Below are 1,153,433 nucleotides of genomic sequence, written 5' to 3'. Positions count from 1 at the left end.
TTTTACAAAGCAATAGAAAGTAATTAGGAGTGTTTTACATATACACTTTTTCACAGAAAACAAATGTCTCAAGATGAAAAGAAGGGGTCCCAGAACTTCGTAGATGAAGACCTGCGGGCCCTCTTGGATGAGCTCCCATGACTCCCCTGGTGATACTCTCAAGACTATTTCACCCTGCACAAGGTGTGCCTAAATTGGCCCTAGCCCTCTGAGTTTCTTCATATGTGGGAAACCCTAGACCTTGTGCTGCTTGGTCAGTGACTTCTGCAGCTGTTTGCAGTGGGCATATAAGGCCGGCCTTGTGCTCCCCCCTGATCATTTGTGATATTGGAATTCTGACTATGTACCAGAGACAAAATTGACTTGCACATCACAAAATTTCACAGGACATTAAGAAGAAAATATTTCTACCAGTGGAACAATTTAAAAATCCTATATAATAAAAGATCATTTAAATGCCTGACAACAATATAATGATTATATCAGCTGCTGGTCTGTAACCTCCTTTCTATTTATGCCATTCTCTAAAACATCAAACAGAATGAATAAGCTCCCATTTCTGCCCCCCACCCCCCACCGGCCTTGCCCGAGCAAGTTGAGCAGGTGGCTCACTGAGTAGTTCATTCATCGGACAGCATAAGGCATCTGGTCTCCCAACTGTGTGACGGCTCACCTGTGCTCGAGACCATGAAATGATTAGTGTGTGTACCTAGCTGCTCGAGAGTTTTATACTCATGATCAAGTAATCTGATTATTAAATTCCTTTGAGCCTATTTCCAGGAATCTGTCCATTAATGTTAAATGGAAAAATGTTCATAGTCTATTATGCCTTCTGTCGAAAACTTAATTACCTATTATACACAATGCATTAACTCCAAGCACTTATTTTCAGACAAGTAAGAATTTATTAAGAAACTTGTATAAGTGGAAGTGTACCTCAAACAATGGTTGAGGCTACGTCTTCCTCGAACAAAGAAAGCAGTTAACTTTTATACAGTTAATTCAGTAATGTCTGTCTATCATTGAATATGGGTGTACATGTACACTCTCATTGGTTCAAGTGGTTAGTCAATCAAAAATAGGGAACCCACCCTCTAGTCTCTTATGTCTGTCTCGTGGACCCTCAACAGGGTCTGGGAAAATACGTTGCCTTAGCAACACTGCTCCTTATCAGTAGAAACTGTTCCTAGTCTCAAGGCTATATGGTCATTAATTTCTGTTAGTTAGACAGTTATCTCATAAGCAGACAATAGCTCTTCTGTGTGTCTTTGCTGGGAACGTGAACACACTAAGCTTCCCATTATATTCAGCTGGTCAGCTAACATGGTCAACTTATCCATCATGCTTTGCTTCTTTTATGGTCAAGTAACTGTTCAGTATTTCTACATTAAGATGGTCAGCTTTATGGTTTAGGTGTATTAGAAAGTTAATTTGGTCAGGCATTTCTTTATGGTTTTCCACATTCTCCCCTTTTGTCCTATATATATATATATATATACATATATATAAAAGGACAATACTCTAATAGAGCATTATTCCACCCAGACATTCAAACTCTTCCTGCACCTCATCCTGTGTCACCCCTACTTGCACCATCAAATTTGTGGGCGCTATATGTGTACCCAGATTGGACGTCATAACACAGCAGCATTTGACAAAGCAATAGGCTATAAGAATTATAACAACAAATATGACTAGTCCCTGAACTAGAGAAGTCCCAATAGAACCCAGCAATCCTTTTGCCCAGCCCCAAAGAGTGAATGAAGGGGGCTGCTTGAATTTCTCAACTTCCCTTTGGATGTGATCAGCCAAATCAGTAATATTCTCTGAACTATCAGGTATGTAGGTACAACATTCAGATTCAATTAGTGCGCATGTTCCTCCTTTCTCTGCCAATAGGTAATCAAGGGCCATACGGTTTTGTAAGGTGACCATACGAATGGCTATCATTTCTGCGCTTATTTCCTTTAAGGCTTCTGCCGTATCATTAGCAACTATTTGCCAGATTTTGGCTAATTTAATAATTTCTCTGGTGGCCATGCTCACTCCCCACCTAGGGAAAGCAATGGCCCAGAATCAGTCAGCCTCAGTAATTACCCTCTTTACTCGTTGCCCAGCAGGATATTGAGGCAGGGATGATGAGTGTCGGATATATGGGATCACATATCCCAAATAACATGATCCTGTCCATTTTTGAGGCAACCATGGGTATGCCTTGTGGCCACCTGTGCAAGGCTTCCATCTGATGGTACTACTGATGCTGGTTACTGTCATATTTATATACTGAGTGCAATTACTCCATCCCACTACATCACCCCCTACTGAATTCTTACTCAAACATATTGACTATTTCCCAGATATTTGTAAGGATTAGAAAAGGAGGTTTATGGGTCTGATCGTAATTAGGTTGGTACCACCCCCGAAATCTGGTTTCACATTTTGTTGTGATTGTGTACTCCTTCCATTGCTTTTTCACAAACATTGTCTTATTTGTTCTCGCACTCATCCAGCCACTATCTCGCATTCTGTTCCCATTAATTTCAATTTGATTTATTACCCACTCTGCTATTTCTAAGGAACCATGATGTGGAGATGCCGGAGATGGACTGGGGTTGACAATTGTAAACAATTTTACAACACCAAGTTATAGTCCAACGATTTTATTTGAAATTTACAAGCTTTCGGAGGCTTCCTCTGAAAGCTTGTAAATTTCAAATAAAATCGTTGGACTATAACTTGGTGTTGTAAAATTGTTTACAATTTCTTGGGAAGTTAGGGGGACTGGTCTGAGTGGAATGCCTCCCTTGGATTGAACGGGGATATGTGAGCACACCCAGCAACTAGAGATACCTTGACGCTTTGCATACATATATGACATGTATAAAAAAGTATTGACATGCAGTTCCCTTGAAACACGATTGAGTCTGCTTGCAGTAGGGGTTGTAGCAGGTTTTATGCCAGTTCCCACCCACACAATCAGGCATGCCGAGCCAATTATTCTCATATGATTTAAAAGTTTAGGACATGCCATGCTGCAACAGTCTCTTATAACAGTTTAATTAATCAGTCAGTTTTTTTTTTCTGGTACGCCACCGCCGGGGTCCTTGTATGGGGATTTATGGGTTAATTAATCAACTACTATGCCTGACCTTTGAACTCGAGATTGGGACCCACCCCTTTATATCCCTTAATCCAAATTTTATCCCTATAATATCCTCTTAGATGCTGTACCTCATCTTAACCAGGTTCCCTCCGTGTTGGCCACCAATCCGGGTGGAAGAGAGGCAGAGCATCTGATAATCCTATCAAACTATAATTGTCTTCCCTTTTACATGCACCTTACCCCAGCGGGTGCTACTCCCGGTACCATTAAGATGTGTTCTTAGTTGAAATCACAGAGACAATGGGGACATTCTCACCCAGGCTCTGTTTTACTATCTTTGCCAAACCCTTCATCCTCTACTCACATTTATTACATGCCATGAAAACCAAGAATGATATTGCAACAAACTGCACTACGACTAATACATGTGAAATTAATCTAATCTGAGGATGGATCTGTATATTCAGTCCAAATTCCAGAGGTCATCTCACCAAGTGGTGACTTTAATTTGGTGAATGTCATGCTTAATGTTTTTATTGTCCTGTTGTAGGTTATAATAAACCTTCTGGGAGAGGCGTATCTCCATTCGCAATGCTTTCAAGTATTCAGGCAACAGGGGTGTCAGATACCCAAATGTGTCCTGATATGCTTTTAAGTCCTTTTTGATATCCTCAGAAACTTGTAAGGTGGTGAGGTTATGCCGGTGTATCTCTACCAGTTCCTCGGGTCCAATTCGAACCGGGACTTCAGGAATGAAGCAGAACTCTGGACTTAAAATATCACAAGTTAGATTGGCATATTGAAATGTTTTCAAATTAGTTGTAACACAGTATTCGCCCTCTCCGGCATATGCCACTTGAGTGGGTTTTAGATCCGCCTCTAGAGCCTCCATGGTACAGTTAATATCCTGATTGGTACCGGTATTGTTAAACCCACACTGTGCTTCTAGGCTGTGTCCAACACTATGTGGACATACAGTGACAGCATGTCTAGTAACACATCCCTTTAATTTTGTTCCAGCCAAATTCCCTTTAATTTTTTTTTCAGCATATGGTAACATATTGTGATGGGATATGTGCATTCCATCCTTCATTACCCCAATATTCTGTACTTGTTACACCTCTCGTCCCTGGGTTTCGGGTGTCATTACCAGTATTACTAGTGCCAACCCTAGGAGCCCTCCTCTGTCAGGTTTACACTCCACTTGAGTGGGGTACACCCGCACCATTGCCCTGAATTGGCAAGGGGTGATGTTCTTGTTTGCTAACAGCCGCTTGGAGGTACCACCTCCATCATGCCCACAGGTCAGGTTCACCCTCAGTTTGTTGATTCCTTATTCATAAGGGTACGTCCCCTGCCTGTATCTGGGCTGGGTTCTCTCGTGTCTGTTCCACAATCCAGTTACCATATGTACTGCAGATGTCATTAGCAGCCGCCTGCTAAGATACGTTATATTCCTCTTTTATTAATTTATTAATGGTTTGGGCATGGTTTCTAGCACTGTAGCTATCCTTTGCAAATGTATGGTCAGCATTTGATCCTCAGACAATTGCATATCTGTATTTCCATTTATTTTTAAATATATCTTTAATGCGAGACCCTAAATCTCTGACCTTTTGATCTAATGTTGCCAAACCAATGTTACTGTCCGATACAATAATTACAGTCAGCTTCAATATCCCAAAATTTGTTTATTTTACGTAATTTCTTCTTGAACCGCTTTTCATTTCCCAAAATATCCCACTACATTGTGCCCGAGTCCCTTCTATCATTTCACAATTATCCCAACTTGAGAGCAGTATTGTTGGACTGACAGGACTTGTCAATGTAAAATTTTCTTCCCTCTCGAAAAGAATTCTTCCTTGATACACAGCATTCAATAGGAACCATTTAGACTGGACTTCTTTTATTTTAAAATATAATTTGATTATCCCCTTAAATTACAAGTACATTTTTCTTTCTCGAGTGCTTGAATAGCAACTCATATAAATTTTTCTTATCAATTCTAATTTCAGAAACAAATTATGTCCAGGCTTTGTGGTTTTATAGTAGAGATGAAGTGCTCGTAATTACTTTTGTAACTCCCATATCTTCCCACCTCGAGCACTCTGTCTCGGAAGACAATAAATGGGTTAAAACAAAACAGATCAAAATGTTTTCAAAAGAAGAGAATCAGGTTGATATCACCACGCTGTGACATTTGGTATCTGCTGATGTCTGCAGCTAAAGTCTTAAATTTTTAACACCACTGGATCGTTTCCTGCACCAAATTTCTCCAGCAAAGATTGCACCGTAACTTTGTAACTACTCTTGGTAATCCTGCACCATCAACACTCACGTGGCCCCAAAAACCAGGGTCAACTGTTTTAAAAGAAACACAGACAATCCATTGCGGCTCTTCTTGAGAGCCCAAGAGGTTAATTTGTCAAATCATCATTTATTATTTATTTTGTCCAAAGGAATAATCCTTTTACCCGAAACAAATCCAGAAAGCAAAACAGGAGAGAGAAATTGCCTAGTCCTTCTCTCTCTCTCTCTGGAGTTCGCAACCTGTCTAAAATAAACCCTGTCTCTCCCACAGACAGATGTACGTAGGACTGCGGACTGGAATTCCCAACTCCAAGTCCTAATCTCTGTGTTTTCAAGATGTCCAAATCAATGGTGTTAACAACTGAGGCACCCGTATTAAAGGCAGTTGCTATATCACTTATCACAGATCTTTACGTCTCCATATTTGTCTATCTCTTTTACGATGTCCACCTCCATTCCATGTCGTGCTTTGTTTTAACACTTGAGTTAGGAGGTGTTGATATAACTGTTGAGTTTTCTTAGCATTCTCAATGCGAGTTACATAATTTGTCAGGGAAGGTCTCCCCTCTTTGGTCAGATCTTGTATTGGAGCTACTATTCGTGAATAGTTTCAAATAAAATTGAATAGCCCCAGAACTTGTCGAACTTCCTTATCATACTGTGGCGGGGTAAAACTGATAGGCGTTTAGTACCCTGTGTCAGTACATAGCTCAAGTAATGGACTTCCAATTGTCCAACCTATGCTTTCTCTTCATACAATTTGTTTTACATTCCTTTCTTATCAATTTTTTTTGTAGCATTGTCTGTGTGGAAACTTATATCTCAGTCAATTGTAGCCTTTGGCATTTCCGAGTAATTGGGTAAATTTTAATAATATATAACCTATACCAATTGTTACCTCATGTTCACCTGTGTTCTGGGCAAGCCTCAGACAGTTCTCAACCGATTGGGTCATTTCTATCTGTTTGAACTGCTCTTGGCATGACAGTCTGGCTTCTTGGGATGGAAGGGGTTAATATAAACTAGCTCTCGTGGTAGCAGTAATTTGATACTTCTCCCTTTGAGATTAAGTTTCCACATTCCACCTTCAAAATTTCTCTTCACACAGGTTTGACTGATTTTTTTTACTTCTCACATTTGTGGATTGCTTTACACTATATATTTTGCACACTATTTTTGAGATTTATTTTAATAATTCTTTAAATCTGCACTTTATCTTTTCTTTTACAATTAAACCTCATTTTGTCTTGCTGAATTGAAAACAGATGTCGGTGTCTTTGGAAGGGGTTAACTTTTTTTTTAACAAAACGACGGAGCCAGATATCAGATTCACGCAGCGTTCTCAGCATACGTCAACGTAAAAATTCATACCGGGAAACAACATCTCCCATCGTACACTTCAGCCCACAGCCAGTCCAGCACCTCCAGACTGTTGTGATCAACTCCTGTCCAGGCTCCCCCCAACCCTCACACCGCTCCACAAGCTCCAATTCACTCTTTTTTTTTCATATACTTTTAGTGGGTATGATTATACCAATTCTCCGAGCTGTTCCAGCTTTCCAACTTTTCCTATCACGGTGATACCAGATAGCTTTTTTTATCTGTCCCGTTAATTTTTTTAACCTTTTTTTTTAACCACAGCCAATCACAAGATAAAAATTCAAAATGCCAATTTTTTAGAAGATCCCATGTCTGGAATTTGACATGCTCACATTTTATAAGAACCAGAATTTAATAGGTCACTTAACTTCAATAATTCCAATTTTAATTCAGCAATATCAGAATTAAACACAAGACAAAACAGATACATTACACAAAAGAAGAAAACACGTCAGAATTAAACACAAGACAAAACAGATACATTACACAAAAGAAGAAAACACGTCAGAATTAAACACAAGACAAAACAGATACATTACACAAAAGAAGAAAACACGTAAGATGCAGTAAGAAGGGGGCGTGGCCCACAACACCGACAGAAAACACTCACAATCAGGACAGGCTTTTTAAAGAAACAGTACACTGAAACAAAAGAACCTTTCTTTTTCGGGTCTCTGTCTTTTAAACATTTTTTTCTAGTCACTTAATTCTATCCATATTAAATGTACTGTCTTCGGGAAAGGGATATTTCTTAGTCCTGGTCCATTTGGACCAAACTATCAACTCGTCAGTTGTTTCTTTCCCAAAGTTTCTGTACATGTAAGCAGCAGGTGTTCCCTTTGGAGGGATTTTGCTAGCGTTGGCGCCCATGGCTTATAGTTTATACAATCCTCCACACTGTAATTACACAACAATCAAGACCTATCTTAACTATCACAATTCTATACTTGATAATTCAGCTGATTGGACAAGACGTCATGTGTTCTCTACACCTACTTTAGGGTCCTAGCCTCAATAACCAGCCCAGGCTAGGTGCGTGAGAGAAACGTCTGCACTTAGTTGAATCAGCTGACTTCCGCAAGATTTTTTTTTAAGTGCTTCTCCTTTTGAGAAGGGGGAACACTACCAGTGTTTCTATCTAAACACTTAATTCAGGTAAACCAGAATTTCACACTTTTCCGAAACCGCGACATTCACACTAGTCTGCGTTTGTCGCCACTACAGATTTGTAATTTCACACTTTTCCGAATTACGCAACATCTAGTCTGCGCTTGTCCAAATTACAACTTTACACTAAGAATTTTTTAAACAAGTCTGTAAACTGATTACCTTTTCTGTTTTCCTGGCGCCTTTTCCACTAGCAGCTGACAGTTTGTTGGTCCTTACATCGACCTCAACTTCACTCTAGTCTCACCGGTATCACAGATCTACTCCGTTATTGCTCTCTCAGCCCGTTACTACAACACCGCAGCTGACAATATCGAGTAATCTGTCGCGCGTCTCTCTCTTTTTGTTTTCCCTTTTTTTTTCTCCTTGTCTATACGAAACACATTTCCTATGATCGCCTTCCAATTCCTAAAGGCAAACAGAAGAATTAGTCATGTCAGTTAATGCATACACTTATTCAATCGCTGTGTGTCTGGGTTTGTACCGACAACTTGTGTCCGTACTTACCAGGGATCACAAGCGATCTTGGTGGGACCTCCAAGAAACTGTCGAAAACTTAATTACCTATTATACACAATGCATTAACTCCAAACACTTATTTTCAGACAAGTAAGAATTTATTAAGAAACTTGTACAAGTGGAAGTGTACCTCAAACAATGGTTGAGGCTACGTCTTCCTCGAACAAAGAAAGCAGTTAACTTTTATACAGTTAATTCAGTAATGTCTGTCTATCATTGAATATGGGCGTACATGTACACTCTCATTGGTTCAAGTGGTTAGTCAATCAAAAATAGGGAACCCACCCTCTAGTCTCTTATGTCTGTCTCGTGGCCCCTCAACAGGGTCTGGGAAAGTACGTTGCCTTAGCAACACTGCTCCTTATCAGTAGAAACTGTTCCTAGTCTCAAGGCTATATGGTCATTAATTTCTGTTAGTTAGACAGTTATCTCATAAGCAGACAATAGCTCTTCTGTGTGTCTTTGCTGGGAACGGGAACACATTAAGCTTCCCATTATATTCAGCTGGTCAGCTAACATGGTCAACTTATCCATCATGCTTTGCTTCTTTTATGGTCAAGTAACTGTTCAGTATTTCTACATTAATATGGTCAGCTTTATGGTTTAGGTGTATTAGAAAGTTAATTTGGTCAGGCATTTCTTTATGGTTTTCCACACTTCGTTTTCCAGCCATTTCTGTCACGTGTCTTTGAGGTGGATAGCCATATTCCAGATTCTTTCTTAGTTTCTTAAATTTGTGACTGAATGTTTCAGGGGTTAAATTGTAAGCCATGAGAATAGCAAACTTTACCATATTGTAGTACAATCACTTTTCCAGATAAAACTATCAATATCATCTCCTACTTTAAAAGTTGGAATAAAATTTGATTTAATAACATGATGGGCTCCAAATTCAGGGGTTCGAACGACATCATTAGACCCCGACTTATGGATATTTATGAGGTGCCTGCAGCGGCCACTTTCCCCTCGACCACAATTGGCGCGATTAAAATGGTGGTGTGAGAACACAATATGAAGCACCTTAACTGCCTTTTGAACCCCACCGCCCCCCCCCCCCCCCCAGTGCCTGCATTATTCACACCGGGCAGGCAGGGTTAAAATTGGGGCTTCTGTCTCTTATGAGAGTTGACTCATGCTGCCCTGTATCTAATTGTATGATAGCAAAACCTGAGGTGTGACAGTAAGTTTTCCCTTGTGAACTGAACCAGACATTCAATCTCTCCAGGCCTCAGCCTATTTGCTACTGAAACTCACATCCATGCCTTTGTCACATCCAGACTCAACTGTTCCAATGATCCCCTGGTGGGCCTCCCTTCCTGCATGCTCTGTAAATTTCATCTCATCCAAAACTCTGCTGCCCAAATCTTGTTCCGCTCACCAATCACTCCTGTCTTTGCTGACCTACAATGGCTCAAATTTAAAATTCTCATCCTTGTGTTTAAATCTTTTCATGGCCTTGCCCCTTCCCATACTTGTAATCTCCTCCAGCCCTACAATCCCCCCAGATTTCTCTGTTCCTTCAACTCTAGTCTTGTGCATACTTTGCTCCCCTCGTCCCGCTACTGGTAGCCGTGTCTTCAGTCATCTAGACCCCATGCTCTGCAATTCCCTCCCTAAACACCTCCACTTATTCACCTCCCTTTCCTTCTGATGACAGATGTTTGGTGCTGAAGATGGCAAGGCATGTTAACATCAATTCATATTGTGTGTGCTGAATGTTAAAGTTCTGTCACCAGACGTTTGTCGGGTGCCAGTCTCGGTGTCCCCGATGGACAGGCACTCGTGGGTGCGGCTCAGCTCCAGCACCTCCTGCTCCACGTCTGTGAAGACGACTAGATGTTGCAGCCCCCCTCCGGTCCTCGCCCTCTCCCGTGCATTCGACATAGGAACATAGGAACATGAATAGATCATTCAGCCCCTCGTGCCTGCTCCGCCATTTGATAAGATCATGGCTGATCTGTGATCTAACTCCATATACCTGCCTTTGGTCCATATCCCTTAATACCTTTGGTTGCCAAAAAACTATCTATCTCAGATTTAAATTTAGCAATTGAGCTAGCATTGGTGCAGCTGACTGTGAAAGAGATGCATCAGAGGGTGAGTATGAGACAGAGCCATGACATTGTATGAGGATTGGGTTGAGTGGCAGTGGTGGAGTGAGTACTGGGGAGGTGAGGAAGTGGTGAGTAAGAGCAGGTAAGTTGAGGATGAGCTTTGAGTGGGTGTGAGGAGTGATGTGATAGAGTAGTGTTGGCAGTGCAGAGTGAGTTGTGGGGTGGGGGCCGTGATGTGGAAGACGGAATGTAGGAGGATGAGTAAGTGTACTCACTTTGGCTGACCTAGTTAGGTCATTGAATGCGCTTCCTGCACTGGATCCAGGCGCGGGAGATGTTACTGCTGCTGGTGAGCTCCTCTGCCACCTCGAGCCAGGCCTTCTTGGTGGCAGAGGCAGGCCACTTCCTCCCGTCCGCCGGGTAGAAGACATCCCTCCTCCTCCTCACCCCATCCAGGAGCACCTGGAGTGAAGCATCACTGAATCTAGAAGCAGCCTTTCCCCTGGGCTGCTCCATTGTGTAATTTGGGTGTTTGCTCCAGGAACAGCCATTGGAGGACTGCCCCTTTAAACAGAGCTCCTCCAGCTGCGCAGGTTTTTGATGGCAAACTCGGAAGCCACATTAAGTGGCTCCAATTTACCCACGATTGCATGGGGAACGGACGGATTTTACTGGGCAGGTTACCCACGCACCCAATAGCCCCCCCGCTGCCATCCCGCCTCCCCGATAATATCGGGGCCCTGGTCACCCCTCCTAATACCGCCTTCATTGGCTTAGTGTTAATTTTTGTCTGATTATGTCATTTCAGTCAACATTGGTTGAGTGATGTCTTTCTGTCTAAAGCACACGTGCAGTTCTAAGGTTTCAGGGAGGGGCTGACTCAGCTTGTTATTCACACTTTTCAGCCATTGATTATAATGTATGTTTCGGTTCAAGATCAGTTTACATGGAAAGTGCTACTTTTACTCAAGAAAAATTGGAATTCGGCCTTTTAAAAATGTACCAAAACATGTCCATTTTAGGATATCAAATGGTACAATTTTTGAAGGTATGCTGTTCTTTTATGCTTGCGTGTTGGTATGCCGAGTACATAATTTGCTTCCTCTACTGCATGAAATAATTGTAAGCCAGATATAGCAAAGAATGCACATTGATGTGAGATTTGGAAAATCATAAATGTGGACGTAACCTTCAATTATTTATCCTCATTATTCAACTTCTAATTATTAATATAATATTGTTATCCCAAAGGACCTGGCTACGTTGATATCACTTACCACACTTCATGGTCATGTGGAAAATTGAAATTTTGCCCTTTTTGCACATGGGCAGCAATTTTTTAAACAATAAAAGTTAGTAAAAGGGCCAGGAAAATCTGAATCTGTAGTGTGTGAGTAGAGTTAAATTGAAGAATTCAGGAAATGAACTTGAATTGATCTAATTCATTCATTCATTTTGTTGTCATAAGACGGTCCATCATGGTGGGTTTCACTGTGGAGCTGATGGAGCTGAAATTGACAGAATGGTCCCAAAGCTCTGTGCAAATCCTTGCGACAAGTTGGAGGTTGAGTCCAACATTTTCCATGACATTGTGTGCAAGCTCTCTGGCAGGCTGCCCAGTGCACCAAGCATTTCCTGGTATATCTCCATGAGCCTTTTTCGGTAGCCTGAGCCATCAAAATCAGCGCCCGAGTCCTATGCAGTAGAACTAGTATGTGACCTTGCTCTCCGGTGAGCTGGCATCTGTGGCGTCCTATCCCCCTGCCCACACTCCTGTGCACTTGTGCCCGGTGAGTCACCACATGCATATCCATTTTCTTACCTAGCCTCTAAAGTCCGCGTGGTGTCAGTATCTGAGCTGGTGGTTAAGTGACAGTTCATCTTCTGCAACGCTGCACTCCTTTTCTTCTACTGGCTGAGGAGCGGCGACATTCTTAGCGCTGAAATGAAAGTAAGAGAGAAGGGTTAGTTTGTGGCGTGAGGAAGAGCAAAGAGAAAGTGGGTGTTGAAAGCATCTGCAGCGTGTCATGCAGAGTATGTGGGGTGAAGGAGAAGTCAGAATAAACAAAGAGGATATTTGCGTCCACTACTCTATCTGGAAGTATATTCTACAGGGTGATTTGTGTAAAGAAAAATTTCCTGGTATCAGTCTTAAAAGTTCATTCCTCTTGTTTGAGCTTGTGTCTCCCTGTTCTACTCCCGCAGTTTAATTTAAAGTAATATTCTGGATTAATTTTTTCTAAAGTCTGAAAATCTTATATGCCTCCACAAGATCATCTCTTGGTCGCCTCCTTTCCAGGCTGAAAGCCCAAGTTTCTCCAGTCTTTCCTCATAACTCAGACTACTGAATCTGGGATCAGCCTCTTAGCTCTTTTCTGCACTGCCTCCAGCGCCTGTATGTATGTCTCTTTCTTTTTGGAGGCCAAAACTGGATGCAATATTCAAGGTGTGGCCTGACCAAAGTACTATGAAGTTTGATCATTACCTCTTCTGACTTGGTCTACATAGCCAAATCAGTACAATACAACATTTTATTGACTTTATTGTTTGCTGCTCTGCATAAATTGGACATATTTAGCATTGAGTTTACTAAGACACCATGGGCTCGATTTTAGGGTCGGGTTTCCGGCGGGTTTCCAGCGGGGGGGCCCCGAAAATCCCGATCTCCGATCACGTGACCGGATTCGGACGAAATCCCGGCCACTTCCGGGTACCGCGCTGACGTGCGGGGCTGCGCGCGCAAGCCCCGCTGGTGGGAATCCCGCAGGCAATTAAAGCCAGCGGGGTTCCACTTGAGAGCACTTAACTTGCTCGTTGTGGTCAGTTAATGAGCTGAAGCAGCTGTCAAAAGAGGAAGTGTGGGATTTTACGGTCAAAGCAGTCAGTTTCCCACACTGGGGGAAACAGGACCCTTCAAACCAGGCGTGTTGCAGCCAGCAGCCTGTGCCAGGTGCCAAGGTGCGCTCCACGGGGGAGCGCCCTCACCCACGCAGGAGGCCACCGCGTCACATAGGGCAACCCCTGCCCTCCACCAACCCCCGCCAAGCCAGAGGACAGACCGACACGAAACCGCAGCCCCAGTCCGAGGACCCACCCACCTACCCTGCACAACCCCTCACACCAACACCTGCCAGATGGGTGGTGCGTTGACATCGTCGGAGGACGAACAGGATGACCAGCCCCAGCAGCCTCACAGTCCACGCCGTCCGCCTCGGAGAGGTGGGGCCCCCCAACACGGTGCTGCGGCACACCCACCTGCACAGCAGGAGGGAGGGCAACCGCAGAGAGAGATGCGTCGCAGGAGGCACTACCCTCCGCACAGGGTGTACAGAGCGAGGCTCAGCTTCATGGACCTCTCCGAGGAGCAGTGCATACGGAGGCTCAGAGTCAATCGCCAGGTAGTCGCCGACATCTGCAGCCTCCTTAACGACGAGCTGCTCCCTGATGGACCAAGCAGCATCTTCTTACCTGTCGCCGTCAAAGTCACCACTGCCCTCAACTTCTTCGCATCTGGTTCCTTCCAGGGTGCCACCGGCGACATCACCGGGGTCTGTCAGTCCTCTGCACACAAGTGCATAAGGCAGGTCACCGATGGGTTGTTCCGCAGGGCCTCCCACTACATCAACTTCGCCATGGACGAGCGCAGCCAGATGGAGAGGGCGGTTGGATTCCATGCCATGGCCGGCTTCCCACGGGTGCAGGGTGTAATCGACTGCACCCACATCGCAATACGGGCACCTCCGCATGAGCCAGGGCTGTTCATCAACAGGAAGGGGTATCACTCCATGAACGCCCAGCTCATCTGTGACCACCGCCAGAGATTCCTACACGTGTGCGCCAGATACCCCGGCAGCTGCCACGATGCCTTCGTCCTCAGGGAGTCCGCCGTCCCGCCCATCCTGCAGGCACCCAACGCCGGCAACGGCTGGCTCCTCGGCGACAAGGGGTATCCCCTCCACACGTGGCTCATGACACCTCTGAGGAACCCCATCACCGAGCCGGAGCGTCGGTACAATGACAGCCACACTGCTACCAGGTCTACAGTTGAGCAGACCATAGGGCTTCTCAAGATGCGCTTCAGGTGCCTTGATCGTTCTGGGGGAGCGCTCCAATACACACCATTCAGAGTGGGACGAATCATAGTTGTCTGCTGTGCCCTGCACAACATGGCCCAACAGAGAGGGGTGCCGCTGGAGGAGGCCCCATCCACACCCGCCACCCACATTGAGGAAGGCGAGGGCGAGGAGGAGGAGGAGGAGGAGGAGGAGGAGGAGGAGGCGGAGGAGGAGGAGGAGGACGCGCCCGAGGATGTTGGACGACCCATGCGCCGAGCCGCGACTCACCGGGATGGTCGCCGGGCCAGGGACGCACTCATACGTCAACGGTTCTCCTAGAGTCAGACACTGCGAGGCGCTCGCATCTCCTCACCTGCACATGCGAGCGGCCATACCAGCCCCCTCCACTGAAGAGTGCTGCCAGTAATCCTGCACCCACAGCAGTGTGCCCAATGGGTGGCAGCAGGTGTTCGCCGTCATGATGGCCTCCACGGAACGCAACTACTGCACAAGCCGCGGAAGAATGGACGAGAGGTGGCAGGAGTGGTGAGAATAGACTATTTAATATGTGGAATGTGACATCATTTAAGAAACAAAGTACAAAATAATAAACACCCTGGTGTATTCCCTTTGTGATTATAAGGCCTTTGGAATTCTTCTCCGGGAACCCCTACGTGGTGCTACCCCTGTGGCTCCAGCAGAGGTAGTGGCAGGTTGCTCGTCTTCTTGCCTTGACCGGGTAGATGCTTTTGGCGGACGGCCCCTGGGTTTCGGTGCCCGTGAGGGCACCTCCACAGACTGCTCCTCCTGCACCGGGGCAGGGGCAGACTCGGCCACCTGGAGAGGAGGCACCATTGCGGGTGCTGGTTGAGAGGTGGGCGACGGGTGGGACGTGGGGACGCCTTGAGAGGCGTCCCCGCTTCCATGTCCCCGGTCACCATCATCCCTCTCTTGGCCTCGGCCCACATCACCCCTTCCACCCTGCTGGACGGCAGTTTGGATGGCATGTGTGAGGCCTTGCAAGGCCACCCCTAGTGTATCCCTCAGCCTGTTGGTGGCGTCGGAATGTTGCTCACCCTGAATCCGTACAGACGTTGTGAGGGCCTGCAAGGACTCGAAGTGGAGCTGTGCGTGACGCTCGAGGGAGGCCAGCCTGTCCTCCACCGCAGACAGTCCCGCACCTACCCGCGACACTGTGTCGCCGGTACCCTCCTGTGCCTGCGCCACCAATGCCCACATGCAGGAGGTGGACTCCTCCATCGCCTGCGCTATTGTGGACAATGCGCGCGGCACCTCTGCCAGCACCTCAGCAATTAGCTGGTGGCCCTCGACGACTCTCCTTTTCTCTGGTGGCCCCCTGGGTTCAGCATCTGGGTCCGGCTGAGCAGAGCCTGGAGATGAGTGCTCCCTCCGTCGCGGACCCTCCGCGGCTGCCCCTGCCACCAGGGTCTGCTCATGCTCACTCGTGCGCAGTGACTCACCAAGTGCTACCCCAACTAGTTGGCGAGGGGGACCCACCGAGGTGCGTGTCTCTGCGCTGGTGGATGGTTGGCTCTGATGTGACGATGCACCCTCAGAGACCGCCATGTCCTCTGAGGAATCGCCCTCCATGCTCGCTTGATCCAAAGACGCACCTGCAAGAGAACAGAGGGCACTTTGAGGCATGTGGACCAACTTGACAGTGCGCCTGATGGCAGGTGATGATACGGTCACTCGCGATCATGGGTGTTGAGTGTCAGCTTTCCCTTACCGCCCATTTCGGCAGCGACACACTCGCCATCGGCCACCGACAGGCAATGTCGCGTGCGGGCGAGGTCGAGCGCCTCCACCTCTGCGTCGGTGAGCTCCACCACTTGCGGCGGCCCACCTCCGGTGCGTGCCCTTTCGCGGTTGTTCTTGCTCCTCTTCTCCTGTGAAGGCAAAACACAGATGTGTGAGTGGGTGCGTCTTGCATCGTGAGACGCATCGAGCATCGGTGTGGTTGGGTTGAGCGTGGCGCGGAACGGATGGGAGGAAGTGTGGGCCACGTGCCCATCCCATTGCATGGGGATTGGGGTGTGTGGTAGTGTTCGGGTGGGGTCAGGGACGGTGGGTACTTGCGTGCACGGCGAGGATGGTGAATGAGTGGCTGTGAGGATTGCTGATGGAGCGCAGTGGTGGCTGTGCAGGAGGGGGTTGTGATCTGCTTGGCGTGATGGTGGGGACGGGATGTGGGAGGGTGCGTTGGTGTACTCACCTTGCCAGACCTAGTCAGGTCATTGAAGCGCTTGCGGCACTGCTCCCAAGTCCTTGGGGTGTTGCCCCTGCTGCTCACCTCCGCCGCCACCTCTGCCCATGCCTTCCTGGTTGCGGCGGCAGGGAACTTGCGCCCATCCTGAGGGAAGAGTGTTTCCCTCCTCCTCCTCACGCCCTCCAGCATCAGCTGCAGTGCCAGATCTGAAAAACGGGGCGCAGCCTTTCCCCTTGGTTGAGCCATTCTCCCAGACCTCTTGCTTGCAGCAGGAGGGGCTTTGGGAGACTGCCCCTTTAACTGGAGCTCCTACATCGCGTCGACGGTACTGCGCATGCGCAGCCGGCCGGCACGCAGCTGGGGAGCGCAGAACCCGGAAGCAGGCCTTAATGGGTCCAATTATCCCGCGATCGCGTGGGGGACGCGAACAATTACCCGTCCGCGTTTTCGACGCTCCCGGAGGACCACCCGCTGGGAACCCGCAGGCCTGCTAAATTCGAGCCCCATAGGTCTCTTTCAGCTTCATCCTTAGCTATTTCAACACCATTCATGGAGTATGTGGAATGACTGTTTTTCTTCCAGTGTGTAGTACTTTACATTTGTCTGTATTAAATGTTACCTGCCATTTACTTACATATCTTGTCCAACTCATTTTGTAGTTTCAGAGCTGACCCTTCCAATTCCAGTGCCCCATGTTGTTTAGTATTATCTGCAAGTTTGACCAATTTGAGATTTTACCATTTTGCATTGATTTTCATTATTCATTCAGAAATTCAGGTAGGCTGCAGGATAAGTTTTTATTAATTTTCAATGTCAAAAATTTAGAGAAAACCTGATTCAAGCATAAATAATCTTGGCAATTTAGTTTATTGATATAATCAAGGTTGCGCTATAATCTCTAGTAAGTAGGTTAATTTTCCAAGCTTAATTGTTTAAAGGGTTAAAATGGTAAATTTTCATATCTGTGCAAATTGTTGAATCCTATTTTATTGCAGTTTAGTCTAATCTAATAAACTATAATTAGACCTCTACAGCTGGATGGAATAGAAGCAATTTTCTTTTCCTTTGACTGATACTGTGCTTTGAAGATTGACGTTTTTTAAATGTTCCACAACACTAAAGCTAGTTCTGAGTCTTAAAGCTTAAAATTGTAAGCATGGAATGTGCAAGATCTGCCAAATTGCCAAGCCAATCAACTTATTGGATTAATCATGGATGAGAGCTATAAATAAGGTGCACAGTACTGCTCAAACACACAACCTATACACAATTACCAACAAAAGTTGATGAGTTTGAACATTTTGTAAACTGAAATGCTTGTATGACTGCTTTTGATGATCTAAGGAACCAGGCTGTCATGCTTACTTAATATAGTTCCCTAATTAACAAGTACTGTTACCTCCAATGTAGTTCAATAAAGAATTTTACATAATTTTCAAATGTCCCCTGGTGGGATTACTGTTCGAGAGAGAATTCAAAGTCTTTTACCCTGCCAGTTACCAAGAGGCGAACAAAAAACATGCAAGAAAGGTAAATGTTAGCATTTTGTTGCTCTCATATATAATATTCTCAGACTAATGACAAAGTACTGACAAATAACAGCAGGCTATTGAGTTTATCTGGAGTAATTTGTATGCTTTCATCTGGCAGATCAAGGCAACAGGTAGTACAGAGATGCATTGTTCTAAGTTGGCCAGAATATGTGAGTCTTCAGAGTGTCTCTGCCAATTTGCACTACAATGATGATTATATGTGGAGAGTGGAGGTTGAACAAATAATGACAATTAGTTTACTTAATGTAGGTGTAGTTTTCCCATTCGTTGAAAAAAGTTCAAACTCTACATAGCGATGTTACCCATTGACAGGACACCGATTTGTGTTTTCAAGGACAAATGGGTGGAGTTGCGAAATAAGATCCCCTTCTCACTGGTTGAAATCACATATTGTAAACGGGGCCATGTTTATCTGCATTACCTGTTATGCCTGTAGGTGGTCCGATGATGTCTTTACAATGTTAAATGTCATGTAATGTTTGATTACAGAACATTTGTTGCTACTTTATATTGGCTTTGTCAGCATGCATTACCACACTGGATGCCACTGGACTTTGTAACAATGTGCTGTCACTGTATGCTTTCACCTGGCAGCTCAAGGCAACAGGTAGTACAGAGATGATATGTTCTAAGTTGGCCAGAACAGGTAGGTCTTTAGAGTCTCTCAGCCAATGATGATTAAGTTCAGATACTTAATTCCCTGAATGTAAGACTCTAGGTAGATAAAGCTATTTATAAGGTCAAATTTAGGGTTTTATAAATAGGGACAGAGTATACAAGAATAAAGAAGTAATAAATTTGTACAAAACAGTTTGACCACAGTTAGAGTACTGGTGCTATTTAGGGCACCCCATTATAGAAAGCCATAGAATGCTTAACAGTGTAGATTCACCAGGATGATGCCACAGATGGAAAATAATAATTATGAGCAGAGACTTGAGAAATTGGGACCATTTCCACTGGAGCAGAAAGGGTTAAGAGGCAAGTTGATAGAGGTTTTTAAAATTATGAAGTGAATAGGGAAAGATGATTTTCTCTGTTTAGGAAGTCAGTAACAAGGGGTCTGATTTAAAATTGGCACTAAGAGATTCAGGAGAGAGGTGAGAAGAAATGTCTTTACGCAGATGGGCGCTTTGCCATAGAAACTGGTTGAGCAGGGACTTTTGTATCTTTTAAGGGAAAATTGGATCACTATTTGAAGGTGAGGGCTATGGAGGTTAGTGTTGGATTACTCCAGCAAGGAGCTTGACATTGACACAAAGTTTCCTGTGCTGTAAACTTCTATGGTTCTACTAATGTTCAGAGACACCCTAGTAAATCAGCAGGGGAATGACAGGGATAGGACAAAAAATTGAACCTTTTGCTTCTAAGGGCCTCAGCCAAGGATAATTCCCCTCCCACAATCTTGGGATGTCCCTCTGTGCGTAACATCCAAAACCACAGCCAACTCTGAGGTTCTCAAACCAGGCCAATCACTATGGCCCAGATTTTACTGTGAAAATAACAGTGAGGCTAATGGCGCTCACAGTTATTTATGCTCAAATAGTGCAGCAACTTCAGGAAAGAGGCAGACGCACTGTTAAACTCAAATATCCAAATGTTGCAGTCTAAATTGCACCGCTCTACCATTAGCTTCACGAAAACGGCATCTCACTGTCTGCCTCACCATTGAATTGCATTGAATGGCGTAAAGTTGCTGTATTTGCACGGTAGATACGAACTAAACTCACCACAGAAGGTTAAGTCTTGTCTATTCCAGCCTAAGTACCCTTTAACAATGCGATGTGTTAATTACTGCCAATGAACCGCTCTTACAAGTATGGAGTCTCATTCCATCAGGTTTTAATTGTTGTTGGAGATTTTAAAAATGTAAAATTTTAAACTTTAAATTTTTTCCTTACTTTTCCTTTCTGTCTCTTTTTTTCTCTCTCTCTTAATCCAATCGTTCTTTCTCTCTCTTTATTTCTCTTTCTGTACCTGATTTGAACACCTCCCACTGTTCATCTGTAGTTTTATCCTTTAATAGTTCAGCCCAGTCTACTGTGGTCAATTTCTGCCTCATCCCTCCAAAGTCAGCTTTACCTAAATTTAAAACCTTAGTTCTTAACTCACCTGTCTCGCTCTCTACTCTAATATCAAATTCTATCACGTTATGATCACTGTTAGCTAGGTGTTCCCTTACTGTTAGATTATTGACTAATTCAGGCTCAATACTCATCATTAAATCTAATATGGCCTGTTCTCTTGTTGGTTCAAGAACATATTGTTCCAGTGTCTCATCCTCCTGCTCTGTCTCCTGGCCAGGACCCACCCAAGGATGACACAGAGAGGAGGGACATCTGAGATTTGTGAAATGCATGTGTACCATGGGCTGCATGTTTAAAAACTCTTTCGTGGCTGCAGGGCACTGTTCTCTCTAAGGTGCATGCGTGCACGGCTGGGCAGCAGTTTGTTATGTGCCGCGTACATAATCATTCCATCCATGCACCAAACCAGTGCTCTCTGGTGGAGACGCTGCTGAGGTGATGTCAGCTACCAATCACTTTGCAGCAAGGGCGGGAGTTAAAGTTAGGTTGGATGTGAGCGTTGTCGGCCTGTGGATATCGGCGTCTAGTGCGGGTCAATGGTACAACCGCTCAGAGACCGGTGTCCACAAATAGATAGTGTAACAGTTTATATATATATATTCATTGGGCAAATAGTGTGATAGTTGGATGGGAGCGTTGTACTGTGGATCAGTGGTACAACTGCTCAGAGACCAGTGTCCACAAATAGTACACTGTCCAATGGATGGATATATATATATATATATATATATTCATTGGACAAATAATGTAAATGTATATATACATAAAAATTAAAGAAACCATGTAACAGTTTATATATATATATATATGAAGGAATAGTGTAAAAGTTTATATATATTGTATAAAAAAATATACTAATTGGATAAAGTGTAGAAGTTTATATATATTTATTTATATATATATATTGGATAAATAGTGTAAATGTTTATATATTTATAGATATATTTATTCTTGAACAAATAGTGTAAAAGTTTATATATATACATGTACATTTCCATTCCTTCATGATACAACTGATGAGTTTCCAATCAGAAAACCTCAGCACACGAGGATTCAGTAAAGTGTGAGGTGTTGCGTTCAATTAAATGAAAGCTTTTCACCTCTAATGCAAATTGTGGAGAACTGTTACTTTAGTCTAGGCATTGGTAGCAAATAACATTGGAGGGTGTCTATGATTAGTGCAATTAACAGTTTTTGTCACCATGCTAGTCAACGTTAACTTCTGAAGTAAACTACAAATGAACCCAAATTATGTGACATATTGTAATAATCGTTTATCAATTTCCATATTTCATATTTACAAATTAAGTAATTCTGACACAGATCATGTGCAATACTGTTATTAAAGATCCTTCTACACTTGTGCTAAAATATACTTTCCAATCACGTTGGTACATTGTAATCAAAACAATGATGTTGATTTAAATTGGTTTATACAACTGCTATCCAAAAGCCCTCAGTTGCCCCAAGGATTGTCACTTTTTATCTTTGTCCGTTGGCTCCCTCAGTTCAGGTTCTTCATGACCAAACTGCTCCCTACCTTACGTAGAGGCAGCCAAAACTAATGAGACCTGCAAGATGTACAATTGTAATGCAATAATTTTTAAACCCTGCTGAAGGTTCAATGGGGGGGGGGGGGGAGGGGGAGTTTAATTAAACTGTTCCCTAGCCCCAAATTTACACTGACTGATTTGACAGTTGTTTTGTATTTCTGACTCAATTTAAAAATTCTGATTGCACACAATTTATTTCTATCTGCATCAGAGTCATTAAGCTGTTTCAACAAAAAGCTGATTGGAATCATTCCCATCAGATAATTTTTAATAAAATATAACAAGACTGGTCTGCTCAATCCTGGTGCAACTTAAGAAACCCATTTCATAAATTATATAAATTTATCAGCCAATATAACATTAAATTGTTAAAACTATCCATTATTTTGTACATTTGTTCTGTTTGTTATATACCCTGAGTAATGTTTTCTAAAAAAGATGTTCTATTCAAAGTTGTGATTTTTCTTACGGTGGTGCACACAGCCTTTATATTGGTGCACAAACCCATTCCGTACATGGCCGAAAAAGATTAGAGGGAACATTGGTGCAGGGTGGGAAAAGGAAATTAGAGTGGCAGGATACTTGTGCAGCATGTGAGCACTGACATAGACCGCTTGGGATGAATTGCCTTTTTCCGTATTGTGCATTGAATGTGAAGATAACTATTATGTGATGTGGCAAATGAACATGCTGCACCATTATTAAATTTTCTTCTTCCTTCCCACATATCCATAGCAGCCTGGGGAGATGAGGGCTACAGAGGGCATTGAGGCGGTGATTGAGCAGATGGAGGAGGAAAGGGGAGACCAGGAGAAGGAGGAGGAGGCTGCAAGCCCTGAGGAAGAGGGCAGACAACAGCACTCCTGTCCCCCCGCTGCACCAAGAAGGTGCTAATGTGGGGGGTATGCTTGACTGTGACCAACTTCCCTGCACTGGGAGCCCGCATTCCTCTCCAACTTCTGGCCCCTCTGGTTCTGCGCAAGACACACACGCATCCCCTCTCACAGGCAGTTGTAAAGAAATTCAATTAAGAAATTCTTCCTCAGCTCAGTCTTAAATGGCCGACCCCATTTAGTTTCAGATTTCCAGCATCCGCAGTATTTTGCTTTCGATACAAATATTTTTCATTATCTTATTAGATGTAGTTTGCAACTTTTTGATACTTTGAGAAAGTTTACTACTTTTGAACAAATTTACATTTACAACTGTTGCCAAAGGAGAAATCTAGCACTACTTTTAAAACGAACCACTCGTTTTAAATTGATTACCTCAAACCAGTGTTACCACTGCTGCTCAGTTCACATGATGTGGAGATGCCGGTGATGGACTGGGGTTGACAATTGTAAACAATTTTACAACACCAAGTTATAGTCCAGCAATTTTATTTTAAATTCACAAGCTTTCGGAGGCTTCCCCCTTCGTCAGGTGAACGATGTGAAAAAAAGTTTTTTCACATCGTTCACCTGGATCGTTCACTCATGGATCCAGCGATATTCGGGTCGGGATCCTTCGGGATCCTGGCAACTCATCAGCCAGGTTAAGGGTCAGCCGTTCCCGCAGGGCAAAATTGTCGCCACTTCCAAAGGCGAGTACTGTAAAACACTCCCCCGACCTGTCCAGGCACCGGAAGTGTGATTTGAATACCCCAATTGTCCTTTGCATCACTCGGTGCGCGCACATGTGTGCACGCTTGTACCTTTCCTGTTGCTGCATTATTGGTGATGCGGAAGGGTGTCATCAGCAACAACTTCAGTGGAAACACCTGGGTGAACAAGTCATGGAGTGACGAAGAATGAAGGCATCATGAGCACTTCCCCAATGCTCTGCACAAACATGCAGGATGGCATCGCAGACAATTATCACTCCAGATGGCGTATCTCTTCCTCACCACAAATTGCTGGATATTTTATGAACTAATAATGGCGATGCATCATCATGTTCCCAACAATTTCTGGCCTGATGCCACTGTCAACTTGTTACTTCATCAAAAATTCGCCAAACTATGTAATCAAAAATACAAATAGAAAATACTGAAAATACATAACAGGTTTGCATTGCAGTTTTAACCTTTTTATTTGTACTACTTAAGCAGTAAGATGCATACAGCATAAACTGAATTCCATAGGTTTCTGGCAGGGCTGATGTGAACAATCCGCTTATGAGTCAAAGGCATGTGTGAGATATTTTCTGTACCTGCTGAATCATGCTGTATTACACTTATTAATTCTCCACCCGATGTACATACATCAATGTTTTTTTAAACCAACATGGCTTGAGCCCAAGCTTTCTTATTTTTTTTATCGGTCGTACTTCAGCTTTTCTGCCACGTCGATTTTCCTGTGCATGCTTTGCTAATTACTGTAAATATTTTTAAAGGTATGTAATGCTGAGATGATTGAAAAGGGAGGTATCAATTTATCAGACGCTCCAACAGAAAGTTGCCATAGGTCGGCACCTTTCTAAGATGTAGCGGTACTGTAATTCGAGAGTGCGGCTGCATTGCGCTAACTCGAGCATTTTTTGGAAAGGTGACAGCTCAGTCTGATTTCACGTATATTGAGCACATCAGTCTGATCCAGGAGACATTCTACTCGCCTTGTCCCCTCTCACCATTCCTCAAAGGGAACCACTTTTTACCCTGTTGGTGGTAATAATGGGAAAAAAAAACAAATTACACTGTCTCTTTCTGTTCCTTTTTTAAAAAAAAAGTACCACATATCTAACTATTAAAGTTTTTAATTAAGGAGTTGTACTTTTTCAGAGCGACTTGCAGCAAGACAGATCACGTAATAGCAACAATCTTCTCCCCAGTTCTAGTCCCACCTGTTCATCTATGATGTGGAGATGCCGGTGATGGACTGGGGTTGACAATTGTAAACAATTTTACAACACCAAGTTATAGTGAACACCTGACGAAGGAGGAAGCCTCCGAAAGCTTGTGAATTTAAAATAAAATTGCTGGACTATAACTTGGTGTTGTAAAATTGTTTACAATTGTTCATCTATAACAGCTCCCGGTTCTGACCAAAGGCCAATGACCTGAAACGTTAACCTTACTTTCTCCAATGTAAGGAATCTTACAAAATTGTTGGACTATAACCTGGTGTTGTAAGATTCCTTACATTTGTCCACCCCAGTCCATCACCGGCATCTCCACATCATTACTTTCTCCAGTGATGCTGCCTGATCGGCTGAGTGTTTCCGCCATTTGTTGTCTTTTTTTAAAAAATCACACAATAACAAAGTTGGCAATGCATCCCTGACAAATGAGATTCAGTAGGTCGGTAAATTGCAAACAAAAAAGGGCCAGGGAACAAGCGGCTTAGATAGGGTCACCAGTCAGACAAGGAACTAGAGGAAACGGGTCGACGCAGAGTTGCCTCTGTGCGCGATATCTCTTCGTGACATTACGGGCTGCCTTAACTTTCATTTCATTTTTTACTTTCTCTTTCGCAAGTGTGACTTAGGGCAGAGTAACTGAAGCAAATGTTTAACAGCAGAGCACTAACCATAACCCTGTGAGCTTGGGCCATTTGTCGGCTGTCCTCTCCCCGCGGTAGAGTCGCAGTCTGGTGCTGATTTATTGAGTTGCACATTGTGTGTGTGTGTGTGTGCATGTGGAGCTTTCCCTCCGTCCAGAAGATTTATTCGGAGAGAGAGAGAGAGAGCGCGAAAGACGTTGCGAAGATTAGAAGGAGTTTGCTGGGGTCCACAAGTTAGCAGATCACCGGGACCATGAGAACTGCTCTGCGGCCACTGCACTCACTAGCGTGAAGTGGGAGTAAAGCGGGCGGATGAACCCTCTATTCCGCATTCTCGCTCTAACTCTCAGCAGGCTGTCGCTTATGCAGTTCGCTCTATTCATTCAGGTAATTCTTTTTTATTATTATAAATGTCTTTTCATTCTGAAGCCCGGATCCTGCTCTCAGTTCCACTCTTTTTTTTGGCTTTACTTCAAATTACGAGGCGGCAATTTTTTTTAACAATTATTGTGTTAATCGATTAACCTGAATAATATATTATCCGGGTTATTATTTCCCCACCCTGTGTAAGCAGGCGCGCTGAGGCGACGTCTTGTTTTTTGGAAAAACCTGTTGGCACTTGAAGCAGAGAGAGAGGGACCAGGCGACCGGGTCAGTTATTGTCAGTTGTGATTATAGATGGGGAGGCGCCAAAAAGTGCAAACTCAGTACTTTATATTATGGCAAATCTTAAAGTAAACTCCAGAAGTCAGTCAGGTTTGAATGTATATTTACCAACTCCGTATTAGCAGTGACACGTGTTCTTTTTGTATTAATTCCCTAATTAGAGGAAGGATTCATCATAGACAGTTACGGCACAAAGGAGGCCATTCGACCCATTGTGTCCGTGCTGGAAGAAAAAGAGCGATCCAGCTTCATCCCTCTTTCCAACACTTGGTCCGTAGCCCTGTAGGTTACGGCAGTTCAAGTCCTCATCCAAGTACTTTTTAAATGAGTTGAGGGTTTCTGTCTTTACCACCCTTTCAAGCAAGGAGTTCCAGACCCCCACCACCCTCTGGGTGCAAAAAAATTCGCCTCGGCTCCCTTTTTTGTTTATTCGTTCATGGGTTGTCGGTGTCACTGGCGAGGCCGGCATTTATTGCCATCACTAATTGCCCTTGAGAAGGTGGTGGTGAGCCGCCGCCTTGAACCGCTGCAGTTTGTGTGTTGACGGTTCTTCCACAGTGCTGTTAGGTAGGGAGTTCCAGGATTTTGACCTAGCGACGATGAAGGAATGGCGATATATTTCCAAGTCGGGATGGTGTGTGACTTGGAGGGGAACGTGCAGGTGGTGGTGTTCCCATGTGCCTGCTGCCCTTGTCCTTCTAGGTGATAGAGGTCACAAGTTTGGGAGTTGCTGTCGAAGAAGCCTTGGCAAGTTGCTGCAGTGCATCCTGTGGATGGTACACACTGCAGCCACGGTGCGGCAGTGGTGAAGGGAGTGAATGTTTAGGGTGGTGGATGGGGTGGTAATCAAGCGGGCTGTTTTGTCCTGGATGGTGTCGAGCTTCTTGAGTGTTGTTGGAGCTGCACTCATCCAGGCAAGTGGAGAGTATTCCATCACACTCCTGACTTGTGCCTTGTAGATGGTGGAAAGGCTTTGGGGAGTCAGGAGGTGAGTCACTATCCGTGGAATACCCAGCCTCTGACCTGCTCTTGTAGCCACAGTATTTGTGGCTGGTCCAGCTAAGTTTCTGATCAATGGTGGTGACCCCCAGGATGTTGATAGTGGGGGATTCGACGATGGTAATGCCATTGAATGTCAAGGGCAGGTGGTTAGACTCTCTCTTGTTGGAGATGGTCATTGCCTGGCACTTGTCTGGCACAAATGTTACTTGCCACTTATCAGCCGAAGCCTGGATGTTGTCCAGGTCTTGCTGCATGTGGACTCGGACTGCTTCATTATCTGAGGGGTTGTGAATGGAATTGAACACTGTGCAATCATCAGCGAACATCCCCATTTCTGACCTTATGGAGGGAAGGTCATTGATGAAGCAGCTGAAGATGGTTGGGCCAAGGACACTGCCCTCAGGAACTCCTGCACCAATGTCCTGGGGCTGAGATGATTGCCCTCCAACAACCACTACCATCTTCCTTTGTGCTAGGTACGACTCCAGCCACTGGGGAGTTTTCCCCCTGATTCCCGTTGACTTCAATTTTACTAGGGCTCCTTGGTGTCACACTTGGTCAAATGCTGCCTTGAAGTCAAGGGCAGTCACTCACCTCACCTCTGGAATTCAGCTCTTTTGTCCATGTTTGGACCAAGGCTTTAATGAGATCCGGAGCTGAGTGGTCCTGGTGGAACCCAAACTGAGCATCAGTGAGGGGGTTATTGGTGAGTAAGTGCCGCTTGATAGCACTGTCGACGACACCTTCCATCACTTTGCTGATAATTGAGTTTGGTTTATAAATACTGATGATTTGTTTGCATGAATTTTCACAAGTTACATGCTGCCAGTATGGTCGCTGCTTAACAAAACCTTCCAGTTCTCCCCCTAGTACACTACAGACTTTCAGTAACTCCTTACTGCTGAACATAAGTGTGATTTTTGGAACAAAGTTATTAATATCAGGATGGTGAAACCTGTTTAATGTGAGCAAGCGGATAGAGGTTATATGAATTCATTAACAGAGTAGAAAATAAACTACACATCACGGACCAGATATTAAGGTTGCACCAGCTGACAAGTGATTTGTTTGCTAAGCATCATAGAAATGGAAAAAAAAATGGTTACTGTAAAATCTATACATAAGTTGCACAGTAATGTGTACCGCTGCTTTTAAGCACGAGGGTGCTTTCTTGTACTAGGGAATTACACAGCTCTGTGTGAGACATTATGGGTACTCTGGTTTGAATTTACAGGTGAATATATTTAGAAACAATTTTAGCACAGGCATTTGCCTGTTGCTTGAGATACTGACTTTATACAGCCCTAGTTTTTCTGCGTTTTATATTTTCAGTCATTATCTAGTACCTCTTTTGATTATTTTATCTCTGACAATGCTCTGTATGACTAATTGGTTGATAGTTGGCTGGCTTATCCCTTTCCTCTTTTTTTTGAACAGAGATGTAACATGCCATTGTAGTCCTTTGGCACAGCTTCTATCTCGAATGAATTTTTGTAAAATCACGCTTAGTCCCTCCCATACTTCCTTACTAATCCCCCTGCCCCCCCTCCAAATAAATATTCTGGGGTGAAAACTAACTGACCCTGGATACTTCTCAGTTTTTAGCATCCTCAGTCTCTTAAGAACTGTGTCCTTATTGATGTATATATTTATTGGTTGCCATTCTGCTTTTTCATCTCCAAGCCTTTGAAGACTTCCTTCATGCTTCTCATTAAGCAACTCTGCCATTTACTTCGCTACCATCATTTTGCATGCTCGTTTTAAAGTGGCTGCACACACTCCTTGATGATTTTGTTTCTTCTAATGTGATCATTTCCCTATATACTGGCTGCAAGTTTTTTTTCTTGTATGCCCTCTTAGCTCCCCTTATCTCTCTTTGTTTCTACTTGCAGGTTATTGTATTTCTAATGAATCTTTTGTGTCTCTAGCTTTAGCTTTATCATATATGGTTTTAGCCTTTATGTTCAGTCTAATCTAACTGTTCATCCATGAACTACAACCCTGGATGCAGTTTTGTTTTTCCTCATTAGAATGTTCCTAGTCTGCGAGCTGTGTCAATCTCACACTTAAGTATTTCCAACAGTTGCTGCACCATTTTACCAGTTAACTATTCCCTTCAATTTATCCAGGCTCAGCCCTCTTTCATTCCTCTGTAGTTTGCAGTACTCCAATTAATCAACTTTGTTTTTGACTTTATCTTTCTCTATTTTAACTTTAATACTAATTATATTATGATTGTTCGTGCCTAATGTTTCTCCTACCTTCATGCAGTTTGTTACCCAGAACCAAGTTCAGTATTGCATCCATCCTTATAGGGCGTGTAATGTACAACTCAAAAATAGTCTTGAATGTATTCTATATATTCCCTCCCTCTCTCAATTTATCTTTGGATAGTTAAAGTCTCCCATTACTGCCTTTATTATTTCTACGAATCTTTCTGAACTGTTGACAGATTTCTTCTTCAACTTCATTGAAAGGCAGAAAATAGGAGCAGGAGTAGGCCATTCAGCCCTTCGCACCTGCTCTGCCATTCAATATGATCATGGCTGATCCTCTATATCTCAATACCATATTCCCGCTTTCTCCCCATACCCCTTGATGCCTTTTGTGCCTAGAAATCTATCCCTCTCGCCTTAAGAAAGGTGTGAGAGAGAGAAATCAGGAAATTATAGACCTGTTAGTCTAACATCTGTTGTGGGGAAGTTATTGGAATCTATAATTAAGGACAAAGAGACATTGGTAGATTAAGTGAGCAAAACTGTGGCAGATGGATTTCAACACAGGTAAGTGTGAGGTCATCCATTTTGGACCAAAAAAGGATCGATTGGAGTAATTTTTAAATAGTAAAAAGCTAGGAACAGTGGAGGTCCAAAGAGATTTAGGGGTCAATGTACACAGATCACTGAAATGTAGTGGTCAGGTACAAAAAAAATCAAGAAGGCTAATGGAATGTTAGACTTTATAACTAGAGGGCCAGAATATAAAGGGGAGGAAGTTTTGCTACAATTAAAACCAAATTGATTGGACCAAATCTGGAGTACTATGTACACTTCTGGGCACTGCACCTTAGAAAGGATATATTGGCCTTGGAAGGGGTGCATTGCAAATTCGCTGGAATGTTACCAGGGCCCCAAGGATTAAATTACGAAGAGAGATTACAAAAACTATGCTTGTATTCCCTGAAATGTAAGAGGTTAAAAGGTGAATTGATTGAGGTTTTTAGAATTTTGAAAGGAATTGATAGGGTAGATAGAAAGAAACTTTTTCCACTGGTGGGGAAGTCTAGGACAAGGGGACATAACCTTAAAATCAGAGCCAGACCATTCAGGAGAGAAGGTAGGACACACTTCACTCAAAGGGTGGTAGAAGTGTGGAACACTCACCCACAAAAAGCAGTAGCTGCTAACTCAATTAATAATTTGAAATCTGAGATTGATAGATTTTTGCTAGCCAAGGGTATTGAGGGATATGGAACCAAGGTGGGTGGATGGAGTTAGGATACAGATCAGTCATGATCTCATTGAATGGCGAAATAGGCTAAAGGAGCTGAATGACCTATGTTCCCATGTTCTTTCAAACAATCTGGCAGTCTGTAAAGGACACCCATTCTTGTTGTATGCCCCTTTTTATTCCTTAGTTCAGCCCACGGAGAGGGTCACAACCGCAAAAGTTTCGGACTTTGCATTCCCAGTGGGAAGCCTGTACTTTTACGCGCCGACGTTAAACCTGGAAATAAAGCTGGGTTGTGGTCGCGAACCAAAAAATAACTCTTTTCAACTCCCACCCGTTCTTGGGGTTTAAAACACCCCCTTTATCTATTATTATTTGCATAAGTCAGTTGTGTCCCCCAAGATGTTGGTTATCCAATTAATCCTTTCCACAAGGACATTGGTGCTATTTTGGTTCAGTTACATCGAGTCTACAGCACAGAAACAGGCCATTGAGCCCAACTGGTCTATGCCAGCGTTTATGCTCCACACTAGCCTCCTCCACCCCACCCCCCCGCACTTTCTCCTCCCTCCCTACTTTATCTAACCCTATCAGCATACCCTTCTATTCCTTTTTCCCTCATGTGCTTATCCAGTTTCCCCTTAAATGCATCTATGCTATTTGCCTCAACTACTCCTTGTGGTAGTGCATTCTACATTCTTACCACTTTTTGGGTAAAGAAGTTTCTCCTTAATTCCCTATTGGATTCATTAGTGACTATTTTATATTTATGACCTCTAGTTTTGGACTCCCCCACAAATGGAAACATTTTCTCTACGTCTACCCTATCAAACCCTTTCATTATCTTAAAGACCTCTATCAGGTCACCTCTCAGCCTTCTCTTTTTTAGAGAGAAGAGCCCAAGCCTGATCAGCCTTTTCTGATAAGTATATCCTCTCAGTTCTGGTATCATCCTTGTGAATCTTTTTTGCACCCTCTCCAATGCATCCATATCCTTTCTACAATATGGAGACCAGAACTATGCACAGTACTCTAAGTGTGGTCTAACCAAGGTTCTATTCAAGTTTAATATAACTTCTCTGCTTTTCAATTCTATCCCTCTAGAAATGCACCCCAGTGCTTGATTTGCCTTTTTTATGGCCTTAATAACCTGCGTCGCAACTTTTAATGATTTGTGTTTCTGTACCCCTAGCTCCCTTTGCTCCTCTTTCCCATTTAGACTCTTATTATCCAAGTAATATATATTTTTTTTATTCGTTCATGAAATGTGGGCGTTGCTGGCAAAGCCAGCATTAATTGCCCATCCCTAATTGCCCTTGAGAAGGTGGTGGTGAGCCGCCGCCTTCAACTGCTGCAGTCCGTGTGGTGAAGGTTCTCCCACAGTGCTGTTACGTAGCGACTTCCAGGATTTTGACCCAGCGACAATGAAGGAACGGCGATATATTTCCAAGTCGGGATGGTGTGTGACTTGGAGGGAAACGTGCAGGTGGTGTTGTTCCCATGTACCTGCTGTCCTTGTCCTTCTAGGTGGAAGGGGTCGCGGATTTGGGAGATGCTGCTGAAGAAGCCTTGGTGAGTTGCTGAAGTGCACCCTGTGGATGGTACACACTGCAGCCACGGTGCGCCGGTGGTGGATGGAATGCCAGTCAAGCGGGTTGTCTTGTCTTGGATGGTGTCAAGCTTCTTTTGAGTGTTGTTGGAGCTGCACTCATCCAAGCAAGTGGAGAGTATTCCATCACACTCTTGACTTGTGCCTTGTAGATGGTGGAAAGGCTTTGGGGAGTCAGGAGGTGAGTCACTCGCTAGAGAATACCCAGCCTCTGACCTGCTCTTGTAGCAACAGTATTTATGTGGCTGGTCCAGTTAAGTTTCTGGTCAATGGTGACCCCTCAGGATGTTTATAGTGGGGGATTCGGCGATGGTAATGCCATTGAATGTCAAGGGGAAGTGGTTAGACTCTCTCTTGTTGGAGATGGGGGTCGTTGCCTGGCTCATGTCTGACGGAAATGTTACTTGCCACTTATCAGCCCAAGCCTGGATGTTGTCCAGGTCTTGCTGCATGCGGGCACAGACTGCTTCATTATCTGAGGGGTTGCGAATGGAATTGAACACTGCAATCATCAGCGAATATCCCCATTTCTGACTTTATGATGGAGGGAAGGTCATTGATGAAACAGCTCAAGATGGTTGGGCCTACGACACTGCCCTGAGGAACTCCTGCAGCAGTGTCCTGGGGCTGAGATGATTGGCCTCCAGCAACCACCACCATCTTCCTTTGTGCTAGGTATGACTCCAGCCACTGGAGAGTTTTCCCCCTGATTCCCATTGACTTCAATTTTACTAGGGCTCCTTGGTGCCACATTCGGTCAAATGCTGCCTTGACGTCATGGGCAGTCACATTCACCTCACCTCTGGAATTCAGCTTTTTCAGAATTCAGATTTAATTTTTACCTTAAATTGATTGTTAAGCAGTTTGGGTTTGTTGATTTCGATGTGCGTTGAAATCAAAATGGGTTTGCATACAAAAAATGCAATGTCTCGGTAAATGATTCCCATACAGTGGTAATTTCCAACCAGCCATAGGAAATGTGAATTCTAATCCCAACCCAGAGAAACTTAAGTCTGCAGTAAAATAAATTTATAGTGACCAACCGCATCTCGTAAGTAGATATTTTTTTAAAAATAGAGACTTGAACTCTCTATCTATCACAGTCAATTGTAAACAATTTTACAACGCCAAGTTATAGTCCAGCAATTTTATTTTAAATTCACAAGCTTTCGGAGGCTTCCTTCTTCCTCAGGTGAACGTTGTTGGAAATGAAATCCTCGAAAAAAAAAATTTCATTTTTTTTTCGAGGATTTCATTTCCAACAACGTTCACCTGAGGAAGGAGGAAGCCTCCGAAAGCTTGTGAATTTAAAATAAAATTGCTGGACTATAACTTGGTGTTGTAAAATTGTTTACAATTGTCAACCCCAGTCCATCAACGGCATCTCCACATTATCACAGTCAAGTTGGCTAAAATTGAAAGGTAGTAAACTCGAAGTACAAGAAGTCCAGTCACTAGAGAGTAACAATTAACAAAGCAAATAGAATTATGAACTATATAGCCAAAACAGCAGCATACAAGTTAGAGGGTGCGCTGCTAAAGCTGTAGACTGTTCCAGTCAGACTGCACCTTGAGTATTGTCCAGCAATGGTCACCGTGACATAAGGGTGACATTCAAGCCCTTGATTTGGTGCAGGAAAAAGCACTAGTTCTTCAACAATTTTTCTACAAGATTTTCTTTTAGAAATTGAAAAGCCTAGATTGAGGTGCCCATATTTTATTACGACTGATTACAGGAGCATATTGATGAATAATACTAGAGAGAAAATCATTAATGTGAAAATAACATGAAAGCAAGGGTGGAGGAGATTTGAGGTAAGCTGCACCTAAAAGCCTTGCATTGATGGTAGTTAATTATTTTAAAGGTGACTGCATTCCAGCCTGAGGAAAAAAATGAAGCAATACATATATTGTAATCTTAGCAGGAGGAATGACCAGAATCCTTTAGCCTCTGGGTAAAGAAATTAGGAATAACATCAAGGAATGGGGGGGTGGATTAGACCAGAAGTGGCACTCATCAGAAATAATGTGACCACAGAATTGTGACTTAAATACTTAAAAATCTTTCCATATCTTAGTTTTGAAGCATTTTTTAGGGGGACATGGTCAAAGCTGAAGAGTCATGATTATTTTTAGTTTACTTTGATGCAAATTTAGAATCTAAAATGGAACCAGAAAAGTCACACTTTTACTTAAATGTGAGCGGTGATTAATTGAATAATGTTGATCGGTTCATATGCATGAGAAAGTTAGGGTTCATCCCTTATATCACCTCTCATTAGGACTACTACTTGTGTGGAGGATAATGGGTTTATTTTGAATGTTATTTAAAAACAGTGGCAGTAAGACATGTTCTTACCTGTGCCATCTAGATTTATTTGTCTCGCTTTAAGCCAATCATGGGATATTGGTCATATAAATACTTCACATACATAAGGAAAAAAAATGAAGTCTTTTGATTTAAGAATTTCTTGTGCTTTGGCCATGTACAATAAATTTGTGGGTTATGATTAACTGTCTTTGTAAAGGTGGCACATACTGGTAATTTTCAAAATTCAACCTGGCACTGTTCACTGTCACGCTTGTATAAGTGAAGTTCTTCAAACAATAATTGGACATTTTGGTTTGGTAACCATACACCATAATCTTTGTGCAAAATATGCAAGAGAAATAGATGAACCTTCAAGAAATGACCACATGAAATAGGAAAGGGGGATTGGTGTGGGTATTTTTTGGTGGGGCGAGAAACCACGATATTTTCACTGTAAAGTTTCTGCTGTGTCTGGTAGGGGCAGTTTGCCAATATCCAAAGCAGGAACATTTTTATATGGTTTATCTTTATACTGGTATCTGTTGTTGATCGAATTAAAATGTTGTTTTTGAAATGAAAGCATTGTGGCAATGCATCAGATTATGTTGAAATTATCCTGTACTGCTAACTTGTTTTTCTCCAATTTTATGCAAACTTGACTGTGGAGCAAAAGAAATAATTATCAGCTGTTAACTTTTCGTCCGTTAGCCTCCTTCTCCTGAAGGTAGTGATTCATGCGTGCTGCATTAGGTTTTTATGAGAGCAAGCAGCCATCAGATACTTTGCCTAAGATTCTGGCAGAAGTACCTGCACCAGGCAAGGGCCATTCTATCATTCTCACAGCTGATGGTGGAAGAAGGACAGAGCCCTTCCTGGTACATTTTCAACACTGCACTGCATTGTCTGTCTGCCTGCTGTAGGTGGTTGGACCTTGGCAACATTCAATCACAGAGAGGATTCTGCACTGGACTCCATACACCCATCAGAACAGACCATTACAAATTCCGGAGTATTGGATATCAAAATCCCATTGACCCTAACGGCTAACTGTTTTGTAACAGTTTTGGCATGTTCGGATTTGTAGCTCTGAAATCTGATTTGTATCTCTCAAATCTATCTTCAGTAAGTTATCTGTAGTCATCTTTTTGCTTGATTTAATGATATTTCTTTCATGAAAATGTCACACCTTGCATATACTTGTATAACAATTTCCTTTGGCATAGTTTCCAGTAGCTACATTCAACAGTGTATGATTTTAAATTTGAAGCCACTAAAATTGATCATCACTTCATGTAATCATACCATTTGTAACAACCAAATTTACTTTAGTCAACCCTTTAAAGGATATAATTCAGCTATGCAAATATGTCCGAGAAACTAACTTTTTCCACGTGAAACTCTTCATACATGCACTTTCGTGTGTAGGATGATATACTATTGCTGCTAATTTTGTCTTCAGGATTTGAATATGCTATGTGGTCTGCTACATGACCAGGGAAGATAAACCCTTTTTTATCTTAGTCATATTGCCTGCTCGTCCTTCTTGCTGATACAACTTTGGTACTGTCTACATTATGTTGTCAATACCAACTAAAAGGATGAATTATAGGATTAAACTCTATTCTATGATTCCTGTATGTTTCTAGTAGGGGACTGTTAAAAGCTGATTTGGAGCAAGAACTCTTCTGCAGTATTTTTTTTACCGTCCCTACTCCAAGAGTGCTGAGGTCACTTGCAGTGTGATTTCTCTGGCAACCCAAGCTGAGATCAGCTGACTTAATGAGGGCTCAAGCCTGGAACCTTACTGTTCTATATGGCTGAGTACCACCTCAGATGGTTAATTTTCCCATTGAGCCATTTGAGAGAGAATAAGTGACAGTTCATTCTTTATTGCAGCCTTAGCAGAATGTTGAAATTGGGGGTGGGGGGGTGGGCAGGGGGATGGACAGGATTGCATGGAGCACTTAAACCGGGAGTACCTTGTGTAAGTCCTGAAGCAGACCAATTAAATGAATATTATCTATGTACCATATATGCATAAGAAATTTGGATTACTATGTTGGAGATTTTCCAAATAATGTGTATACTGCATGAAGGGACTTACCCTTCCTCATACATCTCACCAAGAATGAGATATTAAGCGGAGCAGTTTTATATTTTTTAAACTTATTTTCTGTTTGGCTTTAAGATTAAAATAAATAATGTGGGTAAATACATAAGTGCTTTACCTCCGGGATCTAAATCAGGATTCAGCCCTCGGATTCTTGGAATGAACACTACTACTACTCCAACTGTTTAATTCTTGTGAAATGAATTGGGCAGCCTCAACACAGCCCTTGGTAGGAACAAGTGCACAGGATAAAACCAATTGTACAAAATTAACTGATACTCTGACGTGGAAGCCACTGGTGTGGGCATGGTGTGAAGTGGAAAAGGAGTTGACTTTCCTGACCCTGAGGCACATTGTTTGAATAAAGAAAAATTTGCTCTGCACCTGACCTGTGCTATATCTATACCTGACCCTAGGATTGATAGTGGATGCCAAAAATCGGAAAATATTCCATTCCTCAGCACGATGATGGGCACAAAAATCAGTGGAAAAAATCCACATAGTTGCAAATAGAAAAAAGTCCTATCACTGCCATAGCCTAAGGTCTTGCAAGGAACAATATAAGCTCTGCAAAAGCACTAGAACCCCATACATTTTGCCGTTTCAATATACTCCTCATGCTCACGTTCTCCTAAGTTAGTCCGTGTAACTGTCATAACTTCATGCCTGGGTTGACTATTAAAGCAGGAAATAAGCGTATTTTTAAAAAGTGTACTGCATCTGAAGACAATCAGATTTGGAAGATATATGCTGTGATTAATTGACTATGTTGTGGGAGAGCAGTGTGTAACAGTTGTTCAACAGAAAACAAAGATGTTGCTAGATGTTTATCAAGGTACTGCTGGTTCGCTTGTGCCTTGTTAATGCTTAAACCACAAATCTGTAATCTGGGCTTCACATTGGAACTTTGTGGCTTTTAGTCCATGGAGCTGTCGTGTCTTTTTTTAAATAATGTGGACAACTCCACAAACTGGCAAATTGAGGGTGTGCCAGCTATTTTCTCCCCCTTCTGATTTTCTTTATTTTGCATTGTGCTCCTCCTTTACTCCTCCCCTTCCCCCCCCCCCCCCGCCCCATACCCCCTCTCTCTCTGATGCTGGCATATTGAAATCTTAAAATACAAATATGTAAGATGAAGGTAAAAAACACACCACCCAGCAAGCAGTGCCAAAATTATAGGTAAGGTTGGGGAATTGAAATGGGAGTCAGTTTGCTAGTTTACATTGTTAGAAGTCTGCTTGTATCTAAATGGTCCCAGGTAAGATTATGGGCATGAGCTACTGTGCTGGGTTGGGGCGTCAGTGTCCTCTGCCACCATGCTGATTGGAGACTGAGAACTTGTTAAGCAAGTTTCTCTTTTTAAATGAAACTGCTGAAATATTACAGAAAAAATCTCTGTCGCTGACAAAAGGATTCTTAAAATTGGAAGATTTTCTTTTAAAACTCTGTATTGAATTATGTAAAGTTTGCATCAGTGGGCCATAATTCATTAGAGATCACTCAGTGCATGCAGATACATGTGGTGAGATTCTTATACAGTTGTGTACATTTGAGTAGTACCATGCACAAATAGTCAGGGTTGCTTAAGACTTTTTAGTTTTGTAGTGTATCTCCCATGGAGTTGCTTACTATGAGATGCAGGATATGATGAAAGCTGAGTATATCTTAGGCATAGAAACAAAGTGAAATCAGACATGGCGCAAAGACCTGAGATTTAATAAATAAATTGTAAGAACTGTGCTCAGAAACGGTGATGTTACATGTAAGATGGGCCAAATGGCATCCTCCTGTGTTGTATCATTCTATGATAAATTAGTCTTTGGCATATTTGAGGCAATCAGAAAAACTTGAGCTACAGACAGATTTGATGTGTGACATGCACTATACTCAAAACTTTTAAAATATTAGTGGATCTCCTGTGGTGGTGCTCACAGTAAGTCGATGATGCACAGTTTTATAAGAACAGAAGTTTAATATGTAATACACAAGGTATTCTGCCTAGGTGGAACTATGCCCTGTTAAACTGACCAAATCTAAAGGGCAGTCGGGGATTAATTGTTGTTTGTTCAGGGAATTTGGCAAATTGTAAAGTGCTTTGGGAAATTTTGACTTTGGGTGATGTAAAACAGGCGATATCAGATCAGCAGATAAGTCAATGGAAATGAAAATCGAGAGAGATGTAAATCGGTGGCTGAATCGGTATTGCCCGTGTTACACTATCATCCAGTCAAAATTACCCCCCTTGTCTGTTTTGGCTGTGGGTCACAAGCACACAGCATTAAGTAATTGGCTTTGTTTCTTGCTTTTGCTCGCACCCCCCTCCCAAGATTGTCTTGCATCTGTAATGAAGTGTGACGTTTGTGTGCACTGATATGCATTTATAATATATTAATAATGGATCCCACTGTAGTGTTTGCAGTAAGTCAGAGGATGCACTGTTTTGTAAGGTCAGGAGCAATAAATATATTATGGAAAGTATAGATGTGTAAGCTACAAAGTCAAATTGCTGTTAAGGAAACACTGAATTCATACAGATAAAAATTAAGAAGCTTCAGACATTCAGGCTTGCATTTCTGGAGAATTTCTTTGTACTTTTCTTTGAAGTGTAACAAAGAAATTTGAATGTGATGGACAGGAAAAATGAACCAGATGTACCAAATGCTATTTATATTTTTTATATATATATTTTTTTTCACAGTAATGTAACTAGCATCCTTTTTAATATACTATAGTACACCTTAGCAAAAAGAAATGTTTGTGATTTGGTAGATGCCTTGTTAAACTGAACGTTTCTTTTCATTTATCACTTCCAGCTGCTCGCTGTTAAATATTTTGTCTATCATTTTCAATCCCAAGGTTGTGTTGATGTGAGTAAAAATCCCTTAAAATGAGGGGGGCAGCGGTGCAATGACAGGTGTATCTCCAAGAAATAAAGTGGCGGAATAAACTACAGATGCTGGAATTGTACAACAGATCTGACAGCATCGAAAAAGAGAAAAATTAAGTTAATGTTTCAAGCAGATATGGTAACCTGTTTTTTGTCCTCTTGCAGTTTGCTAATGAAAGCAAGTGTGCATCCAGCAATGCTTTGTGTACTCCACGCAGTTCAAATGTGTCTTAACAACAAGATTTGTCTTTACCGTGATTTGAACCCTTTTACAAAATGAAAAGAAAATTGAGAGATGAATATAGCATTCTGAGAAAAGCATCTAAATAACTGTTTTGAAGTTGTGTTGAACACACCGATTATTTCATGTTTCTTTGTGTGTACTCCCTTCCAACAGGAGGCCATGCATTGTTCTTCCACTCCCAATGAACAGTATATATCACACTAGTAATTTCATTATTGCCGTCAGAAATTATGAAAGTAAAAGACTTCAAGGACATGTCACACAGTGCATGCAGATACTGCTAGACCTGGAACTAGCAACTCCAATATTTTACACAAAATAGAGGTTCACTCCTAAAGTTGGAATTATTTTCCTTCCTCCTCTGCCTGAACAACGATATTGAGGAGGTTTTACCATCTTTTATTTTGTTCTGTTATGAGGATGTTTAGACATCAGGTTTAGCATTAATGACATGTCATGCAGCTGCCTTCCAGTTTGAGGACTGCCCTTGTTACTTGTCTCCAGCTGCATCCTGTTTTCTTAAGAAAAGGTGCATCTTAGAGTTTCTGTTTTAGTACTTCATGAGAATAGTACCGAAAACTCTGCAAAACAGTCCGACTACAGCCTAGCTAAAGTATTGTACAATCTCAAGATTAACTCCTTGCTTTTGTGTTCTGTGCCTTTTAGATGTAAAACCAAGAATTCCATTTGTCTCTCCTATGGCCTTATCTACTTGCACTGCCACCTTTAATGACCCATGTATCTGCACACCAAGGTCCCTCTGTTCCATTTGAAATCTTATCACTTAAGGTAGACTTTGTACCCTATTCTTACTTTCAAAACACATTGCTTCTCAGTTTTCTAAATTGAACTGTACTTGACAGTTATCCGCCCATATCTATGTTCCCCTTTGCTTTTTGCCCTCCAACAATCTCTCCATCCATGTGACCACATTCCCTTTAATTCCAAATGCCACCATCTTTGTCATAAGTTTCTTGTATGGTGCCTTTATCAACTGTTTTTTTTGAAAATCCATTTAAGCCGCATCCACTGCATTTCTTTTCTTTGTTATTTTGTCAAAGAACTCAATGTGGTTGGTCAAGTACAATCTGCATTTTAGAAATCTGTGCTGATTGGCCCTGATTAACTCATGATTCTCAAAGTGCTTAGTAATTTTATCCCATAATACCTACTCTATATTACCAACAACTGAAGTAAGGCTAACTGGTTTAGAATTTCCTGGCTTATTCCAGTCACCTTGGCCACAATCCAATCCTCTTGCACAATTTTTCTTTCCACACAATTTTGGAAAATTACAGTTGGAGCCTCCTCTACTTCTTCTCTAACTTCCCTAAGGATCTTTTGGAGACAGATTAGAAGGAAGCGGAGGAGAAATGTTTTCACCCAGAAGGTGGTAGGAGCCTGGAACTCACTGCCTGGATGGGTGGTAGAGGCAGAAACCCTCATCGCATTTAAAAGGTGCTTGGATGTGCATTTAAAGTGCCGTAACCTACAAGGCTACGGACCAAGAGCTGGAATGTGGGATTAGGCTGGATGGTTCTTTTTCGGCCGGCACAGTCACGATGGGCTGAATGGCCTCTTTCTGTGCCGTAAATTTCTATGATTCTAAAGTAATAAGAAGAATATAGCTACCAATTGATTCCTTAATTACTGTGTTTTGTGTTTTGAGTTTGGGGACATGTTAGCTTTTATTGGAAAATATCTATACTGAGTCTTTAGCTTATGATCACTGGGTAGTTTTGAGCACTACTAATACATTTACATTTTAGATGTTACCAGTGAATTGTATTTACAAAGTCATTTTGGACACATCCAATTAAAGTGTACTTTATCCAATAGTACATGCTATACATTTAGGTTTAGCTCACAGTTCCTGATACACACCACTATATTGCTAATACAAAATATTGAAATCTATACCTTGTACAATGACATTCAGGAGGTCTTAAGTTAAAATCTTTATTTGCCAACACTCTTCTGTTTTTTTTAAAATATAACTAGCGGACTTCTGTGGTGTTCGTGGCAACCCCTCAGATAATGAAGCAGTCCGTGCCTGCATGCAGCAAGACCTGGACAACATCCAGGCTTGGGCTGATAAATGGCAAGTAACATTTGCGTCAGACAAGTGCCAGGCAATGAACATCTCCAACAAGAGAGAGTCGAACCACCTCTCCTTGACATTCAACGGCATTACCATTGTTGAATCCCCCACCATCAAACATCCTGGGGATCACCATTGACCAGAAACTTAACTGGACCAGCCACATAAATACTGTGGCTACAAGAGCAGGTGAGAGGCTGGGTATTCTGCGGCGAGTGACTCACCGCCTGACTCCCCAAAGCTTTTCCACCATCTACAAGGCACAAGTCAGGAGTGTGATGGAATACTCTCCACTTGCCTGGATGAGTGCAGCTCCAACAACACTCAAGAAGCTTGACACCATCCAGGACAAAGCAGCCCGTTTGATTGGTACCCCATCCACCACCCTAAACATTCATTCCCTTCACCACCGGCGCACCGTGGCTGCAGTGTGCACCATCTACAGGATGCACTGCAACAACTCGCCACTGCTTCTTCGACAGCACCTCCCAAACCCGCGACCTCCAACACCTTGAAGAACAATGGCAGCAGGCACATGGGAACAACACCACCTGCACGTTCCCCTCCAAGTCATACACCATCCCGACTTGGAAATATATCGATGTTCCTTCATCGTTGCTGGGTCAAAATCCTGGAACTCCCTCCCTAACAGCACTGTGGGAGAACCTTCACCACACTGACTGCAGCGGTTCAAGAAGGCGGCTTATCACCACCTTCTCAAGGGCAATTGGGGATGGGCAATAAATGCTGGCCTTGCCAGCGACACCCACATCCCATGAACGAATAAAAAAAAAGTTGGAGAATATGCTGGGAGGGAGTTTTGATATGAAACGCACATCAGGCAGGCAGTGGGCAGAATGATCGCACCACCACCCAATGGCACTAGCGAGAGGCCTGAACCATATTCATGATTGGGTCTCATTTCAATTTGATCAGCCTGCTGCCAGCACTTAACGATGGATGCGGGCGGTGGGGGGGGGGTGGTGTTTTGGTGGAATCTCATAGTTCTTCTGTTGAGCAAAATTAGAAGTGAAACCGCAATGGGGGCGGCAATCCCGGGGGAGGGGGGCACTGATCTCCCAACAGCGGGTGGGGAAATCAGTGCTACTGCGGCTTCTGTGGTATTTTCAAAGTGGCCTTTTAGTTGTCTGTTTACGGACAACTGATTAGGCCACTCTACATCCAACAGCTCAAGACCAGGGGCAAAGAAACAGCAGTAAATGACTGCTTTTAAAAAAAAATAGTTTTGACACTTTGAAATGTGATGTGTGTCTTCTGAAGTGTGATAGGGGTGAGTGTATAATATGGAGTAAAGAATTCCTGAAATGTGCAGGAGTACATTTTTTAAAGGTTATCTCGTATTGGTGTGGCTAGCAGTCTCTAATGATGAGAGCAAACAGCGTTTAATTTTTAATTTCCATTGGCTGAAGGGATATTAGTTCTGATTGGGTTGCTGCCTCGTATTTGGATGAATTCAGAATTCGACATGGAAAATACTGGCCTATTAAATGCACAGGTTTTCATTTTGTGTATAGGTACATACTTCAATGTCAAATGTATTAACTGTTGAACATCTGATGCTGCAGAGCCATAATGTATGGATGATGCTGATGGGTTTGTGGGTTAGGATCAAAGTGGTTACATACAGTGCTCTTTATTAGGTCAGAAAGGTCAATGTTGCTTTTTCACTTAATACATCCACCCACATTTATTAAAAAAAACTTTTGAACAAGAACTTGCCCAAGTAGAAATTACTGGTAAATATTGTTTTATATTAAGTAAATGTTAAAGTGAGGAATTAAAGAAAAAAAATAAGTTTTTGCACAACTATTACTTTTTTACATGTATCATTTTATTTTTTCTCTGCAGAGAAGCCAAGTGAAGAGAGTTTGTTTCTACTGTTACCTCCATCTTAGTTTGGACTGCCATATTTTCACCTTCAGAAACACTGAGACTGGGATTTCCCTGCTCTTACTATGGTAACTTTTTTGTATTTATGGATACTGGTTTATCATAATTGAAATGTGCAATAATGCTATATAAAACAATATTAATAGAGTAGTAAAATGCCTTGTACTGTACAATCAAGACATTTGCTGTATATGTTCCAACTATTAATTCACGAACCTATCTCTGATCAAGAGGATAGCTGGTTACCTATTGCAATGTTGTTCTATGTGAGTGAGTTTCAACCTACCTTCCCTCTTTTAATATTGATACCCCAGTTGCAGCCAGTGACTTAAATGACTTTGCAGTAGAAAGCACACTGTGGAGAAAGCTTTTTTTTTAAACTGAAGGCTGGAGTAGTTTCAGATTTTTGATGTAACATAAAATTCTTTTTAAATCAAAGATGCATAACAGGACTTAATGATTTACTAAATAAACCACTGACTGATGTCGGACATACAGCTCGAAGGACGAGTGAGTTACACAGAACTGATTCGCTCGGTGGTTTATTCTTCTCCTAACCTCACAATCCTGTTCTTTTATTTGTTTGTACCACACACCAACTGTCTTTTTAGGATTTTATGTGTGACTGTGTTGCCCTATGTTTTTTTTTTATTGATTAAAACACAAAATCACTGAAGCCAGGTTCTTTACATTTAGTGTGTATTTTGACCCAAAGCTTGAATGTGTTGCTTTTTTTGATTTTAATAACCAGCCTTGTTTCTTCGATGTGAAAGAAATTGTTTGCTGCATTGTATAGGCTTGCGTGTTTGCCATAATGTAAAGTATTCATATTTTTCTGGATTCAACATTGTATCTTTGCCATCAGCTTTCTTTAATTGTGCATATGTGTATGAAGTGTTCTTGAGTTGGTCTGAAATTCCCATGTCAAAGGAGTTGACCAAAGTCAACCTCAGAGGGCAAAACCAGGAATTTGAAACGGCAGAACCTCTAAATTCTGATGATCAGACAAAAAGCTCAGTTTCGCTTCCTACTTGAGGGTACAATGCATCAATACAGAAAGATTTTTTTTCAAGGAGATGAAACCAACTGAGTTTGTTTTGTTAGAAACCAGAATTTGTGTATTGAATCTTGCATCAAATCTAAAGACATTCCTACAAAGAATAATTGATCCTTATGGATCTTTTATATACATAATATATTAAACATCTTGTGTATAGGACGCACTTCATGTAAGTATTGCACTTATTTCCTGTAATACTTTGCCTGCAATATCCCTATTGTAAAAGAAGCATATCCTCTGACTCACTGTGGGCAACACTACAGAATATATATATATATTTGACTTTGTCATTGTGACTAAAGATATTGGTTGCTTGGAGAGTTTAGTAGAATAGTATGTAACTGTTAAATCCAGCAAGTGGGATAATTGTTGGTCCCTTTAGTATATAGAATATAGAAAAAGGTGCATCCTCTGAATTTTAAAAGACAAGATCTGGCTACTAGAACTGCTGTTAGACTGTGGCGAGACTAGGCAGTTGTCTAAAAATGCTAAATTGTAATGGGGACCATGGCAGAAGACTGCTGAGTCCTCTATAGTACAGATTTACTAAACTACAGTGTAGTCAAATAACATTTATTCAGTTCATTGTGGTGGGAGAATGGCTGGTGTGTAGATTATAGAGTGATTAGAAAATATCAGACAAAATATCATTGCTACAATCTTACAGTAGCAATTTCCAAGAAATAAGAACATAAGAAATAGGAGCACGAGTTGGCCATACGGCCCCCAAGCCAGGTCCGCCATTCAATCAGATCATGGCTGATCTTCGACCTCAACTCCACTTTCTCGCCCACTCCCCATATCCCTTGATTCCCCTAGAATCCAAAAATCTATCCATCTTAGCCTTGAATAGATTCAACAATTCAGTATCCACAGCCCTCTGGGGTAGAGAATTCCAAAGATTCACAACCCTCTGTGTGAAGAAATTCCTCCTCATCTCAGTCTTGAATGGCCGACCCCTTATCCTGCGACTATGCCCCCTAGTTCTAGGGGAAGCAATCTCTTAGCATCTACTTTGTCAAGCCCCCTCATAATCTTTTATGTTTCATTGAGATTGCCTCGCATTCTTCTAAACTCCAGAGAGAATAGGCCCATTCTAATCAACCTCTCCTCATAGGACAACCCAGGAATTAATCTAGTGGACCTTTGTGGTACCGCCTCCAAGGCAAGTATATCCTTCCTTAGATAAGGAAACCAAAACTGTACGCAGTACTCCAGGTGAGGTCTCACCAAAGCCCTGTACAACTGTAATAAAACTTCCTTACTCTTGTACTCGAGCCCCTTGCAATAAAGGCCAACATGCCATTTGCTTTCCTAATTGCCTGCTGTACCTGCATACTAACTTTTTGTGTTTCTTGTACGAGGACATCCAAGTCTCTCAACACCAACATTTAATATTTTCTCACCATTTAAAAAATATTCTGTTTTTCTATTCTTCCTCACATTTCCCCACATTATACTCCATGTGCCACCTTCTTTGCCCACTCACTTAATCTGTCTATATCCCTTTGCAGACTCTTTATGTCCTCCTCACAGCTTACTTTTCCACCTAGCTTTGTATCATCAGCAAACTTGGATACATTACACTCTGTCCCTTCATCTAAGTCATTAATATAGATTGTAAATAGCTGAGGCCCAACCACTGATCCTTGCGGCACCCCACTAGTTACAGCCTGCCAACCCGTTTATCCCTACTCTCTGTTTTCTGTCCGTTAACCAATCCTCTATCCATTCAAATATATTACCCCCAACCGTTTATGTGGCACATTATCGAATGCCTTTTGAAAATCCAAATATACATCCACTGATTCCCCTTGATCTACCCTGCTAGTTACATCCTCAAAAAAAACTCGAAGAAATTTGTCAAACATGATTTCCCTTTCATAAAACCATGTTGACTCTGCCTAATCATATTATGATTTTCTAAGTTCCCTGTTACCACTTCCTTAATAATGGATTCCAGCATTTTCCCAATGACCGATATCAGGCTAACTGGCCTGTAGTTCCCTGTTTTCTCTCTCCCTCCCTTCTTGAATAGCGGGGTAACATTTGCTATCTTCCAGTTCACTGGGACTGTTCCAGAATCTAGAGAATTTTGGAAGATCATAACCAATGCATCCACTATCTCTGCAGTCACCTCTTTTAGAACCCTAGGATGTAGGCAATCGGGTCCAGGGGATTTGTCGGCTTTTAGTCCCATTAGTTTGTCCAGTACTTTTTCTCCAGTGATATTAATTGTTTTAAGTTCCTCACTGTCATTTATCCCTTGGTTCCCCATTATTTTTGGTATGCTTTTTGTGTCTTCTACTGTGAAGACAGATACAAAATATTTGTTTAACGCATCTACCATTTCCTGATTTCCCCATTTATAATTTCTCCTGTCTCAGCCTCTAAGGGACCAACATTTACTTTTGCTACACTCTTCCTTTTTACATATTTGAAGGAGCTCTTACAATCCGTTTTTGTAGACATAATGGTTATTCAGTCGTAAAACGTGGTACGAGGCTGAACAGTTTAAACGGCTACAATTGTTGCACATTCCCACGTATGCACTACGTGATATGTTTGTAAGTTTTCCAACACACGAATTAAGAGCAGGAGTAGGCCATTCGGCCCCTCGAGCCTGCTCTGCTATTTGATAAGATCATGGCTGATCTGATTGTGACCTCAACCCTACTTTCCTGTCTACCTACTATAACCTTTGACTCCCTTGTTAATCAAGAATCTATCTAACTCGGCCTTAAAAATATTCAATGACCCTGCCTCCACCGCTCTCTGGGGGAGTTCCACAGACTCGCGACCCTCTGAGAGAAAAAATTTCTCCTCATCTCCGTCTTAAATGGGAAACCCCTTATTTTTAAACTGTGGCCCCTAGTTCTAGTCTCTCCCACAAGGGGAAACATCCTCTCAGCATCTACCCCTTCTCGTCCCCTCAGGATCTCATATGTTTCAATAAGATCACCTCTCATTCTTCTAAACTCTAGTGTATACAGGCTCAACTTGTCCAACCTTTCCTCATAAGATAACCCCCTCATCCCAGGAATCAGTCGAGTGTTCCTTCTCTGAACTGCCTCCACAGCAATTATGTCCTTTCTTAAATAAGGGGAGCAAAACTGCACACAGTATTCTAGATGTGGTCTCACCAATGCCCTGTACAACTGGAGCAAACCATGTCTACTTTTATATTCCATTCCCCTTGCAATAAATGACAACATTCCATTTGCCTTCCTAATCACTTGCTGTACCTGCATACTAACTTTTTATGATTCATGTACTAGGACACCCAGATCCCTCTGTACCCCAGAGTTCTGCAATCTCTCTCCATTTAAATAATATACTGCTTTTCTATTCCTCCTGCCAAAGTGGACAAGTTCACATTTTCCCACATTATACTCCATCTGCCAATTTTTGCCCACTCACTTAACCTATATATATCCCTTTGCAGACTCCTTATGTCCTCTTCACAATTTACTTTCCTACCTACCTACCTTTGTGTCATCAGCAAATTTAGCGACCATATATTCAGTCCCTTCATCCAAGTCATTGATACAGATTGTAAATAGTTGAGGTCCAAGCACTGATCCCTGTGGCAGTCCACTCGTTACATCTTGCCAACCTGAAAATGATCCATTTATCTCTACTGTCTGTTTCCTGTTAGCTAACTAATCCTTTATCCATGCTAATATGTTACCCCCTACACCCTGAGCTCTTATTTTGTGTAGTAGCCTTTCATGTGGCACCTTGTCAAAAGCCTTCTGGAAATCTAAGTACACCACATCCACAGGATCCTCTTTATCCACGTTGCTTGTTACTTCCGCAAAGAACTCTAATAAATTAGTCAAACACGATTTCCCTTTCACAAAGCCGTTTTGGCTCTGCCTGATTGCATTGAGATTTTCTAAGTGCCCTGCTATAACCTCCTTAGCAATAGATTCTAGCATTTTTCCTATGACAGATGTTCAGCTAACTGGCCCATAGTTTCCTGCTTTCTGTCTCCCTCATTTCTTGAATAGAAGAGTTACATTCGCTATTTTCCAATCTGATGGGACCCTTCCAGAATCTACGGAATTTTGGAAAATTAATACCAATGCATCTACTATCTCTGCAGCCACTTCTTTTAAGATCCTAGGATGAAGTCCGTCAGGACCTGGGGACGTGTCAGCTTTTAATTCTAATATTTTTTTCAGAACCCTTTCCCTGGTGATGGTAAATGTTTTAAGTTTGTCCCTCCCTTTCACCTCTTGATTCACAATTATTTCTGGCATGTTATTTGTATCCTTTGCAGTGAAGACAGACGCAAAATATCTGTTCAATTCAAAACAAAAAGTACTGTCTTCAGAAATAATCCGCTGCAGATAAACCACTGGTGTTTAGTCCTAATGGGACTAAACACCAGTGGGAGGAACCCATCTGCAGAGTGGTTTAAAATTTGATTGTTTTTATGATAAGCAATTACTTTTTGCTTCTTTGTTTTAGGTTCTACTTACAGTGTGATCCAACGTAAACTGTTGCAATTAATGTCTCCTCTGTGGGCCGTAAGGATCCTAATTGAAATTGGTTTGGGCAGTCTACACCCATTTCCTTGTGGACATGAGTTGCAGCAAAAACTAATTTGACATTAATTGACTGTCTTATTCATAGAGGGCAAAAGGATAGCTGGTATAGAAAGTATCCCTAACTTCAGAGGAACATCCCCACTGCATCAGTGTGATAAACCATATTAGGACAGAGAAGGAGCATGATTGATCATAACACTGAGTAGGTAAAAAAGATTCTATTCTCCAACACTAACATCTTTCACTGAGCACAAAATTGACTAGGATTTACAGCACAGTCTTGAATTTATGAACTGACAGTGCATCCAATTGACCAATGTACATTAATAGAGCACATTATTGTACATAATAGTTACTGCAGTTCGCTATTTTTTCAGGTATTACCCTTTAATCGTGCACGTATATATCCTCATTTACCTTTATCTTTGAGGCATATGATACATTTACTCATTGTATAAAGTGCAGCGGAAACCCTGGTTATGCATGTAAACGCGGTTTCTGCCACATTTCCAGCAAAGTTACATTGTCAGACCAGGAGCAGCTCTGAGGAAATTCCAGGCCATGTATTTCTTCTCAAAGAGATGCTCAATCCATAGTGGTTGCCAGGAAAGTAACATTTTTTTATCAAAGGTCATAAAATTTCTAAGGGCTGTAGCCTAGATCCTGATTTTGAATCTTTTCACTTGAAGTGTTTAATGATTAAATGGTGCATGCTGTGCTTCAGGGGTACTCACTAACTATTGGTTAAGACTCAACATAAGGCAATTTCAACTGCTTATTTTTAACAATAGCAAATGTACCATATGCTATGTAAAAAGAAAATACCAACAGAAATCCAAAAGCATTCAATCATAAACTCAACCTATTATTAACACACTTGAGTACATTTAACTGCTTTCTCTGAACTAGATTGCTAGTATTTATTTTCACAAACTAGTTGCCCGAAGTTTGGTAGAAGACCAGATTCTGCATTTACCATGCACCTCCATCAAATGCCTAGAGGACAGACTGGAGAAGTGGCTCCACAGCACTGTATCTCCGCTAGGGTGCCCAGCAGTGACCAGCTCCATAGAATTCTATGCCACTTGGCAACCTTTTCAACCCTCAATCCCAGTCAATAACCTCAAACGGACAGTCAGGAATGGTTGGGCATTGGATTTTCCAGGCTCTGATGTCTCCTGTTTGGGATCAAGGGTAGAACAGGCAGCCCTCTGATGGGGAAACCCGTGGGGCCACTTACTCCTGGGAGATCGTAGCTGAGAGAGAGCTTTGTGGAGCCAAGTGCCCAGCAGGCCCTCTTGGTTGCACGGTTCGGAATAGAATACGTACATTACCGACATATAAAGTTGCATATAAAAAAAGACATCTTAAAAATTCATACTGTTTCTCTAGGTAGGCTTCTTTTGTGCAGCCTTTTCCACACCTTCAGCCCACAAGTTTGCGGGATGTACAGTGCTTTTGGTTTCTTTCACCTTTTATGCAGGTGTTTCAGTCATTGCTGAGCAAAATGTTAGAGAGTAAGTGACTGGCTAATAGAAACGTGTTTGCTCGCTTTTGATTGTTCATCTGCCACCTCAAGTCTCCATCATGCTTCAAAAAGGGCGGGTTGGGGGGTGGAAGGGGGAAGAGAGAAACAGACACACGCCTGCTTCCACTGGGATTCCAGCCTATGCAAAGTACCAACAAATTTGGTTTACGGTCTTCCCTATGTCAAGGGAGTGCGTCTGGGGAGTTCCTGGGCTACTTTGGGAATTCTGCTCAGTGTGTCTTTGTAAGACCTAATTGGAACTCTTGCCTGCTGAGTGGCAGTGTGCATTCTGTAGAGGCCCTTGGAAAGACCGCAGAAGGATTCCAAGTAGATTGATTGCCTTTATTTACAGCACTGAAGGCTCCCTTCACTGAAGATAATTATGCTACCAGATTTCTTCAGCCCTGTATTAGAGCCTTCTAACAGTAGATCAGGGTGGGTATCACTGATGTGTTCTTAAAGGCAAGAGTGACCAGCCCTGACCAAGTAAATGACCCCATCCCTGGGATTCGTGACAGGGTTTGCGGCCTTCCACTTTGGTGGTTGTGAGGTCTGCTCCACTGCACTTGTGCCAGCCGAGCGGGTCCATCAGAATTTCGGCCCCCTAGTGTTTAAAATTCATAGCTGTGTGTAGAGAAGCATTGAACTAAACCATGTGATGAGAAAGAAGGAATGCGCTGAAAATGTTTTTTTTCAATTGTAATCGGAGTCAGATTGCAGGAGAGGAGCCATTTATTTTCAGCTGTACAGAGTGTTTGACTTGTAGTCATTGGAGGATTGAATAACTGAGGTTTTCCAGTATATGATTGTTTTTGACAAATGTCAGAAGGCTAAATATATTGAGTTCACATTTTTTTCTTCTGAGATGTACTGCATTTTTGCCGTTTGCATCATATCCAGTGGGTAAGGTGGTTAGGGCAAACTTAGATATGAGACTTTCTATGCCTTCATCTAAGTCGTTAATAAATATTGTAAATAGCTGAGGCCCCAAGACAGATCCCTGCGGGACTCCATTTGTCACATCCTGCCAATGTGGGTACCTACCCATTAACCCTACTCTCTGTTGCCTTTCGCTCAGCCAACTTCCTAACCAATTCCGTACTTTTCCCTTGATTACATGGGCTTCTATCTTAGCTAACAGTCTCTTATGTGAGACTTTATCAAATGCCTTCTGGAAATCCATATAAATAACATCCATTGACATTCTCCTGTCCACTACTTTAGTCACCTCTTCAAAAAAATTCAATCAGGTTTGTCAGGCACGACCTACCTTTCACAAATCCATGCTGGCTCTCTCTGATTAACTGAAAATCCTCGAGGTGTTCAGTCACCCTATCCTTAATTATAGACTCCAGCATTTTCCCCACAACAGATGTTAGGCTAACTGGTCTATAATTCCCCGGTTTCCCCCTCTCTCCTTTCTTAAAAAGCAGAGTGACGTGCAATTTTCCAATCTAGAGGGACAGTTCCTGAATCTAGAGAACTTTGAAAGATTATAGTTAGGACATCTGCAATGTGCTCACCTACTTCCTTTAAAAGCCTGGGATGGAAACCATCTGGTCCTGGGGATTTGTCACTCTTTAGTGCTATTATTTTCTTCATTACTGTTGCTTCACCTATGTTAATTTTATTGAGTCCCTGTCCCCGATTCAATATTAGTTTTCTTGGGATTTCCGGCATGCTATCCTCTTTTTCTACTGTAAATACTGTCGCAAAGTAATTGTTCAACATGTCCGCCATTTCCCCATTGTCAATGACAATATCACCACTTTCAGTTTTTAAGGGGCCAACACTGCTCCTGACCACCCTCTTTTTCCTAATATAACTATAAAAGTTCTTCGTATTGGTTTTGATATCCTTTGCAAGTTTCTTTTTATACTCTCTCTTTGTAGCTCTTACTATTTGTTTTGTGACCCTTTGTTGATCTTTGTATCTTTCCCATTCGTCAGGATCTCTGCCATTTTTTGCCTTTTTGTATGCCCTTTCCTTATGTCTTATACTGTCCCTCACCACTTTAGTTGTCCATGGCTGTTTTCTTTTTGGCAAGTAGAGTTCTTGCCCCTCAGGGGTATAAACCGATTTTGTAGCACGTTAAATGTTTCTTTAAACATTTCCCTCTGATCATCAGTCGTTTTACCCATTAACAGATTTGCCCAGTTTACTGTGGACAGTCTCTCTCTCATCCTATTGAAGTCGGCCTTACCCAAGTTGAGAATCTTAGCAGCTGATTCACTTTTTTTTCCCTTTCAAACACAACATTGAACTCGATCATGTTATGATCACTATTGGATAGATGTTCACGCACAGTTAAGCTGTTAACTAAATCTGGCTCATTACTCATTACTAAATCTAGTATGGCTTGCCCCCTTGTTGCCTCTAGGACATACTGCTGTAGAAAACTATCCCGGACACACTCAAGAAATTCACTACCTTTCTGACAGTTGCTAGTCTGCTTTTCCCAATCTATGTGAAGGTTAAAGTCCCCCATTAAGACCACTATGCCTTTGTTACACGCTTGTCTAATCTCTGCAATTATACAATCTAACACTTCAGAGCTGCTGCCAGAGGTCCTATACACAACTCCCACCATAGTCGTAGATCCTTTCTTATTTTTCAATTCAACCCATAAGGTCTCTGTTGGCTCCTTACCCCTCGTTATATCCTCCTTTATCATTGAAGTGATTTCATCTCTAATCACTAAGGCTACTCCTCCCCCTCTTCCATTTTCCCTATCTCTCCTGTAGACCTTATAACCCGGTATATTTAGTTCCCAATCCTGACCATCCTGCAGCCATGTCTCAGTAATAGCCATCATGTCATACCCTTCAATTTGAATTTTAACCTGTAGTTCATTTAATTTATTCCTTATACTCCGTGCATTTGTATATAGAACTCTTAGTTGGGCCACACACCCTAGCCTGACCTTCAGCTTTGATGCTGGGTTAATCCCTTTATGCCTTCTAGTTTTCACTTTATCTGTAGTGCATAAAGTACATTTTCTTTCTGCTGCTCTACGCTTTTCCCTTTCACTTGTTCTTGAACAACTGTTTGTACTATTTGTATTATAAATTTCCCCTGGATCTTCCCCTCTCTTGCTGCTCTCAACTTTACTCCCTTCTGACTCCCCGCTCAGGTTCCCATCCCCCATCCCCCTGCCACTTTAGTTTAAACCTTCCCCAACATCACTAGCAAACACCCCCGCGAGGACATCATTTTGCGATTGGCAAGAACCAAGACAGCGAGACCCCTGTAGAGTATATTCTCGGCCCATTTTCTATAGAAAGTGCAGTGGATAGCTTAAAGGTTTTCTATTTGTTGCTTCAACAGATCTCAAACAAGAGTAAGAGGAAGTTTTTCCTCCTTGTGCACTCTTCAGATGCTCAGTAGTTTATTTAATATTGATTTTTTTGAAGAACCCTGGAGTCAGTTACTCTTCTCGTAGGGGCTTGGTTTCACCTCTACAGGGCTCAGTAGCGGCCGGGAGTCCTGATGCCCAACATTACTGTCGGCGGAGCAGGGACCCTGGAATTATCTGCTGGTTGTTTCTTCTTTTATCAGTGCACTTCATTAGGTGGTATGTAGCTATGAAATTTAAATTAAATTTGTATCAGTGGAGCCACTATTTTGTCATTTTTGTATATTAAGACAAACTTTTTAAGAAACTTTTGAGCTTTGTAAATTAAAAAAAATTAAGTGACCACAACAAAGGCTTTTTGACATGCAGTCAATGATCTCCATGGTGTCCTATTAGTTACCGCAGCCTCAGGAATGTTAGACTCCTGAGAAGCATAGTGCTTCTCTCCCTCTATCGTCTTGCCTGAAAAATCTCTTCTGCTGTTAACACCTAATTATCTCCCAACAACAATCAAGAAGTTTTTTTAGAAATTGTTTTACTACATCTCAGTCATAAAATCATAATCTGGGTTACTACAAAAATCTAGTTTCATACTATGACCTTTTAAGGTGTGTGCACTGCTTGCTGATATTTTTTTTTTGGCATTTACCAATATGGCGCGTGTTTCCTGCCTGCCACGTTGATGGCTTAGGAGGCCGTTTAGCACCTGATAAACGGGCACTGCCTAGCCTAATTTCTAGGCTAATAGTCCTGTTTGGAACATGGGATGTGTGATCTGTGATAAGTATTTAGTCAAGGATTGAGATAGAAAAGTGCAGTTTGTAATGCTGGATCTAAGTCCCGGAGTCGGTCAGTCTCTTTCTCTCTGTCCCTCTTTCTTTTCTCTCTGTCCCTCTTTCTTTTCTTTCTCTATCTTTTCTTTCTCCAGTTATTTCAGGTTCCTGTGTCCTGATCTATTACTAGTCAATGCTAGAACTGTTATTTTTGGAATAGGTCTTACCAGCTTATTTATTTCAACATGCATTTAATACAGCACTACAACAACCCAGATTTTTATCTTAAAATACATTCTCTTGATGGTAACATTGCTTAAATTTTATGCTTTTCTGGATCCCTGACATAACTTTCTGGTCATTACTGAGAGGCTACCCAACGTTCCACCAATTTCCCTCTGAAATGGTTTGCCATGAAGCGTGCAAGAAAAAGACTCTCTTTTCCCACTCTCTGTACTTCCTTGCAGCAGTATGGCTGACATTGGGAATTGAATGGTGTGTGGAACTATAGGTGTCAGCCCATATCCCAGAACATTGCTGTTGACATACCATTGCTTCCGTTTACTATGGCACCTGATTGTAAGGGATGGGGACTTCCCAAAATTAAACAGTGATAACATTGCTAAAAAAGTTGATCCTGCTATTGAAAAATGTTAAGCTATGTCTGTATGTATATATTTGCTTAACAAACATCAACCATCATTCAGTGCAAAATTTTGCAGTCTTTCAGTTTCACCAAAGTTTGGAACTCAGGCATGAATTTATCAGACACAACACATCTTAATGCAACTTTTGGGTTTTTGTCCAGCAGTTGCTGTCCGGTACTTTGCTTTATCAGAGCGATTGCTGAGAATGTTTACTCACACAATGAGACACGCCAAACCTGCCCCTGCTCCCCATCCAGAATACGGTTGGATGCTGCTTGCCCTTTGCCCTTTGCCATGACTGGTCCTGTTGGAGCTGCTCGTTACTGGTTTGGGCTTGATTTCTTCTGCTGGCCTGGAGTGTTTTTTCCGATTGGTTGAGCTGACCAGCTTCCCTTTTCATACAGTGTTGCTGGTGTTTCCATTCGTGTTACAAACCATTTTAGCAGATAACTAATCAGCATTAACCAAGGAAGTAAAGCACACACAACGATCAAAAAACACTGCTTTTTGTCTTGCCACTTTATCAACAAATGCACAAAAAGATTAAAGTACATGTGCTGTGCCAATGTAAGTATTGAGATGACATGCCCAGTGACTTTCCATTACTCATTTTTTATTTACTAATCAAAAATACAATTAGCCACATTTGAATTCCCAATTTGCCACATGTGGCTAAATGACAACACTGACAACACTTCTGTATTTTATGATTTCTCATTGAGACTGTCCTTTCCAAGAAAAGTTTTAAAGAAATTAAATAGGAAGTGTGTGGTATTTAGATGCAGACTTTTCGGTGGAACTTCTGTTTGAGTAATTGTGTGTTTTCTGTATCCAAAATGTATTAAAATTTGCTATGGTGCTTCAAAATGGGGGGTGGGGATGATTACTGACTTAACTGTGTCTAAGTGTGATTAACTTGTGATGTACAATATAAATTTTGACGAGTAATGAGGCACAATTTATTCACAGTTCAGTTCAAGGACTTTATTTTAATGTCATTTATTATAATATGTTATCAGTAATTGCACATAGCTTAGCAGAATTATCATTTTGCACTTGAAATGTTGGGCTACGGTTAGCTGTATATTCTGGTTTAATTGTGTGTGTTTTTTATGCATTTCCCCAACAGTCTTGCTGTGTGTCTACCAAAAGCAGGTGCTGCTGACCATTGTAATGCAAGTAAAATGAAGACAGCAGAGTTGAACGAAATTTTAAAAATAGTGATAAGTATGCAAGTTAGTATTCAGTGTATTTCTAAAACCATTTGACTTGTCATTCTATATAAAATTGTCTTCATTTTATTGAAGGTTCTTTTTTGTTTTTTAGGCACAAGTGGGCGACAAGTACAAAAATGTAAGTATGACCCCATCAATTAAGAAAGGCTGATGTTGATTTAACATCTGCAGTGCAGCAAGTGCGGAAATTTAGCTGTTGGATTATTTGGGGGCATTTCATGGTGTTGCAAGTCATATGGTCAAACTCTCATCTAGGAATGATGAATTTAAAAAACAAATAAATATCAAAACTGAACCTGGCTTCTATTTTCTGTGAGGGTGAAGTATAGGTAGAGCAGTGTTTTATCTGAATGATCCATTGGTGAGTGTGTTTTCTTTTCATAGAATGGTTACAGACCAGAAGGAGGCCATTTGGCCCACTGAGCCTATGCCAGCTTTTTGTAAGAGCAATCCAGTTAGTCCCATTCCCCTGCTCTTTCCCTGTAGCCCTGCAATTTTTTTCCTTTCAAGTATTTATCCAATTCCTTTTTGAAAGCCGTGATTGAATCTGCTTCCACCACCCTTTCAGGCCTGCCTCTTCCTACCCTTTCAGATGGTCACCCACTTGCTGTCCTGAACTCCCTGTGGCTGTGGGGTGACCACCTCCTGGAACGTACGATCCAGGAAACCTTCAGCCTCTCTTATGCTCTGCAGTGACTCCAGCTGCCCCTCAAGCTCAGAAACCCTCAGCTTGAGCTCGAGCAACTGGAGACATTTCCTGCACATGTGGCCCTCCAGGTCACATGAAGCGCCCTGAAGTTTCCACGTGGCGCAGGAATTGCATGCAATGGGTCTCAGCTGCCTGTCCATTATATTTAGAAACCTTTTTATCTAAACTACTTTTAGATACTCTATATTGTTAATTTACTTACTGTTTACTTACCCTGATTAACCTACCCTTTTATTCCGGGTCTCTCCGAGCTCCCCCTCTCTGTTCACTGTGACGTCACTGTTATGTCATTCTCTCTGTTCTTTGTGATTGGGGAAAGGGCTTCTCCCTTGGTGCTCAGTAACGCTTCTCTCAATTAAATAATCTATTTATTTATAGATAATTACTTTTAGTCTGTTTTGTTTTTTTCCCGGATTTTTTCGGGCTGCCCCTCCCCCCCATCTCTCAACGCTTGCGCTGGCCCACGCCCTCGTGCTCGCACGCCCTCCCCTCACTATACCTTCCCACAATATGTCTTGTTGTCTGCCCTTTTTAACCAAAACCTCTGTTTTAAAAATGCTATAGAAATAGAAAACAGTTTTGGTAATTGATTTTTGAAAAGTATACTGATGGTAAAATTCTATGCTCAACTTCGTACTTGCATATGAAGATAAAGGGGTTACTACACAAAGATTAATTACAGACATTTTAGAAGAATAGCTCTGTCTTGTATTTTCATCAAAGCACATCTTTTTTCTTTTAGAGATCATTTTTATACACTTCTGAAGATGTACCTGTAAGTATTAGGCACTAGAATACTATTATTTTCAGCTCTTTTAAGACACACTGAAAGGTTGAACTCTTTTTACTGTGTAGTTTATTGCCTAGAAGAAGCATAATTAATGGAAAAATAAAATTGGTGTACTAGACTTCCTATCTCGTGTGCGTGTGGGGCATTTGTGGCGGGTTGTAGTGTGCACATGGATGTGCGAATTCCTTTGTCCACATTTCTAATGGAACTGTCTATGTATACTTGTCACACTGTGATTGCGTCCTCTCAGGGAGAGTGCAGTTACAACGTGACAAGTTTACATAGGCAGTTTCCATTATAAATGTGGACGTAGGAATTTATAATAGAAAAAAGTTGACAGAAATTGTGCGTAGACATAAGATGGGGAAAGGGCAATAAAAGTAGGGGAGTGAGAGTGACAAACAAATGTGAAGGAGAACAGAGAGAAAGAGGAGAAATAAAAACAAGTGAAGCAGGAGGGAGATTTTTTTGTAGTATTACCATTATCCATATCCTTACTAGAAGGTCGTAAGAAGTTGAGTTTTTTAGTAGGGCCCAGTCCCCCAAAAAAGTATGAAAACCACTGAATGAGATCATTTTGTTGAAATTTGCCATAAATAATAAATGGCTTGAACGAGCCTTGAGTGAAAGGATGTGGGTGGGGCATACCTGTGGGTGGGCCCCCAACGTCCCAACTGACATTTGCTGGTTGTTATGCTCCTATTTTCACCTATTAACATTGTCTATACTCCTTTATGCCCTGCCTTGCTCCTTTCCCATTTTCTAACATGCTTCCATTCTTAGCTGCAGTGACACTCTGCACCCAACCCTTTTGCTAGCTCCAAAAACTCCAATACTAAGAAACTTGAAAAGGGCCTCAGTTTTTACATCACTAATTTAACTTTTTAAAATGATCAATGCACGTAATTTGTTTGAGTTGCACACCCATTACACAATGATGCCAAATCTCTCCTCCATACATCCTTCCATTCCTTCACTTTACTCCTAACCACCTCCCCATGCTCCAATCCCCATTACCCAAAATTAACTACTGCCCACCCCCTCTTCACTAACTCACTAACTACCTTACACAATATTCATCCTCAATTTCCCAACGCCTCCATACTGATTACCCTCTCCCAAATTCTAATTACCCGACACAACCCAATGAATTGATCACTACTCCAATCCCTAAATACTCACTGCCCTAATACTTCCTGCACCTATTCAGATATTCATTAGCCTTTCCCTCCCGTCACTAAACTCCCTAACTACTAACTTTCCCCCAAAAATCCCCTTCCCAACCATTCACTATTTTCCAAACTACTAACTACCCTACAATGCCTCACCTCCTCAATCCACTTAACTACTTCCATATCTTCCCCCAAATTCTTTCAAATGCAATAAGCCTCTCCCACAAATCATTTTGTCTGAATTGCAATAAGCAATGCTGCAACAGATCCACTTCCTTATAAAAGATTACTTCTCATGAGCAATTCCATGGAGATCAACTGTGTGTCTGTATGTATACATCTGATGTATGTATATTTTACATGTTAGAATGAGTAGAGTATTTGACTAGTTACCTCCTTTCACTGTCTATCCTCCACTATACCTCCCCACAACCTGTCCTGTTGTCAGCACTTGTTAAACAAAACCATTGTTTTAAAGCTATAGAAATAGAAAACAGTTTTTGGAACTGATTTTTGAAAAGGCTATTGACAGTAGAATTCTGTACATACGGTTATAATGCATATGAAGATAAAGGGGTTACTACACAACTAAGATTTATTAGACATTTTAGAAGAATAACTCTGTCTTGTATTTTCATCGAAGCACATCTTTTTTTTTAGGAATTACTTTTATACACTCCTGAAGATGTACCTGTAAGTACTAGGCACTAGAAAGCCATCATTTTCTGCACTATTAAGACAAACTGAAAAGTTGAACTCTTTTTATTGTGTAGTTTATTGCCTAGTGGAATAATAATTAATGGAATAAGTTGGGGAGAGTGGAACTCTGCAGCAACAGTGTCGATATTCAAATAGGCAAGAAGGCCAGACTATTCACACATGAGGAATTGGGCGAGTTACAGGAGGTCTGCTATACCTGTAGAACCAGACTCCAGGAGTTGGTGCTTTTAAGAAGAGAAAATTGGAGGAAAAATACTGTCCCCCAAGTATTCTCCTTTTAAATATTGCCTCAGCTAGTTTGACTATAATGTTGCAGAAGATGGATATTAAAAACAAGAATATCGTATTTATTTAGTTCATGTCAAAAGTGAAAGTTTTCACCTTGAGTCCACTTAGAAATGCTTTCTAAATTCTTTTTTTTCAATTTGATTCTGAACTGCATGGATTCAGATCTGGTCAACTAAACAATATCCCTGCACGTTCTTTAGTACGTTGGCTGGTATGAAACTGTCTATAAAGTTTTATTGCCAAGCATATGTAATACTTGTCATTCTGCCTTGTCACTACAGCTGATTCAGAGACTGAGTGGTTAGGTGGCATAGACTGTAATAAGTAATCAATTCTCTCATCCTTATTTCTGAAAGATTAATGATCAATTAAAATATTACCAATTTTATTAAAAGTGGGGATAAGTTGAACATACATTTCCTTTTTAAGACCTGTAAGCAACGAAGATACTTTCCTGATGGACTAGAATTAATTAAATAAAATTTAATCTGCTTCCTTTTTTCCAGGGTCACTGTTTTGAAACTGCTGTACAGTGCTTCAGTACAGAAGTGAAAGTATTAGAATTTGAATTCAAACTTGACTTTGGTGATGAATTAAAACATGTTTCCATAATGAGAAGAAATATCCCAAGAATTCATTGCCGGGTAAGTTCTTGAGTATCTTTTTAATACTATATAGGCGTGGGACTTTTTCAAGGGGTGGTGGGGGGGGGGGGTGAAGAAGAGAGAAAGACCTTGTAAGCAGTCTTAATATCTGTATATTGTCTTCAGTTAACATGGCGGGTTATCTGCTGTGCAGACCTCATCAAGCTGCTAGGGGATTGGTCGGGGAAAGCAGTTGATTAACATTTGCCCAAACTCTCACTAAAAACAAGAGAAAATTGTCCAGTCTATATCTGACAGTAGAATGCTCATTTTTGCAAGGTAAATAAGCAATGCCGTTTTCCCTCCCTCAATGCAGCTGAGGTGGAGATACCCATTAGCAGAGGCAATACCAGGGAGAAGCAGAGGGAATTCTCTTTGTTTGCTGTCTATGATGAAATTGTAAACAGGTTCTTTATTCAGGAATTTAGGATTTTGCTGCAAAATGCAAACAACGGAAATTGTCCACCTGAGTTGATGTGGTTTGAAAAACACTGCAGTTTTTAAAAACAAGCTCAGATTCCAGCTAATAAATGTTCGACCAATAAATAAAATAACTGCTAATTAAAATTAATTTTAATGTCAAAAAGGTGCATGCAAAGGGATATTCATCGGTACATATGCTATTTTTAAAGTGGGAGATTGGTTAATAAGTAAGATACCTGAAAGGACATTGTACAAGGAATGAGTCACCTGGGCATATATCAGCAATGCCTACTCATATTTGTGCCCTAGTGATGATTTGCTTTTTTCATTTTATTTAAGAGGTGCACGATAGGCAAAATATTCAGAGACCCTTTATTATTGGTGGGGCCTTGCATTCAGTGGACAGCTTGTAAGAAAATTGTGGCAGTACTATCTACAATTTTCCATCCATAGAAAACAATGGACTGAATCTCAAGCAGCTCACCCATGATTTTCCAATAAGCTGCCAACTATATGCAATGCTCCACATATGGTGGATGGTTAATATCTTTTGGGCTTCTATTCAACATTCAGGGCTCAAAATACTGGGTGCAATATATAATGACCCACCATGGAAGGTTTGACCCCGTTGATACTAGAAAATGTTCTGCGACTTCAGGTTGCGAAATTTATCTTTCTGTATCGTCGCTTCTTCCTCGTTCGTGTTCTATTGTTTCTGAAGTCGTTTGCTGATGGTGGAGCAGGGACAATTTTTTTCTGCACTTCTCTCCCTTGCTTTCTCTTTGTCTGTCTGTAAACACCAAAGCCTGGAGTTTGCTATGTATTTGCACCTGGAAACATGCAAGCAAAGCAGAACATTGGACACAAGTGATTTACACGTGTAATCATAGTACTCCCAAATCTCCTCGATCTTTTATAATCATCTGTCGATCCCTCTGCCCAACAGCATCTCGGCTCATAATAATGACCCTACCCCCAAGTTAGAGACTAGTAAGCGAATTTCCTGCAATAGTGCTAGCTCAGAAAATATATACAAATTACGACCAGATTTTCAGGAACACAGACACCCGTAGTCACCTGAAGCAGATGCAAATCAGCTACTTTAGGAAGCATTGAGGCCATTCTAATCCTGTTAAACCAGCCATTTTCCAGTCCTTTTGAGAAATAAAAATGGCTCTTTTGCTGGCTCTAATGCTGCTTGCCCTTATTGTGGAGGAGGAAGACCCTGAAGAAGAGAATCTAAGACAGGAGGCCTGGAGAGTGAAGCACTACCAGCGAAAACAGTACCCCACATGCAAGGACCCGGCCCAGAGAGTGTATAGGCCTCAACTAATATTCCAGCAGATGTCTGAGGAGCTGACTGTGTCCTGGTTGTGCTTTACAAAGGAGGCCATCGGCTGACTCTATGACTTGCTCCGTGATAACCAAAAGCCCTGGTCTATATGCAGTAGAGCCATAATGGTAGAAATGAAGGTCACCACAGCCCTCAACTTCTCCGGGTCTGGATTCTCCCAGGCATCCATGAGGGACCTGTGTAGGATTCATCAAGGAGCAGTGAGGGGCTGCATTCGGAACCCTTTTCCACAAGGCTGGGGAATTCTTCAGATTTGGCAAGGCCACGGCGGAGCAAAAATAGAGGGCGTTTAAGTTTCTACAGGATTGCTGGCTTCTCCAAGAGTGCAAGAGACGATCGATGAAACACACATTGCATTAAAGGTTCCCCATCAGAACCCATAAAACTACATGAACAGAAAAGGCTACCACTCCCTTAACATTCAGATGGTCTGCAATGCCTGGCTGCACATTTTACATGTGAACGTGCAGCATGCGGGGGCCTGACATGATGCATTCATTGCGTGCATGCTCAGGAAACTGGGGGCAAGCGGAAGGATGAATCTTCGATGATGAGCCATTGCTGCCATGGCCGATGATGCCTTTTCACGTCGCTCAGACTGAAGCTGAGGAGCGATATAACCGAGTACATGCATCCACCAGGCAGGTGTTGAGAGGATCATCAGGGTGCTGAAGAACTGCTTCAGGTGCTTGGACAGGTCTGAGGGTATATTCCCCAAAGAGGGTAGCGAGGATAGTCGTCGTATGCTGTGCCCTGCACAACTTTGCCATGACAGAAGATCTGGATCTTGACATAATGGGGAAGGAGAAGATCGAAGCAGAAGATCCTGAACTACGGGAACTGGAGCCGAGGGACGTGGCGCATCTGCAGGAGGCATAGCTCAGAGAGGGCACAGGTTTTTACCCAATGATAGCTCCCAGAGGAAGGATCAGACATGGTGCTCTTTAACTTCACAGCCTGTTTTATTACAAAAATGTTTCATATGATCAGTAAATTTTAAATGCAAACTTTTACAAACAATTGCAAATGTTTCCTGAAAAAGTTAAACAATACTTAAACATTTGAAAACATTCCTGGAGGAACTCCAATAAACCTTAACTTCGATCCTTAGAAACAATGTTTAATTGAAGTGTTTTATGGCAGTGTTAAACTCTTTTTAGAAATTTGAACAACTATTTACAATGATAAACATTTAATGAACATTAATCAACGTTAGGAGCCGTTAGAAACCTGACTTAAACTAAGGTAAACTTTAGCAAATGTTACAACTTTGGCAAACATTGACAAATTCAAATAAAGATTTAACCTCCTTGAATCAAAAAGGTTTTACTGAGCAGCAATAACACTTCAACAACAAGGTAGTCATCGAACAAGCGAGACATGACAGTCACAGTCTTCCAGTAGAGAGTACAGAAAGGAACTAAATTCTCCCTACTTCCTCCAGGACAGCCTGCTTGGCCCCAGAGTCTAGGTGGGTCCATCGGCAGCTGTTCCCCTGCGCCATGTACCAGTAAACTCGGGACTGGAAAGATGGGACGTGTTGGAAAGCTGTCAGGCTGATGAGTCGTGGCCCTTTGGCCGGTCAGTGCTGACGACCATGTGCTCCTGGACTAAGGGTGCTGCTGCCTGTATGCCAGGAGGGAGATCCTGAGCTGCATCATGCAGCCTGCTGTGTACAGATGGCACGGTGCCTGCTGTTGGAAGACTGGAGTCTGGGCTGGTGTTGCCACCTGCGAAAAGCTCCGTGTTACCACTGATGGATCCCAGAATCTTTATCCTCATCACCAGCAGACGCCTCTTCCGGCTTGCAGCGTCAAAATACACTCCACTGACTCAGCAGTCCATGGCCACCTTCTGACTGTTCTCTCGAGAGGTAGCAACATCGTCCATCTCCTCAGTCTCCCCGGTCCCTGAAATTGGATTGTGACGCTGGAGTACTCACCTGGCCTTGAGGCGTGTGCTCACCCCAGTGAGATGTGTCCAAGCTGGTATCCAGTCGAGCAGAGCCGGGTGACTCTGACTCTCCTTGGAGGTTGCCTGAAGGTGGGGGGGGTTCACGCCCAGGAAAGAAGAGAGGTGTTTGGCTCTGGCTTTCCAATGCCACCTCATCTGGTAGCTGAATGGGGCAAGTGATACAACAAAGCCAGGGTCCGAGTTCTCTAGTTCCTCCAGAAGCTCCTCCCTCTTCCACACCCACACCCTCCTTCACCTCCTCCTCCTTGTCCCCTCCTCCACAACTGTCTTCCGCTGCCTTGAATGACCTGCAGGAAGAAAAAAAGAGGGTTAGAATGGTTGCTTTTGCCAATGCTGAGCTGCCCCAATGGGGATAGGTAAGGGAAGCCTGGGCGTCTGTACTGGAGCATTGAGAGATAGCAAGCAGACAGGTACTCACCCGGCTCTTTCTCCTCTTCCCCCCGCCCCAAAGCTTGGGCGCCACTGCAGCCGCAGTGGTGCGGCAGCCCAGAAGCTCTACAGCCTACTCCAGGTTCAGATGGCGGAAGTTTGGGACCCCTGTCCGCTCCCACTCTTCGCCTTGTCCCAGACATTATATGCATTCTTAACCTGCAAAGACAAAAAGAGAAAAAAATTTAGGCTTGGAGTCATTTGAATGTGTCGAACGATTGAAGGAACTTCTGGTCTGCTTCTTTCTGGGGGTTTTCGCTGCAAGGTCACTGATCAATGAGTTCCGCCTCAGACTTGAGTGCTGTGCTCGCAATGGGCGAGGAAGAAGGGGAAGAGTATGATAAATGTCTTGCCTTCCCTGCTCTAGTCAGGTCAATGAATTTCTTGCGGCACTGCACCACCGTCCTGGGCACTATAGATATGGCACACAGTGTCTCTGTCATCTCAGTCCACACCCGCCTCCTGATTGTGAGCGCTGGGATGTGGGGGAGTCGAGGAGTCAGTCCCGCCTTTCCTCTATCTCATCCAGGAGGGCCTGCAGGTCACCCTCCACAAAATTGAAAGCCTTCTTCCTGGCAGCCTTCTCCTGCAAATCAGTCTTCTGTGAGAAGGGGAAGATTTGAGACAATGGAGACTCCCTTCCAGAGCAATTTAAATGAATTAATTAAAAGTCTTTATGACAGAGAGCTGTCTGCCGCTTACCTTGCACTCCCCAGACTCAGTCTGAAGGAATTTTTTTTGTCCCCCACTTTAGTAGTCCGTCACCCTAACACCTTAAGGCCCCATTGGTTATGTTCCAATTATGTTCAAACCACGCTGAATTACACCCATTTTACGTTCGCACATTTGCTAATGAGATTGGCAGGAAATTCGAACATAACTTGACATTGGCGGAATGGACGTAATTTTGGGTGCAACTTTCGGGTTGCGTCCCTGCAGGAAGTACAAGGCCTAAATCTAGAAAAGCACTTGTATGATTCATCACAAGTTAATCAAGGCTCAGAAGTGTCCTCCCCTTTGACTCCAAGTTCCTTCCCCATTTGAGTGTGACCTGAGCAGGATTGTGCCACACTTACTTGCTTTTTAAGAAATAATGGGGGAGGAATTCTGCTGTTCGCTGTGTACACTGAAATCATAAACGTATATATAAATGTCACTATAAATAGATCTTTCTGCAGTGTTCAACTTTTTGATTCCTTTTCACCAGAGTTAAAGAATGATTTCTTCTCATTGCCTAACTTACTTTTGAACGCAACCCTGCTAAACATAATACATTTAATCTATGCATCAGCACAAAGATATCGCAGTATAGTTGTATGACTCCTTTGAGTGCCTTTCAGTATTCTCTTAGCTAATTTCTTTTGTTTGTGGATTTTTGATCAGCACTGATCTATTTTTATTCCTTTTTCCCCCTTTCCTATCCTGCTTTGTCTGTCTATATGTGAGTGCATGTGTCTAACTTTTTACAGTTCTAATGGTTATAATTTAATCCTGTGCTGTTACCATTTAGTTTATGTGCAATATTTTGAAAATAAGTTTTGTTGTGTTGCAATAATTGATTAGGTTAAGCACTGTAATTGTGTGTAGTCCTAAAGCTGTGTTTCTTCATAGCAGAAGAACTGTACAATATGTGAGGAATTCCAAGAAAAAAATGCAACAGATTTTCTAAAGGCCTTTGAGGCTCTTCTACAAAAAAAGAACAAGGGGTTGTAATATTTCTAGTATAAACTATGTAAACAGTGAATTGTGAATAGCTATTTTTATAGATGCTGTTTTCTTTTGTGAATTTTATACTTAACCTTCCCATGTTGTATGTAAATAGTATACAGAATTTAAGTGTATATTTTATATATTATAAATGCTGAAAATTTTATTTTCTTTGTTAATGATGAAACTAGGAATTACATAACTATGATGTATGTAATATGTACACTGCATAGAAACTATGAATTAGATCCGTATACTTCTCACTAATCTGATTATTAAGGATGTGTAGACTATGTCGGAACTTAATCAAGCCATACCAGATGTTGGTGTTTTAATGAGGATCTGGGCGTGGTGGAAGAGTTATAGCTGTAGTTGCTGTAGGCCCAGCTATTTAAAAATTAGATAACTTAGCAATGTATTTTAATATGCAATAAATTTAAAATTGATGCATATTACAAGAGGTAAAAATGAAGAGTGCATGAGCTCCCCTCCCCCTCCCCCACCTTCTGATTGTTTTTGATCATCTGTGGGCAAAGGATCAGGTTTCCAATGATACACAAAACTATACACCGAGTGACCAACATGGTATGGCCCTCTTTGCAGATCATGGGTGAGACTTTTGACACTATTATTGGTAGTTAAGAGTAAGGCTGCTTCTGTTTTTGGTTTTAATGTATTCTACACATCCTGAGCTCTTACAAAATGTGTGGGCAAGCCATACATTTTTTTTAATATAAAAGTGCCACAGTTGCAACAGTTAAGATTTGAACTACCCTGCGGTGAACAGGTCAACAATTGACATGAGGGTCTAGGTTTTCAAATTATACTGCCGACAGTAGCCAGTAGGTCACGGTTGTCTTTAAGATCTGAAAACCTAGGCTGTGTTTCCCTCTCAGTGCAACCCGTGAAGTCCAGGAATTATTCTTGCAACATTCTTTCGAAATTAGTTTGTGCTACGCACCATAACCTATTTTTAAGGAATAAAAAATGCTGGAAATGAATTTGCATCTTAAAGTAATTTTACAAGTGGGTTCTTCAAAACGGGGAGGAGGGGTGCATACGTTAAATTGATAGTCTGCCACAATTCAAGCTCTAGAGGAACCGTAAGCTTCTAGAGTATTTTTGCCATTATAGGTTGTGCAGTAAAGAAGCCCCCCCCACCCCAAAAAAAGTAGCTCAAATTCACTTTCCATCCAGTTTGTATTGCTCTCTGCTCTTTCCTTTCATCCTTGTTTTTCTCTCTCTTTCCTCCTTCCAACCCCCCCCCCAACTCTCCTGCCATCATTCTTGAGGTTACCTGCCAGTGCCCTCCGTAATTTGTGGTTTCTATACAGGTGGATGAAATTATACCTGCCCATTCCACCACATCACCTATTGCATCATTTCCTATTGAATGTGCGTATATACTTAAGAAAACTTCCTTGCATAATTTTAAACATATTTGGGCATAGATTGTTACTTTGTAATCCATATTCTATTTATAATGGCATTAGTTTGCAATACTCAGTAATGTACTTGAAAATATGCATTGTTGACTTTAAGATGTTTGTCAGCCTGTCCTGCATCGCATCATATCACATCTCAGACTCAACTGGCCTCCTCACTTACAAGCTGAATCTCTGCCCTCTATCGATTTATGGGGATGAAATCTGCCATCGCATGTACACACCTGTAAATGTTCCCTTGAGATGCATCCATAGTAAAATAATGCAATCCTGAGGAGGTAACCAGATAATGAACCAGCCATAAAGCTATACATTTGTTTATAATCCAATATCAGCAGCACTTTTAAAAATTGCACAACCAATACTAATTTCCTTGTTTATAGTTTCAGCTAGATTTTGTTTGGGTGTAGTAGTTTTCAATTGGGCGTTCAAATTGTCACCTGAATTATTAACGGTTTCAATGTTAACCCATTATAGTTATTCTTAATAACTGGCTTATGCAGGATACTTTTTAAGCAATAAAGAAGAACTTGACTGTATTGTGCATAGCATTTTCAAAACTCTGGCTGATTTTCTTTTTAAACAGGACGACTTGGAGTATTGTGGACAGTTCTGGTCTCCACACTATAAAAAGGATATAGAGGCACTAGAGCAGGTGCAAAAAAGATTTACTAGGATGATACTGGAAATGAGAGGTTATATCTAGCAGGAAAGATTGAATAGGCTGGGGCTCTTTTCTCTAGAAAAGAGAAGATTGAGGGGTGACCTTATAGAGGTCTTTAAGATTATGAAAGGGTTTGATTGGGTAGACGTAGAGACAATGTTTCCACTTGTGGGGGAGACCAGAACTAAGGGCCATAAATATAAGATAGTCACTTACAAAAGAAGGATGCTGGATGAGCATCACATTCACATGGAGACACCAAGGACCTAAGACAGAGGGGAGGCATTACGGTGAAGTCCAATGCCATCCTTAGTGCCAATATCAGAGAAGGATTCAACACAGGCAATGCTACAACAACAACTTGCATTTATATAGTTCTTTTATCATAGTAAAATGTCCCAGGGTGCAGCTGCATCATAGGAGATTGTTCAGAGGTGGCATTGGCCTTGCAGGGGCTCTGTGTAAAGATTCAGTTTGAGGCCCTTACATTTTACTGGACAACCTTACTAAATACTATCGACTTAATTTGGTGTCAAATTGCACACCGATTGTGAAACGGCATCTTTGCAATAGTTAATATGAAAATAGTTTACAAAATGATAAGCAATAGATAATGCAAGAGTAAATTACACTGAATGATTATAAAGGTCTTAACACCTATGTGATTTTAGTGTTTAATCCGTATGACAACTCGGAAACTAACTTTTTGTGCTTTAGCTGCAGCAAGGTCTTGTATGATATGAGTCAGCGAGTGGTACTTACAAACTAAGTACTTAGTATTTAAGAACTGAATTTCATCATCTCCTTTCACCTCAGTCGTCACTGCGTGAGGGTGAGTGGAATAGGTGAGCAGGCGAGAGCTGAGTCAGAACCCGTTGTAGGTTATTGTGTATTGCCTGGATTATGACTCTTATCACTGACTTGCACTCATTCTCCCGCGTTCATTCGCTAACCCACATTCTCGTGTTCATTCACACTCACTGACTCTCACTCTTTCACTGATTCAGACTCTCACCGTGCTCACTTAAACTCTCTCATTTAGTCACTCTTCCATTTACTCAATAACTCACCATCTCACACTCACCCCCTTACTCTCATATACACTTTCAATCTCACACTCAATCTCTCCCTCACTCAGTCTTTTACTCAATCACAATTTCCCTCACTCACTCGCTCTGTGTCACTCAGCAATAACCCCTTTTACAATATAAAGGCGGGCTGCTACATAATATGTGTCAACAAGCTAGCAGAAAAATTAAATAACCCTCTGTGCTATATTGCATGTCACTGTGTCCCATGGAGCACACGTGTCTTTTCACTGGATCCGCGCGGGGCCCTATGGAATTGTCGGTTGCACGGCCCTGATGCTGCACTTGGAGATTGAGGAAAGTAAGGAATTAGCCAGGAAGGAGATGATACAGAGCAAGAAAGTCTTCCATGCGCCTATCTGAAGAACAGTAAACTAGTTTCCCAAACAATATGCTTTGTGCACTTTATAGGAACCTGGAACTTGACCCAAGGCCTAACAGAGGGAATGTTCCTGTGATCTGGGTTGAGAAATGTTAGAAATGCTGTTGTAAGAGATCCCTTATCATGAGAAGTAATACTGTAATTCACCTTTTCATGGAAAAGCACAGAATTGCAAATCACTTCATGGTTATACCTTTCCACTAGGCAAATGATGTGCCCTACCTTTTCTGGGAATCCTTCAGTCACCCAACACTTAAAACCATCACCCTTTCTCAGAAGATTTATAATTACATGTGAATTAACGCAGGAGGTGTCACGCCAATATATTACAATGAGATCTCCACAAAACTACACAAATGTTCAATCATCACAATTTTACCACCTTGTTCCGGGTGCCTTAAAACGTTTAGCTAATTGTGATCTTCTTCCAGATGCTACCTGAGTGCCTGAGGGGATGCCCAGTTGCTCTCTATTTATCTCAATATTTATCTATTGGAACCTCATGGGACCAAGAGGGAGCAGCTGCAGGTTCCATCTTCAGATATGTCAACGGGCGAGCCCAGTCTTGGTGAACCCAGCCTGTTTAGGTATTGGGGGGACCAGGCACATTGTCTCACTGGAACTGGATTTCTGAGAAAAAAAGACATCCTGTGAAGTCATGCCTGCCAAGCCGCTGGTTTTGTGTACATTCTCTGATGAACCACTGATCGGTTGGCAGGCAGACCCAATGGACTATATCAGTTCTCCAAAATCTCAATCTGTGCTTCTTTGAAAGCAGGCACCAGAGACCTCTATAGCATCATTGTGATCATCTTCTCAGGAAGCAGACATTGCTGTCACTGTCTCATTAACAATGGCATCCTCTATATATCTTCCCTGGCTTGCGACCCTCTCCAGGGAATGCTGCTGTGAGGAAGAACCTTCCCTGATTGTCACCAGCCTGTAAAGCACAGACTCTTCCAGCATATCATGCTTATAGCTGCATAAGACTCAGGTAGCAGAATTAATTAATTCTTGAGCCAATCAATGTCCTACGTCTACAGCCACTAGACACCCATAATGCTGAGTGCCTCTTCCTCAGTTTGGCGGGGGGTCAACTCCTGTATATTTGCCACTCCTTGTCCCATAGTCTTTCTCATTTTTGCATTTGGGGCCGCCTTCTCTTGCCAAACAAATCCAGAGTACCTGACAAAACAGTCTCACTCAGCTCATCAGATTTGGGAATGGTACCCAGTGACTGCATACACGTGTCAAAACTAGTAACTGTGATAGTTAGAGAGTTGGGAAATGCAGTTTAAGCGGCTTACCTATGATCGCACATTGTCCAACTGGGCTGTCGATGGAGTGTCAAATGTGCACAATAGCATTAGAGGTGTTAATACCTCCATATAAGCATTCATTTCCACTGTGGGACATAGTATATTGCCATCTTGACACAATCACCAAGTGCTGGTTGTCTGACCTTTACGGGGGTGGGTGAGGTATTTGTCTTGCCCATTTTGGTAAAATCATTAAATTTGTTCCTGCACTGTGCTGAACTTGGGGCTCCTTTGAGCCCCTCAAGGAAAGCTTAGGCCTCCCCTGCCACAATCTCAACCCCTCCCCCCAGATCATGGTGACCCCTCTGGGAAGGTCCAATTGGCATGTATATATTTCTCACTTTCATGAGCACAAAATGCACAAATATACAACAAAACAGCAGACACATTTATTTGTCTTTTGCTGCTGGTGATGTGGAATTCACGTAACACACTAAATGGATGAGATTCTACAGCACTGGAAGTCAATGCTATTGCTAGACTGCTTCTGTAAGATAAACATAGCATTAGACTTGCTTCAATTGATGTAACAACTTGGAATGGAACCCAAGATGTCCACCATAGTGTTCAGTCATTGTTTGGGGTTGGTCATGTACATTAGGATGCCTGAGATAAACGCAGGAAATAGTTGAAAAGCAGGTCAATCAGTATCTGAAAGAGAATGCAGGTTAATGTTTTGGGTCTGACCCTTCAACAGAACTGGTCACACCAAAAGGTTAACCAATCCTTCTCTTTCAGATGATCATTGATCTACTGTGCCTTTCTAGTTTGTTTTTATTCTTTGTTTCTTGCATTCATTGTTTTTCTTTCAATAGCAGCTGGATGTTGTTAGTTAATAAAGACCTTGGTACTGATGTCTTAAAGAAAGTCCATTATTAGCTGCAGAAAGAGCACAAATAGCAAAAGAGAGAGTATATTCATCTGGGAAGTGAAGCTGCCAGTAGCCATTTGCATTGAATGCGTTAGAGTGTTTATATGAAATGCCTCTATGCACTCTTCATTTGTTAATTTATTTAAAGTAAACAAATTCACCAATGTGGTTAATTTCACATAATTATGCTCATTACTGGATGAAATTGCTCCCAACGAAATTGGTAATGTATCAAAGGAAGTTGATCCACCTTACTCTTGAAACTACCACCATATCGTTCTTACTTTGGTATCTTCTAAAGTTGTTAATTCAGATTTTCCCTCACTTTGACAATTTTGCCCGAATTCACAATCCCTAATACAGTGTTCAGAATTGTTGTTTCACTGGTGATCTTGGCACCTACATTATGCACCTCTATAACTCTGCGCTTGAACACACTGGTGTTGGACATCTCCAAAGCTTTTGACAGACTCAGGAACCATTATATTCCACAACATTCAATTATCTCTTATCAATTTAACCTTTCAACAAAGGCAATGGATACAGCAAAGGCCTTGGGCCCCGACAACATCCCAGCTGTAGTGCTCAAGACTTCTGCTCCAGAACGAGCTGCGCCTCTAACCAAGCTGTTCCAGTACAGCTACAACACTGGCATCTACCCGACAATGTGGAAAATTGCCCAGGTATGTCCTGTCCACAAAAAGCAGGACAAATCCAATCCGACCAATTACCGCCCCATCAATCTACTCTCAATCATCAGCAAAGTGATGGAAGGTGTCGTCGACAGTGCTATCAAGCGGCACTTACTCACCAATAACCTGCTCACCGATGCTCAGTTTGGGTTCCCCTAGGACCACTCAGCTCCAGACCTCATTACAGTCTTGGTCCAAACATGGACAAAAAAGCTGAATTCCAGAGGTGAGGTGAGAGTGACTGCCCTTGACATCAGGCAGCATTTGACTGAGTGTGGCACCAAGGAGCCCGAGTAAAATTGAAGTCAATGGGAATGGGGGGGAAAATTCTCCAGTGGCTGGAGCCATACCTAGCACAAAGGAAGATGGTAGTGGTTGTTGGAGGCCAATCAACTCAGCCCCAGGACATTGTTGCAGGAGTTCCTCAGGGCAGTGTCCTTGGCCCAACCATCTTTAGCTGCCTTCATCAATGACCTTCCCTCCATCATAAGGTCAGAAATGGGGATGTTCGCTGATGATTGCACAGTGTTCAGTTCCATTCACAACCCCTCAGATAATGAAGCAGCCCGTGCCCGCATGCAGCAAGACCTGGACAATATCCAGGCTTCGGCTGATAAGTGGCAAGTAACATTCGCGTCAGACAAGTGCCAGGCAATGACCATCTCCAATAAGAGAGAGTCTAACCACCTCCTCTTGACATTCAACGGCATTGCCATCCCCGAATCCCCCACCATCAACATCCTGGGGGTCACCATTGACCAGAAATTTAACTGGACCAGCCACATAAATACGGTGGCTACAAGAGCAGGTCAGAGGCTGGGTATTCTGCGGTGAGTGACTCACCTCCTGACTCCCCAAAGCCTTTCCACCATCTACAAGGCACAAATCAGGAGTGTGATGGAATACTCTCCACTTGCCTGGATGAGTGCAGCTCCAACAACACTCAAGAAGCTCGACACCATCCAGGACAAAGCAGCCCGCTTGATTGGCATCCCATCCACCACCCTAAACATTCACTCCCTCCACCATCAGCGCACCATGGCTGCAGTGTGCACCATCTACAGGATGCACTGTAGAACTCACCAAGGCTTCTTCGACAGCACTTCCCAAACCCGTGACCTCTACCACCTAGAAGGACAAGAGCAGCAGGTACATCGGAACAACACCACCTGCACGTTCCCCTCCAAGTCACACACCATCCCGACTTGGAAATATATCGCCATTCCTTCATCATGGGCAAGTAATCTAGGATGGCACTTCATTGCAGTACTAAGGGAGAGCAGGGGGCAGGGACCTGGGGGTGTGAGGAGAGCGGGAGCGGGGGACCTGGGGGTGTGAGGAGAGCGGGAGGAGGGGACCTGGGGGTGTGAGGAGAGTGGGAGGAGCGGACCTGGATATGTGAGGAGAGCGGGAGGAGGAGATCTGGGGTTGTGAGGAGTGCAGGAGGACGGGACGTGGGCTTGTGAGGAGTGGGGGAGGGGAAGACCTGGCGGTGTGAGGAGAGCGGGAGGAGGGGACCTGGGGGTGGGAGGAGCGGACCTGGATATGTGAGGAGAGCGGGAGGAGGAGATCTGGGGTTGTGAGGAGTGCAGGAGGACGGGACGTGGGCTTGTGAGGAGTGGGGGAGGGGAAGACCTGGCGGTGTGAGGAGAGCGGGAGGTGGGGACCTGGGGGTGTGAGGAGAGCAGGAGGAGGGGACCTGGGGGTGTGGAGAGCAGGAGGAGGGGACCTGGGGGTGTGAGGAGAGCGGGAGGGGGGAACATGTGGTGTGAGGAGTGCGGGAGGAGCGGACCAGGGGGTGTGAAGAGAGCAGGTTCAGCAGACCTGGATTTGTGAGGTGTGCAGGAGGAACGATCCTGGGGGTGTGAGGAGTGGGAGAGGGGGAGACCTCGCGGTGTCAGGAGAGCGGGAAGAGGGGACATGGGGGTGTGAGGAGTGCGGGAGAAGCGGACCTGGAGGTGTGAGGAGCGCGGGAGGAGGGACCTGGGGGCGTGAGGCCAGCAGGAGTGGGGCACCTGGGGGCGTGAGGACAGCAGGAGGGGGGGACCTGGGGGCATGAGGACAGCAGGTTCAGCAGACCTGGATTTGTGAGGAGTGCAGGAGGAACGATCCTGGGGGTGTGAGGAGAGCGGGAGGAGTGCACCTGGCAGTGTGAGGAGAGTGGGAGGGAGGGACCTGGCAGTGTGAGGAGAGTGGGAGGGAGGGACCTGGGGGTGTGAGGACAGCGGGAGGGGGGGACCTGGGGGTTTGATGCCGAGCGGGAGGGGGGGGGGACCTGGGGGTGTGAGTAGAGTGGGAGCAGCGCACCTGGCAGTGTGAGAGGAGAGCGGGAGGGGGGGACCTGGGGGTTTGTGGAGTGCGGGAGGAGGGAACCTGTGGTGTGAGGAGTGCAGGAGGAGCGGACCTGGGGTGCGGGAGGAGTGGACCAGGGGGTGTGAGGAGAGTGGGAGGGGGGGACCTGGGGTGTGAGGAGAGCGGGAGGGGGGGGACCTGGGGGTGTGAGGAGAGCGGGTGGGGGGGACCCGGGGGTGTGAGGAGAGTGGGAGGGGGGACCTGGGGGTGTGAAGAGAGCGGGAGGGGGGTACCTGGGGGTTTGCGGAGTGTCCGATGAAATCAACAAAACGAGGTCAAAAAGTGAAGTCACTAAGGGAAGTCAATGAATAATTACTTTATTGGTAAGTTTCTTTTTATTGGCTATTGTGTTTAGTAGTTATTGTCTTTAGTGGTTGATAATGTTTTTAGTGGTTAGTGTTTTAGTGTTAGTTAAATAGCCTTATATCTAAATAAATGATTAAAAACTGCGGGAAACCGGAGCAATTAAACAAAGCCAGGGAAAATCTCAAAAGATGACGCCACAGTCAGCACAGAGTGGGGAGCAGCAGAAACCAAGGAAATTAAACAAATCTTTAATTTACTGTGCACACTATATTTTTAACTATAAACTATAAATAAGTATTCAGAATAATTAATTACTAATTCATTTAAAATCAGACTAAAATCCATCTACTAAACATAATTTAGACCTTAAGTGTTTTACTAGTTCTCGAATTAAATTAATATTAATAAATAAATAAATGGCCGTGCAGGCTGTGTGTCGGGACTGTGGTATGTTAGTGTCTGTGGACAGCGAGACCACCCAGTTTGCCATAAAGCAGGAGCAGGGAGAGCAGTAGGAGCGGACCTGGGTGTGTGAGGTGCGCGCAAACCACACCATAAAGCGGGAGCAGGAAGTAGGATTGCTGCGTCTGCACGAAATGTCTCTGCCTTGAGTCACTCCAGCTCAGAGTCCTTAAGCTGGAGTGCGAGGTAGAGATGCTCCAACACATACATCAGCAGGGTAAGGGGAACCAAGGGGAGGTAGAGAAGGAAGTCCCGCAGACTTCCAGCGGGTACAATGTACTTGCTATCTGTGAGGATAAGGATGCAGGCTGCGGGGTGGACAGCCAGAATGCTACCATGGCACCATGAAGCAGGAGGTAGTCCAAGGTGGGGAGGAGCAGAATAGAAAGTCATAGGGGATTCAATAATTTGGGGGATAGATAGAATCTCTGCAGTCGCGACCGAGAGCCCAGGAGGGTGTGTTGCCTGCCTGGTGCAAGGGTAAAGAACATCTCGGAGCAACTGGAGAGGAACTTGGAAAGGGAGGGGGACGATCCAGTTGTCGTGGTCCAATTTGGGATCAATGACATAGGGAAGAAAAGGGAGGAGGTCCTGCTAAGAGAATATCAGGAGTTAGGAACTAAATTAAAAAACAGGACCTCACGGATGGTAATCTTGGGATTACTACCCGAGCCACGTGTTAATTGGCATAAGGCAAGAACAGATCAGGAAGGTGAACACGTGGCTGAACGACTGGAGTGGGAAGGAGGGGTTCCATTTCATGGGACACTAGCGCCAGTACTGGGACAGGAGGGAGCTGTACCATTGGGATGAGCTCCACCTGAACCAGAATGGGACCAGTGTCCTAGCGAAAAGGATAAATAGGGCTGTTGAAAGGACTTTAAACTAGTAAGACAGGGGGAGGGATGTGGTGAGGATAACATAAGTCTGAAGATAAAAGAAATTGGAAATGAGAGTAAATGTCAGACCAAGGTAAGGAATAACGGTAACATAAACGGTCAGAGAACAAATACAGTTATAGAACAAAAATAGAAAATGACTGTTAAAAATAAAGTAAGGGGAACAATTATTAAAAACAAATTAAATTTCCTGTACAGCAATGTGCAGAGCATCCGCAACAAAACGGGGGAACTGAGACAATAATTCGTAGCGAGGAGCCAGATGTGATAGGGATAACTGAAACATGGCTACATAAGGAACGTGACTGGCAGTTAACTATTGCAGGATATAGCATATTTAGAAAGGATAGAGAAGGAAGAAGGGGGATGGGGTCGCTGTACTAATTAGGGACAACATAACAGCAATAGAAAAGGGGGACATAAGTGTTAGCGGATTTTCCCGTTACTGTTGCTACAAAAGGGTTGTTAGTCCTTCAACACTAACTGTCATGTGATACAAGCCCATGTGGTTATAAAATAGCAAGCTTTAATAGATTGACTCACAACTGTATTATAGTTATAATACAACTGTCTTCAGATTACATTAAATGAGAATCAATCAATACAACCTGGTTTCCCGTGAATTCAGGATGATCAGACCTGACCTCCACGGTCAGCCTGTGGCAATGGACTTCTGGCCGTCCCCTCGCGAGAGTTCTAACTTTTGGGAGGGAGCATGTCCTATCTTTGTACTATTCGGCTATGTTGTTCTGCACATAAGCATCTCTGTCCTTATCTCCTGGTCGTAAACTATCCTTCTGTACTGACTCTATCAAAAACAACCTAGGATAGCCATACTATGTTAGCGTGGCCATCTTATCTCTGCTGCATAAGCAGTTTGTTCCACCTCGACCTTGCTTTGCACCTGCTATGTCTATTCGTTATGTAGCCTTTCACTGTTATCAGAATGTTTATATTATTCGGTATGAACTGTCTCTTGACTTTTACTTGGTTTTCACCATTCTATTATCTTAACATTCTTTCAATGACCTCTTGGGTTTCTGTAATTCATCTTTCTCACAGAGATGCTGAACTTCACCTCCCTTTAACATCCGCCCTCTTGCAAAGATGCTTGGCACTATGCTAACCTGTATTCTTGACTATGCTTGTTTCAAACCATATCTTTACAATAAGCAACATTAAGATCGAAACAGAATCCATATGGATTGAGACAAAGGATAAGAAGGGATCGATCATGTTAATAGGTATATTCTACAAACACCTAATAGTGGAAGGGAAGTGGAGGATGAAATATATAGGCAAATCTATGAAATGAGTAAAAAAACATCGAATAATAATCGTGGGAGATTTCAAATACCCCCAAATAAACTGGCAAGAAGAGGTAGGGAAAGGGGAAAAGGGAATAGAGTTTTTACAGTGTGTACAGGACACCTTTCTTACCTAGTATGTAAAAAGCCCAACAGAGAGGAATCACTGCTAGATCTATTAATGGGAAATAAACCAGAGCTGATAAGAGAAGTTAGCATAGGAGAACATCTAGGCAATAGCAATCACAACATAATAAAGTTTAAAATAATGATTGTGCAAGACATAAGTAAGGCAAAGACCAAAGCAATAGATTGGAAAAAAGTTAATTTTGAGGGGATGAGAGGGGAACTAGGAAAGGTAAACTGGGAAAAAAAATTGACAGACAAAGAGATAGAACAGCAGTGGGAAATATTTAAAATGGTGATCAGTAGAGTTCAGGAGAAATATATTCCTCTTAAAAAAGCAGGAACGAACTAGCCAAGAATGAAACACCATGGATGAAGAAGAGATAAGAGTAAAATTGAAACTAAAGAAAGAGGCATACTGTAAGGACGTAGACAATAAAGGAGAGGATGACAAAAGGGAATCCGAAGAGGTTAGGAAGGATGTCAAAAAACAATTAGGAAAGCAAAGAGGAACTACGAAATTAAATTATCAAGGAATATAAAAAGAAATAGTAAAGTATTCTACAGGCATATAAATAACAAAAGAAAAATCAGGATAGGGAGAGAGCCACTAAGAGATGCACAAGATAACCTCACAGGTGATGACAGAAATATTGAATAGTTACTTTGCCTCAATATTTACCAGGAAAACTAATAAGGTGGGTATGACATTACAAGAAGATATCAAAAAAGATATAAGAACGTTTAAGATAGAAAGAGGGGAGATAATTGATAAACTAATCAACCTTAGAGAGGATAAAACCCTTGGTCCGGATGGATTGCATCCGCGAATATTAAAAGAAGTTAGGGAGGAGACAGCAGAGGCACTATTACATATACATAAAAAATCATTAGAAAAGGGAATAGTGCCAGACAGCTAATGTTATTCCTATATTTAAAAACCCAGAAGTCTTTTTTAAACAAATAAATAGTAAAAGGGTAGTCAAAAGAAGGATAGGGCTGATTAGGGACAAAAAGGAGATCTTCTTTTGGAGGCAGAGGGCATGGCTGAGGCACTAAATGAATATTTCACATCTGTCTTCACTAGAGAAGAGGATGCTGCCATTATAGCAATAAAAGAGGATGTAGGAGTGATATTGGATAGGATAAAAATAGATCAAGAGGAGGTGCTTAAAAGATTGGCAGTACTCAAAGTAGAAAAGTCACCAGGTCCTGATGGGATGCATCCTAGGTTACTGAGGGAAGTAAGGTTGGAAATTACAGAGGCTCTGGCCACAATCTTCCAATCCTCCTTAGATATGGAGGCGGTACTAGAGGACTGGAGAATTGCAAATGTTACACCCTTGTTCAAAAAGGGGAGAGGGATAAACCCGACAATTACAGGCCAGTCAGCCTAACATCAGTGTTGGGGATACTTTTAGAGACAATTATCCAGGACAAAATTAATTGGCACTTGGAAAAGTATGGGCTAATAAATAAAGTCAGCACGGATTTGTTAAAGGAAAATCATGTTTGACTAACTTGATTGAGTTTTTTGATGAAGTAACGGAAAGGGTTGATGAGGGTAGTGCGGGTGACGTTGTGTATAAGGACTTTCAAAAGGCATTTGATAAAGTACCACATAATAGACCTGTTAGCAAAATTAAAGCCCGTGGGATTAAATGGACAATGGCACCATGGATACAAAATTGGCTAAGGGACAGAAAGCAGAGAGTAGAGGTGAATGATTGTTTTTTAGACTGGAGGGAAGTATACAGAGGTGTTCCCAAGGGCTCAGTATTAGGACCATTGCTCTTTTTGATATATATTAATCATCTGCACTCAGGCATTGAGGGTATAATTTCAAAATTTGCAGATGACATGAAACTTGGAAATGTTGTAAACAATGTGGAGGATAGTAACAGACTTCAGGGGGACATAGACAGACTGGTGAAATGGGCAGACACATGGTAGATAAAATTTAACGCAGAGAAATGTGAAGTGATACATTTTGGTAGGAAGAATGAGGAGAGGCAATGTAAACTAAATGGCACAATTTTAAAGGGGGTACAGGAACAGAGAGGGTGTATATACACAAATCTTTGAAGGTGGCAGGACAAATTAAGAAGGCTGTTAAAAAAGCATATGGGATCCTGGGCTTTATTAATAGAGGTATAGAGCACACAAGTAAGGAAGTTACTTTATGAAACACTGGTTAGGCCTGAGTTGGAGTATTGTGTTCAATTTAGACACTTTAGAAAGGATATCAAGGCCTTAGAGATTCGCTAGAATGGTACTAGGGATGAGGGGTTTCAATTATGTGGAGAGACTGGAGAAGCTTGGGTTGTTCTCCTTAGAGCAGGGAAGGTTAAGAGGAGATTTGATGGAGATGTTCAAAATCATGAATGGTTTTGATAGAGTAAATAAGGGAAAACTGTTTTCAGTGGCAGAAGGGTTGGTAACCAGAGGACTCAGATTTAAGGTGATTGGCAAAAGAACCAGAGGCGATATGAGGAAATATTTTTTATGCAGAGTTGTTATGATCTAGAATGCACTGCCTGAAAGGGTGGTGGAAGCAGATTTAATAATAACTTTCAAAAGATAATTGGATGAATACTTGAAGGGAAAAAATGTGCAGGGCTATAGGGAAAGAGCAGGGGTGTAGGACTAATTGGATAGCTCTTTTAAAGAGCCGGCACAGGCACGATGGTGTGAATGGCCTCCTTCTTTGCTATAACATACTATGATGCTATGATATGTCTTGTCAAGAACAATTAATATTATTTTCAATTTAGAAAAGTTGTCTCCATGCTCTTTACATCTCCCCAGACCGCTTATTATTCCTTGTATGAACTTCTTCCAACACCACCTCAATCTCATTGTTCAATCTTATTGGAAGTGAACTAAAGGGGACAATTTTAACCTAACTCACCTTGCAGGAAACTGACAGAAGCAGGTGCAAAGCGGGTTTACACCCCACCTGATTTTACTCTCCATTGAAGTCAATGGAAAGTAATATCAGGCGGGGTGTATATCCAGCATTCCACCCGATACCCTCAGTTTCCCACCAGGTGAGTTAGGTTAAAATTGCCCCCACTGTGGGTAGCTCCTAGTTTTACTTCCATTTCTATAGCAAAGCAGCCAGCTTCTGCTTGGTTTCTTCCCTTAGTGACATGGCTGAGATCACAAATTTGCTTTGTGAGAATTGCAATCATGAACCCAAATCCATCACTTGATGGAACAAGTGACATGGCACCACTGCAGTGCCTTGATCAGAAAAATGTAAGTTAGTTTTAACCTATAAGATCCTTATATTTATTATTTTGAATGATTTGTTAAAAGCTGCGAATCTAAATACGTCTATGGTGACTAAACATTTTGTTGAGTCAGTTAGCTTGGCATGGGAAGAGTAATTTTGGCAGATGTTACTCTTATCTTGGCTATACTTCATCCATTGACAGAGGATGTGCAACACATTTAACATAATTCATGATCACTGAACATGAATTACCTAGATTACCGAGACTGACCTAGACTGACCTTATAGTCATGACACCCTGATAAATAAAGCTATTTAACATAAGAACATAAGAAATAGGAGCAGGAGTATACGGCCCCTCAAGCCTGCTCTGCCATTCAGTAAGATCATGGCTGATCTTTGACCTCAACTCCACTTTCCCACCCGACCCCCATATCCCTTGATTCCCTTAGAGTCCAAAAATCTATCGATTTCAGCCTTGAATATACTCCACGACTGAGCATCCACAGCCCTCTGGGGTAGAGAATTCCAAAGATTCACAACCCACTGAGTGAAGAAATTCCTTCTCATAAGTCCTAAATGGCCGACCCCTTATCCTAAGACTATGCCCCCAAGTTCTAGACTCTCCAGCCAGAGGAAACAGCCTCTCATCATCTACCCTGTCAAGCCCTCCAAGAATTTTATACGTTGCAATAGGATCACCTCTCATTCTTCGAAATTCCAGAGAATATAGGCCCACTTTACTCAATCTCTCCTCCGAGGACAACCCTTGCACCCCAGGAATCAATCTAGTAAACTTTTGTTGCACTGCCTCTAGGGAAATTATATCCTTCCTTAGGTAAGGAGACCAAAACTGTACACAGTACTCCAGGAGCGATCTCACCAAAGCCCTGTGCAACTGTGCCAAGACTTCCTTACTCTTGTACTCCAACCCCCTTGCAATAAAGGCCAACACACCATTTGCCTTCCTAACTGCTTGCTGTAGCTGCATATTAACTTTTTGTGTTTCGTGTACAAGGATACCCAAATCTCTCTGAACTCCAACATTTGATAATTTCTCACCATTTAGAAAATATTCTGTTTTTCTATTCCACCTACCAAAGTAAATAACCTCACATTTCCCCACATTATACTCCATCTACCACCTTCTTGCTCACTCACTTAACCTGTCTATATCCCTTTGCAGATGCTTTGTGTCCTCCTCACAGCTTACTTTTCCACTAGCTTTGTGTTGTTAACAAACTTGGATACATTACACTCGGTCCCTTCATCTAAGTCATTGATATAGATTGTAAATAGCTGAGGCCCAAGCACTGATCCATGTGGCACCCCACTAGTTACAGCCTGCCAACCTGAAAATGACCCATTTATTCCTACTCTCTGTTTTCTGTCCATTAACCAATCCTCTATCCATTCTATATTACCCCCAACCCCTTATCTTGTGTAATAACTTTTTATGTGGTACCTTATCGAATGCCTTCTGAAAATCCAAATATACTACATCCACTGGTTCCCCTTTATCTACCCTGCTAGTTACACCCACAAAAAACTCTAATAGATTTGTCAAACACGATTTCCCTTTCATAAAACCATGTTGACTCTGCCTAATCATATTATGATTTTCTAAATGCGCTGTTATCACTTCCTTAATAATGGATTCGAGCACTTCCCTGACGACTGATGTTAGGCTAACTGGTCTGTAGTTCCCTGTTTCCTCTCTCCCTTCTTTCTTGAATATTTACACAAAGCAACCTTATTGCAAATTGTTTCAGTATCATGGTGAACTATACTTGGGAAATAATTACTTTGGCACTGCATTGTTTTCTTAAGGTGTTGCAGTACAAGTACAGTGAGTGATCAATTATTTACCAAGATGCTACACTTCAGAGATTAGAGCTTGGGAAGATTGGATACTAGAAACTTCAGGAAAATACACAGCGGGGCTGAACTGTCTCTCTACACTATTCTGTGTGCACCCGAAGACAGGATGGTAGCAGTCAGCATATCTGTTGGGATTCAGTTCCTGCCGCTTAATGTTGGTTTCTAACACTGTAAAATTGTTCCGGGAGTTTTTTTTTGTGATGAGTAGAGTTTCCATCTGTAACAGATGGGAGCTTCCTTTGCATATTTGAATGGGGTCAGAGAAGTGCCATGTCTTTTTCTGGCCCACAGGCTGTTGGATGCAGAGTTCTCAACATGCCCATGGAAACCTGGTGGGAAGGAGGCCTCAATGGGTCAGCAGGCGGAAGGGCCTTTAAAAGTCTTGGCGATTGATCAGATAAGTGTTTCACGCCTTTTAAACGCACTGCTTGTAAATTTTTTTTGTTTTTCATTTATTACTGGCAGTTAGCTTTTAAGAAGTGTTGTGCCAGTTGTCATTATTTCTTCCCTGAGCTCCCTTTATTAGCATCAGGTTTGCTTTGTAGGGATCCTCCAAGTTGACATGTTTGGAGGAGTTATGGAGAGGAGCCAGGCAGTTCAGGCTGCCTGAGAGGTGCTCCATCCCTCCCACCAGCACCTGCATCCCGCATCTGCAGAAAGAGGTAACATACCCTGCTTCGGGAGACATTGGGGTAGAAATTGGATCTCATTGTGCATGTTTTGTGGGCCAATGGGGCCAACCTTCCATGCCCGAACAGCGTTAGCAACATAGGAACAGGAGAAGACCATTCAGCCCCTTGAGACAGTTCCACCTTACAGTTGGCTGATCTGTATCTTAACTACATGTGCCCGCCTTGATTCCATATCCCTTAATAACCTTGCCTAACAAACATCTATCAATCTCAATTGGAAACAAGTCCGATGCCATTTTGGTTTGGATATGCTAGTGGTGTCCTTGGTGTTAGGCCCTTTGCATTTGCTAGTGAGTGGCAAAACACCTGTTTAAGGACCTCTTCCTAAAACTGGGCTGCCCTGAATGGAACAGGTGCCGGTCCTGCTCAGCTCAGGTTTTCCTGGCATGGGTGCGGCCTAACAAGCAGACGCCAATGAAAGGTAAATTTAATTTTTTTTTAATGTAGAGCCAGTAGGAACAGGAGCGCTCATCCCGGCTCCACAGCACTTAGCTGAGGCCTGTGGCCAGCCACAATCGCCCCCTCCCATTCTCCCCCCCACCCCCACCCAGCACTTGTTATAAACTGGATAGCCATGTGGTGATCATAAGAGCATAAGACCATAAGAGATAGGAGCCGCGATAGGCCATTTGGCCCCTCGAGCATGCTCCGCCATTCAATGAGATCATGGCTGATCTGATTTTTACCTCAACTCCACTTTCCCGCCCTTTCCCCATATCCTTTGAGGGTGAAGGATAGAATACTAGAACTTGGTCTTCAGTTACTTCCAAGCCTTTAGTCACAAAGCTCCTCTTTACACACACACCACACCCTAGATAAGCGCTCATATAAAAAGGATACTAAAGAGTCCCCAATTGACGCACACCACCTGAATACAATTAACACTAATTGATATAAATCACATGATACAATTACCAGCACTTACCTGAGGACTGCAGTCGCGTCACCTGGTGACGTGCGATAGGCATCGGCAGCTCGCTGGACTTATTAAAATGAGGTTCAAGGACCAATATCAATTGTACCTCGTGTCTACTTGTTCGGGCGCAGGGTTTGATCCTAGCGGCACTAATGAATTTCTTCCCCACTGTTCTGATGGAGGCTCCTCTTCCCAAAGGAAGTTGTGCCAGTAGACCACCCGGTGGCATCACCATGAGAGGTAAATATCTGACTAATCGTTATGCTGGAAGATTCTTCCGAAGCACCCCAATCTAAGCATGTCATGTTTTACATGGTACTGATGAAAGAAGGCATGCCAGAGTGATGTGAAGTCAGCATTGTCCATTTGGCTGCATTTGCCTAGAAGTCCCCAATCATTTCTATAGGCCTCAGCAAACACACCACTGGAATGCCTTCTCAGGATCAGCAGAGAGCAGATGCCAAGCTGTACCATCTGCTGTAAGGGCACTTGCTGCTATCATGCAACATAGAGCTTGCACATGGGCAGGGACAGTAATGATTAGCTGTGGCCTGAAATTTGGCTGAATCTTCTTGCAGGCATGCGGCTTAGAAATTAAGAGTGCAGCCTTTAAAAAGCCAAGAATGACTGAAGACTACAGCAGCGGGCTGGGGGACCAGCAGGTAAGTGGGAAAGTGTTTGGCTCAATGAGTTAACTATCAGGTAGTTGTAATGGATGGTGCATGTGCGATTTTGTACCACTTTTAAAGAATGTTATCAAGTGGAGGAGCTGGCAGAGGCACCAAAGATGGGAACAGGGCATAGCAAGGGGACAGAAAATAACACACGATTTCAATGAGACCAAACTTCAGATGCTCCTGGATGAGATACAGCAAAGGAGAGAAAGTCCACTGGGTGTTCACGGGAGGAAGCCTCAGAAAAGTGTCTTGCATGTCATGTGGAGAGAGGTGGCATTGGCACTGAGTGCCACCTCTCTCACCCCCAGAACTGCAGATCAGCGCTGGGAAAAGTTCAATGACCGGACGAGGACAAGCAAAGTAACACAACATCCAGTCTCACTTTCCTTCCTTGGGCACCCACACAAGGGTGTTGGAGGAACATCACACCTACAGGCAGGGTCTGAAGTCAGACTCTAAAGACGTGCGGCAAATGACAGCTGTGATCTTTGGAGTCCACAGCCCTCATACACGGGCTCTCAGGGAAGCTTCTTCATTGCAACAATTAATGGAACATGTGGCAGCTTCACTGGAATCTGCAACAGACCCCTGCCTCAGAAGCAGCACAGGACTAGTCAGTGACTCCTCTTCCATGGAAGCATGGACTGCAGTTCTGGTGGCAGTAGAAGACAGAGTAGACAGTACCCTGCATAACAACTTTCAGATTCTGTGGACCAAGATGCAGGCCACTGTCTTTCAGGGCTTTCAGGATCTGAAAAGTGCTATTCGGCAAGCCAGCCCACTGATAGTAGGGACACAGATCCACGGTGGGATGGAATGCTAATGACATGCGGCTGCTGTTTCAGGACAGCAGCACATGTCAGGCATTTGGCCCATCCCCTCAGAGCACCATGCAAGTGGCACATAGGAGGGGAACCTGGCTGCCTAGACAGAGGCTCTAGAGATGCAGCCAGTAGCAGCTCCACCCGAGGAGCAAGCTGTCATGAGAGGAAGGCCACCTCTGTCCCATGAGTCTTCTACAGCAGGAGTAGCCAATTAGGTTACCCTTAGGTTGCACCTAGGAAAAGCAGTAGAATAGGAGAAAGAAAGGCATATTTAGACACTCAGGGGAAGCAGGGTGTGTGGAAAGAATAGTTAGGCTTCTGCGTTCCTTCTATTAAAGGAGAATTTGTACTGATGTCATGCTTTGTTATTCACTGAGATTATAGTCATACAGGAAAGAGTGCATTTATTTTGTGTTGACTTACACAATCAGATAATTAAGACTTGCATGGCCATGGTGGGCCAAAAATGTTGATATGATGGGTACTTGATTGAAAGATTTGCCGTTTATTTAAAATTGGGGAGAAGGAGCAATGGCAGTGATAACAAAGGTAGACTGTGTTAAACAGATAACAACACTTCACTGATAAGTTAAATTCTGATGCCCTTTGCAGTTGTCACTGAGAAGTCCTCTGAGCAATGGTCCTCCTGATGCTGTACTGCTTTGGCTACAATGCAGCTAGGACCACCTGCCAGGAATCTCCGAGGGTAAAATTGGTCAGCTTAATCCACGTGCAAAGCAAAAAAAAGCTTTAAAAACTCCTCTGTAACTCCGGCAATCTTTCTTGAAAGATTCTTCAGACTGCCGGCTCCAAAGTAAGTCACTTCTGCCAGTCTTGGCCGATACTGAAAGCAAGTGTGTCTCTTATATTTCATTTAAGTTACCCTTGGTGCAATGGGAGCTCAAGGAACAGGATGTGAGGTCTGCAGCAACACTGCTGCTCATTTTAATATGTGGTAATGAGCTCCCAGCAGCATCACTGGGTGCACATATGGAAGGCCTCAGATCGGATTGGAAGCTAGAACGCAGCCATTATAGGGTGGAAATGGGTCCTGACCCAGAATCCACCCACAAAATTGCTGGTATACCGACTTTACATCAGAAATTTGCCAAAAACAGCGAGTAAATTTGGGGCTATGATTTCCTTGTGATTTTTCTCTCCTCATCCATGCCCAGCCTCTGTTCAGTACCTCTGTATAGTAATACAGATGAGAGTGGCAATTTATCATACACAGTGCAAATCCATATTTGAACTCCATCACACCCTACATCAAGGTCGAGTGCAATGCTTCACTGCAGCACTCACTTTTTCCATAAAGGTGGTCAGACTCAATCTTTAAGGGGCTGGTTTAGATGAACAAAGACATTTCTGACATTGGAAAAGAAGCTGCCACCTAAGAATGCAATGTGTAGAAAGCTGTCAAAACTGGACATTTAAGGGACGATTTTATGAATGTGCATCACCATCACTCAATGAACCTTGACCATCAGTCACACATACCAGGAAAATGCAGAAGCACTATACACAATCTTAGGTCCATTAAAACTGGCTGAATTTCTGATATACTTGGCAGTAAATCAGTCCTTTAACATTTCATTCAAAATATTCAACTCCAATTATTAAACACAATCTGTAGACAATTACAAATAATGAACAAGTGCAATGAACTCAGATACTTAAGACTAGCACTAATAATTACAAAGATCCATTGACATTTACCACTATAGATAATGAGGGTCCAATAACAATGTAAGAATTATGAGGACAGTCTCACAAAATTGAGCTTGTGTTCAAAGGAGAAAAGACTATTGAGAGAAGGCACAGTCTATCAATGCCTTACAAAGACACAAATGTGTTGGGATAATCAGATCCCTTCCCCACTGGAAGAGAATGGCACATCTTTTGGCATATCTCATGGCTTCTCCTCCAATATGCACATGGTCACTTTCCCAGTTTGCCCCAAGGTTTCATGCTTGGCCCATCCTATTGTTCATCAGTGACATCATCAATAAGTATAAGATAAGTTTTCATATATATGCTGTTAATACCCAGCTTTACCTCTCCATCATTACCCTTGATTCTCCAATTGTCAATTGCTGTCCAACTGCTTGTCCGATGTCAAATCATGAATAAAGCAGAACCATCAACGTTGACAATACCAAACCCACCAAAAACTCTGGGCTTTAGCCCTGATCCATCCCCCTTCCTGGTTTCCCATCGAACCACACCCTGAGGGTACGTAACCTTGGTTCACTGCATGACCCTAAGCCGGGCCACATACCCCATATCCAGTGTCTCACCAAGGCTGCCTACTTTTATCCCCTTAACATCACCTGTCTCCATCCTTACCTTGCCCCATTGTAGTTGAAACCCTTATTTATGCATTTGTCGTTTCCATACTCAATTTTTCCAGCTCCCTTCCTTCCTGGTTTCCCCACATCCCAGATAAACTCCAACTCATCCAGAGCTCTGTCACCTACCATCCATCCCATACAAAGTCCCGCTCACTTATCACCCCATCAGTGAGTGACCAGGAGCTAGGGTGATTGGGGAGGGGGGGGGAGGGCTGTACATTTTGGCACGACTAAATTTTGATCAGGATTTCTGTTGCTGGAGTCCACAAATGAAAAAGCCATAAATCAGGAGGGCGATGAAATATGTCGGCGTCTTGCTTGAGTCTACAGCTCTTTGGAAAGAGTGAGAGAAAGCAAGGGGGAAAAGGAACCCTCGACCCGCACCAAAACATCCCTTTTTGCCCTTTAAGCACACCCTGATTTCTAACACTAATGTAGGAATTATTTTATGCGATCGTTTCCTCCAGTTAAACTTCTTAAAGCGGAAAGAATTATTCTCGACTTGTTTTCGTGCAGAAACTATTTTCCTGGTTATTTGTCAGTAGCCAAGGTATTAATCTATTATACAATATTTAACTGGACTGATAACAATGCACGGAATGCATCAGGTGCTGTGTTTTAAACAGGGCGACCATATATGTTATGCATTGCACGATTAGTACAATGAAATTACTTTTTTTTTGCAATGATCCGGTTGCTAGAAGGTGAGGTGGGATCTAACATGTTAACTATCGGAACTGGCAACTTTCCCAAAACACTCACCTACCCGTTAATCAATTAAATCAGTAGCCTTAAAATCACCTAATTTCTTTTTCCCTTCCTGTTTTATATTATTCTCCTCCTCAAAAAAAAATCAAGATTGCAATGTCAGGGTTTTGTACACACTGTTACAGGGATAGAATAGAGAGTTAGTAGCGACAAAAAGTTGGATTAACTTTGACTAACTTTGGGTTAGATGAATAGAGGTGGGAGGAGGCTCGTGTGGAGCACAAACACCGGCATAGACCTGTTGGGCCAAATGGCCTGTGACTGTGCTGTAAATTCGATGTAATCCTTGTTGACCTTCATTGGCTACTCATCTGTCAGTGGTATGACTTTGGAATCCTCATCCTCATCTTCAAAAACCTCTATGATCTCGCTCCATCCTACCTCTCCAACCTCCTTCACCTCTATCATCTCACACCCTCCGCTCCTCCACCTGTAGTCTGCTAAGCATCTTCCACTCCGCCATATTATCGACCACAGAATCTTGTGTCACTTTGCCCCTCAGCCTCTGGAGCTTTCTCCCTAAACCCATTTGCCTTGTCACGTCCTTCCCCAATCTTCAAAAGCCCCTTTAGAACCTATCTCTTTGACTGCACCTTTGGTCACCGCCTCAATTTAACTCCTATTGCTGCATTGATCTGATATTTAAGTGTGACACACCTTGACAAATGTAAATTGTTGTTGTACAGCCTGGGGACTGTCCAATGGGTCTCATAAATGATTCTTTACATGACTAAAACACTTTTTTCCCAATTCAATTGTACTGCATGTAAGTCTTATAGGGAATGCACAGAGAAGTCATTAAAACTCTATCTCCATATTTTAGGGAGAAGTTGGTGTTGGTGAAACATCCATTCTACCACCAGTCTACCCAATAATGTGACACAACAGTAGGTTGGGTAATCCCATACCCTTCAGTTTTTCAGAAGCATACTGGACAGACAGGGGTATATTTGTGATCAGCAAAGTTCAAACACAACACTTAATGTGATTATTGTACATTTCTCTGTATATTATTTCCATACAGGCATTGGCCTGTTTATTTTAAATGTGTCAATACATGTCTAAAAATAGTGAACAGAGGAATGTAGCTCCATAAGCAGTCATATGCGAACATCACTGATTGGAAAATATGCTCCAGGTCCTCAGTCAAAAACCATCCTTAATAAACATGAAATTTTACCATATAACACCGGAATTACAAAAGGACTTGTTAATACTTACTGATTATTCAAGGTGTAAAATAAAAGTTCTGCCCAGAAATGCATTGTGCCAATTTCTAAAATTTTCCAATTTTTGCCACAAACACGTTTCAGTCAGGCGGGCAGAAAAGCTGTGACAGCAGCTTCAAAGAAGTCTGGAATATGTTCTTCCAAGTTCTTCCAGCTAAAGGAGATCAAAAACCACATAAGTCAAATAGAAGAGGACAAACATACTGGTGTCACCTTATGATGCTTTTTGTGTGTTTATACTAAAAACACTGGCCAAGAATAACATGGGGCTAACGGGCCTGAGTGACACTGCTGTCTTTGTGTAATTTTCAAGCCAGGGAAAATGAAGTTGTGCACATGCAGGACTCCACTTACCGATATCTGAATGCTGGTTAAATTTCATTCTTAACAAAGAGCATTTCTGCTTGCATATAAAGAATGAAAAATAAGTTTAAAAAGACTTCAGGAGCCCCACTGGACATCCTGAATCCCTCTACAGGTTGTACTAATGTGCTTTTTAAATTCTGCAATGGCATGAATCAAATGAAGTGGCAGCTTGACCCAATTGCTAACACTCTGGGATATTTCTGATTTGTGATAAAATGCTATATAAATGCATGTTCTTTCTTTTAGAAAGTGTAACATGGAAAAAAGTAAATTTGGAAAATGGGATTTTCATATCTATAGCCATTAACACTCAGTGCCACAGAATGGGGGAATATAGATTTCCTCCCCTGCAATACCCAACCTGAGCTGCACTGGTGAGGAACAGTAGCCATGATGTGGAGATGCTGGTGATGGACTGGGGTGGACAAATGTAAGGACTTGCACAACACCAGGTTATAGTCCAACAGTTTTATTTTAAATCACAAGCCTACGGAGCTTACCTCACCTGACGAAGGAGGTAAGCTCCGAAAGCTTGTGATTTAAAATAAAACTGTTGGACTTTAACCTGGTGTTGAGCAAGTCCTTACACTGGTGAGGAAGGCTTCACTCCAAAAAAGGGTGGGAAAATCAGATAGCGATGTCCTAGTTAAATGGTGTTATATTTAGGGTAATTTAGGTCACATGTACATCAATTGCTGAATATTCATAAACTGTAATAATTGTTAAAGTGGGGAATTTGTTAAGAAGGGGTAACTTTTGATTCTGTCCCTGGAACCTTGCACAATTTTGGCCTTAGTATTTGTTCTGCAATTTTATCATTTCTTTTAAGGGAGATGACAATTTACCAAAATTTATCATTGTAAATTATTTTTTAAAAAGCAAAACCAGTAAACTTAATATGGAATTTTTTAATAAATGGCTAAGGGAAAACTTAAACAAATCTTCTCACTGTGGAAATAACAGAAAAACTGGCCTGCCGTCCTGAACTGTCCCTGAACGATCCAGTGTGAATGATCCAAAAAGAAGTTCAGCCCGATATAAACTGAATGCCCCTCACTGTGCTAAAAGGTTGGATTATGTTCATTAGCATCATGGTTTATCAAGGCCATGGGTATATTCCAGATGGCACTTCTGATGAATCCAACTATCTGAAGAATGCTTACAGTAGAGGAAATGTCAGACTGTAGGAATACATCGTGGCCTAGTCCCACACTGGGATAAGGTTGCCAACCCTCCCAGATTTCACGGGAGACTCCGGAATGGACGATCGATCTCCTGGACGCTGCTGCTGGCGACCCAAGAGAAAAGTACTTCCATGTTCTGGCTCTCGCTTGTGTGCCTCTGACGGCCCAAACTGCCAACTCCCGCCCCGACCTGTCAATTCCCAATATGAACCATCCTACCTGCTTTCGTGGAGCTGGATTGAGCGATTCATATCACCTCTCGGCTGGCCACTGGTCCCAGTCCAGCCGCCCTTAAGTTGCCGGAGATGCAGCTTACCACACTTCATGTGAAGTTACAGCAGTGGAGCAGGACCAGCCACGAGGAAATTTGCAGTCCCTGTAGCAGCCTGCTTCGCTTAATTTCAACAGAGAAACTCTCCTTCTGCCTTCCAGCCAGCCTGCAACTGGAAAGTCCCATTACTATTCTTGCCTCTTAAGAGTATTTTGTTAGTTGTATAAGTGAACACAGTTTGGAAATTTACAGGTCTTTTAAAAAACATACTCATCTTCAACGTTTATTAATGTGCAGGAGCTGTCTGGTACATTTACCACTTTATGCAATGTACAGTTCCAGTTAAGATTAGAAATTTCAGTGTTAGATGCCTCCTTTATCCTTGTGATGGATATTGCTGGAGTCCCCAGCCCAGAGAGGTTGGTGGTCTGCTATTCTGTGATTTATTTCCTTTGAAGTTTGGAAAACCGGGATTTTAAAAATGTCTAGAGTCAACTAAAGACTCTAGTCATCAGAGCTGACATCTGTTAAGTGTTACAATAATTCTAAATAAAGCAGATTCTAAATAAAAGATGATTCATCAGTGCTGGAGCTTGGCAGTTACTATCTTGGTATAATCTCAGCACTGATGAATGCACGGCACTAAACTGCTTAGAAGTTAGAATTTCCAACCCTGATGGACTTGAATGAGAAATCTGTAATGTTCGGACTTTGAGACAGATGTCAAGTCATTAAGAAAATACAATAACTTTTGCAGACTGCACTGATTGCCATGTGACTGATTGTCATGTGACTGAACCTCCAGGAATAAATCGAACCAGAGTGAGTGACCCCACACTGGGGGTATGTGTGAACAGTAATACTTGAGAACATAACTGGCCAATGAGTGGTACTCAATGCAAGACAATGCTGTGAATCTGAAGAAAAGATAAAGGATAAGTGCTATAAAGTACCTCATGAGATAAGAGCCGAGCCATTCTTGCCTCTGAGTCAGAAGATCATGGATTCAAGCCCCACACCAGAGAAATGAGCATATAATCTAGGCTGACACTTAGTGCAGTACTGAGGGGAGTATTGCTTCACTGTCGCAGGTACCGTCTTTCAGATGAGATGCTAATCTGAGACCCTGTCTCTTCTGCCAGGTGGATGGAAAAGATCCCATGGCACTATTTGAAGAAGAGCAGGGGAGTTATCCTCGTATCGAGGCCAACATTTATCCCTCAACCAACCAACACCACTAAAACCGATTATCTGGCCATTGCTGTTTGTGGGACCTTGTTCTTGTGGAACTAAAATAACCAGAGTATACTGTGACCGAGGAAGAAAAATATTAAAAGACACAGTTGCAACTGGGTCATTCAGCGAGGCTTAGACCATGGTGAATGAATACCTGGTCAGGTGCTGGTCTTTGGAGATTCAACAGCAGGTAAAACTTTATTTGGTAGTGTTACACCAAAGCTAACTTCAGCAAGAACCACTTATGGAAACTAAGGGAGGGGTATAGATATGCTTTATAATCAGATAAGTAGGAAATCAGGAAAAAAGGAAGACTTTGAAGAGAGATGAATAAACAAATAAATATTTACTTGCATCTGAAGAAAATACTGCAAATCTTCTGGGGAGGTAGACCAAAAATTATTTTATGTAATATAAACAAGTTGATATAATCTTCATTTGGAGCAAAGAACAAAAAAGAAAGACTTGCATTTTATATAAGGCCTTTCATGTCCTCAGGACGTCCAAAAGCGCTTTACAGCCAATGAAGTGCTTTTGAAATACTGTTGTAATGTTGGAAATTACTTGCATCTTAAGCAAGATTACATATATAGAAATAACTCTGTCCCTGATGAGGAATCCAATAGCTTTCCTACAACTGATGTTAAACTGACAGGTCTATAGTTTCCTGCTTTCTCTCTCCCTCCTGTCTTAAATAATGGAGTGACGTTTGCAATTTTCCAATCCAAGGGCTCAATTCCCCAATTAAAAGAGAGCTTCGCCAACTATTACAAATGCATCTGTAATCTTCCCACCTGTTTCTTTTAATACCCTAGGATTGAAACCATCCAGCCCTGGAGATTTGTCTACCATAATTCCTATTATTTTCTGCATTGCCATTTTTTAACTTATATTAAATCCATGAAGCTCCACCCCTTGACTTATTTTTAGGTTCCCTTGTACTGCTGATATTTGTCCTCTTCTTCTACAGTGAAAATAAATACATTTAACAAGTCTGCCATTTCCTTATTATCAATTATAGTCTCACCTGCATCTGTCTTTAATGGGCTCACATTCCCCCTCACCATTCTCTTTCTCTTAATATATTTATAAAAACTTTTATTGTTAGTCTTGATATTGCTTGCAAGTTTTGGTTCATACTCCATTTTTGCACCTCTTATTACTTTCTTTGTATCCCTTTGTTTTTTTATAGTTATCCCAGTCTGTTGGATTTCCACTTTTGTTTTGCATTTGTGTAAGCATTTTCTTTTAGCTTAATACTGCCACTTACCTTGTTTGGTGATCATGGTTGCTCAAATGCATAAGTGGAGCTTTTGCCTTTTAGGGGTATGTACTGGTTTTGTATTGTGCCAAATACTTCCTTGAAAAGTTCCCACTGTTTGCCTCTAGGTTTACACAGCTCAATTTACTGTGGTCAAATTTATTTCTCATCCCTTCAAAGTTTGTCTTACCTTGATCTTACCTTAACTTCCCACTGTTTGTCTTAATTTAAAATCTTGGTTTGTGACTCTCCCTTCTCCCTTTCAAATCTAATATTAAATTTAGTCATATATGATCACTATTTGCAAGATGTTCCCTTACAGTCAGATTGTTAACTAATTCTGGTTCGTCACTCATCACCAAATCTAGTATGACCTTATCTCTTGTTGGTTCTAAACCATACTGTTCCAGAAAACTGTCCAGAATACATTCCATAAATGTAATGCCTTTACTACTTGAGCTATTATGCTTCTCTCAGTCTATGTGAAAATTAAAATCTCCCATTATAACCACATTGTTTCTGCCACATGTTTCCTGACCTCCATACTTAAACATTCCCCTACTACATCACCATTGTCTGGAAGTCTGTAGACAACTCCCACCAGTGTCTTGCATCATTTACTGTTCCTTAGTTCTACCCACTGCCTGTTCACACTTACTAATATGCTTTCTTCGCACTGCTGTGATTTTGTCTATTATCAATATTGCTACTCTTACTTGTTTCCCAATTTCCCTGTCGATCCTATAGCCTGGAATATTTAGCTCCCAAGCATGGCCAGCTTGTAGCCAGGTCTTTATAATGGCTGCTGCATCATATTCTTAAAGCTGAATTTGTGCTTCTAACTCATTTGTTTAATTTCTTATGCTACGTGCATTTGGGTAACTGTTCCCACCCTACCCATATGCCCTGATTGTGTATTTCTCACACTTTTTGACCTATCATACTTTTAGTTGCTGATGCTCCGGACATTGTTACACAGGCAATTTAATGGGCCGGAAATTGCTTTTAAAATAGCAGTGAGCCTAATTCCTATAACCTTTTCTGTTCCTGGAGTATTTATATTATCTTTATCTCCTTTTGTACTCTAACCTTTGCTCTCATTGCTTTTTTAATCATTAGGTTATTATTTTTTCACCTCCCTCTTGAGAGGTGTTTTAGTTTGAAGGATGTGATGGAAGGGGGGTGTGGGGGGTAATAGTTGACAATGGTGGGAGAGGGGGTGAGAGGAGTGTTGTGGGGTGCTGGTGAGAGACGTGTAGAGGTGAAAAGATGTACTCACTCTTGCTGCTCTTATGAGATCATTAAACCTTTTTTCTATATTGAACCCAAGTCCTGGGGTTGATGCTGCTGGCACTGACCTGATCAGCCACCTCTGTCCAGGCCTGCCTGAAAGTGGCCTTAGGGATGCTCCTGCAGTTGCTAGGGAAGAGTACCTCCCTTCTGACCCTCACTTCCTCCATTAGGATCTACAGGGAGGCATCAGAAAAGCAGGAACAAGCCCATCGACTCATCTCTGCAGCCAACAAGTCTTCCACAGTTGTTCAATTAAAAATGCAAGTAGGGGATGCAACCTTGCTTTAAGAAGTGCACCACTTTAAATACAGTAAGGAAACAGGCCGGAAATTGCACGGGTCATGTTGGGGGGTGGGGGAGGGAACTGTCCGATTCTTCAGGCGGCCAGGAAGGCAGTCCATCCTTCAAATGTTAATAAGGCCCAGGAATTAAAATGACCCGGGCCTCGTTTCAACAAAGTCATGAGGGCTTGCTGACTACCCCGCCACCACCCAGCCCCCAACCCCCCGCCTGCACAAGTTAAAATGAGGGATTTAATGTGATATTTCTAATCCCATGTTGGAACTACTACTATTTCATTATAAAGCTACCCATAGGGTTTTTGCAAAAATACAATGACATAAAAATGGTTTCAAAAGACATAGGCAAAGTCGGAGGGATTGGATCTGACTGCCCCACTCATGGTTCATGCAAGTCGGCACTGATAGTTACAAGTGTGTTGTGATTGTTAGTTTTATGTTTCAGCTGGCAAAATTGATTTTATTAGCAAAGAAAGAAAGAACTTAGGATGTCCCAAAGCGCTTCACAGCCAATGAAGTACTTTTCAAGTGTAGTCAGTGTTGTAATGTAAGGAAATGTGACACCCAATTTACGCACAGCAAGGTCCCACAAACAGGAATGAGGTAAATAACCAGGTGATCTGTTTTTGTGGTGTTGGTTGAGGGATTTTAATGTTGGCCAGGACACAGGGAGAAATATATATATTTGCCTATATCGGGCAAATGGCGTTAACCATTTTCCATTACCATTGGAGTCAATTATAAAGGCGCTGCTTATAATGTATTAAGTGCGCTGAATATTTCGGGCAGTTCAATAAGTACTTATCCTGCATTTACCCATTTAAAAGGCTGTGCTGATTTCACCAAAGTTAGGTCTTCAACCAGCTTCAATCAACGATTCACACCTCATTATTCCCCTGTATTGCAATGACCGATATAAAAGGCTGTGCTGATTTCAGCCACGGTCAGATGTTCAAACAGTTTCAATCAGCTGTTCGCACCTCGTTAAAGTGTGATTACCTTAGAGATGAAATTCTGGATGTAACTGTTAACAAGTAGAAGAGGCAGTTGCTAAATGAAGATTTAAAATATGTTGGTTACTTACCTTTTTGGTTTTACCGTCCACTGTGTATAGCGGGCAAATCAGGTTAACACCAACGCGCCCACTATGACGGTGGAGATTGTTATACGAATCCTAAATTTATGCTTAAAAACTTGATGGGGAAGTTGGGACTTTTCCAGTGAGCTCGTCAAAATTAATCAGTCTATGCCCAAGTCCATCAATGGAGGTCTTATGTTAATATTTTAATTCCTGGCTGGTTTTACACTTGAAGTGGGGATCACTGCTGGCAGAAATCAGTCTAGAAGCAATTTTTACAGAATTACTTCAAACTGACTATGGTTGCCATGAATCTACACGGCAGAAGCCATGCTTCAATGAAGATAGAGTTCCAGTCACTTTGGGAGATGAGGGGAAGAATTTATTGACTGGAAAATATACTGTCTGTCACTGCAACAGTTTCTAAACAAGGTAATCAGGAGAGAGCCCCAAATGATGTTGATCCTTCTAAGATTAACAAAATCCCCTCCTACCAACAGTACGCCATTGCCACTTGTATGGGTGTCCAGCGGAAAGTGACATAGAGGAAAATGCCAGTTAACACCATCAGAACTGAACCTATGCTTAATTCTCTCGTTAGGTTATTTAGAAGAACTTTGATAAACTTCTGCACCAGAAAGACTTGGCACTCAAAAAGAGCGGGAAAGCAAAGCCCAGCAGCAGCAGAACCCGGGACTTAAAAAGAATGGGAAAGCTGAACAGTTTAAAAAGAGCCAAGCAGCAGCAGAACCTGGCACAACAAACTCAGGGAAAAATCTGAAAAAGCGACGTCATAGACAACACAGCGGGAGGAGCAACGGGGCCGGAGGAATTTAAGCTAAGTATTTAATTTAACTTTATCAAATGTTATCAACTTTAAATAAATAAATAAATAAATAGAGTTACTAATTAATTTGAAATCAAGCTAAATCCATCTACTAAATATAATCTAGACCTCGAGTGATTCTATTAGTTCTAGAAATAAATTACCGATAACTAATAAATAAATAAAGATTGGAAATGACAGCACAGGCAGTGTGTCGAGACTGTAGTATGTGGGAGTTTGTGGACAACGAGGCTGTCACAAATTGCCATATCTGTAGGAAGTATCTCTACCTTCAGACACTCCAGCTCAGAGTCTTTGAGCTGGAGTGTGAGTTAGAGACACACTCCGGCACACAAGAGAGGGGGAGGAATATCTAGATAGTTTTCTCCAGAGTACAGCCATAGCTTAGATGAAAGCACAGGTGCAGAAAGGGGAGAGTGTGACTGTCAGACAGCAGGGTAGGGAGAACCTAAGGGATGTCGAGAAGAAGGTGCCGCAGACACTGGTCCTATCCAACAGGTACTTGCTACCTGTGAGGATAAAGTGAAAGGCTGCGGGAAGGACTGTTACAATGCTGACCAAGGCATCATGGAGCAGAAGGTTGTCCAAAGGGGAGTGGAGCAGAATAGAAACATGGTAGCTATATGGGATTCAATAATTAGGAGGATAGATATTATCCTATGCAGTCACGAACAAGAGTCCCAAAGGGTGTGTTACCTACCTGGTGCCAGGGCAAGGGACATCTCAAAGAGGCTGGAAAGGAACCTAGAAAGGAGGGGTGGAAGATTCAGTTGTCGTGGTCCGTGTCAGGACGAACGACATAGGAAAGAACAGGGAGGAGGTCCTGCTGAGGGAGTATCAGGAGCTAGGAGCTAAATTAAAAGGCAGGGCCTCAAGGGTAATAATCTCGGGATTATTACTCGAGCCAGGTGCAAATTGGCATATGGACAACAAGATTAGGAAAGTAAATGCGTAGCTGCAGGATTGGTGTGGGAAAGAGAGGTTCCTTTTCATGGGACACTGGCACCAGTACTGAGACAAGAAGGAACTGTTGCATATTTAGAATACTGCATTCAATGCTGGGTACCGCACCTCAGGAAGGATATATTGGCCTTGGAAGGGGTGCAGCACTGACCCACCAAAATGATATCTGGGCTAAAAGGGTTAAATTATGAGGATAGGTTGCATAGACTAGGATTGTATTCCCGTGGGTATAGAAGATTAAGGGGTGATCTAATTGAGGTGTTTAAGATGATTAAATGAGTTGATAGGGTGGATAGAAACTATTTTCTCTGGTGGGGGAGTCCAGAACAAGGGGGCATAACCTTAAAATTAGAGCAAGGCAGTTCCGGGTTGTTGACTGAGAGGCGAGAGTGGTACCAACTGAACCACAGCTGACATTGCTGTCTTCTGAATTGGTCTCTTCCTGTGTGAAAGCTGCAAATTTGTTCTCAGAGGCACAAGTACAATCCAGAAGCACTTCTTCATGCAAAGGATAGTGGAAATCTGGAACTCTGTCCTCCTAAAAGCTGTTGAGGCTAGGTCAATTGAATATTTCAAAACTCAGACAGATAGATTTTTGATAGGCAAAGGTGTTAAAGGTTATGAAACCATGGCGGGTAGATGGACTTAAGATACAGATCAGTCATGATCAAATTGAATGGCAGAACAGGCTCGAGGGGCTGAATGGCCTACTGCTGTTCCTATGTTCCTAGATTGGGCCACCTAAAAGTCTATAGTTGAACTTATTATAAAATCACTGTGTGGGGAATCATTTTGTCAAAATTATTTATAGGATAAATGCTGGATAATTGTCACTCTCTCAAATGTCAATTTACAATTGAATAGTTGTATTAATCTAATCAAACACTTTGGCATCAGAAGCAGATCACTTGACTTTTGGTAAGAGTCTAATACATCTGCAGACAAAATAACATGCACTTAAGCCAAACTATGTTGATCTGTAATCAATTATGTTGTAACGTGGAAATGTAACTATCATGCATGATTTACACAAAAAATTTGATTTGATTTTTGTTGGGATCAAACTTCATCAGCTAATCCAACACACGACCAGCAGCATGAGGCCACAGCCAGAGACTCTTGGGGACGGTCCCCGGCAATCAGGAGGGGGGAATGTCTGCGTTCAGGGCTAGAGGTGGTGAAGGGGGGAGGTCAGCCGCGATCGCGGCATGAAGAGATCGGCGATCAGGGCTTGAGGGGGGAAGAGACCATCACGGGAGGGGGGTAGATTGACAATTGGGGCTTGGGGAGGAGAGAGACTGCGATTGGAAGAGAAGATGCCGAAGGCACCCTTGAGGGGCCGGGGGGAGCACTCCTGCGCCTCCAGGCCCACAAGGAGAGCTGTAAAGAGCACTTACCATGTGGAGCCGGCAGTTCCTGCCTCCCTTTCACTGCCAGGTTTCCTGACCTCTGGGAAACCCGCACAGCCATTGTAAAATTTAAATCGGGCTCGCAATCATACTGTGGGAACCCGATTTAAATATGTTAATGAACTATTCTGCCTCGCCACAGCGGGACACTCCAATACCATGAAACCCGCCGTTGTAAAAATGGCAATGGGTGCGTTCGCAGTTTTTTCATCTTTAACCACCCCCCCCCGCCCAACCCTGTCCCGCCCGTAATTGGGCTTACATCTCCCAGAGCAATTTTCAACTTACCCCCAGAGCGTAAAATCAGCATTGCGGGCAGGGCACTCACTCCGGGAACCGCCCAATTTTCCTTTCCATTCCATAACGGGCACCTGACCCACAACTTCAGTTTTACGCTCCAGTAGTAAGTTGAAAATTGCCCCCTCTGGTCTGTGCCTGAAGGCCAAGGTTCAATCACTGGTCTGTACTGAGTTAACTTGTTTCAGCCAGGACAGTGGTATGGACATTACAGTTGGCCACAGTATAACCTGAGCTCAGGAAAGAAAATTAGCCAGCATTCCTTGATAATGCGGCAAGAAAGGGTTAATTCATTCACTCAGTAGTTTGTGCAGATCCTGATTGGAGGTTGGTAGCGTAAATGTTAATATAATCCAAACTAGTTGAAGTAAAACAGTTCAGTGAGCCAATATTAGGCATGTGGACAGATGTTGAGGTGCTGCTAAGATCATTCGCTATCATGAGTGCTGAGTGTTAGCTTTCTGTCACCGGCCACTTGTGCAATCCCAGCCTCGGCTGATGTCCAATGCCTTCTGCTCCACGTCCGTTAGGACCACCTGGTGTGGCGGGCCCTCTCCGGTCCGTGCCCTCTCCCGGGCGTTCTGGCATCTCTTCTCCTATCAAGGCAAAACACAGAGGTGTGATTGAGTGATGGTTGCATGGTGAGCCGCTGCATGCATTGGTGTGGGTGGGGTTGGGTGTGAGGGACATGCATGGGAAGGTGCGTGTGCAACATAGTCATGATATTGTATGAGGATTGGGTTGCGTGGTAGTGTTCGAATGGGGACAGGGGCGGTGAGTACGTGCAGGCAAGGTGAGGATGATAGTTGAGTGGATGTGAGGAGTGATGCGAGAGCGTTGTGGTGGCAGTGCAGAAGGAGTTGTGTGGTGGTGGAGGTGATGTGGAAGACGGAGTGTGGGAGAATGCGTAAGTATACTCACTTTGCCTAACCTGGTTAGGTCATTAGATCTCTTCCTGCACTGGACCCAGGCTCGTGGCACATTGCCACAGCTGGTGACCTCCTCGGCCACCTCCAGCCAAGCCTTCTTCGTGGTGGAGGGAGGGCACTTCCTCCCATCAGACGGGAAAAATATTTCCCTCCTCCTCCTCACCCCATCCAGCAGCAGCTGGAGTGAGGTGTCTGAAAATCTTGGGGCAGCCTTCCCTCTGGCGTGCTCCATGGTTTAGCATTGGTTGTTTGCTGCAGGAGGAGCATTGGTGGACTGCCCCTTTAAATAGGGCTCCTCCAGCTGACAGACCTTACTGCGCATCCGCAGTCCGCCCGCCGCACAGCTTACCAGCGGGAAACCCGGAAGCAAAGGTAAGTGGCTCCAATTAGCCTGTAATTGTGTGCGGAGCACACTGATTTCACCGGGCGCGTTATCCACGCGCCCAGTCAACCCCCCGCTGAGAACCCGTCGCCCTGCTAATATCGAGCCCCTGGTGTCAGAAAACTAAGTCAAAAATAGCTCGGGCTCTTCTGCATGGAAAGGAGATAGGTGAGGGGAATCTGAAAGAGGTTTATAAGATACTATGGCCTGGAATTTCCTTGATGTGATTTACACTGCTTTTGCCCCCTTAAGAAAATCGTTGCGCCTATTATTGGCCAGCAGAGGGAGTTACATGCAAGTTTCCTCGGTATGCTCATTTGCATACCCATTGGCGCAAGCATTGATGTAAATCCCATGTAAAATGGGTTTAAGCATCTGAACCACCAGGAAACCTCTGTGCAGCCTTTTAAAACACTGTTCAGCCTGCGCTCTTCAGCAGCGCTCAGGGGACAAGCAGGTAAGACAGTAACAGTGCTTCGCACTTTCATCTCTCTCTCAGACTACTTCATTGTATGTCTTATCTAGATTTTGATTACACTTGGACAGTACTATGACCACTCAAGTGCCACAGAGATGCTCTATTGCACCTTTAGAGAAGCAAATTCTTTTAGAACATAAGAAATAAGAACATAAGAAATAGGAGCAGGAATAGGCCATCCAGCCCCTCAAGCCTGCTCCATCATTCAACCAAATGGCTGATCTTCTACCTCAATGCCATTTTTCTGCACTATCCCCATATCCCTTGTTGCCTTTAATAATATGATATTGATTTTGATTCAGAGCTTCTCAGAGAGGTCTTACTTGGACCTGTGCTGTCTATGAATTCTTTGGGGGAGTAATACCTGGTGGCCTGCATTCTACTGGCATTGCTGCCTGATTCTCCTTTCCTCCATCAATGCTGCTTTTCCTCCTCCTCCTCCATAATGGTGGCTTACAGTGGTATACCCAGGGGAAAGTCATACATGCTCCTGAGTTGCTCTGACTGTGGCAGGGATTTGAGACTCTTCTGGTGGCCTGACCCAGTAGAAGGCAGTCAAAATCAAGTGGAAGTCTCAGTAGCAACAAATCAAAAGAAAATGGGTAGAAAATATGTTTTCATACAGCAGCAACCAAACTTTACAGACTCTTCAAAGCTCACAAACTCCTCACTTCTGCTGATACAGTGGCTAAGTTTCTTATATTTCAGTCTAACCTAACCAGACTGCAATAAGGGAGTAAAGCCAGGAAACACGCATCTACAGTGCCACTGGATGACAGGTGCCCGGATGCAAATAAGCCCAGTGAGAATTCAACAGGTGGGTCAAAAAATGCCAGCAAGCTTGAAGGAAACCTTCAAAGGCGCACAAGCAGTGCAAATCACTTACACCCGATTCTTCATGCAAAAAAAAAATATACACCATTCCAGTGTCACTAATGCGCTGGAATTGCCAAGGAAATTCATCCTCATAGTGAAATAAAAAAAGATTAGTTTTGGAGCACTATTTCAAGTTAAACCACAACTGTGGGGCAAGGGGACCTACTGGTAAAAGACAAATTCAGGAAGCACTTCGTCATTCAAAGAGTGATTAATAACTGAAAATAGTCTTCTAGGTGGAGGAAGATAGAGGAGGAAAAAGTTCTGGAATAATCCAAGAGGCAGTTGGATAAGGTGATAGATGGACCCTGGCTTTTTCATGGATGTATGAGCTAGATGGGACAAATCGCCTCCCTCACCGCATTTATCTAAAAATCCGGGTTGTACCGATTATTGGGCAGATACAAAAGTCACACTACATATTCAGAAGGTTGAAATGCTCTACTCCACCTGCACTACATTTTATTTTCACTGGCATTACCATATATGTCAACCTAGAAAACTAGTAAAAGTTGACCAACTGCTTCAAAAAATATTCAGCAACTCAAAAATGGCCCTAAATATAGGCCTAACACATATCAAAACAAATGGTTACATTGATAGTGCAGTTGGACATGGGCCTGTTATAACTTAGGCTGCAGACATATCCAACATCCCATTACTCATATTGCAGAGGGGAAAGAAACAAAAGTGCCCAAAAGCCTGTCTGTTGACGCAACAAATTATTTTGTAGGGTGATTTGGAGCATACCACCCTCCAACTTTTGTTTTTGCCTTTTTGTAGTGCATTTTCAAGTCTACTTTAATTCTGCTTTTCCAGCCAAAATAATTTAAGGGCTCCAGGTGTTTTAAATATAAAAATGATGTGGTTACCCAGACATCAAGACATCTTTACAAGGTTCAATTAGTTAAACTGGAATTTAGCTCACAGTGTCGATTATCAATTCTTCATTTGTTCCTCACTCAATCAGCACAATTACATAGAATGTAAAGCACAGAAACAGACTATTTGGCCCAACTGGTCTATGCACAATTATTACAAGGTTGGTTCTGCCCTCTTGTTTTATTCATCCTGACCTGTTTCCTCATTACAGGCAGCTCGCCAGTTGGGAGGGTGGGAACTCCCGCCGGGCGGCTACTACTAAAGACATCCTGCAGCACCTTAAAGGGGAGGTGCTTTTTCAATGAAGGATATAGGACAGTGATATTGTGGAACAGCAGGCAAGATGACTTCGATAAGGGTCCCCCAGGTTCTCTGATGTAGTGGTGGAGGTGCTCATTGACTAAGTTAGCAGCAGGAAGGAGGTCCTGTTCCCCTCTGCTGGGTGATAGGTGCCAAGACAAATTAGGCATGCAGAGAAGTGGCAGAACTTGCAAATGCCACCAGAATTGTATGCAAGACTTGGCTGCAGTGCAGGAAAAATTAAACGATCTGACCAGGTCTGCTAAAGTAAGACTAACATCTCTCTTACTCTCTGCACAGTCCTGCAGGATTTTATTTTAGCCTCAAACTTTCCCTTCCTGGCTTTCCTCTAGACATCAGGGAACACATCCTGCTTGCATTTACACCCTCAAAAGTTGTTACTGCCCTCACAACTATTTCTCCCTCTAGGCCTCACTTGCTGCTTCTTCCTGTCATCATGCACACTATGATAAGCTCCTCATACATGTTGAAAACCCTTACCCTGGGCATGTATTAATCCATTTGCAGTCTTTTTGCAGGAGAAGCTGGCACACAACAGGAGGGAGACATCCAAAACAGGAGGCAGTCCTGCCACTCTACAGACACTGAAAAGGTTGCCATCATCATCATTGGCAGAGAGAGGGCACGTGGCATCAAAGATGGAGGCTGGAGGCTGGAGGCCAGGCACAGCAGTGTACTTGGGCTTCTTCCCTTTTTCGCTTTTGACTTAACTTTCTCACTTATACTTTCACACAGTCACAAACTCCACATGATAACCTGGTAGTACGTTGCGGTGCCACTCATCTGCTCATGCTTACCCTTACAATTACATGCTAACCCTTGTGCCTCTCTCCTTTTTCTAAGCTGATTAGATGAATTGAGCCTTGCAGTCATACAGGCTGAGGAGGAGAACCCTCCAAAAGATACACTGTCATTCGTCCTTACCTTTCCAAGCACCAGCACCCTTGGCACCCTGAATGGTATCGGTAATCAGTTAGAGGGGTCTCCACAGAATGATTCACTGAGCACAGGTGAGCAGGATTAAGTGCGGATGGAAAGCACGGCCCAAGGAAGAGCTCATTGGAGGGTCAGATTGTGTCCCAGGGTGAAAATAGCATTGGGGTAGTAACTTTGCCATATGACTCCAATTTGTATTTATTAATGAGGTTCCTGCCTGATTCCAGCAGGAACTCTGGTCGCCCAGATTAAGGACTGCCCGAAAATCTGCATGGGCAGAAATCAAGCAGTAATTTGGTGCTTGGTCTTCTATGTTTGGTCCCATCACGGTCCCATTTTGAAGTGCAAATAGGGTGGTAGGGACACAAAGATCACTCCCTGAGTGGCAGCAGACAGTTTGATTTCTGTTCTCCAAGTTAATACCCAGCACTTTTCTTGCGTACTGTATTCCAAAAACATCCAGACTCTGTTCCTGAGCCTCCATCAAGGTTCAGCTCTCTCAGTGTCACATCAAAAATTGGACACTAATCTCATATGATCTTCATTTCCCATGATACATTGCTCCTTCTTGAATGGTTGCCAAAATTTGTCGAAAACCCTGCCTGCCAATCCAATATATTCTTTAACCACTTCCTCACTTCCACTTTGCTGGGTATACAATTTCCCAAAAGAATATCTGAATCCAGCACTTCCACCTCCTCAGCACCAATGCTTTTTTAAAACTTCTTCCAACTCTGCCCTTCCAAATACTACATATATCTTGATCTTTGGAAAGCTGATTTGGAAATTGCACCTGCACCTCTTTCTTCATTCAGTTCCTTAGTCATTGCCATGGCAGCGAGTAATCATCCAGCAAGAATGATAAGATTGCTTTCTAATTCCAGGTGTTTTATCAAAATCTTGGTCTATCATTACACCTTCAGCCTCATTAGTTTTGATGTCTCTTCGTCTCATTGCCTTACTCAATATATGGTCCATGATAATATTGAACAAGGTAGGTGACAACATAAAACTCCAATGGACTTTTGTCTTCACTTCAAAATATGCTGACATTTTTCTTTGAATCTTTACACAAGTTGTTTCTCTCTCACATCCCCTTTATCAATCTGGGAAACATTCCAGCTACTGCTTAGAATTCCAGGAAGTGCAATATACACTAACACTGAATTGTGCACCTGGTTCACCTTTAGAACTTGTGATGCAGAACTTTGGGTGCTGAAGTACATGTCATGAATTTGGACACACGCCTGACTAGCAACTTAGCATCCATTAAAATGATTATGTAGAAAGTTATGGGTCTCATGAGTCAGGCCGAACTCAAATTTTTGATATGTACTTCTGGCTATGCACCGGGTGTGCTTAAGATAAAACTGTACCTCCGTGAAAAATACCTGCAGATCTATTCCTTACTCCCAGTGCTTTTCAATCGACTGTCATCTGCATCTTCGTCTGAAATATTTAGGGGCAGTTTTCAAACTTTACACTCCCAGTAGGGAACCTTGCCTGCAGCAGCGCATAACAGAAACCCAGGCAGGAACTGCACTTAATCCTCTGACTATTTAATGGTTGGAAAATTTCCTCTATTGACTTTCCCATTGCTTTTGAACTAGATGGCTCTGAATCCAGTTCAGGAATACTCCAGCAAACAGCTTTACTAGCACACTGAGCAGATTAATTCCCTTGTATTTCTTATACTTTGTGTAATGGAATTATTACTGCCAGTTACCAAGCCTGAAGCACTTTTTCCGTTCTCCAAACAGTTTGGATAAATGGGAATGACAACACTTCGAACCAGGTCAGCATGGCATTTATCAGGAGTCTGAGTACACATTTGGGGGAGAGTTGAGTTAGGAGTCATTACATGGGCAAATGGCTAATAGTTTTGTTTTATTATGTAGGATTCTAGGGATCACATTCTGTAATTATGTCCATTTCTCTGAGAAAACTGCAAACTGGTGACTTTGGTATTAGTGAGAGAAGTTCAGTTTTCTGATGGTTACAGCTATGAATGATAAAGGAAAAGTTAGAGTTGGGTACAAAATGGATTGGGCAGGGGAAAGTTGTGAAAGGGATGATGTGATAAACGCATGGTTTCAATTTCTTCACATATGCAGTACGTAATAGAGATTATAAATGAAAAATAATTTTGAAACTTGTAGCATTGTTTTGAAATTTATTAAAATATAAACCTATGCTTTAAAAAATAAAAATTGTTTTTTGCTTTCCTGATACTTATGGTGACCAGTCATTCGTCAAAAACAAGTTCCTTATGACAGCCTATCAAATGACCAGGTGAACCTTTGTAACATTAGTTATGCAAGACTTTTATGCTGTTGTACTTTGTGCCATATTCCACAACTGGTTTAGAAAACTTATGGGCTGGGTTACATTACAACAGTATGGTTTGTTTTGAACCAAACACAAGAAACAACAAGCAAAAAAAGTAATGCCTGAAAAAATGTGTTTTTAATGGGGTAGAACTATACGCAGAATATTCAGGGTCAGGGCAGGGTGATGTGTTTTGCAAATATTTGGCAGGTGCCCATGCCAGCGTGGCCACTTCTTGGGCGCCTGTGTCAGTGGGGGGGGGGAGGCGGGGGAGGAGGGGGGCGTTAATGCAACACAGGCAAGTCCTCTGTGAACAGCTTCAGAAGAATTTTATATTGCTGACCAATCAGCTCCCTTTATAAGGGGACTGCTTTAAATCATGAGCTGATATTCTTCTGGAGAACCGAGGCCCAGACCCTCAGACGAGTCCCACTTCAGCTGCTGAAATTACCTATAGGCCAGGTTCATCCTGGTGTTCAGATCGCTGGATGGCTGGGAGGCCAGGGCAGAAGAAATTCCTGGCAGAGCCATTCCCTCCCCTTATCCCCACCCCCCTCTGATGTCAGGGGGCCACGCAGGGATGTTTCACCCAACCCTGTGCAAATTGTTAGTGGACAGGATTCTGAACAGAGACACAATAATCCCAGGTCCTGACAAAATTCCTGCCTCCTTTGGACCTCTTCTGCCCATTTGCGCCTCGAGATCACCATTGGGAAAGGAAATCAGGCACAGTGTAAATCGGACTGCCGATACACTGCCATTTGTTTTTTGCTAATGCCTGAGATGAATTTCACCCCCTATTTTTCCCTAGTCCTCATAATTCAGTTCCCTGATGCTAAGGGTCAACTTTGTGACTCTTCTCTGAACTGCCTGCAGGGCTTGACTGTCTTCTTTGTGCCTCTGTGACCAAAACTCGACAGAGTGCTCAAGATGTTGTCTGATCAGATCACTGTACAGTTTTAGCATGACAATGCCTGACTTGTACTTTGCTGATTTGGCTGAATAGTTCAGCATTCCGTCGACTACTGTGAAATAAAAGTGTCGGTGTAGGGTTGCCACCCCTCCAGGATTGTCCTAGAGTTTCCAGGAATTAAAGCTGTGGGGCAGCCCAGGAGAAAAATCATAGGGGCATTAAAAGAAGTGTTTTTCTCATTTTGTTTGAATACTTTTGTTTATTAGTTATACTGGAGATGGGGGAAAAAAGGCTGTTTGACTGGACGGGGTGGTTGGAGGCGAGAGGTTATATGATGAATCCTCAAGGAATACGTCCAACCAGAGTTGGCAACCCTATGTCCGGGCGCAGTTAGAAATAGTGTTTATATGACTGATATCAATGGCATCTGGGGGAGTTGAAAAGTTTACAGAAGCAGATGTAGTGAGTAATGTAATGGCATGTTGTTGTTAGTGAGGTCTCTATGTTCCCTGTAGATAAATCTGATAAATGCATTAGTTTCCTGTACATACACAAGTAGAAATAAAGGAAAAAGCACAACAAAACAGTTTCCATGCTTTTCTTTATTCTTTTTCATTCCTATCTGTACAGGAATTTAAAAAAATCTTATAAGCCCTGAAATTCCAAGCCATTTTCAGAGTTTCTGGGCCTAAGTTTGGGTTTTCTACCCCAAAAAGGATGTGTCTGAATTCGTAATCGCGATTCCTTCCTGTGACCAGCCGAGTCCCTATGTGCCTGATTTACATATTATTAAATGAGGATTAGTGTCGCTGGAGCGCAAATTAGACGCTTGCAATGCACTAGGGGTAAGTTAGAATGGAACACTTGTTGCCAGGATCAGCTGAGACTGACAAAAGTGAAAAACTTTTGAACTTGAAAATGATGAATACTAATTATTGCAGCTGGGAATTTCAAGTATTTTGAGTTTTTTGCTTTGAACATACACAGAGTGTAACTTGTTCCTGATTGCTTGTGGGACTGTGATGCTACAGGGATATTTTGTTCCCCCACCTCTAAGATGAGAGCTTCTCAAGAGTGGGTCTAGGATTCCCATTGGGCTTACCTTTGTATTTGGCTATGAAGGTCACGACCTCATTCAACTTTTATGTCACCGGGTCGTTTCAGGCAGTCACGGGGGTGACATTTTTCCACAGAGCTGGGGAATTCATCCAGTTTGACATTACAGCAAGGAAGCAATGAGATAGGGCCATCCACTTTTACTGGTTTGCTGGCTTTTTCAAGGCCCAGACTGCAAGAGATGGCACCCACATTGCTTTGCGAGCTGTCATGGTCAATTCCCTAGACTTCCTCAACAGAAAGGGCTACCACTTTCTGAATGTTCAGTTTGTGGGTGACAACATGCAAAGAATCCATGTCAATGCAAAATTTGTTGTAGGTTGCTTAGATGCATTTGTCATTTGGAATTCAGCCCTCCCTGAGCTCTTCAAGGAAGAAACTAATATGAATAGATGGCTTGTGGGTGACAAGGCATACCCCTGCTGCCATGGATAATGAACCCTCAAAGAGTCGTACAAACAGCAGCAGAGGAGTGGTGTGCCAAAGGCACATGCCTTGACGAGAGTGGGTCTTAAAGGAAAGCTTTTGCTGCCTTGACAGATCAGGAAGAGCTCTGCAATATGCTCCATCTTGTGTGTCATGCATTGTTGTAGTCTGCTGTACCCTGCACAACTTTGCCATTCAAAGAGGCATGAACGTGGACATGCCTGGGGAGGTGATCCTAGCTGCTTTGTAGGCAGAAGTACATGGAGGACTCCTGAGAGCACAGCTAATCAATGAAGTGTTCTCATCTGTGTAACACAGTCTACCTTTGTCACCACTGCCATTACTGCTTCTCCTCTACTATCAAATAAAAGACGAATCCTTCAAACCAGTACTGGTCCTAAAACATCACAACACATGAGCTTGAGCACAGAGGTTGGGAAAGACAGAGAGTGAACCTCTAATGGAGTGAAGTACTAACTGAGTGAGGACTTTCAATTGGGAATTTGGTGAATGTGGGAATTAGGTGCAAAGGGGGAAGGAGGTGCTAAGTGATTTAAACCAAAGAATTATAGACTAAGACTGAGCAGAGCATAAAGGGAGTGCCACGAGGAATCAAAACAAGACAAGGAGGAGCACCGAGGGTAAGTCAGTAAGCATTTAGTTCATTGGTTAGTGTTTTTAGTGGTTAGTGTGTTTTAGTGGTTGGTTATTGTTTTTTAGTGGTTAGTGTTTTAGTGTCAGATAAACAGTAAATTGCCGTAAAGCTAAACAAACAGTTTGAATAACTGTCAACTAACAGGGCAGGAAAGTTGGGGCCTGTCGCATGCACATCCTGTGCCATGTGGGGACTCCAGAACACCGTGTGTCCTGGAAAACCACATGTGCAGGAATTGCTGCCAACTGCTCAAGCTCGAGCTCAGAGTTTCTGAGCTTGAGGGGCAGATCGTGTCACTACGGTGCTTACGGGAAGCTGAGAGTTTCGCAGATAGCACAATTCGGGAGGTGGTCACCCCGCAGCTACAGAGAGTTTAGGCACAGAGGGAGTGGGTGACCTCCAGACAGACTAAGAGGAACAAGCAGGCAGTGCAGGGGTTCCCTGGGAGTGTAGCACGCACAAACCGTTATTCAATGTTGCATACCAGTGAGGGTGTTGACACCTTGGGGGAGTGCAGTCAGGAGCAAATCCATGGCACTGTGAGACACTCGGCTGCATGGGGCGGGGCAAAAGAAATGCAGTTGTTATAGGAGATTTGATATTCAGTGGAATAGACGGGCGTTTCTGCAACTGCCGACTTGAGTCCCACAAGGTGTGTTGCCCCCCTGGTGCTAAGGTAAAGGACGTCACTGAGAGGGTGTAGAACATTTTGAGGGGGGGAAGGAGAACAGCCAAAAGTCGTGGTCCATGTGGGGACCAAAGACATGGGAAAGAAAAGGGTTGAGGTCCTGCAGTCAGAGTTTCAGGAGCTAGGGAGGAAGTTAAAAAGCAGGACCTCAAAGGTAGTAATCTCTGGATTACTCTCAGTGCCACGCGCTAGTGAGTATAGGAATAGTAGGATAAGACAGGTTAATGCGTGGCTGGAGCAATGGTGCAGGAGGGAAGGCTTCAGATTCCTGGGGCATTGGGATCAGTTCTGGGGCAGGAGGGATCTGTTCAAGATGGACGGGTTGCACCTCAACAGAGTTGGAACGAATGTCCTCATGGAGTGGATAACTAGTGCTGTGGGGGAGGGTTTCAACTAATTTGGCAGGATGAAACATTAGAGAGGAGAAACAAGGTGCACAGATGACTGGGAGGGACAAGTAACACTAGAGTAAAGAACAGTTCAGAAATAGCAGGGATCAGACAGGGGACAAATGCGAGGCAGTCTAAAATGAGTTTGGAGTGCAGGTGCGTAAATGCACGTAGCGGGGTAAATAAGATTGATGATCTGCAGGCTCAAGTCGCCACATGGGACTATGATACAGTGGCAATAACAGAGACCTGGCTCAAAGAAGGGGAGGATTAGGTACTTAATATTCCTGGCTACAAGGTATTTAGGAAAGATAGGAAAGGAAAGAAAGGAGTTGGGTGGGGGGGGGGGGGGTGACAATATTGATCAAAGAAACTTCTATAGCACTGGAAAGGAATGATGTAGTTGAGGGATCAAAGACAGAATTTATTTGGTTAAAATTAAGGAACAATAGAGGAGTTATTATGCTACTGAGTGTATAACTATAGGCCACCAAATAGTGGGAAGGAGATAGAGGAGCAAATTTGCAGACAAATTATAGAAAGATGCAAGAATTAAAGAGTAGTGATAATGGGTGAACTTCAATTATCCCAATATAGACTGGGACAGTAACAGTGTAAAGGGCAAAGAGGGGGAGAAATTTCTGAAATGTGTTCAAGAGAACTTTATGGAACAGCGTGTTTCCAGTCCAACCAGGGTGGAAACAGTGCTGGATCTAGTTCTGGGGAATGAAGTGTGACAGGTGGAGCATATTTCAGTGGGGGAGCATTTGGGGAAAAGTGATCATAGTATCAATAGGTTTAGAATAGTTATGGAAAGGAACAATCAAATGTGAAAATGCTTAACTGGAGGAAGGCAAATTTCAGTGGGTTAAAAAGGGATCTTGCCCAGGTGGATTGGAATCAAAAATTGGCAGGCAAAACAGTAATTGAACAAAGGAAGGCCTTCAAGGACAAGTTGGTTCAGGTACAGAGTAGACACATTCCTACAAGGGGGAAAGGAAGGGTATCCAAAGCGAGAGCTCCCTTGGATGACTAATGATATAGAGATTAAAATGAAATAGGAAAAGGACGCTTATGATGAATGTAAGGTTCATAATAAAGTAGAGAACCAGGCTGAATACAGAAAGTACAGAGGAGACCTAAAGAAGGGAATAAGAGGTGCAAAGAAAAAATATGAAAATAGATTAGCGGCTAACATAAAAGGGAACCCAAAAGTCTTTTATAAACATATAAATAGTAAAAAGGTAGTCAAAGGAAGCGTGGGACCGAATAGAAGCTTGACAGGATAGATACTGAGAGATTGTTTCCCATGGTTGGAGAATCTAAAACTAGGGGTCATAGTCGCAGGATATGGGGTCGGTCATTTAAGACTGAGATGAGGAGGAATTTCTTCACTCAGTGGGTTGTGAATCTTTGGAATTCTCATCCCCAGAGGGCTGTGGATGATCTGTCGTTGAATATATTCAAGGCTGAGATAGACAGATTTCTGGACTTTAGGGGAATCAAGGGATATGGGAATCGGGCAGGAAAGTGGAGTTGAGGTTGAAGATCAACCATGATCTGATTGAATGGCGGAGCAGGCTCGAGGGGCCATGTGACCTACTCCTGCTGCTATTTCTTATGTTCTTAAAAGGAGATCATCTTGTGGAGGCAGAGGGCAAGACTGAGGCACTAAATGAATACTTTGTATCCATCTTCACTAGAGAAGTGGATGCTGCCATTGTAGCAGTAAAGGAGGAGGTAGGAGCGATATTGGATACGATAAAATAGATAAAGAGGAGGTACTTAAAAGATTGGCAGTACACATAGTAGAAAAGTCACCCAGTCCAGATGGGATTCATTCTAGGTTACTGAGGGAAGTAAGGGTGGAAATTGCAACAGTTCTGGCCACAATCTTTCAATCCTCCTCAGATATGGGGTCAATGCCAGAGGACTGGAGAATTGCAAATGTTACACCACTGTTCACAAAAGGGAAGAGGGATAAACCCGGCAACTACAGGCCATTCAGCCTAATGTCGGTGGTGGGGAAAGTTTTAGAGACAATAATCCAGAACAAAATTAATTGGCACTTGGGAAAGTATGGGCTAATAAATGAAAGTCAGTTAAAGGAAAATCATGTTTGACCAACTTGATTAAGTTCTTTGATGAAGTAACAGAGGGTTGATGAGGGTAGTGCAGTTGATGTTGTGTATATGGACTTTCAAAAGGCATTTGATAAAGTACCATATAATAGAACTGTTAGCAAAATTAAAGCCCATGGGGTTAAAGCGACAGTGGCAGCATAGATATAAAATTGGCTAGGGGACAGAAAGCAGAGAGTAATGGTGAATGGTTGTTTTTCAGACTGGAAGGAAGTATACAGTGCTGTTCCCAAGGGGGCAGTATTAGGACCACTGCTCTTTTCGATTATATATTAATGACCTGGACTTGGGCATAGAGGGTATAATTTCAAAGTATGCAGATGACACAAAACTCGGAAATGTAATAAACAATGTGGAGGATAGTAACAGGCTTCAGGAGGACATAGACGGACTGGTGAAATGGCAGACACATGGCAGGTGAAATTTAACGCAGAGAAGTGTAAAGTGATACATTTTGGTAGGAAGAATGAGGAGATGCAAAATAAACTAAATGGTACAATTTAAAAGGGGGTGCAGGAGCAGAGACACCTGGGGGTGCACATACACAAATCTTTGAAGGTGGCAGGACAAGTTGAGAAGGCTGTTAAAAAAGCATATGGGATCCTGGGCTTTATTAATAGAGGCATAGAGTACAAAAGCAAGGAAGTTATGCTAAACCTTTATAAAACAAGGTAAGGCCTCAGCTGGAGTGTTGTGTTCAATTCTGGGTGCCACACTTTCGGAAGGATGTCAAGGCCTTAGAGAGGGTGCAGCAAAGATCCACTAGAATGGTACCAGAGATGAGGGATTTCAGTTTTGAGGAAAGACTGGAGAAACTGGGTTTGTTCTCCTTAGAACAGAGACGGTTATGAGGAGATTTGATTGAGATATTCAAAATCATGAACGGTTTTGATCGAGTAAATAAGGAGAAACTGTTACCAGTGGTAGAAGGGTCGGTAACCAGAGGACTCAGATTTAAGGTGATCAGCAAAAGAGTCAGAGGCAACATGAGGAAACATTTTTTTATGCAGCGAGTTGTAATGATCTAGAATGCACTGCCCTAAAGGGTGTTGGAAGCAGATTCAATAATAACTTTCAAAAGGGAATTGGATAAACACTTGAAGGGAAAAATTTTACAGGGCTATGGGGAAAGAGCAGGGGAATGGAAATAATTGGAAAGCTCCTTCAAAGAGCTGGCACAGGCACAATTGGCCAAATGGCCTCCTCCTGTGCTATATCTACAATGTTACTATGATACATGAGACCATGCAAATAATAATCACCCAACCGAATAAGTCAGCTCAAAATAAGTGCACCCTTTCTAGTGTGACTCTAATCTCCATGAATAAAATAGCATGATATAAGTGCACATTCTCCTTTAATACAACAAACTCCTAAGTAAACAGAAGCCAACCTAGTCTTTCCTGGCAATATGCTTTCCCTAGATGTATAAACATACCTTTCTCCTATTCTAGTGCTTCTCTTAGGTGCAACCTACGGGCCAGTATCTTGCGAGGTGGTTGGCTGTTCCTATGCTACAAAAGGTTTCATGGAACTGAAGTGGATCTCCTCTCATGGCAACTTGCTCCTGGGAAGGAGTTGCCGCTGTCTGCATCTCTGGAGCTTGGGCAGCCTGGATCACTTTTTATATGCCACTTACGTGGTGCTCTGAGGGAGAAGACTGGAGGCCTCCCATGTGCTGCTGTCTTTAAAAATGTAAGGAATCTTACAACACCAGGTTATAGTCCAACAAATTTATTTTAAAATCACAAGCTTTCGGAGATTATCTCCTTCGTCAGATGAATGAATGAAAAGGTTCTCAAATCGCATATCTTATACTATGTTGGGACAGCATCACACCAATCAAAAGGTGTCGTTGTTATTCAAACAGGCCAGTCACGGAGAACAGCACGTCCCAGTACACTAGATATACATTGTGTCTATTACACAGGCAGGCAGAAAGAAACTCAAAATGGCAGAGAGAGAGAGAGAATTTTAAAAAACATATAATTTTTTCCCCCTTTTTGCTGGTGGGGTTACGTGTAGCGTGACATGAACCCAAGATCCCGGTTGAGGCCGTCCTCATGGGTGCGGAACTTGGCTATCAACTTCTGCTCGACGATTTTGCGTTGTCGTGTGTCTTGTTGGACTATAACCTGGTGTTGTAAGGAAAGGAACAAAAGGGAAAGGTCTGCAATAGGGTGGAGGGCAGGAGCGATTAAATGACAAAAGGGATGATGGTGCAAGGCAAAAGGAGATGATAATGAGACAAGTAGAGAAATAAAAGATGGGTCCAGAGGAGGTGTAAATGGTTACAGGAGACTATCAGAGGGAGAGGGGTACATGGAAAATCTGGCAAAGCAGAGAGGGATGCCGTGGCCCAGGAATGTGACAGAAGGAAGGCAGTTAAGTTAAAGGTAAGTTCTTTAATGTCGGGGATGTCCCCTTTGGTGCTCTGCCTCCTGTGGGCATTGTGCACACATTTCTGCTGCAATAAGATTGAATGAATTAGGTGAAGACTAGCAATTGAGAGCTGTCTCTGAGGTGACATCAGACAGTTGATGTAATAGATCTGTTAATATCACCCCTGTTAAAGTTACACTAGATGGAGGCTTATTCCAGAAGTGATTTTTCTCTTCTTCCATCCATGCCTTTGGTATCCAGCCTGATGCCCCTCATGATACTGATGGCCAGCATCTCATGATTAATAACTGATGCTCCATAATTCTTTGATAATTATCATGTCCCTGATATCCAATCCCCCTTGTTCCTCTGTATTGTCAAATGCTTATGCCATTGATGCCCATTGACTCTCATGCTTCTGACGTCTACTACCTCTCTTGTCCATTATCTTTTCACTTGCCTGACCTGCTTCCTGTCAACCCTACAAGCCCCACCTGATCTGCCACATGTCCCTCTCCCGAGTGCCACTTCATCTATCACCTGTTCCTCCCCTTCTCACCTGATCTGCCACCTGTACTGCTCTTGGGTCCAACCTGATCTGTGTCACATCTGATCACTGCCTCACTAAATATGTCTTTTATTTCTTCCTGGTTTTTCAACCATAGTCAGGTGGGCGTAAAAATTGGACCTCCCTGTGCCCATTTTACTGGTGTAAAATGGATGTGATGAGGCCCAATTTTGGGAACCAACGTTTTGCGTATTAATGGATCCCTGAAATATATCCAACCCAAAATTGGGTCAGGCCATTTTTCAAACATCCCTGGCGGCTGCCTAAAACAAGTGTTAGGTCCCTTACATGTGTAAATGAGGAGCATAACACCTGTTTTAGGTCCCCTCACAGAAATTGGCAGCAACGTGCAGGGCAAGCCTCGGGCCTACCCCGCTTAGGATTCTTAAATGGCCGTTGTGGCCTATGCAGTGGCCAAATGGAATATTGTCATTTATTGCAAGGGGAACGTAATATAAAAGTAGAGATGTTTTGCTACAGTTGTACAGGGCATTGGTGAGACCACATCTAGAATACTGTGTGCAGTTTTGGTCTTCTTATTTAAGAAAGGACATAATTGCTTTTGAGGCAGTTCAGAGAAGGTTCACTCGACTGATTTCTGGGATGAGGGGGTTATGTTATGAGGAAAGGTTGGACAAGTTGGGCCTGTATACATTGGAGTTTAGAAGAATGAGAGGTGATCTTATTGAGACATATAAGATCCTGAGGGGACTTGAAGGGGTAGATGCTGAGAGGATGTTTCCCCTTGTGGGAGAGACTAGAACTAGGGGAGGCAGTTTAAAAATAAGGGGTCTCCCATTTAAGACGGAGATGGGGAGAAATATTTTCTCTCAGAGGGTCGTGAGTCTGTGGAACTCCCTCCCCCAGAGAGCGGTGGAGGCAGGGTCATTGAATATTTTTAAGGCTGAGTTAGATAGATTCCTGATTAACAAGGGAGTCAAAGGTTATAATAGGTAGACAGGAAAGTAGGGTTGAGGTCACAATCAGATCAGCCATGATCTTATCAAATGGCAGAGCAGGCTTGAGGGGCCGAATGGCCTACTCCTGCTCTTAATTCGTATGTTCGTATCAAGCAATGGTTAGTTTTTTTAAACAACATTTTAAAAAATACCTTCCTGTAGTCCAGGAGGAGCAGGCGCGCTGCCCTAACTCCATAGTCCTTGCGATTGCCCCATCCCCTCTGTTGCCCGCTCCAATCCCCCTCCCAAGGGTAAAATGCACGAGCTGCCTGTGGAGGCGCAGCAGGCACTGGCAGCTGATGCAAGTAACGTTAATGAGGCCCGAGGCCCTATTTTGGGACGGCCTTCGCCCTCCTGGTTGGGTTATGCAGTGCTGATTCTGGGCCCGATAACCTTCAATTATTCTTTAGTTTTTCTTTTAGAGGGTACTTAAAACACTTACTTGAACCAACAACCTTCCGATTCAGAGTGAGAGTGCTTCTACTGAGCCAAGCTGGCAATGCTGACTAGCAGAACACTAAAAGATAAAAAAGGAGGAGACATGAGAAAAGGAACTCCTACAATACAGTTCAATTTACAGGAGCTCAGGAAGTTTCTTATCTATCTCCCTCCTTCCCTCTCACAGCTCATTTTGTTCATGAAACCATATCCTGTTCCATATATTCCATTCCCACTCAAGTTTCCTTCCTGATCTCCCTAGCTGACATCACCAATGGCATCCTTTCAAAACTGCCTTCATCACTTTCTCCTCAAAAACCCCCACCCTCAACCCATCTGACCTCTCTATATACAGCCTCATCTCCAAACATTCATCTCTGAGGGTCATACATGTGTTGTTGCCTACCAGCTGCTTGCCCATTGATCCAAAACCTCCCCGTTTGCATCCCTGCAGTCCAGTGTCTTCTCACAGCACTGAAACAGCCCTAGCCAAAGTCACAAAAAACATCCTCTGCGATCGTGACCGTGGCACATTATCTCTCCTTGTCCTCCTCAACCTTTTTGCAGCCCGGACACTGGAGTGGGGTTTCAACCCACAACCTTCTGACCAAGAGGCGAGAATGCTAACACCTGCCAAAGCTGTATCCTGACCCTCACTAAATCTCATTCACGCAACACTTATGTTCTTGTTGACCTATACTGGTTCTCCAAAGCATTCAATTCAAAGTCCTTGTTCTTGCCTGTAAATCATTCTATGCCCTCGCCCCACCTTATCACTGCAATGGCCTCTTGAAGGACCACTCTGTAAAATTAGTTGCCCATAAGCGGGGCAGGCTTTCTTGCCTATAGAGTCAGGAGGAGCAGGAGTACTCCCTCAACTCAACAGACATTGTGATTGCCCCGCTGTAGCCCACTCCAACCACCCTCCCAGGACTTACCTGGCCACTTATCAGCTCTGAGTCACAAGTTCAATGTGCTCATGGGATATAAATCATTTTTTTTTTATTCGTTCATGGGATGTGGGCTTCGCTGGCGAGGCCAACATTTATTGCCCAAACCTAATTGCCCTTGAGAAGGTGGTGGTGAGCCGCCTTCTTGAACCGCTGCAGTCAATTTGGTGAAGGTTCTCCCACAATGCTGTTAGGAAGGGAGTTCCAGGATTTTAACCCAGCGACAATGAAAGAACGGTGATATATTTCCAAGTTGGGATGGTGTGTGACTTGGAGGGGAATGTGCAGGTGGTGTTGTTCCCAGGCAAGTGGAGAGTATTCCATCACACTCCTGACTTGTGCCTTGTAGATGGTGGAAAGGCTTTGGGGAGTCAGGAGGTGAGTCACTCGCCGCAGAATACCCAGCCTCTGACCTGCTCTTGTCCTTCTAGGTGTTTGGGAGATGCTGTCAAAGAAGCCTTGGCGAGTTGCTGCAGTGCATCCTGTAGATGGTAAACACAGCAGCCACAGTGCGCCGGTGGTGAAGGGAGTGAATGTTTAGGGTGGTGGATGGGGTGCCAATCAAGTGGGCTGCTTTGTCCTGGATGGTGTCGAGCTTCTTGAGTGTTGTTGGAGCAGCACTCATCCAGGCAAGTGGAGAGTATTCCATCACACTCCTGACTTGTGCCTTGTAGATGGTGGAAAGGCTTTGGGGAGTCAGGAGGTGAGTCACTCGCCGCAGAATACCCAACCTCTGACCTGCTCTTGTAGCCACAGTATTTATATGGCTGGTCTAGTTAAGTTTCTGGTCAATGGTGATCCCCAGGATGTTGATGGTGGGGGATTCGGCGATGGTAATGCCGTTGAATGTCAAGGGTAGGTGATTAGACTCTCTCTTTTTGGAGATGGTCATTCCCTGGTACTTGTCTGGCGCGAATGTTACTTGCCACTTATGAGCCCAAGCCTGGATGTTGTCCAAGTCTTGCTGCACGCGGGTACGGACTGCTTCATTATTTGAGGGGTTGCGAATGGAACTGAACACTGTGCAATCATCAGCGAACATTTCTGACCTTGTGATGGAGGGAAGGTCATCGATGAAGCAGCTGAAGATGGTTGGGCCCAGGACACTGCCCTGAGGAACTCCTGCAGCAATGTCCTGGGGCTGAGATGATTGGCCTCCAACAACAACTACCATCTTCCTTTGCACTAGGTATGACTCCAGCCACTGGAGAGTTTTCCCCGATTCCCATTGACTTCAATTTTACTAGGGCTCCTTGGTGTCACACTCGGTCAAATGCTGCCTTGATGTCAAGGGCAGTCACTCTCACCTCACCTCTGGCATGCAGCTCTTTTGTCAATGTTTGGACCGAGGCTATAATGAGGTCTGGAGCCAAGTGGTCCTGGCGGAACCCAAACTGAGCATCGGTGAGCAGGTTATTGGTGAGTAAGTGCTGTTTGATAGCACTGTCGATGACACCTTCCATCACTTTGCTGATGATTGAGAGTGGACTGATGGGGCGGTAATTGGCCGGATTGGATTTGTCCTGCTTTTTGTGGACAGGACATACCTGGGAAATTTTCCACATTGTCGGGTAGATGCCAGTGTTGTAGCTGTACTGGAACAGCTTGGCTAGAGGCGCACAAGTCTTCAGCACTACAGCCGGGATGTTGTCGGGGCCCATAGCTTTTGCTGTATCCAGTGCACTCAGCCCATAGTATTCTCTATTTAAACACCCATTGTGCATTAATGTGTAAAAATATTTTTTGTCTTGCATTTTGAGCACCTTAACCTGGTGCTGAAGGTGCTACAGAGAAGTTCAGAGATCAATAACGTTATTAGGATCTGTTGTGAATATGGATGGTACATAACCAGACCTGGATACATGAATGCAATCCAAATGTATCCCAGGCCACAGAATGTCAAAGAGACCCAGCGGTGTTGGACTGTATACTTGGTTTGGTTCATTCTTTAGTAAAGTAGCAAAACCATTAAACCAGTTGCAACCTAAAGGCATCAAGTGGGAGTGGACTAGAGAGTCAGAGCAGGTCTTTTACACACTCAAACACATGTTGAGCCGCACGTAGATTTTACAATGACTAGAAGTCTCAGCCTATTTGATGTTCCAAAAGCAATGCAGGGCTGGGAACCATTCTGTTCCAGCTTGGCAAGGCCAGAAGAATTTAAATCCCCTAATGCAGCCACTTGCTGACTTAAACTGAAAGTAAATACCATACTATTGAGAGGGACTATTTGATGATTAAAATGTTTTGCTCAACCACAACTCCCTAAGGAGACTGGAAACCATTACAAAGAAAAACAGCAAGTTAGCATAATGACCTATCCTACTGCAAGGGTTCTCCTTGAGGAACCGCCCTCTGCCGTCACATTGGTCGCTGAAGGCCCTGTATGAGAACAGAAGGCAATATTAAGCATGATCACAGATGTGTCATGTTGCAATGATGTGGAGATGCCGGTGATGGACTGGGGTGGACAAATGTATGGAGTCGTACAACACCAGGTTATAGTCCAACAGCTTTATTTGAAATCACAAGCTTTCGGAGCTTTCCTCCTTCGTCAGGTGAGTGCAGGGTTCCATAAAGGCACAGCATATATAGTCAGAGAACAATGCCTGATGATTACAGATAATCACAATGTCGCACAATGTCAAGACAAAGCAAACCCACGAGGGTCTTGCTCAGAGAACCCTGATGGATAGCCATTACTGTGGCCTATAATAATTGAAAATGCAACAGACTAAATATAGGCAATTGGTAGTCCAGCAAACAATGTTAGTTATTTCTGTCACGTTTGTGGGCTTTGTGGGGGTTAATTTCGATAACCCCTGAATCCAGGCGCAGGGGTCGCGGTGCATGATTAACCCACGCCCAGTCGTTGAGATGCAGGCAGCACGTGACATTCATGCTCCCGTCATTTACCTGATATCTGCAAACAGCCAGGCCTAGCTGCGCTGTTGAGTGGCTGTTCACTAGAAGGGAGACCCCGATATCGCATGAGTGACTAGATCATTTAAAGGCAGCCTGCACCTCTTAAAGGCAGCCTGCACCTCCTATTTGCAAAATATAAGATATGTGTCCACACGGAGTCTGACATCGAACAGATAAAACACAGATGCAAGTCCCATTCCTATATTTACAAACTGTTGAGTTATGTTGAAACATTGAATAAAGGTTGTGCACTACTAAATCCCACAATCTCCAGTCTGCACACCAGACCTCACCAATCCGCCAATCAGAGCTTGTACTGGGCCTGCGAGAGTGCGTGCACCAAGGTTCTCCGTTAATGCACTAGAGGCCTTGGTGCAAGAGGTGGACAGAAGGAGAGGCATCCTATATCCACAGGGGGGCAAGAGGCCCTCCAGACATATGCTCAAGAGGCATTGGGAGGCAGTAGGGGACGAAGTCAATGCCAGACGCATAGCACCACGAACATGGATGCAGTGCAGGAAGAAGTTCAATTCTTTGACATGAGTGGTCAAGGTGAGTGATGTCAGTTGTCAAGTAGCATCTCCTACCAACTGCACCACTAGCCACATTCACTGCACCACGCACTACTCCCCCCATCACCCACATACCAACAAAGTCTTTCAATCAATACTCAACTCTGTCAATCAGATGCTTCCTCTCACCCTCACACATTACCACTGTTGCAAGCTGCACACCCACCACTCACAGGTCTCACATACCGGCAGCTGTTCAACCATGACAGCCACATCACCCAAACTTCCTGCAGGACACTCATCGACACACATCCCGCTTTCTTGCAGGAGAAGGTGGCGCATAACAGGAGACAGCAAGTGGCAGTGGCTCCATGGAACAAGAACCTGCTGTTCTCTCTCAGGATGACAGCATTCCTGTCCCATCCCTGCCACTCCACCAGTGCCTTTACTGTTGCCTGTCGGCTAGCCAGCCCACTCCCTGTAGAGTATTGAAACTTTATTATAGGAACATCGGAAGATAGGAACAGGAGTAGGCCATTTAGTCCCTCAAGCCTGTTCCACCATTCGATGAGATCATGTTTGATCTGTGACCTAACTCCATATACCCGCCCTAGTCCCATATCCCTTAATATCTTTAGTTAACAAAAATCTATCTGCCTTAGATTTAAAATTAATAACTGAGCTAGCATTGACTGCTGTTTGCAGAAGAGCGTTCCAAACATCTACCACCCTTTGCGTGTGCGTATAGAAGCGTTTCTTAACTTCACTCCTGCGAGTCCTGGCTCTAATTTTTAGGCTATGTGCTCTAGTCCTAGTATTCAAGTATAGGACACCTCCAAAAACAGGAACAAATGCATCAGCAGCCAGAAGCAATAATCCAGCAACTAACCTGTAACTCCTGTATGATCCCATTAAATAGCACTGGTGGGGGGTCCTTCATGCTGTTTACAACCTGTTCAGCTGTGCGAGGTTAAGACAGTGCGTTGGCTGGAGTGTTGAGTTCCTAAATCATATCTGTCCCTTTAAATCAGCATTGCACACTGATCTATCACACATTCTCCTTACTTTACATACTGCCATCGTTCGTTATCCGCGTGTGTGCAAAGGCCTTTATCACGGTGGCGTCCAGCGCACGTCATGCTAGAAGCGTGCGCGCGTATTCCGGAGGTCATTTTGGGTCCTTAGGAGGCTGCGTAGCGCCTACAAAACGGGCGCTACACGGCCCAATTTATAGCCCTGTGTCTTCTGACGTTTGTTAAGCAATCAGTGTAAAAGAGGTAAGTAATTCACTTTTGAAAAGGCATCTATGTGTTAGATATGGCTGTGTATCTCTCACCTTCCTCAATTATAGGAAAATAAAGATATCAGAAGATCTCTCCCAGAATGCAGAAGCAATTTTAGACTTGTTATATACTGGCATAGCAACAGGTTCCCAGAATAAACAACATTCCAGTGGACAACTGCTATGCAGGTGAATGAGTGCAAAATTTTCACGTGCTGCTTAAAGCGTGAATTTTGAGGCGGGGAGGGAGTGCTTAAAGGGCAAGTGATAATTCTCCCCAAAAAACTTCAGCTAGCCTCCAAACAGTACCATATAACATAGAGCATTGGGCGATACAATTGTATCAGTTATCTATATGCAGACTAAAACTGGCTAGCCTTTTACAAAAAAGGGCACAAGTATAATCATCCCCCAGATATAACAGTTAGAATATCTTGAAAAATATTACAAGGAATTATAGACACTGCAAATGGAATCCTTTGCTTTCAGGCAGAGGATTTGTCCCGGTCCAAAATACTTCCAATGAAAACTTTATTTTCTTAGTTATTGTCAGGCGTAAGAATGTGTGCTTTCCTCATGAACTTCGTGCTGGGAAATGACATGCATACTGCAGCGCACTGAATATACTGCCAATGTGTGCTTATGAGCTGAATACCTGTTCCGTGTCAGAGGCTGGCAGAACAAGAAAAACCACATTCAGCTGCTGTGCCTGCCAATAATAAATCATTGCACTAGAGATTTATTACACTTCAAGTACCTATAATTTACCGGAAATCATTTGATCATTTCCCTGCCCGAGTACCATAATTACCATGTTTGATAATTAAGCCATCGTTCGTTATCCGCGTGTGTGCAAAGGCCTTTATCACGGTGGCGTCCAGCGCACGTCATGCTAGAAGCCATAGCACTAATAGCATTCCATGCACTAATTGACATTCCTTTCCATTTCCTATCTTGTGACCTCAAGTGAAATTTCCTATTTATTGTCAACTGTAGGCAGTTCTTGTGATGGGTGCCTGTGCCAAAATACTTTACAATGGCAGTAAATTCCTAGATCTTCCAGTACAGTGACTGATAAAGTCACTCTCATTTTGATTTGAATTGACACTTTCTAAAAACACAATTCTTCTTAATTCTTCGTACATGTACTTAAGTTCATTCTAGGCAATCTTTAGGTAGCAGTTTAGTTAGTGACTTAGTCTTTTCTGTTGAATAGCTGAATTTAGCGCCCCGAATGTGGATAAATCAGAACACCTATCCACGCTGCTTCGTGAGCAAATTCCATAACACATGGAGTCATTTTGACTTTATGCGATAGTGTAAAAACGGGTGATAGCAAATCGGCAGCCATTTTGCATCTCTCCTGATCTCTCCTGAAACGGGCCCATTTTACACTATCGCACAAAGTCAAGATTAGCCCCACAATGTTTTCAACCTGCTTACTTTTGACCTTTAAGTTTCTGAAAAGTATCAGTATTTTTTTTTATTTGTTCATGGGGTGTGGACGTCGCTGGCAAGGCCAGTATTTATTGCCTATTCCTAATTGCCCTTGGTTTGATGCTTTAATAGGACTTACATGTCTCACGCAATGTGAGCAATAGTAACAATTTATAGATACCACACACAAAAGTTAAATGCTCATCTTTTTAAGATCTCTTCCTTTGGCTCCAATAATTAATCCAAACTGTTATTTCTATTTTTCAGACAGGGGCAGATAGTCAGAGGTGCCAAACCAGCATCCTAAATTGCAGGGGGGGTGAGGAGGGGGGTGAGGGGTGGGGGTGGGGGGTTGGAGGAGAGGAGACTTGGTTCGCACCACTGCTCCCCCATCGTTCCTTTCCGTCTCAGTAATGGTTTTTACATTGTATCCTTACCCATGTTATGCTCTGGAATTGCATTTTTCCATCACTAATTATCGTTATTATGTTGAACATATTAGTCAAGTTCATCCATCACTCCCAAAGCCATCTACCATTCAGAGTGGGCTTTCATTTCTTTCTGAGCATGTGCTGTTACATTTATGGGTCATTTCTTCCCTTCTTACTCTGAATACTTCATCTTCTGAATTTTAGATTATTCTCATAAATGAATCTTAGCTCCTTACAGTTTTGAGAGCACCTTCACTGGCCCTGATATCTAGGTGTTTTGCTAATTAGCCCAGGATAACAAACAGAAAGCCTTTTTTAAAATTGCATCTAGTCTGTAACTAAACAGGTTCTCTCTCATGACTTCAAAAAGTGGTAGAGCATCAAAACACCAGGCCTTGTTTTAGCCGTTAACTAACTTTATTGAACAATAAATGAACAAGCAAATATATGATAGTAATATAATGCACACACACATATATATATATATATATATATACACACACAGTAGAGATTAAACTATACAGGTCCTCGAATAAAAAACAGTAAGGATTGCAAGCTATGTCCTAAACTACTTATGCAGCATTCTTTTCATTTTTTTTTGCATTTTAAACTTGTCTAACTTATTTCCCTGAAGGTTCCAATCGAACAAACTCAACTCAAATCAATTTGTTGAACGGCTTCATTTCGTTAAATCATAGAATCGAATCATAGCATCATGGAAAGGTTACAGCATAGAAGGAGGTCATTCGGCCCATCGAGTCTGTGCTGGCTCTGTGCAAGAGCAATCCAGCTAGTTCCACTCCCCCACCCTATCCCCATAGCCCTGCAAATTTTTTCCTTTCAAGTACTTATCCAGTTCCCTTTTGAAGACCATGATTGAATCTGCCTCCACCACTCCCTCAGGCAGTGCATTCCAGATCCGAACCACTCGCTGTGTTAAAAGGTTTTTCCTCATGTCACCTTTGGTTCTTTTGACAGTCACCTTAAATCAATGTCCTCTGGTCCTGGATCCTTCTGCCAATGGGAACAGTTTCTCTCCATCTACTCTGCCTCGACCCCTCGTGATTTTGAATACTTCTATCAAATCTTCTTGCAACCTTCTCTGTTCCGAGGAAAACAACCCCAGCATCTCCAGTCTATCCACATAACTAAAGTCCCTCATCCCTGGAATCATTCTAGTAAATTTCTTCTGCACCCTCTCTAAGGCCTTCACATCCTTCCTAAAGTGCGGTGCCCAGAACTGGACAATACTCCAGTTGTGGCCGAACCAGTGTTTTATAAAAGGTTCGTCATGACTTCCTTGCTTTTGTACTCTACGCCTCTATTTATAAAGCCCAGGATCCCATATGCTTTTTTAAGCACTTTCTCAACCTGCCCTGCCACCTTCAACGATTTGTGTACATATACCCCCAGATCTCTCTGTTCCTGTACACCTTTTAGAATTGTGCCCTTTAGTTTATATTGCCTCTCCTCATTCTTCCCACCGAAATGTATCACCTCGCATTTTTCTGCGTTAAATTTCATCATCCACATGTCAACCAATACATCAGCCTGTCTATGTCCTCTTGAAGTCTATCACTATCCTCCTCACTGTTCACTACACTTTCAAGTTTCTATGGTTGCTACGTGCAACCAGCGCTACCTGCGCTGTTGATTGGCTGCACGCACCAGCAGGGGGCCCCGATATTGGGAGTGGCTAGCACTACTTAAAGGTAGCCTCATCACCTAAACATCTTGAAGGACACTCATTGATACACTTCCCTCTTTCTTGCAGGAGAAGGTGGTGCACAAAAACAGGCAGCAGGAAAGACCTGGGGGAGGACAGGCGTGCCTACACGTCCTCGCCCCCATGGAGGGGACAGTGCTGGCAATCATTGGGCGGGCTGTCACTGTGGCCGTGGCCACTGGCGGTGCTGGGGGGATCAATGATAAGGGTCTCTGCATACCTCATCCTCCTTCTCGCTCCCCATTTCTCCCTCATCCCACAATCTTTTCTGACTCACGTGCTGAAGATGGTCAGAGGGGGCAAAGGACGATGACAGTGATGATTCAGTCACACCATCACTCGATCTTACACTCGCAGCCACCAGCTCAAATACTGACACTGTGCTAGAGGCTAGGATGGAGGAGGCATCTGCATGTGGCGAGACACCAGGCATAAGTACGCAGGAGCTGGGGTGACGGGAATGGATATCACAGGTGCAAGCTTGCCGGAGGTCACACACTATTTCTAATGCCAAGGAGTCAGCAGATGGGCCAGGCTACGGAAGAAGGCTGATGGGCGTGCACAACCAAATGCTTGGTGCACTGTAAAGCCTGCCAGAAAACCCACGTACAATGTCAAGGGGCATGGAGAAGACCAGCTCCAACTTGGCACAGGGCTTTGCGCAGAGCTTGGAGCCCAACCTTACCTACATGGAACAGGTGGTCACCTCCATCAGCACACCTGTGGAACCCACCATGATACAGCATCTGATGAATTATGTCACAGCTTCCATTGCATCACAAACATCTTCCATCAAAGGTCTGACTGCTGTGTTTGGAGCTCAGTCTGCTGCCTTTGAAGCTCAGGCTGCTGCGTTACAGGCTCAGACTGCTCCTATCATGTTTCTAGGAACAGGAGTAGGCCATTCAGCCCCTCGTGCCTGCTCCGCCATTTGCTAAGATCATGGCTGATCTGTGATCTAGCTCCATATACCTGCCTTTGGCCCATATCCCTTAATAACTTTGGTTGCCAAAAACCTATCTATCTCAGATTTAAATTTAGCAATTGAACTAGTATCAATTGCCGTTTGCAGAAGAGAGTTCCAAACTTCTACCACCCTTTGTGTGTAGAAATGTTTTCTAATCTCACTCCTGAAAGGTCTGGCTCTAATTTTTAGACTGTGCCCCCTACTCCTAGAATCCCCAACCAGAGGAAATAGTTTCTGTCTATCCACCCTATCCGTTCCCCTTATCTTATAAACTTCGATCAGATCACCCCTTAACCTTTGAAACTCCAGAGAATACAACCCCAATTTGTGTAATCTCTCCTCGTAACTTAACCCTTGAAGTCCGGGTATTATCCTAGTAAACCTACGCTGCACTCCCTCCAAGGCCAATATGTCCTTCTGAAGGTGCGGTGCCCAGAACTGCTCATAGTACTCCAGGTGCAGTCTAACCAGGGTTTTGTATAGCTGCAGCATAACTTCCTCCCCCTTGTACTCCAGTCCTCTAGATATAAAGGCCAGCATTCCATTAGCCTTATTGATTATTTTCTGCACCTGTTCATGACACTTCAATGATCTATGTACCTGAACCCCTAAGTCCCTTTGGACATCCACTATTTTTAACTTTTTACCATTTAGAAAGTACTCTGTTCTATTCTTTTTTGATCCAAAGTGGATGACCTCATATTTGTCTACATTGAATTCCATTTGCCACAGTTTTGCCCATTCACCTAATCTATCAATATCGCTTTGTAATTTTATGTTTTCATCTACACTGCTTACAATGCCACCAATCTTTGTGTCATCGGCAAACTTGGATATGAGACTTTCTATTCCTTCATCTAAGTCATTAATAAATATTATGAATAATTGAGGCCCCAAGACAGATTCCTGCGGGACTCCACTAGTCACATCCTGCCAATGTGAATAATTACCCACTATCCCTACTCTCTGTCGCCTTTTGCTCAGCCAACTTCCTAACCAAGTCCGTACTTTTCCCTCGATTCCATGGTCTTCTAACTTAGCTAACAGTCTCTTATGTGGGACCTTATCAACTGTCTTCTGGAAGTCCATATAAATAACATCCATTGACATTCCCCTGACCACTACTTTAGCCACCTCTTCAAAAAATTCAATCAGGTTTGTCAGGCACGACCTACCTTTCACAAATCCATGCTGCCTCTCCCTGATTAACTGAAAATTCTCGCGGTGTTCAGACACCCTATACTTAATTATAGACTCCAGCAATTTCCCCACAACAGATGTTAGGCTAACTGGTCTATAATTCCTCGGTTTCCCTCTCTCCCCTTTCTTAAAAAGCGGAGTGACATGTGCAATTTTCCAATCTAGAGGGACAGTTCCTGAATCTAGAGAACTTTGAAGATTATAGTTAGGGCATCTGCAATGTGCTCACCTACTTCCTTTAAAACTCTGGGATGGAAACCATCTGGTCCTGGGGATTTGTCACTCTTTAGTGCTATTATTTTCTTCATTACTGTTGCTTTACTTATGTTAATTTTATTGAGTCCCTGTCCTCGATTCAATATTAGTTTTCTTGGGATTTCCGGCATGCTATCCTCTTTTTCTACTGTTAATATTGACGCAAAGTAATTATTCAACATGTCCGCCATTTCTCCATTGTCAATGACAATATCCCCACTTTCAGTTTTTAAGGGGCCAACACTGCTCCTGACCACCCTCTTTTTCCTAATATAACTATAAAAGTTCTTCGTATTGTTTTTGATATCCCTTGCGAGTTTCATTTCATACTCTCTTTTTGTAGCCCTTACTATCTGTTTTGTGACCGTTTGTTGATCTTTGTATCTTTCCCATTCGCCAGGATTTTTTGCCTTTTTGTATGCCCTTTCTTTATGTCTTATACTGTCCCTTACCTCTTTAGTTGTCCATGGCTGTTTTCTTTTTGGCAAGTACAGTTCTTGCCCCTCAGGGGTATAAACCGGTTCTATATCTCGTTAAATGTTTCTTTAAACATTTCCCACTGATCATCAGTCGTTTTACCCATTAACAGATTTGTCCAGTTTACTGTGGACAGTCTCTGTCTCATCCTATTGAAGTCGGCCTTACCCAAGTCGAGAATCTTAGCAGCTGACTCACTTTTTTCCCTTTCAAACACTACATTGAACTCGATCATGTTATGATCGCTATTGGATAGATGTTCACGCACAGTTAAGCTGTTAACTAAATCTGGTTCATTACTCATTACTAAATCTAGTATGGCTTGCCCCCTTGTTGCCTCTAGGACATACTGCTGTGGAAAGCTATCCCGGACACACTCAAGAAATTCACTACCTTTCTGACAGTTGCTAGTCTGCTTTCCCCAATCTATGTGAAGGTTAAAGTCCCCCATTAAGACCACTATGCCTTTGTTGCATGCTTGTCTAATCTCTGCATTTATACAATCTAGCACTTCAGAGCTGCTGCCAGGGGTCCTATACACAACTCCCACTATAGTCTTAGATCCTTTCCTATTTCTCAATTCAACCCATAAGGTCTCTGTTGGCTGCTTACCTCTCGTTATATCCTGCTTTATCATTGAATTGATTTCATCTCTAATTACTAAGGCTACTCCTCCCCCTCTTCCATTTTCCCTATCTCTCCTGTAGACCTTATAACCCGGTATATTTAGTTCCCAATCCTGGGATTCTGGGTTCCACTGTGGAATGAGGCTTCCAGGGCATTACAGCACTCCAGCAATCTGTTCTCCAGCAGATCACCAGGATTGCTGAGGTGCTGGCCCGGGAGAGTGGCAGTGGCGCCATGGAACATGAAACCACTGTCCTCTCTCAGCATTCCTGTTCCCACCCCTGCCACTCTGCCAGTGCCCTTGCTGTTGCCTATCAGCCAGCCAGGCCAGACTTCTGCAGCCCAGGTCGAGATGGTGCAGTCTGCAGCCGGGCCTTCCCGGCCCAGAGCTGCTGGAGATCATCCTCCAAGGTCATCTGCACTCTCCTCAATTGAAGGTCAGCAGCCTTCCACCACCAATGCTCCAGCCACTGGGGATACACCTCGTAGGAGCACTAGGATAGGTAAAGGCACACGGAAGGCTGACACGAAGGGTATGCACAAAGGTGAATAGTCTCATTTTGTTTGATTTATGATGTGTTAATTTATAAAAGTGGATTTGAATTTGCATTTTTTGGTGGTTTTTATTTCTGCATGAGCTGAGGGAGGAAGCAATATGTAATCATAAGGAGGACGATTTGATGGTCATGTGGGAGAGGAAAGGTAAGAAGTGTGGGACTGTTGGTGAATGGGGAGGTGTTGTTGAGGTTACTGGTATCGCCCATTAATCAGATGATCACGCAGAACCCTGGCAGACAGGGCCTCTCTACCTTGTTGCCTCCCTGCCTCTTCCTCCACTTCCTGCTGCACTTCCTCTTCCTCCTTCTCCACTTCCTCCTCTTCCACTTCCTCCTCCTTCACTTCCTCCTCTGTCTCCTCCTCCTCTGTCTCCTCCTCCTCCTCTTTCTCTGCCTCTGGCTCAGGTTCTCGCTGGATAGGCGGTGGCAAAGGCTGTTCCCTCATAATGGCGAGGTTGTGCAGCATGCAGCACACAACGACAAATCTTGATACCCATTCAGCTGAATACTGCAGGGCTCCTCCAGAACAGTCCAGGCAGTGGAAGCGTTGCTTGAGGATGCCTATGGTGTGCTTGATGATGTTCCATGTGGCAGCATGGCTCTCGTTGTACGCTTGCTGTGCATGTGTGCATGCATTCCAGACCGGAGTCATGAGCCACTTCATGAGGGAATAACCCTTGTCGGCCAGTAGCCAGCCTTTGACTTGCCGTGCTGGTTGAAATATAGGTGGGACGTTGGACTGCCGCATAATGAAGGAGTCGTGACTGCTGCCGGGATAGCGGGCATTGACCTGCATGATGCGCTGCGTGTGGTCACACACCAGCTGCACATTGAAGGAGTGGACTCCCTTTCTGTTCATGAAGATGGCCGAGTTCAGATTTGACACACATAGCAATTTGCATGCAGTCAATGGCACCATGCACGGTGGGGAATCCTGCAATGTGAGTAACCCCTCGTGCTCGCTCATGCTGCTTGTCTCTGTCCAGAGGGAACGTGAAGAATTTGTTTCTGAGTGCGTACAGAGCCTTCGAGACCTCCCTTTTACTGCAGAGCACTACAAACTGCGTGATGCTGCTTATATCACCAGCAGCAGCCTGAAAGGAGTCTGAGCCATAAAAATTAAATGCCACAGTTACCTTGACAGCCACAGGCAATGCTGTCCGTGCCCTGCTCTGAGGCTGCAGTTGCGGCCACAGCAGTTGACAGATCTCAGTCACGACCTCCTTCGTGAACTGCAGTCATCAGATGCACTCATCATTGCTATAGTTGAGGTAAGAGAATTGGTCCCTGAAGGCCCTCGATGGATATGGCCTCCTGCTGAGTGCCCTGCGCCTCCTCCTCCTCCTCCTCCTCCCTCTTCTGGCAGCTTGTCCTGATCTGCGTGACCTCTCTGCATGCTCCCAGTCATGTTCAATTCCCAGTGTATTGAAGCGCTCCCCCAGATCGACCCAGGCACCGAAATCGCATCTTGAGCAGTCCTATCACATGTTCAATGACAGACCTTGTGGTGATGTGACTGTCGTTGTATCGACGCTGTGCCTCGCAATCCTGGTAAGGTCATTAAATTTCTTCCTGCATTGCAGCCAGGTCCTAGAAACTATGCAGCCGGCATTGATTTGCCCAGCCACCTCTCTCCACTGCTGCTGGCTAACTATCCAGTGCACCCATCACTCATCTATTCTTCACTTGTTCCACGATGACCTCCACGGCTGCACTAGAGAATTGAGATGCTCTGGCTGATGTCCTGCTGCCTGTTGCCTCAGTAATGCATTGTCCACTGCATACCTTTGAATAGTGCACCTCCCTTTTAAGAGCTGACTGTAAGTGGAGGTAGGCCCAGCAGATTTTTTTTGCTCTCCCAAATGGCGAGCTGCCTATAGGCAATACAATTAGCACTGGCAGTTCATCTGTTCTATTTAAATGAGGCACAACCACGAAAACTGATCAGGTCTCATTGCCAATGTCATTGATGGGCAGAGCAGATACTCTTCCCTTTGACCACCCGATCTGCGCTCTACACCACAATCGATGCCATGGCGTCAAATGGTATAATTGTATGTGACTTTATCACTGCAGGGATAAAAAAATTTTGGTTAAATTAGTTTTGTTCAGAAAATAGAAGTTTGCTCACATAGAATAGACTTATGCTCTTATGCTTTGTAGAGCACAACAGCTGTTTCCCAGAAAACTGAAATTAGAAAAAAAATTTCAGTATGATTCTCTCTCTAGCTTCCAAGCCAAGTTCGGGAACAGTAGATAGAGACCAGAAACTAGTGGACTTCCACAAAAATCTGTTCTGGACCCCTATTGTTTTCATTTCTGGTAACATAATGCAGGCAATTGGGACTAGCTTAGTGGTATAAACTGGGCGACATGGACATGTTGGGCCGAAGGGCCTGTTTCCATGTTGTAAACTTCTATGATTCTATGATTCTATAACATTTGCTGATGGAATCAAACTACGTGGCTTTGAAATAAAGGAATTTTATAGATTATTTTAATATAGCTAGAGTTAAAATGAAAGCTGTCTTTGCTTACCAAATTTCAAAATGGAGGCTTGGAGATGAGAAATCTATGGGACCTAGGGCAGACCAATTAAATTGAAAACTAGTCAGGATGGAATGGCTTTGATTTAGTTTTAAATTGAATTCTATATACCCAAAGACATTTAGCAGGTATAAGAGACCTGGATGAAGTGGGAGTAGATGTTTGCCAGCATTCTATCCAATAGTTTGCATCATTTTCACGATTGATTAAACAACTCAAAATTCAGTAGTCTTTGAACTGGAGGATTTTTTCATATCTTTAATGCTGGCTGGAGAACTAATCTCTGTGCCTGTACTGGAAATTCATGTCAACCATGTACAGCATTCCAATACACTCACAGGTATTGCATGTTACACCCAAAACGCACCTTAGTTCTTAGTCTTCCCTCTTTAGAAACTGTTTCATCAATAAGACCCTTACTTATAACAAATGTAAGAAAAATGTTCTAGAATGGATATTGTAACCCATTGTGAACTGATTCTATGGCTTATTCATTTTAAGTAGTGCATTCTCAGTGTTTTACTGTGCCTCACTGCTTCTGTGTATTATTCAATCTGTAAATAAATCTATTAGCTTTAGTCTATTTGGATTGATCTAACCAGATGGTACTTTCCATTTTTCAGAAGTCAGGAGACCATGATGAACCTCCCAGGTGACCTGCAGTGGATGATACAACAATTAGGGAACTTGTACACACAATTCCAGGCATGGCATGTATAAGGACCCAAGTTTCAGCTACTTTTGGAAGTTGCCTTTTTACAGTAAGAATAAGACAAAAGTGCTGAAAGAAAGCACAAGTGGCCCAAGAGACTCATATTGGGAAGAACAATAGCATTCAAAGACATGTTGACAAATTAAGTGGATGGGCTAGGGAATGGCACGGAGATTTTATTTTTATTATTGACAAACGCAGGTGAAGGGTCAAGGCTTACAGTACAGGACATCATCATGGTTGAAAAGAATAGGAGAGAAGAGGTAAATCCAAAAGTAGTCATAAGGCAAATTTTAGGAAGATGGGAAGACTGAGAACAAAAGTCGCTTAGGAGTATGACATGCCATTAATTCTTTTTCTACCAAACATTACTTGTGAGTGTCGTTCCCCACTGGAAGCACGGAATTGGCAACAATGTGTTAATTTCTGCTCCTGATGACAGAAATATCAGGGAAGCATTGTCCTAAATTCATCCTGGGAGTAATATGGGAAATATCAGAAGGATACAGATGTTGACTTAAACGTGTTGTTAACAAAACCTTGGCAGGAAAGTGAAGGAAAGGGGAAGACAATAACCCTGTGAGATTTAAAAATTGCAATAAAACTAGAACAGCACTTTCCAGTGGCAGCACAAGATTGTTACTTCTATTGCTGCACACCATGGTGTTGGGTAGCACAATTTGAATTAGACAAAGGATTAAAATTCCATTTTTAGTGCTCCTGGTGCAGAGCTTCAAGCATCGGGATTGAATATTGGAAGTTGGAGGCGCCTTGTCCATGATTTTCTATTCATTTCATTTTAAATTGCATCTTGAACATGTGCCCTGCTGTAGTATGGCCATGCAATGTAGGTAACCAAAGAACTGCATGATTTGTATCAGTGCTTTATATGGGCAGGGTGTAAGGGTAAACCCAGCAACTACAGGCCAGTCAGTTTTACTTCGATGATGGGGAAACTTTTAGAAACGAAAATCCAGGACAAAGTTAACAGTCATTTGGACAAGTGTGGATTAATAAAGGTAAGCCAGCACAGATTTGTTAAAGGCAAATCATGTTTAACTAATTTGATTGAGTTTTTTGATGAGCTAACAGAAAGGGTTGATGAAGGCAATGCAGTTCATGTGGTGTATATGGACTTCCAAAAGACGTTCGATAAAGTGCCACATAATAGGCTTGTCAGCAAAGTTGAAGCCCATGGAATAAAAGGGACAGTGACAGCATGGATACGAAATTGGCTAAGTGACAGGAAACAGAGAATCGTGGTGAACGGTTGTTTTTCTTGATATATATTAATGACTTGGACTTGGGTGTACAAGGCACAATTTCAAAATTTACGGATGACACAAAACTTGGAAGTGTAGTGAAAATGAGAAGGATAGTGATAGACTTCAAGAAGACATAGGCAGGTTGGTGGAATGGGTGGACACGTGACTGATGAAATTTAACGCAGAAAAGTGCAAAGTGATACATTTTGGTAGGACGAATGAGGAGAGGCAATATAAACTAAAGGGTACAATTCTAAAAGGGGTGCAGGATCAGAGAGATCTGGGGGTATGTGTGCACAAATCATTGAAGGTGGCAGGACAGGTTGAGGAAGCGGTTAAAAAAGCATACGGGATCCTGGGTTTTATAAATAGAGGCAGAGTACGAAGGCAAGTTATAAAACACTAGTTGTGCCACAGCTGGAGAATTGTGTCCAGTTCTGGGCAGCGCACTTCAGGAAAGATGTGAAGGCCTTAGAGAGGGTGCAGAAGAGATTTACTAGAATGGTTCCATGGATGAAGGACTTCAGTTATGTGGATAGACTAGAGAAGCTGGGGTTGTTCTCCTCAGAGCAGAGAAGGTTGAGAGGAGATTTGATAGAGGTATTCAAAATTATGAAGGGTCTAGACAGAGTAGATAGAGATAAACTGTTCCCATTGGCGGAAGTGTCAAGAACCAGAGGACATAGATTTAAGGTGATTGGCAGAAGAACCAAAGGAGATATGAGGAAAAACTATTTTACACAGTGGGTAGTTAGGATCTGGAATGCACTGCCTGAGAGGGTGGTGGAGGCAGATTCAATCATGGTTTTCAAAAGGGAATTGGATAAGTAGTTGAAAGGAAAAATTTGCAGGGTTACAGGGAAAGGGAGGGGGATTGGGACTAGATGGATTGCTGTTGCAGAGAGCCGGCATGGACTCGACAGGCTAAATGGCCTCCTTCCATGCTATAACCATTCTATGATTCTACTTTTTTACGCAGCGAGTAGTTAAGATCTGGAACACGCTGCCTGAAAGGGTGGCGGATGTAGATTCTATCGTAGCTTTCAAAAAGGAATTGGATAACTATATGAAGGGAAAAAATTGCACCGCTACACGGAAAGAGCAGGGGAATGGGACTGACTGGGTTGCTCTTACAAAAAGCCGGCACGGGCTCAATGGGCCTAATGGCCTGCTTCTGTGCTGTAACCATTCTACAATTTTATGATTCTAAATAAACTGTAATAGATTGAGAGGAAACACTTTGTGGAATGCATCTGTGAGCCATCTAGCTACAGCAAGCATTTAGGTAGCCTTACCTGAGTCATTTACTTCAGATAAGCCATTTGCTTGCACACTTGCTTTCAAGTCCTTTGGGTACTGGGGACAGCGTTCATTCTGGTTGCCACCTCCTCCCAGGCATTCTGCACCACCGTCCTTTGGGGTGGATAGTTCTTGTGCAGTTCATACCTTTGTGACAATCTTAGGTTTTCTACCATAGAAGGTCTTGCGGAACTGGCTGAGCTTGCTTTGAACTACCTGTGCAGCCCTATAAGTAGTTGCAGCAGCATTTGTAAATCTCGCAACCATGCATGTTTGCTCTTAGATGCAGACTGGGTTAGAGAAAGCTCACATAATTAATGTAAAATATGAAAGTTTAAGCAAGAATGGTCATGAAAGAAGTTAGGCTAGCATAGAAACCGTATTGATTTAGTACCAACCAGCACCAAAAGGTCCCCTATGATCTGGAGTGCACCGTTACTACCCAATATCTATTAAAACAATACAAGACTTGGGGATCATAAGATAGAACCCTAGTTGTGCCTACCAGATACTACAGTGTCACATGTGCCACCATATGTGTTCTCCTGTGATTACAGAAGACTGACTGAAAACCATTCCATGTGAGCCAAGACAAAATTGTAAACCAACAAACTGGTTTACTTTACATAAAATACATGAGTGAGCAGAATCCAGTCTTCCTGTGAGATTCAACTGATAATTACTGTTCTTTGTACCATAAAAATAATACACCAAGGGCATGATTTTAAATGGGAAAAATGGGTGGGTTGGGGGCGGGCAGTAAAAATTTTTAAAATCTAAAACCTGCCTCCAACCCCCCAAACTTCCGTTTCTCACAGAGACGGGATGAGGGGCGGGCGACCAACCCGCTCTTAAGAGATAGGTCGGTCAGTAAAAGCTTTCAAGGAGGCTGCGGGCCTCCATTTTGACAGGTATTTTTTTTTAACCCATGGGGGCTGGGATTCCCGGGCCTTCTACTTCATGCCGCGTGAGAGGAGGTGAGAAGGCCTGAAACTGCAGGTAAGTGCCTTTATAGCGCAACTTGTGGGCCCGAAGGAGCAGGAGTGCTACCCCCAGGCCCAACAAGCCTACCTGCAGCGACCACCCCCATGATCTCCGACACCCCCACGATCTCTGACCCTCCCCCCACAATCTCTGAACCCTCCCCCCCAATCTCTGATCTCCCCCCACGATCTCCGACACCCACGATGACCCCCAACCTTGACCCCCCCCGATGATTGATACCCCAGGAGACTGAGCCCCCCCGATGACCCCTGATGACTGACTTCCCCACCGATGACTGACCTTCCTGATGACTGACTCCCCTGATTACTGACCCTCCCCCCCGGATGACTGAGCCCCCACAATGATTGACCCCCCCAGAGACTGAGCCCCCCCCCCCCATGACTGAGCCCCCGATGACTAATCCCCCTGATGACCCCCGATGACTGAGTCCCCGCCCGACGACCCCCGACACCCCTCCCCCATCCCGATGACACCTCCCTCCCACCCATCTAACACTTGGAACCCCATCCACCACCCTAAACATTCACTCCCTTCATCACCGGCGCACTGTGGCTGCAGCGTGTACCATCCACAGGATGCACTGCAGCAACTCGCCAAAGCTTCTTCGACAGCACCTCCCAAACCTGCGAACTCTACCACCTAGAAGGACAAGAGCAGCAGGTACATGGGAACAGCACCACCTGCACGTTCCCCTCCAAGTCACACACCATCCCGACTTGGAAATATATCACCGTTCCTTCATCGTCGCTGGGTCAAAATCCTGGAACTCCGTTCCTAACAGCACTGTGGGAGAACCGTCACCACACGGACTGCAGTGGTACAAGAAGGCGGCTTACCACCACCTTCTCAAGGGCAATTAGGGATGGGCAATAAATGCTGGCCTCGCCAGCGACGCCCACATCCCATGAACAAATAAAAAAAAACTTACCTGTTCACGTCCTCTTCCTTCCTCTTCTCCTGTCTGACTGAGACCAGCCTGTCAATCAGGCCGGTTTAAACCGTCAAAAAAAAGATGTCCTTACGTCAAAATCAGAAGGACATCTGGGAAACCCATACTTCTGGATTTCCCATCAGGAATTCCACCATCACCCCTCCCCCCGCCCCCTCGATAAAATCATGCCCCAAGTATCCCTGTCAGCATTCTAAATAAAACTCACTTTGGAGCTAGTTGTCTCTAAAATAAAATAGTACATAGATTTCACCCAATTTAGCTTCACTTCTACATTTTTTTGCCAAAATAAATGCAAAGCACCATAAAATGCCTAAAATAAACACTGAAATCCAAAAAAGCGAACCACAAACCTTAAATATCATCCAAGACTCCATTCTAATTGAAACACTGACTATTCCAACTTCCTAATTGGCATTACTTTTTGAAAAACTTAAATTACCTCAAGGACTCCCTGCTCTTGCCAAAGCACGTTGGCTGCTTTTCTGGCTGATAGATGAGCTCAAGATTTTACAGCTGCTGTTAATAAGTCTTTGATACTTATAAAGCCTCAATAATATGTTTTAATTGTGCCAAAACATATATCCCACACGACAAATAATAACCAAAATATTGTAAACTCTTTTATTCCTTAAGGTTACCCCACTTAAGATGTCAGTACTTGAGCATAGGCTAAAATGCACATCACCAGACATCTGCAATAGTACTTAATGTATTGTCCTTATCTATAGGGAACTTTATCTAAAATAATAGATATTCAATAGTCGGGAACATGTTTTCCTCCTTTTTTTTATTCGTTCATGGGATGTGAGCGTCGCTGGCGAGGCCGGCATTTATTGCCCATCCCTAATTGCCCTTGAGAAGGTGGTGGTGAGCCACCTTCTTGAACCGCTGCAGTCCGTGTGGTGACGGTTCTCCCACAGTGCTGTTAGGAAGGGAGTTCCAGGATTTTGACCCAGCGACGATGAAGGAACGGCGATATATTTCCAAGTCGGGATGGTGTGTGACTTGGAGGGGAACGTGCAGGTGGTGTTGTCCACATGTGCCTGCTGCTCTTGTACTTCTTGGTGGTAGAGGTCGCGGGTTTGGGAGGTGCTGTCGAAGAAGCCTTGGCGAGTTGCTGCAGTGCGTCCTGTGGATGGTACACACTGCAGCCACAGTGCGCCTGTGGTGCAGAGAGTGAATCTTTAGGGTGGTGGATGGGATGCCAATCAAGCGGGCTGCTTTATCTTGGATGGTGTCGAGCTTCTTGAGTGTTGTTGGAGCTGCACTCATCCAGGCAAGTGGAGAGTATTCCATCACACTCCTGACTTGTGCCTTGTAGATGGTGGAAAGGCTTTGGGGAGTCAGGAGGTGAGTCACTCGCCACAGAATACCCAGCCTCTGACCTGCTCTCATAGCCACAGTATTTATATGGCTGGTCCAGTTAAGTTTCTGGTCAATGGTGACCCCCAGGATGTTGATGGTGGGGGATTCGGCGATGGTAATGCCGTTGAATTTCAAGGGGAGGTGGTTAGACTGTCCCTTGTTGGTGATGGTCATTGCCTGGCACTTGTCTGGCGCGAATGTTACTTGCCACTTATGAGCCCAAGCCTGGATGTTGTCCAGGTCTTGCTGCATGCGGGCTCAGACTGCTTCATTATTTGAGGGGTTGCGAATGGAACTGAACACTGCGCAATCATCAGCGAACATCCCCATTTCTGACCTTATGATGGAGGGAAGGTCATTGATGAAGCAGCTGAAGATGGTTGGGCATAGGACACTGCCCTGAGGAACTCCTGCAGCAATGTCCTGGGGCTGAGATGATTGGCCTCCAACAACCATTACCATCTTCCTTTGCGCGAGGTAAGACTCCAGCCACTGGAGAGTTTTCCCCCTGATTCCCATTGACTTCAATTTTACTAGGGCTCCTTGGTGCCACACTCGGTCAAATGCTGCCTTGATGTCAAGGGCAAGTCACTCTCACCTCACCTCTGGAATTCAGCTCTTTTGTCCATGTTTGGACCAAGGCTGTAATGAGGTCTGGAGCCGAGTGGTCCTGGCGGAACCCAAACTGAGCATCGGTGAGCAGGTTATTGGTGAGTAAGTGCCGCTTGATAGCACTGTCGACGACACCTTCCATCACTTTGCTGATGAGGCGGTAAACTGATGGGGCGGTAGACTGATGGGGCGGTAGACTGATGGGGCGGTAATTGGTCGGATTGAATTTGTCCTGCTTTTTGTGGACAGGACATACCTGGGCAATTTTCCACATTGTCAGGTGGATGCCAGTGTTGTAGCTGTACTGGAACAGCTTGGCTAGAGGCGCAGCTAGTTCTGGAGCACAAGTCTTCAGCACTGCAGCTGGGATGTTGTTGACGATCCGGATTCTTTCCCCTCAGTCTGGTTCAGTAAAAACTGAAGTCGAATACATTTTAAAGTTCAGCACATCTTTAATAGCAGGGTTCTTAGTCTGCAGCATTGATTTGGACTCCTGATAGAGTCCCTCTATGCTGGCAGAGCAAGAACAAAAACATACAGAAATCCACACGTTTTTATACAAATCAATAGGGTTGGAACATACTTAACGAGGGTCAACACCAATCATAAGCTGGGCATAGGTTGCCATGCGAGGTTACATTATTTCCGGCCAATCATAAATCGTCCATGTGCTGATCATGTTGCTGTTAGACATCAAAGGGGATACTTCCTCACCTTCCAACTTGGAATGTTCTTCCCTGTCCCTTCTGTTCCTTATCTCCCAACCTGGAATGTCTTTCAACTTTGGCTAAGCTCGTTACCTATATTGATCTGCCATAAACATGGAGACATTCAGACCAGTCCTTGAATCACATCAAAGACTCTACATTGCTAAGACCATGCAAACCTGCTGACTACGCAAACATATGGCCCAGCAGGAAGCCAGGCCACCTGTACCAATCTCAGTTACTAACTAATTAACCCTTTCTAACCATTTTGCATTCTGCTTCTTTGCCACGTAGGCATTTTAATATTTTACTGAAAACTGACCACGTAGGGATTCTCATTCCCCCCTTTTATCATTTCATGATAACCAATTATTACGGTGCTCACTGGTTCTGCAGGTTCTGCAGTGCAGCAACATTTAAGTAAGCAATAAACTATAAGAATTATAACAATGAATATGACTAGCCCTTGAACTAGAGAAGTCCCAATAGAACACAGACATGTTTCATCAATACGCCTTTGTATCTTATCTGTTCTCAGGAACAGACTCCTTCTAAACATCTCTCAAGTAAGCTGCGAATGTCCTTGGTCAGCTAAACCTATTCATGTTAGTTTGAAAAGGCTAACATAGTCAAATATCCCATGGTGCTTTATATTTTGTTTCCAGCCTAACTAGACTGAATGGTACCTTTCAGATCATTTTACACCTGTGAATTGGTGCCCTCCCCATTATATCCCTTAATCCAAATTCTCCCTACAATATCCCGTTAGATGCTGTACCTCATCTTAACCAGGTTCCCTTCGTGTTGGCCACCAGTCCGGGTGGAAGAGAGGCAGAGCATCTGATAATCCTATCAAACTATAATTGTCTTCCCTTTTACATGCACCTTACCCCAACGGGTGCTACTCCCGGTACCATTAAGATGTGTTCTTAGTTGAAACCACAGAGACAATGGGGACATTCTCACCCAGGCTCTGTTTTACTATCTTTGCCAAACCCTTCATCCTCTGCTTACATTTATTACATGCAATGAAAATCAAGAAGCACATTACAACAAACTGCACTACGACTAATACATATGAAACTAATCTAATCCAAGGATGGATCTGTATATTCAGTCCCAAATTCCAGAGGTCATTTCACCAGGTGGTGACTTTAATTTGGTCAATGTCATGCTTAATGTTGTTATTGTCCTGTTGTAGGTTATAATAAACCTTCTGGGAGAGGCGTATCTCCATTCGCAATGCTTTCAAGTATTTAGGCAACAGGGGTGTCAGATACCCAAATGTGTCCTGATATGCTTTTAAGTCCTTTCTGACATTCTCAGAAACTTGTAAGGTGGTGAGGTTATGCCGGTGTATCTCTACCAGTTCCTCGGGTCCAATCCGAACCAGGACTTCAGAAATGGAGTAGAATTCTGGACTTAAAATATCACAAGTTAGATTGGCATATTTAAACGTTTTCAAATTAGTTGTAACACAGTATTCGCCCTCTCCGGCATATGCCACTTAAGTGGGTTTTAGATCCACCTCTAGGGCCTCCATGGTACAGTTAATATCCGGATTGGTACCGGTATTATTAAACCCACACTGTGCTTCTAGGCTGTGTCCAACACTATGTGGACACACAGTGACAGCATGTCTAGTAACACATCCCTTTAATTTTGTTCCAGCCAATCAGCTTAAATCTACGTCCTCTAGTTCTTGAACCCTCTGCTCGGGGAAACAGGTACTTCCTGTCTACTTTATCTGGGCCCCTCATAATCTTGTAATTTTGTATCCATCGTGCGGATATCTTCTAAATATTGTTTCTCCCAATTTTATTGTTAACTGATGGGAACCTAACCCTGAATTTTGGAAATCCAAATTACTGTGTCCCTCTTTACTTTAATTTCAGTCCTTTTGATTGATACCAGTGTTTCCTGACTGTTTCATTAATTAGTTGGTTTCTCTATGGACCATGTGTCAGTGCCTTGTTTAAAAGGATTTCTCACTCGCCTGGACCACATTAACCATTTTCCTGTTGTGCTGTTGTCAAGTAACTGAGCCTGTCTGAGACTCATTCTTCAATGTATCTTCTTCATGTATCTCCGCATACTAGCAGCATCTCATAGGAATGAGCTTAGTGTTCTTGGATATTAACTTTCTGCTGGCCAGTCTCTTCTTCCTCATGGTATTTCCGAACATTTTCCATGGCACACATCATATGTCCTGTAGGATTCAGTCCTGTAAAAGCAACTGGTTTGTTTAAAGAGTGGTTGCAATAGCTCACCAGGCCATAGGCCTTTGTAATCATGTTCTTCATCCTGATCTCCGTTTCAGATGATGGCAACATACATTTGTATCTTTTATGTCCACTGTAGCCATTCTTAGGTTTTCAGGTTATCTTATCAAAAAGATCAGGGGTGTCTAGAGTGCTTATCTCCCCCTGCATGGTCCCGATGTCAGGGTAGTGGCCAGGCTATTGAGTGTAGTTTTCTCATTATTCATTATAGGCAAGGACACAAATATCTCCACGAGAAAGCTATCAATTTACTATTCTCAACTACACTTTCCTGACTTCCACTAGATTGTATATTTATGCCAGATTGATTTTTTATCATGCCCAATTCAATGACTTTAGAGAAATTCCCATATCTCCCCACCTCGAGCATTCTGTCTCGGAAGACAACAAATAGGTTAAAACAAAACAAATCAAAATGTTTTCAAAAGAAGAGAATCAGGTTGATATCACCACGCTGTGACATTTGGTATCCGCTGATGTCTGCAGCTAAAGTCTTAAATCTTTAACACCACTGGATCGTTTCCTGCACCAAATTTCTCCAGCAAAGGTTGCACCGTAACTTTGTAACTACTCTTGGTAATCCTGCACCATCAACACTCACGTGGTCCCCCAAAAAAACCAGGGTCACCTGTTTTAAAAGAAACACAGAAAATCCATTGCGGCTCTTCTTGAGAGCCCAAGTGATTAATTTGTCAAATCTTCATTTATTATTTATTTATCCAAAGGCATAATCCCTTTACCCGAAACAAATTCAGAAAACAAAACAGGAGAGAGAAATTGCCTAGTCCCTCTCACGCTCTCTCTCTGAAGCACGCAGCCTGTCTGAAATAAACACTGTCTCTCCCACATACAGATGTACGCAGGGCTGCAGACTGGAATTTCTAACTCCAAGTCCTAATCTCTGTGTTTTCAAGATGTAACCACATTAAGCAGATATCATTAGCAGCCGCCTGCTAAGATACGTTATATTCCTCTTTTATTAATTTATTAATGGTTTGGGCATGTGTTTCTAGCACTGTAGCTATCCTTTGCAAATATATGGTCAGCATTTGATCCTCAGACAATTCCTTCTCTGTATTTTCATTTATCTTTTAATATATCTTTAATGCGAGACCCTAAATCTCTGACCTTTTGATCTAATGTTGTCAAATCAATGGTGTTAACAACTGAGGCAAAGGCAGTTGCTATATCACTTATCACAGATCTTTACGTCTCCATATTTGCCTATCTCTTTTTACGATGTCCACCTCCATTCCATGTCGCTCTTTGTTTTAACACTTGAGTTAGGAGGTGTTGATCTAATTGTTGAGTTTTCTTAGCAGTCTCAATGCGAGTTATATAATTTGTCAGGGAAGGTCTCCCCTCTTTGGTCAGATCTTGTATTCTACTATTAATTTCAAATAAAATTGAATAGCCCCAGAACTTGTCAAAACTTCCTTATCATACTGTGGCAGGGTAAAACTGATAGGCGTTTAGTACCCTGTGTCAGTACATAGCTCAAGTAATGGACTTCCAATTGTCTAACCTATGCTTCCTTTTCATATTTGTAAACAATTTTACAACACCAAGTTATAGTCCAGCAATTTTATTTTAAATTCACAAGCTTTCGGAGGCTACCTCCTTCCTCAGGTGAACGATGTGATCATTCCTTTTCATATGATTTGTTTTACATTCCTTTCTTATCAATTTTTCACTGTAGCGTGAAAACTTATATCTCAGTCAATTGTAGCCTTTGGCATTTCCGAGTGATTGGGACAATTTTACTAATATAACCTATACCAATTATTACCTCATGTTCACCTGTGTTCTGGGCAAGCCTCAGACAGTTCTCAACCGACTGGGTCATTTCTATCTGTTTGAACTGCTCTTGGCATGACAGTCTGGCTTCTTGGGATGGAAGGGGTTAATATTAACTTGCTCTTGTGGTAGGAGTAACTTGATCCTTCTCCCTTTTAAGATTAACTTCCCACCTTCAAAATTTCACTTCACACAGGTTTGACTGATTTTTTTACTTCTCACATTTGTGGATTGCTTTATACTATATTTTTGCACACTATTTTTTCACATACTTTTAGTGGATGTGATTATAATCAACGCTCCGAGCTGTTCCAGCTTTCCGACTTTTCCTATCACAATGATCCTGATAGTTTTTTTAATCTATCCCGTTAATTTTTTACCTCTTTTTAAACCACAGCCAATCACAAAATAAACATTCAAAATGCCAATTTTTTGAAGATCCCATGTCTGGAATTTAACATGCCCACACTTTATAAGAACCAGAATTTAATAGGTCACTTAACCTCAATAACTCCAATTTTAATTCAGCAGTATCAGAATTAAACACACGACAAGACAGATACATTACACAAAGGAAGAAAACACATAAGACACAGTAAGAAGGGGGCGTGGCCCACAACACCGACAAAAAAAACACTGATCAAGACAGGCTTTTTAAAGGGACAGTACACTTAAACAACAAAACCTTTCTTTTTCGGGTTTCTGTCTTTTAAACATTTGTCTAGTCACTTAATTCTATCCATTTTTTTTTACAGTACTGTCTCCATAAAGCAATTAGTTCTTTGGCTGTGGTACCTCTGTTATTTTTCCAAATTAATTCCTGAGCCTTTTTGGCGGCATCTAAGTTTTTATCAATAGTTCCTGTTTATATCCAATCATCAGGAACTTAAACCCTGACTACCCTCAGTGATATTAACCACTGACCTACCGCTTACAAGTTATTCCCTCAGTGATATTCGACCACTGACCTCTTCCTGCTATTTCTGTGTATTCACCAGACTGACCTGAATCTTGTAAGGACGCCACATGAGTGTTAGCGATTGGACAATTCGTCGTCAGACTGACGGATTGGAGGAAAACCGACGTAGTAAATTAAGACTACTTACATCGGGGCGCCATTTCCTTCCTCCGTGTCTGAGATAATCCGCCTCTTACTCCGCGAACTCTCGGTGAACGACCGTTAAGATCCCACCGCTGCCACCAAATGACGATTCGGATTCTTTCCCCTCAGTCTGGTTCAGTAAAAACTGAAGTCGAATACATTTTAAAGTTCAGCACATCTTTAATAGCAGGGTTCTTAGTCTGCAGCATTGATTTGGACTCCTGATACAGTCCCTCTATGCTGGCAGAGCAAGAACAAAAACATACAGAAATCCACACGTTTTTATACAAATCAATAGGGTTGGAACATACTTAACGAGGGTCAACACCAATCATAAGCCGGGCATAGGTTGCCATGCGAGGTTACATTATTTCCGGCCAATCATAAATCGTCCATGTGCTGATCATGTTGCCGTTAGACATCAAAGGGGATACTTCCTCACCTTCCAACTTGGAATGTTCTTCCCTGTCCCTTCTGTTCCTTATCTCCCAACCTGGAATGTCTTTCAACTTTGGCTAAGCTCGTTACCTATATTGATCTGCCATAAACATGGAGACATTCAGACCAGTCCTTGAATCACATCAAAGACTCTACATTGCTAAGACCATGCAAACCTGCTGACTACGCAAACATATGGCCCAGCAGGAAGCCAGGCCACCTGTACCAATCTCAGTTACTAACTAATTAACCCTTTCTAACCATTTTGCATTCTGCTTCTTTGCCACGTAGGCATTTTAATATTTTACTGAAAACTGACCACGTAGGGATTCTCATTGTCGGGGCCCATAGCCTTTGCTGTATCCAGTGCACTCAGCCGTTTCTTGATATCACGTGGAGTGAATTGAATTGGCTGAAGACTGGCTTCTGTGATGGTGGGGGTATCGGGAGGAGGCCGAGATGGATCATCCACTCGGCACTTCTGGCTGAAGATGGTTGCAAATGCTTCAGCCTTGTCTTTTGCACTCACGTACTGGACTCCGCCATCATTGAGGGTAGGGATGTTTGCAGAGCCTCCTCCTCCCATTAGTTGTTTAATTGTCCACCACCATTCATGACTGGATGTGGCAGGACTGCAGAGCTTTGATCTGATCCGTTGGTTGTGGAATCGCTTAGCTCTGTTGCTTCCGCTGTTTAGCATGCATGTCGTCCTGAGTTGTAGCTTCACCAGGTTGGCACCTCATTTTTAGGTACGCCTGGTGCTGCTCCTGGCATGCTCTTCTACACTCCTCATTGAACCAGGGTTGATCCCCTGGCTTGTTGGTAATGGTAGAGTGAGGAATATGCTGGGCCATGAGGTTACAGATTGTGCTGGAGTACAATTCTGCTGCTGCTAATAGCCCACAATGCCTCATAGATGCCTAGTTTTGAGCTGCTAGATCTGTTCTGAATCTATCCCATTTAGCACGGTGGTAGTGCCACACAACACGTTGGATGGTGTCCTCAGTGCGAAGACGGGACTTCATCTCCACGAGGACTGTGCGGTGGTCACTCCTACCAATACTGTCATGGACAGATGCATTTGCGACAGGTAGATTGGTGAGGACGAGGTCAAGTAAGTTTTTCCCTCACCACCTGCCGCAGGCCCAGTCTGGCAGCTATGTCCTTCAGGACTCGGCCAGCTCAGTCAGTAGTTGTGCTACCGAGCCACTCTTGGTGATGGACATTGAAGTCCCCCACCCAGAGTACATTTTGTGCCCTTGCTACCCTCAGTGCTTCTCAACATGGAGTACTGATTCATCAGCTGAGGGAGGACGGTATGTGGTAATCAGCAGGAGGTTTCCTTGCCCATGTTTGACCTGATGCCATGAGATTTCATGGGGTCCAGGGTCAATGTTGAGGACTCCCAGGGCCACTCCCTCCTGACTGTATATCACTGTACCGCCACCTCTGGTGGGTCTGTCCTGCCGGTGGGACAGGACATACCCAGGGATGGTGATGGAAGAGTCTGGGACGTTGGCTGAAAGATATGATTCTGTGAGTATGGCTATGTCAGGCTGTTGCTTGACTAGTCTGTGGGACAGCTCTCCCAATTTTGGCACAAGTCCCCAGATGTTAGTAAGGAGGACCTTGCAGGTTCGACTGGGCTTGGTTTGCCGTTATCGTGTCCGGTGCCTAGTGGTCCATCCACTTTTATTAGCGAGATTTTATAACTGAGTGGCTTGCTAGGCCATTTCAGAGGGCAATTAAGAATCAACCACATTGCTGTGGGTCTGGAGTCACATATAGGCCAGACCGGGTAAGGACGGCAGGTTTCCTTCCCTGAAGGACATTAGTGAACCAGATGGGTTTTTACAACAATCCGGTAGTTTCATGGCCACCATTACTGATACTAGTATTTTAATTCCAGATTTTTATTTTAATTAATTGAATTTAATTAATTAATTGAATTTGAACTCATGACTCCGGATTTTAGTCCAGGCCTCTGGATTACTAGTCCAGTAACATAACCACTATGCTACCGTACCCTATATTACTGTTATGTAAGAACATGAGGACATAAGTCATTCAATGCACAGGAAAAGGCCATTCAATGAATTACCCTATTGACCGTGTTAAATCTGCCATATACTTTCAGCAGTAACGTGAATCGTAAGATATGGGAAATTATTTGAAATTATCCAAATTTGCCAGTCCAGGAACCGGAAATGAGCTCTTACACTGGTTCATTACGAAGTAGAAAATGTCAAATAATTTCCTCGGGGCAGAAATATGTATTCTAGTCAAGGAATACATAACCACCGAGAATTCTCCCAATCGGCTACCATAACTTCAGTGGAAGATTGGCGGAGACTCCGGATAATCTGCGTAAAAGGGATTTGCGCGGATCTCCTGCTGAAGTTATGGCGGCCGATTGGGTGAACCACCAGGGAAATTCCTGGCGAATAGAATAGATTTTACAAATGTGTGCTCCTGGCACAGAGTTATGTGCGGCTGTGATGTGTGTATATATATATATCTATATGTTGTATGCGCAGAGCAAATATCAGAAATTTTGAAGCAGAGGTCAACGTGTCCTGCAGGATTTCAAACTTGGATCATTTTAAATAACATTGAATGGCTTATCTTATCAATGATGTTACTACTTAAAGTGCCTTCATGCTCAACGATTGTGAAAGAGGGTGCCAGATTTTCCTGCTTTCATACAGTAGTTTGGGCATGAACTATTCAATATTCACTAATGTAAGGAATCTTACAACACCAGGTTATAGTCCAACTGTTTTATTTGAAAATCACAAGCTTTCGGAGGCTTTCTCCTTTGTCAGGTGACATATGCCATGGATTAGGTAATAAAGGATGGCGGTTTGTTTGTTTAATTAATTAAATTCACAGGACTTGTAAAGGTCATTAACTTACATTTATGTACAACTTCCAGTTTCTGAATCTAAAATTCATTGACCTTAAAATTATGCTATCAAAAAAAGAAAAATTCTATGGGTGCTAGAAATCTCAAAAAGAAACAGAAAATGCTCGAAACACTCAGCAGGTCAGGCAGTTCTGATGAAAGGTCATTGACCTGAAATGTTGAGGGTAATGTTAACACCCCCAGGACAGGCAGGAGAGGGGCAGTGGGTTAAATTGTTAAAAATTGGAAACTCGACCCCAACCGGCTGCGAATGAACCTACTTCCAGTTTAACCGGGGCGGGTTGGGGATCGGCCGAGTAACCTGCTTTGGAGAGGCGGGTCAGTAATTATAATATGTTAATGAGACTCCGTGCCTCAGATTCTGCTCTTTGTACCATAAAAATAATACACCGGGGCATGATTTTAAATGGGAAAAACGGGTGGGTTGGGGGCAGGGGGTGGGGGGGCTGTAAAAATGTTTTAAAGTCTAAAGCCCAACAGGGGTCTCCTGGAGCTCGGAAAAACGGGCAGCTGAAGGAAGGCAAGAACCGCAGGATCCAGCAAGTAAGTACTTTTTCAGCAGTGTTTGTGGGCCAGGAGGAACAGGGGTGCTTCCACCCCTCCCCCACCCTCCACCGGCTCCCAAGCAAACCTACTGAGAAATTCCCACCAACCCCCGCAATTTTATTTTTGGCATTCTGTTTACATAAACGCGGACTCGCTTCTTACTGCTTTTGAAAGTGTGAGGCCCACCGGGAGATTTTCACATCCCCTTCCCATAGTGAGAGCATCTCAGGAGCAGGTATGGCATTCCCTAAGGTCATACTGTTGTGTGCCATTATCATGGAGGAGAGGGCAGAGGAACAGCACAGGATGAAGCAAAGGAAAGTCAGGCAGCATTTAAGGAGGAGGCACCCCACCAAATATTACGTTCCCACCCCTCTATAGAATATACAGGCAACACAGGTCATATGAGGACCTTGGCGAGGAGATCATAGAATCATAGAAAATTTACGGCACAGAAGGAGGGCACTCAGCCCATCGTATCCGCGCCGGCCAAAAATGAGCCACCCAGCCTAATCCCACTTTCCAGCACTTGGTCCGTAGCCTTGTCGGTCACGGCACTTCAGGTGCACATCCGGGTACATTTTAAATGAGTTGAGGGTTTCTGCCTCTACCACTCTTTCAGGCATGAGTTCCAGACTCCTACCTCCCTCTGGGTGAAAAAAACTTTCCTCAGCTGCCCTCTAATCCTTCTACCAATCACTTTAAATCTTTGCCCCCAGGTTATTGATCTCTCTGCTAAGGGAAATAGGTCCCTCCTATCCACCCTATCTATGCCCCTCATAATTTTGTACACTTCAATTAAATCACCCCTCAGCCTCCTCTGTTCCAAAGAGAACAACCCCAGCCTATCCAATCTTTCCTCATAGCTAAAATTCTCCAGTCCTGGCAACATCCTCATAAATCTGCTCTGTACCCTCTCTAGTGCAATTACATCCTTCCTGTAATGTGGTGACCAGAACTGTACACAGTACTCAAGCTGTGGCCTAACCAGTGTTTTATACAGTTCCAGCATAACAACCCTGCTCTTATATTCTAGCCTCGGCTAATAAAGAAAAAGTATTCCATTTGCCTTCTTAATCACCTTATTTACCTGTCCTGCTACCTTCAGGGATCTGTGGACATGCACTCCAAGGTCCCTCACTTCCTCTACACTTTTCAGTATCTCCCATTTATTGTGTATTCCCTTGCCTTGTTTGTCCTCCCCAAATGCATTACCTGACACTTCTCTGGATTGAACTCCATTTGCCACTTTTCTGCCCACCTGACCAGTCCATTGATATCTTCCTGCAGTCTACAGCTTTCCTCCTCACTACCAACCACATGGCCAATTTTTGTATCATCCCCCTACATTTAAGTCCAAATCATTAATATATATCACAAAAAGCAAGGCACCTAGTACTGAGCCCTGCGGAACCCCACTGGAACCAGCCTTCCAGTCACAAAATCATCCATCAACCATTACCTTTTGCTTCCTGCCACTGAGCCAATTTTGGATCCAACTTGCCACTCTCCCTTGGATTCCATGGGCTTGTAATTTTTGACCAGTGTGCATGTGGGACCTTGTCAAAAGCCTTGCTACAATCCATGTAGACTACATCAAATGCACTACCCTTATCGACCATCCTTATCGACCATCAGACATGACCTTCCCTTAACAAATCCACGCTGACTGCCTTTCTAAGTGACGGTTTATCCTGTCCCTCAGAATTGATTCCGTAATTTGCCCAGCACCGAAGTTAGACTGACCAGCTTGTAATTACTCGGTCTATCCCTCGCTCCCTTATTAAACAATGGTACAACGTTAGCAGTCCTCCAATCCTTTGGCATCACGCCTGTATCCAATGAGGATTGGAAAATGATGGTCAGAGCCTCTGTTATTTCCTCCCTTGCTTCTTTTAACAGCCTGGGATACATTTCATCCGGACCTTGTGATTTTTCTACTTTTAAAGATGTTAATCCCCTTAATACTTCCTCTCTCACTAAGTTTATCCCATCCAATATTTCACACTCTTCCTCCTTAACTACAATGTCTGCATCGTCCCTCTCTTTTGTGAAGACAGATGCAAAGTATTCATTAAGAAACATACCAACATCTTCTGCCTCCACACACATAGGTTACCTTTTTGGTCTCTAATAGGCCCTACTCTTTCATTAGTTATTTTTTTTATTCGTTCATGGGATGTGGGCTTCGCTGGCTTGGCCAGCATTTATTGTCCATCCCTAATTGCCCTTGAGAAGGTGGTAGTGAGCTGCCTTCTTGAACTGCTGCAGTCCGTGTGGTGAAGGTTCTCCCACAGTGCTGTTAGGAAGGGAGTTCCAGGATTTTGACCCAGCGACGATGAAGGAACAGCGATATATTTCCAAGTCGGGATGGTGTGTGACTTGGAGGGGAACGTGCAGGTGATGTTGTTCCCATGTGCCTGCTGCCCTTGTCCTTCTAGGTGGTAAAGGTCGCGGGTTTGGGAGATGCTGTCGAAGAAGCCTTGGTGAATTGCTGCACTGCATCCTGTGGATGGTACACACTGCAGCCACAGTGCGCCGGTGGTGAAGGGAGTGAATGTTTAGGGTGGTGGATGGGGTGCCAATCAAGCGGGCTGCTTTGTCCTGGATGGTGTCGAGCTTCTTGAGTGTTGTTGGAGTTTCATAAAGTCAGAAATGGGGATGTTCGCTGATGATTGTACAGTGTTCAGTTCCATTTGCAACCCTTCAGATAACGAAGCAGTCCATACCCGCATACAGCAAGACCTGGACAACATCCAGGCTTAGGCTCATAAGTGGCAAGTAACATTCGCGCCAGACAAGTGCCAGGCAATGACCATCTCCAACAAGAGAGAGTCTAGCCACCTCCCCTTGACATTCAATGGCATTACCATCACCGAATCCCCCACCATCAACATCCTGGGGGTCACCATAAACCAGAAACTTAACTGGACCAGCCACATAAATACTGTGGCTACAAGAGCAGGTCGGAGGCTGGGTATTCAGCAGCGAGTGACTCACCTCCTGACTCCCCAAAGCCTTTCCACCATCTACAAGGCACAAGTCAGGAGTGTGATGGAATACTCTCCACTTGCCTGGACAAGTGCAGCTCCAACAACACTCAAGAAGCTCGACACCATCCAAGACAAAGCAGCCCACTTGATTGGCATGTTCCCATCCAAGTCACACACCGTCCTGACTTGGAAATACATCGCTGTTCCTTCATCGTTGCTGGGTTAAAATCCTGGAACTCCTTACCTAACAGTACCGGAGGAGAACCTTCACCACACGGACTGCAGCGGTTCATGAAGGCGGCTCACCACCACCTTCTCAAGGGCAATTAGGGATGGGCAATAAATGCTGGCCTTGCCAGCGATGTCCACATCCCATGAATGAATAAAAAAAACTATTGCTCTACTGACCTTTCTCCTCCCCCACGTACAGCTGAGCCACCCATGGTGCTATGGTCTTGGCTCCAGCTGCCCTCCGCACATGTGTATTAGAAGAATGCACTTCGCCAAAGAGGCAATAGGGCAGTTCTGCCACCTACTACATAAGGACCTGCAGTTGCGATTATCTGTTCACAATGCCCTCTGTGTGTATGAAGGCAATGACCTGACTCACTTTTATGGCGCAGATTAATTTCTGGCAACCATATGGAATCTCTGCAATATCAGCCAAGGTGCAGTACAGGAATGCAGGAGTGTCACACAAAATTCATCATCATTGGCATCACATCAAAGCAGCAGTGAAATAGAGGCATCCAGTTTTTATAGGGTTGCTGGCTTTCTCAGTGTCCATGGTGCAATTGATGAAATCCACTTTGCTTTCCAAGCTCCTACAGAAAAGAGTAGGCCATTCAAAATGATCATGGCTGATCGTCTAACTCAGTACCCTGTTCCCGCTTTTTCCCTTTTGGCATTAAGAAATATATCTATCTCCTCTTGAATACATCTAATGACTTGGCCTCCACTGCCTTCTGTGGTAGAGAATTCCACAGGTTCACCACCCTCTGAGTGAAGAAATTTCTCCTCATCTCGGTTCTAAATGGCATACCCCGTATCCTGAGACTGTGACCCCTGGTTCTGGACTCCCCAGCCATCGGGAACGTCCTCCCAGCATCTAGTCTGTCTAGTCCTGTTAGAATTTTATATGTTTCGATGAAATCAGCTCTCATTCTTCTAAACTCTAGTGAATATAGGCCTAGTCGACCCAATCTCTCCTCATACGTCAGTCCTGCCATCCCAGGAATCAATCTGGTAAACATTTGTTGCACTCCCTCTATGGCAAGGACATCCTTCCTCAGATAAGGAGACCAAAACTGCACACAATACTCCAGATGTGGTCTCACCAAGGCCCTGTATAACTGCAGTAAGACATCCCTGCTCCTGTACTCAAATCCTCTTGCAATGAAGGCCAACATACCATTCGCCTTCCTAACTGCTTGTTGCACCTGAATGCTCGCTTTCAGCAATTGGTGTACAAGGACACCCAGGTCTCGTTACACCTCCCCTTTTCCCAATCTATCACCATTCAGATAATAATCTGCCTTTCTGTTTTTACAACCAAAATGGATAACCTCACATTTATCCACGTTATACTGCATCTGCCATGTTCTTGCCCACTCATCCAACTTGTCTAAATCACATTGGAGCCTCTTTGCATCCTCCTCACAGCTCACATTCCACCCCAGCTTTGTGTCGTCTGCAAACTTGGAAATGTTACATTTAATTCCCTCATCCAAATCATTGATATATGTTGTGAATAGCTGGGGCCCAAGCACTGATCCCTGCGGTACCCCACTGGTCACTGCCTGCCACCCAGAGAAAGACCCGTTTATTCCTACTCTCTGTTTCCTGTCTGTCAACCAATTCTCAATCCATGCCAGTATATTCCCCCCAATCCCATTGTGCTTTAATTTTGCACACTAACCTCTTGCATGGGACATCAAAAGCCTTCTGAAAATCCAAATACACCACATCCACTGGTTCTCCCCTATCTATTCTACCAGTTACATCCTCAAAAAACTCCAGTAGATTTGTTAAGCATGATTTCCCTTTCATAAACCCATGCTGACTTTGTCCAATCCTGTTAACACCCTCCAAGTGTTCTGTTATCACATCTTTTATAATAGACTCTAGCATTTCCTCTCCCTCCTTTTTTAAATAGTGGGGTTACATTTGCCACCTCCAGTCTGTAGAAACTGTTCCAGAGTCAATAGAATTTTTGAAGATGATCACCAATGCATCTACTATTTCCAGGGCCACTTCCTTTAGTATTCTGGGATGTAGATTATCAAGCCCTGGGATTTGTCAGCCTCTCGCCCCATTAATTTCCCCAGCACTATTCTTTTACTAATACTGGTTTCCTTCAGTTCCTCCCTCTCACTAGACCCTTGGTTCCCTAACATTTCTGGCAGGTTATTTGTGTCCTCCTTTTTGAAGACGGAACCAAAGTATGTGTTTAATTGTTCTGCCATTTCTTTGTTCCCCATTATAATTTCCCCCATTTCTGACTGTAAGGGACCTACATTTGTCTTCACTAATCTTTTTCTCTTGACATATTTATAGAAGTTTTTACAGTCAGTTTTTATGTTCCCTGCTAGTTTACTCTCATACTCTATTTTTCCCCTCTTAATCAATCTCTGTCCTCCTTTGCTGAATTCTGAACTGCTCCCAATCCTCAGGCTTGTTGCTTTTTCTGGCAATTTTATATGTCTCCTCTTTGGATCTAATACTATCCCTAATTTCTTTTGTAAGCCACGGTTGAGCCACCTTTCCTGTTTTATTTTTGCGCCAGACAGGAATGAATAATTGTTGTAATTCCTGCACAAGTTCTTTAAATATTAGCCATTGCCTATCCACCATCACCCCTTTTAGTAAAGTTCCCCAATCTATCATAGCCAACCCCTATGGTTATGGTGGCACGTACTTTATTACGGAGAACCGTTTAATACACTCAGTATTTAAGCAGCAGTTTCCAGAATGGAAATTGGAGATATATTACCCGCTTCCATTCTGGGTAGAGCTCGTGCCTTGGCCTCTCGCAGTCCTCACAGTCCCCACGCTCTTGGATCCCGCAGATCCTGCCTTCTACAGACTTCTTTCCTTCTCCCGACACGTGCTTTGGGCTCCTGCTGGCACGTGCGCCTTAACAAACCTAGTCTGCCATTTGTGAGGGATCCTCTACACTGAGCCCTTGTTTGATCTGTGTCGTATACACTGTTAGCTGGAAGTCCTGTGGTGAGCTGACTAAACATCCTCAGGATAATTGATGATGCCAGGCGTAGTCCATCAGCTTGACAAAGGAGTTCCTGACTGGCTGGCACCTGACCTGACATCATCGACTTGCTGAGACAATGGCAAGACATTTAACCTAATCAAGAGGAGATGGGCTCTTACCACTCTGGGAGAAGGCCTATCTCGAACAAAAGGTGAGCTGTGCGTTTAGAATACACATCTCCTCTGCTAATCACTTTAATATACTGAGTGTCTGTGGCTGTCCCCAGTAAAAGTCCCAGATACAGGCTTATAATTTGTATAATATGTGTGGTTACACACTAAATGTACTTCATAATACATACATCGCGTAAAAATAATTCTTTGATATTGTTACACTTTTAGCACACACCTGAATAATCTAACATTGAATACTAGGACTAGGGGACATAGCCTAAAAATTAGAGCCCGGACTTGCAGGAGAGAAGTTAAGAAATGTTTCGACATGCAAAGGATGGTAGAAGTTTGGAATGTTCTTCTGCAAACGTCAGTTGATGTTAACTCAATTGTTAATTTTAAATCTAAGACTGATAGATTTTTGTTAACCAAAGGTATTAAGGGATATGAGGCTAAGGCGGGTATATGGGGTTAGGTCACAGATCAACCATGATCTCACTGAATGATGGAGCAGGCTCAAGGGGCTAAATGGCCTACACCTATCTTCCTATGTTCCTATAATAAAGTTTCAATACCCTACAGGGAGCGGGTTGGCTAGCTGACAAGCAACAGCAAGGGCAATGGTGGAGTGACTGAGGTGGGCCAGGAATTCTGTCATCCTGAGAGAGGACAGCAGGTTCAAGGTTCATGGAACCATTGCCGTTTGCTGCCTCCTGCAAGAAAGTGAGACATGATGATCACTGGGAAATGTTTAAAGAAACATTTAACATGATACAGAATAGGTTTAGACCCCTGAGGGGCAAGAACTCTACTTGCCAAAGAAAAACAGCCATGGACAACTGAAGAGGTAAGGGACAGTATAAGACATAAGGAAAGGGCATACAAAAAGACAAAAAATGGCACAGATCCTGGCGAATGGGAAAGATACAAAGATCAACAAAGGGTCACAAAAAGTAAGAGCTACAAAAAGAGAGTATGAAAAGAAACTTGCAAGGGATATCAAAACCAATACGAAGAACTTTTATAGTTATATTAGGAAAAAGAGGGTGGTCAGGAGCAGTGTTGGCCCCTTAAAAACGAAAAGTGGGGAAATTGTCATTGACAATGGGGAAATGGCGGACATGTTGAACAATTACTTTGCATCAGTATTTACAGTAGAAAAAGAGGATAGCATGCCGGAAATCCCAAGAAAACTAATATTGAATCGGGGACAGGGACTCAATAAAATTAACATAAGTAAAACAACAGTAATGAAGAAAATAATAGCACTAAAGAGTGACAAATCCCCAGTACCAGATGGTTTACATCCCAGGGTTTTCAAGGAAGTAGGTGAGCACATTGCAGATGTCCGAACTATAATCTTTCAAAGTTCTCTAGATTCAGGAACCGGCCATCTAGATTAGAAAATTGCACATGTCACTCCGCTTTTTAAGAAAGGAGACAGAGGGAAACCAGGGAATTATAGACCACTTAGCCTGACATCTGTTGTGGGGAAAAGGCTGGAGTCTATAATTAAGGATAGGGTGACTGAACACCTCGAGAATTTTCAGTTAATCAGAGAGAGCCAGCGTGGATTTGTGAAAGGTAGGTCATGCCTGACAAACCTGATTGAATTTTTTGAAGAGGTGACTAAAGTAGTGGACAGGGGAATGTCAATGAATGTTATTTATATGGACTTCCAGAAGGCATTTGAATAAGTCCCACATAAGAGACTGTTAGCTAAGATAGAAGTCCATGGAATCGAGGGAAAAGTATGGACTTGGTTAGGAAGTTGGCTGAGCAAAAGGCGACAGAGAGTAGAGATAATGGGTAGGTACTCACATTGGCAGGATGTGACTAGTGGAGTCCCGCAGGGATCTGTCTTGGGGCCTCAATTATTCACAATATTTATTAACGACTTAGATGAAGGCATAGAAAGTCTCATATCTAAGTTCGCTGATGACACAATGATTGGTGGTATTGTAAGCAGTGTAGATGAAAACATAAAATTACAAAGGGATATTGATCGATTAGGTGAATGGGCAAAACTGTGGCAAATGGAATTCAATGCAGGCTAATATGAGGTCATCCACTTTGGACCAAAAAAGGATAGAACAGGGTACTTTCTAAATGGTAAAAAGTTAAAAATAGTGGATGTTCAAAGGGACTTAGGGGTTCAGGTACATAGATCATTGAAGTGTCATGAACAGGTGCAGAAAATAATCAAGAAGGCTAATGGAATGCTGGCCTTTTTTCTAGAGGACTAGAGTACAAGGGGGCAGAAGTTATGCTGCAGCTATACAAAACCCTGATTAGACTGCACCTGGAGTACTGTGAGCAGTTCTGGGCACCGCACCTTCAGAAGGACATACTGGCCTTGGAGGGAGTGCAGCGTAGGTTTACTAGAATGATACCTGGACTTCATGGGTTAAGTTACGAGGAGAGATTACACAAATTGGGGTTGTATTCGCTAGAGTTTCGAAGGTTAAGGGGTGATCTGATCGAAGTTTATAAGATATTAAGGGGAACAGATAGAGAGAAACTATTTCCTCTGGTTGGGGATTCTAGGACTAGGGGGCACAGTCTAAAAATTAGAGCCAGACCTTTCAGGAGTGAGATTAGAAAACACTTCTACACACAAAGGGTGGTAGAAGTTTGGAACTCCCTTCCGCAAACAGCAATCGATACTAGCTCAATTGCTAATTTTAAATCTGAGATAGATAGCTTTTTGCCAACCAAAGGTATTAAGAGATATGGGCCAAAGGCAGGTAGATGGAGTTAGATCACAGATCAGCCATGATCTTATCAAATGGCGGAGCAGGCTCGAGGGGCTGAATGGCCTACTCCTGTTCCTACGTTCCTATGTATCGATGAGTGTATTGCAAGATGTTTGGGTGATGTGGCTGTCATGGTTCAATAGCTGCCAGTGTATGTGACCTGTGAGTTGTGGGTGTGCGGCTTGCAACAGTGGTAATGTGTGAGGGTGAGAGGAAGCATCTGATTGGAAGAGTTGAATACTGATTGAAAGAGTTTGTTGGTAGGTGGTTGATGTGGGGTGTAGTACGTGGAGCAGTGGATGCGGCTAGTGGTGCAGTTGGTAGGAGATGCTACTTGACAGTTGACCTCACTCACCTTGACCACTCGAATCAAAGCATTAAACTTCTTCCTGCACTGCATCCATATTTGTGGTGCTATGCGTCTGGCATTGACTTCATCCCCTACTGCCTCCCACTGCCTCTTAAGCATATGTCTGGAGGACCTCTTGTCCCCACTGTGGATATAGGATGCCCCTACTTCTGTCCATCTCTTGCACCAAGGCCTCTAGTGCATCATCAGAGAACCTTGGTGCACGCTCTCTCACAGGCCTGGTACAAATTCAGATCGGCAGATTGGTGAGGTCTGGCGTGTAGATTGGAGGATGTGGGATTTAGTAGTGCGCAAGCTTTATTCAATGTTTTAACATAACTCAACAGTTTGTAAACATAGGGACGGGACCTGCATCAGTGTTTTATATGTGCAATGTCTGATCTCCGTTCAGAATCCATGCGGACCTGTATCTTATATTTTGGAAATATCAGTCTCACAAGCGTTGATCAACCCAATTGGTGCTCATTAAAAATTCCAGAGGTCCCATCATCACCATGCTGCATTATATTACAGCACAGATTCCCAATTGACTTCCACCACTTCCTGCAGCCACAATGCACTTTCCCTTTAAGAGGTGCGGTCTGCCTTTAAGTGATGCTAGCTACTCGCGCTATTTAGGCCCCCTGCTGACGAGCAGCCACTCAAAAGTGCAGGTAGGGCTGGCTGCACGCAGCACTCATAGAAATCACCATGCAGCACAAATGTTACATGCTGCCTCCATCGCAACGACCAGGTGGGGGCTAATCACACACTGCGACCCCCGCGCCCGCTTGTTTTCCAATATAACCCCCCCAATGTTCCTCAAACATCCATCTTTTCAGGAACTTCCCATGAGTTCTGGATCCCTCAATTCTGAAGCCATAGGTAGTTTACTCCTTCGCCTCTGCTGGGAATGTGGTTCATGACACCGATCAGGAATCCACGCACACATGCACAGCAGGCCTATAATAAGAGCCATGCTGCCACACATAACATCGTGGAGCACACCATAGGCCTCCTCAAACAACGCTTCCGCTGCCTAGACCGGCCTGAAGGAGCCCTGCAGTGCTCCCCTGAGTGGGTGGCCAGATTCGTGGTGGTCTGCTGCACGCTGCACAACCTCGCCATCATGAGGGACCAGCCTTTGCCACCAATGACTGCAGACGACCCTGAGCCAGAGGTGGAGGAGGAGGAGGCTGAGGAGGAACAGGAGGAGGGGGTGGAGGTGGATGAAGGCGCAAGGGTGTAACAGGAACCACATACCTTGTCTGCAAGGGCTCTGCGTGCTCGCCTGATCCGTACCCGCTATCAATAATTGGAACTACATCCCCCAACTCACCAACAGTCCGACATTCCCCACCTTTCCTCTCCCACAAGACAATCAAATCGCCCTCCATCAGATTACACATTGGTGTCCCTCTCAGCTCTTTGCATGAATAAAATCCACCACCAAATGCAAAATCAAACTCTCATTTATGGATTAATAAATTAAATTATGCAAACATAACAGAACTATTCGCCCTTGTGCATTCCCTTAGTGCCTGTTGTTCGTGGCCTTTACCTATCCTAGTGTTCCTACAAGGTGCTTCCCCAATGGCTGGAGCATGGGTGGTGGAAGGCTGCTGGCTTTCAATGGAGGAACGCCCAGATGGCCTTGGAGGACGAACTCGAGCAGCTCTGGGCCTGGAGGGCCCGGCTTCAGACTACACCATCTCAGCAGTTTGGCCTGTCTGGCCGAGAGGCAACAACAGGGGCACTGGCGGAGTGGCAGAGGTGGGAGCAGGAATGCTGTCGTCCTGAGAGAGGACAGCAGGTCCGACTGCCATGGCACCACTGCCACTCTCCCGGGCGGCGCCTCAGCAATCCTGGTGATCGTCTGGAGAACGGATTGCTGGAGTGCTGTGATGCCCTGGAAGCCCAGTTCCACAATGATCCCCAGAGCCACAATAGCAGCAGTCTGAGCTTCCAATGCAGCAGTCTGAGCTGCAAATGCAGCAGTCAGACCTTGGATGGCAGATGTTTGTGCTGCAATGGATGCTGTGACATCAATCATCAGACGCTGCATCATGGTGGGTTCCACAGGTGCGCTGATGGAGGTGACCACCCATTCCATGTTGGAAAGGATTGGCTCCAAGCTCTGCCCAATGCCCGGTGCCAAGTTGGAGCTGGACTCCTCCATGCCCCTTCTCATTATGCACAGGCTTTCTGGCAGGCTTTCCAGTGCCCCAAGCATTTGTTGGTGTACACCCATCAGCCGTCTTCTGCAGCCTGGCCCATCGAAGTCCTCATCTGACTCCTCTACAGCAGAACTAGTGAGCGACCTCACCCTCCGGCGAGCTGGCACCTGTGGTATCCGCTCCCCCTGCCCCGGCTCCTGCGCACTTGTGCTCGGTGTCTCACCACATGCAGATCCCTCCTCTAACCTAACCTAACCTCTAAAGGATGTGCAGTGTCAGTCTCTGAGCTGGTGGAGTCAAGTGTCAGATCAAGTGACGGTGTGGCTTCAGTGTCCTCCTCCTCCTCCTTCTTGGGTGCCACCACGTGTTCTTGGGTATCTGCAATGACAAAGGGAAACAGGTTGAGTTATGGAGTGGGGAGAGGAGCAAGTAAGAGGTGTGTGCTGACAGCATGTGAGTCAGAAAAGTTTATGGGAGGAGGGAGATGTGGAAAAAGAAGAGCATTAGATATGCAGAAACCCCCTTGACCGGGACCTGCAGCACGGCACGTTGTGAAGGCTGCAGCGACGGCCCGCCCAACGATCCGCAGCACTGTCTCCTCTAGGGGGATGAGGACGTGCAGACATGCCCGTCCAGTCTTGGGTCCCTCCTGCTGACGGGTGTTATATGCCACCTTCTTCTGCAAGGCAGAGGACAGTGTGTCAGTGAATGTCCTGCAAGGTGTGTGGGTGATGTGCCTGTCATGGTTGAATAGCTGCCAGTTTGTGTGACTTGTGAGTGGTGGTTGTGTGGCTTGCAAGTGTAGTACTATGTGCAGGTGAGATGCAGCATTGCGTATGGATGGGCAGTGTTTGTTGGTGAGTGGATGGGTGACGGGAGGTGTCATGCATGGAGTATTGGTGCAGTTGGTTGAATGTGCCACTTGACACTTGCATTCACTCAGGAGGGAACATAAGGGAAGGTCTGAGATCGGGTAGAGGGCACGAGTGATTAAATGACAAAAGGTGATGATGGTGCAAGGCAAGGAAGGTGGTAGTGGGACAGATTAAGAAACAAAAGATTGATCTGGAGTGGCTGTAAATGGCAGCAGCAGAGCCATTACCAGCACTGGCTGACCGAAAAAACGGGAGCAGTGGTTATAATCTGAAGTTATTGAAATCAATGTTGAGTCCAGAAGGTTGTAAAGTGCCTAAACAAAAGATGAGATGATGGTCCTCGAGCTTATGTTGAGCTTCATTGGAACAGTGTAAGAGGCCGAGGACAGAGAGGTCAGAATAGGAGTGGAAAGGGGAATTAAAATGGTAAGCGATCAGCAGGTCAGGGTCACGCTTGCGGAGAGAGCGGAGGTGTTCAGCAAAGTGATCACCCAGTCTGCATTTGGTCTCCCCATTGTAGAGGAGACCGCATTGTATGCAACGGATACAGTATACTAAATTGAAAGAAGTACAAGTAAACCGCTGCTTCACCTGGAAGGAGTGTTTAGGGTCCTGGACGGTGGGAAGGGGGGAGGTGAAGGGGAAGGTGTAGCATCTCCTGTCTCCAGACACAGTAGAGGGCCCTGTCGACTACAGTGGAGGGGAATCCTCGGTTGATGAAAAAGGAAGACATAACAGAAGCACTGGTGCGGAAGGTGGTATCGTCAGAACAGATGCGACAGAGATGGAGAAACTGGGAGAAGGAAATAGAGTCCTTACAGGTAGCGGGTGCGAGGAAGTGTAATCAAGGTAGCTGTGGGAGTCGGTGGGCGTATAATAGATATTGGTTGACAGCCTATCCCCAGAAATGGAGATAGAGAAGTTGAGGAAGGGAAGAGTCGGAGATGGATCATATGAAGGTGAGTGTTGCTCCGATTTCACTAGATGTTCGAAAGATCGAACAAATAGGTTAGCAACCTTTCCTTTTAGGGTTCAAATGTAAGTTTGGGCTGAACAAACACACCGGCAACAGATTTCGCGTACAAAGATTTATCTTTAATAAATGCTTAACAAACACCGTTCGTAGTTTAAAGTACAATTCCAAAATATAATTTGGTCCGAGGTGATCAATCTCTGTCCAAACCTCTACGTCGGGTTTCTGTCCCCAGGTCCCTGCTGTCGAGTGTTGCTCCTAGGATCTCGCTGCTATCTGGGGTTTTTCCTCCTGGTTTATACTATCCCATAATCTGTCCCATCTCCTTGATTACACATTTGTTCCCTTTTCCTGCGCCCTGATGATTAGTTTATCCTATTCCACAACCTGTCCCATCTCCTTGATTAGTTTACATCTTACTTCATCCATTGACCCATTATTTGTTAACTGGTGTCTATAGTGACCTCACCCATGTCTGACGAGGTTACCTATGAGCCCTCTGTTTCAGAACATTACTGAACCTCTGCATTATTTATTCACAATCCCTTACATATGGTGACTCCTTCATTTTATTTCAGCTTTACACTACTTCTTTCATTTCCACAGTGAGGGAAGGGTGAAAATTGAAAGCAAAGTTGATGAGATTTTCCAGTTCGGGGCGAGAGCAGGAAACAGCACCAATACAGTCATCAATGTACCGGAAAAAGAGGTGAGGGAGTGGACCTGCAAAGGACTGGAACAAGGAATGTTCCATGTATCCCACAAAAAGGCAGACATAGCTGGGACCCATACGGGTTCCCATAGCGACACCTTTTATTTGGAGGAAGTGAGTGGAGTCAAAGGAGAAGTTGTTCAACGTAAGGGCAAATTCAGCCGGGGAGGAGGGTGGTGGTGGATGGTGACTGGTTGGGCTTCCATTCAAGGAAGAAGCGGAGTGCCCACAGGCCGTCCTGGTGGGGGATGGAGGTGTAGACGGACTAGTTGTCCATGGTGAAAAGGAGACGGTTAGGGCCGGGGAACTGGAAACTATTAAAGTGGCGGAGGGCGTCAGAAGAGTCACAGATGTAGGTTGGAAGAAACTGGACAAGGGGAGTAAAAATAGAGTCAAGATAGGAGGAAATAAGTTCTGTGGGGCAAGAACAGGCTGAAACGATGGGTCTCCCAGGGCAGTCCTGTTTGTGGATCTTGGGAAGGAGGTAGAAGCAGCCTGTGCGGGTTGGGGGACTATGAGGTTGCGGAGGGAAGATCTCCAGAGGAGATGAGGTCAGTGATGGTCTGGGAAACTATGGCTTGCTTTTCAGTGGTGGGGTCATGGTCCAGGGGGAGATAAGAGGAGGAGTCGGAGAGTTGGTATTCAGCCTCTGCAAGGTAGAGGTCTGTTCACCACACAACAACAGCGCTGCCCTTGTCAGCGGGTTTACTGACGATGTCAGGGTTGGACCTGAGAGAACGGAGTGCTGCGAATTCAGAGGGAGGTAGGTTAGAGTGAGTGAGGGGAGTAGAGAAATTGAGACGGCCAATGTCACGCCGGCAGTTCGCAATGAAAAGATCAAGAGATGGTAAGAGGCCAGCGGACAGCGGACCCTTTCTCCCGTCTTCAGAATTCTCTTTCCACCTAGACCCCTCCCTCTGGAGAAGCTCAGCAAGACGGTTCTGATGAAAGGTCTTCGACCTGAAATATTAACTCTGTTTCTTTCTCCACGGATGCTGCCTGACTTGCTGAGCTTCTCCAGCATTTTCTGTTTTAATTTCAGATTTCCCAATATCCGCAGTATTTTGCTTTTGTTTTGATGGAAGATGTTTGAGCTGCAATGGAAGCTGTGATATCAGTCATCAGACATTGCATCATGGTGGGCTCTACAGGTGCGCTGTAGGTTGGCACGGATGGGCTCCAAGCTCTGCACAAAGCCCTGTGCCAAGTTGGAGCTGGACTCCTCCATGCTCCTTGACATTGTCCGCAGGCTTTCTGGCAGGCTTTCCAGTGCACCAAGCATTTTAGTTGTGTACACCCATCAGCCGTCTTCCGTAGCCTGGCCCATCAAAGTCATCATTTGACTCCTCTGCAGCAGTAGTAGTGTGTGACCACACCCTCCAGAGAGCTGGCACCTGCTGTATCCTTTCCCCCGCCTGGCTCATGCACACTTATGCCCAGCGTCTCACCACGTGCAGATCCCTCCTCTATCCTAGCCGCTGAAGTACACACAGTTTCAGTCTCCGAACTGATGGCTGCAAGTGTAAGATTGAGTGATGGTTTCTCTTCATCATCACTGTCTTCTTCCTCTACCTCCTCTGACTGGGAAGGTTCCAGTTTTTTGGTATCTGAAATGACAAAGGGACAAGGGTTGGGTTGTGGTGAGGGGAGAGGAGAAAGTAAGAACTCTGTGCTTACACCATCTGCACCACGTGAGTCAGAAATGATTGTGGGATGAGGGAGAAGTGGGGAGCGAGAAGGAGGATTAGGTATGCAGATACCTTCATCATCGATCCCTCCAGCGCAGCCAGTGGCCATGGCCTCAGTGATGGCCCTTCCCATGATGGCCAGCACTGTCTCCTCCATGGGAGTTAGGACGTGTAGATGCGCTTGTCCTCCTCCAGTTGTTTCTTGATGCCTCCTGTTATGCGCCACCTTTTCCTGCAAGAAAGAGGGAAGTGTGTCAGTGAGTGTCCTACAAGATGTTTGGGTGATATGGCTGTCATGGTTAAATAGCTGCCAGTGTGTGTGACCTATGAGTTGTGGGTGTGAGGCTTGCAACAGTGCTAAGTGTGAGGGTGGGATAAGGAAGATGATTTGAATGGTTGAGTACTGATTGAAAAAGATTGTTGGTAGGTGGGTGATGGGGGTGTAGTGCATTGAACAGTGGATGATGCTTGTGGTGCAGTGTTGGAAACATTGAAGTGTAATGAATTAGGTAAGTATTAAGAAAAGACAAGTTAGTAACTTAGGCAGTGTTTGCTTTTTTTCTGGTTCCCTTCTTAAATACCCGTTCTCAAAGTTGATACTATTCGTGGGTGGTTTTTTCCATACATGCAGCCAGTCAATAAGTCTAGGCTCCGCCCTTCTCCAAAGGAGACCAGGCTGGAACCCAATTATTCTCTATTGTGTGGTGAGATGAAGTGGGCTCGGTGATTAGATTAAGTGCTTTTAATGGGAATCCTATTCTTAAAATGTTCTTAGGTTTACTGCTTCCATTGAATCCAAGGTTCTCCTTTGTCTTGGGGAAGGCAATGATTAGCTATTTTGCACTTAATGATGGTCTAGTCTGACCAGTTTCTATGATTAGATTAAGTGTTTAACAATGTATGTAATTTCAAATGAATCAATGGTAGCAATGTAACTGCAAGTCTGTAGTAATGTATAAAAGAGCTTGCCTGCTTTTGTTTAGTAGTATTGTAACCAAGAGCCATTCCTCACTGTCTTGAGGTGGCATCTGATAGAAGCACGTGCTTATGTCTGTGACAATATTCTATTCATGTAACCAACGTTCTCTACACGGAAGCGAATAAAGGCAAAACCATCAACTTGTGGTATCGGACTCATGATTATCCACAGGAAAAGTGATCCACCCATGGCTAACTAAAGAAGTTAAGGAGAGTATTAGATTGAAAGAACAGGCCTATAATGTTGCTAAGAAGAGAAATAAGCCTGGGGATTGGGAGAGTTTTAGAAACCAACAAAGGACGCCCAAAAAATTGATAAAAAGGGAGAAAATGGAATATGAAAGTAAACTAGCAAGAAATATAAAAATGGATTGTAAGAGCTTCTACAAGTATGTAAAAATGAAGAGAGTAGCAAAATTAAATGTTGGTCCCTTAAAGGCTGAGACAGGAGAAATTATAATGGGGAATCAGGAAATGGCAGGTGCATTAAACAAATATTTTTTATCTGTCTTCACAGTAGAAGACACAAAAAGCATACCAAAAATAATGGGGAACCAAGGGGTAAATGAGAGTGAGGAACTTAAAACAATTAATATCACTAGAGAAAAAGTACTGGACAAACTAATGGGACTAAAATCTCCTGGACCTGATGGCCTAAATCCTAGGGTTCTAAAAGAGGTGGCTCCAGACATAGTGGATGCATTGGTTATGATCTTCCAAAATTATCTAGATTCTGGAATGGTCCCAGTGGACTGGAAGATAGCAAATGTTACCCCGCTATTCAAGAAGGGAGGGAGAGAGAAAACAGGGAACTACAGGCCAGTTAGCCTGACATCAGTCGTTGGGAAAATGCTGGAATCCATTATTAAGGAAGTGTTAACAGAGCACTTAGAAAATCATAATATGATTAGGCAGAGTCAATATGGTTTTATGAAAGGGAAATCGCGTTAGACAAATTTATTAGAGTTTTTTGAGGATGTAACTAGCAGGGTAGATAAAGGGGAATCAGTGGATGTAGTATATTTGGATTTTCAAAAGGCATTTAATAAGGTGCCACATAAAAGATTGTTAAATAAGGTAAGGGCTCATGGGGTTGGGTGTGATTTTTGGCATGGATAGAGGATTGGTTAAAGGACGGAAAACAGAGAGTAGGGATAAATGGATCATTCTCAGGATGGCAGGCTGTAACTAGTGGGGTGCCACAAGGATCGGTGCTTGGGCCTCAGCTATTTACAGTCTATATTAATGACTTAGATGAAGGGACTGAGTGTAATGTATCCAAGTTTGCTGACCATACAAAGCTAGTTGGGAAAGCAAGCTGTGAGGAGGACACAAAGAGTCTGCAAAGGGACATAGACAGATTAAGTGAGAGGGCAAGAAGGTGGTAGATGGAGTATAATGTGGGGAAATGTGAGGTTATTCACTTTGGTAGGAAGAATAGAAAAACAGAATATTTTTTAAATAGTGAGAAACTATTAAATGTTGGTGTTCGGAGAGATTTGGGAATCCTCATACAAGAAACACAAGACGTTAATATGCAATTACAGCAGGCAATTAGGAAAGCAAATGGCATGTTGGCCTTTATTGCAAGGAGGTTGGAGTACAAGAGTAAGGAAATCTTACTACAGTTGTACAGGGCTTTAGTGAGACCTCACCTGGAGTACTGCATACAGTTTTGTTCTCCTTATCTAAGGAAGGATATACTTGCCTTGGAGGCAGTGCAACGAAGGTTCACTAGATTCATTCCTGGGATGAGAGGGTTGTCTTATGAGGAGAGATTGAGTAGAATGGGCCTATACTCTTTGGAGTTTAGAAGAATGAGAGGTGATCTCATTGAAACATATAAGGTTATGAGGGGGTTTGGCAGGGTAGATGCGAAGAGATTGTTTCCCCTGGCTGGAGAGTCTAGAACTAGGGGGCATAGTCGCAGGATAAGGGGTCGGCCATTCAAGACGGAGATGAGGAGAAATTTCTTCATGCAGAGGGTTGTGAATCTTTGGAATTCTCTACTCCAGAGGGCTGTGGATGCTGAGTCATTGAATATATTCAGGGCTGAGATAGATAGATTTCTGGACTCTAGGGGAATCAAGGGATATGGGGATCGGGTGGGAAAGTAAAGTTGAGGTCAAAGATCAGCCATGATCTGATTGAATGACGGAGTAGGCTCGAGGGGCCGTATGGCCAACTTCTGCTCCCATTTCTTATGTTCTTATTCTTTAAGTATGAAATGAGAGATACAACATGCAGTTGGTAGAATATGTCACTTGAAACTTGAACTCACTCACTTTGACAACTCGTGTTAAATCATTGAACTTCTTCCTGCTCTGCATCCATGTTCTTGTAGCTATGCTCCTGGCATTTACCTATTCCACTACTTCCTCCCACTGCCTTTTGGGCATATATTCCTGGAGGGTCTCCTGCCCCCCTGGGGATATAGGATGCCCCTCCTTCTCTCCACCTCTTGCACCAAGGTCTCCAGTGCGTGATCAGAAAACCTTGGTGCACGCTCTCTCACATCTTCAGCCATTCCTAAAAGTATCAGATTCAGTTTTCAAACAACTCCCACCACTTCTTGCAGCCATAATGAACATCCCCTTTAAGAGGTGCAGGCTGCCATTAAGTAGCGCCAGCCACTCACGATATTGGTCCCCCTGTTGATGCGTGCAGCCAATGAACAGTGCGGCTAGTGCTGGCTGCACGCAGCAATCATGCAAATCAGCAGACAGCACCAATTTAACGTGCTGCCTGCAGCGCAATGAATGGGCATGGGTTAATCGCGGACCGCGATCCCCAGGCTGGTTTTCAGGGGTTATCCAATTTAGCCCCATCGTACGCATCCGACCTGTCCTATTGGAGGCTTGATAGGCCATTTAGCACCTGAGAAACGGGCACTGCATAGCTAAATTTCTAGGCCTTTCTATATCTTGGCAGTGCTGCGAATAAAGTCATTAAAGACAATTTGTTATTGTGAGCTTGATTATCTTGGGAGGAATTTTAACCCCCGCATGATGGATGAGAGGGGGTCGGGGAGGGGGTGATAAATTAGTAAATATATGAAACCCAATACCAACTCGCCACGAACGCGCCTACTTCCAGTTTTACCATGATGGGTTTGGGGGCGTCCGAGTGACCCACACTGGAAAGGGGGGTCCATGTTTATAATATTCAAATGAGGCTCCGTTCCTCAGATTTTGGAAGCCATTTGAATTTAACGGCTGTGGGCCGGGTTTTCCAGGGCTCAGGAAACCCGTCAGCTAAAGGTAGGCGGGAGCTGCCAGATACAGCAACTATGTGCTTTTCCAGCACTGCTTGTGGGCCAGGAGGAGCAGAAGTGCTTCCTCCCAGCTCCTCAAATCTTCTGCCACCATCGACCTCCCTTCCCACGATCTGCCTCCCTCCCAGCAACCTGACTCTCTCCCCGCGATCTGCTTCTCTCCCTGTGATCGGCCAACCCTCCGCAATCTGCCTCTCTCCCTCTTCGCGATCGGCCAAACACCCGCGATCTCTCCTGCTTCGCTGCCACGCTCCAAGTTTTCCCTCCCACCCCCACCCCGACCCCGACCCCGACCCTGACCAACCCCCAATCTTCCCCAGCTGAGGCCTTCTACCACAGGCCTTCCCGCCCGGCAGTCAGCCAGCCTTCAATCTGGCCGGCTGCTGGATGGGAAACGGAGTTAAGAAATGCTAATGAAGTCCTGCTGTTAAATTCATCAGGACCTCTGCCTTCCCGGAATTTCCGGATCTCCCGGCCGCAGACACACTCCCCCACTCCCTCGCCCGCCTCCCCGTAAATATGTGAAATGGTACAATTTGGTAGGAAGAATGTGGAGTCCACACACTCTTTGGAAAATAAGAGTCTAAATGGGGTAAAGGAGCAAAGGGATCTGGAGGTACAGATACACAAATCACTAAATGTAGCAATGCAGGTTAATAAGGCCATAAAAAAGCAAACAAAGCACTGGGGTTCATTTCTAAAGAGATAGAATTGAAAAGCAGAGAAGTTACGTTAAATTCGTGTAGAACCTTGGTTAGGCCACACTTGGAGTAGTGTGCACAGTTCTGGCCTCCATATGATAGAAAGGACATAAGAACATAAGAAATAGGAACAGGAGTTGGCCATACGGCCCCTCTAGCCTGTTCGGCAATTAGTTAAGATCATGGCTGAACTTCGACCTCAACTCCACTTTCCCATCCAATCCCCTTGATTCCCTTAGAGTCCAAAAATCTATCGATCTCAGTCTTGATTATGCTCAACTCCACAGCCCTCTGGGGTAGAGAATTCCAAAGATTCACAACCCTCTGAATGAAGTAATTTCTCCTCATCTCAGTCCTAAATGGCCGGCCCCTGATCCTGAGACTATGCCCCCTAGTTCTAGACTTTCCAGTCAAGGGAAAGAGCCTCACAGCATCTACCCTGTCAAGCCTTCTCAGAATCTTATATGTTTCAATGAGATCACCTCTCATTCTTCTAGACTCCAGAGAGTATAGGCCCATTCTACTCAATCTCTCCTCATAAGACAACCCTCTCATCCCAGGAATCAATCTAGTGAACCTTCATTTTTTTTTATTAGTTCATGGGATGTGGGCGTCGCTGCCAAGGCCAGCATTTATTGCCCATCCCTAATTGCCCTTGAGAAGGTGGTGGTGAGCCACCTTCTTGAACTGCTGCAGTCCGTCTGGTAAAGGTGCTCCCACAGCGCTGTTAGGAAGGGGGTTCCAGGATTTTGACCCAGCGACGATGAAGGAACGGCGATACATTTCCAAGTCGGGATGGTGTGTGACTTGGAGAGGAACGTGCAGGTGGTGTTGTTCCCATGTGCCTGCTGCCCTTGTCCTTCTCGGTGGTAAAGGTCGTGGGTTTGGGAGTGCTGTCGAAGAAGCCTTGGCAAATTGCTGCACTGCATCCTGTGGATGGTACACACTGCAGCCACAGTGCGCCGGTGGTGAAGGGAGTGAATGTTTAGGGTGGTGGATGGGGTGCCAATCAAGCGGGCTGCTTTGTCCTGGATGGTGTCGAGCTTCTTGAGTGTAGTTGGAGCTGCACTCATCCAAGCAAGTGGATAGTATTCCATCACACTCCTGACTTGTGCCTTGTAGATGGTGGAAAGGCTTTGGGGAGTCAGGAGGTGAGTCACTCGCCGCAGAATACCCAGCCTCTGACCTGCTCTTGTAGCCACAGTATTTATGTGGCTGGTCCAGTTAAGTTTCTGGTCAATGGTGAATCCCAGGATGTTGATTGTGGGGGATTCGGCGATGGTAATGCCGTTGACTCTCTCTTGTTGGAGATGGTCATTGCCTGGCACTTGTCTGGCGTGAATGTTACTTGCCACTTATCAGCCCAAGCCTGGATGTTGTCCAGGTCTTGCTGCATGCGGGCACGGGCTGCTTCATTATCTGAGGGGTTGCGAATGGAACTGAACACTCTGCAATCATCAGCGAACATCCCTATTTCTGACCTTGTGATGGAGGGAAGGTCATTGATGAAGCAGCTGAAGATAGTTGGGTCTAGGACACTGCCCTGAGGAAGTGCACCGTCTCTAAGGCAAGTAAATCCTTCCTTAGGTAAGGAGACCAAAACCATACACTATACTCCAGGTGTGGTCTCAGCAAAGCCCTGTACAATTGCAGCAAATCTTCCTTACGCTTGTACTCCAACCCCCTTGCAATAAAGGAAAACATACCATTTGCCTTCCTAATTGCTTGCTGTACCTGCATGTTAACTTTCTGTGTTCCTTGTACAAGGACACCTAAATCCATCTGAACACTAATATTTAATAGTTTCTCACCATTTAAAAAAATTCTGTTTTTCTATTCTTCCTACCAAAGTGAATAACCTCTCATTTCCCCACATTATACTCCATCAACCACCTTCTTGCCCACTCACTTAACCTGTCTATATCCCTTTGTAGACTCTTTGTGTCCTCCTCACAGCTTACTTTCCCACCCAGCATTGTATCGTCAGCAAACCTGGATACATTACACTCGGTCCCTTCATCTAAGTCATTAATATAGATTGTAAATTGCTGAGACTCAAGCACTGATCCTTGAGGCACCCCACTAGTTACAGCCTGCCATCCTGAGAATGACCCGTTTATCCCTACTCTCTGTTTTCTGTCCGTTGTAATATATTACCCCCAACCCCAAGACATAGAAGCACTGGAGAAAGTGCAAAAATGAATTATAAGGATGATACCAGAATGGAGAGGTATACCTATCAGGAAAGATTGAACAGGCTGGGGCTCTTTTCTCTAGAAAAGAGAAGACTGAGAAGTGACCTGATAGATTATGAAAGGGTTTGATAGGGTGGATGTAGAGAAGATGTTTCCACTTTTGGGGGAGACCAAAACTAGGGGTCATAAATATAAGATAGTCACTAATAAATCCAAAGGGAATTCAGAAGAACCATCTTTATCCAGAGAGTGGTTAGAAAGTGAAACTTGCTACCACAAGTAGTCACTGAGGCGAATAGCATAGATGCATTTAAGGGGAAGCTAGATAAACGCATGAGGGACAAAGGAATAGAAGGTTATGCTGATAGAGTTAGATGAAGAGGGGTGGGAAAAGACTCGTTTGGAGCATAAACACCGGCATGGACCAGTTGGGCCGAATGGCCTGTTTCTGTGCTGTACATTCTATATAATTCTATCGAACTTGCAGTTGGGTCTCGATGACGTCATCAAGATCCGACATGCATATGTTAAAAAGGACCCCGCCAGCTCTGAGCAGCTGTCCTTGCCGTCTTCTCAGGAGAGTAGGTGAACATAATAACTGGTCAGCTCTCGGCAGTTAAATAATAGGGCAATTGCCCGGCTTCCACCGGGCAGGTAGGGTTAAAATCGCTTCCCTGGATACAGTGCCAGAAAAAGTTCACTGACCTTGTCAGAAGAGGCAAGGTAGGACACTGGCTGACTACGCATCTCACCAAGGAAAAGACGATTGTCGTATGCGCTTTAAAAAATTCCATCCATCACAATCTATATTGCTTTGTACAGGATCTGAAAGCCTTCTGTCTTCACTCTTCTAAATCTTCTTTCATCACCACTCATTCTCATAGCACAATCACATCCACTGCTAAAAGCTTCCAAGCTTGTATGCTTCCTTACCCGCAAGAAACACTTTTCTCTCTTACCAGACATGGGCTTCTTCAATGTCACTTCTCAGTATATTATACCTCATCCCTGTTTCATTTCTTACTGAAGGAAGTGGTCTCTAACAAATGTCAGTGATTAGCAACTAGAGGAGGGGAAGCATCATTGATGGACCTCACCCTCTTCAATGAAGAGCCATCTCCATCCAAGGATGCTAAATCCTGGGGGTTTCAGGAGATGGAGAAGCAGAAGGGTAGTCCTAGCAAGAGATTAGTTTCCCAAGACTTATGGCAGAACATTGCAATATAACATCCTATCAGAAGGACTTTCACAGAATCTTTCCGAAAGCACTATGACCATGCCTAGGCCATGTTAGTTTTAGCATTCTAATTTCCTTTGTGTCACCTTTTATTTTCTTTGCAGGATCTTCTCAGTTTTCCAGTGCCAGCCACTTTGGGGGCTTTCCTGAGAGCCCCAGCAGAAGTAGCAGCACACCTAGCGCCCCGTCACTGCACGTTCCCTACCCGCTCAGCAGCTCAGAGACACCCATCCCAGGAGGTTTAGATAGCTACCAGGAGGGCACAAGTGGTGAATCACAGTACGAGGGTGATCACGAGCAGGAGCAAGTGGAGAAAGAAAGAGGGAGCCTATAGCTGGAGATTGAGGTCACCTCCCTCCCCATATATTGAAGTCAAGGAACCGGATCTCCAAGGCCCAGCTTTTAAGAGTGGAATACTTTCTAAGCCCAATAGATTGTCGGGGTCATTGATTCTTCAAGTAGGGACAGGATTGTTGCGACCATGGATAGTGAGAATCTCCAGATAGCAGCACTTCCACATTGTTCCTCCACCCACCATCCTTGTGCAAGAGCCAGAAGGCAGGTTCACAGTTCACAGCCTGTAGTGACATTGTCCGTGGTCCATCTCAAAGAGACTGAGGGCCAGCTTGTTCCTTTGACCATGTACAAAACAGCATAGGGGTGAGCAGTTTACGCCTGAACTGCACCTGGTGCAGGAAATCTTGGAGCTGTCTGAATTTCATTTGCTTGCCATTTACATTGCTGCGTTCTCTTCAAGTCAGTAAGATGCAATCATCTGAAAAGCCATAAAAGAAATTCAGCTCCATGCTATTCAAGCACAGAATGGGGGTGGGTGGGGGGGGGGGGAAGGAATTGCTCCCACAATAGTAATTACAAGGGTATGATTGATTTGCTGCTCATTGATCGCCTTGCTTGGGCTCATTTCTGGCAGCTTGGCACTGTTCTTGGGTGGGGAGAAGTCAGGAGCTGGAGGCAGGTTGTTGCTGCTCTCTCCTCTTTGCATTATAACTGTGCAGCGATACTGAGAGGGTAGCTGGAGAGAAACTCTTATGTTCCGTACTCAATGTTCCTCTTGTCTCTTCATCATCATTATTACAACCTAGCAGACTCTCACTCACATATCCAATAAGGTCTGTAAATTGTTGGGTTTCCTCGTATTGTTTCAAATTGTTGGTTCTAAACCTATTTTGTCTCCATCTTTCACTTTAAGACTGAGCTGGATATATTGAATTATTACCTTCACTGATTATGATGAATAAGTGCAACTTGACCTGGGGTGACGTGGAGATCCTTTTGTGTTTATTACTACCTCCCATTCTGCCTTTTACAAAAACACTATTGTTCGATCAAGTCCTTGAAATGAAAAAAATCAAAGCAACCTTTAAGCATTCTTAAGTTGTATAGTCAGTCAGTATTACAATATGTAAGTAATCTTACAACACCAGGTTATAGTCCAACAGTTTTATTTGAAAATCACAAGCTTTCGGAGGCTTTCTCCTTCGTCAGGTGAGTGTGGAATTCCTTGAAGGTTACCGCATATATAAGTCAGAGAACAATGCCTGGTGATTACAGATAATCTTTCCAACTGCCCATTGTCAAGGCGATCAGACAGAGAGACAGTACGACTGGACGACTGAATATACAAACGGTCCGAACCCAAAAGACAGAGAGAGAGAAACATCCAAAAGAAAGAGAAAGAGAGAGAATGACCAGTTGTATTAAAAACAGATAACTCTTTTTTCGCTGGTGGGGTTACGTGTAGCGTGACAAGAACCCAAGATCCCGGTTGAGGCCGTCCTCATGGGTGCGGAACTTGGCTATCAATTTCTGCTCGACGATTTTGCGTTGTCGTGTGTCTCGAAGACCGCCTTTACATAACACTCAGTCTGCCAGGACTGATAAGTGAGAGGCACTTAGTCTCCTTTCACCCTGTCACTGGGAGAAGCTTTATTGACAGACCCAGTGAAAGAATTGCTTACACTTAGGCTTAGCGCTAAGAATAAATCAAAGGCCTCTGGCTTTTAATGTTCCACACCAATTTCCAGAGCTTTAAACTTGAAGAATTAGGTTAACATTTTATATCTGATCTGGAAGGAAAATTCACAAGACTGGATGGTTAAAATGGTCTTTGGCCCAAGCAGACATTGGATTCAGGCAAGAGTGTCACATTCTCTTGCTTTGTCTCTTGGCCAGGGGGCACTGAGGTGGTGACTGAGCCGGAAGAAGAAGAACGGGGGTGCCAGCAGGAGGAAGAGGAGGCTGTAGGCCCAGGGGGGAGGACAGGTGAGGTGAGGTGTCCCCACGCTGCACCTTGACAGTGCGGATGTGGGGGAGACGTTTGCCTGCAAAGAACTTCACCACACCGTCCCCCACCTTCACCCCCCGAGAGCACACCCCTGTCTCCAACTTCTGGCCCCTCTGCCTCTGCGCAAGACACACACAACTCCCCTCTCACAGGAATCTGCCAAGCTGCTGCCACGGGGCCTGTGAGAGGGGACTCACAGTCTGAATCCGACCTGTCGGGAGTGAGAGACCGCTGGGAGTTGGGGGAGATGCATCACAGTCCCATGTAAGGTGGATAGACATCGGGCCCAGTGTGAGGACAACTGGGAGGAGGACTACAAGGGTCCAGAAATCCTGATTAGGAAACAAGGCAGGTACCTACAATTCCCGGATGCTGAGGATGACCATCCAGTAACGCAGCCAGCAGCTGTCCCATCACAGGAGGCAGCTGCCAGTAGTCGCAGCCCTCCTGCTCCACATGTCCCCTCGGAGCAACATCTGGAACCCAATTCCCTGATCCTGACTGGCAGGCCGGACACACAGGCCGTGCCCTTGGCACAAAGGTTCGTGTACATGGAGGGGGCGAGGCCTAGGAGGGAATAGGGTGCCTTTCTCATGCAGAGTCCACCTCCTCCTCCCTCTCAGTCTCACTCAAAGCTGACCCTTAGGCACACTTTTGAGCGTGCAAGTCTTATAAATAGTTTGTTAAATTTGTTGCTATTGTTGTTGTTCTATTGTTGGCAGTGTTATTAATTGATAGTTATTTTTAATTGTTGCTATTATTATGTTGTTATATTAAAATAATTATGAGAAGTCATTTGCAACTTTTTCAAACTTTGAAACATGTATAATTTCATGTTTAAATTGACACACTACCTCAATTTTTGTTTAAACTGTTGCACTAAATAAAAGTTCCACTGTTTGTCTTTTGGTCTTGCTTGCTCTTCCTTTTGTGTGCTGCCCATCAGCCTTCTTCTGCAGGCTGGCCCATCAAAGTCATCATCTGACTCCTCTGCAACAGAACTAATGTGCGACCTGGCATTTACCTCATCCCCTATTTCCTCCCACTGCCTCTTGCGCATATGTCTGGAGGACCTCCTGTCCCCCTGCGGATATAGGATGCCCCTCTCTCTGTCCACCTCTTCCACCAAGGCCTCTAGTGCATCATCTGAGAACCTTGGTGGATGGTCACTCTCAGGCGCGGTCATTCTTCACTATATTCCAGCACAGATTTACTTCCCAATGGACTTCCAGCACTTCCTGCAGACATAGTGCACCTCCCCCTTAAGAGTTGCAGGCTGCCTTTAAGCAGTGCTAGCCACAACAGATATCGGGGGCCCCTGCTGATGTGTGTAGGTAGTCAAAAGCGCAGGTAGCACTGGCTGCACGCAGCAATCATTTAAATCATCAGGCAGCATGAATGTTACATGCTGCCTACATCGCAACCAACGGGCACAGGTTAATCGGGCACCATGATCCCAGCGCCCCTTTTCGGGGTTATGCAATATAACCCCCGCCATGTTTATGAGGCTGATGGTGGAGCTGCGCAAATCGCCCAGCAATTTGTGGCGATTTGCAACTCATGGCATAGCTCTTCTTCGCCAGGAATTGCTGGGGGTTTTTTTGCGCAGTATAAATGACGACCGGCGTGAACGCGCCATAATTATTGCGGCAATTTTTGGGCCAAACAGTTCTACTCCTGTGAACATGATACATTTGAGTTTAGTCTTTGCCTCCATTTTACAATGCTCGCGATCAGCTATAAATGATGTGATGTTAGAAAATGAGCATAGAAAAAAGGATGTTAGGTAGTTTTGAACAATTCCTCTGATTTCTTGTTGATTGTATTAATTTACTACCGGCAATATATTAAGATGCTATTTGCAGCTGGGTAATAAGTGAATGCACTTATTATCCCTGTCGGTAGTGCCACACATTGGGATGTCATCCCTTTAATGCTGACGGCAAGAATAGATTTAAAATATAGTAAAATGGCAGACTAATTAAATTTGTTCAGATCCAGTACTTCATAATTGGCTAAATCATTTTTTTTAATTCTCTAGTACAATATTGGGCCTTTATCTGAATAATATTTAAAGTACACTCATTATCTAAATTGCAATTTTATGCTTAACTGTAATCAGGCAGGAAATTAAATACACCTTTATATTGTTAGTGGGCCATCAGCAGAGGTATAATGCATTACTGCTACTGATATAACAAAAGGAGGCAAATCCTGTGCATTTGATGGTGTGTGGGACTTGACCTTTGATCGGTCCTGGGAACAGCTGTTGATGGCACAAAAATAAGAACATAAGAACATAAGAAATTGGAGCAGGAGTAGGCCAATCGGCCCCTCGAGCCTGCTCCGCCATTCAATAAGATCATGGCTGATCTGATCCCAACCACAAATCTAAAGAACACAAGAAGTCGGAGCAGGACCCGGCCACATAGCCCCTGGGCCCTCTCCGCCACCCACAGGGCATTGACCGATCCGAACTCAGCTTCATGTCCAATTTCCTGCCCGCTCCCCATAACCCCTAATTCCCTTTACTTCTAGGAAACTGTCTATTTCTGTTTTAAATTTATCTAATGATGTAGCTTCCACAGCTTCCTGGGGCAGCAAATTCCACAGACCGACCACCCTGAGTGAAGAAGTTTCTCCTCATCTCAGTTTTGAAAGAGCAGCCCCTTATTCTAAGATTATGCCCCCTAGTTCTAGTTTCACCCATCTTTGGGAACATCCTTACTGCATCCACCCGATCAAGACCCTTCACAATCTTATATGTTTCAATAAGATCGCCTCTCATTCTTCTGAACTCCAATGAGTAGAGTCCCAATCTACTCAACCTCTCCTCATATGTCCGCCCCCTCATCCCCGGGATTAACCGAGTGAACCTTCTTTGTACTGCCTCGAGAGCAAGTATGTCTTTTCTTAAGTATGGAGACCAAAACTGTATGCAGTATTCCAGGTGCGGTCTCACCAATACCTTATATAACTGCAGCAATACCTCCTTGTTTTTATATTCTATCCCCCTAGCAATAAAAGCCAACATTCCGTTGGCTTTCTTGATCACCTGCTGCACCTGCATACCAACTTTTTGATTTTCTTGCACTAGGACCCCCAGATCCCTTTGTACTGCAGTACTTTCCAGTCTCTCGCCATTAAGAAAATAACTTGCTCTCTGATTTTTCCTGCCAAAGTGCATAACCTCACATTTTCCAATATTATATTGCATCTGCCAAATCTCCGCCCACTCACCCAGCCTGTCTATATCCCCTTGCAGGTTTTTTATGTCCTCCTCACTCTCTACTTTCCCTCCCATCTTTGTATCATCTGCAAATTTTGATATGTTGCACTCGGTCCCCTCCTCCAAATCGTTAATATAGATTGTAAAGAGTTGGGGACCCAGCACCGACCCCTGTGGAACACCACTGGTTACTGGTTGCCAGTCCGAAAATGAACCATTTATCCCAACTCTCTGCTTCCTGTTCGATAACCAATCCTCCACCCATGCCAGAATATTACCCCCAATCCCGTGATTTTTTATCTTAAGTAATAATCTTTTATGTGGCACCTTGTCGAATGCCTTCTGGAAGTCTAAATACACTACGTCCACTGGTTCCCCTTTATCCACCCTATACGTTATATCCTCGAAGAACTCAAGCAAATTTGTCAGACATGACTTCCGCTTCATAAAGCCATGCTGACTTTGTCCTATTAAATTATGCTTATCTAAATGTTCCGTTACTGTCTCCTTAATAATAGACTCCAAAATTTTACCCACCACAGATGTTAAGCTAACTGGCCTATAATTTCCAGCCTTCTGCCTACTACCCTTTTTAAATAACGGTGTTACATTAGCAGTTTTCCAATCTGCCGGGACCTCTCCTGAGTCCAGGGAATTTTGGAAAACTATCACCAAAGCATCCACAATCCCTACTGCCACTTCCCTCAAGACCCTAGGATGGAAGCCATCAGGTCCAGGGGATTTATCCGCCTTGAGTCCCATTATTTTACTGAGTACCATCTCCTGAGTGATTTTAATCGTATTTAGCTCCTCCCCCCCGAGAGTCCCCTGTTTGTCCAGTGTTGGGATATTCTTAGTGTCCTCTACTGTAAAGACTGAAACAAAATATTTGTTCAGCATTTTTGCCATCTCCATGTTTCCCACCATTAATTTCCCGGTCTCATCCTCTAAGGGACCTATGTTTGCCTTAGCCACCCTTTTTCTTTTTATATAACTGTAGAAACTCTTGCTATCTGTTTTTATATTTTTTGCTAATTTCTTTTCATAATCTAACTTCCCTTTCTTAATCAATCCTTTAGTTACTTTTTTCTGTCTTTTGAAGAATTCCCAATCTTCTATCCTCCCACTAACTTTGGCTACCTTATATGTCCTTGTTTTTAGTCGGATACTATCCTTGATTTCTTTACTTAGCCACGGATGGCTGTCATTTCTTTTACACCCTTTTTTCCTCAGTGGAATATATTTATTTTGAAAGTTGTAAAATAACTCCTTAAATGAACACCACTGCTCATGTACCGTCTTACCCTTTAATCTATTTTCCCAGTCCACTTTAATCAATTCCGCTCTCATACCATCATAGTCTCCTTTATTCAAGCTCAGTACGCTTGTTTGAGAATCAACCTTCTCACCCTCTAATTGGATATGGAATTCAACCATGTTGTGGTCGCTCGTTCCAAGGGGATCCTTAACTAGGACATTATTAATTAATCCTGACTCATTACACAGGACCAGGTCCAAGGTTGCCTGCCCCCTTGTAGGATCAGTTACATACTGCTCAAGAAATCCATCCCTGATGCACTCAATGAACTCGTCCTCAAGGCTGCTCTGCCCAATTTGATTTGTCCAGTTAATATGATAATTAAAATCCCCCATAATTATGGCTGTTCCCTTTTACATGCCCCGACTATCTCCTGATTAATACTTCTTCCAGCAGAGTTGCAACTATTAGGAGGCCTATATACTACGCCCACTAATGTTTTTTTTCCCTTATTATTCCTTATCTCCACCCAAACTGTTTCATTATCTTGATGCTTTGTCCCAATATCATTTCTCTGTATTACAGTGATTCCTTCCTTTATTAACATAGCCACCCCACCTCCCCTTCCTTCCTGCCTGTCCTTCCTGATTGTTAAATACCCTGGCATATTTAATTCCCAGTCGTTGTCACCCTGCAGCCATGTTTCTGTAATGGCCACAAGATCATACCCATACGTAGTTATTTGTGCCGTTAACTCGTCCATTTTATTACGAATGCTACGTGCATTCAGATAAAGAACTTTCAAATCTGTTTTGTGACGCTTAGTTCCTGCTTTTTCCTTTTTTAACACTTTACCTATTACTCCATACCTTCTGTCCCTTCCTGTTACGCTTTCCTCTCTCTCCCTGCTCAGGTTCCCAACCCCCTGCCACTTTAGTTTAAACCCTCCCCAACAGCACTAGCAAACACTCCTCCTAGGACAGCAGTCCCGGCCCTGCCCAGGTGCAGACCATCCGGTTTGTACTGGTCCCACCTCCCCCAGAACCGTTTCCAGTGTCCCAGGAATTTGAATCCCTCCCCCTTGCACCATTCCTCTAGCCACGTATTCATTTGAAATATCCTCCTATTTCTACTCTGACTAGCACGTGGCACTGGCAGCAATCCTGAGATTACTACCTTTGAGGTCCTATTTTTTAATTTACCTCCTAACTCCCTATATTCTGCTTTTAGGACCTCATCCCCTTTTTTACCTATATCGTTGGTGCCTATGTGCACCACGACAGCTGGCTGTTCGCCCTCCCCCTCCAAAATGTTCTGTAGCCGCTCCGAGACATCCTTGATCCTTGCACCAGGGAGGCAACACACCATCCTGGAGTCTCGGTTGCGGCCGCAGAAACGCCTGTCTATTCCCCTTACAATTGAGTCCCCTATCACTATAGCTCTGCCACTCTTTTTCCTCCCAGCCTGAGCAGCAGAGCTACCCGTGGTGCCAGGAAGTTGGCTGCTGCTGCCTTCCCCTGATAAGTCATCCCCCCCAACAGCATCCAAAGTGGCATATCTGTTTGAGAGGGGGATGGCCACAGGGGACCCCTGCACTACCTGCCTGCATCTCTTACTCTTCCTGGTGGTCACCCATTCACTTCCTGCCTGTATACCCTTTACCTGCGGTGTGACCAACTCGCTAAACGTGCTATCCACGAGTTTCTCTGCATCGCGAATGCTCCACAGTGAGTCCACCCGCAGCTCCAGCTCCGAGATACGATCGGTCAGTAGCTGCAGGTGGACACACTTCCCGCACACATGGTCGGCAGGGACACTGGTAGTTTTTTTTTTCAAAAAATATACTTTATTCATAAAATTTGCAGCAGTACATACATTACAGTTGTCATATCACTTTCCAAACGTACACAATACAGATTATACAATTTGCAGGTTACGTCAAGTACAGTTCAATGAACACATTGGACATAATTACAGTTCATGACACTCTAGGGTGTCTCATTGCATCATACTCAACACAGATTATTGCTTACAGATTCATTTCAGATTCATTACAGGTACATTACAGCAATTTGAATTTTACATTCTGCCCGAGGGGGTTTTTCCCTGATTGCAGCCCCTCGGTTTACAATGGCGGGAAGGCTCTAAACGGTTGCCTTTCCCCACAGGGCCTTTGCGGCGGCCGCACCCATCCTCAATGCATCCCTCAGCACGTAGTCCTGGACCTTGGAATGTGCCAGTCTGCAACACTCGGTCGAGGACAGCTCCTTGTGCTGGAAGACCAGCAAGTTTCGGGCAGACCAAAGGGCGTCTTTCACCGAGTTGATGGTCTTCCAGCAGCAGCCGATGTCCGTCTCAGTGTGCGTCCCCGGGAACAGCCCGTAGAGCACAGAAACCTGTGTTACGGAACTGCTCGGGACGAACCTGGACAGATACCACTGCATCTCTCTCCAGACCTTCTTTGCAAAGGCACATTCCATAAGGAGATGGGTGACGGTCTCGTCTCCACCGCAGCCTCCTCTGGGACAGCGCGCGGTGGCGCTGAGAGTCCGGGAGTGCATGAAGGATCTGACGGGAAGGGCCCTTCTCACCACCAGCCAAGCAAGGTCTTGGTGCTTGTTTGAAAGCTCTGGCGATGAGGCGTTCTGCCAAATGACATTGACAGTCTGCTCGGGGAACCAACCGACAGGATCCACCATCTCCTTTTCCCGCAGGGTCTCGAGGACGTTACGTGCGGACCACTTGCTGATCGCCTTGTGGTCAAAGGTGTTTTCCTGCACAAACCTTTCCACGAAGGACAGGTGGGGCGGAACGGTCCAACTGGACGGAGCGTTCCGTGGCAGCGTGGCCAGGCCCATCCTTCTCAACACCGGGGACAGGTAGAACCTCAGCACGTAGTGACACTTTGTGTTTGCGTACCGAGGGTCTATGAACAGCTTGATGCAGCTGCACACAAAGGTGGCCATCAGGATGAGGGCCACGTTGGGCACGCCTTTCCCTCCTTTCTCTGGAGATTTGTACATCGTGACCCTGCGGACACGGTCCATTTTTGATCTCCAGACAAAGTGGAAGATGGCTCGGGTGACTGTCGCGGCGCAGGAGCGAGGTATGGGCCAGACCTGCGCCACGTACAGCAACACCGAGAGCACCTCACACCTGATGACCAGGTTCTTGCCCACGATCGAGAGGGATCGTTGATGCCACAATCCCAGTTTCTGCTTAACCTTGGAGATACGCTCCTCCCAGTTTTTGGTGCACGCCCCGGCCCCCCCGAACCAGATCCCCAGCACCTTCAGGTAATCCGACCTGACGGTGAAGGGGACAAAGGATCGGTCGGTCCAGTTCCCAAAGAACATGGCCTCGCTCTTGCTACGATTTACCCTGGCCCCCGAGGCCAGTTCGAAACGGTCGCAGATGCTCATCAATCTGCGGACCGACAGCTGATCCGAGCAAAAGACGGCGACGTCATCCATGTACAGGGAGGCCTTGACCTGAGTGCCTCCGCTGCCTGGGATCGTCACCCCTCTTATGCCCGCATCCCTCCTGATGGACTCGGCAAAGGGTTCGATGCAACACACGAACAAGACGGAGGAGAGAGGACAGCCCTGCCTGACTCCAGATTTGATCGGAAAGCTTTCTGATTCCCACCCGTTGATTGAAACTGCGCTACTGATGTTTGTGTAGAGCAGTTGGATCCAATTGCGGATTCCCTCCCCAAACCCCATTTTGGAGAGCACGTCCATCATGTACGTGTGGGATATTCTGTCAAAGGCCTTCTCCTGGTCCAGGCTGATCAGGCAGGTGTTCACCCCCCTGTCCTGTACGTAGGCAATCGTATCCCTGAGTAGCGCCAGGCTATCAGAGATCTTCCTGCCGGGTACGGTGCAGGTCTGATCGGGGTGGATCACCACCTCCAGGGCTGACTTGACCCGATTGGCGATGACCTTGGACAGAATTTTGTAGTCCACGTTAAGTAGTGAGATGGGTCGCCAATTTTTGATTTCTTCCCTCTCCCCCTTCCGTTTGTAGATGAGGGTGATGATGCCTTTCCTCATGGAGTCTGACATGCTGCCTGCCAGGAGCATACCCCCGTACACTTCCAGCAGGTCTGGGCCTATCCAGTCCCACAGAGCCGAGTACAACTCCATCGGTAAGCCGTCGCTTCCGGGAGTCTTACTCTTCTCGAAGGATCGGACGGCCTTTGTCAGTTCGTCCAGAGTTAGCGGGTGATCCAGACTCTCCCGCTTGCTGTCGTCTAGAACCTCCGTGATAGACGACAAGAAGGAGTGGGAGGCCGCGCTGTCTGTGGGCTTCGCGTCGTACAGTCCGGCATAAAAGGATTTGCAGATCCTCAGTATGTCGGGCTGCGAGGACGTGACCGAGCCGTTCTCTTCCTTCAGGCTGCTGATCACAGAGCTCTCTCTGTGCACCTTTTGGAAGAAGAAGCGCGAGCAAGTCTCGTCCTGCTCCACGGAGCGGACTCTGGACCGGAAGATAATCTTGGAGGCCTCGGAGGCAAAGAGCGAGGCTTGCTGGTCCTTCACCTCTCTGAGTTCCTCCCCGACATCGATCCCCATCGACTGCAGCAGGAGAAGATTCTGCATGCTTTTCTGGAGTCGGGACGTTTCCCTCTGCCTCTCTCTCGCCTTCTGAACACCTTTGAGGATGAAGAACCTCTTGATGTTCGCCTTGATGGCTTCCCACCAGTGCACTGCATGACTTCCCACATCTTGCAGGAGGAGCATATCACGGGTGCGAGGTCTGCTGCCATGACTTGCCTTAGCTTAGTTACCCCTTTTAAATTACGTTGAAATTAGAAAATGTTAACTATACTATACTAGGGACCTAGGTTCACTAAAAAAAAAAAAAAAAAAAACACTATCTGCTATAAAACCTGCAGATCTTCCCTTTCTTATTACTTTACTTACAGTAAAATGGTAGAAATACTCACCTGAACCTACTCACCAATCAGCTGCCTCCCCTGTGCCGCGTCACTTTCTGACTGGTGACGTCACCCTGAACTCTGCCGCTGGTCTCAGAGTCTCGCTCTCAGAGTAAGCTCTGGTCTCGCTCTCTCCGCGCTGTTTATATCCCCGCTCTGGTCTCGCTCTCTCCCGCCGCTCACCGACTGAACTCTCGCTCTCTCCGCGCTGTTTATATCTCCGCTCTGGTCTCGCTCTCTCCCGCCGCTCACCGAATGTAGGTATTTTCTGCTCTCAAGAGAAGTCCCACCTACTCTATACAGAGGCTTGATCCCCTTCCATTAGGAATGTCGTTGAAGACAAAGGGGCCTGGGTCTGATCACATTAGCAGCCAGTCTCAGGTGGAGCAGGATAGAAAGAAGGGAGATGGTGGATTGTAGTGAAGGGGAGCGGGATAATGGATGTCAGTGAAGGGCAGAAATGGACGTCAGTGAAGGGCGGAAATGGACGTCAGTGAAGGGCGGAAATGGACGTCGGCGATGAGGGGAAATGGACGTCGGCGATGAGGGGAAATGGACGTCGGCGATGAGGGAAAATGAACGTCGGCGAAGAGGGGAAATGAACGTCGGCGAAGAGGGGAAATGGACGTCAGCGATGAGGCGAAATGGATGTTACTGAAGGAGGGTAATGGATATCAGTGAAGGAGGGTAATGGATATCAGTGAAGGAGGATAATGGATATCAGTGAAGGAGGGTAATGGATATCAGTGAAGGAGGGTAATGGATATCAGTGAAGGAGGGTAATGGATATCAGTGAAGGAGGGTAATGGATATCAGTGAAGGAGGGTAATGAATATCAGTGAAGGAGGGTAATGGATATCAGTGAAGGAGGGTAATGGATATCAGTGAAGGAGGGTAATGAATATCAGTGAAGGAGGGTAATGGATATCAGTGAAGGAGGGTAATGGATATCAGTGAAGGAGGGTAATGGATATCAGTGAAGGAGGGTAATGGATATCAGTGAAGGAGGGTAATGGATATCAGTGAAGGAGGGTAATGGATATCAGTGAAGGAGGGTAATGGATATCAGTGAAGGAGGGTAATGGATATCAGTGAAGGAGGGTAATGGATATCAGTGAAGGAGGGTAATGGATATCAGTGAAGACGGGTAATGGATATCAGTGAAGACGGGTAATGGATATCAGTGAAGGAGGGTAATGGATATCAGTGAAGGAGGGTAATGGATATCAGTGAAGGAGGGTAATGGATATCAGTGAAGGAGGATAATGGATATCAGTGAAGGAGAATAATGTATATCAGTGAAGGAGGGTAATGGATATCAGTGAAGGAGGGTAATGGATATCAGTGAAGACGGGTAATGGATATCAGTGAAGACGGGTAATGGATATCAGTGAAGGAGGATAATGGATATCAGTGAAGGAGGGTAATGGATATCAGTGAAGACGGGTAATGGATATCAGTGAAGACGGGTAATGGATATCAGTGAAGACGGGTAATGGATATCAGTGAAGACGGGTAATGGATATCAGTGAAGACGGGTAATGGATATCAGTGAAGACGGGTAATGGATATCAGTGAAGACGGGTAATGGATATCAGTGAAGGAGGATAATGGATATCAGTGAAGGAGGGTAATGGATATCAGTGAAGGAGGATAATGGATATCAGTGAAGGAGAATAATGGATATCAGTGAAGGAGGATAATGTATATCAGTGAAGGAGGGTAATGGATATCAGTGAAGGAGGGTAATGGATATCATTGAAGGAGGATAATGGATATCAGTGAAGGAGGGTAATGGATATCAGTGAAGACGGGTAATGGATATCAGTGAAGGAGGGTAATGGATATCAGTGAAGACGGGTAATGGATATCAGTGAAGACGGGTAATGGATATCAGTGAAGACGGGTAATGGATATCAGTGAAGATGGGTAATGGATATCAGTGAAGACGGGTAATGGATATCAGTGAAGGAGGATAATGGATATCAGTGAAGGAGGGTAATGGATATCAGTGAAGGAGGATAATGGATATCAGTGAAGGAGGATAATGGATATCAGTGAAGGAGGGTAATGGATATCAGTGAAGGAGGGTAATGGATATCATTGAAGGAGGATAATGGATATCAGTGAAGGAGGATAATGGATATCAGTGAAGGAGGATAATGGATATCAGTGAAGACGGGTAATGGATATCAGTGAAGGAGGGTAATGGATATCAGTGAAGACGGGTAATGGATATCAGTGAAGACGGGTAATGGATATCAGTGAAGACGGGTAATGGATATCAGTGAAGACGGGTAATGGATATCAGTGAAGACGGGTAATGGATATCAGTGAAGACGGGTAATGGATATCAGTGAAGGAGGGTAATGGATATCAGTGAAGGAGGGTAATGGATATCAGTGAAGGAGGATAATGGATATCAGTGAAGGAGAATAATGGATATCAGTGAAGGAGGATAATGGATATCAGTGAAGGAGGATAATGGATATCAGTGAAGGAGGATAATGGATATCAGTGAAGGAGGATAATGGATATCAGTGAAGGAGGATAATGGATATCAGTGAAGGAGGATAATGGATATCAGTGAAGACGGGTAATGGATATCAGTGAAGGAGGGTAATGGATATCAGTGAAGGAGGGTAATGGATATCAGTGAAGGAGGATAATGGATATCAGTGAAGGAGGTTAATGTATATGAGTGAAGGAGGATAATGGATATCAGTGAAGGAGGATAATGGATATCAGTGAAGGAGGATAATGGATATCAGTGAAGGAGGGTAATGGATATCAGTGAAGGAGGGTAATGGATATCAGTGAAGGAGGATAATGGATATCAGTGAAGGAGGATAATGTAAATGAGTGAAGGAGGATAATGGATATCAGTGAAGGAGGATAATGGATATCAGTGAAGGAGGGTAATGGATATCAGTGAAGGAGGGTAATGGATGTCAGTGAAGAGGGGAAATGGACGTCAGTGAAGGAGGGTAATGGATGTCAGTGAAGGAGGGTAATGGATATCAGTGAAGGAGGGTAATGGATATCAGTGAAGGAGGATAATGGATATCAGTGAAGGAGGGTAATGGATATCAGTGAAGGAGGGTAATGGATATCAGTGAAGGAGGATAATGGATATCAGTGAAGACGGGTAATGGATATCAGTGAAGACGGGTAATGGATATCAGTGAAGACGGGTAATGGATATCAGTGAAGGAGGGTAATGGATATCAGTGAAGGAGGATAATGGATATCAGTGAAGGAGGATAATGGATATCAGTGAAGGAGGATAATGGATATCAGTGAAGGAGGATAATGGATATCAGTGAAGGAGGATAATGGATATCAGTGAAGACGGGTAATGGATATCAGTGAAGGAGGGTAATGGATATCAGTGAAGGAGGGTAATGGATATCAGTGAAGGAGGATAATGGATATCAGTGAAGACGGGTAATGGATATCAGTGAAGGAGGATAATGGATATCAGTGAAGGAGGGTAATGGATATCAGTGAAGGTGGGTAATGGATATCAGTGAAGGAGGGTAATGGATATCAGTGAAGGAGGGTAATGGATATCAGTGAAGACGGGTAATGGATATCAGTGAAGGAGGGTAATGGATATCAGTGAAGGAGGGTAATGGATATCAGTGAAGGAGGGTAATGGATATCAGTGAAGGAGGGTAATGGATATCAGTGAAGGAGGATAATGGATATCAGTGAAGACGGGTAATGGATATCAGTGAAGACGGGTAATGGATATCAGTGAAGACGGGTAATGGATATCAGTGAAGGAGGGTAATGGATATCAGTGAAGGAGGGTAATGGATATTAGTGAAGGAGGATAATGGATATCAGTGAAGGAGAATAATGGATATCAGTGAAGGAGGATAATGTATATCAGTGAAGGAGGATAATGGATATCAGTGAAGGAGGGTAATGGATATCAGTGAAGGAGGGTAATGGATATCAGTGAAGGAGGGTAATGGATATCAGTGAAGGAGGGTAATGGATATTAGTGAAGGAGGATAATGGATATCAGTGAAGGAGAATAATGGATATCAGTGAAGGAGGATAATGTATATCAGTGAAGGAGGGTAATGGATATCAGTGAAGGAGGGTAATGAATATCAGTGAAGGAGGATAATGGATATCAGTGAAGACGGGTAATGGATATCAGTGAAGACGGGTAATGGATATCAGTGAAGACGGGTAATGGATATCAGTGAAGGAGGGTAATGGATATCAGTGAAGGAGGATAATGGATATCAGTGAAGGAGGATAATGGATATCAGTGAAGGAGGATAATGGATATCAGTGAAGGAGGATAATGGATATCAGTGAAGGAGGATAATGGATATCAGTGAAGACGGGTAATGGATATCAGTGAAGGAGGGTAATGGATATCAGTGAAGGAGGGTAATGGATATCAGTGAAGGAGGATAATGGATATCAGTGAAGACGGGTAATGGATATCAGTGAAGGAGGATAATGGATATCAGTGAAGGAGGGTAATGGATATCAGTGAAGGTGGGTAATGGATATCAGTGAATGAGGGTAATGGATATCAGTGAAGACGGGTAATGGATATCAGTGAAGGAGGGTAATGGATATCAGTGAAGGAGGGTAATGGATATCAGTGAAGGAGGGTAATGGATATCAGTGAAGGAGGGTAATGGATATCAGTGAAGGAGGATAATGGATATCAGTGAAGACGGGTAATGGATATCAGTGAAGACGGGTAATGGATATCAGTGAAGACGGGTAATGGATATCAGTGAAGACGGGTAATGGATATCAGTGAAGGAGGGTAATGGATATCAGTGAAGGAGGGTAATGGATATCAGTGAAGGAGAATAATGGATATCAGTGAAGGAGGATAATGTATATCAGTGAAGGAGGATAATGGATATCAGTGAAGGAGTGTAATGGATATCAGTGAAGGAGGGTAATGGATATCAGTGAAGGAGGGTAATGGATATCAGTGAAGGAGGGTAATGGATATCAGTGAAGGAGGGTAATGGATATTAGTGAAGGAGGATAATGGATATCAGTGAAGGAGGATAATGTATATCAGTGAAGGAGGATAATGGATATCAGTGAAGGAGGGTAATGGATATCAGTGAAGGAGGGTAATGGATATCAGTGAAGGAGGGTAATGGATATCAGTGAAGACGGGTAATGGATATCAGTGAAGACGGGTAATGGATATCAGTGAAGACGGGTAATGGATATCAGTGAAGGAGGGTAATGGATATCAGTGAAGGAGGGTAATGGATATCAGTGAAGGAGGGTAATGGATATCAGTGAAGGAGAATAATGGATATCAGTGAAGGAGAATAATGGATATCAGTGAAGGAGGGTAATGGATATCAGTGAAGGAGGGTAATGGATATCAGTGAAGACGGGTAATGGATATCAGTGAAGACGGGTAATGGATATCAGTGAAGGAGGGTAATGGATATCAGTGAAGGAGAATAATGGATATCAGTGAAGGAGGATAATGGATATCAGTGAAGGAGGATAATGGATATCAGTGAAGGAGGATAATGGATATCAGTGAAGACGGGTAATGGATATCAGTGAAGGAGGGTAATGGATATCAGTGAAGGAGGGTAATGGATATCAGTGAAGGAGGGTAATGGATATCAGTGAAGACGGGTAATGGATATCAGTGAAGGAGGGTAATGGATATCAGTGAAGGAGGGTAATGGATATCAGTGAAGGAGGGTAATGGATATCAGTGAAGGAGGGTAATGGATATCAGTGAAGGAGGATAAAGGATATCACTGAAGGAGGATAATGAATATCAGTGAAGGAGGATAATGGATATCAGTGAAGAGGAGCAAAAATGGGGAAATGAGGGAAGGTGCTTTGGGGTCAGGGAGGAAGGAGAATGCCAATATTAACTGATAGGGAGGAAGAGTGACAAGTTGAATTGAGAAGGAGGGAGTGCTCGTAAGAACTGGGAAGGTTGGAGGAGGAGACAGTAAGGGTGAAATTGGGCTACGTCAGTAGCGTGAAGCTGGCTCAGGGAGAATCAGCAGCCTCATTTACACCATGCTCGATTTTCTTTACCATTAAGATCAATGGAAAACAAAATCCAGTGCGAGGCCATGTTCAGTACTGTGCCACCCCCCTTTTTGCAAAATGCCTTATTTGGAGATAAGGAAGATCACAGAAAACCACAAGCCCCCTTGACATCTGTTGATGCCATTCATCAGCCCTTCTAGCCATGAACAACTGTTCCCCTGCCATATAGGAGGAATTCCCTGCATTCCCTGACCATACACAACCATTGCAGCTGGAACGAAAAGAGAAGCCTCAAACTAGTCAAACCACAACAACAATAACATAGATTTATATAGCGCCTTTCATGTAGGACAACATCCCAAGGCACTTCACACAAGCATAATCAGACAGAAATTGACAATGAGCCAAAGAAGGAGATATTAGGAGGGGTAACTAAAAGCTTGGTCAAAGAGGTGGGTTTTTAAGGAATAGGAGGTGCAGAGGCGTAAGGATAAGGAAGAGAATTCCAGAGGGTGGAGTCTAGATAGCTGAAGGTACAGCCACTAATGGTGGGGCAAAGGGAGTGGCGGATTCACAAGAGGCCAGAGTTGGAGGAACACAGTGTTCTCGGAGAGTTGTAAGGTTGGAGAAGGTTACAGAGATATGGAAGAGTGAGGCTATAAAGGGATTTGAACACGAGGATGAGAATTTTTAATTTAGGGCATTGGGAGACCAGAGGCCATTGTAGGTCAGCAAGGACAGAAGGAATGGGTGAGTGGGACTTGGTGTAGGATAGGATGTGGACAGCAGAGTATGGAAGGTGAAAGATAGGAGGCTGGCCAGGAGAACATTGGAATAGTAGAGTCTGGAGATGATAAAGATGTAGATGAAGGTTTCAGCAGCAGATGTGCTGAGGCAGAGGAGGAGAATGGTGATCTTATAGAGGTAGAAATAGGCGATCTTTGTGATGGAGAGGATATGAGGTCGGAAACTCAGCTTGAGGTCAAATAGGATGTTGAATTGTGAACAGTCAGGTTCAACCTGAGACAGTGGCTGGGGAGGGGATGGAATCGGTGGCTAGGGTATGGCGTTTATGGTGGGGCCTGTAAGATTGTACCCTTGCTCATAGTACAGTGGGCAAGTGAGATAGCTATAATGGTGTCTGCATGTGTATCTTTTTCTTTTATATGATTGTATGTAATTAAACATTCTGGTGCTGGATGTATGAATCGAGCAGGACTGATATCAGGGCAGGGAACTCTCTGATTACAGTAACTTGCAAGAAAGGCACCCAGCTTCCGCATTCCACCTTCTGGTTTGCTCATGTCATAGGCTGAAAGATTCTTGATTGGTTGAAGCTGGGACTCTTATCAGATACTGGGTAGTCATAAAACAATGGAGCCTTACAAGGCAAGCACATAAAACCTGGCTTGGAATTTGAAGGAGTGAAAGGAAAACCTGGTCTGGAATCTGAGGGAGTCAGGGGAGGCCGGGGAACCATCGATTCCCAGCCTTGACACAGGGGCAAGATCCGATAGGGTGAGGCAAAAACAGCCTCAGGCCACTGTGCAAAGTCATGATTGGTTGAGGCCAGAGGTGGAATGCAAGCTGTTTTTGCAGTCCCCTGAAATTTTTAAAATCATTGACAATTTAAAATCATTGACAAAATGAGATTTAATTGTAAAAAAGATAAGGTGCAGCTTTAAAGAATTACAAGTTACAGTTGCAGGATGGTCTCTGGTTATAAATTAATTTGAACTTCTCCGAAGCACTTTGTGCTATTGTGATTAATTCCTCCCCCACCTCTTAAGGTTTTGACAAACAAGAAGTAACTAACCCTTATTTCTATATTGCTGAAGTTAAGTAATTGGACTGTACTAGTTTTTTTTTAAAGAGGTTGGTCTGACACCTTTGGAGTCACAGCTTTCTGAAAGTGGAAAGAGCAGTTACTGCATAAACAGTTTTACTGGGGCCGATTTTAGGATGGCCAAGCAGGTGCGTTGGGGGCGAGGGGGGCTCATAAAATGGGGGAATCCTGGAGCGGGTCCAGAGTCCGGCTCCAACCCACCCCAATGACGCGTTCGGGTGCGCGCGGAGCTCCCGCGTGCGGGACTCCCACCGGCAATTAAAGACGGCGGGATGACAATTCACATACTTATTTAGATAGTTGAGGTCCTTGACAGACCACAATGACAGGAGATTTTGGCAGGGGTGCAATTTTCAAGTATCCTCAGCGTGTTTCCCGTGCTGTGGGAAACTCTCCCTGTTGGAGCAGATGTGTTTCAGCCAGCAGCCAGCGGGAGATGCAAAGGATTATTTGACAGGTGGGGGGAATACCTCATTTATTGCAGCAGGGCACTCTGTCACTTCAGACAAAGTTTTGGCTGCAACACCTTTGTCTTTCCACTCAAAATTATTAATTTATACCCTAAACTCTGCTGTGCAAACGCTGCATTACCTACATTGCGGACCCCCTCAAACTCACACCGTCAGGATGGGGGATGCCATAGCTGCATTCATCACTTCTTCCGAGGACGAGCAACATCACCAGCCTCACCAGGCACGCCGTCCACCTCCGCCATGTGGAGCTCCACAACACAGTGCTGCGCCACAGGCACCTGCACAACAGCATGGAGGGCAACAACAGAGAGAGCGGCGTCGCAGGAGGCACTACCCTCGCCCCAGGGTCTGCAGACTGAGGCTCAGCTTCCTGGACCTCTCTGAGGAGCAGTGCATACAGAGGCTCAGACTCAGTCGCCAGGTAGTCGCGGACATCTGTAGCCTCCTTCATGCCGAGCTGCTCCCAGATGGCCCGAGCAGCATCTTCTTACCACTGCCCTCAACTTCTTCGCCTCCAGATCGTTCCAGGATGCCACCGGGGACATCGCCGGGGTCCCTCAGTTGTCTGCGCACAAGTGCATAAGGCAGGTCACCGACGGTTTGTTTTGCAGGGCCTCGCACTACGTCAACTTCCCCGTGGATGACCTCAGCCGGATGGAGAGGGCAGTTGGATTCCACGCTGTGACTGACTTCCCACGGGTGCAGGGTGTAATCGATTGCACCCATATAGCAATACGAGCACCTCCACACGAGCCAGGACTGTTCATCAACAGGACGGGGTATCACTCCATCAACACTCAGCTCATCTGTGACCACCGCAAGAGATTCCTTCACGTGTGTGCCAGATACCCTGGCAGCTGCCACATTTCCTTCATCCTCCAGGAGTCCAACATCCCGCCCCTCTTCCACGCACCCAACACTCTTAAGGGCTGGCTCCTTGGGGACAAGGGATATCCCCTGCACACTTGGCTCATGACACCTCTGAGGAACCTCACCACCGAGCAACAGCGTCGATATAATGACAGTCACATCTCTACCAGGTCTACAATTGAGCATGCTATAGGGCTGCTCAAGATGCGCTTCAGGTGCATTGATCGTTCTGGGGGAGCGCTTCAATGCATACCAGACAGTGTGGGACGCATTATAGTCGTCTGTTGTGCCCTGCACAACAAGGCACAACAGAGAGCGGTGCCGCTGGAGGAGGCCCCATCCACATCTGCCACCCATATTGAGGAGGAGGAGGAGGCAGAGGAGGAGGAGCAACCCATGGGCAGAACAGCGGCTCACCTGGCTGCTCGTGAGGCCAGGGAGTCACTGATATGTGAACGTTTCTCCTAACATCAGACAGTATGAAGAGTCCAGTCCTCACCACCTGGACAGAGAAGCAGCCACACCAGCCCCCTCCCCTGCCCCCTGCACAAAATAGTTGTGCAACCAAACCTACACCCACTGTAGAGTGACCCAATGGGTGGCATCAAGTGTGGGTGTTCATGGTGAACCTCATGAAAGGGACTTATTGCACAAGCCAGTCAAGAAAGGGCAAGACGTGGCAGTAATGGTGATGATAATAAGATTTATTGTGAGTGGAAAAAAAATCAAATATAAATAAAAAACACGACAAAGCGTCAAACACCCTTGTGCATCCCCTTTGTGCTCACAAAACCTTTGCCTTACGCTTCCGGCTACTCCGACGTGGTGCTTCCCCTGTAACTGCAGCAGTGGACATAAAAGATACAAATGTATGTTGCCATCATCTGAAATGGAGACCAGGATGAAGATCATGATTACAAAGGCCTATGGCCTGGTGAGCTAGTGGAATTACTCTTTAAACAAACCAGTTGCTTTTACAGGATTGAATCTTACTGGACATATGACGTGTGCCATGGAAAACACATTCAGAAAAACCACAAGGAAAAAGAGACTGGCCAGCAGAAAGTTAATATCCAAGAGTATTACTTATCTATTCTATGATATGTTGCCTGCGAGGCAACTAGAATGTGGAAACGCATGATGAAGATGCAGTGAAGAACGGGTCTCAGACAGGCTCAGTTACTTGACAACAGCACAACATGGAATGGTTAATGTGGTTCAGGAGAGTGAGAAAACCTCTTAAACACATGCTCCATAGGGAAACCGACTAATTAATGAAACAATCAGGAAATACCGGTACCAATCAGAGAGGTTGAAATTAAAATAGAGGGACATAGTAATTTGGATTTCCAAAATTCAGGGTTAGGTTCCTTTCAGTTAACAATGAAATTGGGAGAAATAATACTTAGAAAATATCCACACGATGGATATTAGTAAAAGGAGAAATGGAGAATCTTTTAAGTCCATGATTTTTTGGCATTATGATGCACTGTAGGTTTCTGTATTAACCAAATGAAACTTAGAAGTAATAGATATATAGGATTAGACAAGAGCAAGAAGATTACAGAGTGAGGTGAAAATTGACCCAGAGTGGTTTCATTCAGGTTCAAAAGTTGGAGATGTAAGAATATGGTTTAAATCTAAACCTTGTCAATTATCCCAATTCGCTTGGCGTCTAGGTATTTAGCAAGAGGGCGGTACTGAGCGGTGACGAGGTCCTGTCTCAGTGTGAGGAAAAACAGCCACCTTTGGGTGTGTAAATGCGCAGCCGAGGTAAAGGCCATCTAGAGTTGTTTGACACCAAGTCAGCACGGGAGGTGGGATGGTTTATGACTAGAAGATAAGACCAGAGAGGCATGTGATGCCCCAAAAGATGAATAGTATTTATGTTAATTTTGTTCAAACTGTACTAAATGGATATATGATCACAAAATGTAATCACAATATATAACCACAAACACTATGCTTGCATTTTGTAGGTAAAATAACGTGAAAAGGAGCCAATACGAACCATCATGAGGTGGTTATGGTGGTGCCTCCTGTTTGGAGCGTGAGGACCATCATCCACACTAGGGAACTCGGGGAAATTAAGATAACAGGACTGTAAACCAAGGGGGAAGGGAGACGGAGTAGGCGAAGGGAACTAGTCTCCTATCCAGTCCCTTGTGTGCACATACTGACCTACCACCATTGGTCAGCATGTCCTGTTCAATATTAAAGACCATACACAAATCAACCTGACAATAAATGAAACCCTTAAGACTGAGTTACACACTTATGTGGCCAGATTCAGATATGACATTCCCACGCTAACGGAAGACTTCCAGGACTTGGCAACACAACTAAACAATTTCCTAAAACATTTCTGCCTGCTCCAACAAGATAATGCCCTGATAGACAATGATCACACTGGTGGCACATATAGTTGAAAATATCAGTCCACCCCTGGGTGTGCATTGCCTCGCACCTCCTTGTGGTAGTGCAGCTCCTGTTGAGCATTAACTTAATGTATGTTACTCACATTGCTAAACACATAATTGTTAAATTAATACATCGTCCTGAGCATCTGGAAACAACTCAGTTTATGAGAGAGCTAAAGTGAGAGGTCGGAGAGGACTCCTCCCCCTCAAGGCAGGGACTGTAAGATTGTACCCTTGCTCATAGTACAGTGGGCAAGTGAGATAGCTATAATGGTGTCTGCATGTGTATCTTTTTCTTTTATATGATTGTATGCAATTAATTATCCTGGTGCTGGATGTATGAATCGAGCAGGACTGATATCAGGGCAGGGAACTCTCTGATTACAGTAACTTGCAAGGAAGGCACCCAGCTTCCGCATTCCACCTTCTGGTTTGCTCATGTTATAGGCTGAAAGATTCTTGATTCGGTTGAAGCTGGGACTCTTATCAGATACTGGGTAGTCATAAAACAATGGAGCCTTACAAGGCAAGCACATAAAACCTGGCTTGGAATTTGAAGGAGTGAAAGGAAAACCTGGTCTGGAATCTGAGGGAGTCAGGGGAGGCCGGGGAACCATGGATTCCCAGCCTTGACACAGGGGCAAGATCCGATAGGGTGAGGCCAAAACAGCCTCAGGCCACTGTGTAAAGTCATGATTGGTTGAGGCCAGAGGTGGGATGCAAGCTGTTTTTGCAGTCCCCTGAAAGGTGGGAGATAACAGGGAGGCTGACCCCTTTTTCTCTTCGAGACAAAGAACTCAAGGCACCAATGGACACCTCGCCTTTTTGGGAGACCCCAAAGGGCAAGGACCCTTGTCAATAGTTGGCCCTGAGCCCACCCCCAAAAGTGGCATAAAAAGAGCACCTCGCACTGATATCAGGTTGTAGAGATTTAGCAGGATTGGGACTGGTAGCATTGGAAGCCAGCCAAACAGCTATTCGACAATTCAATGAACAATCTAGATTAACAGAGGTAGCTCCAGGCAGAGTAGGACTGAGGACAAGGATTCCAAGAGGTCACTCCAGGCAGGGTAGGACTGAGGACAAGGGTTCCAAGAGGTCACTCCAGGCAGGGTAGGACTGAGGACAAGGGTTCCAAGAGGTCACTCCAGACAGGGTAGGACTGAGGACAAGGGTTCCAAGAGGTCACTCCAGGCAGGGTAGGACTGAGGACAAGGGTTCCAAGAGGTCACTCCAGACAGGGTAGGACTGAGGACAAGGGTTCTGTTGGCCAGGGGTTGCAGAAACTACTGAGTTTATTCCGAACCTGCAGACACACAGGCAAAAGCAACTTTTGAACTGAAGTAACCTGAGTTCAGTCGCTGGCCTGAGCTGGCTGGAACTGGTTTGACTTAGCTAAGTTTCGTGAAAGACAAAAGAAAAGTGATAAAACACAAGTCCTTATTTAGAAAAGGAGTAATGAGGTAATGCTACCTAAGTCCTTGGGACAGAGCCAATAAGGAGAAGACACGAACTAGGTGAGCAAGCCTAAACCAACGGGAGAGAGACAGCACAGCTTGAAGAGATAAGATTCGGAATAAGAAGGAAGAATCTCGGGCGTGGAGCCAGTGAAGACTCCGGAGACCAACCATCGCGGAAGTGAAAGAACCTACGTCAGGGACATAGAGACGACGTTGAAAGAGAGAAAGAACAGAACGCCTGGCCAGCGTCAGATCTCCTTTTCGGGTATTAGCCTTTATATTCTGTGACCACTCAGGGAGTGTCAGAGAAACCTAGTGGATGTGCGTTTAGATCCTAGTTTGGGTATAAAACTGTATAACCTGGTGCAAACTACATGTCTATATCTAACCAGACGTATAAGCTATATGTATGTGATGCTCCAGCCATCGTGACTGTGGGGTAGGTTTGATTGGCCAGCTGATCTTTTCCTGCCCATCAACTTCGTATGTTCGTAAAAGTAACTGTGCTGCCTAAGTATCTCCATTTTACCAGTGTGAACAATTAGTCAACTTTTCTGGCACCATCACAACTTCCCCCTTCAATTCAAGAGCTGCTGCCTTGCTGGATTATCTGCATCCTAGGCAAGTAGCTACAGGCCAAGTCAGGGGCGTAGACAGGCGTTTCTGCAGCCGCCAAAGTGAGTTCCAGCTGGTATGTGGCCTCCCTGGAGCCAGGGTAAAGGACATCACTGAGAGGGTGCAGAACATTCTGCAGGAGGAAGGGGAATAGCCAGAAGTCATGATCCATTTGGGAACCAATGACATAGGAAAGAAAAAGGTCGAGGTCCTGCAGTAAGAGTTTCAGGAGCTAGGGAGGAAGTTAAAAAGCAGGATATCAAAGGTAGTGAGTATGGGAATAGTAGGATAAAACAGGTAAATGCATGGCTAGAGAAATGGTGCAAGAGGGAGGGCTTCAGATTCCTGGGGCATTGGGACCAGCTCTGGAGCAGGAGGGATCTGTTCAAGATGGACAGGTTGTACCTCAACAGAGCTGGGACCAATGTCCTCGCAGGGAAGTTAACTCGTGCTGTGGGGGAGGGTTTAAACTAATTTGGCAGTGGGATGGGCATCAGGATGAAATATTAGAGAGGAGAAACAAGGTACAAAGAGGACTGAGAGGGACAAGTAGCACTGGAGTAAAGAATAGTTCAGAAATAGGAGGAATCAGACAGGGGACAAATGCGAGGCAGTCTAAGATAAGTTTGGAGTGCATGTACGCAAATGCACATAGCATGGTAAATAAGGTTGGTGAGCTGCAGGCTCAAGTCGCCAAATAGAACTGTGCTATAGTGGCAATATCAGAGACCTGGCTAAAAGAAGGAGACAATTGGGTACTTAATATTCCTGGCTACACAGTATTCAGGAAAGATAGGAAAGGAAAGAAAGGAGTGGGGTGGCAGTATTGATCCAAGAAACTTTTATAGCACTGGAAAGAGATGACATGGTTGAGGGGTCAAAGACAGAAGTTAATAGATTAGAATTAAGGAACAAAAGAGGAGTTGTTACGCTGCTGGGTGTATACTATAGGCCACCAAATAGTGGGAAGGAGATAGAGGAGCAAATTTGCAGGCAAATTACAGAAAGATGCAAGAACTATAGAGTAGCGATAAAGGGGAAACTTCAATTATCCTAATGTGGACTGGGATAGTAACAGTGTAAAGGGCAAAGAGGGGGAGGATTTCCTGAAATGTGTACAGGAGAAATTTCTTGATCAGTGTGTTTCCAGCCCAACCAGGAAGGAAACAGTGCTGGATCTAGTTCTGTGGAATAAAATGTGGCAGGTGGAGCATATTTCAATGGGGGAGCATTTGGGGAAAAGTGATCATAATATCATTAGGTTTAGAATAGTTATGGAAAAGGAAAAGGAACAATCAAATATAAAAATACTTAACAGGTGGAGGGATAATTTCAATGAGTTAAAAAGGGATCTTGCCCAGGTGGATTGGAATCAAAAATGGGCAGGCAAAACAGTAATTGAACAATGGAAGGCCTTCAAGGAGAAGTTGGTTCAGGTACAGAGTAGACACATTCCTACAAGGGGGAAATGAAGAGTATCCAAAGCTAGAGTTCCCTGGATGGCTAAAGATATAGAGATTAAAATGAAACAGAAAAAGGAGGCTTATGACAAATGTAAGGTTCATAATACAGTAGAGAACCAGGTTGAATACAGAAAGTACAGAGGAGATCTAAAAAAGGGAATAAAAGGGGCAAAGAGAGAATATGAGAATAGATTAGCAGCTAACATAAAAGGGAACCCAAAAGTATTTTATAAACATATAAATAGTAAAAGGGTACTCAAAGTAAGTGTGGGACCAATTAGGGACAATAAAGGAGATCTTCTTGTGGAGGCAGAGGGCATGGCTGAGGTACTAAATGAATACTTCGCATCAGTCTTCACTAGAGAAGATGATGCTGCCATTGTAGCAGTAAAGGAGGAGGTAGTAGTGATATTGAATAGGATAAAAATAGATAAAGAGGAGGTACTTAAAAGATTGGCAGTACTCAAAGTAGAAAAGACTCCCGGTCCAGATGGGATGCATCCTAGGTTTCTGCAGGAAGTAAGGGTGGAAATTGCAGAGGCTCTGGCCACAATCTTCCAATCCTCCTTTTATATGGGGACATTGCCGGAGGACTAGAGGATTTCAAATGTTACACCCCTGTTCAAAAAAGGAGAGAGGGATAAACCCAGTAATTACAGGCCATTCAGCCTAACGTTGGTGGTGGGGAAACTTTGAGAGAGAATAATCTGGGACAAAATTAATTGGCACTTGGAAAAGTATGGGCTAATAAATGAAAGTCAGCATGGATTTCTTAAAGGAAAATCATGTTTGACTAACTTGATTGAGTTCTTTGATAAAGTAACAAAGAAGGTTGATGAGGAGGGTAGTGTGGTTGATGTGTGTATGGACTTTCAAAAGGCATTTGATAAAATACCACATAAAAAACCTGTTAGCAAAATTAAGCCCATGGGATTAAAGGGACAGTGGCAGTGTGGATACAAAATTGGCTAAGGGACAGAAAGCAGAGAGTAGTGGTGAATGGTTGTTTTTCAGACTGGGGGAAGTATACAATGATGTCCCCAGGGGTCAGTATTAGGACCACTACTCTTTTTGATATATATTAATGACCTGGACTTGGGTATACAGGGTGCAATTTCAAAGTTTGGAGATGACACAAAACTTGGAAATGTAGTAAACAATGTGGCGGATAGTAACAGACTTCAGGAGGACACAGACAGACTGGTGCATTGGGCAGATACATGGCAGATGAAATTTAATGCAGAGAAGTGTAAAGTGATACATCTTGGTAGGAAGAATGAGGAGAGGCAATATAAATGAAATGGTCCAATTTTAAAGGGAGTGCAGGAACAGAGAAACCTGGGGGTGCACATACACAAATCTTTGAAGGTGGCAGGACAAGTTGAGAGGGCTGTTAAAAAACACATTGGATCCTGGGCTTTATTAAGCGAGTACAAAAGCAAGGATGTTATGCAAAAACTTTATAAGACACTAGTTAGACCTCAGCTAGAGTATTGTGTTCAATTCTGGGCACCACACTTTTAGAAGGATGTCAAGGCCTTAGAGAGGGTGTGCAGAAGACATTTACTAGAATGGACCAGGAATGAGGGACTTCAGTTATGAGAAGAGATTGGAGAAGCTGGGGTGGTTTTCCTTAGAACAGAGAAGGTTAAGGGGAAATTTGAAAGAGGTGTTCAAAATCATGAATGGTTTTGATAGAGTTAATAAGGAGAAACTGTTTCCAGTGGCAGAAAGGTCAGTAACTGGGAGGACACAGATTTAAGCTGATCAGGAAAAGAGCCAAAGGCGACATGAGGATACATTTTTTTACGCAGCGAGTTGTAATGATCTAGAATGCACTGCCTGAAAGGGTGGTGGAAGCAGAATCAATAGTAACTTTCAAAAGGGAATTGGATAAATAATTGAAGGGAAAATATTTACAAGGCTATGGGGAAAGAGCAGGGGAATGGGACTAATTGGATTGCTCTTTCAAAGAGCAGACAAATGGCCTCCCCCTGCGCTGTGCCTACTATGATAAGTTCTCTCGACAAACGTTTCATGTGCCAGTTGCCTATCCAGGGTAGGGACGCCATGAGCTGCCAGACAGGAAAAGCCTTCACATTAGTCCATCGCAAACATATTTTTGTCATAATCAGAAAATTGGGGTTACTGAGCACATATGGCCTTCACAGTATTAGGGAAAGTAAAACTGATGGATTTTATTTGTACTACATCCTGAGAGTTCACATGGAATAGAACAGAATAAGGTAGCAGCAGCTAAATGGATTTGTATCCATGGTAGTTGATGTAGGGCAAAGGGCAATGGTGGGGATAGTCTATTAGGTACATGTGGACATGACTGGCATGCATTAGGCAGAACAGACCATTAAGTGTCGGTCTGCTTGATTGGAGCCTGCTTTAAAACTTCTTCCAATCTGCATCTCAGATTCAGCAGACACCTCTGCAGCCTTGGTCTCAGTCTTCTCTTCTTCCAATGGTTACATGCAGGCCTCCTCTTCTACTCATTCTATGGTAATGCCTTTTTGGATGGCAAAGTTGTGCAAAAGCCAACAGACTACAGTGATGTTGGAGACCTTGGCAATGCTACAACTGCGACATCTATCCAAGCATCGAACCTTTTGTTTCAACATTTTGATAGAATCAAAGGCTTGTGATCTGTATACATCATAAATTGTCAACCACAGATGTATAGGTGGAATTGTTATACAGCCTATATAATTCCCAATGTTTCCTGCTCAATCTGGCTGCAGCAGTGATTTGTGGAATAGAATGATAGGACTAGTTACATAGGATTATATAGGACTAGAAAAGACCATTGCATCCATGTTGCTGGTTACAGTGGTTGCACTAAGATTATCCTTTTCTACAAGGATGGCTCCTCAACTACCAGACTAGCATCAACATAGGCATCCAGTGGCCTATTTGCATTGAAATGAACCATCATTCTATGCCTAGATAGTGACTGCTTGATCTGAAATAGAGCATGGTGATGTAATCTTTCCAGTTGAAGTGCTATCTTTAGTTGTTAGTTCCTGCAATGGCACTATAATTATAGTTAAATTGGGAATAAAATAGGGAACAATAAGTAACCATCCAAGAAAATGGCAGACATCTGACAAACTTCTTGAGGCTGTGACATTGTAGATTGTATTGACCTTAGGGTCTGACGACATTCCCTGCGCAGTGAAGGCTAGGTCAAAATATTTTACATGGCCCATACCAAATTTACTCTTCTTGTACATGTGCATATGGTCATTTTCCTGTCGCTTTTGAAGAACTGTGCAAAGGCAAACATCATGTTCTGTTTGGTTGGGTCCTTGGGGAAGATTACTGGAGGGAAGATCCAATGTGTTGGACCATATGGCTGGGATTCTCCTCTTCAGGGTGAGATTCTAGCAGGGTGGGACTTCTGCCAGCCCTCCCTGAATCTGCCCCAACCCTGACCCATTTTCCTGAGTTAGGGGTCATTGGAGATACACAGTGGACTCTCAGCGGGATTTTCTCTACCAAGAGAGCCCACCAATGTGAGAAGACAAAATGCTGGCTGTGCTGCAGTTGGATGCCATTTAAGCACCAGAAGAGGTGGTGAATAACCTTAAGGGGAAAAGCACCCCAAGAATGGCAATAAAGTTCCCACAGAAGGGCTTGGCCAACATCAAGGCCTTCAATGGGTAAGTACTGGCTGCAAATTGGAGGGTGAGGAAGTCACTACAAGGCCCTCTCCTGCCATTGGGGGAATTTGGGGTTTTTAACCATTGCTTCCATGCCCCGTTGCCATTTGCATGCAGCCAGCAGGAAAGGAACAGCTAGCAGTGGTCCCGGAAGGGACGGGAGAATGGAATTCCCTGTTGGGGTGGTGAGGTAGCACTAATCCTCACGGCCAAAATTTTCCCTCATCCTGGTCAATATATACCACTACCCTCCAATTCTTTTGGCTTCATCACAATATTCTTCTCTGGAGAAAATGGCATCTTGCAGTGACATTAAGTGACAGCAATAACAGAAGAGTCAATATGCAGTTTGACCTGCATAGTGACACTTCTGTTATACCATGTAATACTCATAGAATTCACTACAAATAGCATCCTCTAATGTTGTTACTTTAATACTTACTGCTAAGGATAAACTAATGAGTTATAGTACTTGAGCTGCATAATAGACAACTGGGCTTTGCTTTCATGATAAACACAACTGATGAGATTGTTTGCTTGTCAGACCCGATGTGAGAGAAAAAAATGACCAAGCATTGGATGCGGTGTCCTTGTACCAACTGGAAATAACTGGACTTACGAGTGATAGAGCATCACTCATAGAAACATAGAAAATAGGAGCAATAGTAGGCCATTCGGCCCTTCAGGCCTGCTCTGCCATTCAAAATGATCATGGCTGATCGACTAACTCAGTACCCTGTTCCCGCTTTTTCCCCATATCCCTTGATCCCTTCAGCATTAAGAAAGATATCTATCTCCTTCTTGAATACATCTAATGACTTAGCCTCCACTGCCTTCTGTGGTAGAGAATTCCACAGGTTCACCACCCTCTGAGTGAAGAAATTTCTCCTCATCTCGGTTCTAAATGGCATACCCCATATCCTGAGACTGTGACCCCTGGTTCTGGACTCCCCAGCCATCGGGAACATCCTCCCTGCATCTAGTCTGTCTAGTCCTGTTAGAATTTTATATGTTTCAATGAGATCACCGCTCATTCTTCTAAACTCTAGTGAATACAGGCCCAGTCGACCCAATCTCTCCTCATACATCAGTCCTGCCATCCCAGAAATCAGTCTGGTAAACCTTCGTGACATTCCCTCCATGGCAAGGACATCCTTCCTCAGATAAGGAGACCAAAACTGCACACAATACTCCAGATGTGGTCTCACCAAGGCCCTGTATAACTGCAGTAAGACATCCCTGCTCCTGTACTCAAATACTCTTGCAATAAAGGCCAACATACCATTCGCCTTCCTAATTGCTTGCTGCACCTGAATGCTCGCTTTCAGCGACTGATGTACAAGGACACCCAGGTCTCGTTGCACCTCCCCTTTTCCCAATCTATCACCATTCAGATAATAATCTGCCTTTCTGTTTTTACAACCAAAGTGGATAACCTCACATTTATCCACATTATACTGCATCTGCCATGTTCTTGCCCACTCACCCAACTTGTCTAAATCACATTGGAGCCTCTTTGCATCCTCCTCACAGCTCACATTCCACCCCAGCTTTGTGTCATCTGCAAACTTGGAAATGTTACATTTAGTTCCCTATTCCAAATCATTGATATATATTGTGAATAGCTGGGGCCCAAGCACTGATCCCTGCGGTACCCCACTAGTCACTGCCTGCCACATTCGGAAAAAGACCCGTTTATTCCTACTCTCCGTTTCCTCTGTCAACCAATTCTCAATCCATGCCAGTATATTCCCCCCAATCCCATGTGCTTTAATTTTGCACACTAACCTCTTGTGTGGGACCTTATCAAAAGCCTTCTGAAAATCCAAATACACCACATCCACTGGTTCTCCCCTATCTATTCTACTAGTTGCATCCTCAAAAAACTCCAGTAGATTTGTTAAGCATGATTTCCCTTTCATAAACCCATGCTGACTTTGTCCAATCTCGTTAATGCCTTCCAAGTGTTCTGTTATCACATCTTTTATAATAGACTCTAGCATTTTCCCCACGACTAATGTTCGGCTAACTGGTCTGTAATTCCTTGTTTTTTCTCTCCGTCAAGATTCAGAACCGGCAACAATAGATTGGCAACCCAATAACCGCTAATATTTTGTTAATAGCAGAACCAATTAATACTGGACTTGAATTGGTACACATTGAAAATATACTATTATTGTTGGTTTATTGCTGATTATTGAATTGCTGGTGTGTACTATCTGAGTGAATAAACATGTGACATCATCTCCAGAGCTGATACAGTAACTTCTGTTTCAATAACTTATTGCATATTGTGCTGTTTTGACTAGCTGCATTTTTGTGGATGTACACCTGGGCCTTTTGTAGATTTCTATAGTGGATGATTGAATTTTTTTCCCACATGTATAACATTCTTTGCCCTTTGCTGGACAATCGCCAGTATGGGAGTGATTTCCACTGCAGTAATAACATAAGAAATAGGAGCAGGAGTAGGCCATTTGGCCCCTCGAGCCTGCTCCACAAACCACATACCATTGGAGCTAGCCTGGCTTGACTATAGTCTAACCTTGGTGTGATGCTTTTCAGGGGATACTTTTAGGGGAAGCTAGATAAGGAGATGAGGGAGACCCCATCAGAAATCCCAGTGTGGGCTGTTTAGCATATTGCAGGGCAGGAAAAGGATGTGACTCCAGCCAGCAATAGGATAAAAATGTTTGTGGAGGTCCAGAAAACACGAGGAAGCTTGGGAACAACTGCAGCACTTAATGACAGAATGCATTTCAAGGGGCAAGCTCATTTTTTTTTATTCGTTCATGGGATGAGGGCGTCGCTGGCAAGGCCAGCATTTATTGCCCATCCCTAATTGCCCTTGAGAAGGTGGTGGTGAGCCGCCTTCTTGAACCTCTGCAGTCCGTGTGGTGAAGGTTCTCCCACAGTGCTGTTAGGTAGGGAGTTCCAGGTTTTTGACCCAGCAACGATGAAGGAATGGCGATATATTTCCAAGTTGGGATGGTGTGTGACTTGGAGGGGAACGTGCAGGTGGTGTCGTTCCCATGTGCCTGCTGCCCTTGTCCTTCTAGGTGGTAGAGGTCAGGGGTCTGGAAGGTGCTGTCGAAGAAGCCTTGGCGAGTTGCTGCAGTGCATCCTGTAGATGGTACACACTGCAGCCACGGTGTGCCAGTGGTGAAGGGAGCGAATGTTTAGGGTGGTGGATGGGGTGCCAATCAAGCGGGCTGCTTTGTCCTGGATCGTGTTGAGCTTCTTGAGTGTTGTTGGAGCTGCACTCATCCAGGCAAGTGGAAAGTATTCCATCACACTCCTGACTTGTGCCTTGTAGATGGTGGAAAGGCTTTGGGGAGTCAGGAGGTGAGTCACTCACCACAGAATACCCAGCCTCTGACCTGCTCTTGTAGCCACAGTATTTATGTGGCTGGTCCACTTAGGTTTCTGGTCAATGGTGACCCCCAGGATGTTGATGGTGGGGGATTCGGCGATGGTAATGCCATTGAATGTCAAGGGGAGGTGGTTAGACACTCTCTTGTTGGAGATGGTTATTGCCTGGCACAAATGTTACTTGCCACTTATGAGCCCAAGCTGGATGTTGTCCAGGTCTTGCTACATGCGGGCACGGACTGCTTCATTATCTGAGGGATTGCGAATGGAACTGAACACTGTGCAATCATCAGCAAACATCCCTATTTTGGACGTTATGATGGAGGGAAGGTCATTGATGAAGCAGCTGAAGATGGTTGGGCCTAGGACACTGTCCTGAGGAACTCCCTCAGCAATGTCCCGGGGCTGAGATGATTGGCCTCTAACAACCACTATCATCTTCCTTTGTGCTAGGTATGACACCAGCCACTGGAGTGTTTTCCCCCTGATTCCCATTGACTTCAATTTTACTAGGGCTCCTTGGAGTCACACTCGGTCAAATGCTGCCTTGATGTCAAGGGCAGTCACTCTCACCTCACCTTTAATAGAAGTAGAGATGACACCAGCCAAGGGAAGAAAAGAAAAAGCAGTTGATTTCACAGAAAGTGAGTGAGGGAATCTATTAACTGAAATAAGGCAGAGGTGAGATGGCATTTTGTTGGTAGGTGGCTTCTTGCCAGCAAACTCTGCCACACATGCAATCTGGAAGGAAGAAGCACTAGCAGTGAGTGGCACCTCGCTAACCCTTGGACACCCTTCCATTATCAAAAGATGTTTAATGATCTGACAAGGGCAGCAAAGATAAATGATTTGGCAGCTATCTGCCATGACTGCTTAGTAAGAATCTCAGATACGAGTGTCCACCTCTTGCCACGTGTTCAGTCACTATGTTCTGGGTATCACAGTGAACAACAAATTCCGAGCTCCAGTTTGTCTGCCACTTGGATCCCTCCATTTCACTCTCCCTCATATCTTAGCATGCATCTTAACTTTTGAGGCAGTGCCTTCCAGGTCAATGCTCTGTTCCAGAGTCACATTGAAACTTAAACAAACCACATAAGTTGTCAGCTGGCTCTGCAACTTAGGAACTAACAGTGTTTTAGTCATACAGTAAGAGGTGAAAATCTCCATGCTGGACTAGTAAACATGACAGTCCGCCTCAACTATGTAGATGACCCTGTCTCTGCAATACAGCTTTGGGCATAGGACCGTCGGCAAAGTGGACTGATATTTCGACCCCACAGTAGAATACAGTGAAGCAAAGCCTGAGTAACCTATAGATCATGTTCATATATCCTGAACTCATTCTGAATGCCCCTAAATTATTCATGAATATTTCATTAATATTTAAGTATGATCCTGGTCACCAAAATGTTGTGTGAAATTATCATGTTGCAACCACCCGGATTTTTGGTGTGAATGGGGTGATAGTGGGACAAAAATCAGAAAAAAAGTCAGTGCCAAAATCGCATTAGAGGCCCGCCCAATGCGATCTTCAAGTGGGCCTTCTGATGGTCCATGTATATCACATCCACTAAATTGCCCTTGTCTACTCCTTCTGTTACTTCTTCAAAGAATTCAATATGAATAGTAAGGACTTTCACTATCTGACTGTCCAACTGATGCGTGATGACCTGCATTGCATCATGCTGGTCGGTGCCTGCTATCCTGGCAGTTACTATGATGCCTTCATATTGCACCAATCATCCATCCCTCTAATCTTTGATCCCACAACACAAGTCAGAGGCTAGTTGCTGGGGACAAGTTCTATTCCCTGGACATGTGGCTCATGACTCCTCTCAGAAATTCACAATCACTCATGGAAATGCGATACAACCAGATCCACGAAAACCCTAATTGAGCTGCTCATTGGACTGCCAAAGCAAAGATTTTGCTCTCAACAGTCTGACTGCGTGCTGCAGTACAATACCAGTTCAAAATGTTGAAAGGATTCGATAGCGTAGAACAGAGAAATGATTTCCTCTGATGGGGGAATCAAGAACAAGGAGACATGATCTTAAAATTAGAGCTAGGCCATTTAGGAGGGAAATCAGGAAGCACTTTTTCACACAAAGGGTAATAGAAATCTGGGATTCTCTCCCCCAAAAAGCTATGGATGCTGGGACAATTGGAGCTTTCAAGACTGAAATCAATAGATTCTTGTTAGGTAAGGGTATCAAGGGATATGCAGCTAAAACGGGTAAATGAAGTACAGATCAGCCATGATCTAATTGAACAGCGGAGCAGACTTGCGGGGCTGAATGGCCTATTCCTGTTCCTATGTTCCTACAGCCTACATTGAGTGTCCTGCATCATAGCTGTATGCTGCATAACTTCACACTGCAATAGGGACAACACCTGGAACCACCAGTGGAGGAGGACCTTGAGCATAATGAGGAAGACATCATTGAGGACATCGAGGAAGTGGGAGGGCTCCAAAACTTGGGCAGCATCTGTGGAGAGAGAAAGATATGAGTTACGTTTCAGGTTGATGACCTTCCATTCATCGACCCGAAGCGTTAACTCTACCTTCCTCTCTCCACAGATGCTGCCTGACCTGCTGAGTGTTTCCAGCATTTTCTGTTTTTATTTCAGATTTTCAGCATCTGTAGTACTTTGCTTCTTGTTTTAGGGCTCCAAAACTTGCCTGCACCGTTTGGCTGCAATTTACTGAAGGGTGCTTCACCTGGACATTAACAGTCATGTCCAGCATCGCTCCCTGTCCTACCACCCGCCAATGAACTCAATCTGCCCAAAGACCAACACTGGAATTAATGACCACTAACATTGCAGGGCCACCAGATACTCCTAGAACAAACATTTCAGAAAACATTTTGTGATTTCCAATTCCCCAAACAAATTAAATTGTCAAGGAATATAAAAGTAAATAGTAAAGTATTCTACAGGCACATAAATAACAAAAGAAAAATCAGGATAGGGTAGGGCCACAAAGGGATGCAGAAGATAAACTCACAGGTAATGACAGGTGAAATGGCAGAAATATTGAATAGTTACTTTGCCTCAGTATTTACCAGGGAGGCTAACAAGGTGGGCATGATATTAGAAGAAGATATCAAAAAAGGTATAAAGACATTTAAGATAGAAAAAGGGGAGATAGTTGATAAACTAATCAAATTTAGAGAGGATAAAACTCCTGGTCCAGATGGATTGCATCTGCAAATATTAAAAGAAGTTAGGGAAGAGATAGCAGAGGCAATATTACATATATAAAAAAACTCATTAGAAAAGGGAATAGTGCCAGAGGACTGGTGGACAGCTGATGTGATTCCTATATTTAAAAAGGGAGATAGAATAAGCCCAGAGAATTATAGACCGGTCAGCCTAATGTTGGTGCTGGGAAAGATAATGGAATCTTTACTCAAAGACATAATAGAAAAACATAAAGAAAATGAAAATTTAATAAAGAATAGTCAGCACGGATTTCAGAAGGGAAGTCATGTTTGACCAACCTTATTAAATTCTTTGAAGAAATAACAAGAAATAGTAGACAAGGGTAATGTAGTAGATGTAATATATTTGGATTTTCAAAAGGACTTCGATAAGGTACCACATAGTAGACTCATGATTAAGGTCAGAGCATGTTGAGTCAGGAGGCAGGTAGCAGAATGGATAGCAAGCTGGATGCAAAACAGAAAAAAGTAGGATAGGGGTTAAGGGTAGCTACTCAGCCTGCAAAAGATGGGAAATGGTGTTCCATGGGGATCGGTGTTGGGACCACTGTTGTTCACAATTTACATTAACGATTTGGATTTGGGAATCGGCACTACAATTTTAAAATTTGCAGACGTCACCAAATTGGAGGATATAGTCCATACAAAGAAAGAATGCATCAAAATGCAAGAGGACATTAATAAACTTGTAGAATGGGCATGTAATTGGCAAATGAATTTCAATATAGATAAGTGTGAGGTGGTGCATTTTGGTAGGAAGAATAAGGAGGCCACATACTGCTTGGGTAATAAGAGTCTAAATGGGATAGAGGAGCAAAGGGATCTAGGGGTACAGATACACAAATCACTAAAAGTAGCGACACAGTCAATAAGGCCATAAAAAGGCAAATCAAGTATTAGGGTTCATTTCTGAAGGGGTAGAATTGAAAAGCACGGAAGTTATATTTAACTTGTAAAGAACCTTGGTTAGACCACACTTGGAGTACTGTGCACAGTCCATATTATAAAAAGGATATAGAGACATTGGAGACGGTGCAAAAAGATTCACAATGATGATACCAGAACTGAGAGGATATACTTATCAGGAAAGGCTGAGCAGGCTGGGGCTCTTTTCTCTAGAAAAGAGAAGGCTGAGGGGTGACCTGATAAGAGATCTTTAAGATAATGAAAGAGTTTGACAGGGTAGGTGTAGAGAAAATGTTTCCACTTGAGGGGGAGTCCAAAACCAGAGTTCATAAATATAAAATAGTCACTAATAAATCCAATAGGGAATTCAGGAGAAACTTTTTTACCCAGAGTTGTAAGAATGTGGGACACGCTACCACAAGGAGTAGTTAAGGCAAATAGCCCAGATGTATTTAAAGGGAAGCTAGATAAGCACATGAGGGAGAAAGGAATTGAAGGGTATGCTGATAGGGTTAGATGAAGTAGGGAGGGAAGAGGCTCATATGGAGCATAAATGCCGGCATAGACCAGTTGGGCCGAATGGCCTGTTTCTGTGCTGTAGAATCGATGTAACTTCGATGTAAATGATAATATTAATCTTCACCCTGATGAAAGCTCCTAGTCCCTGTCTTATGTACTTTCTTAGCTACTCTAGTGCTCCTAGAGTGCTTCCCCATGACGGCAGCAAAGGTTGCTATGGCTCAGGTAAGAGTTCTTGAAATGGCCATGGTCTAGGAACGTGCACTTGAGAGGGCCTGGCTCTCTTGAGGATGGGGCAGGGTAACAGGCATGCTGTCCTTGTGAGAAAGAGTAACCTGTGCTTCTCCCAATGCGCCACTGCCAGTCCCTTGGGGCTGAGGCACAGCCACTCCCACTGATCTGTGCGAGAGTAATCTGCAGAAAGTCTGTGAGGTGATTGAAGACCCTGTCCATTTGGTCTCCCCAGCATGTCCAAGGCAGAGGAGATGGTGGAGCTCAGAGCTTGCACAGCACCAGTATGAGCTTCCCTGAGAGATGCTTCAACTGGTGCCAGAAACCGCTGCATGGAGGGCCCAGCTGCAGAGTCCAATGAGGTAACGACACACTGAATGGGTGACTGAAGGGTTTTGATGTCATGCGACAGAACCCCACACAAGTTTGTAATGGATTCCTCTACACGCTCCCTGCCAGGCAGTCCAACGCACTGAGCAATTGGAGCTGCACAGCAATTATCATTCTTTTAAAGGCTGGACCCTGACGACTTCATCCCTGTCCTCTGCAGCAGAGCTAGGACACAAGCTTGTCCTCTGGGGAGCTGAATCCTGGGCCATCCTTTCCACCTGCATTTGCTTCTGCTCACTGGTGGTCAGTGATTCACCCAGTGCAGACCATTCTAAATCACTATTCACAGCATGCGGGGTGGCAATTTCTAAGCTGGTACTTTTATCGTCAGTGAGGGATGGTGCATCTTCGGGAGGGTTCCCCTCCTCAGCGTCCGCTGCAGCTTGGCCCTGGACTTCAGATGGAAAAAGTGGGAGGGACAAGAATTAGCATGTAGTGGCAAAGGTAAGCAATAGCAGATGAAAGGCAGCCCTGTGCACTACCAGGTGATAATGCAGAGTGAGTGAAGGAGAGAGCTCAGTATAACAAGAGAAGGAAGGGGAGATGGCCAAACACCCTGCAGCATGTGTCCTGCAGCCTTGCCATCTGCCAAGCTATGTGCACTCCCTCTGCCAATGATAACGATGGCGGATTCCTCCATTGGCCTCAGTACTTAGTGATGCCAGCACTCCTCCAGATCTTGCCATCTCCTTCCTGTTGTGTGCCACCTTGTCCTGCAAGAAGAGTGGGAGTGGGTCAGTGTGTGTCCTTTTGTAGGGTTGTGAAGAAGTGAGGCAGATTAGCATGATGGGCATGCGAGAAGCCACAGGTGTGGGGAAGAGGGGCAAGTCATTGTGAGACAGTAGCAAGTGTTGATTGTGCAAGTGGAAGCAGAAGGAGGTGCAGTGGAGTGTGCTGCTGTGATTGGAGGCGAGGCGTGAAGAACAAGGGAGGGGAGGATTGATATTGCTGGAAGATAAAATATAGTGGCGCAGGGCTGAGCAGAGAGCAAAAGAGATCTGAATGAGAATCTTACCCCAGTACCTCTCATCAGGTCACTGAATTTTTTCCAGCATTGTTGGCATTCGCAGCCACCTCTCTCCACTGCAGCTGTGCTAATTGTGGGGGCACCTGGCACCCATCACTGGGAAAAAGGATCTCTTGTCAGCTGTTTACCTTCGAACATACAAAATTGATGGGAAGGAAAAAACCAGCTGGTCCATCAAGCCTGCCCTACACTACGTGGTGGCCAGACCATCATGGCTAAATACTTCTTCCCCCTGCCCCGACCTCCCACCCTCACGCCCACCCCTGCAGTCATGTAATCTCTAGGGAGAGGCAAAAAACAGAAAAAACCCAGGGACAATAAAGGAAAAAATACTCTGTAAAATTCGTCTTTGACTCCCTCATGCGATCGAAACCAGTCCAGGAGATCACATAGATCAAATGTTATCCATAAAGAAAGTTACCTTCTCGATCCAGCTCCCTCTTGAAGGCAGAGAGTCAGCACCCACCACACCAGCCAGCAATGTATTCCAGAGACTCACAATTGTCTGGGAAAAGAAGAACCACCTAACATCCAGTCCAAATAGTACAAACAGTTGTTCAAGAACAAGTGAAAGGGAAAAGCATAGAGCAGCGGAAAGAAAGTGTCCTTTAGGCACGGCAGATAAAATAAAAACTAGAAGGCGTAAGGCGATTAACCCAGCATCAAAGCTGTGGCAGGGGGTTGGGAACCTGAGCAGGGAGACAGAGGAAAGCGTGTCAGGACGGGACAGAAGGTTTGGAGTAAAAGGTGAAGTGTTAAAAAAGGAAAAAAGCAGGAACTAAGTGTCACAAAACATATTTGAAAGTTCTTTATCTGAATGCACGTAGCATTCGTAACAAAATGGACGAGTTAACGGCACAAATAACTACGTATGGGTATGATCTTGTGGCCATTACCGAAACATGACTGCAGGGTGACAACGACTGGGAATTAAATATGCCAGGGTATTTAACAATCAGGAAGGACAGGCAGGAAGGAAGGGGAGGTGGGGTGGCTATGTTAATAAGGGAAGGAATCACTGTAATACAGAGAAATTATATTGGGACAAAGGATCAGGATAATGAAACAGTTTGGGGAGAGATAAGGAATAATAAGGGAGAAAAAAACACTAGTGGGCGTAGTATATAGGCCCATTAACAGTTGCAACTCTGCTGGAAGAAGTATTAATCAGGAAATAGTCGGGGCATGTAATAAGGGAACAGCTATAATTATGGGGGATTTTAACTATCATATTAACTGGACAAATCAAATTGGGCAGGGCAGCCTTGAGGAAGAGTTTATTGAGTGTATTAGGGATGGATTTCTTGAGCAGGATGTAACTGATCCTACAAGGGGGCAAGCAACCTTGGACCTGGTCCTGTGTAATGAGCCAGGATTAATTAATAATGTCCTAGTTAAGGATCCCCTTGGAATGAGTGACCATAACATGGTTACATTCCATATCCAATTAGAGGGTGAGAAGGTTGGTTCTCAAACAAGCGTACTGAGCTTGAATAAAGGAGACTGTGATGGTATGAGAGCGGAATTGATTAAAATGGACTGGGAAAATAGATTAAAGGGTAAGACAGTACATGAGCAGTGGTGTTCATTTAAGGAGTTATTTTACAACTTTCAAAAAAAATATATTCCACTGAGGAAAAAAGGGTGTAAAAGAAATGACAGCCATCCGTGGCTAAGTAAAGAAATTAAGGATAGTATCCGCCTAAAAACAAGGACATATAAGGTAGCCAAACTTAGTGGGAGGATAGAAGATTGGGAAGTCTTCAAAAGACAGCAAAAAGTAACTAAAGGATTGATTAAGGGAAGGTAGATTATGAAAATAAATTAGCAAAAAATATAAAAACAGATAGCAAGAGTTTCTACAGTTATATAAAAAGAAAAAGGGTGGCTAAGGCAAACGTAGGTCCCTTAGAGGATGAGACCGGGAAATTAATGGTGGGAAACATGGAGATGGCAAAAATGCTGAACAAATATTTTGTTTCAGTCTTTACGGTAGAGGACATTAAGAGTATCCCAACACTGGACAAACAGGGGGCTCTGGGGGGGGGAGGAGCTAAATACGATTAAAATCACTAAGGAATTGGTACTCAGTAAATTAATGGGACTCAAGGCGGATAAATCCCCTGGACCTGATGGCTTACATCCTAGGGTCTTGAGGGAAGTGGCAGTCGGGATTGTGGATGCTTTGGTAATAATTTTCCAAAATTCTCTGGACTCGGCAAAGGTCCCGGCAGATTGGAAAACTGCTAATGTAACATCCTTATTTAGAAAGGGTAGTAGGCAGAAGGCTGGAAATTATAGACCAGTTAGCCCAACATCTGTGCTGGGTAAAATTTTGGAGTCTATTATCAAGGAGACAGTGGCGGAACATTTGGATAAACATAATTTAATAGGACAAAGTCAGCATGGCTTTACGAAGGGGAAGTCATGTCTGACAAATTTGCTTGAGTTCTTTGAGGACATAACGTACAGGGTGGATAAAGGGGAACCAGTGGACGTAGTGTATTTAGACTTCCAGAAAGCATTCGACAAGGTGCCACATAAAAGATTATTGCTCAAGATAAAGAATCACTGGATTGGGGGTAATATTCTGGCATGGGTGGAGGATTGGTTATCTAACAGGAAGCAGAGAGTTGGGATAAATGGTTCATTCTCGGACTGGCAACCAGTCGCCAGTGGTGTTCCGCAGGGGTCGGTGCTGGGTCCCCAACTCTTTACAATCTATATTAACAATTTGGAGGAGGGGACCGAGTGTAACATATCAAAGTTTGCAGATGATACAAAGATGGGAGGGAAAGTAGAGAGTGAGGAGGACATAAAAAACCTACAAGGGGATATAGACAGGCTGGGTGAGTGGGCGGAGATTTGGCAGATGCAATACAATATTGGAAAATGTGAGGTTATGCACTTTGGCAGGAAAAATCAGAGAGCAAGTTATTATCTTAATGGCGAGAAATTGGAAAGTACTGCAGTACAAAGGGATCTGGGGTCCTAGTGCAAGAAAATCAAAACGTTAGTATGCAGGTGCAGCAGGTGATCAAGAAGGCCAACGGAATGTTGGCTTTTATTGCTAGGGGGATAGAATATAAAAACAGGGAGGTATTGCTGCAGTTATATAAGGTATTGGTGAGACCGCACCTGGAATACTGCATACAGTTTTGGTCTCCACACTTAAGAAAAGACATACTTGCTCTCGAGGCAGTACAAAGAAGGTTCACTCGGTTAATCCTGGGGATGAGGGGGCGGACATATGAGGAGAGGTTGAGTAGATTGGGACTCTACTCATTGGAGTTCAGAAGAATGAGAGGCGATCTTATTGAAACATATAAGATTGTGAAGGGGCTTGATTGGGTGGATGCGGTAAGGATGTTCCCAAGGATGGGTGAAACTAGAACGAGGGGGCATAATCTTAGAATAAGGGGCTGCTCTTTCAAAACTGAGAAGAGGAGAAACTTCTTCACTCAGAGGGTCGTAGGTCTGTGGAATTTGCTGCCCCAGGAACCTGTGGAAGCGACATCATTAAATAAATTTAAAACAGAAATAGACAGTTTCCTAGAAGTAAAGGGAATTAGGGGTTACGGGGAGCGGGCAGGAAATTGGACATGAATTTAAATTTGAGGTTAGGATGAGATCAGCCATGATCTTATTGAATGGCGGAGCAGGCTCGAGGGGCCGATTGGCCTACTCCTGCTCCTATTTCTTATGTTCTTATATTTCTACACTTCCATAGTTCCCGACTCTTTGTTTTCTTAGTTAGCCAATCCTCTAGCCATCTCGTCCCTATCCTAATGGTGTCAGTTTGAGGGGGTATGAAAAGTTGGTAAATATGCAAATAGAATTTAACCTGGAAAAGTGTGAGGTGATGCACTTTGGAGGGACTAACAAGACAAGGGAATACACAATGAATGGGAGGACCCTAGGCAAGACAGAGGGTCAGAGGGATCTTGGTGTGCAAGTTCACAGATCCCTGAAGGCGACGGAACAGGTAGATAAGGTGGTAAAGAAGGCATATGGGATACTTGCCTTTATTAGCCGAGGCATAGAATATAAGAGCAAGGAGGTTATGATGGAGCTGTATAAAACACTGGTTAGGCCACAGCTGGAGTACTGTGTGCAGTTCTGGTCGCCACACTACAGGAAGGATGTGATCGCTTTGGAGAGGGTGCAGAGGAGATTCACCAGGATGTTACCAGGGCTGGAGCGCTTCAGCTATGAAGAGAGACTGGGAAGATTGGGTTTGTTTTCCTTGGAGCAGAGGAGGCTGAGGGGGGACATGATTGAGGTGTACAAAATTATGAGGGGCACAGATAGGATGGATACTAAGGAGCTTTTTCCCTTCGTTGAGGGTTCTATAACAAGGGGACATAGATTCAAGGTAAAAGGCGGGAGGTTTAGAGGGGATTTGAGAAAGAACTTTTTCACCCAGAGGGTGGTTGAAGTCTGGAACTCACTGCCTGAAAGGGTTGTGGAGGCAGGAACCCTCACAACATTCAAGAAGCATTTGGATGAGCACTTGAAATGCCATAGCATACAAGGCTACGGACCAAATGCTGGAATATGGGATTAGAGTAGACAGGGCTGATGGCCGGCGCGGACACGATGGGCCGAAGGGCCTCTATCCGTGCTGTATAACTCTATGACTCTATGACTCTATGCGTAAACAGGACAATTCTGAGTGGAAACCAAGAATTTTCAGTCTAAACAGAAAGAACTCCCAGCCAAAAGTTTGTCTGAGAGAACTGAGTGCCCTGCTGCAATAACTCACCTTTTATCCCCATCTGTCAAACAGGGATTTAAATGGCCAAATGGCTGCCAGCTGCAACCTGCAATCTGTTCCACACAGCATGGGAAACAAGTTGAGGCAGCGTTGAAATCGCTTGCCTTCATAGTTAATTGCATTTATGGATTTTTTAACTACTTTAAATAATTGAATTACTGCTTTAAATATCGTTCCGCCGGCTTTAATTTTTCTGTCCGCTCCTCAAAAACATGATTTTATTTGCCCCCCTGCCTCCAACGCACCCACAGATTTCTTTTAAAATCATGCTCCAGGTATTTCAGGTCCTCTACTTGTTGTTTCAAGTTGCTTAAAAGACTCAATATCTGCACATTTAGGGCATGTGAATGAACTGTAGTGCCGAATGTCAATGCCCTCCCTTCCCCGCTCAACACTGCCCTGCCCACACTGCCCTGCCCACTGCCCATCCGAAATACATGCAACATGAAAATCTCCCCCATTGTAGGAAAAATCTTTGATGCTCACATTGTCAATGATTCACAACTAAAACCCCTAAGCTCCCCCTTTACTGTCTGGCTGAGTCCACTATAGATTGAAATCCAAAAATGCAGAAATTAGGGCACAACTTAAAGCAGCAGCAAAAGCAATGAAAAAAATTGCAAAAAATTGAATAGACTAGTGCTGTGGCAAAACCAAGTTGTACAGCAAATAAAGGCATCCCCCTTTAAGAGTGAATTCCACAGCAAATAAGAGCTCTCTTCTTTAAGAGTGCAATCTCCAAAATTGCTGTAAAAGGCCTTTAATGCAATATCCATTTAAACGTTCCAGAAAAAGATGGGTGCCTGTATTCAGGGTTAAACAACGATACACATCATTATTTTCCCAAATATTAAAGGCTTAGTATTGTCAGCTTTACTCAAAAATGTTGTTTTCTGAAAGTCTTTAGGCCTGGTACAGATTTTTTTATATATAAAGTGAACATTTAACGGGAGTGCGTTTGCCAAAAATAAAAGTTGTGTGTTGTCCTAACACGTCCTTATTTTGTCTCTGGTGATAAAACAAATGCAGTATTTCCTTTCAGACTGCTTGGAAGTTCCTTTCAGCATTAGCACGCATCTCTTCTTTAGCCATTATATTGAGTAAAAGTAGAACTTACATTTATCGCACATGCCGTAGAAATGTTTCAACGTGCTTCACATACAATGAATTACTTTGAAGTACAGTGAGTTTTATTATTTGGGCAAACATGGCAGCCATTTTTCGTACAGAGGTGAAAGGTAAATATTATACTGTCCTATGTTTACCAACTGCCTCTTGCCTTCACCATTTGCCAACCTACGTTGCCTTCATCCTCTCCCTCTTACTTTCTTGTCATTTCCTCCACAATTTCCTTTGAGTGCTTCCTCTTGTTTCCCTCTTTGTACCTTTATCATTGAGTACAACTACTCTCCCTCCTTGTTTCCTTTTTATTTTAAAATATGTCCTTTTAACTTTTTTTCTTAGTTCCTCAACAATTTCCTCCTATCCGTCCTTTTCCTGAAGACATTGACACTTAGCAGAGCTATGGCTCCACACAGGGCGCCACCTCCATTACCTCATCCAAACATCAGGGGCTCGATTTTAGCAGGCCTGCGGGTTCCCAGCGGGTGGTCCTCCGGGAGCGTGGAAAACGCGGACGGCTAATTGAGTGCGCCCCCCGCGCGATAATTGATCAAATTAAGCCCTGCTTCCGGGTTCTCCGCTCCCCAGCTGCGTGCCGGCGGGCTGCGCATGCGCACTACCGTTTACGCGATGTAGGAGCTCCACTTAAAGGGGCAGTCCCCCAAAGCCCCTCCTGCTGCAATCAAGAGGCAAAACAGAATGGCGCAACCCAGGGGCAAGGCTGCGCCACGCTTCTCGGACCTCGCGCTGCAGCTGCTGCTGGAGGGTGTGAGGAGGAGGAGGGACACGCTGTTCCCTGCGGACGGACGCAAGTGCCCTGGCTCCGCCACCAGGAAGGCATAGGCAGAGGTGGCGGCGGAGGTCAGCAGCAGGGCCAACACCCCCAGGACATGGGAGCAGTGCCACAAGTGGTTCAATGACCTCACTAGGTCCGGCAAGGTGAGTACACCAACGCACCCTCCCACAACCCATCCCCACCATCACGCCAAACAGATCACAACCCCTCCTGCAGAGCCACCACAGTGCTCCCGCAGCAATCCTCACAGCCACTCACTCACCATCCTCGCCGTGCCCGCGAGTACCCACCGTCCCTGTCCCCACCCGAACACTACCACACACCCCAATCCCCATGCAATGGGATGGGCATGTGGCACACGCATCCTCCCATCCATCTGCCCCACGCTCAACCCACCCACACTGATGCTTGATGCGTGTCACTATGCAATATGCACTCACTCACGCATCTGTGTTTTGCCTTGACAGGAGGAGAGATGCAAGAACAACCGAGAAAGGGCCCGCACCGGAGGGGGCCCGCCGCACGTGGTCAATCTGACCAATGCAGAGGTGGAGGCGCTCGACCTCGCCGGCACGCCACATTGCCTCTCTGTTGCGGATGGCGAGTCTGTCGCTGCGGAAACGGCCGGTAAGGGAAAGCTGACACTCAACACTCATGATCGCGAGTGACCGTATCATCACCTGGCATCAGGCGCACCGTAACGTTTGTGCACATGCCTCATAGTGCCCTCTGTTCTCTTGCAGGGCCGTCTGCGAGCGCTGTGGTTGATGAGGGCGATTCCTCAGAGGACATGCCGGTCTCTGAGGGTGCATCGTCACATATGAGCCAACCATCCACCAGCGCAGAGACACGCACCTCGGTGGGTCCCCCTCGCCAACTAGTTGGGGTAGCACTTGGTGATTCACCGCGCACGTGTGAGCATGAGCAGACCCTGGTGGCGGGGGTAGCCACGGAGGGTCCGCGTCGGTGGGAGCACTCATCTCCAGGCTCTGCTCAGCCGGACCCAGATGCTGAACCCAGGGGGCCACCAGTCAAAAGGAGAGTCGTCGAGGGGCACCAGCTAATTGCCGAGGTACTGGGAGAGGTGCCGCGCGCATTGTCCACAATTGCGCAGGCGATGGAGGAGTCCAACTCCTGCATGCGGGCATTGGTGGCGCAGGCACAGGAGGGTACCGGCGACATAGTGTCGCGGGTAGGTGCGGGAGCGTCTGCGGTGGAGGACAGGCTAGCCTCCCTCGAGCGTCACGCACAGCTCCACATCGAGTCCGTGCAGGCCCTGACAACGGCTGTACGGATTCAGGGTGAGCAACATTCCGCCGCCATAAATAGGCTGACGGATACACTAGGAGTGGCCTTGCAAGGCCTCACACATGCAATCCAAACTGTCGTCCAGCAGGGTGGAAGGGGTGATGTGGGCCGAGGCCACGAGAGGGATGATGGTGACCGGGGACATGGAAGCGGGGACGCTTCTCAAGGTGCCCCCACGTCCCACCCGTTGCCCCCCTCTCAACCAGTACCCGCAATGGTGCCTCCTCTCCAGGTGGCCGAGTCTGCCCCTGCACAGATGCAGGAGGAGCAGTCTGTGGAGGTGCCCTCACGGGCACCGAAACCCAGGGGCCGTCCGCCCAAAGCATCTACCCGGTCAAGGCAAGAACGCACCCGGAACCCGCCGGTAAAATCGAGCCCCAGAAGTGAGTGTCAGGAGGCTATTTGATCAAAAGGAGGCACTCCAGCCAATCACAATCCTGTCCACACAGGTTTACACATGTGTACTTCTAGCAGCGATCAGGAACGGGAACCCTGTCCAATTTTCTCCTCCCAAGCCCAGGGACACTAAAGCCATCTATAGCTTTCTTACTGTCACCCCAGCCAAGACCAGTTAACTTTAACCTGAAACATTCCTGCTCTATATGACTCACTGCGTGGAACACTGAGCCATTGTGTTAATATTTGTTGTGAAATATAGTTTTTTTTCAATCTCAGCCATTTTGCCAGCTTCTCCCCTTAATTTGTGCTAGGTCTTATTTCCACAGGTTTCTGGGATATGGTCCAAGTGACCATTCTTCTTGCATGAGCTTAGACAATCAGGGCGGAGTTTTCCTGTTGTTGCCTGTTTCACCTGCTCCATTAATCCTGTCATAGCCTGGACCCACTTTCCTGGAACCCCGCCACTGGGAGGAAGACCTGCAAGGGTGGAAAATTTGGCTGGTGCTGCAGAGGGACTGCAACTGAAGCAGCTCAAGAGGTGGAGGTGAATTAAAGGGGGTGGAAGAGCCCCAAAGATCAAGATATAATTTTTTTAGGCCTCAGACTCAGCTGCTTTAAATGATTTGTGTACTTGAACTCTCAAATCTCTTTGCTCCTCCACCAAGGTTTTATAGAGCATTGGTCTGACCCCATCTGGAGTACTGCATTCACTTTTGGGCACTGCAACTCAGAAAGGATATAGCCTTGGAGGGGATGCAACGCAGATTCACCAGAATGATACCAGGGCTTAGAGGGTTAAATTATGAGGGCAGGTTGCATAAACTTGGCTTATATTCCTTTGAGTTTAGAATATTGAGGGGTGATCTGATCGAGGTGTTTAAAACGTTAAATGGAACCGATACGGTAGATACAGAGAAACTATTTCCCCTGATGGGGGAAATCACGAACAAGGGGACATAATCTTAAAATTAGAGCTAGGCCATTTAGGAGGGAAATCAGGAGGCACTTTTTCACACAAAGAGTGGTAGAAATTTGGAATTCTCGGCCCCAAAAGGCTGTGGATGCTGGGACAATTGGAGCTTTCAAGACTGAGATTGATAAGATTTTTGTTAGTTAAGGATAATCAAGGGATATGGAGCTAAGGCGGGTAAATGGAGTTGAGGTGCAGGTCAGCCATGATCTAACGGAATGGCAGAAGCAGACTCGAGGGACTGAATGGCCTACTCCTGTTCTTATATTCCTAACTCAAGAAGGATATGTATTGTAATGCTGATATCAACACATCCCTGTAAACGAACTAATTTGGTAATATACCATGTGCCATGAAGCATGAAATATTTGGGAATTTTTTGATTATTCTTCCTCCTGTACTCACATAATCAATTATGACTGGTACCAGCCAGTAGCTTGATCAATCTCTCCTGCAGTATCCATCCTAACTTTCTCTATGAATTCAGAGCCCATAGTCTCGGAACATAGGAACATTCAACCCCTCGAGCCTGTTCCACCATTCAATTAGATCATGGCTGATCTGTACCTTAACTCCAGTTACCTGCCTTGGTTCCATATCCCTTAATACCCTTACCTAACAAAAATCTTATCAATCTCAGTTTTGAAATTTTCAATTGACCTAGCCTCACAGCTTTTTGGGGGAGAGAGTTCCAGATTCCCACTACCCTTTGTGTGAAGAAGTGCTTCCTGACATCATCACTGAACAGCCTATCTCTAATTTTAAGGTTATGCCAGGGGTCAGTTCCCACAGCTTCCTGAAGGGCTTAATATTTAGAGGTCATCCACCTGTTCTGTAATGAACTGCCTTTTCCTGTAAGCATATACAAATGAGGAACTGCTCGAAGTTTAAAGAACACAGATGTTGCCATACAATTGACAACCCTGCAATCCAGTTTATGTATGAGTCAACGAGCACGTGTCACAGGGGGAATTGCGGCATTTTGACTTTTTATTACTAATTGGCTGAATAAAGGATATTTCGAATGGTGTTTCTGTATTTGTTACCTTTTTTCCTCTATGATCTCTCTCTCGCTCTACCTCAATTAGGCCATGGGAATTTGTTGAGTGTGGTTAAGAACAGATTTCACTTGCCAACATGATTTCATCAAGTTAGCCACACTGCAATAAGCAGACTGTTAGAAAATAGTCAATACCTCAGCAAACCAAAAGACTCTGATATTAAATATCTTGCCCTACAATTCCTTGCATGTTTCCTACATTTTCAGAAGTACAAAATTAATACAAATTATAATACTTTTCAGAGAGATCAATCCAGCAACCCATGCCTACAATTATTGAATAAGCAGACTGTTCCATTGGGCTAGAGGGTGGGTTTTAAAAGTGGGAAACAAAATCTTTAATAAAATATTAAACTAATTTGCATCTTTAATTTTTACATAGTATTTACAGTACAGAAAATATTTCTGCAACAGAATTTACTGTGACCGATTTTCTTCAAATTTTGTGCGAGCAACGTTCAGTTCCCACATACAAAACAAACGAAAAATGGGTGGAGGCCATTACTCCAGGTCTCCACCTCCTTTGCATTATCCAGGGATTTCCTGGGGATTCTCGGGGTGAGGTGAGGAAGAGTGGTTACCTTCACATCAGGTGCAACCATGCTAATGAGGCGGTAGAAATGTAATAGGCCCTCCCATCTCATTTTCCTGTTGGTTTGCCAGCTGGACCCCTATTTAGAGGGGCTGTTTTTAGCTGAATACACTGTTTCGTCAGGAGCTCCATCATTATGGTGGGAGCACCCATGGGGAAATTTTACTCTGCATATTGAAGAATAAATTACTATATAAAAATTGGAAGCACTTAGAATAATGGTGTGGATCACCACATCTCATCGTTCTATTTTGCTTAACTTTTTGGAAATTTACTGATGCCAATGATGATTCCCAGATTAAAAATTCCTCCTGAAACGCTTGCCAAATATTTTGGAAATCTGAAATCCAAGGTACGTTGGAACTGAAACTCTGCAGTTGGGCAGAAGATTCCAGGCCAGGAGACACACAAAGCTTCTTAAGAAGAAGAAACCAGAGTTAAGAACCATCAACCTGTTCCTCTAGGAGCAGTCTACACCAATGTTTTCACACTGCACTAGAATGAATCTAGCAACCTACTCCAGAGCCTATGTGAACTGAATATGTGATCAAATTGATGCTAAAATAAATTTTCTGGTCTACATTAAGCTTACCTTTTACTTATTATTAATCAGTACAGATCTGACGTTGCTGTTATAAAAATCTGTTAGAAAATTGGAGAAAGTTTTCGTGGATGCCTATCATTAGGATTATGTTGCCTAAGTTAAGTGATTTTCTTCAGCTCAGTCCAACTGCTGAATGGAGAGCCACAGGATGCTGAGGTACTGTGTTGCAAAGAGAAGGGAAAAGTAGACAAGGTCACAATTTGTACCTCAAAATATTTCATCACTCCTGTTAACACCGAATCTAAATTTAAAGTATTTTATTACGTAAAGACTAATCTGTACAAGACGTTAAAGTGTGTACTCAGCGTACTAAACAAAATAAACACCAATTAACGTAAGGGTCATTTCTGACTGAATAATTATTTGTATGTATTTGAAGTTAATGGAAAGTGATTTTTGTTAACCTGTGCTTGGATTAGCAACATGCTCAAAATTTGTAAGTCCATGAAGTCTAATAGATGACAATGAGTTGTGGCAATTCTTTTAAAAGTATTTTTTATATAACTGATAGAATGACATCTAAATCTTCTCATGCCATTATTCCAGGAGAAATTGTTGGATATACTAATACCGTTCCCCTGCCACTCCATTTAATTCTGCTTCTATCAGAAAACTTCATGTTAAATAGAATTGCATGATTTTCATGAAAAGCAGAAAGCAATTCCTGCTTTACACCAACTTCACTCAAAGTTGCTGCACTTGTTCTGTTTTGAGCAGTCTGCACCCATGCCAGCCAATGTTTGCAGGCTCCTAAATCAGCAAATGTGGCTCTCGCTGATTCTGCCCCACAATATACAGCGACTGGACTCTTCAGCACGTGCACGATGTCAGTGCACTTGTTGTGGGGTTAGATTTAAAGTCCCAACAGTTGCAAACAGAGGGCCGAAATGCTGATCACTCACTCAAAACACAAGTGGCTAGTGACTTTGCTTTTGCTGCATTGAAATAAGCAAGACCAGCAACAAATTTCCAGTCCTCACTTCCCCTATTATGTGAACTTTGCAAATGAGGAAGTAGAAGACAAAGGCTCCGGAATAATTATTGACTTGAAAACTTTCACAGGAAAATGACAACATTTTACAGAAATACAGCCAACAGCAAGGATGAACGTGGTTCGAGGAAGGGGCAATACCGCAATTCTTCACTGGTTAGTGGAAAAAGTGCTCCGACTGAAAATTTTGCAGAATAACATTTCTAAAGTAGATGCAGCAGTGCAGATATAAAATATAATTTTAAAATCTTATTTTGTTGCCTGACAGAAATTCCTGCTACACTTGTGACTTGGTCAGGACTTGAGCATATAATCTAAGATGACACTTCAGTGCAACACTGAGGAAGTGCAGTATTGTCAGAGATGCCATCTTTGAAATGAGATGTCAAAAGGAGGCCCTTTTTGTCTGTTCCAGTGAAAGTGAAAGATTCCATGGCACTATTCCAAGAAGAGCAGGGGCGTTCGCTTGGTGTCCTGGTCAATACTTATCCCTCAACCAACACCACTAAAACAGATTATCTTGTCATTCATTTATTTACTGTTTGGGGAACCTTGCTGTGTTCAAATTGGTTGCTGTATTTACCTACAAAACAACAGCGGCTGTATTTCAAAAGTAATTCATTGGTTGTGAAGTACTTTTCCTGAGGACATGAAAGGTGCTATGTAATGCAAGTTTATTTCTTTTGCTATGGGAACAAGGTAGACACATTTGATTTGTAGATATAATTATTTTTGGCAATCCATGCAGCATCAAACCTCCATCTCAGGGATATTCAGCTGCTAATGGATTAATATTTGACAGAAAGTTCAAGCTCGTGAATAATGCACACAATGAACAAAGGGAAAATGTATTCATCTGCGGTTGGGGAACTGTTGGGCAGATTTGTGGTTCTCAGGAAAAAAACAAAAAATAAAATCAAAGACAAACCATCAGCATTAATGTTTTTAGCTGAAAACTATTACTATTGTGGACATATATTTATGGGAGAAAAGGTGATTCCTGGACATAAAGTGAGAACCCAGAACATACCATGTGGAACTGGACTAATCACTAGTCCCAGACACAGCTCTCTATTTAGCATTGGTTCAATTATACACCTCTGGAGAGAATAAAATGACTTTAGTAGAATAATTATGATAGTTTGCATACTGAAAAATCTATATAGTTTTTGTATAATTTTATATACCATAAGATAAAGAATCAAAAATGACACAAAAACACACAAAAAAAGTCTTATTATTAAAACAAAAAATAAAGTGTGTTTTAACATGTTAGGGCAAAGGAAAGGTGTGTAAAATGGGTATGAAATTCCACAGAACATCAACTTAAAAAGATCTGAATTTGAAGCATGCTTTATGTTGGTATTTCCCAATACTGGGGATTATTCTTCTTGTTATGGTTTTAGAAAAGGCCTCTCCTATGTAGAAAAGAAGTGACACTTCAAATCCCACAACTGGGATTTTCCCCTTTGGCAGAATTCCAGCACATCTTGTTTGGTACAAGGGAACGACCTCACCTCAATGGCCCGCCTGTAACTCTGGACAATTTTCCAGAGTTAGGCTATTTTGCATTTTTGAGACCTGCACCAGGAACCTGCCCAGGAGAAGGCTGAGAATAGCTCCAGCAAGAATTGGTCATCTGCTGCCAAGTGGTGTGGTCAGTGGCACCAAGAATAAAAACAAGTATTCCTAGTGAGAAATATGTTGGATGATTTATTCCCATTATTGTTACGTCAAAACAATACTACTGCCTATACTTAGACAGCTTGCATGTCCCCCCTCCCCACCCGGTGAAAAATTCCAGAAGTCTACATGGCTTTCGGGTGGGGTGAGGAATGTATATATTGTGATGCACAAAGTATTGCAGTTGTGTGGGACACCCTGGACGGACCATAGGGTCTTTTCCTATGCATCATTGTAGTATGTTTGTAAGTAAGTAGATGAAGAATTTCCTGCCACTTTCCACTGGAGTTATATTGGGGTAGCCCATGTAATCCTAGTGGAAAGTCCTGCCTCACATGTGAATATAACGTGATGATTGTAATAATGTCTCCCGTTCACAACACACTCAACAGCTTATTTTCGACTTGGTGGTCTGGTTTGTATCTGATTCATAAAACACAATCATCATACTGTATGTGAGAACTAATTCTTTGCATTCTGTATTATCTTTTACTCCTCTAGTTTTTAGGCAAGACCTTTTACAAGTTTTGACTTTAGAAAGCTTGCAGCTGTGCCAAGTAATGTTTTGGTTCTTTGTCCGATCAGCCTTTGCACTGAAGAAGAATGATATCCTTTCTTCAAGGGTCAAAATCCTGGAACTCCCTTCCTAACAGCACTGTGAGAGAACCTTCACCACACGGACTGCAGCGGTTCAAGAAGGCGGCTCACTACCACCTTCTCAAGGGCAATTAGGGATGGGCAATAAATGTCGGCCTCGCCAGCGATGCCCACATCCCATGAACGAATAACAAAAAAATAGATTTCTATGATTTACCTTGGCCTTCTTCAGCAACCTTTTTGATGTCTTAACTGAGTGCTCTAGAGTGTAACAGCTCACACTTACATGGTGCCTTTAATGTAATGAATTGTCCAAAGTACTTCACAAAGGGGAACATAGGAACAGGAGTAGGCCATTCAGCCCCTCGAGCCCACTCCGCCATTTGATAAGATCATGGCTGATCTGTGACCTAACTCCATTTACCTGCCTTTGGCCCATATCCCTTAATATCTTTGGTTGGCAAAAAGCTATCTATCTCAGATTTAAAATTAGCAATTGAGCTAGCATCAATTGCCATTTGCGGAGAGAGTTCCAAACTTCTACCACCCTTTGTGTGTAGAAGTGTTTTCTAATCTCACTCCTGAAAGCTCTGGCTCTAATTTTTAGACTGTGCCCCCTACTCCTAGAATCCCCAACCAGCGGAAATAGTTTCTCTCTATACACCCTATCTGTTCCCCTTAATATCCTATAAACTTCGATCAGATCACCCCTTAACCTTCGAAACTCGAGAGAATACAACCCCAATTTGTGTAATCTCTCCTCGTAACTTAACCCTTGAAGTCCGGGTATCATTCTAGTAAACCTACGCTGCACTCCCTCCAAGGCCAATATGTCCTTCCAAAGGTGCGGTGCCCAGAACTGCTCACAGCGGTCTAACCAGGGTTTTGTATAGCTGCAGCATAACTTCTGCCCCCTTGTACTCCAGTCCTCTAGATATAAAGACCAGCATTCCATTAGCCTTATTGATTATTTTCTGCACCTGTTCATGACACTTCAATGATCTATGTACCTGAACCTCTCAGTCCCTTTGGACATCCACTGTTTTTAACTTTTTACCATTTAGAAAGTACCCTGTTCTATCCTTTTTTTGGTCCAAAGTGGATAACCTCACATTTGCCTACATTGAATTCCATTTGCCACAGACTTGACACTGATTGTTAGATGTTAGGGAGGTGTTCAAAAAGGTAGAATTTAAGGAGGCTTTTGAAAGTAGAGAGGTAGCAAGGCAAAGACTTGAGGAAGGAAATTCTAATGTGCAGCCCTTTAGTGGTTATTAATGGTCAATTAGATGGAGTGGCAATGCATTGATTCAAAAGAACAGAAGGTGTGATCTGGGATGTAGGGCTGGAGGCGATTGCAGCAGTAAAGAGCAGGGCAGAGGCTGGATAATCTGCGATGAGTGGTTAACCTCCTAACCCCTCAAAGCCTTTCCACCATGTACAAGGCTGAAATAAGGACTTGCCGCTGCAACATAACTTAAGAAAAAAGCCTTGCATTTATATAACACCCTTCACGACCTCAGGATGTTCCAAAGTGCTTTACTGCCAATTAAGTACTTTTGAAGTGTAATCACTGTTGTTATAGAATGGTTACAGCACAGAAGGAGGCCATTCGGCCCATCGAGCCCATGCCTCTCCCCTGCTTTTTCCCCGTAGCCCTGCAAATTTTTTCAAATTCAAATATTTATCCACTTCCTTTTTGAACGCCACGATGGAATCTGCTTCCACCACCCTTTTAGGCAGCGCATTCCAGATCATAACTCACTGCGTAAAAAAGTTTTTCCTCATGTCCTCAGGACGTTATGGGAGGTTAGGGAGGAAATTGCGGGTCCCCTAGCAGAGATATTTGAATCATCCACTGCTACAGGTGAGGTGCCTGAAGATTGGAGGGTAGCAAATGTTGTGCCTTTGTTTAAGAAGGGCGGCAGGGAAAAGCCTGGGAACTACAGACCGGTGAGCCTGACATCTGTAGTGGGTAAGTTGTTAGAGGGTATTCTGAGGGACAGGATCTACAGGCATCTGGAGAGGCAGGGACTAATTAGGAACAGTCAGCATGGTTTTGTGAGAGGAAAATCATGTCTCACGAATTTGATTGAGTTTTTTGAAGGGGTAACCAAGAAGATAGATGAGGGCTGTGCAGTAGACGTGGTCTACATGGACTTCAGCAAAGCCTTTGACAAGGTACCGCATGGTAGGTTGTTACATAAGGTTAAATCTCACGGGATCCAAGGTGAGGTAGCCAATTGGATACAAAATTGGCTTGACGACAGAAGACAGAGGGTGGTTGTAGAGGGTTGTTTTTCAAACTGGATGCCTGTGTCCAGCGGTGTGCCTCAGGGATCGGTGCTGGGTCCGCTGTTATTTGTTATTTATATTAATGATTTGGATGAGAATTTAGGAGGCATGGTTAGTAAGTTTGCAGATGACACCAAGATTGGTGGCATTGTGGACAGTGAAGAAGGTTATCTAGGATTGCAACGGGATCTTGATAAATTGGGCCAGTGGGCCAATGAATGGCAGATGGAGTTTAATTTAGATAAATGTGAGGTGATGCATTTTGGGAGATCGAATTGGGCCAGGACCTACTCCGTTAATGGGAGGGCGTTGGGGAGAGTTATAGAACAAAGAGATCTAGGAGTACAGGTTCATAGCTCCTTGAAAGTGGAGTCACAGGTGGATAGGGTGGTGAAGAAGGCATTCGGCATGCTTGGTTTCATTGGTCAGAACATTGAATGCAGGAGTTGGGATGTCTTGTTGAAGTTGTACAGGGCATTGGTGAGGCCACACTTGGAGTACTGTGTACAGTTCTGGTCACCCTATTATAGAAAGGATATTATTAAACTAGAAAGAGTGCAGAAAAGATTTACTAGGATGCTACCGGGACTTGATGGTTTGACTTATAGGGAGAGGTTAGACAGACTGGGACTTTTTTCCCTGGAGAGTAGGAGGTTAAGGGGTGATCTTATAGAAGTCTATAAAATAATGAGGGGCATAGATAAGGTAGATAGTCAAAATCTTTTCCCAAAGGTAGGGGAGTCTATAACGAGGGGGCATAGATTTAAGGTGAGAGGGGAGAGATACAAAAGGGTCCAGAGGGGCAATTTTTTCACTCAAAGGGTGGTGAGTGTCTGGAACGAGCTGCCAGAGGCAGTAGTAGAGGCTGGTACAATTTTGTCTTTTAAAAAGCATTTGGACAGTTACATGGGTAAGATGGGTATCGAGGGATATGGGCCATGTGCAGGAAATTGGGACTAGCTTAGTGGTATAAACTGGGTGACATGGACATGTTGGGCCGAAGGGCCTGTTTCCATGTTGTAACTTCTATGATTCTATGATTCTATGTCACGTTTGTTTCTTTTGCCAATCACCTTAAATCTGAGTCCTGTGGTTCTTGACCCTTCCGTCAATGGGAACAGTTTCTCTTTATTTACTTTATCTAAACCCATCATGATTTTGAACACCTCTATCAAATCTCCTCTTAACCTTCTCTGCTCTATCCACGTGACTGAAGTCCCTCATCCGTGGAACCATTCTAGTAAATCATTTCTGCACCCTCACATCCTTCCTAAAATGCAGTGCCCAGAATTGGATGCAATACTCCAGCAGTGGCCGAACCAGTTTTTTTTATATAAAGGTTCAACATAACTTCCTTGCTTTTGTACTCTATGCCTCTATTTATAAAGCCCAGGATCCCATATACTTTTTTTTAATCGCTTTCTCAACCTGTCCTGCCACCTTCCAAGATTTGTGCACATAAACCCCTAGGTCTCTCTGTTCCTGCACTACCTTTACAATTGTACCATTTAGTTTATATTGCCTTTTCTCAATTGTCCTGCCAAAATGTATCACTTCACACTTCTCTGCGTTAAATTTCATCTGCCATGTGTCCACCCATTCCACCAGCCTGACTAGGTCGTCTTGAAGTCTATCACTATCCTCCTCACTGTTCACTTGACTTCCAAGTTTTGTGTCATCTGTAAATTTTGAAATTGTGCCCTGTACATCCAAGTTCGTCATTAATATGTATCAAAAAAAGTGGTCCTAAAACCGACCCCTGGGGAACACCACTGTATACCTTCCTCCAGTGCGAAACACAACCGTTCACCACTACTCTCTGTTTCCTGTCACTTAGCCAATTTTGTATCCATGCTGCCACTGTCCCTTTTATTCCATGGGCTTCAACTTTGCTGACAAGCCTATTGTGTGGCACTTTATCAAACGTCTTTTGAAAGTCCATAGACACATCAACTTTATTGCCCTCATCAACCATCTCTGTTACCTCATCAAAAAACTCAATCAAGTTAGTTAAACACGATTTGTCTTTTAACAAATCCGCATTGGCTTTCCTTTGTTAACCCACACTTGTCCAAGTGATTATAATTTTGTCCTCGATTATTGTTTCTAAAAGCTTCCCCACCACCAAGGCTAAACTGACTGGCCTGTAGTTGCCAGGTTTATCCTTGCACCCTTTTTTGAACAAGGGTGTGACATTTGCAATTCTCCAGTCTTCTGGCACCACCCCCATATCTAAGGAGGAGTGGAAGATTATGGCCAGCACTTCTGCAATTTCCACCCTTACTTCCCTCAACAACCTAGGATATAGGAACATAAGAATTAGGAGCAGGAGTAGGCAATACAGCCCCTCTAGCCTGCTCTGTCATTCAATGAGATCATGGCTGATCTTTGACCTCAACTCCACTTTCTTGCCCGATCCCCATATCCCATGATTCCCCTAGAGTCCAAATATCCATCTATCTCAGCCTTGAATATATTCAATGACTGAGCATCCACAGCCCAATTGGAATTCCAAAGATTCGGAACCCTTTGAGTGAAGAAATTTCTCCTCATCTCAATCTTAAATGACTGACCCCTTATCCTGAGACTTTGCCCCCTAGTTCTAGACCCTCCAGCCAGGGGAAATAACCTCTCAGCAGCTACCCTGTCAAGCCTCTCAGAATCTTATGTGTTTCAATGAGATCACCACTCATTCTTCTAAACTCAAGAGAATATAGGCCCATTTTACTCACTCTCTCCTCATAGGGCAACCCCCTCATCCCAGGAATCAACCTAGTGAACCTTTGTTGCACTGCCTCTAAGGCAAGTATATCCTTCCCTAGATAAGGAGACCAAAACTGTGTACAGTACTCCAGGTGTGGTCTCACCAAATCCCTGTACAATTGTAATAATATTTCCTTACTCTTGTACTAAAACCCCCTTGCAATAAAGGCCAACATGCCATTTCCTAATTGGTTGCTGTACCTGCATGTCAACTTTCAGTGTTTCTTGTACGAGGAGACCCAGATCTCTCTGAACACCAACATTTAATAGCTTCTCACCATTTAAAAAATTGTTTTTTTATTCTTCCTACCAAAGTTAATAACCTTACATTTCCCCACATTATACTCCATCTGATACCTTCTTGCTCACTCACTTAGAATGTCTACATCCCTTTGCAGACTCTTTGTGTCCTCCTCACAGCTTACTTTCCCACCTACCTTTGTATCGTCAGCAAACGTGGATACATTACACTCGATCCCTTCATCTAAGTTATTAATATACATTGTTAACAGCTGAGCCCAAGCGCTGATCCTTGCAGCACTCCACTAGTTACAGCCTGCCAACCTGAAAATGTCACGTTTATCCCGACTCTCTCTTTTCTGTCCTTTAACCAATCCTCTATCCATGCTAATATCTGGACCAGGTGACTTATCTACTTTAAGTACAGCCTTTCTAGTACCTCCTCTTTATCAATTTTTAGCTCATCCAGTATCTCAACTACCTCTTCTTTTACTGTGACTTTGGCAGCATCTTCTTCCTTGGTAAAGACAGATGCAAAGCACTCATTTAGTACCTCAGCCATGCCTTCTGCCTCCATGCGTAGATCTCCTTTTTGGTCCCGAATCAGTCCCACCCCTCCTTTTACTACTTGTTTACTATTTATATGCCTACAGAAGGCTTTTGGATTCCCTTTTATCTTAGCCGCCAGTCTATTCTCATACTCTCTCTTTGCCCCTCTTATTTCCTTTTTCACTTCTCCTCTGTACTTTCTATATTCAGCCTGGTTCTCACTTGTATTATCAACCTGACGTGTCATGCGCCCCCTTTTTCTGTTTCACCCTACTCTCTATCTCTTCCGTCATCCAGGGAGCTTTGGTTTTGGTTGCCCTAACGTTCCCCCTCGTGGGAATGTACCTAGCCTGTACTCTTTTTTAAAGGCTGCCCATTGTTTGATTACAGTTTTGCCTGCCAATCTTTGATTCCAAGTTACCCAGGCCAGATCTGTTCTCAACCCACTGAAATTGGCCCTCCTCCAATTAAGTATTTAACTCTAGATTGCTCCATGTTCTTTTCCATAACTAAAACTAAACCTTATGATACTATGATCACTGTCCCCTAAATGTTCCCTCACTGACACTTGCTCCACTTTATCCACTTCATTCCCCAGAACTAGATCCAGCAATACCTCCTCCCTCGTTGGGGGGGCCGGAAACCTACTGATCAAGAAAGTTCTCCTGAACACACTTCAGAAATTCCACCCCATCTTTGCCCTTTACATTATTACTAGCAGTCTACATTAGGGTAGTTAAAGTCCAGCATTATCACTACTCAATGCTTCTTGCAACTCTAATTTCCCTGCAAATTTGCTCCTCTATATCCTTCCCACTAGTTGGTAGCCGATAGAATACACCCAGTAGTGTAATGGCGCCTCTATTGTTTCTTAACTCTAACCAAATAGGTTCTCTGTCTTTGACGCCTCAAGGACATCCTCTCTTTCCAGCACTGCAATATTATCCTTAATCAATACTGCCACACCCCTTCCCTTTCTTTTTTTCCTTCCTACCTTTCCTGAACACCTTATATCCAGGAATATTTAGTACTCAATCCTGCCCTTTTTTGAGCCAGGTCTCTGTTATCGCCACTACATCATGTGGCTATTTGTGCCTGCAGCTCACCAACCTTATTTATGAAGCTCTTCGCATGTTTACACACATGCACTCTAAACCTATCTTAGACGGTCTCGTATTCTCCTTTAGTCTGATCCCACCTAATATTTAACTATTTCTTACTCTAGTGCTATCTGTCTCTCCCAATCCTTTGTGCACCTGGTTTCACCTTTCTAATGCTACATCTCAGTGCCAATCCCCCTGCCAAATTAGATTAAACCCTCCCCCACAGCATTAATGTACCTCCCCTTGAGGACATTGGTCCCAGCTCTGTTGAGCTCCCACCCACCCGTCTTAAACAGGTCCCTCCTGCCCCAGAACTGGTCCCAATGCCCCAAGAATCAGAAGGCCTCCCTCTTTCACCATGTCTCTAGCCACGCGTTAACCTGCCTTAACTTCCTATTTCTGTACTCACTAGCGCGCAGCACTGGGAATAATCCAGAGATTACTACCTTTGAGGTCCTGCTTTTTAACTTCCTCCCTAGCTCCTGAAACTCTGACTGCACCACCTCATCCCTTTTCTATCCTATGTTGTTGGTACCCACATGGACCACGACTTCTAGCTGTTCCCCTTCCCCCCCGCAGAATGTTCTGCACCCTCTTCGTGATGTCTTTTATCCTGGCACCAGGGAGGCAACAAACCATGCGGGACTCACGTCAGCAGTCACAGAAACCCTGTCTGTCCCCGGCTATCGAATCCCCTATGACTACTGCATTTCTACACTTCACTGTGATCCTCTGTGCAGTCTTTTGCCCCATGGTGCCATGCTCAGGACTGAACTCCTTCGAGGTATTGTCACCCTCATTGGTATTCAATGCTGAATACTGATTTGAGAGTGGCACACACCCAGAAGATTCCTGCACTGCCTGCCTCTTCCTACCCATCTGGATGGCCACCCACTTGCTATCTTGAAAACTCTGCGGCTGCAACATACATGGGAACATACATGGTTTAGGAATTGTAGTCAATGGGTCTCAGCTGCCCGTCCATTATATGTGGAAAACGTGTCAGCCAAATTGCATACAGCAAGCTCCCACAAATAGCAACATGATAATGACCAGATAATCTGTTTTGGTGATGTTGGTTAAGGGATAAATATTGGCCAGGACACCAGGGAGAACTCCCCTGCTCTTCTTTGAAATAGTGCCTGGGATCTTTTACATCCACCTGAGAGGGCAGAAGGGACCTCGGTTTAACGTCTCATCTGAAGGACGGCACCACCGACAGTGCAGCATTCTCTCAGCACTGCACTGGAATGTCAGCCTACATTTTGTGCTCAAGTCTCTGGAGTAGGACTTGAACCTTTGGGCGAAGTCTCTAGCTAATTTCTCATTTAAAAAGTGCAGCAGCGATGATTAATTCTAATTATCTGATCACTCAAATTTTTCAATGCTACATTCCCAATTTGCTGTCTTATGTATAATTTGGATAATTCAATTTTTAGTGCAAAAAATGACATTGAATAATCAGGAATAGATTGCAATTGATAACTAATCTGTGGGCTTACTCACAGGACAAGCAATTGCTTTCTTCAGAGGCTTTTTCAACACAAAAGGATTTGAGCGTAAAAGGCATACTCAATTTAAGTCTATTTAAGAACATAAGAAATAGGAGGAGAAGGCCATAAGGCCCCTCGAGCCTGCTCCACCATTCAATAAGATCATGGCTGATCTCTACTTTTCCGCCCGAACTCCATTTACCTTGATTCCCTTAGAGTCCAAAAATCTATCTATCTCAGCCTCGAATATACTCAATGACTGAGCATCCACAGCCCTCTGGGGTAGAGAATTCCAAAGATTCACAACCTTCTGAGTGAAGAAATTTCTCCTTATCTCAGTCCTAAATGGCCAACCGCTTATCCTGACTCTATGCCTTCTTAGTCTAGACTCTCCAGCCAGGGGAAACAGCCTCACAGCATCTACCCTGTCAAGCCCTCTCAGAATCTTATTTGTTTCAATGAATTCACCTCTCATTCTCCTAAACTCCAGAGAGTATAGGCCCATTCTACTCAATCTCTCATCATAGGACAACCCCCTCATCCCAGGAATCAATCTAGTGAACCTTTGTTGCACCGCCTCTAAGGCAAGTATATCCTTCCTCAGGTAAGGAGACCAAAATTGTACACAGTACTCCAGGTGTGGCCTCACCAAAGCCCTGTACAATTGCAGCAAGACATCCTTACTCTTGTACTCCAACCCCCTTACACTAAAGATCAACATACCATTTGCTTTCCTAATTGCTTGCTGCAACTGCATGTTAACTTTCTGTGTTTCGTGTACAAGGACACCCAAATCTCTCTGAACACCAACATTTAAAAAATATTCTGTTTTTCTATCTTCCTACCAAAATGAATAACCTCACATTTCCCCACATTATACTCCATCTGCCACCTTCTTGCCCACTCACTTAACCTGTCGATATCTCTTTGCAGACTTTTTGGGCTCAATTTTCAAATAGAAGTCTGGGTGAATTGGGGAAACGAAAATCGGAAAAATCTGGAGCAGGTAAGGAAGCCGGCTCCAACTCGCCGACTTTCGCGTATCACACAGACACATCTGGGTGCGTGCGCTTCAGGAATCCAGAAGTCCCGCCAGCTGATACTTAAAGCAGTGATTAAGATATTTAAATTTATTAAAGTACTTAATTTTATGGTGATTGAGGCAGGGAAAGCATTTTCATTCTGCCTCAGTGTGTTTCCCGTGCTGTGTGAAACACTCCATGCTGAAGGAGCCATGTTTCAGCCAGCAGCCATTTGGACATTTTATTGCCTGTTTGACAAATGGGGATAAAAGGTCATTGCAGCAGGACACTCAGTTCTCTCAAACAAACTTTTGGCTGGGAGATCTTTGTGTTTAGATTGAAAATTCTTGGTTTCCATTCAGAATTGTTTTGTTTACACATATTTACCAACTTTCCGGACACCCTCAAACTGACGCCATCAGGATTGGGGGGGGGGGGGCCGCGATGGCTGCATTCACCATTACATCCAAGGACGAGGAACGTCACCATTCTCGCCAGGCACGGCGTGCACTTCCACCACTTGCTGCTCCACAACACCGTGCTGCGCCACAGGGACCTGCACAAGAGCAGAGAAGAGAACAACGGAGGGACCGACATCGCAGGAGGCACTACCCTCGCCAAAGGGTCTACAGACTGAGACTCAGCTTCCTGGACCTCTCTAAGGAGCAGTGCATATGGAGGCTCAGAGTCAGTTGCCAGGTGGTCGCAGACATCTGCAGCCTCTTTCATGCTGAGCTGCTCCCGGCTGGGCCGAGCGGCATCTTATTACCCATCGCTGTCAAAGTCACAACTGCCCTCAACTTCTTCGCCTCCGGATCATTCCAGGGTGCCACCGGAGACATCACCGGGGTCTCTCAGTCGTTTGCACACAAGTTGATTAGGCAGGTCACCGACGGCTTGTTTCGCAGGACTTTGCAATACATGAACTTCTCCATGGACGCCCTCAGCCAGACGGAGAGTGCAGTGGCATTCCACTCTGTGGATGGCTTCCCACAGGTACAGGGTGCAATCGATTGCATGTATATAGCAATTGAGCACCTCCACACAAGCCAGGACTGTTCATCAACAGGAAGGGGTATCACTCTATCAACGCTCAGCTCATTTGTGACCACCGCAAAAGATTCCTTCACGTGTGCGCCAGATTCCCTGGCAGTTGCCACGGTTCCTTCATTCTGAGGGAATCCAACATCCCGGGCCTCTTCCACGCGCCGAACACTCTTAAGGGCTGGATCCTTGGGGACAAGGGGTACCAACCTGTACATGTGGTTCATGACACCTCTGAAGAACCCCATCAGCGAGCAACAGCGTCGATACAACGACAGCCACATCGTCACCAGGTCTATAATTGAACATGCGATAGGGCTGCTCAAGATGCGATTTTGGTGCCTCAATCGTTCTGGGGGAGTGCTTCAATACGCACCAGCGAGAGAGGGTAGCATTATAGTGGTGTGTTTTGTCCTGCACAACATGGCGCAACAGAGAGGGGGACAGGTTGAGGAGTCGCCATCCTCTCATCCACCATCCACACCACATCTGCCATCCACATTGAGGAGAAGCAGGAGCAGGAAGAGGAGGAGGAGGACGAACTATGGGCAGAGCAGCAGCTCACCTGGCTGCTCGTGAGGCCAGGGTGTCAATCATATGTGAATGGTTCTCGTAAGATCAGAAAGTGCAAAGTGTCCAGTCGTCACACCACCTGGAAAGAGCAGTGTGAACACCAGCCCCCCCTGCACAAAACAGTCCTGCAACTACACATATACCCACTGTAAAGTGACCCATTGGGTGGCATCAAGTGTTGCTGTTCATGGTGAAGTGCATGAAAGGGCGCAATCACAAAAGCCACTCAAGAATGGGCAAGACGTGGCAGTAGTGGTTAGAATGATAACATTTAACGTGACTTTAACAAAAACCAAATATAAATAAAAAACATGACAGTCTGTCAGATGCCCTTGTGCATACCCTTCATGATCACAAATCCTTTTGCCTTTCTCTTCCTACTGCTTCTACATGGTGCACCCTGTGGTTGCAGCAGAGGTAGTGGCAGGTCGTTCATGTTCGTGCCGTGACTGATTAGGTGCTCTAGGCCTGCGCTCTCTGGGTTTTGGAGCCCGTGAAGGCCCCGCCAAAGACTGCTCCACCTGCACCTGTGCAGGGGCAGAACCGGCCACCTGGAGAGGAAGCAGCATTGCAGGTACCGGTTGGGGAGGGTGTGGGGGTAACGGGTGAGACGTGGGAGCACTTTGAATGGCGTCCTGACTTCCATGTCCCCTTTCGCCATCATCCCTCTCCTGGACCAGGCTCACATCACTCCCACCACTCTGATGGACAACTGTTTGGAGGACATGTTTGATGCCTTGTAAGGCCAGCGCTAATGTACCTATCAGCCTGTCTAAGGCAGCAGAATGGAGTTCACCCTGAGTCCGCACAGCCGTTGTCAGGGCCTGAATGGAGTCATTTGTGAGCCATGCTTGAAGCTCAACGGAGGCTAGCCTTCTCTCCATCACGGACATTCCTGCACTTACCTGCGACACTATCACAGACAGTTGCTCACGTCCCTATGACACTATCTCAGAGATTCCCTCAAGTACCTGTGCCACCATTCCACTAATGTAGGAGTTGGACTCCTCCATCTTCTGTGCTATTGTGGAGAGTGTGCGTGGCACCTGTTCCTGTCACAAATGTGCTGCTGTCCCTCAATCATTCTGCTTTTAAAGGATGGCCCCCAGGGTTCAGCATCTGCGTTCAGCTGAGCAGACTCTCCGCAGCTGCCCCGCCACGATTGTTTGCTCATGCTCGTGTGTGGTGACTCACCAGGTGCCAATCCAACTAACTGACTACTAGGACCCACTGAGGTGTGAGTATCTGACCATAAGACCATAAGAGATAGGAGCAGGAGTAGGCCATTCGGCCCCTCGAGCCTGCTCCGTCATTTAATGAGATCATGGCTGATCTGATTGTTACCTCAACTCCACTTTCCTGCTCTTTCCCACCCTTTCCCCATATCCTTTGACTCCCTTGCTGATCAAAAATTTGTCTAACTCAGCCTTGAATGTATTCAATGACTCAGCCTCCACAACTTTTTGGGGTAAAGAATTCTAAAGATTCACGACCCTCCGGGAGAAGAAATTCCTCCTCATTTCCATCTTAAATGGGCGACCCCTTATTCTGAGATTATGCCCCTTAGTTTTAGATTCCCCCATCAGGGGGTAACATCCTCTCAGCATCTACCCTATCGAGTCCCCTCAGAATCTTGTATGATTCAATAAGATCTCCTCTCATTCTTCTAAACTCCAATGAGTATAGACCCCAACCTGTTCAATCTTTCCTCATAAGACAACCCTTCCATACCCGGAATAAACCTAGTGAACCTTCTCTGAACTGCCTCCAATGCAAGTACGTCCTTCCTTAAATAAGGGCACCAGAACTGTACGCAGCACTCCGTGTGGTCTCACCATCACCCGGTACAGTCGTAGCATGACTTCCCTGCTTTTATACTCCATTCCCCTAGAAATAAAGGCCAATATTCCGTTTGCCTTCCGGATTACCTGCTGCACCTGTATGTTGACTTTTTGTGTTTCATGTATGAGGACACCCTGATCCCTCTGTCCCACAGCATTTTATAGTATTTCTCCATTCAAATAATATTTTGCTTTTTTATTTTTCCTCCCGAAGTGGATGACTTCACATTTTCCCAAATTATATTCCATCTGCCAAATTTTTGCCCATTCGCCTAACCTGTCAATATCCCTTTGCAGACACTTTGGGCCCGATATTACCAGGGCGGTGGGTTCGCGGCGGGGGGGCGATTGGGCGCGTGGGTAACGCGCCCGGTGAAATCAGTCTGCCCCGAACGCAATCGCAGGATGATTGGATCCACTTACCTCTTGTTCCGGGTTCCCCGCTGCTAAGCTGTGCGGCAGGCGGACTGTGCATGCGCAGTAAGGTCTGTCAGCTGGAGGAGCTCTATTTAAAGGGGCAGTCCTCCACTGACTGATGCTGCAAGAAATAGGAAAAATTACAGCATGGAGCAGCCCAGGGGGAAGGCTGCTCCCAGGTTTAATGATGCCTCACTCCAGCTCTTACTGGATGGGGTGAGGAGGAGGGGGAGGACAGAGATCTTCCTCCCGGCGGGCGGGAGGAAGCGGCCTGCCTCTGCCACCAAGAAGGCCTGACTCGAGGTGGCAGAGGAGGTCACCTGCACCACCAACATATCGCCCACCTGCATACAGTGACCTAAGTAGGTCAGCCAAAGTGAGTACAATTACTCATTCCCCTACACTCTGCCACATCACCGCCCCCACCCCACATCTCCTTATGCACTGCCAACACTACTCTATCACATCACCCCTCACACCCACTCAAACCTCATCTTACCTGCACTTACTCACCTTGCCAGTACTCATCCCGCCACTACCACTCAACCCAATCCTCATACAATCTCATGGCTCTATCTCATACTCACCCTCTCATGCATCTTTTTCACAGTCAGCCTCACTCAACCTACCATTACCTGTGCTGCAGCCACAGGGCATGCATCACATATGTGCAGTAGGAAGCGTAAGGCAAATGTGTCGTGAGCATGAAGGGGATGCACAAGGGTGTTTGAGGGTTTGTCATGGTACATATGATATTGGCACCACTACAGTCACGTCTTTGGGAATCTTGTCTGGTTTGTGCAATAATGCCCTTTCCTGAGGATCACAATGAAGACCCACAACTGATGCCACCCATTGTGTCACTGCAGAGTGGGTGTAGGTGTATTTGCAGGGCTCTTTTGTGCAGATGACAGAGACGTCGGCGATGTCCCCGGTGGCACCCTGGAAGAATGCGGAGGAGAAGTTGTTGAGGGCAGTGGTGACTTTGACAGCGACAGGTAAGAAGATGGTGCTCGGACCAGCCGGGAGCAGCTCGGTATGAAGGAGGCTGCAGATGTCCACGACTACATGTCGAGTGACTCTGAGCCTCCGTGTGCACTGCTGCTCAGAGAGGTCCAGGAAACTGAGCCTCGGTCTGTGGACCCTGTGGCGAGGGTAGTGCCCTCTGCGACGCATCTCTCTCTGCAGTTGCCCTCCCTCCTGCTGTGCAGGTGGATGTGTCACAGCACTGTGTTGTGGAGCTCCACGTGTCAGAAGTTGACAGCGTGGCCGGCGAGGCTGGTGATGCTGTTCGCCCTCCGAGGAGGTCATGACTGCAGCTACGGCGGCCCCCATCCAGAAGATGTACATCTGAGGGGGTCCGCAAGGTAGGTACATGTGTCTGGACCGGCCCGGGGTAAGTGTGCAAGTTGGTGAATTTTATTGTTAGGAGGAGGGTGGTGGAGGCCAAACTTTGTCCAAAGTGCCAGAGTGGCCTCCTGCAATTAGTGAGGGTCTCCCCCCCACACCTGTCAAATGGACCTTTGCAGCTGCCACAGGCTGATGGCTGCAACACGTCCATTTGAACCGGGAGTGTTTCCTCCAGTACGGGAAACAGTCACAGTTGTTAGTAAAATCCCAACCCTCCGAAAATATCTCGTTAATCAGGTCTGTAAATGACCTGAAATACCAAAATAAATACCTTAAGCAGCACCCCGCCGGCTTTATTTGCCAGCGGGAGTTCCACATGCGGGGGCTGCGCGCGCATGTCAGCGCGTCTGTGGGAAACCCGGAAGTGAGCGGGTTGGAGCCGGGCTCCCGCCCCGCCCCGGGAATCGCCGATTTTCGTGGCTCCCCCCGCCAGGAACACACCCGATCGCGGGTGCTAAAATCGACCCCTTTGTGTCTTCATCGCAATTTGCTTTTCCACCTATCTTTGTATCATCAGCAAATTTGGCCACAAGATACTCTGTTCCTTCATTCAAGTTATTGATATATATTGTAAATAGTTGAGGCCCCAGCACTGATCCCTGCTGCACCCCACTAGTTACAGATTGCCATTTTGAAAATGACCCTTTTATCCTGACTCTCTGTTTTCTGTTAGTTAGCCAATCCTCTATCCATGCCAGTATATTACCCCCAACACCATGAGCTCTTATCTTGTGCAGTAATCTTTTATGTGGCACCTTATCGAATGCCTTTTGGAAATCCAAATATACTGCATCCATTGGTTCCCCTTTATCCACCCTGCCCGTTACTTCCTCAAAGAACTCTAATAAATTTGTCAGACATGATTTCCCCTTCATAAAACCATGTTGACTCTCCTTGATTGTATTATGATTCTCCAAATGTCCTGCTACTACTTCCTTAATAATGGATTCTAGCATTTTCCCAATGACAGATGTTAGGCTAACTGGTCTATAGTTACCTGCTTTCTGTCTCACTCCCTTCTTGAATAGGGGCGTTACATTTGCGGTTTTCCAATCCGCTGGGACGTTTCCAGAATCTAGTGAATTCTGGAAGATTACAATCAATGCATCCACTATCTCTGTAGCCACTTCCTTTAAGACCCTCGGATGCAAGCCATCAGGTCCAGGGGACTTGTCAGCCTTTAGACCCATTAGTTTACCTAGTACTTTTTCTCTAGTGATAGTGATTGTTTTTAGTTCCTCCTTCCCCTTTGCCCCTTGATTTTCTACTATTATTGGTATGTTATTAGTGTCTTCTTCTGTGAAGACAGATACAAAAGGTTGTTACACAAGATAAGGGCTCATGGGGTTGGGGGTAATATATTAGCGCGGATAGAGGATTGGTTAACGGACAGAAAACAGAGAGTACGAATAAACAGGTCTTTTTCAAGTGAAGACAGATACAAAATATCTGTTCAATTCCTCTGCCATATCCTTGTTTTCCATTATTATTTCCCCAGTCTCATCCTCTAAGGGACCAATGTTTACTTTAGCTACCCTCTTCCTTTTTATATACTTGTAGAAGCTTTTACTGTCAGTTTTTATATTTCTTGCTAGTTTACTCTCATAATTTATTTTCTCCCTCTATTATTCTTTTAGTCATCCTATGCTGGTTTTTAAAGTTTTCCCAATCTTCGGGCTTACCAGTAATCTTTGCCATGTTGTATGCTTTTTCTTTTAACCTGACACCATCCTTGACTTCCTTAGTTGGTTCACCCTTATTGTGGAGTCTTTCCTCTCACAGGGATATATTTTTGTTGTGAGTCATAAAATATATTTTTAAATGTTTGCCACTGCTTATCCACCATCATACCATCTAATCTGTTTACCCAGTCCACTTTAGCCAATTCCACTCTCATTCCTTTATAATTGCCCTTATTTAAGTTTAATACAGTAGTTTCAGACCCAAGATCCTCACTCTCAAACTGGATGTGAATTTCTATCATGTTATGATCACTGCTTCCCAAGGGATCCTTTACTTTGCGATCATTAATTAATCCTGTTTGGTTACCCATTACCAGATCCAAAATGGCCTGTTCCCTGAAGTATTGGTCTAAGAAACAGTCCCTAATACACTCTATGAACCCCTCCTCAGGGCTATTTTTTCCAGTTTGATTTGTCCAATCTATGTGAAAGTTAAAATCGCCCATGATTATTGCATTACCTTTTTTATAAGCCCCCTCCTCATTTCCTGATTTATATTTTGCCCTACAGTGTCGCTACCGTTAGGGGGCCTATATACTACTCCCACCAGTAATTTCTTTCCCTTGCTATTTCTTACCTCCACCCAAATTGATTCAACATCTTGATCTTCTGAGCCAAGATCATTTCTCACTATTACACCAATTTCATCCTTTATTAACAGAGCTACCCCACCACCTTTACCTTTTTTCCTATCCTTCCGAAATGTTAAATAACCCTGAATATTTAGCTCCCAACCTTGATCACCCTGCAACCACGTCTCTGTAATGGCCAAGAGATCATACCCATTTGTTTCTATTTGTGCCGTCAATTCATCTATCTTATTACGAATGCAGCGCGCACTCAGATAAAGAACCTTTCATTTTGTCTTTTTACCTTTCTTTCCTACCCCGGCTCCATTTGCTAGTGCACTCTTATGTTTGTATGCTTTGTCCCTTCCCGACACACTCTGTTTATCATTACCCCCATCACTTTCCTGTACTACTTCCTTGTCTTTTCTCTTTATCAATCTAAACTTTGTCCCACCTGAGCCCTCCCCGCCTCTATTTAGTTTAAAGCCTTCTCTACCACCCTAGTTATTCGGTTTGCCAGAACACTGGTCCCAGCATGGTTCAGGTGAAGCCCGCCCCAACGGAACAGCTCCCTCTTTCCCAGTACTGGTGCCAGTGCCCCAAGAATCGAAACCCACTTCTCACATAGCAATCTTTGAGCCACGCATTCATCTCTCTGATCTGATTTACCCTGTGCCAATTTGCTCGTGGCTCAGGTAATAATCCGGAGATTATCACCTTTGTGGTTCTGCTTTTTAATTTAGTCCCTAGCTGCTCAAACTCCCTCAGCAGAGCCTCTTTTTTAGTCCTACCTATGTCGTTGGTACCTACGTGGACCACGACAACTGGGTCCTCCCCTCCCACTCCAAGTTTCTCTTCAACCTGAGGAGATGTCCTTAACTCTGGCACCGGGTAGGCAACACAGCCTTCGGGACTCTCGCTCTTGGCTGCAGAGAACAGTGTCCATCCCTCTAACTATACTGTCGCCTACTACAACCACATTTTTTTTTACTCCCCCCACTTGAATGGCCCCCTGAACCACGGTGCCGTGGCCAGTTTGCTCATCCTCCCTGCAGTCCCTGCACTCGTCCACAAGGGCTGCAAGAACCTCGTATCTATTGGACAAGCGCAGAGGCTGAGGCTCCTGCAACGCTACTTCCTGGATCCCCGTACCTGCCTCACTCGCAGTCACATCCTCCTGTCCCTGACCACGTGCCAATTCTACAGTATTTAGTCTAAGGGGCATGACTGCCTCCTGGATCAAAGTGTCCAGGTAACTTTCTCCCTCCCTGATGAATCACAATGTCTGCAGCTCGGACTCCAGCTCCTCAACTTGGAGCCGAAGTTCCTCGAGCTGCAGATATTTGACGCAGATGTAGTCGCCCTGGACAAAACTGTCCAGTAGCTCCCACATATTGCAGCTGCAACACATCTCCTGCCCTGTCATAACTATTTTATTGATTTAATTGATTACTACAATGCCAATCAATTCATTTTTAGGTTGATCCAAGTGCTGGCCTTGTTCAATTTATTGAATTAAGTTTAGTTTTTAAAAAAAAAATTTAGTCTTATGCTATAAGTTACTTAGCCCACAGTCCTAAAAAGAAAAGAGATACTCACCACCAACCACCTACTTGCCTTACCTGTGACATCACACTGCAGTTTTGTTTTGTTGTTGTTGTGACCTGCTCTCGGTACGCTCCTCTCCACCTCCGATCTCCCTTAGCTCAGCTCTCCCGCTCTCGGTACGCTCCTCTCCACCTCCGATCTCCCTTAGCTCAGCTCTCCCGCTCTCGGTACGCTCCTCTCCACCTCCGATCTCCCTTAGCTCAGCTCTCCCGCTCTCGGTACGCTCCTCTCCACCTCCGATCTCCCTTAGCTCAGCTCTCCCGCTCTCGGTACGCTCCTCTCCACCTCCGATCTCCCTTAGCTCAGCTCTCCCGCTCTCGGTACGCTCCTCTCCACCTCCGATCTCCCTTAGCTCAGCTCTCCCGCTCTCGGTACGCTCCTCTCCACCTCCGATCTCCCTTAGCTCAGCTCTCCCGCTCTCGGTACGCTCCTCTCCACCTCCGATCTCCCTTAGCTCAGCTCTCCCGCTCTCGGTACGCTCCTCTCCACCTCCGATCTCCCTTAGCTCAGCTCTCCCGCTCTCGGTACGCTCCTCTCCACCTCCGATCTCCCTTAGCTCAGCTCTCCTGCTCTTGGTACGCTCCTCTCCACCTCCGATCTCCCTTAGCTCAGCTCTCCTGCTCTTGGTACGATCCTCTCCACCTCCGATCACGCTTGGCTCAGCTCTCCCGCTCTCGGTACGCTCCTCTCCACCTCCGATCTCCCTTAGCTCAGCTCTCCCGCTCTCGGGCCCTCCTTTATCCGCTCCGATCACGCTTGGCTCAGCTCTCCCGCTCTCGGGCCCTCCTTTATCTGCTCTGATCACGCTTGGCTCAGCTCTCCCGCTCTCGGGCCCTCCTTTATCTGCCTCCTATCTCCCTTAGCTCAGCTCTCCCGCTCTCGGGCCCTCCTTTATCTGCCTCCGATCTCCCTTAGCTCAGCTCTCCTGCTCTTGGTACGCTCCTCTCCACCTCCGATCACGCTTGGCTCAGTTCTCCCGCTCTCGGTACGCTCCTCTCCACCTCCGATCTCCCTTAGCTCAGCTCTCCCGCTCTCGGTACGCTCCTCTCCACCTCCGATCTCCCTTAGCTCAGCTCTCCCGCTCTCGGGCCCTCCTTTATCCGCTCTGATCACGCTTGGCTCAGCTCTCCCACTCTCGGGCCCTCCTTTATCCGCTCCGATCACGCTTGGCTCAGCTCTCCCGCTCTCGGGCCCTCCTTTATCTGCCTCCTATCTCCCTTAGCTCAGCTCTCCCGCTCTCGGGCCCTGCTTTATCCGCCTCCGATCTCCCTTAGCTCAGCTCTCCCGCTCTTGGGCCCTCCTTTATCCGCCTCCGATCTCGCTTATCTGCACTGGTGGATGGCTTGCTAAGATGTGACAGTGCACCCTCAGAGACCTGGAGCGCCTCTGAGGAATCGCCCTCTGCCGTCACTACAGACGTTGAATTGCCTGTAAGAGAACACAAGGCAATATTAGGCATTATCACAGATGTGTCATGTTGCGATGAGCATAATGAGGTGTTCAACATGCCAAACATTGTTAACATCAATTCATGTTGTGTGTGATGAATGTTAAAGTTGTGTCACCAGACGTTTGTGGGCTACCAGTCTCGGCGTCCCTGACGGACAGGCACCCGAGGGTGCGGCTGAACTGCAGGGCCTCCTTCTCTGCATCTGTGAGGACCACTATTTGTGGAGGACCCCCACCAGTCCTTGCCCTCTCGTGTGCATTCTGAGCTCTCTTCTCTTTGAAGGGGAGTAAATACAGGCAAGTGATTGAGTGATGGTGAAGTGGCCAACTGATGAATGCATTGGTTAGGGTGAGGCTGACTGTGAAAGAGATGCATCAGAGGGTGAGTATGAGACAGAGACATTATATTGGATAAAGATTGGGGTGAGTGGTAGTGGTGGCGTGACAATGGGGAGGTGAGGAAGTGCTCAGGAAGTGCAGGTAAGTTGAGTATGAGTCTGAAGTGGGTATGAGGAGTGATGTGATGGAGTAGTCTTGGCAGCGCAGAATGAGTTGGGGGGGGAGGTGGTGATGTGGAACACGGGATGCAGAAGAGCCAGTAAATGTTCGCACTTTTGCTGACCTAGTTAGGTCATTGAAATGCTTCCTGCACTGGACCACGGTGCGGGAGATGTTGCTGCTGCTGGTGACCTCCCGTGCCACCTCGAGCCAGGTCTTCTTGGTGGCAGAGGCAGGCCACTTACTCCTGTCAGCCGGGTAAAAAAATACCCTCCTCCTCCTCCTCACCCCGGCCAGTAGCGCCTGGAGTGAGGCATCATTAAATCTTGGAGTAGCCTTGCTCCTGCACTGCTCCATATTGTGTGTTCTTGGTCTTTGCTCCAGCAAAAGCCATTGGAGTAATGGACCTTTAAATGTTGACACTCCAGCTGACAGCCTGTCATGCGGGTGCGCAGTCCGCCCACTGCGCAGCTTTCCGACGGCAAACCCGGAAGCCATGTTACAGGCCACCAATTAACTCGCGATCGCGTGGAGAACAGTAAGTTTTTATTATCCGGGTTTGCCACGCGCCCACTGACCGCCCCCCCCCCCCCACAACCCCCGCTGCCATCCAGCCGCCCTTTTAAAATTGATCCCTTTGTGTCCTCCTCACAGCTTACTTTCCCACCTAGCTTTATATCGTCAGCAAACTTGGATACATTACACTGGGTCCCTTCATCTAAATCATTAGTATAGACTGTAAATGGCTGAGGCTCAAGTACTGATCCATGTGGCACCCCACTAGTTACAGCCTGCCAACCTGAAAAAGACCAGTTTATTCCTACTCTCTGTTTTCTGTCTGTTAACCAATCCTCTATCCATGCTAATATATTGCCCCCAACCCACGAGCCCTTATCCTGTGTAACAACTTTTTATGTGGCACCTTATTGAATGCCTTTTGAAAATCCAAATATACAACATCCACTGGTTCCCCTTTATCTACCCTGCTAGTTACATCCTCAAAAACCTCTAATAGGTTTGTTAAACACGATTTCCCTGTCATAAAACCATGTTGACTTTGCCTAATCATATTGTGATTTTCTAAGTGCCCCGTTACGACATCCTTAGTAACAGATTCCAGCATTTTCCCAATGACTGACTGGCCTGTAGTTACCTGTTTTCTCTTTCCCCCCTTTCTTGAAAAGTGGTATTACATTTGCTTCCTTCCAATCCACTGGGACCGTTCTAGAATCTAGGGAATTTTAGAAGATCACAACCAATGCATCCACCTCTTTTAGAACCCTAGGATGGAGGCCATCAGGTTGGGGGGGATTTGTCGGCTTTTAGTTCCATTAATTTCTCCTGTACTTTTTCTTTACTAATATTAATTACTTTAAGTTCCTCACTCTCATTAGACGCTTGGTTCTCCACTATTTCTGGTATTTTTTTGCACGTCTACTGTGAAGGCAGTTACAAAATATTTGTTTAATGTCTCTGTCATTTCCTTATTCCCCATTAGAATTTCTCCTGTCTCAGCGTCTAAGGGACCCACGTTCACTTTTGCTACTCTCTTCCTTTTTACATACTTGTAGAAGCTCTTACAATCTGTTTTTATATTTCTTGCTAGTTTACTCTTATATTCTATTTTCTCCCTCTTTATCAATTTTTTGGTCATCCTTCGCTGGTTTGTAAAACTCTCCCAATCCTCAGGCTTACTACTCTTCTTGGCAACATTATAAGTCTCTTCATTTAATCTAATACTATCCTTAACATCTTTAATTAGCCACGGATTGATCATTTTTCCCATGGAGTTTTTATTCCTCAATGGAATGTATATTCATTGAGAATGATGAAATATTTCTTTAAATGTTCGTCATTGCTTATCGACCATCATATCTTTTAATCAATTTCCCAATCAACCATAGCCAACTCGCCCCTCATACCTATGTATTGGGGTTTGTTTAAGTTTAAGATTCTCGTTTTGGACTTAAGTGTGTCACTCTCGAACTCAATGTGAAATTCTATCACATTATTATCACTCCTCCCCAGAGGATCCCTTACTATGAAATTACTAATTAACCCTGTCTCATTACACAAGACAAGATCTAAAATAGACTGTTCCCTGGTTGGCTCCATGACGTATTGTTCTAGGAAGCCGTCTTGAATGCATTCCATGAACTCATCCTCCAAACTACCTTTGCCAATGTGATTTGCCCAGTCTATATGAAGATTAAAGTCCCACATGATTATTACATTACCTTTGTTACAAGCGCTTCTTATTTCTTATTAATACTCTGTCCAAGAGGATAACTACTGTTAGGGGGCCTATAAACTACACCCACCAGTTTTTTCTGCCCCATGTTATTTCTTATCTTCACCCATACTGATTGTACTTTCTGATCTTCTGAGCAAAGATCCTTTCCCACTACTGTCCTTATGTCATCCTTTATTATCAGGCCTACCACTCCCCCCCCAACCCCCAGCCCTTTTCCATTTTGTCTGTCTTTTCGAAAAGTCAAGTACCCTGGAATATTTAGTTCCCAACCGTGGCCACCCTGCAACCACATCTCAGTAGTGGCTACTATATCAATCCCGTTTATCTCTATTTGTGCCATGAATTCGTTTATCTTGTTATGAATGCTTTGTGCATTTAGATAAATTTTAACTTTATACTATTTTCCCCTGATTTGTCCTTATTCACTGATGTACTGTTACCGTTAAACTCCCTGGCTCTTCCTGACACACTCTGCTTATCTTTACCCAAATCACCGCACTGCTCTATGGCCTTGACATTTCTCTTCAGATTTATAAATTTACCCTTACCTGAACCCTCCCCCCGCAACCCCCCACCCCCCTTTTAGTTTTAAACCCTATCTTCAGCCCCAGTTATTCGATTCACCAGGAAACTGGTCCCAGCCCGGTTTAAGTGGAGCCCGTCCCAACAGAACAGCTCCCTCTTTCCCCAGTACTGGTGCCAGTGCCCCATGAATTGAAACCCCGGTCTCCCACACCACTCTTTGAGCCACACATTTAAATCTCTGATCTGTTTGTCCCTATGCCAATTTGCGCGTGGCTCAGGTAGTAATCCAGAGATTATTACCTTTGAGGTTCTGCTTATTAATTTGGACCCTAGCTCTTCAAACCCCCTCAGCAGAACCTCATTCCTAGTTCTACCTATATCGTTGGTTCCTACGTGGACCACGACAACTGGATCCTCCCCCTCACGCTCCAAGTTCTTCTTCAGCCATGAGGAGATATCCTTAACCCTGGCACTGGGCAGGCAACACAGCCTTCGGGACACCCGGTCGTGGCTGCAGAGAACAGTATCTATCCCTGACTATCCCATACCACTATCACATTCCTTTTTAATCCCCCCACTTGAATGGCCTCCGATACCACGGTGCCGAGGTCAGTTTGCCCATCCTCCCTACAATCTTTGTTCTCATCCACACAGGTAGCAAGTACCTCGTACCTGTTGGATAAGGTCAAAGGCTGAGGCTCCTCCTTCACTGCATCCTGCACTGACTCGCAGCCACATCCTCCTGTCCCTGACCACAGACCAAATCTAAACTACTATCTAACCTAAGGACTGCTCCTGGATCAAAATGTCCAAATAACCCTCCCCCTCCCTGATGCATCGCAATGTCTGCACCTCAGACTCCAGCTCAACAACTCTGAGCCGAATTTCCTTGAGTTGCAGACACTTACTGCAGATGTGGTTGCTCGGGATCTCGCTGGTCTCCACAAACTCCCATATGCTGCAGTTATGACACACCACCTGCACTGCCATGCCTGTCTAACCTTGTGTATATGTAATAGTTAAAGTTCTTATTCACTTGATATTTTTAGTTTTATTAACCAATTAATTTATCTAGTTTAAGTTATTAATTTAATAAAGTAATAGCAAGTTATAGTTTCCCAGCTTAGTTTAAATCACTGCCATAGCTTAGAGCAAAGAAACGGTAATACTCACCAACCAATCACCTACCTGCTGTCCTTTGACGTCACTCCTCGATTAATTTTCTCTCTCTCTCTCTCTCTCTCTCTCCCCGCTGCTCCTTTTTACCGGGTCACCGGGGGGGATTCCCGCACTTTCAATATAGTGTGTTCCTTGTAGGCAATGAGTGTTATTGCAATGAAAGAAGTTCTTTGACCATGTCACTACATACATTCATAATTTTCTGATGTCTTGCTATTAACAGCATTTGCATGATAATATCATTTATCAGATGCCAATAACTTTACAAAGTTTAGTTTCTGATACGTATCTACAACTTGGAACTCCTTCTCTGGTACAGTTCCTTTGTATTTGCCTATGGAATAAAGATAGATCCATTATATAATTTCTGTTTATCTTTACTATTTTGGAAGTAGAGACTTTCTGGAATTCCCATATCATTTACGGACTCTGAAAGGAAGTAGATTACATGTGGCTCCACAATATAACTGAAAACATCTTTAGTGGCATTAATCCTCTTGTCACAAACATCTTTTTTCGAATGGTTTGTTCATCTCCTCCACTGTCTCAGTTGTGTACATGTACTCAATTACTTCATCTGCTGCTGAGGTTGCAGTGGTTTCTTTTTCCATTTCTTTGTCTTGCACTTTAGAGCAAAATGATCTTTAAATCGTATACTTATTACATGTCTGTGCGAATGCCAGACACTGATTTTTATCATTGGATGTTTTGTTCACAAAACTGATAGGCAACCAATTCACCTCTAATGAGCTTGAGCTTCTGTTTACTACATTTCCTATCGACAAGTTTATTCTTGTACTCCCTATCTGCCTAATTTTATGGATTGTTTTATCATTACTGAGCTAAATCATCTGAGACTGTGTAACTTCAACTGCAGCTACGGTTTCTGTCTCCAAACACAGTCCTGTCATGAATCAGTGATTCCCTTTGTTCACCAAAATCACAGGTATCTGCAAGATTTCTCAAGACTAACATGATAACTGTTTTCTACTCTCTTGATTTCTTAAATTGATCACAAATCTCTCAAACAATACCCTTCATGCCTGGCAAAAAATCTCAAATTTCTCTATAAATTTCTGTATTGTCTGTGGTTCCTCCACTGTAGCCTATGCAAATATGCTTTACCTTCATCACTAAGCAGTATAAGGCATGTCGCGATCTTTTAAGTTTTCTCCTTTGCAACATCTGCAACAAACTCATAATTTACCCATTTTTAGTTTAACTTCTCCCAATTTTGCACTAGGTTTCTAGTTCAGAGCTGAAATTGTTTGAGCAAAGGTAATCCTAGCACAACCATTTTGACACCGGCTTGTGCCTCATATTTAGCTTCAATCATCAGCTTCTCAGCACTTCTGAAATCATAGCCTCAATTTAACTCGCCCCCCACCCTACCTGGCAGGAACCAGGCAGGTGGGGGCAGTTAAAATGGACCAGGGAACTTACCCACTTCTTTCCCACCACGATTTGACCAACTGCAATTTAACTTGCAGGCAGCAAGGAAACCCACTCCAAGCTGGCAGGGTCCTCTTTAAATCTGAAGATTGGGCTCTGATCTGCAATATTAACCTGAGGCCTGAGCGGAGGAGCAGTGATGGTTTTTGTGCTATAAGATTCTATATTGTGAATAATTTGGAGCAATTACAGCAATGTTTCCTACTTGAGCATAGGCACTTGAACAGTCCCTTAAAAGTAACAAAAAGCACAGCTATAGGCCTCACTAAACTCTGAGCAGATATGGGTCAATGCTGAAGTCCTGGGTAAAAGCCAAGGACATACTGAACCATACTCAAGGCTAGTGCCACTTAAGTCTGATGTTCCCTGATCCATTTTATCTTTGGTCAGTCAGTAGCTGGTACAGTTGGTTATCAACTTCATCAGAGTCAATCATTACAAGTAAGGCGACTCCAACTCCATTCTAACAAGTTCCTTTTAACCTATTACTTTCAACCGCCAAAAGGTATTTTCAATGAATGATTTATTTTAATGACAAAGAACCAAAAGTAGCTTACATGAAACGTTAGTTTAGAAGTAATCCCCAAAGGCAGCTTATGTACCAGACTAGTGATGTTGTCTTTCAGATCCCTGATGTGTTTCAGGGGGAGAAATGAGTTAGGGTGCAGCAAGTTGCTATCAGTCTGGACTTTTGTTCACTATGAAGCTTAAAAAATCTTTGTAGAAAGAATTATTCCAGTAGTAAGTTTAATTGTTCCACCTGATTTATTGGCAAAGTGAGCCCAGAAAGAATTATATTTAACCCTGAGCCTATTATGCACAAATGTCCATTGCATGTTGAAATTGATTTTTAGGTTTTCAACAGGCTACAGTTTAATATCCCCTCTGGAACAGACCTGTAGATGACAGAGAATGCAACTCTGTGCTTTGGAGCAGTAGGTAGCTGATTGGAAAATCCCGGTAGGATCGCCACATATACTTTGGCTAAAACATACAGGCAATTCTTAGTCTACAGGAAAAAAAAAGCAAAAAAAAAGTGGATATACATGCAAGCTATGATCTCTAATGCTACCTACTTGCCTTCTATGGACCTGTTCTAGAATTGCTTGTGGGCCTGGAGGAGCAGGAGTGCTTCCCCCACGGCCCCTCAAGCAAATCTTTTGCCGTGATCTCTCTCTCACCTCGATCGGCTGCCCCCACCCCCGTGGTCTTCAGACCCCGCTGTGATCTCTCCCTCCCTCCTCGCAGCCGCACTCCGAGATCCCCATCATGCCCCAATCTTCTCCAATTGCTGGGGCCCATCCCTTGATGGCTTTCCCACCTGGCAGGCCGGCCTGCCTCTCAACCTGGCCGAAAACAGTGTAAAAAGTGCTGACAAGGTCCTGCTGTTAAATTTCCAGGTTTCCCGGCTGCAGACACGCACCTCCGCTCCTTCCCTGCCTTCCTGTAAATATCGGGGCCAGAATGTTGTCACTTATTCTCCACCCCATTGAACAATTGAAATACCAGTTTTAGATAAAATTCAACTACTTTAATGGATGCAAACTTTAGTGTTAAATCATTATAAAAAATAAATGGATTTTTTTAAGAAATGCAGTTGCATACCTCACAAAGAATATTTAACTTTTGTCTGGGGTTGTTGCATGGGAACTTTCCCCTCATTTTTGTCTACGTCTGCCACTATGTCCTGCTAAGTTAACGTTTATACGTAACCATTTCCTGCCGAGGTTGATTGTATGTCACGGGCTAGAAATTTGATTCAAAGTAAAATGTGTGATGTTAACTTGCGTAAGTTGATAGGAGTTCAGGCAGCACGTGAAATCCGTGCTGCCTGACCATTTTAATGATCTGTGTGTGCAGCCTGCACTACCCATGTTCATTGGCTGCACGCCTCTCGGGAGGATCCCATGCTACTTAATAGCAGTCAGCACCTCCTAAAGGGATGGTGGACTGTGGCTGCAAGAAATGCTGAGTAAATGGCTGAGGCTGGGAGAGAATGGGCACCAAGCTTCTCTGATGCTGCACTGGAGGTCTTGGTGCAGGAAGTGGAGAGGAGGAGAGATATCTTTTATTACCCAGGAGGCAGAAAGCCCTCCAAGCTGCTGCTGAGGAGGGAGTGGGAGGAGATCGCCAACGAGGTCAACGCCAGGAGCATCGCTCCCAGATCGTGGATGCAATGCCGGAAGAAGTTTAATGATTTGACTAGGATTGTCAAGGTAAGAGTACTGTTCGACTACCTTCTCATCATAGTTGCACCACTCACAACCTCATTAAATGCAGCACTCACACCAATCTCGCCCTCTAACACCATGTACACTGCTCTAATCAGCACAGTTCACTTTACAATATTCTTTACCTCACCTTCACACACTCAGCCCAATACAAATTTCACACCTGCAACTCACATCTTTCACACACACTGGCATCTATTCAACTATGACAGCCGCATTCGCCAATCACCTCGCCACACTCTCACTAAGATACTTTCCTCTTTCTTGCAGAAGGTGGCACATAACACCAGGCAACAGGCTGCCACCGGTGGGAGGCCGGTGCCTCGATACATCCTGTCCCCATTGAAGAGACCATACTGGCAGTGATGGGAAGAGGCAGAGTGGAGACAGAGGCCACTGGCAACGCTGGAGGAGATGCTGAGCTGGGTTTCTTCATTCCTAATCCTCCTGGTCTCTTCTGACTTCTCCCTCACCCCACACACTCTGCATGACAAACTGCAGATGCTTCCAACACACACTTCTTCCTCCTTGCTCTCCCTCATCCTCACACCACAACCTAACCCATGTATCTTTCTCATTTCAGTTCCTCAGAATGTGGAAGCCCCACAGCCAGTAGAGGAAGAGGAGCAGAGTGATCATGAAGATGTATCATCACTTGATCTCACTCCTGCAGCCACCAGCTCAGATACTGACATCATGCAGACCTTAGACGTCATGAACCACGTCCAGAGGGGATAATCCTGGTCACCCAATAGTCACCCTCTAACTTGGTGATCTCGTTCGAGGTTTGCAATCTGTGAGGCAAACAACAACAGCAATGCAAAAGCAGCAGAGAACTGTCGCGAAATGAGTCATGACTGCTGCCGGGATAGTAGGCACAGACCTGCATAATGCGCTGCCTGTGGTCGGAAACCAGTTGAGGGGAGGAATCCCTTGCAATTGATAAATATTCCAGGGTGCTGATGTGGAGCAGTCAATGGCACCTTGCTCCACGGGGAAGTCTGCCATGTGGGCGAAACCGTGTGCTCACTCATCCTGCTTCTCTCTGTCAATAGGGATGGAGATGTAAGTATTTCTCTTTGTGTAACGAGTCTCGGTGACCTCCCTGATACATCAGTGCGTTGCGATGTGAGATTTTGCTGATGTCATCTGTTGCAGTCTGAAAGGAGCCTGTGGCATAAAAATTGAGTACGACGATGACCTTGTCAGTCATAGGCAGTACTGTCCATGCCCTGGTTTGAGGCTGCAGTTGTGGCTGTTGCAGCTGACATAGCTTGGTAACAACCTCCTTGGTGAAGCGAAAACACCTCCTATATTGTTCGGCAGTGAAGTTGAGATAGGAGAATTGCTTCCTGAAGACCCTCTGTGGATATGGCCTCCTGTTGAGTGCCCTTCTCCTCCTCCCTCTTCTGGCAGCTTTTCCTGCTCTGTGGCGTCTTCCTTGGTGTCCCAACTGTGCTCTAAACCCAGAGGCAGCCGTACCAGACCACCCATGTTTGTAATCTGTGAGGCAAACAACAACAACAGTGCAAAAGCAGCCAAACCTCTCTCAATGTAGAGAAAGTGAACTCCGAAGAGTGGTGGAACACAGTAAAAAATGCCGAGAAGTCAATTAGTAGCCAGAAGTAGTGAACCAACAACTAACCTGTAAGTACTGCATGATCCCTTTAAATATCGCTGACAAGTGGGCCTTCGTGCCGGTTAGCGTCCCGTTGCGCTGAGTGAGGTCAGCACTTGGCACCCAATTAGCTGGGGTGGTGTAAAATGTTGAGTGTGTCCTAAACGCAACAGATTAACATCATCTGCATAATTATCTGGTTGCTTTAAATCCTGCCGGCATGTGAACCGAACACGAGTGCCAGCTACTACACCAAAATGGCAGGCTATGCGCTTCCGCTTGGAAGTGTGCACGCATCGATCCCACCAATTTGCATCCTTAGGTGGCCACATAACACCGGAAAAACGTGTGCTATGCAGCCCAATTTCTAGGCCTATATCTCTATTCTGTCACCAATAACTATTCATGGAGCCATTTCAATAAATGGTTCAGAATATATTCTTAACCTTCTAATCCACACTGACTATTACAACAGAGTGCTCTTAGAAGTTGGTTCATGTAGAAAACTGGGTTTATTTGGACACACAATTAAATTCACTAAATTTGTGCTCTTTACTGTTGCTATTGTTCCAATGATCATATGGACATAGACTGAAGCACCAGTTTTACAAGAACATTTTAAGACAAACATTTAATCTTTATACATGCAGAAAAATAACATTTCTTCTTTAAGTCAATGTTGTGTAATTGTTTGTGATGAATAGATTATTCAGATTGGATACAGATACAGCCTCTTACCAGCTCCAACTTTGTACCTACCCGTTCTTTATTTCCCCAGAGCTTCCACCAATTTATCTCTCCTGTCCTGAACATGTTGGATTCTTGCTGAAGTGTCATTATTCATTTCAGCTTAGATCTTTACCTTTGCGGCTAATGCAGCCATAATAATTATCAGTCGGTTTAACTGCTCGAGGACCACAAGAAATCTAATACCTAAAGGGTTATTTTAAAAAATTATAAGGTGTCATTTATTTTACAAATATCATGAATTAAAAGTCCTGTGTTCTGTACATTTGCCTAGTTCTACTTCATAATATTCACCATTACAATAGTGCAGTGTTTTGCTTTTTTTTAAAAACAGATGTTATATAACAGAGATGTGCACATTTTGAAAATTGAAATGGTCTTTACTGCATTCAAATAGTTATGTCTATATTTTCAGAAAAAGAGAGCACATTGAATTCCTGTAGCTCTTACTCTTGTTTTTTTTGGGTGAATGTGCTGCAGACACTTCTGATGTCGATGTCCAAGCATTAGCACCCAACTGATAGTCTGATCAGAGCCAGAAACACTTTTTATACTCGTTCCTTTACAAGAGTACATTCTGTTGATTACTGAACAGTAAAATGTTTTGACACGAACACCACCAGTAAATACAGTAATTTCTTCAAGTTACATATTACCTGTAGTGCACTTGAGCTGTGTATATCTTTTAATCACTGTGCACATCTAGCAGTATGTATTTACTTACAGTAACAATTACTTTTAAATATCACGTATTAACTTTAAACGGCAACCACGAGAAGTGATGATGCAGCTGTGGACAATAATCTGTTGTAACAAGCGCTTCCTGTTTCAAGAGCAACTATTCAAAGATTACCCATTTAATGCCTTTTTTAACATAGTTATTACTTTTTGGATAGAATTGCATCAACACATTTTACTGTGGTGTTCTTTATGCAACATTAACAAGGAACAATGGCTGTGTCCTATTTCCCAAAATTAAAAAAATGAAAAGGTCTATGTAGTTTCTGTGATTTGCTTTGACATGAATAAGAAGATTGCCAAAATTTGCAATTTAGTTGGATTTGTCCTCAGCAGATAAATCACTCAGTCAAAAAACAGATAAATTACTCACTCTCTCTATTTGAAGCTAATTAAAACCTGAATAATTTTGTATGTCGTCTGTTTACAAAAGAAATTAAGTTTAAGTGTCTGCTTTTCCATATGTTCCATCTGGCGGCCTGTAGTATTTTGGGAATGCCATCAGCTGAATCGCGTTGAATGCATACTTCCTGCATTTGATATTCTTCTGTGCATTTTCTATCCGACATCCTTCTCTGGTAAAAAGGAAAAAAAAAGTACACCTCATAATACCACCAGAAAAGGAAAAAATGGTTTTATTTATTAAACATTTGCTGCAACGTTTTCAATAAGTAAAAATAACTAGGTAATCATCTACATTTATTTAACACAGGTGATGATACATCTTACACAAGTCAATCTGTAGGGCAGGCCAAAGTAATTAATTGTTCATTGAAGTGGAATTAATATACATAATCATCCATTACATGATTTAGTTTTGCAAAGAAAAGTTGCATTTATCTAAATGGTCACAGTTGCTTTGTTTATAATTCAAACCAACAAAAATCAAAATTGCACATTGTATGCTTGTTCAAACACTATGACGTAGACTTTCTGCCCAATCACCCACCCACCACTGCGGATATTTTAGCAGTTCTGGCACAGGAGAGAATAAGTTTGCGGGGATGTACTCTACTATGGTTGGTAGAAATTTCCCTCTCACCAAGAGATGGACCCAAGCCAATGCAAGGAAAACAGAACATCTAAGTATATGTCTCTGCCTTTAATCTTTAGGTGGATTTGCTTTGCTGATGGAATGACATTGTGGTTTATCTCAGCAGTAGCACTATCAGTGTATTTCAAATACTCTGACATTCCCATGATCATACTGGATTTGGATGTGTGGGATCTGGGGTCATTTTGGTTTCTCTCCTGGTTTCACCTGAAGCAATTTCAAAGTTCAGGGCAGCTACACGTGCATGAACAGCAAACCTGCTCAAATATCATACCAATTATAAATTGCACTGAAAATTAGCCTGTCACCAGAAATAATGGCAGCCTATGAAGTGATGTTGTACATTGCAGCACTTTGTAAAAACATATGCAATGTATGTTGGATAATAACATCATTATGTTAATACATACGATGATACCATTTTGCAATCACATAAATGTCACAATTTGCACAGCCAATGCTGCTGATTCATGGAAAACTTAGCGCTGCGTTCCTGAGGCGTTTGCACCAGATGCCATTTTAACTGCCAGGTTTCCAGCAGCGCGGGGCTGCCTGCAGTAGGCATCAATATTTAAATGCCGCAGTCCGATCACGTCATTTAAATATTCATATCTGGTAACATCATTTGAATTCCTTCGGGCCTCCCATGCCCCAGACTCTTCTCTTCTCATTCCTGCGACTGCGATTGACCGGACTCCCCCATCGCTCACTTCCTGCCCGATTTCCCGCTCCTGCCCACCAGTCATCTCATCATTAACGCCGGCTTAGGCGGGAGTCCGATTTGAAAGATTAAAATGAAGCCTAGGAGTTTAAATGGCCCAGGCATCATGCCTGTGGGGCCATGCGAGCCAGTCACGTACTTCGGTCCCCGCATGCTGCACTTACGCCCTCAGTTAAAATCGGGGATCAGGTTTCAGCAAGAAGCCATTCAAGTGTATGATGAACAGGCCAAGTCCGGTAACATTGCACTGTCTGGGAATGGGATGTGATTCTTTTTAAATCATTAAATTTAATATACAAAACAGGCTTTGTATCTGTTTTCATGTATATCAAATTGAATATATAAATTATTTGCAAAGTTTTCCGGCGTGTGTTTATATAAAATCCAGTTTTGTTTCTCATTTCTAAAGCTATTAGCATGTGTTATTTTCAATGAACCATTTTTTACTTAGGTCTGCCCTCGATAGATTTCTGACCAAAAATATAGCATGACTTTATACATTTACATGTTTTTTTAATATTTTGCTATTTTAAGAAAACAAAGATATCTTTTACAATTACAGTATTCACCATTTAGAATAACTGACCAGGATTTTATGTAACACAATGTATAACTCTGCCCAGAAGCAACAAATTGCTACAGAATAAGCAATGAAATCATTAATACAAAGACAGTGAAATAAATTAAGTAGTTCAGAACAGTCTTCCAAACAAAGGGGCATAATTACTTTAGACTTACAAACATGTTAGTTCTGTTACAAACCAAGTTATATATATCTACATGAATACATTGTAGGGTGTTAGTTACAAAAAGGTGTAGTAAACAAGTGCATTTTATTGATATTTGGCCAAGAGTAAAGCAAGACTTAAAATCAGCCACACTACCAACAAGTGTGAACTGACAAGCAGCAAGGCGACAGGATAGAAGTGACTTGAAGTTGGTCTGTTATCAGAGTCTGCCTCAGGATCATCCGTGTCATTCACTGTTCCCTTGGCATAACTGCTGTTAGTCAGTGAGGAAGGCCAGTAACGCACAGCAAAAAGTGAAAAGAAAACAACGTTACTTCAAGGTTATTCAAATTAATTAGAAACGGTCATTATGTTACAGGAAAGACAGGCACCACATGCAAGGCACAGGCAGAAAAACAAAAGCTTGAAAAGGACATGAAGACTGTGAAGGAAAATGGATTTGGAGATTAAACTGAGAATGGGAAATATAAAAAAAACATGATAACTAGCTTCTTTGTCAAACGAAAAGCACCTTATAATCAGGAGTACCTGATCTGAAATCCCAATGGTTTGAAGTGTAGGCATATCAAAAGGTAGCAATTAACATAAAAGACATTTTGAGGTCGGGGCCTAATTTTACATGCAGCCGGGCGAGCTGCGGGCCACTAAGTGGGGGTCCTGTGGCAGTTTGCCGGTTGTGTGAAGGCAGATAATCAGCCGACTCCCAATGGTGGGGGGGCTTTACACAGGCCGGCAATGGGCTGTAGTTTTTTTGTGGGCCCAGGAGGAGCATTCCTGAGTTCCAGAAGTTAGGATTACGGCTTTGCACTGAAAGTGAACTGGAGTGGGGACAAAGCACGGAATGTGGATCAGAATTGGAAAAGTAGAGGACACGTGCTGTCACATAGCAGTGGAGGAGGTTGTAGAGATGCTAGACCATGGGGGGATTTATAAATGTAGATGAGAATTTTGAACTCAATGCATTAGGAAATGGGAGTCAATGGTAGTCGGCGAGGACAGGGGAGATAGACTAGTGGGACTTAGTTTGGTAAGGATGTGGACAGTAGAATTGTAGGCAAATTGGAATTTATGTAGCATGAAGCTTGGTAGCCCTATGAAGAGAATAGTGGAGAAATCAACCTGGATGGTGGTGAGATAAGGCAGAGGTCGAAATAGATGGTCATAGGGATGGACAGGATATGGGGTTTGAAGCTCAACCCAGGGTCACACAAAACATTGAAGCTGGGTACCCTCTGGTTCAGCCAGGGTGGGGGTGAATTCAGGGGCTAGAGAGCTGAACAGGATGGTTATGGCAGGGGTGTCCAACCTTTTAGAGCAGGGGGCTTAATTCACGTGCCACAGCTAGTAAATGGGCCGCAATGATTGAAATTGCTTTTGGATCAGAGAGAATCAGGTCACGGGAGAGCATTTCCATATCTTGATTTTCAAAAAGCATTTGACAAAGTGCTGCATAATAAGTTACTAAATAAAGTTGAGTCCTGTGTGATTGGTGGGCAAATTTTGGGTTGGATAAGGAATTGGCTGCATTTTCATAGACAGAAAGTAGCTATTAATGGTAGTGGCGCTGACTAGTCATTAGTGCAGTCCTGCAGAGATCGGTGTTAGGGCTCTTTACTATCTTTATCAATGATCTGGATGGAGATGTTAGGGGAACTGCACCCAAGTTTGCAGATGATACAAAGACGTGTGGGTGTAAGGACCTTAGGTGAGAAAAATAGATTACAGTGAGATCTTGATGTAATGGGGGAATGGACCCATATCTGGCAGATATCTATTAATATGGATAAATGTAGCATAATGCAATTTGATAGAGGCAACTCCAAGCATGTGTAACCTATGCAGGATCACATGCTCAGGGCTACTGAGCTGGATAAGGACTTGGTTGCTGTAGTGCATGAGTCATTGAAGATCCATGACCAGCACTGTGAGGCTATTGCAAAAGCAAGTAGGCTGTTTGGTGTTTAAGTGTCCTGGCAATACATCCTAACAAGAAATACAATACTTTCTCTGTTTAAGGCCTTGGTCAGGCCTCATCTGGAATACTGTTCAGTTTTGGTCTCCTCACATAGAGGCCCTGGAAAAGTTTCAGAAGAGGGCCACTATGTTGACACCTAGTTTAAGGGCCCTCAGTTAGCATGACAGGCTAAAAGAGCTGAGGCTTTTTACTCTAAAAAAGCTTACATTTTGAGGAGATTTGATTGAAGTCTTTAAAAAAAAATGAAATGATTAGACTTGGTCCAAGTGAATAGGCTATTCAAGCTCGATAGGTTATGGAGGACATGAGGACATAGGTACAACATAGCAACATCGGAACTGCTAGACTAAAAAAGACCAAGGTCCATTTAGTTCGCCTTCCACCATCCTGGTAGTCACATGCTACAACAATAATGGAGCTGTTGTCCAATCATATGAATCAATCTTTATCAACTAGTCAACAATAGACCCAGACATGACGCAAGGAAAACCCCAGTGGTACAGAAGTTTGGGAACCATAAGTCCAAAGTTACATAAGCCTAAAACTAGGCTAGATGCTAGGAGGTACTTGTTTTTGCAGAGAGTTGTTGATTACTGGAACAAGTTACCAGCACATGCTGTAAGTGCGTATTTGCTGCAAACATTCATAAGTGTGCTGGACAAGTTCCTGTGAGTGGCCAACATAGAGGGTCATTGGGAGATGTTGTTGATGATATGTCATCTAGTCACTGTTTTTTTTTGCTGGAACTTGTTTTATGGCCTTTGGGGGTCGGAGAGGAATTTCCCAGAGTTTTTTGCAAAATTGGCCTAAGGCTTTTTCTCTGGGCTTTTTATTGCCTCTTTTAGAAGGTTGTGTAGCTGTGCAGGTGGAGGGCGGGGATGGTGGACAGAAGTTACACCATGCCAGTATAGAAAAGGCTTAATGGACCAACTAGTCTTTACCCATTTTTCTTTTTTATATGTTCCCCCGATCTCTCACTAACTTCAGTGCAATATTGGTGGAAGCCCTGGGGAAAAGGCATAAACAGTCATTTTTAGCTGGTTATGTCATTTCTCTGGAAGTTCCATTGATCTTCCACTGAACCAATGATATTAGATTGGTAGAATTCCCGCAGAAATTCCAAGCTCATCCAATACCACATTTAGAATAGAACATTTTCACATTCATTGGGAAAGAATTTCTCACACTGTCATATAGTTCAATTTTCCCACAGACATTTCCTGCGAACTGCAATAATAATGGCCTCTATGCAACCAGCAGACAGGATTACATGAAACCCGTCTTACCTCAATTTCTCCAACATTCCTGATTAAACAAACAAACACAGAAAATAGAAGGAACAGTAAGCCATTCAGCCCTTCGGGCCTGCTCCGCCATTCAAAATGATCATGGCTGATTGTCCAACTCCGTACCCTGTTCCTGCTTTTTCCCCATATCCCTTGATCCCTTCAGCATTAAGAAATATATCTATCGCCTTCTTGAATACATCTAATGACTTGGCCTCCACTGCCTTCTGTGGTAGAGAATTCCACAGGTTCACCACCCTCTGAGCGAAGAAATTTCTCCTCATCTCGGTTCTAAATGGCATACCTCGTATCCTGAGACTGTGACCCCTGGTTCTGGACTCCCCAGCCATCGGGAACATCCTCCCTGCATCTAGTCTTTCTAGTCCTGTTAGAATTTTATATGTTTCGATGAAATCACCTCTCATTCTTCTAAACTCGAGTGAATATAGGCCTAGTCGACCTAATCTCTCCTCATACGTCAGTCCTGCCATCCCAGGAATCAGTCTGGTAAACCTTCGTTGTACTACCTCCATGGCAAGGGCATCATTCCTCGGATAAGGAGACCAAAAATGCACACAATACTCCAGATGTGGTCTCACCAAGGCCCTGTACAACTGCAGTAAGACATCCCTGCTCCTGTACTCAAATCCTCTTGCAATGAAGGCCAACATACCATTACCTTCCTAACTGCTTGCTGCACCTGAATGCTCGCTTTCAGTGACTGGTGTACAAGGACACCCAGGTCTCGTTGCACCTCCCCTTTTCCCAATCTATCACCATTCAGATAATAATCTGCCTTTCTGTTTTTACAACCAAAGTGGATAACCTCACATTTATCCACGTTATACTGCATCTGCCATGTTCTTGCCCACTCACCCAACTTGTTTAAATCTCATTGGAGCCTCTTTGCATCCTCCTCACAGCTCACATTCCACCCCAGCTTTGTGTCGTCTGCAAACTTGGAAATGTTACATTTAGTTCCCTCATACAAATCATTGATATATATTGTGAATAGCGGGGGCCCAAGCACTGATCCCTGCTGTACCCCACTAGTCATTGCCTGCCACCCGAAAAGAGACCCGTTTATTCCTACTCTCTGTTTCCTGTCTGTCAACCAATTCTCAATCCATGCCAGTATATTCCCCCCAATCCCATGTGCTTTAATTTTGCACACTAACCTCTTGTGTGGGACCTTATCAAAAGCCTTCTGAAAATCCAAATACACCACATCCACTGGTTCTCCCCTATCTATTCTGCCTCAGTGCTCACCTGCAAGCTGCATTCATATCCAAGCCTTGCACGTCGATTCAATGCAATTCACACTTTCCACCAGCAGGGGGAGCCCCAATCTCTTAAAGGGAGGATGTCTTGTAAAATCTCTTAAAGGTAGACAGTACATGTTTTTTGCTAAAAATAACAGTCTGCTGTCTGCACAGTGTCTGAATGGAGATCAGACATTGCACATGTAAAACACAGATGCAGGTCCTATCTTAATGTTTAGACACTGACTAATTATGTTTAAAACACTGAATAAAGGTTGCGCACTACTAAATCCAATCTGCATGCCAGACCTCACCAACCTGCCGATCTGAGTTTGTACCAGGCCTGCAGGAGTACGTGCACCAAGATTCTCTGCTGATACACTGGAGGGCTTGGTGCAAGAGGTGGACAGAAGGAGGGACATCCTATGTCAGCAAGGTGGGGAGGGGTGCAAGAGACCTGCCAGACATATACCCAAAAGGCAGTGGAAGACGAAGTCAATGCCACAATTCACAATGATTGTCAAGATATTCTCTATGTTCCTCCAAATCTAGGAGCTGGGTTTGAATCCTGACTTAGACAGATGGGATGGAAGTCTCATAACTTTATTCAGAAATAATTTGACAGCATAATTTTAAAATCTCATCACTTGATGGCTTGCTAATGTGTTATTAAAATAAATTTAAAAATTAAAACATTGGCATTTAGGCAACTCAGTGGTGCAATGCTTTCCTGAACAGATCTGCTGCTAAGACACCCCTTTCCATTCCTTACATAGTGAGCTGCTTATTCGGGTGGGATAGCAATCAGACAACTCTGCAGATTGGGGATTGAACCTGAAATAGTGTCAATTAACCACTCCTGACTTCCACCCTATCAGACCTTCCCCTTTGTTCTTTCCTCCCAACCCCGCTCCCCCTCCCCACCACCCCGTTCCCCTGGCTCTGTACTTGCTTATAAACTGTTAATCTCTAACATCTTCCAGTTCTGACGAAAGGTCATCGACCTGAAATGTTAACTCTGATCCTCTCTCCACAGATGCTGCCTGACCTGCTGAGTGTTTTAAGCATTTTCTGTTTCTATTTTATATTAAATGAAACTGAATTTGTTAAGTATTCTAAGTGTTTCAACATTATCATTTTAAAACAGAACTCTCCAAATTACTTAATGGTTGAATGTATTTCTTGGTAAGGTACTAAGACCTAAAGAGTGGGGATATTTCAGGTTCAATCCCCAATCTGCAGAGTTAGCTGATCTCAACCCGGGGCAACATTAGAAGTGTGACAATTGACATTAGTGTCCTTGGGTAAAGGTGGGGGGGGGGGGGGGGGGGGGGGGGGGAGTGACAGCTAGTTTTTCTTCTGCTTATTGAGGAGTGCACGAATCAATGTCAGAGTAGGACAGGATCAGGCTAGGCTGTGATGCCTGCAAAGTTGAAGAGCCTCATAGCACTCACTGACTAGGTTCACACATGAAGAATAACTAGTTCATCGAGATACTAGAAGGTAGGTGAGCCCATGTAACTCTACAATCGGTATGAGTCAGTGCCTTCAGGATAAGAAAACTGAAAGGGGGAGAAAGTATTAATAAGGAATACTTGCTTGAATTTTTAAAAATCTATTAAAATTAAGGATACTAATTTACTATAGTGTACAATGAGTTTGATTAGCCGTAATCCAATTTGCAATGCACATAAGTCCACAGGTCTAAGATCTGAAAATTCATATTCAGATGATATATAAGAGTTGACTAAATACCTCATCAGTAAAATATTCAAGCTGAAAAAAGTAATAGTTAAGTTTGACCAAATCCACTCAGTTGTTTCCAAGCTCAGTTGTGACAGGTTAAAGACACTTTTATATTGCTGTTGGGAAGTGCCAAACTCAAGTGGAGTCCCACAACCTCAGGGCCACGGTGCTCCCCTGCTATCTGTTGTAAGGCCAATAGAAGAACTACTTGTTTCTCATACCTGCAACCAATTATCAGCACCTATGAAAAGTCAGGTCCTAACCACCATCAGATAAGCAACAACAAATTGCATTTCTATAATGTCTTTAAAGTAGTAAAACATCCCTAAGCACTTCACATGAGTGTAATCAAACAAAAATTGACACTGATCCAAAGGAGGAGATATTCAGACAAGTGACTATAAGCTTGGTCCAAGAGGTAGGTTTTACAAATTACTATTATGTTTGCCTTGGCAGAAGCTTTGCTCATACCCTTACATGGAGCCTTTGTCACTTTTTTTAGTTGGATAAGTTTCCAAGTGCTTTTCTAGTTTAGTGTGTAATTATGTGGCGAGTATAGTTGTTGATGGTAGGCCAGATATGATATTCATATCTGGTAGGCCAGATATTCATATCTGCCAGTATAGAAAACTAGCAAAAGTTGTCCAACAGTTTGAAATAAGCTGACAAAGTATCAAAAAGCTGACATCTCAAAAATGGTACTGGATATATGCCTGCAAGCTCTCTTTTCTTTCTCTCCCTGCCTCCTTCCTTCTCTTTGGTTCAGTGTCAGCACTCTCATCTCAGTCAGGAGGCTGTGGGTTCAAGTCCCACTCCAGGACTTGAGCATATAATCTATGCTGACACTTCAGTGCAATATTAAAAACAAGTAATTACACTGAAAGTACAGTGGGATGCAGATTTTAACTTAAGCTTTAGGTATACCCAATACAGCTTCATTTGTATTAGAGGAAAAAACATACCTCCCTCAGAAAAATTTGATTTTTGGCAATTTTTTTGGTGCATTTTCTAGTATTTTGGAATCTGAGCATTACATTTTTTTCCATCTGAAAAAGGTACATTTGCTCAATTTATTGAAAACTCCCCTTTATTTGCTATTTGGGAATGAATTATTTTTCTTCAGATTTTAAAATTTGATTCTCCCAGCAGTATAAATAACCCATTACTGGGAGAAAGGGTTTTTAAATTAACATTTGCCTAATAGTGAATAAGGTGATTCAAATCTAGTCTACTGATCATGGGATCATTCTAGGTCAGGGCTGTTGGCAGCAAATTAAAAATTTTATACACTCCCTTCAAATGCTGATCCCCATCCCTGCTGCAAATAGGGGAGGTGGAAGGGCAGTGATGGAGAGCATCCTTCCCTGAAAATGTTTTACATTAAAAATGGTGCATTCTGGTTCATTTTAAACACCTTTGTATGTCACAATTTTTAATCTAAATAAAAAGAAAAACAAAATGGCATTTAGGTTTTTGCCAATCACTTCCCCCAAAGTTAGTTCAATAGTCACTTCCCTGCCAGTTCACGGACACACCTTCTAGACCTGTACCCATTCAAAGACACATGCTGGCAATCATCTCCCTCTCCCGCCTCAATCTGACACTCCTCCACGTCACCCCAGTTCAAGCTAGCATTCTTCTCCTCCTTCTGAATTCAAGCTAGCATTCTTTCACCTTCTGACTCACCCATTCAAATTAGTATTCTTCTCCTTTCCCCCCTTTCAAGCCACCAGTCTTCTCCCTTTCCCCTTCAATTCAACCCAGCAATATTGTTCCATCTCCCATTCAAGTTGACACTTTTCTTCTAACGCAAGTTTCATGCTGGCATTACTCTTTAGTTCATACTTGCATTCTCCTTCCCCCCTCCCCCCAGTTCGTGGGCATGCTACTCCTCCCCCCCCCCCACAATCATGCATGCACTTTCCTTCTCCCTCCACATCTCAATTAATGCTGACAACCTCCCTTATTTACTTGAAAAGGTAAAATTTGCAGGGCTATGGGGAAAGAGTGGGGGAGTGGGACTAATTGGATAGCTCTTTCAAACAGCAGGCACAGGCACAGGCAGGATGGGCCGAATGGTCTTTCAATGCTGTAAGATTCTATGATTCTTCCTTCTCTCCTCAGTTAATGCTGGCATTATCCTTTCTTGCTCCCCCCACCCCAAGTTAACACTGGCACTCTTATTCCTTCCCAACAGCTGCAAGCACTGTTAACAATTTCTCCTCTCTTCCTCCTCCCCCCCCAAAGTGCTGCTCTAGGGCTTTTTGCTTTCCGCTCCACTGCTCTCCCCTCTCCTCCCACCACAGAACACTGCTGCAGAGCTCCTACCTAGTGTTGCTGTTGTAGATGATTCCCATTGCTGCACACAGAGCTGAAATCACTGATCTCGTGAGAATTCCTGCCCACATTGTACAGTGACATTCAATTGTTTGCAGCAGCGACAGGAGGCAGGGGTCCAAGAACAGCACTTTCAAGGGAGGAAACTGGTTCATGGTCATTTTCATCTGAGAACACGGATATAGACAGTGCACCCAAAATGTGAATGATTGTTGTGTTATGGATATTGAAGAACTTCTAATTCAACCTCAGTAAGATTGAGTCATTGTTTATGGTGACTCAATTAAAATGGGTTGAGGGTCGGGGGAGGGGGGTTTCCTAGCTGTCACCTCATCAGCAGGATTCACTGCCTCGCTGCAGTTTGGAATAGAGTTCAGACGTTTGCCTGCATCAAGTTTCTTTGGGGTCACTATGTCATGGAATTTAAACATACATTATTATATGTTGCATTTATAGTACCAGAGCAACACAAAAACAAATGTGCATGCACAAATTCATGCATGTGCAGGTGCTTTAACACAATCTGTGACTTTATTTTCTGGCTGTGATACCTTCGCAAATGGGAGAACTGCATTTGGTGGCCAAAAAATGAGGCTACCACTGCCCTCATTTACATTACTCCGAGAGACACTAGTGAAAAACAACTCCTTAGATGGGTCTCTGAGCTTCCTGAGGTAGCAGCAACAACAATTTGAATTTATATAGCGCCTTTAACGTAGTAGAACGACCCAAGGCGCTTCACAAGAGCATTATCAAACAAAATTTGACACTGAACCACATAAGGAGATATTAGGACAGGTGAGGTAGGTTTTAAGGAGCGTTTTAAAGGAGGAGAGAGAGGTAGAGAGGCGGAGAGGTTTAGGAAGGGAATTCGAGAGCTTAGGGCCTAGGCAGCTGAAGGCGCAGCCGCCAATGGTGGAGCAATTAAAATCTATACAAGTTTAACATAACTTTTCTGCTTTTCAATTCTTTCCCTTAGAAGTGAACCCCAGTGCTCGGTTTGCTTTTTTTATGGCCTTATTAACCTGTGTCGCTACTTTTAGTGATTTGTGTATCTGTACCCATAGATCCCTTTGTTCCTCTACCCCATTTAGACTCTTGTTTTCCCAGGAGCATGTGACCTCCTTATTATTCCTATCAAAATGCACCACCTCACACTTATCTATATTGAAATTCATTTGCCAAGTACATGCCCATTCTGCAAGTTTATTAATGCCTTCTTGTAATTTTTACAGTCTTCCTCCGTATTGACTATATCCCTCATCTTGATGTCTACCGCAAATTTTGAGATTGTACTTCCGATTCCTGAGTCTAAATTGTTTATGTAATTGGTGAACATCAGTGGTCCCAGCTCTGATCCCTATGGAACGCCACTTCCTACCTTTTGCCAGTCTGAATAACTACCTTTAACCCCTACTCTCTGTTTTCTGTTTTGTAGCCAATTTTTTATCCACACTGCTACTTGTCACCTGAGTCTACATGCCCTGCCTTAGTCATGAGTCTATGTGGTACCTTATCGAAGGCCTTTTGAAAATCCAAATACATTACATCTACCGCATTACCCTTGTCTACTCTTTGTTACTTCTTCAAAGAATTCAATAAGGTTGATCAAGCAGGACCTTCCCTTTTGAAATCCATGCTGACAATTCTTTACTATATTTTTGGTCGTTAATCATGCAGTTAGTGGACATCAGGTGACGACAAAGTCAGGCTTGAATGTGATGTGCTACGGTTGAATCGGCTGCTAATGTGGACTGTCTAGTTTCACACCTTGGGCAAGATATTGACCTTCTCTCCAGCTGATTAAGCAGAGATAGGGGATTGAATCTAGAACCTTCCTGGTTTATAAGGTTCAATACCAGACTGGATGGTATTTTTATCAAATGAGCCATTAGGGAGACACCATGGGTTAGGTCTGTTTATTCACTGGTGATGGTTCTCAGGGCAGTTGATGACTGCCAATACTGTGAGTTCTTGTCACTGGCATATGAAACATCCACAGTGAAGAATTAATGATTGCTATACAACCTGTATAACTCTACAGACAAATAATGTACAGTTGGTTGCTGGGAAAAAAGTAGGGCCAATACAATGGACAGTGTAAATAATACATTATATATGAAATTTGATACATGCATTTTATTCAAAATTCATTCTAAGTGCCTGCAGTATCTGTTACTATTGTAGGTAATGTGCTAGGTATTTTCAAGGCTTCACACTGTATGTGATTTTATAGTTATAATGTGAGTCTGAGATTGTGGAATCTAGCAAACGGGTTCCCACAACTCACTCAAAATGCTTTTGGAAAAATATTTTCAGATGCCATTTTTTTCCTAAGTAACTGAATAAGGGTTTAAATAAAACGTTCAAAAATACATATTTCACAATAACATAATTGACAATAACATGATTACATTTATTCATTGAATTATCTCGTGCGTCCTTAATGCCTTCATTAAAGTTCTTTTTGAAGGCCTCCGCCTCTCACAAAAAACAGGGCTTAAAATTGATATTTTTGTCCTGAACTATGACTCCTTGAGCTGAATGTGAATTGTGCAATGCACCGAATTTTCCAGGATGCATCAGTACCTTGCAATAGGCTGCATTGGTAAAATTTCTCTTTACCTGCTAACACTTTCTGCTCAGTAACTTTCCTTCAAAAATTTATATTGAGTGTTTTTATTTTAAAAAGAAATAGAGGCTGTGAGTGAGAGAGAAAACAAAAATGGAAGTTTTCTAATATTGTTTTTGTTTTTAAAAAAGTTTACAGAACACAAAAGTGCATTAAACTAAGGGAGGTAAGAGAGAGACTGTGGTTAGACAGAAAGAGAGAGAGTTTGCTTGCTTCATTTAATGTTACTTTAATTTTCAAAAAATATACCAGTTGAATTTTGAAGCCAACTGACAGTTGAGACAGAGGTTCGAATGTATAATGAGAGAGGAAAAAAATGAGACAAACAGGCAGTTTTCTTTGTCATTCCAATTAGACGTCTTTTTTAAAACAAAATTCAAAGCAACAAACCGCTCTAAGGGAAACAGATAGTGTGGGAGCGTAGTGGGAAATTGTTTGAAGGTAAGGGAATCTCTGGGCTCTCAGCACCAACCCTTGGGGGAAGTGAGTGGGAGTGGGGCAGACTAAATAGAGGGTTAAGGTTGAGGTGAGTGGAAAAAGGAGAAGGGTAGGATACAGGAGTTTAGTGGATTGTTCAAAGAGGAAGAGATAAAGGTACTAATGGGAATGAGAGGGTAACAGGAAGGGGAAGGGGAATGGACAGTTGGAAAAAGGAATGGGTAATGAAAGGTGAAGAGATAGGGAATGTGATGGGAATGAGGTGGTGCGAGGAAGTATGTGATTGGGGAAGGGAGCCGCTAAAGGCCACATTCTCCTAACAACCTTCACCCCAAATGTAGCCAGCAGTTGTTGGTGGTTCCTTTCCCTACCACATCATGCTATACCACAACCACCTTCCCTTAAGAAAAAAGAGAGACAAACATAAGAGGAAGAAAGAAAAGGAAAAGAAAAGTTAAGAGGAGAGAAGCAACAGCAAAGAGAAAGTGAGAGACAGAAGAAGAGAGGCAAGACAAAGAGAGTAGCAAAATGAAGACATCAGAGACAGTTAAGAGTGTCCATATTCTCCAACTTACCATCTGCAACACCATGCGAAATCGACTAGTTACACATGAAGTGCCTACATTGTAATTCAGACAACCATGCCTGCAATAGATTTTACTATTATCAACAAATGCCCTCATTGATTTTAGTTTCTGTAGTATTTTAATCGAATCCTTTCTAGGTTTGTGAAGAGCCTATATATTATTAAAATATGTATGCCCTGTCATCTGTAAATATTCCTCGTGGACAGTTTCATGTTAATTTAATCCACACCTCTGTTACATTTGTAATTGCTTGTGATGCTTGTGGGTAGTGCTGCAATAGGGTTTTCTAATGTAGAGCACTCAGATCTTTGTCACATTTTTAAACAAAAATATCTGTGACTGTGCATGTCCCAAGTTTGGTTTGAGTGTGCCTGGAGTTCCACACTTTGGCAACTGGGTGGCTCAGGACAGCATTAATTGCTCAAGTTTCAGTATGTCATCCATCTTGGTAAAAGTAATAGAGGTAAGTCCTAACATTTCTTCTTAAGCCTGTTTTTGGGCAACTCTCTACCCCCATTTTTATTTCTGGACTCCTGGGCATGTACTCAGGCACTACTGCTGATAATATAGATATGGCTCACTGAGTTGCTGTCTGGTTATCTCCCACTTTCCCTCCTTGTTACCTGCTGCCCCCGATTATCCTGAGGCTGCTTCGGCGGTCACCTATGCAAGGCTCCGCTCTCCCGCCCTGCTATCCACTGCTGCCAATTATCCTGCTGCCACCTCGGGTGTTAGGTACTATAGGCTTTGCTCTCCTGCCACGCTATTCACCATCCCGATCATCCTACAGCCAGCACAGCCCCAATGTATACCAGACTCTCATGCTGTGCTTCTTCCGCTTTCAATTATCCTGCAGCCAACTTGGTCCTTACGTGCTCCAGGACCCACCTTGAGGCCCCGCTTCCTCCATCCCAATTATACATCAGCTGCCTTGGCTTTTATCCACATTGGCCCCTGCTATATAATAAATGTTAATATATAATCTATATGACATAATATCTATTCTGTAATATATAATAAATAGCTATCATTTTTGTGACTATTATTTAAAAAGATAGAACTTTAAAAATATATATAAAGTATATATAGTACATGCAGTGTGTGTGGCACTTCACAGAAAATAAACTTAGAAATCCCCCTTCCCCACTCCCCTCCTTTCACCATGTCTGTCATCCCCCACTGACTGCATCATCAGGTCTTGATAAGTCCCCCATATACCTCAAATAATAATAATCCCATTCCCAGTTTCTAACCATATTCTACCTTCCCACTTTGCCCTCCAGCATTTACCCCTGTTCTACCTTCTCTATTTCTGCGCAACCTTCCCCCTTGCCTCCGAATAAGTTCTACCTTCCCCCCTTGCACCCCCACCTCTAAAAATCCTCTACCTTCTACCTTGCAGTCTCTAACTCCATTTTATCTTCCCCAACTGGCTTCTAGCCTTCAGTGCCACTCTCTTCCCTCATCTGAATTCTAATTACACCCAGTCGTCTAACACCTCTGCTTCATCTAAATAGAAAATTGGGGGGTGAAATTTGACTTTGCCAGTAGTGCAAAACAGGCGAGAGTGAACTACAAGAGAAATGAAAATTGGACGTGGTGTAAAATGGACTGCTGATTCACTATTGCTCGTTTTGCACTACTGCTGAAGTCTAATTTCACCCCTTTGGTCTTGACTCCCCATGTGCAATACCATGAGAGATCAACTAGTAACAAAATAAATATATGATATGCCCTATATCAGCATGTAGAAATTGCTGATGCGTAAATAAGCACGGCATAATGTCTGCTGAAAATTCAACAGCACTTGTTCAACTAACAGGAATGAACAATTGTGAACCAGGAAGCTGTAATGAAAGAAATGATTCATGTTTGAAGTGCCGTGGTGGTAAACAAATGTTTGATAGATTGAACATGCTAGTGCTATGGTAGACTGCAGGTCATTTTTTGCAGAAATGCAACAATAGCAAAACAGCAAACAACAAACAGAATAGTGAATATAATACTACAACCCGAAGAAACAAGCATATATGGACAGCAGGAACACAAGTTATCCCTTTACCCTGTACTACCTATCAACCATCTTTCTCAAATCTTAGCAGGAACATAAGAAGTCAGTGATTATATTTTGTAGGACACCCAGTGTTAAACCAACCTAAGACAGAGCTGTTGACATCAGGGAAATTATAGCAGAGATATTTATGTTCAAAAGCAATGACACTGATAGCAACCTCATTTGAAGATATGATCTGTGTTTATGTTTAAGACTAAGATACATTAAAATAGATTGCGTTTTTATACCAAGGTGAAACTTGACAAGTTTATCTAAGGTTGGGTGGATTGGTAGGCAACAGGAAAAATATTTGGCTGCATTTAAGCATCACAATGCAGTGATACACTGACTTAAGTTTATAATTAAAATCAAAACATTATTTTGACCAGCAGCACTGATAATGATCCAAACCAGTTTTGCTGCATTCTACATAAATCTGCAGAATTTACGGGATGAAGCATCATTCATGAAAGGTTACAGCATTTCCTTCAAAGAAATGGAAGCATTTTTTACCAACAGGCATGAACAATAATATACTGCGGGAGCAGGGGGGGGGTTGCGGAGCAGGTGGGGAGAGGAAGAGAAGAAGTGTTCAGTCATGATGCTCTGGGCATCATGAATGTGGGGCAGGGTTGATGGTCCAGTTGCTCTATTCCTGCCTGTCACTCTTGGATGTTTGTATTAGCAACATAAAGTGTGATAAGTCAAAAAGTGTGTGAAAAACACCATCATGACATATAGTTAGGGTGGGGATTCTATTATTATTTCTACCCAAACCTCCCCTCCTTTATTATTACTTACTGTAACTTTTTTTGTACCCGGAGTATTTATATTATTGTTAATATTGTTTTGATTTTAATTATAAAATTAAGTCAGTGTATCACTGCGTCGCAATGCTTAAACAAAGCCAAATATTTTTCTTTCTGCCAACGAGTACTTTCAATACTGCAGTGAGAAAGAAAAGCTGTTATACCCAAACACAACAGCACACACATTACGAGAACTTTAATCAATATGCATTTACTTGCTGAAAATAAGCTGTACAATCAAATCTGCACAGTTTCTTTGACATTCTACAAAGATCGATACTGGTTGTTAACCCCTTTTCCATGATTATATTTATTTCTACCATGCTGCATACTATCTGATGCGAGTAGAATTGGTAGATGGCCTACTCGAGGCATCTGTCAATGTTGCTGTATAACCAGAAAATATGAACCATATTTTACTGTGTGTAAAGATTAACAAATAAGATGTAAGCAAACATGGGAACAAGAGTAGGCCATTCAGCGCCTCGAGCCTGATCTGACAGTTAGATAATGATTAATCTGTAGCTCAACTCCATTTATCTGTCTTTGATCCATATCCTTTAATACTCTTACCTACAAAAATCTATCAATCTTAGTCTTGAAAATTTCAATTGACCCAGCGTCCACAGCTTTTTGGGGAAACAGTGTTCCAGATTTCCACTTTTGTGTGAAAAATGCATCCTGATTTCACTCCTGAATGGTTTAGCTGCAATTATAAGATTGTGCCCCCTTGTTCTGGATTCCCCCACCAAAGGAAATAGTTTCTCTGTATCTACCCTATCGAATCCATCTATCATTTTAAACACCTTGATTAGATCACCCCTAAACCTTCCACAGTGAACAAAATACAAGCCAAATTTATGTAACATCATAGATTAACCCTTTAAGTCCCGGTATCATTCTGTTGAATCTGCGCTGTATCCACTCCAAGGCCAATATATCCTTCCTGAGGTGCGGTGCCCAGAACTGAATGCAGTATTCCAGATGGGGTCTGGCCATGGTTCTGTAAAAGTTCTTATTTGGGTAATGGTCCCCACCCTGGTTATATGCCTTGATGGTGTTTTTCACACACTTTTTGACTTATCACACTTTATGTTGCTCGTACGAACAAACAAAATTGACAGGTAGGAAAAGAGCAACTGGTCCGTCAAGACTGCCCCATACTCACGATGGCCAGAGCATCACGACTAAACACTTCTTCTCCACCCCCCCCTCCAACACGTACCCCCTCCCCAACTCCCACAGCCCTGTAGAGATGCTCTGTAATTTTTAGACCTGCAATTTAATATTTTCTTATTTTTCATCACCCCTGCTTTATTTTTTTTTTAATCAGGTATATAATTATTTCTTCCTATAACTTTTTTGGTACCCGGTGTATTGATATTATCACTTTTTGTACTCTGTCCTTTGCTCTCATTCCTTCTTTTTCTTATCTTTAGGTTACTATTATATTATTACGACCCAAACCCCCCTCTCTGTTGGTTTAAAGTCCATTCTACAGCCCTATTTATCCTCCCCGCTAGGACCTTGGTCCCGGTTCAGGTGCAGCCCAGCCCAGCGGTATAGTGGAGTAATAGCGGTAGAAAGCAATAGAGGATTTGTCTTCCATTTTTCACTGCTACTCAGAATTTTGCTCCCTTGCTAAAATATGTTAACAAAAGTTAGCTCCCAAAATTGTTAAGTAAGGACCGCTAAGAGTTTTGTTAAAGGCCAATAAAAATGAAATTTCTGCAAAATTACAAGTACAAAAACAAAATGTGAGCTCACAGCACAGAGAAGTGTGAGTTAAGTATATGAAAGAACAGCAACACGTCTAAAGGAGCATTAATCAATGGAAAGTAAAATCGGGCAGGGTGTAAAACAGGTGATCGATCCGGTCCGGTCAGTTTCCGTCCAAACTGCAAGTCTCACCACAGCACTAACATAATTGAATAGTACAGTGGAGTTTTCAACCCCACAGCAAAGGTGCAGCGGCCATTGCTGATTATTACAGTGTATTAGGAGCTCAAGGAGACTGCAGGAGGACCTAGATTAAGGAAATGGGCAGATATGTGGCAAATGGAGTTCAATATAGATAAATGTGAAGTAGTATATCTTGGAGAAAAAGATCAAAGAATGGAAATATGGCCTAAATGGTATAACTCTCAACGAATTGCAGGAACAGAAAGATCTAGAAGTGCAGATACACTGATTTTAAAAGCAGGATTGAGAGTAAAAAAAAGGCAAATGGAATCCTGAGTTTTATTTTTTAAAATGGCATATTGCATACAAAAGCAAGGAGTTGATGATAATTCTATACTAGACATTAGGCCACAGCTGCAGTATTGTATCCAGTTTTGGGCACCTCATTATAAAAAGGATTATGGAACTGTAGAAAAAGATGCAACATAGATCCACTAAGAGGATACCATGCATGAGAATATATGATTATGATAAGACCAAGGGCTGTATTCACTGGAACAGAGCAGGTTAAGGGGATTTAATAGAAGTGTTCAAAGTTCTGAAAGGATTTCACTGGGTAAATAGTGAATGATTATTTCTACTGGTCGATAAATCTCTAACAAGGGCATAAATTTAGCATTAGTACTAGAAAGATAAAGAGGGAGATTAGATGAAATATTTTCACAGAAAAGAATCCTTAGAATGTAGAATATATTATCACATACATTATCACACAAATTGAAGAAGAAATTTGATTTTCACTTAAAGAAGAAAAATATTAAAGGATATGCGGAAAGAGTAGATGGGTTCATTGTGAAGCTGGAACAAACAGGATGGGCCAAATGGCCATCTCCTGTGCAGAAATTCTATGATAGAGAGGTTCTAATCCCAACTTCATATTTTTCAACTGAATTTTGAAACTGCTTTCTATCAGTCACTGAAGATGGGAGAAAGAAATTTTTAAAAAATCTCCACGGGGATTTGAACCCTGGTCTTTGTATCAACAGGATCCTAGCCTCTTATTTGACATTAGTTTATTGTAATAATTGAAATTATTCTATTTTTTAAACTTTTAGCAATTAGAATTTACAAAGAAGAATTGTTTTAGTGTTTTTGCTTTCAAAACCTAAAGACACGAAGAAATGGTGTCTTCAAACAATTGAAAGAAACCAGATTTTCACTTTCCCAATTATTCAGCCTATTGCACCACAAAAGGAGTGAAGGTTGTATGCACTGAAGGTATGCAACCTGAAGGAAGTTGATGAATGTAAAGGGGAATTGCCAACAGAAAAATGAATATGATTGGAGAAGGTCACCAATATAAAGAAGGAACAGAATGGGACAGAGTAGAGTATTATGAAACCTCTAAGCTAATAGCAAAAAGTCAGGATGAACCATCAACTACAATGAAGATGCAGTGGTTTGAGAGGAAGCTGCATAGCCATGGATATAGCTTTGGTGGGAGACCCTATGATGGTTACTTGTTTAGAAGTGCATGTTGTTAAGGACTTTGGAGATGTCCAAGCCAATGACAATTCGTGAAAGTTCCAGAGGTAAACAACATTGACAAAAAGATCACCAGTGGAACGATTTGCCAAAAACCATACTAACAACCATTAACTGGGCCAGAACTCTCAAAACGATGGATAATTTCAAGGTACAAGACAAAATCTTTTACAATCAGGTGAAATCCTCCTCTTTTGATTTTCTGTTTCTATCCACTTTGCACTTTTAACAAAAATGATTTGTAGTTTATAGTCTAAAATGAATGGTCTGATAATGTATTTATTCTTCAGCAATCTTAAGACTATGAGAATGTGGAAGGACTCATGTTAATTTAGTGAGCTAGTGACAGTAATAAAGGTTTCTGTTCAACTATTGGACGATGCTACATTACTGAATATTGTAAGCATGCAGGGTAGGTGGTAGAACTACATTTTAGAAAGTATTAGCTGAGAACAATTATGGTGTTAATAGGTTTCAGGCGATGCTGGAGTGGGTTGCGGGTGACGCAACAGTAAACTGAAACCTGTATGATCATATTGGCCCAGATTTTGCTGAAAAAATAACAGTGCCTGAATGACGCATGCCATTATTAATGTGCAAATCGGCTAGCGACATGTGACGAGGAAGCGATACCCCATGAATTGCGAATCGCCACAAGTTGTTGGCCGACTTGCACCACCCCACCATTAGAACATAGGAAGGAGGAGTAGGCTATACTGCCCCTTGAGCTTGCTCCGCCATTCAATAAGATCACGGCTGATCTTCAACCTCAACTCCACTTTCATGCCCGATCCCCATGTCCCTTGATTCCCCAAGAGTCCAAAAATCTATCTATTTCAGCCTTGAATATACTTAATGGCTCAGCATCCACAGCCCTTTGAGACAGAGAATTCCAAAGGTTCATAACCCTTTGAGTGAAAAAATTCCTCCTCATCTCAGTCTTAAATGGCCGACCCCTTATCTTGAGACTATGCCCCCGACTTCTAGACTCTCCAGCCAGGGGAAACAACCTCTCAGCATCGATGCTGTCAAGCCCTCTTTGAATCTTATATGTTTCAATGAGATCACCTCTCATTCTTCTAAACTCCAGAGAATATAGGCCCATTCTACTCAACCTCTCCTCATAGGACAACCCTCTCATCCCAGGAATCAATCTAGTGAACCTTCATTGCAACGCCTCTAAGGAATAGGAACATGATTAGGCCATTCAGCCCCTTGAGCCCGCTCCGCCATTTGACAAAATCATGGCTGATCTGTGATCTAACTCCATATACCTGCCTTTGGCCCATATCCCTTAATACCTTTGGATGGCAAAAAGCTATCTATCTCAGATTTAAAATTAGCAATTGAGCTAGCATCAATTGCCGTTTGCGGAAGAGAGTCCCAAACTTCTACCACCCTTTGTGTGTAGAAGTGTTTTCTAATCTCACTCCTGAAAGCTCTGGCTCTAATTTTTAGACTGTGCCCCCAACTCCTAGAATCCCCAACCAGCGGAAATAGTTTCTCTCTATCCACCCTATCCGTTCCCCTTAATATCTTAGAAACTTCGATCCGATCACCCCTTAACCTTCTAAACTCTAGAGAATACAACCCCAATTTGTGTAATCTCTCCTCGTAACTTAACCCTTGAAGTCCGGGTATCATTCTAATGTCCTTTAGGGAAGGAAACCTGCCGTCCTTACCCGGTCTGGCCTTTCTGTGACTCCAGACCCACAGTCAATGTGGTTGATTCTTAATTGCCCTCTGAAATGGCCTAGCAAGTCACTCAGTTGTAAAATCTCGTTACGAAAAGTCACAATAAGAATAAAACCGGACGGACCACCCGGCATCGGACCACTAGGCACTGGACACGACAACAGCAAACCAAGCCCAGCCGACCCAGCAAGGTCCTCCTCACTAACATCTGGGGACTTGTGCCAAAATTGGGAGAGCTGTCCCACAGACTAGTCAAGCAACAGCCTGACAAAGCCATACTCACAGAATCATACCTTTCAGCCAACGTCCCAGGCTCTTCCATCACCACCCCTGGGTATGTCGTGTTCCACCGGCAGGACAGACCCACCAGAAGTGGCGGTACAGTGATATACAGTCAGGAGGGAGTGGCCCTGGGAGTACTCAACATTGACTCTGGACCCCATGAAATCTCATGGCATCAGGTCAAACATGGGTAAGGAAACCTCCTGCTGATTACCACCTACCGTCCTCCCTCAGCTGATGAATCAGTCCTCCTCCATGTTGAGCACCACTTGGAGGAAGCACTGAGGGTAGCAAGGGCACAAAACGTACTCTGGGTGGGGGACTTCAATGTCCATCACCAAGAGTGGCTCGGTAGCACCACTACTGACCGAGCTGGCCGAGTCCTGAAGGACATAGCTGCCAGACTGGGCCTGCGGCAGGTGGTGAGCGAACCAACACGAGGGAAAAACTTACTTGACCTCGTCCTCACCAATCTACCTGTCGCAAATGCATCTGTCCATGACAGTATTGGTAGGAGTGACCACCACACAGTCCTCGTGGAGATGAAGTCCCGTCTTCACACTGAGGACACCATCCAATGTGTTGTGTGGCACTACCACCGTGCTAAATGGGATAGATTCAGAACAGATCTAGCAGCTCAAAACTGGGCATCCATGAGGCATTGTGGGCCATTAGCAGCAGCAGAATTGTATTCCAGCACAATCTGTAACCTCGTGGCCCAGCATATTCCTCACTCTACCATTACCAACAAGCCAGGGGATCAACCCTGGTTCAATGAGGAGTGTAGAAGAGCATGCCAGGAGCAGTACCAGGCGTACCTAAAAATGAGGTGCCAACCTGGTGAAGCTACAACTCAGGACTACATGCGAGCTAAACAGAGGAAGCAACATGCTATAGACAGAGCTAAGCGATTCCACAACCAATGGATCAGATCAACGCTCTGCAGGCCTGCCACATCCAGTCGTGAATGGTGGTGGACAATTAAACAACTAACAGGAGAAGGAGGCTTGTGCAAACATCCCCATCCTCAATGATGGCGGAGTCCAGCACATGAGTGCAAAAGACAAGGCTGAAGCGTTTGCAACCATCTTCAGCAAGAAGTGCTGAGTGGATGATCTATCTCGGCATCCTCCTGATATCCCCACCATCACAGAAGCTAGTCTTCAGCCAATTCGATTCACTCCACATGATATCAAGAAACGGCTGAGTGCACTGGATACAGCAACGGCTTTGGGCCCCGACAACATCCCAGCTGCAGTGCTGAAGACTTGTGCTCCAGAACTAGCTGCGCCTCCAGCCAAGCTGTTCCAGTACAGCTACAACACTGGCATCTACCCAACAATGTGGAAAATTGCCCAGGTATGTCCGGTCCACAAAAAGCAGGACAAATCCAATCCGGCCAATTACCGCCCCATCAGTCCACTCTCAATCATCAGCAAAGTGATGGAAGGTGCTGTCAAGCGGCACTTACTCACCAATAACCTGCTCACCGACGCTCAGTTTGGGTTCCGCCAGGACCACTAGGCTCCAGACCTCATTACAGCCTTGGTCCAAACATGGACAAAAGAGGTGAATTCCAGAGGTGAGGTGGGAGTGACTGCCCTTGACATCAAGGCAGCATTTGACTGAGTGTGGCACCAAGGAGCCCTCGTAAAATTGAAGTCAATTGGAATCAGGGGGAAAACTCTCCAGTGGCTAGAGTCATACCTAGCGCAAAGGAAGATGGTAGTGGTTGTTGGAGGCCAATCATCTCAGCCCTAGGACATTGCTGCAGGGGTTCCTCAAGGCAGTGTCCTGGGCCAAACCATCTTCAGCTGCTTCATCAATGACCTTCCCTCCAACATAAGGTCAGCAAATGGGGAATTTCGCAGATGATTGCCCAGTTTTCAGTTCCATTCGCAACCCCTCAAATAATGAAGCAGTCCGAGCCCACATGCAGCAAGACCTGGACAACATCCAGGCTTGGGCTCATAAGTGGCAAGTAACATTCGCGCCAGATAAGTGCCAGGCAATGACTATCTCCAACAACAGAGAGTCTAACCCCTCCCCTTGACATTCAACTGCATTACCATCGCCGAATCCCCCACCATCAACATCATGGCGGTCACCATTGACCAGAAACTTAACTGGACCAGCCATATAAATACTGTGGCTACAAGAGCAGGTCAGAGGCTGGGTATTCTGCGGCGAGTGACTCACCTCCTGACTCCCCAAAGCCTGTTCACCATCTACAAGGCACAAGTCAGGAGTGTGATGGAATACTCTCCACTTGCCTGGATGAGTGCAGCTCCAACAACACTCAAGAAGCTCGACACCATCCAAGACAAAGCAGCCCGCTTGATTGGCACCTCATCCACCATCCTAAACATTCACTCCCTTCACCACCGGCGCACTGTGGCTGCAGTGTGTACCATCCACAGGATGCACTGCAGCAACTTGCCAAGGCTTCTTCGACAGCATCTCCCAAACCCGCGACCTCTACCACCTAGAAGGACAAGAGCAGCAGGCACATGGGAACAACACCACCTGCACATTCCCCTCCAAGTCACACACCATCCCGACTTGGAAATATATCGCCGTTCCTTCATCGTCGCTGGGTCAAAATCCTGGAACTCCCTTCCTAACGGCACTGTGGGAGAGCGTTCACCACACGGACTGCAGCGGTTCAAGACCGCTCACCACCACCTTCTCAAGGGCAATTGGGGATGGGCAATAAATGCCGGCCTCGCCAGCGACGCCAACATCCCATGAACGAATAAAAAAAAACCTATGCTGCACTCCCTCCAAGGCCAACGTGTCCTTCCGAAGGTGCGGTGTCCAGAACTGCTCACAGTACTCCAGGTGCGGTCTAACCAGGGTTTTGGATAGCTGCAGCATAACTTCTGCCCCCTTGTACTCTCGTCCTCTAGATATAAAGGCCAGCATTCCATTAGCCTTATTGATTATTTTCTGCGCTTGTTCATGACACTTCAATGATCTATGTACCTGAACCCATAAGTCCCTTTGGACATCCACTGTTTTTAACTTTTTACCATTTAGAAAGTACCCTGTTCTATCCTTTTTTGGTCCAAAGTGGATGACCTCACATTTGCCTACACTGAATTCCATTTGCCACAGTTTTGCCCATTCACCTAATCGATCAATATCCCTTTTTAAGTTTATGTTTTGATCTACACTGCTTACAATGCCACTAATTTTTGTGTCATTGGCAAACTTAGATATGAGACTTTCTATGCCTTCATCTAAGTTGTTAATAAATAGTGAATAATTGAGGGCCCATGACAGATCCCTGCGGGACTCCACTAGTCACATCCTGCCAATGTGAGTACCTACCCATTATCCCTACTCTCTGTCACCTTTCGCTCAGCCAACTTCCTAACCAAGTCCGTACTTTTCCCTCGATTCCATGGGCTTCTATCTTAGCTAACAATCTCTTATGTGGGACTTTATCAAATGCCTTCTGGAAGTCCATATAAATAACATCCATTGACATTCCCCTGTCCACTACTTTAGTCACCTCTTCAAAAAATTCAATCAGGTTTGTCAGGCATGACCTACCTTTCACAAATCCATGCTGGCTCTCTCTGATTAACTGAAAATATGAGGTGTTCAGTCACCCTATCCTTAATTATAGGCTCCAGCATTTTCCCCACAACGGATGTTCGGCTAACTGGTCTATAATTCCCCGGTTTCCCTCTCCTTTCTTAAAAAGCGGAGTGACATGTGCAAATTTCCAATCTAGAGAACTTTGAAAGATTATAGTTAGGGCATCTGCAATGTGCTCACCTCCTTCCCTTAAAAGCCTGGGATGGAAACCATCTGGTCCTGGGGATTTATCACTCTTTAGTGCTATTATTTTCTTCATTACTGTTGTTTTACTAATGTTAATTTTATCGAGTCCCTGTTGCCGATTCAGTATCAGTTTTCTTGGGATTTCCGGCATGCTATCCTCTTTTTCTACTGTAAATACTGACGCAAAGTAATTGTTCAACATGTCCGCCATTTCCCCATTGTCAATGACAATATCCCCACTTTCAGTTTTAAAGGGGCCAACACTGCTCCTGACCACCCTCTTTTTCCTAATATAACTATAAAAGTTCTTCGTATTGGTTTTGATATCCCTTGTAAGTTTCTTTTCATACTCTCTTTTTGTAGCTCTTACTATCTGTTTTGTGACCCTTTGTTGATCTTTGTATCTTTCCCATTTGCCAGGATCTGTGCCATTTTTTGCCTTTTTGTATGCCCTTTCCTGATGTCTTACACTGTCCCTTAACTCTTCAGTTGTCCATAGCTGTTTTTTTTGGCAGGTGGAGTTCTTGCCCCTCAGGCGTATAAACTGGTTCTGTGTCACTTTAAATGTTTCCTTAAACATTTCCCACTGATCATCAGTTGTTTTACCCATTAACAGATTTGCCCAGTTTACTGTGAACAGTCTCAGTCTCATCCCATTGAAGTCGGCCTTATCCAAGTCGAGAATCTTAGCAGCTGATTCACTTTTTTCCCTTTCAAACACTACATTGAACTCGATCATGTTATGATCGCTATTTGATTGATGTTCACGCACAGTTAAGCTGTTACCTAAATCTGGTTCATTACTCATCACTAAATCTAGTACGGCTTGCCCCCTTGTTGTCTCTAGGATATACTGCTGTAGAAAACTATCCCAGACACACTCAAGAAATTCACTACCTTTCTGACAGTTGCTAGTCTGCTTTTCCCAATCTATGTGAAGGTTATGCCTTTGTTGCACATTTGTCTAATCTCTGCATTTATACAATCTAGCTCTTCAGAGCTGCTGCCAGTGGTCCTATACACAACTCCCACTATAGTCTTAGATCCTTTCCTATTTCTCAATTCAACCCATAAGGTCTCTGTTGGCTGCTTACCCCTGATTATATCCTCCTTTATCACTGAAGTGATTTCATCTCTAATCATTAAGGCTACTCCTCCCCCTCTTCCATTTTCCCTATCTCTCCTGTCGACCTTATAACCTGATATGTTTAGTTCCCAATCCTGACCATCCTGTAGCCATGTCTCAGTAATAGCTATCATGTCATACCCTTCAATTTGAATTTGTGCCTGCAGTTAATTTAATTTATTCCTTATACTCCGTGTGTTTGTATATAGAACTCTTAGTTGGGCCACACACCCCAGCCTGTCCTTCAGCTTTGATGTTGGGATAATCGCTTTACTCCTTCTAGTTTTCACTTTATCTGTTGTGCCTAAAGTACATTTTCTTTCTGCTGCTCTACGCTTTTCCCTTTCACTTGTTCTTGAATAACTATTTGTACTATTTGCATTGTAAATTTCCCCTGGGTCCTCCCCTCTCTTGCTGTTTTCAACTTTACTCTCTTCTGACTCCCCGCTCAGGTTCCCATCCCCCTGCCACTCTAGTTTAAATCCTCCCCAACAGCAGTAGCAAACCCCCCTGCGTTAATTTTAGTCCCGGATCTGTTGAGGTGCAACCCATCCGGCTTGTACAGGTCCCACCATCCCCAGAATTGGTCCCAATTCCTCAGGAATCTAAATCCCTCCCTCCTGCACCAACCCTCCAGCCACGCATTCATCTGGACTATTCTCCTATTCCTATACTCACTAGCACGTGGCACTGGGAGTAATCCTGAGATTACTACCCTTGAGGTCCTGCTTTTTAACTTATTTCCTAACTCCTTATATTCTGCTTGCATTACCTCATCCCTCTTTCTACCTATGTCGTTGGTACCGATATGTACCATGAGCTCCGGCTGTTCACCCTCCCCCTTCAGAATGTCCTGCAGCCACTCAGTGACATCCATGACCCTGGCACCAGGGAGGCAACATACCACCCTGGAATCATGTTTGCGGCCGTAGAAACGCCTGTCTGCTCCCCTAACTATAGAATCCCCATCACAATTGCTCTCTCGACCTTTCTCCTCCCCCCCCCCCCCCCACCCTGTACAGCTGAGCCACCCATGGCGCTCTGGTCTTGGCTCTGGCTGCACTCCCCAGAGGAACCCTCTCCCTCAACAGTATTCAGAACTGAATACTGGTTGGAGAGTGAGATGCCCTCAGGGGAGTCCCGAACTACCTGCCTGCTGCTCCTCGTCTGTCCGGCGGTCACCCAGTCCCTCTCTGCCTGCACTCTTAATCTGCAGGGTAACCACCTACTGAAACATGCTATCCACGAAACTCTCAGCCTCGCAGATGCACTGCAGTGACGCCAGCTGCTGCTGAAGGTCTGAAACTCTGAGCTCGAGGTCCACCAGCTGACGACACTTCCTGCACATGATTGTCCAGGACATGGGAAGCATCCTGGAGTTCCCACATGGCACAGGTCGTGCTTTCCAAGGGTCTGAGCTGCCCTGCCATGCCTTAATTTATTAGATTAACTTAAATATATCCTTCCTTAGATAAGGAGACCAAAACTGTGCACAGTACTCCAGGTGTGATCTATCCAAAGCCCTGTACAATTGTAGCAAGACTTCCTTACTGTTGTATTCCAACCCCTTGCAATAAAGGCCAACATGCCAATTACCTTCCTAATTGCTTGCTGTACCTGCATGATAAATTTCTGTGTTTCTTGTACTAGGACACCCAGATCTCTCTGAGCACCAACATTTTATAGTTTCTCACCATTTAAAAAATATTCTGTTTTTCTATTCTTCCTACCAAAGTGAATAACCTCACACTTCCCCATATTATACTCCATCTGCCACCTTTTTGCCCACTCACTTAACCTGTCTATGTCTCTTTGGGTTCAATTTTAGCATTGAAAAATGGGTGGTTTGGGGCGGGGGGCATTGAAAATTGCCACCATTTCAGACCCGCCCCCAACCCACCCATTTCCAGTTTTCACCAGGGCGGTAAGAGGGGCGGGCGACTAACCTGCTCCCAGGAGGCGGGTCGGGCCTTAAAACCTTTCAAGGAAGCTTCAGGCCCCTATTTTTCTGGGCTTCCCGATTTCAACCTTGGGGGTGCCGGGATTCCTGGGCCTTTTGTTTTATGCCTTGTGAAGGGAGGCGAGAAGGCCCAAGACGAACAGGTAGGGCACAGCTTGTGGGCCCAGAGGAGCAGGAGTGCTTCCCCCAGGCCCAACAAGCCTACCTGCACCGACCCCATAACGATCGCGGACACCCGACCCTCGATCGCGAGCCCCCGACCACGAGCCCCCACTCCGATCCCCGCCCCACCGATCCTCCCCTTCATCGATCGCGAACCCCGTCAATCAGACTGGTCAGTCGGACGGGAAACCAACAAAAATAAATAAAAGACGTCTTTACGTCAAAATCATAAGGACGTCCGGGAAAACCCTACTAATGGGTTTCCTGACCTCAATTAGACCCCCCCCGGCTCAGTTTTAAAATTGAGCCCTTTGTGACCTCCTCACAGCTCACCTTCCGCCACCTAGCTTTATATCTTCAGTAAACTTGCATACACTACACTCAGTCCCTTCATTAAAGTCATTAATATAGATTGTAAATAGCTGAGGCCCAAGTACTGATCCTTGCGGCAGCCACTAGTTACAGCCTGCCAACCCGAAAATGACCTGTTTATCCCTACTCTCTGTTTTCTGTCCATTAACCAATCCTCTATTCATATTACCCCCAACCCCATGAGCCCTTAGCTTGCGTAACCACCTTTTATGTGGCATCTTATCGAATGCCTTTTGAAAATCCAAATATGCTACATCACTGGTTCCCCTTTATCTACCCTGTTTGTTACATCTTCAACAAAACACTAATAAATTTGTTAAACATGATTTCCCTTTCATAAATCCATGTTGACTCTGCCTAATCATATTATGATTTTCCAAGTGCCCTGTTACCACTTCCTTAATAATGGATTCCAGCATTTTCCCGACAACTGATGTCAGGCTAACTTCCCTGTTTTCTCTCTCCCTTCCTTCTTGAATAGCAGTGTTACATTTGCTACCTTCCAATCCACTGGGGTCCGTTCTAGAACCTAGGGAATTTTGGAAGATCACAACCAATGCATTCACTATTTCTGCAGCCACCTCTTTTAGAACCCTAGGATGTAGGCCATCAGGTCCAGTAGATTTGTCGGCTTTTAGTTCTTCTAGTACTTTTTCCTCTACTGCTATTAATTACTTCAAGTTCCTTACTTTTATTCGCCTTTTGGTTCCCCACTATTTCTGTATGCTTTTTGTGTTTTCTAATGTGAAGACAAAAACAAAATATTTGTTTAACGCCTCTGCCATTTCCTTATTCCCCATTATAATTTCTCCTGTCTCAGCCTCTAAGGGACCGATGTTTACTTTTGCTACTCTCTTCCTTTTTACATACTTGTAGAAGCTCTTACAATCTGTTTTTATATTTCTTGCTAGTTTACTTTCATATTCTATTTTCTCCCTTTTTATTATTTATTAGCTTCGCCAAAATGTCTTCTCGCCATTAACCTCCCCATGATTTTCATGAAGTTGCTGCATATGCGCATTAATTGCCCATTAACAGAACGTTAAGTCTTGTAATTAACAGCATTAATACCTTTTTAACGACATGATAATTGTTAATGACTCTTACCCAGAAAGTAAATGTGTGGAGTCTCATTCCTTCAGGTTGTGAATCGTTTTAGGAGATTTTAAAAATGTCAAATTTTAAATTTTAAAATTATTTTTCTTACATTTCCTTTGTCTCTTTTTTCCCTCTTTCTCTTAATCCAATCTTCTGTCCCTTTATTTCCGTTCCTGATTGAATTCATCCACTCTAGTTCACCCTCTCTCTCAATTCTTCCTCTGTTTATTTCTCAATCCTTAAATTGCATTGGTTAAGGAGTTACATTTTTGGTCCCGTTGTTCACCAAGGTCCCAGATGCTCTGTTGCCTTCGTCCACTTTTTGGGTCGCAACTGCAAAAGTTTTGGACTTTGCATTCCCAGTGGGAAGCCTGTACTTTTCCGCGCCGACGTTAAACCCGGAAATAAAGCCGTGTTGCGGTCGCGACCCAAAAACCAACTATTTTCAACTCCCACCCGCCCCCAACCCACCCGTTCTTGGGGTTTAAAATCACCCCCCTGAACTCTGAATGGTTTAGGAATGGCCTTGGCTCACAAGCAAGCTTTGCACTTGGATGTTTATGAACATTGTTTCCTCTAAAAGTCTTCTAGATTAATCAGACTATGTGAGAAACATATTCTGAAGAAAATATTTCAATCCTTTATAGACCTTATTGTTTTATAAGTATTTGTACCAGTAGCCTGCAGTGTCTTTCTGCTTCTATGCAATACCTTTCACTACTCTCTTCTGTATAAACTAATTCAATTTTGTTCAAGTTTCAATTATTGTGAAGCTCTGCAATTGTCCTGCTGCCAATATACAAGTCTCTTGGGACGTACTGTAAAAACACCTACCTTCTCATACAGTCCAGTGCTCGGACAAAATAGTCCGGATGTAGACTATGCTCTTCTTGAAGAATCACACATTGCTCCAGAGTCACTGACATTGACGTCCTGTCTTTGGCACTTTTACAGCTTGTGAAGCGTATTCCATTGAGCCTTCGGCAAATCTAAACAGGATTCAAAGTGACTTTAATTACTGAAATTGTTCCTTGAAAATCTTCATAGTCATTGTGAAACAGCAAATTAATTAATGAATTAGATATTGAGTTACGGTGTTTCTACTTGTGGAGGAGTCCAAAGCTAAGGGCCATAAATACAAGATAGTCACTAATAAAACCAATAAAGAATTCAGGAGAAACTTCTTTACCCAGAGAGTGGTTAGAATGTGGAATTTTCCCTTTGTAATTAGTGACAATCACTAGCAAAAGGAATAGGGGAACTCATTTTGGGCACAAACCAAAGCCTTGAAGCCGCAAACTTGTGGAAGTATGTCGTCAAAGAGATGCGATTTTTTTTAAAAAAGTGAGTCATCACATAAGATAATTACAACAACCATTGTGGAGCTGGCTGCACATCAGGAAAAATCTCTCCGTACGAAAGCACTGAACCTAGTTACTGGAGACAATGGGAAATTATTGACCAGAGGACATTATGCTTGCAATTTTGCCATCAGCATTCAATGTCATGTATGAAGATTGCCTATAACCTGGAGGAAAGAAAACTGCAGATGCTGGAAATCTGAGATAAAAACAGAAAATGCTGGAAATATAGAATAGTTCCAACAACATATGAATAGACAGGCTACTGTTTCAGATATAGTTCGGAAAAAGGGTCTACATTTTTTAGAACTGATGTGGACGAGTTTATTCATTTTAAAGCTTTGTCATTCAATTGGTTGAAAATGGCCTTTGTAGCCAAAGTTGCTCCCAACTCCAAAACAGATGGTTGGACTAGGGCAATTGAAGAAACCATGTAAGTTAAGGATTCTAAATGTTAAAAATGTATGAAACAAAGTAGTAATAGACAGAATATTTGGAAAACATGCCCCTAATCTACTTGATTTGTGTACATTATCTGCCTTTCAGTGGCAAGGTACCTGTGTGATATTCTACAATCATGTAACTTTTTGCCATCCAGGCAGAAGAGCATAACTGCAGCAGAAATCACACACACAACTATCAGTACCAGACATCAGCTTACAGACAGAGCCTCCTATATATAAGCACTTAGTGAATACAGTGCAGCATCTTCACTAGTTGGGTGTATATCATACGCCAAACTGTAGTGGCTACTGTGCACACTACAATTTGATGAGAGGCTGAGAAGGATGGGGAGATCAACATCAGAGATGAAGCCCTCCATCTCTGACATACATAACTGCTTATCTGTCTTTCTCTCTGTCTCTCTCTTCCTCTGTCTCATAGATGTTAAAAATTAGAAGCTCTGTCTCACAGCTATTAGTTATTAGTATCAGCACTCTTTAGTCTATCCTGGAGTGAGTGGCCACCTCCAAGGTTGCTTCAACTAGGTCCTCACACTAGGGCCCCGATATTAGCGGGGAGGCATGATGGCAGCGGTGGAGCGATTGGGCGCGTGGGTAACCCGCCCAATAAAATCTGTCCATTCCCCATGTGATTGCGGATAAATTGGAGCCATTTAACGTGGCTTCCGGGTTTGCCGTCCAAAAGCTGCGCAGCGGGCGGACTGCACACCTGCATCACAGGCTATCAGCTGGAGGAGCTCTATTTAAAGGGGCAGTCCTCCAGTGGTTGCTCCTGGAGCAAAAACCCAAACAGTACAATGGAGCAGCACAGGGGAAAGGCTGCTCCTAGATTTAGGATGCCTCAATCCAGGTGCTGCTGGATGGAGTGAGGAGGAGGAGGGATATCTTCTACGCGGCGGACGGGAGGAAGTGGCCTGCCTCTGCCACCAAGAAGGCCTGGCTTGAGGTGGCAAAGGAGGTCGCCAGCAACAGCAACATCTCCCGTACCTGGATCCAGTGCAGGAAGCGACCTAACTAGGTCAGCCAAAGTGAGTACACTTACTCATTCTTCTACATTCCGTCTTCCACATCACCGTCCCCAACCCCCAACTCATTCTGCACTGCCAATACTACTCTATCACATCACTCCTCACACCCACTCAAAGCTCATCCTCAACTTACCTGCACTTCCTCACCTCCCCATTACTCACCCCACCACTACCACTCAACCCAATTCTCATACAACGTCATGGCTCTGTCTCATACTTTGATGCATCTCTTTCGCTGTCAGCCGCACCCAAGCCAATGCATTCATCGGTTGGCCACGTCATCATCACTCACGCACGCGTCTGTACTTTCTCCCCTTATAGAAGAGAGCCCAGAATGCACGGGAGATGGCGAGGACCGGAGGGGGACCACAACAGATAATAGTCCTCACAGGCGCAGGTGCTGGAGCACCCTTGAGTGCCCGTCCGTCAGGGACGCCGAGACTGGCACCCGACAAATGTCTGGTGACAGAACTTTAACATTCAGCTCACGCACTATGAATTGATGTTAACATGCCTTGCCATCTTCAGCATCTCAGTATGCTCATCGCAACATGACACATCTGTGATCATGCTTATTATTGCCTTCTGTTCTCTTACAGGGCCTTAAGCAACCGCTGTGACGGCAGAGGGCAATTCCTCAGAGGACCTGCCAGCATCTGAACGAGCCATTCACCAGCGCGGATACACACACCTTGGTGGGTCCCAGTCTGCAGTTAGCTGGGGTCGCAAATGGTGAGTTACCACACACGTGAGCACGAGGCGAAGAAGTTGAGGACAGTAGTGACTGACAGCGACAGGTAAGGAGATGCTGCTCGGCCCAGTCGGGAGCAGCTCGGCATGGAGGAAGCTGCGGATGTCTGCGACTACCTGGCAACTGACTGATCCTCTGTATGCACTGCTCCTCAGGGAGGTCCAGGAAGCTGAGCCTCGGTCTGTAGACCCTGTTGCAAGGGCAGCGCCTCCTGTGACGTCGCTCTCTCTGTTGTTGCTCTCCGTGCTCTTGTGCAGGTGCCTCTGGCACAGCACTGTGTTGTGGAGCTCCACGAGGTGGAGGTGGACGCCGTGCCTGGTGAGGCTGGTGATGTTGCTCGTCCTCGGATGAAGTGGTGAATGCAGCCATGGCGCCCCCCGATCCTGACAGTTGGAGTTTGATGGGGTCCCCAAAATAGGTAAATATGTTTGTACAGCAGAGTTTTGGGTGGAAAGTAAGAATTTTGAGTGAAAACATAAAGGTCTTGCAGCCAAAACTTTGTTTGAAATGACAGAGTGCCCTGTTGCAATAAATGAGGTAATCCTTTGCATCTCCCACTGGCTACTGGCTGAAACACAGGGATTGTTTCCCACAGCACAGGAAACACGCTGAGGATCCTTCAAAATTGCACCTCTGCCGAAGTGTCCAGTCAAGCAAGTAGTTCGAGTGCTTCAACTATCGGACAAACTATGCAAAGTATCTTTCTGCTGGCTTTAATTGCCAGTGGGACTTCCACATTCGGGAGGCGCGCGTGCACAGTCTTCCGAAAATCAGCCCTTAGGAGCCTGTGTTCCCAGCCCTTACAGCTTTAGTGGAAGCTCAAACAGCTTCCATTCAGACTCTGGGCTCCAACTTGTGCTCCACTTTGGAGAGACTGGTGGACCACATAGATTGGAGTTTCAAGGTGACACTCATCTCCTACATTCTGCTCACCCGCAAATTAGTGGGAGCTACGAGCTACAGCCCCATTGGAGTGGTAGTGGCACAACAGGAGTGGCACCCTCTCTCAAGATGTCAGCACATCTGTTCCCTTGCCAGCCCCTCAAGCAATACATGCCATGGTGCCAGAAAGCCAGCTGAGCCAGACTGCCCAAGTGCTATAGTCTGCAGTCGGGCCATCCCAGGCTTGAACTCCCAGAGCTTTGCTGAAGTCATGGGGAAACATAGGAGGAGGAGCCGAGTTAACAAACCTTCTTTTAAGAAAGGCACTATGGGTTGACACTTGGGTGAGAAATGAATTCAAAATAATTATTGTGTTTGGCATTAAATTAATCACCTTTATCACATTTGGCACTTTTGTCTGCAGTGCCTTTTTATAGCACTTCTGCATCTACATTGTCAGTATGTCATTCATATAAATGTTGGCTGAATGGTTTCAATGTTCTTTAATGCAAGATTAGGAGAGTGGTGACAGAGGTAACAAGAACTGTTAACACAGAGGAGCTTTGTGTATCTTTTCAGAAGAGGGGATTGAGCAAGTCATTGGAAGCGTTGTGCCATCAATTGATCCTTGGCATCTCTGGCTGCAAGGCGTTGAGCTGGCCCTCCTTATTCTGCTTCTCCCTCACCTTCTCCTAAGTTTTCCTTGTCAGATGATGACACTTGCAGTTGTTCTGCCTTCTCCAAATGCAGTCCTCTCTGGATTGCTATGTTGTGCAACACGAAGCACAATACAATGACCATTTCTGGGGCACATTGTAGGAAGCCCCCAGATCTATCTGGGCACCTGAACCATTGCTTCAAGAGCCCTATAGTGGGCGCATTGATGTTCCTGGTGGTCCCATGGCTCGGGTTGTACCTGAGCTGTTCAGGCATGGTGGGGTTGTGGAGGGGTGTCATCAGCCATGTGTGGAGGGGGTAGCCATTGTCCTCAAGCTGCCATCTTAATGTTCCTGGAAGGATGGAATAGTGGGTGGATGCTTGACTGTTGCAGGATAAAGGCGTTGTGATAGCTGCCTGCGAAACTGGCACACTTTCGTGGTGATCACATACTGGCTGGACATTAATTGAGTGGAAGCCCTTCCTATTGACAACAGCTGCTGGCTTGTCTTCTGGTGCCTTGATGGCTACATGAGTGCAGTTTATAATCCCCTGCATATAAGGGAAGCCAGCCACTGCTGCAAATCCTAGAGCTCTATCATTTTAACTGTTGGAATCCATAGGAAAGGTGATATATTGGTTCACCCTGGCAAATAGGGGACTGGTGAGCTGCTTGATGGACTCGTGCACTACAGACTGGGAGATGCGAAAGATGTCCCCTGAAGCACCCTGGAATGAGCTTAAGGCAAAAAACTTCCACAGCCTTTGGCAAAGCACGGCCACCTGGCCCAACTGGTAGCAGGTCTTGTCGCAGAAGGCTGCAGACATTTGTGATAGCCTGCCTGGAGAAGCACAGCCTCCTCATATCCAGGAAGCTCACTCTTGGCCCATAGACCCTGTAGACTGGGTAAGGCCTCTAGATTTTACATAGCAGGTTCAACGCTGAGCAGGACTTCCACTATTTGGTGTTAAAAATTTATTGCATTCTAATTACATCACGAGACCCCAATTTTCATGTATTCGGGAGGCACCTGCCAGCTTCTGGTGGGTGCTTCTGCCACTATATAAAAAAAAGCATGCAGTTAAAACGGCGGCAGGAGGGAATCGAGCAGGACGTACTCCGAGCCTATTTTAACTGCATGCCTACCCTGTTCTCGTCAGGGTGGGATGGTTTAAAATCCCCCCCCCTACCATATCAACATTGACGAATAGGCTAGATAAGTGGTTGAAGGAAAAGAGAATAAAGGGATATGGGACCAGGACAGGCACATGAGATTAGAACTACTGCTTGTGTGGAGGATAAACATCAACAGGACTGGTTGGGCCAAATGGCTTGTTTCTGTGTTGAAATTTCTATTATTCCATGTAAAGTGTTTGCAAGTGTCTTCAACCAAATGGATGATCCGACATGGCCTTCTCCAGAGGTTCCCACCATCATTGATGCCAGTGTCCTGCCAATTTGATTTATTTCACATAACATTAAGAAGCAGCTGATTGCCCTGGACAAAGCAAAGGCTATGGGCCCAGAAAACATCCCAGTTGTAGTGAAGAGCTGCTCTCCTAGCCAAGCTGTTCCTGACAGCGATGATACTGGCATCTACTCGACAATGTGAAAGATTGTCCAGGTGTGTTATATCGACAAAAAATAGGATAAAATGAAGAGCCAATTGTTGCCTAATCATCAGTAAAGTGATGGAAGAAGTCATCATTAGTGCCACCTACTCACCAAACTTCAGTTCTGGTTCTGCCAGAACCTCTTGGCTCCTGATCTAATCACAACCTTGATCCTGACATTGAAGCAAGAGGTAAGATCCAGAGGAGAGATAAGAGTAGCTGCCCTTGACATCAAGGCAGCATTCAACTGAGTATGGCACAAGAGGTCCTAGCAAAGCAGAAGTCAAATGGAAAAATATTCAGTGGCTGGTGTCATTCCTGACACAAAGGAAGATGGTTGTGGTTGTCGGAAGCCAGTCATCACAGTCCCAGGACATCACTGCAGGGGTTCTTCAGGAAAGCGTCCCCAGCCCAACCATCTTCAGCTGCTTCATCAATTATCTTCTCTCCATCATAAGGTCAGGTGTAAGGCTACTCGCTGATGATTCCATAGTGTTCAGCTCTATTCACGACTCCTCTGATAACGAGGCAGCCCATGTCAGCCAACAACAGGATTGGACCAGGATAACATCCTGGCTTGTCCTGACAGTGGCAGGTAAAATTCATGCCACATAAGTGTCATGTAATTACCATCCCAAACAAGAAAAATGCCAGCCATCTCCTCCTGACTTTCAATGGCACCGCCACTGCCAAGTCCCCCACCATCAACATCTTGGGATTATCACTGACCGGAAGCTTAACTGAACCCGCTATATCAGCACCAGGACAAGGTAGTTCCTTGGATCGTTGTCCCAGCCATTGAATTCAATATTCACCCCCTCTACCACTGGCACACTGTGGCGGCAGTATGTACAATCTACAGGATATATTGCAGCAACTCACCAAGGTTAATTTGACAGCATTTCATTCCCCAGTGATCTTGACCACCAAGAAAGGCAAAAGCAAAAATGTCGCGGAAACACCATCACCTCCAAGTTCCCCTCCAAGTCATACACCATCCTGACTTAGACATATTTTGCTGTTCCTTCATTGTTGCTGGGTCAATATCCTGGAATCTCCTATCTAACACCACCATCATCACAAGGGCTGAAGCAGTTCAAGGAGAAGAGCAGCTTCTCAGGGCATCTAGAGATAGACAAAAAATGTGGCCTTGCCAGCGTTGACCTCATTCCAAGAACAAATAAAAAAAGTAGTTCCAAATGACTTGCAAACTATTAAAAAAAAAGGGTTATTGTTAAGATGTGTAAAGGCATAGACCCCACTCCAGACTGATGAGACCTGTATATATGGAGCCAAACAATTGACTGGTAAGCTTTGTGGACACATGAGACAGACACTACTACAGACTGGTGAGACTTGTAGAGATAGAGTGACATCACTACAGACTGGTGTGATCCATACAGGCACCACCACAGACTGGGTAAAACTCATAGCAATGTAACGATGAGATCCCTGCAAACAGACAAGCGCCATTACACACTGATAAAACCCTTAGACATACAGACCCACACAGACTGGTGAGACTGAAAAAGATAGAGGCACACTATCAACTGGTAAAATTCTGCTTCCATCTGCCTGTTCTGCTAAGCTATGCCTTCTTGTTGGGTATTGTCCATTGATGAATTACTTGTTGAAACTACTGGAATTATATAACTATTTATTACTGTTAACAAAATGCAAACTAATGTGTCACTCACGGTAAAGAAAGTTGCTTTTGAAGTTAACGGTGGAGTGGAAAAATGAAGAATGACCTGACCACATTTCAGATGTACAAGGTCCCCTGAGAAAGCAGAAGTTGAGAGAGGGAGGAGTCTATAGAAAGAATTGCTTAGGTCAAGAAAATGGAGTTGTGTGAGATGCAAACAACCTAGGTATAAATGGAGGCAAAAGTAGAAAAAGCATGCATCTTGCAGATGTGGAAAGCAAACAGGTTACCCTGGACACAGATAAGAAGATTTGAAGGGCTGTTTGGGCAGATGGATCCAGGCAAGGAACATTGAAATAACAGGTCATATGCATTAAATGATTAAAGAGAGAACCTAGACAAGAAATATTAACCGTTCTATGTATAGTCAATAAAGGTCAATAAAAGAAATAAGAAAAAGGAAATTTACTGTCTCTGTCCCTCTCTGTTCCTGAGTCACATCAAAACTTAAACAAACCACATAAGTTGTCAGCTGGCTCTGCAACTTAGGAACTGACCTTATTTTAGTCATGTGGTAAGAGGTGAAAATTTCTATGCTGGACTAGAAAACACAACATTCCTAAAGTTTAGGAACGTTGTGTTTTCTAGTCCAGCATAGAGATTTTCACAGTGCACTGTTGCCAACTCCTCTACTTATATACCATCAGCAAATTTTGATATTGTGCTCCCTATGCCCAAGTCCAATATGACCAACACTACTACAGACTGGCAAAAGCCTTAGAGACATCATGGCATAGAGAAACAGACAGACACCACTCCATACTGATAGCACCAGTAGAGACACAAACGTATAATACTACAAACTGGAAAAACCTGTAGAGAGAGACAGATACCATGAAAGACTGCTAAAACCACGAGAGAGAGAAACACTACTACAGACTGGTGAGACCAATAGAGGCAGACTGATAGAAACCCATAGGGGCAATTAGAGACATCACTATACACTGGTGAAACCTGTACAGAGAGACAGACAGTATTGCAGACTGGGGAGACCCATAGAGATCAGACAGCCATCCCTGCGGACTGCTAAAATCTGTAGAGTTGTAGAGACCCTACGACAGACCAGCAAAACTAGTAGCAACAAAGACAAACCACATTAGTGACAACTACAAATACATCAAGGCAGACTGGTAAAATCTGTACAGAGACAGACCACGACAGTCTGGTGAGACCAATTGAGATATACAGACATCACTGCAGACTGGTAAAACCTGTACGAACAGAGACAGATCACTACAGTCTGGTGAGGCCAGTTGAGATATACAGACATCACTGCAGATTGGTGTGAGGTCTGTAGATGCAATCACCACTACAGACCAATAATACCCACAGAAACAGACAGATGTCACTGAAGCCTGGTAAAAGCAATACAGGCAATTAGACACCAGTACAGACTGATGAGATATATACAGTCATACACCACTACAGACTAGTAAAATCCACAGATACAGAGCTGAACAATACTATAGACGGATGAGAACAACAGAGACAGAGATAGACATTACTAAGGTGGTATAAAAACAGAAAATGCTGGAAACGCTCAGCAGGTCAGGCAATGTCTGTGCAGAGAGGAAGGTAGGGTTAACCTTTCAGATCAGTCCATAGGATTCTGAAAATGTGTTACATGGAGTTACACAGGGCTCGATTTTCAAATGGCGGCAGGATAGCAGGAGCTGCAACGCCGAGGTGGGGTGGGTGGGGGGGGGGGCGAGACATCGGAGAAGGAGACATTGGAGAAGAGTTATCAGGGGGTGAGACATCGGAGAAGAGACAGCGGGAGTTGAGACATCGAAGAGACATCGGGCATTGGAGCAGGAGGGTACAGGTGAGATCATTTGAAAAGTAGGTTTATTTATTTTTTTAACCTTGTGAAATGTTATTTATTTAATTTACTTTTGCCTGATCTGGCCCTTCATGCCTGGTCAAACCAGGCGTGGATCAGAAGCCATGGGAAAGCTGCTCAGGTAAGTTGAAAATCGTTTTAACTACCTACTATCTAACAAATAAAGTACCTTAAGTACCTCAATGAGGTACATTTGCTTCTTTCAATATTATCCTTCTATTCCTTTCTCCCTCATGTGCTTATCTAGCTTCCCTTAAATGCACCTATGCTATTCCCCATAACTACTCCTGTGATAGAGAGCTCCACATTCCTATCTCTCTTTGGGTAAATAAGTTTCTCCCAAATTCCCTATTGGATTTATTGGTGTGAAGTCAGTCAACAGTTTCCTTGTGAAGTCTTTAACAAATTCAACTACTTCAATTTGCTGATCTGGTATTTTTCTGATCACTGTGAGTGACTATTCACCATTAAGGACAGATGTCCTGTGTCTGTGATATAGTCTCGGGTGAGAATGTCAACTGTTCAGTTTCTAAGTTGCTGTGGCAACTGGGGTTGCAGACGTGTCATACAGCTGGAACCTGGCTGATTCCAAGCAATTCTGTGAGGGGAGGACAGAAGTCTGCCATTTCAAAGCAGGGGCACTTGCAATTTTTAGGGGAACAAGTTCCAGGAAATTATTTGTCTGGTTGTTATGGTAAATGTTACTGCTTTGTTTAGGTTCAGCCCATCTTTCCTGTACCAGTCTTTACTGTTCTAAAATATTCTCATTTACTCATTTACCAGATTACCAGCCACTTGCTTACATTTTCACTTTCTTTGGTGAATTCCCCCCCTCGACCCTTTACAAAACACCGGAAGTGTACCAGAAAACATTATTTTTCTTCCCCAATCTTTGAGTTTTGAGGTGACCCTTGCCTGTGTGATTTTTATCGCCTCTGACATTATTTTTCCTATATCCTTTACCCCTACATTAACCTTCCTAAACTCACTTAAATGTAAACTGCACCATGTAAGATGTATGAACTCTAAATCCTGCGCAGCATCCACAATATGTCAAAAATTCCAATTTGTAATCCATATCCAGTGATGGGTAGCAGATGAATCAGGCTTCTTGTCACTAATAATATACATGTCAGACAATTAGGTTGTCCAGGGTTTAAGTACAATTCCTAAATTGTGCTCACTTTGGAATGACCTACATAATCCAATACGAAAGATAATGATAATCAAACAACCCAGTCCAACAGAAACACAATACAAAACTGAGTGAAATGCAAAGTAACTTTTACTTGTCAAGGGCATCAAACACTTTTAAACCCCCACCCCGTAACCAATGAAAATGGGGTGTGCAGGAGGTTAAAGTAGAGGCAGGGTCCTGCTCTCCAGCTTGGCACCATGCTCACCGCGGCCAGTATTTTAACTCCTGGGTTTCAGGATGCGTACGAGGCCTTCGCTGCAGGGAGGCGAGGTCCTCATTAAAATACAACAGTCAGGGTCTGATGATGTAATTCAGACCCCGACACCATTTTGGTGTGCAGTCGTGCGTTCAGCAGCCGGTGCTGGCCTTGCCAGGAACACCGGCCAGTAAGGAGTAGTAGGCTCAAGAGGGTCGATAAGGTAAGTCAGTTTTAATTTTTAAAGGTTTCCTTGTGGGCCAGGAGTTGCTGCAGCAGGAATGCTCCACCAGGCCCCAACGAGGAAACCTTGGGCTTCTCATGCCCTGGAACGTCCCCTCCCCTCAATGATCACATTTGTCCCCCTCCCCCGACATATTTAGCTGTCTGCCAGGATCTGTTCCCGCAGGACCCTGGTTGCGGCTTACTGCCACGCTAGCCCCACACCTGCCCGCTACTATCTGTGTCATTCCCTCCGGATTTGGGAGGGAGTTGCTCCTTCACTATGATAATGAGGGAGTTAAAATAGCCGAGGTCTCATGTCGGCAAGTTGGCCCCACGTTCGCCTCTCACCCCAGGTTAAAATCAGAGCTTGAGTTTTACACAAAGATACATTATTAACACTTTTTTATCTAATAACATCCGCATTAATATGATTAATACCGTCACAAGCTGATGGTATTGGTGATTACAGTAAAGGTAAGTTCATTCATTAACAGAATCTAAACCATCATAAATACAATTGGTTAGTAACAGTGTAACAGACTTAGGTTTGATATCCAAGATCGCAGTATGACCTTAGCGAGTTTAACTAGGCCTGCATTGCTAAAGCTGTTGCTTGGTGATATCACATAAAATCTCTCCTTGAGTAACATGCCAGCTGTAGTATTGGACAGTGCTGCTTTCTCCAGTGATGCTTAGGATCACCTGGGTTATGTGTCTATGGTGAGTTGCCATCCCCTTCTTCCTAGTTTAGCTAATCTTGAACACTGATGTTTCTCTGTAGTTTGCACTTTCTGTAAGTGCTTAGAAACTTATATTATTGAATTAACTACTAGAACATACATTACATTCTCTACTACGTAGCTTAAGTCTTCTTACTTTACATTCTTAAACTCTCTCCTTGTAACTTCCAACCTTCTTTGCATGCTCTCAACAATTTCCCAACACTGCCCTGTAAACCTTTTCTGTTTCAGTAAGCAATGTTTGCTGCTAGATTTCTTAAGCTATCATAAAGAAAATTCCACTTCAAATAGCCTAACCAACCAGAGGCCAACTTGGAAGCATTGATCCCTTTCTAAGGTATTGTAAAGTAAACAGACATAGTTTAAAAAGTTAGAACTGTGGTAACTTAAATAGATAGCATCTTAAACTGATAACAGTTGAGAAGGCTGGGTGCACATGGCTCTCAGCCACATGACTGTATCTAATCCAATGCTTGATGAAAGAAGCAAAGTCCTTTCATATTTAGTTGACACATCTGCTTATACATGTAGTGAACCGTCACTTATTCTGAAGACTGAACTCATGAAAGGGATTTAACCCTTTGGTTGGGCTACAGTTCTATTTCAACTATGTTGGTACGGAAGTGGTGTTAAGGCAACTATCCTGCTTTACACATTGTTCCAGACTCATAGGCCCTGATATTTACGGGGAGGTGGGGGTGACTGCCAGTGGTCGGGAAACCTGGAAATACAGGAAGCACGGAGGTCCTGCCGAATTTAACAACAGGACCTCATTTGAATTTTTTTCCTCCGTATCCCGCCTGGCAGCCAGCCATATTGAGAAGCTGGCTAGCTGTTGGGCGGGAAGGCCTGCAGTAGAAGGTCGCAGCCGGGGACCAGAAAGGAGGGAGGGAGGGAGGGAGGGAAGAAAGGAGGGAGGGAGGGAAGAAAGGAGGGAGGGAGGGGTCGCGGTGGGGGGGGGGAAGAGATAGCGGCGGACAGACATCCGATCGCAGAGAGGGGATCGGCAGACCACGGGGCGAGACATCGTGAGGGAGAGGTGCTGGAGATCGCGAGGAGGGGTCGGCCGATCACAGCAGGTTAGCTTGGCGGGCGGGGGGAAGCATCTCTGCTCCTTCTGACCCACAAGCAGTGCTAGAAAAGCACTTAACCTGCTGGATCCAGCAGTTCTCCCCTCCCTTTAGCTGCCGGGCCCTGGGAAACCTGGCCCACAGCCGTTAAATCCAAATGGCTGCTAAAATCTGAGGCATGCAGCCTCATTAACATATTAAAATTACTGACCCTCCTCTCCAGAGTAGCTTACTCGCCCACCCCCCCAACCCGCCCTGGTTAATTCGGAAGTAGGCGCGTTTATGGGGGGCTGGACTCGGGTTTCACTTTTTGAAGAATTTAATCCCCCACCCATCCTAGGGGGTTAAAATACCCCCAAAATGTCTCTCACTAGAAGTGATTGGAGTATGTCTTCAGTGAAACAGGACTCTTAACTAAGTTGATTTTCCGTGACTGTGGTCAAAATTCCCTCCCCCTTTCCCCATCCCTAAAAAAGCAATCCCGTCTATAGTTACCTGCTGATTGAGATGTCCATTTCAAGCTCATAAAATACTGAATGCCACCAGTGGGGTGCAGACATTGGCTTATTTCAGTGGATGATAGGGCTTAATATGTGCTTTCCCAGTTGAGACTGAAAGTCTAAAACTGACAGGCCTATCAACATTTCTGCATTTTGCAGTTTTGTATGTGGGATTGCAATCCCCTGCCCTTTCACACCTCCATACTCTGCACTGGTAATTCCTGGCTTCAGCGTGACATTTATCTTACTTTCTTTCACTTTTCAGCAAATACATGATAAGGACAGCTTCTCCCATGGCCAGCCAGCTGTGAAGAGACAAGTGAAAAGAAAAAGAAAGAAGATAGAGAGAAAAAAAATGAAAGGGAGAAATATGCCATATGTGCACAAAAGGGGATGGAATAAACTCCCTTTTCACTGTGATGCAAGTGGACCCACATTTTATTTGCTTGTTTGCATTGTTGTGAAGTTGAGAAAGGCACAGCTTCACGCAATACCTGAATGAGGGACATGGTCTTGAGCTCACCAGTGCCTCACCACCAGTATGGTTGTTAATACTTGAAAGCCGCTGACAAAATAGTCAGTTCATTTCAATGATTAAAATCTGACTGGCAGTACAGCAGGCCCCCAAATCTTGTTTTATTTTAAAGGTTTGCATTTGTTTAATGGGGGTTCACACCATTTGCTATTGTTGTGCAGCCAATGCCCATCCTTTGTGATGCAAGCGAACATAAAAACATAAGAAATAGGAGCAGGATTAGGCCATACGCCCCTCGAGCCTGCTCCGCCATTCAATCAGATCATGGCTGATCTTCAACCTCAACTCCCTGCCCGATCCCCATATCCTTTGATTCCCTTAGAGTCCAAAAATCTATCTATCTCAGCCTTGAAGGTATTCAACGGCTCAGAATCCACAGCCCTCTGGGGCAGAGAATGCCAATAGATTCACAATCCTCAGTGAAGAAATGCCTCCTCATTTCAGTCTTAAATGACCGACCCCTTATCCTGCAACTATGCCCTCTAGTTCTAGACTCTCCAGCCAGGAGAAACAACCTCTCAGCATCTACCCTGTCAAGCCCTCTCAGAATCTTATATGTTTCAATGAGATCACCTCTCATTCTTCTAAATTCCAGAGAGCATAGGCCCATTCTACTCAACCTCTCCTCATAGGAAAATCCTCTCATCTCAAGAATTAAGCACATCTTCTCAGTGATTTCAGAGTAGCTACTTCAGTGAAAATAGTGGAAAGAGTTTAGGAAGTGTCATTGAATGCTTTGGTGAATATATGGGTTTTGAGGCAGCTAGTAAAGGAAGAGAAAGGCATACAGAAGCAGAGGGGTACAGGGGGGCATTTCTAGAGAGCAGAGGCAAGGCAGCTGAAAGTTCTGCTACCAATGGTGGGGTGAACGATGAGATACACAGGAGGCCAGAACTGGAAGACAAAAATGTCTGGATGAGAAACTAAGTATGGAGAAGACTGCAGAGGTAGGATGGAATAAGGCAACAGAGGGATTTGAAGATCAGGTCAAGGATTTTAAGTTAATATGTTAGGCGATAGGGAGCCAGTGTATTTCCAGGAGGACGAAAGCGATCAACACAAAATTTATCTTATTGGCTATGCATTTTCAAGTATGTTATATTCACACCAATGAAATGCACAGTCCTCAACACTAGATGGGCTAAACGCTCAGACATAGTATCATTTCATTGGACTATGCAGACTGTACTTTGGAACTAAAAGCAACTAAATCAATTATTGTATTTTAATTAACCATGCACCATAAACTAGGTTGTGTTAAAAGGACTTCACACTGAAAATTATTCTAAGGTATCAGCGTGCCAAGGGTTCCAGTTATAATTAGCAACTTGAATGTGTGCCCTGCTGGAGTATGGTTATGCATAATAAGCAATGCTAGACCTGTAAGATTAGCTTGTGCCAGCAGTAAACATGTAGCAAGTTGACAGGCAATACTTTGTAGCATGAATACTTGGGCCATCTACCTGTTACATGGTTGTGAACTGTACATTGACAGCTTTTTTAAGGTGCGCTATTTTCTATATCTATTCCCAAGGCTTTTTTTTTGCAGGCGGGGAGTGGACTGCCTTTGAATGCAAAACAGGACAACCCTCCTCGTACCCATCTCCCACAGTAACAACTCCAGTTTACTAGAAATTAAACAAATGGTGAAGGTTCAATTACATGGGCTGTTCAATTACATCCCAACATATTCTATTTTCTGCCTCTGCCATTGTTTTGCCACCTGCTGATTTTTGTCAGCTGCTTTATTGCGCCACGTGGCCTTTGGAAAGCCTGCCAACAATTATCAGCCCCATATATTCTATGGAAAGGCTGCCAACAATATCTGTCCCTATTTGCAGCCTTGTTACCTTTAAGGGGGGCTGATGTACCTGATAGTCTGCCCTATCCCTTTGGCAAGCTCCCAGTGCAAGGCCCAACATACAGCAGGGGGGGGGGGGGGGAACTGGATCCCAAACAAGACTGATGACATGTGGAAAGTAGTCAATAGGCAGGTATGAACACAGTACCTCAAACAAACAGGAGCTAGATACCAGTATCGGCATACACAAGGGCCCAAGAGAGGTGACAAATTTACAATAAGGGTAGTTTGCACATGTGAATGCAGGTGCATTGGATATAGGATGCCCAAACTGGAATCTGTTGTGGAAGTAGGCAAATACTATGTAGTGGGAATATCGGAGTATTTAGAATACTCAGAGGGAGGGGTCAGGCTGTGGTGGGATCTGTAAATGAGACAAGGATTTTCAATGCATTGGGAACAGGGAGCCAATGGAGGTTGGTGATGGGAGGGCCAGATTTTAGTAGTGTTCAGGGCAGTTGAGGAGCCACTTATATTTGAAGTGTTTCTTTAGAACACGAACAAGACCATAAATTTGTTTGTACTTGTCTAAAGTCTGAAAAGACTTTAGTTGTACAAAGTCCTGGTCCATTGATATAGCCAGAGTGGAGTTATGATGTAGTGTTTGGTTACCTGTTGCTTGGAGTTTGGAATTCGATTCAATGGTTATTCTTATTGAAAACAACAAAAATTACAATTTATAAAAGGGTGATTTTTTGTTCCTTTTAAATAAACAAATGGAACTTACTGATGCAGCAAGTTTTAGGATTTCCACATTTTTTCTTTTCCTAACTTGGATGTTTTGGCTAAGGCTTTGAAATAGTTCTTTTATATCAGTCTGGGTTTGAAATCGAGGCAGACCTGCAAAAATGGGGAAAAAAGTTTCATCATAAGTCATCAAGTAACCACAAAGGTTAATATATTAAAATCAAAATAAGCGGATGCTGGAAATCTGAAATAAAAACAGAAATTTGCTGGAAATATTCAGCAAGTCAGGCAGCATCTGTGAAGAAAGAAACAGAGTTAACAGCCCCGATTTTAGAATGGAGGCGGGATGGCAGCGAGGGAGGGGCGGGGTGAATGGGCGCGTGGGTAACCCAACTGATAAAATTGGCCGTTACGCACGCAATCGCAAGTGAATTGGTGCCACTTAACGTGGCTTCCGCGTTTGCCATCTGCAAGCTGCGCAGTGGGCGGACTGCGCACCCGCATCACAGGCTATCAGCTGGAGGAGCTCTATTTAAAGGGCCATTGCTCCAAAGGCTTTTGCTGGAGCCAAGACCCAGAAATCATAATGGAGCAGCACAGTGGCAAGGCTGCCCCAAGGTTCAGCGACGCCTCACTGCAGCAGCAACTGGCCGGGGTGAGCAGGAGGAGGGAAGTCTTTTATCCCGCAGATGGGAGGAAGTGCCCTGCCTCTGCCACCAAGAAGGCCTGGCTCAAGGTGGCAGATGAGGTCATCAGCAGCAGCAGCATCTCCTGCACCTGGATCTAATGCAGGAAGCATTTCAATGACCTAACTAGGTCAGCAAATGTGAGTGCACTTATTGATTCTCCTACATTCAGTGTTCCACATCACCCCCCACACTCTCCAACTCATTCTGCACGGCCAAGACTACTCCATCACATCACTCCTCACATCTACTTAAGGCTCATCCTCAACTTGCCTGCACTTCCTCACCTCCCCAATCCTCATCCCACCACTGCCACTCACCCCAATCCTCATCCAATGTGATGGCTCTGTCTCATACTCGCCCTCAGATGCACCTTTTTCATGGTCAGCCTCACCCAAAGCAATGCATTCATTGGTTGGCCACTTCACCATCACTCACTCACACGTCTGTTCTTTCTCCCCTTCCAGGAGAGAGGGCAAAATGCAAGGAGAGGATGAGGACCGGAGGGGGGCCACAACAAGTAGTGGTCTTCTCAGACGCGGAGCAGCAGGTGCTGGAGATCAGCCGCACCCTCGAGTACCTGTCCATCAGGGATGGCAACACTGGCACCCGACAAACGTCTGGTGACACAACTTTAACATTCATCACACACAATATGAATTTACGTTAACAATGCTTGCCATGTTCAACACCTCAGTATGCTCATTGCAACATGGCACATCTGTGATGATGCTTAATATTGCCCTCTGTTCTCTTACAGGCCCTTCAACGACTGCAGTGACGGCAGAGGGTGATTCCTCAGAGGACCTGCCGGCCTCTAGAGGGTACACCATCACATCTTAGCGAGCCATCCACCAGCGTAGATACTCACACCTCGGTGGGTCCTAGCAGTCAGTTAGTTGGGTTGGCACCATGAGTCACCACACACAAGTGAGCTCAAGCAGACACTGGTGGCAGGGGCAGCTGTGGAGAGTCTGCGTCGGTGGGAGCCCCCGTCTGCAGGCTCTGCTCAGCTGGACGCAGATGCTGAACCCCGTGGGCCATCCTTTAAAAGAAGAATGATCGAGGGACAGCAGCACATTTGCAATGTACTGGAACAGGTGACAGGCGCACTCTCCACAATAGCGCAGAGGATGGAGGAGTCCAATTCCTGCATTAGTGGAATGGTGGCACAGGTACGGGAAGGAATCTCTGAGCTACTGTCACAGGGATGTGAGCAAGTGTCTGAGATAGTGTCGCAGGTAAGTGCGGGAATGTCTGTGATGGAGAGAAGGCTAGCCTCTGTTGAGCTTCAAGCACGGCTCACAAATGAGTCCATTCAGGCCCTAACAACGGTCGTTCAGACTCGGGGTGAACAACATTCTGCCGCCTTAAACTGGCAGGCAGAAACTTTACAACTGGGCTTCCAAGGCCTCATACATGTCCTCCAACTGTTCTCTAGCAGGGTGGTAGGAGTGATGTGGGCCTGGCCCAGGAGAGGGATGATGGCGAAAGGCGACATGGAAGTGGGGACGCCACTCAAAATGCTCCCATATCTTACCCGTTGGCCCCCTCTCAACCAGTACCTGCAATGCTGCTTCCTCTCCAGGTGGCCGAGTCTGCCCCTGCACAGGCACAGGTGGAGCAGTCTTTGGAGGGGCCCTCACGGGCACCGAAACCCAGAGGACGCAGGCCCAAAGCATCTAATCAGTCAGGGCATGAACATGAGCAACCTGCCACAACCTCTGCTGCAGCCACAGGGGATTCACCACGTTGAAGTAGTAGGAAGAGGAAGCCTAAGGATTTGTGAGCACAAAGGGTATGCACAAGGGTGTCTGACAGACTGTCATGTTTTTCACTTATATTTAGTTTTGGTTAAAGTCATTAAATGTTATCATTCTCACCACTACTGCCACACCTTGCATATCAGTGACTTCCTGGCCTCACGAGCAGCCAGGTGAGCCGCTGCTCTGCCCATGGGGTTCCTCCTCCTCCTCCTCCTCCTCCTCAATGTGGATGGCAGATGTGGATGGGGCCTCCTCAAGCTGCACCCCTCTCTGTTGTGCCATGTTGTGCAGGGCACAACACACTACTATAATGGTCCCACTCTGTCTGGTGTGTATTGAAGCACTTGCCTAAAACGATCAAGGCACCTAAATTGCATCTTGAGCAGCCCTATAGCATGCTCAATTACAGACCTGGTGGTGATGTGGCTGTCGTATCGACACTGTTGCTCGGTGATGGGGTTCCTCAGAGGTGTCATGAACCACATGTGCAGAGGGTATCCCTTGCCCCGAGGAGCCAGCCCTTAAGGGTGTTCGATGCGTGGAAGAGGGGCGGGATGTTGGATTCCCTCAGAATGAAGGAATCGTGGCAGCTGCCAGGGAATCTGGCGCACACGTGAAGGAATCTTTTGCGGTGGTCACAAACGAGCTGAGCGTTGATGGAGTGATACCCTTCCTGTTGATGAGCAGTCCTGTGGAGGTACTCGTAATGCTATATGGGTGTAATCAATTGCACCCTGCACCCGTGGGAAGCCAGCCACAGAGTGGAATGCCACAGCCCTCTCCGTCTGGCTGAGGTCGTCCATGGGCACGTACTGCGAGGTCCTGCGAAACAAGCATCGGTGACCTGCCTTATGCACTTGTGTGCAGATGACTGAGAGACCCCCCGCGATGTCACCGGTGGCACCCTGGAATGATCCGGAGGCGTAGAAGTTGAGGGCAGTGGTCACTTTAACTGCGACGGGTAATGAGATGCCGCTCGGCCCAGCCTGGAGCAGCTCAGCATGAAGGAGGCTGCAGATGTCTGCGACCACCTGGCGACTGACTCTGAGCCTCCGTATGTACTGCTCCTCAGAGAGGTCCAGGAAACTGAGCCTTGGTCTGTAGACCCTGTGGCGAGGGTAGTGCCTCCTGCAACGTCGCTCTCTCTATTGTTGCCCTCTATGCTCTTGTGTAGGTGAATGGTGCAGCACTGTGTTGTGGAGCTGCAAGTGGCGGAAGTGGACGTCGTGCCTGGCGAGGCTGGTGATGTTGCTCGTCCTCGGATGTAGTGGTGAATGCAGCCATGGCGCCCCCCCATCTTGATGGTGTCAGTTTGAGGGGGTCCAAATATGTGTGAACAGAAGAATTCTGAGTGGAAACTGAGAATTTTCAGTCTAAACACAAAGATCTCCCAGCCAAAAATTTGTCTGAAAGAACTGAGTGCCCTGCTGCAATAACTCAACTTTTATCCCCATCTGTCAAACAAGCATTTGAATGTCCAAATGGCTGCTGGCTGAAACACGTCTGGTAGAACATGGAGTGTTTCCCACAGCACGGAAAACACGCTGAGGATGTTTGAAAATCGACCCCATCTCAATGTGCACAAAATTAAGTACTTCAAGTATCTAAATAACTCCTAAGTATCATTCCGCCGGCTTTAATTGCCGGTGGGACTTCCACATTCGTGAGGTGCGCGCACACCCAGAAGAGTCAGTGGGGAACCCGGAAGTCTGTGGGTTGCAGCCGGGTTCCGAACCTGCTTGGGATTTCCCCGATTTTTGGAGCCCCCCCACCCCCAACGCACCCACTACTTCATTCTAAAATCGGTTCCAACGTTTCAGATCGATGACCCTTCGTCAGAACTGGGGAATTGAAGGTTGATATATTATTGAACTACAGTGAAAACATCAAATACTAAAATACTTCTGCATTGATTATTTCTGAGATCAATCAGACTGTTAGGGATATTAAAGCTGGTCTCCATTTCGTCTGGATTTCCCATATTTAAAGGGAATCCCACTACAAAATATAGATATTGACATAAAATAGGGAAAGTTGCTAATTAGTGAGGTCTGCAATACTGTTTTCCTAACTAATTAACAGAATAGCAGAGAGCTTTTAAATTAATTTCTTAAGTCCTTTTTATGTAGAATGAGACTTATTCTTTTCTAAAAGGTACTTTTTTCTCTTTCCCTGTTTCTTGAACTCTTTACTCTGTCTGAAGCTGACAGCTAGGTGGGTGACCTAGTAAATATTTCCAGGCTTTCTAAGTCAATGATACTCTCAGGTCAACAACTAGCAATGCACAAGAGTGGCCTAAGATCTTCCTTCCACCCTTTTGGGCAGCTTGTGGACTCTGTTTGGCACCTCTTTGCAGATATTTGATATATAAGGATAGGATAGGACATGTAAATCCAAGTCCCATTACTTCATGACACAGCATGTTGGTACCTCAGTATATTAAGTCTGGTACGTAATTAAGATGTTTACTGTGTAAAGTCTCTCTGAGGATCGACTGTAACAAGTAATAAAAATGTTATGTTGTATGGACGACTGTAGGAAAATCCATTTACTCTATTTCCAGACAGAATGCCTCAGTTTGAAGTGGTGAATGATAGCAATAACGGTCTAGATGCACAGACTTATTTAATGCAGTGGTCCTGATTACTCTTCTCGTTTTGACAAACTTTCTTGGCGGGGCGGGGTTTGCTATAAAAATGAAAGAAAATAATAATCACTGAAGAACATTTATGCAGTTCCCTCCTTTTTCGAGGAATTGAGGGGGGTGATTTCCTCTTTGCTCTAGATCAAGCAAAATCATAAATGCATTTCTAAATGATGAGTTTACAATTTTGCCACACCTAGCATACAGAAAAAGTCCTAAGGAGGCTCCTTCAAGAGAAATACAAGTTTCTGCTGAAATAATGTACTTGTTCTTTTTCAATTCTCTTCAGAGCACCAGTCATCAGCCCAGATACTGAAATGGACTGAGAATGCACTCTCAGGCGATTTTTTTCCCCTCTATTTTACACATAAGTCTGGTGCTCTATCAGCCTCTAACATTGGTCCTGTGTATATAAAGTCAATAAAGGTAGTTCCAAAGATAACTAGTTGATCGAGCCAATTAATTTTCATGTTTTCTTTACTGGATCTGTGTTGAAAGCAGTTTTGTCAACAAATGTTGAAACATCAACAAATTTGCCAAGATCTGATATATACATGGGCAGAATGTCTAAATAATAGCAACACAAACAAAATCTGACAGATCATTTAGCGACTAGTTTCCATGATTTGTTAGCACCATGTAAGCATAAGTCACTTTTGTTAATATATCTGAACAAATTATTTAGCTATTGGTTGTCTGCATTATTCAACGTGTTAATCAATTCTCTAATAACTAGCAAATGAACTATCCTCTGCTATTGCGCTACATTGTAAATAATAACAACAACTTGCATTTATATAGCGCCTTTAACTCAGTAAAACGTTCCAAGACGCTTCACAGGAGCGTTATCAGACAAGATTTGATATCGAGCCACATACGGAGATATTAGGAAAGGTAACCAAAAGCTTGGTCAAAGAGGTAGGTTTTAAGGAACATCTTAAAGGAGGAGAGAGAGGTATAGAGGCAGGGTTTAGGGAGGGAATTCCAGAGCTTAGGGCCTAGACAGATGGCCACCAATGGAGGGGCAAAGGGAACCGGGGATGCACAAGAGGCCCGAATTGGAGGAATGCAGAGATCTTGGAAGGTTCTAGGGCTGGAGGAGGTTACGGAGATAGGGAGGGGCGAGGTCATGGAACAATGAGATTTTTAAATTTGAGGCATTGCTGGACCGGGAGCCAATGTTAGCGAGCATAGAGGTGATGGGTGAACGGGACTAGGTGCGAGTTAGGATATGGGCAGCAGAGCTTTGGATAAGTTGAAGTTTACGGAGGGTTGGAATTGGAATAGTCGAGTCTAGAGGTAACAAAAGCATGGATGAGGGTTTCAGCAGCAGATGGGCTGAAGCAAGGGTGGAGACGAGCGATGTTATGGAGGTGGAAGTAGGCAGTCTTGGTAATGGAGAGGATATGGGGTCGGAAGCTCATCTCAGGGTCAAATAGGACACAAAGGTTGCGAACAGTCTGGTTCGGCCTCAGACAGTGGCCAGGGAAGGGGATGGAATTGGTGGCTAGGGAATGGAGTTTGAGGCAAGGGCCAAAGACAATGGCTTCGGTCTTCCCAATAATTAATTGGAGGGAGTTTCTGCTCATCCAATACTGGATGTCGGGCAAGCAGCATGACAAATCAGATTCAGTGGCGAGGTCCAGAGAGATGGTGGTGAGGTAGGACTGGGTGTCGTCAGCGTACATGTGGAATCTGACGTCGTATTTTCAGATAATGTCACCGAGGGGCAGAATATAGATGAGAAATAGAAGGGGGCCAAGGGTCGATCCTTGGGGGACTCCGTAGGTAATGGTGTGGGAGCAGGAAAAGAAGCCATTGCAGGAGGTTCTCTGGCTACAAGAATGGAACCAGCTGAGGGCAGTCCCACTCAGTTGGACAACGGAGAAGTGGCGTTGGAGGAGGATGGTGTCAAAAGCTGCAGACAGGTCAAGAAGGATGAGGAGGAATAATTGAGTAGACTGGGCCTATATTCTCTGGAGTTTAGAAGAATGAAATGTGATCTCATTGAAACATAAGATTCTGAGAGGACTTGACAGGGTAGATGCTGAGAGAATGTTTCCCCTGGCTGGAGAACTAAGGGGCATAATCTCAGGATAAGGGGTCGGCCATTTAGGACTGAGATGAGGAGAAATGTCTTCACTGAAAGGGTTGTGAATCTTCGGAATTCTCTACCCCAGAGGGCTGTGGAAGCTGAGGTTGAGTATATTCAAGGCTGAGATCGATAGATTTTTGGACTCTAAGAGAATCAAGGGACATGGGTATTGGGCAGGAAAGTGGAGTCGAGACTGAAGATCAGCCATGATCTTACTGAATGGCGGAGCAGGCTCGAGGGGCCATATGGCCTACTCCTGCTCCTATTTCTTATGTTCTTAAGCACCACGGTCACAGTCATATAGGATGTCATTTGTGACTTTGATGAGGGCAGTTTCAGTGGTGCATCCACTAAGCTACATGAAAAAAAATTTAAAAATTGAATTGACAAACTAGCAAACATATGTCATGATATAACTTTCTGTATTTGGGACTACCGTCTATTGGTGTCAAGATTGGATCTGGCACCAAATTACTGGGAACCCTACTTGTTCCAAAGCCATGGGCTAACAAAACAATTTTTACTTTAAGTATGCTATTATAAATTACTTTCACCCCACCCTCCCTTGCTACATTCATTCTATTCCTTCTCACCCGGTCTGAGAGATAGTCCGGGCATCTCCATCTACAATTAACCAAGGAACAATGCTAGGGAAATACAAAATATCCTTCTTCTCCCAGTTTTTTTTCTCCATCCTCTGAACTGGTCAAATTTGCCCCCCAGTCTTCTGAAATGGGAAAATGTGCTCCTCATGCAAACAAAAGCTGACGTTTCAATTAGCGACTAGTTTCCATGATTTGTCATGCAAACATCAACCCAGAGTGAGATCTGGACTTAGTTTGAGTTCCTCAACCAATCATAGTGGAGCTTGTGTCAGGACTAAGCAAAACAATACTGATGAGACATTCCTAGCAGAATTTGTCATACTGATTTTGTAATGTACTGCAACATCTTCTAATCATTTTTGATATACCTTTCAAACTTTCTTTTTGAAGATTTTAACTTCAAATTCTTTGGTCAGTGCCATTTCATACTTCTACAGAAACATTTATTGATCCTTACACCAGTGTAAAATAGTCAGTATTGAAGATCAGGATGTAAATTTCAGGAATAAGACAGATCATTAAACATCTATATAACCTGATAAACCACACTGAGCTTTATCTGTCTGCATTCAAATTTTCAATATTGAAACTAACATATACTTACAATCAGATGATAGTTTTTCTTGAAATGATTTGTAATATTTACTGAGTAGTTTAAAGTTCTCTTGATTGATAATTTCCTGCAGAGAAATATCTCCAAACCTATGATAAAAGATAAATTCTTATTCGTCAATATTACAATTTTAACTTTACTATCTTAATTCCATAACATTTAAAGTAAAATTAAACAAAGAAAACTCAGCACATCCCAAAGCTTTTCATGGCTAATGAAGTACTTTCGAAGTCAGTGTTGTAATGTGGCAAAATGCGGTAGCCAATTTGCGTACAGCAAGGTCCCACAAACAGCAATGAGATAAATGACCATATAATCAGTTTGTTGAGGGATAAGTGTCAGCCAGGGCACCAGCAGAAAATTCCCCTTAATTAAGTACTAAAGTCTGGAAATTACAATGTGCAATATTGAAAGAATGCTCAAAACGGATTCCACTGTCCACAGACACATTAACCCTAAACAGTTAAGTGTTTGTACAATGACATAACACAGGGTAAGGTTTAAACCATGAAGCATTTATTTACTTACATAATATAAAAAACTAGCACAACATGCCAAACCACACAGTACAGGAAAATCCTAAGCTTGATCTACAGCTTATGCTAAATGACCTCATCCCAGCGAGGGAGACAGCATCCCCGGGATAGGGAGAGGAAAAAATCAGTCACTTTTCCCACTCTTGATTGCTCTCCAATGACTCTTGAAGTCCTTCTGTGTGGACAAGATCAGGCCTGACTGTAAAGCCCTTGCAATCGAATAGCCTGCCAACATTCACCATCAAGGCTCACAAACATCCACAAATAAACACACTTTCAGTAGGAGCTGTCAGATAGCAATTAGGAGAGGGAACCCGGCTTGAATTTCCACTCCCTAACCCAGGGATGCTGAGGACAATTACAGTACCCTACTAACTGCCCTAGCTGAGATCAGCGCACATTGTGGCCCGCACCTGGACCTTCCTGGTCTGTATGCCTCAACTATTTGCTGTCTTCATCCATCAGATTTTATTATTTTAAAACATTTCTTCTCCAATTTTCTCCCCCTTGTCTCCTAAAGGAATTCAGTTTGAATCATGCTGGGCACAATTCTATGAGTTCAAGGCACTCTCTGACTACAGCCTTCTAGTACCTCATCCAAATGGCCAATCTTTATATGAGTCTAAAATAAGTGTTGGCAGGTTATTCAAACATAGGGACTTCACAGCTGAGCCTGAGCCTGTTGTCAACCCTGCATCCACAGCCTTATTAATTTGACCATTTAGTTTCAGATGGGGTGCGACTGTATAAAACACTGGAGTGAAGCAAACAACCTGGATTACAAGAGAACAACCTTTTTGGATACTGATCAGATACAGTATGATAAAACCAGGTCTAGGAATTGCATTCAATAGTCCACTGTTACAGATGAAATGTTCTTGTCAGGTCTCAATTTTATATTCATACCAGTATCATTGCTGGTACAATTCTAATGGGAAATTTATTTTCGCCATCATGCTATTTTTTGTGCTGAATATTTCATAACGTTCCCTCAGTTTGTGAAGTCCTTTGCATATTTCATTGTTTATATTGCACTTCTGCTGGAAAACTAATTCTATGGGAAACCCTGATTGCATCTATTGGTGTTATGCACAATTAGTATTAGGAGCTAAAAGTAACTGTCATTAGCATAAAGTGAGAAGGATCTAAGGAGAGAAGGGTATTCAACTAAGAGGAACATAAAAATGTTCATTTTTTAAAAAAAAGTATGCTTTTCTTTTTATTGGGGGAAGGGATATAAAAGAAGTAATTTCTGTACTCCTGTGAAACAGATGATGATTGCACCTGACTCAAACTATAACAGCAACTTATTTATATAGTAACTTAACATAGAAAAATGTCCCAAGGGGATTCACAGAAGCGTAATCAGTCAAAAATGGATGCCCAGCCAAAGAAGGAGGTATTAAGAAGGCAGACCAAAAGCTTGGTCAAAGAGGTGGGTTTTAATGAGGACCTAATGAGGAGAGGTAGGTGGAAAGGCAGAGCTCAGGGAGAGAATTCCAGAGAGGGGCTGAAGGCATGACTGCCATTGTTGGGACAAAGGGTGAGCAATACACAAGGGGCCAGACTCAGGAACGCAGAGTTCTTGGGGTGAGGGCAGGGGTTGTAGGCTGGAGGATATTAGAGATAGGGAAACGCGAGGCCATGAATAGATTTAAACACAAGGATGAGAATTTTAAATTGGACATGTTGGGGGATCGGGAAAGAATTTAGGTCAGCAAGAACGGGGTGATGGGTGAGTGAGACTTGGTGCAGGATAGGACACAAGCAGCAGAGTTTCGAATGGGCTAAAGTTTATACAGGGGTGGAGGATGGGACGCTGGTGAGAAGAGCATGACAGTGATAAAGGTATGGATGAGGGTTTCAGCAACAGATGGGCTGAGGCATGGGCGGAGATGGGCCATGTTACATAGGTGGAAATAGGCGATCTTCGTGATGGAGAGGATATGGTCCGTCCAGTTTTATTCTTGTTATTCTTTTTTGTAGTGGTTTGATAGAACTGAGTGGCTTGCTAGGCCATTTCAGAGGGCAGTTAAGAGTCAACAAGAGTTGGTGTGGGACTGGAGTCACGCATAGGCCAGAGCAGATAAGGTCAGCAGGTTTCCTTCCTTAAAGGACATTAGTGAACTAGTTGGATTTTTATGACAATCCGACAGCTTTGTGGTCACTTTTACTGATACTGGCTTTTTATTCCACATGGATTTAAAAAAAATTGAATTCAAATTCACAAACTGTCATGGTGAGATTTGAACTCATGGGGGGAGATTTTAACCCCCAAAAGCGGGTGGAGGTTGGGGGCTGGTGGGAGTTGAAAATAGTTGTTTTCTGGGTCACACCGCCATCTGGCTTTATTTCTGGGATAAACATCAGCGCGTAAAAGTACTGGGAATGCAAAGTCTGAAAATTTTGTAGGTGCGACCCAAAAAAACAACTATTTTCAACTCCCACCTGCCCCCCCCAACCCACCCATTCTTTGGGTTTAAAATCACCCCCATGGTCTTTGGATTACTAGACCAGTAACATAACCAATACTGTACTATACCCCAGGTGCTCTAGTTATGATCGGATAGGTAAAAGTGGAATCAAGCAAGGGACATCCACTGGGCTGAACATCAGAAAAGAAGCATTGGAGGAGGTTGGCTTGGTCAACCGTGTCAAAGGTGCAGAGAAGTTGAGAAGAGATAGTGCACCACGGTCATAGTCACAGAGGATGTAATTTGTGATTTTGATTAGGGCCCTTTCAGTGCTGATACATCGGCAGAAATCTGATTGGAGAGATTCAAACATTGGGTTGCAGAAAAGATGGGCACGGATTTGGGAGGAGACAACATATTCAAGGACTTTGATGAGGAAAGGGAGGTTGGAGCAGTTGTTTGCAAGGACAGGTGAATTAAGCATGGTTTTTTTTTAAATGGAAGGAGGTGATGACGGCAATTTTGAAAGCGAGGGGGGACAGTACTTAAAGGAGAAGAAACGAGAAAACATTTTGTATCTCACAATAAAGACTTTCCACTCTTGACATTAATAGTTGGCCTGAGCTGATAAACAGGAAATGCATATCAGCTTGGTGATGCACATCTCTTTCCTACAGGAAAAGGAAACTCCAGGTAAACAATTTAATATTGGTTGACATGTGAATTAAATCTGAGCACTCAGAAATACAAACCCTGGGGGAAACTGCATTCGATTTGTTTCACCTTGATTTACACTGAATGAATGTGCTACCAAAATAAACAGGATGTGACTGTCAATGATGAATAGAGAACCAAACACTGGTTATTAAATACTGTGTAATTTAACCTCCTCATCATCTATGCTACATTGAAAGCAGAACTATAAGAATGGATCTCTAAATTATATGAAATAAATGGAGCAATACTCCCTAATGTTTGGTCTTCGTGGTTCACTGGGAGACAGTCGGACATTCTAGGACATTGTCCAAGTACGTTTTGTTGGCCAGGGGCTGCAGAAAACTACTGAGTTTAATTCGAATTGCTAACAAAGAGACTGACTTTTGAACTGAAGTGATCTGGAGTTCAGTCACTGGTCTGAGCTGGCCGGAACCGGTTTGAATTAGTTCCGCTTCTAAGGGACAAAGGGACTCTGATGAGACACCAGTCCTTATTTAGAAAAGGAGCAATGAGGTGATGCTACCTAGCCCCTTGGAACAGAGCCAATCAGGGGATGACACCGACCACTCGAGGAACTTTAAGCCAACCGGAGAAGACAGCATCATTCGAAAAGACAGGCTTGAAGTTAAAACTGAAGAATTGCAGGCTTGGTGCCAGTGTGTGTGCGAGACTCTGGAGACTAACCATCGCGGAAGTAGGGACCCTACGTCAGGGACGTAGAGACGCCGTCGAGAGAGAACGAAACACCTGGCCAGCGTCAGCTCTCCTTTCCGGGTAATATAATATCCTTTCTATTCTGTGACCACTCAGGGAGTGTTAGTCAGAGAAACCTAGTGGGTGTGCGTTTAAATCCTAGTTTGAGTATAAAACTGTATAACCTGCTGTAAACTGCATGCCTATATCTAACCAGATGTATAAGCGGTATGTACATTATCTAATAACGTTAATAAAGAGAATTGAGAATTAAGAGAGAATTGACCGTCTCCTCTGTGTACTAAGCCAATAATCGTAACCGGTGACCTCCGGTCAACAGTTTCTTTACTAGAGGTGGAATCATCAACTTTCATCATCTCATGGTTTGACTTCCTTGGTACTTGTTCTTGTACTTAGCTCATCAAATGTCCCAGCAGATTATTCTAATCTATCAGATCATCTTTCCTTCAGTCTTGAACATTTGCCCTATGTAATTACACCATTATTCTTCCCATTTCAAACTTGAAGCTTCCTTTTTCTGATCAGAGGCCATCTGATTTCGGACTTGTCAAGTTCTTAAAGACATACTGATGCAGCTGTATGCTCCAAATCAGAATTTCTTCTTCCTTATATCTTTATTTGATCCTCTATTCTGGGGTCTACTGGCTGGACTTTGGATAGGCCTTTATTTAATTTTTTTTTAAAAAGAGGTTTACAGCACAGAAGGAAGCCATTCAGCCCATCATGTCCATGCCGGTTCTTTGCTAGACTTAAATTTGTTTTAAAAAGTGCAACATGCAAAAGGTAACTACTTAAAGATATTTAGTCTCATTATATTTAAATGTGGCTCAGTAATAGCACTCTTGCCTCTGAGTCAGAAGGTTGTGGGGGTTCAAGTCCCACTCCAGAGACTTGAGCACATAATCCAAGCTAACATTGCAATGCAGTACTGAGGGAGTGCTGCACTGTCGGAGGTGTTGTCTTTCAGGTGAGATGTTAAACCGAGGTCCTGTCTGCCTCTCAGGTGGACGTAAAAGCTCCCATGGCACTATTTCAAAGAAGAGCAGGGGAGTTCTTCCGTGTCCTGGCCAATATTTCTCCTTGAAACAACATTACAACAGATTAGCTGGTCATTTATTTCATTGGTGTTTATGGGACCTTGCTATGTGCAAATTGGCTGCTGTGTTTCCTACAATACAACAGTACTACACTTCAAAAGTACTTAATTGGCTGTAAAGCACTTTGGGATGTCCTGTGGTCATGAAAGGCACTATAAAAAATGCATGTCTTTTTTTAATCACTGCCACAGATAACCTAGTTTAGCTTAAACCTGGTTACCACAAACATTTACAACAATATGAATTATTCTCAACATTGCCTTTGCATTTAGTTCACAAATATTTTTAGTGGTATTAATTTTATCAAATTTATTTTGAGGGCAATTTAGTACCTCAAGTCATTGGACATTTGACTGTTATTCATAAAGTAAACAAGAAACAGAAAATGAATGGATCCTATTTTGCAATAGGCTGTTGGAATTGGGAGTTTCTCTGCCCTTAAAGGGAGGGCAAAATTTCCGGGAGGGATAGCCCACCCAAACTGATTTCAAACTAAATAAATTAACAAATGTAACTAACATAAGAAAATCTAATCATAATAGTAAAATATTCCATGCAGTGCTCATTCTCAAAACCCAATACCACTGGGATTCAAAAGTGCTCCTGTTCAAACAGGCAACACCACCAGAAATTCAGGAATAACAAAATGAACTCAAAACAATAAAATTGGGGAAAATTTAAAGAAAAACATTGCCCATTGTTTCGGCGCTACATGGCCTCTCTGATATCCAAGATGGCGTCTTGGACGCGCATGCACGTTTCCTGCGTGACGTGCGCCAGACGCCATCTTGGTATAGGAGTGTGCGCAGGCGCAGATAAGAAACACTGGAATCATGTAAAGTAGGGAGAAAATGGCTTCAGTGTGCAATGCTGATTTAAAGTGATAGACACCATTTTGGGACTTAACGCTCAACTCAACGCACAGTCTTAACCCGGACCATCTGAACGTGTCTTAGAATGCCTGGAGGACCCCCCACCGGTGCTATTTAACGGGACCATGCAGGATTTACAGGTTAGTGGCTGGATTATTGCCTCTGGCTGCCGAGACTTTTGCAATCGTTTTTGGAGGTTTCCTAGACTTCAATACTAGGACGCAGGGACATAGCCTAACATTTAGAGCCAGGACGTGCAGGAGTGAAGTTAGGAAATGCTTCTACACACAAAGGGTGGGAGACGTTTGGAACGCTCTTCTACAGATGGCAGTTGATGCTAGCTCACTTGCGAATGTTAAATCTGAGATTGATAGATTTCTGTGAACCAAGGGTATTAAGGGATATGGGGCTAAGGCGGGTAAATGGAGTTAGGTCACAGGTCCACCATGATCTCACTGAATGGTGGAACAGGCTCAAGGGGCTAAATGCCACTGACACTTGCTGCCTCTTGATATGCGCCACCTTCTCCTGCAAGAAAGCGAGGCGTGTGCCTGGGTAATGTGCCTGTCATGGCTGAATAGCTGCCAGTGTGTGGCCTGTGAGTTGTGAGTGGGCGGCTTGAAACAGTTGTAATGTGTAAAGGCGGGAGGAAGCGTCTGATGGGAAGAGTTGCGTAATGATGGAAAGAGTTTATTGGTACGTGGTGGGTGTAGTGCGTGGTGCAGTTGTTAGGAGACGCCACTTGACAGTTGACCTCACTCACCTTGCCCACTCATGTCAAAGCATTGAATTTCTTCCTGCACTGCATCCATGTTCATGATGCTGTGCACCTGGCACTGACTTTGTCCCCCGCTGCCTCCCACTGTCTGGGGGGCCTCTTGCAACCCCACCACTGCAGATATAGAATGTCCTCCTTCTACCCACCTCTTGCACCCAAGGTCTCTAGTGCATCAGCAGAGAACCTTGGTGCATGCACTCTCACAGGCCTGGTACAAACTCAGATTGGCAGATTGGTGAGGTCTGGTGTGCAGATTGGAGGATGTGGGATTTAGTAACGCGCAATCTTTATTCAGTGTTTTAACATAACTCATCAGTATGTAAACAATGGGATGGGATCTGCATCTGTGTTTTACATGTGCGATGTCTGATCTCTGTTCAGACTCCATGCAAACAGTAGACTGTTATTTGCTGAAAATAACAGGTACAAGCTACCTTTAAGAGATTTCTAAGAAACATCTTCCCTTTAAGAGATGGAGCTCCCTCTGGTGGTGGAAAGTGCAAATTGCATCAATTCCACCTGCCAGGCCTGGAAAGCAACACTGATTACAGATAAGGCTCCCCTGGGTCCAGACTTGCGTCTTGTCTGCCCAGGGTCCATTGGGCGCATCGTGCTAACATCGCCCAGAACGGACCCTTAACCAATTTTTCCCCTTGAATGTCCTATTTTAAGTCAGCCGGTGGGAAACTCTGGGATCGAGCAAATTTTCCAACATGGGATTACTGTATAACAAGCAGGGGCAGAAGCTGTGACTTCTTTTTTCCATCCCTAACTCAAGGCGAATCGCTGTGCTATCTGAGATCATCTAACTCAGCCTAGATCATCTTAGTCTCTATGGCTCAGTTCAACATTTGTTGTCGCACCCAAATTAGTTTTAATTGGTGGGAAGAAACAGATTGAGAGGGCATTTTAAAAAGCTGTGAGGCACAGATAATGGAGGAATAAGTAAGCTATTTAACTTGGCCTGTAAGTGGAGAATTAGAGTGCAAATTGGCAAACCTCCAGCAAAACAAGAAATCCCCACCCCAGCTTCCCCATGAATAGCAGACATAATACTGTTCTGATTAACTCCTTCAAAAAACAGCTCTGCACATAAATGAATAAACTTTATATAAACAAGATGATCTGTACATACCTCTCTGCCAGAGTCTGTTGTTCATTTATTCCGATGTTAAAAAACACTGGATATACACGCAGCAACTTTCCATCTTTAATCTCCTGCGGCAAAACCTCAAACAATTTACTGGGAAGCTGTACCTCCACTGTGTAAAAATCTCTGCAATAAATCCAACAGGAGAGAGAAGTGAAGATACTACGGATTTTTAAAAAAATGGATTCTGATCTGGATGTTCAGGCAACCGAAATGATGATGGGGTCGATTGTAACTCATTGCGAGATCAGTGCGTGGGGGGGTGGGGGGGCCCCGAGTTGGCGGCACATCCAAATGTCGGGAAGGAAGCGAGGCCCACGCTGGTGTTAACTGCAGGTCTCATTTTTAATAATTGTAAACAATTTTAAATGTTTACCTGAGGAAGGAGGAAGTCTCCGAAAGCTTGTGAATTTAAAATAAAATTGCTGGACTATAACTTGGTGTTGTAAAATTGTTTACAATTGTCAACCCCAGTCCATCACCGGCATCTCCACATCATTTTTAATAGTGTACATCCGTCTCCCACCTGGAGCAGGCGGGAATGATGTCAAGGCCGAAGGACAGGGGCAGGAATTGGGGCGGTCCCCAGCACAAGGTAAGTGCTGAGGGGCGGTTGCAGAACCAATGCTGCTTGGGGGGGTGGGAGAGAAAAGATCAAGCCAGGATTGACTCACAGATTCCTTGCAGGGCCCGGAGGAGCACTCCTGCTCCACCTGGCTCCCAACGAATCCTTCCAAAAAAAATTTTAAAACTGCACTTACACTGGCCTCTTCTGGCCACTCTGTTGCCTCCCACCAGGTTTCTCTGGCAGGTATGCCACCAGATGGTCCTCCCCGAATTCCAGTTAAAATAACACTGCAGGGCCAATGACGTTATTGGGCCCCGACTTTTACATTGCGATTAGGCCCTTGCCTGCCGGTAGCAGGAGCCTTGGCTGACTTGAAAGTCAGCGAAGATAAAATGCCGCCAGGCGAGAATGGCGTGACCTTGGGTCGGTAAGTCAACTCGCCCGATCTTAACCTCCGTACACACACCACTACCGACCAGCGGGTTAAAATCGACCCCTATATCTTTCAATATCCAAGGACTCAATATACCACATTGAGATTTGCAGCAGTAGTGCATCTGATAAACTGTTGCATGCAGGTTAACAGGCAATAAAACACGTTGTTTTAATTATTTTATTGTTTTGCAATCTTACATAAATTAATTTCAAGGTGTGAATTCACAAAAATTTCATTCTTTACATTTCTAATTTTCAAACCTTATCTGGCCCCAATGCCACATATTATTCCCAGAGAAGGTACAAAGGCAACTTGTTCCCAAGGCTCTGCTGCCATTGCTAAGAGATGCATGACTCATCTTTTGACATACACTTAATCTGTTTAAGCAAGCACTCAGCACCTTGAGTAACAGTCCAGTCAATAGCAGGAACTCATCACGTGGGGAATCACGGCCACAAACCACAAAACAGCTGGTCTATGGCGAAATATATTGGTATTCTAACACGTGGCATTACTAGACATCCAACAATTTACGGTAAACTCTAATGCTCTATGACAATACCTTGGACCACTTCTTAATCTGGTGCATTCTTGGAAGAAATGAAATCATTTTTTGATGTTGGCAGAGAAATTATATTGCAATCTCGAAGTATTATTTTGATGAAGCATCAAAGAACCTTAGTATATACTGTACTGTGATGGGACCATGGTTGAGGACCTGCATTCCAGCAGAACATTCAGAAACGTAGGCAATAATGCACAGCAATTTAGAACAATAATGTACATTAATGCTCAAAATCATAAAAATGTATCCGTAACAAATGCAACGTTTTTATATTCATTTATGTATTTGGAACAAATGTGGACAGGCAGTTATCTTCAGAATGTGGACAAATAGTCACCCTTAGACTCAGTCCTGTTTGCAAAGTAAAAAGACGTGTCTTTTTTCATAAGTTAAGTCTTCCTTTAGCCTGCAGTACGGTGTAAACGGTTTATAACAAAGTTGTTACAACCAAAGACATTACCTGGTAGAATTTCTGTGGATTTTTCTCAATATCCCACCGTTTCCAGCATTTCTCCAGGATTTCCATTGATCTTCTGCCAAAGTTACGGCTGGAGTTTGGAAGAACCCCCCACGCAGCCACCCCTCTCCCCCCCCCCGCCCGCCTTCAGTGGAAATTCCAGGGGTATTAGTTTATGTACTTTTGACAGATTCAAGTGAACCCTGTATACAATCCTGCTTAAACAGCAATCGCCTTTTATCTACAGGTCCTGTGAGGTCCAAATGCCTAGGTGCTGCAGCTAGGGACAAAAATAAGCTGGCCTCCGACCAGTTTCTTGATCCTCCTCATCCGTGTAGTGAGATTCTCCCCAAACTAACTTTCTACATCCTGCTGGGTGGATGTAGCTGCATTGGTGGTTCTCATGGTTGAGCATGTGTGGACTGAACTGCCCAGGGATGCATGAAAACTGGTTGTGTGGAAAAATTTAAGGGAGAATTGTATAGATACTTAAGAGAGTGGGTGATTGAGGGTTATTAGTTTTTGCATTGGCCAGATGGGTTGCAGAGTCTTTTCTGGTCTTGTACTTTTCTGTGAACTTGTTTTATAATGCTGACTGCAAATAACACCTTCAAACATTGCTTGTATTGCAATAAACTGTGCATGATGGTTACATGCACGTGCATGAAGAAAATACTGGAGCTTGGGGGAGGTCTCCAGCTTCACTCTCTCCTACTCTGTCTATGCTCTCAAAGCCAATCAAGTTCAGTCTGATCTCTTTAAAGGTAATCATGGGATTGAAATTTATGTGTTCTCCCCCTGTTCAAGTCTATTCCTTACTTGCCCTGAAAGCAGAAAAAGAGTCTTCAGATGTTGCTTGTTTAAAGTGTACATATAGTTACATCCTGTAGTTCATCTTATGAATGGGTAAATTAATTTGCATCATGCAACTAAGTTGTATTGAAAGGATTTATTGTGCGAAGCCCCTTTAAGGTTTCACTGTAACTATAGTTTCTATTGTAAGTTGCAGCTTGAAATTGTGCTCTGCTGCAATATGGCCATGCCTTCAAAGAGCTATAACATTGTCCGAGTACTTTGGAAGGGGCAGCAGTGAAAGATTGACAGGTTATGAGGAAGTACTTTGTAGCATATTTGGGGCAGCTACTTGGTAAAGGAAATTGTAGAGTAACCTCACCTTGGCATCTTTCCTCAAGTCTGCCATCGTCTTCCTCAGTTGCAACCTCAGGGTCCTACTGACAGTGTTCACCCAGTCAGCAATCAACTGCCACATTTGTTGGACCTCTCTTTTCTGTCCATCAGTACAAAAGAAGGGAGCTCTCCTTTGCTTCAAATCATCCAGCATGACTTCCAGTGCAGCATCTGTTAATGTGGAAGTGCATGGCCAAGAACCCTTCATTTTTCAGGGATATGGCAGCTCTAAACCCCTTCCCCTTGTCTTGTAGGTGAGAATGCAGCCCTTTAAACTCCTGCTCCAGCCTTAAATTCCTGTCAGCTGTGCGAGTGCTTCCTCAGGGAGCCCAATATATTGGCAGGAAGCCTTCATAGATTCGATAAATTATGTAAATTTCAAATATCTGGCAGAAAGGCCGTCCAAATGTAGTCAGTGGGATTACTTGCATTATTCCACTCCCATCTGAATTGATCACAAACAGCAATTTCTATCTTATAATTACTGATGCAGATGTGGCCAATTTCAGAATGAATTTTAGAGAGATTAGGCACTTTTATACTGGCACTTGTTAAGATTGAATAGCAGGAGACCAAGGTGCATGAACCAGCTCCCAGCATTTACACTGCTGAATCAAGCTCCCTTATCCTAGCAGCAGATTCATCGATATGTTTAGTTTTTGCACCAATTGGACAAGAATAAACATGATCAGATTCTAATGAAAGCATACGACATGAAATAGTTTAATATTCCATATCTCCTCACATGGGCAACGACAATCTGGTTCCCAAATGTGCCAGTCATCCTAATCAATTTCACAATATCCAACTCACACAAAACAACTCATCAAATCAATGAACTTTGATCAGTTTTAACTTTTATCAGAAAATTCAATGCAGTGTACTTTGATAGTGTGTCATATTGTACATGTTGCAATGCATTAATTGACATTAAAATCTGACAAGATAACATGATTATGCAATAATTGTTCTGAAAAACACTGCTTACCGAATTCCAGACACAATAGGAGATAGGTCAGCACTGGCACTTTCCTCCAATTGTGCTTCAACAACTTTGAATGCCACTTTCTGTAAATCTAAGATTCCAACTGACATGTCCTCCAGCATTCCAATCTCTTCGCCTGAAGATAAAAACAGACACCCTTTAAACGTCAGCAGCTTTTCTACAAATCCTACAGAGCTTTGTGAAATAGCATGTGGCAACATTACCATACAATCAACCTAACTAGACTCATCGCACTCTCTTCTGAGCCTTCCCATATTAATCCAACAAGACCTGAGCTTGGCTGAGTTGCCTCATCAGATGAACGCAATGGTACATCCCATGAGGTGGCAGCAGGCAGTCACCTTTCCCAATCTGGTCAAAATGGATTGAGGCATTCTGAAAATAGTCCAGTATAAAAAAGTTACATACTCACAGAGGCTGAATCAAGATAAATTTTCCAACGCTAATTCATGGTCAATAGCAGATTGGCACACTGACAACATCCCTATCCAGCCCAAGCGCCACATAAGAGAGACATCTACCAACTCCCCAACTGTGGAAGCTCTCAGTTACAGCAATGCAGCCATTCACTGAACAAGCTCCCAAATAAGTCGGTTGATAATAGGGTTGCTACTTTATGTAGGAAATAACTTGTCCAAAAAAGGTTGGCGCCTGGGCAGGTGGTGTCACCAGAAGGCTTTCAATTTTTTTTCATATACAAAAACAACCAAGCAAAAATTACATTTATGACTTGAAAGCCTTAAATTTGTACTTCTTGTTTAATCAGGCAGTTGCAAGCAATGATCTGTGCTTAAGAGTGATCTTGTAGACTTCTTGACATGGGCAGTTTAGATTTGACTGCACGCAAAGTTCATCCGTGCAGCGTCTGTCCAGGTGTTTAACACTGAGTTCATGAAGCTCTGTGAGAAAGTTTTTGGGGCGTGTTTAGAAACAAGGGGAGCATTGCTGGCATCTGAGTGAGGGTTGACACTCACTGAGTGAGGGTTGACACTCACTGAGTGAGGGTTGACACTCACTGAGTGAGGGTTGACACTCACTGAGTGAGGGTTGACACTCACTGAGTGAGGGTTGACACTCACTGAGTGAGGGTTGACACTCACTGAGTGAGAGTGAGAGTGGGGTGCTCATTGTAATCTGGAACTTCAAGCAGGCACACAGGGTCACTCAGCATTGGGACTGGCAAATCAACTGATTTCCTGAGTGCTGATCCTGCCAGACAACATTTTCATGGAGACCCTCCTTTTTTTTGGATCATAAAGAAAATGGTCACTGTATTTATGGCTAAATGATCCAACCAGCAGTCAGCCTCAATTTGAAAAAACTAACAGACAATGCTGATTTAAGAACAGCCAGGTGGTAACCCTAGTTAGCAAAACGCACTAACCAGTATAGAACGGAGCAGCATATACCAGGAAGGTCCCAGGTTCAATCACCAGCTAGGGCTCACTTAGCTTAACTCAGCTGGGGCTGCAGTAAAGGTGCTATAACTGTTTTGGATTTGTTTCAGCCCTTCAAAAGGCTGCAAATATCTTCAATATATTTTTCAACCTTTCCAAAAGCTATATAGGGCAAAAGAGAGGGCACAGCTCAGCAACTAGCTTCCAACTGACCAAAAACCTATGGAAGCAGCTGTCCTTGGTCATTACCAAAGCTTGCAGATATGATAGGTGACATAATGGCAGGTGTGGGCAATCTGCCTCTGCTGCCTGATCTCCCTGACCCGACTTCTTTCACCTTTTACCACTTCTACAATAAATTATAATATTTGGGGCACTTTAAAGCCAACCCCCATCATTAACTTTAACTTGATTTATTGACCACTAGGGACTCTTCAATTAGACACTTTGCCCTGATATTTCCGGGGAGGGAGTGGGGGAGCAGGAAGCCCTGGGACACGGAGGCCCTGTAGAATTTAACAGCAGGACCTAGTTATCATTTTTTAATGCTGTTTCCCACCTGGCAGCCGGCCAGATTAACAGGCTGGCCGGCTGCCGGATGGGGAAGCTAATGGCAGGAGGCCTGAGCCGGGGACCGTTGGAGTCGGCCACTTGCGGGGCAGGCCGGAGATCGAGGTGGGGTATAGGCCGATCGCGGGGCAGGCAATAGATCGAGGGTTGGGAGGGGGTCGCCGATCGCAGCAGCAAGGAGGGGCTGCGATTGGCAAAAGGGAGTCCGAAGGTTTGCTTGAGGGGTCGGTGGGAGCACTCCTGCTCCTCCTGGTCCACAAGGAGTGCTCTATAAAAGCACTTACCTTCTGCAGCAGGCTGCTCCCATCTCCATTTCGTTGCCAGGTTTCCCGAGCCCTGGGAAACCCGGCCAGCAGCTGTGAAATTGAAAATCAGGCTCCCAACTACACTACAGGAGCCCGATTTAAATCTAATGAAATGTCCCGCCTCACCAAGACAGGACATACATTTCTCGCAACTCGCCGCCAAAAAAACGGCAACGGGCGTAACAGGTTGGAGACGCATTCCCCGATTTTTAATTTTAACCCCCCCCCCCCCCCGCAATTCGGCTTGGAGGGTTAATATCGGCCCCTTTGTCAGTCCTGTGAAAGTTTATTATGAAGAGCGCATTTTAAAGTCGTTTGTTTTTAAAGCTCATTCTGTTCTGCTGAAGTCTTGTAATTGTTTCAATCACAGTCTGCTTTTAAGTGAATTAGCAGACAATTGGTTATTTTAGGTTCCATATAAATATTATGTACTGTTAGGAAGAAACAAAATCTAAAAAAAGCATTGGCCCAGAAATTGCTTAAAGAAGAACAGTGAACTCAACCACTGTTATTTGCGCCAAAATAGAGGAGCAAGTTCCGGTGTTCATAAATGCACAGTGAAACATGGAAATCCGGAACTTGCTCCTCCTGGTTCGCCGGCGATATGACAGCTTTGAATTAAAGGGATATCGCCAGCTGGAAGCAGCTCAGCGCCAACTTGCTTTTCTGCCCAGCTGGAAACTAATTAATATCGCCACAAAACAGGTACGCTTAAAAATACCAGGTCTAAACTAAGTTTTAGTGACTGCCAAACAACTAAAAATTAACTTTTAAAAATGTGAAGTCTCATTATTCCTTATTTCAATAGTTTCTGGTTATTTAAAAAAAAAATTAATTACAAAAAACATTTTTTTTTTACTTTTCCCATCTGTCTCTTTTATTTAATTCGATTATTTCTTACTCCCTTGTTTTTGCTGTTTGTAACTGTTTTTACAAATGATTTTAGGGTTGTACCTTTCACTTTCTGGATTTTACATTCCAGCTTGCAGAAACTGTTCGCAGCTTGTCAAAAATGCTGCAATCACATTTTCACATCGTTCACCTGACGAAGGAGGTAGCCTCCGAAAGCTTGTGAATTTAAAATAAAATTGCTGGACTATAACTTGGTGTTGTAAAATTGTTTGCAATCTGATTGGTTGAGGGGAGAGAGCGCTCCTCTCACTTCTCCCATGGGTCCTAGCTTCGCTGGTGTTAACACTGGGCTCCTCTCCGCTTCTTATTAGAGGAAGTCCACCCAGTAAAGACTGCAGTAAGTTTGTGGGTTAGTATAAATAAATGGACCAGCGAGCACTGTGGTTTGCCGCTCTGAGTAATTTCTGGGCCATTATACATTTAAAAGTTCATAAAATTGCCAGAAAAAAAATTAAAAACCAGTGCTAAAATGTATTGTAAAAATGCCTTTCTAAGAGCTTCATCGCCTGTGGCGCTTCTATTCAACCCACTTCAGATTGGCAAAGGACATGCCAAGTTCAGTCCCCTTCTGAGTGAACAGAAATAGCACTAAGCTTCATTTAAATGCTATTTAATAGCTTAAAAAAAGCTATGGTTAATTTTCAGCAAGGCAATTTACAAATTGATATTTGGGGCACTTCAAAGCCAACCCCCATCATTAAATTTAACTCGGCAAATACAAAAAATAACCTAATATTCTATTTCAAAGGAGTCATCCTGCCAAAGGCAAGTTTTCATCAGTTGCTAATGCCATACCTATTAAGATTCACATATTCCAAACCCAGAGGCTCTGTTGATAAAGTATTTTTTTTTGGGGGGGGGGGGGGGGAAGTGGACGTAAAATAGAAAGAGTTTTATAAACATCCTCTGGCAAGAGAGTTAATCAGCGCTAGTTAGCATGGATTTCTAAAAGGGAGGTCATGCTTGATCAACCTTAAAGAATTCTTTGAAGAATTAACAGAGAGCAGATAAGGAATGTAGGGCGCTAAATTGGGCTGTGTAGCGCCCGTTGTTTTGGCGCTACATGACCTCTTCGACATCCAAAATGGTGTCTTGGATGCGCATGCACGTTTCCAGTGTGACGTGCGCCAGACGCCATCGGAGTTAGTGCAGGCGCAGATAACGAACGCTGGAATCATGTAAAGTAGGGAGAAAAGGGCTTCAATCAGTGTGCAACGCTGATTTAAAGTGATGGACACCATTTTGGGACTTTACACTCAACTCAACACAGAGTCTTAACCCCAACCATCTGAACGTGTCTTGGAGTGCATGGGGGACCCCCCAACAGCACTATTAAAAGGGACCATGCAGGATTTACAGGTTAGTGGCTGGATTATTGCTTCTGGCTGACGAGACATATGTAACTGTTTTTGGAGGTCTCCTAGACTCATAGCCTAACATTTAGAGCCAGGGTGTGCAGGAGTGAAGTTAGGAAATGCTTCTACACGCAAAGGGTGGAAGACGTTTGGAACGCTCTTCTGCAGACGGCAGTTGATGGAAGCTCACTTATAAATGTTAAATCTGAGATTGATAGATTTTTGTAAACCAGGGGTATTAAGGGATATGGGGCTAAGGCAGGTATATGGAGTTAGGTCACAGGTCCACCATGATTTCATTGAATGGTGGAGCAGGCTCGAGGGGCTAAATGCCACGGCCACTTGCTGTCTCCTGATATGCGCCACCTTCTCCTGCAAGAAAGCGGGACATGTGTCTGGGTGATGTGCTTGTCATGGTTGAATGGCTGCCAGTGTGTGTGGCCTGTGAGTTGTGGGTGGACGGCTTGAAACAGTGGTAATGTGTAAGGGTGAGAGGAAGCATCTAGTTGGAAGAGTTGAGTACTGATGGAAAGAGTGAGTTTGTTGTATGTGGGGGATGGGGGGTGTAGTGCGTGGTCCAGTTGGCAGGAGACAACACTTGACAGTTGACCTCACTCACCTTGACCACTCATGTCAAAGCACTGAACCTCTTCCTGCACTGCATCCACATTCATGATGCTGTGCGCCTGGCATTGACTTCGTCCCCCGCTGCCTCCCACTGCCTTTTGGATATATGTCCGGAGGGCCTCTTGTCCCCACCCTCACCACCCCCCCCGCGGATATAGGATGTCCCTCCTTCTGTCCACCTATTGCAGAGAACCTTGGTGCATGCACTCTCGCAGGCCTGGTACCAACTCAGATCGGCAGATTGGTGCGGTCTGGTGTGCAGATTGGAGGGTGTGGGATTTAGTAGTGCGCAACCTTTATTTAATGTTTTAACATAAATCATCAGTGTGTAAACACAGGGATAGGACCTGCATCTGTGTTTTACAGGTGCGATGTCTGATCTCCATTCAGACAGTAGACTGTAATTTTCAGCAAATAACAGGTACCAACTACCTTTAAGAGATTTCTAAGAAACATCCTCCCTTTAAGAGCTTGAGCTCCCCCGGTGGTGGAAAGTGCAAATTGCATTGATTCCACGTGCAAGGCCAGGAATGGAATGCTGATTGCAGGTGAGTCCTCGGGTGGGCCGAAACTTGCATCCTGCCTGCGCAGGGGTCATTGGGCGCAGGGCAATAGCACATCACGCTACTTACGCCCAAAAACAGCCCCTATCCAATTTTTTTCCCCCCATACAGTTAACGTGGGTTACACAGATTTTCAAAAAACATTTGTTAAAGTACACATAAGAAACCTTTGGCAAAGAGAATGGTATCTGGAATTAAGAGGAATGCGGCCACATCAATAAATCGATAGAGGGTGGAAAGCAAACAGTATGCATAAAAGGAAGTCTCTCAGAATGAAAAGATGTGTGCTAAGTGATGTTACACAAGTTTAGGTTGGGACTGCTTTTACTCATGCCATGTGCACTTAAAAATTGAGGGAACAATATTAAAATTTGCTGATGACACCAAATTGGAGGTATAGCAAATTGTGATAGGGATTGTGAAAGATTATGAGGATATAGATAAGTGGTAGATGAAATTTATTGCCGAGTAGTGTGAGGTGATACATTTCTGTAAGGAAGAATGAGAGGAAATATACACCGAGTAGTAAAACTTTCAAAGGAGTAGAAAAGCAGAGGGACTTATGTGTCAATTACACAAATGTTTAAAAGTGGGGCGACAAGCTGATAAAGCAGTTTTAAAAATGCATATAGGATCCTAGGTTTTATAGATAAGGGCAGAGAGTAAAAAAGCATAGCGGTAAGGCTAAATCTATACCGATCACTGGTTAGGTTATAGTTAGAATATTGTACCCACTGTTGGGCACCTTACTTTAGGAAGGATGTCAAGGCCTTGGAGTAGGTACTGAAGAGGTTTGTTATGATGAGACCAAGGATGAGAGACTTTAATTATGAGGAGAGACTGGAGCTTTTTTCAGTAGATCAGAGAAGGTTAAGAGATCTGCTAGATGTATAATAAAATTATAAGTTTTAATTAGGTAAATTGAGAAAAACTTTTTCCACTAGTCGCTGAGTCAATAAGTAGAGGGCATAAGATCAACAACAAAAGAACAAAGAGAGAGATTAGGATTTTTAGTTACACAGCAGGTTGTCAAGACACAACATTCCCCATCAGAAACTCTGAAGCAGAATCCATAATAGTTATTAAAAGGGAATTAGATAAATATCTGAAAAGTTAAAAATTTAAAATGAAAAAAATGGGGAAATGTAGGGGGAATGGGACTAAATGGATTGCTCTTTTAGAAAGCCAGGGCAGTTATAACGGGCTAACACCAAAGGAAAAGGTGCAGTGTGAATTCACTAGGATGTTACCAGAGATGAATGGTAACAACAGTTATGAAGGAAGATTCACTAAAGATGAGAAGGGTTTGAGGTGATATGATATCTTCAAGATTATGTAGGGTAATGATAAGATAAATAGTGTTAGGTTGCTTCCCTGGTCAGAGAGATGGCTACACGACAGCACAATTTTTTTAAAAAAAATCATAAAAGGGATTTAAGGGGAGACTGGAAAAAATCTTTGCATAGAGGATGGATTAAAAGGTGGAATTATCTGCCACAAGCCATTATTAAAGCAGAGTCCACAAAGTCTTTTGAAAGGGAATTTGATAGTTGCTTGAAAAAAAAAGGAATGTTAAAGGATATAGTGAGTGTGAAGGAGAGTGGGATTAGCCTAGATGGTCCATGTGGGGGACAAAAAAAAAAATCAGACTTGATGGATCAAATGGCCTATTTCTATGCCATAATATTCTACAGGGCGATTTTAACTTGTTGCATCTGCAGTTAAAGGGATGGTAATGGCTTCAAAATGGAATTGGTAGGCTTACCACCCCGTCAACCTTGACAATGTGGCTGGAGCCATTTTGAAAGGAGCCTACTGTTAGACACCCAAAGTGTCTTCTGTCTCAGGTGGTAGACCTCTTAATATGAAAATTGGGGTCCTTGAACCCTGATTGCATTTTAGATTGGAACTGGTCGGAGCGTGCACCATGCATAAGTCACAGAAGTGGATAGAAAGAGATAGGTAGAGATGGTATTCTTCCAGTCTGTTTGTCTCTATCTCTCATCTGATTTTCAGTGACATTTAGAAACAGGTGACAGTATGACAGAGAAAAAGAGAGAGAGAGGGCAAAGTGAAGTATAATGTAGAATAAAGGAAAACAGCACAAAGAGTCAAGAAGGGAAAGTGGCAAAGAGGCAGTTTGAATAAAATGCAAAAGAATAATAGAAGGGAAATAATGGAGATTAAGTGACGCAAAGAGAAAGCAACAATCATTGCTCCAGGTGTGTGAGAGTGTAAAATCATCAGAAAGACAGAAGGAAAGAGCAGAGATAGACCGAGAATTAGAGATAGAAGATAGGAAGATAAAAAAAACAATAGAATAAAAAAAGCTTTAGAAGACTGAAGTAGAAGAGCCTTTGGTGTCCTCTTCAGGCATTGATGTGCAATAGCAACAACATGAACACCAGGATAATTTGCCCATCATTTGAATAGATAATTGGCTTCACATATCTATAATCATGCCAATAATCAGTAAAATTAAACTGACTTTTTCTGCAAAGTGTTGAAGTTGTAATAAAGTTTTGAAATACAGAGAACAATAACAGAATGAAGATTATAGAAGAGAAATTTACACTTCACCACCTGTACATTGTGCCATGTTGAAGGGTACAAATATTGGACTTTCGGATATTCTGAACAATTGAAAGTTTTACTGTTACACATGCAATGCATGACAAAATAAAGCCCTGCAATCAAAACTCATGGGCCCACAACTTTGTCGGAGCAGTTCCCGCTCCACTGCCGTAACTTCGCCAGAAACCTTGTTTACAAACGTAAACGGGGCTTCTGTCACACTTCCGGTGGTAGAGAGGGCGCACCTCCAATGAAACGCTCCATGTTCTTACAATTGGGTTGCCATTTTTGTTTAAGGTGAAACACGAGTAGGGGGGGTTGCTGGGAACTGAGGCTAAGTAAGTTAGCGCTAATCTGGAAAGCAGTGACGATGGCAATTCTGATCAAAACACCAGCAATCTGACAAATTTTTAAAAACTTTAGATAAAAACTCATGAATTAGTCTATGATGCAGCATTATTCTTAAGTATTCCTCTAAAAGGTTTGATGTAATAAGTTATCTTGATTTTTAAACTTGTTTCTACCATATGCATAGAACCATTGAGGTTTACAGCACAGAAGGTGGTCATTCAGCCCACCATGTCTGTGCCAGCTCTTTTGCAAGAGCAATCCAAAACTAATCCCACAACCTCTCTTTCTCCCCAGAGCTGTGTACGTTCCTCTGTTTCAAATATTTATCTAATTTTTCCTTAATAGATGCAATATTCTTTGTCTTAACCATTCCCTGTGGCAAAGCATTCCATTCTCCAACAACCCTCTACATAAAGAAATTTCTCCTAACCTCCCTCCTCACTGTGTTAGTGACAATTTTAAATTAATGACCCCTTGACATTAACTCCCCATCCACAGGAAATACCAGCAGTATTTTTGGGTGATGGCAGGGTATGTGATAAATGAAGTGTCAAAACTTTCTCATTTGACAAGTCTCACAAAATTAATGAACACTGTGTTTCCATTTCCTTTATTCTAAAATGTTTTTCTCAGAATGTATCGATATAAATGTACATTCTGAGACAGTGATGCAGGGGGAAAATCTAGGGCAATGCACTGGGGGAAGATCCAAAGCTGAACGTGTTTGAAAATAGGCAGGAGAAAATATGTTAGAGAAATTAGGAAATAACCATTTTGTAAGACTTGTCAAATGAGAATGTTTTCACACTTCATTTATCACATACCCTGCCATCACCCAAAAAAATTGCCCGGTATTTTCTGTGGATGGGGAGTTAGTGACGAGGGGTCATTAATTTAAAAGCTAACAGCACTTCCTATTATTTATCTTAATGGATTAAGCACAATATTCAAAAGCTGGTTCTGTTACTGCAACATCTGATATTCTGAACAAAGCCTGATCACCTGGATTTGAATTTGTAAAAACATATTAAAAATCTTTGCAGATACTATAGTGAAAGCAAGACAGTCAATGCTTTAAGTGATTCCACTGTATGTACCCTGGAAGGCACGATAAATGAGGATGCTTGAACCCAGGGCCCCGACATTTTGCTGTGGGTTACTAGCAAATGGGTGCTAATGCATTCATCTGAAATTTCTCTGCTATTTTAACAGAGGCATTAACCTGTTAAAATAAATGAGTTAACACCTCCCCAAAATAGTAGAAGGAAAATTTCACAAGGTCATTTTCCATGGTGTAATAGCCATTACCTGTTGTTATCCACGGAGTGTCTTGTTAGTCCAGTTCAGCACTTCACTATTATATTAAGTGCCCTTGAAATCTGTGTTCTGGAAGCCGGCAGGACAAATTAACCACCTCCAGCAGGCACCTTGACCTGAAAGAGTTTTCCTAATGCTCATCAGTATGTGCTGATAAAACAAGATGTGTTACTCACTGTATGTGCTGAGAAGTCCTTCAAATTGCACCAGCAAACCCACAGTGTGAAGCTGCAATAGGAAACCCTGGTCATGTAAACACGTGTGCAGCTTGATCACAAACCCACAGACCAGGCCTGCAAGCTAAAGAGAACAAGAAAACTAATAGTTTAAAATATATTAAGTAGATTTTAATTTAGTAATAAAAATCACTTTTCAAACATATCTTCAAGACTGAATGTAAAAGCAATCAGCCAAGATGAAATTAACTTTATTGTCATTCCTATCTATTACAAACTCATGGAGACAAGTCATATTAATCCTCCCTATTAGGTAATGAGCTCCTCTCCGAAATATAGAAATTTCAATGGAACTACGAAAAAAGTTGGCAACAATGAGAGGGCTGTAATAACAGACTTTGTTATATTTGACTATACACACTATATACTTTGACTATAATGAGCTTTGACTATACACAAGCACACCAACTCCCCATCAGACTGACAATCGTGCCCTTATAAAACCTGTTCAGTTTCCAAAAACTCAAGAATATGTGCAGTGCTAATTTAAAAAAAAATACAATAAGATGAAAGACAGGATCTCAATTTATAGTCATTATTCTGTGAGTAAATAAAGAAACAAAGACCAATGTTCCCCAGGTGTCTAGCAATGCTGCTTAGGAGCTAGTGGCTAATTGGCGTGAGGGTGCGAAAACACCTAGCCTCTAATCCACATCTCCTCAAGACAACATGACTGAGACTAACAACCTGCTAGACATGACCTCTGTACTTTTTCTGCACAGAACTCCATGTCACATCAACATGCTCTGCTATTGTGCTGCCAGATGTCCTGTGTTTAATCATAATTCTATTTGCTTCAACCTCCACCAACAGATTAATAGAAAGGAAGAACTTGCATTTATATAGCGCCTTTCACAACTTCCCAAAGCGCTTTACAGCCAATGAAGTACTTTTGAAATGTAATTACTGTTGTAATGTATGAAAAATAATGAAGTATAGATGTAGGATTGAATTCTATTTTTGATAAGTATAGCAGCATGGACGTGCACACTCTATAGCATTTAAATCCATTTGTATCTGTGCTGATCAAGGCCTCCTCTTTTGGAACTGGTTATATGTGGGTTCCCTCAATTTCAATATCGCATTACAGAATAGAAGAAATCTTCAGACTATATTTCACACACTTAAAGTCAATTTAAATAAGCAATGATTAATGTGTAATACGAGCACGTCAGTTCACAATGTAAAGGTGAATCATTAGCGTTCTTGGTTTATGGGTTTAACTGATTAAACCGTATCATGTGCAAAATTTTGAATTGGTGTGTACTTTGAAAATATTGATAAAAAAATGAAAAATATGGGAACATGAACGAAACATGTTCACCAGGAACTCCCTATAAGTCCATTTGTCTGATATTAAAAATTGAAAACTTACCCCCACCTCCATAATCATGCCAGGAAACTTGTGACCACGAGGTTCATGTTTATTTTTCCTAATTTAATCACGTGTTCACCGCTTTTGTGAATTTAACTTTTTGAAACTAAATTCTGATTTTGTTTAATAGCATAAAAAAAATGAAAGCACCCCATAAAGCACTGCATTTGGTGAAACCTAAAAGTCAGTAAAAATCAATATTGAAAATCTGAATCAGTAAATTCTGGAATCTGAAAAAATAAGCTTGAGAGTCTAGCAAATTAAACAGTGAAACCTGGGAAAAAAATATGGAAAGCGTATGTGTAATCCATCAATGGTTCCTAAAATTTTTATGGTAACATTTAATTTCAACTATCTGCAGCAAATGTATACTTACTGTTTAATAAAGCTAAAGTTTGTTCTGCAACACTTTGATATCAGTGTTGTAAAATAATTAACACATATTTAGTAACATTTAGAAAATTACAATTTACATATAAGCAATTCCCAGTTCTTGAGCATTTGACAGCCTTGCATGACATGCATGTTAAAATCTAACAAATATAAACTGAAGAGATACTCTTGGGATCTAATAGTATGTTTAGTGGCACCCACTAAAAATGACTGCTTTACGCTGATCCACAACACTCTTGTACTTCTCCTTTAAATTATCATTCTGAAAACACTGGCAACTATGGAGTGAGGATACTGTGCTCAGCTATCAAAAATTCACTGCAAACTGAAAATTTGATTTGAAGTGACCAATAATTATTATATTTTATCAATAGGGATCAGTTTTAAAGAAACTACAGATTAATAATAATACACTGAGCAACTGAAATGTCTGGCTGCACTGACAGCAGACGGAGCATTATGAAGAATGAATCCTTCAATCATTCAGGGCAGAGTACAAGTAGGGTCTTTTATTGCTCTTTGACAAAATTGGTATCTTTTCTTGATGGGCTTAAGTAGCAAAATCAGAGTATAAAGTGGGTACATCAAAAGTAGAGGTTGTATGGATGGATAGAGAGGTTACAACAAAAATGAGATTTAAAAAAGGTACATGATAAATTTGGGGAATAATATTGATAAACCATTATTATAATATGTGTAGAAAGGAAGCAAAACCAAAGATTAGGAAAATGAAGAGGGAGTATGAAAGAAAACTTGAAGTCAACACAAAGGGAAATAGCAAGGTCTTTTACAAGCACATAAGTCAAAGAAAGGATCGGACGACTTAGAGACAAAGGCCATCTTGTACTTGAGAGTGAGGGAATAGCAAAAATGCTGAATAAAGATTTTTCATCAGTTTGTTTTTTAAATAGGAGAATCCAAGGGTAATGTGGAAGAGTCACTACTGGAGATAAATATTCAAAAAGTACTGCATTTGAAAGTTAATGTGACTGAAAATAGGAAAGTTACCACACCCAGATGGAATGGATTTCAGAATATTGAAGGAGGTTAGGCAAGAAATAGTAAAGGCATTAACCATCATTTTCCAAAAATCTTTAGAAATGGGAATTATGCCAAAAGACTGGAAGGTGAAAATATTAAATGTCTGTTCAAGAAAAAGGAAAAGGATAAGCCAGGAAATGATAAGTCAGTTAGTTTCACCTCAATTGTGAGCAAACTTCTAGAGTCGTTAATATGGGATGAAATTAGTGAACACCTAGAAAGGCATGGGATAATCAGGGACAGTTAGCATGGTTTGTAAAGGGCAGGTGGTGCTTGACTAACAACTGAATTTTTGCAGAAATTAGTGTGTATAGATAAGGGAAATGCACTGGAAGTGGTATAAATGGATTTTCAGAAGGAGTTTGATGAGCTGCCACATAGACATGTTAAAAAAAATTAAAGTACATGGGACTAAAGAAAATGTAGCCAAATAGGGGAGTGGCTAGAGGGCAGAAAGTAAACAATAAAGGTAAATGGATGTCTTTCAATTTGGCACGACGTCAGTAGTATTGTGCTCCAGCGATCTGTGCTGGAAAATCTTTTATTTCCCATTTATATAAGCTATATTGGGACATAAAACTAGAGGGATTATAATGAAGTTTGCTGATGATACTAAATTAGGGGGCCTGGCAAACTGCAAAGATGATTACAGGACCACATGGACAGGTTAATGAAATGTACTGATAGTTCATAGCAGAAAAATATCAAACATTTTAGGAAAAAGAGCAGTGAAAGGAAGTATACCTTAGAAGGTAAGATTCTTAAAAGGGTGGATTTATTTTGCTCTCAGGGTTATTAGAACATGGAATGCGTTACTGTAAGTGGCTATTAAGGCAGAGGCAATTTAAAAAGAAATTGGATAAGTATTATAAAAGGAAGAATGTAAAACTATTTGGGAAAAGGGCAACAATGGGCCAAATGGCTTCCTTTCGTGCTGTAAATTCAATGACTGCCTGCTCCTATTGCTAGCACTGAGAGGTAGGCAGAAACATCACTCCCTGTGTGTTATCTCTGCTGATGTACATTAGTTAAAGCTGTGGTGGTTATTTTCTCATGAGGAGCAGTTGAAAAAGATGAAAGTGGTGGTGCTTCTTCAGAAAATATAGACTTGAGGGAATTCTATTTGTGTGTAGAGCTTTTGAGCATAGACTGAAAGCTGGATGCGCTGGAGGAATCTGTTGTCTCATTATGGAGTTACTCTCCCTCAAGTGGTTTTGAACAGGCAGCCCACAGTGTCCTCGTGGGTATCACTGATTGAAGCACTGTCATTTTGCAATGATTTGTAGGCACACATAAGCTAATGCACCTACAATCTGTTTACTCATTACAATAGTCCATCATTATTGCACTTCTGTGATTATTTCAATTTACGGAATAACCACTGGATGGAATTACATTGAACATAAGGAGGAGAAATGATTAAGTAATCTTTAAAGGGTGGCACTAATTGTGATAGCAATGCACATTCAAATATCAGTGCTTAGAATAAATTTATAACACTAGATGATCTCTCATGGTATTGTTCACAGATTTGTATTTGGCTGCTGATCGGCAATGACTGCCTGCTTCTATTGCTAGCACTTTAAATGGGCTCCTGCTGAATAACCAGGTTATTCCCTCTGCCTCAAAGTCTGTCTCCTCCCTATGTTCATTCTCTACCCTGGTTTGTGCCTGGTTACTATCTTGCTCCGCTTTCCATTTATTTTTCTCAAACGTGCAAGTCAGAAAATAATTCAAGTCAGGAATTTAGCCAGCTAGTGTTCACATATGTTGGAGCCATCAGGAATACTAGAATGGCAAGAACTTCCTGGCTAGTTTGCAAATGCATTGGATCTTTGACTGGACAGAAGCTCCTGGGAATTATAGTCTCATTGGGGGATACTCATAGGATCATATCAAGGGCTTCCGAATATGGGGAGTCAGCTAATTGGGTGTGAAGGAAAGGAGGGGAGAGCAGAGGATGTTCAAATATATGGAATGGTAGAATTGCGTGCGTTGGAATATGATTGGGAAGAAAATTAAACTTGGGACAATATGATTGATGAATAATGAAAGTAAAAAATAATCACTTAGAAAGGAGAAAACACAGATTTAACACTTAGCCAATAGGGAAGAAGAAAATTGACCAATGGCTTGATGTAGTCAACAAACTCAATGTAATAACTGAAACAAACTTTTATTCTAATGGTAGGCTTTGTATCACTGACAAACATCTATGAACTGATTATTGTTCTTTATTTAAAACTTTATTGAATTATTAATTAGGACAGCAGAACAACAGCTAATTTAAAATTTTAAAATGTTAAACAGTTGGAGTACGGCTTCTTATAAAAGATTAATAGGGATGTTTTCTGCTTTTAGAAACTGAGTTGACAATCTCTCTTTTTAAAAAATTTTTAATTGCAGTGAACAGAAATGCATATTACTTTGGTTTTCCACTAGATGAATTTGTTCTAGAGGATTTTATTGGCTTTACTGACAAAAACCTGGTCAATCAAGACAGTCTGCAATAATGTTCATTTCACACCTCAAAAGTAGTTTAACTGCAACTTAAATTATCAATTAACAACCAAAAACATTAATCCAGCTCCGGAGATTGGGAACTGTAGTAGATTAAGCAGAGCAGACAATTTGTACTATCCATCTCATTGGCATAGCCGTTTCCAGATTTGAAAGACTGATTGTAGAACCACGGCATTGGAACCAAAGTCTTTGTTCTTATATGTGTAATTAACTTTTGAATTTTGAAATCAGAAACAAAATAAAACTATATTTCAAGTTTTAAAAATTGCATGGATCATTTGTTTCTGTATTCTGTATTGAAAAATTATATTTAAATTTGTTTTTAAAATTTGTTTTCAGGATGTGGGTGATGCCAGCGATTCTTGCTGGAACATGCTCATGTGTGCATGTTAGGGGGATAACAGGAAGCAGCTGGGCTGTGATGACTGCCCCCCAAGGAACAGAGCCTGCCAACACTCATTGTTGAGACTCACATATGAAGAAAGATCATTAGGACAAGGTACTCAAAGATTGCTGGCTTCTTTGGAACTGAAGCCCAACGTTTTCATTTGAAAAGGATATATATTTTTTTTAAAAAGACAGATGGCTGGGAGTATGCTATGACACGCAATACAATTGAACAGTTCTGATAGAAACTGCTCAAGTGTAACACTTGCAGTAAACGACGAACTCCCTCATTTTAGAAGGCTGTAACATAATCAGTGGAGTTCTGTTGGCATTGTTTACCATGAGTGTAACATCTGCATATTTACTGTTATCAGAACGTTGACTGCATTAGTTTTATGACTCACTCCTGGCTATTCTTTACGGATATATGAACACACAAGGAACAAAGTCCTTGGCTTATATGGCAGCACTCACCTTTGAGTTGGGAGGTTGTGAGTTTAAGTACCACTCAAGGACTTGAGCACATAATCTTGGAAGGCATGCCACTGCAGTACTGAGGGAATGTTGGATTCTCAGAGGTGCTGCCGTTTAGATGAGACATTAAAAACTTAGGCTTTATGCTTGTTCCCCTGTGTCTATGATGCTATTCAAAGAAAAGTAGACAATTCTCCTGGTCTTTTGGCTAACATTCCTCCCTCAACAAAAATCACCAGAAACAAATTAACTAGTAATTTTTTTTCCACTGATGTTTGTGGAACTCAGCCAACATAAAATGGCTGCATTTTATAGTGGTCCCTTGTGTGTGAAGCACTTTGAGTCGCTTCTGAGGGATCCAAATCTTTCTCCTCCTTCTTTCTTTGCTGTATGTTCCTGGAGACTTCCTGGTCATGAAGGCTCTGTACCACAATATGCATTACAGAATACACTGAGCCAATAAGGATGCTGGTCTTTTATTCATTTACAAGGGTAGATGTTACAAATTCACATTCTTGGCACAGAACATTAAAATTAATGAATAAGAATTCGTGTTGGACCCACTGATCTCAGCACCCAATTTCCCAAATACATAAAATCTACCTTATAGTATACAAAGAGGTTTAATTTCCTCTGATAACATTTGCATAAAATTCCTTTATATGCTACGCTAATGCATATCATTAACCCTTTTAAATAAAAAGATGAATGGCTGTGTTAAAATACCATCCAATGTTACCGGCTCCTTTTTCTGCTACTACCTCTAGGTTTTACAGAATTGGTCCTTATCTTTTGTTATGATTGGTTTCTGCATTTATTTCTGCACTGTTTTTAGGTTTATTATTTGGCTGAACAAGATCATAAGCTTCTGTTTCAATGAAAAATATTTTTTAAAAATCTACAACAGTGTGACGAGGTGTCCCTACAGTAAAAGGCATGGAGGGAAAATTACATACCTTTACAAAAACACAGCAAATCCCACTAGACAAAGTTTTTATTTTCCAAAAGCTTCTTTACATGATAATTTTAGATGTTTTTATTCCTTTTAGGAACAGCAGAGCAAAATTCCCCAGCCCAAACAGAATTTAGGATTCTGTATGACAAAGCTCCACAATGGGACCAGAAGATAGTAACTGTGCCCCTTGTGAGATGTACGATTCCATTAGAGATGCTCCATTATTAAAGTGCTGCAACACACTCCAAGCCAAAATGCTCTCCTTGCCAGTCTACCGGTGAGCATGTACTCCTGGCAAACAGCGGCCTCACGCCCTGGCAGTCCAGTAGAAACTCTCTCAGTTCATGTACTGGCCTAATTTATTCACACTTCAAATGAACTAATCTGAACAAATTCCCTGATGGCTCAATGGGCAAATGCATGTACTATAGTGTGGTACTAGTCCATACAGAATATGTTCATCCCAGCTTCAATTACAGGTCTGTGCTAAATTAGCTCACCTCAGCTGGGGCTATAATTGATTGCAGCACCCCTAGAATAGAGAATTCCCTCCCTAAATCTCTTCACCTCTATCTCTCCTGAAAACCTACCTCTTTGACCAAGCTTTTGGTCACCTGTCCTAACATCTGCTTATGTGGCTCGGTGTCAAATTTTGTTTGATAACTTCGTGTGAAGCGCCATGAGATGTTTTACTACATTAAAGGCGCTGCATAAATGCAAGTTGTTGTTGTTGGAGGTAAGAAGACAGGCTCTTGATCACTATCAGTGGTTCCTACCAGAATGTGCCCACATATGTGCACTAGTTGAGTACAAGGTCAGACTCAGCTGTGATGCTGCTTGTGAGTCAGACACTCGCTATCTAGGCTTACACATTCAGGATGAGTTTTTGAACCAGATATGGAGGGTAGCTATGCTTGTGGAAATATACTACATCACAACACAAATAAGTACCCTCAGAGGGAAAAGGAGAAGATTGGAGGGAAACATATTAATCTGAATCCTGATCATTAATGGTGATTTGATGTCAGGAAGGCGATTTGGGAAAGCCACATCCAGAGTTTACGATAATGTAAGCATTATGCGTTTAATTGTCATCAGCCTGGGTCCCTGCTTTGTGTAGTTGATAGAAACATAGAAAATAGGAGCAAGAGTAGGCCATTTGGCCCTTCGGGCCTGCTCCGCCATTCAAAATGATCATGGCTGATCGTCTAACTCAGTACCTTGTTCCTGCTTTTTCCCCATATCCCTTGATCCCTTTAGCATTAAGAAACATATCTATCTCCTTCTTGAATACATCTAATGAATTGGCCTCCACTACCTTCTGTGGTAGAGAATTCCACAGGTTCACCACCCTCTGAGTGAAGAAATTTCTCCTCATCTCGGTTCTAAATGGCATACCCCATATCCTGAGACTGTGACCCCTGGTTCTGGACTCCCCAGCCATCGGGAACATCGGGATGCTGGCATGAAGTTAGTTTATACCATCTAATCCACATGCATTTCTTCTCATTCATTCCTATTGCATTATACAATGAGGTGATGAAATATGCACTTACTGCTTGGCTGAAGACAACATCTCTCCTCTGATGCAATGCCAGGGCCTGTGGTATATTGGAACCGCAATCTTGAAGAAGAACAAATACCATGGCCTTCTTTGCTCTGTCAATCACTTCACTGACACAGTCCTTTAATGTAACTACCAGAGGGTACAGTCCTTCATACCAGTCATCTTACAAAACAAATCCAACACAGAGAATTAGCAAACCTGCTCTATTCTGACATAAATAAATGCAAGACAATTGTACAATAGCAGAAATGCAGGAAAACGCTGACTAATTTCAAGATGATAACCATGGTATCCAGCTACTTTCCCCATACTTGAACATTTGAATTATATCTCCGACTGAATCATAAAAATGCTCACAATTAAATTGATTTAATAGATTTTTTTCCTATGGACTTACTAAAAATGAAAATCCTCTGGAAAATAAAAATGTTCAGCAGTAATGTTGTTTATCAAAATAAATACAAGATATGATACAGCCTATAGTATGCTAATAAAACAGCAACACATCAAATGGTTGCGATATTGTTCGAAACAGTGTGAGCAAGTTCAAATGGTTTATAGAACCAGAGAATCACAGGAGTTTACAGCACGGGAGGCAGGTCATTCCATTTTGTCTGTGTCATGTCTTTGCTAGAGGATTCCAAAATTAATTCCACTACTGTACTCTCTCCATAGCCATCTGCTTCAAATATTTATCAAATTTTCCCTTTAAAAGATGCAATGGTCTCTGCCTCAACTCCTCCCAATGGCATAGCATTCCATGCTCCAACAACTTGAAATGAAATTAAATTTATCCTAAACTTTCTTAATGACAATTTTAAATGGACAACCTCTCATCACTAATTCACCACCAAACAAAATAGTCTTTCCTTATTCACTCCATCAAAACCCTTTTTAATTCTTCTCCCTGAATCCTTTTGAAATTCTAGGATGCATGTCATCAGGACCCAGTGACTTATCCATCTTGAGTTCTGCTAATTTTTTAAAAACGTTTCTTTTCTACAGTTATCTCTAACTATTGTTCCATATCTGCCTCTAGTAGACCTATGCTCATTTCCACAATCATGTGAAAACCGATGCAAAATATTCAACATCGCTGCCATTACTTCATTTTCCACAAATAGACTCCTTCCTTCATCCCTGAGTAGTCCCCTTATAAAAGCCCTTGTTATTTCCTTTCATATTATCTGCTATCCATTTTTCATGTTCCCTTCTAATCCCCCTTTTCACCTTCCCACTATACTTTCTATACTCCTTGTGTTTTTCTTCAGTATTGTTAGCCCCAGCTGTCCTTTTAAGTTTGTTTAGTTTTAATCTCTATTAATCCACATAATTCTATTATTTCATGCATCCTGTTTTCATTTTATTAGAATATATTTATTTAGTACTCCATCTATCTCACATTTGAAGATTTCCTACTGCTGATCCATCAACTGTTTGCTAACTTTTCTGCCCAGTTAATTTAGGCCATATCCCTTCTTGATTATGCATCTGTGAAGCACTTGAGAATGTTTTCCTATGTTAAAGGCATTACATGAATGTAAGTTGTTACCTTGCTGAACTTTTCCTTTTCCTGTCCAGCAGTCTTATCTTTGACTCACTATCCTTTTCTATTCTTATGTTGAACCTAACCATGTTATGGTCGCTCTTTCCCAATTGTTTTCCTATTTGCACTTCAGTTATTTGCCTCACCTCATTTCCCACAACTAAATCAAACAATACTTCTGATCTAGGAAGTAGTCTGGATGCATTCTATAAAGCATTCCCCACTTTGACCACATGCATTACCTTCATTCCAGTCCATCTTGGGAGAGGCAAATAGCACTAGAGTAAAGAATAGTTCAGAAATAGGAGAGATCAGACAGGGGGCAAAGCGAGGCAGTCTCAGATGAGTTTGGAATGCATGTGCGTAAATGCACGTAGGGTGATAAATAAGGTTGATGAGTTGCAGGCACAAGTCGCTACATGGGACTATGATATAGTGGCAATAACAGAGACCTGGCTCAAAGAAGGGGTGATGGGGTACGTAATATTCCTGGCTACTAGGTATTCAGGAAAGATAAGGAAGGAAAGAAAGGAGGGGGGTGGCATGTTTGATCAAATAAACTATTACAGCACTGGAAAGGGATGATGTAGTTGAGGGGTCAAAGACAGAATCTATTTGGTTAGAATTAACACTAGAGGAGCTATTATGCTACTGGGTGTATACTATAGGCCTCCAACTAACGGGAAGGAGATAAAGGGCCCGATGTTACCAGGGCTGCGGGTTCTCGGCGGGGGGGCTATCGGGCGCGTGAGTAACGCGCCCGGCGAAATCAGTCAGCCACCCGCGCGATCGTAGCCCAATTGGATCCACTTACCTTGTCCTCCGGGTTCCCCACTGCTGATCTGCGCGTCGGGCGGGCTGCGCATGCGCAGTAAGATCGGTCAGCTGAAGGAGCTCTATTTAAAGGGGCAGTCCTCCACTGACAGATGCTGCAACAAATAGAAAAAATTACAGCATGGAGCAGCCCAGGGGGAAGGCTGCTCCCAGTTTAATGATGCCTCACTCCAGGTATCAATACACGGGGTGAGGAGGAGGGGGAGGACAGAGATCTTCCCCCCGGCGAGCGGGAGGAAGCGGCCTGCCTCTGCCACCAGGAAGGCCTGGCTCGAGGTGGCAGAGGAGGTCACCTGCACCACCAACATATCGTCCACCTGCATACAATGCAGGAGGCGCTCCAATGACCTCTGTAGGTCAGCCGAAGTGATTACACTTACTCTTTCCCCTACACTCCATCTGCCACATCACCGCCCCCACCCCACATCTCCTTCTGCACTGCCAACACTACTCTGTCACATCACCCCTCATACCCACTCAAACCTCATCCTCATCTTACCTGCACCTACTCACCTCGCCAGTACTCATCCCGCCACTACCACTCAACCCAATCCTCATACAATCTCATGGCTCTACCTCATACTCACCCTCTCGTGCATCTCTTTCACAGTCAGCCTCACTCAACCTGTCACTACCTGTGCTGCAGCCACAGGGCATGCATCACATATGTGCAGTAGGCAGCGTACGGCAAACGTGTCGTGAGCATGAAGGGGATGCTCAAGGGTGTTTGAGGGTTTGTCATGGTTGTTACTTATATTGAATTTCTGACCAACTCATATTACATATTATATTGTCACCACTACTGCCATGTCTTCGCGAATCTTGTCTGGTTTGTGCAATAATGCCCTTTCCTGAGGATCACAATGAAGACCCACAACTGATGCCACCCATTGTGTCACTGCAGAGTGGGTTGTAGGTGTATTTGCAGAGCTCTTTTGTGCAGACGGCTGAGAGATGTCGGCGATGTCCCCGGTTGCACTCTGGAAGGATGCGGAGGAGAAGTTGTTGAGGGCAGTGGTGACTTTGACAGCGACAGGTAAGATGGTGCTCGGGCCAGCCGGGAGCAGCTTGGCATGAAGGAGGCTGCAGATGTCCACGACTACATGTCAAGTGACTCTAAGCCTCCGTGTGCACTGCTGCTCAGAGAGGTCCAGGAAGCTGAGCCTCGGTCTGTGGACCCTGTGGCGAGGGTAGTGCCCTCTGCGACGCATCTCTCTGCGCGGTAGCCCTCCCTCCTGCTGCACAGGTGGATGTGTCACAGCACTCTGTTGTGGAGCTCCACGTGTCAGAGGTGGACGGCGTGGATGGCGAGGCTGGTGAGGCTGTTCGCCCTCCGAGGAGGTCATGACTGCAGTTACGGCGGCCCCCATCCAGAAGATGTACATCTGAGGGGGTCCGCAAGGTAGGTACACGTGTCTGGACCCCGGGGTAAGTGTGCAAGTTGGTGACTTTGATTGTCAGGAGGAGGGTGGTGGAGGCCAAACTTTGTCCCAAGTGACAGAGTGGCCTCCTGCAATGAGTGAGGGTCTCCCCCCAACTCCACCTGCCACAGGCTGACAGCTGCAACAGGTCCATTTGAACTGGGAGTGTTTCCCCCAGCGTGGGAAACAGTCCCAGTTTGCTTTAAAATCCCACCCCTCCTCACATAATCCCTTAATCAGGTTAGTTAATGACCTGAACAAGCAAAGTAAATAGCTTCAAGTGGCAACCCGCTGGCTTTAATTGCCTGCGGGATTCCCACCAGTGGGGGCTGCGCGCACATGCCGGCGCGTCAGTGGGGAACCCGGAAGTGGGCGGGTTGGAGTCGGGCTCTAAACCCACTCTGGGATTCTCCAATTTTCGGAGCCCCCCCCGGCCAAGAACGCACCCGATAGCGGGTGCTAAAATCATGCCCAAAAGGAACAAATTTGCAGGCAGATTACAGAAAGGTGCAAGAAATATAGAGTAATGATAATGGGGGACTTCAGTTATCCCAATATCGACCAGGATGGTAGAAGTGTAAAGGGCAAAGAAGGGGAGGAATTCCTGAAATGTATACGAGAGAACTTTCTTGATCAGTGTGTTTCCAGCCCAACGAGGAAGGAAGCAGTGTTGGATCTAGTAATGAGGAATGAAGTGGGGCAAGTAGAGCATGTTTCAGTGGGGGAGCATTTGGGGAGAAGTGATCCTAATATCAGGTTTAGAATAGCTATGGAAAAGGACAAGGAACAATCAAGCGTAAAAATACTTAACTGGAGGAGGGCAAATTTCAGTGAGTTAAAAAGGGAGCTTGCCCATGTGGATTGGAGTCAAAAATTGGTAGGCAAAACAATAACTGAACAATGGGAAGCCTTCAAGGAGGATATGGTTTGGGTACAGGGTAGACACATTCCCACGAGGAGGAAAGGAAGGGCATCCAAAGCTAGAGCTCCATAGATGACTAAAGATAGAGATTAAAATGAAACAGAAAAAGGAGGCTTATGACAAATATAAGGTTCATAATACAGTAAAGAACCAAGCTGAATACAGAAAGTACAGGGGTGATCTCAAAAAGGAAATAAGAGGGGCAAAGGGAGAGTATGAGAATAGATTAGCGGGCTAACATAAAAGGGAACCCAAAAGTCTTTTATAAACATATAAACAGTAAAAAGGCAGTCAAAGGAAGGCTGGGACCGTTTAGGGACCAAAAAGGAGATCTTCTTGCGGAGGCAAAGGGCATGGCTGAGGTACTAAATGAATACTTTGCATTGGTCTTCACTAGAGAAGAGGATGTTGCCAATGTAGCAGTAAAGGAGGAGGTAATAGCAATATTGGATAGGATAAAAACAGATAAAAAGGAGGTACTTAAAAGGTTGGCAGCACACAAATAGAAAAGTCACCCGGTCCAAATGGGATGCATCCTAGGTTACCGAAGGAACTAAGGGTGGAAATTGCAGAGGCTCTGGCCACAATCTTACAATCCTCATTAGATATGGGGGCGGTGCCAGAGGACTGGAGGATTGCTAATGTACACCCCTGTTCAAAAAAGGAGGGGGAAAACCCGGCAATTACAGGTCAGTCAGCCTAACGTCGATGGTGGGGAAACTTTGAGATAATAATCAGGGTCAAAATTAATTGGCACTTGGAAAAGTATGGGCTAATAAATGAAAGACAGCACGGATTTGTTAAAGGAAAATCGTGTTTGACTAATTTGATTGAATTCTTTGATGAAGTAACGGAGAAGGTTAATGGGGGTAGTGCGATTGATGTTGTGTATATGGACTTTCAAAAGGCATTTGATAAAGTGCCATATAATAGCAAAATTAAAGCCCATGGGATTAAAGGGACAGTGGCAGCATGGATACAAAATTGGTTAAGGGACAGAAAGCAGAGATTAGTGTGAACGTTTGTTTTTCAGACGAGAGGGAATTAAACAATGTTGTTCCCCAGGGGTCGGTATTAGGACCACTGCTCTTTTTGATGTATATTAATGATCTGCACTTGGGTATACAGAGCATAATTTCAAAGTTTGCAGATGACACGAAACTCGGAAATGTAGTAAACAATGTGGAGGATAGTAACAGGCTTCAGGAGGACATAGACTGACTGGTGAAATGGGCAGATACATGGCAGATGAAATTTAATGCAGAGAAGTATGAAGTGATACATTATGGTAGGAAGAATGAGGAGAGGCAATTTAAACTAAATGGTACAATTTTAAAGGGGCTATAGGAACCATGTGGGGGTGCACATGCACAAATCTTTGAAGATGGCAGGACAAGTTGAGAAGGCTGTTAAAAAAAAGCATATGGGATCCCGGGCTTTATTCATGGAGGCATAGAGTACAAAAGCAAGGAAGTTATGCTAAGCCTTTGTAAAACATTGGTTAAGCCTCAGCTGGAGTATTGTATTCAATTCTGGGCACCACACTTTAAGAAGGATGTCAAGGCCTTAGAGAGAGTGCAGAAGAGATTTACTAGAATGATATCAGGGATAAGGGACTTCAATTATGTGGAAAGACTGGAGAAGCTGGGATTGTTCTCCTTAGAACAGAGAAGGTTAAGAAGAGCTTTGATAGAGGTGTTCAAAATCATGAATGATTTAGATAGAATAAATAAGGAGAAACTGTTTCCAGTGGCAGAAGAGTCGGTAGCCATTGGACACAGATTCAAGGTGATTGGCAAAAGAGCCAGAGGCAACATAAGGAACATTTTTGCGCAGCGAGTTGTTATGATCTGGAATGCACTGCCTGAAAGGGTGGTGAAAGCATATTCAATAGTAACTTTCAAAAGGGAATTGGATAATTACTTGAAGGGAAAAAAATTACAGGGCTATGGGGAAAAGAGCAGAGGAATGAGACTAATTGGAAAGATCTTTCAAAGAGCCAGCACAGGCACGATGGGCCGAGTGGCCTCCTCCTGTGCTGTACCATACTATGATACTATGATATAAACTGTTCCCTGCGAAACATAGATGTAAAGTGCACAGCAGAATCATTGTCTGTTCTTTATCTGCCTTCCTATGGTTTGTGTAATTTAAAATCACACCTACCACATACTGAGGGGGGGATTTGATCAGCTGGCGAAGGCTGCAGCTCACTTTCTTGCCTAATGTCACCTTGTTCAAGCAGTCGGTCCACCATTGCAATAATACAGTTCAAGCCTTTCCCCACATTCACCCACACTCTGTCCTGAAAAAAAAAACAAGTTATACCCAGAACAAAAAACAGATTTTCTGTACTATGATTGTACGTATACTATGCATGTCAGGAAGTTTATAAAATTATTATTGCAAAACATTGCCTTAACTTGCCAATCTATCATAACTATAAAACACAAGGTTAATAAGGTACTGTTTGGGAAGGAGGAGGCTGTGGGACTCAATAGGGATCTGTGGCAATCTTCAACTGATAGGATCAAGATCTCCTTTCTCTGTGAGCTGTAAGATTTTAAATGAAATGAATCTCAAACTAATTCCTAGTCCACATCACAAAGCTACCCATGATTTGTCACAAATTGACAATCTGACTTATGAGTAGCCACAAGGCTGGCATGGAAAATGGAAATGTCACACTGGTGTAATAGGAATTTCTCTTGTGAGGTTGGGGATATGGCAAATTGTTAGGCTAGGATACAGGCAGTTTTACTCTGTATCTAATCAATTTTATAAATGGATTGGGATTGTATGAAATTAGGTGTAATAAATTACTCACTTTGAAAAGCACAAAATTTACCACTGAAAAATATAACTACGATATATGCAATGAAATACTAAGGTGTGCAGTTAGGAAGTTTTTCTGTTGCACACATTGCTGTTCATGGAGGGTAAATTTATTTTTGCCAGCAGTTGACATCATTGCAAACAGTGACAGATGACAAAAATGACTCCCATTATCAGATTATATGATTTCAGCTGAAGTGCGGTTATGCAATGTGATTTGAAACTGCAGTAATATTAGATGTTATGTGTCTGCATTTTACATGTGATTAGCATACCCTGCATATATGGCAGTGTACCAGTGCAGAAATAAAGGTCTTACAATTTCCTCATGTGGAATTGATTGGTGCTTAATGAATAACTAATCAAAGAAAATGCAGAAGAAACTATAAACAAGGTTGATACATCGGTTAGTTACAATGTAAATGTTCTCTGAATATCACTTGCCCAATCTTCCTCATCATATTCAGCATGGTGAGGTATTGAATCTTTGCTGGACCTGCGTTCACTGTTTTCACACTGCAGAACAGTGTCTTCAGGATTAAGGATGAGAGCAGAGTATCTTTTGTTGATATAACTTGGACGAGCCTTATGTAGAGCTAACAGGGCACTTCTCACCAATTGATCTTCAAATGCATGTACAAACTGCTCAGTCTGTGAAAATATATATACATACATTAAATGACAGGATGTTATGGTTAGCAAATCTGTCCGCCTCTTAGGCAGGGCAATAGTGCCCTTCTCCCCTCACCAACCAGATGATAGCTTGAAAGTCTCTTCGTATGGCAAAAGAAAGATCCACTAGCTCAATACAGGTGGATGGTGGGACTCGAAGAGAAAATAACAAGTCTTCTCTTATGGTGAATTTACAAGTTTGCCAGTTAGTTCTCCTGTTTTTGTTTAAATTTCAAGTTTTTTTGTTCATTTAACCACCTTACCAAAGCAACTAATATTCATGTGTGAGCCCAGACAATGGGCCCGATATTAGTAGGGCGGCGGGTTCGCAGCGGGGGGGGGGGGGGGGGGTCGACTGGGCGCGTGGGTAATGCGCCCAGTGAAATCGGGGTGCTCCGCACGCAATCGCAGGCTAATTGAAGCCACTTACCTTTGCTTCTGGGTTTCACGTTGGAAAGCTGCCCAGCGGGCGGACAGCGCATGCGCAGCACAGGCTGTCAGCTGGAGGAGCCCTATTTAAAGGGGCAGTCCTTCACTGACTGATGCTGCAGAAAATAGGAAAAATTACATCATGGAGCAGCCCAGGGGGAAGGCTGCTCCCAGGTTTAATGATGCCTCGCTCCAGGTATTGTTGGATGGGGTGAGGAGGAGGGGGGAGGACAGAGATCTTCTCCCTGGCGGGCAAGAGGAAGTGGCCTGCCTCTAGCACCATGAAGGCCTGGCTCAAGGTGACAGAGGAGGTCACCTGGACCACCAACATATCGCGCACCTGCGTACAGTGCAGGAGGCGCTCCAATGACCTCAGTAGGTCAGCCGAAGTGAGTGCATTTACTCATTCCCCTAGACTCCGTCTGCCACATCACCGCCCCCACCGAACATCTCCTTCTGCACTGCCAACACTACTCACACCCACTCAAAGCTCATCCTCATCTTACCTGCACTTACTCACCTCGCCAGTACTCATCCCGCCACTACCACTCAACCCAATCCTAATACAATCTCATGGCTCTATCTCATACTCACCCTCTCATGCATCTCTTTCACGGTCAGCCTCACTCAACCTGCCACTACCTGTGCTGCAGCCACAGGGCATGCATCACATATGTGCAGTAGGAAGCGTAAGGCAAACGTGTCGTGAGCATGAAGGGGATGCACAAGGGTGTTTGAGGGTTTGTCATGGTTTTTACTTATATTGAATTTCTGATCAACTCACATTACATATTATATTGTCATCACTACTGCCACGTCTTTACAGATCTTGTCTGGTTTGTGCAATAATGCCCTTTCCTGAGGATTGCAATGAAGACCCACAACTGATGCCACCCATTGTATCACTGCAGAGTGGGTGTAGGTGTATTTGCAGGGTTCTTTTGTGCAGACGACTGAGAGACGTCGGCGATGTCCCTGGTGGCACCCTGGAAGGATGTGGAGGAGAAGTTGTTGAGGGCAGTGGTGACTTTGACAGCAACAGGTAAGAAGAAGGTGCTCGGGCCAGCCGGGAGCAGCTTGGCATGAAGGAGGCTGCAGATGTCCACGACTACATGTCGAGTGACTCTGAACCTCCGTGTGCACTGCTGCTCAGAGAGGTCCAGGAAGCTGAGCCTCGGTCTGTAGACCCTGTGGCGAGGGTAGTGCCTTCTGCAACGCATCTCTCTCTGCCATTGCCCTCCCTCCTGCTGTGCAGGTGGATGTGTCACAGCACTGTGTTGTGAAGCTCCACGTGTCAGAGGTGGACGGCGAGGCTGGTGATGGGGCTTGTCCTCCGAGAAGGTCATGACTGCAGCTATGGCGGCCCCCATCCGGAAGATGTACGTTTGAGGGGGTCCGCAAGGTAGGTAAATGTGTCTGCACACCAGGGTAAGTGTGCAAGTTGGTGAATTTTATTGTTAGGAGGAGAGTGGTGGAGGCCAAACTTTGTCCAAAGTGACAGAGTGGCCTCCTGCAATGAGTGAGGGTCTCCCCCCACCACCTGTCAAATGGACCTTTGCAGCTGCCACAGGCTGATGGCTGCAACACGTCCATTTCAACTGGGAGTGTTTCCCCCAGTACGCGAAACAGTCCCAGTTGTTTGCAAAATCCCACCCCTCCTAAAATATCATGTTAATCAGGTCTCTAAACGACCTGAAGTACCTAAATAATTACCTTAAGTGGCATCCTGCCAGCTTTAATTGCCGGCGGGAGTCCCGCATGCGGGGGCTGTGCGCGCGTGTCAGCACGTCACTGGGGAACCCGGAAGTGGGCGGGTTGCAGCCGGGCTCCGGACCCGCCCCAGGATTCCACGATTTTCGCAGCCCCCCCCGCTACAAACGCACCCACTCGGGGGTGCGAAAATCGAGCCCAATGAGTCAGCAGACTATTCAATAGCAGGGGGCATCACAGCTGAGTCTGATCCTGTCCTTACCCACACACACATCCAGTAGGTGTTGCTGGTTAGCAGTCAGGAACCGGAAGCCTAGCTGATTTACCCCTTCCTAACCAGTGGAGCTACAATCCAGCTAACTGAGGAGAGAATGGGGATCAAACCAGCTATTCGCCAATTTAACCAACAGACATCAGGGAGCCTAGGTTTGGTGTTTTAATAACTAGCTCATTTAAATATATTTTACTACCAAAACAAGAAAGATGAAGGAACAAAAAGAATTTGGATTTATATAGCATCTTTCATATCCTCAGGCTGTCCCAAAGCACTTCCCAACCAATTAATTACTTCTGAAATGTAGTTGCTGTTGTTTTGTAAGCATACAAGACAGCCAGTTTAACCACAAACAGCAAAGATAAGTGACAACATGAGCTATTTTTCATAGTGTTGAGAGGTGAATGGTGGACAGGATACCAAGAGAACTCCTTCCTTAATGCTATGAGGTCTTTTACATCCACCTGAACAGGTAGACAGGGTCTCGGTTTAATGTCATATCTGAGAGACAATGCAGCACTCTCTTAGTGGCAGACTAAATTATATGCTCAAACCCTGGAGTGGGGCTTGAAACCACAACCTTCTTAGAGATGACTCCATCCCTCTCCCTGGCTACTGTCTGAGGCTGAACCAGACTGTTCACAACCTTGGTGTCCTATTTGACCCTGAGATGAGCTTCCGATCACATTTCCGCTCCATCACCAAGCCTACCTACTTCGACTTCCGTAACATAGTCCGTCTCCACCGCTGCCTCAGCTCATCTGCTGCTGAAACCCTCATCCATGTCTTTGTTACCTCTAAACTTGACTATTCCAATGCTCTTCTGGCTGGCCTCCCATCTTCCACCCTCCATAAACTTGAGCTTATCCAAAACTCTGCTGTCCATATCCTAACTCTCATCAAGTCCTGTTCCCTCATCATCCCTGTGCTTGCTGACCTACATTGGCTCCCGGTCCGGCAACGCCTCGATTTTAAAATTCTCATCCTTGTTTTCAAATCCCTCCATGGCCTCACCCCTCCTTATCTCTGTAACCTCATCCAGCCCTACAACTCTCCGACATCTCTGCGCTCCTCCAATTCTGGCCTCTTTTGCATCCCTGACTTTCTTCGCTCTACCACCGGCAGCTGTGCCTTCAGATGACTAGGCCCTAAGCTATGGAATTCCCTCCTTAAATTTCTCCACCTCTGCTTCTCTCTCCTCCTTTAAGGTGCTCCTTAAAACGTATCTCTTTGACCAAACTTTTGGTCACCTGTCCTAATATGCGACTCGGTGTCAAATTGTTTGATAACGCTCCTGTAAAGCACCTTGGGACATTTTACTATGCTAAAAGCGCTGCATAACTGCAAGTTGGTGGTGTTGTTGTAATAATGCTACCAACTGACCCAAGCTGACAAATGATCTCCTGGCAAAAGCTGATAAGATGAACTATTCACCACTTAAATGACAACATCAGGGGATAAATTTTGATAACTGACCTTCAACTACAGGTTCAGATTTGCCAGAAGAAAATGGCCGATTCTGTTTGCAAAACGCTGATAAATCTTAGAAACTAAGGGTAGAAATTACTATTGCCTATGTAATTGTACGAACACTTAAATCACTCACATCAGATTCCTTTCTCCGCTATTTTACCATAACAGTTAATACTCTTGCTGAAATAGCAGAGAGGAATTTGATATAAGCATAGTGAACGTTCATAAGATAACATTGTCATCAGCAATTGTTACACTCTGGTCACTAAACAAATGAGTAGAATTTTGTCTGTAGCAGACATTAAGGTTGGTTTTGTTTGGCTTCATATATTGTACCAGATGATGGAAAATTCCAGAGTTTGTCATAATTTTAAATCTATCAGTAAATGTTGACAATACATTGGTTCCATGCTCCAGAAGCAAGAATATTGATTATACCAAAGATTAAGATTCCACAATTGGCAATGTTATACTGCTGGGCCAGTTACTATTCCCACAGCTGATCAGTGAGGCACCAGCACCACTTCCCAATTATTTTAAACGTTTATTGCCTTGTTAAAACAGAGAAATTTCATGTTACTGTATTCACATTCTAATATCACTGCTCACCAATTTCTGCCTACACAGAACTCTACTATTTTTTAATTCAAATAATATTTCTTTGTAATATTTTTGGGATATTCTTTTGTAACTAATGGGTCTCTAATGAACAATAAGTAATCACATTTTTAAAAAACTTGATGAGAACAAAGGTTTGAAATTCAAAAATAAAATACTTTTGAAAAGAAGTGTCTATAATCTATAGAGAAGTCATAAAATCAATCTTTTCAGATTTTCTGCAATGGTTGATAATAGTTGTCTTGTATTCAGTCTCCTACTTTAAAACATCACAGGTCAAAGTCTAACATTTATGTTGCAGCAAAGATGTATTTCTGATATCACTTTAGAATGAAATGTCTTATGTAATAATCTGATCAGCTCTACAACTCAGAGCTTTGTTGAGGTAGGTAGTGGAGTCTGACTTTACCACACCACTTGTGTGCTGCCAAACCTATTTTGCTGTTGATCAGTCAGAATGCCTGCTGTCAGCACTACCCACGCAGTGCTCCACCCCTCCTATGTGAAGCACTGCTAGTACATCTATTGAAAATATTTGCTAACATCAAACTTTAAAAAAAATACACTTACAAAATCACACATCACAATTATTTTTTTAAATTTCAAATAACGTTTCATCTATTAAGGGAAGGAAATGGCTGCTAATTTGTGTTACATCTTGTAAGATAATTTCCTCCTCCAGATCTCTCTGCAATCTGGCATGATAGTGCCAAACTGCACTGGATTTCCAGTTAAATTCAGTTGTAGAAGTATTTGAAGTATTTATTTGATCATCATACCCCTCTCAAAATAAGATAAGGCTCCATCAGTTTAATAATAAAACTGAGGTGGGGAAAGGTAGGAGAATATTGAATTCTGAGAAGTATAAAAAAAAACAGGGTTATATAAAGAAAGGATACAATTTTATTGTCTGTTTCAAAAGGATGGAAGGCAGCCAGCCAGCATCAACTAATAATCACCCTGTTTGCATTATTACAATATTGAGACAGTATATTAGAGGAGAAATGAATAATTAGAATGAAGTACTGAACAATCTGAAAAGAATTATTCTGAAATACTGAAAAGCCATCACAATAGTAATCATACATTTCATCAGCAGCTTCACTGCTTCCGACTGAAGAATTCATACGTAACTATCAAGAAAAAAGCTCCAGTACAGTCAGGCAACTCTCACAAGCTTATCATGTTCCAATCGACAGTGAGGATTTGTTTGCATTCCTTTAACTTGATAAGGAAAATACTAAATACCGTATTTAATATGCTATTTTAAAGCTGCTATTTGAAATGTCTTTAGATACGTAAAGAACTAAAATTGTTCAGTTTCAGTTTCTGATCATTCCTTGTTGCTGTCTACACCACTAGGTGGTGAAAGAGACTAGCTTTAGCTTAATAATGCTCCACCAATAAACCTCTCAGTAACACAGCATTGTGCTTTTTTGGCGTACGCCAGCCTGAGATGGGCAAACTGAGCCCGTGGAGCCATTTTAGGTTTCAACTGATGTAATATTGGTACTAGGAAAATAGAGGTTTAAAACACTGGGGGTGTTTTTAGTTAGAACAGAGAGGCGATTTTATAGAAGAATTTAAAATTATGAGGGGATGAGCTAAGTAAATAGAAACAGACCATTTCCAGTGATTGAAGGGACATATATACATAATTAAATGTAAGAGATTTAGGACAGACAGCAGCAGAAACCTTTTTATACAGAGGATGTGAGGCTGTGGAATGCACAACCATAGCTAAGGATTGAAGCAGACACCATGGGGGAGATTTTCAACTGTCGCCCGATTCTCACCTGAAAATGGGCGAACAGCAGAGGAAATTCAAGGGGGGGTGGAGGGGGGACTTCATCCGAAGCTTGGATGTCCATGACCTACCTCATGAAATTTTCAGGTGAGCCTGCAAATGGGTGCACAGCATATCCACTTGTTTAAATATGCAAATCGGTGTACTACATCATTGTGGGACCCCAATTACAATTTTGAAGTACATTTGGGTGGAGAGTGCTGCACATGGTCCACCCATTTATAGCAGGCAATAAGCAGCCTAACCAGTGGACCACTGGTGGCCACTTCACAAAAGGACTCAAAGCCTCCTTTTTCTTTTTTTTTTGATAGGCCAGGAGGAGCTCTTGCTGGCTCCATAAAAATACTGCGGCCCACTGCTGTACCATGCTCACCCTCCTCGGTGATGAGCTTTCCCCACCTAGGCTCGACCGGCAGCTGGCTCAGTATGTGAGCTAGCTGATTTCCTCCCCTGCCACAACTAGCGAGCTTCAGCTGAGCACCCGTTTGGCGTCCACTGCTCGCCGGCTGCATTCAAATTGTTCGGGCCTATCGGCACTGGCTTCAGGTGGGCAGTGCAGCTGCTCTGCCAAATTCATGCCCAATTTTGGCAGACATTAAATATACCCCTCCATTTCAACATTTAAGAATAGGTTAGACAGGTGGTTGAAGGTGAATAAAGGGATGTGGGAACTGGGCGGGCACATGGGCTTAGGATTACCGCTTGTGTGAAGGATAAACTCCAATATGGACTGGTTGGGCTAAACAGCCTGTTTTTGTGTTGCAGTTTCTATATAATTCTATGTAATACCTAAAAAGATTATTCCCATCGTGCCCCCCCTACCCCCCCACACAGTCAAAACTGTTGGGCAGTCTCCCGACTCATCTTCTCTTCAAGTGAGTGAGTGGAACAATGAAAATAGCAGTGTGATTCAGTGGTAATGATCACTCACATATTGAAATATTAATCACATTTTCAGCTCCAATCACTAAGGCAAACAGATGGGGCCTGATTTTAAAATGCTGGTGGGCTGGCAGCGGGGCAGGGGTCAATGAACACACGAGTAACCCGAAAAAAAATCTTACCGTTTGCCACGCGATCGCGACTTAATTGATGGCCCTTAACGTTGTTTCCGGATTTGCTGCCTGAAAGCTGCGCAGTGGGTGGACTGCACACCCACATGACCTGCTGTCAGCTGGAGTGTCTGGACTTAAAGGGCCATTGCACCAATGGCTTTTGCTGCAGCGAGGAGCAGGCTCGCAGAATAGAGCAGCAGAGGGGCAAGCCAGCTCTAAGATTCGGTGAAACCTCACTTGAGAAGCTACTGGCCGGGGTGAGGAGGAGGAGGGAACTATTCACACGGCCGACAGGAGGAAGTACCCTTCCTCTGCCACCAAGAAGGCCTGGCTCGAGGTAGCAGAGGATGTCACGAGCAGGAGCAACATCGACCGCACTTGGGTCCAGTGCAGGAAGCGTTTCAATCACCTAACTAGGTCAACAAAATTGAGCACATGTACTGATTCTCCTGCATTCCGTGTTGCACATCACTCACCCTCCCACCGCCCCATACCCCCACCATCCCCCCGCCTCATCATTCTGCACTGTCAAGACTACTCCATCGCATCGCTCCTCACACCCACTTAAGGCTCATCATCAACTTACCTGCCCTTCCTGAGCACTTCCTCATCTCCCCATTTGTGAACCCACCACTACCACTCACCCCAATCCTGATCGAATATGATGTCTCTGTCTGATAGTCACCCTCTGGTGCATCTCTTTCATGGTCAGCCTCACCCAAAGCAATGCATTAATCAGCTGACCATTTCACCCTCACTCACTCACGTCTGTACTTTCTCCCCTTGTAGAAGAGAGTGCAATATGCACGAGAGAGGACGCGGACTGGAGGGGGGCCACAACAAATAGTGGTCCTCACAGAGGCGGAGGAGGAGGCCCTGCAGATCAGCCGCACCCTCGAGTGCCTGTCTGTCGGGGATGCCAAGACTGGCGTCCCAGAAACGTCTGGTGACACAACTTTAACATTCATCACACACAACATGAATTGATGTCAACACTGCTTGGCAAGTTGAACACCTCAGTATGCTCATCGCAACAATACACATCTGTGATGATGCTTAATATTGCCTTCTGTTCTATTCCAGGCCCTTCAGCGACTGCAGTGACAGGAGAGCGCGATTCCTCAGAGGAGCTCCCGGCCTCTGAGGCCACACCATCACATCTTAGCAAGCCATCCACCAGCGCAGATACTTACACCTCGGTGGGTCCTAGTAGTCAGTTAGTTGGGTTAGAACCTGGTGAGTCACCACACACGTAAGCACGCGCAGACACTGGTGGCAGGGGCAACTGTGGAGAGTCCACGTCGGTGGGCGCACTTGTCTCCAGGCTCTGCTCAGCTGGATGTAGATGCTGAATCCTGGGGGCCATCCTTTAAAAAGAGAACGAGCGAGGGACAGCAGCACATTTGCGAGGTGCTGGAACAGGTGCCACGCACACTCTCCACAATAGCCGCGAGGATGGAGGAGTCCACCTCCTGCATTAGTGGACTGGTGGCACAGGTACGTGCAGGAACGTCTGAGATAGTGGCGCAGGTAAGTGCGGGAATGTCCGCACTGGAGAGAAGGCTAGCCTCCATTCAGCTTCAAGCAAGCCTCACAAATGAGTCCATTCAGGCCCTGACAACGGCCGTTCGGACTCAGGGTGAACAACATTCTTCCGCCTTAAACAGGCAGTCAGAAATAGACAAAGAACAGGAGTTAAAGTTCTCAATTGGGGAAAGGCCAATTTTACTAAGCTGACAAGCGATATAGCAAAAATGGACTGGAAACAGCTACTTGAAGGTAAATCAATGTCAGAGCAGTGGGAGGCATTCAAGCGGGAGAGTCAAGGGGTTCAGAGTAAATATGTTCCCACAAAGAAAAAGGGTGGAATCGCCAAATCTAGAGCCCTCTGGATGTCATGGAGCATACACGGTAAGATAAGGCAAAAAAGGAAAGCTTATGTCAGACACCGAGAACTCAATACTACAGAAAGCCTAGATGAGTATAGAAAGTGCCTGGGTGAAATTAAAAAGGAAATTAGGAAAGGAAATAGAGGGCATGAAAAAATATTGGCAAGTAAAATCGAGGAAAACCCAAAGATGTGTTATAAATACATTAAGAGCAAGAGGATAACTAAGGAAAGAGTAGGGCCTATTAGAGGCCAAAAAGGTAACCTATGTGTGGAGGCGGAAGATGTTGGTGTGTTTCTTAATGAATACTTTGCATCTTTCTTCACAAAAGCGAGGGACAATGCAGGCATGGTAGTTAAGGAGGATGAATGTAAAATATTGGATGGGATAAACATAGTGAGAGAGGAAGCATTAAGGGGATTAGCATCTTTGAAAGTAGATGAATCACCAGGCCCGGATGAAATGTATCCCAGGCTGTTAAAAGAAGCAAAGGAGGAAATGGCAGAGGTTCTGACCATCATTTTCCAATCTTCACTGAATATGGGCATGGTGTCAGAGGATTGGAGAACTGCTAAACGTTGTACCGTTGTTTAGAAAGGGAGCGAGGGATAGGCCGAGTAATTACAGGCCAGTCAGTCTAACCTCGATGGTGGGTAAATTATTGGAATCAATTCTGAGGGACAGGATAAACTGTCATTTAGAAAGGCACGGGTTAATCAAGGACAGTCAACATGGATTTGTTAAAGGAAGGTTGTGTCTGTCTAACTTGATTGAATTTTTTTGAGGAGGTAACAAGGAGGGTCAAGGAGGGTAGCATGTTTGATGTAGTCTACATGAATTTTAGCAAAGCTTTTGACAAGGTCCCACATGGCAGACTCGTCAAAAAAGTACAAGCCCGTGGGATCCAAGGGAAAGTGGCAAGTTGGATCCAAAATTGGCTCAGTGGCAGGAAGCAAAGTGTAATGGTCGACGAGTGTTTTTGTGACTGGAAGGCTGTTTCCAGTGGAATTCCGCAGGGCTCAGTACTAGGTCCCTTGCTTTTTGTGGTTATATAGTAATGATTTGGAATTAAATGTAGGGGGCATGATTAAGAAGTTTGCAGATGATACAAAAATTGGCCATGTGGTTGATAGTGAGGAGGAAAGCTGTAGACTGCAGGAAGATATCAATGGACTGGTCAGGTGGGCAGAAAAATGGCAAATGGAATTCAATTCGGAGAAGTGTGAGGTAATGCATTTGGGGAAGCAAACGAGGCAAGGGAATACACAATACTGAGAGGTGTAGAGGAAGTGAGGGACCTTGGAGTGCATGTCCACAGATCCCTGAAGGTAGCAGGACAGGTAGATAAGGTGGTTAAGAAGGCATAGGGAATACTTTCCTTTATTAGCTGAAGCACAGCATATAAGAGCAAGGAGGTTATGCTAGAACTGTATAAAACACTAGTTAGGCCACAGCTTGAGTACTGCGTACAGTTCTGGTCACCACATTACAGAAAGGATGTAATTGCACTAGAGAGGGTACAGAGGAGATTTATGAGGATGTTGCCAGGACTGGAGAATTTTAGCTATGAGGAAAGATTGGATAGGCAGGCGTTGTTTTCTTTGGAACAGAGGAGGTTGATTTAATTGAGGTGTACAAAATTATGAGGGGCCTAGATAGAGTGAATAGGGAGGACCTATTTTCCTTAGCAGAGAGGTCAATAACCAGGGGGCATAAATTTAAAGTAATTGGTAGAAGGATTAGAGGGAAGCTGAGGAAAAATGTTTTCACCCAGAAGGTGGTGGGGGTCTGGAACTCACTGCCTGAAAGGGTGGTAGAGGCAGAAACTCTCAACTCATTTAAAAAGTACCTGGATATCCACCTGAAATGCCATAACCTACAAGGCTACGGACCAAGTGCTGGAAAGTGGGAATAGGCTGGGTGACTCATTTTTGGCTTGCACGGACACGATGGGCCGAATGGCATCCTTCTGTGCCATGAATTTTCTATGATTCTATGATATTATACAAGTGGGCTTCCAAAATATCATACATGTCCTCCAAACTGTTCTCCAGCAGAGTGGTAGGAGTAGTGTGGGCCTGGCCCAGGAAAGGGACGATGGCAAAAGGAGACATAGAAGTGGGGACTCCATTCAAAGCACTCCAATGTCTCACCCATTGCCCCCCTCTCAACCAGTAGTCACAATGCTGCCTCCTCTCCAGGTGGCCGAATCTGCCCCTGCACAGGTGCAGGTAGAGTAGTCCTTGGATGGGCCCTCACGGGCTCCAAAACAAAGAGGATGTAGGCCAAAAAGCATCTCAACGGTCAGGGCATGAACATGAGCAACCTGCCGCTACCTCTGCTACAGCCACAGGGGATGCATCACTTAGAAGTAGTAGGAAGCAAATGGCTAAGGTTTTGTGACCACAAAAGGTATGCACAAGGGTGACTCATGTTTTTCATTTATATTTGGTTTTTATTAAATTCACATTAAATGTTAGCATTCTCACCACTACTGCCATGTCTTGCCCATTCCTGACTGCCTTTTGTGATAGCGCCCTTTCATGTGCTTCATCATAAATGGGGAGACTTGATGCCACCCATTAGGTGCGTTTACAGTTGGTGTATGTGCAGTTGCAGGACTTTTCTGTGCAGGGAGGGGGGGGGAGGGGTGGTGTTGGCGCTGGTCTTTCCAGGTGATCCGAGGACTGGACTATTCTCACTTTGTGATCTCCTTATGAGAAGCTTTCACATATTAGTGACTCCATGGTCTCACGAGCAGCCAGGTGAGCCGCTGCTCTGCCGATGGGTTCCTCCTCCTCCTCATCAATGTTGATGGCAGATATGGATGCTGGATGAGGGCATGAGGCCTCATCCACTGGTAACCCTCTCTGTTGCGCCATGTTGTGCAGGACACAACAGACAACTATAATTCTACCCACTCTCGCTGGTGCGTATTGAAGCGCCCCCCCCCCCCCCCAGACCGATCCAGGCACCGAAATCACATCTTCAGCTATCCTATCACATGTTCAATGACAGACCTGGTGGCAATGTAACTATCGTTGTATCGAAGCTGTGCCTTGCTGATGGGGTTTCTCATAGGTGTCATGAGACACGTGTGCAGGGGGTATCCCTTGTCTCCGAGAAGCCATCCCTTAAGGCTGTTTGGCGCATGGAAGAGGGCCAGGATGTTAGATTCCCTCAGAATGAATGAATCATGGCAGCTGCCAGGGAATCTGGCACACACATGAAGAAATCTATTCCGCTGGTCGCAAACAAACTGCGCATTGATGGAGTGATATCCCTTTCTGTTCATGAATAGTCCTGGCTCGTGTGGAGATGCTCAGATTGCTATATGCTTGCAATCAATTGTACCCTGCACCCGTAGGAAGCCAGCAACAGAGTGGAAACCCACCGCCATCTCTGTCTGGCTGAGGTCATCCATGGCGTAGTGGGCCGCCCTGTGAAACAATCCATCAGTGACCTGACTTATGCACTTGAGGGCAGACGACAGAGACTCTGGCGATGTCACCAGTGGCAACCTGGAATTATCCAGAAGCAAAGAAGTTGAGGGCAGTGGTCACTTTAACTGCCACGGGCAATGCGATGCCACCAGGCCTAGCCGGGAGCAGCTCGGCATGAAGGGGGCTGCAGATGTCTGCGACCACCTGGCGACTCACTCTGAGCCTCTGTAAGCACTGCTCCTCAGAGAGGTCCAGGAAGCTCAGACTAGGTCTGTAGACCCTCTCATGAGGGTAGTGCCTCCTGCAACGTCGTGCCCTCTGTTGTTCCCCTCTCTGCTCTTCTGCAGGTCCGAGGTGCACCTCTGTCTTGTGGAGCTGCAAGTGGCGGAACTGCACGCCGTGCCTGCCGCAGATGGTGATGTTCCTCCTCCTCGGAAGTACTGGTGAATGCAGCCATTGTGCCCCCTATCCTGATGATGTCAGTTTGAGGGGGTCCAAAAAGTAGGTCAACAGAACAATTCTGAGTGTGAACCATGAATTTTCAGTCTAAACACAAAGAACTCCCAGCCAAAGGTTTGCCTGAGAGAACTGAGTGCCCTGCTGCAATAACTCACCTTTTATCCCCATCTGTCAAACAGGGATTTAAATGGCCAAATGGCTGCTGGCTGCAACCCTCCTAGTTCTCCATGGCGTGCTTCACACAGCATGGTAAAAACGTGAAATCGCTCCCCGGCATGATTACCTACATTAATGAAGATTTCAACTACTTCAACAATGTTAATTACTGCTTTAAATATCGTCCCGCCAGCTTTAATTGCCGGCAGGACTTCTGGTTTCCTGAAGCACGCGCGCACCCAGACGCGTCTGGGTCGTGCACATTTTTCGGTGGGTTGGAGCCAGGATTCCTTCCCGCTCCGGAAAAGCCCGATTTTATTTGCCCCCACTCCCAACGCACCCGGACTTCAAAGTTAAAATCGTGGCCATGGATTAACTTTGGAACTCAACAACAACTGTAATTGGCTGCAAAGGAGTTACATTTGCGAGGTGCTGGAACAGGTGCCACGCACACTCTCCACAATAGCCGCGAGGATGGAGGAGTCCACCTCCTGCATTAGTGGACTGGTGGCACAGGTACGTGCAGGAACGTCTGAGATAGTGGCGCAGGTAAGTGCGGGAATGTCCGCACTGGAGAGAAGGCTAGCCTCCATTCAGCTTCAAGCAAGCCTCACAAATGAGTCCATTCAGGCCCTGACAACGGCCGTTCGGACTCAGGGTGAACAACATTCTTCCGCCTTAAACAGGCAGTCAGAAATAGACAAAGAACAGGAGTTAAAGTTCTCAATTGGGGAAAGGCCAATTTTACTAAGCTGACAAGCGATATAGCAAAAATGGACTGGAAACAGCTACTTGAAGGTAAATCAATGTCAGAGCAGTGGGAGGCATTCAAGCGGGAGAGTCAAGGGGTTCAGAGTAAATATGTTCCCACAAAGAAAAAGGGTGGAATCGCCAAATCTAGAGCCCTCTGGATGTCATGGAGCATACACGGTAAGATAAGGCAAAAAAGGAAAGCTTATGTCAGACACCGAGAACTCAATACTACAGAAAGCCTAGATGAGTATAGAAAGTGCCTGGGTGAAATTAAAAAGGAAATTAGGAAAGGAAATAGAGGGCATGAAAAAATATTGGCAAGTAAAATCGAGGAAAACCCAAAGATGTGTTATAAATACATTAAGAGCAAGAGGATAACTAAGGAAAGAGTAGGGCCTATTAGAGGCCAAAAAGGTAACCTATGTGTGGAGGCGGAAGATGTTGGTGTGTTTCTTAATGAATACTTTGCATCTTTCTTCACAAAAGCGAGGGACAATGCAGGCATGGTAGTTAAGGAGGATGAATGTAAAATATTGGATGGGATAAACATAGTGAGAGAGGAAGCATTAAGGGGATTAGCATCTTTGAAAGTAGATGAATCACCAGGCCCGGATGAAATGTATCCCAGGCTGTTAAAAGAAGCAAAGGAGGAAATGGCAGAGGTTCTGACCATCATTTTCCAATCTTCACTGAATATGGGCATGGTGTCAGAGGATTGGAGAACTGCTAAACGTTGTACCGTTGTTTAGAAAGGGAGCGAGGGATAGGCCGAGTAATTACAGGCCAGTCAGTCTAACCTCGATGGTGGGTAAATTATTGGAATCAATTCTGAGGGACAGGATAAACTGTCATTTAGAAAGGCACGGGTTAATCAAGGACAGTCAACATGGATTTGTTAAAGGAAGGTTGTGTCTGTCTAACTTGATTGAATTTTTTTGAGGAGGTAACAAGGAGGGTCAAGGAGGGTAGCATGTTTGATGTAGTCTACATGAATTTTAGCAAAGCTTTTGACAAGGTCCCACATGGCAGACTCGTCAAAAAAGTACAAGCCCGTGGGATCCAAGGGAAAGTGGCAAGTTGGATCCAAAATTGGCTCAGTGGCAGGAAGCAAAGTGTAATGGTCGACGAGTGTTTTTGTGACTGGAAGGCTGTTTCCAGTGGAATTCCGCAGGGCTCAGTACTAGGTCCCTTGCTTTTTGTGGTTATATAGTAATGATTTGGAATTAAATGTAGGGGGCATGATTAAGAAGTTTGCAGATGATACAAAAATTGGCCATGTGGTTGATAGTGAGGAGGAAAGCTGTAGACTGCAGGAAGATATCAATGGACTGGTCAGGTGGGCAGAAAAATGGCAAATGGAATTCAATTCGGAGAAGTGTGAGGTAATGCATTTGGGGAAGCAAACGAGGCAAGGGAATACACAATACTGAGAGGTGTAGAGGAAGTGAGGGACCTTGGAGTGCATGTCCACAGATCCCTGAAGGTAGCAGGACAGGTAGATAAGGTGGTTAAGAAGGCATAGGGAATACTTTCCTTTATTAGCTGAAGCACAGCATATAAGAGCAAGGAGGTTATGCTAGAACTGTATAAAACACTAGTTAGGCCACAGCTTGAGTACTGCGTACAGTTCTGGTCACCACATTACAGAAAGGATGTAATTGCACTAGAGAGGGTACAGAGGAGATTTATGAGGATGTTGCCAGGACTGGAGAATTTTAGCTATGAGGAAAGATTGGATAGGCAGGCGTTGTTTTCTTTGGAACAGAGGAGGTTGATTTAATTGAGGTGTACAAAATTATGAGGGGCCTAGATAGAGTGAATAGGGAGGACCTATTTTCCTTAGCAGAGAGGTCAATAACCAGGGGGCATAAATTTAAAGTAATTGGTAGAAGGATTAGAGGGAAGCTGAGGAAAAATGTTTTCACCCAGAAGGTGGTGGGGGTCTGGAACTCACTGCCTGAAAGGGTGGTAGAGGCAGAAACTCTCAACTCATTTAAAAAGTACCTGGATATCCACCTGAAATGCCATAACCTACAAGGCTACGGACCAAGTGCTGGAAAGTGGGAATAGGCTGGGTGACTCATTTTTGGCTTGCACGGACACGATGGGCCGAATGGCATCCTTCTGTGCCATGAATTTTCTATGATTCTATGATATTATACAAGTGGGCTTCCAAAATATCATACATGTCCTCCAAACTGTTCTCCAGCAGAGTGGTAGGAGTAGTGTGGGCCTGGCCCAGGAAAGGGACGATGGCAAAAGGAGACATAGAAGTGGGGACTCCATTCAAAGCACTCCAATGTCTCACCCATTGCCCCCCTCTCAACCAGTAGTCACAATGCTGCCTCCTCTCCAGGTGGCCGAATCTGCCCCTGCACAGGTGCAGGTAGAGTAGTCCTTGGATGGGCCCTCACGGGCTCCAAAACAAAGAGGATGTAGGCCAAAAAGCATCTCAACGGTCAGGGCATGAACATGAGCAACCTGCCGCTACCTCTGCTACAGCCACAGGGGATGCATCACTTAGAAGTAGTAGGAAGCAAATGGCTAAGGTTTTGTGACCACAAAAGGTATGCACAAGGGTGACTCATGTTTTTCATTTATATTTGGTTTTTATTAAATTCACATTAAATGTTAGCATTCTCACCACTACTGCCATGTCTTGCCCATTCCTGACTGCCTTTTGTGATAGCGCCCTTTCATGTGCTTCATCATAAATGGGGAGACTTGATGCCACCCATTAGGTGCGTTTACAGTTGGTGTATGTGCAGTTGCAGGACTTTTCTGTGCAGGGAGGGGGGGGGAGGGGTGGTGTTGGCGCTGGTCTTTCCAGGTGATCCGAGGACTGGACTATTCTCACTTTGTGATCTCCTTATGAGAAGCTTTCACATATTAGTGACTCCATGGTCTCACGAGCAGCCAGGTGAGCCGCTGCTCTGCCGATGGGTTCCTCCTCCTCCTCATCAATGTTGATGGCAGATATGGATGCTGGATGAGGGCATGAGGCCTCATCCACTGGTAACCCTCTCTGTTGCGCCATGTTGTGCAGGACACAACAGACAACTATAATTCTACCCACTCTCGCTGGTGCGTATTGAAGCGCCCCCCCCCCCCCCCAGACCGATCCAGGCACCGAAATCACATCTTCAGCTATCCTATCACATGTTCAATGACAGACCTGGTGGCAATGTAACTATCGTTGTATCGAAGCTGTGCCTTGCTGATGGGGTTTCTCATAGGTGTCATGAGACACGTGTGCAGGGGGTATCCCTTGTCTCCGAGAAGCCATCCCTTAAGGCTGTTTGGCGCATGGAAGAGGGCCAGGATGTTAGATTCCCTCAGAATGAATGAATCATGGCAGCTGCCAGGGAATCTGGCACACACATGAAGAAATCTATTCCGCTGGTCGCAAACAAACTGCGCATTGATGGAGTGATATCCCTTTCTGTTCATGAATAGTCCTGGCTCGTGTGGAGATGCTCAGATTGCTATATGCTTGCAATCAATTGTACCCTGCACCCGTAGGAAGCCAGCAACAGAGTGGAAACCCACCGCCATCTCTGTCTGGCTGAGGTCATCCATGGCGTAGTGGGCCGCCCTGTGAAACAATCCATCAGTGACCTGACTTATGCACTTGAGGGCAGACGACAGAGACTCTGGCGATGTCACCAGTGGCAACCTGGAATTATCCAGAAGCAAAGAAGTTGAGGGCAGTGGTCACTTTAACTGCCACGGGCAATGCGATGCCACCAGGCCTAGCCGGGAGCAGCTCGGCATGAAGGGGGCTGCAGATGTCTGCGACCACCTGGCGACTCACTCTGAGCCTCTGTAAGCACTGCTCCTCAGAGAGGTCCAGGAAGCTCAGACTAGGTCTGTAGACCCTCTCATGAGGGTAGTGCCTCCTGCAACGTCGTGCCCTCTGTTGTTCCCCTCTCTGCTCTTCTGCAGGTCCGAGGTGCACCTCTGTCTTGTGGAGCTGCAAGTGGCGGAACTGCACGCCGTGCCTGCCGCAGATGGTGATGTTCCTCCTCCTCGGAAGTACTGGTGAATGCAGCCATTGTGCCCCCTATCCTGATGATGTCAGTTTGAGGGGGTCCAAAAAGTAGGTCAACAGAACAATTCTGAGTGTGAACCATGAATTTTCAGTCTAAACACAAAGAACTCCCAGCCAAAGGTTTGCCTGAGAGAACTGAGTGCCCTGCTGCAATAACTCACCTTTTATCCCCATCTGTCAAACAGGGATTTAAATGGCCAAATGGCTGCTGGCTGCAACCCTCCTAGTTCTCCATGGCGTGCTTCACACAGCATGGTAAAAACGTGAAATCGCTCCCCGGCATGATTACCTACATTAATGAAGATTTCAACTACTTCAACAATGTTAATTACTGCTTTAAATATCGTCCCGCCAGCTTTAATTGCCGGCAGGACTTCTGGTTTCCTGAAGCACGCGCGCACCCAGACGCGTCTGGGTCGTGCACATTTTTCGGTGGGTTGGAGCCAGGATTCCTTCCCGCTCCGGAAAAGCCCGATTTTATTTGCCCCCACTCCCAACGCACCCGGACTTCAAAGTTAAAATCGTGGCCATGGATTAACTTTGGAACTCAACAACAACTGTAATTGGCTGCAAAGGAGTAACCTAGTTCATTTTATAGTCAGTATCTGTTTAGCTTCACCTGGTTCTGATTTACCTTTCACAGTTGATACTTCCTATGGCATTTTGACTATTGATTCAAGCACTGATATATGATATGGGTGGCAAAGTGGCATCTTCAACTGTAAAAAAAAGCTTGAACTTACCATTAAGTTTAATAATTTGTTGATTTGTACGTATTATGCTCAAGCAGTGGCAAACTTATCAATTCTAAATAAGGTAATGGACTGGTTCTTTAGAAGTGTTCAGTTTGTCAAGACGTAAAGAGTGATAGATGTGGCTTTCAATCTTTTCCTTCGATACATAATTTGCTTATGCAGCATACAATACAAATGGCCAGAATTTCTGAGTACAGGTGCTGTATGAAATTCTGAACTCAAAAGACTTGGATTGGGCCAGTTCAGGTTAACTTAACAACATCCAGATTTGGCCCAAAAACAAATAAAATTGTTCACGTTCCTCTGTCATACATTGCCAATCCAGAATCCAACCATAGGTAAGCATTCTTTTGAATTTAAAACTAGTGGAACTCCTGTGGTGTTATTGCCCCATGAGGCCAGAAATGCTGCACTTCGTATCACCCGCTCGCCAAGCCCTGATGGTGACCGTCTCTCCAACTGGAAGCAGACTATGAACAAAAGGCGCTCACTTCTAAAGCACCACCCAATAGATGCAGCTGAATAAAGTAATCAGAAACAGCACTGTAGAATGTAAGAAATGACAGTACAAGTACAACAAATGTATTAAATAGGTTAATTACATTTATTCAATGCCCGAACCATTGTAATCAAGCAAGTACTATATTGTAGCCGAGCAACAACTATAATAGTAATGCAATTATCTGATCCCTGCCCAAGCTCACTACTTTACGTTCAATCACTCTATAATCTTGTAAGGAGCATGGATAACAATTACTGCCATTTTGATTTGAATACAGATGCCTTAATTTTCTGACAAATTTCCAAATGAACGTCACAGGACTCGAGTTTCAAACGTCTTTAAAACCAAATTTGTGCTCAAAATTTGCACCATAGAATGGAACTAAAGAAGGTAAACTGGAAAATAATGTTGAGAGAGAAAAAGATAGAACAGTGGGAAATATTTAAAAAGGTGAACAACAGAAAAAAGGAGGGAGGAGGGTTCAGGTAAGGGTAAATGTATAAATCTAAAGAGAAAAGTCAAGGCAATAGAGCAGTGTAGCGATTTGGGTAAAGATAAGCAGACTGTGTCAGGAAGGGTCAGAAAGTTTACCAGTAATAGTGCATCAGTGAATAAGGTCAAATCAGGGAAAAATAGTAAAAAGTTAAAATTAAAAGCGCTTTATCTGAATGCATGGAGCATTCTAGCAAGATAGACAAATTAATGACCCAGAGATAAATGGGCTTGGTCTAGTGGCTATTACTGAGACATGGTTGCAGGGTGACCTAGGTTGGGAACTAAATATTCCAGGGTACTTGACTTTTCGAAAACACAGACAAAATGGAAAAGGAGGAGGGGGGTTAGCCCTGATAATAAAGGATGACATAAGGACAGGAATGAGAAAGGATTTTGGCTCGGAAAATCAGGAAGTAAATCAGTATGGGTGGAGATAAGTAGTAACAAGGGCAGAAAACACTGGTGGGTGTAATGCATAGGCCCCCTAACAGTAGTTATACTGTTGGACAGAGTATTAATCAAGAAATAAGAGGAGCTTGTAACAAAGGTAATGCAATAATCGTGGGGGATTTTAATCTTCATATAGACTGGGCAAATCAAATTGGCAAAAGTAGTTTGGAGGAAGAGTTCATGGAATGCATTCAAGACAGTTTCCTAGAACAATACGTTGTGGAACCAACAAGGAAACAGGCTATTTTAGATCTTGTCTTGTGTAATGAGACAGGGTTAATTAGTAATCTCATAGTAAGGGATGCTCTGGATCAGAGTGATCACAATATGATATAATTTCACATTGAGTTCGAGTGTGACGTACTTAAGTCCAAAACTAGAGTCTTAAACTTAAACAAAGCCAATTTACATAAGTATGAGGGGTGAATTGGCTATGGTTGATTGGACAATTAGATTAAAAGACATGACAATAGATAAGCAATGGCAAACATTTATAGAAATATTTCATAATTCTCAACGAATATACATTCCATTGCAGAATAAAAACTCCACGAGAAAAGTGGTCCATCCGTGGCTAACTAAAGAAGTTAAGGATAGTATTAGATTAAAAGAAGAGACTTATAATGTTGCCAAGAGTTCTAAGCCTGAGGATTGGAAGAGTTTTAGAAACCAGCAAAGGATGACCAAAAAATTGATAGAGGGAGAAAATGGAATATGAGAGTAAACTAGCAAGAAATATAAAAACAGACTGTAAGAGCTTCTACAAGTATGTAAAAAGGAAGAGAGTAGCGAAAGTAAGCATTGGTTCCTTAGAGGCTGAGATAGGAGAAATTATGATGGGGAATAAGGAAATGGCAGAGGCGTTAAACAAATATTTTGATCTGTCTTCACATTAGAAGACAGAAAAAACATGCTGGAAATAGTGGGGAACCAAGGGTCTAATGAGAGTGAGGAACTTGAAGTAATTATTAGTGAAGAAAAAGTACTGGAGAAATTAATGGGACTAAAAGCCAACAAATCCCCTCGAACTGATGGCCTACATCCTAGGGTTCTAAAAGAGGTGGCTGCGGAGGTAGTGAATGCATTGGTTGTGATCTTCCAAAATTCACTAGATTCTAGAACAGTCCCAGTGGATTGGAAGGTAGCAAATGTAACACTGCTATTCAAGAAAGGAGGAAGAGAGAAAACAGGGAACTACAGGCCACTTAGCCTGACATCAGTGGACAGGAAAATGCTGGAATCCATTATTAACGACGTGGTAATGGGGCACTTAGAAAAGCATTATATGATTAGACAGAATCAACATGGTTTTATGAAAGGGAAAGTGTGTTTGACAAATTTATTAAGAGTTTTTTTTGAGGGTGTAACTAGCAGGGTAGAAAAGGAGAACCAGTGGATGTAGTATATTTGGATTTTCAAAAGGCATTTGATCAGATGCCACACAAAAGGTTGTTACACAAAATAGGGCTCATGGGTTTGGGGGTAATATATTTGCATGGATAGAGGATTGGTTAATGGACAGAAAACAGAGAGTAGGAATGAACGGGTCATTTTCAGGTTGGTAGGCTGTAACTAATGGGGTGCCACAAGGATCAATGCTTGGGCCTCAACTATTTACAATCTATATTAATGACTTTGATGAAGGGACCGAGTGCAATGTACCCAAGTTTGCTGACGATACAAAGCTAGGTGAGAAAATAAGCTGTGAGGAGGACAGAGGGTGGGTGGCGAAAATAGTTGTTTTTTTTTGGGTTGCAATGGCAACATTTTCGGACTTTGAATTCCCAGTGGGAAGCCTGTACTTTTACGCGCCCACGTTAAACCCAGAAGTGAAGCCGGGTCGTGGTCGCAACCCAAAAAACAACAAATTTCAACCCCAGCCCACCCGCTCTTGGGGGTTAAAATTACCCCCAAAGAGTCTGAAAAGGGATATAGACAGGTTAAGTGAGTGGGCAAGAAATTAGCAGATGGGGTATAATGTGTGGAAATGTGAGGTTATTCACTTTGGTAGGAAGAATAGAAAAACAGAATATTTTTAAATGGTGAGAAACTATTAAATGTTGGTGTTCAGAGAGATTTGGGTGTCCTTGTACACAAAACACAGAAATTTAAAGGCAGGTACAGCAAGTAATTAGGAAGGCAAATGGTATGTTGACCTTTATTGCAAGGGGGTTGGAGTACAAGGGTAAGGAAGTCTTGCTGCAATTGTACAGGGCTTTAGTGGGACCACACCGAGAGTACTGTATACAATTTTGGTCTCCTTATCTAATGAAGCATACACTTGCCTTAGAGGCGGTGCAACGAAGATTCGCTAGATTAATTCCTGGGATGAGAGGGTTGTCCAACGAAGAGAGATTGAGTAGAATAGGCCTACATTCTCTGGAATTTAGAAGAATGAGAGGTGATCTCATTGAAACATATAAGATTCTAAGAGGGCTTGACAGGGTAGATGTTGGAGAGTTTAGAACTAGGGAGCATAGTCTCAGGATAAGAGGTCAGCCATTTAGGACAGAGATGAGGAAAAATTTCTTCACTCGGAGGGCTGAGAGTCTTTGGAATTCTCTACCCCAGAGGGCTAAGGATGCTCAGTCATTGAGTATATTCAAGACTGAGATCGATAGATTTTTGGACTCTAGGGGAAACCAGGGATATGGAGATCCGGCAGGAAAGTGGAGTTGAGGTCGAAGATCAGCCATGATCTGATTGAATGGCGGAGCAGGCTAGAGAGGCCGTATGGCCTACTCCTGCTCCTATTTCTTATGTTCTTAATAGAGTTCAGGAGAAATATATTCCGTTAAAAAACAATAACAAACTAGCCAATAATGAAACACCATCAATGAATAAAGAGATAAGGGTAAAATTTAAACTAAAGAAAAAGGAATACACTAAGTACATAGACAATAAAGGAGAGGATGACAAAAGGGAATACAAAAAGGTTAGGAAAAAAGTCAAAAAACAATTAGGAATGCAAAGAGGTACTACGAAATTAAATTATCAAGGAATATAAAAAGAAATAGTAAAGTATTCTACAGACACATAAATAACAAAGGAAAAATCAGATAGGGATAGGGCCACTAAGGGATACACAAGATAAACTCACAGGTAATGACAGCGTAATGGCCGAAATATTGACTCATTACTTTGCCTCAGTATTTACCAGGGAGACGAACAAGGTGGACATGACATTAGAAGGCGCAATCAAAAAAGATATAGACATTTAAAATAGAAAGGCGGAGATATTGATAAACTAATCAAACCTGGAGAGAATAAAATCCCAGGTCTGGATGGATTGCATCTGCGTATATTAAAAGAAGTTAGGGAAGAAAAAGCAGAGGCACTATTACCCACATATAAAAATTAATTAGAAAAGGGAATATTGCCAGTGGACTGGCAGACAGCTAATGTGATTCCTATATTTAAAATGGGAGATAGAACAAGACCAGTTAGCTTAACGTTAGTTGTAGGAAAGATAATGGAATCTTTACTCAAAGGTGTAACAGAAAAACCATCTAGAAACCGAAAATATAATAAAGAGTAGTCAGGACGGATTTCAAAAGGGAAAGTCATGCTTGACCAACCTTAATCAAAACTTTGAAAAAATAACAGAGTAAACAAGGGTGATGTAATAGATGTGATATATTTGGATTTTCAAAAGGCCTTCGATAAGGTACTGCAGAGTAGACTCATGACTAAGGTCAGGGCACGCGGAGTCGGGAACAAGTAGCAGAATGGATAGCAAGCTGGCTACAAAACAGAAAATAGAAGCAATAGTACCCCAAGTGAAGAAACCAAGACATAGCGCTGTGGCATATAAAAAAAAGTTGCACAACTCGTTCAAATTTCAGTTGCTGGTACAGCTGAAGCAGATCAGCTGGACCAAACATGCAATCTCTTAAGGGTTAAGAATAGTTTCTCAAACTGGCAAAAGGTGGGAAGTGGTGTTCCAAAAGAATCGGTGCTGGGACCACTGTTGTTCAACATTTACATAAACGATTTGGACTCAGGAATTGGAAGTACAATTTCAAAATTTAGGGATGCCACCAAATTGGGGGTGGGGGTGGGGTTGGGGGATGGGAGTGTAGTTAATAATGAGGAGGACTGTGACAAAATAAAGGATGACATTAATCAACTTGCAGAATGGGCATGTAATTGGCCAATGAATTTCAATGTACATAAGTGTGAAGGGGGGCAGTTTGTTAGGAAGAATCAGGAGGCCACATACTCCTTGAAAATAAGAGGTAGAGAAACGAAGGGATCTTGAGGTACAAATACACAAATCACTAAAAATAGCAATGTAGGTTAATAAGGCCATTAAAAAAAAAGTAAACAAAGCACTGGGGTTCATTTCTAGAGGAATAGAATTGAAAAACAGAGGAGTTACGTTAAACCTGTACAGAACCTTGGTTAGACCACACTTAGATTACAGTGCACAGTTATGGTCTCCATATTATAAAAAGGATATAGAGGCACTGGAGAAGGTACAAAAAAAGATTTACATGGATGATACTAGAACTGAGAGGTTATACTTGTCAGGCAAGATTGAACAGGCTGGGGCTCTTTTCTCTAGAAAAGAGAAGGTTGAGGGGTGATCTGATAGAGGTCTTTAAGATTATGAAAGAATTGGATAGGGTAGACACAGAAAAAATATTTCCACTTGTGGGGGCGACCAAAACTAGGAGCCATAAATGTAAGATAGTCACTAATAAATCCAATAGGGAATTCTGGAGAAACTTCTTTGAGGCGAGTAGCACGGATGCATTTAAGGGGAAGCTAGATAAATATGAGGGAGAAAGGAATAGAAGGTTATGCTGATAAGAGTTAGATGAAGAGAGGTGGGAGGAGGCTCGTGTGGAGCTTAAACATCGGTACAGACCATTTGGGATGAATGGCTTGTTTCTGTGCTGTACATTCTATTTAATTCTACTTACTTAAACAGTTACTCTTAATTGGACTGGCAAAAACACACAATCCTTTAAAGCCAGTATACAGTATTAATTACTTGAGAAGGTCAGGATCTTTAACAGTCAATGTAGTGAAAGAATATTTTCCTCATTACCCCTAGAAAAATAGAGAGAGAGACATGTTCTTGGTACTGATACATAAATTTATCTTTTTATTTCCTTTTAGAAATATATCACTTCCTCTACCAAAGGCATTGAATTCTTGGTGGGGTAAATTCCATGAAAGCCAATCAACCTCTCACTCAAGAGGCCAGTCTATCTAACGGCATTGCTGAAAGTGCGAGCTGATAATGGTGCAGCGAGGGAAACAGGGCATCTGGGGCCTGAGTGAACAGGACATCTCCTTAACCAATGAGATTTAAGGATTGAGAAATAAACAGCGCAAGGGCTGAGAAGGATGGTAAATTAAAGGGGGTGAATTCAGTGTCAAATCAGGTAAAGAAAGAGAAATAAAGAGAGAGAGAGAGAATAAAGAGACAGAAAGGAAAAGTAAGAAAAAAGGTTAAAATTTAAAATTATTTTTAAAATCTCCCCAAAAAATTCAAAACCTGAAGGAATGAGACTCCATACTTGTTATAGTTAATTTTCAGTGCCAAAGAGGTTGATTGGCAGTAATTAACAATTATCACATAGTTAAAAGGGTAGTTACACTACTAATTACTAGCCCTAAATATCTGAGACGGGTTCAGTTCGTATCTACCGCGCAAATACAGCAACTTCAATGCGAGCCAATGGTGAGGCAGACAGCGAAATGCTGTTTTCAATAAGCTAACGGTGGAGTGGCACATCTTGCTCAGCAACTTTCGGATATTCGCATTCAACTCCGCATCTGCTCCTCGCCTGAAGTTGCTGTACCATTTACACATAAATAATGACGAGCGCCATTAGCCTCACCGTTACTTTGACATCAAATTCTGGCCATTAAAACTGAGCCAGACTGTCCTCACTCACTTCCAATGATCAGGAGTGAGATCCTTCCCTACTGTTACTTCTCTAACCCAGATAACTCGTTTATCCAGTTAAATTAAACTGTATTAATCTCTTTACTAAATTCAGTACCAAAGCAGCTTGAAGGAAAAATTAGGTATTGATACTCGAAACATCAAGGTCACATCATGCAAACAAATTGCACCAAGCGCAAAAAAAAGTATAAGTAAAAGATGGAAGTTTCTCTCAGTTAAGTCAGTTTTCAAGAATTTGTACAGAATATGAAATCAGCCCCAAGTTGTGACAAATCACAGCCCAAATTTTATTTAACCAGCAGAGATTCAGGTTTGCATAATTTACATAATGTGTCTCACTAAATATGACACCAAATACTCTAATGAGACTGTTGGGAATATACTGCAGCTTTAAAACCCATCGACTCCACTACTCTTTCTGGTATAAACTATTATATAGGCTTGAGTAACAGCCTCCAGCATAGCATTAAACTATATTTAGATCTACACAATGGTATTCATTCAATATAACCCGAAAGGCCGAGGGACTGTTTTTTTAGTCTCTGTGAATATGATAATTGTAGAATTTTAACCAAAATGGAGTATGCAAGTGCGAGGGGGTTGTTACATTGAAGGAAGTGGACACCAAGCCTGATTTGATGATTCAATTTTGTGCAAGATGGTTTTTCAAACCTGTTCATTATTTTTGTTACTATGGAACGACTTTAGGTTTTGCAATTACTGTAATCATTTACTGTTACATTCCCCGTACTTTTCAGCAGAGCAGGGCGACTTGTAAATCACATTTAATGTAATTCTGTTTTGATTGAGTAGGGGGTTATGAAATTTACTTTAAAAAGGAAAGGCATACTGTTCACCTTTTAGAATGTTTTCTTCTTTAATTGTGGTGTAAATTACTTTATTTCTTCAAGGCTATTAGCTTAATAAAGCTATTTGTGTCATCAGTGTAGCTTTATCACTGTAATGTTCAACATCACATGATGTGAGCTGAAATCCTACAAATGAATCCGGCTCATAGTGGCAGTCAGATCCTTGGACCGATCAGCAGACTGTAGGTTAAAATCAATTGAAAATAATGAAAGGGGAGAATTCTGCAAAAACAGAGGGGAAGAAATTTGTCCACATTGTCCCTGCTTTCTGCATGGAAAACTGGCACAATGTCCCATGTCTGATCTGCACCTGCGTTATAGGTGAGGCCTTATTGGTAAAGTCGGCATTCCAGGTGGCCCCAAGTGTTAGGCCCCTTGCACACGTTAATGAAGGGCCTAATGCCTATTAAGAACCCCTTCTGGAAATTGGGCAATGTTGAGTGAAGCAGGCGCCAGGCCTGCTCTGCTCAGGATTACTTGGTCTACATGCGGCCTAATCAGTGGTCCTTAAAGGGACTGCTGGAGGTACCCACCAAAATGTTTTTTTTTAAAAAACTTATTGTAAACTGCCGGCAGCTGGCCCAAATTGGAGCGGAGCAAAGTGGCGAGCTGCCTATGGAGGCACAACAGATGCCCGCAGCTCGCTGCAATTATTGAAATGAGGCCCGAGGCCCAATTTCGGGGCCTCTAGCTTCTAGTGCGCACTCCGAGAATGACGACCATTCTTCACCCGAAAATGGGCCTAAACCAATTTCTAAGCCAGTAATTCCACAGCAGCCAATATGTAGTGCTGTGTTCAGAAGTTTTCCGTTTACACAATGAGCTGGTAAAAGGACTGAATTCTCTTCACAGCCAGTCCCACCAGCACTCTCAAATCTGTTGCACAGCAATTAGTCTTCAAGAATGACAAGACTACTGAAATGCTATTTATGAAGATAAAGAAGACATTCATAGTGAAACTTCAATGAGAAACACTCCAATTCCACTTTACAGTTTCTAATTTAAATGATAAATACAGCATACAAGGCTTCTGAATCTTTGAAGCTCAAGTGACATACATAAATGAGAATAAACTAAATGCTCCCAATTTCCAGTGAGGATTTGTTCACTAATTATCCAGAGACCAAATTTTTAATATAATTGTTAAGCGTTGTCTTCATGTTGGTTGAACTTTAACAAATGGAGTTGAAAAACAATGGTCTTATTTACATGAGTGCATCAAACTCTCCTGTTTTATCAACCCTGTTGAATACTCCATTTTCTGCTATTAATTCACAACTCATCTTTGTTTGTATCAACTTTATCAATCTCTTCCATAATTCTTTAAAATTCTATGAATGAGGTCACCTCAAAGTTTCATTTTTTCTAACAAAGCCAATTTTATTAATCTTTCCTCAGAACTTAGATTTCTGAGACCATGGCCTAAATTTTGACACTGAGGCAGGGACCTCAGCGGGGTGGGGGGTCAATGTGCAGGTGGGAAACCCGGAAAAAATCCTGAGCAATCACGACTCAATTGAAGCCACTTAACTGAACTTCCGTGTTTCACATCCTCAAGCTGCGTGACGCGATTTAAACCCCACTATTTAAAGGGCCAATGCAACAATGCATTTTGAAGGAGAAAGGAAGAAAAATCACAATCAAATATCCTAGAGCAAAGCCTGCACCCAGGTTCTCAGACGCCGCTCCGGAGACACTACTGGCTGCTGTCAGCAACAGGAGGGAGGCGGCTATACCCACATGACAGGAGGAAGAAACCTGGTTCTGCCACCAAGGTGTGGCTGGAGGTGGCAGATCAGGTAAGCAGCAGGAGCACGGTGACCCGGTCATCACTGCAGTGTAGGAAGAGATTTAATGACCTAACCAGGTCAGGAAAAGTGAGTACAGTTACTGATTCACCTGCATTCCGTGGTGAATACTACCCCTCCCCCCCACCCCACCCCACACTGCCCCGCAAAGCCTACTCCATCACATCACTCTCACACCCACTTAAGGCTCAGTGTCAAGCTGCCTTCACTTTTTGTGCACTTCGTCCCATTTGTGCACCTACCTCTTCCACTCACCCCAATCCTAATGCAATGTGATCAATCTGTCTGATAGTCACCCTCTAATGCATCTTATTCATTGTTGGCCTGATCCAGAGCAATGCATCCATCAGGTGACCCCGTCACTCTCACTCACTCACACGTCTGTACTTTCTCCCCTTGTGGGAGAAGAGAGCACGAAATGCAAGCAGGGGGGGGGGGGGGTGAGGACCGGAGAGGGTCCTCCACAAATAGAGGCTTTCACAGAGGCGGAGGAGGAGGCCTTGGAGATAAGTCATATGGTGGAGTACCTGGCCGTCGGGGATACCGAAACTGGCACCCCGCAAACGTCTGGTGACAGAACTTTAACATCCTTCACACACATCATGGATTGATGTTATCAATGAATGACCTGTTGCAGACCTCAGTGTGCTCATCGCAACATCACTTCTGCAATTAATCTTAATATTGCTGTATGTTCTCTTTCAGGGCCATCAAGGACTGAAGACATGGCCAAGGGCAATTCCTCAGAGGAGCTCCCTGCCTCTGAGGGCGGACCGTCACATCTTAGCGAGCCATGCACCAGCGCAGATACTCACACCTCGATGAGTCCTATTAGAGAGGTAGTGGGGTTGTCACCTGGTGAGTCACCACACAGAAGTGAGCACGAGCAGACACTGGTGGCAGGGGCAGATGTGGAGAGTCCGCATCAGTGGGCGCACTCCTCTCCAAGCTCTGTTCAGCTTGGCCCAGATGCTGAACCCAGGGGGCCATCCTTGAATAGGAGAATGATAGAGGTACAGGGGCACCTTTGCGACGTACTGGAAGACTTGCCACGCTCAGGCTTCACATTGACGCAGAGGCTGGAGGAGTCCACCTCCAGCATCAGTAGATTGGTGGTGCAGGTAAGTGCGGGAATGTCTGCAATGGAGAGAATGGTAGCCTCCACTGAGCTTCAAGCACGGCTCACAAATGAGTCCATTCAGGTCCTGGTAATGGCCATGCAGACTCGGTGAAAAACATTCTGTTGCCTTAAACAGGCTGACAGATACATTAGAAGTGGTCTTACAAGGCATCACAGATGTCCTCCAAGCTGATTATTGCAGAGTAGTAGGAGTGATGTGGCCCTGGCCCAGGAGAGGGATGATGGCGAAAGGGGACATGGAAGTGAGGACGCCACTCAAAGCACTCCCATGTCTCACCCATTGCCCCCCTTCAACCAGTACCCGCAATGCTGTCTCCTCTCCAGATGGCAGAGTCTGCCCCTGCACAGGTAGAGCAGTTTTTGGAGGAGCCTCTACAGGCTCCAAAACCCAGAGCTCGTAGGTTGAAAGCATCTAAGCAGTCAGGGCATGAATCTGAGCAACCTGCCACTACCTCTGCTGAAGCCACAGGGGATGCACCACATAGGAGCTGTAGGAAGAGGAAGTTTGAGGTTTTGCAATCACCATGTGTAGTTGTAGGACTGTTCTGTGCAACTTAGCTGTGGGGGGGGGGGGGGTCGTTGCTGGTGTTGGTGGTCATGATGGTCATTCCAGGTGGTCTGAGTACTTGACTATAGTCACTTTGCAGATCTCCCTATGAGAATCTATCAAATATGAATGATTCCCTGGCATCACAAGTAGCCAGGTGAGACGCTGCTGTGCCGATGGTTCGTCCATCGTCCCCCTCCTCCTCCTATTCTTGACGGCAGATATGGCTGCATCATGAGCGCACGGGACCTCATCCACCGGTAACCCTCTCTGTTGAGTAATGTTGTGCAGGACGCAACACACGACTATTATTCTGCAAACCCTCGCCGGTAAGAATTGAAGGGCTCCCCCAGATTGATCCAGGCACCTGAAATGTATCTTCGGCATTACTAGGGCTTGTTCAATGACAGACCTGCTGGTGATGTGACTGTCGTTGTACCGCTGCTGTACCTTGCTGATGGGGTTCCTCACAGGTGTCATGAGCCACGTCTGCAGGGGGTATCCCTTGTCTACAAGGAGCCAGCCCTTAAGTCTGTCTTATGTGTGGAAGAGGGCCGGGATGTTGGATTCGCGCAGAATGAGGGAATCATGACAGCTGCCCGGGAATTTGGCACACACCTGCAGAAACCTCTTCCGGTGTTACAAACGAGTTGCGCATTGATGGAGTGATGTCCTTTTCGATTGATGAGCAGTCCTGGCTCAGGTGCAGGTGCTCGGATTGCTACATGCGTGCAATCAATTGCACCCTGTACCCAGGGGAAGCCAGCCAGAGAGTGCAACCCACTGCCCTCTCAGTGTGACTGATGTCGTCGCAGGGGAAATTGACGTAGTGGGATGCCCTGGCAAACAAGCCATCTGTGACCTGTCGTATACACTTATGTGCAGATGACTGAGAGATCCTGGTGAAGTCACCGGTGGACCCTTGGAAGGATCTGGAGATGAAGAAGTTGAGGGCAGTGGTGACTTTAACTGTGACGGGCAATGCGTGTCCACCAGGCCCATCTGGGAGCAGCTCTGCATGAAGAAGCCTGCAGATGTCTGCAACCACCTAGCGACTCAGTCTGAGCCTTCGTAGGCACTGCTTCTCAGAGAGGTCCAGGAAGCTCAGCCGCTGCCTGTAGACCCTCTCACGTGGGCAGTGCCTCCAGCGACGTCGACCCCTCCGTTGGTCCCCTCTCTGCTCTTCTGCAGGTCCTTGTGGCGCACCTGTGTCTTGGGGAACTGCAGCTCCCAGAACTGCAAGCTGTGCCTGCTGCGGATGCTGATGTGCCTCCTCTTCAGGTGTAGTGCTGAATACATCCATTGTGTCCCCCCCACATCCTGATGGTTCACTTTGAGGGGGTCGAAAATGTAGGTAGATGTGTCTGACCACAAGTATTCCGAGTGTGAACAAAGAAATCTCAGTCTAAACAAAAAGAACTCCCAGCCAAAGGCTTGTCTGAGAGAACTGATTGCCCTGCTGCAAAAACTCACCTTTTCTTCACGTGTCAATCACTGGTTTAAAGGTCCAAATGGCTGCCGACTGCAACTCGCCTCTGTTTCCATGGTGTCTTTTAGAGGCCACAGGAGACATGTTCAGGTAGAATTAAAATAGTTTGTCTGCCTCAATACACAAAAACTTCAATCACTTAACTACTTCAACTATCTTAATTGCCTCTTTAAATGTCATCCCGCCGGTTTTAAGTACCAGCGGGACTTCCGGGTTTCTGAAGCACATGCGCATCTATGTGTCTGGGTGAAACACGGAATTCGGCGTGTTGGAGCCGGGACTCATTCCTGCTCCAAACTTTTAAAATTTTTACTGCTTCCCCAGCCCCCCCGTTCATCCGGGTTGAAATTTACCACCAAGTATTATCTTTGTTGTTTAGGCTATAGCATGATTACCATTTACTGCACACAGCACTTCAGATTGGATCGAAATAGTATCTTATACAGTAACACCATCAGCTCCATTGATTTATATTCTATCCCACTTCTACTGCAGCCCAGTATGCTGTTTGCCTTTTTAACCTCACCTAATGTTTTTTCCACGACAATCCCTAAAATCCCTTTCCTGATCTGTGCTGTTCCATTAAACACATATTCACTAATCTAGTTCCTTGCACCCATAATAATTATTTTGCTACAGCCTACACTAAACTGCAATTGCCATCTGCTGCCCAGTTTCCTAAAAGATCTAAGCCTTCTAAATATGATTGCATTGTACCTCACCATTTGCTCTATCTCCAACTTTAGCATTATCTGCAAACTCAGATCTGGATTTCAATATCTTCCTCCATGCCATATGGCAAGGGTCCCAAGACCAATCCCTGAGGTACCCCGCACATATTCCCTTTATAGCGTGGAAAATGTATTTTTATGACTTTTTTTTTTAAGGAAGGAGAGGGAAACCAGGGAATTATAGACCAGTTAGCCTAACACCTGTTGTGGGGAAAATGCTGGAGTCTATAATTAAGGATAGGGTGACTAAACACCTGGAGAATTTTCAGTTAATCAGGGAGAGCCAGCATGGATTTGTGAAAGGTAGGTCGTGCCTGACAAACCTGATTGAATTTTTTGAAGAGGTGGCTAAAGTAGTGGACAGGGGAATGTCAATGGATGTTATTTATATGGACTTCCAGAAGGCATTTAATAAGGTCCCACATAAGAGACTGTTAGCTAAGATAGAAGCCTATGGATTAGAGGGAAAAGTACAGACTTGGTTAGGAAATTGGCTGAGCGAAAGGCGACAAAGAGTAGGGATAATGGGTAGGTACGCACATTGGCAGGATGTGACTAGTGGAGTCCAGCAGGGATCTGTCTTGGGGCCTCAATTATTCACAATATTTATTAACGACTTAGATGAAGGCATAGAAAGTCTCATGTCTAAGTTTGCCGATGACACAAAGATTGGTGGCATTGTAAGCAGTGTAGATGAAAACAATAAAATTACAAAGCGATATTGATAGATTAGGTGAATGGGCAAAACTGTGGCAAATGGAATTCAATGTAGACAAATGTGAGGTCATCCACTTTGGTTCAAAAAAGGATAGAACAGGGCATTTTCTAAATGGTAAAAAGTTAAAAACAGTGGATGTCCAAAGGGACTTAGGGGTTCAGGTACATAGATCATTGAAGTGTCATGAATAAGCGCAGAAAATAATCAATAAGGCTAATGGAATGCTGGCCTTTATATAGAATCAGAGAAGTTTACAACATGGAAACAGGCCCTATCTAGAGGACTAGAGTACAAGTGGCCAGAGGTTATGCTGCAGCTATCCAAAACCCTGGTTAGACCGCACCTGGAGTACTGTGAGCAGTTCTGGGCACCGCACCTTAGGAAGGACATAATGGCCTTGGAGGGAGTGCAGCGTAGGTTTACTAGAATGATATCCGGACTTCAAGGGTTAAATTACGAGGAGAGATTACACAAATTGGGGTTGTATTCTCTAGAGTTTCGAAGGTTAAGGAGTGATCTGATCGAAGTTTATATAATATTAAGGGGAACAGATAGGGTGGATAGAGAGAAACTATTTCTGCTGGTTGGGGATTCTAGGACTAGGGGGCACAGTCTAAAAATTAGAGCCAGACCTTTCAGGAGTGAGATCAGAAAACACTTCTACACACAAATGGTGGTAGAAGTTTGGAACTCTCTTCCGCAAACGGCAATTGATACTAGCTCAATTGCTAAATTTAAATCTGAGATAGATAGCTTTTTGGCAACGAAAGGTATTAAGGGATATGGGCCAAAGGCAGGTATATGGAGTTAGATCACAGATCTTATCAAATTGCGGAGCAGGCACGAGGGGCTGAATGGCCTACTCCTGTTCCTATGTTCCTATGACTACCTTTTATTTCCTATTATTGGGTCATATTTTTGTAATGCAGCACTTTATCCTCAATGCTTGACTCTTAATATCTGACGTAAAACCTCATCAAATGCTTTGCAAAAATCTAAGTAAACATCCAATATCTTTCTCTTGTCCACTATAGCATTAATATCTTTGAAAACTCCAGCAATTTAGCTAAACATATAACCCGTTCCTAAATCCATGCTGACTGTGCTTTATCGAGCTTTGCTTTTCCAGATGTTGTCCCAATAAATCCCATAAAATCATTTTGAAGAGAAGATTCAACTGAATTTAGTGAACATGGAAGAATGTCAATGAATTTTTGCTAATTTCCATCTCACTTCCTTTAAAGCTTGTATGTTGTCTGAACCTGGCACTTACTTGCTGTCAAGAGTATGGAACACTTTTATAACCATTTCCATTATTATCCATACACTTCTGCTGTCCCTGGAAATCTGATCTCCAATTTGGGCAAATCTCCACCCTTCTCTCCTGTATTGACAGAAATCAACTTTAAAAACTCAGATTTCTTTATCCCTTGATTTCAATTTCCAACAATGTTTTTTTGAAGTGAGCCATTGCAAAAAACCCAATGGGGGAAAAGTTCAATAGGGTCTATTATTGGGTGTAGGTAGAGTGATCTGCTATTAAGCCACACCCAATGGCCCCTCCTCAGGCAGAACGAGAACTACGTCCAGTCTCAGTACTCACTGTCAAGCTGCGTTCCATTCCAGGCCTTGCATATCAATTCAATGCAATTTGCACTTTCCACCAGCAGGTGGAGCCCCAATCTCTTAAAGGGAGGATGTCTCTTAAAATCTCTTATCTGTTATTTGCTAAAAATAACAATCTGCCGTCTGCACGGAGTCTGAATGGAGATCAGATATCGCACACATAAATCACAGATGCAGGTCCCTACGTTTACACACTGATGAGTTATTAAAACATTAAATAAATGTTGCGCACTACTAAATCCCACATCCTTCAATCTGCATGCCTGACCTCACCAATCTGCCGATCTGAGTTTGTAACAGGCCTGCGAGAGTATGTGCACCAAGGCTCTCTGATGATGCACTAGAGGCCTTGGTGCAAGAGGTGGACAGAAGGAGGGACATCCTATATCCGCAGTTGGGGGGGGGGGGGGGGGAACAAAAGGCCATCCAGACATACGCCCAAAAGGCAGTGGGAGGCAGCAGGGGACAAAGTCAATGCCAGGCGCACAGTATCATGAATATGGATGCAGTGCAGAAAGAAGTTCAATGTTTGGACACGAGTGGTCAAGGTGAGTGAGGTCAACCGTCAAGTGGCATCTACTACCAACTGCACCACTAGCCGCATCCACTGCTCCATGCACTACTCCCCCCATCACTCACATACCAACAAACTCTTTCCATCAGTACTCAACTCTGCCAATCAGATGCTTCCTCTCACCCTCACACATTACCACTTTTGCAAGCTGCCCACCTACAACTCACAGGCCGCACATACTGGCAGCTATTCAAGCGCATTACCCAGACACGCTTTCTTGCGGGAGAAGGTGGCACATATCAAGAGGCAGCAAGTGGCAGTGGCATATAGAGCCTCAATGAGATCATGGTGGACCTGTGACCTAACTCCATATAACCACCTTAGCCCTATATCCCTTAATATCCTTAGTTCACAGAAATCTATCAATCTCAGATTTAGAATTCACAAGTGAGCTTGCATCACCTGCCGTTTGCAGAAGAGCGTTCCAAATTTCCCCCACCCTTTGCACGTGGCAGCGTTTCCTAACTTCACTCCTGCACGTCCTGGCTCTGAATGTTAGGCTATGTCCCCGCATCCTTGTATTAGAGTATAGGAGACCTCCAAGAACAGTTACAAATGCATCAGCAGCCAGAAGCAATAATCCAGCAACTAACCTGTAAATCCTGCAAGATCCCTTTACATAGCACTGGTGGGGGGGTCCTCCAGGCACTCTAAGACACGTTCAGATGGTCGTGGTTAAGACGGTGCGTTGAGTTGAACGTTAAGCGCCAAAATGGTGTCTATCACTTTAAATCAGCGTTGCACACTGATTGTATCCATTTTCTCCTTATTTTACACGCAGCCAGTGTTTGGTATTTGCGTAAGCGCTAATACCTATACCAGGATGGCATCCGGCGCACGTCACGCTGGAAACATGCATCCGCAGCCAAGACGTGATCTTGGATGTTCGAGAGGCCACGTAGCGCTGAAACAACGGGCGCTACACAGCCCAATTTAGCGCCCTTTGTCTATTCATTGTATGCTTCAACACAGTTGGGTCATTCGGCCCATCGTGCCTGTGCCAGCTCTGTGAAAAAGCTAGTATTGTTTCTTTATTTGGAAAAACCCAGGATTATTACTTGAGGTGTTTTCTACAATTTGGCGATTGTCCTTTTTGCTCCCCTAATTACTTTTTAAACATGCTGTCTTTCTTGCTCAATTATTTATATTTTTAAAATATTGCCATATGTCCCTTTTACTACTCTTTACACACCTATTTAATCACATTGGCCTTTATTGCTCTTTCAACTGTTTTGTCCATACTAGGATTAATTTGAATTACAGCTTCTACAATTAGTTCTTGAATATTTTCCACTATTCCTCTGTAGATTTAGTCAAGATTTTGGAATTTCAGTCTACTTTCTTTAATCTATCTCACATTCCTTGAAGTTGACCCTAAATATATATGCAAGTGAGTTCCCAGCTCACATTGAGCCTGGTGCTGGTACCTGATTGTTTGGTCTCCTACTGCTTGTTTTGCTGCTGCGCAATGAGCCTTAGTACCAGAAAATCCATCTTTATATCAGCAACCATGTCTGTCTGTTTCCACTAAATGAGATACAGCCCATTTCTCCTGTCCCACTCTGCTTTTCCTAAGAAACAGCTCCAGTTCCAAAAAAATCCAACGACTTCAAGAGGCACAATTCAGCTAACCACTTGTTAAATCAAATGATACTGCTCATGAACCCATCAATTCTACTAATGACTGGGTAAGGCAGGGAATTAGGAATTATGAAAAGAAGCAAAAACAAAGACTAGTACTAATGCAGAGAACAACTTTATGCATATTTTGCTTTAATTTTAAGGCAAGTTATCTGGATCTCCTTTTGGGCATCTCAAATAGTTTTCTCTGCTATGTTGCTTATTCCAGAAGGCACAACTATCATTGGCTTATCTCTTCCTCCTTGAACTAACTTATCCACCGTCTGTCCAATATCCAAAACCTTCTCCTTGGAAGGCAAATCACTGCTCTGTGCAGTCCCAAAGGCAGAATTAGCTGTTTGCAAGTGAAATATTGAATCCCCGATTACACCATTACTTCCCCCTATTCCTTTCTTTCACCACAGTTTCATCAGTCGGCCTAAACCGCACTGATTCTTTCTCTGCCTGAAACTAATTTTAAACTGATATGGAATTTTTATTTCCATGTGCCCAGAAAACAGAATGCAGCAAAAATAGTCTGGGAGAGGGGCCTGGAGCAAATCTTATCCAACAATGGAGCAGCTAACATGGTCTCAACCTGTAATAAATTGAAAGTTAAGATTATTCTTGGAACATACCAGGGAAGACTTTCTTTTTCTCTACCACTGCTTTTGAATGGGGCAGGCAGGAATGGGAAAACAGACTGGGGTGCATACTGCCAGATCCCTGCCCATTTTAAATCGGGAAGAATTTTCAGCCAGAAGCTATGGTGGCAGCCGGAAGTGTCTGCTGAAATATGGGTGGGCGTTTTCAAACTAAGCTATAACAACGGAGTGACGTTGCATCTTCCATCATTAACACCCGAGCAACTCTGAATGCTAACAATGCCTACATACATCAGGTGTCCAGCATCGCTAAGTATGGCGGAGGGCTTCTAAAAAATATATGGCCCATGACAGAGAGTGCAAATCCATTGCAGGGTGATGACAAAATTTGCCAATGGGGGAAAATATATCTAAGATGTTTAGACGACGCACACTTTTTCTGCCCAGATGGCAATGGTCCCTTCAAGTTGCTGCAGGTGCCACTTCTAGTCCTCAAGTAGTGTGCTCCTTGGTGCAGCCAGAAACCCTGCTGGGAGCCCACCAAAAAATACTTAAATTAGGCTGACTCCAGGAAACTTGCAAAGGCTAGTAGTGCAACAGTTAAGCAAGCTCAAAGCCCACTCTACCAGATTAATGCCAGCTACTGGAAAATCTAAGCTATGTCCCTGCCCATCTGCACAGATAGAACCCAAGCCACTGCAGAGGATGCAGTGAGGAGGGCACACTCCTTTATATCTTTTGATCCTGGCCAAAGATCCAAAAGTTGCCATGTGATATCCATAAGGTCAAAAAGCCACTCAATTAAACCAAATCCAGTAAACTGGCTCCTGGGCCACCAAACAGTGAGTGCTCTCCACCTCCAACACCTCCCCTCACCACCCCCCACCCATGGATGCCAACATGGGAAAACTTCTAAGTTTTCCTTCTAACTCATGTGGTCAATGTGGCTTGAGATATTCTGGCAAATAGCCCAGTCTGAGGAAATAATTTACTTCTTAAGGCTGAACTGAAAAAAATGATTTAACCCTGGTCCTTGTTCCTGGTCTACTGTCAGAGGCTGATTGGGGTGTTAGCAATACTGACTGCCATTATAGCTTGTACATCTGGAACATGCTCCAATCAGTTGATTGGGTTAACTCCCAAAGCTCTGGTGGCACAAGCAAAACCCACCAGCTAATGAAGCAGCGACAATCTCCCTGACCTTCTCCAGGAATCCATCTCCAGGGTAATCCATAGCCTACAAATTTCCCTATAAACTCAATCACTATCACAATGAATCATATATACTATGTACCAGGCACACTGTATAATATGAATGTAACATAATTAAACATAGTGCAACCAAAAAACTGTTCAATCAAAAAAATTCATTCCTTTCTACCAGTTCCTCTGAAATGCCATCAGTATCTGAAACTAATCAATAACTTGATTCCCCAATAATTCATGGCCCTCTCTCATAGCTATTCTTTACATTTATCCAGTCACTGGCCCTTCTGATAACCTCCTCCTTTGACAACCAGTGAAACGCTATTAGCTATGATTCATAAATAAACTGCTCATATTCATTGATGTTCTTCTGCACATCAACCTCTCTCTCCAATTCTGCTATCTACCTCTTCAGAGTCTTAATTGGACAACACTGTTCACAACTAAAGTCTCCACAATCCTGACAACTGCAATTGTCCCAAAGTCCACGCAGACCATAGCACACGTCTCCAGTTTATTTCAGTTCATAATGAAATTCATGATTCTTGAAAACTTGACAGCAGAAACAACTTCTGGCCAGCAATGGAGTAAAGAAAGAAATGGTGCTTGCTTGAAAGGGAGAGCATAGCCTGCTTCCAATACCACTGTACAGTGTGTATAAAAGTTAACTTTTAGCCAACATTTTATGCTGGTAAATGTAGTGAATTAAGCAGAAAATTGACTTATGAGATAGGCGGAAAGTAATCAATTAAACAAAAAAAGTGTGAAACAAGCACAAAATCCAGTATGGCAGCCTTGTTTGTTTCTGTGGAATTGATTGTTGCGATTTGATTGGCCTTTTAATAAAACTATTAGTATATCTTCCATTACACTGCTCATTGGTAGTTTTGGATTGCAGTATTCTGAGTATGTTATCTATACTACAAAAACAACAACAACTTGCATTTATATAGTGCCTTTAAGATTGGTGCTTCACAGGAGCAATCAAACAAAATTTGACACCGAGCCATATAAGGAGATATTAGGACAGGCGACCAAAAGCTTGGTCAAAGAGGTAGGTTTTAAGGAGCGTCTTAAAGGAGGAGAGAGCGGTGGAGAGGTTTAGGGAGGGAATTCCAGAGCTTAGAGCCTAGGCAGCTGAAGGAACGGCCACCAATGGTGCAGCGAATAAAATCGGGGATATGCAAGAGGCCAGAATTGGAGGAGTGCAGAGATCTCGGAGGATTGTAGGGCTGGAGCAGGTTACAGAAATAGGGAGGGGCGAGACCATGGAGGGATTTGAAAACAAGGATGAGAATTATAAAAACGAGGCTTTGCTTGACCGGGAGCCAATGTACGTCAGCGAGCACAGGAGTGATGGTTGGATGGGACTTGTTGCGAGTTAGGATATGGGAAGAAGAGTTTTGGATGAGCTCAAGTTTACAGAGGGTGCAAGGTGGGAGGTCAGCCAGGAGAGCATTGGAATAGTCAAGTCTAGAAGTAACAAAGACATGGATGAGAGTTTCAGCAGCAGATGAGCTGAGGCAGGGGCAGAGACCGACGATGTTACGGAGGTGGAAGTAGGCGGTCTTGGTGATGGAGCGGATATGTGCTACTTTCATGTTAGAATAGTATCATAGTGTGGTACAGCACAGGAGGAGGCCATTTGCCCATCTTTGAAAGAGCTATCCAATTAGTCCCACTCCCCTGCTTTTTCTCCATAGCCCTGCAAATTTTTCTTCATGTATTTATTCAACTCCCTTTTGAAAGTTGCTATTGAATCTGCTTCCACCACCCTTTCAGGCAGTGCATTCCAGAGCATAACAACTCGCTGCGTAAATTTTTCTTTCCTCATGTCGCCTCTGATTCTTTTGCCAATTACCTTAAATCTGTGAACTCTGGTTACCAACCCTTCTGTCACTGCAAATAGTTTCTCCTTATTTACTATCTCAAAACCCTTCGTGATTTTGAACACCTCTATCAAATCTCCTCTTAACCTTCTCTGCTCTAAGGAGAACAATCCCAACTTCTCCAGTCTCGCCACAAAACTGAAGTCCCTCATCCCTGGTACCATTCCAGTAAATCTCTTCTGTACCTTCTCTAACTCTAAGGCCTTGGCATCCTTCCTAAAGTGCGGTGCCCAGAATTAGACACACAAAGATGGGCAAATGGCCTCCTCCTGTGCTGTACCATACTATGATACTATTCTACCATGAAAGCAGCACATATCTGCCAAACCAGAATTTTATAAACGTTTACCATAACTTCCTTTTGCAATCTATGCCTCTATTTATAAAGCCAAGGACCCGTACGCTTTTTTAAAAAAAAACAGCCTTCTCAACTTGTCCTGCCACCTTCAAAGATTTGTGTACATACACCCCCAGGTCTCTCTGTTCCTGCACCCCTTTAAAATTGTACCATTTAGCTTATATTGCCTCTCCTCATTCTTCCTATCAAAATGTATCACTTCACACTTCTCTGCGTTAAATTTCATCTGCCATGTTTTCTGATCATTTCACCAATCTGTCTATGTCTCCCTGAAGACTATTACTATCCTTCATCATTGTTTACAACATTTCTGAGTTTCATATCACCTGCAAACTTTGAAATTATGCCCTTTGGAAAAAAAAAATCTTTGGCTTGACATGGAATTATGTATTTGTTCTTTTCTTCTTTATTCTTCATTTATCTGCTTTGATATCTCACATCTAACAAATCTACTTTTTGATGAATCTCCCTTTAAATCTACTAACAAATTTTAACAGTAGTCTCTCACAGTGAAGATAAAAGCCCTTGAATCGCCGAGCTATCATATCACAATTTGTTCTCCTGTGTTCCACAGAGTCCTAGCAAAACCAATTCCAATTATTCACTGCAATAGATCCACCAATTAATGTATACCTTCAAGAAGAACGCTCAAGTCAAACTTACCTATGGCCAACATGACAGTAAAATTGTGGTTATTAAACTTGTGTACACTCAAGCTATCTATGACATCAAATACTCATTATCAAGAGAGTATGGATTGAGTAACCATATAAACTTAGTATAATTATGAATAATCATTTACCATTTGGAAGTATAATATTTTATTTCTTAAAAAAAAATGGATGAGGAGATTTGGGAAAAGGAATGTTTTCATAACTTGAGCTGTATAAATCAATAGCTGGATTTACAATTTTTCTGAAGAAAAAAAAAGACAATGAAGAGTTATTTATTGAAGATGAAGTATACCAGAAATTTTCCAAAATTTATTGGATGAACTCCCTCTATCTCACTTATATCTTCCATTGTGAGGTTGTTACAACCTGAGTTCATTGTCATGCAATGCCCTGCACCAGGAAGCTAGAACAACTTGCACATGCTCTCTGCTCTTCATGAAATCAGTATTGCTTTTCCAATAGAAACATTCGTATTAGCTATTCATATTCCCCCTTCACTGACACTGTGTTCAGTGGATCTTCCATTCTATAATGCCCATTTTTAAGGAACCGTTACGACAGACATGGGAGAAGCTAAGTCTATGAACTGTTACAATCATATGTAGTGCATGCTAGAGTTCTCTCTGATTGAGGACGTGACTGACAGCCATAATCATGTCTTCTTGAGTCCAAGGGTATAGATGTAATAGTGATTGTTGTGTACAGGGTTGTGTTTTGTTTTTCTTTTGTGGCGGTAAAGATCTCTTGTCTGGCCTTATCTTTGCCAGTGGTCACACCAAGGAATAAAAGGGGAGAATTACGTGCTCTATTGATGGTATCAATTATTTAGGATGTCAGCTGTCCACATCCCTTTTCCTACCCTAGTGAGAGTCAATGCTTAGAGACAGAGATAAAGGAAACATGGAAAACTGGTAAAAAAAAATTGTCTCCTGTCAAATGGAAAATTAAGTTATTAGCAAAAATAGTGTTGCTCCCTTTAAATTGCTGGTGAGGAAAATGGCACCCATTGTAACTGAAACACAAGCAAGTGAGGCCTGTGTATTGTGACAGGGTTCATAATAGGACAAGCTGGGGATTAGAGCATGGTTCAAAATACTAATGATAACCTCGGATATCATTTATAAGTGATGTACCATTTATAGCCTCAGGGCACACACAGCCAAATGACATATACCATAACACTTATGATTTATTAACAACCTGCTGTGTCAGATCTTACCATGCACACAATTCTACCAAGCTGTGCCACTGAAGGAAAAAACGTTAGCTGAATTTTAAAAGAAACAGTATCTTTACTATGATGACTTTCCCTGAGTAATTTTCAAATAATATCAATGCACACAACAATTCTACCAACATGCCCTGGTGCTAATGAGGGCAGGAATAGCAAAATTGATGCTTCTTCAGTATATATACACCTTCTTTTCTTTGCAGGTCAACTGATATAACAGGCTGTTAAGTTATTTCCAGCTCTTTTAAATCTTTTAAAAATTCCAACATTTTGATATTACATTAAGGAAGAGCAGACATTTTTTCAAATGTTGTTGAGACTTTAATCTCTTTTTTTTTCTCCACTACTCTTTCTTGGAATTCCCTGCAGTGCACACACAGCAACCTTAACCAAAAGCAGGCGGACAGTGATCTACTCCAAAGAGTTCGACCAATCCTGCTTTGGAAAAGGGTACCACGAGGTATATTAGAAGACTTTCCCTCTGATCTCCTCTCCCCCTCTGTGGCGACATGCCAAGAATCTGTTCAGCCGCTCTCCATCAGAGATGCAGCTGAGATTGGCAATTCATATTCTGGCAGATGAAGGGCAAGGGTGATCCCTCCACCCTCCACCCTCCACCCTCCACCCTCCACCCTCCACCTCACCATGGTGCAACGTGCTGCAGCTTCAACGCACTACGTGAGAAAAGTATGTTTTTCTTCCTTACTCTCTTCAAACATGATTTTTTTTATTTGTCTTTCGGATGAGGCGTTAAGCTAAGGGCCCTATTTGGGTGGGTGTAAAAGGTCCCACAACAGTATTCGAAGAAGAGCAAGGGAATTCTCCAATTTTCAAGCCAACATTTATCCCTTATCAACACCACCAGAAAAAAAAATTACTGGTCATTTATTTCATTGCTGTGGGTAAAATAGGCTGTTTTGTTTGCTTACAAAATAACAGTGACTACGCTTCAAAAATAATTAATTGACTGTGAAGCACTTTGGAACATCCATTAACGGCCTCATAATGGGGTTGCTCCCTCAACGCCAGTACTCCTGTTGTTACTTTTCCACAGGGGCCTATCGCTGGGTATCCGCCTATTTCAGCTGATAGGTCCCTTTTAATATACAAATTGGAGTCCTTTGATGTGGATAGGATACTGATTGCCATTTTGGGACTGAACTGGTTGGAGCATGCACCTTGCACACTCTAACCAGTTTTACTGGCGCGACTGCCGAAGAGGCCCCAAAAAGGTAAGTTTCAAATTATTTTTGTAATGCCCCACAAAAATAATTTAGGCTGTTGCCGTTCTGTGATCATGACCTCCACCCCACCTTGCTGCTAGCTGGGCGACCTCAGAGTTCCCCGATATTGAACAGGCGCGGGTCGCAGTAGGACGCCCGTTTGGCACCCGCAACACACCGGTTCTATTTAAATGAGGCCCGGGCCTCAAAATGGCTCCAGCCTCTTCGCTGCCAGAACGGGCAGGCAGCCGCCCAAAAGTTAAAATCTACCCCTATACATCTAAGTTCTTTGTTTTCTTTCAGTATTAAAACTCTGTTTCAGGAAGCCAATCAGTGCAAATAAGCAAATTCAAACAAGAAAATGGTCAAACATTAAACACTGTCCAGGCATCTTACACTGTTTTACACGTTGCTATAATAATGGTATATATTCTCAACATACCACTTACAAGAGGACATACTGATGGCATAATTATGGATGATTGAAAGTGTGTAAAATTCCCGTACATTGAGGAGAACAGCCAGTCACTGTTGCTCAGGTGCTGAGTACTTCTTCTAGGAGTGTTGTTACTGGAATCATTTTTGTTTTGTATATCTGGGAGATGATTGTGATGGTGTGTGCCTACTGTCTATGTGGTATTAGCCTTTCCCTCCTTCTCCAGGTGGCGTGGAGGATAATTTTCAACTTTACCACTTGGGTAGCAATCCGGCGGAATGGATCACCTGTCTATTACAGAAACCACCTTAGTTTCATTTCCATTGATTTCAGCCACCTAGACCCCCACATTCTGGAATTCCCTCCTCAAACTTCTCCACTTTTACATCTTTCTCCTCCTTTAATATCTTCCTAAAATCTCATCTCTTTGACCCCTTCAATGTATGCTTCTTTGAGTCAACATCTGTCTTTTCCTTACACCTCTGTCAAGAGCCTTGAGATTTTTTATTGTGTAAGATGCTATATAAATACACATTGTTGTTTGTGGTGGGTTTTACCACTAGAAAACTTATATACCAAACATACCACATCACACAATGTTCACAGATTCCAGCTCTCCCTGTCAGGTAAATGATGGAAATTATGTGGTCAGTTGACACATTTGTAGTCCTGCCCCCGAATCCAGCCATTTTAGGATGCCACAAACACTTTGATCAGCACTGGCATCCCCTGAAATCTACTTTCTTGACAGCTCCCTTGTTTCCAGGATGCATGGCCCAGATGAAATTAATTTCTACAGCCATAAAAATGGAAAATAATACTCCAGATATTTTCAAATCATTTCACACCAGCTCGGATCCTCTTTCACTAAAAGCAGGATTTTAAGGAATAACTGTAGCTTCTCCTGTATAAAAGGAATTAGTACATCTTTCCTGCACTTAAATTTAGGATTGCACTTGTCAGAGCATTCCTTCTGTTTCTGTATGAAACCCAGAAAGATGTGACGAAGGCCTTCTCACTGACCACTGTTCAGGCACCCTATATGCATAACTAGAGGGACATTTATTCAATGTGAAGTATTTTGGCATGTCTTGAAGGCACAATAAGGTACTATACAATGAAAGTTCTTTTATAGTGCGCTGGTCAGGCTGCACCTTGAGTACCGTGTCCAGTTTTGGTCACAAAGAAGAACTGTGTGGTTGATCTCTTGTATCAGAGGATTGAGTTACAAGGAAAGATTGTTGAAAACAGGGCTGTTCAGCCTTGAAAGGAAGTAAATATAGAAAGAAAAATGAATTTCATAAAACTTGCAGAAAGAGGGTGAGGGGTCAACAGGAAAGGTCACAGCAAATTTCAAAAGCGGATCAAAAAAGTGATCAGAGGGTCAAAGAGGGGACTAGATATGAGTACAGCTGCAGGCACTAAACATAACGGCTGGAAATTCTCCCAGTACTGTTACAAGAAGAGAACAATTAGGGAAGAGGTGACAACCTTAAAAGATGTCAATGGGGATGAAACTAAAAATGAGCAGAGAACAGTTAATCCATACAATGAACATTCTTTGAAGTAATGATTAGTGAAGGCAAATACTAGCACGCCCTTCAATAATGGAAATAATCCATGAGGATTATCAACTTCGACATCAACAAAACAGATGTTCTAGACAGGCTTAAAAAGGACAAATCCCTGGGCTGAGAGAGACTAGGGATGCAATTTGTGACACGCTGACAATTGTCATGAGGGAGTCAATGAATGTTGAAGAATCCCCATTACAATGAAATCAAACTAATGTAGCACCTGTAATTCAAGGAAGAGAATAAATCTAATCAGGGCAAGTACAGAATCATCAGCATTAACTAGGGGGGTTGGTGAAGATGCTATCATTAGCCTACCTGGGCTAGGGAAAGAAAAAAAGAATGGTGAAGGTCCCACTCGTATTCACTTTCTAGTATCCTCTCCTGGAAATTCTGCTGAGTGGATGTTGTGAAATGACATGGTCAGACTGGACCGTGATGGCCCTTAAAGTCAAACTGTCTATTGACACTCATTGTCTAAGCTCATACATGAAGAACAGATACTTGGTGGAGGTACCAAAAGGCCCATGAAAGAACACCCCAGCATGAGACACTGCCTTCAAGATAGAATAGAAGACATTTTAAGGAAAAAGTGTGCACTTTAAGTGATTACTTCTTTACAATTCCTTTCATCATATTATTCTTAAATTGAAAAAATGCTTATTTCATTAGAAGAGGGCTTATTTTGAAATTTAATATAACGCAAGCTTAAACAGAAAGTTAACTCTTTAGGTGAGTGCCATCACTGATAGGTACTCACCACAGAATTCCTTTCTGCCCTCCAAATATTTTTAGTAACTCTTTTTTTAAATAATCCTCTATTATGTAATTATCTTTTCTGTGAAACCCTGTACAACATCCAAGGGGAGTGGGGTGTTGATAAAAGATTTGAGGGTAGATTTTACAAGTTCACGGCCCCAGTGCAGAGCTCGATGCACCCAGGGTGCAAAATCTACCCTAAGAATCTCTCTTTGCCACTCTCATAGAAACTGTTGAACAAGTTTCCCCATCTTCATCCCTGAACTCCCCCCGCACACTCCCCCACAATCCTCAACCAAGCGTTAGCTGAAGAATTAAGAGAGCTGGGAGGTATTCTGGATAAGAACGGACAGTACCACAGAGCTAAGATCCTTTTTAAGTAAAGCCAACAATCTAAATTCTTACTTTTTCACTGAGTGTTTTCAATGCATCTTTCAGGTTGTCACTGGAGTGTTGCCTTGCTGCAGTAAGTAGAAGGTCTGTGTTGCTCAATATGAGAGGCTGAAGCTTATAAATGTTGGTTATAACTTCTTTTGCTTTGGTGGTGTCTTCGGGTGAATAGTAAATATACTGGTACGCTGAACTAGAGAAAACAAAGAAGAGAAAAACTGTTGCATACCAATAAGGCCAAAATTGAAACTGAAGAAAAAGGCATACACTAACTACATAGACAACAAAGGAGAGGATGACAAAAAGGAATACGAAAAGGTTAGGAAAATTCTTTTAAAAATTAGCAAGGCAAAAAGAAACTATGAAATTAAGTTATCAAGGACTATAAAAAGAAATAGTAAAGTATTCTACAGGCACATAAATAACAAAAGAAAAATCAGGATAGGGTAGGGCCACTAAGGGGATACACATGATAAACTCACAGGTAATGACAGCGAAACGGCAGAAATATTAAATCATTATTTTGCCTCAATATTTACCAGGGAGACTAACATGGTGGGCATGACATTAGAAGAAGAGAATAAAAAAAATATAAAGACATTTAAGATAGAAAAGGGGGAGATAGTTGATAAACTAATCAAACTTAGAGAGGATAAAACCTCTGGTCCAGATGGATTGCATCCATGCATATTAAAAGTTAGGGAAGAGATAGCAGAGGCACTATTACATTATAAAAAATCATTAGAAAAGGGGACAGAGGATTGGTGGACAGCTTGCCATTCCTTCTGCTACACTCCCCTGACTCCATATGCTCTGACCTTAGTCATGCTAATGTGATTCCTATATTTAAAAAAGGGAGATAGAACCAGTCCAGGGAATTATAGGCCAATTAGCTTAACATCGGTGGTAAGAAAGATAATGGAAACCTTACTCAAAGATGTAATTTTTAAAAATCTAGAAACCGAAAATATAATAAATAGTCAGGATGGATTTCAAATGGGAAGGTCATGCTTGACCAACCTTATTGAATTCTTTGAAGAAGTAACAGAAAGGGTAGAAAAGGGTAATGCGGTAGATGTAATATATTTGGATTTTCAAAAGGCCTTCGACAAGGTACCACATAGTAGACTCATGACTAAGGAGCATATGGAGTCAGGGGAGTGTAGCAGAAGGGATGACAAGCTGGCTACAAAACCGAAAGAGAGTAGGGGTTAAAAGGTAGTTACTCAGACAGGCAAAAGGTAGGAAGTGGTGTTCCACAGGGATCGGTGCTGGGACCACTGTTGTTCACCATTTGCCATAAACAAATTGGATTTGAGAATCAGAAGTACAATTTCAAAATTTGCAGGCAACACCAAATTGGGGGGTATAGTTAATACCATGGAGGACTGGGACAAAATACAGGAAGATGTTAATAAACTTGTAATTGGCAAATGAATTTCAATATAGATAATTGTGAGGTATTACATTTTGGTAGGAAGAATAAGAGGGCCACATACTGCTTGGATAATAAGAGTCTAAATGGATCTAGTTAATCTGGATAATAAGAGTCTAAATGCGGTCTCCTCTATATTGGGGAGACCAAATGCAGACTGAGTGATCACTTTGCTGAACACCTCCGCTCTCTCCGCAAGCGTGACCCTAACCTGCTGATCGCTTGCCATTTTAATTCCCCTTTCCACTCCTACTCTGACCTCTCTGTCCTCGGCCTCTTACACTGTTCCAGTGAAGCTCAACATAAGCAGGAGGAACAGCACCTCGTCATTCGTTTAGGTACTTTACAACCTTCCGCACTCAGCAGTGGATTTCAATAACTTCAAATCATAACCACTGCTCCCATTTTTTTGGTCAGCTAGTGCTGGTAATGGTTCTGCTGCTGCCATTTACAGCCACTCCAGATCAATCTTTTGTTCCTTAGCCTGTCCCTTTTTTATGCGTTCATGGGATATGGGCGTCGCTGGCAATGCCAGCATTTATTGCCCATCTCTAATTGCCCTTGAGAAGGTGGTGGTGAGCCACCTTCTTGAACCGCTACAGTCCGTGTGGTGAAGGTTCTCCCACAGTGCTGTTAGGAAGGGAGTTCCAGGATTTTGACCCAGCGATGATGAAGGAACGGCAATATATTTCCAAGTTGGGATGGTGTGTGACTTGGAGGGGAACGTGCAGGTGGTGTTGTTCCCAGGTGCTTGCTGCCCTTGTCCTTCTAGGTGGTAGAGGTCGCGGGTTTGGGAGGTGCTGTCGAAGAAGCCTTGGCGAGTTGCTGCAGTGCATCCTGTGAATGGTACACACTGCAGCCACAGTGCGCCAGTGGTGAAGGGAGTGAATGTTCAGGGTGGTGGATGGGGTGGCAATCAAGTGGGCTGCTTTGTCCTGGATGGTGTCGAGCTTCTTGAATGTTGTTGGAGCTGCACTCATCCAGGCAGGTGGAGAGTATTCCATCACACTCCTGACTTGTGCCTTGTAGATGGTGGAAAAGCTCTGGGGAGTCAGGAGGTGAGTCACTCGCCGCAGAATACCCAGCCTCTGACCTGCTCTTATAGCCACAGTATTTATGTGGCTGATCCAGTTAAGTTTCTGGTCAATGGTGACCCCCAGGATGTTGATGGTGGGGGATTCAGCGATGGTAATGCCATTGAATGTCAAGGGGAGGTGGTTAGACTCTCTCTTGCTGGAAATGGTCATTGCCTGAGCACCCTGACCTTACCACCCTCCTTGCCTTGCACCATCATCCCTTTTGTCATTAAATCACTCATGCCCTCTACCCTATCGCAGACCTTCCCTTTTGTTCTTTCCTTCCTTCCTTCCTTCCCTCCACTCCACTCCCTCCCCCCCCCCCCCCCGACCCCACCGCCCTTACCCTGGCTCTGTACTTGCTCAAAAACTTTAACTGTTTTAACATCTTCCAGTTCTGATGAAAGGTCTTTGACCTGAAACTATAACTCTGTTTCTTTCTCCACAGATGCTGCCCGACTTGTTGAGCTTCTCCAGAATTTTCTGTTTCGATTTCAGATTTCCAACATCTGTAGTATTTTGCTTTTGAAGAGTCTAAATGGGCTAGAGGAGCAGGGGTACAGATACACAAATCACTAAAAGTAGCAACGCAGGTTAATAAGGCCATAAAAAAGCAAACCAAGCACTGGGGTTCATTTCTAGAGGGATAGAGTTGGAAAGCAGAGAAGTTATGTTAAACTTGTATCGAACCTTGGTTAGACCACACTTGGAGTACTGTGAACAGCTTTGGTTTCCATATTATGAAAAAGATATAAAGGCAATGAAGAAGAAGTAAAAATGATTTTTACTAGGATGATACCAGAATGGAGAGGTTATTCCTATCTGGAAAGATTGAACAGGCTGATGCTCTTTTCTCTAGAAAAGAGAAGACTGAGAGGTGATCTGATAAAGATCTTTAGGACTATGAAAGGGTTTGAAAGAGTTGTCGTAGAAAAGAACATATGAATATAAGAAACAGGAGCAGGAGTAGGCCATACGGCCCCTCGAGCGTGCTCTGCCATTCAATCAGATCATGGCTGACCTTCAACCTCAACTCCACTTTCTTGCCCGATCCCCATATCCCTTGATACGAACATACGAATTAAGAGCAGGATAGGCCATTCGGCCCCTCGAGCCTGCTCTGCCATTTGATAAGACCATGGCTGATCTGATTGTGACCTCTACCCTACCTTCTCCACCATAACATTTAGCTCCTTTGTTAATCAGGAATCTATCTAACCCAGCCTTAAAAATATTCAATGACCCTGCCTCCACCACTCTCTGGTGAAGGGAGTTCCACAGACTCACAACCCTCAGAGAAAAAAAATTCTTCTCATCTTCATCTTAAATGGGAGACCCCTTATTTTTTAAACTGGATCCCCTAGTTCTAGTCTCTCCCACAAAGGGAAACATCCTCTCAGCATCCACCCCTTCAAGTCTCCTCAGGATCAATAAGATGTTTCAATAAGATCACCTCTCATTCTTCTAAACTCCAGTGTATACAGGCCCAACTTGTCCAACCTTTCCACATAAGATAACCCCCTCATCCCAGGAATCAGTCAAGTGAACCTTCTCTGAACCGCCTCCAAAGCAAATATGTCCTTTCTTAAATAAGGAGACCAAAACAGCACACAGTGTTCTAGACGTGGTCTCATCAATGCCCTGTACAACTGTAGCAAACCATGTCTACTTTTATATTCCATTCCCCTTGCAATAAATGGCAACATTCCATTTGCCTTCCTAATCACTTGCTGTACCTGCATACTAACTTTTTGTGATTCATGTGCCTCAGAGTTCTGCAATCTCTCTCCATTTCGATAATATACTGCTTTTCTATTCCTCCTGCCAAAGTGGACAAGTTCACATTTTCCCAGATTATCCTCCATCTGCCAAATTTTTGCCTACTCACTTAACCTATCTATAATCCCTTTGCAGGCTCCTTATGTCCTCTTCACAGCTTACTTTCCTACCTACCTTTGTGTCATCAGCAAATTTAGCAACCATATATTCGGTCCCTTCATCCAAGTCACTGGATTCCCCTAGAGTCCAAAAATCTATCTATCTCAGCCTTGAATATACTCAATGATTCAGCATCCACAGCCCTCTGGGGTAGAGAATTCCAAAAATTCACAACCCTCTGAGTGAAGAAATTCCTCCTCATTTCAGTCTTAAATGGTTGGCCCCTTATCCTGCGACTATGCCCTCGAGTTCTAGACTCTCCAGCCGAGGAAACAACCTATCAGCAGCTACCCTGTCAAGCCCCCTCCGAATCTTATACGTTTCAATGAGATCATCTCTCATTCTTCTAAACTCCAGAGAGAGTATAGGCCCATTCTATTCAATCTCTCCCCATAGGACAACTCTCTCATTCCAGGAATCAATCTAGTGAACCTTCGCTGCACCACCTCAAAGGCAAGTATATCCTTCCTTAGAAAAGGAGACCAAAACTGTACACAGTACTACAGGGGAGGTCTCACCAAAGCTCTGTACAATTGTAGTAAGACTTCCTTACTCTTGTACTCTAAACCCCTAGCAATAAAGGCCAACATGCCATTTGCTTTCCTAATTGCCTGCTGTACCTGCATGCTAACTTTTTGTGTTTCTTGTACCAGGACACCCAAGTCTCTCTGGACACCAAATTTAATAATTTCTCACCATTTAAAAAAGATTTTGTTTTTCTATTCTTCCTACTAAAGTGAATAACCTCACATTATACTCCATCTGCTACCTTCTTGATCACTCACTTAATCTGTCTATATCCCTTTGCAGAATCTTTGTGTCCTCCACATAGCTTACTTTCCCACCTAGCTTTGTATCATCAGCAAACATGGATACATTACATTCGGTCCCTTCATCCAAGTCATTAATATAGATTGTAAATAGCTGAGGCCCAAGCACCGATCCTTGCAGTATCCCACTAGTTACAGCCTACCAACCTGAAAATGACCCATTTATCCCTTCTCTCTGTTTTCTGTCCATTAACCAATCCTCTATCCATGCTAATATGTTACCCCAAACCCTATGAGTCCTTATCTTGTGTAGCAACCTTTTATGTGGCACCTTATCGAATGCCTTTTGAAAATCTAAATATACGACATCCACAGGTACCCCTTTATCTACCCTGCTAGTTACATCCTCAAAAAACTCTAATAAATTTGTCAAACACAATTTCCTTTTCATAAAACCATGTTGACTCTGCCTAAACATATTATGATGTTCTAAATGCCCTGTTACCACTTGCTTAATAATGGATTCCTGCATTTTCCCGACGACTGATGTCAAGCTAACTGGCCTGTAGTTCCCTGTTTTCTCTCTCCCTCCTTTCTTGAATCGTGGGGTTACATTTGCTACCTTCCAATCCGCTGGAACTGTTCTAGAATCTCGGGAATTTTGGAAGATCATAACCAATACATCCACTACCTTTGCAGACACCTCGTTTAGAACCCTCGGATGTAGGCCATCTGGTTTAGGGGATTTATCGGCTCTTAGTCCCGTTAGTTTCTCAAGTACTTTTTCTCTACTGATAATAATTACTTTAAGTTCCTCACTCTCATTAGCTCCTTGGTTCCCCATTATTTCTGGTATGCTTTTTGTGTCTTCTACTGTGAAGACAGATACAAAATATTTGTTTACTGCATCTGCCATTTCCTGATTCCTTATTATAATTTCTCCTGTCTCAGCCTAGTAAAATTGAAGTCAATGGGAAGCAGGGGGAAAACTCTCCAGTGGCTGGAGTCATACCTAGCACAAAGGAAGATGGCAGTGGTTGTTGGAGGCCAATCATCTCAGCCCCAGGACATTGCTGCAGGAGTTCCTCAGGGCAGTGTCCTTGGCCCAAACATCTTTAGCTGCTTCATCAATGACCTTCCCTCCATCATAAGGTCAGAAATGGGGATGTTCACTGATGATTGCACAGTGTTCAGTTCCATTTGCAACCCCTCAGATAATGAAGCAGTCCGTGCCCGCATGCAGCAAGACCTGGACAACATCCAGGCTTCGGCTGATAAGTGGCAAGTAACATTCGCGCCAGATAAGTGCCAGGCAATGACCATCTCCAACAAGAGAGAGTCTAACCACCTCCCCTTGACATTCAACAGCATTACCATCGCCGAATCCCCCACCATCAACACCCTGGGGGTCACCATTGACCAGAAACTTAACTGGTCCAGCCATATAAATACTGTGGCTACAAGAGCAGGTCAGAGGCTGGGTATTCTGGGGCGAGTGACTCACCTCCTGACTCCCCAAAGCCTTTCCACCATCTGCAAGGCACAAGTCAGGAGTGTGATGGAATACTCTCCACTTGCCTGGATGAGTGCAGCTCCAACAACACTCAAGAAGCTCGACACCATCCAGGACAAAGCAGCCCGCTTGATTGCCACCCCATCCACCACCCGAAACATTCACTCCCTTCACCACCGGCGCACTGTGGCTGCAGTGTGTACCATTCACAGGATGCACTGCAGCAACTCGCCAAGGCTTCTTCGACAGCACCTCCCAAACCCGCGACCTCTACCACCTAGAAGGACAAGGGCAGCAGGCACATGGGAACACCACTACCTGCACGTTCCCCTCCAAGTCTCGCACCATCGCAACTTGGAAATATATCGCCGTTCCTTCATCGTCCCTGGGTCAAAATCCTGGAACTCCCTTCCGAACAGCACTGTGGGAGAACCTTCACCACATGGACTGCAGCGGTTCAAGAAGGCAGCTCACCACCACCTTCTCGAGGGCAATTAGGGATGAGCAATAAATGCTGGCCTTGCCAGCGACGCCCACGTCCCAAGAACAAATTTTTTAAAAGCCTCTAAGGGACCAACATTTACTTTTGCTTCTCCCTTGCTTTTTACATACTTGTAGAAGCTCTTACAGTCCATTTTTATTTTTCTTGCTAGTTTACTTTCATATTCTATTTTCTCCCTTTTTATCAATTTTTTGGTCTTCCCTTGCTGGTTTCTAAAACTTTCCCAATCCTCAGGCTTACTATTCTTCTTGGCAACATTAAAGGCCTCTTCTTTTAATCTAATACTATCCTTAACTTCTTTCGTTAGCCACTGGTGGCTCACTTTTCCCATGGAGTTTTTATTTCTCAATGGAACGTGTATTTGTTGAGACTATTGAAATATTTCTTTAAAAGATTTGCCATTGCTTTTTAACTGTCATACCCTTTAATTTAATTTCCCAAGCTACCTTAGCCATCTCGCCCCTCATACCTATGTAATTGGCTTTATTTAAGTTTAGAACTCCAGCTTCGGACTTAAGTACATCACACTCAAACTCAATGTGAAATTTTATCATATTATGATCACTCTACCCCAGGGGATCCTTTACTGTGAGATTACTAATTAACCCTGTCTTATTACACAATACAAGATATAAAATAGCATGTTCCCTGGTTGGTTCCATGACACATTGCTCTAGGAAACCGTCTCAAATGCATTCCATGAACTCGTCCTCCAAATTACTTTTGCCAATTTGATTTGCCCAGTCTATATGAAGATTAAAGTCCCCCATGATTACACAAAGATGTTTCCACTTGCGGGGGAGCTCAGAACTAGGAGCCAAAATTATAAGGTAGTCACTAATAAATCCAATAGGGAATTCAGGAGAAGCTTCTTTACCCAGAGTGGTTGGAATGTGGAACTTGTTTCCGTAATGAGTAGTTGAGGCGACTCACATATATGCATTTAAGGGGAAGCTAGATAAACATATGAGGGAGAAAGGAATAGAACAATATGCTGATAGGGTTAGATGAAGTAGGGAGGGAGGAGGCTCATGTGGAGCATAAACACTGGCATGGACCTGTTGGGCCCAATGGCCTGTTTCGATACTGTACATTCTATGTAATTCAAATAAAGATTATTAGAGCAAGAAAATAGCAACACGTTGGTTAACAGTGCACAAAGTAACATACTTTTTTTATTCACAACACTAATTTTCTCTCCCCCCTTTCTTGAGGAGACTAATGCAGCAGTATGGCTGCATAAGTTTTGAACTGGTCAGTCTGGTTTCGATGTGACCTGTCAAGATATTTATAAAATGTGAACTGCATAGCAAAAGTCTACTTTATAAAAAAGAATTCCATATTTTACACTTCACTTATGTGTCTTATGACATGAAGCTTTACTTATTAATGTTAGTACAGTTTTAAGAAATTTTCATCAGCAGAAATGCAAATGTCAAATCTCAAGCTGGGCACCACCCCGTCTCATCTTTGATTAGGGAGATGGTGCTAACCATTTCCCAAATGAGCGTTATTTGTGTGCGAGACTTGACAGTGAGTGTTGGCAAGTCACTTAAGCACAGGGAACATCGCACCTGATCTCAATTCCGTCCTCATCTGATGTGCACACACAGATTTTTCAGCAGGAGTCATTGGATAGCAATCAGGTGCCGAAACTTTGGCTGATTGTTCCCCTTCTTAATGCATGGGTTCTTAAAGTCTACTTTAAATTTAGAAAGCTAAATTTATCATTTAAAACTGATCAGTTATCAACAAGCTTGTCACAAGCTGGTAAATGGCACATTGTCAACCTGTGTCTGCGTATTCTAACATCTATTTAAATGCAGCTATTTTCCCATAACGATGCAATCATTTCAGACATCTGTCTGGTACAGTGCAGTATAAAAGTGAATTGCAAGCAGCTGAAAGTGAAGGAATTTCTCTGGTTGTGAATGTTAAAGAACTCTCAATATTGACTGCACACGGCCAGAGTGCTTCAAAGCTACACAACTAAAATAATAAAAAGCTTCCTGCTGGACTATATGCTCATGAAAACAGACCCCCAATCCACCCAAGTCTCCAATAATTATTTGCTGTTAATTTTTAAGGTAACACTTGGCAGAGACCAGGGATTTCAACACTGGAAGTTGAATGGACAGATCAGAGAGAACCAGAAGGGAGGAGTGAAAATGCAAACAAATTCACTGAGGGGTAATATCCTCATACAACATGTGAAGCTACAACAAAGCAAAGGATTTGGACTTAAAATTCCCAGATTTTTTGGGAAGCAAAAGTGGTGCAGTTCTAAGTGTAAGAAACTGGGGGTATAATTTAGATACACTAGAGTTATACCTATTTTAAACTCATGCTAAATTCCATGCTGGCAAAAGATGCACCCATCCCTCTAAAGAGATGCATGTCTGCAAATGACAGGATAATGATGGCAAAAGGTGCTGTCCAGATAGTCCACCATTTACATCAGAATTACACCTGACTTAAATTAAGCCTGTAGAAAAGAGGGGTACTTTACCTGCATGAAAAGTCAAACCAAAAAGTGGTCGAGTTCATAGGCTTTGAATGTCCACAAACTTTGTCTGAAACATTAGCTTAGACTGAAATGATTAGAAAAATCTCTTCTCAGCTGTGCTACTAAGGAAGGATTCTGCAAGATGCCTTTCAACAGTTTCAGGCAGGGCAAACGTTTGCTTCCTACACTTCTGTCATGGAACTCTTATTATGAGGTTAACTATAGGCATTCCCATATATGCCTGGTTGCTCTGATGAGGTTGTTAAACTTCTTCCTGCTTGCAAAGGGGAAGCTAGATAAGTACATGAGGGAGAAAGGAATGGAAGGATATGCTGATAGGGTTAGATGAAGTAGGGTGGGAGGAGGCTCATGTGGAGCATAAACATCGGCATTGACCAGTTGGGCTGCATGGCCTGATGCTGCGTTGTAAATTCTATGTAAAGCATTCCAGGGGTTCGAGGAGCTGGTACTCACTGCCAGTCACCTTCCTTCACAAAGTGCATACCACATTCCTGGTGGGCTTCAGACTCCTGACCTCAAACAGAATTGACCCTCTTGCTCTGCATATGTATTAGAAGAACACTTAGATCTAGCTCCCTGATGTTTGCCTCTTGATTCTTCGATTTGGCTGCATTCTGACCACCTAGGTTGCTTACTTCCGCTAGTGTTACCAAAGCTTCTTTAAGCAGGTTTTACACCAGATCTCAGCTGCTCCTCCAGCTTTCTTCCTACCTCTCCTCCAGGTATTTTCTGACCACCGTGCAAGATATTTGACAGCCCTCCCAAGGTATCTTCCAGCTCCAACCACCCTGCATATCTAAGTGACCAGGATGATTCCAAGCCTTAGACCACTTGTTATGAAGAAAGGGTCAAGTGACTGAAGTTATTTTTGCTGGAGAAAATAAAACCAAGGGAAGGCATGATACAGGTCTTCAAAATAATGAGAGGTATAGATAGATAATATTTTAACTTGAACAATGAACTTAAGACTGGAGGACATAAGTATAAAATTCATAAGCCTTGAGCAATGTTCGGGATTAAAAAAAAATAATTCTCCACATGATGGTGGATATATGGAAAGCATTTCCTATGTACTTGAGTGCAGTCCAGTATGATAACACATACACTGGATAGCTGTTCACTACATCCCAGTCAATGTGAGAGATTATAGTCTCATCATCTTTGTTATTTCCATTTTCTCCTCCCTTTTGTGAAGGCATTAACTCGTGTTAGGATACAGTTCCACACCACCAGTACTCCTCTGGCACCTCATCCAAGTTGCTGTCCTGTGCATGTGAGTCCAAATAATAAGTGCCAATGGATTACTCAACTAATCATAGCTGAGATCAGCTAACTTATTAAAGGATAGAGCATGAGAGCTTCCCAGTCTGTAAGGCTTGGTCCTTCATTGCATAATCCATTTAACTACTGAGCAATAGAGAAGTCCATAAATGGTTTCTGATAGATTTATAGTTGAGCATAAGATGCTAACTCCCCTTTTAAAATATATAGGGGAGAAATTGGACACAGTTGTACCTATTTTTTGGACATAAAAATTGTTCGGGGAACAAATTTCTGGTCACAATGTATTGTGCTCAATCTCTCCCGGAACTGCGTTGGCTACTAAATTGAAAGGTGACAATTTCCAAACGTGCAGGGCGCCCACCTGAAACAGGCATTGGGCACCTTGAATATGCTAATAGGGTTCCTAATGCAATTTTAGGATTCCAATGCAGGTCATCAACTGGGCAGAGCATGCACTGCACTGGAGGCTGCACACAAAAAGATAAGGAAGCTTTTTTATAGTTTCATTTCTGTGGAGCCAGGGGGATCAGGAGTGTGGATGACCCCGCAGTATATCTGTGGATCCAGGAACAGGAGTGCTTCTCCTGGTTCCACAATAATACCGCAGGATCATCTCTCCACACCACCGTTATCTTTGGAATGTTGGCCTTTATCTCAAGGAGGCTGGAAGGAAGTTATGCTTCAGTTGTAAAAACCTTAGTCAGACCCCATCTGGAGTACTGCATTCAGGTTTAGGCACCACGACTCAGGAAGGATATACTGGCCTTGGACAGTGTACAGCGCAGATTCACCAGAATGACACCGTCTTAAATGGTTGAATTATAAGGACAGGTTGTATAAACTAGGCTTGTATTCCCTTGAGTTTAAAAGGTTAAGGGGTAATATAATCGAGGTGTTTACAATGATAAAGGGATTCAATAGGGTAGATACAGAGAATCCAAAATAAGGGGGCATAATCTTAAAATTAGAGCTAGGCCACTCAGGAGTGAAATCAAGAAGCACTTTTTCCACACAAAGGGTAGTGAAAATCTGGAATTCTCTCCCCAAAAAAGAGTGAAGATGCTGGGTCAAATGAAACTTTCATGACTGAGGTTGATAGATTTTTTTTAGGCAACAGCATCAAGGGATTATGGATCAAAGACGGGTAAATAGAGTTGAGGTACAGCCATGATCTGATTGAATGGCAGAACAGGCTCGAGAGGCTGAATGGCCTACTTCTGTTCCTACATCAAGCTCAAACAGTGGGTTGTGGATCATACTGACCTCATACACTGTCGCCAAATGTGCCCAACTGCTGTGATCTCAACCAACAAATATATATTACTTATCGCTGCTTAAGAAGTGGTAAATTTGCATGGATAGACAATTTTGAGTAATGAACATTAATGCAATGGGCCTCAGGAATCTATGACCAGGGACCAGCAACCTCACCAGTTACTCAACAAATGCAGAGTGCAACTAGATACCGCTCAAGACGGCACAGAGGTGGGGGCCAGGTGAAAGCCAACCCACTCCATCCCGCCACCCAATTATCAAAAGGGATATTGCCACAGGAAGTAAATCAGAGGGGAGGGGGAACAAGAGGGAAAAGGAGGAATAGATCTAAAATACAATACTAGGGAAAGGGGAAGCCCCATGGTTACAGAGACGAAAACATTGTTGCAGGCCTCAAGGAAAACATTTCTTTAGGGCAACAGGGCACAGTAGGACTGGGAACAAATGGGAAGCCCCTGAAGGGATCTCATTCAGCAGTGGAGGCATCCCAAGAGGGCATGCTTTCTCCCTATTGGCCACCCGCATGGACAATATAATAACGCATGCACACAATACACCAATCTAACCACCACCATGAGTGAATGTCAAAGGACTCAGCCACTCATTCTAAGAGAAGAAAATCCTAATCTATCTCAAGAAACAGCAGACAGATGTGGTATTCCTATAGGAAGCCCATCTCACTTCCCCCCAGAACATACCAATCTCACAAGGGACTGGATGGGCCAAACAGTTTCCTACTCAATCAAAGGCAGAGAAGTGGCCGTACAACCAACAAGCACTTTCCCTTGACCCTGGAGAAGACCATCTCAGATGAGACTGATGAACGCTGGAACCTATGGTGCCATGTTTCCCAATCAGTGGATTCATTAGCGAAACCGCACCTGGCCGTAGGACCTTGGCCATTGGATGTACCACTGCGGATGGTCCTGTAGTGGTCATGTTCTGAGTGATGTCTGCAATTCAGTTAGGTAGTCATAGATCACTGTAAAGATGCTGTAGAAGGCTCCTAGTCACTGCAAGACACTGCAGGGTCCTTGGCATACACTCATCTGATTGTATAAAAGGCTGAGACTCAGATATCAGGTACTAGTTGTGAGAGTCTGTTTCCATACCCATCTCTGCTACCTGCTTCATGCTTTCTGTATTGTCTTTTGATCTAGAGGCAAACATGGAGTAAAGAGTGAAGATGTGTTTGTGGGGCCTGTTGGGGAGTGGAGGTACAGTTCAGCACCCCTGTCATACTCTTGGAATTGCTAAGCTGGCAATATCTGAAAGAGTTGCTGGAAGAGTACACTTATTTTTATTGTGCTTGCTCGTCTCAGGAGGGATAAGGCCAGTTTCCATCTATCCAAGTCAACATATTTCTGGCTTAGTCCAGGAGTTTTTTTTGTATAAGCCAAAGAGTTTGAGAGTTTGTTATCCCTAGGTATTTAAAGCCAGCCGCTAACCTAGCAATGGGGTAGGACTCAAATATGCGGGGATGTTTCTGCCAGTGATTTTGCATTGGTTAAACTTGTATCTTGAGAGCCAGCAAAACTCCTTGATTATTTGAACACAGTGGAATCATTACCGAACACCCCCATTCCTGATCTTATGAAGAAGGGAAGATCATGAAGCAGCTAAAGATGATTGGGCCGAGGACGCTTCCCTAAAAAATTCTTAGTGATGTCCTGAGGCTATGATGACTGATCTCTGACAACCACAACCATCTTTCTTTGTGTCAGGTATGACTCCAGCCACTGGAGTGTTTTAACTTTGACCTACATTGACCAGTTTTGCTATGGCTCCTTGGCTGTATGTGGTCAAATGTTTTCATGGGAAGAGCAGCTACTGTCAACTCTTCTCTGGTATTCAGCTATTGAGTCCATGTCTGGATCATGGCTGTGATAGGGTCTGGAGCTGAGTAGTTCTGGCAGAAACGAACTGAGCAGGTTATTGGTGAATAGTTGGTACTTAATGGCACTATTGATGACTCATCCTATTACTTTACTGTTGATTGGGAGGAGCCTGATAGGACAGTAATTGGCCAAGTTAGATTTATCCTAGTTGTTATTGATAGAACATACCTGGGCAGACTCCCACATTGTTAAGTAGGTACCATTGTTGAGGCTATATTTCAATAGCTTGGCTAGGGGAGTGATTGGCTCTGGTGCACAGGTCTTCAGCACTATAGCTGGGATGTTTTCAAGGCCCAAAGTTTTTGCTGTGTCTAGTGCACTCTAGATAGGGCAGAGGACAACGCAATGGCAGTCTATTAGTTCATTTTATTGTGCACGTGTTGACATGTGATTTGGTGCATAGGCACTCAAGTGAAGGTTTCAGTGATTAAAACCTGTTTTAAGATTCAGCAGGCATGCCTTTAGGCTGGGTCTCAGTGTCCTCCTCTGCCAATGATAGAGGTTGGGCATTCTTTTCATACCTTGCTCCATATTAATGCATCTTTGAATGAAGTTGTGCAAAAGACAACAGACTAATAAGGTGTATGGATATTTGGCAAGGCTATACTACACCAGATCCCCTGAGGTGTTTAGTCATCTGAATCTTTATAACATTCTGATGGTGTGTTCCACCATGATCCTGGTAGTTGCATGTGCTTCATTGTACCATTGTTCAGCTCTTGTTCATGTCTGTCTCAAGAGGGACATCAGACTAAGTTGAAGAAAATATCCTTCGTCTCTGAGGAACCATCTAGTTAAAATCCTGGTCCTTCAAATAAAGGTGCATGATAGATTGACATAAAATGAAAGTCTTATGACTGTTACCAGGATAACAAGCAGTCAACCTCATGATTTTCTAAATAATGTCACAGACTGGCTGCGGGAAGGGACCCTTACAACCACATGCACAATAATATTGTAGTCTTTGAGCAAGCCTGCCATACAGAAAAAGTGCAGTGCTCTCTTGCATTATTAGCTGCTTACCATGGGGAAAGTGATGAAGCAGCTTGCTTGCTAAACAAGCCATCTGCCACCAGCTTTATGGATCGGTTCATTGCCCATGGAGAATTTGGCATTTATGCCCTGCCATCGCTTGAAAGCATTCAATAACATAAAAGTTCATGAAAGTGGTCACCTGAACAGCCATTGGCAGAGTTGTCCCTGTTGTGGTACTTGTCTGAACATCTGGCTGAACGAAATGGCAGAACTCTGTGACTACTGCGTTAGGGCAGGTCCTGGCAGGCATGTCTCAGCTGTTACATATTGCTCTGCAGACACCGATAGTCAGAAATGGGCAGGAGCAGACAGTCCATTTAGGGTGCAAACTCACTTCCTTCTCATTCCTCCTCAAATCTTTCTTTTCTTTTTCCAAAATAAGAAAAAAGAAATGTATACCCAGCATGATTCCCATCTTCTGAAACTGCAGCTGCCAACAAGCCATTGATGGAAAATACAGGGATGTAAATAAATTCAAAAATGCAAACTGGGCTAAAATCCAGATGAGCAGAAAATACACAATAAAAATACAATATAAAATATTTCAACAAAACAAACTTCTGTAGCTAATAATAGCATTCACCTAAAAAAGTGCAATCTCCAAAATGGCTGAACATGCCTTCAGTGCAGCACCTGTCTTAAATGGGCACTCAACAACCAATGTCAAAGCATGTGTTGCAATGAATACACAACAGACCGGATAGTACATGGTTTGTTGGTTCTAGTAATGGATTAATGGATCAAAAGATTTTTTTATTGCACCTTTTTTTGTGTCTCACGCAATGTCACACCTATTGTATATTAAAGTCACTGGGCGGGTTGCAACTTTTCATTTTAAAACGCGTTGGAAACTCCTATGTTAGGGATCTCAATTCTCCCCTCTGATATCACTCACCACTCTCCTCCCCTAAGGAGCTAACCCTCCCCCTTTTGCTGGGACTGTTTTTGAGCCTGCCTTCCCCATTCCCCTTCCCTCCACACAGATTGCTTTCTGGACACAGACCCTTAATGAGCTAGTTTCCTGACTTTGCCACCCCCCGTAACCCACCTCTGAACCTCCACTCCTCTCCTCCTCCATCCTCCACCTCACATTCATCTTTGTCTTCTCTCTTCCCCCTCCCCCCCTCTGCCCCTCCAGCCGCCTCCTTCTCTCCCATCTATCTTCACCCTCCACTTGAACCCTGACCATTCTTCCCCTCCCTGGTCCAATTATCCCACCCATCATCTAGCCCTCCTTGACTTGAGTACCACATGGTCTAGATTCTCCATGTGCAATGCCACAGGAGACTAGTAAGAATAAATATGTAGCTGCGCATGATTTTGACTTGGAACTGGGAAAAGAGCGGGGAGTTGTTTATCGGGCATGAAACCCGGAAGTAAAGTTGGCAGGTCGGAAAGTGCAATCGTGACCTTATTGAATGCTAAAAATTTTACTTCCCGGTTTTCCGCCTGGCAGCCAGTCTGATTGACAGACTGGCTGGCTGTCGGGCGGGAAGGACTGCTTTAGCAGGCCGCAGCCGGGGATCGGAGAGGAAGTAGGGAAGGAGGGAGGGAGGGAACGGGGAACCGTCGAGAAGGTCGGTGGGGGACAGGGAACCGTCGAGAAGGTCGGGGGGGGGGGGGGGGGGGGGTGGAAGGGACCATTGAGAAGATCAGAGAGAATGGGGGACCGTTGAGAAGATCGTGAGAGAAGGCCATGGAGGAGAGTTGGTGATCAGAGGTAGGGAAGGCTCGGGGCAGCCGATTGGGCAGGGGGGGGTGGGGGGCGTCCAATCACAACAGGGAAGCTTGTTGGGCCTGGAGGAAACACTCCTGCTCCTGCTGGCCCACCAGCAGTGCAATAAAGGCACTCACCTGATGATCTGGCCCTTCTCACCTCCTTTTCGCTGAAAAGAATCAGAAGGCTCGGGAAACCCGTGCTGGAGAAGTTAAATTTGAACTTATGTTAAATTCAATTAAAAAAAAGGTTCGCAATGTCTCCTTGCAGCGTTAATTGCCCCGCTAACGACCCGCCCACTGGCACTAATTGGGGACGCAACCTCAAGTGTACATTTCGCGCCGCATCCAAACGCCCCCACGTTAAAGCCAGGAGTGGGCATGTTGGAACCGGGTTGCGGTCGCGATCAAAAATAAGAACATAAGAACATAAGAAATAGGAGCAGGAGTAGGCCAACCGGCCCCTCGAGCCTGCTCCGCCATTCAATAAGATCATGGCTGATCTGATCCTAACCTCAAATCTAAATTCATGTCCAATTTCCTGCCCGCTCCCCGTAACCCCTAATTCCCTTTACTTCTAGGAAACTGTCTATTTCTGTTTTAAATGTATTTAATGATGTAGCTTCCACAGCTTCCTGGGGCAGCAAATTCCACAGACCTACTACCCTCTGAGTGAAGAAGTTTCTCCTCATCTCAGTTTTGAAAGAGCAGCCCCTCATTCTAAGATTATGCCCCCTCGTTCTAGTTTCACCCATCCTTGGGAACATCCTTACCGCATCCACCCGATCAAGCCCCTTCACAATTTTATATGTTTCAATAAGATCGCCTCTCATTCTTCTGAACTCCAATGAGTAGAGTCCCAATCTACTCAACCTCTCCTCATATGTCCACCCCCTCATCCCCGGGATTAACCGAGTGAACCTTCTTTGTACTGCCTCGAGAGCAAGTATGTCTTTTCTTAAGTATGGACACCAAAACTGTATGCAGTATTCCAGGTGCGGTCTCACCAATACCTTATATAACTGCAGCAATACCTCCCTGTTTTTATATTCTATCCCCCTAGCAATAAAAGCCAACATTCCGTTGGCCTTCTTGATCACCTGCTGCACCTGCATACTAACTTTTTGATTTTCTTGCACTAGGACCCCCAGATCCCTTTGTACTGCAGTACTTTCCAGTTTCTCACCATTAAGATAATAACTTTCTCTCTGATTTTTCCTGCCAAAGTGCATAACCTCACATTTTCCAATATTGTATTGCATCTGCCAAATCTCCGCCCACTCACCCAGCCTGTCTATATCCCCTTGTAGGTTTTTTATATCCTCCTCACTCTCTACTTTCCCTCCCATCTTTGTATCATCTGCAAACTTTGATATGTTACACTCGGTCCCCTCCTCCAAATCGTTAATATAGATTGTAAAGAGTTGGGGACCCAGCACCGACCCCTGCGGAACACCACTGGCTACCAGTCCGAGAATGAACCATTTATCCCAACTCTCTGCTTCCTGTTAGATAACCAATCCTCCAACCATGCCAGAATATTACCCCCAATCCAGTGATTCTTTATCTTGAGCAATAATCTTTTATGTGGCACCTTGTCGAATGCCTTCTGGAAGTCTAAATACACTACGTCCACTGGTTCCCCTTTATCCACCCTGTACGTTATGTCCTCAAAGAACTCAAGCAAATTTGTCAGACATGACTTCCCCTTCGTAAAGCCATGCTGACTTTGTCCTATTAAATTATGTTTATCCAAATGTTCCGCTACTGTCTCCTTAATAATAGACTCCAAAATTTTACCCACCACAGATGTTAGGCTAAATACTTTGATTTTCATCTCCCACCTGCAGCCAAGCCACCCATTCTTGGGGGTTAAAACTCCCTCCTTTGTCTCATATATTCAACTGGAAAAAATATTCATCCTCCACTCCTTGAATATTAACTCATGTTCTATAACAGCACTCTGTACCAACTAGATCATACACATGACACTTGGATAGACATTTTCAATCCATCAAATTAAAGATATTCTTCAAAGTACTTGAAAATGAATCCGATGAATTTTCTTTCACTCAAATGAAATAAAAGGGGATGGAAAGAGCAGGGGAGGGGTTTGAGTGGAAGGGGGAGTACGTTATTTTTTTTAAAACATGTTTTTAGACTTTTCAGTTTAATTCATATAAAAGGAGGAAGCAAGTCCTTGACAGGTCCCAGGGAAATTACTTCAGCTGGGACAGAAGTAGGAAGTGGCATTTTCTTCCCACATGTTTGTTTTGGCGTCTTTAACAGTTACAATGTTTTTTTTTTGGCGGGGGGGGGGGGGGTTGTTGGTCAGAAGCACAATTGCTGCATTTTCAAGCCATCCACACAAAAGCAGCATGTTTCATTTCATGCAGTTCTATTTGTAGAGCTGAACCAAACTTTATTTCAGCTCCAGTTTGCCACTATAAACAAGGTATATTTTGTAAACATCATTAACATGGAGCTGTTCTGTACTATTCCTATTCTTTCTTTAAAATGGCCAGCAATATAATTTAAGTGCCCAGTAAATGTATTTTTGAAAATATCATTCAGTGGAAAATGTTGTGTGTGCACTGCAGCTTCAAATTACAGTCTGAAAGATTAATGAAGTGGTTTCCTTTGTGTTTTCATTGCCCCTTAACCAGGCACATCCTGCGCTGAATAGCAAGTACTGCCTGATAACTATCTTTAGCTCATCTTTCATGTCTTGGCTTTTCATACAGAAGCAAATTAAGACACGTCAGCAAGGTCTATAAATCTTGCCGATCTATATGCGTGCACGCCTGCTTCTCTGTAACCACAACAAATAACTAATCTAGTAAAAGCCTAAGTGAATTGCCTGAAGGGATGAAATTTGACAAAACGTGTTAAGATTATCCCACTAACCAATTTTCCCAATTGATTTTCAAACTACTCCAAAACAGGAATCAAAAACAAGTTTAAAAAAAGTATTGAGTTTCAATAGTCACTGAGAGTAATTGGAGCCTGATCCCAATGACTATATAAATAGGCAGTGCAAGACAAGTTGGAGTGCAAAATCATTGCCCAAATCAATTATACAACATATCAGCACCTCTTTGTGCATTTCACATCAATTGTTTTTCAAAATGCTGCACACAATGAATTACCTTTTGAAGTGAGGTGACTGGTTATTTAAGAAAATGCATGCGGTCTGTGGAAATCTCAAAAATTTAGCTATGCAGTGCTTCTCAATAACAAAACACCCTAAGGCATTTTACAGGGGGAGAAGTGGGCATCTAGCAGGGAGTAGGGGTGAAATTTAGGGGAGGTGACTGAAGGCAGGGCCAAACAGGTAAGTTTTTGGGATGCTTCTGAAGGTGGGAAGTGAGGTTGCAAGAGGTTTAGAAAAAAAAATTCTTGAGTGTGAGGGAATAGTGGCTTAAGGCCTTCCAGCCAATGCTGGAGTGGAGGCAGGTGAGCGCACTCTGTAGGGCTGAACAAGATTGCAGAGTGAGGTGAGGTCATGGAGGTGTTTGAAATTTAGGACAAGGATTTTTAAGTTGATATGCAGGTGAAAAGGTCAGCAAGGACAGAGGTGCTGAATGCATGAGACTTTACACAGGATAGAATACCAGCTTCAGACAAGGGGAATGTAACTTTCAAATAGTTTAATTTTTTTTTAAGTACTTTACATGAGCTTAAATCTCAGGACCGATTGTGTATGCTGAGACGGACAGTAGGAAAAGAATCTTTAATTTAAACAATGGATGAATATTGAGTTCCCTTCAATTATCTGGTGACATAGTGAACCAGGTATTATTAGCAATCATAGGTATTGGTAAATTTCCAGGAGCAGCACACATGATTTTTAAATGTAGCTATTGATTTGAATTGAAAGATATTAGAAAAGCAGGATAAAAAAGATGCAAGTACGAACAAGGAATCTCTGCAGAGAGTAAATGGTTCTTACCAGCTGCATATCAAAACTACGTGGATGGAAATTCAGGATTGTGTTAAGATGACTTGAACTGCAGTGATACTGGATTTTACTTCACTGCATATAGTAGCATCTTTTTTTTACCCGGTGTAGCACTGTAAGGTTTCACGGTGTAATGTATACAGGGTTTTGCTATTCCCTGTAACAACGATGGAATAAATTGCAGTATCACTACTGTTCAAATCATAGTAACATAGTAACTCACTTCAGTCTAACTGACCTGCCCATCCAGTTATTCCTGCCTTTCATTTATGCTCTATGTCATATATAAAAATTAATAACCATGAAACCATGGATCACTCAATTCGATGTAAAAGATTGTCCTCTGTCCTTGTATACCATGATACCAGCCCCTGACAAAAAATAAGCTTTCCAAAAGCAGAATAAAAAGCCTTATACAAACTTCACCTGTAAATATTCAAAACACAAAATAAAAATTACATGTTTTATGGAGGTACCATACGTGTAATACACCCAGCTTGTGTGGTATCGTGTATTCATTGCACAAAGAATGAATTAGCTGCCTGCTATTTTAGTGAGATTTATGCCATAACTATTAGTGCAACAATTATACTTTTAAAAAGCTCAAGTACATTACAAAATAATGTTTTCACACAGCCTGTGTAACAGAACAAAAGCATTTTTAAAATTTAATTCATGTCCACAGAAAGGCAGTGCTTTGCCTGCCTCCACTTATAACCACTTGCCTTGGGCACTGGCTGGCACTGTAGATTAATGCACAGGCTTTCAATAATGGGGATGAACCCAGATTCATGTCTCATTCCTCTCAGTTCCTGTTGAGTCACATCAAGTGGGGAAGCACCAAGTGGAGGCTTTGCCACCTCTCAGCCAAGAAGACAAAACAGATGGAGAAGAGACATGCCAGAGTGGTCCTCAGTGCCCTCCCTGGTGCTAAGCTTCAGGGAGCATGGGTGACGGTCCAGAAGTGGGGTATGTTCCTCCCTCCCACCCCACCTGATTACAAACATGTCAGGCCAGGAGGAGGAATTATTACAAAAATAAGGGGTAACCACTCCCCTCCACCTCCAAAGCCAACTGACACCATGGGCTCGATTTTACCAGGCCTGCGGGTTTCCGGCGGGTTGGGTTTCGGGAGCGTGGTCAACACGCTCGGTGAAATTAGTGGGTTGCCCGCGCGATCGTAGCAGGCAACACACTAATAGGAATCAATTACCTGTTCCTCCGGGGTCCGCGCTGCTGGTCTGCGCGTCGGGCGGGCTGCGCATGCGCAGTACGATCTGTCAGCTGGAGGCGCTCTATTTAAAGGGGCAGTCCTCCACTGACAGATGCTGCAACCAATGGAACAAATTACAGCATGGAGCAGACCAGGGGGAAGGCTGCTCCCAGTTTAATGATGCCTCACCCCAGGTATCATCAGATGGGGTGAGGAGGAGGGCGAAGACAGAGATCTTGCACCCGGCGGGCGGGAGGAAGCGGCCAGCCTCTGCCACCAAGAAGGCCTGGCTCGAGGTGGCAGAGGGGGTCACCTGCACAACCAACATATCGCCCACCTGCATACAGTGCAGGAGGCACTGCAATGACCTCAGTAGGTCAGCCACAGTGAGAACACGAAGTCTTTCCCCTACACTCCATCTGCCACAACACTGCCCCAACCCCACATCTCCTTCGGCACCGCCAACACTACTCTGTCACATCACCCCTCATACCCACTCAAACCCCATCCTCATCTTACCTCCACCTACTCACCTCGCCAGTACTCATCCTGCCACTAACACGCGACCCAATCCTCATACAATCTCATGGCTCTATCCCATACTCACCCTCTCGTGCATCTCCCTCACGGCCAGCCTCACTCAACCTGCCACCACCTGTGCTGCAGCCACAGGGCATGCATCACATATGTGCAGTAGGCAGCGTAAGGCAAATGTTTCGTGAGCATGAAGGGGGTGCACAAGGGTGTCGGAGGGTTTGCCATGGGTGTTACCTATATTGAATTTCAGAGCAACAAACAGCACACATTATATTGGCACCACCACTGCCATGTCTCCGCGAATCCTGTCTGTTGTGTCCAATAATGCCCGCTCCTGGGTATCACTATGAGGACCCACCACTGATGCCACCCATCGTGTTACTGCAGAGTAGGTGCAGGTGTATTTGCAGGGCTCTTCCGCGCAGACGACTGAGAGACATCCGAGGTGTAGCCGGCTGCACCCTGGAAGGATGCGGAGGAGAAGTTGTGGAGGGCAGTGGTGACTTTGACAGCGACAGGTAAGCAGTTGGTGCTGGGGCCAGCCAGGAGCCGCTCGGCATGAAAGAGCCTGCAGATCTCCACGACTACATGTCGAGCGAATCTGCGCCTCCGTGTGCACTGCTGCTCGGAGAGGTCCGGGGAGCTGCGCCTCGGTCTGTGGACCCTGTGGTGAGGGTAGTGCCCTCTGCGATGCGTCTCTCTCTGCGGTAGCCCTCCCTCCTGCTGTGCAGGTGGGCGTGCAACAACACCGTGTTGGAGGGCTCCACGTCTCTGCGGCGGACGGCGTGGACTGCGAGGCTGTTGGGGCTGGTCATGCTGTTCATCCTCCGAGGGTGTCCACGCACCACCCATCTGGCAGGTGTTGGTCTGAGGGGTTGTGCAGGGTAGGTGGGTGGTTCCTCGGACTGGGGCTGCAGTTTCGTGTCGGTCTGTCCTCTGGCTTGGCGGGGGGTGGTGGGGGGCAGGGGTTGCCCTATGTGACGCGGTGGCCTCCTGCGTGGGTGAGGGCTCTCCCCCGTGGGGTGCACCTTGGCACCTGCCACAGGCTGCTGGCTGGAACACGCCTGGTTGGAGAGAGACTGTTTCCCCCAGTGTGGGAAACACTCTGCGATGCAGGTGAAATCCCACACTTCCTCTTTTGACAGCTGATTCAGCTCATTGACTGACCTCAACAAGCAAGGTAAGTACTCTCAAGTGGAACCCCGCTGGCTTTAATTGCCTGCGGGATTCCCACCAGCGGGGGCCACACACGCAGCCCCGCACGTCGTCGGGGAACCCGGAAGTGGTCGGGATCGCGGCGTGATCCGGTCACGTGACCGCATATCGGGATTTTCGGGGCCCCCCCGCTGGAAACCCGCAGGAAACCCGACCCTAAAATCGAGCCCCATGTACCTGCCCTATGATGGATAGCCATGATGTGGAGATGCCGGTGATGGACTGGGGTGGACAAATGTAAGGAATCTTACAACACCAGGTTATAGTCCAACAAATTTATTTTAAAATCACAAGCTTTCGGAGATTATCTCCTTCGAAAGCTTGTGATTTTAAAATAAATTTGTTGGACTATAACCTGGTGTTGTAAGATTCCTTACATATGATGGATAGGGCAGCCGGGGCCACACATACTTTCAGAACCATTGAGAATGCAAGCTTTCCACATCGTCCTCCATTTCACAGTCCACATGTGAATTAATTAAAATCATGCACTCTGCAACTTGAACTATTGGGCAACGTTACCAAGCTAAGATACATTGGAGGAAGCCAAGGTATACTATGGGAAACTAATAATGTACACAGTATGTCAAAATATTCTAATTAATGCAGAATCCAACAAAATATTTGCACTTGAATGTTAAGCGGTTAACTTTTTAAACTTACTTCCTCTTTTCTCCCTCAAATCTATACAGTTGTCTGCGAAGGCCTCCATTTCGAAACCCCCGAATGTGTGCTGCTGGAGCTCCAATCGTAATAACATCATAAATACCATCTAATCAGGAGGAAACACAACAAACAACTTGAATTTCTGACATTGTTTTTCCTTTCAATGCTTTCATTTGCACATTGTTGAATTTTTAGACTGAATGGAGGTGAAATTGGCCTTTGGCGGTAACGCAAAACCGGTGACAACGAATCGACAGCCCGTTTTATACGCCGCCTGATATTCATTTCATAGGAACACGAGTAGGCCATTCAGCCCCTCGAGCCTGACATCACCCTCGAATGGCCCAGCTCTAATTTTAAGGTTATGCCTCCTTGTTCTGGACTCCCCCACCATAGGTAATAGTTTCTCTCTATCCACCCTATCAAATCATTTAATCATCTTAAATACCTCAATTAGGTCACCCCACTCAAAGAGCTACAAGCCTACTCTATGCAACCTGGCCTCATAATTTAACCCTGGTATCATTCTGGTGAATGTGCGCTGCACCCCCTCCAAGGCCACTATATCCTTCCATTGACTATCGCTCGTTTTGCACTACTGGCAAAGACCAATTTCACCCCCAATAGATGACCATGCATTTAATACTGAATTGAAGTCTACTCCATTCACCTACTATAATGAATAAAGCTTCTGTTTTTACACCTCTAGTGCTGCCTGTAAATTACTGCGTAAATGTTTTTAAAAAAAAAGTTTAAGGGTAGATTTTACAAATGTTCACCTGTGGCTTGGAGCTTCTAGTGCCAGAAGCACTGAACAGGAATTCAGATGCAGAGGTCAGCAGGCTCCAGGGTTTTCTGAACATTAATTTCTGGAATACACTGTTAGACTCACTGACCTCGGTGTCCAAATCTCCACGCACTCCCAGCATGCAAGGCCCACACCAGGAGAGTCAATTTGTAAAATCTACCTTTATCTTTACAAAGGATTTAGCTTTTGGATGTTTGACACATTAAACCAATAGAAAACTTATTAAATAATACATACTGATACATCAGTCTTTGAGTCTATTCACTCATTCAAATTAGAGCCCTTATATATTGTACTCAATTCAACATCATTCAAAAGAGCTTTAAAAGCAATGTAAATTTAATCCTCAGTGTGCTGTGAGCAAGTTTACTCAGCTGAATGTGATCAGGTTTTGTGGGTATCCAGCAGAGATTGACCATGGGATTTTCAATGGCTGAAAAATGGCTGTTGAAGCTAGTTTTATGCCAAGCAATCCCAGTTTTTGTAAATTCATTCCTAATTCCAAAATTGGCAATAAGAGGAAAAAGACAACAGGTAACAAATATTTTTAAGTCTGTTTTTAAAAGGAAAAATGGTTAAGAGTGAGATTAGGCAAAAAGAATTAAAGAAATAAAGGCAGCAAAGGGAATGAATGGCAAATAGAGAAGAGGGAAAAAAGAGCAGACTGGGCAAGCAAAATTTATTTGTTTTAAGGGTAAATTTTCCAATCAGCATTGTTCCTGTACAAATCATTTTGTGTGCTTTTCTGATAAGGGTGTTAACCTGTACATTTTAAAAATGTACAAGCACAAGTACATTAAGTGTTTGCACTGGAACAGCACCAGTCAGGAAAATGTACCCTAAACGTTTTATTTCTATTTAAATGTGTGGTTTGTTTTTGTAGTTTAGGGTTATAACAGCAATAAAGTTACTATTACAATAATAAAGCTACCCTTGGGATCTCAGTAGCTTCATTACTATAATATTAGTGGTTATCACAGTGTGCGAATAGAGTAAGTTTAAAAAACAAATTTTCCTGGTGTAATATACTATTTCTTGTGATTATATTTTTTTTTAAATGAAATTAGGTAATAGATTCTTTTATCCAGATGGTCTTGCCTCCCACCACTCTGTCTCTGGGTTATGGCAGTCACTGTACCATGTGTTGCTTGGGAAACAAAATCAGGCTGCACAAACACACAGCTGCGATCTGATCAGTTCCTCCATTTGGAAAGCAGCAGCTCTGACGGGGTAGGAGGAATACAATTACATCAGTAGATTCACTTTAGAAATAATACAGATCTGTAAATACAAATTACAAGACTCCTCCAAAAGCTCAGTTGGCTTGTGCAGTGCCTCATATGGAACTAAGCCCTACAGACTAGTAAGGTCCCAAGTTGAAGCTACAGTTCGTGCTGAGCTAGCTGATCTCTGCTGGGGTAGCAGTAGGAGCTACAATTGGCCTCACTGTACCTGGGTTAGAGTAGCGGAGAAAGGGTGCAGAATCAGCCAGGATTCTTGCTCCTGACCACTATCCAGTGATCCACTTGAAATTGCAGATGTGTGGACGTGGAGTAAGGACTGGACATTCCTCAAATAATCTATCAGCAATCACAGCCTAGGCACCCACATTAAAAATGGTTACTTGGGTGAGGTGCCAGAAAACAACTGGTATCCATGGAACTGTAGACCAGCAAAGATCAGTAGCTTCAGGAGAGATGGGGCAGTTGGAAGGAAAAACGATCTTCAATTACAATATCTCGACTTGTCATATTCTTTGTAGTAGAATTATAGCAATTAAAATAAACGTAATGTTTGAGTTGCATGTTCTTTCTCCATACTATTCAATATCTTTCTTTTTCAAATGTTTGCTGAATTCACTCTTAAATACTGTGATTGATTTGATTTCAATAGCCATTTATGGTAAGCCATTTCATATCCTATTGTTTCTTCTTTGAAAAAAAACTTCTTTTAATCTTCTGGTACCAATCCTAAATTTATCCTCTCATTATCAATTTACTGATCAGTGGAAATCTTCCACTATTTATGCTTAATTTACAGCAGAATTTTGAGCAATTCTATTAGAATTCCCTTAACCTTCTTTGCTCCAGTGAATACAATCCTACTTTTTCACGTCTCTCGTCATATCCATGGTACTGTATCAATCTAGCAAAATCATGTTGCAACTTTTCCGCAGGTCCAACACCTTTCTATATTGGGGTGCCCAAAACTGCACAGAAGTATGGCTTCACCAATGTCTTGTACAGATTCACCTCCTTGGTTTTGCATTCAATGCCCCCATGAATAAAACAAATATTTATTTGCCCTTTTTATGGATTTTTTCCACCACAATCATGCTTTTAAAGATCTGTTATCTCCACCTGTAGGTCTCTCTATTTCTCTACTCCATTGATAATTTTACCATGTAGGGTACATTTTCATGCTCTATTTCTTTTCCCAAAATGTACTATTTAACATTTACATTTTTTGAACTGCATTTGCCACATATCTGCCTAGTTCTATAACCTGTCCATGTCCTCCTGCATCTCTTCCATTCTTTCTCACATTTAGCACGGATTAATGGGAACACCGGGGTTATTTATTACAGAGAGTGCATACTACCCTGGTGCTTAGGTTTCCCAAGCTCCACAAATGCTCCTCATAAGAGTTTAAAAGAAAACAGACAGCGTTACTGTCCACTGATTTATATTGCAGTATCACTTCCACTAGAATTATGATATGAATCAACAAGACAATCACTTTCAAGCTTGGCTATATGAGTGACTTTCAGTTGTCCTGTAAAGTAATCACTTTGTCAAGGACCGTGATTATTGCTTTTGCCACTGATTATTCACAAGTGTTACGGCTAGAATGCTGACAGCAGGAACATGAGGTGCAAAAAATACAACAAATAAAGACGCCTCAACTCTTCCACTGCTCCTGGCTGTATGTAGTCTTTCCCCAACAGCAGGAATTTGAGCTGGAAAGTCGAAAACTGGTTATGGAAATACTACATATTTTATAAACGAATGACTATAATTTTTAAGAGGAATTAAATGGGCAGCAATTGATTTGTAAGGATAAATTAGCCATGAAAACAGGGATCTTGTTCTTAACAGAATTTGCAGATGACAATTCATTAATTAGTGCACAAGGTGAGTGCATAGCTTTAACACTTTGAATGGACTCCGGCATATTTTTGGTGGTGACATTTAACATCCTCTGCAAATATGCCAATGTCAAATGTGCCATTGGTTATCAGTTTTACCTGCGGCATGCAGCACGTGAACAAGCTAGACATACAAGAAAAAAGGAACAGAAGATCGGTGACTGTCCAGTGAGGCACTCATCTTGCCTATTTCCTTCTTAACTCCATTGTAATATTTAATCAAATTTTAGTCAAAAAATATAATTTGCAATAACCTTCTAACCAGGAACACAAATGTGATTGATCATCACAGTTAGTTTGTAGAACAGAATTTAGTAAAACAGAGATGTTTCCATTGCAACTACATGGTGAAATCATAAGTATACTAACATTTCAACTTGAAAATATAATACACTGCAAGGCCTGAACTACCTGCACCACCAAAAGTTCATTCCCCATCTGGTAATGGTAAAGGTGCTGACATAAACATCAATATACTAAACTGCTGCAAAAATAACCTTACAATTCTGTCAAATGTCACCATTTGTAATGAATTAAAAAGCAATAGTATATCACCCTGTTTTGGCAGCAACAGTGCTACCTAATTTAATGGCACAGCTGTCTACAGTCAAAAATATATTTTACTTCCCTCCAACCATATATTTCCCTGAGCTACTCAACAGAAAGTTTACATCTTAAAAATAAAAAGTGCATGCACACACCCACAAGTTGTCTAGGGTATGGCAAGTGAGAGACTGCTATGCCACTAACACCTGGAAGAATAATTTGGTGTCAAATGTACTGCTCTTGAATGGTCAACCATATATACTCATTGCACTGCAAAATCCTGAGCTGTCAAGTGTCATTTACTGGTAATGGTCTTCAAGTATGTTGAGCACTGAAGTGGGAGAACCTTCACCACACGGACTGCAGCGGTTCAAGGCGGCGGCTCACCACCACCTTCTCAAGTGCAACTAGGGATGGGCAATAAATGCTGGCCTCGCCAGCGACGCCCACATCCCATGAACGAATAAAAATAAAACACTTCAGTGCAGTACTGAAAGGGTGCTGCACTGTTGGAGGTTCAGGTAAAATGTTAAACCGAAACCCTGTCCACTCTCCCAGTTGGTACCATGGCACTATTTGAAGAAGAACAGGGGAGTTCTCCCAGTGTCCTGATATTTCTCCCTCAACCAGCATCACTGAAAAAACAGATTATCTGTTCGTTTATCTCATTTCTGTTTGTGGGACCCAGTGTGCAATTTGGCTACCACATTTTCCTACAACAGTGATTATAGTTCAAAAAGTACATCATCGTCTGTGAAGCACTTTAGAATGTCCTGAGGTTATGAAAGGCACTCTATAAATGCAAATAGTTTATTTTTTCCTTCAAGTATGCAATCTATTTTGACATACATCATTCTTGAAATTAACACAGTTTGATACATAGATTACAACCAGTGTCACCCCCACTGATCAGAAATGTAATTCCCAACTTTACCCACATGGATAACAGCAGAAATATTGTACGATTCAGACTGAATCCTTTAAAATCACTCCATTCAATATCCGATTTCTTAGTATGTGCTTCCAGAGCAAGAAACTCTGTGCTATGAACACTAAAAATTAAAGGAAGATATATAGATAGATATAGATACAACAGTTGACCTTTAAAAAGAGTAAAGGAGCAGAGAGCCTTAGGGATTCATCTGCACAAATCTTTAAATGTTGGAGGACAAGTTAATAAAGTGATAAAATAAGTAAATGGTGTTATGAATTCGGGTTTGCCGCAGGTATTTCCTCAGGTTCAATTGAGTCAGTTGCTCCCTTAAGTGGTCTGGTTGCCTGCCATTTTACGGAAGTTGCCTCCCACTGCCTTGTACGTGCTAGCACAGTAGCTGGACCCAAGAACGTAACAATGAAACTCCCTCGTGATCTGGACCGGATCCCCGTGTCTTAAGCAGTGTACTTCTTTAATCTCTCTGCAGGTGGGCCGAGTTAACACCAGGTGGGGTGTCGCTTGGCTCATTCATAAGCTTCTTCATTCCATGGCTTATAAACCATAGAGAACACCAAGGGGCTGATTTTCATCTGACTGCCGTTTTTCAGCATGAATGGGACAGCAATGAGAAGAAAATCTGGGGATAAAAAAAAACTTATGCTTACTTGCCGCTCAAGACACACCCAATGCAATTTCTGAGTGGCCTTGACTAAGGCGGCAAGCGTATCTGCCCACAGCAGGCCGGGTGCCTCATTAAAATATTTATATCGGGGTCCTAAGGAATGTTTGGTACCCTGATACAATTTTGGTCTTCCACTGAGCATAAATTCAATATCATCATGAAAAGTAAGAAGGGAAATGTTAGCAGAATTTTTTTTTCTCGCAGAGGGTTGTTGGGACATGGAATGCTCTACCAGAACTGAATCCATAATCTCTTTTAAAAGGGAACAAGACAAATATTTGACTAAGTAGTTTTGCTGCAAAGTTCCCTGAGCAGATCTCTTCTTGCTGTGCAATGCTATGCTGCTGACTGACCTCCCAACCTAGTCCCAACTTACTGGCCAAGGCCGACAGGCCAACTGAAATCAGACACCACTGTACAATATGATTGGCATGTCTGGAAACTTGAACAATGGTTCTTGAAAGATAATGGTAGTATTTCAATTTTTTATATTCCTATATACCAGTTAATTTCCTGTGGCATTGTACATGGGGAGTGAAGACCAAGTGCAGTTTTCAGGTGAGGATGGGTTAGAGGGCAGCAAATAATTGGACCAGACATAATTCAGTCTCCATTTTAAAGTCATAAAGTCTGTCCTTATTTTTATAATACTTTTGATTTTATATCACTTATAATCAAATAGCAAAGCTTACATAAATTTGGGAAGCAGTTGGTATGAGACAAGAAATTCTCTGCTTTACAGGCTGAGAAGCTGAGGCACTGCAGTATTATCTCTGACAGGAGCTAATTACAGTGTGACAAGTTTACATAAGCAGTTTTTATTATAAATGGGGATGTGGGAATTTAGATTGGAAATGCGCACAGACCTAACATTTTTAATATATTACACACACGCATACACTCACAGACATACAGACAGACAGGCAGAGAGACAAACAGAAAAGACAGATCGATAGGTAAAAGTGGAGACTGAGGAGCGAACAAAAATGAAAACAATGCAGCAGGGAAATAGTAAAAAAAAGCACAGAAGAAACAGAAAGGTCCAGTCTCAAGTCATTCATGCACAAAGCATCAGTGTTGGATGCAGTACTCTGTGCATGCTGGTATTCTAGGAAATATTGGCAGTGAAGACATAGCTAAGACTCCTAGTTGTAGGAATAGAACAGAGGTCAAGCTCCAGGTCCCAGAGAGAGGAGTCTAGGGAGCTCTAATGCATAATGGCCATCTTTATGGGTAATTTTGTTGACTTTTAAGAATTATAAAATTATAAATTATGCACTTGTTAGTATTTTAATTGTTTACGGTATATAATGCAGTGGGTCAAATAAGACAGACCACCAGAACAACGTCTAAAAAAATTATTTAAGCACTTTTTTTTGAGATAGTTGCTGGTTTCAGATTAAGAGCTTTTTTTAAAATGAGCAATTTAATTAGTTGATTTTGTGTGGGTTGCTGATTCCTGACTGGTAATGGTTACTTGGATATTTGAGAAAATCAGCATGGCTAACTGATCAGATAGTGGTTATTAAAGTCAATCAGGAAAATGTGATAGATTTTTTTCATGCTACATATGTGACAATTTGGGCATGTGTACAGATTTGGTTTGACACGGGCTATACACTAGACTTTAAAATTATATGTGTTATAAAAGGGAGAAATTAAAAGAGATCTTGAAGATTTTCAGTAACTATTATATATGTAAAACATTTTTTTGACAGTTTTGAATTGCATCCCCAAGTCTCTTGGTGCCAGAGCAGTGTTGTTGACAAGAACTCATGACATGTCAAGCTCAATGCCATACATTAGTTTATACTCAAACACTTTGGGAAAACACCACCAGGATTGCTGTGGGACATCCCATAGAAGTCATCTTTGCACTTTTTAAATGGATGTAGATCTCTAGGAAATTCCAACGTAAATGTACTGAGGTGAATATTGTCATTGTGAGTCATGTTAAGCCATCTATTAAAAAAAAGTTAGCTGGCCTTCAGCCAACCTAATTTTTCTTCAACAAATGTCAAGAAATACTCACTTTGATTTGTGGCAGACACACATCTATTTAATCATGGAGCCAGGGCTTCAGAAACAGCCGCCAGCCAAAATAGATAAGGTACACTGAAGGTAACTTCCTCAGATGATTAGCTTATTTATAGCCATGCAGGCTGTCCCTTATCTGTCTGGCACAGAGTTCAAAATATACCTGTTCTCATAAAATTAGAATGCAGAATTTCTACAGCTTATTTTAGAGCATGTGACAATTTTGGTGATGATGACAATTAAGGTGAATTAAACTTATAAAATAGACCGCTGTCCTTTACTGTTTTAAATTTAAACGTGGATCATTTTGCAGCCACATACCACCAAAAGCGATATTCTCAATCTTACCCAATGGCAGAAAGTTTATACTATTAATTTTGAATCTTTCATACTTTTTTCCCTTTCCCCTGCTGTCCTCAAAGCATTGACTCTCTGCTGGAGTACCGTTCCACAGGCTAGTCACTGCGCCACTGCCTCACATAAGTGGTCATTGTTGATATGCAAACCTTGAAATTGAGTTTGGCCACTCTAATCCTTAGTGGGGAATCACAGCCCAGCCCAATCCTGTCCTCACCATACATCCACACACATGCACTTGCAGCTGGGTTCACTGGACAGTGATCAGGAGTGGAAACCCTGGGTGATTTTTTCCCCTCCTATCCCAGGGGCACTGAAAAAAATTCTAGTGCCCCAACTACCACCCAGATGAGATCAGCTAACTCAACACAGAACAAGGGTTGAACCCGGGACCTGCCTGATGTGTATGGCTCAACTACTCACTGAATAGATTCACTGAGTCCCAGAAGAGCTGCCCATTCATTTTTCTTGAAATGTAATATTATTAATAACTGCAATGCTACATTTTATATTCTGGCATTTGTTTACAAGTAAAAATGTGGGAGCATCTCGTGCACAGTTGTGCTGAAGAAGCCATTATTTGGGCCAACCTATGCTGGTGGCAATTCTTCTCAGGAATCTCTTCTCCTGGGTGTCCTTAATTATTCACTTGGACTTTCAAAACTCAGAGCTGGAATTAAATGAAATATTCTGTAACTGAAAAAGGAGTCACCTTTTTTTTAAAACCAGAACAGCTAATAGCCTCCAGCTGAAGTAAAGAAGATGCAGTCCATTACAGAGTTATAATAACTCAAGGGAATTTCATTCAAGTGTTCCGTTTTGCAGTTTATGCACACAATGCTCAAACAGATGATTAATGGCCTTGCTCACACCTTTGCAAATTCTAATCTATTTAATTATTAACCTAAGAATGTCTCATTTAAATATCTCATCAGTCATTAAATATCAGAGTCTAGTCAGTGGAAATGTCCTAGAATTTCTTTAAAGATGCTTTATTACTTTACATAGGGAACATTATTTTTCTTGTTTCCTCTCCTGTTGGTGGTGACTCATGTTGAGGTATGGTTTCGTGGGTATTGGCACCCTTCAGCTACCTTATCCAAGTGGTCCTGACAGTGAGTTATGCTTTTTGACTATGGGTTTTGTTGCAGCAAAACTCAATTCCGTTCTCACTCAACACGTTCCAGCTGGGACTGCTGCATGGTTATTCACCCTCATCCAGGGGCACTGAAGCCAACTCTAATATCCCACCCCTGTCCTAGCTGAGGTAGCTAACTTGGCATAGACAGAGAATTGAGCCTGGGATATTTCTGGATATGGTTCAGTACAACACTACACAGTGCATTTGCCCACTGAACCAATATGGATGCCCATCCAATTGCAAATCAAAACAGGATATGCCAATATTTTTATAATTAATTGGTAAGGCTATGTTCAGAATACTTTTTGCAATTTGGGCATTGTATCTTCAAAAAAATGGTCAAGCATTGGAGAAGTTTCAGAAAAGAGCAACAGCGGTGATTCTGAGATTTAAAATTTAAGTTATAAAGAGAGACTCACAGAACTTATTTTCACTGGAGAAAGGATTGAGAGGAAACATGATCGAGGTCTTTGAAATGATGAGTAGAAATGTAGATGTAATCAGTACTTAACCTGGATTGTGATTGCAGAACTAGAAGATAGGAGTACAAAATTAACAAAGCTCAGGAGACCAGAAGCATTGTTTTTTTCTTTAACAAGTAGATATGTAGAACACAGTGCCAGCAAAAGCAGCTAATGAAATATTGATTAATCCATTAAAAAAAAGCTGAACCACCATCTCATTAAGAATAGGATCAAAGGTCATAAGCACTGCTTTAATTTATTTTATTGTTCTGCTAAAGTGGGCTGAAATTACATTCCATCCCCAATCAACCAGAATCCTAATCTGCTGCCAACTCCCACCCATGAGAACGCAGTTTCAAGACCTTACAGATGCCCACTGTTCTATGCTCACCAAATCTGGGGTATGGCTGTATACATATTGGTAGCTTCAGGTATCTTTTCCAAGTGGGGGGGGGATGATTGGGCAAAGTGAGGAAATGGCATGCAATGGGTCACAAGAGGGATCAGGCCGATTAGGGACCATAAAGGAGATCCACTCATGGAGGCAGAGGGCATGGCCGAGTTACTAGATGAGTACTTAGCATCTGTCTTTATCAAGGAAGAAGATGCTGCCAGAGTCTCAGTAAAGGAAGATATAGTTGAGATACTGAATGGGCTAAAAATTGATAAAGAGGTACTAGAAAGGCTAGCTGTGCTTAAAGTAGATAAGTCACCCGGTCCAGATGGGATGCATCCTAAGTTGCTAAGGGAAGTAAGGATGGAAATTGCAGAGATACTGGCCATAATTTTCCAAACACCCTTAGATACGGGGATGGTGCCAGAGGACTGGAGAATTGTAAATGTATAAACCCTTGTTAAAAAAGGGTGTAAGGATAAACCCAGCAACTATAGGCCAGTCAGTTTAACCTCAGCAGTGGGGAAACTTTTAGAAACGGTAATCCGGGACAGAATTAAGAGTCACTTGGATGAGCGTGGATTGATTAGGGAAAGCCAGCACGGATTTGTTAAAGGCAAATCATGTTTAACTAACTTGATAGAGTTTTTTGATGAGGTAACAGAGAGGGTAGATGAGGGCAATGCAGTTGATGTGGTGTATATGGACACCATATACACATTTGATAAAGTGCCACATAGTAGGCTTGTCATCAAGATTGCAACCCATGGAATAAAGGGGGCAGTAGCAACATGGATACAGAATTGGCTAAGTGACAGGAAACAGAGTAGTGATGAATGGTTGTTTTTCGGACTGGAGGGAGGTGTACGGTGGTGTTCCCCAGGGGTTGGTGCTGGGAACACAGCTTTTCTTGATATATATTAATGACTTGGACTTAGGTGTACAGGGCACAATTTCCAAATTTGCAGATGACACAAAACCTGGAAGGATAGTGAACAGTGAGGAGGTTAGTGATAGACTTCAAGAGGATATAGACAGGCTGGAGGCATGGGCTGACATGTGGCAGATGAAATTTAATGCAGAAAAATACAAGGTGATTCAGTAGGAAAAATGAGGAGAGACAATATAAACTAAAGGGCACAATTCTAAAAGGGGTAAAGGAACAGAGGGATCTGGGGGTATATGTGCACAAATCATTGAAGGTGGCAAGGCAGGTTGAGAAAGTGGTTAAGAAAGCATACGGGATCCTGGGCTTTATAAATAGAGGCATAGAGTACAAAAGTAAGGAAATCATGATGAACCTTTATAAAACACTGGTTCGGCCACAACTGGCGTATTGTGTCCAGTTCTGGGCACCGCACTTTAGGAAAGATGTGAAGGCATTAGAGAGGGTGCAGAAGAGATTTATTAGAATGATTCCAGGGATGAAGGACTTTAGTTACATGGATAGACTGGAGTAGCTGGGGTTGTTCTCCTTGGAACAGAGAAGGTTGCGAGGAGATTTGATAGAGGTATTCAAAACCATGAAGGGATTAGACAGAGTAGATAGAGGGAAACTGTTCCCATTGGCTGAAGGGTCAAGAACCACAGGGCATAGATTTAAGGTGATTGGCAAAAGAACCAAAAGTGACGTAAGGAAAAACTTTACACAGCGAGTGGTTAGGATCTGCAATGCACTGCCCGAGGGGGTAATGGAGGCAGATTCGATCATGGCCTTCAATAGGGAACTGGATCAGTACTTGAAAGGAAAAAATTTGCAGGGCTACAGAGATAGGGCGGGGAGTGGGACTTGCTGGATTGCTCTTGCATAGAGCTGGCGCGGACTCGATGGGCCAAATGACTTCCTTCCTGTGATTCCATAAGAGCAGTTAGTTGGCATTCATGTCGGCAGCAGTTCTGTGCCATCACGTAGACCTGCACAGGAGACTACAGGCATCGTCTCCGAAAGCAACTAGGGCTCAGAGGCTCCAGCAAAGATGCATCCCTAGTACTGATGCAGGCCCAATGTGGTTAGTCGCAGATACAGGTAACAAAGCACTTTTGTATCCTCTGCTTCTCACCATTTGGTTAGGCAGCCATCAACCAGTGCTATTCCCTCACCTAGGAGAGCACTTAATAGTAGGGTTCAGTTCATACTCAAGCAACACAGTGAGGCTCACAACACATAAGGATAAACACAGCAGCAAAACACATTGGCCCAGAAATGGCTCGAATGGCGCATCCTGCTGTAAGCGACGTGAATTGGTCCTTTTTCCTCACCCTTCAGATTGCACTATACTTGCACCGCAAATGCAATGTCAACGTTGCATCTGGGACCTCGTGAACGTTGGGTCCAATAGTCTATCTCCTTAAGCAATGAAACAAAAGGATAGAGAAAGAAACAGAGCAAACGATGAAGGAGGAAATAGGGTAAATTAGAGTCAAATTAGAGGCAGAGACAGAAATAAAGTAGGAAAAAGAAAGAGAGTGAATTAAGAAAGAGAGAAAAGAGACAGAAAGGAAAAGTAAGAAAAAAATTAAAAAGAACAAGCAGAAGAAGAGGACATTGTAACCCAGTTGTGTTTGGGAATTGTTGTATTGGACCTTGAGAAGTTATGAGTGAATGGCAGGGTAGGTGTGCAAAATGTACAAACATTCTTGAACCATGAAGTATTGAATCAGCATGATCATCATGATCAGGTACAGTGGAACTGCATTCATAGGAACATAGGAATTGCTAGATGAAAAAAGAACAAAATCCATCTAATTCGCTTTCAACCATCATGGTAGTTGCATATTACAACGATAATGGAGTTGTTGACTAATTTTAGCAATCAATCTCTATCAATTAGTCTACAACAGACCCAGACATGAGATGAGGAAAACACAGTGGTGGAGAGCTTTGGGAACCATAGGTCCAGTCACCTTTTTCCTCCCAAGCATGCTACACTTACCACGTCATGCCTCAAATTACTTATATAATGTATCCCAAAATGTTATTTTCTTAAAGAAATTTATCTACTTTGCATTTCTGAGTGTCAAAACAGCTTTGCATCCTGAAAATGACTGCCTTCCGACACTAACAGGAGTGTGGATGGCAAGGCTGGCACAAAAATACTGCCAAGATCAATGAAAAGTTTTAAAAAACCTCAGGTAACAATTTACTACCTGTGGGAGTGAGACTCCACAGCTTTATTGTTCCCTTTCTAGGCCTCCAAGGTTGGGTGTCATGTCAGAACTATAAATCACGTCATTAACCAGGTCCTTACGACATGAACTACCAGCCCTAAATGGCTGCAGCGAGATTAATTCGTATTAACAGCGTTAATCCATCAATTTTTTCTGTTTTGTCGAGGCTAATGGCAGAGCGGCAGAAATCGTCCAGCAATTTGTGGCGAATCGGAACTCATGGTGTATCTCTTTGCCACAAATCCTGGATTTGTTTACGCACCATTATTTTTCCAGCAATTTCTGGGCCATTGAATATGTATGCCACCAACAATATACAACTTAAAATTAATCCATTTTAAATGCATCTTGTATTTCACAGAAAAGAAAGTCAGATGTCCAAAAGGCAAACAAAGTAGTTGACGCTTGATATGTCCCCCATGGGTGCCTGGAAGGTTCATATAAGAACATAAGAAATAGGTGCAGGACGAGGCCATAAGGCCCCTCGAGCCTGCTCCGCCATTCAATAAGATCATGGCTGATCGTCTACCTCAACTCCACTTATCCACCCTATCCCCATATCCCTTGATTTCCTTAGTGTTCATCTATCGATCTCAGTTTTGAATATATTCAATGACTGTGCATCCGCAGCCCTCTGGGGTAAAGAATTCCAAAGATTCACAACCCTCTGAGTGAAGAAATTTCTCCTCATCTCAGTCCTAAATGGCCGACCCCTTATCCTGAGACTATGACCTCTAGTTCTAAACTCTTCAGCCAGGGGAAACAGCCTCTCAGCATCTACCCTGTCAAGCCCCTTCAGAATCTTATATGTTTCAATGAGGTAACCTCTCATTCTTCGAAACTCCAGAGAGTATATAGGCCCATTCTACTCAATCTCTCCTCAACCTAGGAATCAATCTAGTGAACCTTTGCTGCACCACCTCTAAGGCAAGTATATCCTTCCGAAGGTAAGGAGACCATATGGTATAAAAGCTGAGGGCAGTGAAAACTTTCACCATCACTGACAGTGCAGTGTGGATGATTGACCAGCCCTGCACCTTCGTGGCACATTTCAGTCACAGCTTCATGACTGAGTGTGGGCATCCTCATGCACTGTTCTTCCACCATGTCCAGGTAGATGACTCTGTTGCAGCTGCAAGTTGCATAGTCCTATATTCTGAGCACTCCTTGGCCACACTCTCCTCCTGCTCTTGCTCCACTGTAATATGTTCCACAATGGGCATAAACCAACATTCTCAGGCAGAAAACTGCTTTGTACTATTCACTTTTTTCAGTGCTGCAGTGATACTTTGATATTTTCCCATTCATTAAACTCACTGGCCTCGATTTTAATTTCTCCCATCTGACGGAAACCAGGCAGGGGGGTAGTTAAAATAGAGCTCACCATCTCCTTTCCTGCCCCGATCTGGCCGACTCCAATTTTAAATTGCAGGCAGCAAATACACCCGCCACAAGCTGGCGGGGCCTTCTTTACATATGCAGATCAGGCTCCAATGGCGTCATTGGGAGCTGATTTGTGATTTTAACCTGAGGCATAAGCAGGGGAGCAATGGTGGTGCCGGGAGCAGCAGCCAGGGCCAGAAGAGACCCAGCGAGATAAGGTTTTACATTTTTGTTTAAAGTTTCCTTTTGCCCCAGCAAGAGCAGGAGTACTCATCCGGACCCCACAAGGAAACCTTGGACCACCCAAGCTGTGAGCTTCCCTCTGCCGGACGGGAATTCCCATCCCAGAGCTTACCTTGTGCCGGGAACCTTTCTTGTGGGTCCCCAACAGTGGCCTCCTGCTGCCCAATTCCCACTCCTGCCCACCGGCCAGGCGGTGATTCTTGCCAGGTTCACGTGGGAATCTAATCTTGCATATGTAAATGAGGCCCGGGAGCTAAAAGCAGACTCATCAAAGCAGAGTAAAAATGGATGACTTAATCGATAAAGTTCTCTAACGACATTACGTCACCTTCGACTCGCAGTTATTTTTCACTAAATTAGGATGACAAGCAATAGTAATATTGCTCTCAACTGTTGCATTATGTCCAGGAATTGTGAAAAGCATTCCATAGACATATCACATCATATATGTGCATGAACAGATAAAGTCTATATCAACATAAACCCACCTTGTCATGTTTATTTTTACCCATTTTTCTTCTCTCCTCTCTGAAGGTGCTGACTCATGCTGGGATATAGTTCCATGGACACCAGCAGCTCTACGTGTTCATCCTTCACATGAACCAAAGCGGTGAGTGTCAGCAGGCTTTCTGTCTGTGGGGGCAACATAGTCGAGGCTGATCCTGTCCTGACCTGGCATCCGCATGCGCACTTTCCAGCAGAGGTCACAAGGCAACAATCAGGCCTGGGAACCCTCGTAGATTTGTTAATTTTTCTCTCTCTAACCCACAGGTGCTGAAGCCTATTGTAGCATCCAAAATGTGAAAACTAACTCAACATAGACCACAGAAACTGGAACCTTTCTGGAATAAATGGCTAGATTTGTGCTCCAGAACTAGCCGCGCCTCTAGCCAAGCTGTTCCAGTACAGCTACAACACTGGCATCTACCCGACAATGTGGAAAATTGCCCAGGTATGCCCTATCCACAAAAAGCAGGACAAATCCAATCCGGCCAATTACCGCCCATCAGTCTACTCTCAATCATCAGCAAAGTGATGGATGATGTCATCGACAGTGCTATCAAGTGGCACTTACTCACCAATAACCGACTCACCGACGCTCAGTTTGGGTTCAGCCAGGACCACTCGGCTCCAGGCCTCATTCCAGCTTTGGTCCAAATGTGGACAAAAGAGCTGAATTCCAGAGGTGAGGTGAGAGTGACTGCCCTTGACATCAAGGCAGCATTTCACCAAGTGTGGCACCAAGGAGTCCTAGTAAAATTGAAGTCAATGGGAATCAGGGGGAAATCTGTCCAGTGGCTGGAGTCATACCAAGCACAAAGGAAGATGGTAGTGGTTGTTGGAGGCCAATCATCTCAGCCCCAGGACATTGCTGCAGGAGTTCCTCAGGGCAGTGTCCTAGACCCAACCATCTTCAGCTGCTTCATCAATGACCTTCCCTCCATCATAAGGTCAGAAATGGGGATGTTCGCTGATGATTGCACAGTGTTCAGTTCCATTCACAACCCCTCAGATAATGAAGCAGTCCGTGCCCGCATGCAGCAAGACCTGGACAACATCCATGCTTGAGCTGATAAGTGGCAAGTAACATTCGCGCCAGACAAGTGCCAAGCAATGACCATCTTCAACAAGAGAGAGTCTAACCACCTCCCCTTAACATTCAACGGCATTACCATTGCCGAATCCCCCACCATCAACATCCTGGGGGTCACCATTGACCAGAAACTTAACTGGACCAGCCATATAAATACTGTGGCTACAAGAGCAGGTCAGAGGCTGGGCATTTTACGGTGAGTGACTCACCTCCTGACTCCCCAAAACCTTTCCAGGCACAGGTCAGGAGTGTGATTGAATACTCTCCACTTGCCTGGATGAGTGCGGCTCCAACAACACTCAAGAAGCTCGACACCATCCAGGACAAAGCAGCCCACTTGATTGGCACCCCATCCACCACCCTAAATATTCACTCCCTTCACCACCGTGACTGTAGTGTGTACCATCCACAGGATGCACTGCAGCAACTCGTCAAGGCTTCTTCGACAGTGCCACCCAAACCCACGACCTCTACCATTCTAGAAGGACAAGGGCAGCAGGCACATGGGAACAATACCACCTGCTCTTTCCCCTCCAAGTCACACACCATCCCGACTTGGAAATATATCGCCGTTCCTTCGTCGTCACTGGGTCAAAATCCTGGAACTCCCTTCCTAACAGCACTGTGGGAGAACCTTCAGCACACAGACTGCAGCGGTTCAAGAAGGCGGCTCACCACCACCTTCTCAAGGGCAATTAGGGATGGGCAATAAATGCTGGCCTTGGCAGCGACGCCCACATCCCATGAACTAATAAAAAAAATCACATCAGGCAGTGCACTTAGCAACTGAGCCATCAGTGAAGCTCAATCTTGCCATGTTGATCAAGAAACTAAAAATCTTTCACTGATCTCTGATGAGACATTTTTTTCCCCCAAGAGACATGATTTGATATTTTGATGTGGACAAAGATCTACCCACTTCACACAAATTGTCAGCAACTAGAATGCTGGACACTTATATGCCAGAATAAAAGTGCTCAGAGGAAAATTAAAATTAAATCTTTCTTTTCTGATCAAGAGACTCTGCAAAAGTGATGGAGGTCGACAAAACACAGAACACAAAACACAGAACACAAAACTGATTACAGCAGTACCTTTGAACGAACTGTAAAGCTTTGAGATATTTAAAAATCTGAATAAGATGGTGCTCCACATATAGGAAGCAAATCTGCAGTGCAGAAAAATGATAACATTTAACAAAAATCCTTACCGGTTTTGGCAGAACTATTCTGAATGTGCATTCTTTGCAAATGCAGATTAACTGGAACAAATTCAAGCTTCTTCTCCCCTCTGCTACAGCTTGATTTAAATGACGACCCTGGAATCAAACACATACAATGTGGTTTTTGTCAGCTGGAGGTGCATAAAATTTACAGACAGGCTGGCCTATGTTGATATTACAAACATGCTTCAAGAAGTGATTCTCTAACACCACAGATAATTGGTGCTGTGGTTTCAGTCTTGTTCACATGGTGAGCAGACTCCACGGCCCCAGAGCAACAGACAAGCAGTGTGTATGCATGTCATTCACAATTTTATATTCTGTCCAGCTGAACTTGTCCACATTGTACAAGTGGACTGAATGCTAAGCAGGAGGGAACCCTAATGGGCAAGATGACAGCAACTGTCCCTACCCATACAATTGAAGTACACTTCAGGAGCATGGGGTGGGAATGAGGAAGTAACTATTGATAACTTCCAAGAAGATGTAAAGACTAACCAGCATAGTAGGAGGGCATAGGCGTGAACTTTCGCAAAATATCGGATGAGCAGGAACACGGTTCAGTGCCAGCAAGACCCCACACTGTCGGTTGTTGTACCTGAGCAGCAGGAGACCATAATAAAAACAATTCTACACTATTTGCCATTTTTGTGATAATGTTCAATACAGTAGTTACAACTGATCACTTTATAACACCTTGTCATATTTTTAAAAAGTGGTCTGAGTATATGAGTAACACCATAATTTGTCGTATTAGCTTCTTGCCCTAGTAGCAATTGCTAATCACTGATCAACAGTATAAAACAGGCATTAAAGTTGTAATGCTGTTTGAGAGGACTGCTAATATCGAAGTTAAGTTGCTACTGTAGAATAGGTGAGTTTCAGCAGTCTTGGCCAGTCTGCCAGCAGTGTTGGTGGGATGCCACTCAATGGTGGCGATTCTCTCCACTGGTGAAAAAAGAGTTACGGGTGAACATTAATTATTGGGGAAGGGAATAAACAGGACAAACTGGGGTGACAAATGTAACTGTACTGCCTTGTTCCTAAAAGATTATCCTAACACCTTCCACTCTAATCTTAAACAGACCTCAGTGAACTCTCCCCAAATTTAAGGAACTTTGTATGCAATATTGTTTGCAAAGCCACACTAGGAATCTGTACAAGTTTCTTATGGTGATTACTTTAAGCATTCATGGGATAATCTATTAAATATCAGAAGAATGGCATTAATGATTTTTGGAGTCTCTGCATAGTCCATGAAGAAATAAAAATGTTCTTAACTTTAGGTCATAATACTACCGGAAATCTAATTTGTGTACCCATGCAATTCAGAGCTTCAAATGAACTATTTTCAAACATCTGAATGCTAATATTTATAGCTATTTTCCTTATTGTGTTGGATAGAGTACCTATCTGGATAAACCAGCCTGTTAGAAAAATAAAAAAGCACAGAAATAATACATCAAGGATGCTACAAAATATTAATGGTAAAATTAATCTGTATTAATCTGTATCTACATAGACTTTGAGGATTTGCTTTCAGATTGAAAAAAAATTTCAGAACATAAAGACAATGCAAATGTTAAATAATAAAGTTTTAGAAGAAAGTATAGCCAGAGCAAACAAAAGGGAGTCCCATAGTTTAAAATTAGATTTAGTCCTCTGGGATACTGACCCCCTTCCCCCACAAGTGTGACAATAACGCAGCAAATTCTGAACTTATCTTACTGGAATTGAAAAGCCATACAAACCGACCCCTTCATTCATTCATTCCTCGCTCTGGTGCTTTGTACCTGAGAACTTATTGAGCTCCGTAAGCATTTCCTGATAGCTGCTAATCATGTGTTGATAGTGGATGGTTACATTTTGTCGTAAGGTATCCCAGTGAGCAGAAAGCTCCCCCAGCTCCTCCAGGTCCTGTAACCTGATGCATACATAAATTTAAAAAATAAATTTTGATCATCAATTTCAGATTAATCAATTGCTTTTCAGCAATAAATCTACATTTAAAAAGGCATATTCAAAAAGCAACATCAAGTTGCCATAGTATTTCAGTATGAAATGAAATTTAAACCTCAAATATATGACAGATGGTCTGGAAATATTTCTATAGCACAGCTGCGGTGATTAGAACTTATTTAATCATAATATGTCTGTCCCTACAACAAACACAGGCCTTAGTCTCACAAGGCAGGGACACTAACTATAAATAGATTTGGTTAAATTGAAATCAATTTTCAGTGCGTCCTTTTCTAGTTTTCAGTTCGGTTTAGCTCATTAAGTCCCCTTTTCCTGCAGAATCTCAAAGTCTCTATTCCCTTGTCTAAATTTAATTTTTATTTTGTACTATTTACTTCTTAAATACCCTATTCTAACTTTTATTTCACTTAGTCGATTCTGAATGTGTTTTCTACCTGGTTTTCTCTACCTCCTCCATTCTTTCATTTTGGATCTGGCTCTGACCCATGCAGCTTTAAATCAGCCTTAAAACTAGCTTCAAAGGCTGATGAGGAGTCTGAACAATGCAGGTTGGTCCAACCACATTAGGGCAGTAACCAGATTATATCAGATGCAGAAACTGGACCAACGTATGGCAACCCGATTGGCTTGACTGCCCGAAAAGGAAACGGGCTAGAAATTCCGCGATCAGAGGGAGTGGGATTGGGGCACAATTCCTGCAAGAGTCAGGGACCACAATTTGTGGTGGAACTTGGATCCGTTGGGTTTCCACCCCATTGAAGTCAAGGTGACAAACTGCACTGCAGGGGCAGGGGCACTTAGGGCCATCCCCATAACATCAAAGAGCAACTTTGGGTGCATGCCTGGGGGAAGTTACTCTGGGAGTTGAAACCAGCTCACCCCTGATGGGTCCAGCCTGAGAGCAGGCTTGGGATCCAGTGTTGTCCGACTGAAGGTCCATCCACTGAAGGTCAAAAGAGAGATAATCGATTGCCATGGGGAATCAGTAAAAATTAGCTGCCATTTTTCTTTTTGGCCTGCTCAGCAGCGGTAGGATACCACTCAAGGTCCTCCTCGCCACAGGGCAGAGACCTCTGTTGTGCTGCTATTGATGACGGTGCCCACACAGAATATTTAAACAATCCCGTTCCTGTGATTTGGGACAGGGTCAGCAACAGGCACAAGTGCTGCTCTGCCACACTTCCGCCCTCTCAAAAGGGTCCGCGGAAGTTCCACCCTAACTTGTCAATGGCACAGACAGCAGAGTGTTGCAAAGCCAGTTAACTCCTTGTCAGTGCCTGAGGGATTTGCAATTTTTGAAGATTTTTATCTGGCTCAGAGACAGAAAATAGTTTTAAAAAAAGCTCTCTAACAACTTATTGAAATATATTTTGGGTGCTATAATTGCCCCTAATTTTTAAAACTTCTCTCTGCATTTATCTATATTTTCAAGGTGGTGGCCAGAGAGCTCAAAATCAGGAACTGTATAGGAACTCTCAACACTGACAACATCTGCCATTAACATTGTTTTAGAAAGTACAGTAAAAAAAAATTACTACATTGTTTGTTGAAATATCAAACGCTAGGACCCTGTCAACACTGGAATTCGATGCCTTCACTCAGTGATGCCGGTATACATTTCCTGTTAAAAGCGGTTCTGATCCTGTCAGTAACAATGGTGTAAATGTGGCATAAGTTGCCAATAAATGGGGACGGGAAAAACAATGTCACGCTCAGGTTTGAGACAAAGAGGCAGAACACCTTAAAAATCTAAGAAAGCATGGAATGAAAATAGGCCATTTGGCCCATCAAGCCTACCCATTCCGCAGACCATGTACAATCTAGCCTATTCATGGACTCCACCTATCTGACCTCCTAATGGAAAGTTCTACATAAATATGACATTATCCCCCATCTATCCCCACATTTCCATCCTGACCTGCTACCCTTCATAGATAACTTTCTTTCCTCCCCCCACCCCACCACCCTGACTCGATAGGAACCATCATGTCCCACGGAATATTTGATCATCTCAGTCTTTATTCATTGCTGTAATCTCCAATCCTGTTCACAAAATGATATTTATTCAGCTACTTTTTGATGAAGCTAATAATTACAACATCAACTGCTTTTGCTGGGACTACATATTCACTATTCTGTGAGGGAGAGTTATCAATTTAAAACCTGGAATATAGAATTTAGATAAGGCCATAAAAAATGTTAATAGAATACTAGGTTTTATGGCATAGTATAGAATATAAAAATCGAGAGATAATGGTGAATTTATTTAAAAGTTTAGTAAGGCCACAATTGGAATACTGTGTGCAGTTTGGGCTCCACACAATAGGAAGGATGTTGAGGCACCAGAGAGCATGCAGCACAGATTCACTACGGTGCTGCTTGGTGTGAGGAAATACAAACAAGAGAACAATTTGAAAAATTGGGTTTGTTCTCATCAGAACAGAGGAGATTATGGGGTGATTGATGGAAGCGTTTGAAATTATGAAGGGATGAGACAAAGTAGATGAAAACATACTGATTTCAGTTGTGGTGGGGGTCTAGAGCTAGGGGACATAGATATAAGATTAAATACAAAAGATTTAGGACAGAGAATAGGAGAAACCTTTTTTTACACAGAGGGATGTGAGGCTGTGGAGTGCCCTACTAGAGTTAGTAACTGAAGCAAAATAGGTTAGATAGGTGGTTGTAGGAAAGGGGCATAAAGCGATACGTGATATGAATTTGGGAATACTGTTCATGTACAGGATAAACACCAACACAGATCGGTTAGGGTGAACAACCTGTTTCTGTGTAATTTCCATGTAAATCATTTATATCTACATCAAACTCCATCTACAATTCCTTTGCCCATTTGCTTACTTGATCCATATTTTTTTGCATCCTGCTTAATTTTTTTTTAATAATTATTAACTGGCCACTTGCTATCAATAATTTTTAAAATATTATATGTATTCTCCTCTAAATCATTTATGATTATCAAAAAGACTTGACAAACACTGGCACCATGCCAACAAGCCTGTGACAGAGGGCAGAGACCAAATGAATATAGCATGCTGTGAGGGTGGAAGTGAGATGCTGGTGCACTGAAAGCTTAAAAACAAACATCGTAAAACTGTTTGATTGTGCTCACCACAGCAGAAAATTGTGATTCAGTCTAAGACTGACAGAGTTAGAGTGCAGAAAAGAGGAAGCAAGTGTAAAATTAATAATAAAAGTACATTCCAATGAAAAACATTGCTACAGTTAACTGAGAAATAAAGTAGAGGTCGGAGACAGACTAAGTGGAAGCAAGTGAAATTAGACTAGAGGTCAGAAAGCATAGCAACTAGAAATAAAGATCTGAATCCAGTAGATTGGTGCGACGCAAAACTTGCATATGTTGCTCTAACACAGAGACAGTAACAAGTAGTCATACAGAGTGTGCTGCAATTGAGGTACTAAGTAAAAAAACTAATTTGGAAATACTGAAAGCAGGGCTGTGCCTCAGAGTAAACTAAACCTAAGGGAACTGATTAGCCGTGAAAGCGTGAATTTAATGTAAGGGAAGAGATTCAGAAGAGAGGGAAGAGATTCAGAAGAGTGAGAGTATGTTGTCCAGAAAGGTTAAAGAGCAAACTGTATGGTTCTTAAATAAAGAAATCTAAAAAAATAAACAAACCAAGTGAGCAACTACAAAGCATATTGAACTGAAGTATAGAAAGCCCTAGGGACAAGGAAGCAAACAAACATTGGGACTACAATAAATATCATACCAATCAAAAAAAGCAGTAAGGAAGTAAAATTGTATTTTTATATGAAATCCTATTTCAACAGAGGTGTTAACCTGTTTAAAATAAACCTGCCAATAAATCTGTTGAAGTAGTAGACAAAAGAATGTTATATGAATGCATTAGACACAAAGAAAAGCACAATTTCACATCACGAAAGACTTAAGAATAGTAAAGAAATAGTCAAGAATTGCACAGATGTGAAATCAGGATAGAGGCTGAGGAACACAAAAGGGAAAGGGGGAGAAAGAGAAATTCATTTCGATTAACATAATTCAAACAAACTGGAAAAGTGAAACGACTAAGGTAAGAACCTTTAAGATCGAGGAAATTAAGCACCGCCTGGATATACAAAATTGTGCATTGCAACCATAGGAAGAAGCCCATCAAAGCTTGTATGACCTAGAAGATTTATAGCTGCTTCATCATTGGAATTTATTTAGTTAGGATTCTGGCAGTTAAGTATCCATGAGCTAGCTCCCTGTGTTTACACCGCTTAACACAGCTCCTTCACCCTGACAGCAGAATTGTAGACTCAGTTTTTTGTGAGTCTGCGATTCTGCTGCTGGGATATAGGAGCAGGAATTAATAATGTAAATGTAGGAAACTGGCTCACGAACTGCCTTGTGCACATTGAGGGGCTAATTCCAGTTTAGCAGCCACAACTTATGAACAAATGCACCTGATTATGTAATGCAGTAGTTGCATAGTTATTATTGCAGGTTTAATTTTCTCACCATGGACCTTCCCAAGGGGAAGAAGGTACATACAACTAGAAAAGCAAAAAGTGAATTGTTGGCTTGTATGCATGGCCTGAGTGCTCAGCCCACCTGCAGCCTGATAAAGTAAGTGCCCATGATAGCATCCAGGGAGCAAACAGAAACAAAACACCTCTCCTAAAGTTGAGTCTCCGTGATTCAGAAACTCAAAGCAAGCTCATCAAATTCACATGCAATACCAAACTAGGGGGTGAGGGAGGATGTGGGGGGGTGGCGTCGGATGAATCTGAGAAAGTGGGCATGGATTACAGAATGAGTTACATAAAAATTTGTAAATAGACAAAACAATGGTGGATGAAATTTAATAGAGGGAAATGTAAAATATTTCGTAGAATAGAAAAAATGGACAACTTAAGAACTCCATGAAAGGTATCAAAATATCTGAGAGTTAAGGTTGAAAGAGATCTTGGGATCTTGGTGCTCTACTTGCCCAATCACTGTGTTGCAATGATTAACAAGACAAACCGAAAGCTGAACAATTATGGCCAAAACAGTCCAGTTCAGGGGAAATCATGTTGAAACTGTGCACTGCTCTAGTCAGACCATATCCAGAGTACTGTCCCCCATTCTGGTCACCGAGACACGTACAAGACTGTAGCTTTTTGCTAGTTATGTTAGTCAAATTGCCCCTTTCATCTGTATCTATCTTCTTGGGGTATGGTTCTGTGGGCACCAGGAACCCTCCAATACCTCACCCAAATGGTCACTTTATGTGAGAGACTTGACAGCAAGTGTTCTCAAGCTATTTAACCTCGCGTGACATCCATACAGAGATCGGTGAATAGCAGATATGAATAGGAACCCTGGCCTATTTTTCCATCCCCGACCAGAGGGTGGTGACACCAACTGTAGCACCTCTAATGTGCTAACAAAGCACAAACTAGGGATAAAACCTGGGGTTTTCTTGATCTGCATGCCTTGTAAGAATATAGACATGTTGTTACATTATTCTAATATAGAACAAAGACAGAACAGCTAATGTAGGCAGAATTGATTTAAATTGTGTGCTCGCAAATTCTATCTTTTGATCACAATGCACTGATAACACTAGAGAGAATGAATTTTAGGGCCGAGGACATTGCACACTAAGTGGGGCACTTATAGATTATTAAATAAATAAGCTCATTGGCATTAATGATATAATATGGAGCTAAGAGGGTTGTTAGGTTAAAAACAGGCTTCTGATCACAGCAGGGGGAATGTAAGAGAAGGAAATTACTACAGTATAAATAAGGCAATAGGTTCCTTTTACTATAGAGACTGTGAGGGGTCATGACATCGAAGGCTTGTACAACAAAGGCTATAATTCAGGAAGGGCAAGGAGAGGGAGTTACAATACGGTGTGACAGGATAGGGCCCCATATTATTGTCCAGCAATCTGTTCAATGATCTAAGGGTTATAAAACGTCCAATGCAATTGAAACCAGCAGGAACTAGACAATGAAAGAAAATGGTATAAAAAGATACAACATTTCACTCAGTAGGAACTTTATGACTACTTTCAAGATCAGGTAGCATGAATAGGCTTGGATAATCCACGCTCATGATTTCCCACTAGAAGTTCTACACATTGGTTTTAGACGCAAGGCTAAATGTAAGGTTTTAAGATGGACATTTTGAAACAATAATAAATGAAGTTAATTGCCAGACATATTACTGTCTCCAGCTTTACGAATCTGTTTAACAGGATAAGGAAGGAATTATCCTAACATGCCTCACTCACTGGATAAACTCTACCATCAAGGGAACCCCTTAACATAAACTCTATTCCAGATGCCTTAAAGAGCGTAAACTTGGTGTAATGTACTTAAGGACATTTCAACCAACTCATCACCAACCATGCCTCATCAAAGTGGACCCAGAATAAAAGAATTTTGTTTCTTGAACAACAAATAAATCCGACCTTGGAGGATACATGATTTCATTTATTACATCATGGAGAATTCAGAAGCAGTTCTGCATCACCTCTGGAATAGGCCAGTTAATCCAAACAATTTTCATTTAAGCTGTGGGGTTTCATCTTCACACTGACACAAAATGAGTGCAATAATTTGGAAGTGAAGTCACCTGAATTGAATTTAGGCAAGTGATGAGTCACCACCTCAAGGAGGTATTCTCACACTACACTGATTCCATACCAGCTGCAGCAAAACTGCAACCAGTGCAAAACAATTTGTAAAATCTTTTTAATATTAGCAAAGAGCCAGTTATCCTATCAGCTCTTTGTTAACATTAAAATGTAACCAGCATTTGGATGCCTGTGAGTTCTGTTTTCCCTCCTCAGAGAGCAATGCAGAAGAAATAATATAACATATCTGCCAGCATTGCTCCATGTAGGTACCAGCCTCAAACTAGTACCTGCAGTATAAGTGAGACCTTAAAACAATAAAATTAAAATACATTTGTTCTTATTCAACTGATCCTGATTGTTGAAATCTAATTGTACTAAATGCACAAATCAAATGCAGCATTAAGTGCTCTGGTGCACACAAAACAAGATGCATTTGTAAAGAGTAGCTCAGGATCACAACAGCCTTCTGTCGTTTCATAGCAAATTAGTGATCAAATAAACGTTGTTCAGAAGCAGTTTCAACCTGTAATATTTTCCTGTTAAATATTCTCAGTTCAGATTATGACGAATGGAGTTGGCCCTAACACTTAGAACTTCAGATATATTTTCTCATGTCAGAGAAAATTCAACAGCAAATTTAAAAACATAAACTGACAGCATGCCATTATGCGGCTTGCTTTTGTTAATTATTGACTTGTTATACAAATTATGCCATTGTGTAGATAAAACGAGTAATAGTTAGTAATTTTTTTTTTAACATCTTCCAGTTCTGACGAAAGGTCTTCGACCTGAAACATTAACTCTGTTTCTTTCTCCACAGATGCTGCCTGACTTGCTGAGTTTCTCCAGCATTTTCTGCTTTTATTTCAGATTTCCAGCATCCGCAGTATTTTGCTTAATTCATTGGTCTCTTCCTTGCATCTGTTTTGTTTCGAATTGCTGTTCTTCATCTTAAGCAGAGATGAAAAACTGCTCAATAAAAACATGTGCCTCAAGTCATTACTTTTTTCCCTACCAATATCAAATAGTTACTTGAAATAAAGATCAAGACAGAGAGGGAGACAGATTAAAATCTCCCTTTTAATAGTTGGATGAACAATGCTTTCTTCAAAGTCAGCAAAATGTAAAGTAAATAGTGACCAATTTGTATATGCTTACAGTTGCAGAAAATGTTGTCATTAGTATTCAACATAATTTGCATATAAATCATGCCACAAAAAAGAGCTGTCTTGCAACAACAGTCACATTCTTCCAGATGCAATATTTGATTGGTGTTAATTTGAACAGAAATTTGATGAGTGAATTGCCTGATTTAGGCTCCTAGCCTCTTGGATATGATGATTACAATAAATACAGCCTTCGGTCATCTAGTGATGTCTCATTCAGTACATTAAACAGTGAAGACTCTCAACTCTTATTAACCATCACCAATAACAATTCTGCTACCACAGGAAAATGGACTATATATGTATTCATTGTATTCCTGCAGGTGGAAAATTGCAAAAGCAAAATATATTGTCCATGCGTGTACACTACTGTACATGACCAAGATCGATTAAACACTGTTTACTCACTAATTCAATCTGCTTAATGTGTCTACCTGGATTAGGATAGCGCAACATTTTTCGCATTGAATCTGTAACTATAAAAATTATTCCTCTGGATGACTTTTCCATTTTAAAACCAATTCAATTAAAAATTGTACATTCTCAAATATGGAATATTGCCTGAAAAACAGATGTCTGCCACAGAGGAGGTTATATAATCAATGGACCACCATGAGTAAGAAAATTAACACAAAAGTCAATTCAAATATATCTAACTGTGAAGAGAAGGATTCAAACTAGATCAAAAACATCTAATAACTTCAAACACTTACAAAGAAACCATGAGGTTAGATGCCTGAAAATGTTGGGGCACACCTCAGGCTGTACGTGTACACACAAAGAATACAAAGAAGAACACAAAGTACCAATCCAAATTGTAAAATGTGCTTTTGAAATTAAGAAATCAATCAAGTTAAGTGATAGTTTTGAATGTACCACGCCTCACACGGAGTTGGTAATCTATGGAATAAGTGGTCAGTTAATGGAGTGAATGCTGGGCCTTTTGAAAAAGGAAGTGTCAATTGTTTCCCTTCGAACCCTGAATCAAGCTGAGGTGCAGTTTTATGGGCATCAGAAGCTCTCTGATATCTCATCTGAGTGACCGTTCTTCATGTGTGAGCCTGGTCACTCCATTAACTGACCACTTATTCCACAGATTACCAACTTTGTGTGAGGCATGGTACATTCAAAACCATCACTTAGCTTGATTGATTTATTTGGCCATAGAGGGAACAACAACCAAGTCTGATCCTGTCCACATCCAATGTTCATCCACCTGCACCTTTCTAAATGTGAGCAAGAATGGCTGATGTGTTCCCTCTCTAACTCAGGGACACTAGGACAATTGCATGTGCCACCACCACCCAGCTAAGAGCAGCTAACAGCACAGACTTAAAATACAACTTGAGACTTTCCTGGTCAGTATGCCTCACCACGAGGCTTTTACCTACTGAGCTTTTGGGGTGTCATGACTAGATAGATTTTATTACAGGATAAAAATTGAAATGTTTAGTAAGGTGGTGATGGATGATGTTGAAAGAATTGGGTGACAATAGCGAATTGCATCACCGGACACCTGGATCAAATGACTTTTCCCATTCAATAAATTCAAATACTTTTGATACATTCATAACGAGCAGTGCACTACATGTTAAATTTGTGCATTGAACTTGGTATTGTATTGCTTCTAAGTCTGCAGTGGATTGACAAGAATACATGGGTTGTTAACTTGCTAATAGCTTCCCTTCAATTACACAAGCCTCCAGTGAACTGCTCCTGGGACTTCAGATATCAAAACTGTTAAGTATTCTACAACCAAATCTCATTTAAAAGGATGTTGGTGACATCCCGCTCAACTAATACTTGCTTATTCCATTTATTATGCTTCCAAGAACAGTAGTTTATAATCAGTGAATAAATCTGAAATACAATACAAACATTTTATTTTTTTTAAAATTTGCCTGGTAGTGCAGGAATCAAGCTGTTATTTAATATGATTGTGCCCAGATGTTTGGCAGCCAGAAGGTGAAATTACTCTGATTTACAGCTAGTACACACTAAGTGTGCCTTAATGTGTAGTAATTTGGTGTGCTACCATTAATGGAGCATTAGTACATTTTTGCCTGGGGTTCTAAAATTCATCCTGGGACCAGTTTAATGCATGTTAAAGCATAGAGACCATGTTAATCTTTTTCGGCTTAATAAGGGCTTTTCAAGCAACAATTAAAAGCGAAAGAACAAATTTACAGATTCCTCCTTTCTAGCTTGTATTGCATTAATGACAACTGCTATAAGGAGCTGTTAAAGCAGAAGAGAGAACTTGCACAGTTAACGCACAGAGCAGAACAAAGCAAAGCAAGAGAGACTGTAAAGACATCAGCAAGTCTCATTTTACTGGACAGGTTGGAGGAGAATGAGCTGTAGAGTTTGGGCAAGGACATCTGAGGCAGTGGGAAGAGGAGCAACAAGAGTCACTACCAGCCTAGGCAGGTGATAAAGCTAACTTGACCTCAATGAGGAGCAATATGTGAGGAGATGAAGCCTCACTAAGATGGCCATAGATGAATTTTGCCATTTCCTTGAACCAGATCTCTAGAAGAAGCAACATCAGCGCTACACTGGCAGTAGCGGTAAAAATGGCAATGGTAATCAATGTTTTTACTCCTTCCAAGCAACGGCAGGAAACTACTGCATTACCCAGATCAAAGATGCCCTTTTCAACAATCTGGTGAGTACAATAAAGTCAACGCTGGCATGCAGCGTCAGCAAAAGAAGCTGGCCCGTCTTGCCAAAAGATGTGGCATTCCGAGGGAACAGAGTGTCGCCACATGCACCCCTGTGCCCATTCAAGCACCTCTGCAAGCTCCAGTGGTCTTCAATAGAAAAGAATATCACCATAAACATCCAAATGGTCTGGAACCAACGTCAAAGAATTATGCATGTCTTGTGACCTGAATCAGATATTTGTGTCTTTCAACAAGTGTATTTCTTCAATCTCTCCAAAGACCGACGGAGCAAATATTTGGTACAGCAAGGCTTGATACAAATCAATAAGCTGCTTTATTTCACAGTGAGTGAACATACAGAGCAACAACGAATCAATAAGCTGCTTTATTTCACAGTGAGTGAACATAGAGCAACAATAATGAATAGATTCAATTAGTTCAAACAGTACAACTTATCTTGGTGTAAAGACACAAAATAAAGAACAAGCCATGCCCACCCCACATCAGTGGGTCATCTTACTTGACTTAAACAAGATATCTTCCAACTATCCTCCAACATTTCTAATCTCTTCACCTCAGTGAAGGCCCTCAAAGCTTTTCTTTAACTAAACCTGACTGCCAACATATTTGTCTTTGTTGACCTCTTTCCTGTCCCCACAGGAAGTTGGGCCTTCGTTCCTGAATATTCCTCTTGTCCGATGATTGGCTAGAAGAGCTGCTAATCAAACGTGCTACTGTGCCCTTTCTCTTTCATGCATAGCTCAATAGCAAGGGATATTCCATCCCTCCACATAGTGAATGTTTGTTGGAGGCAGATGGGATAGGATAACACTCCCCTATTGTTCTCAATTGTCCTGGGCAACAGCATCAAAGCCTGGCTTTAACACACTTCTCCAAATGCCTGCAGCCCATGGGCTTCCTTTTTAAACCCTTGGAAATACACTTTGTTTTAAAACCTAACACTTAAAGGTAACTCTTTTTTCAAAATCCTTTCTGTGAGAGTAATGGTCAAAAAATCCTAAAATGTAACAGTGACTTATGTCCCCACTACATGATCCACATTCCCAAAGGTCCTGCTAGGTTGCTGCAAATGCATCAAAAAAGGGGCAAAAATTTTAAATCCTACTTACCACACTGCCTGTGCACTAAAACTAATTACACCACCTGGAGTTGGCAGGTATTTAAATTATTCAAATATGTAATATGAGTGTTCTTATCATTAGCTGAACTGGGAAGTGGTGCTACTGATCATCTCACCAGCATCAAGTGTGCCTCCTTAACTGGTCTTGGTATTTTAGCTATTACCCGTGTTGAAGTGCCCTGATAAACTACAGTGATGTACTTGATAGGCAGATCTCATTTTTTTTTAAAAAGGCAAATGATGATGATTGGATAAAGATGTTATATTAACTATTCACTGGAATACTTCTCAGGGAAAGAAATTAAAAAAGAGTAACAGATTACTACTGCATAACAGTTAAGGGCAAGAGAATAACCTGGGGCTGAACATTGCAACATAGATTGTTATTTTAACAAATAACTGTTTAGTTATATTGAAGCTTCTGAATTGACATACAACTTTTATCAATAGCAGGTCTGCATGAATGTGTAACTATAAGGGTCAAATTACGAATGTACAACAGAAAATAGGGGAGGACAGGATAGAACCATTCCTTTACATTGCAGCAAAATATATTTACATTGCAAATTGTGATGCAAGTGCATTTTTGCTCCAGTGCAAATCAAGTAAAACCTTAGCCAGGCTGTTGTATTGTACCTTCTCATGTCTTCCTGGATGAAGAGTGCTATCATTTGCTTGGGGATGTGGAAGGACAGTGTACTTTCAGCCATCTGCTCCCGTACGCACAACCACCTGCCATTATCTGTGGGTAATCTGTAGACTTTCCATATGATATTTTTAAACACTGTAAGGAAAACAGAGATTAATAAATATTTGCAGTAAAATATAATGTAATTATAAGCTAAAATAAAAAGAAACCTGATAAATATCTAATTACAGAAATCATAATTATTCTAACAAAGCTGATCAGTTGCTCGGTGACTGGGCAGGTCTATCTGACTGCTGCCACCAAATGTAGTGCAACTCACCCAATAAGTTACTGGAGTTGCAGAAGCTCTATCACATATGTAGCAAGTGATCTGTCAGTAACTGGTACAAGGGATTTGTTTCAGAAGCTCATGCATTATGTTATGGCATTTACATGTTCACATAATGATAGCACAGAGGATTATTACACAAAATGCAGAATACACATAGAACTTCAGAAATGGGCCATGTACTTAACTTCTACGATATAAGATATGCAGAATGCAAGCCCTCATTTTGTACATTCTCAAGATGATCAAACTAAGAGAATCTCCAATTACACAGCTGTGCTCAGAATTCCACTGTGCCCACAGCTCTAATCTTCTTTGTTACTTTCAATAGTTTTCCAGTCTGCAATTTCTTCCAGTTTGCACGTAACTACATTACTGACTCACAGAAGAAAGGGTATTTGAGTTCTAGTGCAGTGTTGTGAATCACAGCAACAAGGAGTATCCTATTTTATCTTTAATTTCTTTGGCTATTTCTTTATGATGAAGGAATCTCTGCACCAAGTATTCTTCAAGTGTTAAAGGATACTGTCTTTACGAAAAGGTGTTTGGTAAACCTGATTTTTTTTAAATTGAGGCAGACAGAACTGTAATGCACTATTTTTTTTATTATGATTGTATTTTGCCATGATATATGTCACTGCATTGGGTGTTTGGCAAACACTTTATTTAAACAGTACTTCTTTAAACCTTGAACATTGCAAACTCCTTTGTAGAGAAAGCTTTTAGTTTTACCATTCCAGAACTAAAACTGCAACAATATTTTCTGCTGGATCATATATATTAGGAAAGCAGAACAGTCGGCTGATCTGATTTTTTTTAGCTGTTACTTGTCTTCTTTTTTTCCCCTTTGTACTAGTGAAAATTCAGTGCAAAAATTCAATTTGCAATGTACACAAAACACTCCCATCAGAAAGTGCAGCAAGGGCTTAAGAATTAAAAACAGTCCCAAGCACTCAAGAGAAAGAGAGAGAAATGTTGAACTTTGAAACAGGGAGGAAAAATGGTAACAGTGATAACAAGGAAAGTCACGTTTTGAGCAGAGGGAGAGAACGACCAAGAGTAGTGTTTGGAGAGTAGCTGGGACCATAGGTAAGGGAGAACGCAGAAACTGCAGGGAAGGATAGGTGCCAGGATCAGATTTAAAATAAAGGGTTAGTAGCCTTTTTAAGTAGGCTGTGAGCCAGTCATGGAAGATAATGGGAACAAAGGCAGAGAAGGCACCTTATTCAAAATCCAAGATTCGAAAACAGCAGAGCATTTTTTTAAAAAAGGCTGTGCACATGTGCAAAACAGATCCATTCATGCTTGCACAAATCTGCCAACTCACGCACATGCACAGGTTTTTACTGTCCACTTTTCATTCCTCAGAAGATCTGGGCAGCCACCCTAGACTGTCTGGTTTAAAACTGGACAAGTGGTCAACCTAGATAAGAAATCTACACAGGAACGAACAAGACATTGACAGCAGGAAGTGGGATGAAGGAACAACAAATGTATTAGATAATTGAATACTTGTTTTAAATGTGTGCAGAAATTGTTCAACATATGAACTCAACACAGAAAAGAGTAGGAAAAGAGAGACACATACAAACACTGCAAGCATTATAATCAAGTATTGTGTTTAACTTTATCTACACTTCGAGAAAACTATAAAAACTGCAATTTCTTCAAAACAACTGAATAGTTTCACTTCACAATTTAACCTTCCAGACATCAATTGTTCTATTTCAAATTGTCATCCACACTGTAGGGAAGCTTCAAATCGGGACAGAGACAAAAATCATCATAGTGGCAGTCGCAGTAAAGTTCCCGATGGGAGGTTTGAAAAAAAAATGTATCAAATGGAAGGCATTTTGTCTGCTATTGGTAAAGCTGTTGAGAAATGCTTATAGCACACAATATGTCATCACAAACACTTCAGGGGATCTGCTGGAATGTTTTCTTGGTTCCAGCTCATATTTCTGATTGATAGCAATAATCATTTGTGTCTTACAGTTCTTTCCTGTTTCAGGCTTTATTCATCACTGTACTTTATAAGTAAAATTAAAATAGCTTTAATTTTTCTCGATCAAAGAAATTGGGCATTTTCTTGATTTTATGCAAGAACAGCTGCAATGTCCATAATATGTTTGTTGATCTCTCAACTAGCCCCACATTTGACAGGGGGGGGAGAAATTGTAGAAAGGAAGAACCAGCATTCGTACAGTTTCTTACTATGTCTCAAAGCACTTCACGCACAACGAATCACTTTGAAATAAAGTCACAATTGTTCAGTAGGCAAATGAAGCAGCCATTTTGCACACATTCAGGTCCTACAAACAGCAATGAGACAAATGACCAATTAAGGGAGGACACTTTCAATATCTCTTCTGGCTGGATAAGAATGTTTGCAAACATCTAATTTGATTTTTTTTTATTCGTTCATGGGATGTGGGCGTCACTGGCGAGGCTGGCATTTATTGCCCATCCCTAATTGCCCTTGAGAAGGTGGTGGTGAGGGACCTTCTTGAACCGCTGCAGTCCGTGTGGTGAAGGTTCTCCCACAGTGCTGTTAGGAAGGGAGTTCCAGGATTTTGACCCAACGACAATGAAGGAACGGCGATATATTTCCAAGTCGGGATGGTGTGTGACTTGGAGGGGAACGTGAAGGTGGTGTTGTTCCCATGTGCCTGCTGCTCTTGTCCTTCTAGGTGGTAGAGGTCACGGGTTTGGGAGGTGCTGTCGAAGAAGCCTTGGCGAGTTGCTGCAGTGCATCCTGTAGATGGTACACACTGCAGCCACAGTCCGCCGGTGGTGAAGGGAGTGAATGTTTAGGGTGGTGGATGGGGTGCCAATCAAGCGGGCTGCTTTGTCCTGGATGGTGTTGAGCTTCTTGAGTGTTGTTGGAGCTGCACTCATCCAGGCAAGTGGAGAGTATTCCATCACACTCCTGACTTGTGCCTTGTAGATGGTGGAAAGGCTTTGGGGAGTCAGGAGGTGAGTCACTCACCACAGAATACCCAGCCTCTGACCTGCTCTCATAGCCACAGTATTTATATGGCTGGTCCAGTTAAGTTTCTGGTCAATGGTGACCCCCAGGATGTTGATGGTGGGGGATTCGGCGATGGTAATGCCGTTGAATGTCAAGGGGAGGTGGTTAGAATCTCTCTTGTTGGAGATGGTCATTGCCTGGCACTTGTCTGGCGCGAATGTTACTTGCCACTTATCAGCCCAAGCCTGGATGTTGTCCAGGTCTTGCTGGGCCCGGACAGCTTCATTATTTGAGGGGTTGTGAATGGAACTGAACACTGTGCAGTCATTAGCAAACATCCCGATTTCTGACCTTATGATGGAGGGAAGATCATTGATGAAGCAGCTGAAGATGGTTGGGCCCTGGACACTGCCCTGAGGAACTCCTGCAGCAATGTTCTGGGGCTGAGATAATTGGCCTCCAACAACCACTACCATCTTCCTTTGTGCTAGGTATGACTTCAGCCACTGGAGTGTTTTCCCCCTGATTCCCATTGACTTCAATTTTACTAGGGCTCCTTGGTGCCACACTCGGTCAAATGCTGACTTGATGTCAAGGGCAGTCACTCTCACCTCACCTCTGGAATTCAGCTCTTTTGTCCATGTTTGGACCAAGGCTTTAATGAGGTCTGGAGCCGAGTGGTCTTGGCGGAACCCAAACTGAGCATCCGTGAGCAGGTTATTGGTGAGTAAGTGCTGCTTGATAGCACTGTCAACGACACCTTCCATCACTTTGCTGGTGATTGACAGTAGACTGATGGGGCGGTAATTGGCCGGATTGGATTTGTCCTGCTTTTTGTGGACAGGACATACCTGGGCAATTTTCCACATTGTCGGGTAGATGCCAATGTTGTAGCTGCATTGGAACAGCTTGGCTAGAGGCGCAGCTAGTTCTGGAGCACAAGTCTTCAGCACTATAGCCGGGATGTTGTCGGGGCCCAAAGCCTTTGCTGTATCCAGTGCACTCAGCCGTTTCTTGATATCACGTGGAATGAATCGAATTGGCTGAAGACTGGCTTCTGTGATGGTGGGGATATCGGGAAGAGGCCGAGATGGATCATCCACTCGGCACTTCTGGCTGAAGATGGTTGCAAACGCTTCAGCCTTGTCTTTTGCACTCACGTGCTGGACTCCGCCATCATTGAGGATGGGGATGTTTGCAGAGCCTCCTCCTCCCATTAGTTGTTTAATTGTCCACCACCATTCACGACTGGATGTGGCAGGACTGCAGAGCTTTGATCTGATCCGTTGGTTGTGGAATCGCTTAGCTCTGTCTATAGCATGTTGCTTCCGCTGTTTAGCATGCATGTAGTCCTGAGTTGTAGCTTCACCAGGTTGGCACCTCATTTTTAGGTACGCCTGGTGCTGCTCCTGGCATGCTCTTCTACACTCCTCATTGAACCAGGGTTGATCCCCTGGCTTGTTGGTAATGGTAGAGTGAGGAATATGCCGGGCCATGAGGTTACAGATTGTGCTGGAATACAATTCTGCTGCTGCTGATGGCCCACAGCGCCTCATGGATGCCCAGTTTTGAGCTGCTAGATCTGTTCTGAATCTATCCCATTTAGCATGGTGGTAGTACCACACAACATGTTGGATGGTGTCCTCAGTGCGAAGACGGGACTTCGTCTCCACGAGGACTGTGCGGTGGTCACTCCTACCAACACTGTCATGGACAGATGCATTTGCGACAGGTAGATTGGTGAGGACGAGGTCGAGTAAGTTTTTCCCCTCGTGTTGGTTCGCTTACCACCTGCCGCAGGCCCAGTCTGGCAGCTATGTCCTTCAGGACTCGGCCAGCAGTGGTGCTACCAAGCCACTCTTGGTGATGGACATTGAAGTTCCCCACCCAGAGTACATTTTGTGCCCTTGCTACACTCAGTGCTTCCTCCAAGTGGTGCTCAACATGGAGGAGGACTGATTCATCAGCTGAGGGAGGACGGTAGGTGGTAATCAGCAGGAGGTTTCCTTGCTCATATTTGACTTGATGCCATGAGATTTCATGGGGTCCAAAGTCAATGTTGAGGACTCCCAGGGCCACTCCCTCCTGACTGTATATCACTGTACCGCCACCTCTGGTGGGTCTGTCCTGCCGGTGGGACAGGACATACCCAGGGATGGTGATGGAAGAGTCTGGGACGTTGGCTGAAAGGTATGATTCTGTGAGTATGGCTATGTCAGGCTGTTGCTTGACAGCTCTCCCAATTTTGGCACAAGTCCCCAGATGTTAGTGAGGAGGACTTTGCAGGGTCGACTGGGCTTGGTTTGCCTTTGTCGTGTCCGGTGCCTAGTGGTCCGATGCCGGGTGGTCCGTCCGGTTTTATTCTTATTGTGACTTTTTTTAAGCGAGATTTTACAACTGAGTGGCTTGCTAGGCCATTTCAAAGGGCAATTAAGAGTCAACCACATTGCTATGGGTCTGGAGTCACATATAGGCCAGACCGGGTAAGGACGGCAGGTTTCCTCCCCTAAAGGACATTAGTGAACCAGATGGGTTACCATAATACCGGTTACATCTGTTAGTTTTAATTTTTACTCCCTCAGTTTTAATTAAAACATTACATTGAAAAAAATAAAAACAAAACTTTTTTTGACTGAAACATACAACATGAAAACTTGTGCAGCAGCAGATAGAATGTGTGTTGGGGCATAATCGGCAAAACGGTGAATTATTTTGAATAGGTTATTCCTGCCTTCTGAGTAACTACGTCTGTTTGGAAAACTCCCCAAAGTAATGATGCCCCTTTAAAGGAGTTGAGAGAAATAACACAGGTGAACCTCACAATAGAAAACAATAAAAAGCCAAGATAATTGATGATCCATTTATCGCCACTATGCACCGTTTGTACCTGTCACCTACTTATTTATAAATAACAGACTTCCTGTCATCATACGCATAATAAAGTTGTGCTTTTGAAAGCAAGGAATAATTTTGTAAAACGGTTGAGTTTCACAATAGAATTAGAGTGTGAGAGGGGAAGGGAGGGTGTCGTCTGAAGTCCACCTTATCAGGACGCTGAAAAATCAGCTCAGTGTGGAAAGATTTCCTGTATGTGCTGAATGTAGTGAAATCATAAATGCATTTATAAAGAACCTGTTTATGATTTCACTGCACGTAGTGAATAGAGAAAATCCTCCCCCGTTGTTTGTCATTCAGAGTTCAGAATGCCAAAACAGACAAGACCACAGTGGGGTAGGGGAGGGAAGAAAGAAGAGAGGGTCCGAAGATTGGGGGGGGGAGGAGGAGGAGGCTCCGAAGATCGTGGGGGGGCGGGGGAGGGGAGGAGGAGGAGGCTCCGAAGATGGTGGGGGGGGGGGGGGGGGGGGGGGCGGGGAAGAGAGGAGGAGGAGGAGGCTCCGAAGATGGTGGGTGGAGGGGGGGGGGGGGGGGGGGAGGAGAGGAGAAGGCTCCGAAGATGGTGGGTGGAGGGGGGGGGGGGGGGGGGGGGGGGGGAGAGGAGAAGGCTCCGAAGATGGTGGGTGGGGGGAGAGGAGGCGGCTCCGAAGCTGGTGGGTGGGGGGGGGGGGGGCGGGGGGGAGAGGAGGAGGCTCCGAGAATGGTGGGTGGTGGGGGAGGGGGGGGGGGGGGGGGGGAGAGGAGGAGGCTCCGAGAATGGTGGGTGGTGGGGGAGGGGGGGGGGGGGGGGGGGGAGAGGAGGTGGCTCCAAAGATGGTGGGTGGGGGGAGAGGAGGAGGCTCCGAAGATGGTGGGTCGGGGGGGGGGGGGGGGGGGGGTAGAGAGGAGGAGGCTCCGAAGATGGTGGGTTGGGGGGGGGGGGGGGGGGGGGGGGGGGAGGGAGGAGAGGAGGAGGAGGCTCCGAAGATGGTGGGTGGGGGCGGGGAGGAGGAGGAGGAGAGGAGGAGGAGGCTCCGAAGATGGTGGGTGGGGGCGGGGAGGAGGAGGAGGAGAGGAGGAGGAGGCTCCGAAGATGGTGGGTGGGGGCGGGGAGGAGGAGGAGGAGGAGGAGGAGGAGGCAGCGGCTCTGCAGATCGGGGGGGGGGGGTGGGGGGGGGAGGAGAGGAGGCTCCGAAGATCGTGGTGGGGGGGGGGCGGAGGAGGAGGAGGCTGCTTCGAAGATCGTGGTGGGGGGGGGGCGGAGGAGGAGGAGGCTTCGAAGATCATGGTGGGGGGGGGGGGAGGGGGGGAGGAGGTGGAGGCTCCGAAGATCGTTGGGGGGGGTGTGGGCGGAGGAGGTGGAGTCTCCGAAGATCGTTGGGGGGGGTGTGGGCGGAGGAGGTGGAGTCTCCGAAGATCGTTGGGGAGGGGGGGGGGGGTGGGCGGAGGAGGTGGAGGCTCCGAAGATCGTTGGGGAGGGGGGGGGGGCGCCGAGGAGGAGGAGGCTCCGAAGATCATGGTGGGGGCGGGCGGGGGAGGAGGCTCCGAAGATTACGGGGGGTGGGGGGGCGGAGGAGGAGGAGGCTCTGAAGATTGTGGGGGGGGGGGGGGGGGGGGAAGAGCAGGGTCCAATGATCGCGGTGGGGGGTGCGGAGAGCAGGGTCAAATAATCGTGTGGGGGGGGGTGCAGGGGGAGAGCAGGGTCCAATGATCGGCGGGGGCGGGGTGGGGGGTGAGCAGGGTCCAATGATCGGCGGGGTGGGGGGTGAGCAGGGTCCAATGATCGAGGTGTGGGGTGGGGGGGTTGAGCAGGGTCCAATGATCAGGGGTGGGGCGGGGGGAGAGCAGGGTCCAATGACCGGGGGGTGGGGGGCGGGGGGAGAGCAGGGTCCAATGATCGGGCGGGGGGGGGAGAGCAGGGTCCAATGATCGGGCGGGGGGGGGGAGAGCAGGGTCCAATGATCGGGCGGGGGGGGGAGAGCAGGGTCCAATGATCGGGCGGGGGGGAGAGCAGGGTCCAATGATCGGGCGGGGGGGGAGAGCAGGGTCCAATGATCGGGCGGGGGGGGGGGGGGGGGGCGGGGGGGAGAGCAGGGTCCAATGATCGGGGGGGGGGGGGGGCGGGGGGGAGTTCGCAGATCGTGTGGGTGGTGTCCAAAGATCTTCGGAGCCTCCCCCGCCCCACCCCGATCTTCGGAGCCTCCCCCGCCCCACCCCGATCTTCGGAGCCCCCCCCTGGATCGTGGTCTTGAGCACGAACGGCATCGAGTTGATTTCTCAGTAACCCTTTTATCATTCTGGTGAATCTGCAAGAAACAAAAAAATAGGTCTAGAAGAGCAGGTGCTGGTAATAGTTCTGATGTTGCTGTTTACAGCTCTTCTGGACCCATCTTTTGTTTCTTTACTTGTCCCATTACCACCTTCCTTGCCTTGCACCATCATCCCTTTTGTCATTTAATCACTCCTACCCTCCATCCTTTTGTTCTTTCCTACCCTCCCTTTGCCTGGCTCTGAACTTACTTAAATCTTTAAACTTCTTCCAATTCTGACGAAAGGTCATCGACCTGAAACATTGGGCCCGATATTAGGAGGGCGGCACGTGGGTAACGCACCCAGTGAAATTGGGGTGCTCCGCATGCAATCGCAGCTTCGTCGAAGGTACTTACCTTTGCTTCCGCGCTCGAAGGCTGCGCAGCAGGCAGACTGCACATGCGCAGCATCGGCTGTCAGCTGGAGGAGCCCTATTTAAAGGGGCAGTCCTCCACTGACTGATGCTGCAGAAAGGAACCAAAATTACAGCATGGAGCAGCCCAGGGGGGAGGTTGCTCCCAGGTTTAATGATGTCTCACTCCAGGTCTTATTGGATGGGGTGAGGAGGAGGGGGAGGACAGAGATCTTCTCCCCGGCGGGTGGGAGGAAGTGGCCTGCCTCTGCCACCAAGGCCTGGCTCAAGGTGGCAGAGGAGGTCACCAGCACCACCAACATATCGCCCACCTGCATACAGTGCAGGAGGTGCTTCAATCACCTAAGGTCAGCCAAAGTGAGTACACTTACCCATTCCCCTACACTCCATCTGCCACATCACCACCCCCACCCCACATCTTCTTCTGTACTGCCAACACTACTCTATCACATCACTCCTCACACCCACTCAAAGCTCATCCTCATCTTACCTGCACTTACTCACCTCGCCAGTATTCATCTCTCCACTACCACTCAACCCAATCCTCATACAATCTCATACTCACCCTCTCATGCAGCTCTTTCACGGTCAGCCTCACTCAACCTGCCACTACCTGTGCTGCAGCCACAGGGCATGCATCACATACGTGTAGTAGGAAGCGCAAGGCAAACGTGTCGTGAGCATGAAGGGGATGCACAAGGGTGTTTGAGAGTTTGTCATGGTTTTTACTTATATTTAATTTCTGATCAATTCACATCACATATTATATTGTCACCACTACTGCCACGTCTTTGCGAATCTTGTCTGGTTTGTGCAACAATTCCCTTTCCTGAGGATCACAATGAAGACCCACAACTGATGCCACTCATTGTGTCACTGCAGAGTGGGTGAGGTGTATTTGCAGGGCTCTTTTGTGCAGACGACTGAGACAGGTCGGCGATGTCCCCGGTGGCACCCTGGAAGGATGCGAAGGAGAAGTTGTTGAGGGCAGTGACTTTGACAGCAACAGGTAAGATGATGGTGCTCGGGCCAGCCGGGAGCAGCTCGGCATGAAGGAGGCTGCAGATGTCCACGACTACATGTCGAGTGACTCTGAGCCTCCATATGCACTGCTGCTCAGAGAGGTCCAGGAAGCTGAGCCTCGGTCTGTAGACCCTGTGGCGAGGGTAGTGCCTTCTGCAACGCATCTCTCTCTGCCATTGCCCTCCCTCCTGCTGTGCAGGTGGATGTGTCACAGCAGTGTGTTGTGGAGCTCCATGTGTCAGAGGTGGACGGCGTGGCCGGTGATGCTGTTCGTCCTCCGAGGAGGTCATGACTGCAGCTACGGCGGCCCCCATCCGGAAGATGTATATCTGAGGGGGTCCGCAAGGTAGGTACATGTGTCTGGACAGCAGGGTAAGTGTGTAAGTTGGTGAATTTTATTGTTAGGAGGAGGGTGGTGGAGGCCAAACTTTGTCCAAAGTGACAGAGTGGCCTCCTGCAATGAGTGAGGGTCTCCCCCCACCACCTGTCAAATGGACCTTTGCAGCTGCCACAGGCTGGTGGCTGCAACACATCCATTTCAACTGGGAGTGTTTCCCCCAGTATGGGAAACAGTCCCAGTTGACTTGAAAATCCCACCCCTCCTAAAATATCATATTAATCAGGTCTGTAAACGACCTGAAGTACCTAAATAATTACCTTTAATTATGTTTAAAGCCGGCGGGAGTCCCACATGAGGGCTGCGCGCGCATGTCAGCGCGTCACTGGGGAACCCGGAAGTGGACGGGTTGGAGCCGGGCTCCCCGATTTTCAGAGAACCCCCGCCACGAACACACCTGCTCGGGGTTGCGAAAATCGAGCCCATTAACTCTGTTTCTTTCTCCATAGATGCCGCCTGACTTGCTAAGTATTTCCAGCATTTTCTGTTTTTATTTCAGATTTCCAGCATCCGCAGTATTTTGCTTTTGAGCTGTATATCTAAGTTTGCTGATGACACTGAGTTAGATGGGAGCAGAAAGTTGTAAAGAGACATTGATAGAGTAAGTGAGTGGGAAAAAGTGTGGCGGATGTAGTTCAATGTGGGAAAATGAGCTCATCCACTTTGGACCTAAGAAAGATAGATCAGTGTATTTTCTAAATGACGAGAAGCTGGGAACCGTGGATGAGCAGAGACACTTAGGGGTCCAAATATAGAAATCACTAAAAGCAAGCGGACAGATATAAAAATTAAAAAGGCTAATGGAATGTTGGCCGTTATCTCAAGGGCGCTGGAATGCAAAGGGGTGGAAGTTATGTTACAGCTGTACAGAGCTCTGGTTAGACCTCATCTGGAGTACTGCATTTAGTTCTGGGCACCGCACCTCAGGAAGACTATACTGGCCTTGGAGGGGGTGCAGTGCAGATTCACCAGAATGATAAAAGGATTAAATTAAAAGGACAAGTTGCATAGACTGGGCTTGTATTCCCCTGAGTATAGAAGATTAAGGGGTGATCTGATTGAGGTGTTTAAGATGATTAAAAGATTTGATAGGGTAGAGATAAACTTTCCTCTGATAGGAGAGTCTAGAACAAAGGGGCATAACCTTAAAATTAGAGTTAGGACGTCAGGGGTGATATCAGGAAGTACTTCTTCACACAAATTGTAGTGGAAATCTGGAACTCTCTGCCCCAAAAAGCTGTCGAGGCTGGCGGGGGGAGGGTCAATTGAAAATGTCAAGACTGAAGTTGATAGATTTTGTCAGGCAAGAGTATTAAGGGATACGGAACCAAGGCGGGTAGTTGGAGTTAAGATACAGATCAACCATGATCTAATTGAATGGCAGAATAGGCTCAAGGGGTTCAATGGACTACTCCAATTCCTATGTTCCTGTGGCAGTCCATGAGATCAATGTAGTCAACAGCCAAACATTAGAAGGAGGATAGAAGAGCTGCTGTCACTTCTGTAGTGGCAACAGATAGCGCCCGCGTATTTGAATTTAACAATTCCCCCCACCTGTTCATTTGATGGGTGGGTGCGCTGCCAGCAGAATGATCAGGGCCACAGAGGGGTCATGGGAGGAAAATCATGGCAGAAATCGCGGTGGCCAGTTCTAGTGCGGAGTTTTGGCTGAGGTGTCCAGCCCCACTTCACTTGCCAGACCACCACCCAGAAGTGGGTGTTTTTCATAAAGAAAGTCCAGGCCTTTACGTCAGAGGAAGTTGTGAACAGCCTGCTGCTCAAACCACACCGTGACTCCCTTGTGCATTGCTGGTCACTGACACACAAGGAAGCTACTGATATGCTGTGGCTAGTGCAGAGAAAAGCCACAAGGAAGATCGCTAGTATAAGAGAAAACAACATGGGTTCAGCTGTAGGAATATCAATAAATCATTCTTCACACAAAGCGGGATTTGATTCAAGGTGAGCCAAATGGCCTTGCTCACCCATAGTTATCTTGCGATCTCTTTTTTTTGAATGAAGAAGAAAAGGAACAATGGAAGGAGGATGAGCAGCATTCATCGATACACACAGCCCAACTGGCAGAGCAGCTGTAGGAGTGAAGAGGAGGCACTGTGCAGCTTGTGTTGCCTGCAATTCCCAACAACTATCGCCTGTATTCCAAAAGATACTGTGCGTTATTTGCAGTTGTGGAGTAGAAGGCAATGCTGCTATCCATTGGCCCCATACCTGTCAGCCATCTTTCCCGGAACTCCATGTTCGAACCTCTCCGATCAGGTTTCGGCCCAAATCAAAGTCAAAAGTGACATCCTCTGTGACTGTAGCTGTGGTGCACTATTCCTCCTCATCTTTATTTTGGTAGTTTTTAAACATGGTTAACCTATCATCCTTCTCCAATGCCTCTCTTCCCTTGTCCAGCTGAGTGGGAATCCCCTTGCTTTGTTCCACTATTACCTATCCAGTTATGGCCAGAGATTCCTTGCAATGGCTTCTCTTCCCACCCCTGCAGCATTACCTCTGGAGTCCCCCATGGATCTATCCTTGGCTCCATCCTATTTCTCATCTACAAGCTGCCCCTTGGCGACATCATCCGAAGATATGATGTCAGGTTCCACATGTATGCTGATGACATCCAGCTCTACCTCACCACCACCACCACCACCTTTCTTAACCCCTCCACTGTCTCTGTATTGTCAGACAGCTTGTCCAACATCCAGTCTTGGATGAACTGCAAATTCCTCCAATTAAACATTGGGAAGACCAAAGACATTGTCTTCGGTCCCTGCCACAAATTCCGTTCCCCCACTACTGATTCAACCCCCCTCCCTGGCCACAGTCTCAGGCTGAAACAGACTGTTCGCAACCTCGGCATCCTAAGCCTGACCCTGAGCTGAGCTTCCAACCCCACATCTTCTCCGTCACAAAGATCACCTACTTCCACCTCTACAAAATTGTCCATCTCAGCCCCTGCCTGAGCCCAAATGCTGCTGAAAGCCTCATCTATGCCTTTGTTACCTCCAGTCTTGACTATTCCAATGCTCTCCTGGTTGGCCTTCCATCTTCCAACCTCGATATACTTAAGCTCATTCCAAACTCTGCTGCCCATATCTTAACTCGCAGCAAGTCTCATTCACCCATCACCCCTGTGCTCACTGACCTACGTTGGCTCCCGGTCCACCAACACCTTGATTTCAAAATTCTGAACATCATGTTGAAATCCCTCCATGGCCTCACACCTTCCTATCTAAACTCGGTGGTGTCAGTGCTGTGCCTCTCTGAATTCGGCAGTGTTAGCGCTGTCTGTTCTCTGAAATCATTGCCTTGTCTGAACTCTGTAGCCTGCCTGACAATAACAGGATCAAATTACACATTCCAGAGAACTTGAATTACTCTGCAGCAGACTGGGTCAAATAACACATTCCAGACAAAGGGTTGGGTGAGTATTGTCCTCCCACATCCTGTCAGTGATAATAACAGATTATGTTACTTCCACCACAGTGGTGGCAATAGACACGACCCCCAAAATCTGAGGAACACAGACTAATTAACATATTATAATGATGACCCCCCCCCCCCCCCCCCATTCCAGGGTGCGTTACTTCGCCAACCCAAACCCACTGCAGTAAAACTGGACGTAGGCACCTTCATGGCTGGTTGGGGTCAGGTTTCACGTATTTAGTGATTTAACCCCCTCTCCCCGATCATGGGGGATTAAAATGACCCACCATGGGTGTGAACAGTCTGAAGGTTGTCATTTCTCGCAATATTTAAAGGGGTCATCAGCTGCTCGTGGGTAAATCACTGGTTAATTTATTTGGATTTCTAGTGTGCTGCTTTTGAGCTCTTTGGGACATTTAACTGCTGGAGCTGGCAGTAACCATTTGTGAAAGTAATTTGGTGAGTCAGCAGAAGGGTTTTGACCAGAGACTTCTGGCAAATGTCTGATTGGTTTCAATGGGTTTGATGCTTGCACTGCCATTATGGCTAGAGGAGGAGGAGGAGCAGGCTAGACTCCAGGGACCTGCAACTGCAGAGAGAAGAGACAGAAGGAGGGTAGCTCACAGCAGGCCTTTTCCTGCATAAGCATACAGGCCCAGAACTTCTTACCTGCAGTTCACGGAGGAGCAGATGGTGAGGAGGTTCCGCTTTACCAGGGAGGTTGTCACAGAGCTCTATTACCTGCTGCAGCACCAACTGCAGCCCAGCACAAGGTCATATCCATCCTTGCTTGAGGCTGACAAAGTCAATGCGGCTCCGAACTTTTATGCCTCAGGATCATTCCAGGCTGCAGCAGGTGGCATCTGCAACATCAGCCAATCATCTGTGCAGGTCTGTATTCACATGTGATGGATATGCTCTTTGCCAAAGCCAATGACTTCACATCCTTCCCCATAGACACCACGAAGCGGGAAGACCAGTCTCTAGGTTTTGCCAAGATTGCAGGCTTCCCCCAGTTGCAAGACATCATCGACTACACACACATAGCCTCCAGTACAAGAGCCTGGAGTCTACATGAACAGGAAGGGATTCCACTCACTAAACGTCCAGCTGGTGTTTGACAACATGCAGCACATCATGTGGGTCTGTGCTAGGTCATCTGGTAGCTGCCATGATACCTTCATCCTGTGGCAGTCCTCAATCTCCTTCTCTTTGATTCCAAGAATTGGGTCAGAGGCTGGTTGCTTGGGGGGGGGGGGGGAACGACTATCCTCTCCAAACCTGGCTAATGACACCTCTCAGGAACCCAAGCACAGATGAGGTACAATCAATGCCATTTCTCAACTCGACGACAGGCCTCCTGAAACAATGCTTCCACTGCCTGATAAATCTGGAGGAGTCCTGCAGTATAATCCCCTAAGAGTCTGTGCTACATGCTGCACAACTTTGCCATCTACAGGGGCCAACTCATCAAGCTAGTTGGAGGACGAAATGGAGGTGGAGGGGAATGCGTGTCAGAAAGACACTGAGGATGTTGAAAAAGAGCACGGCCTGCTTATTCTGCCAGCTGCAAGAGCTCATCCAGGAGTGCTTTGGCTGAAAACTTACGATTCCCCTGCACCAACAATCCCTCCCTACATCAGTCCTTGTCCTTTCACCATTCTTAGGACTGCAGTCAACCCAAATACAAGCAAGGGGTTTTCAGACAAAACACATTAAGTAGTCATCCAGTTCTCATCAAACAAACTCTGCACAAGAATTTTGAAAAATAACGTAATTTACACTGATCTTTACACTGCCACGAACTACTATTCACCCTGGTGCAACCTACCAGTGCCTGTCTTATGTGCTCTTCTACCTACTCTAGTGGTTCTACAAGGTGCTCCTTGAGTAGCTTCAACTTGGGATGTTTAAGGCTGCTGGGCCTCCAATGAGGGAACTTGAGATGTGGCCAGCAACCCTGAGGAATTTGAGCCCGAGAAGGCTCAGCTGCACCTGGACTGGCATAGGACGAGAAAGTAGGCACGTTGTAATCCTGAGAGAGGACAGCATGCACCTTTCCCATGGTGCCACTGCTGCTTGCATGGGACAGCTCCTCAGCACTCCCACTAATCTGTGGAACAGCAGACTGTCAAAGTGCTTTGATGTCTTGGAAGCTCCTATCAATGCTTTCCTTCAAGCTTAGTAAGCTACAGGAAATGGTGGCACTCAGACCCTGCATGACCTCAGTATGTGCACGCTTGTGAGATGCTATCAATGCTGCCAGAGACTCCTGGTTAGTGGGCCCAACTGCAGTATGCATAGAGGTCACCATATGGTCTAATGGTAGATGGCAGTAACTCAATGCCACATGTGTCACACACAAGTTGGAAATGGACTCCTCCATACTCTCCACATTATGTAGCCCCCTGACAGGCAGTCCACAGCACCTGACAATTCCTGGTACTCAGCTAATACTTGTCTTCTGAAAGCTGGGCCTTGGAAGTAATCATCTCTGCCCTGTACAGTAGAGCTAGGATGTGAGCTCGGCCTCCGGTGAGCTGTGTCCTGAGCTGTCCTCTCCTCCTACCCTTGATCCTGCACCCTTGTGCTTGGTACATCACCCAATGCTGACCCTTTTAAGTCACTATCTAAAGGTTGAGAGGTGCCAATTTCTGAGCTGGTGCTTGCAAGCATAAGAGTGATGGTGAATCATCAACTGCAAATTCTTCCTCCTCCTCCTCCTCAACTGCCAACGGGCCTGGGACTTGCATCAGGACCTGGAAAGAGGTTAATGGAGAAAATGGTTAGTAGCTAAAGGAAATAGTATATCATTGCAAAACAGTGGTTGCTCAATGAAGAACCAGGCTGTGATGTTGATTGAGTGAGGGGGATAGTTAAGTGGTGAGAAATGGATGATTATAGGGCCAGACACTCAGTGGCTTGCTTCCTCCTGCCTCGCCTTCTGCATTAGCTCTCCCTCTGCCCAGGATATCCATGGCAGCCTCTTCAGCAGGTGACAGCATGTGAAGTGAAGGAGTCCCTCCTCCCTTCATTCTGTGCTACTTTGTTCTACAAGTGGAAATGGAGCGTGCTAGTGAGTGGCATGCTGAAGAGCTCTGAACATGTGTGTGTGAGGGTAGAATAATTTGTATGGTGTTTTGAAGAAGTATTAGGTGTGTGCAAGAGAGGACATTAATTGTGAGAGCAGTGGCAGAGTTTGGACATGGCAGCAGGAGAAGGGCCACTGAAGGGTGTTGCAACGATTGGATGAGAGGAAATTATGAAGCGAAGAGGGTCAACAATTTCATTGATGCTGTTAAAAAAAAAGGTGCTTGGCTGTTCTGACAACGACAACAAAACGGTGAATGGAAGTCTTACCTTAGCAGCCTGGGTCAGGTCACTGAACTTCTTTCTGCACTGCCTCCAAATCCAAGGGGCTAAATCTCTAGCATTGACACGCTCTGTCACTTCGGACCATCCTTCTCTGACAGTGTGCTGGGGCACCCTTTCTCTCGTGATGGAAATAGGATATTTTTCCTTCTCCTTACTTCCTCCACTAAAGCCTCTAGGGCATTATTGGAGAATATTGGCGCTCTTTCAGTCAGACTTTCAGTACACAAGCAGCCTCCAGTTGAGCTCCACAATGAGCACTACATCTACCTTTTAAGAGTAATGGGCCACCAAAACTGACACCAAAACTAACCCTAACCCACCCAGGATCCCTCCCCCTAATGGGTAAGATGTCCAATTACCATTGTGAATGTTTCTAACATTCATCATGTCTTTACTTTCCTTTACCAGGAATACTCAAGTCAAATTAATCACTGCTTGACAATGAAATACCATCAAGGGGAGATAAATTAATATTTCCATATGTCAATCATGAGATTAATTTACAACTCTCAAGAATGCAATCATCTGTTGAGAAGTGTATGGGAATCTCGAACAAACTTCACATCTCTAATTTTACTACAGCATGTGGATGTATCAAAAAATTGAACTGAATTTTCTTATTTCCATCAATTATACTGAAATTATATGGAGTAATATACTGCAATATATCCTGGTAGATTTATAGAAAGGGTAAGTGAGGGACTGAATTGCTGTCACATGACTTCCACCTTCATGGTTGACAGTTTGGCAACTTTATTAAGGAGACCACCAGGCCTTGACAACATGAATAAATTATTGATTAAATATAGAATTTAAAGCTTCTCCAACAGAATCTTGAATTCTTGATAAATATTTCATGCTAGAGATGAATAATACCAGTGCTTAGGAATGGTACATTTTTCTTTCTTTGCAATGAGTGCCAGCAAGCACTCCCAGGTCAACACAATATGAGCCTGGTAAAATTTATGCTTCCCTGTGAACTATCCAACGATGTATCTTAACCCTCATCCCCAGAGGGGTAGTACTACTGCACAAGATTTGACGCTGCAATTCCCCGCAATGCCTATCCCTGTGGTCATTTTGAATGAGATATCCCAATCGGTGCCAAATTATGGAACAACCTTGTCCTGTGGACTTGCACCCCATCAAATCAAGTTCAGGCAATCCAAAATCAGTTAATTTAGGAGACTGACGCCTGTCAGAGATTCCTGTGCTGACTTGTAGAAAGTATTGACTAAATCAAACAGGACTAAAGCAGCCACTGAAGTGAGTCATCAGCTTTGGAATGGCTTCCTGTAGTGTGGGAAATCTAAATCTATTGCTGTAACTGCAAAGCAAATGTCAACAAGCAGGCTGCCAAGCTCCAGGAAGTCAGAAAACCCACCTAAAAAATCCTTGTATTAATGTAGTGTGATTCTTAACAAAAACAATAAAATCAGAATCTGTTCAAACACCACCTCCTAACATACCATGGCTGTATCAATCAACACTAAATAGCAGACCAGAATCTGGCTCAGATTGACTATCTTCGTAGTAATTTTCAATTCATCAGATCTGTCAGAGCTCCATGCATCCTGGGTTTTGATATCTGATAAAAGAGGATGCTTTTCCTGCACCTGTAATGAGGGGAAAAGGGCTGTATCCAGCCTCACATCCCATCTTCGACAGACTCCACCTGTTAGACGCCCCAGCACAGAGGCACCTGTGGCACTATGACCTGCCCCCTGGACCATCACTGACCAGCGAGTTAGTGGGAGTCCCAGCAGCAGGCTGAAAACAGGAAGGTAAATTTGAAATTTTTATTTAATCTCCCCCTCGGATAATTGAGGCATTTGAGGCTTTCTGGTGCTGATTTCCCTCAACAGGCAGAAGGTCCTGATCTCAGTGCCCAGCGACCTACAGCTGCACTCTAGACGCATGACACAACCTGGGGCCGAGCCTCTGGCTGGAGTTTGCCTGGGCAAGGAAAATTGTGGGCAACTACTTGCGCACTGGCAGAGCGTAGCTAAGTTTTGTTGTGCCCATTCTGCCTATGGAGGAAAATTTATGGGGCAGTGGCTTGTGGTGGAGGTGTTTTTTTCAACACCATACCTTAAATACAAACCAGCTGCTGGCCAGCAAGTTCAGCAAACTAACTTGTCTGATCCTGAGCAAGGCAAGGGAGTCATCTCCAGTAGGTTGGCAGAAAAGTCTCAACCACTGGGGAGATTAGGGGTATCTTCCCCCTCCCAAAATTCTTTTTGGCATGGGTTATGTCCCCTATTTCTCCCTGCTCCAAAGCCCAGAATTGCCCCTAATATTCCCCCCAACTCTGTGTGTTTGTGTCTCTAATTGGAGTATTAATACTGGGAGAACAGTTGTTGCCTCTGCTCCACTAAGTCAGTGCCTACGATCAGAGAGAGGAGACTTTTTAATCCCATGTGTCTGAGTCAGATCTAATGTTAAGTTAATAATTGCAACAGATGAACCACTGGGTTTTAAATGTAAATGTTCTGTGACATTTTCAGTGATGCAAGTCACGTGAGGGGAAAAGACAAAAAAAAGGAACTTTCCAAGTTGATTTTATCCTGGATAAAAAAAAATACATTTCCCTTTCTCATGGCAAAAGGACATTTGCATAACTCCTGCAAAAGTGTTAATTTTATATGACAGAGGGCATCAATATCTGACTCGTGCAAGTACATAGTGTCTGATGTTAATTATAGTTCAGCCAAATAAAGAACAAACATACCTGAGTCAAGCAGCGAGAATTTTCCAGTGTCATTAATGGTTCTGTGCAACAGCATCCCACAAAAAGGTGACTGGTAAAGAAGAGATTACATAAAACTCACTAAAATGGTACAAAAACAAAACATTACAACCCATTATTGGCTAGAAATTACAATTGGTGACATTAACAGAATGAATGCTTCATGCACTGTAGAACATTGTCCTGTTCACTATTTCAGTACAGGTACTAACACATATAAATGGAATAATGCCTGTGTTAAAATAGCAGACAGAGGAATGTCATATGGATGCACTTGGCATTCAGCTACTAATATGGCCTGTAGTAATCTGCAGCCTTATATCTTTAAATTAATTTCTTTTCAAACACCACTAGACCTCAATTTCAGTGCACAATACACTTTTGCAAAGGCATCAAACTTCTTAATTTATTTGATAAAAAGCAATTTATAAAATAAATATTTATATTTCCTTTAATCAGATTCAGCATTAAAATTGTATTAAATGTCATTGAAGTCAATATACCAGATAATTAAAAATGGTTTGTCAACCAATGTGAAGAGAATTGGTGAGGTATTGGCACAATGTTTTTTCCAACATTTTTGCCTATCCCCAACTTGACTTATTAAAAATAAATCACTTTCTGTTGAAGAAATTATAGTTACATTTCATAGTTCTACTTGAAATATCTAGCAAACATTCGATATTTAAGGCTTCTGCTTTCAAATGTCTCTTGAATTGGACGTATTTTTTTTATCATGTGACGAAGTACGTCAGCTTGTATTTGTATGCTTTCTGTAGATATATAATTTTAAAATGTAATCTTCCAGGCACGTTCGCAAGTCCACTACAAACCACTACGATATAAGTTCCTGGTACTTATAATTAATCCTTCCTCAGCTGTACTGATACAACACTATTGTGTTGGTGAATACTTTTCAGAAACATTATCTTCTCAACAATTGTCAGAACAACTGACAAGATAAGTACCTCACCACATTCAACTTCTGGAAAGTGAAAATGTGGTAACTGAATCCATCAGCTTTGTTTCTAGAAAATGAAAATCCCAGGTTACTTTCTAACCACACCAAAGAGGTTCATTTCCCCCCACATGTACAGACAAAAATTGTCATCGTCAAAACCTGACCAAATAGGCTGGATTTGAGTATAGCGTGAATTGAAATTTCATTCCCCCTCATCAACTGGGTAATAAGCTTTGGCAATGAATGTTGCCAGGCGACTCCAATGCATGGGGCTTTACAACCAAGCCAAATCTTGTCTTTACTCAGTGTTCACACATGCAGACTTCTAATAAGAGTCTCTGAATAGCAATTAGGAACATAAACCCTACTTAATTGTCCCCTCCCTAAACTGAGGTCAACTGTAGAGATCCCACTGCAGCCTGGTTGAGATCAACTAATTCAGCACAGCACAGAGCCAAATCTGGCACTTTCATAGTCAGTATGGTTCAGTTAGTCACTGGATAGACTCTCTGTCGTCAGTAATTTTTATGAAACACAAAAGAATTAAATTGTTGCCTGATTATCAAGTGTCTGTCTCGACAGGGATGGGTGCCCTCTTTCACAAAAACTTCGCAATTCCAAAAAAAATGATTTTTCTATTGCTCGGAGATGATGTCTACTCACAGTTTTAGTTTTGACATGACTTTGCACTCATCATAAAAATCAAAAATAGGCTTCACCCATTCTTAAAAAGGAAAATAAGTAGTAGGATACTCCGAGCAATGGCTCTTCCCTTTTTTCTGAGCACAGGGGGCCAACAGTTTGCTTGTTGTATGAGAACAGGCATTCTCACTACCAGCACACAACTTTACGTCACTGTGGAATCAACAGCATACTACATGGCCAGCATCAAATGTGGAGAATAACTGGGGTAGTGAAATAATTTTGATGGATATAACTAAAACATTATTCACTCATAAGGCTCCTTATATTGTGAAGCTTCATCTTATAATGAAACATTGCTAACAGTAATTCTAAAGGAGAAACCAGCTTGTGTTCAGGGCCACTGTTTTACGGCCACTAAGTCAAATACCATTTTTTAGTATATGGGATTTTATGATTTTTAATGGTATTTTGGGCATCTCATTCTGTAATTCTGTCCATTGTTCTATCAACATCAAAAACCAGTGACCATACCAATAATACAAAGGGGCTGCTAATTAGTGACAGGAGCATAGAAACAGAAAATGAGTGCATTTATAGTCTTTGGATTTATAGTCTTTAATAAACATGAATTTCCATGAATAACCAAAAATTACCCCATAAAATGCTCAAAAATTCATCATTTAAATGGCTCAAAAGATAGCATTTTTAACAAAATTTTCATCAATCGATTCTCTATATAAAATCTCCACTCTCTTCTAACCATAAACAAAAAAAAACAGCTGTTGCTGTTCACAAAAGCTATCTCTCACAAATGCTATTTGTAAGGAATTTACAATAGAAAAGCACAAATGTTAATACATTTATATTTGCTCACTTATATGAAATGAAAGTTTTGAGAATTCAATCTTTAGCCTCCTTCAAAGTCTTTTGGAAAAAGCAAAGATACTGAGATTCTATCCTTGAACTCCTTTTGATGAACAAATTGCATGCTAGGAATCTCAGCAATTTTCACATGCTCAGAATGCACAAAGATGACTGAAAGCATAGGACAACTGCTGTGAGACAAAACTATCAAGCCAAAGCCCAAGCTTTTCAGAGAGGCTGAGGCCTTGAAGTAAAATGCTTAATCAAGACGTTAAAAGAAAATTCAATAGGTAAATTTAATCATGTTATTGTGAAATATTTAATTTTCTAATTTAAAAAACATTTTGTTTAACACTTCAGTTTGGACATTCAAGTTAGTGACGAATAAATGGCGGACAATTTTTTTTGAAAAAGCATTTGAATGGTCCAATTGGTTCATCAACAAAAAGTTACAGGAAATTGTTTTGATACAGAGGAAGATGGCAAGAAAGATGTTCCAGGTTACTGGTCGGTAGCAGGGAGCAGGTAGGCTGTAGGAACTGCAGGTAGCAGTGATGAGGATTTGGCAGGAATTATGGATTGGTAATATTGGGAAGGTGGTCCTGGGGTTTGTGACTGGAAGTTATGGGGTACTGGGGTACAAGGATCTGGGAGAATCAGGAAGGGGGTTCCAGGATGTGGGAGTACTCGGAAGGGATGATTGTAGTGTTTGAGAGCATTGGGAAGTGGGTGCTTTCTTGAGGACCTGGTAGAAGTGGACGAGGGGTGTTTGGATATGGCAGCACTGGGGGAAGTCCTGTGGTGTGGATGGAGTGAGAGAGGAGTCCCAAGATGGAGATGGGAGGGCAATAGCAGGGGCTTAACATCTGTCTAGGTCAAAAGAGGGAATCAGGTCACAGAAGGGGAGATAATAGTGGCGGATAGCATCAGTCTCTGACCCAGTTTTAGTACCCACAAGGTTGGTGACACTGTGGAGAACAGTATCTCAGTACCACCTAGTTGGAGAGACAGATGAGAAGTCTCAGGGGTAAGTGAGCAACATTGGAGACAAATCTTGGAGGGGGCAATAAATTAAGTGAATGGGTGTTAATTGTATCCATATGATTTATATCAATTAATGTTAATTGTATTCGGGTGGTGCATATCAATTAGGGACTCTTGTATCGATTTATGTGAGCGCTTATCTAGGAGGTGCACAATGGCTAATGTGGATCTCTGTGAACAAAGGCTTGGAAGCAACTGAAGACCAGACTCTAGTATTCTATTCTTCACCACTTGGCTATCCAATTTATTACAAATAGCTAAGTTTAATCATGATGGATAGGCGTGATGGAAATGCTGTGATGGAAAAAGCATGTTGGAAAAAGTGTGATAGGAAAATGTTACAGGAAGTGTTACTTGAAAGGAGTTGCATGCATGTGCAAGACATTTCATGTATATTATAGATAGAGATATTTGCTCTGCTATTGTAAATAGGCAATATTTTCTCAACATCGATGAGACTTAAATCACAAGAAAATAAGCTAAAATATTATAGTACGTTTTCATTCTGTAAACTGTTAAATTCCATTTTAATTTTTACATTGTGTTTAGTATTGCCATTGTCGATCCTGTTAGGTGAACATGACCTTGTGGTGAACAACTTATTTAACGAAACGCTAATTCTAGGCTGCATTTAAATAAACATTAAAAATAGAAACACTAAATGTATATTTACACAGCAGGTTTTTTTTTACCTTTTGCCTCAATGCTTCAGCAGGAGTTTGGTCTGTTTCTTCATTCTCATTCTCTCCCATTTTAAGGTTGCTGACCACTATGGTCCCCACTTTGCTTGAACCATCTAGAGGGCTGAAACATAAATGAATACCTCCTGACTCAAGGCAAAAGGAATTCTCAACAGGATTTCGCTGGTAATTGCATGTTCTCAAATGGACATACCATGTAAGATTTTTAAAATATTATTCCTTTCAAAGTATTGCTTGCACTCAAGCATACTTTGGCTGCAGGACTTGATTTCGGTTTTATTTTAAGATGGTCTCGTTGTATCTATTTATAAATGGACAACATGTCAATCTTATTGCCCAATACTGAGTGGTAAGATCAGTGCACATACAAAAAACTCAAATATCCAACAGACGATAAAAATGCAGCATACAGTGAGGAAACTGTTATTTCAACATTGTCGATCCACCCCTACTAGTCACAGAAGCATTTATGTGAGAATATGGTCTGCTCAACTCTCTATTGTAAAAACAGTCAGGATACCTCGTCTTTATTGTATCAGAATTAAATATCAACGTAGATGTTAATTCATTCAAAGTGCCTAGATTTCTAAATTCTTCACCATATATCAATTCAAGGATAAGATTTTCTACGTAGGCACAGACTTAATGCAGTACCCTGGCGTCATGCAGTAACACAGTAAACAATGAACTGTGACTGACCTCCAAAGGATCTGGAGACCCATCTAGGCTGCAATCTTTTCTGGCTGCTGGTGGACAGAGCAGCTCAGCTGATGTATACAGGACAACTATGTGGTTGTTTTCTTCACTGGCCTGTACGGACCGACTGCAGCAACTGGGGCAGAAACTAGGTTGTGAACCATGTAGTAAGAATTCCTCTCGTTGCTATGTGTAGCAGCATTATAAATCCATCCATGAAGATTTTCCCTGTCCCGTATTTCTAGCTAAACTTAAACTTGTTCTTTTACATTGTTTCAATATTTTGCTAAAAAGAACAAAGTGGAAATCTTCACAAGCTTATTTACAATGCCGTTGCACATAGCAACCAAACAAATTCTTGTGCTCATAACGTTAAAAGAAAAGGAGGCACAGTTATTTTTCAGTTTCTCTGGTAATACGGAATCCATCTAAAATATAAATGGGATGATTTCCATAGCACTGGAATCTTCAGCATTCGTGCACCATAAATACGTCACAAGATCAAAAAATCTAAGTTTTCAATATACTTGACTGAAAGAGAACGAAAAACTAGTTCATACTTATTCCTTCCCCTGGAAGAAACTATTCTTGTTAAAATGAGGGGAGGGAGGAACATGATCTCACTAACTTCTGTATAGACCATTGGCCTTATTGAATTTTTTATTGTCACACACATAGGTAGTGTGTGGCCTCTTTTGTTTTCCTTTTATATAAATGATTGGACTAAGGCTCAAGAATAGTAATTTGCTTATGATACCAAATTAGGAGGTAAGGCAAACTGTGAGGAAGGATGCAGGAGACTGCAGGAAGACAGGCAAGTTAGCGGAATGGTCGGACAGGTAGCAAATGCAGTTCAATGCAGAGAAATAAAAAGAAGTTATTTTAAGAAAAAGAACAGTGAAAGGCAGTACCACAACAACTTGCTTTTATATAGTGCCTTTAACATAGAAAAATATCCCAAGATGCTCTGCAGAGACATAAGGAAAAATGAACACAGCTGAAGGAGATAATAAGACGGGGTGACCAAAAACTATGTCAAAGAGGTGGGTTCTAAGGAGGATAGGTTGTGAAGAGACAGAAGGGGTTTGGAAGGAAATTACAGAACACTGGGCCTAAGCGGTTGGAGGCACAGCTGCCAATAGTGTGGCGAAGGGAGGGGGGATGCACAAGAGGCCGAAATCAGAGAAATGGAGAGTTTGGGGGAGGGGTTGTTGCATTGGAGGAGGTTACAGAGATAAGGAAGAGTAAGGCCATGAAAGGATTTAAACAGAAAGATGAGAATTATAAATTTGAGGTGTTGGGATACCAAGAACCAATGTAGGTCAGCCAGGATAGGGGTGATTGGCAAGCAAAAATTGGTACGAGATAGGATACTGGCAGCTGAGTTTTAGATGAGATGAAGTTTATGGAGGTCGAGTATGGGTTAGGGTTAGGGTTAGGGTTAGGCCAAGCAAGCATTGGAAGAGTCACGTCTGAAGGTAACAAAAGCATGGTTGAGGGTTTCAGCAGCAGATGAGCTGAGGCAGGTACGGTGACTGGCAATATTACAAAGTAGGAAGTAGACGACTTTGTGATGGGATTGTGGGATTTTGCTGAAGTAACAGTGGCGCAGTGAGGGATGCCATGTGGAAATTCATCTCCTATGATTCTATGAAAACAAGACAAAGTGTAGATTATATTTTTTCAGTACAGTGAGTGAAGCTTTCTCATCATCATACTCCGTTTACCAGCCACGCTTGTACTATTAACAGAACTATAATAAGCAGGATTAGTAGCCATGTTTGTGCAAACAAGAGACTTGACCAGCCAATTAAACCAACATAAATTTGCAGTAAAAGCCCAGAAAATTATCTGATCAAAGGCTGTACAGCATGAATATGATAATAAATCCATGGTTCACAACATTCTAAGAAATAATTTGAAACATCTCTCCTCTATTAAAGTTTATAATTAATGTGATATGATGATCGTGATCAGTGCTTTAATCATCTCTCCATCCCTTACTCCAGAAGGAAATTCACTGGAACATTTGCTGTAACCATATTATAAAAACAACAGAAATAAAAAAGGAAATCAAAGAGAGAAAATGAGAAGGTTAGCTGATGTACTGTGCTGTAAAGAAGGCAGAAAGAAAGCAGAGAGAAGAGGCATCTTAGAAATGTTACAAAGTGGTTGTGAACAGATTAAAAGATTAATGAAATGTTCTGAATACTCCTAATATTATCCTCTGATTATTCATAACATTAATAATACAACAAATAACACTTAGGCTCAGTATGAAAAGCTTTGGTTGTGCTTTTCTGTTTAATTTTGACAGGATGTAGCTAGATGATGTTCTTTAACCAAAAACAATCTGAATGTGTCTCCCTAAAAAAGAGCAATGCAGAAATGAACAGGAAAAGGAACATGGTGCAAATGCACAACAGGTCAATCAACCTCTGAAAGAGAAAGATAGATTGTTTGAGTTTGCTGGAAACACTCAAATGTGCTTCTTGGTTTTTATTTCAGATTTCCCATATTCACGTTTCTTCATTCTAATTTAACCCAATATATATTGTTCCTTCTTATATCAAAAAGTCTCAAAACATTTCACACATCAAATTAAATTTGAAGTACAGCAAGTATTATCTTGTCTCATTGGTAACACTCTCGCCTGAATCAGAAAGTTGTGGGTTTAAGTCCCACTCCTGGACTTGGACACATAATGTAGGTGGACACCTCAGTGCAGTAGTAAGAATTAGCAGCATCATTCTTCAGATGAGATGTTAAACCGGGATTCCTCTATCTTTTCAGGTAGACATAAGAGATCCCTTGGCAATTTTTTAAAGAAGAGTAGGGAGTTCGCTTGGTGTTCTACCCAACATTTATCTCTCAAGCAACTCCACCAAAACAGGTTAACTGGTCGTTCATCGCACTGCTGTTTGAGGGACCTTGTGCATAAATTTGCTGCTGTATTTGCCTACAAAACAATAGTGACTGCATTTCGTAAAGTAGTTAATTGGCCTGTGTTCACTTGGGATGTCTTTCTTATATAGGCAGATTACAACTGTAAAATGAAACAAGGATTTACTCATTTTCACTTTCCAAAATAAAAATAGAACCTCACTGTAAAAGGCAAAGAACATACCAGAACAGTTACTATAAACATATTATAAAAACTCAGAGAATAAAAAATGTCAACAAAAACCAAGGACCCTGCTAAATAGATGATTATAATGTATACAGGTATGTTATTTTCCTGTACTATTCTGTAAAACAAATGCAGGCTCACTGATAAATGATACAGGATCACTGCAATGTGAAACATACAAGTTAGGAGAGTTGGTCACCACTCTGAAATGGATCAATTTTCTAATGATTTAATTGTATTGTTTGCTAAGTTCCCTCAATCTCCTATTTTTTTTTTTAAAAAGGGATGGCTTCCTTAATATTTAATTTGTAAAGGCATTGAGTAGCTGAGCCATACAGACCATAAAGGCCATAGGTCTACGCTGATTTAGCTGATCTCAATTTAGGCAGGGGTAGGAGGGGTGGCAATTGGCCACAATATCCCTGGAAGGGGAAAAAACAGCCAGACTTGCTATTCTTAATTTCTAAAATGTACATGTGTGGACATTGGGTGAGAACAATGAGCTCTCCCCCTGATGCCCTCACCCAAGATTAAATAACACACCGGCACTTACTGTCTAGGACAGCTGGGACTCGACACTTTAGAGAAGCTTAGACTTAGGGGTGATCTGATTGAGGTTTATAAGATGAAGAAAAGAATAGATTGTGTTCCAATTGACAGTTTGTTCCAATTGACAGTTTGTTCCAATATGTTTAAATTGTGACCCCCCTAAGTTGTACAAGATCAGGTCTAGGTTAGATGTTAAGAGGTGGTTCTTTTCCCAAAGAATAGTGGACCTCTGGAACAGGCTGCCGGCTCATGCAGTAGATGCCGATTCGCTGAATTCCTTCAAACGAGAGCTGTACCTGTTTCTGGTTGGGGCGCAGATTACCTCTTACAAAAGGTAGGTAATGTAATGCATAGAATTCAGGGCCAGAGTGATCTCCTGGACTAGTTTTGATCGCCAAAGGGGTCAGAGAGGAATTTCCCAGTTTTTTATCCCCCCAAATTGGCCAGGGTTTTTGTCTGTTTTTTCAGCTATCCCAGGAGATCACATGGCGTGGGGTGGGGAGTGTATATATCGTGATACACAAGGTATCCCGATTGTGTGGGACAGGCTGGATGGACCTTTCCTGGATGGTCTTTTCCTGTCTGTCATTGTTCATATGCATAAAGAATGACTGGTTGAGGATGTACCAAAGAGTGGCTGACCCATTGGAACCATACCCCAACATGTGTCAGTACCTTCAAGGGGGGAACTCAGGCAAGAGTGGCTGACAGGTGGCATATGCTGTTCAATGCAGCAAAATAAAAGTAGTAGTTATTTCAGGAAAAAGAACAGTTAAAGAAAGTAGCACAACAACTTGTTTTTATATAGTGCCTTTAACATAGAAAAATACCCTAAGATGCTTTGCAAAGGCATAAGGAAAAAATGGACACCAAGCTGAAGGAGGAGATATTGGGGGTGGGGGGGGGGCGGTTAAAAGCTTTGTTACAAGGTTGGTTCTGAGGATGGTCTTAAAGGAGGATCGGGAGGTGATGAGACAGAGGGGTTTAGGAAGGGAATTCAAGAACATGGGGCCTAGGCAGCTGATGTGGTCCAGCCAGATCTGATGATGGATGGCTAAACCAATTGTAAATGTCTTGGGGTAGAGTTTCTTTCCCCAGGGGCAGACACAGAAGGCATTGGGGTTAAAAGGGGGTAGGGTAATGTCGGTGGTGAGGGAGACGAGGAAATGTTTGGAGATGGCCTTGTCTCTCTGTGATTGAGTGTCTGGGACTAGAGAGGCCTCAGGACATGGCAAGTTCAAGGGATTGGCTGTGAAAATGAGTAGGAGAGTTTATATGGAGGAAGAGGTTTGGGGAGGGCAGTGAAATTAGAGGAGAGAGGGCAAGGTGAGTTGAGATGCAGATTGAGGATGAGGTGCAGAGGCCAAGGGAGGAAAGGATAAAGGAAATTTAAGGGAGAAACTGAGTATGGGGTCTGGGGACCGGTAGAAAATGAGGATTATAAAGGAGAGGTGAGGGGGGAGAACAAGGTGAGGTGCTCGAAGGAGGAGTAGGTGCCAGAGGAGTAAGGGAAGAGAGAAATGGTGTGATTTGGTGTTAGGGGCCACACCAAGATTGCAGCAGTTTGTGCAGGGTAGGTGGTGGAAAGCATAACCAGGCGAGGAGTCTTCAGTAATAAGCAAGTTTCAGTCAAAAGCATGATGTCAATTAATTGTCCACAATAAGGTCACGGATGGTAAGGACCTTTTTTTAAATGAGTGAATAGGCATTCTGGAAGGAAATGCAGAGAGAGACGGTGATTGTTAACCTACTAGCAGCATCAGGCATCTCAGGAGGGGGCAGTGGTTGGTGGGGTAAACAAGACAGAAAGGAGGTTAGCGGGATTAGCCCTCGCCGTCGCACTGAGTAGGAAGGTCGTCGAGAGAGGAAGATTGGGCAGTTGGGTTGCTGCTCATAAAGAGGCAGCCTCAATGGGCCCTACCTCGAATACCCAGGAAAGCACAGAGGATATTTGTGCACTTATCCAAAGCAGATCGAGCCTGGCACAGCGGCAGGACAGTAGGAAGACAGAGGAATAGTGATGGATTGTTGTAGGAATTGGAGGGAGGCGGGCAAGTATCCGATTGGAGAAATGAAAGGTGGCATAACTGGAATACAGGAAGAGGAGCAGACAGGAGATAAGGGCCTTAGAGGGGCCAAGACAGAAAAGAAGATTGAAGTAATAGGTTCTGGTCCAGAGCAGCAGCTAAAATGGGCACGTGAATGGACACAGAGGGAATTCAGGTTACACAGGCAGAGATTAAGAAAGACACATCCTGAGTATAAACAGAGGATAAGGAGGAGGATATGAGAGACTCCAAAATAGTCAGAGGCTCATTTATATCTTTTATTTGAAAATAATTTGTATCAGATTTTAAAAACTGATTAGTATTACTGTTAAAAGTGAAAGCAAAAAGAATGTTGTGGAGAGGGTTTTTTTCCTGAATTCGGTGATGCTGAAAGCCCTGTGTTAAAGCCATGGAGTCCATTATTTTCATGAAGAACAACAATAACTTTCATTTATATAGCATATTTCATGACTTTAAGACATGCCAAAGAGCTTCACAGCCAATGAAGGACTTTTGAAGTGCAGTCACCGTTGTAATGTAGGGAAATGCTGCAGCCAATTTGTGCACAGCAAGGGCCCACAAACAGAAATGAGACAAATGAACAATTAAACAGTTTTCTAAGTGATGGTTGAGGGATAAATGTTGGACAGACACCAGGAGATCTGCTCTTCCTCATGCCATTGGATCTTTTACATCCATCTGAGAGGGCAGAGGGAGGCTCAGTTTCATGTGTCATCCAAGAGATGGCACCTCTAGAGTCCAGCACTCCCTTAGTACTGCACTGAAGTGTCAATCTGGATTATGTGCTCAAATCTCTGGAGTTGGGCTTGAACCCATGACCTTTTGACTCAGATGAGAGAGTGCTACCGCTGAGCCTAGGCTGACACAATAGAGGGTTTGTATTACTGTACTGAATGTTGGCAGAGAGATCGTTTGGCTTGTCTTGTTCCCCAGCAAGTGAAAACAAGAAAAATCCCAAAATTCCTGGCATATTCTATACATGTGCACTATTGTAATTGTAAGGCTAGGTTTTGAAATCTCACACAAGGCAGACTGAACGCAGGGGAGTAAAGAGGGTTGGTTTAGGTCATGCAGGCAGGGTGGATCAGGGGTTCATGGAACAAAGGTTGTATTTCAGCCTAACAGCAAATCCTACCAGTGTGTGTTATTATAACCAGGCTTTAGGTCAGGCTGATTGACAACAAGCGCACAGTAAATAATGAGTTTTGAGTGCAGAGAAAGCAATGAGCATTATTACTTACATAGTGCTTGAGAAAGCAGTTCAATATTGTCTGTGCTTGTAACTGACCAAGTTTGTCATTGACTGTGTGAAAATTAGACCAGTTTCCAAAGCCAACTGTGTATCTTTACTGAACCTATCCCACTTGGAAGGAATGAAGTGTGTCACTGATCATGTACTCAATGGAAGAGACTAGCTAGGGAATAATTTTGAGTTTCAAGATATAATGAGGGTTGTTTTCACTAGTACAGGCTATTTGGTTACATAATAATTCAGTATACAGTAACAGATCCTTAAGGAAATAGATAAACTGAACTGTGATACTAAGTTCAAGATTTCCACAAACTCTAGAATCAGGGGGGACACACTGTGATTCCTACAGTAGCCCAGTCTACAGTGTTCATGAGGTACAAGAATTTACAGACAGATGAATTACACATTCATTGCAGCCTAAAACTACCTGCACTTTGGAGGGACTAACAAGGCAAGGGAATACACAATGAATGGGAGGACCCTAGGCAAGACAGAGGGTCAGAGGGATCTTGGTGTGCAAGTTCACAGATCCCTGAAGGCGGCGGAACAGGTAGATAAGGTGGTAAAGAAGGCATATGGGATACTTGCCTTTATTAGCCGAGGCATAGAATATAAGAGCAAGGAGGTTATGATGGAGCTGTATAAAACACTGGTTAGGCCACAGCTGGAGTACTGTGTGCAGTTCTGGTCGCCACACTACAGGAAGGATGTGATCGCTTTGGAGAGGGTGCAGAGGAGATTCACCAGGATGTTACCAGGGCTGGAGCGCTTCAGCTATGAAGAGAGACTGGGAAGATTGGGTTTGTTTTCCTTGGAGCAGAGGAGGCTGAGGGGGGACATGATTGAGGTGTACAAAATTATGAGGGGCACAGATAGGATGGATACTAAGGAGCTTTTTCCCTTCGTTGAGGGTTCTATAACAAGGGGACATAGATTCAAGGTAAAAGGCGGGAGGTTTAGAGGGGATTTGAGAAAGAACTTTTTCACCCAGAGGGTGGTTGGAGTCTGGAACTCACTGCCTGAAAGGGTTGTGGAGGCAGGAACCCTCACAACATTCAAGAAGCATTTGGATGAGCACTTGAAATGCCATAGCATACAAGGCTACGGACCAAATGCTGGAATATGGGATTAGAGTAGACAGGGCTGATGGCCGGCGCGGACACGATGGGCCGAAGGGCCTCTATCCGTGCTGTATGACTCTATGACTCTAAATGTGTGCATACACGGGAAAAATAATGATTCTAAAGTTAACACTTATCGTAACATTTCTATTACTTACTGTTTCTCAGTTGCTCTACTTCACTGCTACCTTATGTCAATGTCTCTGTGTTGTTACTCCCCCTCCCTTTGTTTCTCTGGCTTCTTTCAGGCTATCTCTGCTGTTTCCCACTGTCAATCCATTGCATGTATTTCCTTTATTATTGTGTCCTCACAAGTTCTCTATCCAATGGTACAGTCATTTTGATTTTAAAAACTATGTTCCATTCATGGTTTACAATGTACAGAGTAGAAATATTTGATACTACTACTGCCATTTTAGATATTGGGGTATATTTGACTTCATTAACGTGTGAAAAAGTCATTGTGGGTATAATACAATTTCTACATTTTGCAGCCACACTGATTTTTTTTGCTCTCATTAGTGACTGGAGGAAAATATGTCCAAAATCATACTGAAAATTCCATATATTAGAAATTCATTCCCTTTCCTGTACATCTTTGTAGAATCTTTAAAAATATGGGAATCTGTATATAGGAGGCAGCACAGCAGTGGTTCACATTCATACTTTCTGCCTATGTTTGCACTCTCCCAAGCAGCTGTAATCAGTAACAACAAAGATGGACAGCTTTACTTTCAAGTCTTTTCCTATACCATCAGCAATTACTAGTTATGATTTTTTTTATCCACAGACTAGATCGCAATCTTATAACAGTTATTTAACATTTCGGAAGGATAGGAAAAAAAGGTAAAGGTGGTGGGGTAGCTCTGTTAATAAAGGATGAAATTGGTATAATAGTGAGAAATGATCTTGGCTCAGAAGATCAAGATGTCGAATCAATTTGGGTGGAGGTAAGAAATAGCAAAGGAAAGAAATCACTGGTGGAAGTAGTATATAGGCCCCCTAACAGTAGCTACACTGTAGGGCAAAATATAAATCAGGAAATAAGGGGGCGGTTGTAAAAAAGGTAATGCAATAATCATGGGCGATTTTAACTTTCACATAGATTGGACAAATCAAACTGGCAAAAAAGTCCTGAGGAGGAGTTCATAGAGTGTATTAGGGACTGTTTCTTAGACCAATACATTAGGGAACCAACCAGGGAATAGGCCATTTTGGATCTGGTAATGGGTAACCAAACAGGTTAATGATCTCAAAGTAAAGGATCCCTTGGGAAGCAGTGATCATAAGATGATGAATTTCACATCCAGTTTGAGAGCGAGGATCTTGGGTCTGAAACTACTGTATTAAACTTGAATGAGAGTGGAATTGGCTAAAGTGGACTGGGTAAACCGGTTCGATGGTATGATGATGGATAAGCAGTGGCAAACATTTAAAAAGATATTTTATGACTCGCAACAAAAATATATCGCTGTGAGGAGGAAAGACTCCACAAAAAGGGTGAACCAACCATGGCTAACTAAAGAGGTCAAGGACGGTATCAGGTTAAAAGAAAAGAAAAGGCATACAACGTGGCAAAGATTACTGGTAAGCCCGAAGATTGAGAAAACTTTAAAAACCAGCAAAGGATGACTAAAAGAATAATAAAGAGGGAGAAAATAAATGATGAGAGTAAACTAACAAGAAATATAAAAACTGACAGTAAAAGCTTCTACAAGTATTTAAAAAGGAAGAGGGTAGCTAAAGTAAACATTGGTCCCTTAGAGGATGAGACTGAGGAAATAATAATGGAAAACAAGGAAATGGCAGAGGAATTGAACGGATATTTTGTATCTGTCTTCACAGTAGAAGAAACTAATAACATACCAATAATAGGAGAAAATCAAGGGGCAAAGGCAAGGGAGGAACTAAAAACAATCACTAGAGAAAAAGTACTAGGTAAACTAATGGGTCTAAAGGCTGACAAGTCCCCTGGACCTGATGGCTTGCATCCGAGGATCTTAAAGGAAGTGGCTACAGAGATAGTGAATGCATTGGTTGTAATCTTCCAGAATTCACGAGATTCTGGAAAGATCCCAGCGGATTGGAAAACTACAAATGTAACACCCCTATTCAAGAAGGGAGTAAGACAGAAAGCAGGTAACTATAGACCTGTTAGCCTAACATCTGTCATTGGGAAAATGCTAGAATCCATTATTAAGGAAGTAGTAGCAGGACATTTAGAGACTCATAATACAATCAAGGAGAGTCAACATGGTTTTATGAAGGGAAAATCATGTCTGACAAATTTATTAGATTTCTTTGAGGAAGTAACGGGCAGGGTGGATAAAGGGGAACCAATGGATGCAGTATATTTGGATTTCCAAAAGGCATTCGACAAGGTGCCACATAAAAGATTACTGCACAAGATAAGAGCTCATGGTGTTGGGGGTAATATACTGGCATGGATAGAGGATTGGCTAACTAACAGAAAACAAAGTTGGGATAAAAGACAATCTGTAACTAGTGGGGTGCAGCAGGGATCAGTGCTGGGGCCTCAACTATTTATAATATATATCAATGACATGGATGAAGGAACAGAGTGTCTTGTGGCCAAATTTGCTGATGATACAAAGATAGGTGGAAAAGCAAGTTGCAATGAGGACACAAAGTGTCTGCAAAGGATATTGACAGGTTAAGTGAATGGGCAAAAATTTGGCAGATGGAATATAATGTAGGAAAAAGTGAAGTCATCCACTTTGGGAGGAAAATCAAAAAGCAAAATATTTATTTGAATGGAGAAATACTACAAAATGCTGTGGTACAGAGGGATCTGGGTGTCCTCGTACATGAAACACAAAAAGTCAATATACAGGTGCAGCAGGTAATCCAGAAGGCAAACGGAATATTGGTTTTTATTTCTAGGAGGATGGAGTATAAAAGCAGGGAAGTCATGCTACAACTGTACAGGGTGCTGGTGAGACCACACCTGGAGTACTGCGTACAGTTCTGGTGCCCTTATTTAAGGATGGACATACTTGCATTGGAGACAGTTCAGAGAAGGTTCACTAGGTTGATTCCGGGTATGGAAGGGTTGCCTTATGAGGAAAGATTGAACAGGTTGGGGTCTATACTCATTGGAGTTTAGAAGAATGAGAGGAGATCTTATTGGAATCATACAAGATTCTGAGGTGACTCGATATGGTAGATGCTGAGAGGATGTTACCCCTCAGGGGGAATCTAAAACTAGGGGGCATTATCTCAGATTAAGAAGCCGCCTGTTTAAGACAGAAATGAGGAGGAATTTCTTCTCCCAGAGTGTTGTGAATCTTTGGAATTCTTTACCCCAAAAAGCTGTGGAGGCTGAGTCATTGAGTATATTCAAGGCTGAGTTAGACAAATTTTTGATCAGCAAGGGAGTCAAAGGATATGGGGAAAGGGCAGGAAAGTGGAGTTGAAGTAAAAATCAGATCAGCCATGATCACATTAAATGGCGGAGCAGGCTCTAGGGGCCGAATGGCCTACTCCTGCTCCTATCTCTTATGGTTTTAACAGCATGAAATTCACTTCGCTTTTGCTGAACTAAATACTACATGCTAGCGATTAATCAATATCCAATTTATTTTTTAAATTCTCCAAACTTCTGTTTTGTTCTTCTTTCATAAGAAGTAACATTTTATACATATATGCATTAAAGAGTGCGCTGTGACACTGTACTTCCAAAAATCTGGCTCTCGGCCTCTAAAATCAACATGTTTGTAAATAACAGGTCTATTTGCTCAGTGCTGCAGATGCTAGAAGATATGACATTAAATATAAATAGAACATGCTCTGGGCAGGTCCAAAGGCTACCATGAGTGTTCCAGTATGCATTTAAAAATAAAAGCAGCTACGATGGCAATTAAGCAAAGATGATCACATAGGAATGAGTCGTATAACATTGGGTTAACAATGTCCGCTTTAGATCATGGTTCAAGGATACTAATTTGCTCCCCCAATGATTTAGTGTCTAAGTACATCATGTGGTGAGCTACTAAACCATACAGACCAGAAAGTCCCAGTTCAATCTTCAGTCTATGCTTAGTTAGTTGATCTCAGGCCAAGTGGCAGTTGGGACATCACTGGGCAAAGGGGGGAGTGCAAATTCTCCATAAGTTCCCACTCCTGCTCCTTATCCAGGAACTGGCACCGCCCCCACCCCCCCACCCCACCCACCCACCCCTTGAAAATGCCTATGTGTGGATATCAGGTAAAGAAAAGATTAGGCTGGATTTTGATGTCTACCATGGTGGAAATAGACCATCAACACTTACTTTCTGTGCTTACACTTGAAGAACAGCCACTTGTGTGAGGTACCAGAAGGCAATCATGGAATGAAACCCCAGCAGGAAGTCAACCCCATCAGAAGAGGAGGGGAGTGTCAAGCATTTAGTCAGGAATAGAATTGGCCAGATTCACAGTAAAGATCTTTCTCGGCTATCCCAGGAATCTGCCATAATACAATTTGAGAGGACAACCTACAACAGTGCTCGTGTAACATTTCCAAAATGTGTTTGATATATTCTGACATTTAAACTTAACAATATGCTGTGAGACAATGTTCAACCCCACTAACTATTCATCAGCTGCCAGATTCGCTATTTATTAACTATAATGTCGTTATAACCACATTGTTTCTGCCACATGCTTCCCTGATCTCTGTATTTATATATCCCCTCACTAATATCAGGAAGTCTGTAGACAACTCCGATCAGAGTCTTGCATCCTTTGCTGTTCCTTAATTCTACCCATAGGCCCCGATATCAGTGGGGATGCGGCATGGCAGCTGGGGGTGGGGTGGGGGTGGGGGGGGCGATTGGGCACGTGGGTAACTAGCCCAATAAAATCTGTCCGTTTCCCGCACAATTGTGGGTAAATTGGAGCCACTTAACGTGGCTTCCGGGTTTGCCGTTGGAAAGCTGCGTAGCGGGCAGATAGCGCACCCGGATCACAAGCTGTCAGCTGGAGGAGCTCTATTTAAAGGAGCAGCCCTCCAATGGACCAAAAACCCAAAGAGAACAATGAAGCAGCACAGGGGAAAGGCTGCTCCTAGATTTAGTGGTAGGAGTGATGTGGGCTTGGCCCGGGAGAGGGATGATGTCGAAAGGGGAGATGGCCCCCTCTCAACTAGTACCCGCAATGCTGCCTCCTCTCCAGGTGGCCGAGTATGCCCCTGCACAGGTGCAGGTGGAGTAAGTCTTTGGAGGGGCCTTCATGGGCACCAAAGCCCAGAGAGCGTAGGCCCAAAGCATCTAAATCGGTCAGGGCATGAACAAGAGCAACCTGCCACTATCTCTGCTGCAGCCTCAGGGGATGCACCACATAGAAGTAGTCGGAAGCGAAAGGCGAAGGTTTTGTAAGCACGAAGGGGATGCATAAGGGTGTTTGACGGTTGGTCATGTTTTTTTATTTATATTTGCTTTTTGTTAAACGCACATTAAATATTATTATTGTCACCACTACTGCCACATCTTGGCCAAGCTTGACTGGCTTCTGTAATAAAGCCCTTTCATGAGGTTCAGCATGAACGCCCACACTTGATGCCACCTATTGGGTCATTCTACAGTGGGCGTATGTATAGTTGCAGGACTGTTTTGTGCAGGGGCAGTAGGGTGGGGGGGGCTGGTGTGGCCGCTGCTCTATCCAGGCGGTGAGGACTGGACTCTTCACACTGTCTGATGTTAGGAGAACCACTCACATATCAGTGACTCCCTGGTCTCACGAGCAGCCAGGTGAACCACTGTTCTGCCCATGGGTTGCCCCTGCTCCTCCTCCTCCTCCCCCTCCTCCTCAATGTGGGTGACAGATGTGGATGGGGCCTCCTCAAGCGGCACCCCTCTCTCCATGTTGTGCAGGGCACAACACACGACTATAATGCATCCTACTGTGTCTAGTGCATATTGAAGCGCTCCCCCAAAATAATCAAGGCACCTGAAGCGCATCTTGGAGCAGCCCTACAGCACGCTCAATTGTAGACCTGGTAGCGATGTAGCTGTCGTTATATCGATGCTGTTGCTCGGTGGTGGGGTCCCTCAGTGGTGTCATGTGCCACGTGTGCAGGGGATCTCTCTTGGCCCTGAGGAGCCAGCCCTTGCGGGTGTTCAGTGCGTGGAAGAGGGGCGGGATGTTGGACTCCTGGAGGATGAAGGAATCGTGGCAACTGCCAGGGTATCTGGCGCACACATGAAGGAATCTCTTGCGGTGGTCATAAATGAGCTGAGTGTTGATGGAATGATAGCCCTTCCTGTTGATGAATAGTCCTGGCTTGTGTGGAGGTGCTCGTATTGCTATATGGGTGCAATCGATTACACCCTGCACCCGTGGGAAGCCAGCCGTAGTGTGGAATCCCACTGCTCTCTCCGTCTGGCTGAGGTCATCCATAGGGAAGTTGATATAGTGCGAGGCCCTGTGAAACAGGCCATCGGTGACCTGCCTTATGCACGTGTGCAGACGACTGAAAGATCCTGATGTCCCCAGTGGTACCCTGGAATGATCCGGAAGTGAAGAAGTTGAGGGCAGTAGTGACTTTGACAGCGACAGGTAAGGAGACGCTGCTTGGACCAGCCGGGAGCAGCACAGCATCAAGGAGGCTGCAGATGTCTGCGACTACCTTGCAACTGACTCTGAGCCTCTGTATGCACTGCTCCTCAGAAAGGTCCAGGAGGCTGAGCCTCGGTCTGTAGACACTGTTGCAAGGGTAGTGCCTCCTGCGACGTCTCCTTCTCTGTTGTTGCCTTCCGTGCTCTTGTGCAGGTGCCTGTGGCGCAGCACTGTGTTGCGGAGCTCCGCGTGGTGAAGGTGGACACCGTACCTGGCGAGGCTGGTGATGTTGCTCATCCTCAGCCACGGCGCCCCCCCCATCCTGATGGTGAGAGTTTGAGGGGGTCCGCAAAGTAGGTAAATGTGTTTGCACAGCAGAGTTTTGGGCAGAAATTAAGAATTTTGTGTGAAAACGCAAAGGTGTTGCAGCCAAAACTTTGCCTGAAGTGACAGAGTGCCTTGCTGCAATAAATGAGGTTTTCCCCCCACCTGTCCAATAATCCTTTGCATCTCCCACTGGCTGCTGGCTGAAACACGTCTGCACCAACAGGGAGTGTTTCCCACAGCACAGGAAACACGCTGAGGATCCTTCAAAATTGCACCCCTGCCAAAATGTCCAATCAAGTATTTCAAGTACTTTAACTATCTGACAAACTATGCAAATGATCATCCCGCCGGCTTTAATTGCCGGTGGGACTCCCGCATTCAGGAGGCAGGTGCGCACCCGAACGCGTCACTGGGGAACCCGGAGATCAGTGGGTTGGAGCCGGGCTCCAAACCCGCTCAGTATTTTAGCGATTTTCAGAGCCCCCCCGCCCCCACTTCATCATCCGAAAATCGGCCCCATAGTGTTTCCACTGTCTTACTGAAATCCCTTCTTTTAACTTTTTTTTATTTGTTCATTGGATGTGGGCCTCACTGGCGAGGCCAACATTTATTACCCATCCCTAATTGCCCTCGAGAAGGTGGTGGTGAGCCGCCTTCTTGAGCTGCTGCAGTCTGTGTGATGAAGCAGTGCTGTTAGGTAGGGAGCTCCAGGATTTTGACCCAGCGACGGTGAAGGAACTGCGATATATTTCCAAGTCGGGATGGTGTGTAACTTGGAGGGGAACGTGCAGGTGGTGTTGTTCCCATGTGCCTGCTGCCCTTGTCCTTTTAGATGGTAGAGGTCGCGGGTTTGGGAGGTGCTGTCGAAGCCTTGGCGAGTTGCTGCAGTGCATCCTGTGGATGGTACACACTGCAGCCACAATGCGCCGGTGGTAAAGGGATTGAATGTTTAGGGTGGTGGATGGGGTGCCAATCAAACAGGCTGCTTTTTCCTGGATGGTATCGAGCTTCTCGAGTGTTGTTGGAGCTGCACTCATCCAGGCAAGTGGAGAGTATTCCATCACATTCCTGACTTGTGCCTTGAGGATGGTGGAATGGCTTTGGGGAGTCAGGAGGTAAGTCACTCGCTGCAGAATACCCAGCCTCTGACCTGTTCTTGTAGCCACAGTATTTATGTGGTTGGTCCAGTTAAGTTTCTGGTCAATGGTGACCCTCAGGATGTTGATGGTGGAGGATTCGGCGATGGTAATGCCGTTGAATGTCAAGGGGAGGTGGTTAGACGCTCTCTATTGTTGGAGATGGTCATTGCCTGGCACTTGTCTAGCACGGATGTTACTTGCCACTTTTGCCATGCTTATGACCGTATAGATTTTTAAAGTTTTGTCTTTTTATTTTGTGGTTTCCTATCATATGTTAAAAAACATATTGAACTTGGGATGCGGACAACATTGGCAAGGCAGCATTTATTGTCTATCCCTAGTTGCCCAGTGCACATGAAGAGTCAACCACTTGGTGTATGGGATTGATGTCACATGTAGGTCAGCTCAGATAGGGGGTGGCAGGCTCCCTTCCCCGAAGGACATCAGTTGGATTTTCATCACAATCCAATAGCTTTCATGGTCATTTTTCAGGTGCTAGCCTACAAATTACCAGGTTTATTGAATTTAATTTCACAACGTGCCTTGGTGGAATTTGAAGTCATGACGTATGGGTTGTTAGCCCAGTACCAAATCCACTAGGCTGCCGCACTATGAAACGCTGTCATTAATTTTGAGGAACACTTCCAGTAATTTTTTTTCAAAATGTGAACCAATTATTCAGAATCAGCCATTAGAAGAAAATGCCAACTTCTCCCAAATTTGTAGCTTCTTAATTTTTGCTCACTGATTTGGACGGCTAGGTATCTCTATTAAAAAAAAACTAAAAAGCTCCAATTGTTCTATTTGTCAGTCATATATCTCTATTTCTTTTTTGAATATCAGAAACCTCTTTTCATTTGTTTGTCTTCCAGGTAGCAATTTTCCTGGAGCACTACAGGCCCCATTTGACTGCTTTTGACAGGCCGCCAGAGGCAGCCAATAGCAGAGAGCACAGTTAGGCCAAGCCTGGGAACATCGTAGAAGGTGCAAGAGGTGGCGAGGCTGGCAGCGGGAAGCTTAGACGGGCAGGGGGCTAAAAGTGGGGAGTGTAAGTAGGTGTAGCTCAAGCACGTCAGTGAGGCCTTAAGAGGTGGCGAAGAGCAGCGGGCAGACAATGAGACGCTGAGAGGCTGCAAAGAAATACTGGAAGTCACCATGAAAGGAGGCGAGGGAGGCAGCAAGACTCAGGAAATAATGGAGAGTTGGGTGGGAGACGCCAATGCAAATGCTAAAGAACATGCCCATTTTTATTGTGGTGCGATTTCTACAGTACTGGATTCTCATTCAACAACTGTGCATCTGACTTCACATGATCACAAGCCAAATAGGGATGAGGGAGGCCATTCGGCCCATCCTAGTTCATTCTTCTAGAAAGACCCAGAACTTCCCCTCATCACGGCAAACAGCTATCTCTCAGAAGATTCCAGAGTTTTTGCCTACACTACACTACCCAGAATTCCATTCCATGACTTGATCATTCTTTGGGTATAGAACTTTGGCATCAGTCCACTACTTTGAATTTGTGCCTCCTTGTCCTAAAGTTGCTGTTTGTGACTTTCTGTCAGGGTCGTGACCATCTCCACTGCCTGGGGAAAGTAACAGAGGCCAGTGAATGAAAAGTGCACAATCCAAAAATACCTGCAAGAGCGCAGCTCAATTAGCTAAACAAGAATTTAACCAATATTCATAATGCATCGTGAGCCAATGCAGCTGTGGAATGTGCAATTTCAAGCAGAAACAGAGAGGCACTGCAAATAGCAGAAACAGTGATTTACACATAAGGATCTTCACACCATAGTTGACAACGTGAGGGCAAGTAGAACTGCTTTGTACACTGCAGAGAGACAACCCAATAATAACCAGAGAGTGAAGCAGGCATGGGAGGTCATCGTCCTGCCAGGGGAAGTGGAATTATATATCCAGAGAAGCTGGAGGGATAATTGGATGGTGGTGTCTAGACTCGAAGAAAAATGCCAATGTGAGAAATGAGGATGAGTGTGGAAAAAATGTAGCCTGCTTTATAATCAAGGCATGCTATTGATGTCAAGCAAAGTAAGTTACAGATGTCAAATTTGCTTGAATACCTTAGTACACATAACCTGCACTGGTACAGGATCACTTAGAATGGTACAACTGAGAAAGATTAAAGACTGTAAAGTACACTAAACTGGCTCAGTCACAGGAGGAGTTTTAGGTGGAGTTAAAATCAAAGAACAAAGTGCTACGTTATGAAGAACATTAACACACATTAGGCGCGAGGAAAGGGTCAAGCCGAAAACTGCCAGACCCCGACACCCAGCTGCGAGCCTGCCCACCAGACGACAGAGTCCATGGACGAGGAGGCAGCAGAGGGAGAATGGCAGCTGGTGAGCAAGAAAAACAGAAAGAGGAAGCCAGAGGAAATGAAACGAGCCCCTGCCGACACTACACCAGGGGTTAAAAGAGCACTCGAGTCGCAGTCGGACTGCAGCGACGACCCAGTGTCTGGCGAGGAGGGACGACAGGAGCGAAGCAGTCAGACGTCCCACCGAAAACGGCAAAATGTCCAAGGTGACACCGACGCGATCGGCAGCCCCCATCGCCAGAACACTGGGAGCGACAACGCTTCCAGCACCCTCCAGCTCCGGGACGCCGGCAGCATCGTAGTGCCCAGCGCACACCAGCTCCGGGACACCGGGAGCAGCACCGCAGAGAGCGAAGAACGGCTCCGGGAAACCAGGAGCAGCAACAACGAGGAGCCCCAACCGATCGAGGATCGCACGGACTCTTCACCTGACACCAGGCCGCCGATGTCACCCCGGCGGAACGACGACCCCCTCTCTGAGGCAGAACAGAACTCGTACCTCAGCTCAGGGAGCGTCGAACACTTTGCACAGATTACCTGGATGCAGGGACACAGCCAAGAGCTGGAAACAGCAAACGGACTGTCGGGTGAGACTTTAAACTGTTGTTAAAATGGGTCTGAAAGTCGCATCCATTAACGTGCGTAGCGTTAAATGCACTACGCGATGTGTGTCGACCTTGGACTACCTGGCCAAGGTCAAGAGCGACCTGCTGTTCTTACAGGAGTGCCGCACCTCAGCATTTACCGGCAATGGTCGCAGCGGTGGGCTCACGGGCCGTCGATCTGGTCGGGAGGCAACGATAACCGTGCCTCCGGCCTGGGGATTCTGCTGCGGGGAGGCAACTTCACCATCACCGAAGTAAAGGAGGTGGTGGGGGGGTCGTCTCCTCGTAGCAGACGTAATGTACAAAAACGCTCCGCTCCGGCTGATCAACGTGTACGCCCCGGCTCTGAAGAGCGAGCGGCTGGCCGTCTTCCAGCAGCTCCCACTGCTGCTGGCGACGTCCAAGACGGTCATTCTCGGTGGTGACTTCAACTGCATCATCGATGCGGCTGGACGATCCGGCAGAGCTGACAGCAAACTGGACACCACGTCCAAACTCCTGATTGAAGCGGTGAAAGACGCCAAGCTGTGCGACGTCTTCAGCAACCCTGCAGACGGAGCGGCGCGTCAATACACCTGGTCCAGACCAGACGGGTCCGTCCGTTCCAGGATAGACTTCCTGTTTGTGTCCCCGAAGCTCAAGGTCAGATCTACCAAGATCACACCGGTGTTCTTCTCTGACCACTGCCTCCTCCTGGCCGACTGTCACCTACAGGACGATCAGAGTGGGCAGGGGGACATGGAAGCTGAACGTGAAACTGTTGACCCCAGGAAACATTGAGGAACTGACGAGGGATTACAAAGGTTGGAGAACCGTAAAGCCCCTCTTTGATTCCCCAGCGCACTGGTGGGAAGCCATCAAGGCGAACATCAAGAGGTTCTTCATCCTCAAAGGTGTTCAGAAGGCAAGAGAGAGGCAGAGGGAAACGTCCCGACTCCAGAAAAGCATGCAGAATCTTCTCCTGCTTCAGTCGATGGGGATCGATGTCGGGGAGGAACTCAGAGAGGTGAAGGACCAGCAAGCCTCGCTCTTTGCCTCCGAGGCCTCCAAGATCATCTTCCGGTCCAGAGTCTGCTCCATGGAGCAGGACGAGACTTGCTCGCGCTTCTTCTTCCAAAAGGTGCACAACGAGAGCTCTGTGATCAGCAGCCTGAAGGAAGAGGACGGCTCGGTCACGTCCTCGCAGCCCGACATACTGAGGATCTGCAAATCCTTTTATGCCGGACTGTACGACGCAAAGCCCACAGACAGCGAGGCCTCCCAGTCCTTCTTGTCGTCAATCACGGAGGTTCTAGACGACAGCAAGCGGGAGAATCTGGATCACCCGCTAACTCTGGACGAACTGACAAAGGCTGTCCGTTCCTTCGAGAAGAGTAAGACTCCCGGAAGCGACGGCTTACCGGTGGAATTGTACTCGGCTCTGTGGGACTGGATAGGCCCAGACCTGCTGGAAGTGTACGGGGGTATGCTCCTGGCAGGCAGTATGTCAGACTCCATGAGGAAAGGCATCATCACCCTCATCTACAAGCAGAAGGGGGAGAGGGAAGAAATCAAAAATTGGCGACCCATCTCACTACTTAACGTGGACTACAAAATTCTGTCCAAGGTCATCGCCAATCGGGTCAAGTCAGCCCTGGAGGTGGTGATCCACCCCGATCAGACCTGCGCCGTACCCGGCAGGAAGATCTCTGATAGCCTGGCGCTGCTCAGGGATACGATCGCCTACATACAGGACAGGGGGGTGAACACCTGCCTGATCAGCCTGGACCAGGAGAAGGCATTTGACAGAATATCCCACACGTACATGATGGACGTGCTCTCCAAATTGGGGTTTGGGGTGGGAATCCGCAATTGGATCCAACTGCTCTACACAAACATCAGTAGCGCAGTTTCAATCAACGGGTGGGAATCAGAAAGCTTTCCGATCAAATCTGGAGTCAGGCAGGGATATCCTCTCTCCTCCGTCTTGTTCGTGTGTTGCATCAAACCCTTTGCCGGGTCCATCAGGAGGGATGCGGGCACAAGAGGGGTGACGATCCCAGGCAGCGGAGGCACTCAGGTCAAGGCCTCCCTGTACATGGTAGACGTCGCCATCTTTTGCTCGGATCAGCTCTCGGTCCGCAGATTGATGAGCATCTGCGACCAGTTCGAACTGGCCTCGGGGGCCAGGGTAAATTGTAGCAAGAGCGAGGCCATGTTCTTTGGGAACTGGACCGACCGATCCTTTGTCCCCTTCACCGTCAGGTCGGATTACCTGAAGGTGCTAGGGATCTGGTTCAGGGGGGCCGGGGCGTGCACCAAAAACTGGGAGGAGCGTATTTCCAAGGTTAAGCAGAAACTGGGACTGTGGGATCGATGATCCCTCTCGATCGTGGGCAAGAGCCTGGTCATCAGGTGCGAGGTGCTCTCAGTGTTGCTGTACGTGGCGCAGGTCTGGCCCATACCTCGCTCCTGCGCCGCGACAGTCACCCGAGCCATCTTCCGCTTTGTCTGGAGATCAAAAATGGACCGTGTCCACAGGGTCACGATGTACAAATCTCCAGAGAAAGGGGGGAAAGGCGTGTCCAACGTGGCCCTCATCCTGATGGCCACCTTTGTGTGCAGCTGCATCAAGCTGTTCATAGACCCTCGGTACGCAAACACAAAGTGTCACTACGTGCTGAGGTCCAACTGTCCCCGGTGTTGAGAAGGATGGGCCTGGCCACGCTGCCACGGAACACTCCGTCCAGTTGGACCGTTCCGCCCCACCTGTCCTTCGTGGAAAAGTTTGTGCAGAAAAACACCTTTGACCACAAGGCGATCAGCAAGTGGTCCGCACGTAACGTCCGAGATCCTGAGGGAAAAGGAGATGGTGGATCCTGTCGGTTGGTTCCCTGAGCAGACTGTCAATGTCATTTGGCAGAACGCCTCATCGCCAGAGCTTTCAAACAAGCACCAAGACCTAGCTTGGCTGGTGGTGAGAAGGGCCCTTCCCGTCAGATCCTTCATGTACTCCCGGACTCTCAGCGCCACCGCGCGCTGTCCCAGAGGAGGCTGCGGTGGAGACGAGACCGTCACCCATCTCCTTCTGGAATGTGCCTTTGCAAAGAAGATCTGGAGAGAGATGCAGTGGTATCCGTCCAGGTTCGTCCCAAGCAGTTCCGTAACACAGGATTCTGTGCTCTACGGGCTGTTCCCGGGGACGCACACTGAGACGGACATCAGCTGCTGCTGAAAGACCATCAACTCGGTGAAAGACGCCCTTTGGTCTGCCCGAAACTTGCTGGTCTTCCAGTACAAGGAGCTGTCCTCGACCGAGTGTTGCAGACTGGCACATTCCAAGGTCCAGGACTACGTGCTGAGGGACACACTGAGGATGGGTGCGGCCGCCGCAAAGGCTCTGTGGGGAAAGGCAACCGTTTAGAGCCTTCCCGCCATTGTATACAGAGGGGCTGCAATCAGAGAAAAACCCCCTCGGGCAGAATGTAAAATTCTAACTGATGTAATGTAACTGTAATAAATCTGTATTGAACCTGTAAAGAATCTGTAACGTACCTGTTATCAAAAATGTGTATTGAGTGTATTGCAATGAGGCACCCTAGAGTGTCATGAACTGTAATTATGTCCAATGTGTTCATTGAACTGTACTTGATGTAACCTGCAAATTGTATAATCTGTATTATGTACGTTTGGAATGTGATATGACAACTGTATTGTATGTATTGCTGCAAATTTTATGAATAAAGTATATTTTTTGAAAAAAAATTAGCACACATTAGGCCATACATCAAGTCTAATAGATAGAGGAATTTCTCCACTTCATAGCTAGCAATTAAGGCTAAATGTAAAGCTCTTGGTGGCTTTGAGATGAAGAGTCACATTAATGTATTCATGTTTCTGCCTTTTCAACTGTAATCTGGAACCAAAATGAACAGGATTTTTTTCTTGCTAGTCCCCGCCCCAACCCAACTTTCCACTCCTGAAGCCATTGATCCCTTGTTAGAGTATGTTCCATGGCACCCTCTGCCATCTCATTAAAATATCTATATTCATGTGTTATGTGCTGAGTTTGACCATAGGTGTTGGCAAGCTATTCTATTATGTGGGACCACAGCTGAGCCAGTTCCTGTTTTAATCTGGCATCTACAGACCGCACGTCTAACAGGAGGCACTCGATAGTGATCAAATGCAGGAAACCTGAAAGATGTTTCCCTCCCTAACCCAGGGGTACGGAGGACAATAGTATCCTGTATCAAGTCTCACTCATGCATCACTGCACTGCTTTTGAAATCTTCAGCCTTGTTTCCAAATCCCTCAATGGCATCGCTCAACTTTACCTCTTCACCCTCCTGCAGCTTTATGTCCTAGCTTTCTCCCTCCATTCTTCTGTGTCTGAAGTACTGTGTGACCCCCACCCTCCTCCACTCCATCAGTGACAGATCCTTCACCCATTACAGCCCTGGAATTCTCTTCCTAAGCCCTTACAACTTACTACATATATTCCCGTCGTCAAGAGTCTCCTCAAAACCTATCCCTTCAACCATGTCTTTGGTCATTTCCTTTAACTCTTATTCCATTTTCTGATGGCTGTCCAATTCCCCTCCTTCCCAGTTGTGAAGTGTTTTGAGTCATTTTGCTACATTAAAAAGGTACTATTTAAGATCCTAAGAGACCGAGGATCCCCCTTGGAACTTCCTTGTCTATGCAGCACAGCTACACAATAAGCCAAAGGAGCCCATACGTAAAAATCAATGAAGGAAAAAGGATTGCCAGAATTTCCTTTGGCGTTCTCCCGATCATCTGCTGTAACGTCAGTGGAAGATCGGCAGAGGTCCGGGATACACTACATAAACAAGTCTTCCGCTGAAATTACTGCGACCAATCAGGGGACCCCCCCCCCCCCCTCCCTGGAGGAAATACCGGTGGAGCATTCTTGAGAATTTAGTTGACTATATGACTATTTTCATAATTTTTTGAATTAAAGATAATATGAACCTATTTTGTAAAGTTACAAAATAGTAAAGTTGCTTACAGCAAAATGTACTTACTTAAAGAAGAATATAAAGGGTATGGAAAGAAAACTGCAAAACATTATTTGTTTGGGGAGAAAGTAGGAAAATAGAGAGCTAAATTTAGCACAGCTAAGACTAAATGGCTTCCTCCTGTGCTAAAATTTTTATGTTTCAAAGTCTGGGACAGAAGATGATTAAACCTTGAATAGTTGGTAGCTTTAGACTCATCACTTCTACCTATGTTTTCCCTTCCCCTCCTTGCTTTCTTTGGCATGTCTAGTTTTCCTCATTAGTCCTATTAAGAGCATTGCTCAGTCTGATTGTCCTAGTTCCAACAAAGGGCTGCACTTAAATTGTTAACCTCTTTCAGAAGCTGATTGTACTATTAAGGGATAACATCTGAAAAAAATCTTGGAAATATACAGAAGGTCAATCAGGATTAATTCCCACCATGTTACATAAACCTAATAATTTAGTGTGTCTGATGAGACTTGAAGGTGATCCATCATGTTCTCTATCCTAATGAACAACTCAAACCATGTTGCAATCCCTGCTAAATAACAAAGAAATTTTTGGGTAGGAAATAATTGGATGTTGACACTAAAAGAAAGGGATGCTAAAACATTGTACATCATTTATGTCACATTTAAAACATAAGTTATCAAAAAGGGAATGAGATTAATCTAAAAGCTATTTAAAAATTAAGATGCTACAGCAAAATGGATCAGTGAGCAAATGCACTTAGGAAATGTAGTTTAAACATGTTATTTGTTAATGAGTTACTGAGAAGAATCCATTAAAATGTTAATGGAAATTAATAGTGCGACTAAAAGACTAAAAGAGAAATTACACCAGAAATGTGGCAAATAAACTAATGGGAAATATGAGCAGCGTAGTAAAGTTGATGAGAAATGGTAGTTTGAAGAGCTATTATAAATTTGTTGCAAATTATCAAACCCTCTTTAGCAAGGCAAAGATGTCAGTTTTGCATGCTGATTCTGCTAAATTCGGAACACCATCAGCACTTTTACATTTGGCACTTATGGGTCTATGTTCTGCCAAGGGAAAAAGGGAGCCAACTTTTGCAATGTAAACGTGGGGAGCAGGCACACGAACATTACTGTCTCATGATCCGAAATAAACAGGCACCAGAAGTAAAAGAACCTTACACTGCATTTATCTGACAGTGTTACCAGATTGCATCCTGCAGCTTTAGCACCAGGTAGTAAATAGGCAGCACTGCTGCCTCTAAAGAGTTCAAGACACAAACAAAGAGGTGTTTTTCAGTGGCAGTTCTGGAGGCAACTCTGTCCACATAGCAATATAAACATTACCACCAGAGGCAGGATGTTTTCCAAAGCAGTAAAGTAGTGGCTGGAAAAAGTCCGCAAAACCTAATCATTGACTTGTATGGTTGGCTTGCCCACTCAGCCAACCATACAAGTCAATGATTAGGTTTTGCGGACTTTTTCCAGCCACTACTTTACTGCTTTGGAAAACATCCTGCAATATGAATGGGGTGGTTTCAATAGCACCATAATCTACAAGGAATATTGCATAACTGCTTTAGAAAACAGTTAAACAATAACAGGCAACTACTACTACAGAAAGCGCCCTCGGTTTGCAATTATAGTTGCCATTTGTACCTTTCCCAATGACTCCCTCTATCTCCAGTGATCAAATAGTGTTGCAGCTGGGACTATGCTGCCATTAAAAGCACCCATTAGTGTTGCCAACTCTCCCGGATTGTCCGAGAATCTCCTGGAATTGCCAATCAATCTCCCAGGTGCTACTAGGAACATAGGAACAGCAGTAGGCCATTTAGCCCCTTGAGCCTGTTCCGCCAATCAATGAGATCATGGTTGATCTGTGACCTAACTCCATATACCCGTCTTAACCAAAGATATTAAGGGATATAGGGCAAACAAAAATCTATCAATCTCAGGTTTAAAATATAACAATTGAGCTAACATCATAACATCAACTGTCGTTTGAGGAAAAGAGTTTAAAACTTCTACCACCCTTTGCGTGTAGAAGTGTTTCTTAACTTCAATCCTGAACGTCCTGGCTCGAATTTTTAGACTATGTCCTCTAGTCCTAGACTCCCAGCCAGTGGAAATAGTTTCTCTCTATCTACCCTAGCAGTTGCTCTCAATATCTTGAAAACTTCAATCAAATCACTTCTTAATCTTCTAAATTCCAGGGAATACAACCCTAGTTTGTGTAATCTCTCCTCATAATTTAACCCTCGGAGTCCAGGTATCATTCTAGTAAATCTACGCTGCACTCCCTCCAAGGCCAATATATCCTTCCTTAGGTGGAAGCCTGCTGGCATATGGAGGGAGGTGGGGGGGGGGGAATACTTTTGTGGTTTGCACCTGCGCTTTTTGGCCATCTCCATAACCCGCACTCTGAATTCCCACCTCGCACCATCTGACCTGCCTCCCTGACGCTGTCCATCTCTAGCATCTGCCATTCTCTGCTGGAATTTCCTCGTGGCTGGTCTTGGCCCACTGGCGTAAATTCACCAGAAATGCACTTGCCGCACACCAGTGAAGTTACGCAGTGGAATGGGACCAGCCACAAGGAAATTCTCTATGCTTGTGTAGGCTGCTTTGATTTAGGGGGTTCAATCTGAGAACAATGGAGAAACCCTCCATCTCCTGTGTAACCAGCCTGCGACTGGTAAGTGATAGGAACTGTGTATTGAGAGTATTTTGTTCGTAAGGGCCAGAATTTGCAGCAGCAGGAAATCTAATGGCATCTGCCGTTAGTTAGATTTGCCCCTGCACCCTTCAGCTCAAAACATTTTTACCCACAAAGTTGCTGAAAGTGCGAGCTGATAACATCACAGTGACAGAAACAGGGCATCTGGGACCTGAGCGAACAGGGCAAGCAACAGGGTATCTTCTTAACCAATGAGATTCAAGGATTGGGGAAAAACACAAGAAAGGCTGAGGAGATGAATCAGGTACAGAAAGAGAAATGAAGAGAGGGAAAGAAAGATTAGATTAAAAGAGAAAAGAGAGGCAGAAAGGAAAAGTAAGAAAAAAAATTAAAATTTGCCATTTTTAAAATCTCCCCCAAAAATTCAAAACCTGTAGGAATGAGACTCCACACTTGTAGTAGTTAATTTTTGGTGCCAGAGGGGTTGATTGGCAGTCATTAACACTTACCACGTCACTAAAAGGGTGCTTACACTTGTAATGGCAAGGCTTAACTTTGTGGCAAGTTTAATGGACGATTAATGGACAAGTTCCTAAATAAAATGGGGTGGTTAAAGGAGAGATGCTGTTTTCGCAAAACTAACTCGGACGCCAATTTTTGAATATTCACATTTAACCACACACCTGCTCCTTGCCTAAAGTTGCTGTACCGTTTACCCATAAATAACGGCAAGCGCCATTAGCCTCACCGTTATTTTGACAGCAAATTCTGGCGCATAGTGTAATGAACAATTGGAACGAAGTTTGTCAATTCCCGTGACGCATGTGGGGTTTTTCAAAGAGTACTCATGCATTATTAAATGCCTCAATGTTTTATAATGTGCAGGAGCCGTTTGGTGCATTTACTACTTTATAAAGTCTGCACTGCCTGTTTATTGCCTAATTAAGATTAGGATCTTCAGTGCTCAATTCGACCTTGTTCCTTGTGATGAAAATTGCTGGGGACCAAAGAGGTTGGCGGTCTACTGTTCTGTAGATTAGCTCCCTTGAGAGCTGACATCTGTTAAGTGCTACAGGCCAAATAAGTTACTATCATGGTATAATCCCAGCACTGATGAATGCAAAGCACTAAGCTGCTTTATTTAGGACAGATCCACCAGCCTAAAACTGGGCATCCATGAGGTGCTGTGGGCCATTAGCAGCAGCAGAATTGTATACTACTATAATTTATAACCTCATGCCCCAGCACATCTCACACTCCTTGAATACCATTAAGCCAGAAGACCAATGCCGGTTTAATGTGAAGTATAGAAGGGTATGCAAGGAGCATCATTAGACATCCCTTAGAATGAGATACGAACCTAGTGAAGCCAGTACACAGTGCTACATGCATACGAAACACCAAAAGCAGCTGGCTATAGACTGTGGTCCAACAATCAACAGGTCAGATCAAAACTCTGTAGCCCTACCACATCCTATTAAGAATGGTGGTGGTTAATCAGGCAATTAACAGGAGGGGCAGGCTCCAGGAGCATCCTAAACCATGGTGGAGCTCAGCAAATGAGTGCAAGAGACCAGGTTGAAGTGTTTTCAAGTGTCCTCAGCCAAAAGTGCCAAATGGATGCTCCTACTTGGCCTCCTCCCGAGGTCCCCACCATTATACATGACCTTACGTAGTAGCTGAGTGCACTTAACAAGCAAAGGCTATGGGCCCTGACATCAACCCAGCTGTAGTACTAAGGGCCAATGCACAGGAACTAGCCACTCCCCCAGCCAAGCTGTTCCAGTACAGCTATGATACTAGCATCGAACCAACAATGTGAAAGATTGTCCATGTACATCCTATCCACAAAAACAGGATGGATCTAACCCAATCAAGCCCTATCAACCTTCTCCCAATCATCAGTAAGGTGACGGGAGAAGTCATCATAGTGCCACCTATTCACCAATTACCTGCTCAACGACACTTTGTTCTGCCAGAACTACTTGGCTTCAGTCCTCATCACAGCCTTGATCCAGATATGGATGCAAAAGCTAAAATGCCAGAGGAAAGGTGAGGTAGCTGTTCTCGACATCAAGGTAGCATTTGAATGAGTACGACACCGAGGAGCCCCAACAAAACTGAAATCATTGGGGTCAAAAGGGAAAACCCCCTTTACCTGGCACAAAGGAAGATGGCTGCCATTTTCAGGGGCCAGTCATCACACCCCTAGGACATCATTGCAGGGGTTTTTCAGGAAGAAGAACTCATCAATGACCTTCCCTCCATCATAAGGTCAGGACTGTTCACTGATGCCACTGTGTTCAGCTCTATTCACAACTCCTTCAATAATGAAGCAGCCAATGCCAGCCTACAGCAGGACCTGACCAAAATCGAGGCTTGGGATTATAAGTGGCAGGTAACATTCATGCGAGATAAGTGCCAAGTCATCACCAATTTCCACAAGAGAAAACCCAGCCATCTGCCTTTGACCTTCAACAGCACCACCATCAACTCCCCCATTAACAACATCTTGGGGGGTGGGGGGGGTCACCATTGTCCAGAAGTTTAATGAGCCCAGCTAAATCAAAACTGACCACAGGTTGAATGGTTCATCTCCTCATCTCTTAAAGCCTATCCACCATCTACAAAGCTCTAGCCACGAGTGTGATAGAATAATCACTGCTTGTCTGGATGGTGAAGAAGCTCAACACCATCCAGGACAGAGCAGTTCACTTGATTGACACCCCGTCACCAGGCTCAATATCTTCCACCTCAGTACTGGCGCACTTTAACTGCAGTACAGCAACTCACCAACGTTCAACAGTACTTCCCTCGCCTGTGACCTCCATCACTGAGAAGGACAAGAGCAGCAATGTTCTGGAAAAACTGTCACCTCCAAGTCTCACATCACCCTGATGTGTTCATCTATCACTGTTCCTTCACCATCATTGGGTCAAAGTCCTGGAATTCTCTACCTGACACCATCACGTGTACCATTAGTACAAGGACTGCAGCAGTTCAAAGAGAAGACACACCACTACCTTCTCAGAGTAACTGGGGATAGAAAATAAATGTGCCCTTGCTAGCATCACCCATATCCTGAAACCAAATAATTTTAAAAAGTCTCCCATGGAACTGCTCACTGTGAATCAGTCAAGTCACATTTTTGAAAATGTTTTCTGGGTTTGTACTGGAGCTTTAGGGATTGAATTTCACAACTCTGTCCATTATTCCAGTCGTGAATGGTGGTGGACAATTAAACAACTAACGGAAGGAGGAGGCTCTGCAAACATCCCCATCCTCAATGATGGCAGAGTCCAGCACGTGAGTGCAAAAGACAAGGCTGAAGCATTTGCAACCATCTTCAGCCAGAAGTGCCAAGTGGACGGTCCATCTCGGTCTCCTCCCAATATCCCCAACATCACAGAAGCCAGTCTTCAGCCAATTCGATTCACTCCACGTGCTATCAAGAAACAGCTGAGTGCACTGGATACAGCAAAGGCTACGGGCCCCGACAACATCACGGCTGTAGTGCTGAAGACCTGTGCTCCAGAGTTAGCTGCGCCTCTAGCCAAGCTGTTCCAGTACAGCTACAACACTGGCATCTACCAGACAATGTGGAAAATTGCCCAGGTATGTCCTGTCCACAAAAAGCAGGACAAATCCAATCAGGCCAATTACCGCCCCATCAGTCTACTCTCAATCATCAGCAAAGTGATGGAAGGTGTCATCGACAGTGCTATCAAGCAGCACTTACTCACCAATAACCTGCTCACCGATGCTCAGTTTGGGTTCCGCCAGGACCACTCGGCTCCAGACCTCCATCAGCGCACCTGTGGACCCCACCATGATGCAGCGTCTGATGATTGCTGTCACAGCTTCCATTGCAGCACGAACATCTGCCATCCAAGGTCTGACTGCTGCCTTGGAAGCTCAGACTGCTGCTATCGTGGGTCTGGGGACCACTGTGGAACGGAGCTTCCAGGGCTTCACAGCACTACAGCATTCCGTTCTCCAGCTGATCACCAGGATTGCTAAGGCGCCGCCCCGGGAGAGTGGCAGTAGTGCCATGGCAGTCGGACCTGCTGTCCTCTCTCAGGACGACAGCATTCCTGCTTCCACCCCTGCCACTCCGCCAGTGCCCCTGTTGTTGCCTCTCAGCCAGCCAGGCCAGACTGCTGCAGCCCATGCTGAGATGGTGCAGTCTGAAGCTGGGCTCTCCCGGCCAGAGCTGCTCGAGGTCATCCTCCAAGGCCTCCTCCATTGAAGGCCAGCAGCCTCCCACCACACATGCTCTAGCCAATGGGGAAGCACCTTGTAGGAGCACTAGGGTAGGTAAAGGCACAAGAACAAAAGGCACTAAGGGAATGCACAAGGTTGAATAATTCTGTTATGTTTGCATAATTTCATTTATTGATTGATAAATATAAGACTTTGATTTTGCATTCGGTGGTGGTTTTTATTTTTGCAATGAGCTGAAAGGGAAACCAAGGTGTAATCAGATGGAGGGTGATCTGATTTTCTTGTGGGAGTGGAAAGGTGGGGAGTGTAGAACTGTTGGTGTGTTGGGGGTTGTAGTTCACATTATTGATAGCAGGCACGGATCAGGCAAGCACGCAGAGCCCTTGCAGACAAGGCGTGTGGTTCCTGGTATACCCTTGTGTCTTCCTCCACTTCCTCTTCCGGCTCCACCCCCTCCTCTTCCTATTCCTCCTCTGCCTTGTCCTCCTCAGCCTCTGGCTCAGGGTCTTCTCCAATCATTGGTGGCAAAGGCTGGTCCCTCATGATGGCGAGGTTCTGCAACATGCAGCATACAACCACTAATCTGCCCACCCGCTCAGAGGAGTACTGCAGGGCTCCTCCAGACCGGTCCAGGCAGCGGAAGTGTTGTTTGAGGTGTGCTCCACGATGTTGCATGTGGCAGCATGGCTCTCATTATAGGCATGCTGTGCACGTGTGCATGGGTTCCTGACCAGTGTCATGAGCCACGGCGTGAGTGGATAGCCCTTGTCGCCCAGTAGCCAGCCTTTGACTTGCTCGCTCGTTTCCGCTTGTCTCTGTGGAGAGGGAAGGTGACTAACCTGTTCCTCATCTGGTACAGGGCGTCTGTGATCTCCCTTATGCAACAGTGCACTGCATACTGCGAAATGATGCATATGTCGCCAGCAGAGGCCTGAAATGATCCTGAGCCGTAGAAATTCAGCGCCACGGTGACCTTCACAGCCACAGGCAATGCTATCCTTGCCCTGCTCTGAGGCTGCAGTTGTGGCCGCAGCAGTTGACAGATCTCGGTCACCACTTCATTGATGAACCTCAGACGTGGGATGTAATCCTCCTGTCATGTTGAGGTAAGAGAATTGGTCCAGGAAAGCCCTTATTGGGTAGGGCCTCCTGCTCAGTGTCCTGCGTGTCCTTGTCCTCCGTCTCCTCGCAGCTTGACCTGCTATGCGTGGCCTCTCTGCATGCTCCCAGTCATGCTCAATGCCCAGCGGGAGACCTAGCAGACCGCCCATGGTTGCCAGGAATGTTGTTCAACCACGGTTGTAACTTTCTGAACCGTAAGGCAGTGCCTGCCAAACCACTCTCAAATGTAGTCTAGGAACTCTCAGTAAGAATAGGGAGCTTCAAAAAACACTTCCTACTTCACCAGCAGCCAGAAGCAATAATCCAGCAACTGACCTGCAACACCTGCATAGCCCCTTTAAATAGCGCTGGTAGGGGGGGGGTCCTTCAGGCACTGTAAGACACATTCAGATGGTCGGGGTTAAGACAGTGCGTTGAGTTGAGCGTTAAGGTCCAATATGGTGTCTATCACTATAAATCAAGGTTGCACACATTTTCTCCTTACTTTACATGCTTCCAGCGTTCGGTATTTGCACACGCGCTAACTCCTATACCAAGATAGCGTCTAGCGCACATCACGCTAGAAACGTGTGCATGCTGACCGCCATTTTGGTGCAGGACGCCATCTTGGATGTCAGTGAGGCTGCATATCGCCAAAATAACGGGCGCTACACGGCCCAATTTAGCGCCCCTAGTACTTAGTATTACAAAGAAGAGGGAATGGGGTTTAGATGCACTTACCATCGCCGAATCCCCCACCATCAACATCCTGGGGGTCACCATTGACCAGAAACTTAACTGGACCAGTCACATAAATACTGTGGCTACAAGAGCAGGTCAGAGGCTGGGTATTCTGCGGTGAGTGACTCACCTCCTGACTCCCCAGAGTCTTTCCACCATCTACAAGGCACAAGTCAGGAGTGTGATGGAATACTCTCCACTTGCCTGGATGAGTGCAGCTCCAACACCCTCAAGAAGCTCGACACCATCCAGGACAAAGCAGCCCGCTTGATTGGCACTCCATCCACCACCCTGAACATTCAATCCCTTCACCACCGGCGCACCATGGCTGCAGCGTGTACCATCTACAGGATGCACTGCAGCAACTCGCCAAGGCTTTTTCGACAGCACCTCCCAAACCCGTGATCTTCACCACCTAGAAGGACTAGGGCAGCAGGCACATGGGAACAACACCATCTGCACGTTCCCCTTCAAGTCACACACCATCCGAACTTGGAAATACATCGCCTTTCCTTCATCGTCACTGGGTCAAAATCTTGGAACTCCCTACCTAACAGCACTGTGGGAGAACCTTCACCACATGGACTGCAGCGGTTCATAAAGGCGGCTCACCACCACCTTCTCAAGGGCAATTAGGGATGGGCAATAAATAGTGACCTTGCCATCGACGCCCACAACCAATGAACGAATAAAAAAGTCAATTTGTGCACAGCAAGGTCCCACAAACAGCAATGTGCTAATGACCAGATAATCTATTTTAGTGATGTTGGTTGAAGGATAAATATTGGTCAGGGCACCAGGGAGAACTCTCCTGCTCTACATTGAAATAGTGTCGGGGGATCTTTTAAGTCTACCTGACAGGGCAGTCGGGACCTCGGTTTAACGTCTTGTCCAAAAGACGGCACCTCTGACAGTACTGGAGTGTTAGCATAGATTACATGCTCAAGTTTCTGGGTACTGTCCTGGGCTTTTGGTAGCACTGGAGAATGGTCCCGAGATTGAGCAGAACTGGGATGGGGGCACTGGCGTCTGAGTACCACAGTAAGGCATGGTGAGGTCCTTTGATCTGGCATCACTATGGTGGGGAAACTTGAGGTTTGGTACAACTGAAGGTCAACTCTGAGATGTGGCTCACTGGTGGATCGCTGGCATCTGTCAGCAGTGAGGAGAAAGGGGGGATATAGGCCTGGCGACAGTGATTGGGCGAGGGAGATGAATCCTATTCCAACAGTACTGTTTTTAAAGGATCTCTGTAAATATTGAACTTGGTATTTTGCGAATGGTTGCATGATATGTATCTCTATGTCTGTCTCTCAGCTGTAAGAAAATCTAAACATTCTAATTACTAGCAACAAGATACGGGTGGTAATTGGCGCTTTCAAAACTCAACAAGTTTGCTTTTTATTTGTAAAATCAAAAAATGAGAAAAGACACTCTCATACAGCTATAAGAGAACAGGTGATAACTAAGTGAGATAATTAGAGTTTATTTGCTTTGAAACTCAACTTAAAAAATTAATTCAGTTACACGGAGAAAAAACATAGACATTTTATGTAAAGATTGTAAAATTTGTCGTCCAGTTTTTCTTCAAATAATTTTGTGAAAGTTTTGAGTTGAAACTGCTAGAATTTTCCAACATTACAGCTGACTGAATAGTACTGATATATCCTGGGCAATTATATCTGCACTGCATATCTTCACACTGCACAATTCGAATTCAGATCAAAGCCACAGCTCAGGGCAAAAAGATTCAGTCCAAGCCCAGGATTTTGAGAGAAGCTATGGCCCTCAAGCAAAAGCTTTAGAGAAGGCATTAAAAGACACAAAAGACAATTTAATGGACAAATTTAACCTAGTTATTGTGAAATGTGTAACTGTTTTTGTTTTAAATTTGTTTAAACCCTTATTTTGAATATTAGAAATTTCAGTTACTGAGAAAAAAAAACGGCAACAAGAAAAAACAATGCATTTTGAGCAATTTGTGGAAACCTGGTCGTCTGATTGTGCAATCACAAGGTGATGTACCCTCACTATAAAATAGCGGCTATTGCATGTGACACAGGTTGTGAAAGGGAAGCATGACACTTCTAATATTGAAGATACCTATTACAGGACCACCTATGGAGGTCACAGGTACTACTAGTCCTTAGAATAAGTTTTCAATGAAATGCGTGCTCCACATACCAAATTGAATATATTACAGATAGATGGAATGCTTACTTATTCATTAGCTTTTTATGACCATGATTGTAACATAAAAGTGAACAGAATAATTTTTAAAATTTAAAAAGTTACCTTGGATTCTCTTTTTAAACTCAGAAACCAAAATGAAGGGCTACAGCCAACTGTGCAAGGGACCACAAAGTTTAAAAGGATGAAGGAAATCAGGAAGTGATGATTAAGAAGAAGAAAGACAGAGAGGTTAAGACTTGCACCGTTTTGAATCCGTTGGAGTAAGAGACTGGAATGAATCGTAATTTCAACACAGAGGCTGTTAGGAGGGAAAAGAGAATGTAGAGTGTATTTGCAGCCCAGAAGAAACAAAAGGCAAAAGTTTAGAGGAGAACTGATCATAGTATTATCAATAATAGTCAGCAAGAAAAACTGTGATAAGTGAGAGAGAGAGATTGCCCATCAGGGCAACATGAAGCTGTTCAGGAGTGCGTGACAAGGCTCTAAGCCATTCTAAGACAAATATAGACTTGGTGCACGAAAGGATAGAGTCACGTGATAAAGTACTTGTACGGGCAAGAAATTATTGTAAACCTATAGAATCATATGGCACAAAAGGCGGCTATTTGGCCCATCGTGCCGGTGAAAGAGCTAACCAATAGCCCTGCAAATTGTCCCTTTTCAAGTATATATCCAATACCCTTTTGAAAGTTACTACTGAATCTGCTTCCACCATCCTTTCAGGCAGTGCAGATCACAACAACTTGCTGCATAAAAACAATTCTCCTCATCTGCCCCCTGGTTCTTTTGCCAATTATCTTAAATTTGTGTACTCTGGTTAATGACCCTCCTGCCAATGGAAACAGTTTCTCCCTATCTACTCTACCAGAATGCTTCATAATTTTGAACACCTATTAAATCTCTCCCTTCAGCCACTCTGCTCTAAGGACAACAATCTCAGCTTCTCTAGTCTCTCCACATAACTGAAGACCTCATCCCTGGTACTATTCTAGTAAATCTCTTCAATACCCTCTTCAAGGCCTTGACATCCTTTCTAAAGTGTGGTGCCCAGAATGTTTTTGCTTTCATTCATGAGATATGAGCGTCGCTGGCAAGGCCAGCATTTATTGCCCAACCCTAATTGCCCTCGAGAAGGTGGTGGTGAGCTGCCTTCTTGAACCGCTGCAGTCCGTGTGGTGCAGGTACTCCCACAGTTCTCTTAGGTAGGGAGTTCCAGGTTTTTGACCCATCGATGAAGAAGGAACGGTGATATATTTCCAAATCAGGATAGTGCGTGACTTGGAGGGGAACGTACAGGTGGTGGTGTTCCCATGTGCCTGCTGCACTTGTCCTTCTAGGTGGTGAAGGTCGCGGATTTGGGAGGTGCTGTCGAAGAAGCCTTGGTGAGTTGCTGCAGTGCATCTTGTAGATAGTATACTCTGCAGCCACGGTGCGCCGGTGGTGAAGGGAGTGAACATTTTTGGTTGTGGATGGGGTGCCAATCAAATGGGCTGCTTTGTTCTGGATGGCGTCGAGCTTCTTGAGTGTTGTTAGAACTGCATTCATCCAGGCAAGTGGAAAGTATTCCATCACACTCGTGATTTGTGCCCTGTAGATGGTGGAAAGGCTTTGGGGAGTCAGGAGGCGAGTCACCCACCGCAGAATACCCAGCCTCTGACCTGCTCTTGTAGCCACAGTATTTATGTGGCTGGTCCAGTTAAGTTTCTGGTCAATGGTGATGGTGGGGGATTCGACGATGGTAATGCCGTTGAATGTCAAGGGGAGGTGGTTAGATTCTCTCTTGTTGGAGATGGTCATTGCCTGGCACTTGTCTGGTGCGAATGTTACTTGCCATTTATGAGCCCAAGCCTGGATGCTGTCCCGGTCTTGCTGCATGCGGGCCTGGACTGCTTCGTTATCTGAGGGGTTGCAAATGGAACTGAACACTGTGCAATCATCAGCGAACATCCCCACTTCTGACCTTATGATGGAGGGAAGATCATTGATGAAGCAGCTGAAGATGGTTGGGCCGAGGACACTGCCCTGAGGAACTTCTGCAGCAATGTCCTGTGGCTGAGATGATTGGCCTCCAACAACCACTACCATCTTCCTTTGTGCTAGGTATGACTCCAGCCACTGGAGAGTTGTCCCCCATGATTCCCATTGACTTCAATTTTACTAGAGCTTCTTGATGCCACACTTGGTCAAATGCTACCTTGATGTCAAGGGCAGTCACTCTCACCTCACCTCTGGAATTCAGCTCTTTTGTCCATGTTTGGACCAAGGCTGTAATGAGGTCTGGAGCCGAGTGGTCCTGGCGGAACCCAAACTGAGCGTCGGTGAGCAGGTTATTGGAGAATAAGTGCCGTTTGATAGCACTGCCAACGACACCTTCCATCACTTTGCTGATGATTGAGAGTAGACTGATGGGACGGTAATTGGCCAGATTGGGTTTGTCCTGCTTTTTGTGGATTGGACATACCCGGGCAATTTTCCACATTGTCGGGTAGATGTCAGTGTTGTAGCTGTACTGGAACAGCTTGGCTAGTGGCGCAGCTAGTTCTGGAGCACAAGTCTTCAGCACTACAGCCAGGATGTTGTCGGGGCCCATAGCCTTTGCTGTATCCAGTGCACTCAACCATTTCTTGATATCATGTTGCATGAACTGAATTGGCTGAAGACTGGCTTCTGTGATGGTGGGGACCTCGAGAGGAGGCCGAGATGGATCCTCCACTCGGCACTTCTGGCTGAAGATGGTTGCAAACGCTTCAGCCTTGTCTTTTGCACCCACGTGCTGGGCTCTACCATCATTGAGGATGGGGATGTTCACGGAGCCTCCTCCTCCCATTAGTTGATTAATTGTCCATCACCATTCATGGAAACAATACTGCAGCTGAGGCCTAACCAGTGATTTATAAAGGTTTAGCATAACTTCCTCACTTTTGTACTCTATGCCTCTATTTATAAAGCCAAAGATCCCATATTTTTTTTTAAAAACAGCCTCTCAACTTGTCCTGTCACCTTCAAAGATTTGAGTATGTGAACCCCCAGGCCTCTCTGTTTCTGTATCCCCTTTAAAGATGTACCGTTTAGTTTATATTGCCTCTCCTCATTCTTCCCTCCGAAATGCATCACTTCACACTTCTCTGCATTAAATTTCATCTGTCATGTTTCTGCCCAATTCACCAATCTGTCTGTCCTCATGAAGTCTGCTACTATCCTCCTCACTGTTTGCTGCACTTCCAAGTTTTGTGTCATCTGCAAAGTTTGAAATTGTGTCCTCTAAACCCAAGTCCAGGTAATTAATACATATCAAAAAGAGCAGTGGTCCTAATAATGACTCCTGGAGGACACCACTGTATGCTTCCCTCCAGTCTGATAAACAACTGTTTACCACTACTCTCTGCTTTCTGTCTCTTCACCAATTTCATATCCATGCTACCACTGCCCTTTTAATCTCATGGGCTTCAATTTTGCTAACAAGTCTGTTATGTGGCACTTTATCAAACGCCTTTGAATGTTCATTTTCACAACATCAACTCCACTAACTTCATCAGCCCTCTCCACTATTTCATCTAAGAACTCAATCAAGTTTGTCAGACACAATTTGCCTTTAACAAATCCATGTTAGCTGTCATTTATTAACCCACGTTCTTCCAAGTGACAATTAATGTTGTCCCAGATTATGGTCTCTAGAAGTTTCATCACCACTGACATTATGCCGACACACCTGTACCGGGGTTTATCCCTCTCTCTTGTGCAGAGAAATTACTTGGAAAATTGCAGTTGGACAAATTACTGCGTGTCGGCAAGGTTTTATCATTGCAATTCTTAATACCCAAGCATTAAAAAGCAGTTTCATTGAAAATTAGCTACAGTGCATAATGACCAGCTGGTTAATGTATCAACTGATAATTAGCGCCACAGTCAGGTGGGCACGAGAAGCAGAGCCCTGGCATTTCACTGGACTAAAGGTCACACACTGGCACAATTTTTTTTACAATTCCCTTGGTAGCATCTGCTCCACCACATTATTGAGATTTACCTTGTCCGTATTCCTTTCATGAAGGAGGGTAAGTACTGTAATAGTTGGGGTTAGAAGATTAAATTATGCCATTGTTTTCATTCTGCTGCATAACATTAGTGCCCCGTCATCACACTAACACTTTATCAGCATTGCACCAATGACACAATTTTCCCTCTTGTCTGTTGTTTTTAAACTACTCCTCAAAGTGCCATATAAAAGAAATTTGAAAAAGTGTTGGAGAAAGCACAGTTGAAAAGCAAATGAACTGTGACTGGTGCTATGAATATTAAACATTAACTGTGATCCAAACTGCATCTGGCCTTATGATTACTAAGCAGAACCTATAATCTGAGCTGTAATGATTTTTTTTAAACTTGCATTTTTCTTGTTTTTGTGGCATAAATAAACTTGTAACTCATATTCATTTTTGAAGAGGTGACTAAAGTAGTGGACAGGGGAATGTGAATGGATGTTATTTATATGGACTTCCAGAAGACATTTGATAAGGTCCCACATAAGAGACCGTTAGCTAAGATAGAAGCCCATGGAATAGAGGGAAAAGTACGGACTTGGTTAGGAAGTTGGCTGAGCGAAAGGCGACAAAGAGTAGGGATAATGGGTAAGTATTCACATTGGCAGGATGTGACTAGTGGAGTCCCGCAGGGATCTGTCTTGGGGCCTCAATTATTCACAATATTTATTAACGACTTAGATGAAGGCATAGAAAGTTTCATATCGAAGTTTGCCGACGACAAAGATTGGTAGCATTGTAAGCAGTGTAGATGAAAACATAAAATTACAAAGGGATATTGATAGATTAGGTGAATGGGCAAAATTGTGGCAAATGGAATTCAATGTAGACAAATGTGAGGTCATCCACTTTGGATCAAAAAAGGATAGAACAGGGTACTTTCTAAATGGTAAAAAGTTAAAAACAGTGGATGTCCAAAGGGGACCTTGGGGTTCAGGTACATAGATCATTGAAGTGTCATGAACAGGTGCAGAAAATAATCAATAAGGCTAATGGAATGCTGGCCTTTATATCAAGAGGACTAGAGTACAAGGGGGCAGAAGTTATGCTGCAGCTATACAAAACCCTGGTTAGACCGCACCTGGAGTACTGTGAGCAGTTCTGGGCACCGCACCTTCAGAAGGACATATTGGCTTTGGAGGGAGTGCAGCGTAGGTTTACTAGAATGATACCCGGACTTCAAGGGTTAAGTTACGAGGAGAGATTACACAAATTGGGGTTGTATTCTCTAGAGTTTAGAAGGTTAAGGGGTGATCTGATCGAAGTTTATAAGATATTAAGGGAAACGGATAGGGTGGATAGAGAGAAACTATTTCCGCTGGTTGGGGATTCTAGGAGTAGGGGGCACGGGCTAAAAATTAGAGCCAGACCTTTCAGGAGCGAGATTAGAAAACACTTCTACACACAAAAGGGTTGTAGAAGTTTGGAACTCTCTTCCGCAAATGGCAATTGATACCAGCTCAACTGCTAAATTTAAATCTGAGATAGATAGCTTTTTGGCAATCAACGGTATTAAGGGATATGGGCCAAAGGCGGGTATATGGAGTTAGATCACAGATCAGCCATGATCTTATCAAATGGCGGAGCAGGCACGAGGGGCTGAATGGCCTACTCCTGTTCCTATGTTCCTATATCATATGCATATTTTACTTTCACAAGCTTCTAACTGCATCATTCTATACATTTAGTTACCACCTGGTCTCAAACTCCAAACCCAAAGGTTTATATTACAGCCCTTTTAAAAAAATTATTTGCCAGACTTCTCTTTTATACTTCCATTTAGCCACCTGCTGAGGCACCTTCATATATTCTCACAGAATCAGAGTACCTTTTTCAGCTACCTGGACTTCTGATGCATTCTAAGCCGTCTAGTCTATCAGTGTATTAATTCATGGTTATGTGTGTGTGTTGGGGGGGGGAATTATTTGCCACTGCCATTCTGTCCCCCTAAACTGAAGCCTCGATACCAGCTACTGATTATCTTTTCCAATTCTCTATCCCTTTACCCACATACCAAAAGTGACCCCCCCCCCACCGTGGTATATTTGGTGGCTGAATTGTCAGGATTTTCTGAGTAGTTTGCATGTCCTTCTGGAATATGCAACTTATCCTCTTTTCTACCACTACAATGCCAGGATTTATCCTGTCCTTATTTCTACTTTTTGCAGCCTTAATGCAGCAGAACTTGTGATGACTTCAGTCTAACACAGCACACACAGTGTGAGCCTTTGTCCAAACTTTTAGGTCCTTCCTCCTCCCTTTACATGGTTCTGTTCTGACCAATAAAAATGGAATATATCTCTTCTAATCTCACCCTAGCTAGTTTTTTCATTACTCTATCAAATGTTGATTTTCGCAATATCACCAGTTCTGACAATAACAGTCCACGAAGGCATGAATGCATGTATAGGAATTGGTAAGTGCTGATTATGAGGGAGACTGCATTTTACTTTACGCTCTTGAAATTAACCACGACGGTAGGGAAGGGGAAAATAAATCCAAGTTCCTATTCCTGATTGCTGCCTAACGACCCCTGCCAGAAAGCTCACATGGGTGACTGGAGAGATCAGATTGTGATCCATTGTGATGCCCCTCCCCCTGTGGAAATAGCCTGCTAAAATTCACCCTCTAGGCTCAAACATGAATGACCACCGTTAGATAACCATGTTAACCGTCACATCACCTTAGGGGGGCCTTAACCTTGTTACTTGATAAACGTAAGGATATAAATGAAAGCGCGCGAAAAGAACAAAACACAACAGATTTGAACAAGACCTATCACGCTGTGCTACTCCGCAATTAATTGGGGGCAGCCTCCCTCTGGTCCATTCGGTCCAGGCCTCAGCACCACCAGTAAAGGGCGAGCCAACTCATCCAGAACCACAATGACTTGGTTCTGGCCCCATGACTATCTGGTAGTAAGGTTCTGGAGGACACGTGACAATCAGCCTGTCATCACTGCTGTGTGCAGAGGGGGCCCACAGCAGATGTTATTAGTTGACACTGGTTCTAATGTCACTGTCTTATATACCTTACACCCCTCTAACTTTGCAGGAGCCAAAGGGGTTATTCATTCACTGCAAGACTTTAACGGCTCTGTACAAGAATCTATGCAATTGACTCAGGTTGATCTGAATGCAAATACCTGTTCTGGTCGCGGTGGCTATGCCAATGGGTAAGGGGCTATTGTGATCTGATGCATTAACTCAGTATGGGATATTGATTAATTATACGAACCAAAGTTTGTGGATAAAAGATGTGACAGGACAACAGGGGGTCTAATGTGTCTTCCACGATCATATCTGATGTTTTTGCTGTGTATGCAATTAAGAAACCTGAACCGTACCCTCCCCTCACTCATTCTGACCCAGACATTCAAGCAATCTCGGACCAGATGGATATGATGATGGCAATACATAAATATGATTGTGGTAGGTTAGATGATAAAGGGTTAATGGCCTATCCCAAGGTAAATGTAAACAAGATCCGATTTCCACTGAGAGCCATCTTTATGTACAGGTTGCAATTGACTCTCTGCTAGAGCAAAATGTGATCCGTCAGGGATCATTCACGGTGAATTCACCAATTTGGCCAGTAAAGAAACCAGATGGTAGTTGGTGATTGACAATTGATTACAGGAAATTGAACTCAGTCACGCCTGGGTGACAGATTTACCCATGTTGCTGGTACAGGTCCTGAGGACGGCTGAATTCTTTTCGACCCTCGATACCTCCATTGGATTCCAGAGTATTCCAGTTCACCCAGAGGATCAGTATAAGATCGCATTTACTTTCAACGACCAACAATATAGCTCGACATGTTTGCCACAGGGGTTCCATAACTCCCCTACAATCTTCCACAAGTGCATGGCGTTTATACTGAAGGGATGTTCTCACTCACAGTCCGTTCTACAATATGTGGATGATATTTTGATTGCCACCAAGACATGAGAATAACATCTGATAGTGCTCCGGGACGTTCCGGGCAGACTAAGGACGGCCGGTCTAAAGATCAATCCCAAGAAAGCTCAGCTACTGTAATCAGAAGTATCTTCTCTGGGGATCACTTTAGCACATGACAGAAAGACGCCTGACACCCACAAGGTGGATGTTATCCCGAGGCTACCATTGCCAGTGTCAAAGACAGCACTCCGGTTATTTTTGGGGCTGGTGGGATACCAATGATCGTTCATTCCACACTTTGCAGAACTCGCTAAGCCATTGTACGACTTACTCAAAAGGAAACGATGATTCAGTTCAGCAGGATTGGACAGACGAACATACCGATGCAGTAACCAAGCTGAAGCAAACGGTCGCACAGGCAACGGCTTGATCTCTCCAGACCCAAATCAGCCGTTTCACCTGGAAGTTGGGGCCACATCCAAAAGCCTAGCAGCCGTACTGTGCCAGGTGGTGCATGGCAGATTGACACCGATCGCCTATGCCCACATCCTGGCTGGGGTTGAGAAGACGTTCGACCCATGTGAACGACACCTTCTAGCAACCTTCTGTGTAGTCAGGCATTTTACTTATTTCACCAGGCTACAGACTTTGGTGTTGCATTCTCCTCACACCCCTCTGAACTTATTACTAAAGCTTGGTGACACATTGGTCTCATCGCAACGACTGAACCACTAGACATTGCAGCTGACAGAACGTGACATCCAGGTCACCCCTAAAAAGACAATGTTCATTCCATATCTTTTATTATACCAAGGGGCGACACACACGTGTCGCTTGCCCATCATCTACCTCGGGAAGGTCAAGGCTCATAGCAGCATGGGATCACCACGTGCCCGCGGAAACTCGCTGGCTGATCAACATGCTAAGGCGGCAGCACAGCACAGGGCGCCGGGGTAACCTACTCCCATGCAGCAGGTGTCAGTGGTGGACTCTCCAATCCCCCTGTTCACCTACAGATTGAATATGAGCCCTACTGCCAGATCCACGAGTGGCACAACCAAGGGAAACCTATTCTAAGAGCCACGCCACATGCCCACCGTACGACACTCCTGATCCCGGAGTCTCATTCGGTCCTCATGTACGAAGGGCCTGGGTGCCAATTCCCAGTTATGTGCGTGTCACTCAGTTACGTAGAGGACTTCTTCCAAATGTTTCACTTATTGTTTATGGGCGGTCATGCGTCATCAGAAATTACTATCTCTAAAATCAAAGTGTCAGCCTGGTGGCCCTCCCTTGAATCCGATATTGTTCGCAGAGTTAGTCGATGTTTAGTTTGTCTGCAGGACAATCCAGGTGCGAGTGTTAATAGAGCGATTTTAAGGTCGGCACATCTGCCAGATGGTCCTTGGACCCACATTCAAATTGATTTTATTGGCCCACTACCACAAGTGCCGGGTGGTTTTGTTTACTGTCTAGTCATTTTGGATAAGTTTACTAAATGGATAGAGGCTTTCCCAGTACGCACCAACACAGCTTTAAGTGCAGCTCGCATGTTATTGTACGAGGTGATCTGCAAGTGGGGAGTACCAATACAGGTGGCCAGTGATCGGGGTCACATTTCATAGGGAACATTTTTGCCATGCTACAGGCAATGATGGGAATCAAATTGAAGTTACGCATTTCCCATCACCACAATCCTCAGGGGTGGTGAAAAGGGGTAACTGAACTAATTGTAGTGCTTGGGGATGTCTTGAGAGATGTGATAAGGTTCTATATAAATGCAAGTTCCTTCTAAGCTTCATAACATTCTACAGTTATTTCCTTTCTCTCTCTCTTTCTATTTTCCATGTCCCGTTAATCATTCCAGTTGTCTGCTTTTCCTTTGCAAAGCTCCAGGTAGAGGTTTCTCCACTCCATCTAAGTACAGTCCAGAAGAGTTCCCACACTAAACCAGTTGAATCCAATGAACTATCACTGGCTGTTTTTTTATCCCCCCCCCCCTCATCTCCTGAAAGCACTGACTCATGCTGGACTCCAGCTTTGTGGGCACCAGTCACCCAGATAGTTCATCCAAGTAACTTTTAGCAAGCATCAGCAGGTTATTTAACCATAGTGGACACTATAGATGATGTCAATCCTATTCTCCTCTGGTGTCCACGACACACACTTTCCAGCTGGAGGCTGTTCACTGGATAGCAATCAGGAGTGGGAGCTCAAGCTGATTTCTCTCCTCCCAAGCCCAGGGACATTGAGGACAACTATAGTGATCCTACTTCCATCCCAACTGACATACCGAGATTGTCTCACTCACTACAGGCCGGGGACCGAATCTGGAACTTTTTTGGTTTGTTCGGTGCAGTGCACTTACTTAAGCCATTGAGGGGAGCTGTGGATTGCGTTTTTTGATTTACACTACAGCCTAGATTTTGCTGGCGCGGGGCATCTCGCGGCGTGCCCAGTTAGTTAGACTTTTTCCTCTCACCCTTCAGCTCGAAAATGTTTTTCCCTGCAAGTTGCTGGAAGTGTGAGCTGATAACGGGCCAGTGAGGGCAACAGGGCATCTGGGACCTTGGTGAACGATGGGACAAACAGTATATCTCCTTAACCAATGTGATTTAAAGATTGAGAAACAGAAGAATGACAGAGAAGGAAATAGGGTGAATTAGAATCAAATCAGGTACAGAGAGAGAGGGAAAGATTGGATTAAGAGAGAGAGAAAAAAAGACAAAGAATTTTTTTTAAAAAAGATTTTAAATTTTTAAAACTTCTAGGAACAATTTGCTACTTATAGCAATGAGAATCCACAGTTTAAATTGTTCCCTTTCTGGGCCAGAGAGGTTGCATGGCATTGCGGGAAAAAAAAAATCTCTTCATTAAAAAAGGTACTTGCGCTGTTAAATAGCAGCCCTAACTTTCTGTGGCGAGTTTAATGGGAAATTAATGCACAAATGCAGCAATTTCATGAAACTCACAGGGAGGTTGAGGGCAAGTTGCCGTTTTCACGAGGCCAACGGTGGAACGGCTATCATTCAGCAACTTGTGCCGATTCACAATTCACCGGGTAATCTTCCTAGCCACAAGTTGCTAGACGATTTACACATTAATAATGGCACGTGCCATTAAACTCGCTGTTATTTTGCCAGCAAAATCTGGACCTACGTTCTTGACAAAACTTCAAATTCAAGATGATGCAGCAACATGCATAAATCTAGAAATTACTGTTGGTAATATTAGCGATTAATGCTTAATGCACTAATGACATTGCTCTGTCTGCTATTTTAATTCGTGTGACATTCCTTAGTCTGCTATTTTAATGGAGGTGTTAATACATTTATTTTAAATGGCTTAATGCTCCATTTAAGTAGCAGATAGAGGATGTCATATGAACTCATTAAACTTCTGCCTGTTAATATCGCCAATAATAATTTCTAGGCTGTAATCTTCACCATCGATTGTAGAGCAAAACCCTAAAAGGCTCTATTTTAATGGAATATGATCCATAAAGACAGCATTTAGGCATCTTTAACCCCCTCTGTGATTGCTGTTCATTGTAAACAATTTTACAACACCAAGTTATAGTCCAGCAATTTTATTTTAAATTCACAAGCTTTCGGAGATTTCCTCCTTCCTCAGGCAAACATTTGCCTGAGGAAGGAGGAAATCTCCGAAAGCTTGTGAATTTAAAATAAAATTGCTGGACTATAACTTGGTGTTGTAAAATTGTTTACAATTGTCAACCCCAGTCCATCACCGGCATCTCCACATCATTGCTGTTCATAGCAGAGGTGGGGGAATGGAGATAATTCAGTACATCTCATACTAATGAGAAGTAAGAACAATCCCTCTGGTAAGCAACAGCAGTCAGGTGTCACTCCGGGCCACCACATTTTTCTTTGCTTCCGGCAAATAAGCCTGGTTCTTAGTATTCCCATGGCAACCCTTTTATCTATCTAATAAATTACTCAATAAGTTACAATCTGGTGAAATGAATATTAAACAGTAATTAGTTCCAAACTGCATCTGCAAAGCAATAATGTCAACACTCATTTTTAAATAAATTAACATAAAAGCTACATTTATATATAGATTGCTTAAATATATATCACATCATGAGTGGTGAGACAAACAATTAAATATATTGTTTTCTTATTCCACAAGTGTGGAACAGAAATATATGCCACCTTCCAGAACATTACAACCAAGACATGTTACCATCTTGGATGCAATTCAGGCAGTCAAAAGAGCATGCCTCCATCTGAACAAAACATGCAACTGACTGGATAAGTAGCATACATTGCCAGTGGCATCTTTTCTCAGGGTCAACCAGCTGGCTGTGGATGGTTAGAAGTTGCGACCCTCATTAAAATGAATGGAGCCAGTCCAATAACATGCCCATTAGTGATTACACCAGAACAGCCTGGAGGGAGGCCTAAAATGACAGGATTCCACTGGGGTAAGAATCTTTTTTCAAAATGCAAAGGAAAACGTTATCCAAATATATATATATATATACACACACACACTTTTTAATGTAGATAGTAGCAAAATTAACCTTCTTGTTTTTGAAGCAAACTGGTAAACCAGTCATGCTTGTTTCAGGCCTCATTGTAATCCAAGATCAAAGTTAAAGGAATAACTTTATTCAGATTTTTAAAATATATATCTGCAGCAGCTAGCTCTGTTAACTGAACACCATCTTGCAGTCTTTCTGATTTGGGCTCAAACTAATTGGCTCATTGATACATAGTTAGATAGCGATTGTGTGCATCTAGCTTACATACAACAACAGCACCTTGCATTTATATAGTGTCTTTAACTAGTAAAACGACCCTAGGCACTTCAGAGGAGCGTTATCAAACAATATCGAGTCACATGAGATATTAAGATAGGTGACCAAAAGCATGGTCAAAGAGGTAGGTTTTAAGGAGCGTCTTAATAGGAGGAGAGAGAGATAGAGAGGCGAAGAGGTTTAGGGAAGGAATTCCAGAGCTTAGGGCCTAGGTAGCTGAAGACACAGCCACCAATGATGGAGCGATTAAAATCAGGGATGCGCAAGAGGCAAGAATTGGAGGAGCGCAGAGATCTCCGAGGGTTGTAAGGCTGGAGAAGGTTACAGAGGGGCAAGGCCATGGAGGGATTTGAAAACAAGGATGAGAATTTTAAAAAATCAAGGTGTTCCCAGACAGGGAGCCATGTAGGTCAGCAAGCACAGGGGTGTTGGAGAACAGGGCTTGGTGAGAGTTAGGATAGGAACAGCAGAGTTTTGGATGACCTCAAGTTTATACAGGGTGGAAGATGGGAGGCCAGCCAGGAGAGCATTGGAATAGTCGAGTCTAGAGGTAACAAAGGCATGGATGAGGCATGGATACTCCATCTGATGCACAACATCCCCCATACGATTCACCTTTACTCAACTGGTGCACTGGGCGAGCAGATCAGCGGACCTCGTTTTGGATCTGTTCCTGGCAAAATCTGCTGCACACTGGTCCAGGATGCAGAAGATCACCAGGAATGATCTCTCCAACTAGTTGCCCATGATTTGATATCTGGTGACCATGAACAAGGATCACATGTTGAACAGCAATTCACTTGAAGCCTTCCACAACATGTGGGCATTGCAGCACATTAGCTATTTTACAGATTCAAATTACCAAATTCTTATTTAAACATATTACCACACACTTGTAATTTTGATGGGCTATCTGTTTTTTTTAATCAATGGTGTCCTCCTTCTAGAAAAGGCATTTATAGTTGTTCTGCACTCTATCATCCCAAACAAAAGATGATATTCACTAAAGTAAGGAACATCTATAAATATTCGCACCATATCACTACACGGGAATAATTAATGGCCGGAATTTGCTCTGAAAATAATGGCAATCCTAAGAGGGCTCACCGGTATTTCAGGGCAAATGGAAGAGCAACTTCCGGAGAGCGGACATGCGCAGTCAAACGTGGCAATCCGGAAGTTGCTCTAACAGATTTGCTGCTCTCCGAAAGCTGCATGGGAAGGACAGCTCGCCAGCTGGCTCCCCATTCAAACGGCTGCAACTGCGTGAAGTTGCTGCACTGCCCAGCTGTAAACAAATTATTTTCTCCAGAGAAAGGTAGGTCCGTTTTTTTAGTCTAACCAAAATGTTAACAGCATGGTACGTCTCAATGACTGCCAAACCACCTCTCTGGCACTAAAAAGTTACTTTTACAAGCGTGGAGTCTCATTCCTTCAAAATTTAATCATTGTTGTACATTTAAACTTTTATTTTTTTGCTTTTTCTTTCTGTCTCTTATCTCTGTCTTAATTCAGTATTTCTTACCCTCTCTTCATTTCGCTTTCTGTAACTGATTTTACATTCAATTCACTATTCTAACTAACACTTCCTGGTTCTGTGTCTGCTTCAATCTAACTGGTTAAGGGGATACACAGTTCTTTGCCCCATTCACAGATGCCTGGGAGATGACGCTACTTTTTTTTGGCTCTCCATTGCAGGAAGGTGGCACCCAAAAGCCCGTGGATAGTTTGTGGGTAAGTTTAAATCTAACAAGTGGCAGGTGTCACTCGTTCACCATTCAGCGCAAAATCTGGGCTAATAAGTGTTCATAATGGGGTGTTCTTGCATTTTTCTCCTGGAGATTCTGGCTATTGCTGGGGTATGATTGCATAGGCACCACCAGCTTTCCAATACCTCAGCAAAATGGCTGTTCCTCATGTGTGATCCCACACAGCAAATGGTGACAGGCTACTTGACAATGGGGGGCATCACAGCGAATTCATTGTTACCAGACATTCACACATGCACACTTTCCAGCTAAGGATCAGGAACAGAAAGTCTGAATGGTTTCTTATTTTTCCACTTTGTTCCACAAATGCTGAAGCCAGAGGCTTCACTCAGCCTAGTTGATCACGCGAGGTCTCACAGTTGAGCCCGATCCTGCCTTCACTAGATATCTGCGCATAATGATCAGGAGCGGGAGCTCTGGCTTATTGTCCACTTTCTAACCCAAAAATACTGAGGGCAATTATACTGGTCCAGCTACTGCTTTGGCCAAGATCAGTTCACTCAAAACAGACCATGGATCGAAGCAGGAACATCCTGATCCGTTTTTACCCACTTAGCTTTGTATTTTAAATTGATGACGGCTTTTCACAAATTAATACAAGGAGCTGCCACTACGTGCACTCAGCCCTCCTCCTGGGGCAAAATGTAAGCACAGTTTGTTAAACTAAACAAAAAACAGCCACCCACCACCACCACCAACAGTTCAGCAGATTTATCTGGTGAGTAGTGGAGTGTCCCAGGGTAAGAGGATGACTAGGGAAAAAATAGGGCCCATTAGGGACAAAAATGGCAATGTGTGTGTGGAGCCGGCAGATGTAGGAGGGGTTCTAAATGAATTTTTTGCATCTGTTTTCACTATGGAGAAGGACGATGTAGACATAGAAATACGGCAGGGGGACTGTGATATACTCGAACATATTAACATCGAGCGGGAGGAGGTATTGGCGGTTTTAGCAGGCCTAAAAATGGATAAATCCCCAGGCCCGGACGAAATGTATCCCAGGCTACTGTGTGAGGCAAAGGAGGAGATTGCGGGGGCTCTGACACATATATTCAGAACCTCTCTGGCCACAGGGGATGTGCCAGACGACTGGAGAACCGCTAATGTAATACCATTATTCAAGAAGGGGAGTAGGGAAAAACCGGGGAACTACAGGCCAGTGAGCCTAACATCAGTGGTAGGAAAATTATTGGAAAAAATTCTGAAGGACAAAATTAGTCTCCACTTGGAGAAGCAAGGATTAATCAGGGATAGTCAACATGGCTTTGTCAAGGGAAGATCATGTCTGACTAATTTGATTGAATTTTTTGAGGGGGTGACTAGGCGTGTGGATGAGGGTAACGCAGTGGATGTGGTATACATGGATTTCAGTAAGGCCTTCGATAAAGTCCCCCACAGGAGACTGGTCAAGAAGGTACGAGCCCATGGAATCCAGGGTGCCTTGGCACTTTGGATACAAAACTGGCTTAGTGGCAGAAGGCAGAGGGTGATGGTCGAAGGTTGTTTTTGTGACTGGAAGCCTGTGGCCAGTGGGGTACCACAGGGATCGGTGCTGGGTCCCTTGCTGTTTGTGGTCTACATTAATGACTTGGATATGAATGTAAAAGGTATGATCAGTAAGTTCGCTGATGATACAAAGATTGGTAGGGTGGTAAATAGCGAGGAGGATAGCCTCAGTCTGCAGGACGATATAGATGGGTTGGTCAGATGGGCGGAACAGTGGCAAATGGAATTTAACCCGGAAAAGTGCGAGGTGATGCAGTTTGGAGGGACTAACAAGGCAAGGGAATACACAATGAATGGGAGGACCCTAGGCAAGACAGAGGGTCAGAGGGATCTTGGTGTGCAAGTTCACAGATCCCTGAAGGCGGCGGAACAGGTAGATAAGGTGGTAAAGAAGGCATATGGGATACTTGCCTTTATTAGCCGAGGCATAGAATATAAGAGCAAGGAGGTTATGATGGAGCTGTATAAAACACTGGTTAGGCCACAGCTGGAGTACTGTGTGCAGTTCTGGTCGCCACACTACAGGAAGGATGTGATCGCTTTGGAGAGGGTGCAGAGGAGATTCACCAGGATGTTACCAGGGCTGGAGCGCTTCAGCTATGAAGAGAGACTGGGAAGATTGGGTTTGTTTTCCTTGGAGCAGAGGAGGCTGAGGGGGGACATGATTGAGGTGTACAAAATTATGAGGGGCACAGATAGGATGGATACTAAGGAGCTTTTTCCCTTCGTTGAGGGTTCTATAACAAGGGGACATAGATTCAAGGTAAAAGGCGGGAGGTTTAGAGGGGATTTGAGAAAGAACTTTTTCACCCAGAGGGTGGTTGGAGTCTGGAACTCACTGCCTGAAAGGGTTGTGGAGGCAGGAACCCTCACAACATTCAAGAAGCATTTGGATGAGCACTTGAAATGCCATAGCATACAAGGCTACGGACCAAATGCTGGAATATGGGATTAGAGTAGACAGGGCTGATGGCCGGCGCGGACACGGTGGGCCTAAGGGCCTCTATCCGTGCTGTATAACTCTATGACTCTATGACTCTATGACAATTTGATTTATTCAGCTACCAGTAAACCAGTGGTCCCGATAATGAGAGCCTCAAAACGCGGAATAAACCCAAAATTCCACCGTTCATCATTGTATAATCTCTACTGATATACTAGACTGGATGTGTGTGTTCAAAAACATTTTAAGCAAACTTCTAAGGGTTAACACACAAACTTTCTTCACAATTCTGCTAGTGTTGGAATGTGAAAATGCAGTCACACCCCACCCCCCACCCCATGTGTGTGTGTCTGCCTGCATGTGTACACACACACACACACACACACACACACACACACACACACACACAGAATGACCACTTGGGTGAGGTACTGGGGGTGGCTCCATACATGCAGCCATAATACTGCATCAGTCCGCACCTTCAGGACAGAAGGACGAGAGGAGAGAAGATTCAAAGAACACACAAAAAGAAAGAAAAATGAACCAAAAAATGCTTCAAATCCATTTACCGGTGTGAAATTTTTTGTTACCTTGAGACCAAAAGATTACATAAACAACTTCACTGTGATACACTGTTACTACTGGTATAAAAAGTATTTTATTTCCTGCCTATCAATCACACAAATCAGCAAACAGATCCATAAATGCCCAGGGAATAACCATAATTATCTCTGTTAGACACTATGAATTTAAACCACTTCTCCTGCAGTGAAACCTTCAGCTTGTACATATGCCCCACATTTAAACTGCACTATATATAAATAAATGTTTAAATAAAGATGGGGAGAAAAGGCTCAAGATAAAGCTCTAGCCTGCAGCTTTTTTAAAAAAAACGAATCAAAAATTATCGTGAAGAAACAAGTGGCACAATACTTGAACACATTCACGTACTATGCTATGAAGTAGGAAAACATGGGCTCGCCTCCACAATGTTGGGGTCGTAATCTCAATTGAATAATTTCAGAAAGGCATGAGTGAAGAGAAGGAGCGTCCACAGAGAAAGAGAGAGAAATTAGAGGATGAGCTGACTTGTGTGAGTAGCAGTGACGGAGGCTGTAGCAGCTCACCTGAGTATGCCTGCAGCTGGAGAATAGTATGTGCCAAAAAAAACCAACACAGCAAGTGAGCAGAGAAATAATAGTATTTTTTTTTCTTTAAAAAGGATAACAAATATATTAGTCAGCAAACAATGCAAAATACCATTTTTTGGGAGGACAATATGTTTTCTACTTTAAAAAGTAGCTACCTTGAAAATAACATTAATGCCCAATTTCATAAAACCTAAGGTTTTGGATTTGATACCTCACTACAGAATACTAAATAAAGAGACAACATGAATTAAAATTTAAGTATAAATGTCTCTAGTCCAGCACTGCAAAGCTCTGAAGAAATACAGATGGAGGCAAGATCAATATAACTCTTGAAACACAAGTGTTATATATAGCACACAACCTAAGAGTAACACAGTATATTGAGCAGTTACTTTCTCCCTCATCTATTATCCTGTACGCTTCCAAATGAACCACATATATTGGTGGTTATATTATCATAGACAAGCTTCAAACCGAATTTGGAGTCCAAAGCAATCCAAATGGAGCCAATTTGGACCTAACAAAGATAGATGGATGAGAGCAAAGATTGCAGGGAGGATGGACAAACTGACCACAGCACCATGGTACAGGGGGCCATTCAAGTGGGGGGAGTAAAAAGGAATGCGGTAGTGGTAGGGGATAGTATAGTCAGGGGGATAGACACTGTTCTCTGCAGCTGCAACTGAGAGTCCCAAAGGCTGTATTGCCTGCCCGGTGCCAGGGTTAAGGGCATCTCCTCCTGCTGGAAAAGAACTTGGAGCACGAGGGGGAGGATCCAGCTGTCATGGTCCACATAGGAACCAACAACATAGGTAGAACTAAGAATGGGGTTCCGCTGAGACAGTTTGAGGAGCTAGGATCTAAATTAATAAGCAGAACCCCAAAGATAATTAACGCTGGATTACTAACGGAGTCACGTGCAAATTGGCATAGGTACAAACAGATCAGAGAGTTAGTTACGTGGTTCAAAGAGTGGTGTGGGAGACAGGGATTTTGATTCATGGGGCACTGGCACCAGTACTGGGGAAAGAGGGAACTGTTCCGTTGGGACGGGCTCCACTTAAACAGGGCTGGGACCAGCGTCCTGGCGAATCGAATAACTAGGGCTGTAGATAGGGCTTTAAACTAAAAAGGAGGTGGGGGGGTAGGTGAGAGGAAATTTAGAAATCTATTGAGAAAAGTCAAGGCAACAAAGCAGTGTAGTGATTTGGGTAAAGATAAGCAGCATGTGGCAGGAAGGGACAGAGAGTTTACCAATAATACAGCATCAACAAGTAAGGTCAAAGCAGGAAAAAAATGGTAAAAAGTCAAAATTAAAGACTCTTTATCTGAATGCACAGAGCATTCTTAACAAGATAGTTGAATTAGTTCCACAAATAGAGATAAAAGGGCAGTGGCGAGAAAGGATCTTGGCTCGGAAGATCAGAAAGTAGAATCAAAATGGGTGGAAATAAATAACAAGGGGCAGAAAACACTGGTGGGAGTCGTTTGTAGGCCCCCTAATAGTAGCAATACCGCTGGATAGAATATTAATCCTGAGATTCTTGTAATCTTGTATCAAAGGTAATGAGGTCACGGGGGACTTTAATTTTCATACAGACTGGGCAAATCAAATTGGCAAAGGTAGTCTAGAGGAGGAGTTCATGGAATGCATTCAAATCGATTTCCTAGAGTAATACGTAATGGAACCAACCAGGGAACAGGCTATTTTAGATCTTCTATTGTGTAATGAGATGGGGTTAATTAGTAATTACACAGAAAAGGATCCACTGGGGAAGAGCGAACATATGATAGAATTTCACATTGAGTTTGAGAGTGACGTACTTAAGTTTAAGACTCTAGTTTCGGACTTAAACAAAGCCAATTGTCTCCTCCTGACATGTTCCCTGAATCAGGTCTGTTAATGACCTGAAATAGCACAATAAATACTGTCAAGTGGCACCCCGCCGGCTTTAATTGCCTGCGGGAGTCCCACATGCGGGGGCTGCGTGCGCACGTCAGCGCGTCTGTGGGGAACCCGGAAGTGGGCGGGTTGGAGCCGGACTCCCGACCTGCTCCGGGATTCCCCGATTTTCAGAGCCCCCCCCACCAGGAACACACCCGATAGCGGGTGCTAATATCGGGCCCTATGTCCCCTAGTTTTAGATTCCCCCATGAGGGGTAACATCCTCATCTGCCCTATCGAGTCCCCTTAGAATTTTGTATGTTTCAATAAGGTCCCCTCTCATTCTTCTAAACTCCAATGAGTATAGACCCAACCTGTTCAATCTTTCCTCATAAGACAACCCTTCCATACCCAGAATCAACCTAGTAAACCTCCTCTGAACTGCCTCCAATGCAAGTATGTCCTTCGTTAAATAAGGGCACTAGAACTGTCTAGGTTACATAACCCTTAATACCCTTGATTAACAAAAATCTATCAATTTCAATTTTGAAATTTTCAATTGACCTAGCCTCAACAGCTTTGAGGGAGAGAGTTCCAGATTTCCACTACCCTTTGTGTGAATAAGTGCTTCCTGACATCACCCCTGAACGATATAACTCTAATTTTAAGGTTATGCACCCCTTCTTCTGGACTTCCCCACCAGAAGAAATAGTTTCTCTCTATCTACACTATCAAATCTTTTAATCATCTTAAACACCTCAATTAGATTACCCCTTAATCTTCTATACTCAAAGGAATACAAGCCTAGTCTACGTAACCTGTGATCTAATTGAATGGCGGAACAGGCTCGAGGGGCTGAAAGGCCTACTCCTGTTCCCAATTCAGAATCATTGATTAATATACAAATTTTGACCTAGTTTGGATACTTACAATACAAAATAACTTGTAAAATTAAATTTAAAATAACTTGTAATGTGTGTGTAACAGAACAATTGGCAATGATTTTGTCCATCTGAACCATGAACAGGCAGTCAAGGCCTCAGTTAAATGTCTCATCAATGGCATCTCCAACAAGGCAGCAGTTCCTCCGTCTTCCAACCTAGATCATATGCTCAAGTCCTATAATGGGGCTTGAACCTAGAACCTTGTGACTCAATGGTAAGAGTGCTATAAGCAGTAACACAATGAAAGGGGGAATAAGGCCAGTTTTACTCAAAAATTCTGAGTTCAAAACAGACAGCAGCAGTCAGATGTGAATTTCAAAACAACTGAAAGTTTATTCACGACACCATATGTAATTTCTCCTCACTTAACAGCAGTCGAGGTACAGACTAAAGTGCTGAACGCACAATACTGAACTGGATGGCAGGGGGAGTTTGCCGGGGGTGGGGGGGGGGCGGGGGGAGTAGATTTCTGCCTAAAGTCTAGGGGAAGGGTTTTTATATCCCTGTCCCCACTCTTGCCTGGGGTTTATCAAATTGCCAGTCTAAGCCAAACACTGCCTATTCTCTTCCAAATGCTCCACTATCCACCGAAGCATCTGATATGCGTGCTAGGACACTGAAGAGCCACTTTAAGAGAATTAATGGTCAAAGAATCTTACAGTGCAGAAATATGTTATATGATTCAAGTGACTATTGCATGCTTAATTGGTATCATAGAAAATTTATGGTGCAGAAGGAGGCCATTCAGCCCATCGTGTCAAAAATGAGCCACCCAGCCTAATCCCACTTTCCAGCACTTGAACCGTAGCCATGTAAGTTACGGCACTTCAGGTGCACATCCAGGTACTTTTTAAATGAGTTGAGAGTTTCTACCTCTACCACTCTTTTCGGCAGTGAGTTCCAGACCCCTACCGCCCTCTGGGTGAAAACATTTTTCCTCTGCTCCCCTCTAATCCTTCAACAATTACTTTAAATCTATGCTCCCTGGTTATTGACCCCTCTGCTAAGGGAAATAGGTTCTTCCTATCCACTATCTTGGCCCCTCATAATTTTGTACACCTCAATTAAGTCACCCTCAGCCTCCTCTGTTCCAAGGAAAACAACCCCAGCCTATCCAATCTTTCCTCATAGCTAAAATTCTCCAGTCCTGGCAACATCCTCGTAAATCTCCTCTGTACTCTCTCTAGTGCAATTACATCCTTCTTGTAATGTGGTGACCAGAACTGTATGCAGTACTCAAGCTGTGGCCTAACCAGTGTTTTATACAGTTCCAGCATAACCTCCCTGCTCTTATAGTCTATGCCTCGGCCAATAAAGGAAAAGTATTCCATATGCCTTCTTAACCACCTGTCCTGCTACCTTCAGGGATCTGTGGACATGCACTCCAAGGTCCCTCACTTCCTCTATACCTCTCAGTATCCTCCCATTTATTGTGTATTCCCTTGCCTTGTTTGCCCTCCCCAAATGCATTACCTCACACTTCTCTGGACTGAATTCCATTTGCCACTTTTCTGCCCACCTGGCCAGTCCATTGATATCTTCCTGCAGTCTACAGCTTTCTTCCTCACTATCAACCACACAGCCAATTTTTGTATCATCTGCAAACTTCTTAATCATGCCCCCTGCATTTATGTCCAAATCATTACTATATAACCACAAAAAGCAAGGGACCTATAACTGAGCCCTGCGGAACCCCAATGGAAACAGCCTTCCAGTCACAAAAACACCCGTCGACCATTACCCTTTGCTTCCTGCCACTGAGCCAATTTTGGATCCAACTTGCCACTTTCCCTTGGATCCCATGGGCTTGTACTTTTTTGACCAGTCTGCCATGTGGGACCTTGTCAAATGCCTTGCCAAAATCCACGTAGACTGCATCAAATGCACAACCCTCATCTACCCTCTTTATTACCTCCTCAAAAAATTCAATCAAGTTAGTCAGACATAACCTTCAGTGAACAAATCCATGCTGACTGTCCTTGATTAATCCATGCCTTTCTAAGTGACGGTTTATCCTGTCCCTCAGAATTGATTCCAATAATTTGCCCACCATTGATGTCAGACTGACCAGCCTGTAATTACTCGGTCTATCCCTCATTCCCTTTTTAAACAATGGTACAACGTTAGCAGTCCTCCAATCCTCCAACACCATGTCTGTATCCAGTGAGGATTGGAAAATGATGCTTAGAGCCTCCGCCATTTCCTCCCTTGCTTCTTTTTCATCCGGGCCTGGTGATTCATCTACTTTCAAAGATGCTAAACTCCTTAGTACTTCCTCTCACAACAACAACAACAACAACGTCTGCATCGCCCCTCTCTTGTGAAGACAGACGCAAAGTATTCATTAAGAACCATACCAACATCTTCCACCTCCACACATAGGTTACCTTTTTGGTCTCTAATAGGCCCATTATATATTTATATATTATTTTATTATTCAACTTCCACAGTGTGATTCCTTGAATGTCTACTGGTTATTTTTTTCTGGGACTCCAGTTCCTATGTGGTCAAGTTCCTTGGGATTCTGATCGATCCATGCAGCTGAATGTTTCAACAGAATTTGGGGTCCCTAAATCAAGATCCTTTGGACCCTAGTAGATCACTGTTCCTGGGACTTGTGGGACCATGCCTCAAAAATGCTAAGCATTCTACTACATTCACACATCCAAGTTTTTTTTTGAGGTCTTCTTTCCCCCACAGTTATCTTCCCTCCTCTTCTGAAAGTGCTAAATCATGCTGAACGATGGTTATATAAATGCTGGCCTCCATTCAAACCTTTCTTAATATTTGAGCCTATACAGTGAATTTCAGCTGGATATTCAACCATATCGCTGCCAAGCCTGATTCTATCCTCACCTGACGCATATGCCTTGATTTTAAACCCCACCCCCACCACAAAAAAAAGGCAGGTAAGGGTCAGGAGAGGGGTTAAAATCCTAAAAAAAAATTGAAATCCTGCCTTCAAGCCGCCGCATTCCTGGCCGCCATAATATTTATGGCGGTGTTTCAGGCCCTGGACAAGGTTCCCGCTAAAAGCAGACGGGGGCCTACTTTAGATTCAAAACTTGCAGTCCGATGACGTCATTGGTGCCGCAACATAATTTTAAGGTGAATTTAGGGGGAGTCCCGTGCTGTCTGCTCACATAGGAACATAAGTAGGCCATTCAGTCCCTCGAGCCCGCTCCGCCATTTGATAAGAACATGGCTGATCTGTGATCTAACTCCATATACCTGCCTTTGGCCCATATCCCTGGCGGCAGGAGCCAACTGGACAGAAGAGAACCAGGTAAATTTTAAAACTTTCCCTCTCTTTGAACTCTTTGTGGGTCAGGAGGAGCAAGAGTCCTCCCCCCAGGCCCCGCAAGGAGTCTTGTGCCTCACCCACTCCAGCATCCCCCTGGATCTTCAGGGAATCTTCAGAAACGTCATTCCCCTCGATCTTCAGACACATGGAAATCCCGGCCTCCCCGATTGCATGGAAACCCCGGCCGCCCCATCCTACCGTAATGTGAGGGAATCCTCTCTACCCACTGACTGCTGGGTACCATTGTAACAGGTCCCTGGCTGTGGCCAAATTCCCACTCCCTCCTGCCGGCCAGGTAGTGAATGTGGCTGGGTGTCGGGCGGGGGTCCGGCAAATTTTATATAAATGAGGCTCTGCTGTTAAGATCCCCAGGGGCTCCACATCCCCAACTTAGCCGAGTGCACTACCCACTGCAGGGCTTGCACGCACCTTTCCCTCCCCCTCTCCCCCCACCCTGTTTAAAAAAAAACGAGGCCACACACTCCAGCAGTAGTCGTTGAAATTCCATCAGAAGCAAGAACCCTCGCTAACTTTCGCCCTCTTCAGCAGGGAGACAGGCCAGTTGTAGCATCCCTTATGCCAGCTCAGCAAACTAAGTTAAATTTGGCACATTTCCCATAGCTCAGTTACACACCACCCTGTTTCCCAGTCATCGGAGAAGAATCTGCCTATTTTCTTACTGTTTGTGTTTAGGATTAATTTTAGGTTTGGCATTCAATCCTTTGAACTTCTGAATATATATCCTTATTGGTATTCTAGCAAAGTAATTGTGAAATTTAACTCAATTGTGTTGGGATGGCATCTTCTGTGTTCATTGTTGGAATGCAAAGTAACGAATGGCACTTCCAGCAAACATCAAGTCTTATATATAGCCCAGCTATTTATCAAGATTTGTGATTAAGTACAAAAGGGAGGGGAAGAAGGTATTACAGCTTGAAGAACTTGATGCCTTTATCTAATGATGTGGAGATGCCGGTGATGGACTGGGGTGGACAAATGTAAGGAGTCGCACAACACCAGGTTATAGTCCAACAGCTTTATTTGAAATTTCAAATAAAGCTGTTGGACTATAACCTGGTATTGTGCGACTCCTTACATTTGTCTAATGATGCTGCACTGTACACACTATTGATGAAGCAATTTGTTTTATTTTCAACTAGTTCTTCACTGATCGAACATTCAGCTTGCTGCTCAACTTGTATCTAAACAGCAGTGCTTATTTGAATGACACAAAAGTTCACTTGTTAAGAAATAATCTATTAGGCAAGTTAGGAAAATTAGAGTTCAGAGAAACACTGCAAAGTGTATGACTGTTAACTAATGTTTTGTCATTGAGCACTAGTGTATTACGTGGAACCTCTTGCTTTGGTACCTTTCAGAACCAAGCATCTGGTACATAAGGAAATCAAAGGGGCTTTTCAAAAATAACAGGTTTAGTTCGTCCTTCCATACCCCAATGGCTTAGTTAATAAATGGACTGCTAGTGTTGAACGGAGTCATACAGACCACAAAAGGTCTGAGGTTCAATCTGCAGCCTGCTGAGTTAGCTGATCTGTCAGAATGCTGGTAAGGGGGGGGGTCCTACAACTGGAGTCAAAACCTCTGATATGGGAGTGGGGAAAATCAGCCAGTGTTCAAAGTCAAATAACCTGCCAACACTTTATCTAGACTCACATATGAAGTACTTGAAAATGCTTGCACCCATTTAAATGCACCCAACAATAAATCACTGCCTTTGGGAGAATAAAATTGGGAGAAGCACTTTTTTAAAAAAAAGACCCTTGCCAGTTTGCTCTGATCTATGATAAATGCACTAATAATTCACAAAATGTTGATATTTTTTGTCCCTGATGTCCCATTCCTAATATTTTTCTGCTGGCCCACTTTACTCTATATCTCCAGTGGTAGCTCAAATTTAATTCAAAGGTAGTGCTCCTGAGTCTATTTGCATTTGAATCTACCAGGAGGCTTTTACTTTTAAATGACAAATAACTTTAAAAAAAAATTAAAGTAATATATGCTTACTACTATTAAGGTAAATGAAATAATGGCCTCAATATTACCCCGCCACGGCGGGTGGGAGAGGGTCAGGAGGTGGGGGGGGGGGTTTAAAGACTTAAATATGGGGAGCACGTCGCCTGCTCCCTTTTTTGCGACGGTGGATATCAGGGCATCAGATTGGATTTCCCAGGGGTCCAGAAACCAGGAAGTAAAAAAAGAGGCGGGAGCTGCCGGCTTTACAAGGTAAGTGCCTTTTACAGCACTCCTTGTGGGCGAGGAGCAGGAGTGCTCCTCCGGCCCCTCAAGGAAGCCTTCGGCCTCCCCCCTGCTGATCGCGACCTCTCTCTTCCCCCCTGCAGCAATCACCGATCTCCCCACCTCCACCACCATCGCCCCAGCACCGATGACCTCTCTCTTCCCCCCAGCTCAGATTGCCAATAATCCCCCCACCCCCTCAATTCCCGCGGACCATCCTCAAGGGTTCCCGGTTGCGGCCTCCTGCTGTTGGATTTCCCTCCTGGTCGCCGGCCAGGCTGTCAATTTGGCCAGCTGTCGGGCGGGAAACAGAACAAAAAAAATGATAACGAGATCCTGCCATTAAGTTCGGCAGGACCTCCACACCCCCAGCTCTACGGCCGTTTTCGGCCTCCCCATAAATATCAGGGCCAATATTTCTGCGGCTAGTGTTAAACATTTAAAAACAGTTGTTTGAAAAACAAAATGGGAGATAGGACATTGCACTGCAGCCAGCTTGGTGAGTGTTACCTTTGAACTGGACAGAGCTGGTGGTGGAGCCTGCTCGGATAGAAAGGTAAAAAGATACTTCTGGCAATGAGAGCCATAATTACTCTGTATTAAGTATATCTCTGATAGATATTTTTAATTAAAAATGCTTCATTTTAAATTATACATCTAATATGATATTGATTTTCATTCTACGGTGTTATTGTAATGAACACTACCAATAATATAAATTCAGTCCTCATGGAGTTTTTATTACATTTCTTTGATACTGTGTTAATGAAATGTTAAATCATTGCCCACTGCTCTCCTGCCCTGGGCCCTGTCAATCGCCGCACAGTATTGCCTATTGCTTTAACTGCCCACATATAATTCCTGTTGTAAATCTGTTCACCTGTGATTACCCGACTGCCAACGTATGTTCCAACCTAGTAAAGCAGTGTGAAAAGAGACGTTAGAGTGTGCCGAAAGAGGGATTGAACATTGACAGGGGAGAGAAAAAAAGAGGGGAGACAGAATGAGGAGGGAGAGAGAATAGAGCTAAGGAGGAAGATACTGCAATCTGGACTGATTGCACTCTATTGCTCTTTTCTAGTTTTTGCACATGATAGAAAAGGAGAATAGACAACAAAGAAGCTCCTACTTTCCCTACAAAGAACATTCTGCACAAAAATAATGAAGTTGATCTTGATGAAAAGTGGCAGTGGCCTGGAAATTCAATGGCACGCCATTTTCAGGCGGAAAACGCGCACAAACATCCAATTTGGCGGACGGGCCCACAAGCTCATTACGCGTTTATTCGGGCTCATGCACTCTGTTCTTCTGCACAGCAGGAGTGCTGGGGCACAGTCTCAGATGAGTGATCTTGGCTCCCTAGGAGAGGCACTAATGTTCTCTACCAGAATGACAGCATGACAGCATGCCTGCTCCCCCGCCAGCCACTCACCAGGGCCTGGTTAGTGCCACACAGCCAGTTGGGCCAGACTACCTCGGCCCACGCTGAGATACTGCAGTCTACAGCCGGGCCCACAACTGCTCGAGGTCACCCACCACGGTCATCTGAAGTGTCCTCAATGAAAGCTCAGCAGCCTTCCACCTCCCAAGCTGTCGCCACTGGGGAAATACTTTGTAGGAGCACCACGATAAGTAAACTAGAACATTGGACAGGCACTAAGGGCTTGTACAAGGGTGATTTATATTTATTTCTGTTAACTATTAGACACGGATGGAATTCAGTTGTTTGCTAGATTTACTTTTTGTTCTGGATTTGGTGTTTTGTACTTTAGTGAGGCAAGACCCATTGGGCTGGACTGAAGGAAGGCAATTGGATGATGATAGTAAGAATGGTGGTGATAATAGTTGCAGGACTGCTGGTGTATTGGGGATAGGAGGGATGGTTCACGTGAAGCACTCTTTGATTATCAACTAACTTGCGTTCTCTCGGCAGATGTTGCCTTATCTGCTGAGTTACTCTGTTGTATCTGTTTTTGTTTCAGATTTGCAGCATCTGCAGTATTTTTCTTATTATTCACGTACCTTTCCACTCTCTTTAACCAGGAACTCATCCATCTCCCACCAGTGTGATTGAATAAATCCTGCATTTGTTGCACTTAGAGGTTCCAGAGTCAGATTCATAAACTAATTGTAAGGAATTCGACTGTAACTTACAATAAATTGCACTTATTTAACAACTGCAACACAGCAAATGGTTAAAGTTAATTGCCTCTAATTCTTATCATGTTCTGATTTCTTGCTCCTAATCTTCCCAAAGACATTCTCAGGATGTCACTTATCTGTTCCCTACATAATTTTTTTTAAAAAAAAAGTTGAATCAAAATGCCCACAACCCAATATTTTTAAGGGAAAATATAATTAGATCCCTTCAAAGATTTGTGTATTTGAACCACCAGGTCTCTCAGTTTCTGTACCTCCTTTAAAATTGCACAATTTAGTTTATATTGCCTCTCCTCAGTCTTCCTTCCAAAAGAATCCCTTTACACTTTTCTGCATTAAATTTTATCTGTCATGTATCTGCTCATTTCACCAGTCTATGGTCTCATAACTCAGCATGATTGAGATCTTTGATGAAATAACAGAGGATTGATGAGGGTAGTGCAGTTGATGTTGTGTAAATGGACTTTCAAAAGGCGTTTGATAAAGTGCGGCACAATAGGCTAGTTAGCAAAATTGAAACCCATGCGATTAAAGGGGCAGTGGCAGGGTGGATACGAAATTGGCTAAGAGGCAGACAGTAGAGAGTAATGGTGAATGGTTGTTTATCAGACTGGAGGGAAGTATGCAATGATGTCCCCATGGATCGGTGTAAGTACCACAGCTCTTTTTGATATATATTAATGAGCTGGACTTGGGAATAGGAGGCATAATTTCAAAGTTTGCTGATGAAACAAAACTTGGAAATGTAGTAATCAGTGAGGAGAATAGTACAGGACTTCAGGAGGACATAGACTGGTGAAATGAGCAGACACATCACAGATAAAATTTAATGCAGAAAAAATTGTAAAGTGATGCTTTTGGAAGGAAGAATGAGGAGAGGCAATATAAACTAAATTGTGCAATTTTAAAGGAGGTACAGGAATAGAGGGCACTGGTTAGGCCTCAGCTGGAGTATTGAGTCTAATTCTGGGCACTACACTTTGGGAAGGATGTCAAAGCCTTGGAGTGGGTGCAGAGGAGATTTACTAGAATGATATCAGGGATGAGGGGCTTCAGTTATGAAGAGAGGCTGGAGAAGCTGGGATTTTTTAAAAATTCATTTATGAGATGCGGGCATCGCTGGTGAGGTCAGCATTTATTGTCCATCCCTAATTGCCCTCGAGAAGGTGATGGTGAGCCGCCTTCTTGAACCGCTGCAGTCCGTATGGTGAAAGTTCTCCCACAGTGCTTTTAGGTAGGGAGTTCCAGGATTTTGACCCAGCGACGACGAAGGAATGGCGATATATTTCCAAGTCAGGATGGTGTGTGACTTGGAGGGGAACGTGCGGGTGTTGTTCCCATGTGCCTGCTGCCCTTGTCATTCTAGGTGGTAGAGTTCGTGGGTTTGAGAGGTGCTGTCAAAGAAGCCTTGACGAGTTGCTGCAGTGCATCCTGTGGATGGTACACACTGCAGCCACTGTGCATCAATGATGGAGGGAGTAAATGTTTAGGGTGGTGGATGGGGTGCCAATCAAGCGGGCTGCTTTGTCCTGGATGGTGTCAAGTTTCTTGAGTGTTGTTGGAACTGCACTCATCCAGGCAAGTGGAGAGTATTCCATCACACTCCTGACTTGTGCCTTGTAGATGGTGGCAAGGCTTTGGGGAGTCAGGAGGTGAGTCACTCGCCGCAGAATACCCAGCCTCTGACCTGCTCTTGTAGCCACAGTATTTATGTGGCTGGTCCGGTTAAGTTTCTGGTCAATGGTGACCCCCAGGATGTTGATGGTGGGGGATTTGGCGATGGTAATGCCGTTGAATGTCAAGGGGAGGTGGTTAGATTCTCTCGTTGAAGATGGTCATTGCCTGGCACTTGTCTGGTGCGAATGTTACATGCCACTTATCAGCCCAAGCCTGGATGTTGTCCAGGTCTTGCTGCATGCGGGCACGGACTGCTTCATTGTCTGAGGGGTTGCGAATGGAACTGAACACTGTGCAATCATCAGCGAACATCCCCATTTCTGACCTTATGATGGAGGGAAGGTCATTGATGAAGCAGCTGAAGATGGTTGGGCCTAGGACACTGCCCTGAGGAACTCCTGCAGCAATGTCCTGGGGCTGAGATGATTAGCCTCCAACAACCACTATCATCTTCCTTTGTGCTAGGTATGACTCAAGCACTGGAGAGTTTTCCTCCTGATTCCTATTGACTTCAATTTTACTAGGGCTCCTTGGTGCCACACTCAATCAAATGCAAGGTTGTTGTCAAGGGCAGTTAATCTCACCTCACCTCTGGAATTCAGCTCTTTTGTCCATGTTTGGACCAAGGCTGTAATGAGGTCTGGAGCCGAGTGGTCCTGGCGGAACCCAAACTGAGCATCGATGAGCAGGTTATTGGTGAGCTTGATATTGTTCTCCTTACAGCAGAGAAGGTTAAGGGGAGATTTAATGGAGGTGTTCAAAATTACAAAGGGCTTTGATAGAGCAGGGAGAAACTGTTTCCACTGGCAGGAGGGTCGATAACCAGAGGACATAGATTTAAGATAATTGGCAAAAGAACCAGAGGGGAGATTAGGAGAAATTTTTTTACGAAGCAAATTGTTATTATCTGGAATGCAGTGTCCAAAAGGGTGGTGAAAGCAGGTTAAATAGTAGCTTTCAAAAGGGAATTGGAAATATACTTGAAAAAGAAAATTTGCAGGGCAATGGGGAAAAAGCAGGGGAATGGGGCTAATTGGATAGCTCTTTCAAAGAGCCGGCACAGACACAATGGGCTAAATGGCCTCCTTCTGTGCTGTAAGATTCTATGAATTTATATCTTTGAATCATTTTTATTCTCTTTCTGTGTGACTTTTATAATTCTTTCTTGAAATATAAAGGCAGATTTTCCCAAATGGGTACACCGGTGACAGGAAAGGTGCAGAGTGCACCATCCACATTACTTCAACACAGCTGTTCTTGCCACAACTTCTGGGTTTGGCCTTCATTACACATTGCTGCTTACACTGTAGGCTGCTGCTGGACACTAACAGGTGGGGAGATACAATTTAATGTGCTGCTGCAGCTGTTAAAAGGGCTTTTGTGAGCGAAGTACATATTTTCAGCCAACAGTCAAATTCCATTGTTTACAGATGCAGCAGTGGAGGCACTTCTGCAGGAATTAGACAAAAGAAAGTGTAGATTGTTTACCCAGATTGCACTCCTCAGAGAAGAGCAACATTACATACTTGGGAGGATGTGGCAGCCACAGTATATCCCACTTGCACAAGAGGACATAGGAGCACATACAAAGAAGCCTGCAGACCTGAAGAAGTTGCCAAGGTAAAGCTACCCAACTGTTTCCTATCCTAAGTTTATTACCAAAGAATGCATGCCATGGCTCATCTCAATATGTTGAACACTGACTGCTGCCCCTTTCAGCTCTATCAATGCTTACCATGCATGGCCACATTACCACAGGTCATACATTTCAGCACAACTTACCAACAAGGCCCTTGCCACAGTGAGATCTATAAAGAGCCTCCAACAAAAAGTTTCCAATACAACCTAGCAGCACCACGCCTCTTCCTTTACTCATGTGTGTGCAGAGATGCAGGCTGAGAACTTCGGTATCACTTTATGTGCTCTTGACATTTTCAACATCTCAACACTATTTCTATATTTGTAGGACAATAAAGAATGTAACAGAAAATAGCAAACTAATGCAGGAGGAGGCCCCAGAAACACAAGGAACCCATGCCCAAAATACTAGAAGGGATAGTGTCGTCCCACTATTATTTCTTTGCCTACTCCTCACCGGCACACAGTCAAGTACACCATCACAACACACAGTATTTGACCTTGTTAAGCACCTAGCATTTTAACACATGTTCCTGTACTGTTTCTGCAGGCATTCTAGTCGGAAGCCGCAGTGGTTTAAAGAAGCCAAGAACTCACAGCAAAAAACATCACTCACACCATCTGTCACAACCACTGGCACAGTGACATCCACCTCAGAAAATTTAGGTGGTGAGCCTCAGGGGTGAAGCACTAAGTTAATCACTGTGCACAGGTGAGAAGTGGTGGTACCATCAGTAACTCCCTGTACTTTGGAGAATTCAGCAATTGCACTGCCCTGCCATGTTTTTCTTTAGGGAAAGTGATGAAGGTGTTCACTCTGCTGGACAATACATCTTTCACCTGCTTGATGTATTGGTATACTACAAATTGGCTTATATTGAAGATGTCCCCTGTGGTAGCCTAGAAGGAGCTGAAGGTATAAAAATTAATTACTTTGGTCACCTTTATTGCCAGTGGCAACTCTATACACGTGGTGAAGGATGTTTGCAGGTCTGTTTGCAACAGATGCCACAACTTAGTAACTGCCTCAGTCCTGGTCCCGGTCCTGAGCCCGGTCCCGAGCCCGTGAAGGAGCCACTAGGCAATCCACAGAGCGTCAGCTGTGGCTCAGTCAGTAGCACTCTCGTCTCGGAGTCAGAAGGTTGTGGGTTCAATTCCCACTAGTGTCTCGACCACAAAATTTAGGCTGACGCTCCAGAGCGCTACTGAGGTGCCGTCTTTCAGATGAGACATTAAACCGAGGCTCCGTCTGCTCTCTCAGGTGAATATAAAAGATCTCACAGCCACCATTTTGAAGAAGAGCAGGGGAGTTCTTCCTGGTGCCCTTGACAATATTTATCTTTCAACCATCACTAAAACAGATTATCTGATCATATCACATTGCCTTTTGTGGGACCTTGCTGTGCACAAATTGGCTACCAGGTTTCCTACATTACAACAGTGACTACACTTCAAAAAGTAATTCATTGGCTGTAAAGCACTTTGGGATGTCATGAAACGTGCTATATAAATGCAAGTATTTCTTTTATCTGATGCAAGGGATCTCCCTAATTTTTTTTTCTCTTCCAATAAACTAGAGGAGAGAGGAGGAGATATGAAAGCAATATCCATTACTTTGCATTTCAGCCACCATAAATGGAGCTCTGGGCCAGGATTTTGACCCGGAGCAGGGAAGAGGGTAAGGGCCGGGGAAGGGGGGGGGGTGGCGGCGGTCGAATTGCGGACGGTAAACCCGGAAGTGTGGGTTTCCCAGATGTCCTTACGATTTTGACGTAAGGACGTCTTTTTTTTTTGGTTTGCTGTTTGACTGGCTGGCCTGATTGACAGGCTAGCCTCAATTGGACATGAGCAGAGCAAGGAGGAGGACGTGAAAAGGTAAGTCTTCAGTTAAGTCTTTGATTGTATGGATTGGGGGGGGGGGGGGAATGGGTGGCATGGGGGCACTGACATTGGGGTCACGGGGGGGAAGTCAGTCATCGGAGGAGTCAGTCAGTCATGGGGGGGGGGGGGGGGGGGGTGGGAAAAAAAAAAATTCGGGGGTGGGTTGGGATCGGGGGTCCGTTGGGATCGGGGGTCCAAAGGCCCGGGAATCCCGGCCCCCAGAGATTGAAATCGCAAAACCTTTCAAAATGGAGGCCTGCAGCCTGCTTGAAAGGTTTTAATGACCAACCCGCCTTCTGGGAGCCGGTTGGCTGCCCGCCCCAGGTCTGAAATTATTGTGAAGTTCAATGCCCCCGCCCCCAACCCACCCGTTTTTCACTGTTAAAATTCTGCCCCTAGTGTTTTAAGGAAACACTTCTTGAAAAGGTCATAATGGACTAACCTTAACACACAATGTAAACACATGGACTGAGTGCACAACAACACTGTATTAAAAAGGGATTTTGTGCACAATCCTATCATGCAGCTCTTTGCAAAAGTACAAGTATTTAAATGAAGCATTGGCAGGCAAGGTATGGAAATGGCTTACTCTGCTAAAAGATTAGGGAATTGTCAAGTTTACAGACTCGCAATTTCTGCCCCATTGCTTGTCTATTTTGGGTGGCAAGACCTTTCCCACACACTGAAATATAAAGCCTATAGCAACCAAAACAGGATGCAATGTTCCAAGTGTAGATTTGCTAATGCATCGCAATTTCTCTCCATTACTTCCTTAGATTTTATGCTTCTGTTGGTTGTACACTCGAACATTGTGTGTGCCTCAATAATTACAGCCTCACATTGTGGAATCAGATTGGTTCTGTCATACCCAAGTCTTTTGTTGCTGCACATTCTATAAGGTTACACCGTCACTGTGTTATCATAATACTGTCCACCACCCAAATGTCAAGTCTCTAAGTTTATTTGAATATGTCCAAATGATTTACATATCTAGCTTCCCCACATCATTTAACTTCATCCACAAAGTTAAACATTCTGCTAACAATCCCCTAAACAAGGTCACTAATAAAGGTGAACAGCAGAAACCCAGGACCGATCTCTGTAGGATTCCATTAGTCACTGCTGCTCAGCTTGAATAATTACCATATATAACTACCCTCTGCATCCTACTGTCAAGCCAATCTTCCACCTAATTTACAGCTTTCTCCCTTATTACAATTGTCAACCCCAGTCCATCACCGGCATCTCCACATCATTATTACAATGAAGCTTCACTTTATCCACAGATCTTTAGTGAAGGATCTTATCAAATAGTTCACAATCAACACTTGTAACAACTACTAATTACATTGCTCAGCTAACACAGCTATATGCTCAAAGAAATCCAATGCATTTATTACGTATAATTTCCTTTTCTTGTTGTTGAATAAAGTGAAGCACAACAACAAGTTGCATTTATATAGCACCTTTAACATAGTAAAATGTCCCAAGGCGCTTAATATGATATGATTTTAAATGGGTTTCTTTATAGATTCCTGGTTCATTTTGCTACTACTGGTCTTAAGCTATCTGGTTTGTAACACAAATAACAATGAACACATTCATACAAATTACAAAATTAACTGTATGAGCACAGAAGATATACGTTGTTGAAAGTCAAATAGATCTAGACACAAGTTAAGCAAAATTTTGTCGGCAAAACTGACCGTTTCTACGTGTAGAATTCAGTGTGCTTTCATCAATCCTGCTTATTAAAAAAACAATGTTCCATGGTCACCCATCCTATTTGATATCTTCATCAATGTTGTGTTCGATAGCATCATAAGGGATGGTCTCAGAGTGTTCTGGCTATTTCTGAAAGAATTGCGGAATTCCTGTTTACTAAAGATAATCATACAGCACAGAAGGAGGCCATTCAGCCCATTGTGTCTGTGCCAGCTCTTTGAAAGAGCTATCCAATTAGTCCCACTCACCTGCTCTTTCCCCATTGCCCTGCAAATGTCTCCTTTTCAAGTGTAATTGCCTTTTGAAAGTTACTATTGAATCTGCTTCCACCACCTTTTCAAGTAGTGCATTCCAGATCATAAAAACTTGCTGGGTGAAAATATTTCTCCTCATATCCCCCTAGATTTTTTTTTACTAATTATCTTAAATCTGTTTCCTCTATTTACTGATCCTCCTGTCAGTGGAAACAGTTTCTCCCTATCTACTCTATCAAAATCCTTCATAATTCTGAAGATACGCTGCTTTTGGAGAACACTCGTAGGGATCTAGCACATTCTACTTGCCATTTTGAACAGTAATTAAAAAACGGGATGAGCTGGTGGGTGTCCCCAATAGCAGAGTGTGGGTTTGCATAGCTCAAGAGGGGATTTCAAAAGTATTGCTTGGAAGATAGAAGGGGAACAGTTATCAGAATCTGGGATTCTGAAGGATGCCACTTTAAGCCTCAGTTTTTTGCTTTTCGCCTCTTCTAACTTCTTTCTTCAGTGACAGCAAAATCCCAATACAGGTTAAGTCTGTGGCATATAAAAATATGCCCAAAAAATTCTCTCTTATGGTTCAGACTCCTAGACATGTAATTGAAGGGCTTCCCTCAGCCCATGTGCAAGAATCCATGACGAAGCTGTGAACTGCATTTATGGCAAAAAGGGAAAATGGTCACAGGAAAGGAAGGCTCCCACTTGCAAAAACCGGTCATTCCGCACCCTCACATTTCTTTGCCAAAATCTCTTTGAGGATCTGGGTTAAGCGGTTAGTATCACGTAAGCCTGCTATGCAACATTGCATCAGGGCCTCTAGTACATGAAGGAGGCGAACGTATCGCTAGCTGTTCACTGTAGGTCTATTCACATTGCTAAAGGAAGATTTCTGTCTAATATCTGATGAGGAAACGGAGGCTTGGGATAGTAGCTCTTGGAGGATTATCTGGAGGACGGGTATTTGAGTACATGCTTATATATCAGAGTTTAACGCCTTATCACAGTTAAGTTGGAGTGAGGCAAGCAGCCTCCGCTGATTTTCCATATCTCCAACTAGTGGAACTATGGCTTTATGGTCAACCATTGTGCATTCTCACTGTGGCCAGGAGCATGGGGAGCTGTGCTAATCATCATGCCATTCATGAGGAGTTCCTGATATCTGTTATCCTCCTAGCGAAAGCTCATATCTGTGCTGATCAGTTGTCTGATGACCAATGACTATCCTCTTCAGGAGAAGTACATGGGGTGTCTTTGGGTCGGGTTGGCTTCAGGATTCCATATCATGCAAACTCTACTTGTGTGGATTTCTCTGTTAACTTGGTTTAGAGACTCCATGTGTTGGACATATGCTAACAAAAGAAAAAGCAGTAGCCTGGATTTTCCAATTAGTGTTATTTCAATGCCGGCAGTTAACAAATGGGTCACCACCAATCAAAAATGCTACAACATCATCTCTTTCATTCCAAATAATTCAAAAGTTTTCCATGTATTTGAACTCATCTTAGAATATGGCTATCTACATAATGTCACCATCCTTTTCTGATGATTGGAATCAGACTTGTTATTTATCAGTCTCCTCATTCACCCATTCCCAGAAAAACCACATAAGAATAATTCACCTGGGATACTTTTATAAATCCTTTCCAAGGCCTCGTTTTTTTAAAGATTAAGATTTTGGTCAATCCATCATTCACATTCATTGCACAATAATTAAGGGAGCTTTGTTCTGATGGCTGTGCATACATTGGATGTATTTAGCAGCTTGAGATTGATCCCAGGGCTTCAGCTGCACTCGTGGGCTAAAACAGAGGTTCCCAAAAATTTTTTAACTACACCTCCCCCCTCAGGGATGGGCAATAAATGCTGGCCTTGCCAGCACCGCCCACATCCCATGAACGAATAAAAAAAAATTCATGTCCCATGCTCTCCCCTTTCTAAGAAACAACACATTGCGATTGAGAACCAATAAATGTGAATCCCACGACCAAGTAGGAAGGATCGTATTTCCCATTTTTCCTTAACTTGGCCTTACTTGTTCCTTACTCAGGATCAGCATGCGCAACTTTACGCTTCAAAAAAAATGACTCCATTCATTCACAATCATGTCAGTTATTTAGCGCACAGGAGCTAAAGGGTGCTGATGCGGCATGAGCACGTTGGTTAAAGATGCTTTGGTACTCTGCACAAGTAGGTTTTGCCCTCAAACATACAAAAATGACAGACATGAAAAGCCCAGCTGGTCCATCGAGCCTGCTCCATACCCTCATGACGCAACCAAACATCATTGCCCCCATCACACCATCCACAAGGCACACACTCTCCTGGGAGAGGCAAAAAACCAGAGAAACCCCGAGGCCTATTCAGGGGAAAAAAAAACTAGGAAATTCCTCCCCAACCCAAATTCTAGAAGACCACAGTGACCATGAGGCATTGTCCTCCTCTGAACATTTTCCAGGACCTCTATCACCCATGTGAAGGGACCACAACTGGATGCAGTATTCCAGATGAGGCCTAACTAAAGTCTTATACAAGGACAGTATAGTGCTCTTTGTTTTGTATTGGATTGTCCTATCAATACATTCTAATACTTCACTTGCTTTTGCTATAACTGACAGCCATATTATAACATTAAGGTCACTTTCTCACTCAACAGTCTTTAGTTTGGAACCCTACATGGTATACATATGTTTGGCTTTAGCCCTACTCATGTGCATAAAACTGCTCTATTGAATGACATCTGCATCCAGGTCTGATTGCAATAATTTTCTCATGCAAGGTCCTAACACCTCCACAAATCTTATCATCTGCAAACTTGTAGACAGTTCCCCCAATGTCTTCATCCAGATCATTAGTAAAGATTGTGAAAAGCAAATAGAAGTAATAATAATACTTTGAATGGGGGAGGGCTGGGTGATGTGGGAGAGAAGAGGGATTTGAGGGTTGAGGTTTATAAGACATCAAAAGCAGCACCTCAAGTACATAAGACTAAAAAAAACAGCTAATGGAATACTGGATTTTATGGCAAGACATATAGAATATAAAAGTTGGACTGAATTGGGAAATCTATATAAAACCTTAGTAAGACCACCGTCGGAATACTGGGTGCAGTTATGGGCCCCACACTATAGGAAGGATGTTGAGGCAAAAGAGAGAGTACAGCACAGATGCTGCCTGGTAGGAAGAAATATTAATACATAGCAAGACTAGAAAAAAAGAGGCAGTTTTTGTTAGAATTGAAGAGAGTACAGGGTGACATTAATTAAATAAAAATCTGGAATCAAAATACTAGTATCAGTAATGGTGGCCATGAAACTACCGGATTGTCGTAAAAATCCATCCGGTTCACAAATGTCCTTTAGGGAAGGAAACCTGCCGTCCTTACCCGGTCTGGCCTATATGTGACTCCAGACCCACAGCAATGTGGTGGATTCTTAATTGCCCTCAAATGGCCCAACAAGCCACTCAGTTGTAAAATCTCGTTACAAAAAGTCATAACAAAAATAAAACCGGACGGACCACCCGGCATCAGACCACTAGGCACCGGACACGACAAAGGCAAACCAAGCCCAGTCGACCCTGCAAAGTCCTCCTCACTAACATATGGGGACTTGTGCCAAAATTGGGAGAGCTGTCCCACAGACCAGTCAAGCAACAGCCTGACACAGCCATACTCACAGAATCATACCTTTCAGCCAACGTCCCAGACTCCATCACCATCCCTGGGTATGTCCTGTCCCACCGGCAGGACAGACCCACCAGAGGTGGCGGTACAGTGATATACAGTCAGGAGGGAGTGGCCCTGGGAGTCCTTAACATTGACTCTGGACCCCATAAAATCTCATGGCATCAGGTCAAACATGGGCAAGGAAACCTCCTGCTGATTACCACCCACCGTCCTCCCTCAGCTGACGAATCAGTCCTCCTCCATGTTGAGCACCACTTGGAGGAAGCACTGAGGGCAGCAAGGGCACAAAATGTACTCTGGGTGGGGGACTTCAATGTCCATCACTAAGAGTGGCTCGGTAGCACCACTACTGACCGAGCTGGCCGAGTCCTGAAGGACATAGCTGCCAGACTGGGCCTGTGGCAGGTGGTGAGCGAACCAACACGAGGGAAAAACTTACTTGACCTCGTCCTCACCAATCTACCTGTCGCAAATGCATCTGTCCATGGACAGTATTGGTAGGAGTGACCACCGCACAGTCCTCGTGGAGACGAAGTCCCGTCTTCGCACTGAGGACACCATCAACGTGTTGTGTGGCACTACCACCGTGCTAAATGGGATAGATTCAGAACAGATTGAGCAGCTCAAAACTGGGCATCCATGAGGCACTGTGGGCTATCAGCAGCAGAATTGTATTCCAGCACAATCTGTAACCTCATGGCGTGGCATATTCCTCACTCTACCATTACCAACAAGCCAGGGGATCAACCCTGGTTCAATGAGGAGTGCAGAAGAGCATGCCAGGAGCAGCACCAGGCTTACCTAAAAATGAGGTGCCAACCTGGTGAAGCTACAACTCAGGACTACATGCATGCTAAACAGCGGAAGCAGCATGCTATACACAGAGCTAAGCGATTCCACAACCAACGGATCAGATCAAAGCTCTGCAGTCCTGCCACATCCAGTCGTGAATGGTGGTGGACAATTAAACTAACGGGAGGAGGAGGCTCTGCAAACATCCCCATCCTCAATGATGGCGGAGTCCAGCACGTGAGTGCAAAAGACAAGGCTGAAGCGTTTGCAAACATCTTCAGCCAGAAGTGCCGAGTGGATGATCCATCTCAGCCACCTCCAGATATCCCCACCATCACAGAAGCCAGTCTTCAGCCAATTCGATTCACTCCACGTGATATCAAGAAACGTCTGAGTGCACGGGGTACAGCAAAGGCTATGGGCCACGACAACATCCCAGCTGTAGTGCTGAAGATTTGTGCTCCAGAACTAGCTACGTCTCGTAGCTGTACTGGAACAGCTTGGCTAAACAGTGGCATCTACCAGACAATGTGGAAAATTGCCCAGGTATGTCCTGTCCACAAAAAGCAGGACAAATCCAATCCGGCCAATTATCGCCCCATCAGTCTACTCTCAATCATCAGCAAAGTGATGGAAGGTGTCGTCGACAGTGCTATCAAGCGGCACTTACTCACCAATAACCTGCTCACCGATGCTCAGTTTGGGTTCCGCCAGGACCACTCGGCCACAGACCTCATTACAGCCTTGGACAAAAGAGCTGAATTCCAGAGGTGAGGTGAGAGTGACTGCCCTCGACATCAAGGCAGCATTTGACCAAGTGTGGCACCAAGGAGCCCTAGTAAAATTGAAGTCAATGGGAATCAGGGGGAAAACTCTCCAGTGTCTGGAGTCATACCTAGCACAAAGGAAGATGGTAGTGGTTGTTGGAGGCCAATCATCTCAGCCCTAGGACATTGCTGCAGGAGTTCCTCAGGGCAGTGTCCTAGGCCCAACCATCTTCAGCTGCTTCATCAATGACCTTCCCTCCATCATAAGGTCAGAAATGGGGATGGTCGCTGATGATTACACAGTGTTCAGTTCCATTCGCAACCCCTCAGATAATGAAGCAGTCCGAGCCCGCATGCAGCAAGACCGGGACAACATCCAGGCTCGGGCTCATAAGTGGCAAGTAACATTCGCACCAGACAAGTGCCAGGCAATAACCATCTCCAACAAGAGAGAGTCTAACCACCTCCCCTTGACATTCAATGGCATTTCCATCGCTGAATCCCCCACCAACAACATCCTGGGGGTCACCATTGACCAGAAACTTTACTGGACCAGCCACATAAATACTGTGGCTACGAGAGCAGGTCAGAGGCTGGGTATTCTGCGGTGAGTGACTCACCTCCTGACTCCCCAAAGCCTTTCCACCATCTACAAGGCACAAGTCAGGAGTGTGATGGAATAGTCTCCACTTGCTTGGATGAGTGCAGCTCCAACAACACTCAAGAAGCTCAACACCATCCAGGACAAAGCAGCCCGCTTGATTGGCACCCCATCCACCACCGTAAACATTCACTCCTTTCACCACTGGTGCACAGTGGCTGCAGTGTGTACCATCCACAGGATGCACTGCAGCAACTCGCCAAGGCTTCTTCGACAGCACCTCCCAAACCCACGACCTCTACCACCGAGAAGGACAAGAGCAGCAGGCACATGGGAACAACACCACCTGTACATTCCCCTCCAAGTCACACACCATCCAGACTTGGAAATATATTGCCGTTCCTTCGTCGTCGCCGGGTCAAAATCCTGGAACTCCCTTCCTTACAGCACTGTGGGAGAACCGTCACCACACGGACTGCAACGGTTCAAGAAGGCGGCTCACCACCACCTTCTCAAGGGCAATTAGGGTTGGGCAATAAATGCCTGTCTCGGCAGCGATGCCCACATCCCATGAACGAATAAATTTTTAAAAAACATTTAATGGAAGGGATAGACTAGGTAATAAAACACTGTTTCTTGTGGCTGAAGGCACTAGAATAAGGGGACATAGATGTGAGATTAAATGTGAGATCTTTCGGACAGAGAGCAGGGAAACTTTTTTTTAAAAGCAGAGGTTATCAAGACTCTGAAATGTACTATTGGACTTAGTGATTGAAATGTTGATCATGTCAATATTTAAGAATAGGTTAGATCGGTGGTTGAAGGAAAGGGAAATAAAGGGCTATGGGAACAGGGCAGTCACCTGGGATTAGAACTGCTGCTCGTATGGAGAATAAATACCTACATGGACTGGTTGGACTGAACTGCCCATTTCTGTGTTGTAATTTTTATGTAATTCTATGTCAGTGTAGTTACTGGTGGCAGAGGGAAAGTTGCTCTATCTGGTTCCAGGCTGACAAGGTCAATGAAGCATTCACCTCTGTAGTTAGGCAAGCATGTGAATGTTTTTGGAAGGAAGGGCTGTTTTTGGCTCTCCAATAATTCTGTTATCAACTCTCAATTTACTTTTGTACATATTCCAATCTTTTTCTTCACACAAACCCTTAAACAATTTTAAATATTTGTTTTTAACTGCTGTTCAACCATTTAGGTTCTGGCTTTGATCATCTCCTCTTGATGGTGTGGTTTGCACCCAATTTACATCCCTTCCAGTTAATGAGATGTACTTCATTACCATTAATTATTGAAAAGATGCCATTTTTAGTGGTCTTTTCCCCTTCAGTACATTTACTCAAATAATCATTTTTCCTCACTGCACTGAAATCTGTTCTCTTGAAAGCTGGTACTTTCATTTTGATAATTGCTCTTGCCCAAACTATAGTATCAGATTTAATGATAAAGTTATCAGCAATTAAATGTTCCTCAACATAGCCAGTTCACTGCAAAACATTAGATCAAGACAGACCTACACTCTTCTCCCTTGTTTAACATGCTGTGCCAAGATGCATTCTTGCATAAACTAATTTTGAAAGTGACCTTCAATTTGACCATTTTAAGTCAGCATAATTACCCCAATTATTATCTTCCCTTTCTCAGAAGTTCCCTTGATCTGCTGAAAAATTCAATATAGCTCAATTGCCTCCCCACCTATAACATATTCCTATTATCAGCTAGCTACTTTTTTTGTATTTCTTTTTCTCAGCAATTTTCCCCTTGCTGTCTTAAAAGCATGGACTTTTTGCTGGTGTTATGGTTCCATGGGTGCTGGTCACCTTCTATTACCTTTGCCAAGTGGCTGTGATTCATGTGTGAGCACTCAACAATGTGCATCAGCAGGCTATTTGTTTCCAGGAGCAACACAGCTAAAACCCGACTGTACTCAATCGATGTCCACTCTTTCACTTCCAACAGGGGTCACAATAATAAATGATCAGGAGCCCAGGCTATTTTTTCCTTCCTGACCACAGGCCGCAGAAGCCAATAAACTGAACCGTAAAGAGAAACCAGTCTCTTATGTTCAATATCACAAATTTCCATTCATTCTGATTCTGACTATCACTACAGATATGTTCAATGAAAAGGCAGACCTAAGAACAGAAGAAATAGGAGCAGGAGTAGGCCAGACGGCCCCTCAAGCCTGTTCCGCCATTCAATAAGATCATGGCTGATCTTTGACCTGAACTCCACTTTCCCACCCCATCCCCATTTCCCTTGATTCCTCTAGAGTCCAAAAATCTCTCGATCTCAGCCTTGGATATACTGAATGACTCAGCATCCACAGACCTCTGGGGTAGAGAATGCCAAAGATTCACAACTGACTGAATGAAGAAATTCCTCCTCATCTCAGTCCTAAATGGCCGACCCCTATCCTGAAGCTATGCCCCCTAATTCTAGACTCTCCAGCCAGGAGAAACAACCTCTCATCATCTACCCGGTCAAGCTCCCACGGAATCTTCTATGTTTCAATGAGATCAGCTCGCATTCTTCTAAACTCGAGTAAAGGTCCAGTCTACTCAATTGAGTTTTAGATGCTCCCTATCACAGCCGTACACTATCTCCAATTTATTTTTTCTGTCCCATTTTATATTTGACTATCTGAACTCCTATTCATCTTCAGGTTTTGATCATGTCTTTTTAAAATTCTAATTGTGTTCAACTTTTCAGTGTTGTTTCAAGTTCTCACCTCAAAGCCTCTCTCTCATCATGCATAGGGATAGTGTTGAATTGGTGCAAGGGAGGAGGAAGTGCATGTTGGGAGCCAAAGTTAAGCAATATAGTGACATTTCTATGCCCGACCCTTGGAAATGTATCAACAGTGGCAGCCCAATCAGGAAGCCAGTAACGTCAAGGTAAATTTAAGTAACAATTTACCACAGTTTGTTGTATTTTTAAATACATACAGAATTAAGGTGCAATTAGCATACTTGAATGAGGCTTCCACCTGAAACAAACAGGTGCCTGGGCTGCCCATGCAAAGGCCCCCCAGGAAAATGGCGGTAGGCGGGAATGGAGCAGGAACGGGACAGTAAGTACAGCACCACAATTTTTGGACTGCTATTACCCCATTGCCCCTGGGTGGAGTGACTTAAAATTGTTCCCAAGGTGTTTTACAAACAAATACAGAAGGATGAGATGATTATAGGGCCTTTTATTAATATTGCCATTCTTACCATTCTGATCTTCAAAAATTACATGTAAAACCTGAATAATATTTCGCTAGTATGTTATACAATTTGTGAAACAAAAGCATCACGTTAGCAGCTATTCAAGCAATGATAATTTATACAACTGACTAAATTGACAATGGGTCTTGAAGAATGTCAAATAAATGAGTGTGTATTTCAAAAATGAAGCATTTTCATCTATGATGCATCATGGTAATAGCCTCTTTTTTCTGCCAAAATACATACAGAGTTGAACAGTTCACTTAAAGAAATTAGCCCAACTTTGATGCAGTGTAGCCCTAGAATACAGATATTATGTATGTTGAACCTAAGCCATTTAATTAAAATACAAGCATCTTGTAGGTTTTATTTGAATGTATGTTGGGCAGATATTTTGAGATTAAGAGACATGTATTTACATTTTTTGTCACAAAATTTTTTGAAAAAAAAACTATTTCTCAGCCCATCTTGTTCCAACGGAGGAGACCATCTGAAGGCATCAGAGAAAGATAAATAAGCCAGAGAAACTCCGTGAATGATCAGCAGGGTCAAGTGAAATGTTCACTTCACTGCTTTCTAAAGTGGAGCAAGGTTATGCAAGACTATATGGTACAATCAATAAACCAGACTGCAGTGATGACTTTCTGTTCAATCCCTGGGCTCACTATAAATTACTTAGATTTTGGCACACTCCATAGTCATGGAGAGCAAGAACTTGCCTAGAGGAGTGGCCTGAGACACTGAACCTGAGAAAAATATTTCAAGTAAAAATGTAATTGGGAGGGCTTAGTGCAACAGTGTATTATTGCTGACACTGCCAATGAGATACAAGTTTTTGTACTATGGTTATAGACCAAAGCTATACAGTCAGCATAAAAGGTTGTTCAAAATGTCTGACTTGTGAACTCTGCTTCCGATCAATTCCACATTTTATCTGTACTAATACAGAGAAGATCTTTGATCAAAGTGAATATCATGTTAGAAATATACATTGCTCTTCCCAATCGTCTCGGGCAAGTCATAGTTTCTCGGTTAAATATTTAACCAAAGGCTTTCTTTTGTTTTCAACAGTCACAACTAGCCTTGTCCTCAAGTCCAATTATCTTTCTGAAATATTTTGCTAGCACTAGTTCTTAGGATATCCACTATTTTTTCAGCCTTTTGAATCAATTAGCATAAGATCTAATTGCCAAGTTAATAATTGAATTGATAATTTTTAAGCAAACAAATCCAAATGTAAGTAAACAAATTATTCAAGTCATACATGGTTCAGATTAATGCCTTTTGTTTACCTTTATTTCAACAGAAATGCTGTCACTAACACCTGTGAGGAGCAGAACTGTCACCATAAATGACCAATTACTACTACACACTTCAACAGAACTGCACACAAAAGTGAAAGAGAAAGCACTGCAGCTACATTCATGGTCATTTATTCTCAATGCAGGAGACTGAACGTAAGGACATGATAGACTGCTATAGACAGTAAACCACACACACACAGTTAACAATCTTGCAATCAACAGGTGAAGCCATCTCACAACACAACAACTTGCATTTATATAGTGCCTTTAACATAGTAAAATGTCCCAAGGCACTTCATAGGAGCGTTATCAAACAAAATTTGACACCGAGCCATATAATGAGATATTAGGATAGGTGACCAAAAGCTTAGTCAAAGGGGTAGGTTTTAGGGAGTGTCTTAAAGATGGAGAGAGGTAGAGAGGTGGAGAGGCTTAGGGAGGGAATTCCAGAGTTTAGCACTTAGGCAGCTGAAGGTATGGCCGCCAATGGTGGAGCGATTAAAATCGGGGATGCACAAGAGGCAAGAACTGGAGGAGTATAGAGATCTCGGAGGGTTGTAGGTCTTCATGTCCACGATTTTGAAAGTTTGTATATCAAGACAAGACAAACTTTTCATTTGCAATATTAGCATTCAAATTTGATTGCACATTTCAACGAAAATCTAAAGCATTGTTTTATCAATTTATATTTTTTGGCAAATGCTTGTGCTTAAAAAGATGGGGATGTTTTTCTTCACTTGAATTCCAGTATCAGCATCAAACGCTCAAGGTTAATCATAACACAGAGCAGACACAGAAACAGGCACCCTTTATTTTCCAATAGTAATTTACCTCAGCTCCAATTCCAGCAGAACATTCCCTTATTGCAAGAGTATGAGTTCTTCCCTCTAATTAAGATTACCAGTTTAGAGCTATTTTTTCCTGAAATCTAGACACCATGGGACTGCACCACTAAGAACTGGATTGAGACTACCTAAACTTATTTCAAGTAGGACTTTTAGAGCTCACAGAGAAGACTTTCCATCTATCGATCAGGGCTGGATTCAAACCTAGTTCCCAAAAGTGACAAGTCAGTGCATTAACTGATTACACCATCTGTCTCAGGTCCCACCATTTTAATGGAAAGACAGCAAGTCATTGAACCACAGGCTAATCATTCACTAACTATTCCAAAACTTGGCTGCCAAGTTTCTAAGCAAGTTCCTTGCAAACAACATCTCAGAGTTACACCAAAAAATGCAACATTCAAATTAGGAGTAGGATTTTTTTTGGGACTGGGAAAGAGAGAGAGATTGACTGGAATGGAGCTGATTCAAGCACCGTTTAATATGCCTCCTAAGGAATGCCTTTGAGGGGACCACATATAAGGCCTTGTCCAACCCGCCATCTGGACTGAGGACAAAATAGATGTTAGGGGAAAGTTAATTTCAGGGAGGTGGAATGGGTGTGGAGAAATGTGTTTAAAACGTGAACTGTATTGATATATTTTGTTTGAAAACTTTGATTTTTCACAATTGGCTTTAAAGGTGAAGGTAGTTATGGCTAAGCATTTTGAATCTAGACTTATTTTCATTTGATGTGTTCCAGGCAGATATTCACAATTCTCTTCTGCATCTCTTTAGAAGTCAGTAGAACCTAGAAGATGTCTATTTAATTCACATCAAGCAGTCACACTCTGCTGGTGCAGCAGTGGATTGCACCTGCTACTCATCATTTGTTACGGTCTGTTTCCACACTGATCAATTTGTTCACTTTAAAAAACTCAGTCCCTGACAAGTTATCAGAGTACAGCAGCATAGTGGTTGTTTTACTGGACTAGTAATCCAGAGGCCTGGACTAATAATCTGGAATCATGAGTTCAAATCCCACCACAGCAGCTGGGGAATTTAAATTCAGTTCATTAAATAAAATCTGGAATAAAAAGCTAGTATCAGTAATGGTGACCATGAAACTACCGGATTGTTGTAAAAACCCATGTCCTTTACGGAAGGAAACCTGCCATCCTTACCTGGTCTGGCATTTAAGTGACTCCAACCCCACAGCATTGTGGTTGACTATTAACTGCCCTCTGAAATGGCCTAGCAAGCCACTCAGTTCTACAATCTCGCTAAAAAAGTCATAACAAAGGCAAATCAAGCCTAGTCGACACTGCAAAGTCCTCCTCACTAACATCTGGGGATTTGTGCCAAAATTGGGAGAGCTGTATCACAGACTAGTCAAGCAACAGCCTGACATAGCCATACTCACAGAATCATACCTTTCAGCCAATGTCCCAGGCTCTTCCATCACCATTTCTGGGGATGTCCGGTCCCACCGGCAGGACAGACCCACCAGAGGTGGTAGCACAGTGGTATACAGTCAGGAGGGAATGGCCCTGGGAGTGCGCAACATTGACTCCGGACCCCATGAAATTTCATGGCATCAGGTCAAACATGGGCAAGGAAACCTCCTGCTGATTACCACCTACCATCCTCCCTCAGCTGATTAATTAGTACTCCATGTTGAGCACCACTCGGAGGAAGCACTGAGAGTAGCAAGGGCACAGAATGTACTCTGGGTGGGGGACTTCAATATCCATCATTAAGAGTGGCTTGGTAGCACCACTACTGACTAAGCAGGCAGAGTCCTGAAGGACATAGCAGCCAGACTGGACCAGCCGCTGGTAGTGAGAGAACCAACAAAAGAAAAACCTACTTGACATCGTCCTCACCAATCTACCTGTCGCAGATGCATCTATCCATGACAGTATTGATAGGAGTGAACACCGCACAGTCCTTGTGGAGAAGACGTCCCATCCTCACACTGAGGACACCATCCAACATGTTTTGTGGCACTACCACCATGCTAAATGGGATAGATTCGGAACAGATCCAGCAGCTCAAAACTGGGCATCTGGGCCATCAGCAGCAGCAGAATTGTATTCCAGCACAATCTGTAACCTCATGGCACGGTATAGCCCTCACTTTACCATTACCAACAAGCCAGGGGATCAACTCTGGTTCAATGAGGAGTGTAGAAGAGCATGCCAGGAGCAGCACTAGGCGTACCTAAAAATGAGGTGCCAACCTGGTGAAGCTACAACACAGGACGACACGCATGCTAAACAGCGGAAGCAACATGTTATAGCCAGAGCTAAGCGATCTCACATCCGACGGATTAGATCAAAGCTCTGCAGTCCTGCCACATTAGGTTGTGAATGGTGGTGGACAATTAAACAACTAATGGGAGGAGGAGGCTCCATGAACATCCCCATCCTCAATGATGGCAGAACCCAGCATGTGAGTGCAAAAGACAAGGTTGCAAAGGCTTCAGCCATCTTCACCCAGAAGTGCCAAGTGGATGATCCATCTCGGCCTCCTCACGATATCCCCACCATCACAGACGCTACTCTTCAGCCAATTCGATTCACTCCACGTGATGTCAAGAAATGGCTGAGCGCACTCGATATAGCAAAGGCTATGGGCCCCGACAACATCACAGCTGTAGTGCTGAAGACCTGTGCTCCAGAACTAGCCATGCCTCTAGCCAAGCTGCTCCAGTACAGTGGCATCGACTCAACAATGTGGAAAATTGCCTAGGTATGTCCTGTCCACAAAAAGCAGGACAAATCCAATCCGGCCAATTACCGCCCCATCAGTCTACTCTCAATCATCAGCAAAGTGATGGAAGGTGTCGTCAACAGCGCTATCAAGTGGCACTTACTCACCAATAACCTGCTCACCGATGTTCAGTTTGGGTTCCGACAGGACTACTCGGCTCCAGGCCTCATTACAGCCTTGGTCCAAACATGGACAAAAGAGCTAAATTCCAGAGGTGAGGTGAGGATGACCGCCCTTGACATCAGGGCAGCATTTGACTGAATGTGGCACCAAGGAGCCCTAGTAAAATTGAAGTCAACAGGAATCAGGGGAAAATCTCTCGAGTGGCTGGAGTCATACCTAGCACAAAGGAAGGTGGTAGTGGTTGTTGAAGGCCAATCATCACAGCTCCAGGACATCGCTGCAGGAGTTCCTCAGGGCAGTGTCCGAGGCCCAACCATCTTCAGCTGCTTCATCAATGACCATCCCACCATCATAAGGTCAAAAGCGGGGATGCTTGCACAGTGTTTAGTTCCATTCGCAACCCCTCAAATAATGAAGCCATCCGAACCCGCACGCAGCAAGACCTGGGCAACATCCAGGCTTGTGCTGATAAGTGGCAAGTAACATTCGCACCAGACAAGTGTCAACAAGAGAGTGTCTAACTACCTCCCCTTGACATTCAAAGGCATTACCATTGCCGAAATCCCCACCATCAACATCCTGGGGGCCACCACTGACCAGAAACCTAACTGGACCAGTCACATAAATACTGTGGCTACAAGGGCAGGTCAGAGGCTGGGTATTCTGCAGCAAGTGACTCATCTTCTGACTCCCCAAAGCCTTTCCACCATCTACAAATCTACAAGGCACAAGTTAGGAGTGTGATGGAATACTCTCCACTTGCCTGGATGAGTACAACTCCAACAACACTCAAGAAACTCGACGCCATCCAGGACAAAGCAGCCCGCTCGATTGGCACCCCATCCACCACATTAAACATTCACTCCCTCTACCACCAGCATACCGTGGCTGCAGTGTGTACCATCCACAGGATGCACTGCAGCAACTCACCAAGGCTTCTTCGACAGCACATCCCAAACCCACAACCTTCACCACCTAGATGGACAAGGGCAGCAGGCACATGGGAACACCACCACCTGCATGTTCCCCTCCAAGTCACACACCATCCTGACTTAGAAATATACTGGCGTTCCTTCATCGTCGATGGGTCAAAATCCTGGAACTCCCTACCTAAAAGCACTGTGGGAGAACCTTCACCACACGGACTGCAGCACTTCAAGAAGGCGGCTCACCACCACCTTCTCAAGGGCAATTAGGGATGGGCAATAAACGCTGGCATTGCCAACGACGTCCACATCCATGAAAGAATTTTTAAAAAGTTTTTGCTATAGTCAGTCAGTGGGAATGGAGTTTAAAAATAAAATGGAAGTAAACAGCCAGACCAACCACTTTCAATGCAATTTTGGTTAGTGGTGCACTGTGCTGTTACTCCTTTAGGCTGACATCACCAGTAGTTGATCAGTTAACTAATAATGAAACAGGCATTACATTTCATGCACAGGTTTCAACTACAGATTTTGAAGAATTTCTGAACAGTACTGCAAATCAAGCACTTGGATACATTAAGAAATAAGTACTTGATTTTCACAGTATTTACTTAACTTCACCTTTAACCATACTGCCCTGTTGCAAAATTAATTATTGCTATCAATCCCGATATTTAAATACTGCTTTAATGCTGCTTCAGTTAAGTGCCTAGCCCATGAACATTTCTGTGAAACTTTAGAATTTATCTTTCAGCATAGGGAACAAAAGCGATCGATTGTAACTGCCCTAGCAATTCAATCTTAAAAACAAAAAGATTGATTTCCCCAACTTGGTCAGCATATTTATATACAAGTTGATACTAGTACAAATTAATGAAAGTAACTGATAATTCTTTGAATTATCATAAATGATATCTTCCATGGATGGTAATCCCTGTGACCACATACATTACCACCAATATCTCACAACAATATAAAGATGCAGATTATTACCAATAAATATATATTTTTACATTTAACACAATGAATGTTGCCAGCTCCCAACCCTCCTGATACCAGCTGCTACCCTACCCGATCGGTGCCAACTGCTACCCACTCTTCCCGATCCCCTGCCACCCACCCCCTCCACAACCGATCGCCCACCGTTCCCAGTTGCCCACCGTTCCCAGTCACCATTTAGGATTTACCTGAGGGCCATTGCTGGGGACACAGCAGCCAGATCTTCGAGTCCTCTTCTCTGGTGAGCTGCCTGGGGACACCCATTAGGAGCTCAATTGCTCGATGATAATGAGGACTAGGGCCCAATATTACGTGTGCCTCAGGCCTATCCATTCAGGCGCAGAAATCATTCCCTATGCTCCCGTTTTTGGGCGCACTCGAATTTCTGGGCCAATCACTTAATAACCTGACTGTGTTTCAGAGATAAATAATTCTGCAAAATTTGCTGGATATAGTTAAAACTTATGTTAAATTATAAATTTGTAAAATAAACAGAATGGATCTATTCAAATGTTACTGTACTACCAATGAAATCTATTAACTAGCTAATCCTATGCAGCAAGACAATCTTCAGTTGAATTTGTTTCAACAGTGTGACATTATAAATATTCGTCGCAAGTGAGGCTGACCAGGAAATGCACATTAACAACAAAGTGATAATTGGGTCACAGTCAGCCTCAGGATTTTATCTATAACACTTATAGCATGTTATCGACCGAATGATCTGAGCACCCACAGAAGCCAGTTGAAGCTGCTTTGTTGACATACATAGTTATATATAGAAATATAGTTATTTCTCGTATTATACGCATATTTCCACACAAGTGATAAAATTGAATTTTCAAATGTGGTGGTTGAGTACATGTAATTGCAAATGTGTTGCACTGTAACCTAATGTGGGATAGAGAAGCTCACATATTACTCTGGGACTTTCCTGCATGCAGCCAGCTTTACCCTTGCTGTAGGGCATAAGAAGTGAGACAAATGAGTGTTATAATAGTTGTGGAGTAGGCATGAAGAGAACCTGTAACGTTCTTGAACTGGCATTAGAGGAGTAATCATTATACTAGTTTACCAATTACTAACCAATATTTTATTTCCACTTCACTGCTGAAGGGACTTTGTCAGTTCACCTCATCATTATGTGTCCACGGTAAGATCAACTCTCACTTTGAAAAATGGATAATACAGTACTTTACATCCAATCAGAATTCAGATGTCACATAGGTGATGAACAAATTCTACTTCAGAGCTGTACACCTCACAGTTTTGTATTCATTTAAATCAAGTGTAATTGTGTGTGTCTAAAAATCACTCTTAAATTCTACTTTGTTTGAGTCATACAAAAATTAAAACTTGTAAATTTACTGAAGACATCATCTGAAGTCTGAGCAATGCAAACTGCAACCTGTCGATCATCAGTGGTGTGCAGTACTGGGAGCAAGTGAGCCAAAAAGGTCTCTACCCACTTAACAGTATTGAGAAGACAAAATAATAATAAACACTTATAAAGACACTTTACAGACTTTTTAATAGGTTGCTGACACACTGATTATGGGACATCCACTCCCTGAATCTCTCTCTTCACAAACATAAAGCCGCTGAAGTTATCACTTCAAACTGCCTTTTCAAACTTAGATGTAGGTTTCCATGGATACAGGGTTGAATCCAGCTCACCTCACAGTTTAAATATTAACAGATGAGTAAGCAGTTTCAAAACAACTAAAGGGAAAAACACTATCCAATTGTTCAGTCTATGTTGTAGATAAAGTATATTCAGAAAATGTATTAATTTGTAACAGATTTTTTTCTTACAAAAAAAAGAGTACTGGTTTAAAAACATCACAAATCAGATTATGAAGAACAGCTTCAATATTCAGTGGGCACATTGAAATATTAGTATTATAAAATGATATCTGATATCACATCTCTCTGAACTTAGATGAAGGAATACAGAGCCACATATCCATGTTTGCAGCGACACCAAGTTAGGTGGCACAGTAAATAGTGTAGATGGGTAGCAGAAAGTTAAAAAAGATCATCAATAGATTAAGTGAGTGGGCAAACTGTGGCAGATGGAGTTTAATGTGGGGAAGTTTGAGGTCATCCACTTTGAACCTAATAAAGATAGATCAGTATTTTCTAAATAGTGAGAAGCTAGGAACTGTGAGGGAGCAGAGAGATTTAGGGGTCCAAGTACAGAAATCAGTAAAAGCTAGTGGATAGGTACAAAAAATAATTTAAAAGGCTAGTGGAATGTTGGCCTTTATTTCAAGGGGGCTGGAAGACAAAGGGGTAGAAATTATGCTACAGTTATATAAAGCTTTGGTTAGACCCCATCTGGAGCACTGTGTTCAGTTCTGGGCACTGCACCTCAGGAAGATATACTGGCCTTGGAGGGGGTGCAGCGCAGATTCACCAGAATGAAACCATGGCTAAAAGGGTTAAATTATGGAGGACATGATGCATAGACTAGGCTTGTATTCCTTTGAGTACAGAAGATTAAGGGGTGATCTAATTGAGGGTGTTTAAGATGATTAAAAGGATTTGATAGTGTAGATAGAGAGAATCTATTTCCTCTGGTGTGGGAGTCCAGAACAAGGGGGCATAACTTTAGAATTAGAGCTAGGCAGTTCAACGGTGATGTCAGGAAGCACTTCTTCACACAAAGGGTAGTGGAAATCTGGAACTCTTTCCTCCAAAAAGTTGTTGCGGCTAGGTCAATTGAAAATTTCAAAACTGAGATTGATAGGTTTTTGTTAGGTAAGGGTATTAAGGATTATGGAACCAAGGCGGGGGCAGATGGAGTTAAGATACAGATTAGCCATAATCCAAATGAATGGTGGAACAGACTTGAGGGACTGAATGGCCTACTCCTGTTCCTATGTACCCAACTAAAAACCGTAGCAGCATGCCATAGTAACTGTATTGGTCTAATTTCTACTGGGAACTACTCTGCCTTCTTGGCATTAACCATGCTAAAATGTAAAAATAATCACTGAAAAAATGTCTTATGCAATGAAAGTGCTAAGATTCAAGAGTGTTTTCATTGCATACTGTACGAATTCCAATGTGACACAATATCTATATTGCTCATAGGCTTGTGAACATTACATACTTGTATGTGTGTAGCTGGGTGTGCTTCTTGTACAAATCTCATCACATGCAGAACCTTCTATTTTTCCAGCCAACATTTGAACAACCAACAACTTGCATTTATATAGCACCTTTAACCCAGAAAAACTCCCCAAGACACTTCACAGAAACGTAATCAGACAAAAATTGACACTAAGCCAAAGGAGGAGATATTAGGAAGGGTGACTGAAAGCTTAGTCAAAAAAGAAGGTTTGATGGTGAGTTATAAGAGAATGTAGGGAGGTGGAGGAGAGGCAAAGAGGTTTTGGGAGGGAATTCCAGAGCTTAGGACTCAGAGAGCTGAAGGCACGACTGCCAATAGTGTGGCAATGGGAATGGGGAATGCACAAGAGGCTAGAGTAGAAGGAATACAGAGTTCTCAAAGGATTGGAAGGCTGGAGCACATTAGAGAAATAGGGAGGGGTGAGGCCATAAAGGGATTTGAACACAAAAACACAAATTTTAAATTCAAGGCATTGAGGGAACTGGAGCCAATGTAAGTCGGTGTGCACAGGGGTGATGGATGAGCGGAACTTGGTGCAGGTTAGGATACAGACAGCAGAATTTTGAAGGGTGGAGGATGGGAGGCCGGCCATGAAAGCATTGGCATAGTCAAGAAAAAGACATGAATTTAACTCTCTCTCTTTACTGCATTCGGATTGGCATTTCTCATTTTCAATTTCACAATCTCTATTTACGATGAACAAATCTATTCATACTTCCTGTTTCTATACTCCAAGTGGGATGACCCTCTGAACTCACTAGAAATCCCTACATAATCCTGAATATGTCTACCCTGAATTGCCAGGAACTATTTTTAAAAGATAGTTTACGTTTGTGTAAGTCATTAGATTTTCTTTAACATTCAAATAGCAAGAAGGTGATTGAAGAATTATGATCTATGTACAGACTTAGTATGACTATAAATTATTACCAATTAGACTTTTTTTTGTTTTATCATAATTCTGTTTACATCCGACTAGGCGCTATAAATTGGATAGCCCGGTGAAGGATAGAATACTAGAGCCTGGTCTTCAGTTGCTTCCAAGCCTTTATTCTTAGAGCTCCACATCACACACACCACATCCTAGATAAGCTCTCATATATGGATACAAGAGAGCTCCAATTGATACACACAACATGAATACAATTAACACTAATTGATATAAATCACATGGATACAATTGATACTAGGTACAGCTTATCCAGGCCTACTGTTATCATTTTCTAACTCAGGCACTTATTTTGCTATAAAAAATAAGTTTATAAATTATATTATTTCCTACAAATCAGGAGTAGTACCTGCTGATGTAAAATTCAGGTGTCAACTCTCCACCAGAAAATAAATAAAAACAAAATAACATGCAGCCTCCATGAACCTGGTTGAATATTCAGCTGATGGGTAGCTAACTGCGGGATTTTGAACTATCCCCAGGAGGAAGTCTTACAGTACTTGTAATGCTAGTCAGGGAAGGGGAGAGCTCTGTCCCTTTTAGAAAGCGAATATCTCTCAGTTCCCTTATAGAGTAGAGAACTACTTGACTGATGCCTCGCAGTTCCACTATACTTCAAGGAGTCTCGTTCAAACAGGGAGATACTACCCCTCAAAGAATACATTTACGTAACTACAGGAAAATAAGATGCTGCTCTTCGGATATAAACCATACATAAATAATTAGTCCATCAAAGTAATTGGGAGCTCAAATAGGACACTAGCTGCATGGAAAGAGGTTTTTGATTGGAGAGGTAGAAGAGATAGAAGAGTCATGTGTCTCAGTCATTACGACATCATCAAGAGCATGTAATACAATAGCAAAATACTGCGGATGATGGAAATCTGAAATAAAACCAGAAAATGCTGGAAACACTCAGGTCAGGCAGCAACTGTGGAGAAAGGAACAGAATTAACGTTTCAGGTCAATGGCGTTTCTGAAAGGTCACTGACCTGAAACGATGTTTCTCTCTTCACAGATGCTGCCTGACCTGCTGAGTGTTTCCAGCATTTTCTGGTTTTATTACATGTGATACAATCTTGGCTCAGATTTTCCTGTAGCAGGGCATCTAATGTCATCTGCCTTTAGACTTGCCCGTACACATTTAGGTCTTTAATTTTTTTGTGTGACAACTTGCTGGAAGTGCGAGCTGATAACGTCGCAGCGAGGGAAACAGCATCTGAGACCTGAGTGAACAGGGCAAGCAACTGTGTAGCTCCTTAACCAATCAGATTGAAGGATTGTGAAATAAACAGTGCAAGGACTGAGAAGGAAATGTAAATTAGAGTGGGTGAATGCAATATCAAATCAGGTTCAGAAAGAGAAATAAAGAGAGGGAAAGAAAGATTAGATTGAGAGAGAGAAAAAAAGACAAAGTAAAAAGAAAAATTTTTAATTTAGAATTTTACGTTTTTAAAATCTCCAACAACAATTAAAACCTGAAGAAATGAGACTCCACACTTGGAATAGTTAATTTTCAGTGTCAGAGAGGTTGATTGGCAGTCGTTAACACTTATCACATCGTTAAAAGGATACTTAGACTGAAATGGGCAAGACTTAACTTTCGATGGTGAGTTTAGTTCGTATCTGCCGCGCAAACACAACTTCATGCCATTCAATGCATTTCAATGGTGAGGCAGACAGCGAGATGCCATTTTCGCAAAGATGCAGCGCATCTCGGACAGCAACTTTTGGATAGCTGCGTTTAACCATGGGTCTGCCCCTCACCTGAAGGTCCTGTATCATTTGCACATAAATAACGACGAGCGCCATTAGCCTCACCGTTATTTTGACAGAAAAATTTCAGCCCTTGTTTTGATGTAAGCCGCCTGATCACCTCATGCGTCTGCAAAAAAAGTGTGCATTTTTCTCTAAAGAGGAAATAAATATAAACTAATGAGATATTTGTATGCCTCCATCCATGAAACAAAGTTTTATTAAAAAAGCCTTTTTGTATGTGCACTGATCAAAGCGAGGGGTAAATGCACTTGGAAATAGAAGCCATTTCCTTGCACATCAAGCAACAGCATCAAGTGTACCCAGGTCAGACATAGCATAGGGGAGTCAGACAAAACGTAGGGCTTCATCTGCATTGTTCCGAGATTGCATCTCAGCAGCAATTGCATCTCAGCAGCAATTGCAGGTGTTATGGCACTTGTGTGACACCCCCAGATCCCATACTACCTACTCATATGGCCTCTCAGCAAGCGGATGTGCTAATTAATGTGGAATCTGAAAGGTTCTGAGCTACTGGATTCATGTCCACTGACAGCTGAAATGAGACTGCCTGAATTTATTTCACTTGTAACCCTTGACAGCCATCACAGATAATTACTGTTGCTGCTCACATTTTCTCTATTTGTCACACAGATCTCTTAAATATGCTGAATACAAGCCACAACGCCAATAAGGGTTCAGAAACTGCCAATTTAAATATCTGCCTGTCTTGTGTCATTTATTTTTTGGTATATTATCAACACTGCAAGTATCCTGATTTAGTAAAAAAAAAATCTATCTGCACACATACCTGAGGTTAATGGTCAATGTTTGCTCCTCTGACTTCAGCAGATCACCTACAGCAAATGTAGCAGAGCCCAGGAAGCTTCTCTGGAACACAAGAAAAAAAATGTCTTCATTAGTTTCAAAATCCATAAGCATGACAGCTTCAGCACACTGCCTGCAAATCTGTCTTGGCTTACAAGATAGCGAGAGAGAAGGAGGAAACAGCTGGATAGATCTATTATCCTGCAGAATTCACCAGGAGATCAGTGACACAGCTATCAATAACGTTCAGCTTAGTTCACTTCTCGACAGCATGGTATCTTTTTTCATTAAAAACCAATACAAGCTCGTATGGTAAAACACTAAACAAGTAAAAATTTAGCATTTTATTTTGTTGCAGGACTAGATAAGGAAATAAATATATATGTATAGACAGGTGATAAGTTCATATCAAAAGTCATCTATCTAGAAAGTTGGATGATTGTCATCTCTTTTTTTTGTCTCATGCATCAATTTTTTCCACTCCCATCCCTTTGTCTGCAGGAGTTGGATTCCTTGCTGAGGTATTTTTCCCACAGGTGCCAGTTACTTTCCAATGCCTCACCCGATCACCTGGCTACTCATTAATCACGTGTAAGTCTAGGCAAAAAAAAAACTATATGTGGGTTATTCAACTGTGGACGGCATCACAGCCAATTCCCATCCTGTCATCACCCAATAAGTGCATCTTCCAGCAGGAGTCACTATTATCAGGAGCAGAAATCATAGTCACTTTTCCTTAAGGCCAGTTATAATACCTTTACCACTGCCTTGCTCAGATTAACTAACTCAGCAGAGAATGAGGATTGAACCTGGGACCTTCTGGGTCTGTATGCTACAGACACTCACTGAATAAATTAGCTGAGCCATCAGAATTACTTCCTTCAGGTTACTCAGGTGACAGAATGCCACACTGGGCTGAAGCATTCTAGCTCAGGTTGGTAGGAAATACTGTCAGGAAGCTATCTTGCCCCATATGAGATGTCCCTCGTATGTTGATAAGAGAACCACTGACAACATTTGTGGAATCAAGCACAATCTGCACTGAACTGCCATCGCCACTGAAGGAACATAGAACAGATTAGTCATCAGTTCAAGCTTTTTGGAACTTAGCAATATACTACAACAGCATGCTACTGTCATGGAGCAAGTTGGCAGTCAGTCCATTTTTTGCAGAAGTGAGTGAGTACACACCAGAGAGCATCACAATCCGATTTGGCAGGCTGCATATCTTGCTTTTGAACTCAATACAGTCCAAAACCAAGCAGTTCGGCGGACTTGATGAGGATGCCCAAAGTCCAAACTCTATAGTTTCCGAGAGATGTGGCTGGTCTGTCAGTGAGTTACATGATTATAACTGAGGCAGCATCACAAAAGTTGCAAGTACTTAAGTCAGACATTTTTTATGCCAAAAAGAAAGAAGTTGCTGCAGCTGCACCTCAACAACTGAATTGGTTCAAAAAATCTGGAAAGAATCCCATGGACGAAGATCCAAACACCACTTCATCAGCTTGTGAAATTCTCCCAGATAGTATTGACACCTGGAGCCCTGTCCCTTGTCTGCAGAAGTTCAAATGCAAAATTAACTATCACTTGCCGAACCAGACTTGCTGGAGCAATTCTACTTAATCATATGGACCACTGACTGCCCAACCACTATATCTAAGAAATGAATTCACAAAATATAATGAATGTGCTGGCATTATACACACTAACACATATTATATATTCAAGTCCTTGGATGGATCACAGAATTCTGTGCAATACCTGTTATATGTTTCCCAACCTTCTCACCCCAAACCCTCCCCTAAGATGAGGGTATTTCTCAACCTCTCTCCTTCCCGTCTCTATCCTCCTTTTGCCCATCTTCCTACTCTTCTCTCTCCACTGCTACCACTCTGATCCAATTATCCTCCCACCCTTTAACACCGGCAGACCTAAATACTGCACTTGGTCTCGATTCCCATTGTGCGACGACATTGGGCACGTACACACAAATTTGGCAAAATAATATCCAAAGACCATAATTACTGCAAATCAAAATAAATCCACTAATGGATTCGAAAACACACTTCACAAAGTTCTATATGGGTTCAAGTTCTAGTCCCTGTCACCTGCTGACATCTGTCAAATTATACTTGATGCATTTAGAATCATATAGCACAGAAAAAGGCCATTCAGTCCATCGTGACTGTGCCGGTTCTTCGAAATAAGTCCCACTCCTCTGCTCTTTCCCCATAGCCCTGCAAGTATATATCCAATTCTCTTTTGAAAGTTACTATTGAATCGGCTTCAGATAGTGCATTCCAGATCATCATAACTCGCTGTATAAAAAAAATCTGTCCTCATCTTCCCTCTGGGTCGTTTGCCAATTATCTTAAACCTGTGCCCTCTGATTATCAACCCTCCTGCCAGTGGAAACAGTTTCTCCCTTTCTACTCGATCAAAACCCTTCATAATTTTGAACACCTCTTTTAAATTTCCCCTTCACCTTCTCTGCTCTAAGAACAATCCCAGCTTCTCTAGTCTCTCCACATAACTGAAGTCCCTCATCACTGGTAACATTCTAGTAAATCTCCTCTGCATACACTCCAAGGCCCTGACATCGTTCCTAAAGTGTGGTACCCAGAATTGGATGCAATATTTCAGCTGAGGCCTAACCAGTGCTTTATAAAGGTTTAGCGTAATTTCCTTGCTTTTGTACTCTTATGCTTCTATTTATAAAGCCAAGGATCTCTCATGGCACCAGCATATCATATGAAGGGAAAGAAAAATAAAATCACAGCTTGGAAGAAGCTTCCTGTCATTCTAGTGTGGTTGAAAAGTGAAGACAATGCTACAGGACATGTTACCTGGCCCGTAAGGTGCAGCAAGTTGTGCAAAGGTGAGATCCCACAAGAGAGGGGAGGAACAAAGTGAAAATGGAAATGGAAAAACAATGCATGACCCCCAAACAGGATGTCACAATGGGCCCTCTTAGCGTTTTTTTCTGTGAAACATGCTGAAACAGTACCATCCACTTTTTCATGTGAGCAACTTATATTTATATATTGCTGTACATTTATATAAGGCACTTCACAGTTGGGGATATGACCCAAATAGGAGAGAAATCAGGGTAGGGGGCTGAAAATGTGTAGGGAAGAGGTAGCCGATCAGGAGGCTTTTGCAGATGGAGAGAGATAGAGTAAAATTGAAGGATTTTAGCAATAGAAATGCAGCTTATGGGAGCAAGAAAGTTGAAGGTTCTGCCATCATTGATAGAGCAGAAGAAAGAGTGCATTGATTAGAGACGGAAATGTGAAAGATGCCAGCAAGCGTGAAGGAGGTTGCATAGATAGGGAGGACTGAGGCTGCGGAGGGATTTGTAGATGAAGAGGAGGATTTTGAAGTTGACACTTCAGGGATAGGGAGGCAATGGAGTTTGACAAGGATAGGGGGTGATGGGCGAGTGAGTCTGTGCAAATAAAATGCAGGCCATGGATTTCTGGATGAGTTGCAGCTTATATAGGGTAGAGTTTGGGAGTCTGATGGGAAAGACATTGAAAAAGTCATGTCTGCAACTTTTGATCAATAAAAGATAAATTCTTAATCAACAGACAAATCAATAAATTCTTAAAGCCATTAAATTGAAGGGTTGGAGATTTTCATGCATAGCAAGAGAGCATTATTTTTTTCACTTGCTGTATTGAGATAAAATTAAAAGCATCAAGCAATAATATTTTGGTTAATATTATTTGAAAGTCCTTTTGCCACACAAGTTACGAGTAAATTTCTTACAATTAAAAACCAAATTGCATTTTATAAAAAAAACCTCAGTCTCTTGTACATGCAAGAGGTTATTCATTAGCTCCACTTTTATTTGGCCTATTTGTGACAGGCAAAGATGTTGGATTCGCAAGGGGTTCCCTGCCTTTTGTTCTGGACAACAGGGCGTGCAGAATTTCTTGTTTATTGTGCTGCATACAGCATAATTTGCTGTCCCAGAACAATGGGTAAAAATTCATCTGGGCCGGTTTTCAGGATCAGGTTCGTGCTGTATGGGAGCGCACGCCCGAAACCGAGGCCGGCCCGAAATTGGGCCTTGGGCCTCAATTAAATATTCCGCCTGTTACACCACCACAGGCAGCTCACCTTTCAGGAGGACTGAATTTTGGGACACTTGCCTAACTGGCGACAACCTCAGCTAAGTCTCAGCTAACAGCTCAGAGGACAACAGGAGGAGGACTGATAGCGACCGGCAGGAGTGATGTGGAAACGAGAGGAGCATTTCTGATCCTCCTGGCTCCAAATTGAAATTTAAAACAAAAATTTTACTTACCTATTTGCTGATGGCCACTTGATAGGCCACATCCACAACAACAATACCTGAGCGGAGCAGTAACGGCGACTGAACCACTCGGGCCAGCCCAATTTCTATGAGAGGTCCTAAAACAAACATTCATTAGGCCCCTCACTGGCATAGGCAAGGAGCCTAATACCTGTTTTAGGTGGCCACCACACACGCCTGAAAATTGTTCAAGGACAATGAGAATAACCTAACAAGCATTCTTTAGGAGCTATGATTTGATGGTTTTGAAGCACTACTGTTTCTTGACTTTGTGCTTTACTCTTCACTTGTCCGTAAAAAGAAATTTCTCTTAAGAAGAATCTCAGAAAGCTTTATCATGCATACGAGCAGAACTAAGGTACTTTGTAACTGATGCCCTGGGATTCAGATGTGGACCAGACCCCAGGCATCAGTTACAAAGTAGCAGCAATCTTGATAGTGTTTTCCGTGCAAGGAAATCCTCCCTGGCTTTAGACGTAGCGCTGGAGGACTGCTAACGTTGTACTGTTGTTTAAAAATTACAGGCCAGTCAGCCTAACCTCGGTGGTGGGCAAATTATTGGAAACAATTCTGAAGGACAGTGTTAATAGTCATTTAGAAAGGCATGGATTAATCAAGGACAGTCAGCATGGATTTGTTAAGGGAAGGTCGTGTCTGACTAACTTGATTGAATTTTGAGAGGCGGGTTGATGAGGGTAGCACGTTTGATGTAGTCTACGTGGATTTTAGCTAGGTTTTTGACAAGATCCCACATGACAAACTGGTCAGGAAAGTAAAAGCCCATGGGATCCAAGGGAAGGTGGCAAGTTGGATCCAAAATTGGCTCAGTGGCAGGAAGCAAAGGGTAATGGTTGATGGATGTTTTTGTGATTGGAAGGGGGCATAATTAAGAAGTTTGCAGATGATACAAAAATTGGCCATGTGGTTGATGGTGAGGAGGAAAGCTGTAGACTGCAGGAAGATATCAATGGACTGGTCAGGTGGGCAGAAAAGTGGCAAATGGAATTCAATCCGGAGAAGTGTGATTAATATATTAATGCATTTGGGGAGGGCAAAAAGTCAAGGAAATACACAATAAATGGGAGGACACGGAGTGGTGTCGAGGATCAGAGGGACCTTGGAGTGCATGTCCACAGATCCCTGAAGGTAGCAGGACAGTAGATAAAGTGGTTAAGGCATACGGGATACTTTCCTTTATTAGCCGAGGCATCGAATATAAGAGCAGGGAGATTATGCTGGAACTGTATAAAACACCACTTAGGCCACAGGTAGAGTACTGCGTACAGTTCTGGTCACCACATTACAGGAAAGATGTGATTGCACTAGAGAGGGTACAGAGGAAATTTACGAGGACATTGCCAGGACTGGAGAATTTTAGCTATGTGGAAAGATTGGATAGGCTGGGGGTGTTTTCTTTGGAACAGAGAAGGCTGAAGGGAGATTTAATTGAGGTATATAAAATTATGAGGGGCCCAGATAGAGTGGATAGGAAGGACCTATTTCCCTTAGCAGAGATCAATAACCAGGGGGCATAAATTTAAAGTAATTGGTAGAAGGATTAGAGGGAAGTTGAGGAGAAATTTTTTCACCCAGAGAGTGGTGGGGGTCTGGAACTCACTACCTGAAAGGGTGGTAGAGGCAGAAACCCTTATCACATTTAAAAAGTACTTGGATGAGCACTTGAAGTGTCGTAACCTACAGGGCCACTGACCAAGTGCTGGAAAGTGGGATTAGGCTGGATAGCTCTTTTTCGGCCAGCACAGACACAATGGGCCGAATGGCCTCCTTCTGTGACTTAAGTTTCTATGATTCTATGAACGTTTCTCAGGCATGCTTGGTTTGCAGGGCATAGCCCTTCAAAATTGGTCATTTATGCCCCCATTTTCTGCCCATCCACATTTGAAAAAAAAAAATCACACAATGTTTATATTTGAATTGTTTCCAAATTTCCAAATCGTTCACCTGAGGAAGGAGGTAGCCTCCGAAAGCTTGTGAATTTAAAATAAAATTGCTGGACTATAACTTGGTGTTGTAAAATTGTTTACAATTATATTTGAATTGAATGACTTGGTCCTTCCTTCAGACACTTGTTTTCAGACAAACCAACTAATTAAAACAACAAAATTAGCTGGAATATTCTGTGAGTTGTTTTCATTTTATAATGTATTATAACAAATTTGAAGAAAGCAATAACAAGCTAAGTCTTAGACAAAAATGCATCATTTTTATCACAGATACATTACAGGCAACTTGAGGGTCTTATTGACAGGACCAAGGGAATTCGTCAGTGTGGCTTAGCTTGACTGGGTTGGCCGGGGGGGTTGGACTTTGAGCTATGCATTCCCCCTGTAATAGTTTTTGGGAGAGGGGGGAGGCAAAAAGATTTTTACTACAAGACCACCATTCTTGCCCAATAATCCTGCGGAAGATGAACGAGGATCCAGGGACAACAGTTTGATAACGTTATTGACATAGACAACGCGCATAATCAGTCCTAACGAAAGGTCACTTATATAGACTAGCACGATAATCATTTTCACTTTATTTCCAGTATTACAGAATTTAATGTAGGTTAACAAATAAAAACTACTCAAATAGAGCTTTACAACCTGATTAACCGCCATTCTAAAAAATACAAACAACTGCATTCAATTTCTTAATAGACTTCAATAACAACAAATTAAATTGGGAGCTTTTAAAAAAAAATTAAAAATGTAAGCAGTCCAATTATCAATTATCTCTAAGTTGCTTTTCTAGTGCCATCGGTTTCAGGGGGTTTTTCCCTCACTTGGTCACAAAGTTTATTATCGCACTGTGCTGTAATTAATTTGCATACATCGTGCTTCTTTTTCCTTTTTTGTTTTATCAATACAGAAGTTATCTGACTTATCTAACTTTCTGCGGATGCACTCAGATCTGAGGAATAAGCCTACAGCAAAATCAGAGATAGCAGCGCACACAAACATGTCCTTGAATGTCCTCCTACTAAATGCCCCAGGATTTACTGTCCATTCTCCCACCCTCCCCTTCCCACCCCCCCCCCATTGCTTTTAAAACATTAAAACATTAATCTCTGCAGTTTCCGTATTGTTGTCTAAATTAATTGATTGCTTACCGTGTCAGCCATGCCTCAGTTGGTAGCACTCCCGCCTCTGAATCAGAAGGTTGTGAGACTGGAGCACAAAATCCAGACACTCCAGTGCAATACTGAGGGAGTGCTGCACTGTCGAAGATGCTGTCTCTCGGATGAGACGTTAAACTGAGGCCCCATCTGCCCTCTCAGGTGGACGTAAAAGATCCCATAGGCACTATTTCGAAGGAGAAGTTATCCCCAGTGTCCTGGCAAACATTTATCCCTCAACCAACACCACAAAACAGATTATCTGGTCATTATCACACCGCTGTTTGTGGGAGCTTGCTCTGTGCAAATTGGCTGCCACGTTTCCTACATTGCAACAGTAACTATACTTCAAAAAGTACTTCATTGGCTGTAAAGCGCTTTGGGACGTCCTGAGGTTGTGAAGAACGCTATATAAATGAAAGTCTTCCTTTACCTTCCAAAGGGCTGATAATGGAGTTCTTGTACTGAAGTTAAAACATGAGAGTAAATTGGAGTTGTGGGTTGCTTTGATTGATTCAAAATGGAGAGAGTGGGGTGCAGTAATACTGGGGAGAGCGACTGGAAGGGACTGTTCAGGGGGTCAGCAAAATTCCTGCAACTATTCTCTTCCCTTGCCCACTTAGTAACCTCTGGTGTGCCCAAAGGTTCTGTCCTTGGCTCCATCTTTTTCCTCATCCATAATTGTAAACAATTTTACAACACCAAGTTATAGTCCAGCAATTTTATTTTAAATTCACAAGCTTTCGGAGGCTTCCTCCTTCGTCAGGTGAACGATGTGAAAACGATCCTCATCCATAAGCATAGGTCAGTTTTCATATGTATGGTAATGATACTCTGCTCGACCTCTCCACCACCACCCTTGATTCCACAGCTGTTGATTGCCTGTCTGACAGCAAGCGATGGATGAGCCCAAGCTTTTTCAAGTTTAATACTGGCAATATTGAAGGTGTTTGGCTTCCCACAGTAACTCCACACCTTAGCCACCGATTTCATCTCCCTCCCCGCGTGCTTGTTCCAGCTCAACTCAACCATGCATGGCTTTGTTGTCCCATTCTTAACTCAAACCCTCATCCCTGGTAAATCTGCATTGCACTTTCTCCAGAGCTATTATCTGTCTCTGATTGTGAAGAGCCAGAACTGCACGTAGTATTCCAGATATGAACCAACCACCATTTTGTACAGACTCATTATGACCTCTTGGCTTTTGTCATCAATCCCTCTCAGTATAAACTACAATATCTTATTTGACGTAATGGCTTTTTTTTAAAAAACCTATCCACCTACTTTTAAGGATTCATGCACTTGCCCTTCTGCTCTGCCACTGCATTGAGAAATTCACTAATTAAATGTATATTCCTTCATTTCCTTCAGCAGGATCGCGCAAACAGCAATGAATGAATGACCAATTAGTCTATTTTGGTGGTGTTGGTTGGGAGCTGAATATTGGCCAAGTAACTGAAAAAACTCCCCAACTATTCAAAACAAAAATGCCGTCAAATTTTTTACATCCACCTGAACAAGACGACATAGCTTAACATCTCAGCCGAAAGATGGCACCTCCCACAGTACTGCTGTGAAGTGTTATCCTAGATTACAGGGCCATAAATATAGCCAGATCAGAACACTTGGCTGTGAGAAGGAGCACTAGGACCACAAGAGAATGGCAGTATACACACAGTAAATTCAACTTACCCATTCACTTCACGACATCCATTTATGTTATATGATTTTTTTTGTGCACATAAATACATCTTTTCACTGTACTTACAATCAATTAAAGGCTCAGAGAGATATCACACACATGGATCTACACAATAATGCATGTAGCAATCAAATAGATATTGCCACAAATAGAAACATCATGTTACCTATGCCTTTTCTATAAACGTTGAGTATCAGTACATGCTCACGTTGATAAATTAAGTCACAGGGAAGCAATGGACAAGCAGATGGGCGGACATCATTGCAGTCAACACTAGAATCATAGAATGGTTACAGCACAGTAGGAAGCCATTCGGCCCGTGTCGACTCTCCGCAAGACCCACTCCCCTGCCCTATCCCCGTAGCCCTGCAATTTTTTTTCATTCAAGTACTAACCAATTCCCTTTTGGAAGCCATGATTGAATCCACCTCCACCACCCTTTCAGGCAGTGCATTCCAGATCATAACCACTCGCTAGGTAAAAATGTTTTCCCTCATGTCGCCTTTGGTTCTTTTGCCAATTGCCTTAAATCTGAGCCTTCTGGTTCTCGACCCTTCTGCCAATGGGAACAGTTTCTCTGGGGCTCGATATTAGGAGGGAGGCAGGTTAGCAGCCAGAGGGGGGGGGGGGGGGGTCGATTGGGCGCGTGGGTAATGTGCCCAGTGAAATTGGGGTGCTCCACACGCGATTGCAGCCTAATTGAATGTACTTACGTGTGCTTCCGGGTTTCCCGTTCCAGACCTGTGCAGCAGGCGCACTGCGCACCCGCATCACAGGCTGTCAGCAGGAGGAGCCCTATTTAAAAGGGGCAGTCCTCCACTGCTCCTCTTGCAGCAAGAACCATTTTGGCAGCGTCGAGCAGGCCAGAGGCAAGGCTGCTCCAAGGTTCTCAGACTCCTCACTCCAGGTGCTGCTCGATGGGGTGAGGAGTAGGAGGGAAACGTTTTTCCCATCTGATGGGAGGAGGTGGCCTCCCTCTGCCACCAAGAAGGCCTGGCTCAAGGTGGCAGAGGAGGTTAGCAGCAGTAGCAATTTGTGCCAAACCTGGGTCCAGTGCAGGAAGCGCTTTAATGACCGAACCAGGTCAGCCAAAGTGAGTATATTTACACATTCTCCCACACTCCGTCTTCCACATCACCTCCACCACCACACAACTCCTTCTGCACTGCCACCACAATGCTCTCGCATCACTCCTCACATCCACTCAACCATCATCCTCACCTTGCCTGCACTTACTCACCGCCCCAGTTCCCATTCGAACACGACCACACAATCCAATCCTCATACAATCTCATGGCTATGTCTCAAATGCACCTTCCCATGCATCTCCCTCACGGTCACCCCTACCCACACCAATGCATGCAGCGGGTCACTATGCAACCATCACTCAATCACGTCTCTGTGTTGTGCCTTGATAGGAGAAGAGATGCCAGAATGCCCAGGAGAGGGCAAGGACGGAGAGGGTCCGCCACACCAGGTGGTCCTAACGGACGCGGAGCAGCAGGCATTGGAACTAAGCCGGACGTTGGAGTGCCTGTCTGTGGCGGACACCGAGACTGGGAGCGCACAAGCAGCTGGTGACAGAAATCTAACATTCAGCACTCATGATAGTGAATGATCTTAACATCGCTTGGCATCTGCAGCACCTCAACATCTGTCCACTTGCCTAATATTACTTTCTATTCTCTTGCAGGGCCATCTGCGACCACGATGACTGCGGAGGGTGATTCCTCAGAGGACCTGCCGGCCTCCGAGGGTGCATAGTCACATCTGAGCCAGCCATCCACCAGTGCAGATACACACACCTCAGTTGGTCCCCGTCCTCGCTTAGTTGGGCTTGCACATGGTGAGTCACAACGCAAACGTGAGCGCGAGCAGACAGTGGTGGCAGGGGCAGACGTGGAGAGCCCGTGTCGGTGGGAGCACTCTTCTCCTGGCTCTGCTCAGCTGGACCCAGATGCTGAACCCTGGGGGCCAGTCATGAAAAGGAGAATCATCGAGGGGCAGCAGCACATTGCTGACGTACTGGGACAGTTACCACGTGCACTCTCCACAATCGCGCAGAGGATGGAGGAGTCCAACTCCTGCCTGAGTGGAATGGTGGCACAGGTACAGGAGGGTACCTCCAAGAGACTGTCACAGGGACACGAAGGCATCTCTGAGATAGTGTCGCAGGTAGGTGCGGGAATGTCTGCGGTGGAGGAAAGGCTAGCCTCCATGGAGCTTCAAGCATGGCTCAACAATGAGTCCATTCAGGCCCTGACAACAGCTGTTTGGATTCAGGGTGAGCAACATTCTGCCGCCTTAAGCAGGCTGACAGATACATTACAACTGGCCTTCCAAGGCTTCACACAAGTCCTTCAAACTGTCGTCCAGCAGGGTGGAAGGAGTGATGTGGGCCTGGGCCACGAGAGGGATGATGGTGAAAGGGGGCATGGAAGTGGGGACGCCACTCAAAGCGCTCCCACATCTCACCCGTTGCCCCCCTCTCAACCAGTACCCGCAATGCTGCCTCCTCTCCAGGTGGCTGAGTCTGCCCCTGCACAGGTGCTGGTGGAGCAGTCTTTGGAGGGGCCCTCACAGGCACCGAAACCCAAAAGGCATCCGCGCAAAGCATCTCATCGGTCAGGGCATGAACAAGAGCAACCTGCCACTACCTCTGCTGAAGCCACGGGGGTAGCACCACAAAGGGGTTCCCGTAAATGTAAGGCTAAGGTTTTGTGAGCACAAAGGGGATGCACAAGGGTGTATGACAGAATGTCATGTTTTTGATTTAGTTTTGTTTGTTTTGCAAAGCACATTAAAATTTGTTATCACCACTACTGCAAATCTTGTCTGGTTTGTGCAATAATTCCCTTTCCTGAGGATCACCATAAAGACCCACACCTGATGCCACCCATTGTGTCACTGCAGAGTGGGTGTAGGTGTATTTGCAGGGCTCATTTGTGCGGACGACTGAGAGACACCGGCGATGTCCCCCGTGGCACCCTGGAAGGATGCGGAGAAGTTGTTGAGGGCAGTGGTGACTTTGACAGCGACAGGTAAGAAGATGGTGCTCGGGCCAACCGGGAGCAGCTCAGCATCAAGGAGGCTGCAGATGACCACGACTACATGTCGAGTGACTCTGAGCCTCTGTGTGCACTGCTCCTCAGAGAGGTCCAGGAAGCTGAGCTTCGGTCTGTAGGCCCTATGGCGAGGGTAGTGCCTTCTGCGACGCATCTTTCTCTGTGGGTGCCCTCCCTCCTGCTGTGCAGGTGGATGTGTCACAGCACTGTGTTGTGGAGCTCCACGTGTCAGAGGTGGATGGCGAAGCTGATGATGCTGTTCGTCCTCCAATGAGGTCATGACTGCAGCTATGGCGGCCCCCATCCGTAAGATGTACTTTTGAGGGGGTCCGCAAGGTAGTCTGCACAGCAGAGTTGAGGTTCCAAGTTTGTGAATTTTAGCGTTAGGAGGAGGGTGGTGGAGGCCAAACTTTGTCCAAAGTGACAGAGTGGCCTCCTGCAATGAGTGAGGGTCTCCCCCTACCCCCCACCTGTCAAATGGACCTTTGCAGCTCCCACAGGCTGGTGGCTGCAACACGTCTTTCAACTGGGAGTGTTTCCCCCGGTACGGGAAACACGCTCAGTTTAGATGAAAATCCCACCCCTCCTAAAATATCATGTCAATCAGGTCTGCAAATGACTTGAATTATCAAATTAATTGGTTCAAGTGGGATCCCACCGTCTTTAATTGCCAGTGGGAGTCCCACATGCGGGGGCTGCACGCGCATCTAAGTGAGTCATTGGCGAACCAGAAGTGGGCACGTTGGAGGCGGGCTCCGGACCCGTCCCAGGAATCACGAATTTTAGCAGCCCCCCCACCACGAACGCACCCACTCGGACATCCAAAAAGTGACCCCTCTCTGTCTAGGCCCCTCATGATTTTGAGCACCTCGATCAAATCTCCTGTAATCCTTCTCTGCTCTAAGGAGAACAACCCCAGCTGCTCCAGTCTATCCATGTAACTGAAGTCCCTTATGCCTGGAATCATTCTAGTAAATCTTTTCTGCACCCTCTCTAAGGCCTTCACATCCTTCCTAAAGTGTGGTGCCCAGAATTGGACACAATACTCCAATTGTGGCCGAACCAGTGTTTTAGAAAAGGTCCATCATGACTTCCATACTTTTGTACTCTATGCCTCTATTTATAAATGATGTGGAGATGCCGGTGATGGGCTGGGGTTGACAATTGTAAACAATTTTACAACACCAAGTTATAGTCCAACAAATTTATTTTAAATTCCACAAGCTTTCGGAGGCTTCCTCCTTCATCGATCCCGTATGCTTTTTTTTTAAACTCCTTTCTCAACCTGCCCTGCCACCCTCAGCGATTTGTGCACATATAACCCCAGGTCTCTCTGCTCCCGCACCCCTTTAGAATTGTACCCTTTAGTTTATATTGCCTCTCTTCGTTCTTCCTACCAATAAGTACCTTAGACTACGGACCCCTCTGCCTTGCTACATCTTCAAAAGCCTCCCTTTTTCACTGCAATTTCAGTCACAGTCCCAATTTACCCCGATGTTGCTCAAGACTGACGCTAGATGTTTTGCTACATTAATGGCACTAAATAAATTGAAGTTGTTGCTGTAGGTACATTAGCAGAGGTGTGAAGCTAAATGGCTATCTACCCCCTCAATTAGGAAATAGTGCACAGTACAGAGGGAAGGGAAGAATCACACATCAACAAAAATTAGAGATACACAAAAACAGAGAAATGTCTGGGGGAGGGGTAAATTGTGTACTTATGATAAAAGCTGACAGATGGTCGGGACTATGCCCATCTTATAGATACATTGGCAAAAAAAATAATAAACTAGAAGCTGTTCTCAGACTTGTAATTCTCTCCCAAACCATTCAATATCAAATATTTAAACCAATACTGATTAATTGATTTAATTGGTGAAAAAGCCCACATGAGCTCCTGCAACAGTACAAAGGAATCCTGAATAATTATTCATGCAGAAACCAATATGCATTCTGCAACCACTTAACAGACCCAAGGATATTTATATCATTAATAGGATCATAAGGAATTCATTAATCCTCTTTCAGCTAGGCCCTGGATTTTAGTGTCTCCATATAACCCTTAGCTTAGCCCAAGCAATCAAACCATAGTGAATGCATTTTTTTCTTGATAAAAACCTGATTTTTTTTCCTTCTCAATGCACTTTGAGAAAAAAAGCTTACACTTAAATTTCTCTTTTCACTTTATATTTTTACATTTTGTGAAACTTCCCATTATCATTTACATTCTAATCATTTTGGATCCTTGCCCTGGCACAGCTCCGAGATTAAGCCCTGCACTGATTTCTCATCCAAGCAACAAATTCAGTGTCATCCAAGGGCACTGCTCCTTCCAATCATCGCTCAAGTATTAGAGGCAATCCCTTCCATTTGTAAATGCTTAGTTTCAGTAGGAAACAACAGAGTAGAGTCAATGCCCTTCAAGCTCCTCCCCTCATAATGCTCCCCCCCCTGCATTTGACCACATTGATCAGATAAAATTGTTTCCTAATAACTAAATGCTTAGCAGCTTCTAGCCAAGTGCTGCAATCTTTTTTAAAAGTACTAGTGGAAAGTACCTGCAGCGTTGTTCATGATAAGATGGATGATAAAGACAACCATTCTACCATGTAACACACAATGTCTAATCTCCTGTTAATGTGCACCTATGTCCTTTTAAGGTCACAATGTCTAATTGTTGTATATCGGATATCTTGGGGTCAGTTCATGGCTAATTCCTTTTAGGCAGATCATAAGGACAATTAGAAAGGCTGTTGGCGATGAGAAGTCCATTGGCCACCTGAGGCCCATCCAACTCCATTTTCAAGTGGGCCTCAAAATTGGAGGCCAGCACACCCATCTGAAACAGTTGCCTTATTTCAATACTTAAATCAGAGTCCTATGCCCTTTGTAGTATTCCTACATGAATTTTGTGGATCATTACGCAAGCCCCGCCCAAAAGTCCTTGGTGCCGAATCAGCAGTCCTTCAAGGGATCGCTGCAAGCTGTTCCAAAAAAATGTATTTTATTTTTATGTGGCCAGGCGGAGCAGGAGTGGACTTCCAGGCCCTTCAAAAATACTCAAGCCTGCTGCCGGTCCTTATGATCCTCCCCCCTCCCCCAGGATCGCATCGACCACCAAGACCAGACTGTCAGCCTGCTCGGCTTAGGAGCTGGCCAATTTCCCGCCCTCATCAAAACGGCAAGCTGCCTTGGAGCACCTGTGGAGCACTCGCAGAAAGCAGCTGCATGTTAATTAGGCCCAACCATCAAGGTGGCTCGGGCCTCTCACTGGTGCAAACACATAGCATTACATAGAATTTTATAGGACAGAAACTGGCCATTTGGCCCAACAGGTCTATAATGGTGTTTATGTTCCACACGAGCCTCCTCCCATCTTACTTCATCTAACCCTATCACCATATCTTTCTATTCCTTTCTCCCTCATGTAGTTATCTAGCTTTTCCTTTACTGCATCTATGCTATTCGCCTCAACCACTCCATGTGGCAGCGATTTCCACATTCTTACCACTCTTTGGGTAAAGAAGTTTCTCCTGAATTCCTTACTGGATTTATTTGTGACTATATTTATGACTCCTAGTTTTGGACTCCCACACAAGTGGAAAGATCTTCTTTACATTTACCCAATTGAACTCTTTCATAATTTTGAAGACCTCTATCAGGTCACCTCTCTGTCTTCTCTTTTCTAGAGAAAAGAGCCCCAGCCTGTTCACCCTTTCCAGTTCTGTTCTCATCGTTGCAAAGTTTTTGGACTTTCTCCAGTGCCTCTATATCCTTTTTATAATATGGAGACCAGAACTGTGCACAGTACTCCAAGTGTGGTCTAACCAAGGTTCAATACCAGATTACGCAACTTTTCTGTTTTTCAATTCTACCTCTCTAGAAATGAACCGCAATGTTTTGTTTGCTTTTTTTTTAAAAATGGTCTTATTAACCTGCGACGCTACTTTTAGTGATTTGTGTATCTGTACCTCTGGATCCCTTTGCTCCTCTACCCTAACCCTAACGCAGACTCATTATCCAAACAGTTTGTGGCCTCCTTATTCTTCCTACCAAAATGAAAGCTCCAATTATCCCAGCATCCATGGCCTCTTGGGAGAGAATTCCAAATTTTTTACTAACAGTTGTGTGAAAAAGTGCTTCCTGATTTCCCTCCTAAATGGCCTAGCACTAATTTTAAGATTAAGTCTCCCTGTTCTTGATTCCCCCACTAGAGGAAATAGTTTCTCTCCACCTACCCTATCAAATCCTTTTAACATTTTAAACACCTCGATCAGATCAACGCTCAATCTTCTATACTCAAGGGAATACAAGCCATGTTTATGCAACCAGTCTTCATAATTTAACCCTCTAAGCCCCAGTATCATTCTGGTAAACCCCCTCCAAGGCCAATATATCCTTCCTGAGGTGTGGAGCCGAAAACTGAACACAGTCTGTGGCACAATGCAGCTAAGCAATGTCACTTTAGGAAATGGCCTTGTGTCGCTTGAAATTAATTCAATGCTAATTTTTGACCTTTATTTAGATATTTGCGACAGATTTCAAGGGGGAACACTTCTCAACAGAAATTAAGCAACAACATTAATGGTTAGATTTTTTCCTGCAACAGTGTCCTATACCCAATTTGGCTTTCTCTGCAGTTTACATCAGGGAGCAGAGGATGTTCTGTCACTAGCTGAGTAAAACATAAATAATACATTTCATGTATCTGACACAAAGCTCTTCACTTTAATATAATTATATGTTGCATGTGACATAAGCTGAATTTATATTCTTTGCAATTTTGCTGATGCACCCAAGTTTAGTAATCTCTAGCAGTCAGTATCAAGGGGTGTATTGGTGGGTTTTCTTTTCTTTTGAAAGGAGGTGTCACTATGATACTATCTTGCAAGACATTTAATCACATTCATGATACTGCAATGGATGATGCAAAGATACCATTCTGTCACTACAAATTTGTAATCTTACCTTACTTTTAATGAGAAGCAAGATAAAAATTGAATTTTAGAATTTTGCACTGCAGCAGGTGCTGGGTGCAAAATTTATGTGGCAGTCAATGTAGCATAAGAGCAAAACAATTTTTGGAAACAGGAAAAGGCCATTAGGCTCAACAAATCTGTCCTTTTTTGATAGGAACATAAATGCCAGCAAAGTTTGCACCACAAAGTGTTTAAGGAATTCAACCTGTCCAAAATTCTTAATAAGGCAACAACTAACCCTGGCCTCTTGCTTCTGTCACTTACAATGTTAAAAAAATTACAAAACAGAAAAGTAAGTACATTTTTAAAACCGCCAGCATGCAATTCGAAATCTGCTGAATCTTACAACGAAAGTGTTCAAAGCTTTGACAAACGACTTCAGGATATGTTCAGTAACAAAGTTCCCCCCATGGCCTTATGGATAAATGGTGGGGTACTGAGTGACAGACCAGCAAGGTACCAGGTTAAATCGCTAGTCTGTGCTGTTTACTGATTTCAGCTGGAGATGTCCTGGAGGTGCAACAATTTTTCACAGAGTCCTTGGTCTAAGACAGGGGAAAAAATAACCAGGGTTCTTGCTCCTGATTACCTATCCAATGACCCTTAGTGGAAAATGTGCATGCGCGTAGATGTTCTGTGAGGACAGACAGCATTGGATTTGCCTGTGATAATGATTACATTTTAATATTAAAGAACCGACAAGACAATTAAGTCTTTGCTAACATTAAAAAGGTGAAAAATTAAATTCATAAAGTTCTGAGATGGTCCAACTTTTAAAATTTTGCTTCAGACCATATGCATTATATTGCAGCCAGTGGGAAGTTGAAGGAATGTGACTCACCTCCTGACTCCCCAAAGCCTTTCCACCATCTACAAGGCACAAGTCAGGAGTGTGATGGAATACTCTCCACTTGCCTGGATGAGTGCAGCTCCAACAACACTCAAGAAGCTCAACACCATCCAGGACAAAGCAGCCCGCTTGATTGCCACCCCATCCACCACCCTAAACATTCACTCCCTTCACCACCGGCGCACTGTGGCTGCAGTGTGCACCATCCACAGGATGCACTGCAGCAACTCGCCAAGGCTTCTTCGACAGCACCTCCCAAACCCGCGACCTCTACCACCTAGAAGGACAAGGGCAGCAGGCGCATGGGAACAACACCACCTGCACATTCCCCTCCAAGTCACACACCATCCCGACTTGGAAATATATCGCCGTTCCTTCATTGTCGCTGGGTCAAAATCCTGGAACTCCCTTCCTAACAGCATTGTGGGAGAACAGTCACCACACGGACTGCAGCGGTTCAAGAAGGCGGCTCACCACCACCTTCTCGAGGGCAATTAGGGATGGGCAATAAATGCCGGCCTTGCCAGCGACGCTCACATCCCGTGAACGAATTTTAAAAAAAACCTGCTCAAATTCATTTCATCCGATTTCATGCCACAGTTAGACTACTCTGTTTGCACTGATGCAAAGCTGAAAGCACTTTACACTGATGCAAAACATATCCTACAACTGGCCTATAACATGCCACGTAGAGAATATATGCACAGGCTTACTTCTTGAAACAGATTGCTCACAAAACTCCAGTACGCCATCATGTTATATTGGACACTATTTAGCCAATTTTCCTTACCCCCCCACCACTGCGCTGGACAGGAGCAACATATCGAACGTGTGCTGCACTATCCAGGCCCAGAAGGACTAGTATTCCTGTTCCAAACCATTAATATGGTCAGAGCGTACTCATAGTGCAGGCCTTCCCCAGCCAGGAATGGAGCTCACAAAAGGGTAAAAAAATTCAAGCAAACCTCGGGCCTGCAGATGCGCTCCAGGCTGCCAACCTTAGGGCCATGTAGCTGATGCTGGCTAAGTAAAAAGAAAACTTACTTGGTAGGGCCTTTTCCAGCTTACAGTCAATGCCCACCCTTCATCCCCACCATCCTTTCAGTCTGAAAGGGGTTTCTTGGCACAAACCCGATACCAACGTTTTGGTGAACCTTACGTTTGGGTGCCTTGTGACCACAACTTCAGGAAAAAGAGGTGAGAGTTAGGGAACGCTCTCTCTCGCCTCTGCTCCTGTTGCAGTTGCCATCACCCTCCCGAAACCAGGGCAATACCAGGGTAACGTAAAGACGGCAGGGACCCATCACAAGTCTCTGCCTCTTTTCCCTGACCTTTGAACCCAGGAATGGACATTCCCCCAGGGTAACGGTCAGGAAAATCGGCCCCTATACCGCAGCAGTTACTATCTGTGATGTTAGTGGATAAACACTTAATGTCTTCACATGAAGTTCCTCTGCCCACTATTCTAATGGAGACAGTAACCATGTATTTTAATATATAGCAAGTTGGCAAAAGAATAGTGCAGGTGGGTCAATGTCTCCATCCCTCTGCCCTTTTGGTGTGTAAACTCCACAAGGTTTCACACAAGGCACTGCACCATAGCAATACTATTCCACTTTAAGTTGAAGATACAGCACTTAAAATGCATTTTCCTTTACTTAAAAGGGTTGTAGAGCAGTTTAATTTTCTGATTGTATCATACTGATTTTGAAATCTGAGATTTAACTGCTGTGAACAAACAACAGAGCCAGTCAGTATATGAAATTTTTATCTGTTCACACAAGTTACAACAGTTGCAAATTCTGCTGCTTTAAATCAGCTTCAAACACACGCTCACAGTTCTCAAAATTAATGAAACTGTTAATTTAGACTGAACTACTAGAGCCAAAAATAAAGCTGAAACAAACAGCTTCCAAACAATTACATAAATTAGAAACACAGATGACCTTCTTCAGGCCTGCAAACACAGCACAGTCAGACCTACATGATTCTGTTTCACTTCAGTCCCACATTCTGGCCATTTTGCACAGGAGCAAACTCAGGCTCAAAGCACTGGAAAGTTAAGCTGTACAGCAGGGATGCCAACCAACAGATTTACCTTACAGGAAATGTCTAGGCTGCTTAAAATAAAAGCAGGCAGTTAATTCAGATCAACAGCAGGTCTCTGATTACATAGCCTCTGCAAAACAGGCTGCAATTGCCATTAATTTGCCTGATTGTGATATGGGTGGAGCATATTGACTCAGGAAACAATGATTATTTTAATTTAACCAACATTTACAATTTTGCTTTAAATACACTTTCCCCACAGTACTAATTTTAAAGAAAAATGGTAATATAAAAAGCTCTGGAACATTTTGACACTTGGGAGCAGAGATTCAGTAAGTTTCCTTATTCTGGGCCCCTCACAAGTCCCGTAGCTCACCAATTCTGATAAATCTCTTAGAAAAATTTAAAGCTATTCTAAGGATATCAGAAGGATTGAGAATGATTTTTAAGGACTTAGTTTAAGAAATAGTAGATGGGTTTGAGTCCTTTGCTGAATTACTCAGGGTGTCCATTTGTCAGAGTGGAGATAGGGGCTGGCATGGGCTAGGGGGAGTTGGGGGATGAAATGATTTTTTTTTTCAGTTTTCCCCCTCCTCCATGGATTGAGTTCACTACACAAGCAGCTTATGACGAACGTGAGATTCATAATACAATAAAGAACCAGGCTGAATACAGAAAGTACAGAGGAGATCTAAAAAAAGGGAATAAGAGGGGCAAAGAGAGAGTACGAGAATAGATTAGCGGCTAACATAAAAGGGAACCTAAAAGTCTTTTATAAACATATAAATAGTAAAAGGGTGATCAAAGGAAGCATGGGACCGATTAGGGATAAAAAAAAATCTTCTTGTGGAGGCAGAAGGCATGGCTGAGGCACTAAATGAATACTTCACATCCGCCTTCACTAGAGAAGAGGATGCTGCCATTGTAGCAGTAAAGGAGGAGGTCGTAGTGATATTGGATAGGATAAAAATAGATAAAGAGGAGGTACTTAAAAGATTGGCAATACTCAAAGTAGAAAAGTCACCCGGTCCAGACAGGATGCATCCTAGGTTACTGAGGGAAGTAAGGATAGAAATTGCGCAGGCTCTGGCCACAATCTTACAATCCTCCTTAGATATGGGGGCGATGCCGGAAAACTAGAGGATTGCAAATGTTACATCCCTGTTCAAAAAACGGGAGAGTGATAAACTCAGCAATTGCAGGCCAGTCAGCCTAACGTTGGTGGTGGGGAAACTTTGTGAAACAATAATTAGGGACAAAATAAATTGGTACTTGGAAAAGTATGGGCTAACACATTAAAGTCAGCATGGATCTGTTAAAGGAAAATAGTGTTTGACTAACTTGATTAAGTTCTTTGAAGAAGTAACAGAGAGGGTTGATGAGGGTAATGCGGTTGATGTTGTACATATGGGGCTCGATATTAGCACCCGCTATCGGGTGCGTTCCTGGCGGGGGGGGCTCCGAAAATCAGGGATTCCCGGGGCGGGTCGGGAGACCGGCTCCAACCCGCCCACTTCCGGGTTTCCCACAGACGCGCTGATGTGCGCGCGCAGCCCCCGCATGTGGGACTCCCGCAGGCAATTAAAGCCAGCGGGGTGCCACTTAAAGTATTTATTTAGGTATTTCAGGTCATTTAGAGACCTGATTAAGGAGATATTTTACATGGGGTGGGATTTTGCAAACAACTGGGACTGTTTCCCGTACTGGGGGAAACACTCCTAGTTCAAATGGACGTGTTGCAGCCATCAGCCTGTGGAAGCTGCAAAGGTCTATTTGACAGGTGGGGGGGTGGGGAAGACTCTCACTCATTGCAGGAGGCCACTCTGTCACTTTGGACAAAGTTTGGCCTCCACCACCCTCCTCATAACAATAAAATTCACCAACTTGCCCTCCGCATTCTTCCAGGGTGCCACCGCGGACATTGCCGACGTCTCTCAGTCATCTGCACAAAATAGCCCTGCAAATACACCTACACCCACTCTGCAGTGACACAATGGGTGGCATCAGGTGCGGGTCTTCATTGTGATCCTCAGGAAAGGGCATTATTGCACAAACCAGACAAGATTCGCAAAGACATGGCAGTAGTGGTGCCAATATAATATGTGATGTGAGTTGCTCAGAAATTAAATATAAGTAAAAACCATGACAAACCCTCAAACACCCTTGTGCATCCCCTTCATGCTCACGACACGTTTGCCTTACGCTGCCTACTGCACATATGTGATGTATGCCCTGTGGCTCCAGCACAGGTAGTGGCAGGTTGAGTGAGGCTGACCATGAAAGAGATGCATGAGAGGGTGAGTATGAGATAGAGCCATGAGATTGTATGAGGATTGGTTGAGTGGTAGTGGCGGGATGAGTACTGGCGAGGTGAGTAAGTGCAGGTAAGATGAGGATGAGGTTTGAGTGGGTGTGAGGGGTGATGTGACAGAGTAGTATTGGCAGTGCAGAAGGAGGTGTGGGGTGGGGGCGGTGATGTGGCAGACAGAGTGTAGGGGAATGAGTAAGTGTACTCACTTTGGCTGACCTACTTAGGTCATTGCAGCGCCTCCTCCACTGTATGCAGGTGGGCGATATGTTGGTGGTACTGGTGACCTCCTCTGCCACCTTGAGCCAGGCCTTCTTGGTGGCAGAGGCAGGCCGCTTCCTCCCGCCTGCCGGGGGGAAGATCTCTGTCCTCCCCCTCCTCCTCACCCCATCCAATGATACCTGGAGTGAGGCATCATTAAACTGGGAGCAGCCTTCCCCCTGGGCTGCTCCATGCTGTAATTTTTCCTATTTCTTGCAGCATCAGTCAGTGGAGGACTGCCCCTTTAAATAGAGCTCCTCCAGCTGACAGACCTCACTGTGCATGCGCAGTCCGCCCGACGCACAGCTCAGCAGCGGGGAACCCGGAAGAACAGGTAGGTAGATCCAATTAGCCTGTGATTGCACGCGGGGCAGACTGATTTCACCGGGCGCGTTACCCACGCGCCCAATCGGCCCCCCATAGCGAACCCGCCGCCCTGGTAATATCGAGCCCATGGACTTTCAAAAGGCATTTGATAAAGTACCACATAATAGACTTGTTCACAAAATTAAAGCCCATGGGATTAAAAGGGACAGCGGCAGTGTGGATACAAAATTGGCGAGGGGACAGAAAGTAGTGAGTCGTGGTGAACTGTTGTTTTTCAGGGAAGTGTGCAGTGGTGTTCCCCAGGGGTCAGTATTAGGACCACTGCTCTTTTTGATATATATTAATAAGCTGGACTTGGGTTTTGAGGGTATAATTTCAAAGTTTGCAAATGACACGAAACTCGGAAATGCAGTAAACAATGTGGAGGATAGTAACAGGCTTCGGGAGGACATAGACGGACTGGTGAAATGGGCAGATACATGGCAGGTGAAATTTAATGCAGTTAAGTGTGAAGTGATACATTTTGGTAGGAAGAACTAGGTAAAACAATATAAACTAAATGGCACAGTTTTAAAGGGAGTGCAAGAACAGAGACACCTAGGGGTGCACATGCACAAATCTTTGAAGGTGGCATGACAAGTCGAGAAGGCTGTTAAAAAATCATATGAGATCCTGGGCTCTATTAATAGAGACATGGGACTTGATTTTAAAAGTAAAAAACAGGTGGGTAGGGGGACGGGGTGGGGGGCATTGAAAATTGCCACCATTTCAAACCCACCCCCAACCCGCCCATTTCCGGTTTTCACGGGGGTGGGGCGAGGGGTGGGCGACCTGCTCCCAGGAGGCAGGTCGGGCCTTAAAACTGTTCAAGAAGGCTTCAGGCCTCCATTTTTCACTGAACCCGATTTCAACCCAGGGGGCCAGGAATCCCGGGCTTTCTGTTTTACGCCTCATGAAAGGAGACGAGAAGGCCTGAGACTAACAGGTAGGTGCCTAGAAAGACACAGCTTGTGGGCCCGGAGGAGCAGGAGTGCTTCCCCCAGGTCCAACAAGCCTACCTGCACCGCACCACACCCCCCCCCCCCCGCCCCCCAGATAACAGATCCCCCCTCCCCCGATTGCGGACCCCCGACCCACCCCTCCGACCCCCAATCCCGATCGTCCCCCTCCAATACCCGACCCTCCCCCTCAATAATCGCGGACCTCCGATCCCGGTCACCCCACCCCACCCCACCACCCCCCCCCCCCCCGTGACTGACCCCCTAGCTTATCCCCCATGACTCGCGAACCCCATGCCCACCTATGCTAAACCTTTAGAAAACACTGGTTAGGCGACAGCTGGAGTATTGTGTTCAAATCTGGGCATCATACTTTAGGAAGGATATAAAGGCCTTAAAGAGGGTGCAGAAGTGATTTACTAGAACGGTGCCAAGAATGAGGGACTTCAGTTATGTGCAGAGACTGGAGAAGCTGGAGCTGTTCTCCTTAGAACAGAGAAGGTTAAGGGGAGATCATGAACGGTTTTGTCAGAGTAAATAAGTAGTAACTGTTTCCAGTGGCAGAAGGGTGGGTAACCAGAGGACACAGATTTAAGGTGATCGGCAAAAGAGCCAGAGGCAACAGAGGAAACATTTTTTTAAATGCACGAGCTGTAATGATCTGGAATGTCTGAAAGGGTGGTGGAAGCAGATTCAGTAGTAACTTTCAAAATAGAATTGGATAAATACTTGAAGAGAAAAGGTTTACAGGGCTATGGGGAAAGAACAAGGGAATAGGACTAATTAGACAGCTCTGTCAAAGAGCCGGCACAGGCATCATGGGCCGAATGGCCTCCTGCGCTGTAACTTCTATGATACTCACAAACTGGCCCTTGCTGGGTGTCGCCTTCCACTACTTGAACCAAGTGGCCACTATTCATGGGTGAGCCTTGATAGCAAGTGCTAGCAGGCTATTCCATCATGGGGGCATCACAACCAAGACAGGTACTGACCTCCACTCACATGCATATCCAGCAGGGGTCATCAGACCGGAGCTAGGAATGGCAATCCTGGCCATTTTATCCCACCTCCCAAACTATATTTTGAGGCCAGTTGTAGACTCCCCTGCTGCCACCTTTGCTGAGAGCAGCTAAGTCAGCACAGACCTGACATCTCCCTAATTATATCACTCAGCTACTTATTGGTTAACTCCGTGGAAGGATTTGGGAGGACTGAAAAACGTTTAAAGTGGACTTTTGCCGTCCTCAAAATGGGGCTTTATTATTTTAATGATCTCTGGGGAGACCAATTCCCATCCCCCACACTGTAGGATGCAGTCATGCTGTAAACAGTATGTTCCAGCAACACACACAGCTTTTCCATTCTATTTCAACAAGAAATAATATTAAATTTGCAGCAACCACAAAGTACACAGAATGCACTGAAGTTTGTAAAACCAGTTGTCTTACAAGTGTAGATGTCTCTGCAATGCAACCGCACAAAAAATCGTGAGAAATTTTTGATATATCAGGTGAACTTCATAAGTAATAGGGTTGATGTGTGATTGGAATTGGTCTACATGTAGGATGCATGTAAACAGTCTACAAAAGATAAATTTGTATAATCTCTTTTGATTATTGCAGGAAATGAGGACGTGAGTCTAGCCTGGAGGTTAGCTCAGCTGCGCAGTGCATGAGAGATGACGCTGAGGGTGGTCAAGTTGCTTCATGTTTGTGAAGCTATGGCAATGAAATGCAATGTTTGTTTACTCTCCACCCATTACAATTTTTAGTAATTAGTTCATTACTTTTTGAAGCAGAGCCAAGAGAATTTATTTCAGGAGTAATTTTCCCTTTTATCAAGTCCATTCCAACCCCCAAAGGTCATAGACAAAACAATTATAATGAGAAATATTTTAAAGTTAGATATCAAATTTTCCATAAAGCAGCTTATTATAAAATTTGCTTCAGATATGAATCCCTAAGTATTAAGTAGTAACCGGTTACATCATCTGAAAACAAAGAGTTTACAGTACAAACAAAATGTTTAAAGACTAGGAGGGCTACCATGTTATCTGTGTTTACTTTACAACTTGATAAACAGCTAAAGATTGTATTTGCGCTGGAAAAGACTTAGAAGTTAGGAGTGGCACCGAGACTGAGATCATACTAGAAAGATGAAATTCTTCCTAGATCCAATCACCCAAGTTGAATTCTGAGAACAAGAACAAAAAAGAAATCAGGATTTGAATTGGATTGGTTACACCAGTGGAATCAAAAGAATCTTCCTAAAAAATGATTTTAAATCAGGGGTGCCCAATGTTTTGGAGCAGAGGGCAGGACCCATGAGCCACAATTAGCAAGTGGGCCATACACGCAAGTTACGTTTTAAGTTTCCCATATGGGACTCAAGCATTTAAACAAAATATTTCCAAAATCCAAATGCTGGGAGCATCAGTCACACTTACCCATTGACACACACTTCTTCATCTCTCTCGCTAACACCTTGCTTCTTTCTCCCTTGATAATGCAGAAAATTTTCCTTTCCTTAATCCCTTGAACCTGGCAGCATCCTGTCTGCTCAGTGTTCTTTCCTATTTAACACTTTTCTTCCTGTTTCATTCACTCACAACTTGAATTTCTTTAGTTCCCTTCTTCCTTTTTGTGCCTAATGGCCTTTTTTTCAACCTTTTCAACTTTTCCTTATGTGCAATCTCCATCTCATTTCCACTTTGTTACTTAACTTCTGTATTTAATTTCCCCCTTTTACTCCTAATACTTTTTTTGCTGTTTTCCTCTGTCCCGGATGTTGGTGTCCATCAATCTATATGGTATGTTTTTGCTCTCACACATCCTCATTCCTCTGCAATGACTCCATCACTGGCTCGTGCTGCAATTCAATCATCTCTCAGACAAGAAAGAGAGGCAGGGTCAAGTGAGTGTGTGTAAGAAGGCAGGAGTAAGTGAAGGAGTGCAGACCAGAGGTCAAAATTAACATTGGGGAAGTAGTTACTCCACCAGCACTCCAAAGTCTGAGTATATTGATGATGGTACATTTACATGCAAACTTATGTAGAGGCACATACTATCAAATATAGCACCTTTCATGACCTCGGGACGTCCCAAACTGCTTTACAATCAATGAAGTACAATGGCAATCACATATCTTTCATCCGATGCAAATCCATTGGTTTCCAACAGTAGGTCATCCCAAAATAGAATTCAGTTGATGGGGTAGGTTAAGTAGCAGAAAGGTACAGTATGTGTCAGGTCTGTGATCTGACAACCTCTTACATAAAATACCAAAAAGGAAAGGATTTCTCCACCATGACATATAGAATTCTTAATATAATGAGCTGTGTATCCTTGTATATTTTTATTCCAACATTAGATATAACTCCAATAACAAATATAACCACCATGAATTACAAACATTATCTGGAATCCTCTTCCTATATAGCCAGAATATAGGGCCGGAAATTGCTCACATTGCCGTGGCAACGTCCACGGCAGCTCCTACGAATAAAAGGTACGAAGTTACTTACCGCGGATCCGACGCATACACTTGTGTGAGTTTGAAGATTTCAAAAAAATCGCGACATCAGCCCAGCCTCTGAACAGCGTGGGTTGACGCACAGGGGAAATGTCTGTGGGAATGGAAGCCCCACCCACAAACAGGCAAGTAGAAATCATTCATTTAAAGTGATCTTCTCTGTGTTAGTGTAAATAACATTTTAACATATATTATAAAAAGCCAAGCAAATGATTTAATTTAATGAAACTTACAGAAGTTAAAAGTAAAAAAAATTGTTTAAAATTTTTTTTAATGATCAAAAAATATTAAAGTAAAAGTAATCTGACATTCCACATTTTTAAAATATAATTTTTTGTTGTTTCGCAGTCAGTAACAGTCACCGCGCTTTTAAAAAGTAGTGTAGGGCTGGGAGTTTCCAGTGTACCTTTTGGTGGCGTAAGTACCTTCATTCCAGCTGGGCAGATAGGTAAGTTTAAGAATGTTTAATGATTTCTATGATTTTAGCGTACCATGTCCCTTTAATTCGGAACTGTCAAATCGCCGGCGATCCAATGGGAGCAAGTTTGCGATTTCCAGATTTTAGTGCACATGTGCGCATTTGCGAATTTAGTCCATCGATTCGCCGGCAGTCGGAGAGGACGCCATTATGGAACGGCGTCCCAAGCTGAGTAATTTCTGGGCCATAGAAATAAAGTTCATCTTCTTTGTACAGCAGACTGAATTATATTGAAACGACGCCAAAACACATCAATGTATTTACTTCTATGCACGTATTACACAATTATTCTGTGTATCATCCTATATTGCAAATTTTATCCATAACTTATCACACAATAAGAAAAATCCAACCCAATGACACTGATATATATATTTTGTGTTAAAGGTACTGTAACAAGTTGCATCATTTGGATGCTTTTAATCCAATTGGCCCTCTTGACACCAGAACAGTAATGCCAATTTCTCTGTGGTCTGCTTTTAATCGACTGTCAAAATGAATGAAATCTGGTCGGTGACCTTTCATCAGAACCTGGAGATGTTACAGATGAAAAGATTAGGTGGAAGGCAGGAGATGGCAGACACTGCTTTGCCAGATTTTCCATGTTTCCCTTCCCCTCCGCTATTCTGCTGTAACCATTCACACATAGCATCATAGTAGGTGCAGCACAGGAGGCGGCCGTTCGGCCTATCATGCCTGTGCCGAGACTTTGATACTGCCACTGGAAACCGTTTCTCTTTATTTACTCTATCAAAACCGTTCATGATTTTGAACACCGTTATCAAATTTTCTCTTAACCTTCCCTCTTCTAAGGAGAACAACCCCAGCTTCTCCGGTCTCTCCACATAACTGAAGTCCCTCATCCCTGGAACCATTCCAGTAAATCTCTTCTGCACCCTCTCAAAGGCCTTGGCATCCTTCCTAAAGTGTGGTGCCCAGAATTGGCCACAATACTCCAGCTGTGGCCTAACCAGTATTTTATAAAGGTTTAGCGTAATTTCCTTGCTTTTGTACTCTATGCCTTAATTAATAAAGCCCAGGATCCCATATGCTTTTTTAACAGCCATCTCAACTTGTCCTGCCACCTTCAAAGATTTATGTATATACACCCCCAGGTCTCTCTGTTCCTGCACCCCCTTTAAAATTGAACCATTTAGTTTATATTGCCTTTCCTCATTCTTCCTACCAAAATGCATCATTTTACACTTCTCTGTATTAAATTGCATCTGCCATGTGTCTGCCCATTTCGCCAGTCTGTTTATGTCCTCCTGAAGCCTGTTACTATCCTCCACATTGTTTACTACGTTTCTGAGTTTCGTGTCATCTGCAAACTTTGAAATGATGCCCTCTATACCCAAGTCCAGGTCATTAATATGTATCAAAAAGAGCAGTGGTCCTAATACTGACTCCTGTGGAACACTACTGTATACTTCCCTCCAGTCTGAGAAGCAACCGTTCACCATTGCTCTCTGCTTTCTGTCCCTTAGCCAATTTTGTATCCATGCTGCCACTGTCCCTTTAATCTGATGGGCTTTAATTTTGCTAACAAGTCTATTATGTGGTACTTTATCAAATGCCTTTTGAAAGTCCATATACACAACATCAAACGCATTACCCCCATCAACCCTCTCCATTACTTCATCAAAAAACATCCTCTGGCTCTGGGATGCCTCTTTGATTTCTCTAATTTCTCTCATTATGGATTCCTTTTGTCACACTATTATCACTTCTGTCACTTAATCATCTCCTGTCCTTTACCTAATCACAAACCATTCTTCTTTTTTCTCCCCGCCTCCTTTTCCCTGGCTCTGTTCCTCCTTGTAAGCTGTCCATCTGTACCATCACCCTGTTCTTACAAAATGTCATCGACATGAAATGTTAACCCTACCTTCCTCTCTCCATGGATGCTGCTTGACCCTGTTCAGTGTTTCCACCAATTTCTGTTTTTATTTCAGATTTCCAGTATTTTAATTTTTGGGTGAAATCTGACTGCTTTACATCTATTTTACATTTCAGCAACTAATTAATGTAGTCTCAGGTTTTTAGGAAATTTGAAAATACAGATTAATTCTAAGTTTCAATATGTCTGAGCCTGGACTTTAACTTGGAGCCGGGAAGAGAGCCTTGGGGGGGGGGGGGGGGGGGGGCGCGGGGAGGGGGCGGTTTGCGGACGGGAAACCCGGAAGTAAGCGGTTCTTGCAGGTGCTACTGAATTTAACAGTAGGACTTGTTTTAAAGTTTTTCAAACGGGGTTTCCCGCCCGATTGCCAGCTTCATTGATAGGCTGACTGCCTGTCGAGCGGGACAACAGCCGGGGAGCAGATGGAAGGTAAGTCGGAATTTGGATGGAGGGGGAGGTGGGGTTCGTGGATCAATCAGGCTCTTTGCAGGTTGGATGGGGGGGAAGCGATGGCTGGTGGGTTGGGGAACGTTGAACACCATTGGGGAGGTGTGGGGAAAGTTGGACACTGTCAGGGGGTGAGCAGTCGGACACCATTGGGGGTGGGGTGGGAGATGAGCAGTCCGACACTGGGTGGGGGGAGCAGTCCGACACCGTTGAGGGAGGTGGGGGAAGTCGGACCCTGTTTGGGGTGGGGGCGGGAAAGAGAGGGAGTCAGGCACCGTGGGGGGTGGGTGGAGGGAAGTCAGACACCGTTGAGGGAGGGTTAGTAGATGGACACTTGTTGGGGGGGGGGGTAGGTTACTCGCACACATCCAAATGCGCTTCCGTTAAACCCGGAAGTGGGCGTGTTGGAGCCAGGTTGCGGTCGCGCTCGAAAAATCAATTATTTTAACTACCCACCTGCCCCCAACCCACCCATTCTTGGGAGTTAAAATTCCTTCCCTGCCGCCCCAGTGTATGATGTTTAGTGACTAACGTGGTTGATGAGTACTTGACTCCACAAACTCAAATCAGCTTTATTCAATTGTGAGTTCTGAACTATGCATTTAGCCATGAATCCTGAAAATCTGAACATATTCCCAGATCTTACAACTAAACAACCATTATATTGCATAATCTGTTGTGATGCAGGAGCTCTACTCAAAACTTTAACTCATCCTCTTTTTAGAACTGCTGTATATTTCCAGCATTTGCTGGTTTTATTTCAGATGTTTATCGTACATTGCAGAAACCATTGACATATACTAAGTTACAGCAAGCTTGTCAAATTTCCTGTAAATAGCATCTGTCATTGAGGGACCAAACATTAATCACAATGATAATAAAAACAGAAAATGCTGAGAAGCTCAGCAAGTCAGGCAGCATCTGTGGAGAAAGAAACAGAGATAACATTTCAGGTCGAAGACCTTTCATTAATCACAATGCTCTAACCTAGTGCTGAAACCTACAGTACCGATAAATTCTAGAAGGCTGAATGCTACAAACATTCAATTAGAAATGTTTTCTTCCCCTTGCTAAAGTTTCCCTATTTTATATTTTGCTAACATTCCCAATTGGAGGACAATATCAGTTAATTATAAATGTTCTTATTCTGCTCCACCAATTGATTTGCGAGAGAGAGAGAATCATTGAGTACCTCAGTCTAAAAAGCCTTCAAACTATTAGCAGACAGATTTGCAGCTGATAAGACCAGTCTGCAATGTGTCTCAGATCCTGGGGAGCAGGGAACTGATCGACTTAGTGTTAACACTGTTTTTTTATTCATTGAGGGAAACCACAAGCTCCCTTGATGGCTTAATGCAATATGTGGTGTAGTTTGGAGCCATAAAGACCAGGAAGGTCAACAACAGAATGTTCACTGGTACAGAAGAGAATTCCTTTTTCAGGGATTTCATTCAAAACTAAACTATGGACAGTAGCCATAATGATCTTAAATTGTCAGCGTAAATCCAGAGTAAGGGATCAGCCTGAATCCTTCGTGAAACAGAGTAAGATTCCAGTGGAGGTAGCCTCACATGGTTTTTGACTCCACATGGTGTGTAAATCTAGTGTGGTGTCCAACCTGGTTTACAAAGTGAAGGGACCCAAGGGAACCCCTAAACACTTTGTAAATGACCTAACCTCCCCTGCTCGCTATCTAAAGATTTACATTTTCAATTGTTGGGAGAGCGCTCTGCCTACATCTGTTATCCAAGTATGTGCACAGCTCTCTCCTGAGCAAGACCATTACAGTTCCAGCCCGGAAATGTAAACAAAGTTCTGCCACCAACTGCGGCTACTGATCTCAGACTGGTAGCTGTGGTGTAAATGCACCCTCAGAACCCATGTAGTGAAACAAAATTTTACTAATTCCAGCAGATTGTGATGGACTTGATTTGTTTTTTGTTTAAATAAATGTGTTATTAGCTCACTGAATGCTTCAGTTGGTAAAGACAGCATCCACCAGGATTCTCAGGTTAGAACACAGTCCTTCACGACTGCGCTGAGAAGGGGCAATGACATTTTGGTCTTTCTTCAATGATGGAAAAGTACAATACAGATTAAGAACATAAGAACATATGAAATAGGAGCAGGAGTAGGCCAATCGGCCCCTCGAGCCTGCTCCGCCATTCAATAAGATCATGGCTGATCTGATCCTAACCTCAAATCTAAATTCATGTCCCTTTGTACTGCAGTACTTTCCAGTTTCTCGCCATTAAGATAACAACTTGCTCTCTGATTTTTCTTGCCAAAGTGCATAACCTCACATTTTCCAACATTGTATTGCATCTGCCAAATCTCCGCCCACTCACCCAGCCTGTCTATATCCCCTTGTAGGTTTTTTATGTCCTCCTCACTCTCTACTTTCCCTCCCATCTTTGTATCATCTGCAAACTTTGATATGTTACACTCGGTCCCTCCTCCAAATCATTAATATAGATTGTAAAGAGTTGGGGACCCAGCACCGACCCCTGCGGAACACCACTGGCTACAGGTTGCCAGTCCGAGAATGAACCATTTATCTCAACTCTCTGCTTCCTGTTAGATAACCAATCCTCCACCCATGCCAGAATATTACCCCCAATCCAGTGATTCTTTATCTTGAGCAATAATCTTTTATGTGGCGCCTTCTGGAAGTCTAAATACACTATGTCCACTGGTTCCCCTTTATCCACCCTGTACGTTATATCCTCAAAGAACTCAAGCAAATTTGTCAGACATGACTTCCCCTTCGTAAAGCCATGCTGACTTTGTCCTATTAAATTATGTTTATCCAAATGTTCCGCTACTGTCTCCTTAATAATAGACTCCAAAATTTTACCCACCACAGATGTTAAGCTAACTGGTCTATAATTTCCAGCCTTCTGCCTACTACCCTTTTTAAATAAGGGTGTTACATTGGCAGTTTTCCAATCTGCCGGGACCTTTGCCGAGTCCAGAGAATTTTGGAAAATTATTACCAAAGCATCCACAATCCCGACTGCCACTTCCCTCAAGATCCTAGGATGTAAGCCATCAGGTCCAGGGGATTTATCCGCCTTGAGTCCCATTAATTTACTGAGTACCAATTCCTTAGTGATTTTAATCGTATTTAGCTCCTCCCCCCCAGAGCCCCCTGTTTGTCCAGTGTTGGGATATTCTTAGTGTCCTCTACCGTAAAGACTGAAACAAAATATTTGTTCGGCATTTTTGCCATCTCCATGTTTCCCACCATTAATTTCCCGGTCTCATCCTCTAAGGGACCTACGTTTGCCTTAGCCACCCTTTTTCTTTTTATATAACTATAGAAACTCTTGCTATCTGTTTTTATATTTTTTGCTAATTTATTTTCATAATCTATCTTCCCTTTCTTAATCAATCCTTTCGTTACTTTTTGCTGTCTTTTGAAGACTTCCCAATCTTCTATCCTCCCACTAAGTTTGGCTAACTTATATGTTCTTGTTTTTAGTCGGATACTATCCTTAATTTCTTTACTTAGCCACGGATGGCTGTCATTTCTTTTACACCCTTTTTTCCTCAGTGGAATATATATTTTTTGAAAGTTGTAAAATAACTCCTTAAATGAACACCACTGCTCATGTACCGTCTTACCCTTTAATCTATTTTCCCAGTCCACTTTAATCAATTCCGCTCTCATACCATCACAGTCTCCTTTATTCAAGCTCAGTACGCTTGTTTGAGAACCAACCTTCTCACCCTCTAATTGGATATGGAATGTAACCATGTTATGGTCACTCATTCCAAGGGGATCCTTAACTAGGACATTATTAATTAATCCTGGCTCATTACACTGGACCAGGTCCAAGGTTGCTTGCCCCCTTGTAGGTTCAGTTACATACACTCAATAAACTCTTCCTCAAGGCTACCCTGCCCAATTTGATTTGTCCAGTTAATATGATAGTTAAAATCCCCCATAGTTATAGCTGTTCCCTTATTACATGCCCCGACTATTTCCTGATTAATACTTCTTCCAGCAGAGTTGCAACTATTAGGAGGCCTATATACTATGCCCACGAGTGTTTTTTGCCCCTTATTATTCCTTATCTCTACCCAAACTGTTTCATCATCCTGATCCTTTGTCCCAATATCTTTTCTCTGTATTACAGTGATTCCTTCCCTTATTAACATAGCCACCCCACCTCCCCTTCCTTCCTGCCTGTCCTTCCTGAGAAGCTTGTGTCTTATAAGACATGTATCCAAGTAGTTCTCTGTCATGGTTCAGAACTTGTGGAGAATCAACAGACGGACTTCCTGTCGCATACGAGAACTGCAGGGCTAAGCTGTGAGGTGGACTTGTGCCAAAAAGGGGAACCAGTTGCAGGGAGGGAAAGCTTCCACATACACTGACCTGTCACAAATATCCAGGGAGGGGAAGGGGGGAGGGGTCAGCCTCTTGGTGAGCACTCCTGTTTGCCAAATTTGCTCACCTAAGAACTTGGCTGAAGTAGTTGGTGATAAGAAAGCCTGATATGCACCACTGGAGCTGGAAATCTAGAACGTTGTAAGCTGCACTGTGCAGTTTCTTCCACCAAACTGAAGGCAGATGTCCTTCCTACTGCTGATGAGGAAATTCTGAAACTTGGGACGACAATTGCTGCAAGGAGTTGCCTGGAGGCTGAGGATGAGAATGCATACTCATTTGCCTAGGGCTGTGTAGCTACTATTATTCTACCATGATTGGATTGCAGTGAAGCAATTGTTGCTTAAGTTCTGCACCTCCAACGGTAGAACCAGTCAGTGGGACATGGTCTGTGTCAATGCTGTGGTTAGGAGGATGATGACAATGCACACACACATTTTATGGTAAGTTTTTCCGCTCACCATATCATTCATGAAGTGCTCTGGTACTTGCTGTCCACCTAACAGGTGACTACTCCGTGGGTGGAGAGACTAAGCAGAGCCTCTTTGGGTTAGAGGTTATTTCAAGATAATAAGCCTGGCGATGGAATTTAAGACCAAATTAACCCCCCGTGTTAGATTTGGTAAGTTGATGCCTGAACCAGACAGGGCACTGTTGTTCATTGACCAACAAGGCTGGCTGACTGGAGAAATCTGGAGGGTTAGATGTGTCACTGAGGGCTGGGATGCTTCCCAATCAGCTCCAAATAACCCTGAAAGCCAGTACCCTAACTGGTATGATGATCCTGGCTAGACAAGCAGCGGGAAACCTTCCAGTGTTCCACGCTGATAAGCTGTTTGGTTTTAACTGATTAAATTCCAGCAGTACCGTTGCGCATGCTTGAGGGTCCCTAAGCCTTGGCTCTGCCAAACAACACCTAAGCTCTCTGAACTTCGTTAAGTGGGTTGTGTCTGCACAGGGAGAAAGTGTGCACTCTATCAGCCAAACAAAAACTCTATCTGTGTGGATTTCCCTCACGTGTTAGATGCTGAGCTCAGCAGGCAAAGTAAAGGCCTAGTTTTCAAAAAAGTCTTTCAAACTATCGTATCAGAAGTAGAATTCATGCTTGCATGACTAAATGTGCTATTATCAGATGCTTCCATCTGTGATGAAAAACTTGTATGGTGAATTTAAGTTCCTGTGCAAATTGAATGCATGGATTGTTACAACTGAGTGAAGTTCCCAGTATTCTGCAATCCAGCAAAGGAGGAGGAAGCACTGTATGGTAAGTAGGATCCAGAAGCCATCTTGCTCTCCTTTACCTGGCAGGTTTCTTTAGAGCATGTTACGTCTTTCATTGTCAGCAGATCTATCCAATATCAACTGGCTTCAGAGCAACCCATTAGAACATTTAATAAACTCCAGCGTCAAGGACTTCACAAATGAAAAAAATCTTCATGGGCAAGATGAAATATCTTAAGACAATAGGGCACTGAAATTCCTGGGGAAGCCTTGAGGGGCCAGATCTGTAACATAGTGGAATTTCTGCCCGCTCAGTGTGGAAGTCCCTCCGTCGTTGGAAATCCTGGGGTCAGAATAACTTAAGTGTCAAGGGCAGGAAAACAGGCCTTTTCTAATGCAATTGGAGAGCCCATCTGACTTGGGGGGAAAAGGGGGAAGGATTTAGCTGTGGCAACTTTCTCCAGCATTTGCAGTCCCATAGGACTCTGGGAGGAAGGGGAAATGTGATGAAAAAGCTGTTCTTTCTTCTGCCAGTTTTGGTTGAAACTGGTCAAGCAATTTTTAAATTCACTCCCACCCCCCCATCCCACCAACACCCCTAGTGATGCAATAGTTCATGGCACCCAGCATTGCTTAGTGTGTAAATGAGGAAAATACATGACATATTTTCCTCTTTTATATCCAATTCAAATATGATATATATTGCAATTTGATTATTGCTCGCGACAAAAGTAGCAGGATTTGCAATCCCAAATCTACTCCCTTTACCCTGCTGGCAGTCCATCGCAACAATGCCTTTCCCAACCCCAGAAATTTCAGGCCAAAAATGTTCAACCAGCAGGAACCTTTTAAGATTGATCATTAAACTAGCTGGGTAAGTTGCTGTCCACCTCCTCCAGTTTTTCTCATCATCTTTCAGATATACTTGGTAGAAGTACTTCCCACAAATAAGAATTCAAATTCACACAGGTTATTTTTATTCCCTTAGAGCTAAGCTTTGCGTATTGGTGGGAATTAATGTATTATTTCTTTAAAAATGGAATGAAGTGGGAGGATGGGAGGGAAAAATAGCTTTAAAAAAATACTCATCAGGCCAAGGCAACATTTCCTCATTACAATTTCTGCCAGTTACATGCTTACCGATTACAAGATATTGCCTTAATCTATAATATATTGAATTTGCTATGTCTGTCAAACACTTAGTTGAGCACCACCATTCTGTGACAGTCAGTCCATAGCTGCACAGTTCTACCACTAGATGGCACTTCATAAGCTCCAGAAATCACAAATCCCCATTTCTATACCTACAGTTTTACTAATGAACTCTGAGGGAAATTTGCTTTGTCCTAAATGTCTGTGAGCAAAGCTATGGGAGATCCACTAGTTTATTTTTAAAACTGCAGGAGTCACAGGCATTCACTGGTTTTCTCATTCATTCAAGATCGGAGTGGGTACTGCAGTAAGTTAAAGAGTCATCTGAGATAGATGTTGCAAGTCCTTGGACCGTACATCTTACATACAGCTAGACATGCAGTGCTACAGAATCCCTACTTTATTCTCTGTCCTCCCAGCCCTTCCCCCTAAAAACACCTTTTTCAAGTACAGATGAATTATGATCATTTGATTCCACTAATAGAATATGAGGGGATGCTTCTGATAATACCATGTCTATAGTGTTCTGTACAAATGAAAAGCATCATTTACAGGAAGACTACAAATCTATATTTGTCGTGAAGGTACAGGAGAATTGCAGAAGTTTAAAGGAGTGATATTGCTTTACTAGCATTCTAAACAATAGAATTGTGAAATTCTACCAAATTACCAAAAGTCTGCCTGGTGAACATATATACATATTTGCTCTTTCGAAATTTCAAATCTCAGGTCTTAATATCAGATTTCTTAGTTGTGGTGAATTCACATTCAAATTGTGTCAGGTGTGGCTCAGTGTAGCATTCTTGCCTCTGAGTCAGAAGGTAGTGAGTTCAAGTCCCAATCGAAAGACTTGAGCACAAAATCTAGACTGACACTCCAATGCAGTACTGAGGTAGTGCTGCATTGTCAAAGGTGTCATCTTTCAGATGAGACGTTAAACCGAGTCTACCCTCAGGTGGATGTAAAAGATCCCATGGCACTATTTTGAAGAAGAGTGGGGGAGTTCTTTTGGTTTTCTGGCCAATATTTATCCTTCAACCAACATCGCCAAAACAGATTTTGTGGTCATTATCACATTGCTGTTTGTGGGATTTTGCTGTGTGAAAATTGGCTGCCACATTTCCTACATTACAACAGTGACTACACTTCAAAAGTACTTCATTGGCCGTAAGGTGCTTTGGGACATCCTGAGGTCATGAGAGATGCTATCTAAATGCAAGTCTTTCTTTCAATATTAATTCTCTTGTCACTTCCCCAGCAGCGATTTAAAACTCAGCACACAAGTAGGCCTAGTAATTTAATATCCATGGACAAATTATAAGCATATACACTAGAAGATGGCATTCAGGTGAGATCAAGAACTGGGTAAATTTTACAGAAGCTTGAAAACTTAAGGATTAATTATCAGTAAATCGGAGTATAACATGACATACAGGTATAAAAGCTTAATTATACTCAAACTTTTGCATATAGAGCAAATAAAGCAACAATTTTGGTAACATGTATTCAATCTGTCAAAATATAACAATATAGCCATGTAACTCTTTATAGGAACCAATGTAGATTACTGTTTTTGATTATTAAATTTTAAGGGATTTTGCTCATTCAAATATCTGCCACAAAGCCATGGGTACTTCTGGCCAGAGATTTAATCTCAATCTTTAGGTATATAAAGCAACTTTCCACCTACACAATTAAGTAAAAATAACTGCATGTTCCCATGTTTCACATCAGTACTTGTTATCTGCAACCACAATCAAAACTCAAGTCAGTCAGTACCACTGACAAAATGTCAACTGCTTCCCCTCAGTCGCCTAACAGTGGTTATTTCTGACAGTTCAACAGTCCTACGCAGAACTACAGTACATTGAAGAAGCCACAAAAACACATGGAGCTTTGAACACAGAAAGAAAAGCGCTTTAAAAAACTCTTGAATGCATTGTTGTACTGACAAACATAACCAGATCCGGTTGTGAGCATTCCACCAACTGTAGTAAATTTCTGCATAGAATCATAGAACGGTTACAGCATGGAAGGAGGGGCCATTCGGCCCATCAAGTCTGTGCCGGCTCTATGCAAGAGCAATCCAACTAGTCCCACTCACCTGCCCTTTCTCGTAGCCTTGCAAATTTTTTTCCTTTCAAGTACTTATCCAGTTCCCTTTTGAAGGCCATGATTGAATCTGCCTCCACCACCCTCTCAGGCAGTAAAGTTTTGCATAGATCCTAATCAATCGCTATGTAAAAAAGTTTTTCCTCATGTCACCCTTTGGTTCTTCTGCCAATCACCTTAAATCCATGTCCTCTGGTTCTTGACCCTTCTGCCAATGGGAAAAATTTCTATTAATTCTGTCTAGACCCTTCGTGATTTTTAATACCGCTATTAAATCTCCTCTCATCCTTCTCTACTCCAAAGAGAACAACCCCAGCTTCTCTCATCTATCCACGTAACTAAAACCCTTTATCCCTGGAATCATTCTAGTAAATCTCTTCTGCACCCTCTCTGGACCTTCACATTTTTCCTAAAGTGCGGTGCCCAGAAATGGACACAATACTCCAGTTGTGGCCGAACCAGTGTTTTATGAAGGTTCCTTATGACTTCCTTGCTTTTGTGTGCTTTTTTAATTGCTTTCTTAACCTGCCCTACCACCTTCAACAATTTGTGTACATATACCCCCAGATCTCTCTGCTCCTGCACACCTTTTAGAATTGTGCCCTTTAGTTTATATTGCCTCTCCTCATTCTTCCTACCAAAATGTATCACGTTGCATTTTTCTGCGTTAAATTTCATCTGCCACGTGTCCGCCAATGCCACCAGCCTGTCTATATCCTCTTGAAGTCTATCACTATCCTCCTCACCGTTCAATACACTTCCAAGTTTTGTGTCACCTCAAATTTGGAAATTGTGCCTTGTACACCCAAGTCCAGGCTATTAATATATATCAAGAAAAGCAGTGGTCCTAGTACCGACTCCTGGGGAACACCACCTTACACCTCCCTCCAGTCCAAAAAACCAACTGTTTATCATTACTCTCTTCTTCCTGTTACTTAGCCAATTCTGTATCCATGCTGGTACTGCCCCTTTTATTCCATGGGCTTCAATCTTGATGACAAGCCTACAATGCGGCACTTTATCAAACGCCTTTTAAAAGTCCATTTACACCACATCAACTGCATTGCCCTCATCTATCCTCTCTGTTACCTCATCAAAAAACTCAATCAAGTTTTTGAATCAGAATTCAGAATCAGAAAATACTCTTATTTTGTTGATTCTTTTTCATTTTGCACTTTCCAGTTCTAGAGTCAATTACTTGCATTTCTAGTTCTAAGTAGTCTGTCTAAAATTCGTGGGCACTAACACTACAATATTACAAGATATATTTATTACCTTTCCAGTCTCACAATCCATTACTTCCTTCCATACCTGATGCTTTACTATAGTCAGCTTCACTAAAGTAGACCTTGACAAGGCAAAACAAACAGACACCTCAGCACCAATTAGTGTGTTCTGACCTTAGTACTGGAACATTTTTAGCACGTGTGCAATTTTATGAAAGAATCAACTAGCACTCAGCATACAAATGTTCTACGCCCAACTTCTTGGCACCTCTCTAATTACACTGAGATGACTCAAGAATGTAGCAACTCAGATTAGCCATTTTTCAGTTGGCACATACCTCTCTGCTCATCCGCTGTTGCTCTACCACGTGGATAGATGTGTCACTAACTCTTATAAATTGTTATCTCTTTAAATCCACTGCTTCATATTGGATTGATAAGAACTGAAACTAGTCCTTTGGCAGCCTCCAGGGGATATGGTTGTACAACTGATTCCTGTAAACGAAAACCTCTGTGTGCCTTAAAACGCTACTGTAACTTTTATCAGGAGTAATCACTTAGTGAAATAATTTATTTTAAAATTAAAGGGAAGGAAAGTTCAGGGTGTACTTTCTGATCAAAATATTCTCTCAATATCAACCTGGAGAAAATATGGTAGTAGACAGATTTGGTACCTGTGGAAAAATGACTGACAAAATTGCTTTCCAACAGGCACCGACTATCTTGGGGTAAGTGGAGTGACTCCCTACACTTCAATGGGGCCTAGCTGCTGAATATTGCAACATAATCTGCTGGTAGTTTTCTTTATCCCTGGGGTCAAGTGGTTAAAATCATAGGAAATTTACAGCACAGAAAGAGGCCATTTGGCCCATCATGTCCGCGCCGGCCAAAAATGAGCCACCCAGTCTAATCCCACTTTCCAGCACTTGGTCCGTAGCCTTGTAAGTCATGGCACTTCGGGTGCACATCCAGGTACTTTTTAAATGAGCTAAGGGTTTCTGCCTCTACCACCCTTTCAGGCACTGTGTTCCAGACCTCTACCTCCCTCTGAATGAAAATAATTTTCCTCAGCTCCCCTCTAATCCTTCTACCAATCACTTTAAATCTATGCCCCCTGGTTATTGACCTCTCTGCTAAGGGAAATAGGCCCCTCATAATTTTGTACACCTCAATTAAATCACCCCTCAGTCTCCTCTGTTCCAAAGAGAACAACCCCAGCCTATCCACTCTTTCCCCATAGCTAAAATTCTCCAGTCCTGGCAACATCCTCGTAAATCTGCTCTGTACCCTCTCTAATGCAATTACATCCTTTCTGTAATGTGGTGACCAGAACTGTACACAGTACTCAAGCTGTGGCCTAACCAGTGTTTTATACAGTTCCAGCATAACTTTCCTGCTCTTATATTCTATGCCTCGGCTAATAAAGGAAAGTATTCCCTATGCCTTCTTAACCACCTTATCTATCTGTCCTGCTACCTTCAGGGATCTGTGGAAATGCACTCCAAGGTCCCTCACTTCATCTACACCTCTCAGTATCCTCCCATTTATTGTGTACTCCCTTGCCTTGTTTGCCCTCCCCAAATGCATTATCTCACGCTTCTCCGGATTGAATTCCATTTGCCACTTTTCTGCCCACCTGGCCAGTCCGTTGATATCTTCCTGCAGTCTACAGTTTTCCTCCTCACTATCAGCCACATGGCTAATTTTTGTATCATCTGCAAACTTCTTAATCATGCCCCCTACATTTAAGTCCAAATCATTAATATATATCACAAAAAGCAAGGGAGCTAGTACTGAGCCCTGCGAAACCCCACTGGAAACAGCCTTCCAGTCAATTCTGAGGGACAGGCTAAGCCGTCACTTAGAAAGGCACGGAGTAATCAAGGACAGTCAGCATGGATTTGTTAAGGGAAGTATGTGTCTGACTAACTTGATTGAATTTTTTGAGGCGGTAACAAGGAGGGTCGATGAGGGTAGTGCATTTGATGTAGTCTACATGGATTTTAGCAAGGCTTTTGACAAAGTCCCACATGGCAGACTGGTCAAAAAAGTACAAGCCCATGGGATCCAAGGGAGAGTGGCAAGTTGGATCCAAAATTGGCTCAGTGGCAGGAAGCAAAGGGTAATGGTCGACGGGTGGTCTAGATCAGCTTTCCTATTAAAAATAATGGAGCTCCTCAGGGATTTTTTGGCCCTTCCCCATAACCAATATCACCAGACTCAACGAGGAGGCTGAAGATCTCAGTTGGGCAGCAAATTTGACATGCCCCCCCCCCCAACCTTGAGGTAACAAATGTATATTTTACCATAATTTTTGCTGATAATACATTGGGGCAATACTTTGAACAAAAAGTACACTCTATGCATTTTCTTTCCTATTTAAAGATTTACTTAGCCTCATCTTTTCTGACATTTTGTTTAAATGATTTGGAAATGGGTAGGCCAGTTCAGCTCCAACAACAAAGCATGTGACACCTCCATCAACCTAGTTACTGATCAGTAATAGTGACAGACATGATAATCGGTCTATCGCTTCTGTCCTGTGCCTGCACCACATTGTGGTCATGCTGAAGTTCTGACAATATGCTAACGAAGAGTTTGAACACTCAAAATGTTAATTTGTTTATTCTCTCCACAGTTGCTGTCTAACCTGCTGAGTGTGTCCAGCATTTCCTGTTTCCGATTCCCAGCATCTGCAGTATTTTGCTTTTTGTTCATTCTGCATCTGAGTGCAACTATGCAAACTCCCTCAGACTGCTCTTATTGCAAAGTGACAACTTGCCCCTGTTGCAAAGTGCCAACTCTTGTGTGTTAGCCTAAGTGTGCCTAAAGTTTATTTATTTTATTTTCTTCTCCCTTTAACTCCTCTCCTGAAAGTACTGACCCTGGCTGGGTGCCCTCTGATATCTCACCTAACTGGCCGTTATTCATGTGTGAACATTGACAGTGAATGACATCAAGCTACTCACCCACAGGGAAGGGGAGAGGAACACAGTGGAGTTTGATCCTGTCCTTACCTAACACCCATTCACATATACTTTAAAGTAGCCATGATGTGGAGATGCTGGTGATGGACTGGGGTGGACAAATGTAAGGAGTCGTACAACACCAGGTTATAGTCCAACAGCTTTATTTGAAATCACAAGCTTTCGGAGCTTTGCTCCTTCGTCAGGTGAGTGACAAAGGAGCAAAGCTCCGAAAGCTTGTGATTTCAAATAAAGCTGTTGGACTATAACCTGGTGTTGTACGACTCCTTACTTTAAAGTAGATGTTGCTAGATAGTGATCAGATGCAGGAACCCGTCTCAATGTCAGGAACCCGTCTCAATGTTACACTCTCTCAACCAGGAGCACTAAGGCCAATTGTAGCAACGCATTACAACTAAACATGCTGAGCCATCACTAATGTTTTGAAAAATTAAAATAGATAATTTTATATTTTAGTTTGGCAGGTTATTTGTGAGTCATAAAATGAGCAATTTTACATTTACCTATGTTATTGTATTATCCTTTAATGCCACTGAACTATAAATAAGGACGAGATAAACGATTAGACCAATGTGAGTTCTTCAGCGACAATGAGTATTAGCCAGGATTCCCATTCCTGATGAAAACTGCATGTAGCTCCACTTTGGGGGGGGGGGGTGGGGTGGGATGGGGTGGGGGGCGGGGGTACTGGTTTGAACTCTGTTACAATACCCTCCATGGCTGATTAGCTTTCTGACACTTGTGAAAAATGGCCATTTGTATAAGGTGAAAGGGGTTTCCAGTGCCTGCAAGCTTTCAAAGAAAGAATCCCAGAAAATCACCAACACAAAAAAGACATGCACTAACCTGCCAGGGATTAGTCACATATTTGCCATTAACACATCTGGAGATGAGTTGTGTATCTGGCTGACCTGCCAAAATGTGATCACACACCCACCATTAGAATGCCAGAGCTTAGTCACATACTCAGGAGAGATCAGAGCCCTAAACCATCAGGAAGAATCAGTGACTCATCTACCAGATCTCTAGTGAGAAAATTTGTACCCACCACAGGAACACCAGAGATTAGTCACATGCTCACTCCAAGATCACCAGAGATTAATCACATACCATTAATTTATTAAGAATTGGATCCGTATCTGCAACCAGAACAATATGGAAAGTGGATGCATATTCATTACATTAAACATAATGCAACGGATGGGGAAATATCATGTAAAAAGCTACCATTCCAGCCATTCCTGGCAAAGTTTGTTCTCAATTTAGAAAGTGATTTCAAGTATGTGCACAAAAGACTAAATTAAAAAACTGTCCCCAATGGTTGCATACCAGATTTTCATTGTTGCTGCAAAGGGAAAAGCTATTCCAAATTTCAAAAGATCCAAATGAGGTATTTAGATGTCTGCGCCATTGTAAATTTTTCCTTGTGCCCTGAGTGAGGCTGCCAATTTGTGCTGATATGTGGGGCAATTCTGTTCTTCTGGACTGTACTCATTAGGAACTGGGTTAACACTGTTCAAATTCATTTCATATACAGGCTTAGAGTCTGCAGAGGGTGAAGACTTTAATCCCATTAACTATCGTAGGGTCGAAGCTAAAGTTAAAATTGTCAAAGTAGATGTGGATATAGTCCTGGCTAGAACAAGGCATCTCAAAACAGGCTGGGCTATTAGCTCTGACAGCATTCACCTGAGGGTGCTCAAAGAAATAGGGGCTGAGCTCTGCTAGCCTCTTGTTCATATATTTAACATTGTGTATTTGTGGTCTGGGATGGTTCCCATGGGCTGGAGAGAGGTTCATGTGATGCCAATATTTTAAAAGGAAAAAGGTCAAAACCAGGAAACTACAGGCTCATTAGCTTGACTTCAGTTTTAGGCAAGTTCTGGAAATGGTTCTGCATGGGGACTGATTATTAGTGGAGTCCTGCAGGAATCAGTGTTAGGCCCAATGCTCTTCACCAATGATCTGGATGAAGGCATCAGAGGAACTGTCAGCAAGTTTGCAGATGATACACAGATTTGTGTGGAATTTATGAGAAAAGTAGATTACAGGTAGGTCTAGATGCAATGGGGGGAATGGACCCCCATCAAGCAGAGGTCATTTAATATAGATAAATGTAGTGTATGCATGTGGATAGGAGCAACTTCAAGCACGTGTACACCAATCAGGGCTGCAAGCTTAAAGTTGTTGAGCGAGAGAAAGACCGCTCTACTATATGAATTTCTGAAGGTCCATAACCAGTAAGGCAATTGCAAAAGCAAACAGAGTGTCAGGATATATAGCCAGGATAACTAAACACAAAACAAAAAATACTACACTTTCTTTGTATAAGTCCTTGGTTAAGCCTCACTTAGAATACTGTGCCCAGTTTTACCTAACATGGTAGGTGATATAGAGATCCCGGAAAAGAATCAGTGGTGGGCCACTAGATGGATAACTAGCATAAAGGTCCTTAGTTACCATGTTAAATTTAAAGAGCTTTGGCTTTTTACTCTAGAAAAGCACAGACTTCAAAGAGGTTTGATTGAGGTCTTTAAAATAACAAAAAGATTAGATTTAGTCCCTTTAGATAGTCTATTTGAGATGGATAGGTTAAAAGAGGACCAGGGGACGCAAGTATAAGTTACGGAAGCATAGAACCAGGTTAGATATCAGGAGGGTTTTTTTGGAAGAGTCGTCGAACAATGGAACAAATTGCCAGTTCATGTAGTGAGTGTGGATTTACTGCAAACATTTAAAAGGGAGTTGGACAAGTTCCTGAGTGTGGCCAAAATTACTACATATAGCAGGTAGGTGGGTACTGGGGAATGTACCATGGTCTCCTGGAACTTGTTTGGTCGCCTTTGAGGGTCAGAGAGGACTTTCCAAGAGCTTTTTTTCCTAAATTGGCCTAGGGTTCTTATAGCAACATGGCTGATGGATGGTGGGGGCGGGGGGAGGTGGGGTGGTAATGGGTGTCATGGTGTGCACAATTTGTACCATGAGACTATGAGATGGGCTTGATGAACCAGCTGGTCTTTTCCTGTATTTCGATTTCATATGTTTGTCACCTGGATTTGATTCATACTCAGGTCTCTGAGGTGCAAGGTATTCTAAGCCCATGTGCCACATAATATCCCCCCTCACTACTTCCACAACTCTGCATTCCATCTTGATCCTACTACGACAAAATGCCACAGCTATATTGATAACATTTTTGCTGCTTGTTTTGAGAAAATGGACAGCAAATGGTTCAACATGATGATTTGGCCACTGAAATCATATTAGCATCAACATGCATCTAAAGATGGTCACAGTGCAGTGGAAATCCCCATGGCTAACCCAGCCTATTGTGAATATCACACATATTCTGCAAAATGACATAAGAATCAGAAGGCCTTTAGTCTGATACCAATGTAACATTAAAGATTTCAATCTCAATCATTGGTCAGTGACACAGTAAAATCCTACTTGATCCAGAGCTGAGTTCCCTTCTCCACATCAACAAGACAACCTCCTTCCACCTTTGCATCATTGGCTGCCTCTAACCCTAACTCTTCCCCCAGTGCCGTTATTCCCTCAAGGCTCAACTTCTTTAATACTCCCCTAGTCAGCCTCTGTGCTCCCATCTTCCACAAACTGCCACTTACTCAAAATGCCACTGCTTGTGTCCTTACCTGCTTAAAAGCCCTTTACCCCGATTCCTCACCAGCCACCAATGGCTCCCCATTTCCTACAAATCAATTTGAAGATACTTATCCTCCCCTCAAATGTAAACATACCACCTTACCTCAGTGCTCTCCTTCAGCCCTATGTCTCTGCTCATATTCTTTGCTCCTCTGACACTGGTCTACTACTCATTACTCATGTTCTATGCTCCACAATTGGTAGCCCCTCTTTCAGCCAGGATGTGTCTGCCCTTCAGAACTCCCTCCCTCCAAATCTCTTCGCCTTACTTTTTCTCTACCTGCTTCTAAAAACCTGACAAGAACTTTTCACTTCAACAGCTCTTATGGCCCACTCCTCAACTCTATTCTACCTATTCTTTTCTTTCCCACACAGTGTCCATTTCATTCTCTGATCTGTAAAGCACTCCTGGATGGATTTCTGACATGAGCAGCACAATATAATTGTAGGTTGTTGGTTGTTGTTGCTGCTGCTCTAGCGATTAAAATAAATATATTTGTCTAAACAGCTTCTGTAAAAACACTACCTAAAGATACATAATTAAATTAATACTCAACATGTAGCTTTTTTCCCTTTCAGTTTTGTCCCTGTAAATTGCACTTGCCTGTAGTGCAAATTTCAATTACATTGCTGCTAAAGTCCAAACCCTTGCGCTAACGAGAAAAGTCTATAACAGGAAGTTGCTCAGACACCTCATCTGACAACAAACAACACCTAAAGAGCTATTGAAAAGTTTAGCCAACTGGACAGCTGAATTGTGTATGTAAGAAAAGTAAGCTTGCCAGCCTTCTTGCAAGTTGATGAACAGTTTTTTCCATTCCAAACTTTACTTTTACTATACCTGCCATTGGCCCTGTCCACTCAAATACCCCTCCCAAAATGACTTAATGGAACAAAGGTACTTTTGTTCCCATTTAGTGCTTACATTGTCAATGCTCTTTAAAAGAAAAATGGACAATGTAAGTATCTTAATGTTGAAAACAATAATCCCAGAGAAGTCATCATGGAAGGGCACTGAGCACAAGCAAGGTGATTCACCATACTGGGACAGAAAATAAAAGACACACACCCCTGGTCACTATTGTGCATTTCCCAGTGGCTACCTCTATAAGGCATTAGTCTTGGATTAGATTGCCTGCATGACATCCGCTGAGGATGCCCTATGGTGCAGAAAGAACAAGGGTGCAGAGAGAAAATAATAAATAATGGCAAAAGCAAAACAGAAAGTACAATGATGTTAACAGATCAACTATTTTTTTTCTTTTTCCACCATTTTTCCCTCCACTCTGCTCCTGAAGGAGCTGACTCATGCTGGGGTATGATTGCACAAGCACAGTAATCTTCCAGGCATCTTCTTGACTACAAGCTAGATGTGGTGCCTCCACAACTTGAAGAATGATACTAGCAGTAGCCTTGCTACCAGTAAGACCACCCATTCTGGGTCGGCCAAAGGAAAGAGGCCAGATACATACCAGTCATGCTTGGGAGTGGCTGGTTACTGACCATTCCACGTGAGCAATGTGGGGCTACAGATTAGCAGACCCACAAACCCTAGCTACTTCAGTGCTGTACTGAAAGGGGAAAAGTCTTCAGAGATGATCTCTCAATGCTCATGAACTGCACTCCAAAGTTTGACAACGATCTTGCCTTGCTGTTGAAGCATGAATCAAAGGATGATATAGTGGAAATGGATCAGTGGAAATCACTTTTGATTTAAATCCATTTCTGTGCAAGTTTTTTGCATTGTTGAAGAAGGAGATGAGGCCCTCAGACAATAGTGAAATGTTGAAGCAACAGGCATGATGTGCTGGTAGCTGTGAATCTGCTTGTAGGTGGCCCGGGAACCTGGTCGCTGAGTGGTGGAATGTTTCAGGCTGCAGCATCATTTGACAACATCTTGGATGACTGAGCAGCTCTATTTGATGTTCACCCTGCTCACCCTGTGAAGAAAGGGCTGGAAAGGATGGCCTAAACATTACCAGCCTTCTAACATCCGGGCCAGTTAACCATGCCTGATAGGCCACACTGTATACTGCAGTTATAAAATAGACAAAAAACATGAACAATGGTTGCACAAAATATCAGAACTCTTCTTGACAGGCAATGCAAAGAATGACCAGAGAACTGCACTGGATGCATGAGAGCTAGCTCGTCATGACAATCAATATTGCTGCAATGAGCAAGAACAGGCTGGCTGAAGAGCGACAATTGGTGAAAGGTGTTGCAACCAGGCAAAAGAGGTGGCACGTACTGCGGGTGTAGGATTTGCAATTCACAGTGACATTATTTTGAAGTTAGATAGTCTGCTAAAGGGCATCAATGAATGCCTGATGTCTGTGAGATTATCATTGAAACAGAAGCACTATGCCATTATTATTAGTGACAATGTACCAATAATATCAAGGTGAAGGAGCAGTATTATAGTGCCCCAAAAAATGTGATTACTGCAACGCAATGAATAGACAAACTGATCATCATGGGAGATTTTAGTCCAATGATGTTGAAGAGGTAAATTGTAACAATCTTTTTCAGTAAATTGAGCATAAGCTATCACTAAAACAATCACTAACTGACCACACCAGCATATAACGTCCTGGATGCATTCTTAATCCAAGAACTGGTATCTAATTGATTACAATATTGTCCGGCAACATGATTTGCAGGAAGTAAGAATTTCCAGAGCCATGCATGGAGCAGGATGCTGGACCAATTCCTATATGATACGTTCCAAGTTACTGCTGACAATCCAACCATAATGTTGCAGAATCGTCTCGAAGCCTATTAAGCGCTAAGATGTAATGCAACTGAATGACCCAGATATCAAGTAGGAACTGTGCAATCCTATCGCTGCAGAGCTTTCCTCAAATGTAGCATCCACAGATGATGCCGAGAGCAAGTGGAAGACACTTCATGATAATGTACAAAGCTGCTGTCAATCTGCCAATTCACTGATCCCAACTCTGCTGCAAAGAAAGCATACCACAAAATGTTAGCTCTCTGATCCATGCTAAATTGCAGCAAATCAAAGATCGTTGGTGACATTAAAAAAGCTAATGAAATCCAATGCTATGCAAAGCACTCCTATAATGCAGTAAAGAACTACCAGAATTGCACCTCTGAAGAATTGGTAAATCCTTGTTCACAGGTAAAATTGATTGCTTTGCCATCTCTGCGTGCTTTCAGGTGAACTGTTGAACAAACTGCCATCATTATGGATGAAGTCCTCTTCAGAGCCACCATATAGCAACATGGATAAGATCCCCATAATTGCAGAGAATAATAAAGGCATCAAGTTAATTAAGTCCTGTAAAATTCCAGAAATGGAAGGGATCTATAAGTTCAGAACACAGATTATCTGGAAAGATGACAAAGTTCCACAAGAATGCAATTATCCATTACTGTCTCCAAGCAGGAGGGACAGAAGGGCAATGCAGCAATTATTGTAGAATTTTATTTCTTCTGATAGCTGGGAAAATACTAGCAAGAATGCTTCTCAGTCGCATGTCTCAAAATGTCACTGACTCAGTAATCCTAGAGGCATATAATAATTTCAGACGAAATCGTAGCTCCACTGGTTTTTAATCACTCATTTCATTCAGAAGAAATGTATGCAGTAGCACAAGGGCCTCCTCACGGTCTTCATTGACTTGACCAAGGTTTTTGACACAGTCAACTAACCAAATCTATGGAAACTGCTGTCCAAGTTTGATTAGTCTGGATTGTGCGCCAGCTCTATGTTAAAATGCTTGATAGAGTGGGTTCTCTTGGAGTGCTGTCCAAGCCATTTGCCATCACACCACTGATGTGAAACTTTCAGAGAGGATCAGTGATTCAGGGTCATTTATTGGCCCGGAATTTGCTCGGAAAATAATGGTGATCCTAACAGGGCTTACTGTTATTTCAGGGCAAATGGAAGAGCAACTTCCAGCGAGTGCACATGCGGAAATCGAGAAGTTGCTGTACCACATGCCTTGCTCCTCCGAAAGCTGCGCGGGAAGGACAACTCATCGGCTGGCTCCGCGTTCAAATGGCTGCAATGGCGCGAAGTTGCTGCACTGCCCAGCTGGAAACTACTTATTTTTGCCAGAAAAAGCTTCCTGCAATTTTTTTAGTCTAAGCACAATTTTAACGGTGTGGTAAGCCTTAATGACTGCCAAACTACCTCTCTGGGACTAAAAATATAATTTTACAAGTGTGGAGTCCCATTCCTTCAAAATTTAATTGTTCCTGGACATTTAAAAAAAATTAAAACTTTTTTTTACTTTACCTGTCTCTTTTATCTCTGTCTTTTAATTCAATATTTCTTACCCTCTCTACTTCATTTTCTGTAACTGATTTTATATTGAATTCGCTATTCTAACCAAGGCTTCCTGGTTCTGTGTCTGTGCGGCTTGTTAACGATGCCTCAACCTGATTAGTTATGGAGATAAACAGTTCCTTGCCTCGCTCACACAGCTCACAGATGCCTGGGAGAGGATGCTGCACTTTTCTCGGCTCCCCATTGCAGAAAGTTGGCACCCAAAAGGCCATGGATAGTTTATGAGTAAGTTTAAACCTAATGAGCGGTGGGCGTCATTTGTTCCTCACTCAGGCCATTATCTTTGGAAAGAAATGATATCTGCTGTGAAGTGGGATTCAGGTTTATAGAGATATTGAACAACACTGCAGGAGAGTTTGGAGAAGAAAATTGATGCTCCTTAATACAGGTGATATGACAGATGATCATAAGAGCATAAGAACACAGGAGCAGGAGAAGACCATTCGGCCCCTCAAGCCTGCTCCACCATTCAATAAGATCATGGCTGATCTTTGATCTCAACTCCACTTTTCCACCCGATCCCCATATCCCTTGATTCCCTTAGAGTCCAAAAATCTATCGATCTCAGCCTTGAATGTTTTCAATGGCTGAACATCCACAGTCCTCTGGGAGAGAGAAGTCTAAAGATTCACAGCCCTCTGAGTGAAGAAATTGTTCCTCGTCTTAGTCCTAAATGGCCAATCCGTTATTCTGAGACCATACTCCCTCATTCTAGTCTCTCCAGCCAGGGAAAACAGCCACTCAGTATCTACCCTGTCAATACCTCTCAGAAGCTAATATGTTTCAATGAGATCACCTCATCAATCTCTCCTCAGGACAACCCTCTCGTTCCAGGAATCAATCTAGTGAACCTTTGTTGCACCATCCCTAAGGCAAGTATATCCTTCCTTAGATAAGGATATCCTTCCTTAGTGTGCGGATATTACACAGTGTGCTGAGAGTTCGGTACGTGTGGGAGTTAGGTGAAGTGGGGGAAGGAGGTGCTGCTTTGCCTTGCTTTTCTTGCAGAGCGGAAGTGGACCTGAGAGCGGTGAGCGGCGGGAGAGAGCGAGACCAGAGCGGGGATATAAACAGCGCGGAGAGAGCGAGACCAGAGCTTACTCTGAGAGCGAGACTCTGAGACCAGCGGCAGTTCGGGGTGACGTCACCAGTCAGAAAGTGACGCGGCACAGGGGAGGCAGCTGATTGGTGAGTAGGTTCAGGTGAGTATTTCTACCATTTTACTGTAAGTAAAGTAATAAGAAAGGGAAGATCTGCAGGTTTTATAGCAGATAGTGTTTTTTTTAGTGAACCTAGGTCCCTAGTATAGTTAACATTTTCTAATTTCAACGTAATTTAAAAGGGGTAACTCAGCTAAGGCAAGTCATGGCAGCAGACCTCGCACCCGTGATATGCTCCTCCTGCAAGATGTGGGAAGTCATGGACACTACCAGTGTCCCTGCCGACCATGTGTGCGGGAAGTGTGTCCACCTGCAGCTACTGACCGATCGTATCTCGGAGCTGGAGCTGCGGGTGGACTCACTGTGGAGCATCCGCGATGCAGAGAAACTCGTGGATAGCACGTTTAGCGAGTTGGTCACACCGCAGGTAAAGGGTATACAGGCAGGAAGTGAATGGGTGACCACCAGGAAGAGTAAGAGATGCAGGCAGGTAGTGCAGGGGTCCCCTGTGGCCATCCCCCTCTCAAACAGATATGCCACTTTGGATGCTGTTGGGGGGGATGACTTATCAGGGGAAGGCAGCAGCAGCCAACTTCCTGGCACCACGGGTAGCTCTGCTGCACAGGCTGGGAGGAAAAAGAGTGGCAGAGCTATAGTGATAGGGGACTCAATTGTAAGGGGAATAGACAGGCGTTTCTGCGGCCGCAACCGAGACTCCAGGATGGTGTGTTGCCTCCCTGGTGCAAGGATCAAGGATGTCTCGGAGCGGCTACAGAACATTTTGGAGGGGGAGGGCGAACAGCCAGCTGTCGTGGTGCACATAGGCACCAACGATATAGGTAAAAAAGGGGATGAGGTCCTAAAAGCAGAATATAGGGAGTTAGGAGGTAAATTAAAAAATAGGACCTCAAAGGTAGTAATCTCAGGATTGCTGCCAGTGCCACGTGCTAGTCAGAGTAGAAATAGGAGGATATTTCAAATGAATACGTGGCTAGAGGAATGGTGCAAGGGGGAGGGATTCAAATTCCTGGGACACTGGAAACGGTTCTGGGGGAGGTGGGACCAGTACAAACCGGACGGTCTGCACCTGGGCAGGGCCGGGACCGCTGTCCTAGGAGGAGTGTTTGCTAGTGCTGTTGGGGAGGGTTTAAACTAAAGTGGCAGGGGGTTGGGAACCTGAGCAGGGAGAGAGAGGAAAGCGTAACAGGAAGGGACAGAAGGTATGGAGTAATAGGTAAAGTGTTAAAAAAGGAAAAAGCAGGAACTAAGCGTCACAAAACAGATTTGAAAGTTCTTTATCTGAATGCACGTAGCATTCGTAATAAAATGGACGAGTTAACGGCACAAATAACTACGTATGGGTATGATCTTGTGGCCATTACAGAAACATGGCTGCAGGGTGACAACGACTGGGAATTAAATATGCCAGGGTATTTAACAATCAGGAAGGACAGGCAGGAAGGAAGGGGAGGTGGGGTGGCTATGTTAATAAAGGAAGGAATCACTGTAATACAGAGAAATGATATTGGGACAAAGCATCAAGATAATGAAACAGTTTGGGTGGAGATAAGGAATAATAAGGGAAAAAAAACATTAGTGGGCGTAGTATATAGGCCTCCTAATAGTTGCAACTCTGCTGGAAGAAGTATTAATCAGGAGATAGTCGGGGCATGTAATAAGGGAACAGCCATAATTATGGGGGATTTTAATTATCATATTAACTGGACAAATCAAATTGGGCAGAGCAGCCTTGAGGACGAGTTCATTGAGTGCATCAGGGATGGATTTCTTGAGCAGTATGTAACTGATCCTACAAGGGGGCAGGCAACCTTGGACCTGGTCCTGTGTAATGAGTCAGGATTAATTAATAATGTCCTAGTTAAGGATCCCCTTGGAACGAGCGACCACAACATGGTTGAATTCCATATCCAATTAGAGGGTGAGAAGGTTGATTCTCAAACAAGCGTACTGAGCTTGAATAAAGGAGACTATGATGGTATGAGAGCGGAATTGATTAAAGTGGACTGGGAAAATAGATTAAAGGGTAAGACGGTACATGAGCAGTGGTGTTCATTTAGGGAGTTATTTTACAACTTTCAAAATAAATATATTCCACTGAGGAAAAAAGGGTGTAAAAGAAATGACAGCCACCCGTGGCTAAGTAAAGAAATCAAGGATAGTATCCGACTAAAAACAAGGACATATAAGGTAGCCAAACTTAGTGGGAGGATAGAAGATTGGGAATTCTTCAAAAGACAGCAAAAAGTAACTAAAGGATTGATTAAGAAAGGGAAGTTAGATTATGAAAAGAAATTAGCAAAAAATATAAAAACAGATAGCAAGAGTTTCTATAGTTATATAAAAAGAAAAAGGGTGGCTAAGGCAAACATAGGTCCCTTAGAGGATGAGACCGGGAAATTAATGGTGGGAAACATGGAGATGGCAAAAATGCTGAACAAATATTTTGTTTCAGTCTTTACAGTAGAGGACACTAAGAATATCCCAACACTGGACAAACAGGGGACTCTCGGGGGGGAGGAGCTAAATACGATTAAAATCACTCAGGAGATGGTACTCAGTAAAATAATGGGACTCAAGGCGGATAAATCCCCTGGACCTGATGGCTTCCATCCTAGGGTCTTGAGGGAAGTGGCAGTAGGGATTGTGGATGCTTTGGTGATAGTTTTCCAAAATTCCCTGGACTCAGGAGAGGTCCCGGCAGATTGGAAAACTGCTAATGTAACACCGTTATTTAAAAAGGGTAGTAGGCAGAAGGCTGGAAATTATAGGCCAGTTAGCTTAACATCTGTGGTGGGTAAAATTTTGGAGTCTATTATTAAGGAGACAGTAACGGAACATTTAGATAAGCATAATTTAATAGGACAAAGTCAGCATGGCTTCATGAAGGGGAAGTCATGTCTGACAAATTTGCTTGAGTTCTTCGAGGATATAACGTATAGGGTGGATAAAGGGGAACCAGTGGACGTAGTGTATTTAGACTTCCAGAAGGCATTCGACAAGGTGCCACATGAAAGATTATTACTTAAGATAAAAAATCACGGGATTGGGGGTAATATTCTGGCATGGGTGGAGGATTGGTTATCAAACAGGAAGCAGAGAGTTGGGATAAATGGTTCATTTTCGGACTGGCAACCAGTAACCAGTGGTGTTCCACAGGGGTCGGTGCTGGGTCCCCAACTCTTTACAATCTATATTAACGATTTGGAGGAGGGGACCGAGTGCAACATATCAAAATTTGCAGATGATACAAAGATGGGAGGGAAAGTAGAGAGTGAGGAGGACATAAAAAACCTGCAAGGGGATATAGACAGGCTGGGTGAGTGGGCGGAGATTTGGCAGATGCAATATAATATTGGAAAATGTGAGGTTATGCACTTTGGCAGGAAAAATCAGAGAGCAAGTTATTTTCTTAATGGCGAGAGACTGGAAAGTACTGCAGTACAAAGGGATCTGGGGGTCCTAGTGCAAGAAAATCAAAAAGTTGGTATGCAGGTGCAGCAGGTGATCAAGAAAGCCAACGGAATGTTGGCTTTTATTGCTAGGGGGATAGAATATAAAAACAGGGAGGTATTGCTGCAGTTATATAAGGTATTGGTGAGACCGCACCTGGAATACTGCATACAGTTTTGGTCTCCATACTTAAGAAAAGACATACTTGCTCTCGAGGCAGTACAAAGAAGGTTCACTCGGTTAATCCCGGGGATGAGGGGGCGCACATATGAGGAGAGGTTGAGTAGATTGGGACTCTACTCATTGGAGTTCAGAAGAATGAGAGGCGATCTTATTGAAACATATAAGATTGTGAGGGGTCTTGATCGGGTGGATGCAGTAAGGATGTTCCCAAAGATGGGTGAAACTAGAACTAGGGGGCATAATCTTAGAATAAGGGGCTGCTCTTTCAAAACTGAGATGAGGAGAAACTTCTTCACTCAGAGGGTGGTAGGTCTGTGGAATATGCTGCCCCAGGAAGCTGTGGAAGCTACATCATTAGATAAATTTAAAACAGAAATAGACAGTTTCCTCGAAGTAAAGGGAATTAGGGGTTATGGGGAGCGGGCAGGAAATTGGACATGAAGCTGAGTTCGGATCGGTCAATGCCCTGTGGGTGGCGGAGAGGGCCCAGGGGCTATGTGGCCGGGTCCTGCTCCGACTTCTTGTGTTCTTTAGATTTGTGGTTGGGATCAGATCAGCCATGATCTTATTAAATGGCGGAGCAGGCTCGAGGGGCCGATTGGCCTACTCCTGCTCCAATTTCTTATGTTCTTATGTTCTTATAAGGAGACCAAAACTGCACACAGTACTCCAGGTGTGGTCTCACTAAAGCCCTGTACAATTGCAATAAGACTTCCTTACTCTTGTAATCCAACCCCCTTGCAATAAAGGCCAACTTACCATTGGCCTTCCAAACTGCTTGTTGTACCTGCATGTTAACTTTGTGTTTTGAGAACAAGAACACCCAAATCCCTCTGAACACCAACATTTAATAGTTTCTCACCATTTAAAAAATATTCTGTTTTTCTATTCTTCCTACCAAAGTGAATAACCTCACATTTCCCCACATTATACTCCATCTGCCATCTTCGTGCCCAATCACTTAACCTGTCTATATCCCTTTGCAGACTCTGGGTCCTCCTCACAGCTTACTTTCCCTCCTAGCTTTGCATCGTCAGCAAACTTGGATTCATTACATTCGGTCCCTTCATCTAAGCCAATAATATAAATTGTAAATAGCTGAGGCCTAAGCACTGATCCTTGCGGCTCTCCGCTAGTAACAGCCTGCCAACTTGAAAATGAACTGTTTATTCCTACTCTCTGTTTTCTGTCCATGCTAATATGTTACCCCCAACCCCATGAGCCCTCATCTTGTGTAACAACCTTTCATGTGGCACCTTATCGAATGCTTTTTGAAAATACAAATACACTACATCCACTGGTTCCCCTTTATCCACCCTGCTAGTTACATCCTCAAACAACTCTAATAAATTTGTCAGACACAATTTCCCTTTCATAAAATCATGTGACTCTGCCTAATCATATTATGATTCTCTAAGTGCTCTGTCCTTAATAATGGATTCCGGCATTTTCCTGACAACTGATGTCAGGCTAACTGGCCTGTAGTTCCCTGTTTTATCCCTCCCTCCTTTCTTGAATAGCAGTGTTACATTTGCTACCTTCCAATCCACTGGGACCATTCTAGAAGCTAGGGAATTTTGGAAGATCACAACCAATGCATCGACTATCTCTGCAGCCTCCTCTTTTAAAACCCTAGGATGTTGGCCTTCAGGTCCAGGGGGTTTGTCGGCTTTTAATCCCATTAATTTCTCCAGTACTTTTTCTTTACTAATATTAATTACTTTAAGTTCCTCACTCATATTAGACTCATGGTTCCCCACTATTTCTGGTATTTTTTTGATTTCTACTGTCAAGACAGATACAAACTATTTGTTTAACGTCTCTGCCATTTCCTTATTCCCCATTATAATTTCTCCTGTCTCAGCCACTAGGTTTATTTTCGCTACTCTCTTCCTTTTCACATATTTGTAGAAGCTCTTACAATCCGTTTTTATATTTTTTGCTAGTTTAATCTCATAACTCTATTTTCTCCCTCTATCAATTTTTTGGTCATCCTTTGCTAGTTTCTAAAACTCTCCCAATCCTCAGGCTTACTACTCTTCTTGGCAGCATTCTAAGCCTCGTCTTTTAATCTAATACTATCCTTAACTTCTTTAGTTAGCCACGGATGGATCACTTTTCCCGTGCAGTTTTTATTCCTCAATGGAATGTATATTAGTTGAGAATTATGAAATATTTCTTTAAATGTTCGCTATTGCTTATCTATCATTATATCTTTTAATTTAATTTCCCAATCTACCTTAGGCAACTCACCCCTCATACCTATGTAATTGGCTTTGTTTAAGTTTAAGACTCTGGTTTTGGACTTAAGTGTCACTCTTGAACTCAATGTGAAATTTTATCATATTATGATCACTCTTCCCCGGAGGATCCCTTACGATGAGATTACTAATTAACCCTGTCTCATTATACAAGACAAGCTCGAAAATAGCCTGTTCCCTGGTTGGTTGCACAATGTATCTTTCTAGGAAACTGACTCGAATGCATTCCATGAACTCGTCCTCCAAACTACTTTTGCCAATTTGATTTGCCCAGTCTAGAAGAAGATTAAAGCTTTCATGATTATTGCATTGCCTTTGTTGCAAACCCCTCTTATTTCTTGATTAATACTCTGTCCAACAATATAATTACTGTTGGGGAACCTATAATTAAATCTGGAATAAAAAAAACTGGTATCAGTAATGGTGGCCATGAAACTACCGGATTGTTGTGAAAACCCATCTAGTTCACGAATGTCCTTTAGGGAATGAAACCTGCTGTCCTTACTTGGTCTGGCCTACATGTGACTCCAGACCCACAGCAATGTGGTTGATTCTTAATCGCCTTCTGAAATGGCCGAGCAAGCCATTCAGTTGTACAATCTCACTAAAAAAAAGTCATAATAAGAATAAAACCAGACGGAGCACCCGGCATCGGATCAATCGGCACCGGACACGACAAAGGCAAACCAAGCCCAGTCGACCCTGCAAAGTCCCCCTCACTAACATCTGGGGATTTGTGCCAAAATTGGGAGAGCGGTCCCACAGACTAGTCAAGCAACTGCCTGACATAGCCATACTCATAGAATCATACCTTTCAGCCAACGTCCAGGCCTCTTCCATCACCATCCCTGGTAATGTCCTGTCCCACCGGCAGGGCAGACCCACCAGAGGTGGAGATACAGTGATATACAGTCAGGAGGGAGTGGCCCTGGTAGTCCTCAACATTGACTCTGGACCGCATGAAATCTCATGGCATCACGTCAAACATGGGCAAGGAAACCTCCTGCTGATTACCACCTACCGCCCTCCCTCAGCTGATGAATCAGTCCTCTTCCATGTTGAGCACCACTTGGAGGAAGCACTGAGGGTAGCAAGGACACAGAATGTATTCTGGGTGGGGGACTTCAATGTCCAACAGCAAGAGTGGCTCGGTAGCACCTCTACTGACCGAGCTGGCCGAGTCCTGAAGGACATAGCTGCCAGACTGGGCCTGCGGCAGGTAGTGAGTGAGGGAACCAACACGAGGGAAAAACCTACTTGACCTTGTCCTCACCAATCTACCTGTCGCAGATGCATCTGTCCATGACAGTATTGGTAGGAGTGACCCCCGCACAGCACAATCTGTAACCTCATGGCCCGGCATATTCCTCACTCTACCAATACGAACAAGCCCGGGGATCAACCCTGGTTCAATGAAGAGTGTAGAAGAGCATGCCAGGAGCAGCACCAGGCGTACCTAAAAATGAAGTGGCAACCTGGTGAAGCAACAACACAGGACTACATGCATGCTAAACAGCGGAAGCAACATGCTATAGACAGAGCTAAGCGATTCCACAACTAACGGATCAGATCAAAGCTCTGCAGTGCTGCTACATCCAGTCGTTAATGGTGGTGGACAATTAAACAATTGAGGAGGAGGGGGCTCTGTAAACATCCCCATCCTCAATGATGGCGGAGCCCAGCACGTGAATGCAAAAGACAAGGCGGAAGTGTTTGCAACCATCTTCAGCCGAGTAGATGATCCATCTCGGCCTCCTCCCGATATCCCCACCATCACAGAAGCCAGTCTTCAGCCAATTCGATTCACTCCACATGATATCAAGAAACGGCTGAGTGCACTGGATACAGCAAAGGCTATGGGCCCTGACAACATTTCAGCTGTTGTGCTGAACACTTGTGCTCCAGAACTAGCCGCGCCGCTAGCCAAACTGTTCCAGTACAGCTACAACACTGGCATCTACCCGACAAGGTGGAAAATTGCCCAGGTATGTCCTGTCCACAAAAAGCAGGACAAATCCAATCCGGCCAATTACCGCCCCATCAGTCTACTCTCAATCATCAGCAAAGCGATGGAAGGTGTCGTCGGCAGTGCCATCAAGCGGCACTTACTCACCAATAACCTGCTCACCGATGCTCAGTTTGCATTCTGCCAGGACCACTCCAGACCTCATTACAGCCTTGGTCCAAACATGGACAAAAGAGCTGAATTCCAGAGGTGAGGTGAGAGTGACTGCCCTTGACATCAAGGCAGCATTTGACCAAGTGTGGCACCAAGGAGCCCTTGTAAAATTGCAGTCAATGGGAATCAGGGGAAAAACTTTCCAGTGGCTGGAGTCATACCAAGCACAAAGGAAGATGGTAGTGGTTGTTGGAGGCCAGTCATCTCAGCCCCAGGACATTTCTGCAGGAGTTCCTCAGGGCAGTGTCCTAGGCCCAACCATCTTCAGCTGCTTCATCAATGACCTTCCCTCCATCATAAGGTCAGAAATGGGGATGTTCGCTGATGATTGCACAGTGTTCAGTTCCATTTGCAACCCCTCAGATAATGAAGCAGTCCGTGCCCGCAAGCAGCAAGACCAGGACAATATCCAGGCTTCGGCTGAGAAGTGGCAAGTAACATTCGTGCCAGACAAGTACCAGGCAATGACCATCTCCAACAAGAGAGAGTCTAACCACCTCCCCTTGATATTCAATGGCATTACCATCGCTGAATCCCCCACCATCAACATCCTGGGGGTCACCATTGACCAGAAACTTAACTGGACCATCCACATTAATACCGTGGCTACAAGAGCAGGTCAGAGGCTGGGTATTCTGCGGCGAGTGACTCACCTCCTGACTCCCCAAAGCCTTTCCACCATCTACAAGGCACAAGTCAGGAGTGTGATGGAATACTCTCCACTTGCCTGGATGAGTGCAGCTCCAACAACACTCAAGATGCTCGACACCATCCAGGACAAAGCAGCTCACTTGATTGGCACCCCATCCACCACCCGAAACATTCACTCCCTTCACGACCAGCGCACCATGGCTGCAGTGTGTACCATCCACAGGATGCACTGTAGCAACTCCCAAACCAGCGACCTCTACCACCTAGAAGCACAAGGGCAGCAGGCACATGGGAACAACACCACCTGCACGTTCCCCTCCAAGTCACACACCATCCCAACTTGGAAATATATCGCCGTTCCTTCATCGTCGCTGGGTCAAAATCCTGGAACTCCCTTCCTAACAGCACTGTGGGAGAACCTTCACCACACGGACTGCAGCGGTTCAAGAAGGCGGCTTATCACCACCTTCTCAAGGGCAATTAGGGATGGGCAATAAATGCTGGCCTCGCCAGCGACGCCCACATCCCATGAACGAATAAAAAAAAAATCTATTCCCACCAGTGTTTTTTGCCTCTTGTTATTTCTTATCTCCAGCCATACTGATTCTACTTCTTGATCTTCCGAGCCAGGATCCTTTCTCATTCCTGTCCTTATGTCATCCTTTATCAGGGCTATCCCCCCTCCTTTTCCATTTTGTCTGTCTTTTCGAAAAGTCAAGAACCCTGGAATATTTAGTTCCCAACCTTGGTCACCTTGCAACCACATCTCAGTAATGGCTACTAGATCAAACCCATTTATCTCTATTTGTGCCATTAATTTGTCTATTTTGTTACAAATGCTTCGTGCATTCAGATACAGCACCTATGATTTTAACTTTTTACTATTTTTCCCTGATTTGACCTCATTCACTGATGCACTATTATCGTTAAACTCTCCATCCCATCTTGTCACACTCTGCTTATCTTTACCCAACTCGCTACACGGCTCTATTGCCTTGACTTTTCTCTTTAGATTTATAAATTTCCCCTCACCTGAACCCTCCACCCACCCCCCCATCCCCCCCCCTTTTTAGTTTAAAGCCCTATCTACAGCCCTAGTTATTCGATTCGTCAGGGCACTGGTCCCAGCCCGGTTTAAGTGGAGCCCACCCCAACGGAACAGCTCCCTCTTTCCCCAGTGCCCCATGAATTGAAACTCCTGTCTCCCACACCACTCTTTAAGCCATGCATTTAACTCTCTGATCTGTTTGTCCCTATGCTAATTTGCACGTGGCTCAGGTAGTAATCCAGAGATTATTACCTTTGAGGTTCTGCTTATTAATTTGGACCCTAGCTCCTCAAACCCCCTCAACAGAACCTCATTCTTAGTTCTGCCTATGTCGTTGGTTCCTACGTGGACCATGACAACTGGATCCTCCCCCTCACACTCCAAGTTCTTTTCCAGCTGCGAGGAGTAATCCTTAACCCTGGCACCCAGCAGGCAACACAGCCTCCGGGACACCCGGTCGTGGCTGCAGAGAACAGTATCTACCCCTGACTATACTATCCCCAAACATCACCACATTCTTTTTTACTCCCCCCAATTAAATGGCCTCCTATACCACGGTGCCGTGGTCAGTTTGCCCATCCTCCCTGCAGTCTTTGTTCCCATCCACACAAGTAGCAAGTACCTTGTATCTGTTGGACAAAGTCAAAGGCTGAGGCTCCTCCATCACTGCATCCTGGGTCCCTATACCTGCATGACTCCCAGCCACATCCTCCTGTCCTTGACCACAGACCAAATCTAAACTACTACCTAACCTAAGGGATGTGACTGCTTCCAGATAACCCTCCCCCTCCCTGATGCATCGCAATGTCTGAAGCTCGGACTCCAGCTCAACAACTCTGAGCTGAATTTCCTTGAGTTGCAGACGCTTACTGCAGATGTGGTTACTCGGGATCTCGCTGGACTCCACAGACTCCCACATGCTGCAGTTACGACACACCACCTGCACTGCCATGCCTGTCTAACCTTGTTTGATATATTTAATTAGTTAAAGTTTTTATTCACTCGATATTTTTTGTTTTATTAACTAACTCGTTTATCTAATTTAAGTTATTGATTTAATAAAATAACAGTTAAAGTTTCCCTGGTCTTAGTTTAACTCACTGCTCTAACTTAGAGAGCAAATAAAACGGTAATACGCACCAACCAATCACCTACCTGCTGTCCTGTGACGTCACTCCTTCATTTTTTTTTGTCTCTCTCTCTCTCCGCTCTCCTTTATATCCCGGCCCCTAGGGGGGGGATTCCCACACTGTCTCTCTCTCTCCGCTCTCCTTTATATCCCGGCCCCTGGGGGGGGGGGGGGGGGGGGATTCCCACACTGTCTCTCTCTCTCCGCTCTCCTTTATATCCCGGCCCCTGGGGGGGGGGGGGGGGGATTCCCACACTGTCTCTCTCTCTCCGCTCTCCTTTATATCCCGGCCCCTGGGGGGGGGATTCCCACACTGTCTCTCTCTCTCTCCGCTCTCCTTTATATCCCGGCCCCTGGGGGAGGGATTCCCACACTGTCTCTCTCTCTCTCCGCTCTCCTTTATATCCCGGCCCCTGGGGGGGGGATTCCCACACTGTCTCTCTCTCTCCGCTCTCCTTTATATCCCGGCCCCTGGGGGGGGGGATTCCCACACTGTGTCTCTCTCTCCGCTCTCCTTTATATCCCGGCCCCTGGGGGGGGGATTCCCACACTGTGTCTCTCTCTCTCCGCTCTCCTTTATATCCCGGCCCCTGGGGGGGGGATTCCCACACTGTGTCTCTCTCTCCGCTCTCCTTTATATCCCGGCCCCTGGGGGGGGGATTCCCACACTGTCTCTCTCTCTCCGCTCTCCTTTATATCCCGGCCCCTAGGGGGGGGATTCCCACACTGTCTCTCTCTCTCCGCTCTCCTTTATATCCCGGCCCCTGGGGGGGGGATTCCCACACTGTGTCTCTCTCTCCGCTCTCCTTTATATCCCGGCCCCTGGGGGGGGGATTCCCACACTGTCTCTCTCTCTCCGCTCTCCTTTATATCCCGGCCCCTAGGGGGGGGGATTCCCACACTGTGTCTCTCTCTCCGCTCTCCTTTATATCCCGGCCCCTAGGGGGGGGATTCCCACACTGTCTCTCTCTCTCCGCTCTCCTTTATATCCCGGCCCCTAGGGGGGGGATTCCCACACTGTCTCTCTCTCTCCGCTCTCCTTTATATCCCGGCCCCTGGGGGGGGGGGGCGGGAATTCCCACACTGTGTCTCTCTCTCCGCTCTCCTTTATATCCCGGCCCCTAGGGGGGGGATTCCCACACTGTCTCTCTCTCTCCGCTCTCCTTTATATCCCGGCCCCTGGGGGGGGGATTCCCACACTGTGTCTCTCTCTCCGCTCTCCTTTATATCCCGGCCCCTAGGGGGGGGATTCCCACACTGTCTCTCTCTCTCCGCTCTCCTTTATATCCCGGCCCCTAGGGGGGGGATTCCCACACTGTCTCTCTCTCTCCGCTCTCCTTTATATCCCGGCCCCTGGGGGGGGGGGGCGGGAATTCCCACACTGTGTCTCTCTCTCCGCTCTCCTTTATATCCCGGCCCCTGGGGAGGGGGGATTCCCACACTGTCTCTCTCTCTCCGCTCTCCTTTATATCCCGGCCCCTGGGGGGGGGATTCCCACACTGTCTCTCTCTCTCCGCTCTCCTTTATATCCCGGCCCCTGGGGGGGGGGATTCCCACACTGTCTCTCTCTCTACGCTCTCCTTTATATCCTGGCCCCTGGGGGGGGGGGGATTCCCACACTGTCTCTCTCTCTCCGCTCTAATTTATATCCTGGCCCTTGCTGGGGGGGAGGGGGGGGATTCCCACACTGTCTCTCTCTCCGCTCTACTTTATATCCCGGCCCCTGGGGGGGGGGGGGGATTCCCACACTGTCTCTCTCCGCTCTGCTTTATATCCCGGCCCCTGCCGGGGGGGGGGAGGAGGGGATTCCCACACTGTCTCTCTGTCTCTGCTCTACTTTATATCCCGGCCCCTGCCGGGGGGGGGGAGGGGGGGGGTTCCCACACTGTCTCTCTGTCTCTGCTCTACTTTATATACCGGCCCCTGCCGGGGGGGTGGGGGGGTGGGTGATTCCCACACTGTCTCTCTCCGCTCTCCTTTATATCCCGGCCACAGAGAGGGGATTCCCACTTTTACATGGACTCTGGGTGAAGCAATTTTAATGGGCTGAAAGGCCTTTTCTTGCTTGGATTTTTCTTATGTTCCTAAGCAAAGGTGTGTGCTTCCATCAAGCCTCTTTGCACTCGTCTTCACAGTTATACTTGATGATACAACAAAAGTGAATTATAAATGCGATTTCATTTCGAGGATTTCATTTTCACATCGTTCACCTGACGAAGGAGGAAGCCTCCGAAAGCTTGTGAATTTAAAATAAAATTGCTGGACTATAACTTGGTGTTGTAAAATTGTTTACAAAAGATACAACAAAAGGCAGAGACAAGGGTGTTGGAATGCATTTCCACCAGGAAATTCTTCAATCTGAGTAGACTACGAGCCTCAACTAACATAGGAACATAGGAACAGGAGTAGGCCATTCAGCCCCTCGAGCCCGCTCCGCCATTTGATAAGATCATGGCGGATCTGTGATCTAACTCCATATACCTGCCTTTGGTCCATATCCCTTAATACCTTTCGTTGCCAAAAAGCTATCTATCTCAGATTTAGAATTAGCAATTGAGCTAGCATCAATTGCCGTTTGCGGAAGAGAGTTCCAAAGTTCTACCACCCTTTGTGTGTAGAAGTGTTTTCTAATCTGACTCCTGAAAGGTCGAGCTCTAATTTTTAGACCTACTCCTAGAATCCCCAACCAGCGGAAATAGTTTCTCTCTATCCACCCTATCTGTTCCCCTTAATATCTTATAAACTTCGATCAGATCACCCTTAACCTTCTAAACTCTAGAGAATACAACCCCAATTTGTGTAATCTCTCCTTGTAACTTAATCCTTGAAGTCCGGGTATCATTCTAGTAAACCGACGTTGCACTCCCTCCAAGGTCAATATGTCCTTCTAAAGGTGCGGTGCCCAGAACTGCTCACAGTACTCCAGGTGCAGTCTAACCAGGGTTTTGTATAGCTGCAGCATAACTTCTGCCCCCTTGTACTCTAGTCCTCTTGATATAAAGCCCAGCATTCCATTAGCCTTATTGATTATTTTCTGCACCTGTTCATGACACTTCAATGATCGATGTTCCTGAACCCCAAAGTCCCTTTGGACATCCGCTGCTTTTAACTTTTTACCATTTAGAAAGTACCCTGTTCTATCCTTTTTTGGTCCAAAGTGGATGACCTCACATTTGCCTAAACTGAATTCCATTCACCTAATCTATCAATATCCCTTTGTAATTTTATGTTTTCATCTACACTGCTTACAATGCCACCAATCTTTGTGTCATCGGCAAACTTAGATATGAGACTTTCTATGCCTTCATCTAAATCGTTAATAAATATTGTGAATAATTGAGGCCCCAAGACAGATCCCTGCAGGACTCCACTAATCACATCCTGCCACACTCTCTGTCGCCTTTTGCTCAGCCAACTTCCTAACCAAGTCCGTACTTTTCCCTCAATTCCATGGGCTTCTATCTTAGCTAACAGTCTCTTATGTGGGACTTTATCAAATGCCTAATAACATGGGAGGTTCACATGAGAGGTTTTCTTTGCAAATGACTGTGCTCTAGAGATGCACACTCAGAAGGATCTGCAGTTTTTTTTATTGCCTGATTTGTCACAGCAGCATACAACAATGGCCTTATTAAGCCTGAAGAAAATAGAGGACACGCATCAGCCAGCACCAGGAAAGTACTACACCAAACCAACCATCACCAATGGCAAAACTGAACTAAATATTGTCAACCAGTTCATCTATCTGAATAGCACCTAGCCAAATGATGTACTAATACTGTCTGCTTGGCTCAGTTGGTAGCACTCTTGCCTCTGAATCAGGAGGTTGTGGTTTTAAGCCCGAATTCAAGACTTGAGCAAAAAATCTCAGCTAACATTTCAGTTTAGTGCTGAGAGTTATGCCATTCTTCAAATGAAAAGTTAAACCAAGTTAAACTTCTGCCTCCTATGGTAGTTCTTATGGAAGTTAAAAATCTCATGCAGTATATGAAAAAGTGCAAGGAGTTGTCCTGTGTCCTGGCCAATGTTCTTCCATCATTCAAACACCACTGAAAAATAGATTAATTGATCATTGCTTTTTGTGGGACAATGCTGTATACAAAATGGCTGCCACATTCACCTGCAGTGACTTGCTTTGGGACATTTCTGACAGACATGATAAGGTGCTACATAAATACAAGTTCTTTCTTATTTAATAAACAGTCAAGTGCCCTCTCATATCAGAAGAGCCAGCTCTATGTTTAGAAGAGTGAAAAAGAGTGTCTCGAACCAGCGGGGGAATCAAACTCCTAACGAAGCTGGAAGTGTTGTATTTATTACCCTCCTATATGGATGAGAGTCCTGGACAGGTTAGCACCGTCAGTTTGTAGTTCGGCAAATTCTACCTCCAACACCCGGAGTTTGCCATTCACATTAAATGGCAGGAAAAATTGATCATTGGCAAGATGCTGAATTGTGACAAGACCATGAGCATTGAGACAATATTGGTACAAACACAGCTGCACTGGTCAGGAGTCCAGATTGCCAAAAAGGATCCTGTACAAATAGTGGGGCTGGAGTAATTGAAGAGAAATAAGAACATGTTCTAGCACAGCCTCAAGTTTTGTAACATCAATGTTGACAGCTTGGAAAATCTTGCAACTGATCACATTTGAAAAACAATATATGACAGTGTTGGCTTGTTCAGACACCAGACGGTGATCTCCTGAAGAAGCAGCAACATCAAAAACATCAACAGCAGCAGCCTGTTGATTCCAGATGGCTGCTTGGGTCTGTGAAATGTGTCAGACAGCTTTTCTCTCCCATACTTACCTTAATAGTTACCAGCACAGTCATCAAGACTGACTTTCTTTCCAACAAGAATCATTATCTTAGAGTAAAAAGGATTACCTACGTTTCCTAAATTACAACAGTGACTACGCTTCAAAAGTACTTAATTAGCTGTAAAGTGCTTTGGGACGTATTGAAGCTGTGAAAGGCACTATATATATGCAAGACTTTCTTTTTACCACTATTAGTTCCCTAGTGGTTTACCCAAAGGGTCATTCTTCTTATTTGAGCTTGGGACTGCGAGTATTGGCTGGATATTCAACTGTGTAGGGCATCACCATTAAGGCTAATCCTGATGTCATCTAACATTTGTAAACAATTTTACTTGGTGTTGTAAAATTGTTTACAATTGTCAACCCCAGTCCATCACCGGCATCTCCACATCATCTAACATTAACACAGAAGCATTTTCCAGAAAAGTTAATGCATAGAAACCAGGAGTGAACACACTCGCTGACCTTTCTAATCCCCAGCCCAAAGGTGCTGAAGACAATTGGCATGATCAAAATGATACCATGGTTAAAATCAGCTAAAAAGACAGTGGCCAGAAATAAAATCTAGGAATTTCTAGTCTACATAGCTTAGTGCTATGGGAGGTGCAGCTTTAAAAATCGTGTTTATCCATGAAATACATTATCCTCTGTGTTATCACCCCATAAGCAGACTGCCTGAAAAAAAATGCTTTTCATTATTGTGCAACAATGCTAACAGTCAGCAATGCAAAGTCTTTTATGCAATACTACATGCCGTCGCTGCAAAGTATTTCTGCGCAATGGCTTCCAGTTCATACAGTTCTAAAATAACGAGTGACTGTTATGAAGAAAGTAGTGGTTTCTTAGAGCACTTCAGAAAGACACTAGGTTGATCACAATTCCCAAATGATCTAAGAAAGTACTGCGGTAAGTTAATCCACTACTTTTAACTGTAATTTTAGTTAGAGGAGATGAGGGAAAACCCTCGGATCAAAATGAACCATTACCCATCAAATCCAATATGTTCCTTAACTGATAAGATTGTTGTCTCTTCTGCCTCAGTGACAAGTTACAAGACAACCCTGTTTCACATTTCTATTACACAGTTTAAAAAAAATAATTCTTTCCCCCAAAAAGCTTTGTTTGGACCTCACCTGATAGAACTTTTCTGTTTCAGCTAATTTTGAATCGTCACCTTTGTTATGGCTTCATCTGTTACATTAACAAGCTACTTTGAGTTCATCCCCATATAAATACAGTATGTGCCTTCTCCAATGTATAAATTGCCGAATTCCACTGCAATGCAACTTTATCACTTTCTGCATTGTGCAAAGACACGTGATTAGTTTTAAAGAATATTAACCTTCAGCAATATTTACACAGTAAAAACAAATCAAGTTCAATCTGACACACATTACTCCATTCAGATGTCTGAACTTGCGAAAAAGACCAAACCCAATCAAGAAAAATAGTATGCATTTTTACATGCTTTGACATACAGAAAATAATAGTGACATACAATTTGCAATATATTACAAGCCCTTTCATCCCTGGCTTCAATCCGAGCACAATGGTCCAATTACATGAGTTGATTCCTGGTGTCCTGGTGAATCGAATAACCAGGGCTGTAGATAGGGCTTTAAACTAAAAAGGCGGGGGAGGGTGAGAGGAAATTTGGAACTCTAATGAGAAAAGTCAAGGCAACAGAGCAGTGTAGTGATTTGGGTAGAGATAAGCAGAGTGTGGCAGGAAAGGACAGAGAGTTTACCAATAATAGATCAACAAGTAAGGTCTAAGCAGGAAAAAATGGTAAAAAGTCAAAATTAAAGTCTCTTTATCTGAATGCACAAGATAGATGAATCAGTTGCACAAATAGAGATAAAAGGGTTTGATCTAATAGCCATTACAGAGACATGGTTGAAAAGTGACTAAGATTGGCAACTAAATATTCCAGGGTACATGACGTTTAGAAAAGACAGACAGAATGGAAAAGAAGTGGGTGTAGCCCTAATAATAAAGGATGACATAAGGACAGTAGTGAGAAAGAATCTTGGCTCAGAAGATCAGGAAGTAGAATCAATATGGGTGGAAATAAGAACTAACAAGGGGCAGAAAATACTCGTGGGAGTAGTTTATAGGCCCCCTCATAGTAGCTATACCATTGGACAGAGTACTGATCATGAAATAATAGGAGCTTGTAACAAAGGTAATGTGGTAATCATGGGGGACTTTAATCTTCATATAGACTGGGCAAATCAAATTGGCAAAAGTAGTTTGGAGGACGAGTTCATGGAATGCATTTGACACGGTTTCCTAGAGCAATACATCATGGAACCAACCAGGGAACAGACTATTTTAGATCTTCTATTGTGTAATGAGACAGGGTTAATTAGTAATCTCACAGAAAAGGATCCTCTGGGGAAGAGGGATCATAATATGATAGAATTTTACATTGAGTTTGAGTGTGACGTACTTAACACCGAAACTAGAGTCTTAAACTTAAATAAAGCCAATTATATAGGTATGAGGGGCGAGTTGCCTAAGGTAGATTGGGAAATTAAATTAAAGGGCATGATGGTTGAAAAGCAATGGCAAACATTTAAAGAAATATTTCAATATTCTCAACAAATATACATTCCATTGAGAAATAAAAACTCCACAGGAAAAGTGATCCACCTGTGGCTAACTAAAGAAGTTATGGATAGTATTAGATTAAAAGAAGAGGCCTATAATGTTTCCAACAGTAGTAATAAGCCTGAGGATTGGGAGAGTTTTAGAAACCAGCAAAGGACAACCAAAAAATTGATTAAAAGGGAGAAAGTAGAATATGAAGGTAAACTAACAAGAAATATAAAAACGGATTGTAAGAGCTTCTACAAGTAGGTAAAAAGAGTAGCAAAAGTAAATATTGGTCCCCTAGAGGCTGAGACAGGAGAAATTATAATGGGGAATAAGGAAATGGCAGATGCGTTAAACAAATATCTTGTATCTGTCTTCACCGTCGAAGATACAAAAAGCATACCAGAAATAGTGGGGAACCAAGGGGCTAATGAGAGTGAGGAACTTAAAGTAATTATCAGTAGAGAAAATGTACTTGAGAAACTAATGGGACTAAAAGCCAATAAATCCCCTGGACCTGATGGCCTACATCCGAGGGTTCTAAAAGAGGTGGCTGCAGGGATAGTGATGCATTGGTTATGATCTTCCAAAATTCCATAGATTCTAGAACGGACCCAGCAGATTGGAAGATAGCAAATGTAACCCCGCTATTCAAGAAAGGAGGGAGAGAGAAAACAGGGAACTACAGGCCAATTAGCCTGACATCAGTCGTCAGGAAAGTGCTGGAATCCATTATTAAGGAAGTGGTAACAGGGCACTTAGAAAATCATAATATGTTTAGGCAGAGTCAACATGGTTTTATGAAAAGGAAATTGTGTTTGACAAATTTATTAGAGGTTTTTGAGGATGTAACTAGCAAGGTAGATAAATGGGAACCAGTGGATTTAGTATATCTGGAGTTACAAAATGCAGTCGATAAGGTGCCAGGTAGAATCATAGAAAGATTACAGCACAGAAGGAAGCCATTCAGCTCATTGAGTCAGTGCCGGCTCTAGGCAAGAGCATTCCAGCTAGTCCCACTCCTCCCCCGCAACCACAACCACTCACTGTGTAAAAAAGATTTTCCTCATGTCACCTTTGGTTCTTTTGCCAATCATCTTAAATCTATGTCCTCTGGTTCTTGACCCTTCCTCCAATGGGAACAGTTTCTCTCTATCAACTCTGTCTAGGCCCTTCATAATTTTGAATACCTCTATCAAATCTCCTCTCAATCTTCTCTGTTCCAAGGAGAACACCACCAACTTCTCCAGTCTATCCACGTAACTAAAGTCCCTCATCCCTGGAATCATTCTAGTAAATCTCTTCTGCACCCTCTCTAGGCCTTCACATCTTCCCTAAAGTGCGGTGCCCAGAACTGGACACAATATTCCAGTTGTGGCCAAACCAGTGTTTTATAAAGGTTCAACATGACTTCCTTGCTTTTGTACTCTATGCCTCTACTTATAAAGCCCAGGATCCCATATGCTTTCTTAACCGCTTTCTCAACGTGCCCTACCACCTTCAACGATTTGTATACATATACCCCCAGATCTCTCTGTTCCTGTACACCTTTTAGACTCGTGTCCTTAACTTTATACTGCTTCTCCTCATTCTTCCTACCAAAATGTATCACCTCGCATTTTTCTGCGTTAAATTTCATCTGCCACATGTCCGCCCATGCCACCAGCCTGTCTATATCCTCTTGAAGTCTATCACTATCCTCCTCACTGTTCACTACACTTCCAAGTTTTGTGTTATCTGCAAATTTTGAAATTGTGCCCTGTACACCCACGAACAAGTCATTAATATATATTAAGAAAAGCAGTGGTCCTAGTACCGACCTCTGGGGGGACATCATGGTACACCTCCCTCCGGTCCGAAAAACAACCGTTCACCACTACTCTCTGCTTCCTGTTACTTAGCCAATTCTGTATCCATGCTGCTACAGCCCCTTTTATTCCATGGGCTTTAATCTTGATGACAAGCCTATTATGCGGCACTTCATCAAATGCCTTTTGAAAGTCGATATACACCACATCAACTGCATTGCCCTCATCTACCCTCTCTGTTACCTCATCAAAAAACTCTATCAAGTTAGTTAAATACAATTTGCATTTAACAAATCCATGCCGGCTTTCCCTAGTCATTCCACACTTGTCCAAGTTTCTGTCCCGGATTATCGTTTCTAAAAAATTCCCCACCACTGAGGTTAAACTGACTGGTCTATAGTTGCTGGGTTTATCCTTGCACCCTTTTTTGAACAAGGGTGTAACATTTGCAATTCTCCAGTCCTCTGGCACCACCCCCGTATCTAAGGACGTTTGGAAGATTATGGCCAGTACATCCGCAATTTCCACCCTTACTTCCCTCAACAACCCAGGATGCATCCCATCCAGACCAGGTGACTTATCTACTTTATGTACACCTAGCCTTTCTAGTACCTCCTCTTCATCAATTTTAAGCCCATCCAGTATGTCAACCACATTTTCCTTCACTAAGACTCTGGTAGCATCTTCTTTCTTGGTAAAGACAGATGTAAAGTATTCATTTAGTACTTCGGCTATGCCCGCTGCCTCCATGAGTAGATCTCCTTTTTGGTCCCTGATCGGCCCCATCCTTCCTCTTACTGCCCATTTACTGTTTACCTGCCTATAGAAGACTTTTGGGTTCCCTTTTATGTTGGCCACCAGTCTATTCTCATACTCTCCCTTTGCCCCTCTTATTTTTTTTTCACTTCCTCTCTGAACTTTCTATATTCAGCCTGGTTCTCACTTGTGTTATCAACCTGACATTTGTCATATGCCTTTTTTTTCTGCTTCATTTTATTATCTAACTCTTTTGTCATCCAGGGAGCTCTGGCTTTCTCCCTCGTGGGAATGTACCTAGACTGCCCAAACCATCTCCTCCTTAAAGGCCACTCATTGTTCAATTACAGATTTGCCTGCCAATCTTTGATTCCAATTTACCGAGCCAGATCTGTTCTCATCCCACTGAAACTGGCCCTCCTCCAATTGAGTATTTTTACTTTAGAATGGTCCATGCCCTTTTCCATAACTATTCTAAACCTTATGATACTATGATCGCTGTTCTCTAAATGATCCCCCACTGACACTTGCTCCACTTGGCCCACCTCATTCCCCGGAACCAAATCCAGCAATGCCTCCTTCCTCGTTGGGCTGGAAATGTACTGGTCAAGAAAATTCCTCCCCTTTTTCCCCCTTATATTATTACTATCCCAGTCTACATTAGGATAGTTGAAGTCCCCCATCATCACTACTCTATGGTTTTTGCACCTCTCTGTAAAGTCCCTGCAAATTTGATCCTCTACATCCTTCCCACTAGTTGGTGGCCTATAGAATACGCCGAGTAGTGTAATGGCGCCTCTATTCTTTCTTAACTCACCAAATAGATTCTGTCCTTGACCCTTCAAGGACATCCTCTCTCTCCAGCACTGCAATATTCTCCTTCATCAATACTGTCACCCCCACACCCCTGTTTCTTTCCTTCCCTATCTTTCCTGAACACCTTTTATCCAGGAATATTTAGTACCCAATCCTGCCCTTTTTCGAGCCAGGTCTCCATTATCGCCATGACATCATATTACCATGTGACTAATTGTGTCTGCAGCTCACCAACCTTGTTTACCACGCCTTGTGCGTTTACACACTTGCATTGTAAACCAATCTTAGACTTTCTTGTACTCTCTTTTAGTCTGATTCCACCCAATACCATACTATTTCTTATTCCAGTGTTGTCTTTCACTCCCAATCCTTTATGCACCTTGTTTCTCCTTTCTAATGCTACATCCTGGTGCCCATCCCCCTGCCAAATTAGTTTAAACCCCCCACACAGCACTAGCGAACCTCCCCACGAGGACATTGGTCCCAGCTCCGTTGAGATGCAATCTGTCCAGCTTGTACAGGTCCCACCTACCCCAGAACTGGTCCCAATGCCCCAGGAATCTAAAGCCCTCCCACCTGCACCATCTCTCCACCCACGGATTAATCTGATTTCTCCTCCTATTTCCATACTCGCTGGCACATGGCACCAGGAGCAATTCGGAGATTACTACCTTTGAGGTCCTGCTTGTTAATCTCTTTCCTAACCCCTTAAAAGGTTGCTATAAAAGATAAGGGCTCATGGGGTTGGGAGTAACATATTAGTACAGATAGAGGATTGATTAATGGACAGAAAACAGAGAGTAGGAATAAACGGGTCATTTTCAGATTGGCAGACTGTAACCTAGTAGGGTACCGCAAGGATCAGCGCTTGTGCCTCAGCTATTTACAATCTATATTAATGACTTGGATGAAAGGACTGAGTGTAATGTATCCAAGTTTGCTGATGATACAAAGCTTGGTGGAAAAGTAAGCTGTGAGGAGAACACAGAGTCTGCAAAAGGATATAGACAGGTTAAGTGAGTGGACAAGAAGGCGGCAGATGGAGTATAATGTGGGGAAATGTGAGGTTATTCACTTGGGTAGGAAGAATAGAAAACAGAATATTTTTTATATGGTGAGAAGCTATTAAATGTTGGTGTCCAGAGAGACTTGGGCGTCCTTGTACAAAACACAAAAAAGCTAGCATGCAGGTACAGTAGGCAATTAGGAAAGCAAATGGCATGTTGGCCTTTATTGCAAGGGGATTGGAATAGAAGAGTAAGGAAGTCTTACTACAATTGTACAGGGCTTCGGTGAGACCTCACCTGGAGTACTGCGTACAGTTTTGGTCTCCTTATCTAAGGAAGGATATACTTGCCTTAGAGGCTGAGCAATGAAGGTTCACTAGATTAATTCCTGGGATTAGAGGGTTGTCCTATGAGGAGGGGTTGAGTAGAATGGGCCTATACTCTCTGGAGTTCAGAAGAATGAGAGGTAATCTCATTGAAACATATAAGATTCTGATGGGGCTTGACTGGGTAGCTGCTGAGAGGTTGTTTCCCATGGCTGGAGCGTCTAGAACTAGAGGGCATAGTCGCAGGATAAGGGGTCGCCATTTAAGACTGAGATAAGGAGGAATTTCTTCACTCAAAGGGCTGTGAATCTTTGGAATTCTCTACCCTACAGGGCTGTGGATGAGTCATTGGGTATATTCACGGCTGAGCTAGATAGATCTTTGGACTGTAGGGGAATCAAGGGATATGGGGATCTGGCATGAAAGTGGAGTTGAGGTTGAAGAATAGCCATGATCTGATTGAATGGTGGACCAGGCTCGAGGGGCCATATGGCCTATTCCTGCTCCTATTTCTTATGTTCTTATGATTCAGATTGAATCGAGCAAGAGAATTTCAGTACCTGATGAAGTATTTTTCAACAACAACTTGCATTTATATAGCGCTTTTAACGTAGCAAACTGTTTCCTCTGGCAAGTAGGTCAGTAACCAAAGGTCATAGATTCAAAATAATTGCAAAACAACTTGAGGGGAAATGAGGAGAAATTTTTTCACACAGAATGTTGTTAAGATCTGAAACGCACCGGGTGGTGGAAGCAGATTCCATAGAATCTTTCAAAATGCAATTGGACATGTACTTGAAGATGACTAATTTGCAGGGATATGGGGAAAAAGCTGGGGTGTGGTATGAAATTGGACAGCTCTTTCAAAGAGCACAATGGGCCGAATGGCCTTGTTCTGTGCTGTATGATTCCATGAGGGTTTCAGCAGCAGATAGGCTGAGGCGGGGATGGAGATGGATGATATTATGGAGGTGGAAATAGGCCGTCTTAGTGATGGAGAGGATACGAGGGTGGAAGCTCAGCTCAGGGTCAAATAGGATGCCATGGTTGCGAACAGTCTGTTCAGCCCAAGACAGTGGCCAGGGAGGGGGATTGTTGCAGAGACCGAAAACAATGGCTTCTGTCTTCCCGATATTTAACTGGAGGAAGACTGGACAAGCAGTCTGACAACAGAGGCCATGGAGGGGTCGAGAGAGGTGGTCATGAGGTAGAGCTGGGTGTCTGGGTGTCGTCAGTGAATATGTGGAACCTGACGTCGTGTTTTCGATGTTACCAAGGCAGCAAGCAGGTAGAGAAGGCTGAGGAGAGATGGTGCACCACGGTCACAGTCACACTGAATGTAATTTGACTTCAATTAGGACTGTTTCAGTGTTGTGGCAGGGTAAAATACCACCACAACATGGAGTTGCAGGAAAGATTGGAATGGATTTGGGAGGCGACAACATGTTCAATGACTGGAGAGGAAAGGGAGGTTGGAGATGGGCTGTGGTTTGCAAGGACAGAGAGTTCAAGGGTGTTTTTTTTGAGGAGGGGGGTGATGACAGCAGATCTGAAAAGGAAGATGACAGTACCTGAGGAGGGGGAACCATTTACAACATTAGCTAGCATGGAGCCAGGAAGGAGAGTTGGGTGGTCAGCAGTTTAGTGGGAATAGGGTCGAGAGAGCAGGAAGTGGGACTCATGGACAAGATGAGCTCGGAGAGGGAATGATGGAAGATAGGAGAGAAACTAGAGAAGGATGTGAGCTCCGAGTTAAGGCGGTGGGGGGGGGACCTTGGAAGAAATTTGGCTTGGCGAGCAAGGGGAAGGGATGGATGTGTTGGAAGCAGGGGAACGGATCATCTCAATCTTAGTGACAAAGAACTCCATGAGTCCCTTGCACTTATTGTTGGAGATGAGGGTGGTGGGGGCATGGGAGAAGGGTTTAAGGAGATGGCTGGTAGTGGAGAAAAGAAGCTGAGGTTATCTTTGCTCTCCAGGATGATCCTGGAATAGTAAGCAGTTTTGATAAAGTAGAGCTGGGCCCGATAGTGCTTGATGTGGTGCAGCCAGATCTGGCAATGAATGGCTTAACCAGTTGTGTGGCATAACGTTCAAATCTGCATCCCTTGGGCTTAAAGGAGTGAAGATGGGGGCTGTACCAAGAGGAACGACCAGGGTGGGAGACAGTAAGGGTTTTACTGAGGACAAGGTCATCAAAGGTGGAGGTGAGGGTGTGATTGTGCAGATCGGTGGCTGCAGAAGTGTCGTGGCGAATTGAGGGCCAAAGGCTGAACAGTTGGGGTTTGAAAGTGCTGTTCTAAGTGACATGGAGGAAAAGCTTTTTCCAGGGGTAGATGCAGAAGGGTGATGTGAGTGGTGAGGGATACAAGGAAGTATTCAGAGATGGCCTTGTCTGGATAGAGAGGCCACATGAGATGGCAAGGTTGAGGGGGTGGCCGTGAATATGGGTAGGAGAGTTTATGTGGAGGGAGAGGTTAAGGGAGGACAGGAGGGCAGTGAACTGAGGAGAGAGGGCAAGATGAGTTGAGAAGGAGGCTGAAATCACCGAAGATGAGAAGTCGCTCGGTGCAGAAATGGAGGGAGGAAAGCAGTGAGGATCTCAGTAAGAAACTTGGCGTGGGGCTTGGATGGGCGGTAGACAACGGGGATTTTAAGGGAGAGGTGAGAGGGGTGGAACAAAGTGAGGTGCTCAAAGGAAGAGAAGGTTACAGAGGAGTAGGGAGATAGACCAAGGTGAGATGTGGTGATAAGGGCTATATCGTTACAGCAGTGGTTTGAGTGGAGCAGGTATTGGAAGGCATTTCCACATGGAGAGGCATCAGTAAGGTGGAGGGTATCATCACCTGTGAACCAAATTTCCGTCAAAGCCATGATGTCAATGCAATCATCTGCTGGTAGGTCAGTGGTGGGAGGGAGGTGAGTCTGATGGGAGGGAGGTGATTGCGACAGGAGGGAGTTGAGTCGAAGCACTGGCTGGGAAGGTCGGCGAGAGTGTAAGATGGGGTAGTTGGAGTTGCTGCTCGTAAGGAGGCAGTGACGAGTGCCTTGATGGGCTCTTCGGAGAAAGCCGTGAAAGGCAGAGAATAGTTGTGGGCTTATCCAAGTGGGGAGGTAAGTCTGGGTTGACAGCAGGGGAGTATGAAGGGCGAGAATAGTGAACGGTCGGGGTAGGAATTTGGGTAGGAAAAGTACCCGAGATGGGACAAATGAAAGGAAACATGACTGGGTAACAGAAAGGGGAAGAGACATGAAAGAAGGGCCTGAGGGGTAAAAAAAGAGAAAGGTAAAGGGTGATAGAAGTAATGGGCTGGGGTCCGGAGCGGCAGCCAAAATGCACACACGAAACTCAGGTTACATAGGCATAGCAAAGATTAGAATAGTTATGTCCTGTTTGTGAATGGAGAGTAGATAGGAGACAAAAAGTCCAAAGTTAAAGTCAGTGGTCCCGTGTGGGGTGAAGTTGACTTGTAGATAGAGTGGAGTTAGCTTGGAGCGCCACTGAACTGATGTTCAGGTTCAGAGACAGGTGTGGAGAGCAAATGTGTCCAGGAGCTGTTTGAGGGGCAGAGTATCAGTGGACGCACTGCTAGAAATACTTCCATGGAAAATGGAGAACCAAGTTAGTGTGGAGATTCAACCATGACATATATTACTAGGTTTGTAAACCTAGGAGACCTCCATGCAGGGGAACACCTGGGAAACAGTGACCATATTATACGGTTTCAGTTGGTTAGCAAAACAAAGGTACTAAGACTTTACAGTTAATTCCAAATTTTAAAAAGGGATAACTTTAATAAAATGGCAGAAGATTTGAAACAGGTCAATTGATCAACCATACTGGGTAGGGACAGAACTGATACGGAATACAAAAGGCATGTTTTTAAGAGCGTATTAAAACACACAGAAGCCATGTACATCCCTAAAGTTAAGAATAAGCCAAGGTAGCTGACTGATCATGTACAAAGACAAATAAGACTGAAACAAAAATGTTTTCATAGATTAAAACTAGATAATACCCAGGAAAACAAAGATAAGTACTGTGCACAATTCAAGGAAACTAAAGCTGCTGTTACAGCTAAAAGGCTAATGGAAAAGAGGATAGTGGACAACTGTGGAAGTAATTGGAAATGTTTTTTCTGCTATGTTAAGAGTTAGAGGACCATCAAAGACTGTATTGGGCCAGTGAAAGATTCTCGAGAATAGATTAGAAGAGACTCTCAAGATACGGCAAAGATATTAAATGAGTACTTTACATCAGTTCATGACTATGCTTAATAGCAATAAGTTGTGCTGTTAACAGTAAAATTGTTAATTTTTAAATAGTTGAACATATCTTCTTAGATAGAATAAGGAACCTTAAAATAGTTTGGGCTACCAGCACAGATGCTATCCACCCAAGGATCCTTAAAGAAACGGGACAGGTATTATGCGAGCCCCTGTCCCGTATCTTTAAAAGCTCACTAGATTCTGCGTTTGTTCCTTCAGACTGGAAGGATACTAATTTGGTTCCAATTTTTAAAAACGGTGATAAGGAAGAGCCGGGTAACTACATGCTCATTAGTTTGACTTCAGTACTTGGCAAGATGCTCGAAGATATCATAAGAGATGCCCCATACTTCATCAGCTGTAAAGCGCTTTGGGATGTCCTGAGGTCGTGAAAGGCGCTATATAAATGTAAGTTCTTTCTTTTCTTTCTAAATGACCACTTAAACAGAGAAGGTGTCATCAGGGACACTCAACATAGCTTCTGGAAAAGAAGGTTGTGTCTTTCAAATTTGATTGAATTTTTTGAAAAGGTCACTAGGCTAGTGGATGAGGGCAACCTGATAGACATTGTCTACCTGGACTTTCAGAAAGCCTTTGATAAGGCATCTCACAAGAGGCTACTATGCAAGATAGAATCTTGTGGAATTAGTGATAACCTGCTGCGGTGGATTAAGAATTGACTGAATGCTCGTAAGCAATGGTTGTCAATGGATTTGGATCTGCTTGCGGACAAGTTACCAGTGGTGTCCCACATGGATTAGTGTTTGGATCTTTGCTCTTTACTATCTTCAGTAATGACCTAGATGTAGGTGTTGGAGAAATTATCCGCAAGTTTATGGACAATACAAAGCTATGCGCGAGTGTTAAGACAGTAGAAGATGCTAAACTACTGCAAGCAGATCTCAATGTGTTGGGGAATGGGCCCATGTTTGTTTAACTTAGAACAGTGTAATGTTACACAGGTCTAATGCTAAATATACATACACCCTACAGGGAACAGAATTGAAGCCAGTGGTGAAACAAGAAGACCTGGGTGTTATAGTACATAACTCTCTAAATATTCATGACCAATGCCGTGAAGCTATATCTAAAGCTAACAGGATAGTAGATCGTATTCACAGGATAATTCACTACAAAACTAACATACCATTTTGTCATTTTACAAGACCTTGGTTGAACCTAATTTTGAATACTGTCCAGTTTTTGGTCTCCTCATATGGTGGGGGATATTGAGGCTATGCAAAGAGTGCAGAGGAGGGCCACAAGATTGATTCTTGCTAACCAGATAGGCTTAAAGAGCTGGGTCTATATATTTTAGAGAAGCGTAGCCTCAAGTGGGATTTGATCAAGGTTTATAAAATAATGAAGGGACTAGATTGTGTTCACATGGACAAATTATTTCAACTGTATGAGTTAGGGAGGACCAGGGGTCAAGCTTACAAGTTACACAAGGGCAGAACTACGTTGGATGTAGGGCAGGTCTTCTTTTCCCAGGGAATAATAGACCTGTGGAATAGGTTGCCAGCTCGGATGGTGAACACTTTGAGAGGTGGAACTTCTGGCTGGGATGGAGATCACGTCATACAAGAGGTAGGTATTCTCTAATATAACTCAGGGTGGATGTGCTGTCCTGCACTAGTTTTGATCTCCAAAGGGGGTCAGAGCAGATTTTCTTTCATAATTGACCTGGATTTTAATCTTTTTTTTCCTCTCCCAGGAGATTACACGGCTCCAGGTGGGTAGGCTGTGTCTATACTTTGTGGGACAGGCTAGATGAACCAGCTGACCTTTTCCTGTCCGACATGTCCGTATGTTTGTATGAGTGTGGAATGACGTGGCTTGTGAGGTAGTGCCATTTGAGTTATCGGTTGTGTCTTGACACTATAAAATTTTACAATCAGCTGTAAACTACTTTGCAAAAGTTAGTACAGCAGATATATTGTCTGCTGTAGTAAGTACGCAACATAGAAGCAAGATAGTGATGCCGATATCATGTTAGTTTTCAGAACAGAACTGTTCCAAAGAACCCCTTCCCATAAGGAAACTATACCCCTTTAATTCAAGTTTATTCATAATTAAATAATTTAACAAGCAAAAATGATACAGACTGCACTATGGAGTGAACCTCATGCCACTTATGCTGGTTTGCTCCCAAAGCTAATGGGTTTCAGAACTATGATGGCGGTGTGAAGGGGATGGATGCCTGATCTGAGCGAGCCATTGACCTCCCTTAACTTCCTTAATTTGAGTGATGACAGGTAACTATGTGGAAACTTGATGGCAACACATCAGTTTCATCCTACCCTTAGAACTGGATATAAAAGGGCCAGGTCTGCAGAAATGTAAACGAGACCATTACCCAACATCAGGTTACTGGAGTCACATTGGGAACTAATATAAACATAAGAAACTGGCTGTTTATCCATTTCCACAAAGCTCTTGAGTTCAGCATTTTCTTTTGAATCTGCAGCATAGCAGGAACACAATTCATTCACTTCAATGTGATGAAAATGAATCACAGGAAAACTTTCCTTTAATAATGCTATGCGCTTTATGCTCTTCTGTTTTTAAATAACACTAAAATATTGTTATGAGGTTTTCCAACAAGTAGTTAATAAAATGACAGCACAAGAAACATGGCATTTTTGTTGACAATGTCACAAGCTGGTAATAAAAGTGATGCAGTCTTCTTAATTAAATTGGAATCTAAGAATCCATGAAATAATTCTCTTTTGGAATGAAAAGGAGGGTGTGGATACATCTGCAATGAAATTTGGTCATTTTCAGACTGATGCAATGTTTTTTTCCTGACTGGAGAACGTCAGTGCTTTCCGTATGTTTGTGAGATTCAATTATTACTCCTCGACAAGACAGCTGCACAATATTAAATACAAAAGCTAGACATGGACTGCTTCTCATCTGATGTGCTGTGCCAGATATACTATAATCTGTTTAACTCAATGTAGTGGCATAAACTGCCAGCTGAGTAAATATATATTAATAGACTGCTTGAAGACCTTTTTTTAAAAAAAATTGAAATTTTCAGGCTTTAAGTTTTTATGTATCAAGAAGTTATGTTTCACGAAAGGAGTTAAATACTCACGGTTTCTTGGGATTTCTCCTTGACATCGTAGACCGTTAGCTTCACCCGCGTCGCCTCATAAATGGGATAGCCCGGTGGGAAAGTAACGCCAGTCAGAAACACTGGATCTCTTGTTCCCTGTGTGCCACAAGCAAACAAGCCTGTCTCAGTAAGCTAACAGCTGTGCACAGAGTAGCATAGAAAGAAATGACAGATGAATGTACCAAAAAATAAAAAGGAAGTTTTAAAAGCTGCAACTCAGTAAAAAGCAACTAAATCAGAGAAAGCCACTCAGTATTAACAACATTACCTCTAGTCTTTATAGACTCACGATCACCCTGAAACCCATCATTACTCAAGCAGCAGCTTACCATGTGTTTGGCAGTGCCCTCAAATGACTTTGTCCCCATTTGTCATTTGTGTCAGTGTTCCTTTAAATACACTTTATGCTAATAATGATATGTTTGGAACAAATCCACTTCCTTCTTTATTGTAACTGTGGTAATAATTTGGTCACTGTGGAGCTAATATCAGCACTCAGATTAGATACTGCAGCACTGTTAAGCCCCCGCTATACTCACGTGGAATGTTGATTTTATAATTCTAATTGTACCCACTGAGCCTCTGCTTGTTGCTGGCGCAACTGTCATTCTAATTTTAAACCCCGCAGGAGAAAGGTTTAGCTTTGTAGTTAAAGGTTTAGGTCAATTTTAAAAGTGCTTTTTCCTGGCAGATCAGTAAATGGAATATGAGATCTCATTGGGGGAAAAAAAACTCCAGACATGTGACCATTGGGACGTTTACCAGACCAATATTTTGGTTTCAGCTTCATCTTATCCGAAACCAAACGCTGACATATTATAAAACATTTGCTCTAGCAGGCTTTCTCATTTACTCTCACCTAACTATATCAAAAAGCTTTTGGGGAGGCTAGTGAGTTTTTACTCTATTTAGATGATATGCCAGATACAACTTTTACGTAACATGCAAATGAGGTCAAATTCACAAAATGAACTTTCAAGTTTTCAAACCATCCATGAGTTAGTTACATGAAGTCTCATCCATCACATTTAAAGTAAATATTTTTACATTGAATAAAGGTTGAGATTCCACTTAGAACCATTTGATTTTTAAAAAGGTTTCTTTGAAATTTACGTTAGATTTTTGTTCTACCAATTTTGTCTCTTCCCCTCTTCCTTACCTTCCTAGGGTACAGTTCCACAGGGCAGTGGCACCTCCTGGTACCTCACCTGAACGGCTATTGTTTATGTGTAAATGCTGACAGTGAGTTTCAGTAGACTGCTCAACCAAAGGGGAAAGTCACAGCTGAGCCCAACCTTCTTCTCACCTGACATCCACACACGCGTTTTCCAGTAGGGATCGCTGGATATCCATCAGGAGAGGGAATCCTGGCCAATGTCTCCCTTCCCTAACCCAAGGGTACTGTAGCCATCAGCTAACAAAGCATAGACTGGGGATTGAACCTGGATGCTTCCTTGTCTATATGATCCAGTTACTTACTACATTAACCAGCTGAAACATTAGGAGGAACCAACAGTTAAATGTTAACCGAGATTAATTCTGCAACCACCATTTTCATATCCTAGTTATACTGTAAATATGCATTCGTGAGTGTACTATTTCTTTACAGTGTTTCATATTCAAGCTTTTATTTATTTTCTTTCGATGGTGTTACCTTTCCACTTAGATCTCTGCCTAGTCTCACACATCCTTTCTTCAGCAGAGAAAATAGACAATGAAGCCACACATTACATATCCATGTCAGCTGGCAGGAAACACACTTTGTAAGGAATGCAGAAACTCATTTTTATTCAACAGTATGGGAATTACTGAAGGATGCAAGTTGTTTTTTTGCAATTTTCTCCTCTCTCCCCACCCACATTCCCTTAGTATTTACCTGTCCACCATTAATTCAAGCAGAAATATTTGTTTCACCCCTTTCCCCAATGTTCTCCCCTTACCCTTCCTCTCCAAATATTGATAACTCTTGATGGAATACAGGTCCACTGGCACTGTCAGCCATTGGGTGCCTCACCTAAGTGATTATTCCTTCTGTGCTTATATAGTAAGTGTTGGCAGGCTATTCCACCGTGGAGGACAGCGGACATCACTGTTGAGCCTGATCCTGTGCTCATCTTTTTTTTTTACACACATCTTCTTTCTAGCAGAGATCACCTTAAGTGATCAAGGGCAGAAACTGGGGTGGTCTTTTGCCTTTCTTAGTCCAGAGATGCTAAGATGTGGAGATGCCGGTGATGGACTGGGGTGGACAAATGTAAGGAGTCTTACAACATCAGGTTATAGTCCAACAGTTTTAAAACTGTTGGACTATAACCTGGTGTTGTAAGACTCCTTACAGAGATGCTAAGACCAACAATAGTGTCCTTACCAATAACTGTCCCAAGATCAGCTAAATCAATAGAGACCTTGGGCAATTTGGAACATTTCTGATCTGCAAGAGCTCAGTGCCACACCAACATCTATATTACAAAGATGGTTAATTGGATTTAACGGAAGTAACAGCCCAGCCTCTTTATAACCATCTGAGAGAATAGAGGAAAAGGATTCTAATTTTATATTATACTTGGATGTACATGCATACATACCTTGCTCTAGCATTAAGCTAAACAAGACTTTGTGCATAATTACAGATAATACGAACACTGTTTACTTTTACATCATCTATAAATTATAAGACACCTTGCAGCTAAACACAGCACATCACAGTAAATATCAGTATTTACATTTCATCAGCAGCAAACAATGAATATATTATATTCCAAGCTGTCATTTATTCACACTGAATACCAATTCTACCAAAAGCAGCACTGCGCAGAGAATGAGCCACATTTCTAGAAGCATGAACAGAAGGCTATCGGCAACACATTACCCTGTCACAGTGTAGTCTTGCTGCAGAAAATGTAAGTGGGCCTCACTGCTGTGTGAAGTTTGAAAAGCTTACAAGGGGTCTGGCTGGCTTTACATTAAGAGTCGGAGATACAGTAAAGCATGCTATTTTCAGCCCAATTGTAGCCTAGCAGTCTGCCAATTTATGACAGATTTCTTACAACAGCTTCTCCCGGTCATTAGGAGCTAATGCATTTACAAAAAACTTTTACAGACCTGCACTATGGCGACTCTTGCTTTCGGTTTCCCTCCCACAGAGTTCCGATGGTCTGCTTAATACCACATTAATACTAAGACCCAACACCATAAGTCATGTGGGTGGATCAAGTGCAATGGTTGTGGAACAGCTCCTTTACTATAATTTAATTTCAATATTCACTTGCTTATGCACACAAAAGCTGCCTTTGTATGTTCACAAATTTTGAATTTTTTTCATGTGGGAGGGGGGAGCTGCTGTGATTTATTACACGACAGCCAGAATAGATGGCTGGTATTATGAAGCAGATGTAGCAGCTGGTATGGGTTGGATGCCTACGGTTTATATTGGTGTGCATCCAAATTAGTAGTAAGATGAATTCTACCTCAGTTTGATCTGTTTAAACCTGACATAGATTTGGCATGTATAAATACAACATTTATACTGATAAATGGAGATTGAATTTGGGGTCTGATCCAACCTCTAAACATCAACATAAAGAGAGCATTTCGTGCCCTGGTAAATATACCTTGACAAAGCACTGTTTCCAATATCAGTTGTAAACAATTTTACAACACCAAGTTATAGTCCAACAAATTTATTTTAAATTCCACAAGCTTTCGGAGGCTTCCTCCTTCGTCAGGTGAACGGTATGGAAATGACATTTTCGAATCCTTCGCATTTGAAAATCACAGAACAATGCCTGGTGATTACTGCCCGTTGCCAAGGCAATCACAGTGAGCAGACAGAAAGGTGTCACCTAAAAAGGCCACCGAATATACAAACCCCCAAAAAAAAGAGAGAGAGAGAAGGAAGACAGTCAATGACCCGTTATATTAAAAACAGATAACATTTGTTCGCTGGTGGGGTTACGTGTAGTGTGACATGAACCCAAGATCCCGGTTGAGGCCGTCCTCATGGGTGTGGAACTTGGCTATCAATTTCTGCTCGACGATTTTGCGTTGTCGTGTGTCTCGAAGGCCGCCTTGGAGTATGCTTACCCGAAGGTCGGTGGCTGAATGTCCATGACTGCTGAAGTGTTCCCCGACAGGGAGAGAACCCTCCTGTTTGGCGATTGTTGCGCGGTGTCCGTTCATCCGTTGTCGCAGCGTCTGCATGGTCTCGCCAATGTACCATGCTCTGGGGCATCCTTTCCTGCAACGTATGAGGTAGACAACGTTGGCCGAGTCACAGGAGTATGAACCGTGCACCTGGTGGGTGGTGTCCTCTCGTGTGATGGTGGTATCTGTGTCGATGATCTGGCATGTCTTGCAAAGGTTACCGTGGCAGGGTTGTGCGGTGTCGTGGACGCTGTTCTCCTGAAGGCTGGGTAATTTGCTGCGAACGATGGTTTGTTTGAGGTTGGGTGGCTGTTTGAAGGCGAGTAGTGGAGGTGTGGGGATGGCCATAGCGAGGTGTTCGTCTTCATTGATGACATGTTGAAGGCTGCGGAGAACATGGCGTAGTTTCTCCGCTCCGGGGAAGTACTGGACGACGAAGGGTACTCTGTTGGTTGCGTCCCGTGTTAGTCTTCTGAGGAGGTCTACGCGATTTTTCGCTGTGGCCCGTCGGAACTGTCGATCGATGAGTCGAGCATCATATCCCGTTCTTACTAGGGCGTCTTTCAGCGTCTGTCGGTGTCCATCGCGTTCCTCCTCGTCTGAGCAGACCCTGTGTATTCGCAGGGCCTGTCCATAGGGGATGGCCTCTTTGACGTGGTTAGGGTGGAAGCTGGAAAAGTGGAGCATCGTGAGGTTGTCCGTGGGCTTGCGGTAGAGTGAGGTGCTGAGGTGCCCGTCTTTGATGGAGATTCGTGTGTCCAAGAAAGAAACTGATTCTGAGGAGTAGTCCATGGTGAGCTTGATGGTGGGATGGAACTTGTTGATGTTATCGTGTAGTCTCTTTAGTGATTCCTCACCGTGGGTCCATAGAAAGAAAATGTCGTTGATGTATCTGGTGTATAGTGTTGGTTGGAGGTCCTGTGCAGTGAAGAAGTCCTGCTCGAACTTGTGCATGAAAATGTTGGCGTATTGGGGTGCGAATTTGGTCCCCATGGCTGTTCCGTGTGTTTGGGTAAAGAACTGGTTATTGAAGGTGAAGACATTGTGATCCAGGATGAAGCGGATGAGTTGTAGGAGGGCATCAAGGGCATCCTGAAACCCATCGTGCAGGGAACCCCCAGCTTCTGTCGCGACACTACAGACTTTCTACAAAAACTCAGTACCCACGGACCTGTTGAACCAGGAACACTTCTCACCACGATTGACGTCTCGGCACTCTACACCAATATCCCCCACGATGACTGCATCGCTGCGACAGCATCAATACTCAACACCAACAACAGCCAATCTCCGGACGCCATCCTACAACTCATCCACTTCATCCCTCCCCCATCCCCATTGACAGAGTTAGATGGAAGTTTCTTTTGACTGTCTCATTAACAGTTTCACATTTTTAGAATAGAATTATTGATCCTTCACTTTTTTAGATTGATGTTATAAGTGTGTCAAAGGACAAAAAGCACACTTGTGAATTACTCCAAAGTAGCTGCAACACAAAGAAATTTATATCGCCTGGCTGAAGTCGAAAAATGTCTCCAGTACAATACCATAAATGAAATGGATTAAAAGGGGAAGGAAAGTCAAGGGGAAGTACATTTTTTTTTTAAAAAGCATTTCTTCTTTTTAAAGAAGAATATGATATCCATAACTTAAGTTTCTTCATTTAAAAAATGGCTGTTCCTTATCAGCATAAAGATACTGGAGTATGATTTCTTTCTCTCTCTGCCACGCCACTCAAGTAACATCAATTATGGGGAGGCATGAATTCCGAACGACCTGAGAGCCTCAGGAAACCATATAAGTTTACTAAGGGATTGTTGCTGGGTGCACAAGGCCCATGCCACGGAAACAGGCGGTGAAAGCGTCTTTCTAAGGCCAATGTAAAGCCAGCTTTTGTTGAAGAGAGCGTTGGGTGTCACAGCGAAAGGGTGGACTTCCTTGTTGCTAGGAATAAGGCCATGATGTGGAGATGCCGGTGATGGACTGGGGTGGACAAATGTAAGGAGTCTTACAACACCAGGTTATAGTCCAACAGTTTTATTTGAAATCACAAGCTTTCGGAGGCTTCCTCCGAAAACCTGTAATTTCAAATGAAACTGTTGGACTATAACCTGGTGTTGTAAGACTAGGAATAAGAGCAGCACAAGCCTGTGAGTTGCATGGGTTTCTTACTGATTAACTTGTTGATATTAATAACTGGTCCTACTCACCAGCAAATTGCCTCATATAAAACATGTAGATTTGTTTTCCTTATTAATGTGTTTGAAAGCGAACTTGACAAAATGCTCTTTACTGCATGTGTCTAGTCATGCCAAGTTAACATTTGAAACAATTATTTTTCCCCCTTGGAGAATTACTCTCATTATGATTTATTGGACTTCTTCCTGGAATGTTCAGCAAAGTTTCCATTTTATCAATATTAATTTCAATGTTGCCTTTAAGTCCATTTAATTGTTGCCAGTAAGTTCAATAATACTCGTAGCTATTTACAGTTGCTCAGTAAGAAAACATTTATCTCATTATATATAGCAAACAACAGAATGAACAAAAAAAATGCTTATACCAACCTGCATCAAACCCATGCTTATCAGTGCCTGTGCTGCATAGGTCAGAGCTAAATTGAGACACATAGGGCTATAAATTTAGTTGCATAGCGCCCGTTTTGTAGGGGCTACGTGGCCTCCTAAGGTCCCAAAATGGCGTCTGGAATGTGTGCGTACATTTCTAGCGTGATGCGCACCGGATGCCAGCTTGGTAAAGGTGCTTGCGCAGATAACGAACGCCAGTACCATGTAAAGTAAGGAGAATATGTCTTAGATCAGTATGCAACGTTGATTTAAAGGGATAGATACCATTTTGGCACACAACGCTCCAGCCAACGTGTTGTATTAACCACGAACAGCTGAACATGTGGAGGGCCTCCCCCCTCCCCCCCCCACCAACGCTATTTAAAGGGACTGTGCAGGATTTATAGATTAGTTTCTGGATTATTGCTTCTGGCTGCTGATGCATTTGTACCTGTTTTTGGAGGTCTCCTATACTTGAATACCAGGACTGGGGGACATAGACTAAAATTTAGAGCCAGAACTTGCAGGAGTGAAGTTAGGAAGCACTTCTACACGCAAAGGATGGTAGAAGTTTGGAACGCTCTTCTGCAAACGGCAGTTGATGCAAGCTCAATTGTTAATTTTAAATCTGAGATTGATAGATTTTTGTTAACCAAGGGTATTAAGGGGTATGGGGCTAAGGCGGGTATATGGGGTTAGGTCACAGATCAACCATGATCTCACTGAATGGCGGAACAGGCTCAAGGGGCTAAATGCCACTGCCACTTGCTGCCTCCTGTTATGCGCCACCTTCTCCAGCGAGAAAGTGGGATGTGTGTCAGTGAGTGTCCTGCAGGATGTTTGGGTGATGCGGCTGTCATGGTTGCAATGCTGCCAGTGTGTGTGACCTTTGAGTTGTGTGTGTACGGCTTGCAACAGTGGTAATGTGTGAGGGTGAGAGGAAGTATCTGATTGGAAGAGTTGAGTGCTGATTGAAAGAGTTTGTTGGTAGGTGGCTGATGGGGGGTGTAGTGCATGAAGCAGTGGATGCAGCTAGTGGTGCAGTTGGTAGGAGACGCCACTTGACAGTTGATCTCGTTCACTTTGACTACTCGTGTCAAAGCATTGAACTTCTTCCTGCACTGCATCCATGTTCATGGTGCTATGCGCCTGGCATTGACTTCATCCCCTACTGCCTCCCACTGCTTCAGGAGCATATGTCTGGAGGGCCTCTTGCCCCCCCCTATGGATATAGGATGCCCCTCCTTCTGTCCACCTCTTGCACCAAGGCCCCTAGTGCATCAGCAGAGGACCTTCGTGCACGCTCTCTCGCAGGCCTGATAAAAATTCAGATTGGCGAGGTCGGCCATGCAGATTGGAGGATGTGGGGTTTAGTAGTGCGCAACCTTTATTCAATGTTTTAACATAACTCATCAGTTGTAAACATAGGGACAGGACCTGCATCTGTGTTTTATGTGTGCAATATCTGACCTCCATTCAGACTCCATGCGGACCCGTATCTTATATTTTGCACATAAGGTGTGCTGGCTGCTATTAAGAGGTGCAGGCTGCCTTTAAGAGGTGCAGGCTGCCTTTAAGAGGTGCGAGGCATTCACGCGATATCAGGCCCCCCCTGCTGGTGAGAAGCCTCATTTCCTGTTGTCATATTTTCGTCGCGCTTTTATGTCAACTTTCTACCATTATAAATTCCTATGTATACATTTACAATAGCTTTTGGCTCTGTAAACTTATCACGCTGTAATTGCACAACCTATCCACCGAATGAGTGAATTTTCCCCACAAAATGTCTCCTGAAAATTTTAGATCCCCCCATTCTTTCCTCCTTAATTGAAATTTTTAACGTCCAAAATAAAGTTGTTACCGTGCAGGATTCTTTGGTCATTTCCCCGTGGGAAAGACTTGGAAACAAGTCTTTACTAGAATGGAACCAGGGATGAGGGACTTCAGTTATGTGGAGAGAATGGAGAAGCTGGAGTTGTCCACCTTACAACAGAGAAGGTTAAGGGGAGATTTGATAGAGGGGTTCAAAATCATGAAGGGTTTTGACAGAATAAATAAGGAGAAACTGTTTCGAGTGGCAGAGGGTTGGTAAACAGAGGATACAGATATGAGGTGACTGGCAAAAGAGCCGGAGACGACATGAGGAAACATTTTTTTAATGCACCGAGTTGTAATGATCTGAAATGCACTGCCTGAGAGGGTGGTAGAAGCAGATTCAATAGTAACTTTCAAAAGGGAATTAGATAAATACTTGAAGGGGAAAAAAATACAGGGCTATGGAGAAAGAGCAGGTGATTGGGACTAATCATTTAGCTCTTTCAAAGAGCCGGCAAAGGCATGATGGGCCAAATGTCCTCCTCCCGTGCAGTACCTACAATGATACCATGATTTTAAAATGTATTCTGTGCAAGAGTTGTCTAAAATGTCTTAGCAGCTAAGGATAGCCCCATGCTGAGTTGTGATTCCGTAAACAAATCAATAGTAATTAATATGTGGAACAGGAAGTGGTTTATTTGGCAAGATTTGGCTTTTCATTACCAATGTCTGGTCAGTCAGAAAGACATCTAGCACCTTGGTGTTGGCAGACTCTTATGATCTTTGTGGGTTAGAATGTGAGGTTTTTAAAAATATTAGGACACAGACACCAAAAAGTTATTTAAGCCCCAGAAGTCAACTGCACATGGTGACACCACTATTCCCAGCCAGAATGGAGATGATTGGGTAACTCCCCTGTCAATCACACCTAGAGACTGCAATGCTGCGAGTGACTGGGATTGATTTTTTGTGAATGGGTAAGGGGCGTGATGCAATCAAGGACTGGGAAGTGGAAGCACGAGTGATTGGGAGAGGGGATGGGAAGGGAGCTGCTGGAGACCACATTTTCCCTGCAACCCCCACCGTAAATGCTACCTGCAGCTATTGGTGGATCCTATCCCCGTCACACCACATATGTCACCCACCCAAAAGGAAAGAAGAAAATATAGAGAGAAAGGAAGTTAGGAAAAGAAGATGAAGGAAACGAACTTATATTTATATAGCTCCTTTTATGTTCTCAGAACATCATAAAATGCTTCACAGTCAGTGATTTATTTTTGAAGTGTAGGCAATCACAGCAGCCAATTTGTTCACAGCAAGGAATAAACAACTAGCTAATCTGTTTTGTGGTGTTGGTTGAGAGATAAATGGTGGCTTGGACATCAGAGGCTTCAGTTTAACTTCTCATCTGAAAGAGGGCACCCCCAGCAATGCAGCACTCATGCAGTATTGCACTGAAGCAATAGTGTACTCAGATCCAGGAATAGGGCTTGAACCCATGTACTTCCTGATTCTAAGGTAAGAGTGCTATCACTGAGCCAACCTGACATTTAAAAAGAAAAAGAGAGACACCGAAGGAGGAGAGGAGAAAGGGCACCAAGAATCATCAATACAAAGACAGCAGAGACAGATAACAGAGAGACCATATTCTCCAACTTAGCGAGCGGAACTTTCAACTTTCACAGGGGTGTAAAACTGGCGATATTGAATCGGTGCCCATTTTCCAAATAAAATTACTGAGGAATCCACATAAGCAGAGTTTTTATATGTCCAATATAGATTGCACATTCTCTCTCTCTCTCTCTCGTGGACATGCGCCACTTATTAAATCCAGAGAACTCAGATGCAGGTTGGTTTAGGGATTCCCAAAGAGCACAGGTGTACTACTGAAACTTAACCAGCTAAATCCCTCAGCTTAACAGCACAAAGGACTGACAACCTTCTTGCTACTTGTCCAGCTCTCATCACCCAACTCATTACGGCATTGACTTGTAGGATTATCTAGAGCCAAGTGGGGAAAATCCTAGCCCCCAATAACAGGTCTATCCCTCCAGGTTCCATCAATGAAAGAGAGCAACTGGTCAATCATCATCAGTACTTTGGAGTGTCACACACTTGCTTGGCTCAGATATCAGTTCATCAGGTCTGCCACAGAGAATTGGGACTTGGTTCCAATCTCCCAATTTATCATCATTAAAACAATTGTTCCTATATAAAAACTCATTTTTATAAAATCTCAGTCAGAGGGCCAGAGAATGGAGCCTAATTTAAAAAAAAACTGTTACCAAAAACAGGACGGGGCCAGGGAGCTAATTCTAATTTAAAACAAAATGCTGCCAAGCAGTGGAGTCTGTGAACTAGGTCAGGCAGCAAGCAAGGTGGACAATTTAAAAATAAATCGGCAGCTAGCAGCAGGCCGAGTGTTGGAGAAACAGGAGAGGGGAAACTTTTTTTAAAAAATTATCAAATTTAAAACATAAAACTTACCTAAAAATGTAAGTTGAATCTTGCCACACTGCCACCTAATGGCCAGAGGCCTGCAACTACATGTGGTAGGCAACTGTTGACAAATACAATTATCATTACAAATGTTTCAAAGTCAAACGTTGACATAAAAGCATTACTGAAAATAGTGATAACAGGACATAAGGTTTATTGCCATATGCAAGATTTTTAAGATACATATGTATGTAAAAAATCAAACTGGTGAGCCTTTAGAAGTGCATGTGGTAATCAAGGTCGGTCAGCATGGATTTGTTAAAGGCAAGTTGTGCTTGAGAAATTTAATAGAGTTTAATAGATGAGATGATTGGATTAATCAAATGAATGCAGCAGATGCTGTGTCTTTGAATTTTCAGAAGGCATTCAATAAGGTATCTCGCAGGGCATTTTTACAAAAATTTAGGCATTGGGGACAAGAGGAAATGTAGCAGCATGAATAGAAAGTTGGTTGACCAACAGATAAATGAGTGTTGCTCAGATTGGGAAAGGATCAGAAGTCATGTACCTCGGGTCAGTGCTGGGTCCACATTTCTTTGGACTTGCGCACAGCAAACACGATTTTGAAATTTGCTGATGACACAAAAGTAAGGGGTTTGGCAAACAACAAGGGGGACTGTAAAAGACTTCAAGTGGACATGGATGGGTTAGCAGAATGGGGAGACAGGGGGCAGATGTAATTTAATGTGGAGGTGTCTGGCAGTACATTTTGGAAGGAAATACAAGGAATAGGTATGCTCAATGGAAAGACAGTGAAGGGTGCAGATGAACAGGGAAACCAAGGTGCTCAAATACATAATTCCTTGAAAGTGAGAGTGCAGGTAGATAAAGCCATAAAAAGTTAACTGTAACCTGATGTTATATCGTTCAATTGTGGTTTGTACTTTCCGATTTTTAAACTAGGACATAAAGTAAAGACAATGAAGTAATGATAAATTTGTTTGCATTGGTTAGGCCCAGTTAGAGTACTGTGTGCAGTTTTGGCTGTTCCGTTATAGAAAGAACATTAATGGCATAGAGAGTGTAGATCAACCATGATAATACCAGAGATGAGAAATTATGAGGTGACACTGGAGATACTGGGACTATTGCCATTGGAACAGAGAAGGCAAAAGGGAGATTTAGTAGATGTTTTTAAAGTTATGAAGGGTTTTGATGAGGTGAATCAGGAAAATACTATGGCCCCGATATTAGAGTGGAGGCGGGAAGGCAGCGGTGAATGGGCGCACGGGTAACCCGACCAATAAAAAATGTCCATTTCCCACGCAATCGCGATTCAATTGGTGCCACTTAATGTGACTTCCGGGTTTGCCGTCCGAAAGCTGCGCAGCGGACGGACTGCACACCCGCATAACAGACTGTCAGCTGGAGGGCCATTTAAAGGGCCATTGCTCCAATGGCTTTTCATGAAGCAAAGACCTAGAAATCACAACGGAGCACCACAGGGGCAAGGCTGCTCCAAAATTCAACGATCCTCACTCCTGGTGCTACTGGATGGGGTGAGGAGGAGGAAGGATCTGTTTTACCCGGCGGACGGGAGGAAGTGGCCTGCCTCTGCTACCAAGGCCTGGCTCGAGGTGGCAGAGGAGGTCACCAGCAGCAGCAGCATTTCCTGCACATGGATCCAGTGCAGGAAGCACTTCAATGACCTAACTAGGTCAGCCAAAGTGAGTACACTTATTGATTCTCCTACATTCTGTCTTCCACATCGCCCCCACCCCCCAATTCATTCTGCACTGCCAATACTACTATATCACATCACTCCTCACACCCACTTAAGGCTCATCCTCAACTTAACTGCTCTTCCTCACCTCCCCATGAGTCACCCCACCACTATCACTCAACCCAACCCTCATCCAATGTGATGGCTCTGTCTCATACTCACCCTCTGACACATCTCTTTCACGGTCAGCCTCACCCAAAGCAATGCATTGATCGGTTGGCCAATTCACCATCACTCACTTACACGTCTGTTCTTTCTCCCCTTCTAGGAGAAGAGAGTGCAAAATGCACCCGAGAGGGCGAGGACCAGAGGGAGGCCACAACAAGTAGTGGTCCTCTCAGATGCGGAGCAGAAGGCACTGGAGATCAGCCGAACTCTCGAGTGCCTGTCCGTCGGGGACGGCAACACTGGCACCCCACAAACGTCTGGTGACACAACTTTAACATTCATCACACACAATATGAATTGATGTTAACATGCCTTGCCATCTTCAGCACCTCAGTATACTCATCGCAACATGACTCATCTATTGCGTTCTGTTCTCTTACAGGGCCTTCAGTGACCGCTGTGACGGCAGAGGGCGATTCCTCAGAGGACCTGCCAGTCTCTGAGGGTGCACCGTCACATCTTAGCAAGTCATTCACCAGCGCAGATACTCACATCTCGGTGGGTCCTAGTCTTCAGTTAGTTGGGTTGGCACCTGGTGAGTTACCACACACGTGAGCACGAGCAGAAACTGGTGGCAGGGACAGCTGTGGAGAGTCTGCGTCAGTGGGAGCACTCCTCTCCAGGCTCTGCTCAGCTGGACGCAGATGCGGAACCCTGGGGACCATCCTTCAAAAGGAGAATGATCGAGGGACAGCAGCACATTTGCAAGGTACTGGAACAGGTGCCATGCGCACTCTCCACAATCGGGCAGAGGATGGAGGAGTCCAACTCCTGCATGAGTGGAATGGTGGCACAGGTACAGGAGGGAATCTCAGATAGTGTCAAGGGGACGTGAGCAACTCTCTGAGATACTGTCACAGGTAAGTGCGGGAATGTCTGCGATGGAGAGAAGGCTAGCCTCCATTGAGCTTCAAGCACGCCTCACAAATTAGCCAATCAGGCCCTGACAATGGCCGTTTGGACTCAGGCTGAATAATATTCTGCTGCCTTATACAGGCAGACAGATACACTAACACTGGCCTTACAAGGCATCACACATGTCCTCCCAACAAAGTGATAGGAGTGATGTGGCCCTGGCCCAGGAGAGGGATGATGCTGAAAGGAGACATGGAAGTGGGGACGCCACTCAAAGCGCTCCCATGTCTCACCCGTTGCCCCCCTCTCAACCAGTACCCAGAATGCTGCCTCCTCTCCAGGTGGCTGAGTCTGCCCCTGCACAGGTGCAGGTGGAACAGTCTTTGGAGGGGCCCTCACAGGCTCCAAAACCCAGAGGGCATAGGGCCAAAGCATCTAAGCAGTCAGGGCATGAACAAGAGCAACCTGCCACTACCTCTGCTGCAGCCACAGGGGAGGAACCATGTAGAAGTAGTCGGAAGAGAAAGGCAAAAGTTTTGTAAGCACGAAGGATATGCACAAGGGTGTTTGACAGTTGCTCATGTTTCTCATTTATATTTGCTTCTTGTTAAAATCACATTAAATATTACGATTGTTACCACTACTGCCACGTCTTGCCATTCTTGAATGGCTTTTGTGATAGGGCCCTTTCAAGAGGTTCACCGTGAACGGCGACACTTGATGCCACCCATTGGGTCACTTTACAGTGGATGTATGTGTCGTTTCAGGACTGTTTTGTGTAGGGAGGGGTGGGGGACTGGTGTGGGCGCTACTCTTTTCAGGTGGTGTGAGGACTGGACTCTTCACACTTTCTGATGTTAGGAGAACCGTTCACATATCAATGACTCCCTGGCCTCACGAGCAGCCAGGTGAGCCACTGCTCTGCCCATGGGTTCCTCCTGCTCCTCCTCCTCCGCCTCAATGTGGGTGGCAGATGTGGATGGGGCCTCCTCAAGCGGTACCCTCTCTGTTGTACCGTGTTTTGCAGGGCACAACAGATGACTATAATGCGTCCCACTCTGTCTGGTACGTATTGAAACACTCCCCCAGAACAATCAAGGCACCTAAATTGCATCTTGAGCAGCCCTATAGCATGCTCAACTGTAGGCCTGGTGGCAACGTGGCTGTCGTTATATCAACGCTGTTGCTCGGTGATGGGGTTCCTCAGAGGTGTCATGAGCCATGTGTGCAGGGGGTGTCCCTTGTCCCCGAGGAGCCAACTCTTAAGGGTGTTTGGTGCGTGGAAGAGGGGCGGGATGTTGGATTCTCTGAGGATGAAGGAATCGTAGCAGCTGCCAGGGAATCTGGCGCACACGTGAAGGATTCTTCTGCAGTGGTCACAAACGAGCTGAGTGTTGATGGAGTGATATCCCTTCCTGTTGATGAACAGTCCTGGCTCATTTGGAGGGGCTCGTATTGCTATATGGGTGCAATTGATTTTACCCTGCACCCGTGGGAAACCAGCCACAGAGTGGAATGCCACTGCCCTCTCCGTCTGGCTGAGGTCATCCATGGGGAAGTTGACGTAATGCGAGGCCCTGCGAAACAAGCCACCGGTGACCTGCCTTATGCACTTGTGTACAGACGACAGAGACCCCGGCGATGTCCCCGGTGGCACCCTGTAATGATCCAGAGGCAACGAGGTGACCCCCCAGTATCCCCAGAATATCCCAGTGATCCCCCAGAGTCCCCAGAATGTCCCAGTGACCCCCCCAGTGTCCCCAGAATGTCCCATTGACCCCCTCAGTGTCCCCAGAATGTCCCAGTGTCCCCTGAATGTCCCAGTGACCCCCCCAGTGTCCCCTGAATGTCCCAGTGATCCCAGAGTAACCCAGACATTACTTTGACAGCGACGGGTAAGGAGATGTTGCTCGGCATGAAGGAGGCTGCAGATGTCTGCGACTACCTAGCGACTGACTCTGAGCCTCCGTATGCACTGCTCTGCAGAGGAAACTGAGCCTCGGTCTGTAGACCCTGTGGCGAGGGTACTGCCTCCTGCGATGTCGCTCTCTCTGTTGTTGCCCTCTGTTCTCTTGTGCAGGTGCCTGTGGCGCAGCACCGTGTTGTGGAGCTCCAAGTGGCGGAGGTGGACGCCCTGCCTGGCGAGGCTGGCGATGTTGCTCGTCCTCGGATGTAGTGGTGAATGCAGCCATGGCGCCCTCCCCCACCCCACCACCACCCCCACCCCCCGCCCCGCCATCCTGACGGCGTGAGTTTGAGGGGGTCCGCAAAGTAGTTAAATATATGTGAACGGAAGAATTTTGAGTGGAAAGTAAGAATTTTCAGTGAAAACACAAAGATCTCGCAGCCAAAACTTTGAAAGAACTGAGTGCCCTGCTGCAATAAATGACCTTTTCTTCCCATCTATCAAAGAAGCATTTGAATGTGCAACTGGCTGCTGGCTGAAACACGACTTGCAACAGGGAGTGTATCCCACAGCACGGGAAACACGCTGGGGATGCTTCAAAATCGCACCCCTGTCTCAATGTGGAGAAAATTAAGTAGTTCAACTACTTAAACTGTTTAAACAACTGTGTCACGTTTCATCCTGCTGGCTTTAATTGCCAGTGGGGCTTCCGCATTCGAGAGGCGCACGCGCACCCAGACGCGTCAGTGCGCAACCCTGAAATCTGCGTGTTAGAGCCGGATTCCAAACCCAATCAGGATTTCCCCGATTTTCGGAGCCCCCACGCCCCCAATGCACCCGCAATTTCCCTGGAAAATTGAGCCCTATGGTTGGGGAGCTAGTGTCAAGGGAACCATCAATTTAACATGGTCACTGAATTACTGAGGTGCGAGGTTAGCAGATTTTCTTTTAAACACGCAAGAGTTGTTACAGCATAGAATGCTTTGTCACAGGGAATGGTTGAGGCATAGACCATTACATCTCTTAAGGGAAAGTGGATAATCATTTGAAACACAGGAAGAGAGCAGGGCAGTGGCATTAATTTTGGATTGTTCTAGAAAACAGCTACCATAGACCTGATGGTACAAACAGCCTCCTGTGATGTAAGCTTCTATAGTTTTTTGTATCCTGCTACAAATTTTCAATTTGTTTTAAAGGAGAAAAATGTTCAGCCTGTGTGTAATTTGATGCCTCCCCACACTACCCACACACAAAACCACTTGGTGTCAGCTCTGAGGGATTACACTCGGTTCAGGCCTTGCATTGGGCGGCAATTTAAATGGGATATTGGTAACAAAGTTCTTATAGTAGGATTTTGAGAAGAATTTGCTTGCATCAGGTTTGCATTGATGGGGGAATTGAATTGTGATCTATATGGTACATAATTTATCACAGTAGTATGCAAAACTGATCTAATGATGTCAACACAAAACGCACATGATTTAAACGTCAGCTCTGCAAACAGAGCTATCTGTTATAAGTCGATTTCTGTCATACTGCACATGAGGACTTGCAGCTGGTGGAGTCGAGAAACGTAAAAAATGACATGGCATCTCAACCAGATTTAGTTGGCACATTCCTTCTCTTGATTAATTGGTGCAGTCCAATTCCATGCAGCAAGATGCATGATGTCATGGGAACTGTAATTTGCTTTTGGCACTAAGTAATCTCACGAGGAAAATTAGAAAAATGTATTCCTCTCTCCCTCCATGAAGGAGTAACTCAACTGCATGAGCAGCCCAGTAATTCCTGGAAAGCTCTCAGTGAGGTTCTATTCTCCAGCAGCTGTGAAGTTTAAGTTTTTATTTGTTTTCTCAATTCAATGTGTTCTCACAAATGCTTCTATTATTTTATAATTACCTCAAAGTTAACTTTTTTTCCTCCCTTCCTGAAGGCATTAAACTCCTTACTGGGTACAGTTCCAAGAATAGTGGTTGTCGTCCAACACCGTGCCCAAGCATCCATTATTCAAGTGTGCACTTTGACACTTAAATTTGGCAGGATATTCAGCTGTTCATCACAGCCAAACTCAACTTTGTCCTTCCCCGGAGGCCATACATGCAGACTTCCATCAGAAGTTGCTGGATGACGCTGATAACAACTGGCTGATTTTTCCCTTCCTGGGACGCTGCAGCCAATTGTAGCTCCCTACCATTGTCTGAGCTGAGATCAATTAATTGAACAGAGTTCCGGGACCTTCCTGGTCTGCATTGCTCAGGAGCAGTGGGGTAAATTTTCCATTTTAGACACCTAAGCTGCACTGCGAGCTTGTGCTCACACAGCTGAAAACAGACGATTCCTTATTTAAAGAGAGTTAGCCTCATTTAATATTCAGGGCAACCTCCCACTGTTTATTGGGCCTTGCACTGGGAGCTTTCCAAAGGGGTAGGGCAGACTATCAGGTATATCATCACTTCTTAAAGGTTACGAGGCTGCAAGTAGGGACAGATATTGTTGGCAGCCTTTCCATAGAATGTACGGGGCGGATCATTTTTGGCAGGCTTTACAAAGGCCATATGGGGCAAAAAAGGAGGTGGCAAAACAATAGCAGAGGCAGAAAATATAATCTGTTGACATGTAATTGAACAGCCCATTGCCTTCGCCGTTTGTTTGATATCTGGTTAAGTGGAGTTGCTACTGTGGGAGGTAGGTACGAAGAGGGTTGTCCTGTTTTGCTTTCAAAGGAAGTTCATTCCCCTCTGCAAAAAAAATGACTTGGGAATAAATACAGAAAATGGCGCACTTTAAGAAAGCTATCAATGTACAGTTCACATCACGTACCAGGTAGATGGCCCAAGTATACATATAGCCAAACATTGCCTGTCAACTTGCCAAACGTTTACTGCTGGCACATGCCAACCTTACAGGGCTTTCATTGCTTATCATGCATTACCATACTCCAGCAGGGCACACATTCAAGTTGCCAATTATAACTGAAACCCTTGACAGGCTGACAGCTTAAAAGGACTTCACATTGAAAATTATTCTAACACAACCTAGTTTATGATGCATGGTTAATTACTGACACAGGATGGGCTGCAGGGTGGCCCCTGGTCTCTCACTGTATGTGCTCCTTCAATTTGTATCTCAAAAAAAACTTAATCTGTTTACATGACAATAAAGCACCTAATCCAAGGGAACAGACCTGAACTGGAGGAAAGCCCAGAAATTACAATCGTTGACTTTTCTGGAGCAGCCCATCCTGGACATCCCTGGCTCTAGGAAGAAGTAGAGGGAGGTAAAGCCAGAGGTCTCCTTTAAGGTCTCCTCATTATATTTTGCACCCCCTCCCCGCTTCTCGTCACTGATACAATGGCACACACACAACCATACCAACATCACAGAATACTTTGCAATGCAAGCTATGTTTAAAAAGGGTTTCTTGAAGCCAGCATTCTAACATTTGTTCCTTTTTCATAACTGTAAGCCTAGAAGAGCAGTCTACCAGCACTGCCAACGATGCCGATTAAGACAACATCACTCAGCTCCCTACATTCCTCTTATGAACATTTGCAAGCTCCATTACAGCTACACACATCTCAGATGGTGCAGTTAGTGAGTTTGAAAAGATAGCACTGGATGTCACAGTGCCTAGATAGCCATGTGGCTGCCATCAGTGACTCCCTGTGCTTTTGGAAATACAGCAATATAGTGAAATTAGGCATGGTCCTATTGCTATTTAGTAGGAAATGAGATGAAAGCAATACCATGCTGATTACCCAATGAAAGTTTGTATTGTAAAAGCTCCTTTTAATCTTTCCTTTGTTTTATAGCTTTCCTGTTCTGCTGAACTCTTTTAAATGCTTTAATTACAGCCAGCCTTCCAGTAATTTTGAAGACAATATTATCCTATTTTGTTTCTAACTAAATACCCACTATATGTTCTGGTAACAAAAGTACAAAAAACAGATTTAAAAATTGAGGGAAAAAAACAAAACCAGCACTAAAAAGCCACTGGAAAAATTCAAATTAAAATATAAAAAAAGCATCTACCCCTTTAAGACCTCAATTACAACAAGGAACTACCCAATTCGTGCACTTCTAATGGGTGAACAGAAGGCACAGCAGAATGTTGTCCTGAACGGGTGGGAAATCATGCTAGGGCATAGTTACATGTTTTAAAATACATATAAATGAAGCTCTTGCATATTTTATGAGAAAGCACTTCTGACTGGCTAAAGTGGCCAATCAGAAAGTCACATGCTGTGCTAATTGAGCAAAAGATCCCGCAAAAAGAATTCCACAATTTCCACATGCAATTTCTATGCTTAGGGAACTGATCTGACTGGCTGGAAAATATACCGCAGTTTGCTCTATATCTGGCCAACAAGGAAGCTCATAATCAGAGGCATAAATGGACATACTTTATATGCACATACAAAATACTTGACAGGAAGCTGTTGAATATAAAATTTATCCCATTAGTAAGGGAAAGTAAGACCACTGCTAAACAGTTCATTAAATTTGGAAGAAAAAGAGTTGATGTATATGTGTACATAAAAATAAGTCCAATGCAAAAAACTGATTTGAACACCATTTTTTCTGAAAATATTTAAATATCCTTGCCGCAAAAAAACATGAAGAATACTCTGTTTGTCTGCTCACCTACTGACCGGCTCACTTCACCCTTGTGTTTCTGCCAACCACAGAACCAGAAGTTAAGTGCAGACTGGAAGCCAGCAGTATAAGCATATGAACTGCATAGTACTGGTTTGAAGCTCCAATGTGAATACTTTCAATACTGTCAGAAATAATGGCACTAGAAAGAACATTTTCTTTAATCTTTGGTTTCTAAATATGTCATCTTGCCAGAGGCAACTATGGGACAGATTAAACCTAAACATTCTGCAATGAATTGCCATTAGATTATCTACAGGAATGTGTTAGTAGTTGATTTCAGGGAAAAGGATAGATAATTCTGTTTACACTGTCATACCACATGTGAGGATCAGGCCCCATTCTATTTACATTATAGTACTTTTGTTTGGATTTCCATCCAATTATTGGATGCAGACTCTACTTCCTTAATTGTACAGTATTGTTGGTATTTTCTTGATGCCTGTAACTTCCTGTATTAAAATGTGTGGCTTTTCTGCTCACTACCTCCTTTTTTTGTCCTTTTCTCAGTCAAAGTTTGTTCTTATTAGATTATCTTGACATTCTGGTTTAAAAACAGGCAAATTCAGAGTGACGTCTTTTTAAATTTTTGGTATTGGCTGCATTTCTACTCTTGTAATTTTTCATAGTCTATATTATGATGGAAAACATAATTTTTTTTGAATGGAACAGTTAATACCCTGAAGTTGATGATACTAATAAAACAGGACCCCCATGTAATCAACAATCATTTTTTTCTTACGGTTTAAACCAGTGAAATGAATAACGTCATCTAGGCTAGTCGCATTTAAATAAATAATGGTGACTTTCTATCCTCATCAAGGTGAGGAAATGGAATTCAGGCACGCAGCATTAAGCTTCAAGCACTCCGTGTTCAGGATAGCAAAGCCAGCAGCAGAGTAAAGCTCTCTCTATTCTGCACCAACGATGTCTCTTAACCCAACTTCATAAGAGCATCCCCAAATGCACCATTAGGCCACTTCCTTCTTCCCATATCATCTATCCTCTCAGTGAGATTACCAATCTAAAGTCAAAATAAAGCAGTTTGTGTTCTTTAATATCCTCTAGGAACGAGGTTGACAAAAGCCTCTTCCAACCAACTGAGAAGAGACTGTTTGGGGAAGATGCAACCGAGGTCATACAGAAGTGCTAAACCAGCAGCAACAACATGCGTTTATACAGCACCTTCAACATAAAACATCTCAAACGGAGATAAACAAGGAAATTGATGATAAGCAGTGGAAGGAAAGCTCGGGCATGGTAACTGAAAGCTGGGCAAAATGATGAGTTTTGAGTAGGCTTTTAAAAGAAGAAAGAGAATTGGAGACTTGAAGGGGTTTTAGGATGGAGTTCCAGAGACTGGGGCAGGGCAGCTAAAGGTTCTGCCACCAAAGGTGGGATGATGGGGTGGGCACTCAAAGGGCTAGAGTCCAAGGACTTCAGAACGCAAGGAGGGAATACAAAGTTGGAGGAGGCTGCAGAGATAGGGTGGATCAGACATGGAGGAATTGGAATATAACCACAACCAACTACGCATTTGTCGACTGACCATTGCTCATTCAATGAATGCGGATGCACTGCAAACATTCAAAAGATAGCTGAACGAGTTTCTAACTATGGTTGACACCACAGCATATAAAAGGTAGGTGGGTATTGGAGGACGTGTCTCCCTGTCGCCGTGGTCTCCCAGAACTTGTTTGACCGCCTTTGGGGGGGGTCAGAGAGGAATTTCCCCGAGTGTTTTTTCTCTGCTAAATTAGCCTAGGGTTTTTTCCTCTTTTTTTGACTCTCCCAGGAGATTGCAAGGCTGGCAGACGGGGGCGGGGGCAGGGGAATGGAGGGTCTAGGCAAAAGGGGGTCATGGTGTACATAGGTTGCGCTTGACAGGCTTGATAGAACAGCTGGTCTTCTCCTGTCCTTCATTTCCCATCATTCGGTCATTTGGCCCATCATGCCCATGCCTGCTCTTTGAAAGAGCTATCCAATTAGTCCCATTCCCTTGCCCTTTCCTCATAGCTCTGCAAATTGTTCCCCTTCAAATATTTATCCAATTCTCTTTTGAAAGTTATTATTGAATCTGCTTCCACTACCCTTTCAGGCAGTGCATTCCAGATCGTTACAACTCACTGCGTAAAAAAAATTCTCCTAATCTCACCTCTGGTTCTTTTGCCAATTACCTTAAATCTGTGTCCTCTGGTTATTGACCTTTCTGCCACTGGAAACAGTTTCTCTTTATTTACTCTATCAAAACCTTTTATGATTTTGAACACCTCTATTAAATTTCCCCATAACCTTCTTTAAAGAGAACAACGTAGCTTCTCTAGTCTCTCCGCATAACTGAAGTTTTCCATCCTTGGCACCATTCTGGTATTCTCGTCTGCACCCTCTCTAAGACACTGACATCCTTCCAAAAGTGTGGTGCCCAGAATTGGACACAATACTCCAGCTGGGGCCTAACAAGTGATTTATAATGGTTTAGCATAACTTCCTTGCTTTTGTACTCTATGCCTCTGTTTATAAAGCCAAGGATCCCGTGTGCTTTTCTAAAAAACAAACAGCGTTCTCAACTTGTCCTACCACTTTAAAGATTTGTGCACGTACACCTCCAGGTTTCTCTGTTCCTGCACCCCCTTTAAAATTGTACCATTTAGCTTCTATTGCCACTCCTCATTCTTCCTTCCAAAATGCATCACTTCACACTTCTGTGTTAAATTGCATCTGCCATGTGAATGCCCATTTCACCAGTCTGTCTATGTCCTCCTGAAGTCTGTTATTATCCTCCTCACTATTTACTACATATCTGAATTTCGCAATATCTGCAAACTTTGAAATTATGTCCTATATACCCAAGTCCAGGTCATTAATATATATCAAAAAGAGCAGTGGTCCTAATACTGACCCCTGGGGGACACCACTGTATACTACCCTCCGGTCTGAAAAACAACCATTCGCCACTACTCTCTGCTTTCTGTCTCAGCCAATTTCATCTCCACGCTGACACTGCCCCTTTAATCCCATGGGCTTCAATTTTGCTAACAAGTGTATTATGTGGTACTTTATCAAATGCCTTTTGAAAGTCCATATGTACAACATCAACTGCACTACCTTCATCAACCTTCTCCGTTACTTCATCAAAGAACTCAATGGGGTCGATTTTAGGATGGCCGAGTGGGTGAGTTGGGGGGCTCATAAAATCGGGGAATCCTGCAGCGGGTCCGGAGCCCGGCTCCAACCTGCCCGCTTCCGGGTTCCCCAATGACGCGTTCGGGTGCGCGCGCAGCTCCCGCATGCGGGACTCCCACCGGCAATTAAAGCCGGCGAGATAACAATTTAAATACTTACTTACCTAGTTGAGGTACTTGACAGACCTCATTGACAGGAGATTTTGGCAGGGGTGCAATTTTCATGGATCCTCACCGTGTTCCCTGTGCTGTGGGAAACACTCCCTGTTGGAGCAGATGTGTTTCAGTCAGCAGCCAGTGGGAGATGGAAAGGATTTTTTGACAGTTGGGGGGAATACCTCATTTATTGCAGCAGGGCACTCTGTCACTTCGGACAAAGTTTTGGCTGCAACATCTTTGTCTTTCCACACAAAATTATTAATTTATACCCTAAACTCTGCTGAGCAAACATATTTACCTACTTTGTGGACCCCTTCTAACTCACACCATCAGGATGGGGGGTGCCATGGCTGCACTCATCACTTCATCCGAGGACAAGCAACATCACCAGCCTCGCCAGGCACGCCGTCCACCTCCACCACATGGAGCTCCACAACACAGCGCTGCACCACCTGCACCTGCACAAAATAGTCATGCAACTACGCATACACCCACTGTAGGGTGACCCAATGGGTGGCATCAAGTGTGGGTGTTCATGGAGAACCTCATGAAAGGGATTTATTGCACAAGCCAGTCAAGAATGGCCATGACGTGGCAGTAGTGGTGACAATATAATATTTAATGTGAGTTGAACCAAAATCAAATATAAATAAAAAATATGGCAAACCGTCAAACACCCTTGTGTATCCCCTTTGTGCTCACGAAACCTTTGCCTTATGCTTCCTACTACTCATATATGATGCATTCCCTGTGGCTGCAGCAGAGGTAGTGGCAGGTTCAGTGAGGGTGACCGTGAAAGAGATGCAGAGGGTGAGTATGAGACAGAGCCATGAGATTGTATGAGGATTGGGTTGAGTGGTAGTGGTGGGATGAGTACTGGGGAGGTGAGTAAGTGCAGATAAGTTGAGGATGAGGTTTGAGTCGGTGTGAGAAGTGATGTGATACAGTAGTGTTGGCAGTGCAGAAGGAGTTGTCGGGTGGGGGCGGTGATGTGGAAGACGGAGTGTAGGAGAATGAGTAAGTGCGCCCACTTTGGCTGACCTAGTTAGGTCACTGAAGCACTGTATCCAGGTGCGGGATATGTTGCTAGTGCTGCTGACCTCCTCTGCCACCTCGAGCTAGGCCTTCTTCGTGGCAGAGGCAGGCCACTTCCTCCCATCCGCCGGGTAGAAGATCTCCCTCGTCCTGCTCACCCCATCCAGTAAGACCTGGAGTGAGGCATCATTAAACCTGGGAGCAGCCTTTCCCCCGGGCTGCTCCATGCTGTAATTTTGGCTGTTTGCTGCAGGAGCAGCATTGGAGGACTGCCCCTTTAAATGGGGCTCCTCCAGCTGACAGCCTGTGATGTGGGCGCACAGTCCGCCCACTGCGCAGGTTTCCAACGGGAAACCCGGAAGCCAAGGTAAATGGCTTCAATTTACCCATGATCGCGTGGGGAACCCACCAATTTTACTGGGCAGGTTTCCCACGCGCTCAGTCAACCCCCCGCTACCAACCCATCTCCCTGGTAATATGTTTGTATAATTAATACATTTGTGAAAATGGCCTTCCTTTGATGTCTGCTTTAAATAGTTATCTCTTCATCTGTGTAACCTTCTATCATTCATGTTATTCATATGGAACCACCAAACACATATCTGAAATCAGCACTTGTACTACACATAACAAGGTCATGTCTATGAAATGTTCTTCATATTTCATGGAGGATTTTTTTTCTATTTCATGGAGATTGTATTAAAATTGAGGAGGGAAAATAGAATTGAGAGAAAACTTCTCACATGGACATCGGTGGAAACAGTCTGCAATCCATACAGTAATATACTTCACATCTTAATTAACACAGCGGCGTCTAATGTTTCTAATTTCAGTTTGAGTTTTTTTTAGCTAATACATGGTACAAACAGAATATTTGACTGCTAGCCATGGGACACAATTTCTATCCAACTCACGGCAATGACTATACTTCACATCACTGAAAATAAGCTATCCTGTCAGCCCATTCATGGGATATAAAATATAAATTGAGTGTCCCAGTACTGTGAATTATTTTAGTGCATTATTATTTTTAGCAAGCCTAAGGGTGATTTCATTTTAAGATGACATGTTGAAGTTTCACAAAATGATTATAATCTCTGTGGCAGTGATATGGCCAAGGCTTATATTTATTTCACTTTTCTATTTCGAATAAAACTTTACACCCCTCATTTTGGATATCCCAGTCTTCACTGGTCAACACCAGAAGCCTGACAGCAAGTTACACTGTCCACCTTAATGAGCGGCTGCTACAACCCACATTTTTTTTTCTCTCTTTGGCCCCTGCCTAGTGGCTATTTCTTAAGCTCAGATCATATATCTGCCACATAGGGAACCTTTGTCTTACCATACCATGGCACAGCATGTAGGATCATCAAAGCAACACAACACCATGCTGCTCCGAGACTCCTCTCTTTTGCCCCTTCAATCTTTTTTTGTTAATTTTCTCGAGCTAGCCAAGCAGCTGGAATACAGGTTTTCTGTTTTGTGTTTTTTTACTTAAACAGTCAGAAAAGAGACAATAAAAGGGCCAGTGTTTACAGTAATTTAGATTTTTGGCTGCCCCTTTATTAAAAAAATAACGGGATGAGCAGGGACAATGCTTACTGTTTTTTTTATTATAAGAAACAGTCCAAAAAAGAAACATTTTTAAAATTTAGAAGAAAAACTGTGGCAACAAGTCAAAAAACTAGTGCCAGAAATTGAATCTTGAATCTTGGCAGCTATTACAGTTAAACAGTTGGGCCATTAATGTATCCTAGCAGTGGGAATGAGTTTGGTACAAAACCTATAACTCTTTTTAAACACTAAAGCACAAACGAAGAATAAAATAAAAGACACAGTGATAGCACAGAGGATGGGGTACAAAGTTAATAAAAACTTTTCAATGGGAATTTATTATTTTGAATATGTTTTGAAGTTATCGATATTTACAAATGCTGTCAAGTTTTGGAATCTTTATAGAATATTTAATTGAAAGAATTCTTTAATTGGTATGGATACATGAAAACTTGGGAATATGTCAATATAAGATCAGTAGTAACTGGCAGGAGTATTCACTCCACTGACCTGTGCATCTTCTTTGGGCATGATTCAAAGTTGAATATTGCCCCGAGAGGAATATGATGGGGAAAGGCCAGCTGGGCAGTTACTAAGTTATTAACCGTTTCCTCTCAGTCAACAGCAAGATTGATCTAAGCAAAAACTACTTGCATTTATGTAGTGCCTTTAATGTAGTAGAACATCCTAAAGTGCTACACAGGAGTGTTACAGACAAAATATGACACCGAGCCACATAAGGAGATATTAGGAAAGAGGTAGGTTTTTAGGAGAATTTTAACGGAAGAGAGAAGTAGAGAGGCGGAGAGGTCTAGGGAGGAAATTCCATAGCTTAGGGCCTAAGCAGCTGAAGGCAAGGCCACCAATGGTGGGACAAAGGAACCAAAGTAGGTCAGCGAGCACAGGGGTGATGGGTGATCGGGACTTGGTGCGAATTAGGATACGGGCGGTAGAATTTTGGATGAGCTGCAGTTTATGGAGGGTCGAAGATGGGAGGATGACCAGGAGAGCATTTATATTGCAGAACTACTTCCTGAAGCAGTTCTGCAGTACACACTCCTGATCCCGGCACTGTAGAAACTATCCAGGCAGATACTTCAAAATTGTAAGTAGTTGTTTTAAAGACACTGTTCACAAGTGGTAGTACACTACTCAAAAAAACACTTCACTGGCCTGTACAAAACAAGTAGGAACACTTCAGCTACTCAGCCAGTCAATGGTTACCTTCACCAAGAATTCCCCCTTTGTTAACAATGTTGTCAGGGGCAGTGCTGAAACTAGGGAACCAGCTAAATAACCTAATTTGTTGATGTGCACAGTCCCAAGTGGCAGCAATGCTGCTTCATTCACATTGCCACTTTGCCAGCAATGGCAAAACACCCATTGATTGCAAACTGGTAATGTAAATACATAGTAAGGTACATCTCCCCCATCTTTGATTAACATGATAAAAACGCTCCGTCTTTTATCTCTGGATGCTGAGACAGTCATTTACATAGTGAATACATTGTTATATCTGGCTTTAACATGCTTCAAGAAGAGTTTATTTTACACCTTAGAATAATTTGCAAATGCCAAAATCATTGGAACAAAGATAACATGACATTTAACAAAATTCCAGTGTAAACAGTAAAAGCGATGGAGTATACTTTCCTCTGTATATAAGATTTTTTTCACTGAACTAGCATTGGTTTATAATAAAAGAAAATTTTGTGCAAAATTCACAAAATGATGAACAATTTCATTTAAAGCCTAAATACAGACAAGAGAAAAGGCTAAGTAATTCCAAAATCTTTAATTTTGTGAAATCTCCCCCAATGACTCAGTTGGAAAATGTCTACTATTGAACTGCGCCGTGCAGGCCAGGAAGGTCACAAGTTAGATCTATTTTGAGTTAGCTGATCTCACCAATGATGGCAGTCGGAGTATTTAATTGGCCTCAGTATCCCTGAGTTAAAGATGGCAAAAATCAACCATTGATCCTGCTTCTTATCCCTATTTTATTATTTGTCATTATCATATTGCTGTTTGTGGAATCTTGCTGCGCGCAAATTGGCTGTCGCGTTTCTTACATTGCAACAGTGACTACACTTCAAAAGAACTTCATTGGCTGTAAAACGCTTTGGAATGTGAAAGACACTATATAGATGCAATTCTTTCTTTCTTATATAGTGACTGCTGCTGGATGAGGAAAGGGCTTGCTGTAATGCCTGCCACAGTTAAGAAGCCTGCTGACACTTAACAATCTGGGATCCCACATAAAGAATGATTACTTGAGTTCTGTTCTGGAAGGGTGTCATTGTCCACAGAACTCTACCCCAGCACAAGTCAGCACCTTCAGGAGAGAAAACTGAAGGATGAATATAAAAAGAAAAATCTAAGTTTATTTCACGTCACACTTACTTCAAGATCACTTACTTGAACAGCCTGAAGATAATTCATGTAGTATGTTTGAATAATACTTTATTTTTTTAAAAAAGGATATAATTTGTACCAGTTTATACAGCCTGGGAATTTCTGTAAACACTGAAGTTCCTACCAAGAAACTTCAACCTTTTGATCCATCACTGCACTTCCTCCACTGGTTCCTGCAGAAAGTGCAACATTTCCTATCACAGGAATCCGGAAAATCAGAAATGGAGATCTCTAGTTTCATTGAGCAAAATGGGTCACCTTCTTCAAAGGAAATTAGCCTGCTGCATTTCAATCATCTGCTAAATCAGTGAAATCAAAACTGACATCTTGCAGTGAAATGCTGGATCCAAAGAGAACAGTGAGTGGTTTGAAATATGAAGTCAGTCTCAAAGTGACCAAAGGTTTCGCTGGCAGCAGCTGGATCTGCAGTCTACAGGGAGCTGAGTGATCAGAAGAAGCATCTTCAGCACCTGTCGTTTTCTCTATGACTTAACAGAACACAGCAGTTGTCATTTTTGTGTTTTGGGGAAAATTTTTTCACGCTTTAAAAAAAAAATCTCCTTTTAAGAATTTTAACAGTTGTACAGCTATAAGCTGCTTAGTTTGTTTCTATTTGGGGTAATCTGTTAGAAAAATAAATAACCTTTCCTTTAATGCCATCCAAAACTTTGAGAAATTACATGCATCATTCTACTTTTTGCTCTGTATTTGCATTCTTTGAGAAAGCATAAAAGAATGCCTTTAAATGTTATTCTTTGAGTCTGGTGAATGCAGCACTTAGTCAAGGGGCCTGCAACCTTTGCATATCACTCACCCTTATTTCTTTAGCAATCTGCCACTGCTCTTATTGTAAGGCGAGCGGATACTGATTTATAAATGCAAATATGCACACATTGTACATATCGACAATTCTCATGTCTGTGTGTGCACAAACATCGTGACATGGTAAGGTCATGAGGCATGATGTACACTTGGGCAAGCCTGGAAATCAACACATCATCACACAATAGCACATCATGCAAGTAGATTCGCAGAATCGGCCCTGCGCACTTAGCATGCAGATCCAGGGGAAACTGAATCAGACAGCAGCACATAAAACCCACAAAAAACGTGGACCTCTATTTCCATCAGGTGTCAGAAGGCTGTATCATTTACATTAAAGAATGCTATCAGTGGTAGGAGTATTATGTGCCTGATGTCAACTGCACCTTTTCAGTGAAAAAATGCCTGAAGTTTCAGTATCCAAAATCGGTAGGTCACAATCCTTCCAGTATCATCAGTGATAAAATTAAAAATATGAATTTAGCTATTAAAAAGGTAATCAGCCAAGGCTTCCAGAGACATGATTTACAGTTACAACAAAACTGCAATACCGTTTGCTGAGAGCTTAGGAGCTTTGTTTACACAAAGTTTTGAACTGTTTATTGCTAAACGGTTAGGTTTCAGCTCCAGATTCCAGCTTTATTCCCTTCTTTTCTGGGGTGGAAGTGTGGTCATTCTTTTCACTAACTTCCTTAATGTTTTAAGACAGATTTAAGGAAATCCATATACAAAAGGCAACTGAAATTAAGTACATACAAGAGTACCAATGACACACTTACCTCCACTGTTTCAGTATTAGAGTATCTGGTCAGGCTCTGCTGTGTAGGATTTATGACAGTGATCTGCACAAAGGAATTTGGTTTCCGATCACGAGCTGTAGCCACCAGTTCCCTGCATGCTGGTACAAAATGCAGAAAAGAATTGTAAGCTGGACTTTCTGAAAGAAAATTGGGGAAAAAGCCTCACCACAGGACAGACTAGATTTAGCCCCGGCAGAGCACTCTGTTAGTAGAAAGGAACTTTCCAACTAAAGGAAGTCCTTGGAAGCAAACCTTATTGAAGGAAGTCACATGTCAAAGCGTGTTTGGAGACTTTTCCATAAATTATACCATCCTCTATTTGATTTCCTGCCAGTGTTTTATTGCCAAATGTTCTTCAGTTTTTCGGATCTGTGCATGCACACACACAGTGTATCATTGTGTCAATTCACTACCCACATTTTATCAGGAAATAACTCACTTCACCATCTGTTACCCACAGCACCTACTATCATTTTAAACCAGCAACAAAAAACACAAGCTTTCAACAGAATTGAATAGTATCTCCATACAGAAACCCTGCTTGTCTTTAGTACCACACTGCCTTTCACTCAGTGTTGATACACATACAAGAATGATTCTACAACTGGTCATTAACAAACAGTAGAATAAAATCATTCACAAGTCCCAAAGGGCTATGCATAGTGTATTTTTAAAAAATGATTCACAGAAACAAGAGCTTTGCTAATTTATAAGTAAGTTAATGAGACAGGAAACATTTTGGAAAAAAGACTCGGCTGGTTACAAGCCTGTGCAGATCAATCTGCTTAATGCATTTGCCAGAAGGAATGTAGTTCAGGAAATGAAATCTGTGCTGCAGTGTACTTTAAACAGAATTCTCCAGGAGCACTGTTAAAATAACATTGCACAGTAATCAAACACATATCAGTGAAATGTGATATCTGGAGAGGGGAACGTAAAGGATTTCAAAGCAGAAACATTGCTTACTGATAATATCCAAAATGTTTATTAAAACCTATGTGACAATATTAAAAAATTGCAGACATTTAGCAACATTCCCGTAGGCTGGTATCACTAACATTTCATCTATAATGATTCTTCCAGCACCCCCACCCTAAAACTTACTCCTCATTATCGCCATCCTCTTCCCCTTAGTTTACTGGGCAATAACAAGGATGTGATTTTTTTTAAAACATGAAGTTTTGTAATAAATTTAGCCTTTTTCATTATTGAAACTGTAATTCCCGTTTTCATTTAAGGAAAAACTTCAGTGCAGTGGAATTTTTGTTTTTGTTTTGTGGCAGGTTTGTCCATATGGAAAATAGGTGGATCAATTACATTTAAAAAGAAATTCATTCTCAGGATGTGCGTGCCGCTGGCAAGGCTGGCATTTATTGCCCTGAGACGATGGTGATGGTGGCCTCCTTCTTGAACCTCTGCAAGTTATTCTTTGTATCTGCTTGATACAACTGAGAGGCTTGGTAAGCCATTTCAGAGGTCATTTAAGAGTCAATCACATTGGACTGGTGTCCCACATAGACCAGAACAGGGTGTCCCTAAATGCCCTTAGTGAAGTAGTTGGGTTTTTACAACACAATCCAACAACTTCATGGCAACCAACTGAATTCAAATTTGCAAATTGCTGTAGTGGGATTTGAACTCACTTTCTCTGGATTATTAGTCCAGGCCTCTGGGTTACTAGACCAGTAACATAACAATTACACTACCGTACCTCATGACAAGTATTCATGACAAATTAAATGCCACATTTTGCCTTTATATGGTACCTGGAAGGCCTGTATTTTTTGTTAATTTGTACCCAAGATTTACTTAACATATCACAAATGCAACTATCTTTTAAGGGCAGTTAATGAAAAATCATCTTGTCTTAAATAGAAGCTATTTACAGTAAATTTTATTGATCCCTTTCACCCTTAGGGAAGACTCACGTTAATCAGAAAAGTGAAGTATTATCAAGTTCCCTATTTTTATTAGAATAAGAAATGATGATTTCATTAGTGAGGAAATAAGCTCACTCATTTTCTTTTCCTCCCACCCCAAAAAGCATTACCTCTTTCTGGGATGAGGTTCCAAGGGCAACAGAAGCCTGCTGAGATTTAGCAATACCAAGCTGAATCTTGGACAAAAGTACTTCATTTTTGTTAAGAAGAGATACTTACCCCACCACCAGTTGTGTACTTTCAACCCTGCCACTGTGTCAGTGGGCCTCACCCATAACATTCATTTTACCCTGGCAACTTTTGACCGAGTGAGCAGCACCAGCATGGCCAGCAGTGGGGAAGAGCAGCAAAAGTAGCAAGGCTGGTTTCATAAAATATTTTGGCGTCTGTAGTAAATGTTCCTCTCGCTCTAGCAAATTCATCTAGTCTGAGACTTCCTTGTTGAAATCAATACTATTGTGTCAGCCTTGGCTCAGTGTTAGCACTCTTATCTGAGTCAGAAGGTCATGGGTTCAAGCCCCACTTCAGAGACTTGAGCAGATAACCTTGGCTGACACTGAGGGAGTGCTGCACTGTTGGGAGGTGCTGTCTTTCCAATGAGATGTTAAACCGAGGCCCTATCTGATCTGTCAGGTGAACAAAAAAGATCCCATGGCACTATTCAAAGAAGAGCAGGGTGTCCAGGCCAATATTTATCCCTCAACCAATATAACTAAACAAAAACTGATTATCTGGTCATTTATCTCATTGCTGTTTGAGGGACCTTGCTGTGCGCAAATTAGCCACTGCGTTTCCCTATATTACAACAGTAACTACACTTCAAAAGTACTTCACTGGCTGTAAAGACGTCCTGAGATTGTGAAAGGCACTATATAAATGCAAGTTCTTACTTTTCTTTATTATTCTTCAACTGAAATAAAGTCACCCTACACCGAATCCTAACTCTAAGACCAATCTCAAGTCTAAGCCAATCCTAACCCTAAATTCAAACCCAACTCTAACTTTAACCCCAAATTTAACCTTAACCCAGGAAGATTTTCTTTTCTGGGATATATTTATTTAGCAACAAAACTGGCAGAAGCAGCAGCAAGGCTGGCAAGAGTGACAACAAGATTGATTAGGTGGCTAAAACTGCAATCGATGAGAAGGTTTGGTGGCAACGAGGATAGCAGGGTAACAAGATGGGCGAGTTCTATGGCAAGCTGTGAGTATTTGGCAGCAAGATAGGTGGGAACAGGGAAAAACCCAAAAAACATTTGAAAAAAATGCACCAGTACAGGAATCAATGGCCTGGGAACTCTTAGAATCATAGAATGGTTACAACACAGAAGAAAGCCATTCAGCCCATCGAGCCCGTGCCAGCTCGCTGCAAGAGCAATCAAGCTAGTCCCACTACCCCACCCTATCCCCGTAGCCTTGAAAATGTTTTCCCTTCAAGTACTTATCCAATTCCCTTTAGAAAGCCACGATTGATAGTAAAAGCCTTGGCAGTAAAAACCTTGGCAGTAAATGCTGGAGAAGGCTGTTAAAAAAAGTATATGGGATCCTTGGCTTTATCAATAGAGGCATAGAGTACAAAAGCAAGTAAGTTATGCTAAACCTTTTTAAAACACTGCTTAGGCTTCAGATGGAGTATTGTGTTCAATTCTGGGCACCATACTTTAGGAAGAATGTCAAGGCCTTAGAGAGGGTACAGAAGAGATTTACTAGAATGGTACCAGGGACGAGGGACTTCAGTTATGTGAGGAGACTGGAGAAACAGGGGCTGTTCTCCTTGGAGCAGAGTAGGTTAAGGGGAGATTTGATAGAGGTGTTCAAAATCATGAAAGGTTTTGATAGAATAAATAAAGAGAAACTGTTTCCAGTGGCAGAAAGGTCTGTAACCAGAGGACACAGATTTACAGTGATTGGCAAAAGAACCAGAGGCAATATGAGGAAACCTTTTCTTACGCAGCAAGTTGTAACGATCTGGAATGCATTGCCTGAAAGGGTGGAGGAAGCAGATTCAATAGTAACTTTCAAAAAGGAATTGGATAAATACTTGAAGAGAAAAAATTTGCAGGACTATGGGGAGTGGGAGCAGGGGACTGGGACTAATTGGATAACTCTATCAAAGAGCCGGCACAGGCACGATGGATCAAATGGCCTCCTTTCGTGCTGAAAAAACTATCACTTTATGATATTAAATCAGAAGAATCAGGAATGAAGCAAGCACACAAAAGGCTTTGCCTAATCTCTCAAGATCGAAAAACTAACGAAAAAAGGGCAACTTTGCAAACCGAATGAGAAATATCAAGAACTGGTGCTATAAGTGCCTCGTGACACAAGAACCAGAATAGCAGCCTGACTGTCCTAGCACACTTTAACTCCTGCTCTGGAATCTCACTCAAAATAGTCAATTTGCATGTGTAAGTCCAGACCAAGAGTGGTGGCAAGCTACTAAATTATGGGAAGCATCACAACTAAGCCAGATTCTGTCAACAGACAGATATGCACACCTTACAGCAGGAATCACTGGGTAGCAATCAGAAGCAGGAATCCTAGCTAGTTTCTCGCTCCTCAGCTCACTTTCACTGAGGCTAACTGTCATACCCCTATTGCGTATCCCCAATCCCCTGGTACAGAATGGGGATCAAACCTGGAAACTTCCAGGTCTATGTACAATGCAATGCATTCGCCCATTAAGCCATAATTTGAAACAGACAACAACAACAACTTGCATTTATGCAGCACCTTAAATGTAGTAAAACGTCCCAAGGCGCTTCCCAGGAGCAATCAAACAAAATATGACATCGAACCACATAAGGAAATATTAGGACAGGTGATCAAACGCACGGTCAAAGAGGAAGGTTTTAAGGAGCTTCTTAAAGGAGGAGAGGGAGGTAGAGAGGCAGAGAGGTTTAGGGAGGGAATTCCAAAGCTTAGGGCCTAGGCAGATGAAGGCACGGCCACCAATGGTGGAGCAAAGAAAATTGGGGATGCGCAAGAGGCCAGAATTGGAGGAGCGCAGTGATCTCGGAGGGTGATACGGCTGGAGGAGGTTATAAAGATAGGGAGAGGCGAGGCCATGGAGGGATTTGAAAATGAGAATGAGAATTTTAAAATCGAGGCATTGTCGGACCAGGAGCCACTGTAGGTCAGTGAGCACAGGGGTGATGGGAGAATGGAACTTGGAGCGATTTAGGATACGGGCAGCAGAGTTTTGGATGAGCTCAAGTTTACGGAGGGTGAAAGATGGGTGGCCAGCTAGAAGATCATTGGAATAGTCGAGTCTAGAGGTAACAAGGCATGGATGAGGGTTTCAGCAGCGGATGAGCTGAGGCAGGGGTGGAGACAGGCAATGTTAGTGGTGGAAGTAGACCGCTCTTGGTGATGGAGAGGATATGGGCTCAGAAGCTCAGCTCAGGGTTAAATAGGATGCCATGGTTGCGAACAGTCTGGGTCAGCCTCAGACAGTGGCTAGGGAGCAGGGTGGAGTCGATGGCTAGGAAACGGTGTTTGTGGCGGGAACTAAAGACAATGGCTTCTGTCACTTCTTCAGTCAGGATATCTTTGTTACATTTGTGGGGTTTATTTACTCTAGATATTTTTCGATACTATGTTTCAGGCTCGTCTCATAAGCGAGAACTATATTCCCCATGTCATTTAAAGCAGTCCAGGGAACATCTTTGCTTTGGATTCCCCACCCCTTCCTCACTGATGGAGAACTGCAATGAGTAGGGACAACTGGAGAAAAAGTATTTTGGTTTACAAAGGAAAAGAACTTTAATAGTAAGTAAGAAGTGTGATCAATCAAACTTGAAAATGAATCAATTTTTCATTTATATTACTGATGAGGGAATAGTAAATTTAAATCAGTTTAGGTCTGATTTGAATGGGTTTTTTTCTTGGCTTAGATCAATATCCAAACTACAGAAGTCAATTCACTCATCCCTAGTGGCCAAACAATGCCAAATTCTATGGTATTCAATACTAAAAATAATAGTTTATCAAGTGAACTTGCATCGGAGTACTCTTCAAATTCAGTGAGGAACTGCACTAAAGAAAACTGGAGCCAAGTTAAAAACTTCATGTCTAAAAGAAGGAAAAGCAGTGTGGTTATAAACATAGCTTCGCAAGTGACTTATTTAATGTGTGCTTTATAATGCATAGGAGAGGATATGTCGAAACCTAATATGCTTCTGGGACAGTAGCAAACATCTGAGTGGAACCAATTTAAATGACAGCTGTAGACTTATTGACCATATTTTCCACTAAAAGGATGATTATGGTTCATATTACCAGTGGCTGTTTTGATTACTTAAGCTTTCTGCTGCCAATATTAAAATAGCAATAAAGTCATTAACTTTTTTCCCCCTGCATTTTAATTTGTATTTTGCTACCAGTCAAGATTGTGCATGGATACATTTTAATTCAGGTCACGTGCATTTTTTCATCACAAGAGATAAGTTACAAATTTACAACCAGTCTTCATTTCTTTATGTTTGCTCGTAATTAGGTGAAGCAGCACACAAATTGTGCTTGATGATCAAAATGGCTGGCATTTTAGCCATATCCTATACAAACTCTTTTCAGTATCATTAAAACATTTCAATGGGATTGGGGACAGAAATTATACAAAAAGGTTGATACTAACAAATGAAAATTGCACTCACCTTACCACCCACCTCCCTTTGGAACTATAAAAAATAGAATCAACTGATAAGGAGCCAAAGTTCCTTGCATTCACCTCACTTTTATGTTACTAGTTACAGCAGCGATGAAATCTCTTTTTGTACCAGCACAAAGGTTTTCCATAACTGGCATTATGTCAGCTCAAATAACATTGTTAACTCTATGTTCTTTCTCGGTGCCAGCACAGGTGTTTTACTCTGGGAAATGTCTGGTGTGGGCGGAGAGGGGAAAATTGGAATAAAATAAAATCTATTGGCAAGGGAAAATTCGCTGATGCCACATTTCAGCAGCTTTATAATTTATCATTTTTATTTCTTCAGAAAAAAATATAGAACACTGCATAAGAAGGAAGTTAGCCCTGAAGTATTAATCCTGTTAAGTAACAGTGGTGGAGTTACAGTACCACACAGGTCGGCAATAGTAGAGAACCCATTTGCTGTTGAGCTGAGCAAGAAATTTTTCTTTCAGAAAGCAATATTCTCTTCAGTATTATCTCTTCAGTATTATCTCCTCCTGCCTCCACTAAAACATTTATCCTTATTAGGGGTGGCCACTACTGCTGCTGCTTACAGCAGGTGGTTGGTATACCATACAACACTGGAATAACATCATGAATATTGAAATGCTGTTCCTAATGGTTGTAGTGATAATGGTGCAGAGACATTAAAAAATTACCTTTCAATGCAAAGGGTCACAAAGCACCATAGCGAATAGCAGCCTGTATTATTCAGCAGCCAGTTAAATGCTATGGAAGTCTGCAGTGCTGTGCCTGACGTACAGAAATAACTGCATTGTACTAATAAGATGAAAAGACAGCAGCTAGCTGCTAGACTTTTAATGGACAGGGGATGCGATAGCTTTAGAAGCAGCTGGATTAACAGAAGAAGCTGTTTCTATCATAGCTGCAGCTATTTAACAGCACTCTTACAAGGCTAGATGCCAGTCATCATCTGCAGTGGGCCACTCCATCTTAAAAAATGCTTTGAAATCATACAAGTAGCTTCTTCTTAAAACATTTTATTAATACGCTCATTACAGCTATACCTCTTTGCAACAGAGGCACATTTCAGCGTTCAAGCACTGTATAATGAACTGTAACACAATACCAAGTACATGGGTGTAAAACATAAGAGTCAGAAGCTGAGCCCCGTGTGCTTGAAGCACTTTTTAAATTATTCAGGATTGTAAGGGGCCTGTTTTAGGTGGCTGCCCAGTACGCCTTTACCTATATGACAGCATCCATAATGCGGGTGCAGATCAGGCACAGGACATTGAGCCCTGTAATTGGTCCTTTTTACCCCCATTTCCTCCCAGAAAACGTGCACGAGGGCTAATTTCTACCCCAATGACTGACTATTAAAGCACTGAAGATATGAGTAGCTCTTGGTCTTCACTGATATTAATTTTACATTCAGGAAATTAGTCTTTTTTTAAGCCATGCAACCGAGATTCTATTAACTAAAGTATTATGCACACATTACACTAATTAATTAATTTAAATGAAAAAGATCTTCATATACATAAATTAAACAGGATAAAATAAAATGCATTTATATAGCACCTTTCATATCAAAAACATATCCAAGTGCTCAACACAATGCATTACATTTGGAAGTGATATGACCATTATGACATATGTAAACAAATGCACCATATGTTATTTCAATATCTGAAGGAAGATATGCAATACCTCCAGAGGTCAGAGGTGTTAGGCATTACTGATCTAATAACTGAATATCTCACAAATGCACAGAATATTTTGCCTGGTAAGCTATTACTTCTTGCAAATACAGCAATCATGTCTCATATTGTGACACTTGCCAAGACATGCTAGATGAAAACAACATCAAGCATGTTGTAACTGGTCCATTATTGAAATTGTTGGGTTACAAACTTCAGATTAATAATACACCATTGCACAGAGTTTATTTGAGAGATTTTGTGAAATCATTCAATAAAAATTGAAGACAGATTTTAACACATCACATACAATATTATTTATGCTTTAGAAATGGTATGTGTGGTTGTGACATTGAGTGAATTTTGTTTCTGATCTTACCAAGACTGAATTCCAGCTTGGGTTCAAATGGAACTTTGCCAATATCTGTAGATCAATGGGAATAAAGAGAACTTGTTAATCAAGTACTTGTTTTTTGTTCACAGTTAAAAAAACCTTAAGCTCCTACTCCATATGAGATAAATGCATACAGCATATTGTGAAATCCTTGTTGTCTCTATGCATCAATGGTTTCTTCCTATCTTCACCAAACATTTCCTACTTTCACTAAAAAAAAAGCTGCAGTAAGCAGGCAATCATTTTTTCTAATTTCTGACAGGAAATCAATGGGGAGGGCAGGAGGGACACATATCGTATACATCTCCTGTGATGGAAAAGCCCTTCATGGCAAAAACAGAAAATCCTTTAGTTTGTATATTGCTTGCAAAAGTATTCCAAACATAAATATGATTCCCTCTTACCACCACCTCCTCTTTTTGCTTAGTCATCTTTATGGAGAGGGGGACACAGTCGAATGCTAGAGCAAAACAAATTCTAAAGCAATGTTAAGACAGAAAAACAGCTATCCTTAATTTTTTAAAAAATCAATTTTTCTATTCTTTCATGTATCACTCTAAATAGCGTATTTTGTTTAAAAAAATATTAAAGTAATGTAAAATGATGTTGCAATTTTAGAGCTGCACACCTTACTTTAATGGGTATCACCAGACCACATGCTCTGTCAATAGTGACAAATACAACAGTGAGCCCATCGTTTCTGTCCTCACACCACAGGCTATTACAAAACCAGAATCAAGGAACAGAGATGGGAACACAGAGATGCACCTCTCCAAGGTGGCACTCATCCAGAAGAGTAGGCCGAGAGAAAGACAAGTTGTGCCTGTCACTTCAAAACAAATTGTTATATTGGAATTTATACTACCAGAAAAAGTTATGTCGATGCAACAAAACCCTTATTGCAATGTAAACCTGTAACTATTTTTGAACAAAATACCACAAAATATAACTCAACCCAATCATAAACTGGAATAAACTTCAAATATAACAACTTATTATTAAGGGCTACAGGCTTTTTTTCAATGTTAACATTAGGCAGCAATTAGGGGATTAATTATTTTAAAATAGACACTTAATTAAATTGTCCTAATTTCTTAGCAATGTTTTCAGCTGATGTTACAGCTGAAACAAGTTACACTTTAAAAAAATATGCTATAGTCAACTATTATTGTGATACAGTGATGGATAGCATGCTCATACCATTTGTACAATTCAAGTATTGTGGGCCAAACTTCATCTTTCACAATTTTTTTTAAACAAACAAAAATAATTTTACACATACTTGGTTTATGACTTACTCCATTTAATCAAAAACAATCTTGATGCATACATGCAGTATAGCAATTATCAATTTAATTTTAATCAGATTATTAATCAAACTATAAATGCAGCTTTAAGGTCTTCAGATGGTTTAAATTATTTTTAATCACAAAAGAGTTTCATGCAATGTAAATCTTACTTATCAGTGGAGATTGTATCTCTAGTAGAGGGAGAATCTGATGGGTCCCATCTGGGCTTGTGTTCCCTTTGATTTCCATGATGAGTTGCTGAAGGTGTGCAATTCTCCTTTGCAAACGTTCAGAGTTTGCTTCTCGGAGTGCTGCAATCCAGTCTCCACAGTCTGACTTTGAGACGGCTTCAAGATAAATGTCTGGCTCTCCACTCTGAAATGCTGCACTCAGAAAATCATTTAACACCTTCAGTAATCACAATTTTCACAAAAAAGTGACAGGATTGATGCAGTATACAGTGTGCACCATTAGCCATCCATCTTCCCTGTCAGCATTTCAAATATCTAATACACCTCTGAAAGCTACCTCTGCCGTTTTTACATTCAGTACACTTTCTCACAGCGGCATAGCAGTTCCTAAAGCAATTAATACAATACAAAACTAGGTGGCAGAATTGTCAAGAAAAAGGACTCTGCACCAGCAGCTTCTGTTCAGCTGAAATCAGTAATGTCCATTTTCTTCGAATCCAATGCACTCAGCAACAGTCCTAGACAGAATTCTGGCAGAAAGCCCATTGGGATTTACTAAGGTGAATGTGCTCATCATCTCAGCTATAAAAGCTGTCCTTTACGCTTGGTTTACCTTCCGTTCTTACCAGAGTGTTACTTATCAGTTTCTGGTGATAATATGGCATGACATGACTTCTATGAAAAGCCAACAGGTTGTATGGGGAGTTAGACATTTTTGCAACCTGAAGGATCGACAGAACAGGAATCACATTTGATTAATGGTAAGACAGGTATTTAACTCATGCTGTCTTACCTCCCTTCCCATGCCTAAGCCTCCAAATAAACGAACACAAAGACAATTGCTAATTTTGTTTCAGAAGATGCAAAAGCCACTAGGAATTCGGGGTCTGGTAGCTCAGTCACTGCTGGATTTGTACAAAGTCATTGTGACACTTAGCGTGACCTATCAAGTCAGCACCTGCAGATCAATACAGTCTGGAATAAGTCCCAAACAACGCTGTTGGTGAGGAAACTCCAATCCCAAACTCAGCCAATAATTCCTAGATCTGTAGTCCTTTGTAAAATGAAAATCTACAGCAATATACCTTTGTGGGTTAGACAACGTGCTCATTTAACAATAATACAAAGTGTGCCATTCCCTTATACAGGTCACCGTTTTACTCAGTGACAGACACGATGGGGGTAATTTTAATCTAATCTGTCCAGCGTGAAACTGATGGGATCAGATGGTCCTCTGTTTTACACCTTGCCCGATATTACTTTCCATGGGGGTGGGGGGAGGGGGATGTAAGACGGGCAGCCTATCCAATCCTGTCAGTTTCCCGCCAGGCAGGTTAGGTTAAAATGATCCCCAAGGAGTTCACTATTGTGTCTATGACTATCTTTGACTATGTAGGCGCTACTCAAAGAATTTTTTTTAAAGTACCATTTAGAGTGTCAAGAATGAATGGAAAATTTCAAAGTTTCAATGGGAATTACACCAAATACCTTAAATCTACATTATTTTACACTTTTTCCATTTATTGCATAAGTATGCATTCAAACAATTCCGTTGCATTTTGCATTTATATTTTTTGTGCTGATTAAGATATCAGTGCTGGAGAATGGCACACAATGAACAATTTCAATTAGATGCATTTCTGAAAAGAGATGGAGTCGAGGGATATGGAGAGAAGGTGGTCTCCATTTTTCTTTTCATCAAACCACCCATCCTTCGGACTTCTCTGAACAAGATAGCCAGTTTAGTAGCAAATTAAAATCAGCTCTGTGTTGTGGGCCAATTTCCTTTTTTTAAGAACTGGTTGAGATTGCCTGAAACTTACTTGCAATTGGACCTTTAAGAGCCAACAGAGTGTTTCATTCGATCAAACTCAGGCCCCAAAGGTGAGAGGACACTAAGCTTCCCAGTTTCTTCAGTGATGTTTATTCATGTGTTCGTTGATTTGGATCATGTTTAAGTCTAGCTTCACCTGACACGTGGATAAGAACTGATTGAGGAGAAGGTGCATGATTTATTCATTCACAAGGATTGGTGGAAACATGACAAAATGTCTCTTTCTGTGCAGTTGCTAACTTGGGAATTCAATTTTTAAAATCAATGTTTAATGTGATTGCCAGCAAAGGTATTTTGATCCCACTGTGTCATGGTAGAATAGCAGGTAAGTCCAGAGGCCTGTACGGTCAAGGTTATCTAATACCTATATATCTTTTTTAAGCCTCCTTATTTCAATGCAATTTTAAAAAATGTGTAGGTGGAAATGCAACAGCAATACTACACCACTTATGTATATAGCATCACAAAAATACAGGTAAAATTGGCTCAAAAACCTAAAAGATTGCTTGTGATGTTGATCAATAGTTGCAAAAATAAGAATGATCACTTGTGTATTCGGATTTACTGTTTCTGTGTTGTTAATATTTGATTATTTAAAAAGCCAAATCTTGGGTCCCATGACATGAGATTTTCTGGACCACCAAAGACCCCCCCTCCAACCAACCCCCACACACACACAATATCACTAAAGAAATCAGATACATACTCCTCCTACGCACTGCCAGGAATGGAATGTCCTCTACCCTCACCGAGTGAGTCACTAGCACTATCGGAAACCCAGGCACATGCTTGTAATAGTCCAATAGAACACCAGAAAAAGTGGCCTGCTAAACTATGGAAGCAGACTATCGTGGAACTCAAAATCTGGTGTCCTACTCAAGACAATTAAGTTTTCTTTCAAATTTTGGTTGTCGTGCCATCAAGCATAGACACTAGCATGGCAGATAGCCATGCTCACCAGAGAGGGTTTTATTTCCTTCCTCAAATGGGGATACCATTCTAAAACTGGGCAAAATTCAATAACTGACTTGAAATCACCAGATTTGGGTCAACCTGTTCCAGAATTCAGTTTTGTTCTCTCCCCTAGTCTAGTCAAACCAATCTAGAACTTACATTGTCCTGCCTCTGAAGTGCTGCCAAGCAGAAAACTTGGAATGCTATTACCAAAGATAAATGGTAAAATAATGTTTTATGAGATGGGAATAAACTGTATTTGTATTAAGTTACATGGCCCAAACATAGTTTGCCTCTGCAAAGAATACAAAGCACACACCTAAGAAGGTTTTTCCGACAAAAATACCAGGCCCCATTTTAAATTTTGGTGTTGGTTCAATCTAATGAATATAATTACTTCACATATATAAAATATATCTCTTGTACTGGCCCTAGCATTTTACCCTACACCCTCCATTGAGAGGGCATATACGTGTTGTGTACATCAAAAGTGGAATCTACATTTCTAAAAAATCATAAAAGGATGATGCAGACCTGGCTTAATGATCCAATATTCAATTTTAAATAGTTACTTCTGGGCGAAATAAGGTTACATCCCCAAAGAATAAAGGGGCATGATTTTCCCATCATCAGTAACTGGGAGAGGAGTTGTTACCACCAGTAGCCTGATTTTCGTTTGCTTTTCAGAAGCAGCATGTACCATTGGTGGGACTCAGAAAGGACCATGTGTTTTAACTGAGGTGGGAGATAGCAAAGCTAGTGGTTTGTTACCCATTTTCTCTTTTTAAAAATGGTGATTTGTTTTTGTACTCACCAAGATAAGAGCAGTTGGTGCTAGGGGAGTGAAATTCTTTTCTCTGCAAGCACCCAGAGAGTCAGTAATAACTACTCCTTGGTCAAGTACAGCACAGATTGGGTACAAATTAACACCCCAGAACTGTGCACTGCTTCAACCTCAGGTGAGCACTCCCTACCACATCAGTATGACATTTTCATCTTATGCACTAACCATTCTTAATACCTCTGAGCAGACAATTTGTGCCGAATTATACACAGTTTAATGCTGCTGAAGTATTTTGTGCTAATAGGAACTGGGGTGAGCCTCAAACTTCTTAGATGGAAGACCTTTATCCAGCAGGGACAGGAGACTTTCATCCTATCACTGAATTTGAATGCTGATTCCAGAGTGTAGGACATTGTGTGCCATCCTGTCTCCCCCATTTTCTCTCTTTTAGCCTGTACTATAATTCCTGGAGATTAATACAGCGGGAAGCTGGTTGTACTTCCACCATAGTAGACAAGTTTGAGCCATGGAATGCCAGCAGCCATTATCACCTGCAGTGTTGTCCCCAGTCTTGTGCTGACCTTTTTCTGTGTTGGAAAGCTCTTGTTAGATCAACACATTATGCTGGCTGCCTGTTCTCAACGAATGTTTCTCATCTCAATTATTTTCACTGAAGTACATTATTTCAAATAAATGTATTTGTTTTTTTAATTTGTGTTTGCACTGTGGCAACACTGGCATTTGTAGCCCTAGCTGCCCTGAGGTGGTAGGGGGTTCTTGTGGTGGCGGTGCTCTAACAATGGATTTAATTAGGGAATCTCTAGAGATTGATCCAGCATCAATGAAGGAACAGCAGTATATGTCCAAGTCAGGATAGTGTGTGACTTGGAGGGGAATTTGGAAGTGGTGGTGTTCCTAAGGTTTTGCTGCTCTTGTCCTTCTTGATGATAGAAGTCGAAGGGTTGGGAGGTGCTGTTGAAGTGTGCTTGGCGAGTTGCTGATATGCATCCTATAGACAGTACATATGAAGCCATAGTGAATATTGATTCCGGTGACGGGTGCGGATCAAGGGAACTGCTATGTCTTGGATAGTGTTGTTGCAGCTGCACCCATCCAGACCAGTGGTGACTCCTGACTTGAGCTTTATAGGATCAGATGAGCCACTAGCCATAGAGCACTCACCCTCTGCCCTACTTTTATAGTAACAGTATTGATATAGCTGTGAGGACAACAGTGTGCTGAGAGTTCGGTACGTGTGGGAGTTTGGTAAAGTGGGGGAAGGAGGTGCTGCTTTGCCTTGCTTTTCCTGCAGAGCGGTAGTGGACCTGAGAGCGGTGAGCGGCGGTAAAGAGCGAGACCAGAGCGGGGATAAAAACAGCGCAGAGAGAGCGAGAGTCCAGTCGGTGAGCGGCGGTAAAGAGCGAGACCAGAGCGGGGATAAAAACAGCGCGGAGAGAGCGAGAGTTCAGTCGGTGAGCGGCGGGAGAGAGCGAGACCAGAGCGGAGATATAAACAGCGCGGAGAGAGCGAGAGTCCAGTCGGTGAGCGGCGGGAGAGAGCGAGACCAGAGCGGGGATATAAACAGCGCGGAGAGAGCGAGAGTTCAGTCGGTGAGCGGCGGGAGAGAGCGAGACCAGAGCTTACTCTGAGAGCGAGACTCTGAGACCAGCGGCAGAGTTCAGGGTGACGTCACCAGTCAGAAAGTGACGCGGCACAGGGGAGGCAGCTGATTGGTGAGTAGGTTCAGGTGAGTATTTCTACCATTTTACTGTAAGTAAAGTAATAAGAAAGGGAAGATCTGCAGGTTTTATAGCAGATAGTGTTTTTTTTTAGTGAACCTAGGTCCCTAGTATAGTTAACATTTTCTAATTTCAACGTAATTTAAAAGGGGTAACTAAGCTAAGGCAAGTCATGGCAGCAGACCTCGCACCCGTGATATGCTCCTCCTGCAAGATGTGGGAAGTCATGGACACTACCAGTGTCCCTGCCGACCATGTGTGCGGGAAGTGTGTCCACCTGCAGCTACTGACCGATCGTATCTCGGAGCTGGAGCTGCGGGTGGACTCACTGTGGAGCATTCGCGATGCAGAGAAACTCGTGGATAGCACGTTTAGCGAGTTGGTCACACCGCAGGTAAAGGGTATACAGGCAGGAAGTGAATGGGTGACCACCAGGAAGAGTAAGAGATGCAGGTAGGTAGTGCAGGGGTCCCCTGTGGCCATCCCCCTCTCAAACAGATATGCCACTTTGGATGCTGTTGGGGGGGATGACTTATCAGGGGAAGGCAGCAGCAGCCAACTTCCTGGCACCACGGGTAGCTCTGCTGCACAGGCTGGGAGGAAAAAGAGTGGCAGAGCTATAGTGATAGGGGACTCAATTGTAAGGGGAATAGACAGGCGTTTCTGCGGCCGCAACCGAGACTCCAGGATGGTGTGTTGCCTCCCTGGTGCAAGGATCAAGGATGTCTCGGAGCGGCTACAGAACATTTTGGAGGGGGAAGGCGAACAGCCAGCTGTCGTGGTGCACATAGGCACCAACGATATAGGTAAAAAAGGGGATGAGGTCCTAAAAGCAGAATATAGGGAGTTAGGAGGTAAATTAAAAAATAGGACCTCAAAGGTAGTAATCTCAGGATTGCTGCCAGTGCCACGTGCTAGTCAGAGTAGAAATAGGAGGATATTTCAAATGAATACGTGGCTAGAGGAATGGTGCAAGGGGGAGGGATTCAAATTCCTGGGACACTGGAAACGGTTCTGGGGGAGGTGGGACCAGTACAAACCGGATGGTCTGCACCTGGGCAGGGCCGGGACTGCTGTCCTAGGAGGAGTGTTTGCTAGTGCTGTTGGGGAGGGTTTAAACTAAAGTGGCAGGGGGTTGGGAACCTGAGCAGGGAGAGAGAGGAAAGCGTAACAGGAAGGGACAGAAGGTATGGAGTAATAGGTAAAGTGTTAAAAAAGGAAAAAGCAGGAACTAAGCGTCACAAAACAGATTTGAAAGTTCTTTATCTGAATGCACGTAGCATTCGTAATAAAATGGACGAGTTAACGGCACAAATAACTACGTATGGGTATGATCTTGTGGCCATTACAGAAACATGGCTGCAGGGTGACAACGACTGGGAATTAAATATGCCAGGGTATTTAACAATCAGGAAGGACAGGCAGGAAGGAAGGGGAGGTGGGGTGGCTATGTTAATAAAGGAAGGAATCACTGTAATACAGAGAAATGATATTGGGACAAAGCATCAAGATAATGAAACAGTTTGGGTGGAGATAAGGAATAATAAGGGAAAAAAAACATTAGTGGGCGTAGTATATAGGCCTCCTAATAGTTGCAACTCTGCTGGAAGAAGTATTAATCAGGAGATAGTCGGGGCATGTAATAAGGGAACAGCTATAATTATGGGGGATTTTAATTATCATATTAACTGGACAAATCAAATTGGGCAGAGCAGCCTTGAGGACGAGTTCATTGAGTGCATCAGGGATGGATTTCTTGAGCAGTATGTTACTGATCCTACAAGGGGGCAGGCAACCTTGGACCTGGTCCTGTGTAATGAGTCAGGATTAATTAATAATGTCCTAGTTAAGGATCCCCTTGGAACGAGCGACCACAACATGGTTGAATTCCATATCCAATTAGAGGGTGAGAAGGTTGATTCTCAAACAAGCGTACTGAGCTTGAATAAAGGAGACTATGATGGTATGAGAGCGGAATTGATTAAAGTGGACTGGGAAAATAGATTAAAGGGTAAGACGGTACATGAGCAGTGGTGTTCATTTAGGGAGTTATTTTACAACTTTCAAAATAAATATATTCCACTGAGGAAAAAAGGGTGTAAAAGAAATTACAGCCATCCGTGGCTAAGTAAAGAAATCAAGGATAGTATCCGACTAAAAACAAGGACATATAAGGTAGCCAAACTTAGTGGGAGGATAGAAGATTGGGAATTCTTCAAAAGACAGCAAAAAGTAACTAAAGGATTGATTAAGAAAGGGAAGTTAGATTATGAAAAGAAATTAGCAAAAAATATAAAAACAGATAGCAAGAGTTTCTATAGTTATATAAAAAGAAAAAGGGTGGCTAAGGCAAACATAGGTCCCTTAGAGGATGAGACCGGGAAATTAATGGTGGGAAACATGGAGATGGCAAAAATGCTGAACAAATATTTTGTTTCAGTCTTTACAGTAGAGGACACTAAGAATATCCCAACACTGGACAAACAGGGGACTCTCGGGGGGGAGGAGCTAAATACGATTAAAATCACTCAGGAGATGGTACTCAGTAAAATAATGGGACTCAAGGCGGATAAATCCCCTGGACCTGATGGCTTCCATCCTAGGGTCTTGAGGGAAGTGGCAGTAGGGATTGTGGATGCTTTGGTGATAGTTTTCCAAAATTCCCTGGACTCAGGAGAGGTCCCGGCAGATTGGAAAACTGCTAATGTAACACCGTTATTTAAAAAGGGTAGTAGGCAGAAGGCTGGAAATTATAGGCCAGTTAGCTTAACATCTGTGGTGGGTAAAATTTTGGAGTCTATTATTAAGGAGACAGTAACGGAACATTTAGATAAGCATAATTTAATAGGACAAAGTCAGCATGGCTTTATGAAGGGGAAGTCATGTCTGACAAATTTGCTTGAGTTCTTCGAGGATATAACGTATAGGGTGGATAAAGGGGAACCAGTGGACATAGTGTATTTAGACTTCCAGAAGGCATTCGACAAGGTGCCACATAAAAGATTATTACTTAAGATAAAAAATCACGGGATTGGGGGTAATATTCTGGCATGGGTGGAGGATTGGTTATCGAACAGGAAGCAGAGAGTTGGGATAAATGGTTCATTTTCGGACTGGCAACCAGTAACCAGTGGTGTTCCACAGGGGTCGGTGCTGGGTCCCCAACTCTTTACAATCTATATTAACGATTTGGAGGAGGGGACCGAGTGCAACATATCAAAATTTGCAGATGATACAAAGATGGGAGGGAAAGTAGAGAGTGAGGAGGACATAAAAAACCTGCAAGGGGATATAGACAGGCTGGGTGAGTGGGCGGAGATTTGGCAGATGCAATATAATATTGGAAAATGTGAGGTTATGCACTTTGGCAGGAAAAATCAGAGAGCAAGTTATTTTCTTAATGGCGAGAGACTGGAAAGTACTGCAGTACAAAGGGATCTGGGGGTCCTAGTGCAAGAAAATCAAAAAGTTGGTATGCAGGTGCAGCAGGTGATCAAGAAAGCCAACGGAATGTTGGCTTTTATTGCTAGGGGGATAGAATATAAAAACAAGGAGGTATTGCTGCAGTTATATAAGGTATTGGTGAGACCGCACCTGGAATACTGCATACAGTTTTGGTCTCCATACTTAAGAAAAGACATACTTGCTCTCGAGGCAGTACAAAGAAGGTTCACTCGGTTAATCCCGGGGATGAGGGGGCGGACATATGAGGAGAGGTTGAGTAGATTGGGACTCTACTCATTGGAGTTCAGAAGAATGAGAGGCGATCTTATTGAAACATATAAGATTGTGAAGGGTCTTGATCGGGTGGATGCAGTAAGGATGTTCCCAAAGATGGGTGAAACTAGAACTAGGGGGCATAATCTCAGAATAAGGGGCTGCTCTTTCAAAACTGAGATGAGGAGAAACTTCTTCACTCAGAGGGTGGTCGGCCTGTGGAATTTGCTGCCCCAGGAAGCTGTGGAAGCTACATCATTAGATAAATTTAAAACAGAAATAGACAGTTTCCTAGAAGTAAAGGGAATTAGGGGTTATGGGGAGCGGGCAGGAAATTGGACATGAAGCTGAGTTCGGATCGGTCAATGCCCTGTGGGTGGCGGAGAGGGCCCAGGGGCTATGTGGCCGGGTCCTGCTCCGACTTCTTGTGTTCTTTAGATTTGTGGTTGGGATCAGATCAGCCATGATCTTATTGAATGGCGGAGCAGGCTCGAGGGGCCGATTGGCCTACTCCTGCTCCAATTTCTTATGTTCTTATGTTCTTATAGCTGAGCCAGCTAAGCATCTGGTTCATGGTCACCTCCAGATGTTGATGGTGGGGGACTTGACGATGGTGGTATTGTTGAAGGTCAGGGTGCTGGTTGGGCCTTTTCTTGTTAGAGCTGGTCATTACCTGGCACTTATGTGGTGCAAATGCCACCTGCCACTCGTCAGTCCAAGTCTGGATCACTTAAAATAATTCTGTATTACCAGGAAGTACAAATCCCTTCTGCCGTCCCCTCCCAAAATGTTGAGGATACAAAACAACACATATTTAGCAGTAAGCTAAGATACAGACCAAATTTAACTTTGCTCCCCTGGTTCATTACATCCTGTACCTCCTGAAATTAGATCCTAGTCTTGTAACTCACTTGTTGATAGCTCAGGTTTTATTTTTCATTTTCTGTCTAACAATACTATTGACAAACTAACAAATTCCCAAGTATAGTCATCAATGACGTCTTAATCTCTGGAACAGTGAGGAAACTATTGGAATTTATAAAGATTCATGAAGGTAAGAATGTATTTTCCAATCATATAAACTTTTCACCAACATGATATACACTCTAAGATACATAAATTACAAAAGCCTGACATCAAAGCCAATAGAAAAATGTAGACGCAGGTTTTTGAACTGACCTCACTGCAAAGTACTTCCCTGATTTCTGCAGAATTCCAAGATTTGAAATAAAATGTAAAAATGATTTCAAACTTCCCACTTGCAGGTCATTCTTTAAAAATAACTGGCACTAGCTAGAAAGCTATCATCAGTCCCACCCACAAAGAAAAAAGCTTCAATAAAGGAACGTAGGAACAGGAGTAGGCCACTTCGCCCCTCGAGCCTGTTCCATCGTTCAATTAGGTCCTGGCTAATCTGTATCTTATCCCCATTTACCCACCTTGGTTCCATATCCCTTAATATCCTTCGCTAACAAAAATCTATCAATCTCAGTTTTGAAATTTTTAAATGACCGAGTCTCAACAGTTTTTATGAGGAGAGAGATCCAGATTTCCACTACCCTTTGTGTGAAGAAGTGCTTTCTGACATCACCCCTGAGCGGCCGAGCTCTAATCTTAAGGTTATGCCCACTTGTTCCCACCGGGGGAAATAGTTTTTCTTCATCTACCCTATCAAATCCTTTAATCATCTTAAACATCTCAATTAAATCACCCCTTAACCTTCTATACTCAAGGGAATACAAGCCTAGTCTATGCAACCTGTCCTCATAATTTAATCCTGTTAGACCCGATATAATTCTGGTGAATCTGCGTTGCTCAGAACTGAAGGCAATACTCCTGATGCAGTCTAACCAGAGCTTCATACAATTGTAGCATAACTTCCACCCCTTTGTATTCCAGCCCCTTGAGATAAAACCTAACATTCCATTCGCCTTTTTAATTATTTTTTGTACTTGTCCACTAGTTTTTAGTGATTTCTGTACATTAACCCCTAAATCTCTCTCTTCTTCCATAGTTCCTAACTTCTCACCATTTAGAAAATATTCTGATCTATCTTTCATAATGAACTCCATCTGCCAATTTTGCCCATTCACTTAATCAATGTCCCTTTGCAACTTTCTGTTCCCATCAACACTACTTACTGTGCCACCTAACTTAGTGTCATCAACAAACTTGGATATACGGTTCTCTATTCCTTAATCTCAGTCATTGATAAATATATTGAAAAGCCGAGGCCCCAGTAGAAATCCGTGGGGGACATCACTAGTCACACCCTGCCAATTTGAGTACAGACCCACTATTCCTATTCTCTATCTCCTACCTCCTAACCAATTCCATGTCAAAAGATTACCTCTAATTCCATGCACTTCCATTTTTCATAACAGTGTCTTGTGTGAAACCTTATAGAATGCCTTCTACCATGTTAGTGATCTCCTCAAAAAAATTCAAATAGGTTAGTTAGACATGACTTACTTACCCTTTGCAAATCTATGCTGACTCTCTTTGATCGGTTCACATTTGTCCAAGTGCTCAGTCACTCTGTCCCCAGTAACAGGAACATAGGAACATAGGAACAGGAGTAGGCCATTCAGTCCCTCGTGCCTGCTCCGCCATTTGATAAGATCATGGCTGATCTGTGATCTAACTCCATATACCCGCCTTTGGCCCATATCCCTTAATACCTTTGGTTGCCAAAAAGCTAGCTATCTCAGATTTAAATTTAGCAATTGAGCTAGTATCAATTGCTGTTTGCAGAAGAGAGTTCCAAACTTCTACCACCCTTTGTGTGTAGAAATGTTTTCTAATCTCACTCCTGAAAGGTCTGGCTCTAATTTTTAGACTGTGCCCCCAACTCCTAGAATCCCCAACCAGCAGAAATAGTTTCGCTCTATCCACCCTATCTGTTCCCCTTAATATCTTATAAAATTCGATCCGATCACCCCTTAACCTTCTAAACTCTAGAGAATACAACCCCAATTTGTGTAATCTGTCCTCGTAACTTAACCTTTGAAGTCTGAGTATCATTCTAGTAAACCTACGCTGCACTCCCTCCAAGGCCAATATGTCCTTCCGAAGGTGCGGTGCCCAGAACTGCTCACAGTACTCCAGGTGCGGTCTAACCAGGGTTTTGTATAGCTGCAGCATAACTTCTGCCTCCTTGTACTCTAGTCCTCTAGAAATAAAGGCCAACATTCCATTTGCCTTCCTGATTATTTTCTGCACCTGTTCATGACACTTCAATGATCTATGTATCTGAACCCCTAAGTCCCTTTGGACATCCACTGTTTTTAACTTTTTACCATTTAGAAAGTACCCTGTTCTATCCTTTTTTGATCCAAAGTGGATGACCCCACATTTGTCTACATTGAATTCCATTTGCCACAGTTTTGCCCATTCACCTAATCTATCAATATCGCTTTGTAATTTTATGTTTTCATCTACACTGCTCACAATGCCACCAATCTTTGTGTCATCGGCAAACTTAGATATGAGACTTTCTGTGCCTTCATCTAAGTCGTTAATAAATATTGTGAATAATTGAGGCCCCAAGACAGATCCCTGCGGGACTCCACTAGTCACATCCTGCCAATGTGAGTACCTACCCATTATCCCTACTCTCTGTCGCCTTTCGCTCAGCCAACTTCCTAACCAAGTCCATACTTTTCCCTCGATTCCATGGGCTTCTAACTTAGCTAACAGTCTCTTATGTGGGACCTTATCAAATGCCTTCTGGAAGTCCATATAAATAACATCCATTGACATTCCCCTGTCCACTACTTTAGTCACCTCTTCAAAAAATTCAATCAGGTTTGTCAGGCACGACCTACCTTTTACAAATCCATGCTGGCTCTCTCTGATTAACTGAAAATTCTCGAGGTGTTCAGTCACCCTATCCTTAATTATAGACTCCAGCATTTTCCCCACAACAGATGTTAGGCTAACTGGTCTATAATTCCCCGGTTTCCCTCTCTCTCCTTTCTTAAAAAGTGGAGTGACATGTGCAATTTTCCAATCTAGAGGGACAGTTCCTGAATCTAGAGAACTTTGAAAGATTATAGTTAGGGCATCCGCAATGTGCTCACCTACTTCCTTTAAAACCCTGGGATGGAAACCATCTGGTCCTGGGGATTTGTCACTCTTTAGTGCTATTATTTTCTTCACTACTGTTGCTTTACTTATGTCAATTTTATCGAGTCCCTGTCCCCGATTCAATATAAGTTTTTTTGGGATTTCCGGCATGCTATCCTCTTTTTCGACTGTAAATACTGACGCAAAGTAATTGTTCAACATGTCCGCCATTTCCCCATTGTCAATGACAATATCCCCACTTTCAGTTTTTAAGGGGCTAACACTGCTCCTGTCCACCCTCTTTTTCCTAATATAACTATAAAAGTTCTTCGTATTGGTTTTGATATCCCTTGCAAGTTTCTTTTTATATTCTCTTTTTGTAGCCCTTACTATCTGTTTTGTGACCCTTTGTTGATCTTTGTATCTTTCCCATTCGCCAGGATCTGTGCCATTTTTTGCCTTTTTGTATGCCCTTTCCTTATGTCTTATACTGTCCCTTACCTCTTTAGTTGTCCATGGCTGTTTTTTTTGGCAAGCAGAGTTCTTGCCCCTCAGGGGTATGAACCGATTCTGTATCACGTTAAATGTTTCTTTAAACATTTCCCACTGATCATCAGTCATTTTACCCATTAACAGATTTGCCCAGTTTACTGTGGACAGTCTCTGTCTCATCCCATTGAAGTCGGCCTTGCCCAAGTCTAGAATCTTAGCAGCTGATTCACTTTTTTCCCTTTCAAACACTACATTGAATAGATTCTAGTAACTTCCCCACAACAGACGTTGGACTAATATGTCTAACATTTCCTGGTTTATCTCTCCCACCCTTCTTAAATAATGGAGTGACATTGGCAATTTTCCAATCCAAGGGGATAATTCCTGAATCAAGAGAGTTTTGAAAGATCATGACTAAAGCATCTCCAATTTCCTCACCTACTTCTTTTCATACTCTGGGGTGCAAACCATTAAGTCCTGGAGATTTGTCTCCACTAGATCACTCAAAAATGGGCAAAAAATACTCAGTTATAGATCATATCTGCCCACACTCCTTGGATGGCTCTGCTGCTAAACGATCTGCCCAATGTGAATCTGAACCATGCAGACTAGGAAGGGTTCGGGTTCATTTCTGGATCTCTGCTGTTCGTGGATCTCAGCAGTTCAAGCTCTACAATTGGCCTCAGCACTTCTGGACCAGGGAGAGGAAGATAAGTCAGGATTGCTGCGCCTGTTAGAAAATGCACATGTGAATGTCAACTAGAGACAGGATTGCACCGGTTTGTAATTTCCCCTTCCCGCCATGATCACTATCCTACCAACACTCATATTCTAGGTGCACACATGAAGAATGAACTTGAAGTACCAGAGCATTACCAGCACCCATGGAAACATAACTAAAATGAGTGAGCACCTTCAAGAATGGAGGCAAGAACATATGGGAAAAAAATGGAGAAAAGAAAATATCCATTCAAAACATGGTATCATCTTCATTTCACCTGTGTTCACCTACAAATTCCAGTTTTAAAATAATGCTTGAAGACAAATGGGCAAGATCACATAATTTGAACATCACTTCAGAGCCAAATTAATAAATAGTGATAAACTAATAAAGAAATCATTAAAATTGTGATACTGGGAAGACCGAAGCCATTGTCTTCAGTCCCTGCCATTCCATTGCTTAGCCACGACTCCATCCCTCTCCCTGGCCACTGTCAGATGCTGAACCAGACTCTTCACAACTTTGGCATCCTATTTGACCCTGAGCTGCACTTCCGATCCCTTATCCTTTCCATCACCAAGACCATCTACTGCCACCTCCGTAACATTATCTGTCTCTGCCCCTGCCTCAGCTCATCTGCTGCTGAAACCCTCATCCATACCTTTGTTACCGCCAGACTTGACTATTCCAATGCTCTCCTGGCCGGCCTCCACCTTGCACCCTCCATAAACTTGAGCTCATCCAAAACTCTGCTGCCCATATCCTAGTTCGCACTCACTGTGCTCGCTGACCTACATTGGCTCCCGGTAGAGCAACGTCTCGATTTTAAAATTCTTATCCTTGTTTTCGAATCCCTCCATGGCCTCGGCCCTCCCTATCTCTGTAACCTACTCCAGCCCTACAATCCTCTGAGAACTCTGTGCTCTTCCAATTCTGGCCTCTTGCGCATCCCCAATTTTCATCACTCCACCTTTGGCGGCCATGCCTTCAGCTGCCTAGGCCCTAAGCTCTGGAATTCCCTCCTTAAACCTCTCAGCCTCTACCTCTCTCTTCTCCTTCAAGATGCTCCTTAAAACCTTCCTCTTTGGTCAAGCTTTTGGTCACCTATCTCCTTATATTGTTCGGTGTCAAATTTTGTTTGATAGTGCTCTTGTGAAGCGCCTTGGAACGTTTTACTGTTAAAGACGCTACACAAATGCAAGTTGTTGTTGTCAAACAAACCAAATTGAACACTATATGTATATGCATTGCATAATGAGAATATACCTTGGGAATCTATGGCTTAAAGAACATAAACCGCCTGTGTATTCTATTTATGTATATTGATTATACACCTTTTTTTCAGATGAATAGACATACAATAAATTGAATAGACATACAATAATTGAGTTCTACAATTCAAATGCTTACAATTAAAAATGAGCACAATCTTGAATTTAAGGGTCATTGTATGGAATTTTTGCTCGCACAATCTTTGTGACCCTGGGTTTATTTTTGTTACCACATAAAAAGGGTCTCATTCAGGAATGATCTCTTGATATTATGATTTGATACTTTTGTAAAAATGTAAACATTTTTGCAGGTTTTTCATTTTCAGGTTTCACTTTTAGACAACCTTTTCTAAATGATTTTTTTCCAAAATCGATTTTGAGTGTAAATATCCTTTTTTTTAAGACTATAGTGATTCTACAATAATTAGCTTCCTTCAGATCACGTGCCCTTAATGCAAACCAACTCCATTTTCCTGCAGTGCAGTGAGTGAATCGCATCATCTTAATCTCCACCAGGTACTTTAATGGGCAATGTAAATCTTGTTTTTTTTTCATTTCATCAAATAAACATTTTCTTCATAGCTTTTGCAAGTCTAAACAATAGCCACCATCTCTTTCCTCCGATGGCTTCACCCACAGTCCTTCTTTCATCAGTTAGCATTCTTGGCCTCACTGTCTCCACTGATCTTAAGTTGGAAATCCTACATCCCCTCCATTGCTAAAGTTTCTGCCAGAAAGCTTTGGTTCCTCTTTGGTGCAAAACACTTAATTTCCCCTCAAAAACCTTCAACTCGCTCTGAAGCCCAAGGCTGTCCTTATTGTTTGATGTACATGAGGTGCTATCCAGTGCTCCTGGACAGGTTACAAGAATAAGCTTACCATCTCACAGGGAATCCTTCTCTCACCGGTACCTTTCAATCTCTCTCTCTCTCTCTCTCTATCACAAACTTTCTGGTCATTCCTCATAAACACCTAATATACTATCCTACATACTCTTTCTCTTTCTTGCATCCTCGTTATGCTGAAATCAAGACTCATCTCACAGTCTCCTACATCATGCTGTGGAATTTCTTACCTTGTTCAATTCTCCCTTCCTCCTACAATCTACAACCTTTTAAAACCTAACCTTGCTGTCACCAAATCACTGCTTGCCAGCGTAATCATCATCTCTCCTAATCTTCCAACCTGACTTCACCCAGGATTCTCAACAAAAAAAAATATTTATTAAATAACCAAATTCTTACTGAAATATGTTAACACAGTGACAGGGGATTCAGCGGTTCTGTATGTTCACGGTAACTCACCAGTGTTAGTGTTCTTCTCCATGTACGATGTTTTTTTGACTCTCAGAAAAGGATAGATCTTTTTCCTCATATATCATTAAACAGAAAGTGTTATTTTGAAAGAAAATCATTCAGTGAAAGGTTACTATTGATCCTCTTAGCACAAGCTACAGTGATGAGATTGTGACTGTGATTCCAGTCATGGGTTTTGCTGCAGAATTATATATCCACTAAAGAATGTTGATTCCTTATATGGAATTTGCTCAAACATTGGGAAATAAAATGGTTTTCACAAAGACATACATTCCAGTTAGACAACAGCTTGCAGTGTGAAAACTATAAATTCTGAATTTCTGTCCTGCATTGCTATGGGCTGCTAGAAACAATGCAAACTCAGGAGCAAGTTTAACCCCTCAAAAAATGAACAAATTATGTCAAACACTACAAGGTATAGTTTTAGCTCTGAATTTAGCTATAAAATGTCAATGAAGTCATATTATGGCAAGAATATAGAATGTAAAAGTCAAGATATAATGGGGAATCCATACAAAACCTTAGTAAGACCACAGTTAGAGTATTTTGTGCAGTTTTGTGTTCCACACCATTGGGGGGATATTGAGGCAATAGAGAGGGTACGACGGATATTCACTAGGATGCTGCTTGGTATGAGGAAATACAAATACGAAGACAGTCTTGAAAAATTGGGGCTGTTTTTGTTATAGCAGCAGAGATTATGGGGTGATCTGATAGAGGCATCTAAAATTATGAAGGGATGGGACAGAGTAGATAGAAACAGACTGTCTCCGGGATTTGAGGGGTCCAGAGGGGACGTATACATACATTTAAATGTATGAGATCAGGACAATGAACAGTGCAGTGGTTCAGATAGAGAGCGGAGTGTTGTAATGTTGCCAAAAAGTGCAATAATAGCAGAGAGCAGTGGCTAAGCTGATATGTAAACATACAACCTGACATAAAGGCACAATTTAAACATAAGCATAAGAAATAGGAGCAATAGTAGGCCATACGGCCCCACAAGCCTGCTCCGCCATTCATTAAGATCATGGCTAATCTTCGACCTCAACTCCGATCCCCATATCTCTTGATTCCCTTAGAGTCCAAAAATCTATCGATCTCAGCCTTGAATATACTCAACAACTGAGTATCCACAGCCCTCTGGGGTAGAGAATTCCAAATATTCACGACCCTCTGAGTGAAGAAATTCCTCCTCATCTCAGTCCTAAATGTCCGACCCCTTATCCTGAGACTATGTCCCCTAGTTCTAGACTCTCCAGCCAGGGGAAACATTCTCTCAGCATCTACCCTGGCAAGCCCCCTTAGAATTTTATATGTTTCAATGAGATCACCTCTCATTCTTCTACACTTCAGAGCATATAGGCCCATTCTACTCAATCTTTCCTCATTGGACAAGCCTCTCATCCCAGGAATCAATCTAGTGAACCTTTGTTGCACCCCCTCTAAGGCAAGTATATCCTTCCTTAGGTAAGAGACCAAAACTGCACACAGTACGCCAGGTACTGGCATCACAGTTCTTGGCATCGCTGAGGGTGATGGGATAGATACTTGATTGCTGCACTCAAAAGTTATTGCTATTTAAAATGGGAATTCATTCACATGACTCCTGGCATTTGGACATTTTTTAGATCACTGCAGACTTCAGCTAATTCACATCTGTTACACTCAGATGTTTATGGCTACAGGCTGAAGTTATAGCACACAAAAGTATTGGGCCCACACACGAGGAACAGCCACTTGGGAGGGTTCATGGAACTGTACCACAACAGGAGTCAGTTCTTTCTTAAAAACTATAAAACAATCACCCTCTCTACTGCAACCAAAACACACATACACACAGGACCAACATCAATATGAAACCTGTTCCATTTAGGAAAGGACTCCATCTATTGTTTTTATATGAAGCTCCTGGTATTTCTAGTATTTACTTTTTTTTCCCCTTACCAATTTTCTCCCCTCTTTGTTTCTTGTGAAGACATCAGCTCCTATGTGGGCTGTGGTGCCATGAGTGATACACATCTCACCCAAGTGATCATTCTTCATGTGACAGTCTTCAGTCAGTGTTAACATGCCATTCTACCATGATGGGCATCACTGCTAAGTCTGATCCTGTCCTCACCTGGTGTCCAGGAGAACTCACTAAATAGTGATCAGGAGCAGGAACCCGGTCAGATTCCTCCTTTCTAACATAGCCAATTGTAGTGTCCATCTACCATCCTGGCTAACTCAGGACAGACCAAGGGTCAAACCTGGGAATTTCCTGATCTGCGTAGCTCAGCTACTTACTATTTAAAGTCACTGCAATATCAAAGTAGCTCCTAATATAATTGATCAAGCAGAGATAAAGCCAGCCTTTGGCTAGTCTGGTCCGTGTCTTCTGTGGTATTGCCAGCAATGGTGGAAATTCGATACCAACTAATCCCAACCACCATCCTGCCCCCAGATTTACAGATGTCAACCTCTCTCCTGAGCACCTCAATTGGATCCTTATTGCTGATGCTGCAGGGACTGAATGCTTGCTGGTGGCATATCATTTGTGCATAGGCAGAAAAGAAATAGAAGTCTCATTATTGCTTACTTAGCATGAAAAAGATAAGATAAATTCAATCCTACCAAACAATAAAAATATATGAGAAGTTAAAATTGAAACTATAATACAAACCTTAAGTGTACTGACCTGACCCAAATCCATCCATGACATTAAAAACCTTTCAAAAATGACCCTGAATTCACTAACATAAATTGGTGTGGGCAGCACTATATAAATACACAATTAAGGTTTTAGTGAAAATATGGAGAATGCACTTTTAGACCAACAATCCTGAAATTTGGAATCAATTTAGACTTCAATGCCCAGATTTCACAGTTCCAGAGTTAGACTGAAGTCCATGTGGGGAATGACTTGGTGTAATAATAACATTCCACGCTTAGATTTCTTCAGCTTGATTCTTGATTAGGACAAGAAAGAAATGAAATGTTACATGAAGCGTAGAATATGTGACCACTTAGACAGAGAAGGCCATATCAGGGACACCTAACAAGGCTTCCGCAAAAGAAAGTCGTTTCTCACCAATTTAAGTGAATTTTTTGAAGAAGTCACCAGGTTAGTGGATGAGGGTAACCCAATAGATATTGTCTACCTGGACTTTCAGAAAGCTTTTGACAAGGTACGACAAAAAAGGCTTCTCTACAAAATTGAATCTTGTGGCATTCGTGGTAATCTGCTGTAGTGGATTTAGAATTGGTGGAACGCACATAAACATAAAATGGCTGTCAATGGATTTGGATCTGCTTGGAGACTGGTTACCAATGACGTCCCACAGGGATCAGTGTTAGGACCTTTGTTATTTACTATTTATATTAATGATCTGGACGTCGGTTAGGACCGTAGAGGATGCTCAACTACTATTAAAACAACTTGCATTTATATAGCGCCTTTAATGTAATAAAACATTCCAAGGCACTTCACAGGAGCGATTATCAAACAAAATTTGACACCAAGCCATAAGATTTTAGGGCAGGTGATCAAAAGCTCAATCAATCAAAAGGTAGATTTTAAGGAACGCCTTAACGGAGGAGAGGCAGAGAAGAGGAAAGGTTTAGAGAGGGAATTCCAGAGCTTAAGGCTTAGGCAGCTGAAGGCACAGCCATCAATAGTGGAGTGAAGAAAATCGGGTATGTGCAAGAAGCCAGAAATGGAGGAGTGCAGAGATCTCAGAGGGTTGTAGGGCTGGAGGAGGTCAAAGAGATCGGGAGGGGCAAGGCCATGCAAGGGATTTGAAAGCAAAGCGAGAATTTTAGAAACGAGGCGTTGACGGACCGGAAGCCAATATAGGTCAGCGAGCACAGAGGTGATGGGTGAACGGGTCTTGGTGTGAGTCAGGATACGGGCAGCAGAGTTTTGGATGAGCTCAAATTTATGGAGGGTGCAAGGTGGGAGGCCAGCCAGGAAAGCATTGGAATAGTCAGGTCAGAAGCTCAGCTCAAGGTCAAATAGGATGCCAAGGTTGCGAACAGTCTCAAACAGCGGCCAGGGAGAGGGATGGAGTCAGTGGCTAGGAAACGGAGTTTCTGGCGGGGACCAAAGACAATGGCTTCAGTCTTCCCAATATTTAATTGGAGAACATTTCTGCTCATCTAATACTGGATGTCGGACAAGCGCTGTGACAAATCAAAAGCAGTGGAGGGGTCGAGAGAGGTGGTGATTTGGAGCTGGGTATCATCAGTGTACATGTGGAATCTGACGTGTTTTCGGATGATGACGCCGAGGGCAGCATGTAAATGAGAAATAAGAGGGGGCCAAGAATAGGTCCTTGGGGAGCTCCAGAGGTAACCATGCGTGAGCAGGAAGAGCAGCCATTGCAGGTGATTCTCTGGCTACGACTGGATAGATAATAATGGAACCAAGCAAGGGCAGTCTTACCTAGTTGGTGAACAGAGGCAAGGCATTGGAGGAGGTTGGTGGGGTCAACCATGTCAAAGGCTGAAGACAGGTCAAGAAGTATGAGGAGGGATAGTTTACCACAGTCGCATTGGATGTCATTTGTGAATTTGATTAGGGCCTTTTCAGTGCTGTGGCTGGGGCGGAAACCTGATTGGAGGGGTTTAAGCACGGAGTTGCGAGAAAGGTGGGCACGGATTTGGGAGGTGACAACATGATCAAGGACTTGAGAGGAAACGGAGGTTGGACATGGGTTGGAAGTTTGCAAGAGCAGAGAGATCGAAAGTGGTTATGTTGAGATGGGGGGTGGGGTGGCGACAATGGCAGGTTTGAAGGGGAGGGGGACAGTACCTGAGGAGAGGGAACTGTTAACAATATCAGCTAACATGGGGGCCATGAAGGGAAGCTGGCTGGTCAACAGCTTGGTGGGAATAGGGTCAAGGGAGCAGGAGGTGGGTCTCATGGACAAGATGAGCTCAGAGAGGGCATGAGGGGAAATAAGAGAAGATCTAGATGTGCTGGGGGATTGGGCCTTGTGTTTGGAAAATTATGTTTAACTTGTAATGTAGTGTAGTTTTATGCACGTGGGCAGGTCAAATGCTAAACATAAATACACCCTGCAGGGAAAAGAATTAAAGCCAGTGGTGAAAAAGAGAGATCTGGGTATTTTAATGCATCAAATCTCAAGATTCATGACCAATGCTGTGAAGTTGTAACTAAAGTGAACAGGGTTATAGGAACATAGGAACATAGGAGCATAGGAACAGGAGAAGGCCATTCAGCCCCTTGTGCCTGCACCGCCATTTGATAAAATCATGGCTGATCTGTGATCTAACTCCATATACCCGCCTTTGGCCCATATCCATTAATACCTTTGGTTGTCAAAAAGCTATCTATCTCAGATTTAAATTTAGCAATTGAGCTAGTATCAATTGCCGTTTGCGGAAGAGAGTTCCAAACTTCTACCACCCTTTGTGTGTAGAAATGTTTTCTAATCTCGCTCCTGAAAGGTCTGGCTCTAATTTTTAGACTGTGCCCCCTACTCTTAGAATCCCCAACCAGAGGAAATAGTTTCTCTCTATCCACCCTATCTGTTCCCCTTAATACCTTATAAACTTCGATCAGATCACCCCTTAACCTTCGAAACTCCAGAGAATACAACCTCAATTTGTGTAATCTCTCCTCGTAACTTAACCCTTGAAGTCCGGGTATCATCCTAGTAAACCTACGCTACACTCCTTCCAAGGCCAATATGTCCTTCTGAAGATGCGGTGCCCAGAACTGCTCACAGTACTCCAGGTGCGGTCTAACCAGGGTTTTGTATAGCTGCAGCATAACTTCTGCCCCCTTGTCCTCCAGTCCTCTAGATATAAAGGCCATCATTCCATTAGCCTTATTGATTATTTTCTGCACCTGTTCATGACACATCAATGATCTATGTACCTGTACCCCAGGTCCCTTTGGACATCCACTGTTTTTAACTTTTTACCATTTAGAAAGTACCCTGTTTTATCCTTTTTTGATCCAAAGTGGATGACCTCATATTTGTCTACACTGAATTCCATTTGCCACAGTTTTGCCCATTCACCTAACCTAACAGGATGTATTCACTGGACAATTCACTATAAAACAAAGCATACCATTTTGCCTTTGTACAAGACCTTGGTGAGGCCTCAGTTAGAATACTGTGTCCAGTTTTGGTCTCCTCATATGGTGGAGGATATTGAGGCTTTGGAAAGGGCGCAGAGGAGGGCCACAAGATTAATTCCCAGTTTAGAACACTTTAGTTAATCTTATAGGCTCAATGAGCTGGGTTTCTATACTTTGGGGAAGTACAGATTTTGGGATGATTTGATCGAGGTTTATAAAATAATGAAGGGACTAGATTGTGTTTATGTGGACCAATTCTTTCAATTAGCTAGGTTAGGAAGGACCAGGGGCCATGCTTACAAGTTATGTAAGGGTAGAACTAGGTTGAATGTGAGGCAGTTCTTCTTTTCCCAGAGAATAGTGGACCTGTGGAACTGGTTGCGGTTTGTGCGGTGAACGCTGATTTGCTGTATTCCTTCAAGTGAGAGCTGGAATTGTTTCTGGCTGGGATGGAGATCACCTCATACAAGAGGTAGGTATCCTGAAACATAGATCAGGGTCAATGCGATCTCTTGGACCTGTTTCAATTGCCTAAGGGGGTCAGAAAGGATTTTCCTTTTTTTCCTCCCAAATTGAGCGAGGTTTTTTATCTGGTTTGTCGCCTCTCAGGAGATTACATGGCTCCGGGAGAGTGAGGAGTGTAAGTATTGTGATGCATATGGCATCATGACTGTATGGGTCAGGCTAAATGGACCAGTTGATCTTTTCCTGTCTGTCATTTTTATATGTTCATAGAATACGAATATTATACTTGAAGTTAAATCGACAGGCTCTACTTTCTATAGTGTATAACTGTATATCAACTTTCGATAGCCTCGTGGAAACATCTATAAAACTGTTAAGGTCATTCTAGCTCCAGTAGAAGACAACATGAATCAAATTTAAAAGCCTTTTTTATATAGTTTTATTTTGTTATTATATTATTTTATCGCAACACCTTTCAAGAAGACAGACCCATGCTTCAGACAAAGACGGCCACATTGAGGAGGCTGTTTGTTGCACCAATGTGTAGCACCTATTACTTCTCAATATTAGATGTAATTTATCAATTCTCACTTGATCTGGCAAAGTCTCTAATATCTATCTCCACAGAATATCTTGCTTCCCCACATGATTTGGTGTCATCAGAAAACTTGAACATGTTGAACAGTAGGTGATGGCCAATTCACCACAAACAGTAAAATAAATTAACTTCACACTGAATGAAATATAAGTGGGAGAGGACGACAAGGCACGCTGAAGGGCTGGGGAGATTTCCAATATTTGCTATCTCTACCGATATCACAAGTATAAGAAAAAAGAACATGTTTATGGTTTCACTGGAAATAATAAACAGAGGAAATCTCCCCTCAGTATGTTTTAATATATCACAGCACACAGGTCATTGCAATGCAGTAAAGCCATGACCTAACTAAACACCATACTTGGTATCTTCAATCATTCCTTACAGTTGACATGTCAAGTTCCAAGTTTTCTGATAGCAAATGACATTGAATATTGTGCAACAATAGGTAACTCGTATTGAAGTAATATCAGTAAATACAAAGGAGGAGACAGTCAAGTGTGAAAATTGACTCAATATTAAAATCACACTGTGTGAGGCAGTGATTATAAAGGCAAGCTGGATGTAGTGTGAAAAAAGCAAATCCACAGACAATTCTAAATAAGTGATATAAGCTTAGAAATTACAATGTGTGTCAGTCTGCTCTGTGGCGTTTAACTGTGAGTTACTGAGTTTCAAAAGCAATTCATTCCTGCTGGTTTACAGATTATTTTGCTGTTTTCAGTCTATGAGCGAAAATGTGGCCTCTCACTCCTAAACAGAAGACTGGCCAATGAGAAGGAAGCAGCACGAATCCTCTAAATCAGCTGTGAACATACAATTAAGGGCAGTTGAGCACCTGAAGTAGCAGTAGGCAAGCAAAGCCAGCTGTTTACTCACCAGAATTGCTGTAGAATTAGGTGCTACTGAGTGAGGAAAGTCCTTTTTACAGGCCAAGAGCTCCAAATCCTTCTTGAATCAGAGAGGAGGCACATAACTTAAGAGAACAATGTCGCCTCCACCCCCGACCCCTCCCAAACCAGGAGCATCTGATGCAAACCACATGGGAGTAAGCAGGTTAAGACAAGCAACACCAGCAAACCACTAAAGTGTTGGATTCACATTCAGGGCCCTCGCAATGCACCACCCGGGAATCTCTAGGGTCACTAGAAGCCTAACAGACTACTGGTGAAATCCTGCAGCCAGCTAACACACTCACTCCTTCCTCAAGAGAATCACATAGGAGTAGGGTTGCCAATTCTGGTTGGATTCATTCCTGGAGGTTTGACCATATGAAGTATGATTTTTGTGACGTCTGACCACTTGACACCTGCAAATGTTATTGCATCTATATCCCTATCTCCTTGGCCTCTGGCTTGGACTCAGGTTCGGTGTGAAGGTGACAACTCTGAACTGGAGCCTCAGTCAGAGGTGACCTGTACTTGGACTTCAAATGTCAAAACAGGCGGCACAGACCAACCTGAACCAAACTGAGAGATCATACAAAGGACAGTTGGCTTGGTGATTGGGGCACTTCTCACAGGGCACATCGTCTTAAACTCAGCTCAGCAACAACGTTTCTAAACCACTCCCTGGGCTCAGTCTTAAGGAAGACAGAGTTTTCATAGGCCGATAGAAATTACAGCACAGGAAGCCATTCGGTCCCCAGTGCCTGTGCCAGTGCTGGCGCACTCTCCTGTAACCCCATTCCCCCAAATCTTTTCACATTCCTCCATTTTAAATATTTATCCCATTCCTTTTTAAATGATGTTCTAATCTCTATCTCAATAACCACTTGTGGTGCAGCATTCCATGGCCTAATAGTTCCAAAATCTTACTTCTTCTCTTGGTTCTTCCAGTGGTAATCCAAGGTCTCAGTTCCTATTTATCCTCAGTATGGTCCCCAGGATTCACTCACCCCTTTACTGGCTGCTCCTGTCCAGTCAGTGCTGCTCCCACTCACCACCTTGCTGCTGCTGCTCTCTGCTCTGCAGAAAATGCTGGTCCCCATGCCCACCCCATTCCTCACTCTCTCTCTCTACCCCTGACCCCATCCCCCATTCATGCTCTCTCCCCCCACCCCCATTCCCTTGTCACCGTCTCTCCCCAACTCCCATTCCTCAGACACCCTCTCTCCCTGACCCCCACTATCCCATCTCATGATCTCTCTCTCCCCCCCGCCCCGAACCCCATCTCCCATTCTTTCTCTCCTCCAAACCACTTATATCCCCAGTCGCTCTCTCCCCCGCAGACTCCCGAGCACCAGACCGATTCAGACTCCAACTCCGGAGTCACCCACCAATTCCCAATTATTCCCAGTGCACCAACCGATTGCAGCTCTCTGTGGCGATGGCTGGTGATGTCTCAGAATGGGGATCGGAGGGGGCACTGTTGCGGCAGGAAGTTTAAAGTGCGAAGATCTTCCAGGCTGCTAGCAACAGCTCCTGGGAGATCCATGCTCCATTTCAGATGACTCCCAGGCAATCCAAGAGTGTTGGCAATCCTACATAGGAATAGTAGGTTTGGTCGCAACAAACGCCAGCACCATTCCCACTCAAGCTGACAACCTGGGCAAACATGTGAAGCACTGCTTCAGGATACAATTAGTATATTTGTTTGATAATTCTGGTTGTAGTATGAACTTCAATGCACCCACGCTCTGCTTCTGTCTGTGATTGGTGCCTGGGTATCATTTACCAAGGCCAAATAGGGTAGCCTTGGTCTCCCGGGAGCCATCTTTCCATTCTTCATTCTCCTTCAATTGAGTATGGCACAGATTACCTTAAAATGAAGCAATACTGAGATCTCCCAGGGAAGTAAGAAATGCCCTTCATGATTCTATGCTGCTGGGTGTAGACCATGTCCACATACATAAAAATAGATCTTTCAGGTACCCTTCAGGGGCAGCATTGTGTGTAGGAGTCTGAATGACAACTTGAGTGCAGACAACGACGATATGGACTCTGGGCAAGCTAGCAGTTCAGCAAAATTATCTCGTACTGTTTTTGGTCAGTAATGAAACTGATGAAGTCAATAACCCTGCTGAACAATGCATCTGCTGCCCGTATCCAAACTCACACCAAGTCCCCGTTCACCCATTACCCCTGTGCACGCTGACCTATATTGGCTCCCAGTCTGGCAATGCCTCAAATTTAAATTTTTCATCCTTGTTTTCAAATCCCTCCATGGCCTCACCCCTCCCTATCTCTGAGGGTTGTAGGGCTGTAGGTGGTTACGGAGATCTTTTGCTCCTCCAATTCTGGCCTCATGCGCATCCCCGATTTTAATCACTCCACCATTGGCAGCCATGCCTATTGCTGCCTAGATCTTAAGCCCTGAAATTCCCTCCCTAAACCTCCGCCTCTCTACCTCCTTTATTACGCTCCTTAAAACCTACCTCTTTGACCAAGCTTTTGGTCACCTGTCCTAATATGTGGCTCGGTGTCAAATTTTGTTGACAGCACTCCTGTGAAGCAACTCAGGATGTTTTACTATGTTGAAGGTACTAGATAAATGCACGTTTTTGTCACCTCCCAGATACAGTGGGGACAGCAAATTTGCTGACACTGGAGATGTCTCCAGGGCTTTCCTGGAAGGGGTCCACACATAAAAATTGAAAGCAATGTTGATTTTGATGACCACAGGCAGTGCCGTATAGATGTTGCACAGTGTTTTTTTTCATTCATTCATGGAATGCGGGCTTCACTGGCAAGGACAGCATTTACTGCCCATCCCTAATTGCCCTTGAGAAGGTGGTGGTGAGCCGCTGCAGTCCGTGTGGTGAAGGTTCTCCCACAGTGCTATTTGGTAGGGAGTTCCAGGATTTTGACCCAGCGACGATGAAAGAACGGAGATATATTTCCAAGTCGGGATGTTGTTTGACTTGGAGGGGAACGTGCAGGCGGTGGTGTTCCCATGCGCCTGCTGTCCTTGTCCTTCGAGGTGCTGTCGAAGAAACCTTGGCGAGTTGCTGCAGTGCATCTTGTAGATGGTACACACTGCAACCACAGTGCGCTGGTGGTGGAGGGAGTGAATGTTTAAGGTGGTAGTTGGGGTGTCAATTAAGCGGGCTGCTTTGTCTTGGATGGTGTCGAGCTTCTTGAGTATTGTTGGAGCTGCACTCATCCAGGCAAGTGGAGAGAATTCCATCACACTCCTGACTTGTGTCTTGTAGATGGTAGAAAGGCTTTGGGGAAACAGGAGGTGAGTCACTCGCTGAAGCACACCCAGCCTCTGACCTGCTCCTGTAGCCACAGTATTTATGTGGCTCGTTCAGTTAAGTTTCTGGTCAATGGTGACCCCCAGGATGTTGATGGTGGAGGATTCAGTGATGGTAATGCCATTGAATGTCAAGGGGAGGTGGTTAGACTCTCTCTTGTTGGAGATGGTCATTACCTGGCACTTGTCCGGCACGAATGTTACTTGCCACTTATCAGCCCAAGCCTGGATGTTGTCCAGATCTTGAAGCAGTCCATGCCCGCATGCAGCATTATCTGAGGGGTTGCAAATGGATGTGTGTGGAGGTCTTCTTGAAGGAGACGGGATAGCTTTGTTATAACCTCCCTGCTAAGCCTCAGTCTTCTTAGGCACATCTCCAGTGTCATTACAAGAAAGCTGTGTTTAGTACAAGAGATCTTGGGGACAGATTTCATGCCACTATTGCTCTGTTTGGGCCAGATCATAGCGTGTAATACTATGGACAAAGGAGGAATCCTGTAATACCCTAATACACTTTGTAGCAGGTAAATAGCAGGTGGAAGAAGCCCATCTGAAAGAGGCAGGAGCTTGCAAATGATATGATGATGACATGCAAGGATTGCAATATTGCTTCCCATATCATTTAATGGCCTTTACACCAGGCAAATACCATATCTAATTAACATCCATATAAATGGGTGTCCAGGGTTGCTAAACACTGAGAAGTATACAGAAGAAAGTTTAAAGAGCCAGTAATAAGATTAATTCAACAGTTTTTGGGCCATTTCCGCCCTGATTCTCTTCATTTCTTTTTGTTTTGTTTCTCTAGGGGCACTGACCCACTTGTTGCCTTTGTTTTAATTTGTTTTGGATGCAGCACCATTACTGGCATCGATAAGTTTAACAATGAGAAACTCTCTACCTGGGGTGCTTGGAAGAAGTGGAGGACCAATGGAGGGAATGCCAGGTGACCAGAGGTGCTCTTTGTCCACCCACTAGTACTAGCACATCTGCATCTGCAGACAGAGGTGAGCATAACTCACTTTAGTAGATGATTGGTGCATGTGAAGGCTGAATCTCTAGGTAGATTGTGATAGTAGGCTCAATGGCGTAGATACATGTGAATGCCTGACTAAGTTATGTTGAATGGTTCTTCAAAAGCTCCCCAATTGCAGCATGTCATATTTTACAGAGTACTGCGTGAAAAGAGGCATGCCAAGATGGTGATCCGCCAGCAATGCCTGATTGGCCACACATGCCAAAATGCCGCCAACAGTATTTGTAGGCATTGTTGTGCCTACCAGGCAATGACTATGGGGAACTTCACTGGGTCTGGGTCAGAGGAAAACTGGAGCTAGAATGTATAGTCCGCTATCCGGATACCTTTTTCTAATATGCACAGTATGGCTGCTATGAGAAAGTCAATGGCCCATCACAGGGCAAGCACTGGAGGAAGGAGTTACTGGCCTAGTCAGAGAGAGGGCTGAAGTGAGAGGGCCATAAAGTGAGAACTGGAGGGATGGAGTCAGAAATTTGTCTTTTGGGAGAAGACTCGAGGGAGAGAGTCAATGACCCAGCCATACAGACAACTGGAGGAAGGAGATCACAAGCTTTGTCACAAAGAGGGAGCTGGAGGTAGGGAGTCAGAAGTCTAGTCACAGAGAGGGATTTGGAGGCATATCCCGTTATAGCAAATTTTTAAAAATCATAGAAAGCACAAGTAGAAAACTTGTTTTAAAAAAAATAGGAAGGAAAAGCATTGAGACCAAGAAAAGAGAAAAGGCCTAAGGGAAAAGAGCTAGTTATAAATATTATACTTTAAGCTTATGGGTACAAGTGAAAACGCAAAGCAAAACAAAGGAAACAGCTTAATTGTTTTTTGACATTTTCTTGGTGTGTTCGCTTGTGTGCACATGCAGGAAAATCAGAACTAAAATAAAGGATAAAAGCTGTGACCTACAGGAAAAGTCTGATCAAGATATGGGATCACTGTGAACTTAGAGGAAATGTCAGTAAGCTCAGTGAATGCTCACTCAGCTGAAGCATTCAAAAGGAAATGGACAGATTCTTAATCGCACAGAGAAATAGAAGGATGCAAGATCGACAGTGAGGTAAGAGGGAAACAATCTTTTTCTCCAGGTTAGAACATAGAGCTAACTGTCATGGCAAATAGACAGGCTGTATGGTGTTTTCCTGCTCCTACCTTCTTATGCAAGGATGGTGTTATAATACTAAGGATACCAGGGAGGGTGGGAATTCCTCCTTCAATGAAAAACTGGGAATGCCTGTTTGTTCCCACAATTAATGAGCTGCTACCAAAATTTCATTCTCACAAATTGCATATTTCAAAGGTACGTGTTCCTGCGTTTTTATTAGTGGATCGTAAATATACATGGCAACGAAGAAAACTCAGAAAAGCTGATGAACAGCTCCAAAAAAAATGCTGATGCTACCAATAACAACCAACAACTCAAATACAGTCCTGAAAAGAGGCCTTTGACCAGTTGCCACAAAGTTATAATGACAGAATAAGTTAAATTATGCTTTATAACATGGGATTCCAGAATTTACATCAGTGTTTCTTTCCTTTTTCTGTGAGAAATTAAACCTAATGTCTTTGCCTATGATGTGAAAACAAGTGGTTATATCAAGAGTGCAGTGGGGTATGCACTTGTAACTTAAGCTGCATCCATCACTTATATTGCAGGAAAAACTGAAGTACACAAAAAATGTATTTTTTGCAGTGGTAGATCCAGAAATTTGAGATGAGGGAAACATAAGCACTGAAGATAAAAAGTTTACTACCAAGCGAAGATAAACCTTGTATCCATTCCAGGAAATACTGATTTTCATACTTTTTGGTGCATTTTCCAGCATTTTGGAATGTACTGTTTGAAGCCAAAAATAATTTATTCTGGAAGAGTTACAGATGTTTGAAATATTAAAATAAGGTAGTTACAAGTTACAATTGACTCCATTTTTGTACTATGGAAACCATCACGTAGTGAGTGCAACACAACAGAAGACTGCTAACATTAACATAGGGATAATTTATCCCACAATAATAGCAGCTCACAGTAATAACACACACATTGTAATACTGAAAATGATAAGCTCTTCAGTTTTGCAGCATAGGATTCACTAATTGACTAGATCTTTTGAATATTAATCACTTATCTATCTGCTGCTAACCTCCCCATGTGTGCACAAATTTTCAGCATTCACCGAATTCTGCAGAATTGTGTAACATCCAAGAAAAGGCAACTTGAAAAAGGTGCCTCAGGTTATTTTAAAATAAATTATGACTTCAATCATTAAAGGCTGACATGGCTGGGGCATCAGTGAAAGTTAGCAGGAAACAGTAACGGTTAACATGTATGCCCCACCTCCAACCTCCCTTTCCTCTCCAAAGTCCTTGAACGTGTTGTCGTCTCCCAAATCCATGCCCATCTTTCCCGCAACTCCATGTTTCAAGCCCTCCAATCAGGTTTACTGAAATGGCCCTCATCAAAGTCACAAGTGACATCCTATATAATTGTCACTGTGGTAAACTATCCCTCCTCATCCTTCTCGACCTGTCAGCAGCCTTTGGCACAGTTGGCCACACCATCCTCCTCCGAAGCATCTCCTCCATCGTCCAGCTGGGTGTGTCTGCGCTCGCCTGGTTCCATTCTTATCTATCCAGTCGTAGCCAGAGAATCAGCTGCAATGTCTTATCTTCCCACTCCTGCACCGTTACCTCTGGAGTCCCCCAAGGATCTATCCTTAGCCACCCTTCTATTTCTCATCTACATGCTACCCCTCGGCGACATCATCTGAAATCACAATGTCAGATTCCACATGTACGCTGATGACATCCAGCTCTACCTCACCACCTCTCTCGACCCCTCCACCTCTCTCATTTGTCACACTGCTTGTCTGACAAGCAAAAATTTCCTTGAACTAAATATTGGGAAGACCGAAGCCATTGTCTTTGATCCCCGCCGCAAACACCGTTTCCAAACCACCAACTGCACCCCTCTCCCTGGCCACTGTCTGAGACTGAACCAGACCATTTGCAACCTTGGCATCCTATTTGACCCGGAGATGAGCTTCTGACCACATATCCAATCCATCACTAAGTCCACCTACTTCCACCTCTCCATCCCTGCCTCAGCTCATCTGCTGCTGAAACCATCAGCCATGCCTTTGTTACCTCTAGACTTGACTATTCCAATGCTCTCCTGGCTGGCCTCCCATCTTCCACCCTCCATAACCTTGAGCTCATCCAAAGCTCTCCCCCTGTGCTTGCTAACCTACATTGGCTCTTGGTCCAGGAACGCATCGATTTTAAAATTCTCATTCTTGTATTCAAATCCTTCAATCCTCGCCTCTCCCTAGCTCTGTAACCTCCTCCAGTCCTACAACCCTCCAAGATCTCTGCGCTCCTCCAATTCTTGCCTCTTGCACATCCCCGATTTTAAATCACTCTACCTGCAGCACTGCAGCAACTCGCCAAGGCTTCTTCGACAGCACCTCCCAAACCCGCGACCTCTACCACCTAGAAGGACAAGAGCAGCAGGCACATGGGAACAACACCACCTGCACGTTCCCCTCCAAGTCACACACCACCCCGACTTGGAAATATATCGCCGTTCCTTCATTGTCGCTGGTTCAAAATCCTGGAACTCCCTTCCTAACAGCACTGTGGGAGAACCTTCACCACACGGACTGCAGCGGTTCAAGAAGGCGGCTCACCACCACCTTCTCAAAGGCAATTAGGGATGGGCAATAAATGCCGGCCTCGCCAGCGACGCCCACATCCAATGAACGAATAAAAAAAACCATTGGCGGCCGTGCCTAGGCTCTAAGCTCTGAAATTCCCTCCCTAAACCTCTCTGCCTCTCTCTCCTCCTTTAAGACGCTCCTTAAAACCTACTTCACCTGTCTTAATATCTCTTTATGTGGCTCGGTGTCAAATTTTGTTTGATAATCACTCCTGTGAAGCGCCTTGAGACATTTTACTATGTTAAATGCACTATATAAATGCAAGTTGTTGTATGTGTTAATTATAGAGATTCAAAAAAATGTTCTCCCAATATTTATTGAAAGATTCATTTTTCTCTCAGAGATTTAAAGAATTAACTTCCTCATAGGGTCTTTGTTTTGGACCACCCTCTTTAAATTGCTGGAGTGAACTTGGGAAGATACATTCGTGTCTATGCGATCGGAAGACATCACCCTTGTGATCCTTTCCCTTTCTAACTGCCGGGTGGGATAAATTAAATTTACTGCTTATATCTTGTAAAATAACTTGCAAGCAATGGCTAATGTGAAAAATAATTCCACAAAGTTTTTGTCATATGCTGTATTTATAATACAACGTGTGCTGCAGCTGCAATCAGAGACTGTGTGCACCACTAAAAATTGTGATTTCTATGGGCATGCTCAATGGCAACATGGAAAGAATAAGAGCTTGTTCTTGGAGGCTGGAATAGCGGTAGGGCTACCGACCCCATTTTAAGGCCGTTACCGCCACGTGAAGGCAGTCAAAATCGACCCCAATGGCCTCTACAGATCTTCCCCAGCTACTGGAGAAGGTATGTCTAATCCATACAATGTACCACTGAGAAAGACTTCACTCACCTCCTAACCTCTCCTACTCTTTCTCTGCCATCAACTGGATGTCAGGGAAACTCATTTATACAAAAAGTAACCTCTTCAAACATACATGCATCATTTAATTCTCAACCATTCTGTCAACTCGCATAGTCTACCACAAGAAGTTTTGTTAATCTTCAGGGACAATGCGCTTGCACCTCTAATCATTAGGAAAAGCAATCGCTCAAATGGGGGAAATTAAGTCTCCATTCCAATCACATTCCTTTAATAATGTTTTCTCTCTCGACAAAAGAAAAGGTGGCATAGTAATACCAGCAGAGAACTACAACTGGGGGAAGAACACCAAGACTGAAAGTCCTGGGTCCACAAATAACAGAAGACAGACAGAAAAGGCCTTGGGAGATGGCGGGGTGGCAGCAGAAGGGAAAGGCTCATCATAAGTAGTGTCAGCTTCATGTGATTTTTGTAAGTATTGCAATGCCTTTACACTCACCTGCTATCTGGAACTCTCTTCTTCCCCCCCCACCCCACCAAAAAAAAGGCTGTGGATGCTGAGTCAATTGAGATTTTCAAGATCAATAGATTTTTATTGGGTAAACGTAACAAGTAAAGGCATATCACGGGGTTGAGGTACAGATCAGCCATGATCTAATTGAATGGCGGAATAGGCTCGAGGGGTTGAATGGCTTCCTCCCGTTTTTATCCGTGGAGGGTGGAGAAACAGCCACCTTAGGTAACCACATCTTAGGTTCCCGTTCTTCAGAAAAGTTATGATTAGGGAGCATTTATCTCATGTGGAGGCAGTAGAGGTTTCCATGCATATAGCTGAGATGATGGTGAAGTGAGGGGAGTCCATAAAACACATCTGCAACACAATGTTTCCCATGGCATGCAGAACACCCTGGAGAGCATGACAATCGAAAATATTTCTGCAGCAATGAGGAACCAGGAAGAGGTGTTAAGGACAGAGATGGCTTCTGGAAAGGCAGCAATCACTGCTTCAATAGATGCCTTGAGAGCCAGGCTGAATATCACACTTGCACAAAGCTTCAAGATCTGGTTGCCTGTGCCCTGCACCAGTGGGCCGCAAGGAATGGTCACAGATGTCACTGTCTCTCTGGTGTCCTGTCTCTGCCTGTATGAGGGAAGTTTGGATATGGGCCCAACACCCCTCAACACAAGAGAATGGTAATCAAAAGACCTCCTCAGGGAGCCTTCCCAGACACCCATTGCTCATCCTTGTCTCACTCAAGGAACACCTCAGAAATAGCAGACTCGGAGCTTGAGCAAGTAAAGTAGCTGACACAAAGAATATACCCCGTGTTAGGAAGTAGCTGTAGATAGGACTTAGTGGCACCTTCTGGTGAATGTTATTTGTTAAAATAAACATGACTTGACAATATGGAGCTCTGAGATCATTTCTGTGTATGCTTGTAACTTGTTGGAGTTGGATGCTAGCAAGAGAAATGAAACTTCTATCTTAAGAAAAAAAAAGTAGAAGTATTTGACAGTGTTGGACTTTGTGAGGGTGTGGAGGGGGAAAGCAGGTGTAAACTGACTTTATTTGAAGTGTCAGCTTCTATTCATTGAAAGCACTGAGCTATAAGTTGTGTCCTTCTTCCTCTAGTTACTGGCTGTCCTGTCCACATCCTCCCCTTTCTGTGCACCTTCATGCTGTGGGGATGGAGTTATTTCCCTCCTCCCTCTGCATTATATCTGTTGTACCCCTCTGCCTGCAGAAGCCATACTTGTGTCATAAGCCATGACTGGAGGGGATAGCCCTGATCACCAATCAAGCATACTAATGCATGGCTCTGAGTTATGAGGGTTAGTAGGGTAGATTTTGCAGGATGAAAGCTTCCTGGGGTCCGGCATTCATGTGCAGGATAAGGTAATTGGTATTACATGCTAGCTGCACATCAATCAAATAAAAGCCTTTCTTGTTCATAAAATTGAGGGGGTTCCCATATGGGGCTTTGAACGCCACATACAATCCATCAATTGCTCTCTGTACCTGAGATCCCTGGCAGCCTGAAGAACTGGATAGCTTTCTCTGGTTCCATTGGGAAGGATATGAATTGCATGGCTGTCTTGAATAGAACATCTGTTACCTTCTTGATTCAGTGGCGAGCTGCTGCCTGACTAATGTGGCAAAGGATTTAGTTGCAAAGAAATTCAAGGTGATTTTGATTGGTACAGACAATGCTAGTGGAAGTGGGCTACAGGTTTCCAGCCAGTAGTTGATATATTTTGCCAAAAGCCTCCAGGGAGGAAGCGCAGCTTTCTGAGGCACTAATGTTCAGAAAAAACTGAGTATGATCTTCTTGGCCTGTAAATCTGGGTGAGTTGCTATCAAGATGTAGGAAAGAGATGTCTTCTGTGATGCCTCACTATAAGAGCCTCCAATCTAGCCTCTTTAATTTCCTTATCCTCTTTCTCTTCATGACATAGGAACAGATGGATTCTCATTGGAAAATCATATCCCCAGTGTAAAACTATACTTTCTGCAGAGCTGACTAAACAGGTCAGTAAAAATTCTGATAGACCTTCCAAAGCACCAAATAACAAACAGATATGCAGACAAAGCAAAACCAACTGTAGTGAACAAAATTACCTCCTCAATGCAGTATCTGCCTCAGGGATACTACTCCTCAGCTCATACCAGCACTTATATAGTGGCAGTAATAATTTGTGGCATAAGTTGGGGAAATGAAGTGAAGGATTAGACATGCCCACTTAACCCCATTGAAATGCAATGGGATAGGCTAGCAGCAGGCGTTAAAGGAAAATGGCAGGTTTTACAGAGGACAATTCAGGTACAGTTTCTTTTAAGAGATGGATTTCAGGTAGGAGTCATTGCCACCCCATTTACTCAGTTTAGTGCCCCAAAATGGGTGGTAAATCAAAGGAAAATCCAGCTAGAGACTTCATTAATTGGAGTGTTGTCCTGACATTGTTATCCATGCACTGTCATATAACATGTTCCCTCTCTCCACGTCCACTGAGACCATTGGATCGCAAGAGCTGGGATTATTTTCACCTGTCACTTACAACAGCAATTTAATAATCTCCAGCAGTCAGTTTCGTCTAAGGCAAGTACTTTTTTTGTTCTTACTCTGGCCAGTTGTTGTTTTAAGTCAGTTGTTTTTGTTCAGTCATATACTTGGTGTAAAAATCTAGTGATACAGCTATGATAACCCGCATTAGAAGTCACCAAATTTTGCCCAGTGTGGAAATGAGCTATACAGACTAGGAAGGTCCCAAGTTTGTTCCCTGGTCTGTACTGTGTTGGTTGATTTCATCTCAGTGGTAAGGGTGGTACAATTGGCATCAGTCTCCCTATTCCAGGGATGAGAAAATCAGAGAAGGTTCCCATCCCTGATCGCTATTCAGTAATGCCTGCTGGAATGTGTGGATTTTGGGCAAGTGCAGGATTTGGCTTGGCTGTGATGCTCCCATCCTGCCAACACTTGCTGTCTCGTATCACACATGAGGAATAGAAGTACCAATTGGCATTTGGCATCCACAAAAATCATACACCAAAAAGAGAGTCGATGCTTTTATGAGAGAAGGGAAGAAAATGGGACAGGGAAAAATGCAGACAATATACATTTGCCTCGTTGGTACCAAGATGAGTGTAGAACACAGGAAAGAACAATAAACAAGCACAAAAATGTAAATCGAATTCCAAGAAATTAACATCCTTCGTCAATTATGTTCTTCAAAACCATCAGAGAAACAAAAAATCAATCTGATCTAACTTTTAGATGCCTACAATATTATCCATTCACCACACAACACATATGCTTTCAAACACATTGCCCCTACAAAACTCTAGACACAAAAGTCAAGGAATTGCATTTGCAGTGCTGCACAGAATAAAAGCTCAATATAAAAGGTCTGTGCCAGATATCAAAGCCACTTTTCTTGTTCTTGAAGTGGGAGGTGAATGGGCAGGAGTGCAAATATAAACTGATAGAGCATCTGGAGTGAGATTATTTTCAACTAGGGTCAGAAACATTTTCATTCAATTCAATTTGCAGCAGTTGCATCGATTAAATTACCAGACACTGATAGTTACCTGAAACACTGTTGAACCCATGACGAATGACAGTTTTGAAACTGCTAGGGAAGGGGGTAGGCAGAGGTCTGTCTTTAGTCACTCACTTTCTATGTCACTGCAATAAAGAACTTGTCATTTGGCAGCACTCGACACACATCTGTGGTGGGTTCTGCAGGCCCACATGGTTCCTTCTTCCCTGCTCCAACAGAAACTCAATCTTCTTCAAATCTATTGTATTGAAAACAAAGTTCCAACTTGTCTAATCTATGCTAGAAATAAAATTCCAGAAGAATTGTCCAACTTTCCCATTCCTTTCTATGTTGCACTGAATATTTTTTCCACATCGTTCACCTGAGGAAGGAGGTAGCCTCCGAAAGCTTGTGAATTTAAAATAAAATTGCTGGACTATAACTTGGTGTTGTAAAATTGTTTACACTTGTCCTTCTAGGTGGTAGAGGTTGCAGGTTTGGAAGGAGCTGCCAAAGAAGCCTTAGCGAGTTGCTGCAGTGCATCCTGTAGATAGTACACACTACAGCCATTTGCACCGGTGGTGGTGGGAGTGGATGTTTAGGCTTCAGGATGAGGTGCTGATCAAGCTGACTGCTTTGTCCTGTATGGTGTTGAGCTTCTTCAGTGTTGTTGCAGATGCACCGTACAGGCAAGTGGAGAATATTTCATCACACTCCTGACTTGTGCCTTGCAGATGGTGGAGAGGCTTTGGGGAGAAAGAAGGTGAGCCTCTGGCCACTTAATACTCAACCTCAGACCTACTCTAGTAGTCACAGCATTTATGTGGATAGTCCAGTTCGGTTTCTGGTCAGCAGTGCCACCGGGATTTTGATGGTGGGAGACTCTGCGATGGTAATCCCAATGAATATCAAATGGAGGTGGTTAGACTCTTTTTTTCGGAGATGGTCATTGCCTACCATTTGTGCAGCACAAATGTTACTTGATAGTTATCAGCCCAAGCATGGATGTTGTCCAGATCTTGCTGTATACAGACATGGACTTCATTTTCTGAGCAATTATGAATGGAGCTGAAAACTGTGCGATCATCAGAAAACAGACCCACTTCTGACCTTCTGATGGTGGGAAGGTCATTGATGAAGCAACTGAAGATAGCTGGGCCTATGACACTGCCCTGAGGAACTCCTGCAGCAACAACCCTCCAACAACCACAAGCTCCTTCCTTTTTGCCAGGTATGACTCTAACCACTCGAGAATTTTCCCACTGCTCCCCACTGACTTCAGTTTTACCAGTGCTCCTTGGTGCCACACTTGGTCAAATGCTGCCTTGATGACGAGGGCAGTTACTCCTACCTCACCTCTGGAATTCAGGTCGTGTCCATGTTTTGAGCAAGGCTGTAATAAGGTCTGGAGCAGAGTGGTCCTGGCAGAACTGAAACTGAATATCAGTGAGCAGGAGAAATGATCTATCACTAAGCGGTTCCATTGTGCTTTCTGCACTGATCTTTGGCTTTGTAAAAATTCACATGTTGAGCTTCCAATTAATTTTAAATAAATTTATTTTCCAGAAAATCTTTTTTTAGTAAACATGCAATTCAAAAAACATTATTCTCTGCTTTCTACAAAACCAAAGAACTATAGAAGTTTACAGCACAGGAGGAGGTAATTTGACCGTACACGTCTGTGCTGCTTCTATTCTCGAACGATCTAAAACTAATCCCAATGCTCTGCTCTCTCCCTATAGCCCTGAATTTTCCTCTGCTTCAAATAATGATCTACTCTTTTCTTAAAAGATGAAATGGTTCTGCCTCAACTATTTCTAGTGACAAAGCATTCTATACTCTTAACAACCATCTGAGTAAAACAATTTCTCTTAACCTCTCTCCTCACTCTCAATGACAATTTTAAATTCATGATCCCAAGTCACTGACCCTCCAACCACAGGAAATAGTCTTTCCTTAGTCACCCTATAAAACACGTTCTAATTTTAAAAACCTCTTTGAAATCTCATCTTGGCCTTCCTGCCCAATACAAATATTCCAGTCTCTCAAGTGTCTCCTCAAAACTAATTTTCCCATCCCAAAACTTCAAGGCTGAACAGAATAAAATGACTGATGAGATAAATCAGTAAGTAGTGCTTATCTGACACAAGACTGTTTGTAATCTGGAGGAAAGACTAAGAAAGTTAAGGAGTTCTACACTTTTGAGATCCTGCAAGAGAATGAGTTGAAATGGGAGATGATTTGATGAGTTTTGATTTCAATCCAGTGAGGATCCAGGGAAGTGGAATTATTTTTCCCCTCTGTAAAAATGCATCACCCACATTTATAATAAGGTAATAAACATGCAGTGTCCTATTCTTTTGTAGCTAAAGGGAGTAATAGAGAAACGACTAGCTTGGGAATTAATTCGGCTTTCCGTGTTCTAAATTCAAAATAATTTACCTAATAACTTATCACACACACAATCAGATCAATATATACACAGAAATCATTGTGAAGACAAGATGAACACCATCCAACAGTGAAGACTGACAATCCATTAAAAAAAAGTCACATTTACATCAACAGTGCCATATACAAACTGCCTGCTACTCCGAGATAGGAAGAAAAATCATGAATGCTAGAAATCTGAAATAAAAACAGAAAATACTGCAAATTCACAGTACGTTGATCGGTATCTGAGGGGGAAAGAAGTAATACCTTTGTCAAAACCTAGTTCATCAGTTCAACCCAGTTCTGATGAAAGGACCCACCTAAAACGATAACCTATCTTTCTCTTTCAGGTGCTGTCTGACCTACCTTGCAATTCCAGGATTTTCTGTTGCTATGCCACTCTGTGTAATTGATTCTCATTTGTTCTAGTATCAAAGACAAATTCTTGAAACTTTTGCATTATGCAGTTAATCCTTTCCACAAATTCAACAATTCCAGTTTAAAATGCTGCACTCGCAATCTGAATCCGCAGGACAAATGGCTCAAGACATGCTTCTAAAACTCTGACCGTTATTATGCCATGCACCAAATATGTTTTGAAAAAAGTAAATACAGACCTGAAACTTCATTTACAAATCTTTATTGTCTCCTTTACTGTCAATTATCACCATGGGCAGCACCAGAAAGGCATTAAAAAACTTTGTTCCATACCACATTACATTATATGCAAAACAACAAAGGTCAACAAAACTCAATACTTAAACTGGAAAAACACAACTACATCTGAAACATTGGAAGCTATTTTCTCATTACCACCATGGCTGGTGCAGTGCAGTTTCTTCTGATATTTTCTCTAGACTGTCACATTCAATGTCCAGTGCACTCCTCAAAGCAATCTGTTAAACAGATGATGTCATAGATCACAGAAGCCCCAAAGAGCACTTCAAAAAGCAAAATATAATTGACAATAACATTCCTTGTATTTTCAGGATTCCAAATTTTGAAAATTCTTTTAATATGGCAGTAGTTGTCAGAATTCAAAAGGTATACTGCTAACTTGGGGATTCCTTTTAACTTTCTCATGTAAAGTCCACAAAAATGCCAACAGAGGCTTTATATCAGTTCTCATATACATGTGACACTGATAACCACTACATCTGGTAGTATTAAAATGGATGAAAATCACTTGGGCCACAAATTGGGCATGCTTACCTCAGTGTCATTATGTGCTCCTGGGAGCAGTAAACGATTAAATCCACCTCACCACCACAGTAGCATGTCATTTTCATTTAACAACTTTCTCTCTTTTTACTCATCTCATTGTTGGACTCAATGGGATGTTGCTCCACAGGACCCGAGCCGTACTTCACCCAAATGGACATTATTTATGTGTGAGCCTTAACAGCAAGTGTTAGCAAGTTGTTTTTTCACAGAGAGTATCACAGTCAAGCCCAATTGTGTGTTTACCCAAAATACACACACACACACTTTCCATCAAGATCAGAGAACTCCTGACCCCAGCTTTGTTGATGCCCCACTACCATCCTGCCTAATATTAACAAACTCAGCAGAGACTGGGAATTGAACTTCAGATCTTCTTGGTTGCTCAATATTAACCACCAACCAAAAAAAAAATCACAAAACATAATTCCTTCAGAAATCCTCACAGATATACAATGCAGCCTTTCCATAAGAAACTGTTTTTTTGGGGGGAGGCGGGCAGGAAAGAGATATCTGCTGTCTGTATCCTAACTCGCACCAAGTCCCATTCACCCATCACCCCTCATGCTCGCTGACCTACATTGGCTCCTGGTCCAGCAAAGCCTCGATTTTAAAATTCTCATCCTTATTTTCAAATCCCTCCATGGCCTCGCTCCTTCCTATCTCAGGAACCTCCTCCAGCCCTACGACCCTCCAAGAACTCTGCATTCCAGCAACTCTGGCCCTTTGTGCATCCCCGATTTACATTCTTCCACCATGGCGGCCATGCCTTCGGTTGCTTAGGCCCTAGGCTCTGGAATTCCCTCCCTAAACCTCTCCGCCTCTCTATCTCTCTCTCCTCCTTTAAGATGCTCCATAAAGCCTACCTCTTCCTAATATCTCCTTATGTGGTTCGATGTCAAATTATGTTTGATAACGATCCTGTGAAGTACCTTGGCATGTTTTATTACGTTAAAGGTGCTGTATAAATGCAAGTTGATGCTGTTGTTGGTGGTGTTCATTTTGATGAAATACTCAATGCCCAGAGGCATTTGAGCAGTGCCTTGTAGAAGTGAACACTCCATCAGTCCTCACACATTCTCAATCACTAGGAAGTACTGAGCTCCTTACTTACTATGCCAACAGTATGAGAGACACATGTTTTCTATTTGGAAAAAACCTTCAATTGTTCAGTTGGATTTAACCCTTTGTTCTTTCAACATATAGAATAAAATTCATTATATCAAGACTACAGTGTATCAAGAACAACATATAGGTGTAGAAATTAGTCTGGGCCTGTTTTTGCGCTCAGAATCGGCGCTGCACAGACAGCATGCGTCCAATCACATGGGCGCAACTAGGAAGCGCAGTTGATCGGGGGCCTTCATTATCATTAAATAAGCGGGCTGTCAGCACTACTAGCGCTATTGATTGGCAGCTTGCATAATGGTGGGGGGGGGGGCGGCGGGCGGGCGGGAATATCGGGCACCCCTGACCTATTTTAAGGCAGCATGCGCATCTTAAAAGGGAGCTGCACTTTAGCAGCAGGCAACTGTCAGTGATGGTTTCTTACAATGGCAGGCAAAAGAGAAGCTGCAAGGGCCCCTCAGTTCTCGGACACTGCTTTGGATGTATTGGTGGAGGAGGTCGAAAGGAGGAGCAACGTCTTCCCACCAGGCGGCAAGAAGGTCTCCAGACAAGATGCTTGGCAGCAGTGGCCGAGCGGGTCTGTGCCAGGAGCTTCACACCATAGACCTGGCTGCAATGCTAGAAGTTGTTTAATGACCCGTTGCTACGGTAAGACTCCTAACTCAGATCTTACATTACACTCTGCTTAATCCTGAACTACCTGTAGCCTCAGCACTCACAAGCTGTCCCTCCCCTGATTACCAGCATTCGCCTCCATTCACTGCAGTGCACTTCACTCCAAATCTTTCTACTCCTAATTGATCACACTGCACCTGCTACTTTACTCAGTATTACTTTCTTCACTTCCTCAGATCTCTGTCACCCTTCATACACCAGCACCACTATTCTACCTTGACATGCACATCCTGAAAGCATCTCACTAGGCTACCACTAAAACTCTCCCTTCTTTCTAGCAGGACAAGCTCACAAGCAATTACAGGGAACGGGTGTGGACAGGAAGAGGAAGAGCATCCAATAACATCCTCTCCCCAGTCAAGGAGGACTTCATGGAGATCATGAGGATGTGGTGAGTGGTGAGACTGAAGGATGCATTCTGCAGAGTTCTTGGCTGTTCACACTTTCCCTTCTCACTAAAATCTCAACCTCGCACACAATGCATAATGAAGTGCAGCTGCTTTCACTAAATGCTAATCCTTGGCCCTCTCTTCCCTTTCAGTGGAAGCATATGTAGAGTGACCAAGGATCAAGGAGTTGGAAGAGGACAGCACCAATGAAGACACAATGTCACTTAATATTACCCTCCCAAGCACCAGCTCTGAGACTGACACAATGCGTTCTTTACAGGATAGGCTAGACGGGTCTGTGCTGGGAGACTCAGAGCATTAGCACACAGAGCATGGCCAGGGGATAGGACAGCTCAGGTAGCAGCTTTCTGGAGGGAAAACTCGTATCCTAGCCCTGCTGCAGACAGCACAGAAGACCACCTCAAGAGCACAGCCTACATAAAAAGATTGATCACTATGCTCCAGGATCTTCTAACTGCACTGGACAGCCTGCCGGGGAGCTTGTGTACAATAGCAGAGAGCATCCAGCTCTAAATTTGTGTAGGTTATCGAGCATGGCAGTTGACCATGGAGCATTTGCACAGCTATATGTACACTGCAGTGAGGCCCACAATGATGGAGCCTCTGATGAGAGCTTTGCTGTGAGCTCAGATTCCTCTGGGGTCTAGCATCCCCCCTCAGGATTTCAATCCATGAAGGAGAGCAAGGATAGGAGTGTGAAGAGCATGGATGGGGCTTCCAGAACATCATTAAAGCCCTTCACTCGGTTCTCACACAGAGCAATGGGAGTGTTGAGGTGCAGCCTCATGACGGTAGCATTCGCTCCATGGGAGAGGCTCATGCTGTCCTCTCTCAGGATGACTGCAGACCTGCTCTCCTGCCAGCCACCGAACCAGTTCCCTTGTCGGTTCCAGACAGCCAGGTGGGTGGCTCAGACTAGTCCGGCCGACATCAAGACACAGCAGTCTGCAGCGGGGCCCTCAACAGCCAGAGCTGCTCGAGGTTGCCCACCACGGCCATCTCAAGTAGCTTCAGTGGATGATCAGCAGCCTCCCAGGCTCCAGTGACAGGGGAAGCACCTGATATCTGAATCGGTAAACAAGCACAAAGACCAGAGATTCCACTAGGGTGGTTTCAGTTAACCATTAAGAGAACAAAAATTTATTAAATCCAGAATGTACAAGATGTAAAGTAAAGAGGTTTTTTTTTGCACTGATACTGGTCTTCATACTCTTAGTTATATAAGAGGAACAGCCATGGTTCATTTGCACCTGTGGTTTTCCAAAGTTATATGCTCTTTCACAGCCTTTTTATCCCCAATGTTTTCAGTCCACTCCCGAAGCATTGAAACACACTCAGGTACAGTTCTACAGGCACCAGCAGCCTTTCATCTTGTGAGCGTAAACGTTGGCCAGCCATTCTACATGAGGGGTATCAGGAAACCAATCCTGCCCTCGCCCAACATTCCGCATGTGCACTTTACAGCAAAAGTAGTGCATAACTAACAGCAGCAGCAAGCCTGGCTGACTTTGTTTTTCCTTTCCATAGCTCAGGGAGCTGAAGTCAATTGCTGCATTCCCATCACCACCAAGCCTGAGATCAGGTAACTCAGCACAGCCTAGGAATTGAACCTTGGCCCTTCCTTGTCTGTAAATCTCAGTACAAAAATAAGTAGTGCAGTTATTCACTGAGCCATCATCTCCAATTCTTATTACACTTCAGGCATGCATTAACCTGTGTGCTATTCATTTTTCTTTCAAATTGTGTTTCATAGATTTGAAACATTTGGCCACTTAAGAGCAGTAGATTAGGTTAGTATTTCGAAAAAAAATTCAACTTTGCTCTAAAATAACCCAAGGCTAGCAGATTGTAATCTATATTATATAAGGCTCAAATAACCATACCTTTATAATAAGGTTTCCAATAGTCATGAACTAGATTCTAGTTTTTCAACAAAAATAGCCAACAAACTTTTACCAATGGTAACAATTCTTCAATACAAAATGAATGATAAAATGTGTTACTAGGATACATTCATGAACCAATTTCTTTCAAGTGATTTTATAATTGAAAAAAAAATTATATACTGTAATCCAGAATATAATCAAACATTTCGAAATTGTTTCATGGCACTAAAAGTTAAGTTGGAATCATCCAGAATCGAATATCTGTCAGGTCAATACTCACTGATAGTTAATGCTGAGCTCCTGTTATCTCTGCACTCCACGATGTAACATCGTTCCAGGACTATTACCTCAGCAGGACCTGATGTCTGCAGGAAATGAATGAGAGAAATTAAAAATCCGAACAGCTCTACCAACTGTTAGAAATGTGTCCATTGACAATGTGCAGCAGCCATTGAAATGGTCCACCTCTCTTGTAATGAGTTAACCTCTGGGATTAGGAAAAGCCTGTGAGAAGGCAAAGTCTACAGACATATGGAAGGCATTTAATTGTTAATTACTCTTCCAGGGCACACTGTTACAGTTCATTTAACATTGATAAAACGCAATAAAAGACGCTTTCTGTACAAGAGCAGCAAGAAATAAAACAAATTATTAACACTGTAGATTTAAAGCCACATTTACAGATACATCACCAATTCCACAAAAAAAACTTTTAAAAAGTGACAGAAAATAACTGTCACACAGAAAAAGTTATCGATATGCATGTTAGAAAACTCTTGATGCATTGTTCAATTAAATGAAATGGAGACAAAAAGACTTCAAAAAAAAATCTTTACCTTAAATAGGTTGATTTAAAAATTCTACATCCAATGATTCTTTGCAGTGTGCAAAGAAAAGGTCTTTAGAGACAAGTTGCCATAAAGATAAATCGATAATTGGACTTGGACTTCAGATTCAGAACATTTGAATTTCTGACCCTGAAAAGCCAGACATGTGGTCTGAATTTACTCTAAACTGTAACCATACGATATGAGATTTTTTTTCTTAAATCCAGTTTGATTTGGACCAAATATATTTTTTTAAATACTTAATGCAGTTTTCTTTTCTGCAGAAACTGATCTGCAGAAACAGTTCTCTTGGTACCAGTGATAAAATGGGATCATGTTGTAGAAACTGTTATCCTTTTGTTAACCTGCCTGGGCTAAATTAAACAATTTACAGGGTTTATCTTAGTATGATTGCAAGTCAAAAATTCATCATCAAAGAGAACGTAATCCAATTCTTCACAGTGGCAATATTTTTTTTGGAGTGTTTCAAAATTTTAATTGCCATAGAAAAGCATAATTGTTCTGTCTTGAAATCACATGGGGCTCTATTTTAGCACCCACGATCGGGTGCGTTCCTGGCGGGGGGGCTACAAAAATCAGGGATTCCCGGGGCAGGCCGGGAGCCCGGGTCCAACCCGCCCATTTCCGGGTTTCCCACTGACGCGCTGACATGCACGCGCAGCCCCCGCATGTGGGACTCCCGCAGGCAATTAAAGCCGGCGGGGTGCCACTTAAGGTATTTATTTTGGTATTTCAGGTCGTTTACAGACCTCATTAACGAGATATTTTAGGAGGGTTGGGATTTTACAAACAACTGGGACTGTTTCCCGGACTGGGGGAAACACTTCCAGTTCAAATAGACGTGTTGCAGCCATCAGCCTGTGGCAGCTGCAAAGGTCCATTTGACAGGGGTGGGGGGAAGAGACCCTCACTCATTGCAGGAGGCCACACTGTCACTTTGGACAAAGTTTGGCCTCCACCACCCTCCTCCTAACAATAAAATTCACCAACTTGCACACTTACCCCGGTGTCCAGACACATGTACCTACCTTGCGGACCCCCTCAGATGTACATCTTCCGGATGGGGGCCGCCGTAGCTGCAGTCATGACATCCTCGGAGGGCGAACAGCATCACCAGCCTCGCCGGCCACACCGTCCGCCTCTGACACGTGAAGCTCCACAACACAGTGCTGTGACACATCCACCTGCACAGCAGGAGGGAGGGCAACCGCAGAGAGAGATGCGTCGCAGAGGGCACTACCCTCGCCACCGGGTCCACAGACCGAGGCTCAGCTTCCTGGACCTCTCTGAGCAGCAGTGCACACGGAGGCTCAGAGTCACTCGACATGTAGTCATGGACATCTGCAGCCTCCTTCATGCCGAGCTGCTCCCAGCTGGCCCGAGCACCATCTTCTTACCTGTCGCTGTCTAAGTCACCACTGCCCTCAACAACTTCTCCTCCACATCCTTCCAGGGTGCCACCGGGGACGTCGCTGACGTCTCTCAGTCGTCTGCACAAAAGAGCCCTGCAAATACACCTACATCCACTCTGCAGTGACACAATGGGTGGCATCAGTTGTGGGTCTTCATTGTGATCCTCAGGCAAGGGCATTATTGCACAAACCAGACAAGATTCCCAAAGACGTGACAGTAGTGGTGCCAATATAATATGTAATGTGAGTTGATCAGAAATTAAATATAAGTAAAAACCATGACAAACCCTCAAACACCCTTGTGCATCCCCTTCATGCTCACGACACGTTTGCCTTACGCTGCCTACTGCACATATGTGATGCATGCCCTGTGGCTGCAGCACAGGTAGTGACAGGTTGAGTGAGGCTGACTGTGAAAGAGATGCATGAGAGGGTGAGTATGAGATAGAGCCATGAGATTGTATGAGGATTGGGTTGAGTGGTAGTGGCGGGATGAGTACTGGCGAGGTGAGTAAGTGCAGGTAAGATGAGGATGAGGTTTGAGTGGGTGTGAGGGGTGATGTGACACAGTAGTGTTGGCAGTGCAGAAGGAGATTTGGAGTGTAGGGGAATGAGTAAGTGTACTCACTTTGGCTGACCTACTTAGGTCATTGCAGCGCCTCCTGCACTGTATGCAGGTGCGCGATATTTTGGTGGTGCAGGTGACCTCCTCTGCCACCTTGAGCCAGGCCTTCTTGGTGGCAGAGGCAGGCCGCTTCTTCCCCCTCCTCCTCACCCCATCCAGTAAGAGCTGGAGTGAGGCATCATTAAACCTGGGAGCAGCCTTCCCCCTGGGCTGCTCCATGCTGTAATTTTTCCTATTTCTTGCAGCATTCGTCAGTGAAGGACTGCCCCTTTAAATAGAGCTCCTGAAGCTGACAGACCTTACTGCGCATGCGCAGCCCGCCCGACGCACAGCTTAGCAGCGGGCAACCCGGAAGAACAGGTAAGTGGATCCAATTAGCCTGCGATTGCGCGCGGGGCAGACTGATTTCACCGGGCGCGTTACCCATGCGCCCAATCGCGCCCCCACCCCGCCGCGAACCCGCTGCCATGGTAATACCGGGCCCATGTTTTCCATCCAATAAATGTTTTGTATTTGGTGTGTATCTTTAGGTCATGGGAAAGTGGCCATAGAACATGGCAATGTGTCTGACATGCCCCAAGATGGCAAAGACTGCTGATTGAACCACTATCTATATATAAAAAAATGCCAACCAACCAATGAAAAACCACTAAAACAAAAGCAAAATACTGCAGATGCTTGAAGTCTGAAATAAGAACAGAAAATGCTGGAAACACACAGCAGGTCAGGCAGCATCTGTGGAGGGAGAAACAGAGTTAAAGGGGTCAATTTTCAGATGGCCAAGCGGGTGCGTTCGTGGCGGGGTGTCTCCTAAAATTGGGGATTCCAGGAGCGTGTCCGGAGCCTAGCTCCAACCTGCCCACATCCGGGTTCCCCAATGACACGAATCGGTGCGCGCGCAGCCCCAGCATGTGGGACTCCCACCGGCAATCAAAGCCGGCAGGATCCCACTTAAGATCATTATCTGGGTACTTGAGGTTGTTGACAGACCTCATTAGTTGGAGATTTTAGGAGGATTCGGTTTTTGGATACCCAGAGCGTGTTTCCCATGCTGGGGGGAAACACTCCCTGTTTAAACAGACGCGTCAGCTGCAAAGGTCCATTTAACAGGTGCGGGGTAAACCCTCATTCATTGCAGCAGAGCACTCTGTCACCTCAGACAAACTTTTGCCTGCCATACCGTTGTCTCCACACTCCAAATTATTAAATCATACCCTAAACTCTGTTGTCCAAACACATTTACTTACTTTGTGGACCCCCTCACACTCACACCGTCAGGATGGGGTGGGGGAGTTTCCATTGCTGCATTCATCACTCTATTGGAGGACGAGCAACATCACCAACCTCGCCAAGCGTGCCGTCCACCTCCGCCACGTGGAGCTACACAACACAGTGCTGCGCAACAGGCACCTACACAAATTGGTCGTGCCACTATACATACACCCACTGTAGGGTGACCCAATGGGTGGCATCAAGAGTGTTCATGGAGAACCTCATGAAAGGGCATTATTGCACAAGCCAGTCAAGAATGGCCAAGACGTGGCAGTAGTGGTGGCAATATAATATGTAATGTGAGTTGACCAGAAATCAAATATAAGTTAAAACCATGACAAACCCTCAAACACCCTTGTGCATCCCCTTCATGCTCATGACACGTTTGCCTTACACTTCCTACTACACATATGTGATGCATGCCCTGTGGCTGCAGCACAGGTAGTGGCAGGTGGGGTGCGGCTGACCGTGAAAGAGATGCATGAGAGGGTGAGTATGAGACGGAGCCATGAGATTGTATGAGGATTGGGTTGAGTGGTAGTGGTGGGATGAGTATTGGCGAGGTGAGTAAGTGCAGGTAAGATGAGGATGAGCTTTGAGTGGGTGTAAGGAGTGATGTGATAGAGTAGTGTTGGCAGTGCAGAAGGAGATGTGGGGTGGGGGCGGTGATGTGGCAGACGGAGTGTAGGGGAATGATTAAGTGCACTTATTTCGGCGGACCTACTTAGGTCATTGAAGCGCCTCCTGCACTGTATGCAAGTGCAGGATATGTTGGTGGCGCTAGTGACTTCCTCTGCCACCTCGAGCCAGGCCTTCGTGGTGGCAGAGGCAGGCCACTTCCTCCCGTCTGCCGGGGAGAAGATCTCTGTCCTCCCCCTCCTCCTCACCCCGTCCAGTAGGATCTGGAGTGAGACATCATTAAACCTGGGAGCAGCCTTCCTCCTGGGCTGCTCCTGCTGTAATTTTGGCTCCTTTCTGCAGCATCAGTCAGTGGAGGACTGCCCCTTTAAATAGGGCTCCTCCAGCTGACAGCCTATGATGCGGGTGCACAGTCCGCCCGCTGCGCAGCTTTCCAGCGCGAAACCCAGAAGCCAAGGGAAGTGGCTTCAATTTACTTATGATCGCGTACGGAACTCACCAATTTTACTAGGCAGGTTACCCATGCGCCCAGTCGACCCCTCGCTGGCAACCCGCCTCCCTCCTAATATCGAGCCCAAAGTTTCAGGTCGATGGCCTTTCCAATAAGAACAACACTACCTGCAGCAAACATTTCACTGTTTTCACCATCTTTAAAAGCAGGTTTGCTATCTCTTTATAAAGATTCTGCATTCACTAAAACACAAAAACAATTCCCTGAAAATATTTTTCAAAGTCCTTTCTGTAGCCATTTTGGTTCCCCACAGGGCCATATTGCACTAAAATTAAAATTTATAATGTAATTAAGAAAAAATCAACAATTGTGAGGGATAAAAATCACAAAGTTTCCAGCAAACTCACATATTTCATTTTGCCCTTGTACTTTCCACTTTCTGCTGTCAGAGGCCACAATCAGTCTCTAACCTAACTTCCCCATACCCCCAAAATTCCTAGCTCACAATCCATTCCAGAACCCAAATCCTTCTGCAAGCATCCAAATTCCCCTTCTCCTGAGTGCTCACAGAACTTCCAGCCTTGCATCCACTGAATGGTTCTACCAAGTATCATAGAATCGTACAGCACAGAAGGAAGCCATTCACCCCCATTGTGCCTCTGCTGGCTCTTTGAAAGAGCAATCTAATTAGTCCCACTCCATTGCTCTTTTCCCATAGTCCTGCAAATTTTTATTTTTCAGTCGATATCCAATTCCCTTTTGAAAGTTACTATTGAATCAGCTTCCACCCCCTTTTAGGCCGTGCATTCCAAATCATCATAACTCACTGCATAAAACATTTTTCCTCATCTCCCCCCAGGTTCTTTTGCCAATTATCTTAAATCTGTGTCCTCTGATTACTGACCATCCTACCAGTGGAACAGTTTCTTCTTATTTGCTTATTTATCAAAACCCATAATTTTGAACACCTCTATTAAATCTCCCCTTATTCTTCTCTGCTCCAAGGAGAACAATTCCAGCTTCTCTAGTCTCTCCACATAACTAAAGTCCCTCAGCGCTGGTATCATTCTCGTAAATTTCCTCTGCACCCTCTCCAAGGCCTTGACATCCTTTTCTGTATTCCCAGACTCCAACAAAAACTTGCATTTATATAATGCTTTTCATGTCCAAAAACGTCCCAAGGCACTTCAGGTGCTTAAGGAAAACGGACACTGAACCAAAGAAGGTGGGGTGACCAAAAGCTTGGTCAAAAAGGTAGGCTATAAGGAGGTCTTAAAGGAGAGACAGAGGGGTTTGGGAAGGAATTTCAGAGAGTGGGCAGGTGAAGGCATGGCTGCCAATGGTGAGTGTAAGGAAGAAGGGTGCGCAAGAGGCCGAAGTCAGAGGATCGGAGAGTTTGCTGCAGGGAATTGCAACGCTGACGAAGGTTACAGAGATAGAGAGCGCAAGCCCATAGAGGGATTTAAACATAAGGATGAAAACTATTAAGGTTCAGGTGTTGGGGGAACAGGAGCCAATGTAGGTCAGTGAAGAGGGGTATGATGGGCAAGCACGACTTCATGTGGAATAGGATACAAGCAACATAATTTTGGATGAGCTGAAGTTTACGGAGGGTGGAAAATGGGAGGCCGGTCAGGAGAGCGTTGGGGTAATCAAGTCTGGAGGTGACAAAAGCACGAATAAGTGTTTCAGCGGTGGATAGGCTGAAGGCGGCGATGTTATGAAGGTGAAATTAGGCTGCCTCTGTAAAGGAAAGGGTATGTGGCTTGAAGCTCAGCTTATGGTTGAAAAGGATGCCAAGGTGGCAAACAGTATGGCTCGGGCTGAGATAGTGGCCAGGGAGTGGGATGCAGAAAGTAGCGAGGGCATAGAGTTTGCAGCAGAAGACGATTGCTTTTGTCTTCCTAATGTTTACGTGGAGGAAGTTATAGCTCAGCCAAGACTCGATGTCGGACAAACAGCTATGATTGGATACATCAGAGTGGAACCAAGCAACAGAGCTGGATGACAGAGGAGATGCATCAGAGGATGGTTTGATTGACTGTGTCAAAGGCTGCAGAGGAGGACTAGGAGGGATAATGAACCATGGTCACAATCACAAAGTTTCTGACTTTGGTTAGGGCTACAGAAGAGGCAGAAACTGATTGGAGAGATTGAAACATGGCGTTGCAGGAGAGGTAGGCCCACTTTTGAAAAGGGGGAATCGATTACAATATCAGCTAAAATGTGCACCAAGTAGGAAGTTAAGTGGCCAAGAATTTTATGAGAATGGGGACAAGGCAACAGGGGGTTGGTCTCCTGGGTGAGATGAGCTTAAGAGAAAGTGGTGGTGGTGGTGGAGCGGGGGTGGGGGGGGCGCGGCAGGGGACATGGGGAAGAAACTAGAGAGAGATGAGAGTTCAGGGCTAGGATGTGGATGGATTGTTTAAGGGGAATGGGGAATCAGCAGGTGGAGATGAGCAGAGAGTCTCCATCTTGGAGACAAAGAAATCCATATGAATTTTTGATTTGCAATCATACTAAGACAAGCCCTCTAAATTGTTGAATATAGCCCAGACTATATCAAAAGGTAACAGTCTCTGCAACATGATCCCGTTTTATCACCGATACCAAGAGAACTGTTTCTGCAGATCAGTTTCTGCTGAAAAGAAAACTACATCAAGTATTTAAAAAAATTATTTGGCCCAAATCAAACTGGATTTAAGAAGAAAAATCTCATATGGTATGGTTACAGTTTAGAGTAAATTCAGACCATATGTCTGGCTTTTCAGGATCAGAAATTCAAGTGTTCTGAATCTGAAGTCCAATTTTTAAATCCAAATAACAGTCTTTCCCTAGTCTGCCCAAAACATGGATACAACTTGGTATGCAAGTCCAAATGTTAATCATTCCCACCCATGTTCCTTAATGAATGAAATAGGTCCATAAAATATAAACCTTCCAAAACATTCAGGAGAACCCCACTTAAATTCATCTCCATTTACCAAATTGTGAAAATATTCTCCTAGACACCAACTCACTTCCTGCGACTGCTGATTGAAAGAAGCTCAATGCAGAGGACATTGAGTGGGAGAGGAGCAGCAGCAGACAGGGGATAGATGGCCTTAGTGGAGCAGAGTGGAGAGGACAGAAAAGCCAGTTTTCCACCAGCATGTTTCAAGCGCACTTAGAAAACTGATCTTCAGTTTCAAGTAGGATTTGTAAAATGGCAGTACTTAAGCAGAGAGGCATAATGTAAGAGTACTCATTTGAATTTCAGGCCCAAAATTCAGGTTTGCAAAACGAAATCCAACTCTAAACTAGCTCATTAATAAAATTGTGGTATTTAACTGGCATTGCATTTATATTGTGGCTGCCAATCTGAAACCAGTATCTGCCGGCTTCAGCAAACACTCAGCAGACACTTGTCCTCTAATACGAACAAACTTCAATCTGACTGGCACTAAGGTGCGTTGACAATGGAGCCACGCACAGACATGCTTCAACATATGTCCTCATTTTTAATGAGAAGGAAATAAGTAGAAACTCCTGCTCTTCCCCCCCAATATTAAATACATGCCATACAAAAGTTTTAAAAGTTCCTTGGGGGTAACAACAGATTACCTGGGCACTTTTTAAAATATGGCTTTCCACTATACTGGAGTTATACTACAGTCATTATGAACTCAAAGCAATGTAGGATGGTTCTTTGGCGGGGATCTCACACATCGCTTTTGTTCGTTCAGGTTTCAGATTGGAACCCGACTCCTGAGTTATATGGTCACTTTCTGCATTGATACTCACCTGAAACACAGAAGTGGGATTACAACTGCAGCTTTCAAATGCCTATGGTACCTTGCAAATGTTTCTTAAAATTGGTGAAAGTGCTGTACAATTTGGTATGTCTTTCATTCCTAATGGGCAGATTTTTAATGAAAGATAAACAAAATGAACCTGAAGTATTTGGAATGGGCCGAATTTAGGTTGTCTACAAATTGATCCATCTCTATGTGCAGAATTTAATTTAGTACTGATTCCAGTTGATTATTCATGGGTCTTAAATAATATCAGAAGCTGAGCCTCATAAATGTTAATCACCTAATTTATAAACAGGATGACTACTGTAGCATACAAAATTTAAAATAAAAGGAAAACTTATAATTGTTAATATAATAAATCCATGAGGACAGCAGATGAAATTATTACAGGTGAAATAGCTGGTGACAAGGCTGTGGATTTCTCCTCATAATTCATGAAGATATATTAAAAACCGAGCTGCTGATAGCATTTATGATCGGTTTTGATCCCTGCTGAGATTTCCATGTCCTACTTAAACCCTTTCTCCACCCAATTCCTTTCACAATTACACATTATCACTGCCTGTTAGTTTTTAAAAAATTTAAAAGATAATGGGCCATAATTTGCTGTAGGAGTGAATCTAATGGCATTTGCCGTTAGTTAGACTTACCCTTGCCCGTTTAATAGTGACGATATTTTGCGTCGCAAGTTGCTGGAAGTGCGAGCTGAAAAACTCGCAGCGAGGGAAACTGGGCATCTGGGACCTGAGTGGATAGGGCAAGCAACCGTGTATCTCTTTAACCAGACTGAAGGATTGTGAAATAAACAGCACAAGAACTGAGAAGGAAGTGTAAATTAGAGTGGGTGAATTCAATGCCAAATCAGATACAGAAAGAGAAATAAAAAGAGGGAAAGAAAGATTCGATTGAGAGAGAGAGACAGAAAGGAACAGTAAAAAATGTTTTAATTTTAAATTTCACATTTTTAAAATATCCAACAACAATTAAAACCTGAAGGAATGAGATTCCACACTTGTAATAGTTAATTTTCAATGCCAGAAAGGCTCAGTGATAGTAATTAACAATTAGCATATCGTTAAAATAATCTGACAGCTGAGCCAGGCTTAATAAATACGCACAGACCTTAAATGGCTCCAAAACAGGCTCTTTGTATCACTTCAGACCAGCTCTAACTTTCTGCGGCGAGTTTAGTTTATATCTATCGTGCAAGTACAGCAACTTCACGCTGCTCAATGCATTTCAATGGTGAGCAGATGCTGTTTTCGCGAAGCTAATAGCCGAGCGTCGCATCTCAGGCAGCAACTTTAGGATTTCTGCGTTTAATCGCGCATCTGCCCTCGCCTGAAGTTACTGTAGCATTTGCGCATAAATAACAGAGAGCACTATTAGCCTCACTGTTATTTTGACAGAAAATGATGGGCCATTACCCTCTTTGTTAGATTGTAGAGCCACAGGTTGAAGATAATAGCTATCAATGTTCAACCTAAATAGCACTCCATAATGAACCTTATTCTTTTCACAAATTTAAATTTTATTTTAGTTAAGGAAAATTACAGTAACACTGTCGACACCTCCTCCCAATCTTTCAACATGGCTCTGAAAAAGGTTTTGTAGCTTTCAAACAAATAGGCACAGATTTTTCTGAGAATGAGCAAAATTGGGGTTGCGGGATACAGTTTGAAAGTGGCATTGTCTTCCCATTGGGTAAGCGATGAGTTGGGGGTCATTAATAGGTTAGAAATGCTCAAGAGATTAATAGAGAAATCACGAAGGCTGGAAATGTCAAATAAAAAGCAGAAATACACGGCAGGTCAGTCAGCGACTGAAAGAGAAATTTACTTTAATGTTTCAAGTGGGATCCATCATGAGAACTGAAATGTGCAACTACCTTTTCTCTTTCAGATGTATACTGACCTGTGTATTTCCAGTATTTTCACTTTTTGTAACTGCCAAGCTGTTAGAAATAGCTGTGAAGATGAACTGGGAATAGAGCTATGATCCTTGTAATTATGCTATTCTTGAAGCTTCTATGATAACTTCACCGCTTAGACCCAACAAAATGCAATATATTGTAAAATCTTGCAGCAAGGTTTGCAGTCCAACACTAAGTTACATACTGCTAAGCAGGTGCTTACTTACAATGCCTTTTAAAAGCCTTAGTAGGCCAACAAAAAAAGACCTCTTCCTTTTACAAAATTCCAAATGGCATGTTATCCAGCAAGGCAAAAGGATAATATCCTTTCTGATGGTCTAAACATAAACTGTATCTCATTAAAAGTTAAAAAATGTTTTTAAATACATGCTTGTGTTGTATACTCAAATCTTTGTGGAACATAATTTTCAGAAGCATCTATATTTAGTAAGTCCGTTACAAATCCTATAGGTAAGTGACTTCAAATGATTTAGGAATTAACAGCACAAGATTTTTGCTAGACAGCTGCAGTGACATCAAAGAGGATACTGCATCAACTTTATTCGTAGTACTTCGGAGACAACGCTTATGCAAGCTCATAAAACATGCATGCTGTCTCTTTAAATGATGCCTTAAGAATGGAGACAATTGTGCATGATTGGATATTGCGAAACAAGGATGAAACCAGGCTCTGTAGGGATTTGATCAGAGGTTTTAATTAGCCGACACAGGCAGCGAGCTACCTTGTTACAGTCTGCTGTACTAACAGTCACCTCATAGAAGAATGCTCAGTCATTTTTCACCAACAGCTCACTAACCAACAGCATTAATCCATCATCCTGTGTCATCAGCTACCTGGCATCAATCTGACAGCATAAAACTGGCAATTTGCATTCATTCACTGCCACATCTGAACTACAACGACATTTTCAGATAAACCCTGACAATCCTGACATCTCCTCAGAAGTGAAAAATGACTGCTCAGAACTGGCTTTGCACAAAATAAATTGTGTTTTTAGAAATGTAGGGGTCACTCACAGCTTTGCCAGAAGGGAATGCACACTGTTATAATGTGTGCATAGTGTATTTGGTGAACACTTAACACAAGTTAGTGAGATCACACCAATTTTCTTGCAGGCATCTAAAAATGCAAGTTAAAAAAAAGGACATAATGATGATCATGAATTCTGATATTTGACCAAGATGCTTTCAAAATTTCTGCTTAACTAATTTGCAAAGCAGCCCAATGTTTATCTGTTAAGGCACATCACTGACAACTCCTGTAATTGGTCTAATTTACTCAATTAAAATATCAGTAAAACTCAAGTGCTCAAAAATATAAAATGAATTAGGCAAAAAAGATTAGAGGAAAAATTAAATATCTCACATCAATAATGCTCAGATAGCAAAAAGCAAATAATGAAGCCTGAAAGTGTTACCTTTATTAGACTGACCTTAATCCATTACAGAAATGAACTGTGTATTGAGATTGTATTGTGTATTGAGAATCCGCATTTTCAGATTACCAGCAGGACAAAGGTGAAATAATGTACCCGTGGAAGGAACCTGAAGGTATTATTATACAACAGGCACCACTCACCAACAACGCCTCTCTGTTAACATTAAAAATTCCCAAGCGATCTTACAACCAGTACAAAACCAAAGTACATTACGTTCTGAGAGGGTCTCACACCATTTGCCTAAACTGAATTTGGACACCTTCACACTTCAGTTACACAACACAATGCATCATTTTGAAGCTGAAATGGCTTTAATGCTAAAGGGATCAAGGAATATGGGGGAAAAGTGGGAACAGGGTACTGAGTTAGACGATCAGCCATGATCATTTTGAATGGCGGAGCAGGCCCGAAGGGCCGAATGGCCTATTCTTGCTCCTATTTTCTATGTTTCTATGTTTCACATTAATGCACAAATGTGTAATATAAGTAGCCATATGATAAAATATGTTGTTCCATGCCTCAGTATTTTATAATTTTATACAAATAAAGTAATAACAGATATTAACTTTCAGACAATAAACTTAGTGATTGAAAAAAATGGATTTAGGACAGATCACAGATCAGACTGGTTTTCTGCAAGAAGAGTTCCTCTGATTTATACAGTAACCCATCTACATCATTAGCAATAGGAAATTTCTGGGTGGAAAAACACCTGGCAAACTAAGATACAAATCATGTGCAGCTTTCACCATTGAATAACACTTCCATCAGCATCACCTACGAGCACCGTAAATCCAGCGTAGAAATCGTCTCTTCAATTCAAGTAATTTTCTTGGCACTCCACAGCTAACACAAGGATTTGGTGTTTCTGCTTGTTTTCTACCCAGATATCAGCGCAATCTGGGTGGAATCGACTGAAATGCCGCAAAAGAACGCGGAATTTAAAACATAAGTGAATTACGCCCAACACCACTTTCTGCTAGAGTTTTCGCGATTATTTATGTTGGTTCAAAAGTCAATTTGCTCGAAGCAGTCCCCGCCCAAAAAGTGGTCACGCCCCAGGTCGGCATGGTGAGTTTCCACCGATTCCAGCCATTCGGGGTTGTTCATCACATGATGCCCAGAAATTTGGGCACATAGGCAGCCGTGGTCATATTAATCCATTGTTAATGTCCTGCAGCTGCAAAGACCAGCAGTCAATTGAACCCCCAAACCAGGTCTATTTCTCTTACTGATGAGACAATTACTTTAAATTCAGTTTAAATTAGTTCAAATTCAGTCAATTGTTCTGCCCTCGGTACATAAGACCACTGGTTCTTCAGTTGCAGCATTTAGTTAAACACATTTTCAGTTTAAATCTAACTGAGTAATCTTGAGGCCTCATTGGCCATGTTAGAACCATAGAAAAGATACAGCACAGAAGGAGGCCATTTGGCCCATCATGTCCGTGGCGGCTCGAAGAGCAAGCAGGTACCCATTCTAATCACACCTTCCAGCACCCGGTCTGTAGCCCTGCAGCTTACAGCACTTTGGGTGCAGGTCCAGGTACTTTATAAAAGAGTTGAGGGTCCCTGCCTCTACCACCAATTCAGGTAGCGAATTCTATACACCCACCACCCTCTGGGTAAAAACGTTTTTCCTCATGTCCTCTCTAATCCTTCCGCCAATCAGCTTAAATCTATGTCCTCTAGTTCTTGAACTCTCTGCTAGGGGAAACAGGTACTTCCTGTCTACTCTATCTGGGCTCCTCATAATTTTGTATACCTCAATCAAGTCACCCCTCAGCCTCCTCTGCTCCAAGGAAAACAACCCCAGCCTATCCAATCTCTCCTCGTAGCTGCAATTTTCAAGCCCTGGCAACATTCTTGTAAATGTTCTCTGCACTCTTTCCAGAGCAATTACATCCTTCCTGTAATGTGGTGACCAGAACTGCGTACAATACTCCAGCTGTGGCCTTACCAGCGTTTTATACAGTTCCATCATTACATCCCTGCTTTTGTATTCTATACCTTGGCTAATAACGGAGAGCATTCCGTTTGCCTTCTTCACAACCTTATTTATCTGTACTGCCACCTTCGGGGACATGTGCACATGCACTCCAAGGTCTCTCACTTCCCCTACCTCTCTCAATATATTCCCGTTTACTGCGTATTCCCTTTTACTGTTTGCCCTCCCTAAGTACATTACCTCACACTTCTCCAAGTTGAACTCCATTTGCCACTCTTCCACCCACTCCACCAACCCATTGATATCTTCTACAGCTATCCTCTTCACTATCAACTACATGGCCAATTTTTGTGTCTGCAAATTTGCCAATCGTGCCCCCTACATTCAAGTCCAAATCATTAATATATACCACAAACAGCAAGGGACCCAAGACTGAGCCCTGTGGCACACCAGTGGAAATGGATTTCCATTCACAAAAACATCCATCGACTTTTACCCTTTGTTTCCTGTTACTGAACCAATTTTGAATCAATTTGCCACATTTCCCTGTATCCCATGGGCTTTTACCTTTCTGACCAGTCTGCTATGTGGGACCTTGTCAAATGCCTTACTAAAATCCATGTAGACAACATCCACTGCGCTACCCTCATCAATCCTCCTTGTCACTTCCTCAAACAATTTAATCAGATTTGTAAGGCATGACCTTCCCTGAACAAATCCATGCTGACTATCCCTGATTAAACCATGCCTTTCCAAGTGACAGTTTATCCTATCTCTCAGTATTGATTCTAATAGTTTGCCCACCACCGAGGTAAGACTGACCGGCCTATAATTGTTCGGCCTTTCCCTCATACCCTTTTTAAACAATGGTACTACGTTTGCAGTCTTCCAATCCTCCAGTACCTCCCCTGTATCTGGTGAGGATTGGAAAATGATCCTCAGAGCATCCACTATTTCCTCCCTGGCTTCCTTCAATAGTCTAGTAAACAATCCATCCAGCCCTGGTGACTTATAAACTTTCAAGGATTTCAGTCCCTCTAGTACTTCCTCTCTCGTTATGTTTACCTTATCCAATATTTCACACCTCTCCTCTTTAACTACTACGTCCGGATCATCCCGTTCCTTTGTGAATACGGAGACAAAATATTCATTTAAAACCCTACCCACATCCTCTGCTTCTACACACAAGTTACCCTTATCATCCCTGATAGGTCCCATCTTTTCCTTAGCTATTCTCTTGTTCTTAATGTACTGATAAAACATCTTTGGGTTTTCTTTAATCTTACGAGCTAATATTTTTTCATGCCCTCTCTTTGCTTTCCTTATTTCCTTTTTTACGTCATCCCTGTACTTTCTATACTCCTCTAGGCTTTCTGCAGTATTTAGTTTTCTGTGACAGTCATAAGCTTTCTTTTTCTGCTTTATCTTGTCCCATATACTTCTAGACAACCAGGGGGCTCTAAATTTGGCAGTGCCACCCTTTTTCTTTGAGGGGACATGTCTGCATTATACCCGTAGAATTCCACTTCTTAGTGCCTCCCACTGGCTTGCCACGATTTCTCCTCAAGTACTTGTGTCCAGTCCACTTCTGCCAAATCACGTCTTAGTTCTGTAACATTTGCCCTTCCCAATTTAAAACGTTTACTCCTGATTTAACTCTGTCCTTTTCCATAATAATGCTAAAACTAACTGAATTATGGTCACTATCCCCAGTATGGTCACCCACTGTCACTTCACCCACTTGCCCATCTTCATTTCCCAGGACTAAATCTAGAATTGCATCCCCTCTTGTTGGGCTTGTCATGTACTGGCTAAAAAAGTTCTCCTGGACACCGATCAAGAATTTTGCGCCCTCTCTGCCCCTCACACTGTCTGAGTCCCAGTTGATGTTAGGGTAGTTGAAATCCCCTACTATTATTGCCCTCTTATTTTTGCACTCAGAAATTTGCCTACATATTTGTTCTTCTATCTCACTTTCGCTATTCGAGGGTCTATAGTACACACCTAGTAGTGTGACTGCCCCTTTTTTATTTCTTAGCTCAACCCATATGGCCTCCATTGATGATCCATTTAGCATATCATCCCTTCTCACAACTGTAATTGATTCTTTAACCAATAATGCTATCCCCTCTCCTTTTTTATCACCGACTCTATCCTGCCTGAAAACTCTATATCCGGGGATATTGAGCTGCCAATTATCCACCTCTTTAAGCCAGCAATGATATCATGCTGCCATAGGTCTATCTGTGCCCTTAGCTCATCTGCTTTGTTTGTAATACTCCTTGCATTGAAGTATATACCCTTTAACCCCGTCAAATTCCTGTGCTGAACACTATTTAACCTTTGCTTCTTTTGCCTTTCTGAGTCGCTAACTAGATCACTAACTGCTTTTCTACTTCCCATTTCCTGGTCTGAATTTGTCCTATTTGTACCTGCCCTTTGGTTCCCATCCCCCTGCCATACTAGTTTAAACCCTCCCTAACAGAACTAGCAAATGCCCCCACAAGGATATTGGTCCCGGTTCTGCTTGGGTGCAACCCCTCCAGCTTGTACAGGTCCCGCCTTTCCCAGAATCAGTCCCAGTGCCTCATGAATTTAAACCCCTCCCTCCTACACCATCTCTCAAGCCACGCATTCATCTGGTCTATTCTCCTATTTCTGCTCTCGCTAGCATGTGGCACTGGGAGTAATCCTGAGATCCTGTTCCAGTCAATAATCGATTACGCTGCCCGATTACGCTGATTCATGGGAGATTTAACGTTCAGGCTTATGCAAATGAGTTTGCGCAGGAACTTGGGCACAACTTCACCGAGGCAAAAGCGGCAATGTCCAGCTCAATCTGGGTTCATCTTCCGGACTGCACCCCTAACTCTATGAACTTAAGGAGGCAATACAGCCATACCTAAAGAGAGTGAAGTCAGAGACTTATTAAACATATGCTACTGTAAAATCATTACCCTGCAAGATAAACTGGATCACACACCTCTTGTTGATGGCTCCTGGGCAAAGAGCGCTCGTTATAATGGTCAACACTCCTAACAAATATCAAGAATAGCTCAGACCAAAAGGGACTTTTGTTGGCACAGCAGAACCAAAGAAAGGTCATCTGGCTGTCAAAGTTATTGTGTACATTTAATGGTGGCAACCGAGCATACTGCAGCCAATATGCTCATTCTTATCCACTCATATAGATAGTTTAATACTACAGAACTGCCCCTTCCACCCCAGAGATCAACCTATGCTTTTTATGCAACCAAGGCCAGGTAATAGTGCTGCTGTTTTACCCCTGACCAGGTTCCCCTACACTATTTACAGATGTGAAAAGCTAGTGCAAGTGATGAATCGCCTACAGCTCTCACATCAACGGAGAAGGATGAAGTAGTATTGATATAAAGTACTTAATATTTGTTTAAGATGGCATAATCTTTATGAAAAAGAGTTTCTAAAAATGCTGTTCTCATTTTTGGAGAGAGAAGTGATCCACTTTGTCCCAATTTATATTATTTCATCATATGATTTTATGTAGCAAATTTGTCAAATACTTTTTCATGAAGATGGTGCCCTTTTAATTAAAAAGTGCAGTGTGTAGTTTATTTTTCTTTGGGCTTTTCTTATGCTGTACATATTTTTGTCTACCTCTACTTTGAGAGGAATTAAAAATTAATGTAAGATAATCTAGATTGTCTGAAAAAATGTACCTAATTCAACCTCAGTAATTGAGATGAAGTGGAATTTTTTTTAATGGGGAAAGTAAATGGCAAAACTCAAGTGGCCTAAATAAGTAAGCAGAGTCCTGTGACCAGAAGAGAAAGAGAAAAGAAACAATTAAAATCATTAACTTTACAGATGGAGTTTAGTTTCAATCTAATTTACAACTTGGTGCATGTACACATCATCCCTTTGATTTCTAACTAGCTGAGGATCTCCTATGCAAAAATTAAATGTTAAGTGTTGATCTTCAATTACGTAGAAACCTGTGTGCAACACAAGCAAGGAGTCTGATAATATTCTATTATACCCTTTTACTGAATTGATGCAGTCACCTTCAATTTTAAATTCATCACTCAGCTTCTTTTATTGGCCATTTATAGACTAATATTGTTTCTCATTTGCATTTCTGTAATTACTTCACCTTCATTTGTTCTGTTAAAAAATGTTCAAATATTACCCTATTAACTCAGTCACTATAACTCAGTAAAGTACTTCGAGGTCACTGATTTGGCTCATTGTGTGCTCATTAAATTATCATCCATTGATCCATTTGTTCACCTCAGACCAAATACTTAACCTCTTGCACAGTGCACTTGTGTTGCAATTCTCCCTAAAGCAAGCAACCATATTTCAGCTAATGGAGTGTCTAGGAGATACAGAGCAGAATCCAGACACTTTCCCTGAGACAGGGCAAAAACGTCAGCAGATTTGTCACCTCAACCATTTGCTCACAGCTTCTATGGAGTGGTAATAGTATTGACAGAGGCGGGGAATCAGTTCACCTTCTTGGAGGAGCAAAATAATTCAAATGAGGAGGAGGAAGGTTTACTATTTCCTCTAAGCCAAACCTAGATTTTGACTTTATTTTCTTAGATCTGCCTCACTATGCATTGGGTATTCACTTTTATTGCAACGTAAAGATTGTGAGGCTGTAGTGTAGGGAAACTACATAATACATTTTTAAAAAATTAGCAAGAGCATATTATGTCAGTCTTCCTAATTTAACAGTACCCATTCATAGTTCTATTCACAGCACTATGGGGAATATCCTCCCCCCAACCCAAGAACAGGCAGGAGAGGGGCTGTGGCCCTCTACTGCAGGCCTTCATGCCTGACAGCCAGCCAGCCTCTCAACCTGGCTGGCTGTCAGGTGGGAAACGGAGAAAAAGGATTCATATGAAGTTCTGCCATTAAATTCAGCAGGACCTCCGTGTTTCCAGCATTTACGGGTTTCCTGGCCGTAAAACTATCCCCGCTCCCTCCCTGTAAATATCATAGTATGTTACAGCACAGGAGGCGGCCATTCAGCCCATCGTGCCTGTGCTGGCTCTTTGAAAGAGCTATCCAATTAGTCTCACTCCCCTGCTCTTTCCCCAGTAGTATCATATCGGAGCCAATATTCCTGATGAAACAGCAAATTTGTTGTAATAATTATTACTGAGTCAGTAGAAACTACCACAAGATTTTTAATTCTCTCCATAGTCACTAGTGGGATATGCTGATCACTTCCTTTGTGAAACATTTAGTTGCTACGCTTTGAGGTACATCAGTCTTAAATAGCAGCAAAAAAAGCTGTGCGAGTCTAAAACTTTTTCACTTACATCAGCAATCAGAGAAGAATATACCCCAAAATCCTTAAGATGGGGATTTGGGGTTTTAAACACTTAGTCACAAAGTTAGTGAGAACATTTCCATCTCTGTGATTCAATAATAGTAGCAGCAGTTTTTGTTTACTATTTTTTTTAAAGTGTGAGACTCACTCTTTCTTATTTGCCCTTACTTGGTCTCCTGCATCACAAACCAGCCTCAATTGAGAATACAACTTATATTTCATAGAATTACATAGAATTTTACAGCACAGAAACAGGCCAGTTGGCCCAACAGGTCTATGCCGGTGTTTATGCTCCACACAAGTCACCTTCCACCTTACTTCATCTCACCCTATCAACATATCCTTCTATTCCTTTCTCCCTCATGTATTTATCTAGCTTCCCCTTAAATGCATCTATGCTATTCCCCTCAACCACTCCATATGGTAGCGAGTTCCACATTCTCACCACTCTCTGGGTACTTCATTTGCAGATAAGTGCTTTGGGATGTCTTGAGGATGTGAAAGGTGCTATTTAAATGAAAGTTATTTTATTTATTTCTTTTCTCAGTGTTTAACTGAGGATATTGTAGATCATCCAATACTTCATGTCAGGCATGCACAATGACAGCACAGAGGCATCGGAGGGGTTGAGAAAAGTATATGAGAGCAAGAGCTGGGTGTCGTCAGCATACACGTAGAAGCTGGCCCCCTGTCTACAGATGATGTTGTCATGTGGATGAGGGTCAAGTATATATCTTTGGAGCACTCCAGAGGTAATAGCGAGGAATCAGCTACAGAAGCCATTTCTGGAGATGCTCTGGCAATGACTGGATAGGTTAAGAGTGGAAGCAAGTGAGGGTAGTCTCTCAATGGATGAAAGGAATTGGAAGAGGATGGTGTGGTCGACTGTGCCAAAGGCTGCAGACAGGTCAAGGAGAGAAAATGCACCATGGTCACAGTCAAAGTCATTTGTGACTTTGGGGCAGTTGGGGTTGCTGCTCCTAAGATGGCAGCAATTGGTGCCTCATTGAGCCCTTCAGATAATGCCAAGAGAAGCACAAAGGGCATTTGTGGGTTTGTTCAAAGGGGATGCGAACCTGAAACAGCACAAGAGTTGGAAAGCAGAGGAGCAGTGATGGTTTAGGGCAGGGATTAAGGGGTTCAAGGTCCAAGGAACAGCTACAGGGAGGCGATGAGCATGCAAGATCAGGATCAGCAGTAGGAACATGAAGAGCCAGTACAACCAAGTCCAGTAAGGGGTGATGAGGAGTTCTGAAAGATGAGTGGAATCAGCAGTCATAGGAAGCAAGCGGAAAGCAGGAAGGCAGAGATCATTCAGCAGCAGGGCAGCAGAATCCAGAGTAGGATGGGAACCAGCAGGAGCAGATCAAGGCCAGCTCTGCTTAGAGTGAAAAAGTTCAATGACCTCACCAAAGTTGTCAAGGTAAGAATACTGCTCTTTTACTCTCTGCTCACAACTCCAGTCTCACTACTCACAATACTACCAGTTGCTTCCCTTCACTCACTTATAATCACTGCACCACACTTCACTCTACCTTCTTCTCCTCATACTCACAAACTCACCACTATTGCAACCCTCACTTCCCCACACTGCATCGTATATACTGCATATCAAATATTTGACCATGACAGGCACATTCTCTAAACACCTCACAAGGAAGTCACTAACAATCTCTTCTTTCTTGCAGGAGAAGCTTATGTACAACTCCAGACGGGAGGCTGCCATCAGCGTAGGCCGAGCCTGTCTGCACATGGAACAAAACGTGCTGGGCATCACTGGCAGGGAGAGAGGCATGGCCGTGGCGAGTGACAGCACTAGAGGAGATGTCGCACAAGATTTCTTCACACTTTATCCTCTTTTTCCCTTCTTACTTCTATCTCATCCTACACACTCTACATGACAAACTGCAGCTGTTTTCACCAACCACTTCTCTATTTGCTCTCCCTTCACACTGAAAAGCTTGTCCTTATCTGTCATTTCAGATGCTGAAAATGTGGAGACACCTCTGCCGCTCCAGGAAGACGTCAGAAGATGCACCGTCACTCAATCTGACCCTTGCAAGGATCAGCTCAGATATTGGTACCATGTGTACTTTAGAAGCTGGGCTGCAGGACAGCTCTTCTTTCTTGCAGGAGAAGGTTGCACACATGCGCCAAAAGGCTGCTACCAGGGAGGCCGGGCTCGCCTGCACATCCTCTCCCCTGTATAAGAAAATGTGCTAACCATCATAGGTGGTTACGGGGGGAGGGGGAAAAGAGTCATGGTCGTGGTGAGCAGCAACGCTGGAGGAGACGTCGCGCAGAGTTTCTTCACACCTTTATCCTCTTTTTCCTTTCTTACTTCTATCTCACCTTACACACTCTGCATAACAAACTGCATCAGCTTTCATCAGCCACTTCTTTCTCTACTCTCCCTTCATACTAAAAGCTAACCCTTGTTTCTCTCTATGTTCAGGTGCTGACCATGTGGAGGCACCAGTTACTTCAGTAAGAGGAAGATGCACCATCACTCGATCTGACCCCAGCAAGCACTAGCTCAGAGATTGGCACTACATGTACTTTAGAGGCTACGTGGCGAGGAGGGGTCGTCATGTGATGAGTCACTGGCCACAATATTCAGCAGCTAGGGCAGGGGAAAGGACACCAATGCTGCCAGCTTGCTGGAGAGCGAGATCACATATTAGCTCTGACTCAGACACTAACTTCGAGGGCCCAGGCTAGGTGCACTGGGTTGCCTGCCAGTGTGCTTGTGCATAATGGCTCCGAGCATAGAGGAGTCCAGCTCTAACTTGTGTCGGGGCCTCACGCAGAGTATGGAGACCATTCTGTCCAGCATGGACTGAACGGTCAGCTCCATCCACCATAATGGGAGTCTCTGCTGACAGTTCTGATAGCTTCCTTGGAAGCTCAGACGGCTGCCATCTTGGCTTTGGGGGCCAGTATCGATAGGGGCGTCCAGAGCATCACAGCATTCCTGCTCTCTGTTCTCATTCAGAGCCAAAGGAATGCTGTAGCCACTAGGGAAAAACTTCATCGGAACACTAGGATAGGTAAACGAGCACACAAGACAGGCACTAAGGGGTTACACAAGGGTGATTCTTAATTATTTCTGTTAACTATTAGACACAGATAGAATTGAGCTGTTGGATAAATTTGTTTTTTTGTTCTGGAATTGGTGTTAGTGTTTATATTTGTAACAAAGTAAGGGAAAGACCCATAAGGCTGGACTGAAGGAAGGCAATAGGATGGTGGTAGTAAGGATGGTGGTGATAAGGATTGCAGGACTATTTGTGTATTGGGGATGGGAGGGATGGTTCACCTGAAGCACTCTTGGATAAGCTGCTCTCAGACCTCTGGTAGCTTGGGGCACTGGTGGTCGATGTTGCTCCTCCTCCTCTTCCTGCGCTTCTTGCTGCTCAGGTGGTGGTAAGGACTTGTCCCTTATGAATGCAAAGTTATGCAGCATGCAGTGGATGACCACAAATCTGGATACCCGCTCAGGGCTGTACTGCAAAGCTCCTCCTGAATGGTCCAGACAGCAGAAGCATTGCTTGAGCGTACTGACTGTCTGCCTGATGATGTTTCTGGTGGCAGCCTGACTCTCGTTGTAGGCAGCTCTGCAGCTGTGCCCGGGTTCCTGACAGAGAGTCATGAGCCAAGTCTGAAGGGGATAGCCCTTGTCACCCAATAGCCAGCCTGTAACCTGACGGCCTGGTTGGAATAAAGGCTGCAGAGAGGACGGTGCAGGATGAATCAATCACGACTGCCATCAGGAAACCGGTCACATTACCTATATGATGTGCTCCCTGTGGGCACAAACAAGCTGTGTGTTGAGGGAGTGGATTCCCTTTCCATTGATAAAGATGCCAGGATGATTATAGGGAGTATGCAAGGCAATGTGGGTGCAGTCTATGGCACCTTGCACCCTAGGGAAGCCTGCTTTCTCATCCGACTTCACTTTGTCCGGGAGCACATGCAAATTCCGGCACGGACTACCCATGATTTTCCAACCGTTCTTTTGAGTCGATTTAGATTAAGAAATTAATTTGGAGTTTATCCCTACTATACCAGGAAATTATAGCACAAATTTAATATAATTGACAAATGCAGCAAGTAAAAACTGAAAGTTGTTGCTGTTGTAACTGCATACAAAATCCTTTCAAATACTGAAAAACTAGATTGACCTGATATTGTATATGGCTTGATCAGATTATATGACATGGAAATAAAGAACAAATGAAAGAGTTATGAAAGTAAATGGAAATATGTATAAAGTAATTATAGTTTCATTAAATTGAGTGGACAAACAAGAGGCTATCCCTGGGAACTCCCAAAACAGGAGCACAGAACAGTAGCTACAAGATGCATTCTTGTATCACCGTGGTGTTTGCCGAAAGGATTTATGTCAAGCATTTTTGAGATTAACAAGGTATCTGTGCTCCATAAGGATCATATAAGAGACTACAATTATTCAATGTCCAATGGAGCTACCCAATGCCATGCATTATGTTTGTAAGAAGTTAGACTTGTTTCCAATTTTGTATCAATAGAAATTAATAAAAAATAGAAAAACAAAAAATCAAAATACAGATTAACAAAATGATTTTTGAAAAGATAGTTTACACAGGCTTAATGTCAGGACCGAATATAGTTTTGGAAATGTACTATACCATTGAACTGTTCAGCTGCTCCAGTGCAGTTCTAATGTGTGGGAGGACACCTGAGAGAAAATATATTCAAGCAGAAGAGCCTTTAACCATTACATCTTCGGCACTTATATTATAGATATGTTTCATATAATGACACTTCCTAGATATTTCAGATAAAAATTTCTCTTCATGCAAAATGTATGAGCACAAAATCAGATCTTCAAAATGCAGCCCTGCAATTTAGCCTGAGGATGCTAGTGCTATGAAATCTATTTGTTTATATTGCAGAGTGCCTTTCACTGATTGGGAGCAACAGACAAACAACTGTACACGCTCAAGCCTGCATATATGCAATGGTTGGAACAGATTACAACTGTTGAATAGGGAAAGTTTTTTACAGGCCAGCAAAGTGGATTGAATGAGTGCTCAGCTGATCGCAGGGCTAGTGAAGACAACGGTATATCTCTCTCAGCAGTGTTTTTTTTTGCCACGGCTAAAGGAGGGGGGAGAAAATCCAAAGTCTCTACCATCCCTCCAAGCCCCATCCTGAGTTTCTCCCTGAGACATACTCTCTCCTTTCCTCCTTCAGCTTCTGCACTGACTGCCATCAATCTCCATCTCAATTCACGTTGCCGTCTCTCCTCTGAATTCACTATCCTCCTGAAAGTTCTTATGAACTCTCCTACCCACAATCACAGCCACCTCCTCAACCATGCCATCTCATGTGGCCTCTCTGCTCCCATATACAGACAAAGCCATCACCAACCACTTCCTTGCTTCTTTCACCAACCACCTCTACTACCCACTTCCAACAACTCACCTTTTGTGTCTGCCCCAGAAAAAACTCTCCCCCCGCCCCCACCCAAGTCATTTAAAATCACACTGTCAAGCTCCCAGCTGCCTAGCCTTCGGCCTTCAATTCACCACAGTACATCTGCAGCTGCTGAATTTTGATGCCCCTGTCCCCAGTAAAACCTTTACTCTAAAATTCCGGTCATTCCCTTAGTATGGCCTCCTCTTTGCTCCCTCAAGTCCAAGGAACACAGACTTGGGCATTTCTGCAAAATTGGTTTAGCCATCCAGATCTGGCTGGACCACATCAAGCACTATCGGGCCACACTCCCCTCTGCTAAAACTGCCCATTGCTCCAGGGTCATCCTGGAGAGCAAAGATAGCATCCAGCTTCTTTTCTCCAATACCAACCGTTTCCTTAAACCACTTTCCTTTTCCAACCGCAACAACAAGATTAAGAGGCTCATAGACTTCATTGCCACAACATTTCCAGCATTGGTTTCTCTTGCTGCCCCTTATCTCTGGAGTTCCCCAGAGATCTATCCTTGGCCCCTTTCTCTTGCTCGCCTACATGACCCTTGGCGATATCATCCAAAGACATGGGGTCAGCTTATACATGTACACTGATGACACTCAGCTTAACTTCTCATTGCTGTTAGACTACTTGTCAACATCCATTCCCGGATGAGCCACAATTTCTTCCAGTTAAACATTGGGAACACTAAAACCAATGTCTCCCTACAAACTCTGTATCCAAGCCATCGATTCCATCTCCCTCCCCGGCCACCGGTTCAGATTGAATCTCGGTATCATATTCAACCCCGAGCTGAGGTCCCAACCCCATATCCTCTGCATCCCTAAATACTTCCACCTTTGCAATATCACTCACCTCCACCTTCCTCAACCTATCTGCTGCTGAGACTCTCATCCATGTCTTAGTCACCTTCAGACACCACTATTCTAATGCTCTCTTGGCTGGCCTCCTATCCTCCATGCTGTGTAAACTGCAGCTCATCATAAACCCCATTGCCTGTATCCTATCCCATATTGTCCCGCTCACCCATCACACCTGTCCTTTCTGAATAACATTGGCTCCCGGTCCTCCGATGCCTCCAATTTAACAATCTTGTCCTTGTATTTAAATCTGTCCAGAGCCTCTCACCTCCCTATCTCCATAATCTGCTCCAACCCTACAACCCTCTCAAAACTCTCCATTCCTCCGACTCTGGCTTTTTGTGCATTTCTCCCTCCCTTCACCCCACTATTTGCAGTTGTGCCGTCAGCCGTCTGGACCTCACACTCTGGAGTTCCTTCCTTAAACCCCTCCATTCTTCCATATCCCTATCCTCTTTTAAGAGCCTCCTTAAAACCCACCTCTGTGACCAAGCTTTTGGTCATCCATCCTAATATCGTTTTTTTTCTGATTACTTGTGAAGCACCTTGGGACGGATGATAAATGATGATATTGCTGTTACTACTACTACCATCGGATGAGCGTGTGGAAACTTTCTAAACTTCCTATGTAGGTGAGCTTTGGTGCCTCTGGATGCAGCTGTGCCTCTTAATTTACTTTACAGCAATGCCACCAAAGTTGGGGCTGCTGTTCCAGTCAGTGCTATAAAGTACAGGGGATGTTTTCTATGTTCTCCAGAGTTTTATTCCCATATACAGTTTTACTTTCCTACAGGAAAGGGCAGGATACTTGCACAGCAAATTTAATTCAACTCAATGTGAATTTCCAGTTTCTCTGCTCAGGCCAAACCGATAAGAAAAAACAATCTACATTTATATAACACCTTTTACGTCTTCAGGACATCTTAAAGCACTTCAAAGACAATGAAGTATTTTGTGAAGTGTAGTCAGTGTTGTGTAGGAAAACAGGCAGCCAATTTGCATACAGCAACGGTCCCAGAAATGAGATAAATGAGCAGGTAATTTGTTTTAATGGTGTTAGCCAAGAAATAAATGTTAGCCAGGACACCAGAACTACACTGTTCTTCTTTGAATAGTGCATGAGGTCTTTTGCTTTCGCCTGAGAGGGCAGATGTGGCCTCAGTTTGATGTCTCATTTGAAAGATGACACCCCTAACAATGCAGCACTCCTTCAGTATTGTATTGAAGTATTAGCCTTAGATTACATGCTCAATCTCTGGAATGGGGATTGAACCCTTGATCTTCTGAGTCGGAGGCGAGAGTGCTACCATTGAGCCAAGGCTGACAGTTTACTAAAACATGAGAGATTTTACTCCAAACTAGGAGTGTAAATAACTCTACACTATTTTGAATTTAATCACTTAATGTGGTTCAGCTGTACATTTGTAATGAATACAAATTTGCAGTTGAGAATAGGCAGAAAGACACAGATTTTACTCTCTAGTCACTCAGCAAAGCTGAGAGACTCCAGGTTAAGGTATAAGCAAGCACAGGGCGTAAAAGAAAAAAATAGTGCCAGTCAATATAGGGATTTCCAACTTATAAGCGAGTTAAGCTCACAATAGTGGCAGAGTTGCATATTTGTTTTTATGGTACAGGAGAGGGAGGAAATAGATGTTTCTTACTGGAAAACTGTATTCTGTTCATTAATCTATCTCACATAAAATAAAGCAGTTACTTAGTTTACAATCGGCTTTGTCTCACCAGAGTGCTTATCAGTTCACCCTCCGAAAAGGACAGGAGAACACACATGACGGCACATGCGAGATCTGAGTATCCAGTACATAAAACGAGGAGTCTATTGGTATAATTCCTATGTCACGCTATTGTTTTAACTAAGTTTTGAGCAGCAAAGGTGCTCTCTAGATCGTAGGGGATGCGAGGTCCACTTACGAGTGACCAGCGACACTGAGCTTCAGAATATCTGCAGTGGACTGAAATTTGTAAGACACAAACATCAGGCTATTTCTGAATATTACTTTAATCTAGTTAAAATTCTAAAATCTGTATAAGTCTTGCATCTAGCACACATCTGTCACGTTACTTTCAAAGGAATCACATCTGAAAGTGTGGCCTCATAGGTGTCACGCCTCAAAGATTCACATCTCAAAAGTGTCTCACCTCGAGATAAGGCAAAAAATCTTGATTGGTTCAAACAGTCACTGATCTGATATGTAAAAAATTAACAGCCAATTGATTAAATATGAGTGGATCAAAAGTAGAAAAATCTACCAATGGGAAAACGAGTAATCAGCAGAAAACTAAGCAATCAAATGGCTTCATGTTTTTTTCCAAGCTCTCAATTATGAACCAGCAGGATCCACAAATACTGACCAGTCAAATTGCTGTAATAATGACATCAGTGATTTTAAATCACCATTTGCCTTCGTCATTTAGTTGAATGTATACAACTAGAAATAATATTTATAACATAGCTTTTAAAAATATTATACAATTGTGGAAAAAAATCATAAAACTTACACATAAAATTGGTTATTTAATGTTAGAAATGTTTGCAAGAAGTCTTTCACAGATAGGTAGGTGTGTGTGCGGATGTATGGGTATGTGTGAGATATGGATCGAGAGTTGTGGTTTACAGAATTTACAAACAATTGTGATGTGTAAGCAGTAGAAAAACAAAAATGATTTCACTTCAGCATTTAATGCTGTTTAAGTAATTAAATAACATTTTTCAGCTAATGGTGGTATTTGGAATTAGATTCTTTTTGTGAGGGAAACTGGTGTTTGTACAAAGGCCAGATGGGGATGTTAGAGGTGCTTTGATGCTGAGCAACAGGCCAAGACCACTGCCACCTGTTCAGATGGTGGTCACTGTAGATTCGATAATGGGAAAATCTTTTTGGTAGTGTTATAATAATGACAGCTTCTGCAAGAACTACAAACTCAGCTTGGGAAGTATAGGAGGAAAAAAATGACATGTTTTATAATCATGCCAATAACTGGGTAAGAGATGGAAGGTTTTGAAGAGGGAGGAGGGAAGAATGACTGAATGAGTAAATAAATAAAGACAGACAAAGTACTTGCACCTTAAGAAAATTCTGCAAATCCATCATGGGAACCAGAGAAAAGAAAGCAATATTTTACAATATAACTAATAGGGAGAAGAACAAAACTATTGCATTACAAGCAGCTTTTGTAAAGTGGTAGATAAATAGTATTAAAATATATCTGTAAAGCCTTGTGTCTTTCAGTATCAGTGAGGTGTGTAATATTTTTATTCTGTGCCACTATTGATATACTGCATCAATAAATTTGCTGAATAACAGTGATGCAATTATGCTGCAGTGGGATTATGTAAGCATCAGAAACCAAACATCAGATCCTAGCCTACCCATGAGAAACATCACAGAATATCACCTACTACCACTAATAATGGAACTATTCCTATGACAACTGCATCTGTTTCCTGAGAATTTTATTTTCATTAGGCAAGAGATATTGGACCTTATTTCCCTTTGTTTTTTTTTTGCCCATTTTCTCCTTTCATCTCTTAGAAACGTGTTTTCACAGAAACCAGCTCCCTCCATTAGCACACATTAGTGGTCTTTTTCCTGTGTCTGCCTAGACAGTGAGGCCTAGGTATTCCAATCATAATGCCGGTGGTCACCCATTAAAGTGAAACGTCATTGATGACCGAACAATCAGAAAACCTAGCCCCCAGTATCAGTAAGCTGTAAAAGTTATCATAGCCGAGCTAAATTCTGTCCTCATCCAATGTCTGCACGAGTGCACTTTCAGCAGCAGCCACTGACTAGCAATCAGGAGGACGAACCCCAATCATTTTTCCTCCAAATCCCAGGGATCCTGATGCCAATTGCAGTGCCCTTACTGCAGCCTAAAGATCTGCAGTTAGTTCAGAAAGATGTGCAAGAACAGGAGGGCAGTAATATTATGTGATTTTATCTATTCCAAGATAGACTGGAATTAAAGATAATGCATGTGGACAAAGTGGGGATGCTTTTAGAATGCATCCAGGACTACTTCCTAGATCAGTATGGGGGTAATTTTGACTGTGTGCAATAGTGTAAAATGAGTGATAGCAAATTGGCAGCCCATTTTACATCTCTCCCAATTTTTATTTACATTGACATCAATGGAAATAAAAAAAATCAGGGAGATGTAAAATAGGCTGAAAATTCGCTATTGCCCATTTTACACTATCGCACAAAGCCAAAATGACCCCTTCTGTGTCTAGTCCAACAAGGAAAGAAGCAATGCTTGACTTAATTCACGGGCAAATAAATGATGCAAGAGTTGGGGAACAGTTGGGAAATAGCAACAACATAGTTAAGCGCAATGTGAAAATAGAAAAGGACAATGAAGAGTGAAAAGTAACACAGCTAGACTAGAAAAGGCAAAGTGTGGTGAGATGAGAAGGGATTTGTAAACAGGTCAACTGATCAGCAGTAGCAAATATTAAAAAAAATAAAATGAATAGAATACAAAATATATTTCTACAAGGCAAAAAAGGGGTGCATCGAAGAATAGAGATCCACGGATAACGAGAGAAATTAAAACTTAATAATCTTAAAAGGAAGAAGACATAAAATTAGGGCTAATGATACTAATGATAATCATGAGAAATATAGACAGACAGTGTGATAGGGAGGGAAAAAAGAGATTAGAAGGGCTAAAAAGAAAAAAGAAAAATGAAAAAGTCTAGCACGTAATATAAAAAGGAAAAAGCAAGGGCTTTTATAAAACGTAAAGGAATAGTTAAAAAGGTAGGACCACTCAGGAATGAAAGAGTGCAATTGTGGAGGATGAATGTGTAGTTCAAATAATTTTTTTTACAAAGGATGGTGGAAAGGTGATGTAGGCGTACTAGAGGAAGATATGGAGCAATTGTTAGCAATAACTGTAGAAAAGGAATTGGTTCTGAACTTGGGGTGGATAAGTTACTGGGCCCTGATGACCTGCACCTTACAATGTTGAAAATCAGAGGAGATCAATCCTCCTTAAAGATGCAAATTTCTGCCCTTGAACTGGAGAGTAGCCAAGACAAGAAAAAGGTAACTATAGACCAATTAGTCTTATGTCAGTTGTGGGTAAACTCTTCAAATCCATTGGTTGATGGACAGGAAACAACGTTAGGGTAAATAGGTGTTGTTCAGATTGAAGAAGGCTTGGAAGTAGTGCACCAAAAGATCAATGCTGGGTCCACTTTTCTTAGTTTTTAAAGATGATTTGAACTTGGGTATAGGGAACACAATCTCAAACATTTCTGATACAAAAGTAGAGCAAGGAGATGCAAATGAATGTGGATAAATGTGAGGCAATACATTTTGGGAGCAAAAACAAAGAATGGGAGACACTCAATGGAAAGATGCTAACTGAGTTAAAATATGTAATTCTCTATGAGTGCAAGTGCCGGTAGATAAAACTATTAAAAAAGCCAAAAGCGTTTTGAGGTTTATAAATAACAACATAAGTACAAAAAAGTACAGAATTAATGATGAATTTTGACAAAACATTAGTTAAGCCACACTTAGAGAATTGTGTGCAGTGTTGGGTGCCAAATTAAAGCCATAGAGAGTATACAATGTAGATTTTTTTTTATTCGTTCATGGGATGTGGGCGTCGCTGGCAAGGCCAGCATTTATTGCCCATCCCTAATTGTCCTTGAGAAGGTGGTGGTGAGCCGCCTTCTTGAACCGCTGCAGTCCGTGTGATGAAGGTTCTCCCACAGTGCTGTTAGGTAGGGAGTTCCAGGATTTTGACCCAGCGACGATAAAGGATCAGTGATATATTTCCAAATCGGTATGGTGTGAGACTTGGAGGGGAACGTCCAAGTGGTGTTGTTCACTAGATGATGCCAGGAATGGGATGATTATAGGGATGGGAAACTATAGTCATGAAGATCGATTTGAGATACTGGACTATTCCACTGAAGCAGAGAAGGTTAAGGGAGATTTAAAATGATGAAGGATTTTGATAGAGTGAACTATTTCCTCTAGAAGACTATTTCCTCTGAATGGGGAGTCAGTGATGAGGGGTAATCAGTTTAAAATTGTTACTAAGAATTGTCACTGAGGAGAGAGGTTAAGGGAAATTTCTTTACCCAGATGGTTGTTTGAACAGGAAATGCTTCATTACAGGGTATAGGTGGGGGTGTGACAGAGACCATTGCGTCTTTTAAGGAAAAACTGAATAAATATCCAATGCAGAGGAAAATAGAGGGCTATGGGTAGTGAGCAGAGCAGTGGAATTTGATTTGGATTGTTCTATCAAATAGCCTGCACAGATATTAAGGATCGAATGGCCACCTTCTGTGCTGTAAAAATTCCAGGTTCTTTGTGAAATTGAACCTGTGACAAACCTTAACAACTTGCATTTATATAGCGTCTTCAGTGTAGTAAAAAGTCCCAAGGCACTTCATAGGAGCGTTATCAAACAAAATTTGACACTGGGCCACAATAGGAGATATTAGGACACGAGACCAAAAGCTTGGACAAAGAGGTAGGAGCATCTCAAAAGAAGGAGAGGGAGGTAGAGAGGCGGGAGGTTTGGGGGAGGGGGAGGCAGGAATTCCCCCCAATTCCAGAGTTTAGGGCCTAGGCAGCTGAAGGCACGGCCACCAATGGTGGAACAATTAAAACCGGGGATGCGCAAGAGGCCAGAACTGGAGAAACAAAAGATCTGAGGGTTGTAGGGCTGTTGGAGGTTACAGAGATAGGGTGGGGCGAGGCCATGGAGGGATTTGAAAACAAGGATGAAAAGTTTTAATTCGAGGTGTTGCCAGCCTGGGAGTCAATGTAGGTCAACGAGCACAGGGGTGATGGGTGAACGGGAACTTGGTGCGAGTTTGGATACGGGCAGCATTGTTCAGCAGGGTTGTTGACTTCATCAGTTTCATTACTGACCCAAAACAGCACAAGATAATTTTGCTGAACTGCTAGCTTGCCCAGAGTCCATTTTGTCGTTGTCTGCACTCAAGTTGTCATTCAGGCACCTACACACAATGCTGGGATTTGAAAACAAGCATGAGAATGTTATAATCGAGGCATTCCCAGACTGGGAGCTAATGTAGGTCAGCGAGCACAGAGGTGATGGGTGAACAGTACTTGATGCGAGTTAGGATACGGGCAGCAGAGTTTTGGATGAGCTCAAGTTTATGGAGGGTGGAAGATGTGAAGCAAACTTTTCAGAAAAACTTCCAGGTTTGTATGATTCAACTACAGATTTCCTAAACTAGCTGGGTCATGAGGCTAGCAAAAGGTATTAAGTTCGACTGATTGGATAGACAAAGGTAGCACTGCAAAAAAATGCCACTGATGATGCATTTTGTTCATATAGTGATGTGATTAAAATTATATTCTGCACCTTATTCTAGGCAAATGTGACATTTATAAAAGTGTTAACATTGCTTTGATGTGATTAAATGTTTGAAAATGTTATGTGGGGAAGGGGAAGGGAAGTGAGATGTAGCCCATTGGCACAATATACTGGTGTCGTCACAGGCTCCACTGTACGATGTAGTGGTAGAACTCAATTTGGCACCTGCAATTTCATGTGTACACTTATTTCAAATGTACTACCCATGGGAGAGATTGAAAGAGAAAGCAATGATGAAAACTATCTTGCTGATGCCTGCCAGTACCATACTATACAGTCCACACTTAATTTTGTCACTCAGATCCTACTTTAAACAGGATACATGTCATTACTTCAATGAGAAAAACAAACAAAATGTATTTGCATGTTGTAATTGATTAACCTGGCTACAAAACATAATCCAAAAAGCTGGGACTTATTCAGCATACTACTAAAGCACACAATGAACAAACATTTAACCAGGCAGCTATACTACTCCAATGGTGGGCAATGTATCTGAATGTTTATTCACTTCAATATCCTGCAGAATAATTAATTGCAAAAACAATAAATTTCCTGTGGTGCTGCCCACGGCCATTTGATGGATACAAAGGTTTACTTTAATAGGCAAGATGGTGATGGAGTTGGGAGAGAGACTTCAGTTGTTCACTCCACAGAAACATCATGTGGCCAGAGCTTGCAATTACAATGGGCCAGAAATCACTCCCGAAATAACGGAGCAGCTCAACAGCGCTCTCAGTTGTTAGTGGTGAATTGAAGGAGCAAGTTCCCGTGTTTGCAGATGCGCAGTGAAACGTGGAAATCGGGAACTTGCTCCAATGGTTCGCTGGCGATATGACAACTTCAAATTAAAGGTCCATCGCACGCTGCAATCAGAGAAGACATTGCAAAAGCACCAATTTGCTTATCTGCCTAGCTGGAAAGTAACTAATTATATCACCAAACAGGTACGCTTAAAAATACCATGTCTAAACTAAGTTTTAACAGCGCGGTTAGTCTTACGTTTTTAGTTGTTTGGCAGTCATTAACTTTTACAAATGTGGAGTCTCATATTACTCTTTATTTTAATAGAGTTGGGTCGTTAAAAAAAGATTTTAAATTAAAAAATTAATTTTTTTTGAACTTTTACCATCTGTCTCTAATTTAATTCAACTATTTCTTTGTAAATAAAAAAAATTAATAAAAAGCCAATGACATACAGAACACTAACTTTAAATAAATGAAGTCTGCTTGAGCAATGCAGCCTGAATCTGTGGTGCAACTTCTCATCCCAACAGATTTTGTGGGCGTGCCTTCTCCTCACGCACTTTTCCAGCCGCAGGGCAAATCACGCTATTCAGAGGCTAGGCTGGTAAGTTCAAATTCAAGCAATTCGACGCCATAGAGCCCACAGTAAGTATTTTTGTTAATTTAATTCGCAGGAGCTGCTGTGAGTGTTGCCTCGCCGCTGTGCGCAATTTCTGGCCCATTATGACAGCTGACACAGCAAAATTGAATTGGAAATGTTGACATGGTAATTTACAATGGTAAATGTTAACTCAAAAGTGTGACAACGGAAAATGCGCACCCGTTGCAAGATTTTTAATGTGCAGATAAGTAAACAAGGCTTGGTAGTTTACCGGAAAATAAGTCACTGGCAAAGGTTGTTTGCAAAACTCACATTTACTTTTCTGTGAATCATTAGTCTCAATATTAACACTCCCCCCGCACCCCACCTAAATGGCGGTTACAAAGTGAAGGATGGGGAACACATCCCCAACACGCTGTGCACACGCCTGCCACCTTTCTTACAGCAGCAGATATCGGGGCGTCCAAGTGTCCTGCTGTGGAGAGGCGAGACACTTAACATTTAAATTGGGCTCCCACAGTACAATTGGGAGCCTGATTTAAAATTTACTGTTGCTGCGCAGGTTTCTCACGGGTAGGAAAACCTGGCAGTGAAAGGGAGGCGGGAGCTACCGGCTCCACAAGGTATGTGCCTCTTTCAGTAATTCTTGTGGGTCCGGAGGAGCAGGAGCATTTCCCCAGCCCCTTAAGGAAGCCCTCGGCCTCCCGATCGCAGGCCTCTCCTCTCTCCCAACTGCCGGGGTCCCTGGCTGCGGCCTCCTGCTGCTGGTGTTTCCTCCTGCTTGCCAGCCAGGCTGCTGGGCAGGAAACTGAGCTAAAAGATATTAATGTGAGGTCCTGCTGTTAAGGTTGGCAGGACCTCCTTGTCCCCAGCCTTGCTGGTTCTTTGACCATTTTCGGCCTCCCCTGCACCCTCCTCGCAAATATTGGGGACATAGGGTCTGTTATGTATCTCCAACTTCATGTTGTGATGGTCAGTGCTCCTCTGAACTTTCCCATGTTGTTACTCTTCCCTGTGTTGAAATCAAGACTCATTGCAGTCTCTTACTCTTAATATACTGTTTTGCAAGACCTCCCTCAGTCTTCCTTCTATAATCTTCAAACTTTTAAACCAAAACTCAACACCACTTAATCACTATTTCTTGATTTCTCTCATTTTGTTTTCTACTCTTTCAAATTTTGGTGGTGCCCTGTACGATGGCCTTAGCACTTCAGCTAAATCACTTAATAATAAAAAAAATTACTTGTGCACCATATTATGCAGAAAAAGTAAAATTACCTACCCTGTAAGGTTTTCACTCTTCAAATCACAGCCTCACACAATAGTAACATAACCAATCTCGGTTGGTTCTGGGGATTTTTTTTAATAAACCGATGCCGTATAATTCCCTGGTTCTGCCTCGATGTACACACAGTATAAAATATATGTATAGTGGGCCCGCAGCAGACCCATGATTGGACCTGTGATTAATGGCAGTTTGGACTGCATGCACTTGGGGTTAACTTTCCCAAGATGTCTGCTGCCTTGATGACCCTGGGCGAAAAAACTGTGCAAATTGACGTACTGTTGTGACCATTCCCCTCCCAACCAGGGCTTCCTGCATGATGGGCTTAAAAATTAAACTGACCTTCCAACATGGTCTTCATACTCTCCAAATGTGGCTGATGTTTAAGGCTGCTCTGCTTCAAATGGCTACATCTAACACCTTCTACGATGTATTCAGGAACAACTTTTCTCACAGTAGGTTTGCTTTAAATCTTTTTAAAAACTTGAAAAAAAAACTACCATCAATTTAAGCACTGGAACATCCCCTTCCTTTTGTCATTTAGTCATCCTTCAAATATCAGTGGAATATGTCCAATCTTGTTTGGTTTTGGGGCACATGTATTTTTTGTTCTGATGAAATGAGAATAAAGCCCACTTCCTTGCTACCACCCATTATAACAGCCCAGAATCTTCTCGACAGCTCTTTTTTTTCCCCATTAGTTTCAAGAGTTCTCTAGGATCCCTTCATTGCATTCTTCAACTTCCTGGCAATTGAATTGTGGTCTTGTAACATGCAAATATGTAAGCCGTTACAGTCATCTGGTCACACAATCAACAATATCAAGCAGAGACAGAAGTTATCTAAACAATTAGGTTTTTTTTTATTGCTACCGCATCACACGTTGACTGCTTGCTCACAGACATACACATTAGCCATACATATATACCATATACACCAGAGTTATCCATCACTGTCTCTTGTCCGTAACCAGAGCTTTGTTGCAGTCTTCCCTGCTATGTCCACACCTCGTCTAATGTCAATGCAAAATTACTTGACTTAATCGGCAACTGGCCAGTCTGAAATCCAGGCACTCCAGCTCATTCTCTGGTTTGAGATTTTTATATTTTTTTTGCAAGCAGGAGCTCCTGCCCTTCCTCATGGGCAGACCTGTTGATCAAGATGCTCTCCTCACCTCGTCATTTTCAGGTCCAGATGATGCGAGATTTAACGGTCTAGCTTTTGATCCCAGGGTATAACACCATTTTGGTTTGGTGGCCTATGATCGCATTTGGATTCTCCAGTTTAATTTTTAATAGTGAAAGGAGATGGCCCATCATGTAGGAAGTCCTGGTTGTGAGGGGAGAGGTCACAAACGGTAGGTCAGCTAAATCACATATGCACAGTTTTTCCCCCAAGGTCATCAAAGCAGCAGACATCTTGGGGAAGTTAACCACTATTAATCACAGATCCAATCGTGGGTCTGCTGAGGGCCCACTATACATGTATTTTACATTACGTACACACACACACACACACACACACACACACACACACAATATAAGATATATTAAAAGTTTTGCACATAGCATTCATGCTACACATATATGCTTCGTACTTATGTCCTGCAACAATTTTTCTGCCACTCTTTATTGTGAATGCCCTTCAATATAGAACAGCGTGGACTCGATGGGCTGAATGGCCTCCTTCCGTGCTGTAACCTTTCTATGATATGTTACTTTCTGGTTTAATATCAGAGATCTTGAAAACTTTATTGTGGGGTTCAAAACCCCTTTAACAAAAGACATTTGAAGGAAAGGATTAACTGTACCCCTTTTAAACAAAGGCATTTGAAAACCTGCAAACGCAGTAGTGTGGTAAACTGTTCTCACAAATCCTGTTTTTCCCTCAGTGACGCTGATGGCATTGGAGAAGTATGAGTTTCGGGATCGAAGACATTGTACTGCGGATAGATATCTAGATTATTAAATAAATAAGCAAGATGGATAATATTGAGCTTAAAGCGTTGTCAGGCTTTCAAAATACATCGGCTTTTGGAAACACAAGCTTTTCAACACAGCAGGGGTAATGTAAGAAAAGGCAAAAAGAGCATACATCAAAGGCTTCGGATCAGGAAAGCAATGATAGGTGTGGAAAAAAAAGTACGGGCCTCTCATTCCTATCTGGTAGTCTGTTCAAAGAACTGAGATTTGTCAAACATCAAGTGGTATTGCATCCAGCATATGGTCAAATGATATAAGGAATGGATTTGAAGCCAATGAAGCAATCAAAATTGGAGATGTAAGGACCATTAAGAATGTCTGGCATAGAAATGTAAAGGGCTATCTTTACATGACAGGCCATAAACAGAGACAGTAAAGGGGCCTTTTATAACCCATCATTCGAGCTCATGGTCTGTTCCACATCAAAGAATCTCCAGTCGCATGATCAAAGCCTAAACTGTCAATCATTGAAGTATGTTAATGATTGAGGCATAGCAACAGGGAGTGTTTGGACAAAAAGAATGACCCTCCCCAATCCTATGATCTATTGGTAAAAAAATATATAAAAAGACGACTTTGAGAGAAGAACAGCCTCTTCACCACCCAGCAGTCACAAGGAACGCACACTGCAGTTGAACATCATGCAAAAAGAAGAGGACCTCGAGCACCGAAGAACTAATCAACCTTCAGGCCCAACGAGCAAAATCCTTGGTTTAAAGGTTTTATATGTATTAATGATTTGCCTGATGTGTGTATAAATTGTTAAGTCATTACATAATAACATTGCGAATTATTAAGTGTATAACAGAATTTTATAAAGGAAAGTCATATGTATGGTTTGATTTTGCTTCATGAATGATAACATTAAAGAATTACTTTTGATTAACGAAACTATCGTGAGTGAGGGTGACTTTCTTTGCTTGACTATTCGTCCAGTGTCCAAGAATCTCACAAAATAAGGAATTTCCGACATTATCTAGCTATCCTAAAAAAAAAACTTCATAGCTGTAATAACATTTTTTCTAGCTGTTTGGACAGATTCACTACCTCCACGTAATTAAGTGTTGCATTCTGCATCCAGGTCAAATATAAATGTCACAGGATTTGAACTAACAGCATATTTAAGTCTTCATTTGGACAACAATCAGAACTTTCAATTATTAACAGTCAAAGTCTGTTTCCGAAGTGCAAATAGTAACAGTACTGTACAGAAGCAATTGCAGGAAAAATACATTTCTTCAGTGAGGACAATGATAAAAAGTATTGCTTAAGAAACCGCTGTGTTTATTTATTCAAGGTAAACTCCTTGGGCTGGTGGTTGCTAAGCTTATATGAATGCAGCAAGTGCAACAAGCATGACAAGACAAGATAAATGTATTATTCACTGATGATGCCACCAGCTGTCACAGCACTATCAGGGCACTGCATTCAGCTATTTTGTTTGGGTGTCAGGCAGTAGGAGAATGATATTTTAAAAATTGTAGTCCTTAATTGCTGCTACTCCGATTATATTAAAAAAGTAGAAACAGCTTTTGTGCTCCACAGTGATTTTCTCAGGATGCTGCTATTCTTGTGACAGTTATATATGTTATCACATTTTAACAATGAACACAACCTTTAAATTTACTAGGACACTTCAAGGCAAAAGGTTTTGCTTTAAAATCAAACTAATTGACTATAGTTAACACAATCAAAATATAGGCTTTCATTCCACTAAAATATATTTTTAAATCAATTATTTTCCATACCTCTAAATCCAGGCAGTCCAGCAGCATTCATTGATCACACTTAGTCCAATACTGTGACAGTAGTTAGTAAACAGATTATATCACTGTACCATGAATTTTCAACAAAATATGGCCAGATTCTGGGGTTGAGGCTGGGAAAAGAACGATGTGAAATCTCAGAACTAGCTTGAATACAAAACAGTGGAACCATTGGAGGATCAAGGCTGCTTCTCACATCTGATCTTTGTCTAAAAAGTTGTTTTTAAAGGAGCAGCATCACAAAACACTACCTTTACACAAAGAGAAGGATGGAATGACATGATTGGCACCATAATGATACAATAAGCAAACTTTTATTACTGCAGGAGATACAGTCCAATGCCTCTAGCCGTGCCTCAAGCCAAGCTGTTCCAGTACAGCTGCAACACTGGCATCTACCTGACAATGTGGAAAATTGCCCAGGTATGTCCTGTCCACAAAAAGCAGGACAAATCCAATCCGGCCAATTACTGCCCCATCAGTCTACTCTCAATCATCAGCAAAGTGATGGAAGGTGTTGTCGACAAGTGCTATCAAGCGGCATTTACTCACCAATAACCTGCTCACCGATGCTCAGTTTGGGTTCCGCCAAGACCACTCGGCTCCAGACCTCATTACAGCTTTGATCCAAACATGGACAAAAGAGCTGAATTCCAGAGGTGAGGTGAGAGTGACTGCTCTTGACATCAAGGCAGCATTTGACCGAGTGTGGCACCAAGGAGCCCTAGTAAAATTGAAGTCAATGGGAATCAGGGGGAAAACTCTCCAGTGGCTGGAGTCATACCTAGCACAAAGGAAGATGGTAGTGGTTGTTGGAGGCCAATCATCTCAGCCCCAGAACATTGCTGCAAGAGTTCCTCAGGGCAGTGTCCAGGGCCCAACCATCTTCAGCTGCTTCATCAATGACCTTCCCTCCATCGGAAGGTCAGAAATGGGGATGTTTGCTGATGATTGCACAGTGTTCAGTTCCATTCGCAACCCCTCAGATAATGAAGCAGTCCGTACCCGCATGCAGCAAGACCTGGACAACATAAGTGGCAAGTAACATTCGTGCCAGACAATGACCATCTCCCCTTGACATTCAATGGCATTACCATCGCCGAATCTCCCACCATCAACATCCTGGGGGTCACCACTGACCAGAAACTTAACTGGACCAGCCACATAAATACTGTGGCTACTAGAGCAGGTCAGAGGCTGGGTATTCTGCAGTGAGTGACTCACCTCCTGACTCCCCAAAGCCTTTCCACCATCTACAAGGCACAAGTCAGGAGTGTGATGGAATACTCTCCACTTGTCTGGATGACAACTCCAACAACACTCAAAAAGCTCGACACCTTCCAGGACAAAGCAGCCCACTTGATCGGCACCCTATCCATCACCCTAAACATTCACTCCCTTCATCACTGGCACACTGAGGCTGCAGAGTGTACCATCTACAGGATACATTGCAGCAACTCGCCAAGGCTTCTTTGACAGCACCTCCCAAACCCGCGGCCTCTACCACCTAGAAGAAAATTATAATATTTTGATAACTTGAATATATTGACCCAGATTTTGCTGTCAAATAATGATGAGGCTAATGACATTTGCCGTTATTTATGTGCAAATGGTACAGCAACTTGAGGGAGGGGCAAATGCGCTATTAAACTCAAATATTCAAAATTTGCTGTCCGAGTTGCACTGCTCCGCTGTTAGCTTTGCGTAAATGGCATCTCGCTGTCTGCCTCACCATTGAAATGCATTGAAAGGCGTGAAGTTGCTGTTTTTGATATGTAGATATGAACTAAATGCGTCACAGAAAGTTAAGTCTTGTCTATTCCAGTCTAAGTACCCTTTTAATGACGTGATAAGTGTTAATTGCTGCCAGTCAACCTCTCTGGCATTGAAAATTAACTATTACAAAGTGTGGAGTCTCATTCCTTCAGGTTTTAATTATTGAAGATCTCAAAAATGTAAAACTTTGTTATTTTTTTAAAAACTTTCTTCGTCTCTTTTTCTCTCTTTTTATCCAATCTTTCTTTCCCTCTCTCTTCCTGTACCTGATTTGACATTGAATTCACCCATGCCAATTTACACTTCCTTCTCAGTCCTTGCGTTGTTAATTTCACAACCCTTCAATCCAATTGGTTAAGGAGATACACAGTTGCTTGCCGTGTTCACTCAGGACCCAGATGCCCTGTTTCCCTCACTGCGATGTTATCAGCTCGCACTTTCAGCAACTTGCCATGCAAAAAACTTAAAAACCTAAACATGCAAGGGCAAGTCTAACTAATGGCTAATGCCGTTAGATGCCCTAAAACAGCAAAATTTGGCCCAATGTTAATTACTGGATTCACGATGCGGCAAATGTACTATGTTTCATCATAGCTTTGATTTAAAGCAAATACAAATATGACAACTCATTCAAAGGTTGACAGTACAGTGGATGGTAGCTGATGTAGCACAGTCTGCCAGAGTCTAACAGCTTCAGCGCTTTTCTACTAAAGAAGTGAAACACGGTTTCTCAAACACAAAGGCTCTTACAAACATGGGCTTATGATCCAGCTTAGTGAGTATTATCAACAGCTTTCTCTTTTAGTAACATTAGGGAGTGGATAATTGGTCGCTTTTGTTTATAAAATACACTAAATAGTTTTCTGTACTGGACTGAAACCCTGTGTGAGAAGGACCTGTTTTCTCAACATAATTTTCCCTCAGGCCACATACCTCCAAGTAAAGAAGCTATTGATAACACAAGGCTTCTGGTTGCTGACTGTAAAGGTCCTTCCAGAAATGAGTTTATGCAATGTCAATCCAATTCCAAGTGAGCATTGGCCCACAGCACTAAACAGTCTCTAATTCAGTACTAAATATCAGAGCACAAAGTTCACAATTTTTTTTAAAAAGTAATACTTGGGAAGGGTTGAGGGGAGAAGAAGTGAAGAGCTGGCCACCAATCACCCGATTTTCCACTCTTAACAGCAGAGAAGTCAGCAACAGGAATGAAGCTATTGGCAGGTTAGGCTTATTTTTATTTTTGATTGTTGCTTCTTCCACCAGGCAAGGCCAGATTCTCTCATTCAGCTATTCAAGATTCCAGCCATGCTTTCTGATGGCAAATCAGTCAAGTCAACTAAAAGATTTTGTTTACAGTTTAAAATTGGACCAAAGGGTCAGTCTTGGGTCTCCACACTAGCTTCATGTGCATCATGAGGTATCAGCTCATGCAGGAATTGATAACTCGGTGTGTGGGGGGGGGGGTTGGTAAGGAGATGTAGTGAAGAGAACTCCTAACAGGACTAATCAGTATAAAAATGGTAATCTGAAACAGAAGGAAGCTGTCAGAGAAATAACAGAAGTAAATAGATAGGGCAGACCAGCAACCTGGAACATACCAGGAGACAGAAATGAATGGAAGATGATCCCCACACAGAAAAAAGCGTGAGTAGAAGTCAGGAGTGTGGGCTAATAATGACAGGTGAAGCAGAATGGAACTGAGGCAGGGTTGCAGAGAATGGGTAAGAATCTAGGCTTAAAGAAAAATGAGGTTCAAGGAAAATAGAGAAATATGATTAAAGTGCAATTAATGAATCAACATGATAGTCCAATAAACCCCAGCAGGCACAGTAAAGTAACTTTAAACCGAAGAGGATAAAAGGTGATTTTTTTAAAAGAAAAAATGAGTTCTTTCACTATATTTTTAAGACATTTATTTAAAATCCCTCAATGGCAGAGATAGGATTGAAACATCCCATTGTTAATGAAATCAGCTTCAAATCCTCAAATTTATGAAAATTAATGGAAATATCTTTCTCCCAGTAATAAATTATTTACTGCTACTGACAGAAGGACATTTTAAAAATTAAAAACAAATGCTCAAATGCCAAATAGGAAGTTTTCAATAAAGTTGAGTGTATTTGCCCATCCTCTTTAGATCGAAAAATAATTGTATGCCCAAGTTCAGTATTGCCTTAATGGCTTAGAGAAATACATGTTTATTCAATTCAAGTGATATAATCCTTCAGTACTCAGGTTTTTGATCTGAATAACTTATACAGTAAGCTTCTGCAATTGAATATCAAAGTGTATTTACTGATCAAAGTTGCAGGCGTCTCAAGTCATCTGCCTAGTAATACCTCACCTCTAATAGCATGTGCCAAGAGCTTGTAGATTTTTCAACTCCAAGACTGAGGCTATCCGTGAAACTACTTCTGCTGCTACCTCCCCCTTTGCTCCACTCCCCTTCTGCTCCTATCCTCCCACCAGTCTTCCACCCTTTGCAGTTCCAACCTCTAACACTCTGCAGTTTCTTTCCCGTATCTCCCCACCTCCTTCAAGCTCATTTCCTGCATGAGACTCGCCTCCTGTTCTCTTGATGCACTCCCCACTCAACTAGCCCTCCTGTCCCCATGTTAGCTGGGGTCAAAGCTCCCTTTCCTTCGGCACTATCCCACTCCCAGTCAAAACTGCTCCCATCACATGCCTCCTCAAAAAACTCAACTCAACCCATCCAGCTACTGTCCCATCTCTAACCTTCTATTCCTCTCTAATACCCTTGAACATGTAATCACCTCCCAGCTTCTTGCCTACTGTTCCCAAAACTACCTATTTGAATCCCTTTAATCCAGTTTCCAGCCTTCTCAGAGTGCCTAGACTGCCCTGGCCAAAGTCATGAATGACATCCTCTGTGACTGTGATGCACTAACCCTCCTCGTCCCTCCTTGACCTCCCAACATTTGATATGGTTGACCATGCCACAATCCACTATTGTCCATATCCACGGGACTGCCCTTGTGTAATTACATTACTACGTGTCCAATGACAGCTAGCAGATATCCAACAATGGCTTTACTTCCTGCTCATGCACCATCACCTCTGGAGTCCCTCACGGTTCACCCCTTTTCCTCATCTACATGCTGCTCCTTGGTGACATTATCTGCAGCCACATGTATACTGACTACACCCAGCTCTACCTCTTGAACACCCCCCATGACAGTATGACCACCTCCAGGTTACCAGGCTGCATGATAAACATTAGGTAAAAGGTGCATCAAAACCTCCTCCGAAGCCATTGTTTACCTCTACCAGCACCCCGAATAAAGTTTACTCCCTTGCCACTGGTTCCATCCCCCTCTCTGGCAACTTGCTCAGGCTGAACTGGACCATGCAAAACCTTTTCATCCTATCCAACCCAGAGCTGAGTTGCAAACCCCACATCCTATCTATTATGAAGACACTGTTTCTATCTCTACAACACTGCCTTTCTTAGCTTCTCTGCCACTGAAAACCTTATCCACACTTTTGTCAGCTCTAGTCTCAATTTCTCCACTGTCTTTCTTCCTGCCAGCCGCCCATTTTCTACCCTCCATAAATGCCAGCTTGTCCAGAACGCAGCTGCGATGCCCTTTCCCACATTAAATTTCACTTTCCCCATCTCCCCTGCCTTCAGTGGGACTTACATTGGGGATAGGGGAGGGGGAGATATTCAATGTTATCGCAAAGAGAAGAAAAATCAAGAAAATAATCAGACTAGTGGATTTGCCTGGTGGTACCACCAGAGGAAATGTATTACTGTCAACCCACACAAAAATCCATTCCATTATTTCTTAGTACTAGAGTTTTAATGTTAGTAGCACAATGTGTTTGTCAATGTAAGAGCAATTGACATTTTCCTTTAATAAAAGCATGGGAAAAGACAGCTCATCTGATTATCCAGTTACAAGTCCCTGTCCTCCAGAGAGCGTAACAATTCTGCTAGCTAAAGATGTCAACTCGATTAAATTGATGCATAGTATTACATTCAAACTGGAAATGCATTAATAAATAAGGAGCAGAAAGAAGAAAAAAAAGTTGTGGGTCAAATGCATCATACTGCAGTTTAAATTCTTCATCGGATACGTGATGGACAAAATTAGTTTTAATTTGATTATGTTATACGTGCCATGATTTGAAATTAAAGCCCTGATTTTAATCCCCCCTTGCCCGCAAAGAATGAGGCATGCAGGGGAAGGATTAAAATAGGAAAATAGGGGCAGAATACTTACTTCCCTGATCGCACGATATTTGAACTCCTGGTTGACTTACCTTCGTGCCCTCTGGTCCCCGGCAGTAGCTGCTAGCCACCCTCCGGCCTCCACGTAATGCCAATTGGTTCCAGCGAGAATTAGCGTTCACAAATTTAAATGCGGCACCTATCTTAAAATGGGTCAATCCTTACACCAGCGCAGCCGTGCAAGAGTGTCGCTCACTTTAGCCCTCGCACGCACGCTCTAGTTATAATCGGGGCATGAATCTCAGAGAAAAATAGTAAATTTTAATATTTTTGTTAAATGGTATTGACTACAATGGAAAAAAACTCAACAATATAGTAGTGTGTTCACTTTTACTAATATTTCACATTGAAGATTTAATAAAATTAACTAATCTGATACAGCACAGGCAGCTTCCTGCTGATGTTGATAAAATAATACCTTCTTTAACAGCGGCAGCAACTTAATGAGTTCTATTAAATCCACCTCCAAAATTATCAAATCCATCTGGGGCCACATTATGCATGTTATTTTAAAAGAAAAAAACTCATTTTATGTAAATAAAACATACTTTGTGGCTTATTTATGGTGCAACAATCTGAGCTTCTCTTTGGTTTCATTTCATACCAGTCTCTTGTGTTCTAATTTATGGGCCTGCATGCATTATATGGATTGTTAACAAAAAGCATTAAATTCTTTCACTGAATATCCCAACACCAGATACGGTAAAAAAATACTAACCCAACAGTAAGCTATCAGGCTCTGCAACAATTCTGTTTATCAGTTTGTATGTCCCATAAAACCAGTGGCAATATATTAAAGTCTTATTCCTTCATCTAAAGCCAATCACGCATTTTTAATTTTACAGCAGGCAAAAAGTTGCAATGAGTTTCTCAAAGGAACAGATTTTAAGACCGCACTCGATGCAAATTCACACTGCAAGATGCAAAGAGCTTAAACTTCAAGTATCATTATTATCTCGAATAACAAAACTCACTCAGTTTGCTTTTTGTCTTGCTTGTAGAAGACAAAATTTGGTATAAAATTGAAAAGAAATATGCTACCTGATAAACCACAGCAATAAGGTAATTAATGATCCTATATGGATGTTATCTTGTATGGAGCAGATACCTACACCAATGAATTCATTCTCCTGGTCAAATATTTAAACGAGCAAAAGAGAGGGAGCAAAAGGGAGGGAGAGAGAAAGAGAAAAAGAGAAAGATAGAGAGACACAAAAGAAACTCATACCACCCAATTATTTGACCCCATTCGTCCTTAACAGAATGTTGTTCCAAAAGTGTAGTGCCTTCACAAAGTATACATATGTGGTTCAGTATTTTATATAGCAATAATATTCCCCTCTATTCATGCTTCCACAGCCTGACCAACACACTGAAGGCAGCAACTGCCACCGCTGTAATGTAACACCTTAGCGTATAGGCAGCAAATTAAAAATTGTATACATTTTTCCCAAATGGCACCTCACTCCTCTGGTGCACACATTTCATGGGGATTCTAGGTACAAGCTCCCCTGGAAAATTTGGAATTTTTACAATTAAATATTGTGCATTCTGGTTCATTTTAAACATTTTCTTTTAAAACCACAGAAATCCACAGCACAGGAGGAGGCCATCCAACCCACTGGATCTATGCCGGCTTTTTTTAAAATTCATTCATGGGGTCTGGGCATCACTGTCGAAGCCGGCATTTATTGCCCATCCCTAACTGCCCTTGAGAAGGTGGTGGTGATCCGCCTTCTTGAACCGCTGCAGTCCGTGTGGTGAACATACTCCCACAAGGACTGCAGTGGTAAGAAAAGAAGGTACAAAGAAGATACTCTTTGCTAGAACATTCCAAAAGTAATCGCATTGCCCCAATCCCTCCCCATGGCCCCGTATCTTTGTCTGCTTCAAATATTTCCCCTTAAAAGATGCAATGACACCTGCCTCAATTACACCCCGTGGCAAAGCATTCTGCAAACAGCCATCTGCATAACTGATACATTTTTAAAAATCTAAACAGTTTATAGGAGAGTAAATGAGTGGCATTTATGGTTTATTCATATCCAATAGACAAATCAGACCATCATTTCCCCAAAGGTTACATCAACAGACACTCTCTCCCCCTTTATAAAGGCAATTCCCTCCATCTAACAATCTCCCCCTAATTCTAAGTGTCACACCCTCCCACTAATTCCATGTCCTGTTGGTTCTTCTCCCACACTTCACACCAGCACTCTCGCTCCCCTTCTAGTTCACACTGACACTCTTCTCCCTCAGTTCATATTGATGCCTTTCCTCCCCCACCCTTCTAACTCCTTCCCACAGTTTCCATTAGTATCTTTGACCTTTCCTCTCCCTCAATGCATCTCCTTTTGTTCACATTGATACCTTTCTTGTCCAGTCTCCTCCCTCAGTTTCACTCTCCTTATTTCTCCCTCAGTTCATGCTGACACCTTTCAATTCAGTCCCCTTCTTCAGTTCATGTCAGCACCTTTCACCCCCCCCCCCCCCCCCCCTCAATTCTCGCTGGCACTCTCCTCCCCTCCCAGCAAGGCTCCTACTCCAGGGATCCTATGGGCAAGAATTCCCATAATAGTTTTGAAAGATCGGGATTTCAGATTTCCAAAGCTCTTCGCAGTGTTCCCACCCACAGTAATGCTTCATTTCCAGAGCAGGAGGTCAGAGCAGGGAGCAGAATTCTTTTTCAGCACACCAGGTGGCACATTTGACTCCACCTAAGTGCTCCAACTGAACCACAGGTGTACATGTTTCAACTCGGTCTTGGAAATACCTTCAGTGGTACCCCAAATATTACTGAAATAATTCATGAATTTCTCATTCCCTGCAAAATTCATAAAGTCATTCACTTATTTACAACAGGTAAGTAGATCTCACATTTTCTTACACAGACCATAAGTGGTCTGAGTTAGCAGAAAAATAAATGATTATTGACAAACAGAGCAAGGGAGAGAGAGAGAGAGATACAAAATGTGTACCTACTAAGTTATTCCATCCGCTTCACCACCATCATAATGCAAGAAGAAACATACTCATAACTGACTACGTTAAAATAGCTTCTAACGGGTACAGATATTAGAATACCACCTACCGCTGCCTGTTCCAGATCTATACTATTAATTCAGAATGCATTTAAGCACTTCTCCCAATGGCTTAGCAAGTTGAATCATACACAACACTGGAGCTGGAATATGTCTTTCAGTTCAAATGTACATTAAAGCATTAAGGGCAAAATTCAAATGTTGTGGACAAAATTGGTGGTGTATTTCAAGGTAAATCTAGGGGCATGCACTCCTGGAAAATTATGGACATTTTACATTAAGAATTGTGCATTCTGGTTCATTTTAAGCATTTTTGTACTTTGCAATTAATAGATTTTTAATCTTTAAAAAGGAAAAACAAAGTTGACATTTGGATTTTCAACAGACCAGCCAGATCACCATTTATCGAATGTTACCTTAATCATCAATTTCTCCAACAGCGGCCCCCCCCCCAAACTCTCTGTTCCCCGGTTCATAAAAGCACTGGACCCAGTTCACAGTAACTCTGTACCCCATGCAACTCCCACTTTTCCAGATACAGTTTATTTTCCTCCAATCCTCCAAGTTCATATAGCATTCATTTCCCTCTCGCCCCATAATTCAACCTGGTACTTTTGTCCCCCTCCAATCATCAGTTCCACCTGGTACTCTTCTCTTCCTCCAACCCAGTTAAATTGGTTCTCTTTTTCCATTCTTCCAATTTAAGCTGGAACTCTGCGAGCCCCCCAGAGTTAATGACAGCAAACTGCACGCCCCCGCCCCCTCAGTTAACAATGGTATATTCTTTCCTCCTCCACTCAAAGTGTCCCTCCCAAAGCACCATTTCTAACTTCTGCCCCCTCCTTCATTAACATTTATTTTCCCCTTCCCTCCATTGCCAGCTATTTCCTTTCCCATCGTCACACATTTCCCCTTTTCCCTTCAATTGCCATCCATTTTACCCAGGCCCAGTCTTGCTCCTAGACCTATCATTCTTTCCTCTCCATGCCACCGGTTGCACCATTAGCAGGGATTGCTGGGTCTCTGAATAGTGTAAGTAGGAACTCTGTTCTCTAAAGAGTTTCCATCAACACTACAGAGCGATCTGGTAATCCCTGCTCTAGCACTGTGTGGAGAGGACAGAGTGACCCGGTCCAGTAGGTCAGCATCCAGACTCAAGTCGAAACCGCACCAGGGAAAGCCAGGCCTGCTCTATGCTAATTTATGTCAGCAAACATTGGCACGCTGACTGAGCTGAAACTGCTGACTGTCAGCACAAAACATTGATGTATACAGGAGGAGGAAGATTTCCTCTGTTTCCTATGTTTTTAGGATTTTGCTACAAATAGTGAGCAGAGGAAGTCTTCCTGCAGGGTTTGTTACCTTGAGGTTTGAATGTGAAAAGGGGTATTGAATGACATACATCTTAGATCTGTTTAAATTAAACCAGAAATGTCAACGAAGGATTTGCTTCTACCTAATTAATTCAAAAATGAGTAGTTAATGCAGACGCTGATAATATGCACAATAGCACTACCTTCAAACAGATTACACATGGAGGGTGTATATTGAAATGTTCTATTTTAAACGGAACAACATTAAAATCTGTGTACAAGATGAAAGGAGTCAGGATGACTACAGCTGACACGATGATAGCTGCATTACTCTTTTATAATTAGTTAGTTGAGCGGTCTAGCTGTCAGTTACAAGGTGAACAAGTATCGATGCGTTTATGTAAATCATGCAGGTGTGTGCCAGTGATTGTTGTACCAAATTTTTACATGAATATTTTACATTCCAAAGCAGCTGGTGTGGCCAATATCATATTTTTCACCAGGCTGGGAAATCCTCAAGATGATTTGAAGGTTGTTCTAGTGAATTTTCCATTTCATCAGAAAAACATATGAAAATTCATAGGGTTATGTGACACTGGCTTGTCTTATTCAAAAGGCATCTGTTTTCTCTTGGCTTGACAGTGTATATTTTGAACAAAAAGAGATATTTGGCTGCATTCTTTATAATAATTGCAAGCAGTCTCTGACTGTGGTACCAAGCAGAACAATGGGTTAATTCGCTACACGCAGCCGATTCACCTTACCATACTGAAGTTCACACTGCTTCTTCTTTCCCAGTTTCAGTTCTAACTCAGAGACATTGATAGGTGAGCTATGAATGCTTTGTCCTGGAGAGATCCTACAGCTTAACCAAGAATTGTGCAGGATCAAAGTTACTTGGTGGATTTTCAGGGCATGGCTACTGGGCTACAAATAGTTTGCTGTACCTATGAGTGTGCAGACATTCTGGCTTATTTTTTGCTCAAATTGCATTAATTAACACATATGTACCTGCCAACTTAGAAAACTGGTGAAAGTTGAACAACGAGCTTCAAAAAAGCAAATACAGCCCCCAAATGGCTGACAATTCAAAATGTCCTCGAATACAAACCTACAACTTGTGAAAAAAGTAGTGACATGGGCTTTGTAACTTAAGCAATAGATATATCCAACCAACATTCCTTCACTTAGAAACAAAAAGCAAGCACTTTAAAACCTGAAGGGGAAAATCCAATGCCGGAGGCACAAAATTGTTGTTCATTTCTGAAGGACTCTGGGGCACACTGCCTGGAAAATTTAGAATCTTTGGTATTAAGTTATTTCTGGATAAATTTTCAGCACTTTCCTGGATTTAGATTTTTAACCTAAAAATGAAAATCATTACATTTGGATTTTCAATAGTCTCTCTCCTACACATCAAACAACCTCCCCTTCTCTAGTTTAGAGACCAAGTTCACAGAGACACTGTACCCAATTCAACTTTCACCTCTCCTCTTTGACTGAAACATTCTCTCTTCCTCCAACCCTCCCAATTCGTATTGGCACTCCTGTTTTCCAACCCAGTTCAAATTGCTACTCATCTTCCACCTCTCCCCCAACATCAAGCTGACATAATTTTCTCTCCCCTCTCCCTCTCACCCAAGTAAAGCTAACACTTCCACCTATATTCATGCTGGTACTTTTTCACCCCTTAATTTAAACTAAGCACTCCTTCCACCCCAGTTCAAGCTTGTACTCCTCCTCCTCCTCCCAGTTCATGCTAGACATCTTCCCTCCCTAATCTTCTTCAGTTAATACTGACACTCTCCTAACTCCTTCACCCCATAGTGCCGCACTTAGCATTTACCTCCTCCTCCCCAAAACACCAGATCCAGCTTCTGGTCCTTTCCTCTCTCCATCAATGCCATCCATTCCTCCTGCTCTCATGAGAATTCCCACCTACACAGTGTGCAGCAACTCAAATCTCTTTCATTAGCAGAAGGACTTAGAAAAGGTACTGCGTGAGAAGGGCCTGGTTTGTGCTGATAATTGGTCAGCAAGAGCTGACACACAGACAGGGTCCCCAGAATACTGATCGGCAGTGTGAAAGACTAATAATTGGCAGGTATCTACATGCAGCCTGCAAATGGTACATGGCTTGCATACATGATTTTCTGTGAGGTGGGAAGAAAATTTCAATTACTGAAAATGTGAAATTAAAACAGAAAATGCAAGAGTTGAACAAAGATAGGTTAGTGTTTCAGGAGTAACCCTTCACCAGAACAATGAGAGGGGGATGGAGGTCACGTGGTGGGAGGAGAAATGGAAGGCTGAAATATTGAGGCAATCATCCATCTTTTAAATGTTTCCTCCTAATAACTTGGCAGGTATACAATTGTACAACGCCCCGGTCAGTGAAGGCAGCAATTCACAATATTCTGGCTGCAAATTTGAAGAATTGCAATTTTAGACTCTTCAAATCTAAATCTTGAGTATAAATGTATCCAAACGTTCATCCTTAATGCATAGATTTTTATTTAGAAAAAATGCACAGGACTGTAAATGTGGTTACAACTCATTTGGCCAAATGTGTATAAAATTCTCTCATTAACAAAGCAGAAACATCATTACTCATTTGTGAAGTATATCTAGCTGCAGAGTGCACGTGCAGCAGACATATTTTATAATGTCCTAGTTTTATGAAAGACACCAATTGGTTTTCATACCACAGTGGACAAGAAGAGAAGTAATGATAGAAAGAGAATGCTACAGTAAGAAACAAAAAAAATCCACACAAAAAGAAAAATTAACTTGAAGAAATAATTTATTTAAGAATGTACATAATTATATTAAGGCAAGGGAAGGGAATATATTTGGAAGGAAATATTACATGTAGGGTCACCAATGATGAATTTCAGTGAGCGCTTCTAATGATTCAGTAGGTAAATACCATTCTAAATGGTACTGAGCCATGCTGAACAAGAGGGCCCCTGGTTTGATCCACTTTCAGGCACTGATATTAGCGGGGAGGCAGGATGTCAGCCGGGGGGTGATTGAGCACGTGGGTAAGCTGCCCAATAAGAAATGTCCATTTCCTACGCAATCACGGGTCAAATGGAGCCACTTAACGTGGCTTCCAAGTTTGCCACCCGAAAGCTGCGCAGTGGGCGGACTGCGCACCCGCATCACATGCTGTCAGCTGGAGGAGCTCTATTTAAAGAGCAGTCCTCCAATGGCTGCTCCTGGAGCAAACACCCACACACCACAATGGAGCAGCAAAGGGGAAAAGCTGCTCCAAGATTTAGCGATGCCTCACTCCAGGTGCTACTGGATGGGGTGAGGAGGAGAAGGGCGTCTCCTACCCGGCAGACAGAAGGATGTGGCCTGCCTCTGCCACCAAGAAGGCCTGGCTCCAGGTGGCAGAGGAGGTCACCAGCAGCAGCAACATCTCCCGCACCTGGATCCAGTGCAGGAAGTGCTTCAATGACCTAACTAGGTCAGCCAAAGTGAGTACACTTACTCATTCTCCGACATTCCATCTTCCACATCACAACCCCCACCCCCCAACTCATTCTGCACTGCCAACACTACTCTATCACATCACTCCTCACACCCATTCAAAGCTCATCCTCAACGTACCTGCACTTTCTCACCTCCCCATTATTCACCCCACCACTACCACTCAACCCAATCCTCATACAATGTCATGGCTCTGTCTCATACTCACCCACTGATGCATCTCTTTCACGGTCAGTCGCACCCAAGCCAATGCATTCATCAGTTGGCCACGTCACCATCACTCACTCACTCGTCTGTACTTTCTCCCCTTATAGGAGAACAGAGCCCAGAATGCACTGGAGAGGGCGAGGACCGGAGGGTGGCTGCAACAAATCGTCGTCCTCACAGACGCCGAGCAGGAGATGCTGGAGCTGAGCCACACCCTCAACGTCCGGTGACAGAACCTTAACATTCAGCAGGCACAATATGAATTGATGTTAACATGCCTTGCCATCTTCAGCTCATTGCAACATGACACATCTGTGATCATGCTTAATACTGCCTTCTGTTCTCTTAAAGGGCCTTCAGCGACCGCTGTGACGGCAGAGGGCAATTCCTCAGAGGACCTGCTGGCCTCTGAGGGTGCACCATCACATCTGAGCGAGCCATCCACCAGAGCAGATACTTACACCTCGGTGTGTCCCAGTCCACAGTGAGTTGGGGTTGCACATGGTGAGTTACCACACGCGTGAGCACGAGCAGACACTGGTGGCAGGGGCAGCTGTGGAGAGTCCGCGTCAGTGGGAGCACTCCTTTCCAGACTCTGCTCAGCTGGACACAGCTGCTGAACCCTGGGGGCCATTGTTTAAAAGGAGAATGATCGAGGGGCAGCAGCACATTTGCGAGGTGCTGGAACAGGTGCCGTGTGCACTCTCCACCATCGCGCAGAGAATGGAGGAGTCCAACACCTGCATGAGTGGAACGGTGGCACAGGTACAGAAGGGAACTTCAGATAACGTCACAGGGACGTGAGGGCATCTCTGAGATAGTGTCGCGGGTAAGTGCGGGAATGTCTGCGATGGAGGGAAGGCTAGCCTCCATTGAGCTTCAAGCACGGCTCACAAATGAGTCCATTCTGGCCCTGACAACGGCCGTTCGGACTTGGTGAATAACATTCTATCGTCTTAAACAGGCAGGCGAATACACTAGCACAGGCCTTACAAGGCTTCACACATGTCCTCCAAACTGTCATCCAGCAGAGTGGGTGGAGTGGTGTGGGCCTGGCCCAGGGGAGGGATGATGGCGAAAGGGGGCATGGAAGTGGTACGCCACTCAAAGCGGTCTCACATCTCACCCGTTGCCCTCCTCTCAACCAGTTCCCGCAATGATGCCTCCTGTCCAGGTGGCCGAGGTGCAGGTGGAGCAGTCTTTGGAGGGGTCCTCACGGGCAACAAAACCCAGAGGGTCTAGGCCCAAAGCATCTAATCGGTCAGGGCATGAACGAGAGCAACCTACCACTACCTCTACTGCAGCCACAGGGGATGCACCAAGTAGAAGTAATTGGAAGCTAAAGGCGAAGGTTTTGTAAACATGAAGGGGGTGCACAAGGGTGGGTTTTTTTAATTCATTCATGGGATGTGGGCGTCGCTGGCAAGGCCAGCATTTATTGCCCATCCCTAATTGCCTTTGAGAAGGTGGTGGTGAGCCGCCTTCTTGAACCGCTGCAGTCCGTGTGGTGAACGTTCTCCCACAGTGCTGTAAGGTAGGGAATTCCAGGATTCTGACCCAGCGAAGGAACGGCGATATATTTCCAAGTCGGGATGGTGTGTGACTTGGAGGGGAACGTGCAGGTGGTGTTGTTCCCATGAGCCTGCTGCTCTTGTCCTTCTAGGTGGTAGAGGTCGCAGGTTTGGGAGGTGCTGTTGAAGAAGCCTTGGCGAGTTGCTGCAGTGCATCCTGTGGATGGTACACACTGCAGCCACGGTGCGCCGGTGGTGAAGGGAGTGAATGTTTAGGGTGGTGGATGGGGTACCAATCAGGCGGGCTGCTTTCTCCTGGATGGTGTCGAGCTTCTTCAGTGTTGTTGGAGCTGCAGTCATCCAAGCAAGTGGAGAGTATTCCATCACTCTCCTGACTTATGCCTTGTAGGTGGTGGAAAGGCTTTGGGGAGTCAGGAGGTGAGTCACACGCTGCAGAATACCCAGCCTCTGACCTGCTCTTGTAGTCACAGTATTTATATGGCTGGTCCAGTTAAGTTTCTGGTCAATGGTGACCCCCAGGATGTTGATGGTGGGGGATTCGGCGATGGTAATGCCGTTGAATGTCATGGGGAGGTGGTTACACTCTCTCTTGTTGGAGATGGTCATTGCCTGGCACTTGTCTGGCGCGAATGTTACCTGCCACTTATCAGCCTAAGTCTGGATGTCGTCCAGGTCTTGCTACATGCGGGCACGGACTGCTTCATTATCTGAGGGGCTGCGAATGGAACTGAACACTGTGCAATCGTCAGCGAACATCCCCATTTCTGACCTTATGATGGAGGGAAGGTCATTGATGAAGCAGTTGAAGATAGTTGGGCCTCGGACATTGCCTTGAGGAACTCCTGCAGCAATGTCCTGGGGCTGAGATGATTGGCCTCCAACAACCACTACCATCTTCCTTTGTGCTAAGTACGACTCTAGCCACTGGAGAGTTTTCCCCCTGATTCCCATTGACTTCAATTTTACTAGGGCTCCTTGGTTCCACACTCAGTCAAATGCTGCCTTGATGTCAAGGGCAGTCACTCTCACCTCACCTCTGGAATTCAGCTCTTTTGTCCATGTTTGGACCAAGGCTGTAATGAGGTCTGGAGCCGAGTGGTCCTGGCGGAACCCAAACCGAGCATCGGTGAGCAGGTTATTGGTGCGTAAATGCCGCTTGATAGCACTGTTGATGACACCTTCCATCACTTTGCTGATGATTGAGAGTAGACTGATGGGCGGTAATTGGCCAGATTGGATTTGTCCTGCTTTTTGTGGACAGGACATACCTGGGTAATGTCGGGTAGATGCCAGTGTTGTAGCTGTACTGGAACAGTTTGGCCAGTTTTGGAGCACAAGACTTCAGCACTACAGCCGGGATGTTGTCGGGGCCCATAGCCCTTGTTGTATCCAATGCACTCAGCCATTTCTTGATATCATGTGGGGTGAATCGAATTGGCTGAAGACTGGCTTCTGTGATGGTGGGGACATCGGGAGGAGGCCGAGATGGATCATCTACTTGGCACGGGAAACATGCTGTGGATGCTTCAAAATCGCACCTCTGCTAAAATGTCAAGACAATTAAGTACTTCACGTACTTCAACTAGCTGACAAACTATGCAAAGTATCATCCCGCTGGCTTCAATTGCCGGTAGGACATCCGCATTCGGGAGGCGAGCACGCACCTGGACACGTCACTGGGGAACCCGGAAGTCACGCGTTGGAGCGGGGCTCTGAACCCGCTCGAGGTTTCAGCGATTTTCGGAGCCCCCCCGCCTCCTTCAACTGAAAATCGAGCCCAACATCTTGAGTTAACCGATATCAGTAAGGCAATGAAGGGTGCTATGATTGGTCTCAGCGGGCTAGGACCAGGGAGAGAGAAAAAGATCAGCTAGGGTTCAGCACTATCCAGTGCAGCAGCACTCTGCTGCATAATCCCCACGTGCCCCCACCCTCCATCCCCACCATAACCTGTTAGCACTCACCATCTAAGATTCATACATAAAGAATGGCCAGTTAGGGACTATTCATTCAAGTTCCTACCCTCCATTCACACAGCAGGACCCACAAGGACTGTTGGTAGATTTACCCAAATTTCCATAGGGAACCTACTGCAGAGAACGATAAGACTACATTTTCCAATGCCCATTTTAGATTGGCTGTCGTCGTTCACATGGCACAATCAGACAAGTAGGTCCTAGGCATGTTTTTTCCTCAGTTTACCATTCTCCGTGATTTTCCAGCCACCTGCATTTTTTTAAAATTCAAGTTAGCCTTTGTACGAAATATGCAAGTACCTCACTAGGGAGATGAGAATTACTTCTAAATGTTTAAGTTGGCTTATGGCATGATTTCCCAGCTTTTTGCCTTCTAAGCACTTATTGAGGTAGTATAAAAGGCAGCTTTACTCCAGTTCTGACTGTGCTACCCTACAAGTACATGACACTGATTGCCAAAAGTAGAAAACTATTTCATTCCTCAGTACTAACATGGTTTATTTTTACAAACACAAAAATAATCACCAAAAGAACTCGGCACCAAATATTAAAACATTGACCCAGAAATTGCGCTCAGCAAACGAACCTTGCCCATCACTCATTATCTATAAACTCACCCACAAACTATTCACAGGCTTCTGGGCACCAACTTGCTTTAATGGTGAGCTGCAAAAAGTCCAGCAGTCTTTCTCGGGCTTCTCTGAGCTGAGAAAGCGGGGAAAGGATCTCTTTCTCCCCTCAACCAAACAGCTTGAAGCATCCTTTGCAAGGCATGTAGTCAGAACCAGGAAGTGAAGCATCCTTCACAAGCCCCGCAGACTAAGAACCAGGAAGTGTCAGATAGATTAGTAAATTCACTATAAAATCAATTAGAGAAAGTAAAATAAAGAGAGAACGATTAAAAGACAGAGATAAAAGAGACAGAGATAAAAGAGACAAAGAAAAAATAAAAAGAATATTTATAATTTTTTTTTTTTTAAATGTCCAACAATTAAAATCAGGGGGAATGAGACTCCACATTTTTAAAAGTCAATTTTCAGTGACAGAGAGATTGTTTGGCAGTCATCAATAATTACCACACCGTTAATAGTTGGTTTAGACCTGATATAACTCAGTATAACTTTTTCTGGAGAGATTAGTTAGTTTCCAGCTGGGCAGTACAGCAAGTTCACGCTAATCCATTCATTCAGCCAGCGAGCTGTCCTTACCGCGCAGCTTTCAAACGAGCAGAGCAAATGGTAGAGCAATTTCCAGATTTCCACGTTTGACTGCGCATGTGCGCTCACCAGAACTTGCTCTTCCATTTGCCTTGAAATAACGGTTAGCCCTGTTACCCTCGCCGTTATTTCATGAGCAATTTCTGGGCCAATATGTTTAGCCATCTTTCCTTGGCTACCAACACTCCCCAATTATTCACTTAAAGCAAAGGGAACAAAAAGACAAAGAGAGTGCTGGAAACCAAGCCTATGTGAAGAAATGTCACATTTAAATGCCTAGCCTCATTAGGTGAATGAAAGAAAGAGTAAGCTTGTATTTGTATAACTCCTTTTGCATCCTCAGTACACCCCAAAGCACTTCATAGCTCTCGGAAATCCCGTGTGCCATTCCACTCTGCATGGAGGGGTTTCCTGCATTGGGCTGCCCCTGCACACTCTCCACTTCGTCACCCTCAACTCTCATCCGGACACGCCATCTTACTGTCCGGCGGAGACGGGAGTTCCAATGGAGGGCTCTCTATGTGGCAGTCCTCCCCTGCACCATTGGGGATATGGGGTGGAGAGTGTTGCATGGAGCACTCCATACTTACGTCGAGTGTGAGAGGTTGCAGCCCCTGTTTCAATATTTAAAAGGGGCTGCTCCTCAAGTTTTAGTTGCACTTCAGTTGCCCCCTCTCCTGATCTTTGGCCATCCGGTGAGGGGCCATCCACAGGTCCGGGCTAGACGCGGCCCGTTGGGGGGGGGGTTCGCTCCAGTTGCCTGCCTCTCTTCCGCAGCATTCTCCATGCCCGGTTGGCCCTGGAGAAGGGGTACGCGATGTCTGCCGGTACGCTTGAGGCTTTGTGCGACCAGTGGGCACCGGGGACTGGAGTCCATCATGAACAGGATAATAAAATTCTTATGTAATTGGTTGTGGTGATTGATTAGTCAGGATGACATGGGTTACAAGACCCAGTATCATCGATGGAGGGACATGTTTGTGCCTAACAACCCGCCATCCCTTTTTTTAAAAAAGGAAGAAACCCCCCACCCCCCTTTTAAAACGGGTTTAATCCAAAAAAACACTTCATAGCAAATGAATTACTTTTGAAGTGAAGTCATTGTTGTTTTGTAGGCAATTGCAACAGTGAATTTGTACACAGCAGCATAAACAGCAATGAGAAAATGACTAGTTAATCTGTTTTATTGATGCTAGTTGAGGGATAAATATTGGCCAGGACACTGGGAGAACTGCCCCACTCTTTTCTGAATTATGGGATCTTTTACATCCACCTGAACAGGCAAATGGGGCCTCGGTTTGTCTCATCCGAAAGACAGAAGGTCTAGTTCCAGTTCTTAACAGGATACCAGCCATAGCGTGAGAAAGGTCATTCACTTTTCAATAATTTTGAAGTATATTTTCTAATTGGTGCTACACATGGGTGTCAATCTATTTAAAAGAGACAAAGAATAAAGTCACTATGGTTCCTTACTCTGGAGGATTCTTTTAGCTTCAGTGGTTTTCACAAAGATGGTCTCACCAACAATTTATTGTCAAAATAGGTTGCTGAGGTTTTTCCATGATATTCAAAAGAAACAAGGTGTGAAACAGAGCCGTACAGACCAGGAAAATCCCAGGTTTGATTTCTGGAGGGGAGTATTAACCCCCAAGAACGATTGGGTTGGGGGCAGGTGGGTAGATAAAATAACCGATTTTTGGAGCACCACCACAACCCTGCTCCAACATGCCCACATCCAGGTTTAATGGAGGCGCGTTTGCATGCGTGTGAGTAACCTATTTGCCAGAGGCGGGACCTTAATTAGTTCAGGCAGTTGGGTAGTTAACATAATTATGTAGGTGTTAAGTAGGTGTTTTTAAATTGAATTTAAGACACCTTTGAATTTAACGCTTCCAGCAGGGGTTTCCCAGGCCGCAGGAATCGTGGCAGGTAAAAGGACATCAGAAGGGCTGGATTCATGAGGTGAGTGCCTTTATTGCACTGAGTGGGCCAGGAGGAGAAGGAGCGCTTCCCTGCAGATCACCAAGCTTACCTGCCATGATCGCCGCCCGCCGCCCCCCCCGTGGGGTTAAAAACCCCTTGAACAGGAGATTGTTGCCAAAAGAGCATATATCAAAGATTATTTACAACAAAGCCATGGGCCTCTCATCCTTGTCTGATAATTTGTTCAAAGAACTGGGATTCGTAAAACGTCAGTGTTGATTCCGGCATATGGTATACTATAAAAGCAAATGGTTTTAGGAACGGATTTGAAATCATTGAAGTAACTAGATTTGGAGATGTCAAGACCATTAAGAATGTCTGTGCATAAAAATGAAAGGGCCGATCTCTGCATGGAAGGCCATAAACAAAGATAATAAAGAGGCCTCTCACATTCTATGGTTGAGATAGCTGCACATGGTCTTAATTACATCAAAAAGAGGCCTAGTCCTAGTAACAAATAAAGCGATTGGATAAAAAGAATGACACTTTCTCCCAATCCTACATCACATTGATGCAAAACAATCTAAAAAGACCTAGCGACAAAACCTCTCTCTCTCTCTCTCATTGCAGTCGAAGAGCTTACAAGAAGGTCAAACAACACGGAGGAGAAGAAAAGAACTTCAAGTGCTGAAGAGCTGATCACCCTTCAGGCCTCGATGAGTGCATGAATTGTTAAATCATTGAATAATAAGGTTGCGAATTACTAAGTGTATAACAGGTAGAGAATAAGGTCATATGTGTGGTCTGATTTTGCTTCATGAATGCTCATATGAATAATAACATTAATAAAATTACTGTGAGGGTAACTTCTTTTGCTTGACTATTATCTAGGTTCAAGAATCAGTGGAAAATCAGGTTTTTCCTACACCCCTCCTGCGATCAGCCAAACCCCCCCCCACCCACCCACCATCCCCCCATCCTGACGCCCAACCCCCATTCCGACCTCCGACCCCATCCCTGACCCCCGCCCGATCTCCTCCTGGCATCAGATGCCGCCCCCCCACCCAATCTCCATCTCCACGTCATTTCATCATGGTATTTCACAAAGGCCGAAATCAGTGCACATCGTAATTTCAACTGACATGAAATTCCTTTGATGATTCAGCAATCCAAGATAATGAGTTTCATTTCTTCTCCAGTTGGCAACATTATATACACATTAGTATTTTAAGGACATGAGGTGGTTTCTTAATTAGCTTATGAATAATAGTAATGACATCCCTGATGAACTAGTTAGCTCCCATCCACAACTTAATGTTTACCCCAAATATTTTGTTTAAAAAAAATACAGCTACCTGAAGCCAATCTTCAAACTTTAAAGTTACATCAACAGCAAAAAATATAGAAATGTTATTGATGAAGTATGATGGAGCTCAGCTTCCACTACAGTTGACCTCAACACCCTCAGGCTGAAAAAAAAATCAGACAGATGCCACATGTGACTGCTATCATACAATCCCTGCTGAAAGTGAGCACCTGTGAAGGGCTCAGCTGTGAAACTCTCCAGTCGTGAAGCCTCCCAACATTCATCATTCTGAGTTCATAAGAAGAATGGCCACTTGGGCAAGGTACTGGAAGATGGTTGGCATCTGTGCAGTTGTACCAACATGAGGCAGAACCATCAGCAGAGTAGGGGTGGGAAAAAAAATTCAAAAGAGTAGAAGATTTTGTTGATAGTTCAACACAGACAAACAATAGCTCTGGTATCTACCATTACTGTCTAGATTGACTGAAAGCTGACAACTCTAAAGAAACCTCTAATGACTTCACACAAGTAGTCCCCAAAGCCTTCTCTTTTCCAACTCTCAACACTATTGACCTTTGGTGCTGAATTACCTTGCAGTTCTACAAAGAGGAACAAGACAACCAAGTTTCTCTCCTTGGTAGTCATACAAATAAAGTATTCAGCGATAACTCCAATTCAAAGCTAATTTTTTTGAGGAAGGGTAGAAATTATGATTGACTGTTATTGTACAAACATGATGTGGAGATGCCAGTGATGGACTGGGGTTGACAATTGTAAACAATTGTAAACACTTCTCACCACGATGGACGTCTCGGCACTATACACCAGTATCCCCCACGATGACGGCATCGCTGCGACAGCATCAATACTCAACACCAACAACAGCCAATCTCCGGAAGCCATCCTACAACTCATCCGCTTCATCCTGGATCACAATGTCTTCACCTTCGATAACCAGTTCTTTACCCAAACACACGGAACAGCCATGGGGACCAAATTCGCACCCCAATACGCCAACATTTTCATGCACAAGTTCGAGCAGGACTTCTTCACTGCACAAGACCTCCAACCAACACTATACACCAGATACATCGACGACATTTTCTTTCTATGGACCCACGGCAAGGAATCACTAAAGAGACTACACGATAACATCAACAAGTTCCATCCCACCATCAAGCTCACCATGGACTACTCCTCAGAATCAGTTTCTTTCTTGGACACACGAATCTCCATCAAAGACGGGCACCTCAGCACCTCACTCTACCGCAAGCCCACGGACAACCTCACGATGCTCCACTTTTCCAGCTTCCACCCTAACCACGTCAAAGAGGCCATCCCCTATGGACAGGCCCTGCGAATACACAGGGTCTGCTCAGACGAGGAGGAACGCGATGGACACCTACAGACGCTGAAAGACGCCCTAGTAAGAACGGGATATGACGCTCGACTCATCGATCGACAGTTCCGACGGGCCACAGCAAAAAATCGCATAGACCTCCTCAGGAGACTAACACGGGACGCAACCAACAGAGTACCCTTTGTCGTCCAGTACTTCCCCGGAGCGGAGAAACTACGCCATGTTCTCCGCAGCCTTCAACATGTCATCAATGAGGACAAACACCTCGCTATGGCCATCCCCACACCTCCACTACTCGCCTTTAAACAGCCACCCAACCTCAAACAGACCATCGTTCGCAGCAAACTACCTAGCTTTCAAGAGAACAGCGTCCACGACGCCACACAACCCTGCCACGGTAACCTCTGCAAGACATGCCAGATCATCGACACAGATACCACCATCACACGAGATGACACCACCCACCAGGTGCATGGTTCATACTCCTGTGACTCGGCCAACGTTGTCTACCTCATACGTTGCAGGAAAGGATGCCCCAGAGCATGGTACATTGGCGAGACCATGCAGACGCTGCGACAACGGATGAACGGACACCGCGCAACAATCGCCAAACAGGAGGGTTCCCTCCCAGTCGGGGAACACTTCAGCAGTCATGGACATTCATCCACCGACCTTCGGGTAAGCGTACTCCAAGGCGGCCTTCGAGACACACGACAACGCAAAATCGTCGAGCAGAAATTGATAGCCAAGTTCCGCACCCATGAGGACGGCCTCAACCGGGATCTTGGGTTCATGTCACGCTACACGTTACCCCACCAGCGAACAAATGTTATCTGTTTTTAATATAATGGGTCATTTGCTGGCTCTCTCTGCCTTCCGGATGTTTCTGCCTCTCTCTGTGTTTTTTTTTTCTTTTCTCTGTTTTTTTTCCCTGTTTGTTTTTTTGTTGAATGTGTATTCGGGGGTTCTGCAGGTGACACCTCTCTGTCTGAACACGGTGATTGCCTTGGCAACGGGCAGTTGCAGGGGCAGTCTGTAAACACCATGTATTGTTCAATATGTATAAATGCGTAGGCTTCAAGGAGCTCTTGAAACATTTGCCTGAGGAAGGAGAAAATCTCCGAAAGCTTGTGAATTTAAAATAAAATTGCTGGACTATAACTTGGTGTTGTAAAATTGTTTACAATTGTACAAACACTTAGCATGCTTGCACTAAATTCCACTCTGCATTATTTTAATGCCAGCATTAACACCTGCATTACAATAGCGCAGAAAGGAACTTGATACAAGGACATTAAGTGTTCATATAAGAACACCAAAAGTAATTTATATCCTTATAGATCAAGAAGCCTACATCATACTGCTTTATTTTGATTTGCCAGTTCAAAGATTTCAATCCTGTACTAAAATGGGTGTTAAAACAAATTTAAGACAGAACCTATCAACAAGCACAATCTATAGGACTTAACCATAGAAGCCGCAAAATTTTTAGTTCTCACTGCAATCTTTTGCTACACCAAAAGCAGGCTGTGGTTGTTTTTTTTAAAAAAAATCTCTTCGCTTGCTTTCTGTAATTTGCATTATTCATTTGTCTCTTCTGACAGTCTCCAAACACATTATAACTTGAAGGTGGGATTCCATCATCAAAGTGGTCTGAAGATTTTTTCACCACCTTAAAATTATAATTGATATACCACTTTCCTATATTTGATCTAAATTTGTTCAATCCAGAATTCTTTTAACCTTTAAGAATACTGCTGTACATGTACAGTGGGCTATATACCACATTCTGTGAAATATCACATAATCAGTAAATCACAAAACATTTAGTGTGTCTCCACGGTTACTAGCTGTGTGTTTCTGGTGTCAGCAGGAACTGATTTGAATTTTACAAAATAGTCCACATCTAATTTGTCCATTTTCCCCCCAAGAGTATACAGGTATTTACAATTGAGGTGTCCATTCCTATAGTGATCTATTGGAGCTATTCAGTTGAGGCTTCCATTGGCACAGAAGTTTAAACAAGCTATTTATTCATCCATAATAATTTAAGTGGGGTAAACAGAGCTTTTTAAACTGTATTTTCACTGAGACCCCAGGGTACATTACACAAGAGCAATACAGGATATGTTGCATATTAACAAAAGTCATCAAAATACAAGTTTATGCTGCACAAGAGGCAACATTAAATTAGATGTCACAATACTGGGTTAGTTGATACAATGAATGTTTCTTGTTGTCATCCAAGTAATGAAGTAGGAAAAATGTTTTATCCTGGATTTAAAAATGTGCACTTTAGTGATTTTCCTCAACCCGATGCATAGGAAAGTTTCTACAGAGGACCAGCTTGACAAGGTAAGAATTCCATCTTACTCAGTTGCTTTCACTTCAGTGAAGTAGCCCAAATGACTGTCATTACAAATTTTGGGTCTGTCTTACATATTCTCTCAGGTTCACCACCACTAATCACTCCAATAAGGGAACCCTGGATCCCTTAGGTTCAGGAATTTACCCGTTCTGCCTAATATCTAGTCATACAATAGCATAACCTAACAGTGTAACAATAAAACCCCCTTGTTATATGAACTAGATATCGTGATCCTTGCAGGTGCCGTTCTCCTAGCTTCCAGAAGGCAGAACTGACGAACACACTGGTGAAACAAGGTCAATGTAAAGTCAAAAAAGAGGGTTAATTTTACAGAATACACACAACTAGAGAAGCAATTCCAAACCTTTTTAACTTCTTCTAAAATGCTTCCAATAACATAAAACATCAAAGGACACGGTTAGTAAGCTTAATACTCACTTTTCTTCTTTCTGGTCATCCCTAGCTGAAACCTTATTGGCTTTTAATTTCCAGCCTAGGCCCAGGCCTGCTTCTTGCAGCAGACTTCCCAACTGGGTTTAAACATGTGTGTCTTTGTTCCACTGTACCCTCTCCAGACAGGAAGTGGATGGTTCTACCTCTGACTTTCTCCCTGACTGGCAGTGGCCTGTAGGGCTGCCAATTAAATTGGCTACTGCTCTCCCAAGGGTAGATTTCGACCAGATAACCCCCTGCCGTGTACACAAGAATATAGCCCCTCCCACCATCTAATTTGTAAACACCTACTGAAACAAATTACCTATTGTCCCAGACAGTTATGGATAACAGTTTCAATGGCTGGCTCATTAGTTCCTAGCTGAGCTCATTAACATACCAAACTCCATATTTGTCTTGAAGACACCAGTCTCTCTTCCTCTGTCAAGGTGACAGCAAGAATTCTAGACCTTTGAGAATTAATCCTTAAAAATCCTGAACCTGAGTTCCTAACAGAAACAATATTATAGGTTAAACCAAAATTTGTTGCTGGGTCAAATAGCCAATAATCCCCAGTCATGACAACTGTAATTGTTCTCATGGTAGATCTGCTAGTACTAAATATCAATGTATCTACATATTCACTTCCCTGTAGTGATAAGGCATTGAAGCAAAGTTATGGATTGAGCTGTCAATATCCCCAGCAGTCTAAGTAAGCTTTGACATAATATTGCTCACATCCACTGCTTATTGCTTGGCTCTTCCTTCCTAGCTTTGGTTATTAATCACACCTTGTAATTTCACCTCTAATGCTGAAACGTATGATTTTAACATGGCGGCGGGAAGTCAGCGGCTGAGTGAGTAGTCGCGTGGATAACCTGAAAAAAAATTTGGGCGTCTGTTTGAGCGATCGCAACTGAATTGTAGGCCCTTAATTTTACTTCCAGAATTCAAGTATCCAAGCTGTGTAGCGGGCACACTGCGCACCCGAATGACGTGCTGTGAGCTGGAGTCTTTAAAGGGACATTGCAACAATGGATTTTGAAGGAGAAAGGAGGACCATAACAGAATACAGCTTCATAGGGCAAAGGCAGCACCCCGTTTCAGCGACTCCTCCCTTGAGTTGCTTCTGGCTGTTGTCAGAAGCAGAAGGGAAGTCCTATGCCTGGCTGATAGGAGGTAGTGCCTTGCTTCTGCCACCAAGAAGGCATGGCTGGAGGTGGCAGAGGAGATCAGCAGCAGGAGTACAGCGCACAGGTCATGGGTGCAATGCAGGAAGCTATTTAATGACCTAACTGGGTCAGGAAAAGTGAGTACAGTTACCGATTCACCTACATCCTGTGGTGTACAATGCCGCACCACCCCCCGCCCCTCCCACTGTCTTGCCAAGCCTACTCCATCACATCACTCCTCACACCCACTTAAGTCTCATCATCAACTTACCTTCACTTTCTGTGCAATTCCTTACCTCCCCATTTGTGAACCCACCACTGCCACTCACCCCAATCCTGATGCAATGTGATGAATCTGTCTGACAGTCACCCTCTGATGCATCAGCTTCATTGTCAGCCTCACCCAAAGCAATGCTTCCATCGGGTGAAGACGTCACTTTCAGTCTCTCAAACGTCTGTTTTTTCTCCCCTTGTAGGAGAAGAGAGTGCAAAATGCATGGGGGAGGTCGAGGACTGGAAGTGGGACACCACAAATAGTACAAATGACATAAGCAGAGGAGGAGGCGATGGAAATAAGTCGCATAGTTGCATGCCTGGCCGTCGGAGATGGGGAGACTGGCAACCTGCAGACGGCTGGTGACAGAACTTTAACATCCTTCATACACATGATGAATTGATGATATCAATGATTGACCTCTTCCACAACTCAGTATGCTCATTGGAAAGATTGTAACTTCTACTACGACCATCTAATATTGGTTTATGTCGTCTTCCACAGCCTTCACGGATTGATGAGGAGGTAGGCATCATGGAAGAAGGCGATTTCTCAGAGGAGCTCCATTCCTCTGAGGGCGCACCGTCAAGTGACATCCACAGATACTGGCACTTCAGTGGGCTTTGTTAGGCAGGTAGTTGGGTTGTCACCAGGTGATTCAACACTCACAAGTGTGCACAAGCAGACACTGGTGGCAGGGGCAGCTGTGGAGAGTCTGTGTCGGAGGAAGCACTCCTCTCCAAGCTCTGCTTAGCTAGACACAGATGCTGAAACCCGGATTGAGATTGAGAATGAGAATGATCGAGGTATAGCTCCACAGGTAACGGTAAAGGTGTCATGCACACTCTCTACAATAGCAGATCAGATGGAGGAGTCCAACTCCATTGCTAGTGGATTGGTGGTGCAGATAAGTGCGGGAATGTCTTCAATGGGGAGAGTGGCAGCCTCCATTGAGATTCAAGCATGGCTCTCAAATGAGTCCATGCAGGCCATCACAACGGCTGTGCAGACTCTGGATGCCAACATATCTGCCGCCTTAAACAGGCAGACAGAAACTTCATCCGTGGCCTTAGAAAGCGGCACATCTCCTCACTAGCCTGCTGTCCAGCAAAGTGGTGGAAGTGATGTTGCGCTGGCCCGGGAAAGGGATTACGACGAAAGGGGACATGGAAGTGGGGACTTAACTCAAAGTGCTCCCATCTCTCACCCATTGCCCCCTCCCCAACCAGTACCCACAATGCAGCCTCCTCCCCCGATGACCGAGTCTATCCCAGCACCTGCCCCTGCAGGTGGAGCAGTCTTTGGACAGGCCCTCACAGGCTCCAAAACCCAGAGGTCGTAGGCCGAAAGCATCTCAGCAGTCAGAACATGAATCTGAGCAACCTACCACTACCTCTGCTGAAGCCACAGGGGATCCACCACGTAGAAGCGCTAGGAAGACCAAGGTTTTATAATCACCAAGGGTATGCACAAGGGTGTCTGTCAGAATGTCATGTTTTTCATTTATATTTGATTTTTGTTAAGTCCACATTAAATGTTATTATTCTCACCACCACTGTCATGTCTTTCCACATTCTTGAGTTCCTTTCGTGAAATCGCCCTTTTATGTGCTTCATCATGAAAGACAGGACATGATGCCACCCATTGGTTGCATGTGCAATGGGTGTATGCATGGTTGAAGGATTGTTTTGTGCAAACGGGGCGGGGGGGGGCAGTTCTGGTGGTGGTGGTGGTGGTTGTTCCAGGCAGTCTGAGCATTTCAAGTTCTTCAATTTGCAGATCTCATTATGAGAACCTGTTAGCTATGAGTGAATCCCTGACATCACAGGCAGCCATGAGAGCCACTGCTCTGGCGTGGAGTTCCCCATCTTCATCCTCCTCCTCCTCCTCTTCTTCAACGTTGGCAGCAACGGATGAGGATGCTCCATGAGCCCTTTCGAGATTCCTCACCTGTAGCCCTCTCTGCTGAATGATGTTGTGAAGGAAATACATCGCCGTTCCTTCATCGTCGCTGGGTCAAAATCCTGGAACTCCCTTCCTAACAGTAATGTGGGAGAACCTTCACCACACGGACTGCAGCGGTTCAAGGCGACGGATCACCGTCACCTTCTCAAGGGCAATTAGGGATGGGCAATAAATGCCGGCCTTGCCAGCAACGCCCACATCTCACGAACGAATGAAAAAAAGGACACAACACATGCCTATTATTCTGCACACCCTAGCTGGCGAGTACTGAAGAGCTCCCCCAGATCTATAAAGGCATCTGAAGCGCATCTTCTTTATTCCTATGGATTGTTCAATGAGAGACCTGGTGATGATGTGACTATCGTTGTACCGCTGCTGTGCCTCGTTAGTGGGATTTCTCACAGGTGTCATGAGCCACGTCTGGAGGGGGTATTCCCTTGACTCCAAGGAGCCAGCCCTTAAGTCTGTCTTGTGTGTGAAAGAGGGCCCGGATGTTGGACTCCAGCAAAAAGAAGTAATCATGGCAGTTGCCTGGGAATCTGGCACACATCTGCAGAAACCTCCTCTGGTGGTCGCAAACCAGCTGTGTACTGATGAAGTGATATGCCTTTCGGTTTGTGAACAGTCCTGACTCATGTGGAGGTCCTCGTATTGCTGTGTGTGTGCAATTAATTGCACCCCGCACCCGTGGGAAGCCAGCCAGAGAGTTGGAACCCACTGACCTCTCAATCTGGCTGATGTCGTCACAGGGGAAGTTAATGTAGTCAGATGCCCTGGCAAACAAACCATCCGTCTCCTGTCATATACACTTATGTGCAGATGACTGAGAGACCCTGGAAATGTCATCAGTGGCACCCTGGAAGGATCCGAAGGCTTAGAAATTGAGGGCACTGGTGACTTCAACTGCAACGGACAATCCTGGTGGCTACCAGGCCCATCCGGGAGCAACTCTGCATGAAAGAGGCTGCAGATGTCTGCGACCACCTGCTGACTCAATCTGAGCTTGCGTAGGCACTACTCCTCAGAGAGGTCCAGGAAGCTGAGCCTCTGTCTGTGGACCCTCTCATGTGGGTAGTGCCTCCTGCTACCTCGGCCCCTCCATTAGTCCCCTCTCTGCTCTTCTCCAGATCCTTGTTGCTCTGTCTTGTGTACCTGCAGGTCCCAGAACTGCATGCCGTGCCTGCCGCGGATGGTGATTTTCCTCCTCCTCAGATGTACATAGGAACATAGGAACAGGAGTAGGCCATTCAGCCCCTCGTGCCTGCTCCGCCATTTGATAGGATCATGGCTGCTCTGTGATCTAACTCCATTAACCTGCTTTTGGCCCATATCCTTTAATACCTTTGGTTGTCAAAAAGCTATCTATCTCAGATTTAAATTTAGCAATTGAGCTAGTATCAATTGCCGTTTGCGGAAGAGAGTTCCAAACTTCTACGACCCTTTGTGTGTAGAAATGTTTTCTATTCTCGCTCCTGAAAGGTCTGGCTCTAATTTTTAGACTGTGTCCCCTACTCTTAGAATCCCCAACCAGCGGAAATAGTTTCTCTCTATCCACCCTATCCGTTCCCCTTAATATCTTAGAAACTTCGATCAGATCACCCCTTAACCTTCGAAACTCGAGAGAATACAACCCCAATTTGTGTAATTTCTCCTCGTAACTTAACCCTTGAAGTCCGGGTATCATTCTAGTAAACCTACGCTGCTCTCCCTCCAAAGCCAATATGTCCTTCCGAAGGTGCGGTGCCCAGAACTGCTCTCAGTACTCCAGGTGCGGTCTAACCAGGGTTTTGTATAGCTGCAGCATAACCTCTGCCCCCTTGTCCTCTAGACATAAAGGCCAGCATTCCATTAGCCTTATTGATTATTTTCTGCACCTGTTCATGACACTTCAACGACCTATGTACCTGAACCCATAAGTCCCTTTGGACATCCACTGTTTTTAACTTTTTACCATTTAGAAAGTACCCTGTTCTATCCTTTTTTGATCCAAAGTGGATGACCTCACATTTGTCTACACTGAATTCCATTTGCCACAGTTTTGCCCATTCACCTAATCTATCAATATCGCTTTGCAATTTTATGTTTTCATCGACACTGCTTACAATGCCACCAATCTTTGTGTCATCAGCAAACTTAGAAATGAGACTTTCTATGCCTTCAACTAAGTCGTTAATAAATATTGTGAATAATTGAGGCCCCAAGACAGATCCCTGCGGGACTCCACTAGTCACATCCTGCCAATGTGAGTACCTACCCATTATCCCTACTCTCTGTCGCCTTTCGCTCAGCCAACTTCCTAACCAAGTCCGTACTTTTCCCTCGATTCCATGGGCTTCTATCTTAGCTAACAGTCTCTTATGTGGGACCTTATCAAATGCCTTCTGGAAGTCCATATAAATAACATCCATTGACATTCCCCTATCCACTACTTTAGTCACCTGTTCAAAAAATTCAATCAGGTTTATCAGGCACGACCTACCTTTCACAAATCCATGCTGGCTTTCTCTGATTAACTGAAAATTCTCGAGGTGTACTCTTGGATAAATCCATAGCGCCCTCCATCCTGAACTTGTCAGTTTGAGAGGATCCAAAATGTAGGTAAATTTGTCTGAACACAAGAATTCTCAGCCTCAACAAAGAAATCTCAGCCTAAACACAAAGAACTCTCAGCCAAAAGTTTATCTGAGAGAACTGAGTGCCCAGCTGCAAAACCTGACCTTTTATTCAGACGTGTCAATCATAGGTTTAAAGGTCCCAATGAGGTTCGGCTGCAACTTGCCTCCATTTCTATGGCATGTTTCAGAAGCCACGGGAGACACGTTCAGTTTGAGTAAAATCCAATTTTGCTATCCAATCCACAAAAAGTTAATCTCCTTAAGTGCTTTAAGTGCCTAAATTGGCCCTTTAAATATCGGCCTGCCGGCTTTAAATGCCGGTGGACTTCCGGGAGACTGTTGCGCGCGCCGCCAAATGCGCCTGGAACAAACCCAGAAGTGGGCACGTTGGATCCAGGATATGGTCCGGGTCCCAAAAGTTAATATTTTCACCGCCCTCAACCCACCCATTCTTGGGGGTTCAAATTACCCCCATACTCCCACTATGAAAAAGACATGATGTGGATGCCGGTGATGGACTGGGGTTGACAATTGTAAACAATTTTACAACACCAAGTTATAGTCCAGCAATTTTATTTTAAATTCACAAGCTTTCGGAGGCTTCCTCCTTCGTCAGGTGAACGATGTGAAAAATCGTTCACCTGACGAAGGAGGAAGCCTCCGAAAGCTTGTGAATTTAAAATAAAATTGCTGGACTATAACTTGGTGTTGTAAAATTGTTTACAAATATGAAAAAGACGGCACTTCAATAACCTAAGCTACCAACATATCCGTTGGGTTGCTAAATTTAAACTTTTGAAATGCCAGTTGGCTTCCCCGTTGCTCTCTGTAAAGATCGTCCTGTGATAGCAATGGTCCCTTCAGTATTTCCATAAATTAGGCAAAGACAAAGAGATCCAATCAGAATCTTACTGAATTACGTATTAATGAAAACTTTCACACTTCAATACAAGTTTCTTCTGTGCTTCATATGGCTCAGCCAGAACTGGCCCCTAATTCTTTCACTTCCTTTCCTAATAATGTGATCAAGCTTCCAATCTTTTAATTCCAATCCTTCGGGTGATAATTTGGACACAAAGTAGATTTACAGAGCTGCTTATAAATTATGAAGTTCCTTCATCACAGACAGCAATGCAGTATAGGTATCTCAAAGTCTCTCATTTCATGCAGTGCAATAGCACAACATGTTGAACAAAAGGCCATGTGCCACAGAGTGGTGAGATCCAGATTCATTTTGTCTCTGACTTTAGCTATCCTGCTTTGGGTGTAGCTAAAGTCAAGAATACAGTAGGGTGAGGCACTGACCAGAGGCATGCTGCTTTTGTGTGTAATCAATGCTCAATGCACTGTTTCCTACTTTGCCTCACTGCGTCCCAGGACGTGAAGATGACACAACTACTTACTTTCTTTTGCCTTTTTTTTCTCTGATATGCTGCAAGTTTTAAGGCCCAAGTGTTACTTAATCACTCTATCTTGATTTACCTCATCTTCTCTCCTACCCTCTTCAACTTTGATGGTGCCCTACATTATGGGCTTTAGCCCTTCATAGTTTAAAAAAATAACCGCAACTCTAGATTCTTGCCAAATTATATATATGGCATTACAGTCCCCACCGTTTATAACAGTTGTGTTGGTGTCAATGCAATTTGCCTGCTCTGCGTGGTGGCAGGTGTAACAAACAAATGATGGTGTGAAGCAATGGAGACATAAAAGAACTCAGAATAATTCTCTTCAGCACATACAGAGGTTGATTCAAAAGCCTGCACTGACAACCGACGGAACTTTCAACTTTGCTGAGATTAAAGCCCTGGAACCATCCGCTGAGCATGAGTTAAACAGGCCGGGTGCGCTCTCTCATCTTAAAACAGAGCCGTAATGTATCACCTCAATTCTTTATTATTTTTAAGTTGGATTATATTAACCCCAATTTTTTCTATTGAGAAAAAGAATTGGCCTTTGTAACCTCTTTCCAAAGTTTAAAACGGAGCCGGAAGGTGTCCAGCTTAGCAAGCCGGCAAGAAGGGCTCAAAGCAGCAGCAGGAGTTCTCGAGGCCATGGGCGGTTAGGACTTAATGACAGGTAATCGCACTTTAACTGCCCGAAATAGCCAGCCGGCTTAATACAGTTTAAGTGGCGTCTTTGTAATTGACGCCCAAAGTAATCATAGAATCATTGAATAATACAACACAGAAGGATGCCATTCGGCCCATCATGCCTGTGCTGGCTCTTTGAAACAGCTTTCCAAATAGTCCCACTCCCCTGCTCTTTCCCCATAGCCCTCCAAATTTTTCTACTTCAAGTATTTATCCAATTCCAAAGTTATTATTGAATTTGCTTCCACCACCCCTTCAGACAATGCATTCCAGATCATTACAACTCGCTGCTTAAAAAAATGTTTCCTCATGTCGCCTCTGGTTCTTTTGCTAATCACCTTAAATCTGTGTTCTCTGGTTACCGACCCTTCCGCCACTGGAAACAGATTCTCCTTATTTACTCTATCAAAACCCTTTATGATTTTGAACACCTCTATTAGATCTCCCCTTAACCTTCTCTGCTCTAAGGAGAACAACCCCAGATTCTCTAGTCTCTCCACGTAACTGAAGTCCGGCATTCCTTAGTACCATTCTAGCAAATCTCCTCTGCACCTTCTCTAAGGTCTTAACATCCTTCCTAAAGTGTAGTGCCTAGAAATGGACACAATACTCGAGCTGGGGTCTAACCAATGTTTTATAAAGGTTTAGCATAACTTCCTTGCTTTTATACTCTATACCTCTATTTGTAAGGCCAAGGATCCCGTTTGCCTTTTTAACAGCCTTCTCAACTTGTCCTGCCACCTTCAAACACTTGTGTAACGTTCACCCCCAGGGCTCTCTGTTCCTGCACTCCCTTTGAAATTGTACCATTTAGTTTATATTGCCCCTCCTCATTCTTCCTACCCAAATGAATCACTTCATACTTCTCTGCATTAAATTTCATCTGCCATGCGTCTGCACATTTCACCAGTCTATGTCTTCCTGAAGTCTGTTACTATCCTCCCCACTGTTTACTACATTTCCGAGTTTCATGGTCTCTGCAAACTTCAAAATTATGCCTTTATACCAAGTCCAGGTCATTAATATATATCAAGAAGATTAGTGGTCCCAACATCGACCCCTGGGGATTATCACCGCACACTTCCCTCCAGTCTGAAAAACAACGGTTCACCACTACTCTCTGCTTTCTGTCCCTTAGCCACTTTCGTATCCACACAGCAACTGCCTTTAATCCACTGGACTTCAATTTTGCTAACAAGTCTATTATGTGGTACTTTATCAAATGCCTTCTGAAAGTCCTTACACACATCAACCCTCTCCGTTACTTCATCAAGGAACTAAATCAAGTTAGTCAAACATAATTTGACTTTAACAAATCTCTACTGGCTTTCATTTATTAACCCAGATTTTTCCAAGTGCCCATTCATTTTTATCCCAGATTAATGTCTCTAAAAGTTTCCTCACCACTGATGTTAGGCTGACTGGCCTGTAATTGCCGGGTTTATCCCTCTCCCCTTTTTTGAACGGGGGTGTAAGATTTGCAATCTCCAGTCCTCTAGCACCATTCCCATATCTAAGGAGAATTGGAAGATTGTGGCCAGAGCCTCCGCAATTTCTACCCTTACTTCCCTCAGTAACTTATGATGCATCCCTTCTGGACCAGGTGACTAATCTCCTTTGAAAGCTGCCAAACTTTTTAGTACCTCCTCATTATCCATTTTTATCCTGTCCAATTTCTCTACTACCTGCTCCTTTACTGTGACATTGGCAGCATCCTATGATTCAGTGAAGACAGATGCAAAGTACTTATTTAGTATCTCAGCCATGCCCTCTGCCTCCACAAGAAGATCTCCTTTTTGGTCCCTAATCGGCCCCACCCTTCCTTTGACTACCTTTTATTATTTATTTGTTTATAAAAGACTTTTGGGCTGCCTTTTATGTTAACTGCTAATCTATTCTCATACACTCTCTTTTCCCCTCTTATTTCCTTTTTCAGTTCTCCCCTGTATTTTTTGTATTCAGCTTGCTTCTCTACTGAATTATGAACCCGATATTTATCATGAGCCTCCTTTTTCTGTTTCATTTTACTCTCTATATCTTCAGTCAGCCAGGGAGCTGTAGCTTTGGATGCCCTATCTTTCCCCCTCATAGGAATGTATCTAGTTTGTACCCGAACTATCTCATCTTTGGAGGTCTCCCTTTTCTGGTTACTGTTTTACCTGCCAATCTTTGATTCCAATCACTGAAATTAGCCCTCCTCCAGTTGAGTATTTACACATTTGATTTTTCCTCGAACTTTTCCAGAAGTACTCTATACCTAATGGTATTGTGATCACTGTTTCCTAAATACTCTCCCACTGAAACATGCTCCACTTGCCCCACTTCATTCCCCAGAACTAGATCCAGCACTGCTTCCTTCCTCGTTAGGCTGAAAACATATTGATCAAGAAAGTTCTCTTCGACACATTTCAGGAATTCCTCCCCCTCTTTGCCCTTTACAGTCATTTTCCCAGACTATATTAGGATAATTGAAGTCCCTCATTATCACTACTCTAAAGTTGTTGCACCTTTCTGTAATTTTCCAGCAAATTTGCTCCTCTATCATCTTCCCACCTGAGGAAGGAGGAAGCCTCCGAAAGCTTGTGAATTTAAAATAAAATTGCTGGACTATAACTTGGTGTTGTAAAATTGTTTACAATCTTCAATTAGACTTTGCTGCTGTCTTGAAGTTAACAAGTTCTGATTGGCTGGTTACAATCTTTCCATCAATATCGGAACACCAGCTGGTCAGTTAAATAACTTTTTATATATTCTTCAGGCAAATTACAACATAAATATTTCTTCTAAAATGACTGTCATCTACATTTAAAAAGCAGAATGACCAAGTTCTAAAATACCAATTTACCCTCACTTTAAAGAATAAAACATTTACCTTAAATTTATGAACATGTAAACCAATTTATCTAATAAACATTAGCCTGTAACTTATACATTTTCTGACTCATCAAAGTTCAGGTAAGGCTAATCAGGAACTTAAATGATAATTTTCTTTCTGATCTTTCTTCTGGCTTATCAAATGTTGACTGTCAGTAATTATGTTAAGCTTGTATTATTTGTTATCATTCTCTGGCATCTTTCACTTTTAGGAATACTTGATCCCAGTGGCTTATCATAACTAGTTAAGCTACCATCAAAGGGAGTTACATGAGTATGGTAGCATAGTGGTTATGTTACTGGACTACTAATCCAGAGGCCTGGACTAATAATCCGGAGTTCAAATCCTGCTACGGCAACCGGGGAATTTAAATTCAATTAATTAAATAAAATCTGGAATTAAAATACTAGTATCAGTAATGGTGGCCATGAAACTACTGGATTGTTGTAAAAACCCATCTGGTTCACTAATGCCCTTTAGGGAAGGAAACCTGCCGTCCTTAACTGGTATGGCCTATAGGTGACTCCAGACCTACAGCAATGTGGTTGATTCTTAATTGCCCTCTGAAATGGCCTAGCAAGCCATTCAGTTGTGAAATCTCGCTTTAAAAAGTCACAATAAGAATAAAACCGAATGGACCACTAGGCACCGGACACGACAAAGGCAAACCAAGCCCAGTCGACCCTACAAAGTCCTCCTCACTAACATCTGGGGACTTGTGCCAAAATTGGGAGAGCTGTCCCACGGGCTAGTCATGCAACTGCCTGACATAGCCATACTCACAGAATCATATCTTTCAGCCAACGTCCCAGACTCTTCCATCACCATCCCTGGGTATGTCCTGTCCCACCGGCAGGACAGACCCACCAGAGGTGGCGGTACAGTGATATACAGTCAGGGGGGAGTGGCCCTGGGAGTCCTCAACATTGACTCATGGCATCAGGTCAAACATGGGCAAGAAAACTTCCTGCTGATTACCACCTACCATCCTCCCTCAGCTGATGAATTAGTCCTCCTCCATGTTGAGCACCACTTGGAGGAAGCACTGAGGGTAGCAACGGCACAGAATGCACTCTGGGTGGGGAAATTCAATGTCCATCACCAAGAGTAGCTCAGTAGCACCACTACTGGCCGAGTCCTGAAGGACATAGCTGCCAGACTGGGCCTGTGGCAGATGGTGAGCGAACCAACACGAGGGAAAAACTTACTTGACCTCGTCCTCACCAATCTACCTGTCACAGATGCACCAGTCCATGAGAGTATTGGTAAGAGTGACCACCGCACAATCCTCGTGGAGATGAAGTCCCATCTTCACACTGAGGACACCATCCAACGTGTTGTGTGGCACAACCACCGTGCTAAATGGGATAGATTCAGAACAGATCTAGCACCTCAAAATTGGGCATCCATGAGGCGCTGTGGGCCATCAGCAGCAGCAGAATTTTATTCCAGCACAATCTGTAACCTTATGGCCCGGCATATTCCTCACTCTACCATTACCAACAAGCCAGGGGATCAATCCTGGTTCAATGAGGAGTGTAGAAGAGCATGCCAGGCGTACCTAAAAATGAGGTGTCAACCTGGTGAAGCTACAACTCAGGGCTACATGCCTGCTAAACAGCGGAAGCAACATGCTATAGACAGAGCTAAGCGATTCCACAACCAACGGATCAGATCAAAGCTCTGCAGTCCTGCCACATCCAGTCGTGAATGGTGGTGGACAATTAAACAACTAACAGGAGGAGGAGGTTCTGTAAACATCCCCATCCTCAATGATGGCGGAGTCCGGCACGATTGCAAAAGACAAGGCTGAAGCGTTTGCAACCATCTTCAGCCAGAAGTGCCGAGTAGATGATCCATCTTGGCCACCTCCCGATGTCCCCACCATCACAGAAGCCAGTTTTCAGTCAATTCGATTCACTCCACGTGATATCAAGAAACGGCTGAGTGCACTGGATACAGCAAAGGCTTTGGGCCCCGACAACATCCCGGCTATAGTGCTGAAGACTTGTGCTCCAGAACTAGCTGCGCCTCTAGCCAAGCTGTTCCAGTACAGCTACAACACTGGCATCTACCCGACAATGTGGAAAATTGTCCAGGTATGTCCTGTCCACAAAAAGCAGGACAAATCCAATCCGGCCAATGACCGCCCCCTCAGTCTACTCTCAATCATCAGCAAAGTGATGGAAGGTGTCGTCGACAGTGCTATCAAACGGCACTTACTCACCAATAACCTGCTCACCGATGCTCAGTTTGGGTGCCACCAGGACCACTCGGCTCCAGACGTCATTACAGCCTTGGTCCAAACATGGACAAAAGAGCTGAATTCCAGAGGTGAGGTGAGATTGCCTGCCCTTGACATCAAGGCAGCATTTGACCGAGTGTGGCACCAAGGAGCCCTAGTAAAATTGAAGTCAATGGGAATCAGGGGGAAAACTCTCCAGTGGCTGAAGTCATACCTGGCACAAAGGAAGATGGTAGTGGTTGTTGGTGGCCAATTATCTCAGCCCCGGGACATTGATGCAGGAGTTCCTCAAGGCAGTGTCCTAGGCCCAACCATCTTCAGCTGCTTCATCAATGACCTTCCCTCCATCATAAGGTCAGAAATGGGGATGTTCGCTGATGATTGCACAGTGTTCAGTTCCATTCGCAACCCCTCAGATAATGAAGCAGTCCGAGCCCGCATGTAGCAAGACCTGGACAACATCCAGGCTTGGGCTGATAAGTGGCAAGAAACATTTGCGCCAGACAAGTGCCAGGCAATGACCATCTCCAACAAGAGAGAGTCTAACCACCTCCCCTTGACATTCAACGGCATTACCATCGCTGAATCCCCCACCATCAACATCCTGGGGGTCACCATTGACCAGAAACTTAACTGGACCAGCCGTATAAATATTGTGCCTACAAGAACAGGTCAGAGGCTGAGTATTCTGTGGCGAGTGATTCACCTCCTGACTCCCCAAAGCCTTTCCACCATCTACAAGGCACAAGTCACGAGTGTGATGGAATACTCTCCACTTGCCTGGATGAGTGCAGCTCCAACAACACTCAAGAAGCTCAACATCATCCAGGATAAAGCAGCTCGCTTGATTGGCATCCCATTCACCACCCTAAACATTCACTCCCTTCACCATCGGCGCACAGTGGCTGCAGTGTGTACCATCTACAGGATGCACTGCAGCAACTCGCCACGGCTTCTTCGACAGCACCTCCCAAACCCGTGACCTCTACCACCTAGAAGGACATGAGCAGCAGGTACATGGGAACAACACCACCTGCACGTTCCCCTCCAAGTCACACACCATCCCGACTTGGAAATATATCGCCGTTCCTTCATCGTCGCTGGGTCAAAATCCTGGAACTCCCTTCCTAACAGCACTTTGGGAGAACCTTCACCACACGGACTGCAGTGGTTCAAGAAGGCGGCTCACTACCACCTTCTCAAGGGCAATTAGGGATGGGCAATAAAGGCCGGCCTCGCCACGACGCCTACATCCCATGAACGAATAAAAAAAAGTTAAAGTAGATAGGAATAAGAACCATAAAACTCTCCTCCTTCTGCATTCACTGCTTTTTAGAATGTTGTGGTCTTGCCATCTAACCCTATTTCTTTACCAATCTAAGTGTGGGGCTACTTCTTTGACTGTCAGTAGTGATATGTATTGTACGTTCAAATTGTTAATTGGATACTGGAGTGCCCCCTGATGCAAGCAAGCAAACTGCAGCAATTTCACCTCAGGGTCTACTCTTATATTGTTTGTTATATCCAAAGAGAATTTTCCAGAGTGTCTGAAATAAAAGCAGCCATTACATGACCACACCAACTTGAGTGTTTATGATTCATAACAAGTACCAAGGCAGTGGGGATCACAATATTTCATCTTTCTGTCTCTCTCACAACTAAAAGTAGCATCAGTTTTTTTAACTGGCTGAGAGATTTCCAAAAAAAAATATTCCTCGACATTGGTAGAGGTGGATGAGCTCCGACCTGAAAAATTAATGGCTCTGGGCGGAAGAATATCTGAGGAGGGGGATGGTGCCCCCTCAAAAACACCCCTCTACATTTCCCATCCAAGTAGACACAGTGTAAATAGGTTCGGGTACGTGGTACCATTAGTCCATGAATTTAAGAGCTAGGACATTGCAGTTGCTGGAATAACTAGGGCAAGACTCTCGAATAGCAGTCGTCAATTCACAGAGGACGTGGGTCTGCTGCATTCTGGAGGAACTGGACAAATGAACAGAGTCGACCACCCTTCAATAATCACTTACAATGTGGCAACCTATTTCTGATCGTCTTTCATACACCAGGTTAGTGCACTGTTATGGGCAGATGTCCATTATTGTTGCTTATGTACCCACTGAGGAAGCCACAGATGCCAACAAAGATGAATTCCATCAGCAGTTAACAGGGGTGACACAATTCATTCCACAGCATGACAAACTTATCATACTTGGAGACAAGAATGCCACGCCAGGCTGCCTTAGAAGTGGGTAGAAACTATTCTTGGCCCATTCTGGAACAATAAACGATAATTCGCTGAGACTCCTCTCCTTCTTTGGCATGCTTTGGTTACATCACACATCTTGGAGATAAAGTTCACTGAAGTTCGGAATTGAGGTCAGGAAGGGACACCATTCTGCTCTGGCTTGGAGGCAGCCATGGGGTGGTCCTCGGCTAACTTAGCTATATCAGATCAGTAATGATCCAGTGAACTCGGATGCTTGGAATGAAGCTGAGGACGGTCAACACTACAGACCACTGCTGTCTAAGCATAATTGTTTGCTTGCTATTTTAATGAAGCCAGTAACCAGTTCAAAATAAATGGACTGCAATTTTATATGAACACACTATGTAATGTTGCATAACTGAACCTCAACTGATAATTTCTTATTGATACATTTCCTTATCTAGTGGATTTGTTGCAGCACAAGCTGCTAATTTCTGGTGACAACCCTTGGAATAATTTTTGATGTAAAAATAAAAATGAGGAACCTCAGTAAAGTTCCAGTCATTGACAACCTTCATCAAAATGGAAAAGAAGTTGAAGGGCAAGACACAATATCGCTTAGCTCAAGAGTTACAGCTCTTAAGAGATGAGAAGTCTCAATGCACTGGCAGGCAAACTAGATTTTATTGTCCCTAGTTTATTTTATTTCACTGAAATGTTAATTTCCTGCTGGCTTATTTCAAATAATCACTTTACCAGTCAAGGCTCACAAAAATCATAATGGTGCATCTTTTGTTAGTATCAGGCAGGGGTGATCTGGGATAGGGTTGATGGTGCACCCAGGCTGCACCATGTCAGAATGAGACAGGCTTGATGAACCAGCTGGTCCTTTCCTTTATGTTCATAATGTAGTTCCTGGGATTAATACTATAATTGAATTTACCTTTAATGTATAATCGAGTTCATGTTTAACGAACTATTTTATAAATAATAAAACATCTGATCTGCATATCAGGACAATAACATGCACCCAGGTCAGCCATACAGCACTCTACAGTAATGCACAAGTGACTTGTGAATACTGGCTGAGTCCAGAACTTCCCTACATCAGTACTAAATAACATGAACACTTTATTACAGCAGTATATTGTATTCCAAGTGGAAAACAATTTTATAGATTTCAGTGCATGATAGCTTACACACACTGGAAGGGCAGTACACTGCTGCAATGAAATGTTATTGTTAACTTGCTCCTGCCTCAGTTCAGTACTGCAGAAGCATTGAATGCTCCCCATCACTGCATTTCACTTCAGAGCACTAAAACATAAAACTGCGTAATAGCAGCAAACAACCAGATAGTAGAGAAAAAGTCCATCCCTTTCCTATTTCCGCACTAACAAAGTTAAATTTAAAATTCAGTTTTGATCATAGCATCGGCCAGTATTTAGGCAGTTTCACAAAGAGGATTTTATGGGCCTTCCCTGGACTAACAATGTTTAAAGAAAGCTTACTTGGTTATTGTGGCTCTAGCAATAAATATCAGGTATCATGGAGGGAAAACTTTAGGCAGTACAAGCACTCTGTGTGAGCAGAGGTACATTTGAGCAAGTGGTACATATTGATTAAAAACTCAGGTATTATGAATAGCCCCAAATTGGGCCAAATGAAGTCATGTTAGGTTGTTTTTGATTAAGCTCTCATCTCTGTGACATTTTCACAGTGTCTTATTCCCTTTTTCTAACTATACTGGCATCAAAATTACAAATGGCCCTAAAGCTATGTCAAGAAACCATGGTCTGGCAGTCAGAGATAAGCCTCACCTAATTAAACATATCTTTAGGACCAATGCCTACTACTTCATATCCCAACCACACACTGTGTTCTAAGCACGTGATCTGCGTACCAAGGAGAACGATCAACTTTAGAAGCAGCTGGAAGACCTCAAGGTAGAACTCTCCCAACACATGTTGCTACTGTAGCCTGAGGTGCTTTATCTAAATTTTCCAAGATCCATATTGTCCACAAGCCTATTACGAGAGTCCTTAATGTCATCAATCAGATATAGAATGAGGAGCTAAGGAAATTCTGCAAAAGCATGAAGTGCAAGTGTGTGACCCGAAGTTACCTGTGCCATATGTCATTGTCTAAACAAATTACAAGGAGAGTTTGAAGACCAAGAAACAGCAAGAGTGTCTGTACCCACGGCACAAATTTGTGTAAATCCATAACTGTTCTTCTATATAAGGTATGAATTTTAAAAATGGCTTAAAAAAACACAATCTACATCAACTAAGGATGCTGTAAATTTGTTCTGATGGTCCAGAATAGGATGCTCACATTGGACCTGACCACAGTGGATTCCATTCCCAACGATTAAAATTGCTCAATGATGCTCCCTTTATATAACCATACTTACACCAAATAGGCACTGATCCCAATAAAAGCTTCCCAACAAATAAGTTCTGTAATACCATAATTTTTTTCCATGATGTTTGCTTTTTTGTTATAAAATGGTGAAGGAACAATTCAGACAAGTTCATTCAATTGAAAGAAGTTATCTAACATTTCATAGCTCACTGGTATTTAGAATACCATATGCAATTTGGAGCACTGTACCTTTAAAAAGATACAGCCACATTGGAAATGCATCAAAGATGACTCTGGGATTTAAGGCTGTACGTTATATGGGGTGATCTGTAGAATTCAATTTGTTTTCATCAGTGAAAAGATAATTGAACAGAGGAAATGATTTAGATCCTTTAAATACTGAAATATGGTTAATATTTATGTGAAATGGCTTTTTCAAAGAATAGAAGTTTAAATTAACAAGCCTCAAATGAAATTAGAGATTAGAATGTAACCTCCTACCCACAGAGCAGTGGATATGTAGAACAGACTGCCAGCAACAGCAGTGTACCAATTAGCTCCTATTAAAAAAAGGATAAAGAATTGGCTGAGAAAATGGGTGAAGATTACAAAGATAAATACAGGCTGAGATAATCAAATGCTCCATGAAGCATGGTGACCCTGTGCTACTAGGGTTAAAGTTGCTGTTACCTGTGTAGGATTGAACAATGTAAATTAAATAAGAGGGATACAGTCCACAATAGGGTACACTGGATATCATCGGCGCAAGGAGTAGCCCAAATTGGTCAAATGGCTTTTTCTTGTTCCGTGCTTTCTTATGCTAAGTAGCAGATGATCAAATGTGTGACTGAAGATCGTTTTCTATCGCTGTGGTATTGGTGATGGAAAGGATTAAGAATTGAATGTGAAGTATGGTTCTGATGCCTACAAACATCTACTCGAAGTGAAAAGGTGAACTTCTCTAGGTAGTAGTGAAGCTGAGTATCTTCCTCTCCTACAAAAAAAAGAGTATTGTCTGCTGATAGCGACACAATGATACTGCTATGATCAGGCATGTGACATATCTTTCTCTACGTCGTGGTAGCCTGATAATCTTTGAAAATAGGCAGGGATGAACGATGTAGAAAGTAACCAACTGAGCTCTGCCAAATCTCATTGCTAATGTTTCTGAGACTTGCAGAAATCGAATCAACTGAACTATGAGCTTACAGGTTAAATTATTATCTTTTCCTCCATAATGATCAAATATGCCGTGGCCTTTTTCATCCCAGTTCTGGTATTTGTATTTAATACCCTGAGGGAAGAAGGGGCCTCGATTATAGCCTTAATCAAATTCAGTTGGAAATTTGAGTGTTCAGCACAAACATGTGCTGGCTTAATTTATGAATGAGCACAGCTCAACATGATGTGAATGACATACTGCTCCAGTTTGTTCTCCTAAATTTGGGATTACAGCGTAGTCATGTCTAAAAAAAGAGCTTCAGTAATTAATATGCTATCATTAAGTACTGTAAGGGAGATTCAAGTATCCTGCTTGGTTAATCTTATTTCTTTAAAGTCCATTTAAGTTATTGCACTGGCTTTCCAAAGAAATGATCGCAAATTCCTATCATAAGATGGCTTTTTACTTGCATCTGACTGCCACATGTGGTGAATTATCTGTTTACTTGCAATAGACAATAATTCCTCTGAGGGAGGGAAGAATAGAATAATTAAGTACAGTCCATAACTGTTCTGTTGTGAATAATATATTTTCTGTTCAAAGCACATAGAGTGGTTATAGGGAACACCACAATGGAAATGAGAGAAAATAAAATCAGGAGAAGGTCATTGTACAGAACAAATCATGATTATCACCATCTTGAGGACAAGAATACTCAATCATATAGTTTATATACTTTTCACTTCAAATAAAGTGCTTTAACTGTTTATGAATTATAAATTATTGAGATTTTACTTATTCTAAATCTGACAAATGTCAAAGGAAAAATAGAGATCAAAAAATTATTGCAGTAAATACTGTTACAGGATATTCAATGTGTAGCTTTTACTGCAATATTACTACAGGCAGCTGTTTTTTTTTTATGTATCCCATCAAGATGTCACCATGCTCCCAAGTGTTACTTTGTTGATCTTGAAGATTTTCTCTCAATTTTCAGCACACTCATCAAAATGTCCTGCTGTCACAAAATTAAGGTGCTAACATAAGTTAAGATAACCTTGAAACCAATTATCAAGAAAGATGATTGGGGTTGTTAACAAAAATAAATACAATGTACCTCTGCACACACACAAAATACAGCAGGGTTGCACATTTTCTACCAAATGAAATGTCATGTTGTAATTCAACCATGATGAAAAACAGGCTATATCTAAATTTCTCCATTTTAGGATAACAGAAAAATTATCTAATGGTAAAATGATAATTTTAAAAAGCACCATAATTTCATCCAATAACAGAGTAGCATTTGATCAAATTGGCAGGTTTCCTCTGAAAACTGTTTTGTCTGAAAAAAATGCCATATTCCTGACTGTCATTCAACTAAACCACATTTCTCAGCCTGCATTACAGCCTGCCTTAGAAAATCATTGCAGAAGCAGAGGGTAATTGTTTTGCTTTGAAATACACCTGGTCAGAATATACTTGGAGTACTATGGTCAGTTCTGGCCACTGTTCCACAAAATAGGAGATTTGTGTATCCAAGAGGGTGTGGAGAAGTGCAACAAGACTGATTCCAAGTGTAAAGGGGATGAGATAGGAAAGATTAGACAATTTGAAGTTCTGCAGATGGAGGTTAAGAGGAACTTCACTGGGATATATAAGTATTAAATTATCAATTGCCTGTATCAGGCAATCTTGGAATGTTAATTCAAAATAAATCAGGTTAGTGAGATCAAAAGTAAATTTAAAACAGGAAGAACTTCTATACAGAAATTATGATACATTTTGTTACACTGAAGGATTAGTAGAAAGGGTTTGCTTGACATAAAAAGAAAGAACCTTAACACAAAGTCACTGACAGCAAGTTGGATGTTTTCCTTAAATAACTTTATATGGAAATGCAACTTTGAGACTCTAGAATTTTTCAAATTGGTGTTTTTCATTGCAGTGTAGAGTACAGTATAGAGATGATTGTATATAAACCTTCAGATTACTAAATCCTGTTAAACAATAAGTGCAAATATAGCAGTTGCTACACAAAGTAACACTTGGGGAGCAAGCCTGTAGTAATATTGCACTCGTAACTGGTTTATCAGTAAGAAGCTAACAGCAGCATGAGGTCACCATCAGATAAGGAAATGGTGGAACCTCGGATTAGCTGAAACAAAAGAGATAACAGAATGTGGAAAACAGATGGCCCTGACCACACTCACAGTCTGGGCTATAAGACACTTCATGATTCACTACTCCAAACGAGGTTAGTGAATCATCAAAAACTATGCATGTGAACAAAGACGTAGGATTGGAGAAGAAGATAATATAATGTTCATGCATCGAGCATGCAGTAAAAGGTGAATATTATGAGGCTATTTGGCCCTCCTCAGTGCTGCAGTCGACGGTAAGAAACTACCGCCTAAGAATACAGAGGATGCCAAGAAGCAAACTACTCAAAGACCACAGGTCCAATCAGCCCTGCGTCGAGTGCTGAAACTCTCCATAACAAATGTTGTATTATGAAGAACTGTAAAAACATTGCTAAAGTTTACCAAGAGAATTGGCTTGTGTCTATGACTGATAGTTCCTCTGTGTCTGACCCTATGTTGAGGCATGGATGAGGGGAAGGGAAACAGTGTGAGACTGATAGGGTTGGATAGCCACCCAATTAAAGAGAAGTGAAACAGATGGTCAATTCTGGTATAAATTATTGGGAGTTCCTCGGAGCAAAGAAGTCAAAACATGTCAATTGACTGGTCTTGTGTAGATGCAAATTGGGTATCACTCAAGCCCAGGAAAAATAGACGTAAGAAGAAGACAGTCCTGTTGACTGTTGACCTTGTTACTTACAAAGACAAATGTAAGGAATCTTACAACACCAGGATATAGTCCAACAGTGTTATTTGAAAATCACAAGCTTTTGGAGCTTGCCTCCTTCGTCAGGTGAGTGAGGGGTTCTGAAAACGCATAGCATATATTAGGCTGGGAGACGATCACAGCAATCAAAGGTGTCATTGGTGTTCATGCTCCGGGGAATGGTACATTGGCGAGACCATGCAGACACTACGACAAAGGATGAACGGACACCGCGCAACAATCACCAGACAGGAGGGTTCCCTCCCAGTCGGGGAACACTTCAGCAGTCAAGAACATTCAACCACCGATCTTCGGGTAAGCGTTCTCCAAGGCGGCCTTTGAGACACACGACAACGCAAAATCGTCCAGCAGAAATTGATAGCCAAGTTCCGCACCCATGAGGACAGCCTCAACCGGGATCTTGGGTTCATGTCACGCTACACGTAACCCCACCAGCGGAAAAAAAAGTTATCTGTGTTTAATACAACTGGACATTCTCTCTCTCTCTGCCTTTCGGGTCTCTTTCTCTCTCTGTCTTTGTGATCTGACCCATTGTGTATTCAGTATACTGGGATGTAATGTTTCCCGTGGCTAACCTGTCTGAACACCAACGACACCTTTGATTGCTGTGATCGTCTCCCAGCCTAATATATGCTATGCGTTTTCAGAACCCCTCACTCACCTGACGAAGGAGGTAAGCTCCGAAAGCTTGTGATTTTCAAATAAAACTGTTGGCCTATAACCTGGTATTGTAAGATTCCTTACATTTGTCCACCCCAGTCCATCACCGGCATCTCCACATCATGACTTACAAAGACAATCAGAGCAATCAAGTAAAGGGGAAGTAAACAAGGGCACAGTAATCTGTGTACGATCAAGTTTGATGGAAGGAATACCACACATAATTTAAGTAAACAAAGACACAGCAATCTTTGTAAGGAACTAGCCATTTCAAAGCCAGTTGTTTTTAAACAGTGTTTGAGTGGCGAACAGGAGACATTGGGCTCAATTTTAAACTTAAACTGCGGGTGCGTTGGGGATTGGGGGGGGTGCGCAAATTGGAAAAATGAAGAGCAGGTTCGGAAGCCGGCTCCAACTCTGCCGACTTCCGAGTTCCCCACAGACGCACCTGTGTGCGCACGCGCTTCCCGAATCCGGAAGTCCTGGCAGCAATTAAAGCCAGCGGGATGATAGTTAAGAACCAAATGTACCTCATTGAGGTACTTAAGGCACTTGTGACATATCAGGTAGTTAGAACGATTTTAACTTACCTGGGCAGCTTTCCCATAGCTTCCGATTCACACCTGGTGAAAGTACCTTTCCACCCTGCTCCGATGTCCGATGTCTCCCTCCCTGATGTCCCTCTCAGCCCTCGATGTCTCATTCTTCAATCTTCCCCTCTTCCCCCGATCTTCCCCTCTTCCCCCCCGATCTTCCATTCTCCCCCCCGATATCCCCCCAATCTTCCCCTCTCCCCCCCCGATCTTCCCCTCTCCCCACCCCCGATCTTCTGTTGCAGCGCCGAATGACGTCTCACTCTCTCTCTTTCTCTCTCCCCCCCCCACCTCGGTGTTGCAGCTCCTGTCGGCAGCCAGCCTGTCAATCAGGCCAGCTGCCAGGCATGAAACCCGGAAAGAACTTTAATCCCCATCAATTACATCGCGATCGCGCAGAAACGGTAAGTTTTTTTTAATTCAGATTTGCCACGTGCACCTTCACCTCCCCCCCCCCCCCCCCCGGCTGCCAACCCGCCACCATTTCAAAATTGAGCCCATTCAGTCAGCGTATATTAAATAGATTTCAGTAGGCATGTTCAAGTGTAAGGAAAGGTAACATAAAAAGACCAAGCTTTGCTGTTAGTTTGTAGTATAATACTAAAGGTGGCGTCTCTAATGCACCCAAAGAATGCATATCCATGTTTGATTGTACTCCGTTTGTTCAACTGCTCTCCACACCGAACTTAATAAAAGAATGTAAGCCAAAAGACGAACTCACTCTTTCTTTGACAAACAATTATTTTCGGCATTTACGAAGACTTTTGTACACGAATTCTTAACATTGGTGAGCCAGCCCTGGCCTTTTCTTGTGTGCTTTTTGTAAACACCTCGGACAGTTGACACTGGATGGATAGTGAAGATCTACATCACCACGAACTCGAGCTACACAAGCTCTGGGGGATAAACAGCCTGATATACCTACTGTCAACAAATGTGCGACGGCTTTGTGAAACCACAGAACTTAGGAAAAAGAACATATTTGACATGTGAATAGTGCTTAAATAAGAGCGTAACAAACATAAAGTTGTATAACGTTATAATGCGATAGTGGCCGGGATACTACTATACTAGTTATATAGTCCTCAACCTCTGTAGCTATCACGGAAGGGCAGGTTATTGTGTGGAAAACTTTGAAAGGAGACGGATAACCCAAATCCAAGAAGGAACAGGCTATTCTGATAGGATGGCAGAAAAAGAAATAGGAAATAACGATGGCTGGGTGTCATGGGCGATGGAATGGGCTCAGAAGCATTGTGACGCGGTTGGCTTGTCTGGCCTTTTCTTTCTTTTCTGTCTTGTTTCTTTCCTGTAGATTCGTAATGAGGGTTGTTTGTTTTGTTGTTAATATTAAAACAGCCGATAAAGAGTTGTGGGGGATCCACCCCAATATCAAGGACAGGGAAGTAATTCGCAAATTAAGGGAGGAAAGGAGAGCGAGGAAAAGTGAGCAGGAATCAAACAAACAAATATGGGTCACTGCTTTGTCCCTTGAACACGGGAAAGAAGCAGAGTCCAGTTCAGATTCCAGTGGGGAGGGCGCCATCCAGAGATGGGAGGAAGAGAATCAAAGGGGAACCATCAGACAGGAATGGGAGGAGGAGAGTGGTAACAGTCAAGAGGCAAGCTCTCCATCCAGTAGTAGTGCGAGTAGTACTGACGCAAGTAAGGTAAATCATGTGTCTGGCCGTACCTGGTCTCAAACAGCGGGGGGTGTGGGGGATGCTCCTATTGTAACTAAGTGAGTCCAAGTTAGAGGAGACACGGATACATCCACAGAACGAGCGACACACTATTATGAGGATTAGCAGGTCGATAGGGACTTGACCTTTACTGAGCTATGTGCACTTGGGGAACAAATACCCATGTACGAGGGTATAGGAGATCCGACCCAGATGCTTAATAAGGTACAGGCACTGCAACGGTCCCATGCCTTGACTAATAAGGATGCATGCCGGTTGATTCAGGTGGCCTTACCTCCAAGTGTCGCCTTACCGGATCGATTAACGGTTGGTCCACATTGGCCGGATCATGACATACGAATACGATCAGTCTGTGAAGCAGTGGGCTATCGTGTGGTGGTCGACATGGGAAATATAATAGATCATAAGCCAAAAGACGAGCACCCCACTCATTATCTCAGGACTTTCTTGGAGATACATAATCATAATACGGGAGACAACCACGGGCTGCCCTTAATGAAAATGATCCCACGTTCTGGGATTTGGTTATTAGTAAATATAAGCAGACGGTTATTGACGCCTCTGGCCATTCACTTCGACAATATGCAATAGACTTGATTGCCACCCAACCTTGGCCTGACATACATCAGAACATTCAAGCCTCCCTTTTGGCCTGGTATGAGGACCAAGCAGGACCTCCTGCCATCGAAAGGAGGTGCCACAAAAAAAAGGTGGCCCCAATTGTTACCAACAAAGGAGCAAGCCAAAGCCGTGATAAATCCAGGCATTTCTCCAAGGATTGCCGGCAGCAAAAGATGTGTGATAATTGTGGTAAACCAGGCCACTCAAAAGGACAGTGCTGGGATAAGGGAGGTGGGGCCTACAGGCAGGGACCCAAGCAACAGAAGTTCGCCACCTCATCAGCCCTACCTGTGGAGGGCAGTAAGTCCCAACAGAAGATGTGGGAAATCTTCCAGGGATTGATGGCTCTGACAAAGGAGGGTAAGGACAATCCCCTTAACCCCTTCAATCCCTAATGATGGAGCATGGTCTCGGTAGCTGCGGTGAGTCGGCTCAATTTTGATGAAGAGGGCAGACCCTGTGTCCCCGTCTTGGGACGAGGCCGCCAGGACACCTTTTAGTAGACACGGGTGCCGGTTGCTCCAATACTCACCACAAAGGCCTTCCACCCAGAGGGCAGCGCCTCCACCTTACGGGGGTCGGGGGAAACAGCATCTCGGCTGAGATGATTGTACCTCTCCAGTTAACAATCAGAGAGGCAGCATTTAAGTTACCTTCATGTATGGTCTCTACTCATGAAGCGTCAATATTGGGAGCTGATGGAATTAGGAAGGGGAGATTGATTATAGATGTAACCAACCATATGATTTGGCAGGGACCCGATCCACCCCATCATACCCATGTACACACTATAATCTCTGACGTACATTCCATATATATGGTTAAGGGAAAGGGGAATTATGATGTGCACCAGTTATTACGAACATCCGATGATCGCCCAGCAGACATCCTCTGGAGGCATCAGGCTGCCTGGGCACAACATAAGCATGACTGTGGCAGAGTTGCTTATATAGAAGTAGCAGTAAATGGGGGTGATCCCCCGCCTCAGAAATAATACCCCTATCCAAAGGATGCAGAACAAATGACAGGGGAAGTCACAGAATCATTGCTGAAACTGAGATTTTGCGAACCTGTGCGTCCCGGAACAATGCTCCTATTTGGCCAGTACGAAAGCCGGATGGCTCATGGCAACTGGCTACCGATTACCGTCAGCTAAATAAGTATACTACGCCAGCGGCTTCTTTGGTGGCTAGCCATTTAGTTTGATGTCCAAACTAAGGGGAACTGCCACGGTATATTCCACGTTAAATATCTCTAATGGTTTCTGGAGTATTCCAGTGCACCCAGATAGCCAGTATAAATTTGCATTCGCTTTCAGAGAGCAGCAGTACATCTGGGTGAGATTGCCTCAGGGATTCCACAATTCACCTACTCTGTTTCGTCAATGTATGGCGGATGTGCTGCGATCTTGTTCACAACCGAATGCTGTAATTCAATATGTAGATGATCTATTACTTCAGTCGGAAACCATGGAGGAACATTAACTTCTCCTGGAGCTGGGTTTAAAATCAACCCTTGAAAAGCAGCATTTTCACATAAGACTGTTATATTTCTAGGGGTAAAAATCGAGGAGAGTGGTAAGACGCTTGACCCCACAAAGGTTAAGCATATAGCCGATCTGCCACGGCCCCACAAGGTAACAACATTGCGGTCCTTTTTGGGAATTGCTGGATTCTGCGGGGAATTTATAGAAGGGTTCAGTGAAATAGCAGCCCCATTGTATCAGCATTTACAGGGAAATCCCAGTAAGGACGCTGCATCGACGGAATGGGATTCTGACCACATCAGTCCTTCGAGAACCTGAAAAAGGCCCTTACAGAGGCCCCTGCTCTGCACAGTCCGGACCCATCAAAGCCCTTTATCATAGAAATACCAGTGTCAGAACAATGTATCTCTGCAATGGTGATGCAGGATATGCACGGTAAATGTAATCCGGTGGGATACTTTTCCCGCACCCTTACTCCGGCGAAACGATCTTTCAACCAATGCACAAAGCAAATTTTGAGAGTGCACTGACTCATTAAACTCACTGAATACTTAGTTAGATTTAATCAGATCATTCTCCATACACCGCATACCCCCCTCCCCCCCCCATGACATTATTGGTGAAGGGTCAGGTGACAGGTGTCTCACCATCCCGATGGGGAAGGTGGATCTCCAATTTAGAGGATTAGAACATTGAGGTCCGACACTCCTAGAACTATCAGTTGGCCTATATGTTACAATATGAAGGGAACCATATACATGTGAAGTAAAGGAGATTACTTTAACTGGTCCCATAGGAACTGTGCCTATACTGGGGTCAATCAGTGTTAACGTTGATGGTTCACGGTTTTACGACCAAGGCCAGTATCACACTGGAGCAGCTTGCTGGATCTCTCAACAAGACCCACAGTCACCGTCTGCCAATCAGGAGATACTAATTAAATGTCCCCCTTAGTATTTGGCCCAAAAGACTGAGGTCATTGCAGTAGTTACTGCATTACAGGCCCTCACTGGAAAAGCAGCTATTTATTTTGACAGTTTTTTTGTGTGCAATTCTTTAACTAAGTATCTGCCAATATGACAGAAAAGGGCTTTTCGTACAGCTGAAGGCAAACCACTCAGGCATCAGGCAAAGTCGGATCCATATGGAAATATGCTGAGGAGCAACCTGGGCAAATAGCCATCTGCAAGGTCAAAGCACACCAAAAAGATGGTGCCAGTTTGTATGGTGATCACAATAACCTGAATGATCAGCTAGCCAGGAAAGCAGCCATATCTGGTACCCATTGGGTACCCTTGGTGGAGTTGCCGGCAGCTACTGTCAGAGCCAAGCCCGATATTATGGATCTCAAGGCCTGCCAGGCCACCAATCCTGACATACAACTTACTAGAGATGCTCTTCAAAATGGGACAGATCTGCCATTATTATTCCAGCCACATAGAGACTCACTGATTGTTAAGGATGACGTATTGTATAAGCAGCATAACCAACACCTCACATGGATTACACCATGGATTTTCACATCGTTCACCTGACGAAGGAGGAAGCCTCCGAAAGCTTGTGAATTTAAAATAAAATTGCTGGACTATAACTTGGTGTTGTAAAATTGTTTACAATGGATTACACCGTTATGCTTATGCAAGGAGCTAAGTAGGAGGTCTTGCATCTACCCAGTAGGTCCCTGACATGCTCCACAGCTGTTACTGATGGCCAAAAATGCGGGTCAACATACCGCATCACCTCAGTCTACATTTGATCTGTGCCCAGATGAATTCTGCTCCTGCATCCAAGAAATAGCCCATGGGTACTTCTCACCTTAACAATGGCCCTTGGGAAACAAATTGATTTCATCGGCCCTCTGCCCACTGCTAAGGGTGGATATCAGTATATTTTAGTTGAAATCGATACGTTTACCTGATGGATGGAAGCATTCCCAGCACGAAAGAATGATGTGGTTACAACCGTCAGGATCTTATGGGAGCAGATTTACACCCGATGGGATTTCCTGAACCGCACAGACAGTCACAATGGATCACATTTTAAGGCGGATATCGTTAAGTAATTGTCTCACCTGGTGGGAGTGCAGCAGTATTTTCACATCCCCTATCATCCCAAATCTGGGATGGTAGAACGATTTAACCGCACCCTTAAAGCGGCACTCAAAAGAGCCATGCTTAAAGGGACGGATGAGATGATCCGACACCACACTTACTGGGTTGCTGTATTACCCGGGATTCCCATGCCTATCAGGGCAATGCCCGTGAGTTCCACAGGTCACAGTCCGCTTGAACTCATGACAGGTCGCCAAATGCAGATCCCTCACCCCACAGGTGTACCACTTCCTATCACTTCCTGCCACGCCCACCATCAATTCCTCCAGAATTTGCAGCAATCTTTGGAATCCACTCTCCTATCGGCTGCAAATAAAATGGGGGCAGCTCATTTGCAACAGGATCATCTACCTGTTCAAAGTGTCTGCTACTCCATTGGGGATCAGGTATTGCTGAATTGTTTTTTAAGGGGGTAGCTGGGAAGCCAATTGGGAAGTTTTATATTAGGTTATGGATAAATTGGTAGAAACCAATTTGAAATTGACCATGCATAAACGGAGAAGGAAAATACTGTACAATTCATATCACGAGACCACTGCAAGCCCTACAAAAAGGGCAGGGTTGCTGCTTAAGGACACATATACCATTTGGTTTTTCTTTGTTACATGTACACCATGGAGGCGATTGTCATCCTCATCTTGGCAACGCAACGTGGACCGTAATGAGGAAGGAATAGGCTGTCTGACAACAGCAAAAGTGCGGCATCCATGCAACATCTCGAAAATCAGAATTCCAATTGAGAAAAAAGGTGAGACTGAACAGAATGTGACTGACTGGAATTTGGAGATGATCTGCCCGGGAAAAGAGAATAATCTGAGTAAAAATGGACTGGAAGTCATTGAATCAGGCACTGTATTTTTTAATGATGTGTTGTATTCTTGATCTTCACATTTACCCAATGGATTTGTTTTGCCAACGGATGCTGTCCATAATGATTAAACAGTTTTTAGAAATAAACAACTGCTCTCAAAGGCAATTGTGTATGAAGGTTCTTTGTTTAAAAAGGGGTTAAATGGTATTAGTAAACAACTGGATTCCAAATTTTATTGAAATAAATCTGGAAATTAGATGGGAAAATGGTTTGACGTAAGGTGTAAAGACTCCAATTGGTGTGTTATGCGGGAAGACACAAGCGAAATGACATTTTTTCAAGGATGATTCCTGTGACAGTGGCAATGTTATTGCTATCTGTTGATGAAAGACTGATGGAACTATTTAAAGTGGACTTGACAGACTTTTTGGAAGAGGATATGTATCAGAGGCCTTAGAGAGGGTGCAGAAAAGATTTACTGGAATGATTCCAGGAATGAGGGACTTTAGTTACGTGGATAGACTGGAGAAGCTGGAGTTGTTCTTCTTGGAACAGAGAAGGTTGCGAGGAGATTTGATAGAGGTATTCAAAATCATGAAGGGTGTAGACAGAGTAGATAGAGAGAAACCGTTCCCATTGGCAGAAGGCTCAAGAACCAGAGGACATGGATTTAAGGTGATTGGCAAAAGAACCATGAGGAGAAGCTTTTTTACACAGCGAGTGGTTCGGATCTGGAATGCACTGCCTGAGGGGGTGGTGGAGGCAGATTCAATCATGGCCTTCAAAAGGGAACTGGATAAGTACTTGAAAAGAAAACATTTGCAGGGCTATGGGGATAGGGCGGGGGAGTGGGACTAGCTGGACTACTTTTGCATAGAGCCGACGTGGACTCGGTGGGCTGAATGGTCTCCTTCCATGCTGTAACCATTCCATGATTCTATGAGGAGATTGTGAAATATCTAAGGACATTGGTTATTGGAGTGAGGGAGTCTGGAAAGCCCCAGATACCTTTTGCTGTTCCAGGAATGACTATTCGGCTGTAACGTGCAGTAGAGCTCAGCACTGGCAGGTGGCTTCACCCTGGATAAAGAATCCCCTAACTGCTCTCTATAGGTCGACTGATGGAACTTGGAGAACTGACAGGGCATATTCGAAGAGAAGAAGATTATTGCATTACACCATTTATCTGGTTTGTCAATCAACATGACATTTTACCTCACACCAACGGGGGATGACCAAAATTGGGGATAGATTATTGGTGCCTGTTGGGCCCCACAATGTTACAAAAAAAACCTTCAGACAGAAGCTTTATAAACAGTTGTGGATTTTGCCCATCCAATTCCACACGTTTACTTGAGTTTTAAATAATTGTATTAATTATTTTAATTATTTTGTTTGTTGCTTTATGTTGTGTTAAGTATTTGAGAGAAGAGAGGGAGCAATAAAATAAAAAAAAGTGAGGTATGCTGAGACATGGATGAGGGGAAGAGAAACAGTGTGAGACTGATAGGGTTGAATAGCTACCCAATTAAAGGGAAGTGAGTCAGATGGTCGATACTGGTAGAAATTATTGGGAGTTCCCCGGAGCAAAGATGTTGAAACATGTCAATTGACTGGTATTGTGTGGATGCAAATTGGGTATTACTCAAGCCTGGGAAAAATACACATAAGAAGAAGATAGTCCCGTTGACTGTTAAATTAGTTCTGACCTTGTTACTTACAAAGACAATCAGAGCAATCAAGTAAAGAGGAAGTAAACAAGGACATAGTAATCTGTGTAAAATCAAATTTGATGGGAGGAATATCACACATAATTTAAGTAAACAAAGACACAGCAATCTTTGTAAGGAAATAGCCAATTCAAAGATAGTTGTTTTTAAATAGTGTTTGAGTGACGAACAGAGACACTCAGTCTATGTATATTAAATTCAGTAGGCAAGTCCAAGTATAAGGAAAGGTAACATAAAAAGACCACGCTTCACTGTTAGTTTGTCGTACAATACTGCAGGTAGTGTCTCTATTGTACTCAGAAACAGACTGGAATTAAAGAACGCATATCTATATTTGATTGTACTCCTTTTGTTCAATTGCTCTCCACGCCGAACTTAATAAAAGAATGTAAGCCAGAAGACGAACTCATACTTTCTTTGACAAACAATTATTTTCGGCATTTAAGAAGACTCTCATGCACTTTAACACCCTAAAAAGACTAAGGAGAAAAATCGTACAACACCTAATCTGCAAGACACAAAGATGAGAGAGGCGTTCAAAATGCATTTTGATGTTAGGCAGGTACTATAAGGAATAGCTTCGGCGGGCCAAATGGCCTTTTCTTATCCTTGATTGTTTTTATTATTAATTAGGAATCAGCAAATTACATTTAGCACTCCTTATTCGATTGTCCTACAATTCCAATTTCATAACTAAAGTGTATGTTAATATTGATAATACATGAAACAAATTTTCCTGTTAAAAATGCAGGCGTGCTCCCTTGATGGTTCAGCAACTTCAGCCAGCAAATAGCTGAGGCACATGGACCAGGAAGAATTTGGGTTCAATTTCCAGTCTGTGCTGAGTTAGCTAATCTCGATGTGGAGATGCCGGTGATGGACTGGGGTTAACAATTGCACAAGTTCGAGCAGGACTTTTCATGCACAAGTTCGAGCAGGACTTCTTCACTGCACAGGACCTCCAACCAACACTATACGCCTGATACATCGACGACATTTTCTTTCTATGCACCCACGGTGAGGAATCACTAAAGAGACTACACGATAACATCAACAAGTTCAATCCCACCATCAAGCTCACCATGGACTTCTCCTCAGAATCAGTTTCTTTCTTGGACACACGAATCTCCATCAAAGACGGGCACCTCAGCACCTCACTCTACCGCAAGCCCACGGACAATCTCACAATGCTCCACTTTTCCAGCTTCCACCCTAACCACGTCAAAGAGGCCATCCCCTATGGACAGGCCCTGCGAATACACAGGGTCTGCTCAGACGAGGAGGAACGCGATGGACACCGACAGACGCTGAAAGACGCCCTAGTAAGAACGGGATATGATGCTCGACTCATCGATCGACAGTTCCGACGGGCCACAGCGAAAAATCGCGTAGACCTCCTCAGAAGACTAACACGGGACACAACCAACAGAGTACCCTTCGTCGTCCAGTACTTCCCCGGAGCGGAGAAACTACGTCATGTTCTCCGCAGCCTTCAACATGTCATCAATGATGACGAACACCTCGCTATGGCCATCCCCACACCTCCACTACTCGCCTTTAAACAGCCACCCAACCTCAAACAAACCATCGTTCGCAGCAAATTACCCAGCCTTCAGGAGAACAGCGTCCACGACACCGCACAACCCTGCCACGGTAACCTCTGCAAGACATGCCAGATCATCGACACAGATACCACCATCACACGAGAGGACACCACCCACCAGGTGCACGGTTCATACTCCTGTGACTCGGCCAACGTTGTCTACCTCATACGTTGCAGGAAAGGATGCCCCAGAGCATGGTACATTGGCGAGACCATGCAGACGCTGCGACAACGGATGAACGGACACCGCGCAACAATCGCCAAACAGGAGGGTTCTCTCCCTGTCGGGGAACACTTCAGCAGTCATGGACATTCAGCCACCGACCTTCGGGTAAACATACTCCAAGGCGGCCTTCGAGACACACGACAACGCAAAATCGTCGAGCAGAAATTAATAGCCAAGTTCCGCACCCATGAGGACGGCCTCAACCGGGATCTTGGCTTCATGTCACACTACACGTAACCCCAACAGCGAACAAATGTTATCTGTTTTTAATATAACGGGTCATTGACTGTCTTCGTTCTGTCTCTCTTTTTTTTCTTTTTTTTTGGGGGGTTGTATATTCAGTGGCCTTTTAGATGACACCTTTCTGTCTGCTCACTGTGATTGCCTTGGCAACGGGCAGTAATCACCAGGCTTTGTTATGTGATCTTAAAATGCGAAGGATTCAAAATTGTCACTTCCACACCGCCTGAGGAAGGGGAAAGCCCCCGAAAGCTTGTGGGATTAAAAATAAAATCGTTGGACTACAACTTGGTGTTGTAAAATTGTTTACATTAGCTAATCTCAGCCAAGGTCATTTGCTACAATTGCCCTCAGTGCCCCTGAGCTGGGGGCTAGGAATCGATCGGCCAGTGTTCCCACTCCTGGTCACTATCCAGTGATTCTTGCTGGAAGTGCATACACACGAGATGCGGACAGAAATGGGTTTGGCTTTAATACCTTCAACATCAAATAACTTACCAACATTCACTGTGAAGGCTCACTCATGGGATGAATCAACCTATCTCTGATTGCATTTTGATAGGGCTATTGTAATTCATCTCAGCACACTTGACCTAAGGAGGGAAAAACAATCAACCAGAGTTCCCACACCTGATCACTATCCAACTGTCCCCTCTCCCAGCCCCCACACACATACATACACACGCACACAACCTCAAATAGCCTGACAGCTCTCACATAAGAAGAATGGCCACTGCATCAAGATACAGCAGGGCAGCTAGCGTCTATGGCACCACGTCCTGCTGTGACTCAAGACCACCAGGAAAGCAGGGGGGAGAAATTGGAAGGAATTTTCTTTAAAGAAGTTATTATATACACCTTAGAAGATTATCTTTCATCTTGTGATTGAATTCCCTTAAGCTTCAGTAAAATACATTAATAAAACACCAGTAGAGGGTAACATGGCTCCAAAACATTGAGAAATATCACCTACCCATGTTAGGATTCTGCTACCCCAAGACATCACCTCAGCCCCTGGAGTCATCTTACTCAGACCAACTTAAAACCAAGAAAAGGAGAAAAATGGTTTGTACATCCAAACGGAACCTGATTGTAATTTTATTCTAGGCTGCAATTATTGTGTTCTATCAAGCTCATGCTCCGTATGTATGCATTGTAACTTCAGCTATACAAATGACCAATTCTTTTATCTTGTTTGATTCAGAGTTGCTCCCTGTTCGGTGGGGGCTCTAGTATATTGTTTGAAGAGATGGGAGAGCATGAGCTATAGAACAAGAATATAAATTAACAAGTCTCAAGTAGGTTTTGAGTTTAGAATGATTTTTTTCCCTGCAGGGTGATGGATAAGTGGAATAGACTTCCAATAAAGCTGTTCATGTTGTGTCAATTAACATCTTTTTTTACAAAAAAGGTGAATGTAAGAATAGAATTAAAGGTTATAATGAAGTACATACAGAAATGATCAAATGTCGTGTGTAACTTAAACGTTTCTGAGCAGCTAGAGCCATGGAAACACAAGGTCAAGACTATAGGTATAAAGGTTGAATAGGTGACACAGGGTTTTGCTCAATTTATCTTTTGAAGAGCAGGAAGGATCTCTGTAGAATTTATTTTTAAGAGATTATATTGGGTAGGTAGAGTATATGATAGATTGGATTCTTCACAGTCTGTGGCAGGAGTAGGATTGATTGGTGAAATGGATGTTCTTGTTCCGTACTTTCATATGCTCTGAATCAAACACATCTAACCTGGCAATATACTAATCTGCCAAATAAAAATTGCAAAAGAAAATGGAATTATATCCAATTCCAAAACATACTGGCATTATGATTTTTACTAATATACTTGTTAAAATAAATTGCATTCAATATATTGAAAAATTCTCACACTAATTCTTATAATAAGGATTGAAATGTTTTTGAAAAGAATACTCATTCTTGGAACAGCTACATGGAAAATCCTCACTTGGTCTAATTAAATTCCACTCATCTTTGATGCAACTAAAATGACGTCACGTCCACAGATACATTAATGCAGTTTTTCAATTGCAGCTGCTGCTGCCTCGAGTCACAGTAGAACCTACCATTATTATGACATTGAATCATAGAATGATAGAGCTACCCAAAGACATCATCTCAGCCACAGCAGTCACCTTACTCAGACCAACTTAAAACCAAAAAAGGAAGAAAATGTTTTTTTACATCCAAATGGAATCCAACTCTAATTTTATTTTGTATAAGAAAATGGAATTATATTCAATTCCAAAACATACTGGCATTATGATTTTTACTAACATACTTGTCAAAATAAATTGCTTACAATATATTGAAAAAATGTTCAGACTAATTCCTTTAATAAGGATTGAAATGTTTTCGAAAAGAATATTTATTCTTGGGACTGCCAAATGGAAAATCCTCATTTGGTCTAATTAAATTCAGAAGAAGGCTATTCAAGCCGGCTCTTTGAAAGAGCTATCCAATTAGTCCAACTCCTCTGCTCTTTCTCCATAGCCCTGCAAATTTTTCCACTTCAAGTATTTATCCAATTCCCTTTTGAAAGTTACTACTGAATCTGCTTCCACCACCTTTTCAGGTAGTGCATTCCAAAAATAACAACTTGCTGAGTAAAAATGTTTTTCCTCATATCGCAGCTGGTTCTTTAGCCAATTACCTTAAATCTATGGCCTCTGGTTACCGGCACTTCTGCCACTAGAAACAGATTCTCCTTATTCACTCTATCAAATCTCCACTTAACCTTCTCTGTTCTAAGGAGAACAATCCCAGATTCTCTAGTCTCTCTATGTAACTGAAGTCTTTCATCCCTGGTGCCTTTCCAGTAAATCTCCTCTGCACCCTCTCTAAGGGGGTGATTTTAAAACTGAGTCGGCAAGGGGGCGGGGGGGGGGGGGGGTCAATTTGAGGTCGGGAAACCCATTACTACGGGGTTCCCGGATGTCCTTACAATTTTGACATTAATGATGTCTTTTTTTCCCAGCCTGATTGACAGGCTGGTCTCAGTCGGACGGAAGACCGGCCAGGGAGACGACTTCTTCAGATAAGTCTGCAGGTAAGTCTTTGTTTGCATGGACTGGGTGGGGGGAAGGTGAATGGGTAGGCACGGGGGCATGGGTTGGCATAGGGCCATGGGTGGGCAAGGGGGCACGGGTAGGCATAGGTGGGCACAGTGGGCATAGGTAGGCACGGGGGTCACGAGTCTTGAGGGATGGGATCGGGGCTCAGTGGCTGGGGGAGGGGGCCGGGATCGGGAGTCATTGCAGGGGTCCGCGATCTTTGAGGTGGAGGGTCAGAGGATCGGAGTCGGGGAATCGGTGTCAGAGGACGAGGATCGGGAAGGGGGTTGGGGGATCAGAGGTCGGAGGGGGAGGATCGGGTGATCGGGGTTGCAAGGGGAGCATCGGGGTATTGGATCAGAGGGGGAGCATCGGGGTCGGGGATCAGATGGAGAGGATCGGCGTCTGAGGATCAGGGTTGGAGGGGAAGGATCGGGTGATCGGGTCGGAGGGAGAGCATCAGGGATCAGATGGGGAGGATCAGGGTTGGAGGTTGGGGTCCACGATCGGGGGTCTGTAATCGGGGAGGGGGGGGGGGGGCGGTGCAGGTGGGCTTGTTGGGCCTGGGGGAAGCACACCTGCTCCTCTGGGACCACAAGCTGTGCCTTTCTAGGCACCTACATGTTAGTCTCGAGCCTTCTCGCCTCCTTTCACGAGGCGTAAAACAGAAGGCCTGGGAATCCCGGCCCCCCGGGGTTGAAATCGGGAATTAGTGAAAAATGGAGGCCTGAAGCCTCCTTGAAAGGTTTTAAGGCCCAACCCGCCTCCTGGGAGCAGGTTGGTCACCAGCCCCTCATCCCACCCCCGTGAAAACCAGAGATGGGCGGGTTGGAGGCGGGTCTGAAATGGTGGCAATTTTCAATGCTCCCCCACCCATTTTTTACTTTTAAAATCAAGCCCTAAGGCTTTGACATCCTTCCTAAAGTGTGGTGCCCAGAATTGAACACAATACTCCAGTTGAGGTCTAATCAGTGTTTTATAAAGTTTTAGCGTAACTTCATTGATTTTGTACTCTATGTATGACTCTATTTACAAAGCCATGGATCCCATATGCCTTTTTAACAGCCTTCTCAACTTATCCTGCCACCTTCAAAGACTTGCATACAAACACACCCAGGTCTCTCTGTTTCTGCACCCCCTTTCAAGTTGCACCATTTAAAAAAATGCCTCTGCTCATTCCTCCTGCCAAAATGTATTACTTCCCACTTCTCTGCATTAAATTTCACCTGCTATGTGTCTGCCCATTTCACTAGTTTGTCTATGTCCTCCTGAAGTCTGTTACTATCCTCACTATTTACTACATTGCGGAGTTTCGTGTCACCTACAAACTTTGAAATTATGCCCTCTATACCCAAGTCCAGATCATTAATACGTATCAAAAAGAGCAGTGGTCTCAACATCGACCCCTAGGGGACATCACTGCACACTTCCAACCAGTCTGAAAAACAACCGTTCACCACTACTCTCTGCTTTCTGTCCCTTAGCCAATTTCATATCCGTGTAGCAACTACCCCTTTAATCCCACAGGCTTCAATTTTGTTAACAAGTCTATTATGTGCTACTTTATCAAATGCCTTTTGAAAGTCCTTATACATAACATCAACCACATTACCCTCATCAACCCTCTCCGTTAGGTTATCAAAGAACTCAATCAAGTTAGTCAAACACGATTTGACTTTAACAAATCCCTTCTGGTTTTCATCTATTAATTCATATTTTTCCAAGTGCCAATTAATTTTGTCCCGGATTAATGTCTCTAAAAGTTTCCCCACCACCGACGTTAGACTGACTGGCCTGTAGTTGCCGGGTTTATCCCTCTCCCCTTTTTTGAACAGGAGTGTAACATTTGCAATCCTCGAGTCCTCTGGCATCTCTCCCTTATCTAAGGAGGATTGAAAGATTGTGGCCAGAGCCTCCGCAATTTCTACCCTTACTTCCCTCAGCAACCTAAGTTGCATCTCATCTGGACCAAGTGACTTTTCTACTTTGAGCGCTGCCATCCTTTTTAGTAACTCCTCATTATCTATTTTTATCCTATCCAATATCGCTCCTACCTCCTTCTTTACTGTGACATTGGTAACAGCATCCTCTTTAGTGAAAACAGATGTAAAGTATTCATTTATTACCTCAGCCATGCCCTCTGCCTCCACAAGAAGATCTCCTTTTTGGTCCCTAATCGGCCCCACCCTTCCTTTGACTACCTTTTATTATTTATATGTTTCTAAAAGACTTTTGGGTTCCCTTTTACGTTATCCGCTAATCTATTCCCATACCCTCTCTTTGCCCCTCTTATTTCCTTTTTCAGTTCTCACTTGTACTTATTATATTCAGCTTGATTCTCTACTGAATTATGAACCCAACATTTAACATAAGTCTCCTTTTCCTGTTTCATACTTGACTATGTTCTTTCAGTGTTAACTTAAACCAACTAATATTGATTGGTTGTGGGAAAAGCCAACATTACATTGTTAATTGAAGAGCCAGGATAGTCAGTAAACAAAACATAACAAAAAAACATGCACTAAAGCCAATATTAAGTGCATGCTGGATGGAAATGAGGAATGAATGTCCTAATGATTTCCATTTCACCATGCCAAACAAGTATAGTGTACCTCTCCCTAAAAAGATGTTTGATAGGGTCCAAGTTGGAGCAGTAATTTGTTCAACTAATAGTCCATTTGTACTTGCAAATTAACATTCATTGCAAATTTACAGCTCAGTCACAGAAACTGGATAGTATATAAAGTTGGGAGTTGCTCACTCCATTTCGGCTCCAGAGTACAAAGTCCCACCTCTTCCCCTCAGACATCTATCTGGCGCTGCACAGCAGGCAGTTCATATCGGGCTGGTAAGAACAGCTGATGCAACCTCTTGTGAATTTCAGTTTTGAAATTGAAAACCAGTGCACATAGACAGATAATACAATAACTACATGTGAGCATGACCCCACTCAAGCCAATCCTCAGTATAAGCCCAGAAGGATTGTATCCAGTTAGTTATCCTGACCAGAACCGAATATAATCAGAGGGTCCTCAAGTACAAAAAGACCTTACGACAGTGAGATTAATTCTCGAGATGCTGCTTTGCTGCAGATTTCTACAAAACTTTTGCTGGTGGCTATTCAACCTGCATTCATTAAAGGTCATTCTGTTCATAGTTTGAAGGTTATGACCGAATATGCGATCGTTTTATTTAATTAGTTAAATAAGAATGATGACTTGATTTTAAATTGAGATTCAGGAATGTGTTGTCTTATTTCATTGCACGATTTTCTGTGTCATAAATTTGCTTTTTTTTTTGTAAATTTACAATTTTCAAAAGAGAATTTGAGATAGAGTGAGTACTCTTCAAGAATAAGCAAACCGAACTTGAATTATTTAGGTGCTAAATGTGGGACTGCCTGGATTTTTTCCAATTGGGGGAGAGAAGGGGAAGGGAGAGTAGGATGAAAAGGGGAGGGGGAAATGAGAGATACAGACAAGGGAGAATGGAGAAAAAGGGGATGGAGGGATGGGAGGGGGAAGGGATGGAAGGGACGTGGAAGGGGAGAGGGAAAAGAGAGAGGGAGGAGAGAAGAGACGGGAGAGGGTGACGGAAATGTAAGCAACAGAGAAAGGATGGGGAAGTGTGGGGGAAAGGGAAGGCAATGGGAGAGGAGAGGGAGGAATTTGAGAGGGAGAAAGGAGATTGAGGGGGGAGGGAGGAGACAGAAGGGAAAGGGAGGGGGTAGAGGGAGAGGAAAGAGGTAGAGAGGAAGGAAGGAGATAGAGGGGGAGGGAGGAGATGGGGGAGAGAGAGGAGCTAGAGGGGAGAGGGAGAAGATAGAGAGGGGAGGGAGGAGATAAAGAGGTGAAGGAGGAGATAGGGAGGGGAGGGAGGGAGATTTGGGATGCCAACTCTCAAGGATTGAAGATTAATATCCAGGATACTGCTGCGAGCAACCCTGGAGAAAATCATAGGCGTATGTAAAAAAAAGTTCTTTTCTTTATCTTTGAACACTTCTATTTATTAGTTATAAAAATATTGGAGATGGGAAAACCGGTTGTTTGACTGACAAATCAAGCATCATCTAATTGGGTAATGATGTGTCTTTTCGCTTTCCAAATGGTGTGGGAAGGCGGTGCGTGTGAGGATGGATGTGTTGGGCGACCAATGGCGGGTGGGTGGGGGGGGTCATGTGATGAAATCTCCAGGAATACATTAAACCAGTGTTGGCAACCCTAGAGGGAGAGGGATGGAGAGACAGAAGGGGTGATTTTAGGAGGCAAAGGCGGGTGTGTTGGGGGCGGAGGAGCTCCGAAAATCCCGTTCGGGTTCGGAAGCCGGCTCCAACCCACTGACTTCCGAGTTTCCCAGGGACCAACCTGTGTGCGCACGGGCAACCCGAAAACGGAAGTCCCGCCAGCAATTAGAGCCGGCCGGATGACAGTTAAAGAGCCAAATGTACCTCATTGAGGTACTTAAGGCACTTTACCTGTGACAGATGAAGGGATTAGAAAGATTTTTTAAACTTACCTGGGCGGCTTGCCCATCGCTTCTGATTCGCCAGATCAGGGAAAAAGAAACTAAATAAACTAAATGCACCGACCTTTGAAACCTGCTCCAATGTCCCCCTCTTCACCCTCCCGATGTCCCCCTCTTCACCCTGCCAATGTCCCCCCGATGTCCCCCTCTTCACCCTCCCGATGTCCCCCTCTTCACCCTCCCAATGTCCCCCTCTTCACCCTCTTACTTCCACCTCCATAATATTGACTATCTCCGCCCCTGTTTCAGCCATCTGCTGCTGAAACCCTCATCCATGCTTTTGTTAGCTCCAGACTCAACTATTCCAATGCACTTCAGGCCAGCCTCCCATCGTCCACCCTCCATAAACTTAAGTTCATCCAAAACTCTGCTGCCCGTATCCTAACTCACATCATCCCATTCGTCCATCACCCATGTGCTCGCTAACCTACAATGACCCTCGGTCCAACAACTCCTTGATATTAAGATTCTCACCCAGGTGTCTATATCCCTCCACAACCTTGACCCTCCCTATCTCTGTATCCTCCTCCAGCCTTACAACCCTCAAGGACTCTGCGTTCCTCCAACTCTGGCCTCTTTTGCGATTAATGTGACAATTATTTGAATATTTTACTGCATATATTATGGGGAACCAGCTCTTCATCGTCCACCTGTAGCCCTTTACTAAATATGTCTACAACAGTACACAACATATTCAAGTAGAACTGAGGTTATAGCATTTTAAATTCAGGACTTTTATTCAGAATTCCCTCCGAATGTGAAAATGAGACAATCATTCCATTAGTTTCTGCATTTTATGTGAGTAATCGTGGTTTTCAACTTCTCAGTATAAACAAGGAAAGAAACAACTGCATTTATATAACGCCTTTCACAACCTCAGAACATCCCAAAGTGCTTTACAACCAATGAAGTACTTTTGAAGTATAGTCACCGTTGTAAAGTAGGAAACATGGCAGCCAATTTGCGCACATCGAAGTCCCATAAACAGCAATGAGGTAATAACCAGATAATGTTGTTTCACTGATGTTGGTTGATGGATAAATATTGACTAGGACACTGAGGAGAAATTGCTTTAAACAGAGTCAACTGAAAGAGCAGACGGGGCAGACTTGGTTTAACGTCTCAAGCGCTCAAGTCTCTGGAGTGAGATTTAAACCCACAACCTTCTGACCCAGAGGTGAGAGTGCAACCACTGAGCCAAGGTTGACACCTTAACAGCTACTCTACCATTGAGAATACATTTGAAAATTCAATTATCCCACTTTAAAATTTTAATTTTTATATTTAAATTGTAATATTCAGTAAATAACACTTGAATATAGTAACCTCAATTGTCTTTTTCAGGAAAATTACCCCAGAAACAAAAAGTCTTGACAGTCTACAAATGGTTAGCCTTGTGTAAATACATTTCTAGAAGTTGCATAAATAATTGGATGTTAGGAGCTATAGCCTGCTAGCTTGAGTCACTAACAGTGATAGTTTTCAGAAACAGGCCTCTGACAGGAAACATTGTTTATAGAATCATAGAACAATACAGCACAGAAGGAGACCATTCGCTCCCCCATGCCTGTGCCGGCTCTTTGAAAGAGCTATCTAATTAGTCACACTTCCCTGGTCTTTCCCCATAGCCCTGCAATTTTTTCCCCTTCAAGTATTTACTCAATTCCCTTTTGAAAGTTAATATTGAATCTGCTTCCTCCACCCTTTCAGGCAGAGCATTCTAGCTCATAACAACTCGCTGCATAAAAAAAATTCTCCTTATCTACCCTCTGGTTCTTTTGTCAACGACCTTAAATCTCTAGTTTCTGGTTACCGACCCTTCTGCATTGTTACTTGCATTTCACAGGAAATGTAATTGCATAGTTCAACTTACAATACTATCCATGACATATCCCTTACGTACACCAACACTTGCAATGTAACTTTAATATTACTGATCAAATTATGAAATTTGTCACAGATGAAAAAAATAGCTGTAAAATATAATTAAGCATCCAAAATGTTTTATGCTAGTGTACACTTTTAATTTTATTTTATTTTGCGTATAGCTTTCAATATCTGATTACAGACAAACCAGTGGCTGGAATCGCACCTAGCACAGAGGAAGATGGTAGTGGCTGTTGGAGGCCAATCATCTACAGGAGTTCCTCAGGGCAGTGTCCCAGGCCCAACCATCTTCAGCTGCTTCATTGATGACCTTCCCTCCATCATAAGGTCAGAAATGGGGATGTTCGCTGATGATTGCACAGTGTTCAGTTACATTCATAACCCCTCAGATAATGAAGCCCACATGCAGCCAGACCTTGACAACATCCAGGCTTGGGCTGATAAATGGCAAGTAACATTCGCGCCAGACGAGTGGCAGGCAACGACCATCTCCAACAAGAGAAAATCTAACCACCTCCCCATGATATTCAACGGCATTACCATCGCTGAATCCCCCACCATCAACATCCTGGGGGTCACCATTGACCAGAAACTTAACTGGACCAGCCACATAAATACTGTGGCTACAAAAGCAGGTCAGAGGCTGGGTATTCTGCGGCGAGTGACTCACCTCCTGACTCCCCAAAACCTTTCCACCATCTACAAGGCACAAGTCAACGAGTGTGATGGAATACTCTCCACTTGCCTGGATGAGTGCAGCTCCAACAACACTCAAGAAGCTTGACACCATCCAGGACAAAGCAGCCCACTTGATTGGCACCCCATCCACCACCCTAAACATTCATTCCCTCCACCACCGGCGCACAGTGGCTGCAGCGTGTACCATCCACAGGATGCACAGCAGCAACTCGCCAAGGCTTCTTTGACAGTGCCTCCCAAACCCACGACCTCTACCACCTAGAAGGACAAGGGCAGCAGGCACATGGGAACAACACAACCTGCACATTCCGCTCCAAGTCAGACACTATCCCGACTTGGAAATATATCGCTGTTCCTTCATTGTCGCTGGGTCAAAGTCCTGGGACTCCCTACCGAACAGCACTGTGGGAGAACCTTCACCACACGGACTGCAGCGGGTCAAGAAGGCGGCTCACCACCACCTTCTCAAGGGCAATTAGGGATGGGCAGTAAATGTTGGCCTTGCCAGTGACGTCCACATCCCATGAACAAATTTTTAAAAATTCAACTCATTACACATTATCACCTATAAAAACAAACGATTTTAGCAACAAAAACAGAAAATGCTGGAAAAGCTCAGCAAGTCAGGCACTAAGACAATTCTAAAGGGCCAATTTTAATTCGGGATAGGTATTGGGGATATCGGAGGTCGAAGTGGGCAGTGAACCATCCAGACCCCCGGACCAAGGGGCCCAGGAAATTTTAACTCCTGAGCCTCATTTACATGATCCAATACTAACTCCAACCCAAAGCCAGCGGGAATGACATCACCGCCAGTGGCGGGAGTTAAAATTGGTGGAGGTCAGGCTGCCCCTAGGAGCCCACAGAAATGGTGTCCTGCAAGGTAAGTAAGGATTTGGGGGTGGAGGGTCAGCAATCCACGATGGGCGGAGTGTGGTAAGCCTCAGGCAGGGGATGCCTAAGGTATCCTTTTGAGGCCAGGAGGAGCACTCCTCCTTTTGGCCCACAAGGAAACTTCACATTTTTTTTAAATCACTTACCTGGGCCTCCTGTGGCCAGGATCCTAGCTTTCACTGGCAGGTAGTAGACTATGTGGGCCTTAGTTGGACCCATGGTTAAAATGGCGTGCATATCCTGCTGATGTCATCTTAAAGCCCCGCCATCTTAACCCCCTGCCCGCACTGTTCCTGCTGGACGGGGTTGGGTTAAAATTGACCCTTAAGTGTTTATTATAATTAGCTTCCTCTATAACTTCCTCAAAGAGATTTCAGACAGCTTTTAATAATTTGTCTTGGCGCAGTCCAGCTCAGTGGTGTGTAACTCTATTTCCTAATGTGTTACGTGATCCAAATTGGAGACATTGAATTCCAAAAAATTGGCTCCATCATTAGACAAAGCAACAGCAAAGAATAATTGTGTAGGCTTAAGTTTTTAGAATAGGTATGACAATGTCTGTCAAAGCTGAATATATCAAAGAACAATCAATCTAATTGTGTAAAGGCCTGCACTTCACTGCATCACATAACAGAACAGGACTACCAATTTTTATCTTATGATAGTGTTTCCAAAAACAGGTACCTCGAAAACCTAATGGCTTCTCTACATCCGGTTGAACATAATGCCAGTCCCAGGAAGAAACAGCACAAAAGTTTTATATGTCTGGATACATCCCCAATAAAGCTAAATAATCATATGGCCCATGAAGCATTATCTGGAATTTATTTCTCATCCAAGTGCTCAACCAATAGCGCTTTTCTTTAAAGAAGGTTTCCTAAGTATACTACCCCTACAAGATGCTCCTTTGGTGGCCTCGGCAAACTTAGTGGAAGACTGCTGTTTTTTTTTAAATTTGTTCATGGACGTCACTGGCGAGGCCAGCATTTACTGCCCATCCCTGATTACCCTTGAGAAGGTGGTGGTGAGCCGCCTTCTTGAACCACTGCAGTCCATGTGGTGAAGGTTCTCGCACAGTGCTGTTAGGAAGGGAGTTCCAGGATTTTGACCCAGCGACGATAAAGGAATGGCGATATATTTCCAAGTCGGGATGGTGTGTGACTTGGAGAGAAACGTGCAGGTGGTGTTGTTCCCATGTGCCTGCTGATCTTATCCTTCTAGGTGGTAGAGGTCGCGGGTTTGGGAGGTGCTGTCGAAGAAGCCTTGGCGAGTTGCTGCAGTGCATCCTGTAGATGGTACACACTGCAGCTACGGTGCGCCAGTGATGAAGGGAATGAATGTTTAGGGTGGTGGATGTGGTGCCAATCAAATGGGCTGCCTTGTCCTGGATGGTGTCGAGCTTCTTGAGTGTTGTTGGAGCTGCACTCATCCAGGCAAGTGGAGAATATTCCATCACACTCCTGACTTGTGCCTTGTAGATGGTGGAAAAGCTTTGGGGAGTCAGGAGGTGAGTCACTCGCCACAGAATACCCAGCCTTTGACCTGCTCTTGTAACCACAGCTTTTATGTGGCTGGTCCAGTTAAGTTTCTGGTCAATGGTGACCCCCAGGATGTTGATGGTGGGGGATTCGGCCATTGAATATCAAGGGGAGGTGGTTAGACTCTCTCTTGTTGGAGATGGTCATTGCCTGGCACTTGTCTGGCACGAATGTTACTTGCCACTTATCAGCCCAAGCCTGGATGTTGTCCAGGTCTTGCTGGATGTGGGCATGGACTGCTTCATTATCTGAGGGGTTATGAATGTAACTGAACACTGTGAACATCCCCATTTCTGACCTTATGATGGAGGGAAGGTCATTGATGAAACAGCTGAAGATGGTTGGGCCTCGGACACTGCCTTGAGGAACTCCTGCAGCAGTGTCCTGGGGCTGAGATGATTGGCCTCCAACAACCACTACCATCTTCCTTTGCGCTAGGTATGACTCCAGCCACTGGAGAGTTTTCCCCCTGATTCCCATTGACTTTGATTTTACTAGGGCTCCTTGGTGCCACACTCGGTCAAATGCTGCCTTGATGTCAAGGGCAGTCACTTTCACCTCATCTCTGGAATTCAGCTCTTTTGTACATGTTTGGACCAAGGCTGTAATAAGATCTGGAGCCGAGTGGTCCTGGCGGAACCCAAACTGAGCATCGGTGAGCAGGTTATTGGTGAGTAAGTGCCGCCTGATAGCACTGTCGACGACACCTTCCATCACTTTGCTGATGGTTGGGAGTAGGCTGGTGGGGCGGTAATTGGCTGGATTGGATTTGTCCAATTTGTTCCTCTTGTTCGAATTCATCAGATGCTTGTAGTTGGTGACTTCTGGGTTCTTGACCCTGTGAAGACCGGCTGCAGTCAGCTGTCTGGCACCATGACGGGTATTGGTCGAGGGTGAGGAAGGATCAGACATGCTGACATCCTGACATCCTGGGAGGGGGCAATATGTGCCATTCCATCACGCCACTGCCACTCCCATGGGGCTGGGGCTCGACACTGATCCGTGGGAAAACTATACTGCAGAAGATGTGAGGCTCTTTCAAAGCATCTGTCTAGGACGGACACCACGACGCTGGAGCCCAGAGCTTCCACCAAAGCTGCAAAGCGTGAGATCATGGGCTGCTGTTGGGAGAGTCCGGCTGCAATGTCCCTGTAGGTGACCACACTGTCCAGGGTAGAATGCAGAGTACTGATGCCTTGCGAGATGTCACTACACAGGCTGGAAGCAGATTCGACTATACTTTCAGCCATAGTGGTGGAATTCCTGGACAGGTCTTCCAATGCCTCGTACAGCTGTTTGTACAATGCCAGCAATTTTCCTTTCATGGCTGGGACACTGTCGTCATCATCTGTGTGCTTCTGAGCAGAGATGGGAGAGGACCTCGCCTTCCAGTGAACGGTCTCCTGTGCTGTTCCGGCCACCAGTGCCTGATGCTGCTCACTGATGCCCTCTGGTGACTGGTTCTCACTGGTGACTCACCATGTGCAGACCCCTCAAACTCGCTATCTAACCCATGTGAAATGCCAATGTCTGAGCTAGTGCCTGGGAGGGATGGAATGCTTGATGGTGCATCCTCAGGTGTCTTCTTGCGCAGGAAGCTCTTGTTGCTCAGAAGGACATAGAGGAAAGAGAAAATGGAAAAGAGAGGTGTTGCAATGTGCCCTTGTGATTAAGGGGAGGAGGTCAAAAGAGTGTTGTGAGATGCTGTTTAGAGAGGTGGCGAAATTAAGAGGTGTACTCACCTTTACAGTTCTTGTGAGGTCATGAAATCTCCTTCTGCACTGAGCCAGGTCCTGGAGGAGATGCTGGAAGCATTGACCCTTTCAGCCACCTTCATGCCTGCTTCATCCTGGCCTTGGAGACACCCTTGCGGCCTCTGGGGAAGAATTGCTCCTTCCTTCCCTCACTTCCTCAATTAAAACTTCCAAGCGGGGAAATCATTCTGTTCACCCTAGCTGCCAGAAAGCATTTTCCAACTGTTTCCACCAGTTTAAAAACAGTTTCAACACAGGAAATATGAACGGAGTGTGCGTCCCTGCTTTAGGTACAGTCGGGAATCGAGCTGGAAATTACGTGCGTCGAGGGGTGGGCAGCCTGATTCTGCAGGTAACTGGGAGGGCAGCTCGCCCATGAGGCCTATTGAGGCCCTGGAGTTAAAACCGCCCGGGCCTCACGTTGAGCCCTCCGCAGGGGATCCTTGGACACCCACACCCCTTCCACCCCGAATGCGCCCTTGAGTTAAAATCAGGCTTAAGACATATATAGACTTTTCAGGACTGGGGGGCAGAAGATGTTTTGAATGTCAGATTTTCTTGTGGTTTATGATCCAGCCATTAAAGCTACATGTAGTGATTGGTGGGAAAACCTGTGTAAAATGGGAAGTAATCTCCTGGGTTGCATGGAAATTAGAGTGCGGCCTTTAAAAGCTAGTTCTGGCTGAAGATTGCAACAGCAGGTTAATAAGGAGTAGTGCTTGGCTCAGTCAGTTGACTGTCAGCTAGCTTGAATGGATATCTCACTACTGTTCTTGTGCCACTTTTCAAGAATGTCTAACACAATTTCAGTGTCTGACCTGCAAGCCCTCCTTAATGAAACGGACATCAGGAGACACAAACTGCTGGGTGTCTGTAGCAGAAAATATGTCAGAAATGTCACTTGTGCCTTGTCGAGGGAGAGGGGACTGGCACTAAGTGTCAACTCTCTCACACCCAGGACTGTAGACCAATACAGCAAAAAATTCAAAGACCCAACCAGGGCAGGCAAGTTAACACACTGGTCACTCTCTTTTTTTCTTCCTTGGGCACCAGCACACGCTATACCCCCTAAAATTAACAGCTGTGCAACTAACCCTTCACAGCACACTCCGGGATCTTACAGTAAGACTATCCATCTCCCCTAACAGCAATTAGTTGCAAACACAAATCGAAAACCCCTTCCTCCACTTTAACATGGTGATAAAACCACATTTATCACTTCAGTTCTCCCATGCCCCTTAGCACGCATTCCTCCACTGCTGGCCTTTACCTAATTTACTCATTCTTATTCCGGAAGAAAATGTCATACAATTCCCGCAAAAGGCAGGCCACCTTTGAGGGCATCGCCAACCTCAAGCACCTTATGGTCTACAAGGAGACGGCCATGGAGCTCTTGGGGAAGCATTCTGCTCCTGTCGTGGGAGATGGCGAGGTCCTCCATATTGATAGGCCTCCTGACCAGGTTAGTGACTCACCAGATTAGTGACTCAACACCTACACTGTTGCAGTGGCATCCCTGTGAAGAACCACACAGCCACATGCTTCTCCCCCTTCTCTGTCCCTTTAGTTCCAAGGGTGTAATGTTCACCCATTCTCCTTTCCTGCAGCTTACCCCAACAACGGGGGGCACAGGAGGACGAAGGTGGTGATAATGATGATGATGACATGCAACAGTAGGGCATAAATTTCTTCTTCTGATGATGAGAAGGAACAGGATGATGACGAGGAAAGGGAAGATGACATCAGGCAATACAGGAGTCCCTGGAGTATGATGCTGACCCATGTTCCTCTGCCCCGACACCCTCAATATCACCCGGCATATTTCAACCAGGGGAATTAGAGAGTGTGAGTGAGGATGTGGCACCAGGTGATTCACAGAGCACAAGAGAGCCAGAGGGGTGGGAAGTGGTTCAGGATGTGCCACCTTTCCAGTGGAGGCTGAAGAGAAGGTTGCCTATGACTTGGGAATCATGGGACCCAGGTCTCATGGGTACTCACCTGAAAAGAAAACTGCTCGAAGAACATCACACCTATGTGCAGGCTCTAAGTTCAGTCTTTGAAGATGTGCTGCAACTGACATGTGACTCGAGTCAACAGCTCTCATTTGCGGCAATATCAGGGAAGTTCTTTCTCCATTGCACATACCAATGAAGCATACGGTAGCTTCTTTGGAATTTTCAGCAGACCCTCATCTAAGAAGCAGCCAGGGACCAGTCGATGCCTCCTCCTCCACATAAGCACAGACAAAGCAGGTCTGGTGGCATTAGGAACGAGAACAGTACCCTGCATACTAGCTTCCAGACCATAGTAACTACGATGCACACTGCTGTCTCTTGGGTCTTTCATTAGACCAGCCATCCGGCTGATCAGCAGGAATACAGATCCAGGGCCATGTGGAACGGCGATGGCTGGAGTTAACTTGCCTGATACTGCCATCCCTTAGGACAGCAGGACATGCCAGGCCTCTAGCATTCCCCTTCAGAACACCATACCGAACATAGGAAGCGACACCAAGCTGCCCAGGTACACGCTCCTGAGATACAGCCAGCAGCAGCTGCCACCAGGAGCAAGCTGCCATGAGAGGAGGGCACCACATGCCTTTTGTAGAACATGATCAGCCAACCACCTCTCAATGCTATCCCTCAAGGCACACCTAGGAGAAGCACTAGAATAGATGAAAGAACCATGTGTTAGTAAAGAGTAGGTTGGCTTATGTTCACTTTGGACTTGATTGCAAAATGGCTGCCAAAAAAAGTTACTTGGCCTGATTCTACACTGAAATTACGCTGAAAACAGCATGGGAATTCTCACCTCGTAGTGTATCATCATTACTATGATATTTTGGGGAATTTTTTACATTCCAATTTATGAGCAAAATCTCAAAATGATGCTAGCTAAAGCAGAATTGAATCAGATTTAATCATCTGAACCAGTCTGAGAAGCATATAAAGTTTTGTTTTTCAAAAGAGCTGAAAATAAAAATAACATCAAAGTAACATTCTCAAATTTGTCTCTAATGACATCTAGTAAAGTCTGTTATTTTATTTTCTACATTTGGAGTAAATCAATTCATTTTTGATTCTCTTTCATTGCAAACATAGCTGCAAATCATGGACGGTCAAACTTCAATCCATGAAAATTTAATTTAATGTCTTCACATCACAAAGTGGTTCTTCCACACCCAGAAACCATCACGAATTTGGAGGATGATTAGGAATACCAGATTTCTGCCTCTACAGCCTGGACTGTGATGCCCTTATTTTTAGGTTGCCATGTAGTTAATTGATTCCAAACATCTCTGAATTGTGCTTTTCAAGCAGAAGGCTCTACCACAACAGTCCTGGGAACACATTAGGCACAGTTGAAAGTTGGCAGTTCTTTGAAACCCCCACCACATGTTGGAGAAAGGTATTTGCCAATTTCATTGGGCGATTTCCATGAAACTTTCCATGATTAAGTGTTCTCTGGTAATACCCAGATACACAGTGACATGACAACTTTGCATGCTATTACCACTTGGCTGGGCACATCTGACAGAACAGTTTGCTCTCTAACCAATCAGCTCATCTCACTGGTGAAAAACCGGCAGCCATCCTCTGCTGAGTTTTGTGATGTAGCTATCCAGAGTTTCTTCAAGTCCTTTTAAGGCCAAACTGTGGGGGATTATGACATCTACATTCAGTTCGTCTGTGGCTGTTGGTCTAAAGGAGTGGGGGTGGGGGGGCAAAGGGGAAGCTTCATGTAATGGTTACCTCCCAAAGCTTGATAGCCCTTTGTAAATTTTGTAAACCTTAAACTGAAAAAATAATGGCCTGTAAATTGCTCCAAGCAGCAAACCAGCAGTGCTTGCCGCTCATTAGATTTAAATTCACCCACTAAGTTAGCGCGTGCTTATTGGCGGCAACTTCCTTGAACTGCGAGTTCAAATAACATCAGCGTTCTTTCCCGGGCTGTGTGAGAGGCGAAAGGATCGCTAAGGCCCCTCAACCAATCAGCTTGAAGCAAGCCACGCAGTGAGAACCTGAAAGTGCAGTTCATTCACAAACCACACAAACTAAAAGCCCAGATGTGCCCGATAAGGTATTATAAAATGAAATAGAGAAAGCAAAATAAAGAGAGGATATGATTAAAAGGCTGAGGTAAAAGAGACAGAAGGAAAAAGTTAAAAAATAATATTTAAATGTCCAAAAACTATTAAAATCAGGAATAATGCAACTCAACATTTTTAAAAGTTAATTTTTAATGCCAGAGAGGTTGTTAGGCAGTCATTAAGACTTACCACGCTGTTAAATCTTAGTTTAGAACTAAAAAATTGAGCATACCTGTTTTGTGTCGAGATTACTTCATTTCCAGCTGGGCAGGAAAGTAAGTTGGCGCTGGTCCGTTGATTCCATTGAATGTAGCCAGCGATATCCCTTTAAGGCGAAGCTGTCAAATCGCTGGCGGACCAGGAAGAGCAAGTTCTGGATTTTCGTGTTTGACTGCACATATGCGGTCGCTGGAACTTGCTCTTTGATTTCGCCACTAATAACGGTGAGCGTTGTTAGGCTCACCGTTATTTTAGAAGCTTTTTCTGGGCCAATGTGAAAATCTGCATTTTCTAAATGACATTCATCTTTTATTACATTTTGCACATATTTTAAAGTACTTCTTCATTGCAAACATTACCAAAATATTTTAGCTGTTTTATATTTTTATTTATATGTACAGTTTACCAAATATAGTAGTAGAAAAGTTAACAGCAGTATGTACATATTTTGAAATACAAGAAAGATTTTTACTTACCTGTAACAATTATCAGGTTCACAGACAAAACAGCTTTTCATTTTCATTTGAATTATAGATTTTCCCCCTACAATATATTGCCTATTCACTTTCCAGGATGCATTTTTCAGTTTCTGAATATTGTAATTACATTTGGTTCTGGTGTCATTAAAACAGATGGTAACTTGCCTACTGTTAGGGGCTTAAAATGAATTATTTCTTGAACATAATGCACATTTGAATGCTTTTACAAAATATTCACTCAGAATAGTGCACTTAATGCAGCAGAGACAGGCTTGCTGCACACATTGGACCCTGGAACAGCGCCTTTCATGACCTCAGGACGTCCCAAAGCACTTTACAGCTAATAAATTACTGTTGAAGTGTAATCACTGTTGTAATGTAGGAAACGTGACAGCCAATTTCTGCACAGCAAGGTCCCACAAACAGCAATGAGATAAATGACCAGATTATCAGTTATTAGGTGTTGGTTGAGGGATTATAATTGATCAATGTAACAAAGATTGCTCTGAGTGTAACTTAAAGGGTGTCTCATTTAAGTTAGAATATGCAGTGCAGCACATGCAAATTGAATAGGTATTTTTAGTTTAAGAGCTTCAATCAAATGGCTCTCTGTTGAACCTATATCACAATATGAGAATAGCATTAACTCTGCTCGGAGTATCCATGACATTTCGATTGGCATATTCCACTTGGTAATAAATAGATGATAACATTACTGACATTCTGGATTTTCACCTCCCAATGAAAGAGGAATGTAATACAGTGGCACATGTCCCCCCCTTACACTTTGAGAGATAACTACTTCTGAGTAACTAAGGTTTTTGTGTTATGTGCCACTCAAAAATCAATGTGCTATGGATAAAATACAGGACCTCTATGTACAACTTTTATATAGCTGGTGAAAACTGGAAATTACTATTTTCAAGAATTAGCAGGAGACATCTTACATTTTCCTATCCTGTGATGTATTATATAAAATGACTTCTCTCCCGACCAATGTTTTTATTTATTGCTGCCAAAATCACAAGAAACATCATAAATAAATTACAATGTATGGTACGTTTCTTTTATACTAATATGAATTCACTGTTTTGGTAATTACTGCACACTCTTACTGATTTCACTGGAAGAAGGAGCAACTTTGTGGATACTGGTCCCCATCGTATTCTGTAGCTGGTTTCCGATGCAGCATTAAGGCCAGAGATTGAAGCATAAATTTTAGTTGGCAATCATAGAATCATGGTAGGTACAGCACAAGAGGAGGCCATTCGGTCTATCATGCCTATGCTGGCTATTTGAAAGAGCTATCCAATTAGTCCCATTCCCCTGCTCTTTCCCCATAGCCATGTAAATTATTTCCCTTCTAGTATTTATCCAACTCCCTTTTGGAAGTTACTATTGAATCTGCTTCCACCCCATTTTCGGGCAGTGCATTCCAAATTATTACGACTAACTGCGTAAAAAAATGTTTCCCCATGTTGTCTCTGGCACTTTTGCCAATCACCTTAAATGTGTCCTCTGATTACCGACCCTTCTGCCAATGGAAACAGTTTCTCCTTATTTACTCTATCAAAACCCTTCATGATTTTGAACACCTCTATCAAATCTCCCCTTAACCTTCTCTGTTCTAAGGAGAACAAACCCAGCTTCTCCAGTCTCTCCGCATAACTGAAGTCCCTCATCCCTGGTACCATTCTAGCAAATTTCTCCTGCACCCTCTCCAAGGCCTTGACATCTTTCCTAAATGTGGTGCCCAGAATTGAATACAATACTCCAGCTGCGGCCTAACCATTGTTTTATAAAGGCTTAGCATAACTTCCTTGCTTTTGTACTCTGTGCCTCTATTAATAAAGCCATTTTTTTTTAACAGCCTTCTCAACTTGTCCTGACACCTTCAAAGATTTGTGTACTTACACTCCCAGGTCTCTCTGTTCCTGCGCTCCCTTTAAAATTGTACCATTTAGTTTATATTGCCTCTCCTCATTCTTCCTTCCAAAATGTATCACTTCACACTTCTCTGTGTTAAATTTCATCTGCCATGTGTCTGCCCATTTCACCTGTTGGTCTATGTCCGCCTGAAGTCTGTTACTCTCCTCCACATTGTTTACTACATTCCCGAGTTTTGTGCCATCTGCAAACTTTGAAATTAATCCCTATATACCCAAGTCGAGGTCGTTAATAAATATCAAAAAGAGCAATGGTCCTAATACCGACCCCTGGGGAACATCACTGTATACGTCCATCCAGTCTGAAAATCAACCTTTCACCACTGCTCTCTGCTTTCTGTCCCTTAGCCTATTTTACACTGCCACAGTCCCTTTAATCCCAAAGGACTTTAATTTTGTTTACAAGTCTATTATGTGGTACTTTATCAAATGCCATTTGAAAATCCATATACACAACATCAACCGCACTACCCTCATCAACACTCTCTGTTACTTCATCAAAGAATTCAATTAAGTTAGTCAAACATGATTTTCCTTTAACAAATCCATACTGACTTTCATTTATTAGCCCATACTTTCCCAAGTGCCAATTAATTTTGTCCCAGATTGTTGTCTCTAAAAGTTTCTCCACCACCGACGTTAGGCTGACTGGCCTGTAATTGCCGGGTTTCCCTTTTTTGAACAGGGTTTGAACAGGGAACATTTGCAATTCACCAGTCCTCTGGCACCGCCCCCAGATCTAAGGAGGATTGGAAGATCGTGGCCAGAGTCTCCGCAATTTCTACCCTTACTTCCCTCAGCATCCTTAGGATGCATCCCATCTGGACTGGGTGACTTTTCTTTGAGTACTGCCAATCTTTTAAGTACCTCCTCTTTATCTATTTTTATCCTATCCAGTATCGCTACTACCTCCTCTTTTACTGCTACAATGGCAGCATCCTCTTCTCTAATGAAGACCGATGCGAAGTATTCATTTAGTACCTCAGCCATGCCCTCTGCCTCGATAAGATCATCTCCTTTTTGATCCCTAATCAGTCCCACCCTTCCTTTGACTACCCTTTTACTATTTATATGTTTATAAAAGACTTTTGGGTTCCCTTTTATGTTAACCACCAATCTATTCTCATACTCCTTTGCCCCTCTTATTTCCTTTTTTAGATTTCCTCTGTACATTCTGCATTCAGCTTTGTTCTCTACTGTATTATGAATCTTACATATGTCCTAAGCCTCCTTTTCCTGTTTCATTTTAATCTCGATATCTTTAGTCATCCTTGGAGCTCTAGCTTTGGATGACAACGGGGAATAAATGTGAAAATCTTGAAAGCAAAAGGTATTCAGCACTCAAAGGTATATACTATAAACCAGGGAAATTTGTTTCAGAACATCTTCAAAAAAGTAAATCATCCTTCCCATTGGGGCTTGGTGTTTTCTCCCTCTCCCATGCTAACACTGTGCCAATCTGATACAGCTTCAGAATCACTAATGTACCTCAATCTCAGGTTCAAGACAACCACCCCACATATACCATTCTGATACTTCAGTTTCCCAGAGTTAACCCCATGCTTTTTGAAATGAACGCAGCATTTGTAGTGCTTGCACCCGAAACCAGATCAGACAACAAAATAAGATATAATGTGGAAAGCAGCCTAGCATATGTACAAATCTGATAACAGTGCACAATACCAAACAATTGTGTTATTTCACACAAGTGAATAATGTTGGAATCTCACATGTACAATTTTGCAAAATCTTGTTGGCAAGTTAATTTTCTGCAAGTAACTCTTTTGAGAGATGCTGGTGGTTTTACAGTTTCATGTCTCCTCCACAGTCTATTTCATACCGTTTAGCATTGATGCATGAAACAAATGCTAGATTTGGGTAAACATGAAACTAATTTCAGAGAGAGTTACTGGAGCATGGGAAAATAGAGTGACCCTATTATCACAACGTAGCCAGATTCTAGAAATAAATTTCAGTGAAATTATTGGGCAAGATGGACCAGACCCTAAAACCATCTCACACGTCCTCACCCCACAAAAAATATATTTAGATGTTAGGGACTAAAATGTTGTTAACATACTTTATTGGCTGACTTCCACTATTAATTTCCTAAATTTTCTATACAGAAAGAAGCCATGTGCTGTGGAGTGGTGGGATTGAGGTGCTCACCTGGAGGAGCTAACACAGTAAGGCTCTAATCAGAGACATGCTGTCAGGGAGGGGAAATACTCAAGAACACCTCTGAGCAGCTTCAAAAGCTGGCCAGCCTGCCTTCTGAGACATCACAGAAAATTAAAAATTGGGATTGAAGAAAATGCAAAATAACTTACACTATGGAAAAGCAGTTGTTTTTTGGGAGCTGATATGATTTAGCATAGTTGAACCATCAGGTAATTTGTATAGAAGGGGCCATTATAACTTAATATCTTAGTCAAAGAACAAAGCTGCACATGAATATAATTTAGGAATATAAAATAGTACTATCAGTAACTTTAACCATCCAATGACACAGCAGCTGATACAGTATCATGTCATCCTAGATTACTGAGGGAAGTAAGGGTGGAAATTGCGGAGGCTCTGGCCACAATCTTCCAATCCTCCTTAGATATGGGGGCGGTGCCAGAGGACTGGAGGATTGCAAAAGTTACACCCCTGTTCAAAAAAGAGGGCAGTGATAGATCCGGCAATTACAGGTCAGTCAGCCTAACATGGGGAAATTTTAGAGACAATAATCCGGGACAAAGTTAATTGACACTTGGAAAAGTATGGGCTAATAAATGAAAGTCAGCACAGATTTGTTAAAGGAAAATCGTGTTTGACTAACTTGATTGGGTTCTGTGATTAAGTAACAGAAAGAGTTGATGAGGGTAGTGCAGGTAGTGCCAATTGTGTAATTGGCTAAGGGACAGAAAGCAGAGAGTAGTAGTAAACACTTGTTTCAGACAGGAGGGAAATATACAGTGGTGTTCCCCAGGGGTCGGTATTAGGACCACTGCTCTTTTTGATATATATTAACGACCTGGACTTGGGTACACAGGGATTGATTTCAAAATTTGCAGATGATACGAATCTCAGGAATATAGTAAACAACGTGGAGGATAGTAACAAACTTCAGGAGGACATAGAGAGACTGGTGAAATTGGCAGACACATGGCAGATGAAATTTAATACAAAGATGTATAAAGTGATACATTTTGGTAGGAAGAATGAGGCGAGGCAATATAAGCTAAATGGTACAATTTTTTAAAAAGCATATGTGATCCTGGACTTTATTAATAAAGGCACGGGCGCTAAATTGGCCCGTGTAGCGCCCGTTGTTTCGGCACTACGCGGCCTCTCTGACATCCTAGATGGCGTCTTGATGCGCACGCACGTTTCCAGTGTGATGTGCGCCGGACGCCATTTTGGTATAGGAGTTAGCGCATTGTGCAAATACCGAACGCTGGAAACATGCAAAGTAAGGGGAAAATGCGTGCAGTGTGCAATGCTGATTTAAAGTGATACACACCATTTTGGACCTTAACGCTCAACTCAACGCACAGTCTTAACCCCGATCATCTCAACGTGTCTTACAATGCCTGAAGGACCCCCACCAGCGCTGGGGCCATGCTGGTATTGCAGGTTAGTTGCTGGATTATTGCTTCTGGCTGCTGATGAAGTAGGAAGTGTTTTTTGAAGCTCCCTATTCTTACTGAGAGTTTCTAGACTACATTTGAGAGTGCTTTGACAGGTACTGCCTTACGCTTCGGCAAGTTAAAACCGTGGTTGAACAACATTCCTGCCAACCATGGGCGGTCTGCTAGGGCTCCGCTGGGCATTGAGCATGACTGGGAGCATGCAGAGAGGCCACGCGTTGCAGGTCAAGCTGCAAGGAGACGGAGAACAAGGGGGCTCAGGGCACTGAGTGGGAGGCCCTATCCAATGAGGGCCTTCCGGGACCAATTCTCATACTTCAACATGATTGAGGAGGATTGCATCTAATGCCTGAGGTTCACCAAGGAAGTCGTCACCGAGGTCTGTCAACTGCTGCGGCCACAACTGCAGCCTCAGAGCAAGGCAAGGACAGCACTGCCTGTGGCTGTAAAGGTCACCGTGGCGCTGAATTTCTACGGCTCAGGGGCATTTCAGGCCTCTGCTGGCGACATGTGTAACATCTCACAGTATGCAGTGCACTGCTGCATAAGGGAGATCACAGATGCACTGTACCAGATGAGGAACAGGTTCATCACCTTCCCTCTCCACAGATACAAGCAGAACGAGCGAGCACGGGTGTTCGCTCGCATTGCTGGCTTCCCCATTGACTGCGTGCATATTTCCCAGCGTGCCCCGCATATAGGAACATAGGAACAGGAGTAGGCCATTCAGCCCCTCATGCCTGCACCGCCATTTGATAAGATCATGGCTGATCTGTGATCTAACTCCATATACCTGCCTTTGGCCCATATCCCTTAATACCTTTGGTTGCCAAAAAGCTATCTATCTCACATTTAAATTTAGCAATTGAGCTAGTATCAATTGTCGTTTGCGGAAGAGAGTTCCAAACTTCTACCAACCTTTGTGTATAGAAATGTTTTCTAATCTCACTCCTGAAAAGTCTGGCTCTAATTTTTAGACTGTGCCCCCTACTCCTAGAATCCCCAACCAGCGGAAATAGTTTCTCTCTATCCACCCTATCCGTTCCCCTTAATATCTTAGAAACTTCTATCAGATCACCCCTTAACCTTCTAAACTCCAGAGAATACAACCCCAATTTGTGTAATGTCTCCTCATAACTTAACCCTTGAAGTCCGGGTATCATTCTAGTAAACCTACGCTGCACTCCCTCCAAGGCCAATATGTCCTTCCAAAGGTGCGGTGCCCAGAACTGCTCTCAGTACTCCAGGTGCGGTCTAACCAGGGTTTTGTATAGCTGCAGCATAACTTCTGCCCCCTTGTACACTAGTCCTCTTGATATAAAGGCCAGCATTCCATTAGCCTTATTGATTATTTTCTGCACCTGTTCATGACACTTCAATGATCTATGTACCTGAACCCCTAAGTCCCTTTGGACATCCACTGTTTTTAACTTTTTTCCATTTAGAAAGTACTCTGTTCTATCCTTTTTTGATCCAAAGTGGATGACCTCACATTTGTCTACATTGAATTCCATTTGCCACAATTTTGCCCATTCACCTAATCTATCAATATCCCTTTGTAATTTTATGTTTTCATCTACACTGCTTACAATGCCACCAATCTTTGTGTCATCGGCTAACTTAGACATGAGACTTTCTATGCCTTCATCTAAGTCGTTAATAAATATTGTGAATAATTGAGGCCCCAAGACAGATCCCTGCGGGACTCCACTAGTCACATCCTGCCAATGTGAATACTTACCCATTATCCCTACTCTTTGTCGCCTTTCGCTCAGCCAACTTCTGACCAAGTCCGTACTTTTCCCTCGATTCCATGGGCTTCTAACTTAGCTAAGAGTCTCTTATGTGGGACCTTATCAAATGCCTTCTGGAAGTCCATATAAATAACATCCATTGACATTCCCCTGTCCACTACTTTAGTCACCTCTTCAAAAAATTCAATCAGGTTTGTCAGGCACGACCTACCTTTCACAAATCCATGCTGGCTCTCCCTGATTAACTGAAAATTCTCGCGGTGTTCAATCACCCAATCCTTAATTATAGACTCCAGCAATTTCCCCACAACAGATGTTAGGCTAATTGGTCTATAATTCCCCGGTTTCCCTCTCTCTCCTTTCTTAAAAAGCGGAGTGACATGTGCAATTTTCCAATCTAGAGGGACAGTTCCTGAATCTGGAGAACTTTGAAAGATTATAGTTAGGGCATCTGCAATCTGCTCACCTACTTCCTTTAAAACCCTGGGATGGAAATCATCTGGTCCTGGGGATTTGTCACTCTTTAGTGCTATTATTTTCTTCATTACTGTTGCTGTACTTATGTTAATTTTATCGAGTCCCTGCCCCCGATTCAATATCAACTCAGCCGTCTTCTTCAACCGAAAGAGCTTCCACTCCCTCAACGTGCAGCTGGTGTGCGACCGCACGCATCGAAACATGGAGGTCAGTGCCCGCTACCCTGGGAGCAGTCACGACGTCTTCGTCATGCGGCAGTCCAACATGCCAGCTATCTTTCACCCGACTCAGCAAGTCAAAGTCTGGCTACTGTGCTGTAACATACTTTGATACTATGAATAGATTAGCTTAACAACTGGAACATAAGCCACTTCACTTGACCTTTTGCAACAACTCTAACATTGTTTGCGCTGCAATTAGAAGCAGGTTAAAACTCAGCCTGTCCAGAGAGAAAATTTTAAAAGGTAACAGTCCTTGGCTCTCACAAATGCATTCACACAAATAGAGTGTCAGCCATCCTGAATTGGAAAGGTCCATGCAATAAAAGTAGACTCCAAAATGGATAAAATTTCCAAAATTGTCACAAGAAGAAAATGTCTGGCAGGGAAAAACTGAATGACTATTTCCCATGGGAAGGCTTCGCAACTGAGCTAACAATCAATTGTTTCACCACCTTTGTTCAAAGGTCCTCCTTCAATTCTGTTGTAAACAATTTTACAACACCAAGTTATAGTCCAACAATTTTATTTTTAATCCCACAAGCTTTCGGAGGCTTCCCCCTTCCTCAGATGGTGTAGTGCTGAAGTCTTGTGCTCCAGAACTAGCCGCGCCTCTAGTCAAACTGTTCCAGTACAGCTACAACACTGGCATCTACCCGACAATGTGGAAAATTGCCCAGGTATGTCCTGTCAACAAAAAGCAGAACAAATCCAATCCAGCCAATTACCACCCCATCAGTCTACTCTCAATCATCAGCAAAGTGATGAAGGTGTCATCGACAGTGCTTTCAAGCAGCACTTACTCACCAATAACCTGCTCACCGATGCTCAGTTTGGGTTCCACCAGGACCACTCGGCTCCAGACCTCATTACAGCCTTGGTCCAAACATGGACAAAAGAGCTGAATTCCAGAGATGAGGTGAGAGTGACTGCCCTTGACATCAAGGCAGCATTTGACCGAGTGTCGCACCAAGGAGCCCTCGTAAAATTGAAGTCCATGGGAATCAGGGGGAAAACTCTCCAGTGGCTGGAGTCATATCTGGCACAAAGGAAGATGGTAGTGGTTGTTGGAGGCCAATCATCTCAGACCCAGGACCAACTGCACGTTCCCCTCCAAGTCACACACCATCCCGATTTGGAAATATATCGCCGTTCCTTCGTCAATGCTGGGTCAAAATCCTGGAACTCCCTACCTAACAGCACTGTGGAAGAACCTTCACCACACGGACTGTAGCGGTTCAAGAAGGCGGCTCACCACCACCTTCTCAAGGGCAATTAGGGATGGGCAGAAAATGCTGGCCTTGCCAGCGACGCCCACATCCCATGAACAAATTTTTAAAAATTTTGTTGTGAAGGGAACCATCGATCTCCCCCAAAAAGTTCAAACAAAAAATTTTCTCCAACTGCAGTACCTCTGGAATAGCCCCGTATTACATAGAAATCCCTTGAACTATCAGATCTTCTAATCTGGTATAAAGGATATATACTTTTGCTTGACAAGTTGACCGATAAGTCTTGGGAGAAGGAGGAAAGGTCACCTCTCACCATAGATGGGGTCAAAAATTTCTACTTCACTTGGATGTAGTGTGCTGTGATCACAAATGCTTTCATCTCCTTTGGATTGGGATTTGAAGATTCTCATTTGAAGGTGCATCATTCTCTCTCTCTTCCTCTCTCAAGAATAACATCAACTTCTGAGGTGTCAGTACTGATTTTCTGAATACAGTCTACACAGCAGTGTCATCCTAAAAATCATTTTAGTCATACTCAGAGATATCACACAGTGAAACAACTGCCATCCTCCCCATTCTACAGCAAGGTAAACTCATATAACCTGAATATTTTGTCTCTAAAGCTGAGCCTATACGTTTAGATGTCCATGCTATGCTCTTTAACTACCGAAAACCACTGTTCTAGCTATTCAACCACTGGTTTTGGAACTACACTCTGTACTCAGACCCATCAGTTACACACACTGTACTCAGACCCATCACCGTACTTGCCAAGCAGCTCTTTTCTGTAAGTATTTGTAATTATGCTGGCATGCTGCAGCTTTAGTGAGTTGCCCACAGAGAGAATAATGTTTTACAATCCGATCATTCTGCAGAATGATGGAGTGCACTCTCAATCTGATTTGCAACCAAGCTAAGTTTATGGATGTTAAGCATCATTTAAGATCAAACTGAACACTATTTGGAATGATTAGGACTAGGCATGATAAGCTGTTACTGAGAACATACCCAATCTTATTTCTGGTGTTATGTAGCCCTTCTGCACCACTGATAGTATTTTTTTAATACCATTTTGAAAATGGTAAAAAAGCAGCCACGTGCAAGCACTAATTGTATCACCAATAAATTGAAGTCAATTCCTGGGATAAGCTTTTAGGGGACAATTATTTATTTGGTAACCATTCAGTCTTTCAATATTGTATATTTAAGAAACACTGCTACAAATTATAACACAACATGGCTGCTACTAATCCAATTGCTGCAACCCTCCTGCTTTTCCCTTACCAGTAATCTGGCATGTTTTACAATATTTACTGTTCGTGTACCTCTTCCATGACTTTTAATTCCACAACCTTAAGGTATGTAACAAAATTTAAAACTGCAAATCAACAAATCATTGAGTGGCTTGCCATAGCTTGTCAACTTGAAGCATCATGGAGAAGTTTACAACAGACTGAGTTCCTAAAACTTCCTCCATGGCTCATGGAATTTTATATAATTTGTCTGTACTAAAATCTCCACATTTTGTGGCAGTGGGAGAGAGATGGGATTTGTCAGAAAGTTCAAATCGTAGATGGAATTCTGGTTTGATCCTGAATTATCAGTGACAAAATTCTAAATGAGTGGCAAGATGGATATTAATAAGATTCAAAAGTACTGCAACTAAGTCCTGTTTCGTAATTAAGAGCAAGTAATGGCTTCAAGGCCACCTTGCTGCCCAAAATTTGACTCCACCTATCAGAGCCAGGATTAGTTCTGTTGGTTGGCAATAATACAAAACATTCATATCTTGTGAGAGGGAGTAAAAACGTAAATCATAAATATTTAACACAATATCTAATCAGAAGTGGATCTCCATCAACTGACTGTGGCATAGCATTAGCAGCAGCTATGTAGAATTCATATTTTGAACAACCTCATATTTCTGGATTAAAGATATTGCCAAATAAGTGAGGCGAAGAGACAACAAGAATAGCCAGACTGTAGATCAAAGGCCTCAATTTTAACTCTGGGCGGGTTTTAGGTGGGTGGGTGGTGTGTTGAGCACCAAACACACCTGCTGCAGAAAATTTGAGATCAAGACATCTGATTTGCTGATGCAACGAGGGCAATTTTAACCTAATCCGCCAGTTGGGAAACTCATGGGATTGGGCGCAGCTGGTTTTATACCCTGCCCGATTTTACTCTCCAATGAAGTTTAATGTTGGACTGGGTGTAAAACCGGCGCTTCACCCGATCCCGACCGCTTCCCGCCCAGCGAGTTAAGTTAAAATTACCTCCACTGGGAAACCTGTCCATTCAGGGTTCAATTTCTGGCGAGCTTGCAGAGGCCTATTTAAAGCAGGGATGTACCTCTTAAAGAGATATTGCATTCCCTTTTGGTTGATTTGGCTGTTTGAATGGAGAAGAAACTGCTGTGAAATGAGTCACAGGCAAACCCCTGAAGCCTCCCTGGAGGTCATCATAGAAGAGGTGAGGGCGAGGAGGGAAGCTCTGTTTCCAACCAGTGAGAGAAGGAGCCCTAAGCGTGATGCGCACCAAACCTGGAGAGAGATTACAGATTGTTAGCTCCAGAAGCATCACCCCCACAATCTAGAAGTGCAGGAAGCGCTTCAATGACCGCACAAGAGTACAAGTGTGAGTACAGGTCTTCATTTATCCATACTTGTCAACGACACGTGGCAACAGTCCATTCCCCCATCCTCCAACACTCTGAACAATTCCTTCTCCTCCATCACATCCTTCACCACTCTGTTCAAGGGCACACTATACAACCCCTCTTTCTCATTCCAAACACACATTCACCTCTTCCTTGCTGCCTTCACAGCAGCCACTAGCAGCATACTCTTCTCACATGGTAGCCTTTGCAGAATCAGCATGTTCTCTTATGGCTCCTTCCTCACTTCACGCTCCAGACACCTGCTTTCTATTCAACATCTCCCTATCCAGCTTGCATCATGCTTCTTTTCCCTCTCAGTATGTGCTCAAAAGCAGAAGCCCCTCTCTTTCGGTTGGTCAAAATAGCGCACAACACAAGGGAGAGGCCGAAGACTGGACCTGGCAACATCATGAACCTCTCCGAGCTGGAGCAGCAAGCGTCCGAAAACAGTGGCCCTTCGTGAGCTGAGAATAGGTAAGATTTCAAGGCCAGGGGCTTATCTGAACAGGATCTCTGACTATTACTTGTACGCCTTCATGAATCTCAGGAAAATGTACAAACATGAAATTGCTTGTCATCTGCTACTGCCAGCTGCTCAGTGCCATGCTAACTGTTGTCCTTTTTCTCTTTCTTCTAGGCCCTTCTCAACAGCCACAGCCTGCAGAAGAAGACAACTCAGAGAAGGAGAACACTTTTGAGGAGGCACTGTCAGGCGCTCCAACACCACGGTAGAGTTAGAGAGTGAGTTAGAGGGGTCTGCACATGATGAAGGACCCAGCAAAAGTTAATAGTAGCAGGCACTGGTGACAAGAACAGCCCAGAAGACAGTTTGATGGAGGGTGAAGTCCTCTCCCAGCTCTACTGACAAGGACAGAGGTGCGGACTTCAGGAGCTCAGCTGTGAGAAGAAAACTGCTTCCCTCACAGAAGGAGTTATACCAGGTATTGGAAGGCCCGCCAAGGCATTTCAGCACCATGGCTGAAAGTATGGAAAGTATGGCCTGCTTCCAGCCTGTGTGGTGTCCTCTCAAATGGTATCAGCAGCGCAGTCAACCTTGGAGAGTATGGCCACCTTCAGAGATGCTGCAACCAGGCCCAAACAACAGGAGTCCATATTCACGGCCTTTTCAGCTTTGGTAGAAGTTCAAATGGCTGCCATGAGGCTTTGGGTGCCACCTTCGAGAGATCAGTGGATCACATGAATAGGAGTTTTCAAGGAGTCACTCATCTCCTGCAGCCTGCTTTCCCACAGATTAGTGGAAGTTACGAGCCCCAGCCCACCTGGATGGGAGCAATACGTGTTGCCCGCTCTCAGGATGTCAGCATGTCTGCTCCCTCGCCACCCCCACAACCAATACTAACCACGGTGCCAGAAAGCCAGCTGGGCACACTGCCCATGCAGCAGACAACATGCTGCAGTCTGCAACTGGGCCCTCTCAGGCTCAAGCACCCAAGAGTCTCCAGCCAGGAGTATCTCAAGGGTCACCACATGAGCAAATGCAGCCTTCCACCAGCCCTGCTGAAGCCACTGGGAAGTACCACATAGAAGTAGCAGAGCTAGTAAATCTTGTTTTAAGAAAAGTTGATCACTTGCATATCAAAATAATTCACTATACTATTGTGATTGGAATTAAAATTCATCATCTTTATCACATTTGTGACTTTGCTCTATAGTTTCTTTTAATTGCAGCTATTAGTCTGTATTCTCAGAATGTCACTAACATAGAAGTTGGCTGAATGGTTTCACTGTTCTTTAATGCATAATGAAGGGAGTGCTAAAGGGGGCAAGAAGAACTGTTAATGCCGAGGGACTTTTGTTACTTTTCAGGTAAGGGGATTGAGCAGGTTACTGAAAGCATTGCTCTATCAACTGCTCCCTGGCCTCTCTAGCTGCATTGCACTGTGCTACCACTCTTTCTTGTGGCTCTCCCTCACTGTCATCTAATTCTTCCTCATCTGACGATGTCTCCTCTTATTGCTTTGCCTCCTCCAACTCCAGTTCTCTTTGCACAGGCAGGTCGTGCAGATTGCAGCAAACCATATTGTAGGAAGTACACAGGGCAATCAAGGCACTTGAACTTTTGCTTCAATATGCCAATAGAGTATGCTCTATGAGGTTCTTGATGGTCCCATGGCTCTGATTATTTCTAAGCTGTTCATGCATGATGGGGTTGCAGAGAAACGTCATCAGCTAATTCGTTAAGAGCTATCCCTTATTCCCTAGCAGCCATCCTCTGATATTGCTGGAAAGGTGAAAAGAGAGGGGGATGAATAAGTGGTGCAGGATGAAGGCATCATGGCAGCTGCATGCAAAACTGTCCCACACTTGCATTATCCTTCTGCGATGATCACACATTAGTTGTATATTGATAAGAGTTGACAAAAGCTCCTGGCTCGTCTTTTGGTGCCCTGTTAGCTACATGAGCGCAGTCTGTTGTGCCCTGGGCACGAGAGAAGCCAGCCACTGCTGCAAATCCCTGAGCTTTCTCATTCTGGCTGTTGGTGTCTATTGGGAAGATAATGTACTGGTTTGCTCTGACAAGGGGGACATTCATAACCTGCTTGATGCAGCTGTGCACTGCAGACTCGGAGATGCGGGTGTTGTCCCCTGTAGCAATCTGGAAGGAGCCTAAGGTGAAAGATGTGAAGGGCAGTGGTGATCATGACAGCCACTAGCAAAGCATGGCCTCCTGGTCCAGCAGGCAGCAGGTCCTGCTTCAGGAGACTGCATAGATCAGTGAGAGCCTGACTGGCAAAGCACAGCCTTCTGATGCAATGCTCTTCAAAGATAACCAGGAAACTGACTCTCGGTCTATAGACCCTGTAGGCTGGGTAAGGCCTTCTAAGAGCAGCTGCGCTCACCTGCAGTGTTCTAACAGGCCCACCTGCTGCTGTGTTGTTGAAGTTGCTGCTCCTCTTCCTCCAACAGTTCCTCCATCCAAAGGAAGAAGCAAAATAAGAACACAGGATATGCAGTGAGTATTTAATCGGGGTAAGTCAGGGAGGAAAAAAATCAGAAAGAAGCAATCTCCAAACTCAGAAGTGCCTTGGAAATCCACTAATCACAATAGCATATAGATACTAATGAACTGAGTGCCTGCAGCTGCGTGCCCCTTTAAATCTAACTTCCAGTCATCTCAGTCAGTTTGTGAAGCCAATCCCGCATGGTATTACTTAGTAGGTTTGTCGCTGTGTGGGTCTTCTGACCCACCCTGTTAAAATCATGTCGGGGTCCAAATTACATCACAGGACCCTAATTTGCATTTAGTAATGAGGCAGGTGTATTTGCCACCAGAGTCAGCTCCCGAGTTAAAATGGCTGTCAGTTGGTTTCTGGCAGGAGTGGGGCAGTAAGTGAATTTTCGCTGTTTTAACTGCTCACTTGCCCCGTTCCTGCCTGGTGTATTGGGTTAAAATCAGGGCCATAGTGAGGTTACACAATGAGTTTTGGCCCTTTATGCTGTAGGCACAGTCAAGCTCAAATGGGGTCTTTGTTCCCCATAATGCCCGTATTAGATTTGGGCTTTCATGCTAATTTACACTTGAAGCTGTATAACTGACACATAAATACACAAATATGGAGACACTGAATCAAAAGTGGCGCTAACTGTGTTGCCCCCACCAAGTTGATGGTTCAGTAGTCAAGTCACAATGGCCTAAATTTTAACTAGGAGGCGAGATCTCAGTGGGGTGGTCAATAATCAGACGGGCAACTCAGAGAAAAAAATCATGCGGTTTCCCGAGCGATCGCGACTCAATTGAAGCCATTTAACTCAACTTCCGGGTTTTGCGTCCTCAAGCTGCGCAGCGGGTGGACTGCGCACCCGCATGACAAGTTTAAAGCCCATTATTTAAAGGGCCACTCCAACAATGCAATTTGAAGGAGAAAGGAGGCTAAAATGAGTATGCAGAGCCAAGTCAGCATCTCGGTTCTCTGACGCCTCCCTGGAGGCACAGTGAGAAACAGTAGGGGGTCCTTTATCCACCAGGCAGAAGCAAAAAACCTGGTTCTGGCACAAAGAAGGTGTGGCTGGAGGTGGCAGAACATGTCAGCAGCAGGAGCACAATGTCCCGGTTGTGGCTGCAATGCAGGAAGAGATTCAATCAAGGTCAGGAAAAGTGAGTAGTTACTGATTGACCTGCATTCTGTGGTGAACATTACCCCCCTCACACTGCCCTGCGAAGCCTTCTCCAATCACATCACTCTTCACACCCACTTAAGGCTCAGTGTCAATTTACCTTCACTTTCTGTGCACTTCTTCACCCCCCAATTTATGCACCCGCCCCTCCCACTCACCCCAATCCTGATGCAATGTGATCAATCTGTCTGATAGTCACCCTGTGATGAATCTGCTTTATTGTCATCCCGACCCAAAGTAATGCATCCATCGGGTGACCACATTACCCTCAATCACTCACAAGTCTGTACTTTCTCCCCTTGTAGAAGAGAGCGCAAAATACAAGGGAGAGGGCAAGGACTGGGGGGGTGCCTCCACAAATCATGGCCCTCACAAAGGCAGAGAAGGAGGCATTGGAAATAAGCCGTACGGTGGAGTGCCTGGCTGTCGGGGATGCCGAGACTGGCATCCCGCAAACGTCTGATGACAGAACTTTAACATCCCTCACACACATCATGGATTGATGTCGTCACCTGTTGCACACCTCAGTATGCTCATCGCAACATTACTTCTGCGATGATTATTAATATTGCTGTATGTTCTCTTCCAGGAGCGTCACAGATTGAAAACCTGGACGAGGGCGATTCCTCAGAGGAGCTCCCTGCCTCTGAGGGCACACCATCACATTTTATTGAGCCATCCACCAGTGCAGATACTCACACCTTGGTGGGTCCTATTAGAGAGGTGGTTGGGTTGTCATCTGGTGAGTCAACACACACAAGTGAGCACGAGCAGACAATGGTGGTAGGAGCAGCGGTGGAGAGTCCGTGTCGGTGGGCACACACCTCACCAAGCTCTGTTCAGCTTGGCACAGATGCTGAACCCCGGGGGCCATCCTTGAAAAGGAGAATGATAGAGGTACAGACGCACCTTTGCAAGGTAGTGAAAAATGTGCCATGCACACTCACCACAACAACGGAGAGGATGAAGGAGACCACCTTGAACATTAGTGGATTGGTGGCACAGGTAAGTGCGGGAATGTCTGCGATGGAGAGAATGGCGGCCCCATTGAGCTTCAAGCACGGCTCACAAATGAGTCCATTCAGGCACTGGCAACGGCCATGAGGACTCAGGGCGATCTACATTCTGCTGCCTTAGACAGGCAGAAGGATGCATTAGCAGCGGCCTTACAAGGCATTTCACATGTCCTCCAAACTGTTGTCCAGCAGAGTGATGTGGCCCTGGCCCAGGAAAGGGCTGATGGCGAACGGAGACATGGAAGTGGGGACGCCACTCAAAGTGCTCCCACATCTCACCTGTTGCCCCTCCAACCAGTACCCCCAATGCTGCCTCCTCTCCAGATGGCCGAGTCTGCCCCTGCACAGGTGCAGGTGGAGCAGTCTTTGGAGGGGCCCTCATGGGCTCCAAAACCCTGAGGGTGTTGTATGGCTGTTTTGTGCAACCTGGGGAAGGAGTTGTGGTTGTGGTTGTGGTAGTCATTACAGGTGGCCTGAGTACTTGGCTGTAGTCACTTTGCAGCATAGATTCCCTATGAGAATCTATTAAATATGAGTGACTCCCTGGCATGACGAGAAGCCAGATGAGACGCTGCTCTGTCGATGGTTCACCCGTCGTCGTCCTCCTCGTCTTCTTCTGCAATGTTGATGGCTGCTTCTTGAGTGCGTGGGACCTCATCCACCGGTAACCCTCTCTGGTGAGTGATGTTACGCAGGACGCAACACACAAAATTATTCTACACACCCTCGTCAGTGAGTACTGAAGGGTTCCCCCATATCAATGCAGGCACACCAAGCGCATCTTCAGCATCCCTATGACTTGCGCAATGACAGGCCTGGTGGTGATGTGACCGAGGCTTCTGTGCCTCCCTGGTGGGGTTCCTCACAGGTATCATGAGCCACATCTACAGGGGGTATTCCCTTGTCTCCAAGGAGCCAGCCCTTAAGTGTGTCTTGTGCGTGGAAGAGGGCCGGGATGTTGGATTTGCACAGAATGAAGAAACCATGGCAGCTGCCCAGGAATTTGACACACACCTGCAGAAACCTCTTCTGTGGTCGCAAACCAGCTGTGCATTGATATCCCTTTCGGTTGATGAACATTCCTGGCTCATGTGGAGGTGCTCGGATTGCTACATGTGTGCAATCAATTGCGCCTTGTACCCGTGGGAAGCCAGCCAGAGAGTGGAAACCCACTGCCTTCTCAGTCTGGCTGATGTCGTCAATCGGGCAGTTGACATAGTGGGATACCCTGGCAAATAAGCCACCTGTGACCTGTCGTATACACTTATGTGCAGATGACTGAGAGATCCTGGTGATGTCACCGATGGCGAAGAAATTGAGGGCAGTGGTGACTTTAACTGCGACAGGCAATGCATGGCCACCAGCCCAGTTGGGAGCAGCTTTGAGTGAAGGAGCGAGCAGATGTCTGCGACCACCTGGCAACTCAACCGGAGCCGTTATAGGCACTGCTCCTCAGAGAGGTCCAGGAAGCTAAGCCTCTGCCTGTAGACCCTCTCACAAGGTTTTATTCATAAAATTTGTAAAGGTACTTACAAATCAATTCCAATCACACTTCAAACAATAAAATACGGGTCATACAATTTGCAACAGCACATACAGATCAATTCAAAAGTCCCGATACAATCAGTACAGTTACACACCGTACATTGTACATGACACCCTAGGGTGCCTCATTGCACTTACTCATTACAGATTACCAATTACAGAAAAATTACATTGCATTCATTGGTAGTTTTACATTCAGCCCGATGGGGTTTTTCTCGGATTCTAGCCCCTCGGTATAAAATGGCGGGAGGGCCCTAAACTGTGACCTTTCCCCTCAGATTGCTAGAGGATCTGTTGATACATAAATACGTCTGCTGGCCATGTTACAATCAAAGCCTCAGCTTCCTCTGAAATTCAAAGCCCCACTACACATGTAAAAGCCGTTAAACAATACAAAACAGTGGGTAGGTGCCTGCACACGCAGTGTTGCTGAGTTTCAAAGAAAGCTGGAGCACCCAGTGTGTGCAGCCAGTATAATGAGGCAAGCGTGTCTGAGGCAATATTCTTCAAATGTGCCTCACTCTCACCAGCAGGGCATGTGTAACATGAGAGTTACAGCACCACTCACAGCATGAAGTCTGAATGTTTTTCAAGGTTGCATTGTTTTTTAAGCTGCCACTTTTGAAAAGGCATCAAACCTAACTGATTTTGTGCTTGTGAATGTCTAAAACCCTTGTCACATTGGGGTAAATTTTAACCCCGAAGAACGGGTGGGTTGGGGTCGGGTGAGCAGTAAAAACACTCAGGTTTCGGAGCGGGACCGCATCCCAGCTCCAACGTGCCTACTTCCGGGTTTGACCCAGACGCGTTTGGTGGGGTGTGCATCTGACACCCGGAAGTCCGGCGGGCCGATATTTAAAGGGCCAATTTAGGTATTTAAAGTACTTAATGCTGTTGACTTTTTGTGTATTGAATTACACAAACCATTTTAACTTCTCCTGAACGTGTCTCCCATGGCCTCTGAAACACACCATGGAAACGGAGGTGAGTTGCAGCCAGCCCTCTTTTGGATCTTTAAACCAGTGATTGACACAAGTGCAAAAAAGGTGAGTTTTTGCAGCAGGGCAATCAGTTCTCTCAGTCAAACCTTTGGCTGGGAGTTCTTTGCATTTAGACTGAGATTTCTTTGTTTACACTCAGAATTCTTGTGTTCAAGCATATTTACCTACATTTTGGACCCCTCAAACTGACAATATCAGGATGGGGGGGGCGCACTGGATTTATTCTACAGTACACCTGAGGAGGAGGCACATCACCATCCGCTGCAGGCATGGAGTGTAGTTCTGGGAGTTGCAGGTGCACAAAACAGAGATGCGCCACAAGGACCTGCAGATAAGCAGAGAGGGGACCAACGGAGGGGTCGACATCGCAGGAGGCACTACCCACGTGAGAGGATGGACAGGCAGAGGTTGAGCTTCTGGACATCTCTGAGGAGCAGTGTCTACGAAGGCTCAGATTGAATCGTCAGGTGGTCGTAGACATCTGCACACTCCTTCATGCAGAGCTGCTTCTGGCTGGGCCTGGTGGCCACGCATTGCTCGTCACACTCAAAGTAACCACCGCCCTCGATTTCATCGCCTCCAGATCCTTCCAGGGCGCCACCAGTGATATCTCCAGGGTCTCTCAGTCGTATGCACATAAGGGTAGACGACAGGTCATGGATGGCTTGTTTGCCAGGGCATCCGACTACGTCAAATTCCCCTGCGACGACATCAGCCACATTGAGAGGGCAGTGGGTTTCAACTCTCTGGCTGGCTTCCCACAGGTACAGGGCGCAATTGATTGCACACACATAGCAATTCGAGGACCTCCACATGAGCCAGGACTGCTCATCAACTGAAAGGGATATCACTCCATTAACGTGCAGCTGGTTTGCAGCACCGGAAGAAATTTCTGCAGGTGTGTGCTAAATTCCCTCATTTAGGAATGATTCCTTCATTTAGCATGAGTCCAACAGCCCGGCCCTCTTCCACGCACAAGACAGACGTAAGAGCTGGCTCTTTGGAGACAAGGGATACCCCCTGCAGACACGGCTCATTACACCTCTGAGAAACCCCTCCAACGAGGCACAGCAGCAGTACAACGACAGTCACATCACCACCAGGTCTGTCATTGAACAAGCCATAGGAATGCTGAAGATGAGATTCAGGAGCCTGATCAATCTGGGGAAGCCCTTCGGTACTCACCAGCGAGGGTGTGCGAAATAATAGTCGTGTGTTGTGTCCTGCACAACATCATTCAACAGAAAGGGTTATAGGTAGAGGAGCTCCAATGCGCTTATGAAGCATCCTCATCTACCGGCAACATTGAATATGAGGAGGAGAAGAGGAGAAGGACAATGGGCAAAGCATTGCCAGATCAGCAGCTCACATGACTGCTCGTGATGCCAGGGATTCACTCACGTCTAATAGGTTCTCATAAGGAGATCTGCAAACTGAAGATAGTGAACTACTTAGACCCCCTGGAACAACCGAACAACCACCACCACCACCAACACCAGCCCCCCACCCCCCCCACCACCACTAAACACCCGCCACCACCACCCCCCCCCCCCCCCACCACCACCAACAGCTTGCACAACACAGACCTCCAACCACGCATACACCCATTGTAAACATGCCCAATGCGTCGCATCAAATCTTGGCGTTCATAATGAAGCACACAAAAGGGCGCTTTCAAAAGAGGGATTTAAGAATGGACAAGACGTGGCAGTGGAGGTGACAATATAATTTAATGTGCACGTAAGAAAAACAAATATAAATGAAAAACATGACATTTTGTCATGCACCCTTGTGCATATCCTTTGTGATTACAAAACCTTAGTCTTCCTCTCCCTAGTGCTTCTACGAGGTGCATCCCCTGTGGCTTCAGCAGAGGTAGTCCCTACCCTGACCGCAGAGATGCTCTCGGCCTACAACCCCTGGGTTTTGAAGCCTGTGAGGGCCCTGCCAAAGACTGCTCCAGGGGCAGACTCAGCCATTGGGAGAGGAGACAGCATTGCGGGTACTGGTTGAGTGGGGAACAAGGGGTGAGACGTGGGAGCGCTTTGAGCGGAGTCCCCACTTCCATGTCCCTTTTTGCCATCATCCCTCTCCTGGGCATATCTGTGACGCCACAGTTAAAGTATCTTTCTGCCTGTTTACGACGGCAGACATTCTGGCATCCAGAGTTCACATGGCCATTATCATGGCCTGAATGGACTCATTTGTGAGCCGTGCTTGAAACTCAATGGAGGCTGCCATTCTCTCCATCGCAGACATTCCCCCACTTACCTCCGTCACCATTCCATTAATGCTGGAGGAGGATTCCTCCCAGGGTTCAGCATCTGCATCCAGCTGAGCAGAGCTTGGACAGAAGTGCGCCCCCCAACGTGGACTCTCCACAGCTGCTTCTACCACCAGTGTCTGCTCATGCTCATTTGTGAGTGGTGAATCACCAGGTGACAACCCAGCTATTTGCCTAACAGGATCCACCGAAGTGGCAGTATCTGCGCTAGTGCCTGGCTGGGTATATGATGGTGTGCCCTCAGAGGCATGGAGCTCCTCTGAGGAATTGCCCTCTTCCATGGTGCATGCCTCCTCATCAATCCTTGAAGGCACTGGAATAGAATATAAAGCAATATCAAGAATCATCGCAGAAGTTAGTTTGCAATGAGTATACTGAGGTGTGCGACAGGTCAATCACTGATAACATCAATTCATGATGTGTGTGAAGGATATTAAAGTTCTGTCACCAGCCGTCTCCGACGACCAGGCATTCAACCATGCAGCTGAGCTCCAATGCCTCCTCCTCCGCCTCTGTCAGAGGCACTATTTGTGGTGGCCCCCTCCAGTCCTACTCCTCTCCCGTGCATTTTGCACTCTCTTCTCCTACAAGGGAAGGAAGAACAGACGAGTGAGTGAGTGAAGGGGACATGGTCACCCGATGGATGCACTGCATTGGGAGAGGCTGTCAATGGAAAAGAAATGACAGATTCATGACATTGCATCAGGATTGGGGTGAGTGGCAGTGGTGGGTTCACAAATGGGGATGTGAGGAAGTGCACAGAAAGTGAAGGTAAATTGATGATGAGACTTAAGTGGGTGTGAGGAGTGATGTGATGGAGTAGGCTTGACAAGACAGGGTGAAAGGGGGGGTAATATACACCACAGGATGTAGGTGAATCAGTAACTGTACTCACTTTTCCTGACCTAGTTAGGTCATTAAAATGCTTCCTGCATTACGCCCACGTCTTTGCCACAGTGCTCCTGCTGCTCAGCTACTCTGCCACCTCGAGCCAGGTCTTCTTGGTGGCAGAGGCAGGGCGCTTTCTCCGATCAGCCAGGTACAGTATGTCCCTCCTGCTCCTCACACTGGCCAGTGGCAACTCAAGAGAAGAGTCGTTAAAGCGGGGTGCTGCCTTTGTTCTTCGGTGGTCCACATCTGCAAATTCCTCCTTTCTCCCTCAATATCCATGGTTGCAATGGCCCTTTAAATCCTCCAGTTCCCAGCACGTCATTCGGGTGCGCAGTATGCCCGCTGCGCAGCTTGGAGACGCGAAACCCGGAAGTTACATTTAGTGCCTTCAATTAAGTCATGATCGCTTGAGCCAATGCACGCAAAATTTTTCTGGGTTTCCCACGTGACTGTTCACCTTCCCGCTGAGTTCCCGCCGTCATGTTAAAATTATGCCCATTATATCCACACAGATGAGATATTATGGCTGTAACCAGTCTCGATTACAGACATAGTGATACACATTCAGAAAGATGGGCAGGGGTCCACTGGCAGTTTTTACTTAAAACGTATTTATGAAGCTGTTCTCAGGTAAATTTTGCATTCAGGACAAGTTTCAAAATTGGAGAGCTTTAACATGGTGTTACCCACAGCCTATCTTTAATTATATTAACTGAATTAAGTGTCAAAAAGGTTTCAAAATATTATGCATCTACCATATTTTCTTTTTGAGTAAAGGTATCTTAATTGTGTTTTCGACAATAGTGTAATTAATTTAGTCTGATATTTAAAACAAATCAGCTTTCCATTGTATATTATTCTAGTCCAAAAATATAATATTTTCAACAGCAATCCATGATATATCATGTTCTTGCAAACATACAAGACCCAAAAGAAAGAAGGCAAATGGTCATTAGGAAAGAAAAGGCAAAATCAGAGATTATAACAAACCATTTATAAATAGCTACAAAACTTCAAAATAGGCTCAAGGAAATTTTAAACTAAAACATTATTTTATGAATTACAGTTGCAGTAGTTTAGAAAAAATGATTGCCAGTATATTTATAGTAAGAAATAACTAAATCTTTTTAATGAGTATAACTAGTTTTCCCTAGAAATGCAATTCCTATAATCAGAACTTCATAGGCTGCATATCAAAAAAGACTACAAATTCAGAGAAATGGTGGCACTGTGGATAATGTCCTAACATCACCTGTCAAAGAAATGACACTAATTCACATCTTTGAATCCCCACACACTGAGTCTCCGTTCTGAACTCCAAATATCAATGGCAGCGCCTACCAGTGACATAGCACTTCCCATTTAAGAAGAAGAGAAGGAAAATCATGAAGATTAGGTTATATGAAATCTTTCATGTACATCTTCCACTGGGCTATTAGAGAGCAGCACTTGCGAGATCTGGGAGAAGACATTTGCCTGGTGCTATTATATGTAATGAACAGAATCCAAAATATTCACCTGATATGGGTTTTGTGGTTGCTACAGAACTTAACTGAATAGTACAATAAAGGAGAAAGCTGCTTTCTCTTCTCCAAAACCCTTATGAATTTTTGTTGGAAGATTGGCAATTGCACATATTGTTTAACAGAGTTCACAACACTATCGATCTGCCATAGTTACAGTTAAAATGCCTATATAGTTTTTTTCAGATGTTCCAAGTATTATCATATTATAGATGTTTCCCAATTTACTAACACATTATCCTTATCAACCCCTTCCCCCTCCCAGGAATAGAATTATTAATTATTTAGAAGGTGCTGGTGAACATAAATGAAAGTCAACAAAAAATTGAACATATTTGTAATATACCCTGAAAATGAATAAATTGAATGGCAGAAGTTATGGTTCGGACTATGTACACTAAATTCATGTTCTAATTCTTTTCAATCCCCTTATCTGGTTGTTATCCTTATTGGTGCTGCCATTGTTCTATCAGATATGTTCCACAACTTTTTGCTTTGAATTTCTCCAAGACACCGATGCTCATACGAGGACAACTTTCAAATATTTATTTTTAAAACTGGAATAGTATTTTTCATAATTGTTTAATGACCAAGTATATATGATAAATTAATTCATAGTATCTACTCTCAATAATGGAGAGATACTCTATGTAAACATCTGAGAAATAGGGGAAGCTAGAGACCTCTGTGCATGTAGCACAATGATAGCTTTGATTAGGAGGGCAGATATAGCAGTAAAGAGTTCTCCTTTTGTTGGTTAAAATATTTAATACCAAAAAGTTATTTTTTTTAAATTATAGGGGGCTGTATTTTTCTGTTACTTGTTATCCTTAACTCAGGAATTCTGCACAATGAGATTAAATGATATATATTTCAGTGTACTGGAATGTTGTGATTGGTTAACGTAAGCAACAACTGCAACAGGATTTTGTGCTTCTCCAGAACAGCAATGCCAAAAATCAATAATAATTTAAGACTGCAATATCAATTCAAGTTGAAATGTTATAAAACTTCAATTGAAGAGCAGCAATAAATCCATCAAACAAGAGATACCTTAAATAAACACAGAATAGGAGAGAAAAACAAAGCAGATCTCAGGTGTAGCAATGCCTGCTTGAGTCACCACAAACACCATCATCAATAATGAAAGGCTTGCTGTTCCCTCAGCAGCCTAACACAAATTTGCCATTCAGAGGAAACAGCTGGATATTCTTGGACTGGGCAGCACACCACGTTTGTAGCACCTGACACAAAATAATCTTAAATCTACTGAGATTTTGACATCAACTGCTATTAGAACTGTAATTATATTCTAGGTTTTTAAAAAGGATTGATAGTAAGCCAAGGAGGAGCAAGGTTTTTAAAAAGGATTGATAGTAAGCCAAGGAGGAGCAAAACAGTCAACAAGGTTAGCCTCACAAATAATTTGTACTGATAGCAGAATTGTTTTCAGGTCTCTGGGTTCTAATGATAACACAAGCCATGTATGAGACTTAATGCAGTAAAATCTCAGTGTAAAATTCTCAATCTTCTCCATGATAGAGTACGCTGTCTAGACTGAGTAACCACCTACTTTGTGAAAGGGACAGCTATTGCATAGTATATTTTGGATAAAAAAAGACAGGAACATAACAAAATATAATTACCATACAAATCAATTTGAAAGCAAAATTTATATTTTAATCACATTTTCATCTTCAAATTAGCATTACTAAATAAATCAAAATAGAGTAAATTGCTTCCAAAAAAGCATTAACCTATATGATATTTTGCTATAGTATCTTCCTATTTCTGTGCAATTAATAATTAGAGGACCTTCTCTATGGTTGCTCACTGTGAGTAGTAACATATAGTATTTTACAAACAATGGGTGGATGAGAAAATAACATAGCCATTGAAAGGAATTGGAAAGATATGCTCAGAGACAGTGAAATAAGTGTTGCTGTTTTTGATTATTTCAGGGAAATTAGAGGCAATTATAAGTTTTTTTCAGTGACAGTGTTGATACGGCTTCAATGAACTCTAGCATGTCAATATTCACGAGGTGCCTCCGTGCTCCCAAAAACCAGAGAGTTAAAATGGCGGCGGGCACAGGAACGAAGAGACTTACGCCCAGCCGCCATTTTCTCTCCCCACCCGCACCGTTCTCGCCAGGCAGGCTGTAAGGGAATATCTTTTATAATAAGGGTTTTTTAAATGTATTAGAACATATTAGTTTAAGTTAACAACATTTATTCAGTCATCTAGCCAGCATTTAGTGTTTTTCTAACAGAGACTCAAGATTCGATTTCAAAAGTAAAAAACGGGTGGGTTGGGATGGGGGGGGGGGGGGGCATTGAAAATTGCCACCATTTTAGACTTGCCCCCAACCTGCCCATTTCCGGTTTTCACGGTGTGGGCGACCAACCCGCTCCCAGGAGGCGGACTGGGCCTTAAAACCTTTCAAGAAGGCTACAGGCCTCCATTTTTCACTAGTTCCTGATTTCAATCCCGGGGGTCCAGGATTTCCAGGCCTTCTGTTTTACGCCTCGTGAAAGGAGGCGAGAAGGCCCAGGACTAACAGGTTGGTGCCTAGAAAGGCACAACTTGTGAGCCTGGAGGAGCAGGAGTGCTTCCCCCAGACCCCACAAACCTACCTGCACCGACCCCCCGAATCTCGATCCTCCAACCCTGACCCTCCCCCTCAACGATCGCAGACCCCCGCTATGACCCCCAATCTCATGTTCCTTTGAAATGGCTGGCAGGGAACATCAGGTTACATTGATTAGCAGTTAGACAAACAGGATGGCCATCGCCTGTTGAAGGGAGATGAAATTGGGGAGGTGCTAACCACAACAGTTTTGATAGCTCAGGGATCGGGTTTTTAAAAGGGATGTATATGAACCCAACACAAACCAACACCTAGTTGTAGAGAAGAGTGTGTGGAGAAGGAAGTCAGCTCAGCGAGAGGGAAGCAGACAGGATTCGAGGCAGTGACAAAGTTACGATCTCTACCCAGAGGACAACGGGGTAATATAATTCCTTGTTCTTTGACAATTACCGCTTAAATACTTACATATATTCATCCTTGCTTTTGTTCAAATAAAAGATCATCACTATCACCAATTGGTGTCAGGTCGAAATAGTCTTACAGGCTGGTTTAAAATCAGGATTTATCTCTCTTAATAGCATCTCACAACATTCTTTTCACCCCTCCACCACCACTCTGAACAATTCCCTCCCCTCAATCACAAAGGCACACCACAACACCTCTCTCATTATAAGCACACTCACCTCTTCCTTTCCTCTCTTCACATCACACAGACACCATTCTGTTCTCACATACAACCACTTGCACAGCCACCAATTTCTCCCACCATTCCTTCCTCACTGCACATTACACACACTTCCCTTTACATGCAGTACCTCCCTATTCTCATTCCATCTCGCTGCTTCTCCAACTCTCAACACATCCACCATATGCACAAGTCCCACAACATCTCTACTTACCTTTTCAACAGCCACTCACTAATGCTCATCCTCTCTTTCTGCATGAAAAAACAGTGGGCAGTACAAAGAAAGTGGACAAGAGCTAACATTATTGCCCTCACCCAAGCGGAGCAGGACACCTTGGAGATCAGGCAGAGCCAGAATCATCAGGGAAGGTGAGACAGGCGGGTGTCTGCATATCGCTTACAACCCTTCCTTAACGTCAAGCTGTATTCTCAAGACTATCACCTACAAATGTCCGGCTTCTATCTCCCTTCCTAACCTTTCCCTTTTCCATTTCCTCTATGTCCTTCTCAGCAGAAATAGCCTCCTACGCAAGAAGCCACCTTAGAGGATAGTAATTCTCCAGAGGATGAACAGTCAAGCACTCCATCCCACCCAGGCATCAGCTCAGACATTGGCATTTCACGTGGGCTAGATAGCGAGTTTGAGGGGTCTGCACATGGTGAGTCACAGGGCACCAGTGAGCAGCTGCAGGCACTGGTGGTCGGAACAGCACAGGAGACCGTTCACTGGAGGGCGAGGTCCTCTCCCAGCTCTGATCAGGAGCACACAGATGATGACTACAATGGCCCAGCCATGAAAAGAAATTTGCTGGCATCGTACAAACAGCTGTACAAGGTATTGGAAGGCCTGTCAAGGAATTCCACCACTATGGCTGAAAGTATAGTCATCTGCTTCCAGCCTGCGTAGTGACATCACGCATGGCATCAGCACTCTACAGTCTACTCTGGACAGTGTGGTCACCTACAGGGACACTGCAGCCCTGCTCTCCCAACAGGAGTTCATGTTCGCTTACTTTGAAAGCTCAAGCAGCAGCCATGCAGGCTCTGGGTTCCAGCGTTGGGAGACACTCCTTGGATAGAGTGGTGGATCAAATAGACAGGGTCTTTGAAAAAGCCACTTATTTTCTCCAGTCTGCTTTTCCACAGATCAATGGAAGTGATGAGCCCAAGCCCCATGGAAATGGCAGTTGCGCAATGGGAGCAACACATGTTGCCCTCTCCCAGGATGTCAGCACATCTGCTCCTTCTCCATCCCCAAACAATACCTGTCAAGATGCCAGCAAGTCAACTGGGTCAGCAGACTGCCCTGTCAGCAGCTGAGGAGCAGGAGTCTGCAGCCGAGCCCAGAAGTCACTGACCGCAAGCATCTGAAGGATCCGAACAGCAGCCAAGGAGCAGCAAACTTCCACCAGCTTTGTTGAGGCCACAAGGGGAGAACCTCCTCGGGGTAGGAGACTTAGAAACCTTAGAGAAAGCTCTATGGGTTGAGCACTTAGGTGAGAGATGAATTCAAGGTAATTACAATGTTTGGTATTAAATTCATCACCTTTAATACATTTGGCACTTCGGTCTATAGTATAGTTTCATAGCAGCTTCCGAGTCTTCATTCTCAGTGTATCATTGATATAGGAGTTGTCTGAATGGTGTCAATATTCTGCAATGCCAGAATAAGGGAATGGTGAAGAAGCCCTGCTAAGTGGCTGCTGCTGCTTTGGCTCCTCCAAAGACAGACCTTTCTGTAAGGCAAGGTTGTGAAACGTGCATCACAGAACGACTATGTGGGAGAGTCTTCATGAGGCATATTGTGGGAACCCTTAGACCTGTCGCGACATCTACCCTCATCTTCAGCATGCCTACGCAGTGAGTTGCGAATCTCCAGAATGTGCTCAATTATGATCCTGGTAGTCCCATTGCTTCTATTATATCTGTGTTGCTCGGGAGTGGTGACATTGCAGAGGGGTGATATGAGCCACATCTGGAGGGGGTATATCTTGTATTCCCAGCAGCAATCCTGCCGCATTCCTGGGAGGGTCAAATACTGGGGGGATGTTAGAATGTCTCAGGATAAATGCATCATGACAGCTGCCTGGGTACCTTGCAGAAACGTGCAAGTATCTGTGATCAGCCACTAGCTGCACATTGATGTAGTGGTATCGCTTTCTATTGATGAATTCTGCTGGCTGGTGATCTGGTGACAACATGCATGCAGTCAATGATGCCCTGCACGCAGGAGAAGCTGGCCACTGCTGCAAATCCCTTAGCTCTCTCCTGCTGACTGTTGAGGTCAATGGGGAAAGTGATCTACTGGTTAACCCTGGTGAAGTGGACATCGGTAACCTGCTCAATGCAGCAATGTACTGCAGACTGGGAGATGCGGGTGATGTCCCCTGCTGCAGACTGGAAACAGCCTGTGGCAAAGAAGTTGATTGCTGTGGTGACTTTGAGAGCCACTGGCAAAGCATGGCACCCTGGTCCCAGCAGCCAGCAAGTTCCCTTGCAGAAGGTTGCAGCGTGGTGAAGCAAAGCGTCCTGAGGCACTGCTCCTCCGATAGGTCCAGGAAAGTCACTCTGGGTCTGCACATCCTGTGTGCTGGGTATGGCCTCCTATGACCAGTCTGCATCACCTGGTGTCTTCTGAGAGGCACTAGTCCCTGAAGCCCCTAAGACTCCTGCTGCTACTTCTCTTCCTCCAACTGTTCCTCCATCCAGAAAAGACTGGCACTAATAGGACCCATGATGATAAGAGAAAGGTTTCTGAGGTAAAGTAAGGCAAATAAATATGAAAGCGATCTGAAAGCTGGAGATTCTCCTGGCAAGCAAGACAGCAAAGTGCCAATGACCCACTGTGATGCAGCTGCATTCCCCTTTTATATAGTATCAGTGGGTCTGTGAGATACCAATTAACACCAGGTTTTACTGCCAAGTTTCAACCTGGGTGGGATTCCCGTTTGTTCCAGTTAAAATCGCACAATAGCGTCGATGACATAATTGAGCCATGACTTTTGCATAACAAGTAGGCCCCCGCCTGCCTGCAATGGGCTGCCCTCCTGACAAGGTTTTCTGTTGTGTTAAAATGGCATCGGGTGGGAACACAACATGAACCCCCCCAACTACCTTTTTAATGGCCTGCGCACCCCATTTGTGCTGGGTGGGCGTGAATAAAATCGAGGCTTAAATGTTGATCATTGAATGTGTGAGAAGAACTTCCTGATATCAGTCCTAAGGTTGTCTTTTACTAGTTTGAACCCATGTCCCTTTGTCCTACTCCCACAATTTAATTTCAAGTAATATTCTAGATTTAACTTTTCCATACCATTTATTATCTTGTGTACCTCTAACATCACCACTCAGATGCCTCTTTTCCAGGCTGAAAAGTCCAAGTCTCTCTTTCCGCATATCTTAGTCCCCTAATACTAGAGAGCAGCAGCTTTTCTCTGTAGTACTCAAAGTGTAATATGTACAGTTTGATCATGACTTCCTCTGACTTATATTCAACTGTTTTGGTCATGTTGTTTAACATTCTATTGGCTTTGTGGATTACTGTTCCACATTGGTTGGACATGCTTAAAGACGAATCTACTAAGACTCCTGTCTCTTTCCACTAGCTATATATCAGCACCATTTATGGGGCGTTGCTTATTTTTCCTTCCTTTGCACTTGTCTGCATCAAATTTTATCTACCACTTATCTGGCAACATACTTATTTTGTCAAAGATACTGTACTTTTTGAGCTGCTTCCTCTGATTCCACTGCCCCTCCCAGTTTGGTATCAATTGTAAATTTGACCACTTTGCATTGAGTTTGTATTTCTAGGTCATTTACATAAATGATAAATTGTAGTAGACTCAGCACCATGCCGTAGGGCAACCCAACTCAGTAATTTCTCTTGCCCACCTTGATACAACTCTTCCAATGAATACTCATTGTTTTCTACCCTTGAGCCAGGTTAGTATTCATTCCCAGAGTTTACCCTGAATCTCCATAAAAACACAAGAACATAAGAAATAGGAGCAGGAGTGGGTCATATGGCTCTGCTCTGTGATTCAATAAGATCATAGCTGATCTTCGACCTCAAATCCTCTTTCCCACCCTATCCCCATTTCACTTGATTCCCTTAGTGTCCAAAAATCCATCAATCTCAGTCTTGAATATCCATAATGATTGAGAATCCAAAGCCCTCTGGGGTAGAGAATTCGAAAGATTCACAACCCCTGAATGAAGAAATTTTTCCCCATCTCGGTCCTAAATGGCCGACCCCTTATTTTGAGATTATGGCCCCTAGTTCTAGACTCTCCAACCAGTGGAAACGCCCTCTCAGCATCTAACCTGTCCAGCCCTCTCAGAATTTTATACGTTTCAATGAGATCACTTCTCATTCTTCTAAACTCCAGAGAATATAGATCAATTCTACTCAATCTCTCCTCATAGGACAACCCTCTCATTGCAGGAATCAATCTAGTGAACCTTTGTTACATCCCTAAGGCAAGTATTAAGTTTTGCCTTTCATGAGGGACTTTGTCAAGTGCCTTTTGGAAGTCTAGGTACGTGATGTTATAGGCTTTCCACAGTCCATTTGGAATGTTACATCCTCAAAGAAGTCGAGCAGATGAATCAAAAATGATCTTTGATTCTGAATCCATGTTGGCTATGATTTACTAGGTTGTTACTATGCAGATACTCAAATTTACTCTTGATGATTGATTCAATTATTTTACATGGCATGGAAATCAAAATGATGGGTCTTTAATTGCCTCTACTGGTTTTATCCCCTTCTTCCTTATGGGCGTCCTTCCAATATACCAATACATCCCCAGTTTCCAGTGACTCCCTCATAATGGTTATCAATGCCTCACAAATCGTCTTCCTGGTCTTATTCAGCACTCTGGGATAAATACCATCTAACCCCAGTGATTTGTTTGTGCTGAGCCTTTTTAGCTTATTTAGGACTTCAATCTCATTTATATCAACGTTGTTAATTTTACTTCGATTAACTCTTTTTGGGGAGGGTATGTTGCTCATATCTTCCCTTGAGAATGCCTGGAGGAACTAATCATTCAGAATATTAACCATCTTGTGCTCCTGCTCAGTTTTGGTTTTGTTTGCATCTTTTATGGTTTTCACCTTTTCTCTGACTGCACTCCCCTTATTATTTCTGCAATAACTGTGACCAAGTAAATTTATTGATATGTTGCTAAGGAAGGAACAGCCCCTGCCAGAGTCCTTAAACCGCATTTTCTGAAAAGTCTGTGGAAACTGAGCATTATAGAACAGTTGTTCTGTGACATTCATCAGCCAAACACTTGTATTAATTCTGACATTTGGCTACATCTGAAACATTAACCTGCCTTACTCTTTCAGATGCTAATGGAGCTACTGTGTGTTTCCAACATTATGTGCTTTTATTTACATTAATAATTGCCAGGAGAGTATAATTTTCTCTTGCGAAAACTTTTTTTTGCACATTTTTGATAAAAAGTTGATGGTGTTAGTTTCTCAAAGCATTTTTCTTCTTTTTACCTCAGACAGACATTACATTCAGAATATATAAATAATCAGAAAATTTTGGAAATGCACAACAGGCAAGTTCTGAAGAAAAGTCACAACACCCATCTTAACTTGCATTTATACGCTTCAGAGCTCTCTGAAAGCTTTAAAAAACCTCAAAACGCATCTCTTCGACCAAGCTTTTGGCCACACCTCCTAATCTCTCTCTTCCTGGTGTATTTTCCTTACACCTATTTGTGAAGTACCTTGGGACATTTCTTACAGTGAAAACACTACATAAATGCCAGCTATTGCTGTTGTTATTATAAAATGGCTTTAACATTGTAAATGTCCCAAGGTGCCTCAAAGAGGAGATGGATGTCAAGCAGTAGTAAAAAACGACAGGAGATGACAGGAGGCATAGCCAAAAAGATGGGTTTTGAGGAGACTTTGGAAGGTGGGGAAACAGATTTAAGAAGAGCTCCAGAAAGTAGAGCTAAGGTGGCTGAAGACAACCAAAGACAGTGGAGTGGGGAATGATTCATAAAAGGCTACTGTTGGAAGACTGAAGAGTGTAGTTGGGGCATAGGGTCTGAAGAAGGCTGTATGGATAGAGTGCTGTAATGCCATGGAGGAATTTCTAAATGAGGAAAAGAATTTTGAATTTGACATTTTGGAGGACGTGAGATCAGAAAGGTCAGGAGTGATAGGCGAGTTGGACTGAGTGTGGAACAAAATGTGAGTAGTAGAGTTTTGGATGAGTTAGTATTGATGTAGGTTGCAGCTTGGGAGGCCAGTACTGGATGTCAAGCCTAGGGGTGGCGGCAGTAACAGGGTGAAATCAAAAACAAAAAAAACAAACAAAACAATAACCGAGGAGTGACGTCACAGGACAGCGAGTAGGTGATTGGTTGGTGAGTATTACCTTTTCTTGGCTCTCTAAGCTAAGGCAATGATTTAAACTAAGAGCTGTGAAACTTGCTATTACTTTATTAAATTAATAACTTAAACTAGATAAACTAATTAGTTAACAAAACTAAAAATATCGAGTGAATAAAAACTTTAACCAATTAAATATACGAAACAAGGTTAGATAGAGATGGCAGGGCAGGTGGTGTGCCATAACTGCAGCATGTGGGAGTTTGTGGACAGCAGCGTGATCCCAGGCAACCACAACTGCGGTAAGTGTCTGCAACTTGAGGAACTTCGGCTCAGAGTTGTTGAGCTGGTGGCTGAGCTGCCGACATTGCGATGCATCAGAGAGGGGGAGAGTTATCTGGACGCTTTGATCCAGGAGGCAGTCACATCCCTTAGGTTAGGTAGTAGTTTAGATTTGGTCAGTGGTCAGGGATAGGAGGATATGACTGTGAGTCAGGCAGGTATGGGAATGCAGGATGCAGTGATGGAGGACCCTCAGCCTTTGACCTTGTCCAACAAGTACGAGGTTCTTGCTACCTGTGTGGATGAGAACAAAAACTGCAAGACGGATGGGTAACTTGACCACAGCACCGTGGTACAGGAAGCCATTCAAGTGGGGGGAGTATAAAGGGATGTGGTAGTGGCAGAGGATAGTATAGTCAGGGGGACAGATACTGTTCTCTGCAGCCGTGACTGGGAGGATGAGGGAACCTAATGTAATATTTCCAAAGGCTGTGTTGCCTGCCTGGTACTAGGGCTAAGGATATCTCCTCGCAGCTGGAGAAGAACTTGAAACATGACGTGGAGGATCCAGTTGTCGTGGTTCACATAGGAACCAAGGACATAGGCAGAACTAGGTTGAGGTTCTGCTGAGAGAGTTTGAGGAGCTAGGGTCCAAATGAATAAGCAGAACCTCAAAGGTAATAATCTCAGGATTACTACCTGAGCCACGCGCAAATTGGCATAGGGTAAACAGATCAGAGTGTTAAATGTGTGGCTCAAAGATTGGTGTGGGAGACAGGGGTTTCAATTCATGGGGCACTGGCACCAGTACTGGGAAAAGAGGAAGCTGTTCTGTTGGGATGGGCTCCACTTAAACCACGCTGGGACCAGTGTGGATTAATTAATAATCTTGTTGTGCGGGGTCCTTTAGGGAAGAGTGACCATAACATGATAGAATTCTTCATTAAGACGGAAAGTGATGTTGTCCAATCTGAAACCAGGGTCCTACATCTGAACAAAGGAAACTATGAAGGTTGAGGAGTGAGTCGGCTATGATAAATTGGGAAGTTTCATTAAAAGGCATGACGGTGGATTGGAATGGCTAACATTTAAGGAACGAATGCATGAATTGCAACAATTATACATTCCTTTCTGGCGCAAAAACACAAAAGGAAAAGCAGCCCAACCATGGCTAACAAAAGAAATTATGGATAGTATTAGATCCAAAGAAGAGTCATATAAAGTTGCCAGAAAAAGTAGAAAGCCTGAGGATTGGGAGCAGTTTAGAATTCAGCAAAAAAGGACCAAGAGATTGATTAAGAGGGGAAAAATAGAGCATGAGAGTAAACTTGCAAGGAACATAAAAGTGGACTGTAAAAGTTTCTACACGTCTGTAAAAAGAAAAAGATTAGTGAAGACAAATGTAGGTCCCTTACAGTCAGAAACGGGAGAATTTATAATGGGGAACAAGGGAATGGCAGAGCAATTAAACAAATATTTTGGTTCTGTCTTCATGGAAGAGGACACAAATAACTTCCCAGAAATGCTAGGGAACCAAGGGACTTGTGAGAAGGAGGAATTAAAGGAAATTAGTATTAATAAAAAAATAGTGCTGGAGAAATTAATGGGACTTTAAGCCAATAAATCCCCAGGGCCTGATAATCTGCATCCCAGAGTACTAAAAGAGGTAGCCATGGAAATAGTGGATGCATTGGTTGTCATCTTCCAAAATTGTATAGATTATGGAACAGTTCCTGCAGATTGGATGGTGGCAAATGTAACCCCACTATTTTAAAAAGGAGGGAGAGAAAACAGGGAATTACAGACCAGTTAGCCTAACATCAGTAGTAGGGAAAATGCTATTATAATGGATGTGATAACAGGACACTTAGAAAATATCAATGGGATTAGACAAAGTCAACATGGATTTATGAAAGGAAAATCGTGTTTGACAAACCTACTGGAGTTTTCTTGAGGATGTAACTGGTAGAATAGATAAGGGAGAACCAGTGGATGTGGTGTATTTGGATTTTCAGAAGGCCTTTGATAAAGTCCCACATAAGAGGTTAGTGTGCAAAATTAAAGCACATGGGATTGGGGGTAATATACTGGCATGGATTGAAAATTAGTTAACAGACAGGAAACAGAGAGTAGGAATAAATGGGTCTTCTTCAGGGTGGCAGGCAGTGACTAGTGGGGTACCGCAGGGATCAGTGCTTGGGCCCCAGCTATTCACAATATATATCAATGATTTGGATGAGGGAACCTAATATAATATTTCCAAGTTTGCTGATGACACAAAACTAGGTGGGATTGTGAGTTGTGAGGAGGATGCAAAGAGGCTTCAAGGCGATTTAGACAAGTTGAGTGAGTGGGCAGATACATGGCAGATGCAGCATAACGTGAATAAATGTGAAGTTATCCTCTTCGGAAGGAAAAACAGAAAGGCAAAGTATTATTTAAGTGGTAACAGATTGGGAAAAGTTGATGTACAAAGGGACCTGGGTGTCCTTGTACATCAGTGACTGAAAGCAAACATGCAGGTGCAGCGAGCAGTTAGGAAGGCAAATGGTATGTTGCCCTTCATTGCAAGAGGATTACAGTATAGGAGCAAGGATGTCTTACTGCAGTTATACAGGGCCTTGGTGAGACCACACCTGGAGTATCATGTGCAGTTTTGGTCTCCTTACCTAAGAAAGCATATACTTGCCATAGAGGGAGTGCAGCGAAGGTTCACCAGTCTGATTCCTGGGATGGCAGGACTGTCGTATGAGGAGAGATTGGGTCAACTAGACCTGTTTTCACTAGAGTTTAGAAGAATGAGAGGGGATCTCATTGAAACATATAAAATTCTGACAGGTCTCGGCAGACTGGATGCAGGGAGGACATTTCCCCTGGCTGGGGGTCTGGAACGAGAGGTCACAATCTTAGGATACGGGGTAGGATATTTAGAACTGAGATGAGGAGAAATTTCTTCGGTCAGAGGGTGGTGAACCTGTGGAATTCTCTACCACAGAAGGCTGTAGAGGCCAAGTCACTGAATATATTTAAGAAGGAGATAGAACCTCTCTCTCTAGAAATCTGTCTATGGGGAGAGAGTGGGAATATGGTATTGAGAAAGAGGATCAGCCATGATCATACTGAATGGCGGAGCAGGCTCGAAGGGCCGAATGGCCCAATCCTGCTCCTATTTTCTATGTTTCCCCATTTGTGACCCCACCAGTACCAATCAACCCAATCCTCATCCAAAGTGATGTCTCTGTCTCACACTCACCCTCTGATGCATTTCTTTCACGGTCAGCTTCACCCAAAGCAATGCATTCATCGGTTGGCCACTTCACCATCACTCACTCACATGTCTGTACTTTCTACCCTTCTAGAAGAGCGCGCAAAATGCAAGAGGGCGAGGTCTGGAAGGAGGCCACAACAAATAGTGGTCCTCACAGACATGGAGGATCAGTAGATCAATCGCACCCTTGAGTGACTGTCCATCGGGGATGCCGAGACTGGCACCCCAAAAACATCCGGTGACACAACTTTAACATTCATCACACATAACATGAATTGATGTTAATAATGCTTTGTATGTTGAACACCTCAGTATGCTCATCACATGACACATCTGTGATGATGCTTCATATTGCCTTCTATTCTCTTCCAGGCCCTTCAACGCCCGCAGTGACGGGAGAGGGCGATTCCTTAAGAGGAGCTGTCGGCCTCTGAGGGTGCATCGTCACATTTTAGCCAGCCATCCACCAGCGCAGATACTCATACCTCGGTGGGTTCTAGTAGTCAGTTAGTTGGGTTGGCACCTGGTGAGACACCACACACAAGTGAGCACGAGCAGACACTGGTGGCAGGGGCAGCTGTAGAGAGTCTGCCTCGTTGGGCACACTCCTCTCCAGGCTCTGCTCAGCAGGATGCAGATGCTGAACCCCGGGGGCCACCCTATAAAAGGATAATGATCGAGGGACAGCAGCACAGTTGCGAGGTACTGGAACAGGTGCCATGCACACTCTCCACAATAGCGCAGAGGATGGAGGAGTCCAACTCCTGCATTAGTGGAATGGTGGCACAGGTACGGGAGGGAATCTCTGAGAAAGTGTCACAGGGACGTGAACACTGTCTGAGATAGTGTCACACGTAACTGCTGAAATGTCAGAGATAGTGTCGCAGGTAACTGCAAAAATGTCTGAGATAACGTCGCAGGTAAGTGCAGGAATGTCTGCGATGGAGAGAAGACTAGCCTCCATTGAGCTTCATGCATGAGTCCATTCAGGCCCTGACAACAGGCAGACAGAAACTTTACAACTGGGCTTCCAAGGCATCACACATGTCCTCCAAACTGTTCTCCAGCTCATCGGTAGGAGTGATGTGAGCCTGGTCCAGGAGAGGGATGATGGTGAAAGGGGACATGGAAGTGGGGACGCCATTCAAAGTGCTCCCACGTCTCACCCGTTGTCCCCCTCTCAACCAGTACCCACAATGCTGCATCCTCTCCAGGTGGCCGAGTCTGCCCCTGCACAGGTGCAGGTGGAGCAGTCTTCGAAGGGGCCCTCAAGGGCTCCAAAACCCAGAGGGTATAGGCCCAAAGCATCTAAGCAGTCCGGCCATGGACATGAGCAACCTGCCACTACCTCTGCTGCAGCCACAGGGGATGCACCACATGGAAGCGGTAGGAAGAGAAAGGCTAAGGATTTGTGATCACGAAGGGTATGCACAAGGGTGTCTGACAGACTGTCATGTTTTTCAATTATATTTGGTTTTTGTTAAGGTCACATTAAATGTTATCATTCTCACCACTACTGCCACATCTTGCCCACTCTTGACTGGCTTTTGTGATTGCGCCCTTTCCTGTGCTTCATCATGAACGTCGATACTTGATGCCACCCAGTGGGTTACTTTACAGTGGGTGTAAGTGTAGCTGCAAGACTGTTTTGTGTGGGGGGTGGGGGCGGCTGGTGTTGGTGCTGGTCCTTTCAGGTGGTGTGAGGACTGGGATCTTCTCACTTTCTGATCTTACGAGAACCGTTCACATATGAGTGGCTCCCTGGCCTCACGAGCAGCCAGGTGAGGTGCTGCTCTGCCCATGGCTTTGGCCTCCCCCTCCTCCTCCTGCTCCTGCTCAATGTGGATGAGGTCATGGGGCCTAATCAACCAGTACCCCCTCTGTTGCGCCATGTTGTGCAGGACACAACACACCACTATAATGCGACCCACTCTCGCTGGTGTATAATGAAGCATTCCCCCAGAACGATCGAGGCACCGAAATTGCATCTTCAGCAGTCCTATCGCATGTTAAATTATAGACCTGGTGGTGATGTGGCTGTTATATCGACACTGTTGATCGGTGATGGGGTTCCTCAGAGGTGTCATGAGCCACGTGTGCAGGGGGTATCCCTTGTCCCCGAGAAGCCAGCCTTTAAGGGTGTTCGGTGCGTGGAAGAGGCCCGTGATTTTGGATTCCCTCCGAATGAACGAATTGTGGCAGCTGTCAGGGAATCTGGCGCACATGTGAAGAAATCTTATGCAGTGATCACAAACAAGCTGAGCGTTGATGGAGTGATAGCCCTTCCCGTTGATGAACAGTCCCGGCTCATGTGGAGGTGCTCGGATTGCTATACGCGTGCAATCAATTGCACACTGTACACGTGGGAAGCCAGCCATAGAATGGAATCCCACTGCTCTCTCCATCTGGCTGAGATCGTCTCTGGGAAAGTTGACATAATGCGAGGCCCTGCGAAACAAGCCATCGGTGATCCGCCTTATGCACTTGTGTGCAGACGACTGACAGACCACCAGTTGCACCTTGGAATGATCCGGAGGCGAAGAAGTTGAGGGCAGTGGTCACTTTAACTGCGACGGGTAATGAGATGCCACCAGGCCCAGCCGGGAGCAGCTCGGCATGAAGGAGGTTGCAGGTGTCTGCGACCACCTGGCGACTCACTCTCAGCCTCCGTATGCACTGCTGCTCAGAGAGGTCCAGGAAGCTGAGCCTCGGTCTGTAGACCCTCTGACAAGAGTAGTGCCTCCTGCGACGTCACTCCCTCTGTTGTTCCCCTCTGTTCTCTTGTGCAGGTGCCTGTGGCGCAGCACTGTGTTGTGGAGCTCCATTCTTGCCAGGCATGGTGGAAGTGCACACCATGCCTGGCGAGAATGGTGATGCTGCTTGTCCCCGGATGTACTCGTGAATGCAGCCATCTCGTCCCCATCCTGATGGTGTCAGTTTAAGGGGGTCCGAAAAGTTGGTAAATATGTGAGATCAATTCTGAGTGGAAACCAAGAATTTTCAGTCTAAACACAAAGATCTCCCAGCCAAAGGTTTGCCTGAGAGAACTGAGTGCCCTGCTGCAATAACTCACCTTTTATCCCCATCTGTCAAACAGGGATTTAAATGTCCAAATGGCTGCCAGCTGAAACATGAATCGTTCCCCACGGCGTGTTTCACACAGCACGGGAAACACACTGAGGCAGAGTTGAAATCACTTGCCTTCACTCTTAATTAGATTTATGTACATTTCAAGTACTTGAATTGCTTGTTTAAATATCATCCCGCCGACTTTATTTGCTGGTGGGACTTCCGGGTTCGGGAACGGCACGCGCATCCAGATGACTCTGGGTCATGCGGGTTCTTAGGCGTGTTGCAGCCGGGATTTCTGCCCGCTCCTGGAAATCTCGATATTCTCCACCCCACCGCTCCCAACGCACCCGCAGTTCTATTTTAAAATCGAGCCCAAAGAGTCTGCAAAGGGATATCAACAGGTTAAGTGAGTGGCCAAGAAGTTGGCAGATGGAGTATAATGTGGGGAAATGTGAGGTTATTCACTTTGGTAGGAAGAATAGAAAAACAGAATATTTTTTAAATGGTGAGAAACTATTAAATGTTGGTGTTCAGAGGGATTTGGGTGTCCTTGTACACAAAACACAGAAAGTTAACATACAGGTACAGCAAGCAATAAGGAAGGCAAATGGTATGTTGGCCTTTAATGCATGGGGTTGGAGTACAAGAGTAAGGAAGTCTTGCTGCAATTGTACAGGCTTTTGGTGAGACCACACCTGGAGTACTGTGTAGAGTTTTGGTCTCCTAACCTAAGGAAGGATATACTTCCCTTAGAGGCGGTGCAACAAAGGTTCACGAGATTGATTCCTGGGATAAGAGGGTTGAACAATGAGGAGAGATTGAGTGGAATGGGCCTATACTCTCTGGAGTTTAGAAGAATGAGAGGTGATCTCATTATAACATATAAGATTCTGAGAGGGCTTGACAGGGTAGATGCTGAGAGGCTGTTTCCCCTGGCTGGAGAGCCTAGAACTAGGAGGCATAGTCTCAGGATAAGGGGTCGGCCATTTAGGACTGAGATGAGGAGAAATTACTTCACTCAGAAGGTTGTGAATCTTTGGAATTATCTACCCCAGAGGGCTGTGGATGTTCAGTCGTTGAGTATATTGAAGACTGAGATCGATAGATTTTTGGACTCTAAGGGAATCAAGGGTTATGGGGATCAGGTGGGAAAGTGGAATTGAGGTGGAAGGTCAGCCATGATCTTACTGAATGGCGGAGCAAGGTCGAGGGGGCCGTATGGCCTACTCCTTATCCTATTTCTTATGTTCTTACGTAACAAAATGCAAATAAGGGCTTTGGTAGTAGCAGGGCTAATGTAAGGGTGATAGCAGGCTTTGTTGCAGAGGTGGAAGTAAGTGGTTTTGGTGATGGGCAGTATATGGGGTTTCAAGCTCAACTCAGGATTGAACATTGGGTCATTGGGTTCAGGCAAAGCAAGCAGTTGGGGATCGGTATGGAGTCAGGGGCTATGATATGGATACATCTGAAATGCTAATTTATTTTTCTCTTTCAGATGCTCATGAGCTGGTGTAGATTTTCAGCATTCAGTGTTTTTATTTCATGATTGTATTTACTTACTTATTGAAAATTGAAGTATTTTATCCTTAAATCACACTGGTACATATTTATCAATGACTCGGATGAAGGAATGCAGATGACACTAAATAGTGCAGATGGGAGCAGGAAGTTGCAATGGGACATAGACAGATTAAGTGAGTGGGCAAAACTATGACAGATGGAGTTTAATGTGGGCAAGTGTGAGGTCATCCACTTTGGATCAAAGAAAGATAAATCAGTGTATTTTCTAAATGGTGAGAAACTAGGAACTGTAGAGGAGCAAAGAGATTTGGGAGTCCAAGTCATTTAAAGCTAGAAGACAAATACCAAAAGGCTAATGGAATGTTAGCCTTTATTTCAAGGGGGCTGGATTACAAAGGGATGGAAGTTATGTTTCAGTTGTATATAGCCATGGTCAGACCCCATTGGGAGTACTGTGTTCTGTTTTGAGCACAGCACCTCAGGGAGGATATATTGGCGTTGGAGGGGGTGCAGCGCAGATTCACAGAATGATATTGGGGCTTAAAGGGTTAAATTACGAGGATAGATTGCATAAACTTGGCTTATATTCCCTTCAGTATAGAAGATTGAGGGGTGATCTGATTGAGGTGTTTAAAATGTTAAAAGATTTTGACAGGGTAGATACAGAGAAACTATTTCCTCTGGTAGGGGAATCAAGAACATGGGGACATCATCTTAAAATTAGTGCCAGGCCATTTAGGGGGGGAAGTCAGGAAGCACTTTTTCACACACAAAGTAGAAATCTGGAATCCTCTCCCCAAAAGACTTTGAATGCTGGGATAATTGGAGCTTTTAAGATCGAGATCGATAGATTTTTGTTAGGTAAGGGTATCAAGGGATATGGAGCTACAGTGAGTACTTGGAGTTGAAGTACAGATCAGCCACGATCTATTTGAATGGGGGAACAGGCTCAAGGGGCTGAATAGCCTACTCCTGTTCCTGTAACACTGCAAAATTTCCTAGGAGTCAATAAGGCTGCTCTAGAAATGATTTTTTTGGATTAGACTGTAAGAGGAACTGAGCCTTTAAGTAACTTCTACAAAAGAACAACAATGTTCTTTTAAACAACATTTCTCCCCCTAAAAAAAAATCAATGGCTGGAAAAAACAGTGAAATTCCAGTTGTGTACATGGCATGATATCTCAAAGTATTGCCTCTAATCTGCTGGGAGTGCCGCAGTTCTTGTAGAGCTGTTTAGTTAATGATACATAGCAACATCGAATGAGTGAGTCAGTTTGAACAGATGCTGTTTATGAAGACAAATACAGAGGTATGTTCTGCTGTTCACTGATAAAAATATTCCTTGTTCATCTTCAGGTGGCCATTTATTTTCTTGTGACTAAAAAGGATAACGATAGAGCAGATATTGGTAAAAGTGCTTCGTGGAAGCAAAATCCCTTTGCAGAGATCTGTATTATTGGTTTAATCTACATTTGGATATTTCACACACTAAAGTGATCAGTGCCAAAAGATCCTGCTTGTATTTTCCCCCAATAATTTGTTCTCCTTTTTCCTTATATCTGAATGGGCCAAGAAAAATACAGAAATTAACTATTTCAATTTTTTCCTTGTGTTTTTACTTGTGTACATAAAGGGTTTTTTTTTGCAAAGGGTTTCAGGTTACACTATAATATTTATAGATATATTAGAGATAGCCCTCTATTTGTACAACATAATAGAAGACTTTCTTTTATACAAGAAAGTCCTAACAAACTTCATCTCTCACAGTCAAATAAATGTTCCTTTATGTGAGAGGTGGGAGTAGGAGAGACTCAGCAAATTGGGCTGCAAGACATAGAAAGCCTGAGAGGAGTGGGTCTAACTTGCGCCAGAGCAATCCAGGGGTCAAAGAAATCCCCAAGTCACAGGAACAAGAGATGAGCACTGAGCCCTTGTGCTCAACAAGCATTCAAGTTTAATTGGGCAAAGGAAATCCCGTAGGTTAAGAAATTACAGAAATTCCCCACTTGTATCTGTATTCTCATTTGGAATCCTCTAAAGATAGGAACATTGGCTGTGTTGTACAAGATCTAAAAAGTCAAATGTCCCAGGAGATCTTTTAAAGAATATATCCATAACATTTGTTTTTAAAAAACTGAAGATACAAGCAATTTGATTCAGAAAGCTTAAGTAATCAGCGTGAGACTTTTATAAAATCAAGGACCTTAATTTTGCTCTGCTAAGCTTTGAAATTCCATTTTCCCAACAGTAATTTTATTTCTCCAGCTCTGATCTTTTATTTATCCCTACTGCCATTTTGTGTCCTCTCTTTCTTTCCCTTTGTTTTACTTTCATCATCACTGCCAATTAGATCGGAATTTGAACAGAACTGTAGCCACTTCTTGACAAGACTGTAGGAGGAGGGGGAAGCATCCAACACCTTTTTTTAAATTATTGGACTGCTTTGGTCAAACAAACAACTAATACCTCAATCTGCACAAGAAAATCAACAAAAAAATGAAATACTGACTTAGAGCAATAGAGCTTTTGTGCAGCTCATTAATTTACTTAAACTGGAATTGAAAATTGATTGGATTTAGTTATGAAGTATGTTGTTAAAGTACATTACAGGCTACAGAAGTGAAGATTTCCACAAGGGTATACTGCTCCTATAAATCAAAAAGGAAAGATAACTAACTAGGCTCTACATGACTGTGGAAAATAAAAATAAAACTGTCCTAAGATGCTATACCAGAAAAATCAATTGACAATTAGAAGAGAAGAAATATGCCATCCATAGCACTAATCTACATAATCTCTTGACCTTTAGGAGATTGAAGATAACAAGAGACTTCATTTTTATACAAAGCATGTTAATATAGAAGTATTTTCTTTTTCATGAGCCCACTGCATATCAACTAAATGCAATCCAGTTCTGGGTAGAGAGATTGGTAATTAAATAAATGGTATCAGAAGAAAGAAAATTCTTTACATTTGCAATTCATGAGTAAACTATGTAGCAAAACCTGAAAATGGTGGTATAGCATTCTAAAATGTACAACTTTTATGATAAGCATTTTACAGGTACTCTGTATTTAATTCTTACTATTTCAGAAAGACTATCGATTAAGCGACAATCAAAATCTCTTCGGTAGCGTGTTTCATTTTTCAACCTATAGTATTTAGATGTGAGCAATTCAACTCAGAAGCAATAGCAGGGAAGGGAGGAGCAAATTGGCGGACTGTCAATACAACCAAGAATATCGCAAATTAATATAATGATAACATATCACTCCTTTTTAAGCTGCTTTTGGTTTCTGACAGCGCATATGAACACACAAGAATTTATGGATAGAAGGTACATCAGGAACTAGGAGCTCCGGTATTGTTAAAAATTACAAAATAAATTTCTCTCCTGGTAGTAGTTACTTACATTTTAATTTGCATTTTGTCCTCTTCACATCAGAGCCTTTTTACCTTCCCTAGGGACTGCTCCTTGATATGCTGGGGAGGTTTGCAGGCTCCCATGACCTTGAAAGCTATGCTGGTGGGAGTATAACTCCTGATAGAGCAACCTAAGCCAGACAGATCGAACGGTAGGCGCCAGACTAAAGGCAGTCCTCCTGGAGCTTGAGAATCAGGCTAATAATCTGTCCACTAAAATATATTTTGTTATGGAAACAATCCTGTGACAAGACAAGTCTGTTACAGATTTACAAATATAAACATCAACTATGGAAAACCACAATCTGCTGGATGTAAGGCAAGATGATACTTTGATCGGAGTCAAATATCTTACTCGGGACAGACAGATGCGGAAGAAATGTGCTGCTTACTGAGTGAGCTGCTTCACTTGAAATCAAATTCGCTAACTACAAAGGAAAATAATGAGGGTCATTTAAACTAGATATGGAAGGGGAGTGGATAGGACCTTAGCTTTGAAAATTAAAGCTTTGAAGATGGTCAAGAGGTATGGGGGGGGCGGACGGGACACAAAAACAAGCAAAGCCAGGCATCGAAAATAAACACAAACTAAACATAAGATGAAAGGTGAAATGACAATAATATGATGTGGAGATGCCGGTGATGGACTGGGGTTGACAATTGTAAACAATTTTACAACACCAAGTTATAGTCCAGCAATTTTATTTTAAATTCACAAGCTTTCGGAGGCTACGAAAGCTTGTGAATTTAAAATAAAATTGCTGGACTATAACTTGGTGTTGTAAAATTGTTTACAATTGACAATAATATGACTTTAACTGAATGCTGGGAATTGGAATAAGACACGAGAGTTGGAAGCATACTTACTGATAAGAAATTGCAGGAATTATTGAAACATAGCTCACACTAGGCAATGGGAGTCAATTAAATAATAGGATGTAGGATATTCTGGAATGTCAGAAAAGAAGGATGGTGGCTTTGTATGTTCAAGGAAATTTGTAAGTAAACACAGCTGAATTGATGTTCCAGGGAAGGATGCAATGCATAAACTGAGAATGCCCAAATGTATTTAGAATCAAAAGTGGTCAATTTGGTACAAGATTTCTTTTTGACCAAATATGTTAAAGATCAGACTGGTGCCAACTAGTTTCTTGAGCAGGTTCTAACAAGCAATCAGGACAGTTTTCATAATGTAAACGTAGTGGGATCTTTGGGAACCAGTGACCACAATATGATTCAATTTGAGGTAATAAAAAAGATTTACAATGCTAAAGAGATAAAGTCAAAAAAATATAACCTTAAAAAGGAATGAGATATTAAAAGACATTAACTGGGAAATACTGAAGGACCTCTCAGCTGAAAGAAAACTAAACAGGGGTAGAGTTTCCGCTTTGGCACAATCGGGAAACTGTGCCCAAAATGTGCCCGAAATTGCGGTGGTTAGGTTACAGTTCAAGTTTCCGCTAAAATGCATTTGCATAATCACAAACATAAAATCTTCCATGAACCAGGGCAATTGGGCAGCGTAATAGAACATAATCGTTTTTCTTTGCATTAAAAAATATTCATAGATGCATTTAAGAGTGGTAACCTGGTGCAGTTTTATTAATACAGCTGAAAATGGGTTCATCACAAAAAATTAACATTTTTAATAGGAGTGTTTAGTCCTCCAACTGTGAGTAACTTGATTTTAAATCATTGAAAATGATCTAATAAAACTACACTGAACCATTTAATAGTTTCTTTGGTGTACACTAGTCAGCTTCTTAGTAAATTAAATATTTTTTGATACAAACTTTTGAAACGTGCCTACTAGTGCCAGTGCGCCTAAGGAAACGAACGCAATTTGAAGAGCCTTCCCTAACCTGCGCAATCGGCGGAAACTTGCAATGTCAACCTGGGGGCGTGGCCAGTTTTGTGGGTGGGGCCTGATTTGAGCGGACTGAATCTTAAACCAGCCGAAAAGATCGCAGGAAACCCAAAAGTAAGTGGTTTTGGGCGTAACTCACTTGCATTTAAAATTCCCTGATCTTTTGCGCTGGTTTGACTGATTCCGCTCGGATTGTGCTGACATTACTGACATAAACGAACGGAAACTCTATCCCATAATATTGAATATGCCAAGCAAATATATACCCAAGAGAAACAAATTAAGCTAAACAAGCAATCCTTGAAATGGATGAACAAGCCAATTAAAATGAAAATTGGAAAAATATATTTGAAAGAATATACAAAGTCCACAGAGAAAAAGGAGGAGTTTGTCTTCTTCGGGAAGAGCACAGGGATATAAAAAAAATCTCTCATTGTAGAGACCTGGAGATAAGAACAACTAACATGCTTGGATTGTCACTGTTTTTCATTACATAAATGATTCCAAATGCAAGATTATCAAATTTGCTCATGACACACAAACAGGGGGAGTAGTAGACATTCAGGGTGCAGCTCGAGATTAGGGTCATTTATGTAATATAGGCAGAAAAATAGCAAATAAAATGTAATACCAACAAATGTAAAACAATGCACATTGGACAATGTAATGTGTGGCATAAGAACAAAATAAATTAAATAGAATGAGCAAAGGGAGACTCAGAAAGGGAGTTGGGTACTATAGTGGATGCATTAATGGCAATATTAAGACAATATGATGGAACAATTAAAAAATGAAATTGGAGAAGGAAGATGGGGTGATATCATGCAAGGACAGAGGGATCGAGGAAGTTTTGAAAGGGAGAGGGAGAGTACTTGATATTTACAATGCCAGCTGGCATGGAGGCTAGGAAGGGTAGTCAGCAGTTTAGTGGGAATGGGGTCAACAGAGCAGGAGGTGAGTCTCATAGACAATATGAATTCGAAGAGGTCACGAGAAATTAGAGAAGGATGTGCGATCAGGGCTAGGGCAGGGAAGGCCTGGGGAAAAGCTTGGCTTGGTGGCAAGGACTGGGGTGGGGGGGGGAAGCAGCAGAGGCAGCTGAACAAATGGTCTCAATCTTAGTGACATAGTCGTCCATGAGCTCCTTGCATTTGTTGTTGGAGGTGAGGATGGAGGGGGCAGGGGAGAGAGATTTAAGGCGATGGTTGCTAGTGGAAAAAAGCTTTGGGTTATTCTTGCTCTCTAGGATGACCCTGGAGTTATGAGCGTTTTTTGCAAAAGAGAATGAGGCACAAGAATGCTCAACATGATCCAGCTAGATCTGGTGATGGATGGCCAGACACGCTCAAGTCTGCACCCCTTGGGCTTGAGAGAACGAAGATGGGGCCATACCAGGGGGAACACCCAGAATGGGAGACAGTAAAAGTTTTACTGTGGATGACAGCATCAAAGATGGAGTTGAGTGAGTGGTTGAGCAGACTGACAGCTGAAGTATCGTGGCGAACTTTGCAAAGGCTAGGCAGTTGGCAACTTGAAAGTGCAATTTTGTGTGACTTGGGGTGAAGTTTTTTCCAGGGGCAGATACAGAAGGAAGTGGGGTTGGAAGGGGAAAGGGGGATGTGGGTGGTGAAAGATAGAAGGAAGTGGTCAGAGGTGGCCTTGACTATGATTCAGATCAAAGAGTAAAGAGGCCACGTGAGCAGGCAAGGTTCTAGGTTTACTTGCTCATTTCTTCTTTTAGTTCTTCACTTTCTAAACCACTGAGTTGCCACTGCTATCTATTTGTCGCTAAATTATTATCCCTAAAGCATTTATTTTTCTCTGCCAATTTTATGATGTAAAATCAATATTAAATTTAAAAACCATCAAGTATCTAATTCATATAACTGAATAACATAATTGAGTATGTAATTGTAAAGGACATTAATTTGAAAAAGTGATATAATGTATATCTGATTCTGTTAAAACTGCTGACAAACATCAAGATACAACTAATAAAATGTTTTAAAAGTTCTGATTAAATTTAAGAACAGTTAGAAAGAATAGGATTGGCCACTACAATTATCTTCAACACTCCTGGCCTACGAAGAGGAAAAAAAGTCACCTAGGATTTCACCTCTCATCACCAGTAGCTCCTACAAGGAAGTACGGTTGTGTTGTGGATGTTAGGTTTGGGCAAGATCAGGCTTGGTGAGATGCAGTTTGTGGCCAAATAGCCTGCTAGCACTCATTGTCCCAGTTCACACAAAGAAAAAAGACCGACATTTATGTAACCACTTTCATGTCCTCAGTTTGTCCAAAGTGCTTCACAGCCAATGAAGCATTTTTAATGTGTAATCTCTGTTCTAATGTAGGCAAATGCAGCAGCTAATATGCATGCAGCAAGGTCCCACAAACAGCAATGAAATAGATCCTCCATTTTTCGATGGTATTGGTTGAAGGATAAATATTGGCCAGGACATCAGGAGCACTCCCTGCTCTTCTTTGGGTAGTGTCTTGGAATCTTTTACATCCAACTGAACAGGCAGACCTTGATTAAACCTCTCATCCAAAAGATAGCACCACTGACAGTGCAACACACCCTCAGTACTGCACTGAAATGTCAGCCTAGATTATGTGCTCAAATCTCTGGAGTGGGGCTAGAATCCACAACCTTCTGACTCAGAGGCGAATCTGTTACCACAGAACCAAGGCGGTCACTTAAGCATTATGAATGGCTTCTTAAAAAATCCCAAAAATTTTGAATATGCATAAAGATATTCAGAAAATTAAAAGTCATAGTGTCACATGGTAAAATTAATCTGTCATTACACAAAATACAAACTCAATAATTTACCAATTATATTTCCCATTTTCTGCTTCCATTCAGTTCACTGGAATGAACCATCAGTTTTTTTTAATAGATTTTAAGGTGGCATGGAACAAATACATGTTTAGGTCAAAACTAGTTTGCATTTGAAGTGATTTAATGGAAAACAAAAATGCTTAATTTGAATATTAAAGTGAGATTACAGAATTAGGAACAACTACGGAAAACATCATGGGATAAATTTTAACCCCCAAGAACGGGTGGGTTGGGCGGGTGGGGGGTAAAAAGCCTGCTTCTGGGTTTAACCCAGGCAGGTTTGTCAGTGTGTGGAGAGCAGACACCAGGAAGTCCCGCCCCCATGTAAAGCCGACGGGTCGATACTTAAAAGGACAATGTACCTCATTGGGATGCTTGAAGTACTTAATATTTTGTGTATTGGAATAATAAAATGAATTTAACCTTACCTGTTCGGGTTTCCCATTCACGTCAGGTAAAAGCAGGCGGGAAGGGCCGGATCCATGAGGTGAGTGTATTTATTGCACTGCTTGTGGCCCGGAGAAGGAGTGCTTCATCCAGGCCCAACAAGCACAACTGGCCGACAGGATCCCCGCGATCGGCCGACCTCCCCCCCAACCCCCGATGATGCCTCTTGCCTCTCCCCGATGGTGGACCCCCCCCCCCCCCCCCCGACTCCATGGGGGACCCCGCCTACCTACAGCTCTTCACCCGACCTCCAGCAACTCTCCGATCTTGTTCTCAGCCCCCGATCTTCTTCTCAGCCCCCCGATGATCTTCTCCCCAGTGACCCCCCCCCAACCCCTGATCTTCTCCTCGGCCTATGATCCTTCCTTCTGATCCCCGGCTGCAGCAGGCCGTCCTGCTGACAACCAGCCAGCCTGCCACTGATCGGCTTCATTAAGGTCGCGATCACAAATAGCGACCCGCCCACTTACCATGGGGCATTACCATCGCCGAATCCCCCACCATCAACATCCTGGAGTTCACCATTGACCAGAAACTTAACTGGACCAGCCACATAAATACTGTGGCTACAAGAGCAGGTCAGAGGCTGGGTATTCTGCGCCGAGTGACTCACCTCCTGACTCCCCAAAGCCTTTCCACCATCTACAAAGCACAAGTCAGGAGTGTGATGGAATACTCTCCACTTGCTTGGATGAGTGCAGCTCTAACAACACTCAAGAAGCTCGACATCATCCAAGACAAAGCAGCCCGCTTGATTGGCACCCCATCCACCACCCTAAACATTCACTCCCTTCACCAGCGACGCACCGTGGCTGCAGTGTGTACCATCCACAGGATGCACTGTAGCAACTCGCCAAGGTTTCTTCAACAGCACCTCCCAAACCCGCGACCTCTACCACCTAGAAGGACAAGGGCAGCAGGTAGATGGGAACAACACCACCTGCATGTTCCCCTCCAAGTCACACACCATCCCGATTTGGAAATATATCACCGTTCCTTCATCGTCGCTGGGTCAAAATCCTGGAATTCCCTATCTAATAGCACTATGGGAGAACCTTCACTACACGGACTGCAGCAGTTCAAGAAGGCAGCTCACTACCACCTTCTCAAGGGCAATTAGGGATGGGCAATAAATGCTGGCCTTGCCAGCGACGCCCACATCCCATGAACGAATAAAAAAAACCTTCTAGGTTTCGCACCCAGAAATCTCCCCCCTACCCCCGGCTCCCTTCCGGGCTGGAAGTTAAAATTTACCCCCATGTTGCTGCATTGACCGAATAAAAATGAGAAGCTTATTCTGTTTTCATGTAAAAAAAAGGCAATCTCAAAAGATTTGTTTCAATTTCAAAATTGATGGTTGTAAGGAGTCGCACAACCTGGTGTTGTGCGACTCCTCACATTTGTCCATCCCAGTCCATCACCGGCATCTCCACATCAAAATTGATGGTGGGGGAGAGAGGTATATGCACAGCTCTATATATACAATCTTCTTCTTCAGAGCAATATTGGAGGGTCTGTGCTTAGTCCAAAGTTTTACATCCCTCTGGCCTTAACAATGACTTTAACAACTTCAGACTTTAACAACCACAGCTCCCACCTTCTCTCGGACAGCGGGGGCTGGTAATGTAGGATGAGTGCATCAGCACTTCCGGAATGGGGGAAGTTGTGGTCTGGTGCTTGGGATGGGGATCCCCTGCCGGTACAGAGCCGGCAGAGCAGTCTGCATCCCTGTTCTCTGTCTGTTTTTTTCTTCCATCAAAGCCCCAAGCAACTTGAGCCTTCTCCGCTTTGCCAGATTTTCCACCTCCTGCTATTCTGCTGTAACCTTTCACACATCCTCTGGGTGTCAGGTAAATCTTTTATTTCTCTAATTGCTCTCATTATTGCTTTCTTTTGTAATTTAATCATCTACTGCCCTCCATCTAATCTCAGACCATTTTTTTCTCCCCGCCCCCTTTGTCCCTCCCTATAAAGTGTTCATCTGCAAAATGTTCCAGTTCTAACAGAATCATTAGGCCTGAAATGAAAAATGGCAAGAGTTTCTTCTGCCCCATGTATATTTGTTAAGTTAATCTTCACAGCAACATCATCAATTACAAGTCTGCAGTTCAGCCAAAAGACTCAGCTATTGACTAAGTTTGCAATGATTCTTCAATTATTGTACTCTAATCTTATCCCCTTTTATTATCTTTTTCCAGAATTTTAAAATCTGTTAACATTAGCTGCCTCTTTGTGAAAAGGGTAGCACACAACCCTACTGACTACTAATTCCTATAGTTGGATATCCCAAACTGAGTGCAATTCTGCAGCTGCTTTTAATTGCACTTAGTGCAGTGGTAATTCAAGTCACAAGCAGCCACAGACAACACCCAAGTACTGTTGCCAGATTCGCCAAGGCCAGTAGCCAGTGAGACCCAAGAAAAATTACCTCACCACAGTCAGCACAAGACCCGCATGTGAGGAGCCAGTAGCATTAGAATGGCACAAGAACAACATAAAAGAAACTTATGCAAATATCTCACACATATAAATAACAAATTACCCATTTACAACAATTAAATTATCGGGATGCTGTGTCTTTTTTCCTATTACTGCCTTTCTGCCCCTTGTTTGAAGAGAGTGAGCCACAAATATCCTCACGGCAGTGCTCTTCTGTGATGGCTAAAAGGAAACTTGCTTTATAAGGTGGGTCAGGTCTCCCAACTTTCTTTCACACTGGAAATGGATATTTTTTGCTTAACAAATGCTAAATATTATGGTTACAGGCCTCTGCTGTACCCAGTCTCCCTCCCAAGATCAGCGAACGAAGCTAAGCTATGCGGGAAGATACTGGGTGAATCCAGCAGAGAAAGCCTTCATTTTTTGTCTTTTCTGTTTATTGGTTTATTTGGAGGTGTGCAGGGGCATAGTTGGAATTTTATTGGAACCCTGGTGTCACACTTCATGATGCTAACATTGTGCAGGTTTCTGGTTGCTTGGGATGAATTTTATTCATAACTAAAGACTTGTTTTTAAACCAGCTGTATTTTCAGAGATCATGGTGAAGTGAGAATCAGAATTTTTTTTTCATTCGCAATTTGCTGTAGTAATGTTAACAAAGACCTCAAAGGATCAATGCAGAACCAACAGAAGTTTATTAAATGGCAAATATTACAAAGAAGCTTCCTATCATAAGTAGCTAATAATCTCTGGAAATATTTCCAATTGCTAGTTTACTTAACTTAGGTCAATTTATCTGTTATCATTCTGCTAGTTACAGTGCACAGAATTCAGAAGACACAAAGGCTCCAAATATTTCTTCAGTTAAATAAACTATTTTCCGGTCCAAAGAACAGGAATTAAGGTAGAATTAGCATTTGTATTTTGATGTATATTCATTTATACATTTTCACAGTTATGCTACTTAGAAATTATTTGCTGTTTTTCTCACCAAAAGTAGCTTTTACTGGAGATAAAAAGAAAAAAGCCAAAAATGCGGGAGATTGGAAATGAAAACAGAAAATGCAAATATTACAAACGTTACCATGGAAAACATTAATAGAACTATTTTGATAGTGTCCCAGACAAAACATCAACTACCTGTCTTTCCTTTTCAGATGTTGATTGACATGCTGTGAATTTCCTACAAAATTTGAGTTTTGATTTTGGCTTTTTCAGATTAGCTCACAGCTGCCATCTTGTGACAAAGAAAGCTTCTGTTTGATTTGTGGCTTTCTTCCATTCTATGCTGATAAGTTTTTTAGGTGCATTTCGATAATGGCTTAAATAAAATAAAATAGTTTCTTTGCAAAGCATATTTTCAATTATGATCTGTTGATTTATCTCCAGAATACTTGTACATTTGCATACTTTAAATCCTATTCTTTTTGCAATTAATGTGTACCATTTAACATTAAAAAATTGGCCTGAAAGCAGTTGTGTGTTATATGCATTTTTTAAAAATAGAAACTAAGCTTAAAATTAGATTTTGCACACAACACAAACTACTTTACAATTTTAGAAAATGGATACAAATCCCAGGTGTTTGTTATTTGCAAATTTTTCACAGGGATAAAGTGTGTGTTATATGCGAAAAATGACAACATAAAATATTGAATACTCAATAGCTCTACTATTGGGGTGTTGCATTCTCATTCATTAGACTTGGCTTTTTGAATTGCTGCTTTAACTATTATTCACACCCACAAAGCCACAACAGACACATTTTGCCAATTCTCAACAAGGGAGCTAAGGTGAAGCATCCCGTAGTACACCATTTAAGAATAGAACAATCTTGAAGGTAAGGAAAGTGAGGTCTTTCTCAAGCCACAAACCATTCTGCTGTTAACCAACACAGAGCATTAACAGCACGGCAGGTGTGGAGGACTTGACTGTCCCACTCATTCCAGAATACCACAGACAGGCAGAAAAGAGACAAAAGCATAGGAAAAACAACAAATGCATGATCAAGTATGGGGAGGGAATTTTAAGGTTACAACTCAAATCAACATTAAACCAGAAGAGGGAAATTTGTAAATGTTATTTGAGCATGAACACTGTGTAAAAGTTATACCACCTCTAGTTGCTTGTTGCTTTATACAATAGATATTTCAGGCATACCCTAAGTCTGTTGGACTCTGCAGCGCACATTGTGCCAAGTGCATCAATGTCAATCCCGATTATTTTACAACAATATTTGGCTGTACATAGGAACTACTGAGTAGACATAATGCTTATTATGAACCGTGTCAGCATGATATTTTGGCTGCTGTCCATGTAGGTCTGTGAGGAGAAGACCCTGTACACTGTGTGCCTCACAAGCTCAGGAGATTGTATTGGAAAGGAAAGAATTGTTTATCATTATCTTACAACAAAAACCCTTACTCTGTTTTGGGAGCATATGTGTGACTTCCTCTTGTGCTTCAGAATTGAAAGGTATTGATCAGTTTTGGCAAGTAGGAGGAAGTGAAAAAGACAGTGTCAATGCAACATGCTTCTGTGTATCATTATGATTCAACAACTCGCATTTATATAGTGCCTTTAATACAGAAAAATGTCCCAAGGTGTTTCACAGAGATGTGACGTAACGATGCAAACCAAAAATGGGGAGAATAGGAGGATTGACCAAAAGCTTGACCAAGGGGGTAGGTTTTATGGAGGGTTTTAAAAGAGGAGAGATCAAGACACAGAGATATTTAGGGAAGGAATTGCAGCCTGATAGGATATGGGCAGCAGAGTTTTGGATGAATTGAAGTTTACAAAGGGTAACGGATGGGAGGCCAGCCTGGAAAGCATCAAAGTAATCGAATCTAGAGGTGACAGAGGCACTAATGAGGGTTTTAGCGGCAGATAGACTGAGGTAAGGGTGGAGCCAGATGTGGAAGTATAAAAAGATAAATTAAAAGGATTAAATGTTAAAAAGATTTTTTTAAGCTATCATGAAAAGTGATTTGAGTGGAATACTCAATCCTAAAAAGATAGAATAAAAAAAAATCTGGTTTCCATCTTCTCATGCCAGACTATAGCAATAGTTATCAGAGAAATGGGACACTGACAACTGAGTTTGTATATTCAAGGCATCTCTCTCAGTGTTGCTTCATCTGCATTTGGGAATTCATGTTCCTGATCAGTCAAGAACACAGTAATGCTTTATAAAACTTCTCGATACTCCTAATTTAAAAGCTGATCAACAGATGGAATGCTCTTCTACCAGTCACTTTATGGAAGAAGAAAACAGCATGCTGTCACTGTCTTATTTTTGTTTCACTCTGTGTGTGTGTGTGTGTGTGTGTAATTATAGATATAGAGCAAAGGAGAGAGATAGAGATATGAGGAATAATGGTGCCAACTGCTAAGAATGGAAAAAAGATCCTCCTTAGAGAGAATGGATGGGTTACCACAATGTCCTCTCACTTCTGGGTTTAAATACAGCCCTGACTGATATATGAAAGTCTCCTCTGTTTGCTGGTGCAAGGGTCATGAAATTGATTTGGGTGGCTTAAAGCCAGCTGCAAGCAAGCACAAATACATAGAATAATACTGCCCTAGATTTCACACAAAGTGACATTAAACATGAGGTCTCGCTCAGAGGAGTTATAAAGATGTTTAGTGTGGAAAACAGAAATATTAGACTGGTGTTGTTAGGAGGTGCTCTTCTGGCACTGGGGCTAAATGGCAGTGCTAAAATGCATATTTCGCTCCTGAGTTCCGTATTATGTGCAAGTTTTCTTGTATACACAAGAAAGTTAAACATGTAGAAAATTACATCTAAATTTTCTGTGCAATGCGAGAACATTTAAAAAGCTTTTGCAAATCCCAGCACTCATGAGTAATTAGGAATGCTGGTTGAGAAGCACAAAGGATAGCTTTACTGTGCATTATACCTGGTGTAGAAATTTTCTTACTGACAATGGATGCCAAAACCAGAACGTTTTTGAGGTACTGGGCTTCATTATGTATTGTACAAAGAACCATACCTAACACGATGATATAATTCATTTTTCACAAAGGCAACGTGGTTAGTATATGAAAATTCTCAGGGCAGTTGCTCCCATTATCATGACTAACATTTCAAGTGAATGAAAAATTAGGCACATTTATAGATTTAACATCACAAATTTGCAATATATATATATATAAATGCATGCTGATTTGCAACTCTTCATTTTAGACACGTTCCTACACAATGACATAGAATTTATCATCATCCATTTATAGCCTCCCTTGTTATTGTTCTATAAATACTTTATCCTGTTTGAACATTGCTCTTTCTTCATCAACTGAGTTTGTTGGTACCGACAAGGAGCACCCAACTATTTTTTTATCATAATTGCCAAAGTCAGCATCATAGTTTGAAATGGTTTCCCTGACTGGAACACACATGCCAAAATTGATTAAAGCCAACAGTCCACTTTTAATTTTACTGTTTCATAATCAACATTCTCAAACTTGTCCATAATAAACAGAACATAAAGAACACTGCTGTCTCATTCATCTGTGGCCTGGTCTGGAACAGCAAAAAAATAGTCACATGACTTAACAATTGACTCTTGCTCCTCAAAATGTTCTGCAAATACTTCTAGTAAATAACTCCACTTGCTTTTATATTACAGGAGTGTGGCCAACTGCAGACTTATAGTTCTATTCTGCCACCTGCCCCACTGTACTCCAGAATATAAGATGTTTGGAGAACCGACAACACTATATACCCATGAAAATGTTTAGTGCATGAATGTGTCATCAAATTCAAGGGAGTTGGTTTCAGAGCTACATCCTGCTACATTTGCACTGTGTCTCCAAATTACACAATGGAGCCCAGTGTGATCGGAAGTTGACTGAAAAGTAAAAGGGGGCGGGCAATTGGTGCAGAGAGATCATTCTCCCTAAAGAAAATTAAAAATAGACAATGCAAAAGCACCTTCCGTCTAATGGTTTATTTATATTGCAGAAGCACTTCAAAGAACATTTCTGCATTACTGCCTAAAATTCCCAGTGCTATGGAAGCGGTCTTACTTGCTGCAGGGCAAATTCCACAGAACCATGAAAATTCGATGCACACTTGTTTTAAAGTTATCAACATACTTTCTCCATAGCTGGGGTAAGGTGCATGCAGGGCAGTGACTTAAAAAAATAACAAATTACTGCTCTATATCACCAGGCTGAGCAGCTCAGCCCACAGGCAATTACAAAGTATGGGGGCCTCTGGCTCCAGAAAAAATTATTTATATTGTTGCTTTTGGTGAGGTACCAGTGAAACCCATCCCTTTAGGTTCTAGGAAAAAAAGAAAAAGAAACACTTCCATTTTATATAGAGCCTACATGTCTCTCAGAACCATTAATTCAATTAATTATTTTGAAATACAATGACTTGTTATGTGGGAAAATAGGACAACCATTTTGCACACAGCAAGATCCCACAAAAAACAATCAGATGAATGGCCAGTTGATCTGTTTTTTGTGGTATTCGCTGAGGGAGAAATATTCATTTGGATATGGGGAAAGTACCCTAGTCTTCCTTAAATTGTGCCATGGGATCTATATTGTCTACCTAAATCACTCTTAGTACTGCACGAAGTACGAGCCTAGATTATGTACTCAAGTCTTGCAGTGGGGTTTGAATTCATACTTTGACTCAGAGACAAGAGTGCTATCAACTAAGCCAAGGCTCCAGAGGCAGGACTGCTCACCGAGCATGCTATCTTGTTTCTTCTTGTTCTTAGTGTGGTTGTTGGACACTAAATATCATTGAACAGTCTAAAATTGTATGTGATCCGAAAGAATAATGCACATTGAGCAGAATAATTTTCCACCAAGAGCATGCCGTGGATACTATTTCATACAATGAAATATAGGAATACAAAAGCAACAACTTGCATTTATATACTGGCCTTAATAACGTAGAAAAAATCACAACGGTCTTCACAGAGGCCTAATCTGACAAAAATGGACACTAAGCCGAAGAAGGGATTATTAACAGTGGTGACCAAAAGTATAATCAAAAAGGTGGATTGTATGGAGAGTTTTAAAGGAGAGGTGAAAGGGTTTGGGGAGGGAACTGTAGAGCATAAGGCGTAGTCGGATGAAGGCATGGCACCAATAGTGGGGTGAAAGGGGGATGATACATAAGAGTTAGAGGAATGGAGAGTTCTGGAGGTGGGTGACTTTGTAGGGCTTGAGGAAGTTACAGAGATAGGGACAGCAAGGCCGTGATGGAATTTAAACACAAAGGTGAGAACTTTAAATTGGAGGTTTTGGGTACTCGGGAGCCGATGTAGGTTAGCAAGGAAAGGAGTGATGGGTGAGCAGGAGTTGTGTGGGATAGGTTAGGGGCTGCAATTTTGGATCAGCAGGCCAAAAGAGCAGTGGAAAAGTCAAGCCTGGGGGTGACAAAAGCATGGATGAGAATTTCAGCAGCAGGTGGGCGATTTTATAGAGGTACAAATAGGTATTCTTTGTGAAGGAAAGGAGGCAAGAGGGGTTGGAAGCTTAGCTTGGAGTCAAATTGGACACCAGGTTTGCAAACAGTCTGTTTCAACCCGAGACAATGGCCAGGGAGGAGGAAAGAATTAGTGGCAAGGGAACTGGGAGGTTTTGGCAGAGGAGAGTGAGGCTCGATAGTGCTCAATGTGATTCAACCAGATCTGTTGATGGATGACTAAAACTGCACCCCCTGGACTTGAGAAAGCGATGATGAAGGCAATACCAGGGGGAACAACCAGGATGTTGCCAATGTTAAGAGGTAGTACACCCAAATATCCAACATTAGCAGTTTGCTAACTGTAGCAATAATACGGCTATTCATGAAAGTGCCTTTATACCTGCAAACCCAAACGTAGGTCCCTTATTTAATTAATATGGTAAATCCAGTGTTCTAAATCTCTCCCAAGAAACACAACCAAATTACTAAGGTCTCTCATGCAGTACCATTTAACCAATAACTTATAAATGTATATTTTCAAAAGTAAATGAACATGATTAACCTTTTAGTCATCATCAAACTGAGGAAAGTCAGTGCTGGAAAATGAGACAATTCGGCCTCTAAATTGAGCCCACACCCAAAATGGTGTCCGGAATGCGCAGACACACTTCTAGGCGTTTGCGCACACGTGGATAACGTGTGGATAACACCAGCAGCATGTGAAGTAGGGAGAATGTGCAGTGAATCAGTGTGCAATGCTGATTTAAAGGGACAGATACGATTTTGGAACTCAATGCTCCAGCCAACGCACTGTCTTAACCTCGCACAGCTTAACAGGTCTTAAACAGCATGGAGAACCCCCTCCAGCACTATTTAAAGGGATCATGCAGGAGTTACAGGTTAGTTGCTAGATTATTGTTTCTGGCTGCTGATGCATTTGTACCTGTTTTTGGAGGTCTCCCATACTTGAATACTAGGACTAGAGGACACAGCCTAAAAAATTAGAGCCAGGACTTGCAGGAGTGAAGTTAGGAAACGCTTCTATACGCAAAGGGTGGTAGAAGTTTGGAACACTCTCCGTAAACAGCAGTCGATGCTAGCTCAATTGTTAATTTTAATTCTGAGATTGATAGATTTTTGTTAACCAAAAGTATTAAGGGATATGGGGCTAAGGCAGGTATATGGAGTTAGGTCACAGATCAATCATGATCTCACTGAATAGCGGAACAGGCTCGAGGGGCTAAATGGCCTACTCCTGTTCCTATCTTCCGATGTTCCTATAATAAAGTTTCAATACTCTACAGGGAGTGGGCTGGCTAGCTGACAGGCAACAGTAAGGGCGCTGGCAGAGTGGCAGGGGTAGGACAGGAATGCTGTCATCCTGAGAGAAGACAGCAGGTTTATGTTCCATAAAGCTACTGTCACTTACTGCCTCCTGTTACACGCCACCTTCTCCTGCAACAAAGAGGGACGTGTCTTGGTGAGTGAGCTGCAAGATGTTTGGGTGATGTGGCTGTCATGGTTGAATAGCTGCCAGTGTATGTTGACCTGTGAATTGTGGGTGTGCGGTTTGCAACAGTGGTAATGTGTGAGGGTGAGAGGAAGAGTTGAGTACTGATTGAAAGAGTTTGTTGGTAGGTGGGTGATGGGGGGGGAGTAGTGCGTGGAGCAGTAGATGCGGCTAGTGCTGCAGTTGGTAGGAGATGCTACTTCACAGTTAACCTCACTCACCTTGACCACTCATGTCAAAGTATTGAACTTCTTCCCGCACTGCATCCATGTTCATGGTGCTATGCGCCTGGCATTGACTTTGTCCCCTACTGCTTCCTGCTGCCTCGGGAGCATTTGCCTGGAGGGCCTCTTGCCCCCCACCCCTGCTGTGGATATAAGATGTCCCTCCTTCTGTCCACCTAGTGCACCATGGCCTCTAGTGCATCATCAGAGAACATTGGTGCACGCTCTCTCGCAGGCCCGGTACAAACTCATTTCGGCAGATTGGTGGAGTCTGGCGTGCAGATTGGAGGATGTGGGATTTAGTAGTGCGCAACTTTTATTCAATGTTTTAAAATAACTCAACAGTTTGTAAACATAGGGACGGAATCTGCATCTGTATTTTATGCGTACAATGTCTGATCTCCGTTCAGACTCCGTGCGAACCCGTATCTTATATTTTGCAAATTAGAGGTGCAGGCTGCCTTTATGTGGTGCTAGCCACTCACGATATCTGGGCCCCCTGCTGGTGAGCAGCCACTCAACAACATTGCTAGGCCTGGCTGGACGCAGCAATCAGGTAAATCACCAGGCACCACGAATGTTACGCGCTGCCTGCATCTCAACGACCGGGCGCGGGTTAATCCAGCACCACGACCCCCGCGCTCGGTTTCGAGGATTATCCAATATAACCCCCTTCTACTTTTTATAATTGTGGTATTACTGAGAATTCCTAAGTCAAGTAAAGTTGTAACAGATGTGCATTGAAGTTCCTACCACCCTATCCCAAAAGTTTGCCTTAACGTTATCTCAGAAGATAATATTCCTATTGTTCTTGTGTTGCACTTCCATTTCCAACACCTTCTATCTTTATGAATTGAATAAGATTGCTAACTTAGGCCAAATGCAGCAAACTATGGTCAGTTCTGTGCTATGGATTGTATCCACTTCAAACTTATTTGACCAAAGACGTTTAAGGCTAATGCACACACAAACACACACACACAAAATGAGAGAGAGAGCACGAGCGAGCACATGAGAAAGCGAGATCAAGTACACGAGAAAGAGAGAGCGAGAGAGAGAGAGAATCAGGGAAACAGACAAAAAAATTCATCCATTCTCATCATTCAGGGCTGGATTCAAACAGAAATCCAGAGGCTAAAGGACATTTTAAGTAGGCCAACCAATCTATGGTTATCCTTAACTAGCATGTAATTCGGTTTGTGGCATTGCATTTTACACCAATCAAGAAATAAATTTGCTCTTTAAAATAAAATACCTGCATTCATGTAGCAACTTATCACATTAAAACATCTTAAAGCGCTTCTATTATATTTTGGGGTTTTCATGCTAAGTATTTTGTTTAATTCATTCTCGGGATATGGGCATCGCTGGCAAGGCCGGCATTTATTGCCCACCCTTAGCTGCCCTGAGAAGGTAGTGGCTGATATTCTTCTTGAATCACTGGTAGTGGTTTTATACAACTGAGTGCCTTGCTAGGCCATCTCAGAGGGCAGTTAAAAGTCAACCAGTTGGTGTGGGACTGGAGTCACATATAGGCCAGGCCAGGTAAAGACGGCAGGTTTCCTTCCCTAAAGGACATTAGTGAACCAGTTGGGTTTTTAATGACAATCTGATACCATTTTTTTTTAACCAGCTTCATGGTCACTTTTACTTATGCCAGTTTTTTTTCAAGCTGAATTCAAATTCTCAAACAGACTTGGTGGGATTCTGAACTCATGTTTTCTGGATTATTGGTCCAGTAACATAACCACTACACTACCAGTACTCCAGTTTACTGGGATATACTATGTGCCGCCATGTAATCTGATGGCCCTTGGAAGATGGAAGAATATACACTCAATCAGACCATAGCTTAGACTATAAACCAACAGACAAACTCAGTCAGCATTAAAAAGGTAAATGAACAGTAAAAGCTATATTTACAGTAATTACAAACTGTTATTCTCCTCAATCATCTACACAACAAAGAAGTGTCAACTCTCAACACAAAATTGATCCTGGAAACACCGTTGCTCACTTATTTGGTGAAATACTACAATGAAACCTCTGATTAGCTCTGAACCACTGATGGCTTAAGATTGACTGCTCTGGCTGCAATTCAACCATGATATATCCCAAATTTCATTGAAGATAACCAGGACAAAGGACATTAAAACTCTATTCTCATAACTCAAACCTATTATTTTAAAATGATTGACAGGATGTCATTTACATAGAATGTTTGTCCCAACTGCTTTGAATGATCTACGACTGCTAAAAGTTAACACTTTGGCCAGCTAGCTATCAGGGACACTTCTGGCTAGAATGACACAAATGACTCTGCACTCAACAAATTAGTATATTAAACCTCCTCTTGCTCGACAGGAACAAACTACAGAAGTATATTAATGCATCTGCAACACCAGACCATAATTTATATCCTCACAACTAGCTTGTAGAAGCAGTTAAAAAGAATCAATTTTAACCCTGTGTGTACCCAGACCCAAGAAAGATTCCAATAAATAGTCCATCATGAACAAAATACTTAGCTTTGTCACAGCTTCATATAATGAATTACGTTTGATGTGCAGTGACTTCTTATGTATTGAAATATTGCTTGTACCAGTAGAATGTACTATGGAATAACTGACAAGACATGCCTCAGTGCATAGTAAGCATCATTACCCCTTAAAGCAACAGCTGAAAAGAGTACTTCAAAGGCACAAATTCACTTTAGGACCCCTGCCTCTTGAGAGTCAAACCCTTCTATTTAAATCACATTTCACAGCAATTAAGGACATATCCTATCCCATACATAGTCTAAAGCAGTAACACTCATAATACAGCCTAGTGACACTTCGAGCCCACTTCTCATTCATCCATGGACCTCAAAAGACCTACGATACCACTCGGCTCTGGATCTCCATTCACAGTTCATCAGCTGAGATTCAGGGGAGGGGAAAAGAGAAAGAAAGAAAATAGTTTAAAAAAGGAAAGAAATGTTTTGCTTTATGATAGGTTTGCAAGGGTGGCCCTCCAGCAAACCACTACAACATTCTAAAAGATTAGTGAATATGCCACCTCTAGAGCATGTCAGTGCCTTGGGAACACCCTCCGGTGTCTATTCCTCTGTAATATATAGAAACATACTGATCTCTCAGTGTCTTTTTTTTGCCAGTAGATTAACTGATCAGATCACACAATTTTACATGCAGAGATTACAAAGACAAGTATGATGAGGGAGGCCATTTCATTCACAGAAACTTGCGAACCCAACTTTGCAGAATCAACTTTTTCCGCGTAACTCAGTTCTCCGATGTTTTGGATTCATCTCACAGGCCTTCGCTGTATCACTTCCAGGGCTTGAATGTTTCCCCTGTGCTTCGGTAATTAGAACTGAGCACAGTATTGAAGGTAACAGATGCTGCCTGACCTGCTGAGTGTTTCCAGCATTTTCTGTTTTTATTTCAGATTTCCAGCATCCGCAGTATTTTGCTTTTGTTACAGTACTGAAGATGCAGCCTGACCAAAGCATAAGACAGCTTCAGAATGACAGCCTGACTTATCCTTTACTGATTTGGCAGTCTAGCTCAGCATTCAATTTCCTTTGTTAATTGCTGCTCTGCAGTGAACACTCCCAGATCTCGTTCAGTCTTTCCCCTAGTTAGTTCAACACCATTCTGTAAGTATTTCCCTCATTTTTTTTCTGGAAGTGACATAGAAAAGGGCTTAGTTATGAGGAAAAGTTAGTACAACGTGAAGTCTCCATCTCGATACGAGGTGAATGGGTGAACCTTGCACTTACCTATGTTGGATTTAATCTATGATAATTCTGCTTGCTTGCAAATACTGTCTAGGTCCTAATAAAATTATTTGGCTGTTTCAGATATTGTACAGTGTGATTTGACAAGTAGCAATATTGGAATTTATTTGACCAATATAATGGATATATCCTAGTTTATATTTAAAGGTACATTTAAAACAGAAAGCAGACAGTGCAACAATACCTGTAAATGATTGAATGTTGCAATGGTCTCTGGGCAGACTGATTAATATTTCCTGATTTACCTCAAAGAGCTTATTGGTTTCAGAATATCTGGCATTTTGAATCTACTGGTAAATCTTATTTCAATGCATCGCTAAACTAAGGGACAGGCACAAGAGAATGGCACATGAATAGCAGAAGTGTAATTACTGTAGTTTATTGTATAATAAACAGTTTTCTGAAAAGTAAAAACATACATTACCTCTGCATGTGCTAATTGCACTGTTATCGGCAGCAGTTCAACTTGCATCAAAGCTACAATCCAAATTTTGGGTTTCAAATTACAGCTAAATATCACCTAATTACTTAGTACAACACATATTGAGTTTGAACAGTCTATTACAAACAATTAATGCTCCATTGATCTTTTCTGACAGTTCAAATTCTCGCTTCTGTATTGTCTTAATGATCATTTTACTCTAAGGACCTTTTAAGCACTGAAAACCATTGCACGTCTACACAGAGCACATCACATTTTGTTGGAAGGTAAGTGACATACATCTGCTAGCTAAGATGGACAGAGGGAGGAGCATTATCTGGCAAAATGGCAAGGGGAAAAATATACATGTTTAAATATATTAACTACAGCTAAACAGAGGGTCAGAGGGATCTTGGTGTGCAAGTTCACAGATCCCTGAAGGCGGCGGAACAGGTAGATAAGGTGGTAAAGAAGGCATATGGGATACTTGCCTTTATTAGCCAAGGCATAGAATATAAGAGCAAGGAGGTTATGATGGAGCTGTATAAAACACTGGTTAGGCCACAGCTGGAGTACTGTGTGCAGTTCTGGTCGCCACACTACAGGAAGGATGTGATCGCTTTGGAGAGGGTGCAGAGGAGATTCACCAGGATGTTACCAGGGCTGGAGAGCTTCAGCTATGAAGAGAGACTGGGAAGATTGGGTTTGTTTTCCTTGGAGCAGAGGAGGCTGAAGGGGGACATGATTGAGGTGTACAAAATTATGAGGGGCACAGATAGGATGGATACTAAGGAGCTTTTTCCCTTCGTTGAGGGTTCTATAACAAGGGGACATAGATTCAAGGTAAAATGCGGGAGGTTTAGAGGGGATTTGAGAAAGAACTTTTTCACCCAGAGGGTGGTTGGAGTCTGGAACTCACTGCCTGAAAGGGTTGTGGAGGCAGGAACCCTCACAACATTTAAGAAGCATTTGGATGAGCACTTGAAATGCCATAGCATACAAGGCTACGGACCAAATGCTGGAATATGGGATTAGAGTAGACAGGGCTTGATGGCCGGCGCGGACACGATGGGCCGAAGGGCCTCTATCCTTGCTGTATAACTCTATGACTCTAACTCTTTAAAGTACCTGAAGACCTTCTGGGTTGTTGCATGTGCATCTTGGATAAACCTGATTAAAGATTAAAATATCAGGATAATGTGGTGGATTTCCCCTTAGCCACAATGACAGCGCATCGTCGGCCGGACAGAACATCCACCGAGCCCTTGGATGCACCCCTGACCCCGGCTGATTTCCCAGGGTCAAGGTAATTTAAATAATTTGGGAAGACGTTTGGGCCAGTTACAATGCCACCAGGATGGCTGCCTAGGAGAAGGAAAATTCTTGCGGTAGCAAGGTCTGCGGTGCTGGCTGAAGATCCATGAAAATTCTGTCCTTGTACTTAGAATTTTCCCTGCAATCGACTACCTCAGTCAAAGAAGCTCCTTAAAATTGAATGGTGCCCCCCACACCACCCCCCCTCCCCACCACAGTCCATTGCAACACTGAACACCGGGGTCAATCTGATGTCCCTTGCGCCCAGCATGGCTAAGGTGCAAATGATGAAAATTATGTTATATGTCACCATCCTGTCGTTTGCATCTTATTATAATACACCCGCCCATATTTGGACATATGTATTAAATGCTCGACATCACTTCTGCCAGAAAATCACAGAAGTGACATTGGGTGGTGGGGAGCTAAATTCATCTGAGCCAATGGTCGGCCTACTCAAATTACCTCTATTTTTGGTGAATTTCTTTCTCCCCTGGCCCACGCTGCTATAACTGAAGAAGAAAAGACATCCGCATGTCTAAGAAAGAGATGGTAGAGTGAACTTTCATCAGTTGGGTTTGGGTGTAGCTCAAATAAATGGAGAGAAAGTTTTTCCCTCTGCTCACTTTCATGTGAAATGTGTTTGGGCAATCTGAACCAGTTGTAAAAGGTTGAGAATGACCCATAGTTCAGTACAAATTGGCAGTCACACTCAAGAGAGGCCACAGGGCAGCTGGAATTTGGAAACACCACACTGGTGCAGTAGTTGTGCTCTTTAGAGGTTGCAGTTAAGGTACACTATTAGGACAAAGTAGAGGGCACTTTTCCAACAACTGGAAATGACTGGCTGTGAAAAAAATGTAGAAGTGTTCTACCCCCCCAGTGATGAGCAGAAAAAAATTCCCAAGAATATAAAGAAAAAAATGAAACAAAAAAGCCTCTCTTGCCCAGTATAAAACTATCACAAAGCTTCTTTTGGAGGTGCTATTGAACTTGATGTCACTTGTGTGCTCAGCACAGTGGCACAGCTGACATAACATACAAGTTTAAAATCATTATATCCTAGTTCCCACTTTGCAGTCCTATGTCTGTGATCATTTCATACACATGAAAATCACATTAGTTAGGGATATAAATACAGACATTTTGGGATCTAAAGTATTTCGTGATGGGAGGTGGGTCGGGAGAGAAAAATCATAATTTTATTAATTGCAATGAGCAGTAAATGTCAAACTTCTGTTCGCATGCATTTTGGGAGTTAAAGTGACCCAAGCCAATTCTGAACGGTCAGCCTACTTGACTTATCTCTACTTTTGGTGCACTTCTATCTCTCTCACTCACCCCAAAGTGAAAAGTCCATAAGATCAAAGTACCGTTGTAATAAAACTTTATTTCCGCTCATATTCTCAGACATTATGCGCAGAAATCCTGCGTCACGTTCAACCACCATAGCCTTCCAAAGATTACTGTGAGGACAACCTAGTGACACTCTGGCCTGATACTCAGGACATACATTTTTGGACGAAATATTGAAGTAACACATGCACAAGCAAACTTAAATTTTCCATTTAAGGAGCTGGCAGATAGCAAGGTTTGGCACAGGAACACAGATTGTATGAGCCCTCCCTGGAGTATTCCTTTCAGATTTACTATGATTAAAACTGGCACTCTCTGCAGCTTAAGAGCATCAGCATTTGTAAGGTTCACATATGATAACTGTAGGGACAAACATGCCCTCTCTTGTGATTTGTGCAATAAAAATTGCTGTTCAGGAGCCCTCTTGGAACAGAAATTTTGTATGGAATTCTCCACAGTGACATTATGAATGAGTGCACTCACCTGACGAAGGAGAAAGCCTCCGAAAGCTTGTGATTTTCAAATAAAACTGTTGGACTATAACCTGGTGTTGTAAGATTCCTTACATCATTACTTTATGACAGAGGGAAGGAAGGTCAGTGATGAAATTACCAAAGATAGTTGGACTAATAGAAACATAGAAAATAGGAGTAGGAGTAGGCCATTCGGCCCATCGAGCCTGCTCCGCCATTCAATATGATCATGGCTGATCCTCTATCTCAATACCATATTCCCGCTCTCTCCCCATACCCCTTGATGCCTTTTGTGCCTAGAAAACTATCTATCTCCCTCTTAAATATATTCAGTGACTTGGCCTCCACAGCCTTCTGTGGTAGAGAATTCCACAGGTTCACCACCCTCTGGCTGAAGAAGTTTCTCCTCAACACAGTCCTAAATGTCCTACCCTGTATCCTGAGACTGTGACCACTTGTTCTAGACCCCCCAGCCAGGGGAAACATCCTCCCTGCATCCAGTCTGTCTAGCCCTGTCAGAATTTTATATGTTCCAATGAGATCCCCTCTCATTCTTCTAAACTCGAGTGAATACAGGCCGAGTCGACCCAATCTCTCCTCATATGACAGTCCTGCCATCCCAGGAATCAGTCTGGTGAACCTTCGCTGCACTCCCTCTATGGCAAGGATATCCTTTCGTAGGTAAGAAGACCAAAACTGCACACAATGCTCCAGGTGTGGTCTCACCAAGGCCCTGTATAACTGCAGTAAGACATCCTTGCTCCTGTGCTCAAATCCTCTTGTAATGAAGACCAACATACCATTTGCCTTCATAACTGCTTGCTGCACCTACATGTTTGCTTTCAATGACTGCTGTACAAGGACACCCAGGTCCCATTGTACATCAACATTTCCCAATCTATCACCATTTAAATAATACTCTGCTTTTCTGTTTTTCCTTCCGAAGTGGATAACTTCACATTTATCCACATTATACTGCATCTGCCATGTATTTGCCCACTCACTCAACTTGTCTAAATCGCCTTGAAGCCTCTTTACATCCTCACAACTCACAATCCCACCTAGTTTTGTGTTGTCAGCAAACTTGGAAATATTACATTTGGTTCCCTCATCCAAATCATTGATATATATTCTGAATAGCTGGGGCCCAAGCACTGATCCCTACACTACCCCACTAGTCCCACCTGCCACCCTGAGAAAGACCCAATTATTCCTACTCTCTGTTTCCTGTCTGTTAACCAATTTTCAATCCATTGCAGTATATTATCCCCAATCCCATGTGCTTTAATTTTGCACACTAACCTCTTATGTGGGACTTCATCAAAGGCTAAGGACACTTTACTGAAGAACTCGTGCAGTGATGTCTTTGGGCTGTGATAACTAGCCTCCAAAAACCACAACTAACTTTGTTTATGTCAGGTACTACTCCCGTCATGAGAGGGATTTTCCTTTGACCCCCACTGACATTGGTTTTGCTAAGGTTACATGGTGCCATACTCAATCAAATGCTGCCTTGAAGTCAACAGTAGCTACTCTGACCTCTCCTCTGGCATTCAGCTCTTGTAGCTACATTTAGATCAACGTTGCAATGAGGTCTTGAGCTGAGTGGTTCTGATGGAACCTGAATTGAGCTTCAGTGATAGGTTATTGGTGAGTAGTTGTCACTTGATGGTACTATTGATGATTCGTTCCATCACTTTACTGATATCTGGGAGGAGGTTGATAGGGTGGTAATTGGTCATGTTATATTTATTCTATTTTGGACATACCTGGACAATCTTCCACATTGTTGGCCAGATGCAAGTAGCATAGCTGTACAAGATCACCTTGGCTAGGGGAACATCTAGCCTTTGTGTACAGGTCTTCAGCACTACAGCTGGGATGTTGTCAGGGTCATAGACTTTGCTGCATCCAGTGCATTCAGCTGCTTGTTAATGTTATGTGAATTGAATCAAAGTGACTGAACACTGCCACCTATGATACTGGGGACCTTGGGAACAGACCTGCAGGATCATCCAATCAGCATTTTTGGCTGAAGAGACTGCAAATAACTCAGCCTCGTCTCTAGAACTCACATGCTGGGTTCCACCATATTTGAGAATGGGGATGTTCATGAAACCTCCTGCTCTTCCTATTAGTTCCCTGGTTGTTCACTACTATTCTCGACTGGATATGGTAGGGCTACAGAGCTTCGCTCTGATCCTTTTATTGTGGGACCGCTTAGCTATTTAATCACCTGCAGCTTTTGGTGTTTAGAATGCAAGCAGCCCTGTGTATTAATTCCTGGCATTGAACTAAGGTTGGTCTCCTGGCTTCATAGTGACCAAGGAGTGAAGTATGTGACAGACCATAAGGTTACAGATTGTAGTGGTCATAGAATCATAGAAATTTACGGCACAGAAGGAAACCATTCGGCCCAACATGTCTGTGCCGGCTGAAAAAGAGTATCCAGCCTAATCCCACTTTCCAGTTCTTGGTCCGTAGCTTTGTAGGTTACGGCACTTCAAGTGCATATCCAAGTACTTTTTAAATGCGATGAGGGTTTCTGCCTCTATCACCCTTTCAGGCAGTGAGTTCCAGACCCCCACCACCCTCTGGGTGAAAAAATTTCTCTTCAACTCCCCCCTAATCCTTCTACCAATTGTGGGATTCAAAACCCCTTTAACAAAAGACATTTGAAGGAAAGGGTTAACTGTACTCCTTTTAAATAAAGACATTTGAAAACCTGCAAACACAATAATGTGGTAAACTGTTCTCGCAAATCCTGCTTTTCCCTCAATGACGCTGATGGCACTGGAGAAGTACATTGTACTGCAGATAGGTATCTAGATTATTAAATAAATAAGCTAGATGGATAATACTGAGCTTAATGCGTTGCCAGGCTTTCAAAACACATTGCCTTTTGGAAACACAAGCTTTGCAACACAGCAGGGAGCAATGTAAGAAAAGGCAACAAGGATCGGATCGGGAAAGTAATGATAGGTGTGAAAAAAGCATGGGCCTCTCATTTCTTCTGGTAGTCTGTTCAAAGCACTGGGATTTGTAAAACATCAAATAGTATTGCATCCAGTGTATGGTCAAATGGTATAAGGAATGGATTTGAAGCCACTGAAGCAATCAAAATTGGAGACGTCAGGACCATTAGGTATGTCTGGGCATAGAAATGTAAGAGGCTGTCTCTACATGAAAGGCCATAAACAGAGACAGTAAAGGGGCCTTTTACAACACATCATTTGAGCACATGGGGCTCAATTTTAGGGAGAAATTGCGGGGGCAGGCTCCAAAAATCGCCGGCAATTAAAGCCAGCGGGATGATAGTTAAAGAGTCAAATGTATTTAAGGCACTTTACCTTTGACAGAGTAAGTGATTATAACGATTTTTAACTTACCTGGGCGGCTTGCCCATTGCTTCTGATTCACGCCTGTGAAATTAAAATCAACCTACCTTTCCACCCTCCTCCGATGTCTCCCTCTCCAATGTCCCTCTCTTCACCTCCCCCGATGTCCCCCCAAAGTCACCCTCTTCACCCCCCTGATGTCCCTCTCTTCACCCCCCCCGATGCCCTCCCAACGTCTCCCTCTTCACTTCCCCAATGTCCTCCTGATCTTCCCCTCACCACCCCCCCTAACCCCCACCCCGATCTTCCGTTCCAGCGCCGGATGGCGTCTCATTCTCTCTTTCTCCCAACCACGCGTTGCAGCTCCTGACGGCAGCCAGCCTGTCGCTGGCTGCCGGGCGTGAAACCAGAACAGCATTTTAATCATCAGCAATCACCATGCGATCGCATCGGAAATGGTAAGTTTTGTTTATGCAGCTTTGCCACGCGCACCTTCACTGCGCCCCCTCCCCACCGCTGCCAACCCGCCACCATTGCAAAATTGAGCCCATGGTCTTTTCTATATCAAAGGGTCTCCAATCACATGATCAAAGCCTAAACTGTCAATCATTGTAGTATGTTAATGACTGAGGCATAGCAACAGGAAGTGAATGGACAAATAGAATGACCCGCCCCAATCTTACGTCCTATTGGTGAAAAAATATATAAAAAGACTTTGAGAGAAGAACATCCTCTTCACCACCCAGCAGTCACAAGGAACGCACACTGCAGTTGAATATCACGCAAGAAGAAGAGGACATCGAGCACTGAAGAACTAATCAACCTTCAGGCCCGATGAGCAAAATCCTTGGTTTAAAGGTTTTATATGTATTAATGATTTGCCTGATGTGTGTATGAATTGTTAAGTCATTACATAATAACATTGCCAATTATTAAGTGTATAACAGGATTTTACGGAGGAAAATCATTTGTATGGTTTGATTTTGCTTCATGAATGCTCGTATGAATGATAACATCATTAAATAATTACTTTTGATTAACGAAACTACTGTGAGTGAGGGTGACTTTCTTTGCTTGACTATTTGTCCAGTGTACAAGAATCACACAAAATAAGGAATTCCGTACATAATTATTTTAAATCTATGCCTCCTGGTTATTGACCTCTCTGCTAAGGGAAATAGGTCCTTCCTATCTAGGCCCCTCAAAATGTTATACATCTCAATTAAATCTCCCCTCAGCTTCCTCTGTTCCAAAGAAAACAACTCCAGCCTATCTAATCTTTCCTCATTGCTAAAATTCTCCAGTCCTGGCAAAATCCTCGTACATCTCCTCTGTACCCTCTCTAGTGCAATCACATCTTTTCTGTAATGTGGTGACCAGAACTGTACGCAGTACTCTAGCTGTGGCCTAACTAGTATTTTATACAATTCTAGCATAACCTCCCTGCTCTTATTGTCTATGCCTCGGCTGATAAAGGAAAGTATCCCATATGCTTTCTTAACCACCTTATCTACTTGTCCTGCTATAGTGGTATACAATTCTGCTGCGGCCGATGGCCCACAACACCTTATGGATGCCCAGTTTTGGACAGCTAGATCTGTTCTGGTCTGTCAAACTTAACATGATGTTAATGCCATACTACACAATGAAGGATGTCCTTATCATGGAGATGAGACCTGATCTTCACAAAGACTGTGCGGTGGTCACTTCTATCAATGCTATCGTGCATAGACATGTCTACAACAGTTAGGGTGGTGAGGATGAGGTCAGGTCGGTTACTTCCTCATGTTGGTTCCCTCACCACCTGACGCAGGCATTCTGGAATCTATGTCCTTCAGGACTCAGCCAGCTCAGTCAGTGATAATACACCCGAGCCACTGTTTGTGGTGGACACTGAAGTCCCTACCCTGTCCCCTTGCTTCCCTCCGAGCTTCCTGCATGATGTTTAACATGGAGGAGTACTGATTCATCATTTGAAGGGATGAGGAGCAGTAAGTTGTGTTCAGCAGGAGGTCTCCTTGACCTTATTAGACCTGAAGTGGGGCTTTGAATTAATGTTGAAGACTCCCAGGGCCACAGTTCTGTAGTGCAAAGCACAGGAACCTCTTTCATACAGGCTGTTCTCAGATGTTCCATGAGCCAAGAACCTGTAGGGTTCCTGACCTGACAACAATGACCTCTACCCTTCCAGAGATGAAAAAGGAATTGTATTGAATACTCAGTTTGATGTCCTTACTTAACAGGATTTGGATCCTGGAATTCTTCCAATTTGTCTTTTCTGATGGAGCTATGGGGATATTTCAGTACTATGAAAAGGATAAGAAAGAAGTAGACAAATTCTACTTTAGGCTTCTTTTTAGTTTTATGTTCTCCTGTGTCTTAGGATCTTCCCTTCCATACAGAACAAGAAATGTATGGTATTTTAAGTTCTATATATTAGGAATTGATGATCCCTTGTATATTACAATTTATTCCTCCTGCTATTTTTCTCCCCTCCCCTCTAAAGACATTAATTCCCTCATTGAGGTATGGTCCAGATGGAAGTAGTAGTCCTCCATTTCACTATGGGCACCCTTGAGCACTGAAAACCATTGCACACTGCCAAAAAAGACATTAGATTTTGCTGGTATGTTGCCTAAGTGTTCATTATTCATGTGTAAACCTTGCCATAAGTGTCAGCACATTATTTGATCGTAGGGAATATCACAACTGAGTTTGATCCTGTCCTCACCACATGCCCATGTACACTCACTCCGAATAAGAGTCACTGGGTAACGATCACGAGTAGGAAGTCTGGCAAATTTTTGTTTCCCATGAAATTGCAGCCAGTAGTAACAGCATTGTAACAGTTTCAGGCAGGAGAAAACCTTTGGTCCATCTAGCCCCCCTATTCACAGTATTCCCTTGGTGCATTTCTAATAACTCTGAATTCCACTAGTTGACAAGAATATATATAGAAACTTCTTGAAACCCATTAAGGTTTCTTGTACCATCACCAGGCTGGCAATCTGTTCCATATACTTACAATTAGTCATTTCCTATTTTTTTTTGCTGTCTATAATTTGTAAACATGACCCCTTGTGCTTAAATTCTGTACACGGCAGAAAAGCTTACTTGGATCCAATTTGTCCAAAGCTTTCACAATTTTAAACACTCCTATCATATCCCCTCTCAGTCTTCTCTTTTCAAGAGAGAAAAGACCCAGGGTAATTAATCTTTCCTCCTATGTCATTCCCTTAAATTCTTGGATCAACTGTGTAGCTCCTCTCTGTATGCCTCTCCATAACCAATTATCCTTTTTGAAGTAGGGAGACCAAAACTGCACACAGTACACCAGATGTGGTCTCACCATCGCCAAATATAGTTTTAAAATGACCTCTTTGGGTTCATATGTTATATCCCTTGCTAAGCATTCCAACTTTCCGTGTGCTTTTTTTAAACAGCCTGTGAACGTTGTGTGGATGGCTTTAGTGATCTGTCAACTAAAATACCAAGATCTCTCCTGCTCCGATATCTCAAGTCCATTCCCATTTAGTACATAATCGACACCAAACTTCCCTCTGCCAAATCTCATTTCCCTGTATTAAACTGCATCTGCCATTTCGCCATCCCCTGATCGAGCTTGTCAAGAACTTTTTGAATTTGTGTGCATTGACAACTAAGTTTACTCTCTGGATCACACTCAATGTTTACGGCTATCAAATTCCTCCATTAGAGGGTGACGTACTATCCCTATGGTTCACACCACAGCCCAATTATTGAAGAGTATAACACAAATGTTGTACACATCAAGATGCTACTCTTTGATATTTGCTCCATGACTTTGGTCTCCCACAGGAGCTCCAGACACACACAAATTGACAATTGCTCTATCTTTAGTCAGCACAGTTCAATATATTTCTTGGCAGAAATAGCAGTGTTGGCTAATCTTTCTTTCATCCCTCCTGACAAGACTTAATATATGAGACTCATGCAACAGAAACAGATCCTGTCAACAGCAGAATTTATTTTTAACATTTAGCTTTGTTGCTCTTTCTCAGATACTCTACAGAAAAAACAAGTACAGGCATTATGGTTCGTGATCTTGACAAATTGTGAAGTAATCCTGAACATCACATGGTTCGAAGAAATGCCTACCGAGATGTAAACCTATTTCTGTTTTATTCACAAGTCCAAGTTTGCAATTCAGTTGCTTAAATGTAAAAGAGACTTGTGTCAGTAGGAGGTCAACAATTTGCCGATTGAAGCATAGAGAAAGAAATGGTGGCTCACTAGTTCTTATGATGAAAACAGATTTATACCTATAAATTGCAACTGTTATGGTTAGAAGTACTTTCCACAGGGAAAAAAGTTCAACTTAAAATCCACTTGGGAACTTGGTAGTTGTAGAACAGAATTGCTTTAGAGGAATGAGAAGAGAATATCAGTGGATACAAGTTTCTTTGGACACTATAAACAATATCATTTTGTGCACAAATTTAAAGTAATTTGCCGAGGTTTTTATGGTAGGTCCTATGCTACCACATTTGGTGAACATAGCCAGTTGGTCACTTCACATCAGCCTCAATTTTAATAAAATGCCCAATAGCATGGTGGTTGCCACTCTGCCAACTTACCCCATAAAGATAACTATGATATGAGTACCACATAATACGCAGAAGTATTTGCTCTATGGAATACCAAGTGGCCAAGAAATCATTTGGCAACAGTGTTGTCGCTGGTAGTGTTCATCACTGCTAAATCAAGCCCCTAGTGTCAAAGGTCTGAATTATGAGGAAACCACTGGAGAAACATGGACTTTACAACCTGGAAAGGAGGCTTCTGAGATGTAATCTTATAGAGGTATCCAAGACAGTTAAGGGCATGGAAAAGGTAAATTCAGAATATTAATTTGAAGTAAATTGCAAGAGTAGGACAAGAGGCCATGGGTTCAAAATAGTAAAAGGGAAATTTAGGACTCATAGCAGAAGATCATTCTTTACCAAGAGTGATCAATCCATGGAACAGATGTATGGATACAGTAGTGGTGGCAAAAACCCTGTAATCATTCAAGATACAACTGATTCTGTAATAGGGAGATATTAGGGTGCTGATGGACTGCTGCTAAATTCTGTCTTAAGTGTAACCTCATATCATCTAAAGTAGACGTGTTGTAAAACCAATCTTCATATATTGTACCAAGATTTTGCTCGGATTCTACATTTTTCTTACAAAATAAAAATGTAAAGCACTGATAAAATTCAGCTTTTACATCAGCCAGAAAATATCCAAAATAAACAGTGAAAGCCAGAAACCCTAATCCCAAGAGGCCGATGCACACAGATGAATGACAAAATGATCATATCTTGCTACAGTGCCTCAGTAATTCCACAAACAGTGCAACGGTAAGAAATGACCCTTTAGGTGTAAGCAATGGCTTAAAAATTACAATCAACTTCCTGCTCAAACAATGTGTATTATTAAATTACAAGCATTGGTAATGCAGAATGGTGCTGTAATTAACATTTTAACAACAGCATACAGATACGGAATGCTACTGTATAATACTAGAGGATGACCTACAATAAAAGTTGAGCATTGGTACAAAGTGGTTTTTGCTTCACACTGACACTAATCTTGTATTAGTATAAACCCAGAGTTCAGTTTTGCTCCAATGTCAGATTGGGTTCTGACGACAGATTTAAATTGCATTTATAGCATAGGTGTGAAGCAAAACCACTTTGCACTGATGCTGTAGTAGTGTAAATGCACAGAGTATTAAGTGTGATGGTTATTCTAAGTTCTGGTGTTTGAGCTGTAAAACCGCTCCCACAGAGCTTTTTTTTGTTCTTTTGTTTTATGAAGTGCACTTGAATATCTAGAGAGTTAGTATTAGGCTGCAGATTGAGAACAATGTATTATAGTGTGGTGCTCTATGCAGTGCAGTGTGCATTACACAGGAGAGTCCTTTAGCAACAAAACACATTTACTAGGATCTCCTTGGAGAAAACATTAGAATTCAACAAAGAAAATTACTTCTGTATTTTTTTTAAGTAGTTTTTAAAAAATTGATCATTATGAAGTGATGGTTCACAGCATTGAGTCCTCATCTCATCTTGGATGCGGAGGGGGCAATTAAAAAGCCACAACTTCACAGTGTGGGAGAATTCTTTTAAAATTGCAGTCCCCCTCTGGCAGCCAGCTGAAGAGTTTCAAATCATTGGTCTTGGTACAAGCCATCTACCCATCAATAGTTAGAAAATGGTGCATAACATTGTAGGTGGAGGTATTTAAAACGATAAAAGAAATAACAATAGAAAACTGGAAGTCTTAACGCTCATCAAGGTAGATAAATCTCCAGGACCTGATGAAATGTATCCCAGGACGTTATGGGAGGTTAGGGAGGAAATTGCGGGTCCCCTAGCAGAGATATTTGAATCATCCACCGCTACAGGTGAGGTGCCTGAAGATTGGAGGGTAGCAAATGTTGTGCCTTTGTTTAAGAAGGGTGGCAGGGAAAAGCCTGGGAACTACAGACCGGTGAGCCTGACATCTGTAGTGGGTAAGTTGTTAGAGGGTATTCTGAGAGACAGGATCTACAGGCATTTGGAGAGGCAGGGACTGATTAGGAACAGTCAGCATGGTTTTGTGAGAGGAAAATCATGTCTCACAAATTTGATTGAGTTTTTTGAAGGGGTAACCAAGAAGATAGATGAGGGCTGTGCAGTAGACGTGGTCTACATGGACTTTAGCAAAGCCTTTGACAAGGTACCGCATGGTAGGTTGTTACATAAGGTTAAATCTCACGGGATCCAAGGTGAGGTAGCCAATTGGATACAAAATTGGATTGACGACAGAAGACAGAGGGTGGTTGTAGAGGGTTGTTTTTCAAACTGGAGGCCTGTGACCAGCGGTGTGCCTCAGGGATCGGTGCTGGGTCCGCTGTTATTTGTTATTTATATTAATGATTTGGATGAGAATTTAGGAGGCATGGTTAGTAAGTTTGCAGATGACATCAAGATTGGTGGCATTGTGGACAGTGAAGAAGGTTATCTAGGATTGCAACGGGATCTTGATAAATTGGGCCAGTGGGCCGATGAATGGCAGATGGAGTTTAATTTAGATAAATGTGAGGTGATGCATTTTGGTAGATCGAATCGGGCCTGGACCTACTCCGTTAATGGGAGGGCGACGGGGAGAGTTATAGAACAAAGAGATCTAGGAGTACAGGTTCATAGCTCCTTGAAAGTGGAGTCACAGGTGGATAGGGTGGTGAAGAAGGCATTCGGCATGCTTGGTTTCATTGGTCAGAACATTGAATACAGGAGTTGGGATGTCTTGTTGAAGTTGTACAAGACATTAGTAAGGCCACACTTGGAATACTGTGTACAGTTCTGGTCACCCTATTATAGAAAGGATATTATTAAACTTGAAAGAGTGCAGAAAAGATTTACTAGGATGCTACCGGGACTTGATGGTTTAACTTATAGGGAGAGATTGGATAGACTGAGACTTTTTTCCCTGGAGAGTAGGAGGTTAAGGGGTGATCTTATAGAAGTCTATAAAATAATGAGGGGCATAGATAAGGTAGATAGTCAAAATCTTTTCCCAAAGGTAGGGGAGTCTATAACGAGGGGGCATAGATTTAAGGTGAGAGGGGAGAGATACAAAAGGGTCCAGAGGGGCAATTTTTTCACTCAAAGGGTGGTGAGTGTCTGGAACGAGCTGCCAGAGGCAGTAGTAAAGGCGGGTACAATTTTGTCTTTTAAAAAGCATTTGGACAGTTACATGGGTAAGATGGGTATAGAGGGATATGGGCTAAGTGCAGGCAATTGGGACTAGCTTAGTGATATAAACTGGGCGACATGGACATGTTGGGCCGAAGGGCCTGTTTCCATGTTGTAAACTTCTATGATTCTATGATTCTATGAACTGGGTACAAGTATGGCCATAGACATGAGTGGTTCAGTGGGAGAATTCTTACGTGCCACATGTGAGACCTGGGTTTGCTTCCTGGACAATACACAAGAATTCAACACAATTATTAGGAATGTACACAGTTACTAAACTGTAATGAAATAGGTTCTAATTACAAAAGCTGTAAAAAAAAAATTCTCATTCACAAAAAGAATAACAAAAGAATGGCTAAAATCATTTTCCCATTTAAACTGATTTGGAGAAAAGGCAATGAATCAATTGGTAGATTATTTGGCTATACATTCTGTGAAAGGTTATTATAATGCCATGCTTACAGGAAAGATATTACCCTATTCTCCTGAAGGGCTATACGAATAACAAATGAAAGTAATCATTTTCTGAAGTCCCCCAAACGCTACAAGCCATTCATGACATCAATTTCCAATTCTTATCTTCATTAGAATGGCAGTTTTAAAAAGGAGACATCTGAGTATTTTACAGCATTTGATCCAAATATATTTAACATTGAGTTACATCGAGTTTACAGCACAGAAACAGGTAATTCGGCCCAACTGGTCAATGCCGGTGTTTACGCTCCACACGAGCCTCCTCCCTCCCTACTTCATCTAGCCTATCAGCATCCCCTTCTATTTCTTTCCACTTTATGTGCTTATCTAGCTTCCCCTTAAATGCATTTATGCTAATTGCCTCAACTACTCCTTGTGGTAGCACGTTCCACATTCTTACCACTCTTTGGGTAAAGAAGTTACTCCTGAATTCCCTATTGGATTTATTAGTGACTATCTTCTATTGATGATCTCTAGTTTTGGGCTTCACCACAAGTGGAAACATTTTTTCTATGTCTACCCTATCAAACCCTTTCATTATCTTAAAGACCTTTATCAGGTCATCCCTCAGCCTTCTCTTTACTAGAGAAAAGAGCCCCAGCCTGTTTAGTCTTTCCCGCTAAGTATATCCTCTCAGTTCTGGTATCATCCTTGTGAATCTTTTTTGCACCTTCTCCAATGCCTCTATATCCATTTTATAATATGGAGACCAGAACTGTGCACAGCACTCCAAGTGTGGACTAACTAAGGTTCCAAACAAGTTTAACATAACTTCACTGCTTTTCAACTCTATCCCTCTAGAAATGAACCCAAGTGCTTGATTTGCCTATTTTATGGCCTTATTAACCTGCGTTGCTACTTTTAGTGATTTGTGTATCTGCACCCCGAGATCCCTTTGCTCCTCTACCCTATTTAGACTCTTATTATCCAAGCACTTTGTGGCCTCCTTATTCTTCCTACCAAAATGCAACACCTCAGACTTACCTATGTTGAAATTCATTTGCCAATTATACGCCCATTCTGCAAGTTTATTAATGTCTTCTTGCATTTTGATGCATTCTTCTTTTGTATTAACCAATTTCGGGTCGTCCCCAAATAATGAAATTGTTCTTCCAATTCCCGAGTTCAAATTGTAGATGAAAATTGTGAACAACATTGGTCCCAGCACCAATCCCTGTGGAACACCACTTCCCACCTATTGCCAGTCTGAGTAGCTACCCTTATCCCCTTCTCTATGTTTTCTGTTTTGTAGTCAGCTTGTTATCCATTCTGCTACATGTCCCCTGACTCTACTTGCTCTGACCTGAGTCTCGAGTCTACAATGCAGTACCTTATCAAAGTCATTTGAAAATCCAAATATATTACATCTACTACATTACCCTTGTCTACACTTTTAGTTACTTCTTCAAAGAATTGATTAAGGTTGGTCAATCATAACTTTCCCTTCTGAAATCCGTGCTGACTACTCTTTAATATATTTTCATTTTCTAGATGTTTTTCTATGACATCTTTGAGTAAAGATTTCACTATTTTTCCTGCCACCGATGTTAAGCTAACTGGTCTATAGTTCCCTGGACTTGTTCTATCTCCCTTTTTGAATGTCGGAATAACATTAGCTCTCCGCCAGTCCTCTGGCACTCTTCCCTCTTGAATGAATTTTTATATATATGTAATAATGCTCCTGTTATCTCTTCCTTAACTTATTTTAATATGCGTGGATTCAGTCCATCCAGACCAGGGGTTTTATCCACTCTAAGTTTGATTAGTTTATCAATTATCTCCCCTCTTTTTATCTTAAATGTCTTTATACCTTTTTTGATCTCCTTTTTTAATGTCATATCCACTTTGTTAGTCTCCCTGATAAATACTGAGGCAAAGTAACTATTCAATATTTCTGCCATTTCACCGTCATTACCTCTGAATTTATCTTGTGCATCCCTTAGCGGCCCTACCCTATCCTGATTTTTCTTTTGTTATTTGTGTGCCTGTAGAATACTTTACTATTTCTTTTTATATTCCTTGATAACTTAATTTCGTAGTTCCTCTTCGCTTTCCTAATTGTTTTTTTGATATCCTTCCTAACCTCTTCGAATTCCCTTTTGTCATCCTCTCCTTTATTGTCTACGTACTTTTAGTATGCCTCTTTCTTTAGTTTCAATTTTACTCTTATCTTTTCATTCATCCATGGTGTTTCATTATTGGCTAATTTGTTTTTGTTTTTTTGGAGGAATATATTTCTCCTGAACTCTACTGATCACCATTTTAAATATTTCCCACTGCTGTTCTATCTCTTTGTCTGTGAACATTTTTTTCCAGTTTACCTTCCCTAGTTCCACTCTCATCCCCATAAAATTAGCTTTTTTCCAATCTTTTACTTTGGTCTTGGTTTTACTTGTCTTTCTCAATCATTAACTTAAACCTTATTATGTTATGATTGCTATTGCCTAGGTATTCCCCTACGTTTACTTCTCTTATCTGCTCCAGTTCATTTCCCATTACTAGATCCACCAGTGATTCCTCCCTTGTTGGGCTTCTCACATACTGGGTAAAAAAGGAGTCATTTACACACTGTAAAAACTCCATTCCCCTTTCCCTACTTCTTCTTGCTAGTTTATTTGGGGGTTGTTGAAATCACCAATGATTATTATTCGATGTTTTTTACTCATTTCATAGATTTGCCCACATGCTTCTTCCTCCACTTCCCTTCCACTATTAGGTGGTCTGTAGAATATACCTATTAATGTGATCGATCCCTTCTTGTCAATTGTGTCAATCCATATGGATTCTGTTTCTATCTTAATATTACTTATTTCCTGTTTTTCTATTGACATTATTATGGGCTAAGAATTTGGGAGTGTAGCACCCGTTGTATCAGCGTTATACAGCCTCCTGAAGTTCCAAAATGGCATCCAGAATGCGCGTGCATGCTTCTAGCATGATATGCGCCGGACACCATCTTGGTAAAGGGGTTCGCAACGAACGCTGGCTGCATGTAAAGTAAGGAGAATATGCATTAGATCAATTTGCAACCCTGATTTAAGAATATAAGAACATAAGAAATAGGAGCAGGAGTAGGCCAATCGGCCCCTCGAGCCTGCTCCGCCATTCAATAAGATCATGGCTGATCTGATCCTAACCTCAAATCTAAATTCATGTCCAATTTCCTGCCCGCTCCCCGTAACCCCTAATTCCCTTTACTTCTAGGAAACTGTCTATTTCTGTTTTAAATTTATTTAATGATGTAGCTTTATTTAATGATGTAGGAATACACACCATTTTGGCACTTAGCACAAAGGGTGGGAGAAGTTTGGAACACTCTTCCGCAAACGGTAGCTGGTGCAAGCTCAATTGTTAATTTTAAGTCTGAGATTGATAGATTCTTGTTAACCAAGGGTATTAAGAGATAACAGGGTTAAGGCGGTTATATGGGGTTAGGTCACAGATCAACCATGATCTCAGTGAATGGCGGAACAGACTCGAGGGACTAAATGCCCCTGCCACTTGTTGCCTCCTGTTATGCACCACCTTCTCCTGCCAGAAAGCGGGACATGTGTTGGTGAGTGTCCTGCAGGATGTTTGGGTGATGTGCCTGTCATGGTTGAATAACCGCCAGTGTGTGTGACCTGTGAGTTGTGGGTGTGCGGCTTGCAACCGTGGTAATGTGTGAGGGTGAGAGGACGCATCTGATTGGAAGAGTTGAGTACTGATTTAAAAGTTTTTTTGGTAGGTGGGTGATGGGGGTGAGTGCATGGAGCAGTGGATGCGACTAGTGGTGCAGTTGGCAGGAGATACCACTTGACATGTGACCTCACCCACCTTGACCACTCGTGTCAAAGAAATGAACTTCTTCCTGCACTGCATCCATGTTCGTGGTGCCATGCGCCTGGCATTGACTTTTTCCCCACTGCCTCTTGAGCATATGTCTGGAGGGCTTCTTGCCCCACCTGCCGATATAGGATGCCCCTCCTCCTCCTGTCCACCTCTTGCACCAACATAGGAACGGGACCTGCATCTGTGTTTTACATGTGCGATGTCTGACCTCTGTTCAGACTCCGTGCAGACCCGTATCTTATATTCTGCACTTATATATATGGTGCAAGCTGCCTTTAAGAGGTGTGAGCAACTCACGCGAGATTTGGGCCCCCCTGCTGGTGAGAAGTGCCAAAGCTGAAGAGAACATTGCAGTTTGGCCTCCATGCTGTGCTTCAATCAGGTAAATGAGGAGGCAGCATGAATCTAATATGCTGCCTGCATCAAAACCACCAGGCGCAGGCTAATTGTGCAACGTGATGCCCGCGTTCAGATTCCAGCCTTATCCAATTTAACCCCCGTTTTCTCTAATTAGTACAACTACTCCACCCCCTTCTTCCTTCCCTATCCCTTCCAAATATGTTATAGCCTGCAGTATTTAAGTGCCAGTCCTGTTCTTTATGTAGCCATGTTTCAGTTATCCCTACTACATCTGGCTCTTCGCAACATCCAATAGCCTGCTGGGAAATTATTGCCGCCAGTTCCCCGGTTTTGTTTCGGATGCTGTGCACATTGCTGTGCAGGCAATTTAATTTGTTTTTAATAATTGATCTCCTCACTTTATTCTTAACAGTCATTTTGTACTTATGTTCTATTATGTAGTTTTGAACCTCAAAATATGATTAGATATGAATAGTTCTGGGTAAATTTAATCCAATAAATTCGATTTTCCCAGCAGGCTATTAGATGTTAATTTGAAACTTATACTTCTCAGGTAATTTGCAGGGGGTTGGGGGGGGAAGGTGGGGAAGCGAAGAGCTATTACTCAGTTTCCATCATGGGTTGGTGAACGATTTATGCACCACAGCTGTCCATATTCCCAGCCACCCAAGTGGGCTATCAGTCAAAGCATTAATTTCTATGGTGTTAGATAGAGAATCTCTCTACCAACTTCCCATGCAGCTTTGCCCTTCTTTCATGATCACCTCCCTTTCACCATGCCACACAATAAAAAAAATGTCAAGGATTTGCATGCAAAATAAGTGGACAATCCAAGCAGACTGTGTTGTATCTAGACTTCTGACATTTGACAAAGTTCCACACAAAAGGCTATAAATTAAATTCAAAGCTGTGGGGATTCAAGGTAAATCTTGGGAACAGGCAAGAAATTAGCTGACGGGTAGAAAACAATGAGCATTTAGAGAAATTATTATCGGAGTGAGGTGGGGAGGAGTAGGGTGCCTCAGGGCTCAATGTTGGGACCACTACCTTTTCTCATTTACATCAATATCTTGGATTCAGAATTTCAATGCAAATTAGTTATCATTTGCAGATGACACTAAACTAGGAGGGGCAATGGAATCAGAGAAAGTAGCTCAGAAATAACAGAATCAGTTGGGCAAAATACTTAAGCTGGCAGAACGATGGCAGATGAAGTCTAATGCCAACAAGTGTGAAGTATTGCAATTAGGGAGGAAAAATAGGCAGCAATACTTCATGAATAATGCTGATGATAAAACAGAGAGGGACCTAGGAGTCTCAGTAGACTCGACTCTAAACATGTCCAACCAATGCAGAATAGCTATTACAAAGCCTACAGAATGATGAACTGTATAGCTAAAAATGAATATAAATCTGAGGAAGTCACACACCATCCTCATTTGGACATATATTACTGTTCCTTCATCATCGCTGGGTCAAAATCCTGGATCTCCCTTGTAGAAGCACCTTCACCACACGGATTGCAGTGGTTCAAGAAACAAATAGGGATGGGCAATACATGCCAACCTTGCCAGCAATACCCAAATCCCAAGAATGAATATAAAAAAAGATCAAACTGCACAATGCACTGGTAAGGCTGCACTTTCAGTACTGCGCCCAGTTCTGGTCACCAAGATACAAGGGAGAAATCCAAGCACTACATTGCGATCCACCCTACCGGTTTACTGCCTAAGCAGGGAAGACAAAAATAACTCGCAATGAGTCAAAAAACTTTGTGGAAGAATATGCATTCAGCACTGAAGACATGAATATGATGAAAACACAATTAGAGTCATAGAGTTATACAGCACGGATAGAGGCCCTTCGGCCCATCGTGTCCGCGCCGGCCATCAGCCCTGTCTACTCTAATCCCATATTCCAGCATTTGGTCCGTAGCCTTGTATGCTATGGCATTTCAAGTGCTCATCCAAATGCTTCTTGAATGTTGTGAGGGTTCCTGCCTCCACAACCCTTTCAGGCAGTGAGTTCCAGACTCCAACCACCCTCTGGGTGAAAAAGTTCTTTCTCAAATCCCCTCTAAACCTCCCGCATTTTACCTTGAATCTATGTCCCCTTGTTATAGAACCCTCAACGAAGGGAAAAAGCTCCTTAGTATCCATCCTATCTGTGCCCCTCATAATTTTGTACACCTCAATCATGTCCCCCCTCAGCCTCCTCTGCTCCAAGGAAAACAAACCCAATCTTCCCAGTCTCTCTTCATAGCTGAAGCGCTCCAGCCCTGGTAACATCCTGGTGAATCTCCTCTGCACCCTCTCCAAAGCGATCACATCCTTCCTGTAGTGTGGCGACCAGAACTGCACACAGTACTCCAGCTGTGGCCTAACCAGTGTTTTATACAGCTCCATCATAACCTCCTTGCTCTTATATTCTATGCCTCGGCTAATAAAGGCAAGTATCTCATATGCCTTCTTTACCACCTTATCTACCTGTTCCGCCGCCTTCAGGGATCTGTGAACTTGCACACCAAGATCCCTCTGACCCTCTGTCTTGCCTAGGGTCCTCCCATTCATTGTGTATTCCCTTGCCTTGTTAGTCCCTCCAAAGTGCATCACCTCGCACTTTTCCGGGTTAAATTCCATTTGCCACTGTTCCGCCCATCTGACCAACCCATCTATATCGTCCTGCAGACTGAGGCTATCCTCCTCGCTATTTACCACCCTACCAATCTTTGTATCATCAGCGAACTTACTGATCATACCTTTTACATTCATATCCAAGTCATTAATGTAGACCACAAACAGCAAGGGACCCAGCACCGATCCCTGTGGTACCCCACTGGCCACAGGCTTCCAGTCACAAAAACAACCTTCGACCATCACCCTCTGCCTTCTGCCACTAAGCCAGTTTTGTATCCAAAGTGCCAAGGCACCCTGGATTCCATGGGCTCGTACCTTCTTGACCAGTCTCCTGTGGGGGACTTTATCGAAGGCCTTACTGAAATCCATGTATACCACATCCACTGCGTTACCCTCATCCACACGCCTAGTCACCCCCTCAAAAAATTCAATCAAATTAGTCAGACATGATCTTCCCTTGACAAAGCCATGTTGACTATCCCTGATTAATCCTTGCTTCTCCAAGTGGAGACTAATTTTGTCCTTCAGAATTTTTTCCAATAATTTTCCTACCACTGATGTTAGGCTCACTGGCCTGTAGTTCCCCGGTTTTTCCCTACTCCCCTTCTTGAATAATGGTATTACATTAGCGGTTCTCCAGTCCTCTGGCACATCCCCTGTGGCCAGAGAGGTTCTGAATATATGTGTCAGAGCCCCCGCAATCTCCTCCTTTGCCTCACACAGTAGCCTGGGATACATTTCGTCCGGGCCTGGGGATTTATCCATTTTTAGGCCTGCTAAAACCGCCAATACCTCCTCCCGCTCGATGTTAATATGTTTGAGTATATCACAGTCCCCCTGCCGTATTTCTATGTCTACATCGTCCTTCTCCATAGTGAAAACAGATGCAAAAAATTCATTTAGAACCCCTCCTACATCTGCCGGCTCCACACACAATTCATGTTTAATCTTCAATATGCTAAGAAACTCAATGCACAGGAAAGTAAAAAATAGTTAATAAAGAAATTTGACAAAAATTGAGCAATAAATCCCCCAATAAAGTTATTTGTTTTGAATAAAGACACTCGAGTGAACTGTGTAACTCGCGTAAGTGATAAGAACGTCCATTGACCCAGGAAAATGACGTGCCTTGTATACACTATACAATGCTTTAGCACATCATTGACATAATTCAAAAAGGAACAGTCTGTGATATAGGTTACAACATTTTTGTCAGTTCACTGGTAACATAATTTTAAAGCAATTTATATCGTGCCTTGAAAATAGTCATATACAGCAGATGGACTGTACTTAATTTGCATGCAACATTTACAAATGTTTGGCAAGGAATGTGTGCACTGTTGACAACTCTGACATGCACAGTTACTCGCTCATCCAGCCAGGCAATTGTCGATTACCACATCTTTGCTCAGTAATGTTGATTTGCATATTGCTATTACTGCAATATTTGTAACAGTTCCACAACAGAAGCACATTTTAAGAGATAATATAAATGTCATGTTGTGATATATTTTATTTATTAAACACATTAAATATGAATCAATCCACAGCTGTATCTGTAATTCAAAATTACATAAACCAGAAAAAGTAGATTTAGAACAATTGCTTTAATCGGGTATGTGTAAGACCCATAAATCCTGTGCTGACACGTTATCTATTTTACGTTGATTTTCTTCACATCTCTGTAATTCAATTAGCATCCAATTTACTTTTTAATGTGTTACTTGATTGTCTTTCTTATATGTTAAATAAACCAAATTAAACAAGCACCAGATCGTAGACAGACCTGTTACTCAACTGATGAGAAGTACTGCAGGTAAATAAAATTGCCAGATTATTATGGCACCATCACCAATAACACTGTACAACTGGTGACATATGACAGTCACACAGATCTACCTGCAGCTCAGACAAAATTATGGACAGCCCATCATGTCTTGCAGGTACCAACAGTGTATGTGTGCACATGCAGGCAAGGCATTCTCAGAAATCTCTTGAAAATGTAAATATCCTATCATCCATGTTGCAATCAAATGCACAAATTTAAATGTCAAATTTCAGGTAAATTAATGGTTTTCACAGACAAATTTGTACCCATAGATTAAATATTTTTTAATTAAGATTGCAGATTTGGGGTTTTTCAATATTCAATTCATTTTAGAAATTTGCATTTGTCTCCTTTTTTTAAAAGTGAATAGCCAACTGTCACGTAACTCATGACTTGCCTTTTGAGGATCTTTGTTTTAATTAGACAATCTTGTGCAAGGGCCAATGTCAACATATTGGGCACATTTAATTTAACTTACTTCAGAAAATACTTTAAAATATGATTAAGTATGCACAAAGATCATGCCCAGGCCTCTGATGCACATCTGTTCACTGGGTAGCTCAATACAGCATTGGTAAAAGCCTGGGAGCAGTTTGCCTGTCTGCCCTATCAGCTACAAGTGGTGTGTAGTGTGGGAAGTCATGGGGAATTGTATTGAAAATAGGAGAATTTAATACCATCTCTGAAACTAATCAAGCAATAAAAACGAGGACAACATTATCCATGATCTTTAGCATATATGAACATGCACACCAATCCCTTTTCAGTAGCAGAGCTCTGGGCTGCAGTCTCTTTGTTTCACACTTTGAGCACCTGGTAGTTTTAAGTTGGTTGAGCAGTGGACTTGGGGGGCCAAAGGTCTGGCAGGGTTTACTCAGCTTTTTGTCCTTCTGAGGTGCATAAGATGAATACTATAACTTAGAATGTGGGAAGAAAGCAGGAGACTGTACACAGTGCTTGCCACACTGTCACATTATCTTAGGCTCTGACACTCCTAGATGCTCAGCAATGAAAATGGGAATCAGTAGCACCCCAAATAGGCATTTCTGTCTTAACAGAAACTGCTTTTCATGAGTATTCGCCTTCAGATTTCATTCTTTGGTCTTTCACTCAAAAGTATTGTTTTTCTGACTTGGATTTCCTCACACACTCATGGTTTTTCTATCCCAAAAATTATAATGGCCCAAATGGTAGTTGTGGTTATCCATGCTGCTTGCCACAAATGAAAACCATGTAGAATCTTTTTACTAATACTATTAATGAGTATGGGTGAAGGCTGTCACTCTTTTAATTAACATACTGCACAGAACTAAAGGGCAAGGAGAGTCATCCGCTTAAATAGGACACCTACTTTTTGTCTTGGGGGCAGGGCTGGTCAGTGGTATAATTTTACAATTTTAATGGGTATTTTGTTAGTTAGGGAATACTGATTTGAACAGGTAAAGGATTTTTTCACTCCATTTAATCCATCTAACAGTCTGCACTGTGATAGTCATTGCCCAACTTATATATTCTCCTGAAGGAGGTAACTATAGTTAAAATTTCCACAGCCAGCAAACTCAAATTCCCCCCTCCTCCCGCAACTCCCAATGGCATTCCATACAAACTCCAAATCGATCTAACGTTATAATTTGCAACTGATCAGTTATTTCCCAGGTGACATTCCCATAGCCTACAGACCAATATCACAGTATTCCATAGAGTATTTTATCTGTACATTGAGCATCAGTTTGACTCATTGCCAGCATTCTCTTCTATAAGTCAGAATGTTATGGATTCAACCCCCACTGCAGGAATTGAGCAGTTCTGTGCAGTACTGAGGAGATACTGCATTGTCAGAGGTGCCATCTTTCAGGTGAGACATTAAATTGAGGTGCAATCTGCCTGTTCAGATGAATGTAAAAGATCCCACTGCACTATTAGAAAAGTTCTCCTGATATACCAGGCAATATTCATCCTTCAAGCAACAAAAATAAAACAGACTTATCTCGTTTGTTGGACCTTGCTGTGTGTAATTGGCTGCTGCATTAGCCTCCAAAGAATAGTAACTATACTTTAGTCATTTGGTAGCTCTGGAACAATTTGGGACATGAAATGTGCTATACAATTGCAAATTCTTTCTTTCTTTAGTTGGCACTCGATATCTAACTGTACTGCACTTGACCTAGGAGTACTCAATAGTCCAATGCAGAGTTACGTTTACTCTGCGACTAACTCCTGCTGTACGTGACGTTGGAGCATTTGATGCAACAGCGTAGAAAAGGCTTTACTGTACCTAATCCATGCTATATCTGATCTGGGAGTGGGATACTGTGGAGTCAGCTTCACTCTGTAAGTAATGAATGCTATACCTGATCTGCAGCTGCTTGATGAAACAATGCGGAAAGAATATTTGATCATCTCTGTTTATACTTAATCTTTGCTGTTCAAAACCAGATATTCATTCAGATCCTTTCCTAATTTTGATAGAAGTCTGTTCTATGTTAAGTAATGCTCTGAGGGAAATCTGTTCTACGAGCATACAAAAATGACGGACAGAAAAAGACCCACTGGTCCATCTAGCTGTCCCGTATTGTTTTGATGCCCTATGCATCACGTTAAGATACTCCCTACCCACCCGGAACCATGTAATCTCCTGGGAGAGGCAAAAAAACAGGTAAAAAACCAAGCCAATTAGGGAAAATATCTGGAAAATTCCTCTCCTTTCAGCAATCGACACTAGTTCAGGAGATCACATTGACCCTGATTTATATTTACAGGGTACCTATCTCTTGTACAAGGTGATCTCCGCCCCAGCCAGAAACAGGCCCAGCTCTGACTTGAAGAAATACAGCGCATCAGCATTCACTGCGCAAGCCAGCAGCCTGTTCCACAGGTCCACTATTCTCTGGGAAAAGAAGAACCGCCCAACAACCAACATTGTTCTGCCCTTACGTAACTTGTAAGTGTGACCCGTAGGCCTCCCTAACCTATCCAGTTGAAATAATTGGTTCACATTAACACAATCTAGTCCCTTCATTATTTTATAAACCTTGATCAAATCGCCGCTGAGTCTATACTTTTCTAAAGTACACAGACCCAGCTCTTTGAGCCTATCTGGGTAACTAAGGTGCTTTAGACTGGGAATCAATCTTGTGGCCCTCCTCTGCACCCTTTCCAAAGCCTCAACATCCCCCACCATATGAGATGACCAAAACGGGACAGTGTTTGAAATGAAACTAACCAAGGTCTTGTACAAGGACAAAATGGTATGCTGTGTTTTGTAGTGAATTGTCTTGTGACTACAAACTAGAACCATGTTTGCTTTAGCTATAGCCTCACAGCCTTGATCATTAGAGAATGGTGCCTAAAACAGCCAGATCTCTTTCTTTCACCACTGGCTTCAATTCTGTTCCCTATATATATGTGTGTATGTTTATATTTAGCATTGGACCTGCCCACGTGCATAACACTACGCTTTTCTAAGTTAAACATCATGGGCCCATTCCCCCACCACATCGAGATCTGCTTGGAGTAGCCGAGCATCCTCCACAGTCCTAACACTCGCACATATCTTGGTGTCATCCGTAAACCTGTGAATCATTCCACCAACACCTACATCTAGGTTATTAACGAAAATAGTAAACAGTAAAGATTCTAGTAAAGATCCTGCGGGACGTGTAAGGTAGCCGGCCTCTCGGCAGATCCCAATCCATTGACATCAACTTTCTGCCTACTAATATATGGTATTTTTTTGATGTTTACCAAATTTGTATTCATGTCCTCTTATTTCTGAAATTACAGTTTAACTTAAATAACCTATTGACAGCCACATTCTTTTACCAGTTTAAAGACCTCGATAATGTCTCCTCTCAATTTTCTTTTCAATAATGAGAACAAGTTCAATTCTGTAAGCCTCTCCTCATAACCAAGAGTTCAGAGTCCAGGAATCATCTTCATCACTTCTTTCTGAACTCTCTTCAAAGCAAAAATTTTAATTTTTAAAGGGAGAGTGCTAAAAGCTGAACATATTTCAGATGTTATACAAAGTTAAAATAACCCATTGGGCCTGAAATTCAACCTTGTAGCGCCGATTGTATAGGTGTCCGTTGTATAAGCACTACGCCGTCTCCTGAAATTCCAAATGGCGTCTGAATGCACGCACATGCATGTCGTGCACCGGACGCCATCTTGATAAAGGGGTTTGCACAGGCACAGATAACGAACGCCAGCTGCGTGAAAAGTAAGGAGAATATGCATTAGATCAGTGTGCAACGTTGATTTAAAGGGAAAGACACCATTTTGCCAAAAGGTTGGGAGAAGTTTGGAGCAGTCTTCTGCAAACGGTAACTGGCGCTAGCTCACTTGTTAATTTTAAGTCTGAGGTTGATAGATTTTAGTTAGCCAAGGGTATTAAGGGATATGGGGCTAAGACGGGTATATGGGGTTAGGTCACAGATCAACCATGATCTCATTGAATGGCGGAACAAGCTCGAGGGACTAAATGCCACTGCCACTTGCTGCCTCCTGTTATGTGCCACCTTCTTCTGCAACAAAGCAGGACGTGTGTCGGTGAGGATTTTTGGGTGATGTGCCTGTCATGGTTCAATAGCTGCCAGTATGTGTGACCTGTGAGTTGTGGGTGTGTGGCTTGAAACAGTGGTAATGTGTGAGGGTGAGAGGAAGCATCTGATTGGAGTACTGATTGAAAGAGTTTGTTGGTAGGTGGTTGATGGGGGGTGTAGTGCATGGAGCAGTGGATGCGGCTAGTGGTGCAGTTGGTAGGAGATGCCGCTTGACAGTTGACCTCACGCACCTTGACCACTCGTGTCAAAGCATTGAACTTCTTCCTGCATTGCATCCATGTCCCTGGTGCTATGCGCCTGGCCTTGACTTCATCCCCTACTGCCTCTTCAGCATATGTACAGAGGGCCTCTTGCCCCCCCTGCAGATATAGGATGCCCCTCCTTCTGTCCACCTCTTGCACCAATGTCTCCAGTGCATCATCACAGAACCTTAGTACACGGTCTCTCACAGGCCTGGTACAAACTCGGATCGGCAGAAGAGGTGAGGTCTGGCGTGCAGATTGGAGGATGTGGGATTTAGCAGAGCGCAACCTTTATTCAATATTTTAACATAACTCATCAGTTTGTAAACAGGGATGGGACCTGCATCTGTGTTTTACATGCGCGGTGTCTGATCACCGTTCAGACTCTTTGCGGACCCGTATCTTATATTTTGCACTTATATATATGGTGCAGACTGCCTTTAAGAGGTGCAGGCTGCCTTTAGGAGGTCCGAGCAACTCACCTGAGATTTGGGCCCTCCTGCTGGTGAGAAGTGCCAAAGCTGGAGAGAACGTTGCAGCTAGGCCTCCATGCTGCGCTACAATCAGGTTAATGAGGAGGCAGCTCGAATCTAACCTGCTGCCTGCGTCGGGACCACCGGGCGCAGGCTAAACGCGCACCACAATGCCCGTGCCCGGATACGGGGGTTAACCAATTTAACCCCCATTATGTCTAAACCCATTATCCTTGATATGCACACCAATACTTAATTAGCCTTTTTGACTACAGCTTCACATTTATTGGATGCTTTCATTGAAACAGGCAATAATAATCATGCCTCAATCTGGAATTCTGTAAGAAAGTAACTCAATTCGTCAACAGGGACTATTCAGTGGAGATATTTATAATTTCAGAAAGCATTTGATAAGAATACTTATGGAAATTTTTTTTTATAAAACAGATGAGGAAACTGAATTGAAAACTGCCTTGGCAGTAGAAAACAAGTAAGTGATAAATAATGTGTACACATTTTAAATTTCTTGAACTAATGGGCAGTTACTCACATTAAAATCCAGCTGCCATTTGTTAGCCTGCCAATTTAGTTTGTCTAGATCTTTTTGAATACCATCAATTTCTCCTGCACCGATCACATGGCCACTCAGTTTGGTGTCATCAGCAAATTTTCTTCATGTTGTTTATAAAATTATGTGAAGAGTAGTCATGGAACTTTATTTTTTCACTGCCCCTGGACAGAGCTTTTCCTATTTGTCATTACCTTCCACTTCCTACTGCCAAGGTTATTTTGAATCCAGCTAGCTAAGTTGCCATTAATTTCATGCTGCTTTACATTCTTTAAAAGCTTCCAATAATAAAACATCTTACGGAAATCCAAGAAAATCATACCCCATTAGATAGCCTTCAATCACCAATTTAAGTTATTTCCTTAAATACTTCTGGCAGATTCTCAAGGCATGACCTATTGGGGGTGATTTTCATGTCATTAACACCACATGTGTACCAGCTCTTGGGGCATAACAGTGCCAAAGAAGTGGCAGAGACTTCAAAATAAAATTAGAATGACACAGAAGTGACACAATTATGCATTTCACTTCATTTTCTGGCCATCACATTGGGTCAGTGCCACATGCAAATCCCAACTGTGCATAATAGTCCAGCTTTGAGCCAAATGCAGAGCTGTGCCATCTGCTGGACACCTACAGCTAAAATGCAACATAGGACCGGCACAGCCAGTGACAATACCAGTCAGCTATAAACTCAAGCCAGCCTCCAACTCTACCTCCACTTTCAGGCATACTGCAATCCTGACTTATGGGGATGGCTGGGGAGTCCAGAACCAGGGGTCACACTCTCCTTGCAACTACTTCAAGTAGCACCACTTGAAACAGTGTTCAAGTGCTCGGCTGGTCAATCACATGTCTGCCAACTCACACCTGCACAGTTTACTTTTACCTTTATTTTTGCCCATCAATTCTTAAAAATGTTGGCCTTCATTGCAAGAGGATTTGAGTACAGGAGCAGGGATGTCTTACTGCAGTTATACAGGACCTTGGTGAGACCACATCTGGAGTACTATGTGCAGTTTTGGTCTCCTTATCTGAGGAAGGATGTCCTTGCAATGGAGGGAGTGCAACAAAGGTTTACCAGACTGACTCCTGGGATGGCAGGACTGACGTATGAGGAGAGATTGGGTCGACTAGGCCTATATTCACTTGAGTTTAGAAGAATGAGAGGTGATCTCATCGAAACATATAAAATTCTAACAGGACTAGACAGACTAGATGCAGGGAGGATATTCCCGATGGCCGGGGAGTCCAGAACTATGGGTCACAGTCTCAGGATATGGGGTATGCCATTTAGAACCGAGATGAGGAGAAATTTCTTCACTCAGAGGGTGGTGAACCTGTGGAATTCTCTACCACAGAAGGCAGTGGAGGCCAAGTCATTAGATGTATTCAAGAAGGAGATAGATATATTTCTTAATGCTAAAGGAATCAAGGGATATGGGGGAAAAAGCGGGAACAGGGAACTGAGATAGACGATCAGCCATGATCATTTTGAATGTTGGAGCAGGCCCGAAGGGCCGAATGGCCTTCTCTGGCTCCTATTTTCGATGTTTCTATGTTAACCCTATTCCTCACTTTGGCAAAGGCTGCCAAGGGATGGAGATGTCTTTTGAGCCTTTCACATGCTGTAAACATTTTTATCTCCCTGTTCTGTCACTTCCCTTTAATAGTCCAGACCCTTTTAAATTTTACCAACGTACAATTTTTCATTCTGATCTTACTATGCTCCCTACACCGATCTATATATGTACCTGAAGCTGTAAATAATTATGCAATTATGCTGACCTACAAAATTAGAGTAGTTATACCGCATTCCAGTACGGCGAGATTGGTACCAGTTCTTAACTACTTAGAACTGACTTGCGTGAAAATCTGCCCCATTGCTTCTAAAACCACATGCTGATCTATATGACCTATAGCTGAATACTGACTGCACCCGTGAAGCTCTGAAGTAGTTTATCCATTACTAATATTAGACTTTGCGATTCGTGTGCAAGTCAGTTTTTGAATATTGGGATTACACAAGCTGTCCTTATGCGTAACTGCAACGTTTACAGTGCACTTCAAGTCAGACAACTGAATCCTTCCTTGAGGATTCGAGGGTGTGTCTCATCTGGTCCAGGTGCCCTGCAGGATTCGAGGGTGTGTCTCATCTGGTCCAGGTGCCCTGCAGACATTTAATGCTTTGAATTTCTTCACAACACATGCTTTACCGGCCTCTCATATTTAATAAATTCATGAGTCAGTTTAACTGAGTATGGAATGTGTACACACTCTTCCTTTGTCAAGGCTGATGTGAAGAATTCATTTAACAAGGACCCATCTGGCTTTTAATACTCCATCTACTTTGTACATTGGTTAAAAAAAAATTTGATCTCTCTTACAGCTTTCAGCAATTCACCCTTTCTATTTTCCATAATGCCCTAATCCTAACAGGATAATTTTAGTTATCCTCAACTGACTTCCTTTTGACTCCTGGTCCTTGCAATTTTTTGATACCTTGTATCTTTTTAAATAATTCTTATTATCCTTAAGGTTATTTTGACCTCATTGAGCAGCTACTTAAATCACTAACTATATGTCTCTACTTTTTCTCATAGGAATATATTTCCTTTCCAGATTTCTTCAAGTAGCCTTAAAAAAAATTCATTCTTCCATTCTTTTCATTTCTAGTTCAACTTCCCACTCAATAGAACAATTTATATTTCTATAGGTCTCATTGTGCACACAGATGTCTGAGAGAGCTTTACAGGGTCGAGGAGAGAGAAAGCAATGAGACTCCAGAGGAGGCAAAAGCACGGTCATAAAGAAGGGTCTTCGGGAGGCTTTCGAAGTCAAGGAGGGAAGTAGCAACACAAAGATGCTGAGGAAGCTCCAGATGTACAGCATAGTAGCAAAGATAATTTTTATCAATTGAACTATTTGAATCCGATCATACCTGTTGCTCTGCAGTTTTACATTACTATGGAATAAAGTCACTTAGCAGTCCGGACCAAGTCTCATCTCAACTAGTGTTAACTCGGTCTACCTTCAAAGTGATTGAAGAAATACACATGAAAGACACAGAGCTCAAGTCCAGATCACAAGTGGGTTTCATTGTTATGCTCACCCCCAGAAACTAAGACATTCAGCCCACCTATGGGAACAACTGACACCACTGTACCTGAGAAGGTATCTACGGCAGACCTGAATGTGTTGCAGTGATAAAGGTATGGATTATGGTTTCAGTGACAGAGGTGATAGCTCCAAACTCCTTTCCCCAAAGACGTAGACAATTTCTTTTATATCTGGGCTCAACCTAAACTACAATCTGAAACCTAACTGTACAATGATTACCAGATTCCAAGTGGTAGCTCATTTCCAAATTACTAATTACCTCTGGTGGATTTCTAACTACTAAATCTGCCCTAGTGCGTTGATTCAATGTTTGGTCTTGGTTTAAATGGCTTCTGGTGAATTTGACTCCAATGGACTCAGAATGGGCCAGTTCATTCATCACAATTAGTTCTGTAATGAGCAAAATATGCATAATTATCCAAGGAAAAAATTACTATTCTACTAGATATTCTCGGTCCCTTAAATGATCTCCCTCTGGGACCAAGTTAGTGCTTAGCTTTGCAAATTACAGCTTTGGCCCAGGAGGGTATTTCAAAAGGTATAGAATGGAAGATATGTAGGGCATCTATTTCAATTGTTGATCCATGTTGGCCCTGCTGGACGTTAACTGTAGCCTGGGCACAATTCGATAAGTGAGAAGATGTGATGGACATTTGGCCTTTTTCATCTTTTTCAATGACAGCAAAGTCCCAATGGAGGTTAAGCTGGTGGTACATAAGCCATGTGTCCAAACAGTTATTCATGGATCAGAACTCCTGGGGATTCAATAGAAATTCTTCCTTATGCCCATGTGCAAGATTCAGGACCAAGTTGCAAGATTGATTGGGGTAAAAGGAGAAAACTGTTCCAGAGAGGGACAGCTCCATCCTACACTGACCTGAGTGCCCTGAAGAGGATGTCAACAATATGGTCCTCACATGAGGACCTGGATTAAGTAGTTGGTGACAAGTACGTCTGATATACAGCATTAAACTTGAATATCTAGAAAATAAAGGTGGCTGGTCCATTGCAAGCTGCCAAGTGTAAGTACTTTCATTGTTTACTACATTTCCGAGTTTCGTGTCATCTCCAAACTTTGAAATTATACCCTCTATAGCCAAGTCCAGGTCATCAATATATATCAAAAAGAACAGTGGTCCTAATACCCACCACTAGGCAACACCACTGTATACTTCCCTCCAGTCTGAAAAACAACTGTTCATCACTACTCTCTGCTTTCTGTCCCTTAGCCAATTTTGTATCCACACTGCCACTGTCCCTTCAATCCCATTTTGCTAACAAGTCTATTATTTGGTACTTTATCAAATGCCTTTAGAAACTCCAAATAAACAACATCAGCGCACTACCTTCATCAACCCTCTCCGTTACCTCATCAAAGAACTCTATCAAGTTAGTCAAACACGATTGTCCTTTAACAAATCCGTGCTGACTTTCATTTATTAGCTCATACTTTTCTAGGTGCCAATTAATTTTGCCCTGGATTATTGTCTCTAAAAGTTTCCCCATCACCGACGTTGGGCTGACTGGCTTGTAATTACCGGGTTTATCCCTCTCCCCTTTTTGAGCAGCAGTGTAATATTTGCAATCCTCCAGTCCTCCAGCACCTTCCCCATATCTAAGGAGAATTGGAAGATTGTGGCTAGAGATTCTGCAATTTCCACCCTTACTTCCCTCAATAACTTAGGGTGCATCCCATCTGGACCGGGTGACTTTTCTACTTTGAGCACTGCCAATCTTTTAAGTACCTCCTCTTTATCTGTTTTTATCCTATCTAATATCGCTGCTACCTCCTCCTTTACTGCTACAATGGCAGCATCCTCCTCTAGAGAAGACTGATGCGAAGTATTTATTTAGTACCTCAGCCATGCCCTCTGCCTCCGCTAGATCTCCTTTTTTGTCCCTAATTGGTCCCACCCTTCCTCTGACTACCCTTTTACTATTTATATGTTTATAGAAGACTTTTGGGTTCCCTTTTATGTTAGCCGCTAATCTATTCTCATATTCTTTCTTTGCCCCTCTCATTCCTTTTTTTAGATCTCCACTGTACTTTCTGTATTCAGCCTGGTTCTCTACTGTATTATGAACCTTACATTCATCATAAGTCTCCTTTTTCTGTTTCATTTCAATCTTTATATCTTTAGTCATGCAGGGAGCTCTAGCTTTAAATGCCCTTCCTTTCCTACTTGTAGGAATGTGTCTACTCTGTACCTGAACCAACTCCTCCTTGAAGGCCTCCCATTGTTCAATTACTGTTTTGCCTGCCAATTTTTGATTCCAATCCACCTGGGCAAGGTCCCTTTTTAACTCACTAAAATGAGCCCTCCTCCAATTAAGCATTTTCACATTTGATTGTCCCTTGTCCTTTTCCATAACTATTCTAAACCTAATGATATTTTGATCACTGTTCCCCCAAATGCTCCCCCACTGAAAAAGTTCCACCTGCCCCACTTCATTCCCCAGAACTAAATCTAGCACTGTTTTCCTCCTGGTTGGGCTGGAAACGCAATGTTCCAAAAAGTTATCTTGAACACATTTCAGGAATTCCTCCCCCTCTTTGCCCTTTACACTGATATGTCCCAGTCATATTGGGATAATTAAAATCTCCCATTATCACTGCTCTATAGTTCTTGCATCTTTCTGTAATTAGCTTGCAAATTTGCTCTTCTATCTCCTTCCCACTATTTGGTGGCCTATAGTATTCATCCAGTAGTATAACAGCTCCTCTATTGTTCCTTAATTCTAACCATATAGATACTGTCTTTGACCCCTCAACTACATCATCCCTTTCCAGTGCTATAATAGGAATCCTTTCTTTCCTTTCCTATCTTTCCTGAATACCTTGTAGCCAATGCTTGATACCTTCTATTTGGGCTCAAATCTGTGCTCATCGGTTGTCTAATGGCCAACACACGACTATCCTCCTTGGAGGGGAATGTAAGAAGGTCCCTTTGCGTTTGAGGTCTCCAAATGACATGCCTTACATTGGAAGATCAAAACTAAATCGCTCATCTGTAGTACACTCGGTGATCAGATAGCTGAACCATTTACGTCCACCGTATTCCAGGACGCTACTAATGGTTTACCAGCCTTCCTGGTTTATTAATAGGACCTGGAGATCTGTCACTCCCACTCAGCTCCAGATAACCCTGAAAACCAATGGCTTAACGGTGAGGGTAGTCATGGCTTTTGAAGCAGCAAGAAGTAGGGCCCTGTGCAGGAATGCTCCACTGTTTTACCCAGTTAAATTCCAGCAGCAACCTTGAACACATGGGGTCCCTAAAACTTGCCTCTTACTAACTTGCACCTAAGATAAATAGATGGTGATGGGTTTCCAGACATACCAGGCAACTGGCTGACCAAAAAAGATAATGATCAGCTCTGCTCCTTAACTGTCTTTCTGCTTAGGTCAGAGGGGGTAAAATATCTGTAAGTGAGGCTAAACATTCGACAATACTGTCCGTGGAAAGTGTTGAAGTTTCCGACTCTACTGGTTTAACTGGACTCAACAGGCACCTAACTTTAAGACAAATAGCTGAGCTTTGGTGACAACTGTCAGCAAAAAATAGCTGTTGCTACCTACATTTCATCGATAAGTCATACCAATCTATAATACTAGCCAATCATAGGAAAATAACAACTGCAAGGAAATAATAAATAATTTTCCATCATGTAGGCTACAGTGCAAAAGTAATTAAAATACAATTTTATTCCACTTGCAAATTGTGAAGTTTAAGGATACTTGATTTGAAATAGATCATATCCAAGTTGTTTAAATGTTCTTTAACCACCCCATTATCAAAAAATTGATAGCATTTTTCAAATTATTTTTATGGTAGTACAGCATACTATCTCACTGGCAAGGGTCTCCAGCAGTTATGTAGACCAGAAGCTGAATAATTACATGTTGGAAGAGCAATCCCAGCCAGGCTCCGTGTAATAAATTTATTGTTACCATCACCCAAAAAATAAAAAAACACCTGACAACTTGCCTAATAAGTACATTACAATTTTAATTCGGAAAGATCACTTGTTTTAGTAGTGCCCTCCTCTTGGTGGCAAATTAAAATACACATTACAGTGTCACTCCATTGATATATTTGAAATAGTCCTATAACAAATATGTCTGCTTCTCCACTACATCCCTCCATTTTTGATCAATGACTAAGGCTCACCTGACGAAGGAGATAATCTCCGAAAGCTTGTGATATTCAAATAAAATTGTTGGACTATAACCTGGTGTTGTAAGATTCTTTACATAAGGTACAACTGGTCAATTTCAAAATGTCCTGTCTGCCCCACACTATAATACAAAAATCCTGTTGTAAAAATTTCAGCTAGAGGAAGAACAAAGAATTTTTGAACTATCTAAAACGCAGATGTACAGGCAAGATTGCTCCTTTAAACAACTTAACCCATTTAGATGGATTCTGTGTGAACAATTAACATTTGCAAATAAAGTCATTAAAATACTACTTCAGCAGGGCCTTTCTGAAAATAAAACCATTAAAAAGAATTATGATTCATTCACATCCGTCTGTGTCACTTGCCATTTATTTTTTTCAATATTTTTACTTTAAAACAGTGAGTGCTGACGAGCATTTGAATACGCATCATCTGGGAACTGGCTTAGAAGACTTACTCAATCTGACAGTGCACGAGAGCTAAATTATATCAGCAGATTCAGTTCAACCATTAATCCAAGGCTGCCTTAGCTTTATCCATGCCAACACTCAGTATTTCACGCTGATAGTCAGTGTTTTGGGAGGCTGGTCTGTGAGTCAGCGTTTGCTGATAACAATCAGTGCAAACTGGTTTTTCCCTAGTGCCACTCTTGGAGTCCTACTGCTCGTGGAAGAATTTCCAGGTACTGCATACTATAGGCAGGAATTCTCATGAGAGCAGGAATTCCCACTTACAGTATGCAGCAGGCAGAATCTCTTCCAATCAGGTAGGGCCGATGGTCAGGGGAGAAGGGAGGGAGAAAAATGGATGACCAAGAAGCAAAGAGGGAAGGAGGAATGGATGGCAATGAAGAGGAGACGGGGGGGCAGAAGTTGGGAGCAGTACTTTAGGTGTGTGGGAAAAGGCGAGAACCTGGATGAGGCATTTTGGGGGAAGTAGTAATGTGCCACCATTAACTGAAAGGGAGCTGAGAGAGGAGACGGCCAGCATTATCTGAGGGGGGAGGAAGGAAGAAGAATGCCATTGTGAACGGGAGAGAAAATGGTAACACCTTGACCTGAAGGGGGGGAAGCGTGAAATGGCGGGAGGGAGATATTGAGAGTTTGAACTGACGGGATTGGTGAGGAACAAAAAAAATTGCCAGCTTGAATGGGATTGTGGAAGAAGAGTATCAACTTGAACAGAGTGGGAGGGAGAAAAATGCCGTGTAAACTGGGAGGATTGAAGAATCTTCATGTCCTAGGTCCAGAAAGGGTAGAGTGCCTCTATGAACTGGGATTAGGGGGTGGAGGAGTTAGATGTGGGAGAGTGACTACCGAGGAAACTTTTGGAGAAATGATGGCTGGTTCTGTTGAAAATCCAAACATCACTTTCTTTTTTCAGTGAAAGTCCATTGTGTCAGACATCAATATCTCTCAAAATGCACTATTTCTAGATTCTCCATTCTCCAGCTCCTATCTTCATTATAATTCTTATCAAGGCTCAATTCAGGCGGATGCAAGAGATCCAACAGACTTTTTTTTACACTGCCGCTTCTGCCGGAAATCTGACCTCCTACCTGCTTTCTAAGGAAATGCTCGAAAAACTGGTATAAACTTTAAAAGGCTAGGGAAGGAGATTAAAGCTGTATAATTCCTGTGGAATCAAAGGTTCATGCCCAGCTTCACAAATGTTTGCCTTTAAGTATTATTGCATGAAGTGAGGCTAAGAAAGGCTGCCCACTTAGCTCTGAAAAAAGGGTGATCCAAAATGCTTGGCTGACAGAGTGAATGCTATCAGCAACACCTAGTGAACCTGGCTATAAATGAGGATGCTGGCAGGCCTCAGGAAAGCTGCCAAGTAAGGTTACTCTACAGTTTCTTATAGCTGCCACAAGCATTCACAGAACAAACTGTTTCCTCATAAGCTGTTTATCTTATTCTGGCGTCATGGTAAACACTCATATAACCTTACAGCACTTAGAATGCTTACCAGGCACAGCACCGTACAAATTCAAACTGCAATTTACAACTGAAACTGTTGTTACATTGATATGTTACAGAGGCTCTACGCAGCCAATTGGCATGATACAAGCTCATTTAGGCACAGAAAGAATGGGCTACAGGATAGTCACGCGTGCCACTGTTGAAACTTGTAACTCTGAAGCCTAATTCTCTATTTGCAGAAGTAAGGTGGTACATAACAGAAGAGAGCAAACCCAAATGGGTACGGGCCCTGAAATGTCAGAACTCTTGATTCCCTTTGAAAGATATCACACAGGACATCACAGGCTATGCTAGCAGAAGAGAGAGCAGGAGAGAGTAAAGCTGGAGGCTTTCCCCAAGCTCAGGGCTAGTACTATCCTACTTGTTATAGCTTTCTCCCCTACTCAGAGCCTAGCAGCAATGCCAGCAACACCTCACATCACCATCTCGCCAACTGTCGCAAGCATCAGCACAACTACACCCACTCCAGAGACTGCAGATAGCAAGCTTGAGGAAGTAGCTTGAGGTGAGTCACATTGCACATGGAAGAACAAGTGGTGGTGGCAGTCGAAGAGCAGGAAGCTGCTGGCCAGAAAGCAAGATTCCTTCTATCCTCAGCTGCTGTGCCTAGGTATTTCGACATCAGAACCTGCTTCAGAAAGTATATTGCTGTCTGCGCAGGATTGTCCACGGGGATCACTTGAATCTGACCAAAATACCCTGCAAGATCTGGCTGGCAATGTGGAAGAGGAGTCCACTAGCCACATCAGTGTAGTCATGGAAAAAGGCTCCTCTGGACTGCAGTTTACCATGTGGCAACACCAGGGACATATGCACCCAAACCCCCAGTGGCAAATATTCTAAGTGGGAGTACAGCTTGTGACTGCTCACACTACTGTTATTGAGGGCTTAAGCCCCAATGATACAATAGACTGTCTATTACTACTACAACATGCTGGAAGGATGGGTCGAGAGAACTCAAGGCAACAAAGCACAGATCTCACTGCTGCCTTCACATCTACTACCATGCAGATCAGTGGACATGAGAGAGTGCCCAGCAGCACAGGCAAGGCTAGAGAATGGATGGACAAGGCTTCCATCTCTTAAGGTGACAATGCAATCAGCCAATCTTGCTCCTCTACCCAAATTGACTGTTGTAGATGTGATAGCAGATAGGCAGGACCAGCCAGCCACGGCAGTAGCCCACATGGCTGTACCGTTTGCAGTGCCATTTCAGGAACCAGGGCAAAAAGGTTTAGGGCGCCTAATCCCAATCAAATCCCACTGAAGTCTTGAAGGTAGCCAATGCACTTACTCCTTCTACTGGAGATTCATTTAGAAGGCTTTGTAGGTTAAGAGTTAGAAATCGTATACAATACGGTAATACTAAGGGGAAAGCACTGTGGGAACAGGCATCACTGACATGTGACACAATGCGGGTGAATAAATTGGCATTTAAACTTTGTCCAGAAAGTTTATTTTTGATCATTTAAAAAGTGATAGCAGCACAGCAAAGGATGTTAGTTGAGGAAGGTGCAGAGGATAGTGTTGCAGAAGGCACATGGAGCCACTTTCTCAATGCCATATGGACAGCAGGGTCAGCTCAGGCATTTAACTGAATGTCTTTTGGAGGAGCACTTTACTCACCAGGCTTCATGGCTGCACTGGTGTTTCTGCAGCATCATCCTCACTCGGTATCTGTGCCTTGCTCTGGCCTTGATTGCAGTTGGTTTCCTCCTCCTCAGTCAGCCCTGTTTGTGTTGCAAAGTTTTGCAGCATGCAATTATGATCTGGGGCACCCTGTACTGTAAAGCACTCCCTGATCTGTTTAGGAATGTCAAGATGCTTATGGTAGCTATATAATGATTCTGATAGCTGCATAAGGCTCCTTGAGTTTGTGCTTTGTTTCTGTCCATGTCTGGCATCGATCTCCAAGAAGCCCCTTTCTGTTCATATAGAGCACTGAATTGTGCCTAAAATCTCAGGTGGCCTCATGTGCCATCCGGTGACCCCTTCACTTTGGGAAATCCTACATTGATGAAATTGGACAGCCCCCTCATAGTACTGCTGCTATTCAGTGGGAACGTGTTGGTGCTGCTGAACAATGCATTAGTCACCTTTTGATACATCGCTGAACCGTAAATTGGCTGATATATTTCAGGTCTTTCCTGAGCTGACCTGGAAGGAGCTGGAGGAATAAAAGTTGAGCGGAGTCATCAACAACTGGCAGTGCCATCCAGTTGCTAGAGATTGACTACAAAGATGATTTCATAGCTCTGTGACTGCTTCCTTGTTAAACTTGAGCCTACGGAGGCAGTTCTCCTCCATCACTGCTCTGAGAGCTTGTAGATACTGTTGGTAGCAAATGCCAGATGCAACCAGCCCTTACCTGGTGCTAGCTGATCTCACTGGCATCTTTTCTTTGTTCTTGTTCATCCCCTTCAATTAGATCCAGTTAGAGGGAGCAGTGAAAACAATCTCCATAGCTTGCAATTGAATTGCAACAAAAACAAATGAACGGTGCAGCTTTAAGGCATCTAAGAACTTGTTAGCCTTTAACATCAATTTTAAGTGGCCGGGTTTAGCACACTGCGGAAAAGAGGCAAGAACACGGGAATTTCAGCAGCTGCTCTATTACCTGCTTAGGTTCTCATATATTGTGTGTGGGAGGCTACATCAGCAGGAGGCAAACACATCAGGAAAGTGAAAGGAAGGAAGGAAAGTGGAAGGAAGAAAAGTGGAAGGAAGGAAGGAAAGTGGAAAGAAGGGAGGAAAGTGGAAAGAAGGGAGGAAGGAAGGAAGGAAGTAGAAGGAAGGATGGAAAATGGAAGGAAGGAAGGAACATAGGAACAGGAGTAGGCTATTCAGCCCCTCGAGCCCGCTCCGCCATTTGATAAGATCATGGCTGATCTGTGATCTAAATCCATATATCTGCCTTTGGCCCATATCCCTTAATACCTTTGGTTGCCAAAAAGCTATCTATCTCACATTTAAAATTAGCAATTGAGCTAGCATCAATTGCTGTTTGCAGAAGAGAGTTCCAAACTTCTACCACCCTGTGTGTGTAGAAGTGTTTTCTAATCTCGCTCCTGAAAGGTCTGGCTCTAATTTTTAGACTGTGTCCCCTAGTCCTAGAATCCCCAACCAGCGGAAATAGTTTCTCTCTATCCACCCTATCTGTTCCCCTTAATATCTTATAAACTTCGATCAGATCACCCCTTAACCTTCGAAACTCTAGAGAATACAACCCAATTTGTGTAATCTCTCCTCGTAATGTAACCCTTGAAGTCCAGGTAGTCCAGAAAGTGGAAGGAAGGAAAGTGAAAGGAAGGAAGGAAAGCGAAAGGAAGGAAAGAAAGCGAAAGGAAGGAAGGAAGGAATGTGGAAGGAAGGAAAGTGGAAGGAAGGAAGGAGGGAAAGTGGAAGGAAGGAAGAAAGGAAGGAAGGAAGGTGGAAGGAAAGAAAGTGGAAGGAAGGAAAGACGGAAGGGAGGTGGAAGGAAGGAAAAAGGGGAAGGAAGAGAAAAAATGCAGCGCTGCCTCAGTACTACACTGGAGTGTCAGCCTAGATTTTTTGCTCAAGTCTCCGAAGTGGGACATGAACCCACAACCTTCTGACTATGTGAGAGAGCTACTATTGAGCCATGGCTAACATGGCAATGCACAAAGTGGATGGGAAGCAGGCAAGCTCCTGGCCCAGCACACTCAGTTCCTGCCAGCAAAAGCATTCTTATTAGCAGGAATTTCTAGGCTTATATGTCTTCTCTTTTTTGTCCTATTTCAACATTCATCAGCATTACTTGTTTACACGAGGGAGTGATCTATCTTTTTCCACTTACTGTTCTATTAGGCTGCAAAGCTTGTCAAAATATAATGAAGCAGGATTGCTATTTACAAATGTGATGTGTATTCCTGATTTCTAAGCAGTGAGGTTCTCCTTTAAGAGTAAAGGATTGTTTGGACAAATGAATAATGAGGGAACAATGTAGACTCCAATAGCAATTCCACAGTTACTGTACTCTGATCCTGCAATTTAGATTTTATGCATGGAGTATTTAAAGTCAAGTTGGAAATGGAAAATTGACTTTTTTTAACATTGACTTTAATTGCTGCATAAACAAAAATTAAAAGACAGCACAGGAGAAGAAAACATACACATACACACTTTACTTCCACAAGGTTTGCCTCCTTGCAGTGTGAATGAGCATCACCGGTTCCCATCACATAAGCAGCTGGTAGAGTGACAGCTGCTGCTGGGTCTCCAACTATGACCTACAACCACAACAATATGAAACTGGATCATTACTAATTTTATTATGATATTTATTTAGTGTTAGCAATGGGAAGACATTTTCCATTGAATTCAAGTCTGGCAAATAGGCAAAAGAGTAACAGGTTTTCTGTTATTGGCAGTTTTCTTAGCATACTATTTACAGTCTCATTATTACAGGTAGTTCAGTGAGTGATGTTTTATATAATCCATTAGGTCAGACTGATAAATGTAACCTGCAATTTAACCCCTCCTTTGGAGTGCCTGGAAAGCCTTTTCCCCATATAATATATTTCTTTCCGTCATACTATATTTTCACAAAGATGATTTCTCATCCCTAATGCAGAACAGACCATTTGGTAATTCACATTATTCTTGGTCTAAATTAAAAGAAAACTGTGATCTAATTTATGACCCTGCTGTAGAAATGCTGCTGCAGTCATCACATCACATGTGTTAATGGCTCTTTCTACAACATCAATTCTAACACTGCAGCGCTGTATTTAAAGGGCCCAAATTCCCTTCCAAAATCTTTTTTTCAGATATTTATTGAATTTTGCAGTGTTTACTTGTTTCCTTGGTTAAGATACATTACAGGTTAACTTACAAATACATATAGAGTGGATCTCACATAGTTCTGTACATTTTAGTACGATTACTCATTTGACAGGGTCAGCGTCTGCCCTTGGCAGAAGGAGGACTTATCACCAGCAAGAAGGGTGGATCAGGAATCTCACTGGGCACTGGGTATAGGTGAGATATGAGCAATGAGCAATTCCTGGGTGTGTTGATCTGGGTGGTGGGAAATTCCAATCTTCCAAGTCATCCGATGATCCTTGTATCTCTTCAGCTGGGAGAATCATGAAACTGTGGGGATGAGAGGAGTGTGATGCACTGGATAAGGAAGGTACATATGTGCTGTTCTATTTATCATTCTCTCAAGTTAACAAATGTCCCACAAATGCTTAGTCTACGTATTCATTGTGGGGAGCAACAAGTTGCATTTGAGGGACACAGCTTCTCGCTGGCAGAAGGGAGAACTGAATGAGACCATAAATTGCGGTGCACCTGTGCTCTTTTTGCAGCAGGCCAAATAGACATGAGGCTGGGTCTTGGGCAAGGCTTTAGGACCTCCTTCCAGAATGCTTGGACCAGGGACATGACCAGATTGTTTGCAGCAGAGTGCCTGAATGGCCACAGTTCCACCAGCATTTGTTTGTCAGGACAGGGTGAAATTTGTGACGTACATTTTTTTTGTTAATTTGAAAATATCTGGTAAGTAAAAACATGTGCTGGACTGGTTCAATGGCATGAGGTCCACCATCTTTTTTGGAACAAGTAGATTGTAAAATGGTTTTATAAGGTGTTCATTTAAAATGCAACCAGTTCTGATTCCAGGATTACAACACTGCTATCAACCCAACTTGCAGTCCACTTGTCCCTTTTTATACTGCTATTTTTCATGAGAGTCTACAACTGTAAACATGATCACTGCACTCCAAAGGGTGCAGAGGTGATTTACCAGAATGATACCAGGGATGAGGGACTTGCGTTATGTGGAGAGATTAGAGAAGCTGGGATTGTTCTTCTTGGATCAGAGAAAGTTATGGGGAAATTTAATAGAGGTGTTCAAAATTATGAGGGGTTTTGATAAAGTAAATAAGGAGAAAATGCTACAACTGGCAGGCATGTCTAACCAGAGGACACAGATTTAAGATAATTGGCAAAAGAACCAGAGAGGAGATGAGTAGATATTTACTTACGCAGCAAGTTGTTATGATCTGTGATACACTACCTGAAAGGGTGGTGGAAGCAGATTCAAAAAAGGAATTGCATATATACTTGAAAAGAAACATTTTGCAGGGCTATGGGGAAACAGCAGGGGAGTGGGACTAATTGGATAGCTCTTTCAAAGAGACACCACAGGAACGATGGGCTGAATGGTCTCCTTCTGAGCTGTAAGATTCTATGATTCTATGAAAGTAATTGTAATCCCTGCTGAGCAAGAGTTCACCTTTGTCTCTGAAAACAAAACACCGATCCAGAGAAAACAAATTTGTCTCATGCGACTCATGAAGATCTTGATGACGGAGTCTATCGCTGGTTTAAGGCAGCCGTTGAGAGTAACATTCCACTATCAGCTGTTATGTTACGTGCAAGGGCTGAAAAGTTTTCCAGTCGTTGCCTGGAACTGAGGATCTTTTTGGACTGGCTAATAAGATAGAAAAAGCGTGCATTGAGAAAACCACGAATAATATGAAGCAATCTATGCTGTCTAGCTTTTTTTTTTAAAAACAGAATAAAATGATGTTCAATTCAAATTGGTCGTTTCTTCATTTTCCTGATGCAGCAAATCGCCAAACGCTATTGTAGTAAACACCCTGATATCACAATCTTTTCTGCTGGTCCCCAGGGGGTTCGTTATAGTGAAGTTTAACTGTACTTCCACACTGTTAGGGATCCCCTGTTCTAATTTCCAAAAGACAGTGCCAACGATCAGAAGAAAACAGTGTTATCATTGCAGAAAACTTTTTTAAAACCAGTATACAGCAACAGAAATAGCATGCTTATAGGCCAATAAATACAGAAAAAATTGAATTCTCAAGACATGGTGAATCTGTCCCCAGGCATCAATCCGAAGGCCCCTCCGGATTCTCTAAGGGGTTCACAGACCTTAGCGTGAAAACCTATGGTGTACAATAATTGCAGCAAATAGACCTCAGAGATGAATAGCATTTTCTTTTCTTTAAAAAGCAATGATACTTAAAAATAAATGGAACTTCAAAGGGATTATGAATTAGAGTTTGCATTTACATTTATACTGTAGGATCTATGCTCCATACTCATACAATTATGAAAACTATCCCTGGAAGAAAGTGTTTGCATGGACACCATTCTTAAAGTAGTTTAAAAAATGCAAAGTACCAAAGAGTTGGACAACTGCAGCTCTCCCGTTGTTTAATTTTACTGACTACAAGGCTGAAACGTTTGCTGTACATCCGCCACTTACTTGTAAAGATGGTGCAAATAACTGGTCACATTACAAAAGAAAACTTAACAGGCAGGTAAGCATTCTTGCAGCTCACTGTCTATACAATGATTTAGCCTCTGCACAAGCGTCAAGTGAGTAACCATTTGATAACACATCTTTTTAAATGGCTATATTACTTTTAGTTATATTAGATCATTAGTTTAAAAGAATAGTTTTGCTAGGACGGTAACAAGATTATTTTGGTTGAGAAGTAAGCACAGTTGAAATCTTGCATCACCTAAAGGTTCAAAAAGGCTTCTGAAAGTTAAGCCAACAGCACATAATTTGCAGTGGTTTCTAATGCAGGCATTATTGCAAGATTTGTTTTCAATGTAAGTATCAAGAAAGCACAAATCATGCGAAAGCCATTGCACATGGCAGACATCTTTTAAAGGCCAGTCTGCAACTAATTGCTTATTATCCCTGTCAACTGTATTTTTAATGATTGAAAAAAATAAAAACTGAGAATACTATAGGCACAAAATGCACATCTTAGAGTAATAGCTATTGCCAACTCTTCTATAAAGATTCCATTTCAGGGAGTATATTTACCAGGAGCATACCTTCATATATTCATTCCTTGGGATAGCAGGATAAAGACACCAAATACAGATTCTACTAATGATGAAAATGACTGAACTACTACATGAAAAGGAAAAACTTTGATGCATAATTAATCAAGAAGCTGCCGCAGGACCTTTAAAAGCATGTCATTGTGCTCGTGTTTTGACCTATAGATTCTTTGTTTTATACAACTATGTGCCAGAACCATCTAGTGTATTTATTACACATATTTATTTTGCTGCTCCTCTGTAAGCACACTTACCACCTAATTAAATTTTAAACCTGTTTATACCACACCTTGGGGACGTTTTTCGTGTGCATGAATTGTATTCAATTTACATGTAGCTTTTACAAATGTTTGCACTGTTGAATTGATATCTGACATGCATAGTTGCTTACTCAGCCAGCCTGACAATTGTCAATTAGCACTAATACTGCTCATCCATACTTAAAAAAACACATCATTCTGCTTTTCATATCCCTACTGTTCAAAAATATCTCAAGGAACAGCAGACATAGTTTGCAAACCAAATCTCATCAGAAAGTTGAATTCAACACAGAACTCTTCAGTTTTGTTAAATTACCATTGAAAGATACCAGGAAAATAACATTACAATTATAAAATGAAAAGCTTCAATGGAAAGCAAAATAAAACCTAGGTTGAAATAAATATTTACTTACACTGCTTCTATTTTTCATTAAGAAGAGCAGGTTTCCTTTCAGACGGCACCATCTTTCTGTTAGATCTGCGTGAGAAAATGAAACATTAATAAAATGGTATTTTGCTGGTGAAGGCAAGATGGTTCTGAAAGAAGATGCATCAGTAATAAAGGTCAGAGAAGAAAATCATTAGAAAATTCCTGTTCCAGCCAGCAGCTGCGTACATTTGACAGCCTGCTAAATGCCAGATAACTCCCCAGAAGGCTCTTCTTACCCTGCAGCTGAGAGATTTGGTGACTGCAGCAGAAACCATCTGTTTTTTCATTGGCTTCCCTTCTCACAGGGAAGGAGAAACAGGAACTTGTGTGATTTTATGTAAAACAAGACGTTAGTCTTTTTTAAACAAAAGATAAAGCTCATAATAATGTATTACAGTAAGATAAACTGGCTTTGGTTATGTAAATCATTTTCAGCAAGCCAAGCACACAGGTTAAAATATTAATCAACCTTTTTAAAAAAAAATGTGAGCATGTTGCAAAACATCAAATAATTTACAAAACTAATTTGGCAATACTCAATAATTAAAGTACAAATCAGCAAAGTCTCCTTCCTGACAGGCATAAGTACATACTTAAAAAGGCAACACAAGGCAAAGTGGACAAGAATTCCTCAGACTGAAAAACAAGGGCCTTGGTTTTCACGGGTTGGGGGGAGGGGCGGGGTGGCAGGGAAGCCCGATAGTGGGTTCATGAACCCGGCAAGGCTGGGGACGTGAGACCCTGCCGATCTTAACAACAGGGTGTCATTTAAATAAATTTATACAGAGACATGCCCGACAGCCGGCCAGATTGACTACCTGGCCAGTGGGCAGGAGAGTGCATTTAGCAGCAAGACGCCGCAACCAGGTACTCGTTTGAACGGTCCATGGCAGTCAGTACAGGGGGTGGAAGGCTCTGGGCAAGGGTCGTGAGGGTGGGGGGGGAAGGATCTGGTCACCATTGGGAGGGGGGCGGAAGGCTGTTGGAAGAGATTGGCAGAGGGTAGAAGGCTCTGGGCAGGATTGGGAGGGGGAGAAGGCTCTGGGCACAGTTGGGATGGGGCCAAAATCTGTCAAGAATCAGGAAGGGGGGAAGGATCTGTCAAGGATCGGGAAGGGGGGAAGGATCTGTCAAAGTTCAGGAGGGGGGTAACCCAGCACAACGGAGGTCCAAGGCTTCCTTGTGAGGCCCGGAGGAGCAGCTCCTCCAGGCCCACAAGGAGGCCTATAATAAAACTATAAAACTTACCTTCTGGGTCTCTTCTGGCAAAGGGTCTGGCTCCCGATAGCTTTTACCAGCTCACACTGTTCCCCCACTCAGGCCTCAGGTTGAAATTGCAGATCAGGTCCTGATGACATCGTCGGACTCGATCTGCATATTTAAAGTAGATCCCCACTTCCTTCCTGCGGGTGTCCCGCTCACCTGGTCAAAAGAGGTTAATATCGGGACAGGGTGGGAAGGCAGTGGGATCAGAGGAGGCAAGTGACTCGCGTTATTTGAACTGCCCCCCACCTGTTTCTGCCAGGTGGGGGCAGTTAAAACCGGGGCCAAATTGTATCTTTCAGAATCAAAACAGAAGTAACTTTCAAGTACCACCATGTTTGTGGAAATGCAATTTTCAAGAGAAAAAAATGTGATCCCAGTATATTTCTTCAGAATACAATTGTCCTAATACGAATAATGCCCAATGACTAGCAGTGTCATTGAGAAGTCTAATAATTTTGAAATACCTTACAACAACTTGGGAAGCTTTTCAATATGATTTCAAGAACTGGGGAAATTCCAGGTAGTCTGAGGCAAGTTCCTGGAGCCTCACTCAACACAGCCACCCCTACTCCCTCTCGAGATCCAAATCAACTCCCAGGAAAATGAAAAGCAAAGCAATACATGATGGGAATTAAGCCAATATCAGTGATCTATCGAAAGCTGGCAAAGACTTCAACCCAAACAATACAATCCTTAGTTAGGGAGGACCCTTTGATCTCCCAAACACTAGGAACCAAAATTAAGTTAATTGCTTCAACCCTCGTTACTCCAAGCTTCTTATCAGCTACAGCAACAACAATGTTCTCTTCTGCAAGCGCCATGCTATCAAAATGTACAATGGCTTCACAAAATATGCACCTTAATATAAACTCTTGAAATGTCAATAAAAACACACACATATTTCTACAAATTACAGCATCAATCAAAATGAAATCAGAAAACAACATCTGGCTTGCTAAACGGTAAAAGATATTTTGCCCTCACTTGTTTGGAAACATAAAGTATGTCTTAAATTATTAAGTACAAACAGCTCTCAATATTTAAAACAAAATTCAATATAGCTGAAGATTGCATCATGAAAAATGTTTTTAAAAAATAAAGTACAGAAAGACCTCTTTAACACAACTGGGGTGATTTTAACCCAGAGCAGGATCGGTGTGTGGTGGGGGTAGGGGTGGACGAGGCAGTCAACACTCCTGGAAGACGAAATCAGAGCAAGACTTGACCGATTTTAACTGCCGAGTTTCATTATAATATGAAACTCCCAGGAGAATAATATCAGCAACAGGCTGCCCATCCATGTTTACTGTGCAATTTGCTGCAACAGTCGCAAGGCAGGATATTTAAAGGGGGAATGCATCTCTTAAAGGGAGGTTACATTCACTGAATTTCTACATTGTTTCCAGAGGAAGTCAGTAGCAGGAGCATCACCCCGAGGACCTGAATCCAGGGTAGGAAGATGTTCAATGGCCTCACTAGATTAACAAAGGGGCACAGAACTCCTAGTTTTCCCATCACTTGCGCTGCAACTGGTCACAGTCCCTGCCCTCCATCCTTCAGCATTCACAACAATTACCACCCCTGCATCACATCCCTCACACTTTACCATGCCCACTCCTAACACACACTCACCTGCTGCTTGCTGCCTTCACTGCTTCCACGAACAGCATCTTCTCATCTGCTGTCGGTTGCTGAACCTGCAACTCCTCTCATTACTCCTTCCTCAATTCACACACATGCCACTTACTTCCCACTCAAGACATCTCCAGTCTCCTAGCATCCTGTCTCAGCTTATGGACTACATGCAGGAGCCCCACATACATGCACTTGCCTTCTCAGTAGCCATTCATTACTCTCTCCTTACCCTTCTGCAGGAGAAGACAGTGCACGAGGGAGAAAGATAAGACCAGTGGAGGAACATTCGACATCGTGGCCCTCACTCAGGTGGAGCTGGAGACTATGGAAATAAGTGGGACATCCACAGCAATCAGTATTGGAGATGACGAGGCTGGGGGCTTGTCTGAGCAGGGTGACTGCTCTTCATCTGTACTCCCTCATGGACCACTTCAAGTACCACAAACAATTACAACTTCAGCCAACTTCAAAACCTCAACCAGTATAGTCAAGAATTTCATGTGCGAATGTCTAGTCTCTCATTGCCATTCTAACTCTTGTCCCTTTCCTCTTTCCTCTAGTTCACTCTCAGCAGCAACCACGTCAAGAAGCTTCTGAAAAGGGCACCTCAGAAGAGGACATCGTTCCTGAGGAAGCACCGTCATGCACTCCATCACTCCAAAGCACCAGCGTAGAGATTCCCATCCTGGGTGGGATAGTGAGTTAAAGGGGCCTGCTCCTAGTGAAACACACAGCACAAATGAGCAGTCACAGGTACTGATGGCAGGGACAGCCCAGGAGACAATTCACAGAAAGGCAACATTGTCTCCTAGTTCCGTTGGGTAGGTCAGAGATGTGGACCTCTGGGGGCTGGCCATGAAAAGAAAAGTGCTTGAGGAACACCAGATCAAATGATGCATTGGAAAGCCTGACAAACACTTTGAACACCATATCTGAGAGTATGGGGGAGTTCGCTTCAGCATGTGTGGAATTCTGTCACGTGGCATTTCCACCTCCAGGGACACTGCAGCCGGGCCCTCACAGCAGAAGTCTGTTTCACCAACCTTTGCAGCTTTGAAGGAAGCTGAGACGATTGTCATCCAGACACTGGGCTTCAATGTCTACTCCACCTTAGAGAGACTGATGCACCAGATGGATAACCTTGTGGACCACATCGACAGGGGTTTTCAAAGTGTCACTCATCTCCTGCAGCCTGCTGTCGCTTAGATTAGCGGGAGTGAGAACCCGCAGCCCCGTGGGAGTGAGCATGGCACTACGAGACAGAAAAGTGTTGCCTCTCTCAAGATGTCTCCTCCCTCGCCACCCCTCAAACAATACCCGCCATGGTGCCTGAAAGCCGGCTGGGCGAGACGGCCCTGGAAGCAACCGAGGAACTGCAGTCTGCAGCTGTGCCCTCACAGGCATGAGCTCCCAGAGGTCACTGGTCATGAGCAGCTCAAGGGTCCCAATATCATGCACAGCAGCCTACCTCCAGCTCTGCTGAAGCCACAGTGGGAGCATCTGGTAGAAGTAGCAGAGTGAGTAAACCTTCTTTTAAAAAAGGCACTGTCTGTTGACACTTGGATGGTTAATGATTTGATGCAAATGATTGTTTTTGGGCAGACTTTAAAGCCTTCATCACTGCCGAGATTGGAAGGATACTTGGGTTTAATTTGACGTCGGCAAAATGGACCCAGCTTCGGGCACAGTTTTGGATAGGGTTCCCAACTCTCTCGGAATGACAGGGAGTTTCCCGGAATCGGGGATTGCTCCCCCGAGCCCAGCCCGGGAGATCAGCTCTTTAAATTTCCCGCCACAGTGCCCTCATCCTCCCACTCCGTGACGTCACCCGCAGAGAGCCCCGACTGTGTGCAGTGCAGTCAGGAGGGGGCTGGAAGTCAGGAATCATAGGGTCGCGGCGTTCGGGGCAGGTCTCTGAAATCGGGGGGGGGTGGGGCTCTCTGAAATCAGGGGGAAGGTTCTCTGAAATCGGGGGGTGGGGGCTCTCTGAAATCGGGGGGGGGGCTCTCCGAAATCGGGGTGGGGGGCTCTCCGAAATCGGGGTGGGGGGCTCTCCGAAATCGGGGTGGGGGGCTCTCCGAAATCGGGGTGGGGGGCTCTCCGAAATCGGGGTGGGGGGCTCTCCGAAATCGGGGTGGGGGGCTCTCCGAAATCGGGGTGGGGGGCTCTCCGAAATCGGGGTGGGGGGCTCTCCGAAATCGGGGTGGGGGGCTCTCCGAAATCGGGGTGGGGGGCTCTCCGAAATCGGGGTGGGGGGCTCTCCGAAATCGGGGTGGGGGGCTCTCCGAAATCGGGGTGGGGGGCTCTCCGAAATCGGGGTGGGGGGCTCTCCGAAATCGGGGTGGGGGGCTCTCCGAAATCGGGGTGGGGGGCTCTCCGAAATCGGGGTGGGGGGCTCTCCGAAATCGGGGTGGGGGGCTCTCCGAAATCGGGGTGGGGGGCTCTCCGAAATCGGGGTGGGGGGCTCTCCGAAATCGGGGTGGGGGGCTCTCCGAAATCGGGGTGGGGGGCTCTCCGAAATCGGGGTGGGGGGCTCTCCGAAATCGGGGTGGGGGGCTCTCCGAAATCGGGGTGGGGGGCTCTCCGAAATCGGGGTGGGGGGCTCTCCGAAATCGGGGTGGGGGGCTCTCCGAAATCGGGGTGGGGGGCTCTCCGAAATCGGGGTGGGGGGCTCTCCGAAATCGGGGTGGGGGGCTCTCCGAAATCGGGGTGGGGGGCTCTCCGAAATCGGGGTGGGGGGCTCTCCGAAATCGGGGTGGGGGGCTCTCCGAAATCGGGGTGGGGGGCTCTCCGAAATCGGGGTGGGGGGCTCTCCGAAATCGGGGTGGGGGGCTCTCCGAAATCGGGGTGGGGGGCTCTCCGAAATCGGGGTGGGGGGCTCTCCGAAATCGGGGTGGGGGGCTCTCCGAAATCGGGGTGGGGGGCTCTCCGAAATCGGGGTGGGGGGCTCTCCGAAATCGGGGTGGGGGGCTCTCCGAAATCGGGGTGGGGGGCTCTCCGAAATCGGGGTGGGGGGCTCTCCGAAATCGGGGTGGGGGGCTCTCCGAAATCGGGGTGGGGGGCTCTCCGAAATCGGGGTGGGGGGCTCTCCGAAATCGGGGTGGGGGGCTCTCCGAAATCGGGGTGGGGGGCTCTCCGAAATCGGGGTGGGGGGCTCTCCGAAATCGGGGTGGGGGGCTCTCCGAAATCGGGGTGGGGGGCTCTCCGAAATCGGGGTGGGGGGCTCTCCGAAATCGGGGTGGGGGGCTCTCCGAAATCGGGGTGGGGGGCTCTCCGAAATCGGGGTGGGGGGCTCTCCGAAATCGGGGTGGGGGGCTCTCCGAAATCGGGGTGGGGGGCTCTCCGAAATCGGGGTGGGGGGCTCTCCGAAATCGGGGTGGGGGGCTCTCCGAAATCGGGGTGGGGGGCTCTCCGAAATCGGGGTGGGGGGCTCTCCGAAATCGGGGTGGGGGGCTCTCCGAAATCGGGGTGGGGGGCTCTCCGAAATCGGGGTGGGGGGCTCTCCGAAATCGGGGTGGGGGGCTCTCCGAAATCGGGGTGGGGGGCTCTCCGAAATCGGGGTGGGGGGCTCTCCGAAATCGGGGTGGGGGGCTCTCCGAAATCGGGGTGGGGGGCTCTCCGAAATCGGGGTGGGGGGCTCTCCGAAATCGGGGTGGGGGGCTCTCCGAAATCGGGGTGGGGGGCTCTCCGAAATCGGGGTGGGGGGCTCTCCGAAATCGGGGTGGGGGGCTCTCCGAAATCGGGGTGGGGGGCTCTCCGAAATCGGGGTGGGGGGCTCTCCGAAATCGGGGTGGGGGGCTCTCCGAAATCGGGGTGGGGGGCTCTCCGAAATCGGGGTGGGGGGCTCTCCGAAATCGGGGTGGGGGGCTCTCCGAAATCGGGGTGGGGGGCTCTCCGAAATCGGGGTGGGGGGCTCTCCGAAATCGGGGTGGGGGGCTCTCCGAAATCGGGGTGGGGGGCTCTCCGAAATCGGGGTGGGGGGCTCTCCGAAATCGGGGTGGGGGGCTCTCCGAAATCGGGGTGGGGGGCTCTCCGAAATCGGGGTGGGGGGCTCTCCGAAATCGGGGTGGGGGGCTCTCCGAAATCGGGGTGGGGGGCTCTCCGAAATCGGGGTGGGGGGCTCTCCGAAATCGGGGTGGGGGGCTCTCCGAAATCGGGGTGGGGGGCTCTCCGAAATCGGGGTGGGGGGCTCTCCGAAATCGGGGTGGGGGGCTCTCCGAAATCGGGGTGGGGGGCTCTCCGAAATCGGGGTGGGGGGCTCTCCGAAATCGGGGTGGGGGGCTCTCCGAAATCGGGGTGGGGGGCTCTCCGAAATCGGGGTGGGGGGCTCTCCGAAATCGGGGTGGGGGGCTCTCCGAAATCGGGGTGGGGGGCTCTCCGAAATCGGGGTGGGGGGCTCTCCGAAATCGGGGTGGGGGGCTCTCCGAAATCGGGGTGGGGGGCTCTCCGAAATCGGGGTGGGGGGCTCTCCGAAATCGGGGTGGGGGGCTCTCCGAAATCGGGGTGGGGGGCTCTCCGAAATCGGGGTGGGGGGCTCTCCGAAATCGGGGTGGGGGGCTCTCCGAAATCGGGGTGGGGGGCTCTCCGAAATCGGGGTGGGGGGCTCTCCGAAATCGGGGTGGGGGGCTCTCCGAAATCGGGGTGGGGGGCTCTCCGAAATCGGGGTGGGGGGCTCTCCGAAATCGGGGTGGGGGGCTCTCCGAAATCGGGGTGGGGGGCTCTCCGAAATCGGGGTGGGGGGCTCTCCGAAATCGGGGTGGGGGGCTCTCCGAAATCGGGGTGGGGGGCTCTCCGAAATCGGGGTGGGGGGCTCTCCGAAATCGGGGTGGGGGGCTCTCCGAAATCGGGGTGGGGGGCTCTCCGAAATCGGGGTGGGGGGCTCTCCGAAATCGGGGTGGGGGGCTCTCCGAAATCGGGGTGGGGGGCTCTCCGAAATCGGGGTGGGGGGCTCTCCGAAATCGGGGTGGGGGGCTCTCCGAAATCGGGGTGGGGGGCTCTCCGAAATCGGGGTGGGGGGCTCTCCGAAATCGGGGTGGGGGGCTCTCCGAAATCGGGGTGGGGGGCTCTCCGAAATCGGGGTGGGGGGCTCTCCGAAATCGGGGGGGGGGGAACCTCTGAAATCGGGGGGAGGGACCTCTGAAATCGGGGGGAGGGACCTCTGAAATCGGGGGGAGGGACCTCTGAAATCGGGGGGGGGGACCTCTGAAATCGGGGGGGGGGACCTCTGAAATCGGGGGAACCTCTGAAATCGGGGGGGGGGGGGAACCTCTGAAATCGGGGGGGGGGAACCTCTGAAATCAGGGGGGGGGGACCTCTGAAATCAGGGGGGGGGACCTCTGAAATCAGGGGGGGGGGGCTCTCTGAAATCAGGGGGGGGGCTCTCTGAAATCGGGGGGGGGGGTCTCTGAAATCGGGGGGGACTCTCTGAAATCGGGGGGGCTCGAGAGTGGGGAGAAGAAAGGGAGACTGAGGAATGGGGGCTCGGGTGAGAGATGGGGAATGAGGGAGATGAGGGATGAATGGTTAGAGGAAGGGAAGTCGGGGGAGAGAAGGGGACTAAGGGTCGGGGATTGGGGCTCCAGCAGGGGTCAGGGAAATGGGTTTGGGGTGGGCGTGGGGAGCAGCAGCAGCAAGGTGATGAGTAGGAGCGGCACTGAGAGAGGAGCAACCAGTAAAGGAGTAAGTGAAACCTGGGGATCTTACTGTGGGTAAATAATGAAAGATTATTTGCACTGTTTACTCACGAGAGTGCCAGCACCGGGGGCCAAATGACCTCCTCCTGTGCTGTAATTTCTATAATTCTATGAAAGCTTTCCTTTTTTGAGTCCGAGCTCAGGGGGCGGTTTAGAAATGTTGGCTCTGAGCTGAGTTTAGGACAATGTGGCCTGTGAGAAATGCCCCAAACACTGAGCCTGCTGTTCTTGGTGCGATTTCTCGGTTTGGTTTAGGTCGGTCTTTCCCGGTCGGTTTTAACATGTAAAGTCCAAGTACAGGTCAGCTCTGATTGAGGTTCCCAGTTCAGAGTTGTCACCTTCACATGGAACCAGGGTCCAAACCAGAGGAGATAGGGAGAAAGATCGGGCCAGTTAAAAGTGGCATCAACTGGCTATGGTTTCAAGGTGAATATCAGCAGATTACTATTAGTTAAAGGTGGGATATAATAGGCATTACACCATGACACCTATTACTACCAGTCACATATAGACTACCAGTGAGTTATTGTATTTCTGTTGGTTATGAGAGGAACCTGAATGTTACCACTTTACTATTAGTTATCAGTGCAATTTCAGTGAGTTGCCATTACCATAGTTTCTGGTAGAATCAAAGTTCCTCCCATCTCTGGTTTCCCCTCTGTGAATCACTTCCCAGCCTTCGGTTTCCCCTCTTCCCCGCCTTTGATTTTCCCTCTTCTCCGCCCTCGATTTCCCCTCTTCCCCACCCTCGATTTCCCCTCTTCCCCGCCCTCGATTTCCCCTCTTCCCTGCCCTCGATTTCCCCTCTTCCCCGCCCTCGATTTCCCCTCTTCCCCGCCCTCGATTTCCCCTCTTCCCCGCCCTCGATTTCCCCTCTTCCCCGCCCTCGATTTCCCCTCTTCCCCGCCCTCGATTTCCCCTCTTCCTCGCCATCGGATTCCCCTCTTTGCCTGCTCACTGATGGCCTCCTGGTTTTGGAACTTGTTGCACAACAGCTGCTGATGCAAAAATGCCCAACTACAGGTGACTCAGCCATTATAAGGTAAATGCAGTAACATTTGCAGAAGTCATGTGATCAGATGTCATGATCAAATGGCACATGACCAGATGTCATGTGATCAGAATGTCACATTGTCAAACCTCCAGGACTGCCTCCAACCCAGAGTTGGCACTCATAGTTCCAGGTGCAACTTCCAGGTTGCGCCCACAGAGGAAACTCTAGGCCTTTATGTCAGACAAGAGAAGGTGGTGTTAGCGGGAATGGAATGAGGTGATGCCTCACTCAAGGCTTTGTTGCAAACAAATTCTGGCAGATAATTGTAGTGTGGAAAAAGGAGATAATATTATAAACAGAAAAGCTCTTGAGAGTTGATAGGTAGCAAAGATACATATTTGTTTTTACATGTGTACAGTAAACCTGAATTGCACAAGTTAAATAACAAAACAAAGATAAGTGCAAGTGAAGGAGGCCGTTGAACCCATAAAGCTTATACTTTCATAGAAACCTGCAGTTTCCTCATCACAGCATCTCCCAAAGAAACACTCAAGAGGCCATTGTTGCTTAAGTTTTCATGGCAAATCTTTATGGATATTTCCCTCTTCCAGCAAGGCCATCTTGTCATCTCTGTATATTATATCAAGGGTAATGTGGAATATTAGTGTTAAAAACAATCGATGATTCATTGTAGCACGTTAAAATGATTATCATATTTTGCATTACGAACATATCCGCGCGCGCACACACACATTACGTACAGACAAACTTTGATAAATGAACAGCATCAGGACAGACAAAAAAGTTGCTCGGACTATGCAAATAACTCTGTTACTCCTTACACGGAGCAAACTGGAAATTCATATCAACAAGTGCTCAAGTACTACTTTTGTTCAGTTCCCTGCTAAAAGTGCTATAGTCAAATATTTCATCAATAGTAACGGCAGGATTTGTAAACGATGCCACTATGGGAGAGATACCACTATGGTGGGAGATACTTAAGTACCCTGGAATGTGACATAGAAGTGCAGCCAAAGTAATTTGAAAACAATTTAGATGCTTCACAGTCCATAGGCCTATAATACCGGTAACACTGCATGTGTAGTGCCATTATTACTGTGTTGCTGTTTAAAATAAATTATATATAATGACCAAACATAGAACTACATTTATGGCTCTTGATTCTAAAGGGAAAGGGTTTCAAGTTAACATTTGGGCCACTGTTCATTAATATTTTAAAGAAATAAAAATGTAGTATGAGACAGATTTATCACTTTCTTAGCCTTGGGTGATATCTATGGCTTTTATCCCAGGTGTAACAAAAAACACATGAATTAAAATTACTATTAATTTTTGAGGTACCAACCTTCACTTTGTGCAACAGAACAAAACAGATTTTGTGCATCACAGCATTCTGAAATGCACTTTCAAACAGTGCTCTAACACTAAATAATTTGTGCTGAGTTTGTTGATCTCAACTGGAGCAGCTGTGTGGATGCTACAATTGGCCTCAGCACACCCAAATTGTGGAGGAAAATAAACACAGGGCTCCTACTGTTGATCACAACTCAGAGAACATGATTGAGCTACTCTGTGATGCCCCCTAGAGTTGAATACTCAGCTAACACTCTCAGTCTGGACTGTAGCATGAAGAATGCAATATGGGTAAGTATTGGAGGGTAGGTATCACCCCTGGGACCATTGCTCATATAAGTAATTGCCTTCAGGCAAGCACAGCTTCTGAACTAACTCAGAGAAACATCAGCCCTCAGAAAGCTAAAAAGCAGCAAAAGAGCCAAAGGGAGCTCTCCTAACCTTGGTAACGGTTTGGAAATTTCTTAACTTTATGAGACAAAGTTAAATCTATCAAATCTATTCTTCTGCTGAAATCCCCATTTACTATTAGCGATGGTGCCATTTCTATTTTGCACATTATGCAGTCACTGATGCATAATCTTTTCCTATCCTGAATAACCTTGAGTCAAAAAGGACAGTCATTTCTTTAGGAGAGCTGGTAACTGTATATCAGGATGGAAGATGGATAGAAAGTCCAGAAAGAAACTATATCCAACTGATGATTCCACTCTACATTCATCAACTTCATTCAGATTGCATGCTTTGAATGCACACAATTTCTTCATGTAAAGGTTTAGTTACTGCATCTTGACCCCTTTAAAGACACAAATCCTTCATATCTCTCAAGTCTAATCAACAGCTATTACTTTTTTACCATTGATCATTCCGTCCTTAGTCTTTCCTCTCCAGTGGACATTTTTGGCTTCACTATTTCCTCTGACCTGAAATACAACTCCCACATCTCCTCCACTGCTGAAGCTGCCTCCAAGAAGCTATTTTTTTTCGTTCATGCAAAAGATTTCTTTAAACAATTCTTAAGTCTCCATGAAGCCAAAGTCCATCCAAGACTTCAATACTACTCAAATATATCGGAAGATGTTTCTATTATTTCTATCACACTCTAGCATAGAACACAAGAAAAGGCTTGTTGCTCATTAGGTGATATCTATTTATCTATCTATCTTTCTCTCTCTCTCTCTCTCCTCTTTGCTAGTTTGTCTCTATTTTATCAATACTACTTTCCTTTTGTTCCTCCCAAGCTCCAAATATGTCATCCTACACATAGCTCCGCCTCCCGGCAACTTCATTGAGTTGAAATTATAATTCTAACTCATTCTTTTGCAGGACCTCAAAACTGTGGAACTCTTTACCTCCCTCAGCACTTTCTCCTACAACCTTTAGGCTTTTAAAACCCAAGTATTCTGTCACCTAATCACTACTTCCTGACTTATCTTATTTTCTCTTTTGCTATTATCAACCATGAGAGTGTCTCTGTACCATGCACCTTGGTTTCTCAATAAAAGTAAAACAGCTGAAAAAATTGAAAATCAGAAACCAAACAAGTGAAATGCACGACCATATCGACGCAGGCTCCAAGAGTAAAACAGATCCTATCACCTTCTGTAAAAAGGATATAGAGGCACTAGAGAAGATGCAACAAAGATTTACTAGGTTGCTACCAGAACTGAGAGGTTATAACTATCAGGAATTATTGAACAGGCTGGTGCTCTTTTCAGTAGAAAAGAGAAGACTGAGTGGTGACCTGCGTAGTCTTTTAGACTCTCTGTTCAATTGTTTGACGTGACTCCAACTTGGTACAATGGGGCTTTATTAGATTTCACACAAAGATCAGCACACGGAGTGCATAGGCAATATTTTACAGTATAGAACAAGAGACCATATCACCTGTTCCACACTGGGTAGAATTGTGCCTGCTTCAGGAGTCCCGATGAAAGTGCTTTCCACCCCGCCTGCGGTACCTCAGAATGTCTTATGCCCCGCCAGGGGTAAACTCTTGGAATCTTCGTCCTCAGTTCCACTCTGTCAGGAGCTACCTCTATCGATCCAGATCGTCTGTTGAATAGCTGACGTCTGTTGATTTGCTAGTATCTGGTTTGCCTCCAGGGTCAGCAGTTACTCCTGCAAAGTCTCTACAACTTTACCCCAGAAGAAGGTCCTTCTTTTATGCCACTTTTGGGGGTGGACGCAGGGTCAGATATTGACATGGAACTTTGCCCTATTGGGGTCTCCCAAAAGAACGAGGTAACCAATGGTGCTTCGTGTTCTTTGTAAGTGGAAAGGAGTCAGCCCCCCTGTTATTTTCCACCATTCAGGGATCTATAGAAACAATTTGTGTCCCACCTCTGATTTTAACCAATCATGACTTTACACTGCTGCTAAGGATTGCTCTGGTTCATCTTATCTCATTGGTTCCATTGTTCATGGCAGCCCAGCATCTGATATGGTCTTGTTACTGACTGCGTTAAGACTGTTGATTAGGTTAACTTGTGTGTAAGTCTGTTGAGTCTACATTTCTCATGGTTAATGTGATTTCGAAGTCCTCCAGACTGCTATTAGTCTCATGCTGTTATACATTAGGCACAAGTGTGATTAGTCGTACATTATGACTTTACAAAATAGTTAGTGAAAGCCCACACTTATTATATTATCACAATAATTAACATTTAATCCAAAAACTGGGTAAGGGTACAATCTTACACCTGATAGAGGTCTTTAAGATTATGAAAGCGTTGGCTAGGGTAGATATAGAGATCGTGTTTCCACTTGCGGGGGAGACCAGAACTAGGGGCCATAAATATAAGATAGTCACTAATAAATCCAACAGGGAATTCAGAAGAAACTTCTTCACCTAGAAAGTGGTTAGAAATTATGAAACTCGCTACCACAAGGAGTAGTTGAGGTGCCTAGCATAGATGCATTTAAGAGGAAGCTAGACAAACACATGAGGGAGAAAGGAATAGAAGGATATGATTATGGGGTTAGATGAAGGAGGGTGGGAGGAGGTTCGTGTGGAGCATAATCACTGGCATGGACCTGTTGGGCTGAATGGCCTATTTCTGTGCTGTACATTCTACCTAATTCTATGTAATTCAAATACGCAGCACATCCATAGCAAATTTTAATTGAAAGGAAACATTCACAACAACTATTTCCTTCATAAAACAATCTCCATGTCATATGGCATTATGTCATTTGAGATATATATATATTTATTATTTGCCTCAATCATCTTGTATATAAATCTCTACTTTTTATGAATTAATGAATGGTTGCAGATTAACATATCAGAGTCCAATGCAATTTGAGATCTATAGTTCTATTCTAGATTTCACAATAAATCCAAAGGGAAGGCTTCATATGATTTACATTACAAACATCTTACCCTTCTTTTATATACCAAAAGAAGTACTAAAATACATCTGTATTTTCCAACCTCTAACCAAAAAAAAAGGAGGCACTGTGAGGAGGGCAAGCAAGTTGACTAGGAGGAGGATCGAGCTACTGCAGCTGCTGGAGGCACGAAGTCACAGCCAACAGGTAAGTGATTGGCTGGTGACTGGTAAGTAGTTTTTCTTTCCTTTTTTTTGACATTGTAGTTGTTGTTAAGCTAACTTAAGGGTTAAGTCATGGCAGGAGATCCCAGACCCGTGTCATGTTCCTCTTGTGGGATGTGGGAATTCAGGGATCCTTCCTGTGTCCCTGGTTCCTTCACCTGCGGGAAGTGTGTCCAGCTGCAGCTACTGTTTGACCGCTTGACGGCTCTGGAGCTGCGGATGGACTCACTTTGGGGCATCCGCGATGCTGAGGAAGTCGTGGATAGCACGTTCAGTGAGTTGGTCACACCACAGATAAAAATTACTGAGGGAGACAGTGAATGGGTGACCAACAGACAGAGGAAAAGTAGGAAGGCAGTGCAGGGGTCCCCTGCGGTCATCTCCCTCCAAAACAGGTATACCGTTTTGGATACTGTTGGGGGAGATGGCTCACCAGGGGAAGGTGACAGCGGCCAGGTTCATGGCACCGTGGCTGGCTCTGCTGCACAGGAGGGCAGGAAAAAGAGTGGCAGAGCTATAGTGATAGGGGACTCGATTGTAAGGGGAATAGACAGGCGTTTCTGCGGACGCAACCGAGACTCCAGGATGGTATGTTGCCTCCCTGGTGCAAGGGTCAGGGATGTCTCGGAGCGGCTGCAGGACATTCTGGAGGGGGAGGGTGAACAGCCAGTTGTCGTGGTGCATATAGGTACCAACGATATAGGTAAAAAACGGGATGAGGTCCTACAAGCTGAATTTAGGGAGTTAGGAGTTAAACTAAAAAGGAGGACCTCAAAGGTAGTAATCTCAGGATTGCTACCAGTGCCACGGGCTAGTCAGAGTAGGAATGACAGGATAGCTAGGATGAATACGTGGCTTGAGAGATGGTGCAAGAGGGAGGGATTCAAATTCCTGGGCCATTGGAACCGGTTCTGGGGGAGGTGGGACCAGTACAAATTGGACGGTCTGCATTTGGGCAGGACTGGAACTAATGTCCTAGGGGCAGTATTTACTAGTGCTGTTGGGGAGGGTTTAAACTAATGTGGCAGGTGGATGGGAACCGATGCAGGAAGTCAGTGGGAAGTAAAGTGGTGACAGAAACAAAAGGCAGTAAGGGAGAGTGTACAAAACATGACCGGACAGATGGTCTGAGAAAGCAGGGCAAAGACCAAGGGCAGTCTAGATTAAACTGCATTTATTTCAATGCAAGAAGTCTGACGGGCAAGGCAGATGAACTCAGGGCATGGATGGGTACATGGGACTGGGATGTTATAGCTATTACTGAAACATGGCTAAGGGAGGGGCAGGACTGGCAGCTCAATGTTCCAGGGTACAGATGCTATAGGAAAGATAGAGCAGGAGGTAAGAGAGGAGGGGGAATTGCGTTCTTGATTAGGGATAACATCACGGCAGTAGTGAGAGGGGATATATTCAAGGGTTCGCCCACTGAGTCTATATGGGTAGAACTGAAAAATAAGAAGGGAGTGATCACTTTGATAGGATTGTACTACAGACCCCCAAATAGTCAACGGGAAATTGAGGAGCAAATATGTAAGGAGATTACAGACAGCTGCAAGAAAAATAGGGTGGTAATAGAAGGGGACTTTAACTTTCCCAACATTGACTGGGACAGCCATAGCATTAGGGGCTTGGATGGAGAGAAATTTGTTGAGTGTATTCAGGAGGAATTTCTCATTCAGTATGTGGATGGCCCGACTAGAGAGGGGGCAAAACTTGACCTCCTCTTGGGAAATAAGGAAGGGCAGAAGTGTTAGTGAGGGATCACTTTGGGACCAGTGATCATAATTCCATTAGTTTTAAGATAGCTATGGAGAATGATAGGTCTGGCCCAAAAGTTAAAATTCTAAATTGGGGAATGGCCAATTTTGATGGTATTAGACAGGAACTTTCAGAAGTTGATTGGGAGAGTCTGTTGGCAGGCAAAGGGACGTCTGGTAAGTGGGAGGCTTTCAAAAGTGTGTTAACCAGGGTTCAGGGTAAGCACATTCCTTATAAAGTGAAGGGCAAGGCTGGTAGAAGTAGGGAACCTTGGATGACTCGGGAGATTGAGGCCCTAGTCAAAAAGAAGAAGGAGGCATATGACATGCATAGACAGCTGGGATCAAGTGGATCCCTTGAAGAGTATAGAGATTGCCGGAGTAGAGTTAAGAGAGAAATCAGGAGGCCAAAAAGGGGACACGAGATTGCTTTGGCAGATAAGGCAAAGGAGAATCCAAAGAGCTTCTACAAATACATAAAGAGCAAAAGAGTAACTAGGGAGAGAGTAGGGCCTCTTAAGGATCAACAAGGTAATCTATGTGCGGAACCACAAGAGATGGGTGAGATCCTAAATGAATATTTCACATCGGTATTTACGGTTGAGAAAGGCATGGATGTTAGGGAACTTGGAGAAATAAATAGTGATGTCTTGAGGAGTGTACATATTACAGAGAGGGAGGTGCTGGAAGTCTTAACGCGCATCAAGGTAGATAAATCTCCGGGACCTGATGAAATGTATCCCAGGACGTTATGGGAGGTTAGGGAAGAAATTGCGGGTCCCCTAGCAGAGATATTTGAATCATCGACAGCTACAGGTGAGGTGCCTGAAGATTGGAGGGTAGCAAATGTTGTGCCTTTGTTTAAGAAGGGCGGCAGGGAAAAGCCTGGGAACTGCAGACCGGTGAGCCTGACATCTGTAGTGGGTAAGTTGTTAGAGGGTATTCTGAGAGACAGGATCTACAGGCATATGGAGAGGCAGGGACTGATTAGGAACAGTCAGCATGGTTTTGTGAGAGGAAAATCATGTCTCACGAATTTCATTGAGTTTTTTGAAGGGGTAACCAAGAAGATAGATGAGGGCTGTGCAGTAGACGTGGTCTACATGGACTTTAGCAAAGCCTTTGACAAGGTACCGCATGGTAGGTTGTTACATAAGGTTAAATCTCACGGGATCCAAGATGAGGTAGCCAATTGGATACAAAATTGGATTGACGACAGAAGACAGAGGGTGATTGTAGAGGGTTGTTTTTCAAACTGGAGGCCTGTGACCAGCGGTGTGCCTCAGGGATCGGTGCTGGGTCCACTGTTATTTGTTATTTATATTAATGATTTGGTTGAGAATTTAGGAGGCATGGTTAGTACGTTTGCAGATGACACCAAGATTGGTGGCATTGTGGACAGTGAAGAAGGTTATCTAGGATTGCAACGGGATCTTGATAAATTGGGCCAGTGGGCCGATGAATGGCAGATGGAGTTTAATTTAGATAAATGTGAGGTGATGCATTTTGGTAGATTGAATTGGGCCAGGACCTACTCCGTTAATGGTAGGGCGTTGTGGAGAGTTATAGAACAAAGAGATCTAGGAGTACAGGTTCATAGCTCCTTGAAAGTGGAGTCACAGGTGGATAGGGTGGTGAAGAAGGCATTCGGCATGCTTGGTTTCATTGGTCAGAACATTGAATACAGGAGTTGGGATGTCTTGTTGAAGTTGTACAAGACATTAGTAAGGCCACACTTGGAATACTGTGCACAGTTCTGGTCACCCTATTATAGAAAGGATATTATTAAACTAGAAAGAGTGCAGAAAAGATTTACTAGGATGCTACCGGGACTTGATGGTTTGACTTATAGGGAGAGGTTGGATAGACTGAGACTTTTTTCCCTGGAGAGTAGGAGGTTTAGGGGTGATCTTATAGAAGTCTATAAAATAATGAGGGGCATAGATAAGGTAGATAGTCAAAATCTTTTCCCAAAGGTAGGGGAGTCTGTAACGAGAGGGCATAGATTTAAGGTGAGAGGGGAGAGATACAAAAGGGTCCAGAGGGGCAATTTTTTCACTCAAAGGGTGGTGAGTGTCTGGAACGAGCTGCCAGAGGCAGTAGTAGAGGCGGGTACAATTTTGTCTTTTAAAAAGCATTTGGACAGTTACATGGGTAAGATGGGTATAGAGGGATATGGGCCAAGTGCAGGCAATTGGGACTAGCTTAGTGGTATAAACTGGGCGACATGGACATGTTGGGCCGAAGGGCCTGTTTCCATGTTGTAAACTTCTATGATTCTATTACTGTAACAAGAGCCCCACAGGGACTGTACAAGTATAAAGTGGAGAGGTTTTCCTGTGACTTGATGTTGCGTGCCATATGGTTAACTAGGCATTGCAACTAGATCTTTTTTCTTTGGGGGGCACAGAATTTGTATCTATCAACAAAATTGTTGTTTTGCATATGTAGGCACCTTATCATATTTCGTTTCTTGTCATTCTATTTAATTCAAATTTTCAACAACTTAACCAAGATATAAAAGGCAATTCTTCAGAGTAATTCAAAATCTTCTGATTTCAGAATGAATGTGGTCATTCTAAATAATAGCTCTAGCAAAAAGCGAACCTATAACACTGTGCTCAGCAAGATATAAAAAGATATTGGGCCAGAAATTGCTGTGAGCGGCGAACGAAGCACGCTCACCGCTCCTTACATACTAACTGACCCACAATGTATCCGCGGTCTTTACTGCAGGAACTTCCTCTAATGGGAACCCGAAAACAGTCCCAGTGTTAACTCCCGCAAACCTAGGAGCTGTGTGGGCAACGAGAGGATCACTCTCGCCCCTCAACCAATCAGATTGCAGCATCCTTGACCAGCCGCGAAGAGTCAAAACTATGAAGCTAAAGCTACAACAGTAAAATCAATTGTAAAAACAGTTAGAGAAGGCAAAATAAAGAGAGGGTAAGAAATATCGAATTAAAAGACAGAGAGAAAGAAAAAGTAAAAAAATAAATAAAATTGATTTGTTTTTAAATGTCTAACAACTATTAAAATCGCAATGAATGAGACTCCACATTTTTAAAATTTAATTTTCAGTGCCAGAGAGGTTGTTTTGCAGTCGTTAATACTTAACACGCTGTTAAAACTTAGTTTAGACCTAAAAGACTCAGTGTACCTGTTTTGTGGCGAGATTAGTTCGTTTCCAGCTGTGCAGGAGAACAAGTTGGCACTGGTCCATTGACTGCAGCTGCGAGGTCCCTTTAATGCGAAAGTTCACAGATCACCAGCGAACCAGCAAGTTCCAGATTTCTGCGTTTGACCTTGCATGTTCGGTCGCTGGAACTTGCTCTTTGATTTCACCATTAATAACGGTGAGCGCTGTGAGGCTCACCATTATTTTAAAAGCAATTTCCTGCCAATTAAAATTACTAACCCAACTGTAGCTAAGGATCCTTTATATAACGCCGGACAGCATTCCTCTCGACTGTTTCCCTCCTCCCCTTTCCCGCCCCCAGGATTTATGAGCAGGTTTTAGAATGGGCAAATCCAGCACTGAGGAAGTGGGGTCCTGAAACAGGCGCTGGACCCTCATTTACATATATCCGCTAGGCATCTGCTGGTTTTGGATGGGCGTCCACAAGAAAGCCCACAATTTAAAATGCCGTTGATCACATTTCCGGTGGACATCGGGTGAGCGAGATCCCCGCACAAAATTTGGAGGACTTGCACCCATTTTTCCAGCGCAAACCAGGTGGCCGCAAATTTAAAACTGCCCCGAGTATCTCTATTTCCTTTCAACATTAACTATGCAACCTACTCTACTTGTGACGGTAAATATTTAAAGAAATAATCATTAAGATTGCTCAACGGGAAATGTCCATTAAAAAGGTTAGCAAAAATGACACAAACATTGAAAAGTACTTGGAATGAAAGCTTTCAGTGAGTTTGTCACCATCATGAATTTTAATGTTTTTTACTCGACTGAATCCCTTCAATTTCTCCGAAAGACTCTAATCACTCTTGGCCACCCTGCTCCTGTAGCCAAGGAGCACACAAACAATCTGCTTCTGTCAATGCTCTTCGAGCAACTAATAAGAGGCATGACAATGACTCACAGTCAATTCTTCCTCCATCATTCCTCCCCTCTGGAATCTTCACATATAACTGTGGCTGTAATCAACTCAGTAGCATGAAGAAATCAAGCCTAGGCTCCCCAACCGCCAGAGCTCTATATAATTTTTTTATGGTTTTAATGTTTCCAACAGAGCACTATATCATTTTTTATGGTTTTAATGTGCAAGTCAGTTAATTAAGTACTAAAAGTAGAGATCACTTCGCAAACATGGTCAAAGGAAGCAAAATGCTGATGAAATCCCTCACTCATGCTGTGGTATGGTTCAACACCATAGTTGCCCAAGTGATATGTCTTCATATGTGAACCAAGGCAGCAAGTGTCAGCAGTCTTTTTAACTGTATGTATCACCTGCAAACTTTAGAACCATAGAACCATAGAAAAGATACAGCACAGAAGGGGGCCATTCGGCCCATCGTGTCCGCGCCGGCTTGAAGAACAAACAGGTGCCCATTCTAACCCCACCTTCTAGCACCCGGTCCGTAGCCCTGCAGCTAACAGCACTTTAGGTGCAGGTCCAGGTACATTTTAAAAGAGTTGAGGGTCCTTGCCTCTTCCACCAATTCGGGCAGCAAATTCCATGCACCCACCACCCTCTGGGTAAAAAAGTTTTTCCTCATGTCCCCTCTAATCCTTCCGCCAATCAGCTTAAATCTATGTCCTCTAGTTCTTGAACTCTCCGCTAGGGGAAACAGGTACTTCCTGACTGCTCTATCTAGGCCCCTCATAATTTTGTACACCTCAATCAAGTCTCCCCTCAGCCTCCTCTGCTCCAGGAAAACAACCCCAGCCTATCCAATCTCTCCTCGTAGCTGCAATTTTCAAGCCCTGGCAACATTCTTGCAAATCTTCTCTGCACTCTCTCCAGAGCAATTACGTCCTTTCTGCCAGAGTGCACTGGGTAGTGATCAGAAGTGGGAACACTGAATGATTTTCTCTTTCCGGAGGCATTGACTCAATTGTTGCAAACTGGTGCGAGGATAATGGATTTCTTGCAGCAACTGGAGAGGAACTTGGAAAGGGAGGGGGAAGATCCAGTTGTCATGGTCCATGTTGGGACCAATGACATAGGGGAAAAAAGGGAGGAGGTCCTGCTAAGAGAATATCAGCAGTTAGGACCTAAATTAAAAAGCAGAATCTCACGGGTGGTAATGTTGGGATTACTACTCGAGTCACGTGCTAATTGGCATAGGGATAAACAGATCAGGAAGGTGAACATGTGGTTAAAAGACTGGTGTGGGGAGGAGGGGTTCCATTTCATGGGACACTAGCACCAGTACTGGGACAGGAAGGAGCTGTACCATTGGGATGGGCTCACCTGAACCGGAATGGGACTAGAGTCCTAGCGGAAAGGATAAATAGGGCTGTCAATAGGACTTTAAACTAGTAAGATGGGGGGAGGGATCTGAAGAAGATAACATAAATCTGAAGAAAAAAGAAATAGAAATGACAGTAAAGGTCAAATCAAGTTAAGGAATAAGGGTAACATAAACGGTCAGGGAACAGATACAGTTGTAGAACATAAGTACAAAATGACTGGTAAAAACAAAGGGACGGGAACAATTACTAAAAACAAATTAAATTTCCTGTACAGCAATGTGCACAGCATCCAAAACAAATCGGGGGAACTGGAGGCAATAATTCATAGTGAGGAGCCAGATGTAGGAGGGCCTAGGCAGCTGAAGGCATGGCCGCCAATGGTGGTGCGATGAAAATCAGGATGCGCAAGAAGCTCGAATTGGAGGAGCATAGAGATCTCGGAGGGTTGTAGGGCTGGAGGAGGTTACAGAGAGAGGGAGGGGCGAGGCCATGGAAGGATCTGAAAATATGGTTGAGAATTTGCTGAAAGCTGTGGGGCGTTTCTGAACCGAGAGCGAAACATGATCTGGTGAGTTAAGCTTAGACCAATATCGTCATCTTTCCAGATTTGCTGCAAAATTGGAGAGTCATCATTATTCTGATCCTCATCTCTTTTGAAATGTTATCATTTGTCAGTTCCATTCCAGGATGCAATTATAGATTCTATGTCCTCAATGTCTATTTGTCATTTTATGGTATACTGCTCAATATTAAATAAGATGGACTTCAATTATGTCTTACGGGTGTGCACAACACATTTTTGACTTGCATGCCAATTTAGAAATAGATTAATTTATCTACTTTGCCAATTGGAGGGCCAAGATAGGATTTCAAAATCTGCTGAAGTGCATCTAACATATGCTGACATTTACAATCTTATTTTTATATAACTAAGGGTTTATTTTCTGGTCCCAGCATTAAAGTGGTGAGACTGGAGCACTATGATCATTTTGTTCTCCCAAAAAGCCCTGCCAGATTTTTTTTAAATTCATTCTTGGGATATGGACATCACTGGCAAAGCAGGCATTTATTGCCCATCCCTAGTTGCCTTTGAGAAGGTGATGGTAGGCCATCTTCTTGAACCCTGCAATCCGAATGGTAAAGGTGCTTCCACAATGCTGTAGGTAGGAATTATGACCCAGCAACAATGAAGGAACGGCGATTTATGTCCAAGTCAGGATGCTGTGGAGGGGAACGTGGAGGTGACGGTGTTCCCATCCACCTACTGCTCCCGTCCCCGTGGGTGGTGGAGGTCGTGGGTTTGGAAGGTGCTGCCGAAGAAGCCTTGGCAAGTTGCTGCAGTGCATCCTGTAGACAGTACACACTGCAGCCACGATGCGCCGGTGGTGGAAGGAGTGGATGTTTGAGGTGGTGGATGGGATGCCGATCAAGCAGACTGCTTTGTCCTGGATGGTGTCGAGCTACTTGAGTGTTGTTGGAGCTGCACCCATCCACCATGGAGAGCATTCCATCACACTCCTGCCTTGTAGGTGGTGGAGAGGTTTTGGGGTGTCAGGAAGTGAGCTATTCGCCACAGAATACTCAGCGTCTGACCTGCTCTAGTAGCCACAGCATTTATGTGGTTGCTTCTTATCTGAGGAGTTGTGAATGGAGCTGAACACTGTGCTATCATCAGCCAACAGTCTCACTTCTGACCTTAAGATGGAGGGCAGGTCGTTAATGAAGTAGCTAAAGATGGTTGGGCCTAGGACGCTGCCCTGAGGAACTCGTGCAGCGATGACCTGAGGCTGAGATGATTGGCCTCCAACAACCACTTCTTTTGTGCTAGGTATGACTCCAGCTACTGAAGAATTTTCCTCTTGATCCCCATTGACTTCAGTTTAACTCTGTTTTACTCAAATACTGCCTTGATGTCAAGGGCAGTCGCTCTCGCATCACCTCATTTACAATACAAAGCAGACTCATGGCATGGATTATGCCTGCAGGTGGGAGCTGCACCTCATCAATTCTTAACAGGATGCATGCCAGAATTAAAAGGGGTGTGGCCTTTAAAGGTAATTGGTTGCTTGTGGTGACAAAATTATTTTCAGCCTTTCCAAAGGATTCAAGGTCGATATTATTTTTCAACCATTTCAAGGGTTGTATGGGTCAAAAGATGAGGGTGGCAGAAAACATTCAATGACAAACAAACATGGAATCAATAAATAAACTCCATAGGAAATAATGGAGTGGTTCAGCATTCAAACCCCGCCCCCATCCCCTTTGATGGTTGGCAAGGTGAAGGTGAAGGTGCTGCTGCTGCTGCATCAGGTGGGTACAAGGAGGGCTACCTTGCGTGGCACTCAAAGCATTGTCCCCAGATGAAAGCAATGCATCATGCCTGGCAGGAACATGCCTGCTCTGTACGCTACACTGGGAACAGAGGCACAAGTAGATAGCACAGCTTAAGGAAGCTATTAAGGTAAAATTACCCAACAGTGCTATTTAGATAGAACAAGAATGCATGCAACAAAATGTTGCCCATGAACCTGCTGCCCTGTGTCAAGCCCTCACAAAATCGTACTTTCACTGTTTGCCATGCATACCCACACTCTAGCAGAGCACACAATGAACCATAGAAGTTTGCAGCACAGAGGGAGGACACTCAACCTATTGTGTCTGTGCCAGCTCTTTGCTAGAACAAACCAAAATTAATCCACTGCTCTGTACCCTCCTCTGCTTCAAATAATGATTCAATTCTCCCTTAAAAGATACAATAGTCTCTGCCTCAACCACTGCCTGTGGCAAAGCATTCCATGCTTCAACAACTCTCTTTGTAAGGAAATTTCTCCTAACCTCTCTCCTCACTGTGACAATTTTAAATTGATGACCCCCTCATCATTGACACCTCAATCAGGGGAAATAGTCTTTCCCTATTCGCTCTACAAAATCCTTCATAGTTTTAAAAACCTTTATTAAATCTCTTAGCCTCTCTGGCCCATTGGAAATAGTCCTAGTATCTCAAGTCTCTGCTCATAACAATGGTTTTGCATCCCCGGCATCCCTAGTGAATCTACACATAAATTTTAAAACATTCTGAGATAGGCAAAAAATGACACTTGGATAAAAAAAATTAGAAACATAACACAAAAAGCATCTGCCCTTTAAAACAAACAAATGGAAAATTGCAGTGTCTTACTAACATACATCCAACTTAATTTAAAAATTGAAATTAAACTGTCGCACATGTTGTACAAGAACACTTCAGACGTGCTTAAAACAGGAGCTGGAAAATCGCACACTATGTGAATTGGACTAGGATCCCATAAAACAAATTGCACACCCAATTTCCCTCCGCTCCCTTGCATGAAAACGCAAAAAATTAAACCAGTCTTCATAACAATTTTCATGATGACTACGTAGAAAAATGAGACTGCAGTAAAACACATTTATAACTTTGAAAATGTCTTTTCAATGAACCAAAATTGTCAGAGATTATATCAATAGTCAATCTGAATTATATTCTGAATTCATCCATATTCATGGCGTTACTTTAATAAACTAGTCCGATTTAGCTAACCCTCCTTGCATAAAAGACGTCTTGCTTTCTGGAAGAATACTTTGAGGTAGTGACACCTTGGCTAATTCATTTCCATTCTTGTGGAAGCAACTGTTGACTCTGTTAGTGCATGTGGATGAGTAACATATTGTAAAAAAATTTCTTGTCAAAGTGTCCATCTGCCAAAAAAACAATTCAGCTGTCATCTCAAACTGATGGGCCTTCTGTCTGTTGTTTCAAATCTGTTCCATTGTTCTGTACTGGAACTGATCCGAAAACAGAACCAATGCAATTATTTAGATTCCAATCATTTTGTTGGCTCTAGTACCCAACTACTCAATTTATCCCACGTCACTTAAAATACGATCTTTGGGACAAGCTCCTTTTCAGTTTGAATCCAAAACCCACTTGTGTTAATCTATCCCGCACTCGACTTGAGTCAAATAAGTAATGATGTGTAATATTATGATCACTAAGTAATCAGAAAAGATATTGGGCTCAATTTTAGGAGGCAATTGCAGGTGCATTGGGGGTGGGGGGCACTGAAAATCACGGAAATCCCGTTCAGGTTCGGAAGCCGGCTCCAACCCGCCAACTTCCGAGTTTCCCAGGGACCCACCTGTGTGCGCGCGGGCCACCCGAAAACAGAAATCCTGCCGGCAATTAAAGCCGGCGGGATGACAATTAAAGAGCCAAATGTACCTTATTGAGGTACTTCAGGCACTTTACCTGTGACAGATGAAGTAATTGTAATGAATTTTAACTTACCTGGGCGGCTTGCTTCTGATTCACACCTGGTGAAACCAGGCGTGAAGGGCCAGATCAGGGAAAAAGAAACTAAATAAATTACATAAAACACCGTAGAAGGAACTTAAAACACAAAATGAACCTACCTTTGCACCCTACTCCGATGTCCCCCTCTCGGATCTCCCCCTCTTCACCCCTCCCGATGTCCCCCTCTTCACCCCCCCTCCCGATGTTCTCCCGATGTCCACCTCTTCACCCCCGATCTTCCCCTCTCCGCCCAATTTTCCATTCTTCCCCCGGATCTTCCACTTTCCCCTCTCCCCTCCACCCCCCCCCCCCCCCCACCGATCTTCTGTTCCAGTGCCAGATGACCTCTCACTCTCTCTCTTTCTCTCCCTCCCCACCCTTGCCTTGCAGCTCCTGATGGCAGCCAGCCTGACAATCAGGCTGGCAGCTGGGCGCGAAACTCAGAGAGGACGCTAATCATCAGCAATCAACATGCAATCGCATTGGAAACGGTGAGTTTTGTTCATGCGGGTTTGCCCACGTACTTTCACCACCCCCACCGCCCCCCCCACCCCACTGCCAACCCGCCACCATTGCAAAATCAACCCCATTGACAACGTATCAAAACTTCAGTCATTGTAGTGAAAGACCACCCAGGGAAAAGTACCCAGCAGTAAATATAATTAGCTGCAAAATGTGTACATTCCCAGGGCAGTTACTATAGACTTGGAAGAGAAGACCTGAAACAGTAATTCTGCCTATTTTCCAAACATACAAAACAAATTCCTCTATAACTATTATCCAATTATTCCAAAGTCCAGACTCTGAACATTCGTATTACAGTATACATACTATCTACGGTAAGAGGCAAGGCACCTTCACAAAGAAGTGATACTCCAACGCAAGATACTTTCCCTTTTATTTGTCAGCTGCATCTTTTTTGAAAAATATCTAATGCAGGAGATATATAATTCTTAAGAGCACCTGCCTCCAAGGAGACTCATCTTTTCAGACACAGTACATGTCCTGCAATTTAACAATTCAACAGCTTTAGTTTGGGAGTCGGGGGAAAAAAGTTGTTGACGATTGTTGAGTTAATTAAATGCTCTCTGACCAAATCCATAGTTGGCGTTAGCTGAATACATATCAGGGCAATCAATAACTAACCTGAAAGAACTTCCCTATAGAGTATTCTTCCCCTTTAAATTAGGTGATGAAGCTTTAACGGTATGTATGGTTATATTCAGATCAAGCTGGCCACAACTTCTCTATATCCTCTCTAGACCAAAAAAAGACACAACCCACTCCAGGCAAAAGTTTTACCATACTGCTGTGAAGAAATGAATATTTGAGATGCACTTTGCAGGACTTTTTCAATTTCACATTCAAAATGTTACATTTTAAATTTTGAAATCACTATTTAATAAAAAAGCATTGAAACCTAATGGGGTTAAAATTCCTCAGTCTTTCCTGCGCGTTGCCATCATAACTCTGGCAGGATTGTGGCAGAAGGGCCAAAAAACAGATTCGGATCTGGGTGCACAAGGTTCCAAGTTACACTGGAATTCCCACTCAGTCTTGTAAGGGGCTGGGCCTCTGCTTGCCCCTCACAAGGACAGTGATGTAGAGAGGATGGAGCAGGGCCAGGGAATATCTACATAGGAATCCCCACAATCTCAGAAAAGGTCAGGATATCAATTGGAGGCTAGTACGCCAGGTGAGAGAGGCATTCTAGCCTCTTCTTCTGCAGATGTGGGACCATTTTTGGGGTTCAGCCCAGGGAAGCGGTTTTTCCAGGGAGGCCGCAACACAACCCAGCCTGGGCAGCGAGGCCGTATTTTGTAGCACCCGGCGCAAGCAGGCACTCGAGATGGATTCCTAGTGACATGGCACCCACCAGCAATATTTGAACTCTCACGGGCCTCATTTGCTATAGCTGGGTGAGTGGCAGAAATCACCATGGAGCGCAATCACAACATAATGTCTGGGATCATGTGTCCAAGGATTTTCAGGACGGGTTTCTCTGTATAATTTAAATAAGGACATTAAAAATAAATGAAGATGGCTCCTTCTGACTTGCGAAGATATGTTTATTAGTACCTGTTGAAGGTGTGGATGGATAAAACCTCACTGTAATCTCTGATTCTAATATGAAATATCAGACAAGAGACTCTCATAGGGGCCCAAAGCTGTTTCAACTGAAAGAAGGTTATTGCAAGAATGATCTCTTCTACATATGTTACCCAACAGTGATTAAAGTGGAACTTTGTTAAAAATGGGTATTCAACACATCCACGGCTTGTGTACCTTTCACTCTAAACCTGCAATGGCTGCTCCATCCACAACTTCTGAACAGCAGTATAGCCTGCAGCAAGGGATAATAGCGGGATAATGTCAAAGTTGGTTTCAGGAAATATACTGGCGCCAACAAATCCATTGAACATAAGGTTTCTTCCATCAAAAATGGAATGAAACAACGATTAAGTGCAAATACCCCATGCCTAAAGTGGAGAACTACAATATGGGTTGGCAATGCTCCCATTATGTTCCAGCATCTTATGAATAATGTGCAGACTGGCCTGATTTATAGATCTTGTATGGATGACATGGTTGTAGCAGCGCCCACAATACTAGACCATCTGAAAGATCTACAACACATGTTCTCTAAGCTGCAGAGAGCAGGATAACTTAAAAACTAAAAGTATGTCAACTTTGATAAAGGAAATTCCATTCTTAATAGATACTATTTGATCTCCTGTAGCACTACACACAGCAAGTCAAAGCCTTTCCACAATCTACAAGCATCAACTCAGGAGTGTGATGGAGTACTCGCCACTTGCCTGGATGGGAGCAGCTCCAACTAAATTCAACAAGTTCAACACCATCCAGGACAGAGCAGTTCACTTGATTGGCCCATGATAAATCCTCCACCACTGGTAGTATCTTCACCAAGAAGAACAGGAGCTAAATTATAATGGGAACATCATCACCTCTAAATTCCCCTCCAAGTCACATGCCATCCTGACTTGGATATGTATCACCGTTCCTTCTTCATCACTGAGCCAAAATCTTGCAATTCCCTAATACTATCAGGGAAATACTATCACCACAAGGAGTTCATTGGTTCAAGAAGACAGCCCATCACCACCTTCTCACGGCTACTAGGAATAGACAATAAATGTGGCCCTCCCACAATTGCCCATATCCTGTAAAGAATTTGTTTTTAAATGTAATCATGTCATTGTGAAATGTGTGCTATTTTGAGTTCTTTTATTTTGTTTGAAACTTTTTAATTAGGACATAAGAAATTTCAGTTACTGAGAAAATATGATAAAGCATTTTTCAGAAATCATTGAGTGATTTTGGGGAAAAGATAATATCACCATGTGATGATGTTACTGGGAGTCATGACAAGCAAATCACAAGATTAACACTGAAAGTCCTATTAGAGTGTCACATATTGGCATTACAAGTAACCTAACAAGCAAGTGTGGACATTTTATCATTGGAATTCCCACAGGAAATATTTACAATGTTCAATAGAGCAGTGACCTACTTAAGAAATTTAATATATTACTACATCTTCTGTAGCGGTTGCTCACTGTCAAATAATTCACTCTTTTATAACAATAGGAGTGTGTTTACATCATGTGGGAGGAATAACATCAGGGCCACTGATTTACAATGACTAAATAAGTCAAATTCAATTTTTATTACATGGTATTCTGGTATTTTTCATGCCACTTTGGGACTTGAATTCTACAACTGTCCATTATTCTGTGAAAATTGTAAATTAATATCATTCATTTAATTTGCATCCATTACTTTTTTTCAAGTTGAGAATACACAGCAAGATAGTATGAAAATTGCCCCAATTGGAGGTAGATATCTGGGGGTATAATTTCTACAGGGGTTCTCCTGGTTGTTTGCTAATGTCCCTGGGATTTGGCAGAACCGGGGTACAGTTTTCTGGACTCTGACAGCACAGCAGTGAGCTGCTGGAGTTTGGCAGCATGGCGGGGTTGGGGGGGTGGTGGTTCTTTTGATCGAACATCACTATGGAACGGAAAACCTGAGGAATGGAAGGACTTCGGAAAACAAAACAAACCTGAGGCATGGCACAACTGGGGATTGAATGCAAGTTTTAACTTATTAATGGATTCCTGTCTATCAGTAGCAATGATGTGGAGATGCCGGTGATGGACTGGGGTTGACAATTGTAAACAATTTTACAACACCAAGTTTCCACATCGTTCACCTGAGGAAGGAGGTAGCCTCCGAAAGCTTGTGAATTTAAAATAAAATTGCTGGACTATAACTTGGTGTTGTAAAATTGTTTACAATTATCAGTAGCAAGAGGAAGGGTTGGACATGGGACTCACAGTCACAAACCAGTGCAGCAGACATGGCATCCTTCTGTCCTAGTGCTAAGGGAACACTGTAAACACTGAATTTAGTATTTTGTGTGTGTGTTTGTGCGCTTCTCTCTTCCTCAGCTGTAAACATTCTAATTACCATCAATAAAACACAGGTGATAACTAGAGGCATCAAAATAAAACTCATTTGTTTTTAATTTGAAAATAAATCAAATTAAGATGAGGATAAACATGTCTCCGACAGCTGCTAGCAATTAGTAAGTTTACATTTTCTAAATATCAACATAACAGATAATAATCAGGCAATAATTAGAGACTGTTCTAACTGTCAACACAACACGGCTGATAATCAGATGATAATTAGAGACTTCAAAATTTAAGCGATTTTGTTTTTGAAAAATTTACTCAAAGTACATTGAGGAAAGACACTCTGTCTTAATGTGCCTGATATTTATAGAATACAAAAAAAATGTGTGTAATCAGTCATCTTTGTTCCCCTCAGTTTTTCTCTCACACACAACCTCTGTTTAAAAAGCACACGGCCTGATTTGAAAAAAATACGCAGCCCATCTTAAAAAAACACACAAAAGGTTTTGAAATTTTTCCTCTAGCTTCTCTTCCAATAATTTTTAAAAACAGAGCAGAAACTGCTCAAATCTGAAGAAATGTATTCAGTGAGTTCAGCTAACTGAACAGTATTATGTATCCTGGGAAGTTAGATGCACTGCACATGTTCAGACTGCACAAACCAAATTCAGCTCGCATCAACACAGCTTTTGAGAAAAATATTAAATTTAAGCCCAGGCTTTTGTGAGAGGCTGATGCTTTCAAGTAAAAACATTAACGAAGGCATTAAAATACACAAATGACAATTCGATGGACAAATTTAAGCGTGTTGTTGTTAAATATGTAACTTCTCATTTTTTTATTTTAAACCTTTATTTTGAACATTGGAAATTTCAGACACTGAGTGAAAAATGATAGATGAAAACTTTTCAAAACATTTTGAGCAATTTGTCGGGAAAAGTTAATACAGTCTCACCCAGTGGCCAGCTTGTGTAATTACAGTGTGACAATTTCTCACAGGAATGTCAGGATACAATTGAAAATTTATCTGTGATTATGGCATAATCACGAACCGTACTGACCCAAAGGAATACTCCATTTGTATTTCTACAGAGTGCCTAAAAGGCCTTCTTGTTAATCCAAGAGAACCCTGTGCTCACCACCTAAAATAAACCTCCCAATTACACGCTACAGTTTGAAGTATACATGGAATCAACAGATTTGGGTCCAGGAGTCGCTGTGGTTCAATAAAACAGGGTAAAGAACTGGTGGTGTCATTTACAAGAAAGATTCTGAGAAACATGGAGCACAAATAATCAGCAGCTGAAAAAATGTGCCCGGTAGTTATTTGGGTAGAAGAACATTTTAGGCCCTACTTTGATGGAACTTGATTTCAGGTTGTTCTAATCACAGTGCCATGCAGTACATTATTGCTTGCCTGTCAAGCCCATCTCGTCACCTGGAGTGATGAAGTTCACATCTTCTAGAGTTTTGAATTTTTTTTTAATTCACAGAGCTGGGAAGCATAATGTGGTGCCAGATGCAATATACAGAAATCGTGTGGTGGACGCCAAAGATAAACTAAACATTCTATCTGAGTGCAATATGAGCAGTGGTTCCACCATTCCAAGCCTTAACAGTTCCAATTCAAAGTAGTGGTTTGCATGAGGAGGATCTGGTGATCATCCAGTCAGAAAATCAATGTTGTCAAGTCAGCAATAAGAAGGGAAACAGTTCTGATGCTCGAGTCGGGCAATGTATACTATCATGCTGAGCAGAAAAGGCCAAGTATGACACTACGTGCTGGAAAAATGACAAGTCACCTATCGGAGACAACTCTGTAGCCATCCAATGAGTGGGCGCCTCAGCGTCACAAATATAATGCAAAACTCCAAAGAGCTTACTGGCCGGGTCTGAGAAAAGATGTTAGTAATTCTGTAATGTCTGGTCATATATGCCAAGCTTCAAAACCATCAAAACAGGCTCAAACAGGATTAATGGTTGCTATAAAGCTTATGGTTCAATGGGCTTTGTTAGATCACTTCCCAGATCCAAAAAAAGTAACTGTTGCTTATTGGCATTCGTTGACTTCGTCCCCACGAGGCGAGAACCAACTTATGTAGCTACTCAGAAATTGGTGCAGTTGAATTTCTGTGTTTTAGGCCTGTGACTTACCTGGCGTCTGGCCAAGCTACACCATTTACAAGTGCAGCGTTCAGGGAGACAACAGAGGCCTAGGAATTAAATACACCACTTTATCATCTTCAGTCAAACCAAACCAAGAAAATGAATCAAACAATCAAGGCTGCTACAAGGGCTATTTATGCCAGAACCACAATAATTGGGACAAACAATTGACTTCACTGGCTTTTGCTGTCAGAACTACAACTCATGCCAGCACGGGCGATACACTAGCATTTAACCTCTTTGGAAGGAATCTGGTTATCCTCCTCAACTTGGTTGCAATTCCTAGCTCATCCAGAAGATCTGTTGGCTCCTACACAATCTGAAGACTGTATTGAAAGATATGTATCAGCTAGTAAAAGACGACTTGAAAGATGACTAATTTGCTTCAACATAGGTGACTTGGTGGAAGTAAGGACCCATCCTAGATTGATGGCAGTGCAACATACCATGGTTAAATAAGCCCTTATCCATGCAGGAGAACGTGAAAAATTAACACATGAGGTTCTGAGGTTACTGGCAAGCACTACAGCTGATATCTTCCATGTGTGTGATACTGAACACATCAAAAACCCCATGGTGGATTCAACAAGGAGGTAAGAGAAAATCCTGAGATAACTCTGGAAGAGAAATTGTTCTTGTCCTTATCTTCATCGACATCATGATTATCATGTCACCCACTAAAGATGCATAAAAAGAGGTAGCACCAGTGGGTGGCAACAAGACAAAATCTTTGGTAGATTAATCTGAAGAAGCAGGACAGGATGATCATGTCTATTGTGAGCCTGTGGTGGGACATCACACAGTTGGGGTCATCCAATAAGATTTCCATAGGTTTTGGATCTGAGGAGATTGATAAAGCCTGAGGTGAACTCCAACGATTGGGATACTTTGTTCTCACGTCCTTCTGACCCTAAGAAAAAGGATGCACTCTTTACCCTCATAGCTCATTACAATACTGGTTACAATTTCAATTAACCCCTAAGCTTACTCAACAGTGGAAAGCTAGTAGGTGCACATTACATTCAAAAAAGGTCCCAGGTCCCAGAACAACTTCCAAGAAATCACTGGGGAATTATTTTAGTAAAATAGATTTAACATCAAAAGGTTGAAGATGCACACATATTATACAAGCATATATGTGTGTGTGCCCTTGTCCTTCTAGATGGTGGAGATGGCGGGTTTGGGAGGTGCTGCCAAGGAAGCCTTGGCAATTAGGGATGGGCAATAAATGCTGGCCTTGCCAGTGACACCCACATCCCATGACTGAATAAAAAAAAAACTTGCTGCAGTGCATCCTGTAGATAATACACACTGTAGCCATGATCTTTATAGTAACAACAAAAGGAGGAGAACAGAACAAAAAGCCAATAGAATGCAGTAACAAAGCAGGACTGTTTGGCGTCAACAATTTTTTTTTTAAAAAAGGAACACCAAATCATTAGAGAATTAACCTCTTTGGAAGGAATCTGGTAACCCTCCTCAACTTGGTGGCAATTCCTAGCTCAAGCTACAAACTCCTGTGACTGCACATGTGAGCAGTGCAGGCATCATGTAGTTAATGTAAATTTACTTGACCCGTGTATTTACTTTTGGCAGAAGAGACTGAATATCTAACCATGCAGAAATGATTAATGATCCTTCATTCAATGCTTGTTGTAAACCTATATCCTTTACATGCAGTACAGTGCTAGGATCAGTTTATAGAATCATAGAGAAGTTTCAGCACGGAAGGAGGCCATTCGGCCCATCGAGTCCACGCCGACTCTATGCAAGAGCAACCCAGCTAGTCCCACTCCTCCACCCGATCCCCGTAGCCCTGTAAATTTTTTCCTTTCAAGTAGTCATCCAGTTCCCTTTTGCTAACCATGATTGAATCTGCCTCCACCACTCCCTCGAGCAGTGCATTCCGGATCCTAACCACTCGCTGTGTAAAAAAGCTTCTCCTCATGTCACCTTTGGTTCTTTTGCCAATCACTTTAAATCTATGTCCTCTGGTTCTGGACCCTTCTGACAATGGGAACAGTTTCTCTCTATCTACTCTGTCTAGACCCTTTATGATTTTGAATATATCTATCAAATCTCCTCGCAACCGTTTCTGTTCCAAGGAGAACAACCCCAGCTTCTCAAGTCTATCCCCATAACTAAAGTCCCACATCCCTGGAATCATTCTAGTAAATCTTTTCTGCACCCTCTCTTATGCCTTCACATCTTTCCTAAAGTCCGGTGTCCAGAACTAGACACAATACTCCAGTTGTGGCCAAAACAGTGTTTTATAAAGGTTCATCATGACTTCCATACTCTACGGGGGTGATTTTAGGAGGCAATTGTGGGTGCATCGGGGATGGGGGGGGCTCCGAAAATCAGGGAAATCCCGTTCAGGTTCGGAAGCTGGCTCCAACCCGCTGATTTCCGGGTTTCCCAGGAACCCACCTGTGGGCGCGCGGGCAACCTGAAAATGGAAGTCCTGCTGGCAATTAAAGCCGGCGGGATGACAGTTAAAGAGCCAAAAATACCTCATTGAGGTACTTAAGGCACTTTACCTGTGACAGATTAAGTACTTAGAAAGATTTTTTTAAACTTACCTGGGCGGCTTGCCCACCACTTCTGATTCACGCCGGATCAGGGAACAAGAAACTAAATAAATTAAATTAAAAACCATGGAAGTGAAATCACTAAATGAACCCACGTTTGCACCCTGCTCTGATGTCCGATGTCTCCCGCACCGATGTCCTCCTCTTCACCCCCCTGATCTTTCCTTCTCCCCCCGACAACGATCTTCCCCTCTTTCCCCCACCCTGGTCTTCCGTTCCAGCACCAGATGACGTCTCGCTCTCTCACTTTCTCGCCCCCCCCACCCCCTCACTGCAGCTCCTGACGGCAGCCCAGCCTGTCAATCAGTACCATTAACATTGTAAAATTGAGCCCTATGCCTCTATTTATAAAGCCCAGGATCCCGCATGCTTTTTAAACCACTTTTCCAACCTGTCCTGCCACCTTCAACGATTTGTGCACATATACCCCCAGATCTCTGTTCCTTTTCCCCCCTTTTAGAATTGTGCTCTCTAGTTTATATTGCCACTCCTCGCATTTTTCGGCGTTAAATTTATAAACCAAAAATGTGAGTACAGAACACTGCTGCTCTGGAAGATGCTTACAACTGGTCTGTGCTGACAAAGAATATAAAATATTTTGACCTAATTTAACCTCACAATGGGCCAGAAATTGCAGGGATTATAATGACGCATTAACAGCACTCGCCATTATTAATTCTTAAAAAACACAGCAATTTGCAGAGTAAAAGAGATACACCATGATCTTAGACTCTCTGCAAATTGCTGGACGATTTGTGCCGCTCCGCCGTTAACCTCACCAAAACCGATAAAAGTCCCTACTCGCAGTGAGGCTCCCCAATGAAATTATGGCGATCATGAAATTGCTAAATTTACAATGTTAAGACGAATTATTCCCACCACAGCCATTTAGGACTGGGAATTAATATCATGGAGGACCCTGTTAATGAGGTGATTTATGGTCCTGACATGGCACTCAACTTTGGAGGCCCAGAAAGGAAATGGTGAATTCTCTCTCCAGAAGGTAGTGAATTGTTCCTAAGAGTTTTTTTAAATTCTTTTATCTGTCCCGGCAGTTTATTTGTGCTGTTCTTGCCATCCACAATACTGTTACTGTCGAAAGGTGATAATTTTCAGGCTATTTCAACTCAGGAAAGGGCAGAGAAATGGCATACCCGCTGAAATCGTGGCTGATGACACCCTCCCGCATCACCAATAACGCAGCACAGGAAAGATACAACTGTGTACACATGTGCGTGCACCAAGTCGTGGAGAGGTCAATTAGGGTGCTCAAATCACGCTTCCAGTGCCTGGACAGGTCATGGGCCAGGGTGGGGAGGGTGGGGCGGGGTTTACAGTACTCGCCTAGCAAAGTGGCAAAGATTTGTGATGGTCTGCTGCATACTGCACAATTTTGCCCTGCAGGAAGGACTGACCCTTAACCTGACTGACGAGATGCCAATGGATCTGGAGGATCTCAACCTGGATGACCCTGGAGCTACGTGTTGTGCCTCCCCCCGCCCCGTGGAAGGCACGGATGCAGCGGGCAGGGCGGATAGAGAAGAACTGGTGGCTCAGGTATTCAGACGATGATAGCCACCAGAGCCCTCCTCCCGGGACTCCACCAGCAGATTTGAGGTGGACCACAAAGTCCTGAATGTGCGTGTTGAATGATTCCCCATTGTGGCGCAAACATAAGGAGGGTTAGGCAAGCTTGCAAGTGATACAACAGGCCTTTTATTTAGTGCAACAGTTTAAACAACAACATTCAACAAATTAACGCAGATGAAAATGAGAAACTGTGCATTCTCATCAGGAAGAATTAACAAAGGAGAAGTGCACATCTTTATAATAGTGCAAAAAAAGTAGTAAACTTTTTCAAAGTATTAAAGTTGCAAATGACTTTTCATAAGATCATTATCAACATTTGTAAATGTAAACATTTAAATGTATATTTAAAAGGTAGATAGAACAAGTCCAGGGATCTATAGACCAGTTAGCTTAACGTTGGTGGTAGGAAAGATAATGAAATCTTTACACAAAAATGTAATAGAAAAACATCTAGAAAATGAAAATATAATAAAGAGTAGTCAGCTCAGATTTCAGAAGGGAAAGTCATGCTTGATCAAGCTGATTGAATTTTATGAATAAGTAACAGAAAGAGTAAATAAGGGTAATGTAGTAGAGGTAATATATTTGGATTTTAAAAAGGTCTTTGATAAGGTACCTCATTGTAGACTCGTGATTAAGGTCAGAGCATGAGGAGTTAGCGGACATGTAGCAGAATGGATAGCAAGCTGACTACAAAACAGAAAACAGAAAATAGGAGTTAAGGTTACTACTAAGACTGGCAAAAGGTAGGAAGTGGTGTTCCACAGGGATCGGTGCTGGGACTACTGTTGTTCGCAATTTAAATTAACGATTTGGACTCGGGAATCGGAAGTACAATTTCAAAATTTGCAGCGACACCAACTTGGTGGGTGTAATTAATACAAAGGAAGAATGCGCAAAATGCAAGAAGACATTAATAAGCTTGCAGAATGGGCATGTAATTGGCAAATGAATTTCAATATAGATAAGTGTGAGGTGACGCATTTTGGTAGGAAGAATAAGGAGGCCACATACTGCTTGGCTAATAAGAGTCTAAATGGAGTAGAGGAGCAAAGGTATTTCGGAGTACAGATACACAAATCACTAAAAGTAGCGATGCAGGTTAATAAGGCCATAAAGAAGACAAACCAAACACCGGGGTTCATTTCTAGAGGGATAGAATTGAAAAGCATTAAAGTTATGTTAAACCTGTATTGAACCTTGGTTAGGCCACACTTGGAGTACTGTGCACAGTTCTGTTCTTCGTTTTATAAAAAGGATGTAGAGGCATTGGAGAAGGTGCAAAAAAGATTCACAAGGATGATACCAGAACTGAGAGGATATCTTTATCAGGAAAGGCTAAACAGGCTGGGGCTCTTTTCTCTAGAAAAGAGAAGGCTGAGAGGTGACCTGATAGAGGTCTTTATGATAATGGAAGGGCCTGATAGGGTAGATGTAGAGAAAATGTTTCCACTTGTGGGGGAGTAAAAAACTAGAGGTCATAAATATAAGATAGTCACTAATAAATCTAATAGGGAATTCAGGAGAAACTTCTTTACCCAAAGAGTGGTAAGAATGTGGAACATAAGGAGTAGTTGTGGAAAATAGCACAGATGCATTTAAGGGGAAGCTACATAAGCATGTGAGAGAGAAAGGAATAGAAGGGTATGCTGATATGGTTAGATGAAGTAGGGAGGGAGGAGGCTCATGTGGAGCATAAAAGCTGGCATAGACCAGTTGGGCCGAATGGCCTGTTCCTATGCTGTAGACTCGATATAACATGCTAAATATTATTAAAAATGTTCAAAGTTTCAAAAAGTTGCAAACGACTTCTCACAGAATTATTTAACAGGAGCAACTACATCAAGAGTAATAAATAATAAATAAATAACACAACCGCAACATCAATGAGAAGAACAACTATAAAAACATGTCAAAATATTTACAACGGTCCAAATCATGCCCGAGGGTCAACTGTGAGTGAGATTGAGCGGGCGGAGGTGGAATCTGCACGAGAGGGGCACCCTATTCCCTCCTACCACTCGCCACTCCACGTGCACGAACCCGAGTGGAACCCGAGTGGCCAAGGCCTCTGCAGTTGGGATCAGGGACTTGGATTCCTAATGTTGCTCCGAGGGGACATGGCGAGCAGGTGGGCTGTAAGTACTGGCAGGTGCCTCCTGTGGAGGGACAGCTGCTGATTGCATCTTTGGAGGATCATGCTTAGCAGCCGGGTCCTGCAGGGCCTGTGTGTCCAGCACAAAGCCTAGGGGTGGAAGGATGCTGCCTTCCTGCTCAGCATGATGTCCCTGGACTGTCTCCGCAGCAGGTGGCGCTGCAAGGGGACAGATGGCATCAGCTGCAGTACAGTTCTACTCGTGGCAAACAAGTCAACTATGCATGCAACAAGTTGGCAGAGGCTGTCCAGCTTCTGCCCTATCGTCTCATTGAAATGCATCATATTGCGGTCAATGAACCAGAGATGCTCCTCAATCATCTTCCTTCTCATTCTTGGACCTCTGTTGTCCTCCTCACGCTGGGTCCAACGTCTATCCCATCTTATAGGGGACCGGGATGCATCTCCCCCATCTCCAAATGGTCCCTCACCCCCAAGAGGCTGAGACTGCGAGTCCACACTCACAGGCCCAGCGTCGGCAACTCCACGGTTGCCTGTTGGGGTGGGGGAGTGTCTCGCAAGGAGGGAGGGCTCCCGGGGGTGGGGAAGGAGAAATTGGTCGCGGCCAAGCGCCGCCCCCCCACCCCTGACATCAGCACTCATGTTTCAGTGTGGGGACAGATCCACAAAAGCCACCTCGCCTGCCCTTCCCCCAGGGGTGTGCAGCCTTCTCTTTCTCCTCCTGGTCTGCCCATTCCTCCTCCTCCTGCTTAGTCACCACCTTAGTGCCCTCTGCTGCCCTCGTCTCCTCAAGTTGATGTGGACCTATTGGAAAGAAGAATAAAATGTTATAATGGTGCAGCATGTTTATTTGCCACATCACATAATAGTTATCTTCACATTCAATGTCCAATACGGAAAAAGGCAATACGCCCCAAGCAGTCCATGACAGTGCTCACATGCTGCACAAGCATCCTCCCACTCTAATTTTCTTTTCCCACCCTGCTGTCACAGAAGAGTTTTTAAACATGCAGCCCATGGAACACATGTGTTTCTCAAATCTCAAATGTCCCTCCTCTCTGTCTCATCCTTGGGTGGCTCCTGGCCAGGAGACAAAGGAAGAGGATGTGACACTCACCTTGCCGTGCCAGTGCAGCTCCACCTTCACATGGGCCATAGTCATCGCACCGTGGAAGGCATGCAGGGCCTTGCCTTCATGGGGGGAAGCTCCCTCAGGAAGATGGTACCCCCACCCATCTGTGCACGCTCTCGTGTATTGTGAGCTATCTTGCCTTGCATGCAGAGAACAGAGGCCCTCACATGTGTTGTGGGAGGCTTCTTTTCATGCATTCAAATCTTCTCTTCAGCAGAAATAAAGCTGTGACATTCATCACTTTGGAAAGGCTGTCTTTTACCTTTGGGTTCTGCCTTGAGCAATTAGTAAACCAAATAACCGCCCCCCGCTAAAAAAAAAGCAGACAAATTTTACACTTTAACTAGAATTGAGGCTTTGGGAATGCTTACCTTGCCTGTCCTGGTCAGGTCGTTGTACTTTTTCCTGCGATGGTTCGCTGTCCATGGTGAGGGTCCCTGCGAACTCCCTCCACACCCATGCTGATCATCTGAGGAGCCCTCGCAGTCCCTAGCAGCCGTTCAAGCCTCCTCTCCACTTCGTCCAGGAGGCCCCGCAGGTCCTCCTCTCTACAGTTCTGCGAGAACTACTTGTTCTCCTTTTGAGACATTTTTCTGCAGAAAAGTGTATATGCAAAACACATTACTTTTTACTGCATCATAAAAAGTTTTTTTTAAGTTTTTTTTAAAATGTTAGTAACTTTTTTAAGTTGATTTAAGGTCATTTCAGAAGTTGCAGGTCACTCACCTCTCAATGCCACACCTTAACTGAGTTATGGCATCTGTTTTCAGCTTTTTATAGTGCCTTGTGCTTAGTGATTGAGATAAGCCATTGGGCACGATGTTCACAAGGTCCCAGATGTGACACTGACATCACTGCGCCATTTACATCACTGTGCCATTATCATATCGACGTTCCAGCAATGTGTGGCACAATTATAGTGCGATCTGAACGGTGAGGTAAAAAGTCCAATTAATGCTCTCAGTGCGAGATCTGCCGTTGCAGCAATTTCTAGCCCATTATGTATTTAATACAGACTCAGTGAATGTGGAAGAGATCACAGGTTTAACATTATAGGAATGATTACTAATTTAAAACACAATAAAAATATGGATACTCACCTACAGTACTCAAAAAGTTTAAATGTCTGCTTGTTTATAAATTACAAATGTGGGTGGGTGATTGCTGCTCAGTAAACAATACATTAAATTAAACCTTTTATAATTGTAAATGTACAGTTACCAAACCAAATTGACTCAAAAACATGCAGTTTATTGGTTGCACAGAAATCAGTGAGCTTTCTCAAACTGCTCTAACACCCCAGCTGAACCAATTTTTCAGCAACACAAGGCAAAAGACACTCAGGGTGAGGGAAAGAGAAAAATCATCTCAGCTTAGTTCTGATATTTTCAGTCATTCTTTCATTACACCATCAGCAGGAGCAGCACAAGGCAGGAGGGGTCAGCAACAAGGTCAACAGCAACCTGATAAAAAGTAAATTGACTTGCAGTTTTAACAGGAAACCACTGGACAGGGAGCACCTGGCAATAAATCTGAAGAACCAAGAACAAAGCTCGCTCATAAAAGTCCTTTCCTAATCTTGCGACATCCAACAGCCAATGAAAAAAAGACAATTTGAGAAAATCAAAAACCAGTGCTACAAATACATAATGAGACAAGAAAACAAATGACTTCCCAGATTTTTGTAGTCTACTTGAACCCCTGTAGGAGAGGGAAGAAATCAGCTGGGGACTTAAAAGATTTCACTGAGATGTGTGGCAATTCACTGGTTAACCACAACGTTTGCAGAAACCCTGATATCTGAACTGTCACTCATAATGACAACACAAACGTGCAGTGCTAACCTATCATGGTAAATGACTGTAGGTGGACTGCTTAGCACTCTTCTTCTGTATAATTCAACCCAGCTGCAATGCAGGAGATTTAATATGATTGTAAAAGGCTGCATTTCATTTGTTAAGGCCGTTTGCCTCCCGAATGATAGTCTTATGCCAGTAGATTTGTTCAAAATGAAGAACTGTATTCTTTTGAGTTACATCAAGCCAGAATTTTGAGAACATTTTATTTTTCCATGTATCTGGGCATTTTCAAGAGATTGATTTCTTCATTATTTTTTAATATACTAGCAGATCTCCTATGGCTTTACGCACAATTAGTCAGAGGATATGCTGTTTGATAGCAATAAGACTGTCTTCAACCAAGTGTGACAGAAGTGTGTTACAGAAACAAGATTTGCACACTGTACACAAGACTTTTAAAATATTGCAAACAGATGTCCCATGGCTTTGTTCGTGGTTACTCGGAGGTTATTCTGTTTTATGACAATAGCGTTATTATGCCATCTAGGGAGTAACATCAGAGCCACAGATTTATGGTAACCGATAAAGTCAAATTACGTTTTTATTAAATAGCATGCTAGGAATCTTACTGGTCCTTTGGGGATTGAATTCCATGACCCTGTTCATTATCCTGTGAGAACCGTAAATGAGTGGCCTTTAATTGAGATATGTTCCTTAACCTACGTATTGAATTTTTATCTCTTAGCATTTTTAAAGCTGAGGATATACAGCAAAATGGTATGCAACATGTACAGGTTGGAGGTAGGTAACTGGTATTTAGCAGGAGTTTAGCTGCTCTGGAGAGTGGCCCTAAGCTTTGGTAGCACTACGGCAATCCTAGGCAGAACTAGGATGGGATGCTGGGGTTTACCAGCATGCAGGAGAGGGTTGTTGTCTGACGACACAGTGGAGAGGAACCTGGGGTTTGGTAGAACTGTGCAGGGGAACCGGAGGTGGATTCCTGAGGTTTGTTAGCAGTGATGGGAGGGGGAGAATCTTGGGATTGGCAGTATTGGTTTGTAAGTTTCTGAGATAGAATTATAGAATGATACAGCACAGGAGGCGGCCATTTGGCCCATCGTGCCTGTGCCGGCTCTTTGAAAGAGCTATCCAATTAGTCCCACTCCCCTGCCCTTATACCCTTGCAAATTTTTCCCCTTCAAGTATTTATCCAATTCCCTTTTGAAAGTTATTATGGAATCTGCTTCCACCACCCTTTCAGGCAGTGCATTCCAGTTCATAACAACTCGCTGCTTAAAAAAATTTCTCCGCATCGCACCTCTGATTCTTTTGCCACAGATTTGCCTTCAATCTGTATCCTCTGGTTACCGACCCTTCTGCCACTGAAAACAGTTTCTCCTTATTTACTCTATGAAAACCTTTTATGATTTTAAACACCTCTTTTAAATCTCCCCTTAACCTTCTCTGCCCTAAAGGAGAACAACCCCATCTTCTCCAATCTCTTCACATAACTGAAGTCCCACATCACTAAATCTCACTAAATCCAGTATATCTCCTCTGCACCTTCTCTAAGGCCTTGACATCCTTCCTAAAGTGTAGTGCCCAGAATTAGACATAATACTCCAGTTGGGGCCTAATCAGTGATTTATAAATGTTTAGCATAACTTTCTTGCTTTTGTATTCTCTGCCTCTGTTCATAAAACCCATGTGCTTGTTTAACAGCCTTTTCAACTTGTCCTGCCATCTTTAAAGATTTGTGTATGGACATCCACAGGTCTCTCTGTTCCTACACTCTCCTCATTCTTCCTACCAAAATGCATCACTTCACACTTCTGTGTTAAATTTCATCTGCAATGTATCTGCCCATTTCATCCGCCTGTCTATGTCCTCCAGAAGTCTATTATTTTCCTCTTCACTGTTTACTACATTTCTGAGTTTCGTGTCATCTGCAAACTTTGAAATTATACCCTCTATACCCAAGTCCAGGTCATTAATATATATCAAAAAGAGCAGTGGTCCAAATACTGACCCCTGGGGGACACCACTGCATATTTCCCTCCAGTCTGAAAAACAACCGGTCGCCACTACTCTCTGCTTTCTGTCCCTTAGCCAATTTCGTATCACGCTGCCACTGCCCCTTTAATCCCATGGGCTTCAATTTTGCTAATAAGTCTAATATGTGATACTTGAGCTTGGGCAAAGGGGTTGGTAAAGACAGAAAGTGAACCTCTAACAGAGTGAATTGCTAACAGAATGAGGACTTTCAACTGGGAATTTGGTGAGTGTGGGAATTAGATGGAGAGGGGGAAAGAGGTGCGATGCGATTTAAACCAAGGGATTATAAACTAATCTATCAATTTGTAAAATTTTTAAAACTTAAATAAAAAATACATAAAATTAATAAAAGACTAAGTAATTACTAATTATTTTTAAATCAAGCTAAATCCATTTACTAAATATAATCTAGATCTCAAGTGATTCTATTAGTCCTAGAAATAAACTACTGATTAAATAAATAAAAACTAGAAATGGCAGTACAGGCTGTGTGTCGGGGCTGTAATATGTGGGAGTTTGTGGACAGCGAGACTTCACGGATTACCACATCTGAAACATGACTACATAAAGGACAGGACTGGCAACTAAATATTGCAGGTTATAACATAATCAGAAAGGATAGGAAAGGAAAAAGGAGGGGTGGCGTAGCTGTACTAACTAGATTAACATAACGGGAGTAGAAAAAAAGAATGTAATTAACAAAAGGATAGAAACAGAATCCATATGGATTGAAATAAAATAAAAAGGATCGATCATGCTAATAGGGATATACTACAGACTACTTAATAATGGAAAGGAGGTGGAGGAAGAAATATGTAAGCAAATATGTGGAATAAGTAAAGGATATAGAATAATAATCATGGGAGATTTTAATTATCCCTAAATAAACTGGGAAGAAGTGGTAGGTAAAGGGTTATAGAGAATGGAGTTTTTACAATGTGTGCAGGACTCCTTTCTTACCCAGTATGTAAAAAGCCCAAGAGAGGAAGCACTGCTGGATGTAGTAATGGGAAATGAATCAGAACAGGTAAGAGAATTAAGCACAGGGGAACATCTAGGCAATTGCGATCACAATATAATAAAGGTTTAAACTAAAGATTGAAAAGGACATAAATAAGACAAAGACCAAAGTAATAAATTGGAAAAAAAAGCTGATTTTCAGGGGGATGAGAATGGAACTAGGGAAAATAAACTGGAAAAATTTACTGACAAACAAAGAAATAGAAAGCAATGGGAAACATTTAAAACAATGATCAAGAGAGTCCAGGAGAAATATATCCCACTAAATAGCAAGAACAAACTAGCCAGTAATGACACACCATGGGCCAGATGTTACCAGGGCTGCGGGTTCTCGGCGGGGGGGCTATAGGGCGTGTGGGTAACGCGCCCGGCGAAATCAGTCAGCTCCCCGCACGATCGTAGCATAATTGGATCCACTTACCTGGTCTTCCGGGTTCCCCACTGCTGATCTGCGTGTCGGGCGGGCTGCGCATGCGCAGTAAGATCTGTCAGCTGGAGGAACTCTATTTAAAGGGGCAGTCCTCCACTGACAGATGCTGCAACAAACAGAAAAAAAATCACAGCATGGAGCAGCCCAGGGGGAAGGCTGCTCCCAGTTTAATGATGCCTCACTCCAGGTATCAATAGATGGGGTGAGGAGGAGGGGGAGGACAGAGATATTCCCCCCGGCGGGCGGGAGGAAGCGGCCTGCCTCTGCCACCAGGAAGGCCTGGCTCGAGGTGGCAGAGGAGGTCACCAGCACCACCAACATATCGCCCACCTGCATACAGTGCAGGAGACGCTCCAATGACCTCAGTAGGTCAGCCAAAGTGAGTACACTTACTTTTTCCCCTACACTCCGTCTGCCACATCACCGCCCCACCCCACATCTCCTTCTGCACTGCCAACACTACTCTGTCACATCGCCCCTCATACCCACTCAAACCTCATCCTCATTGCACCTGCACCTACTCACCTCGCCAGTACTCATCCCGCCACTACCACTCAACCAATCCTCATACAATCTCATGGCTCTATCTCGTACGCACCCTCTCGTGCATCTCTTTCATGGCCAGCCTCACTCAACCTGCCACTACCTGTGCTGCAGCCACAGGGCATGCATCACATATGTGCAGTAGGCAGCGTAAGGCAAACGTGTCATGAGCATGAAGGGGATGCACAAGGGTGTTTGAGGGTTTGTCATGGTTGTTACTTATTTTGAATTTCTGACCAACTCACATTACATATTATATTGGCACCACTACTGCCATGTCTTTGCGAATCTTGTCTGGTCTGTGCAATAATGCCCTTTCCTGAGGATCACTATGAAGACCCACAACTGATGCCACCCATTGTGTCACTGCAGAGTGGGTGTAGGTGTATTTGCAGGGCTCTTTTGTGCAGACGGCTGAGAGACATCGGTGATGTCCCCGGTTGTACCCTGGAAGGATGCGGAGGAGAGGTTATTGAGGGCAGTGGTGACTTTGACAGCGACAGGTAAGAAGATGGTGCTCGGGCTAGCCAGGAGTAGCTTGGCATGAAGGAGGCTGCAGATGTCCACGACTACATGTCGAGTGACTCTGAGCCTCCGTGTGCACTGCTGCTCAGAGGTCCAGGAAGCTGAGCCTCGGTCTGTGGACCCTGTGGCGAGGGTAGTGCCCTCTGCGACGCATCTCTCTCTGCGGTAGCCCTCCCTCCTGCTGTGCAGGTGGATGTGTCACAGCACTGTGTTGTGGAGCTCCACGTGTCAGAGGTGGACGGCGTGGCCGGCGAGGCTGGTGATGCTGTTTGCCCTCCGAGGAGGTCATGACTACAGCTACGGCGGCCCCCATCCGGAAGATGTACATTTGAGGGGGTCCGCAAGGTAGGTACATGTGTCTGGACACCGGGGTAAGTGTGCAAGTTGGTGACTTTGATTGTCAGGAGGAGGGTGGTGGACGCCAAACTTTGTCCCAAGTGACAGAGTGGCCTCCTGCAATGAGTGAGGGTCTCCCCCCACACCTGTCAAATGGACCTTTGCTGCTGCCACAGGCTGATGGCTGCAACAGGTCCATTTGAACTGCAAGTGTTTCCCCCAGTGTGGGAAACAGTCCCAGTTTGCTCTAAAATCCCACCCCTCCTCACATAATCCCTTAATCAGGTCAGTTAATGACCTGAACAAGCCAAATAAATACCTTCAAGTGGCATCCCACTGGCTTTAATTGCCTGCGGGATTCCCACCAGCGGGGGCTGCACGCGCACGCCGGCGCGTCAGCGGGGAACCCAGAAGTGCGCGGGTTCGAGGCGGGCTCTGGTCCCGCTCCGGGATTTCCCGATTTTCGGGGCCCCCCCGCCAGGAACGCACCCGATAGCGGGTGCTAAAATGCTGCCCCATGGATGAATAAAGATATAAGGGCAAAATTGAAACTAAAGAAAAAGGCATACACTTAGTACATAGACAACAAGGAGAGAATGATAAAAGGGAATACAAAAAGGTTAGGAAAGAAGTTAAAAAGACAATTAGGAAGGCAAAGAGAAACTACGAAATTAAATTATCAAGGAATATAAAAAGAAATAGTGAAGTATTCTACAGACATATAAATAACAAAAGAAAAATCAAATTAAGGACAGGGATACACGCGATAAGCTCACAGGTAATGATGGCAAAATGGCAGCAATATTAAATAATTACTTTGCCTCAGTATTTACCAGGGATACTAGCATGGTGGACATGACATTAGAAGAAGAAATCAAAAAAGATATAAAGATATTTAAGACAGAAAGGGAGGAGATAATTGATAAACTAATCAAACTTAGAGAGGATAAAACTCCCGGTCCGGATGGATTGCGTCCGCACATATTAAAGGAAGTTAGGGAAGAGATAGCAGAGGCACTATTACATATATATAAAAATTAATTAGAAAATGGAATAGTGCCAGAGGACTGGCAGACAGCAAATGTGATTCCTATATTAAAAGGGGAGATAGAACAAGTCCAGGGAACTATAGACCAATTAGCTTAACGTCAGTAGTCGGAAAGATAATGGAATCCTTACTCAAAGACATAATAGAAAAACATCTAAAAACCAAAAATATAATAAAGAATAGTCATCACGGATTTCAAATGGGAAGTTCATGCTTAACCAACCTTATTAAATTCTTTGAAGTAACAGAAAGGTTAGATTAAGGGTAATGCAGCAGATGTGATATATTTGGATTTTCAAAAGGCCTCCGATAAGGCACCGCATAGTAGACTCATGACTAAGGTCAGAGCACGTGGAGTCAGGGGACAGGTTACAGAATGGATAGCAAGCTGGCTACAAAACTGAAAGCAGAGAGCAGGGGTTAAAGGTAGTTGCTCAGACAGGAAAAAGGTGGAAAGTGGTGTTCCACAAGGATCGGTGCTGGGACCACTGTTGTTCACTATTTACATAAACGATTTGGACTCGGAAATTGGAAGTACAATTTTAAAACTTGCAGATGACACCAAAATGGGGAGTATAGTTAATACTGAGGGGGACTGCGACAAAATACAGGAAGACATTAATAAACTTGCAGAATGGGCGTGTAATTGGCAAAGGAATTTCAATATAAATAAGTGTGAGGTATTACATTTTGGTAGGAATAATAAGGGGGCCACATACTGCTTGGATAATAAGAGTCTAAATGGGTTAGAGGAGCAGAGAGATCTGGGTGTACAGATACACAAATCACTAAAAAGTAGCGACGCAGGTTAAAAAGGCCATTAAAAAAAAGCAAACCAAACACTAGGGTTCATTTCTAGAGGGATAGAATTGAAAAGCAGAGAAGTTATGTTAAACTTGTATAGGACATTGTTTAGACCACACTTGGAGAACTGTGCACAGTTCTGGTGTCCATATTATAAAAAGGATTTAGAGGCACTGGACGAGGTACAAAGAAATTTATACCTATCAGCAAAGATTGAGCAGGCTGGGGCTCATTTCACTTGAAAAAAGACTGAGGGGTGACCTGATACAGGCCTTTAAGATTAGGGTTTGATAGGGTAGGCATGGAGAAGATCTTTCCACTTGTGGGGAAGACCAGAGCTAGGGGCCATAAATATAAGATAGTCACTAATAAATCCAGTAGGGAATTCAGGAGAAACTTCTTTACCCAGAGAGTGGTTAGAATGTGGAACTCACTACCACAAGGAGTAGTTGAGGCAACTAGCATAGATGCATTTAAGGGGAAGCTGGATAAATACATAACAGAGAAAGAAATAGAAGGATATGCTGATAGGGTTAGATGAAGTAGGGAGGGAGGAGGCTCGTGTGGAGCATAAACACCGGCATGGACCTGTTGGGCCAAATGGCCTGTTTCTGTGCTGTACGTTCTATGTAAATTATCAAACGCCTTTTGAAAGTCCATATATACAACATTGACCACACTACCTTCATCAACCTGACCTCTGCAAACAGTGAATTCCTGGTTTTGAGATTCGTACCTGTCTGTCTCAGAATCTGTCACAAATTAGAACATTTACATTTCTAACGATTGTGGCATTTTCCCTCCCCATTTCCCACATGTCACCTCACTGAATAAGACTCCAAACTTAGTGCTGTCAGGTGTTGATTTAGGGAGAGTTTTTTGTGCTGAGGCTGTCCAAGTTCCTAGGTCCCTACAGTCATCAGAGAAAGGAAACTTTTCCTCCAATCCTTTTTGGCTAAATTGAAAACCACGTCCCAAAGGAGAAAGGTCACTATCTAGCCCATTACATCGCCCATTACATCACCCAATCCTTTGAAGGTCTATCTTTAATGAGAAATCTAGTCATTTCAGAACCTCAGCTCATGCATAGCATGGAAAGATTGTTCCACATCATTTGTTAATCTGTAGCCTCAAAGCCTTGTGCTAATTACATCTTTACAGTTGGTCGCCAGTTTTAGGATTTACTGCTGCATTTGTTAGATCTAATGATAAAACTTTCTCTTTGTTGTTTACTGCATAGTTACTTAAAAACATACAACATCCTCCATTTTTTTCTCCTCACAATCTCCCTGGACCACACAGCTCCTACAGCCAACATCACGGGTAAACAACCTGCTACCAGGCCTCCAACAATAATCGCACAAGCGACATCCGGGAAGTGCAAGGAGAGTAGCTCGTCATCACTCTCCTCTCCAGGAAAGTACATATCCTCTGCTTAGTGCCTTTCTACAGCAGCACAGCCAAAATCAGATACTTTGGGGTTGATTTTGCAATGGTGGCGGGTTGGCAGCGTGGAGGGGGAAGGTGTGCATGGCAAACCCGCATGAACAAAACTTACCCTTTCCGACGCAATCGTACGTTAATTGCTGATGATTAACATCCTCTCCGGAGTTCACATCCGGCAGCCAGCCTGATTGCAACTCCTGATGGCAGCCAGCTTGTCAATGCGAGGTGGGGGGGGGGGGGGGGGTGGCGGGGAGAAGAGAAAGAGAGAGAGCGAGACGTCATCCGGTGCTAGACTGGAAGATCCGGGGGGGGGGAGCAGGGGGAGAGAAGAGAGAGATCGGGGGGGGGGGGTGGGGGGGGGGGGGGAGAGAGAAGAGAGAGAAGAGAGAGAGAGAGAGAGAGAGAGAGTGAGAGAGATTGGGGGGGGGGGGGGGAGAGAAAAGAGAGAGAAAGAGATCGGGGGGGGGAGAGAAGAGAGAGAGAGAGATCGGGGGGGGTGGAGAGAAGAGAGAGATCGAGGGAGGGGAGAGAAGAGAGAAGAGAGAGAGATCGAGGGGGGAGAGAAGAGAGAGAGATCGAGGGGGGAGAGAAGAGAGAGAGATTGAGGGGGGAGGGAAGAGAGAGAGATCGAGGGGGGAGGGAAGAGAGAGAGATCGAGAGGGGAGGGAAGAGAGAGAGATCGAGAGGGGAGGGAAGAGAGAGAGATCGAGGGGGGAGAGAAGAGAGAGAGATCGAGGGGGGAGAGAAGAGAGAGAGATCGAGGGGGGAGGGAAGAGAGAGAGATCGAGGGGGGAGGGAAGAGAGAGAGATCGAGGGGGGAGGGAAGAGAGAGAGATCGAGGGGGGAGGGAAGAGAGAGAGATCGAGGGGGGAGGGAAGAGAGAGAGATCGAGGGGGGAGAGAAGAGAGAGAGATCGAGGGGGGAGAGAAGAGAGAGAGATCGAGGGGGGAGAGAAGAGAGAGAGATCGGGGAAGGAGAGAAGAGAGAGAGAGATCGGGGGGGGGGGAGAAGAGAGAGAGATCGGGGGGGAGAAGAGAGCGAGATCGGGGGGGGGAGAAGAGAGGGAGATCGGGGGGGAGAAGAGAGCGAGATCGGGGGGGGGAGAAGAGAGGGAGATCGGGGGGGGGGGGGAGAAGAGCGAGTGATCGGGGGGGGAGAAGAGAGAGAGATCGGGGGGGGGGGGGGGGGGAGAAGAGAGAGAGATCGGGGGGGAGGAGAGAAGAGAGAGAGATCGGGGGGGGGGGGAAGAGAAGAGAGAGAGAGATCGGGGGGGGGGGGGAGAAGAGAGAGAGATCGGGGGGGAGAAGAGAGCGAGATCGGGGGGGGGGGGAGAAGAGAGGGAGATCGGGGGGGGGGGGAGAAGAGCGAGTGATCGGGGGGGGGAGAAGAGAGAGAGATCGGGGGGAGAAGAGAGAGAGATCGGGGGGAGAAGAGAGAGAGATCGGGGGGAGAAGAGAGAGAGATCGGGGGGAGAAGAGAGAGAGATCGGGGGGAGAAGAGAGAGAGAGATCGGGGGGAGAAGAGAGAGAGAGATCGGGGGGAGAAGAGAGAGAGAGATCGGGGGGAGAAGAGAGAGAGAGAGATCGGGGGGGAGAAGAGAGAGAGATCGGGGGGAGAAGAGAGAGAGATCGGGGGGGAGAAGAGAGAGAGATCGGGGGGGAGAAGAGAGAGAGATCGGGGGGGAGAAGAGAGAGAGATCGGGGGGGAGAAGAGAGAGAGATCGGGGGGGAGAAGAGAGAGAGATCGGGGGGGAGAAGAGAGAGAGATCGGGGGTGGAGAAGAGAGAGAGATCGGGGGGGAGAAGAGAGAGAGATCGGGGGGGAGAAGAGAGAGAGATCGGGGGGGAGAAGAGAGAGAGATCGGGGGGGAGAAGAGAGAGAGATCGGGGGGGAGAAGAGAGAGAGATCGGGGGGGAGAAGAGAGAGAGATCGGGGGGGAGAAGAGAGAGAGATCGGGGGGGAGAAGAGAGAGAGATCGGGGGGAGAAGAGAGAGAGATCGGGGGGGAGAAGAGAGAGAGATCGGGGGGGAGGAGAGAGAGAGTTCGGGGGGGGAGAAGAGAGAGAGATCGGGGGGTGGGGAGAAGAGAGAGAGAAAGATCGGGGGGGAGAAGAACGAGAGGAGGGGAGAGAGGGGAAGATCGGGGGGGTAGGGGAGAAGAAAGAGAAAGATGGGGGGGGAGAAGAAAGAGAGGAGGGGAGAGAGGAGAAGTTCGGGTGGGGGAGAAGAAAGGAAGAAAGAGAGGAGGGGAGAGAGGGGAAGATCGGGGGGGTAGGGGAGAGAGGGGAAGATCGGGGGGGTAGGGGAGAGAGGGGAAGATCGGGGGGGGGGGGGGAGAAGAAAGGAAGAAAGAGAGGAGGGGAGAGAAGGGAAGATCGGGGGGGAATAGGGAAGATCGGGGGGGGAATAGGGGAGAGAGGGGAAGATCGGGGGGGTAAGGGAGAAGAAAGAGAAAGAGGGGGGGGAGAAGAAAGAGAGGAGGGGAGAGAGGAGAAGTTCGGGTGGGGGAGAAGAAAGGAAGAAAGAGAGGAGGGGAGAGAGGGGAAGATCGGGGGGGTAGGGGAGAGAGGGGAAGATCGGGGGGGGGGGGAGAAGAAAGGAAGAAAGAGAGGAGGGGAGAGAAGGGAAGATCGGGGGGGAATAGGGAAGATCGGGGGGGGAATAGGGGAGAGAGGGGAAGATCGGTGGGGTAAGGGAGAGAGGGGAAGATCGGGGGGGGAATAGCAGAGAGAGGTGAAGATTGGGGGGGTAAGGGAGAGAGGGGAAGATCGGGGGGGGTAGGGGAAGATCGGGGGAATAGGGGAGAAAGGGGAAGATCGGGGGGGTAGGGGAAGATCGGGGGAATAGGGGAGAGAGGGGAAGTTCGGGGGGGTAGGGGAGAAAGGGGAAGTTCGGGGGGGTAGGGGAGTAGGGGAAGATCGGGGGGGGTAGGGGAGAAGAAAGAGAGGAGGGGAGAGAGAGGGGAAGATCGGGCGGGGGGTGGGAGAGAGGCGAAGATCGGGCGGGGGGTGGGAGAGAGGCGAAGATCGGGCGGGGGGTGGGAGGGAGGCGAAGATCGGGCGGGGGGTGGGAGGGAGGCGAAGATCGGGCGGGGGGTGGGAGGGAGGCGAAGATCGGGCGGGGGGTGGGAGGGAGGCGAAGATCGGGCGGGGGGTGGGAGAGAGGCGAAGATCGGGCGGGGGGTGGGAGAGAGGCGAAGATCGGGCGGGGGGTGGGAGAGAGGGGAAGATCGGGCGGGGGGTGGGAGAGAGGCGAAGATCGGGCGGGGGGTGGGAGAGAGGCGAAGATCGGGCGGGGGGTGGGAGAGAGGCGAAGATCGGGCGGGGGGTGGGAGAGAGGCGAAGATCGGGCGGGGGGTGGGAGAGAGGCGAAGATCGGGCGGGGGGTGGGAGAGAGGCGAAGATCGGGCGGGGGGTGGAGAGAGGCGAAGATCGGGCGGGGGGTGGGAGAGAGGCGAAGATCGGGCGGGGGGTGGGAGAGAGGCGAAGATCGGGCGGGGGGTGGGAGAGAGGCGAAGATCGGGCGGGGGGTGGGAGAGAGGCGAAGATCGGGCGGGGGGTGGGAGAGAGGCGAAGATCGGGCGGGGGGTGGGAGAGAGGCGAAGATCGGGCGGGGGGTGGGAGAGAGGCGAAGATCGGGCGGGGGGTGGGAGAGAGGCGAAGATCGGGCGGGGGGTGTGAGAGAGGCGAAGATCGGGCGGGGGGTGAGAGAGAGGCGAAGATCGGGCGGGGGGTGGGAGAGAGGCAAAGATCGGGCGGGGGGTGGGAGAGAGGCAAAGATCGGGCGGGGGGTGGGAGAGAGGCGAAGATCGGGCGGGGGGTGGGAGAGCGGCGAAGATCGGGCGGGGGGTGGGAGAGCGGCGAAGATCGGGCGGGGGGTGGGAGAGAGGCGAAGATCGGGCGGGGGGTGGGAGAGAGGCGAAGATCGGGCGGGGGGTGGGAGAGAGGCTAGGATCGGGCGGGGGGTGGGAGAGAGGCGAAGATCGGGCGGGGGGTGGGAGAGAGGCGAAGATCGGGCGGGGGGTGGGAGAGAGGCGAAGATCGGGCGGGGGGTGGGAGAGAGGCGAAGATCGGGCGGGGGGTGGGAGAGAGGCGAAGATCGGGCGGGGGGTGTGAGAGAGGCGAAGATCGGGCAGGGGGTGAGAGAGAGGCGAAGATCGGGCGGGGGGTGGGAGAGAGGCAAAGATCGGGCGGGGGGTGGGAGAGAGGCAAAGATCGGGCGGGGGGTGGGAGAGAGGCGAAGATCGGGCGGGGGGTGGGAGAGCGGCGAAGATCGGGCGGGGGGTGGGAGAGCGGCGAAGATCGGGCGGGGGGTGGGAGAGAGGCGAAGATCGGGCGGGGGGTGGGAGAGAGGCGAAGATCGGGCGGGGGGTGGGAGAGAGGCGAAGATCGGGCGGGGGGTGGGAGAGAGGCTAGGATCGGGCGGGGGGTGGGAGAGAGGCGAAGATCGGGCGGGGGGTGGAGAGAGGCGAAGATCGGGCGGGGGGTGGGAGAGAGGCGAAGATCGGGCGGGGGGTGGGAGAGAGGCGAAGATCGGGCGGGGGGTGGGAGAGAGGCGAAGATCGGGCGGGGGATGGGAGAGAGGCGAAGATCGGGCGGGGGTGGGAGAGAGGCGAAGATCGGGCGGGGGGTGGGAGAGAGGCGAAGATCGGGCGGGGGGTGGGAGAGAGGCGAAGATCGGGCGGGGGTGGGAGAGAGGCGAAGATCGGGCGGGGGGTGGGAGAGTGCGGAAGATCGGGCGGGGGGTGGGAGAGTGCGGAAGATCGGGCGGGGGGTGGAAGAGAGGGGAAGATCGGGGGGTAGGGGAGAGAGGGGAAGATCGGGGGGGTGGGGGAGAGAGGGGAATATCGGGGGGGTGGGGGAGAGAGGGGAATATCGGGGGAGGTCGGGGAAGATCTGGGGGGTAGGGGATAGAGGGGAAGATCGGGGCGGGTAGAGGAGAGAGGGGAAGATCAGGGAGGTGGGTGGGAGGGAGGGGAAGATCAGGGAGGTGGGAGAGAGGGGAAGATCGGGGGGGGGGGGGGAGTGAAGATTGGGTCATCAGGAGGACATCAGAGAGGTGAAGAGTGGGACATCGGAGAGGAAGACTTCGGACATCGGAGCAGGGTGCAAAGGTAGGTTCATTTTGTGTTTTAACTTCTGTCTATAGTTTTTTATTTAATTTATTTAGTTTCTTGTTCGCTGATCCGGCCCTGCGTGAATCAGAAGTGGTGGGCAAGCCGCTCAGTAAGTTAAAAATCATTCTAATCACTTACTCTGTCACAGGTAAAGTGCCTTAAGTACCTCAATGAGGTACATTTGGCTCATTAACTGTCATCCCACCGGCTTTAATTGCCAGCGGGACTTCCATTTTCGGGTCGCCTGCGCACACACAGGTGGGTCCCCGGGAAATTCGAAGTCAGCAGGATGGAGCCGGCTTCCGAACCCGAACAGGAGTTCCGCAATTTTTGGAGCCCCCCCGCCCCCAACGCACCCGCAATTGCCCCCTAAAATTGAGCCCATAGTGTGGGAACCAAACCTTCACCCCACTACTCCATGACATAGTAGATTGATGTTCCAGTCTACTGAGATATCTTTCTGCAAATTTACTTATGAAGGCTTCCACAAGGTTGCAAACATTTCCTTCCAGGTCAGTAGAATGAAGGACTTAAGAAAGGAGTATCAAATAGCAGTTTAACTGGGGTTGGCTGCATGTTGGGATTGCCATCTAAAACAATCAGTTAATTTATAAGCATCAACGCAACAAAGTAGGTTCATTGACTCTTTTGGAAACCCATTGGTTGGACAAACACCAACCCCCAGGTCTCCAAAAGCTGGTTTAGAAATCATTTGGTATCAGATCATATTGAGCAGACAGCAAAACGTGAGCAGTACTAAACATGGCAAAGATAATAATTGTTAGGTTGATTAAAAAAGTGTGGCAACAGATTTTTTGACAATTATTTGAATCAAAATTAAATTCCTATTTTATCTGGACATAAGCTATATTTAAAAAATCAATTAATGTTTTCATTACTTGAAACATTATACACCGTAATTTTAATATCTGGATAACATACAAGTATTAAATTGTAAATTTTTATTCAACATATCAAACAACAACACAAATAAGTTTAAAAAGTGACTTAAATTCAAAAGTTAATACACGGCATTGCCACTACTTTGATAAGTATCAAAACCGCTGATATTACAGAGGCATGATTAGTATGTCCATGACAGTGCAAAACTGTACCGGCATGGGCTCTGTCAAATGATTTCTCCCAATAATAAAAAAGGTTAAGCATACAGTATAAGTTTTCAATTAATCCAGGAATTATAACATTACACATTATATACAACAAAATTACAAAACAAGTATTACCAATCCCCAATTATACATTTTGATATAGAACAATTCATTAGCATGCCGAATGCAATATTTCCCACTGTGGCCCACTGCACAACATGCAAACCAAATATTTAAAATTTTAGGTCTAACAGGACCTCATTTACGCGGAGATTATCCATCATATCCACTCAAGCGATGGGGAATTTTAATGCAGCACTTCTTTCAGAGTTACTGCTGATGCCTCTCTGCAATTTGTAGCAGAGTACTCCAATGAAGGAGATGGAGCACCGGTTGTATCCTGCAATGCCCTATAAATAATGCCCAGATGACAAAGGATGGCATTTTCTCTAGTTATGTTTTGAACAAATTCCTACGAGAAGTAAATGTTCTTATACTTAAAAAAAGAATGAAGATAGTAAACATTAGATACATATAAATCTGCATATTGAATATCTTACAAAACCACAGGACAGATTACAAGAATAACAATGCATTTATAGCTGTGAATTGATGGTACTTCAAACTCACCTGCAACTCAAATACACTAATGCGAAGTAATCAGGTACATCACCTCCCAAACTGCTTTCTGCTCTGCCACATCCTTTCTCTACCTACACTAACACTTCTATGTCCTGTTGCTCTTCCCTTAGATTGTTATGCTTAGAGCATGTGCATTGCTAGGCAACCAATCCGAGGACAATTTGCTGTGGCAACATTATTATAGTGGAACAGACATCAAAATAAACGTGTGTCTCATCATTTTAGACAAATGCAGTATTCAAAAAGACATATGCTAATATAAATGTTGCACTTTGAAAGCATTAAACTTACCCAAACCTCCTGCCTCTTAAAAATTCCTGCATTAAACAAATTGGAAATCTTCTATTAGTCAAATACAACAGCAGACACTTAACTTTCAATTTAACCACCTTGGTGTGTATTTATTTTCTTGACAACTTTCTCCCTTCCTTTCACAAAACGAACTTCCTTGTGTTCTACACACACCAGCACTTATGTTATCCCGCCCGTGGACCATTATTGATTTCTGAGCCTCAACAGAAAAAGTCATAACTATTCACTCATGAGAGCATCACAGAGAATTAAGCCCGATCCTGTCCTCATTCAACATCCACTTCCAGCCAGTCACTGATCAGGACCAGGAACCCGCAACAATCCAGGAGCAATGAAGCCGATTCTAAGTGCCAATACCACTGTTCCAGCTCAGATCAGCTAATTTGGTCCGCATGAGTCAGTTGCCTAAACCTGCAGAACTATTGAGGAAATATACTTAAAACTAATTTTGCTTTTGTAAGCAGCACTCAAGGAAGTTTGTTTTGTGAGAGGAAGGGAGAAAGTTGTCAAGAAAATAAATACACACCAAGGTGGTTAAATTGAAAGTTAAGTGTCTGCTGTTGTATTTGACTAATAGAAGATTTCCAATTTGTTTAATGCAAGCATTTTGATGTGCTTCCCCTCACCCACTATGCCTCTCCCCAACAAAATTATTTTTTTTGCATTTTACCTCACAAAAATACAGAATTGGAGAGGGAATTTCACCATCAAGATCCCTATATATAAAAGAAATAAAAAGATCAACTTTTGTCAACTTCAACTTAAACAAGTGAACGTAGATGACTCAGAGAAACTGCTTTCATAAGAACATCAGAACATAAGAAATAGGAGCATGAGTAGGCCAATCAGCCCCTCGAGCCTGCTCCGCTATTCAATAAGATCATGGCTGATCTGATCCTAACCTCAAATCTAAATTCATGTCCAATTTCCTGCCCGCTCCCCGTAACCCCTAATTCCCTTTACTTCTAGGAAACTGTCTATTTCTGTTTTAAATTTATTTAATGATGTAGCTTCCACAGCTTCCTGGGGCAGCAAATTCCACAGACCTACTACCCTCTGAGTGAAGAAGTTTCTCCTCATCTCAGTTTTGAAAGAGCAGCCCCTCATTCTAAGATTATGCCCCCTAGTTCTAGTTTCACCCATCCTTGGGAACATCCTTACCGCATCCACCCGATCAAGCCCCTTCACAATCTTATATGTTTCAATAAGATCGCCTCTCATTCTTCTGAACTCCAATGAGTAGAGTCCCAATCTACTCAACCTTTCCTCATATGTCCGCCCCCTCATCCCCGGGATTAACCGAGTGAACCTTCTTTGTACTGCCTCGAAAGCAAGTATGTCTTTTCTTAAGTATGGACACCAAAACTGTATGCAGTATTCCAGGTGCGGTCTCACCAATACCTTATATAACTGCAGCAATACCTCCCTGTTTTTATATTCTATCCCCCTAGCAATAAAAGCCAACATTCCGTTGGCCTTCTTGATCACCTGCTGCACCTGCATGCTACTTTTTGATTTTCTTGCACTAGGACCGCCAGATCCCTTTGCACTGCAGTACTTTCCAGTTTCTCACCATTAAGATAATAACTTGCTCTCTGATTTTTCCTGCCAAAGTGCATAACCTCACATTTTCCAATATTGTATTGCATCTGCCAAATCGCCGCCCACTCACCCAGCCTGTCTATATCCCCTTGTAGGTTTTTTATGTCCTCCTCACTCTCTACTTTCCCTCCCATCTTTGTATCATCTGCAAACTTTGATATGTTACACTCGGTCCCCTCCTCCAAATCGTTAATATAGATTGTAAAGAGTTGGGGACCCAGCACCGACCCCTGCGGAACACCACTGGCTACTGGTTGCCAGTCTGAGAATGAACCATTTATCCCAACTCTCTGCTTCCTGTTAGATAACCAATCCTCCACCCATGCCAGAATATTACCCCGAATCCAGTGATTCTTTATCTTGAGCAATAATCTTTTATGTGACACCTTGTCGAATGTCTTCTGGAAGTCTAAATACACTACGTCCACTGGTTCCCCTTTATCCACCCTGTACGTTATGTCCTCAAAGAACTCAAGCAAATTTGTCAGACATGACTTCCCCTTCGTAAAGCCATGCTGACTTTGTCCTATTAAATTATGTTTATCCAAATGTTCCGCTACTGTCTCCTTGATAATAGACTCCAAAATTTTACCCACCACAGATGTTAGGCTAACTGGTCTATAATTTCCAGCCTTCTGCCTAATACCCTTTTTAAATAAGGGTGTTACATTAGCAGTTTTCCAATCTGCCGGGACCTTTGCCGAGTCCAGAGAATTTTGGAAAATTATTACCAAAGCATCCACAATCCCGACTGCCACTTCCCTCAAGACCCTAGGATGTAAGCCATCAGGTCCAGGGGATTTATCCGCCTTGAGTCCCATTAATTTACTGAGTACCAATTCCTTAGTGATTTTAATTGTATTTAGCTCCTCCCCCCCCTAGAGCCCCCTGTTTGGGGGAGGGGGGGGGAGGAGCTAATTTGAGTTATTTGAGCCCAACATGACAGACTTGAATTCATATCAGCAGAGATGCCCAATCTCCAGAATCATTCAACGACTGCATCACTTGAATTGGGTATACTAACTTCAGCTCTTTCACACAAAGCAGAATTTTGCTTGCTTACTCCATTGGGTGGGGAAAAAAAATCCCCTCTCACCAAAGACATGTATATATTGTGTGAATGAGTGTACAGAGGATCTGAATGAACTGTGAACTCTACGGCTTGTTATAAACAGGCTTATGAAAACTACATGAACTAGAAATCAGGTAGAATTATCTGAAAATCGATCAGTGAACTAAAAAAGCTAAAATGCAAGGTGAGCAGGACTGCAATAGTTTTGAACTAGAGAGTTGACTTACAAAAGAAAGAATTAACACAATAGAACATCGCGGGCCGGATTTTGCTGTAAAAATAACGGTGCTGCAAATCGTACATCAATTTCCAGCGAGCACATATGCGAAGTTGAACACGGAAGTCCGGAAGTTGATGTATGAGATGCGATGCTCCTCCATAAGCTTCGCAAAAGCGGAATCTCGCCAGCTGGCTCCCCATTCAAATGAATGGAATACTGTGAAGTTCCTGCACTAACATCGTAGATACAGACTAATCTCGCCAGGAAAATTTAGGGCTTGTCCATTCCGACTAAGTATCCTTTTAATGGCATGGTAAGTCTTAATTACTGCCAAACAACCTCTCTGGCACTGAAAATTAACTTTTACAAATGTGGAGTCTCATTCCTTCAGATTTTAATTGTTGGAGATTTTTAAAAAATGTAAATAAATGTTCATTTCTTTACTTTTTCTTTCTGTCTCTTTTATCTCTGTCTCTTAATCCAATCTTTCTTACCCTCTCTTAATTTTGCTTTCTGTACCTGATTTGACATTGAATTCACTATTCTAACTTACACTTCCTGATTCAGCCTTTGCGCGGCTTGGTTAAGGAGATTTGCAGTTGCTTGCCCTGTTCACACAGGGCCCAGATGCCCTTTAGAGGGTGCCATGCTTTCTGGCTCTCCAATTGAGAGGAACTTGCCATGCAAAAGCTCGTAGAAAGTCTATGGGCAAGTGCAAGTCTTAACGAATGGCGGACACGATCGTTCGCCGCTCACTGCAAAATCCGGCCTAACATTGGCTGGCATTAATGAAGGAAAAATTGAATCTAGGAACTAATCATGTTACATTGATGAAACTGGCATGAGAAAAACGAGAACACTCATTAAATATAATTAGATAAGGAGTACACAGCCAAGGTACTTAATGGTTATATTATGGCGCACTCACTAAATATATAACTAACTTACCATGGTTGTTTATGCCTTTATCAGAAGAACACACCCATGTAAACTTCCAGCACAAAAATTAAATTAACATTCTCTATTAAACATAATTTAGTAGAGATTACAAAGAGTAGAGATCTTAATTACACCAGGAGACTCCACTACAATTAAAGTAATTTACAAATCATGTTGCTGAAACTAGGAATCAGTGGCTGCTGCAAGGAACTTGGCCTAGCTTCTTTCAATTATTAATAAAAATATACAATATTGCTTCCAATCAATTTTTGCAATTGCTACAGATAAGGTCTCCGTTGAAATCCCAGAACTAATTTTGGGAGGTGTTCCTGGATGAGCAGATACCCAAATTTACCTGAAAATGTTAAAAATTCATAGGGGTTAATGTTAATCTAACCCGCAGGACGGGAAACGGGCAAGTTTGGGTCAGCCGTTCATTTTTACTTTCCACTGACTTTGCAGAGAATAAAAATCAGCCATGGTGTAAAATGGGCGGCTGATCCGATATCGCCCATTTTATACTATCGTCCAAAGTCAAAATTATCCCTTGTCTATATTTAATTCTCATTATGGTCCATAACACTTAGCGATTTTCTTGTTTGTGTTTAGCTTCAGAAAAATAAGTCCTTCAAGACTTAAAATGGTATTTTCACAACAATCTCCATTGGTTTAAATAATTTCATGCACATTTTGAGTAACATGCTCAATAAATTACAAAAGTAAGTTTTTTTTGATTTTAACAAAAGTATCGAGAAATTAAGAAAATAAGGAAGTAAAGAATAAATAAACGACAGACAAACCATCAACCCCACTCCCTCCACAGGCCACATACATTCCACCCTATCATGGATTCAGCTCAACCCATTTAATCTGCTGGTGGAAAAGTTCTGCATATATACTTCCTAATCTTCAAACAAAACTCCAGAATATCTTTTCATCCTCGCTCTTCATAATTTACCATTCACTAACTCAGTTGCCCTTGTATCATCAGAAAGGTGTAATCTTTTTCTGAAACTGTGCTTATGATTCACGAAAGAGTTAATCTTGTAGTTAGAGTAGATTATCAGGGAATACACAATATAGTCTACACTAACCAGATTGATCTAATCTTTCTGGTAGAACAGTTTATTCTGCCACCCTATCTTTAGAAGGATATCTCCATCTCACAGGCTCAAGAGCACAGGAACCATTGTTCTCAGTGGAATATATTGATCATCTCTGTCTATACTTATTCCTATTACATTTCGATCCCCTCCCCAAACAGATATTAATCTAGTTCTTTTTTGAATGAGTTGGATTGATACAGCATCAACTGCTTTTGCTGGAAGACAACCCCATACTACTTTCTGTAAGACAGAATCCAACTTATGGTTTGTTCATTTTAAACCTGCAACCTCTGCTTCTGAACTCACAAACTAAATAATCTGCTGATATCCACATCCTCTGTGTCTCTCATCCTATCTTCTGCAATAAAATGAAAACAAGTTCAGTTCTGTGAATCTGTCCCCACAACGCAGAGCTGCCAGTTCCATGTTCATTCTATGCTCTTTTAAATGAATGTTCTCCAACTCTTGGATATCCTTCTAAAAGATCGGGTGGCAGAATAAACTGTTCTACCAGAAAGATTAGATCAATCTGGTTAGTGTAGACTATATTGTGTATTCCCTGATAATCTACTCTAACTACAAGATTAACCCTTTCGTGAATCATAAGCACAGTTTCAAAAAAAGATTACACCTTTCTGATGATACAATTTTTCACTATTTCTAAAAGCGACATCAAAAAGAGCCAACAATACTGTTGCAAAGGCCAGACCAACAACTCCATTCTATTGAATGGTCAACCATTTAAAATTAGAGCTAAAAGGACTTCAATTTACATTATGAAACAGAATATTACACAACTATGCCGACAGACTCAGTGTAGCAACCTATGCTCCAGCAAATCTTAACCAAGGAAAACATATAATGACTCTGCTAGTAAGTAAATCAATATAAAATAAATTTTAGAAACAAATATTACAGAGGAGGTAATGACATATTACACCGTGGGTCATAAACTATGTGGCCATCAGAACCTTCAACTGAATGACAACCCATGTGTCTATCTTATATATAGTATATTACTGTAATATTAAACAATTATTAATAAAAACAGTATAAAAAACCTTTACAGCTACGTTATTGTAACAAAAGAGGCATTAGGAAAAGGCAAATCAAACTTTTTTCTGGGAGAGGAGTTCAAGTTTTCTGTGGTTATATATTAATTTCAGCTCCCTTTTCATAAACACACACACACACACACACACACACACACACAAAAATAATTTTAACTGAACCTTGGTTTTTTCTCCGTTTAGCTGTGGATTTCCTGCACGTTTTCAATACTCCTTCCTTTTCAAAACAGATTGGAGGCTTCTGGGCGAAGGAGAACAGTTCGGCTGAGTTGAATTTCATTTCATTACAGCAATGATGAAATGGAAGATGAAGACAGGCTTAATGTAGCAGTCAACGCAGCAAGATCAGCATAAGTTGCTAAACACAAAATAAAATGAATAAATCAAGTTATCCTTCCAATAGAAAATTCAAACTCTAGAAAATCTGCACTCATCTCTTTTCCTTCAAATCTATTTACTTTGCTGACGGGGCTGCATTCTGGGTTACAGGGACACTGTTGCCATAGTAAAGTATCTTGAAAGACACTCAACCACATTTGTGTACTGAGCAGTGTACAATAAAGAGAGCAGCAATATTGGAATATTAATATTGAAAACATGAAAGTACCATTGTGAAATATTTCTGATGCAAATTACTATTTTCACCTCCAATTTTCCTCACTTGTTGTCACCACCCCCCTCCCCCACTCCATTTTAAGGCACTGACTAATGCTGGAGTACATTTCTACAGGTAGCAGCAGCCCTTCAACTTATGTACAAACCAGGACCGTGAATGCCAGGAGGCCATCCAATCATGGGTGGCAGAAGCCAATGCTGATCATCAACTTGTAATCTACAAAATGGGTCACCCAATAATAATGAGGAGCAGGAACTCCAAACCGGTTTTATCACCTGTTGCCTGGGGATTTTATGGCTAATTATATCACTCCTTATTGCTACTCCAACCTTGATCAGCTAACTGAATCACACTGGAGATTGATCCTAGCACCGTGCTATTCTTTGTGGGGCAGGGCCACTCCAAATGACGCATTACCGAGGACCCTCATTGAAGTGAGGTCACTGAAATTGTAAACATATGTATGCCCTTCAGACTAAAATTGTTTTGAAAAGATGGTACCTTCGTTAAACAGGTATTGCATTTCCAAGTTTGCTGCGTGTTTAACATTCATATCGTGGATGTGGAGATGCCGGTGATGGACTGGGGTGGACAAATGTAAGGAATCTTACAACACCAGGTTATAGTCCAACAAATTTATTTTAAAATCACAAGCTTTCGGAGATTATCCCCTTCGTCAGATGACAAAGGGGATAATCTCCGAAAGCTTGTGATTTTAAAATAAATTTGTTGGACTATAACCTGGTGTTGTAAGATTCCTAACATTCATATCAATTAAGGTGTCTGACCTTAGCCAATACAAGAATGTGATAGGCCTAATAATGAGGGAAAAATCCCCAATAACCAACTAGGTAGCATTTAACAAGAGTTTTCAGATCATCGACTAAATATATTTTGTGTATATACAAAATCTCCTGCTTAATCAAAGTAGGAAGCTCAGTTTTCACTACCTGCTTAAGGGTTTTTTTTTTCATTTGTTCTTAGAATGAGGGAGACACTGGCAATGCCACCTTTATTTCCCATCCCTGGTTCACTTAAAAAGGTGGTGTGGGTCTTCTCCTCAAATTGCTACAGTCCTTGTGCTGATGGCACTCCCACGTTGGTGTTCTGTAAGGAAATCCAGCATTTTGGCCCAGTGATGATGAAGGAATGGCTGTATATTTCCAAATGTAAGGAATCTTACAACACCAGGTTATAGTCCAACTGTTTTATTTGAAAATCACGAGCTTTCGGAGGCTTTCTCCTTCGTCAGGTGAGTGTGGGATTCGGATTCCATGGAAGGTTGCCGCATTTATAGTCAGAGAACAATACCTGGTGATTACAGATAATCTTTCCAACTGCCCATTGTCAAGGCAATCAAAGTGCTCAGACAGAGAGATGTTACCTACAGGACCACCGAATACACAAACGGCCAGAACAAAAGACAGACAGAGAGAGAGAAACATCCGAAAGGAAGAGAAAGACAGAGAATGACCCGTTGTATTAAAAACAGATAACATTTTTTCGCTGGTGGGGTTACGTGTAGCGTGACATGAACCCAAGATCCCGGTTGAGGCCGTCCTCATGGGTGCGGAACTTGGCTATCAATTTCTGCTCGACGATTTTGCGTTGTCGTGTGTCTCGAAGGCCGCCTTGGAGAACGCTTACCCGAAGATCGGTGGCTGAATGTCCTTGACTGCTGAAGTGTTCCCCGACTGGGAGGGAACCCTCCTGTCTGGCGATTGTTGCGCAGTGTCCGTTCATCCATTGTCACAGTGTCTGCATGGTCTCGCCAATGTACCATGCTCCGGGGCATCCTTTCCTGCAACGTATGAGGTAGACAACGTTGGCCGAGTCACAGGAGTATGAACCATGTACCTGGTGGGTGGTGTCCTCTCGTGTGATGGTGGTACCTGTGTCGATGATCTGGCATGTCTTGCAGAGGTTGCCGTGGCAGGGTTTTGTGGTGTCGTGGACGCTGTTCTCCTGAAAGCTGGGTAATTTGCTGCGAACGATAGTCTGTTTGAGGTTGGGTGGCTGTTTGAAGGCAAGTAGTGGAGGTGTGGGGATGGCCATAGCAAGGTGTTCGTCGTCATCAATGACATGTTGAAGGCTGCGGAGAAAATGGCGTAGTTTCTCCGCTCCGGGGAAGTACTGGACGACGAAGGGTACTCTGTTGGTTGCGTCCCCTGTTAGTCTTCTGAGGAAGTCTATGCGATTTTTCGCTGTGGCCCGTCGGAACTGTCGATCGACGAGTCGAGCGTCATATCCCGTTCTTACGAGGGCGTCTTTCAGCGTCTGTAGGTGTCCATCGCGTTCCTCCTCGTCTGAGCAGATCCTGTGTATTCGCAGGGCCTGTCCATAGGGGATGGCCTCTTTGACGTGGTTAGGGTGGGAGCTGGAAAAGTGGAGCATCGTGAGGTTGTCCGTGGGCTTGCGATGGAGTGAGGTGCTGAGGTGCCCGTCTTTGATGGAGATTCGTGTGTCCAAGAAAGAAACCGATTCTGAGGAGTAGTCCATGGTGAGCTTGATGGTGGGATGGAACTTGTTGATGTTATCGTGTAGTCTCTTCAGTGATTCTTCGCCATGGGTCCATAGGAAGAAAATGTCGTCGATGTATCTGGTGTATAGCGTTGGTTGGAGGTCCTGTGCAGTGAAGAAGTCCTGCTCGAACATGTGCATGAAAATGTTGGCGTATTGGGGTGCGAATTTGGTCCCCATGGCTGTTCCGTGTGTTTGGGTAAAGAACTGGTTGTCGAAGGTGAAGACATTGTGATCCAGGATGAAGCGGATGAGTTGTAGGATGGCGTCTGGAGATTGGCTGTTGTTCGTGTTGAGTACTGATGCTGTTGCAGCGATGCTGTCATCGTGGGGGATACTGGTGTAGAGTGCCGATACGTCCATCGTGGTGAGAAGTGTTCCTGGTTCAACTGGTCCGTGGGTGCTGAGTTTTAGTAGGAAGTCTGTAGTGTCACGACAGAAGCTGGGGGTTCCCTGTACGATGGGTTTCAGGATGCCCTCGACGTATCCAGAGAGGTTCTCACACAGGGTTCCGTTGCCTGATACGACAGGACGTCCGGGTGTGTTGGCTTTGTGTATCTTAGGGAGGCAGTCGAAGTCTCCCATTCGGGGAGTACGTGGGATGAGAGCGCGTAGGATGCTTTGAAGGTCTGGATCGAAGGTCTTGATCAGTTTGTTGAGCTGGTGGGTGTGTTCCTTGGTCGGATCTGCGGGTAACCGTCTGTAGTGTTCCTGGTTGTCCAGTTGTCGGTATGCTTCTCACCATGATGGACGTCTCGGCACTCTACACCAGTATCCCCCACGATGACGGCATCGCTGCAACAGCATCAGTACTCAACACCAACAACAGCCAATCTCCAGACGCCATCCTACAACTCATCCGCTTCATCCTGGATCACAATGTCTTCACCTTCGACAACCAGTTCTTTACCCAAACACACGGAACAGCCATGGGGACCAAATTCGCACCCCAATACGCCAACATTTTCATGCACAAGTTCGAGCAGGACTTCTTCACTGCAATGGACCTCCAACCAACGCTATACACCAGATACATCAACGACATTTTCTTCCTATGGACCCATGACGAAGAATCACTGAAGAGACTACACGATAACATCAACAAGTTCCATCCCACCATCAAGCTCACCATGGACTACTCCTCAGAATCGGTTTCTTTCTTGGACACACGAATCTCCATCAAAGACGGGCACCTCAGCACCTCACTCTACCGCAAGCCCACGGACAACCTCATGATGCTGCACTTTTCCAGCTCCCACCCTAACCACGTCAAAGAGGCCATCCCCTATGGACAGGCCCTGCGAATACACAGGATCTGCTCAGACGAGGAGGAACGCGATGGACACCTACAGACGCTGAAAGACGCCCTCGTAAGAACGGGATATGACGCTCGACTCGTCGATCGACAGTTCCGACGGGCCACAGCGAAAAAGCGCATAGACCTCCTCAGAAGACAAACACGGGACACAACCAACAGAGTACCCTTCGTCGTTCAGTACTTCCCCGGAGCGGAGAAACTACGCCATGTTCTCCGCAGCCTTCAACATGTCATCGATGACAACGAACACCTCGCTAAGGCCATCCCCACACTTCCACTACTCGCCTTCAAACAGCCACCCAACCTCAAACAGACCATCGTTCACAGCAAATTACCAAGCTTTCAGGAGAACAGCGTCCACGACACCACACAACCCTGCCACGGCAACTCTGCAAGACATGCCAGATCATCGACACAGATACCACCATCACACGAGAGGACACCACCCACCAGGTACATGGTTCATACTCCTGTGACTCGGCCAACGTTGTCTACCTCATACGTTGCAGGAAAGGATGCCCCGGAGCATGGTACATTGGCGAGACCATGCAGACACTGCGACAACGGATGAACGGACACCGCGCAACAATCGCCAGACAGGAGGGTTCCCTCCCAGTCGGGGAACACTTCAGCAGTCAAGGACATTCAGCCACCGATCTTCGGGTAAGCGTTCTCCAAGGCGGCCTTCGAGACACACGACAACGCAAAATCATCGAGCAGAAATTGATAGCCAAGTTCCGCACCCATGAGGACGGCCTCAACCGGGATCTTGGGTTCATGTCACGCTACACGTAACCCCACCAGCGAAAAAAAGTTATCTGTTTTTAATACAACGGGTCATTCTCTGTCTTTCTCTTCCTTTCGGATGTTTCTCTCTCTCTCTGTCTTGTGATCTGGCCGTTTGTGTATTCAGTGGTCCTGTAGGTAACATCTCTCTGTCTGAGCACTTTGATTGCCTTGACAACGGGCAATTGGAAAGATTATCAGTAATCACCAGGTATTGTTCTCTGACTATAAATGCAGCAACCTTCCATGGAATCCGAATCCCACACTCACCTGACGAAGGAGAAAGCCTCCGAAAGCTTGTGATTTTCAAATAAAACAGTTGGACTATAACCTGGTGTTGTAAGATTCCTTACATTTGTCAACCCCAGTCCATCACTGGCATCTCCACATCATGTATATTTCCAGGTCGGGGTGATGTGTGATTTGCAGGGAAAATTGGAGATAGTGGCCTTCCTACAATCTTATGGCTGTTGTCCTTCTTGATGGTAGGGGATGCCGAACTGGGAGGTGCTGTCAAAGTAAGCATGGCAAGTTGCTGCAATGCATCCTGTAGACAGCAGTACATAATGCAGCCATAGTCCACCAGTGGTGGCTGAGGTGGGTATCAAGTCAAATGGCAAAATGCCAATCAAGCAAACTGCTGAGTTGCTGAGAGAAGGGTGGAAATTGCGGAGGTACTGGCCATAATCTTCCAAACATCTTTAGATACAGGGGTGTTGCCAGAGGACTGGAGAATTGCAAATGTTACACCTTAGTTCAAAATAGGGTGTAAGGATAAACCCAGCAATTATAGGCTTGTCAGTTTAACCTCAGTGGTGGGGAAACTTGTCGAAACGATAATCCGGGACAGAATTAGCAGTCACTTGGACAAGTGAGGATTGATTAGGGAAAGTCAGCACGGATTTATTAAAGGCAAATCATGTTTGACTAACTTGAGAGAGTTTTTTGATGAGGTAATAGAGCGGGTTGATGAGGGCAATGAAGTTGATGATGTGTATATGGACTTTCAAAAGGTGTTTGATAAAGTGCTGCATAATAGGCTTGTCATCAAGATTGAAGCCCGTGGAATCAAAGGGACAGTAGCAGCATGGATACAGAATTGGCTGACAGGAAACAGAGAGTAGTGGTGTACAGTTGTTTTTTGGACTGGAGGGAGGTGTACCATGGTGTTCCCCAGGGGTTGGTACTAGGATCACTGCTTTTCTTGATATATATTAATGACTTGGATTTGGGTGTACAGGGCACAGTTTCCAAATTTGCAGATAACACAAAACTTGGAAGGATAGTGAACAATGAAGAGGATAGTGATAGACTTCAAGAGGATATAGATAAGCTGGTGTAATGGGCGGACACGTGACAGATGAAATTTAACGCAGAAAAATGCAAGGTGATATACTTCGGTAGGAAGAATGAGGAAAGGCAATATAAACTAACGGGCACAATTCTAAAAGAGGTACAGGAACAGAGGGATCTGGGGTATATGTGTACAAATCATTGAAGGTGGCAGGCCAGGTTGAGAAAGCGGTTAAAAAAGCATACGGGATCCTGGGCTTTATAAATAGAGGCACAGAGTACAAAAGCAAGGAAGTCATGATGAATCTTTATACTGGTTCGGCCATAGCTGGAGTGATGTGTCCAGTTCTGGGCATCACACCTTAGGAAAGATGTGAAGTGTACCTTAGAGTGGGTACAGAAGAGATTTACTGGAATGATTCCAGGGATGTGGGACTTTAGTTACATGGAGAAGCCAGGGTTGTTCTCCTTGGAACAGAGAAGATTTGATCGAGGTATTTAAAATCATGAAGGGTCCAGACAGAATAGATAGAAAGAAACCATTCCCATTGGCAGAAGGGTCAAGAACCATAAGAAATTGATTTAAGGTGATTGACAAAAGAACCAAAGGTAACATGAGGAAAAACTTTGGTACACAGCGAGTGGTTAGGATCTGGAATGCACTGCCCGAGGGGGTGGTGGAGGCAGATTCAATCATGGGCTTCAAAAGGGAACTGGATAAGTATTTGAAAGGAAAAAAATTGCAGGGCTACGGGGATAGGGCGGGGGAGTGGGACTAGCTGGATTACTCTTACATAGAGCCGGCAAGGACTCGATGGGTCGAATGGCCTCCTTCCCTGCTGTAACCTTGCTATGATTCTTTAGTATTGTAGCTGCACTTGTTCAAGCGAGCGATGAATATTGCTTCATATTCCTGACTTCAGCCTCGTAGATGGTGAGGAGGCTCCAAGGGGTCAAGAGTGAGCTACTCATCGCAGACTACCCAGCCTCTGCTCTTGTAGCCACATTGTTGAAAAATGGTTAGTCCAGTTAAGCTTATGGTTAATGATGACCCCAAGGATGTTGAATGTGGAGGACTGGATGACCATGGTGCCATTGAAGGTCAGGAGAATGTGGCTGGGTCTTTTCTTCTCGGAGATGGTCATTGCCTGTCATTCGTTAGCTCCAAGCTGGGATGTTGTCCAGGTCCTACTGTAGACTATCATAGGCTGCTTCATTATCAAAAGGAGTTGTGAATGGAGCTGAACACTGTAGAAACATCAGCAAACAGCTCCAGTCCTGACCTCATGATGAAGAGAAGTTCACTAGTGAAGCAGCTGAAAATGGTTGGACTGAAGACACTACTGAGAAACTCTGGCAACAATATCCTGGGGCTGCAATTATTGGCCTCCAACAACCATGAACATCAACCTTTATGTCAGTTTTAACTCCAGCCACTGGAGGGTTTTCGCTTGACCCTCACTGATCTCAGTTTTGTTCAGGCTCTATGATGCCATGCTTGGTTGAATGCCGCTTTGAGGTCATAGACAGTTATTGCCACCTCTTTTCTGACATTCAGCTTACGTCCATGCCTACGATTAGGTCTGGAGCCCAGTGGTTCTGGTGGAACCCGAACTGAGCATCGACAAGCAGGTTAGGATAAGATTTCTGAGATAAAACTGACCTATTTTGCCTTGTAGAAACCAGAATTTTGTGCATCAGACTTCCAAAAATTCTTAAAGCCAATCCAAAGCCATTACGAAGGCTAATGGTTCCATTTATAATATTATAAATATATCTATATTTATCATATATATACACATTATTAGTGTATGTATATTATTGTGCTTCATGTTATAATTTAATATTGTAAATAAAGGTTACTTTAATCTGTAAGCCTCTGATCAGTGTAGTAATATCTGCCATTTTAAAGAGGTCTTTCTTGTGTAATGCAAGACGGTTAAATTCATTAGCAGAATACTGCAAATGAAGTAATTGTGATGTATCTCTGAGTGTCGACCCAGACTGCAGGGAAATCATTTGATTGTTCAGAGAGAAGAGATATAAAAATCCTGAAATGGCAACAAATCTCATAACTCACCCAGCGTGACTTTAGGTTTTAATATTGTTACATTAAATAAAATTGCTTTAACTTAGTGAGTACAAACATATTTTACATAATAAAATATGAATTTGAGAATTTGCAACTTCAGTACATGGAATTAATGCATCCCAAAATATAACATTTCCTCTGAATCACAAGCTTCTTTCCCCATCATTTATAAAATTAGCTTAAAACTAGAAGCTACAGTACCATGGAAGAATGTTAATATCTTGCACTCAATGGCTGTTATCAGATTTTACCTGGAGGGTTCCTACTTAACTCTTCTTGTGTCCTACTGCAAATGGGCAATAACATTTTTTAAAATCAGAATTTGCACACAGAGTAATGCAAAATCCCTGGATTTAGCCACATTTTGGTAGAGTGTATTCACAGGATTCCGAAATCAAATTTGTCATCAAATTTTACCTACAAAAAATAATATCCAGCAATCTGAAACTCAATTGCTTCTACTTCAAACCAAGTTTGTGCTCAACTTAAGAATGCTTTGGAAAATAAATGTGGTCAGCTAGATTTCAATTGCAAAGTTATCAGCCTCCAGCTACAATAAGCTACCAAGTTCCTCTTCTAATTATTTGTAGCTGAATCTCTACACGTACTGCAGACTCTTCCATGGCTAGCCTCAAGATGCACAATTAAAGGAAATATGCAGTACAGACTTAATCTAAAACATTTCTGATTGATATTTCACACTACAATCCTTCCATAGAGATTATAAAGCCAGCCTGTTCTAATGAGGGCAAGCTGCAATACACTCTGGTCCAAAAGAAACAGCAAATTTCTTGCCGTCACCCTCAACCTTTCTCCCTACTCACACCGCAATTAAACCTGCTTCCTCAACAGTAGGCTATGAAATAACAATTTAAAAGGATTACCATCCTTCAGCACTAAAAAGCAATTTGCCTAAATCATAAGTCTGTGGAAAACTATCTTTCTGAAGCTTCAGGTCAGGTTTGGTCTCAAATGTGTTACTCAACAAATAAACAAAGGAAAAGCACATACTGCAAGAGATTAAAAACAAGCATCAGGCTCCAATAGCTGCTGTGCCTCAACCTCTGACAACTCTATCCTGGTAGGCTCCTGCCAACTTCAAATATCAACTTGGCATATATCCTAATGCCTAAACCCCATGACTGTATCAAACATTTTAAGCTGTTTCTTAGCAACAAGCTAATGTTTCACTTGCATCAATCTGCACCTTGCTATCATATGTAAACACTGGTGCATAACAGAGGCCACAAAATTCAATGGATTTATGAAACTACATAAATAAGACAACAAATTATCACAATTTGTAGGGATTTCCAATTCAGTTAATATGCATCGAAATGCCAACAACCATGAAAATAATGCAGACTCTGGGTGGTCCAATTAATTCTTTAGTGTGAAAGGGAAAAATACATATTTTTCACATGTAAATCAAATAGGAATATGGCACAATAACTTAGAGATACTGAAATCTGGTAAAGCAGCTTGCAAAACACTTATCACATCTGCAGAACTGAGGTATATCCAGTGATTCAGTTAGTTACCCAATTACGCAAGTTGCACCTGCCTGTACAAATGCTTTTAACTTTGAAAATGTCGTCTTGTAGAATATTTTCCTTTTCCTTTCCATGGATATATACCATCTGCTGCAGCACAATTTTACCCAGATGGCCAAAAAGGCAGATTTTTTTTCAAACAGGCTAATCCCAATGGATCAAAGAATAAAACCTTTCTTTAAAACTCTCCCCAATGGAGCAGCAGCACCCAGTAACTCGAACTCCAACCCATTTATTGTCATCTGACTGAAACAAAATTGATCCTGCATTGTTTATGGGAAAGGTCACAGGCAAATATTTCAGTACGAAGTCTTAACCTTATTGGTAGCATCAGTTGAGTTACAAGATTTCATTACAATTAATAAAGTATAAATCATTCTCTATTAAAAGCAATACCCTTGCAAGACTTTCCTAGCCCTTCTGATCCAAAGTCATATTTGCTGTAGAGTGACAACTCAACTGGTTAGCTTGTGTACCAAGGCATATCACAGATTGGCAAGACTGAGGTTTCTGCCCACAATTTTCCATATGCTAAGTATTTGTTCTTTGCAAGACTGTTAAGAATACTTTTTCCTGCATGTGCACAGCGAGAGAGAGAAAATGAATGAAAATTAATAAAGCCACAGGATAAGTAAACCCATACTTCTACTTTTCATATTAAATCAGGTCACTTAATAGGCTGTTACCAGAAGCAATTGTGATATGGAGACAATCCTACAAAACTGACGCTACTGATTGATGACAGCACAAAGGAGCAGAGGATTTCTACTGGGACATAAATACCAGAGCATTCTCTTGGCCAAATGGAACCAGGTACCTCTGTTTTTAAGCCTGCAAAAAGACAGAATTCCAGCTGATGGAATGTTCAAGAGGCTATTCCACAGGGGGATAACACTAGTATTCTGTACAGTCCTTTGTATTAATACAGAATGTTGAGGATCACTTCCAACAGCTCATGTGTCTACTGTAAACACCAGCTACTCATGCAATACAGCTTTTGTCCTGATCTTGTAACAGGACTGAATTCCCATCCACATCTCTGCAATGTTATAATGGGTTGACTAACAGAATAAGCCTTCCTAATCTTTTCCTTTGATTTTATTGGCCTTAGAATACACAATCTCAAAAAGCAAGAAAAACGTTTTGTTGCCATCTGCCAAACAAGACTACCAGATGTGAGTTTGGCTCAGTTCATTGCATTCGTATCTGAGTCAGATGGTTGTGATTTTAAGCTCCACTCCAGGACTTTGAGCACGTAATCTAGGCTGACATTTCAGTGCAGTACTGTGGGATTGCTGCATTACTGGAGCGGCCATTTCTCGGATGAGACATTAAACCAAGGTCCTATTGGTCTGTTAAGGTGGATGTAAAAAGATCCCATGGCACTTTTTTTTGAAGAACAGCAGGGAGTTACACCTGAAACAATACCAGCAAATGAATTTATGTTCATCTCATGCTCTTTGTGGGACCTTGCTGTGAGCAAATTGGCTGCCTATGTAACAGGAGTGCCTACATTTCTAAAGTAATTAATTGGCTGCGAATTTGCCACCCCCCCCCCCCCCGCTAATCCCTACCCCAACCCTTCACTATTCGTCGACCTTCCTACTGCCCTATCCTAATCTCTCGCCAACCTTCTCACCTTGCACGCCCGGTGGGGCCTAATCTTTGCCAACCTCCTTCTCCCCCCACTTATCCCTCCCACCGCTGACCCCATGGACGCTGCTAGCGGATTATTCACACTCCTCTCCATATGTCTCTCCAGAATGTCCGTTCGCTTGTGATCAAAGCTCTTACAATCATCTACAATAAGGTCATGGACGGCATCATCATGGTCTTGACGGCAACTTGGCTCATGGATGATGACACCGTCCCTCTTATTGAAGCTTCTCCGCCTGGCTATACCTTCCACCACCTGCCCCGCCCAAACCACTGCGGTGAGTGTGGCCCTTATCACCAAATCTCACCTTGGTCTGTCCCCCTACTCCTCTGGCACATTCTCCTCCTTTGAACACCACACCTTGTTCTGCCCCTCTCACCTCTCCCTTAAAATCCCCGCTATCTACGGTCAACCCAAGCCAAGTTTCTCGCCGAGGTGGCCTCACTGCTTTCTTCCCTCAGCCTCTGCACCAATCAACTTCTTATCCTCAGTGATTTCAACATCGCATCTCAACTCAACTTGCCCTCTCTGAATTCTCCCTTAACCTCTCCCTCCATATAAACTTCCCTACCCACATTCACGGCCAACCCCTCAACCTTTCCATCACATGTAGGCACAGCATGCAATTAGGAAGGTAAATGGTACGTTGGCCTTTATTACAAGGGGGTTGGAATACAAGAGTAAGGAAGTCTTGCTGCAATTATATAGGGCTTTGGTGAGACCACACCTGGAGTACTGTGTACACAGTTTTGGTCTCCTTATCTAATGAGGGATAAACTTACCTTAGAGGTGGTGCCACGAAGGTTCACTAGATTGATTCCTGGGATGAGAGGGTTGTCCTATAAGGAAAGATCGAGTAGAATGGGCCTATACTCTGGAGTCTAGAAGAATGAGAGGTGACCTCATTGAAACATATAAGATTCTAAGAGGGCTTGACAAGGTAAACGCTGAGAGGATGTTTCCCCTGGCTGGAGAGTCTAGAACTAGGGGACATAGTCTCAGGATAAGGGGCCGGACATTTAGGACTGAGATGAGGAGGAATTTCTTCACTCAGATGGTGGTGAATATTTGGAATTTCTCTACCCCAGAGGGCTATGGATGCTGAGTCGTTGAGTATATTCAAGACTGAGATTGATAGATTTTTGGACTCGAAGGGGATCAAGGGATATGGGGATCGGGCAGGAAAGTGGAGTTGAGGTTGAAGATCAGCCATCATCTTATTGAATGGCGGAGCAGGCTCGAGGGGCCGTATGGCCTACTCCTTCTCCTATTTCTTATATTAAGTGGCCTCTCTTTTCCCTTCGACTCAATCACAGACAAAGTCATCTCTGATCGCTTCCTTGTATCCCTCACCATTCACATCCCCCTTCTCCCTTGCAACCCCATTTCCTTCTGTGTCCGCCCATGGAAAAAACTCCAAGTCCTCAAGTCACTTATAGCAGCACTTTCAAACTCCCAACTGTATAGCCTTTGGCCCTCCATTTGCCACGATACTTCTGCTCAATCACACCTTCACCTCCACCTTTGATGACCTTGTCCCCAGTAAAACCATTACTCTATCCCATCTGTTCGTTCCCCAGTACAGCCCCAATTTTCACTCCCTTAAGTCCAAGGGAAGCAGATTTGAACGTTTATGATGCACAATTAGTGTAGCCATTCAACGCCAGATCTAGCTGGACCACGTCAAGCACTATCGGGCACTGCTCTCCTCTGCCAAAGCTTCCTACTACTCCAGGAAACCCTCATCCATTCCTTTCTTACCTCTCGACTCGACTATTCCAATGCTCTCCTGGCCGGCTTCCCCTCTTGCACCTTCCGTAAACCTAAGCTCGCCCAAACCTCTGCTGCCCGTATCCTAACTCGCACCAAGTCCTGTTCACCGATCTACATTGGCTCCCATCCGGCAACGCCTCAATTTTAAAATTCTCATCCTTGTTTTCAAATGCCTCTATCGCCCTTCCCAATCTCTAACCTCCTCCGGCCCAACAACCCTCCAAGGTCTCTGCGCTCTTCCAATTCTGGCCTCTTGCGCACTCTCAATTTTAATCGCTCCACCACTGGCGGCCATGCCTTCAGCTCCCTAGGCCTAAAGTTCTGGAATTCCCTCCCTAAACCTCTTCACCTCTCTACCTCTTCTCCTTTAAGAAGCTCCTTAAAACCTACCTCTTAGGCCAAGCTTTTGGTTACCTGTCCTAATATCTCCTTATGTGGCCGGGTGTTAAATTTTATTTGTTAACGCTCCTGTGAAGTGCCTTGGGATGTTTTACTATATTAATGGCGCTATATAAATGCGAGTTGTTGTTGTTGTTGTGGCGATGCAAAGATAACCCCCAGCTTCTCCACCACTACCAACCATCTCCCTAAACCCCTCTCCCCTGCCTGCTCCACCCTCACCTTAAACAACAAGTGTGAGGAGCTCATGAACTTCTTTGTCATTAAGATTGAGACCATCCGTTCATCTGCCTCTGCCACATCCCTCCCTTCCCCTTGCTCAACAAGCCAAACTTCCCCCAAGGATCCCCCCTGCCCTAACTCGGAACTCGCATCTTTCTGTCGTTTCTCTTCTATCTCCCATCATGCCCTCTCCGAGCTCATCTTGTCCTTGAGGCCCACCTCCTGCTCTCCCGACCCTATTCCTACTAAACTGCTGATCACCCAACTTCCCTCCCTGTCACCCACGCTAGCTGATATTGTAAATGGTTCCCCTTTCTCAGGTTCTGTCCCATTCCCTTTAAAATCAACCATCATCACCCCCTCCAAAAAAACACAGCCTTAGTCATTGGTAACTACCACACCACCTACATCCTCCCTTTCCTCTCCAAAGTACTTGAACATGTTGTCACCTCCCAAATCTGTGCCCATCTTTCCTTCAACTCCATGTTTGAACCTTTGCAATCAGGTTTCCACCCCCGCCACAGTACTGAAATGGCTCTAATCTAAGTCACAAATGACATCCTATGTGACTGTGACCATGCTGCACTCTCTCTCCTCATCCTTCTTGATCTGTCCGCAACCTTTAACACGGTTGTTCACACCATCCTCCTCCAATGGCTACCCTCAGCGGTCCAACTGAGTGGGACTGCCCTCACCTGGTTCCACTCTTACTTATCCAGTCATAGCCTGAGAATCTCCTGCAATGGCATCTCTTCCTACCCTGTTACCTCTGGAGTCCCCCAAGGATCTATCTGTCGCCCCTTCCTATTTCTCATCTACACACTGCCCCTCAGCGACATCATCCAAAAACACGTCAGGTTCCACATGCACGCTGACAACACAACACCACCTCTCTCAACCCCTCCACTATGAAAGAAAGACTTCCATTTATATAGCGCCTTTCACGACCACAGGACGTGGCAAAGCACTTTACAGCCAATGAAGTACTTTTGAAGTGTAGTCACTGTTGTAAAGTAGGAAACGCGACAGCCAATTTACATACAGCAAGGTCCCACAAACAGCAATGAGATAATGACCAGATAATCTGTTTTAGTGATGTTGGTTGAGAGCTAAATATTGGCCAGGACACAAAGGATAGCTCCCATGCTCTTCTTCGAAGCAGTGCTATGGGATCTTTTACATCCATCTAGAGGGCAGACGAGGCCTCGGTTTAAAGTCTCATCCGAAAGATGGCACCTCCGACAGTGCAGCACTCCCTCAGGAATTTAGCAGGAATGCTGCATTAAAAGGACAGGAGTTATTGTAGAAAATCCCAAAGCATGCACTCTGAGCTACACTCTAGTATAAAGATTAGAAACCGTATGATCAAGAAGTAGAAGATACTGTAATAAAATCAAAAAGAATAAGACTAAAAGCAATAAAATGATACGGCAATAAGTCTTCCCATAATAAGAAACAGTGATTTCAGCATCTCACTTTTCCAGAGTCATAAATAAATATGAAATACAAAATAAATCATTTGTGGAGCAATATTGCATTGTTCATTTCAGGGGGTGGTCTAAGGAGGTCAACAGTAATATAACAAATGAAGGCAGCTTCAGGGCGCTTGTGGTTTTCCTGACAAAATTGTTCCAAAAAATCAAGAGGACTGCAGATTCTGCATAATAAAGGGAGTAGCTGATGAAGATGCAGAGCAGACTGTTGGAAAAATAAAAGCATCAGAAAACTATGACATATTTTTCTAATACTCACAGGCAAACACACAAAGGGGATGGGGGGAGGAAAAAGGTGCCACATGATGTCACACTCATATTGAGGTCACGCACTGGATGTCAAAAAATCCACATGAATATTTTTGGATAATTTTAGCACAGTTCTTAACTGTATAATATTCACTAAGCAAATGTATATTGAATAGTGGAAAATATAGCTATTCTGGGTTTGTTCAATGGACGATCACAGATAGTCTACAGCATATGCAACCATGGTAACAAGGATGAAATCCAGATAAAAGCATAGGATACCAACGCAATAGCAGTGCTTATAGTTTTGCTTCAATTGCAAAATTGAATTTTGTTAAAATTAATTGCAATTTTTTTGCTAACAGTTATTTTATAAAAATGCAAGTGGTCTTGTACTCTTCCTTTAATTATTACAGTAAATGTCTCTTCAAAAAGTTTCAAATTGCATCATTTGTATATGAGGTACCAACATAATGGAGATAAGACTAAGTGTTTCATTGATAATGAAGAGTACATGCCAATTCCCAATAAAATCTAGACTCGATTCAGTCTAATACAGTCCCAGTGAGCATAGATCAATGGTATAAACAGCCCCGAAATCAACAGTAAATGGCAATCACAACTACAATAGCTTGCATTTATATAGCACCTTTAACGTAGTAAAAGGTGCCAAGGTGATTCACAGGAGCATTATCCTAGAATCACACCAAGAAAGACAACAGGATTGATATAGAAAATGTAAAACTATCACAGGAGAGGATGATTCAATGCAGCTTGGACTGGGGCATATTGTCAGACAGAGGTTTACCCTAGAAGTGTCAGCCTTGGCTCAGTGGTAGCACTCTCACCTCTGAATCAGAAGGTTGTGGGTTCAAGTCCCACTCCAGAGATTAAGCACATAGTCTAGGCTGGCACTTCAGTGCATACTGAGAGAGTGCAGCACGGTCAGAGGGGTCATCTTTCAGAAGCGACGTTAAACTGAGACCCTGTTCCCAAGCGGACCTCACCCACCGGGGGGGTGAGACTTGGGAGTGGGGGCTGGGGGAAAAGAGAAGGGGATTGAGGAGTGGGAGAGAAGGAGATTTGGGGTCAAGCAGGGGGCTTGTAGGGTGGTAATGGGATTGGGGTGGGCATGTGGGCGGGGACCAATATTTCCTGCAGAGCCGGAAACAGCAGCAGCAACATGGTGAGTAGGAGCGGCACAGAGAAGAGCAGCCAGTAAAGGGGTAAGTGAAACCTGGGGACCTTACCATAGGTAAATAGTGAAAGATTGTTTCCATTGGTGGGCAAATGGAGAACGGAAATCGAAGATTCTCACTGGAAGAACCAAGGGGGAAAGAAGGAGGAAGGTTCTTGAACTGAGGTCTATTAGACGATGGGATCCTTCACCACATGCAGCTATTGAGATAGAGACTAAAACTTAATTTAAATGGGTAGGGGATAAATATTTGAAAATGAGGAATACAAAAGGATCTGGGGGGTATGGGGTTACAGGAGAGAGCTCCATCACCAGGGGGCTGAATGGCCTCCTCCCTGCTGTAATTTCTATATTTCCATGAAAACTCTTTTATTGAGATTGAGGCCAGGGAGTGGTTTAGAAACGTTGGTGCTGAGCTGAGTTTAGGACAACGTGCACTGTGAGAAGTGCCCCACTGAGCCTGCGGCCTTTGCGCAATCCCTCAGGTTGGTCTGTGCCGGCTGGTTTTGCCAATTAAAGTCAAAGTACTGATCAGATCTGACTGAGGTTCCCAGTTCAGAGTTGTCACCTTCACATTGAACCAGAGTCCAAGAAGATAGGGAGAGAGATCGGACCAGTTAAAAGAGGCATCAACTGGGGAGTCAGACCGCGTCTTGTGCAGTGCAGGGAGATTCTGGCTATGGTTTCAGGGTGAACATCATTGGTTATAGGATTACTACTAGTTAAAGGTAGGATATTAGGATATCGGGGCATTACACCTATTATTACCAGTTACATATAGACCAACAGTGAGTTATTGTGTTGTGTTGGTCATGAGGGGAATCGGAGTGTTACCACTGTTACTGTTAGCTATCAGTGCAATTTCAGTGAGTTACCATTAAGTGAGTTACTGGTGGAATCAAAGTTCCTCCCACCTCTAATTTCCCCTCTGTAAATCACTCCTGCACCTTCGGTTGCCCCTTTTCCTCACCCTCAGTTTCCCCACCCTCGGTTGCCCCTTTTCCTCACCCTCAGTTTCCCCACCCTCGGTTGCCCCTCTTCCTCACCCTCACTTTCCCCACCCTCAGTTTCCCCTCTTCGCCTGCTCACGAATGGCCTCCGGGTTCTTGGAACTCCTTGCACAACAGCTGCTGGCGCAAAACCACAAGCAAAGATTCTCTCAACTACAGGAGACCCAACCTCTATAAAGGTAAATGCAATCACATTTATAGATGGCACGCAGTCAGACATCACGTGGTCAGACTTCCAGGAATGTCTCCAACCAGAGTTGGCAATCCTATCACAGGTGGACGTAAAAAATCCCACGGCACTATTCGAAGAGGAGCTGGGGAGCTCTCCTGATATCTTGGCCAATATTTGATCCTCAAGCAACACCTAAAACAGATTATCTGATCATTTATTTAATTGCTGTTTGTGGGATTTGTAAATTGGCTGCTGTGTTTCCTACATTACAACAGTGACTACACTTCAAAGGTACTTAATTGGCTGTAAAACGCTTTGGGACATCCTGAGGTTCTGAAAGACATTATATAAATGCAAGTCTTTTCTTTCTCTGCATTTGACAATGCCAGACCTGACCTGGAACTCCTTAATGCCGACAATTGCTACTTAAAATGGAAAGCATCAACAGATCCCACTTTGGTGAGCACAAAATTCTCAATAATGAAAAGGAAACAAAAATCTAGCCTGCATTTTTGAGCCTCTTCAAAAAACAATGAAAATTACACCAGACTTTCATGTCTACCCCCACTTTTAGTACCTTAAATTGTGTTTTGTGATCAGGAACTTCTGCCTTACAAGATTCAATTTTCAGAAGACAGTTTCCCTTCAAATTCTGTAAAATATTCTCTACCCCAAAGGGCTGTGGATGTTCAGTCATTGAATACATTCAAGACTAAGGTCAATAGATTTTTGGACACTAAGGGAATCAAGGGATATGGTGATAGGGCGGGAAAGTGGAGTTTAAGGGTGAAGATCAGCCATGATCTTACTGAATGACAGAGCAGGCTCGAGGGGCCGTATGGCCCACTCCTGCTCCTATTTCTTATGTTCTTATGTTCAGCCCACACTTCAGTAAACAAAGCCTGTTGCACAGATTTTCCAGAGACTCAAGCAAAATCAAAACTAAATTGTTCCCATTTCAAGAGTTTCATTATCTCAGGATCCAGCATGACTGAATTACATTTTGATGAAACTGCAAAGCAGCAACTTCATGCTAGAGTCATAGAGTCATAGAGTTATACAGCACGGATAGAGGCCCTTCGGCCCATCGTGTCCGCGCCGGCCATCAGCCCTGTCTACTCTAATCCCATATTCCAGCATTTGGTCCGTAGCCTTGTATGCTATGGCATTTCAAGTGCTCATCCAAATGCTTCTTGAATGTTGTGAGGGTTCCTGCCTCCACAACCCTTTCAGGCAGTGAGTTCCAGACTCCAACCACCCTCTGGGTGAAAAAGTTCTTTCTCAAATCCCCTCTAAACCTCCCGCCTTTTACCTTGAATCTATGTCCCCTTGTTATAGAACCCTCAACGAAGGGAAAAAGCTGCTTAGTATCCATCCTATCTGTGCCCCTCATAATTTTGTACACCTCAATCATGTCCCCCCTCAGCCTCCTCTGCTCCAAGGAAAACAAACCCAATCTTCCCAGTCTCTCTTCATAGCTGAAGCGCTCCAGCCCTGGTAACATCCTGGTGAATCTCCTCTGCACCCTCTCCAAAGCGATCACATCCTTCCTGTAGTGTGGCGACCAGAACTGCACACAGTACTCCAGCTGTGGCCTAACCAGTGTTTTATACAGCTCCATCATAACCTCCTTGCTCTTATATTCTATGACTCGGCTAATAAAGGCAAGTATCCCATATGCCTTCTTTACCACCTTATCTACCTGTTCCGCCGCCTTCAGGGACCTGTGAACTTGCACACCAAGATCCCTCTGACCCTCTGTCTTGCCTAGGGTCCTCCCATTCATTGTGTATTCCCTTGTCTTGTTAGTCCCTCCAAAGTGCATCACCTCGCACTTTTCCGGGTTAAATTCCATTTGCCACTGTTCCGCCCATCTGACCAACCCATCTATATGCTGTCACAGTATACAGTAAGTGACAGTTTAATGGACTCCTCAGTTAAAAAAGCATAAGACAAAAACAAAGTGCAGAACAAGAAAGGATCATCAAGACCATCAAAACTGTTCCACCCACCAACCACGTATAACATGTCCTGTCAGAGATTATGGAAGCAAATCTCAGTGACATTAATAATATCTTAGAACCTACAGCATTCACTTTGAACAACTGTATTCCACAGGTGACCTATCCGTGATCCCAGAAGCACATGAACCAACATTATATTGATCAACTTGTTTGTCCTTACAACCTGTAACCCTGCTCTTAGAAAGATATTTATGAAAATGGAGTTAATCAATCAATACAGCACTAACTGATTTTGCTGTTTCACATATTGCCAACTCTGCAGGGAGGGGAGCAGAGGGTAATATTCTCATCTCTAGTCTCAGTTAAAGCTTGCTAATTTTGTGCTCCTGTTCTCAGATTCCATTGCATATGCTCTTAATTTCTCACAGCCATATACATCATCAGCAGATTCTACAAATAGTCATCATGATTCAGAAGGGGAAGATCCTGCCGAACTAATCTCAAATTCTTTGAAGAAGTAACAACCCAAGTGGACTGCGGCCCTACAACATGGTGCACCTTGACTTCCAAAAGGCTTTTGATAAAGTTCTACACAAAAAGCAATTAATTAAAATCAAAGCTTTGGGGACCCAGGATAAACTCTGGAAATGGATAAGAAGTTGGCTAAAGGGTAAGAAACAATAAGTAATCTAAGAGGAGTTATGTCAGAGCAGGCAAAGTATTGAGTGATGTGCCTTAGGGCTTGGCGCAGGCTCCCTACTAATTCTAATTTACATTTACCTGGATTCAAAAACCCAATTTAAAGTGGTCAAATTTACGTGATACCAAACGAGGAGGAAGAGTCGATTTGGAAGAGTCAGCTCAAAAACTACAAAATGAATTGGACAAAATAAGTAAGTTGGCAGAAAAATGGCAGCCAATGTCCCAGACTCTTCCATCACCAGGACTGGGCTTGTCCTGTCCCACCAGCAGGACAGACCCACCAGAGGTGGCAGTACAGTGGTATACAGTCAGGAGGGAGTAGCCCTGGGAGTCCTCAACATTGACTCCGGACCCCATTACATCTCATGGCATCAGATCAAACATGGGCAAGGAAACCTTCTGCTGATTACCACCTACCGCCCTCCCTCAGCTGATGAATCAGTCCTCCTCCATGTTCAGCACCATTTGGAGGAAGCACTGAGGGTAGCAAGGGCACAGAATGTATTCTGGATGGGTGACTTCAATGTCCATCACCAAGAATGGCTCAGTAGCAGTACTACTGACCGAGCTGGCCAAGTCCTGAAGGACATAGCTGCCCAACTGGACCTGCAGCAAGTGGCGAGCGAACCAACACAAGCAAAAAACCTGCTTGACCTCCTCCTCACCAATCTACCTGTCGCAGATGCATCTGTCCAGGGCAGTATTGGTAGAAGTGACCACCGCACGGTCCTTGTGGAGACGAAGTCCCACCTTCACACTGAGGACACCATCCAACGTGCTAAATGGGATAGATTCAGAACAGATCTAGCAGCTCAAAATTGGGCATCCATGAGGCACTGTGGGCCAGCAGCAGAATTGTATTCCAGCACAATCTGTAACCTCATGGCCCGGCATATTCCTCACTCTACCATTACCAACAAGCCAGCGGATCAACCCTTGTTCAATGAGGAGTGTAGAAGAGCATGCTAGGAGCAGCACCAGGCATACCTAAAAATGAGGTACCAACCTGGTGAAGCTACAACACAGGACTACATGCACGCTAAACAGCAGAAGCAACATGCTATAGACAGAGCTAAGCGATTCCACAACCAACGGATCAGATCAAAGCTCTGCAGTCCTGCCACATCCAGTCGTGAATGGTGGTGGACAATTAAACAACTAACGGGAGGAGGAGCCTCTGTGAACATCCTCATCCTCAATGATGGTGGAGTCCAGCACGTGAGTGCAAAAGACAAGGCTGAAGCGTTTGCAACCATCTTCAGCCAGAAGTGCCGAGTGGATGAACCATCGCAGCCTCCTCCCGATATCCCCACCATCACAGAAGCCAGTCTTCAGCCAATTCGATTCACTCCATGTGATATCAAGAAACGGCTGAGTGCACTGGATACAACAAAGCCTATGGGCCCCGACAACATCCCGGCTGCAGTGCTAAAGACTTGTGCTCCAGAACTAGCCACGCCTCTAGCCAAACTGATTCAGTACAGCTACAACACTGGCGTCTACCCAACTATGTGGAAAATTGCCCAGGTATGTCCTGTCCACAAAAAGCAGGACAAATCATCTACTCTCAATCATCAGCAAAGTGATGGATGGGGTCGTCGACAGTGCTATCAAGCATCACTTACTCACCAAAAACCTGCTCACCAGTGCTCAGTTTGTGTTCCACCAGGACCATTTGGCTCCCAACCTTAGGGTATGGTAGCATAGTGGTTATGTTACTGGGCTAGTAATTCAGAGGCCTGGACTAAAAATCCAGAGTCATGAGTTCAAATCCCGCCTCGGCAGCTGGCGAATTTAAATTCAATTCAATTAATTAAATAAAATCTGGAATTGAAATACTAGTATCAGTAATGGTGGCCATGAAACTACCGGATTGTCGTAAGAACCCATCTGGTTCACTAATGTCCTCTAGGGAAGGAAATCTGCCGTCCTTACCCGGTCTGGCCTATATGTGACTCCAGACCCACAGCAACGTGGTTGATTCTTAATTGCCCTCTGAAATGGCCTAGCAAGCCACTCAGTTGTAAAATCTCGCTACGAAAAGTAAGAATAAAACCGGACGGACCGCTAGGCACCAGCATCGTCGCTGGGTCAAAATCCCGGAACTCCCTTCCTAACAGGACAGTAGGAGAACCATGACTGCAGCGGTTCAAGAAGGTGGCTCACCACCACCTTCTCAAGGGCAATTAGGGATGGGGCAATAAATGCTGGCCTCGCCAGTGACGCCCAAAAAAAACCTTATTACAGCCTTGAGTCCAAACGTGGACAACAACAGCTGAATTCCAGAGGTGAGAGTAACTGCCCTTGACATCAAGGCAGGATTTGAATGAGTGTGACACCAAGGAGCCCTAGTAAAATTGAAGTCAATGGGAATCAGGGGGAAAACTCTCCAGTGACTGGAGTCATACCTAGCACAAAGGAAGATGTGGTTGTTGGAGGCCAATCATCTCAGCCCCAGGGCATTGCTGCAGGAGTTCCTCAGGGCAGTGTCCTCGGCCCAACCATCTTCAGTTGCTTCATCAATGACCTTCCCTCCATCATAAGATCAGAAATGGGGATGTTCGCTGATGATTGCACAGTGTTCAGTTCCATTCACAACTCAGCATTGACCAGAAACTTAACTGGACCAGCCACATAAATACTGTGGCTACTAGAGCAGGTCAGAGGCTGGGTATTCTGCAGCGAGTCACCTCCTGACTCCCCAAAGGCGTAAGTCGGTAGTGTGATGGAATACTCCCCACTTGCCTGGATGACTGCAGCTCCAAGAAGCTCAACACCATCCAGGACAAAGCACCCAAACATTCACTCCCTTCACCACCTGCGCACTGTGGCTGCAGTGTGTACCATCCACAGGATGCACTGCAGCAACTCGCCAAGGCTTCTTCGACAGCACCTCCACAAACCCGTGACCTCTACCACTTAGAAGGACAAGGGCAGCAGGCACATGGGAACACCACCTTCACGTTCCCCTCCAAGTCACACACCATCCCGACTTGGAAATATATCGCCGTTCCTTCATCGTCACTGGGTCAAAATCTTGGAACTCCCTTCCTAACAGCACTGTGGGAGAACCTGCGGCGGTTCAAGAAGGCGGCTCACCACCACCTTCTCAAGGGCAATTAGGGATGGTCAATAAATGCTGGCCTTGCCAGCGACGCCCACATCCCATGAAAGAATAAAAAAGAAAATCCAGACAAGACCAAAGTGCTACATATAGGAAAGAAAAATAGATGACAGGCACACTTCATAAATAGTGTTGAAGTAGCCAAGGATGAAGCTGAAAAAGACCTAGGAATCTTAGTAGACCTGACACTAAACATGTCCAACCAAAGCAGACCAGCAATCAACAAAGTCAATAGGATGATGCACAACATAGCCAAAACAATAGAATGCAAATCAGAGGGGGTAATGATCAAACTTTATAGTTCTATGGTCAGACTGCACCTTAAATACTGCACCCAGTTCTGGTTGCCAAGAAACAGACATTCAAGCACTGGAGGCAGTGCAGAGACAAGCCATGAGGCTCATCTCCAGTGTCAGTGATCTGAGTTATGAGAAAAGATTGGAGAAACCTGGGCTTTTCAGCCCAGAAAGGAAGTGTCTGAGTGGTAATATTATAGAGACATATAAGATTCTTATAGACAGAAAAAGTCAACCCAGAATATTACTTTAATTTAAACTTTGGGAGTAGAACTTGAGGACACAGGTTCAAACTAATAAACGGTAATGTTAAGACTGACATCAGGAAATTATTCTTCACACAAAGTGATCAATGTGTGGAATAAACTTCCAAAAAAAAAGAGTAGTGGAGGAAAAATCCCTGGAATCATTTAAGAAACAACTGGATGCTACAATGGTGGGACATTAGGATCTCTTAAGAAGGATGAATTAAGATGGGCCGAATTACCTTCCTCATCCAGGATTATCTTGTAAAGAAGTTTTTTGCTTCAAATTGTTTGTGAACAGTGCGAGCATCAGGTGACCAAGAAAAGAACCCTAAGCCAGCAGGTTTTTTTTTGCAATTTGTAATCACCTTCTGCTTTTTCCTTCAAGTCAGTTTTTATTCAGTTGGCTAATCTTTCATTCATTTTAGGCAGTCTTATCTTCTTTAAAAGCCTTACATGTAGAACTAAGTCAAAAGGCTTCTGACAGTTTATTAATTCATGTCTCACTCTGAGTTAGAAGAAAAATCTTGGTTATCCTCCTGTCTTGATACAATTCCGGTATTTATGGTGTTCTGAAAACTATTAACTATACAGGATCCCCTATTTCACTGTTTGCTTCCTTTGCTTCCTTTATTATTCTAAAGCGTATTCTTCTTCATCCAGCTGTTCGACAAATACTTAATTCCTTAACACACGCTTCATTGATTTTAAGCTACATTATAAATCCCTGTGCCAAAAGGACTCGATGTAGAATTTGACTACAGTCTACAATAATGAAGAATGATGTGAAGAATTTAATCAACACAGCTGGCACTTCCATATTCTCCGTAATATTTCTACCCAATTTATCCTTTAAAAGGCAGATAGATGACAGATGAAACTTAATGCAAAGCAATGTGACGCAGTACATTTTTGAAGAATAAGAGAACATATATACTGAATGGTAAAATTTTAGAAGGAGTAGAGGAACACGAACTTAGGGGATCAGATACACAAATCTTTAGAAGATGATGTATAAGAACACATATGGGATCCTGATAAATAGGGGCACAGAATACAAACGCAAATAGGAAATGTTAAACCAAATATATTATTGATTAAGTTACAGTTTTGGGCACCTTAACTTAGGAAGGATATCAAGGCCATGGAGAATGAGCAGAAACGACTCACTAAGATGACCCCAGGGATGAGATGCTTCAGTTATGAGGAAAGACCAGACAAATTGGGAATCTTTCCATTAGAACACAAGTTAAGAGGTATTCAAAATTGAGAGGTCTTGATAAAATAAATCTGGAATAACTATTTTAACTGGTTGGTGAGTCGATAACTGGATGGCATAAATTTAAGATCCTCACCAAAATAATGAAGTGAGAGCTTAGGAGAATTTGTTTTTACACAGAAGGTTGTTAAGACATGGAATGGCCTATCAGAAATGACAACAACTCGCATTTATATAGCGCCTTTAATGTAGTAAAACATCCCAAAGCGCTTTCAAACAAAATTTTACACCAAGCCACATAATGAGATATTAGGACAGGTGACCAAAAGCTTGGTCAAACAGGTAGGTTGTAAGGAACGTCAAAGAGGATAGAGAAGTAGAGAGGCAGAGAGGTATAGGGAGGGAATTCCAGAGCTTAGGCCTAGGCAGCTGAAGGCACGGCTGCGCAAGAGGCCAGAATTGGAGGAGCGCAAAGATCTCGGAGGGTTGTAGGGCTAGAGAAAGTTACAAAGATATGGAGGGGCGAGGCCATGGAGGGATTTGAAAACAAGGATGAGAATTTTAAAATCGAGACGTTGCCAGACCAGGAGCCAATGTAGATTAGCGAGCACAGGAGTGATGGGTGAACAGGACTTGGTGTGAGTTAGAATACGGGCAGCAGAGTTTTGGATGAGATCAAGCTTACGGAGGTTACAAGGAGGGAGGCCGGCCAGGAGAGCACTGGTACAGTCGAGTCTGGAGGTAACAAGGACATGGACAAGGGTTTCAACAGCAGATGAGCTGAGGCAGGGGCGGAGACGGGCATTGTTACGGAGGTGGAAGTAGGCGGTCTTGGTAATGGAGCAGATATGGGATTGGAAGCTCAGATCAGGGTCAAATAGGATGCCAAGGTTGCGAATTGTCTGGTTCAACCTGAGACAGTGGCCAAGGAGAGGGATGGAGTCGGTGGCTAGGGAACAGAGTTTGTGGTGGGGACTGAAGACAATGGTTTCGGTCTTCCCAATATTTAATTGGAGGAAATTTCTGCTCATCTAGTACTGGATGTCAGACAAGCAGCATGACAAATCAGAGGCAATGGAAGGGTCGAGAGAAGTGGTGGTGAGGTAGAGCTGGGTGGTGGAAGCAGATTCTATAATAACTTTTAAAAAGTAATTGGATTTGAAAGAGAAAAAATTAAATAGTTTTGAGGTAATAGCGAAGAATGGGACAAAGTGGATAGCTCTTTCAGAAAGCCAGCAGAGGAGCAATGGGCCAAATGGCCTCCTTCTGTGCTGTTAAGTTCTATAATGACATCTAAAAAAATTCTGTTTCACACTTTCCTTTTGGTTGCCCCAGTCGAAACACTTTACTTACAGGCTATTAAAACCTCCATGGTTATCACCTTACCATTCCCTGCTGCCCTCTTACTTGCTTGCTTCTAGCTTGTTCATTTAGAGCTAGAGGTTGAGAGCAACTGCAGTTATTACTTTGCTATCCTCATTAGTTTCTGTTTGGATTAAGAACCTAAGAAAGGGAGCAACAAATAAACATCCAGCAAGCTGTTTCTTTCCAATGAACAATCCATTCGATCGTAACTATAAATAATCTATTTAATCTCCTGAAGAAATGTTCAGTTCCTCTCTGCCCTCCAAAAAGGCAGTTGAAGCAAAAATTCAGAATAGCTATCTGATCCCACATTGTACATCAAAGACCAGTTGCTTTCCTTAGTATGTCACTTCCATAGTCCCAGCAGCTCAGGAACCATCATGGACCATTCAGCATTCAATTTCTTCAACAACTGTCCTGCTTTTATAGGCACCATTTTGATAATTGCTATCTCATTTATCATCAATGAAACCATTCCTTCTCCAATTTAATCAATCTAGTTTGGCCAAACATTCAATACACTTAGTTCCATCTCACAGGCATTGTCTACTTGCAGCCAAGTTTGTGTGATGCCAGTATTCTGTGATACCAATACCGTCAATATTTTCATTCATTTCATCCATGACAACCTTGTCTCAGCGGTAGCACTCTCACTTCCATGTCAGAAGGTCATGGGTTCAAGCCCCACACCAGAGGCTTGAGCACATAATCCAGGCTGACACTTCAGTGCAGTACTGAGGAAGTGCTGCACTGGTTGGAGGTGTCATCGTTTTGATGCGACATTAAACCGAGGCTCCGTTTGCCCTCTCAGGTGGATGTAAAAGATCCCATGGCACTATTTCCAAGAAGAGCAGGGAGTTCTCCCATTGTTCTGGCCAATATTTATCCTTCAACCAACATGACAAACAGATTATCTGATCATATATCTCATTACTGTTTGTGGGAACTTACTGTGTGCAAATTGGCTGCTGCGTTTCCCTACATTATAACAGTAACCACACTTCAAAAAGTACTTAACTGGTGCAAAAAATATGAAGGGAAAAGACTTGCATCTATATAGCACCTTTCACGACCTCAGGACGCCCTAAAGTGCTTTGCAGCCAGTTAAGTAAAAAAAAATGAAACTGGAGTTTTTTGTTATAACTGCTGCTAGAAAGTATGTGTGTGGATGTTGCATAAGGGCATGGTTGATTAGCCTCCTGATACTCACTTTCTGAATGCACACACAAAGAATAGCCACTTGGGCAAGAAATTAGAGGGCTGCTGACACCAGTGGCAATATATCTTAGGATAAATCACCACCTTCGAGAATGGAGGAGTGAAAATTGAAAGAAAAAGTTGGAGAAACATTAATGCTTTTAAACGAATACAGCACAAGGAGCATAATAAATTAACAAAAAATGAAACTAGTTTGTGTTATTTATATATAAAAAAATATAACACAAACTAGTTTCATTTTTTGTGTTATATATAAAAAAATAACACAAACTAGTTTCATTTTTTGTTAATTTATTATGCTCCTTGTGCTGTATTCGTTTAAAAGCATTAATGTTTCTCCAACTTTTTCTTTCAATTTTCACTCCTCCATTCTCGAAGGTGGTGATTTATCCTAAGATATATTGCCACTGGTGTCAGCAGCCCTCTAATTTCTTGCCCAAGTGGCTATTCTTTGTGTGTGCATTCAGAAAGTGAGTATCAGGAGGCTAATCAACCATGCCCTAATGCAACATCCACACACATACTTTCTAGCAGCAGTTATTAAGCATAGGTCAGGAACAGGACCATCGGTTGATTTTTCCCCTCCCTCGGCACATGAAGGTCAGTTTAGCATCCCAATACTACCCCAGATGAAATCAATGAAAGGAACCTGCGACCTTCAATGTCTGTTTGGCTCAGCATGTAACCATATGGTTCATTTACCCAGTGAACAATAGTAGTGCCCCATAGCAATAATATTTTCAAAATACTGTAGGGTGGACGATAATTTTGTTGTTACAGGAAAACTTTTCTCCATTCAGATCATTGGTAAGTGACCTGGGTCACTAATTTTTCTTCACTATAACAGACGCTTCATACTGTCCAGATTTATTGTAAGCAGGTTCTATTCTAAATTGCAGACCTACACCATCTATTACTAAAAAAAGCTGCCCATTACTGAAATTATTATAGATCCCATAAATTTAGCAAGCTCCGTATTTCCAAAATAACTGTAAAAATTACGGGCTCACAAAAAGCAGAGAGATTAAAATTACAATGAGAAAGATTACAAGATAAGACGACAAAGATCCTATCAGGGACTTCAACTGGCTCAGCAGCACCACCCACTGGTGCTGTTTGGTAATTGTTTTTACTTTTATCAAAATAACATTTTTACATCGAATTTACAGCACAGAAACAAGCCATTCGGCCCAACTGGTCTATGTCAGTGCTTATGCTCCACACAAACCTTCTCCCATTCTACTTCATCTAACCCTATTAGCATATCCTTCGAGTCCTTTCTCCCTCACGTACTTGTCTAGCTTCCCCTTAAATGCATCTATGCTATTCCCCTCAAGCACTCCTCGTGGTAGCGAGTTCCACATTCTAACCACTCTCTGGGTAAAGAATTTAAAGAGGAACTGTCACTGTTTAGAGGGGGGAAAGAATCTAAAGAGCCACATTATCACTATTATCACATGATTCATAAGAAGGCGAAAGAAGCTTTTCCAGGTTTACTGTGTGATGATACCTTTCTAAGAAAATCTATCTTTAAAAAAATTAATACATCAGACCTACAGAAAGCAAATATTAGGAACTGAGCTTGTTCAGTGGGTTGTAATCCACAATGTTGACTTCACTAGTAACAAAAGTTCAAGTGAGCACCTGTTAGATTACCCTTTATCCATTAACACTAATGTCCACTGCCCCACTAATAAACTGACAAACTCGTTTTGGGATTTTGCGTTGCTAGGACACAATCACTAATCTTCTCAAGACCAGAAACTGAGAAGCTAAATTAAATAAACGTAGTACCATGCAGGAGCTGGCTTAAACAAGATGATTAGTTATTATCCTTTTATCAAATAATTTTAAATATAACTGAAAATGAATGGGCAAAATCCAATGCGTGGAAAAATAATGGCATGTTAACGATGCACACTGTTATTAATGAGTGAATCGGCCAGCAAGTTCAGGGGATGAAGAGATATGCCGTGAGTTGCAAATCTCCAGAATTTGCTGGTCGATTTGCAAATTTTGCTGTTTGCCTCGCACAAATGGCATCTCGCTCTTATCCTCCCCTTTATTTTTAAGAACTTGCTGGATTTCTACATTAATTGACCACTAAACTCGCTGCAGAGTTAGGGCTCATAATTAATAGCCGAAGTACCCTTTTAACGGCGTGATAATTGATAATGCAATGCCAATCAGTCTCTCCAGCCCCGAAAGGGAACAATTGAAACTGCTGAGTCCCATTCCTGCATCTAGTAAATTGTTGTTAGAGATTTTAAAATTGCCAAATTTAAAATTTTACATTTCTTTCTTACTTTTCCTTTCTGTCTGTTTTTTCTCTCTCTCTTAATCCAATCTTTCTTTCCCTCTCTTTATTTCTCTTTCTGTACCTGATTTTACTCCAATAGACCCTCCTTCTCTGTCGTTACTCTGTTTCTTTCTCGATCCTTAAATCTCATTGGTTAAGGAGATAAACTGTTGGTCCCAAAATTCACTGAGGTCTGAGGTGCCCCGTTGCCCTCGTCACACCGTTATCAGTTCACAATTCCAGTTACAGCACAAAAAAATTTCCAGCTGAAGGGTGCAGGAAAAAGTCTAACAGTACATGCTGCAAGATGCCCCACTCCAACAAGATTTGGCCCAATATGTTCATGTTATTTACAAGTAACTTGCGCAGCAATGTTTTTTGGGTCTCAGATCTCATCTTTTGTCATGTTCATGCATACTCAACAACCCCTCTCTCCATTTGCATCCCTGCCCGATCTCACATCCACCTTGTTTCTCACCTTATTGACCAACTGTTTCTCTTGTTCCCAGCAGCTTTAGTCTCCGTTTACTTTCCCTCTGCCACTTTTTTTTTTAAAAAGGAACTCCCATGTATGCAAGCAGTGGATGATCCATCTCGGCCTCCTCCTGATATCCCCACCATCACAGAAGCCAGTCTTCAGCCAATTCGATTCACTCCGCATGATATCAAGAAATGGCTGAGTGCACTGGATACAGCAAAGGCTATGGGCCCCAACAACATCCCAGCTATAGTGCTGAACACTTGTGCTCCAGAACTAGCTGCGCCTCTAGCCAAGCTGTTCCAGTACAGCTACAACACTGGCATCTACCTGACAATGTGGAAAATTGCCCAGGTATGTCCTGTCCACAAAAAGCAGGACAAATCCAATCTGGCCAATTATCGCCCCATCAGTCTACTCTCAATCATCAGCAAAGTGATGGAAGGTGTTGTTGACAGTGCTATCAAGCAGCACTTACTCACCAATGTTCAATTTGGGTTCCGCCAGGACCACTCGGCTCCAAACCTCATTGCAGCCTTGGTCCAAACATGGACGAAAGAGCTGAATTCCAGAGGTGAGGTGAAAGTGACTGCCCTTGACATCAAGGCAGCATTTGACCAAGTGTGGCACCAAGGAGCCCTAGTAAAATTGAATTCAATGGGAATCAGGGGGAAAACTCTCCAATGGCTGGAGTCATACCTAGCACAAAGGAAGATGGTAGTGGTTGTTGGAGGCCAATCATTTCAGCCCCAGGGCACTGCTGCAAGAGTTCCTCAGGGCAGTGTCCTAGGCCCAACCATCTTCAGTTGCTTCATCAATGACCTTCCCTCCATCAGAAGGTCAGAAATGCGGATGTTCGCTGATGATTGCACAGTGTTCAGTTCCATTCGCAACCCCTCAAATAACGAAGCAGTCCGAGCCCGCATGCAGCAAGACCTGGACAACATCCAGGCTTGGGCTCATAAGTGGCAAGTAACATTCGCGCCAGACAAGTGCCAGGCAATGACCATCTCCAACAAGAGAGAGTCTAACCACCACCCCTTAACATTCAACGTCATTACCATTGCCGAATCCCCCACCATCAACATCCTGGGGGTCACCATTGACCAGAAACTTAACTGGACCAGCCACATAAATACTGTGGCTACAAGAGCAGGTCAGAGGCTGGGTATTCTGCAGCGAGTGACTCACCTCCTGACTCCCCAAAGCCTTTCCACCGTCGACAAGGCACAAGTCAGGAGTGTGATGGAATACTCTCCACTTGCCTGGATGAGTGCAGCTCCAACAACACTCAAGAAGCTCGACACCATCCAGGACAAAGCAGCCCGCTTGATTGGCACCCCATCCACCACCCTAAACATTCACTCCCTTCACCACCGGCGCACCATGGCTGCAGTGTGCACCATCCACAGGATGCTATGCAGCAACTCGCCAAGGCTTCTTCGACAGCACCTCCCAAACCCGCGACCTCTACCACCTAAAAGGACAAGGGCAGCAGGCACATGGGAACAATACCACCTGCACGTTCCCCTCCAAGTCACACACCATCCCGACTTGGAAATATATCGCCGTTCCTTCATCATCGCTGGGTCAAAATCCTGGAACTCCCTTCCTAACAGCACTGTGGGAGAACCTTCACCACACGGACTGCAGCGGTTCAAGAAGGTGGCTTACCACCACCTTCTCAAGGGCAATTAGGGATGGGCAATAAAGGCCGGCCTCGCCACGACGCCCACATCCCATGAACGAATAAAAAAAAGTGGACTGCTCCAGATGTCTTAGCACTCCATTCCTTAAACAGACCTCAGATCTCGTTTTTGCTTTTTAGAAACCACTACCTGCCTTATCTCTGGGAATTAAAGAAGTTTTAAACTCTCAAGATTTGTAAAGAATGAAAGAATATAGCATGCTCAGGTTTCTGGATTTTTTTTTGAAAAGAAGTTACTTTAAATTGTTGGGTTTTTAAAGAAAAGAATAGCCAAGTAATTTTTAAAAAGGCACTGAGATGGTAGGTGGTTGAAATGCTAATAAACTAGGCTTTGATGTTGTTTCCTCAGAGACTGTAAACTCTAAGCAATTCATTAGCCTGTCCTAGTAATTGGTGAACACCTCCCACTCATTGTGTTGATGAAATCTCTAGTCCAGGGTGCTCAGTGGGGGTGGTCTGGCAGGCCTTACCTTCCAGCTGTAAACACGGTGACAAAACCAGAGACATGGGTTGTCAGTCAGGTTTATAAACATGAAAACTGTGACATGAAGCTTTAGCCAGGCTCAGGAGGAGAATACACAAGGATGGTGAATTCACAGATTTAAGCTGATTGGCAAAAGAACCAAAAAGACAACGTGAGGAAAATTTTTTTTAATGCAGTGAGTAGTTATGATTTGGTATACATTGCCTGAAAGGGTGGTGGATGGAGATTCAATCGTGGTTTTCAAAAAGGAATTGGATTAATATTTGAAGGGAAAAAATTTGCAGGGCTACGGGGAAAGAGCAGGGGAATGGAACTAACTGGATTGCTCTAACAAAGAGCCTGCACAGGCTCGATGGGCCAAATGGCTGCCTCCTGTGCTGCAACGATTCTATGATTCAATGGTTAGTAATTATTTTTTTACAAGTCAAGCAAGATGACGCACTGGGTAGGGAAGCAGAGTGTTCATTAATTTTATTATTACACAAAGACACGTTGTATTGATTGAATTAAATTAGCCTGATCATAACTGTTGCTTTGTATGATGTGGAGATGCCGGTGATGGACTGGGGTTGACAAATGTAAGGAATCTTACAACACCAGGTTATAGTCCAACTGTTTTATTTGAAAATCACAAGCTTTCGGAGGCTTTCTCCTTCATCAGGTGAGTGTGGGATTCCATGGAAGGTTACCGCATTTATAGTCAGAGAACAATACCTGGTGATTACAGATAATCTTTCCAACTGCCCGTTGTCAAGGCAATCAAAGTGTTCAGACAGAGAGATGTTACCTACAGGACCACCGAATATACAAACAGCCAGAACACAAGACAGAGAGAGAGAGGGAGAAACATCTGAAAGGAAGAAAAAGACAGAGAATGACCCGTTGTATTAAAAACAGATAACATTTTTTCGCTGGTGGGGTTACGTGTAGCGTGACATGAATCCAAGATCCCGGTTGAGGCCGTCCTCATGGGTGCGGAACTTGGCTATCAATTTCTGCTTGACGATTTTGCGTTGTCGTGTGTCTCGAAGGCCGCCTTGGAGAACGCTTACCCGAAGATCGGTGGCTGAATGTCCTTGACTGCTGAAGTGTTCCCCGACTGGGAGGGAACCCTCCTGTCTGGCGATTGTTGCGCGGTGTCCGTTCATCCGTTGTCGCAGTGTCTGCATGGTCTCGCCAATGTACCATGCTCCGGGGCATCCTTTCCTGCAACGTATGAGGTAGACAACATTGGCCGAGTCACAGGAGTATGAACCATGTACCTGGTGGGTGGTGTCCTCTCGTGTGATGGTGGTATCTGTGTCGATGATCTGGCATGTCTTGCAGAGGTTGCCGTGGCAGGGTTGTGTGGTGTCGTGGACGCTGTTCTCCTGAAAGCTGGGTAATTTGCTGCGAACGATGGTCTGTTTGAGGTTGGGTGACTGTTTGAAGGCGAGTAGTGGAAGTGTGGGGATGGCCTTAGCGAGGTATTCGTCGTCATCGATGACATGTTGAAGGCTGCGGAGAACATGGCGTAGTTTCTCCGCTCCGGGGAAGTACTGGACGACGAAGGGTACTCTGTTGGTTGCGTCCCGTGTTTGTCTTCTGAGGAGGTCTGTGCGATTTTTCGCTGTGGCGGCCTCAACCGGGATCTTGGGTTCATGTCACGCTACACGTAACCCCACCAGCGAGAAAAAGTTATCTGTTTTTAATACAACGGGTCATTCTCTCTCTTTCTCTTCCTTTCGGATGTTTCTCTCTCTCTCTCTCTCTCTGTCTCTGTCTTTTGTTCTGGCCGTTTGTATATTCGGTGGTCCTGTAGGTAACATCTCTCTGTCTGAACACTTTGATTGCCTTGACAACGGGCAGTTGGAAAGATTATCTGTAATCACCAGGTATTGTTCTCTGACTATAAATGCGGTAACCTTCCATGGAATCCCACACTCACCTGATGAAGGAGAAAGCCTCCGAAAGCTTGTGATTTTCAAATAAAACAGTTGGACTATAACCTGGTGCTGTAAGATTCCTTACAGTTGCTTTGTATGTTCACTTAGTGAAATAAAGCAACTTAACAACTCATATCTGACCCCCTTTAACAAGGTGTTTTCTCGATCTGTCTTCAAAAAGATTGCAGACACATGCCTGGGCATGTGTGAAAGGCACAAATATCTGGTTCAGATCACAAGGGGTTACTATTTTTACACTCCTGCTTTATGCTATGGTATAAGTAGATATTGGCCAGTGTGATTCTACTCTGGCATGTAAGGGGCGTGGGATCAACTTAGGGAAGGAAGTGATGTGACTGAAGTCAAGAAGGTATCAATGGCAGACCCAAATTTGTGACCAGCGCTTTATTGCTTCTCTCAAATTCATCTCAAAGCATTTTACATGCATTGAATTACATTGGCCATTGTTATGTGGGAAAACATGGCAAATATTTTGTACACACCATGATCCTACAAAAAGCAATATGAATAACCAGCTAATCTGTTTATGGTACTTTTGGTTGAGGGAGGAATATTGGACAAGACACCAGCAGAACACCCTGCCCCGAAGTGGGGTTGTGGAGAATTATGTGGTGCATTATAAATTTGGTCAGTTGGCACAACTTTACAGTCATTTATTTTTAGTGTTAAATTGACCAACATTACACAACAAATCTCCTTGAAAAAGAACAATCCTTTGAGGGGTGGGGAGGGGGTGGTGCAAGAATTAAATTTCTTTCAAAAAGCTCTTACTTTTGAAATCCAAGTACCAAACATAACATGAGATATATAGTAAACTTTTAATTCAAAGTCACAATTCAACCAATCAGATAAAACTATTTTTAGCACTAAATTCCATTTTGCTGCAATAGTGCAAAAACAACTTTGAATTCACAGCAGTAGACTATAAACCTTAAAAATATACAGCATAGCACAGCTTAAACTGCAGGTTTCAAAATCAAGAAATAATGAACTACCAATAATTGGCAAGCCTGATTCCTGCTCTAAAGCAAACCTCTCCTTTCAGGATATTAATTTTTATCTTTGTCTAATTATATTCTTTATTACTTTCCACTCATACTAACAATTCATTTGCATAGTAAAATTTTAGGTTTACATTTTCAAAACCACTATATGCTCACGGTATTTCCTATCTGCACTTTAACTACGTTTCTCCTCTTTCGCCCCTTGGGTTTAGCACCTACCAGGTAAACTGTTTAATGAAACACAAACAAACTGGAATAGCTGCTGAACTCGAGAATGGTATTTAAGAAGATGGACAGTACTTTCAAATTCTGGAAAGTATTTTTTTATTATTCGTTCATGGGATGTGGGCGTCGCCGGCAAGGCCGGCATTTATTGCCCATCCCTAATTGCCCTTGAGAAGGTGGTGGTGAGCCGCCTTCTTGAACCGCTGCGGTCCGTGTGGTGAAGGTTCTCCCACAGTGCTGTTAGGAAGGGAGTTCCAGGATTTTGACACAGCGACAATGAAGGAACGGCGATATATTTCCAAGTCGGGATGGTGTGTGACTTGGAGGGGAACGTGCAGGTGGTGTTGTTCCCATGTACCTGCTGCTCTTGTCCTTCTAGGTGGTAGAGGTCGCGGGTTTGGGAGGTGCTATCGAAGAAGCCTTGGCAAGTTGCTGCAGTGCATCCTGTGGATGGTACACACTGCAGCCACTGTGCGTCGGTGGTGAAGGGAGTGAATGTTTAGGGTGGTGGATGGGGTGCCAATCAAGCGGGCTGCTTTGTTCTGGATGGTGTCGAGCTTCTTGAGTGTTGTTGGAGCTGCACTCATCCAGACAACTGGAGAGTTTTCCATCACACTCCTGACTTATGCCTTGTAGACGGTGGAAAGGATTTGGGGAGTCAGGAGGTGAGTCACTCGCCGCAGAATACCCAGCCTCTGACCTGCTCTTGTAGCCACAGTATTTATATGGCTGGTCCAGTTAAGTTTCTGGTCAATGGTGACCCCCCAGGATGTTGATGGTGGGGGATTCAGCAATGGAAACGCCATTGAATGTCATGGGGAGGTGGTTAGACTCTCTCTTGTTGGAGATGGTCATTGCCTGGCGCGAATGTTACTTGCCACTTATGAGCCCATGCCTGGATGTTGTCCAGGTCTTGCTGCATGCGGGCTCGGACTGCTTCATTATTTGAGGGGTTGCGAATGGAACTGAACACTGTGCAATCATCAGCGAACATCCCCATTTCTGACCTTCTGATGGAGGGAAGGTCATTGATGAAGGTTGGGCCTAGGACACTGTCCTGAGGAACTCCTGCAGCAATGTCCTGGGGCTGACATTATTGGCCTCCAACAACCATCTTCCTTTGTGCTAGGTATGACTCCAGCCACTGGAGAGTTTTCCCTGATTTCCATTGATTTCAATTTTACTAGGGCTCCTTGGTGCCACACTCGGTCAAATGCTGCCTTGATGTCAAGGGCAGTCACTCTCACCTCACCTCTGGAATTCAGCTCTTTTGTCCATGTTTGGACCAAGGCTGTAATGAGGTCTGGAGCCGAGTGGTCCTGGCAGAACCCAAACTGAGCTTCGATGAGCAGGTTATTGGTGAGTAAGTGCCGCTTGATAGCACTGTCGACGACACCTTCCGTCAATTTGCTGATGATTGAGAGTAGACTGATGGGCGGTAATTGGCCAGATTGGATTTGTCCTGCTTTTTGTGGACAGGACATACCTGGGCAATTTTCCACATTGTCGGGTAGTATTTTGATTTATTGAACTCAGTAGCGGCTCAGTAGCAATGAAAACATCAAATACTTTCTTTCCTTGAAGAAAAAAGGCGAGATGAGCACATGTTCAATGAGATTATGGTTTTCTTTCTTGGCTTCCTATCCTTCACCCTCCATAAATGCCAATATGTTCAAACTCTGTTGCTCATATCCTATCCCACACCAAAGCCTAAATTTTAACCCGGAAGAACAGGTGAGTTGGGGCGGTGAGGCAGTAAAAATTTTAATAGTTTGGAGCGGGAACGAATCCTGGCTGCAACCCACTGAGAAACGCGTTTCACCCAAACGTATCTGGGCACGTGCATGCGATTCAGAAACGCCGAAGTCCCACCGGCAATTAAAACCGGCAAGATGACATTTAAACGGGCAATTAAGGTCATTCAAGTAGTTAACTCAATTACATTTTTGTGGATTGAGGCAGACAAACGATTTTAACTCTACCTGAACATGTATCCCGTGGCCTCTGAAACATGCCATGGAAACAAGTTGCAGCCGACAGCCATTTGGACATTTAAACCAATGATTGATACACGTGAAGAAAAGATGAGCTTTTGCAGCAGGGCAATCAGTTCTCCCTGACAAATCTTTGGCTGGGAGTTCTGTGTGTTTGGACTGAGATTTCTTTGTTCAGACTCAGAATTCTTATGTTCAGACATATTTACCTATATTTTGGATCCCATCAAACTGACAACAGCAGGATCGGGGGGCGCAATGGATTTATTCAGGAGTACATCTGAGGAGGAGGCACATCAGCAACTGCGGCAGGCATGGATTCGTGCAGAATGAAGGAATCAGGGAAGCTGGCAGGGAATTTGGCGCACACCTGCACAAACCTCTTCTGGTAGTTGCATACCAGCTGCACATTGATGGATTGATATCCCTTTCGGTTGATGAACAGTCCTGGCTCATGTGGAGGTGCTCGGATTGCTGGGAGTTGCAGCTCCACAAGACAGAGATGCGCCACAAGGACCTGCAGAAGAGCATATAGGGGCCCAACGGAGGGGCCGACGTCGCAGGAGGTACGACTCACGTGAGAGGGTCTACAGGCAGAGGCTGAGCTTCTTGGACCTCTCTGAGCAGCAGTGTCTATGAAGGCTCAGATTGAGTCACTGGATGGTCGCAGACATCTGCAGCCTCCTTCATGCAGAGCTGCTCCTGGATGGGCCCATGGCCACACACTGCCCGTCGCAGTTAAAGTCACCACTGCCTTCAATTTCTTTGCCTCCGGATCCTTCCAGGGCGCCACCAATGATATCACCAAAATCTCTCACTCGTCTGCCCATAAGCGTATACTACAGGTCACAGATTGCTTGTTTGCCAGGGCATCACACTACATCAACTTCCCCATCACGACATCAGCCAGGCTGAGAGGGCAGTGGATTTCCACTCTCTGGTTGGCTTCCCATGGGTACAGGGCGCAATTGATTGCACACACGTAGCAATCCGAGCACCTCCACATGAGCCAGGACTGTTCATCAACCGAAAGGGATATCAATCCATCAATGTGCAGCTGGTATGCAACTACCAGAAGAGGTTTGTGCAGGTGTGCGCCAAATTCCCTGCCAGCTTCCCTGATTCCTTCATTCTGCACGAATCCAACATCCCAGCCCTCTTCCACGCACAAAACAGACACAAGGGCTGGCTCCTTGGAGACAAGGGATGCCCCCTGCAGACGTGGTTCATGACACCTCTGAGAAACCCCACCAGCGAGGTACAGCACCGCTACAATGACAGTCACATCACCACCAGATCTGTCACTGAACAAGCCATAGGAATGCTGAAGATGCGTTTCAGGTGCCTGGGTCAATCTGAGGGAGCCCTTCCAGCGTTCGCCGGCGAGGGTGTGTAGAATAATAGTCGTGTGTTGCGTCCTGCAGAGAGGGTTACGGGTGGATGAGATCCCATGCGCTCAAGAAGCAGCCCAACATGCTCTCAACATAGAAGGCTTCGAGAAGGAGAAGGAGGAGGAGGAGGAGAACTACGACGACGGGCGAACCATCGGCAGAGCAGCATCTCACCATGCTCGTCATGCCAGGGAGTCACACATTTTTGATAGATTCTCATAGGGAGATCGACAAAACGACTATAGTCAAGTACTCAGACCACCTAGAATGACCACCACCAACAACCACCCCCCCGCCACCCCGTATCCCAGGTTGCACACAACAGTCCTACAACTACATATTCATTGTACATGCACCCAATGGGTGGCATCAGGTCTCTCCGTTCATGATAAAGTACATGAAAGGGCGCTTTCACAAAAAGGACTCAAGAATGGGCAAGACGTGGCAGTGGTGGTGGTGAGAATCATAACATTTAATGTGAAGTTAACAAAAAACAAATATAAATAAAAAACATGACAGTCTGACAGACACCCTTATGCATACCCTCGGTGATTACAAAACCTTCCACTTCCTCTTCCTACAGCTTCTACATGGTCCATTCCATGTGACTGCAGCAAAGGTAGTGGCAGGTTGCTCAGGTTCATGCCTGTACTGCTTAGATGCTTTCAGCCGATGCCCTCTAGAATTTGGAGCCCGTGAGTGCCCCTCCAAAGACTGCTCTACCTGCACCTGTGCAGGGGTAGACTCGGCCATCTGGAGAGGACGCAGTATTGTGGGTGCTGGGGGGGGTGGGGAGCAATGGGTGAGACGTGGGAGGGCTTTGAGTGGCATCCCCACTTCCATGTCCCCTATCGTCATCATCCCTCTCCTGGGCCAGGGCCACATCACTCCTACCACTCCGCTGGACAACAGTTTGGAGGTAAGCAGTGATGCTTTGCAAGGCCAGTGCTAATGTATCTGTCTGCCTGTTTAAGGCGGCAGAATGTTGTTCACCCTGAGTTCACACGGCCGTTGCCAGGGCCTGAATGGACTCATTTGTGAGCCGTGCTTGAAGCTCAATGAAGGCTGCCATTCTCTCCATCGCAGACGTTCCCACATTTACCTGTGCCACCAGTCCACTAATGCTGGAGGTGGACTCCTCCACCCTCTGCGTCAATGTAGAGACTGAGTGTGGCAAGTTTTCCAGTACGTTGCAAAGGTACGTCTGTACCTCTATTATTCTCCTTTTCAAGAATGGCCCCCGAGGTTCAGCATCTGCGCCAAGCTGAGCAGAGCTTGGAGAGGAGTGCGCCCACCGAAGCAGACTCTCCGCTGCTGCCCCTGCCACCTGTGTCTGCTTGTGCTCACTTGTGTGTGGTGACTCACCAGGTGACAACCCAACTACCTCTCTAATAGGACCCACCGAGGTGTGAGTACCCACGCTGGTGCATGGCTTGATTTGATGCAACGGTGCGCCCTCAGAGGCAGGGAGCTCCTCTGAGGAATTGCCCTCGTCCACTTCTTCAGTTCGTGACGCCCCTGGAAGAGACCATGCAGCAATATCAATAATCATCGAAGAAGTAATGTTGCGATGAGCATACTGAGGTGTGCAACAGGTCAATCACTGATAACATCAATCCCTGATGTGCGTGAAGGATGCTAACATCCTGTCACCAGACGTTTGCAGGGTGCCAGTCTCGGCATCCCCGGCAGCCAGATACTCCACCATACGATTTATCTCCAAGGCCTCCTCCTCCAACTCTGTGGGGACCAGTATTGTGGAGGCCCCCCTCCAGTCCTCTCCCTCGCCCTTGCATTTTGCACCCTCTTCTCCAACAAGGGGAGAAAGTACAGACGTGTGAGTGAGTGAGGGTAACGAGGTCACCTTTTTTTTTAAATTCGTTCATGGGCGTCGCTGGCGAGGCCGGCATTTATTGTCCATCCCTAGTTGCCCTCGAGAAGGTGGTGGTGAGCCGCCTTCTTGAACCGCTGCAGTCCCTGTGGTGAAGGTTCTCCCACAGTGCTGTTGTTAGGAAGGGAGTTCCAGGATTTTGACCCAGCAACGATGAAGGAACGGTGATACATTTCCAAGTCGGGATGGTGTGTGACTTGGAGGGGAACGTTGTTCCCATGTGCCTGCTGCTCTTGTCCTTCTAGGTGGTAGAGGTCGCGGGTTTGGGAGGTGCTGTCGAAGAAGCCTTGGCAAATTGCTGCAGTGCATCCTGTGGATGGTACACACTGCAGCCACTGTGCGCCGGTGGTGAAGGGAGCGAATGTTTAGGGTGGTGGATGGGGTGCCAATCAAGCGGGCTGCTTTGACCTGGATGGTGTCGAGCATCTTGAGTGTTGTTGGAGCTGCACTCATCCAGGCAAGTGGAGAGTATTCAATCACACTCCTGACTTGTGCCTTGTAGATGGTGGAAAGGCTTTGGGGAGTGAGGAGGTGAGTCACTCGTCGCAGAATACCCAGCCTCTGACCAGCCACAGTATTTATATGGCTGGTTCAGTTAAGTTTCTGGTCAGTTAAGTTTCTGGTCAGTGGTGACCCCAAGGATGTTGATTGTGGGGGATTCGGTAATGGTAATGCTGTTGAATGTCAAGGGGAGGTGGTTGGACCCTCTCTTGTTGGAGATGGTCATTGCCTGGCACTTGTCTGGCGCGAATGTAACTGGCCACTTATCAGCCCAAGCCTGGATGTTGTCCAGGTCTTGCTACATGCGGGCTCGGACTGCTTCATTATCTGAGGGGTTGCAAATGGAACTGAACACTGTGCAATCATCAGCGAACATCCCCATTTCTGACCTTACGATGAAGGGAAGGTCATTGATGAAACAGCTGAAGATGGTTGGGCCTAGGACACTGCCCTGAGGAACTCCTGCAGCAATGCCCTGGGGCTGAGATGATTGGCCTCCAACAACCACTACCATCTTCCTTTGTGCTAGGTATGACTCCAGCCACTGGAGAGTTTTCCCCCTGATTCCCATTGACTTCAATTTTACTAGGGCTCCTGGGTGCCACACTCGGTCAAATGCTGCCTTGATGTCAAGGGCAGTCACTCTCACCTCACCTCTGGAATTCAGCTCTTTTGTCCATGTTTGGACCAAGGCTGTAATGAGGTCTGGTGCCGAGTGGTCCTGGCGGAACCCAAACTGAGCATCGGTGAGCAGGTTATTGGTGAGTAAGTGCCGTTTGATAGCACTGTCGACGACACCTTCCATCACTTTGTTGATGATTGAGAGTAGACTGATGGAGCGGTAATTGGCAGGATTGGATTTGTCCTGCTTTGGGTCAGGATGGCAATGAAGCAGATGCATTAGAGGATGACTATCCGACAGATTGATCACATTGTATCAGGATTGGGGTGAGTGGAAGAAGTGGGTGCACAACTTGGGGGGGGAGGGGGGGGGGATGGGGGTTGGGGTGAAGAAGTGCACAGAAAGTGAAGGCAACTGGACACTGAGCCTTAAATGGGTGTGAGGAGTGATGTGATGGAGTTGGCTTCGCAGGGCAGTATGATTGGGGGGTAGTGCTCACCACAGAATGCAGGTGTATCAGTAACTGTACTCACTTTTCTTGACCTGGTTAGGTCATTAAATCACTTCCTGCATTGCAGCCACGGCCAGGACATCGTGCTCCTCCCGTTTACCTGGTCCGCCACCTCCAGCCACACCTTCATTGTGACAGAACCAGGTTTCTTCCTCCTGTCCAGTGAATATAGGACCTCCCTCCTGTTTCTCACAGCGCCCAGTAATGTCTCCAGGGCGGCGTCCCGGAACCTGGCTGCTGGCTTAGCTCTGGGATGTTCCTGACTCATTTTTGCCTCCTTTCTCCTTCAAAATGTATTGTTGGAGTGGCCCTTTAAATAGTGGGCTTGAAACACGTCATGCGGGTGCGCAGTACGAGAACGCGAAACCTGAAAGTTCAGTTAAGTGGCTTCAATTGAGTCGCGATCGCTTTGAACCATGCAAGAAAATTTCTTCCAGGTTTCGTTTATTGACCCCCCCCCCCCCACACTGAGGTCCCGCCTCAGTTAAAATTTAGGCCCAAGTCTCATTCACCTATAACTCCCTTTCTCACTGACCTACATTGGTTCCCAGCAACTCCCCCACCCGCCCCCCCGCCCATAAATTTTCATGTTTGTCTTTAAATCCCTCCTTATCTCCATCTCTCTGGTGTTAAAGGTCAAAGTTACAAGACAGACTGGAGAAATTGGCTTATTTTAAATTAAATTATGAGCAAGGGAACACAGGTTCAAACTAGTAAAAGATAAATTTATCGAAGTTCTTCTTCTCACAAAGAGTGATTAACACATGGACTGGACTTCCAGTTAGAATAACGGAGGTGAAAACCCTAGAATTATTTAAGAAACAATTAGAGGCTGCTATGGGGACAATGTGTAGGGTCTTTCTCGATGGATGAACTAAGATGAGCCAAATAGTTTCCTCATCTGTAATTATTTTGAAATCTTAGAAATTCTCTGTTCTTCTGATTCCTGCCTCTTCTGCATCCCTATCCCTTTGCCCCACCATTGGTGACTGTACTTTCAGCTGCCGAGGACCCACTGTCCAGAATTCTCTCCCTAAATCCCTCTCCCCCTTTACGGCCCTACTTAAAACCCACCTGTTCAGCCAAGATTTTGGTCACCCTTTATAATCGTCCCTTCTTTGGCTCACCGCCCTCTGCAAAGTACTTTGGGGCATTTTGCTGTGTTCAAGGGCCTATATAAATGCAAGTTGTTGCTGCAAGCTCAGCTCCTAGAAGTCAGCAGTAAAAAAAAGTTACCCACAGCGAATAGTGGGAACCGAACTCTAAGCAGCACCATATTCTGGATCTACTGCACTCTACAAATCTGTGACAAAGTGAAAATTTTTGCAGCATTTTTCAGAATACTTCACTTATGTCTTATTTTGCAAATTATTTTTATTATAACAGTTTAGATTTTCCAGATGTGGGGTGGCCAATTTTCTGGCAGCCAGTCACGGCGACTTGTAATGCATCTGTCCATATGTGGGTGGGCATATGCAAATTAAATTAAAATGATGGAAACATGGCCTCTATCACGTTTCACACCACATTAGCTCAGTGAACACCAGATGAAGGGTCTGTTCGATGTTGAAATGTCAGCAGAGGGAAACTCAAAATTTTCCCTGAACAGGGGCCTGTGTAACCCCTGAAACAATGATGAAAATTGTAATTTAAAAGAACTCAATTTTTCTTTACCTGGTTTGGAGGATACCTCTTCCTCCCTTTGTGGAAGGCCCCCAAGACCCACCACTGTAACTATGGGATCCCAGTTCCACGCAGAGGTCGGGGAGCCCACCTCACCTATGCAAACGACCCCAAGACCAGAAATACGGCTGGGGTTTGGGGAGTATCCCCACGTGGACATAAGTCTCACCCCACTGGCCCCTCCAATCTGAAATCCAGGGCCAATAAGTGACGCAACTCATATCACATCACTGACACATAATTGTGTACAAAGACTATAGCGTCTTTCAAGACACTTTACTATGCAACAATCCATTTGTAAGTGTTAAACATTTGTTGCTCCCATCGTGTTTAATTAAAAATGTGCTAAAAGTCTTGAGTTGCAAATCATGGGGGGTAGGGTGGGTTTAAGAGGAGACAGAACAATCGTCAAGCTGGGTTAGATCCTTAGGTGCCCTAGTAGTGATGCATAAACTTTGGTAAAAAATTGAAGCTATCACAGCTGGAGAGGAATTTTTTAAAAATTCGTTCATGGGATGTGGGCATCGCTGGCGAGGTCAGCATTTATTGCCCATCCCTAATTGCCCTTGAGAAGGTGGTGGTGAGCCGCCTTCTTGAACCGCTGTAGTCCGTGTGGTGAAGGTTCTCCCACAGTGCTGTTGTTAGGAAGGGAGTTCCAGGATTTTGAACCAGCGACGATGAAGGAACGACAATATATTTCCAAGTCGGGATGGTGTGTGTCTTGGAGGGGAACGTGCAGGTGGTGTTGTTCCCATGTGCCTGCTGCCCTTGTCCTTCTAAGTGGTGGAGGTCGTGGGTTTGGGAGGTGCTGTCAAAGAAGCCTTGGCGAGTTGCTGCAGTGCATCCTGTGGATGGTACACACTGCAGCCACTGTGCGCAGGTGGTGAAGGGAGTGAATGTTTAGGGTGGTGGTTGGGGTGCCAATCAATCGGGCTGCTTCGTCCTGGATGGTGTCGAGCTTCTTGAATGTTGTTGGAGCTGCACTCATCCAAGCAAGTGGAGAGTATTCCATCACACTCCTGACTTGTGCCTTGTAGATGGTGGAAAGGCTTTGGAGAGTCAGGAGGTGAATCACTCGCTGCAGAATACCCAGCCTCTGGCCTGCTCTTGTAGCCACAGTATTTATATGGCTGGTCAAATTAAGTTTCTGGTCAGTGGTGACCCCAAGGATGTTGATGGTGGGGGATTCGGCGATGGTAATGCCATTGAATATCAAGGGGAGGTGGTTAGACAATCTCTTGTTGGAGATGGTCATTGCCTGGCACTTGTCTGACACAAATGTAACTTGCCACTTATCAGCCCAAGCCTGGATGTTGTCCAGGTCTTGCTGCATGCAGGTTCGGACTGCTTCATTATTTGAGGGGTTGCGAATGGAACTGAACACTGCAATCATCCGCATTTCTGACCTTCTGAAACCAGGGAAGGTCATTGATGAAGCAACTGAAGATGGTTGGGCCTAGGACATTGCCCTGAGGAACACCTGCAGCAATGCCCTGGTGCTGAGATGATTGGCTTCCAACAACCACTACCATCTTCCTTTGTGCTAGGTATGACTCCAGCCACTGGAGAGTTTTCCCTGATTCCCATTGATTTCAATTTTACTAGGGCTCCTTGGTGCCACACTCGATCAAATGCTGCCTTGATGTCAACGGCAGTCACTCTCACCTCACCTCTGGAATTCAGCTCTTTTGTCCATGTTTGGACCAAGGCTGTAATGAGGAATGGAGCCGAGTGGTCCTGGCGGAACCCAAACTGAGCATCAGTGAGCAGGTTATTGGTGAGTAAGTGCCGCTTGATAGCACTGTCGATGACACCTTCCATCACTTTGCTGATGATTGAAAGTAGACTGATGGGGTGGTAATTTATACAATATATACAGTAAATAATTACTTTTAGGAAGGTATGACCCTGAATTCTGACATATTGGAATCCAATGAAATTGAATGTTCTTTTAAATGGACCAACACTTCAACACCACATTCTTTGAATGACGTTTTTGAGGATAACTGGATTTCCCATAGCTTAATAAATACTCCAGAAATCTTGGCTCAGTCAGTGATGATTAACTCTACCTTCACGGGACAGAGCTCCAGGTCACAACACTGTGTGAGAGTTGGACAGTTGGAAGCAGTATGTGAAGCTTCTCAGTTTGTATTCAATGCAGACTTTTTCGATCAATATTAAATATTCAAGTGCAGCTGTAGCAGACTGTGTTCCTGGCATAAACACGAAGGTCTCAGTTTAAATGGCAGCAACTTTTGTGCTACATTAATAATGCGCCTGTAAAGTTCAACAATCTAACCAGATCTTGAGAATGTCATAGAGATAAACTCTAGCATGCAATAATCCTCATCAAGTCTACTTATCTGTATGGATTTTGGCTGTAGAAAATCCAAAAAGCAGGAAATGGGTTTTTCCCTATACTCTGGCAAACAGCTATACTGAGGATCTTCACAGATGTTGCAATAATATGAACATCGATTAATGTTGACCCAGTGCTTGCATTCTCCAAAGAGATTATAAATCCAGTTTATTACACGTCACAACAGGCCAGGGAAATGGATAGTTTCATAAATAGGCCCTCTCTCTCCTTCTTTAAGACTCTCCTTAAAGCTACCTATTTGACCAAGCTTTTAGTCACCCAACCTAATATCTCCTCCTTCAGCTCAGTGTCAACTTTTTTTCCCGATTACATTCCGGTAAAGCGCCATTAAAGGCGATATATAAATGCAAGTTGTTGTTGTTTGAGGATCTATTCAGCTGTACCAAAGTTATGTCAGTATGTCATCGTGCAGCCCTCTTGATACCAAGCTTTTGAAGTAGATATTAAATTTTCTTGTACCTAATCTTGATTCAATTGATTCAACAACCAAACCATCAATCTCTTTCTTCAGGCAATCTATCAGTCATTGGTTACAGTCTACATTGATAACCTATAAAATGCATTTCCACTACACAAAGATAAGGAACACCTTCACCAGTTAACTAAAGATTACTTTATAACCCATGGTCTATTGTAGGATATTGTAATATACTTGAAAACTATTTCTTACAGGCTTGATACCATTTATCCATTCTTTACCACACAATGTTAAAATTAAAAATGCAGCATCCATAGATCACATTGTCCTGTTTTCTTTTCCAAAGTATGAAGCACAAAGACTCATCCTTCACTTACTAAGCTGCAGTTTTAATATTGCTATTAATGATAGGTTTGGACACTAACTCCAAGCAGCCAACACCTGATAAACTCCATAGCTTGCATGATTTGAGTGGCTCCATGGTGTGAGCAAAGTCCAAAAATAGTGCATATCCAAAGTAGAAGGAGAAACCAATGCTATAAATTAAGATACCTCCTTCAAGTTAAGATAATCTCGAGACCATTTTTTGATAGTCCTTGCAGATCTCCTGTGGCACTGCCCACAGTGAGTCGGTGGATTCACTGTTTTGGAACTGTAGGGATGCTTATGCCAGGTAGGGGATGACATCAGGGACACTAATTTACAGTGACTGAATGTCAAATTTAACTTTCATTAAATATTACTCTGGGATTGGGATTGGTTCTTTAGGGATCAAAGTCCATGATTCATTATATATTTTTCTCCTTACCAGTTTAAAAGCAGAGAATACATAACAAGATGGTTTGCACAGTGTACCAATTGGAGTTAGATACCTGGTATGTAGCAGTATTCGGTAGTATGAGTGGGGTTTATCTGCACTGGCGGTTGCTCTGCATTTTGGTAGCACTGGCGCTGGTCCAGGGCTTGTGAGGCACTGTGGTGGAAATCTTAGGGGTGTGGCAGCATATATCCAGCTCATCACATGGAGGAGAACCTGAGGTTTGGAAGAACTTGGGGGGGGGGGGGTAGGTGGGGGGGAAGACAGGGGGAAGTGGGGGAAATATGGTGTTTGGCTCATTGATAGTGGTATTCTTGCTTCTGCAGAAAATTTATGTCTTACAATGCCCCAGAATTTGCTGGAGTGGGGCATCTCCCGGTGTGCCCAGTTAGTTAGACTTTTTCCTGCACCCTTCAGCTCAATTTTTTTTTGCCCTGTAAGTTGCTGGAAGTGCGAGCTGATAACAGAGTGGGGTGAGGGCAATGGGGCATCTGGGACCTTAGCAAACAGCGGGACCAAACAGTGCATCTCCTTAACCAATGAGATTTAAGAATTGAGAAATAAACAGAGGAAGGACTGAGGAGGAGGGTGAATTAGAGTGGGTGAATTCAATGGCAAATCAGTTACAGAAAGAGAAATAAAGAGGGAAAGAAAGATTAAATTAAGTGAGAGAGTAAAATAGAGACAGAAAGGGAAAGTAAGAAAAAATATTTAAAATTTTAAATTTGACATTTTTAAAATCTCCAACAACAATTCCCTACCTGAAGGAATGAGACTCCACATTTTTAATTGTTCCCTTTCTGGGTTAGAGAGGTTGATTGGCAGTCATTAACAATTTTCATATCGTTATACCTCCAGCTTTGATGCCCTTGCCCCCATTAAAAGCATTACTCTCCCTCACCCTGGTCGTTCCCCCAGCACGGACCTCATCTCCGCTCCCTTAAGTCCAAGGGATGCAGATTTGAATATTTATGGTAGACAACTGGTTTAGCCATTCATCACCAGATCTGTCTGGATCACATAAAGCACTATCAGGTTCTGCTCTCCTCTGCCAAAACTGCTCACTATTCCAGGACCATCCTGGAATGCAAAGATAACCCCCGTCTTCTCTTCTCCACTCAAAACCGTTGTCTTAAACCCCTTTCCCTTGCCCCCTCCACCCTCACCTCCAACAAAAAGTGCGAGGAGCTCATGGACCAATTTGTCACTAAGGTTGAGACCATCTGTTCAGCTGCCTCTGCTGGTTCCTTCCCTTCCCTTAGCCCACCAAGCCAAACTTCCCCTAAGGATCCCCACTGACCTAGCCGGGAACTCGCATATTTCTCTAGTTTCTCTCCTATATCCCCTCATGCCCTCTCCAAGCTCATCTTGACCATGAGACTCACCTCCTGCTCCCTCGACTCAATTCCCACCAAACTGCTGACCACCCAACTTCCCTTCCTGGCCCCCATGTTTGCTGATATTGTTAACAGTTCCCTCTCCTCAGGTACTGTCCCCCTCCCCTTCAAATCTGTCATCACCCCCCTCCTCAAAGAACGCACCCTTGACCCTTTGACCTTGCAAACTATCGCCCCATCTCCCCTTTCCTTTCCAAACTCCTTGAACGTGTTGTGGCCTTCCAAATCCGTGCCCATCTTTCCCTCAACTCCATGTTTGAATCCCTCCAATCAGGTTTCCACTCCTGCCACAGTTCTGAAACTGCCCTTATCAAAATCACAAATGACTTCCTACGTGACTGTGAACATGGCAAACAATCCCTCCTCATCCTTCTCGACCTGTCTGCAGCCTTTACCACACCATCCTCCTCCAATGCCTCTCCTCCGTCATCCAGCTGGGTGGGACTGCCCTCGCCTGGTTCAATTCTTATCTATCGAGTCGTAGCCAGAAAACCACCTGCAATGGCTTCTCTTCCCGCTCCTACACCGTTACCTCTGGAGTCCCCCAAGGATCTATCCTTGACCCCTCCTATTTCTCATCTATATGCTGCCCCTCGGCAACATCAACCGAAAACACATCAGATGCCACGTGTATGCTGACGACAACCAGCCCTACCTCACCACCACCTCTCTCGACCCCTCCACCATCTCTCATTTGTCACACCACTTGTCTGACATGCAAAAATTTCCTCCAACTAAATATTGGGAAGACTGAAGCCATTGTCTTTGGTCCCCGCCACCAACTCCATCCCTCTCCCTGGCCAATGTCTGAGGCTGAACCAGACCATTCGCAACCTTGGCATCTTATTTGACTAAGATGAGCTTCCGACCACATATCCGCTCCATCACTAAGACCGCCTACCTCCATCAACGTAACACTGCTCGTCTCAGCTCATCTGCTGCTGAAACCCTCATGCATGCTTTTTTTTTTACCTCAACTCAACTATTCCAACGCTCTCCAGGCTGGCCTCCCATCTTCCACGCTCCATAAACTTGAGCTCATCCAAAACTCTGCTGCCCGTATCCTAACTCACACCAAGTCCCGTTCACCCATCACCCCTGTGCTCGCTGACCTATATTGGTTCCCAGTCCAGGAACACCTCAATTTTAATATTCTCAACCTTGTTTTCAAATCCCTCCATGCTTCTCCCCTCCCTATCTTTGTAACCTCCTCCGGCCCTACAACCCTCCAAGATCTCTGCACTCCTCAAATTCTTGCCTCTTGCGCAGCCCCGATTTTAAATCGCTCCACCACTGGCAACCTCTCGAGCCCTCTCTCCTCCTTCAAGACGCTCCTTAAAACATACCTCTTCGACCAAGCTTTTGTCCTAATATCTCCTTATGTGGCTCGGTGTCAAATTTTGTTTAATAACCCTCTTGTTAAGTGCCTTGGGACGTTTTACTATGTTAAAGGCACTATAGCAATGCAAGCTGTTGTTAAGCTGTTAATTACTAGATTTAACTTTCTGTGGCAAGTTTAATGGGCAATTAACGTGCAACTGCAGCAACTTAATGAAACTCACAGAGGTTAAGGGCAAGATGCCGTTTTCACAAAGCTAACAGCGGAGCGGTGTAAATCATCCAGTAATTTGTGGCGATTTGCAATTCACGGGGTATCTCCTCCTTGCCACAAGCTGCTGAACGATTTGCACATTAATAACAGCATGCGTCATTCACACACCGTTATTTTTTCAGCAAGTTCTGGCCCATAATCTTGCTGGTTGTATGATGTGGAGATGCCAGTGATGGACTGGGGTTGACAAAGGTAAGGAATCTTACAACACCAGGTTATAGTCCAACTGTTTTATTTGAAAATCACAAGCTTCCCACTCCCACACCGTTACCTCTGGAGTCCCCCAAGGATCTATCCTTGACCCCTCCTATTTCTCATCTACATGCTGCCCCTCGGCAACATCAACCGAAAACACGTCAGATGCCACGTGTATGCTGACGACAACCAGCCCTACCTCACCAAAAAGCTTGCGAAAGCTTGTGATTTTCAAATAAAACAGATGGACTATAACCTGGTGTTGTAAGATTCCTTACATTTGCTGGTTGTAAACAATGTATAGCAGACATCCCACGTATATAATCAAGTATGGATATTGCAACAGCACATTTAAAAACTATAGCAAGTGGAAAGATGCAGTTTAGTTTCACCACGTCGTCAGAACATTTAAACTTGAGTAACTTTTGAGTTTTTACTTCAATGAGGGGGAACAGGTTTATACCACTAAAAGCGATAGGATAAGTTTGGAAGTTAAGAAATAACAGTGAAAAGCCTTGCTGTGAATATGTGGTTGCTAGAATAAAAATTCCAGCGTTTATAACCACACGTATGGTGGAGGGGGTCGCCCGACCATCCGCCGTAACTTCGGCGGAAGATTCGTGGAAACCCCAGAGAAATTGCATTTACGCCGTTAGTCTCTCGTTTCCGCGGATCTTCCGCCAAAGTTACGGCGGATGATCGGGATTAGACTCCATCCTCTCGAAACTGAGTCCTCAAAAACTCTCGGCAAATGCCATCTTTTCTGAGTGAGCCTCTATTTGGGGAATCTCACTTGGTACTACACAACCCCTTCAGACCTATTTCGATCGTATTCGCACCATTTAGTCAGGCTGTCGGAGATCTGGAGCGTGAATTTGGATGCCTCAGTCACTGGGGATAAAAATCCGAAATCTCAATGAACTTTAACACTCAGGTTCAGCCTCCAAAACTAAACAGCCAAACTAAAAGCGAAGTCACTCTTTTCTGTCACTATATGTACATTTACTTAACTCTGACGATCTGAGAGGTCATTTTAAAAATCCTTTCAGAATATTGCGCACTCAATATTATTTTAAAAAGTGTGAATTGGTGGTTTCGTTTTCTTCGCTAAATAAAGAACCAACACCACATCAGAAAGCGCTACCTCTCAAAGTCAACTAACCTTAACTCGGCCCATGTTTAGTAACGAATACCTTTAATATACTATATATGTGAACGCACATGAGATCAGCTGTCCTTTACCTGGCTCCTCTCGCACTCACTTGCTCAGCCTGTCACAGGTGAGTGACGGGACCGTGTGCAACAACCTCTCGGGAGTGGCGCCCAAACACAAATCCCATCCCCCACAGCCTTCGCAAAAGTTTTGTTTTTTCCCGATGTTTGCATTTCCCCCGACTGTTTTTTTAGTCACAGTTCTGTCACCGGGTGGGACACGTCCGTTTTACCATAAGCTATAACTTAAAAACACAAATTAAAACACACAAATAAATGTTACTGGGTAAATGTGGAACCTCCTCTAAAATTGGCACGTTTAGCACATGACAGGCTACCATTACCCTGCTTCCGTCTTTTTGTTGAATCTGGATAGTTTTGTTACATCAGAATTAACTTTCAATATTTTACTTCCGCATTTCAGTGGGGACACTTAAGTTTGCAATTGTTTCAGAAAGTTATTTGATCTAATATTAACCTTTTGCCCCGTAAGAAGATGAGGTTATAATTTTGATGATAGTACTACTCTTGTCAACGTTATTCATACTAATAAATGTATGTATACTCCAGAATTAAAATTCAGAACCTTTGTTGTTGATCTCAATCTGCTTTCTAAAAAAAAGACTCCAATTATTTTCTTTTATTCTGGACCACAGTGGGCCATGCACCAGTTATCATACAATCATTGATGATATAGGACAGGAGGAGGCCATCCAATTCTCATTCAAAAGTTATTATTGAATGTGCTACGACTACCCTTTCAGGCAGTGCATTCCAGATCATAACAACTCGCTGCGTAAATTTTGTTTTCTTCAAGTTGCCACTGGTTCTTTTGCCAATTACCTTAAATCTGTACCCTCTGGTTACCGAACCTTCTGCCACTGGAAACAGTTTCTCCTTATTTACTCTATCAAAACCCTTCATGATTTAGAACACTCCTATCAAATCTCCCCTCAACCTTCTCTGCTCCAAGATGAACATTCCCAGTTTCTCTAGTCTCTCACATAACTAAAGTCTTTCATCCCTGGTCCCTGGTACCATTCTAGTAAATCTCCTCTGTACCCTCATTAAGGCTTTGACATCTTTCCTAAACTGTGGTGCCCAGAATTGGACACAATATTCCAGCTGGGCCGAACCGGTGATTTATAAAGGTTTAGCATAACTTCCTTGCTTTTGTACTCTATGCCTCTATTTATAAAGCCAAGGATCCCATATGCCTTTTTAACAGCCTTCTCAACTTGTCCTGCCACCATCAAATACTTGTGTTCGTACACCCCCAGGTCTCCCTTTTCCTGCACCCCCTTTAAAATTGTACCATTTAGTTTACATTGCCTCTCCTCATTCTTCCTACTAGAATGAATCATTTCACACTTCTCGGCGCTAAATTTCATCTGCCATGTGTCTGCCCATTTCATCAGTCTGTCTATATACATACGAGCATAAGAAATAGGAGCAGGAGTAGGCCATTCGGCCCCTCGAATCTGCTCTGCCATTTGATAAGATCATGGCTGATTTGATTGTGACCTCAACCCTACTTTCCTGTCTACCTACTATAACCTTTGCCTCCCTTGTTAATCAGGAATCTATTTAACTCAGCCTTAAAAATATTCAATGACCCTGCCTCCACCACTCTCTGGGGAAGAGAGTTCCACAGTCTCACAACCCTCTGAGAGAAAAAAATTCTCCTCATCTCCGTTTTAAATGGGAGACCTCTTATTTTTAAACTGTGGCCCGCTAGTTCTAGTCTCTCCCACAAGGGGAAACATCCTCTCAGCATCCACCCCTTCAAGTCCCCTCAGGATCTTATATGTTTCAATAAGATCACCTCTCATTCTTCTAAACTCCAATGTATACAGGCCCAACTTGTCCAATCTTTCCTCATAAGATAACCCCCTCATCCCAGGAATCAGTCATGTGAACCTTCTCTGAGCTGCCTCTAAAGCAATTATGTCCTTTCTTAAATAAGGAGATCAAAACTGCACACAGTATTCTAGATGTGGTCTCACCAATGCCCCGTACAACTGTAGCAAAACAGCTCTACTTTTATATTCCATTCCCCTTACAATAAATGAAAACATTCCATTTGCCTTCCTAATCACTTGCTGTACCTCCATACTAACTTTTTGTGATTCATGTACAAGTCACCCAGATCCCTCTGTACCTCAGAGTTCTGCAATTTCTCTCCATTTAAATAATCTTCTGCTTTTCTGTTCCTCCTGCCAAAATGGACGAGTTCACATTTTCCCACATTATACTCCATCTGCCAAATTTTTGCCCACTCACTTAACCTATCTATATCCCTTTGCAGACTCCTTATGTCCTCTTCACAACTTACTTTCCTACCTACCTTTGTGTCATCAGCAAATTTAGCAACCATACATTCGGTCCCTTCATCCAAGTCATTGATAGAGATTGTAAATAGCTGAGGCCCAAGCACTGATCCCTGTGGCACTCCACTCGTTACATCTTGCCAACCTGAAAATGACCCATTTATGCCTACTCTCTGTTTCCTGTTAGCTAACCAATCCTTTATATGTCCTCCTAAAGTCTGTTACTATCCTCCTCACTATTACATTTCCAAGTTTCATGTCATCTGCAATTATGCCCTGTATACCCAGGTCTAGGTCATTAATATATATCAAAAAGAGCAGTGGTCCCAACACCGACCCCTGGGGGACACCACAGCATACTTCCCTCAGTCTGAAAAACAACCGTTCCCCACTATTCTCTACTTTCTGTCCGTTACCTAATTTCATATCCACGCAGCAACTGAACCTTTAATCCAATGGGCTTCAATTTTGCTAACAAGTCTATTATGTGGTACTTTATCAAACACCTTCTGAAAGTCCACATACACATCAATCGCATTACTCTCGTCAACCCTTTCCATTACTTCATCAAAGAACTCAATCAAGTTAGTCAAACACAATTTGTCTTTAACAAATCCATGCTAGCTGACATTTATTAACACATATTTTTCCAAGTGCCAATTCATTTTGTCCCAGATTAATGTCACTAAAAGTTTCCCCACCACTGACGTTAAGCTGACTGGCCTGTAGTTGCTGGGTTTATCCTTCTCTTTTTTGAACAGGGTGTAACATTTGCAATCCTCCAGTCCTATGGCACCACTCCTATATCCAAGGAGGATTGGAAGATTGTGGCCAGAGCCTCCACAATTTTCACCCTTACTTCCCTCAGCAACCTAGGATGCATCCCATCTGGACTGGGTGACTTATCTACTTTGAGCACTGATAACCATTTTAGTACCTCCTCCTTATCTATTTTTATCCTAAACAATTTCTCTACTACCTCCTCCTTCATTGTGACATTGGCAGCATCCTCTTCTTTAGTGAAGACAAATGCAAAGTACTCATTTAGTACCTCAGCTATGCCCTCTGCCTCGATAAGAAGAGTTCCTTTCGGTCCCTAATCGGTTCCACCCTTCCTTTGACGACCCTTTTACTATTTATATGTTTATAAGAGACTTTTGGGTTCCCTTTTATGTTATCCACTAATCTAGTCTCATACATTCTCTTTGCCCCTCTTATTTTCTTTTTCAATCCTCCCCTGTATGTTTTGTATTCATCTTGGTTCTCTACTGAGTCATGAACCCGACATTTATTATAAGCTTCCTTTTTCTATTTCATTTTAATCTCTACATATTTAGTCATCCAGGGAGCTCTAGCTTTGGGTGCCCTTCCTTTCCCCCTCATGGGAATTTGTCTAGTCTGTACCTGAACTATCTCCTCTTTGAAGGCCTCCCATTGCTGATTTATTGTTTTACCTGCCAATCTTTGATTCCAATCCACCTGGGCTAGATCCCTTTTCAACTCACTGAAGTTAGCCCTCCTCCAGTTGAGTATTTTTACGTTTGATCTTTCCTTGTCGTTGTCCATAACTACTCTAAACCTAATGATATTGTGATCATTGTTTCCCAAAATGCTCTCCCACTGAAATATGCTCCACTTACCCCACTTCATACCCCAGAACAAGATCCAGCACTGCTTCCTTCCTCATTGATCTGGAAACATTCTGATCAAGAAAGTTCTCTTGTACACATTTCAGGAATTCCTCCCCCTCTTTGGCCTTTACACTGTTATTTTCCCGGTCTACATTAGGATAATTGAACTCCCTCATCATCAATACTCTAAAGTTTTTGGACCGTCCTGCAATTTGCCTGCAAATTTGCTCCTCTATCTCCTTCCCATTTTTGGTGGCCTATAGTATACACCCAGTAGCGTAATAGCTCCTGTATTGTTCCTTAATTCCAACCAAATAGATTATGCCTTTGAACCCTCAAGTACATCATCCCTTTCTAATGCTGTAACAGTATCTTTGATCAATACTGCCACCCCCTCCTTTTTTTCCTTCCCTATCTTTCCTGAATACATTGTAGCCAGGAATATTAAGTAAAACTCCCCTAGTTTGAGCCAGATCTCCTTTATTGCCACCATCTCATAATCCCATGTGACTACTTGCGCCTGCAACTCACTAACCTTATTTGCCACGTTCCATGCATTTATGTACATGCACTCTAAACCTATCTTAGTCTGCCTCGCATTTCCCCCCCTGTCTGATCCCTCCTATTTCTGAATTAATCTTTATTCTAATGCTATTTGTCTCTCCCAGTCCTTTGTGCACCTTATATCACTTCTCTAATGCTTCACTCCACAGCACTAGTTAACCTCCCTGCGAGGACATTGGTCCTAGCTATGTTGTGGTGCAACCCGTCCACCTTGTACAGGTCCCTCCTGCCCCAGAACTGATCCCAATGCCCCAGGAATCTGAAGCCCTGCCTCCTGCACTATTTCTCCAACTATGCATTATCCTGTCTTACCTTACTGCTCCTCTATTCACTAGCACGTGGCACTGGGAGTAATCCAGTGATAACTACCTTTGGGGTCCTTCTCCTTAACTTCTCGCTTGCTCCTGAAATTCTGTCTGTAGAACCACATCCCTTTACCTACCTGTGTCATTGGTTCCAACATGGATCACAACTTTTGGCTGTTCCCCTTTATCCCGCAAAAAGCTCTGCAGTCCTGCCAAGGGGAGGTAGAGAAGGAGGTCCCACAAACACTGGTCCTATCCAACAGGTACAAGATACTTGCTATCTGTGAGGATGAGGAGAAAGGCTGTGGGAAAGACTGCCACAATGCTGACCAAGGCACTGTGGAGCAGAAAGCAGTCCAAAGAGGGGGAGGAGCTGAACAGATAAGCGGGGCACGATTTTAGCCTGGAAAAATGTGTGGGTTGGGGGCGGGAGGGGGCAGTAACAATTGCAAAAATCTAAAACCCACCTCCAACTCACCCATTTCTGGTTTTCATGGGGGCGGAACGAGGGATGTGCAACCAACCCGCTCTCAGGAGGCGGGACGGGCATTAAAAGCTTTTAAGGAGGCAACAGGCCTCCATTTACAAAGCTTTTTTGATTTTAGCCCCTGGACCTTCTACTTCACACCATGTGAGAGGAGGCAAGAAGGCCTGAAACTGCAGGTAAACGCCTTTATAGCACAGCTTGTGGACCTGGAGGAGCAGAAGTGCTTCCCTCAGACCCGACAAGCCTATCTGCAGCGACCCCCCCCCCCCCAGATCTCCGACACTCTCCCCCACAATCTCCAACTCCACCCCCCACAATCTCCGACCCCCCACGATCTCCAACCCCCCCACAGTGATTTACGACCACCCTGCGATCTCCAATCCCCCCGCGATCTCCGACCTCCCCCCACGATCTCTAAACCCTCCCACAATCTCCAACCCACCCTTTTATCTCCGACCCCCCAACCGCCTCCGACCCCCCTTACGATCTCCGATCGCCCCGTGACTGACCCTTGCTCCCCCGTGACCCCCGACCTCCCCCCCAATCTAACACTTACCTGATTACTTCCTCTTCCTAGCTCTGTCCCCGTCCGACTGAGAGCTAGCCTGTCAATCAGGCTGGCCTGTCGGACAGGGAACCAGCAAAAAAGAAAAAAACAATGTCCTTATGTCAAAATCATAAGGGCGTCCAGGAAACCCGTACTTCTGGGTTTCCCATCAGGAATTCCACCTGGCCCCCTTCCTGGCTCTGGGCTAAACTCATGCTCATAGCAGTTATAAGGGAATGAACAATTAGGGGGATAGATAGCACCCTCTGCTACCCTATGAACGAGAGTCGCGAAGGGTGCGTTGCCTACCTGGTGCCAGGGTAAGGGATATGTCGAAGCGACTGGAAAGGAACCAAGAAAAGGAGGGGGAAGATCCAGTTGTCGTGGTCCATGTCATGACCAATCACATAGGAAAGAATAGGAAGGAGGTCATGCTGAGTGAGTATCAGGATCTAGGAGTTAATTTAAAAGTCAAGACCTCAAGGTTAATAATCTCAGGATTATTACCTGAGCCGCAGGCAAATTGGGGCATAGGGACATTAAGATTAGGAAAGTAAACATGTGGCTGAAGGATTGGTTTGGGAAAGAGGGGTTCCATTTCATGGGACACTGGCACCAGTACTAGGACAGGAAGGAGCTGTACCGCAGGGATGGGCTGCACCTAAACCAGTTTGGGGCCAAGGTCCTAGCTGAAAGGATAAATAGGACTGTAGAATGGACTTTAAACTAATAAAGTGGGGGGAGGGCTTAAGCAGAAATGAAAATAAAAGTGAAAATAGCCTAAAGATTAAAAAAAGGATGCAGCAAAGTCCAGATCATAAACAGTGCTAAAGGTAACATAATTACTTTAGGTTCAGAAAAAGATATAGGAAATAATAATAAAATAATTGATAAAAATACAACAGGAGTAATGAACAACATGGAGCGTGATAAGTTAAAGTATGTGAGAAGAACAGCATCAGGGCAAAAGGTCAGGGTAGGGTGTTGCCCAAATAGTTCTCTACACGAATGCGTGTAGCATAAGGAATAAATCAAGCGAATTAAAAACGTGAATTCAGCTTAAAGGGTAAGATGTAGTGGTCATCACTGAGACCTGGCTGCAAGCTGGGCATGACTGGGAGATAAATATATCAGGTTATAAGGGGGTAAATTTCAAACCCAAGAACGGGTGGGTTGGGGGCGGGTGGGCAGTGAAAATGCTGTTTTTGGAGCAGCGTAAGGAATCTTACAACACCAGGTTATAGTCCAACAATTTTATTTTAAAATCACAAGCTTTCGGAGATTATCCCCTTCGTCAGGTTTTTGGAGCAGGACCACATCCAGGCTCCAACATGCCTACTTCTGGGTTTAACTCAGGCAGATTTTGTGTATATTTTGTGTATTGTACAATTAAAACAAATTTAACCTTACCTGTTCGGGTTTCCCATCGCTTCCCATTCACGTCAGGTGAAAGCAGGTGGGAAGGACTGGATCCATGAGGTGAGTGCTTTTACTGCACTGGTTGTGCAGGAACAGGAGTGCTTCATCCAGGCCCAACAAGCTCACCTGTTGACAGGACCCCTGCGATGGGCCGACCTCGCCCTCCAACTCAATGTTGGACCCCCCCCTCCGATGCTGGACCCCCCCCCCAAATCTCCATTGCTGGCTGACCACCCCCCCCCCCAATACTTGCTGACCTCCCCGGTCCACGATGCTTACTGCCCCCCCCCCCCCCCAGATCCATGACGCTTGCTGACCCCTCCAGATCCATGACGCTTGCTGACCCCCCCAATCCATGATGCTTGCTGACCCCCCTAATCCATGATGCTTGCTGACCCCCCCAGATCCACAATGCTTGCTGACCCCCCAATCCATGATGCTTGCTGACCCCCCTAATCCATGATGCTTGCTGAACCCCCCCAGATCCACAATGCTTGCTGACCCCCCAATCCATGATGCTTGCTGACCCCCCAGATCCACAATGCTTGCTGACCCCCCAGATCCACAATGCTTGCTGACCCCCCTAATCCATGATGCTTGCTGAACCCCCCCAGATCCACAATGCTTGCTGACCCCCCAATCCATGACGCTTGCTGACCCCCCAGATCCACAATGCTTGCTGACCCCCCTGATCCATGATGCTTGCTGACCCCCCTAATCCATGATGCTTGCTGACCCCCCTGATCCATGATGCTTGCTGACCCCCCTAATCCATGATGCTTGCTGACCCCCCCAGATCCACAATGCTTGCTGACCCCCCCAATCCACAATGCTTGCTGACCCCCCAGATCCACAATGCTTGCTGACCCCCCGATCCACGATGCTTGCTGACCCCCCAGATCCACGATGCTTGCTGACCCCCCAGATCCACGATGCTTGCTGACCCCCCAATCCACGATGCTTGCTGACCCCCCTGATCCACGATGCTTACTGACTCCCCTGATCCACAATGCTTGCTGACCCCCTCGATCCACGATGCTTGCTGACCCCCCTGATCCACGATGCTTACTGACTCCCCTGATCCACAATGCTTGCTGACCCCCTCGATCCACGATGCTTGCTGACCCCCCAATCCACGATGCTTACTGACTCCCCCGATCCACAATGCTTGCTGACCCCCCCGATCCTCGATGCTTGCTGACCCCCCTGATCCACGATGCTTGCTGACCCCCCGATCCACGATGCTTGCTGACCCCCCCAATCCATGATGCTTGCTGACCCCCCAGATCCACGATGCTTGCTGATCCCCCCCGATCCACGATGCTTGCTGACCCCCCAGATCCACGATGCTTGCTGACCCCCCGATCCACGACGCTTGCTGATCCTTCCTATCCATGATGCTTGCTGACCCCCCCCCCGATCCACAATGCTTGCTGACCCCCCGATCCACGACGCTTGCTGATCCTTCCTATCCACGATGCTTGCTGACCCCCCCGATCCACGATGCCTGCTGAACCCCTCCCCACGACCTACTGATTGCGGTGATAAAGTGGCGGATTGCATAAACACAGAGATCAGAGAAGCTTGTTGCAAAAACAGAGTGGGAATAATGGGGGTCTTTAATTTTCACATAGGCTGGGAGGAGCAAAACAGCTCGAGTTCCAAAGGCGGTGAATTTCCTGAGTGCATTCGAGGCAGCTTTCTGGAACAATATGTCAATGAACCAACAAGAGAACAGGCCAAATTAGATTTAGTGATGAGTAATGAGCCTGAATTAGTTAATAGTCTAATGGTAAGGGAACACCTAGCTAACAGTGAACATAATATGATTGAATTCGATATTAGGTTTGAGAGGGAGAAGGGTGAGTCATGAACCAAGGTTTTAAATTTAGGTAAGGTGGGCTTTGGAGAGATGAGGCAGAAATTGACCACATTAGACTGGGCAGCAATATTAGTGGATAAAACTAACAAACAGTGGGAGGTGTTCAAAGAAGCATTTGGTAGAATACAAGACCTGTACATACCCCTAAAGGACAAGAGCTCTACTTGTGTAATTAAACAACCTTGGTCAACAAGAGAAGCGAGAGACAGTATAAAACTAAAAGAAAGGGCTTATCAGAATGCAAAGAACAGAAGAGATTCCTCACACTGGGAAAGATATACACAGCAGAGGGATACTAAAAAAGTAGTAAGAGCTACAAAAAGGGAATATGATAAAAAAAACTTGCGAGGGATATCAAGAACAACACTAAACATTTTTATAAGTATATTAAGAGAAAGAGGGTGGCTAAGAATAAAGTGGGCCCCTTAAAGACAGATGCAGGTGATAATACAATTGAAAATCAGGAAATGGCAGACTTGCTAAACATTTACTTTGTATCGGTCTTCACAGTAGAGGTTGAGCATAAAGTACCGGAGATATGAGGAAAACTAAAAATAAATCAGGGAGAGGAACTTACTAAATTTAATATAAGTAAAAAAATGGTCATGGAGAAAATAATGAGACTAAAGATAGACAAGTCTCCAAGACCTGATGGTTTCTACCCCAGGGTATTAAATGAAGTAGGTGAAGAAAATGCTCTAGTTAGGATCTTCCAAAACTCTCTCGATTCAGGAATTGTTCCCTTAGATTGGAAAATTGCCAATGTCACTCCACAATTTAAGAAGGGTAAGAGAGATAAACAAGGAAATTATAGGCCTATTGGTCTAATGTCTGTTGTGGGGATGTTACTAGAATCTATATTAGGGACAGCGTGACTGAGCACTTGGACAAATATGAACAGATCAGAGAGAGCCAGCATGGATTTCTTAAGGGTAACACAAACCTAGCTGAATGTTTTGAGGATATACCTAATGTGGTAGAAAAGGGAGTGTCTAAGGATGTTATTTATATGGACTACTAGAAGGCATTCAATAAGGTTACATGAAGTCTACAGCACAGAAATAGGCCATTTGGCCCAACTGGTCTATGCTGGCGTTTGTGTACCACACGAGCCTCCTCCCTCTCTACTTCATCTACCCCTATCAGCATACCCTTCTATTCCTTTCTCCTTTATGTGCTTATCTAGCTTCCCCTTGAATGCATTTATGCTATTTCTACTTCTTGTGGTAGCGCTTTCCACATTCTTACCACTCTTTGGGTAAAGAAGTTTCTACTGAATTCCCTATTGAATTTATTGTTGACTATCTTATATTGATGACCTCTAGTGGAAACATTTTCTCTGCATCTACCCTATCAAACACTTTCATTATCTTAAAGACCTCCATCAGGACACCCCTCAGCCTTCTCTTTTCTACATAAGAGACTACTAACAAAAATGAGACCACATGGAATTGGAAGCAACCTATTGACGTAGGGAGGAAATTGGTTAGGAGGTATTAGACTGAGAGTAGGGATAATGGGTATGTACTGCAATTGGCAGGATGTGACTAGTGGTGTCCCCCATGGATCTGTACTGGGGCCTCAGTTTTTCACTATATTTATAAATGACTTAAATGAAAGAATACAGAGCCATATATCCAAGTTTGCTGACGACATCAAGATAGGTGGCACAGTAAATAGTGTAGATGGGAGCAGAAAGTTGCAAAGAGATATTGATAGATTAAGTGAGTGGGCAGAACTGTGACGGATGGAGTTCATTGTGGACAAATGTGAGGTCATCCACTTCGGACCTTAGAAAGATAGATCAGAGTACTTTCTAAATGGCAAGAAGCTAGGAACTGTGGAAGAGCAGAGAGATTTAGGCGTGCAAGTGATAGCTATTGGACAGGTACAAAAAATAATTAAAAAGACTAATGGAATGTTGGCCTTTATCTCAAGAGGGCTAGAACACAAGGGAGTGAAAGTTATGTTACAGTTATATAAAACTCTGGTTAGACCCCATTTAAAGTACTACGTTCAGTTCTGGGCACCGCACCTCAGGAAGGATATATTGGCCTTGGAGAGGGTGCAGCGCAGATTCACCAGAATGAAACCGTGGCTAAAAGGGTTAAATTATGGGAACAGGTTGCATACACTAGGATTGTACTCCCTTGAGTATAGAAAGGGGTGATCTAATTGAGGAGTTTAAGGTGATTAAAGGATTTGATAGGGTAGATAGAGAGAAACTATTTCCTCTGGTGGAGGAGTCCAGAACAAGGGGGCATAACTTTAAAATTAGAGCTGTGCCTTTTGGGGGTGAAGTCAGGAAGCACTTCTTCACACAAAGGGTAGTGCAAATCTGGTACTCTCTCCTCCAAAAAGCTGCCGAGGATAGGTTAATAGAAATTTCCAAACTGAGATCGATAGATTTTTGTTAGGCAAGGTTATTAAGGGTTACAGAACCAAGGCGGGTAGATGGAGTTAAGATACAGATTAGGCATGATCTAATTGAATGGCGGAACAGGCTCGAGGGGCTGAATGACCTACTCCTGTTCCTATGTTCCCATTAACAGTTGACTCATAGTGAGTGAGTTCTTATCTGTCTCAGTTAGATTGTGTGTGAGAGAAGAACCATCTGCATTGCTTAAATTTGGGCCAAAAACTGCTGCTGTGATGGATAGCAACTTGGGAACCAATCTTATTTGTTATTTGGCTTCAAGTTATTTTTCTATGGGTGACTTCCCTTTTCACAGTCATTCAAGCCAGAATTTGATTAATGACTCAACGTTATACATGACTAGTCATTCACACCATCAGTTGCAATACTCCTGTCATTGCTTGCTCAAGGAAGGAAGATGAGAGGTGCCAAAGACATCACATTGAGCTTGTGATCAACTTTGACACTACTCAGTTCTACAGATCACACCTCACTGACAAAGCAAATTCAGCTACTGGAGCCAACAAACAAATTAAATTAGAACAAAATTAGTTCCATAGCTTGGTTTGTCCTCTTAAGCAGCTGCCCCATTGTTGTAGACAAGCAAATGTATTATATGTCAGCAATTTGAATTTCAATAGTCCTTTTTGATTCTCTATGTATTAAATTCAGCTTTGAAAGATGCGAATCCAAATCAAAGTCTGGATTGCAAGGCCATGGCACACAAATCAAAATGGTAATGGCACTTAAACATTCTCTTCAATATTAGTAAAACTGATCCAAGCTATTTGAGTCAAATTGATACAACACATTACAGGATTAGAGGCACACTCCCCACTACAAGATGCATCGTTGTAAGGCCATCTCACCTAATAGATATCAGAGGTAACACAGATGTAACATCAATCGCAATGTTACATAGTCCTTTTCCCACTAGACTATCAAACATTAAACAATTGCATCCCCACCAAGAGGATACCTGGGACAGATAGATGCCATCAAAGCACAGTTCCAAATTCTATGAGATTACAGAATTAAGGTTTTAACATTAAAGACATCTATCATTGTCACCATCATGCAGATTATTGATTGTGCATCTACTGTCTGTGCATAAACTACACTGACAGCAGATGCACCATCAATAATTGTGTGATGATGTAAAACTTGTGATAATATAGCTAAAGTAACACCACACATATACAGGGGACCTGCCTTTCTTTAAAAAACAGGGCAGGATTAGCACCAAAGTTAATGAAATGGGCTAAATTTGGGCATTCAGCACATGATCCAAACTGGTCCAATTCAGGTCCCTTTGAATTCAACAACAACAACTTGAATTTATATAGTGCCTTTAATGTAGTAAAACGTCCCTGGGAGCTTTACAGGAGTGCTTTCAAACAAAATTTGACACCGAGCCACATAAGGAGATATTAGGACAGGTGACCAAAAGCTTGGTCAAAGAGGTAAGTTTTAAGGAGCATCTTAAAGGAGGAGAGAGAGGTAGAGAGGTGGAGAGGTTTATGGAGGGAATTTCAGAGCTTAAGGCCTAGGCAGCTGAAGGCACGGCCACCAATGGTGGAGCAATTAAAATCGAGGATGCGCAAAAGGCAAGAATTGGAGGAACACAGAGATCTCGGAGGCTTTTAGGGCTGGAGGAGGCTACAGAGATAGGGAGGGGTGAGGCCATGAAGGGATTTGAAAACAAGGATGAGAATTTTAAAATTGAGGTGTTCCTGGACCGGGAGCCAATGTAGGTCAGCAAGCACAGGGGTGATGGGTGAACTGGACTGGGTGAGAGTTTTGGATGAGCTCAAGTTTATGGACAGTGGAAGATGGGAGGCCAGTCAGGAGAGAATTGAAATTGTCAAGTCTTGAAGTAACAAAATGGATGAGGGTTTCAGCAGCAAATGAGCTGAGGCAGTGGCAGAGATGGGCAACGTTACGGAGGTGGAAGTAGGCATCTCAGTGATGGAGCGGATGTGTGGTCGGAAGCTCATCTCAGGGTCAAATAGGATGCCAAGGTTGCGAATGGTCTGGTTCAGCCTCAGACAGTGGCCAGGGAGAGGGATGGAGTTGGTGGCTAGGGAATGGAGTTTGTGGTGGGAACCGAAGACAATGGCTTCGGTCTTCCCAATATTTAGTTGGAGGAAATTTTTGCCCATCCAGTACTGGATGTTGACAAGCAGTGTGAAAAATCAGAAACAGTGGAAGGGCCGAGGGAAGAGGTGATGTGATAGAGCTGGGTGCCGTCAGCGTACATGTGGAACCTGACGTTATGTTTTTGGATGATGTCGCCAAGGGACGGTATGTAGATGAGAAATAGGAGGGGGCCAAGGATAGATCCTTGGGGGACTCCAGAGATAACTCTCTGGGGGGTGGGGCCAAACCACAATGCTGGAACTGGTGACGAACTCCACTGACAGGAACAGAGGATCATCTGTGGTCTAATGGGAACAGGACAGATCTGCAAAATCGGCCATGAGTGCGAGGTGCAGGGGGAGGGTAAATACTGGTAAACCTCAGAGTGCTGCCTGATTTCAATGAAAACCATTTTGGAGTGTCACCTATTCCAGTTTCTGTTCTGAAGCGGTTTCTTTAGATTCTTAGCCATCCACCTCCCATCTTCAACAATTTAATTTCCAATTGTGATCTTCAACATCTTGACTTGCAACTGATGAGTGAAAGTTTCTGATGGAATATCCCCTTATTCCCTGTGCGAATTTCGACATCATCACAAAAATTTCAGGGTAGCAGTAGAGAAGGCGATTTCAATTGAAATTTTTTTAAAAGTTGGAAACAATGGATTGCTCTAATCATGATGGGAGATTTCAGTATTAGTATGGTGGAGCTGTCACATAATGTTAGTTGAGCCCCACTCTACTTGATGTGTCACATAATATGAGCCTTACAGCGCCATCTACAGGTGCAATACCGTTAGACTGTTGCGACCCCGCACCAATTTTTATATATATAGTCAATTTTCTGTAGTGTTGCACACAGGGAGTCAAGATGAAGAGCAGTATTAATTTGAAAAGCGGTTGGGGGCCAGGGGATAATTGGACCAAGGTGGGAAAGGGGGGGAAGAGGAGGGTCTTGACAGAAGGGGAGGAGGAAGGGAAAGGTGGGGAGGATTGGGGAAAGGGGAGGGAGGGGAGTGAGAGGATGGGGAGGAAAAGGGAGGATGGGGAGGGAGGGTGGGAGGGAGGGAAGGAGGGGGAGGAAGGAGGGTGAGGAGGGAGTGCAGGGAATGGAGTTGGGAAGATGGTGTGGGAGAAGGGGTGGATGATCAGGTGAAGGAAAGAACTGACAGGCAAGGGGAATGGAGGGGGAGAAGTGAGGGGGAGATGGTGCAGGAAAGGGAGGGAGAAAGGGAGGAGGGAAATGGTCAGGGGGAATAAAAGAGGGTGAGCAGGAGTAAGTAGGAGGAAGAAGGTGGGAGATGGAAGAAGGAAGGAAGGAAGGAATGTGGAGATGGTGGAGAGGGACAGGAGCGGAAAGGGAAAGCGACATAGGAGGGGGTACTGTTCAGTGGGCTGCATCTCTGCCTGGGAAATCCTCTCAGTGCCGGGGGGTAGCGTAGCTACTGACTGGAAAATTCAGCCAGTGGGGAAATGGATTGGCAGCCAGTGGATGGGTCGGAACACGAAATGCAGCTAGCAGGGAGGATGGGGTTCAAGGTCAGAGGAGAAGGTGGAGGCACTCGCTTATTGGGTGGAGAGTGGGAAGCTTTTGGTTTCATTTTGATTTTACTCAGTTGCTAATTCACTCAAAGACTAGCATTTTCTATTGCTGTTTCAGGAATTCAAATCTATTTGGAATCGCTGTCTTCCAGCCAGCATCTACCATGACTTTTTGAGGGTTTCTTCTTAAATTTGTAGAGGGGAATCTTGCTCAACAGGGAGTGGGGGAGGCAAAAACTTGCTCAATGAGGTGGCTGAGAACTTGCTCAGTGGAGGAGGAATTCACTATGCAAGTGCATATTATTTACATTGAGTACCTTGCACGACCTTGGCACTTCAGTTAATTTGCGCTTGTTCCGCTCTGTCTGCTATTGGAAAGAAACAACTTTTTTTGTTGTTGGAAATATTTTAGACTTCACCTTTTTTGGATTTTGGTTGGAAATTCATTTGTGTCTCTGCTTCTCTTATTATTTTGCTCCTCAGTATGTGGCAGTCTTTATAAGATTCGATCATGTAGTTTTCAGAAATGTTTCTTACAACACATCAATGAATTACAATCGCTAAAGCTGATTAAGAGCACCACCTCTTCTATTGATGCTTCCTGCGCTGCTACACTCGCTTACTCGTTTGAAGGCTAAATACCTGGTATTTAATCAGGGTACCATTTGGGCTGTCACCTAATATTAGATGATGGCCTATTGTTTTCAATTTGTCACATAATATTACACTTACAATGCCGCCTAATGGTGTAGTACCTTTGGAATCTGAAACCACTTGCCATTTTTTAATATGTAGATAGGTATGCATAATAGTTAAAAAGAAAAAAAAATAACCTTTAGATCTAAGAAATTTTGAGGTTGACTGATCCAAACAGTTTTTCAAAACATTTTCGTTCATACATAGTTTTAACTTTTCTATTTTAAAAAAATCAATAATGTTACTTATTAGTCACACTTGTTTTCTTGAGTAACCATTATCCATTCTGCAGGCAGGATCCACCTCATCTAAAGTTGGTCTTTTGACTGACTGAAAATTAGCTTCAGCAGCTATTTTTTTTTAGCCAATCAAGACTTAGGACTTTCAACAGTAACCTAGTCATATCACTGAAGCGATCAAATGATTCTTTACATCTCTTTTTGAGCACAACATTGGATGCTACAGCCTTTTGATGAGAAAGAGCTCCGAGAAATTGGATGCTGCTAAAGGAAGTTATTTCATCTGTAGCATCCTAGGAGTAAACCTGTATTGTGTAATACAATTAACCACACAATACCTGTTGCAGGAACACTGCTTCCAGATCTCACTGCCATATATATGAAAACTGTTAGCCTTGCAACCTTACTACAATTCTCAATTACATTTTTTCAAATAAATGTAACATTTTAATTGAAATTTATCACATCACTATAATGATTTATTCATTTGTATAATTCTTCAAACTAACCAGATTTGTTTTATGCCTTGGATTTACTGCAGATGGCTCTGGCATGATTTTGGTTTCTTCCTATTTACACTTGAAACAATTTCTACAGGCTACCAATGATCACAAGTCTGCTACAATCGACATCAGCCATTTCCAAAGACTCTAGGCCATTAAGGTTGTAATTTGGAATCCATTTAGCACAAGAAATGGGAAATAATCTTCAAAGAAAGCATAAACAGGGCATTAAATTCAGTGACACTGACACATCAGTCAATAGTTTATTTACTGAAAAGTAAAATTCTTCTACAATGCTTTGACTTATTAAGAAAGATTCTACATGATTACAAGTCCTTTTTTTTAAACAAGCATCACATTAACTCCCCTTCTCTATTGGAAATAATCAGTCATGAGCTTCTACAGCTGCATACAGAGACAACAGCTGAACAGTAAATGGACATGTTGTTCATACATGTCAATCCGGTAACCTTCAATTTCCTTTACTATTATGTGGACGCTCTCCACAAATTGAATTAGCCTTGCTCAATCAGCATTTTAGAATTCAATCTCTTCATTTAGCAGCTAGATTGTGGCAGGCATCTAGATTATAAATGTGAATCAGACTTAATAAGTTAAACTGCTCTCGATGAACACACATTTTTTAGAAATACAGCAGCTTTCAGAAAATCACCAAAATAATTACGACTCATAAAATAAATGTGTACATTATGTAACATTTCATATGGCGAATTAAGAGTTTAGGTCCTTTTATAATAGTCAATCTCCTGTAACGTTGCACACAGTAAGTCAGAGAATATGGTCACTCTCTTACCTGTCGCTGATGTCTTCATGTTACTGTTTCCCCTCTTCTGCTTCTTTCTCTCTCTCTCCTCTTCTGCATCTCCCCCTTAACTCGTTGTTATGCTTCTCTCTCTCTGTCTCTTCTACCTCTCTCTCAATCTTCTTATCTGTTTTTGGGTAGGAGGTGGTGAGTAATATGGGGCAGTGTAGCATGGAAAGTAACTACCAGTGGCTACAAGCTGCATCTGGGGTTAGAGTTGAGTGGAAAATGTAGCCCTCAGCATGCACTTCCCATCCTCTCCACCAATTCCCTTGTTCCCATCACATTCCCTACCTCTCTTCTCCTTTGAACCACCTGCTCAATCCCTGTGATCTTCCCTTTCCTTTTCTTGCTCCGCTGTCACTCTTCTCCCTCTTAACCTTCCATCCACTCCCGACATCATACTCATTACCCCCAAGGATGGGTGATGAGAGGCCCCCTCACCTTTAACATTTTTCTCCTTTCCTGCCCTCCTACTCTCCTTTCCTATCTGTTTCTTTCAAAAAGGCTTTACTTTCAAAATTCAACTTGTTTTAAAAAAATCAAACTGGAATGAGGAAATAAACTATCTGCCTTTCTATTTGTGTTTTTCTCTTTGCCTCGTTCTCTCTGTCTCCTAGGTATTAGAAATTAGAACCTGTCTCACAAATGTAAGTGACCATCATTCACCTTTTCTATATGTCAACAAAACACAGTTGAGATCATTAGTTGGCTCCAAAATTCAACTGGTGCTTTTTATTGAAAATTGAAGTAACATTAAAGAAGACAGACGTAAAACTCTCTCAATATACATTTTACCTCAGTAAAGCTTTTGAAATTTGTCCTCTTGTTTTTCAGAATTATTTGATGCAAAGCTACGGTGCAGAAAGTGCAAGAAACTGAAGAAAAATATTCTAACAAAACAGCTGGCTGAATGGAACTGATGCATCCTGGGACAATGTGTACATTGCACATGCAAAAATATCAAGTCCAAGTTTAAGTTTTTGTACAGGCTGAAGGCTTTAAGTAAAAATGTTATGAAATCATTAAAAGACAAAGAAGATAACACAGTGGATAAATGTAATCAAGCTATTGTGAAAATATGTAAACTTTTGATCTTTTAAATTTTGTTCAAACATTTATTTTGGAAATTAGAAATTTCAGGTCCAGAGAAAAAAACTCAGAAAGCATTTTGAGTGATTTGTGGGAACCCGTTGGCAAAACCCATTATAAATGTGGACGTCGGTATTTTTAATGGTAATAAATTGACACAAAAACTGACAAAGTATGACAATAGGATGTCAAGTTGTGCAGACAGGAGTTATATGTAGATGTACAATTTTTAATATATTATAGATATACAAGCAATAGGAAAAGTAAATAAGGACTGCAATAACCAGATTTTTGCAATATTTGAAGCAATAATGTATGTTTGTTGTTTGCCTAATATGGCACTTTGAAAATACCCTAAACTTCTCAATGTTTTGAATGTTAAGGGAAAACAGAAGCAGAATGCGATAAGGGTTCATATATGTATAAAGGGAACCTCCCTTACTTGTTTCATAGAGTCATAGAATCATAGAAATTTATGGCGCAGAAGGAGGCCATTCAGCCCGTCGTGTCTGTGCCGGCCAAAAAAGAGCCACACAGCCTAATCCCACTTTCCAGCTCTTGGTCCGTAGCCTTGTAGGTTGCAGCACTTCAGGCGCATGTCCAAGTACTTTTTAAATGTGATGAGGGTTTCTGCCTCTACCACCCTTTCAGGTAGTGAGTTCCAGACCCCCACCACCCTCTTGGTGAAAACATTTCTCCTCAACTCCCCTCTAATCCTTCTACTAATTACTTTAAATCTACGCCCCATGGTTTTTGACCTCTCTGCTAAGGGAAAAAGGTCCTTCCTATCCACTCTATCTAGGCCCCTCGGAATTTTATACACTTCAATCATATCTCCCCTCTGCCTCCTCTGTTCCAAGGAAAACAACCCCAGCCGATCCAATCTTTCCTCATAGCTAAAATTCTCTAGTCCTGGCAACATCCTCGGAAATGTCCTCTGAACCCTCTCTAGTGCAATGACATCTTTCCTGTAATGTGGGGAACAGGATTGTGCGCAGTACTCTAGTTGTGGCCTAAATAGTGTTTTATACAGTTCCAGCATAACCTCCCTGCTGTTATACTCTATGCCTTGGATAATAAAGGAAAGTATCCCGTATACCTTCTTAACCTCCTTATCTACCTGTCCTGCTACCTTCAGGGATCTGTGGATATGCACTCCAAGGTCCCTCTGTTCCTCTACACTTCTCAGGATCCCACCATTTATTATGTATTCCCTTGCCTTGTTTGTCCTCCCCAAATGCATTACCTCACAATTTCCGGATTGAATTCCATTTGCCACTTTTCTGCCCACCTGACCAGTCCATTGATATCTTCCTACAGCCTACAGCTTTCCTCCTCACTATCAACCACACGGCCAATTTTTGTATCATCTGCAAACTTCTTAACCGTGTCCCCTACATTTAAGTCTAAATTATTGATATATACAACAAAAAGCAAGGGACCCAGTACCCAGCCCTGTGGAACCCCACTGGAAACAGCCTTCCAGTCACAAAAACACCTGTCGGCTATTACCCCTTGCTTCCTGCCACTGAGCCAATTTTGGAGAGAAACAGAAACATAGAAAATAGGAGCAAGAGTAGGCCATTTGGCCCTTTGGGCCTGCTCCGCTATTCAAAATGATCATGGCTGATCGTCCAACTCAGTACCCTGTTCCCGCTCTTTCCCCATATCCCTTGATCCCTTCAGCATTAAGAAATATATCTATCTCCTTCTTGAATACATCCAATGACTTGGCCTCCACTGCCTTCTGTGGTAGAGAATTCCACAGGTTCACCAACCTCTGAGTGAAGAAATTTCTCCTCATCTCGGTTCTAAATGGCATACCCCGTATCCTGAGACTGTGACCCCTGGTTATGGATTCCCCAGCCATCGGGAACATCCTCCCTGCATCTAGTCTGTCTAGTCCTGTTAGAATTTTATATGTTTCGATGAGATCACCTCTCATTCTTCTAAACTCAAGTGAATAAAGGCCTAGTCGACCCAATCTCTCCTCATACGTCAGTCCTGCCATCCCAGGAATCAGTCTGGTAAACCTTTGTTGCACTCCCTCCATGGCAAGGACATCCTTCCTCAGATAAGGAGACCAAAACTGCACACAATACTCCAGATGTGGTCTCACCAAGGCCCTGTACAACTGCAGTAAGACTTCCCTGTTCCTGTACTCAAATCCTCTTGCAATGAACGCCAACATACCATTCGCCCTCCTAACTGCTTGCTGCACCTGAATGCTCGCTTTCAGCGACTAGAGTAAAAGGACACCCAGGTCTTGTTGCACCTCCCCTTTTCCCAATCTATCACCATTCAGATAATAATCTGCCTTTCTGTTTTTACAACCAAAGTGGATAACCTCACATTTATCCACATTATACTGCATCTGCCATATTCTTGCCCACTCACCCAACTTGTCTAAATCACATTGGAGCCTCTTTGCATCCTCCTCACTGCTCACATTCCACCCCAGCCTTGTGTCATCTGTAAACTTGGAAATGTTACATTTAGTTCCCTCATACAAATCATTGATATATATTGTGACTAGCTGGGGCCCAAGCACTGATCCCTGCGGTACCCCACTAGTCACTGCCTGCCATCCGGAAAAAGACCCGTTTATTCCTACTCTCTGTTTCCTGTCTGTCAACCAATTCTCAATCCGTGCCAGTATATTCCCCCCAATCCCATGTGCTTTAATTTTGCACACTAACCTCTTGTGTGGGACCTTATCAAAAGCCTTCTGAAAATCCAAATACACCACATCCACTGGTTCTCCCCTATCTATTCTACTAGTTACCTCCTCAAAAAACTCCAGTAGATTTGTTAAGCATGATTTCCCTTTCATGAACCATTGCTGACTTTGTCCAATCCCATTAATGCTCTCCAAGTGTTCGGTTATCACAACTTTTATAATAGACTCTAGCATTTTCACCACTACTGATGTTAGGCTAACTGGTCTGTAATTCCCTGTTTTTCTCTCCCTCTTTTTTTAAATAGTGGGGTTACATTCGCCACCCTCCAATCTGTGGGAACTGTTCCAGAGTCTATAGAATTTTGGAAGATGATCACCAATGCATCCACTATTTCCAGGGCCACTTCCTTTAATACTCTGGGATGTAGATTATCAGGCCCTGGGGATTTGTCAGCCTTCAGCCCCATTAATTTCCCTAACACTATTTTTTTTTTACTAATACTGGTTTCTTTCAGTTCCTCCCTCTCACTAGACCCTTGGTTCCCTAACATTACTGGAAGGTTATTTGCGTCCTCCGTTGTGAAGACAGAACCAAAGTATGTGTTTAATTGTTCTGCCATTTCTTTGTTCCCCATTATAATTTCCCCCATTTCTAACTGTAAGGGACCTACATTTGTCTTCACTAATCTTTTTCTCTTGACATATTTAAAGACGCTTTTACAGTCAGTTTTTATGTTCCCTGCCAGTTTACTCTCATACTCTATTTTTCCCCTCTTAATCAATCTCTTTCTCCTCCTTTGCTGAATTCTGAACTGCTCCCAATCCTCAGGCTTGCCGCTTTTCTGGCAATTTTATATGTCTCCTCTTTGGATCTAATACTATCCCTAATTTCTTTTGTAAGCCACGGTTGAGCCATCTTTCCTGTTTTATTTTTGCACCAGACAGCAATGAATAATTGTAATTCCTGCACACATTCTTTAAATATTAGCCATTGCCTATCCACCGTCATCCCTTTTAGTAAAGTTCCCCAATCTATCCTAGCCAACTCACACCTCATACTTTCGTAATTTCCTTCCTTTAGATTCAGGACCCTAGTTTCGGATTCAACTACTTCACTCTCCATCTTAATGAGGAATTCTATCATGTTCTGGTCGCTCTTCCCTAAGGGACCCCGCACAAAAAGATTGTTAATTAATCCTTTCTCATTGTCTAGGATCGCCTGTTCTCTAGTTGATTCCTCAACATATTGGTCTAGAAAACCATCATGTACACACTCCAGGAATTCCTCCCCCACAGTATTATTGCTAATTTGGTTTGACCAATCTATATGTATATTAAAGTCACCCATCATTATAGTTGTACCCTTCTTGCATGCGTCTCTAATTTCCTGTTTAATGCCCTCCCCTGCATTTCCACTACTGTTTGGGGGCCTATAGACAACCCCCATCAACGTTTTCTGCCCCTTGGTATTTCTTAGCTCCACCCATACAGATTCCACATTGTGATTTTCCGAGCCAATATCCTTCCTCACTATTGCATTGATTTCCTCCTTTACTAACAACGCTACCCCACCTCCTTTCCCTTTTTGCCTGCTCTTCCTAAATATTGAATACCCCTGGATGTTCAGTTCCCCTCCTTGGTCACCCTGCAGCCATGTCTCCGTAATCGCAACTATACCATAACCGTTAATATCTATCTGCGCTGTTAATTTATCTAGCTTATTGCGAATGCTCCGCGCGTAAAGATACAATGCCTTTAGACTTGTCTTTTTAAGATTGCTAGTCATCTTCGTTTTATTTTGCACTATGGCCCAATTTGTTTTTCGCCCTTGTTTTCTTTGCCTTCCATTATTGCTTCTTCCCTTTCTGTCTTTTGTTTCTATTCTTGTTTCCCCCTCCTCTGTCTCCCTGCTCAGGTTCCCATCCCCTTGCCATTCCAGTTTAAACCTTCCCCAACAGCATTAGCAAACACCCCCGCAAGGACATCGGTCCCGGTCCTGCTCGGGTGTAACCCGTCCCACTTGTACAGGTCCCACCTTCCCCAGAACCGGTCCCAATGTCCCAGGAATCTAAATCCCCCCCTCCTACACCATCCCTGCAGCCACGCATTCATCTGGCCTATTCTGCTGTTCCTATACTCACTAGCACGTGGCACTGGTAGTAATCCTGAGATCACTACCTATGAGGTCCTGCTTTTTCATTTATCTCCTAACTCCTTAAATTCACCTTGCAGGACCTCATCCCTTTTTTTTACCTATATTGTTGGTACCGATATGGACCACGACTACTGGCTGTTCACCCTCCCCCTCCAGAATGCCCTGCAGCCACTCCGTGACATCCTTGACCCTAGCACCAAGGAGGCAACATACCATCCTGGAGTCACGTTTGCGGCCGCAGAAAAGCCTATCTGTTCCCCTTACAATTGAATCCCCTATCAATATAGCCCTGCCACTCTTATTCCTCCCCTCCTGTGCAGCAGAGCCACCTTTGGTGCCACGAACTTGGCTCTTGCTGCTTTCCCCTGATAAGCCATCTCCCCCAACAGTATCCAAAGCGGTATATCTGTTTGAGAGGGAGATGGTCCCAGGGGACTCCTGCGCTACCTGGCTAGTCCTTTTACTCTGCCTGGCGGTCACCCATTTCCTTTCTGCCTGCGTAATCTTTATGCAGGATGAGGTCCTGCAAGGTGAATTTAAGGAGTTAGGAGATAAAAGAAAAAGCAGGACCTCAAAGGTAGTGATCTCAGGATTACTACCAGTGCCACGTGCTAGTGAGTATAGGAACAGGAGAATCGGCCAGATGAATGCGTGGCTGCAGGGATGGTGTAGGAGGGGGGGATTTAGATTCCTGGGACATTGGGACCGGTTCTGGGGAAGGTGGTGTGAACACTTCTCTGAACGTGCTATCCACGATAATCTCAGCATCGCGGATGCTCCACGGTGAATCCACCGGCAGCTCCAGCTCCGAAATGCGGTTAGCCAGTAGCTGCAGCTGGACACACTTCCTGCACACATGGTCACCAGGGACACCTGTTGTGTCAGTGACTTCCCACATATCGCAGGAGGAGCATATCATGGGTGCGAGCTCTGCTGCCATGACTTGCCTTAGATTAAGCTCGTTAGTTACTCCCTTAAGGAGTTTACACCTTTAAATTACTCTTAATTTAGAGAATGTTAACTACACTAGGGGCCTTGATTCACTAAAAAACACTACTTGCTATAAGACCTGCAGACCTTACCTTTCTTTTTACTTTAGTCACTGCACTGCAGAATAGTAGAAGTACTCACCTGAACCTATTTACCAATCAGCTGCCTCCCCTGCGCCTCGTCACTTTTTCACTGGTGGCATCACCTCTGGAACTCCACCGCTGGTCTCAGTTTATCCGCCTCTGATCTCGCTTAGCTCAGCTCTCCCTCTCTCGGGCCCTCCTTTATCCGCCTCTGATCTCGCTTAGCTCAGCTCTCCCGCTCTCGGGCCCTCCTTTATCCGCCTCTGATCTCGCTTAGCTCAGCTCCCCTGCTCTCGGGCCCTCCTTTATCCACCTCCGATCTCCCTTAGCTTAGCTCAGCTCTCCTGCTCTCGGGCCCTCCTTTATCCGCCTCCGATCTCGTTCATCTCAGCTCTCCTGCTCTTGGGCCCTCCTTTATCCGCCTCTGATCTCGCTTAGCTCAGCTCTCCCACTCTCGGGCCCTCCTTTATCTGCCTCCGATCTCGCTCAGCTCAGCTCTCCCGCTCTCGGGCCCTCCTTTATCCGCCTCCGATCTAACTCAGCTCAGCTCAGCTCTCCCGCTCTCAGGCCCTCCTTTATCTGCCTCTGATCTAACTCAGTTCAGCTCAGCTCTCCCGCTCTCCTTTATCTGCCTCCAATCTCACTTAGCTCAGCTCTCCAACTTGCCACTTTCTCTTGGATCCCATGGGCTTTTACTTTTCTGACCAGTCTGCCATGTGGGACCCTGCCAAAAGCCTTGCTAAAATCCATTAGACTACATCAAATGCACTACCCTCATCATCTTCCTTGTTAGCTCCTCAAAAAATTCAATCAGGTTAGTCAGACACGAACTTCCCTTAACAAATCCATGTTGACTGTCCTTGATTAATTTGTGCCTTTCTAAATGACGATTAATACTATCCCTCAGAATTTTTTCAAATAATTTGCCCACCACCGAGGTTAGGCTAACTGGCCTGTAATTACTCAGTCTATCCCTTTCTCCCTTCTTAAACAATGGTACAACGTTAGCAGTCCTCCAGCACCACACCTGTAGCCACTGGGGATTGGAAAATGAGGGTCAGAGCCTCCGTTATTTCCTTCCTTGATTCTCTTAACAGCCTGGGATATATTTCATCCTTCAATTAAATATTTATTTTTACTCTACAATTTAGTTTATTTATTGCCTTAATAGGGTTAAATATCCTAGATTAGTTGATGATAAAATAGTTTTACAAGGTAATGGATCAGAAAACTAGAAAACTGCTTGAGTTTTTCTTTATAATTTTGGTAGATATGTGAAAACTAAATAATGTGATTGTGTTAAAGTTATGATGAATGAATGCTAAGTGTAATAAATATATGGTGCAGTTATATTTCAGCTACCATTTTACATGAAATGATTTTGAAAGCACTTTAAACTGGCAGCACTGCTTTCCTTGTACTGCTCTCAAATGGTGAAAAAGCAGATCACTGTGCAGATGACTTAATTGCACATGCAGAGATCTGCTTATTAACTGGTGACATTTTAATGTACGTAAAAAAACATCTGGCTACCTCATCAGGCTACCTCAGTACTTTTTAAAGTTTAATTTTAAAGTTAAAAAATAGTTTTGCATTGGTTATGATCTAACAGTAACCAGTGCAAAGCTGAAGCAGTGTAAGACCAGCTCCTCAAATGAGTACAACAAATACATTTTGCTATTGGCAAGTGACTTCTGCAACTGTTTGTTACCCTCTGGTTAGCGCTGTCTTATGATATAGAGATTTCTACAAAAAGTAGGGAATTGATGAATAATGAAAAAAGTGCCTTGTGTCTATTTTGAACAATCTCATTGATCAATAGGAATCAAGTAATTGTCAGTGTCATTATCTAGAAATCTTATTGGCTAATGCTAATTGCATAACTGTTCTATTCATGTTACTATCTAGCAATCTCATCGCCTGGTAATAAGCATTTTACTGTCCAGATTGTTCTGTTGATTGACAGGTTTCTGGACCAATGTTAGTAAAAGCAGGACAGATGGGGTGAGGATTTGGCAGATATTAGTTTATGTAGTAGTAGTTCCTTGGTCCTTGATAACGTCTAACTGTTTCCATGGTAACCACATCACGTTGGCATCTGACTGTTGAGATTGGCCTATGAGATCAATATGACTAAAAAGTCTCATCTGTGATTCAATCGTAGTAACCAGTGCTCATTGGTCTTTGGAAACCACATGACCATAACAAAGGCAATATCACAATGACAAAGTCACATCACAAAGCCATTTTTACTGTTTTTCTTTAGGTAGAAAAATATTGTCTTCAAAAATTTGTTACCGGGGCCATAAACAATATAAACTGGGAAGAGAGAGTTCAACATATTCTTCCCACTTACTATAAATTATTAGAAAATAGTTCATTTCCTGTTGCTCACAGAAAAAAAAATAAAAACTATGTCTCTGTCTTCTTGTAATTCCCTCTCTACTTCTCTCCTACTCTATATTGCATCATATAGAAGGTAAGTGTCTATAGATAACACTTGTTCCATGTGATCTCTTGGACTGTTTTCGATCACCTGAGGTGGGGGTCGGAGAGGAATTTTCCAGAGTATTCTTTCCCTTATTGGTCCTCGTTTTTTTCTCTGAATTTTTACCTCCCCCAGGACATTACAGGGCTGAGGGGTGGGTGGGAGGTGGGGGGAGGGAAATGTTTAGTCATGATGGTCTGACCATCATTGTGTGGGGCAGGCTTGATGGACCAGCTGGTTGTTTCCTGCCCATCAATTTTGTATGTTCATATGAAACTGATTCCTTTTATGTGAATGGAACATTTTTTCATAAAGAGCATTGTGTATGTTTGTGTGCTTTTGATTGGATTAAATTTCACATACATTAAAGGCAAACAAATCAGTGTATGTTTCACCCTACAGACACACTGGACACCTCAGAAACTTGATGACCGATGGAAAACTTTTAATTACTATATTTAAACAGATATATAGTACAGACAGAAAAACAATAGGATAGCAAGAAATATATGACGTAATATAAAAGCTTCCTGTGGTGTTGCTCATGGTGAGTCAGGGGATATGGTATTTTATGACAGGCAAAATATGACAGGAATTTGTTACTGGAAGTAAGTATGATTCTTACAGGAAGTTCACATTAAACACAAGATATATGTTATTAGTGGATCTCCCATGGCATTGAACACAGTATGTTGGAGGATATGGTTGGGAGCCTGATGGGAGAATGGTTGGCAAAGAAAAACATTTGAAAACTAGAGGGTGGGAATAAGTGAAAGTAGCCCATTGTCAGCAGCTAAAGGAAAATAGTAAAAGAGTCGGGGCCGAGATTGCGGATGGGAATCTGTGATGAGGTTGGGCTAGGATTGGGAATATGAACGGTGATGGGACAGAAATCTTTAAACAGTCAGGGAAGGGGTCGGGCTTGGAGCCTGTGAGGCTGAAAACGTTTAAACAGTTGGAGTTGGCTACCTGCAGGCTGGGGATACTTTGCAAACAAGCAGCAGTTTTGAAGAAGGAGAGAGGAAGAAGAAGCCGACAAGTTAAAGTTTTAAAGAGTCAGGGTCAGGACTGGATACATAGGGTGATGCCTAAAACATTTACAGAGTGGAATTGGGGCAACCTGTGGGAGGGAGGGACAACATTTTTAAAAACTAGGGGTTGAGGCTGGTAACCTGCAGGAGGCAGAAGGGCTAAAATTTGTAAAGTGCTGATCTCAGGACTGGGAACGTACAGAGGGAGAAGCCAAAAATTTGTACATAGCAGGCCTCTGGCTGGGAAAAACTTGCAGGGTAAGGAGATGAGAAATTCAGAAACAGCTGGGAAGGTTAATGGGGCCGAGGCTTCGGGCCGAGAAGGACGGAAAATTTGTACAAAGTGGGACTGGGGCCAGGGAAAATCTGTACAGTGGGAAAGTGGAGAATTCTTAAGAGTCAAGGACAAACCTACAGCAGCATGGCAGAAGCTTTGGACGAGGAGAGGCCAAAACTTTTTACAAAGGGAGGTTGGGCCAGGACGAACCTCTGGGCTAGGGAGCCAAGACATTTTGAAACAGCTGGGAAGGCTAGCAGGGCCAAATCTTCAAGTTGGAGGAGGCTGAATATTTCCACAAAGGTCAACAAACCTGAGGAGTGGAAGGCCAAGAATTTTTAGTTGCTAAAGTTGGGGCATGGGCAGGTTTCCATTATAAACCTAGGAATTCATAAAAGAAAAAGTTGACACAGAAGTGTGACAAAAACATGCAAATGGAAGTAAGGTTTCATAGACAGAAAGTACACGCAGATGTGAGATATCCACATATAAAATTAAAAATAGAACATCTGTGCACACTTCCTGTCTACAAACATTATTTCCTGTTGTGACTCTTTTCATCACACTATGGTGCTTACTATTTTCCACTGTAGATTCCTATATCCACATGTATAATGAAAACTGCCTATGTAAACTCATCACAATGGAGCAAGGGGGAGAAGACAGGGGTTGAGTTCAAAGGGGAAAAGGTACGGGTAGCAATGGGAGTGAGGGGGTGGTAGGAAGGGGAGGGTATAGTGGGTAGGTGAAGTGGTAAGGGACCTGATGAGAGTGATGGGGTGAGGGAAGCATGAATGACCAGGGGAGAGGATGGGAAGAGAATGCTGAGGGCCACAATTTCCTTGCAACCCACACGCCAAATGCAGCCTGCAGGCAATGGTGGTTCCTTTCCCTACCACTTCCCACCTAGCAGAAAAGAAAAATGTAGGAAGTGAAGCAGAAGAGGACAGAGAGAAAAGACAACTGAATAGTTAAAGAGAGAGAAGCAGAAGACAAGAGAAAGGGAGAGACAGAAGCAAAAGAGGTGAAACAAAGAGAAAAGCAGCAACATGAAGGTAATGAAGACAGGCAAGAGAGGGATCATATTCTCTGACTTACTATGTACAAATTGATTATTAGAAATTACATAGGATGCCTGCTATGTCTCCTATATCCTCAAATAATTGAACATATCACAATGCTGGGCCACTTAAATAAACTAAATTATTGTTGTAGATTTATCTGACCATTTATTAAAATCGGTACAAATGCCAGGCCCTCTATTTTAGAGATAGGTAAACATCTATGAAGTTTTGCCACGTTAAAATGTCAACATTTGTCCATTGTTATTCTCTGTCATGCCTCCAGCTGTATAGGATTTGTGATAGTAAAATGAGCAACTACTAGCTGTCATGATACCAGTTCTGCCAGCAGGTCCACTTCAAGCATGAGATTGAGCTTCAGAAGCTCCAGATGCCCCACATCTCAGCCAACATTATACAGCTTCTGGGCCTTCACAGCTTCAGGACTCAGCATTCCAACCTCCCTGCCTGGAAAAAGGCTGGTTAAAATTTTTATTTTCCCTTTTCATTATAATAGATTTTTGCCATTATTGGTAATTTTTAAGAAGATCATTTTTGCCAGATGGGGCCCTGGACCATAGTCTCCATTTCCGACTCTAGCTGTTCCTTATATCAAGGCCTCAGCCACCCCTGGCAGCATTTTCAATCAATTTTTTGCTTTAATTTTAAATATATCTCTCATCAAATTTTGCAGATCAGGTCCCTCACTGCTTCCTGACAGCCTCTCCTGAGAGTTTAAAAAAAATTAGTTTATAATGTTTTAGATCTTTATATCTTTGTGTCGTCTGATATATATATTTAAAATTATTCTATTCACTCTTCTCCTCTCCTTCCTCCCTCTGCTCCACCTTCCTCTTCTCCCCAACCCGCTCTATCTTCCCCCTCTAGCCTCTTCTAACCTCCAACATTGCAGTCTTCCTTTGACCCTCATCCAATTATCTCCCACCCTTAAAGTCCACTTCACCTGATGAATGCAGTTGATCTTGATTCCCTGTGTGCTACTCCATGGGAGATCAACGAATATGAGTCAAATGTCAAGATTGTATCTGTCACACTTTTGACAATACCCTTCAGATGTTTTACTTCCGAACATCAAAAGTATAAAAAAAAGAAAGAAAACCAGTCATTTCCCACTAGACTTTCCGATCTTGATAATCTGGCTTCCAACCAAGGGCAGAAGCTAGGGAATTACAAGCAGCTGTCTTTCTACATAAACTTCCGGCAACAATTGCCTCTGATTGACTTCAAGATGTGCTTATTTAGACCACATCCATGCAAGGAGTATCAGAGCAGTACTTTAAAGGAGAAAGGCCATTTCATAAAAAATATATATAAAAGTACATTCGTAAAATATATGTACATGTGTATATGTATACGTGAATGTACATCTAAATATACAATACCATGTGTGTGTGTACTTCCTTGAGAAGCAAAACAAAGGGGCAACCAGATTGAAAACAAGGTCCATCTCAGCAGCTAAACATCACAACTGTACTCCAGAAAGCAGACTACCATAAGCAATGACAGGGGAAATTGGCTAATAGATGTATAAATTAAGAAAACCATTTATTTTGCTTCATATGTTTTAGGGGGCTAAAGGGGGTTAAATTGGACAAGACCAATAATCGGGCACAGGTAGCGACTAACCCGTGCCCGTGCTTCCTGCACAGGCAGGATGAGACATTCGTCCTGCCTGAGTACTTACCTGACAAGAGTTTTAAAAACCAGGCATGACACGAGGATTCAAGGAAATGTGCACTTTCCACCAGCAGGGGGAGCCCGAATTTCTTAAAGGGAGGATGTCTCTTAAAATCTCTTAAAGGTAGCCGGTACCTGTTATTTGCTGAAAATAAAGTCTGCTGTCTGCACGGAGTCTGAACGGAGATGAGACATCGTACACGTAAAACACAGATGCAGGTCCTGTCCCTATGTTTACAAACTGATGAGTTATGTTAAAACATTGAATGAAGATTGCGCACTACTAAATCTCACATCCTCCAATCTGCATGCCAGACCCCACCAATCTGCTGATCTGAGTTTTTACCAGGCCTGCGAGAATGCGTGCGCCAAGGTTCTCTGCTGATGCACTAGAGGCCTTGGTGCAAGAGGTGGACAGAAGGAGGGACATCCTTTATCCACAGGGGGGCAAGAGACCCTCCAGTCATATGATCAAAAGGCAGTGGGTGGCAGCGGAGGACGAAGTCAATGCCAGGAGCATAGCACCATGAAGATGGATGCAGTGCAGAAAGAAGTTCAATGCTTTGACATGAGTGGTCAAGGTGAGTGAGGTCAACTGTCAAGTGGCATCTCCTACCAACTGCACCACTAGCCGCATCCACTGCTCCACGCACTACACCCCCATCACCCACATACCAGTAAACCTTTTCCATCAGTTCTCAACTCTGCCAATCAGATGCTTCCTCTTACCCTTACACATTACCACTGTTGCAAGCCGCCCACCCACAACTCACAGGCCACACAGACTGGCAGCTATTCAACCATGACAGGCATATCACCCAGACACACGTCCCACTTTCTTGCAGGAGAAGGTGGCGCATAACAGGAGGCAGCAAGTGGCAGTGGCATTTAGCTCCTCCAGCCTGTTCCGCCATTTAATGAGATCATGGTTGACCTGTGACCTAACTCCATATACCTGCCTTAGCCCCATATCCTTCAATACCCTTGGTTCACAGAAATCTATCAATCTCAAATTTAAAATTCACAATTGAGCTAGCATCAACTGCCACTTGCAGAAAAGCGTTCCGAACGTCTCCCACCCTTTGCGTGTAGGAGCATTTCCTAACTTCAATCCTGCACGTCCTGGCTCTAAATGTTAGGCTATGTCCCCTCATCCTAGTATTCAAGTCTAGGCGACCTCCTAAAACAGTCACAAATGCATCAGCAGCCAGAAGCAATAATTCAGCAACTAATCTGTAAATCCTGCATGGTCCCTTTAAATTGCGCCGGGCGGGGGGTCCTCCAGGCACTCTAAGACATATTCAGATGGTCGCGGTTAAGACTGTGCATTGAGTGGAGCGTTGAGTCCCAAAATGGTGTCTATCTAGTTTCTCCTCACTTTACACGCTGCCAGCATTCACTCTCTGCGCATGTGCTAATACCTATACCAAGATGGTGCGCACGCAGCCAAGACGACATCTTGGCACTTCGAGAGGCCACTTAGCATCGAAACAACGGTCGCTAGACGGCCCAATTTCTAGCCCAAGGTATTTTACTACTCCTTGTTATGCCTTTCCCTCATACCATGCAACCATTCCCTGATGATGTAAATGCTGTTGTGTTAGTGCCTGTGGAGAATTCCATAAGACCATTCCAGTCTGGCTCCCACCTATAATCCTTTCCCCCTCCCAGTACAGAGAAATACTTCACAAGCATTCAACACTATTCATTAGGGCTCCACCACATAGGGAATTGCACATTAAAACAGCTTATAATAATAAATCAGCTGCTAAGTGCTCTATGAGGTGTCGCATATGTCACTAATGAAGACGTCAGAATACAAATGCACATCTGTGCCAAGTCTCACTTATTTCCAGTGAGATTTGACGATTATAAGTTTTGGGGGAAAATAACCATCAGTTTACAGGTGTTTCACTGTGGAGAACAAACAGATCTATTAGGTTCACTATATTATTTGGCAATAATTTAATCTTGATCATTTAGTAAATTACAAAATATTTTGAATAGTTATAAAGAGAGTAAATGCATTTTAATACAGACTGCATTGTCCTAAATATGCAGTCTTTTATAAAAATGTTTTTGAATTTCATAGTTAAAGCCTTTATACACCCCGGCATGCAAATTAATCTTTTCAACAAGACGTAATGTGCCCTGTTCAAATATAACTTCGCCAAAAACAACGGCATCCTGTCTACAAGAGGAGCATGTAAATGACATTCTCCTGACATGACACACTTGCTGTGTGTAAAACGTATAATCTAACACATAATCAAAAGAAACAAGACAGCTAACAAATCAATTCAAATGAGCCAGCCTGTATTATTTTACTGCAAATAGGCTAAATCATTTTTAAAATTAAAATTTGTAAAACCTGACTTGTTCTATTTGTGGCAATCTTCACTGGCATTAGAGATTTTGTTACTCCTGTTTTGTGGATTCTTTTTCTTTTAAATTATTTTAAATGTAACAGTTGCAAGAATTTGTGTGTTCAGGGTTTAAGATGCAATCAAACATACAACTGACTTCTCAGTCTCTGCTGAGTAACTGGGAAAGGCTAGTGTGAGGCTTTCTTGCACCTCATATCAGGTATAGTATCATAGTATGTTACAGCACAGAAGGAGGCCATTCGGCCCATCGTGCCTGTACCGGCTCTTTGATATAGCTCTCCAATTAGTTCCACTCCCCTGTGCTTTCCCCATAGCCCTGTCATTTTTTTCCCTTCAAGTATTTATCCAATTCCCTTTTGAAAGTTATTATTGAATCAGCTTCTGCCACCCTTCAGGCAGTGCATTCCAGATTATAACAACTCGCTGAATAAAAAAATGTTTTCTCATGTCACCTCTGGTTCTTTTGACTATCGCCTTAAATCTGTGTTGTCTAGTTACCGACCCTTCTGCCACTGGAAACAGTTTCTCTTTATTTACTCCATAAAAACTGTTCATGATTTTGAAGACCTCTATCAAATCTCCTCTTAACCTAAGGAGAACTATCCCAGCTTCTCCAGTCTCTCTCCACGTAACTGAAATCCCTCATCGCTAGTACCATTCTCTAGTGAAGACTGATGCAAAGTATTTGTTTAGTACCTCAGCCATCACAAGAAGATCTCCTGTTTTGTCCCTAATCGGCCCCACCCTTCCTTTTACTAACTCAGAGCAGAATAAGCAAAGCCCTGAGAGAAAGGTTGCCCGCCCACCCACCCTGTGAGTAGCAGGTAGACTAGAAGGTATCACTTCATTGCGTTAAATTTCATCTGCCATGTGTCTGCCCACTTTACCAGTCTGAATCAGTCCTCCTGAAGTCTGTTACTATCCTCCACATTGTTTACTACATTCCCGAGTTTCATGTCATCTGCAAACTTTGAAATTATACCATCTATATCCAAGTCCAAGTAGTTAATGTATATCAAAATGACCAATGGTCCTAATACCGACCCCTGGGGAATATCACTGTATATTTCCCACCAGTCAAACAACCATTCACCACTACTTTCTGCTTTCTGTCCCTTAGCCAATTTTGTATCCACGCTGGAACTATCCCTTTACTCCCATGGGCTTTCATTTTGCTAACAAGTCTATTATGTGGTACTTTATCAAATGCCTTTGGAAGTCCATATACACAACATCAACTGCACTATCCTCATCAACCCTCTCCGTTACTTCATCAAAGAACTCAGTCAAGTTCAAGAACCCAACTTCGTGAAACACTCTTTTCCTTTAACAAATCCGTGCTGACTTTCTTTGATTAGCCCATAATTTTCCAAGTGCCAATTAATTTTGTCCTGGATTATTGTCTCTAAAAGTTTCCTTATCACAGACGTTAGGCTGACTGGCATGTAATTGCCGGGTTTATCCCAATCCCCTTTTCTGAACAAGGGTATAACATTTGCAATCCTCCAGTCCGCTGGTACACCTTCATATCTAAGGAGGATTGGAAGATTGTGGCCAGAGCCTCTACAATTTCTACCCTTACTTCTCTCAGTAACCTAGGATGCATCCCATCTGGACTGGGTGTTTTTTCTACTTTGAGTTCTGCCAACCTTTTAATTACCTCCTCTTTATCTATTTTTACTGTATCCATTATCGCTACCACTTCCTCCTTTACTGCCACAATGGCAGCATCCTCTTCTCTAGTGAAGACTGATGCAAAGTATTTGTTTAGTACCTCAGCCATCACAAGAAGATCTCCTGTTTTGTCCCTAATCGGCCCCACCCTTCCTTTTACTATTTATGTGTTTCTAAAAGACTAACTCAGAGCAGAATAAGCAAAGCCCTGAGAGAAAGGTTGCCCGCCCACCCACCCTGTGAGTAGCAGGTAGACTAGAAAATGTGAAGAAAATTAGACAGAATCTTACTTTCACATAAAAGAAAAATGATCCCTCAAATGGGCGGTCCCAATCACCTTGACAGTCACCTAGGATCAGAGAGACAACGTTAGGTCATCCAAGACAGTAGTCACTTAATCATTGTGCTGCCTGGTAAATCGGGTACGTTAGACAGCTAGGGGCTGGGGAATGCAGTTTCGTCACAGAAACCTGCCATCCTATTTTCTATCTATACGACTGGGAAATATCTGGCATCTGCTCTGTGCCTTCCCTGATAAAGCGGTCTGTTCAGAATTGAGATTGTGAACTTGCCTTCATCAATCCATTGCAAAACATGTTGAGGCATCAAATCAAAGTTGCAACTTCAGTTCAATTACACGCCTAATCCAAATAGAATCTTAAAATCATAAAACGATAGAGCACAGAAGGAAACCGGTCGGCCCATCGTGCTTGTGCCGGCTCTTTGAAGGACCTATCCAATTAGTCCCAATCCCCTGCTCTTTCCCCATAGCCCTGCAAACTTTTCCACTTCAAGTATTGATCCAATTCCCTTTTGAAAGTTATATTGAATCTGCTTCCACCGCCCTTTCAGGCAGTGCATTCCAGATCATAACAATTCGCTGAGTAAAAAATGTTTTCCCCATGTCGCCACTGGTTCTTTTGCCAATTACCTTAAATCTGTGTCCTCTAGTTACTGACTCTTCTCTACTAGAAACAGTTTCTCCTTATTTACTCTATCAAAACCGTTCATGATTTTGAACACCTCTATCAAATCTCCTCTTAACCTAAGGAGAACAACCTCAGCTTCTCCAGTCTCTCCACATAATTGAAGTCCCTCATCCCTGGTAACATTCTAGTAAATCTCTAGTAAATCTCTTCTCTAAGGCCTTGACATTCTTCCTAAAGTGTGGTGCCCAGAATTGGCCACAGTCTTCCAGCTGGGGCCTAACCAGTGTTTTACCATAACTTCTTTGCTTTTGTACTCTATGCCTCTATTAATAAAACCAAGAATCCTGTATACATTTTTAGCAGCCTTTTCAACTTGTCCTGCCAACCTCAAAGATTTGTGTACGTACACCCCTAGGTTTCTCTGTTCCTGCACTCTCTTTAAAATTATATCATTTCATTTATATTGTCTCTCCTCATTCCTCCTATCAAAATGTATCATTTCACACTTCTCCGCGTTAATTTCATCTGCCATGTGTCTGCCCATTTCACCAGTCTGTCTATGTCCACCTGAAGTCTGTTACTATCCTCCACATTGTTTATTACACTCCCGACTTTCGTGTCATCTGCAAACATTGAAATTATACCCTCTATACCCAAGTCCAAGTAGTTAATATATATCAAAAAGAGCAATGGTCCTAATACCAACCCCTGGGAAATACCACTGTACATATCCCTCTGGTCTGAAAAACCACCATTCACCACTACTTTCTGCTTTCTGTCCCTTAGCCAATCTTGTATCCATGCTGCCACTGTCCCTTTAATCCCATGGGCTTTCATTTTGCTTGTAAGTCTATTACATGGTACTTTATCAATTGCCTTTTGAAAGTCCATATACACATCAACCGCACTACCCTCGTCAACCCTCTCCATTACTTCATCAAAGAACTCAATCAAGTTAGTGAAACACTATTTTCCTTTAACAAATCCGTGCTGACTTTCATTTATTAGCCCATTATTTCCACGTGTCAATTAATTTTGTCCTGGATTATTGTCTCTAAAAGTTTCCCACTACCAAAGTTAGGCTGAATGGCCTGTAATTGCTGGATTTATCCCTCTCCCCTTTTTTGAACAGGGGTGCAACATTTGCAATCCTCTAGTCCTCTGGCAAGCCCCAATATCTATGAAGGATTTGAAGATTGTGACCAAAGACCGCTGCAATTTCTACCCTTACTTCCCTCAGTAACCTAGGATGCATCCCATCTGGACTGGGAGTCTTTTCTACTTTTTAGGACTGCCAACCTTTCAAGGACCTCCTCTTTATCTATTTTTATCATATCCAATATTGCTCCTACCTCCTCCTTTACTGCTACAATGGCAGCATCCTCTTCTCTAGTGAAGACCGACGCGAAGTATTTGTTTCACCTCAGCCATCAGGAGAAGATCTCCTGTTTTGACACTAATCGGCCCCACTCTTCCTTTGACTACCCTTTTACTATTTAGGTGTTTATAAAAGATTTTACAAAAGGCTAAGGGCATGGCGGTGGGATGTCAGCAGAGTGGGGGGGTGGGGGGTGGGGGGAGTGTCAATGGGCACATGGGAAACCCAGAAAAATTTTTCCTACCTTTTCTCGAGTGATCACGATGTAATTGATGTGTCTTCCGGGTTTTGTGTCACCAAGCTGCGCAGCGGGCGCACTGCGCACCTGAATGACGTGCTGGGAGCTGGATTATTTAAAGGGTCATTGCAAGAATGGCTTTTGTGGGAGAAAGAAGAAATTGAACGGCATGGAGCAGCAGAGGAGCAAACCAGCACCCAGGTTCAGAGACTCCTTACTTATGGTGCTACTGGCCAGGGTGAGGAGGAGGAGGGACACGCTGTGCCCAGCAGACAGGAGCAAGTGCCCTACCTCTGCCACCAAGAAGGCCTGGCTGGAGGTGCAGAGGAGGTGACCAGCAGTGGCAACATCTACTGTAGTTTTATGCAGTGCAGGAAGCGCTTCAGTGACCTAACTAGGTCAGAAAGAATGAGTACAGTTACTAGATTCACCTGCATTCTGTGGTGCACATCACCGCAACCCCCACCCCCGCCCCCCAAACTCTGCCCTGCGAAGCCTACTCCATCACATCACTCTTCACATCCTCCTATCATCCTAAGGCTCATCATAAACTTACCTTCACGATCTGTACACTTCCTCACCTCCCTATTTGTGCACCTAGCATTCCTACTCACCCCACTCCTGATGCAATGTGATCAATCTGTTGTGTAGTCACTGTCTGATGCATCTCATTCATTGTCAGCTTCACCCAAAGCAATGCATCCATCGGGTGACTCAGTCACCCTCACTCACTCACACGTCTGTATCTTCTCCCCTTGTAGAAGAGAGCGCAGAATGCAAGGGAGAGGACAAGGACTGGAGGGGGGCCACCACAAATAGTGGCACTCACAGAGGCGGAGGAGGAGACCACGAGTGCCTGGTTGTCAGGGGATGCCGAGACTGGCACCCTGCAAACATCTGGTGACAGAATTTTAACATCCATCGCACACAACATGAATTGATGTTATCAATAATTGACCTGTTGCACACCTCAGTATGCCCATCGCAACATTACTTCTGTGATGATTCTTAAAATTGCTGTATGTTCTCTTCCAGGCCCTTCAAGGATTGAAGAAGTGGACAAGGGCGATTCCTCAGAGGAGCTTCCTGCCTCTGAGGGTGCACCATCACCTCTTAGTGAGCCATGCATCAACGCAAGTACTCACGCCTCAATGGGTCCTATTAGAGAGGTAGTTGGGTTGTCATCTGGTAAGTCACCACACACAAGTGAGCACAAGCAGACAATGGTGGCAGCGGCAGCAGCGGAGAGTCTGCATTGGTGGGCGCATTCCTCTCCAAGCTCTGCTCAGCTGGACACAAATGCTGAACCCCGGGGCACATTGTTGAAAAGGAGAATGATCAAGATACAGCAGCATCTTTGTGAAGTACTGGAAGAGGTGCTATGCTCAGTCTCCACATTGATGCAGAGGCTGGAGGAATCTACATCCAGCATTAGTGGACTGGTGGCAGAGGTACATGCGGGAGTGTCTGCAATGGAAGGAATGGCAGCCTCCATGGTGTTCATGCACAGGTCACAAATGAGTCTATTCAGGCCCTGGCAACGGCCGTGTGGACTCAGGGTAAACAACATTCTGCTGCCTTAAACAGGTAGACAGATACATTAGAAGTGGCCTTACAAGGCATCACACATGTCCTCCAAGCTGTTGTCCAGCCGAGTGGTAGGAGTGGTGTGACCCTGGCCCAGAAGAGGGATGATGGTGAGAGGGGACATGGAAGTGGGGACTCCACTCAAAGCACTCCTACGTCTCACCCATTGCCACCCCCTCAACCTGTACCCACAATGCTGTCTCCTGTCCAGATGGCCGAGTCTGCCCCTGCACAGGTGCAAGTGGAGCAGTCTTTGGAGGGGCCCTCACGGACTTCAAAATCCAGAAAACGTAGACCCAGAACATCTCAGCAGTCAGGGCATGAATCTGAGCAAACTGCCACTACCTCTGCTGAAGCCACAGGGGATGGACCACGTAGAGGCGCTAGGAAGAGGAATTGGAAGGTTTTGTAATTACAAAGGCTATGCACAAGGGTGTCTGACAGAATGTCATGTCTTTCATTTGTATTTATTTTTTGTTAAATGCACATTAAATCTTATAATTCTCACCACCACTGTCACGGCGAGCCTTGATACCGCCCATTGGGTGCATTTACAGTGGGTGTATGCGTGGTTGTAGGAATGTTTTGTGTGGGGGTGGGGTGGGGCTGGTATTGGCAGTGCTCGTTCCAGACGGTCTGAGTACTTGACTATCTTCACTTTGCAGATCTCCTTATGTGAAGCTATCAAATATGAGTGACTCCCTGGCATCACGAGCAGCCAGGTGTGCCGCTGCTTTGCTGATGGATTGCCCATCGTCCTCCTCCTCAATGTTGATGGCAGATGCAGATGCTTCAAGAACGCATGGGACCTCATCCACCAGCAACCTCCCCTGTTGAGGGATATTGTGCAGGATGCAAAAGGCGACTATTATTCTACACACACTCACTGGTGTGTACTGAAGGGCTCCCCCAGATCGATCCAGGCACCTGAAGCACATGTTGAGCAGTCCTATGGCGTGTTCAATGACAGATCTGGTGGTGATGTGACTGTTGTTGTACTGCTGCTGTGCCTCGCTGATGGGGTTTCTCAGAGGTGTCACGAGCCACGTCTGCAGGGGGTATCCCTTGTCTCCAAGGAGCCAGCCCTTAAGTCTGTTTTGTGCATGGAAGAGGACCGGCGTATTGGATTCATGCAGAATGAAGGAATCAGGGCAGCTGACAGGGAATTTGGCACACACTTGCAGAAACCTCCTTCCGTGGTCGCAAACCAGCTGTGCATTGATGGAGTGATATTCCTTTCGGTTAATGAACATTCTTGGCTTATGTGGAGGTGCTCAGATTGCTACATATGTGCAATCAATTGTGCCCTGTACCCGTGGGAAGCCAGCCAGAGAGTGGAAATCCACTGCCCTTTGGCTGATGTCGATGGGGAAGTTGACGTAGTGGGATGCCCTGGCAAACAAGCCATCTGTGACCTGCCGTATACGCTTATGTGCAGACAATTGAGAGACCCTCGGCGAAATCACCGGTGGCACCCTGGAAGTATCCGGAGGCGAAGAAATTGAGAGCAACGGTGACTTTAACTGCGACGGGCAATGCGTTGCTACCAGGCCCGGGCAGGAGCAACTCTGCTTGCGGATGTCTGCAGCAACCAGGCAACTCAATCTGAGCCTTCGTAGGCACTGCTTCTCAGAGAGGTCCAGGAAGCTCAGCCACTGCCTGTAGACCCTCGCACGTGGGTAGTGCCTCCAGCGACGTCGGCCCCTCCGTTGGTCCCCTTCTGCTCTTCTGCAGGTCCTTGTGGCGCACCCCTGCCTTCCGGAGATGCAGCTCCCAGATCTGTACACCATGCCTGCCACGGTTGCTGATGTGCCTCCTCCTCAGATGTACTCCTGAATAAATCCATTGCGCCCCCCCGCCCTCCGCATCCTGCTGTTGTCAGTTTGAGGGGATCCAAAATGTAGGTAAATATGTCTGAACATAAGAATTCTGAGTCTGAACAAAGAAATCTCAGTCTAAACACAAAGAACTCCCAGCCAAAGGTTTGTCCGGAAGAACTGATTGCCCAGCTGCAAAAACTCACCTTTTCTTCACGTGTCAATCACTGGTTTAAAGGTCCAAATGACTGCCGACTGCAACTTGCCTCCATTTCCATGGCGTGTTTCAGAGGCCACGGGAAACACTTTGAGGCGCTGTTAAAATCGTTTCCCTGCGTCAAAACACAAAAAATTAAACCCCTTAACTAATTGAAGTATCTAAATTGTCACTTTAAATATCAGGACATCTGGCTTCTTGAAGTGTGCGTGCACCCAGATGCATCTAGGTCGAACGCGAAGCCCGCAGCTTGGAGCCGGGATTCCTTCCCGCTCCAAAATAATTGATTTTCAGTGCCCCCACCCCTCTCCAACCCACCCGACCTTGGGGGCTAAAATCATGCCCTATATATCAGGGCAGAATCGGCAAAGCCCTGAGAGCAGGTTGCTCACCCACCCTGTAAGTAGCAGGTAGACTAGAAGATGTGAAGAAAATTAGACAGAATCTTACTTTCACATAAAAGAAAAATGATCCCTCAAATGGGCGATCCCACTCACTTCGACACTCACCTAGGATCAGAGAGACAAACGTTAGGTCATCCAAGACAGTAGTCACTTAATCATTGTGCTGCCTGGTAAATTAGGTAAGTTAGACAGCTAGGGGCTGGGGAATGCAGTTTCGTCACAGAAACCTGCCATCTTATTTTCTATCTATACGACTGGGAAATATCTGGCATCTGCTCTGTGCCTTCCCTGATAAAGCGGTCTGTTCAGATTTGAGATTGTGAACTTGCCTTCATCAATCCATTGCAAAACATGTTGAGGCGTCAAATCAAAGTTGCAACTTCAGTTCAATTACACGCCTAATCCAAATAGAATCTTAAAATCATAGAACGATAGAGCGCAGAAGGAAACCGGTCGGCCCATCGTGCTTGTGCCGGCTCTTTGAAGGAGTTATCCAATCTGTCCCACTCCCCTACTCTTCCCCATAGCCCTGCAAATTTTTCCACTTCAAGTATTGATCCAATTCCCTTTTGAAAGTTATTATTGAATCTGCTTCCACCGCCCTTTCAGGCAGTGCAATCCAGATCATAACAACTCGCTGGGTAAAAAAATGTTTTCCCCATGTCACCTCTGGTTCTTTTCCCAACTACCTTAAATCTGTGTCCTCTGGTTACTGACCCTTCTGCCACTGGAAACAGTTCCTCCTTATTTACTCTATCAAAACTGATCATGATTTTGAACACCTCTATCAAATCTCCTCTTAACCAAAGGAGAACAACCTCAGCTTCTCCAGTCTCTCCATGTAACTGAAGTCCCTCATCCCTGGTAACATTCTAGTAAATCTCTTCTGCACCCTCTCTAAGGCCTTGACATTCTTCCTAAAGTGTGGTGCCCAGAATTGGCCTCCAGCTGGGGCCTAACCAGTGTTTTAGCATAACTTCCTTGCTTTTGTACTCTATGCTTCAAGTAATAAAACTAAGGGTCCCGTACACCTTTTTAGCAGCCTTTTCAACTTGTCCTGCCACCCTCAAAGATTTGTGTACGTACGCCCCCAGGTTTCTCTGTTCCTGCACCCTCTTTAAAATTATATCATTTTGTTTATATTGCCTCTCCTCATTCTTCCTACTAAAATGTATCACTTCACACGTATCTGCGTTAAATTTCATCTGCCACGTGTCTACCCATTTCACCAGTCTGTCTATGTCCACCTGAAGTCCGTTACTGTCCTTCACATTGTTTGCTACATTCGAGTTTCGTGTCATCTGCAAACTTTGAAATTATACCCTCTATACCCAAGTCCAAGTAGTTAATATATATCAAAAAGAGCAATGGTCCTAATACCAACCCCTGAAAAACAACCATTCACCACTACTCTCTGCTTTCTGTCCCTTAGCCAATTTTGTATCCACGCTGCCACAGTCCCTTTAGTCCTGTGGGCTTTCATTTTGCTTACAAGTCTATTATGTGCTACTTTATCAAAGGCCTTTTGAAAGTCCATATACACATCAACTGCGCTACCCTCATCAACCCTCACCATTACTTCATCAAAGAACTCAATCAAGTTGGTCAAACACGATTATCCTTGAACAAATCCACGCTGACCGTCCTTTATTACCCCGTCTTTTCCAAGTGCCGATTAATTTTGTCCCGGATTATTGTTTCTAAAAGTTCCCCCACCACTGACATTAGGCTGAATGGCCTGTAATTATCCCTCCCTCTCCCCTTTTTTGAACAGGGGTGCAACATTTGCAATCCTCCACTGGCACCGCCCCCATATCTAAGGGGGATTGGAAGATTGTGGCCAGAGCCTCCGCAATTTCTACCCTTACTTCCCTCAGTAAACTAGGATGCATTCCATCTGGATCAGGTGTCTTTTCTACTTTGAGCACTGCCAACCTTTTAAGTACCTCCTCTTTATCTAATTTTATGCTATCCAATATCACTACTACATCCTCCTTTACTGTGCCATTGGTAGCATCCTCTTCATTAGTGAAGACAGATGCAAAGTACTCATTTAGTACCTTAGCCATGCCCTCTGCCTCCACAAGAAGATCTCCTTTTTGGTCGAGATTGACTGCGAGAAATTAAATAGATTCATTAAAATACTTACTAAATAACAAACAACTTTTTTTTAAATCAGAAACTCACTAACTAAAGGGTACGGTAGCATAGTGGTTATGTTACTGGACTAGTAATCCAGAGGCCCGGACTAATAATTCGGAGTCATGAGTTCAAATCCCGACACGGCAACTGGGGAATTTAAATTCAATTAATTAAATTCAATTAATTAAATAAAATCTGGAATTAAAATACTAGTATCAGTAATGGCGGCCATGAAACTACCGGATTGTCGTAAAAACCCATCTGGTTCACTAATGTCCTTTAGGGGAGGAAACCTGCCGTCCTTACCCGGTCTAGCCTATATGTGACTCCAGACCCACAGCAATGTGGTTGATTCTTAATTGCCCTCTGAAATGGCCTAGCAAGCCACTCAGTTATAAAATCTCACTAAAAAAAGTCATTATATGAATAAAACCGGACGGACCACCCGGCATCAGACCACGAGGCACCAGACAAGACAAAGGCAAACCAAGCCCAGTCGACCATGCAATGTCCTTCTCACTAACATCTGGGGACTTGTGCCAAAATTTGGAGAGCTGTCCCACAGACTAGTCAAGCAACAGCCTGACATAGCCATACTCACAGAATCATACCTTTCAGCCAACATCCCAGACTCTTCCATCAGCATCCCTGGCTATATCCTGTCCGACCGGCAGGACAGACCGACCAGACGTGGCGGTACAGTGATATACAGGAGGGAGTGGCCCTGGGAGTCCTCAACATTGACTCTGGATCCCATGAAATCTCATGGCATCAGGTCAAACATGGGCAAGGAAACCTTCTGCTGATTACCACCTACAGCCCTCCCTCAGTTGATGAATTAGTCCTCCTCCATGTTGAGCACCACTTGGAGGAAGCACTGAGGGTAGCCAGGGCACAGAATGTACTCTGGGTGGGGGACTTCAATGTCCATCATCGAGAGTGGCTCGGTAGCACCACTACTGACCGAGCTGGCCGAGTCCTGAAGGACATAGCTGCCTGACTGGGCCTGTGGCAGGTGGTGAGCGAACCAACACGAGGGAAAAACTTACTTGACCTTGTCCTCACCAATCTACCTGTCGCAAATGCATCTGTCCATGACAGTATTGGTAGGAGTGACCACCGCACAGTCCTCGTGGAGATGAAGTCCCGTCTTCGCACTGAGGACACCATCCAACGTGTTGTGTGGCACTACCACCGTGCTAAATGGGATAGATTCAGAACAGATCTAGCAGCTCAAAACTGGGCATCCATGAAGCGCTGTGCGCCATCAGCAGCAGAATTGTATTCCAACACAATCTGTAACCTCATGGCCCGGCATATTCCTCACTCTACCATTACCAACAAGCCAGGGGATCAACCTTTGTTCAATGAGGAGTGTAGAAGAGCATGCCACGAGCAGCACCAGACATACCTAAAAATGAGGTGCCAACCTGGTGAAGCTACAACTCAGGACTACATGCATGCTAAACAGCGGAAGCAACATGCTTTAGACAGAGCTAAGCGATTCCACAACCAACGGATCAGATCAAAGCTCTGCAGTCCTGCCACATCCAGTCGTGAATGGTGGTGGACAATTAAACAACTAACGGGAGGAGGAGGTGCTGCAAACATCCCCATCCTCAATGATGGCAGAGTCCAGCACATGAGTGCAAAAGACAAGGCTGAAGCGTTTGCAACCATCTTCAGCCAGAAGTGCCGAGTGGATGATCCATCTTGGCCTCCTCCCGATATCCCCACCATCACAGCAGCCAGTCTTCATCCAATTCGATTCACTCCACGTGATATCAAGAAACGGCTGAGTGCACTGGATACAGCAAAGGCGATGGGCCCTGACAACATCCCGGCTGCAGCAGTGAAGACTTGTGCTCCAGAACTAGCTGCGCCTCTAACCAAGCTATTCCAGTGCAGCCTCAACGCTGGCATCGACCCGACAATGTGGAAAATTGCCCAGGTATGTCATGTCCACAAAAAGCAGGACAAATCCAATCCGGCCAATTACCGCCCCATCAGTCTACTCTCAATCATCAGCAAAGTGATGGGAGGTGTCGTCGACAGTGCTATCAGGCGGCACTTACTCACCAATAACCTGCTCACCGATGCTCAGTTTGGGTTCCACCAGGACCACTCGGCTCCAGACCTCATTGCAGCCTAGGTCCAAACATGGACAAAAGAGCTGAATTCCAGAGGTGAGGTGAGAGTGACTGCCCTTGACATCAAGGCAGCATTTGACTGAGTGTGACACCAAGGAGCCCTAGTAAAATTGAAGTCACTGGGAATCAGGGGAAACTCTCCAGTGGCTGGAGTCATACCTAGCACAAAGGAAGATGGTAGTGGTTGTTGGAGGCCAATCATCTCAGCACCAGCACATTGCTGCAGGAGTTCCTCAGGGCAGTGTCCTCGGCCCAACCATCTTCAGCTGCTTCATCAATGACCTTCCCTCCATCATAAGGTCAGAAATGGGGATGTTCGCTGATGATTGCACAGTGTTCAGTTCCATTCACAACCCCTCAAATAATGAAGCAGTCCGAGCCCGCATGCAGCAAGGCCTGGACAACATCCAGCTAGGGCTCATAAGAGGCAAGTAACATTCGCGCCAGACAAGTGCCAGGCAATGACCATCTCCAACAAGAGAGAGTCTAACCACCTCCCCTTGACATTCAACGGCATTACCATCGCTGAATCCCCCACCATCAACATCCTGGGGGTCACCATTGACCAGAAACTTAACTGGACCAGCCATATACATACTGTGGCTACAAGAGCAGGTCAAAGGCTGGGTATTCTGCGGCGAGTGACTCACCTCCTGACTCTCCAATGCCTTTCCACCGTCTACAAGGCACAAGTCAGGAGTGTGATGGAATAGTCTCCATTTGCCTGGATGAGTGCAGCTCGAACAACACTCAAGAAGCTCGACACCATCCAGGACAAAGCAGCCCGCTTGATTGACACCCCATCCACCACCCTAAACATTCACTCCCTTCACCACCGTCGCACCATGGCTGCAGTGTGTACCATCCACAGGATGCACTGCAGCAACTCGCCAAGGTTTCTTCGACAGCACCTCCCAAACCCGCGACCTCTACCGCTTGGAAGGACAAGGGCAGCAGGCACATGGGAACAACACCACCTGCACGTTCCCCTCCAAGTCACACACCATCCCAACTTGGAAATATATCACCGTTCCTTCATCGTCGCTGGGTCAAAACCCTGGAACTCCCTACCTAACAGCACTGTGGGAGAACCTTCACCACACGGACTGCAGTGGTTCAAGAAGGCGGCTCACTACCACCTTCTCAAGGGCAATTAGGGATGCAATAAATGTTGGCCTTGCCAGCGACACCAACACCCCACGAACAAATAAACAAAAATGCCCAGGTGATTTCTGTTACTCATGGATGCACTCACACCTCTTTCCCTAACCCCTTTGATTTGGTTCCTGAAATTCAACTGTAATCACCTAGGGCAATGACCTTAGAAAAATTACCGTTTGGTGACGTAATTTCCCTGTTTCTAGCTTATATCCTCAATCACTTCCTCTCATCCAATTTTACACATCCCATTATATTACCATTTCATCTCATTCATGAGCCCTGGAGGAACTTTACTGTCCAATAAAATACTTATCTTCTGGTCCAATATCAATACATTTTTGGTTTATTTTACTTCAATTCTTCTTGGACTGCTTTTAATTTTCCCAATTCGAGAGGGCAGTATTGATGGACTTACAGGACTTGTCAAGGTACAATTTTATTTCCCCCCCAAAATACTTTCTTCCTTGATACATGGCAGGCATTGGATGGGAACCATTTGGACTGGACTTATTTTATTTTCAAATATAATTTGATTATTCTCTTAAACTACAGATAAATATTCCTTTCTTGAGTGCTTGAACAGCAACTCGTATCAATTTATCTTATCAATTCCAATTTCAGAAACAAATTATGCCCAGTCTTAGTGGTTTTACCGTAGAAACAGAAGTGCTTGTAATTAATTTTGGATGTAACTCCCAAATCTCCCCCCCCCTCAAGCACTTTGTCTCAAAAGACAATGAATAAGCCTGAATGGGTTAAAGCCGAGCCTTTGAGAGGCAAAGTCTCAGTCCAAATCGTCACCACACTGTGATATTTGATATCTGCCGATGTCTGCAGATAAGGTCTTAAATTTTTCACGCCACTGGACTGACTCCTGTACTTCTCCAGCAAAGGTCACTCCGTAACTTTGTGACGCCACTTGTAGGTCAAAGAACTACTCTTGGTAATCCTGCACCATTCACTCTTATGCGGTCCCGAAAACCATAGTTCCCTGTGTAAGAGAAAAGAATGACAGAAAATCCATTGTGGCTCTTCTTGTCAATTCATGATTTTCTTTTGTCACCCTGGGGAAATATCCACTTAAATTAAGAAACTTAAAAATCTTACACTTAACTAAAGCACTGAGCCAGGAGAACATGGGACAGCCTATCTCCCAAGTTTTCTCTCTCTCTTTCATTAAGGGATAATAAAACTGCTTACCATGCAGCAGATTAACATGCTTGGAAGTTCAGGGGGTCAATCACAATAGCAGGGTTTTTTCGCTGTAATGTCATTAAAACAAAAATGCTTTAAAGAAGTTCAAATTGATCTTTTTCTAAAATGTCTTTGTGCTTTTATAATAGTGATAACTTGCACAAAGATCTAAATACAATTAAACTCTGGATAAAAAATTTCAGCTTCTCTAAGTCCAATTTTCAAAACATGAGCCATAAAGGCACAAAAAATGTACTAATTTTTATCTATCCCTACACTAATTGAAAATCTGTTAAAAACAGCAGAAATCAATAGTATTTCCTTCTATTAACTTTAAACATGCAATGAAACAATTCTGCAGTACAATCTAACAACTCCAGATCATTATCATAGAGATAACAGAGACCCTTTAGCCATTCATCTTTTCTTCTTTGTAATCACTTTGGTTTGACCACCATCAATCGCGTAATCAAACGGTCAGTTTGATAACAGCTATCACAGTTCAGTATACCGTAAAACGAAGAGTTACTTCAAAATATCTCAATATTTTAACACATCAATTCACGTTCACCAATACTCAACACAACTTAAACTTCAAATCCCTCGACATTTACTTCAAATCATCAAGCATTTAAAAAATTTAAAATGCCAATTTGTTATATATATGATAATTTCATATCCGGAATTGGAAAACATCACATAAATTATCACAACCAGAATTTCACCGCGGCCAAAATAAAAGTCTGGTTTTCACAATTTAATAGGTTAATTAACCTCAATAATTCCAATTTCATCCAGCAATATCTTAAACTGAAACACAAGACAGAGCACATAAAGTTATTATTATAGCACGTTCTTACTAAAACCCAGTAAATTACAACATCATTTGTTTTGTTCATTCTTCAGGCGCACCTTTCCAACGAACTGTAAAAATACTGAATAAAACATTACACAAAAGAGAAAAACACACAACAAGCATTAAAAAGGGGATGTAGTGGCAACGGCGAAAAGGAAGCACTCACAATGAGGACAGGCTTTTTAAAGAGACTGTACTCTGAAAACAAAAGAACACATTTTGTAGTTTGTGATCCTTTCCCTTTCTCCTACATCAAGCTGCGAGAAGGGAGCAGAGCAGCTCACTGCAAATTTTCATACCTCACACATAGGGCTCAATTTTCAACTTAAAAAACGGGTGGGTAGGGGGCGGGGGGGCATTGAAAATTGCCACCATTTCAGACCCGCCCCCAACCTGCCTCCAACCCGCCCATTTCCGGTTTTCAGGGGGTGGGACGAGGGGCAGGCAACCAACCCGCTCCCAGGAGGCAGGCCTGGCCTTAAAACCTTTCAAGGAGGCTTCAGGTCTCCATTTTTCACTAATTCCCGATTTCAACCCCGGGGGCTGGGATTCCAGGGCCTTCTGTTTTATGCTTTGTGAAAGCAGACGAGAAGGCCCGAGGCTAACAGGTAGGTGCCTAGAAAGGCACAGTTTGGAGGCCCAGGGGAGCAGGAGTGCTTTCCCCAGGCCCAATAAGCCTTCCTGCACTAACCTCCCCCCCGATCACGGAACCCCGACCCCCGATCGTGGAGACTCCGACCCCGAACCCGATCCTTCCCCTCCAACCCCCGATCCTCTCCCTCCGACCCCCGATCCCGATCCCCCGACTCCGATCCTCCCCTGACCCCCAATCCTCCAACCCCAATCCCCCAACCTCGATCATCCCCCTCCGACCCTGATTCCCAGAACCCAATCCCCCGACCCTCCCCCTTCGACCCCCAATGCCCTGACCCCTAACCCTGATCCTCCCCCTCCGATCCCCCAACCCCGATCCTCCTCCTCCGACCCCCGATACCCCGACCATGACCCCCTGACCACGATCCTCCCTCTCCGACCCCCGATCCCCTGACCCCGATCCCCCGACCCCAATCCTCCCCCTCCGACTCCGATCCCCTGACCCCAATCCTTCGATTATCCCCCTCAACGATCGCGGACCCCCACGATGACCCCGGATCCCGGACCCCCCCCGCCCCGTGACTGATCCCCCAATATCACGACCCCCGTGCCAGCCCATGCCCAGCTCTGCCCACCCATGCCCCTTGCCCACCCCTTATACAATTTTTCCTCATCATTCCCTATCATAGACAGTAATTCCGCTACGTCTAGTTTCTCTAGTTGCTTTAATAATGCCTTCTCTACCTCCATAGAGCTGGCCATGACGAAACAGGTTGACTACTGGCAGGTAACGCAAATCGCCTGCACGCCCCTAAGGTTTCCTTCCCAAACTGACATACCGATCAAATAGTTCAGCCCTGGGACCTCCTTTAAAGAAAAATAAATATCACTATATGTCAAGTCCTGCCACAAGGTTGCCAGTTTGTCAGAAAGATTCGACTTGACTCCAATTTGGCATAGTGATACTTTACTAACTTCACACAAGGATCAATACATGCAACTGTCTAAGCAGTAGTTATCAGTACAGAACAAGAATTATATTACCTGTTCCGTTCTGGGTAGAAGGTGTGTCCGCTTCTCGCTCCTCTTGCTTCTACGCTAACAAAGTCTCAAACCCCTCCAATTATACCCCAAAAGAACGGAACTGCAGTAAAATACAATCAAACAAGTATTTTCCAAAACAACACGTACTTGTCCAGGTGGGACCCCCTTATCTCTCCTTATTTTTAGCACAATGTTCCTTAGTTCCTGCAATTGATGGATCATCCTATAGGCCTTGAAGCTAACGGGAGTTCTAATTGAAGGAGTGAAGATATCATTGTGTCCTTCCCTCCTAGCTTGAAATAACAGGATGCTCATAGCTGTTAGTCATCCTCCAGCTTCAGTAAGTTAATTCAAAAGCAGTCTATTTGGTGACACAACAACTTCAGCTAAAGCTTTGACAATTTAACCCTTTCTAGCCTGGTTCCCCTAAATATCTTCTAAACCAATATTTGCTTACACTTTTGTGCTCATTTCTACTGCAAGGAGAGAAAGAACAGATGTGTGAGTGAGTGAAGGTGACGGGGTTACCCGATGGATGCATTGCTTTGGGTGAGGCTGCCAATGAAAGAGATGCATCAGAGGGTGAGTATCAGACAGATTCATCACATTGCATCGGGATTGGGGTGAGTGGGAGTGGTAGATTCACAAATGGGGAGGTGAGGAAGTGCACAGAAAGTGAAGGTAAGTTGATAATGAGACTTAAGTGGGTGTGAGGAGTGATGTGATGGAGTAGGCTTGGCAAGACAGAGGGGGCGGGGGGTAATGTACACCATAGGATGTCGGTGAATCGATAATTGTACTCACTTTTCCTGACATGGTTAGGTCATTAAAGCGCTTCCTGCACTGCACCCACATCCTTACCACAGTGCTCCTGCTACTCAGCTCCTCTGCCACCTTGAGCCAGGCTTTCTTGGTGGCAGAGGCAGGGCGATTCCTTCAATCAGCTTGGTATAGTATGTCCCTCCTGCTCCTCGCACCAGCCAGTAGCAACTCAAGCGAGGAGTCGTTAAAACCGGGGTGCTGCCTTCGTCCTTTGGTGCTCCACATCTGCAAATTCCTCCTTTCTCCCTCAAAATCCATGGTTGCAATGGCCTTTTAAATACTCCAATTCCCAGTACATCATCTGGATGCGCAGTATGCCCGCTCTGCAAAGCTTGGAGACGTGAAACCTGGAAGTTAAATTGCGGGCCTTCAATTGAGTCACGATTGCTCGAGCCGACGCACAATAAATTTTTCTAGGTGACTAATCACCCACCACCCCCTCACCGACTGAGTCCCTGCCACCATGTTAAAATTATGTCTTTGGATTTTATCCTTGAAAGGAGGCAAATGAAATAGGTCACCTTGCAAAGATATATGAAATATTAAGTGGAATAGAAAAAGTTAATCCTGAGCACCAATTCACGTTAAACCACAACTGTGCAGCAAGGGGACGTGGGGACAAACGAATAAGAGGCAAGTTCAAGATTGGTGTCAGGAAGCAATATTTACATGCAAAGAGTGATCACAGATGCAAAGTACTAATTCAGTACCTCAGCCATGCTGATGGGATGTATCCTAGGTTACTGAGGGAAGTAAGGGTGAAAATTGTAGCGGCTCAGGCCACAATCTTCCAATCCTCCTTAGATATGGGGACAGTGCCAGAGGACTGGAGGATTGCAAATGTTACATCCCTGTTCAAAAAAGGGGAGAGGGATAAATCCGGCAATTACAGGCCAGCCAACCTAACGTTGGTGGCAGGAAAATGTTTAGAGACAATAATCCGGGACAAGATTAATTGGCACTTGGAAAAGTATGGGCTAATAAATGAAAGTCAGCACAGATTTGTTAAAGGACTCGTGTTTTACCAACTTGACTGAGTCCTTTGATGAAGTAACGGAGAGGGTTAATGAGGGTAGTGCAGATGATGTTGTGTATATGGACTTTCAAAAGGCAGTTGATAAAGTACCACACAATAGACTTGTTAGCAAAATTAAAGCCTATGGGATTAAAAGAACAGTGGCAGCGTGGATACAAAATTGGCTCAGGGACAGAAAGCAGAGAGTAGTGGTGAACAGTTGTTTTTCAGACTGGAGGGAAGTA

At 43.7% G+C, this 1,153,433-nt stretch overlaps 2 protein-coding genes and 1 long non-coding RNA gene across 9 annotated transcripts; 1 reads left to right on the top strand and 2 right to left on the bottom strand.

The window, feature by feature from the left end:
* Positions 1 to 2,702: 2,702 nt before the first annotated feature.
* LOC137302378 (uncharacterized) lies at positions 2,703 to 8,622 on the bottom strand. Its single transcript, XR_010958455.1, has 3 exons — positions 8,468 to 8,622; positions 8,123 to 8,368; positions 2,703 to 3,873 (listed from the first exon to the last, which is right to left on the bottom strand). It is a non-coding gene; the product is annotated as an uncharacterized lncRNA (long non-coding RNA).
* Positions 8,623 to 25,471: 16,849 nt separating this feature from the next.
* LOC137327911 (interleukin-15-like) lies at positions 25,472 to 69,132 on the top strand. Of its 2 annotated transcripts, none has more exons than XM_067993844.1 (8): positions 25,472 to 25,880; positions 43,743 to 43,852; positions 56,833 to 56,938; positions 57,030 to 57,056; positions 58,390 to 58,422; positions 60,270 to 60,302; positions 61,124 to 61,261; positions 67,056 to 69,132. In XM_067993844.1, exons 1-8 carry the CDS (start codon positions 25,806 to 25,808, stop codon positions 67,152 to 67,154), a joined length of 621 nt encoding a protein of 206 aa, XP_067849945.1. In that variant the 5' UTR covers positions 25,472 to 25,805; the 3' UTR covers positions 67,155 to 69,132. The 2 variants fall into 2 exon arrangements, with proteins under 2 accessions (XP_067849945.1, XP_067849935.1); XM_067993834.1 differs by having other exon boundaries at positions 67,053 to 69,132.
* Positions 69,133 to 262,662: 193,530 nt separating this feature from the next.
* inpp4b (inositol polyphosphate-4-phosphatase type II B) lies at positions 262,663 to 1,047,554 on the bottom strand. Of its 6 annotated transcripts, none has more exons than XM_067993776.1 (26): positions 1,047,410 to 1,047,549; positions 983,977 to 984,041; positions 752,892 to 752,976; positions 706,976 to 707,188; positions 705,502 to 705,546; positions 696,808 to 696,926; positions 666,506 to 666,622; positions 583,483 to 583,562; positions 489,269 to 489,380; positions 485,045 to 485,114; positions 465,212 to 465,359; positions 452,799 to 452,929; positions 450,994 to 451,101; positions 432,882 to 432,990; positions 408,339 to 408,516; positions 360,386 to 360,592; positions 359,273 to 359,411; positions 352,373 to 352,545; positions 343,609 to 343,732; positions 333,444 to 333,576; positions 329,227 to 329,367; positions 320,955 to 321,052; positions 312,595 to 312,707; positions 296,072 to 296,226; positions 278,430 to 278,499; positions 262,663 to 264,229 (listed from the first exon to the last, which is right to left on the bottom strand). In XM_067993776.1, the coding sequence occupies exons 1-26, from the start codon at positions 1,047,525 to 1,047,527 to the stop codon at positions 264,047 to 264,049; spliced, it is 3,234 nt and encodes a 1,077-aa protein (XP_067849877.1). In that variant the 5' UTR covers positions 1,047,528 to 1,047,549; the 3' UTR covers positions 262,663 to 264,046. The 6 variants fall into 6 exon arrangements, with proteins under 6 accessions (XP_067849877.1, XP_067849905.1, XP_067849913.1 ...); XM_067993804.1 differs by lacking the exon at positions 1,047,410 to 1,047,549 and adding an exon at positions 986,372 to 986,490; XM_067993812.1 differs by lacking the exon at positions 1,047,410 to 1,047,549 and adding an exon at positions 984,230 to 984,281.
* Positions 1,047,555 to 1,153,433: the final 105,879 nt, after the last annotated feature.

This window comes from Heptranchias perlo, chromosome 1 (genome assembly GCF_035084215.1).
Source record: "Heptranchias perlo isolate sHepPer1 chromosome 1, sHepPer1.hap1, whole genome shotgun sequence".
NCBI lineage: Eukaryota > Metazoa > Chordata > Chondrichthyes > Hexanchiformes > Hexanchidae > Heptranchias > Heptranchias perlo.
Note: the sequence above shows the minus strand (reverse complement) of the source record. Positions and strands in the feature narration are given on the sequence as shown.

Bases quoted from the DNA above. Each gene is read 5' to 3' on its own strand.
- LOC137327911 (XM_067993834.1), top strand. From the start codon at position 25,806: ATGAACCCTCTATTCCGCATTCTCGCTCTAACTCTCAGCAGGCTGTCG. The intron at 25,881-43,742 runs GTAATTCTTTTT...TTTTCTCTGCAG, and splicing joins AGTTCGCTCTATTCATTCAG to AGAAGCCAAGTGAAGAGAGT. The intron at 61,262-67,052 runs GTAAGTTCTTGA...GTTTCTTCATAG, and splicing joins TCCCAAGAATTCATTGCCGG to CAGAAGAACTGTACAATATG.
- inpp4b (XM_067993776.1), bottom strand. From the start codon at position 1,047,527: ATGAAATTCAACTCAGCCGAACTGTTCTCCTTCGCCCAGAAGCCTCCA. The intron at 984,042-1,047,409 runs GTTCAGTTAAAA...TTTCTCACGCAG, and splicing joins TAAACGGAGAAAAAACCAAG to ATCTAACAGAAAGATGGTGC. The intron at 696,927-705,501 runs GTAAGATCAGAA...ATTTTGTACCAG, and splicing joins CAAGCTGGAATTCAGTCTTG to CATGCAGGGAACTGGTGGCT.